The sequence below is a fragment of the Paroedura picta genome, chromosome 3, assembly GCF_049243985.1.
Source record: "Paroedura picta isolate Pp20150507F chromosome 3, Ppicta_v3.0, whole genome shotgun sequence".
Classification (NCBI taxonomy): domain Eukaryota; kingdom Metazoa; phylum Chordata; class Lepidosauria; order Squamata; family Gekkonidae; genus Paroedura; species Paroedura picta.
The window spans coordinates 45,836,645-46,948,996 of NC_135371.1; the positions used below are offsets into that span (position 1 = coordinate 45,836,645).

General features: G+C 42.1%; 7 protein-coding genes and 1 long non-coding RNA gene across 16 annotated transcripts; 6 read left to right on the plus strand and 2 right to left on the minus strand.

Moving 5' to 3' along the window:
• Positions 1-97,667: 97,667 nt before the first annotated feature.
• Positions 97,668-872,279, minus strand: CACNA2D3 (calcium voltage-gated channel auxiliary subunit alpha2delta 3). Of its 4 annotated transcripts, XM_077325514.1 has the most exons (38): positions 872,141-872,279; positions 871,434-871,515; positions 680,273-680,389; positions 604,317-604,376; positions 547,641-547,803; positions 507,333-507,464; positions 504,090-504,150; positions 503,853-504,003; positions 486,439-486,513; positions 462,744-462,833; positions 458,882-458,995; positions 369,557-369,635; positions 351,836-351,969; positions 308,876-308,893; positions 295,043-295,114; positions 293,436-293,516; positions 288,934-289,008; positions 260,618-260,701; positions 248,802-248,873; positions 248,464-248,525; positions 246,752-246,819; positions 242,916-242,961; positions 242,671-242,768; positions 238,987-239,080; positions 237,681-237,776; positions 235,093-235,214; positions 233,657-233,737; positions 175,327-175,388; positions 174,829-174,873; positions 172,211-172,273; positions 162,989-163,059; positions 139,984-140,059; positions 137,739-137,791; positions 134,014-134,069; positions 128,407-128,518; positions 101,424-101,539; positions 100,715-100,794; positions 97,668-98,089 (listed from the first exon to the last, which is right to left on the minus strand). In XM_077325514.1, exons 1-38 carry the CDS (start codon positions 872,260-872,262, stop codon positions 97,997-97,999), a joined length of 3,276 nt encoding a protein of 1,091 aa, XP_077181629.1. In that variant the 5' UTR covers positions 872,263-872,279; the 3' UTR covers positions 97,668-97,996. The 4 variants fall into 4 exon arrangements, 3 of the variants coding, with proteins under 3 accessions (XP_077181629.1, XP_077181630.1, XP_077181631.1); XM_077325515.1 differs by lacking the exon at positions 308,876-308,893; XM_077325516.1 differs by lacking the exons at positions 871,434-871,515; positions 872,141-872,279 and adding an exon at positions 869,493-869,513.
• On the plus strand, positions 215,961-225,978 carry LRTM1 (leucine rich repeat transmembrane protein 1). The gene is made up of 3 exons (XM_077325517.1): positions 215,961-216,474; positions 218,244-218,840; positions 223,282-225,978. The coding sequence occupies exons 1-3, from the start codon at positions 216,468-216,470 to the stop codon at positions 223,710-223,712; spliced, it is 1,035 nt and encodes a 344-aa protein (XP_077181632.1). The 5' UTR covers positions 215,961-216,467; the 3' UTR covers positions 223,713-225,978.
• Positions 665,569-684,683, plus strand: LOC143831935 (uncharacterized). The gene is made up of 3 exons (XR_013229021.1): positions 665,569-665,594; positions 678,776-678,856; positions 684,649-684,683. It is a non-coding gene; the product is annotated as an uncharacterized LOC143831935 (long non-coding RNA).
• Positions 818,773-823,548, plus strand: LOC143831932 (uncharacterized). 2 transcript variants are annotated; one of them, XR_013229019.1, is made up of 2 exons: positions 818,773-823,100; positions 823,350-823,548. XR_013229019.1 is itself a non-coding variant. In XM_077325513.1 (2 exons), the coding sequence occupies exon 2, from the start codon at positions 820,779-820,781 to the stop codon at positions 822,729-822,731; it is 1,953 nt and encodes a 650-aa protein (XP_077181628.1). In that variant the 5' UTR covers positions 818,773-819,324; positions 819,574-820,778; the 3' UTR covers positions 822,732-823,548. The 2 variants fall into 2 exon arrangements, 1 of the variants encoding a protein (XP_077181628.1); XM_077325513.1 differs by having other exon boundaries at positions 818,773-819,324; positions 819,574-823,548.
• A 147,747-nt stretch (positions 872,280-1,020,026) lies between the features above and the next one.
• On the plus strand, positions 1,020,027-1,027,531 carry SELENOK (selenoprotein K). The gene is made up of 5 exons (XM_077325541.1): positions 1,020,027-1,020,182; positions 1,022,115-1,022,199; positions 1,024,855-1,024,935; positions 1,026,223-1,026,315; positions 1,027,311-1,027,531. Exons 1-5 carry the CDS (start codon positions 1,020,164-1,020,166, stop codon positions 1,027,312-1,027,314), a joined length of 282 nt encoding a protein of 93 aa, XP_077181656.1. The 5' UTR covers positions 1,020,027-1,020,163; the 3' UTR covers positions 1,027,315-1,027,531.
• Positions 1,027,532-1,029,395: 1,864 nt separating this feature from the next.
• Positions 1,029,396-1,047,734, plus strand: ACTR8 (actin related protein 8). Its single transcript, XM_077325534.1, has 13 exons — positions 1,029,396-1,029,786; positions 1,031,476-1,031,646; positions 1,033,938-1,034,048; positions 1,034,922-1,035,026; positions 1,036,930-1,037,103; positions 1,038,266-1,038,359; positions 1,039,262-1,039,394; positions 1,039,676-1,039,829; positions 1,042,069-1,042,164; positions 1,042,499-1,042,639; positions 1,044,602-1,044,866; positions 1,045,658-1,045,821; positions 1,047,514-1,047,734. The coding sequence occupies exons 1-13, from the start codon at positions 1,029,646-1,029,648 to the stop codon at positions 1,047,655-1,047,657; spliced, it is 1,893 nt and encodes a 630-aa protein (XP_077181649.1). The 5' UTR covers positions 1,029,396-1,029,645; the 3' UTR covers positions 1,047,658-1,047,734.
• A 1,295-nt stretch (positions 1,047,735-1,049,029) lies between these two features.
• On the minus strand, positions 1,049,030-1,089,911 carry IL17RB (interleukin 17 receptor B). Of its 3 annotated transcripts, none has more exons than XM_077325539.1 (11): positions 1,089,804-1,089,911; positions 1,077,786-1,077,810; positions 1,076,592-1,076,717; positions 1,075,875-1,075,993; positions 1,070,832-1,070,958; positions 1,068,822-1,068,869; positions 1,066,094-1,066,242; positions 1,064,673-1,064,738; positions 1,056,061-1,056,130; positions 1,054,752-1,054,856; positions 1,049,030-1,051,836 (listed from the first exon to the last, which is right to left on the minus strand). In XM_077325539.1, the coding sequence occupies exons 1-11, from the start codon at positions 1,089,894-1,089,896 to the stop codon at positions 1,051,277-1,051,279; spliced, it is 1,488 nt and encodes a 495-aa protein (XP_077181654.1). In that variant the 5' UTR covers positions 1,089,897-1,089,911; the 3' UTR covers positions 1,049,030-1,051,276. The 3 variants fall into 3 exon arrangements, with proteins under 3 accessions (XP_077181654.1, XP_077181653.1, XP_077181655.1); XM_077325538.1 differs by lacking the exon at positions 1,089,804-1,089,911 and adding an exon at positions 1,082,758-1,083,101; XM_077325540.1 differs by lacking the exons at positions 1,054,752-1,054,856; positions 1,089,804-1,089,911 and adding an exon at positions 1,082,758-1,083,108.
• A 96-nt stretch (positions 1,089,912-1,090,007) lies between these two features.
• CHDH (choline dehydrogenase) lies at positions 1,090,008-1,108,290 on the plus strand. 3 transcript variants are annotated; one of them, XM_077325535.1, is made up of 8 exons: positions 1,090,008-1,090,225; positions 1,093,098-1,093,887; positions 1,096,788-1,096,939; positions 1,098,386-1,098,515; positions 1,098,617-1,098,751; positions 1,103,616-1,103,758; positions 1,104,261-1,104,363; positions 1,107,779-1,108,290. In XM_077325535.1, exons 2-8 carry the CDS (start codon positions 1,093,143-1,093,145, stop codon positions 1,108,195-1,108,197), a joined length of 1,827 nt encoding a protein of 608 aa, XP_077181650.1. In that variant the 5' UTR covers positions 1,090,008-1,090,225; positions 1,093,098-1,093,142; the 3' UTR covers positions 1,108,198-1,108,290. The 3 variants fall into 3 exon arrangements, with proteins under 3 accessions (XP_077181650.1, XP_077181651.1, XP_077181652.1); XM_077325536.1 differs by having other exon boundaries at positions 1,090,115-1,090,298; XM_077325537.1 differs by lacking the exon at positions 1,090,008-1,090,225 and adding an exon at positions 1,090,406-1,090,572.
• Positions 1,108,291-1,112,352: the final 4,062 nt, after the last annotated feature.

The following is a 1,112,352-nucleotide window of genomic DNA, read 5'->3' on the forward strand; positions in this document are numbered from 1 at the left end:
TAGCATTTTGGACATACCAGACTCTTCCAATAAGCTTTTAGGGACATTTTTTTTAAAGCACAACAAACATCTGTTTCATATCTGAATGCCAAGCTTTTAAGAATGTAAGCCTGTAAAAAGCCAAGTTCCTTACTTTTAACCCAATCACCAGGTGCTTATGAAACATCATCCCCTTGTGAAACAAGAGAGAACAGGAGATAAAAAGGCTGCTGGGATGGAAGAGAAGATTTCAACATGTCAGGAAGATGGACTAGGAACAGAGGGGCACAAAAGCAATTACTTTGAACAGAGAAAAGATAAGATATACTGATAAAAGGAACCAGGAGTTGAAAAGTGTGTATGCGGGGGGAATAAATAAACAAAAGCAACATATTAGTCAAAGAAATGCTTAAGAGAAACTCCATGAAGGTATGTTATTGTGAAAATAATGCTGAATTGCATACAAGTCAAGACAGCTTACTAGGCTTTTAATAATTTTCATTTATTTTACAAAATTCAGTCATATAGACCTTGGTTCAAAGACCATTTATAGTAGACTTCTAAAAACACTTTCCTTCTGCCCCATTGAATAGACCTTAGTAGAATTCAGAGTAGACCTGCTTAGGATTGTCCTCTTAAAGCCCTAAATGTCTTACGAACACAGTACTTGAAGGACAGGTATCTCTCATATTGTCCAGCCCACCAGATAAGATCTGCCTCACCCTGGTCTCCTTGCCACCACTTTCAAAGGTGAGGTGGGTGGCAGGGACAGATGATGCTTTTCAGAATAGGCACCTTGGTTGTGGAATACTCTTCCCCTGGACTCTCTTTGAGGTGTCAGATCAAAAACATTTCTGCTCATACAGACTTTTAATTAAGGGGCTGTTTTTGAAAAAAAAACACATATATTTTAGCCTGGAAGTGGTTGTTTTAAGCTATCTGTGCTTTGTTTTTTTATGATGTGTGTTTTTATGCTGGGCTGAGGCTTTCTAAAGGCTAGATTTAAGTTAATATATTTTAATATTTTGTTTTTATTATTTTTATTTTGTATGCCACTTCAGATGGGTTCTTGGAGAGGTGGAATAAAAATGTTCTAAATAAATAAGTAAAATTGTTCCTGAACATTGAAAGTTTTTATTTTACAATACTCCAACATAAACACTGAGAATTTTCGTTCTCCATTTCCCATGACACTTCCTCAAAACCACTAAAGTGTGTTGGGGAATTCTCTCAATTTCATCAACATCCAGTATAAGAGGCTGAGCAAGAAACAAAGAAATCAGCAGAATTTTTCTGTGTGGGTAAACCAATGATCATGCCCAAGAAAATTAAACCCTATCTTCATTTTATTTGTGTGATTTTTAAAAAGATGGATTCTTCAAAGGCTTTTGGACAATTTTCAGATGACTTCTAAATGAGGAAGCAAAAGAAACATGAAAAAAACTATGCAATTCAATTTGAAACCATGGAAGTTTAGAAAAGAATCTTGGTTTGAATTGAGCAGAGCATTTCCATAGGATGAAGGCTAAACATCTGGAAGAAGTTCTTGGCAGAGCGGTTCCTCAATGGAGGGTTCTCCTTCCTTGGACATTTTTAAGCAGAGGCTAGATAACCACCTCACAGAAATGCTGATTCTGTGAACTTAGACATATTATAAGTTGGTGGGCAGAAGAGATTATGTTCATGCTTGGCTCTTGTGGCCCTTTCTTACATGCCCGGGGAAATGCCGATGGCCACTTTGAGGAGGCAAATTTCCTTCAGGTCAGCTGGGCCACAGATTCTGTTTTTTGGAGGTGGGAATTATCTGGGCATGGAATTGAGTCACTGTGATGACCAGGTAGTTGTGAATTTCCTGCATTCAGGGTGTTGAACTAGAATGATTCTAGCCATGGATCATGGTTATCTCATAACCTCTCTCTTGCTGCTGTCCAAAATGCTACCCCAAATGCTGTTCCAGTGGATTTCTTGGAAGCAGCACAGGTGTTTTTGGGGGGTTTCCTTCTGACACAGAAATGCTCCAAGCCATATAACCCACACATTTCCAATTTGAAAACTAAATGCTGAAGTCCATTTTATGCAACTTCCAGGCTTCCCAGTAGGTAACTTCCAGTCAGCCAGAGACCATCATCCAAACTTCAGGTACAACCAATATATAAAATTCAGGCCCCCACCAGCTTCAGACCAAGTCTTTTGGACTCCCTGTCCAGGAATTCCAAAACATCCTTTGTGTTTTGAAGCCTCAGAATGATGATGGCAAAATAAGGGAACTCCTCCTTGGTGAGACAGTGATTGTAATTGTGAGTTGCTTGTGCACTGTCCTGGAGTAAGATACATCCCAATTCTAAGAATATTTAGGTAGAAGGTAAAGGTATCCCCTGTGCAAGCACCGAGTCATGTCTGACCCTTGGGGTGACGCCCTCTAGTGTTTTCATGGCAGACTCAATACGGGGTGGTTTGCCAGTGCCTTCCCCAGTCATGACCGTTTACCCCCCAGCAAGCTGGGTACTCATTTTACCGACCTCGGAAGGATGGAAGGCTGAGTCGACCTTGAGCCGGCTGCTGGGATCGAACTCCCAGCCTTATGGGTAGAGCTCTCAGACTGCATGGCTGTTGCTTTACCACTCTGCACCACAAGAGGCTCGATAAGAACATTTACTTAGTGGGAATTCATAATATCATCAGTAGAGCTTACTGACAGCACATTGTACTGTAGATGAGGAAAGATTTTACTCAGTAGGAATATGGGGCAGAATAAGCACATTAATCCATGAATTAATGCATAAATAGAACTGTTGAACCCCCCCCCTCCCCCAAGACTTGTCATATGAGATAGAATAACCCTCTGGTGCCATTTTCTTCACCTCAGTCCTTGCCCACAATCCTATTTTCCCTCCAGGGAAAGACACATAGGCACCATTTAGTATGAATTCCATTTTCCTTTAGGGATCACACATGTTCTGTCCTAGAGTTTGTGCACATGTGTTGACTACCTAAACATGTTCTAAAACTTGATATGAAAGCCGTAACTGAAACTGCCTCAGGAGAAGCTATCCAGGGCCATGCATTTGTGAACGAGATGTGCTGATGCCCCACAGGACAACAGGAAATGGTTGTTCTCAATTGTTCACCTGCAGTGCAGTTGGTGGCTATGCAAATAATAATTTGAAAGTAATTTGTAGTCCAAAAACACAAACAGTATTTACTTCATTTTACTTTTCTACTCTGACAACAGTAATGGTGCCATTTACCATCTGTCAAAACAGTATCAAGCACTAATCTAGATCCAAGAATGTGTGAAATGGGGGTGCCTAGAGAAAAGAAGACCAACTGTCAAACTTCATTGTCACTTAAAATTAACTTCCATTCCTTGGATAATTAGATTTAACTGTAAACCATGCTAACTAAATTCATTTTCTTCTTTTCACTGATCAGGATTACTATAATTAACATAGTTTCCCTCGTAGCCACACCTTTGTGGCTCTGAATCTCAGACGGTGAACTCTCCCTTGCCCTACAGGCCCAAATACACGTATATGTGAAAACTGGATTCAGTTTAGTGCACAGCAGGCTGTACCCAGCATGAGAGCTCAACCTAGGACTCAGCCACTTCAGACAAGTGGAAGGAACCAAAGAATTTTCCAAGTATTCAGCCAAGGCAGCAATGAGCTTAGGGACAGGAAGTTCACTGGAAGCTTTTTGATGCATTGTGGCAAAAAAGCAAACAGGAAAGCACATGTAATGAGCAGCTTCTTAGGAAGAAGTGCCAGTGCCCATGCTCCTTGGTTACCACCAATGTGAGAGGGCTTTGTGATTTGGGAGAAGGTTTTATGCAACATATGGGGACTCTCAGGCAGCTCTGGGTTCAGTGCACAGTGATGACATGATTTAGGGTGGGGGTTGAAAAACCGGTTTGCAATGGGACCGTACCTATACAGCAATTCTCCATATCCTATCAAAATGTTCTGCTTTTCAGTACAGATATTCAAATACAGAAAATTTGTCATGTGTACAGACTTTATCCACTGCAACTGGTATCTAAGATCTTGTATTATATAGTTTATCCTCCCCCCCTGCAGTCCAGAACTAATTATAATTTTGTTCCCTGAAAAGCTGCACACTTTTTCAGTCTGATCCAATGCTTGCAATCTGGGTTGCTGACAATAACAGAAGGCACCCAAATTGTCATTATAAGTAATTTTTATTTGTTTAGAAGAAGAGCTGTTTTTTTATACCCGACTTTTTACTACCCAAATGAGGTTTCTCCACACAACAGACATTCTACAAGTTAGGGAGGGCTGGGAGAGCTCTGAGAGAACTGCTGTGAGAACAGCTCCAGGAGAACTGTGACTTGCCCAAGGTCACACAGCAAGCTGCATATGGAGTACTGGGAAATCAAGCCCATTTCTCCAGATTAGAGGTCGCCACTCTTAACCACTACACTAGTTCTCTTTATTGTAATTATGTTTTTTTCCCTTTAGAAAGCTCAGAGCAGCACATAGTAAGATACTCTGATGTAAGATCCAAGCACTTGAGCATGCAGCTTCAGTGATAGTATCAGGCGCCCCCATGCTTTGGGCCACAAACATTACTTGTACAATAGTCTCTTTCCTAGCATGCAATCTTTGGTCACAGAGATAGTCCACATGAGTTAAAGTCATGTGGAGCATTCATCAAAGTGATCCTATAAGCAGATGTTCTGCACAACAGAGGACAGCGCTTCTTGCTGAAGCAAGAGGCCAGTGTTCTGTTAAAAGTGTGTGAATCACCTCATTCATAAACCTCCCTGTATGTTTATTTGGCTGTAAGCACACACTTCTATATAAACATGTCCTTTCCATGTAGAATGATGTGCCTATAATTAGGTCCTGGAAAGAGTTTGGAGGGTTCCAAAAGGAAATGCCATATGCTTCAGAGAGAGACAGAAGTATAAAGACAAACATATCTGCAGCAATTAGTGCCTACTTATTCTTCAAAATGCCGTTGCTCCTTTTTATTGTCTAAGGCAGGCTTCCAGTTGTGGACACCAAAGAGGCATTTTGAGTGCAACCACAGGCCGGGATCCTGCTTTTTTCCTGGTAGGCTGTTCTCATCGGCATATTATTTAGAGAAGAACATCTGGACTGGGCATAGGCTGCAAAACTGGCCACATGTATTATCTCCTGTTCCAACTGGCTAGGCAAAAGGCTGATATTCTTGTCTGGAGGAGCTGAGTAATGGGACCAAATGTTAATACGTGCTCAGGCTGAAGCTTGAAGGCACATTTAGCCTTCAAACACATCCATGAAGACAATAATATGGAGACTGTAGGGCGTAGCCTCAAATCAAAATGTATTGCGTGCAAACCTCAAGCAAGGCACTAGAGTGAGAGATTTCTCCATAGGTGGGTCAGAGCCCAGGACTGGCTTGCCCTCCATCCTCCTTTCTGGTGTTAACCTATAATAAGTCTCAGAAATGTGAGAAAAGGAGGGTTCAGCTTACTAGGTTACATATTTAAAAAAATCAAATTGACTTGCAAACACAGAAGATCTATGCAGTATCCATGAAGCTCCACATTTTCTACTTAAGGAGAAATGCTGTTCAAAGAGTTTACAAAGATGATCTGATTCCAAAAGTAAGAAGAGAAAGAAATTTTACTTACAAAAATAGGACATCTTATGTGACATATTTATGAACTAGTAAAAAAGCCCATTGGATCCAGAAGACAATGGGCGCTAGCAGGCAGGGACCAGAGCGAGGGGCAGGCGAGGGACAGAGCAAGGGACAGGCTACCTGAAAGAGGAGGCGGGTGGCGGTTCCTCGGCGTCTCGTGGTTTTTGGTGGGGGTGCGCTGGGCTGCGGCGGCTCCTCTGCGTTTTTTTGATCTTCTGCGGCTGGGGGGGGGTGGGTTCTTTCTGCTGCTTCTCGGAGGCCACGCCCGCGGATCGGGCCGCGCCCGGCCGCGCCCGGCCGCGCCCGGCCGCACCCGCGGGGCCGCGCCCGCGGGCCGCGCCCACGGATCGGGCCGCACCCGCGAGCCGCGTCCGCGGATCGGGCCGCGCGGGCGCGGCCTGGCCCTGATTCCCTCTCGGCGGCTGGAGTCTCGGCGGCTGGAGGTTCTCGGCGGCTGCAGTCTTGCCGGGGGCTCCCTCAGGGGCCGGCCTGACACGTCAGGCCGGGAGCAACTGCGAGCCGCGCTGCGCGCGGCTCGCAGTTACTGGGGCTGGGAATCAGAGGGACCAATCGGCAGGCGCTTCGCGCCTGCCGATTGGTCCCTCTGATTGTCTGTCATGAGGAAGGGTCCAATCCAGACCCTTCCTCATCCCGGACACATCCCGCCCCAGAACCCCTTACTATTTTATTTAGTCCGTGGCGCCCGCGGCGCCACGGGCGGTGTACAGATGTATGTATGTTTAACTTCTTGTGAACTGATCAACTTCAAAAGTTATCATGCTGCAGCTCCAAACCCAGGTAAGAGAGAGAAGAGAGATCCTTTATAACAGAGGTCCGCAACCTTTTTCCAGTTGCGGACCGCTGCCAAGGGGTGGGGGGGAGGGCGACCCGGGGCCTCACGCATGCGCGGCAGCCCCAGTGCAAACACACATACATGGACCTGCCATGCATGTGCATTTGTGGCCCCACCGGGCGCAAGCGCACATGCACGGACCTGCTGCGAGTGCGCGTTTGCAACGCCAGCATGCTGGCAGCCGCACTTCCCTCCCCCCCCCCCGCAGAAAGAAGCTTGCTGGGCCACAAGCTAATCGGCTGCTTTGGCGGCCGATTTGCTCTCGGCCTGGTGAGTTTCTCGCTGCGGAGGGGGGGCAGGGAGAGGGAGCCGCGGCCTGGTGTCAAGGCCTTTGCAGCCCGGTGGTTGGGGACCACTGCTTTATAAGATGAAATGGGAGGCAATCAGTGGCCAGAGTGGCTCAGCATCTAACTATGAGAGGGTGGGGCCGATTGCCTTTTTCCCCTCACAGATCCTCTTGATGCAGAGTTACAATATCCGTGACTTTCTCACTGATACCACACTAAAAATGGTTGAGTAGCTGGGTGAATGAGCAGCTGGACAGGTAATGAGCCAGGTGCCCAGTCAGGAGAAGAAGTGACTAAGATTGTTTCTACACTAGTGATATCATTCAGATTTGCATTTTTATAGGGTCAGCTTCTTCATCTATTTCCAGACTTCCTTATGTGCAGACACAAATTGCCCCAGAGCAAAGGAATCCCCAGATAACCCAATTTCATATTTTCAAGTGGGGTCTAACAATGCCTAATTGAAGGCTGCCCAATGCGGAAATATATGCATTCTGGTTTTTCGCCAACCTGCCATTTTGAGTTGTTTGGGCATGCCCCTTTCCTCATTGGTGCCCTCTCTCCCCTTTCTCCCCCTCCCTTCTTCCCTTCTGAAAAATGTCTTTTAAAAAAGAGGGGTGATTGTGTTATAACACTGTTTCTAAGTTTGAAAAAAGCAATCTTGCACAGCAGCATTATAACATTATAACCTAAGGGTGTTTTTTTTTAATACATTCAGTGGGATTAAGGGGCACAATGAAAACAAAAGTGCAAGTAAGCACCATTTTGCAAAAAAAAAAAGCCCACCTTTTTTGAGAAGGGGAACGGAGCAAAGCATAATGGGAGGCTGCCTCCATCTGACTCAGTGCAGAAAACATAACACAAATTTCAGTCTGGAAAATGAGGGGAGGAAAGTCAAAATGTGGAAAGGCTAGAGTTGACTTGCAGCATCCAAAGGAAATCCAAAGCAAGGTTAAAACAAGTTATGTCTTCTAATGTGGAAACGGTCTAAGAGAAGCAGCCAGGCATAAATGTGAGCCATGGCCCATTCATCTTTATGTTCACTTAGAAGTAAGGCCTCACTGAATTTAATGGGGCTTACTGGCAAGTGTTACATAGGAAGTCACTGTAAGCAAATGGGATAAGCAAAGACTCAGGATAGGGGTATGAAAGAGCAAGGGGGTACTATGGGAACTGCCATGCCATGTGGTGTGAAGACTCCCCTTTGCCATAAGATACTAGTAATTCCAGCTTGGAATCAATGTCCTGGGAGGGCAGAGTGTGGGGAGAGGAGGTAGCTCAGCAGGTATGTCTTACCATAAGGAGCCAATTGCTGTAGTCTGGAAGTTTGTGATTGTTCTGGCGGAAGTCAATGCTCTACTTTGAGATTTACTCAGGAGTTCTGGGGGGTTATGGATGCTTTCTCTCAGGGATAACTAAAAATCTGAACCTGACCCTGCCTGGGACAAACAGTCTATTCAGATATCCAAAGCATGCCCAATCTAGTTCATACAGCAGAGGAAAGAAAGATGGGAGGTCTCACAAGGATCATTCTTGGGGTCAGTGCTATTTAATGTATTCATAAATGATTTGGAACTTGGGGTGAGTGTAGTGTAGTGCAGTGACCAAGTTCGCACAGTGACTGAATCCCATGTGCCATTAGGAGGTCCACCAGTGGGGCCAGAACTCCAGAAGCCCTCCCACTATGGCACCCTAAGTCTATATATCAGGAATTGAAATCGTAAGAGATGTTGTTGCAGGAAATAAAACTATTTGGAACAATGAATGAAATATGTGGCTGGGTTGTATCTCCCATGAAACTATAGGCATTGTGGAACTTGCCTTCATGATACTGACTGATTATTATAGATGAGACAATGAGTCTCTTCCAAATACCTCTGTTTTTAATTCTTGTGTTTAGTTCTTCCGTTCAAACTTGTAAAAAGTCAAACCCCATCTTTCTTTAATCAGTGATCCAATGTAAAATATTTTAATGTTACGTGAGGTCTTGAAATCAAGAGGCGAATTCTTTTAAAAAGAAATTAAAGGCAAAAGGAAGAGATAGGTTTAAACCACAGCAGAAATCCGAGGGCTGGTAAACTGGCAAAAGTCAAGAAATTTAATGCTTCTATCCACCTTGGAGAATGAAGAACAGAATGATGTTGGAAGAGTCCATGTGGGCTCCCAAAGAGGCATGAGAGTGGCATCTAGGGTTGGGCACTTCGCCGTCCGAAGAGGCCGTTCACACCCAAAGCAGTCAGCGCCATAGCGTGGGGGGGAGGGGGGGCGCACCTGTGCCTCCCCCCCCCCCCGTGCTGCAGCGCTGGCTGCTTCGGGCACAAATGGCCATTTCGGACTCTGAAGTGCCCAACCCTAGTGGCATCCTTGTCCGGATAAAGCAAAGACGAAGAAGAGTTGGTTCTTACATGCCGCTTTTCTCTGCCCGAAGGAGTCTCAAAGCGGCTTACATTCACCTTCCCTTTCCTCTCCCCACAACAGACACCCTGTGAGGTGGGTGAGGCTGAGAGAGCACTGATATTTCTGCTCGGTCAGAACAGCTTTATCAGTGCTGCAGTGAGCCTAAGACCACCCAGCTGGCTGCATGTGGGGGAGCAGAGAATCGAATCTGGCTCACCAGATTAGAAGTCCAAATGAGTAGCTGTGTTGGTCTGAAGTAGCACAATAAAATCAGGGTCCAGTAGCACCTTTAAGACCAACAAAGATTTATTCAGGGCATGAGCTTTCGAGTGCAAGTCCATACACCTAACCACTCCACCAAGCTGGCTGCTGTTGTCATGACCTGAAGCATAATTCCTTCTCTCTTGTTCTCTTTGCATGATCGTTTTCTGGGAGGGCACGTTTTTGAAAATCCAAACTGATCCTCAGCCTTCTTGAGTGCATTGATTGTGAATGCCTTCATATTTTCCTTGGCTTTCGCAGGCTTTCTACAATTACTCTCCCTTCCCCTCAATATATTTTTCATTCACTTTTATTTGCCTTAGCCAGAGGCTATAACAATGTTCAGGATACAAGCTGCTGCAATCAATTTAAGCAGTGGTAACAACTGACAGAAATGACAAAGATGCAATAATGAAACATCAAAAATTCCAGTTTATCATTTATGTAGGACATGAGCAGAGTGCAAACATTCATAGGTATCTTCTCTACGTTACCTCCTCTCTGAAACTATTGCCAAGTCAATTACAGGTGGGACCACAAGGACCTCAATCCATGAGTAGCTGAGAAACTTTCACCTGGCACCTTCAGACAAGGACCTGGAAATGAGAAATGAGAATGTTTCCCACAAATACAGTAGCAGAGGTTGGAAGGCATGATAGAGCACTTACCTAACAGTAGAACTACTATGTTCTAACAGTGAAATCCTAAATAGAGTTTCACCCTTCTAGGTCCATTGAAGTCCTTGGGCTCAGAAAGATGTTAGATTGTTTAGGTTTGAATGATTAAGTATGGTAAAAGTTTTGCTCAAGGGGAATTAGGAAAGATATGATAACTAAGATATGAGATGATGAAATTTGATCCTTGCATACCAAGGGGCTCTATCTGAATTGCACACAAATGATAAATCACACTGAACAAAATGATCATGCAGTCTAGTTCTGAAAACTTTTAAAGACATCTTGTTTGTTAACACAGGAGTATTCAATGAGGCAAAAATAATGTGGCTTATTTTGTTTATGCAAACAGGCTTAGGAGAAGAGGTTATTTCCCGTTGTTCTGCCTTGCAAATTCTAGCAAACCTGTCCTGATATCAACAATGGGGTGAATGTTAATTGCAGCATGAAACATTCAAGTTGTGGCTCTTAATCAAGTCTGGGGTGAGGCTGCCATTCAGTATGGCTTTGAGATTTTGTTTCTGAAAAACTTCCAGATCAAGGTATGATAAAAGCCTCGTATTTCCAATCCATATAGTATGCAGGGCCAAGAATTTTGAAGCTAGGTAAAACTTAAAAAAAATTTAATATAGAACGGCCTAGAAAACGATTATACGAAAAGGAACAAAGTACACACATCTTATATCTTTTACATTACAATACAGGATTACATTAGTTGATACTGATTGATACATGATTATTTTACCTTATCTCTAACCAAACTAAGTCTTGTCCATCCTCTAATCATTAGTCACTTTTCTTTCTATTGTACATGGTCAAAGATCTATAGTGTTTAATCTTCAATCTATTTAATCTGTTTTTTTCCTTCCCTGTAAAAAGTCAAAAACAGGTATCCACTGTGTCACAAAAGTAGATGTTATTTTTTCTCTAACCAAAGCAGTAAGCTTAGCCATTTCAGCCAATTCTAAAACTTAACGATCCAATCTTCTATCACATACAGAATTCTTGCTGCCATAGGCTAGATATCAGGGGGGGAAATTTCACAGTCAGAGTAGTTCAGCAGTGGACGAGGCTGCCTAAGGAGGTGGTGAGCTCCCCCTCACTGGCAGTCTTCAAGCAAAGGTTGGATACACACTTTTCTTGGATGCTTTAGGATGCTTTGGGCTGATCTTGCGTTGACCAGGGGGTTGGACTAGATGGCCCCTTCCAACTCTATGATTCTATGATTCAATGATTGTCATATATCTAGACAGTGCCATGATTATTTTCTAGTTCATTATCAATCAGATCCAACAAAAATGCTTCAGGTCGCAAATCCATACTGGAGGCTTTGTGCTGGGCTGCAAGCTAGAATTTGAGCTGGGGCAGGTTGTCCTGCCTCTTCCTGGTCCTGCACAGGGGAGCATTTGGCCTGGTGCACCTTGTCCGCTCTGGATTTGTGCTCCCACATAGAAGCCAAGGCAGCAAAGTCCCCAGTGCGGAAAGGATCAAACATACATTAGTCCTGAGGCTTGGTAAAATTTTCAACTGCCAGAAAATCTTCAAAGTCACCTGAGACTGATCAATCAGCCTTTAAATTGGTGGACTCTGAAGGCCTTCAAGATAATAATACAACTATGTGAATTAATAAATTTGAAATGTTATTAAATATTATTGTTTACAGCCAATGGCCATTACAATATTTACACAGTATATACAGTTTAAATGGTTGACTTTATGTCAGATGGCACCATATATTGGCAGCAAACCAAAAGCCAGTTCTAAGTTCATTGATGAGGTGTTCAGTTTTGTATACATTCCTGATCTGAATGGAGCATAAAGCTTTTACTGGGTTAGAGTTGGGTCATTTGCCTCATGTTGCCTGAGCAATTCGGGAAGAAAAAGATATAAGGATCCAGATGGGGTTCTCTTCTCTGTCTTCCCCCCCCCCTCCCACAGGTATATTGCACATAGTTCTGTGAAACAAATGTAGGTGTGAAATGAGGTTGAAATTTCAGTTTCCAGGACTTTTCTCAAAGGCTGCATGCCTGAAATGAAGCTGAGCTTCTATTCTTCTGTTCCAGAAAATCCACCCCAATGTCAATGAGAGCCTTAAAATGCCCTAGGGGTTAGTTTTGACCGGTGGAACATAGTTCTGCATTATACAACATGATTCCAATCTAAGTCAGGGCCCTGAACAATGGGAAGACATTTCTGTTGTCCCTCAAATGTAATTTAGTACCATATCAGGATCATCCTGCCTGTCCCAATCATTGCACGGAACTGCTGCAAATACTATCAAGATTTCTGTATCAATGGCAGTGCACAATTGAACCAATAGAACTCTTTATTAATTATTTAATTTGTCTAATTTACTAATGTGTTTTCCTGCTAGCTGACTAGTTAAGAGACTTTCATTGCTCAGAAAATGTAAGGGGGAAAATGCAATGAAGGTTTATCATCCTGTACAACAGAATTCGGGATTAAGGAAATGATGCGTTCAAGAAAATCCATAAATTTAAACGTGTCCACATAGCCAAATTGATTATTTTCTACACTGCCACCTTTGCATTTTTTCAGAAACAATGTAAATGTTCTACACAGGGCTGCCAACAGGCCTGGAGACAAAGTCCTTTCCCTATCGTTCAAGAATAATGTGTAGAAACAGCACTTCTGTGTCTGCATTCAGTAACAGTGAGCACCACTACAAGAAAAGCCCATCCTTAAAGGAATGGGGCAATTTTATTTCTTTCAGGTATCCTACATTTAGTAGGAGGTCTTTGAATGTACATTCTGTTGGAATATGCAAGATCTGTAGTGTGTATGATTCTAAAATGTATGGACAATATCCTATAGAGGGCATTGGAGATTTATATGGAGCATAGTTAGAACAGGAACTTCCTGATATTTCCCTTATAGTCTCCTCCTATGTCTTGGTTGGCTCCTTTGGAGACTTCTTGCTCTTTTGAGTGCACTTCCTCTCTGTTTGACTCTACAGCAGAAGATCTGAAGACAACAGAACAGTTAGGATTCTCTCTCAAACAAAGTCTGTTTCTCTTCACAATAAAAAAAAGTATTTTGTTCTTTTAAGCAGCCTGGTGCTTTGTACCTTTAACATATTTCAACTATGGCAGCACATTCTCCATCCTGAAATAACAATGTCCCAGAATGCATAAATATGCGGTCAATCAATTGGATCATATTTTAGAACATATTATTCTATCTCCCTTGGGCATAATGGGGCCAAGCATCTCAAGGGTTGGAATTGTGTTGGAATATATATATTGTGTTGGAATATATTGTGTTGGAATATATATCCAAATCAACTAACAGCATTCCTGGAAGAAGCTTCGGTCCTGGACCCATCCTCAGTCAGGCTTCTGACCTGGCCATGGGATAGAGACAGCGCTAGTCGCCCTGATGCATGACCTCCATTGCCAGTTAGACCGTGGCGGGCCAGCGCTGCTGATACTGCTAGACCTTTCAGTAGCATTTGACACAGTCAACCATGAACTATTAGCTCGCTGCCTCATCAATGCCAGAATACGAGGGCCAGCCCTTCAATGGCTGATCTCCTTCCTCCGGGGCTGTGGATAGAGGGTCACAATAGGAGAGAAAACATCAAACCACTGACTGCTCACTTGTGGAGTACCACAAGGGGTGGTCCTCTCTCCTATCCTATTTCACATTTTCATGCGCCCTCTTGCACAACTGGTAAGGAAGTTTGGGCTGGGCTGTCATCAGTTTGCAGATGACACCCAGCTCTTCCTCCTGATGGATGGCCATCCTGACTCTCCCTCAGAAGCATTAGCCAGCTGCTTGGAAGCAGTGACAAGATGGCTCAAGCAGAGTCGCTTGAAGCTGAGTCCTTCAAAGACAGAGGTCCTCTGGCTGGGTAAGAAGAGGTCATGAGGAAGTGCGCCTGCCCACCCTCGATGGTGTAGAGCTCACTATGGCTCACTCCGCTAAGAAACTGGGTGTGATCCTGGATGCTTCCCTCACAATGGAAGCCCAAGTCACAAAGGTAGCACGGCTAGCATTCTTCCATCTCCACCAAGCCAAACTACTAGTGCCTGAACTGGCTCCAGAATACCTAGCCACAGTGATTCATGTGAAGGTCACCTCCAGGCTGGATTTCTGTAACTCGCTCTATGCAGGCCTACCCTTAGCCTTGACACAGAAACTACAGCTCGTCCAAAACACAGAAGCCAGGATTCTCACAGCAACACTGTGGAGAGCGCATATCCGGCCCATCCTCCAACAATTGCAATGGCTGCCAGTTGAATTCCAGATCAGGCTAAAGGATATGATAATTATCTTCAAGGCCATACGCGGTCAGGGCCCAGTGTACCTGAGGGACCGCCTCCCTGCCTATGCCTCCCAAAGAGCTTTACGTTCCACCACCACCAACCAGCTAATGATCCCTGGCCCTAAAGAAGTTCATCTGGCCTCAATTAGGGCCAGAGCCTTCTCTGTCCTGGCCCCCACCAGGTGGAATGAGCTCCAAGAGGAGATCAGGGCCCTGATGGAACTAAAACAGTTCCACAGGGCCTGCAAAAGGGAGCTCTTCCACCAGGCATTTGGCTGAGACCAGGCACAACCAACCAACATCTGCAAGGTGGAAGAATGCCACCCATGCTACTCTTGAGAACTGCACCTCCGTAGATGTGTCGAAGATCATACCCAAGTTTCTGGCTGAGGTAGCAACCGACAATTGTACTCCATCCAGAGAGGGTAAGCATGCTTCCTTGCTTGGGCCTTTTCTATGTAGCCACAAGGCCTCTCTCTTGGAAGGATTGAGTTTCAGGCAACTCTGCTTGAGCCATCTAATAAACTTGCAAGAGAGTAAAGTATTTTTCTTTAAAATGTTATTCTTTATTTTACTGCAAACCTCTCCTGTGCATACTTGGCTCCATTCTTTGGATTTTTTTCTATCTGCATTGGGGTCAGGTTCAGATTTAGGCATATCACAAATGAACACCCATGAGACTTTTAGGGGAATCCCATCCTTTTTGCTCCCCAATTGCTGTACTACCCATTTGCAGCTAGCTGCACACCAACCTTCCTATCTGCAAAGATATCACCAAGGCCCATTATGCACGGCCGCTGAAACGGCGATTTCGGGTCACATGGAAAACGCAGAGGGGGAAGAAATGAAGCAAACCACTTATGCACGGGATGGGACGCAACAGTGGCAAAACCCAGAGAAACCGATTATGCACATGGCAACCCCGGCGCCACTTCTGGTTGCGCCCCGGTCACCCGGAAGCTGCACTTTCTTCCGCATTTCGCTAACACGGCTTTTTCGGCGGCGTGCACCAAATCTGTGTTCAGTTGCAGCCGGCACCATGCGTTATCCGTGATTTTAGTCGCCGCCATTCCACCCCGAATGTGTGCTATTCCCCCCATGCATAATGGGCCCAACAGCTGCCTGGCTCAGTCTGCAGGGGGCAGGGATAGATCAAGCCTTCCACTGCCATGTGTAGTGCCACCATTATTTAAACACCTTTAATTGGGGGCAGTTTTGGCTCCACAATCCTTAATCTTTTAGGAAATCTGTGATTAATCCATATGTGTGGAGGTTAAGTAGCATCCCCCCCCCCCCGACCTCTACTACCTGATCCTTCTTTTGTCATCCTGTGACTGGTGGATATTTACTGAAGGCTTGTAAATTAGGATGTTAAGGCTGCATGGTACAAGGATTAAGCCATCTGACAATGTTTATGGGAAAGTACCTTGCAATCATTTTGAGATTTTCCATCCTCTACATAAGTTGTTGTCATCTGTAAATTTTGCTGACACAATTAACATACTAGGAAACATTCTAGTTAGTTGGGAAAGTGTTATACACTAGATCACCAGATATAAAGAAGTAAATAAAAGACATATTTTAATACCTGAAATTTGGGGAAAGAGTGAAACATGATCTTTTAAAAATGAATTTGGCACTCTGGAAGAATATCGATCTCTTCTACGTCATGGGCCCAAAAAGAAAGGAACATTTACTTCTGGAACGAAAAATTAACAGGTTTGTGCATTCTTACCAATTTGTTCTAAACATGACAATTTTGGGGCAAGGATAAAGAATGAAATCCCAAGAAGAAAAAGTAGAATGCTATGAAATCTCTGAATAACAGTAACAGAACCAATATTCCTCTCAGTAGTGAGGTACCCTACTGCTAACTGCATAGATGTCGGGGACCCGCTTGCTAACTGAAAAACCAGGGTGCCCCTTTGAAGAAAACGTCACGCCAGGCCTGGTGAACGATACAACAGGAACAAGCTTTATTTCAGCAACGTGGAGTCCGCTGGTATGGAGTAAGAGCTTCCACCGAACTCCAGGTGGAAGCTCCCTTTTATACAAAACCCACCTCCTTAGGCTGTATTGCCCCACCCAGTACTTGCGGAGGGAACATGCTGATACAATCATGACTCATGCACATATGCGAGGTTTTCCGGGGTTCCTGATGGCCCATTTTCCTGGAACAAAGGGCCATCTCCGGGCCCTTGTCAAAAGGTGGAGGGGGACATTGAGGTTCTTTAGCGGCCATTGCCACCTCAACGATCGGGTGGGGCGCCCAGCTGCCGGCTTGCCTATGATCACCATGCCCTACCTCCGTGATCGCGGGCGCCTCTGATGGCGGGGTTCGGTCCGGTTCCCCAGCCACCAAGGACCGAACCACGACATTCTGCCCCCCCAAAGGTCCATTCTCCAACCCCCCGGGACGGCCAGGATACCGCTTGTGGAAACGTTCAGTGAGTCGGGGCGCAAGGACGTCCGCTGCCCAGACCCATTCCCGGTCCCCCAAAGCGAAGTCCTTCCATTCCACGAGGTACTGCAACTTCCCCCTGTGGAGTCTAGAGTCCAGGATATCCGCCACCTCGTGGTGCTCCCCCCCCGGCAGGACCTCGGGCGCTGGCGGGGAAAACACGGGGTGCCAAACGTCACCGTCCGGAGTTTTTTTTAGAAGGCTCACGTGAAAGACGGGATGGATGTGCCGGAGGTTCTTGGGGAGCTTGAGCTTGACCGAAACTTCGTTGATCGGGGCCAAGACCTCGAAAGGCCCCAAAAACCGAGGGCCTAGCTTCTTGCTGGGCAAATTCAACCGTAGGTTCCGGGTGGAAAGGTAAACTCGATCCCCCGGTCGGATCTCTTCAGCTGGTCGTCTCTTCCGGTCGGCGTCCTCTTTCTGCGCTGCCTTGACTTTGTGGAGCTGCTCCTGCAGCGACTTCCAGCAGCTCCCGGCACGCTTCCCCCACTCGCGAAGGTCGGCCGATTCCCGGGCGGGGACCTCTCCAAGCTCCGGGAAGTGTCTCAGGTCTGTCCCGTAGACGACGGCAAAAGGCGACATCTCCGTGCTGCTGTGGTCTGCGTTGTTGTACGCGAACTCGGCCAGGGGGAGCAGGGGCACCCAGGTGTCTTGATGATAGGAACCGAAACACCGCAAGTACTGCTCCAGTACTTGATTAACCCGCTCGGTCTGCCCGTCCGTCTGGGGGTGGTAAGCGGAGCTCAGCCCTTGCTCGATGTCTAACAGGCGCAGGAAAGCTTGCCAAAACCGGGACACGAATTGTGAGCCCCGATCGGAAATCACCTTGTCCGGCAGCCCGTGCAGTCGGAACACGTGATCCAGGAACATCCGAGCCAACTGTGAGGCACTGGGGACACTGGCGCAAGGAATGAAATGGGCCTGTTTGGAAAATAGATCTACCACCACCCAGATCACCGTTTTCCCCTTGCTGGGAGGCAAGTCTGTTATAAAGTCCATGGAGATCACTGACCACGGCCGGGTCGGGACCTCGAGCGGGTGCAGCAGACCTTTCGGCTTGCCAACCCCCGGCTTGCAGGTCAGGCAGACAGGACAACCACTGACGTAAGCTTTTGTGTCCCGCCGCAGACTGGGCCACCAAAACCGCCGCCGGGCCAACTTCCAGGATTTTACGAAACCGAAGTGCCCGGCGGTCTTAGCATCGTGGCAGAGGCTGAGGGCTTCCCGTCGTAGCCCTTCCGGGACGTAGACAGCCTCCCCCCTCCGCCAGAGACCGGAGTCCAAAATCAAAGAGTCCCGGAGCTCAGCCAGCTCCTCGTCTGTCCCGTAGGCTGCCACTAGGCGGTCTCGGAGCGGGGCGGTCGCCGGGTCGGGCTCCCATTCCTCCCTGGCCCGACGCCTAGTGACGACCCCCCGTCCCAGCTGCTCCTCACCAAACACGGACCTGGTGCAGGGAGCGTACCCCTCCCCATAATGCGGCAGACGGGAGAGGGCGTCCGCGAGGAAATTCTCTTTGCCGGGGATGTGACCAAGCTTGAAATTGTACCGCGAAAAGAACTCCGCCCACCTCATCTGTTTGGCGTTCAGGGATCGCGGTTGCCGGAGCGCCTCCAGATTCTTGTGATCTGTCCAGACCTCGAACGGCTCCTCTGTTTCCTCCAGCCAATGCCGCCATTCGGTGAGGGCGAACTTAATCGCAAACGCCTCCTTCTCCCAGGTAGACCAGTTCCGCTCCGTTTCGGCGAATTTTCGTGAGAGGTAGGCCGCCGGCCTCAGCTGTCCCGCCTTGTCTCGCTGCAGGAGAACCGCCCCGGCTGCTGCGTCGCTGGCGTCGACTTGTACCACCATCGGCTGGGTTGGGTCGACGTGCAGTAGCGTGGGCTCAGACGCGAAAGCTTGCTTGAGGGCCAGGAACGCTGCCTCCGATTTCTCATTCCAGCCGAGCGCTGCGCTGGGCCGCGTGGCGCGAGGACCTCTCCCCTTGGTACCTAGCAAGTCCGTGAGGGGAGCCACTACGGAGGAGTATCTGGGGATGAAGCCTCTAAAAAAGTTAGCAAACCCCAGGAAGCTTTGTAGCTGTTTCCGGGTGCGGGGCCTTTCCCAGGCCAGCACCGCCTGCACCTTCTCGGGGTCCATAGCTATGCCCTGGGCTGAGATGCGGTAGCCCAAATAGTCCAGGGAGGGACGGTGGAATTCGCACTTAGCCAGCTTCACGTATAGGTGGTTTGCCAGCAGGCGCTTTAACACCTCCCTCACCAGGGTCACGTGCTCTTGGGGATCTTGGCTGTAGATCAGGACGTCATCCAAATAAACAACCACCCCCTGAAACAGAAGGTCCTGCAACACCTCATTAATTAGACTCATGAAAACCCCAGGTGCCCCGCTTAAACCGAACGGCATCACTTTAAATTCGAATTGTCCCAATTGACAGTTAAACGCTGTTTTCCACTCATCCCCCTCCCGGATGCGTACCCGGTAGTACGCCTCCCTTAGGTCCAGCTTAGTGAACAGAGTCCCTTTGCCCAGCCGGGCCAGCAAATCCGGGATCAGCGGGAGGGGGTAAGCGTTCCCCGCTGCGATGGCGTTGAGGCCCCGGTAGTCCTGGCACAGCCGTCGGGACCCATCCTTTTTCCGGACGAACAAGACTGGAGCTCCCATGGGACTGGAAGCGGGCCGGATGAAACCTCGGGCCAGATTTTTACCCAAAAACTCCCGGAGGTCCTTGAGCTCACCCTCACTCATCTTGTAGATGCGCCCTTTGGGTAGTACCGCCCCCTCTGGGATGTTGATAGCGCAGTCCGTGCGGCGGTGTGGGGGTAGCTCGTCCGCTTCCCGCTCGCTGAAAACGGCTGCGAGGTCTCGGTACTCTGGCGGGACCTCGGGCTCTGGTATCTCCTGCTGCGCCGCCGCCGCTCCCCTGGGACGCGCCGCCGTCCTCTTGTGGCTGGAATTCTCGTGGGGGACCCGATGCCGTGCACCCACCGTCAAGTCGAACTTCAGGGTCCCCGCCCGCCAGTCCACCACGGGGTTGTGTTCCTTCAGCCAATCCAGGCCCAACACCGCCCGATATCCCGCTACGGGGACCTGGATCAGCCACCGCAGCTCTTGGTGGTCCCCTATGTGGATGGCGATAGGACCCACCTCCTCCCCGAAAGGTCCCCCCTGAATCGGGCTGCCGTCCATCTGGACGAAAACCAGGGGAACCTTCCGAATGCGCTTCGGTAGCCCCAAAGCCCGGGCTATCTGGGGGTGGACCATGCTGTGGTCGCATCCAGAGTCCAAAAGAGCCTCCCCCACCCAACTTAGTCCGTTCTCCGGGTTCCGGAGCTCTAAAATTACCACGTTCGGAGGTCGCGCCTCATGCTGTAGGGGTTTTCCCTCGCACCGCGGGACCTGCTGCCCGGCGCCGTCTACAGCAGGTCCTGGCCGTTTCCCGTCGCCTGGGCGCTTCCCGGTTCGTTGCGGAGGTCCTCCGCCCGGCGTGCCTGCTGGGGGCGTGTCGCACCTCCCCCCTGGGAGAGCCCGCGGTCCTCCCCCCCTTGCCGTTGGCACGCTGCTGCGAAATGTCCTGACCCCCCGCATTTCAGGCACAGACCTTCCCGGCGTCTCCTTTCCCGCTCGGGGTTCGGGGGTCGTTTGGGGCGAGAGTTGTCGGGGCCCGGTCTCGGCGCCTCGGCTGACCCGCCTTTGGCCTCCCGGGGGGGTGCGGCGGCCCAACCCAGGCTGGCTTCCAGCTTGGCGACCACAAAACACCACCCCTCCAGTGTAGACAGATCTTCTTCCGTCCCCTTGATCACGGCCCATTCCCTAAGCTTCGGGTTAAGGCCCTCCCGGAAGTACTCGATTTGGGTCTCCTCGTTCCAGGAGAACACCTTGCCTGCTTCCCTCCGGAAAATGTCTATATAGTCCATAACCCCCCTAGTACCCTGTCGAAGTCCCTTGATCCGACTCTTTGCCTTGTCCTCAGCCTGGGGGTCCTGGAATCGTCGGCGGAGCGCGACCACGAAGTCCTGCAGGTCCCGAGTTGCCGGGTCGCCGCGCTCGGCCAACCCTAGGTACCACTGACCCGCCTTGCCCTGGAGACACGAGGCCACCCCCCAGACCAAGTCCTCGGAGTCCTCATACCGGTCTCCATACCTCCGGGCATGCGTCAGCGCGTGGAGGAGGAACTGCGGGAGGTCGTCCGGCGTCCCGTCGAAACGCGCCTTAAGCTCTGGGGGGGAACGTTTTGGAGAGTAGTCCGACCCCCTCCGGATCCGGGATTCTCGGCGTCCGCCGTCTCGTCCTGCTCCGCTCCACCGGCTACCAACTTGCCCAACGACGCCGTGCCGCTCCCTGCCTTGCACGTCGCTCCTGCGTTGGTCCGGCTCTCGCCGCCCCGTCGGCTCACCCGCTCCCCCGAGATCCTCTGCTGTCTCGCCTCTCCGCTGGCCGTCTCGCCTACTCGGGACTGAAAACTGCTCCGGGTCGGGGTCCGGGGCCCGCTCACCAGTGCCGGGCTCGTCCTCGTCGCTGGAGACGTCCTCACTCGACGCGATCCCCTCCGCCGTTGTATTACCAGTCCCTCCGGGCCCGGCCCGAGCTTGCTCACGGGCTTCAGCTGCCTGCAAGCGCCTGGCCAAGTCCGCCATGGCCCGCCGCAGGTCCTCTAGGGATTCCTCAGGTCCTACCGGGCGAAGCGCCTGCCTCAGCTGGGTGTCCCAGGTTGGGGCCAACCCCCCAGACCTCGGCGCGCTCCCCGCCGTGCTTGGGAACCCCATGGCCCGGCGCCTTCCCTTGGCCGCCGCTGCCGAGGGTCTCGGGGTCCCGGACAGCTGCTCCTGGCCCCCCGATTTTCGGAGGAAATCTCCCGGGGACATTAAACTCATGTTCCCGGGGTTCGTGGGGGTCGAGACCGCCCCGTTGCTTGAAAACGCCATCTCTGGATCCGTCCCGATAAGCGCTCGGATGCGATGCCGACCCTGGAGTTCGGTGGGAAGCTCTTACGATGTCGGGGACCCGCTTGCTAACTGAAAAACCAGGGTGCCCCTTTGAAGAAAACGTCACGCCAGGCCTGGTGAACGATACAACAGGAACAAGCTTTATTTCAGCAACGTGGAGTCCGCTGGTATGGAGTAAGAGCTTCCACCGAACTCCAGGTGGAAGCTCCCTTTTATACAAAACCCACCTCCTTAGGCTGTATTGCCCCACCCAGTACTTGCGGAGGGAACATGCTGATACAATCATGACTCATGCACATATGCGAGGTTTTCCGGGGTTCCTGATGGCCCATTTTCCTGGAACAAAGGGCCATCTCCGGGCCCTTGTCAAAAGGTGGAGGGGGACATTGAGGTTCTTTAGCGGCCATTGCCACCTCAACGATCGGGTGGGGCGCCCAGCTGCCGGCTTGCCTATGATCACCATGCCCTACCTCCGTGATCGCGGGCGCCTCTGATGGCGGGGTTCGGTCCGGTTCCCCAGCCACCAAGGACCGAACCACGACAATAAGTAATTGTATGAGTGTGAATAATTACCTACAGATGCAAAGATTTCATATTTTTTTGAAGTTTCTATTCCCTCTGGCTGCAAAGATGACATTCCAAATCTATATCCATTTGATAATTAGTTTAACTTGGATGCATAACTTATTATTGCCTAGACTTGTCGGAGGCATGTGTTGTATGTTATATACAAGGGATATTCTATGTTAATGGACAAGATCTGCATTCGAGACATTTTTATAACGTGGAGCTATTTTGAGACTTTGTAAAGTATTTGATCATTTAGAGAATTGAAAAAAAGTGCACATAAAATTCCTCTGTTATGCTGTCATAATGGTTTAAAGATGTTTTGTGTTGTTTTTGTAAAAATACAATATTTTAAAAACAAAACACATTATATAGTTAATATTATCAGCACTAGCTAAATCTATTTGAATCTTTTCCTGCTCTGGTTTAATATTAATAATGTATTAGAACACCACCTCAGCTCACCTCATTTCTTAGTTCTTTTACATGGAATCATAGGGCATGTCCTATCTAAAATCAAGCTTTTCTAGAAGAAGAAGAAGAAGAAGAAGAAGAGTTGGTTCTTATATGCCGCTTTTCCCTACCCGAAGGAGGCTCAAAGCGGCTTACAGTCGCCTTCCCATTCCTCTCCCCACAACAGACACCCTGTGGGGTGGGTGAGGCTGATATCTGCCTGGTCAGAACAGCTTTCTCAGTGCCGTGGCGAGCCCAAGGTCACCCAGCTGGCTGCATGTGGGGGAGCGCAGAATCGAACCCGGCATGCCCGATTAGAAGTCCGCACTCCTAACCACTACACCAAACTGGCTCTCTCTAGTGAAGGGTATGCTTAACTCTTTCCCACATAAGTTCCTTATAACTGATTAGATTGTGCTTTTAATATTGATAACAAAAGAAGAATTTATCCAAGTACCATATACAAATCTCTGAAAGGATTAACCACTATGAATACTGACTAATTTAGTTATTTGTTCCAATCAGTAAGGTACAATAATTATTTGGGGCAGATTTTTTGTCATTTTTTAATTGCTCATCCTAAATTTGCTGTTTATTTGGTAAGAAGCCTAACCCAGGAATGTAACATTAGTAACTATCAGTGTCAGAACATAATTAAAATGAAAGCCTATACAATTTATTTAACATAGTTGACAAGTGTGTATGCATAGGATTTCACGGCATGTTAGTTTCTAATATTTCAACAGAGAGGAGGGAAGGTGCTGGCACATTCCATTTCTGAGGAAAACAAATTGTTGAAAAACCTTACCACCACCATGGAAATTTCTCTATACCAAAATCTCACACAAAGATGGATTACAAACCATAAGGAATATTATTTCTACAACATTACAGCTGACTATGCCACCAAAACGGTGTCATTTTGTTCTCACCCATAACCACTTCGGATTTGGCAAGAAATTGGAATCAATGGAATTTAAACCCAAGCAAATGGAAGTTATATAGACTAAGCTTATTCTCTTTTGCTCCTTGGTCCTTGAATCTGTTAAGCATCTTCATGGTGCTGTATGCTAATTTACTACTCTCCACTCTACTTATATGTATGGACTGGTAATTTCTATTTTATTGAATCTAAAGAAGTGTGTGCACATGAAAGCTTATACCTTGTCTACAATTTCATTGGTCTTAAAGGTACCACTTGACTTAAACTTTGGACCACGGTAATAATCATTTCACATAAGTGAAGAAAGTTCTTTATGTTCTTTTCTTGAGTAATATATGTATTTTATAACATGCTTTATTTAGACTCTTCCTGATCTGGGGGTTCAGTTTCCTTCAGGAAAGAAAGTCTCATTTGCAAACAGCAACAATGGCTCAGATTTGTCTGCTGCCTGCCACTTTCATGCACACTGATGTATCAGCAATAAAAATAATCCAGCAGAGGAAAAACTAAATGCATACTCCCTTCAGTGATCTCAAATATGTGGCTAGGCACACCCAGGGGACCAATCCATCCCATCATTGTGAAGATGTGGATTCCCGTCTCTTTTTCTCTACTCTCTTTACAAAGATGCATGATATCCCTCCAGGTTTTGCAGTCTGCACTTGATTAAATAATTATAAATGTCAAGCAACCCATCTATCATTCATGCTCCTGGATATGCCAACATATGCTGTTTGTGGTGATGCCAACCAATGGCAGAGCTTCTTTCATTATTGTCATTGAAAATATAGTGGTTTGGTGTTTGTGCTATTTCCTGGATTTTGGTGATACAAGGGAGCCCAGTAATTTGCTTCTCTTGCCAATAGCGCAAAAGAATTTTATAATACATCCCTGCTATATTTACTCAGTCTACCACTCTGTCACTGAAATTAGCCATTTATGATCATATGCCTCATAATACCTGTTTTCTTTTTCTGTTTGAATCTTCTTTGAATCCTAACAGAGAATCCATCAAAATATGGAGCGCTACTGCTCTTTTTTGTTGTTGCTTTGAAGATTGCTGCTGCTGCTGCATGTGTAGTTTAAAATGGATAGTAGATGGTAGGGAAGCTAAATAGACCACACTGGAGTGTTTTGTTTAAAAATACTGGAACTGATATGACATATTATGCCAAACTGTTTCCAATGCAACCGAAGAACAGCTGAAAATAAGGGAAAACAACCCATAAGTAAAGGGTTAGAGCTCTATGCAAATCAAATTGCTTCGTATCCCAGCCAATTTGTTCTATTTTTTGTTTTGTTTTATATCATGAGGGGAAAAAAACAAAGGAGGAATTCCTACATTGGTTGTATATACAATACATACAGCACAGAAGAATTTTAGTATAAAACAGATTTACTTGAAATATAAGCATTACTGTCATGTTAAGGTTAGAGAGTAGATTTTGTTCTTGTTTTTTCCCCCAGTAGGCAAGCAGATCAGATAACGTAACCTGGGCTATGTTTGTTCTGAATTGTTTATGGGCACATAGCCCCTCTTCTTACATTGCTAGATCCTGATGCTGGGCATTCTTCAGCATTTCCATCTACTTCACAGTACTCCTGAGACAATGTCTATAACATCAATGATTTTAAATGTTCCTGCGGTAGATAGACGGGGGAAGAGTTAAAAAAAAAAAAACAAGACTGGGGGAAATGTCACTACTTTTATCATTTTTAATCTTGCTGCTGTTTTAATTTTGCTATTGTTGGGATTTACCTTAAAAAAACCTTTTTATATTGGCCAATTTTATAAATTGCCTTGGCATGGCATTCAACAGAGGTCAATGCGATAATAAGGAATAAAGAGGTCAATGTGATAATAAAGATTTTATACAAATATTTACATGGAACAATGTTGGAATTTTGAATCCATGGCATCAAAATGCAGAGGAAATATTTCCAAGTAAGCAGCTTGTGTCATTGTTCCATAGGAAAGACAGCACTGACGTGTTTCAGCTGACCACAAGAGGTCACTCTTATTTTTTTATGGCACGCAATAGAACTACACTGAGAATATCTGAAGTATAATTCACAAGGTCCAGTGCAGCTTTGAAATGTTTCTAGAAAAACTGAAATACAGCATTGATTCTGTTACATTCCCACCCAGTCTCCTCAGTTAGTGATCTATGTTGTGTCATAAGAAAATGAAAAAGGTGCATTTGGCAAAGCACTGCCATTATACACGTTTACACCCACTTCAGTGGGGATTGCACAAACTTGCTACATTATTGCTCCTTTAAACATGTCTTTAATATTCTAGAGAAAGAAATAGTTGTTAAATTTTTCCACTAGTGTTTCCACTACTAGTTCTGGTAAATATCTGAAACTCACTTGGCTTTGTGACTATAAATTGCTGTGACACTCCTTACATTTGGAATCTCAGGCCTGGCCTGTAAAGCAACTTCCTTTGAATGCATTTATGCATTCTTAAGCGCTTATCAATAAACTGTATTGGTTCCAATGGAATTTATTTCCAGTTGTATGTGCTATAGAATATAAGGGGGGGGGGGACTCTGCACTAGGCTAAAGGTCCATGTAGTTCCACATCCCATTTCTCTCAACAGCCTACTAGATGCACCCAGAAGTCTTTCAAATAGGATACTAGCACTGTCGAGGGACAAACCGTCTTAGATTTATTTTTTTCAATCAGTTCCAGCTAAGTTGACTGTTCTCTGCAAGTGTTACGCCCCACCACACACAGACAAACACACACAGGTGGTCACTCATCAAGGTCATCCACTTAGGTCTGTGAATCCAGTTCAGGGGGACTCATTCTCACCCTGGAAGGTTCCATGATTGCTGCCCAGTGATTGGTTGAAGAGGTCAGGAAGTTATGACTGGCATTTTTCTATTAAGTATAGCTAAAGAGGGAAAACCTAAACCCTTTGTTCCCTTTGTTCCCTTTTTACCCTCTCCTCCCTGTCCCTCCTTCCTGCAAATTAGGTATTTGTATTATGCTCTGGAACTCTTTGCTGCAGGAACCAACTGTAGTGGGTAAGACTACAGTAAAGTTAGTGTATCTAGTCAGTTTTGTTATTTTTGTGCATTTCACAGCCACTGAACTGTGTCTTTTTTATATCATTTCTTGAATTTCTTCAATAAAACCTACTTTTTCTTTATGTTGTGTGTTATACCGAGAGTTACTGAGACCACACCCTGGTAAAGCTTGGGTTACGTTAATGTCTCAAGGCAGGGTTGGCCTTTACAACCGCCTTCCCCTGTTGTTAACCTCTAGCAACTGGTATTTCAGAGGTACACTGGCTCTGAATTAAGGAAGTTCTGTTTAGTTGTTTTGGCTAATAGCCAGTAACAGCTGTATTCACCATGAACTTGTATAATCCCCTTTTAAAACCATCTACATTAGGTGACCTCACTACAACTTGTAACAGTGAATTCTGTATGTTCATTATGCACTGTGTGAAGTACTGTTTTCTCTTATTATGTTACTTGTACTGTTATGAGTCAGGCTACATATGGCATGATTACTGCATATGTTTAGAATGCAAAGATACAGAAAAGGTAGCATTTGGAATCATCTGGCCAATGTTCAATTACTCTATACTGTACAGGGAGTACAAAATTTGACATGCACATTTCCCCAAATAATGAAAATACCAGAAAATGCCCATGACAGGTGCTGCTTTCCTATAAATACCCCCATTTTGTCCTTCAGCCAAGGTTCAGTTCTATAAACAGTTCCTGAATTTTCTCCAGCACACCCTCCAGGAATTCTTTTAAGCAGAGACACCAGAGATGGAGCCCTGCCCACAATGCACATTCAGGGCTACTGATCTACAGTAATCATTTGTGTCTAGAAATTAACTGAAAGCCCTTCAGTCAATAATAGTAATACATAAATGCTAAGCATTATTACAAACATCCCTCTTACTGTAATATTTTATTCAAGTCTTGCAGGGGGAAATGGGTCTTGTATGCCACTTGTATGCCACTCAACATGTGGTGTGTTTTTCTTACAATGGAAATGCTTAATTCTGACAGTTTTCTAATAATACTATAATACGGTAAAATAATACATCCCCAAAGCAAAATACTTTACACAGTAAAATTCCAGAGGGGTAGTCAAATGTGTTTGCTGCAGCCAAAGCAAGGAAGAGTCTTGTGGCAACTCTTGGGGCCATTTCGCACGGCTTCAAAATAGCACAATGGTTGCTAATTGAAAACGCTACTAATTTGGCATAACGCACGACGTCGTAGACAATCTGCAACACTCCTGAAACCGACCCGCAAAAAGCGCTTCGTTGTAGCGCTTTCAGGGGAATCCAGAAAAGTGGATTCACCCTCCGGATAGCGATACACTCCTGCAACCAATCTGCAACACTAGCGCTAAAGACCTGTGCGTTACCATTGTTGCGGGTTCTTCAAAGTCCCTCCTCCTGAGCCTGTCCTCCAAACTTCCGGCGAAGCGATCGCCATTTTTTTTTCTCCGAGCGAGCGGGGATAAACGCACCAGCGAGCCTCTTTCTGTTTAGAGGCTTCCCTGGCTTCAGTCCTTTACCTTTAGTCACTAAGCACAAACCATATAAAAGCCCGTTTGCTGAAATAAAGTCCCTTTATTTTTTACACATTAATTCAGCCAAAAATCGGGCCCGTGAGAGGTGGGGGGATTTTTTTTTTATCACTCGAGGCAGCGTGCCAACGATCATACGATCAAACGACAGCTCACATTAGGCAGCTGGATGGGTCTCTCCGTTGCAACGAATCTACCTAGATTCGTTGCTATGGGTCTGGTTTTTTTTTTAAAAAAACCTTTCTTAAAGGGAAAGGGGCTGTTTGGGAGCATGCTAACGGCTGCCCATTGGCTGCTTGACGGCCAGGGGCGGGACGAGCTTGGCAATAGCGCTTCCTTTCTAGCGATTTCTGCCGAGACCGGAAGCCTGTGGGAAACGCTAAAAAACGCAACTGATTCCACTACAAAGGTATGCATAACGACGAATTCCACTATTTTAAATGGCGATTTTTCATTCCGCAAACAATTTGCAACAAAGATCCCCGTGCGAAAAGGCCCTTGGTCTATTGCGGATTATAGTTTTGTGAGCCCACTTGCATCCGATGAATTTCATGCCCAATGAAAACTATGTCACACTATAATTGTTAGTCTTTAAGGTACCTCATGACTCGTTGTTGTTTTCACAGTATTTTTTTTAAGTACATAGCTCATTCTGCTTCAAGAAGCCCAAGTGCAGTTTCTTTTTGAAGTTGATTAGAACCACAAACATTTGGAAGAGATGGAGTCTATGAACATTTTATTAGAATGTATTGCATTGTGTTCTGTTATATGGGTATAAATCATATGCTACACCTCTTCAATATATACACGGGAAATCCAGATGAACATTTCTCTCCTTTTTTTTTTTTGCTTGGAATACGAGGGCTACCCTGGAAAAGGCCTTTCTACTAGCAAAGGCCAATCTTGCACAAATAAACAATGTTGCTTGGTGATTTGCTCTCAACCTGCATCTTTTGGGAAAGAATCTCTTGCCCTGAAAGTTAGGAAAGTTATGTCCCTGTCCTTCAAGACAGAATCTTAAAGAGTTTATTTTTTAATTTTGTAACTTAGGGTGCTACTTTTAATAATATTTATAGATGTTTTATCCATTTTTTTTTGCTTTTAAACATTTTAATGGTGATCTGCCTTCTTGAGTTATATATGCTACAAATGCTGTTACGCAGATAAAATATACAACATTACTTGAAATCTACTATCTCTAATGAAATTCAAGCCCCTGAGTTTGGAATCATGGAATGTATCCTAGCTTTGTCTGGAGATACTTTCCATTGGAGGAGCCACAAGTGGGAGGAAGCCTCATTAGAAATGCTTCTGTGTTGCTCAGCGCAGTGACAGGCGATATATGGCACTTCCTGATGCCACAGTATAAACTTTAGATTGGTCAGTATCCATGTCAGTGGGAGATATTCTGTCCTCAAACAAGCTGCATTTTGAGCAGGCTCTTGGGGCATGCCCACAAAGCCTGCTAAATTATTATGAATCATTACACAATTAATATACAGATTTTATAAGAAGCTGACAGATTTTTTTTAAGCAATATAAAATCACAACTTCTCACTTATTTAATGACAGTGCTATTTAAAGCAGAATTACACCCTTGAAGTCAAGGGGCCTAGAAGCTGAGAACAGTATTTTCACTATAGCCACCGGACAAAACAAAAATAATGAACTGGGAGGGGTGGGTCCCAGTGAAGAGACAAATATAGAATAATACAGACGCACTGGGAAACCAATATGGCAATTAAAAATATCCAAATTGGGCTTATATAGAATCGTTTCTCTTCAGTTTCAGTAATTCTTTTATTCTTATTTCACATAAGTCCCGACGCGTTTCGCCTACAGCTTTTTCAAGGGACGGTTTTTATATTTAAGGACCAACTTCAACTTATTCAGACATCTGAAGCGCCACAAGCTAAGTTTGGCTATTGTATGACCTTATACTCTGTCAAGAGATTTTTGACTCCCCCCCTCCCCTCCCCTCCCCTCCCCCGGTTGTGTTCTTTCTTGGTACGTATTTCCCACCTGGGCAGAGTCTGCACTTAGTTTGTTTATTCCATTGTCGATCTTGTTGAATTCAGATCGCTTTGAACTCGGATCTTCCTCTTCCCCCCCCCTCCCCATTGAAACAGGAAAGTCTTCCGCACGTGGTTAGGGTAGTTCAGAAGGGGGGGGGGAGCCAAGTCTCTTTCTTTCTTTTCTTGAAGGGGGGGGAGAGGAAGAAGAAGAAGAGTTGGTTCTTATATGCCGCTTTTCCCTACCCGAAGGAGGCTCAAAGCAGCTTACAGTCGCCTTCCCATTCCTCTCCCCACAACAGACACCCTGTGGGGTGGGTGAGGCTGAGAGAGGCCTGATATTACAGCTCTGTCAGAACAGTTTTATCAGTGCCATGGCGAGCCCAAGGTCACCCAGCTGGTTGCATGTGGGGGAGCGCAGAATCGAACCCGGCATGCCAGATTAGAAATCCGCACTCCTAACCACTACACCAAACTGGCCAAGCGGGGAGCCTCTTTCTTTTCTTGGAGGGGGTGGGGGAGAGGATTGAAAAAGGCAGAAAAGGGGTAAAAAATCCAGGACCGACAGAAGTTGAGAGAAATTAGGGGCTTCTCCTTTAAGGCAAGCGTGTCACATGACCAGGTGTAGCCTATCAGAGGTTCTCTACCACAGAGCTTTCTTTCCCAACCTGGATACTGAGGATTAACAGCACTCTGAGATATCGCACAATTAAGGTAGGGTCACTCCAGACCACATTGGAGCGTTCTGTTTAAAAATACTGGAACTGATATGACATATTATGCCAAACTGTTTCCAATGCAACCGAAGAACAGCTGAAAATAAGGGGAAACAACCCATAAGTAAGGGGTTAGAACTCTATGCAAATCAAATTGCTTAGTCATGTTTGTCACATGACCATCTGTGGCCAATCACGGGTCCTCTACCACGGAGGAGAGCCCAGATTCAAAACAGCCTTTAAATATTGAGCATTAAAAGCACTCTATGATATCGCACAATAAAGGTAGGGTCACTCCGGATCAATCCTTCTTGCTGCAGAAGGAAATTTTAAATCACCCCAGATCCAAACAGAAATCACATTCTGTGTAGAGGGCAGGTGTCTGAATCAATCTGGGGTTGGAATAAAAGCTCCGTGCAGTTTACACCCTAGGCTGGCTGCTGCTGATCCTCACCATTGAAATGTACTATAATGGGTAGCGCAATCAACGGAAACATTCTCCTGCTCTGAGTGCAAGACTGCCCTGAGGGGGAAGTATTTTTCAGAACTTCTATTGTTCTTCTCAAGTTTATTATAGGTGCGGGAAGGAGGAGACTGATAAAAAGGAGCAAGAAGCTCATTAACTTATTCATTAAACAGATTCCAGTAATATTGCATTCTTGACCTCTGGGGGAACTACAGTTTCTTAACAACAGACAAGCCCATGCAACTGAACTGTTATTTATCATTGTTCTATATGTTGGCCTCATTCATCCGCTTCCTAATCCCTTTAGCGATTCTTCCGAAGTCTAGACTCTGTTGGCATCAACATAGAGTATCAAAATTAAATCCGAGATATTTCATCAATTTTTCAGTTTTCTGAAGTATAATTTCTGCTCTTCAGTAACACAAAAGCACCCATCAGGCTAGAACGACAATCTTGACGGCAAGCAAATCAAGTTAAAGCTGCTTATCTTAAGATGAGGAGAAATCAAACCAAGCCACTGTGTGGTCCTGTCTGAACTGGAGACCCACGTCCTAAGGTATTCAGGCACAATCTTTAAAAATGATTGAAAAATCAAATGGGGAAATAAGGATAGTGTGTTGAGTCAATTATGACCAGGGTCAAATCTGGATAAGGAGGAGCTGCATTTTTGCCAACCATGAATGTACCTCTTTTTAGCACTTTCTGTTTCCCTTGATGCAAAAATAATTGCAAGGAGATTAAACCCAAAAGGAATTTGTTTTCAGTATCAAAACAAGACTGAATGCTACTGACCCAAATCCAGGCCTCACATAATTTAATAACAGGCACAGAAAGGGAATGAAAATCACTAGAGTTTTGGTGTGGTGCAGTAGGACATTGGATTAGAATTGGAGAGCCAAGGTAGCCATGTAATTCATTGGATGACCTTGAACCAGTCCCTCTCCCTCAGTTTAATTTACCCCAAGGATGTTGTGAGGATTGTGATGACCTTCCTACTTTACCACCCCTCTCTCCTTGCTTAAGCATCACTGAGAGGCAGTACAGAATATACCTGTATGAAAGAGGACTGGATTCTACCACCACCACCACCCGCAGACTTATTCAAGTATTAGCCAGATTCTGCTCACTCAGATTCGGCCCTTTCTTCCACTATCCATGGTTGAGGTGCAGATAGAAGCTCTGCACATCTGAGCAGTTACACCTCTACACTTCTTAGCTGAGCAAGGACTTTTGGGCCTTTTTTGGACAAGCAGCCAGGCACTCTAGGAGAGACCTTTGAATACAGTCTGGGATCTTCAGGAGAGAAAAAAGGTTTATGCACTCGCAATATGTCCCATTTCACTGGAACACAGAACCACTGAAAAACTATATCAAAACATTACAGAGGTGTCATAAAACTAAGAAAAATAACAAAACATGAGATTCAATGGTATACAAGTCACTGGTTTTAACTTGGCATTTTATTCCAAGGAATGGACACAAGCAAAACTGGAAACAGAGGCTGTTCAAGGCTGACTTCACTTCCTTTCTCCCATTCCCCAGCCCATGGATTATATACTTTTGCAGAGTGTATAAAACTTTTAAACTCATACTACCCTTCTGACTTATCCTGTGTGTGGCTGTGGGCCTTTCTACATTCATGGCAAGGCACATGCCCCCAAGCTTTTATTGACATAACTCAGGATATAATAAAACAGTGATCTATCTTGCTTCTTCCTGATAAGTAGGCAAATGGTCATCTTAATCCTGCCCATTTTTCTCCATAAAGAGAAACTATCTCCTCTCAGCCTGAAATCATTTCTAGTGACCTATCTGGGGACTAGATTAATGAAGGTATCCTGAATTCCTCTCTCATAACAAGGACTGATTCTACACAGAGGCATTAAACTTGCACCAACTCCTGCTTGCAAATGTGTGGTTGGAAGCCATACATTTGCAAGTTTCCTGACAGGAGAACCCTCCCGGATGTTCCCCCTGCCCCATCGTGGCTTTTTACCTCCCAATGAGGCAGCAAAGCAAAAGAAAGCAAGCTTCTCCCCCCATTCCTCAATTTGTCAATCACTGCAAGCCACCAATCCCAGCACAGCAGTTGTTTCAGGAACTCAAACATATGTCCCTACTGAGCACCCAAATTAATTTTTTAAGGGCACTTCCACATTGCTATGCAGCAATACCATAACATTAAAAAAAATTAATGCATCCGTGTTGCTATAAAAAAATGCCACATGAATAAAGCATTCCCTCCTCTTTGGGGGATTTTTGGTGTTATGGTCTCTATTTATGTTTGGGCAGATTTGTGAGAGGCTGGACATGGTAAGTGCACCCTGATTAGTGAATGTGTGTGAACAGTAAGGCTTAAAAGCAAAAAGCATGGATGCCCAGCTGATTGGGAGAGGGCACCCCCCCTTATCATGCCCCCCCTTTCCCCATTCAAACACAAATGCCAAAAAACACAAACAGGAGTGTCTCTTGGCTGCCCAATTACAAAACTGCTGAGGACAATTAACAGCAATGCAGACTGAACCATTTTTAAAAAATAATTCTTGGAGCAAGAAATGGAGAGGGGAGGGAGGGTGCAAGAGCAGGCAAAATATTGCAGAGATTGTTGTGCATTTCTCATTCCACACAGGCTTGCCCCTGGTTGCTCCCCAATGTAAAGTGCGAAAAGATGTGGCAAATCCAGTTCTGGCGATTTCCCTCATCACAAGGCAAATCTGGGCAAACGTTGTGTCAGTCCTTGCACAGCCTTGGCTTGCTACCAATGTCATGTGGAAGCAGCACTAAAACCCAACAACAATGAGAAGCTGTCCAGGGGCAAATTCCTCATGCGGAATCAGTCAAGGGATAACTGTATGCTTCTAGGAAGAAGAGTGGGACAAATATTTTAGACAGACTACTCAATACAGAGAGGCTTTTTTTGCAGTCATATTGCATTACTTTCAAAGTTTTTCCAAACATAGCAGCCATGGGCACCATGGTGTTCATCCATATTTCCTCTGGCAATCACCGAGCTTTCTAGAAACTAGGCCGAACTTTTGTAAGGAAGGGCTTGCTATTGGATGTCCTCATTCAAGTGAAAGGTTTTTCTATAACAGCTGCTTCTCCAGGAGGACATCTAGGACTCATAAACTTACAGGTTTGCAGTTCCACTCTTCCTTTAAGTTTTTCTTATTTTATTCCCGTTTCCCCCCACCCACACCTTTCCCTCTTATTTTCCACCTGTGATTTTTTTACAGAGCAAGGTGGAAGGTATTGGCTCTATCACTGGGAGCAGCCATTTTTGTTTAGTCCTGTGGAAGCCATTTTGAGTGTCATTTACCATCCCCTCTCAAAATTCTAAAAGGTCCAAAACAAATTTGACCAGATGTGCACCACCATTGCATGTCATCACAGTGGATCCCAACTAGTAATTCAAAGTTATACATAACTACAGTTGGATGGGTACAAAAGTCTTATTGCATGAGACTAATAGGCTATGAAACTGCCAGCTTGGCTCAGTCTGACAGGGCTCATATTTTTGGTTGCTAGGGTACTGGGGATACATTCCCTCTTTCTCCTTCCCCTATTAAGGGAGGCAGCATAATCTTACTGGCATTGGCTACATAGCATCAAGGCATCACCAGCATGGATTCTGCCTGTCAGGGATATTGTATAACATGTATAACAAAAGTGTAACACACCCATCAAATAATGGTTATGAACAGGCATGAAAATATTGTGAAGGAGCAGAGATTTTTCCCATCACAGGCAACCTCCCAAAAGTCAACTATCATACTAAAATGATATGAAGTTTACAATAATTAGGCAGTGTACTAGTAAAATATTTTATCAGCTCTGACCTTTTGAAGGAGAGGGAAGTGAAAGCACTAATTCAAATATTCTGTTTGGAATGTGGCACATTTTCACAGCTATGTTAATAGAATTATTTTGCAAAGAATGGATAATAGATGTCTTGCATTCTCCCAAATAGTTTTTAATTCATTATTTGCTTTGTCAAGATTCCCTGTACTAATGCCACCCCAGCATTCCCAGTTCTTTAATGTTCAGCTCTTAAGAGTCCTTTCTTCAGTAAGCCCAAGGGTAAGGCTTCAGTTTAAAGAGAGAAGGGGAATTCAGCTTTACCACAAGTCCTGTCTCTCTAACATTGTGCCATTTCAATGGTTGAGAAGTTATGGCCTGGCCTTTCCTCCATAGCTCTCCCTCGGCTGTCCTAATAAAGAATTGTCAGATGCAGGTAGATCCTGGACTCCCCCAATGCCCTCTCTTCAGCAGAGGGTCCCACAGTGAGTGAGAGAAATCTGAGCAAATGGCCTCTCTGGCTGGGCATTTTCTTTCCCCTTCCACACCCACTTCTGAGGTTTTAAAAGACCCAGGCTTCACTGAGTCTGAGCTCCACCTCCGCCAGACTTTCAGGCCACTGCTGGAACATTTCCCTTTTTTCTTTCTCTACGGAAACTCCAGAGCAGTGGTTCTCAACCTTCCTAATGCCGCTACCCTTTAATACAGTTCCTCATGTTGTGGTGACCTCCAGACATAAAATTATGCAAGTGTTCTTTCACAGAAATTAAACCAAAACTGACCAATGGCGTGAAGATCCATTGTTCGTGATTGTATATAAATTGTTTTTTTCCTGGGGTTTCTCAGTTCAGTTCTGCCTCTTGTCCCGCTGAGCTGTGCCACCACCTGGAGCACCTGGCAGGAGACTGCGCTGGAGGCACTGATGGAGCGGCTTGCGGCCGAGCACGGGTGCCTGTAGGAGGAGTGGCAACAGTGGTAGCCCTCCCCCTGGCCAAACTGCTTGCCCTGCCATGACCCCTGCGAAAGGTCATTCGACCCCCAAAAGGGTCCCAACCCCCCAGGTTGAAAATCACTGCTCTAGAGCACCTAGATGGGCTGCACCACTCAGCAGAGTCTGTTACTAGGGTCCCTTCAGAATCAGAAGAATTACACAGAGCTGGAAGGGCCACCCACTCTACTGTCTCACCTTCCCAGGGATTCAAAAACATACATTCCTGACAGGTGTTCATCCAATCTCCTCCTAAAAACTTCCAATGAAGGAGACTCCACCAAGGCAGCCAATTCCATCTATAAACAGCCGTCACCATCAGAAAATGCTTTCTAATATTTAAGCAGAACCTTCTTTTCCACAATTTGAAGCCATGGCTCCTAGTCCTTGTCTAAAGCTGCAGTAAACAGCCATGTCTGCTGCATCTTCTGCAAACTATACATATCCAACTCTCTCAACCTTTCCCCATAAGGCATGGATTCTAACCCCTCAACCATCCTAATAGTCCTTCCCTGAACATGTTTCAACTTGTCCTTGAACTGCAGCACCCAGAACTGTATACAGTATTCCAAGTGAATACAACCCAAAGAGACTTGCAACAAAGAGACTTGCCCAGCCCAAAGGTCCCTGTGGAACAGGTGAATGCAGGGTGGGGACTGCCACCCTTGGGTACCAACTACCTGTTTTCATTTGCTTACACATTTTTCATTGGTAGTACAATATTCGTTACCCCTTTATTCTGTGCCATCCAGGCATCATCTTCATGGCTACACTTTCCTTATAACAATTCAGAAATGAATAAGCACTGAACATTCTGGGTTTTTTTTACTGTGCTAGACTGACTGATGATGTTAGAGTGGCACCTGTCATCAGACTCAAGTTTTCCTCAACATTTACCTCAGACTATTAAGTTCTGATGACAGTCAGGCCTGTGACCATTGGTGGACAGAACTTTCCCAGTGGTGATACCCTCAGAAATGTCACAGGAAACACAGTACATGTCTTCCCAGTAAAGCAGTCATAGCAAAGTTTACGAAATTGAAGAGTAAGATGGGCTTTCGTATGTGAAAAAAAGGGGTGGGAGGAGGGGAGAAGCCACCAGGAAAGAAAGAGTAGAGAGCTTGTCCTCCCGCAAGTTTCTTCACATGCTCTCACAGCTCTAATAAAAACATATGGGAAAGGTAAATTAGGACAGCCGACTGTTTCTGTCAACGCTGAACAAACAGCATCTTTAAAGTTTGTGTGTGACTTAGAATTCAAGAATGCAGACTTTGTTTTAGTTGATGGGCTTGTTAAAGAAAATACTTTGATAGAATGGAGGGAAGGGGGAGAAAAGCGGAGAATTATATAGAAAGGAGAAGAGATTAAAGTACAAAAAGAACTCCTGACATCAGACAGAAGTCTGTTTGATTAGGTCACCCTATAGACTAGAAATATAATTAAAAATAAAGAAGATAGATGGAGGATGTCAGGTGCTTAAAACAACATCACGGAGTCAACTCGGAGGTTCATGTTTGTGCAAGCCAAGAAAGCAGGCTTGCTGCAGATGTTTCTGCCGAAGGAAGGCCCAAGTGGACATGCAGGAGAATTCTGATCACTGTCAGAGTCAACTTGATGATTAAGAAGATATTAAACCAAAACAAATGTTGGGAGCAGTTAAAAAGGAAAAAGAATGCTTGAAAAGTCACATTGATGCTAAGTGCTGTTAGCACAAATCCTCCCATGCAAATACATCTGGCAAGAGACACTGTTCCAGTTTTCTAGTTACAGTTGCTCCCTCCAGTTTCCTTTCTTCCTCTTCCTCTTCCTCTTCCTCTCCCATATTTGCTTCCCTCCACTTCATAGCCACCTTCTATTCCTGCCTCACGCCCAGCCAACTCTTTGTAATAATGATGTGAGCATTTGCCCACAGAGCCTCTTGTTGAAGTCCCTAGTGGGCTTCTCCCTCCCATCTCCTCACTGGAATTCCTGCACCAGAAACCTTCAGCAAATTGCAGATGTTGGTACTCAAACCAAAAGAGAATGTCCACAGTGCATTATGGGGATTTCCACACTAATGTGGTGATACATACATTAGGTGGATGACTGATATTACTTAAATATCTGCCCTTGGTTCCTATATTTGGCCTTGAATTTGTAGTAATTACAGTGATTGACAAGTGAGCTGCTTTATCCTGAGTATCTTTTTCTGCTTTCTCATCGAATGTCCATTTCCCAAACATCACGGGAAAAGATTAGGAGAGCTGACAGCGATACTTCTCCAAACCCTGCAACTTCCTTCCGTCACATACAAGATTTTAACTAATTTCATTACACTCAGTTAATAGTTAATAATCCCCTCCGGGGAGGGTGGTATATAAATATAATAAATAAATAAATAGTGCTGTAATTGATAACATGTATTATAGTTGATAACAAAAGTGTTATAGTTGATAACAAAAGTTGATAACAAATAGATAGCTAGTGTCAATAGCTATCTATTCTGTATTTCATAGTGGTAGCAGCTAATGCTTGGGTTGGTGGTGAGGGGTAGAATTGATGAGAGTCAAAGGGGTGGGAAAGCTGCAGTGTCCTGATTTTTTCCCTCAGGGTTGTTTCCTTATTTATTTCCACTGCCTTTCCTTTACAGCAGTGCCAAGCAAAAGACAAGCAGCTAAAGGAGAAGGCACTGAGAAAACAAGGGCAAAACAACCAGGTGTTTGCTATTGGGAGTGACTGCACAAAGAAGTCGGGACTGGGAGGAAGTATGAAGAAATTGAATGTATTGTAGAAGTGGCACTCAAAAACTGGGAAAGGTGTGAAGGTGGAAACTGTTTAAGATCAGTCTGAAACATCAGTAGCAGTTAACTTCCTTGGTTCTAAACTTTGCTCAGATTCTGTTCAGTTCTAGAAAAGTTATCTACTTGGATATGGTTATCTGATCTGTTTCTAACCTTGCTGAAACCAAGCAGTGGCTCAGAGTGAGTTCATCTGAGAAATCTCTAAGTTTGCATATCACTAAACATTATGAAATTGAACTTGCATGCAGCTAACTCAGTCTCTGCCTGATTGACCCTTCCTTGGGGTATGCTGCCAAAAGGGAGAGAGCACTCTGTCAATGAGGGCCTATCAGTTCAAATTGCACTCTTCCAATGAGCACCAATCATATCAAATTGGATGTAGATAGTCAAGAAAAGCCTCTATCCTGGGAATGTTTACGCATGAGTGAGGGACAATCAGTTCAAATACCACTCTGTCAATGAGGACCAATCAGGTCAAATTGCATGCAGATAGCGAGGAAAAGCTTCTGCCATGCTAACTCATGAGTAAGTCATAGATGTCAGCCAGGAAAACCTAATAAGGTGTCTGCTCTCTACCTCCAACTTCCTGCCAGTGTCAGATGTTTGCTGGGTAGGAGAGGAGCTGCCCTGTTGCCAGTAAGTTGCCCTGGCCTCTTTCAACTTGGAGGATGGGGGGGGGGGAGTGACCTACCTCCTGATGCAGCCTCTGTGTAGCATCTGGAGGGTGGCCTGTGGGAGGCCCGAAATGCCCCCCCTTCCAGCCCTCTGGGATCCAGGATAGCCAGGAAAAGTATCTGTCCTGAGAATGTTTACTCATGAGTAAGTCATGTGAGGTTTGCAGTTTGCAATCTGAAAAGGGAGGAATGCCTTGGGAGATTTGCAGCAGGGAAAATAATGCTGATGTGGGTGGGACTGGGAAGATATAGACTTTCCCTTTCCATATGGATAGACCTTGGCATCGCTGCAGTCCAAGACCATCAGAACAAAGCAAATTTGTGACCAATGGCATTGATTAAGGGGAAAGAGTAGACAGCATTATGAGATAGAAACACTATGGAGGGGAGGGGAGACACTGTTTCCCAGTAGCACCTTCCCAGTAGAAGAAGAGTTGTTTTTTAGACCCTGCTTTTCACTGCCCAAAGGAGTCTCAGAGTGGCTTATAATAATCTCCCCTTCCTCACCCCACAACAGACACTCTGTGAGGTAAGTGAGGCTGAGAGAGCTCTGAGAGAAACTGCTCTGTGAGAACAGTTTCTAACAAGATTGTGTTGTGCCCAAGGTCACTCAGCATGTGGAAGAGGAGGAAATCAAATCTAGTTCATACATTAGAATAAGGTGGCCAGATTTTAACATTGGTAAAGTGGGACACCATTGACTGGGGGGGGGGGGTCTTGATTAAAAATTTGGTCTATATGGAGCAACAAAAAGTTTCACAAAAATAGTATTGTAATTTATATATTTTTTAAATTTCAACATAAGTACAATTTGCCAGGTGCCCCCAGATGTCCCTCCAAAAGTGGGACAATCTGGTCACTTTACATTAGAAGCCACCACTCTTAACAACCACACCAAATTGCCATTTCCTTAAAGAGATGTCGCTAGAGCACAGGCAGAAGAAGCTGCTGCAGGAGGATGATGTAAGCCTTTTTTTACTTGCTCATTTACAGTTATGGGATTCTTTTCCTTAAATTTTACCTTCTGCTAAACGGCTTCTCAGAGAAATCCAAGGAGGGAGACATGCAGGTATTTCCTACATGGAGAGGTGATTGTGTGGTTAATAAAGTTCGCAATTCCAGAAGAAACAAATACTTTGTATCCTCCAGGGGAACTGATCTCTGCAGTCTAGAGATGAGATTTCATTCTGTGGGTTCTCCAGATCCCACCTGCAGGCTGGCACCCCTGATCAGTGTTAGGGATGCTAGCCTCCAGCTGGGACCTGGAGATCCCACTTCTGGGGTTTCTCAAAGCTTGAAGAATATTTCAGAGGTTTCATAATGGTAAGAAAGTTGAGAAAAGCTGACATAGAGGCAGTAATTGAGAAACCCTATGTAAGATTGTTGCCAACCAATGTTTTCATGTTTGATTGTAACATACGTTTTTGATCTACTCTGATATTGAACTGAAGAACAGTTTTCAGTTACTCAAGCAAATTTTGCTATCAAAAAAATTATTAAAGGAAGAAACTGTGACAAGTTTACGTATTATTTGCTGTTTATTGTTGTTAGCAATTACTGCCAATCCAGCATTTCTCTTTGTTTCTCACCTGGATCCTGGCACCCCTAGGATCCAAATGGATCCATGGGATCCAAAGCCAGGGCTTTCACCCTGGGGGACTGAGCTCTGTTGCCTGGAAATGACCTACAATTCCAGCAAATCCCCAGGTCCCAACCTCTCCCATCCTGCATCCTCTCTGCCACAAAATTCCCCCCTCACAAACAATCCCTTTCATTGTCGTTGTCATTGTTGTCATTGTTGTCATTGTACCCCCCCCCCTCCAAAACTACCATTTCCCCCTGGGAAGCTGATTTCTATAGTCCAGTTCCAGGAGATTTCCAGGCTACAGCTGGAGGTTGGTGACCCCTGGGTTAGGAATGTTCCTTGAGTTTTGGAGGCGGGGCCTCAAGAAGTCCAAGGGTGGGCAGGAGCTTTTGCCATGTAGCCAGCCCCCAGGAAGGCCACAGTGCAGGGGTGCATCCTAGAACCCATTATATTCCTGGGTACAATGGCCTTTGCCTCTGGTAAAGGTAATAAAAGGACATTTATTTGCCACCTTCCTCACTAATGAAATCTCTGACATTAGAACACTTGTTAAAATAGTCAGCACAAAGACTCAATGTAATTGGAATTATTTGCACTTTTTAACACTGCCAGTGTGAAGGTAAGCATGAGGAGCTACTAAACCTACATTTATGAATAGTTCACTGGTCATGTTAGCAGAAACTGTGTATGGGTCTCTGTACATAAAGTTTGAATTCAGACCAAGTTCAGCATCTAATGTTCCAAAATGTAACAAATGACCATTCAAGAATATTTCCTAAGTATTTTCCCACAGCTCAGACTGGGTTTATCTGTCATCCGTCTCCTTTTTGCTGAAATGCTTTCTTTCAGGAAACAATCTCCGTGGGAAAAAGTAGAGATCAAATTATTTTAAACTGAAATACCTCTAGAACTATGGATAATAGATCTGATACACTAGGGAGAAGCTACATATTCATTCTATGGGTCATTTTAATGTGTTTCAGCTATATCCAATGAGCTGAAATAAAAAAAAATATGGCTGCATTCAGACATCATGAACACATTCTATGTGAAGTGTGATGAAAATGAGTCTGGTTAATATTTGAGTTTATGTGCTTCTTTCCCTTCCTCATTCTCTCATATTTGGAGCCAGGACTGGAGACTTTGTGATTGCCTTGGGAGAGGCCAAGGCTCAGTGGTAAGCCATCTGCTTGGCATGCAGAAGATTCCAGGTTCAGTCCGTGGTATCTCCAGGGTCAGGTGGCAAATGATATGAAAATTGTCCATCTGAGCCAGTTTGGTGTAGTGGTTAGGATTGTGGACTTCTAATCTGGAGAGCCCGGTCTGATTCCGCACTCCCCCACATGCAAGCAGCTGGGTGACCTTGGGCTCACCACAGTGCTGATAAAGCTGTTCTGATCGAGCAGTAATATCCGGGCTCTCTCAGCTTCACCCACCTCACAGGGTGTCGGTTGTGGGGAGAGGAAAGGGAAAGTGCTGACATTTGGATGTCCCAACAAACTGTTGTTTTCTTCAAACTGAGAAGTCTTCTATCTTGGTGAAGGAAGAAAGGCATCAGGTGTATGTTTTGATCAATGAATATAATAAATTCCCTTTGTGTGAATCTTAAGACATACTGACATATATTAAGAGTTAAGCTTTCTCTCCTGTAAGGAGTCAGAGGCAGCCTTTAACCCCTTTTCCTTCTATCACTTTCTCTCACCACCACCACCACCCCAAGTCTTATGTTTTACTTTTAGAAACTTGGTCACTTACTCCATCACTTCAATCACTGATGATGGCTCTTCTAAACCATTGAATAGACAGGATCTATGGTAGCTGTCAGTACCCTTCCACATTTACTACCATGCAACTTCAGGTTTTGTGATTTTCTGTACTTTTTCTCAGTGGTGCCATCCAAGTATCCACTGTTCTCCAAGAAAGGCACGACCACAGTAGCTGGCTACATTCAAGATCAGATTGGGCTCTGAGTGGAAACATATTGAAGGTTGTGGGTATTTTCCTTTGTATGTAATAAAACTTTTAACAATTCTGGTTTTGTTTAAGCTTTTTAAAAACCCAGCACCTCTTACCGGGGTATAAGCCACTGGTATAAGCAACTGCTCTCTGGTGTTAGGCCCCAGTCCTATCCTCTGTGGTACAATAGTTGTGCTGTACAAAGGCCATTGTTCCTCTTTGGAAGCCTGGAAGGAGTGAGATTACAGCTTGCACTTTTCAGGGCATCCTATTTACCTAGAAGAACTCTGCTGGCTCTGTATAGGGTTTATCTAGAACAGCAACCAACCCAGATGCACATTGAAGCTCACAAGCAGTGTAAGAAGGCAAGAGCCATTGCTGGTGGCCCTTAACAACTGGTATTCAGCCTCTTTGAAAACAGTGGTACCGTCACAGGCTTCATGCCCAATACATCCAATCTATCCTCCCTGCATGTGTATTTCATTATTTGAGTCCATAGGGAATAAGTCTGTACACACTCTATATGGGGTGTAGTGAGGGCATTGTAAAATTGTGCCATAAGTGCTTGAGTTTAAGAGAGTTTCTTGATACATGTATATGACAGATAATAAAGCTATATTAATTGTTCCACAGTGTGAGTCTAATATTCTGAACGACAAATAGTGCAGGCCCACAAGAAATACTTGGGAGTAGGAGACAGGGAGACTCATTGGCTAGTGCCTCCACATCAAGCTGCTCCTGACTATTCAGAGTTGAATGAAACCTTGAGAACTTGCATTTTAATCAGGAAAAAGACTGTGCTGGTACATTCAACTGAGTGATTGCCTAATGGTCCTTCTGGGATATTACAGTTCCATGTAGGTCTGTACCACAGTCAGGGCTGAATCTTTGCATTTGGTTGCTAGTTTCTTCTAATGACTGCAAGGTTAAAGGATATCAGTGGACAGACCACTGGCTCTATTTATAAGCTGACCGTAGAATCATTAAGAAATAAATGCCCTTAATCTGGCAAAAAGTGGGTGAGACTTCAGAAAACTGGAGAGCATCCCCGTGAGGTCATGCATATGTGTCTCAGCTTTTATTCGAAAGTGGCATTGCTTCTTAGAGATACTTCTCACAGAGGCTATCATGATTCATGACATCACAGTAAGACCTGCTATCATTTTGCTCTGAAGAGGCCATTGTTGCCTCTTTTTTAATCTTAGTGATATAATTGGGCTTGGTCTCTTACAACGCTGATAAAAACCATGTGATAAAGGATCTCAATTGTAGGGACCCCTAGAATAATAGGAGAACAGCTGGCTGCCAGATCTACAGCATTCTTCAGGTTTGTCAGCAGTATCCAGCATGAAAAAAATTATCGTGACCCTATCAAGAAGGTCAGTGTTAGTCATCGCAGCCTACTACTTAGTTTTAAGTATCTTGGAAGTTTTTTTTAGTATGGTGCAATGCAGTTTTACTCATTATCACTACAGATGTCTAACTGAATGTATTACGATTATAGCAGTAGCTGGAGCATATGTTTCAGCCATATGAATAACAAGCCTAAATCCTTTTTGACATTGGCCAGTTATTATAGCCTGTTCATGTCTCCTCGGAATCTCTTGTTTGCAATAGTGTTTAAGTCATTACAAGTTGTTTCTGGTGGTCCAGATTTATAGGGAACTAAATGGGGATAACAATGTTTGAGAAGGAAAATATTTATTCATACAAGGACTGTGAGTATTATTTACTTGCCAGGGTATGTTTTATATGAGAACATGAGCCATTGATGCGGTTGTGCAAAGTATGCACCCAATGATCAGCTGTCTAGCTTTTAAATACATAAAAATAGCTGTGATGTATTTTAAGGCATCCCCGTTCCTTACTAATGACCACTTCAGAGAAGACACATCACTGAAGAGTAATAGATTCCCCTCCCAAGAAGAAAGTTGAGATGACCTCAGAAAGCCAGTTGATACCCGTTGCTCTTTATGCAGAAGGAACTAATGGTTGTTATATAGCAATATCTCCTCTGGCTGAATTGCAACTTGGATGCAAGCAGTACCTCAAACACCAGAAAGAAGATAGGTTTTTTGTAATTGAGTGCTTTAATGTTGCTTCATTCTCACATTGCTTTCCTCTCGCTGTCCACTTCCCTCATCCTTATCTACTATCGACCCAGTTCACCTGAGGGTGTGTGTGATTAATTTACAAAGTATGTGATTCCCTTGGTTGGTGATTTTGCTGAAGTGTTTGGTTTGGTGTTGAGGAAGCTGTGTGGCTAATTTCTCTGCGTGGCTAGACCCTTTGTTCATTTTCCCTGGCTGGGTCCCAAAATCAAGTTTGTTAATATTAGCAATGCTTCAAATTTTGCAATGAACACATTTGACAGTTGAACTTAGCATGTTCAAATGTGCAGATCAGATGCAATTTGACCACCTGAATTCTCTAGTTTGTGTCGAACAGCTGCAAAGCCTCCTGAACAGAATTGCATGGATTTTGTAACACCACGTATGCAAAATTAATGCAATGTATGTACCAATTAAAACTGATGGATGTCTATTAGTGTCACTAAAAGATGGCAGGCAGTACTTAATTGAATCACGGCACTTACTTATGACTACTATATATGATTTGTAGATGATCTAATTGTCTAAATAATTGCCTGCTGAGTGGAGCAGTTACACAGCAAGGATGAGGGGAGTAGTACTCAATCAGGCTGTGTGAGTATGGGAATGTGCCAAAAAAACCAACAGTGAAGTAAAACAATGAAGCAACAGATTGGTGAAGTAGTCAGTCATCAAAACTCAGATCCCTATTAATGACTGGCAACAGGATGCAATCTGAATAGAGAGGGGTTCAAGCACCTTTAGTTCATGACCCGTAGGTGATATGAATTGGACCACAAATGATCTGTGGGTTGTCATTTGGCCTCTGGGGAAAAGGTAGCTGAATATAGTGGGAGTTAAGTGAGCTCCAACTGAGTGAATGTAAACAAACAGATGAATGCCATTATCTGTGCAAATGTAAAAGCAGCGCTTAACACTTGAAATGCGTTAGTATGTTAAGTGCCATCAAGTTACTTCCAACTTATGGTCACCATGTGAATGAATGTTCTCCAAAACATTAACAGCTTTGCTCAGGTCTTGCAAACTGAGCCCCCCCCCCCCAGCTTCCTTCCTTCCTTCCTTCCTTCCTTCCTTCCTTCCTTCCTTCCTTCCTTCCTTCCTTCCTTCCTTCCTTCCTTCCTTCCTTCCTTCCTTCCTTCCTTCCTTCCTTCCTTCCTTCCTTCATTCATTCATTCATTCATTTATATACCGCCCTGCCTGGAGGCTCAGGGCGATTTACATAATGCAACAGTGCAACAATGCAAACCGGTCCAGAGTATACTGGTGGAGTTCTGAGGGGGGCAGGGGGGGAGTAGGGACCCTTCAGTTGCTGTTGGTTATGTCTGGTCTCAACCAAATGCCTTTTTTGCAGGCCCTGTGGAACTGTTTAAGCTCCATCAGGGTCCTGATCTCCCCCGGAGCTTGTTCCACCAGGTGGGGGCCAGAACAGAGAATGCTCTGGCCCTGGTTGAGACCAGGGCAGAGTCTGCACTTACTTTTTTTATTCCATTGTCAATCCTGTTGAATTCAGATCGCTTTGAACTCGGGTCTTCCTCTCCCCCCCTCCCCATTGAAACAGAAAAGTCTTCTGCACGTGGCTAGGGAGGCTCAGAAGAGGGGGGGGGGCAAATGGAGACTCTTTCTTTGTTTTCTTGAAGGGGGGGAGAGGATCAAGAAGTCAGAGGAGGGAGGAAAACATACTTTCTTTTCTTGAAGATGGGGGGGAGGAACAAAGAAAGCACAAAAAAGTTGAGAGAACAGAAGTTGAGAGAACTTAGGGGCTTCTCCTTTAAGGCAGGCTTGTCACATGTCCACCTGTAGCCAATCACGGGTACCACGGAGGAGAGCCCAGATTCAAAACAATGTGATTTTCTGAATATATTCAGGATTAAAAGCAGTCTAAAATATTGCACAATAAAGGTAGGGTCACTCCGGATCAATCTTTCTTGCTGCAGAAGGAAAATTGAAATTGCCCCAAATCCAAACGGAAATCGCATTCTGTGTAGGGGGCAGGGACTGAATCGATCTGGGGTTGGAATAAAAGCTCCGTGCAGTTTACACCCAGGTGGACTTCTTTAGGGCCAGGGATCCTTAGCTGGTTGGTAGCGGTGGAGCGCAGAGCTCTTTTGGGGGCATAGGCAGGGAGGCGATCCCTCAGGTACACTGGGCCCTGACCACGTATGATGTTGAAGGTAATTACCAGAACCTTGAGTCTGATCCAGAATTCAACTGGCAACCATTGCAGTTGGTGGAGAATGGGCCAGATGTGGGACCTCCACGGTGTTGCAGTGAGGATCCTGGCCACTGCATTTTGAACCAGCTGCAGTTTCCGGATCAAGGCTAAGGGCAGGCCTGCATAGAGCGAGTTACAAAGGTCCAGTCTAGAGGTGACCATCGCTTGGATCACTGTGGCTAGGTGTTCCGGGGCCAGATAGGGTGCTAGTAGCTTGGCTTGGGGGAGATGGTAGAATGCCAGCCGTGCTACCTTTGTGATCTGGGCTTCCATTGTGAGGGAAGCGTCCAGAATCACGCCTATATTCCTGGCAGAGTTAGCCGTAGAGAGCTGCACACCATCCAGGGCAGGTAGACGCGCTTCCTCACATGGGCCCTTCCTACCTAGCCACAGGACCTCCGTCTTTGAAGGATTGAGCTTCAGATGACTCTGCTTGAGCCATCTCATCACTGCTTCCAGGCAGCTGGCTAATGTTTCTGGGGGAGAGTCAGGGCAGCCATCCATCAGGAGGAAGAGCTGGGTGTCATCTGTATATTGATGGCAACCCATCCCAAACTTCCATACCAGTGAGAGGGAGCATGAAGATGTTGAATAGGATAGGAGAGAGGACTGCTCCCTGTGAGACTCTGCAAGTAAGTTGTCAGCGGTCTGATGTTTTTTCTCCTATCGCAACCCTCTGTCCACGATCCTGGAGGAAGGAGATCAGCCATTGAACGGCTGTCCCTTGTATTCCGGCATCGATGAGGTGGTGAGCTAGAAGCTCATGATCGACTGTGTCGAATGCTGCTGAGAGGTCTAGTAATATCAGCAGTGCCAACCCACCTCAGTCCATCCGGCGACGGAAGTTGTCCATCAGGGTGACTAGCACTGTCTCTACCCCACGGTCAGGCTGGAAACCTGACTGGGATGGGTCTAGGACCGAAGCTACTTCCAAGTATTCTGAGCTATCCCCCTTCTACCTGGGAAGCAGGAACTGCAAAAAATATGAGCAATATGAACCCTATAGCTGCTACAGATTTTACTCTGCCCCAGAAAAAGCATTACCACATATAACTGTGATGAGGTTGATGGAGGAAACACAAGAGAACATTGATGATATGCATATAAACTGCAAGGATGGATTCGTGTTCATATGACCATAACATATGACCTAACCTCCCATGTGCCCCACCTTCGCCCCATGACGGCCATTCTTGTGTTGGCTGCCAAGAGGTGAGGTAGGCCCACAGGCCCCGGGAAGCTGGCCCGGGGAGGTGGGGCCTTCACTGCCGGCCCATGAGCTGGCCCGCCACGTCCCAGACATGCTGGCCCAGCTCCTTCCCCGGCCGTGAAGCTGGGAAGCTGGCCCAAGATGGGGCAGCATGAGCCTGGCCAGGGAGGGGGAGAGACTGTTTTGCGGATGGGGAAAAAGCTGGCCCGCTGCATCGCAGACACACTGGCCCAGCTCTTTCCCTGCCCAGAAAGCAGGCAAGCTGGGCCGGGAGGGAGCAGCAAGAGCCTGGGGAGGGAGGGAGGAAACTGCTTTGCTCCCCGCACTGCCAGGTCCCCACCAACCCATGCTTGCCACCCCATGGGGAAGGCCTAGTGCTGGGGGGGGAGGCTTCCCTGCGGTCCGGCAAGCGGACCCCCCCCCCAAGGCCGTGAAGAGGCCCTTCCTTTGCTTACTTCTTATACAATCTCTAATGCACAGACGCATTCCTCGACCCAGCCCCACTTTACCCACACAGAGCATTCAGGGACTTCGGAGCGGGGGGAGGGAGCGAATACATTTCCCTACTCCTGCTGCCTCGTCCTTTACCTTTTTTTACACAGCTCTGATGCTCAGACCCATTCCTGACAGCAGCCACACTTTACACACAAAGTCCTGTCCGGGGGTGGGGCGTAGGAATACTCCTCCCTACTCCTGCTCGCTGTCCCTTTGCTTTTTTGGCACCACTCCGAGCCTCAGCCTCATCCCTCACAGCAGCCACACAACATGCAGATCGGGGTGGGGGGTGGCAATAAGCCTCCCTACTCCTGTTTGCTGTTCCTTTCCGGTTTTTTACAGAGCTCTGATGCTGACGCCCCTTCCTGATAGCGGCCACACTTCACAAACAAGGTGCAGTCCAGGGGTGGGAATAAGCCTCCCTACTCCGGCTGGCTCTTTCTTGCCTTTTTAAATACAGGTCTGATTCTCGCTTTACAAACAAACTGCAAACGAGGGTGAGGAGGTGGCCGGTGGGAATAAGCCCTGCTCACTGCTCCTTTCCTTTCTTTAACGAGCTCCAATGCTCAGACCCATTCCTGACAGCGAGCACACTTTAAAAATAAGGTGCAGTCGGGGAGGGCAGGGAATAAGCCTCCCTCCTCCTGCTCGCTCTTCCTTTCCTCTTCTTCAAGAACTCCGATGCTCAGAGGCAAGCCTTTCAAAGCTCATTTTTAAAATAGGTTATGCTACTAGTATATATATATATACATATATATATTTGTGAACAACAATTTGTGAGCAACAAACACATTTCAATATGATCAAATATATATATATATATATATATATATATATATATATATATATATATATATGATCGTATTGAAATGTGTTTGTTGCTCACAAATTTGAGAATCCTAAGTCGTGTGGAAAAGTGGCTTCGAAATGTTTTAAATAAATGTTTAGAGTTGTGGTGGAATGTTCTTTTGATAATATCTGTGCAGATTGTCACTGTACTACAACTGTATTCTGTGGGCTGCTATTAGATGTGCCATATATCATTTAACATCTACATAGTATGAGAAATGATGAGATTGTATTGACATTTGATTGCAATTACTTAATGTTTGTCAAGGGACCCTTTTCAGCAACTAGTTACTGTTATCGGTTAGTGATGTGTTCCTTCAGTACTTGTCATCCTCAACATGTTTTGTGGCAGATTCAAAGTGTTTTGCAGCGTGCAAGTTAGTAGAGCTAGTGAATGTTCACTGTATTTTTCTTAATTAGATCTGAATTTTACATAATCATATTTCACTCCATTATATGGGCCCTTGACCCTACTGTTTATTATTTTTAAAAATATCTCTTACAGAAAGAGACTACCTGATGAGGATCCACTTGCTTGCATCTGAAAAAGTGGGCTCTAGTCCATGAAAGCTTATGCTCCTATAAAATTCGTTTTCAAACTTTTCACTAGGCTCCTGTTTATTTTTGTTGCAACCGACTGACACAGCTACCCTTCAGGAGACAGAAATATTGGTGATAATATCCAGCTGCCACTGAACCCCATAAAAGAGGTTTTCTTTCTCTCCCACATTTTCCAGTACTTCTTTGGACTAATTTTTCTAAGAAGGAGGATGTTTTAATAATGCTAGCAAAACTACATTGTAATTGTTTAACATTCAGTGGAACAATATTGTCTTCTTTTAGGACATCTATCATACATAGTAGTTCTACCATCAGAACTGTGGACTACTTTTTCCAAGAAGGAGGATGTTTTAATAATGTTAGCAACACTATGTTGTGATTTTTCAACTTTTGGTGGAACAATGTTGTCGTCTTTTAGTACATCTATCATACATTGTACTGTGAACTACAATTTGTTGCTGGATTCAAAATACACAGACAGACACATGCTGCAGTAAAAAGTCAGCTGCAAAACGTAGCCCCAAGCAATCCAGTGGGACAAAGGCTTAATCACTTGCAGCCTATTTTATTTGTTAGCAACATATATAATTCAAAATACCTTGATCCAGGAAGTGAATCTTTACATAGCTTAACCATGGCAGAAGAGGCAGGGGACTGGACCCTATCGGTGTTTCTGATGACAAAAAGAAAAGGGGGGCTGCTCTTTACCTTGGTAATTGGAAGGCTTAGTGGTCACAGGATAGGCTTGCATTGGCAAATAACTTACATTGGCAAATACCAGGATCACTGGCCGTTAGTTTCCTATGGAGATTATTTGGATTCATACTTTTCCCTATCTTCTGATTCAGTTAAGGAAACAGAGAAATTTCCATAATGGCCAGGGTAGTTTGGATTTGTTGTTGAAACTTAATGAAAGATGCTTAATGTTGATGCTTCATTGGATATAAACATGTATGTCTGTGGTGTTCTGGAAATAAGCATCTCAACCCTAAAAGCATAGGAAGCCTCACTGTGATATCAGTACCAGTTTTCCATGTTTTTTTAAACTTTCTTTTTCACATTGAGCTTCCAAGTACCAAATATACTCGCATATAAGCCAACCTACATATAAGCCGAAACACCTAATTTTACCACAAAATCTGGGCAAACTTATTGACTCTCATATAAGTGGAGGGTGGGAAATGCTCCAACATCACAGGCTCTATCATCCAGCCTCCCCCCCCCCAACAAATACCAAAAAATCAAGAGGATGAATAGCCGCTGGTATTTGTACCCCACTTTTCACTAACCAAAGGAGCCTCAATGAGGCTAACAATTGCCTTCTCTTCCTCTCTTGATGCCACACACCCTGAGAGAGCTCTGAAAGAACTGCTCCATGAGAACAGCTCTGGCATGAGAACCAAACAGTGCCCCACAGGCCAGCAAACCAGAGCAGAACAACAGTACCCAAAGTTGGCAACCTATTACAACAAGTACAACAGCTACCAAACTGGGATAATGAACAACTCTAACTACAACTGCAGTGCCCTCCCTAGAACAAAACACTGAAATAAAGAACTGTAAAACTGAACACTGAAAGAAAGAACTGTAAACATCTACTTATAAAAGAAACACAACCCCAAGAAGAAAAGGCAAACAATGCTGCCCCTCAGATAAAAGAAGAAACATTAGGAGAAAGAAAGAGTAAATCCAAAAGCTCCCCCAAAACCCACCCCACCCACAGAAACTAAAAGAATAGTTTGGAAGAAGTGATTAAGAAGAGAAAGAAGTGAAGGCAAAAGGGGGGGGGAGATCAGAACCCCTCAGTCAAACTGTTGATGTTGCACATGCTGCCAGAGCAACCTCAGCTTGCAGTACCCATTTGCAAAAGGCAATGCAATGATTGGCTGGCTGGAGCAGGCCTTTATTTGAATTACTGTATATACCCATGTATAAGTCAAGGAGGGCTTTTTCAGTGTGAAAAAAGGTGGTGAAAAACTAGGCTCACACATGAGTATATAGGGTAGTTCTGTAATGGAGTAGACTGCCTAAGGAGGTGGTGAGCTCTCCCTCACTGGCAGTTTTTAAGCAATGGCTGGACAGATACTTATGGATGTTTCAGGCTGATCCTGCATTGAGCCTGTATGTCCCCTTCCAACTCTATGGTTCTATGATTGCTTTGTCAAGGAGTAGAACAGCATGGCTGGGGAGGGTAACCTGATATTTCCTTTCCATCATATTCTCACTCGAAGAAGCATTCCTGTTCTACTTTCTCTCCAGCTTCGAAAAAGAGGCACACCTGCAAATTTTCCATAGAAGGGCTAAAAGAGAAGTGTTTTTATCAGTGAAAAGGAGCTGTGAAAGAAAGGGTTAAAGGTTTCCTTTCCTTCCATACTTTCCTAGAAGTTTAATTTTGTAATAGAAAAAAAGTTATGTTTCTCTCTTCTTCCTGTTACATTCCAGGGGTGTCCACCAGTAGTTGTCAGAAGACACAGGGCTGCACATAATGATGTTAATCTTCACACTGTGACCTTTGGTTTTAGCATTTTTGCTTTTCTATTTACTTGAAATAATAGCGTTATTTCCTTATGTTTGTATAATAGAAAATATTGGTCCTTTTGAGACACATCACAAGAAGTGTCTAAACAACTGTATATTCATATGAAATAGTTTCCAGTCCAGGCATATATGCAGCTTTTCCATATGGTTTATTAGGTTCCTGTACTGAAATTAGTAGGGACTTGGGATATGTGAAGAACAAAATCTCTAATATCAGAATTCCAACTCAGGTGACTAGTTTTGTTTTGTTTTTTCAACCTTAGTTCAGAACAGAACTATTTCCGTAACCATTTGCTGCATAAGCAAATATAGTTAACAAATCTGAAAAATAGCAATATGTTATTTATCTTGGCAAAGATATAAATAACAATCAGCAGTCAAAAGTGCAACATCTCTAGAAGAAGGATAATAGGAAGAACCTCAAGAAACAGAATGACTTCCAAGTCAAAGTGATTCTACTAGCATGATTTCGACTTGAAGCAGCCAAAATCAACACATCCCAAAATTAAAAAAATAACAGCATCTCTAAAGACCACCACTGCCAACCACAGTTTCTCCATTGATGGCTGTGTCTTCAGGCTTCCTGCCTAATTCTTTGATTTATGAATGAGGCAGCAAAAGGCTCATAAGGGTTACAGTGCCAAGAGTAAATAGGTCGCAAAGACCCCAGCAATTCAACTCTTTTACAAAATTTGTTAAAATTTTATATAACTATATATGAATAACAAAGCATGGAGTCAGAATAATTATGCTAATAATAAAAGGGGAAATCCTGCCCTGACCTTTACTGCATGGAAGACATTGTGCTGTACTCCTACCTGGTGTATGGGCCAGAGCAGGCTGCCCCACCTCTTCCCACTCCTGCATGGGGTAGCATTTGGGCCACTGCACCCCTTCTGCTCTGGATTTGTACTCCTGCATGGCAGCCAGGGCTGTGAGATTCCCCCCTGCTGCAGGATGGTGTGGACCTTTTATTATTATTTTTTAAGTCTGTGGTTTTGTGGGATGCAGTACTTGGGTGTAGGTGGGGAGGAGCCGGACCAGGACAGCCTGATTCTTCTGCAGCCATATGGGCCAGGCCTGACATAGACCCCATTGATGCCCAGGGCAAACAAAAAAAAAAGAATGCTGATTACTGTGGGGCAAAATAGGGCTGGAGTCAGGCCAGGCTTGGGACAGCCCCAGACTAGTGCCAACATCACGTGGAAGTGGGAATTTGTCCCAATTTTCAACAAGCAGTGAGACAAGCCAAATTACTGGTGAGGAAAAGGTCCTTGTGAAGTTTGCAATTTATATGTTTTCTTGCCCCTCCAAATTGAGCAAGGAGATAGAGGAAATTAAATCCAATGCCCATCTCAAAGATGACCACCAGAAAGCATGGGGGGGGGGATGACATATCTTATACTGGAAAGGACATTTCTGTACATGCTCCAGGCCTGGAAGTAGCAAATCCTTCTTATTACTGTGTTAACCTTTGCCCCACCTTCTCAAGGGTCTGTGTTTGCTGTGGCAGGGAGATTGGGATGAGCAAGAATTCACTCATGAGGGGTTGGGGCTTTCAGAATTCATGGGAGAGTTTTTTTTTTTCCAATTAGCTAAATTCTAAATTGATTCTCAGATGCAGACAACACCCATCTATGCTGAGGGGGGAAATGTTGTCATACATGGGCTATAGAAATACATTTATTTATTTTAAAGCTTTTATTATGCCCTATCTCAACAGACTCAGGGCAGGTAGAATGTGATAAAATGTGCCTCTGTTCTCAAGTGGGAATGAGAAATGAGAGGAAAGAAGATCAGAAGTGGACTCTGAAGAGGGCAGACCAGCATCCTTGTTTGTTTGTACCATTTAGCACTTCTTGAAGTCTACATTTTTTAATGTGGTGTTAGGTCTGATTAAATTGATTTAAATCTTCATATTTGTCTTATTTCCAATTGGAAATTACATGCATGAGCATATTCAGGAAAGAATCATTTCCTACATGGGATTCCCTCTGTCTTGCAATTATAAATCCTACTAGAAATTAAGCCCGCTGTGCTGTGAATACAGCGGGTGCTAGCTGGGGTAGTGTGGGGGTGCGGGCGGCGGTGCGGCACTGGAGCGGAGGGCGGCCGGTGAGTGCTGGGCAGGCAGCCACACTGTGGCGGCGCCTACCAGTGAGGAGTCCCGGGGCAAGCCTTGCGTCCTCGAGTGGCTGGGGCCGCTGAATTTGGTGGGGGTGGGTGGAGAGTCGGCGATGGGGACAGCACCAAGCATGCGTCGCAGTTGGCGCATGCTGGTGTGTGCGTGCGGCAGAGCAGTGGGGCGGCCATGGAGGATAGGAACCACGCATGCTTGGATTTCCTGTCCACGGCCGTGTTGCAGCGCAGGCGGGACGGGCGGCAAAGGAGGAGGCAAGTGGCCGGGTAAGTGGGAGTGAGGTGGCAGTTAGCCGAGGGAGCTTTCGGGCGGCGCACACAGACAGTGGGGCGGTGGGGCAGCGACGCAAACGGATGGTGTTGGGGCAGTGTTTGGAGGGTGGTGAGCGTCAGCGATCGGGGTGGTAGGGGGGCTGGGGGAGTTTCGGGGGGGTTAGACTTACTGACAGCGTCGGGGCAATGCAGGGCGGAATCGTGGCTGTGTGGGGCGGCGACATGGCGGCCTGCCAATCCCCGGCAGGCGGCTGTCCTTGGTGGTGGCGGCTGGAGCGGGAAGGTCTTCATGGGGAGCAGGTCTGTGGGGAGGCTCTGCGGCGGCCGCGCTCCTTTCTCGGCCGGCCTCTTCCTAGGCAAGGGTGATGTTTTGGAGGTGGGAAAGGAGCAGGGCTGCCGCTTCTTTGACGTGGCGGGCCTGTTCCTTTCCCTGCAGCGAAGCATCTGGGCGAGCAGTCCAGAGCGGGCCAAGTGGCCAATAGGGCTCCTCCCAATTGGCCACCTGGCAATTGGCCATTGGCATAGCGCGCCTCCCAATTGGCCACCTAGCCCCCGAGTGGCACTCGGAGGGGCCCAATCAGGAGCCACTTCACGGCTCCTGATTGGTCCTCTCTGAGTTTTTATTCCGCACTGGTCCCGCCCTAACTCCTCCCCAGGAGCCCTTAGCCTTTTATTTAATCAGCTCCGCAGGAGCAGTTAAAGATGTTTGCTAATTGTTATTTCCTGCTTGGGAGCACTGAACTGTAGCTTCCTTTACCTGCACCCTGGTTTAGACTGGGAAGAAGCTACCAGTGCTCCTCCTGTACAAGGAAAATTCCTCCAACTGCTGGAAGAAGGGTCCATTTAGGTTCTCCAACATCCAAGTGGGACTTGAACTCCTGGTATTATAGTTTATATTACAGAGATCACTTGGGGGAAATGGCTGCTTTGAAGGGTGTACTCTATGGCGTTCTACTGTGCTGAGGCTCCTCTCCTCCCAACCCTCCCCTTCCCCAGGCTCCACCATCAAACTCCCGAGTATTTCCCAACACGTAGCTGGCCACCCTAACTCCATCAACAGTTGGATAGATTAACTGGATCCAGTTCATAAATCCCAGTCCCTTGTTGTCCCAGAAATTTTGTATTTGCTTCTCTAAGACTAGGCCTGATAAGTTTGAACTGACTAAATAAAATAATTGTGTTTAATCTAAAAAGGTTATCATATTTAAGCCCCTTTGACCACATCATAGAAATCTTTTTCTTCTTAGCTGTAAAGCTTTCACTGTTAGCAAATACATATATGGTTAAACTGAAAGATGGCAAATAATTATAGTAAAACATTTTCTTTTAGAAAACAGTATTTCATTTCTTTTCCAAGTAACTACACAAATCCCAAGAAAAGCCACAAAGTGCTTGAAAAATCATCCGAAACTCATACCATAATGGGGGGCAGGAAACCTCATTGGTGTATGGACTATACAGATAGTCAGCCTATAACCTGAATAGCATCACATTTGTGGTTGGATGTCCTTAACAGCAGATTTCTCTTGCCATATTAAGAAAATGGATAGATAAAGTACAAACATAAATTTAGCACACCTCCCAGGCAAACATTTTATTTCCTCTGTTACGTGTTTTGGCACCAGTGTTTTCTGCATGCTGGATGGTTCTGAGGATGCCTGCCAAACAAGGGAAGCACAACAAAACAGTATCTTATGACTGTTCCTTGAGATGCAATGTTGAGGGCAACAAACTCAAAATACTTGCTATGCTGTTGAAGAACATGTAGAAGGCTAGGAAATGTTCAGGGAATTGGGGGGTGGAGCCTGGGGAGGGTGGATTTTGTGGAGGGAGCCTAACAGGGATGGGTTGTCATAGCCAAAGCTGCCATCTTCTCCAGGGAAACTGATATCTGTAGCCTGCAGACTGTACAACTGTCATCAGTTGTAATTCCCAGAGAGAGAACTCCAGCCCCACTCAAAATATGGAAAGCCTAGCAGTAGAACAAAAATCATCACAGTAGCTTGGATCGAGACTTTCTGCTCATGCAGAACACTTCTCTCAGAGAAACCAGAATATTTCTGCTTCCCACTACAATGCACTGATCTCCTTGAACTGCTTGGGAGAGCAATCTGCAGGTCTGCAGCAGCAAGTAAGTGACAATTATCCACTCTTCCATTAGCTGCCCACCAATACCTCCACAGATGACTAAGAGATGGAAGAAGCTAGGCCCAGCCTTTGGAGGCTGTAGGAAGATCCACCAGCCAAGGTGCAGAGTCTGCCAGGTGCAAAGGGGAATCTCAGGGCCGTTCCGCATTCGTCCAAAATAGCACAATGATTACTAATTGAAATTGCTACAGTTTTGCCATTATGCACAATGTCGTTGACAATCTGCAACACTCCTGAAACCGATCCGCAAAAAGCGCTTCGTTGTAGCCCTTTCAGGGAAATCCCCAAAAGTGGATTCACCCTCCGGAAAGCGCTACACTCCTGCAACCAATCTGCAACACTAGCGGGAAAGTTCTGTGCGTTACCATTGTTGCAGTTTTTGCAAAGTCCCTCCCCCTGGCTCTCTCCTCTGATCTTCCGGCGAAGTGATCGCCATTTTTTTTTCTCCGAGCAAGCGGAGATCAACGCACTGGCAATCCTTCGTTTAGTGAGGCTTCCCTGGCTGCAGCCCCTCTATTTAAAGTCACCAAGTACAAGCATCGCAGAGGCCCGTTTGCTGGTTTATTTTCACTTTATTTTTCACAGTTTTCGGCCGAAAATCGTGCCCGTGAGGGGGGGGGATTATTTTTTTCACTCGGGGAGAGCGTGGCAACGATGAAACAGCAGCTCAAACACCACCTGCTAGCTGGATGGGTCTCGCCGTTGCAACGAATCAATGCATATTCGTTGCAACGGGTGTGTGTTTTTAAAAACCTTCCTTAAAGGGAAAGGGGCTGTTTGGGAGCATGATAACAGCCGCCCATTGGCTGCTTGATGGCCAGGGACGGGACACAGCTTAGCAATAGCGCTTCCTGGCTAGCGATTTTTGCAGAGACTGGAACCCTGTGGGAAACGATAGAAACGCAACTGGATTCCACTACAAAGGCAGGTATGCGTTACGCCAAATTCCACTATTTAAAATGGCGATTTTTCATTCAGCAAACAATTTGCTACATGGATCCCGGTGCGGAATGGCCCTCAGACTAGAGTCTGTGTCTCATGCCCTCATTCTCTACTCATTCTGCTGCCCAGGATCTGCAGCTGCAACATAAGCTTTGAAGCTGCCAACCCCATGGTCACCAGAGCCATTAGAATGTTGGAGAAGCAGTCCTAGAGGGAGGCATAGAAGTGGCAGCCCAGCACCAGTCAACCTCTGCCTGTGAGTTGCTGACATTGCAGGAGCATGGCTGACAATCCTGTAGGCTGCTCAGCCATTGATGCACCTGTCCCTGGGTGACTCAGCAGGCTGATGAGTTGCACCTGGCCCTGAATGATTCCTTAAGGGAAATCCATCATGGAAATGACTTGTTCACAACCCTTGTGGGCATCTGTGTTGTTGTTGTTGTTAGGTGCGAAGTCATGTCTGACCCATAATGACCCCATGGACAATGATCCTCCAGGCCTTCCTGTCCTCTACCATTTCCCGGAGTCCATTTAAGCTTGCACTGACTGCTTCAGTGACTCCATCCAGCCATCTCATCTGTCGTCCCCTTCTTCTTTTGCCCTCAGTTGCTCCCAGCATTAGGTTCTTCTCCAGGGAGTCCTTCCTTCTCATGAGGTGGCCAAAGTATTTGAGTTTCATCTTCAGGATCTGGCTTTCTAAGGAGCAGTCAGGGCTTATCTCTTCTAAGACTGACTGGTTTGTTTGCCTTGCAGTCCAAGGGACTCTCAAGAGTCTTCTCCAGCACCAGAGTTCAAAAGCCTCAATTCTTTGACGCTTGGCCTTCCTTATGATCCAACTTTCACAGCCATACACTGCAACTGGGAAGACCATAGCCTTGACTAGACGCACTTTTGTTGGCAGGGTGATGTCAACAGATGGGCATCTGTACTATGCTTTAAATCTCTGTGAACTTGAGCTGTCTTGTGCTCACTGGATTTGCCCTTCTGATTTGATGCTTTGACATTTGAAATGTCTGTGCTTTGATCCTGCCCCTTGTCCCAGGTCCCTGCCTGAACCTTGACATTTAGTCTGGCCCCAACTCAGTAACTACAGAGACATGTAGGTTTCAACAACTTCAGTTACCACTTCATTCTCTCGTAATAGTTTGATATTTGAAGTAGTTTTATTTACTACCAGATTTTAATTGCTAGAAGTAGGTGCAGCTGAAAATTGTTCTAATTAAAATTATTAAATTTGGTGATGTGTTAAATGAATCCTGGCTGATAAACTCTAAGAAGATCCATATTATCATGAAAATTAGCTGAAATGAGTGTTCTTCAGTTTTGTCAGTACAACATGTTCATAACACAGGTCGCTTCTAAGGAACAATACTGAATGTGGTATGTTAGGAGCAAACAGGCCCAGGCCCCATTTAGTACAAATCCAAGATGTGCTCAAGTTCCCTGGACTCCCAGCCCTCCATGCCTCACACAATGTTATCCCCAAAGAGCAGAATGTCCTGCCAGTAATGCCTTGGTTTTAAAGTAATATTTACTGAGCTCAAAGGAAACAACAAGTTATGCTGTCACACCCATGCCCACTCCAGAAGACAGGATAGGCCCTTAAGGAAGTGCTTTTCTAACTCAAGTTGGAGAGTCCACTGTTGGAAGAATGGATCTCCTTCTCCTAAATTCCAGTTTTATAGACTTGCCTCTGTGGCATCTTTACTGGCCACCACTTATTTCTTGTCATGAGCTTGCCAAACCTTCTGGATCTTGGATGATTGTTCCAGAGTCCTGCTCTTCCTGGGCCTCTGGACATAATACCCTTTACTCATGTCTGGATCACGACTGCAAACTTCCCCAAGTGGCTTTTGATTCTTCAGCAAGCAGACCAGACATTACCAGCACATAACCAGCTCGATTAGCGAGCCAGGGTTTCACTAATGGCAGCAATCTAGAGCCTTCTTCTGCAAGCGGGGAAGAGTGTTCGAACATGTTACCAGTATGACTGGAGAAGAGGATGGGCCTCTACATTCCTTCTGATGTTCTTCATATTGCGTAATAAGATTCTTTTAGCCAGCTGTCCTCGAGAGACACTTACTCCAACATGCATACAGTTCACAACAGCACAATGTTTGCAAAGCTTCCAAGAGCTTTCAAAATGCAGGGTTGCAATGTATCTAAACAAGGGGCAACAAACAACCAGGCTTCATTGTACAAGTTGGTTTATTTCAGTAGCAATAAAAAAATGAATGTGTTGTTAATATCACTGAATAGCATGAAATGCAAGCAAAAGAACTGCAAGTAAGCAATGTTGCTATTCTGGCTGCCCTCTTCCACTGTTTCATTCTTTGAAACTATGGACTTGCTGGCACTGTTACAATGGGCCACTGGCTATCTAAGCATTTGTGCACCAGATTATGTTGTTGTTGTTGTTGTTGTTGTTGTTGTTGTTGTTGTTGTTAGGTGAGAAGTCATGTCCGACCCATCGCGACCCCATGAACAATGATCCTCCAGGCCTTCCTGTCCTCTACCATTCCCCGGAGTCCATTTAAGTTTGCACCAGATTATAGCAAGCTATTAATCTGGGCATGCATTGGGTGTTTGTTTGTTTGTTTGTTTGTTTAGGCTAGTGTGTACCATATTAAAATAACTTAGGGCCTCCATCCTCTTGCTCTACTTGCCGAGCCCATAGCTTGCTGCACTCCTAATATTTAACATGAATTTAAATGCTAAGTGAGCAGTTCTGCCTCCTGCCAAAAGGTTACCAAAAAAATAGCAAGAGCAATAATCCTTTTGGAGGGAACTATAGCAGGTCTTCTCAACCAGAGTTTTGTGAATGAGTAGGAGTTAATTAATTTTTGTATATATTTTTTTAAAAATGTTAAACATTTATCGGGTGATATGACTGTATGTATATGACTGTATGTGGTCATGTTGACCCCCCTCCCAATATGGCTGATGATGGGCCTGGATGGGGTGGGAAGGAGATGGGTCCCAGGCAGGTTTGTGCACGGTTAAGCTTCTCAATCATATTCTGCACAATTGTGTCACTTCTGGGGTTCCTCAAAGCCTGAAGAATGTTTCAGAGGTTTCTCAACAGTACAAAAGTTGAGACTGGCTGAACTCTAGGGAGAATAAATGTCATACCCTGCCTTTCTCCCCTACAGGGACCCAAAGGCCTCCATTTTATCCTTGAAGAACAACCCTGTGAGGTAGGTTAAGGTGAAAGTATGTGACTGTGTGAGGTTACTCAGTAAACTTTCATGGCAGAGGAGAGATTTGAACCTGGTCTTGTAGGTCATAGACACTCTGACCACTAATCCCAACCGCTCTGGTAGGTTAGGGAAGTGGTTGAATCCCATTTGCTTTGTAAGTAGGGGATTTTCTCTAGCCTCCCTGACTCTGCTGCCTCCACTTTTCTGGAATCTTGAGAACACACTAATTGCAAATCGCAGAGGGGTGTCCTGGAGTTAATCTGAGCCAGGATAGCCCAATTCCTTTCACTTCAAGTCCCTTCCTCAGCCTGCAGAAGATTGCTGCCACTGCTGCCACTCCTGACTTTTATTTTCTGTTGTCTTATATCTGTCACAAACAAATGGATGGAAAGAGAGATGAGCAAGCCCCAACCAAATTTTGGTGAAAGAGGTCCATCTTGCAGACCCTGAAGAACTGGGACAGCTCCAGCAGGGCACTGATATCCTCTAGGAGCTCATTCCACCAAGTAGGTGGCAAAAATGGTCCTGGCCCTGGTTGTGGCCAGACATACTTCCTTGAGGGCAGGGACTACTAACGTTAGAATTCACAGAGGATAGTGCACTTTGGGGGACAGTCCCTTAAGTACACCAGGGCCAGTCCACGAATGGTCTTAAAGGTAAGAACCAGCACCTTAAACTGGATTAAACTGGATTAATGATAGGGGTATACATCCTAAAATTCCTGACCCTAAAATATACCCCAAAACAAATTGTTACTGTGACTTTCTAGAATAGTTATGCAAACCTGGGATTCTTAGACATTAAGAACCCTCCCCTTGAAAAATCCATGTACGTTTTCGTTTTGGGTGCTTACCATTTGAGTCTCCAAATACCTTTCCCGCACAATGACTAAGGTCTGAGCCAGAGCTTGTCTGGTTGCAGGGCTAATCCCCACTTCTAGATGATGTTGGTGCCAGCCCAGGTCAGGCCCTCGGTTGCTGAGCAGCAAGAGAATGCAGATTCTTCCCGCATTCCCTTCATTGCAGCGGGTGCCATCGGGCTCTATGTCAAGCCAAGCCCATCTGGCAGGGAAGAGTCAGGCCATCCAGGCCCGGCTCTTCCCTCAACCTACAGTGACCCAGAAGCAGGGCTGGATGTAAATGAAAAGAGGCCCCAGGCCATTCCACTTATGTGGCCCTTTCACCTCCCATTTTTAAGTTTGTAAATTATATGAGAGATAATAAAATACATCATTACTGTGATATATATCAATATGTTAAATGAAACATGTTGTGATTGGTACTAACCTTTATTTTTAAAAAAATGTGGAATATAGGCCACACTTGATCTTGAGACCCTAGGCTGAAGCCTAGTTAGCCTATAGGAAAATCCGGCCCTGCCCAGAAGGGACAAAAAATGCCCAGCATGGAGTATCTTTTTAATTTCAAGAAGGTGGGATTGTGTTGTAGTGCAACCCCACCTTTTTTGGGGAAAAAACTCGCCATGCCACCACAAAGCATGGTGGAATGTTTCCACCCCAACTGCCTCATCTTTTATATTATTATTATTATTATTATTATTATTATTATTATTATTATTATTATTATTATTATTATTATTATTATTACTAGATTTATTTCCCGCCACTCCTTACAGGCTCGTGGCGGGTAACAATAGTCTTAAAATCCCCCATTAAAAACCCCATTAAAAGACTATAAAAATACCCAACACGGCGGAAAATACCAGTCTCCCGTACCCGAACCAGGGCATTGGGTGATGATGACTACTTCAAACCCCCCAGGGGGGCAATGTTCTTCCTTGCCAATCCCAGCCTCAACCATAGACCTGGTGGAAGAGCTCTGTTTTACAGGCCCTGTGGAACACTGACAGCTCCCGCAGGGTCCACAGCTCACCTGGGAGCTCATTCCACCAGGTGGGGGCCAGGACAGAGAAAGCCCTGGCCCTGGTTGAGGCTAGGTGCGGTTCTCTGGGGCCGGGAACAATCAGTAGGTTTTCTCCCACAGAGTGTAGAGCCCTGCGGGGCACATAGGGCGACAGACAGTCCCTCGGGTATGTGGGTCCCAACCCGCGTAAAGCCTTAAAGGTTAAAACCAAAACCTTGAACCGGATCCAGACAGCAATTGGCAACCAGTGCAGCTGCCTCAGCACCGGCTGGATGTGGGCCCTCCAAGGTGTGGCAGTGAGGACCCTAGCAGCTGCATTTTGCACTAGCTAAAGTTTCCAGATCAAAGAGAATGGCAGGCCCACGTAGAGCAAGTTACAGAAATCTAATCTGGAGGTGACTGTCATATGGATCACTGTAGCCAGGTGGTCAGGGGACATGTAGGGTGCTAGTAGCCGGACCTGGCGAAGATGGAAGAATATCTGGCCCGCTACTCTCTTGACCTGCGCCTCCATAGTCAGGGAGGCATTGATGGTCACCCCCAAATTCCTGGCTTGGGGCGCGATGGTAAGTTGCGCTCCCGCCAAGGTGGGTAAACGTGCTTCCTGTTCCTGCCCCCTTCTTCCCAGCCACAGGACCTCTGTCTTGGAGGGGTTGAGTTTTATGTGACTCTGCTCGAACCATTCTGTCACTGCTTCCAAACATCTGGCAAATGGTTCCGGGGGGGAGTTCGGGTGGCCATCCATTAGGAGATAGAGCTGGGTGTCATCAGCGTACTGATGGCAACCCAGCCCAAAGCTCTGCACCAGCTGGGCCAGAGGGCGCATAAAGATGTTGAACAAGGTGGGGGAGAGAACCGCGCCCTGGGGTACCCCGCAAGGGAGTCTATAAGGACGCGAGAACTCTTCTCCCACCGCAACCCTCTGGGTCCGGTCTTGGAGGAAGGAGCATATCCAGCGCAAGGCTGTGCCCCCTATCCCCATGCTGGCAAGGCGGTGGACCAAGATCTCATGGTCCACGATGTCAAAGGCCGCTGACAGGTCCAATAGGACAAGCACGTCCGACCTGCCTCTATCCAGCTGGCGACGGAGGTCATCCAGCAGGGCGACCAGGACCATCTCCACCCCGTGGCCAGGACGGAAGCCAGACTGATATGGATCGAGTACCGAAGTTTCTTCCAAGAAGGCCAGGAGCTGGCCTGACCAGTCCGATCTTGAGTAGACCAGTTCTGGTGGGGAAAACGCTCCCCTGCCCAGGACCTGGGAAGAGGTGGGGCAACTTTCCCTGGCCACCAGTGCAGATGAGGTCCACATTTCCCAAGCAGGGGATTCCTTCTTTCCTTCAGTGTGGTATTTATGACAATGGTTTATATTGGAAGCTGTTCCATCCCCTAGCTTCAAGTTCCGCACAAATGATGAAAATAGCTCCCAGGGTTTTTTGGCTAGTGAACTTTGAGGATCAGTGAAATTAACTCTATGATTCTATGTTTCTATAATATCAGGAATATCCATGAGAATGAACTGAGCCATCTAGCCAGGTGTATCTTTTAATCTGACCCTATACACCTCCAAACCATCTGCATTAAGTATCCTACATCAGTTTTACCAGACCTTGCTGAGAAAGACTGATGGGTATTCTTGACACTCCAAAATCTATTTGAAAATGGCATCTAGGGACATGTTAGAATTTGCTGTGGCATCTGAATGAACCAGATTTGGGTGCCAATTCTTGAGGGAGAGGACAATGTCCAAAATGAAAGGAAGAGGCCAGCTTGCAAATTCATTTTGCAATGAAAAAAGTATGGGAAAATTAATTTTATAAAGGACAAAGGGGAAATGGGGAAAAACTGGAGGCCGTTCCGCATTTGTCCAAAATAGCACAATGGTTACTAATTGAAATCGCTACAGTTTTGCCGTTATGCACAACGTCGTTGACAATCTGCAACACTCCTGAAACCGATCCACAAAAAGCGCTTCGTTGTAGCGCTTTCAGGGAAATCCCAAAAAGTGGATTCACCCTCCAGAAAGCGCTACACTCCTGCAACCAATCTGCAACATAGCAGGAACGTTCTGTGCATTACCATTGTTGCGGTTTCTGCAAAGTCCCTCCCCCTGGCTCTCTCCTTTGATCTTCCGGTGAAGCGATCGCCATTTTTTTTTCTCCGAGCGAGTGGAGATCAACGCACAGGCAAGCCTTCGTTTACCCAGTGAGGCTTCCCTGGCTGCAGTCCCTCTGTTTAAAGTCACCAAGCACAAGCATCATAGAGGCCCATTTGCTGGTTTATTTTCACTTTATTTTTCACACTGTTTTTGGCCGAAAATTGCGCCCGTGAGGGGGGGAGATTTTTTTTTCACTCGGGGGGGAGCATGGCAACGATGAAACGGCAGCTCAAACATAACCTGCTAGCTGGATGGGTCTCTCCGTTGCAACGAATCAACGCATATTCGTTGCAACGTGTGTGTGTGTGTTTTTTTAAACCTTCCTTAAAGAGAAAGGGGCTGTTTGGGAGCATGCTAACGGCCGCCCATTGGCTGCTTGACGGCCAGGGGCGGGACACAGCTCAGCAATAGCGCTTCCTTTCTAGCGATTTTTGCCGAGACCGGAACCCTGTGGGAAACGATAGAAACGCAACTGGATTCCACTACAAAGGCAGGTATGCGTTACGCCGAATTCCACTATTTAAAATGGCGATTTTTCGTTTAGCAAACAATTTGCTACATGGATCCCGGTGCGGAATGGCCCTGGGATAAATCATTGGGAATGAAAATGGAACATTAGTGTAGTCTGGGAAATGCCTTTGCTGAGACAAATGGCAACTGTACTCCTGAAGCTGTACGCTTAATACCAACTGCTCTTTTAATGCTTTTGTGAGATGATTTTAATTATAGCTTTGAGAAGCCCCCTCTTCATCATAGGATAAAGGTGGGTTATGAGTGTGAGAAATGTTTTTAAAAACCAGCACTGACTGACATCCCTTCATTCAACACAGCAGCATAGGAGGCCTAAATGATATCCCTTGAAACTAATGGCAGATTTCCATCTGCCGGGCACTGCAAACTGGGTCTTCTGTCTACTGATCTTTAACTATCTCTAGAGTAAAATGATTTTGCCAGCTGTAGTAGAGGCTCTCTGTAATCCATTCAATATGTGAACCTCTTTTTGGACGGAATACAGTAGTTTTGTGTTAATTGTCTCTCTGCTCCTAATTTCCTAAACTGTGAATTATGTCTTCTTGTTTCTGTGTTTTTACCAGTGAGGAAAGCTTATCTAGATCAATATTGTCAGACCTCTTCATCTACTTCAAAACACTGAAGATCTCCAGGAAGTCTCTTCTTTCCTAATCTTATCAGCGACTGCATGCTACTTAAATCCTCCCTCTTTACAAATATAATGGCTTGGATAATCAGCACATTGGCTCTGCTCCCCCTCTTCTAATCAGGTGATTAACTTGGTATGAAGAATAACAGTGTACTGAAGAAGAACTGAAGGAGTCTCTAAAAGGCTTACAATTGCCTTTCCTTCCCTTTCCCCACAACAGACATCCTGTGAGGTAGATTGGGCTGAGGTCGGGCTTCTCTGTGAAAACAGCATTATCAGAGCTGTGGCGAACCCTAGGTCACCCAGCTGGCTGCATGTGGAGGAGTGGGGGATCAAACCCTGCTTTCCAGATTACAGGCTGCCATTCTTAACAACTATACCAAGCAGAACAAAATATTAGTTAACGCACCATCATTCTGGCAATATCTGCTATGTGCTTTTAGCTTTAGGAACAGAGTTTCTAGTTCTCTCTGGGATGGGAGAATCTACAGACCTGCAGAGCTACTGAGAGGAGCCCTTTACATTTAAATTAATATTGCCATCCTGCCAGCTGATCAAAAGCATCCCAGGAGAATGGCTCCAAGGGGAAGGAGACCAATATTTGACAATGAAGCTGACCAATGGCATGTCTGTCCTCATGTGAGGGTAGAGGCCTTACAAGAGGTTGTAAGCACACAGGAAGCTCAGGTGACTTGGGAGATCACTTTAAATGGGATTCAAGAGACATGCTGAGGAATATGCTGCTAGGTGGCTACTAAGGAAATGCTTGTTTCATGTTGTTCATTGTGGGGTCCCTGAGGTCCATTCCGCACGACTTAAATGTAGCAGAAGTCTTACCTTTGGTAAACGCTATTAATTCGACGTTCTGAATGACGTCGCACACAATCTGCAACACTCCAGCAACACACCCGCAAAAATAGCTTAGTTGTAGCGCTTTTCGGGGAATCGGAAAAAGTGGATTCCCCCTGAAAAAAACGCTACACTTCTGAGCACAAGCTGCAACACATCAGCAAAAGACATGTGCGTTCTCAATGTAGCGGTAGAAAGAATGTCCTTCCCCCGCTCTCACCCCCGAACTTCCGAAGAAATGATCGCCATTTTTTTTCCTTAGACCGGTGAAAGCAATGAACGAGCGAAGCTTCTCCGGCTAAAGTCCCTCCACAGAAGTGCTTAACAGTGAAACAAAGCTCCCTACTGCAAGTGTCTTTAAAGTTCCCAAGCACAATACAGCCCCTTGTTCAACACTGCCCGTAATTTTGGCCACAAATCGTGCCCATTGGGGGGGGTTACTTGAGGAGTGTGTAAACGATTAAGCACCAGCTCCTAGGCCAGCAAAAAAGGTCTTTCTGAAACAATGATTGAACAAATATTCATTGTAACTGGTGTGTTTGCATTTTTAAAAAACAGTTCTTAAAGGGAAAGGGGCTTTTCAGGAGCATGAACACAACAGCCCATTGGCTGTTCCATTTGATTGACGGCCAGGGGCGGGAAGAAGCACAGAAAAATATTGCTTCCTTTGTTGCGATTCCAGCGAGATCAGAAACCTGTGGGGAATGAATACAACGCTACTGGGACTTCAATATTCCACTAAAATTAAAGGTATGCGGAATGACGAAATTCCACTATTTAATATAGCATTTCTGCATTCTGAAAACATTTTGCAACATTGGTCCTTATGCAGAATTCCCCTAAGTAGTTGCTTCTTTTTTACCCTGTACCATTTGTACTTAATAAGAATGAAAAAACGACAATGTGTGATGGACAGGCTAGGTTCAGCCTCTCCCTAAAAGCAACCAGTAGAAATTCTAGTGTGAGGATTTTCAGTTGCCCAGAAAAGCAAACTCTTGACTTGAAGCAAAAGATTTCATTTATTGACAGGAAAGTATTCTCATCAAATATATTCCCCACCCTATCTCCCCCTCCTATGGAAATCCAGAAAACCAGGCTGACCATTGCATAGCCATAACACAGAGATAAGAGATTCAGCTCCAAGTGAAGGGGGGCAGAGAAGATGGTTAGAGGAGAAGAGGAGGGGTGAAGAGGAGTTTGTTGAAACTCACCTACAGGGTTCCAAGCCCTCCCAATTTGAACATGTCTATGGAAGGAGACTCAGATGCCAAAGCCTAGGGTGGGGTGGGGGGACAAGCAGAAATCCAACATCGTATGGTGGGGCCTGAGTTGCTCCACTACACAACAATGGTTGTGGTCAGCACCCTGAGCTGGAAGAAACCAGGAGCAGATGCGGGGTGGTATGTAACTGACCACGGAGCAAACTGCATGGCTACGGCTTATGACTACGAGCCGGGTGACTGGACTGAAGTGGGTTAACACAGCCACCCTAATGCAAAGACAATGCTGTAATGGGAATTCCTTGAGATAAAGCAGGCATTCAAAGCTCAGGTGGACAATCTGGCTGAGGCAATGGCAACGCTGTTTCTGGGAAAACAAGACAGGGCAATGGCTTATGCCCAGTGTGTCCTCAGGAAATACACAGATGAGGAAGATGAGGAAGTGGGAACTTTGGGAGGGGGGGAATGGAGCAGACGTTTAGAGGTGAAGAGGAGGGAAGGGAAGGAATGCAGGGAGGGGGCATGAGAGGCCATAAACTAGGCAGAGGAGACAGGCTGCCCCCAACTCCTATAAAGCTACATTCTACAAACCTAATTACATAAACATTGCTAAATAATGGCAGAAGCAACGGGATTCTAACATCCAGTGGGAGCAGAGGTCTTCTGCTGTCAGGACTCACTACTTTGCCACCAACCAGCTGACCAGCAGTGGGAAATGCCTCCCCCACGGGAGGAACACTGGAAATGAAAACAACATGACTACATAAGCTGGAAGTTATGTAGACACTTTGGGGATATTGGAGGCCATGCTCTGGTTTGTGGGGGGAAATCTCTATGGTAGAAGCTAATTCTACATCCCCTCTGGGTTGGGCCTTCCTCTCTGCTTCCGGTAAGTGCACCTCAGCTGCTCAGAGTGACCTGGCACCCTAGCAACCAATGAGAGAAGACAGAATGTGGAGAGCCTCTCCCTTTCTTGTTTCTTTTCTTTTTGGTGACCTACTGATGTTTAGGAATGGGGTATGGTTCAATGACTGGGTGCCAGAAAGTGCCATGTTACCCTACTATGCCTAATTTAAGTATTATGGAGTCAGGGCTAGGACTGACTCTTCCCTAAGTCATAGAGAGCTGCTGCCATTAGAAATAGGTAATAGAGCCAAAGATGGACTAGAGGAGGCCAAACTATGGCTCTCCAGATGCCCATGGACTACAATTCTCATGAGTTTCTGTCAGCATGTGCTGACAACTGGAGAGCCACAGTTTGGCCACCCCTGGACTATGGTCTAAAGCAACATATGACCATCTCAACTTTTCCAGAAATGACAACATTAGCAAGGTGAGTAAATATTCAGGCCCATTCCGTACAAGGTTCAATGTGGCAAATTGCTTTCGGAAAGAAAAAACGGAATTTTAAATAGTGGAATTCGGCGTAACACATGCCTGCCTTTGTAGTGGAATCCAGTTGCGTTTCAATCGTTTCCCACAGGTTTCTGGTCTCGGCAAAAATCCCTAGAAAGGAAGCGATTTTTGCCGTGCTTTGTCCCACCCCTGGCCATCAATCAAGCGAGCAGCCAATGGGCAGTTGTTACCATGTTCCGGAAAAGCACCTTTGCCTTTAAGAACAGTTTTTTTAAAAAAAAAGAAAAACACATGTTGCAACGAATATGCCTTGATTCCTTGATTCCTTGCTTCCTCCTAACGTAGAGACCTATCTAGCTGGCAGTTGGCCTGTGAGCTGCCGATTCATCGTTGCCAAGCTCCCCCAAGTGAAAAAATATCCCCCCCCTGTGCACGGGAACTTGCAAACGGGGCTGTGTTGTGCTTGGTGACTTGAGGAGAGCTTTAAATCAGCTCTGTGGAGGGACTGCAGCCGGAGAAGCCTCGCTGGGTGAATGAAGGCTCGCCGGTTGGTTGCTCTCCGCTCGCTCCGAGAAAAAAAAATGGCGATCGCTTCACCGGAAGTTCAGAGGAGAGAGCCAGGGGGAGGGACTTTTCTGAAACGGCAACAATGTTAACGCACAAGTCTTTTTCGCTAGTGTTGCAGATTGCTTGCAAGAGTGTAGTGCTTTCCAGAGGGTGAATCCACCTTTTGGGATTTCCCTGGAAGTGCTACAATGAAGCGCTTTTAGCGGGATTGTTTCAGGTGTGTGGCAGATTGTGTACGACGTTGTGCATAACTGCATATTAGTAACGATTACAATTTGCCACACTCCTGCAACATTAAACTTGTGCGGAATGGACCTCAGAATTAAATAGTATTGCAATTTATTTAAATAAAAACGCTCTCAGTTTATATAACTTGTATAGGAAATAAATGTTAAAATCACATTATCCAGAATCTAGCCAAAAGTGAGGTATACTTAAACGCAGCATGCCTAAACATGCCTCTTTGCTGGATTGTGGCCATTCAGTAGAAGGCTGTTTGAGAGATCAACTTTCATCAAACATTTTTTTCCATCCTGTACTTTGTGCAAATAGCCCTGAACATAATAAGGAATGAAATGAAAATATTTTGGATTCTTGGTGAACCAGGGCATTTTCTGGTTTCCTGATAGCTGTAATATTTTATCATTTTGGCTGCTTTTATCCCCTGCAATAAATTTAGAGTGGATACTTATCAGTTCTATTATTTCCATCATCCCAAGCACTAAAAAGTTACAAATGTAAGGGAGGAAGTATGTACAGCTTTTATGCATTTATTTTCATTGAGGGAAACCACTTGCTTGGTATCTATATGCTGAAGGTTTCCATCTGAGTCGGGTTTTAAGAGAGGTGACACTGTGGTTGACAAAGAATGCTGGGTAGAATTGTGTACACAGAAATGAAATGTTTGAAATACAGTTTTTAGTCATTGAAGTATATGAAAATACAGATATATGAAGCTGCCATCGATCTCCCTTAGCAGGCAGCAGCTTCCAGGCTATTTGGCAAAGTAAAGCCTTTCCCAGCATCTGGAATCATCATAAGGGTATTTCTCTGATGCAATGAATACAGTTCATTAGGAGTGACTAGGAAAAGGTGGCCCTAATAAAACTTGGTTTTAAACCAATGCAATTCCACCGAAATCCCAGTAAACCATTTTAAAATTTAGTATTCACTTGAGAAGAAGAGTTGGTTTTTATACCCTGCTTTTCACTGCCCAAAGGAGTCTCAAAGCAGCTTACAATCACCTTCCCTTCTTCTCCCCACAACAGGTACCCTGACAGGACTGCTCGGTCATACAACGATATAGGCTAAATATCAGGAAAAAGAAATTGAACATTTTAATCCAGGAAATATCACAATCCTTGGGATTATTTGGAATATATGGGTTTTCCCGAAAGACTTATCTATCCAGTAAAAACCATTATTTCCCATTAGGAGAATATATGGAATATATGGAAATTTCAGACTTGAAAGTCCAGAATTTGAGTCTGTTGAAGATGGTTCTTCCCAAGGTACAACTGCTACTAGGGGGGGGATGCCAGTTGTCCAGGGTCAAAGGTGATGGGAAGAATGACAGTATATTTTTTAAAATCTTATAATAATATCAGTACCACTCATAACAATGTTTCATTGGTCATGCTTCCCTGATCCACTCCAGCCCTACCTACCAAGAAGTATTATCTAGGTGGCTAGTGATTGGCCAGCTGCTGGTAGTCTGCCCAGCCCCACCCAGGAGGACCCCACCCAGGAGGACCCCCCCACAGCAGAGCCCAGCCCCATATACCACAGCAGGGAAAATGTGGCCCCCTTTTCACCTCAGCACCTGGCTGCACAACCACAAAATGGCTTTCGGCAAGTAAGTAGTTGCCATTTCTCCAAAATAAGCTTTTAAAATTCTGAAAATGAATCAATATGTATCATTTGCCCAATTATTTCTAACAGTAGTTTCAATTCTCTGTTTTTTGTTTGTTTGTGTGTTTGTTTTGAGGGTAGGGAAATATCTATCTTAACTACTCTCTTCGCTGTTACTTTTTACTAAGGCTTTATTGTACTTGAACTTTAAACAGATTCTTCATCGAGATATTCACAACCCTTCAGCATAGATCCACATCATTTGTTCTTGATCCAAGCTGAGTCACCAGGCATGTGCTGCAGCATTGGTGAAGCTGTCTTCTGAGCACTTTCTTGAAGAACCAAACTGAAATCCACTGGATCGCTCCTCGACCCTGTTAAGGCTTCTTTGAGTCATCAGGCTAAGTTAAGATTTATGTAAGAGTTTGCAGGTATCACTTCCTCCAGAAGCATACTGACAATCAACAGTCCAGATGGACAACAAACTGTCTCCCACATATCCCAAGGGTCAGGTGAGCTGGCCTTCTGTTAGTCAAAAGAGTAACCAGAGTACCAGTACATTACATGACCTGAATCTTTACAAACTTAGCACATTTGCAGAAAATCATCCAGCATATTTGCAAGAATGTTATCAAGGATGCAGTCATAGCTGTCATGCTTCACATATAAAATCATCCTGCCTGTTTCAAATTAAATTTGAGAAGAATGAGGGTAAACATGAAACACAATTGGTTTAGGATAAAAAGGCTACTTTGTAGTTCCCTGACCCTTCCATTTATTGTCAATATTTGGCTTGCCTTGCAGTAATTTTTTTTTGTTTGGAAAGTCTGTAATTAATGACATGGTTCATTAGCTACAGGAAAGCTAATGCAGTTAGTAATACAGTAGTTCACATGATTGTGGGAGGTAACTCATTCCATATGTTCAAGCATTTTAATTCCAAAATATTTTCCTAATAGCACTAAAACAGTATTTCGAGGCATTCCTAGGAAAAATTGCCCTGCATCCTCCAAACAGCATTAACCTAAATAGCCTGAAACATCTTGCAAAACAATGTAAAAGATGCTTCCTGTCTATAATGCTCACCTATCTTTCCTCCCATACTGGTGGGCACATTCTGATCTGCAATGGTCAGTTTGAGCATCGAAAACAGGAGGTTATTTCCAATTCATAAATAGAGTTTGATTCCATCTCCCAATTTGTACTTGAGACTGCTCAGAAAGTACTAAATGAACACAAATATAAGGATCAAAATGAGGTCGTATTTTGCTGTAATAAAGTTTAATGGGTCAGTAAAACATCTAATTAAGCAATGGGTACCGTGTCTATGTCCCTATCATGTAAAAAGCAGCTGAGGGGTGATTTCAACAACAAAATTACCTACGGGGAAAGAATCAAGGGTTCCTACCTCTATGTAACCCTCTGCTCCAATGAATGAATGAACAGAGCTGCAATTCACTTAAAGAAGTATTTAACTTTAGACATGGTTTTAGTGAAAACTTTTCTCTTCTGTGCCATTTTTCCTGCTTCAGTCTTTCCTTCTGCTGGCTAATCTTTCCTCTTGGAAACCTGCCTTTCCAAGCTTTCCTCTTCTGCCGCCACTCTGCTAACGTTTCCTCTTCTCTCCTTTCCACACTGTCTCTTATGTTTCTCCTTTAGTAACAATGGATCTTCTCCCATCTTCATGTTCCCCCTCGGCAGACCTGATCCTCACAACAGTCTGTGTATTAGATGAGGCTGGGCCAAGGTTATCCAGTGAATTTCATGGCTATGTGAGTATAGGATCTCTACTTGCTGGTTCTTGTAACTCCAACTGTGCCATTGCCCATAGAACCATGACATCACTTTTGCTTTTACAAATTTTGTACAATGGCATCCCAGGAGAATAAAGCATGGGACAAACTAACTTAACACTCTTAACCGTGGCAACCTAGCATTAAGCACACCTGAGAGTCAGTGAAGGGGCCTTTGCTGCCATGGGATCAGGAGCGCTGGAGAAGCAGGGGAGAATAGGGACTACATGTCCCAGCACCCCTAGCAGTGGGTGCCAGAGTGATGGCAGCAAGGGGAGGGGCTGAGGCTGTGCTCCTTTTATAGGGAGCAGTGACAGCCTGCCCAGCTTTTTCTCCCCCTTTGACGCTGAGGTGAAAACACACCCACCTTCTCTCAAATTATTACATTTAAATGGTTCTGGTCGTTGCGATGGTTGTTAATTTTTTTAAGTGTTTTTTGTGAAGTTTACTGTCACAGCTGGTGGTTGGTTAGCTGGAAGCAGAATTTTCCAGGGATTACCAGGCTTGCGTGCTGGCATCTCTAGTAGATGGGGGGGGGGTCCTTTAAGGGGCTGTGTGGATGCGGAGCTCGCTTGGTGGGCTCGCATTTCCGGGTGACAAGCGAAACCTAGCAGAGACAGGAAACTCCTGGCGGGTTTGCATACAGCTGCCACTTCCCACAGGTTAGCAGTTCAGACGTCCGGGTGAAGCAGGCATGGGAGCCAACATGACGCGTTGAAGGAGAGCTGCAGGATAAAAGGGGCTGCCGTCTGGTCAGCTGACCACAAGAGGGCATATCCGCTTCCAGGCTATGCCACTCTCAAAATAATACATGCCAAGAAGAGTTGAGTATTGTATCCTTATTGAGGTACAACTATTATGACCCCCTGAAAGGCAAAATGTTCTAAATGTATTGACATCCACTCTGCTTTGGATGACACCATTAGGAGACTGCTGAAGTATGATGTATAGAACAGTGAGCAGCAAGTCATGTATTGCACTCTGGTGAAGAGGATCTGTGTCCTGATGCCAATGGGAGATGCAAGCTACATTTCAAAGGCCCATTATGCACGGCCGCCAAATCGGCGATTTCGGGTCACATGGAAAACGCAGAGGGGGAAGACGCGAAGCACACCGGTTATGCACGGGACGGGGCGCGACGGCGGCAAAACCCAGAGTAACCAATTATGCATGCGGTGATCCCGGCGCCGCTTCTGGTTGTGCCCCGGTCACCTGGAAGCTGAGCTTTCTTCCGCGTTTCGCTAATGCGGCTTTTTTGGCGGCATGCACCGAAGCTGCGGCCGGTTGCAGCCACCTCCATGCGTTATCGGCGATTTTAGTCGCCGCTATTCCACCCCGAATGTGCGTTATTCCCCCCGTGCATAATGGATCAAAGAGATGCTCCCCTTCTTTATCTCTCCATGATGCTCATTCACCACTTTTGTTTCAAAATTTCAAGAAGCACAAACTCTGCAGGCCCTGAGTGATTCCCCCCAAATCCACCACTTGATACAGCCCCAAACGTTACTTTGTTGCAGTGAGCATTAATGCAGCAGGTCTAGAAGTTTTATTTTTGGCTCTTTCAAAATCGAGAACACATGTTGTTCCTAATTTTTTTAGACTTTATCCCTTTGTGACACTGTTGTTATTTGGTTAAGCAAAGGTGCAGCCTGAGGCAGAAGGTAATTTACAGTACAAATACCTTCGTATACTGCGGCATCAGAAATCTGTCCCATTTCTTTTTCCCCTGTCAGAGTGCAAGGAATTTATGAAATACCTTTATTTCCATTGTGATAAGACTATACCATTCAGTATTTTGATTCCAGTGGGACTAGCAGGATTAAAATATTTTAATATGCATGCCTTTTATTTATTTATTTATTTGACCATCAGCTCTGATAACAAGATTAGTTTAAAATACTCTGCTCCGCTGATAAGATTCTTTGTAACAAAAATACGATTTACTGTTGTCGGAGAATACGAGGAAATAAACATTTACAAAACTAGGAAGTTATCTCTGCATATCGGCAATTAGGCTGCAGTCCAGCAATGCACTTAAGCACATGCTTAACTATAAAAGCCACCTTCCCTTTGATAGCTGAGCCTTGGCCTTCTAGTGGGTGGCCCCTCCCTCAGTCCTTGGCCTGTGCCAGGTGGCTATCCTCAATAGATCCCTGAAAAATTATTCTCTGGCCATCTCTTTCCACTGAAAAAACTGTGTGGCAAAAATCGAATAATATATTTAATGAAAACATTCCAGGAAGAGGAATGAGATTCCCAAGGCAGGAGAACTGTCCCTGCAAAATAGCTTCCTGCCTATTATAAAGGGATTGAGTCTTAGTAGACACACTTTTTGGAGTTTTTTTTTTTTTTTACTATGAATTGCTGAGCAGAGAAGGAAAGCAGCAGGGTACAGCCCAATCTCACCAGAAACGAGGCAGGATCAGGAAGGTGATAGCAGACCAGTTCTGCTTCTCCCTTGCTTTGAAAGCCCCTTATTGGAGTTGCCATAAATCAACTGGGACTTGCACTTTAAGCACACACACAAGAAGAAGAAGATGCAGAAATCAGAGAAGTTTTGAAATAGCTTTTATTTCTCAAGTTCTGTCATTCCTTGTTCTATAGATAAATGGAATCTAGGCTTCCTTAGCCTTCTTCCCCCATGAGCCAACTGCTTAGACCATGCTACAGAAAGAGTTGAGGAGGGGTAAGCAGTTCTTGTTCAAGTCTCTCACCTACAGCACAGAAGGGAGCCACACACTGAGACTGTTTGGGATTGTTGTGGGGAGGTCAATTAGGGCTACAAGAGGATGGCAGAAGATCCAAATGCATTGGGCATTGTGCTTCTTCAAATGCATGCTTTCCAGAGAGGATTTTTCCTGTTTTTTTTACATGTGGCATTCCAGGAGTTTTTGTGTGTTGGTTTTCAACAAGCATCTAAGTGTAATTGGCTCCTAGCACTATTTCTTTGCTTCACAAAACATTCTCCCTCCCTATAAGGAATACACATGTATGAGCATGTGCACACAATAAGAGACATCAACTTGCCCTGTGGGTCATCAGCTACCCAATTGTGCTTATACAAATCTCTAATGACAATCTAATTCCACTCCACCCATATTTTGATAGGAGCATCCTTAGAATTTGGAAGATTAATGGCTTACGTTTGCTTACAAATGTGAACATGTATAAACATTCTAAAAGCTTTCATACTGATTCAAAATGGACCTCCTACAGAGCCTGTGAAAGCAAAGCAATTTTGTATCCTACTTGTGCTCATGAAGTAGATTTTTATTGTAATACTGATAATAGTAATAATCCAGGGGGGGAAATAACACACCCTCCATGTAAGGATAGGAAACAATAAAGCAGAGTTTCCGATAAGCATAAGTAGCCATTTGAGTAGTTGCAGACACAAAATAAGATAAATTTCCTCCCCTTCCTCTGCCTTCTCCTCCTTTTCTTCTTCTGCATTTAGCCAGCTGACCTTCAATAACAGCAGAGTCTTCAGCCAGAGCAGACCGTGCCACCTCAAGCTGCCACCTCATTGTGCCCTATGAAGTTTTGTGGCCATGACAGGATACTATATGCCCCCCTCCCCATTAGATTGTTTGCCTGTCCCTCAGACTCTGTGGATTCCCTTCAGGGAGTGGACCAGCAGTGCCGCTGTTACACCAGAGGCTGGCTGCCTCCCCCTCTGCAGCCCTCAGGGTTGTGCTGTAAGTAATGTAGGGCAATTCTAAGAGGAGTTACACCCTTATAAACCCACTAATGCCACTGGATTTGGAAGAGTGTTACTCTGTTTAAGACTGCACTGCTAATCTGCAGCATGCCTTCTTAAGAAAAACAAACAAACAAACCCCATCCCCCGTTCTCTAATAGAATATGATCATTTGAGTCTAAGAAGATATGGAATTTTGACTGGGCTGGGAAATGGAGCTTGATAAACAGCACCATATAATTTTCTAGTTCTAGTTGAGATTGAAATAGAACTGTGCTGTTCTAATGTTGTTTGAGTAATGGTTTCAAGTTAGCTTTTTTATATATGGTTTTGGCAATTACGTTTTCCAGCAATATTTGGATTGCTTAGTTTGTCTCTCCTGGCATTAGAAGATATTATTAGTATAGGCTTTAAAATGTGTTGAGAGATTAGAGAGGAGCTACTACTAGTACAGTAGCAGTTTGTGATTTCCTGTCTTGGGAGACAAAATAGCTTACTCTTTTGCACGGTAAAAAGTAGGCCAACATCATATTGGGCATTACACAGTTGTAATGACAATTATATTCTCTTCACTTCAAGAACACATTTTTGGAAGCCTGATTTGGCTACATGCATTTGCATAGCTGGTTTCTGTCATTTTGAAAATGTCACTGTGACCCTAGAAATAACTCTTCCTGCTTCAAAGTTTTGAATGGTTATGAATGCATGTTTAATAGGCTTTTATCCAACACTCCTGTTATTCATGTGCACATGGCCTCTTGTGACACTGCAATGACTGTCAAGGGGAGAGACAACTGGAGCATCACCTGAGTAAGGTCTGCTGGGACAGAAAAACTATCTGATGTCAAGGTCATCTTCAGGGTCAAAGGCAGATCAGACATATCCTGAGAGGCAGACTGAGCCCTTTCTCAAAATGTTTGAAGCGACAAGGGACTTTTTCTCTGACCTGTTTGGTGAACTTCAAGCAGTGCTTGCAGGATTTGGAGCAACAGACTCCACCCAGTTGTGAAAGGTACTAATCATGGCAGAGGTTGATGGCAGTTTACCTCTACAAGTTTTGCCATTCTCTAAGGAACTATGTAGAGCCTCTTGTGGCGCAGAGTGGAAAGGCAGCCGTCTGAAAGCTTTGCCCATGAGGCTGGGAGTTCAATCCCAGCAGCCGGCTCAAGGTCGACTCAGCCTTCCATCCTTCCGAGGTCGGTAAAATGAGTACCCAGCTTGCTGGGGGGTAAACGGTAATGACTGGGGAAGGCACTGGCAAACCACCCCGTATTGAGTCTGCCATGAAAACGCTAGAGGGCGTCACCCCAAGGGTCAGACATGACTCGGTGCTTGCACAGGGGATACCTTTACCTTTTAAGGAACTATGTCATAAGTATGGTTTGGAGTGCCATACAAAACCAGGAGTAAAAACGCCTAGTAAAGAGACCCCTGAAGCGAAACAGTATAAAACTATATACAAAAAATGCTAACAACAATTTGTGCATATAACTATACACTGCAAAACCAATTTATAACTCTGACACAAAATAGCTACACAAATTCTCTAACACTTCTGTTGCTGCAGCAGATGAAAAGGAAGTGAGTGGTAGAAGCATGACTCCTCTGGGTATTTGTGGTTTGATGCTGCATTCTTGAGGGGAAGAGGTTTTCATGCCCAAATCCCAGCTCCAGAAGTTTGTTGCAGGTGCCAACCCCAGTAGATGGAATGCTCAAAGAACAACAGTTATAGGTAAATAATCTGGTTTTGTTTACCTGTGTGACAGTGGCCTCCTGTGACACTGGATTATTTCACTGAAAACTGACCTACGGTAGTATTATTTTTATTTATTCCTGTTAGAGCTGTCAGCTTTCTTCTGGCAGCTTCCAAGGATATAGTGTACTATCACCAGGAATGGTGATGTCATGGTATACAATGCCACTATGTCACTAATGGTTCCATACCCAGAAGTGATCAGGGTTTTTTAGAAACGATCTACAAATATCCCAAGTCTCTATGGTGAAGAAGAAGAAGAAGAAGAAGAAGAAGAAGAAGAAGAAGAAGAGTTGGTTCTTATATGCTGCTTTTCTCGACCCAGAGGAGTCTCAAAGCAGCTTACAATGGCCTTCCCTTCCCTTTCCTCTCCTCACAACAGATACCCCATGAGGTGGGTGAGGCTGAGAGAGCCCTGGTATTCATGTTCGGTCAGAGCAGTATTCTCAGTGCTGTGGCGAGCCCAAGGTCACTCAGCTGGTTGCATGTGGAGGAACACAGATTCAAACCTGGCTAACCAGATTAGAAGTCCGCACTTCTAACTGCTACCGGATTATTGCCCAGAATTAATCCTGGCTCTTGCCTCTTAAACTCCATCTGGTGGCCACGACAGAAATAGCACTGAACCTGTCTCCTTTTTTACTTCCTTTTATTTCTGTTGTATTGTTCTGACTGACCTTCTGGCAACAGTTCTGTGCTGGGCGGAGGGGGGTGATTGGGGGGTCATCACCGGGAGAGGATGAGGGATAGAATTAGGATAGAATTAGGCTCAGCTGAGTTGGGGAGGTTGACCCACCGGGTAGAGAGAACCTCTTTTTCAGGTGGGATCTCGCTGGGTGGCTAAACCCACCTCACTAGCTGCTAGGGTAGGTGGGTGAGGGGAGGGGGGGTTGGGAGGGACTAGATTAGAGTGGGCCGGGTGGGTTATGGAGGGTGGAGTGCAGCTAGGGAAGGAGAAGCTAGCTTAGGAGTAGAGTAGGATCCTCTCTCAGGGAGCGGAGAGTGGGGCTATGGATGGGGAGTTGTTCCCTGGGGGGGCCCAAACTGGGGCCAGGATCCCAGGATCCCCTTTTACTGAGGCCCAGTGGGGGGGTAGTTTACTCCTCTACTCTCAACCACTGCCCTAGCGCTCTCTGATCGCTATGGTAATGTTTAAACATCCCTTCAAAATAAGATACAGACATGCCACAACAATGAAGTGTGTTGTAAAGGGCTGGGGGGATGAAGTAAAGGGCCGGGGGGGGGGAGAAGGCGTCCTTCGGGGCCCACCTCCAATTAGTCAAAGGACCACATGTGGTCCGCAGCCCACAGGTTGGGGATCGCTATGCGGGACCCGATGCCTCCTGGTGACTCACTAGCGGCCTTGGTGGAGGACTGGCAGTCCCGCCTGACGGCTGCTATAGATGAGATCGCCCCTAAACGTCCTCTCTGCCCCCGATTCAAACTGGCCCCCTGGTATACCGGGGGACTCCGGGAGAAGAAAAGGGAAGTGAGACGACTGGAGCGAGTGTGGCAGAAGACTTGTGACGAGGTTACAGGAACATCTTATTGCACGCTTATGAGGGCCTATGAGATGGCGGTGAAAGTGGCTAAATGAGAGTTTTTTGCCACGGAAATCGCATCCGCAAGCTCTCATCCAGCCCAATTATTCAGGGTAGTTAGATCACTCACAGCCCTTGAGGGGCGCCAAAATACTAGACAATTGGCACTCGGCTGCAAGGCATTTGCGAGCCATTTTGCGGATAAAGTCTTGTCACTCCGTCGCAACCTTCCCGCAACAATTAATAGAGTAAATGAAGTGGAGACCTGTTGGCCGCCTTTGGTAGTGAGGTCTGATGGCTTCAGGCGCCTCTCTCTTCCCGAAATGTACAAGTTGCTGAGCTCGGTCAGAGTGACCACTTGTCCCCTTGATCCCTGCCCTTCTTGGCTCCTCAAGGGAGGTGGCCAGGGGATAGGAGGCCAGCTCAGAGACATCATCAACTCCTTCCTAAGTTTGGGGGAGTTTCCTGAGCGACTAAAGGGGGCAGTGGTTTGCCCTATCCTAAAAAAATCAACGCTGGACCTGCAGGACCCTGCCAACTACCGCCCAGTATCGCATCTGGCATTCCTGGGCAAGGTGGTGGAGAGGGCTGCGGCTGACCCGCTCTTGGCATTCTTGGAGGAAACTTCGGCACTCGATCCATATCAGTCGGGCTTCCATCCTGGCCACAGGGTGGAAACGGTGTTGGTCGCCCTTTTGGATGATCTCCGTCACCAGCTGGACAGAGGTGGGTCGGCCGTGTTGGTCGTTTTGGACCTATCGGCGGCCTTTGACATCGTGGATCACGACCTTCTGATCCATCGCCTCACCGGCACGGGGATACAGAGCACAGCCCTGTGCTGGATACGCTCCTTTCTCCAGAACCGAAGCCAGAGGGTTGCAGTGGGGGAAGAGTTCTCGCATCCCTATAGACTCCCTTGTGGGGTACAGCAGGGCACAGTCCTCTCCCCCATGTTATTCAACATCTTTATGCACCCTCTGGCCCAACTGGTACAGAGTTTTGGGCTGGGTTGCCACCAGTACGCTGATGACATCCAGTTCTATCTCCTCATAGACAGCCGCCCAGAATCCCTGCCCCCCGGAACCATTTGCCAGATGTTTGGAAGCAGTGACTGAATGGTTCGAGCAGAGTTGCCTGAAACTCAGCCCCTCCAAGACGGAGGTCCTGTGGCTGGGAGGCAGAGGGCAGGACCAGGCAGCGCGCTTACCCACCCTGGCAGGAGCGCAACTTACCATCGTGCCCCAAGCCAGGAATCTGGGGGTGACCATCGATACCTCCCTGACTATGGAGGCTCAGGTCAAGAGAGTAGTGGGCCAGGTATTCTTCCATCTTCGCCAGGCCCGGCTACTAGCGCCCTACCTGTCCCCTGACCATTGGCTACAGTGATCCATGCGACAGTCACCTCCAGAATAGATTTCTGTAACTCGCTGTACGCCGGCCTACCCTTGTCTCTGATCCGGAAACTCCAGCTAGTGCAAAACGCAGCTGCTCGGGTCCTCACTGGTACACCTTGGAGGGCCCATATCCAGCCTGTGCTGAGGCAGCTGCATTGGTTGCCAATTGCTGCCTGGATCAGGTTCAAGGTTCTGGTTTTGACCTTTAAGGTTATACGCGGGTTGGGACCCACATACCTGAGGGACCGCCTACCACCCTATATCCCCCGCAGGGCTTTACGCTCAGTGGGGGAGAATCTCCTGATCGTTCCTGGCCTTAGAGAAGCATGCCTGGCCTCGACCAGGTCCCGGGCCTTTTCGGTCCTGGCCCCTACCTGGTGGAATGAGCTCCCAGGTGAGCTGCGGGCCCTGAAGGATTTACCAGCTTTCCGCAGGGCCTGCAAGACGGAGCTCTTCTGCCAGGTTTTTGGTTGAGGCCGGGGTCAGTGAATGAGTGCCAGCACTCCCCCCCCCTCCCGGACCTAGTAAGTTAGATTTCCTCCCTGCCACTCTGATAGCAGGAGATCAGAATAATAAGAGCTTCAGCCATGTTGGGATAGTTTTTAAAGTCTTTTAATGGGTATTTTAATGGGTATAGGACTATTGTTAATTATTATTATTATTATTATTATTATTAATAATAATAATAATAATAATAATAATAATAATAATAATAATAATAATAATAATAATAATAATAATAATACACCAAACTGGCTCTCCGTTATTGGAATATCTATGTGATACTGTGATATCTTTTCTGGCTATGTTGCCCAGATTTCCCCTCATTCGTTGACTACTGCTCCACTGAGCAGCAGGGGGAGCCTGAAGCTCAAGGGGACAGGGGTGTCTCCTGTAATTCCGGGAGTCCTGATCATCGTATTTCCAGTCTTAACTAGTAGAGTACAATGTTCTAAAACTGCATAAATGATCAAGCTTGATATCAGGTTCCTTTCTCAAGAAAAAGAAATGTACAGCTCAGGATCCCATAATGGGTAATGTGGGACACGGACTTTGAAGAATCTCAGTGAAACCTCTTGATGGATGCTCCATGGTAAGCATTTGGAGGCCTCTCTTCTTCCTGTTCCATCAAAGCATTGTAGCCCAAGTGTACCATACATAGAGGCTGTTAAACAGAATGCTTATCATGATTTAATTTTGGATTATTTGTGGTTCACAGACTGAAGTTCATGACAGGTCAACTAGCATGAACCATCAAGTGGTTTGATGTATTTCGTGGCAGTTGATGAATGAATACAGTTCCAGAGAGACGATCTCCACTCAATCAAAATGTTTACCAAATTTCAAAGCCACACGGGGCAGAACTTGGAGGCCATGTAGAGGAGCACCTCAGGGTGGTCCCCTGTGACTTTGATATTTCTAGCTTGCACAAAGTCTGCTCTATACACTCCTCAACCTACACTTATTTCCCCAGAAAGCATTTTCCCGGGGTAACCTTTTGGGGGATGTGATTCAGATTCCATATATCCAATCCTCATCAAACTTGGAGGGTAGGTAGAGAGTCATGAGGAGATACCCTGTGCATTTTTGTTTTTAGCACATTGTGGGTGGTATTCTGCTGCAGCATGAAACTCAAAAACTGAACCAGTTTGTTTAATGGCTAAAAGTTTGTGATAGTTCATGGTTCGTGAACCAAGCATGCCATGAACCAGGAACTAAGCAGAACCACAATTCCTGGTTTGTGTCCATCCCTAACTGTGACATGAGCATCCATACTTTAAACTGTGCTCTTCAGACTTCTCAACTTCAGAGATCACTTTCTGCATTTACTGGGAAACATTTGTGTACCACAAATTCTCAAGGAACACTATGTGACCCTCCAAAAACAAGAGATCTTTTAAAGCTGTTCTGTCTTTTAAAGCTAGTTTTATGGCTGATTCTTTGATTTTATTGTGTTTCTTTTTTGTGAGCAACCTCAAGCAGGTCTCTGGAGAGGCAGCATATACATTTTCCAAGTAAATCAATCTATCATGGGACCCTGAATGCTGCACAAAATTCTGGGTTATATTCTCAGATGCACAATCAGTTTACATGGAGTTCACATGTGATCCTACAAATTCTATCATGTTGCAAGTATCTATGCTATGTGTATCAGTATGTTGGTGTATCCCTGCTTCTTTTTTATCATGATAGTTCCCAAGATTCTTGGGATGCTGGTGAAGAAATTACCACATTACTTTGTTTCTTGGCTAGAGGCCATTTGGAGAAGGAATCCATCCATTGGATGTTGTTCTCCAGAATTCTAAATGAATGAATGTATGTTCTTTCATCTTTTAAATATAATTTAGTCTGGTCTGAGCAGCTATGTTAGATTTATTCTTCTGCTTGTCCTCTGATGTTCCAGTCAATGCTAATCAGATGTCTTTTGTATATATTGAGCATTATCTTCTTTATCAAGTTTATTTTCAAACGCATTTTCTTGGCCTGCATGATTTTGTTCCCTCATTAATTCTCATAGATTATTTCTATCTTGAATGACTTTACATGGAGACTGGTAAAATTGATGTACTTGGGTTGTTTTCTGTTTAGATTGAGCCCACGCTTGTCCTAAGTGAATCTTCTTCAGGCATGATATTTAATAACTGTGAATTGCTTCAGGTTAATACTCTCACTTTAACCTTTTCAGCTATATACCAGTTGGAAGTAAAAAAAAATCTGTTTGGGCTTTACTACTCAAGAATCATGAATGCTGCTTTTTAAAAATTCTTTTTAAAAATGGCATCAGCACACAACATTAGTAGGAATACAAAGCTCTAGGTGGGAAATAGAGTAGCTTGGAAATTAGAACAGATCTGAAGATCACAGTTTACCACCTCAGAGAGAAATAAGCCATAGATATATAGATGTTCAATATCCTTTTTTGATGTAAATATTTTTTAAGTACAACATGCTTTAAAAATACATATTTTTGGATAACTGAATCCACTGTCATCTAGAATGTGTGAGCTGGCTCTATATTGTCTGCTTGTACAATTACATAAAATAGTGTGAAGTTAGTGCAGCCTTTAGAAGTGTTGTAGAACCAATGCACACCTCAAGAGATGGGTTCTTTACTCCACTTACCTGCTCTGTGGCGTGTCTGTTCTTCTCCTTTCCATTGAATCCCGGAGATTTCTTCTTCTAGAAACTCATGCATAGGAGTTAATGCAATACATTATTCCATCTTTTTATCTATTTTTGTAAGATTTGTATTTCATCAGGGAGTTATCCAATCTTGTATTTGTAACTTCTTTTGATGTAACTGCTGTATCTTGTATTTTGTTTATTTTGTATCCAGTTTTATACATTAAAGTTTTTTTAGACCCATAATTAGATTTTCTCAGGGTTTTTTAAAAAAGGAAATTGTAGATGCATGCAGCCCAAATTTAGATTAGGGCCATATGGAGAGAGCATTTAGTCTACCACCACACCAGTTTCGCCTGTTGAAACTGATTCTTCCATGCTGTTATTAGTCTTGTCAGGAAATACTCTAGGTGCTTGTCAGAAAGTGATATATAAATATTTTAAGTAAGCAAAAAAGATGGTCAAAGGACCTTGCTATAACATTTGGGGGGGGGGAGACAAAATTTTAGTCCAGAAGCACCTTTAAGACCAACAAAGTTTGATTCAAGGTACATGCTTTCGTGTGCATGCACACGTTGTCAGATACCTACTATAGTGTACATGCACATGAAAGCATGTACATTGAATTAAACTCTGTTGGTCTTAAAGGTACCACTTCACTCAAACTTTGTTCTATTGCTTCAGACTTACACAGCTACCAATCTGTACCTATTTTTGGGGGGGGAAGGGTGTCATTTTATAGTCAGAATCACCTCCCTACATATTTATTTGTTTGTTTGTTTATTACATTTATACACTGGTGGTTTACATGAAACAAAGAACAGAACAATAGAGAAATTGATAGCCATGGTAATAATAATAGCAGTAATAAGAATCGGACAAATAGGACAGTTGAACAATAGAACAGTAATGAAAATAGCAATTAATACTGAAATATACTGATGAGTCGACCTCAACCAAATGCTCGGAGGAAATGCCCTTTTGTAGGCCCTGTTGAACTGCTCTAGTTCTGTTAGGGCCCTGATCTCCTCTGGGAGCTCATTCCACTAGGCGGGGGCCAGGATGAAGAAGGCTCTGGCCCTGGTTGAGGTCAAGAGAGCTTTCTTGGGGCCAGGGATCCCAGCCAGTTGGAGGTGGCAGAGTGTAAGGCTCTTTGAAGAGTGTAGGCAGAAAGGCAGTCCCTCAGGTACACTGGGCCCAGATCTAATATGTCCTTATAGATGATTGCCAGAAGCTTAAATCTAATCCGTAATTTGATGGGAAGCCACTGCATTCGACTGGAAGCCAGGCCAAATGTGGGACATCCAAGGTGCTGTAAGGATCCTGACTGCTGCATTTTGGACCTGCTATAGTTTCTGGATCAAGGTTAAGGGTAGGCTTGCATAGAGTGAGTTGCAGAAGTTCAGTCTAGAAGTGACCGTCATGTGGATCACTGTGGCTAGATGTTCCAGGGCCAAGTAGGACACTAGGAGTTTGGCTTGGCAAAGGTGGCAGAATGCCAGCCACACTACTCACGTGACCTGAGCATCCATTGAAAGGGAAGCATCAAGTATTACACCCAGGTTCCTGGCACAGTGAGCCACTGAGAGCTCCACTCTATCCAGGATAGTTAGGTACATTTCCTCATTTAGACTCTTCTTACCTAGCCATAGGAGCTCCAGCTCAAACCTCCATACCAGTTGGGCAAGTGGCACTTAAAGATGTTTACTAAGATTGGCGAGAGAATGGCTCCCTGAGGGACCCTACAAGCAAGTTGTTGGTGGTTTGATTATCTCTCTCCAATAGCTACCCTCGGTCCACAATCATGGAGAAAGGATATCAGCCATAGAAGGGCTGTCCCTCATATCCCAACATCAGTGAGGTGGTGAGCAAGAAGCTGATAGTCCACTGTGTTGAACGCTGCTGAGAAGTCTATTAGCACAAACAGCGCTGACCCGCCCTGGGCTAACAGGTGGTGGAGGACATCCATCAGAGCAATTAGTGCTGCTTCTACTCCATGGCCTGGCCAGAAACAGACTGACATGGGCCTATGACTAAAGCTTCTTCCAGGAATGCTGACAATTGGTCTGCAACCATCCTGAGTCCCCTGTAGGTAAAGGGCTTGGGGTGTAAATTAATTAATTAAAGGTGAATTAAGTTCCTATGAAAAACCTATTCATCTTTTAAAAAAACACTGGGCAGAACAGATCATAGAAATCTCAGTGCATCATCTAGTCTGGTACAGTGTTTCCCAGTCCTCCACATTCCTAGGCAGAGTGTTCCTAGTTTTTACCACTCTGACATTTAGGAAGTTCTTCTTAATGTCTAGCCTAAATATTCTGTTGGGAAAAATCTTTTCTGATAGATGTGGAAATATGTTCTACATTTTTAAAATAGAAAAAAGCAAGATGAGAGGGAAGAAGAGTTGTCAGATGAAAACTGATCCAGGAGATGGATAGAGATTTATGGTGCCACCAGAGAGGTTTCTATGAAAAACGTTACTCATATTATACTGTAAATTATTGCACCCCAGTATATTTTCAGTGACTAGGGTTAAGAGACTGTAATTAGAACCAGAATATAGGATGATGTATTGCTTATCATTAACAAAAATTACTAAATGTGGAGACCCCTTCTGCAGCTTCTATTTTCAGGCCCGGAAATATCCCGTCTAGAGTAATGAAACCTATCTCTTTGTGTGTCATGGCAGTAAACGTTGCATCAAGATGCTGAACAAAACAAAAGACATTTGGGTCGTCATTTTCTGAGATTGAATGCTTGTTGTTTACAAGGAACATCGTTCGCATGAAATAGCCAAAGAAAAGGAGAGCAGTACAAATTTGAGGTGTGAGACACCACTTCCCAGTTATATTAGAAATAAAACAATGTCTAGGCTGGGGTTCAGAGAGTTACTTTAGGCATGCCCAAGGGATATTTGACTTTCCCCCCTTTGAACAGCAAACTCTGAAGCCATGCTGAACAGCAAACTCTGATGCTAGTGCTGAGCTGAAATAGGGATTGCCTGTGTGCGCTTGGCAAGCATTAATGCCTCACCTATCCAGAAAAAAAATGGATCTATCTTTTGGGTAGTTTTCTTAATCCCTTTGCAAAAGCATGCAAAACCTGTCTGGGGAAAGAGGGAATGCATTGCCATTTTGAGACTCCTCCTCCCTTATTCTGTCCACTAGTTCAAAGCTGACTGATGCACATTTGAATGTGGATATCATCCATCCCTTCTACATTAATATCAATGAGATGCACATTTGGCCGTGCATTCAAATGCAGAACCTGATTCACAGTTTGTCGAAGCTAGTCAAGCACCTAACTATGCTTGACTAGAACTGGATCAGGGTAAAAGTCATGCCATGAACTGCTTTTGGGCAATAAAAACAGCCAGCCCATTTTAACAATGCAGACAATTTCAATCCACATGGGCAGTGGGGATGCATTTCATTTTCCCCACTCAGAGCAGAAGCACCAACCATATTACAACTACCTGATTTTGACTATGCCCTCAGTTTCAAAGGCTGTTTGCCTTATGACATAGAAATGCAAACCCTCTCTCCCTGTTTTTGTTCAGTAGTTATCGGCTTACGTTTTCTTCCATTCTTGCTTCAATTGACACAAAAATGAATTCTACAACCAAATGTATTTCAAAGTCAAGAAAACACACACACTAAAACAACCATGTTAAATATGGATCACCATTCGTTTATTTTCCATGTCAAGTTTCTTACATAAGATGAGAGTGATAGAAACTATCATTGTCCTCCTTTTTAGGGCCATATGAGCACTGGCTCAGCCTCCCCCTCGCAATGCAAAATTAGGCCTTCTTGTTACAACTGACAATTTTAAAGCTCTTGTATGTAGAGAAATTTACATGGGATAATTATTTAATGGGAAATGGAAGAGAGAAGACATTTGGATAATGAAAGAGCATTTCTCACGTTTTGACATACTGTAATTCATTAATAAAGAATCAAAACCAATGTGAAAAAATAGCTTATCCCACTGTGTTAACGGATATACTCATTTTAATATATTTCTTGACCAAGATGGATGGGAGTGCAGAAAATCAGGAATTGAGAGGGTTTTTCCCCTCCTTGGATATAAGAGATAGTGGTTTAGCCTTTATATTTAAAAAACTTTCCTGATAGGGCAATTGTAAACAGAAATACATGTTTAAAATTCCACTCACATCAATGGGCCGGGACAGCCTGTTCCTGAATTCTTAGCTGTGTATGGAGGAGGCAGGAGGCTGTAGTTATTCAGTAATGAGGGGAAGATTAGGGTATGCTCAACTCCAGCACTGAAAACAAACCTTTGGGCTAAGCATTGGCAAAGTCTTGGCATAAATTAAACAGTTTTCAATTATCTAATGCACTAGTGACAGTCCACTGATTCCTCCAGCCATGTTGGAGTAACAGAAAGACCTCCAAACTCTTTCAGGGATGACAGTGTAAAAATGCAAATATATCATATTGGTTAAGGTTAAGAAAACAGGAGAATAGGCCAGTAATGGACCATAGAACTAGATGGAACCTTTCCTCAAGGACTTCATTGCAGTTTTTGCTTCTGATTTATTCCATTTTAAAATCTTAACAAAGCTAACATATATATGGCAGTACTGTGTAGAAGATAACAGCAGATTTGGGGTTAGATCCTGTTAGTGGGAAGCTGAGGTATTGAGAGGGACCTCAGTGGGGTATATTGCCATAGAGTTCATTCTCCAAAGCAGCCATTCCATCCCCACCTCCCCTGCCAGGGAGAACTGATATCTATAGTCTGAAGAATAGTAATTCAGGGAGATCTCCAGACCCCACCTGGAGATTGGCAACTAAGTATAGTAAACCACTCTGCTTTGCATTTCAAGAGGCATTTTTGACTACAGCAGGAGGGGTGAGGCAAGAAATGAAATCTGCATCTGACCATGAAAATGCTCCATTGGATCCAATCCAAGCCTCGACACTTTTCCTTCTCATGTTACCTGCATGATAGTTACCAAAGAAATAGTTCAATTTGTTGGGTTCAATTTGCAACATTAACATATGCAATAGACAAGCATGTAGATTCTGTGGATCATGCAGTTTTCCACCTGTGACAGAATCAAGGGCTCTGGGCACAGTGCCACAAGGGGAAATTCACCTGTACAATATAGATGTCCCATAATCTCCCTATCTCCAACTTTCACATAACTTTTTCAATGGGGTGCATTATTATAATACTTGCAGTTTTATGTGAGTCCAGCACTAGGAGGTGCCAGTGTGTTGTCTCTATAGTCACAGCAATACCAACAAGGATTCTACAGCATATCCTTAATACAGACTTACTCGGTGGTAGAAAGTGTTAGAAAAATCTCTCCAGTATAGTTTGACCAAGCTGTCCTTTTACAGACACTATAGGGAAAAACCTGGGTAGAACCCATATCAAATTTTAAAAATTGCTTCAGAGTTTAGCAGAAAGTTGGACCAAGTGAATGGGCAACAGAATGGCAGACAAGATTCAGTGCAAAGCCTGAAGTGGGGAAAAATTATTTTATATTGTAGCTTTCCCTACTTTGGGATTCAGCATAGTCCTATGGAATATGTCCTTACAATGCCAGCTTCCACTAAGGAAACATCTGCATTTCATAGGCTGCATAGAGACTGGGGTGGCTGCATTGCAGAAGAGAAGAAAGGGCTCCTAAGTGTCTCCTCCCAGTGCCTCAGTCTCTGGGTAAAGTGGACACGAAGTAGGTGGATATCGCAAATTGTGTTGATGTTGCTAAGCGTTTTTTACTGGTGGGCCTGAACTTTAGGAGGAGATACATTAGTTGTAGAATGATATTGCAATACTAGGTGATCTCCTAGAAAAGAGCCCAGGCCCAAATTGATGAAGGAATAGGGTGGCAATTGTCTATGTTCATGCTTCAGGGTAATGGGGGTGGGATAGGGCTGCCAGCTCCAGCTTGAAAAATACCTAGAGGTTTCAGTGTGGAGCATGAGGATGATGGGGTTTGGGAAGGGAAGAGCCTTCAAGGAGGTATAATGCCATAGCATCCACCTTCCTAAGCAACCATTTTCTCTAGATCTCTAGCACTTGGAGATCTCTTCTAATAGCAAGAGATATCCAGCCACCACCTGGAGGTTAGCAACCTTAGGGCAGGGTGGTGAACTAAACATTTCTCCTTGTCCTTAGAATATGTGAAAGGGCATTTCCAAAAATATGGCCAAGATTCTACCAGCAACTGCTAGTACAGAAGCATTCTAAGAATGCATCAAGACTTTTCCCAATAGGTCATAGTATTCCTTGGGCTACTTATGGTGATATGAAGTACCCCTCTTCCATTCATGGCTAAGATATTGGGTAGGCAGCAAGCGGGCAGTGATAGCATTTCTTTTTATTGTTCTTCTTTGTCCTTCTGGAGATCATTAATGTCTCCTCGGGGTATCCTGTCTATATTAATCTTATATCTGCCAGATTTTTTACAAAAGGAAAGGCTCCATATTTGGAAAGAACTGAGCAGGCCGCGTTTTGAACTTCGCAGCTAGGAATATCAGACCTTCCCTTCTCAAGTGAAATGCAGCCTTGGAGATTCATGCTTTGTTCTAATCTGAAACAGAGTTGCCTAGAGGCTTCAAAGACTGAGCTGGAAGTAAGGTACATGAACTGCAGATCGCTTACATCCTTTGTAAGGCTATTTAAGATCATTGTTTACTGTTAAGGAGACCATAAGTGATTAGTGCAAAAATATGTTCAGTATAAGCCTTTCCTTTCAAAGACAGACACAGATGTAATAACTGCCATATGTAAAAAAATTGAATTAATTTTTTTAAGGATTCTAAGGTCTTTGTTTGTTTGTTTGTTTGTTTCATATCCCATAAATCCAACACTTTCATAGGAGACTGATTGTCCTGCTAGGATTAAGCATTCACAGAAAAACATTCTTGGGTTTTTCATATTTCATAGACTACTTGGACCTCTTTCTTGAAAATCTAAATGACATAGACTGCAGAGCAGCATTTACAAGCAGTACTCTCTCTCTCTCTCTCTCTCTCCCTCTCTCTCTCACACACACACACAGAGGGGGGAGAAATCTATTTTGAATTTATTTATTTATTTGTTTGTTTGATTTCTACACCGCCCTTCCATATGGCTCAGGGCGGTTTACATACAACATGGGGGATACATGGAACGAATTAATATATAACATAAACAAATAAAACAATAACAATAATCTAAATAACACAATTTAAGTGATCTTAAACAATATAATAAGAATGGAACTTAGCTAAGGCCCTTAAAAAGGACAGACTAGTTCAGGCCACGGAGAGGATGTCTGAGTGGGGACCTGTTGTCGGTCTCAGGCAAATGCCTGGTGGAGGAAACAGGCATTTGTTACCCGTTCTCCCCATCACAGGATCCTTGGGTGTTCCTATCCAGTTTTAGTCATAGACATTTAATAATCTCTAGATGCTCAAAGAGGTAGCAGAAGTAGCATTTAAAACAGGGATTACAAAAATTTGTCTGACAATGTTCTATCAATGGCAGCGAGTCATCTTGGAGTAGTAGTTAAGAACGGTGGTCTCTAATGTGGAGAACTGGATCTTATTTCTCACTTCTTTCAGACGCAGCCAGTTGGGTGACCTTGGGGCAGTCAGAGTTCTCAGAGCTCTCTCATCCTCACCTATCTCACAGGATGTCTGTTGTGGGGAGAAGAAAGGAAGGTGACTCTAAATCGCTTTGGGACTCCTTTGGATACTAAAAAAATGAGGTACAAAAACCCAGCTCTTCATTTGAAGCCAAGTAAGATTGGCTAAAGAGCCTCTTGTGGCGCAGAGTGGTAAGGCAGCAGAAATGCTGTCTGAAGCTGTCTGCCCATGAGGCTGGGAGTTCAATCCCAGCAGCTGGCTCAAGGTTGACTCAGCCTTCCATCCTTCTGAGGTTGGTAAAATGAGTACCCAGATTGCTGGGGGGTAAACGGTAATGACTGGGGAAGGCACTGGCAAAGCGCCCTGTATTGAGTCTGCCATGAAAACACTAGAGGGCGTCACCCCAAGGGTCAGACATGACCCGGTGTTTGCACAGGGGATACCTTTACCTTTACCTTTAAGATTGGCTAAAATATCAGATGAATCAGATATACGCTTGAAATGTAGCAAAGAGAAGTGGCCTTTCCTCTACTTATGGTGGTCTTGTACACTGGTACAAGCATTCTCAAATATAATTCGTAAATAAGTAGAGGTTATCCCAGGTTAATTCAACGCCAAGGATTTATCGGTTAGTTGAATTCCCAGCTAGAATGGGGAAACATCAGAGAATTCTCTGACCGCATTTGTTTCTTGCAACCAGGGTGACCTTTGTTCAGAAGTGGAAACAGCAACCTACTCCATCATTGAGGCCCTGGTGAAATGAAGTCTGGTATGCATGTACTATGAATAAGATGACAATTTATAAATTATGTGGATACAAAAAACTTGGTCAGCTTCACAACTGGAAGATATTTTGCCCCTGTCTGCCAAACACTGGGATTGGCACAATGTGTACTGCAAAGTACAACAGCTATCAGAGTGTGTTTCAATGCTGATAAGCCTTCTCTTTGAATTATTGTGAAGACTGTGAAATATTAAAGTACTAACTTCAAAGCCCATTCCTAAGAACGGGCCTTGAAAGGATCCCCTCCCCTGGCCCCTGGCCAGGCAGCTTAAGGTGGCCTTGGGTGGCAACTCGCAGCCAGGTCAAGTGGGGCAGTTGGGGGCTGGGCAGCTTGTTAGCAGGGCCGGGACAGAGCTCCTTAGCAGTCCTTAATGCTGGTCAGTGGGCCTGGAGGCCTTCGTCAACAGGCCCAACCTAGCAGGAACAACAATGGATAAGGATGTTTCTATGCTGCAGTTCAGAGATTGGTCAATTGTAATATATTTCCATGAGGTGAAGATTGGTTTATATATGATATTTATACGTGACATCTCATTAAATCAGTTTAGGTTTTTTTTTTAATGTGTAGTGTGCTTATCTCACTTGTTTGAGATATGATAGGTGTGTATTAGACTAAAGAGCTCGTATTTACTGTAAAGCAAAACAATAGAATCTTTCTTTTTTAAAAAAATCTCCAAACCATTGATGAAATTGTTCCTTCTGTAAAGCATTTTTATGAAAATCTCTGACCTCCACAATAAAGACCCAAAAGCTATTAGTAGTCTAGCATCCAGTGTAAGACTGATTCCGCATAGGGGCGGTCGCGCTAGGCAGCTGCCAGGAGTTTGCAATGGGACTGTTATCCCCACTACTTCCCAGATCCTCACAGACCTGGTCTGCCCCATATTATTGCCTCCACATCAGGCAGCCAGGGTGGAGAGGTTCTGCCATGCTTCACAGTGGCAGGGGTGTTTTTTAAAAAAAAACTATTTGCAGAAAGGTGGGATTGCATGACAACACAATCCCTAGTCAGCCCTGAGCTGCTGCAAACTGCTATGGAGCTGACTTGGGAATGTTTTGTCCCTTCTGGGATGCCATAGGAGGGGGAAGAGCTGGGCCTAGAAGGCCCAGCTCTTCCCCTTCCACACAGGCCTGGCCTGGGACTGCCCCCATTGGCACCTCCAGCGAAAAAGGGAACAAAGAGGTTCCACGTTCCCTTGCCACAGGACAATGGAGGTCCTAAACCAGGACAGGGACAGGATAGGGATGGGATAGTGCCAATGTCATGTGGAAGCAGGGATTAGCTCCACTGCCATATGAGCACTGGCTCAGCCTCCCCCTCGCAATGCAGAATTGGTGTAAGCGAAGTATTTTTAGTGCAGTTAGACAGAGTAATGACTGATATAGGCAGTTGGTGAGTTACTGGAAATTGATGTCAAATGAGGGAAGCAATGGCTTAGGGAGCAATGTGTCAAAATTAGTTACACTTTTCAATTACACTTTTCAATTAAGTATGGGCCAGCTATCCACAATCTGATATCAAGCTAAGTTTATTTTCTTTCATTGGTTTCAAACTAATTTAAATGAATGTGCCCAATAACATTTTCTAGGAGTTCTGTGAAAACAGTGCCTTTCCCTGGGTATATTCAAAACTGTTGACCACGCTAAAGTTGCCAATACGATGCTTTCCATCTGATCCCCCATCACAACCATCAGACAGTTAATGTTACTGGATGTGCTTGTGCGGAACCTATATGTTAGTAACTATAAACTGACCTATTGTGAGATTAAATACTTTAGTAAATGTAAGGAATGAGTTCTAGTCAATGTACTTAATATCACTTCAGAAAGCAGGGCAGTACAGGCTATTTCAGGATATATATTCATAGAATTCAATAGTAAGAGAAGAGTCTTCAGCAGTCTGTCAGCTCTGCTGTGACTGTGGGTGTGTTGCAAGAATGCAAGTCTGAATTTGCAGGTATTCATCGTTGTCTAATAGGGAAAATCCTCATACAAGTAACTGTCAGGCAATACAAAGTACGACACATCCTAAATTCAAGTTGGATAAACTTTGTGATGAGAAAGTGTTTATGTTGGAAAAATTGACAAGATGTTCCTGCTGTAAATCCTTGAATATGCATGCAGTAACAGTGGGTACATGAGTAAGTGTAAGGTGATGCACACTGGAACAACAGCAACAACAAAAACTTTGGATATATGCTAATGGAGCTAGCCAAGATCTAGAAAGAAAAGAGTATTGGAGTTGTAGTGAGAGCTCAATGGAAATGTGGATTGAATTTATGGCAGCAGTGAAAAAGGCAACCCCCATGCTGGCAATTAATAGAGACTGAAAATAATAAAACGACCAATATTGTAAAGCCTTTATGTGTAGTGCTGTGTGCCACTCTGTTGCCATTTCTGAAACAGGATATTGCAGAACTGGAAAAGCGGGCAGAAGAAAGCAACTGAGATGATTAAGGGGTTAAAGCACTTTTCCTATGACAAAAGGTTGGAGAGTCTGGGACTTCTTAATCAAGAAAAAAGGCAGTCAAGGAGGAGGGTATAATGAGGTCCATACCATTATGCATATAAGGGGGAGGGTGAAATGAGGTTCATAAAATTATGCATAGGGTAGAGTAAGTGGATAGAGGTTCTCCTTCACCTGTAATACTAGAACTCAGAGGCACCCAATGAAATGGGTAAATAGGTTCAGGACCGACAAAATGAAACACTTCTTTTACTCAACAAGTTATTGAAGAGTAGAATTCTTTGTCAGAAGACATAGTGATGGCCATGAACACAGATGATTTTAAAAGGTGGTTGGACAGATTCATGGAAGAGAGGTCCATCGATGGCTACTAGTCATGGTGATGAAAGGGAACTTCTATTTACAGAGGTATTTCTGGATGCCAGGGAAGGTTTCAGCCCCTTTAGAACCATTTTGTTGCTAAATTGAAATAAAACAAGAAAACTATGATTTTAATATACTTTATTGAAAAAGTACACCATTTTAAATCTTTTTTCAATGAGACAAAGCAGAAAGTAATTACGGTCCATATCTATCTACCTGAAGTCTTGTTCTTGATGAACTGTGACTACTGCATGGCAAATCCGTTTTTGCATGACAAGCAAAAAAAAAAGATGATTTTTACATCATTTGGAGAGTTTATATCATCCCACTGTTTAAAATCATGAAATGCTGATGTTTGACTATATTTCATGTCTCCTAAATTGCACCATTTCTTAGTTCACAGTTTATTCATGTATTTTAGCATGCCAAGTGATCATTCATCAGTCAATGTCACCTTGAGAAAATTGTCAAAAACAGAGGAAGCACAACAAGAGCAGGTTTAGCACTCAGGCCTAAAACGCCACCACATTCTCTGGCATTCTCCTAATTTTGGGGAGGAAAAACAAGATAAAAAAGATTTGTCATGTTTCAGTCATGCATGATAATCTCAACACATACACAGAAAAACTATCTTACACAATGCAATGCAATATACTATACAAATGGAGCTCTAAAAGTGAAAATAACAACCAAAATTTAATGGATACAGTGTTAGGTTGCCAACTCTGGGATGGGAAATTCCTGAAGATTCTGAGGTGGAACCAGGGGAGGGCAGGTCTTGGGGATGTAAATGAACTCAGTTAGGGTTGAGCACTTCGGTGCGGTTCGGCCACCTCAGTGATCACCAAAGCCTGAGGTGGCCAGTACCATGGCAGGGACAAGGGGGTGGTGGCAGCACACCAGCTGGCAGCTGCACACATCTGTCACCTCTAAGTTTTCATTTCACATATTATTATAATCTAAAAACAATGAATTAAAACACAAAAGTTCACCACTAAAAGAAATAGTTGGAATAAAAAAATAAAATAAAGGGAAAAAACACAGGCTCATGAAGTCTACAAACATGCCTGACAACCTGCACTCTGCTTAGTGGGTAATGAGTTGTACAAGCCAGAAATAGCAAATACAGTACAATGCTTGATTTGAACTTTTCACCAAATCCCTTCTAGGCCATGGATTTCCCCCCCTTAGATTACTTACTGTCTTTCAGTATCAGCTGTAAAATGAAATACTAATCTACTATTGCAGGAATTTTGTAAGGATAGGAACATTGTAAGGAAGAAACATTAGAAAACACTTTGCATATTGAAACAGTTATATTATATATAGAATACTACATATATTGAAATAGTTATATTATTACTAAAATGGTAAGTAATCAAAAAATTTATGAAAATTTAACCCACACCTTCTCCCAATTCAGTTTGTTACAAATCTAATTATATCAAGTGATATATATATATATATATATATATATATATATATATATTTTAAATTAAAAGTCTCTGGAGAAAATTTAAAAATGGGTAATTCTTCTTTAAAAACACCCTTATAACACTGCAAGCCAAATGAATTAATTCTGTTACAATGGTTTAAAGAAAGGATTCAGAGAACAAAACCCACTCTATAAATAATATTAAAATAATTAACACACAGTTTAAAAACACCAAAGTATATCGCATTTTGGAGACGTAATAATATCCCTCCCCCACAAGCAGTGACAGGAAAACTCCTTGGCTCACTTTCCCCAATTCTATTTCATAAGTTGTATTTTTGTAACAGTTTTCCGAGAAATATCAGAAAGACCAAACATGGGTAAACTACTGCTGGCTTTTAAAAAAACCTTCCTTTCAAAAAATGGTACAAAGGTAGGGCTGCCAGGAAGAAGGCCAAATTTGACAGTTTCTTAAACCAACCCTGCAGGTTCCTGCTATTTTCCTTTGTGGAAGCAGTGCTGGGGAGAATTATTTCCCCAATTTTGCTGCTTCACATGGAGTTCTCTGTGTACATGGTACAGCAAAAAATAATAATAATCATATAACTTGTCCCCAGTGCTGGAGAACCAAGATCCAACTTATTACAAAACTGAATATGTAGGTTAGCCTTTAGGACCCATAGCCCTAAATGTGTCCCTTTGCTACCTGTTAAATGGGAAGGCGTGACAGGTAGAACTTTGAAAGCCAGGTTTAAAGTGCTGAAATAAAAGTAACAAAAGGGTTAAAAATCTTCCTTAGGTGAAGGGAGCAGTGGGCAGTAAGATTATACTCCCAATTCAGGTCAAATTAGGAGAATTCTTCTAAGGAGAGTAGGAGGATCCCTGCCAGTTAAAAAGAGGAAATCAGGTGTAGGATTTCCTTAGATTTGTGTGTGAGAAAGTGCTCCAGACTCATCAGAAGACAGTAGCATATTGGTTCTTCTGGGAAAGGAGAAAATGCTGGTACTAGCCAAGAGTACACAGCTTCCAGAAGCCCCGAGAAATCAGGGGAACTCAAAAGATTAAAAAAAGAAAAAAAAGAAAAACAGACATGTTTTTGGACAAACACTGTAACAAAACCTCTTTGTCTCAAGATAAGCCTATGTACTATTCTAAAGCCTGTAACTAAGATATTTTAATCATTTAAAACCTGTGATATGTAGGAAAAAGCTTAATCTTCACATTCCAACTACCCTATTCCTCCTTGTAAAATAAAAATAATGTCTCAGTGTCATTTCTGATAAAGGTTAGTGGGCTCTTACAGCTGCCCATAAAGTTCTAGGGCTGAGTAAAGCCAAAAGATCTCTCAGTGGTAGAGAGGGTCAGTGATCTTCATTTTATAATAAAGAAACCACACAACAAGGGCTACTCAGTCTGTGAGGGCACAATATTTCATTTTGGAGGGGAAAAGTGAGTAGAGTCCGTCATAGAAGGCTTTGACAATGCTGGATACACGTTCCCTGGTGACAACAGATGCTGTGCAAGAGCATTCCAGCTTTGCTTAGAGATGAAGCCTCTGCAGCTGATGAACGCCTTTGAGTGGAGGCAGAATGTGCTGGCTGTAGGACAAGCCCCTTTAAGCTATTACCTATCACTTTTCCAGAGCTGACTGACTACAATCACAATGTCTTCTGTGTATACTCAAAAATATAATCACTTTTAGTATGCTGTTACTTTGTAAAACAAAATCTTACCTCAGGATGGAATCCATGGCAAGACTCTGGACGCCTTCTAATTTTGTGAGATTTTAAGCGCTCACATTTTAGGGATTCATTATGTTCACAGAAGTTAAGGATAGGTCTTAGAATTAGATATCTGTCAAGTTCTAAGAGACCAAAATTCCAGTGCAACCCTTAGCCCACCTGCTCCTCTGATTGGGACTTTATCATTAGAACACCCCATCCTACTACCAACTGATAAGATGTAAGCAAATCAAGTCGCCAGGAGGCCTTTACATACTTCAACCCTTATAGGACTCTGCTATTAAAACACAATGCTTAATCTCTCACACATTAAACTGTTATTATTTGCCCTGTTGATGAATGGGAAAAGTAAAATTAACTCAATCAAATAAGAGAAATGTATATACTTTCATATTCCTACAATTTGATATCCATAATGAACATGCAGTATTTGGCTTCCCTGATCAGGCAGAAAATTAACAAATTAATGACACTTAATATTACCCAGTTTACTAAAACATCGTTCACATTCTTGCTAAGAAATTATTATTACACTTAAAAATTCCCCTTCTTCCTTTCAGAACACAATGCAGCTTGCAATGTAAAAACACAATTAAAACAATACAAATAAAACAGTTATAAAATCAATTAAAAGTCGGAATTTAAAAACTCCAATTATAAAATGTTGATGTCCCAACCATTGCTTTTTCACAGTAAAGGATATATCTAATTTCTATTGGCTCCATGGTAATTGGTGAAAAAGATTCACAGCTACACTCATTACTTACTACCACCATGAAGAGATTGCTGTTTTGAATTTGCTGGATAACAAAGGACCTGTAAATATAAGAGTCCAATAAGTAAGTGAAATATCAATCCAATTCAGAGAATCATAAAAGCAATGGCTAGCTATTCAGCTCTTTCAGAAGTTTGGAATAAAAACAAAGTCCTGTAGGATTATTCCTGACATATCATTACATTACAAAATGTTGCTGTCATTCCCCTCCCTCAAGAGTAATCATCTACACACCTGGCATAACAGATTCCTCTGTATCTGAACATGGGTTGCATTTATGAGATTCTCTGTCTATTGAATAACGCTAGTTTGTCATGTAATAAAGTAAGCTTTTCCCTGCAAAAGCTCATATCACAATTAATCAGGCAATGAGCATAAACCTGCCATTGTTAAACACATTTTAATTTCACTTACTCCTATGGGAATGATTTCAAGCATGTGTTTAACTCTCACACTGAAATCAATGCTTAACTTTAGCTACATCATTCTCCGAGTTTCTAAGCATTCTAACACAGCTTCCCTTAAAACGTTAGAGCCTTGTTCATGCTTGATGCTAATAACTTCTTTCACCTAGAAAGTGTCATTTGTGATTCAAGTGGGAAGCCATGTTGGCCACTGGACTCTAAATTTGTTCTGTGTCATTTGTTGTTATTGTTAATTCAATAAAAGAGGAAAGAGGACATTTTGAAACTGAATGTACACATTAAATCCATGGAAGTTTTTCATTCAATTTACAGAATACTATATGTATTTTTAAAAAAACCACAAATGCTGTGAAAATGGTTCATAGTAGCAGTTAAATGGCAAACAAAAGCCAAGGGTATTCTTTGCTCCATTAGTGAGAAGGCTGTCTAGCATTGGGAGCTCTCCCAATGAGACACATCCCAGTGTTCTATTCATTCTCAGGCATAATGTGGTCTACTCCTGGGCTAATCTTTACATCAGCTCGCTATAACGTGCTGTGACATGTAATGCCACTGAATCCAGAATAGATGTTTTCAGTTTAGCGGTCTGGCAGGAACAGATGAAGTTAAATGAGGACTTGCACATGTGTAGATGTGGACAAAAGCATATTTCCACTCAGACGTCTCTCCTTAAAATACATATTGTCTTACTAAGAAAACTCTCTGCTTTTTCCAAAAATCACAGAAAACTGGAGGGGGGCACAAAAGAGGGAGGGAGGGAGGGAGGCAGAGAAGCTGGAGCTTTTGAACCAGCTCTGGGAAAGAAACAACTGGGAAGTCTGCAATTAAAATATCACCAACTGAAAGATTAAATGCTTCTCAGTATTCTTTAAACTTACTGAGCCTCCATTAAAATTACACTTTCTAAGATCTGTAGTATGTTATATTTATGACAATAAACAAAACGTGCATTTGCAGTGTAACACACAGGGGTTGAACTTCCTAAAGGAACCTACAAAACAGCTGGACCATGTAGCAAAGCTGACATCACCGTAATGGAGCATCTGTGGCTTTGTGGATTTGTGCGTGGGAGAGATGGGGCCAATAAAAGGAAAGGAGGAAAATTCTTTAACAGAAAATAACTGCTAAATTTTATATACGATGATATCTCAGAAAGGCATAAATATATTCAATCCCAAGGGGAATAAAACACAATTCTAGTCTATCCATTTCAGGAACTGAAATAACCCAGTCCTATGCATTGTAGAATACTTCATAATTATTATACATGTAAAATTAGGTCACAAGAAACCTGAAAGAAGATATTCTGTAGTGTTGACACAGTTACTGTTTTCCTAAATTGCTCATGCTTTTTGAAGACAGTAATTGTGGTGGGGGAGGAGAAGGAGGAGAGAAGGAAAGGGCAGTCATTTGAGGTCTTTTATTGTGTGCACTGCCCCATGTTTGGAAACCTCCCAGGGACACTCAATGGAGGGGAAAACAAAGGAAATGGAAAAGGAAAGAAATTGATAGGTTGACATGTGGTCTCTCATGCAGCCATTCCACGGGGATATTGTAGTGACCTTTTGCAATTATATAGACAATCTTTACGTAGATTTCACTTAGAGTATTGGAACCAAGAAGTCTACAAAGCAACTATTAGAAGCAACTTTCTACTTCGGGCAAATGTGCATACATATTATTCTTTTCCATGTCTAAACCTGAGCTCATAATGGTATAAATCTGAACCAGTAGCTAAGTGAAAAAAGTACTATGGAGATAAAATAATAGCTGGAATACAGGACATCTTAAAAGCTTCCTGCTGCATTTCATACATAATTGCCCAGTTTGATACCCTGTATTCAAGATATTATTGGATTGTTTACTATCCAAAATGAGAGAACATTTAATGTACAAATCCATGCAAAATCCCTTCTGGCAATGGCTTCAAGAATAGATTCAGTGATTATTCACATCAAGTATCTATCTTTTTGCCAGTACTTCTTTCAATACACTAAGTAACAAATTCTATTGTGGAGACTAAATTTAATACAAGGAGATTTAAAAGACCTGATAATACTAACATGAAATACCTTGTTCTGTGATCCCACCCCTTCACTTTTCCAGTTGACTAGCTGTGCAATCTTGATTTTAAAAGGCTAGACTGAAGCCACTCCACAAGCTTATGAAATGCGCTTTTAGAACTAAATAATAATTGCCACCATAATAATAGCATCTCACCTCTTTCTCTTGTGCATTTTTTTCTTGAGTCTCCCATTCTCTCCCCAAAGTTTCTATCCAGGCTTCAAGCACTATGCATTCTGAGGTCAACTAAACAGTCCTTGGCTGCAGATGATCCCAGTCAGCAGTCTAGTGCTAGACCCCACGATGACTGTCATTCCCAAGAAGTGGTCTGGCAGGTCATTAGCGGGAGAACAGAATCCTCTTCATTTACTCAGAGCCAACCCTTTCTACTCTTATACACCATACAGAGACCACACACAGATCTCATTCCACAAACAGAAAGTTGTACAAAATGTAGATAAAACCCGCAGATATTCTCCTACATGCTGTTCACTAAGTATTCCTGCATACATCATATAACAAAGCATTGTCCCATTTCCCAGTCCTTGTGGGCTAATCATGAAATGAAGCTGTAAAGATAAATTTGTTTCTGCTCCCAAGCACTGGGTCATAAGCACAGGATTAGGTTGTCACTGTCAGTTGAGGATGAAAGATGGGGCTGGAGTAGTGCTCAGTCAGTAATCTCCAATGTGCAATTTGTCAGATAAATTTATGTGCCCTTTCTGCTTAGCAGAACAGCAGGTCACAGTTCCTTGGAATATATATTATTCAGAAGTATGCACTGGGTTCCCATTCAATTACACTGACTTCAAAGTTATGATACCTGGGATTGTCTTGTGAGATATGCCAGATGCTTTCTGACCTAATTATTTCTTTCTAAAACAGGACTTCTTTACTTTATAGCCTGCCTTTCTCACAGAGGCTCAAGACAGATTACAAAATAGAATAACAGAATGATTGGAAAGCATAAGACGTCCAACAAAAATGCAAGAAGACTAAGATTACAAAATTAGAAAACAATGTAAACAAAAATTTATATAAGATAAAAAAAGAGTTAAAATACATTGAACATACAAAAACAGTAATTAAACCATTGGTCAGGGAGGAGGGTTCATTAAGAGAAAGCCATATGAAACAAAAACTTCACCTTGGTTGATTCCGCACAACAGCGACTGCACTGGACCACCGCCGATATGGTGCTGTGGAACTTTGTGTTCCACAGCTTACATTTCAGCACCAGATCTATTTCAGTGGAACACTGGAAAATACAGCAGCAGTGGATAGGTTTTACTGCTTGTGTGTGGGGGGGGGCTATTTTGCAGGAAGGTGGGATTATGTTCCGCACAATTCCACTTTCCTGCAAAATAAAAAAAAAAGCCACGGTCCACCACACAGCATGGCAAAGCACCGTGAAGCTGACCGGGCCTTTTGTTGCCCCCTCTGGGCCCTGGTAGCATGGGGGTAGGCAATCCTGGAAGGCCCAGCTCTTCCCTGTCCACATGGGTCTGCTCCAGGGCAGGCCCCATTAGCAGCAGGCTAATGGAATACAGGATCCGACATCTCATCCCCCTCTGTGTCCGGTTCCGGAGAAAGGAGACCAGCCATTGCAGCACAGTCCCTCTAATTCCAGTCCCAGCAAGGCGGTGAACCAATAACTCATGGTCGACCACATCAAATGCGGCCGACGGGTCTAACAACATGAGAATGGCGGAACCGCCTCGATCCAGCTGGTGCCGGATATCATCCATCAAGGCAATCAGGGGAGTCTCCACCCCATGGCCAGGACGGAAGCCAGACTGGTATGGGTCAAGGGCAGAAGCTTCCTCCAAGAATACCAGGAGCTGGTCTGCCGCGGCCTGCTCTACTACCTTCCCTAGAAATGCAATATGTGAGACAGGGAAGTAGCTGGCGGGGACCTGCGCATCCAGGGATGGTTGCCCAGATTAGAAGGGATCTAAACAATTTGCCTCATTAAGGAAAACTTGGGAGTTGTCCACCTACTACTTGTTAAATCGCTTTAGTCAAGAATGGAATATTTGAGAGTGGTTGATAATGATTGAGATTCCTTTTGATATTTCCTCTCCTTGCACTGTATTTGCATAACCATTTATTTGCCCTAGGCTCTTCAGTAAACCAAGTGGTGTTCCAGGCTCTATGGGAAGGGATAGGGTATTTCAGAGTACTCATGTCCACAACCTGAGTCACCCCAGCATTCTTCAGGTCACCAACACCGCAGATCAGAAAATCCCTAAGACCCATTATGCACGGGGGTTTTAGCGCACATTCGGGGTGGAATGGCGGCGACTAAAATCACGGATAACGCACGGAGCCGGCTGCAACCGGCTGCAGCTTCGGTGCATGCCGCCGAAAAAGCCGCGTCAGTGAAACACGGAAGAAAGCGCAGCTTCCGGGTGAGCGGGGCGCAACCAGAAGCGGCGCCCGGATCGGCGCATGCATAATCGGTTACTCTGGGTTTTGCCGCCGTCGCGCCCCGCCCCGTGCATAACCGGTATGCGTCGCGTCTTCCCCCTCCGCGTTTTCCACGTGACCCGAAATCGCCGTTTCGGCGGCCGTGCATAATGGGCCTAAGAGATACCAGAAAACCTCAGGACTGATGAGTTTTGTGGGGAGGACTTCCCAACTCCCAGCCTCACCAGGCAAACTCTAAGCCTAATTTTTGCCAAAATCCACTATTTATCATTAGTGGGTTCCTACCCTGCTTTTGGACATAGCTGCACTCCTCCATTTAGGATTGATAGGTTCCAACACCAACAGGACTCCAGTTCTTTTATGAGTTGTATTTCATAGGAAATGATGCAAGAAGAGGTTTCTCCCATCACTGAACCACTCTGAGGGGATAATTGCAAGAGATGAAATGCTTCTACACAACTAATCTCAGGGCCTGAGTCAACATACTTTTATCAAAGTGTGTGGCTTGGTGTAGTGGTTAACAGCTATAGCCTTTAACCTGGAGAACCAGGTTTGATTCCCCATTCCTCCACATGCAGCTAGCTGATGACCTTGGACCAGTCAAAGTTCTCAGAGTTCTTTCAACCTCATCTACCTCACAGGGTATTTGTTGTGGGGAGAGGAAGGGTGGGTTATAGCAGTGGTCCCCATCCTGCGGTCCGCGGCCCGGTAGCGGGCCGCAAAGGCCTTGGCGCCGGGCCACGGCTTCTTCCCTCCCCCGCCTGAAGCGAGAAGCTCGCCAGGCCGCGAGCAAATCGGCCGTTGAAGTGGCCGATTAGCTTGCGGCCCGGCAAGTTTCTTGTTTCGGGCGGGGGAAGGAAGAGAAGCTTGCCGAGCCGCAAGCTAATCGGCCACTTTGGCGGCCGATTTGCTGGTGGCCCGGAGGGGCTGGGAGGTGAAACCGCGGCCACCGGCATGGCGGCAGCGCAAACGCTCATGCGCGGACTGCCACGCACACATGTTTGCACCCGTGCCAGGCGCAAACGCGCGTGCGCAGCAGTCCGCGCACGCGCGTTTGCACTGGGGCTGCCGCGCATGCGCGGGCCCCCGGGCCGCCCTCTCCCCACTCTCCAGAGCAGCGGTCCGTGGCAGCCAAAAGGTTGCGGGCTGCTGGGTTATAGTAAGCAGGGTATAAAAAACCCAGCTTTTCTTCTTCTCTTTTAACCTGTCTGGGGTTATATGGTCATAAAATTCCATGTTCTGTTGCTAATACCACATAGGTATTATCCAAACATTATTTAAATGGTTACAAAGAAGAAAACCTACAATTTGGAGTGGCAGAGAGCTGTACTGGTCCAAATCTTCCCTAATGAACAAGCAACAATCTACAATTTAAACATAACATACACTTTTTCAGGCTTTTAAGACTAAATTAGAATGTGACTGGCTTATGGTCTTCTCCTTTGACCTAAAGATAATTTAGAAAGATTTATTTTGACAGCATATCCCGCACTATATTTAGAGAACCAATGCTTTCTTACCCAATTTATATGCACAACAATGATTTTGGGAGGCAGGAAACTATTACCCACCTTTTGAGAAGTGATCAAAAGATAAAATAAAGGGATTTGACAAGATCATCCCAAACAGTTGAGAATGAGTTACAACCTGAATCCACTATAAATTGCTCTATAAATTTGATAAATATATTTGTACACAGCTTATACAAAATGAAGGAAAAAAGAAAAAAAATGGCATGCTATAACGGTTAACAATATTAGAGAACATAAATATAAATAAATCTTAGAGAACAATTTAAATGTTTTTTGTTTCTAAGGAATTCTTCTTTTTACTGTTAGATTTTAAAATCTGAAGGAAGAATGTGCTGTGAGTAACTGGTTAAGCTGGGATGCCATTTATGATCCTATCAGTATTGGGGCAAATCTCACTATGAAATCCTATAATAAGTTCTTTTTTTAAATTGAACTCTATATCTGGCTTTAAACTCAAAATACCATCAAATGTTGAATATTTATCTCAACTGTTTCTTGTTTAAATGCAAGAGCTTCTGAAGCAAAGTAATACATTTTTTTAAATGCAAGTCTCTGTCTTTTACAAGTGTAATCAGTGGTATCATCATCTGTTGTATGAATGGAAAGATCATCTCACAATGGATAACAAACCATGCCTAACAAAGATCTTCATACATAAAGATAATATGATTCTTATTCTGTGTTCATCACCTCTGCTAATTTTCAATTGATTCTAGAGCCTGGATTTGTTTATTTACACTGCATATCTAAACAAAAATACCTCAAAATAGTCTCAGCTTTAACTTTTTTTCTCCGAAAAAAAGGTGGATAAGAAAAATTTTCACCAAAAGTAAAGATATAAATTGATAGTTTCCCACCTCTTAGTGTTACATGAAAAAAATAATAATGCAGGAATTAAAGATGGAGTTGCTTATTAAGTAAGCTCTTTTCTTGAGACACTGCTACACTCCTTGCTCAAAAGTTCATATATTTTGGAAAACTGTCTCATATCAGAATGTTTTGTATAGGTATTTTATTATGTCCATGGCCACATCAGTCTTTACACTTATAATGTCTCCTAATTTAAAATTATGCAAGAGAATAGTAAGAACTAAGGGAAATGCTTTGCTTGCACATGCTGGAATCCTGGCAGGGCAGATTGCCAATGTGAAACTGCTATGGGTGTTGGGTAATTTTCATAGGACTGTGGCCCAAAGTACCACTCTACTCCTTCCATGAACTCATTATGGTATTTGTGGGAGGGGGGGGAGCAGTATGTTGGTCTTACCACCCCAAAGGGGGGAAAAGTCTCACTGAGTATACACAAACCTTTTGAATAGTTTAAAGCTGCTTCCTGGACCGTAGCCTTAGTAGCTAAACAAACTGGAGGGCTCATTGAATCTTTACGTATTACATGTGCTCAGCATCTGTAAAAATAAGGCCTTTCCCCCCATGCAGCCTACATGGGCAGCTAACATTGAAGCTTCCTTTTTTAGTGGTTATTGTAGGATCTCATTTCATAGCTGTCACATTTTGTTTTTTCCCCCTATTGTTCATGTAAGTGTACAGGAAAAAAAAAAACAGCACAGGCCCATCAGGATATCATAAACGGAAAATGATGTAGAGCCTAGACTCAAATATCTGTTACTCACATAATTGTCAGTTTCATAAACCAAACCCTAATGGAGTGGAACAAACTTTTAACTGTGCAACATGCAGATATCTGTTGTTCTGGTTTTCAGCCCTTCTAATGTGTTTTCCAGTTTGCTGGCTATACTCCTAACTCACATTTCTCTAATACTCACTTTTTAAACGTTGAATGAGCATACCTTTTCTATTGCTCCCATAAATTAGTCTGTTCGGGTTTCTGAACGGTAGATGAAATAATGTATGGAATCATTTTATATGAATTTGGAATAATAACATGTATGCCAGTAGCTACACAGTTCAGTGTACCTCAACTTTAGATACACAAAAAAGAGAATTCTTTCTGACAGTTCTTGCTGTATGATGCAATTGTGTGAGTTTTCCCCCTTTCAGCTATGTACAGTCTTTGCTTAAAATAGCACCCAGACATAAAATAACAAATCTATGCATTAAAGAAGTATTTTATCCATAGCTGATGTACATCAAATAATCATTGTTCTAGAACTGATTGCAGGTTGCTGCTGAATAAGACGCCTACCATGACAATCATGTTTTGGGCAAACCCATTTGAGTTCTAAACTTGGCCATCATGGCTTCATTTTTCTTAATCTGAATATAAATGATAGCCAGAGATATTGACTTCCTTTCTATAAACATTGTGTTCAAGCAGCTGAAAGCTTGACTAATGGTTATGATGCCATTCATTCCTTTTTTTCATATGGGGTGGTCCTGTGAAGGTATTAAAAAGTTATGGATAAAGATACATAGGGGGATGGAAAGGATTCTAAAAATTAAGTTATCTTTGGATCCTAAATTTATGCTGTTAAGCATCTTTACTCCTAATCTGCCCCAAAATCCTAGAGATTTTTTTTTAATCCAACTGCTGCAGCCAGGCTCTCAGTCGCATCAAAATGGAAACAGCAAGAATTTATGGTCAGATAAAATTAGAGAATTTGCAACAATTGCAAAATTGGCTAGTTTAGTAAAAGAAGGCCATTGGAAGGATTTAATGAGCATTGGGATTTCTTCTTAGAATTTGTGGATAAGGAAAAGTGCATTTTTAAAATTTATATTATAATCCCCACTGTAAAAGAACATTTTTTTTTTCTAAAACACTTGACTAATGGTGCCCAGGTCAATGACAGACTGGATTGGAATGACTGCTCGTCCTTTAGATGCTTTGGGATGCTTGCTGATTTCTCCACCTTTGTTGTGGCAGCCTTGTATCTTCCTCTCAATTCTATCTTAAATAGTTCCACATTAAATTGATTCAGCAAGCCTTGAACCATGTGAATGGGAGAAAACGGCTCCGGTTTTTGTCCTTCTGAAGGAAACCCCAAACATTTTAACTTGGTCTCTAAAGGGTGATAACATTATTCCACTGAGAAGCTGGGTGCACCAACTTGTAGCAGAAACTTGATACGGTTAAATGATAAAGGTGATGCAGTTTTAAATCCCAGCATCCCATGCCCTCATCCATTGTTTGTACTGCATAAGTACAAGTATCAGTAGTCCAGGCTGACCAGTAGTCAGGCCCAGCCTGAGATACTGTGAAGAATTTCCTTGAATAGTCAAAGGCCTGAACCTTCATTGTATATGCCAGGCTGCAAAAACTGAGTTCCCCATGTGTGTGGCATAACAGATGTTATTCCTATAAAATGTATCATCATCCACTCCATGCCCTTTTTTGTATCTTCTGCTTTAAATCGATGTTTGTTGCTTTTATTTTGTTATACTTATAGCTGTGTAAAATTGGTTTATTGTATTAATTGTATACCTTCAGAATTTTGATGTAAAGTGCAGCCTATAAATATCCTAATAAATACATAAATGAAATAAGACCCTGAATTTTAAAAATATTTTTGTGATAGAAAAGGAATGTTTTAATAAGCTCACAAAATATCCCTTCAAAGAATCTGTCATGTTTCAAACACTAATTTATACATTCAGTACAAACGCATTCAAGCATTTTTCCTCTTTGATCTGCAAAGATCATATAATTCTTTAGGATTTATGAAACCTTTCCAAAGTAAACAGTTAAACAGAGGATCAGAGCTAACATATATAGATTTGTACAATTTTTTTGACAACTTGTTGGGCAATTTCAGTTGAAAACCTGATAAACAGATGTGATACCAAGATGCTCTTTTAGATGTATTATAATGGAGAGCATAAGCATACTCGCGCGTGTGTGTGTGGGACAGAGAGAGAGAGAGAGAGAGAGAGAGAGAGAGAGACTTCATAGAACGTTTTCTACTAATATTTTGACAGGGGCCAAAGACAATATGCTCTGAAGACAATGAAAAGTGTTTCACAGATTCACCTATGTAAAGCTATGTGTTCCTTCTGTAACCTGCCACGAGCCTGCTTGGGAGTGGCGGGTAACAAATTTAAAAATAATAATAATAAAGCTGTGATGTTATAGAAGAAACACATAGCTTTATCAGACCATTTATGCACTGGGAACTTCACTGCCCCAGCTCCCGTGCAGGAGCAAAAATCGGGGTCAAATGAGGCGCACTAGGCCAAATGCTCCCCTGTGTGGGTGCAGGAAGAGGTGGGGCAACCTGCCATGACTAAAACTCCAGCCTGCAGACCGGCATGAAACCTCCAGTGCATAAACAGTCTTACAGAAATATCTAGCTAAATGTCAGGTATTCAAAATTTAGGGGGAATCGCTTGTAGTCATACATTCCCACACCACATAGAAATTGTAAATATTAATTCACCAAGTCCAAGCATATACATGATGAGGATCATAATCCTAAAGTACAGCCTAAACTTACCATGTGCTTTTGTGGACTGAGAGGGGGGATGAGGTGAAGGAGGCAGCAGTCCAGCAACTTCATGCTGCCCACAGGCTCTGAAAGCTTGCCCAGGTCTTTCTTGACTAAAAGCTCAGAAATTACTATAATACTCCATTTTTCTTATCAATGCCCATCACCAATCATCACATTATATATTGTGTAATATATAAGTTTTAGCTAGCCTGATCTTGGTGTAATGGTTAAGACTGTTGGCCTCTTAAGTTGGAGAGACAGGTTTGATTACCACACTCCTCCACATGCAGCCAGTTGAGTGACCTTGGGCCAGACTTCTTTGAGCAGTAAAAAGCTGGGTACAAAAAAAAATCTCCTCTTCTTTTTGTCAGATCTCAGAAGCTAGAACAATCAACAAACCAGAATTGAATAAAAGGAAAAAAACCCCACAGAACTGTGAAATAATCTTTTTTATTAAGAATTGTTACTTTGCCTTTGTTCTGGCTTTTTATGTTAACTGAAAAGCTCATGTTTTGAAAATACACCATTTTTTGAAAAAGTAAATAATAAAAATTAAAACTCTTGCATGAGGAAGAAAAAGCAAGACCCACAGTCAGACTTGAACTCATAGTGTTGTCTCAAAGCAAGCTCCTTACTGAACCACCTCAGCTGTGTTGAAGTTTATTGCTTGGAGGCCCTATTCATTAACTTTTAAAAATTAAATAATGAAATGGCTCCTTACAACTGTTTTTTTAAAAGAAAGAAATCCCAGTGTAAAGCATCCACTTCACTTAAAAAAATAAATTGCCAAGAGAGGAGGGAAAAGGCAGGAGAAAAGACCAGAAAGAGGGCAGGCCTGGTGAATGTCCCTCCCCCACCCCCACCCCGTATGAAGCATGTGCAGACTGAGAGAAGGAAGGAGGAAGCAGCTAAAAAAAAGAGTGGGGATCTTGCTAATCCGTTTTTTTTCTTATTATTTTTTTCTTATTAACGTGCAGAGTTAAACTCTGAAATTCAGAGGGCAATCTCTGAGACAGAAGATAGGTGCAAAGTGCAGGTACAGATGTGAACAGGATACCACTCCTATCCAGTAAGAATCGAAATTAAACTGTGAATGCAGAAAGCACCCTGGTTAGTATGTGGATGGAAGACCACCAAGGAAGAATGGCATTGCACTGCAGAGGCAGGCAATGTCAAACCACCTATGAATGTTTCTTGCCTTGAAAACCCTGCAGGGTCACCATAACTCAGTTGTAACTTAAAGGCATTTCCCAGCACCAAGCAAGTTATACAGTATTACAAAATCTAAGGGAGTGAGCAATGACTCACAAATCCTCATACCCTGCCCTAAATGTTGTTAGTCTTTAAGGTGCTACTGGACTCTTGCTCTTTTCTGCTGCTACATACAGACTAACATGGTTACACATATTGATACTACAAAATGATAGCCATAAATATATCAAATTTGCTTTCTCCATGTATATAAAAGGAGACACTTGAAGATGACTTGAACTCATTCTTGGAAGTCTCCATTTAAATCTAATTTCAGATGTGGGGGTGGGGGAATCAGCCAAGCAAAAGGCAGATGCTAATTTTTAAAATTCATTTTTACTCAGTTGATTTGTTTTCCAGTAAGTGACATATCAAAGCGGTACATAATTTTTTTTGCTATAAAAAATCTGATGAAAGGTTTATGTAGCATTTTAAGAAAGATCAAGTATAGTCATTTGGCAAATCTCTAGAGCAACAAATATAAAATGTTAATATCTTTAGCAGCTTATGGTATTGCTCAGCCATAAGTGGTTTATTAAAAATACGTTTTCAGGCTTACAAGTAATTCTAATCATGACACTAATAATATACTCAGGCTGGCGTCATTTGAATCCAATTTGCTTCTTTATTTGATCAATATTGAATGAATATATTTTGCAGAAATTCATTGTAAGCTAGGCATCTACTTGGAATCCTTAGTGGAAAGTTCCCCCACATCTCTGCTTTGATTCTCACATACATCAGCTTCACTAAAATGTCAGCAGAATTTACTTAGTTTTCAGACTCAATGATGTAAAACAATACTTATATATAGACTAAATCGTATGCTTACACATACTTCAGCAGTCATCTGTCCATCTTTTCATCATTTTAAAGACTGGAGTTTCAATTAAGTACCTAAAGGAAAAGTCACCAATCTTTCGTGTACATTTCTTTCCCTTCGTTTCCCAATATTATTTTTTCCCAATATTTCTTGACATGGGCTTATCACTACAAACATTCATTTTGAATACCCCTCTCCACCCAGTTCAGTATATGTTAAAGAGCATCTTACAGTCTCCTCTGAACCTTACCAGACAACTGATGGCAGCAACAGAGAACCAAATTAGATGCCAGAGATACTGCTGTTTTCACTTCCTTATAACATCTTCCTCAAACAAATCATGTCATCATGCTGTGACTCTAGTTACCTCCCACCTGCTTATGATATAAGGCAAGGGTGAGAAATCTCACAGTGCGATGACATCACATTCCACAGGCATGAAGTAGTGGTAGCTAATAACTCCCAAACTATTTCCAAGTCTCACCGAATGTACATTAAGGTGATATATATTTGGAGCTAGAAACTAGCACAGGTAGGCTGAAATCCAATTTACCAGGACTGGAAAAATGGTCATGACATTTGGAAAGAAATAACTTTGTTTAGACTTGTGTGAATTTTAAAGAGCTGAACTTGAGTTTCTTTGATACTGACTCTAAACTTGGACCATTTCAGCATGGAGGCATTAAACTCGTGACACCTCCTGCTTGCAAAAACCTGGTTGGAAGCTGCATGTTTGCTAGTTTCCTGACAGGAGACCCCTCCCACATTTATCCACTGACTCATTGTGGCTTTTTGCCTCCCAACGAAGCAGCAAGGGAAAACAAAACAAACTCCTCAGCTTGTCAATCACCACAAGCCACCAATCACAGTACAACAATTGTTTCAGGGACTCAAACTGCCTTCCCCCCTCCCCTCCACAATTATTTTAAAAGTTTTTTTGGGAATTCTTGGTGTTTTGGTCTCTATTTACATTTCGGTAGATTTGCAAGAAGCTGGCCATGGTAACTGGATCCCAAGGAGTGATTTTGTATGAACAGTAAGGCTTAAAAATGAGGAGCACGGATGCCTAGCTGATCAGGAGAGAGCTGCTTCATCACACGTGTGAAAGAGACTGAGTGAGGTACTGGAGAATGAAGGAAAGTCTTATTTTTTTCATTTATTTAAAATATTTTAAAGCTATCATCCTGAGTAGCAAGTGAGAAAAATAGTTCTCTGTTTGTGGCAAATGGTGAAACTCTTTGTGACTAGGTCTATCTGATTGCTTTGATGTGCAAGAGGCTACTGATAGGACAGATGGAACAACAGAATGGTTTTCAATCGACAATGGTATCAGAGGAAGATGTATTTTATCTTCCTAACTCTTCAATGTATATGCAAAGCATATTATAAGGAAAACTAGATTTAGAGTGAAAATTGGTGGAAGGAACATTAGCAAGTTGAGACATGCAGATGACTTGAAATGACTACTGATGAAGGCTGAAATGAAAATCTCAAAGCAGGATCTCACCTGAACACCAAGAAGACAAAAGTAATGACTAGTGGGGAATTATACAGTTTTAAGGATGACAATGAAGAAATTGAGATTGTTAAAGTTTTTCTATTCCTGTAAGGGACTGTAACCAAGAAAGAAGAGGAGTTGGTTTTTATATGCCACTTTTCTCAAACAAGACTCTCAAAGTGGCTTACAATCGCTTTCCCTTTCCTCTCTCCACAACAGACACCCTGTGAGGTAGATGAGGCTGAGAGAGCCCCGATATTACTGCTCAGTCAGAACAACTCACTAGCCCAAGGTCATCCAGCTGGCTGCATGTGGGGGAGCAGGGAATCAAACCTGGCTTAGAAAACACTGCTCTTAACCACAATACCAAGAAGTTTGAGACCACTTCTGCGTGAGGGATTTGGCTGGCCTCGTTGCCTGTTTGTGCATGGGTCTAATTCCCACTTCCTGATGGAATTGAGCCCCATCCGAAGCTGTCCTTTCTGCTTCATCCAGTAGTGCAAGGAAGAGGGGGCTATTTCACTTTCCTCCCACTCCACACTGTGGCTATCTAATCTGCATGGCTATTAGACCACGTGGGTGGAATCAATTTTTTATATGAATGCAGTAATCAACTGCAGCGCAATAGCTCCGTCTAAAGCAGCACCATTCTTTAAACCATTTAAAAGAGACCATCACAGATCCCTATACCTAGTGACCGTAACATCCTTAACTTAATAGTATTTACCCATTTGAGGTTTCACGCCATGCTGACTGCAGTTCACAGTGGTCAATTCCTCCATATCCCTATGTCTCATTTGTATTTGTGGTATTGAGGACTTTATTCATTATATTTTGGACTGGCTTCTGTACATCTGTACATGGACCTGAGAACTATACCCCACTGCTTGGGGTATAGTGAAATCTGTTGTCATCAGATACCAATCCGCATATTTCCAATAGAGTTGCCTTACTTGCTCTTGTCACCAAGAAGATTAGGTCTAACTATGTAAACAAATTGTCTTGTTCTAACTCCGACTTTGTATTTATAAGTCTTGTGATTTTAGAAACCAACTTTTATTTTATCTCATGTTTTTGTATACTCTGTAGATTTGATAGTATTGTGATGGCCAATGGCTAATACAATATAACTTATCTATCTATTTGGCCACATGGGCCCCACAAATAAACTTTGTTTGGGTCAGGAAGGACTATAAAAAAGGAGGAAAATGGAGGAGAGTTCTGCAATTCTTGTGTCCAACCCAAAGACTGATACAAAGCAAGATACTAGAATATAAAGATGACAATCTGTAAGCATTTGTAAGCATCTCAATAATGATTCAGTGGTTAGTACAAGTCAGTAAGAATTTGTCAAGAATAAATCCTATAACATTTTTTTCCATCATGGCTGGCCTGGTAGATCATGGGAATGCTGTGAATATGCCAAGAAGTGTAATTACTAAAGGGCATTTCATAAAGCTCCCATACTATCTTAGTTAGCAAAGTAGATAAATGTGGGTACCAGTCACAAGGGATGCCTTGCCCCACAGGGCTCTACTCTCCGGGGACTGCTACCATTTTTATTGAGTAATTAGCAGTAAAGGCTATTGGAAAAAAAATACAATGGGGCTCTAGGCAGCCTGAGCTCCCTTTCATTACTCCCCCCCCCCCAGCTCAAGGAAATTAGAGAGTATTTAAATGGAGAGAGGGCTGCACACTTCTTGGCAAGGCAGGAAGGGACTATTTGAGCAGATCAGAATTACACGCTCATTGCTTTAAAAATTCCTCCCAGCAAGACAGGAAGGGACTGTTTGAACAGATTGAGGCCCTGCCTCGTGCACTGCAGGCCATTTCCTTAAACAGTATCTCCCAGTCTGGTAAGGCTGGGAAGGACTTTTTGAACAGAGGGGTCATCCAGAGCTAAGGTGACAGCACAGCTTGACTGTCATAGTCAGTTGTAAGGCAACTGCCCAAGTCCCTTTAAATGCTCTGCCCCCTGCCTGCCAAGGCAGGGCAAGGAGGGAAGCTTTTGAAGGTAATGGGGGCACTGGCCTTCGAGGTGAAGTAACAGCACAACCAGCCTGTCAGGGTCAGCTATAAGGTCAATGTTCCTGGTCAGCAGCCACCTACCTTTCCCCTCCCTCTTTCCCGCTGGGAGTCCTGAACATTCTAAAGTCTCCTGGTGGGCAGGGCTTGTTCTTGGAGGGCTTAGAATGTTCAGCACGTCATTGGGAGCTACGTTCACTAATTTATTGGTAACTAGAGGGAAAGCCCATTTGTAAAAATGGGCGATATCAGGGGCCTGTGGAAGGATGTGGGCCCCCCCTTCTGGCGCGCGTACACGGGAGGGCAGAGGAAATGGCGTTGTCGGGGGCTGTGGTGCAGGTGGCTGTGGCCAGGTGTGTGGGGCAGGTGAGAGCGTCCCGTGGCCATGGGCTGTCTCAGCAGTGGCAGGAAGCCTTACCACGGCCCCTGATGGAGCGGCGGACGTGCGAGGCAGCGGGAGAAGGCGGCGATGGGCAGCGTTCGGGCAGGTGGGCGTGCAGCTGTGGGCGGCGAAGGTAGGCGGTTTCCTGGGGCAGCGGGCCGGGTGCTGTAGAGTCCGGGGGGTTTGGGGGGCAGATGATGGTGAGGGCTGGGGGGGTGGACCCGTATAGAGGTGGGAGGGGGGCAGGAATGGTTGGGGGTGGGTGGGCATGTAGAAGGGCACACTGGGCGGGAGGCATCATGGTCGGTCCGGGCCATAGGGTGTGGGAAATGCTATTTTAAATAGTGGAATCTCGGTGTTACGCATACCTGCATTTGTAGTGGAATCCAGTAGCGTTTCACTCGTTCCCCACAGGTTTCCGGTCTTGCAGGAATCGCTAGAAAGGAAGCGATTTTTTCTGTGCTTGGTCCCACCCCTGCCCATCAATCAAATGAACAGCCAATGGGCAGTTGTTATCATGCTCCGGAAAAGCCCCTTTCCCTTTAAGCACAGTTAAAAAAAACAAAAAACATGTTGCAACGAATATGCGTTGATTCGTTGCAACGGATAGACCCACCTAGCTGCCGTGTGAGCTGGTGATTCATCGTTACCACGCTCCCCCCGAGTGAAAAAAAATCCCTCCCCGCATGGGCATGATTTTCGGCTGAAAATAAAGGGAACTTGCAAACGGGGCTGTGTTGTGCTTGGGGACTTAGGGGAGCTTTAAAGTACTTCTGTGGAGGGACTGTAGCCGGAGAAGCCTTGCTGGGTGAATGAAGCCTCGCTGGTTCGTTGCTTTCCCCGCTCGCCCCAAGAAAAAAAAATGGCAATAGCTTCGCCAGAAGTTTGGAGGAGAGAGCCAGGGGGAGGGACTTTGTTGGAACTGCAACAATGAGAATGCACAGGTCATTTTCGCTAGTGTTGCACATTGTTCGCAAGAGTGTAGCGCTTTTCGGAGGGTGAATCCACTTTTCCCGATTTCCCTAGAAGCGCTACAACAAATCGCTTTTCGTGAAACTGTGGCAGGAGTGTTGCAGATTATGTGTGACGTCTTGCAGAACTGCAAATTAGTAGCGTTTATAATATGAAAGCCTTCTGTTACATTAAACTCATGCGGAAAGGCCCCTAATTACATTTCCCTCTATCCTCTACTAGTGCACATTTACTAAACTATATTGGACAAAAGAATTGGCCCCAGTTCAGCTAAAGCTACTTGCAAATGCAACTAAGTTCCAATTAAACCAACAGAACAAATTAGTTCAAACTAGCCTCATTGCTTTCAATGGGACAGTCACAAGTAATTTTAGCTGAATTGTATTATTCTATTGTGAACACAATAATCTATCATCTGTTTTTAAAACAACATTTGTTTTAATGAACAAGAAATAGTTTACTGGAAAATATGAAAAACAACATAAAGCTATCAAGTTTTGTATTCTTCTTGACAGCCACAGATGCCCAGAAAATATAGGCTGACTTGTTTTCAATAGCTTTTTAAATAGAAGATTAATTTCATAATCAGTGGGATATTGGATTACAAAAAAATATTGATTGGGGCAGCCAAACCACAACCATAATAACATTCTTATACTAATTCCTATTTTCTTTCAGGCTCCTACATTCTCTAAAACCTCTATATTTTGGAAAACCATTTAAAGATTGCAAATCCTGATGTACAAATAATTTTTCATATTGAATGGAAAGAGTAAAGAAACCAATGTGCACAGTTACATGTATGGAACTGGATATGTTATGTATATAAATCATTCATCCCTCACTACTCTTGACTCTATCTCCTCATGCATTCCCTTTCTTGGTAATTCTACCACTCCCAGACATAATTTAGATTTTAGGATCCTGTCTGTTAAGATGATATCACTTGAAGTTGCTGTATTAATAATAATAATAATAATAATAATAATAATAATAATAATAATAATAATAATAATAATAATAATAATAATAATAATAATAATAATAATAATAATAATAATAATAATAATGGAAAAAATCATACAGATTTTTCTGGAAAGCACCATGGAAGTGTTGCACAATACTGGTTACAAACTACTGAACTGGACTCCAATATATTTTGCATCAAAGTCAATGGAAAACATCCAGTAATTTTAATGGGATTTGACTAGACCCTGTGTACACTATTCAGTGTTTTGGAGAAAGTATAGCAGTGTATGAAGACATAATTATGGAGCTCTATACAACACTGTTTCCCATTCTTCCCATGTACACACTCATGTATACAAGCATGCAGTATTGGTTGCCCAGTATGGAGCTTGTAACAACTTTTATTCTATCCAGCCCTTACTGAATGTTTAGTAAAATCAACCTGAGATCTTGACCAGTTTTAATCTATATGAGGAGGACAGCTGCTTAAGAAGGCATGCAGAGACTTCCCTAACTTTTGAGACCTGAAGCACGGCAAGAAGAGAAGAGAACAGGGTGGCCCTATGGAAATTCCTTTGTGCAGGGGGATTACCCCTGTAGGAGACTAGCTTGGATTTTCCAGAACCAAACTTTTTAATGAACTGTGCACTAGCCATGCAAAAACTGTATAGAAATCATTACTGGTTGCTGCCTCTAAGCTTGTCAGTTGATATATTTTGAAACAAATAAATCATCCTGAGCACTCATTATGAGGAATGAAGAAATGCAGGAGTAGAAATCCTCCCATTTCCCTCCACCACTGACTTCCTCTGCAGGCTCCTGCTTCAAATCTCCTCCACTGTTGGCTCCTGCTGGCTCCACTCCTACCAGGACATGATCTGCCTTCCCTGCTGGCTCTAAGTGATTGATTGATTGATTGATTGATTTGTATATGGGTGGATTCTCCTGGTTGCCTTTTCTGCCCTTTGCACCTGGCCCCGTTAACTGCTTTCACTTTTCACATGGAGCCAGGATTTGATTTTTCTGAAAGGTGACTGAAGCCATGAAGCTCTGACTTAAGACAAAAATGAAAGTATGTTATATTCTGATGACAGATTCCATTAAAATTATCTGAGCAGCACTTATACCATGACTTCTGGTATGCTTTATAGCCCTCTGAGGAAGCTGCACCTCCCCAGAAGTCATGCACAATCCTTTGCATGAAACAATATCCATATCAAACGTGTACTCCATATATAATGAAAATAGATTTAGAACATACCTTTAAGATTAATTGGAGTACAATTTTAATGTGGAGGAATTTTCTTAGAAGTGACTGCTCACATGGAAATTATGATGAGTTAATATAAAACCATGGACTATATTTTGCCATGTCAGAAATAGCATGTTTGAATCAATCCTAAATCACAATTTGTAGATTGTTAATGACAGTAATTGAATAAATTGTAGTGAACTGAGTTCCCTTGAGTCTCTAACACTTACTGAGACCCACTGCTTTTGGGTTTACCATTGGTTACATTTAATAATGGGTGCATTGGGATCAGGGTATAACTAACACAGAGAGGTTTTCTTTCCACTATGGCACACAAAATGATTTTCTATGAAAATGATCTTAGTGCATTATTTTTAAAGTGCTGTAATTTTTTGTAAACTTAGTTTCCAACTGACTGTCATCCAAGTACTGCTGAATGATATTATTTCCTCTGACCTGAAATTACCTTTAAAAATATCAGTTGCAAAACGGTATTTCATCTGGAAAGAAATCTTGCCCTGCTAAATTACATAGGGATGAGCAAAAACTGTATTTTTGCAGTGCTTTTGCGGGAGGCTGGTTCATGAACTAATCCAGTTTGTATTGGTTTATGAGCTATATAAAGTTTAAACTCCTGCTTTCTGCTCTCCATGGCTTTCCCCAAGCTACAGAAAACAGGGGTTTTCAAACAGCTGAGCAGCAAGACCACTGCTCAGCTATATGGTTTGTGGTTCAGAGCCATTCAAACCTTGCTTTCTGCTCCATTCAGCTTTTTGTGGGTAAAAGAAAGAAGCTGCTTGGTTGGGAGTCAAAAGCAGGGTTTATAGCTCAGAGCTATTTAAGTCCTGCTTTCTGCTCCCTGTGAAAGGCTGTGGGCAGCAGAAAGCAGGCGTTTATAAACAGCTGAATAGCAGGGACCACCACTCAGCTGTTTGATTTAAATAGGGAGCAGAAAGAATCCTGGAACAGTCTTTACAGGACCAAGATTGACAGGCTGATAGGATAGTAGTAAAGATCTGCACCAAGAGGATGATGAACACTGCTAAGAATTGACACGTGAGCCTGATAAAGAGACTAATAGAAGAAAGTGAAAATATGGGACTATATCCAAATATCAAAAAGACCAAGATCATGACAACTACTAGCAGTAGCATCAAAGTCATGATTGACAATGAGAACATTGAATGTATTGATGATTTCATTTTTCTTGGCTCTATGATTACTCAAGGTGGTGGATGCAGCCATGAAATCAAATGGCGAATAACGCTGGGCCGGAATGCAATGTTAAGCATGAAGTGAATATGGAAAAATAAATATATCAGCCTTAATACAAAATGCCAGTTAGTCAATGCCATTGTCTTCCCCATAACAAGCTATGGATGTGAAAGCTGGACCTGGAAGAAAGAAGACAGAAAATAGATGCTTTCAAATTATGGTGTTGGAGACAAATGCTGCAAATACCATGGACACCAAAGTTACCAACAAGACAGTTTTAGAGAGGAGCCAACCAACTATGTCATTAGAGAGCAAGATATTACGGCTAAAGCTCACTTACTTTGGACATATCATGCGATCAAACTCGTTAGAAAAATGCTTGACATGGTCAGCAGCAAAAGGAAACGTGATCGCCAAAGGATCTGCTGGCTCGACATAATCAAAGCCGATACGGGGATGACCGTATCGATCGACCAATTAAAAGAAGCAGTCATTGACAGAAATGTACGGCGAAAACTTTCCTGTAGAATCACCAAGGGTCGGACACGACTGAACGGATAACATCATTATCAGAGTTGGTGAGAGGGTAGTAGGAGGTAGGGATATTGGACCACAGAAGCTAATGGGAAGAAAAGCCAGATCTAGCAGGAATTGGAGGCAATTTGGTATAGTGGTTAAGAGCTGCATACTCTAATTGGGAGAATGGGGTTTGATCCCTCGATCCCCCACATGAAGCCTGCTGGATCAACTTAGGCCAGCTACAGTTCTCTCAGAACTCTCTTAGCCTTCACAGAACTCTCTTAGCCCTACTTCACAAGGTGCCTATTGTGGGGAAATGAAGGGAAAGGTGATTGTAAGCAGCACTGAGACTCAGGGTAGAGAAAGTGGGATATTAAAAAAACACTTATTCTAAGTGTTAACGTTTTCCTTCACAGGAATTGATCCCATTGTGTTTTCTCACAAAAAATTGTTTTTTGCTTAAAATATATACAGTTTTAAGAAGAAGAAGAAGAAGAAGAGTTGGTTCTTATATGCCGCTTTTCCCTACCCGAAGGAGGCTCAAAGTGGCTTACAGTTGCCTTCCCATTCCTCTCCCCACAACAGACACCCTGTGGGGTGGGTGAGGCTGAGAGAGCCCTGATATCACTGCTCGGTCAGAACAGTTTTATCAGTGCCGTGGCAAGCCCAAGGTCACCCAGCTGGTTGCATGTGGGGGAGTGCAGAATCGAACCCGGCATGCCAGATTAGAAGTCCGCACTCCTAACCACTACACCAAACTGGCTCTTAATATGAACTAGTAGATGTTATTTGGAAAGTACAATTATAAATTAAATGTACTATGGTGTAGGGTCTAGGACAGCGGTGCACAACCTTCCGGCTGCCACGGACCGCTGCGCCGGAGTGTGGGGAGAGGGCGGCCCGAGGCCCCGCGCACGCATGGCAGCCCCAGCAAAAACGCGCATGTGCCGACTTGCCGCGCGCACATGTTTGCGCCCAGCAGGGGCGCAGATGCACGTGTGTGGCAGTCCGCACATGCGCGTTTGCGCGCCGCCATGCCGGCAGCTGCGGCTCCCGCTCTCCACCCCTCCGGGCCGCCAGCAAATCGGCCGCCAAAGCGGCCGATTAGCTTGCGGCCCGGCAAGCTTCTCTTCCCCCCCCTCCCAAAACAAGAAGCTTGCCGGGCCGCAAGCTAATCGGCCGCTTTGGCAGCCAATTTGCTCGCAGCCTGGCAAGCTTCTCGCTACAGGGGGGCGGGGAGAGGGAGCCGCAGCCCGGCGCCAAGGCCTTTGCAGCCCGGCACCGGACCGCAGCCCGCGGGTTGGGGACCACTGGTCTAGGAGACTCCAATTAAAATCCTCACCCTTACTCTGCCATGAAGCTTGCTTGGTGACCTTGGGCTAGTCACATTCTCTCAGCCTGACCTAATTCACAAGGTTTTTGAGAAGGAAATGAAAGAGGGAAGCATGACGAGTACCATCCTGAGCGCAGCAGAAGAATGTGCTAAATAAATGAATAATGTTTTATATATAGAAATAGGATCCATCTCAATGCACTTGAGGTCACTTTTGGTTCATATGAGGAAATGAGGAAGTTGGTACACCCTAGAGATACAACATTAATGGTTAATTTAACACTGAAAATGATGCACTGGTATAAAATGTTCTCTCAAGTGGCATGATGTACTTCATGCCTAAAGATATAATGGCATACTAGAAATACGTTATATAGTCTTAACATGACACACAAATCAGAAAACCCAGATACATGTTGGTCATTAACATTGTGTGCACGTGTATAGCCATTCTAGGGAACAGAATGAGCTGATTATGTTCATGGTCTCCATTAACTTTGGTCAGCAGTGGAACTTCCATTTCCCTTTCAAAGAACTATATTTTTACTACAAATACAAAGCCTCATCTTTAAAACATTAATGTGCATCTGTGGTGGTTCAGTTGCTTTTCAACACACATAGTAGTTACATGGGAGAACACAGTGCAACTTCATGAGTAATGTGTGGTTAAATAGCTTATTACCATCGGGTTTGTACAATGAAAGTGTGTTCTTTTGGTCACATACTTTGATCGAAGTAGCTTCTCCTTAGATCATCCTGAAATACTGCATTTAGAGCCACAATCCCCAATTGCTGACTTTAGGCTTAATGAGCTCTGTGATATATATCATAAAGTGGTCTGGTCAATGTTGCCTAAGACCTCACATGAATAATAAAGCTGCCTTATACTGAAACAGACCATTGGACCATCAAGGTCAGTACTGTCTTCTCAGACTGGCAATGGCTCTCCAGAGTCTTAGACTGGCAATGGCTCTCTAGAGTCTTTCCCATCAACTACTGCCTTGTCTTTTTAAACTGGAGATGCCAGGGACTGAACCCAGAACCTTCCTGATGTCAAGCAGATGATGTACCCCTGAGCTATGGCTCCCCAAAGACCTTTTGCTCTTGAACATATTATTTTTTTAAAGCTTCAAAAATAATTTTACATTTTTGACAAATTATCAAAATGATCTAAAGGTAGTTTCTAGATGAAATCAAGCCTTAACTCTCCCTTTAAGGTTACATGTTTACACTGAGACTATTATACTTTGATCATATTATGAGCAGAGTAGACTCACTGGAAAAGTCAATAAGGTGAGAAAAAAGTTGAAGGCAGTAGGAAAAGAGGAAGACCCAAGAGGAGATGGAGTGATTCAGTCAATGAAGTCATGGCCCTTGATTTGCAGAACCTGAGCAAGTCTGCTAATATTTTGGATATTACTAATTCCTAGGGTTGCCATTAGCTGGAAGTGACTTGATGGCACTTCATACACACAAATAAATTCACATTTATGCATAACATTCCATATGTAACATTCTCATAAAACAGTGGTAACAAAATACTCCACTACGTGTGTGGTGCTCAACTTTCCAGACCTGGGACTCATCGAACACAGAACCCAATGAGCAGCACACACGGCACAGGAAGCCATGTGACTGGATGAGGGCTAGCCAGTGTGAGAAACTCATCAGGATCAATGTCAGAACCATGAGCAGTAATCAAAAAGTGCTGGGAAGAGGGGATGTAAGTCAATCACCAAGAGGTGTAGCTGTCTCAGAGCAAGGTACAAGCAGAGCATGGTTCTCTCTACCACATAGTGATCTTGCCTTGCTATTGTACTGCTGTTCTCAGCATACGTGTCAAGAAAGGCAGTAGAAATTGAGCCCTTGCTCTCTATGCAGTAATGCTGTCCAAAAGGCTAGAAGAAATACAGTTCTACACCAGAAGGGACCCATGTCCCCCCACCCCACCCCAAGAGTCCCAATCCATGGACTGAGGACGAATGCATTAAGGTTTGCTCATTGCATGGTTTATAAGCATATTCCAGTCTTTAGTCCCGATCTGGCTTTCCCTAGCCCCAGGTCACCTACAATGATAGCACTATCGCAGCAGTCATCCCACAATGCCTACTTTTATCTGAAGCCTATGTGTGCACTTTCATTTCCAAACTGTTCAGTTTGGGGCAGGTTTTCTTTTGTTCTTTGTACTTGCAGTGGAGTAATGGGCCAATGTAATGCCCCCATTGATTCCCACTGTCTTATGCAGTCACAAACCCACTGGTTTGCCTATATGTCTTTCCTTTGGGTTAGTTAGCTGTTTTCCTGTGTTAGATTGGTTGTTTTGATTGGCTGTGCTGCCCTTCCTCTCCTTTTTGAATTACAGACAGTAGCTAAAGAATTCAGCATAGCTATGATTATGGCTGATTGCAGAGTTAAAGAAATATTGCTTTAGAAGGTTATTATTGAGGTTCTTCAAAGCACCCTTATGCTAGTCTTGGTCTGTTCAGAAGGAATTTTTTTGTCTTTATGCTCCTTTCATTATTATTGTGCACCCATTTTGTTCACAGAAACTGTGCTTGAGAGCAGGGAAACCAACTGATCCTTCTTTCTTGAAAATTAATGAGGTGTGATAAGTTGGTAAAAGTCACTTGTTTGAAAACTAGATCCACCTCACAGTGATTTAGCAGGGTCCATCTTACTATTGTTGACAAATACATTTTCTGGTTGCATTTCTTTGTGAGTGTAGGGAAACCTCTTTTGGCCAGTGGAGAATGAAGATGCAGACCTGGCTTATCCTTTCATCCAAGGCCAATTGAACTGCTTGCTCCATTGATACCACCTCAGTTCGCCCACCTACAACAGGTTCATCAGGCTACCACCTCTCTCACTGCTGCCCTGGCTCATTCACCTGCACCACACACAGAATTTGAAAATGGCTCACAAATGAGGTGTTCATATGTGCCAAGATGCTTGTTTAGGGCCCTGTGATTGGACATGACAGTTCATTTAGTGTATGGACAGTCTAATGCAGGGTTGTTGGGATGCTGGCCAGCAATTATTTAAAGGAATAATCATCACCCCACCCCAACTGAAGTATGGTGGGTAAAGAACTGTGAAACAGGACAGACATTTGAGACTGCCCCAAAAGCCTTTTAAAGGGAAAAATAGAGAACAACAGGTTTCAGAAAGAGTGAGGGGAAAAAAGAATACTGGGACAGCAATGGAGAGCTGGTGTGGTGTAGTGATTAAGTGTGCCTGACAAGGATATGGAAGACCCAGTCTCATGTGTGATGGAATCTCACTTGGGCCAGTCACGTTCTTTCAGCCTAACCTGCCTCACAGGGCTGTTGTGAGAATAAAATGGAGAAGGGGAAAATGATGTAAGCTGCTTTCGATCACAACTGGGGAGAAAGTCAGGGCATAAATGAATTAAATAAGTAAATAATGAAGCTGGGTGGAAACAAGGGGAGAAGGAAAAAAACGAAATAAAACTGGAATATTAAGGCTGTCTGAAAGATGCCCCAGACACATAGCTGAGGTGATGACAGCTAGCATCTATTGATCCTTCTTTCTTGAAAATTAATAAGGTAGGCGTGATAAGTTGGGAAAGGTCACTTGTCTGAAAGCTAGATCCACCTCAGAGTGATTTAACCAAAGTCTATCTTACTATTGTTGACAAATACATTTTCTGATTAACTGGATAAATGCAACTTTCAACTATGAATGTTATCCTTTACATTCTTATATAATTAGACTTATTACAATATCCACATGCTCTTGCTAGGAAGTTTAGAGTTTTTCTCCTAGTTCTATGGCAGGAAAAAAGTACTTACTTCAAACAGTCATCACAATCAATATTGCCTGTAGTCTCCTTGATAGTTCGTTCAGAAACGAAGGCTGGATATTCGGTGTCACAAGGCTCCAGGGTTTGTTTTAATCTCTGAGCTAAAGCAAATGAGAAAGATTAATGGAATCTGGTTGTAATCTTACTCACTATTTGACAGTGTGATATACAATATCAAACACCTTGCAGTAGATGAAAACATTACTCTGCGTCTGCCACCCTGTGATTTTTATAGGTAATGCATAAAATTTATTTTGTAATTAACGAACCACTTTTATAGTGAGGAAGTCATTTTCTGAAGCTCCTAAAGACTATTCTGAACTAAGCTAGTGTGTCTATCCATGAAAAAGATTCTATAGCACCAAAACATCATGCAAGACAAAAATGAAAGACACCATGAACCCAACCTAAACTGCTCCAAAGCACTTCTAAATAATGGCCAAACCTTAGTACTCTGTTCATTCTGGCATGGGGGTGTCCAGTCTCCAGGTGGGGCCTGGAGTTCTCTTGAAATGACTACTATCCAGACCCCAGAGATTAGTTCCCCTGGAGGAAATGGCAGCTTTGGTGGATGGACTCTATAGTATTACTGCCCTGTTGAGCTTCCTTCCCTCCCCAAGCTTCAACCACCACAGCCTTTACTCCCATTCTCCTGGAATTTCCCACACTGGTGTTTGCATATATACTGCATATGGGTGCTTTTTTCATCTTCATGGGTACCTTATACTCACTGGAATCAATCTTCAATCTATAAATATAATTTTGAAAATGTATCCTAACCCGGATGGCCCAAGCCAGCTCGATCTTGTCAGATCTCAGAAACTAAACAAGGTCAGCAGTATTTAGTTCTTGGAAAGGAAACAACCAAGGAAGTCCAGGATCAGTAGGCAGAGGAAGACAATGGCAAGCTGTCTGAATGTCTCTTCCCTTAAAAGCCCCATGGGATTGCCATGAGTTGGCTGTGACTTGACAGCACTTTCTACTTCTTGTGTTTCAGCATCATAAACAGTAAGCAAGTCTAGTGTCACAAACCATCTGTCTAGATAGCTTCTTTATTGAACTCCCTCCCCAGACTCTATACCCCAAATATCCAGGAAATTGTGTTCTTGCAGCATTAATATTTCTGATAGCAGAAATTTAAATAGCTTTGGTCATCTTGTTCACTCACTATAAGCAGCCAATGCCAAAGGCACCTAACATTCTATCACAACTTTCTGACCTGTCTGAAATGGTGGAAGAACCTAACAAGTGGTGAAACAACCTACAAGAAGATCGGCCATACTCAACTTAACTCTGACCAACAGGCAAGAGCTGGTAGATGGGGAGAAGGAGATGGGGACCCTGGGTGGGGAGTGACCATGTCATCCTAGAATTTATTATAAGATGGGCAGCCAAGAAGTGTCTAGTCAGACATGTCTGTTTGACTTGCATAGGGCAGATTTTGATTTAAAGATATTATGAGAGTCATTCCATGGACCAGAATCCTGGAAGAGAAAGGAACAAGGGATGGGTAGGCTCTCTTTAAATAAGAGCTGTTGCATGCTTAAGCCATGACTATTCCAGCAAGAAGGACATATGGTAATGGATCCAAGAAGCCTATTGGTAAGTACAGAGAACTTCAGGAAGAGCTAAGGAAAAAAAAGGAAATGTTCAAAAAGTGGAGGGAAGGACAGACCTTTAAAGAACAGTATTTGCAGGTTACTAGGCACTGTAGGTCAGCCACCAGAGAGGCCAAAGCTGGGGGTGAGCAGTGACTGGCCAGGGAAGCCAATTATAACAAGAAAAGATGTCCCAATGTATACCGCATTGGTCAGACCTTACCTGGGGTATTGTGTGCAGTTCTGGAGGTCTCACTTCAAAAAGGATGTGGACAAAATGGAAAGGGTTCAGAGGAGAGTAATGAGAATTATCTGGGGCCTGGGGACCAAGCCCTATGATGGAAGGCTGAGTGACTTGTGAATGTTTGGCCTGGAGACAAGGAGGTTGAGACTACTGTCTTTAAAGAAAAGGTCCATTTTGGCAGGAGAAAATAGGACCCACAATAATGGGTTTAAACTACGTGTAGAATGATATCGACTAGATATTGGAAAAACTTTTCACAGAGTAGTTCAGCAGTGGAATCAACTACTTAAGGAGGAGGTGAGCTCCCCCTCACTGGAAGTCTTCAAGCAGCAGCTGGACAGAAACTTATATTGGATGCTTTAGGCTGATCCTGCATTGAGCAGGGGGTTGCCTACATGGCTTGTATGGCCCCTTCCAACTCTATGATGCTATGATTCTATAAGTATAACAGTCAAGTGGGTGATTCATGTCCATCACAGAATCCACAAAGCAGCAGAACCAGCCATTCATAAAGAAATTCCAAAGTAAGAAGAAAAATATAAATTTACTAATTAATCAGCAGGAAAATAAATGCCAGCAAAGTGAGAAGGGCTGTATATGCTCCAAGGGGCACATAATGTTAAGAGCAGAAAAATATGGCTTTCCTGCTTTACTCTACAAAAAGGGGAACCTACAAACAGGTAGAATAAGAGCTGTCCATGGACAGAGGTAGAGGCTAAGGGAAGTGTCAAAAAATGCAATTATCTGGGGAGAGCAGGGATAACTATGTACTTCCCCTTTGCCTGGCCTTGAATCAGCAGTGCAGGAAACAAATTTTCACAGGACCTTGCAAAGCCCAGCATTTACAGTGTTACAGAACCCAGTCATGCATTTTGCAACAGTTTAGGTAAATTTGTACTATAAAGAAACATCCCTATGCGGCTGAAGTGAGGGGATAAATGAAAAGCAAATATCTTACTCTTTTTCGCATCTCAGTGTTATGGGGCTAATTTCCTAAGGAACTGAGTTTTCAAGCTCTGGGACATGAAAGATGTAGTTGCTGCAACCCAGCGTCAGGATCTGTCTGCCTGTGAGCTTCCTGTCATGGTCATTTGCTATTGTCATTTCTCAGGCATCAATATAGTATCAATAGCCCCCTTTCACTCCCTGCTGTAATTGTACTGTCATTTGTAAATGTGGTGGGTGGGTAGAGGGGAGCCTGTCAGACCTGGGGAAGTCTGATTGTAACTGTTTCTGTTGCTTCACATCTCCTGAATATTATTTCGTTCTTTTATATAGTCTAATTGCTAACGTTCTCTGGGGAAGATGGAACCATGAGAGAGGGAGCTTGGATATTATTGGTGAGATAGGCCTTGGGATAGTCTTGCAAAAATGATAGAATGTGCACCTGGGCTAATTTGCATGCTCTCACCTGGGAACAAGGGAAGCCCACTTTTTCCTAGTTGGGGCCTTTCTGTCTGTGTCTGGGAGTGGGCCTTTTTGTGGTACTATTGATCAGTGTGTTGCCTATCAATTTAGTTTCAGCAAGAATAATCATGAGCTAATCACAGAGACTGATGTTGTCCCCTTTAATGCACATGGAGGCCCGAGAAGTGCTTAGATGAGAGACTTCTAGAGGTTCCAGGTAAACTATTTTGAGGAATATCAAGATTCCATAAACAAAGAAAGAGAACAGGCATATTGCTCCAGAGAATTTTAGATGTGATTGGTATTTTTGGGAAGACACAATTTTCAGTCTATGCTGGGAGCTTGTTTTAGTTAAAAAAGAAAAAAAAAGATTTCAGTACAGTAAGTGGAGAAGACATCTCACCATTTGACTTTCCGAACTGCCTCTCTTTAGTGCCTCCTGACCAGCTCCCCTGTGACTGCCAGCTCAGCCAGCTCCAATCTCTAAACACATGCTGCATTAAAATGATACCTTTCTGGTTATCAGGATGAAGGGGTACTCTCTAGCATCTTAGTAATTAAAGAAGTAGAGCGGGTGAAGTGTGTAATTACATGCTCTGCTTCCAGCTATCATGTCAATGAATATCCCTTAGGTGCAGTATCTTTACCTAGTGAGGTCATGGCAAACCTTGGCCCTTTAGGAAGGAAGGAAGGTTGTGAGTTAATAATACAGTTACATCTGTAACACACATTTATTTCTATTTGCTTTAAGGAAGAAAGACACTGATCCAAAAAAACCAAACAAAAACATTTCACTGGACATTGTGAGACAATATAAACCACGGGATTTGTAAGGGGTCACCTAAGGGCAGTACATGCCCACTGGCTGAAATCCAAGGACATAGGAGCAGAAGTGATGGTTATGTGCAACAGAGTCTGATGTATTCTTCCCTCCCTTCCTCCTGTCAGATTGTTAGCACAGGAAACTCTGAAATATTCACAAATGTCCTCCACTATGACAGGTGGCAGAGAAAAGGACAGGGAAATTCAATGCAATCTCTGAGCTCTGAGTACTCTGTCAGTTAAAACTAGTCAGTGTCAAGGACAAGTTGTACAGGTTTTGAAGATCCCTCCTCAGGAGAGATACTATTTACATGGATGTAGTGTCCTTGACACGTTGTACCATATACTTCTGGTGTGTCCTAAGTTTGAAGTATTTTGTCGCCCGTTAGCTAATTATCTGAAGAAATTGAAATTCAGTTGTGTTAACGAGAAACACTGGATTAAAATGATACTAAATGTGAGGGACACGGCAACTATTATAAAAGTAGCAAAGTTTTTACTGGCAATTTTAAATGAAAATCTTTTACGATAGATTTTACATCTGAAACTGTTTGAAATTTTCATTTTACGCTTTGCAATTTTATGCCAGTAAAGGTACTCTGATTCTGATTCTACAGGTTTGGGTGCTTGTTGCAACACCACTGGCATAGAGTCTTTTGACCATAATAGTGAATATGAGTCATTTATTTACATGTGAAAAAGGGGTAAAGTGGGTTAATGCTGCCCTAACCACGTGACTCCACGTGAGTCAGGTTTTGCCCTTCTCAGTTACACCCAGATTACAATCTAATTAATTGACCTGATTAATCAGAATTCAATCTGATCATATATGCTTAGTGCCTGACATTCATTGGCCCGGCCTTGTCCCAGGTTCCACTTCTTACTTACATCACCCTAACAGAATGGGAGATGCTGGGAACATGTTTCCTTCCAGGGAGATCAAATCACATGGAAGGAGACCAGTGTGTGACTGTAGAGTGCAGGTGACATGGGACTTCTGATGTTACTGGAATAAAGGAGACAGAACAGGCATACTTTAATGCTGGTATTGCCAAAGTAGTGTTAGAGAAGGCCCCCTAGAATGGCAGAACCAAGATAGGGATTTTGAACAGCAATGAATTAAGTAAATAAATAATTAATTGGCATTTTTACAACAGTTGTATAATATAGTATAGCCAGAAGAAGAAATGCTGCTGTGCAATATTCCAGCAGCAGCATCTTAAATGTTGCTTTTCACTGAACACTCTGTTTTATGCGTAATAATTTCATTGCAGTTTTAAAACAAGGGCTGGTATAGGATGTAGCCAAATTGTTTACCCTTTAGTATTCTCGGTCATCTTATCACTCTCAAACCACACGTTTCAGGCCAATGCTTACCATAAGCACAGTGATTTGTCTCTCTGGTTTCCTTTTTCAGAGAAGAAAACTAGAAGTGCCTGCACACACGAGGCTCCGTGTACTTTGTGGAATGCGGCTTTGTGTTTACAAAGGCATCGAACTCTTTTGTTAATGGAGTCATGCTTACCCTTTGCTGTTAGATCTGAGTGCCACCAGTTGCATAGATTAAATTCCACCAGAAACCTAAACAACAAAATATCAAATAGATCATGTGATTACATTTGACATTTTTATATCACCATCTGTCAGTTATACAATCCTTTTCATCCTATTCAAAATAAAGATAAATATTAAACACAGCCCAAGATAAGCTATTGTTTTCTACAGATATCAGTTTCCCCTCATTAAATGTATTTCGTAATACCCAGTTTTGTTACAATTAGAATTATATGGTATCAGAATTATATCATTTAATAATCGTGTCTTGACATAAAAAGCTGCTATTACATCACAGCCTATAACAATTTGATGTGTTACCATTATTTAGTTATTATTATTTATATAAACATCTGGATTCAGACCCCAAACAGAAATATAGAAAAGGTATCTCAACCAGGTACTTTCTGTCTTCTACCCCAAATACACAAACCTGGCAACCCAGGACACTCTATTGTCTCATGAAAAGGCACTAACACTGTGGCCATATCTGGATAAATGGGCTCTATTGTGAGACCCTATGCCATCAGTTTTCCTAGTTATGTCCATGACACTACAGACTTTCTGCAGAAAATGCAATCTTTGAACAACCTTCCAGAAAACACCATTTTGGCCACCATGGATGTGGAATCCCTGTATATCTACATTCCACACAAAGACAGATTATAAACCATAAGGAATACAATTTCTGACAACACCTCCACTGACTTAGCCACCAAATTGCACCATTTTGTTCTCACCCATAATCACTTCAGACTTAGTGTCACATTGTTTTTTCAGTTCAATGGGACAGCCATGGGCATCCGCGTTGCCCCTAAATATACCAACATCTTCATGGCAGACTTGGAACAATGCTTCCTGAACTCCCATCTACTCACCATCTCTTATACCTGTGATTCATTAATGACATTTTCATCTTCTGGACACATGGTAAAGAAGCCCTGGATACTTTTCACGAGCATATAATGACTTTCACCCCACCATCAACCTGACAATGATCAATCTACACAAGAAATACATTTTCTGGACACTACAATAAAAGTACACAATGGCCGCCTAGAAACCACATTATACCAGAATCCTACTGACCAACAAACATACCTGCATGCCTCTAGCTACCATCCTAAACACACCAAACAATCCATTGTATATAGCCATGCTCTATGCTACAATCCTATCTGCTCCAACCCTAAAGACAGGGATTCTCATCTGAGGGATCTACAAAAAACCTTTTTGGAACTTAAGTGCCCACCTGGAGAAACCAAGAAACAAATTAACAAAGCCAGAATGATATACAGAGAAAACCTATTACAAGGCAGGCCCAAAGAGACAATAACAGGACACCACTGGTGGTCACATACAGCTCTCAACACCAAACATTTCAACACATCATCAGGGACTTACAAGTTCTACTGGAAAATGACAGTTCTCTTACACAAACTCTGGGAGACAAACCTTTTCTTGCACATAAGCAGCCCTACAATCTCAAACAACTCCTCAATCACAATAATCATCTAATTTGAACATGAGCTTGCGACAAACCCAGATGTCAACTTTGACACTACATCCATTCAGACAACACAATCACTGGACCCAACACCCATTACACCATCAAAGGCTTATCTTCTAAAATTGTATACACCATCAAATGCAAACAATGCCCTTCCATTCTCTACACAGAACAAACAGGATGAACTCTATGCCAAAGGATAAATGGACACAAATCTGACATCATGAAACACAAGACTGATAAACCTGTGGGTAAACAACCTTCCAAGACATTCAATAGATGACCTCAAAGCAGCTGTTTTATTACAAAGTAACTTTAAGAACAGAATGGATAGGGAGACTGGTGAAATGCAAGGTATTACAACACTCAGAACAATGGAATCCCCAGGACTCAACAGGGACATTGATTTCTTAACTAACCTGCATTCTTAACAAGTCCCCAGGAAGGACTAATGCCTTCTATATTTTAATTTATCTCTTAATTGGAATAATTTATTTGAACAAGTAGATTGTAATGTAACTATGACTGGTATAATACTATTTAGTTTGAAACAGTATATATATATATATGCTTTCTTCTGGTCTGTGAATCAAATATTCCACTTCAAAGAATATGAAACCCCTAGATGCTCCCATACTTTAGAGGTCAGGCAAGGGTCAAAAGGGCAATAACTCAGCTAAACTGACTATCTATTTGCCCATCATTCTTTTTACATAGATATTGGCAAATTTCATTGTGGCCAGGTGTTTCCCATGCAATTCAATCTCAGGTGAATGCAAACAAATCTTCACTGCTGTCTTTTCCTATGTGTCTTTGGAACCTGGGCAATTTCATTATGCTGGATGTTAATTTGCCCTCTCACGCCATTTGTAAGTCTGAACTGATCATTTTCATTCCATGATATTGTATCTGAGGAAATGTGTGTGCACACGAAAGCTCATACCTTGAATAAAACTTTGTTGGACTCAAAGTTGCCACTGGACTCTAAATTTGTCCTGCTACTTCAGAACAACATGGCTACCCACTTGAATCTATCATTATTTACAGCTATCACCTTTAGAGGGACTTAAGAGCCAGCTATCACCTTTAGAGGGACTTAAGAGCCAGCTTCTTGCTGTGGATAAGGCTTCTAACCTGAAGAACTAGGTGGGGAAGCACTTCTCCACATGCAGCCAGCTGGGTGACCTTGGCTAGTCTCAGTCCTGTCAGAGCTATTCTGACCGAGCAGTAATATCAGGGCTCTCTGCGCCCCACCTGTCTCACAGGGCGTCTGTTGTAGGGAAGGGAAGGCAATCATAGGCCATTTTGAGACTCTTTGGGGTATAAATACCAACTCTTTTACTTATTCTTAATTCTGCATAAATATGCATAGGATTATAGTATCAGTATACTGTGATTTCCCTATAAAAGTCCAGTTTAAAAATTTCCTTGCTTTAATATAATAGTAAAAATAAAATCTTGTCTTATTTCTATTATAAATAGCAAAATATTTTCTAGTAGTATCAGAACTGATTATCCAGTGGCTAGTTGTAAACTTTTCCATGTTGAACTTTCCCATAATATACTGTATACTATAAATTTAGTCAATTCCTAGTGAGGAACACATTAATTATTTCTGATAATCATTGTCCAAGGTACAGCTTTCGTTCTGGGTTCTGTTTGGTTTTGTTCTTCTTAAGTACTGCAAGCCATACATTTTGATCCTGTTTTGCATTTTAACCAATAATTTTCTCTGCAATTAAAAGGATTTTTTTTTAAATGTGTCCTCCTTACATGGATGTGATATCTACTCAAGAAGTTCATGCCTATTCATTTGAAATACTATTAAAGGCTATTAAATTTAATACTGTGTGAGAAACACACCTGGATCTTCCAATAACTTCAACTATACTAATCAGTGGGTTGAAAACCCTGAGGTCACAGAGCAACAGAAGATCCCGTGGGCAAGTATACACGTTTCTGATCAGCCCACCCAAGCAGCCCTGAAAACAGCCAAACATTCATATTAGATTTAACTGTAACCACAACAATAAATTTAGTTTCCATTTTGCAAGCCACTAGAACAAAAAGCCAGCCGTTTTTAAAGTACATTCCAAATGTCAAAAAATTATATACAGAGAATTGACCCTCTGTCTCTTGCACACATACACACCTGATAAATAAGAAAGAAAATAAAATGTACTTACAAGACAAGCTCAGTCAGTATCCACTTTACTGCAGCAAAGAAGGCTTTATATGGCTAGAGAGAAGCAATTTTCTTAATCAAAAGGCCAGAATAAACAATATACACTAGTATGTACGCAACTTATTCTTTATATAGATTATTTTAGCCTACAAATGAAGAAGGCTTAAGAAGTCAAATACCACAGCTCTATAATGACATTTTAATGATAACATTTGAACCATCACGATCTCTCTAAAAATGAAATAAAATAACCAGTACAAAGATTAGCACTGGCAAAAAGAAAAGTGAATGAAATCACATTTCAGTTTTGCCTTCTAGGGGCTACCATTTCTCATGCAAATATAATCAACTTTGTCATTTTTTTCATCATTACTCTACCAATAAATATAAAGAGAAAAGAAAAATTGTGCCCAACTTGATTTTAACAAAGTGAAACCATAAAGGGGTGGTATCTGAATGCTGCCCTGCCCTGGATAGTCTTCAGATTGGGGGAGCTAGGTAGCATCAACCCTGGTAGATATCTGGACGGGAGATCTCCAAGGAATAACAAGAGCATGACACAGAGGCAGCCCAAAATCAAACCACTTCTGAACATCTCTTGCCTTGAAAACCCTATGGAGTTTCCACAGACAGCTGAGACTTGATGGCTAAAAAGCATCTGAAAGTTACAGAATAAGAGAAAAAATACAGAAAGTAAAAAAGATGTTGCAGAGTCTTAGATCATGTTTCCCCCCAAGAAAATTAAAAATCAGCTGTGTCATCTACAAAGATATTCTTTATTGTTTGGTTCCTAAAGGAAAGTTTTGATGCAGAATCCCTATTATAGTTCTTATTGTTATTTTTGTTATTATTGTTATTTTATTGCTTGCCCCTCCATGGAAACAGTTATGTTAAAGCATTTCTGCACTTAATGTGATCAATAAGAAAAAAATGCACATTAAAAAGTTACATTTTGGCAAATTTAAATATATCGACTTTGCCACAACTTGATGCAAAGTAAAAATGTAAACATTGGAATATGAAATATATTCATAGCAGCCAGTGGGGGGTACTGCAATGAAAACTGAAATATGGTTTAAACATCAAAAGTGCTATGCATGTATTTTTGGACTAGGAGGGAAACAAAACATTATACTGATGATTTCTAATGACAAAGTAGCGTGAGTAGAAGAACAAACTTCTTTACAATGTTGCTTACTTGCTTTAGCTAAAGAAGCAAAAACTATGTATTGAAAGTCCTTTAAGGAACAGTAATTCAGTAGCAAAGAATGGGGATCCAGATCGGTTACTAATGCTACCTACATGGAGATTGTTTTCTGTTTCTTCCGTTAAAAAACAACAGAGCACCCCTCCCCTTTCTTCAAGGTAAAATTTAAGCTAGTTCTTCCAAATTATCTGGTACCCCATGAAAGCAAGACAGCTTAAGACACACACACACACCAAAAAAAAAAAAAAAAAAAGCCTAAAAGGACATGTTTACTTAATAAACCATGAAGGTTTGGGGTGTTTCCATCATTTTGTTTATCCAACCATTCAAGAAATTGAATATACAAAGTTATTCCACCCTGTCTGAAGAGCTTTATAATTTAAAACAAATTCTGTTTCATAAAGATTTCCAGCAACAAGCAGATTGAAGACTTGGGTTCTAGATATTATATTGTTCGAAACCCACTAAACAATTTAATTCTCTGTTAGTTGGACATTCTATTTTTTTAAATTCAGAAATGAAAAAAGGCATCCTCCTGAGGAAGGTGGAGTTTGGGGAGGGCAGGGACGTTAACAGGGTATAATGCCTTAGAGTCCACCTTTCAAAGCAGTCATTTTCTCCAGGGGAACTGATCTCTGTCATCTGGAGTTGTAATCCCAGGAGTTCTCCAACCACTACCTGCAACCCAATATATTATATACATATAATGTATATATTTATGAACTCCAGAGAGCAGGTGTTTATCACAAAATGGACAGGCAGATAAAGTTTTCACATTCCTACTGCCTAACAGAAAATTGCTACTGTAGAACATTCTGAAATGGCAAATGTGAAACACATTGCATTTATTTTTGCAAAACATTTTTTCTTGTGACATGGGATAATGCGGAAAGCCATTCCCAGTATACTTTCTTTATAATAAAAAGGGGCTTAGAAGAATTCCGTAATAGAAAGATGAATCATGTCATATTTGTATGTGCATGTAATCTGTTTGAATGTGATTTAATGGAGGGGTGCTCATAATGTTAACTATACTTACGTCCAGTAAGCTATGGGCACTGTCGGTACTTTCTTTGTTTGTTCTACACATGGCTTGGTAGTCATAAAGAGTAATTCTATAGAGAAGAACAGAAAACTGCTTGACTAAAAGTAAGAAAACACACCAGGGGAAAACAGGGTGAAATACAACAGGATTTGCCCTCAAGGCATGTTGAGCAAAATAAAATTTTAAAAGGAGGTGGTAGGGTAAGAAAGGATCATTAATATACATTCCAGACAAGGAAGAATGAAAGGCAAAGGAGGGGAAATACCACAAATTCTGTAGGAACGTAATCAGGTTGTGAGACAAATAAATATAATGGGCAGGAATAAAAATAAGTGCTGGTTACACACAAAAAAAATTGAGAAGGAAACAACAGAAGGGAAAAGGATAAAATGCACTCTGTGTGATGTTCCAACAATTAATTTTTGATTGCAAACAAAGGGAACAAGACCAGCCTAACTTAAGCAAACTAAATCCCCACCCATTTCAATTAAGTCTGCCCACAGGCCTGAAGGAAAATATCCTGCCTCTTTACTATAGATTTAATGGGATGTTATTTACTAGCTATTTGTCTCCATGCCCTGAAAAGTTTCAGCTTCCCATTTCCCTGTTGCATTAAGCTGCTATTAAAGGGCCAGGACATTTTTCTCCAGGCCTGTTGGCAGCCCCCGTTTCAATGTGTGACTTTAGCATGTACTGAGATATCTGCCATTAAAACCAGTGGGACTTATACATATTTAACTTTGGCTGGGCTGATGCCCTAAGATTGCCTTTGAGCTTTAGGAAGCAAAGTTAGCCATTCATCTGAGAAGCAAGCAAATTGACGGAAATAATTCTTGCATCCACATATCTAGAAAGACAAGATATTTGTTTGTAGCCTATCAACATATAAGGGGCTTGAAATTCAGTGGAGTAATCAAAGCCGGCAGAGAGTTTTCATTCTCTCTAATAACACGTTTATTTATTTTACACAGCTTACAAGTGCAGCAGACATAATATGTGGCTATTTTATGAAGCCTTTCCTGTGATACTGAGATACTGCTTTAGATAGGGGGAAACCAGCTTCCTAGCCACCTAGAAGTTGTCTTGGGCAAAGCACTACATATTAGCCATGCCTAAGCTACAGAGACAGAGAAATATTTAGTAGGAAATGCAAAACAGTTTGTAGTCTTAATAGTTGTACAAAATAGTTTAGTAACGATTGTCATACATGTTGTGCAAACACAAAACAATACATTTGAAGAAAAACTTATTTGAACTTTTATATCCATGAGACATAAAAATGGACTATAACTAGTACATAGAGCAGGTAGATGTAGGGTTGTTACCTGTCTGCTGCTTACCCAGAAAAGGAAGGGAACTGAAAAATTTATATCTATGGACTGGCTCAGAACGTTCAAGGCCTGGGGCAGGACGCAGAAGTCCCCCCTTGCACCCCAGGCCTCTTTAGCCTTTGCTTGGTTCACAACCATGCCTTGCACTCAGAGATATACTGCTTCTCGATTTGTAGAATCCACTTAAAACTCTTGGTCAGTAGCCTTTGATCATCATTTCCTCTATGAATTGAAATAATCTATGCTAGGTATTACAGGATTCTTTTTAAATCCTACCCTCTCCCCTTACAAAGACCGCCAGTTCCCCTTCTGTCAATACCTAAACTGCACCAAAAGGGCCAAATTACCATTACAAGAGAGCAGCACGACTGGCATTGCCATTTTAAGCAGAGTTACACCCCCTACTTAACTTATACCCTTAGAAGAGCCTTCCAAATGCTGCCAAATCTCTCCATCTTCCAGATCAGTCCAAATCTTTCCATCTTTCGATAGTTTAAAAAACTGAACAGCTAATGTGTCATTTTCACTATCAACACCTTTCTAGGATGTTATTTGTTCTATAGAGGGGAAAATACAATTCACAAGTACTTTTATTCCCCCACCCCCCTATCGAGCAAGGGGAAAGCTAGGGAAAATGTCTAGGACAAATATCCCCTCGCAAGTGCTGTTGTTGTGAGGAACTTGAGTCGGAAAGTTGGATAGCATTTTTTCCTCTCCCGCATAACATAACAATTGGGTCCACACAAAATCATTCAATTCAATCCAATGCCTTGATCTTGCATTGCCAGTCATATCTTGGCACATAGCTTAAATGTTGTTTAGGAACCAAGAATTTGCTTCCCTGAAACAAGATATGTCCATGACCACCAAATTCCAAAATTTGCATGCAGGTAAGTGAGAGAAGCTGCTGTTTGGAAAAAGAAAAGAAAGGAAGAGGTGCTGATTCTCTACCAAATCTTCCAAAGTCAGGCAATACCATATCAGCGGGTTGAATTTATTAGCAATATGGAAAGGCAAAAATGGATGACAAGAAGTTGGGAGAAAGTGATGGCTGAGAGAGGACAGGAACGGACAGAAAGGATTCCATGTGTAGAAAATTCTCTCCTCCTCCTCCTCCTCCTCTTACTCCCTATTGTACCAGGGGCTCATGCTTATACAGCCTCCCTACTGATGCAAATGCCTGACTTCAGGCATGAAGGAAGAAGGAATTTCCTGTGCTGACTGATTGCTTTCCTTTCCACAATTCCCATCCCCAGTTGTTTCAAGAAATTTTGGGAAGTCTGGAGCTAAGAATGGAAACTCTAACATCTGCAAAAAGTATTAAGATGTAATAAATTAATGTGTCAAAAAGAAATTAAGCAGATTTTCATAGCTTTATCATAGTTCAACTGAATCTCCTGGGTTTCAGAAATTGTAATGGATGTGTTATCATTTTTGAGCAGGTGAAATGAGTCACATTTCATACTGTGGCATGGCTACAAAAGTGAGTCACTGTGATCTGTGAATGAAACAGTTCATAACATCCAGTAACATATTTTCCACATTATTGAAGTCTAGTCTTTTGATATGCTATATTGAGTTGAATGTCGTAGAATCATTTAATCATAGAGTTGAAGTGTCCTCCAGGGTCATGTAGTCCAACTCCCCCTCCCCCTTTGCAGGAAATCCACAACTACCTGCCCACCCACAGTGACCCCAAATTCATGCCCAGATAATGCCTCTTTCCCCCCAAAAAATCCCAGAATCCCTGACCAGTCTGGCCTGGAGGAAATTTACCTCCTGACCCCAAAGTGGTGATTGGCATTTTCCTGGGCATTCAAGAAAGGGCAACAAGAGCCAAGCACAGAAACAATCCTTTCTGCCCATCCACTTACAAACTTCTTAGGTACAAAGAAGCCCTGACAGTAACAATGTTTCCATTATAGCTTTGTAAATTAAACACTAATCTAATATATATATATCTTTAAACAGCCCGTGGCGCCACGGGCGCCACGGACTAAATAATTCGTTAAGCCCCCTTGAGGTGGGCTTTGTCCGTGATGAGGAAGGGTCCGGGTTGGACCCTTCCTCACGACAGACAATCGGAGGGACCAATCAGCAGGTGCGAAGCGCCTGCCGATTGGTCCCTCCGATTCCCAGCCTGAGCAACTGCGAGCCGCGCGCAGCAAAACGCCTCTCGCCGCGTCAGCCCGCCGCCCGAGGGAGCCTGCCTGCCTGCTGCCTACAAAAGCCTGCTGCCGCCGCCGCCACCGACGACGACGCCGACCAGCCCGCCGCCGGTGAGTCCTAGCGCCCGCTGCATTTCCCTGCAGCGGGCTTGCTTACTAGTATCTATATAATTTGGAAAACATTATTACTTGGCAGGTATGTATATCATAGGCACCGATAGATACTCTCATTTCTTATGAAGTGTGGCAGAGGTCCTGAGGTGGTCAAAAATTGATTACAGTTCCTTTTGAGATGAATCCTGCACATGACCATTCAGGACAATGACACAATTGTTACAGTCCCTTCTAAATTAAATAAACTCCAAGACAAAGATTGGCCAGGGGACCAATTGCCTTGCCTACAGAAGACTGGCAATTGGAGAGTATAAAAAGCTCTCTGCATTTTTGCTGCAGGCATTTTCTACATGCTGTAGCCACTCTCTCTCCATAGGAGCCTTAAGGGAGTAACCAGTTACTTTGGGGCTGAGCAGGAATTTGGGGGGTGGTCCCTAGATTGGGGTTCTCTTTTTCACCTGCTTCATGGGAAGGCAGGGGTAAATAGGCCTAGACTGTTGACTGGTTATGCCTTAACTAGGTTGGCTGAAATAGGATAGAATCATTCATAATAGGTAGGGAGAATTTGGCAAGCACCCTATTATGCAATTATGAAGGGAGATTCTAAACAGACCATTAATTGTCCTATGACTGGGTGGATTGAACAGAATTGCATTGGGTGCTGGGCAGCATCAATTTCGTTGTTTTATGGCATGTTTAGGGAAGGTGATGGAGCTGGGCACCTCTCTAACAGAGTCAGAGTGCAGGTGTGGATAAACAAAGTCAGCAGTAGAATGCCGACTGAGTTTGGAGCCAGGCAGGCCCTGTATAAATCAAAGGTAGATAGGAGAGGCTGCCAAGTTCAGGCTGCCCTCAATGGTAGGATTAGTAATAATGTTGCTGATCAGACACTTGATAATATAGTTAAACCAATTCCTACACCAGCTGGGAGCAGTGGTTAAGAGTGGTGGCCTCTAATCTAGAGAGCTGGTTTTGATTCCCATCTGCATTTCTCCACATGCAGCCAGCTGGGTGACCTTGGGCCAGATACAGTCTCTCAGAACTATTTAGTTTCATGTACCATGCAGGGTGTCTGCTTGGGGTGAGGAAAGGCAAGCAGTTGTAAGCTGCTTTGAGACTCCTTCAGGTAGTAAAAAGCAGGGTGCAAAAAACCAGCTCTTCTCTCTTCTCTTCTTCCTTCACAGGGGTGCCTGAGATAAGCTTCAAGTTTCCCTAGCTGTGCAGAAGCCTTCACAATGCATCTTCCCATACTGCTGGAAGAACACTCAAATCTCTGAATTCCTGTATGAATCCTTACTGCAGTTCTTCCTGCCTAGGCATGGGCAGGAGCCACACTTTTGTGGTTCGTTATATAGCCAAACCATAAATTGAATCATGAACAGATACAAACCAGGAAGTTGGTTCATGAAACGAACCATTTCATGTTGGTTAATAACCCCTGCTTTCTGCTCCCCACTGCTTTTTGTAAGTTGTCTTGGCACCCCAAGATAGGCAGGCAAAGTGACAACAATAAAAATGCCTGGCAAGAGTTATAGAGAGGATATTAGGATAAAGCTGGAATCCCATGAGGCTTGCACAGAAATCTAAAGGCAGGCAAGAGCAGTCCAAGTTGGCAGGTGGGTATCCCATGTAAGGAAGGCAGAGAAAGCACAGAGCCTTGGATGGCTGACACAATGAATGAACATTTGGTAGAAAACAAACAATTTAAGTTTATGAACTGCAAGGATTGATACACAGACAGCCTATTCCTGTGTATAGTGTAAATTTGCTGATTAGAAATGGTCCCCATCAGGTTCATTCTCTTCTGAATTTCTCTGACTTCTCTTTCAAACGTTACAGTGAACACAAGCATAAGCAAAGTAGAGTGTATACTTGATTTCTCTTTGTATGTGCATTCAGTGTGTTACAGTCAATGTATGTACAGCTAACATGTGATCTAAAGATCATATTTATCCAGATATTAGTGCCCTCTTTCTTTTGTAAAGTGAACACACACTGACTCTTTCTTACAAAGAGATCTACATGCAGGATGCATCTGTGTTCACTGTGACACACAGGGCTTCAGTCTGAGCTCACTTAGAAATTGCAAAAATCATGCATGCACATCCCTAGCCCAAAGAAGTGTGAAATATGCTGAAAGAGGAGACATTTAAGGAGTTTGAGAACTATGTGAAGAACATATACAAGGATAAGAAAATAAAAATTTCAACTTAGGATCTTGGCTTCTACTTGATTGTTTTCTCACTTGGGATGGCAAACATTTGAATATGACACCGTATTGTTTTGGAAATGATGAAATTAACTATTGTTTAATATTCACTGTGTTTAAATTATCATTCTACTAGTAATATAGCCTGTTGTACCTTGGATACAACGGGCGCTAGTGGTGTTGCGGGCGGCTCCGACACGTCAGAGTGGCGGCGAGGCGGCAGCAAGGGAGCCGCTGCCAGACGCGCTGCGCGCGGCTGGTGGCTGCTCCCTGGCTGGCGTGGCGGCAATCGCAGAGGCCAATCGGCAGGTGCTTTGCGCCTGCCGATTGGCCCTGCGATTGTCAGTCCAGAGGAAGGGGCCAATCGGGACCCTTCCTCATCACGGACAAAACCCGCCCTAACTCATCCCCCCCAGGCCTTAGCAAATTATTTAGTCCGCGGCGCCCGTGGCGCCGCGGGCATGTTAAGGATTAGGAGCTACATTAAATCAAGAAACTGAAATCACAATTTTTGCATTTTTATAGTTTGAAATAGTTGGTTTGCTTGAACAATCTCAGAAATTGGTGCTGAGGGGTTCCTTGCAGGGTTTGATTTTATCCATCTTGCTGTTTAATATTTATGCACAGCTGGTGGAAGAAGTCATCACAACATTTGAGCTGCAGTATCCCCGAAGTACAGATGCCACCCAGCTCTTTCTTCCTTTACCACGTAACCTACCTATATCTTCCTTTCTTTCCTACCTAAATCAAAGGATGCTGTTGATATTCTGAAGTTTGGGACTTAATAATGGGCTTGATCAGAGTAAACAAACTGCAACTTAATCCTGATAAGACAGAAGTTCTCTGGTTTAGTAGTAAGGGTAGGAACATGAGATCTCACTTGATGGGGTTATACTCACCTTGAAAAGCCAGGTTCACATCTTGGGAGTGCTAGCTGGGTTTGTACTGGCACACGGGCACTGGTTTTGCTATGAATATGGTCCTGCTTATGCTGGCCTTGAAAAATGCCCCCATCCCTCAGCTTGTACTGAATAGATTTTCTGGGACTGATTCTGTTCTGCTGGGCTTCTATTGCCCTAGCTTTTTTGCTATTTTTCCTCTCCATTGGAAACAATGGGGCACCTTTGGGAGGGGCATAACTCAATCCTTATTGAACTTGGAAGACAAGATAAAGAGAGTCAGTCAAAGATCCCCTGAAAGTTTAGTATCTCTAGCTTGCACAGGATCCATCCTATACACTCCTGAACCTGCGCCTGTCAAAATCACCATCTATCAGTTGTCTTTTTCCCAGAAAGCACTTTCCTGGGTGTGCCTTCTGAGTGGGCATAACTTGGACTCTGTAATGTCAATCCTCACCAAACGTGGAGGGCATGTAAAGGACCATGAGCTGGAGAACTCCTGTGAGTTTAGTGTCTCTAGCACGCTGGGGAACATTCTACCATTGAATGAACCTCAAAAAATGAACTAGTTCACTTGGCTTTTAAAAGTGTGTTATTATTTGTGGTTCACACACCAGGCACGGTATGAACCACACACCCAACCAAATTGCATTTTCCAGGTTTGTGTCCACCCCTAGTTTTGATCTTTAAGCCCTACATGGTTTTAGATTGGGTACCTGAAGTACCATATTCTCTCAGATGTTCTTGCCCGGGAATTAAGAGCACAGGGAGGGGCTCTCCTGACTGTCTCATTAATCGAAGAAGCTTATATGGTAAGGTACATGAGAGAAGGCCTTTTCAATGGTATAACTTCCATTATGGTGCATCCTTCATATTATGGCATAATCTCTATACTGAGGTGTGTACTTTTGATCTTCATGAAGACAGTTTTACTTAGGACATAATTTACTTAATTTCACTGGCAGTCTTAAATTGTGATTTCAAAAAAAATCTTCGTTTTTTTAAATGCCTTAGGTATTTCATTCATATTGTAAGCCCCATTGATCTCCAGAAAGAAGAAAGGTACTAATAAATGTTTAAAATAAATATATAAATAAATAACATCACTGATTAAATGTATTCCTTCTTCAGTGGACAGATCTGGCACGAAGCCTTTGGGTACTTCCTGTTATCCTCATTATTGGGATATTTTAAAGTCTGTACTGCTCAACTACCCCATTAACAGGGCCATGAGTATTTAGAGCAGGGGTAGTCAGACTGCGGCCCTCCAGATGTCCATGGACTACAATTCCCAGGAGCCCCTGCCAGCATTTGCTGGCAGGGGCTCCTGGGAATTGTAGTCCATGGACATCTGGAGGGCCACAGTTTGACTACCCCTGATTTAGAGCTTGATCACAATCTAGTTTTTTCTGGGCCACATGAATTTCCCCCAGAAGGAAACCAGAGAACATGTGCATGTGACGATCCCTTCCCATTTCCTAATGTTGTAACAGTGGGTGATTCTATGCTATAACCATGAAAATGTGTTCATTTTCACAATTACATTTTAATAAAGACATAGGGCAAAAAATATCCTTTGACCTCAGAATCAAGTAACACCGCAAAAGTAGAGCTTCCAGATAATTTCCCATTCTGTAGTGGTTCTGTAACTTTAAAATATCTACCGTTGGTGACTGACTGCTTCCTGCTCCTTTGATTATAGCTAAGGAACATTCTAATTATCTGCTTTCCTTCTGAACTAAATTTATACCAAAACTGCCCAGCCCAGGCTTAGGAATACACAGTACTGCACAGAGCCTTAGTGCCTTAGTGTTTCTGACATCATTGTGCTAACTAATCATAACCTTATTATCATCAGTGACTATACAAACCTTTTGTATCAGACAAAAGATTAATGTAGCATATTCATTAGAAACTTCCCCAGCCATAAGGCAAAAACATATTCCATCAACTAAGTGGGTGTCTTTTTAGAACAGATACCTTGAGACAAAATGTGTCCTTTCAAACACAATTTCCTGATATTGTAAAACACTGCAATGTATTACCCAAAGAAGTCACAGCTTACAATTTTAGATGAAGGGGGGGGGGGAGCAGAGCTGCCTGAAATCAATTCAGCATCAAAAGATTACCAGCAGCACAGGTATTGCCAGCAAATTGCAACACTGTTTGCCGTATCATTTTTGTAGGCATCTTACATTTCTGTTGAAAGTATCCAATTATGCTCTCCAAAGAGATATTAACTTGCCATACATAAATGGAAGGCCTTTATTTAAATCAAGGCATGCTACTGATGCTTGGACAGATATCTAGTATAGTACATTTCAAGAACCCAAAATGGGCAGTGCCAAGAGTAAATAATAACAAATATTTGTCCAATATTTAAAAACATTTTGCATGGAAAAATGTAATATATCAGACTTCTTGCAAGAATGTACTAGTAAAGAAACCCTGAATCATTGAAAGAAACTGGTAGGTGTTTGAATTTTGCTGCTTATCTTGACAGACTGAATTCCTTCTCATTGTTCACAACTGAACAAGAGGTAGGAATCTCTCTTCAATCTATTGTCTTAAAAAGAAAAAAGAAACAAATTTAGCATCTAATCAAACTTTGTTTCAGCAAATTTTAAGATCCCTGTGCTCATAAAATTCTTCAGGTGGTCTTCTGTTCAGCAAGCAGTGTACTCTCTTACTTTCTCCAACCAAATGTCAATATTAGGTAATTCTTGTTGTTTCTGTTTTGTGGCAATCAGGGGTCTGGCAGCCATTATTGTGCAGAAGAATAATTCCTGGCAAACACAGGCAAATTATCAGGGAAAATACCTAACAGCATATTCTCTTAAGGTTATCATGGATTTTTATCCAATAGCTTTTAAACCTCACACACAACCACCACCAATGAACCAATACTCTCCTTGCATCTCCGGCACCATCCATCAAATTGACCAGACATTTTGCTAACATCTTTAGGGGTTAATTACCAACTATAAAACATCTTGTACCAATGTTCCCTCAATAATTGACATTTTGTTAGTTTCACATTTTTAGACCAAAGTCATTGTCATACATCGTTACCTTTTCCTCAAAGTTCTACATCCAACTCACCATGCAAGTTCACCTGGAGGAAATTCACCTGCTCTGCTTCTGTGTCCAACTTTAACAAATATTTATACACTCTTCCTAATAAGTGGTGTTTCTGCAACATTACTTCTGTTTCAAACTTGGTCAAGTCTCTTAGTTTTCTGTCATAAGTTTTTAAGTCCTCTTTCATCCTTGACACAAATTGTGTATGGGTAAACCAATCTACCTTCTTGCCGCCACTCCTGCCAGCCTCTTATCGATTCACATATATTCATCAAGTCTTGATATTTTATAAAGTCTACCTTCTTCCGCACCTGCTCATCAAAAAAGGCATCGGAGCTTTTAAGGGAGATATTTTAGGGCTTAGACTGGCCCTATATTTTAGCCAGATTGTTAAAAATCTACCTCTTGGGTGATGTTTGTGTTGCATTTGTTTATTCTTGCTTGGCCAGAGTAGATTATGCAATCCTGCCAAAGACTGATTTTGCTATCTTTAAGAGTCTCCCTTGTGGCTCTCTCATTCAATCAGAGATCCAAACAAGTCCTGCTGCAGTAATGTTTAAGGTTAGGAACATTCATGCCCCCCTTCTTTGATCATTCTACAAGATTTTAAAGCCAAGCCTGGCTCGTCTATAGCTCCACATAAGATTTTTCAACTGTCTCTGCCACTCTGACAAATTTTTATCTCTTTAACTCAATTGGCAGTGTTTGGAACAGAAAGTTCAATCTGAGCAAAACATCCATTTTAATTATTGCTATCCTGGCAGACCAGGAAAAATTTAGTTTAGCCCAATTTAAAAGATCCTTCTGAATTTTCTGCCAGACTCCCTTGTAATTATTTTGATAGTTTCAAGTCTTTATCTATATAAACTCTATATAAACTCTGAGGTATTTAACCTTGAATCGAAAACCATATTAAGGCTTAGAGCAGCTTTGTCTGCCACTAGTTCCCATGAAGAGCCCATATCTGCTTACTCCCAACTAATTAATAATTTTGGTTCTCTAGCCAATCCTATTTCCTTGCCAGTTTACACAACTATAACCTGGTTTGACAAGGAATGCTGTTCAGCAAAAAAGTTATCGAATTCCTCCAAACAATTCATTAGCTTTGGAACTGATGTTTTGGGCTCCGCCATGGTTAGCACCACATTGTCTGCATAGTTTCAAACTTTGAACTCTTTTTTTACCATCTGATTTTAAGCCTGGAAACATTCATAGAATCATAGAGTTATAAGGGAACCAGGGTCATCTAGTCCAACCCCCTGAACAATGCAGGAACTCACAACTCCTGCCCACCCATGGTGACCCCAATTTCTTGCCCAAATGATCCCGCCACCAAAAATCTCCAGAATCCAGCCTGGCCTGGAGGAAATTCATTTACCTACAGCAGCAATTAGCAATTTCCTGCATATACAAGGAAGGGCCACAATAGACAAAAACTGGCACATCTCTTCCTGCCCACCCACTCACAATCTGCCTAAGTTCATAAAATAAACATTTTTGTGAGATGACTATCTAGCCTCTGCTTAAAAACTTCCAAAGGAGGAGAACTTACCACTTCCCGATGAAGCCTGTTCCATGGAGGAACTGTTCTGTCATGAACTTCTTCTGGATGTTTAGACAAAAATTCTTTTGAATTAATTTAAACCCACTGGTTCTGATCCGACCCTCTGGGGCAACAGAAAACAACTCTGCTCCATCTTCTATATGACAGCCCCACAAGTAGTTGAAGAAGGTTATCTTATCACCTCATAGCTGCGTTCTCTCAAGGCTAAATAGACCAAGGTCCCTCAACCTTTCCTTATACAACTTGGTTTCCAAACCCCTCACCACCTTTGTAATCCTCCTCTGGACACTCTCCAGTTTCTCTACATCTTTCTTCAGTTGTGGTGCCCAAAACTGTACACAATACTCTAAGTGAGGTCTAACCAGAGCAGAGTAAAGTGGTAACATCACCTCATGTGATCTGGACACTATACTTTTAATACAGCCCCAAACCCCATTTTCCATTGTAGCTACAGTTGACTCATGATCAGTGTATGGTCTACTAAGACTTCCAGATCCTTTTCACACATACTGCTGCCAAGACAAGTCTTGCCCATTCTATTGCGATGCATTTGATTTTTTCTACCTAGATGCAGAACTTTACATTTTCCACTATTAAAATTAATTGTATTCATTTTAGCCCTGTTTTCCAGCCTGTCAAGATCAGCCTGTATCCTGATTCTGTCTTCTGGTGTGTTTGCTACGCCTCTCAGTTAGTATTATCTGAAAATTTAGTAAGCACCCCCTTTATTCCTTCATCCAAATAATTTATGAATATGTTGAACAACACAGGGCCCAGAACAGATCCCTGGGGTACTCCACTCATCACTCCAAGATGATAAACAGTTAACAAGCACCCTTTGGGTGAAATCTGTCAACCAGTTCTTGACCCACCAAGCAGTAATAGGATCCATACAGCATTTTATCAAATTGCCAATAAGAATATCATAGGAAACCTTATCAAAATATTACTGAAATCAAGGTAAACAATGTTCACAACATTACCATGATCTAGCAAGGCAGTAACTTTCTCAAAAAAAGAGATAAGGTTAGTCTGACATGACTTATTCTTAAGAAAGCCATGCTGATTCTTAATAATTACAACCATCCACTCTAGCTGCTCAAGGACCGACTGCTGGATGATTTGTCCAAAAATTTGGCCAGCTTTAGATGTCAAGCTGATAGGTCGGTAGTTACCCAGATCCTCCTTTTTCCCCACTTCTTGAAGATTGGGAAAATATTTGCCTACCTCCAATATTCTGGCACTTCACCTGTTCTCCATGAATTGTAAAAAATAATGAACAGAGACTCAAAAATTACATCTGCAAATTCTTTTATTACCCTTGGATGCAATTCATCGGGCCCCGAAGATTTGGTTTCATTTAAAGAAACTAGTCATTTCTGCATTATTTTTCTTTCTTTTCCTAAGCCTCAGCCATCAACAGGAAGAACAGATGAAAACACAACCTGTGCTCCCAAGTCCTTCACTTTTTTCTCCAAGGCCATGTAATCTCATATGCTCCACACTACACTGGGCAGTATCATTTGTTGCCACTTGAATGAGCAGGAAGGGATATCTGTCCTTGGGCTTTACAAATCTTTCCACCCTTTCCATGACAACCTTGATTCTCATACCAGGTAGACAGCATACCTCTTGAAATAACAAGTCTGGCTGACATACTTTGGCTTCTGTTCCTCTCAACAGGGAATCCCCAATTACCAGCACCTGTCTCCTAGTCCTAACACAGTGGGAAGCAGAAGAGGTAGTCCTCTCATCCACAGGGACCTCTGAAACCTCTGAGTTGGAGGAATAGTTCTTGTTTTCCAGAGTCACTATCTACAGGCAGATCCTGGAAATGATTTCTGAGTGTAACAAAGGCAGAATATCTTTTTATTTTTCAATCTATCTGGGTAATGTTCTTCCACCCACTGTCCTCTTGTATTGGGTTCTCCTCTAATTAGTGAGAGACCTTTCCCACCTCTCCCAATTGTTCTCCAAAAAGTGCTCCATGAGTTCTTTCAAAGAACTCTTCACCCTCCTTTTTAAAATAAAGCATGGACAGGCATTCTTCTTGCTTCTGTACCTTCTTCTCCAGGAGCGCTACTAACTTGCACTTGGTGTATGTGTATTTAGTTACTCTCAGGTAAAAATACAAACACACCACAGATAGTGAAAGTCACAGCCTCAGGTCCATCACCAGCTACACCACTTGGATCCACTGCGAGAAGAAGCAGACCACTATCTAGCTTTCACACTGTCAAAAGCCTTCTCAGTATCTAAAAAAGAAATGTTAAGTTATGTCCAAATGTCTTAGCAAATCCCAGTGCATTCAAAACATAGCAGACATTGTCTTTTATGTATCTTTTTGGAATGAAACCTGTTTTATCCTCATGGATAATTTTAGGTATGTATTTTTCCAACCTTTCTGCCATACTTTTAGCAAAAAATGTAATCAGAAGATAAATCTGTTTAGATGAGTCAGTTTCTTCTTTGTGAATTTGTGTCAAATAAGACTGTTCCCAAGACTTTGCATAAATTCTACCAGGCTGTTCAATAATCTCGCTCATCACGTGGTGGAGTACAATTGTGGCTATCTGGAGCCTCTTCATATAAAAATCCAGAGTTAGGCCATCAGGAGCCAGTGCCTTCCCATTCTTAAGAAGTACAATGTCACGACTAATTCCTTGCACTGTCACTTTCTGATTTAGTACTTTCTGTTGTTCCTGTGTGAACTTCTCTAGCATTAAGCTTGCCAAATACTTGTGTATAGCTGTCTCATCTTGAATTGGCATCCTATAAAAACTGACAAAACAGCATTAAATGTCCTTCTCATTTGTATATTCTGTATTATCAATCTTCAAGGCAGTTATAATTTTTCTGTTTGCCTTGTTCCTTAGTCCTATCACATTTATTAGCATGCTAAAAAAATGTTTCAGAAAAATAAGTTTCTTTCTCACTTCCTCAGTTTTTAATATCTCTCTGTTTTCAAGATATTACTTTTTCTTAGTAGTGCTTTTTGTTGGAGTTTTTTAATGATGATCTTCTGCTTTGTGTAGCTGTAGTAAAATATTTTGCATCTTTTCTTTTTTCAAAGTTACATTGTAATTTATCAGTCTTCCCCTACCTTACTTGTTTCCCTGACTGTACTTTGAGAAATGCCCTGGGGTATTATTCAATCCAAATAATTATTTCAATTCTTCTTGACATTTCCCCAAAATGTATGCCTTGTCTAAAATACAATAATTCATCCTCCATCTTCTTTGTCTGTTTAGATATTGCAATATGATTTCCAAAGGAGAATGATCTGCAAAAGTCTTAGGAAAAATTTCCACACTGGCCATAGTAGGCAATAGGCTTCTGGAGATCCAACACTAGTCCAATTTTGAATAGGCTTGATGATGTCCTGAAAAATAGACATAGCCTCTTTTCATCTGTAATCACTGTAATCAACAGTGATTGAAGGGCCCCTGCTCCCCCCTGCCCCCCTGAGAATTTCACCTGTTTGCATTGTTGCACTGTTGTATTGTTTATATTGTTTATACTGTTATATTGTTACACTAGTAATCAAGCCCGCTGTACTCACAATACAGTGGGCGCTAGAATTTTTCTTGCGGCCGGCGAGTCGGCAGGCCACCGGCACGCGGGACATGGCGGCCTGACGCGTCGGAGGCTCGAAGCACCCGGCAGCCGCAAATCTCAGGTTCTAAGTTTCACAGTTTAATAGCACTTGCTTAACCTTCATTCAGAGTTATATTCACTTTACTTGTGTCTATTGTCAGTTCTCTTCACCTTAGGTACAGTTCAGATTCTTCTTCTATAGCTCTGTTCTGAACTGGTGCCACTTCTTCTGACTGCCTTTTCAGTACAAGTTTTGCCACCCTATTCTGTTCAACAAATATGGACAATATTCTAGATTATACATTTATACTTTGCTTTGCCCTAAATGTTTTGTTGTGTTTCTTCCCAGTGATTCTCTGTGACTTTCTGTGAACTACATTCTATGAATGCATATACAATGCTTTTGTACATAGTCATGTGTTATCCACAGATGTCCGTTCAGAACACCTCAATGGAATATGGTTAGAAAAAGAACACAAATGTTACTACTAGGCAACATGGTCCACTTGATCAGAATAGCATAAAGGGCACATTATCTTTAAAAGCTACAGAATATCATTTTGTTGTTAACTAGTAATCAAAATTCTAATGAATGAAGTCATATAATCAACCTGGGTGATAAATAGCTGTAGAGCACTTTATTTATTTATTTGCAGTCCTCTTTGCTTGCTGAGACTCAAGATGGATTACAGGATATAAAAAATGCAACCAGACAGCACATGAGAACCAGTTAACAATATAATAGGACTAGGATTACAGAATTAGGAAATAATGTGAACAATAAGCTATCTAAGGCTGGTAAACTATAAACTATATAGAAAATTGATTACAAGGTAAAGACTATGTAATAAAAGCAGCTAATATCTACAGTAGTCATTGCAAAGGAGTATTCCATCATAAAAGTTATATTATAACCTCCTCCTGGGATGTTCAGGCTACCAAAGAAGTATGGAAGCCTTCCTGACCACTTTAGGCAAGTCATTCCACAAACTAGGAATCACCACTGAGAATACAACTGAACAAGCAGTTGCTGATCTTACCCATTTGTAGGCTGGCACCGTTAGAAGGATTTGCTCGAATTAACAAAACTGTTGCAGCAGAATATAAGCAGGAGGGGCAGTCCTTCAGATGTGTGGTTTCAAGGCCATTCAGGGAATTGCAGGTTATAACCAGAACCTTAAATTGAACTCAGTAATAGGATGGTAACCAATGGAGTGTCTGCAGAATGGGTGTGATTTGCATATCCTGCCTGCGGTAAATCATTGGAATATACAAGTTGAAATTCCTAGACATCATAAATAACTGTGCAATGGAACAGAGCCAACCAGCGGGGTAGTGATCGTAGACTTGGTTCTGTATGGGTATAAATACCTGGTGAGAGATGTAGATGTTGTTACACCAATTGGGAACAGTGACCACTATGATATTAAGTTCAGCATTCAGGTCAATTGAAAGTTGCCCCTAATATCCAAAACTGTATCATTTGATTTGAAAAGAGGGAACCTTACAAAAAAGAGGGGAATAGTTAAAAGGAAGCTGAAAGGGAAACGCAAGCGAAGTAAATCCCTAGAGGATGCTTGCAAGCCCAAACAGAATATATCCATCGGTTAGGAATTACACTTTGAGGTCTAAAATAAGGCCTGCATGGCTAACAATGCAAGTCAAGGAAGTAAAAACGCTTCATTTAAAACATGTAAGATGCGGACTTGAACAGGAAGGACCACAGGCTCTGGCAAAAGAAATGTAAGTCAATAATTAGCTATGCAAAAAGCGATTTTTGAGGAGTGGGCTGATTAAATCATCAGGACCAACAATTAACAAATTTTAAATATACTTGGAGCAGGAAACCACCAGAGAAGCAGTGGGGCCTTTAGATGAAAAAGGAGTAAAGGGATTGCTAAAGGAAGATAGGGAGGTGGCAGTGAAGCTCAATGACTTTTTTGCTGCTCTGTTCACTGTGGAAAGTGTGGGGGTTGTACACATGCCACAGCCCCTGCTTTCAGGAAAGTCTGGAGAACTGACCCAAATTGAGGTGATTCAAGATAAAATTCCAGAACTAACGGGGAAATAAAAAACAGGTCCTGTTGACACACCCAAGTGTTCTTAAGGTACTCATTCATGCGATCGTCCATCTACTATTCCATATATGTAACCTATCACTAAATTCAGTTGCTATACCAGAAGACTGGAGAGCAGCAACGTGACACCAATTTTTTAAAAGGGACTCGGAAGGCAACCAGGAAATTACTGTCCAGTCAACTTAAGTCTGTCCCAGGCAAATTAAAAGAAACTGTAATCAAAGAAAGAATTGTTAGTCATGTAGAGAGACAAATGGTTCTGAGGGGATGTCAGTATGGCTTCTCCAAAGGGAAATCCTGCCTCACTAACCTTTTGAACTTCTTTGAGAAGGTGAACAAGCATGTAGACCAACCTTTCTCAACTTTTTTACCATTGAGAAACCCTTAAAACATTATTTAGGCTTCGAGAAACCCCAGAAGTGGTGTGATTGTGCAGAATATGGGTGGGAAGCATCATTGTGTATATGCCCCTGGGCCACTCCCCTTCCCACACCCTCCAGGCCCATCATTGGCCATTTTGGGAGAAGGGTCAGGTCTACATCACCGTCAGATCATCCAATAAATGTTTAACAAATTAAAATAATATATAAACAATAACTCCTATCCATTCATGAAACCCTGGTTGAGAAAGTCTGATGTAGACAATGGTGACCCAGTATATATTTTATATCTGGACTTTCAAAAAGCTTTTAACAAGGTACCTCACTAAAGACTACTAAGTAAACTTAGCAGTCATGAAATATGAGGATGGGTTCTCTTATGGGTTAAAACGATGGGAAGCAAAGAGTCAGAATCACTGAACAGTTCTCACAATGGTGGGAAGTAAGCAGTGGGGTCCTACAAGGATTGGTATTGTGGCTGGAACTACTTAATTTATTCATAAATTATATGGAACTAGGGCTGAGTAGTATAGTGGCAAGTTTGCAGATGACACAAAACTATTCAGATTGGTGAAAACCAAGAATCATTGTGAAGAGCTCAAGGGCCTCCACAAACTGGGAAAGTGGATGGCAATGTTGCAAATAAAGTTCAGTACGGATAAATGTTAAGAGATGCATACTGGGGGAAAATCCCAACTTCAAGTACAGTCTGAACTTGCTGAAACTGAAAGGGGACTTGAGGTTGTAGTGGATAGCTCAATTAAAGTGTCAATTAATGAAAGGGATTATTAGAAAAGGGATTGAGAATAAAATGAATAAATAAATAAATAAATATTATACTTCCCTTGTTTAGATCTGTGGTGGGGCTGCATTTGGAATACTGTGTACAATTCTGCATACTATATCTCCAAAATGATATTGCTAAACTGGAAAGAGTGCTGTGGAGGGCAACCAAGATGATTTCTTTATGAAAAGAGGCTAAAGAGTTTGGGACATTTCAGTTTAAAAAAGAGACAACTAAGGGGAAATGATAGAGGTTTATAAAATTATACATGGTGTAGAAAGAATTGACAAAAATAATTTTTCCCTCTCCCAAAATTCTAGAGCCTGAGTGCATCCAATGAAGCTGATGGGCAATAGGTTCAGGACAGAAAAAAGGAAACACTACTTAACACAGAGAGTAATTAAAATTTGAGGCAATTTCGCACATTAAAAAAATAGCGTTACAGCAGCAAAATGCCGTAATGCTAAAAAATAATGCGCCTCTGGCCATTCCTCACATTCTGGCTCTCTTGCTTTGTCTGCTGCCTTATCGCGCTTCTTAGCACAACACATGTCTGCTTGAAATGGCAGAAGAGAGCAATGCGCTTTACAAGCGACTCTCCTCTGCCTGTCAATCAAGCCAGGCAGCCAATCACCTTTCTCCACGTTTTAAAGGGCCTGCAATGGCAGCTAATTCTTTTAAAGCAAAACTTCTCCATTGAAAGGCCTATGCATCTAATCATAGATGCATAGTGATTTATATAATGCCACCCCTTATGGAAACCCATGTCTTGAATCATCCAAAAATTAATTTTGTTCCTTATTTTGGGAGGGGGGATACAAAGCAAACCAACCTAGCATTTCTGGACCAGCTGAAAATCAGCATTCTATACTACTGTACTGCAGTGGCAAAAGTCTATCAGTGTTCTCTACCAATATTGTTTGCAGTGTGTTAAGCAAGAAGCTGCTGCCTTATGGAAACCTGAACCATCCTACTATGCAAAGATTGGAATGTCAAGCAACAATACAGGAATTGTAAAAGCAGAAAACATATGAAAGGCTTTGAAGGTCATCAGAGGAAATTTTTAAATAAAAGTAATAAGCTTAGATGCTAGTATCGAAATTTGGCAGCAATACTACAACTGCTAGGTGTATAAACAATGTTGATTTTAGCACCCTAGTGCAGCACTTCAAACATCAGAGGGCCCATTGCTGTAACCCTGGAAATATAAGTTACAACATAAACAGAGCCAGTAGACAATGTCTTCAATGAGACTTTCCAGAACTCAAGCTTCATAGCATGCATTATTGGCCATATGGGCTCATTCACTTGGGTCTATTTATTTTAAATCTTCTTAGTCATTACTGTTTTTATTATTAAAACATCTTTGATGCTATATTGATTTATGCTGGGTTCAGTAATCAGATTACTTCGGGGTCCATTATTCTGCACATTAACATTTTTAATTATTGTTGGAAGCCGACTCATATGCAATGGCAAAGGGACAGGGTATAAATCATTTAAAATCATAAAGATGAGTAAATATAAAAATAAATAACGGGGAAGTATGCTGCACATATCAGAAGCACATTCGATTTTGTTAATTTATATTTGTGCTGGCTGGATTCTGCTTATAGCGGTCATCCTGCTGCAACTGAAAAAACAAGGCAGAGCACATACAAGTCATTCAGGATAAAATTAAAAATAAGCATCAGTTCATACACACAGCTGCGTTCTGGTGGCCTCTGGCAGTTAATCTGATTCTCAACACATATTAATATATCTATGTATGCCAATTCACAAAGCAGTTAAGCCCACAGTACCAAGATTTACATTCACATAATTCTACTGATGTCAATGAGGAAAAAATGGCTGGGTTGTGGAATGAAATGAATAAAAAGGAAACAAGCAGAACAATGGGAATGCCACATGCTAATGTAGGGGAATGTTAACAATAAAGAATAAATAGTGGAGACGCCCAAATACATACACAATTCCTCAATATTGAATAATGCCACAGTGAAAGGATACAGAGAAAGAAAGATCAGTTCATTCAAGCCCAACAGAAGTGACAGCTCAGATCTGTAAGGTCAGGCAATATCTAATAAAGATAATTAGATTCTCCCAGGCTTGTATCAGTTTGAATATGATCTCTCTTTATTATTTAGAATTTGTTTAACAATCTTCCACCACAGGATTTTCCACTGAAGTCAAAAAAGGAAAAGAAATGAAGAGGAGTCTATAGAAAATGCACTGGGTTTTTTTCAGATCATTCTTCCCACCCCAAGGTCCACATTAAATGGAGGGTAGAGAAAAATTAACCCTGTGGTTTTCTTAGGTTGTCTATATTTAGAACCAAATGCTAGGAGTAACCTTTGCCACTATGCCCAGTGTGTTGGTGCTCCAGAGCAACTAGTTAGTCACTCTGTGAAACTGAATGCTGGACTAGATATAGCATTGGTCTCATCCAGCAGGAGACTTCATATGTTCTTAAGTAGGTGTGGCACTGGGGCAGCACATGGAGGAACCATGGACCTCAGCTAGGCCAGGTCATTGATACAGGGGGGCAGAGATGCAGGAAATGGGGCTGCCTATCATCAGGGTGCACCCAGGAATTGTGATGGCCGGTGGTTTGCACATGCAGCAGCCCTAAGTGAGAGGGTCTCCTGTTAGGGCGAAGGTGTGATTGGGGCCAAAGATCAGGGATGTGGGCACAAACAAAGAGGGCATGCCTGGCTAATGGGATGGGCTCTTAAGCAGTGTGGCAGCATTAGGTAGTGTTGGACTGAACTGGAGAAAGGGTGGTTATAGAGTATAGTTTACTGCCCAGGGACAGAGTACCCATGTTGCTGACTGTAGCATGGCTATAATGGTAATAAACATGGATTCCAGCCAACCTAATGTAAGTCTCATTTTTGGGCACAGATGCCAAACCTACACCCACCCCAGCTTTTTACCAGCATCCAGCCTGCAGGTGTTGACACCCCACCAATCCTCCCAAGACCTCAGTCACAGTAGGTTTGCCAGTGTACACCAAATAAACAGATATCCGAGAAAAAAATTATTGAGGCTCAGGGAATAGCACACTCATCAGTAAAGCTCTCTAACGCAGCATGGGAGGCAGAGTGGTATGGCAGCTAGAGTGTAAGCTTAGAGTATGGAAGACTTGGTTCAAATTCCTGTGCTCCCATGAAGCTTGCTGGGTAACCTCCAGTCATTTACTCTCAGCTTACATTACCTTCATAGGGTTGAGAGTGAAATGAGGAAGGATGAAACATGTTTGTAGTTCTGAGCTCCTTAGATCAAGGGTAGTCAACCTGTGGTCCTCCAGATGTTCATGGACTACAATTCCCATGAGTCCCCTGCCAGCGTTTGCTGGCAGGGGGCTCATGGGAATTGTAGTCCATGAACATCTGGAGGACCACAGGTTGACTACCCCTGCCTTAGATAATGCACAGGATAAAACACACTGATATATTTTAACATGCATCTGTGACCACTGATGTGATATTTAAAATGTATAACATTTCAGAATTATGTGATGAGATATTGTTACCAGGGTACACTTTCCCAATTATTATGTTCCCAGGGACCTGGGGAAAAAAATATCTCCCAGTACCCGTGTCTTGCACAAGGATGATTTCCCCATGATCCCTAAACTGAGGGTTCTGGAAGCATACCGTTATCATTACATTTAAATATTCTTCCTTAATGTTCACAGCTGCTGCTGGCACTGGGACAGAATAAGAATTTTAAAAATTGAGAATTTCTTTCAAAACTATTAAACAGAATTCCTACATATCAGGATTCCGCTTCATCAGCAGTCTGAGTAGAAAGGCTGATTCATCCCGGAAATCTGATCTAATATCATTCTGAGTTGATTCCCAATCTCTGTTGAGAATATCCAGTGGCCTTCCAAATCAAATCACAAGTGAACAAACAATGAGTTTTTTGACAATGGGATAACAGTCAACACCACAATGCATTTTTATGCAGTCCTTCAGTTATTTAAAGAGATTTGAGAGAGGAATCAGATTCGTAGTCCTCTGTAATCGACATAGGGGTGGCTCTTGTGGACTAGGATTCATTGAAAGGTCACAGTTATGTGATAGAAGCTGCGTACCATATTATGTGTCTGAAGAACTGTGCCTGTACACAAAAGCTTATATATGCAGAATAAAACTGTTGTTCATGAAGATGCCCCTGGACTCGAACTTTGTCAAGTACTGGTCCACTGTGATTTGGAAAGGGTTCTTTAAGAAACCACTTGTGCACCAGAGATACTCTAGCAGTCTGACATTGCTAAAATACAGTACAAATGTTACCACAGCCAGCTTATTGATGTATAGTTCACAAACAGATCTGCCATAAACATGCATGCTATGATCATCTGTGGGTCCCCTCTTCTCACATCACAAATAAATAGGCCACCTGACTGAATGATTTACAGGAGTCAACTACAGGCAGAAACATCCAAACCAGCTTCAAGTGCTGAGAGATTTATCAGGTGACGTGCACAGTCCTTCTAAATTCAAAAACTGAATGTGCAGTCTTTCCAGGGAACTCTACAGGAATTCTGCTATTAATATCAGTTGGAGCAGGAACTGTAGCCTTTCGATCCTATGGCTCATTGAACTTTAAAGCCTGAAAATACTTTATTGGCCAAGGCTTTGAGCAGTACAGGAAATATTTGCATCAAGCTGAATTTACTAAGATCACTGACATGCTAAACTTGAGCAAAGTAAACTCTGCTTAATATGCCCATGGTAGCTTTTAATTAATTTTTGAAGGGGAAGTGGGCTATAAACCTCTTACCTTTTAAAAGATCCCATTATTAGCAATTTGTTCATCACTGCACCCTCAACTTCACCAAAGAAGTTTCCTGTCTGCATGAGAAAGCATTAAATGGTCAAGAAATGTAGATAAATGAAAATCAGCATTGGCTACAATTTAAAGTGGCATATTCAAGGAAAAGATCAGAGTCACTTTGACAGCTACATAACCAAGTTTTAAGGGCACTTCTATTTCATAAAAAATGGGGAAAAAACGTCACCATCAGAACAAGTTATAGGGATTACAGAATAATCCCTTGAGCAGATGTGAGAGTTTACACAATAGACTGAGGTTCATTGCATAACATCTAATGTTGAAAATAATTTTAAAAATACACTCAATCCTAAAGCTTGTAAAGAAAATACTCTAATCTGAGTGTAAACCCATGTGATTAAAATGCTGCTCCATAAACATATAAACAGCGTTTGAATGGATTTCCTATACAAATCATAAAAAGATTTTCTTAGAAATAATTCCCGAATGACCTGTTTAAGCAAATAAAACTCTATTTTATCAGTCATATATATTTTTATATCCCACTTGAGTAGCTTCAGGCTGGGGTATAGCTTATTTCTCCTTTGTTTACTGACTTAAAAATGCATAGAATAGTGAGGATAGATAATAGCTCCATATAATCCTGAGAAGGCCCATTAAGAGTATTATTTTTATTACTATTATTATTATTATTTGATTTATTTCCTGCTGCTCCTGGCAAGCCGTCTTGCCGTGGGTTACACAATAAAATCCCACAATAAAACAATGTTACCCATTAAAACAATAAATAACCTGGTGGAGAAAAATTCCCCTCCCCCCTAGCCACTAATAGCTGCCTCTCGGTAGGGCGATGGGGGGGCGGCCAGGGGGTTTTGTGTCTGTGTGTGCATGTCTGTGTGTCTGTTGAGGCGGGGAAGCGGCAGCGGGGCGATGGGGGGGCGGCCAGGGGGGTTTGTGTTTGTGTATGCGTGTTTGTGTGTCTGTGGGGGTGGGTAAGCGGCGGCGGGGCGATGGGGGGCAGCCAGGGGGTTTTGTGTTTGTGTGTGCATGTCTGTGTGTCTGTGGGGGCGGGGAAGTCGCGGCGGGGCGATGGGGGGGCGGCCAGGGGGTTTTGTGTTTGTGTGTGCGTGTCTGTGTATCTGTGGGGGCGGGTAAGTGGTGGTGGGGCGATGGGGGGTGGCCAGGGGGTTTTGTGTCTGTGTGTGCGTGTCTGTATGTCTGTGGTGGCTGGGAGGCGACGGCGGGGCGAGGGGGGGTGACCAGAGGGGTTTGGACGGTGAGGCTGTGTGTGTATGTGTGTCTGGGTTCGGGGAAGTGGCAGTAGGGAATGGCCAGTGCGAAGGGACCCCAGGCGGGAAAGAAGTAGGGATGGGGCGTCTGCGACGCTGCGTCCCTGCTCCTTTCGCAAGGGCGAGGGGAAGCCACCGGGAGTACTCACCGTCAGGAAAGGCTGCTTCTCCTCGTGTGCAGTGAGTCCCCGGGCAAGTAAGGCAAGGCTGGGCCAAGCAGCCAATGGGGAACCGCGCTCTGCGCGGCTCTCCATTGGCTGCTTGGCCCTGGAGTGACACTCAGAGGGCCCAATCAGGAGCCGCTTCGCGGCTCCTGATCGGGCCCTCTGAGTTTTTATTCTGGACAGAGCCCGCCCTTTCTCCTCCCCCTTAGGGCTTACTCTTTTATTTATTCCACTCCACAGGAGTGGTTAAAGATATAGCATTATCAGTGGATGTAAAACTCTTCCATGTGCTGGAATTCTTCCTGCTGAATTGCAGACAGATATGGAAAATTGACCCTGTTTCTTGGCCTAGCAATTCTTAAACTGAGGTTCAGAGACCCTTGACACTCTATACGCTACAGGGTGTTGTTGTTGGTGGAAAGAACCTCTACACAAAACCTCCACACAAAAGCAAAGTATATGAAGAAAACTCTGAAACCTAAAAAAACACAATGACATTAGCTGGTTAAGATTCCCAAAAGAATAAAAGAAGCACCTGTACTTTTAAGAAATAAATGCCTTTTGCAGTTGTCATTGTGGGGGTTGCTATAAAACCACATGAATATTGCTAGTCTTCAAGCCTTGGTTTCTTTTAATAAAAGGCAGAAGGAAGGAGGCAGAGGTCTTTTCATATTTGTTTTTGTTTTGATCTATGAAGGAAGACTCAGCAAGTCCAGGCCTGGCTGTTTGTTACAGCAGCCAGCACCAAAATCCAGTGTTGTGTAGTGGTTAAAGTTTCAGACTAGGAGATCTCCAGTCTGGCAAGGAAGCTCACTTTTTATACTTGGCCAATCACAGTGCTTTCACACACATTAAATAATGCACTTCCAATGCACTTTGCTACTGGATTTTACTGTTTGAAATGGCAAAATCACTTGCAAAAAGTAACTGAACTGGACTGAAACTGAATTACTTAGTGGACTGAATGCCACCACATATTTCCAGCCTAATAAGCGAAGATTGAGGTTGATTGGTTGGTGGGTGAGAAAGGTAAAAGCAGGAAAAGATGAGGAAATGGGAGGATGCCAGGAAAAGAGAAAGAGGAAACAGTGTGGGGGAAAGCAAATTACATTCCCCCCACCAGTCCTTGAAGGTTCCCTATCATATGACTGGCCCCAGCCAGTCCTACATACCTGGGATTGGCCCAGCTCCGCCCACACATAACTGGTACCTGGATCTAGTGGCATCATCACATAGACCGTTTACGCACTGGAGGTTTCATGCCGGGCTGCAGGCTGGAGTTTTAGTCGTGGCAGGTTCCCCTACCTCTTTCTGCACTGACACAGGGGAGCATTTGGCTCGGTGCACCTCATCCGCCCCTGATTTGTGCTCCTGTATGGGAGCTGGGGCAGTGAAGTTCCCAGTGCATAAGCGGTCATAGTGTTTTTCTGGGGAAAGGCTGCCAGAGGGAGAAAAGCAGTGAAAGTTGCTGCATCTCATATCTTCTCCCCCACTATTTCCTCTTTTCATTCCCTGAAATCCCCCAGAGTCTCTCCTTTTACTTCTTCCTTTTCTTTTCCTCACCTATCAGCTGTCATCAACTTGCACTGCTTTTCTCCCTCTGGCAGCCTTTCCCAAGAAAAACAATGTGTCATGCCCACTGCTGGGCCAACCTGAGCCCAGGGCCTAGTCTGCACACAATAGATTTCAATGCACTTTCAAAGTTGATGACTTATGGGTAGATCAGCTGGTAGGTGGGGAAAAGAAAAGGAAGAAGTAAAAGGAGAGACTATGGGGGGTTTCAGGGAATGAAAAGAGGAAATAGTGGGGGAGAAGATATGAGATGCCCCTTGCAAGTCCTTGTGGATCTCTCCACTTATGTATCTACTAGAAATAAAGCCCGCTGAGGCTGAAATACAGTGGGCGCTAGAGCAGGGGTAGTCAACCTGTGGTTCTCCAGATGTTCATGGACTACAATTCCCATGAGCCCCTGCCAGCAAATGCTGGCAGGGGCTCTTGAGAATTGTAGTCCATGGACATCTGGAGGACCACAGGTTGACTACCCCTGAGCTAGAGCATAGGGAAGAATAATGGAGGAAAGGAAGGTTGAAGAGGGAAGGAGGGATGGGAGTGAGAAAGGAAGGAAAGGGGTGGGTGAAGGGATGAATAGAAGGACGACAGGAAGGAAGGCAGGAAGGGGGAAAGAGAGCAAGTGAGAGGGAGAAAGATAGGCAGGAAGTAGATGGAGAAGCAGAGGAAATCAGGAAGGAAAGAAGGAAGAAGGAAGAAGGAAGAAGGAAGAAGGAAGGCAGGCAGGGAGGTAGGTGGACTTGGAGGGGACAGGGGTGTGTGTGAAGGGGGGGAGTGGCAAGGGGGGCAAATTGGGAGGGGGAGTTGGGGGGAAGAAATCGAGAAATTGAGGAATCAAGGGAGGAATCAAGGGAGGAATCAAGGGAGAATGAAGGAAGGCAGCCAAGGAGGTAGGTGGACTTGGAGGGAAGTGGGGGAAAAGGAGGTGGGTATTTGAAGGGTCCATGGGGGGAGAGTTGCAAGGGGGGGCGAATTCGTAAGGGGAGTGGGGGGAGGGCCAGGAGAAAGCGGGGGGCGTTGCACCCTCCTGGCGGCCCCAGTAGCTCCCTAGCAGCATCAAGGATGCTGCGAGGGAGCGCCTAGGCACGGCAGAAGGCTCTTTGCGGTGGTGGGGGGCGGCGCGGCCTTCTGTCGGTCCCAGGGGCACCCTCGCAACGTCCTGTATGCTGCAAAGGTGGCCTGGGGCCGGCAGAAGGCTCCTGAGCAAGGGACTTGGAGTGGGAAAGGAGCAGGGAGCCCGCGGTCTCCCTGCTCCTTTCCCAAGTGGGAGGAGAACCCGGGCGGAGGACTCACCACACGGCCATCCTTCTGTGTCTGTGCGGTGACTCCCCGGCCAGGCCAGGCGAGGCTGGGCCAAGCAGCCAATGGGGTTCTCCTCCCCATTGGCTGCTTGGCTCTGGATGGACACTTGGAGTTTTCATCCCGGGCAGAGCCCACCCTTTCTCCTCCCACATTGCCCTTACCCTTTTATTTAATACCGCGGGAGCGGTTACAGATTTAGTTAGCATAGTAGGTGTGTGTGCAAAGCAGCTGAACTACCTACCATTGAGCAGGAAATCTTAGCAGGACCAATGACAGAGAAAAAAACAGCTCACCAAACTGGGCCTACCCTTATACAGAGTTAATACAGCCCACCTAAAGCCATGTTTGGTAGAAATGTTCTATACAGAACTGAGGATCAGGACAGTCCTGTTTTATCTGTAAACTCTTGTGGTTTAATCTGCCTTGTGTATCTGCTGAATGGCTCTCTCACCCTTTGCTATTGCTCCCACTTCCCCAGGCACCTGAAACCAGACAGCAAGGTGCCAAAATAATGGTCAGAGAACAGGTATTTCCAATTGTTGCCAAATATTGTTCCTTACTAGTATAGGATTATTTATATAAATTATGTAAAGGGATCGTTATGTTTTGAGTCATTATCAGTTATTTGTGTGACTGTAATTGTAACCAAGTATAATTTCACGGAGTGGAAAATATACAAACTTTTACTACTCTTCTAATTCAAAATGATTATATGCAAACATCTTTTCTATTTTTAAAAGAAGCAATGCTAGATTTTTCCAAAAAATATGCAGGGAGAATTCCAGTTGATGGAATTCATGGGGTTTGTGTTAATGAAATCCCAACACCAGTGCAAGTGATAGATTTGGCCTCAAATATGCATGTGGAGGCTTGTTAGTGAACAAATTACAGACCAAGCTTAAAAGAGAAGCATGTCGCAGCTCAAAGAGCAAGAATGGCATTCTATGCATTGTTGAGAAGATTGGAACTTCCCCCAAAGTATCTGTGTGTAAGACTCAAGGAGAGAGTTTGCTTTTGGCTGCTTGAATACAGAAAAGTTCAGTGGGTTAATCTGAATATCAAGATAGGCAGTCAGCAAGCAATTCCAAATAATCAGTCCAGGAACTAATCTTGCCTGGTAACCAAATTCACAACATTCACAAATTCACAACATTCTTATGTAACACAATAAGGTTGGAAATTTTAATAGTAGCAGCATTTTAATAAAAAAAAATATTTTGAACTAGTAGTAAAGCTCATTGAATTCTGTAATACAACAGGTGCTAGCTCCTGGTTTGGGGTGTGTTTAGTGCCTCACTAGGAAGCTGGCAACCCTAAGAGGAAGTCTCTCTGTGCACAGCAGTCTTGACCCTAGTCAGGTTTATGCACACCTAGGTAGTGCGGAATTCTGGAACATGAACCTACACCAATCTGGCAACCTTACCTCCTCTCTGTAATGTTTTCTTGACCTGAAATAAGTCAGGGGGTGCTATGTGATGGCTTAAGTGGCTGTGGAGGCATGACATAGTTTTGAGGCCCCACTTCCAAACCTCAAGGAATATGCTCAAACCAGGGACAACCAACCTGGCCTGGAGGTGGAGCCTGGAAATCTCCTGGAATTACTGCTCATTTCCAGAATATAAAGATCAGCTTCCCAGGCAAAAATGGCTGCTTTGGAGGGGTGACTCTGTAGCGTTATATCCCACTGAGGTTTAGGGATGCCAGCCTCCAGGTGGGATCTGAGAATCCCCTGGAAGTATAGCTCATCTCTAGGCAATTAGGCTGAAGGGATAGCTCTCTTCCCTCACAAGCATCCCTTCAAAAGGAATGCACATGGCCACAGACACCCCTTGGTTAGCATAGTCTGTTGCTTGGCTAGTGATGTCTGCCCTTCTGAAGCCTGAGGCCTACTGCTGGCAACTGCAGTCCCTGTTGTTGTCAGAAGGCCTCATAAAAGTGGATCACCTACATTGCCTCATAAAAGTGGATCACCTACTTCCCCCACAAAGTCTCACTGTCTACTTTCCTGTAAAGCTAACTCCACTTCGAATTCTGGGCCATTTATGCCTTTGATTTCATATGATCTTCCTGGTAAATACTGATTTTATTTACCAGGCCAAGCTTGAGAAAAATCACTTCAATTCCTATGTCTCTCCAGCCATTTACTTGTTCAACTGTTTACAGTTTCAGGCTGTAAATATTCTTTATTTAGATCTTTCTCCAATTTCTAGACTCATAGGAACTATGCTAGCCTGCCTGCCTGCCTGCCTGCCTGCCTGCTTGCCTGTCTGTCTGTGCCCCAAAATACAAACAGTTGCTGGTAAAGGCTGGCCAAAGGAGGGAGACACATGTACCACTCTGCCCCAACCTCAGTCTGCCAGCCTCTACCAAAATCTCTAGTATCGGTAATTGGATTATAATGATCAGCTCTGCAAGCAAAAAATGGCTACTTTGGAGGCTGGACTCGGAGGCATTGTACCATTTTAAGGCCCTCCTGCAAACCTCCAGGAATATTTCCAACTCAGGGGTAGCCAACCTCCAGATGGGGCCTGGAGAGCTGGAATTGCAGCTCATCTCCAGACTATAAAGATCAGCTCCCCAGACAGAACGAGCTGCTTTGGAGGTTGGACAGGGTTGTTGTGCAGAAGAAACATTTAAGGCCTCCCACACAGGTTGTTGTGGAGTAGGACTTGAGGCCTACTGCACAGGGTTGTTGTGCAAATGAAACAGGAGTCAAAAGAACCTCTGCAATAGCATCCAGTTTCATCTGCACAACAACCCTGTGTGGTAGGCCTCAAATCTACATAAACCTGAGGAAAAGAAATCCGCATGGCTTGGTTACGTCTTCCCTCCAGCAGCGAGGCTACCCACAGCAGTATTTTAAATGAGAAGGGGCTTTTCTGTGGCCTCCCTGTCAGCTAAGTGTTAGGCAGAATGGGAAAGCTTTCCCCTCCCCAAAAGGAAAACACAAGTATGCCTACAGACTCCTCTGCATTGTTCTTAGAAACGCCTCCCTCACCTTAATCAGGGGCTGTTAGAGTTCCTTCACAGCAGGCCTGAAAGGGGGCGGGAGTTAACTGCCAGGGGTGGCTAACTCATCGTCGACAGACTCCAATGAACTGAAAGAACTGTTAGTTGAAAGTACTGTGAGGAGATGGTCAGGGGTGGGATGTACATGCTGATTGGGCAGCCACTGGGTGGACAGCCAATCAAGCTGGAGGACACCCGGAAGCCGTACAGGCATCCTGATTGGCCAGTAAACGGTGAGGCCCAACTCCTCCTTTGACCCCTTACTGTCTCTATTATAATGCTAATGGTTACAGATAATGTGAAACAACGGAAGCACTAGCCCAACTGAAGCACTTTTAAATCCCCATAGATTTCAGTGGGAGGATTAAGCATGTGCTTAATTCTCCATCTGAAGTCAGTGGGGATTCAAAGCATTTTACTCAAGCTGGATCATACAGCTGGTATTTTCCAGATTACAGAATTTCATTTTGACCTGCTCAGTAAGTATATTCAGCTTCATTAATACACACAAAAAGGAGTTTTTAGAACATCACTAGATGGAGAAACAAACAGAGGAATATTAGATTCAGGATTATTAGTTTGTCTTATACAGTATAACATTGGGTACTAGGTGAGAACATGATCCAAGAACTGTTAGGAATAAGACATGGAGAGGCATAATAAGTAAACTGGGATCCTTTCTTTTGCTCCTTATCACTGCACTAACATCCAATGAGTGAATAAACAAGTAGCATTAGGGAGGGGAAGTGTGATCAGGAGTGGCTCATGGTGTATCAACGACTTTGAGGGGGGTGGAGTTACAGTATCTTTGGAGCACCACCACTTCGGGAGGGGAACCAGCTGCCACCAACAATCTCAGTTTTCTAAAGAAAAAGAAGTGTGTTGCGGTCTCTCTAGTATGATACAGCATACATTTACCAACAGATGTCATTTACTTGAGACTGTAAAGGGAGTTCAACTTTGTTTGCCCTTGGAAATCTTTGTTCTATGTAAACACACTGCAAAAGTCATTGGGGGATACACTGTTACAAAATCACAGTTTAGAATTTGTGTGTGTGTGCTCCTCTTGTTTCCTCTGCATGAAGACTGTAGCTGAAGAAGGCAGAAGCATAAAGACCATATATTCAGTTTGCCTACAGAGATGAAAATACTGATGTAGAAATGGATTTCCTTTACTACTGAAATATTTTTTTGAAATATATGGTAGAATGTTTACTCATGGTCACTGCTGTATATCTGTTATAATGTTATGATTTCAATACAAACCTACCTACATAGTTTTTTAAGTTTTACCAGTGTAATTTCAGGTCTGTGATAAAAGTGGTGACTGGTCTGTTAGGGTAACTGTCTATCCATGTTTTTTGAATACAACACATGCCAAACTGCAGCTTTTCTCCTTTCAGACATGCTTTTAAAACATTCATTAGGTAACTGAAATCCCACAGAAAGCTATAGGCAAACTTTATTCCTTTCTATTAACTGCTATACTTGTGTAGCTCTTATGATTAAAGTTCTCTAATAATGTTTTACTTCAAAATGTAAACACATAACCTTCCTAACTTGGGGGGAAATCACCATGTAAAACCTCCACTCCCCAGGTAAAAATTCCTGAAGAATGACAGGCATGTCTACAGAAAGGGGTTCCATAAATTAAAACATTTATGAGCTTAAGAGCAGACCCACCCCACTGTGAGGCAGAAATTATTTCAGACCCCCAGAAAGGAAAGCTATGTACTTTGGGATGAGGTGGCTGCTTTAATTTATTTTTGAATCTCACACTATTTATTCCATGACTAAGATAAATCCTCCTGAAACCTTAACTTCAAAACTATTTTATGCCACTGTGGTTAAAGAGGGGAAAGAAGATGTTCACTTACCTGCGTATAGTCTTCAGAGACTAGTATAAATCCATTATTATCAATGAGGTAACAGTTAATGTTCTGTAAAATATGAACATTGGTATTTAAATTCTTGATTTCAGTAATGAAGGAAGTTTGTCCAAGTTGTCATATAAATTAATAAATGCTTCATTCACATGTAACAATCAATTACCACCTTAGGTATTGTGGCCTTGTGATTTTTTAAAAATATTAAGTAGACAATGTTAGATAGCCCCCATAGAAGACATTCTCTGCATTTGCCTTCTGTAGGTCAAACAGTGATGATAAAGGGAAGCTTTGCCAAGGTTGCCTGTGCAGGTTGTAGCACCCATGATAAGGAGCAGACCATGAAATATGTTACAGTAAGGAGGGATGTGTGCTGGACATGGCCCCCTCTTTTAACAGGAAATTCCTAGAGAATAGAAGGAATATATGTGTGTTTTTGTGTATTTTAGCTAGAGGTGCACGGTGGCAGTGTGATGAACTAGTGGGCACTAAATGACAAAACTTTAAAAAGAAATCTCTTTTTAAAGCAATCTCACTGCAAAATCTGACAGTGAAAAACTGTGAAACTGTGAAACAGTGAAACTGCCCCTTTCACCTTTTCTCCCTTGGTGCATTTTTAAAATTGATGTGTGCCATAACAAAGACTCTCTAATGTATTATGTAATTTCACTGCAGCAATTTATCACTGTTGCACAAGTTTAAAACACAAAAATGACAGCACCATGTGTTCCTGAGTGATGTTTTAAATTTGAAAATTGAAGGACAGTGCCAGATTTGTCCACTACTCCATGCCTTGGTTCCAACCACCTGACTTGCATAACAATAAAACATTCATTTCAATTTTGTTCAATTATTTTGAGTGTTAATTGATTACAGCAATGTATTGGCATTTATACTAGTTTGTTTTTTTTAAGGGAGGTTGAAATGGTGGTGTGAGTGGGAAATCTGACCATAGATCAGACCTTCTATAAGGGAAAAAAAATGTCATGGAAGCAATTTTGAGGAAAACATTAGATCAAAGGAGGTTTCACAAACCACAAGAGAAAAGTGGAAGAAAAATGACATATGTGACTGAATTTAAGTAATTTGGAAGCTTACTGGGTCCCACTAATATCCTGAAGTAAACGCCTTTATCTTTTAGTCCAAAAAAGAGGAGCCTTACACTAAATGCATATTAAATGCTAGGCAACTTTGGGTTGGGAAAAGGTTTCCTAAGGAATAAGTTGCTCCATGGAAAACAATGTGAAGCTACCAATCAAAAATGAAAGAAATAATCTCAAGTGATCCTGAATTGACAACTTTGTGGTGTTTTGATTTTAAAGTGATAGTTCAATAACTGTAGCCTAATTGCTTCAGGCTACATATAGCTCACTGAGGTAGCTAGAATAGGTATAAATGTAATCTTACTGCAAACAGTGTATGAAAGATGTTGGAAGGGATCCAAGATAAAGCTTATCCATAAAATTCACAGCAGGCTGACATACATCTGTCTGTGGCAAATCAAGATGGAACTATATGACAGTAACACAATCACAGAATTGATTTTCAATAGCTGCCTTTTCACTTCACAGGGGAAAAAATCTATTAGCAGAACCCAAAGATGCACTCCAAATCAGCAATAGCATTGAAATGAAACAGAGTACTGTGAACAGCATAAAATCAAACCCAGTACACAGGCTTTTACAAATCAGATTGTGAAAACATTTGCAAAGATTTCACCCTAGAGAACAAGAGCTTTAGGAAAAGGAGGCAATAATAGAAATATCACTGAGGGCGATTCTGCACCAGTGGCGCTGCTCCAGGCTGCCGCCATTGCATTGTGGTGGAGCTGTATGCTCTGCTGCTTCTGTGTCCACATGGGGGACATATTTCAGCAGTGTACTGGTCTGCCGCTTCTGTGTCCCCACAGGGGATGCAGCTGCAGCAGAAAAGTTCTGCCGTGTGTGTATGGTGGGAGGGGGGTATTTTGGAGGAAGGTGGGATTGCGTGAAAAGAACAAATACAAATGCCCCATTTGGCTCTGTGGTGTGGCAAAATGCTGCAAAGCCAAGTGGGACATCTGGGCCTCCACAGGTCCCCGCTTTGAAAAAGGGAACTCCCTGCCTTTTCCGGCCATGTGGAATTGGCCTGGCTAAAACTATATTTGACTCTAAAGTAAGGGTCAAGTTATATATTTGATACAATCAAGTGGTAATGCTTTTCTTGGCCAGTAGAATTTCAATTTCAGGGGAAAGTGTTATACATGTGGGTGCTGCCCCATAAAAAATAAACATCAATTCTTATATATGTACAATAAATAACATGGCAAGGAAAATACCAGGCTGAATTTTATCAATAACATGCCATTTTATATATTCAGGATTCCCCCCCCCCCCCAACTACTGAAAGCATCCAAATAAATGATACCCCACTTGTAGCCTGACATGGTACAGTCCAGGAAAAATATAATGCTATGAGCTTTAGTTTCATAAATATTATAGCTATAAAGTAATTCCAGAATAAAGGTTTTGTACTTCTATTCTGAATAGTCCTTTGTATCCTCCAACTTGTTATTTACTTAGAAATACTGGTAGCAGAAATATAAAATGTTAAAAAAGTAAAATATTTACCTCATCATCACAGCTTATAGAACAACGACCATCCAGAGATGTACACTAGAAGAGAATATATTATTTTAGTGTAAACACTGACATTAAAGTTGAAATTTTAAAAGATATGCGATCTTAGTTAAAAATATTAATAAGCTAAATGTGGCAAGTAATATTTCATTCCTCTTTAGTTACAGGGCCCAGAAGAACAGTGTGATAGCTGCCTGCCTCAGAAACACACTAGCTGTCCATAATGTCTATATGTGTGAGTGATGAAGTCTTCTGTTCAGCCATAGGAATACATTAATACTATATCAATAAAAACAGTTTTTCAATGGCAATTTGCTGCTGCTGAGATATGCAGTGACACATGGATGGTGAGTAAACTGATTATGTATCAGAGAATCTGTAGGCTCACTGAAAGCTCAGTAGATTGCTGGAAAAATGAAGGAAGCATCATTTTCATACTATAAGGGTGGCTAGTGCCACTGAGCTTTTAAATAGAAAATTGAAGCATACCTGTCTACTGGCAGTCCAAAATTTTCTCTGGAAAAACTCAAGTTTCATCTGGATACCTACAGCTGATATAAAATTACAAATAAACTTTTCAAAAAATTCCGTCATGCAATCATTTCATATTCAACATATTTTAAAACTAAGAAAAGGTTGAGGAAAGAGATTAACAGCTGAGAAAGAACATGAACAGCATATTACTATTCTAGAAATAAATTGTTCTCAAACTGACTGTTTCATTTGTTTTATGTTTTTGTATGTGCATTTTAGTTTTTAGTTTTTTTTAATGGTTTTTAAGATCATTTTAATTATATGTGTCTTTAATGAGTTAGTGACCTTTGTGGCCCAGATGAGGGCAGAAAGGAAGTTTATACATTTTGTAAATAAATAAATAAATCTGAATGCATTTATATTAAATTAAAACTCGTTGATTTTCTAAACTAGTTTCAAAGCCCATTCCTAAGAATGGGCCTTGAAAGGGCCCCCTCCCTTGAACCCCAGCCAGGCAGCTTAAGGTGGCTTTGGGACGCAGCTCACAGCTGGATCAAGTGGGGTAGTCAGGGGCTGGCCAGCTCCTTAGCAGGCAATCAGGAAGCCAGGAGACCCTCAGGAGCAGGCCCAGCTTAGCAGGCCGGGAGGCCCTTGTGAGCAGGCCCAGCCTAGCAGGCCAAGAGGCCCTCATTAGCAGGGCCTGCTTAGTAGGCCAAGAGGCCCTCATTAGCAGTCCCTCCACCACGACCCTTTGCCCAGGGCCCTCTCCCCTTACCTGCTGCTGGCTCCAGGCACTGAGGTACATCTGAGAACAAAGAGGCTAGAGTCCAGGGAGAGAGGGTGGGAGCTGCAGGGGTAGGGCCAATCAGGGTGCAGCCAGCTTTACTGGCTGCACCCTGATTGTCCCTATTTCAGCTTGGACAGCCAGACACGTTCCACCCCCCAGGCTGTTTCACAAATATATAGAGGAACCATGGATGCATACAATCACCATTGCAGCCCTGCCTAAGCTCATTCAGTTGAAAGAAATAATTTCAATGGCCTGGTTGCTCCCAGTAAAGCTTTAAAGGCATTAACAGCTGAAAGACTAACAGTGCAATGCTAAACTGATTTATATCTGCTGGACTTAGAAGGATGTATCTCTTCTTAGTATTGCACTGTAAATCAGTTAAATTGAAGCACTGGTATAAATTTACATTTGGTTGAAAACAGAAATCTATCCTATGACAGCACAGAAGAAATACATGGGTCACCAATTATTCAAAGCTTGTCTAAGCAATTTGGCCTTAAACTGTACAGCAAGGGTCTCCAACCTTTTTAAGCCTATATGTCCCTTAGGAATTCTGACACCATGTGGTAGACACAACTGCAAAATGGCTGTCACAGGTGATGAAGCCAGCCACAAAATGATTGCTCCAGTTTGCCTTCAGTCACACAGTAAAGATCCTTGTGCTACGGTAGCAAGTTCTACAAAGCAATATTTTTCAAAATCTGTACAGCCAACCAAATCTCCAGTGACCAGTCAGAAGCCTAGCTGTATAAAAGTCTGACTTGCCCCCTTCCACTCTCTAAAAACAATTGGTGAGCATATCTGTGGGGCTGGCTTTTCCACTATGCCCCCCCAAAGGTCATTAAGATAATCTGACCAAAATCTGCTCAAAATACCCAGCCCAAAATAGGTGAAAGTGTCCTTGATGAGGGCCAGGGCCTTTTTGGCATTCACCCTAGTCTGGTGGAATATTCTGCCAAGAGAGATCGGGGCCCTGCGGAACCTTAACCAGGCAGAGCTGTTCCAGCAGGCCTACCGTCAGGGCCTACTGATGGATTTTTTAAGAACTGCTGGTCTCAATGCCACAAACTGAGAGAGGACCTGCCCCCTAAAGTTCTGACACGCCTCTCCAACATAACAAAACCTGAACTAGTTGCGGCTATGAAAATAGAATATTTTAATGGAAATAGAATATTTTAATTTTAATACATGATTTTATAATTTTGTCAAATTATTGAATCCATGTTTCTACCTGTCCTGAATGTTTAGGAAGGGCAGGTTATAAAAATATTTATTTTATTTATGTAGAATTACACAGTAAATATTGGGGTGAGGTACACAGCACCATGTAGTAGCAGGAGGCAAACAGGTATAAAAGCTCAATTTCGATATGCATGATTTAAAATATTACTTTTACGATAAAAATATTAAAATTTCAAACTAAACATTCATAAGAATGACTTCTTATCATTATCACAAACTGTCCAATCTGAACAATGTTTCATGGGTTTGGCTTTAAAAGCATATTGTCCTGGATTACTCAGGTCAGACCTGATCCAGGACATGCACTTAAGAAGTCCTGGTATGTAGTTAGCTTTCCTATATCAGATCATTTAACTACCAGCCAGAAATATACCTCAGTAATATTTTGGGCTTGCTATGGGTATAGTACAAAAGTAATTCTATTAGGGAATCTTTGCTCCCATGTTAAACTTTTATTAAGATATAACTGTTCAGCATTCTTAAAATTTACTAAAAAACAGGAAGTTATATGATGTTTGTATTTAAAAGAGAGCAATTACAGGGGTCTATAAAAGAGCCTCTTGTGGCGCAGAGTGGTAAGGCAGCCGCCTGAAAGCTTTGGCAGTGGTAAGGCAGCCGCCTGAAACCCATGACGTTGGGAGTTCAATCCCAGCAGCCGGCTCCAGGTTGACTCAGCCTTCCATCCTTCCGAGGTCGGTAAAATGAGTACCCAGCTTGCTGGGGGGTAAACGGTAATGACTGGGGAAGGCACTGGCAAACCACCCCGTATTGAGTCTGCCATGAAAACGCTAGAGGGCGTCACCCCAAGGGTCAGACATGACTCGGTGCTTGCACAGGGGATACCTTTACCTTTACCTTTATAAAAGTATATTATCCTCAAAATCAGGAAGTCTTACGCATGAAGCTTTCTGAGAAGAGAATTCAGCTTCTCACATTCATAGGTTTGGTAAGTGTCTTTGTGTGTAAGTGTCTTCTCCAGTGCAGCCAGCCCAAACTAAATCAGGCCTATCAGATGTACCTGTGGTTTGAGAAACACTCATAAAGGGAAACACTCATTTGGGGAACAGTAAGAGGCAGAGAGCTCAGCTATTTCAGCCCTTCATGTGTGAGTGAGGGTTGGGTGGAAGGGAACATTTCTCTGAAATGAAATCTACCCTCTTAAGCAGGACTTTATTGTAACAGTTCAACAAAACAAAGCACAAGACAAGGAAGAATAACTATCATGCTTACTAGTCACGGCAGACTGAAGAAAAGAACAGGAAAAAAGCATGCCTCTAATGACACAAATTCTTAACTCAGCATTTGTGGATGTTTGTGGAGCAAACTGTGATTCTCCCTATCAGCCTATTCAGTGCAGTGTAACTGGATCCCTGGTATTTGAACACTATTAACTGGTTATTCAAATCTTGTTCATTAACCCCCTCTCCACTCATGTTTTAAAAACAGCTATCCATCTTGCCCTTCCTGACAGATAGAAGAAATGGTTATCTTTTCACAGAAAACACATCTCTGCTCTTGCTGACACTTATGTGCATTTTACAGTTTTCTTCTGTGGGGAAGCAAGCTTTCCCCAGAGTCACAGGAATTCCTGGTGAGCTTCAAAGCACCTTACATCTGTGGGTCGACAACAATAATGACTGCATTCCTAACTATGACCAAATCACCCTAAAATTATACCACCCACCACTGTTAAATAGATAAAGGAGAGTAATTACATGAATCCATAAAAGTTTCTTACTCCCCAAATAAGCAGGTAAGGAGCCCTTGCTTAGAAAAAAAGCCTTTGATCAATTTAGGTTCCTAGATTTTTAGGATTTTAACATCATTTCCTAACAATGGCTAACTGTTCCATTTGATAAGGGTGCACATTCTTGGATACTCATTATCTTTTATCAAACACCATGCAAGGCAATTTATACTTGAAATTCTTCTTAAAATATGCAATAACTGTTAGTTCATTCTTGCTACTTTTCATCAGTCTTGGCTGATCTATGATAACCAATCAAGTATAGAACCGTGGATTCCTCAATGTGAACTCAGAAGAAAAAAGGAAATCATGAGGCACAATGATACTGTAGTCTTCTCTATGTTTATACGTGAAAAGGTTATAACATAAAGTTTAAATGGTCAAACATAAAGAGTCAACCAAAACGGGATCCTAGGTTAAGTGACCCGCTTTCTGTTTTATCTTCATCAGTGGTTGCTCTTCCAATATACTGTCATAGTAGTAGTTGTAGTATCACATTGGCAAAATGCTCATAATCATCTGGGGATTTCATAAAGTGCCACTTTTTTTACCTCCCCTTTAGGGGCTACAGTTCCCTTTAGAAGGAACAATGAAAAGGGGGAAGGATTTCCTTTTTCCACGTTAGAGGAAGGAGCAGACTAGATTGCATTTGGACAGGAAAAGAGTTGAAATTAGAAGCCAGCAGAATCTTTCTGACCCCATGGTCAAAGCACGGCTTATTCGAAATGGTGCTGACTCAACGGGAGAGACTCCAGAAGAGGAAAGGACAATGGAGGATGCCTAAAGGCTTCCTGGACTCCGAAGAAAATTTTCAGCAGGTGGAGAAATTCTCTGGATAAGAGAAGGAGAGCAAGGGTCAAGAGGCTAGCGCACCTGGTAGGAAGATTTTAAAAGCAAACTTAGGAGCAAAATAGCTGGCATGAAAAGGGTGGAAGCCGGAAAAGAACTAAGAGACTATCATAGAGCCTTGTAAAGGACTTTAAGGGTGGATCACCAAGGGAAATGCCTATGAGAAAGACCAACTGCAAAAAGACAGACAGATGGTGCGAGATTTTTACAAAGACAGGAGAGACCAGCGGATCTGGGAGCAAAAAGTGAGGAATAAAGGCCCACTGGTGGAGAAGGGGCAATGGCAGAAGGACAGGATGGGGTCTTCCAAGAAAATCATGAGAGGTCTGAGGTCCCAGGCAGATGCTTCGGTAGTCACCCACCCCCATCAGATGGTAGAGGTGATGTCAGAGTATTATGAGGAAATCATGGCAGAAAAGAAAATAGATGAAGACCAGCAAGAAGTCTACCTGGAAGAAGTAAGGTGTTGTGAAACAGTCAAAGACAGGGAAGACTGGGAGGAAAAGATGGAAAGACTGCAGGATCACATCACAGAAGAGGAAATTCAGGCAGCAATAACAAAAAGAAAACAGACCTCAGCTCCAGAAACAGATGGACTAGGCTATGCCTTTTATAAGAAAATGAAGGCGGAATTGGCACCAGTCCTAGTGAAAGTGCCTGAGAGAAAGGAGGGGATAATACCCTACCTCAGAACTAAAGTGAATGAAGACAAATCTAAGATCTGTGATCTTTGATATGCTGATGGAGGCATGTGCCTCACAAATCTATAAGAGGGTCTGAAGGACCAAAATATTGAAGAAGAAGAGCTAGTAGATAGCATTAAGCTCTTAGGGGTGTTATTTGGACCCGTAAAAACCAAATGGAGAGAGAACTGGGAAATATGGAATGAGAAGTGCCTTAGTAAACTGAAACTCTGGAAAAATTTCAATTTGAAACTATTTCAATGATCCCAATACGTAGACATATATGGTGTCGGTAGGGTCACACATCGCACAGGTATACCCACCCACAGAAAGTACCATGATGGAGGTGACCAGAGAGACGATACGTTGACTGGTGGGAACAAACTCCTTCCCTTTGAAGAGGGTGGTCTTTTATATGCCAATAGAAGAAGGAGGTTCAGGGTTATAGGACATGAAGGCTCTTTTCCTGAGTCACTTTCTGAGGACTGCTTTTATAATGAAGGAAGGGGGAGAGATGAAATGGGCACTCTTCAAAGATACCTGGAAGAAGAACCAGTGGCTCGCAGAATGGTTGGAGGGCAGATGGATCAAACTAACAGCAGCCAATCTGGAAGGGCTTCCCGTTTATATGAGGGAGGCGGCAAAAGAGACGAAGAACCTAAAGGTACCAGTGAGCGCTGTTACGGGAACAGGAGCAATAAAAAGAGATGGCTCAGTTCAACTGTATCAGTTTCTGCTATGCCAGAACCATGTGGCTCCATTCGAAGAACACCTAAAGAAGAAAGAAGGGGTATCTTGGTATTTGATCGACCCAGCGGCACAGGGAGAAAAGAAACAGTGGTTCAAAGAGAAAAGAGTCCCTTGTAGTCTATGGGAGACTCAATGGGAAGCCTACCATCAGGTATTGAATTTGGGCTGTGCAAACAATTGGCTAACGGAACGGAACAGGCTGTGCAAAAGGCTGGGATACGACGCTTCTAGCGATAAAAGGAGTGAGGAAGTGACTATCCAGCATTTTCTCTTCAAATACGATACTTCCAAGGCAGTATGGAAGAAAGTGGGAAAGATCCTTCGCTGGCCAGAAATGGAACATCAAGATTGGGAGATGGTCATTTCTGGAATAGAACCACGGAACCTAGACCAGGGGAAAACAAGGCCTGTACAAGACAGAGAAAGAGAAAAGAACAGCACCTTGCTAAAATCAGTTCTTCTGAGGAAACATGAGAAAAAGGTGCAACAAGGTAGAGTAGACCTACAAACTAGGAAAAGGGCTAGGAGTCTGCCATGGACCACCACACGGATCATAAACCTGGTGGTAGTGTTACCCCTTACACTTCTTAGGTTTCAACAAATGAAAGGCATGAAAACAGGGATGGTAGACAGGACAGTGGAGAACATAATGCGCTGGATAAAAAGCATGTCTGCATATGACAGAGAACGGAAAATTCTCTGCATTGCTTCTAAACATCTGGCAAATGTATCGGGGGGGGGGGGAGTCCAGCTGGCCATCCATTAGGAAGTAGAGCTGGGTGTCATCTGCATATTGATTGCAACCCAGCCCATAGCCCCGGACCAGCTGGGCTAGAGGGCACATATAGATGTTGAAAAGTGTAGGAGAGAGTATCGCCCCCTGAGGTAGTCCACATGGGAGTCCGAAAGGGGCCGATAACTCTTCCCCCATTGCAACCCTCTGTGTCTGGTTCCAGAGAAAGGAGTAGCCACTTTAGTCCCCCTAATCACAGCCCCGGCAAGGCGGTGAGCCAAAATCTCGTGGTTGACTACATATTGCCACTATATGACTAAAAGGGGAAATTTTGGCTTGAATTTTGTTTTGTTAGCATATATGACTATGTATCCCTGCCAATGATTGTTCCACAGCACATTCTACATTTCTTTCTTGCTGTTTGCTGGCTCCTGCTAGTCTTCTGCTCAATGGCCCAGGCTCTCCAAGCTGATCTTTTGCATTTCTTTTCCTGATATTGTAGCAGCTCATTATGTAAAGGATCAACTTTAATTTTCTAAAATATATATTTCATTGTAGCAGGTATAGAGAATATTTGATCTTACATTGTCCTGTTTTGTGATGTATTAAAAAGGGGTTCTGATATTACAGCAATTCTACACTAGGACATTTTCAATTTCTACTTAGCCTGTTCTACCTATCTTTATTTGAGATTTGAGAAGTATAGCATAAATATGCAATATTAAGTTAATCTGATGCATCATAATAGAGGCTATTTTTGCTTTCAGTCCAACATGCCTTGCCCAGACTCAACAGGGGAAAATTAAAAGTCTACAACCATTCATTTTCCTGAGCAAGAGGTTTAAAGTCAGGATCCAAGAATAGCTTTGGACTAATATGCTATGCACTATAAGAAATTCCAGGAACTGAAATAGAAGCTTCAAAGCAAGAAGTACATTTTCTAGTGCTTTACTACTCTTGCTTAGCAACTTCATTGTTTTGTATTTATTGTGTCAACATATAAGACGAAGCTAGAACCAGCTACTTACCACTTGGCTTAAAAATATCCCACGTGGAAGGACTAACAGTACAGAGAGGCAGTCATGTTCAGAATCCATCCATGTGGTGAGTTGACTGTTATGATCCTTCATCCACTTGGAAATGTAAGAGGGGGGGGGGGAGGCATGGGGATAATTCCACTGGCTCTTGCTTCCAGCAGACCATCAGATGGATGGCAGGATGCAGCAAGGCACCCTTCTGCCATGCCTGGCTCCAGCACCAGATGACAGAATCTTTCAACCTAGCTCTAGCTTTCGCCCTTACTCAGAGGAAGAAAAGAAAGCAATCCACTGCCATATAGCTTGGTTCAGCTCAACAAAAACCTCCTTGGGACAATTGTAGTTCATTTTTTGTTTTTACTCCCCATGAGCTTTTTTGGGACCCAATTTCTGCAGAAATGAGATTTTTATTACTTCTTGTTTATTAGGCCTCCATATAGTTCAGAGTCTCCACACAGGATATCTTTTTCCAGTGAACAAGACATACTAAGTAGTTGTTTATATCCATCTACGGTCTGTTAGCTTTATAGGCAGATTCAAAATGAATAAATCAGATGTCACATTCCCCATCCTCTGAATTATGGTGGCAAGAATGATAATGTGCTGGTGAGCATTAACTAGGATTTTCCCCAACCACAGTTTGCAAACCCACTTTAAACCAGTTTCAAATCAGACTTGGAAGCAATTTCTTGTTAGCAATAACCACAGTTTCCCCAGTTCTGGTATCCAGATTCAGTACTATAGTAATGCAAACCACAAAAAAAGAGCTGGAAATCTGCATGCAGGAAGAAAAAATGTGTATAACATTTTATATATGTCCATCAGGTCTGGAATATAATGTCCAAATTGAGTGAAAGTCTGGTATGCAAACACAGCTTTTGGAATACCTACTGTAGTGCATAGAAAGACAGCAATACAGACCTTATGTATTATTATAATTCACAATTTAAGAATCATTAGCATAGAGATGAGACTATAGCAGTGTATCTCTGTGGATACTTAAATCTGGCAACTGGGGTCATGAACATATCAGGCAAATCTTTCTACCAACCTGGGAAAAGCCCTAGGTTTGCAGAAAAATCTGAACACCCCCCCCCCATGGGGGAGGATTTCCCAAAGTAATAGGAGTAGCACTTGTAGTTTTAAGAAAGAAATGCCCTTTGAAACCTCAGTATTCCTCGCTAAATAACAACGTTATTGACAGTATTCAAACCTTATTTTCTGTTAGTAAATAGCTGGCATAGGGGACAAAGCCCTTTCCATAGCTGTTTTGAATCTTTGGAGAATGATACACTGGGGCCAAACCTGCAGCAGACTATCATGCAAGTTCCATGACTCACCCAAACCTGTTTAACAGCAGCTACTGCATGAAAGTCAGTGTGGTGTAGTTCTTAGTTTTACACAGGATATGGAAGACCCAGATGTCCTGTAAGCTGCTTTGGGTCCCCATTGTGGGGAAAGGCAGGGTACAAATGAAGTATGATACGTTGAAAGAGAAAAGGAAGCAGTGAAAGGGGAGAGGATGTGGGGGCTGCCAAGAGGAGGGAAAGAGGAAATGGTGTGAGGAGATGGATACAGGGGAGAATAAAGGGCCACTAAACAACTGGGCTTGGCTTGGCAGTTGACACTGCACAATTGATACAAGGCCTAACAGCTGGCACTACACAACTCACACAAAAGAAATGCTCAAGAAAAGGAGGCAGATAAAAGTAAGGTGTCTGGTGAATTTTAAGGGAGTAGGAAAAGGAAGAGGGAATGGGGGCTTTCATTGAAGGAAAGAGAAGATATTGGAGGAAGGAAAATGGCATGCCCCCCCTGCATAGGGTTATTAGGGGCTGCCACAACACAAGCAGGGGAAGGGTGCTCTCCAGGAGAGTGTACAGCATGCTGATGTCACCCTGAAATGTCAGTACATTGGGAATGTTGAGGAAGATGCTCTGGCTTTTGGAAAAACTCTATGGTAAAAAATCAATCTCAAACCAGTTTTGCCCAAAATCCAGCACATCCTTCCAGATAACCACAGTGTGATGACATCACTTCCAGGTGACATCAGCATATTGGGACATTCTTCCTTGTCCCTGTGAGTGCAGCAGGGAGGTCAAGGGGGCAAGGACTGCTGTTATTGTTTTTTGAGGGGATTTCCTCCACTTTCTGCAACCCCCAAAGTGGGGGAAGTAATGCCAAAGCAGGGGTTCCTGTGGCCCCAGTGGGGTTTGGCATTCCAACCTCTGCAAATCCTTGCAGATCCCCCACTTGTTGCATTCTAATGTGCAACATTGTAAATCTTCTAATACCTCATTCTGGTGACAATCCTAAAAATCTCCAAAGAAATGCTAAATTCTCAGTCTCAGACAAAACTAAAAAAAAACATACTTGATGTCTGTTGTAACATATTTGCCACATGAGAGGGAATCTGAATGTGTAAAGAAATAATCATAATGCAGCTCCCACAAGACATTGCACACAGGTTTGGTTCCAGTTTGCTTTTATTTTGGCAGGTTTTGCTCCTGTTTGCTTGTATTATTTAAATGGAAATATTATTTGGGAAATCACAGGGCCATTTTCATTGATAAGTTCCTAAAGTTTGCATTCTTATTTATTTATATTTGCATTTGTTTTCTGCCCTCTCTGTGTGTATTGCTACAGGATAAAATGACATATAAGTAAAAATAAAATACAAAACTAGGAATATAAATTAAATTAAGAAGGTCTTAAAACATTGAAACAAGAAGTTAAATACTAGATTCAACCATTCTCTCTGTCGTATGGGTAAAGGTGTGGGGGTATGGGGGTGGGGGCACATAAGAGTTTGGTGGATTTCAGACAGGGGGGCCACCAATTTCAGATGTCATTTCAGTCCTCAACCATAGGCCTTGCAGAATGGCTCCATCTTGCAAGCCCTGTGGAATTGACCTAATTCAGCAGAACATTCCACAAGGCGAGGACCAAAGATCTTAAGGCTCTTTGGGGACATATGGGGAGAGGTGGTCCTCCATGATCCAGACTGTTTGGGATTTTGAGCATTTGTCTGACCTATTGCTACGTCACCAACTATCAAGGGACTGTTGATTTATAATATGTAAGAAAAGTAACTAAGTCTACAAACATACTGTATCATCATGGTAAAATAAATGTCCTACATCATACTTTTTTGTGATGAAAGAAACAGCAGAAATGCTGTTCCAACCACTGTATGTATTTCATAGAGGTGGTGGTAGACGATCAGTTCACTTTGAAGAAACAGAACATATGATGCTCTTTACTCAAGCCTCTTTTAATGTTTATATGCTGCATTTTACAACCTTTTTAGGAAGACTACATAGGGTTTTATGTGCCTTTTTGGAATGTTTCTCCAGTCTTCATTTCCCCCAATACACAATGCTTTGAAAAGTCATCACCATATGAAGTATAATAAGTGGCAATTATGAATGCTTCCTGCTTTTCAGATCATAATTATTTGATTGAACTGGTTTTCAAAAGAATTAGCAGCACCAGTGAATGGAATAATAATTTTCTTTTGAACCCCAGAGGCCACCCTAAAGCATTTTTGCAGATTTTATATGAGAAAATATATATTTCCATTGCTTTTCAAGAACACTGAAACTAGCATAGTGGGGTGGAAAGGGGGGGTGATGGTGGTTGAGTTCAGATCATTTAATGCACTAAGAGCCATTCAAATATACTGGGGGTGGGGAAGAGAGTTCAGTACCCAGAGATTCTTCTGGTATTCTACAATCCTTCAACGTTTCAAGCCTTCAGAATAAAATATTTGAAACCCAAGCTGGTTAATATTTATCAGAGTTCGACAAATCAGTAGCACATTTTTAAAAATTAGGTTTCTAAACTGGAACTCTCATGCCATTAACTTCCTGTACAGCCAGCCACACTGATGTAGTTTTTGCTGTAATGGATGAGCTAGAAAACATAACATTTATTTAAAAATATTTCAAAATAATGCTGAAGCATCAGTGCAGACAACAAATCTGCATATGATGTGCCAAATTAGGTATTGACTTTGACTCCACAGCACTGTGCTGGTATCATATCTGCTTAAGGTTGCCAACCTCCAAGTGGGACCTGGAGATTTCCCAGAATTATGTCTAGTCTCCATTTAACTATGGTGAATTTAATACCAATTCCCACCCTCTACCCTGCCAGTTATCTACATGACTACTTGTCACTGTTATTTCATTTCTGGCTTCTGGGTGACAGTTGATTCCTAATGAGTTATTTAAGATGAACCCACCATGATAGCCTAAAATTTTAGCAAGAAGCTTTGGGCTGGACACAAATGTTCAGAAGAGGTTCATCTACTGTTGATCATTGCTTAGTGGTCTATCATCCAATTGAGAAATCTATTTATTCAGGCAGCTTTTTTGGGGGGTGGATGGTTTTTATGAATCTTAAGGGGGCTTTCAACTCAATTTGTAGTGTGATGTTATGGGCTAAATTATTTGTTTAAATGTATATGCTGTATATACTCTCATATAAGCCTAGTTTTTCAGCCTTTTTTAAAGCTGAAAAAGTCCCTTTTGACTTATATGTGGGTATAAATAACTGCCAGACAACACAGGAGGGCAGGGTGGGTGTACTTAACTGAAGAAGCAGAGGAAAAAGGACACGCAGCAAGCCCAGGAGGGACAATGGGAGGGGAGGGAAGAGCAGTCTCTGCCTCCCCCCCCCCCTCACTGCCTTAACGAGGCTAGCATGTGTTGCTGCTGCAGGAAGCTCTGAAGTCTCTGTCTCAGAGACAGAGCAGAGAGCAGAAGGAGGAAATGCACCTAAAGGAATGGAAAGTGGAGGGGACAGAACACCCGGATTGGATATAAAAAGGCAAGGGGGGGGGTCAGAGGGAAAGAGGGAGGAGGAGGGTGGGAAGAAACAAGAAAAAAAAGATCCTGCCCAAAAGGGAAGGGAAGGGTGGAAAGCCAGTATCCAAACACCAGCCTCAGCTTATATGCGAGTCAATAAGGTTTTCTAACATTTTGTGCTGTAATTAGGTGCCTCAGCTTATATGCAGGTCGGCTTATATGTGAATATATACAGCACTTCGAGCTTGGAGCAGTTCACAACAGTGTACAACAAATATAATAGATATTGCCAAAACAGTATAAAAATGCAAAATATAAAAAACAAACAATTCAGCAAATACAACTATAAATGACTCGTGTGGCTGAGCATTTTGGTTACGTCATTTTTTTCTTGGATCAGGCACCATAAATTGGAACTTATTGAAGCTAAACTGAGTGCAGGAGCATTCTAAAGGTGGAAGATAAATCAGTTACTGTGGTTGAGGCCAAAAAGAGCATCCACCATAGCAAGCTGGCCTCACTGATGGGGATGGGGGTGGGGTAGAAAGTGAGAAGAAAGTGGAAGTTTGGCTCCTGCCAAACCTCACTTGTTTGGGATTTTAGTTTGGGGGATATAATTATAGAAAACTGAAAATGGTATGTTTTAATATTTTAATTTTTCTATATGTCTTGAGGTTGTTACCCTGAGCATGGGAAAGGTAGAATATAAATAAAATATTATAGCATCATCATCATCATCATCATCATCATCATTGCCTTTAATATAGAAGTTATTCCTGTCCTTTTATATGATTCTTTTATTTGGATAAGCTCTGTAACAGAGGACTTAAACCACTGTCTTCTTTAGTTTCTTCAGAGACTTCTTCATAGAACTGTGAGGGTAAAACTATTGAGGGAAGACCTATATACAATGCACTGAGATTTCTGGGGGAAGGGTGTAATAGAACTGAGATAAATGGATAGACCACAATCTAACCTTCTCTAACCCCTGAAACAGAAACCCCAGAAGTGGCATGATTATACAGAATATGGTTGAAAAGCCTAGATGTCTACATGCTGACCTTGGTCCCCTCCCCTTCCCACCTGCTCCAAGCCCTATTGGCCATTTTGGGAGGGGAGGCAGCTTGACATGACCATATCAGTCATAACATAACACCCAATAAATGGTTGACAAATTTTAAAAATATATTAAAAATTAATTAACTTCCAACCATTCGGGAAATTCTTCCAGGGCTGTCAAGAAACCCCATGGCTTCATAAAACCCTGGTTTAGAAAGCCTGCTCTAATTCATCTTGATTTTGAATTTCTATATATTTTGTTGGAGGATCTTTGTAAATGGGGTTGCGATGGGTTGGACATGACTTTGCATCTAACAACAACAAAATATATTTTGTACTCCTTTATGTGGCTTTTTAGACCTGCAATATTGCCATGATATTTTGGCCATTTGATCAAGTCTCTGTTGTCTCTACTTGTTCATAGTCAACTGTGTATCAACTTCTTCATAACACTGTGTATCAGGCATTGCTCTTCATGTGAAATATGGCCATAAATCATAGGAATCTAGAGCTTAGCTTAAGCCAGTGTTTACTGAGAAGAGATAGCTGCATGTATTTGGACTGAACCCTTTTAGATCTTGGATAATACTCCTTGACAAAAAGCTGATGGTCCCTGATATAACATGAGACTTGATGAAAAGTCACTGGATACACAAGATTTATGTTCTGGTTAAGAAATGTATGATTAACTTTTACTATCAAAGTACCAGATTCATAACATGTTTTGCTTGCTCCTTTCCATATTTCAGTATTTCCCCTCCAAACAATTTTACATCATATTCATGTTATTTGCCAATTCCTTGATATGGAAGGGCCTTCTGTCTGGCTAGGTTAAATGTTAATCCTTCTCAGGTTCACTAAAGTGGGTTTATGACTATCCCATATTCTGATCAACTCTATCAATGCCTTTTATTTTTATTGATTTTATTTATTTATGCTTACATTTCTATTCTGCCCTTTCTCCCCAGATATTTTAAATCACCTTTCATGTCTTTCTGAAGGGTCCAATTTGTCAGGATCTCAGAGCTATTATCCTTTTTAAACTTGTCATTCTGAGTTTTCGATTTCTGCTGCTTTGAATTTTTTTTTTACTTGGTAATACCCCCCCCCCATTACTATGTCTATAGCTATATTTTTTCAGTTCTTTCATCCTGTATGTTATAGGTATTTCTGCAGCTCAAAAGAACTTCAGTGGGAGAAAGGAAAGAGATAAGTTGCACTCAAAAAATAGGGGGGTTGGAAGGTAGATCCTATGCCATCATCCCCCTTCCCAGGCTTTACCCCAAAATATCTAGGAATTTCCCAGTCCACATTTGGCAACCCTATCCACTTGCCAATTATGAGGACACTGATTCATCACTGCTTTGGAGTCCTTGTTTTGGATAGCCGAAGTGGACAGGATGCTAAAAGCAATGCGGCTAACCACTTGCACACTAGAGCTGTGCCCATCGTGGCTTCTTACAAAAACAGACATAAGAATAGGGGCCTCCCTCCAGGAAATAATCAACCTCTCTTTGTCAACAGGAGAATTCCCAGGAGGATTAAAAGAGGCAGTGGTATGCTCATTGCTCAAAAAAAAAAAAACATCTCTAGACCTGCAGGAGCTTGACAACTGCAGCCCCATCTCACACTCTGTGTTTCTGGGGAATTTGGTTGAAAGGGCTGCTGCGGACCAGTTATCAAAATTCCTGGAAGAAACTTGAGCCCTTGACCCATTTCAGTCCGGTTTCTGACCTGGCCATGGGGTAGAGACAGCACTAGTTGCCCTGATGGACGACCTTCACTGCCAGCTGGATCAAGGTGGGTCAGCACTGCTAGTACTACTAGATCTGTCAGCAGTGTTTGACACAGTCAATCACGAGCTCTTAGCTCGCTGCCTTCCAATGCTGGGATACAGGGGACAGCCCTCAAATGGCTGATCTCCTTCCTCCGGAGTCGTGGACAGAGGGTAGAAATAGGAGAGAGAGTATCTAACTGTCACCAGCTCTCATACAGAGACCCACAAAGAGCAGTCTTCTCTCCTATCTTATTTAACATCTTCATGCATACTCTTGCACAGCTGGTGCGGAGGTTTGGGCTGGGTTGCCATCAATATGCAGATGACACCCAGCTCTCCCTCTGACTCTCCCCCAGAGTCGGTTCCTGCATACTAGTACTGCACTGCGCTGACTGGTGTGCCGGTACCGAAACCGCCCCTCCCCCCTTGCACCGCGGCACTGGCTGCTTTGGGTTGGAACGGCTGCTTCAGCAGCCAATGTGTAAAACCCTAACATTGTACTCTTGTGACTTTTTGAGATATTGTGTGTAGGAGATATCATGATATGCTGGATAATATTATCTGACTTTTCATAACTTCATATGATCCTTTGATAATTTATAGAGTATATTGTCTTTGAGAATAGTTCTGTAGGGCTTATATATTGTTATTTATTTTATTTATCATACTTATATACCGCCCTCCCCGGAGGCTTATTAAAATTGTATGTATACTTTTCAGTTTGTATAATTTTATGAATTTGAGGTTCTTTGTGGTTTGCATATTATCCTTTCTGAATTTATCTACAAGGTTCCCTGGTTTTGGTTTTGGTTACCACTGAGCTCCACAGCACTTCATAGTGCTGTGGGACCGAATGGAGCATTTTTTGCAGGAAGGTGGAGTTGCATTGCCATGCAAGCCCACCTTCCTGAAACCCCCACTCCGCTGCACCCTGTATGGCAGAACCTTTCTGTCTCTGCTAGGCCCATCGGGACACAGAAATCTGGGGCAGACCAGGTCCATTGTGCTAAAAGGTCCTCCATGGGGACACAGAAGGTGGTGGAGCATGCAGTTCTGCTGCAACACACTGGTAGTGATCAGGAGTGGAGCTCCTGGTGTGGAATCGACCTAGGTAGCAGACATAGGGACAGCTGTGACCCAGGAGTCTTCCAGACAGCTTATTTTGCAGGAGAATGTGAACTGAAAATATATGGCTTCTGCTTTTTCAAAGGCAGAAGAGATGTGAATAAGATATAAAAATATAATGCAAACATATATTGACTTCTATTTTTTTTCTGTGGCCAATGTGATGCCCAGGATATAAGTAGATTATAATAATGTATATTATAATTTCATTATTTTATCATGCCATATTTCAACCATTACAAGGTAGCTTTTGCATCAGCTAATATTTTTCTCCCACTATTACAGCAAAAAGCCTCCACAATTTTAAAAAAATCTTCATCCTCTGATAAACACATTGTGTTTCATATTACTTTAGTAGAAGTATGAGGAACTGGGAAGCCAATTCATTAGTTTCCCCTGGATGAAAAAAAAGGTGAACTGGATAACTCAGGATCACAAATAGGTACTTGAAAAAGCTAGCTTCCAAATTATTCATTTCTTATTTACTATTAATAAATATATTGATTTTAAGTGGCATTTATAGATATAACAATATTCTTCGGAATCAAAACTACATCAACTGAATTTTGCCTTACTACATAAGGTAACTTTGATTCAGAGCAGCTTCAAAGGCTAAAGGTGCAGCATATAGAGAGACGTCAGGAGGTCACATTTGAGAATTGACACAAGACTTAATATACCACAAAGCCAACATCCCCAAATCTCAGCTATAGTTTATCAGTGGTCTTGCAGATTCTGGGAAAGGGGACCCAGAAAAAAATAGTTTTGATGATTTTATGCTATTCTATTCACAAAACCTCCAGCTCCAACACAAATATACAACTCTGTATACAAGATGTAAATACAGAATTTGTCCACAATAAAAAAAATGCCCTGACATATTATTATTATTATTATTATTATTATTATTATTATTATTATTATTATTATTATTATTATTATTATTATTATTATCATTATCATTATCATTATCATTATTATCATTATCATTATCATTATCATTATCATTATCATTATTATTAGATTTATAGCCCGCCACTCCCTTGCAGTTATAGAAACTAAATTTGGCTACACAGATTGCTACTCGAATCCTGATATTAATTCCAATGACAAAATATTGCACTTCCTTGCAAGTATGATTCTGTATAAGCAAACAAACAAATAAATAATTGTAGATTGGAATGTGAAACATTTCAAAGAAAAGTCTCATTTCAGGCAATTCATTACAAGTCCTATTTTAAAATGGTTTAATATATTTCAAGTAGAGTGTGTGAAAATGCATTGTCCCCACAACAAAAGTGTAGCTTTCTGGAGACAGTGCATAAATGAGAAACAAATGTGCATTTATTATGTTCATGCACGCACATACCACACTATATACAGAGAACTATCATGTCAATGCAGCAAATGTGTCCATTTTAAAAATAATATGGAATTTGGTGTTTATGGATATTTGTGTGAAGAAATACACAGGATAAATTTCTTCAAAGTTCCTTTCCTTGGTGGTTATCCATGATACACACACACACACACACACAAAACAGTATTCTCTGCTGAAGAATTTTCTTAAGAAGACAGAAGAACATTCTAGTGCTGAATATAAACATAAGGTACTTACCAGACTGGCTAAAAGCCAGCTATCCTGAAGTACCCTGATCTTGAGTTTAAAGCCATATTGAAACAAGAAGTCATTAATTAAACCTCAGCATGATTTTTATGTAAACGCTAATGCTGGGATTTTCTTGTTCATAATCTGCCTTCTTTCTGTAGTCCATTGCATACAGTAGATTAGTAGGGTTTATAATTGTTCAAAAAGTTAATTGTAGTTCCATCTGGTATTCCACAAACGTAAATCAATGTGGATTTGAAATCACTTAACTGGTATTTGAAGAAGGGGAAAGAAATAGACTCAAGATTTTATAAGTTCTGTAGCACTGTGTGTGGAAATCGATAAATATCTTATCTTTAATAATTTGAATATTGGAGGAACAATGTTACTATTTTTGAAAGGCAACCAACAATGATCTAGTGTATTGTAGTCTATATTACTAGCAATACACATTCCCATTTCCCAACTATACTACAGAAGTTATTAACCAAATACATCATGAACTGATTCAATTATATCAGTGAATTATATTTATGAAACCCTGGGGTTTCTTAATGGTCCTGGAAGGGTTTCCCAAATGAAGCTGAATTTTATAGAAGGAGAGAAACTGAAAGAGAGAAAGACGCTAGTTTTAGTGCATTGCATGGTGAAGATACACAGAGCTACTATTGGCTGGTAATTAAAGAGCTGAATAAGGAGGCTACACAGTTTTGAAGTGTCTGCTTTGAAATTTCACTTATGGCAACTGCAATCTGGTTCATTTTAAGCATCACGATCCTCCTAAAAATGTTCAGCAAATTGACAGTAATGCCTAGCTCGCCATAGAAGCAGCCAGCAAACAACCAGCAATATTTTTAAATTATTATTAAAGGGACTTTCAGGGATATGAGAAACTGCTGGGGGAAAAGCGGGGCATGGGGTACAGATCAGCTTCCATAAACTCCTGCTGTTTGCAGACGTTTCGATATACCCAAATATACCATTGTATCTATTAAAGCATATATAATTCCCATTAAAATCAATAGGCCTACTCTATAGAGTATCAAAAAGCCCAGAAAGAAGAAAAACATATCATAAAGCATTCACAATAACAAAAAAAAAATTAGACAGTCCTATGGAAGAGAGGGCAGAAATTTTGCAACTTGCCTTGGAAATCTTGGGGCTACGGACATGAGTGTACAATACTCCAAAGATGTTCATAGTCTGAGCTAGACCTCCATTTCATATAGTAATGGCTTAACCATCATGTGACATCTTATGAAATCAGAAAATCACTTAAAAAAATCCCTGCATCTGTAAATCATGTGACAGAATCAAATGGCCAACATATAAATTCATTATAGAGATACCTTGTTTGGTTACTAAAGATAATATTAAATAATGGGTGAAACCACCTGGTGAATACAATCCACTGTGCTTAAAGTCAAGAATAGACAGCAGAACCTAGAATGACTTATATAGTTCACTTCAGGCATATTACAGATTTCAGGCAGTGAGGATGTGATAAACCATTACCTCTTCATTGCACAGGATTGCCACTTAGGGGCTGAACTGCATAGACAGAAAAAGCCAGGAGGGGGCTCATATGGGTGTGGGGCTAATCCCAGCAACCATATAATCTTGCCGCCAAGGGGACACACTTCAGCCCCACTGAAATGTGTCCTGCACAGGGACACATTTCAGCAACACAGTCAATCCAGTATTGAATTTTGTCCCCTGTGGGAACATAGAAAGCTGTCGAGCATGCAGCTTCACAGCACCAGTGATGGCTGCCACCATGCAAAATCGGCCAGAGGCACTCTGAAATCTGTAGCACCAACCCCTCACCACAACTGAAGGTATCACATTCAGAAGAAAAGGCCTGCATGTCTCAGAGATATCCTTATTATTCTACATTAAAGTATGAAGTACTCCAATTCGCTCAGTAGTTGGTAAAAACACCACCTTACTCTACTGGAGAATCATCAGGATATAAGGCTTATACAAAAAGGCTCGGCAATACTAGGCCTTTTGGATAGGATTGCCAGTTCTGGATTGGGAAATACCTGGAGTTTTGGAAGGTGGAGCTGGAGAGGGCAGCGGTTGGGGAAGGGCCTCAGCAGCTTAAAATGATATAGAATGCACCTTCAAAAGTAGTTATTTTCTCCAGGGCAGTGGTCCCCAACCTGCGGCCCGCGGCCCGGTGCTGGGCCGTGAAGGCCATGGCGCCGAGCCGCGGCTCCCTCTCCCCGCCCCCCCGCAGTAAAAAACTTCCCAGGCCTTAAGCTTGCGGCCCGGGAAGCTTCTTATTGCGGGAGGGCGGGGAGAGGGAATCAGGGCCGGGCCATGCCCGTGCGGGCCACGCCTGTGCATGGCGCATGGCACATTCTCACATGCGCAATGCGCGGGCACGGCCCGATGCGCAGGGGCGGGCCGATGCGCGGGTGCGGCCCGCAGGCGCGGCCCGATGCCCTGCCGGTCCCCAGCCTCAGAAAGGTTGGGGACCACTGCTCCAGGGGAACTGGTTTTGGTCTTCTGGAGATCAATTGTAATAGTGGGAGATCACCAGAAGCCAGCTGGAGGATGGCATTCCTTATATTTGGGATTATGCACAGAATGAAAAGTGAAAACAATGTTGGATTCCACAGACCACTCTGGTGTTTTGGTAGAGTAAAATAATTTTTATGACCCCTCTCAAAACTCCATATCCAGCTTTGTGTAGTGGTTAAGAGCAACAGCTTCCACTGTGGCAAACCAAATTTGATTCCATGCTCCTACACATGCATCCAGCTGGGTGACTGGACATCATGTCAAAGCTATTCTCATAGAGAAGTGCTTTCAGAACTCTCTCAGCCCCACCGACCTCACAGTTTGTCTGTTGTGGGGAAAGAAAGGGAAGGTGATCATAAGCTGCTTTGAGACTCCTTCGGGTAGTGAAAAGCAGGGTATAAAACCAACTCTTCTTCTTCCATAGATTGGATGAGTGTGGCTTCATTTGTTCCTAAGGGATATGAGACCCAATGATGATATCCCTAGAACTGAAGGTATACACTCCTTTCTTTATTGAGGAAATGTTTGAAAACTAATTTTGTCTTTTACCTTATACTTGCCTCTTCCCCTTCAGAGTTTGAGAAATATCTAGATTATGAATATTCTCAACTGTGCTCAGGATTGCATTCTATTTTTTCCTTTTATCTGTATATGCCCCCCCCCCATACCAGTCTACTTCTTTTTGGAGGTAAAGTAGATTTTGTGATCAAGTTCTGTTATATTAAAACCACATCTGTTCTGAATTGGGCTAAAGGCAAAAGAACAAATGTTCCACAGTGAACCCGACCTGACCAGAAGAAAAGAATGATGGTTGAGAAATGGTATAGTCAGGTTTGTGATCTAGACATCAGTTTATACATTTAAAAGAATTTAGTTTCTTGGAGGAAGGGAACTGGAGAATTGGGGGACAGCTTTAACTGGAAGGAGTAGATAAATTGGAAGAGTTGGAAGACCATTCCAGGAGGAAGGTAAGGAATGGGTTCTAAGGAGTTTGGACAGGAGTAAGTACAGCCATACAGACCACCCAGGCAATGCATGTCAACTTGTCCATCCCAAAGTTGTATTCTGATGCGAGTCACATCCAAGACAGAACACCGGTTTAAAGGTAGGAATCTTTAAAGGTAGGAATGCCGCTAAAAGATAATACAACAGGCAAATTAGTAGGGTTACATAAAAGACCAAGGATGAACCCAGGAATCCCAGTGGGATATTTGGCTGAGAGAAATTTATTTCAAGCACCTGCCTACTGAGACCATACAACTCTAACTCCCCATGACATTGTAACCAGTGCAAGAAAAATATGTAAAATAATAATGTTAAAAATTCTACCAAAGGTACATAGCAAATTTAGAAGTGACTTTGAAGCCATATCTGATCCCTGAATTCAAATAAGTTACCTTTTGAAATTTAGCTATATTAGATTATGCTACTGACTATGATCATATCTAAAAATCTGCATTTTAATGGAGTTTCCATAGGAAGCCTATATGTCCTCATTTTTTTTAAACCCTTGGACAAGGTCCTGCCTGTTTAATAACTTTAACAAATTTGATGAGGACAACATGTTTTGTTTAAGCTATGTTCACTGAGGCCAACATTTCCTAATTACATTACCAGGAGAAACATTTACATAAATGTTTCTGCTCTAGAAGACCTTCCATATAATCTACACTTTCATTTACTTTAATCACTGAAGAACAGGAACCATCAGCACTGCCATTTCTTATCAATGTAACATGCACTCACCTAGTCTTCTAAGTGTAATGTAATCTCTTTCATGAACTGAGAAAGCCAGCCACAGATAGAGATGTTACCTTTTGCTCCTGGGTTTCTCAGAAAAGGCCATCCCTAGAAAACAAGGTTAAGGAACCAGTGTGGATCACGGGCTAGAAATAATAGAAAAGATTGTTGGACTGTAAAGAAATGGAAGAGAAGAAACCAGAACTGAGGAATAGGTTGCCAATTGCCTATAACCCTTCAAACTGAATAATTTGTGATACAATTTATAACAATTTTGCATCATTTGAAAAAAGGGGAATATTTTTAATGCTTCAGGGTTCTGCTTGCAGTTGTGATCAAACTGTGAAGGCGGATGTGGAGCTGGTCACTGGCCGCCTCATGGGCTATGCTGGCACAAGACCACCTTCACATTCCACTGTCTCAGCTAGACTCAGGCTGTTTCATTCTTAAAGTAGTCTAGGGGCTAGAAGAATGTATATATAGTGGTGCTTGCTCCATTACTTATTTCATTAGTAAAAGATGGTAGGGTCCCCACAAGACAGAGAATGCAGAGTTGTAACTGTTGACTGGTTTATGCCTCAGCTATGCTACAATACATGTTGTAACCTATATTAATAGGAGTGCTAGTTCGGATATACCTGAATAAAAAATATCCCAGAAAAATTCCTTATTGTTTTTTCCCCCGGGGTATATTTTGGCATCCCAAAGATATCTAGAATTCTTCAGGAAAACCAAAACAACCCCCCCTCACAAATCCCAGATATATGATAGATCTGAAAAACATCAGAGAGCAACAAGCACATTGCTTCTGCCTCTCAGCTGATTGTTAGACTGAGCTGACAGGAAGCAATGTTCCTGGTTGGCTTTTTGTACTTCAGGTGTACTTCAGGAGCAAGCATTTCTTTTTTATCTGTAAACTGCATATTATGGACTGCAAGCTTACCATGTTAAGCTGTTTAAATAGGGCTGCACAAGAACCTAGCCCAAAGCTGACCACCAGCTCAGCTGATCTTAGGGCTGGCTTCCCATGAAGCTTCATTTAAATGGGGCTGCAGGAGAAGCCAGTCCAAAGATCAGTTAAGCCCATGGGGAGACTGCTCCCCATGAGTCAGCATGTCTTCTGTAGCTCCTATTATTATTGTTATATTTTGATAACCTGCCTGGATGTCTCAAGGTGGGTAAAAACAGATTTTAAAAACCCTGTTTAAAAAGAATGCAATGGAAAGCCCCCAAAACAGCTGACTGGGGAACAGTAGTAACATATAGGGATGTGCAATATATTTACCAGTATTTTTCAGTTTGGATCCACTGGAACCAAAAAACCCTCAGGATTTCTGGGGGGGGAGGGGGATCCTGGATCCAAATACAATAACAAAATTGGCATCCAAGATTTTCTGGAAATCTCAATGATTTTCAGGTCCTATAGTTCCCAACCGAAAATTGCACATCTTATGTTTGCCAATTAATTAATTAATTTATTCATTCTGGGATTTATATTCAGCTCTGTCTTCATTAATTTGGACAAACAGCCATCTTGAGAACATTTTCCTGGGAATAAGCCCCACTGAACAGTCTTGAGTATCATTCTGAATAGGTATTCTAAAATTGCTTGGCTCTGTTCTGCCTTGCATCCTCATCTCCTACTACAGCTCTTAGTAGTACAACTTTATGGGAACCTCTTTATAAATTGCAAAATGGCATTTTGAAGCACTAAGAGAGCACTTTCAACTGGCAGATCATGGGGAGAGAAAGATTCTTCCACACAACCACCATAGCCCAGTCCTAATCAGCACCACACAGCTCATGTATCTCCTAGCATAATATCTATTTTGCCCCCTAACAATTCTTGATAGTAATAAGTCTACCATGTTAAGCTGCACTGTAATGGTTTTCAAAAGAAGCCACACAGAGATTTAAAAAACAACAACAGCAAACCCTTTTTTAAATAATTGGTTTATTTTTCTAATCTGTTATGTAATGGGACGTTGTTACTCTTCAAAGACTTTGAGAATAATTCTCATGTAACAGAGCTACACTGTATAAGTATCTGTACTGATTTCCCAGTCCTAACACTTGGTGCTCAGGCAAAAATAAGCATTAGTGAACCACATGCCATGGCCTTTACACTGCTGTCTCAGTGAAGTGTATAGTTATAAAGTGTATAGTTATAAAACTGTGTTGTCAGTACAACCTGGTTCATGGACACCTATTTTATCACAGGATAGCATCAAGTGCATCTTAAACAACTGGGCTGTATTTGTTTCATCGTCCGTTTATGCACTTGGGGTTTCATGCCGGGCTGCAGGCTGGAGTTTTAGTTGTGGCAGGTTGCCCCACCTCTTCCTGCAGCCACATGGGGAAGCATTTGGCTTGGTGCGCCTCATCCGCCCCCGATTTGTGCTCCTGCATGGAAGCTGGGGCAGCGAAGTTCCCAGTGTATAAACGGTCATCGTATAACTATCGAAGTAGCATTTTCCTTGAATCCTATGCTTAATGAACTCATGTTTTGGTTCCTGGAGTTTCAGGTATATTCCATGAGCAAGCATTTCTATTTGAGCTGTAAACTGCATATTATGGACTGCAAACTTTACTCATCCTTGAGAAAGTTGGTTAAGTTGCTTTGAAGTTTGATAACCGAAGACTCACAGATTACAAGCATTTTTACTTTGCAAATTTATCCTATGGTTTTTATTTTCCAGAAAGGATCCATACTTTGGATAGTTCAGTATCCACCTAGTACATGTCCTGTTCTTCTCAAGGAGCTCATTCTCTCTTCAGATCAACCCTGTGAAGAAGAGTAAGCTGTCAAACAATAATTTACTGATGGTTACCCACTGAGTGTCAACATAGATGAGGGATTTGAACTCAGGTCTTTCAGATTCTAGCTCCAAACTACACTTAATCTCAATATGTAATAAGGTGCAGATCAACAAAAGATAAAGGCTCAATAATTTGACCTCAAGCTTTCAAAACAGTCAGATGAACAAGGTGAAAATAAATGTGACAAATGTTGACTTTCCTCAGGTTCAGAACAACATTAAGACAATCTAACAAATGCTGCAGTGAAATCAATTCATATCAACTGTAGTGCATTCAGCACAGCAGCAGCAATACTGCACTGGTTCTCTGGTGCTTATTTATTACAATGCTCATCCCTCGAATGCTGCTATTCTCAGTGTAGTCCTTTTGCCACGGCTGATCCCCTGTCACAGGGGGCTGACCTAAATAAGATGTTTATAACAAGCCCTAACGTAATCCATAATCCTCGCTTGTGATCATGATAAAGACTAGGCCAGGAGAATTATCTACCCACATATCTTATTATGATGGTTTCAAACCACAACAAAAGCAATTTCCCTGTATCCGTAGAATATTTTTCTAGTACTGCTGAAAATTGATACTGAAAAAAACATGACATAGAAAAGAATCAGATAGGATACATTCAAATGGCCTTTTATATTGTACTGACTTCCAGTTATATCAGCTGGTCAGAGCAAAATGGTTATCAAACTCATTATTTATCCTTCTCTTCAAATTATCACATTATTTATCCTTCTCTTCCTCCAAAGAACTCAGAATAGCCTCCATGATTCCCTCCTACTCTATATCCCTCCTACATCTTATCCTTACAACAAAACTGTCAGCCAGGCTAGCAAAGAAAATGAGTGACCCAAGATCACTCAGTGACTCTCAATGAAAGCTGAACTTGTATCTCCCCAGTCAAATCTAGCATTTGCACCACAATGGAAACTTGCATGGCAACACTGTGTGCTGGATTTTGTCTGGACTGGCATTTGGCACATCAGTGTAAACTTTGGTTTGTATGCAACTGCAGTATGAAAGCTAAATTGGGCTGTATCCTGCATGAGCCAACACAAATGATCCTTTTACTGTGGGTCAATGGAAAGGAACCCTGCTACTATGGGTAAGAAGCCAGTGTTGACTAGGCCTAAACCTAGTCAATAAAATATTCTGGGTTAGATCCAGCCAGTTGTTTTGCTCAATCTGATCCCATTCTCCTTACTGCAGCTCTGGTCCTTCATGGCTTTTGTCCTTGAAGGTCCCATGTTCTGCAGCATAGCCTATTTGTGTGGTGTTCAAAGAAGAACCCACCTTCCTTTTTCAGCAGCTGGATCCAACCCTCTGGTTTCTCATTACTCACCTCTTGGTATCCAGGGACCAAACATCCTTCCAATAATGGCTCACCTACTTTCCCCCTTTGCTCACCCAATCGTTATGCATTCATCTAAGAAAGCAGCTGCACTGTTACAAACATCACAGAACTTTTAACTCCATGCCTGCTTTGTCTCCTTTTCTTTGAAACTACAGCATCCATCTCAGATAATACCATACTATTCATTGAGTATTTACCTAGTCCTTCTCTGAACACGACCCATTTCATTAAACTTCCCTAATACTGCACTGAAAGTGCCTGATAATTTACCTGCCAAATTACTAAAAATATCTAGGCATTTCCATTGATGTAATACTATACTATCCTAGTACTTAAATGAAAACAGATTTAACAGCATTCTTGCCGTTTTCATAAACAACACGTGCTTTGCCACAGATTTTCATTTTAAAACAGACCCCTCCATGGTCTGCCTTGGAAATGTTCAATAGAAAAATCAGTATAGTTCATCGTCGATTGAGAGTTCCAAGGATTTATTCTTTCTGACAATAGCACAACTGTAAACTGTGGTAAAGAATGAGGAGTTCACCCATATACCTTGCTTTCTTCTCCAGCTTTACAGGAGCGGGTGGGGGGGTGGCTTTCTATGGGTGGAAAAGAATTGTTTTAAAACATGGTGGGTACAACTTAAAAAAATCTGCTTGTAGTTAAGAAATATGCCAAAAATTCACTATGATGTTGCAGTAGATATACAACTCACGGGGCTGCCTGCTATATCAGTTGAAATAGAAGGAAGAGGAATGGAGACATAGGAACAGCAGCCTGCTTTATATTGCCTTGTAAAACATACCTGCCATTGAAATGAAGACCAGCTGTGGCAAGCAGAATTCTCTGTCTCATTCATGTGCAAGAACATCATATGTGAAGTGTTCGTCATCTCCCTGCTCCATTGGGGAGGTGGCAGGGTGAGTAATACTGCGGATATGCCAGTTGCTACCTGACATACATTTTAAGTACTAGCAGTGGTTGTGGTGATTGAAGGAGATTGGGTGTCCTTCCCCGTAAATAAGAAACAGTTCAATTATTCTGGACTGTTAGCTCATCAGTTTGCAATTTAATATAAGGAATTAATAAAAGTATGAACACTCTGTTAGCTATAAACATGGAAACAAATAAACACCACTATGCTTTGGTGTACTCATAGTGGCTATAGCATTTCATCTTTGCTCCAAACTCTATAGGATGACAAGATCCATTGCATCCAAGCAAGAATTTGTTTGACTGACACACAAACACATGGAGCTGCCTTATACTGAACTGCACCATTGACCCGTCAAGATCAATATTGTCTACTCAGATGGGCAGTGTCTCTTTATGGTCTCAGGTCTCATACATTACCTACTACCTGGTCCTTTTAAAGTGGAGAAGCTGGGACATTTTGCATGCCAATCAGGTACTCTACTATTGAGCTACAGCTCATCATTCATTGATGTGTCATGGGAGTAATTTCTTTCTTCGCTTGCCTGCTTTGCTCTATAGAAAGCTAAGGATACTATTAATAGGTTACATTAAAATGGTTAGTTATGCCCTAACTGTCGCAACTAGCAAAAACAATACAGGTGGATTGAGAAAGCAGAAAGAGTACTGCTGAGGAATCTGAAGTGGTAGGCAATGAAGGTTTACCCAAATCGACCACTCAGGGCTATTTAGCTACTTAAGAATTGGTACAAGAAATCTTTGATGCCTGCCTGCATCACAATGAACTGTAATACTGCTGGATGTTCCCCCAGCATACCTGAATACTGAAAATCCTAGACACCTGAATAATAAAAAGCCTGGATACATAATAAAAGAGCAACATACATTATATTTTTTTTCTGAAGCTTTAAGCCAAGCAGAAATCACCCATCTTACAGCAGTAGCAGTTTCCAACCTCTTAGCAAAAAGTCAGTCAGCTCTGACTGAGAGTTTTGAGCAAAACAAAGTAGGCTGCAAATTAGCATTGGGTAACATTGTGCCATAGTTTAACCTTATTCAGTTCTCTTGTGTCTTTGTTCCAGGGTATGATGGAAATGGATATCTTTTGAGAAAAGAGACAAGAACTGATCTGAAGTACCTAAACAAAACAACATGTAAATCCTATACTTAATCTCAGACATGCTTTTCTAATTCCCCCTTTTTCTTGATCCCTCTTGTTTCTATGACTTTTATGTCAAGTATAATCTGTTTTCATTTATGGTAACAACAGTATGAACTCCCTAATTAACTTAATCAAGCTTATCTGCTCAACGTTTTCTCTGCATCTACAAAGATGCTCAGCACACACACACTGTGTATATAAGTTACAGAATGATTTTTTTTAACAAAATGAAGCCTGTTTTCTTGCTATCACTAAATAGGCAGACACATGAAATTCGATTTAAAGACTCTGGCTACTACTTTATTTAACTTGTAATTAAGTGTAAGCTAACCCAGCCTGTCCAATCCCTTGGGCAGCAACAGACTTTCAAGGCCTCCTTTCCCACAAACCAAAATGCTGGTACACAAGATCAACTAACTGCAGAAATGGATTCTTGTATCTGAGCCAGAGTATTAAAAAAAAAGTTGTCCTCCAAATTTGTATCCCAACTCCAAAGGCTTCTTGCTCTCCTCATTCCACAACAAGGTAAAAATCTACCAACAAGATACTTCTTTATGACAAAAGCAATGAGAAGATTCTCCAGCATAAAGTGCAACTTCAGCCTCAATTGTATTAAAATCAATAAATTAACTGTGGCAAGTGCAGTATATAAGGGACTATATGAAAGGTTGCATAATATTAGAATGATCACATTTTCAAAACTAAAATTTGCTTCCCAATATTCAACTTACAAAACATTTGGGTTTAACTCCTAGAGGGAAGAGGCAGACAACTAAACTATTTTACCTACCACTAGTAATTAAAGAAATCTGATCCAAAGCTCAAACACTAAAATTATTCAAGGTTTTGGAATAAGTCCAGCAGTAATATAATATGATCTCCCATTAACCCACTAGAAGCAGTTGGCCATTCTCTCACTACGAATCACTCCTCACCCAGCTTACCAGGGGGCAATAGAAACCCTGTACTTTAAACTCTTGGGCATGTATCTCGGCAGTCACTACAAATGGAACAGCAACAAAAATAATTTGGATATCTTTCAGAAATAGGTACAAAGATCCTTGTTTTATTTCCTAAACTATTTGTATCAGTATACATTGCATGCAAATCCATTGTATCAAACTGGTGGACTTTGGTTTTCATGATGAGGTACATTAGGAGGGGTAACATGAGGTGGATTCTCAGCTTCAAAATATCCTCCTGTCCAAAATTGTTTTTCTCCAGGGAATTCCGAACTGAAGGCAGGAAAAACAGTTTAGGAACTGTCTAGGATCTGTATTAAACTTTTAGATGAGATCATCCAGAGTTTTGGAATGATGTGATATCAACGTGCTCTCTCTCTTTAATAGATAATTCATCTGATTTCATTAAGAAGTGTCTGGCAGTGATGAAGGGATGGTACAGGTACCAATTAACTGAAACTGAAACTCAATCTCAATAATGATGTAGTGCTGTTAGATAAATAATATGCTTGATAAAGGTAGTGCAAGGTTTATGCATGCAGTTATACTATTTCAGAAGGAGAAAGTTTAAACCTATGTGTATATATATGGTAGCTCATATCTCTTTTGTGATATGAAGTGTCTTTGACCAATTCTGTCTGGAAAACCAGTGGCAATCTTTCCTTGAGAAGTACAATCTTGCTATAGTTATGCGCATACTTACCACATCCAGCTTACTTCACCACATTGCAATCTGTCACTGATATAGCCAGAAATAATGGGCAACAGTTACTATACTTGACCAAAAAAATCATTAAAAAATCTATATACACAGAGACAGAGCTAGCCTGGTCTTTCAGTGAAGCATGCCAAAAAGGGAGTTCAGAGATACAGCATAGAATAGCTTTGGAGGAGGAGCAGAAACAAAGTACTAACACAATTATATAGCTTTGTGTAGATTAGAAGCCATGTAACCCATTATCCAGGTATTATTTGTTGAGACCCAGATACAGAGAACATCTGAAGATGCCCAATGCCATAGAAGTAAAGATGTGATTTAAAGATGGGTGTGTTGGTTGAGAGCCAAAAATATTCATATGCATGTGAAATTTGTGATCACTATTTTTAAATAGTTTTCATTAAAATAAAAAAGTAAGAAATATAAACTAACATTTTGTACATCTTAAGGAAGACATTTCAAGTATAAGTAACCTTGTGTGAAGGACAGCATTACAATAGTAAGGTCCAAGTGCTAAAGTAATATACATTCTCTGGAGAACTAGGACAGTTATTTAACAATGGGAATTTGGGCAGTGTGGATACTTCAGACCAAAGAAAATCAGGTGAGAGGATTTACTTGAACTTGTGTGAGAGAAAGTTTAGAAAGCAGAGGGATACTGATACTTCTAGGTAGGGCAACTGGGGGTCCTAGCAGGAAGTACCTGCCTATTAAAAACCAGAGGAGTTCAGGAGAACTCAACTGACAAAAAGACAAAGAAGTAAAACAGTCATGTTTTGGATAAACACGGTAACCAAAGCTTCTCAGAGTAAGGAAATCACAACATCTAAAATAAAGTTTAAGAAACTTCTCAAAACCCCCATAACTAAGAACTTCTAACTGTAAAATATCTGAGTTGTAATTAAAACCTTTCCTCATTACAATTACACCTTTTCTCTTTGTCAAATGAAATTATTTGTTCATTGGTTGATAACAGCCTCAGTGCCATTTTGAAGAGATTTTTTTTTCTTCAAAGAAAAGAGGATTCATACCTTCAAAAAATGTTTCAGGACTGTGCTAAAGCCACAAGACCTCTCAGTCAAAGGATGGGACAGTCAGCTTCATTTTATGACAAAGAAACCACACGGCAAGGGCAGATCAATCTGTAAAACACTTGGTTTTGGAGGGAAAAAATTACCTCATTGTGGGGAAGCACGTAAGTGTGTGTGTCCATCATACCTAGTATAGTATTTCAAATTATCAGATAAGTTAGCCAAGAACATACAGCCTTATCAAGCAAGACAGGTATTGTTAAGAGAAGATGTTAAAAACCTATAAATCTGGCAAACTGTATTGATCAAAAACTTAAAAGGAGCTCTTTGCTGTGACTTGCTTTGAACTCATGTAAATGCTCTCCTTTAATTATCTATGTAACAATGGTGGATGGTATAATTTTAGGCTGATTTAGTTAAAGTTATGGATGCAATAATTATTCTGTTGGACCCAGATAGCTAAGGTGCTTTGAACATCACCAAGGGTTTCCTGGGACACTGGGAGAAGTTCGCTTTCCCAGGAGCTCAGTATAAAACACACATAAATATAAGCAAGAGGACATATGTGTTTCCATGAAAAGATAATGTTTTGCTGTACCTGCCAGGAAGGGTAAGATGGATAAAGGTAAATGTAAAGGTATCCCCTGTGCAAGCACCGAGTCATATCTGACCCTTGGGGTTTTCATGGCAGACTCAATACGGGGTGGTTTGCCAGTGCCTTCCCCAGTCATTACCATTTACCCCCCAGCAAGCTGGGTACTCATTTTACCGACCTTGGAAGGATGGAAGGCTGAGTCAACCTTGAGCCGGCTGCTGGGATTGAACTCCCAGCCTCATGGGCAGAGCTTTCAGACTGCATGTCTGCTGCCTTACCACTCTGTGCCACAAGAGGCTAAAAGATGGATAGCTATTGTTAAAAACATGAATTGGGTATTGAGGTGTGTGGGTCATGTGCTCTTTAATGATTGGAAGATAGAGGTTCATGATCCCACCACGAGGGTAAAAATTCCCTAACTCTGGAATGGGTAAGAAACTTCCAGAAGGAAAGGTTAAAGATTTGAACAACTATTTCATAGTCTTCAAATGCCAGGGATTGGGTTACACTACAGTGAGTAGGTGCAGAGCCAGAATCAGTGTTTGCTCCACAATCATCTGCAGATGGAGAAGTCATAATCTGAATGTTTAAGATTAGTTTAGAGATATGATTTTTTATGTTCTTTGCTTTGATCAGCTATAGCTAGTAGGTATGATAGTCATTTTAACTGGCATTATGCTCTGTTTTATTAAACTGGTTAAGAAAACAGACTGTTTTAAACAATTCCCCTTGTGGCTAGCCCTCACACATATGCACACACACACAGGAGAGGGGCTGAACTAATAGGGAATTCATGCTCAGAGACAGCCTTTACTAGTGTTCCACAAACCACATGTAAATCTGGTAGGCTAGATTTAGTTTGGGGTGGTGGCACTGAAGAACTCACCTATGCAACCCTATAAGTATGAGAAGCTGAATTGATTGAGAGATTTCTTCTTAGATGGGGCTCTTACTGGTGATCTGCTGATTCTGAGGGTAACATTTGTTGACACATGTAATTGTTTCCCTTTAGTTATCCAAATACCTAAGATAGTATAATTTCCTGTTGATTTAGTCAAGAATACTGAACAGTTACATCTTAATAAAAGCTTAAAATGGAAACAGACATTTGTGTATATACCCACAATGAACCTGAAACGATAATGAAGAATACCTCTGGCTGAGAGTTAAATGGTCTGATATAGGAAAGCTAAGTAGATGGCTAGGCTTCCTCAGGAGTTGGTGGGTTCTCCATCTTTGGAAAATTTTAAACAGAGGCTGCTTAGCCATATGAGTCTGTGAAAGTTCAAGGGGGTGGCAGGTTACAGTAGATGAGCGATTGGGATGTGATTGTCCTGCATAGTGCAGGGGGTTGGACTAGATGACCCAGGAGATACCTTCCAACTCTATAATTCTATGCCTACATCAGAAAGAAGAACTCTATCAGGATCCCTTTTCAGTAAGGTTCTCAATGGCATCAAATTATGGGGAACACATATCACAGGTTTTTAAGTATCACTATTGGCCTATTATAGCCAGGCCCAATTCAAAATGAGGTTGCTAAAATGAAAGTCTGGGACCTTTCAACTTGGCCTCAGTAAACGCCTTGTCTTCTGAGTGCAAGGAACACATTTTTATTCTCCTTCCAAGCCTTTTTTTTATATAAAGAAAGGTGTGCTTCTGTTCTTGTTTTTGTTCTTCCTGTTAAGTTGTGTAGCTCTTTCATCCCTATTTAGTTTCTTGATTTGCCCTACGTTAATTTTCTCCTTGGTTCTGATTTACTATTAGTATACCTTCCGTTGTGATATGGAATGGTGTAGTATAGGCAAACACCATCAGATCTCAGAAGCTAATCAGAATCTGTACTTCGATAAGAGACCAGCAAACAAGACTTTATAGAGGAAGGCAATGGCAAACCTCCTGTGCTTAATCGTTTGCCGTGAAAGCTCCTTCCTGGGATCACTATAAGTCATCTGCAACTTGACAGCACTTTATGTACACACATATTTTGCTTGTGCCCATCTTCTGTTGATGTTGAGCTTTATATGACATTTTTTAACAGCTGGTTTAAATAGTTTTTGATGTAGTCATGAGAAAGTACAACTTTTTCAATGAATAAATACATTTGGAGAAGCACAAGCTCCCCCCTTCAATCCAATTGAGGCAGGGGAACTCACAGGTTTAGAAGTGCATAGGATGCAACAGAGAGATCCACCCGAACCATCCCCTGCAGATCAAAACAGAAAGATCAAAACAGAAAGGGGAGCCTTTTCTCCAATGCCTTTCATCGTGGAGGCTTCTGAACTTGCCATCCCTATTTCACGGCCTGTCTCCACTACGAGTTCCAGTGAAATAACACAGGTTCCAGACCACATTAGAAAACAGGAAAGGAAAAAAAAAGAAAAACCCTTAAGTGCCTTGTTTCAAGATATTTCTGTTCCTGGCAAATCTATCTGTGCCATTGCTCTCAAGTTTACCATAGGAGGCTTTTTATCACAAAAGAGATTATTGTTATTATTAATAAGCTGGGTAGGAGGGGAAATTACAGAGTCCAGGCAAATCTGTATACAAATATTTATTGCCAACACCCTCAATAGGATGGAGGAAATAGCCACATATGCATGAAAGGTAGCTTGACAGCTCTAATGATATGTTGCCAAAGTTGGACTGTGCATGACTGTTTGAGTAAAATGGAAAAAAAAAACCCAAAGGGTAATAATTTCTTCTACCACAACACAGAGTGCATAAAACAAGTCCTGTGTTATTGTTGGAAATGAACCTCACACAGTGCTTAACTTTACAGTGACCTTGCCCTGTGAACATCTTTTCAATTTGTTGAGTGCTAAAAATAACACAATTGTAGCTGCAAAGGATTACCCAAAGTAAGAGAGGCAGTTGAGAGGCATTCTTTAAAGCTTCTGTTCCATCGCACAGAGAGCTGCAAGGGCTGTGAAAGGCACCTGGCTAGCAAGTGTCCTTTTACAGACAATGGTTATTAAAATAATGTGTCAACTCATCCACTGTGTGAGCCAAAGGAAATTTTTACTGAAGTCCATTGAGATGTCTGAGATGAGAAAAACCATAAAAGCCACAGCAGGAAGCAATAATTTCTGTATTGCTACACTGCGTCCTTCAACAAGGTCAAGATTCAAAAGTGAGGCCTGGTGTCAGTCATCATGAAAAGAAGCGATTGGCTATGTCAAGGATGGAGAAAATTTCATCTGTTAAGGTTCATACCAAGGCAGCCTTCCTAGTTATTATAGTCAAGAGCCATCATGAGATCCTAGAGAAAGATTCCACCTGCCTCCCTGTTTGACCCTGATCCAAACCACGTGTCTGATTTTGTGATTTTATATTTTTGTACAGGTACATGTGTGAACAAATACAGGACAAACTGTGCTGTAGTTCATAAAAACCTTATATCAGAATAAATCTTTCTTAAGAAATCTATTTATGTTCACCCCTGTACCTTTACTTAGCACAAAAACAGGAGGGAATGGACTAGGTAATGATGCTGGATGAGAGGTACTGGGATGGATTTTGCTGACATATCTTCTAAAAGTATTGTGTCACTAGTTATATAAAATGAAGCTAAATGTCTATGGTAGCAAAATAGCATTTACAAAGGGATATAAGTTATCCCACCAAAATAACAACAGTTCACTCTCTTAAGAGGACTTAAAATGTAATTAAATGTAATTAAGGAGGAGAAGTTTTAACTTCTGTTTTACATATGTAACCCCTACGATAGATTAAAATACCCTACTTGTAAGGGGGGGGGGGGAAGAAACCTTTTACTATTTTGATAGATAACAGGGAAATATTCATTTTGCTCATATTATTAACTAGGTTTTGCTGCTATATTTCTGTTGATAATACTGTTTATTGCTATACTACTATTAAGACCATTCTAAGTTGCCAGCTAGGGATGAGAATGAATTGAGACCAAGATAAACACAGGGTGAGAGATTAAAAGTGGAAAGGTAAAAATGAAGGCAGATCGCCGGACAGCAAAATGAGGGAGTAAAATGTGGAAAAGAGAAAAAGAAGTTAAGAAAAGAAGAAAGATTGTCTTATTTCCTGCAACAGGGAAGATCTAGCTGAGCAGCCAAAACTATGGACCTGAGTGGAAGGAAAGGAAGGGGAAAACAAACTACTAGAAATGAAACTTGATTAGGAGGATGCAGCCTCAAAACATTGACAAGCAGCTGTGAGCTGTACTGGCTGGTCTTACCTTGCTCCACTGCTAGCTTGATGCATGTATTTAGCTATTTTTCAACACAAGCTCCTGTTGATGCTTATAGCAAGCAATAAAGAATGCAATAAAGAAGAAGTAGCCACCTAGTATTCAGCTAGTTTCAATTAAGAAAAAAATCTTTTTCAGCTTGTTTTTTAAATCTGGATCATAAAACAAAGAAGCTACATGCTACCAAACATTTACAAATATGGAAAGGGTATATTCAACATTCAGTGCACTGCAGATTCAAAAAGCAAGGAAAAAAATCAGTTTAGTTTGGATAATTCTGGCCTTATAGTGCATACCTGATTGGGAAAGTTGTGACCTTGAAGTACAATCTGAATTCACAAGAATGGTTTCCTTTTATGACACTTTAATACTTTACTCTTCAAGTTTAATAACATAGCAGTTATCATAAACATTATGCACTAAGTAATAGACGCTACAAGAGTTGAACAAGACTTTGGACAAAAAAATCACCCCAGTGAAATCATCCCAACTTTGCATAATGTTAAAGATCATATCAGTTCTCCAGATTTGGTACGACACACAACACACCAACACACTTATTTAGTAAGTTATAGAACACTTCAGAGAGTCACAATAGGTAAGATTTTAACATTGGTAAAGTGGACACCATTGACCGGGGGGGGGGGGTTCTTGATTAAAAATTTGGTCTATATGGAGCAACAAATTGTTTCATAGAATGCATAAATAGTATTGTAATATATATATATTTAAAAAATTTCAACATAAGTACAATTTTCCAGGTACCCCAGATATCCCTCCAAAAGTGGGACAATCTAGTCACCGTACAATAGGTGTTTCTTCTTTTAGGGGAAGTGTATTTAGTACTGGTGATCAAGTTTCTGTCTGTTTTCAGTCAGATATCACTCAAAAAATTCAATATAATCATGTTTTTGTTTCTTTAGTTTTTTTAAGTGGTTATTTTCTATCTACCACAGAAAGGTTAGGCTTCCCAATGGAAATCAATACTAACAGGCATACCATTTTGGATGGCTGCCTTTTCCAGTGTAGTGAAAATAGATTCTATGCTAATTAACATGATAAACTGCTTCAGTATTATTCCCTAAGTACAACAGTTTGCACTTCAAATATTGCCCTTTGTCATTTAGCTCCACTGAAATCAGTACTTTTGACTGACAATAAGGATTAGATTTCTCTTTGGGGTTGCATCCATTTCTCCATTTTGTGCTTACAAGCGATATGAAGGCATCGAAAAAATGAAGAGAAGCTTCAAGTTGAAGTATGCAAGGTAATTTAAGGTTAGAGAAACCAAAGAAGATTACAAAAAGTTTGCAATCAAAACTCACTTTGACAACTGTAAGGAAAAGCACTTGCGTAGGCAATATTTGGAAGGCATAGAGATTAAAGATGATTGTGAAAAAAACTTGGGAGTGGAACTTGAAGAAATGGAAGGACTCATTCAAGCTGCAGGCACTGGAAATCAATGGTATTAAAGCCAAGATTCAGAAGACCAGTGCTGACAGTAAATATCCCCTTTGCAAGAAAAAGGATGAAAGTCAACCACATGGTCAGTGCTTGCAGTAAAATTGCTGAAAATGACTATAAATAATATCACAATAGAGTTGCAGCTATGTTGTACTAAAATTTGTGCAAAAAGAATAGCTTACTATCAGGCAAAAATTCATGGGAGCACAAACCAGACAAGATCATGGAGAATAATGAAACAAAGATTCATTGGGACTTCTGATTACAAACAGATAAACACCCAGAGTGTAACACACCCGGTATCACACTTGTAGAAAAAAATGAGAAATAGGGTTTGGATAATTGACATTACAATCTCATGACACAGAAGAATATAAAAGAAAGAACAGGAAAAGATAACAAAGATCTATGGATAATTAGAGTGTCTCTGGGAGAAGGTGACCATCATGCTAGTTGTCATTGGAGCCCATGAAGCAGTGCCTAGAAGTCTCAAGAAACACCTGGACATTCTGGGCATTGAGCACATAACACCAGTCAGCTCTGGAAGATACTGTCACTTAGGGCCATTCCGCAAAAGGACCACTGTTGCTAAATGTTTGCAGTATGCAGGAACGCTATATTTAATAGTGGAATTTCGTCATTCCGCACACCTTCAATTCTAGCGGAATACTGAAGTCCCAGTAGCGGTCTATTCATTCCCCACGGGTTTCCAGTCTCGCCGGAATCGCAACAAAGGAGGCAATATTTTTTCACGCTTCTTCCTGCCCCTGGCCTTCAATCAAACAGAACAGCCAATGAACTCTTGTGTTCGTGCTCCTGAAAAGCCCCTTTCCCTTAAAAAACTTTTACAAAAATCCAAAAACACCAGTTACATATTTGTTCATTCAGTGTCTCAGAAATACTTTTTCCGCTGGTGTAGGTGCTGGCGCTTAATTGTTTACACACTCTTCATGTAAAAAAAAAATTACCAGGAGGAATGCCCCTTGGAATGGCAATAATCCTGTGATGGTACATGCGCAATGTCCAAGAATTTGGGAAGATCTGAAATTTCAGAACACCTTCTACCAGACAAATATCTGGCTTTGAAAATTCTTCATTAGTATCATCATCAACATCATCATAATTATGATAACAATAACATACATCAAAGTGACCAGAGAATTTGTCCTTTTAATTGAAAATGTAATACAAACGAACTTCAGAATTAATTCATTGGGTGCTACACTATCTGGACTTCAGCAGTCCCTCCAAAATGAATTATTCAGTGGATTACACTTACTGTTCATTTCAATAAGCACCCAACATGCAGCAGGATATTGGATAAAGTTGGTTATTTGATGTTTTAATTAAAAAAAATAAAAATGCAACATATAAAGAAAATAACCTTTAACTGCGTGGCAGGAATGGTATAAATAAAGCAGTAAGGGCCCTTGGGGTGGGCCCAGTCTGGGATGGGGAAGGGCGCTCATTGGCCCCTTCCCCCTGGAATGACAAGTGGAGGGCCCAATAGGTAGGCGATTGGGCCCTATATGTGTCAGGCCAGGAGGCACCTCCCAACCCGCCCACCCCCCAACTACCTTCCCTCCACTGCCGCCATTACCAGGCTGCCTGGTGCAACGACAGGTAGGCACTGAGCCGGGGCAGCCTGGTGGAGGCGGAGGTGGTGGCAGCGGGGTGGGGAGGCTTTGCCCTCAGCAAGGGGACAGCCCCACCGCATCTGTCCCTTTGGGGGCCCCAGGAGCCCCCCAGGCTGGGAGGCTAGTGCCCGCTGTATTAATCATACAGTGCGGTTTACTTTCTAGTATATACATAAATTCCTTTCATATGTGATGGTGATGTGAATAAGCTGGTGTTTTCTAAAAATATTCTATGGTTTTAGCAAACATATTAGGAATTAATATATCTTTTAGCATACAGTACTATTTAATTATTTACTATTCAGTACAACATGCAAATTATTCTTCTAAGAGTTATGATGCCCAGCATATTTCAGATTCATTTTAGTATGTTGCTGAATATTCAGTATATCTGACAGCTATATTTCTCAGTTGTAGGTTTTTACCTAACAATGTGGAGGAAGATACATTGCAGTGATATATTTGATGTATTTAAATGTGAGGGCTCTCTGTTATGGATAAAATGAGTTGTCAGCCAGCCCAGCATAAACTGATCCAAGGAACTTGCCAGTGTGCTGTAGTGATTAGAGCAGTGGAGAACCAAGTTTAATTCCCCACTCCTCTACATGCAGCCAACTGGCTGACCCTGGGATAGTTACAGATCTCTTAGAGCTGTTCTTTCAGATCAGTTCTCTTTGAGCTCTCTCATCCCCACATACTTTACTGGGTGTCTGTTGTGTGGAAAGAAAGGGAAAGGTGTTTATAAGCTGCTTTGGGACCCATTCAAGTAGTGGAAAGCAGGGTATAAAAGCCAGCTCCTCTTCTTCAATCTTCTAACACTAGAAAACAGTATTATTTTCAGGGGTTGCTTCCTGCCCTTCTGATGGCAAAGCCATTTATACAGGAATTTGGTAGCAATCTCAAAGCAAGAAGACGACTCTAATCTTTCTGTCCTTCTGCAAGGCAACCTATGCATCAGGCATGAAATCATCAGTGAAGGTTGTCAGCCATATGATCAGCCATTACAGCTACAGCATAACCCAATGTATATAGTTGTAAATGTTCCCATATTGTTTGAAGACAAAATACCAACATTTTGAATGCTCAAAGTTATTTGTCATTTGTTAACAGAAACATACAAATCCGGGATTTCCCCCTATACAATAAAATCCTGTCAGCCCAGCTAATCCCTAAGGAAATCAAAAGAGTAAGCCCCAGAATAGCAAACAAGTGCATGGCCAAAACCATGTAATCAAGATGAAGGCCTCTTTGCACTGAGATTACACACCCCATTGCCTCCAATCACAGCTGAGGATGATGGGAGCACAAGATCAGAGCCATTTGATTTTGCATGGGTTGGTAAAGCATGGCTAACAATCCAACAGAATTCAAAAACAACATTGGATTTCAAAAGTCAGCTTTATTTCTGTGCCTTGGATTTGAGGGCAGATTAAATCATTGAAAAGGCTAGGCTATTAGGTCATGATTTCTGTGTTACAGCTGTCCGGTACAAATTGACAGGCACTGCATGGCCTGTTGACTGAGTAAAAGAGGCACAGAGCATCGCTGTGGGTAGCAGAGCAACCGTCAACATGTGAAAAGGAATTATGATCCAATGGAAAAACTACTCAGGATTTATAAAGCAGCAATTAGCAGAGGTCCAATGGCGAGGACAATTGGGTTTCCTGAATAAGTGTGTTGATACATATGCAACTATAGCCCTAACAGCAAGTTTGATCGTTATTGCCTCACATAAAACTGAAACATCTGCAAGACAGACAACTGAATAACCATGAAAGGTAAGAGGAACTTTTATTTAGATCTACTGGGAAGAAATTCTGTCCAAGCATGCCGCTACAGTCTTTATCTTTCCTATGTGATTATAAAGTCTAGAATAACACAAATGCTCAATATAAATACATTTACTTTTTTGATCAAATAAATTATCTACAAGATGAACTGTAATTATGGAAAACCAAGGGCTTGATCTTAAATATTTAAGCTGTGAATGTTGGTGTTAATTGTGAATCATTAACAATTTTAAGGCCTTTTAATCTTCTAGAATATCTGAATAGCTTATTCCTATGTATTTCCACTAAGAAGAAATTCCAGTTATGCTTAGTAGGGGTCTTCCAAATAAATGTACACAGGATAAGACAAATTCCTTTCAAATAGTAATAAGCACTACTATTGCATTTCAGACCATTTTTTAAACAAAGAAACGTTTTCTCATTCTTTCTGTTGTACAAGATATATTATGATCCTTCACAAAGATTGCTTGGTGCAAGATTGTTTTATTGTATGCACAGAAACATTTCTGAACAGTAGTACCCTCACCACTGCAAAATCTACAGAATCAGATGATTTTTCCCATTGATGAACTTTTTCAAAGAAGTGAGAAATTCAAGTTGCTAGAATATAATACAGATCACATAAAAGAACCAATGGGTACTTTCCACCAATTTAAAATACTATTGTAAAGTTGAAGTACATGTGGAGAGATTAAAAGCTGAAGTAGAGAATTTGAGGAAAAGAACATGTTGCAACATACTTTACAAATCAGGGTCAAGTTTGTTTTCTTTTATAGAGTTTAATACAGCTACTTGCTTAATTGATAATTCATTCAAATGTGCATGTAGATGTTTCATAGATATCGGCTATGTCATTTTTTTTCACTGATCAGCATTTGAGAAAAAATGGAAATCATGGAAATATTAATTAGCTCTTGCAGTCAGGAAGGCTAACTCACCATCAAATCCACTGGATTGAGGTGACTGATTAATCCTATAGATTACCCAAAAAGTTAAGAAGCTTAGTAACGCTTAATGAAGGAAATGGGACTCATGGTCCCATTAATCAGAAGGATAAGTGTTTTGTGTAGTAATGCCCAGCATGCTTGGCATCTTTAAAAGATCCACCAATGGACAGCAAAACTCATTGAGGCAGTCTAAATATTCCCAAACTAGCCATCAATTTGTAGCTTTAATATGCTGCAGCTTGCTCAAAAATGTATTAATTTAATAAAATAAATGTCCATGCTGAAAACACTCAGGTGAATGGTTTCCTATTCCTATCTAGTTTCTTAACTTTTTGTGGAACTAGTTATAACAAGCTGGGCTCATTATTTTAGTATTTCAGTATTTTAAAATAATTTAAACCAATACTTGCATTTCCTACAAAACCATACAAAATAGCTCAATTTAAGTGTATTTGAGAACATTTCTAACCCACAAGATTCAAGATTTTAACAGTATAGCTGGGACTTTGTTCTTTGTGAAATATTTAGTTAAGAATAAGAAAATTACACAGACTATATCTTGCTAGTTTTTCCCATTGTCAGAGGAGAGGGCCCTTTCTGATGACCAAAAAGGTTGTACTGGGACCTATACGGACAACACCTAAATGATTGGCTACACTGCAAAGGGTTGGAGAAATGAATAGGAATAGACTGAGTGGTAAAGCAGGTAGGATCCCACTCAATATATCTTGAATATACTAAGCATATTTATAAGATGATCGATGAATAAAACAGATTTTAAATATTGATAATTTTATTTTTCTTCTGCAGGTGCATTACTTTGGGTTTCAAGTATCATCTTCCTAATGCACATGGTGAATTGCTGTCCTTCAAAATGTCAGTGCCATCAATTTTCAAAGACAGTGGACTGTAGGAACAGAGGACTTGTTGAGGTCCCTTCCCGCTTACCTGCTGAAACTCAAATATTACTGTTGTCGAATAATCATATTCAGAAAATCAATCACAGTGTTTTTATTGACACAACGATTCTCAAAATTCTGGATTTATCTAATAATTCCATTTTTGGTCTGCTGCCTAACACTTTCAAAGGACTGAGACATCTACAGATCCTAAATTTAACTCGGAACTTCATTGAATACGTAGATAATAAGACTTTTAGTTCCCTCCCACACTTAAAAGCACTGGATTTATCATCCAATAATATAGTAAGTCTGCCTAGAACTCTAGGGAATAACACAGGGAACATAACTTTACTGTCTCTGAAGCATAATAAACTTCAGAAAGTAGACAGACTCCTGTTAGAATCACTTCCAAATCTGAAAGTTGTTCTTTTCAAGGGTAATTCCTGGCTATGCAACTGTCATGTCTTTGGCCTTAAATTGTGGCTGGAGACTTTTTTATACAGAGGTAAGTAACTTTTCTGTAGTACATATACTATATATCAAGCAAATATATTTATTAAGACATACTTCACTGTACTGGTGTATTGCAGGTTTCTTATTAATTCAAGGAAACGCAGAATAATATCAAAAACTGTTTTTAAATAATGATTTCCTGACATAGATTTTACTGTATAGCATGTGCCTCTTCTACATTTCATTTATTATATTTATTTAAGGCTACATTTATACATTGCATTAAATATTTAATTAAATCTACATGTAGATCATTATAGCTATTGATGAGTAAACACAGGCCCATTCCGCACAAGTTAAATGTAGCAGGAGTGTGGCAAATTGTAAACGCTACTAATTTGCAGTTATGCATGACGTCGCACACAATCTGCCACACTCCTGAAACAGATCCACGAAAAGCGCTTCATTGTAGCGCTTCCAGGGAAATCGGCTGCAACCGGCCGCAGATTCAGTGCATGCTGCCGAAAAAGCCATGTTAACGGAACGCGGAAGAAAGCGCAGCTTCCCAGGTGACCAGGGCGCAACTGGAGGTGGCGCCGAATTGACTGCGTGCATAATCGGGGAGGCTGGAGGGTCGGAGGCAGCGCGACCGCTCAAGCGGCTGCAGGAATGAACGGCGGCGCAGGCCGGGGGGAACCCAAGGGAACACGGAAGGAAAGGCGGCTGGAGAGCTCACAGTGGAGGGGGGCAAGGGGATTGCTGCGGCTAAGGATGGCAGAGAGGCCGGCCACCCACCTCCCACCCATTCCCAAACACCCCCAAACACAAACGAGAACGGAGGCGAGGTCTCTAAGAAAATACAAAAACTTTATAAAACAGTGTGAATGAACAAAGCACAAATATACAATACAAAGCTTAAAGTAGGGGAAACAATTTAAAGGGGAAACATATGGGGCAGAGGAACCGGGGCAGCAAAGAAGGGGAGAGGTGAACTGGGAGTAAACTAAGGGGAAGGGGAAACATGCTCCCTCCCCCTCCGTGCCTGACAAACCCAGCAGGGCTGCGCCTGCGCAGGCTGCTTCCGCCCTTCCTGGCCTCCGCCTCCTACGCTCGCCAACACAGCGGCGCGCTCGCTTCGCTTCCCCTTGGCTCCGCATCAATGCCTTGACACCCGCCGCTCCGGGTTTTGCCACCGTCGTGCCCCGTCCCATGCATAATCGGTTTGCTTTGCGTCTTCCCCCTCCGCGTTTTCCATGTGACCCGAAATCGCCGTTTCGGCAGCCGTGCATAATGGGCCTTGCTGAGACTCAAGGTGGATTACATAATTACCACACCCGACTTCTTCCCAATAATATGCAAGGTATCTATTTTTTTCACCTCTATTAGACAAGTACAAAAACAGGTGTCGGGAAGTGTATGCCACAATCACAGTGTAATCCTATGTAGATTTACATAGGGTTGGGTCTGTGAACTGTTAATTATGTCAGGCTAGAATATAAGAAGACCTGTGCTGGATCAGGCTGAATTGTGACCACTGAGATCCTTTTTAGGATGAAGGCAACAACCGATTCTTTTGTTTTGTCCCCAGATCTTATACTCAGAGGGCTGCATTCTCTGAACATGGTCAAATTCATTTAGCTATTGAAAGGTTTATCCTACATGAATGTGTCTCTATCAGTTTTTAAACCTTCTTAGTTTACAGCATGGCAGAAAATAACTTAATTGTCCCTAAGGAAGTGCTTTCTTTTGTCCATCCCAATCAATTTTAGTAGATGATCCTTATAGTATTGTGGGATGGGAGAGAAATTGTTCTGTGCATCCATTATTCCCAGTACATTATTAATTTTACTATATTCTCACATAGTAATCTCTTTCCTAATAAAATAATAAATTTGGTCAACTTTTTAATAGAATCATAGAATAACTAGGTAACTAAGTAAAATGGTTACAGATACTTATCCTGGCTGCTTTAAACTGATCCTGCACTGAGCAAGAAGTTGGACTAGATGGCCTGTTGGCCCGTTCCAACTCTATGATTCTTTGACGCTAACACCCTGTTCAATGCATGATCTGTCCTTAGATCTGAACTTTTTAGAAAACTCCTGGCTATTCTGCTGTGCCAGTTCAAGAGAAATATGTCAAAGCCCTGAAGCTCCAGCTCTTTACTCAAAAAGTATAAATATACAAAGATAAAAACTGAAGCATCAGTATGTAAGGATATGAACTCTTCCCTGTGATTTAGGGAAGAACAGGTCTGGAGAGACAGCATACATATTTCTGAAATAAATAAATAAAATTCAGTGCTGCAACATGGCTTCATACAAAACGAGCTGATCTTCAGGTCTATGAATGATTGTCAATCCCCAGCTCCTCTTCAGATTTAAACAATCCATGCTCAACTGACACCTGTTGTAACCCAAGGGAATAATGTTGCATGACCCATCAGTGAATAAAAAAAAACCCCAGCTGGAACTAAATTAAAACTGTCAACTGATGTATTTATAGGATTCAAATAAGTCTTAGCCCAAGTGCAACTGAGGTGATGGAGACTTTCGTTTAAGACTGGGCAACATATTTATATTATCTTCGACAAAACAGAACCCCTGCAGAATAAAAGTGTTTATACAATGCTATGAGGAAACTGCCTGGAGTCATATGCCTAATGGTATGATTCTGACCACAAAACTAGTAAATGAGCAATTTGAGTTTTTATTTGTATATTAGAAGGGAAACCTGAAAGTAATTTGAATTGAACCTGTTACAAGTTTCACAAAATCAATAATGCCATTTTAACTCACTAACAATGCAGAGTTATGCCAGTCTAATGACTTCATTTCATTATGAAAATATCTATATTTCACCTTTCCTCTTGGTTCAAGGTGGCTTACAGTAATACTTAAAAGATCCCTAACTAAAGTAATATAGCCCAAGTTTTTCCTCCTCTCCCTTTAAAAGATGCCTGCTGTTCAAACCACTCAAAAGCCCTGGCAAATAGGCAAGCCTTGAAGCACCTGAAGGTGTTTAAGGAAAGGGGTCCTCTCACCTCTTCAGGGAGCCCATTCTACAGAGCTGGAGCTATGATTGAAAAGGCCTGAACTCAGGCCAGTGTCAGATGGGTGGTGGAGAAGCTGACAGATGGCTGCCGGATGACCATAGTTGATGCATTGGGACATACAAAAGGAGATGGTGGAAGATTTAGTGCACTGTACAGTCATAATCCTCATCGGGAATGTATCAAACTCAACAGGATTAACATCTGAGCATACATATTTAGTATTACAAATGCCCCCCTATGCAGTATTATACTCCTCTGACTTGATTTTCATAGCATGATCATATATGCATTACCTAAATTATATATTCATTCATTAGCAGTTTCTGACACCTTCAAACTACTATTATGAATATGCAACAAGTGAGGAATGTTACTACAGAATAATGGGTTGTTATCTCCATTTGTGAAGAAAGTGCCCTACTGTAATCATTGCTCAGGAATCTGAAGAAGAAAAGGGGCTGTTTTTTGGTACTTCAGTTTTTACTAACTGAATGAGTCTCAAAGTGGCTTACGATTGCTTACCCTTCCTCTTCCCTGAACAGACACCCAATGAGGGATGTGTGGCTGAGAGAGCTCTGAAAGAATTGTGACTGGCCCAAGGTCACCCAGCTGGCTGCATGTAAACCAGTAGGGAATCAAATTTCCAGATTAGAGGCTGTCACTCTTAACTACTACATTAAGATGGCTCTCAAGAAGACAAGTATGATGGGTTGGGGTGGCAGGGATGGGCACTAAAATGTTGGGGGTTTTATGGGGAAATCCTTACTCTACTCAATGCAACTGTCCTCACAATGGTATATTTATTTATGGATTGCCCTTCATACTACCAAGGACAACTCACTTTCCCTCCTCCGCTATCTTCTCTTTGTTTTCTGCAAAAGTCCCCATAGCTTCTCCTCTTATTACTCATCTCTTTCCTACTCACCAGCCAAGCTACCTTTATCTGCTCATTCCCATCTTCAGCTTTCCCTTCCTCCTCCTGGCAGATTCTACCTGGGAAAAATGTGGCCCAGTTGCATGGTGCCAGCTGCCACACTGGGCTGAGGTGCATAGGATGGCCCATGGGATTGGATTCAATTGTGTAGTAGGTAACCCATGAGGAATTGCAGGGGGCACCTCATTTTCCTCTGTATTCCTTTCGCCACACCATTTCTACTTTTCTTCCTCCTAGCCAACCCCATATGCTCACCTTTCTCTGCTTCATTCTCTCCTTCCCACAAACCAAGCAACCTCTGGTTTATTTCTCCCCAATCCTCAACTTCAACAAGTACTTCCCATTGTCATAATCTTAACTTTAAAGAAGTCATTATAAAATATGTTTGCCATTTTTACAAAAAAAATAAATAAATAAGAGATCAGTTCTTACAATATTTTGCTTAATTGGTGGGGGCAGATGTTTCTGAAACTCCAAAATTAAAGTAAAATATGTCCTTTTCAGGAGGAATTAGTGATGGCGTGATCTGCTCAACACCGGAAAATTGGAAGGGGAAAGACCTTCTCAAAATTCCTTATGAGATGTATGGGATCTGTCCTCCAATAGCTTCCCGCGTCAAAAAGGACAATCTTCACCCTAATTCAGAACATAAAAACTCTCTGAAGCATACCCATCACAATGAACATGGAGACAGCAGCCGCTCACATTGTGAACCGAAACCAAAGCCACGGCCTGTTAGCCTGCGGCATGCAATTGCCACTGTAGTAATAACTGGAGTGGTCTGTGGGATTGTATGTCTCATGATGTTGGCAGCTGCTGTGTATGGTTGTGCCTATGCTGCAATTACTGCAAAATACCACCGGGAACACTTGCCCCCCGGCAAGGAGAAGGGAAACCTTGAGGGAAAGGGGCCATTTGAGAGTTCATTGGCTTGAGTTACTGCTTTGTGTGAACAAATATCTTTTCCCCCAGTTACAGGAGCAGCGTTCAGAATAGGATTAAATTACTGGTTACTTTTGTGTTTCATATTAAAAATGTTTGCATATAAAATTATTTGTAAGAAGAATCTTTTGAGATTATATTCCACGTTTGTGTATTCACATGTACACAGATGTCCATCCAACATATGTTAGACAAACAGTTCATTCAGCCCTTCCTAATCCCAATATGGCAGAGACGGCTGATAACGGAAAGGGTTGTAAACAGGACTGTTCATCATCTGTGCAAACAGATGTGCTGTGGATCAGTTGATAACTGGAATGGGGACAAGAGACCATTCTGAAGGAACTGATACAAAGATAGATCCATGGAGCTGGAGATTACTCTATTTGCCTTGGCTTGCTGTTCCCCTATAAAAACAACAAAACTAGACAGCAAGATGCCAAAATCAAGGGCATTTCCTGTCATTAGTGAATGCTGAAAATCACTGCAGCCAAATTAGTTATATTAAAGAGAGGACATTAATCAGGCCAAATGTTAATTATTATTCAGTGCACATCACTTCTCTATTGTATAGAACATATTGTATAGAACAAATTATATAACAAATGCTAATTTTTGTGTATTGTAGGGATTAACAATGTGATCACTTCAGAATATCCATCCATCCATTTATCATAAAGCAACAGTATTCCATTATTAATGTAGCCATGTAAACAGAATAGGCCATTTAATATAACATAAAAATGATCATTTTTTCAGTCAAGCAGGGGATGAATTTATTTATTCATTGAAAATATTTTATGTTGCCTATCCCATATTTCATTTGAAATGATTTCCATTTAAATCAGTCCTTCATCTAAGTTACAAAATAAAACCACGGTGCATATAAAATTTTGGTCTGGTCCAAAGAATTAGGCATCAATTAGACATCAAGTAAAATATCTGGGGCAGAGTATTTCATAGATGAGGTGTCACAACAGCGGAGTTCTTTTCCCCCCATTGTCACCCACTTCCCCTATGAAAGTGATGTGGGAATACATGAGGGATGCCTCAGAGGATGATCTCCTTACAGGCTTTTACAGAAGTCCATCGAATGCTTCTTCCCCTTGTACTTAGAGAAGTGTTGTGTTAGGCAGTCAAACTGGAAGACTGCAAAGTGATCGGCTGTGGGAAGGGGCATCTAAGGAGTTAACATCTGGGAGCTGTGCAAGTAAGGGACCCACTCCCCAGAGGTGTAAAGCACTGCCCTAGCTTGGGATGGGTCTAGGCAAAGAGGATCTGCAATCTCAAGTCCATTTAAAAAAGCAAGAAGGTTGTTGTGACGGGAAAACCTTATTGTTGTGACTTCCCCTTCTGCTTCATACATATTGGAAATTGTTTTCATTGAAGAACTGCATTTTGATTACATTCAGTTTGTTGACTGGGCAGTGGAAATTGATCTCTGCAGGGTAGCTCTGGAGCCACAAGTATTTTCTGCTTAGACACCTGTTTCTCAGATATGTCAGGTTTGAGGTTCTTATGATTCCCCGTCATTGTCAGTTGACATGGAATAACTCAAATGATCTTCAAACAAGTGATCTTCAAAGGGAGCTATTTCCCAAGGCAAAAGGCATCTAAATCAGTTGTGCAACCGTGGAGAGAGGCTGATACCACAGAGGATGGTCCAGTAGAGCAATTTTTGGGGGTAACTTTTGTCTATGAGTTGGGTTTACCAGTATAAGGGCTGTATTATATATTTCTCTTGGGGTTGCAAAGCTGGCTGGATATCTGCTTAGTAACAATAAAGACTGCCTTATTCATCTCAGGTCTGTAAAGTGTGTGTTTCTTTTGGACATCTAATTTGTTAATGATTCCATTCCTTGGATTTAAGTATCCACAGTTTTGGTCACATTGAAAGTCTACCTCTGGGAACAGCCTATTTTTTGACTTGTTGCATCTTAAATGGTGTACATATTAAAAAATACCATAATGTTCTCCAGAAAAGAACTGTATATTTATCATTTCAGGCTGTGGATACCACCACAAATAACTGTTTTCTACAGTGGTGTTTACTCACATTTCAACTGTCAGAAGATAGTCCATGCAGTAAATAGAGATCTAATCATTTAAATTAACAAATGCAAAGTTACCATTTTGCAATATGAGATATTTAACATTCAACTGCAGGAAACAGAAGAAAGGCACCATTTGCTAGGTATCCCATGAGGACTGCAAATTATCTTCTACAATTGGTTTTGAGTAATTTTCAAACGTATTGCAGATTATTTTAGCTAGTTGGTGTTTACTGAATTACAAAAATCCCTACAGAAGTATTATTCATTTGTAAAGCTCTGCATGGACATTTGTTGCTAAAAATCACAATATTATTTTCATGCCAGGCGCTCCTGGTGGTGGCAAAGTTTGGCAGGACAAGAGGCAGAACTGAACTGAGAAACCCCCAAAAAAACCAATTTATATACAGTCATGGACAATGAATCTTCACACCATTGCTCACGTTTGGTTTAATTTCTGTGAAAGAACACTTGCATAATTTTATGATTGGAGTCATCACAACATGGGGAACTGTATTAAAGGTTGGCGGCATTAGGGAGGTTGAGAACCACTGACTTAGAAGAAGAAGAGTTGCTTCTTATATGCCAATTTTCTCTACCAGAGGGAGTCTCAAAGTGGCTTCCAATCACCTTTCCTTTTATCTCCCAACAACAAACACCCTGTGAGGTAGGGGACGCTGAGAGAGCCCTGATATTACTGCCCGGTCAGAACAGCTTTATGAGTGCTGTGGCAAGCCCAAGGTCATCCTGCTGGTTGCATATGGGGAAAGACCAGAGAATCAAACCTGGCTCGTCAGATTAGAAGTCTGTGCTCCTTACTACCACACCAAGCAATGTCCTGTCATATGTCACAGGGAAGCCTGAAAGCAGAGCTCATAAATAAGCAGCCTTCAGTTGTTTACTGGATACTAGCATCTGGTAGTCTGCTATCATGGGTAATAGCCAAGACTTAACCTCCCTAACCAGTCCCCACGGAATCCCATAGGCCATCATCAAATCTCATGGTAGGGAATTCTGCAGGTTATACCCATGATGTGAAGAAGGCATGGGAGGGCACTTTTTTTTCTTTAAAGGGTGGTCTTGACCTTTCATTTGATTAATGTCTGAATGACCTTCGTGATGTTGGGGACTATATGTGGGGTGTAGTCTCCATTTCTGTTCTTTCTCCTGCAGAAATTGCAACAGAATTCTCAGAAAGTGTTATGTATTTAACTTGGTGTAGTGGTTAGGAGCACCAACTTCTAATCCAGCAAACTGGGTCTGATTCCCCTCCCCCTACATACAGCCAGCTGGAAGACCTTGGACTTGCCACACCACTGATAAAGCTGTTCTGACTGAGCAGTAATATGAGGTCTCTCAGCCTCACCTACCTCACGGGGTGTCTGTTGTGGGGAGAGGAAAGGGAAAGCAATTGTAAGCTACTTTGAGACTCCTGGTAGAGAAAAGTGGCATATCAGAACCAACTGCTTCTCCTTCTCCTCCCCTTCAACTGGACCTAGGTAGATGAGCTATAAATTTCAACTATGATTTTAAACACGAACATTTGAAGTATCTAAAAACAGTTTTGGACTTCAAATAATTTTTTTGTGAAATGGTCAGTCTCATAAATCCATGGAATATAAAGGCACAGTCAAATTGCCCCTCCTAACATTTCTGTTACAAACATTGGATGCTGGAAAAATAATTTTATTAAAATACTTTTTACTAATTTACTTTTTCCTTAAATTTATACTCTTATTATTCTTGTTCCATTGTTCCATTCTTGTTCCAGTGTATGCACTCAAAAGCTCACACCTTGAATAAATCTTTGTTGGTCCTAGAAGTACTACTGGACTCAAATTTTGTTGAACCATGGCACATAAAATACATTTTTAAAAAATGCAACAGTATTACTAAGATGTAGCCAAGAGTCAATAAAATTATAACCATTGTTCACAATCTGCTGGTCCAATAATAAGTTTGCCCAATTTTGTTAACAAAAAAAGACCAAGTTAGAATTTAGACAAAGGTCTGCTGAAGAGACTAGCTTTTTCAAAAGCTTCGAAGACATTGTCAGAGGGGCACCAACACTAAAAACATCATTGATTGTATGGAAGTAAAGTTTATCACTAGAGAGAAGGAATGTTTAAAAGAAGGTGTTGTGACAACCTAAGGCAGTGATGGGTCTATATGGACAAATGATATTAGGTGCCAGGTCATGAATGTTATTAAATGTTAAAAACTTTTGTGTTTTGGAATAAACTCTTTTAAAATGGGTGCTATATGAAAGCACTGTTCAGTATCATTTAAGATACGTGCATTTAGTTTATCTGAGGAGAAAAATCTGGGGAAAAATACCTTACTGGTATTTTCTTTCATATTTTAAAACTGAATACAGATTAGAGAATCTGTTTTGGCTACTGGTTTAGCTGACCCAAATAAAAGCCAGGTTTTATTCTGAGATATTCAGCAATACTGCTCAACATTCTGTTTCACTCCCCTTCCAAGTGAAGGGAAGTGAAACAGACCACAGAAATGGCTGTCGGCCATTTAAACCTCACAGCTTGACATGAAATCTTCACAACCGATTTCCACTTTTCTAACTGGGCAGGGATCCTCCTCTCATTAGAAGAATTCTCCTTCTAATTTTGCCTAAATTGGAAGCATAACTACACTATCCAAATTCCCACTGCCAAATATCTGCCCCAGTTCTCCAGACACTGTATAGATTAGTTTTCAGTAAACTCAGTTCCATAACTAAAGTTTCTCCTCAGAACAGATGGTCATTTAAGACAGTGGTCCCCAACCTTTATTAGGCTGGGGACCGGCAGGGTATTGGGTCGCGCCCGCAGGGACCGCGCCCGCGCGGGCCACGCCCATGCTTCGGGCCGCGCCCGCGGGCCGCACCCGCGGATCGGGCCGCGCCCGCGAGCCGCGCCCGGCTGCACCCGCGAGCCGCGCCCGGCCGCACCCGCGGGCCATGCCCGCGGATCGGGCCGAGCGGGCGCGGCCTGCACGGGCGCGGCCCGGCCCTGATTCCCTCTCCCCACCCTCCCGCAGTAAGTAGCTTCCCCGGCCGCAAACTTGCGGCCTGGGAAGTTTTTTACTGCGGGGGGGGCGGGGAGAGGGAGCCGCGGCCCGGCGCCATGGCCTTTGCGGCCCGGCGCCGGGCCGCAGCCCACAGGTTGGGGACCACTGATTTAAGACACTGACAGGTTCTGCCAGCTTGCTCTCTGAACCAGAATCCCCATAGATTGAACTCTCTTCAGCGCACAGCTTCTATATAAATCCCCTCTCAGCTGTTGATGGCCAATAAGAGCACTCAGAGCACTCTGTTGCTCTAGCTCCCTGAGAAAAAAAGTAATACTTCATTTACAGTAAATGTTACTTTCACTGTTATTATCTCCTGCCAGTAGGTGAAAACTGTTGTTTGTTTAGCATATCCTCAGTTACTTTCATATGAATGCCTGAAACTGCTTTCCACTTAGTCAGACCATTGGTCCATCAAAGTCAGTATTGTCTATTCAGACCGGCAGCCGCTCTCCAGGGCCTCATGACATCTTATGCCTGGTGCTTTCTAACTGGAGATTCTGGGGATTAAACCAGGGAGCTTCCACATGCCAAGCAAATGGTCTACCACTAAGCCATGGACTCTTCCAAACTTTCACGAGTCCTGCTAATATAGCTGTATCCATATGTTTTTAAATTTTATTAATTATTTTACATTTAAATGTTTTAAACACAGTATTTATATCTTTAAGTTTGCTTTTATATTGTGATTGTTTGCTGCCTAGGCTGAGTGGAAAAGTGGCATACAAATGTATTAAATAAATAAAAATAAAGAAAAAAGATGACATCAACCAAGCTCTGTGCCACACTCCCAACATGTCTTGTCATAGAAGTATCAGTTTTAGCATCCCTACAACATTTTTTTTTCAAATTCTTTGAGAACAGCAATACAAATAGTGGTAATCTAGTTTACTTGGATTTTTCAAAAATGAGTTGACTTAACAGTCAGGATAAAAGAGCTCAAGATCTCCAATGATCAATGGTTACACCCAACCTGCGGCAAAACATAGGTGTCAATATCAAATTTCCTTATCATAGGCCAATATTGAATTTTAGAAAGAAGAATTAGAAACCATTTGTTTTCTATCTGGATGTTAGCCTCTTCATATCTCCACCAAGGTAAATGATTTCAGAGAACCCAGGAAACCATTCTAAAAAACTGACACTGTGGTGAAAGCACCGGTCATTCTCACAAGCCAGTTTATTTAAAAATGCATTATGTTCTGTTTTGAAAGGGAAGTGCTCAATGACATTCAAACCAAATGTCAGAATACAAGCAGCTGTTTTGAAAGATAACCACAGCATCTGCCAAAATGCAATACTCTCAGTGGTATCCATGCTCTGCACGTCTCTCTTTCAGGCAGTATAAAGTTACTTATGCCCATTCTGAAATGTTATCGTAATTTATATAAACTTTCTTACAAATTAGTTAAAAAGTATCCTAATTTTAAATTCTGACCTGAATACACTGTCAGTCTCAGGCTGCTGTGAGACTTGCTAAGTCCTCCATAGGGTCCTTCTGAATTGCAAAACTGAGGATATGCCACGACAAAGACTCATTGGAAGCAGCTTTTGCAGCCCGGGACTGGAGGGCAGGAGAAAATAGGCCATGCATTCCTCCAGTTGCATAGTCAGGACCCAAGGAGCAGGGGCCAGCAGGTGTGAGAGGCTTACCCTGCATGTCAGACATTGCATTGAAGGGGCAGAGTGGCAGGTTTTCTTGGGATTTCCTCCTTACAGCCCCATTCTCTATTTTACCAGCTGCCTCATTGCTTTTCATAGTTTTTTTTCCCTCCCACCTTCCTTATGGTTTGATTATTGGAGATTTGTCTTTCATAGAATCATAGAATCATAGAATCATAGAATCATAGAATCATAGAATCATAGAATCATAGAGTTGGAAGGAGCCATACAGGCCATCTAGTCCAACCCCCTGTCTTTGTTTTCTTTCTTTGTGTTTTCTTTGCCACAGTTTTTAGATCAGTTTGAGCACTTGGGCAGATCCTTTTGGTGGAGAGGCTGGACTTGTTGCCTGCCTCCCTAGTTTGGGGCTTTAGCGTACAGCCAATAAAGTGACCTGTCCAGCTCAGGGGTTGTCAGCAGGGCTTTCCCCACCAGATGGCAAGGGAACCATGAGGCAGCGAGGGCTCATGTGGATCCTGGGGGTCGCCACTCCACAATTCATCCCAGCAAGTGGCCTGGGGGTGAAGTTAATCAGGCAGCAGGTGGACCAATACAGTCGATAAAATCTGTGGTCTTTGTTTGATCACAAACAGGTTGTCTTTGTTTTTATTCCTCAACTGCACTCCTCTATGCCCTGGGCCGGCAATCCTAAACCAGGTGAGCACCAGCTTCACCTTTCTTTACACTCCTACAATCTGAAATACCTGCCTAAGTCATGTCTATAAATCCTAAAAATAGAACTGAGGTGCACAGAATACAGAACTCCATCTGTGCAAAAAAGAGGCCAAATAGGAACAATTAAAAAAAAAAACCTGTCTTCTCCCAGTGGATGCCAGCAAGTTTACATTTTGGTTCAGGAAAAATGTGCTGTGAAGAGGTCTAGAGTGAGTAGAATTGTGGCTTTAAAATAAGGAGATCTGGCACCTTTACAGATGTCTACATCCCTCAAGGCAGAACAAGAGGTATTTAGAATGAATGGCTGGAATCTCCATGCACACCTTTCCCTTTTTGATCCTTGATGCAATCAAAAGACCCCAGGTCTCACAGCACAATCCGAAACAGAGTTACACCATCTTAAGACTATTGAAGTGAATAGGTTTAGAATTCTTTAACCCTGCATAGGACTGCATTATAAGTTTCAAGTGCTATAACGTAACCCATGAGTATGATGACAGTGACGGTGACCTTTAACTGTCCTGTTTTTACGGAAGAGATTGGAGACAGCTGTTCAATGAGATGCCAGGGCCAAACGTTCCAGGATGCCATCAAACGTTTCAACCATTCATCAGTCACACCACATTTCTTGGATGCAGTTTATTGTTTTTTCAAAATACATTTCCTAAATAGAGAACCTTAGCATTGCGTTGTTTATAATCTGTAAGTACAGACTCAAAATAAGTAATTTATATTTTAATTGGAAACACACAGAATATTTCCCCCTCAAAGCATCTGAATTGTTGCTGATTGAGTGTTACCACTGCTAATCCTCCTCACCAAGTAATTTCCCTAACTTTCCTTATGTTTTAAAAGCCATAATTAGTACACTTCTGAATTAAACATAATAGTGCATACCTAATTATTTTCTTACTTGTCGCAAGTCAGAAATGGAATGATCAATCGACATTTAAAAGCATTTATGATTTCTCCTCCCTTTAAATACCTAAATTACTGATGGATGCTTTAATGAAAACACCAACTGCAAGTGCAGGAAACAAAAATAAAAGGCATGGTAGAAACAGGAATCACCAAAGTAGCCTCTTTACAATACTTAGAAGTAAACAGCTTTGGTAGCTGGCACAGGGCCAACAATTAACAATATTTTTACCCCTGTCTTTTCATCCGGCATTTGTGTGGAGATTTCTACCACAACTGGATTAAGCTGCTATCTTGATGTTGTTGTTTTTTTAAGACACCACTGGGCTAAATCTAGATGCAACGGCAGCCTCAGAGAGTGAATTGTATGGCGTAACATCCCCACTAAGCTGGCTCCCCCCCCCCTAAAAAAAAAAACTCATCTTCCCCTGGCACTACCTCCCAAAGTCCAGACATCTCCCAAACCAGAACTGGCAATCATAGCAGCAACAGGAATGTGGTAGGGTTTATTGTTAAGGTTTATTGAAGCATTATATGATGAGAGGTAGACCCTTCCTCTTTTTTCAACGTTCAACAATTGATAAACTAACATTTTTGCAGTTGGAGAAAGGCGTCATCAGAACAGACAGTAATGCTGGTAGCAAGCACTTATCTTCCAATAAGTTAATGTTGCATTCTTAAAATCAGAAAGTTCTTTTCAACAAATAAGATTTATGTTTCAAACATATTGCAAGCAAAGTAGCACATTCTGCCAGGTTTACCATGGACAGTAGGTACTTCCCATCACTGGCCTCTTGGTCTCCTCAAGTGACAGATGGTTGGGCTAATTTTTTTAAATCTAAGATATTATGAGTTTTAACAGTTTTAAAGGTAAAGATAAAGGTATCCCCTGTGCAAGCACTGGGTCATGTCTGACCCTTGGGGTGACGCCCTCCAGCGTTTTCATGGCAGACTCAATACGGGGTAGTTTGCCAGTGCCTTAACAGTTTTACATTATATTTATTCTTGTTGATACAGTTAGCTGCCCTTAGCCCATTGTGGGATGAGCGGCCTGTAAATTTATATAAAGTTATAAATAAATAAATAAATAAATAAATATTGTGTTATTTAGGGGTTTAGGTGTACTACTGTTGACAAGTCTGCCTTCCAAGATGATTGCAGGAATTATGGCTATTCTCATGTTGGATAAGCACCTAACTTCAAACGAGGATGGAAATGACTCATGAGCCTGCACTCATGTCCATAAAAACAAGTAATAAGAAAGATTTCAGTTTTCACAAGTTCTCCCACAATGAAATTGTTGTTTTGATAATTACTGGGCTGTTTATAAGTCGCCCCACCCCCATCAGCTTATTAAATGTTTTCTGTGTTGAAGGCCTTTAGAATGGAACATTTTAAGGAGAAGGCCAGCAGTGACCCAGACATTAGATCATTATGTTGCACTTTATTGAATTTTCTTCCAAAACAGTCTTTAAATAAGCATTTTTATAGGCAGTCTAAGTGGCATGAAAAAAGCAAAGCCTCTTTATAATATAGATGTAAAGAAGCAACAACAATTCTACCTGCGACCACTGGAGATTTTCTGTCATCGAGAAGCTGAATGGCAGTGCTTGCAGTCACCACATTGCTTTTGTTTGCAGTTTCTACAAGATGAAAGGAAATTACTATTCAACTCATGATTCTTTTTCAGGAGAAGTTGTTATAAGAATGGACAAAGTGCTTTTTCAGTAGAAGATGATGAAGACCGACAGCCACCAAGTATTCTCAGTATGGGGCCTGAGAGATCAGAACAGTTTGATTTGGTTTGAGACCATATAAAGAAGAAGAAGAAGAGTTGGTTTTTATATGCTGCTTTTCTCTACTAGAAGGAGTCTCAAAGTGGCTTACAATACAATCGCCTTGCCTTTCTTCTCCAAACAACAGACACCTTGTGAGGTGAGGCTATGAGGACTGTGACTAGGGCAGAGTCTGCACTTACTTTCTTTATTCCATTGTCAATCCTGTTGAATTCAAATCACTTTGAACTCGGGTCTTCCTCTCCCCCTCCCCTCCCCATTGAAACAGGAAAGTGTTCTGCATGTGGTTAGGGTAGTTCAGAAGGGGGGGGAGCCAAGCCTCTTTCTTTTTTTTCTTGAAGAGTGGGGGGAGAGGAGCCAAGCAGGACGCCTCTTTCTTTTCTTGGAGGGGGGGTGGAGAGGTTCGAAAAAGGCAGAGGAGGGAGGAAAAATCCAGGACTGACAGAAGTTGAGAGAAATTAGGGGCTTCTCCTTTAAGGCAAGTTTGTCACATGACCAGGTGTGGCCTATCAGAAGTTCTCTACCACGGAGCTTGGTTTCCCAATCCGGATATTGAGCATTAAAAGCACTCCAAGATATCGCACAATAAAGGTTGGGTTATTCCGGATCAATCCTTCTTGCTGCAGAAGGAAAATTTAAATCGCCCAAAATCCAAACGGACTGTTCTATCACCATGTTGTGACCAAAGCAGTGAACTTTCCAATAGCCAGCAGCATGAGCAAAGTAGGTGTAGTGCAAAGAGCCTGAGCAAGTGACATAAGAAAACCAGACTCCCATAAGACTCCCGGCAAGTTTACTATCTAGTCTTAGCAGCTACTTCTTCATTACCTGCCCATATTTGCTGATGATTTATTCTTTACCATTGACCAAAAATTTGCCAAGATCCTGGTCTAATTAACTCCTTGGTATATCCAAACAATTTGTACTTATAGCTGCCTTCACAAAGTTTTAAAAGCATGAACTATCTGTTTCTGACACTTAATGAGCCAAAGTTTCTAGTCCTCCAATTAATACCTGGTGATATGCTATGTACATACAGATCCACAGGACATGTTTTTAATATATTTTGAGGTTAAAAATAATTGTTGGGAGTATCACATAAACTCTTAATCATGCATAATTTAAATAATAAGCTGTGCAATAGCAACACTGGGTACTATATTTTGTTTGACCAAGGATCTGAGAGTTAAACCACAACTTACCTGTACTGAATGGGATTGAGTACACAAAGCTTCCTGGAATCTGTTCAGCAGCTCTTCTGTACCACAGTGGAAAGTGATCAGCATTGAAAATATTCTCCTTGTCTTCAGCTGTCAAGAAGTCTCTTGAAACAGAAGGAAACACAACATGTTTACTGTTTCTTGGTGAATCACATAAAATTAATCAGAATCAGAGTTATCTTTAGAGACCCTGCAAAACAACTCAATACTAGTATTATTCTAAACTTGTTTCCAGTTCTTTCTTCTGAAAAATACCCTTCACATAATAGCTATACTATGAACTTAAGGAGTAGAATACAAGAGTACAAATATATTGTGGTGCAAAGTTTCTCAGATCTGGATGTGATCACTTTGCAAAGATCACTTTGATTTGGCTGGGATCTAAAGAGCCAAGTACTGTTATAGGAACCCAAAGATGCTTTGTGCTTTTTCAAGCAGCAGCCCTCCAAACTACACAGCAAACTGAGACTGCATTCAGATTTGTTTGTGACATGGTTTAATGTGGAGGGGAGGGAGAGAAAGAATCCCTCTGGCCTTCAGTAACTCTTTCGATCCAGGCCCTTCAGAATTAAGATTTTCCTTTAAACTAGATGGTTGTGCTGGATAGTAAACATTTGCCTTCAGAGACCTAAAATAAAGGTTGTTTTCCATAGATCATAAGTTACAGTCAACTTACTGTAACAGATATGCAGCCACTGTGCACAAGAGTAAAAATAAAAATAAACCTAAGAATAAAAACAAAACCAAACAGAAGCTTAACCAAAGTATGTGTTTCGTTTTTTAAATATTTTATTATTTATTTGCTTCCTAGCTTGCTTGCTTGCTTGCTTACTATATTTATATATAATCCTCCCCTTGTGGCTCAGGGTGGTTTACAAGGAATATGAAAACTATAACATAGGTACAATATGGGTTTGGTAACTACAACAATTAGAGCCTCTTGTGGCGCAGAGTGGTAAGGCAGCAGACATACAGTCTGAAAGCTCTGCCCATGAGGATGGGAGTTCAATCCCAGCAGCTGGCTCAAGGTCGACTCAGCCCTCCATCCTTCCGAGTTTGGTAAAATGAGTACCCAGCTTGCTGAGGGGTAAACAGTAATGACTGGGGAAGGCACTGGCAAACCACCCCGTATTGAGTCTGCCATGAAAACGCTAGAGGGCGTCACCCCAAGGGTCAGACATGACCCAGTGCTTGCACAGGGGATACCTTTACCTTTTAACTACAACAATTAATAATAACAGTGATTACAGCTATAACAATAACATCACTGATAACCAATAACTGAACTATCTGCTTATCTGCTTATCATATATATTTATAAGGGTATGTTGTACTGTTGTTGTTAGTTGCGAAGTCGTGTCTGACCCATCGTGACCCCATGGACAATGATCCTCCAGGCCTTCCTGTCCTCTATTCCCCAGAGTCCATTTAAGCTCTCACCGACTGCTTCAGTGACTCCATCCATTCTCTGTTGTCCCCTTCTTCTTTTGCCCTCAATTGCTCCCAGCATTAGGTTCATCTCCAGGGAATCCTTCCTTCTCGTAAGGTGGCCAAAGTATTTGAGGAATTTCAAAATTTCAAAAAATCCATCCCACTGTGCCAGCAATCTGCTCTCCCTGTGCGCTTGGTTTCCAAGTGAAGCACGGGATAATGCCGGCTTATTTCCATAACTTGGCAAATCCCCTCCATCGCAGAGCGTTTTCGCTTGCTCGGCTTAATGCCTTTCCATCTAAAGTATTACAAAGGAGATTTGCCAAGATCCCCTTCGAAAACAGACTATGCACCTGTGAATCAAGTTCTCCTGACACCATCCAACATATCCTACTGGATTGTCCCTTGTTCACTGAACAGAGAAGGCATATCATACCTCTCATACCTAAACAGAGAAACCATTCAAGAGACCTGATTTGCCAATTTTTACTGAGTGATAAGGATGCCGACGTCACTTTTATTACGGCTGAATTTCTGTCCTCAGTTATTAAATTTAAACTGTCTGACATATCCTGACTAACTTTGTTTATCCTGCTTATCTGCTTTATGCCAATAAAGGTATTGTATTGTTGTATTTGAGTTTCATCTTCAGGATCTGGTCTTCTAAAGAGCAGTCCGGGATGATTTCCTCAGGGACTGACCGGTTTGTTCACCTTGCAGTCCAAGGGACTCGCAAGTGTCTTCTCCAGTACCAGATTTCAAACGCCTCAATTCTTTGACGATCGCCTTTCCTTATGGTCCAACTTTCACAGCCATACATTGCAAAAGGGAAGACCATAGCCTTGACTAGATGCACTTTTGTTGGCAGGGTGATGTCTCTGCTTTTTAGGATGCTGTCTAGTATGTTGATTGCTGGTTTCAGTCTGTTCAAAATGACACCTTTTATTCAAAAGGATGGGGGAACAATCAACTGTCCAACATTAAAATTGAACTCCTAACCACCCAAGACATATCAGCATACTTCTAAATCTTACAGTAGACTGGGGTGTAAAGAGCTGGGAGAAATCTAGACCATTTTGTTGTTATGGCCAACTTTTGTTTTCTTCCAGTTTTCTTATCTTACATAGTATATGACTTACTGATTAGTTAGTTGTTCTGGGCCCACAAACAAATTGACACGAGAAAAACCTGTTCGAGTTCCAAGGAAAGCAACTTCTACTCCTTTATCTGAATTTCTGAAAGACAACAAGGTTAGAAGAGTAATATATATATAAATATTTTTCTCAGCCACCCAGTAAATGTAGGAATGGTAAGACATGCCAGTATGTAGTCAGTGTAGTATGTAGTAACTTAATCCAATGCATACTGATTTAGGAATAAGTCCTATGAATTCACTCCAAAACTTTGGTTTTGTGTCCCTCTCTTCCTCTTTAAAAATTACTTTTAGAATAGCTTATTCTCCATGTACTTTCATGGGATATACTTTATCCTTCTACATCCCTTTGTTCTTTGCAAAACTGATTTTAAATGAATTTGAATACTATTTAGTGTACAGATTTAAAAATGAAGCACACTAAGTATTAGTTATCAGGTATCCTTTATGCAAATCAAATTACTACAACTATTATTATTACTACTAAAAGAAGAAAAAGAGTTGGTTCTTATATGCCGCTTTTCTCTACCCGAAGGAGTCTCAAAGCAGCTTACGTTCGCCTTTCCTCTCCTACCATCCCATCCTTTCCCATTTGATCCAATCATTTCTCTCCGCCCCCCCCCCCAACTGGCCTGTGGTAGCATTTACTCTTGCTAAGGGGGGGAGCACAAATGTACTGTGAAAAATGGACAGGGAAATCCAAAACAGCTCTTTTCTTTTCTTTCAGAAGCAGATTTAAAGTAAAAAGGGAAATTTCTGGATTATGACTTGACTACCTTATATAGCAATGAGCCTCTTGTGGCGCAGAGTGGTAAGGCAGCGATATGCTGTCTGGAGCTGTCTGCCCATGAGGTTGGGAGTTCGATCCCAGCAGCCGGCTCAAGGTTGACTCAGCCTTCCATCCTTCCGAGGTCGGTAAAATGAGTACCCAGCTTGCTGGGGGGTAAACGGTAATGACTGGGGAAGGCACTGGCAAACCACCCCGTATTGAGTCTGCCATGAAAACGCTAGAGGGCGTCACCCCAAGGGTCAGACATGACTCGGTGCTTGCACAGGGGATACCTTTACCTATACCTTACCTTATATAGCAGGTCTAAAGACAAAGTCTCAATTTTAGAATAGTCATATGACTGCCACCAGTATCAGAGAAGAAGCTATAGGGACATTGGGATCTCAATGCAACAACATTTTACAAAAGTTACCATAATTTTCCCAAGAAGACTTTAAATTTATTTTCACAATATATGCACAAGTTTGTTGTTAAAATAATAAGCAATGTAATGTTTACTTACTCTGATTTGTTTAGTGCAAGACTGGTCCAGTAAGCTTCTATTGGTGCACTCACTACTGCATCAAACAATACTTCTTGTATCAATTCTTTATCACCTGTAATATTTTTATTTTAATGAATTAATAAAAATCATGTATAAGTATTTTTAAGAGATCAAATATATTGCCACAGATTGTCCAGGTCCATTGTCACAAATCAGACAATTTGGACTCTGACACTAGAAGAAATTATTATTATTACCAGGGTGGTTCAACTATCCTCATACTTTTAGATCTGCTGGCCGCATTTGATATGGTCGATCACAAGTTGTTAGCCCACTGCCTTGTCAGGGCATGGATTAGGGGGGCAGCCTTGCAATGGCTGATCTCCTTCCTCCAGAACTGGACACAGAGGGTGGCAATGGGGGAATACTTGTCAGATACAGCTCAAGATTACATTTGCCTTCTTTACCACTGCATCACTCTTTCTGCTCATATTTAGTTTAGCGTCCACAAGTACCTCAAGATCTTGTTTGCACACACCGCTACCCAGAAGTGTATCTCCCATCCAGTATGCATACTTCTCATTTTTGTGACCCCTATGTATACTCTGCACTTATCCTTATTGAATTTATTCTCATATGCCCACTATCCCACCATGTTCAGATCTCATTGAACTCAAAGTCAATCTTCTTCTAGGGTGTTTGCTACTCTTCCCAATTTGGTGTCTTCTACAAATGTATCGAGTACTTCCTCCACCCACTTATCCAGATAACTGATAAAATTGTTAAAAAGTACTGGACCCAGTACTGAGCTCTGTGGCACACCCCTGCTCTCCTCCTTGCATTCTTATGAAATCCCATTGACAACTATTTTTGGGATGCAGTTTTCTAATCAGTTTCCTTTTCACCTAACCATCTGAAAATCCAGTTTTCAATCCTCCAGTTTGCCTATCAGAAAATCATGGGGAACATTACTGAAATCCAGGTAAACAACATTAACTGAGTTTCCATGATCTAGTAAGCTTGTCAGTCAAAGAAAGAAACCAGATTGGTCTGGCAAGGCCTGTTGGAAACAAATCTGTGCTGACTTCCCCGGATCAACAAATTGTCCTTCAGATGTTTGCAGATCACCCCTTTAAATTCTGCTCTGTTTTTCCCCCTGCAACTGGGGTCACTGGCCTCTAATTCTCTCTCCAATTCTATTCAATATCTTTATGTGCCCTTGCTCAACTGGTGCAGAGGTTTGGGCTGGGTTGCCACCAATATGTCGATGACACCCAGCTCGCCCTCCTGATGGAGGGCTGCCCTGACTCTCCCCCAGAAACATTAGCCAGGTGCCTGGAAGCAGTGACGGGGTGGCTCAAGGAGAGTTGTCTGAAGCTCAACTCTCCAAAGACGGAGGTCCTGTGTCTGGGCAGGAAGGGCCCAAGCGAGGAAGCAGGACTACCCACCCTGGATGGAGTACCACTATCAGCAGCCCACTCCGACATGAACCTGGGTATAATTCTCGATGCCTCCCTCTCAATGGAGGTTCAGATCATGACAGTAACACAGCTGGCATTCTACCGCCTTTGCCAAGCCAAACTGCTAGTGCCCTACTTGGCCCTGGAACATGGGCTTCTGCAACTTGCTGTACACAGACCTGCCCTTGACTTATATCTGGAAACTGCAACTGGTCCAGAACGCAGCTGCCAGGGTCCTCACAGCAACACCTTGGTGGTCCCGCATTCAGCCCATCCCCTAGCAGCTGTGCTGGCTTCCGATTGAATTCTGGATCAAACTTAAAGTTCTGGTTATCACCTTTAAGGCCATACATGGTCTGGTTCCAGTGTACCTGAAGGATTGCCTCTCTGTTTACACCCTCCCCAAGAGCTTTACACTCCAGCACTTCCAACTTTCTGATCCCTGACCCCAGGGAAACTCGCTTGGCCTCAACTAGGACCAGAACTTTCTCCATCCTGTCCCCCACCTGGTGAAATGAGCTCCCAGAGGAGATCAGGGTCCTGACAGAACTTGAACAGTTCCACAGGGCCTGCAAAAGACAACTCCTCCACCAGGCATTTTGTTGAGGTTGACCTGAACCACCACTTCCAATGGGCCCTCCCCCTCAGCCTTCCTCCTATGGCACTCACTACAACTCCGCCCAACCCGCTATCGGTATTTATTGATTTAATGTTCTCCAGTTTCTTCTACTGTTCTGCTATGTTGCTTGTCATTATTACTGTATTATTGTTCAACTAAGTTATCTGTACCATTTGTTTTATGTGAACCACCCTGAGCCTTTGGGTGGAGTGGTATAAAAATATAATAAATAAATACTTTCCTGGGTTATCAATCCCTTTTAAAGATTGGGATAGTGGATGTCACTGTAGTAAAGTGCATGGCATTATACTGAAGTGGAATGGTATGTATCATTAGATGTTAGAAGCTAAGCTGGGTCAGGGAACACATGTGAAACCGCAGATGAAGCTGCCCTATACTGAATCAAATCACGAGTCTATCAAGGACAATACTATCTACTTAAACTGGCAGCATCTCTCCAGGGTTTCAGGCTGAGGTCTTTCACATCACCTACTGCCTTATCCTTTTAATTGAAAATGCCAGGGATTAAACCTGGGACCTTCTACATGCAAAGCAGAGGCTCTTCCACAGCCTTCTCTTGGGACCACCAACAACAACTGTTGAGGAAAGCAATGGAAAACCACCACTACTTGTCACTTTCCTTGAAAACTTCTTGCTGGAGTCACCATAAGTTAGCTGTGACTTGATGGGATAAATATACACATGGCATTATGTTGCTAAACCAGTAACCTATCTATACAGCACAAGCAGAACTTTCAATGTTACAATGCTTAACATCTGTATCATGTTCAGGAACTTCACATACATTATCATGCTGTAACCTTTATGAAAAGTCAGTTTGGGAGGTTAAATATTATTATCAGAGCCACTGTAGTACAATAGTCGGTATCAGACTAGTGACAGCCAGGTTCATATTTCCTGTCTGTTACCAGGCTTACATGGTGTAGTGGTTACGAGTGCATAACTCAAAGCTGGCAAGCTGGGTTTGATTCCCCGCTCCCCCACATGCATCCATCTGGGTGACCTTGGGCTCATCACAGCACTGATAAAGCTGTTCTGACCAAGCAGCAATATCATGGCTTTCTCAGACTCACCCACCTCACAGGGAGTCTGTTGTGAGAAGAGGAAAGGGAAGGTGATTGTAAGCAACTTTGAGACTTCTCCTGATAGAGAAAAGTGGCATATAGGAACCAACTCTTCTTGTGATCTTTGGTCCATCATTCTCCCTCAGACTGAATTACTGTCACTATTTGTGGTGAAGAGATCATTATATAATCTGAGCGCCTTAGAAAGGGTGAGATTAAAACAAATTAGATTTCATCTGCATAATGCATCTGGGTAGGTGGAAAAGATTATGAGAGGGTCACACAAGCTCCCAACCAGGTGTTATTAGACTCATAGTTCGGTCTTTCAGCCTGAACAAGACAAGAACAATGTATTTATTTGAGGGGATAATAAAATCAGAGTCCAGTAGCACCTTTAAGACCAACAAAGATTTATTCAAGGTGTGAGCTTTCGAGTGCAAGCACTTTTCCTCAGACAATAATATTTCCTCAGGTACTAATATTTGAGGGGATGTTTGCAAACCAGATTACATGAGCACTTGCATCACAACATACTCACACTGAAGCAATGGCTCTTTTCCTGTGAGGTAGTTTTTAATAGCTGTCAATTGACTCATGTGGCGATGCTCAGGATGCAAGTCGGTGTTGCAATATGACCTGAGGAACACAGAGTGGTTAAAAATAACTGTGCTACATATTGGCATGCATGATCTCCTTTTGTCTTCCCATATGAGGAGCTGAGCACACCTACTATGAATTAAAAGGGTGGGCACAATCCCACATCATGCTTTATCAAATGCTTACCATTCGTCTGCCAAAGATACATCAGGCTGCTCTAAGTCATGTAACCCTGAAACCAAAATATATAGCAAAGGGTCATTTCAGAGGACACTAACAGCACTATTCACGTGCAATTCATGACTGTCATTTCTTGTCCTTTAAAAAATAGATTTCACAAGTTTATACAACATCATGAATCACAGCAAATGGTTATTTTCATTAGTGCTCACAAATGTTCAAGAACCAAGCAGCTTGTTTTGTTAAACCTAGGTAAGCAAAGATCATATAATCACATATCTCAGACAGCGGAAAACACCTATCTGAGCTTCACTAAAGGTGGCATGAAAAAACCCGGTACTCGAGAGTGATTTATGTCAGTCTTAGCAGGGTAATGAAGCAGTCATGAAGGGAAGTGGTGGCTGTGAGGAAATTCAAAGGATAGATAGCTGAAGATAGAAAAGAAACCAGACAAAAAAAGTTGAAACAGAATTTTGCTACAAAGTGCCACAACAAATACCTCTAGCTCTGTTACAGAGACATAAAGAAAAAGGCAAGCTCCACAAAGGAAGAATCTAGGGACCTCAATTTTAAACTAAATCAGGATAAACTGAATCTGCTGCAAAAGCTGCTATATGGCTATATTGATTTAGCGCTATTCAATTGCTCATTTATAAATAAATAAATAATCAAACAAACAAACGAACAAATGTCCTCACTAGTGGGGGAGGAAACTGCCACAATGACTGATTATGCATGGGGTGGAAAAGCCAAGCTGGCAGTGAAAGCGCAGCGGGACTAATTCCTGCACATGCATCACACAGCCACCATCCCAACCCCCTCACAGCCCTGGCCTGAATCAGGGCCTCAGATGGCCTGTGGAAAGGAAACACGGATTCTTCTGCGTTCCCTTTGTTGCCGCGGCTGCTATCAGAGACTAAGCCGGGGCAGTCCTGTACACACAGGAAGAGCTGCATTTGGAAGGCCTGGCTCCTCCCTGTGGCCCTTTATGCACGGCACCAGATTCTGCATGCTGGCACCATGCTGTTGTGGAGGGGCACAATGCTCCGCCGTTTCCCATGAACGCATGGGTGCGAGGCATGCTGGGTTGTCTCGGCATAGCGCGCGTGCTTTACGCCAGAGCTAGGAGGCCCGGCCGAGGTAAGTGCAGCAGCATGGGCGGGGGAGGTGGGGAGGGGCTGGGGGTGGCAGGGGGTTGCCCCTGCCAGCTCCGTGCCACCACGGAGCCCGCAGGGGTGAGCGGTGTCCCTTAAGGGACACCGCAGGTCGAGGCTGGGCGGCTCAACAAGCCCGGTGCTGCCGATTATGCACAGCACCGGGCCGCCGCAGCCCCGGCTTACCCGGGTAGCTCCGGAAGCTCCCTCATTCATTTAATGTCGGTCTTCCGGAGCACGGGACCGGGAGGTGCCCGCACTCGCAGCAGCAGCGTGCGTCCTCGATGATTTTAACCTAAGCGCTGCTGCCCCGAGTGCGGGCCGTATGGCCCGTGCATAATGGGTCTGTGATACAATGGCCAGGGTGATCAGCTCCACCTGGCTCTGCGGCACTGTATGGCACTATGTGGTCAACTGGGGCAGCATGTGCTAATGTACAGGAAGGTGGGATTGCAGTCTCCTGATCTCCCAAATTCCTGCACACAGGACATCCCGCCACCGCTGCCCCCCTCAGCAGAACTGTCTTGTGGTGGCATTCCCTGGGAGGATGCATTTTGGCATGGAGCCAGTCCATTACCTAAATGTGTCCCCTGCAGGGATGCAGAAAGTGGCATGCCAGCTTGCTCTGCTTTCCAGCATCCCCTGTGCATCCTCTGCAAATGGTGGAGCATCCTGGTCTGACGCAACTCCCCAACACCCTGTCAGTGGCTCAGCATGGCCACAGCTGTGCATAATCGATGTATGACAGCCAAATCTTGTGGGAGCTCAAACTCATTTTCTGACTGAAGGGGCAGAGACTGTGTTGCCACCAATGCCAGCAGTAGGGGGAAAACCCCAGCAGAGGCAATTGTTTGCTTTGTAAGTCTGATGCAAGTTTAGTTCTTTCTGATTTATATTCCAAGGAGCATGGATAGAGGACAAATCTGCCAGATCATTAGTAGGTGTCTATTGCTAAATAAGACTTATTTCTTGGGCTGGTTTCATTTCTTTTTCTCCCAATACCTGTACCTTCCCACAAACCTGCAACACTTCCAAAATTCCAGAATATATAGTTTTGTTATTCCTAGAATTCTGCAAGTGTTTTGCATTGTTTTGGGTGTCCCTCAGCCAAAATGAAACTATTAATTTCAGGTATGGTTTTGGCTCAAGTATATCCAACTGCAACTGCCTGGGTGCATCCACTACTAACGAAGCCTATACTGGATCCAGTACCTATTGACCAGTCTCACTTGTTCCATCCTTGAACAAAGAGTCTGAATGAGTGGGCAGTGGCTGAACAACTTCGAGCTTTCCTGAATGAAGCAGATCATTTGGATCTTTTCCAATCTGGGCTCAGACCTTGTTATGGGAGTGAAGCAGGCTTGGATGTCCTGGTGGATAACCTGTACTGGCAAATGGACAGAGGGAGTACAACTCTGTTGATATTCCTGGACCTCTCAATCACTTTCTAGACCATTGATCATGGTATCCTCCTGAGCTGCCTTTCTTAGCTGGGACAGGGAGGCACTGTTTAGCAGTGATTTCAGTGTTACTTGGAAGGTAGGTTTCAGAAGGTTGTACCAAGGGCCCTTGGTCAATAGGATCCTCTGTGCTTTTCACCATCTACATGAAGCTGCTGAGTGAGGTCATCTGGAGATTTGGGCTGAACTCTATCTCCTGCTTCCAGTGGATCCCAGGGAGCCTGTAGAAGCTCTGGACTGATGTTTGGAGGCAGTTTTGGACAGCAAGCAGACTACTAACCTGAAGAACAATCCTAACAAGATGGAAGTGCTATTGATGATTGAAAGGTCTGGTCAGGAATTTAAGCAGTTGCCCATTCTGGAAGAGGTTGCATTCTCCTTGGAAAAAAAAATAGCTCTGTAGTCTGGGGTGCTCTTGAAAGCAAACTTATTACCAGATGATCCATGACAGCTATAGCTTTGACTGGTTAGCCAGCTGCAGACTTTCCTGGAAAGAAAAAATCTGACCACTGTGGTGCATACCTTGGTTATATCTAGATTAGATTATTTCAACATAATCTACATGAGGTTGTACTTTAAACTTCAGGAACTTCAATTGGTGCAGAATGCTGTAGCCAAGATATTGACTGGAGTGAATCATAGTGACCCTATACTTCCAATTCTGGCCTATCTACACTGACATCTAAACTGTTTCTGGGCACATATTCTGTGTCATGTGTAAAGAGAGCCAGTTTGGTGTAGTGGTTAGGAGTACGGACTTTTAATCTGGAATGCTGGGTTCGATTCTGCACTCCCTCGCATGCATCAGCTGGGTGATCTTGGGCTCGCCATGACACTGATAAAGCTGTTCTGACCAAGCAGTGATATCAGGGCTCTCTCAGCCTCACCCACCTCACAGGGTGCCTGTTGTGGGGAGAGGAAAGGGAAGGCGACTGTAAGCCACTTTGAGACTCCTTCGTGTAGAGAAAAGTGACATATAAGAACCAACTCTTCTTCTTCTTCTTCTTCTTCTTCTTCTTCTTCTTCTTCTTCTTCTTCTTCTTCTAAAGGTGTCACATGTAAAGGTTGAGGCCAATAATTCAGTTAACCATGATAAAGTCAGAACTGTGCAGATGAAGGCTGAACAATACATTAATACATTGCTCAAGAGATCACATGATTTTGATCTACTGCAGTTCCACATTTAAACCAATTTGTAGAAAATTTGATTAAATAATTAAAAGATTACCTTCTTCTATTGAAACATTTCCTCTGAAGAAATATTTGCCATGTCCTTTAGAAAGAGCGACACCTAAACTGTGCAGATAAACAAAAAATAGACCATGAAATCTGTGGGACAAACACGGGTATAAAATATACGGAATTTCCCTTTTTTTTTTTTTGTAACTTTCTGTTTTAGAAACTATTTAGGTTTGTCCCCAAAAGCTCATTTTTCATATTTATTGCTCATCATCAGTGCCAGTTCAAATCTGTTGGGCTAGCAGGAAGAGGCTGTTATATATTTCCATTACTACAACAATCATTCATTATCTGACAAGGTAAAATGCAACTCCACTAAGGTCAATGCTGTTTTTCCAGGGACTCCCATCTTCAGCCAAGTTTGAATATGCATATAACCATAGAGGGAGTCAGGTCATTTGTAGAGAAAAGGAGCCCTTATTGACAGTGTGAGTCAACTGAACCACTTAGAGAATTTAAGAATGTGACAATGTGGGTCTTCTGACATTTTCTTTTTTCTTATGATGGCAACTGATTTCACATGTGGCAACTGACAGAACTAATTAGATGTTGCCTGATGCAACATCTACTGAATTGACAAGTACCAATGCTTTAATGTATAAGATAACTTGTTCCAGAGATAAAAAGCTAATGAATCCTTTATTTCAGTTATGACTGGATAACAACCATTGGTGATTGTCTCCATTCTGTTCAGGAGACTAGAGACTCTATTAAGTCAAGGTTTAAATGTAGAATATGTAGAATATTAGGAGAATGGAAAGCATTCAAAGCTTTTCCCATTGTTTGGCCAGTGGGCGTTTGAAAGACTCATGAGTTACATTAGCTTGAGTCTTTGTAAACCATCTTAATAAATAGTCCATTTACCCAGAACTGCGTAATTTGTATTCATTGTGGTATCACTCTACCACATATGAAACTTGTCTGTGTCATAGCCAGGACTAGTTGCTCACCAAGTCAAACCCCTTCATTGAGTACAATTTATGCTGTCTTCATGAATGGCAAATGAGCTGCTACATTATTCCTTGCATTCATTTACATCATATGAAGAATACAGTAAAAATATCCAATGGGGTCAAAAATCCAAAATGCTATTACTATTATATTAGTGTGCATATTCAGCATGTAATTAGTTGCATGGATGATAATGGTTGGGATCCTACATCTCCTTCAGGTAGAATGAGTCTTGCTCCATCCAAGGAAGGCTTCCTTCCTTAGAGATCCCTCATTTACCAAAAGGAAATTAATGGATCTAACCCATATATGAAAACTGAATATCAAGCCTCTCCTCCCATGTAAATATTTGTTTCAGACTTTCAATGTAAGTCTTGATAAAGACTCACCATTACATAGCAACTCTGTGGAGAACATGGGGTCCGTGATACAACATCACAGACTCTGCAAGCAGGGCAGCTCATTCTCTTCAATGGCAGTGAAAGTTTGGTGCATAGACAAGAACGCATACCAATGGCTTTACCCAACACTGGAGAGATTGGGCTTGGATGATGTCCAGAGTTTGCCTGTCAAAAATTCCCCTTCTCTGCTTTAAACCTGAAAAGGCATGCTAGAAAGCCCTTCTTCTTTTCAGCATTGTTCAGGGATATTTTATTGTCATCCCCTTCGGATGAGTTTTTAATGAGCTCACAAAGTTCGCACAAATGTAACTGCCCAATGAAATGTTCCATTTATTACAGCCAGCCCTACCTGAAAGGAGTCCCTTTGATGTCTGTGTAATAGTAGTCATTTGTCATCACCAAAACCCGCTTCTAGATTTAGAGGGGGGAGGAAAAAACCTGAAGGTTTGTTATGAGAAGCTCGCAGAGTTAAATACAAAAGTAAAGTTATAATCTATGGCAAGATTGATAGCAACATACAGTCAGTATACATGCAAACATGCAGATGTTTATACATGACTCACAATTAACAAGCACATGAGAAATAATTTATCAGCACTAATTTTCTGCTCCAAATAGATTATTTAAAGTTGCTTTCTGCATTGAGCTGAGTTTACATTAAGCTGGAAGAATATTTCTATACAATACCCCCTTGTCCACTGTTTTCTTCACTTCCATGGAGAATTTTGCCGTTTTCCGATTCACCATTGCATTACGAAGCTTAAGTAAAAATATATACACATGTATAATCAAACAAGAATCTAAAAAAAAATAGATCATCTCATTAAATATATGTCATTATTTTAATCCCATTTCCCCCAAGTATTTTGAAAAAATTATGTTTTTTCCACATACCTAACTAAAGGGACAAATACATCAATCCATCTTTGTTATCATCATGCATTTTACTTTGTTTTGTACCACTTTACCACTGTTTGTACCACTGTTTTTATAGAATAAAGTCAAATGAAAAATACATATTCGTTCCTCTATGGGTTATGATTTTACAGAATGAGTTACAAGTGAAATTCTCTTGGCGACTACGTCTAAGCCTAGAGATCCTATCAAGGGATATGAAGAGATCATATCAAGGTATCTAGACTTCTGGTTTCTAGGATTTTGGATTAAATCAAGGAACTTTTTCATCTTTGATATTTAAGCCATTTTAGGGCTCAAATTGGATGAGATCCAAAAGACCTAGGATTTGTATCTTAACAGCTAATTATCAGTCCCAGCAGCTACTTTGAAGGATTTGAAAAGGTTGCTGGATAAAGAGTATTTGACCCCCTTCCTTCTGTGTTTGTAACTGGAATTATCCTTTAAAAAAACACAGAAGCTCACAAACAGATATTCCCTATCCTGTTGTTTTCCTGCCCATTTCCTCTGGCCTTTCCTCCATACTCCTGTGCCACCAAGTCATTTTCACATTTTTTTTTTAAAACACTTGAATATCATCATAATTTTATAAAAATTCTGTATAGTATGTCTTTCCCTTTGTCTTTCCACAACAAAAGGGCTAGAGATACATTTTTAGAAAATTGGGGGGAGAGGGGCTGGGATCAGATAACCTGTACAAAGACTGGTTACAAAGTTATAAAGATATACAATTGGCAATTTTTTTGTGGTAGGGGGAGAACAGCAGCTATGGGGACAAAAACACTACAGATATAATATAGGACAATTAGGATTTGGAAACAGGCTGAATACTCCTGTTCCTCTACTTCTTTCTCCTCTGAATTCTATTCTCTCCTTTTCACCATTGCTTGGTATTGCATAATGTACTCCTAAATTCCAGTTTAGAGTCCCTAAAGGACTATTCCTGAGGTGCATTAACCCAATGCTCATGCATTACAACAAACTAGGGACAGAACCAAATTTCACAAGCTTGCTGGTTTGCTTTGAATCTCCCAATGTGGCTTATGCTTCTTCCATGTGCCAATTAAAATTATTAGTCTTGATTTTTTCAGCATTTTCAGTTTCCTTGTATAATGTTTCCATAAAACATATTGCAACTTTCAACACTGTTAGTGTCTCAGTAAATCAGTATTCTATATATCTTTGTATAAATGTCATACATTGTACATATAAATCCCATATACATTGCATAAAATGCATAAAAGATACAAATGAATCATCATACTAACAACATAAATGTGAGGACAGCAAACATGCACAGTGACAACATGTAGAAACAAAAGGGAATGAAAAAGGGCATATTCATATAACCCTACATCAAAGCAGAGTAATTGGAGACAACAGAAATTTATTTGAAGGACAGGGGGATTGCACAATATCATAGCTTTTATCTTGTGTTTCCATCAACATACTTCCTCCTATTTCAGTATCTTTTTTAAAAAATAGGACAGCTCAATCTTTAGCTTTATAGGCTACGAGCAAAATAAATAAATACATTTTTTCATACCCTCCTGGAACCAAAATCCTCAGAGATTCTTGTGGGGAAGCTATGCCAGCTTAATCCATTAAAAACATGCTTTGATATGTAAACTAGACACTCCCTAAGACATTCCATTCTATATTTTGTCCTACAAGCAAAAGTAGGATATATCTTCCTTCTTTCTGTTTCATGGTGCCTGTTGTAACCAGTGCCAAAGATGGAGCTCTCTCATAGGAAAAATAGCCTTTGGTATTACTCTGCAATGGGCTACTAAATCAGAACTTGAAACAAACAGAGAGTTTCCTGTACAAGTAAAATCAAAAGGATTTTAATCACTTTAGTGAATTTCTTGGGGGGGGGAGGGGGCGGGTTCCTCCCTTTCTTATTTGGAATTTACATATAACATGAATTCAAGTTGTTATTCCAGTTATTTATTTGTTCATTCATTCATAAATTCCTTCCTTCCTTCCTTCCTTCCTTCCTTCCTTCCTTCCTTCCTTCCTTCCTTCCTTCCTTCCTTCCTTCCTTCCTTCCTTCCTTCCTTCCTTCCTTCCTTCCTTCCTTCATAAGAAGAAGAAGAAGAGTTGGTTCTTATATGCCACTTTTCTCTACCCAAAGGAGGCTCAAAGTGGCTTACAGTCACTTTCCTTTTCCTCTTCCCACAACAGACACCCTGTGAGGTTGGTGAGGCTGAGAGAGCCCTGATATCACTGCTCGGTCAGAACAGTTTTATCAGTGCCGTGGCAAGCCCAAGGTCACCCAGCTGGCTGCATGTGGGGGAGTGCAGAATCGAACCTGGCATGCCAGATTAGAAGTCCACACTCCTAACCACTACACCCAACTGTTGGTAGTTTAAATATGCAAAGGTGCACAGTACCAGCTGCCTAAAGAATAAATAGCTTTATTGAGAATTGAAGCAACTTTAAGAGAGGAGAGAGTTCTAGCAGTCTGACTAACTGTTCTTCTTCATCTAAAGCCCAACAGGGAAGAAATGTTCTCAAAGGAGCAGGAAGTCAAGACACAGGAGAAGATTATTTGAAAATACTAGGAAGTTCCTAGTTGAAATATGCTAACTACTTATCTCCTCTGATGCCTTCTATAAAATATTCTACGGCCATTTCCACAAGAAGGGGTAAAACTTGAGTGGCTTCCTGCTTACGAACATCGGATAATGAATCTCATATATGCAGCCCTCCTCATGGGGAGACCCCTCATGCATTTTCCCTCTGCCCCGTTGCAGCTTTTTGCCTCCTGATAAGGCTGCAAGGGAAAGCAATACAAACTTCTCCCTCAGTTCCTTAGTTTGTCAATCACAGTAAGCCACCAATCACAACACAGCAGTTATCTTGTGGACTGAAACTTTCTCCTCCCCAGCCCCGAATTTTTTTTAAGGCGCTTACACGTTGCTATGCAGTAATGCCACAAGACAGATGTATTTTTAATAGAAATCAACACTGTCCCATTTAATACTGACCAACAGGCAAGAGCTGGTGAAGGAGGTGGGGACCCTAGGGGGAAGTGACCATGTCCTCATAGAATTCCTTTTGAGATGGGGAGCCAAGGAAGCTTGTAGCCAGACGCCGATGTTGGATTTTCGTAGGGCAAACTTTAATAAACTCAGAGGCATTATGAGTGTCATACCATGGATGAGAATGCTGGAAGGGAAGGGAGCATGTGAAGGGTGGGCGCTACTCAAACAAGAGCTATTGCATGCTCAATCAATGACTATCCCAGAAAAACGAAAACACTGCAGGAGCTCTAAGAAGCCTATTTGGATTAACAGAGAACTTCAAGAGGAACTAAGAAAGAAAAGGAAAATGTTCAGGAAATGGAGGGAAGGACAGAGCTCTAAAGAAGAGTACCTACAGGTTACTAGGCACTGTAGATCATTCATCAGAAAGGCCAAAGCTGAGAGTGAGCTAAGATTGGCCAGGGAAACCCATTGTAACAAGCAAAGATTTTTCAGTTATGTGAGGAGCAAACGTAAAGTAAAGGAGGCAATAGGTCCACTGTTGGGTGCGGATGGACAAACTCTAACGGAAGATGCAGAGAAAGCAGAAAGGCTTAGTGCTGTTTTTTCCCACAGGTCAAAGTGTTTAGTCACAACTAGAGATGGCCGTAACCAAAGGATAGTGTCTGGGTGGCAGGTTAACATGGATAGAGAGGTTGTCGAGAGGCATTTAGCTGCATTAGGTTTTGTGAGCTCCCCAGTAAATTAATCACTTTCACTACAATTGGTATTGTTAATAATTTGAGTAAAAATAATATCATTAATTGGGTTTGTTTTTATAAGGCTTATATTTCTTGTATCTGGCATTACAATTTTTGGCACAAATGGCCCAGCCCAACAAAGTAACATTTATATCAGAATTATATCACCCCTTGTAACAAATACATTTGACACCTTTGAACCAGACTCTTAAATTACCTTAACTGGCTACTGATTAGTTTCCAGGTGGAAGGAAGGAAGGAAAAGGAAGGAAGGAAGGAAGATTGCAAAGTTTCACTGCACTTATACCATCCTTGTAGCTTGACACATCTAAGAAAACAGAGGGTGTCATTGCCAGATCAGGACTGGAAAGACCTGGGTTCAAATTCCTACTCAGTTACAAAAATGTCGAGGACTTGGGACCAGTCACTCTCACTCTACCCCACAACATGGTTGACAGAATAAAATGGAGGTAGGAAAAAGCATGTTGGCTGCTCTGGGCTCCTTTTAAGTAAGAGTAGAATGTATGTGAGAAGACAAGAATCTTGAAGATAAAGTTATGTGCATGTAAATTATCATCAGAATTACCATCATTCTCTGCCAAATCCCTATCTGCCAACAGCTTTACAACTATTGTCACTTGGGCACCCAACAGCTTCATTCAACAGATTTTCTTAGAAAAAAGTAAAAGCACATTCTTAGCTGTAAATATACAACCCAATGAAGTAGATTACCTGCCAAATTTCAGGCGAATGGGAGAAATACCTGGGGGATTTCTGCACCCCTTAAAAATAGTGAAATACTTACCTTTCATTGGTATTATATTCCCAGCGCCTCCATATGACATTGCCAACATGCAGCATCTCGGCAGTAAATGACCGGCTACATCCTCTATTTTAGAGCACCAGTTGTAGAATCACAAAAAGTGGATTCACCAACCTTGCGCTATCTAATGAAGAGCAAACAGCAGCTCACCAGCCAAAGAAAGGTATGGCGGTGAAGAAGCACTATCTCTGGCTCCAATGTCCCACCCTCGCACCTGCCTTCTTCTCCTCTTTCCCAGGGATGGGGTTTGTTTTTTTTAAGTGAATGGCCTGGAGCAACGAATAGGCATAAAAGCGAGCAGGCAAAGCCAATAATTATTTTTACTAAAAGTTGTCACACAGAGCATGCCTCTCTAAAGTCCCCCCCCCCCAAAAAAAAATCAGGAATGAGATTTTTTTTTAAATATCAAGACTCATGATTCCATAAGGGGTGGCAATAAAAAATGCACTATGCATCAATGATTAGATGCATAGGCATTTCAATGGAAAATAATTTAATTTTAAAAATTAGCGGGCTTTGTGGGCCCTTTAAAACATTGAGAAAGGGTATCAGTTGCCTGGCTTGATTGACAGGTAGATGAGAGTCACATGTAAAGTGCGCTGTTCTCTTCTGCTATTTCAAGTGAAAAGGCGTCAGATAAGAGCAAGACAGGAAAAAGGTGAGGAGAGGCCGGGAGGTACAATTATACTTAGTGTTACACCATTTGGCTGGCATAATGCTATTTTTACAAATGTGTGGAAATGACCCTGGATTTTACCAGGAGTGGGATTTTCAGGCATTCTGATCACAGAATATGGTTTTCCTTCAGCTTCTGCTAATCTAGTATAATACAGTCCTGAAGTGCCTTAAGTGTTGATCTCCTTCCACAAAGTAGCTTATCCAACTCTTCCCTAGGGCAGATTTAGGTACAAGGTGAAGATTTATTTTTAAAACAATTTTCTAATTAACATTTTTTAAATTAATGTCTCCCCACTGTTTTCTGCTGATTTATTAAATAAATATTACTGTATATGAAAAAAGGCAGAAAATAAGAAGACAATTGAAGGTGAGGACAAGGCAGAACCTTCTTCGGGATGGTTTGCATTCCAGCATCTGGACCCAGACAAGAAGGACCCTTATTTTTCCTTGACAATTTGCAGACATTGTCCCCTGAAGCCCTGTGCTGGATTTCTTGGAGAGGGTGTGCATGGTGGGGGAGGAGCTGCCAAAGCTTGTAACTAAAAATATCTGGTTTTTATTTTTGTGAAGAATTTGAGCATGGCTGACCTGCTGAAAACTGCAATGTTTGCAGCTCTTTAAATTTAATTCTTGGCCATCTAGATTTGAGTTAACAATCTTACTCTTCAGTCAGCGAGTGTAAAAGAATAATTTTTCGCTGGAGGCATGTATAAAATAAAACATATATTTTACTATAGGCTTTTAAAAAAAACAATGTGTAATGGGCAATTCTGGAAATATTTTCCCTTTTTAACTTTTTGTGGTTTTGGACTTGGAGAGCTGGTCTTAATTACCAATCTACTTTTTAACATTTAAAGAACTGCTCCATTTATCTTTAACATGTTTCTCATTTTTCTCCATTTCAGGATCTGCAGTATTCCAAGACCCACTCCCCACACAGCCCTCAGGGAAGTTGCAGATTTACAAAAAGGGCCTCCAAAACCCTCGTAGCTTTTAAGATCAAGTATGCATGTGGGAATTGATTTTTTTTTACCCTGTGAATATGTTTCTTGGCTTTGTAGCACAGTTTTTCATCTAGTCTGTAGACTTCTGCTTTGCTGCCTTAGTATGGTTCAAATTGATATGAGTGCACACTTCTCTTTTTTTAGTGTCAGCAAGTATGATGCATAAAAAGAGGGAAAATCTACTCATACATTGCAGCCAGTGTTTATAGTGCCTTACATACAGTGAGCTTACAATCCAAAAAATTGACATCACGAAAACAACAAAGGGAACAGAAGGTCGAGGTGAAGGTAAAACAGGAGAAGAATGTGTGTTCTTTACAGTTGCATCAACTTTGTCTTTATTTCAGTGGGGTCTTGTCTGTTTCAGTGGAGGTTAAATGGTTATGCCAAAGACCCCATTTAAAAAGGTGAATTTTTCACTATTAAAGGATTTTAAAAATATCTTCAGTCATTATTATTACTCCTGAAAGGCCCTCATTATATTCACAATAGCAGTGAAACCAGGGTTTTTAACGTTTTTGGGGAACTCTCAGGGTTTGCAGAAAAATATAACTTTTTAAGTTAACCAACAGTTGGTTGGTGCTTGTTCTGGCTCAGTTATATGATGGCTAACACCAGGGATGGTGCTAGGCCTGGCTCAGTTTGACATAAGAACATAAGGACCTTTTCTGCATGGCGGAGGCTGTGCCAGGCTGCCACCAGCTTTTTGCACTTAAGCAACTTAAATAGCTGCTGAACGGATTTGAATATAAACATGGAAAGAGCAGCTCAGATCAACAGCCATTAATTATGATCTACTTACTTGAACACCAAAAGGCAGGATCCTTTTTTTAAGCACAGCCTTTAAATATCACAGATTTGTATAATTTAGTGCTGAATTAACTATGGCTGCATCTACCCAGTAAGCCACCAGTTTCTTTTTTCCCCTGCAGTGCCATGGAAGGCCTTTGTGAGGTTGTATACAGAGATGTTATTCAGGTTGATTCAGCCTGAACTGAGTATACCCCCCCCCCCCCGAATCATTGGGTCATTATAGTGATTTGGGTTCCTACAATTTGTGAGCCCATCCAACAGGTGATGCTGCGGAGAACCGGCTCTCTGCTGCATCAGCTGATCCTGTTAGGCAGGGTTTTAAAAACCTTTCTGATGCTGGAGGGAGGCGGTTCTCTACAACATCAGACCGGGTCTTGAAGAGAGAAAGACCTCTGCAAACAGCCAGATTTCACAACATCAGATGGAGTCTGCTGGAGATACTTTTAAAGCTGCTTGGCAGCTGCTTTTAAAACAGATGGAGTCTGCTGGAGATACTTTTAAAGCTGCTTGGCAGCTCTCTCCAAGAGCTATTCAGGGAACCTGAATCAACTCAAACTGATTTCCAAATTGATTTGAGTTCAGCAATTTGGCTTCCAAATAAAGAGGAGAATAGCAGCTCAGCTTAACAATACTGGAAAAGAACTCAGATCAGCACTGATTCAGGATTTGTTTTTTTTTGGGGGGGGGAGGGGGTATTTTAAGCTGAACCACACCTGCCTGGTTATATATATAATGCCGAGTTATAAGGGGAAACATGCAGACAGCTTCAAATGAACTCTTTAAAACAAATTAAAGCTTGCACTTGTGGCAATACATCATTAGGATGCTCATTCACAGTAGTGCAATAATAATGGCTGATTTTTAAAATAGGCGGTAATCTGGGTAAACATGTGGCCATGACTGCATGAAAAGCAAATTGCACTGTACCTCACTGCTAGGTCAGTGAAACATCTCATTGAACAGCCTTGAATGGTTGACGAACAGTCTGTCAAAAATGATTCCCCACTTGCAGCTGGCCAACCTACAGGTTTTTGACCATTCTTATTTTGGTCAAAGAGTTGGATTTTCTTTACAAATCTCTAACCACAATGGTTTAGATTCTGGTCTAGCTCAGAATCCCCAAGACAAGGTCCAGAAAATGAATCAAATATGTTTTCTCATTTTGCCATTCTGTACAGTTCTGTACAGGAAAGGAATATTCTTTCCTGCAGTAACAATAAGGTCTGGGAAGGGGGAGGGGGGGAATGTCCTCCTGAGCAAGGCTCCTGATTACAGCTTTCTTCTTTGGTTTCATAGAAATCAATGGTAGATTTCCTCCAGACATTCCAAGACTGTGCCAAATTCCATTTGAAGCTGGCTCAGAAAAATAGAATTAAGGTACTCTGTTAGAGAAGGAGGCTGTAATCAGTAACGCTAAATATGCAGGGTGAATACTGGTTCCCTCCTATCCAGATTTTAAGCTAACTGTAGTGGAAAGAATGCTTCCCTTACTCTTGCGATGACTGCATCTCTTTCTTTTTTCCCTACACACTTTAGTGTAGCAAATGTTACATGGAAATGATTAAACAAAAGCCCTGGAGGTTCTGGTGAGGGCTTGAGGGACTTTCAGGGAACGTTGGCACTTGTGATATCTGAATTCCACAACTAAAGAATTCCACTTGAAATCTAATTTTAAAATCAACCTGAGTTAAATTGTTAAAGAAGATCAGAATAAGGTGAAACATAAGAAGAAGAAAAATTACACTTTTGGGGTAGCAAAGTTGTTGGTAGAAAATACAGGGGGGGGGGAGTTAGAATTTGGTGGACAGTAATTACATAAAGGCAAGACTATGAAAAGACAAGAAGTAACCAATAGGAAAGATCAACTTTGCTAAACTGTTTTATTCGCAAATGGAATTGGGAGGGCTGCAGAGAAATACTTTGCAAGGAAAAAAAACCCTTCAGTCAGAGAAAAAAACAATACTGAGAAATGACTACACCAGAATACTGACAGTACTCCAGAGGCAGCCGTACGTGATGAATCCCAGATTTCACAAAGACGTGACACAATAAATATGGGAACCTTCCATTGATATATTCTAAACCTCTCCAAAAATGAGTACAGTTTGGAAGGGTAGAGAGATGCTAATGTAATGCTGATATTTGAGAAGGGTGCTAGGGAAGATCTATGAAAATTCTGACATGCAAGCATGACTTTAGTCAATGTGGACATTATGGGAAAAGCCAAATAACAGTAACTGGAAGGAGCACACCTGGAAAGTTGCGATTTAATTAAGGACAGTCAGCATGGATTGGCCCTGAACGAATCATGCCTAACAAATCTGATTTATGGAGGAAGAAACAGAAAGACCAGGCAAAGGTTAAGATGTGGACATAAGGAAAACTTTGGATACAGTATTGCTGGAAAAAAATGACATGTGAAGTATGGCACAGTGGGAACTGTGGAGATACTGGTTATATGACTAAGAAATGAACATGGTCTACTGACACTACTGAACTGCCCAGATCAGCACATGTCTAATTTTAGGTGCTAAGATGATCCTTCACTTTTGAATTCTATGGTTTGGACTGAGATCAAAAGAGAGTAGTTCTTTTCAGCTGTGGCATCAGTAAAAGGCAAGCTTCTTCAGGAGGAGAGAGGAGAGAGAGTGGGAGAGAAAGGGAAAGGAGAGAGAGTGTGCATAATAGCAAAATTTAATTAGTGGTGTATGGATATGCCCTTTTTCATTCCTTCTGTATGCTATCAGCCTTTTCAGTTTGCCAGTTTTTTGCAGCTGCTGTCTCTTATTGGCTTGTTGTTTCAGAACTTTTTTACACCATATATTTACAACAACAACAACAACAACAACAAGCCACCCTTTCAAAATGCAGGGTGGATGACAATAAAATCCACATACAAGTTTAAAATTATTTAAACAATTGCAATATACAAATGACCCCTCTAAAATGATCCGCTCCAGACAGCAGGGTCCTCTAGCATAAGGTGACCAGATTGTCCCCCTTTTGGAGGGACATCTGGGAGCACCTGGCAAATTGTACTTATGTTGAAATTATTTTTGCATTCTATGCGTTCTATGAACCTTTTTGTTGCTCCATATAGACCAATTTTTTAATCAAGAACCCCCCCCCCTGGTCAATGGTGTCCTGCTTTACCAATGTTAAAATCTGGTCACCTTACTCTAGCAGGGAGCCTCCTTCTCCTAGCAGTGAGGCCAGCTTCTTTTGGAGGATGTTATTGTGGGCCTCAACCATAAGCTTGGTGGAGCAGCTCTGTCTTACAGGCCTTCTGGAACTGATTAGGGCCCTGCAGGGCCCTTAGCTTTCCGGGGAGCTTGTTCCAACAGGCTTGGGCCAGGGCCAAAAACACCCTGGCCCTGGTTGAGGCCAATTTGACCTCCTGTAATAGGAGGGGGAAATGACTGAAGGAAATATAGATGTACACAAGGGAGACATGAACAAAATGAGAATTTTGAGTTGAAACAGTAGGGCTTATGGAAGCTGGACACATCCCTAAATGTATGGAACATTTTATAATGAAGGACGTACCCTGCCTCTGAAGAGACAGTGGTCCTGGCAGCAGTTCCTCATTCATCCTACACATGTTGTGGGTTGGTAATCCTGCTGATGGATCCATACTAGGACTTCCCTCAGCAGCAAAACATCCCAATTATTTAGAATAGTTTTTTGATTAGCTGTCACATTTGTGATAACTTTTAGAAACTCAAGATGCAGGGAAATTAATCTTGTGATATCAGGATTGCTAAAACCTCCCTGGCCACCAGCAGGGGATAGGTGCAGAAAGGTTGCCATATCCAGGTTGGAAAACTCCTGGAGATCTGGGGATAGAGTCTGGGGAGGACGGGGACCTCAGCCATAGAGTCCACCCTCTAAAACAACCATTTGCTCAAAGAGAACTAATCTTTGCAGTCTGGGGATATACTGTAATTCTTGGGAGCTCAAAGCTACAAAAAGAGCTGCATAGGTATTTTGAACTTCAGTTTTCCTCATAAACTCCAATTTTCCTTATACCAGTCAAACTCTCCATCTACTACATTACTCCTGCTAGAATATGCTTCTTTCTGTAGTAGTTGGCATCCAGGCTCTGGCCTCTAGATGTTTTGTCTGCTCCCCTCCTACACTAGATTTACCATGACCACTGTTGGTTTTGGCTTATAGCAGCAGGTTCTCCCCCTCTCCCTATTCTTTAGCCCTTTCCCCACACTATTAATGAGCAGCAGGAACAAGTAAAGCAAAAGAATACTAGGATTCATGTTGCTTGTTACGAGGCACTACACTAGACTACCACCAAGCAGGGATTGGTGGTATGTGTACTTCTCTGATAACCAAGAAGCAACAAATAGCAGCATCCGAGTGTGATGAAAGAGGAGTATATGCTAATATGAAAAAGAGTCAATACAAAATTATACGGTAAAAATACATTTTGAATGTAATGTCATTTCCCCTTCCTGATAGCAGTCCAGAAGCCATCTTTGCTACCTGTAATAAACGTAACAAAATTTTGTGACAAAATCAGACTCACCACATCATCCCTGTCTTCCCATTCAACCTCAGAAAGATCAACACTGCTATAGTTTGGTTTTCTTCGCTTTTTTCCTTCTTCATACTAGAGTTGGGAGGGAAAAAAAGTTTTGAACATATGGGTGTAGTTCATTTAAATAAAGTCAAAGTCTCTTACTAGATTCAAACATTACTATTAGTCAGTATTTAGGGACCACCAATGATTTCCAGCATTTTCTTCAGATAATGCTAAATATAGAAAGTATTGCACAAGTGCTTCCTAAAGTGTGACTCCTTGAGACTGTGGCAAGGGTTTTCTTTTAAGCTGACTTTGCATTTTCCACAACCAACACACCTAACAATTGACAATTAAACTCATGAACCTGCACAAGCAGGAACAAATTACTGTGGAGACCTAATAAAATGACTTTGCATCGTACACTCAACAGAGACATTGTACTTAACTGCACCATATGGAAAGTATGTGGGACCTTGGCCTCAGAGTTTACAGAAGACATCATGAGCCAGCTCTTGCAGCCACACAGGATGTTCTATTTCCTACAGTCTTATTATTTAAAAGTTTATATATTTCTCTTGAAACAAGATAAAGTCCGACTTCTGTGAAGATCGGTGTTAATGTCTACTGATACTACATTTTATCTGTTCTTTCAGGGTAGTGGTGGGGATTCTAAAAACCACACTCAAAAGGAAGTATTGTTTTAATCATGGCTGTTGCTACACTGTAAATCTCCTTCTTTAAAATAAACATCTCATGATGACAAATGAGTTTGACACTTGCATGGTCATGATATAGGAAAATTTTGCCCCCTGCTGCATATCAGTACTAAGAAACCCCTCTAGCAGAAACTAACATATGCTTCTAAGGCATGGATTAAAGCTGTATGTCTACATTTACCAGTAGGTAAATCAACACATTGTTATCAGTTTAAAGTACATACATTAGTTTGCTCGGTCTTAAAATTAAGATTATGCCATATCCAGAGTGGAGGAGATCCATTTAAAAAACTGTTCTCTGGCACAAAGCTGTGGATTTCTGTAAAGAAATCTAGCTGCCTTTTCAGATGATACTCAATTTCATTTAATCCCTTCACTATAATAAAATGTTGCATTAAGAAAAAAGTTTTAAACATGTTTGTTTTGATGATAGTTGTGCTTTACCATGGACTTCATAGCCTCAGGACCACAGTGCAATAAACGGATGCACAACAGTATGTCAGAGGATCAATATCCTAAAAATACAAACAAGCATCTCAATCTCTTTTATTTCATGCCACCAAAGGGCAAAGACAATACTTTCCCACATTCTTGGACTGTACATTACAGCAGGCCTACTAGAAATCTGAAATTGCAGCTATTCCTGGGCAGATTTTTGGCATTTGATCTTACCCTCAATATGGGTAGTTAAAGGACCGAAGTAGGACGATCATAACTTTTAACCAAAAAGACAGGGATTTCAGAAGCTCAAGATTCCCTCTCTGAGTCAGAGGTAATTTAAGTAGAGCCAAAAAATATTGGGAAGCCCAAAATACCTGTAGAATAAATGAGGCAAGCATGTGGCAGCTTAACCGTCTCACAGTAAAATTCAATGCTTTTGAAAACAGGTCAGCTGAAATGCTGCCCTTTTTCAGCCAGTAAAGAGGTGATTATTTATTTTGAAAATTTATATTATTTACTTCATTTAAACCTTTATCTTCCTTGTTCTCCTTTTTTCCATTCCTTCATCACAATAACTCCGTGAGGTAGGTTAGGCTGATAGCATGTGACTGGCCCATGGGCATCCAGGAAACTTGAGTGGCAGAGTGAAAATCTGAATCTGCCTCTCTGAAATCTAGTCCAACACTCCAAATCAGCTTGACTGGAGGTACTGCTGAAATGTTTTCCAGACTTTGCAATACCAGGAAGTGATGTCAGCTGGCTATGTACCCCTGCCATGCCCCCTAGAAGTGAGGGGAACTTTAACTGGCAAAGATTTAAATGGTCAAGGCCCCTCCCCTTCCCACCCCCTCCAGGCTTAACATTGGCCACTTTGAGAAGGAGTGGGACAACTTGTTCAAATAAGGGTAGATTTTTTTAAATTAAAAAAATATTTTATTTCCTCCTCACTTGGAGCTAAAAACAGCAGGAACACGTTGGGAGAGCTCTCCCCAACTGCCATTTTGAAAACTCCCATGCTGTGGTACCATCGAGGGACCTTTGGGACATCATGTGGTACCATGATACCCTGGTTGAGAAACCCTGCTCTAAATATTATACCATGCAGCAAAGTGTAACAATACCCCAGAAAGAAAGACACAAGATGCCAATATGTGGGTTAACACATTTATTAATGGCTGATTTACATCAATTAACCATTCCCGAATTAGTGAGAGCTGCTGCTAACAAGCAGCCTACTGTGGCTCTCAGTGTTTTGGGTAAGTCTGCAATGGTTAGTCAGTGTTATTGCTGGCTTAGTTTATTCCCATCCTCATCCTCACTTGAATATAAAACAGTAAAAATAATTGCAGGAATTTTGATAAGCAATGTATCGGTCTTGTCCAAAGCTGGTCAAACCATAGTGTTCACATATATTTCTGAAAGCATTCAAACATATAACCCCTTAAATGTTACAAATAGTACTATGGCATGTGGATGAAGTCAGTTGAACCCCCCCCCTCTCACGACTAACATTCACCTTTCACCTGTCTATTGCATTCCTGTGTGGCAATTTTGATTACTCCTGTTTCAGATGGAGAATTCCTCAAACAAGGTAAAAACTAATTTGTCAAAATTACAGCCTGCAACTGTATATTCCCTTATGACTAATATGTACTGTACAGAAACAAACAGTAACAAAACACTGGGGCTGAAGTCGTCGCTTCTGCTAGATTGCTGATTCCAAAACAGTTACTTCTAGATAACTGTGTCTCCCTTCCTCTCTGAATCTTTAAGGTTAATTAGACATTTGCCTCTGTGAATATTGACAAGGCCTGAACAGAATTCTCCTTACCAAGCCTTTAGTGTTTACCAGAGTTGAGAAGAATGGCAAAAGTGGTTTGAGGTGCTTGACTAGTAGGCTGAAGTAGCCAGGCTTGTTTAGTTCAGAAACTGGAGAGGGAATAATCAAAGGATGGATAATAGATTTCAAAATATGCATGACTGTTATTTTAAAAAGAGAAAGGGCAGTTATGTATAGGCCATAAGAACTATTCCCAAGAAACAGAGAGTACAAGCTCTAAACTTTGGGAAAGAGATAGTTTTAGTGGTATGGGCAATCTCTATCTCCATACCGACAAGGGGTTGAATATGGCTATTTTGGAGGATGAATTCTATAGCATTATATCCTTCATAGATCCTGCCTCTTCCTCTAATTTCACACTGCTCAACCACCTCCCCTCCAAATATTCAGGTTACCAACCCAGAGCTGGTAACACAAATGGTTGGTTCTGGTCTTTTCTACCAGACCACTTGCAAAAGGTTGCAGTTTTAGACACTGAATAATCCCCTTGGGAGCAGACATGGGGGGGGGGGTGCCTATATATTATCTTTCATGTTGTTTAGTATCTATGTAAGGACTCTTAATGAGAACATCCACCATTCAGAAAAAGATTTTTACCAATATGTAGATGACATCTAACTATATAACCAGCCAGTGTGAAACATCATTTAGAATTACAGAGTTATTAATTTGGTGTTGGTCATTTATTTACTTTGTTCATTTATGTACAAAGTACATTGCCCAGTGAATGTGGTGAATTTTATAAAATAAGACAGAGTGAACATGTGACAAATATAACCTAGGAAAACCCTCCACTATAGGATTTCTTCATTTTTTTAAGAATGAAAAATTAGCATGCTATGCAATCTTGTATATGTTTCTCAGAACTAAGTAATTTTATTCATTGGGGATCAATTTATCGATGTGGTCATTGACCAGGAAGATTCCAACATATCATAATAAAAATAAGTAAATTAAAATTTTGGTTCACAGTTGAAAATGACATCACCCCTCTTCTAAGTAATGCCATGCACAGTAACATATACATATGTACTACATAACAATTGTATACATATCGAAAGTATACTTGCCTCAAGAAGCAAAGGCAGGAACAGCAGAGAGGCAGATTGGGGTTTTCATGTAGTCTAATAATTAAGTAAAGGAGCCTTTTATTGATTGTTGTATATCTTAATTTTGTCCCCAAACCATTTGTGAACAATGGAATCAAAGGCTACCTTCAAGTTCACAAAAGCAGCATATAACATTCCCTTCAATTGCTGGACATACTTTTGGATTAGAAAAACCAATATAAAACAGTGGCCTAAGGTTGGATAACCACATGTGAACTCTCTGTGCTGTACTTCAAGCATTTTCTCCTAATCCAACCAATTGTATAGCTTAATGCGAAGATACTTAGTGTAAAGCTTACAGATGGGTCCATTCTGCACATCTGCCAATGTTGCTAGATGTCCACGGCAGCCTGAACCACTACGATTTATAGTGGAATTTTGACATTTTGCACAGTGCAAATTGTAGCATAATATTCATGCACCCGTAATGCACATGTTTGGTAATGCTCATGTTTCCGGTCTTGCAGGAATAGCAAACAAGGTACTCTAAATTTGTGGTGCTTCTGCCTGCCTCAACCCATCAATCAAACTGAAGAGCCAATCAAACGGATCACCCTCGTGGCTCCAAATTGCCCCTTTCCCTTTAAATCTTATTTTTTTTAAAAATCCAAAAACACATGTGGCAATGAATATGTGTTAATTCATTGCTTCTTTGCTTCACATGGAATTATTTCATTGTAATTTGCCCCCCCCAATGGCTTTTTACACAAGCCTAAATCAGGGGAGAGGTATTCATTGGAGATAGAAAAAACCCACTAAGGGAGCTTTCACAGTTCCTCCATCCACACTAATTAATACAGCCTGCTGGCGGACGTGCATGTAATCATTGACACGTGTCACCAAGAAAACGCATAGTAACATACAATGCATGTTAGTGCAGGCAGGGCAACATTCAGGCACACGGTGAGCAAGTGACGCTGTGACGTTATGATGCTCACTTTGAAAGTTTCAAGTTTAAAATCTGTCGAATGAAAAGCGTGCTCACTTGTTTGTTGCTTTATATGGTTGGTAGGGGGGGGAAAGGCATTCCTGTCTCCCAGAAGCTTAGGGGCAGGAGTGGAGGAGGGACCTTCATCCTAACGCTCTTTTGAGAATGCACATGTCTTTTGCTGATGTGTTGCAGGTTGTTCTCTAGTAATAGCTGAAAGTTGGTCTGTAACCACTGGCTGCTTCCTTTCTTTAATCAGCCACTCCATCCCCAGGGAGAGTGACTTGATATGAACTTGCATATCCTTTATCAGGTCAAAAATCAGGGAGACTGCTTTAGCTGTTAACACTGCAGGAGACACACCACTATCAAGCTGCTGCTCATCCTTGTATGCCAATAGAGCTACTCTCAGTCACCAGTTCTGGTTCTGAGGAAAAGTCCTGACATTCAGCCAAAGGGGCAAACTGGTTAGTTACCAGCACTTTACATGTTACAAAATCCTCTCTGATAAAGAAGTCCATTAGACTGTTTGTTGGCAGGTGGCCAAGCAGTATCGCCACTCCCTTCTTTCTCCTCTGCTACTTTCTCTCCTGCTCCTGCTAGCTCCCATTACAGCAGAGATTAAAAACGTGGGAACGTACTCCCACAAGGACGTGACTTCTTCAAGCAGGGGCAATGTCTTTCTTTTAATAACTATTCTCTGTTTCTATTCAGTATTCGAAGCCTAACAAAAATAATGAAAAGAGTTGGGAGGGGGGAAAAGAAACTTAAGAGGGAAAAGACAGATAAGGATGCTGCCACCCAGCCTTACCAGAACCTTCACTGGGGATTAGTCTCAGGTAAATATGCACAGACTTGCAACTTTGGACCTTTAGGCTACAGAACCATCACCCTACTCCATTCATGTATGTTAAATTTATCAAAGAAGAATTAAGTTAGCATGTGTACAGCTCTATCTCTGGAGATGTGTTTGGCAGCAGGACTAGTTTTCACATCATTAGCTGGCTTTTCAACATTTTATTTCATTGGTAACATTTTTTCTGTTGGGTATATGGGCCTAATTGGTTTCTTGAAATCCCAGTGTCCTGACTTGCACTTTTTAAAAAACTGTGAACAATTCTGTGCTGGGCCCAGAATTTGTAAGCACACTGGGAAGTGTGTGTTTCCTCATAAAAAAACCACTAATAAAAACAAAATTTTGGGATTAACATTAAGCCATCATGTGACTTTCTTTGCTCTCTGACAATAAAACAAGAACTTCCCCTTTTCAAAGTAAACCTTGCACACCAAGCCTATAATTTAAGTTTTTAATCCAGAAGTTTTTAGATTGTGATTGGCAATGAAGACCAGTTATTTGGGACTGGACATTCAGGCCAGCTGGCAAAGAAGTTGCTATGCACTAAAGTTTCCAACCCATACAAAACCCAACAATTAACTATGTCACATAAAAGGTGGTCATTGGCAGGGTGGGGGTAAACCTTAACTTTCATGCAGGGGGGAAATGGGAGCAAAACGATACAAAGTCCAGCAAGAGTCTTCTGGCCAGTCACAGAATTTTAGTTCTCTAGAGCACAAAGTGAGAGACACCAGTGCGCCATTCAATAGTGAACAACTATGTACTTTACCTCCTCCTCCCTCCTACCAGAGAGAAGGCAGTGAGTTTTCTGATTGCGTTATTGTAAATTTGATTGTTTTAATGTTTAATATGTGTTAATCACTGCCTTAGCTCTTGAATTGTAAGCCTGTCAGAGTCCTTGGGGAAAGACGGCATATAAATTCAAAAATAAATAAATAAATGTTTACATTTATTATTTATTTATAATTCAATTTATAAGACCGCTCCTCTCAGCCCAGCCATCTTGGGGTGGTGTACATCACATAGCATTGCCACCTTCCAGATCCCCTGGAGTTACAACTGATCTCAAGATGACATAGATAGTTGCCCTGGAGAAAATGGCTGCTTTGGAGGGTAGGTTCTATGAGCTCCTCCTCCTCCTCCTCAAGCTCTCCTTACACTAATGAATACCTAACAGATCTCCAGGAATTTCCTATCCCAGCATTGGCAATCCTATGCATATGTTAACTATAACCCAGAAAATGTCCAGTCGTTCACTTTTTACTTGAACTTACAGTGTTGTCCTAAACAGAGTTATATCCTTCTAAGCCTTTTCAGTGTCAAGGAGATATAAGGTAAAGGTAAAGGTATCCCCTGTGCAAGCACCGGGTCATGTCTGATCCTTGGGGTGACGCCCTCCAGCGTTTTCATGGCAGACTCAATACGGGGTGGTTTGCCAGTGCCTTCCCCAGTCATTACCGCTTACCCCCCAGCAAGCTGGGTACTCATTTTACCAACCTCGGAAGGATGGAAGACTAAGTCAACCTTGAGCCGGCTGCTGGCATTGAACTCCCAGCCTCATGGGCAAAGCTTTCAGACGGCTGCCTTACTACTCTGCACCACAAGAGGCTCATGTCAAGGAGATATGGTCAGCTGTGAACTCTCTGGTCCTTCCCTAATTGAATACAAGGAGATGTAGTGCCCACTGCAACATTCCACACCATTCAGTCAGTCAATGTATGTGTGTCTGTGGAATATGCTACATAATACTGTGGGATGCTGCATAATACTGCGGGAACCAGAAATTTTGTACACAGATACATCCCTTTTAATGATCTTTCCATGAAACTACATGATTTCCATTTTTATAGGTACCAAAGGAAGCCAAATATCTTCATGGCCCCATTCTCTCTTCCTTTTAAAGAGACCATTCTTGCTGCAGGCAAGATCTACAGCTGACATTTCTTTAGCTTTCCAGTTCCTGTTCTTGTGTTATTTTTAATGGACTTAAGTTACACTCACATGGTGATAAGATGAAATTTATCGCATGAGAGAGAGCCCAGTTCTCCGTACATTTCTCTCACGTGCTAAATATATGTCCTTCCAATAAGAAAAGGCAGTTCTGTGAAATAGTTGTCACAGCCACAAGGAACTTTTAGTAAATTACCTTGGAGAATTACGCCTCATTTTTTGCTTTGGATGCGAGCCACACTGCTTGACTAAAGGAAGCTTTCTCTGACACAATTTAAGAACTCTGGCTTGAACAAATGAAGCCAAAATTAAAGGAATATATCTATGTGTCTATAAAAGCTGGAAAAACAATACCTTCGTTCAGATCAGCCGCAGAGAAGTCAGTGAGTAGCATGACGTGCACTTGATTCTTTCCAAGGCCAAAGACCCTTGATTTAGGATATCATTTGCATTCTTAAGACCTTATCATTCAGGATTATGTAAAACTGACAGCTGCTTATAATTATATCTGCTTGGAGTAGAAATAATTTAAAACATCTGCCCTGATTTCAACATTACCAGACTTAAAAGTCGGTGAACTTGTTTCTACCAAACATCAATGCTGAAAAAGTGAAAGAAGGCTCTGAACATTACCACCAAATTCCCCACAATTCATTTGAATGTGCAACTGGCTTTCCCCGCAAAGCCTTCAAACTGCTAATTACCTTTTTAAAAATATCTGTAATTTAGGATTACTAATTAGATATCAATTTAATGCCCTCATAGGGTTTCATAGGCTCTTTTCTTTTTTGTAAACTCCAACAGGAATAATTGTTGACATGCCAGTGACTGAACTCTTCATTTATTTAAATGAACATAAAGCATTTACACTGCTCAAATCATTTAAATATTCTGCTGTCAGCTACAGCTGTAGAGTTTTACGGAGTCTCTGAATAAGCAAGGGTAAGTGTAGGTTATCTTAGTTTCCAGGCAGGACTCCCTAGAGAGAAATGAGATTTGCTGCTTATGAAAGGCTAACACCGCTTAAGTGGGGCATTAATGTTTCCTCTGAGACTTGGATTTCTCTGTTTTTTTATATTAGGAAAAACAAATTTCCCCAGAATTTACAGCTATGAAAGCCTTAATACTAGTTTAGCAATTTTAAATATATCGGGCCTTTTGGCTATGTGCAATATATTGTGGCAGTTAACATTTAATTTAAATTCGGAAACTTACATGGGAAGCAAAATTACCAACATATTTTGGTGGTTTATTGCACATACATACCTTGCATTTTTGTACATACCTTCCTCTATGAGGATTAGTCTTGAAAATAAATTATGTGTATCATTTTGAGGATATCATTTTAATTTCATTTTACAAAAAAGAAAAGAAAAGGTTTCTTTGCAAATCACGGCTTTAAAAATCACATTTCTAAACCAATGTATTGTTTATCCTCTTCTGCACATGCTTTTCAGATTGCCTGTACGAGAATGAAGCTTAAGTGCGGATGGAGCTGACATATAACATCTTGTAACATATAATCAGTTGGAAATTGTATTTGAGAACTGTAGCAGATTGTACTATTAAAGTAACAGAAGAGTTAGACTGTTGAGAGTTTTGTTGCAGAGATGCAAAGCTCTGCAGGAGTAGTAATAAAACGGTAAAACATACATGGTAATATGTTAAGGAAAACTTTACTGAAGCTTCTCAAACAAAATCTTAATTCAAACCCCAATAAAAGACACAAGAAGAAGTTTTCTGTGAAATGTCAGGGCCATTTCGCACGGGGATCTTTGTTGCAAATTGTTTGCGGAATGAAAAATCGCCATTTAAAATAGTGGAATTCGTCGTTTTGCACACCTGGCTTTGTAGTGGAATCAGTTGCGTTTTTTAGCGTTTCCCACAGGCTTCCGGTCTCGGCAGAAATCGCTAGAAAGGAAGCGCTATTGCCAAGCTCGTCCCGCCCCTGGCCGTCAAGCAGCCAATGGGCAGCCGTTAGCATGCTCCCAAACAGCCGCTTTCCCTTTAAGGAAGGTTTTTTAAAAAAAAAAACAGACCCATAGCAACGAATCTGTGTAGATTCGTTGCTACGGAGAGACCCATCCAGCTGCCTATTGTGAGCTATCGTTTGATTGTATGATCGTTTGCACGCTGCCTCGAGTGATAAAAAAAAATCCCCCCCCCCTTCTCACGGGCTCGATTTTCGGCTGAATTTATGTGTAAAAAATAAAGGGACTTTATTTCAGCAAACGGGCTTTTCAGTGGTTTGTGCTTAGTGACTAAAGGTGAAGGACTGAAGCCAGGGAAGCCTCTAAACAGAAAGAGGCTCGCCGGTGCGTTTATCCCCGCTCGCTCCGAGAAAAAAAAATGGCGATCGCTTCGCCGGAAGTTTGGAGGAGAGATCCAGGGGGAGGGACTTTGAAGAACCAGCTACAATGGTAACGCACAGGTCTTTAGCGCTAGTGTTGCAGATTGGTTGCAGGAGTGTATCGCTATCCGGAGGGTGAATCCAGTTTTCTGGATTCCCCTGAAAGCGCCACAACGAAGCGCTTATTGCTGATCGGTTTCAGGATTGTTGCAGATTGTTGACGACGTCGTGCGTTATGGCAAATTAGTAGCGTTTTCAATCGGCAACCATTGTGCTATTTTTAAGCCGTGGGAAATGCCCCCCTGTGTCTGATGATTTGCATGCCGTGGGGGGGGGGATGCTAAGGTGTTCTGAACAAAAAGCTCCCACTCTGCTTGAGCCAAGAAGACTCTGAACCTCATGAAAACTTCACAGGAGAAGAACTGCCTCTCCATTTTGCCCCAGTCAATGTGGAAGAAAAAAAGTGGTTGCTTTCCTCTTGTGAATGTGGGCTTTCACAAAATAAGGACCAGAGCTATCTTGCTGCTCACACATTGTCTCACACAAAAGCCCGAGAGTACAGGTCTCCTTTCCCCCATTCTAGGTAGCGGAAAAGACAGGTATTTTCTCTCTCTTTTCCTATCAGACTTGCAAAAGCTCCAGAAAAGGAAAATACCATCTCATGGGCAAATATCTCTCTATTTCCTGATTTGCTCACTTATGCCACAAGGAAGAGTGGGCTCTGTGGCATCCACAAGCAGCAGATGTAACTAGTAAGCTGGGCCAAAATTTGTGAACCTCTACCCAAAGTGTAATGATCATGTGCAAAATCAGGTATCTTCAAATGGACTTGGAAGATGTGTCCTCAAATCATTGGGGGCGGGAGGGAGAGAGCTTTAAATACAGATGAATTGACTTGAAACAATTAGTCATGGAAGCAAAAACAGGAAAAATAACATTAGTAATTCTAAATGGTAGTAATTATATCTGAAGCAAGACATTTGGAAACATTGACTTCCATGTGATCATATTCATTGTATGTGCGTATGTGTGGAGATGTGCCCAGAAAATCCATATTTAACTTCATAAGAGAAAATGTCTCAAAACTATGCCATGCAGAAAAGCCCGCCTTACAATACGGTCCTAAGCAGAGTTATGCCCTTTTAAGTCCTTTGAATTCTATGTGCTTAGAACACGGTAACTCTGTTTAGGATTGCACTGAGAATGCACAGTTTGAAAAAGCAAGTTCACCGATAGTTATTATATTGCTATTTTATTTCAAATCAAACTGCAAATACAAAACTGTTATCAGACCTTTGGCATTTCAACTGAATTGTGCATCAAGTGCTGTAGCAAATCATTTTTAAAAGATTCTGCATTTTATATCAGGATATTCTACTTCAGTTGTCATTTCTAGCTATGTTGCTGATTAATTTCTATTGTACATAATTTGATCATGGCACCTAATGGGGAGGCAAGGAACATCAAGACACCAAAGTTTAAATGCAGATAGCATGTGTGGGGTTATGAGAAGACAAGGGAAGAGGCCAGAGTAATGACTAAGGTTTGAGTGATGGTTGCTCTTATATTGAAAGCTACCCCAAAAGGGTTCATGAAATAAGTGTTGAAAAAAGAATGGAGAAAGAAAAATATATTATGGCACTACTACAATGAAAAATGCCGGACCATTTCTCCTACAATTCTATGCTAAAATGGTTAAGACTTTGGCTATTCCAAAGTATACACATAATTAACATTTGAAATTATTTGCCACAGCACGCAGCAATGCAATGGTAACCGGCACAGCAAGCTTTAGAAGAGGATTTTTACAATGCATGGAGACCACACTCACAATTACTTAAGAACTAAAGGAGACTCCCTCCATACTCAGAGGCAGTCAATGTCCGTTTACCAGATTCTTGAAACCCACATCAGGGGGAGGTAATTTGCATCATCCCTTGCTCATGAGCTTCCCAGGGGTGTGTGGCTAGATGTTGTTACAGATGTAACCAAGGAAATCTTGGTGAGAAAACTGATTTCTGGGTTTCAAAATAAGTATCCCCATGTAAAATTAACTAAAACCCTGCAATATGATTTCATTGTCTTCTTTTAGTTTGTGGTTTTATAATTGCATAGCAACATGTTTCTAAGTGAAATCCTGTCTAATTTCATCCCAGTTCTCAGTTGTTATTTACTAATGTGGCCAATAAACAAAATAAAAATTCCACAAGTGACGAGGCTCTCTTCTGAAACTGAGTATTAAATGACCTATTGTAAAATGAGAAATTATTAACCAAAAACAAATTTCTTCATTCCCTGACCTCATTTAAAAGAGAGAAGAATACAAATCTCTTGGCTCGTTATGTTTCTTAAATGTAGTTTCTTGGAAGCAGGACTCATAGATCTCAACAAAACTTGCTTCCAAATAAAGATGGTTTATAAGATCATGTATGAGACAGTATGGTGTAGTGCTTAGAAAGCCAGATGAATATCCGAGGGTCCTAGATTTGAATGCTTACTCTGAAAGTTCACTGGGAAACTCTGGGCCAGTCACTTATGGTCAGCCTAATTTACCTCACAGGGTTGTTCTGAAGATAAAATGAAGGGAGAATGCTGTAAACCACTTTAGAAAGAAAACTATAAATTTAGTAAATAAATGGCAGGGGGGGGGGAGTCACAAAATGGTTACTTTCCCCCGCTACACAATTTCTGATTAATTAACCTGACCAAATGTCTTATTAAAATACATTCTAAGGAAAATTAATACCTGTTGTCCTTCAAAACTTGGTTAAACATTGCTCTAACCATGTGTGGGTTTGGAGTGGAGAGGAAATTCACAAGAAAGTTTCACCATTGGGTGATGACATAACCAAGCAGTGATTTTTTTCTTCCTCCCCTGGTCATAGACTCACTCTGATTATACCCTAAATTACAGCTGTAGGATTGATTCATAGTCAGTGTTGACTGGGGGTGCTTTAATGAAGGCACTGAGGCTCCAGTGGTATGAATAACCCTACAAATTGCACCCTGAAAAGATGGGTAAAATTCATGGACTGTAAATCTCTGGAATGACATTAACAGTTTCCCTAAAGGCTGTGGAAGGGGGCCACTGCCTTTTCTTGATCAACATCTTTAAACTGATATCAACCTGAAACTGGCTGAGACCCAGAAGTGGCAAAATTTACACACACTCTTAAAATTTATTAGCAGGAATTGTCCCATTGAAATCAGTTTAAAGCTGTATAAGTCCAATAAGCGAACAGAGAGACTTGTACCTCAACTCAAACCAGATTTTACTTTAAAGGTCCAGTGATTTTGAAAGCGATTAGCCATGAAAGCCAAAAATGAATCCTGTATATTCAGAGGCAGTATGCCAGTCTTCTTCTCTCTCTGATTCATGGAATCACAATCTCTTGGCTTCATCATGACCATGATTACTCAAAATTAAGCTCCATTTATTTCAGTGGAATTTACTTCCAAGTTCATATGCTTTAAACTACATCTCTGTTTCACAGAAAATTAATTACCATGCATGCAGACAGCCTTTCAGGACAAAGAAATGATTAGATACTGGGCCTAATTCTTCCACATTTCCAGCATTAATTCTGACAGTCATGAAGACTGAAACAGTCATGAAGACTGAAACATAAAGGGGGCTACCATATGAATACACTTATATTACTGTATCAACTATGTGCTTCGTGATATTCAGTATGGTAGCCTGACCAGAAAATGGCAGCCTATCTAATGATAGTCTATCAGGAGGCAGAACATACAACACCAATTGTAATCCCACTGTAACAGTTGACATTTAACATCTGGGCATGGATCAGAATGTGTGTGATTATGTTTGAAGACCTAAATATGGATTGAAACTGTATCTCTGAAAATAGCTATGTTCTTATGGATGGCCATTCCCATACCAAGATCTGGTGAAGAGACAGGAAAGGTAGGTTGCCAACGCACCTGTACAAAATAAACTTTTAGATCAAGTCTCATGAAATTCAATAGGGTATTTCAAAGGAAAATGTTTGTGACATGTTCAAAAAGTGTTTGCTACAGTTTGTATAGCTATTGCTTATGGAGATCTGAGTTCCATGGGTTTAAGACAAGAACAGACATGAGATGAAATAATGCTGTTAGAATGGGGGCAGAAATTCTGATCTGCTAAACTGCTCTGATGCTGTTTTGTCTGACTCCCATTCGTTTCTGGGTTAGGAAATAAAATCTATACATTTTTTCAGTATATGTTTTTTTCTCTCTCTTTTTTTCCCAAGGCCGCTTCTTCGGACCGTGAAAACATTTCCTGTTAATATTTCCATACTACAGCCCAAACAGAGCTTTCAAATGTAGCAGAAAGTGAAACATATAGAGTTTCTGTTTCCTTGTTGCCATATATGTTTTTTTGCCAGTAGGGTTTTGTTTCTGCATTTTCATAATGCTGTGTTTTGCAGTAAAGAGAAACACATTCAGTATAAGTCTTAACTTTCACTTTTTACATAAACACTATATATTCAAAACATGCATGATTTAAAGATATATATGTATCTGTTTTGAATAATGGCTCTGCCTGCTCCAGCTCTATTGAAGGCTCTCTCTCTCTCTCTCTCTCTCTCTCTCTCTCTCTCTCTCTCTCTCTTTGTGTGTGTGTGTGTGTGTGTGTGTCCCTGGATGATTAACCTTTGCTGTGTTATGCTGCCATCTAATGTTGAATTTTGCTCAGTTCATTACCAGCATGTGTTTCAGTAGAGAAAGTGGCCATATACTCAGCCACCATATTCAGCTCTGTCTTCCCTATGTTGTTTTGCTGGCTACATACTATGGCTAATTTAAACCAATTTCACCTTTCTCAAAGTAAAAAAGAGAGTGTGGTTTCAGGATAGGGCACGGTTCAATGCCCAACATTCCCCAATTAAAACAATCAGGTAGATGTGAAAGATTTCTCTGCAGAGCCACTGTCTGCAATAGTGACCTTGACAGTCCAATAGTCTTACTCAATGTAAGGTATCTTCATTTGAAAATTAAATTCCCCTTTGCAGACCTCAAAAATATGAGTTGATTTCTTACAAATAAAAACACTATGTTGAATGTAGTTGAGAATAGACTATCGACAAGGTAAATCAACTTACAATGAACATTCAGCAAACTAATCAATCAAAATATAGCTAAATTACAGAATATGGATGCTCATTTAAACTGTCCTTTAATGCTGAATATACTTTTCTGTGATTTTGTTATGTTGTATTTTTAAGAACCATCAAGGTAGTTTCATAATGTGTTATAAAATACTGTCAGTAAACCAATATTAATCCAAAAGGATTCAGATTCAAATTTTAGCAGAAATTTAGGCTTACAATAATTCCACATATTTCACTCAGGAAATTGGCTCTACATAGAAAGATGAAAACTGGAGTGTGGGCTAGTGAATGAATTCACATATTTTCCCAGGAAAATAGCACTTAGCCACTTTTCAGTTGTCATCTTGCTGAGACATCATACCATCAGCCTTGGTAGTCTTAGAAACTCTAAGAGAAATTTTGTAATGAACTGTTTCAGATGCATGCTGTTTCCTGTCTCAATCACTGTCATCTTCCCTTTAAAATAAAGAAATCCAGTAACCACTGTATTATTACTCACCCATCCCCCCCAAAAAACCCCTCATGTCATCACATGGGAATTTTCCAGCACTGGTTGCCACTAGTAATTGGTTGTCCAACTGAGCACATTTAGCTGAAGCTGTTCTTATCCCCACAGGCACTTCTGACTTGTATTCTGGCTGCACAGACTCCCATCAGGATGCCAACTTCTAGATGGAGTTTGGTGAGCTTCTGGAATTAAATCTGATCTCCAGACCACCTAAATAAGTTCCCCTGGGGAAAATGTCCTGGAGGGTGGATTCTGTAGCATTATAGTCCCATTAAGCACTCTCTATTCCCTAAAATCACTCAAGCAATAGCAAAATTCATTTCAGTCTTTTTAGCCCTTGAATCCAAAAAATGAGGACTGAGAATCTTCTGCTGTTCAAGATTTGAGCTACCTCCCTTCCCCAAAGCACGCTTCCAGACCTCACCCCAAATATCCAAGAATTTTTCAACCTGGAGATGGCAACCTTATTCCATGTCCTATATTCTTCAAAAATGTCACTGGTTTTAAATATGTAAGGAAATACAGATGGCTTTTAGGTGGCTTCAACCACTGTGATGAGAAAGGTGAAGGTCCCAGAATGTTAAAATCTGACCTTGATAAAGTACCTAATGAATATTAAGCAGTAGTATTTTTATTCATCTGTGCATTAAACACTGGAATGATAATGTATGGTAATGAACCATAGACGTGCAGTGAGGTGAGGAAGGGAAACTGCTGTCATGAACAAGGAAGTAAGATTATATCATGTGCTACTGCATCTTGTATCATTTATTGCTCCTGAGATTTATTACACTCTTCCCTCTTAAATGAGAAATGTGTGAGATTCATTTGAGAGAATAACAGCTTCAGCAACTTGGAAGAGGAAGAGCAGAAGGTAGGAATACATTTGTAATTTTTAAGTTTCAATTAACATGTCTACAAATCAACACATATTCAATCCCAACTATTTCTATTAACACAAGAACAGATTCTACACTAGATAATGCAGTAATCACAGGAAGAATTCTGTTTTCACATGGCAAATTCATTCATTCGTAAGTAACCACATGCATTTGCAAAACTGAAGTCCAGTAACAGTTTAGATACCATTTTTTCAGAGTACATTTTTTTACCTTGTCAGAAGTTTGAGCCACAGTCTTACACCCTGGAAAATTGTGTTGGTATCTGGCTGATTCTGCACAGAGGGCATAGTGTTAGGCTGCAACCCAGTGTTTCTGCCAGGAGGAGGTGGTCTGGAGTTTCATACCACCACACACGGTACTGTCTCGCCGATGTTTCCCCCATGTGGCTCAGAGCACAGCTGGGCAGTGGTACATCAGGAGGGCTCATCATGGTTCTTGCCATGGAACCCAGCCACATTGGTGCCCTGGCTACCTACCGGAACAACAGAGATATTTGCATTCCCTTGCTCTGTGGCTTCTGGGTGCCTGGGTCGGGCTGGCAACAGGGCACCTCCTGGCCTGTGTCAACATCATGTGGCATCAGGAGTTTCCCCATCTCCTGACGAGCAGTATGTCAGAGTATCATTCCCATGCAGAATTGGCATCTGAGGTGCAACTGGACTCACAGTTCATTCTGCTTCCACAGATTAACAAAGCTACCCACATGAAATCACATGTATTGGAAATGTTCAGTTGGTAGTTTAAGGAATCGTTCTCAAGGGCTCTGTACTTAGTTCATGTGATCTCTTTGGCCAGTGGCAGTAAGAACATTTGCCATGTAAGCCATATGATTCCTGTTAGCCATATAATTCTGATCTCAAGTCATATTTACTAATAGTGATCTATCGAGCTATGTATCTATGATTCTTATTCAAAATAACTCCTTCTGCAAGAGAGCCAGTTTGGTTTAGTGGTTAGGAGTGCGGACTTCTAATCTGGCATGCCAGGTTTGATTCTGTGCTCCCCCACATGCAGCCAGCTGGGTGACCTTGGGCTCGCCACGGCACTGATAAAACTGTTCTGACCAAGCAGTGATATCAGCACTCTCTCAGCCTCACCCACCCCACAGGGTGTCTGTTGTGGGAAGAGGAATGGGAAGGCGACTGTAAGCCGCTTTGAGCCTCCTTCGGGTAGGGAAAAGCAGCATATAAGAACCAACTCTTTTTCTTCTTCTTCTTCTTTTACTTTAGATAGTTAGCTATAACAATCCAAAACTTGTGGGGAGGGGATGATGACACATTTCATTAAAAAAATGTCTGACCCCTGGGGTGACGCTCTCTAGCGGTTTCATGGCAGACTCAATACAGGGTGATTTGCCAGTGCCTTCCCCAGTCATTACCGTTTACCCCCCAGCAACCTGGGTACTCATTTACCGACCTTGGAAAGATGGAAGGCTGAGTCAACCTTGAGCCGGCTGCTGGGATTGAACTCCCAGCCTCATAGGCGGAGCTTCAGACTGCATGTCTGATGCTTACCACTCTGCACCACAAAAGGCTCCTGTTTTGTTAATATATCAAATGCAAAATATGTAGAAAATGTGGTATTCTTTAAGTATTTTTATGAAAGAATGCAACTTAATAAAATCTCTACCTTGTAAAGAATATCTTTTTTTAAAAAGAAATCTTCGTCTAGCATCCTTGACAAGCAAATGAACAGCACTTACAAAACTACATGCAGATCACCTGGAAGATGGGTAACATTTGCCAACTGTAGCAAACCTCAGATTCCACCCTTAGGCTATTTCTGGAATATCCTGTCCTGCAGGAACCAAATTTCAGGGGACATTTTGTAGTGCACCAGCTTGGTGTTAGTGGTTAAGAGTGATAACCTATAATCTGTAGAACCAGGTTTGATTCTCCACTCCTCCACATGCAGCACACTGTGAGATCTTGGGCCAGTCATAGATCTTTCAGAGCTCTCTCAGCCTCACCTACATCATAGGGTGTCTGTTGTGTGGGGGAAAGGGATTGGCAATTGTAAACCACTTTCAGTCTCTTTTGGCTAGTATAAAGTGGGGTACAAAACCCAGTTTTTATTAAGATTTCAGCAATATGCTGACATTTTCCTACATTTACAATATTCTCAAAATGCTCTAGAACTTTCTCTATTTCCTATTTTTCATAATATTTCCCAGCTTTCAGAAAGACATCCTGAAAACATTCAACCACATGGTGATACATAGAAATGTATGAGTGGGAATCCACAAAGACTTGCAGGAGGCATATTGTCTCCCCTTCCCTACTATTTCCTCTTTCCCTTCTCTACAAGTTCCTATAGTCTTTGCCCATTTCCCTCTTCCTTCTCTCTTTCTCACCCAACAGCCAAACTACTGTAATCTGCTTCCCTGTCTTCAGCTTTTCTTCCTCCCTCCTGGTGTAGGAATGTCCCCACTTTGGCGTTGCTCTCCCTACTTTGAGGGTTTCAAAAACTGGGAAGAAATCACCTCTAGCATCCACTTTCATGACAATCATTGCCCCAGACCTCTCCAACCGGCACTCACTAGGACCAGCAAGAATGTCCCAATGTGCTGCTGTCACCCATAAGTTATGTTGGGATCATCAGGGGATGAAGCTCTGGTTTTTGTGCAATCCTCTATGGTCTGAGAGCCTCTTGTGGCGCAGAGTGGTAAGGCAGCCGTCTGAAAGCTTTGCCCATGAGGCTGGGAGTTCGATCCCAGCAGCCAGCTCAAGGTTGACTCAGCCTTCCATCCTTCCGAGGTTGGTAAAATGAGTACCCAGCTTGCTGGGGGGTAAACGGTAATGACTGGGGAAGGCACTGTCAAACCACCCCGTATTTGTCAAGCGTTGCAAGAACTCACAACAAGCTTCTTTATTAAAGAAAGCGTTTATTGAGAAGTTACTTCATAAACCTAAGCTAAAGAAGTCAAATCTGCCTGAGGACAGATTTGCCTCCCCTTATCAAGGCAGTTCTCCCGCCTAAAACTTGAAAGTTCCCAAGGGAGGGGGAAAGGAGGCTGCAGGTGCCATAAACCATAGTGTTACAATTCGCACATCCTTGGTTGTCTCCGGACAAGATAAGATGTTATGGTTACAAAAGGCAGACCCGGCCGAGAGGTTCAAAAGACAAATAATTCACAGCTCTCTGTGATAACAGGATGCAACAACATAGTTTCAGTTTCAAGCAAGCATGCAAGCATAATATATGGGCCTGGGGCCCCAGGAACAAAGCAAGGAAAAGATCAGACAAATAAACATGGAGAGACTCATGCTAAATCATGGCAGGGTTCAGCAACAATCCTGACAGTATTGAGTCTGCCATGAAAACGCTAGAGGGCGTCACCCCAAGGGTCAGACATGACTCAGTGCTTGCACAGGGGATACCTTTACTATGGTCTGAGGTTGATTTGTTACCACAGAATTTCCCCCAAAGCCAGACCATTGCCCCTGATAACTCTGATGTGCCAAGGCTACTTTTGGGTGACATCAGTATTCTGGGTTTGGGCAAGTATGAAGGGAGCTCCCACAGAGTGTCCCCTCTCCCACCAACAGCACAGTGTTGCTTGGCAACCCTATCCTTGCAGCCTCTGTGTAGCAAAATAATGGTCCAGTTTTCATGGTGATAGCCGCTGGTCCAGCACCCACATGCATAGTAGGAAAGACTTTTGGAGATACAGCTTGTATTCCCCCATATTTTTACCACAGTATTTCCTCTTTTCATCCCCCTGACGTCCCCCATATTCTCTCACCTTTCCTTGCCCCATTATCTCCTTCTCACCCAATCACCAACTCACCTTTTCTGTTTCCCATCTTCAGTTACATTTATTATTTATTTGCATCACCTCAAAGCTCCAAATAGTCTTGGAAAGGACCCTGCTCCTCCCCATACCTTTTATTCAGATAAACCAAGCCTAGAATATTGTAGCTACCTAGCAACAATCATTAAAGGAATTTGTTTCTTTAAGCTACTGGTGTTCCTTTTATCATTTTGAAAATTTTAAACCCTCCAATATATTGTTTTCCAGATTACACATTTTTTCCCTGAAAAACTGGGGCATTTTTCAGTTTTATAGGAAGATCTGCCTTGCCCATTCACAGCTCCAGTTACTGGATTTAAATGGCCTTGGATTTCGACAACTTGGCTATTAGAATGTATAGTCTCGCTAACTTGGCTATTCGATTATAAGATGATCCCTGTGTTATATTTTGAAGCCAAAGGGGTAGCCCTACAATCAGTCCAACAAGTCAAAATGTCAAATAGTTAATGCCATACCATATTGAAGCATATCTTACTGAATCCCTATCCAGAGCTAAGTGTGCATTTTTGGACTTCATTTCAATGAAGGAGACAGATGTTTGCCACAGGGAGGAACAAAGGATATGTCACAGACAAAGCAGTTTAGTTGTGGACACTGGAGATCATACCTTACTGCAATGAAAAGATTTATATGTCTTTTTCTGAGCAGGTTAGGTATTCTCACAATACATTTATATTAAACATAGGAGTATATGCATAGGAGCCCTTTAAATTTAGGAATTTCATATAGGAATAAACTTTAAGAGGATAATGAATGAAGTGAACAAAAACCGTCATCATTATCATGTCCACTGCTGTAAATATGAACACTTAAGACCACTCAGAGCAATTCAGTTAACCCAACTTTGACTACCATGTCAGCAAATATCAATAATATAGAAAGAAGAAACCATTAAAAAGATAAGATAGGCTTGGAATTTTCTGAAAGATTCCATGAATGAAAATTGCTTTCTTTGACAATTTGATCCGATGCATGTGGAAACCCAGTCGCATCTAATGATGATGTACTTGGCAGCACTACTTAACCAAAGAACAAACCAATTATTGGACAGCTTTTAAAATAATTTATCTGAACCAAGTCCAATTAAAATTCATAAGAATGCTGACTATCACAGACCAGGTCATCACATAATGTATTTGTGCCATACTACTGCAAGATAATAAACAAGGATTAGTTCTTTTATAACTCATGATTATTACAGTTTCGTTATACAAAAGCCCATATATCACTTGAATTTACATTTCAGTTTGAAATGGAAAAGGATGAACAAAACTTGTCCACTAGCAGAACACTCCTAATCTGAAGGAGAAGAGAAATCTTTTCTTCATGCATTCACATTCGCTTTGAAGGTATAAATTTGAAATATAATGAATCTCTTGTTACAGCTATTGAGAGTATGAAGAATGAGGCATAATGAGATATGTGTTTCCATTTCAAGCTGTGTGTTAACTTAGAGCAGGTGGGAAAGCAGGAAGTAAAAAATACTATTTACCTAAATTATATAGGAGTGGTGTAGAATTTTTTCAAAAAAGTCCATAATAATGACAAAGCTACACAAATAGATTACATCTTGGCCACACAAGCTTTTCTCTTTTTTATTTTTTTAAAAGGTCATAAATATTCATGTAAAAGATACACACCATCAAATACAAACTTTATCCCTCATGAGTATATTCTTGGGATGAAAACTAAAAAGAGGATCAATTGTTGTGAATAAATAACATTTCTGCTATTTTTACTAGTAGCTTTGGAGCTGCTACTTGGTGCTCATTGACTTATGCCATCCATTAGCAGTCCATCCTCCAGAAGTTTAGGAAGCTGTCTAAAACTGGTTTGTATAGGTAAGCTTTATGTATTTGTTTGTTTATTTGTTTAGATTTAATATCGCCCTTCCCTACGGCTCTGGGCGGTTTACAGAAAACATTTTGGAACATTTACATGGAACAGTATCAGTATCAATATAACAATATAATAACAATAACATACCAACTAGGACTAGAATAGTATTTCAACAACAATAACTGTGACACTCCATTTGACAGTCTAAGACTGATTCCACACAGGTGGAAAACACAGGGCCAGTGCCCGTATGGCAGTGGGGTCTAATCTCTGCAACTTTGCCCTCAACAAGATTACTCAGAGACTGTCCCACTGTTAATGCCCTCTGGGAGCCACAAAGGCTTATTGCATGTGCTGCCTTGAGTACAGAAGGCAAACGAGAAGGGCTGATCGGGTACTCCTTCATGCTCCCAGTGGAGCTGCCCAAGGATCTTTCAGACCCGTTCGAGTCTCCTTCCCCACTATCCATGTCTCTGAGGTCATGGCCCCTCAACAGCTGAGTTATATCTTCCACCCCAGTCACCGAGTGCTCTCCTCCAGGTTCTTCTTCTTCTCCCTCTCTCTTACCAACCACCCCATCATTTGTGTTCCATCATTATATCTCCTGACCACTCCATTCCCCCATCCCCTCAGATGCCCCAAGGTTGCATTAATCCCTCTTTACCCCTCCGCATCCTGTGACTTGCAGCCCCACCCTATCCCTGGTCCATATCTCTACCCTTGCTCTCTTTCTTGTGATTGCCCAGGGCTGAGATGCTGTGGGATGGCAGCCCCTGTCTGTCTGTCCCTACAGGGAACAGATGAGCACTACTTCCTCCCCACCCCCACCAACCAGATCCCGGGCTTGCTGAAGCCATGGGGAGCGAGTCGCAGCTTTCCGCAGCCTCCCTGATTCCTGTTCTCACAGCCGGGGTGGGGCATCAGTTAGCCATGGTTCCTTGTAGCAGCTTCCTGGATCACTATTGTTTCCTACCTCGCCACGGCTGCTCGGCTTGTTGTCATTGCCTGTGGTGTCTTCGGTATAGGCCAGGGGGATCCCCTCCAACCCCCACTCACCATGCTCCCAGGGCTCCCTTTGGGGAAGTCGTGGCCTTGTCTGGGTTCCTGGAAGGGTGGTGGTCCCAGGAAGAAGAGCTGCCAGGGAGCATCCAGACAACAGGCCTGGATCTCCCCCCTCCTATGGCATCCTGGAGGGAACATAAAATACCCCACTTGGCTCCACAGTGCTTCATGCTGCCACAGGGCTGAATGGGGCATTTTAAAATTTCCACATGCCCACCCTATGCTGCAGAACCTTTCTGCCCCTGCTGCATCATGGGGATGCAAAATTCCAGGGCAGACAATGTGTGCTGCCATAAAAGGTCTCCCATGGGGGCACAGGAATTAACAGGGCATGCTGTTCCATCACAACAAACTGGTGGTTGCCTGGAGCGGTGCCACCAGTGTAGAATCGGTACATGAGTAGTAGGATTTTCCTGATTTGTAATATCTGGTTGGGAGATATGTATACAATAGTAGAAAGTTTCTTTATGTCTTATTTTTGTAATCAGATGTTTGATTGTGTTTTTGGGTATGTAAGTCTATTTGAAAAGGAAACTTCTGGATATTTGGGGACAGCACCTGGATATGGCAGAGTTGGGAGGAAGAAAGTACAACAGGGATGTCATGCCATAGTGATGCCATAGTGTCCTAAAAAGCAGTCATTTCCTCCAGGGAAACTGATCTCCATCATATGGTGATCAGTTGTAACCCAGGAGAATTCCAGACTCCACCAAAAAGTTGGAAACCCTACTATTTCATTCCTGTGTTGTAGGAGAACTGTAGGATAAAAATATTTTATGATTACTCAATATTTTTTAATAACGATTGTTGTTGTTAGGTGCGAAGTCGTGTCCGACCCATCATGACCCTATGGACAATGATCCTCCAGGCCTTCCTGTCCTCTACCATTCCCCGGAGTCCATTTAAGTTTGCACCTATTGCTTCAGTTACTCCATCCAGCCACCTCATTCTCTGTCGTCCCCTTTTTTTGCCCTCGATCGCTCCCAGCATTAGGCTCTTCTCCAGGGAGTCCTTCCTTCTCATGAGGTGGCCAAAGTATTTGAGTTTCATCTTCAGGATCTGGCCTTCTAAGGAGTAGTCAGGGCTGATCTCTTCTAGGACTGACCGGTTTGTTCGCCTTGCAGTCCAAGGGACTCACAAGAGTCTTCTCCAGCACCAAAGTTCAAAACCCTTAATAACAATATTAGCCATTAAGTCAAGTTCAACTCTTGGACCCATTATGCATGGGCCAGAATGCCTGTGCTGGTGGTGGCAGGGCATCAGAGAAAATGCCCAATTATGCATGCCCCCGCCGCATGGCCCGGCCCAGGGCCACAGAAGGCCACATTATCGGGTTGGGGAAGGACAGCGATGTGCATAATTGACAATTACATAATTGCCTGGAGAGCTTTGAAGATTAAAAATCTGTCTGCAATTTTTTTTAAAAAAAATGCTTTAATAGGAAAGGAGGCTAGCTCAAAAGGGTACAACTATGTGTTTACTACTTGACAGAGTGGCTGTTTTGACAAACTTAATATCTAAAAACACCAAATTCACATTACTGAATTTAATCAGAGCAGCCTCTAAAAGGGTTTCATTCTGAGTTTCATACCCTGAGACCAGAAGATAGCTAGCACTATGGCATTTGGAATTGTTGCCGCCATTGGGGTATTTTAATGGGTATTTTAATATAGGTGATTGTAAGCCGTGACTTCTTCAGTTATTTTAATATTGTATACTAAAAGTTAAGCCCGCTGTAGGCTAAATACAGTGGGCGCTAGCAGCCTCTCCCCCCCCGCCCCCCTCCTAGGCGCCTTGCAGGCTTTGGGGAAGGCAAAGGAGCATGACTGCTGCGTCTCTCTAACGTGGAGGCCATGCTCTTTTGCCCTCCCCGAAGCCTTTGCCCCTGCCCCCCTTCTGGCCACGTCGCAGGCTTCGGGGAAGGCAAAGGAGCACGGCCGTGGCATCTCCAAAGCGGCAGCCATGCTCCTTTGCCCTCCCTGAAGCCTTCACCTGCTGCCCCGCTCCCAGCTATGTCCCAGGCTTCGGGGAAGGCAAAGGTCCCAGGCTTCGGGGAAGGCAAAGGTGCACGGCCAATTGTCATTCTGGGGCCAAGGAGCCAATTGGGAGGCACCCGATTGGCCCCTTAGCCCTGCAGTCGGGAGGTGCTGCGCACCTCCCAACCCACACACACACCACTGGACGTGTAGGTAAGGAGGAGGCCATTGGGGGAGGCTTCACGGTCAGGGGAGGCTTCGCGTGGGCCTAGGAGCAGGCTCGTGCCAAAGTGCCTCTCGATTAGCCCCTCCGCTTGTCAGTCTGGGGCCAAGGTCCAATGGCTGCCGTTCCCCACCCAGACTGGGCACAACCCCCCTTAGCCTTTTATTACTACCATTCTGCGGTTACATATTTTATATTTGATTGTGGTTTTTAGTGCGACCTGCCGCGAGCCAGCTCACGGGAATTGGTGGGATATAAATTGAAACATAAATTTAAAAAAATAAACAAACATTTCATGGTCTTTTCACACAGAATAAAGGAACACAAATAGAATCTGGCTCTATTAGATCACTGATATCTCTTTTCCAACAACCTGTTTCACACAGAAGCCAGCCAATTACAGAGGCCAAGATATTCTCTTGAGGTTGATTCCTAGAATTAGTATTCAGAGTTTTCCATTCAGTCACCATGGCTAATAGCTATTGATGGACCTATCCTCTAGTAATCCATCCAACTCCCATTTAAAGCTGTCCATGTTTTCCATCATCTATACATTCACTGACAGTGAATTCTACAAATGTAATTGCTCATTGAGTAAAGAAGTATTTCCTTTTGTCTGTTCTAACTCTGTTATGGGTGAGTGAGAAAAAGTTCTCTTTTCATTCTTACCACCCCATGCATAATTTTATAAATCTCTTTTATGTACTTTGTCATTTCTAGGGACACCAGCCCCTAGATGGAAGTTGGGGATTCCCTGGAATTACAGCTCATCTCCAGTCTACAGAGATGGCTCCCCTGGGAAAAACTGATGCTGTGGACAGTGGACACAGTGGCATTTTGTCCCACTAAGGTTCCTGTCCTCCATCACCACAAAAACTCCAAGAGTTTTTCAACCTGGAAATGGCAAGCCTAACCCCCTATCATTCACCAGTGACTAGGGAGATTTGGGAACTCTAGTCATTTCCCTCTTTAAAATAAGGGCATTTTCACATAGTGGTCAAAATGGTGAGATGCCTGCGACCTGCAATAGCACAATAATAAATCAGCTATTCCTCCCCTGCACACTGCCGCATCTTCCCCTTCACACATTCTGCACAAACAGCAAAGAGAGCGAGAGCAACATGCTATTTCACTCACCACTTCCAGCCTGTCAGTCAATGGGGCCAACCAATCAGTGGACTGTTGATCTCGCCCCCCCCTTTTTAAATTGAGACTTACATATAGCAATGTGTATTCACTTCTATGAAAACATATTGCTACATTATTTACAGCCCCCCCCCCAAAAAAAAAACATGGCCAGCAATTGGAAGGCACGGGGAGGGAGAAAGATACCCCATCATTTGAAATAGCTGAAAGACTCCTGGCAAGCTCCCAGCCACCCCCCCAATCGATCTAGACAAATTAATCAGGGGTGGTTCCCCCCCATCAACCAATCATCCCCGCCCTGCCTCCTTTGCTGAGCAAGAAATGGAGGTGGGAGGGTGGGAGCGAGGGCGGGACATTGCAGAGCTGACTTTTGTGCATTTCACCTGCCATACATTCCTTTTGCTGATTGCCTAATGGTTCTCCACTGGTGGATCACACTTTTTAGGTTGGTGAATCCACTTTTTGAGATTCCCAAACTCATAATTTAAAATGGAGAATGTAGCAAGCCAGCTGCTGCCGAGACACTGGATGTAGTCAATGTCATGCGGAACAGCCGGAACATGCCACCTACACTCAGCAAACATTTCACTATATTTATCATGTGCAGAAATGCCCTAAAAGTTCCTTAAATAAGATCCAAGAAAAAACGCACATCATCTTTTATTCCTTATAAAGACTGATCAAATATAAACATTAACCAAGTCCTAACATTAAAAGGATAAATGCTGGTTAAAACTGCAGTTACGGTTTCATATATTGTACTGTACAATAATTCTAGTTGGTTTGGTATGCACATATAAGATATCTTCTGTTAAGATTTTACTGAAATCCACTAGTGCATTAGTTTCTTTCTGTGACATGATACCCACATCATATTCTAATACCGTTTCTTTAATCAGATCAATAAATTATGAACTTCTTTAATAAAATATTCCTTTAAAAATGAAACCCAAACACAACACCTTACACTAACTTTTTAATCAAATTAAATATAATAGTTATACCATTTTTTCCTAATTTTGGTTAGGTGAAAAATGGTGATAAGGGTAATAGAATAAATTTTGCTATATTACTGTTTTAAAGCTGGGAAGAATCCTTCCATCTCCATATAGCTAAAAATCAGTGAGGGGGGATTGTATAACATTTCTCTACAAATTTTAAATTGGAGTCCACTTAAACATGACAAATAGAGGCTATTACTTAAGAATACAGCATTCCATTTCAATGTAAGTGTACATAATTACAGCAATTTATGGCTTTGCCTTTCTGCACTTATGGGGGTTTGGGTCTTGTCCTGAATAACTTGTATGCAACTATATCACCAAACAACTTCTGTTATCATTTGTCTAGAATCTCAGGCTGAAATGTCTGCAGTATTTATGCTAAAATCTTGCCCCTCCCTTTAAAAAATTCTCTTTTGGAATACATAGCAGTTATTTTATTTCAAAATCTATATTCTAATGCAGCATATGTAAAATTTTAAAAAGTAAACATCTCCATGACAGCATGTATGAAATCAATCAGCACACAGCTTTGTCTTACCAGAGGCCTGAGTTCTGGATGAGTCAGAATGTATCCATTGTTTGTAATTGCAAATGCATATCCATGAATACCTAACTGTAAGAAAATATAGGAGAAGAGAACCTGAATTAGCACCGTGTCACCTAAGCAAGAGGTAAACACTTGAGTACTCTAAAAGGATCCACAGAACTTCCACAAGAGCACTGTCATACTTTTGTGTTAATCCCACGCATTTCAACGGGAACTGTGCAGGAGAATTTACCAACAGCCTGTTTTTTTGTCATTTACAGCTTAAACTGGTATTTAGAACTCAGTTATTTATTGAGTGAATCTCTCTCACACCTTTCAAATCTAAATAGTACACAGGGTGGCTCGCATCGACAACTACCCACACTCAGAGTACACCACTCTGATTGGGTTGTATTTTTTTAAAAGCATTAATAGCATGATCTGAATCTAAAGATGCACAGACATGCATGAACAGAGACAGTGAAGATGTATCTGACATCTTAGAAAGGCAGTTCCAAGGACTTGAATAAGTCAAAAATCCTGCGGAAACCCAAAATACAGCATTGCAAGGCTCTCAGCTAGCAGTGGGGTTGATCTCTGTGCTAAAACAGTCACATTCGGATGAGCTGTGTCACAGAAGCAGGCCATTAATTTCCTTGAATGTTTGAGAATGTTTCTTCTTTCTGGAAGCTTACAAAATGCATGGGAAAGTCAATGTTCTATCTTCAGGCTACTGCATCTCCACATTACATGGATCTAATTCTACTCACACAAAGGAAAGAGATTTCTAATTTGGAGGCTCATGCAATTTCCAATTTGAAACCAAAGAGATCTATGAGAAATAATCTGAGAGCAATGCACTGTTGCATTAGGCCTACAAGCACATGTATAATCAAATTTAGCACTGTACTGATTTCAATAACAATCCTCCCCCTTTTGACAATGCTCCACTTACACAGCTGACTGCACTCATTGATTGCAATAAATGTACCTCCAAATCACTGATGTGTAGTCATTAAAATATTCCTTTGTGAAAACCTGCTGCTGATAGCTTTGGCAGCTGTTCTGCACAACACAGGTTTACCACAGGGAAGGCAGACTAAATACAGAAAATAGTTTAAAACTCATTGTTTTTGGAGAGGATTATCAGTCGAGTTTGCTATAACTCATTTCTAGGATTCTGTGCATTTTCTCATAAGGAACTGTAACTATTTGTAAGGATTTCTTTAGCCTAAATATCACAATGATTTTAAACTAAAGAGCACACTGTCAAGAAAAGTCCCGTTTTATAATGATGATGCCATTGTATACAACACTGTGGAAACTGTATTTGCAAACTTAATGATGGCACAAAGTGATAACCTGCTGTTGTGCTCTTCCCATCTGCTCCTATTTCCCAGAAAGTTCATTTCTAACATAATGGAGACCATAATTAGGTACATAATGGTGTGAAGGGTGTAGTCATGATGAGAGGCAAGAACTAGCCAAGCCAGCCTAGAGTGCTACATTCTATTGTCGATTCCCAATACTCAAGTTACCAAATTATCCCCCAAGATACGTACTTAACATATTTGTACACTGTTCTTTCCCTTTAGCAAAGGAAAACTTTCAAGGGTGATCATAATACCAACATAATTTTCAGAAATCAGTTTTGCATAACGTGACCACCCGTCTCGCATTTTCTGGGACTGTCCCAGGTTTTTACCAAAAACCCCGCATCCCGCCGAAGGGCTAATTTTGTCCCGCAGCATGCTCGGCAGCCAAGATGGTGGCTCGGTGTTCTCTGCCCCAGCCATGCTGCTTCTTTGTTTGTGCCCATCCTGCGTTTACCTAAGTGCCGCCCTCCATTGCTGTTCTCAGCACCACCCACGTCTCTCTTGATTGGCTGTCATGTCTTTCTTGGCTGCCATGTCTCTCTTGATTGGCTGCCACATCTCTCATCATTGGCTGCTGCTTGGACGCTTCCTGCCTTGTTTGGTGGGTCCAGGCAGCAGCTTGTGGAGGCGAGGCGACGTGGGAGCCAGATTGCGAGTGAGGAAGAGCGTTTTTGGACTTTCTGCCTGCCTTCTGGTGAGCCTTCTCCCTCCCTTCTGAGCCACATGCATTTGTTTGTTTGTGAGATTTTTCTGCCTGCCTGCCTGGCTTCTGGTGAGTCCTGGGCCGTATGGTTGTTTGTTTGGCCTTTTTTTCTGTTTGTGTAGATTACTCCAGACCTCCAGGGGTAGCCTGGAGGTTGGCAACCTGCTGGTCAGTGCTGTCCCTCTTTCTCAATCTTGAAATCTGTTCACCTTAGTTTGGCAGCCCTCTCTAAAAGCCAGAGAGACCTTCTTAACTGCCCTCAGAAGTCTTTTGTATTGGTAGAGGTTAAATATGCAAAAATGTGAAGCTCCTTAAAGCTCCTAACTGACTAGCTTCTTCATCTGAAAGTAAACAGGGAGGAAGTCTGCTCAAAGGAGCAGGAAGTCTATAACTGAGCCAATAAGGACACGGGAAATCTGAAAAATTCCTTAAAGTTATTGATCTAGTCTTCTCACTCAATCACTCATCTTCCTTGATGACCCCTGAGGATATTCTTCATATGCTTTTGAACCATGCACACAATAGATCTGGCATATTCCATCATTTTCAAAGTTTGGGTCAAGCCACAATGGGAGTCCTAAATTGGGCAAAGTTCTAATAATGCTACAAGAATGGACTTTGGTGTAAAGAATGGAACTGGGACACTTGTTCATATGGGAAGAAAGAGATCTTCAGAAATGAGGGTGTCAGATCACAACAGGCTTTAAAATTAAAACCAGCACCTTGAATTCGACCCAGAAATGAATAGCAGAAATGCCATATCACATGTAGAAAATCAATAGTACCAAATAATAAATGTCACCAAAGCACCATCCTTATCAACAATGACTTTATTCTTCTCCAGATTACACTTCACAGTCATTTAACCATAACTTTCACATACTGGTTCCATTCAGAAACATCAGTTTCTGGACACTTATTCAAAGATATGCATTGTTGTGTGTCATCAGCTTAGATGATCATCACCACCTACTTTTGCTTTGGTTTCAGTTAAGGGTCTTATGTACATAACATGACTGATAATATAGAGAGCATTGGAGCTCCATGGGGCAAATCTCCAGATTCAGAATTTTTCACAATAATCTTTTGCACTTGGCCTAGAGCCTAAATCAGCCTAGCATTAATTTGGAGCTGATGTGAGAGATTTTATCAGCAATTCACAAAAATATCACCAATAGCCAAATTATGATTAATTTAGAACTCAAACTCTGGAACTGTTGAATGCCAAATTATTGAAAATCAGCTTGATGTGATCTAGCTCAGTGGTCCCCAACCTCCGGTCCAGACACCAGTCAGTGGATCAGTTGGTACCGGTCCGTGACTCCTCATTGTACTGCTCCCTGGCTGCTGCCTCAGGGGCTGCCCTGTCACTCTGCTGCCGGCTCACCTTTGGTGCTCTCCGGCGGCCACCATGGCTGGGGCTCCCCCTCAGCGTGGCACTTCACAGCTGCTGCTGGCAGTGCCCCCCAGCAGGTGGCAGGAGGTCAGGGGTGCCGGCGGGAAAGCAAATGGAGCAGGGGCTCATGTGGCGGCAGCGACATCCCTCGGCAAAAGACTACCCCCCACCTCAGTAAAATTGTCAAGCGTTGGCCGGTCCCCGGTGATAAAAAGATTGGGGACCACTGATCTAGCTGATATAATGAAAATGCAAAAGCAATGTGGAATTTGAACCTCAGTTTGCCAGATGCTGAGGGGTGGTGAAAGGATCCGGAGGGGAGGGTAGTGAAAAATTGGGGGGCAGTAGGAGAGCAGCAGCCTGACTCTAGCTAAATTTTCCTAGTGATAATCATTCTAAGGTGGCTTCCCTTTGCCTGGCTCTGGGGTAGTAGTGAACTTTGACTTCCTTGGTGGTCTCCCATCCCAGTGCTGACCAGGGCCAACCCTGCTTAGCTTCCAGAAGAAAACAAGAGTTTTAGAAGGTAGGCTAGATGGGATCATATTCTTGCTGAGTTCCTTTCCCTATTCAGACTGTCCTTCCTAGGCTCCACCCCAGATTTCCAGGAATTTTTTAACCCAGGGTTGACATCCCTTTCCCAAAGTCTCTATTGGGAGGTTGGAAAAGCCTTCTCCTGCTTGCTCCTGGCCATGGGATTTTCCATTGCTTATTTCTCTTGATCTCTTTCCCCATTTGTCTTTCTCCACTATGGAGAACCCAAGTGTCTTTAACAAATTACTTTTATGAAGAATGTATGTATTTTTCCCAGATTAAAATATGGTTACTGTACAACAACCCCCAAAAAACTGTAGGCAATTTGCAGTAGACCTAACAAAGAGGTGTGTGTTCATATGTATGTGGGGAGGGCACTAGGGATGTGGCCTGGGAGCCAAGGGGGTGCACACCAAAACAGTTTGATAACCACTCATATAAGTTGCATGATATAGATGTATTTTTAATCTCCTTCAATATAGTGAACTAGCAATAAAATGTTATTTACCTTGTATTTTGGAATAGTCTTTAAAAGTTCTTTTACAGGAACATCTGTGCCTACAACTCCTAGAAGAATGCCTTTCGATCTCTATTTCAAAAGATTTTTCAAAAAAATGCAGATTAGTTTAAAAACAATCACAGAGCAGTACATTCAATAAATAATTATTTCCCACATAGATTAAGCCTGCATTGAAGAGTGAAGATAACTAGCTAATTCTTCCTGCTATTGGAAAAGCTATTATTAGTGACTGCAGCTAATCTGGCTCATTAAGCATATATGTAAAATCAACAGTCATCTTCTTTTCCTTACCCAGGAAACAAAATCAGAAATGTTGTACCAAGTGTTAGTTGATAAAAGCACTTCGAATTAAAAACTGTAACTCGGGAAACAATACTAGACCAAATGCCTCAAAAAGATGAAATCTTTTTTCCCTCCAAGTCTACTGCTACATGATATCAAGGAGATGCAAGAAGAAAAGTAATGGTATGTGAGTGTAAATGAAATGTATATTTAAAAAAACAGATTGAGCACACATCAGTACAGAAATATGCCATTATTTTTGCTGGATCCATATACACGGTTTAGTCTTGGGTAGGGGGATACATTTATTCAACTCCAAAGAAGCACACAGGCTTCTAAGTACATGTGAACATAGTACTTCAATGTGTACACCAGGGGTTACCAATGTGATGCCCATGGGCACCATGGTTTTTGCCAGTACATTACCTGGAGCCCACCATGTATTTTTAGTTAGTAGACAGGGCCAGAGGTGGCTTTTATCCAGTAGGGTTTCTGATTAGCCACTGAAGATCTGATTGGTACTACTGAGTTTTACAAAAGCTGCTTTGGCAGCAGCTGCCACTACAGTTCAAGTGTCTTCACTGTGTGGCTGAAGGTAAGCTCTGTGTATTGAAGAAAATATTTTTTAAACAGTATGTGCATTTTAAAAGCTATCCTGTTACAGAAATCTGCCTGAAATAGTGAAGAATTACTATTAAAATTATGCATAACCTAACTTCCTGTCATTTTGTGTTTGGGTCCACCTTCCACAGCAGCCATTTTATGGTTCTACCCATGTATCAGAATTCCAAGGATGCCCACAGGGTCAAAAGGTTGGGGACCCCAGGTGTACATAGCTTCCTCTATGGGATTGTTATGGAACTACCCCTTGAAATTCTACTAGCTTGAACTACCTGTATTTGCACAGCAGCCTTGTGTGCCATTCCAAATAAAATTTAGAGTTGCTAGATCCCATTGATTGCAACAGCTTTGAGGCACATATATATGTACCTGCTCACCTGAAATGCATGCTATTTGAAAAATGTAGAAATCTTGAGTGTTAAGTATGAAAAACAGAAATCTTGAAAAAGGAGGAAGTTGAAATGTAGAAGAAACGTAGACATAAAGCACCTTTGCCTTTTATTCCAGCTGAATGCTCAATTTTCAGCTGTTTGCATTTAAATGTGTAAGCTATTTATTTTATCCTACTAGCAAATTTATATGTGAGATGCAGGAGGGAAACCTTAACTGTCAAGAAATATATAATTACATATGTGCTGCTTCTAAAACTTCCATATTGTAGCACATGGCTGGCATACAACATAAGTACTTACAGTCTCATTTTGCTTACTAAATACTGGCATGGCAACAGTGGTCATCAAAACCAATCCCTGATCGTCAGCAAGCTATGTTTAAAAAATAAGAATAAATATTAATACAGAGAAACTTGAGAACATTTTCAGATCAAAATTAAGAAAGCATCCATGTAAGTTCCCTTCTGATTAATGAACATGATGCCATTCAAGACGACATAACAATCTATATTGTATTACCATGAAGCATACTTCAGGTAGTAACTCTCAAACATTGCCTGTGTCTAGAGACAATTTGCAGTAAGAGAAATGTGTTGAGATATTTTTGCTCATCTGTTGGATATGCTTGGAAAATTTAGGCATTCATACAAACCTATCAATTTTCGGGATGTTTTTTGTTTCTAATGATATGACATTTGTACAGTCCATATCTTTTCATTTTATACACTGAGGTAATATTTATTGGTCTTAAAACTAGCCCATACATTACACTAGTATCGTTTTAAAAGCGGCATTAATGCCAGTGACATACTGTGGGAAATGAATATTTTCCTTAAAAATAGATTCAAGTGGGTAGCCGTGTTGGTCTGAAGTAGCACAACAAAATCAGAGTCCAATAGCACTTTTAAGACCAACAAAGATTTATTTAAGGCATGAGCTTTCGAGTGCATGCACTCTTCCTCAGACTAATGAACGTCCATCATAACAGTGGAAATATAAAGCCTAAGCTTATGCCTTATATTCAAGGGTCTTGCCTTGAATAAATCTTTGATGGCCTTAAAGGTGCTTTTGGACTTATGGATTTTTCATAACCTTCAGTGTTCTCAGCAACTTAATTACAGATCATGGAAAATGATGCAACTGACCTCGGTGATCTACCAGCTTAGTTATGGACCTGAATGGCTTTTTTGATAGCTTTTGGGGGATTTTCCTGTTCCTATGGCTCCTGCTTTTTTTGATGCTCTAGTTGATGTCTGGGATAATGAAATAATCCAGACAGTTGACCCAATTGTTCTTGTGTGCCCTCTCTCAAATTTTAGAACCCAGGTGGCTGTATTCACTGAGTTATTTTATACAATGAAAAGACAAGGGAGATGACTAGAGTGACTATGAAGGAAGACAAATCTGATAAAACATGAGTGAAGTCTCATTTTAAAGTGTACTTCATGATGTTTATGAGAGCAGAGAAACTACTGTTTCCCATAACCTTTGCCTCTGCAAAGGCCCATTATGCACGGAGGGGAAGGTCCGCATTTGGGGTGGAATGGCGTTGTCTAAAATCACTGATAACGCATGGCACCAGCTGCAACCGGCCGCAGATTCTGTGCAGGCTGCCGAAAAAGCCGCATTAGCGAAACACGGAAGAAAACGGAGCTTCCGGGCGACCAGGGCGCAACCAGAAGCGGCACCGGAGTCGCCGCGTGCATAATCGGTTACTCTGAGTTTTGCCACCATTGCATCCCATCCCGTACGTAAGCGGTTTGCTTCGTTCCTCCCCCCTCCGCGTTTTCCATGTGACCTGAAACCGCCATTTCAGCGGCCATGCATAATAGGCCAAAGTGTAGGCCAGAAGAATTTCTGCAGCTGATCAGATTTACCAGAAGGAGGTCTGGCTTATTTGGTGTTCAAGTTAGTTAATATTGCCTTGAAAGAGGGGGTAGTTTCTCTAGCGTTGAAACAGGGTGAAGTGTATCAATTTCTAAAGAAGCCTACCCTGGACCCAGGAGATCTTAACTATTGACCAGTCTCAACTATTCCATTCTTAAGCAAGGTGACTGGCTGGACAACTTCAAGATTTCCCAAATGAAGCAGATTGTTTGGACCCTTTTAAATCAGGTGGACCCTTTTAAATCAGGTTTGCCCTGGTGGACAACTTGTACCAGGAGATGGACAGAGAGAGTAGAACTGTTACTTTTCCAGGATCTCTCTGCAGGTATCAGTACATCAATCATGATATCCTTCTGAACCACCTTTCTATGCAGACTGGGATGCACCTTCTTGTGGTTGCTCCAGTTCTATTTGGAGAGTAGAGTTCAGAAGACTGTGCTGGGGAACTGCTGTTTAGCCTCTTGCCCTTTGGTCTATAGGGATGCACAAGGCTCCATCTAGTCCCTGTGTTCTAGAGATTTAGGCTGGGTATCACCAATATATTGATGACTATCACCTTGGAGAGAAAAGGGAAGGCGACTGTAAGTCGCTTGAGCCTCCTTCAGGTAGAGAAAAGCGGCATATAAGAACCAACTCTTCTTAATCTTCTTCTTCTTGTTGGTCCTTACAGGGGCAGAAAGGTGGGGTATAAATTTTGTAAATAAATAAAATAAAACGTTCAAATAAAGCAGTTGAGGAATTGTTATTCTAACCCATCCATGAGCATACTGGCATCTTATGGAACTCAAAGGTGAAATGTTGAGAATTGGCGAAATAATATTTCAGTCATCAAGATACTCTGATGCTGCCCTCAAAGTTGTCATACTTCAACATGGAAAGGAAACGTCAATGTAAAATTTCTAAGTTACAATTATCAGCAAATTCATTTATGCTGTACGGACAGTGCATTGCCATTATGCATTATTTTCTCATTATAGCAGCTAATTCTACCTTTTCAACTATGCCATGCCTATACCTCAGTTAATGCCCTTGTAAACAGATCACTCAGTTTTATTATTTTATATATATATATGGAGTCTACATATACACATCTTGGTTTTTTAACCAACTGTTGACAGTTCCCCACATCTTCAACCTTTAATGTATCTAGAAGGTGAAGATTAAAATTTTGACAAAATAGTTTCTAATCAATGAAAGCAAATGCTACAATAAACCAGTTAGTTGTTATGTTGCCAGAAGATTCTCTATTGCTTTTTCAGCAACAAGTTAACATGCTCACCCCTTTGGAATTTAGCACATAAACCCTAATGCATATTATTAGGATTTCCCCACAACATTTTACTTAAGAAATGTACAACTATAAAGTGGATGCAACAAACTTAATAGATAAGAGAAAGGTCTGGCGTTTTCTGCTCATGTAAATGGGTGAGCAGAATCCAAATCATATTTCTTAACAGAATTCATCATGGAACACTTTAAACTCAAGTTTTCTCCAAAAGAGTAATTCAATAACAGTTTTTAGACATGCTTCATAATTGTTATGTCATTGGTCTAATTCTTCTCTTCTTAGAAGTTTATCTTTTGTATACATGGTAGACAATAGGCCAGCTCTTTGTCATATTGCTATGGAGCAGAAAAGTGTAAACTTCCTTTGACAGCAAAGTTTTCCAGAATAAGGATTCCATATTTCATCAACATGCACAGTACACTTAGGAGAAAGTTGAACAGATAGAGATAGGTAGGAAACTTAATTTTTGATACCTGCCTACCAAGCGTCCAACCTATATGCACACAGATAGCTAAGAGGACAACAGATATGCAAAGAAGGGTGAATTATGTCCCATTTCCCTTGGTTGGAAAACAAAGCTTATGATTTGAAGCAATATCCCTGTTACAAAGTAGGGAGGAAACTTTGCTCCTTCAGTTGCACCTTGTCTTAGCAGATTTTTGCAGGGATCCAGTAACCTCATTTTTTTCTGCATTAATGCCTTTTCTTTCAACTAAATCACATGGGGATGTTGCTCATAAGACTTGGACATTAGAGAGTTCAATAATGCACTAGATGTCTAAACCAAAGTAATTCTCAAGAGTTGAACTATTATCTCATAAGATGTGTATGATTAATTTTGTCAGATGTGTATGATTTAGTTAACCAGGATGTAGTAATAAGAAGACTTGCATTTAATGCTGTTTACCGATGTCCTCTGGAGTGTTAGGATAAGGAGAAAAATCAAAGCACTCCAAAGGGTTTCAGGGATTTCTCAGGTGACACTGGTGGTCTTATTCCTCAGGAATTGCTTGGAAAGCTTGATAATATCTCACTGACTTTTAATTATTCTGTAAAACATCAAGAGTGCTCATTTGGGTCCAACTAAGAATATTTCACTTGTAGCTGGTAGCCCTAATGGAAAACCAACCAAATACTGCAAATAAATGCCTGTTTAGCATGCTCCTCTCCTCTCCTCTCCTCTCCTCTCCTCTCCTCTCCTCACCTCTCCTCTCCTCTCCTCTCCTCTCCTCTCCTCTCCTCTCCTCTCCTCTCCTCTCCTCTCCCCTCCCCTCCCCTCCCCTCCCCTCCCCTCCCCTCTCCTCTCCTCTCCTCTCAAGATACATTCATCATTTCACACTGCTCCCAGGGTACATTCGCCATATATTTCTGACAAGAGAAAAGGACATCCAAAGAGCTTTTTAAACTTTCAATTGGCCCAAAGGTCTGCGCACTCCCTGAGCTTCTTCCCCCCACCCCACCCCTCCACATACACACTTTGAAAAGCAAGCTGGCAATGCTGCAGTGTAAACTGCCTTTCAAACATTTTGCATTCTGAAAATATAAGATGTGTTGCATGGGTGAGAAGCTTTTTCTCAAGAAACAAAGCCCAACTTGGAATGTACATAGATTAGGGCAGCTATCTGGATCATGATCCTATTGTGAGGGATGTTGGTGTTGCTTCACTTCATGAGACTGTTTCCTATTTTGAAATCCAGAGGGACAGAAGTATTTTAATGTAACTCTTAATGCAAGCATCAGGAAATAGCACGCGTGGGCTATCCAAATGTATTTTTACATCAATCCATACACAGATAAAAATTGCAGGATTTGTCTGGAAATCAAGTTGTGTGAACTAGTAGTAACTCAGAGTTTTAGAAAGTGTGTACCATGTTTTTCCTTGATGCTTATGTAAACTAAGTACCACTTGTTTCTGTCAGTGGTAATAATCTTTTTTATATATAATTTATTTTCAAGATCTTCAGCATTCCAGCTCCAAATGGAAGAGTGTGCATTTGTCCTTTGAAATGCAAGAATAATGAAATTAAACTCAATAATAGAGTCCAGATTCTCCCACCCCCGTTGCTTTGATTTTTAAAGGCAAACACATTGCTGTTGGATTTTAAGTGCTATTACGAAAGGATATTTTTACATTCATGAGACATCTACATTTCCTAATTGTAAATGATACACACATTTCAACAGATGGAAACTTTTAAAGAGATAATGGTTTTTGAAAAAGAAAACCCTCTTTCAGAGGAACAGAATTTCAGATTTTAAAACTAGTACTTTCCTTTCTTATGTCACAGACATAATTAAAATATCTTCATTCCTTACTCGTGGAAAGACAAAAGCAGCACAGGATGGTGAGATGCTCTAAGCACACAGATCTCCACAGCTTTTCTCTTCTCTGCAGAAACTATCCAAGATGACCTTGACCACAGAGGAGAGAGTCATCATCAAATCTGATTTTACCATTATTATCCTTGTTTTGATCCTAGTTAGAATGCTTGATACACGGGATTCTTATAAAGACTGGTTCAGATTTCAGCAGTCAGGTTATTAAATAGACCACAGAGAACTGATCACATCTCACAGTGGCTTAATGGGTTACACTAGGTACCAGTTTGGTTTTTGGCACAATTCAAAGTGCTGATCCTGACAAGGGCTTGTTCAAAGTATTCTGTTGAATCAAGGTAAGTATACCCATCATTTCCTGGGTTTGCACTGCTGCCAGCTGGATCCAGGCCAAGTCCCTGTAGCCTTGAATGGTTCGGCCACAAAACTAGGCTTGATAATCTTTAAAGTCCTGAATCCTAGGTCCAGGATCTCTGAAGGACTGCCTCTGTCCAGGGGATCATCTGGTGAGGACCATTAGTTTAGATGGCTTTAAAAGGACATCAGACAAAATCATGAGAGAAATGCCCTTCTACAGCTATTAGCCATAATGGCTGAAAGAGACTTTTGTGTTCAGAAGTAATATACTTCTGAATGCCAGTTGAAATCTTTCAGATGCCCACTAACATTTTGCCCAATTTTTGGTGGCACTGTTTTTGTTAAAATTATGTTTGCAACCCCCACTCCACCCCAGTAGCGGCTATATCTGTTCTGTTGTTCTTTTATTATAATGTTTTAAACTAAGTATTGCAATGTCAGTGCTTTGAATAAATAAATAAAAGCATTCCATATTGGAATATGCAAGATCTGTAGTGTGCATGATGCAAAAGCATGTGAAGACTATCCAACATGGGACATTAGAGAAGATGTGTATATTTAGCATAGTTAGATTAGGAACTTCCCAATATTCTTCAAATAGTCATCTCTAGTGTTCTGATTGGCTCTTTGGCCACTTCCTGCCCCTTTGAGCCCATTTCCTTTTTGCTTGCCTACTCAATGGATAGAATGAAGTTAACAGACAGTTAGACAGACAGTAAGGACAATCTCCCTCTTTCTACAAAGCTTTTCCCTTTGAAATAAAACTCATATTCTTTTAAGCAGAGTGGTGCTCTGTTCTCTTTGAATATTTAAACTCTGCCAACATTCCATATATCTTCCTAAAAGAAATATACAGTCCAAAATTCATTCCATAGTACAGACAATCCTAATTAGGAAGTTGACAAAAACAGCTGCTGTCATTTCCCTATCCACAGTTGATGGATATGGGAGGATTGCAAGTCCTGACATCTGGTCTCAGAACCTCAAGTGGTCTCAGAACCTCAAGTGGACAATGATACAGGATCTCATACATCACTGATTTAAACCATACCTTACTTAAACTTATAGAATGGGAGTCACATGAGATAAGCAGAAGAGGAGAAGGTGGTAAAATACATGTGAGGAAAAGCTCTATCAGCAGTGCAAGAAAACTTGGTGACATGAGCGTCAATACCAAGGCTGTCTGTCTGCATTCTGCATCCTGAGCTTATATGGGTAAAGCAGTTAGAAAATGTAAAGAGTTATCAGGTGTTACATGAAAACACACACACACACACACACACACAAACATCTGAAGCAAGCTCAAGGAACAAATTTAACAGGTTTACTCAAGATTACAGAGCAACCTCTAGGAGATTAGTCTAGATTTGATGTAATCTGAAGGTGGAAATAATAAAATGAAAGGAAATCTGCAGCAGTGACCAAGTAGAAAGGAGGTCCAAGGAAAAAGGTATGCCAAGGGGGAGTTGAAGGATATAAGCAACAGAGAACTGTAAGGTGACTTGCCTGTAATCATATGCCATTCAAGTCTACCAGGTTAGTTAAAGAGGCCAGTCAAAGCTTTGCTCAGCTTTTTCACAAGAATGGGGTTTTCCTGAGGGCATGTACTTGATAGTAGAAGTAGTCAAAGAATTAAAGAGTCCAACTTGGCCTGTCATGAAATGCTGGAACCATGAATTATGAAATGCATAAATTGCTATTTTCCAGGAACACTGGAACATATAAATCAGAGCTTTGTCAGACTGTTCTGACCCTGCAAAGTTGCATCTCTTCCACCGTTTTCTGACTTCTGCCTTACAAGGATTTTCAAAATGTGAAAAGGAATATACAGCATGAGATGTAGTCCTGATCTATTTGGAAGGGAGAGGCTGAAGTTAAAATAGATACCATTAGTTCAAACAGCCTGTCTGGAAGTTTCAAATGTTACATTCAAACTGTTTTAAAACTGAAAATGAAACCATAGTTCCCAAAATAACGCAATTAGGAAATTATATCCCTGTATGGATCTATGAAACAGGGTAGTGTGGTCCTGTTAGTTGGCTGTGCCCCTTTCATATTCCCAAAATCCATGTAGTGATCATATTATGTCTACATAAGGCTCATAACCATATATGAGTCATGTGATCCCAATTGTGTAGTGTGCAGATTACATGACTGGAGACAGTGCATAGTAGAGACATCAGATGCAGGGCCAGCCAACATATATGCTCCCTCTCAATGTATCTAGTGAATATTTGCATGGGGCTTCAGTTACAGAGCTTAGCTGATTTTAACAACTTTAAAATGTGATCCTTTAACAACACCAAAGGGGGGGGGGGTAAAAAAAAGGCTGCCTCAGGGAGGGGAGGCAAAATACTTCTATGTTATTGTACTGTTTGTTCGTACTCCATTTGGTTCAATTTAACAATTTGAGTAACTTTAATAAAAATGCTAAAATTTCTGCTGATGCATTTCCATGACAATATCAGAGTTGCAAATTTTCCACTTGCCATGTAATTCAAAACCTTGAAGAATGAAATAGTAAATGAAGCAAAGAATGATAAATGATGTGCCCCAATTGCTGAAACAGAATAGTGCCAAGATAAAAGGACAACACACCTTGCTCAAACGTGTTTTGGGTCAAAGAGAAAGACAAAGGAAGCTGCTGGGAACTTTGGTGGAACAGATATTGCCAAAGGCATGTTCTAAAAATACTAGCAAAAGAAATGGAATGTTTTCATGGAAGAAAAAATATTTTTTCAAAGCAGGGACTCTTTCATTAATATGGCTAATATATAGTCCCCCCCCCCCCCATCTTCATACAGGTTCAACATAAAATACTTCACAACAGGAATAGGATAGCACATCTTGAAGCCTGCTGTTTCAACAAAGCAAGTAAACCAATACCCCAGTGGGCCATTGCAAGGGAATAGTTTGTTCTTAAAGAGACAGAACAGAAGAGGAAGCAAATATCTAAATGCATAATATATGGAGCACAGAATAATCAGAAAAAATTAAGATGTCTTAATGAAAATGTAATGCAGGATTGGACCCAACATTCATTTATACTGTTGTTAAGTTCAGTTTTTGACTGTTATCCTATGGTGATCAAGCACCCATAAAGGTAAAGCACCGAGTCATGTCTGACCCTTGGGGTGACGCCCTCTAGCGTTTTCATGGCAGACTCAATACGGGGTGGTTTGCCAGTGCCTTCCCCAGTCATTACCATTTACCCCCCAGCAAGCTGGGTACTCATTTTACCGACCTCGGAAGGATGGAAGGCTGAGTCAACCTTGAGCCGGCTGCTGGGATCGAACTCCCAGCCTCATGGGCAAAGCTTCAGACGGCTGCCTTACCACTCTGCGCCACAAGAGGCTCTCAAGCACCCATACCCTATTCATATATTTCATTAGTGGCAGCAGCCTCGTGAAAAATGGGTTGTTTATGAAAAGTAGCTGTCAAAATCATATCAGTATCAACAATGACGCCAATATCAAGTGCACCACACAACCTTTATGCAAACTGATTGTCTATAATCTTTTATACTCATTTCAAGCAGTACAATTAATTATATGGAGATGTAGACTTATGGTCTTAATTTTCTGTGACTTGCTCACATAATGAGACCATAAGATCACCAAAAAAATTACTCATTGAAGGCTAAAGGTTGGAAGTTTTCCCCAAGCTGTTATTTTCCTCAAAAATTGTGAGTGAATTGTATCCTCTCTGTTTCTTCTTCATCTAGGGTGTTCATAATTTAGAAACATTACATTTCCATCTGTTACTTTAATTATGGTATTTTGTCTTTTATCATCACATGATACAATAATAGCTCAATCATTGCTACAAGAAAGGCTGCAAAGACTTTGGTAGTCAATACAGAATGATGCAAACAGCCATAAATACTTTGAGTACTAAAAATATACTCTGATAAACACTGGCATTTACTGGTAAATTATGGAAATAAGAATTGACATGGATTAATATGAGCCTCCTTCAGGTAGAAGGAGGCTCATATTAATATGAGCCTCCTCTACCCGAAGGAGGCTTCTTTGAGCCTCCTTTGGGTAGAGAAAAGCGGCATTTAAGAACCAACTCTTCTTCTTCATCTTCTTAATTGTAAGATAAGATAAAATGATGAATGACAGAAATTATTAAATCATAAGACTTTTAGCATGATCATGCCAAATGGTTTCTGCAATCATTAAAATATGGAAGGAAGAATGATATCTCTAATTAACTAAAGGAATATGATTGGCCCTAAAATTCAATGACAAATATCAGAATATTCTGCATTTCCCACTGCCCCCCATAAGAAGAATCACTGTAAATGTAAACCTTGACAACATTTTAAGGTGTAGAATAAAACATGCACATTGCTTCTTATTGAATATGAAATCATCGGGACCTATGCTGGGAAAGTAGCTTACTTTAAAAATATAAAAATGTTATTAAATAGTGGTAGCTAGAAAAATATGTTATCAAAACTGTTATATATTTACACACAAAATAACTATGCCACACCCAATCTAACAAACATCTAGCAAATAGAAAAAATGAAAGTAATTGAATTGAATGGCAGCATTATTTTTCTAGAACCATTTGAAGATTTAAAGGATTGTGTTTATAGATTGACTCTCAAAATGAGCACTTAGAAAAAATTTGCAGGTTAACACACCATTTTCATCAAATATAATCCATCAGAGCACATTTTATGTTGCAGGATGTATAACAGGGGTCCCTAGACTTGTTGATTTTGTGGACACCTTTTGGATCACAGTGGTGTGTGTAACAAAAAGAAATGGCCACTTTGGGAGGCAGTGCCATAAATACACAGGAGTCCCAAGTGTAGTGAATAATTTGAAAGATACACTGGGTAAGAAGATTGAGGAAATAAAAACAATACTGCGGTTGCAGTTGCCACAAAAAACGTATTTTAATCTGCACAGCCAATTGGATCTTCCATGGCCAATCAGAAGCCATGCTATGTAGGAATCACACCTGGCCCCATCCACTTTCCAAAAATACAACGGGGACCCCAGTGTACACTATAATTAAAGACAAACAGTGGTCCTCTTCAAAGAAACTTCAAACTGATACCTATATTTGAAAGTTTCACAACGCACCACAAGTTTTTGCTAAAGTGTGTGGAAATTCAACATTTCTATATTACACAAAACTGGGTAAAATTAATTGGCTCTCAGCAGCATTCAGTTTCCAGTCAGAGTTTCATACCATGACTAATGTGAGCTTATTGTCTGATATGGATCTGAAGATGTTGTAGCTGTCTAAAATGCTTCTCTTTTCAGACATCTATGACTTCATGATCCAAATTTTCCACAATGCGAGCACACGTATGCCATGCGTTCCACTGAGACAGTATTCCCCAGTACAGGCAGCAACTTATAATGACCTATAAACATTTGTTGCACATTGTACTGACCCAGGAAGATGCTATCAATGCCTTGAGAATTGAACATAAAATTAAGCTGGGAGCACCAAAAAATGCCATTACAGTGTCCAGCATCTGCTAAGCATAAATGAGGCTGGAGCTAAGCCTGAGAACAACAATATTACATTTTAAATCAAAAGTGTGCTGAAAGCAAAATATGAAGGATTTGCAACAATAACTAGCAGACAATCGGGACACTCTCCTACAGACTGGAACAGGAATGAGAAAAGGAACTTGACCAATGAGGAAAGAATTATTACTACAATGTGGAAACCCTTAGACGATTTTTTTTAATATCACAAGAGAACCTGGGCTTCTGAAGGCTGTTCCAAGTCGAGGCAAAAGAACAAGTACATACTGCAGCAATAGTTGCCCAACAACTGTAACTGCTTACTTGTCATGTAATATAGGAGAAAAAAAATAATGCTGGATCTCAAGGCTACATGGGAGTGAGAGCCTTCATCTCACACTCTGGACTGGAGGCCCTTCCATAATAATGGCAGGAGAAGCCAACTGTAGTTACCTTCTGATTTGGAAAAGGGACTATATCTAGGCTTAAAGTATTACTTCAATTTTTCCAGTCCAGGTTGTTTATATTGGGTGTGGGGGGTGGGGGGTGGGGGCTGAGTCCTTGGCCTTAATGTTATTCACAGGTTTTTAGATCACACACTTAGCGACTGTTAGACATAATTTCCATGTATAAAGCCGCTGTGTTCTCTATGATAAATGTTCTGTCTGTAGATATATTACTTTATATCCCACACTTCCTTCAAGAAGCCCATAGGAGTATACACTGTTCCCAGTAATCAATTTTATTACCACAATAAGGATGAATGAGAATGGTTGGGCTAAATTCACCCATTAAGCTTCATGGTTAGTGGGGACATGGAACTACAACTTCTTCATTTCAGTCTCTACACCATACTGACTCTCTTTCTTGTCCTTGTAGGAAAGGATGGTCTCAAGGCTTGCATATTTCTGTGTTACAAACCATGGGTTGGACACATCATAAAATTTCTGCTTAAGCAAGCAGAAATCTAAGAAAACGAGCACAGCAGCTGCTTACAGGGTCTTACTTATTGTATCTCCATTTGTGTTCCCACTTGGACAATATCTTGTGCAACCAAGTCTTGGGGTCTCAGGATGTGAATTAAGCAGCTTTTCCTTTCTCAAAAATGGCCCCTCACATGAGGCAATACGGGAGGCACAAGATCTCAAGTGTGTATGTTATGTTTCATATGATCAAATGAGGACAAGAGGAGATGTTACATAAGATCTTACTCAATCACTTCCCCAAGCAGAACTGGTCTACGATTCCTTTTTTTAATTTGTGCAGTGACAGCAAACGACATAGAACATAAGAGATACAATTTTGATTGTTTTCAGTTCATGTAAAATATGGGTCCAGAGATATAACTAAATGTCACCCTATTATCATGTCGCTCTTCTTACCAAATTTGGAGTTTTTTGAGAGGAGCACTGAAGAGAAAATACTTCATGTGTCTCTTGTATCAAGTCTTGTTTTGCCCTTATTAATAAAACCTACATATGCAGAATTTCTGTTTTGGATTTCTCCCCAGAAATCGCCTTTAATCTGCCTGAACCTAAAAATAAGATTATACATATATAGAAGGAAACTGTTTTTCCAAAGCCCCATGCAGCCAACCTGTCCATATATTGACTCAACACACGGAGAGGAAGAACGAGCCAAGTATGGTGACCCCCCACCTCTGAATAACTGCTGAGCCATCTGCACAGTGCCAATGTGCAGAGGAAGTGCTCATACACGTGCCTCCTCCCTGTGATCAACCATGTTGCTTTCCCAATGTTGCTGATTGGGGGGGGGGGCTGCATGCAGGTACTTTCTCCATCCGTTCATATCCTGCAGATGACTCAGTGATGAAAGTGGGGGGTAGGGGGTAAGGCCTGCACCCACATTCCCTCTCTCCCTCACCATGTGATAAATTAATATGTAGATGGGTTCTCCACACAGATTTTTAAAAAGCAAGGATTTTGCAGTTGTGCACATACACCGAGGGCTCTCAGTCTATGATCGACATGACTTTCCAGTTTGAAACTGCTAATCAAGGGATGAGTGCAATAACATAGATGTGTGACAAAAAACAGTCATTTTCTCTAACCACACAGAAACTCTTGGAAGCTATAAAACTCTACCTAATTGTAAAATGGCATTCTAAAATGTTGCAGCTGTTGTGTTTCAAAATTATATTTGTGAATTTTACAAGAATGATGCAACAGCATCAAGTGATATGTGGCCACAATTATCATTGTGATCATGAAATGCAATGGTAGCTCTGGATCATACCATATCAAAGCAGAAGCTGTACTACAACCACAACGGCACATTGCATGGAAACCTGGACAAACTGTATGTCAGATGTATTGAGAGGTTTTTGACAAGACAATACAACAGGGACCAGTGAAAGAATATAGTCATACCATGAGTTCTGTTATTCCTCTGGTAGGGTGTGCAAAGGTTTATGTATGGGTTTGTCACTGTTATGTCCATTTGATGGCTGTCTATTATTTTCACAGTGATAACAAAATGGTTCCTTTCTTGTATGAACCAGGAAGCCACTTCTTCATTTTATTCAAATAGCTCTCACGTTGTATCTGAATTGTAACACACACTGGGTTGCTTTACCACTTACAATGTCTGCCTTTGATTTAAGCAATGTCATGCTCCACAGTTTATTACAGCTGTGACATTGTAAAGCATTTCACTGATCACCATTGTACTAGATTCATGACACTGTTGAAACATGAAGAGCTGGTGATTTCTTTGAATAAGTATTGATTGAAAATAGTTTACCTTTTGAGCCTGAGGAAGCTGGGAAAAACAAGAACAGAATAGAACAAGCCATCATTATATAATTGATGTGAAATGTTAATGCTAGTTTAGCTGCTTTATTAATTTAAAAAATCACCAAGGTAAACAAAAAAAGGATAAAGTAATAAGAAAAATATTTCCAATTAGTTTAATATTTTGCATAAACATGGGGGTACATTAATAAGAGAGTTGGCCTGCTAAATATACCCAGCACCATGCAATTGGTTAACGTGCTATAGTGCTAGAGAAAGGGGATCATTTCCCTTACCGATATGGTATTGCACTTGAATTTAGTAGTTCCATCTTTCTGTACACAAATATAATTCAGTGTGGAATTACCTGCATCTTTTCAAGTGATCCTTTGCTAATCTGTAAATTACCCATTACTATAAAAGCCCATTCTGCTCAATTAGTCTAACTTATGATTGGGTATGGACATTTAAACACAAGTATGAGCAGCATACTTTTGCTCATGTATATAAAATGTGACTTGAGTAAACCAAATGGCATTCTAAATGTGGGATCTTATTTTTAATAAAAGTGGGATTGCAAACAACGTGAATTATGAGCCATTTATAACATATTCTGAACAAATTGTCCAATAATACCTAAGTAAGGGCATGTTCCAGCAAAAGTTACTCTGATAGGTCTCATTGAATTCAGTGAGAAAGATGGGGAGGAAATTATTTACTCACTGGAATCAATGGAACTTAGGAGTGCTTATATTGTGCTTAACTGTGGCTAGATGATGCCTTAAGAGTACATACTGATAGTATTTCCATTGTAGATATCATTATCTGGGCATTCCATGGCATATAAATCAAATAAATATGACAGGAATTAGGCTGTACAATAACACACTATACATATTATTACCTAAAAGACAATTATTACATTTCATAATATGAATTATAGAAAAAATGCCATAGTATTTGATGCCTACTTAAACAACACAGTTGAGCAGTAACTAGTAGGTTCAATAATTATTCCCATCTGAGCTTTGCTAATTTCTTCAGATGCAATCAGTTTCAAACCATAGGGAAAAAAATCTTGTTCTTAATGCCCTTAGCAGTGTTTAGATACCAGTGGCAAATGGTTCCATTAAAAAACCCAACAGAACATAGACATCAAGAAGACACATTAACAGCCACATACTGGTTCTCAAGAAAGGGAAATTTATGGAACATACTCCATACAGAATTTATGAAGTGCATACTCTATTTCCCTTTAGTAGATTCATACCTAAAGATTCTAATAAACCTGGGCAAAACACATCGGAAGAATTCCATACTCCTGGCCCAGGGCAATGGATTGTTCTATAAAAGATGCCTATCAATTTGAATTTCCTCCCACTATGTTCATATTTCTGTGCCTTGAATACTGTTTTGTGCTTCAGTTAAAAATAGATATACCCATACGTTTTCTGGCCTGCATTTTTTTGCTCACACTGCATCATAGGTTTCACAGCTTTATGGGCTGTGAAACACTGTCAATACAGAATTAAGAAGAACTACATTTATTTACAATTGTCATCTGCATTTACCCAAGTTATTAATAATGTTGTTATCAGATGCTGGCCTGCATTTCTGACAGTTTCCAAATATGTGCTGGCTAGGATAAACATGAGCTTGCCCTTCCTTATGTCTTAGAGCTTGCTTGCCCCTAAAGCCCAATTCATATAAGCATAATTTGTAAACATATAGAAGTTTAGTTGATTCTGGAATGGCCACCAACATTTTGAAAGCAAGATTGGGGAGAAGTGGATCTTCAACATTCAACTTTAATTCTACATATATTCTTAATTTTTGTGTTGATTTTTATTTCAGATAACCAAAGAAAAAATGAAATGAGACTTTAAAAATATTTGAAACTTAATCTGAATTATGGATATATGAATGGATAATTCGGCAATATCTTCTTGAACCCATCTATTGCACACTTGAAATTCCAAACACTGGGCAGTGAGATGAGTTGTATACTTCCTGCTGGGAATGCAGCTGTAAGCTAGGAATATAGTTGCCTTTGAATACAGTTTGTTAACTTCTTCAAATTAAGAGTATAGGACCCATGTTTTAGTCAGAGAAGGAGGCAACATGTTAGAATTGCATTGGCCACCAACTTGTTTCCAGACTAGGTTCAAATGGCTTGGACCAATAAAATCCTAAGTGGCCTGGGTTCTGATACTTTAGGGTATGGTTTTTCACATATGATATTACTTCTCCCACAAATTATTGTATTATGGATAACTATTGATGCAATTGCTTCATCCATCTGTAATGAGGTTGTCCTAAACCGTGGTGGATTCTGTAACATGGAATTCTATTCTAAGGGAGATTCATTACATTTGATATGGTGTTATTCTTATTTAATTAGTAATTATGCTATTCTTGTATAATTATGTAAATCTTGTGCAATTACACATATATCACATTTTATTTATGTTCTCCTGCTAGTGGCTTTATATTTGTACTTTTGGTCAATTTTTACCATTATTGCTTTTCATTACAATTGGCTTGATCTTGTACTTCTGTTTTGCTAATAGTGGTGCTTTCTTTTGGGTGACAGAAGAACATCTGGTATTGGCAGGCACATCTTCCAGTAGAGGTGGGTGCTGCCATTTAAGCCATAGGATCCCACTAGTTAGTGTCATAAAATAAGGTTTGATTTTTGTGAGCAATTACTTATGAAAAGTCAACCTAAACATTGATGCAACATGTACAAATGGCATCTGCATTTAAGAAATCAACTTAAAAAATTTAAAGCCTGTATCTGAGAGAACTGAACCACAAATTCTTTAGTTCCACTTTCACTCACATTTATATTATATTTCTAAGCCACCTCTCTCCATGTGTTCACATGACATCTGAACACAGCCCCCAATTTACTTTTTCTTGTTTTCAAAGTGTAACCATTCTATTAAGAACGCACTCCCCCCCAAAAAACTGGTAAAGTTTGTGTACAGCTTTAGAATTGGAGCATGAACAGCAATATGCATAGGCACATTGGCAAATCATTACAAAGTTGTATGTACAAATGTATCAAGAAGTAACTTTTGTGTGCACCACTGATGTTCAGAAGTACATGTATACATTAGTAAAACAACTATGCATTGAAATTCATTTAAAATATGTATATACTTGCCTTTTTCCTAAGCATCACAGGATTCAGGACAAAGAAAAAGAATCTTGATGCACGTGCATACTTGCTTTTATTGTTTTATGTAGACAAGAAAAAATACAAATGAAAGAACTAAAAGCTGCAGTAAACACTTTGAGTTCTAATTTTGAAATTAATTTTAGAAATCCTTCACATTAAAATGAATTTAAAAGAAAGCAGAATGCTAAACACAGCAAACCAACAGAATGAAAAGGTAAAGGCAAAGGTAATGTGGGGTTGTGATAATTTAGATACAGTAGTTGGGGTGGGGAGACTTTAAACATTTTATATTTCCTTCTGTTTACATTCAATTTCACATTTATATTGAGTGTCAGCTTTAGCTGCCCACAATATTTTTGTGGCATACAATAAGAATTTATGGGAAAGAAACCAAGGTTGATTTACAGTAACTTTAAAGAACAAGTGCTTGAAAAACACTTATGAACCAAAGCAATTCTATATGCCAAATATCCATTTTACAGTGCAAAAGAGAACTTCGTACTATAGCAATGCTCTGTAGGATTATGCCTGTAATTTGCAGATCTGAGATTTAGGATGATTTATCTGTTCTTCCTTACAGTAGTTCAGTTGCAAAAAAAAGAAATACATGCACTCACACACATATCTGTGAGGATGGATTGGGAGGCAAAGCATGGATTTAAAGTATCAGAGGTAAGATTTGTGCAATATTTTCCAATATAGTTTTCTTATGAGTACTTTGTCATTGTTGTCTCTACAATCTGTAAATTCAGGATTTTTCCCTCGAGATACCAGTTGTGATTAATTGTTCTGTTCCTGGTATATTTAGAAACTGGTTGTAAGAAACATGAGCAACTCACATCAGAACTGATTGGAATTTTTAAAAAATATTTTTTTTGCTGTCATGACTGACACTATTTTGTCTGAGAGGTCACAGGGAACAAACAATTTTCTTAACGGGGGAAAAAAACAGTCTTTTAACCTGATCCTTTTCAGCAGAAAATAAAAACTACACATCTTTGTAAAATCCAGTAGGTACTATTGATTTCAGTGGTTTCCTCAAACTGGCAGAGAAAAGGAGGTGGAATCCCCCACTTTATTTGGCTTCCAGTGGATTCTTCTGGAGGCAAAGGGAGCCAAAAGCAAGAAGGGGGGTGGAGTCAGTGTAGGTGAATGAAGGTGTTGCTGGGGGTGGGGGGGACTTGGCCCACTACTGGTCAAGATGGTATGGGGACTAATTTGTGGTGATGTTGATATATGCTGATTCCAGCTTGAGGCACTCCCACCCCACATTTGGAAAGTGCTACCCACCCACCACTGTGTAACCAAGTCCCTGCCTCCTTCAGGCACCAAATAGGCTAGGTATGCAACTGTCAGTCAGTATGAGGTTATTTCTTACCTTAGTCTACTAACAATTTCAACCATTTAGATATTTCAGAGCAAACTGTTTAAAGATCTTTATTTTCTCTTTTCAAAATAGCCTTTAAAATACACCTTTCAGCAGACAACTATTGCTATGGTAAGGAGCTATAAAGCAAACCTGGGATCAAATATCAAGATTCCCATTCCTAAATTTAATTTTCTAAAGTTTATTAAAACAAGGAAGACAGAAGAGCTATGTTAATGAAGGCACAAAACAATACCACATAGACTCTTAATTAATTCCAGAGGCTCACTGTACACAACAGAAACAATCTGCATGCATTCCATGTGATATATATGAAACAATAAGTGTTCTCTGACATGCAGTTGGCTGAACATCTTAACTCCATATTTTAAAACTGTGATGGAATGCACAATAAAGTTTTTAAAATATTACAGTTCCAAACAGAGAGGAGCTGTTTGTTACATTTAGATTCAAGCACTCATATTCCAATGCAGAGTTAAGCAAGTGGCATGAAAGTCAAGTGTTTCACTGCTATGTATTTTTATACCATGTCTTGACCGCTGAAAGAGAAGACTGCAATACTGATCTGGAATCAGAGCATGGGTCAGTGGCACAGCATGTGCTTTGCATGCAGGAAGTCCCAGGTTCAATCCATGGCACATCCAGTTCAAAGAGTCAGGAAGAAGGTGAACATGAAAAATCTGTAATGGCTGGTAATGGAAGTAGACAGTAATGATACTGACAGACAGGGCCGGATTTACATGAAAAAAGGCCGTAGGCTATTCCACTTATGTGGCCCTTTCACCTCCCATTTTTAGGTTTGTAAATTACATGAGAGATAATAAAATACATCATTACTGTGATATATATATCAATCGGTTAAATGAAACATGTTGTGATTGGTGTAATAGTGCAATTTTAATTTTGCTAACAATTTGATCTTGAGGCCCTAGGCTGAAGCCTAGTAAGGCTATAGGAAAATCCGGCCCTGCTGACAGACCAATGGCCTGACTCATTACAAAGCAGTGCATGTGATCACCTTTACAGCAAAAGAACTGTGTATTTACTGAGTATAAATTCAGGAATATTCTTGATTTAAGTGAGCTAAAGCCCAGGCAGTCTCATATCTTTACAAGCTCTATCCATAGTACACGTGGGCAGGACAGAGCCTGAGTCAGATATGTTACTAAGACAGATTTGTTACTAATCATATTGTCTGGAGGAAAGGCATACTAAAAAGTGTAAGGACTATTGTTGACTTGGGACACTAAAGATAAAGGATTGTGAGATTTCCTAAATGGTGCCCCATGTAGTTTTCAAAGGTAAATTTGGAACTGTACAACGACATGTGTTGGTACTTTGCACATGGAGTACATGCTGCTTTAACAGACTTTTGCAGTTTCCTTATATGTGCATCATTGTCCTTGTAACACCGACAACTTCACACTTAGGTTCTCATATTTTAATCTAGAATAATTTCCTTCATCTTTGAAATATTGTGAATACTCTTTAAAGCGTACCAGTGAAGAAGTATCTTTGGCAGAGAAGAAATCTGGGTATGCTTGTTCATGGTCTGAAGTTTTAAATAGGGTTGCCGGTTCTGGGTTGGAAAATGGCTGGAGACCCATGAGTGGAGTGGATTTGGGGCAGGTAGAGACCACAATGGATTATAATGCTATGGAGTCCACCCTCCAAAGCAGCCATTTTTTTCAAGGGGAATTGATCTGAGTCACCTGGAGATGAGTTGTAAAACTGGGGGGTTTCCAGGTCACATTGGGGACTGGCATCCCTAGTTCTAAAGGAGCTTTGATAACTCACTTTACTTTTCAAATGGTTGTCACGTTTTGTGTATCAGTTATAATTTTTGAACTTCACAATTTGGGGGGAGGGAGTTCATATTTCTTTCTAAGTCCTCCCATGTAGAGCTCCCAACTCAGGGTTGGGAAATTCCTGGAGATGTGGGGGTACAACTTGGGGAAGGCAGGGTTTCGGGAGGGGAGGGGCCTCATCAGGGTATAAGTCCACCCTTCAAAACAGCCATTTTCTCTAAGCGAATCAATCTCTTAGTCTGGAGGAATGTTCTTATTTCAAAGAATCTCCAGACTTCACCGGGAGCTTAATAACCTTGCCCCTGTGCCTGGTGGCCTTAGGGTGTCTAATACCAGATTATTGTCATTATTAATTTGATAATGTACTTCCTTGGGGCAAGGGACCACAACTAGTTGGTATTTGAAGATTTGAGTACTCCTTGGTGTTCATAGAAACATACATTGGGCCCAGACTGCAGATGGCCTTAAAGGTAAATACTAAAACCATAAACCTGATCTGGATTTCAACTTGGAGCTAGTGCTTGGAAAATCCCCAGAGATTTGGGGAAAGGAGACCAGGAAAAGTGAAATTTGGGGAGCAGAGGGAGCTCAGCAGGGATTCAGCCTGCCCTCTGAAGCTGCCATTTTCCCCAGGGGAATTGATCTTTGTTGTTTGGAAATCAACTGTAATTCTGGGAAATCCCCAGGCCCCACCTGGAAAAGAGCAACCACATGTGACCAAGCTACCAGATTGCTTAGATGTAGCCTTCAGAACCAGGCTTTTGTGGGCCCTTGTACACTTTCTTCTCATGACCACAAGGCAGTGGAAAGCAGACACAAATAATGCAGTTGCTTTTCTACAATACAAAGAAAACGACTAGTTAAGCTCAGCTATAGCCCCAAACAAAAACCTTCCAAATGGTAATTTATTTTGAAACTGGTAATGGAAGTTATATTTATTTCTATCCTAGTGTATTTACATTTACGCTCATATAGCAGTAATGTCATTTTAACAGCATCTGCTAAGAGAATATTATTCCTATTAAGCATGTAAGCATTGAAAAGATTAAACACGTTGCTCAGATTAATTGTCTTAAATACTAAGTTTAGTTACAAGCCACTATCATAGATAATTAATTGACCTTTTAAAAAGAAGTTAGGATAATGATACCACATCGATCAAGAGACTGAAACTGGAAAGACAGCTGATGCATGAGAGGGGAGAAAATCCATTGTAGAATCTGAATTCTAGTGTAGAATGACAGGAGCATAAGAATATATTCTAGTGTAGCTATTTACAGTGTAGGAATTTACAATGAGACAAAGTATTAACCAGAACTGTTAATGCTACACTGTAGTCATAGCACTATATTAGCCCAGTGGTTCTCAAATTTCAGTAGTTACTTGTGAATTAACTGCATATTTGCCCCCTCCCAAACATAAAACACAAAAATCTCACATAACATTGAAAAAGTTGGTGTATCTGTTTAAAAAATAGTATGCATATATATAGTTGTACTGCAAGCCAATTTCATACATTATCCAGATAAAACTCCATCAAGCCTCCTACAGCCTTTCTTTGCTACTGTATCCCTGCTCTATCATCCCATCTCCTCTATCTCTGCTTTGTGTCCCGCTTGCGAGGGCATCTTGACTGACAGTTCAAGAACCCCTGAGCTAGGTAACCTTAAGTTCTGCTCTATATTTCTCGGTTTTCCTACATCGATAAAAATTCTATTTAGGGAAATACACAGTTGTTATTATTATAATAAATGGTAGTTTGTATTGCATGTGAGAGTCTGAGACAAACACAAAGATCAGTCAGGGGGTGTTTTTTGCACAGGTTGAAGATTTTCCACAAAAGGAGAAAAAATATTTGTGAATTCTTCATATGCTGTCGTTTCTCCCCTGGGTGCCTTAAAAACTGGAGGGAATCAATGAGCTTTCATAAAAATGCTGTCACACTTCATGTACATATATCCTTCAATAACACATTGTGTAAGCATAAGATAGGAGAGAGCATAAAATCATATGGTGTGTGGGTATACATACACATTTTAACATTTTAAACTATGATGTTTGATAAGGAAATGATCATTAAAGAAATATCCTGTTAATAAAAAAAGAGTTGTTTTCATTTCAACAAAGATGCCAAGCATATCTGAGAACTTGGATACAAACATTAAGCATCACTTTTAGAGGTTGGTAAATCCGAGCTGGGATAAAACACTCCAAAGTTTGCCTTCAGTGAAGCTTTATTTATGGCCTCACAAACCAACACAAGGCTGTTATCATTCTTCCTCTATATAGGAACAGACTACATACAGTGCACCATTTACATTTTAGAAGAATGTCCTTGTCGTTTAGCGAACCCCCGATTCTCCCCATGCTGCTTCTGGAGGTCCCTCCTGTCCAGAAGTACCATTTGGGACACAATTTTGGGTGTAGGGTTAGGGGAGGGGAGAACATCTCATTCTGCCAATGGAAAACCCTTCCCTCAACAGAGATTGCCCATGTGATCCAAGACAGTATTTTGCTACTTTAAAATAATTTTAAAGTAGGTCTGAGCATAAGCAGTCTGCCATATTTACAGTGATGGAAGAAAGAATTTCCTAAGTGTGCATAATGCTTGCTGTAACATTTTAATAGTCATATTTAGAATTTAAATATATATACACAATTATACTAAGGGATAAATGGTTCATGAGATTAAAACATACAGTTTTTTTAAATTATTCATACAAGTCAATGTAAATCAGCAGTCTAGACATATTTCATCAACAAACCCTTCAGGGCAAATAATGATTGTCACATTTATAAGATGAAAGAGTCATAAAGTAGTTGGTTTGTTATTGCTATTTTCAACCTGGTTTTATATTGATGTAAACTGCCCCCAGCCAGCTAGCTGGGAGGGGCAGTAAACAAATATAACTATGAATAAAATAAATAAAGGGGGGGGGGGAAGTGACAAATGTCAAGTGCCTCTATACACATCAGATCATATTTTGTGGTTTTTAAATATTACAGTTTTAACAATCATATCTTATTTTTTAAATTATAAAAGAAGAGAGGAATTTAATAAAATATTATCCAAAAAGATAAAAAGCAATATTTAAAATAAAACAAAAATTATATTTAATATTCTTGTGGTTTTAAATATGGTTTTTCACCTTCTGAGTAAGGCCAGTGTGAAAAAAAAAGGGGGGGTGGATCAAGAAGACATGACTGGAGAACGGGAAGGATTTTTCTCTGTGATTACCCCATTCCTCCATGAATTATTGATGTAAAAACATCCTTAGCTGTGCACACAGCAAACTCTGCTGGCTGCAGCAGGGGAGGGACGTTTTGATCCGTTCCCCACGTTCAGTGTGCTGACTCTCATGTAGTTATTTAATAAAGCTGTGGCCCCGTTTATTCCAAACACTGGGATTACACATGTTCCTTGTGTGCCGGAAAATGCTCCTCCTGCCTTGCAATATCCTTGCTGTTAGCACTTAAATGGCTGCTTCACAAAGCTGCTTGGGAGGCAGATAACATAATTTTAATTACTGCCAACTCTAATTGTTTTAAATGAGGCATTTATGAAGACTGATAGGAAGGTAATGCACAATCACATGACTATCCCTTCTTCCTAATACCCAAGAACATCTTTGCATGATAGAAAAAGGAATATTCCATGAATGATATAGAATGTTTCATGAATAACAGGAATGTGTGTAGGTATTATGCATACCTTCTTAAAGAATAAGTAATTCTCTTCTAAAATGTGCAACTAAAATCTTCTATTTTGCGATAACCTTGGAAATGTAATGATGCATACAAAGTCACAGACAGGCACAGCAAAAAAACTGTTCCCTATACAAATTGTTCAGTATTTTAAAAAAACAACGAATTCTCTTAATAGCGTCCACTACTGTTCTGAAGTTATGGCATCAGAATGAATAAGCAGGCCGAAGTTTTGAAAAGCCCCCCCCCCCCAATTTTAGATGTAAAAGTCTACTGGCTATTGAAAACAAAACCAAAGAGAATGATGCCTGGTACAACACAATTCTGCCTTTTCTCCTTAATGGCAATGTAGCTTTGGTTGAACCAGCTACCTATCCCCTCATTGGAAATGCCCAAACAAAGTTTGAGTCCAGTGGTACCTTTAAGACCAACAAAATTTTATTCAAGGTACTAGCAAGAAAGCCCATTGCAACCAGGAATGCAATGGGTGCTAGGATGCTGGGAACACCGGCAGGCACAGCTCTCTCTCTCTCTCTCTCTCTCTCTCTCTCCCTCTCCCTCTCTCTCTCTGTTGCAGCAGGAGCCATAGCAGGTAATCAGGGCTGTTTGTAGCAGGGAATGAGGGCTGGTTTGAGGTGGCTCTCTCTGTCTCTCTCTCACTCGCAGCAGGAGCCATAGCAGGTAATCAGGGCTGTTTTGCGGTTTGGCAGGGCTCTCTGTGTCTGTGTCTCTCTCACACACATGCTGGCTCCTTCAGCATCTAAGAGCAAAGTAGCTAGCGTCCAGGGAGGGAGGGAGGAGCTGTAGGTGCAGGGCCAATCAGGGTGCGATCAGTTTTGCTGGCTGCACCCCGATTGGCCTTATTCCACCTCGGACAGCCAGGACACTCTCCACCCCAGGGCTGTTTCACAAATATTAAGAGGAACAATGGGTAAGGATGTGCTTTCATGTACCCAAAGGCACAGTAATTGCACAGTGACTGTAGCAAATGATGCTTCTGTAAGCAGCATTAATTGGCAAATGGCAGGGAAGGAAGGCATCAAGAAAGACAGAACAACATACTGGAAGGTCTGGCAAATACTAGCTCTGAAAGCCCCTGCATACACTGTTTCCATTTTTTAAAAAAGGATATGAATGCTTCACTGAAAATCTACATTTCCACATCTGATGAGCTATTATGTACTGTTGTACAGGCTTGCTCCTAGCTAATCCACCATTTATATTCAGAGTGCCATCCTAAGCAAACTTATAACCTTCAGATTCCAATAACTTCAATGGACTTACAAGTGTGTAAGTAGTAATGGGCATAAACCAATAAAATGTGGTTGGGTTCATTGCTTATCTGGTTCACAAGCCATGAACCATCATGAACTTTTAGGAACTAAATAAGCCAGTCCAGTTTGTAAGGTTTGTAACTCCAGCATGCTAGAGACACTAAACTCACAGGAGATCTCTTACTGACTCTCTTCTACTGGCCCTCCAATTTTGATGAGGGTTGGATTTATGATACCCGAGTTACAGCTCCCCCCCCCCAGAAGGTGCTCCCCAAGTACTTTTGGAGAAAATGAAGACACCAGTTCTGAATGGGCCTTGTGCAACCTAGATACATCAAACTCACCCCCTGATGCTCCTCTACATGCCCCCCCCCAAGTTCTCCCCTTGTTGCTTTGAAAATTGGTAAACATTTTGATTGAGCAGAGATGGTCTATCTGGAAGTGCATGAACCATGTGGAATGTTTGTGGGATGTTTGTGTTAGTTGACTTGCCACAAACATCATTTCATGAACCACAAACCAGCCAAAATTTATCATGAACTTTCATTTGTGAAATTCTGCTCATTCACGCTCATTCTGAAGTATAGCTCTGCTTATAATTGCACTGCTAGCTTTCTATATCTCATACTGAAAATATATGCCAGAGGGTCTTTGACTCATCATATTAAAATGGCACCCTCATGCCTCATGGCCAGTGTTTAAAGCTAGTAACTAAACTACATTATACAGTAACAGAAGAGAACAATGCAATTTGGGACTTTTGAATAGGACAGGATATGGCTGAGATGCCTGATGCTTAGCCATAAAATAAATATTTAGTTATTGTGTTCATCTGAAGTTCTGCCTGCAGAGATAATGGGGGGAAGAGAAGAAAAGACATACCATATGTTTAAACAGCCCTTGAAATCTCAGTAGCTATTTTACAACCTTATTTGACCACACATTCCGTAGCAAAGCTAAAAATCGCCAGAGAAAAAGAAAAGCTACAACCCAAAGAAAACACTCCAGTGATCAGCATATTCTACAAATGACAGATAATGTACAATATTGCTATCACCGATAAGGAACAACAGCATTGCTGTGATCATATTAATCACATTTTAGTAGTTGAATTTTGTTGCCACTCAGCTAAATAACAGCAAATTTTGACGTGCCATCTTCCAAGTATGTTCTACTAGTGATCAGTTAACATGCTACCCCACAGAGAAATAGGAAGTGCAGATTTCATGAAAGATCTATGCATCTGTCCCAAAGATTATCATACTCCAAATAATCTGGAAAAAGCCATAATTAAAACATTTTCAATAAATTAATGTGCCTTAATGTGCCTATATTTTCTTTCAATTATATGACTACCATAATGTTTGTAATGGATCAGTGTTAATCATGTAATTTTAAATAGCCATTTTCTAATCTGTGGAATATTGTTCAGATACTTTCTCTATCCAACTTCATAAACATGCCAGATAGTGGAACAGAACTGAGAGCAATTGAAAAAAATACTTGTAGCTGGCTAGCAGGGAATAGCAGCTATTTACTAAATTTCTACAGTACAAAACTAAGGTGACCAGATCTTGACAGAGGTATAGCGGGACACCGGGGTGGCATCCCTCCCTCCCTCCAACTGTGGCAGCAGTGGCCTTCCCTCCCTCCCTCTGACTGGGGTGGCAGCAGCAGCCCTCCCTCCTTTTGATTGGAGTGGCGGAGGCAGCCCTCCCTCCCTCCGACTGGGCAAAAAGGATGCCCCTCAGCATTCTTCTCTGCAAGGGGGTTGCCCCTACCAATGCACCCCCCTTTCCTCCAGGCCCGGAGAAGGTGGTGGCCTTGCAAAGGAGCCGAGGCAAAGCTGCAAGCCAGGCTCCCCTTACATCCCACGATCAGCCCTTCAACTATTTCCTGGTCCGGGGAGGGAGCTCCTTCATTCCTCCTGCCCCCCGCCATCCCCGCCCCCTTGGCGGCCTGACCTGGCCTTGGCTGAATGCTCGTCACTGCTGCTGCTGCTCCCACCGCCACTGCTCCCGCCGCCTCCTCCTCCTCCAGCCACCCCAGTGCTACCGCTAGCCCACGGCTTGAATCCAGGCTGAGGAAGCAGGACTTTTAAGGATGCAGAACAATGTCCTCAAAAGCGTGAGTGTCCCACTGAGGTCGGGATGGATGGGCAGTTTATAAAAAACTGGTGAAGTACCTCACATATCATCTGCAGACAGAGGGTATGCCAGATCATGGTACAACAGATTCATTAGTCTTCAAGATTCTACATGAGACATTTTAGTTCTTGCCGCAAAAGATTGCATGACTGTTCTTCTGGAATGCTGCATATGGTTTAATCATAATATTTAATCAGTATTTTCCAATATTTCTCCAATTTATTTGCGGTTATGTTCAGCACTACAGACAACATAAATGATGACTTAGGTACCAGCAATTTATTGATTGTAAGCATTAGTGTGAGCAAAGGATGATTCACACAATTTGTTAATAAGCAAGAATTTATTACACCTCAGTTATAAGTGAGCTACTCTGGGCCATTTTACACTCAAAGTCTAATACAACCAGGTTATGGGATGGCCTATTTTTTTTGCACGGATATTTAAATATTCGCTGACTTTTTTCTTTATCAGAAGCAACTGTGTAAGCATCTGTAGAAATGTATGGTTTTTTGACACAACTGTAGAATTGATATGTGAAAAAGAATTTCTACGGTATTCATAAGAATATTTCCAGTTTTTACTATTTTTAATGAGTATATTTTAGAAGAAAAATTGTAAAATAAAATTATTTTTCCTGAGGAACAAATTCATTCTTCATTTCTGATCTACTGCCTTTTGATTTTGAAAGTTTTTTGTCATGACAGGCCCAGCAAATATCCAAGCCAAGGAGTCCATAGGCATATAAAAGCACTCTTTGTCCTTTCAGAGAAAGTGGCTGTACATCAATAACAGTCCAGAGCAGAAAAATTCCCCTTCCTGCTATATCTCCATCACACAGGTGTGGAAGACATGTGTAGAGAAGAGTTCCCACTAGAATATTCTGGCAAGTCAAAATTGAATACCAAGCCTATGGGCTTATAAAGATAATCCAAAACAGAAGAATGTTAGGTAAAAAGCTGAACACCTGAGCACCAATGAAGAACATAATAAAAAAGATACATGCCAATACTGCTGTAAAATCAGCTAAACAGTAATTCACTACAGAAATAAAGAGGTTAGAGGGCAATTAGAGTGTACAGAAGTCTACATGGAATAACACAGCACGTTATAATTTCTGGCAGTGTTTAAGGGATTGATGTGCCATTAGACCCTTCAACACCACAAGTAACAGAAGAACACATTCATTTAGCCATTTGAATGGCCTGCATTTCTTTCACTCTTTTTAAATCAAAGAATGTGTTTGAAATGTCAGGTTGTGCCAGGGCTTAGTTATAATGAAACTAAGCCATGGTATAGCTGCCAAAATACATTTTAAAAGAATGTGCTAATCACACAAGAACAATTTCAACATCTCTCACTTTTGTACAGGACATGGTGGCATGGGAATAAAAGCAAAAGTAATTGTGGGAGTTTTGATAGTATCACTAGAATAGATCAGGTGGCAACATTTTTAAAACAAAGAGTGCAAGATGGTATAGTAAAGCAAATGAGGAAAGAAATGGGGAAATAATGAGGAAAGCTATTTCAAATGAAAGAGCATGCTAATGGATAAGGGGAAATGTTATAATTTCGGGTCTGGGATTCAGGGGATGGGCAAACCCTTACTGGGATTGCTGGTTTTCAGTCAGGAGATTAACAGTTTAGCATTCAAATTTATTTGGGTGTTTTTTTGGGGGGGGGGAGATCTGAAACTTTGGGACCATTATTTTCAAAGTGGGAATCAATATGAAAGACTGGGCCAGCTGTTTTTTTTAAAGATAACAGCACCAATTTTTCAAAAACCATAGTTCTCATTCTAATATAAACACCTCAGAGTTTCAAGAAGTGTAAACAATAGGGCTTAATTTTACAGATACCTCCCCAGCAGATGCTGAAATATCTCTCCACTGGTTCTTATGAGGGGGGATGGTGACAGCCACTGGAATTGTTTAAAATCCTGTCTGCATCCATTTTAAAGTACTACAGGAAGTGTCTGATGATTTAAAAAAACCCTTACTCCTGAAAATTCTGCATTTGACTTTCTTTCTTGCTATGATCCATTGTTTCTTTTCACAAAGCAAAGAAGGCTTCCTTAGAAGAAAACTCTTCCTCTGTCCCATCAAGCCAGTCTTTGAAAATAATTTTTCAAAAAAACACACAACAAGAAACAAAAAACCCACATACCCTCAACAGAGCATGTATGTAAGTATATGCATTGATTTAGTCATCCAGTTGCAGTGAGATACATGTCTGCTGGGAGTATATTATAAGGGTACTTTAGGTAGTAATTAGTAGTAATAATAACTAATTCTGTTTGAGGAGTTCCTGGAGGACAATGCCATGGCAAGAAGCTATGGGAATCTGAGGGCTAAGCTATGTTTGTTTACAAGTTGTCTCCAGGTTCACCACTTTGATCAGAGTCACATGTCAGCTTCAAGAATGTTTTCTAAAAATGAATGAAGTTGAATTTGCTCACAAGGGGCAGCACATATAGGGGAGGAGGCTCTTGAGAGCCAGCCTGGAATAGTGGTTAAGAGAGGCAGCCTCTGAACCAGAGAACAGGGTTTGATACCCCAGTTCTCCATATGCAGACCTCTTGGTGATCTTGGGCCAGTCACAGTTCTCTCAGAGCTCTCTCAGTCTCTTGTAGGTGTCTGTTGTGGGAGAATTTTCATGTACATTTAGCTAAGAAATCTCGTAATGCCCCCCATAACCAGACAAATGGGGATACAGGGTAATCCTGTGCAAGCTGACTGGAATAACCACACAGGATTGCACAATAGCTAGTTACTTCTGGGCTCACACTGTATGGTAACTAAAATACTGCTGCTAAAATACTGTTCTTAAGGGATAGTTTCCTGTGTTGCCAGAGTCGTCAATATGAAATATAATTTCCTTTCGGCAAATTTTACAACTGGAGTTACAGTTTTGATTTCAGTTTTTAAAGTACCCTGCTGGGTAGAAGTCGGACTATGGAGATCTGGAAGTGGGAGGATGTATTTACACACTCCTCACAAAGGTATCTTAGTATAATCCAAATGTATCTTTAGAATTTCCCACTAATTACAAGTAATTCCCAACCCAGTTATTATTCTTCAAATCTTATTCAAACTATTTAAGAAAAAATGCAAATAATTTTGTACTTTAAAGGAGGGCTTTTGAAATTGATTAACACCGTGGCCCCACTAAACAAACCTACAATTGATTAACATGCAGGATCTGGATTACCTTTATATATATACTAGAATTAAAGCCCATTGTAGCTGATACAATGGGCCCTACAGGGGGGAGAGGGAAAATACCAAACAGACCGGGAAGTAGAAATGAAGAGAGTGATTAAAATAGAAAGAGCTTGGCATTGGGAAGAGTAAGGGGAAGGGTTGTCCAGTCTGTAAGGGCATGAGGTTGAATATGTTTGTTGTGTGGAGGGGCGGGGTGACAAATCAGGCTGTGGGTGTGGAGAGATGGGTGTCAAGAACCCATGCTTTGGAATGTTAGTTGAGTGTGGGAGAGGATGTCTTCAGATATATAAAGGGAAAATCAGACTGGAGACTCTTAGTGGGAGATTACATGGCACCCAATTCCTCCCAGTTCTGTGGCCCTACTCCTTCTGTCTCAATTTTTTTACTGTTGATATAATGTTAGGTGCCCACATGCTTCAATCACTATTGCCACTTAGAAGAAGAAGAGATGGATTTTTGTACCCTGCTGTTTACTACCCAAAGGAGTCTCAAAGCATTTTACAATTGCCATCCCTTCCTCTCCCCACAACAGACTCCCTGTGAGGGAGGTGGGGTAGAGAGAGAGCTAGCTCATGGTTTGGTGTAGGTTTACTACCTCACTTTGAGGGAGGCAACCCTGACAGGAGGTCTCTCTGTGCAACTGCAGCCCCTGTTGTTGTCTGCAAGGCCAAGTTGTTGCTTAATAAAAGTGGATCACCTAGTTTCCCCCAAAGTCTCACTGTCTACTTTCCTGTAAAGCTAACACCATTTGAAATTCTGGCCCACTTATGCAAGGGCTGGAGGCAGCGTGGTGGAGAAGGGAAGGTGGAGCAAGCTGGACGATCTTCCTCCTCCCTGCCATGCACTTGGGTGAGAGGGAGCCATGGCTGCCATGGACACCGCACTGGGTGTCTGCCTGGAGGCACTGCTGGCTGTTCAGAGGCATGCCAAATGCGTCTTCGAGGTCCTGGAGCTGCTGAAGTTGGGCAGGCATCTTTGAGCTTGTATAGAGGACCTGGGGGCAGGCAGGGCGGGCGCCGGGTGGGGGGGAGGCAGATCCGGGTGGGGGAACTCTTGGGGATTTGGGGCTTGGAGCCTGGGGAGGACAGAGGATTCAGTGGGGGGTGATGCCATACAGTCCCTCTCCCCTTCGAAGCAGCTGCTTTCCCCAGCAGAACTGCTCTCTTTGGCCTGCAGAGGAGCTGTAATTCCAGGGGATCTCCAGGCCTCACCTGGACGCTGGCACCCCAAGAAAGGAGCCCTATTCTGCAGCGGGAACTGCTCTCTGTGGCCTGCAGAGGAGCTGTGATTCCAGGCCAAATCTGGAGGATGGCATACCAAGAAAGCAGCCCTTTCCCCTAGGGAACTGCTCTCTATTGCCTGGCGTCAAGCTGGAATTACAGGGGATCCCCAGGCCCCACCTGGAAGCTGGCATCTTGAGAAATCAGCTCTTTTATCCAGGGGATCTGCTCTCTGTGGCCTGCAGAGGAGCTGTGATTCCAGGGAGTCCCCAGGGCCCATCTGGAGGCTGACATCCCGAGAAAGCAGCCATATTCTCCAGGCAAAACCAGACAAAAGGATCACGACGCTAAAAATAATTTTATGGTTGGGAGTCACCACAACATGAGAAAAGCTGACAGCATTAGGAAGGTAGAGAATCACTGCTCTAGATTATAATTGTAATGATCAGCTCTGCAGGCAAAAATGGCTACTTTGAAGGCTGGACTCTGAGACATTGTACCATTCTGAAAGGGCTGCACAGGGCTAATTATCACGTCCAACAGCTTGCCTCACTTTCCCTCAGAGCACTGACTAAGCTGGCAGGTGGCTGGTGAGTGGGAAGGGGCTTTTCTGTCAGCCAACTGTTTGGCAAAAGGGGAAAGCTTCTTCCCCCACCCCCACCACCAAAGGCAATGGCAATCCCCCCCACAGTCTACTCTGCATTGCTCTTGGAAATGCCTTCCTCCCCTCAGTCAGGGGCTGTCAGAGGCTCCTTCGCAGGAGGCCTGAAGGGAAGGTGGAGGGAGGGAGCGCACCAACAGCCACCTGCCAGCTCTGTCAGGGTTCTGAGGCAAAGGGAGGGAAGTTGTTGGATGTGACAGTTAGGACAGCCCTGGAGCAAAATGGTCTGGTGCAGCTTGTCCAAGCCTCCATTCCCCCTCCCCCTTGGCAGCCCTACCAACCTCCTCTCCCTGCAGTGGTCAGACTTGCAGCGATGTCTCCAGATTGCACCTGGGTGGGCAGGCCCTGTCTTTCAGGTACAGAAAAGCGGCATATAAGAACCAAGTCTTCTTCAGTAATCTTAGGGCTCTCTCAGGCTCCCCTCCCTCACAGGGTGTCTGTTGTGGGGAGAGGAATGTAAGCTGCTTTAAGACTCCTTCGGGTAGAGAAAAGCTGCATATAAAAGCCTTTTCCTCCTCTTCTTCCTCTTCCTCTTTTTTGAGGGCAGCCCTGGTGGAGGCAGGCAGGCCACCCCCAGACCAGGGCCCCTGACGCTGACCTCCATCCCCGACGATATTCAGTGGCCAAATGACAGCCACAGACTTCACTGGGTTTGTGGAGGGAGGGCCTGAGGGTGGCTGGCCAATCAGAAGACGCACAGGAAGGACAGGGCCTGCAGGCTGGCCAGTCAGAAGGCGCACAGGATGGACAGGGCTTGCAGGATGGACAGGGCCCCGGACAGTCTCCACCCAGGAGGCTGTTTCCAAAATATTAAAGGGAGCAAAAATTGTTAAAGATATCAGTGAAGAAAGTCAACATTATATCCCATTAAAGGAAACAGGGGGAAAAACAGTCAAAAGGACACTACCTGCTTCAAATCTGCTTTTCTAGATAAAACACATTATGTTTGAGGATTTCCTTGGCAACCAAGGGTGCAAAATAGATAATTTTCTTAACCTGCATGGGTTCTTTTTCATTTCCAGCATTTAGTTTCTGCATACAATTTTTTTTAAGCCAAGCGGAACAAAATCTAAATGCTGCTATAAGGTTCTGCCTTCAAAGAAAATGTAATGAGCAGTGGAGAAAAAAACTTTTCTTTTTTTAAAGGGCAGTCTTTGATATTTTTGAAGTTACTGTACGTGAACAAAAAAATAATTAGTCATTTGTTTCAATTGAAATAAAGTACTGTAATATTTATAGTCTGTGCCAGAATTATAATGACTGTGGGGCACGAAGTGCAGTGTCACAGCATGTTCCACATGTTTTTAACACTGTTTCGGAAATCTCTAGAGGCTATTAAATTTAATGAACCCATCTGCTACACAATAGAGGTCCAACAAAATCAGTGTTTGCAGTGCCATAGAATACAGATTGCATTCCCACAATTCACAATCCCAGATACACTGTTTGTACGGTTCCTTTTTAGGCATGGGGATATTTTCCTCTCATTGTATTGATGGTCCAAATAGATGATGGCCTGGGCTATTTTATGTTATAAATACAGCGTACTATGATGTCTGCACGATAAAAGTTAAATCAATAAATTCTGTGATGAAATTACACTTTTTTATCCCTCGCAATTTTGACAACCAGCAGTTAGCACAATGAGGTAATAATCTTACACTTAATCTAATCACAAAAATTGTCCCAATAGCAGAAGTTCCACCTCTAATAGTAAGATGAAAGCAAACATGTAATTTATCAAACACAAAAGGTGTTTGTTTAAAGAGCCAGAGGTTTCAGGAGAGACTCCAAATATACAAAGTTTGGTCCATTCTTAATATTGGATAGACTTAAATGTCTCTGCAAGGAAACTGCACAACTAATTGTACTCTTAAAATGACCAAGATTTCTTTAGTTTGTCATTTCCCATATAATCTATTTCTTGTTTCAACTAAATATATGTGCTTTATAAGGCTGAACAGTTTGATGACTTTCTTGACTCTCTGGAACAAATCATTTCCCAGATTGCCTTATTGTTTCACTTTCATCCCCTAATATTACTGTATTTTTTTTCTTGTGTCCGACAACTTCATTAACAACTTTGTGCTGTCCTGGTCTTTCTTCGTTTCCCTCCTGTTCTTTACTAAACTAGGTTTTCCCTTATCTTTTCCTCCCACTGCAGAATGAATTCACAAGGTATTCAGTGGGACTATCTCATGTCAAAATCCTGGAGCCCTTGCCCTCATGGAAGCATGAAATAATATTGCTTAGCCAAAGATCCATACAATGGGACAGACATCTGTATGCATAAATGCTGAATATCTCTTTGGAGATCAGCTACCACTCTGTATGAAATTAATGGCTCAGAAATGCAAAGCAAGAAGGAGGTTTTCATGGAGCCTCTCCCCCAATTATGGGCACAGCTGCTAGAGACCAGAGAAAGCCTATCCTGAAAGCACCCTTCTCTATCCCTGCTTACTCAAAAATAAGCGCCATTGAGTTCTTCAGGAGTACGCCCACTTAAGTTCTGATCTGGACAATTTTGTCATATAAGGGGAGGGGGGAGTATGTGCTAAAAATCATTTGATCTACTCTAGGTGTCAAATACTCTATGTATGCCATTGGAACTGTGAACCTAATGTAAATCAGGTAAAGGAATTTTAAAAAATGGGGGGAGGAGCTAGTCAGAGAGACTATTCCAACGTGGGGAAAGAGGCAATCAATCAGGGGTGAGACTCATACACCAAGAACAGCCCTTAGTTGTAGTATGATTGGTATGGTGGTGAATGTTCTTTAATGGGAATTACACATCCCCCTTGCAGACTGCAACACTAAAGGAAAGAGTACCCCAGAAAATCAGCCCTTGATGTGAATGTGAATAAACAGGACCATGACAGCAAAAGAATATATATAATGAACTGATTGCACCAATAGCACAATCATCAGAACTGCCATGACACCTACAAAACCCCCAAAGATGGCTGCTGTCTGAAAAATGTCACTGTTGTTGCACATTGTGAGAATCCAGTATATTTTTAAAAGCACACATTCCTAATGACATCTTTAACCTTAATTCCAGCTCAATGAAAGTATATATGCATTGAACATACTGAGAATTGGTTATGCTTTGCCAATAAGGGTTCTTTTTGTCCCTTAATGTTTTGTTCAAAGTACTTAATCTTTTTACATATTTAGTAGTGTAACTTTTCAGTGAAACACTGGGATTGGGCTGGCACAATTAGAACCCTGTGATTTAAGCTATTGGAAGTTATAACTATCATCTTGCTGAACTTGCTGCTGCACATACATGCAAGCAACTAAACCATTACCACCCTCCTTAAACTTGACTAAGAGTGAGCACTTCAAAAAATGTCTTTTCAATTCTGTATCATGAAGTTGGGTAGGAGCTGATTATAATTATATAATGGTTATAATTTTCATTAAATATAGGAATTACTATTATTATATTGTTAAGATACTGGAACACTACTCCCCAAATTGAATGAAAATTGCATGTCCTGATATTACCAAAGTTAAACTGAATTTTGAGCCTGTGCTATCCAGCCCCCTTCCTGCATCAGGGAAAAAAGAAAGTTTAACAGACTGATAGTAAATGCTAACATAAAATATGGAGCCAAAGGCATGTGATTTATAGGAGCTAAATGGTATTTTTCCACTTTGTAAGTTCATAATATTAATTAATAATAGGCACAAAATAAATGTAATTATTCATTGTACATGTTAGAGACTCAAATGTGCATTTCCTTCACTCACCTAGTTATTGTTTACTGAAATTTACATTAACAACAAATATTGTTAATATTTACTTGATGGAGTCTTGCAAGACTATTTCAAGGAAGCTGTGAAATATTTTAATGACTTTTTTAGAATTTCAGTCCTTAAGATACAACATAAATAAAAGGCTCTTGGAAACATGAAATCTTAGTAGTTTGCACCCAACAAGCTCCTGCACCAGGTGTGGGCCAATTGCAGCTGTGACCGGCAGAAATGGAGGAGACACATAAGTCCCCCCCAACTTCTCCAGTAGTCTCTCAGGGGATGCTGGGGACCTTGAACTGATCCATGAAGGTCTATTCTCTGGATCCTAGGTCTTGTGTGTCTGAGGATCCTGGCAACACCATCCGCCATTCTGATTTTTGTTTTTTCCTTTTTTCCTCTTAATTAATTTGTTACATTTAACCAACAGACTGATAAAATTTGATTGAAGCTGACACCCCATTGCTCAAAAATGGATGGTCTCGATCTGATTGATGGAGCCATGAATTATTGTTGTTGGACTTCCCCCCGCACCTTGTTCCTCTCTTTTTTTCCTTGCAAGGAGAGTAAAACTGCCCACTCAGGATTGAAGTGGCATTCCAAACTATTAAGGACAGGTTGGTTGAAGAACTTGGTGTCAGGTTGGGAATGAGATAAATAGTAGTTTTAAGTTTAAGTTTTAAGTTTATTTACCTTAACCAACATCTTTGAGTTGATAACTCAGCTCCACCTATCATGAGATTCAGACGTGGAACAATGAGCTCTTTAAAAAAAGGGAAAGCATCATACCATAAATCTTATGGGCAGTTCCTAGATGAAGAGGAAGAAGACTGTGCTTAGCAACAACACTAGAGTTGGTTGAACTTTTTTTTTATTCTCCTCTTTTTTGTTGCTGCTGTTGGCACATTTGCTGACTTAGAATACAATTTAGATTCAAACAGCTGGAAAAGTGGAAGCTTGCAGTCCGGAGAGACTATTCTCCCACCCTTCACTCCCACCTTTTCTATAATGAACTTATTTCCCTAGCTGGGTGGGTCCCCTAGCCTGTTGGTCTGAATCAGCAGAACAAATTTAGAGTCCAGTGGCAACTTTAAGACCAAGGCAAGCCACCACAGTGGATTATAATACTGGGCAATTGGGCACTTCTAAGTCATGTGATGGGTGCCAGGAGAAGAAGAGCAGTTGCCCAGCAACAGGAAGCAGAGGCTAGGAGGTGGCAGCAGGAGACAGCCTGGAATCCAAAGCAAGTAGAGAACAGACTGAGCTCCAATTGAAGAAAACTGCGGGAACCTATACCATATGACTGAAATAAGTACCATCTTAATTAAAAGTTCACAGTGAAATTGTGATATTGACAGTTTAAGCACAAATCATTTTGAAATTAATAATTGGTTAATAACTGAATAAATATGTTAATGAATTGATTAAGTTAGGACAATTAAGAAACCTGAAAGTTTATATTATTGTAGTATTTTTATAAGCATATTTTGATTATGGTATAGATATTTATACTGATATAAAATTGAATCCGGAAAGCTTTGACAAGAAAGATTTAGAACAAGAATTCAAAAAATCAATTAAATTTTTTTGCAAGGAGATGAACTCTAAGGTGGCGGCGAGAGCAAAACTCAGAGCTATCTTAATAAGATTTGACAAGAAGACCAGCGATGCAATTTTATGCAAAAACAAGGAGTCACAACTACTCTTTCAAGATCAAGAAGCAAAGGTATTCCAAGATTTACTGTCAAATTTACTAAAGAAAAGAGATTTTTTTGCAACAAATAAGGATCCAAAAATAAATTAGATATTTCTGGAAATTCCCATTTGCATTGGAAGTAGCGCTATCTTTGAGCAGATGCATTATAACAGATAGCTGAATAAGATAAAATTTTGGTAACCCAGTTGGAGACAGTTAAGCCATTTCAAGACAAAGAGAAGGCGTAAAATTAAGCAAAATATTAATGGACTAAATGCCCCTGGGAGAAGATCTAAGACTTTCACATAATTAAGAAAACTGAATGCAGATATTATTTGCATCTAAGAAACCCATATCAAAAAGACTCACATACATCTTCTAGAAGCTAAAAGATTGAGAAACGTATATACAGCTTCCATGCTCTGAAAACAAAAAAGGGTTGCCTTATATGTTAAACAGAAATTGGAAGTACAAGTAAAATATAAAGATACACCAGGAAGATATTTATTTTTGAATGTGAAATTTGCAAATGGCAAAGAATGATCATTGGTGAACATTTATGCTCCAAACAACTCGAAGGAGAAATTCTTTAAGGAGTTCTCCCAAAATTATAATGACCTAATATAGATGGTGATGCAATAATTATTGGGGATCTAAAATGCCATGCCTGTCCCAATAATGGATAAGTCAAAGAGGAATTTAGGATTTAAGTTGCCAAAGAAGAAGAAGAGTTAGTTCGTATTTGCCGCTTTTCTCTACCTGAAGGAATCTAAAAGTAGCATACAATTCCCTTCCCTTTCCTCTCCCGACAACAGACACCCTGTGAGGTGGGTGAGACTGAGAGAGCCCTGATATTACTGCTTGGTCAGAACAGCTTTATCAGTGCTGTGGCAAGCCCAAGGTCAGCCAGCTGATTGCATGTGGGAGAGCGGGGAATCAAACCCAGCTAACCAGATTAGAAGTCTGCACTCCTAACCACTACATCAAGCTGGCTCTTAAACTCATTGCATCTGGCATCACTTCTAGATTTTTGGAGAGATCAAAACAAAAACAAACAACAATACACTTTCTTCTCAGTACAACACCAATCTTATTCCTGAATAGACCAATCCTGGGCATCCAAAGGAATGCTCCCTCAATGTAAAACAATACAGATATTACCAGCTACTTTTGCAGATCACTCCCCCATTGAATTAATGTCGGTACAACAAAGAGCAGGCACAAGAAGATGGATACTTAATGATATAGTACCAGAGAACCCGGAAACATTGAAAAGATGCGAAGAGGATCTCAAATAATTTTTTAGATTTCATAACACACCCGAGGTCAACAAAATAAGTATTTGGGAAGCCAGTAAAGCGTTTATGAGGGGTAAACTGATGAGTTATGCGGCCACCGTAAAATAGAAGGGGAAACAATGGATGTCCAACTTATTGGCTCAATTACAGAATTTTGAACTACAATATCAACAAGCACCCACAAAAGAAGTTAAAAGAATGCCTAGAAAGATATCTATTACAGACAGAGGAAACGAGGAAAAAGCTCAATCTCTTAAAACAAAAGAAAGTGGAATCTGCAGACAAACCAGGAAAATAGCTACTGCATAGACTGAGAACACAATCAGAAAGAAAGATGATAACAGTGATGAAGAGAGAAGATCTGTCATACAGATCAAGAGATCCAACACTGTTTTGTGGAAATTTACAGAGAATTATATAAAAGACCAGTAATAAAACAAGGATTAGTTAAAGAATTCTTAGCGAGAATTTCAACTTGAAAGTTTTGAGAGATTCATCAAAGAATATTAAATCAAAGAATAATGATAAAAGAGGTCAATTAGGCAATTTTATCACTGAAGAGCAAACAAAGCACCAGGGCTAGATGACCTGATGGCAGAATATTATAAAAAGTTGATCCATATTTTGACAACCTCATTGCAGCAAATAATAAATGAATGGGCAGAGCAGACAGTGACAAGTCTCCTATTGGTGCCAAGCTTATATATCTCTAATACATAAAGAAGATACTGACCCTATGGTCCCACAATTATAAAGACAAATTTCTCTTTTGAATCTGGACTATAAAGTGTTTGCGCACATATTGTCAGAAAGGTTAAAGAAATGTATATCAGAAGTGATTCACGATGATCAGACTGGATTCATGCCCAAAAGGTATATAAAAGGGAATGTTAGGCTGCAATGTTGCTGTTAGGTGCAAAGTCGTGTCCGACCCATCGAGACCCCATGGACAATGATCCTCCAGGCCTTCCTGTCCTCTACTATTGCCTGGAGTCCATTTAAATTTGCACCAACTGCTTCAGTGTCTCCATCCAGCCACATCATTCTCTGTCGTCCCCTTCTTCTTTTGTCCTCAATCGCTCCCAGCATTAGGCTCTTCTCCAGGGAGTCCTTCCTTCTCATGAGGTAGCCAAAGTATTTGAGTTTCATCTTCAGGATCTGGCCTTCTAAGGAGTAGTCAGGGCTGATCTCCTCTAGGACTGACCGGTTTGTTTGCCTTGCAGTCCAAGGGACTCGCAAGAGTCTTCTCCAGCACTAGAGTTCAAAAGCCTCGATTCTTTGATGCCCAGCCTTCCTTATGGTCCAACTTTCACAGCCATACATTGCAACTGGGAATACCATAGCCTTGACTAGACATATTTTTGTTGGCAGGGTGATGTCTCTGCTTTTTAGGATGCTGTCCAGATTTGCCATAGCTTTCCTCCCCAGGAGTAAGCATCTTTTAATTTCTTTGCTACAGTCCCCATCTGCAGTGATCTTGGAGCCCAGGAAAATAAAATCTGTCACTATCTCCATATCTTTCCCATCTATTTGCCAGGAATTGAGAGGGCCGGATGCCATGATCTTTGTTTTCTTGATGTTGAGTTTCAAGCCAACTTTTACACTCTCCTCCTTCACCCCCATCAACAGGCTCTTTAGTTCATCTTCACTTTCTGCCATTAGAGTGGTATCATCTGCATATCTAAGGTTGTTGATATTTCTCCCTGCAATCTTGATCCCAATTTGTGACTCATCTAACCTCGCCTTTCTCATGATGTGCTCCGCATACAAGTTAAATTGGCAAGGCAACAGTATACAGCCTTGCCGAACTCCTTTCTCAATTTTGAACCAATCAGTGATTCCATGCCCTGTTCTCACTGTTGCTCGGGAGGTGATGGTACCGCTTTACTCTAATCTTGTTCGGCCTCACTTGGAGTAGTGTTCAGTTTTGGGCACCACAATTGAAGAGGGATGTTGAGAAACTGGAACATGTCCACAGGAGGGCAACAAAGATGGTGAGGGGTTTGGAGACTAAGACATAAGAAGAAAACTTGGGGGAGCTTGGTCTGTTTAGCCTGGAGAGGAGATGACTAAGAGGGCATCTGGTAACCATCAAGTATTTAAAAGGGTGCCATATGGAGGGTGGAGCAGAATTGTTGTTCTCACTTTCCCCGGAGGGATGGACCAGAACCAATGGGATAAAATTAATTCAAAAGAAATTCCATCTAAACATCCTGAAGAAGTTCCTGATAGTTAAAGCGGTTTCTCAGTGGAATAGTCTTCCTCGGGAGGTGGTGGGTCCTCCATCGTTGGAAATTTTTAAACAGAGGCTAGATAGCGATCTGACGGAGAGGCTAATTCTTTGAAGGCAAAGGGGAGCCAGGTTATAGTAGACGATCGATTGGGATGTGAGTGTACTACATAGTGCAGGGGGTTGGACTAGATGACCCAACTCTATGATTAGCAACTCTATGATTCTATGATTCTATGAGAAATGAGTGCAATGATGCGGTAGTTTGAATATTATTTGGCATTGCCCTTCTTTGGGATTGGAATAGCTTTCTCCATGATCCAGCGTATGTTGGCAATTTGATCTCTAGTTCCTCTGCCTCTTCGAAATCCTGCCTGCACTTCTGGAAGTTCTCGGTCCACATATTGCTGGAGCCTAGCTTGTAAAATTTTGAGCATAACTTTGCTAGCATGAGAAATTAGTGCAATGGTGCAGTAGCTTGAACATTCTTTGGCATTGCCCTTCTTTGGGATTGGAATGTAAATTGACCTTTTCTAATCCTGTGGCCATTGTTGAGTTTTCCAAATTTGCTGGCATATTGAGTGTAGCACTTTTACTGCATCGTCTTTTAAGATTTTGAATAGTTCAACTGGAATGCTGTCACCACCACTAGTTTTATTGTTGCTCAGACTTCCTAAGGCCCATTTGACTTCACATTCTAGGATGTCTGGCTCCAGGTCAGTGACCATTACCCTCGTGGTTATCAGTGATGTTAAGCTCATTCTTGTATAATCCTTCTATATAATTTTGCCACCTTCGTTTAATCTGCATCTGTTAGGTCCCTAACATTTTGGTCCTATATCATATCCATCTTTGCAAGAAATTTTCTCTTCATATTTCCAATTTTTTGAAGAGATCTCTGATCCTCTCTATTCTGTTGTTTTCTTCTATTTGTTTGCACTGTTCATTTAAGAAGGCTTTCTTATCTCTTCTAGCTATTCTCTGGAATTCAGCATTCAGTTGGGTATATCTTTCTCTTTCTTCATTGCCTTTCACTTCCCTTCTCTCCTCAGCTATTTGTAAAGCTTCCTCAGACAGCCATTTTGTTTTCTTGCATTTCTTGTTCTTTGGCATGGTTTTAGTTGTTACCTCTTGTACAATGTTGTGAACCTCTGACCATAGTTCTTCAGGCTCTGTCTATCAGATTTAATTCCTTAAATATATTTGTCACCTCTACTGTATATTCCTCAGGGATATGATTTAGTTCATGCCTGAGTGGCCTAGTGCTTTTCCCTACTTTCTTGAATTTGAGCCTAAAGTTTGCAACAAGAAGCTGATAATCTGAACCTCAATCGGCTCCCGGTCTTGTTTTTACTGACTGGCTGCAGAGCACATAGTCAATCTGATTTCTGTGTTGACCATCTGGTGTTGTCCATGTGTAGAGTCGTCTCTTGGATTGTTGGAAAAGAGTGTTTGCTATGACCATTGTATTCTCTTGACAAAATTCTACCAGCCTGTGCCCTGCTTCATTTTGTACTCCAAGGCCAAACTTGCCTGTTATCCCGGTAATCTTTTGGCTTCCTACTTTAGCATTCCAATCCTACATGATGATATGCACATCATTTTTTGGTGTTGCTTCAAGAAAGTGTTGTAGGGATTCATAGAAGTGGTAAACTTTATCCTCTTCAGCAGCAGTGGTTGGGGCATAGACCTGGATTACTGTGATGTTGAATGGTTTGCAATAACTTATTTATCTAGAAAGCTAATTATACTCACTATAATAATAGCACAACTAACATGCCTCTGAAGGTATTCAATGCCATATTTGAACATATAGTGTAACAAAAATCTGGTAAAATGTACTTAATTTTCTTTTAGATTTAAGGGGCTTTATACTCAATGTAAAAGAAAGAGTTCCTCCAAATCATACTAAGAGTTTGATGATAGCCACCCTAGAAATACTTTCCTCATAGTAAGCTCCATTGATTAGATTTGAATAGAATTCTCCTGCTCAGTCAATTCAATTGGTGTTATTCCAAGGAAAGTGTTCTTAAGATGGCACTTGAAGTCACTCAGAGGCATTCTGACAGAAATTCCACAATGACTTCAGGACTGGTATTATGTATACGAGAAACATCTGTTGAATCTATCAGTCATGTTTGCTTTAATGAGTTGATTTGTAACCTGACAGAATATTTGGCAAGATATAACCCACTACTTATCCTCTTGACCCTACTTAGTTAGTTACCTCTAGCACAGTAACTCTGGCAACTACGATTTTGGAAGTGATTAATACCTCCTTTTGAGAGCCAACAGTTTCTGCCTTCTTGAAAGAAGCAGTGGTAACATCTTTTACTTTTAAAAAGGCCATTTCCTAGAACCCTGAGATTTAGGGATTTATAAACAGGATTTCAGCTTGACATTTTTAGATAAAGTAGTCAGAAGGGTGGTGGCAATTCAGCTCTGGGTATTCCTGGAAGATTGAATTATTTAGACACATTTCTATCCTGGTTTAATAAATGAAAGTGATGTTGGGGCATTAGAAGTTGTTTTTATACCCCACTTTTCACTACCCAAAAGAATAATGTAATCCATATGGCATCTGCAAGATCCCTAAATCCTATTGAAACCAATATGCCCATGACAATTCTGCAACACTTTTATTTTTGCTGTTCAGTGACAGCTGACTTATGATTACCCCATAGAATTTTCAAGGCAAGAGATGTTAAGAGGTGGTTGACCATTGTCTGCCCATCCAAACACTTTCCAGGGCTAACCCTATTTAGCTTCTAAGATCTAATGAGATTGGGCTATTCTGAGCTATCCAGGTCCGGGCTCGATATAATAGCCCATGATAATTCTGCAGCACTTACATCTATTTATATATTCAATTTATATAGCCACCCCTCTCAGCATAGCGGTTCACAATTTGGATTTAACAATCCATATTCAATGAGGACTTTAAAACAATTTAAGAATTTAAGACCTTTAAAATTAATTTGCTCAATGTAAAATTATTTTGCTCAATGTAGCTGCAAACATGTTGTTGTGGTTGTTGTCAGCCATTCAGTCAAGTCCAACTCTTGGTGATCTCATGGCACAGCCGCTGCCATGACCCCTAATCCTGCACTACCTCCCTCAGCCATGCAATATTCTGGTCAGTGTCCATACTGAATGTGTCCAACCACCATACCCTATGTCAACCTGGTTTCCTTTTTCCACTGACTAATGCTAGCATAACTGTTTTCTCTATTTAATTGGATCACATGATATGGCCAAAGTAGGTGAGACAGACTATCATGATTTTAGTTACCTGTGATATATCAGACTTTATGGATTGTAGTATTGCCTTGTTTGTGACTTTTGCTGTCCAAGGAACCCGCAGAAGCCTTTTCCAGAATTCAAAGGAATTGATTCTTCTCTTGTCCAATTTTTTCATCATCCAACATTCACAGCCATAAGCGTCTGTTGGAAATATGATAGATCTAACTAATCTACATTTGATAATCAGGCTTATGTCCTTGCTTTTCCATGTTGAGTTCAAGCTCATCATTGGTGATTGACCCAGAACAATTCGACATTTTATTTCCATACTGCAATCGCCACTCACATCAATTTGTGATCAAAGAAAAATGAATTCTTGAAGGCATTTGATCTCTTCACCATCACTTGTTCTTCGCAGTGCTCTTTATTTTTGTCTTTTTAGTGTTTAAGCAAAGAGCAAATTTCTTTCTTACTTCATTGACCTTCGTAATCAGCTGTACTAGACCTTCCTTAGTTTCTGGCAGGAGGGTGGTGTCATCAATATGCCAAAGATTATTTATATTCCTTCCTTCGATCTTTATTCCAGTGTTATTTTTTTTTATCAACTAGCATATCTTTTTAAAAATTACTTCTGGTGCCCACTTGACTCATTCATTACAACCAAGAGAACATGGCATTGTATTCCCATATCCTTACCTTTCACAAGTTCACTTCTAAAAACCTCTTAGGAGATGTATAGCTGCTTAGCTACAAACATCACATTTACATACGGGTTCACATAACAAGCTGTGAAAGCAATATGTGAATCACTTCTCCAGTAGACAGATTTTATAATATTCTGAAATAGAGCTAGAATTTAATTGGACAGAGAGAAGGTGACAAAGGCAGAATGCTGACAAACACTGCAGTTCCTGTGAAGAATCCTGGTGAAATAATTTGCCCCCAATGTTCTCCATGTCAGTATTAATGGTGAATATTATCCAGATGTGCAAATAACAAGCAAAAATGTATGTCCCACATCAGTTTCACAGGACCATACTTTAACAGGAACTGACAATTGGCAGCTGTGATTTCTCTGATTTGGCCTCACTTGGAGTACTGTGTTCAGTTTGGGGCACCCCAGGTGAAGAGGGATGTAGACAAACTAGAGCATGTCCAGAAGAGGGCAGCAAATATGGTGAGGGGTTTGGAGACCAAGACGTATGAGGAAAGGTTGGGGGAGCTTGGTCTGTTTAGCCTGTAGAGGAGACGACTGAGAGGGGATTTGATAACCATCTTCAAGTATTTAAAAGGCTGCCATATAGAGGATGGAGCAGAGTTGTTCTCTCTTGCCCCGGAGGGATGGACCAGAACCAATGGGATGAAATTAATTCAAAAGAAATTCTGTCTAAACATCTGGAAGAAGTTCCTGACAGTTAGAGCGGCTTCTCAGTGGAACAGTCTTCCTCGGGTGGTGGTGGGTCCTCCATCTTGGAAATTTTCCAAGAGGCTGGATAGCTATCTGATGGAAAGGCTGATTCTGTGAAGGCTTAAGGGGGTGGCAGGTTACAGTGGATGAGCGATAGGGTTGTGAGTGTCCTGCATAGTGCAGGGGGTTGATGTCCCTTCCAACTCTATTATTCTATGATTCTAGTGATTTTATACTAATTGCATTCCTTCATTTAAACCATCAATTTATATTTCCATTAATAGTTTTACTTATGGATTGCAATAAAAATATTTGAATTTTCACATAATATTCTGAATTAAAATTTAAATATTTATTTTTTGATAAAATTTCAGCATCAAAATTTGAATTGTGCTCTGTAATGGGTTGTAAAAATGGCAGGAAGAACTTCCACAAGCAAAAGAACAGTGACTTCTGTGACTGAAAGAGAAGGGAGAACCAAAAAATGAAGAAAAGGCCTAGTGATGTTGTCATCTTTGCAAACAACATCTTGAAGAATCAGACATCCTGCTAGCTATGACTGGTTTATCTTGAGTAAAGCACCACATATATTCACCTTGAAGATTTGCTTCATATTTAAAATGAATACTATATCAAGTTCATTTGCATCTGAGTAGTCAGCAACATTATGACATGGGCAGTTGTCAGGTAGCTGATTTTGGCATATGTTCAGAAATTACAGTTTTGCTGATGATTGAAAATCTCTACTTTTCTTGGCCTTCCAGTTCGGTCCAGAAAACCACAAAACTATAATTTCCATAAATACAAGCAAAAAGTTATGCCTGTAAAGATAGAGAAGAGTCCTTTTTAGGAAAAGTAGGCAGTCACTTTCAGGAAGTTTATTATATTCTTCTTTGGTGCCTCATAGAGGAAAGGCATTGGGAGGGAGGGAGGGATGGTAACAAAAGTTGGCACAGCTCTAAGACTCTGTATGTGCGCATATTCTTAAAATATCCTACTAAGCACTTAAACATGTTTGCATGTTCAACAAGGGTATTCACCCCAAGCACAGGGATATATTGTTCACTCATCATTAGAAAGCACAGGGGACAGGCAGATAATTTTAAAGAAAGAATGGTTACTAGGTCTTGTGAGAAAGATACAAAAGACAGACTACTTTCTACAGAGAGTTGGGGTGCACAAAGGGACATGGCCAAAGTATGTGGTAGGCTGTGTAAAAACACTTCCACAATAAGAGGATTGTAATTAAATCTGTTAGAAAGGTACTCTAGACCTGCCTCTTGGCATGAGAAGATCAAGAAGTAGCAGTCCATAGAATTACTCTACTTTCCCCCAAAAAATTCTGTAATTGTATGAAAAGACATTATTATATGTAAGAATCTTTCTACTAGTTTATTTTATACAACTCAGACAGTTGCTGCCAAAATAACACAATAAGATGAAAAGATGGCTTCTGCGGAAAAGAATGGGATGGGAAATGAGCATAAATACTGGAATAGCATAGGCCAGAATGCAGGGTGCAGAGTGCAGGGACAGATGAGTCTTTGTGACAAACATGGGCAGCAGAGGATAACTAGAACTGTGATTCAGGGGAGCTAACAAGTCAGGGAGCAAGAAGAGTGGAAACTGAATTTAATATTTTGATTTAAATAAATTACATCTATGCCCTAATCTCTAATAAACTACTGATGGTATAGTTTTTCTGAAGAATTACTGCAAGACCAACAGATTCCTATTACAAACTCTGATATAAATGACAATCCTTTGCTAGATACAGCTGTATAATAATCTACATCAGCACCTCTAATTAACAGCCAGAACCATTCTAATCTACTAAAAAAAGTGAAGGATGTACTGCTTTCATGTAGAAGTAAAATCCAGATACCGATGCCCCAATCAAATCATACAATATGCAAAAGAGGAAGGAATGTGCACATTATTTAGCTGTGCTACATGTGGATCAACTAGACACAGAAATAATTACCAAATCCTATTTATGCAGCTACAACAGGTGGAGCACATCACCTCCACAAAGATTTATCCTACATATGTTTTTTTCTAGTTAGTAGCTATTCATAAAGAATCAAGTCTAACTGATATTAATGGTAAGTAAGTATGCATACATATGATTATAATTCTCTTCAGAGATCAATTTTGCAGTGAGATGCTATTTCCAATTACACAATAAGGAATTTTTTAAATCCTAGTATATTTGTCAGGATATACCCACACATTCTCATATCTTCCATTTCTGCAAGCACCATGTCATTGTACAATTTATTACATTTATCGATTTGTCCAACATTATCATTAAGTACAGTGGGGAATTCAGTGAAACTGAACCTGCAAATTGATCTCTTCCATAAAAGAAAAAATGAACTCCTCCTCAATGTAGTTCAAATCCTATGAGGTATTTCATTGCAGTTTTTCCATAGAGAGACAAACCAAAAATGGGGAAGAAAAAGCATTAAAGACTGATGCATTAAAGACCGATGCTATCAAGCAGCCGCTCTACCATCTGCCAAACACATCACGTTCAAGTTGGCCTTCCATTGACAGCTCCTGCATTCACATGATAAGACAGCGGCATCCAAGACAGGCAATCGTCATTTCACACAGCTAACCACTAAGGTTCAATACACAAAATAAAACTGCTTTAAATCAAACAAGAGGGAGAGATGCAATCAAAAGAACATTATCAGCTCCTTCCCTACTAGGTACAATGTCTGACCTAGTAAGAACTTATTGATGGCCACCCCCAAAACACTGCAGCGAAAGAGAAAGAGAAACAGATAATAAGTGAGCTCACTGTAGTGCCAAGCCTACCTGAAGACAGCAGTTTAAAATAAAGCAAACTGATATATGGGGGGGGGGGGAATTACTACAGTTGTAGATGCTCCGATGCATTACAAGAAAGAGAAACCTGCAGTTAAGACCACATAGATAATCAAACTGTCACTGTACAGTACTAGAATTTGGCCCTTTTCAAGAAGCCTTTGTAATCCGTTTTAGTGGGGGGTTGCTAATGGATTTACTGTGTCATTCCAGACACAATCGCTTTAGCAACCAGCCACTAATGCATTTTATTTATCTTTTTGTACAAAGCTGCTTGCATCTAGGCAGTTTTTGAAATAAACTGCTTTCTTCCAATTTCACTTCTTCTTTGTGCTTCTTAATCATTGTAGTGTGGGGTTTAAAATGTCTGCAACACTTCCGGTACTGCTGCATTTTTTGCCTGCCTTTTTCACCATGTGTCCTTCCTTGCGATTTTGAAATCATTCTAAGTTGAGCGCTACAGCACTAGACCAAAATAAGAGTTCAGTGCTGTTGTGGGTACACTGAGATGCCTTGCTGCTGTTTGGGTCCAGCACTATAGAACCCAATTATTTAAAAAAAACATGCAAGGAAGACTGCATGAAGGAAAAGGATGGGGGCGGAGGAAGCAGCACTGTTTGAAATGGACAGAGCCCTTCGGAGACAGCTATTTCTCTGGAAGATCACGCTGTAAATTTGTTTTTAAAGAAATAGATTTTATGACCTGTGGCAAATATTTTAGTTTATCTTTACTTATGTTTTCGTTTTGGAAATGTAGGTTTGAGATTGCCAAGCGTTGTCCAGTTCTAGTGCAGGTCAAAACACAAAACTAAATGTTGTAGAGCAATGTGAATCAAGAAACTATTTATTGTCAGAATATTTGCCACAGCTCTGTTTGTGTGGTGTGGTTCCATGATGCATAAACTTCAATTACAGAAATGTAGTTTAAAAATATGGATTTGTTGCAAGTACATTATAAAATCATCTAGATAAACTTAAAAAAAACTTACCATAGTAGAATGTAAAACCAAAAAGAGCATTATGCTGTCATTGAAAAACAGTAGAACTAATATTTTCTAACTGCTCACTAAAAGGAGAAAGAGTATCTCCACAAATCTCCCTTTTTATGCAACACCTTCAAATATATTCATGCACTTTTCAAGGCAAATTATTGATGCGTTTTGCTAATAGAATACCAAATTAACCCATTTCTATGTACTTATAAACGCAATCATATATTTACAGAATTATTTCTGAACTCACCTTGACATTTTCTAAGGGAATTAACCAGAGACCGTTTTTCATAATCATTCACGGTAATGCAAGTAATTGTGGATCAGATCTTTTCAAGCTATGGCCTGACATTCACCACATTCATGAAAATGGTATGCAAATACAGGTAATTAATTGCATGTAGCTAGGGTGTGTAGATTAGCATTCATTCACAGGCATCTAGTATACTTCTCAGTATTTAACAAGCTGCCCACTTATGCTTCATAGCATCAGAACCATTTCCTTGACATTTGGTCTATTGGTAGTGACTAGGGGTGTGCATTAGCTGTATCTCAGCTGGCATTTTCCAAGTATTTTTTACACCAAATATGAATCAAAGAATCTGACCAGCTACTGTTAGAGCTGATCCAAAATAAAGTCTTTTTTTTTTTTTTTTTTGCTTTTGGGAGGTATATTCGGCTATACAGAATAGCTGCTAGTGGAAAGGTTTAAAGGGCTATATAGTGACTTTCAGTTCTATCTCTTCTAGGGAACGTTTTTGCCTTTTGATTTTGTTTCCATTGCAACAGGAGGGTGGGGGGAAAGGATCCTCTGCAGCCTAATGGCAAAGCACCTTAAAGGGGAGTTGTAGTGCCGTAGAGTCAATCATTGCAATTCTTTTGCAAATGTCATAGTACTGCAGGAGTGCAACTTGCAAGGTTATTGGCTTCAAATGTGAACTCCCAAAGTGGATTCAAATGAGAAGTCCAAAACTACCTTGTTTTCCCCTCCCAGGAGGTGAGAAGGAGTAGATTTGGCAAATAGAATATCAGGCTGAAGATTACAGTGCTCTTTAGCCAATGACAGAAGTTTGTTCTTTTTTGAAATTCTTCTGCGCATGGGCAAAGAGTATAAAAGCAAAGGTCTAGTTGAAGTAGACTTCAAGTAGACTGCTATGGACTTTGGCCAGTTCTTACCAGCAACTGTTTGTATTTTGGGGTGCAAATAGACAGACAGACAGCATGGGTCCCATGAGTCTGGAAAGTGAAGGAAGATCTAAATAAGGAATATTTACAGCCTGAAACTGTCAATGGTGAACAAATAAATGGCTATAGAGACATAGGAACTGAAGTGACTTTGATCAAGCTGGGCCTAGTAAATAAAAGTCAGTATTTGCCAGGAAGGTCCTATGAACTCAAAGGCATAGGGGGCCCAGAATTCCAAGTGGAGTTAGCTTTACAGGAAGATAGACAGTGAGACTTTGGGAGGAACTAGGTGATCTACTTTTATGAGGCAATGACTTGGCTTGGTGGACAACAAGAGGGACTGCAGTTGCCAGCAGTAGGCCTCAGACTTCAGAAGGGCAAGCAACAGACAAGCAACAGACTGTGCTAGCCAAGGGGTATCTATGGTCATGTGCATTCCTTTTGAAGGGGTGCATGTGAGGGGGGAGAGCTTTTCCTTCAGCCTAACTACCTGGAGATGAGCTGTACTTCCAGGGGATACTCAGACCTCCCCTGGAGGCTGGCCTCCCTAAACCTCAGTGGAGTACCATGCTACAGAGTCACTCCTCCAAAGCTGCCATTTTTACCTGGGGAGCTGATCTTTATAGTCTGGAGATCAGCAGCACCTGGAGGCTGGCTATCCCTAGTCTGAACATATTCCTTGAGGTTTGGAAGTGGGGCCTGAAAAGTGTATAATGCCTCCGCAGCCACCTAACCAGCCACATAGCAACCCCTGACCTATTTCAGGTCAAATAAACATTGCAGAGAGGTGGTAAGGTTGCCAAATTGGTGTAGGTTCATATTCTGGAATTCCACACTAACTAGATGTGCTTAAACCTGCCTGGGGTCAAGACTGCTTTCCAAGTGCCAGCTTCCAAGTGAGGCACTAAACTTACACCAAACCATAAGCTAGAGCCCATTGCATTACAGAATGCAATGGGGCTTACTACTAGTTTTTTTTTAATCTTAGTTTTCTTTGGGTCTTTTGTTGTTTGGTTAGGTTTTAGTTCATTCTGTTTTTGTGGTTTGCAGTTTGAATTGAACTGGTTTGGGCCTGGTGGGCCCTAAAATAGCTGCAGTCTTTTCTCCAGAGTTGGAGGCAGAGGTATCAGGGGGAATTATGTCCCAGCGTAGGGCCCTCAATTGTGGGGTGCCACAGGGAGCCATAAATATATACATCCCCTCGCCCACTTGAATGGAGTGCAGTTAATACTTGTGCCTTCTGTCAGACACTCACAAGTTCACTCACTAAGTCATCAGCCACCACAAAGCAAAATAAAACACTGCCATTAAAACAGCAATGCAGAAACATTTCTTCATCTTGCTGGAGACGAAAGAGTACAGTAGCATAGTGAGACCTGTGTGCCAAACAGAAAGCAGCAGAATTCAAAGGAGCACCATGAATAATGAAGCTAAGTTGCTGTGAAACACTCTTCTTTGCAGGGCTGGGGGGTGGGAAAGGGAAAGTCTGTGATGAAAGGCAGCTGCAAAACTGTTCAGAAAAAATAGAATACATAGAAGAGGTGGAGGAGTGGCACTGTATGTGAGGAAAGGGCTTACCTGTCAGGAAATTCTAGTGAAGGAGAGTATATCTACAGTGGAAAGCATCTGGGTGAAAAGCAAGGAGAAAACAAACAGTGTGGTGGTTGGTGTCTGCTACCATCAGAAAGGCCAAAGCTAAGAGTGAGCTAAGATTGGCCAGGGAAGCCCACTGTAACAAGAAAAGATTTTTCAGTTATATGAGGAGCAAACGTAAAGTAAAGGAGGCAATAGGCCCACTGTTGGGTGCGGATGGACAAACTCTAACGGAGGAAGCAGAGAAAGCAGAAAGGCTCAGTGCCTATTTTACATCTGTCAAAGTGTTTAGGCACATCTAGAGAAGGCCGTAACCAAAGGATAGTGTCTGGGTGGCAGGTTGACATGGACAGAGAGGTTGTCGAGAGGCATTTAGCTGCATTGGATTTCAAATCCCCTGGGCCGGATGAAATGCACCCGAGAGTGCTCAAAGAACTTTCCGGAGAACTTGCACAACCCTTGTCCATCATCTTCGGGACCTCTTTAAGGACTGGAGATATCCTGGAGGACTGGAAGAGAGCAAACGTTATTCCAATCTTCAAAAAAGGGAGGAAGGATGACCTGGGAAACTACAGACCAGTGAGTCTGACCTCTGTTGTAGGTAAGATAATGGAGCAGATATTAAAGGGAGCGATCTGCAAACATCTGGAGGACAATTTGGTGATCCAAGGAAGTCAGCATGGATTTGTCTGCAACAGGTCCTGTCAGACCAACCTGGTTTCCTTTTTTGATCAAGTAACAGGTTTGCTGGATCGTGGAAATTCGGTTGATGTCATTTACTTGGTTTTTAGTAAAGCTTTTGATAAGGTTCCCTATGATGTTCTGATGGATAAATTGAAGGACTGCAATCTGGATTTTCAGATAGTTAGGTGGATGGGGAATTGGTTAGAGAACTGCACTCAAAGAGTTGTTGTCAATGGTGTTTCATCAGACTGGAGGGAGGTGAGTAGCAGGGTACCTCAGGGCTCGGTGCTCGGTCCGGTACTTTTAAACATATTTATTAATGATCTAGATTAGCGATCCCCAACCTGTGGGCCACGGACCACATGTGGTCCTTCGACTAATTGTAGGCGGGCCCCGAAGGACGCCTTCTCCCTCCCCTGGCCCTTTACTTCATCCCCCCCCCCGGCCCTTTACAACACACTTTGGGAGTCATTGTCTCCCATCACTCCCAGATGGGACTATCTCATTGCAGAGAAATAAAGCTCAGGGTTCCCATTGATTTGTCATTGTCATGAGTTAAAATTTCCATGAAAATAAAATGTTCCTTATGTTCATTGTTGTGGTGTGTCTGTATCTTATTTTGAAGGGATGTTTAAACATTACCATAGTGATCAGAGAGCGTTAGGGCAGTGGTTGAGAGTAGAGGAGTAAACTACCCACCGGGCCTCAGTAAAAGGCGTTGAGTGGTCCCCGGTGAGTGGTCCTCGGTGTTGAGTGGTCCCTGGTGATAAAAAGGTTGGGGACCACTGATCTAGATGAGGGGATGGACTACTCATCAAGTTTGCAGATGACACCAAATTGGGAGGACTGGCAAATACTGAAGAAGATAGAGACAGAGTTCAACAAGATCTGAACACAATGGAAAAATGGGCGAATGAGAACAAGAAACAATTTAATAAAGATAAGTGTAAAGTTCTGCATCTGGGTCAGAAAAATGAAAAGCATGCCTACTGGAGGGGGATACGCTTCTAGGTAACACTGTGTGTGAACGAGACCTTGGGGTACTTGTGGATTGTAAACTAAACATGAGCAGGCAGTGTGATGCAGTGGTAAAAAAGGCAAATGCCATTTTGGGCTGTATCAACAGGGGCATCACATCAAAATCACAAGGTGTCATAGTCCCATTGTATACGGCACTGGTCAGACCACACCTGGAGTACTGTGTGCAGTTCTGGAGGCCTCACTTCAAGAAGGACATAGATAAAATTGAAAGGGTACAGAGGAGAGCGACGAGGATGATCTGGGGCCAAGGAACCAAGCCCTATGAAGATAGGTTGAGGGACTTGGGAATGTTCGGCCTGGAGAAAAGGAGGTTGAGAGGGGACATGATAGCCCTCTTTAAGTATTTGAAATGTTGTCATTTGGAGGAGGGCAGGATGCTGTTCCCATTGGCTGCAGAGGAAAGGACACGCAGTAATGGATTTAAACTTCAAGTACAACGATATAGGCTAGATATCAGGAAAAAAATTTTCACAGTCAGAGTAGTTCAGCAGTGGAATAGGCTGCCTAAGGAGGTGGTGAGCTCCCCCTCACTGGCAGTCTTCAAGTAAAGGTTGGATACACACTTTTCTTGGATGCTTTAGGATGCTTTGGGCTGATCCTGCATTGAGCAGGGGGTTGGACTAGATGGCCTGTATGGCCCCTTCCAACTCTATGATTCTATGATTCTAATTGAAGACCAGGCTAAGGCTCCTCTCCTCTATTGAGAAAGGAGGTATGTACTACTCCCAAAGAGACAAAAACCCCACCATTATATTTTCTGAGGCCTTCCTTAGGGAAATGGTGTATAAGGTTTTACTGGGCTTTAGAAGAAAACATTACTGGGCTTCTGTGTACTGGGCTGGCCTTGTTCCAGGCCTAGCAAAAGTGCGCTTTTGATAGTTCTGCTGGGCTTCTACTGCCCTTGCTTCTTAAAAAAAACCTGCTAGGATTCTGGTTAGTTCTGTTGAGTTTACACAGCTGCCACACTGGTAGTAGATTGTGCTGCTGGTTGTTATTGTAGTGGTTCTGCTGTACTTGCAACCCCTCACTCTCTTGCTTGGATTGTGATTCTGTGCTTGAATTCTGGGAGATTTTTGGTGGGGGGGGGAATCAGTTGGGTATGAAATTGGGATCACTGTGGGTAGGGAGGTTGTGTAGGGGGTTGGACTAGATGACCCTGGACGTACCCTTCCAACTCTATGATTCTATGATCAATCCTGTGGGACTGACATTTGCCACAATGGTACTGGGTTGTGCTGCTGGACACTAGTATGTTGGCAGTGGGTTGTGTTGCTGGGCACTGGTTCTGCTGCCTTTGCAATCGCCTCTTCCCCCTCGATTGGATTGTGATTCTGTACTTAACATCAGTCCTGTTGACCTGTCATTTGATACAATAACACTGGGTTCTCCTGCTGGACACTAGTTGATGAGCACTGGGTTTGCCTTCTGGGCACTAGTACATTGCACTGGTTCTGCTGTCATTGTAGAAATGCACCCCCTCCGTTTTCTACTTCAGAGATTCTCCAATCTGACCTTATTCCTGTTGGGTTTCAGCACTTCCATAGCAGCACTGATTATGCTGGCCACACTCCACTGGGACTGAAAAATATGTGTGTGCCCCCCCCATGCTCACACACACATACACACACTTCACTTTCTACTGCAGAGATTCTCTGGGACATTCTCTTGGGCTTGTATTGTTTCACTATCCCCTGCTTTGGAAACAATGGAGGATGGGGCACCTTCTTTTGAGTGCCCACAGAATTGGACCCCAGTCCAGTCTTTTTAAAACTTTGGGGTTCTTTTGATGAGAGACTCCAGCAGCTAAACTGCACATTTGGCACCTGTATCTCACCTGCCTCCAACTGAATACATCCCTGGATAGATTTGCCATTGACCTTAATGGTCCCCAAGGTTATAATGGACCCCCCCCCCCCAAATGGGATTCCCAAATATTTACCAAACTGAAATACCATACTGGCATTGGGATTCAGAAATATTGGGAAATACCAATCTTTGCGGGTGGGGGGTCCAATATACCCTAATCCAACAAAATATTTGTTTCCTTGCACACCCCTAGTGAATATGGTTGTATAAGAGCAATAGATGAATGAAGCTTACTCCATACATTAATACATTATGTATTTGATGAGCAAATGGCAGCTTTACTTACTGGGCCTTAGCTTCTCTACAAAATAAAAACTTTCCACTAACCACTGCAGCTGTTAATTGGTTCATTCAAGCCATGAAAACTGAGCTCTATCTAAGCAGCACATGCACAATCCACATTCAAATGAGTGGTGGCTCAGAGCATTCTGTATAGCGCTAAATGCAATATCAGTCCTGCACCAAACTCTTCTTGGTGCGTTGTAGGTAAACAGGATGTGTAACTCAAATGTTGCTTCATGCAGACTTACAGTGCTGTCAACATAGGCTTCAGTCCATATCACATCATGCTCTTGATCAATCACTTTGGGTCGACTAAGCACATGCAGATATTCCATGACATTCTCCTGCACATCAGCTAGAGTAGAGATCTGAGTGAAAAACCCTGTGGAAATGAGGGGGGAAAAACCCAACATCAGGTATATGAGGCCATGTGGACAAAACTGAGCACGGCATACTGTACCAAATATTATGCATAATAATTACATTCATCTCATCTCCTGTTCACACCTCAACAACAAAAAGTAAAAAAACCTACAGGAAAAAATCCCAACACGAAGCCCTGTCAAGCATTAATTTGTGAAAGCACAAGTCTGTGAAATGATATGTCAGTTCTGAAAGGTTCCATTCCTCAAGAGTGTTATACACCACTGCACAGCCTGTCCTAATTCTTTTGGTTCCAAGTCAATTTTTCAGCTTTGGGATAAAATAAAAGTGGATTTGTTCTTAAAGGTAAATGCTTTAAAAAATGCTGGGACTTTGTGAAATCAGCACCCCTTAACTATTCCAAGCATCCAGCATCACAAATGTTTTTTAGTTCCATCAAAGTTAGGCTCTATTAGTTCTAAAACTGAATACTTCAGATTATTCAGCAGTAAAAAGAAATAAGATGTGCTTCCCTTCTATATTCTCCCCTATACCACAGTCCCAATTGCAAATGTGATCATATTACTATGTAAAATAATGCTTACAGTTATATAACACGAGGATCAGATCTGAGACAGGAAAAGGTACTATTGACTTCAATGCTTCCCTGAAGTCAATTCAAACAATGTAGTAAAATGGAGATATGTGGTTAGTGATCTGGCACTGCAGAAGGATAAAGCATCTACCAGGATATGGTATGTTTGTACATAAACATGTATAAAACTGCAGGCAATAATATACAAAGTCTATAAAATGTAGAATCTCGTATCATGGCATCTTGAGTTCAATATAATTAGATGAAGTAATTGTATACATTAAAAAAATATGTACAGATTATGTACAAAAATATTCATTCAGAAATCACATAGATGACCCCCCCTCCAAAGTCTGGTTCAGCAAAAGACAAAAGGGTCAGTTAACAGCAGAAAGTCACTTCTGGGGGAATTCAAAAGTGACTTCATACCTATCTAGGAATTGGTCAGAATATGCTACTTCTTTCTTAGTTCTCTATAGGAATACCTAGAAATGCTATGATTTTACCAGCCAATTCCCAGGGAAGCATGATGTCACTTCTAGGCTTTCCTGGAAGAGATATAACGCTGTCAGCCAACAGCTTTTAAAAATTTGTTCACCCTCTCCGCTCCTTTGAACAGGAAGTGCCAGTTGGGTGCAGGGCACTTCTGGCCCCCACTTGGGGAACTGGCAACCCTAGTCAAGTCAGATAAGATTTTATTGCATGTAGCCATAAGGCATTACAATATAATAAAGATTTTTTTTTAATTTAAACATTTCAAATCATTAATAAAATAATAAATAAGGGAATGAGCAACACAGATAACAATTACTAATCACTAAGGGAACCATAAGAACATTTCTAGATCACATATATCCACCTAACCTACAGTTATTTCTTTTTATTTATTTATGTTTAGATTTCTAGACCGCCTCTCCCAGGAAACTGGCTCGTGACAGTTTACAGAAGGAAAAAAAAGTCCAATCCCATAAAATGTAAACAATAATAACAATTTAAAAACGAACCCTAACAACACACAGGATGTGGTTTCCAGGGTGACCCTCCCCATGCTCTGGGCATCAGTCTTGATGCCAATTAAGTTGGCAAATAAGTTAACAGATAGCTCCTGATACGATCTAACACCATGCACAGGAGTGGGGGGGGGAACAGGATGACCTGATCACATACCCTGAGGCTTTCCGCCCGCCCTCAACCAAAGGTCTGGTGGAAGAGCTCCATTTTGCAGGCCCTGCAGAACTCAGGGAGCTCCAACAGGGCCCACAGCTCATCCGGGAGCTCATTCCACCAGGTTGGAGCCAGGACCAAGAAGGCCCTGGCCATGGTCAAGGCCACGTGTGCCTTCCAAGGTCCCGGGACCATCAGCAGATTCATGCCCGCAGAGTGAAGTGCCCTATAGGGGACATAAGGAGGTAGATGGTCCTGTAGGTAAGTAGGGCCCAAGCCGTGTAAAGCCTGAAAGGTCAAAACCAATAACTTGAACCTATCTGGAAGCAAATTGGTAGTTGTTTCAGCTGTGGCTGAACATGGGCCCCCCAGGGTGACCTGGTAAGTACCCATGTAGCCACATTCTGCACCAATTGCAATTTCCGGGTAAAGGACAAGAGTAGGCCCATGTACAGCGAGTTACAGAAGTCTAACCTAAAAGTGACCATTGCATAGATCACCGTGCCCAGGTGTTCTGGGGACAAGTAGGGTGCTAGTAGCTCAGCGCAGATGGAAAAATGCTGTCCAGGCTACCTTAGTGATCTGAGCCTCCATAGATAGGGAGACATCAAAAATCACTCCCAAATCCCTGGCTTGCAGTACAGATATCAGTTGCGCCCCATCCAGGCAGGGTAGTTGCACTTCCTGGTCTTGCCCCTTCCTACCCAGCCACAGGACCTCTGTCTTGGAGGGGTTGAGTTTCAGGTGACTCTTCCTGATCCATCCAGTTACTGCTTCCAAACAGCTGGCAAATGTTTATGGTATTCCAGGTATTTTCATTCCAGGTAATGTTTATGGTATTCCAGTAATTTGCTCTCTTTGGCTCTTGTTTTCTTAGCTGCAAGGGCAAATTGTGACACTCTGATAGAGACAAATGAATTAGTATCTGATAGTAAGAACACACATTATTCCTGGTCGGATTTATCATTTAGTCCATCTAGTAGGCCAGCAAGAAATTTGGCTCTAAAAGCTGTATACAGTGTGCAAGTTAGAATGTAATATGGGAGGTAACCCTAGTCAGATTCTAAACTATGACTTTTATTGCATGAGGGATTTGATTCAGTGCTTGTCCAGTAGCAGGGCTAATTCCTGCTTCCTGATGACATCAGTGCCATTACAGGGCAGTCCCAGGGCTGGCGTGGCTCAGGCATTCAGTTGCCCCACAGCAAGGGAACATTAAAAAGTTGTTTCAGGCAGGGCTGCGGTGGGCAGAACCTCCCAGACCCAGAGCATTGCTGCAGTCTGGGATCGGGCAGTTTTGCTTGTTTTTCCTGGCCCCAGGAGGAAAAAGGAAAGAGAAAAAGCAGACAAGGTAGCCCAGGCTCACCTGTTCTCAGCTCCCAATTCCCCAGGGGAAAATAGCCCTGCCCTTTCCAAGGCTCTTGATGCAGATAGACATTAGGCAGGGCACAGGTGGGCAGGGATCGGTAGGAGAGCATACATGTGAGGCAAAGGCAGTTTTTGAAGAGTGTGTTGTCGCATCCAGCCAGGCCAATCTAGAGCAGAGCTGTGGCCCAGCATTGGGCATTTTTGTGAAAATCCGTGGCATACAGGTAGAAGCGGGCCAAATGCTACCCAATGTGGTTGTGGGAAGACTCAGGGCAACCAGCCCCGGACCAAAAACCAGGCACCTCAAAAGGTGATGACTGAAATAGTGATTAATTCCACTTGGAAAAGGTACCTCACAGCTCTAACTCTTGGGGACACTGTTGCCTAACTAATTGGGCCTCACTGCTTGATGAGTCCAAAGATATGTACCAAAAGTAAGCCTACTGTAGGTTGAGGGGATATTTAGGGAATATTTGGAGTAGAGAAGCAGGATATGCGGAGGAATTGCTATTTTTCAAATTGTTCCCTGCAGCTTTTCCTTCTGACGGTTTCCAAATGCTTGTCTTCCAAAATACACCTTTGTAATATCATGGGTAAACAGCAGGTAGGGCAATCATCAGATACACAACGGACAAAAGCACCTCATATTACTTTACATTCAAATCCATCTCCCAAGTTTATCCTTAGAAGAAGATACATGAAAGGCTTTTACTATACAGGCAGGTCTTCCCACAGGCTGAAGAAACTGAAGTAGTGTTGGAGGAGGTACACCTTTGCATTTGTATTAGTTATTCCTCAGTAATATGATACCTAACAATTGTACGACTATAACTTGTGAGCTACAAAGCCTGTTGTCCCCAGTGTGACTTTCCCCCAGATGCTACACAGTTGCTCTGAGGAATTTCCTCTACCTCTCTCCTCATTGTTACATTCAGTGCCAGCTACAAGATGCGTAATTAATAAAATAAACTAACATTAAATGAAAGGGGGCCTTAAAATCACCATAGCGATGTAGACTATTTTCTTAATGACTTGCCTAATACTGGCTCTTTTGTTTGTGGCTAACTAAAACATTAAGATCTGTCTTTGTTTTTACAGCTGGCAAGCTTTCAGTTCAAATGGACTGTTGAGGGAGAGGCAGTGGCTGAATGCTTTAACATTTGGCCTGCCGAACACTAGGAAAATGTTACTTGTTCATCTGAAGATCCTGGTAATATTTTAATCCTTCAGGCACAGTCTCCTACAGATGAAGAGAAAGATTGCTGTAAACTTTCCTAAGTCATTATGAGGCAGCTTTGAGGTCTTGACTGTTTTTAATGTATTTAAAATGGGTCGCGGCCTTGCCTCATTAAGTCCATGCTCCCTCAAGATAAAGTCTACTTATGTAACAGGCAGGGAAACAGGCTGATGTGGGAGTGGGAGGGGGGGGTCTAACACAGGGTGGTATAAGCTTCTGTAGTGATCCAGTTCTAGAGAAAGGATTTCAGTATCCATAAGCCAGTCAGCTGGAAATCTTTCAAACTCCCTCCATCTCTGCTGTGTTTCCAAGGGGAAAATCACCACAAGGAAAATTGATTTTCAGGGTAGTGACCTCGGAGAGACAGTTTGGCTTGCCCATCCGTGTAAGAATTAGACCGCAGTGCAGCCTTTCTGGTACTCTCTGCGCTGGCATTGACAAGTCTTGCTACTCTCTTGGGGCTATTATCCTTAACCCCCATCATACCCACAAAGCATTTGGCAGGACTGCAGCTGATAAAGGCCTAACTTCTGAGTTAAATGCTTGAGATTTTACTGTAGCAGCCAGAGATCGGTGCAATGAACAAGCCATGAAATAGCAGATGATTTTTAAAAGCCCTACATAGGTGTTAATGAAGTAAACAAGGAAGGATTCTGCTGACATGTTTATATAAATTGAAGTATTCTTTTTTTTTTAAGCAATAGAGGAAATAAGCTAGAGGGATGTAGCTGTAGCTTGATGAAATTTAACGTTCCTTACCTGAACTGGAGAAGAAAAAGAATGTTGAAATGTAAAAGAGAATTGGTTTTACTCTGCATTGGGATTCATTAAAGGATTATTACAGCAGTGTGGCAAGGAACCATGTTGTTCATCTGTCAAATATGATTCCTCTATGTGTGTGATCCTAAAATGTTGTGCGTATGAAGAAGCCACAGGAAAGTGTAGTGTAGACATCCATTGTCTCACAACTGTGAGGTAGATGATGAGGCAAATTGCTGCTGGCCTTGGCTACTACTTCCTTTATGTACCCAATCAGGTTTGTGGGATGGTGGGGAAGGAAAACTCTCCACTGCACAAGCCAGAAGAGTTGTTCTGGTCCCAAGCACTCCAACAGCTGAGGACTGAAGTCAGCTGGCCTGAACAAGGGAAGGAGGGAAAAGAGCTTCCTTTCTTTCTCAGACTCACCAGGTTCCTCTCCTCCTAGCAATGTTCTACCACTGCATCCTGGAATTAGACCTAGCTGCTCACAGGTGCACTTAAACCTCTCCACGACCGTTTATGCACTGGAGGTTTCATGCAGGGCTACAGGCTGGAGTTTTAGTCGTAGCAGGTTGCCCCACCTCTTCCTGCAACTACTCCTGATTTGTGCTCCTGAATGGGAGCTGGGGCAGTAAAATTCCCAGCGTGTAAATGGTCCACCTGAGCTATTGCTGGGACTGATGCAAGCTGGATGATCTGAGAGGGAGGGAAGAGCAAAGTCCTCCTCTCCCCAGGGCAACTACTGCTGCAACCAGGAGTCAGGAAAAATTCAATTGGCATGGGAGGGGAAAGAAAAGCTCTTCCTTTCTTGCCTGAACCTGCTGGTTGCCTATTATCCCAGCTGCTGCCCCTGCAGGTTGCAATGAGAGAACGTGATGTGTCCTAAGCAAGGGATTGAGAGCGTTCCCATATAAACCTATCAGTTTCCTCTCCCCCAATGGCTGCTCCCAAGAGCAAACCAGCTGGGAAAATAAAGAAAAGCCTTTCCTTTCCCATCCAAGATTGCAGGTAGAGCATAGGAACAAATCTAGTGGGCCTAGAAAGGGGATGGGATGCGAAGAGAAAAAAGAAGCGGGGTGAATGGATGAGGAGAGGAGAGGAGAAGAACGTGCAATGCAGCCTACGTCTGAACAGTCCCTTCCTTCTTCTCTTCTCCATCTCCGCCTTTCCCTCATGCCCCTTCTCTTGTGTTTTGTAATGGCATTTCCCTGTGTGTGTGTGTGTGTTACATCTATTAACAGCCCTACACTGACATAGAAACAGTAACCCTTTCCTGAGGAGAGGAGGGAGAGGGAAGACAAAAGGGAAACCAGAGTTCTAAAAGAGAACTACAGCCAGGAACAGACCTGTGGGTGCTATGAGAACACCAGTGGGGAGTGAAGAAGCTGGAGGAATGTCCTGTTACTAGAGGCTACAGTTGCCAACCTCCAGCTGGGAGCAGGCGCATTCCTGAAATTACAACTGATCTATAGATTACTAAAATCAGTTCCCGTGGGGTCTATGGCAATATACCCTGTCTTCCCCAGGCTCTACCCAAAATATCTCAACCTAGAATAGGAAGCCCTAGGGACTTTATTTTCTGCATTAGGAGACCCCTGGGGGAAATGATGGTCAGCTGCACATTCCTCCTTCTTACCAGCAAGCACAAAACACCTCACCAGCATGATGTAAAGGTTAAGTGTGGCAGATTCTAATCTGGAGAATCAGGTTTGATTCTCCACTCCTCCACATGTAGCCAGCTGCGTGACCTTGGGCCAGTCACAGTTCTTTTAGAGCTGTTCTCACAGAGCAGTTCTGTTACACATCTCTCAGCCCCACCTATCTGTTGTGGGGAAAGGAGGGGAAACGTGTTTGTAAGCTGCTTTGGGATTCCTTTGGGTAGTGAAAAGTAGAATATAAAAAAAACAGTTCATCCAATTGTTACTTCTCCCTTGAAGCTGCCCTGTTTACTTACCTGTTATTGCTATTTACAGGTCCCAACAGTGGTTGGAATTCATTAGGATTGATAATAAAAATGAAATGCCTTTAGCATTTGCCTCAAATCTTATTGCACTACTGTACTGGTACTGCTTGAGCCTATTGTGGCGCAGGGTGGTAAGGCAGCCAACATGCTGTCTGAAGTTCTGACCATGAGACTGGGAGTTCAATCCCAGCAGCCTTCCATCCTTCCGAAGTCGGTAAAATGAGTACCCAGCTTGCTTGCTGGGGGGGGGGGTAAAGCAGTAATGACTGGAGAAGGGAATGGCAAACCACCCTGTATTCAGTCTGCCAAGAAAATGCTAGAGGGCGTCACCCCAAGGGTCAGACATGACTCGGTGCTTGCACAGGGGATACCTTTACAGTTGCTTTTTTTTTCACTCACCTCCACTTTCCCTGAGTATTTTTTTAAATATCCTTTTTATCTCCTGCACTTGTTTCCTCTATCATTTTCCCCACCTACACATATTGTATTGCTTCCCCTCTTTCTCATCCCTCCCCCACTTTCCCTATATGTATTTTTTTTATTATCTTCTGTTCTGCACTTGGGTTCCTCAGTGTGTGTTTATGTATGTGTGAGAAATAGTTTCCCCTTTACAAATCCATACCTGCACCCGCAATTCCCCATTTCAGTGAGCTTTATTCCTCATCTTATATCCCCACTTTGACGAATAAAAGAGTAATATTCTAAAAACAGAGTACGGTTTGCTAGGGATGCTAACCCTGGGCCGAGAAATTTCTGGAGATTTGAGGTTTGGAGAGGGAAGGGACCTCAGCAGGGTATAATACCGTAGACCAGAGGTCCCCAACCTTTCTGAGCTGGCAGGCACCTCTGGAATTCTGATATAGCATGGCAGGTACCACAACAAAATGGCTGCCACAGAAAGCAGAGCACAAATGACTTCCATAGCTAACTTCTGTCATATAGTGAAGATCTTTGTATTATAGTGGCAGAGGCTGCCAAAGCAACATTTTGAAAGTTCTGTACAGAGAAGCAAATTTCCAGTGGCTAATCAGCAGTTCTACATCAGAAGCCTTGCTAGGCAGAAGTCTCACTTTGCTCCTCCAAATTTCTAAAAGCATTTTGCAGGTGGCAAGAAATATGTCTGCACCATGACATCCACAAGAATCACACTGGGGACACCCACCAGAGAGTCCACCCTCCAAAGCAGCCATTTCCTCCAGGGAAACTAATCTCTGTAGTCTGGACATCAGTTGTAATGCCAAGACATCTCCAAGCCCCTCCTGGCGGTTAGCTACTGTCCTTAATTCTGGCTAAACAGGATTGGGCTGCACAGGTAAAATGCTTAATGCAATTAATTGGAGCTTCTATTGAAGTTATCAGATCTTTCCAAATTAAATGTATTTTTATAATTCAGGTAGAAGTTGACAATATCACTACATCAGATTCTGTTCACTTTTGAAAAACAATTTATTTCAACCAAAATCTGGCCTGGATTTCTTTGTTAATGTATACATGAGCAAGATCCTCTCACCAGACTTTCAGTGCTAATTGTTATTGTTTTATGTAAGAGTGCATGTTAAAAATGGCTCTTTAAAATATAAATGGAATAGCCAAAGGGAGGGGGGACATAACATTTTCCCCTTTCCCTCTTGCATAAGTGTATTAAATGCCTGCAAAATGAAGATACGTACTGCAAGGAGTGTTTCATAGCTCAATATGCATTTGGTGTTTATGAAAGGAAATATTGTTAAACAATCTGCTCATTTTGAAATGTAAGGTTACTGTCAGAACTGCTACTAGAATACATGCCTAAGGCAATCACTTGTATTTGTCTCTACCTCCTACAGCAGCCATGTTGTGGTGGGCCCTGTATCCTTTAGCAGCATCAAAAAGGCTGGTGATGGTCTAGTTAAACACAGGCTTGTCAATGTTGTGAATGAATCCAACTTGTTTTCTACAAGCTCTGCCTGTATCTGGCTTGAATGCTTTTATAGTTTGATTAAAGTCCGGTTTGATGTGGTATCCAAATGCAGATGGCTTGAAAATTGGAGATTGTTTCTTATCGTAAATCAGAATTGTAAAATCCCAGTTTAAAATGACCTTGTAACTTCTGAATACAGTCAGTGTACTAAAAATACTAAACTGGTCTACTTTGGGGGGTTGAAATAATAACTACGTAAACAGTTAGTTAACAATTATCTGACATAGTTACAGAGCAAAGAAAGAAAATTTGGAGGAACATCTTGCCAGCTGCATAATATCTAGCTGAGCATCTGTGTCATTTCTGTGGGCAGGTACAAAAGATGAGGTGTGGTCAGAGCTGTAAAATGCTATAATCTCACCTGCTCCCTTCCCCCCCCCCCACACACACTTTTTCTTGTTATTTTTGTTGAGTAGCCCCTATGTTTCTTATTTGTCTAAGGCTGCCCCACCCAGTTGCGTATATGTATGTGTATGTGTATATGTATAAAAACTGGCCCAACCCAAGGCACTGAGACAAAATGACCTTATTATATTCAACTTCTGAAATGACACACAAGAGGATTTAAAAAAGATCAAAGTAAACAAAATGTGTTATTTAACTTGGAGGAGAAAAAGTCAGGTGGAATCAGGGGAAGGATGTATGAGGTGAACCAATAATAAAACGGACATAAGTTTGTAATCACACTAGCTCCAAATAATTTGTTGCCAATAAGTAAGTGTTTCTGCTAGTCAAAAAATAAAATAAAATAAATAAAAACTTTGAGGAAAGAAGATTTTTTTCAGTTTCTGCTTAAGCACTCAAACATACATTTCTGAGCTTCAATGACACTTGACGTCTAGAAGGTAGAGTTAGCGTGACAAAAACATACATAAAATGGCTGTGCTTATGCTTTATAATTCACTTCCTTTCTGAACAGAAATCAAATTCTCATGAGCGTCACAGTCTGAGTTTCTGCTGAGGCTCAAGAAATGCTTATCAGTAGAGAGCAGCATAGAAGAAGAACGCTTTCCCATTTGCTTCATGCATTCTGAGTTGCAATTCTTATAATGGCCATTGTATTCAGAGCAGGTTATGTGACTAATATAGATTCAAATATATCTAACTAACCAAAGAATGAAGAATCATAGTGTTTTATGCCAAATGAACTGACCACAGGTTACCATATAGTAGACATTTTAATCATTTACATGATAAAAGCAATGCCCTGCAGCACCATCTTCACACCTCTACTCTACCCCCATAGTAGCTAAAGAACTACATATGACATGTGGGTTGAATTGGAGATTAACAAGTAAATGACCATGTGGTTGTATTGTAAATCAAAAGTATTCAGGCACATATTCAGCCTGTACTAAGGCACCTGCACTGGTTGCCAGTTGCATCCTGAATCAAGTTCAAGGTTCTGATGCTAACCATCAAGGCCTTCTGCAGTCTGGGCCCATATATCTGAGGCATTGCTTATCACCTTATGCCCCTTGCAGGGCTTTTATCAGAACTTTCACAATTTCACAGGGTCTGCAAGATGGAGCTCTTCCACGAGGCATTTGGTCAAGGCCAGGACAGCTAAGACCAAGGGCAGTTAAGACCAAGGGCTCCTCCTCAGCTTAGTGGGGACAGCAGGCTATTCCCCTATCAAGATCCCCGAGGCACTTGGTGGGTAGTTGTTGAGCAGGAAGGAGAAGGTGAGATTTTAGGGTTCAGCATCTGGGAGGATTAGGGTTTTAGGTTGGGAATTGTTTTACTGTTTTATCGTGGGGTTTTATTCTTTGTAACCTGCCGCGAGCCAGCTTGCTGGGAGTGGCAAGTAAGAAATATTATAATAATTATTATTATAAAATGCTTTGTTTTAGAAAGCTTGCATGCTCTCTGCCTTTTGGATCACTGCTTTTTCTGTAAGGAGTCTATTCCTCACCTAATGAATAAAAGATCTTTTGGTTTCTTACCCTTGCTGTTTTATTTAATTGGAGTGCTGGACATCAAGTTATTGAACCTGTGACTAAAACTTTCATCAACAGTAGGAACGCACATCCAAGCCCCCCAAATCCTTCTATATACACAGATCAGAATTATTCCTCTTTTATGAGCTAGCTCCCTTTCTACTAAGCAGGGAATATTTCTCTTTATTAGAAGCAATTTCGCTTTTTGACTTGGAGATCCTCATTTATTCACCCACTCCTTCAGTCACTTTCCTCATCCTCAGTCAGTACTTAACTGTCTCTTATTAAACTGTCAATGTTTATTATTACAAAAATTACCCTGGCACATCTGAGACAAGATACTAAAGAAATGGCATAGGGAAATAGACCAATTTTTCAAGCTAAAAAGCCAAGCTCTGCCAATGTTTTAAGATATCAATCACCAAAATGTGGAGGCTGGGGAATCCCAAATATTTCATTATATTATGAATCATAACAATTAAGATATCATTCCCTTTCTATCCCTTTCTAAGGAATTAAATATACTAAATATTGATACTTATAACTTAGCAGAATTAGGGGGTCATCAGGTTTCATTTTCTAAAAATTTGTAGAGAACTATTACTTTGAGTTCGATGTTCACCTTACATAGCCAAATATTGATCTGGAATAAATGGAGGAAAAAATTGTACCCCTTATACCTATTTTTTATCAGCCTAACTTTCAATAATTCAAAAAGTATGATATGGGTTTTAAAGGATACCCCGGTAAACAATTACCGTATTTGCCGGCGTATAAGATGACTGGGCGTGTAAGACGACCCCCCAACATTTCCACTCAAAATATAGAGATTGTTACATTACATTACAGTACTATGGGCCACTATGGGCAGCTATGTCTATCCCAACTGAAGTGCACCCGGCGTATAAGACGACCCCCCCTCACTTGGAGGCATGTTTTTCAGGGAGGAAAAGTAGTCTTATACGCCAGCAAATACTGTATATTGTAAAAATATTATGAAATCATTAGAAGCAGATGGAGAAGGAGCTCTATTAGATACAGAATTCCCCCCCCCTACTGGGTATAAATGGTTTCTGAAATACTAATTACATTCTTTAAAAAAAAATAAAAAACAGATGAATAGATCTTTGACAGAATTTGAACAATTAGTTGAAAAAACAGAAACCATAAAAGGGAAATTAATATCAAGATTATATTATTAGATAAGAAGCTGCCAAATTCACGATCCATTAAGGAAATATTGGAATCAAAACTTCAAATAAAAATAAGAGAATTGGTATAAAATATTTAAGAAGGTTCCCTTTAATTCAATATCCAGGAATATTCAAGAACATGGCTTAAAAGTAATTCAGAAATGGTACTTTATGCCAATTAGATTATCATATCTAACTGGTTATCAAAACAAAAACTGTTGGAGAGGATGTGGCCAATTGGGGACCTATATTCATATGTTGTGGGATTGTCCTGTTATTAAAGAATTCTTGGGGGAAATCTTTAAAGGACTGGAAGAAATCATAAAAAGTTAGGATAGAACCATCAGCTTCATTAGCTTTCCTCAATTTATTTTTTAATCATAATGTGTGCTTTAAACCAAAAACTTTGGTTAATTTTATGATTGTAGCTGCCAATTGGGAAACAATTGGGAAACAATTGGGACAGCAATGTTTGGGAGTTAATTATGTAAATATATTACTTTGTGTATTTAGTTAATCATATTGTGTTTTTGTTGTTGCATGTTGCTGGGTATTTTTCCCACACAGTATTCGTGTTGGCACTGCTTTTTTCCCCTTTTCTTTGTCTAATAAAAATATATTTTTTTAAATTAAGAAACCTCTCTCCTAGAATTGTCATTTACTGTGAATTATTTCTTAATTGACTCTCTTCACAGAATTCTGATGGAACAGCCCATCATTCACAGGTTCTCAGATTCTGGAACCTTGACAGTCCATTACAGGTGCATTCAGAACTGGGATGCTGCTGTTTTGTTGGTTTTCTTGCTTTACTGAAATTGTATTTTGCTAAAATTGTTGTTTATTAAAATTGTTTTTAAGCCTCTTTGTATCCGCACTGGTGAGGAAAGTGGGGTAATCAATTGCCTAAATAAGTAACCTGTTTAAAAAAATTGTCCTACATTCCTTTACTCCCTGGTTCAGAAATTTTATATTGGGGAGGGGGGGACTTTAAAATATATATTTTTTAAAAAATTGTTTTTCACTGAGTGCTACACCCCAGTTCCTCTTTCTGTATGCCCAGCTATTTACTGTCATGCCTGGTGGCACTACAGTTTTATCTGTCTTCACATTTTGTTCTAACATTTTCTCACTTTTGCATGTGTGCATACCATATGACATACTAATGATTCATTTGAAGAACATCCATTTAGTCATGGATTATTTCTTTAACCACTGTCTGTGCCCATCTGATGGAAATTACTGAGTTTAAAGTCTTGTCTTAATCAGCTAATGTTGCACTAGGATTTAGCCTTAGTCATCATATAAGAATCCTTTGAAGCATGTTTTAAAAGACAATTTAGTCAACAGCAAAGAATTTCAGCTTTTCAGACAGTATATTACCCATGTTTCAAAAGATCTAAGGATCTCAGAATGAGCCCGAGGAAGTAGGTTACTTTCCTGCTAGTTAATCTGGTATATTATAGCCCAATTTCTACTGATGAAAAGGTAAAGACTGTGTGAGTTTCCAAGACCAAATGACATATCTAGAACAGTTTCCTTAAGATGCTGCACAATATTGTCAAGGATGGTAAGAAAATTCTTCTGTCAGATCCAATGGACTAATTAGTTAGCACCGTTTCATTTCCAGGAAGTCCTAGAAGACGTAGATGGCTGTAACAAAGGAAGTTGACTCCATTTTTTGATGTGCTATCCCTACCTCTCATGGCCAGTATGGTGTAATGGTGAGACCATACTGATTGAACCATGACCCTTATAGGTTGAACTTGCCATTACCTTTCAGCCTAACCTAGCTCACAGGACAGAAATTGGGATAAAATGAAGGAAAAAAAATACTCTGGCCACTTAAACAAAAAAGATAAAAAATTATTCTGCTATATATCTGCTATTAAGCATTTTTGACCCTGGGCCCAACTTGGTGGAATGAGCTCCTGGAAGAGCTGAAGGCCATGTCGGAGTTGTCAGCTTTCCGCAGGGCCTGCAAGACAGAGCTCTTCTGGCAGGCGTATGGTTGAGGCCAGGATGAGGTTACTATCAGGGGATCTATCAGGGGAGGGACTACTCATCAAGTTTGCAGATGACACCAAATTGGGAGGACTGGCAAATACTCCGGAACATAGAGACACAGTTCAACGAGATCTGAACACAATGGAAAAATGGGCAAATGAGAACAAGATGCAATTTAATAAAGATAAGTGTAAAGTTCTGCATCTGGGTCAGAAAAATGAAAAGCATGCCTACTGGATGGGGGATACACTTCTAGGTAGCACTGTGTGTGAACGAGACCTTGGGGTACTTGTGGATTGTAAACTAAACATGAGCAGGCAATGTGATGCAGCGGTAAAAAAGGCAAATGCCATTTTGGGCTGTATCAACAGGGGCATCACATCAAAATCACAAGATGTCATAGTCCCATTGTATACGGCACTGGTCAGACCACACCTGGAGTACTGTGTGCAGTTCTGGAGGCCTCATTTCAAGAAGGACGTAGATAAAATTGAAAGGGTACAGAGGAGAGCGACGAAGATGATCTGGGGCCAAGGGACCAAGCCCTATGAAGATAGGTTGAGGGACTTGGGAATGTTCAGCCTGGAGAACAGGAGGTTGAGAGGGACATGATAGCCCTCTTTAAGTATTTGAAAGGTTGTCACTTGGAGGAGGGCAGGATGCTGTTTCTGTTGGCTGCAGAGGAGAGGACATGCAGAAATGGGTTTAAACTTCAAGTACAACGATATAGGCTAGATATCAGGAAAAAGTTTTTCACAGTCAGAGTAGTTCAGCAGGGGAATAGGCTGCCTAAGGAGGTGGTGAGCTCCCCCTCACTGGAAGTCTTCAAGCAAAGGTTGGATACACACTTTTCTTGGATGCTTTAGGATGCTTAGGGCTAATCCTGCATTGAGCAGGGGGTTGGACTAGATGGCCTGTATGGCCCCTTCCAACTCTATGATTCTATGATTCTATGATCCTTTAGTGTTGGTGAGAGCAGGACCCTCGATCCTAATGAAAGTGCTCCATAAGCTGGACAGGAGGTGGGGAGTTAGAGCTCTAATGTATTGCCATTTTTAATGTGTTATGGGGATTTTTAGGGGTTATATTGTTTTTACTGTTTTACTTTGAACCACCGCGACTCTCCTTGAGAGTGGCAGTATACAAGTCCAAAAATAAAATAATAAATAAAGTAAATAAAAATTCCTATTTCAATTTTGTTACTTCTTTGTGCTAATTAAATCTACAAATCTTTTTACTGTGTCATTTTCGTTTTCCATGTGAAGCTTTTCCTGTGAAATATTATTTTTCAACATTTGTTTTGTGTAAATTCATATATATCACACATACTGTACATAGAGTATAATTTGCATGTGCAAGTAAAAAAATGTATAAATAGTATAAAATAGACAAATTAATTTCTTTCCATTTCTGACTGCTGTCATTGCAATGAAAATAAATCCAAATTGTTTATAATGACAACAATCAGAAATAAAAAATACATTTAAAAGATATTCCCATCTACCTTTAAAAATAACTGAAGCACAAATATTGCCATAAGAAAAAGAGGGATCAGAAATAGAATACTTTGCTAGGGCAAGCAGCTAAATTCTTTCCTGCCACTCTGCCCCCAAAAAATCAGCCTCCCAATATTTAACTTTTTCCCTCTTTCATGATATACCACTTTTACTTCTGTATTTATTACATCCCACCACTACATTATTCCATGCTGAACAGTAGAATATACTGATTATATTATAATCAATTTTTGCAATATGTGAAGTGGCTAAATACCTATTAAATTGTCAGTTAAAATGTCAATTAAATAATTATTTCTTGATTAAATAGAACAATATTAGTACCCAGCTTTAAATTATTTTAAATGGTATACGTAAGTGAACAGTATCAGCCTTTCTTAAAAAACTACAGCAAGAGGCTCAGGAGAGTCTCATTGGCTAAGAACCACTGAACATATTGCATGAGGATATGCCATAAAAGATGAGGTTCTCTGTTAGGCATAAAAACCAAACCTCAGGACCTGGAACTACTCCCTGAAGTCCTTTGTAGGCAAAGAGGTTGCTGCAGAACTGGCAACAAATCCCCCACCTTTTGTATGTCCAATTAAAAAGGGAGGCACAATACTCTGTGCTAGTTCTGAGAATAAGAAACTACAGTAGGTTGCAAAGGCATATATCGTCGTATGTTTTTCTGAGAAAAAAATCAACCAACAAGGATTCTCATCCCTTATGTGGAACATCTACATAAGGGGCGAGAATCCTTGTCTCCTACCCACTCCTTCCTCCCCTCCATCTCTTATCCATATAATACAATACCTTTATTGGCATAAAGCAGATTAGGAGGATATACAAAGATAGTCAAGATACATCGGACAGTTTAAGTTTAAAAACTGAGGACAGAAATTTAGCCATAATAAAAGTGACGCCGGCATCCTTATCACTCAGTAAAAATTGGCAAACCAAGTCTCTTGAATGGTTTCTCCATTTTGGTATAAGAGGTATGATATGCCTTCTCTGTTGAGTGAACAAAGGGCAATCCAGTATGATATGTTGGATGGTGTCAGGAGAACTTGATTCACAGGTGCATAGTCTGTTTTCAAAGGGGATCTTGGCAAATCTCCCTTGTAATACTTTGGATGGAAAGGCGTTAAGCCGAGCAAGCGAAAACGCTCTGCGATAGAGGGGATTTGTCAAGTTATCCCTTTTCCCTACCTGAGTGCATGGCTCCTGGGTGTGGCGGCTGATGCAGCCTCGGTGGCTGGGGCCCACACAGAGGTGCGCTTTCCGCCACAGCCTCCACCAGTCTCCTGAGGCTTCTCCCCATCTCCAGAGCGTGGGAGCAGCCTCAGAAAATGGGCAGCATCGTTGTCAGCCCAGCAAGCCCCAGCGCCGAGTTGCACTTGCTGCTGCCACTGCCGCCAGTCTCCTGAGGCCTCTCCTGCACTCCGGAGCATGGGAGCGGCCTTGGAAGACTCAGTGCTAGGCTTCATTGCTCTGGTGCTGCCACCGCCACTGCTATAGGCCACCTACTGGTGTGCTCCCTAAGGCAGAATAATGGAAGTCATGTCCGTCTACATTTCTGTTTGTGGGAGTGAGCCAGTAGATGTTCCACATCAAAAATATCATGGCCTGATTAATTCTGGCATGAATAAGTTATCCTGACCACCATTACTCAGCCCTATCACCCACCCACATACAAACAGAGAGAAAGAGAGAAAGACTTCCTTTGGTTAAGTATAAATTCTACAGAGATTTCCAAGCCTAACTAGATATCCAGGGGAACATGATTGTCCTTAGTAATAAGAATTTATAGACATGTGTTTTAAATGTACCAATCTAGAGCTAAAATCAGAGCACTGAGAGCAGAGATCCAGAGATCAGCAGGGGTAGATTAAATATATATGTTATGTACAGAAATCAAACCAACCTTTGTTGGCACATGCCATCCACTTGAGGTTATCAGCAAAGGCAGCTTCTCTTCCTATTAAGTAAGTGAAAATGCGAACCTGAAAATACAGTGGAGAGTTACTGTCAATATCTTATCAATGTGCAATAAAAGACAATATTGCAAGCAAATAAAGAAAAAATATAAACAATAAATATGATCACTATTTTTATTGCTTATTTACACTATTTACAGCCTATCTTTCTCATGTGACTCAAGGTGGATTCACAGTGTAAGTTAATGCAACAAAAAGGATGGGGGACAACTAATAGGCAGTGTAATACACTGAAGAAATTTGAAACAAAGCTGAAACTAATCATACACATTAACACAACATATTATTTGATGCATAAATCATATCACACAATCTATGTTTTATTTGAAAAAAATGCCAGTACTCATAAAAAATAAGGTTGTGCCAATTTCCACCCATTCCCTCTTCCCTCTGCAGATGATCACTGAATGTTCTTGAGGGCCCACTCTTTCTCTGGCTGGTTCTGACAGCAAAATCCACATTTTAATACCAGTCAAAAATCAGTATCGATGTGTACCATCACAATGAAAGCCCTGAGCAGGATGATACATACAGCAACAGATAGTATATACGATACGCAGTAGTATAGAGCACAGTCCCTTTCCCTTTCTTAAACCATAATTCTGTATCATTCTATGATAGTAAAGCCCTATTACCTGCGTGTGTCATGTTACAAATTATAAGGTGCCAGGAATTTCAAAATACACACTATTACTGAACTCATTCCACTTGAATTCAGTGGAATTTTCTTCCGGCTAAATGAATTTAGATTTGTGGTCTAGTTTTATACGAACACCAAAACTTCTGTGTTGAAGAGGTTCTTTGACTCTTTTTCTTAACAAAGACAAAAAAGAAACCTTGGCATTTTGACAGACTCATGAGTGAGTGTAAATGAGAAATTAAAACCACTGAGGTCCAACACAAAGTTGCATAATACAAAGGTCTATCGTCCAGTTCAGATTTAGTAGATTTTCTTTAGTCTGAGGCTTGCATTGAATTACTGAACAAATTATTACTACAGATGTGGAGACATGAGACAAAATATTGGCAAAGTTGTTTGTCTCCAAGATGTGTGAGCTTATGTATTAATATAAGTCTTCCCACAATAAAATAATAAATATAGCTCTTCCAAATAATTTACTACCCCCACTATCTTGGAAAGAAAACACATATCTCTCTCCAATTCATTCATGAATTTGACAGCTAAAACATGTTGGATCCTTGCATAAGACTGAAGTCTATAAAAACTCAAAAAGGTGAACCTACAAAGTCAAGCAAAGGAACTGTGCAAATCACACATTTAAATAAAAATGTGTTCGTAGGTCACAGAAAAGTGAAGAGAAATATCATTATAACGTGAAGATGACAACAAAAAGGAAGATAGATACACACACACACACACACACACAATGGGACTATTTGTAGCTCCCACAGTGAACAAAACTTTACATATATTTAATTTTCTTTAGGGTATCAGTGTTAGCAATCTTTTGAAACAGACAAACTATAAAAGCAGCTTGTTCAGTGGTTTGGCAAGAACACTGGTACCCCCTCCCCTATTTAAGAACAGGCTCTTTCCTACTTAATCCAGAATGAAAGAATAACAGTTGTATTTACCATTCCCATACACTTGCCATTCCAAATAAATGGACACATGTTCCCTCTGATACCACATCCAGCATTTTGCCCTCACAGAAATCTTCATTTATATATAGGGTAGTTTTCATGTTCTCATTTTAAATTAGCACACTGTACTGAAGAAATAATCTTCCAGTATTTTCCATTTACAATCTTCTATTTCATGGTTAAATTTATGGGGAATTACTCCAGACTAAACTCATTTTGAGATTAAACTGGAGTCACTCATCACAGGATCACACTGTTAATCAGTTAATTTACACTCACACTTGACCCCAAAGTTTATTGTTATCAATTGCCAAAGGAAGGGTTCTCTTTCACTATTTTTCTTCACATGTGGCTCAGACTTTCTTCATTCATTTTACTCCTCTGCCAGTTGAATGTGGCAAAATAGCTGCATACAGAATTCAAGTGTCTGAAGATGATCTTGGATAATGGAAGAGAACCAATAAAGAGATCCGAATTCAATTTTACATAGTAAACTTGTGTGAATGAAGTCAAATTAAATATACTACCAGGACAAAACATGTATAGTTAGAGGAGCCCATTTAAATGAAATCTCAAGTTTATGAGAAAAGAACCTAAAGCTGGGTGTGGTATCTGGAAATTACAGTTTGGAACAGATCAAATTAACTCCCACCAAGTTAAGGAGGAGCAATTTATCCGCAGTCTCTTCCATTCCCTCCCAAGAATTAATTACACTCACTCATTTATGGAACCACAGCTAACGAAATCGTTAATGCTTAATTAAATTATTTATATAATGTGAAGTGATGCACTAAAGATCCCACAACCTTTGGCCCTAAAACCAATAAAGAGATTAGAGTCAATTCCTGATTCTGCTATGTGTCTCAAAATGGCCACCACCCAATATGTCTGTTCTCTACAGAAGAAATATACAGCAGATTTCTTACAAAATGGCTTCCTTTTCTTTATTCCAGCTGCTTACCTATCACTGCTATAGCCATAGTAAACAAAAGGTTTAATCGCTAAATAAACTGGAGATATATATCCAAGAATGCTGCATAAATCACTGTCAGTGTTTATCACTGAGGGAAAAAATGTGCACAAATATACTACTGAATCTATCAGAAAAATTTATATCTAGTAGTCTCTTTTTACTCTCCAAATAATCCAACCATCACCATGTTCAAATACAAAGAGCATGGCCTTAGCGACAGCAAGGTCATGGACCATCAAATGTGGCAAAGGGTTAAAGAAAACTTCTTTAAACATGGAAGTACTAAACATTCAACAACTCCATTGCATTTTGATATGAAAAATGACAGCCTTTTTAGCCATTTGATGAATTTACTTTATTTTACTGGTTGTACAGAGTGCTTTTGTAAGTGTGAACACAGCTTAATGGGGAAACAACCATGTTTAGGTGGAGACTGGACATTATCTGGAAAATCAATTGCATGGATTGGATTCAACCAGCTTTTCACTGGTGAAAAAGAGAGAGAGGCATCCCCTTTGACTACCCAAAAAGCATAGGATCTGCATGGAGAAAAATCATGTGGCATAGGACCCATAATAAATGTTGGCAGAGTTTAAATATGCAAAGTAGTAAAGCATCAGCTGCTTAAAGAATAAACAGCTTTATTGAGGATAGAAACAACTTTGTAAAGAAAGAGAGGAAAGAGAATGTTTTAGCAAACTAGCTGTCCCCCCACTGTGTCCCTCAAAGGAGCTTACTGTTAAGAGTTTTGGACTTGGCTTAGTATTGAGTCCCACAAGAAAAACAGCTGTGGAGTAATAGAGCATTTTTAAAGTGCTGTATATACTCGCATATAAGCCGACTCACATATAAGCCGAGGCACATAATTTGACCAAAAATCTGGGCAAACCTATTGACTCACATATAAGCCGAGAGTAGGAAATGCAGCAGCTACTGCTAAATTTAGATTAATTGAGGCATCATTAGGTTAAATGTTTTTGAATATTTATTTCCAAGAAAAACAGTAAACTAGCTCTGTCAGTGCAAAAGATGGTCAACAAGAGCATCCAGCCTCCCCCCCCCCCAACAAATACAGAAAAGTCAAGAAGATAAATAGCTGCTGGGTTTTGTATCCCGCTTTTCATGAACCAAAGGAGCCTCAAAACGGCTTACAATCACCTTCCCTTCATCTCTTGATGCCAGACACCCTGAGAGAGTTCTGACAGAACTGCTCTATGAGAACAGCTCTTGCAGGAGAACCAAACAGGCCAGCAAACCAGAACAGAACAACAGTACCCGAAGTTGGCAACCTACTACAACAAGTACAACAGCTACCAAACTTGGCTGGCTACATTCCACAGCCAGAGAAGGCTGTTATTTCAATTACCTGCGTATAAGCCGAGGAGGGCTTTTTCAATGTGAAAAGGAGTGATGAAAAACCCGGCTTATACACGAGTATATATGGTATACAGTTATTAGGTATGCTTGTGAATGAAACACAGATCCAAACTCACAGCCCTTTGAGGTTTAAATGAGAGAATCTTTACTGTAAAGATTTACAAATATGTATCATATTCATCTACTTCCATCTCCTTACTGATTAAGAGTACAAAGAATAGTTCCAAAAACAGCATGTTACAAGCCTCCATGGCTGGGCTGCAAACAGTCTACATACCCACACATCAGCAGATGGAGAGAATTGCTCCTTGTTTCCACAAAGCGCACACTGGTCTGCAGAGCCCTACCTTAAACAAAGAAATCCCTAGAACACATGGCTCACAATTCCCTGCAACCTCTCCAATGACTACTTGATGTCACTAGAGAGAATACAGGTTAAACAGCTTAACAACAGCCCTTCAAGTCTGACTTCACCAAGTTATTTGCTTATTGCAATTGCAGAATGTATACTCCAGCACCCAAAACTTGTTGAAGATCCTGACCCTAAAGAAGTAAAGTGGAACTCAGCCAGAGCCAGTGTATTTTCAGCCCTGGCACTGGCCTTCTGGAATGCTCTCCCAGAGGAGATCAGTTCCACAGGCCCTACAAGATGGAGTTGAGGCCCAAAATCCACCAATAAACTGGCTTCCCTATGGATCTATATATACATCCACAATGGCAAAACTACTTTTAAACATCTGGCTTAGCACTTTCCCCCCCTCCCCCAACTGTCAAAGCATAGGGCAGTACCACAGCCAAAAGCAAAATTAATAAGCAATTAATCACACTGTGTCCAGTGCTTTTGGTTCATCCCAAACTGCCATCTATCCCGTCTGCTTTCCACATGCAGTACATAACACATTGTTACTAAGACATGGAGCTCAGGTGCTTGGGAAGGAAGCCAAAATAAAATATTTTAATTTTTTGCTTTAAGCTTATCATGCTTAAATGACCTACGCCTTAGAGAGATTATCCTCTGTGGGAGAGGAAGTATGTTTAGACCGAAACATTTGTTTTCAGTTGTGAAGGCTGCTTTATGTAACTTTGAAATATTGGACCGCAAGCAAATATTGTCTGAAAAGCCAGAGGTTTTCTGGCTGTCTTTCAGGCCCATAGTTGTTACTTTAGCAAATTCTATAAATGTACACTGAACCACCCTTTCTGGCATCTAGAACTTCAATATTAGAAGAAGTGAAAATCTTTTTTTTTTAATTAATGTTTGCTCTACTTTTTCCATTTAACCTCCTCTTCCCATGTCATTTTTATTATTGCAGATCATCTTTTATTGCATGAAAGATTTATTTACATGGTCTTCTTTCTAAATCCCACCTATGACATTTCTACTAACTTGCTACCCTCAGATGTTTGAAGGGTTCAGGCTTAAATCAAATTTATAAATTAGGTGTCTGGCTCCTACAACTGGGAATATATTCTGAAAAAGAGCCAGACCAGACACATCTTCAACAAACTGAGGAACATAGAAATTGTTTATTTTTCATCCTACGCGTTCTTCAAAGACCTCAGAACCTATGGCTGGATGTAGAGTTGGATACTATCGCTACTATTAATCACAGTACAAGCCACAGTTAAGTCAATTTCATCACTATTCTCTTGCCTCATTGCTTATAAGATAACAAGCAACGTTGAAGTCCTCCTATAGAAGTTCTCCAGAGAGCAGGACACATCTGTTCTGCTATGTAGCTCACTGGGTGTCCCCGAGCTTGTCACTCTGTGGCTAACCTATCTTAGAGTAGTTTTGACAAAACGGAAGGGGAAAATAATATATATTTTCCTAATCAACTTGGAAGAAGGGTAAATTTAAAGGAAATGAGTTTGGGAAAAATAGAAAGTTTTGGGGCTATGAAGTGATTGGAATTTTCAACCAGAGCTGATAACCCTAAACCAATGGGTTGCTTATGAAGAAGAGCTGGCAATCCTGCCCCACCCAGTATACTCATATGCCTCCTCACTATACCATTTCTGACTAGTTTATTTTGTTTGTTTCCTAGATCATCCTTCTCTGCAAGCATAGAATCGTAGAATCATAGAGTTGGAAGGGTCCTCATGGGTCATCTAGTCTAACCCCCTGCACTATGCAGGACACTCACATCCCAATCGCTCATCTACTGTAACCTGCCACCCCTTTGCCTTCACAGAATCAGCCTCTCCGTCAGATGGCTATCTAGCCTCTGTTTAAAAATTTCCAAAGATGGAGAATCCACCACCTCCCAAGGAAGCCTGTTCCATTGAGAAACCGCTCTGTCAGGAACTTCTTCCAGATGTTTAGATGGAATTTCTTTTGAATTTCATCCCATTCATTCTGGTCTGTCCCTCTGGGGCAAGAGAGAACAATTATGCTCCACCCTCCATATGGCACCCTTTTAAATACTTGAAGATGGTTATCAGATCCCCTCTCAGTCATCTCCTCTCTATGCTAAACAGTCCAAGCTCCCCCAAACTTTCTTCATACATCTTGGCCTCCAAACCCTTCACCATCTTTGTTGCCCTCCTCTGGATACGTTCCAGTTTGTCAACATCCCTCTTCAACCTGGGTGCCCAAAACTGAACACAGTACTCCAAGTGAGGCCAAACCAGAGCAGAGTAAAACTCTATTAAAAAAGACTATCAAGATCTGGGGAGGAAGCTCAAGCAAATGGGGGCACAAGTGGTATTCTCTTCAATTTTGCCTGTCAAGGGAAGAGGAATGCGTCGGGAGAGGAAGATAATGGAGGTGAATCACTGGCTGCGTAGTTGGTGCCGGCAGGAGAGATTTGGTTTCTGGGACCATGGGATAGGCTTTCTTGAGGAAGGCCTACTAGCACCTCATGGACTGCACTTATTGAAACTGGGGAAGAATGTGTTTGGCAGGAACCTGGGGAGATTCATCAGGAGAGCTTTAAACTAAAGCCACAAGGCGAAGGAGACGATCAACATAGGGAGTGTATGGAAGGAAAACGATCGGGGGCAGCCCAACTGGCAAGGCCAGCTCATAGGGAACCAAAAGTAAAAGGCCAAAGCTGAGAGTGAGCTAAGATTGGCCAGGGAAGCCCACTGTAACAAGAAAAGATTTTTCAGTTATGTGAGGAGCAAACGTAAAGTAAAGAAGGCAATGGGCCCACTGTTGGGTGTGGATGGACAAACTCTAACGGAAGATGCAGAGAAAGCAGAAAGGCTTAGTGCCTATTTTACATCTGTTTTTTCCCACAGGTCAAAGTGTTTAGGCACATCTAGAGAAGGCCGTAACCAAAGGATAGTGTCTGGGTGGCAGGTTAACATGGATAGAGAGGTTGTCGAGAGGCATTTAGCTGCACTGGATGAGTTCAAATCCCCTGGCCCGGATGAAATGCACCCGAGAGTACTCAAAGAACTTTCCAGAGAACTTGCACAGCCCTTGTCCATCATTTTCGGAACCTCTTTAAGGACTGGAGATGTCCCAGAGAACTGGAAGAGAGCAAACGTTATTCCGATCTTCAAAAAAGGGAGGAAGGATGACCCGGGAAACTACATACCAGTGAGTCTGACCTCTGTTGTGGGGAAGATAATGGAGCAGATATTAAAGGGAGCGATCTGCAAACATCTGGAGGACAATTTGGTGATCCAAGGAAGTCAGCATGGATTTGTCTCCAACAGGTCCTGCCAGACCAACCTAGTTTCCTTTTTTGACCAAGTAACAAGTTTGCTGGATCGGGGAAATTCGGTTGATGTCATTTACTTGGATTTTAGTAAAGCTTTTGACAAGGTTCCCCATGATGTTCTGATGGATAAGTTGAAGGACTGCAATCTTGATTTTCAGATAGTTAGGTGGATAGGGAATTGGTTAGAGAACCGCACTCAAAGAGTTGTTGTCAATGGTGTTTCATCAGACTGGAGAGAGGTGAGTAGCGGGGTACCTCAGGGCTCGGTGCTCGGCCCGGTACTTTTTAACATATTTATTAATGATCTAGATGAGGGGGTAGAGGGACTACTCATCAAGTTTGCAGATGACACCAAATTGGGAGGACTGGCAAATACTCCGGAAGATAGAGACAGAGTTCAACGAGATCTGAACACAATGGAAAAATGGGCAAATGAGAACAAGATGCAGTTTAATAAAGATAAGTGTAAAGTTCTGCATCTGGGTCAGAAAAATGAAAAGCATGCCTACTGGATGGGGGATACGCTTCTAGGTAACACTGTGTGTGAACGAGACCTTGGGGTACTTGTGGATTGTAAACTAAACCTAAGCAGGCAGTGTGATGCAGCGGTAAAAAAGGCAAATGCCATTTTGGGCTGTATCAACAGAGGCATCACATCAAAATCACAAGATGTCATAGTCCCATTGTATACGGCACTGGTCAGACCACACCTGGAGTACTGTGTGCAGTTCTGGAGGCCTCACTTCAAGAAGGACGTAGATAAAATTGAAAGGGTACAGAGGAGAGCGACGAAGATGATCTGGGGCCAAGGGACCAAGCCCTATGAAGATAGGTTGAGGGACTTGGGAATGTTCAGCCTGGAGAACAGGAGGTTGAGAGGGGACATGATAGCCCTCTTTAAGTATTTGAAGGGTTGTCACTTGGAGAAGGGCAGCATGCTGTTTCTGTTGGCTGCAGAGGAGAGGACACGCAGAAATGGGTTTAAACTTCAAGTACAGCAATATAGGCTAGATATCAGGAAAAAGTTTTTCACAGTCAGAGTAGTTCAGCAGTGGAATAGGCTGCCTAAGGAGGTGGTGAGCTCCCCCTCACTGGCAGTCTTCAAGCAAAGGTTGGATACACACTTTTCTTGGATGCTTTAGGATGCTTAGGGCTAATCCTGCGTTGAGCAGGAGGTTGGACTAGATGGCCTGTATGGCCCCTTCCAACTCTATGATTCTTTGATTCTATAAAGTGGTATCATTACCTCCCGAGATCTGGACCGTTTGATACAGCCCCAAATCCCATTTGCCTTTTGAGCCACTGTGTCACACTGCTGACTCATGTTCAATGTATGGTCTACTAAGACTCCTAGATCCTTTTTGCACATGCTACTGCCAAGGCAAGTCTCCCCCATCCCATATTGGTGTATTTGGTTTTTCCTACCTAAATGCAGAATTTGTCCCTATTGAACTTCATGTTATTGTTTAGCCCACTTCTCGAGTCTATCAAGACCATCCTGTATTCTGCTGTCTTCAGTTGTTTGCTATCCCTCCCAGTTGACTATCATTTACAAATTTAATAAGTATCCCCTCTAATCCCTCATCCAAATCATTTATAAATATATGTTGAACAACACAGGCCCCAGGACAGATCCTTGGGGTACTCCACTTGTCACTCTTTTTCAAGAAGATACTGAACCATTAACAAGTACCCTCTGGGTACGATTTGCAGGCTCGGGGCAGTTCACAGCATATATTCCACATATTTCTAGTATAAAATCACAGTTAAAACTAAAATAAAACTTTACAATACTCTTTTTTAGGCCTATTTATTAATCAATCCACTTCTTTCCTCATTGCAATTTGAATATTCGGTTTAATGGTGGGAATGAGCTGGAGATGAATGGAGAAGGGCCCACAAATGTTATTGGCTATACAGATTGGTAGTTGGTTCTAGCCTTAACCAAATGCCTGGAAGAGCACTGCTTTGTAGGCCATACAGAACTTTGGTAGAGTGTAGAACAAGTACAGTGATCTAGCCTGGAGTTGACTGTCACATGGCTGACTGTGGCTAGGTTTTGCAGGGTCAGATAGGTAATTAGTAGCTTTGCCTGACACATGTGGAAGAACATCTGGTGTGCTACATTCATGATGTGAGGCTCCACATGTCTGTAAGGGAGGCATAAAAGATCACTGCCAAATTCCTGATGGAGTGTCTGGCTATGGGTCTGGCTCAGGGTTGCCAACTTTGTTTAAGAAGTTGCTGGAGATTTGGAGATGATGTCTGGGGTTTGGGAAGGGAAGGGACCTCAACAGACTATAATGCCACAGAGTCACACTCCAAAGGAACCATTGTTTCAAGGGGAACTGATCTCTGTAATAGAAATCAGGTGTAATTCCAGGTGTTCTCCAGGCCCCACCTGGTGGTTGACTGTCCTAGTACTAGCTCCTTTGTTATAAAAAGGCAACTGAGGGATCTGTGAGGACTTAGAAGAGGGCCTCTCATCTTCCCTTCCCTGAAAGTCTCCACAGTCTTGCCACTTTTCCTGCTTCTTCTTCCCATCTTACAGTCAACCTTTCTTTATCTGACTCTCCTCAGTTTTCCTTCCTTCCCTCTTCCAAGTAGCTTCACCCTGGGAAAATTGAGCCAGGCACAGTAGGGAATCCACAAAGACTTACAAGGGAGGGTGTATCTCACTTTCTCCTGTATCTCATGCCCACACCTTTTTCTCTTTCCCTCCTTTGGACAGACCCCATAGCCTCACCTTTTCTTGCTTCTTTCTCTTCTCCCCACCAACATATCAAACTCTCTTTTACCTGTTCCTCCATATTTAGCTATTATGTATTTGTTTATAAATAAATAAATAAAATATATTTATTTACTTAATCTATATCCTGCTTTTCTCCATAATGGGGACTGAATGCAGCATTCGTCATTTTGCCTCCTCCTTTTTATCCTCACAACAAATCTTTGTGTACCATTGGGCTTAGACTGTGTAACTGGCCCAAACTGATCCAGTGAGCTTCCATGGCAGACTAGGGATTTGTACTTGGGTCTCCCAGTTCCTAGTGAGAACCTCTAACCAGTGGCTTTCATAGGGTGGTTGCTGTTGAGTCATGCAAGTCATGTGGTAGCAAGTCACCTGGGCTCCTGCCAGGTCTGGCCCCAATTATTCCTCCCTCAAATGCCAAAAGAATCCTGGCAAGGGGCCCTATATATCCCCTCTCCCTTTTCCTGACAGAAACCAAGGCATCAATACTATTGTGGCTGCATAGTAACCACAATCAAAGGCATCTGTTTAAAATCTACAGGTATTCCATTGATCACTTGGGGGATATGTGCCCATTTCATTTATTTTTTAGATGACAGGGTTTTTTTTTTTTTTTTTTGCAAACTTGGTGCTTTTATCAGATTAGTAGAAAGATTTATCTTGTCTGTCCATGTCCATGTCCCATTCTCCAGATTTAAGCATCCACAGATGGAACCACGTTAAGAATTAGATATACTGATAATGTAATGAGCTGATTCCTTCTGCAGCTGACAATGGAAAGTTCATTATTCCCCACAGGAGCTTTCTGCAGGCCCAAAGTCTCTGTTGATACTCAACAGCTGGCCAAATAATAATGTTAACTACCTATATTTACTGGAGGGAAAGAAGGGACTTCTGGTTGCAGCTGCCAGGGAAATAGACACTTTTGGCTACAGCTGCAAGTCATTTCCATGGACAGCTTTGACCAGGCAGATTTCCCAGTTCTGCTACTTTCAAGAAAGGACAGCTGCCTTGATAGAAAAATGATTGAGTTATCTTAGACTTCATATTGTCAGTAGCTAACAAACAAAAAAGTTACCATGCAGACCTCAACCCGTATAATAAAACACTAGACAGAAACTGCTGTATGCACAATATTTCTTTGGGATCACTGCAGCTGATGAACATTTTCTCATGTGTTTAAATAACTGAGAGCTAACCAGGTTTGATGTCCTAGGGCTTAAATATGAGATAAATCATATCAGGTACAATTTATATCTATGAAATCCCTGACTCATATATTGGGGTCATCTATAACTAGGGCAGGGACAGATTTTCATCACTCTGTCCCTATCTGGAATCCTGTCTCTCTTTCCCTCCCAAAATTTGTGGCTCCCAATTGTTTCTTCAACAAAAGTAATTCAAGAAGTAATACCATTTTGTCTATTTTTTGTATCCTTTGCCTATTAGGTAAAAAATATTTTTGCTACTGTGTTTTCTAAGCCATTGTGTAAACAGACAACTTTAAACTTATTTTTCTTTAAAAGCCTAAGTCTGAACAGTGTCTATTCATCCATGGCTAAGATTTGGAGCTCAAGAGATTCATAGTCTCCCTGAAGGACTCACTTCTTTGACAAATATGCAACATGGGGTTTTGTTCCCAAGGGTTTTACAGATCCCAATAAAAGAACTGAGTGTATTAACGCTTTCTAAATGATGGAGATGGATGGGGAAAGGCTGGCAAAGAAGGACAAGGATAGAAGAAACAAACCGTCAAGCTCCAAAACTGTAAGATACTGAAAAATTGCTGACCTAATAGTGACAGTGGCAATTCACAAATTCAGGACAATGGAACCCTCAAGGATGAATAAGGATATGGGATTATAATCTTACCACAAATGCTCATTTTCTGTCCCTGAGCATCTCTCCCCTGCTCTGATCAAGCTAATTACATTCTAGCTTGTATCTCTACATCCTGGTTCTTACAACAGCCTTCCCACCTTCTGACTGCAATATGATGAATCAAGGATTTTCATTCTTACTAATACCTGAAAAAGGGAGATTTGACTCTCAAAAGCTTATACTATGAAAATCCTGTTGGACTTGAATCTGGCTGTTCCACTGTGGTAGAACACAGTTACCCTCTGAAACTAACGTAACACATTTAATTTTGCCACGTAAATAGTTACACAGTACCATTTTCAAATTCAAAGCATATTCAGAACATTTTTTTTTAAAAATCTAGAAGTTATTACATGAACCACGATATTCTTCCATATGACCAAGAGTAAGCATGACCATTTTGGCATTTGAAACATACCTTGTTTTAGCCTCGTTTTGGATTTCCATTGGATGCTGCGAGTTGACACTAGGTTTTCCACATTTGGCCTTCCCCCCCCCCCCCACCTCATCAGGCTGAAATCTGCCATATGTTTTCCACATCTGATTCAGAAGGAGGCAACCTCCCATCATGTTTTGCTCTCATCATGCTTCCCTCACATTTTTTTTTTGGGGGGGGGAATGGTGCCTGCATCTGCATCTGCCTTTCTTTTCATTGTGCCTCTTAATTCTGCCATTCTGTACGCTCCCTCAGACATACTGACCATCTCTTCTTCTTCCTCCCAAGTATACGGGATGTGATTTTTTTTACATAGCTTATTGTGTTATAACACTGCACAACAATAAAGACTGATTGTTGTTTTCCTATGGTTAGACACAGCATTGTAATATAATCTACCCTTTCTTTTTTTAAAGTTAGATGTTTCAGGATGGAGGGGGGAAGGGAGGGAGAGGGAGATTGGTGACAGATGTTATGAGGAAGGGGGTATGCACAAACAAATCAAAATGGTGGCTGGGGGGGGGACCCTGAGTGCAAGGATTTCTCCATTGGGCAGCCCTGAATTAGAATCCACCTTAAAAAATGAAATTGCTAATTTAATTGAATTTAAATGTAATTTAAATGTTCTTTGTAGATTTATATTTTTCCTCCAGTTAGGCTATATTGTTATTATTATTATTATTATTATTATTATTATTTTGATTTATTTCCCGCCACTCCCAAATGGCTCGCGGCGGGTTACAATGTCTTTAAAAAAACATTAAAACTCCCATTAAAAGACTTTAAAATGTCACAACATGGCAGCACAATAATAAGATCCCCTTCCTACCCCCATTCCTAAAAAAGGGGGGGTGGAGGAGAAGGAGGTCAACGATGTCAAGAAGCCCGGGGGAGAGCAGTCGATGTACCCCAGCAGCCCCAGCCTCAACCATAGACCTGGCGGAAGAGCTCCGTCTTGCAGGCCCTGCGGAACGTTGAAGGATCCCGCAGGGCCCGCAGCTCACCCGGGAGCTCATTCCACCAGGTGGGGGCCAGGACCGAAAAGGCCCTGGCCCTGGTTGAGGCTAGGCGTGCTTCCCTAGGGCCGGGAACGACCAGAAGATTCTCACTCGCAGAGCGCAGAGCCCTGCGGGGGGCATAGGGCACTAGGCGGTCCCTCAGGTATGTGGGTCCCAGCCCGCGTAAAGCCTTAAAGGTTAGAACCAGAACCTTGAACCGGATCCGGACAGCAACTGGTAACCAGTGCAGCTGCCTCAGCACAGGCTGGATGTGGGCCCTCCAAGGTGTGCCGGTGAGGACCCTAGCGGCTGCATTTTGTACTAGCTGGAGTTTCCGGATCAGAGACAGGGATAGGCCCGCGTAGAGCGAGTTACAGAAATCTAATCTGGAGGTGACCGTTGCATGGATCACAGTGGCCAGGTGTTCGGGGGACAGGTAGGGCGCTAGTAGCCGAGCTTGGCGAAGATGGAAAAATGCCTGGCCGGCTACTTTCCTGACCTGCGCCTCCATAGTCAGGGAGGCATCAATGGTCACACCCAAGTTTCTGGCCTGGGACGCGATGGTAAGATGCGCCCCTGCCAGGGTGGGTAAATGCGCTTCCTGTTCCCGCCCCCTACTTCCCAGCCACAGGACCTCCGTCTTGGAGGGGTTGAGTTTCAGGCGACTCTGTTGTTGTTGTTAGGTGCGAAGTCGTGTCCGACCCATCGCAACCCCATGGACAATGATCCTACAAACCTTCCTGTCCTATACCATTCCTCAAAGTCCATTTAAGTTTGCACCAACTGCTTCAGTGACTCCATCCAGCGACCTGATTCTATGTCGTCGCCTTCTTCTTTTGTCCTCAATCGCTCGCAGTATTAGGTACTTCTCCAGGGAGTCCTTCAATCTCATGAGTATTTGAGTTGCATCTTCAGTATCTGGCCTTCTAAGGAGCAGTCAGGGCTGATCTCTTCTAGGACTGACCGGTTTGTTCACCTTGCAGTCCAAGAGACTCGCAAGAGTCTTCTCCAGCACCAGAGTTCAAAAGCCTCAATACTTTGACGCTCGGCCTTCCTTAAGGTCCAACTTTCACAGCCATACATTGCAACTGGGAAGACCATAGCCTTGACTAGATGCACATTCATTGGCAGGGTGATGTCTCTGCTTTTTAGGATGCTGTTTAGATTTGCCATAACTTTCCTCCCCAGGAGCAAGCGTCTTTTAATTTCTTTGCTGCAGTCCCCATCTGCAGTGATCTTGGAGCCCAGGAAAGTAAAATCTGTCACTACCTCCATTTCTTCCCCATCTATTTGTCAGGAACTGAAAGGGCCGGATGCCATGATGTTGAGTTTCAAGCCAACTTTTGCATTCTCCTCCTTCACCTGCATCAAAAGGCTCTTTAGTTCCTCTTCACTTTCTGCCATTAGAGTAGTATCATCTGCATATCTGAGGTTGTTGATATTTCTCCCTGCAATCTTGATCCCAATTTGTGACTCCTCTAATCCCACCTTTCTCATGATGTGCTCCGCATACAAGTTAAATAGGCAAGGCGACAGTATACAGCCTTGCCAAACTCCTTTCTCAATTTTGAACCAATCAGTGATGCCATGTTCAGTTCTCACTGTTGCTCCTTGACCTGCAAATAAGTTTCTCAAGAGACAAATAAGATGCTCTGGTATTCCCATCTCTTTAAGAACTTGCCACAATTTGTTGTGCTCCACACAATCAAAGGCTTTAGCATAGTCAATGAAGCAGAAGTAGATGTTCTTCTGGAACTCCCTAGCTTTCTCCATGATCCAGCGTATGATGGCAATTTGATCTCTAGTTCCTCTGCCTCTTCAAAATCTTGCCTGTACTTCTGGAAGTTCTCAGTCCACATATTGCTGGAGCCTAGCTTGTAAAATTTTGAGCATAACTTTGCTAGCATGAGAAATGAGTGCAATGGTGCGGTAGTTTGAACATTCTTTGGCATTGCCCTTCTTTGGGATTGGAATGTAAACTGACCTTTTCCAATCCTATGGCCATTGTTGAGTTTTCCAAATTTGCTGGCATATTGAGTGTAGCACTTTTACTGCATCATCTTTTAAAATTTTGAATAGTTCAACTGGAATGCTGTCACCACCACTAGCTTTATTGTTGCTCAGAATTCCTAAGGCCCATTTGACTTCACATTCCAGGATGTCTGGCTCCAGGTCAGTAACTACCCCATTGTGGTTATCAGGGATGTTAAGCTCGCTCTTGTTCTTCTGTATAATTTTGCCACCTTTTTAAATCTCTTCTGCTTCTGTGAGGTCCCTACCATTTTGGTCCCTTATCATACCCATCTTTGCATGAAATGTTCTCTTCATATCTCCAATTTTCTTGAAAAGATCTCTGGTCCTCCCCATTCTATTGTTTTCTTCTGTTTGTACTGTTCATTTAAGAAGGCATTCTTATCTCTTCTAGCTTTTCTCTGGAATTCTGCATTCAGTTGGGTGTATCTTTCTCTTTCTCTATTGCCTTTCACTTCCCTTCTCTCCTAATCTATTTGTAAAGCTTCCTCAGACAGCCATTTTGATTTCTTACATTTCTTTTTCTTTGGGATGGTTTTAGTTGCTACCTCTTGTACAATGTTGCGAATCTCCGTCCGTAGTTCTTCAGGCACTCTGTCTATCAGATATAATTCTGATAGACAGAAGGGTTGCCTTGTCACTTGGCAGGCTGCAGTGGAGGCCATCAAATGCAGCACATGCTGCCGCTAGAGCAGGGGTCACCAACCCCCGGTCCGCATCCCGGTGCCAGGCCGAAAAGGCCACGCTACCAGGCCGCAGGCAGCCGCGCCTGCCTCCCCCTGACCACAGCGAGAAGGAAGGAAGAAGCAGGCGCAACCGTGGCACTCCAGTGACGCAAACGCGCATGCGTCTTAGCGCCCCCTGGTGACGAAAATGTGCACGTGCAGTTGCCGAACATGTACGTTATCGCCACCTGGTGGCGAAAACGTGCATTTGTGGCAACTGCACATGCGTGTTTTCACAGCACCCGGGCCTTCAGCTCTCCCCTCACCCCGGAGGCGGTCTCTGACCTGATAAAGGTTGGGGACCGCTACGCTAGAACATTCCCTTCCCTTTTCTAGTGTTGTGCTTTGTACCTGTGTGTGTGAATCTGCTGCTGTTTGGTATGGCTTCTTGACCAGAAATGGCTAGATAAGCTTGCTGTGGATTGTGGAATACAAAGGGCAATGGAAAATGTATTCAGTTGTTTCCACCTCACTTAATGGGCAGGAGCACAATCTCCCTGAGGTTGGAGTTATTTTATATATTTTTATACATACATGTTTGATGCAATCTGTAGCCATTCCCTGTCCCAATACATCGATTACTATTTGTGGGGCTCAGAAAACTTGCAGCACACTGATATCCTGTCATGTTTTGCCTCGCTAAGTTTCATGTGGAAGGTGTAGTGGTTAGGAGTGCGAACTTCTAATCTGGCAAGCCGGGTTTGATTCCCCGCTCCTCCTCCACATGCAGCCAGCTGGGTGACCTTGGGCTCACCACAGCACTGATGAGACTGTTCTGACCAAGCAGTAATATCAGGGCTCTCTCAGCCTCACCTATCTCACAGGGTCTCTGTTGTGGGGAGAGGAAAGGGAAGGTGAATGTAAGCCGCTTTGAGACTCCTTAGGGTAGAGAAAAGCGGCATATAAGAACCAACTCTTCATCTTCTCCTTCTTCTTCTTCTTCATGTGGTTTCAGCCTTTGAGCCCAAGTGCCACATATAGAAAGAGCACTTTTTCCTACAGGACTGAGAAAAACTGTAAAATTCTCACTCCTATACATCTATTGGAGAGAAGGAAGCATGGTATAACCCAGTTTTGTAAGATCTCAGAAGCTAAGCAGGGTCAAGGGAGTGGCAAACTGCCTCTGCTTTTGATTGCCATGAAAACTCCTATTTAGGGTCACCATAGGTTGGTTGCAATACAGAACATATGCATATAGCTATGAAAAGTGTAGCCGTAATCTTTCTGACTCTGGTCAAAAATCCTAATTTAAGATAGGTACAGTATGTATACATTGAATTTTAACACACTAGGCATCTGACATTTTAGAACACAAAATTCATATTAACCCAAACAGAGAAAACAGAGGATACTATTAATTAAGCTGAATTTTTACTCAGTATCTATCTATCTATCTATCTATCTATCTATCTATCTATCTATCTATCTATCTATCTATCTATCTATCTATCTATCTATCTATCTATCTATCTATCTATCTATCTATCTATCTATCTATCTATCTATCATCTCTCTCTCTCTCTCTCTCTCTCTCTCTCTCTCTCTCTCTCTCCATCTATCCATCTACATACACAAACATACACACACACCAGGGAGAGACATTCAGGATGCACTGAAGTATGCATACAGCAGACAAAGATTAGAGGGATGACATAATGGATAATGTGTTAACCTTTTACCCTTGGGATTTTGGCTAACCTGCAATCCTGTCAGATAATGAGTTTGGCAATTGTGGTGATTTTCTTTGGACACTAATCCCTTCCCCATTATAGCATCTCTATAATTTATCATATAATTTAATACACCTGGCAGCCTTACTCCAGTTCATTTTTGTTGATGTTGTGCAACGGACAGAAATGAAGTCAGAGCTGGTAAACATTCTGATAGCAAGCTATTAGCTCTCACAGAGCTGATTTTGTGGTCATGAACCAGTTTGCAAAAACTGGCAACCCAGATAACAAAATAAGGAACTATCTGAAAGGGTTTGTCACTGCTTTTCTACCAAATTGCAAGAAATATGAGAGCATCCAAAACGCTGGAAAGGAAATATAAGATTTAAAATGCAGATTGTGGGACCAAGAGCTGAATCCTAAGAATTCTAAAATGAGAGAGAAAAATTTGCAGCCTTGCAGTTAAAACTGCCCTCTTTACCTTCTTATATTCAGAAAAACTGGAAACTGAGTAAAGCATAAAATTAAAATGTACTATTTTTGTTAATAGTATGTACCCATGTGTTCCCAGACCTTATGGCAGAAATCTTTAGGTGATATATAGCAGTGGTCCCCAACCTTTTTATCACTGGTTGGGGTTAACACTTGACAATTTTACTGAGGCCCGGGGGGGGGGGGTTAGTCTTTTGCCGAGGGACATTGCCACCGTCTGAGTCCCTGCTCCAATTGCTTTCCTGCCAGCGCCCCTAACATCCTGCCGCCCACTGGGGAGTGCTGCCAGCAGCAGCTGCGCAGTGCCACACTGAGGGGGAGCCCCAGCCATGGCAGGCACTGGAGAGTACCAAAGATGAGCTGGCGGCAGTGTGGCAGGGCAGCCCCTGAGGCAGCAGCCAAGGAGGAGGATGAGGAGGAGCCACAGCCTGGTCCTGACTGATCCACGGACCGGTCCCGGACCCTGGCCTGGGGTTAGGGACTGCTGATATAGAGTATAGACAGAAGTAGGTTTACCTGGCAAGTAATTCCCTGTAATCAACCAGATGGAAGAAAAAATTCACATAAAACCTAGAAACAGGTGGGATTTGACATGACACCCAATAAATGAGCTTTACATAGGCCCATTATGCACGGCCGCCGAAACGGCGATTTCGGGTCACATGGAAAACGCGGAGGGGGAAGACGCGACGCATACCGGTTATACACGGGGCGGGGCGCGACGGCGGCAAAACCCAGAGTAACCGATTATGCACGCGCCGATCCGGGCGCCGCTTCTGGTTGCGCCCCGCTCACCCGGAAGCTGCGCTTTCTTCCGCGTTTCACTGACGCGGCTTTTTCGGCGGCATGCACCGAAGCTGCAGCCAGTTGCAGCCGGCTCCGTGCGTTATCCGTGATTTTAGTCGCCGCCATTCCACCCCGAATGTGCGCTAAAACCCCCGTGCATAATGGGTCATAGGGTTGCCAGACTTCGCTCGTCTAGACAAGGATCCCCTACTTTTCTTCCCTCTTATTTTCTTTTGCTTTTCTTTTCTGCAACCCCCTCTCATGTTTTACTGAGGTCCTTCTTTTTTCAGTCCTCATTCTAATTTGTCCCACTTCCTTTACCAGCTTATTGAGTTTACTTCCTGGTCATATGCCCTTTGCTCCTGCTCTTCCAATTGTATACTCTCCCTCCCTTAGCCTTCTTCACATGTTTCAGTGAATGCATGTACACTCTGCACTTATATGTGCTTCTCTGTTTGTCAGAGCCAGCCAATGCAGAATCACAGTGCACATGAAACTACAGAACAACCCATGGATAATTATGTGGTAAAAAATATAATTTGGTCTGTACATGTATTGAGCATCACAAGAGTGAAGTATAAAGAAAAATCAAGTGTACACAGACTACACATGGACTATTCATACCAGCACCATGTAATCAGTGACAAATGCTTCTGTACTAGAAGCACAAACAGAAAATAGATTTCAAAAATTACTGTAGGCAGCTCATGCTTCAGGCCTCCAAATACAACACTGAGGAAATCAGAAGTACAGTCCAAAGCAAAGATATACCTTTCTAAGGCCAATGACTTAGAAGGGTGCAATTAGGCTTGGGATTCCACTGTAAGTAAAACTGCTTTTATATAAAACTGCAGACTACAGACAGTTGCTGGTCAAGCAACAAAGATGCTATAAAAACAAAAAAAATTAGTACATTGTTTTATCTTTGATTAGAAATTAAATCTGAATTTAATTTATCATTTTTGCAGCTCCACAGCATCCTCATGCTCCAAGAGTCAAGTCAAGATGGGGTGAATATTTAATACCCTATCCTAATTAGCTACAAACTGTTACCTGATTGCTATCTGTAACTGAATGTGGAAAGCCACTAGAGGCCTAATGTTAGCCTTCATCCACTCTGCCTATATTACTTGCAGTAATTAGACTCTTCAAATTGCAAAGAAATAGAATTTTCAGAACCAGGTTATTAAAAATCTAAGGCACCCCTGAGACAGGGCAAATAGCTTCTACTATGATCCACTTATCCTTGTACGACACCGGACAGAGGACTCATGTTGTCGGACTTACACAGCTCATATTTCTCTCACTTTAATGAGCAGTCAAATTATTCCAGCTGCCCCCTTGGCACAGGGAGAAATTAAAAACCCACAGCTACCAAGTGACATGTATAACCAAGCTGCTAAATAAAAAGTAAATAAAAATGGCTTAAGGAGACTCAGCTGTTGAGGTGCCTGTTTACATTAAAATAACTTAAGTCCATGAATATAGAACAAATGCACCAAGACAACAAAAGAGTGTACTGCTCTGCGATTAAGCCTTTCATTAGTTGGGTCACTCAAGGCCTGTTACAGCTTCATTTGCTGTCTAAATAAACTAAACTTTTCATATTCAGAATATGCTGGGAGTAGCAATGATTTGTCACTTGCCTAATTCTTCTTGGAATCACTCATATCATTTTGCAGCATTGGGAAATTCACAGAAATCATAACAAATACTTCAATTCCTATGTCAAAAGAGGAGATTTATTTTTGGTTAAAGAAGAAATTCACCAGGAGACAATGGCCACTTTGAAAGGTAAACGTCATGTTGTTATACACCACTGAAGTCCTTCCCATCCCCAAACCCCACCTTCCTTGGGCTGCACCCCCCAAATTTCCAGGTATTTCCCAACCCTAACATAGATATATGTATCTACTAGGGTTGGGCGCTTCAGTATCCGAAGCAGCCATTTGTGCCTGAAGCAGCCAGCACTTCCCCTACACCCCAACACTGCAGCACTAGCTGCTTCGGGTGTGAATGGCTACTTTGGACACCGAAGCACCAAACCCTAATATCTACCTCTAATTTGACCCTTGCATGCAACTCAAAACATGCATACATTTGGGAGCATTTTGTAATTGGATAGATACTGCTACAAACATGGGGCGTAATGAAATTAAAAAATAAAAAATTCAATTAGAGGTCCCTTCCCAACAAAAGCTGTAGAACGAATGGTTGCACAAGCACTGGCATAAAAACTGAGACACACATGTACAAGAAATACTGCATGAAATCTTACATCCCTACATTAGATACTGGCTGCCATTTTGTGGTTGACTGGCAACCCCATGTAACATTGTCATCCAAGTGAATGGGGCTGGTTTGTTTTGAAAGAGTACAGGATGTACTTTCAGTTCTCAGTGTCCTCTACAACCACTGCTAGCTAACTGAACCGGAGAGGTTTGGAGGAAAAAAATCATATTCTGTTACTTTCAGATTCAAGATCTTCTCATGCAGCTTGCTGGTAGCAAAGGTGAGCTTTGAAGTGTTTTCTGCTTCAACCTCCACACCCCACAAACAAACCAGCAGGCTAGCAGTGGCTGATGGCGAGGCCTGGAACAAAACATGATTTCCCCTTTCCCTTTCAACTTAGTGAGTGTCCTTTTTTTGTACATCTGTAGAGCTACACTAATTATAGAAAAATCTTTTTTAATGGATTGGGAAGCTCAAGATTGAAATGAAGGCAATCAAACCAGGCAGTTTATTTTTGACCAGGAAATAAAATAGGTTGGAAAAATGAGCAACAATGAACTTGTTGTTAATAATTAAACTCAGAACAATGTAATATATGGAGCATCTTATGAAGAATGCCTGGAAGCTTCAATTAGAATATGAAAGGCCATTTCTGCCTGGATGAACTTAACTGTGGTTAAAAATCTGCAGAAACCAACATGTTTTATATATTCACTGCAGGCCAAGACTTCCTTGCTATGGCACGCAAATTGTTTTATTCTACAGGTCTTTGGGAGTAAGAGCTTTTTTTTTTTCATTCCATGTTAGTAAAAACAGCTGAGTTCTCTGCAATTTTAGTTGCTGCTTGATTTGCTTCCAAAATTGTTTTTAATCTTGTTATGTTGTAAATATAACCCTGCTTTTAGTTTGTTGCTACTTTTGATTTTGTTGCTGCTTTCAACTCTTCGGAAAAATTTAGCTTCACTTTCACCATTTATATTTTGAATATTATTTCTTCTTTCCCCTTGTTAAAGACTTGATTGCCACATTTGTGGTGAAAAAAAATTGACTATTTCTTTCCTAGATTAACAAAAAATGTGGCTTAATGTGTTAGCAGAAAATCCCACTGGAATGTCTCAAGTGACTCAGATATTATTTTAGCCATGTCATTCCTTCTTCCCCCCTCCCATATTTAGATATTTATTTTGTCATCTCTTCAACATTTCCTTGATAATCTGTTAAATATTAACTTCCTGTAACCCTGATCAACCTTACTAACTTGGCCATGTCATTTCTCTACTGTTGATGCACTGGGAATTTTCCCCCAGGTAAGGGCAATAAACCACATCACTCAAAATAGAAAGGAAGCTTATGGTGAAATGGTAGGTGGCTATGAGTGCCAAATCTTGTCTTGAGACTAGGCCTGAATGCTGACATACAATTTGAAATCAGGACTGTTTATTTAAATATTCATAAACTGGCTGCAGGTCCTAATTGAAATGCATAATATACTAACTTATGCTTTAGCACTGAGGCAACCTCTGCTCAGGTCTCAAGTATTTCCGGAAGACTTGGAAACCACCAGAGAGAAGTAGATATTCGGTCTGCTCTGTAAATAACCATGCCCCAATTAGGTATAAGGGTTCTGGCCCAAGTACTGGTTGAGCTGGAACTGCAGCACATTATTATGGTTGCTAGCTGCATGTTGGGGAATTCTTGGAAATTTGGGGATGGAGCTTGGGAAGTGTTGAGGATGGGAGGGACCTCAGCTGGGCATAATGCCATAGAGTCTACAAATCAAAGCTGTCATTTCCTTGAGAGACACTGGTCTTTGTAGGCCCTAGATCTCCCGGACTCACCTTGAGGTGGACAACTCTGGAGTTTCCCTATCACACTTCAAGCTTGCATTTGATAACAGTTAAGGGCATTTTCACATTCACCAGCAGCATCCTGATCTGAGTTCATTTTAAACAGGAGGACCCAGATACAATTTTTTCCAATAGCCATCTGTGAAAAATATCTTCCTCTGCCTGTAATCCTGAAGATCCATGAAGAATCAGAGCAGATAGTACTGAGCTATATAATCCAGTGTACATGCTCAGGTTATAATATGCTTGATGTGGAGAAGATCAGATATGGGGAGGATGGGGAGGAAAAATAATACCTGATGATTTAAGTCTGTTGTAAATAGACTAACATCCAAGGAAACAAGACTTTAGAAAACAATAACAATTTTGTGTAGAAGGACAAAGAAAACATCCTATATATGGAAAGCAAAAGAACTCATCCTACCTTATACTGCAAAATACACCTAACTGCACTGGGATTTGAAACCTAGAAGACACCTGGAAGTACACCATTCTTCTGATACATATTCTGCATTTTGAGTTTGGCTTTTTCACATATCACAATCTTGTGCATCAGATATGGGATGAGACATATAGCCATGATCAATGTGTTACACACAGAGGAACATTTGAGGAATTATGGGTCAAGGGTCAAGATTCGTTCCACTTCTTCCATGTCTGCTGAGAAAGGATTCAGCAGACTGATATTAAAGCATCAAAACAATGTCAAACAGAAAGTCAGCAGCAAATCTCCAGTGTGAAGAAGCAGCTGAGCATTTTGCTCAAAGCACCGAGCTATTGAGGAGGCCTGATTACTTTGCAATGTTTGTGACATACTAGTCACATTTTCCTTGCAGCAAAGCTTTGGAGAAAATAATTGAGTCTATTCAAAGAACATCTTTCCTGACTTTTTATTACTGCCATGACTACCCTAGTTACAAAGTTTAAAATAATGGCAAAGATTCGGAGCCCTAGGGTATTTTATTAGGTAGCAGGGCTCCTAACATCCTCACACTTGTGATTTATCAAGTGTTTTGTCACTAATGCCTAGTGTTCATTTTTATCTTCAGGGTACACCCAAAGAGAAAACTAAAAAACGGACAGATTCGTAACTAGAATAACAAAGTGCTACACAACAATCAAAATGTTTCCTAACAACCATTGTCCTCTTCATAGCTTACAACAATGCATACCAGAACATTCCTATAAAATAATTAATAATATAAAATTACATAAATCAACAAGAATAAGAGACCAGTTTTCAATTAAAAGACTTGCCTAAAGACAACTATATGTCATTGTTTAGCCATTTCACAGAGCCTTCACAAATTTTATCCTATTTTCTCTTGTAAATAGTTCGGACATTTTCTAGAAGAGAACCTCAAACTCAGAAAGCTATACAGTCAGCAGGAACCTGAACATAGATTTCCTCAAACTAATTCAACATTCGAGACAAGAACTTCTGCATAAGGAAACTGAAGCTGTGTCTTCTAGCTGCACCGTTTGACATCATCCACTGCACAGTGTGGTATAGCAGTTACATCTACTTATTTAAAACATTTCTATGCCACCTTTCCATTCAATTCAGGTTTCCCATTTATATGCTATATATATATTTATATGATTTATATATTTATTTATTTATTTATTTATTTCTTTCTTTCTTTCTTTCTTTATTTATTTATTTATTTATTTATTTATTTATTTATTTATTTATTTATTTATTTATTTATTTGATTTCTTATACCGCCCTCCCATACGGCTCAGGGCAGTTCACATAAAACATTGCAGGGTTGATACATAGAACAGTCTAAATGTATAACACAATCATAAATAACATAGCAACAATAATCCAACAATTGTTCCAAATAGAATGACAACTTAGACACAACCCTCAGGGAGGTCAAGCTGGTTTAGGTCATGGAGGGGGTGTCTGAGGGAGGACCAGTGAATGTTTTGGGGTCGGTCAGACTCAAGCAAATGCCTGGTGGAAGGGCATATAATACTGATATCAATTAAATAAAACATAATATAGAAACTAACTCATAAAATTTAGAACAGGGAAACAGGTTAAACCACATAGACAGGCAAGAAAACTAATAAGAGTTATTGAGGCATATTGTCAGACTAGGATTTGGAAGACTCAGGTTTGAATCTCCACTCTACTATGGAACTCACTGGGTGACTTGGGGCCAGTCACACATTCTCATCCTAACCTACCTCACTGGGTTGCTATAGGGATAAAATCAAGGAGATGTGAATAGTGCAAGCCATTTTGGGTTCGCATTGAGTAGAAAGAAATACTATTGATTTTTTGCATGCATGGCCATTTGCAGTTCAAAATAATTACCAACTATATGATAGATAAAGAAAGAAAAAGAGAAAGGAAGATGAGCAACCTTCTTAGGCTTAAACAACATCTGCTCTGAGAAATCTGTGAATGGATATCTTAAGATCTGCTTTCAATAAGGTGACCAGATTGTCCCACTTTTGTTTTTTTTTCTATAATTTTATTATTTATTATTATATGAAGCATTTACAGAAAAATAAAGAAAAAAGCGACCAGCTGATATGGTTTGCCATCCTCTTTTAACATACATATTCAGTTCCCATCACATATCATTCCTAATCTAGAAGTTTTTACCATTTTTCTTAGCAAAGTGATTGTTAATACATATGAGAATATGATCTGTATATATTATGTTATTATCTTAAATGATATAAGGTCAGTCCCCTTCATAAATTGGCCCTGACCTAAGAGTTAGTGCTGCCGTCTTGTTAATACCTATGAAGTATAGTTTGTCATCTTCTTTTAGCATACATATTGGCATACATATTCAGTTCCCATCACATATTGATCCTGATCTAGAAGTTATTACCATCTTTCTTAGCAGAATAGTTGTTGATACATATGAGAGTATAATCTATTATAAGAATATATTCTATTATTGTCTTAGATGATATAAAGTCAGTTCCCTTCATATATTGGTCCTGTCCTAAAAGTTACTGCTGCTGTCTTCCCCACAGGAAACCAGGAGAATACTCCACTGTTCAACTCATCCTTCAGGTGGTCGCAGAAAATGAAATTGTGTTTTTTTCCATAGTAGAGTATTTCTGAATGTTCTTCTGTCAGGGCCAGAGAAGTCTCTTACTTGATTCTTGCTTGCAGTCGCCTTTAAGTAGGCTCTGTATACTTTATCAATCTGGATCTCTTCCTCTGGTCGCACAGAGATATCTCCTGATAGCTTCCTGGGTGCTGTCACTTTTGAATAGACTCTTTTTATTTTGCTGATCCAAATCATTTCCTGCTCTGAATAGACTTCCAGGTTTTCGGTGCTTTCCTTCCTTAAATCTGTTTTCCCAAGTTCTTCGAAGGTGCTTTGGATTTTTACATCCCTAGCTCTCTCCTCCTCCTGTTGATTAACTTCCAAACATTGAGTTTTCATTTGATGTATTGTTAGCTGAGCTGTGTCATCAGCTGCTCTCTCCAGACCGTCGGCTCCGTCCAAAAGCTCCTCCTTAGTCCCACGGATTTCCTTTACCACCTTATTGACTGCTTTCAGTATCTTTGAGTTCCCTTCACATAACAAATGGAAAAGCTGTGCCTTAGTTAATTTTTCCATAGTTCTAGGCAGTCACAAACTATAAACAGAAAGTCTCGTGAGGTCTCGCGGTAGCACGAGCGATCCCAAATTATCAGTTTGTCGATCTCCGTTTCAAGTCAGCTTCCCCCACTGAACTCTCTCCAACAAAACTTTAAAGCTCTCTCTTTGTTTGGTTAGTGGGTATAATTAGCTGGGAGTCTCTCACTCGACGAAAGAGGGAATTCACTTGTAAATTGGTTGAGGGGGGGGGAGAGCTTGTGGGAAAAGAAAAGGAAAAGCCAGAAAGCTTTCAATCCTTACTGTTATAAACTTCAGCTCCTGTCAGTCTGGTAAAAGATGATCTGGGAAGAGTGTAGGGTCAGCCGGTCGTTTCAAGCTTAGAAAGTTATTTACGACAAGGGCGCCATCGTGACCTTGAGCACACGCCGCTGTTGATCCGGAGAGCTCGGTCTCCCTACCTCCCCACGGATCTGTAGGACCCTCAGGATGCCGTTCCCGGTTCCTGGGGCGACCGACGAGCATATTTGCGTATCTGCTCAGGTCAGCCAGGTGCGAATGCTCCTGACCCTCAGCATGGCTTAAGAGCCGGACAGAAGTCCAGCTGTTACGGCGCCATCTTCAGTTGTCTTTTCCAGATTGTCCCACTTTTGGAGGGACATCTGGGGGTACCTGGCAAATTGTACTTATGTTGAAATTATATATATATTACAATACTATTTTTGCATTCTATGCATTCTATGAAACTTTTTGTTGCTCCATATAAACCAAATTTTTAATCAAGACCCCCCCCCTCGCTTTACCAATGTTAAAATCTGGTCACCTTAGCTTTCAAAGAACTTCTTTCTATTCCCTGTCCCTGTCTCAAGGAAGCTGCTAGAGAGCCAGCATATAAATTTCCAAAAAAAGAAAAAATCCAGTATATTTATTACTGTTAAATGGTAGTCACAGGAAAAACATGAAAAACAGGAGCCACGATACCAGGTAGGGTTGCCAGCTCTGGGTTGGGAAATACCTGGAGATCTGGGTTGGGGGTGGGGTGGAGCCTGAGGAAGTATGGATTTGGGGAAAGGAGGGGATGGACGTCTGTGGGGTATAATGCCATAGAGTCCATCTTCCAAAGCAGCCATTTTCTCCATGTGAGCTGATTTATATCACATGGGAATCCCAGGATATATCCAGTCACCATCTGTCAGCCCTCATATCAGGGGTGGCATTTGCCCTATTTGAAATGCTCCTCTACTCTCAAAGTATATAAAATCAGAATACAGCTAGCCTGTATGTTTCCTACCAGGAGAGCAAATATAGCTCCAAGGCATGGAGTGTTTGAAATTCAGAAAACATCATGAAGTAGTTAAAAAAAGAGAGAAACTTTCTCTATCCTATGATCCTGACCCAAACTGAGATACCCCACACCTGGCATTTAGCAAATCACACTGATAATTTGAGATCTTTCATCACCTCACCTGGTCTTTAAAAAACATATACAAATAGTTACATGATTATTCTGGGGGAGGATCTGGAGAAAGAGCCAGACTGGCCAAGGATTCTGTTTTTGTTTTTTTGTGGAGGCATCATCTGGGTATGGAATTGGGGTCACTGTGGGTGGGCAGGTAGTTGTGAATTTCGTTCATTCTGTGGGTAGTTGGACTAGATGACCTTCCAATCATAGAGGCCTCTATGATTTTAGGATAATTACGATAAAGGAGATAGTTCACATTCTTGTGGTACAGAATTGCTTATACTCTTCTTTGTCAGAGACCCATCTGGAAGTGCCCAATTCCCAAACCCATGAAAGTCATGCTTTAAAGAGCAGCAAAGCAACATGCAACAGAAGGTTAAAAAGCTCATAAACACCTGATCCTATTTATACTTGGCCTACAGATATTCAGTTAACTCCTCCAATTGTATAAATATCAAATTCATCCAAAGTAATAAATTGCTATTTGGAAGGGGGTGGGGAATACTCTTACTTTAAACTGCAGCTGTTCCGATTCTGCAGGCAACAAGGAAAAAGTGTAATTATATTACAAAGCAATTTCATAAATGACAATAGAGGAAAAATGCACTCCAGGGCTTGAATTATTACATCATAATTCATGTTGAAATGCTGTCAGCCAACAACAGCCCTAAAAGTAAATTATTGTAACATACCTCCTTTTCTGCCCTGTCAGTTCCTTAACTGTTTAATGCAAAGCTGACAGTTAACGGCTTATGGGGCAAAATTTTATCTCCGTTGAATGGAAGAATGCTGGCCACCACACTATACTTCTTGACGTACTGGAGTTTGAGGAGAATGGGGACAAATTCATCTGTATGTTTCCCCTTCCCACACATCTTCATACTGATGTTTTATTTCCAGTCTTCCTATGGCACTTCCACCTGTTGCAGGACCTCTCTTCTCCAGATCTCTGGAGCCTTGCTATAAGAGCACATCTTGAATTCAGTTGCACCAGTTGTGTTCCCAACAATACAGGGAGTCATGTAAAATGGGTAAAATGTAATCATTTTTCTATTAAAAACTATGCAATGAAAGAGGAAAAAAGGTTTAGCCTACAGATTTGCTTACAAATATGATGTTGTGGCTGCATCTGCACAGGGAACTAGTAATATGCAGGTCTCAGTCACATGGGTGTAATGCTCCTCAAGATGCCCTGCGATCACCCATTCATATAGAAGTTCAGCCATGATCAGTGCATGTCTCATAGTTGTATAGGATGTGATGATATGACAAAGTGCCAACAAAAAGGGGCAGTTCATTGATACAAATGCAGACTTATGTACTATCACATTATCACTCTACTGGTTCCCCAGCAAAGTTCTGCAAAACTATTTTAGGTATTTTATTTATAACCCACATTTCTCATTGAGAATCAAGGTGGATATGTGAGGGGTATGTAGGGCTGCCAGGTCCCCTTTGGCCACTTGTTGAGGGATGGGGGGAAAGGGGAATTTGGGGAATGGAGACTGGGGAGGATAGGTACCTCAATGGGGTACAATGCCATAAGGTCCACCCTTCATACCTTCCATTTTCTCCAGAGGAACTGATCTCTGGAGTATGAAAATGAGGCTGGCATCCCTGAATATGTAAGGACTTGCAGTGGTTATCTCATTTCCATCTGCATTTCCTCCTTCCTTTACCTAAAAACCCTCATAACCTCTCATCCTTTTTTCTGCTTCCTTCTCTCCTTCCATTCATGAGCCAACCTACAATGAAATACAATATACATTGAGTTACCAGTAACTAGTTTTATCATCATCAGAATGAAAATAGGTTTTAAAAATGGGCTGAACCAAAACCTTAATGGGAGGAGGATGAGGAGAAGAAGATTAAGAAGATGAAGAAGACAACAAAGAAGATAGTTGTGGATAGACGAACTATAGGCTGGTTTCAGATTTAGATGTTTGAATGATGTAGAATGAACTTGCTTTTCAAGGTTTAATTGATATGTTGCCTGTAGAAATAACACCCTTCTTTTTTCCGCATACTTTGGCACAGATTGAGGGTATAACACCGCTAAAACTCTAACTTTCATGATTCTCCCTTCATTCAACACATACCTGTTATAAATATCCAAAATTCCACTATGGCACAATTCCAGTTTGTTCCAGTCAAAGAGATTTTGTTCCATTTGGCCCATCAAATGTCAAACTAGTATTTTGTTATTTTTCTCCTTTGTAACTTCAACATCATCAGCAAACTCCTTCTAATACAAATCTTAGAGTTCATGTGTCACAACTGTAATATTCCTATGTTTTTAGTAAATGAATGCATCCCCCTACATCCAAAACAAACAAAAAAAGCCTCTCTGTGGTAAATGTACAACAGATTAGATATTTCTTATTGAAGTAAATTACAAATCAGTGGAATGGTATGGAACTGTGCAGACATGACTCTTGAAAATGGATATATGGTGGATTTATTCATCCCTCATTTATCAGAGCCAAGAAAAACAAAGCTTTGGGGGGTGGGACAGACAGTTCTATGACTCTTGGCTTTTTAGCAAAAAAACCAAACAAACCGAATTATAATAATTCCTTTTCCCAGCCATGACCTCAGCCTTTTTATTTTTTTTAGGAACATGTGAGGTAAAGCAAATTTTAGGAGGATTCTTTATATGACGGCCAAGAATGTAAAGATCCATCCCTGCATTTTAGATTCAATAGCCCCTGTATAGCTTCATAAAACTAGTCTGAACAAAGAATAATTAAATATGCAGCCCATCAATTTACTGGTTTCACCACAACTGTACTGTGACAAACCAAGTCCAAATAAGTGCATAAACAGAGAGAATACATGCATAAACTAGCCAGCAATGATTTTTTTCTTTAAATATCAGGTATTTCCAATAGAATGTCAAAATTGTCTATGCATCCTAATTTTTCCAGTTGCCATTGCAAGCTGTATCAACCTGTGTAACAAATGGATTCTCATAATTGGTGTATGTGAATATCTGATAGTCTAGTCTTGGAAAGGGACCATGGCTCAGTGGTAGTGCATATGCTTGGCATGCAGAAGGTCCCAGGTTCAATCTCTGGTATCTCCAACTAAACAGGGACCAGGTAGTATGTGATGTGATGTGACCTCAGGCTGAGACCCAGGAGAGCTTCTGCCAATCTGAATAGATAATATTGAGGGCCATTCCGCACCAGGACCTGATAAAACTTCTGCTATATTTAAGTTGTGCGGAATGGACCTGACTTTGATGACCAAGGATCTGATTCAGTTTAAGGCAGCTGAATTTGGTTATGTATAAACCTCATGAGACAAGTATGAAGCACTGTCAGGAAGCAATCACAGTCATGAGCTGGGGTAACATTTGTGCCTGGGTGAGCAGGAGCTGAAGGAAGGAAGTCCACATTTGGACAACAAAACAAACTTTTAAAAACGGATCATTAAGGAAGTCTCCAATAATGATTCCATGAATGATGAGAGGATGGGAGAGAGCCACAGCAGATCTGAGGCTTATTCATAAAATCATATAGCTGGAAAGGGTCATCTAGTCCAACCCCCTGCAGAATGCAGAAAATTCACAACTATCTGCCCACTCATAGTGACCCGAAATTCCATGCCCAGATGATGCCCCCCGCCCCCCAAAAAACATAATCCCTGACCAGTCTGGCCTTGAGGCAATTTGCTGTCCAACTCCAAAGTTCACCTCACAAATTGTAGTTTATTAATGACAGCTGAATGCAACTTTAGAATTCTTGTCTTTCATGGAGCCACTTCTGTCAGTGGTTTAAAGAGAGCTAAAATGTATTCATCTGGAGCACAATTTTATCAAAATCAGATTAATGTTTCCACTGACGTCAACAGGAATTAAACGAGTTCACTTCAACTTGGTCATGCCCATAGCTTCTAACAGAAATTTATTCTTCTGAAATGACATTATACTGTTCGCTTTACTTAGAAACTCAACTAGATTTCCAAGTTGGTTAAGTTTTATAGGAATCTGCATATGCCACCGAGTGCCCATTTAGCCCATTATCCAGCCTGTAGGTCTAGTTTTCATTGTTTTGTAAAGACCATTTTCTGCTTACTTTGTGTAGTGGAAAAAGGCTGTCCATTTATTTGAGATGCTGTGCGAAGTCAGAGCATCGCCTGGTACTAGTAATCAAGGGAATGTTTCATTACTTATTGCCAGGAGTTTGTGCAGTAGTAATTGTAACTCTGTGACAAATTCTGTGTGCAGAATTTGGCCTGGGCCAGCGCTCATATGATTGTGAGGCTAATGCCTGCTGCCAAATGATGTCAGAGCTGGCCTGGGCCTGTCCTGATTCATACCTTCATACAGCAAGGGAATGTAGATATATCTGTTCCAACAGAAAAGGTGTCTTGAAGGATTGAGAAATTAGAAAAGCTGTCCCAAAAGCTGTCACTATCACAAAAGCTGTCCTAAACTGTCTGTTTCATCATCATTATTTATCTCTTTTTGCCATCACGTCACAAGTGACTTATGGTGACCCCATTTTCACGACAAGAGACATTCAATGGTGGTCTGCCATTGTCTGCCTCTGGCCCATTATGCACAGCCGCCGAAACAGCGATTTCGGGTCACATGGAAAACGCGGAGGGGGAAGACGCGAAGCAAACCGGTTATGCACGGGACAGGGCGCGATGGTGGCGGGTGTCAAGGCATCGATGCGGAGCCAAGGGGCAGCGAGGCGAGCGCGCTGCTGCGTTGGCGAGCGTTGGAGGCGGAGGCCAGGAAGGGCGGAAGCAGCCTGCGCAGGCGCAGCCCTGCCGGGTTTGTCAGGCACGGAGGGGGAGGGAACATGTTTCCCCTTCTCCTTAGTTTACTCCCAGTTCGCCTCTCCCCTTCCTTGCTGCCCCGGTTCCTCTGCCCCATAGGTTTCCCATTTAAATTGTTTCCCCTACTTTAAGCTTTGTATTGTATGTTTGTGCTTTGTTCATTCACACTGTTTTATAAAGTTTTTGTATTTTCTTAGAGACCTTGCCTCCGTTCTCGTTTGTGGTTGGGGTGTGTGTTTGGGAATGGGTGGGAGGTGGGTGGCCGGCCTCTCTGCCATCCTTAGCCGCGGCGATCCCCTCGCCCCCCTCCACTGTGAGCTCTCCGGCTGCCTTTCCATCCATGTTCCCTTGGGTTCCCCCCGGCCTGCGCCACCGTTCGTTCCGGCAGCTGCTTGAGCGGTCGCGCCACCTCTGACCCTCCAGCCTCCCCGATTATGCACACGGTCAATTCGGTGCCGCCTCCGGTTGCGCCCTGGTCACCTGGGAAGCTGCGCTTTCTTCTGCGTTCTGCTAACGCGACTTTTTCAGCAGTGTGCACCGAATCTGCGGCCAGTTGCAGCCGACTCCGTGTGTTATTGGTGATTTTAGTCACCATCATTCCACCCCGAACGCGCGCTAAACCCCCCGTGCATAATGGGTCTCTGTGTAGCAACTCAGGTCTTCCTGCATGGTCTCCCATCTAAATAGTAACTAGGGTCAATCCCGTTTAGCTACCAAGATCTAATGAGATCAGGATAGCCTGGGCCATTCTGGTTAGGGTCAATACTGTTACAGCAGCAGACCAACCTGCTTGAAAAACTCTATATACAGAGTAGGGATTATGAGAAAAATAGAGAGTTTAAGATGTTCCTCTAGTTGTCATCAATAATTTACACCAAAATGCCCTATTAGATCTTGTCCTGTATATATATTTCATACTTTACTAAATGTCAAAGCAAGTAAAGTCAGGGAGTATGCCTAGGAGGACTTGAAATAAGAAGTTGAAAGTTTAAAATGAGCAACCAAAACAGCATCAGAATAAGAGTTTAGTCTGGGACAAATTTAGAGAATGAATAAAATTAAGCCAGACTTCAGTTTTACCCTTAACTACATTATTAAGGAATTAGAAAAAAGGACCTGAAGTTTTTAAAAACAACAAAAACATTTGCCTAGAAAGTTGAAGAAACCTAAAAATCTGGTAATCAGTTTCAAATTACTTAATAATTAAAAAGAAACTTAGGATATAAAATATGAAAAATGGTTTCTCACTCTCTTACTCGCTCCCTCACGCTTTCTACACTCACACACATATACACAAACCTGCCAGAAAGTGAACCTTTCCTTGCAAATATGAAAACAATTATCCTCTGAACTTTAGTGTGCTTGGCCTTTAAATATATTATTGTATATCATATAAGAAACAGGGTCAGATTTTAACAAAGTATATTAATAAGGTTATCTTTGTCAAAGCCTGACACAATTTTACAAATGAACAAATAATGTCATATAAAAGGAAGAGGATATGTTCTGAATGAGAAACCTTGACCTAAGAATTCTCTCTTAAACGAAACTGTAGCAGGCCACCTAAACCTTCCAGCCAAATCTCTTTATAACCTACTGCATCTCCCTCTCAGAAAATCTATTATTTGCCAGAGACATAATAGTGGCCACAACTGCCACTTACTAAATCACTAATTTCTCTGGTACTGCCAAGCAACAGCTGTTTATTGCAATCTAATGTAATGTCTATTTAGGATCTTTTTCAGGGCTTTAACAGCCAATATTCAGATGGATCACTGGAGATTCAGGCAGTATATACAACAAAACACATGCAGTTTTGTGTCTTGATATTTAGCAAGGAAGAACGTGGAAGCAAGGAATGTATTACTGTGGCTCACATGAACACCAGAGTTCCTTCAGTCCTGGTCTATCAGCAATTGTTTTACAAATCACCAAACTGCATTTTACATTTACCTGAGTTTAAATAATAGAGAAATTTGATATAAAAGAAACTACTGTCATTGGATATAAAAAACAGGGGCATATTTTAACGAAGTATATTAGCCTCTTGTGGCGCAGAGTGGTAAGGCAGCCGTCTGAAAGCTTTGCCCATTGAGGCTGGGAGTTCGATCCCAGCAGCCGGCTCAAGGTTGACTCAGCCTTCCATCCTTCCGAGGTCGGTAAAATGAGTACCCAGCTTGCTGGGGGGTAAACGGTAATGACTGGGGAAGGCACTGGCAAACCACCCCGTATTGAGTCTGCCATGAAAACGCTAGAGGGCGTCACCCCAAGGGTCAGACATGACTCGGTGCTTGCACAGGGGATACCTTTACCTTTACCTTTACCTTTATATTAGTAAGGTTATCTTTGTTATCTTTGACACTGAATTTTACAAATGAACAAATAATCTCATATAAAAAGAAGAGAAGATACCGTAAGTCCAGAGGCTCCTTAAAGACTAAATAAAATATTTATCTATTAGGTAGTTGGACATTCAGTTGGAAGACAAGCTGAGGCATGCTCAAAGTCAATGTGCCAAATGTATGTGTGAGTGCATTATCATGCCTCCTCTGGAGCAGTGATTGTGGTGAAGCAAGCTAATTTCTCTGCATCCACACAATGTATTCTGGTAGACCCTTACCAGGTTATGAGAGGCCTCTTATTCAGGCCCTTAAGGATGTCAATTTAGAAAACATACAGACCTGCTGTGACTATTTTGAGGCCTATTACATTCACCTATCCTTATATTTCCCAATTGCTATGATTCTTGAAGAAGAGGGTTGTGAGACTACTGCTGATAAAGGTATTCCTGAACAACTGCTACCTGGTGGCTAACATTATTGCTTTAGGTGGTCTTGGAGGAGCCAGATTATATAGATTCATTTCAATCCATTTTCAAGACTGGGTTTTGGACAGAACAGGCCTTTTGCGCCTGATCTATTCCAGGAGAGTGATGAAAGTTGATTCTCTTAGACCTCTTGGTGGCTTTTGATACCATTGCCTATGGTATTCTTCTGAAGAATCTGGCTGGGTTGGAAGTAGGAGACATGGTGCTTAGATGGTTCTTTCACAGAAGTCTTTCATATCACCTACTGGCTGGCACTTTGTAACTGAAGATGCCAGGGATGGAACCTGGGATTGAACCTTTTGTATGCTAAGCCACATCTCCTCAGTAAAAGGAAATTTTACACAGTAAAGGGGCCCAAGGTACGTCAACATCACCTCCTCTCATACTGTCCAGCCAACCAGCTAGGTTGTCCTTAAAATGCCACTGAACTACTGGTTTATTTTGCTGTTGTAGACTAGCATGGAATTATTAGTACTGTTATATCATCTAAAATTATCTGATAATAAAGAAACTCATGGAGGAAACAACATACACTAACACCAGCCATTTTCTGATCAGCAGATCCAAGGCCAAATCTCCATGGCTGGTCTTTGAATACAGGGTAGTTCAACATCTATTTTGGTGGTTTAATGAGTGCAACATCAGGTTGATGCTCACTGATGACCAAGATATTCACTATTATGTTAGCTGCAAACTTGCTGATTATTCTTTTAATGAGACATAATTTTCTACAAAGTAAAGACCATACCAAAATCAACCAAAACTCAGACAGAGCCCCTACTTGTATCATATAAAAGTCCTTTATGATATCATCTTCTGGTCACCAGGAATATAGCCAGGGATGTAAACACAATTCATAAATATACAGTTAGCTTGAAAGTTCAGGTTTCTCCCCACTGGTGCTCCAACTTTATGGAATGGCCTGGATAAGGTCTATTACAGTGAGTCTAGTCTTGCTGTTACTGTGACATAGATCTAGGTGGCCAAGCAAGTCAAATAAAGGTACCAAGAGTTAGTGATTGATTTATGATATCCACTAGGGCTTGTGCTCCTTACATGATTTCAGCAGCCAAGCTCACAACGATCTGGGTCACAAGTAGTGGCATTCACAGATCCCAGAGTCTAGCCAATATCATCCATCATAGAAACTGATTCAAAAAGGTCCATAGATAGACCTTCTGACTGACCTGTGTTAACAACCAACATCCAAAATTGAGAATATTTGTGATATTTTATCAGTGAAAAGTACCACAACTAATTGTTTCCGAGATAACTTTAGGAAGAAACAGAGGCCAAGCTGCCTTAAACAACTGGGATGGCTATGAACTAGCTGATGCAATGGGAGCAGAGAAGTAACATTTCTTTGCCACCATCATTGCCACTTCAGGGGCCTCGCATGGGCTCTCTGGTATGATCTGCAAGACTGAGTATTGGTTTTTCACCAGTGTTGTTCAGAAGTTACATAACCATTCATTGCACTTTGCACAATTCTTTGCAATCTTAAAAAACAGCCTTTGGGGTTTTTTGCACAGCTGTGTCTGAGCTCTGAGTGGTATCTAGAACTTGGGAGGAAATTTGCATTAATAAAGATAATAAAGAAACATCAGGTCACATTCACCTCCATGATGAGCTGGAAAAGAACTGTCAACAAAAGGTTTATCTCCAGGAGTTTTAAGAGGAAAATCAAAAATGCTGAGCAGGTTTCAAATCACGCTAAAGAGAGCTTGACCACTGAGACTTTGTTCAGCTGCTTGCCAGACAACAAATTCCGTTGGGCATAAGGACAGCACATGTGGACATATGCATATACTGCTGTCTGTGCCAGTTAAAAGTACCTCTCTTTTAATAAACAAATCAAGAGAGAAGAATATATTCTGACTAGTGGAAACCCACAAGGACTTGCAGGAGACCTCTCATTTTTCCCTCCTCCACTATTTTCTCTTTCTTCTTCCTAAAAGCCCCCAAGCCTCTTTCTTCTTTCTGCTTCTTTATATCCTTTTTAGGGTTGGCAACCTCCATTTAAGTATCCAAAGATGTGAGCACTAATGGAATATAAAATTGTATTCTGAATGCTCTGGGGTGAAATCTAATTCATAGATAAAGTGACCTGTTGGCTGCTAATATACTAAGTTTGTAAATAGCAAAAATAAGGTTGCCAGCCCTCTGAACAGCTGGCAAGGGAAAGGGAGTGCATGTACTAGGGTCAGGGGGAAACACCTGGCATTTCAGTGGCATGACTACATGACCCATAGTGATAGGGGACATCAGGGGGTGACAGTCTGATTCTTGGGCAAAATGCATTGTTAGAATTTGCTGACCAAAAATTAGAGCTTTGCCCTCAACATCCCTGATGTGCCTATGTCACTTCCAGTTCATGTAAGTACATCGCTGAAATACTGTTACCCCCTTGGGGAAGGTGCAAGGTCTCCCTGAGGCATGGAGGGGGGGCTATTAGATTTGGAGGGTGGGGGTCGGGACTTCACTGCCGGGTTATTTTTTATTGGGGGGATTTGAGTAGAATTTTAATTTTAACCTATATCGGTGGGGTTTTTTATCTTATGTAACCCACTGCAACATGGCTTTGCTGATATCAGCAGGCAATAAATCTAATAATAATAATAATAATAATAATAATAATAATAATAATAATAATAATTCTCTCCTCCTGGCTAACTGACCAGCAGTGGAGAGGTGGGGCATGGAATTGGGAACCCCCTGCCCCACAGGGGTTCTGACATTCCCAAGCAAAAGCAAACAAAACTCCATAAAGGGCATATAGCAATTGACAGGGGTTATATGATAATGTTATTCCTTTTTTAAAAAAACTGCAAACAGAAGGTACATCACTTATTATTTTCCAACATGGAAACACTACAACACAGCAAAGAGAGAATCTCTGTTACAGCCATGCTACATAGTCTGTTCTGTATAGCAGGGGTAGTCAACCTGTGGTCCTCCAGATGTTCATGGACTACAATTCCCATTAGCCCCTGCCAGAAAACGCTGGCAGGGTAACTGTGAATTGTAGTCCATGAACAGCTGGAGGACCACAGGTTGACTGCCCCTGTTGTATAGCATATAATTCAGACAATAGCTGCACACACTGAAATCTCAGGAATCAACATAAGGAGTGTCTTCTTAGACTTTTATTCTGTGTGTATTAAACTTCCTAAAATGTGACAAAGAATTTAAAAAATCAAGAAGAATATATGCTGCAATGTATCCTGGATAAGATTATTTGTAAGCACCTATTTAATACTAAGACTCTTCATAGCAATATTTTTCACAACTTTGCTACACTCAGGGCAAATGTCCTGCTACTCCCCCCCCCCCGCTCAAAGGCATGAATTTTGTTATTTCCAACAAATACTGCTTTACATAGGTATGACTTTTGAGTTGTACCTTAGGACTGTGTTCTTATCTAGTGACTTCCTAAAACCACAAAGCTATGGCAACAGATTATATGACATATATATAGATGACGGTATTTAGAAGATTGCAACTCTGCTTAGGTTTGCACTATTAAGGAGGGTTTGCCCTATTAAGGAGGAGCTCTCAAGTGGCCTACTCAGAAGTTATAATGAATGAAAGGAAAGTGTTTTTAGGACTTCTGCCTAACACTATGATGCTAAACAGAGTCACTTCAGTCTATGGTTTCAAATAGGTTTATTTATTCATTTAAAACATTTCTATGCTGCCTTTCCATTTAAATAGGGTCCCCAGGTTAAAACAACAACAACATCAAAACATCTGAGACATTAAAACAACATTTAAAGTTTAAAGTACTATATAAAACTCATCTAAGTTATGAACTTAGGTGGATTGTGAGTGGGTGGGCAGGAATTGATGTGCCAGCATTTGTCTCTAGTGGCCCTTCCTTGCAATCCCAGGGAATTGCTGATAACCACTGTGGGATGATAGGTGAATCCTGGGCCAGGCAGGATTCTGGAGATTTTTTTTGGGGGGGTGTCACTTAGGCCCATTATGCACGGCCGCCGAAACGGCGATTTCGGGGCACATGGAAAACGCGGAGGGGGAAGAGACAAAGCACACCGGTTATGCACGGGACGGAGCACGATGGCGGCAAAACCCAGAGTAACCGATTATGCACGCGGCGATCCCACCGCCGCTTCTGGTTGCGCCCCGGTCACCTGGAAGCTGCGCTTCGTCCCGCGTTTCGCTAACGTGGCTTTTTCGGCAGCATGCACCGAAGCTGCAGCCGGTTGCAGCCGGCTCTGTGCGTTATCGGTGATTTTAGTCGCTGCCATTCCACCCCGAATGTGCGTTATTCCCCCCCCCATGCATAATGGGTCTTGGGCATGAAATTGGGGTCACTGGATGGGCAGGTAGTTATGAGTTCCTGCATTGTGCAGGGGGTTGGACGAGATGACCCTGGAGGTACCTTCCAGCTCTATGATTCTAAGACATTTAAACAATTTAATAAAACATAATTACACAGCTGTACCTAACAACACAACCAGGGAGGAGTACCAATACAAGTTAGGGGACAACACCAAACAGAACAAAAAAGTCTTCACCCTCTGGCAAAAAACAACGATAGAGGCAGACATACAAATCTTCCTGGGAAGGGAGTTCCAAAACTTTGGCACCAAAGGGGCCTTTTCTCAAGCCTCAGGTGGCCAGGGCAGCCAAGGTCTTTTCTGTTTGCAAATGCCTGCAGCTGCTCTAGCAGCCGAAGTTGGTCAAAGGCATCCCTGGCCCCACTGTTTAGAGTTGCCATCTCTGGGATGGACCAAAACAGCCTTGCATTTCACTTGCATTCTGGGAATACAGAAACTCAACAGTCTGAGCCGTAAAAAAAACATTCCCCTCAATTGACAATTTAGCATGTAAACTGCATAAACCAAACACAGGAAAGATCCAAGCAAAACAGCTCAAATGAATTCTAAAGCAAATAGGAAGAGAAACAAAGGCACCAATAAAGGAAGAAATAAATAAAGTAATGAACTGGAACAATACACATTCTTATAACCCTAGTTGAAAGACATTCTTAGTGGCTTCTCACCAGCTGTGGCTTACCTGTCCTCAGGCAACAGACTAAAGTTGGACTTGACAGTCAAAAGTAAAGTAAGATGTTTATATTAGGGCAAGCTATTGGAGGCCTGGGATCATTTCTAGTTGTCATTTTAAATTTCAGTTTCACTTATCTGACAATACCGCTATTGTTTTATCAACTTGGTTCTCTTTTAAATGCATTCTTGTGTTTTTGTTTGATAGGAGTGTTTCTCTTGAAATCTGTCTCTCTTTATAACAGAATGTCAACATACCAAACATGTGCCGAGCAGGGACTTGATAAACAGTGAAGATGAGCTAAGGGAAGCATATGTTGGCACTACAAACAATAGCAACATTGTGTGCTAATGAAGGGGAAAACTGAATACAGAATTCTTTCACTGAGAACTGAGACTCAACTTTCTTATGAAATAGTGGAAGTCTTTGCTCAGCAACAATAGGAAGACTCCCTCCTTCCATCCAGTCTCTGTGCTACAGTTACATGTTACCTCTGTGGCCTTCCCAGATGAAACATTTTGTATAGTACCTCAGTAAGAGGTAGGGCTGCCAGCCTCCAGGTCGTACCTGGGGATCCCCCAGAATTACAGCACATCTCCAGTCAACAGAGACCAGTTTCCTTGGAGAAACAGCTGCTTAGAAGGTGGACTATAAGGCACTGAAGTCCCTTCCCTCCTCATAACCCGGACTCTGCAGGCACCCCCCCCCCCAAATCTCCAGGTTTTCACCAATCCAGAGCTGTCAACCCTAGTAAGAGGTCACTAATTCATACTGACCTTTATACTATTCAATCCATTTTGTTCAGCAGAAAAAGACAGGGGAAAAGGGGAAAGTGCATCTAAGTTCCAACTTGATCTTGCTTATTATTTGAAAGGCGGATGTTGAAGCCCTAACACCATCCCAAAACAGTAGGGGGGAGGGAAAACAAACTTAAGAAGCAACAAAGTTGGGTACCCAAGAGTTGGGTGACAGAAAACATATGTATTTATCATAAATTATACTAAAGCTATATTGTTGTTGTTGATGTTGTTATTATATCTGTTACCCACCAGTCTTGGCACACCGGCTCATGGCGGGTTACACAACAAATTCAATACATTAGCACATTCCTCCTTTGATGTGGTAAATATTAGAACTAAAAGGTCCTGACTCTATATAACCTAATATATTTTGATATTTCTAGGTTAAAAACCTTGAACCAATAACACAGAGCCAATAATTCAATATATCTAGGTTGATAACCTTAAACCACATGAAAGCAAGACCAAAACATATTAGGTTATATAGATTTGGGACCTTTCGGTTCTAATATTCATTACTTCAAGGGCAGAATGTGCCACTGTTTTTAAGCTATAGTTTTAGTGCACTTTGTAATAAATACATATATTTGGGGTTGATCTGTTTCCTTCAAAACCTTTCTCCCACCCGACATCTGAATACCCAGCTTTAACAGCATCAACTGCTAAACTGTTTAAACACTAAACCAAATATCCTTCCATAGTCCTCTGCTTCCTGCAGCAGCAGTTTCTGGTGTCCATTCACTTGGGAGGTCTAACTTCACTGAATTAGTTAGCATTGCCCAGAGAAGTAACTGGTCACATCCTCTCCTCCCTGCTTTGGAATGCATGGAAAATGAGTAAAATCTGGGTTGCTCGTGCTGCTGAAACCAAGGACACAGTGAGCAAGGAAAAGGAGAAGGGTCATAAACAAAAAAGAAAAATGCTATAACAGTTCCTATTCAATCCCCCAAATGATTTATATTAGCAATAGAATTCAGGTCAAGATCCCCGAGGCTGTTCTGACACAGACATACCAGGTCTTCAAGTGGTACATTCTGTGATTGTTATTAATCATTTAAAGATGGCCCTAACAAAACTATACTGTTACTCCTGCTCCTCTCCCATCCTTGCTAATCCTGCCAGTGTGCCACTTTTAAAAATGATTCAAAGTACAATATAATTGTATTACATTCTATTTTATTTAAAGGCAATGGATTGTCTCTCTCTCGGTTAACCTGAAGCAGTATTCAGGTAAAGATTGTGAGATCTGTGGCACGAGAGCCTGCCTTTCTTTTGCTTGTGTTTATTCTGAATGACACTTCAGTCACTATATTTTTAATCTTTTTATAACGCTTTACGGATGGGTGGCAATGCAGACAGGCTGAGCCAGAAAAACTGGAAGAAGGGGGTTGGGGAGAGAGAAGTGACAGCATTGCCAGTGCACAATGATCATCCTCCCCATGACTCTCAGGGGTCCCTACTTATCAATACATCTAATTTTCAATGTGACCAAATCTATGGATACTCAAGCTATGAATAGACAAGACATCTTTCTACCTAAAAATGATTTCAACCTAAAAATGATTTTTCAGAAAAATCATAAATCTAAAGAGAAGAATACCGGGGGTATGGGGTGGGGGTTAAAGCCTCTTCCTGAATAACAGAAGCAGCAGCAATAGCCATAACAAAGGCTCACTGCTAGTCAACCACACTGTACAGACAACCTTCAAGGAATGGATGAGAGGAGGGCCCCTTCCAGGACTGTTTTATCCTCTGAGAGAGAGGAGGCAGGGGCAGACTGGGAGTGAAAAACAACCTTGAAGAAAGGCCTATTCTTGCCCTGCTATGACCACTCCCCACCAAAGGGCAGAGGAAGAGAGGAGACTGTCTGTCCTGGAAACTGCCACAAAAACTGTGCATTTCCAATTAGCCATGTGTTGCCTCCCTCACCTTGGATGGCGCTTGGTCTGGCCAGGCATTGGTTCTGTTGCCTCGCATCAAACAGGATTTGGGCAGGCCAAGCATCATCTCATATCATATGGGACTTGGATATCCTGAGAGCTAGCTCACTTACCTCAGCTAACATGGGATTTGAATAGTTCATCTGCCAGATCCCTTGCCTTGTAGAATACTTGGTGTGGCAGCCAGATGGCAGCTCCCTTGCCTTTTGCATGGCTTGAGGTGATGGGCCACCAGTTCCCTTGCCTTGCATAGAGCTTCAGCGCTCCCTCCCACATTCCATGCAGAGCTCAGGTGGGCCTTATGACACAGGACTGGCCCAGCGCAGGTGGGGGGAAGTCATTGGCCCACCAGGAGATATCCTGGAGCCCATAGAGACCAATTTGCCTCCAGGAGGAAGAATCATGACCAGCCCAGACTAGGTGATTTGCCTGTCCCCCAAGGTGGAAAAAGTGAGCATATAAATGAATATAGCTGACAATGGAGTGCAAATGAAAGGTAAGCTAGTGAGTGAGTGGGAAGGAGAAAAGGACATAGGCAAAGGTGAGGATATGGGGGGTTGCCAGGAGGAAGGAAACAAGATGAAAGGGATACAGGGCGAAACTGGGCTCCCCTTAAGTCTTGTGGATTCCCCATAGTGCAACTGGGCATAGTCCAGTAACCAGCACTACACAATTGGGCTGTAGTTTTCTCAGGGAGAGGCTGCCTGTGGGTAGGAAACATGGAAAACTGAAGTCAAGGCAGCAGACAAAGGTACATTCACTGGTAGATAGGAAGGAGAGAAAAAGGCAGGAAAAGGAGAGAGAGAGATTGTGAGGGTGCTTGGGGAAAGAGGAAATCGTGGGGGAGGGAAAATGAGATGCAGGGGGCCCAATTCTGATTTTTATCATTTCTGATTTCTGTGCTGATTTAAAAAAAAACATCTGCCCTGCCACATATTCTGTTCCCTTACTTAATTCATAAGCATATTCTGGGTTCATTTCTCAAATAATCATGGAATAAGAGCAGCCTTCCTGGGTCAGCTTTACTTGCAGTGCACCTACCCCGTTAAGTATGTTATCTTTGAACATAGCCAATGCTTGATTAAATTAGCAGACCCTGGAAGGCCCTAATAGGTTATTCCACTTCTTATCACTTACTCCCAGCTGTTTAAATATAAATATTCCTCTTGCCAATATTACGCATGTTAGACCTCTATCATAACTACTTCTGTTAACGCCTGCAAATTTTGCCACTTCATTTGCTTCATCTTTTTCCAGGTTAAAACAGCAGAAATCTCTACACAGATAGTCAGGATCTCTTTCCATCCACCCCAGCGCAGCCTTTTCCTACTCTGAAAACCTGTCCATTTCAGCCTTATCTATAGCGAGCCAGAGAAAATCCATTAAAGCTTTCCTGAACACAAGTTGTGTCAGCTAATCATTTCTCAGCTGTTTTTCAGAGAAAGTAATGGTAGTTAATGAGCAATGCCCTGGCTGCTTTCCCATCATTGCTTTAAGCTTCTTCTTTTTTAAAAAAGATGCACACTTAATTCCATACCTAAATTCTACATATATGTTGGGGCACATAATGCATTTTTGCATTCCCAGAGGAAAAAATAGGCTGTAAACAATGTTCTATAATTTATCATAAGTACTTCATATATATTAGTAAATTATACAGTAGGGCTGGTACCATAAACATAAACGAGTTCATGGGTTTTTTCATTCTTTGAAATAAAGAGCTCTTTTTAATTCTCTGAAATAAAGGGCTCTGGACACTGATAGATATTTAGAACAATCCAGGAAAAGCAGGCCATGTAAGGGAACATCATGGTTGCCAGCCCCCAGGCAGGCAGAGTTTTCAGAAGTTCTTAGAGATGTATGACATCACTTCCAGATTTCCTGTGGTAGTGACATCATGCCAGCACAGACGGCCAATGTCCATGTCTCTGCCCCCCTAGTCTCCCATTGATGGTTATGCATGATAAGGAACATGATTTCTCAGGAATTGGACCAAACTGGCAAAACCATGCTGTCTGTGATAGTGAAGAGGGAAGTTCACAGAAACCCAAATCTTATCCAGAATTAATTAGAGTAGTTATTGGAGGTGCCCCCTTCAAGGATCGCTGCCTTGTTGTGGCAAGGGGGCTTGCGTAGTTCAGTGAAGCTATGAGCTATACCGTGCAGGGCCACCCAAGACGGACAGGTCATAGCTGAGAGCTCTGACAAAAGGTGATCCACTGGAGAAGGAAATGGCAAACCACTCCAGTATCTTTGCCATGAAAACTCTATGGACAGTTCCAATAGGCATAACGATATGACGCCGGAAGATGAGCCCCTCAGGTCGGAAGGTGTCCAATATGCTACTGGGGATGAGCAGACGGCTAGTACGAGTAGCACCAGAATGAATGAAGCGACTGGGCCAAAGCCGAAAGGACGCTCAGTTGTGGAAGTAACTGGTGGCAAAAAGACAGTCCGATGCTGTAAAGATTTTTATTCCATAGGAACCTGGAACGTCAGATCCATGAATCAAGGTAAGCTGGACGTGGTCAAACAAGAAATGACAAGACTGAACATCGACATTTTAGGAATCAGTGAACTAAAATGGACAGGAATGGGTGAATTTAATTCAGATGACCATCAGGTATACTACTGTGGACAAGAATCTCGCAGAAGAAATGGAGTAGCCTTCATAATCAATAAGAGAGTAGGAAAAGCAGTCTTGGGATACAATCCCCAAAATGACAAAATGATCTCAGTTCGAATCCAAGGCAAACCATTCAACATCACAGTGATCCAGGTCTACGCCCCAACCACTGCTGCTGAAGAGGATGAAGTTGATCAGTTCTATGAAGCCCTACAACACCTTCTAGAAGCAACGCCAAAAAATGATGTGCTTATCATCATGGGGGATTGGAATGCTAAAGTAGGAAGCCAAAAGATAATCGGGATAACAGGCAAGTTTGGCCTTGGAGTACAAAATGAAGCAGGGCACAGGCTGGTAGAATTTTGTCAAGAGAATACAATGGTCATAGCAAACACTCTTTTCCAACAACCCAAGAGACGACTCTACACATGGACATAACCAGACGGTCAACACAGAAATCAGATTGACTATGTGCTCTGCAGCCAAAGATGGAAAAGTTCTATCCAGTCAATAAAAACAAGACCAGGAGCTGATTGTGGTTCAGATCATGAGCTTCTTGTTGCAAAATTTAGGCTTAAATTGAAGAAAGTAGGGAAAAGCACTAGGCGACTCAGGTATGAACTAAATCATATCCCCGACGAATACACAGTAGAGGTGACAAATAGATTTAAGGAATTAGATCTGATAGACAGAGTGCCTGAAGAACTATGGACGGAGGTTCGCAACATTGTACAAGAGGTAGCAACTAAAACCATCCCAAAGAAAAAGAAGTGCAAGAAATCAAAATGGCTGTCTGAGGAAGCTTTACAAATAGCTAAGAAGAGAAGGGAAGTGAAAAGCAAGGGAGAAAGAGAAAGATACACCCAATTGAATGCAGAATTCCAGAGAAAAGCTAGAAGAGATAAGAATGCCTTCTTAAATGAACAGTGCAAACAAATAGAAGAAAGCAATAAAATGGGGAGGACCAGAGATCTTTTCAAGAAAATTGGAGGTATGAAGAGAACGTTTCATGCAAAGTTGGGTATGATAAGGGACCAAAATGGTAGGGACCTCACAGAAGCAGAAGAGATTAAACAAAGGTGGCAAAATTATACAGAACAACTATACAAGAGCGAGCTTAACATCCCTGATGACCACGGTGGGGTAGTTACTGACCTGGAGCCAGACATCCTGGAATGTGAAGTCAAATGGGCCTTAGGAAGTCTGAGCAACAATAAAGCTAGTGGTGGTGACAGCATTCCAGTTGAACTATTCAAAATCTTAAAGGACGATGCAGTAAAAGTGCTACACTCAATATGCCAGCAAATTTGGAAAACTCAACAATGGCCACAGGATTGGAAAAGGTCAGTTTACATTCCAATCCCAAAGAAGGGCAATGCCAAAGAATGTTCAAACTACCGCACCATTGCACTAATTTCTCATGCTAGCAAAGTTATGCTCAAAATCCTACAAGCTAGGCTCCAGCAATATGTGGACCGAGAACTTCCAGAAGTACAGGCAGGATTTCGAAGAGGCAGAGGAACTAGAGATCAAATTGCCAACATACGCTGGATCATGGAGAAAGCTAGGGAGTACCAGAAGAACGTCTACTTCTGCTTCATTGACTATGCTAAAGCCTTTGATTGTGTGGAGCACAACAAATTGTGGCAAGTTCTTAAAGAGATGGGAATACCAGAGCATCTTATTTGTCTCTTGAGAAATTTATATGCAGGCCAAGAAGCAACAGTGAGAACTGAACATGGAATCACTGACTGGTTCAAAATTGAGAAAGGAGTTCGGCAAGGCTGTATACTGTCGCCTTGCCTATTTAACTTATATGCAGAGCACATCATGAGAAATGCGGGATTAGAGGAGTCACAAATTGGGATCAAAATTGCAGGGAGAAATATCAACAACCTCAGATATGCAGATGATACCACTCTAATGGCAGAAAGTGAAGAGGAACTAAAGAGCCTGTTGATGCGGGTGAAGGAGGAGAGTGCAAAAGTTGGCTTGAAACTCAACATCAAGAAAACAAAGATCATGGCATCCGGCCCTCTCAATTCCTGGCAAATAGATGGGGAAGAAATGGAGATAGTGACAGATTTTATTTTCCTGGGCTCCAAGATCACTGCAGATGGAGACTGCAGCAAAGAAATTAAAAGACGCTTGCTCCTGGGGAGGAAAGCTATGGCAAATCTAGACAGCATCCTAAAAAGCAGAGACATCACCCTGCCAACAAAAGTGCGTTTAGTCAAGGCTATGGTATTCCCAGTTGCAATGTATGGCTGCGAAAGTTGGACCATAAGGAAGGCCGAGCGTCAAAGAATTGAGGCTTTTGAACTCTGGTGCTGGAGAAGACTCTTGCTAGTCCCTTGGACTGCAAGGCGAACAAACCGGTCAGTCCTAGAGGAGATCAACCCTGACTGCTCCTTAGAAGGCCAGATCCTGAAGATGAAACTCAAATACTTTGGCCACCTCATGAGAAGGAAGGACTCCCTGGAGAAGAGCCTAATGCTGGGAGCGATCGAGGGCAAAAGAAGAAGGGGACGACAGAGAATGAGGTGGCTGGATGGAGTCACTGAAGCAGTAGGTGCAAACTTAAATGGACTCCGGGGAATGGTAGAGGACAGGAAGGCCTGGAGGATCATTGTCCATGGGGTCGCGATGGGTCGGACATGACTTCGCACATAACAACAAGAATTGGAGGTGAGTACCTGAAGGGAAAACAACCAGATGGGATGGAATAAGCGGTCCTTCCCCCTCACATTCCTCTGGTTAAACTTCACAATATCTGAAACTAAGTTCAGATTTTTAAAAGTTATACTAATCGTACGTAAAATCTAGTTGGTCTCTAAACATTTTTTTAAATGTTTCTCTTTCTCTGTTCAGTTTATTACCACACAAATTCAGTCCATCAGGGAGAACAATGCTTGTGCCAAAACACTACACTTCTGAACAGATTTCAGCCATTAACAGGTCGCTAAGGACTACTTGGATAAAATTCATTTACCTATTTACTTCAGTTATACTCCACATTTTCTCCCCAATAGGTAGCCAAAGTGGTTTACATCATTAACTTATCTTCCCTTAAAAAACATGTTTATTTATTATTATATTATTAATATTTTGATTGATTGATTGATTGATTGATTGCCTATGCATTTGCTCTTATGCCACCAGAGAGCTTTTTCAGGCCTTTAAAAAAATCAGCAATGGCTGGTTTCAATGCAGAGATATAAAATATAAGTAATGTCCCTATCCCCTTATATCTACATCTACACATACACACACACACACACACACATATGGTTAGGAACACCGGGGTTTCTTGACAGCTCTCTCTGTCTCTGTCTCTGTCTCTGTCTCTGTCTCTGTCTCTGTCTCTGTCTCTGTCTCTGTCTCTGTCTCTGTCTCTATATATAACATTTGTTAAAAGTTTATCAGGAGATATGGTCATATCGACCCGTCCCCTCATCCTATAATGGCCAATGGAGGGTCTGAATGGATTAGGAAGGGGAGGAGTCTTGGGTGGGCATGCACACAGCTGTGCTTCCCAACCATATTCTGCACAATTGCTCACTTCTGGAGTCTCTCGAAGCCTGAAGAATGTTTCTGGGGTTTTTCAATGGTCAAAAAGTGGAGAAAGGCTGGGTTATATGCTATTTTTGCCTTCAACAGATTAAAAACAAATACAAAACAATGATTTCTACTCAAATGCTCAAGACATTAAACAAATTAAAGGAAGCACTAGCAAAATTCCAAAGCTTGGACCTTCTACCATGGAACATCTTGGATAGTTAAGAAAGAAATGTCAGTGAATGACACCTGGCTTCAGGAGATTTATTGAAGTAAAAATCCTCCATAATGGCATGTAATCATGGGAAAGGAATTTTAAACTCTTTCCCTTGACTTATCATTAATTTTTATAATTGCATTTCCTAGGGAAGCAATCTTCTGATTTCAATAGTGGGAGGAAAGCAAACATAGCTAATGTATATTCTTTAACAGATAAAGTTTGTATTCTTGAAGGAACATCTTTGGCTCCAAGAGTACTTGGGTTTCAGTCCCACGGGAGTCATTAACTCTCCAAAGGCCAAAGGCAGGAGAAAAGGTTAATGTATAACTCAACATATTCATTTGCTCTGTATGTCACTTGGGCTATATTATAGTATTATTTATTCGTGTGGCAGGCAAAAAATCTGCCATGAAGCTCCAGATGTGCTATTCAACACACACAGCACTATTCGCTCTAATATTATTTGTGAGACTCACATCTTGTCTTATGGAACTGATAATATTTTCAAATACAGGGAAAATAGCCTCTCTATAGCCTGTGTGCGGGGAAACTAGCAAGACTCCTAATGCAGTTCCACTGCTGGACCATGAGACATGCTTGAAAAACATGTGCTTTGAACACTCTAAAGCATTTATAGAAATGTCCGTAATTTCCAAAACAGACATAGCCTATGAGCTAAGGTAGAAATTACACACAGGTACATTGAGTATAACTTAAAAACAACAACAACAACAGAGCTTTGTATGCTTCAAGTTTCAAATTAAGGATGGGTGATGAGATGTTTCTTAATCCTTTCCCATCTTGCCACTTCCCCCTTGCAAATATATTCGTGGTGTAGATGCTGGGGGGGGGTTATTCTGCATAAAAAAACATAGCAGGGAGGATCACTTGAAGGAAATGTACTCAGAGTGGAAGGGATCAAGTAGGTCATCTTTCTCACCTTCCTCTGAGGCTGCTTTTAGATTTTCAAAAACATAGTAGAAATTATATTAACTATATTCTTTCAAATTCTTAGTCTTCGGTCACAGTCCATTTAATGATATTATTTATTCAAAAGTTGGTTTTCCTAGGCAAATTTCTCCTATAGACCAAATTTTGTTAGGAGCCTGAGAACAGTGAACAGTAAACCTTGAATACAAATTCCTGATGTTTGTCCACTGCTATCAGAATTCCACAGAGGCTTGTGGCATCTTAAATCTTTTGTGCCATAAACTTACATTAACGAGAGCCCATTTTTCAGGCATATAAAGTGTTGCAATCAGCTGTCAAAGATATATGCCCCAAACTACAAATAGCAGAAATGCCACCCTGGGGGGCAATTATTCCAGAAAGGGGACATATATGACAAGACATACTGCTTTATATTTCAAAGTACATATAAAAAGACGAGCCAGCCTAAAGAGTGAATACTCCATACAGAGGGGGCTTGGATTATTGCTAACAGTTAATGAATTGGCAAAGCTGGGTAAATTTGCAAGGTGGGACTTTACCCTCTGTTGTACACCAACCGCCTTAATTTCATATTGAGTCCAAGTCTAATAGTTTCAAATCTGCATATAAATACCAGCTTATCACTTTTCCCTGCAGTCCACCTTTGTAACCTTTCTTCTAAATTGCTATGACCTTTTAGTAAATTATTGAATGTTGGAGTGGGCGGGGTGAATTGAAATACTCCTCTGTGGAAGACCAGAGAAAAGCTGCTAAGATGCAATTCAAACAAGACCCCTGTTGCTTTTATACTACCAGAACTAGACTCATTAGGGACTGAAGTTAAAAAGCTTTCTACGGAAAAACATTGTCCCTCCTTAACATTGTGTACTATTGAAACTGATTCTACTTTGCCAAGTTCACACTCACTTATGTGGCTCAATGCTTCTTTTTTCATGTGTTATTTAATGTATAAGATTATACTGCACTTTTTTGACATCTCTTTGTCTTAACCACCCCCTCCCATTCCACCTATCTGCTATTTGCACTACTGGGTATAAATTTCTCTGCCAATGTAATACATCATTAATCTGACAAAATGGGTATGTCTCATAAAAGGCCGTGTCTCATATACATTTGTTAGTTTCTTCATGGTTCTCCTCTGCCTATGCTCAAGACACGAGTCTTAGATGTATCTCCTGATTAGAAGGCAAACCAAAGAGTGACTCAGGAAGATATACAATAAACATGCTTCTTAGAAGTGGATACTTAAGAACTCCCATGAACCCTTAGTGCTTTGTTTCTTACAACTTACCAATTGACTTCTCCACATAGGAGAGAAGAAGAAGCTTTTTATATCTTGCTTATTACTATCCAAAGGAATCTCAAAGCCGCTTACAATTGCCTACCCTCCCTCTCCCCACAACGAACATCCTGAGAGAGTTCTGAGAGCGCTGTGACTGGTCTAGCTAGCGGCATGTGGAGGAATGAGGAATCAAACCTGGTTCTCCAGTCTAAAGGCCACTGCTCTTAACTACTGCACCAAGCTGGTTCTCAACTACGAGGTTGTGATTCAGTGACAGAGTAAATGCCCTGCCTACAGAAGGTCTCAGGTTCAATCCACGGCCCCAGGGCCAGAATGGACACTTAAAATAGCACTGGAGTAAGCCAAGCTGAGGAGCCTTTGCTGAATGACAAGCAAGTACTCCAGGCCCACACAGCTTAGTGGTACCCACAATAGGCACTGAGTCATCCATTGCCTCCTATAGCAAACTGGTCACAATTTCACAGACGGGAACACTAGTCCTAATTGAAGCATATGGCCTCTGAGGCACTGGTAGAGTTGCTGGGTCTTGTTGGTCTAGTCACCTTGGCCCATTGGGAAATTTCCCTGTACGCTAAACAGCCCACCCACTCCTGATAGCATTAACAGTTAAGGATCTCAAGGAAACAACTCTGCTGGAGAGCTGCTTTGAGTAAGAATATTCAACACTGAACAAGATGTTTTCTGTAACCATGATCCTGCAAATGTGACTTTGTAAGGGAATGGTTGGTGGCAAGCTCCAAAAACTAATTAAACAATTAAAGCCTTATGAGTCCTTAATTGCTTTGAGTCAGTGTGTTACAATGTTAGGCTGAGACTAGGACATTCTGTTTCAAGACCTTTGAGCTGTCATACTCATGGCTAGTCATGGTCTCTAACCTACTTAACAGGTCTGTGTGTACCACCTGGAGTTCCTTGGAGGAAGGTAGAAAGATGAGTGTCCAGGCATGGACACTTTGTCCCTGTCTGAGTTACTGTTCATATACAATAAAAGCCTGCATGACTAAATCCACACATCCGCAAAGGAATCATATACATTTACTTAAATGGAAGAATTTCACCCCTTTGCTAATTATATCTTCCAGTACAATAACAATTTAACCAGTAACTATACTGCTGCAAGTTACCCACCAGTCAAAACTCAAGTTTTCAGTACAAGTGTGTATTTTTTGTTACCAGAAGTACTATGTTTTCAAGTGGATTTGTGGGCTCAGAGTTATTCTATTTTCAATCCAAGTCATGATTTTAAATGTTTTTGGGAAAAGCAGTTAAGCAGGATTCCACCCATGCAGGTGCATAATTTGTGGCAAGACAGCTTATGTCTGGAACAGAAATCAACTGCAATTAAAGTTTAAATGCTTTGTTCTGAAATACAGACCACATTTGCTCATTGTCTGGTATTAATGCTAACATGCATTCAGTTAAAAGGTATGACTTCATGCACAACAGTTAATTCTTTTGACTTGGCACATTTAGCTGCTCTGATAACATTTGGGGATGATAGTTTTAAGAGCGATTGCTGACAAAGGTAGTGTCCTTGGTTGCGTGCAGCTGCACTAGCCTTGCCATATCCTGGCCTTGCACAAAACATTTTAACCATTTCACTGCCATTTAGTCAAAGCCGGTATATGCCATCATATATATTGCTGAATAAAAGGACTTTCCATGGTCAATAAAGGGGCGGGAGTGATTTGAAATGAAAAATAACATATACACTTCTCAATGGAGGATGCAATTCTAAAGCCAGTTCAGTTCTAAAGCTTTCGGGGAGGGTGGTATATAAATATAATAAATAATAAATAACTGGACAGACAGATGGACAGACAAATAAAGCAGTTTAGGATGGTCACTAAATCCCATGACAATATGACAATGGTCACTAAATCCCATGACAATATGACAATATGTCTCAGAAATGCACCGGTGTACCTGCAGGTGTACAAAAAAGGGGATTCTCCCTCAAAGTCTGGCTGCTCTCCCATGTCTCCCTGCCTTGTTGCCATGCATAGCTATTAAGTACTACCGTAACAACCTTTCCTCTCTTAACAGTTGCTAGCAGTGGTGTAAATTGCACGGAGCTTTTATTCCAACCCCAGATGAATTCAGTCCCTGCCCTCTACACAGAATGCGATTTCCGTTTGGATTTTGGCCAATTTAAAATTTCCTTCTGCAGCAAGAAGGATTGATCCGGAGTGACCCTACCTTTATTGTGCAATATCTCAGACTGCTTTTAATCCTGAATATCCATTTGGGAAAGAAAGCTCCGTGGTAGAGAACCTCTGATAGGCTACACCTGGTCATGTGACACACTTGCCTTAAAGAAGAAGCCCCTAATTTCTCTCAATTTCTGTCGGTCCTGGATTTTTCCTCCCTCCTCTGCCTTTTTTGATCCTCTCCCCCCTCCCCTCCAAGAAAAGAAAGAGGCTCCCTGCTTGGCTCCTCCCCCCCCCCACTTCAAGAAAAGAAAGAAAGAGGCTTGGCTTCCTCTCCCCCTTCTGAACTACCCTAACCATGTGCAGAAGACTTTCCTGTTTCAATGGGGGGGGGAGAGGAAGAATCGAGTTCAAAGCGATCTGAATTCAACAGGATTGACAATGGAATAAAGAAAGTAAGTGCAGACTCTGCCAGTGTCTCACATACAGAGGCCACAGAGGTATACACAGTGCAAAATATGTGCGATATGCCAGCAGGGCACTCCTGCTATATCAGCCTGATACCATGTTGGTGTAGCCCTGAAATTAGTGCACTGTCATGGAAATATAAACTCATATGTAGGTAGAATGAACAAGGGATACAACCACATTAAACAGCAGCCACTCCACTCCACGTAATGGTACTGATAGCCAAACAATATTGTCTTTTGATGCCTTGCAGGATTAAAGCCTGACAGAACAGCCTAAACAAAGACTGCTGAGTTCTAATGTAACTTGATACAGAGGATGGGGAAATATTAGAGCAATGAGTATATTGACTCCCACAACAGGTGAAACGCTAAGTGTGGACAACACCATAGAGGAAGATAAGTGATGTATAGAAACCTGGAGTTGCTTAAGTGACGACACACTATGGCCATTTTCAAACTGCCTTTGCATTTCATTTTAGGAAATGCTTGATAATGGATTGCTTCATTTCAGACAGACCCATTTTAGTGCTACTGCTAGTACATTTATTTACCTGTTCATACAAACCCACTTACATTTGGTTAGCAAAATAAGCTTGACCCACTTTTGAAGGAAACTGCTTCCTTCTGTTATCTATCCTTTTGTTGTGCTTCTGAATCACTGTGGTGTGCTGTTTTAAATATCCACAATGTTTCCGACCTTTTCTGCCATTTTCCACCGTGTGATCTTCCGCAGCCTTTTTTTTTTTTACATTCTAAACCACGATAAATCTAAATAAATCTACAAATAAAATAAAAACCCCTAGTTTACTGATCACTGCTGGAGTGATAAACCATACATGATCGAAAGGAGAGAAGTCAAAACAAGAGATACTGGGAGGTTTACAAGTAAGCAGCAGTACTTAATTTCATGCATCCAGGAGAGTGATTGCTACAAGGGAAGACAGTGTTGTGCAAAATGAATAGTAATTAAGATAGCCTGACAGAATGAACAGTTCATCCCTGGAATCATAGAGTTGGAAGGGACCTACAAGGTCATCTAGTCCAACCTCCTACAGAATGTAGGAAATTCCCAATGACTTGTCCACCCACAGTGACACTAATTCTATGTCCAGATGATACCCCCTCCCCAAACCCCCAGAATTCCTGGTCAGTCTCATCTGGTGGAAATTTGCCTTCTGATCCTAAAGTGGCAATCAGCATTTCCCAGGGCATGCAAGAAAAGTCCAAAAGAGCCAAGCTGAGACACAATCCCTTCTGCCCAACCACTTACAATCTGCTAAGTTCTCAGATGTATCTGTGCACAGTACTCCCTCCAGGGTCATCTGTCTACATGAACTGTACTATTCTACAATGCTATGGTTTTCTTTACAGACCTTTCCTATCTATATAGCTAGTTTTGTCTTAAGGGCCAGTGAACAATTCCAGGTATCCTATAATGTCTGCTTCTACTTTGAGCCTATTGACAGTGTAGTTCGCTGTACGATCCATAAAGGGAGGGTTGTTCTGTCATATTCATCTATTTTGTTGCTTATAGAATTATTTTCAGCCAAAAGACTCTAATACCAAGTTTCCATTTTGTGATATAGGATTGTTTCAGGTCTGTTTCTTTCATAGCACTTTCCCTGAACAAGCCACTGGAGAAATAAAAGGAAGGCTTTCTGTGACTCTGCAACTGTGCCATTCAACTTGTCCCAGGACCTAAGAGGCTTTATCAACCAGGGTTTCATGAAACCCAGGGGTTTCTTGATGACCCTGGAATGAGTGGGAATTAATTATCCTTCCCATTTTGCTGGTCCCGCTCAACATGGGGTGATGGGGGCACTTTCCTGGGGGGGGACAGCCAGAGCTGGGAAGCCTATGCAGGGGTGCCTTGGGCTTTTTTGCGGGGGGACTGATGAACATCCTGCCCTGCCCCCTCCTGGGTTTGTTGTCTGGGGGCCTGGGGGCCATACCCACCCTTTGGATACCCTTACTCTTGAGGCTGCGGGTGGTCGGGGGGTTCTGATCATGACCTGGACCATGGCAGGCCTGAAATCGGTGATGAGGGGATCTTCCTCCAGGTCTTGCTCGGTTCCCACACCACCTTGTGGGGACAAGGGTGCTTGGGCTAGTGCATCTCAGAAATGGTAAAGGAGTCAGGGGCTCTCTCCAGGAGATCTCACCACTGCAGGTGAAACACATGATTCACCCTCCCCTACAGACATGGCGGCCCAATTATCCACAGGATGTGGGGCTGCTGGAGTTGCAGCAGCAGATTGCGCAGTGGCTGGTTCAGTGGAGGACAGTCGTATGCTGGAGACTGCGGGCAAATCTAGAGGGAAGCAGAGGTCATTGAAGGAGCCCTCTCACCACTCATTGGACAAGTCATTGTATGAGTCATCTTCATCAGAGGACAAGGAGGAAGTTGGCCCCTGGGACCCTACTTACTTGTCCAGGTGGACCTTTGTCCCGGGTATTCCCTCCTGGTTGCTTAAGTGCAGGACAGAAGGTAGGAAGCACTGGATGAAGAAGGCTGTGATGGAGGTTGCATTGGGTCTACTCAAGGGTTTTGTGAAAACATTTAGCCCCTTGGCATTCACTTGTCATGGAAGTTGCATAGCAAAACTTTGAGTGGGTGCTTTGTGAACTTAAGTTTACTAAGCTGGTGGAATTGGCGGCGCAGACAAGCCTTTGCAGAAAAAAGGAGGAGGTGGGGGTGTATGATGGTGCAAAGTCCTTTCTGGCTTGGCTGCAGCGAGTTTCTGTTTGGTGACTTCAGTATTTCCAGAATGGGGGTGGCTTTTGTCTAATGTTTTGGATGCCTTGACTCGGGGGGGGGGGGGTCGGTGAGGTGGCTGCCCTTGTGTATGATGATTCCTTTCATAAAAGGGCTTTGAGTAATATGTTGGCTAGAGGGGATCAGTGTAATTCTGATGACTGGATGCTAAATGTAGGGTCATGGCATAGGGACAGCAGTGGCTTTGATTGGGCCCACCCTTCCACTAAGAAAGAATAGTGGGGCATGTGCTGGGTGTATTGGGAAGAGGGTGTATTGGGACATGCTGCAAATACACCCACTGATGCAAGGTCTGCGGGGGCTCCCATTCTCCGTTTGACTGTACCAGGCAGTCCTTTCAGAAGGCCCAGTACCAAGAGGGGGCCCAGAACCAGCTATTCTGGGGAATTTAGTGAAGGGCAACCTGCTACCTCCCAATAGATCCTTGTTGTTTTCTCCGGCTCCTTCTCAGATTTGCCTTAACACCTTGCTCCCTTTATTGTCCAAGTATCCTAACAGGTCCACCTCCGACATTAGGTCAGATTTTTCACAGGGTTTTTGGATCCCCATTACTGGGCCTCATGAGACTACAGTTTGTAACAAATTGAAGTCTGATGTGGCCATGCCAGGGGTGGTCAGGGGAAAATTGCAAAAATAAAATGGATGCAGGGTGGGTTTTGGGCCCCTTTTTGGCACCACCATTCCCAAATATGAGGGTATCCTCTTTGGAGGATGTTCCTAAGCAAACCCCTGATGAGTACCATCTTATTCACCATCTGCCCCACCTGAGGGGGTCCTCTGTGAATGATTTTATTGCCCTGGATCTGGGTTCAGTATTCTTCATTTGATCAGGCAGTGTCTCTGTTTTGGGTGTGTGGCCCTGGAGTTGTCATGGCCAAATGTAATATCAAGTCAGCATTCTGCCTGCTGCCAGTGCACCCTGAAGATTTTTGCCTTTTGGGCTTATGGTTTGAAGATATGTGGTTTGTGGATCAGGCCATGCCTATGAGCTGTTCTGTGGATTGCACGACGTTTGAGTGGCTCAGTACCTTTTTTGGAATGGGTTTTAAGATTAGGGCTGGCTCCCCCTCAATACCCATTTTTAGATGATTTCTTATTTGTGACTGGGCAGGGTCTCAGGACTGCACCTATCACCAGGATCTTTTCCAGAGGCTGGCTGCCGAGCTATGAGTTCTGCAAGCTCTGAAAACAAGTGAGAGCCCTTCCTCTACCATCACTAACCTGGGGATTTCTATTGATTCAGAGGCAGGATGCTCCCGACTCTAGCTGGCCTTGTCTCAGCTGCTGAACTCATTCTTGGCATGCAAAAAGGGCATGCTGAAGGAGATGCAGGCCTTGTTGGGGCACTTGGACTTTGCCTGCAAGGCAGTTGTGCCTGGCAGTGCATTTAGAATGAGACTGGCCAGGGCTACAGCAGGGATTCCCACTCCTCGGCATCATATCAAATTGACCAAGTCCTTTAAAGTAGATCTTGCAGTTTGGAATTCTTTGGAATTCTTTCTTGTCTAACTTTAAAGGTGTCATGATTTGGTAGTCATCTTTTCAAGCATTTCACGTTCATTCTGACATGTCAGGGACCTGTTTCCTATACTGACAGCAGTGGTACTGTGGCATGATTTTTTTGGGACAGGAAGGTAGTTTTCTGGTGTGACAATTAAGCAGTGGTTAGGATGGTGAACAGGCAGTCTTGCCGTTCTGAACAGGTCATGCGCTTGGTTCGTAGGTTGGTATAGACTTGCTTGGAATCTAACATCTTGTTTACTGCTAAGTACATTGTAGGCTCTGAGAACCACTCTTCCCACCAAAGTGTCCTAAATGGAATTAAAAATAAAACATAACATTATAATGATGCTGAGCAAGACTGCTTTTTTAAAATTTAGAAAGCAGTGTTGTAATGCAATCACCCCTTTTTTTAAAAGGCAGATTTTTTGAGAGGGAGGGAGGGAGGGAAGACGCAAACAAGGCAAGGGACATGCCCAAATGACTCAGACCAGCAGGTGCAGTTAAAAACCCAAATACACACATTTCCGCACTGAACAGCCCCGAATTAGAACCCATTATGAAATTGGGTTTTCTGAGGATTCTTTTGCTGTGGGACAAGTTAAGAGGCAATTCAGGTCTGTGTCTGAAGAAGAGAATTTAAGTGTGGAATGGATGGAAATGTCAACCCTTTAAAAATGCAAATCCAAATGATATCGCTAGTGTGGAAATGGTCTCTGTGAAACAGTTACAGTTGCAGCCCACTGAGAGCATCCAAGGATGTGGAGAAAAGGTGTAGAAATTCATGAAAGGGGTAATATTATATTACACAGTATATAGAATTCCAAGTTACATGGCTCGGGGATGCCATTTAAACCTAAGGGGTGGGCTTTTGTTTAGTTTATATCTTAATAATGTCTGCTACAGAAATGACAAAACTTTGGCTGTTCTCTCTCATGCACAGATGGAGTCAAATACCTTATGCTTTAAGGCTTTATTCAATATAGCAGAACATTCTCCCCAGGAATATTGTCTGTCTCTCAGTGACTTTTGTTTTAATCACTGTTTGTTCATACTTTTTATTTTTGGTTTTAACTGATAATATCACACAGTCCACCCTCCAAAGTAGCCATTTTCTCCATGGGATCTCCAGTCTGGAGATGAGTTATAATTCGCAGAAATGTCCAGGCCCCATCTGGAGGTTGGCACCTGGTGCCAATTCACACATATTGCCATTTGCATGTTCAATTCTCAACTCTGCTTACGACTGCTAAAATAATTATTGCAGCATATTGGGGGAGAAGGACCACCTTCTATAAAGATTAATCATCTGGAAAGTAGTATTACTGACTAAATTAATGTAATACCAGAGGATGCAAAGAAATCATTTACAATGTACAAATTAGTTTTGTGAAGATAGAGCAATTCTTTATGATGAACTGGAATTAAAAAAAACAGGGATCAAAAGATATCCTTTTCCTTTTTTAGAACTGTTATAAATGTCCTTTTTTTCTTCTTTGTATTAGCCCATTATGTAATGTAATCTGTGCAGTAATAATAATTTTAATCTACCAGGTTTCCGCAGGGCCTGTAAGACGGAGCTCTTCTGCCAGGCATATGGTTGAGGCCAGGGCAGCTCTCCCACTAATCCATCAGAGAATCCCCTCCAATATTGAGATCTCTAACATCAAGATCCTTGTTAGATCTATTGTATTGGTGCCACCCTCTTCTGAATATTATTCTCTCCACCAGGCTGAACTAAGATCAGAATTGTGACCACCGCCGCTATATGTTATATGTAACTTTTGTTGATTTTAATTGGGGTTTTTATGGGGATTTTATTGTGCTTTAACTATTTATGTTGTAAACCGCCCTGAGACCTATTTGGAGAAGGGCGGTCTAAAAATTGAATAATAATAATAATAATAATAATAATAATAATAATAATAAATACATGAAGCTGTGAACACTATATTTTGCTTTGTTCATGCACTAACTTTTGTTACATTCAATTCATATACAGCATAAAATGCAATTTTACACCTACATTTAACTATGTACTGAGCCCTCATTTCATTTTTAAAGTAATTGCACTTTGGTTCTCTCTTGAAAGCAGGTGTACATGTGTAGAATGTAATGTACATGTGAACAGAATGCAGCTATTGTCTCCAATGTTGAGGATCAGAATTCCCACATCAATTACAAACTTACCCTTATAAAGTACAATTAGTCAACAAAGCAACACATAAACCCATGGGCAGTAATATTTCTGTCCAATGAAATGTACTTCAATTGTACTTACCATAGGGGGTACAGAGTCATACTCTATCTACTGCACTGAGACTACTTTGGCATCATGCATTGTGTGTACAAGTCCTTAGTATTCAACTGAGCTACTTTTATTTGCTTCGGTAAGGCATTAACTTCAGACAGTTGTCCTCCCTCTACAGCCAGGAACCCTGAGGAGAGGTGAGAAACCTGGCAGTGCTGCTAATAAATATAATTATGATAAAAGCCCATAAATGGCTTCATTCTGCACTGTCACTCACAGCCCTGTCTACTATCGCTCACTCCTGCTCCAGGCAATGACCTCTGTCAAGCTTGAGAAAACAGCTCCCTGCTGCTATTTGACTCTTACTGAGTGACCAGATGGGCAGTTTTGCTTCATTATTTGTGTCTGTGAAGTGGAAACGCCAACAGAAAGATTCATTACTGTCAAGACCATCTCTGCAAAGCTCTCCTGATTTATTAGGGCAGAATTGCTGTACTGGATGTAATGAGTCATAAATGTTCTTCTAGGCCTATGAACTCAAGAAGGAAATACACTGCCATCAAGAGGCTGTGGTGTGTCTAATTTATGAAAAACCGGTGTCTGTGCAGTCACAGAAGAAGAAAAAAGGACTAGTGGCACATTATATTGCATGTTTACTGCAGTTTTTAAATGTAATCATTTCAGACATCTGGATTCTGATGTGACAGTTCTATGTTTAAAATAAGAAAAAGCTGTGCTTTTGAAGGCCAAGCTACATATGGCATCAGAGTTCCATGAGGCACAGTCGGGAGGAAGAGATCTGGACTGGAACCATGATTCTAGGGAAGAATTGACATTGCTGCGGCACACAATAGGCAAGGTACTAAGAATCTACTTCAAAATCCCCACTCCAGTCTATCCCCACTGATCTAGAATGAGGTAAAAGTTGTGTTGTCATCAGTTATCTAATTCACAGCTTGGACCTATCTGTGGGTAATTAAAATTCATGGACTGGAACCATGAATGAGAAATATTTCTGCAAAATTGGGGATCAGCCAAGTTTGCAGAAAAATACTATGACTTTTAAAAGGGGAGAACTACACACCAAACAGTGTACCATTGTCTATGCTTGTGTGTATAATGCTCCTTCACCAGCTAGGAAGCAGCCATCCTTGTCACTAGGTATGAAAAATACCAGAGGAACGGTTGCAGCCACACAAACTAGATAGGAGGGGGGAATCAGACTCCACTGCTGCTACTCTTTGCAGAGTGCTGGGTGGGAGGACAGATGGGTGAGGAGAGCAGTAGGAAAGAAACTGAGGAGAAAGCAGGCAGAGCAGCAGACAGCAAACAGTGAGCTGCTAGGCTGGTAGAGTCCTAGTGAAGGTAGGGAAGGATTTTACAAATGGTGCAGTGGCAGGCTGTCACAACTCTGAAATTACCCCCACGTGCCACAGATCTCACAGGTGCCTGCTTGTAACTTACATAACACACGATTTAAAGGTAAAAGTATCCCCTGTGCAAGCACCAGGTCATGTCTGACCCTTGGGGTGACGCCCTCTAGCGTTTTCATGGCAGACTCAATATGTGGTGGTTTGCCAGTGCCTTCCCCAGTCATTACCGCTTACCTCCCAGCAAGCTGGGTACTCATTTTACCGACTTCGGAAGGATGGAAGGCTGAGTCAACCTTGAGCCGGCTGCTGGGATTGAACTCCCAACTTCATGGGCAGACTGCTTCAGACAGCATGTCGCTGCCTTACCAATCTGCGACACAAGAGGCTCTTAACACTCGATTTACTTGTCAAACATTACTTTCAGAAAAGAAGCTAGGTTAGACTTCTGTAACTTACTCTAAGCGGGCCTACCCTTGTCCTTGACCCAGATTTTACAGCTGGGGCAGAATGTAGATGCGAGGGTCCTCACCAGGTCATCTTGGAGGACCCATGTACAGTCTATGCTGAAGCAGCTGCACTGGCTACCAGTTTGTTTCCAGATTAGGTTCAAGGTTTTGGTTTTAACTTTTAAGGCTATATGCGGTTTGGACCCTACATACTTGCAGGACCGCTTAACTCCTTATGCCCCCCACAGAGCACTCTACTCTGTGGGTATGAATCTGTTGTTGGTCCCGGGACCCCAGGAAGCACGCCTGGCCTCAACAAGGGCCAGGGTTATTTCTGTCCTGGTCCCTACCTGGTGGAATGAGCTCCCTGAAGAGCTGTGGGCCCTGATGGAACTCTCTGCATTCTGTAGGGCCTACAAAACTGAACTCTTTCGCCAGGCATTTGTCTGAGGCCGGGAGGTGATCCCGTGGTTTAAGACCAGATTCCCTCATCCCCTTATGGTATGGGGCTGGTATTAGACCAGCCTTGAATCCATGAGGTGACCACCACTTAGTGATATCAGCCCAACTGTTACATCTACCTGTTTTTAGATCGGCCAGTGGTCTCACTGTGTGGGGTGCATTTTTAACTAAATTAATTAGTACCCCAATCAACTGTATAGTTCAGTTTTTAGACTTGTTTTAATTGGGGATTATTAAATGGTTATTATGTTGTTTTGATATATATTATATGATTTTAAACCACCACAAGCTAGTTTTCTGAGGATGGCGGTTATATAAATCCAAACATAGATAGACAGACACAGTTATCACTTTATTATTCAAATATATTTGGAGTACTTTTCAAGACATCAGGTTACATCTAGCAAACTACCAGTAGAAAGTGATCCTGTGGATAAGGATTTCTCCCAAACTCCTGTTTCCCCTCCACTGATTTTGACCACTGCTAATATGTCTGGAGGCATGGAATCACCTGCATAAAAAACCACTTGGTGGGAACCACCTGCAAAAAAAGCCACTTGGGTGGGGATGGGAGTGTTAGGAGGGGTAAAATGGGCACAATCAGTGCAGCCTTATCTATTTACAAATGGTATAGGAAAGTTGGACAATCTACATTTTCTGAGCATGCTGCTGTAAGGACATATGAACATGTCACTGTTCTGCAATACAGGAATTTTACTTGGCCACTTCAAAAACAAAGCAAGTAGGCATTTCTTTTAGCCAGATATAGACTGACTGTGTGTAGCAAACTAGTTTTCTGGACAGTTCATCACCCAGATCACACAAAAGCTTATGAAAAATGGTATTTGAAAAATTGGATTAACTATTGATAAATATCAAAAGAAATTAGTCACATGAGAACTTTCTAAATAGCACAGACCTTTTGCACTTTCCTTCCTTATATTGTATTTTTATATGCTATTAAAGTGTTGTTGTTGAAATAGCACAGGTCCATTCCTACAATAAATACAACACGGGAAACCTCACCCGGCCCGGTCACGGAAAGGATTGACAGATTGATAGCCCTTTCTCGATTCTGTGGGTGGTGGTGCATGGCTGTTCTTAGTTGGTGGAGCGGTTTGTCTGGTTAATTCCAATAACGAACAAGACTATGGCATGCTAACTAGTTATGCGACCCCCGAGCACACCTTGATTAAATCTTTGTTGGTCTTAAAGGTGCTACTGGACTCAGATAGTATCAATGAATTAGTGAAAAGACAGGACATATGTAGAGCTTGCCATCCATCAGTGAAGGTTTGCATTTCAGTCAGTCAGTAAACCTTTATTGGCATATAGAATCATCATCATTAAACATAATTAAGCTCAAGTTGACAAATCACAACCTGGGAGAGAGCACTCTGTCAATACAGACAATTTACTCCCTACCTGATTGGCCCCCTCAGAAATATTTCCCCAATAGGAGATGGCCCTCAGCCAGGGAGGGCTACTAAGGAGCTAGCTCTCCACCTCCAACTTCCTGCCAGTTTCATAAGTTGGCTGTGTGAAAGAGGAGACAGCTTCAGAGAATGCCTTGCTGCCTCTGTGTCAGGGTCAGCCTCTGTGTGCCTTCGGGAGGGAGGACTGTGGGAGGCCCAGAAATTGTCCCTTGCCAGCCTGCTTGAAACCAGGGCAGCCAGGAAAAGCTTATGCCCTGGGAATGTTTACTCATGAGTAAGTCATGGCCCTTGCTCCAGGAATGTTCACTCATGAGTAAGTCATGGCCCACCCTGGTAGTTTAGCCCCAATCAGGAGACAGCTCTCAGTTAGGAAAGACTACTAAGAGATCAGCTCTCCACCTCCTACTTCCTACCAGTTTAAGAAGTTTGCTAAGAAGAAGAGCTAGCCTCAGAGCATGCCCTGCTGCCAGTAAGTTGCCCTGGCCTCCTGGCCTCTTTCAACTCAGCGGACATGGTGGTGGTGGTGGTGGGGGGGAGCAAGCTGCCTCATGGCACAGTCTCTGCATGCCTTCTGGAGAGGGGATGGTGGGAGGCCCAGAAATGGCTCCCTGCTGGCCCTCTGGGAGCCAGGAAAAGCCCCTGCCCTGGAATTGTTTCTTCATGAATCATATTACATTGGCACTTTGCTATCTGAGAAGGGAGGAATATTTGGGGGGTTACCATCACAAGCAATTGCAGCAAGGGAAATAATGCTGATGTGGTGGGGCTGGGAAGATGTAGACTTTTCAATATGCATGCTACCTTGGTCTTGCTGCAATCCTTCAAAGACCATCACAACAAAGCAAATTTGAGACCAATGGAATGGAAGATGGGGAAACTGTAGATGGGGCAAAGAAGTGCTATGAGGTCATGGGGACATGTGGAGAGGGAGACACTGTTTCATATTAGGACCTTCCCCATTGAAGAGTTGATTTTAATACCATGCTTTTCATTGCCCCAAAAAGTCTCAGAGTGGCTTATAATAGTTTTCCTTCCTATCCCCACAATACACACCTTGTGAGGTTGGTGAGGCTGAGAGAGCTCTGAGAGAAACTGCTATTTGAGAATAGTTTCTAATAGGACTGTGAGTAGCCCAAGGTCTCCTAGCATGTGGAGGAGCAGGGAATCAAATCCAGAATGCCATATAGGAAAATACTGCTCTTAACCACTACACCAACCTGTACAAATTGCCATTGACTTAAAGATATGTAGCTAGAGCACAGGCAGAAGAAGCTGTTGCGGGTGGATAGTATGAGTCTTTTTTTACTTGCTCATTGACTGTTATGGGAATCTTTTCCTTTAGATTTGGACCCTCTGGCTAATGGCTTCTCAGAGCAATCCAAGGAAGGAAACAATAAGTTATTTCCCACGAGAAGTGATTGTGTGGTTAATAAGGTTTGCTGTTTGAGAAGGAAGGAATGCTTTTGTCTTCTGTGTTCCATGTGTGTGTGTGTGCATGCATGTAGAGGGGAGTGCTACACAACCCCATCTCCATCCCCATCCCAAGCAGCCCTTTCCTCCAGGGGAATTGATCTCTGCAATCTGGAGAGGAGCTTTCATTCTACCTAGTCCTAACTAGAGGCATCCCTGAACAGTGGCAGGGATGCTAGCCACCAGCTGCGACCTGAAGATCTGGGGTTTCTCAAAGCCTGAAGAATATTTCAGGGGTTTCACAATGGTAAAAATGTTGAGAAAAGCAAATATAGAGGCAGTAATTGAGAAACCCTCTGTAAGTTCTTTGCCAGCCATTGTTTTCATGTTTGATTGTAACATACAACTGTTTTTATTTACTTTGATATTGAATTGAAGAACATACAGACTGAAAGGTTTTCAGTTCTTCAAGCAAATTTTGCTAGCACTTAAATGTTTTCATTGAAGGAAGGAACTGTGACAAGTTTATGAATTGTTGTTTATTATTAGCAATTACTGCCACAGTATTTCTCTTTGTTTCCTGCCTGGATCCCTGCATCTCTATGGAATCCAAAGCCAGATTTTCCCCTCCCAAGTAGGCCTTTTATCCACAGGAGGTGGTCTTTGTTGCCTGGAAATGACCTGCAATTCCAGCATATCCCCAGGTCCCAACTGGAGATTGGCATCCTGCAACCTCTCAGGGGCACAGTGCCACAGAGTTCTCTCTTCCCAAGAAGGAGCCTGGAGATAAGCAGTCATCGCAGAGTGCCCCCTCCAAAACAGCCATATTCCCCTGTGGTGCTAACCACAAATGGCCATCCTGAGAGGCAAAGCCATTGATGCAAAGGAGCCCAAGTACAGGGGGAAAGGAAGGAGATTGTAAGCCACTTTGAGACTCCTTCTGGTAGAGAAAAGTGGCATATAAGAACCAATTCTTCATATTCATCAATCTCATAAAAAATCTGTTTGGTCCACTAGTTTTCCTTATGATAAAGCAGAAGAAGAGCTAGTATTTATACCCTGTTTTTCACTACCCAAAGGAGTCTCAAAGTGGCTTACAATCGCTTTCCCTTCCTCTCCTCACAACAAAAACCCTGTGAGGTAGGTAAGGCTGAGAGTGCTCTGAGAGAGAACTGTGATTGGCCCAGGGTCACCTAGCTGACTGCATGTGGAGGAGGAGTGTGGAATCTGGATCTCTAGATGAGAAGCTGTCACTCATTATTATTATTATTAAATTTATAGCCTGCCTTCCTCTGAAGACTCAGGGTGGGTTACATAAAATATAAATTCCATAAAATCTCATAAAACCCCTTAATCCATATGACTCCCAAGGTACCAAGATGCCAGGTCCCTCCTACCTCCCATAGTCATCTAACAAGGGGTGCGCTAAAGGTTGTATACCGAAGTCTGAGGGGGGCCCATCACTCTTGTGGCCTGGCCTCAACCATAGAACTGGCAGAAGAGCTCCATTTTTCAGGCCCTGTGGAACTTGGTCTGCCCTGTCAGAGCCCTCAGCTTTTTCCCGAGCTCATTCCACCAGCTTGGGGCAAGGACCGAAAAGGTCCTGTCCTGGGTAAAGGCCAGGCGTATCTCTCAGAGGCCAGGGACCACTAACAGATTAGTACCCACAAAGCGAAGGACCCTGTGGATGGCATAAGCAGACAAGTAGTCCCACAGTTAGGCTGGGCCCAAGCCGTGAATGGCCTTAAAAGTCAGAACCAAGACCTTGAACTTGATCCAGGTCAAAATTGGCAACCAGTGAAGCTGCCTCAGCACTGGCTGGATATGTATCCTCCAAGATGAACCAGTGAGGACACTAACAGCTACATTCTGCACCAGCTGGAGTTTCCAGGTTAAGGACAAGGATAGGCCAGCATAGACTGAGTTACAGAAATCTAGTCTAGAGGTGACCATCACATGGATCATTGTGGCAGGTAGGCACTAGGTATCCATGCTTGGTGAAGACGATAAAACGCCGTGCATGCTACCCATGTGACCTGTGCCTCTATCGTAAGGGAGGTGTCCAGGATCACTCCCATGTTCCTTGCTGTAGGTGAGGTCTTAAATTGTGTTTTAATTTGCCCTTCCTGCAAGGAGCTCAAGGTGGGAAATTTATCATCTCAACATAGCATCAATCAAAGCAAATGATTAATTTAGTAATTTTAGTACTTTTAATTAAGAGGCTCAGCACGATCTGATGACTTGAACTGCAGTTTACTTAGTTTGTGCATAAATAACAACTTTGTTGGCTGTGTGTGACTGACTCAGTCACCTAGTGAACCCTGTGGCTGAGCATTCATATGAACTCTAGCCTGTTGTACCCAGTTCTAATAGTCTTCTAAATATCCAGACAGACTGATTTTGCTGTCAAAATGAAGCCTACAGAAAAGTTACTATCTCCAATAAGTAGAAATCACGTAGACAAGAAAATAAAAACCACAAAACAAAGACAGCTTGGGCAAATAGTTTGTTGTTACAACTTCTGAAAGAATAATTAAGCAAATTAAAGGCGTGAGCCTGTATGTTCTGGCAGTTCTGTAATCTTAGCCACAACTTTAATACTTTGCTATTCCCCAGAGACGTAGAACAGTTTTTGCCAGTACAGCTTCTATTGCAAAAGTCTGAGTCTTATAGAGACTAAAGTGTTGTTAGCACTTGGTTAAGTAGTAATGTGGGAATAAAGGACATTTTCTTACGCCACTCAGCAACCCATTAATAAGTCACTCCAGAGCACCAAAATGTATCATTTGTTTTTGTTTTGTACTGAATCAATTTATTTTGGTAAATCTAGCCTGATGCTGGGGGGGGATTAGTTAATTAGTAGCATTTTATAGACTGCTCCCTTTACCTTATGATTCCCTCATGCCTCTTGAAATGCATCTGTATTAGAAATGCTCTGAATGGAACTCAAGAAAATTCAGGTGTTTTCTTATCAAATTAGGGATAAAAAGATTAGTCTCATTTTACTTAAGAATTTTGCTAACTTTATTACTAAAGCTGCAAGAAGCATAAAGGTAAAAGTAAAGTTAAAGGTATCCCCTGTACAAGCACCGAGTCATGTCTGACCCTAGGGGTGACATCATCTAGTGTTTTCATGGCAGACTCAATATGGGATGGTTTGCCAGTGCCTTCCCCAGTCATTACCGTTTACTCCCCCCCCCCCAGCAAGCCAGGTACTCATTTTACCAACCTCGGGAGGATGGAAGGCTGAGTCAACCTTGAGCCGGCTACTCCCAGCCTCATGGGCAGAGCTTTCAGACTGCATGTCTGCTGCCTTACCACTCTGCACTACAAGAGGTTTTTTGTACCACAAGAGGCTCTGCAATAAGCATAACATATTCTTAAATGAATGGCTATGATATACTTTACACAGGCATAAGACTTAAATATTTTTTACACAGCCATAAGACTTAAATATTTTAATATTACAAAATAACAAAACTACTGTGGCTACTTAGAACTGATATGGTCCAAATTTATGCCACCAATGACCCTCCCCTCACTCCTATATGAGGGAAGGATGGTTTTATTGTCTCTGACATTCTTGAAATTAAGAGACTTTTAGATATAGGTAAAAACAATTTAGGCTCAAATTGAAGAAAGTAGGGAAAGCACTAGGCCAGCTTTACAAATAGCTGAGGAGAGAAGGGAAGTGAAAGGCAAGGGAGTTCCCCCCCCCCCACGAGCTAGTTGGCTGGCAGCAGAGAGATTTGGTAGGAACACCTGGCATTTCAAAAAAAGAGGTAGGAACACCTGGCATTTCAATGTCATGCCTATGTGTCCTGGAAATGACATGTGCATATTGGGGTAGAAGCTAATATTCAACCATAGACTTCTGCCCCTGATGTCCCTAACATGCTTTTGCCACTTTGAAATGCTAGATGCTCCTGCTAGCTCCTGAAAGGGCACCCCCCCCCCATCTCCTGCCACCTGCTCAGAGGGACCTGACAACCCTATATCATTGTGTAGTGACCCTGAGATTCCTTGATGGTTTCCCGTGCAAATGCTGACCAGGGCTGACCCTGCTTATCAGCCAAGAGCCAAGGAGATTGGGCTAGCCTGGGCTACCTAGGTCAGAACATAAATGCTAATAAACCAACTAAGGCAGAGTCTGCACTTACTTTTTTTATTCCACTGTCAATCCTGTTGAATTCAGATCACTTTGAACTTGGGTCTTCCTCTTCCCTCCCTCCCCATTGAAACAGGAAAGTCTTCTGCACGTGGTTAGGGAGGCTCAGAAGAGGGGGGGGAGGCAAATGGAGACTCTTTCTTTGTTTTCTTGAAGGCGGGGGAGAGGATCCAAGAAGTCAGAGGAGGGAGGAAAAAATCCTTTCTTTTCTTGAAGGGGGGGGGGGGAATGAAGAAGGCACAAAAAAAATCCGACAGAAGTTGAGAGAAATTAGGGGCTTCTCCTTTGTCACATGACCACCTGTAGCCAATCACGGGTCCTCTACCACGGAGGAGAGCCCAGATTCAAAACAATGTGATTTTCTGAATATATTCAGGATTAGCAGCAGTCTGAGATATCCCACATTAAATGTAGGGTCACTCTCGATCAATCCTGCTTGCTGCAGAAGAAAAATTTAAATTGCCCCAAATCCAAATGGAAATCGCATTCTGTGTAGAGGGCAGGGACTGAATCGATCTGGGGTTGGAATAAAAGCTCCATGCAGTTTACACCTAAATCCCACGACACAACTTAAGACCGACCAAAGCCCTACACTGCAGTTTTCATAGTTTAACAAGATCCCATAGTAAAATTTGGTCTGGAGTCACTTCTGATTCAGATATTTTGGAACTACAATAAATTATAAAATGGATTTCTAAATACTACATTTGCTGTTTAGTAAGAGAAATTCAAAGCAGCAGCATCCATTCTTGCTTCCCATACGTGCCAAAGATAGGTGTGACTTCCTTTGCTGTCAAAGAGGTGGGGAAGGGGAAGATGGAATGAGTTTGTTATTATTGTATTAATTAGGCAGAAAATAGACTGCAGGTTTTGGCTTTTATCTTTGTTGGTGTTTAAATTTGGTGTTGAAACCTATGCCATTGGGCCAAATGGGCACTGAAAGGCATGTCCATATTTTAGGAGATGTGTGGCCGGTGTGACATACTTTCCACAATATTCTGTTATAGATTCAGCCCGCAAGGCCCCAATTGACCTATTAATTAATTCCATTTAAGTTTTAATCCACTATATTTTAGAGATTAATATAGCGAACAAACTAAACACGAGTCAACAGGGTGCAGCTCTGGCACTTCAGTTCAAAAATTATGGGGGAAAATTTTTTTAACAATGGTAATCAGGACAGTGTTCATTTTCTGTTCTAGATGGGGAAACCCCTCTTCTCCTGCACTCCCCCCCCCACACACACACTCTTGTTTCCTCTCAGTAGTCTGACACTTTAGACATTGCCAGGAAACTAATAATGGCTCTGAAATCAGAGACTGCAACTGGGGTGGAAGGTAGGGCGATATTCTGTAGAAATTTCACAAAATGAGGCAATGCAGGACTGAGCTAGAACTAAGCTGTTTTGTTACTAGGGACTAGCCTTCCATTGCAGTCTCTACTTGCCTTGGTTCTTATGGCCAGTACCCAGCTCTAATGGTTTGGCCTCACACAATACACTCAAATTCATATTTATTTGTAGAGAAATTAAACTGTGGCCAGTCTTTCAAAGAGACCAATTCCACACAAGGAATTTCCCCCAGGAAAGCCTCTAGTTGCTTGTGGGTTTTAGTGCTGCTTCCACATGACTTTGGAATCAACCCTGAGATCTCAAGTGGCTTGTATGAGTTTTCCCCAGATTTGCTCTGCGATGAGGGAAATTGCAAAATCACAATTCCTCTCTTCATGCTGCATAGCGATTCAGGGAGCAAGCAGGGGAAAGCCTGTGTAGAGGGAGAAACGCACAACAGTCTCGTTAGCATTCTGCTCACCCTCGCACCTGCCCTCCCCTCTCCTTTTCGGGATCAAGAATTTTTTTTAATGGCGCTGTCCGCATTGCTGTGGGACCACAAAGCTACATGCTCTGTTTAAAAATAAAATATTCTCCTCATTGTGCACTGTAATCGGGTAGCCAAAAAATTTAGAAGACAGCTTCAAGGATGATAGTCTGTCCAGGAAGACAGAAAAAAACAAGGTTGGTTATGCTGAAGGTGGAAAGCCTAAGGGGAAGTACATGGATAATTTTCACAGAAAAGAATCAGTTGCTCTTTCCTTTCACTGAGGGTAGGGCAAGAAGCAATATTTTAAAAAATGACTATACTAATGGATTCAAGTTGGATGTCATTTTTATAGGTTTGCTAACATTGGTTTGGGAAACTCCTGGATTTGGGGGGAGAGCTATTTCTGACTTCTAGCTTTATAACTTTAGAAAAAGCTTCTCAACAATATTCTTTGCTAAGGATAAAATGGGAACTGTAAGACCAAGGAAATGAAATCTTATTCTTTAGACTGATGAAAGCTGAAAGAATCTTGCCATAAAATGAATGCAAGAAGATTAAATCATAGCTGTAATATTATATTCTCTGGTTTTTAAAATGGCAGCCATTCCAGTTTTGTTCCATTTATTATGTTCTAGTGATAGTGATTGTGAGCTGACTTACTGTACAATTTGGCAATGAATAGTATGGGGTCACTAAAAGCATTTTAACTTATTCACATTTTTAAAAGACAACTGCAGGTACCCCATAATGTGAACACTGGCTACAAATGTCCCACGCTCCAATTTTTAACTAGGAACAAATGCCTATTGCACGCCGGGCTACAATGGGTGCATACCTGCACTGTGGCTTTCCTGGGAGCTGGTTACATGGAAAAGCTCCTGATTACCCCTGGAGTCCTGAGGCCCTGCCTCCAAGCCTCAAGGAGCATTCCTGACCCAGGGGTCACCAACTTCCAGGTATGGCCTGGAAATCTCCTGGAATTAGAAGTCAGGTCATCTGCAGACTATAAAGATCAGGTCCCCAGGGGAAAATAGCTGTTTTTGAGGGGGCACTCTGCAATGACCACTCAACTCCAGGCTCCTGGAGATTAAAGGGCTTGCTTGGGAGGAGGGAACTCTGTGGCACAGAGAGGTTGCAGGATGCTAATTTCCAGTTGAGACCTGAGAATTTGCTGGAATTGCAGGTCATTGCCAGGCAACAAAAAACAGTCACCCTGGGGAAAAGGGCTACTTGGGATGGGGGACTCTCCGGCTTTGGACTCTATAGAGATGCAGGGATGCCAGGCTCCAGGTGGGAAACAAAGAGAAATGCTGTATGGCAGTAATGGCTAATAACAATACACATCAAATAATTCATAAACTTGTCACAGTGCTTTTCTTCAATGAAAACATTAAATTGCTAGCAAAATTTTCTTAAAGAACTGAATAACTTTCAGTCTGTATGTTCTTCAGTTCATTTGAATATCAAAGTAAATTTTAAAAATGTTGAATGTTACAATCAAACATGAAAAAATGACTGGCAAAGTGGGATTCTCAATTACTCCCTCTGTCAGCTTTTCCCAACATCTTTCACATTGAGAAACCTCTGAAATATTTTTCAGACTTTGAGAAACCCCAGAAGAGGTCCCAGCTGGAGACAAGCATCCCAGTCACTGTTCAGGGATGCCAGCCCCTAGGTGGGACCTGGAGAAACCACAGAATGAATACTGTTCTCCAGATTGCAGAGATTAGTTCACCTGGAGGAAAGGGCTGCTTGGGACAAGGATGGGGGCTGTATAGTACTCCCCTCTACACAAACACACATAGAACACAGAAGACAAAAACACTCTTTCCTTCTCAGATAGCAAACCTTATTAACCACACAATCACATCTCCATGTAGGAAATACCTTGGTGTCTCCTTCCTTGGATTGCTCTGAGAAGCCACTGGTCAGAGGGTTCAAATTTAAAAGAAAAGAATCCCCTAGCAGTCAATGAGCAAGTAAAAGAAGACTTACACCATCCTCCGGCAACAGCTTCTTCTGCCTGTGCTCTATCTACATCTGCTTAAATCAGTGGTTCTCAACCTAGGGGTTGTGACCCCATTTGGGGTTGCCTGGCCCCTTCTTTGGGGTCTCCAGGTTGGTTGCCGCCACCGCCAGTAGGTGACTCACTCCCCTGCCATGTCCGCTGAGTTGAAAGAGGCCAAGAGGATACTTACTGGCAGCAGGGCAAGCTCTGAGGCTGGCTCCTTTTCCACCCAGCAAACCACTAAAACTGGCAAGAAGTTGGCTAACAGAGACCTGTTAGTTTTTTCTTGCTGAGAGCTCTCTTTCAATTGAGGTTAAACTTCCAGGGCACGTCATTCCTGGCTAAGGGGCATGACTTACTCATAAGTAAACATTGCAAGAGGAGGGGCTTTTCCTTCCCACCCTGGGTCCCAGCGGGCTGGCAGGGGGGCATTTCTGGGCCTCCTGCAATTCCCCCACCAAAAGGCAGACAGAAGCTGCCCCACAAAGCAGCTCGCTCTCCACCCATGACCTTTGAGTTGAAGGAGGCTAGGAGACCAAGGCAGATTACTAGCAGAAGGGCATGCTGTGAGGCTGCCTCCTCTTACATCCAGTAAACTGAGACCACCAGGAAGTTAGAGGCAGAGGGGTGATCCCTTCCTGGCCGAGAGCTCCCTTCTGATTATGGCTAAACTACCAGGGCAGGCCATTCCTGGCTGAGGGGATGTTCTATTGGGGGGATATTTCTGAAGGGGCCAATCAGGTAGGGAGTAAATTGTCTGCAGGCAATTTGAACTGATTGGTCCTCATTGGCAGAGTGCAATTTGAACTAATGGCCCCAGTGTATTCTCTCCCTATTAGCAGCACACCCCCAGGGAGGGCAATCAGCTATGGAGTGAGTTGTTTGCATGCTATTTGTCCTGATTGCATTGGCAGAATGCTCTCTCTATTGGTAGCACACTCCCAGGAAGGGAGGAATGAGGGAGGAAGTGAGTTGTCAACTTCAGTTTTATTATGTTTATTAATTATGATATTTAAAGAAAGATGCAGTTAATAATCCAAATCATGTAGAACAATAAATGTACTAGGTAGCCCAGGGTTGCAATGCTGAGGAAGGCAATGGCAAACCACCTCTAAAAAATCTCTTGTCTTGAAAACCTTGTAGGGATGCCATAAGTTGGCTGCAACTTCAATGCACTTCTTCTACCACTATAGCAGCCAACACAATTATTGTATTTTCTTGTGATATTAAAAAATAAATCATTTAATGAGCCTATTCACTTAATGAATCATTATATTTTTCTCTGCAGCATTTAAAAGGCAAGGAATACAATTTGGTTCCTTGCTTTATCATGATCACCCAAAATTCAGTTTTCAACTTTGGTAAGCAGTACCAGCTCTAAGAAGCTTTCTTGTGAACCATTCCCATATGACCTGGACCCTTTGAATTGAACTTCATTCTATAGTCCAGTGACTTCCATCAGGAGTTGCCCTTGGTAACTAGCAAGCCACATCATTAATATCTGAATTAGGCTTTAGCCAATCACTTAGGGGGAAACAGAATTAAGAATACAAGTGCAATGATAGCTCAGTCCTTTTATGTACATGTTATTGCAATGGAATCTAAATTAAAACACATGATTGCATTCTCTCTTTTTTCCATCACTAACACAGATATGAATTTTCATGGGAAGTGAGCACAAAAATAGGGGTGTGAACTTGATCAAAGTAAATTCATTTAAATTCCCTGGGAAACATTTGTAGTAATCCACTTATTCTGTCACAGATGTTTCAGCTGGTACAATTTAGCTAGCATACACATTTCCTTAAAGAAATTATTAACTGCTTCTTTTTAAAAGATAGTTCTCACAGAAGAACTTTTAAAGCACAAAATTCATTGCTTTCATTTTGTTCTTTTTCTTCTGAAATTTAACAAACCTATTTAAAATGTATCTGGTTCTGCATGACAGGCACTTTTAAAGTAATTAAACTAAGGTTCTCATTTTAAGGCTTGATTAAAGTTAAAGGCTTGATTTGGGGAAGAAATGTCTTCTCCCATGCCTTTGAGAAATACAAGTTTCGTCATAGAAGAACATTTTCAGCTCTCCATGACTATTTGGCTGACAAAGTACTTTACATTTTTATTGCACTGTGGGATATTTCACCCACTTAATGCTATGATATATCTCTGTTTTAAAAAAAGATAATGGGCAATATCTTATCACTCAATGTTCTGCATTCCTCTCCTTTTATGTGGCTCTTTTTGACTCCTGGAGGGATCAGTTCCCCTTTTCCATCGTCACTCAAGGCTGATGAACTTCACAGTTTTTCTCCTCTGTGGACCCTGGAAGCCCAGGAGTGATTTCTTCTGAGGGCTGGGGGGAGCTGTCCCAATGAAAGGAAATATGTGGAAACTGTGTACCTTCTGTACAAAGACTGAAGTCTAGGTCTACACATCTGTATTTATTCATGCTATATACAGGTTAATAAAACCAGTTTGTTTCCTTTAAACTCAGCATAGCTGTTTAAATTTTAAGAATAAATGAAGTGTACTAATGGGAGGGAAATGAATGGTGTACCATTGGTGGGTGGTATTGTTTAGTTAATACGGTTAAAGTAGCTGAAAGCCTTAGAACGTTGACCCTGCACCTTTGGGGTGTATTATTTATTTCAGTTGTTGAATGGATGGTGTAATAGATTCTGACTCCCCCAAGAAACAACACAAAGAAACCAAGACAAGTGTACTGTGAAATAAATTCAACTAATTTTCTATGTTAAAATTATGAAAGACACTTCAATCACTTTTATAGGAAACCACGGAGGTTCAGATTAAAGCTTAACAGAAGTTAGTGATCAAGTGTTATCCCATAAGGAGCAGTAGAGAGGAACCTTCATGCAGAACCATGTGTTTTGTAGCACTTGTTTGAAGGAGGAGGTGGGACACAAACCCCTATTGATACAAAGGGCATATAGTTCAATCATACTCACAGGTTTCAGGGCAGAAAGTAGCATATGCCACTGTAATCTTCAAGGTCTGGTTTATGGCAAGATTATTTGCTAGTGCAGACAAATATCTTGGATCCTTCTTCTATCCAAAACTTTCCAAAGAAATCTCCATCAAGAACAAAAAGGTATTAGTATTCAGAGTCACAGACTCTTGCAGTTGCTGCCCAGGGGGAAAATATTAGGTGCAGGTGGCTGCATAATATCTTGCATGAATATGGGATTTTGTCTACAAAGAGTAGCTGTGAAAGGGAAATAACTTGACTGTTCACCTCTGCATCGAGGCCAGAAAAGTCTCTTCACTGTAGAGGGGAAGTTGACAAAACACTTTCAAACCCCTTGTAAGAGTTGCTTGTCAGTATTACTGCCGCTGTTCGGAAAATTGCATTCAAAGGTTGCAAAGATCAGCTGTGAAACCGATAAGCTTTACCCCACCAAGTCCCCAAAGTACTCATGAAACTGATAAGTAATTTTAAATCGGCTGTCAGTTTTATCTCGACAATGAAAGGGCTGCTCTGGACTTTCATTTATAGGTGGGGGGAAATGTGTCAGTTTCAATGCTGCCCTTTGGAGTCTTTGTGTGGAGGCAGTAAACATTTTAAGGCTGAACGTTTGCAGACCAGTGGCCACAAGTATAAACAACTCCACCAACTAGTAAGGAGGGCCTTTCTTCTATGAATAACTAGAACATGCAGCAGAATTTCTCTATATATCTGATCGCCTATGGTAGGGCGGAGGAAAGCTTGTAGTTTTCAATATCTCTTTCATAAAGCCCTGTTAACTTGGTCAAAAGTCTTCTCAGTATCTCCAAACTGGCAGCATGCAGAAGTCTGTTGTTGATCTGTAAATGTAATCAAATTAATCACACTCTAGATATTTGTCATTCGATGGCCTGCTAAAAACCTGTTTGGTCTAGCTCAAGATAATTATTCAATATAATTTAAAGAATTAACTAATATTGTAGTTTAGAAACATTTCCCTTGTTTTAGGGACCAATGTTCTACAGACATCAGACCAAGACTTAGTGGTTTCCCCCTCTGAAAACATAGAATAAAATATCTGTAAGTATGGAGTTAGTTCTATTTAGAACAAAAAAAGAACAGAATCTGTTTGCCAAATTACTTGTGCTTCCCAGTTTTCAGACTTTTAATTACTAATTTCATTTCTACCCCTTTGTACTGGACTTCCCAAGAACAGGCAGAGTTCATCTGAAATACATTTGAGAAAGAATAAAAAAGTGTGGCCTTCTCAAATGGTTCTGCAGCATACAGGTCAGAAAATACTTCCTATATTCTTCCGCAATTAGTTCAATCTCAATATCCTGAATTTGTTACAATTTGTAGAGCTTTATAATCTACTCTCTTATTTGCCAGAAGATTTGGGAACTATTTCCCAGGCTTATTTTCATTTTCATATAAAGCCTGTTCCCCTTTCAAGATCATTTCAGAAGCTAAATGAGGGTAAAATAATTTAACTCAACACTTCTCATTCCCCTGTGATCTAGTGAGAAATAAGGCTTTTATCTATTTTTTCCATTTGAATAATCTTTTCCATGGCATCAATTTATGCTTTATTATTACATGTATACTAATAATTCTGTTGTAAAACCAAAAGACTTCTTCTATAACCCTTTACCAGACTGTACCCAGTACCCTAAATTTCAAATCAGATGTTTTCCATATGACAGATTTGGCGATCACTGCTTATTTGGGCACAGGTCTAATTCCCACTTTCAGATGGAATCGGGTCCTGTCCACGGAAATCCCAGGCCTGGCCCTGACTAAGACCCTCAGTTAGGCCAGGATGTCTGGCTTCTCCACCCCAATCTGAGTCCCGTGCCTGCAGTCTTGGATGGGGAAAGGGCAGCCAAGGAGCTCCCTGCCTGCCTTCTCTGGGGCCAAAACCCCCACTTTTTTGATAAGTGCTCCCCCACTGTAAGACAATCACTTTGGTTATCAAAAGAAGAAAAATACCTTGCAGTGGCAGGGGGCAGCCGATCAAGGAAAAATATAATGGGGGGGAGGACTCAGAGCATATGGAGAAGCTTAGTGCTAGGACAACTTTCTCATGGGAGGGGGAGGAAGTGAGGGGGAGGGAGAATGGTGATGAGGGAAGGGGTATACCCAAATATACAAAATGGTGGGTACTGTGAAAACTGGGGGGAAATGTTCATTTCCTGTCCCCCGGCTATTTTGTGTGTACAAAAATCCTGGGGGGAAACAGGGGGAAAACTAGGGCAAGGGCTTCCCATGTGGTTATGGGAAAAATCAGGGCAACTATCCTATGGCAAAAAACAAGGGGCAGCAAGGTATAAAGCCTCCTGTGTGGTAAACATCTCACTGAATCATTTCATTTTTAATCCTTGGTACCACTGAATATATCTAACAGAATATAGATATATTCATCTTCCATCTGTTTTTAACATTCACCATTCTCAACTTTAAGTTAACTGTGAGTGGAACACAATCAGCAAATACCATCGCTTTTAAATTACCTAATATATGAAATAATCATTTACAATCAAAATCTATACAGGAGCAGGACAACACAATATGCAAAGAAAAGGTGTGTGTGGGGAAAACCTAATAACATCTAATGTGGCATTCTCTTGAACCCATTCCCTAAAGTTTTTCAGAAATTGTTATACATTTTTTTCCTACTGCAAAGTATCCAGATTTACATGGCCTATAAATATGGAGATCTCCAGCAATAAGCACTTCACTCTCCATCCAACTGTCTACCTGTCATTTACTTGCACTGAAGAAACTTTTTGACCTGAATAGGGGACACATACTGAGTCCAATTTCATTTTAACATCATTGATTCAACACACTTCTGTACTTCTAAACTTAGTGCAATCAAAACTCCTCTCACTTCCTCAGATCCTGGAGCATGCAAGATTTGACCTCTAAATTTCATAGGTGAGTACTTCTCGTGTTCACATTTAATGAGATTCTTGCATAAAGAGGATGTCTGTATTACCCTGGACTGTGATGAGAGCAGAGCTGTTCAGTTGGCAAATCTGACACCTGCACTGTCTTGGCTCATTTAATGTTTTTAAATTCCTATTAATTGTTTTAAGACTGTTATTGTCTCTGTTGTAAACTGCCAGAGAAACAAACTTTACATTTGCAATTACCAATAAGCATTTTGGCTGTTTCATACTGTATTAACTGAATTTCAAGTAAGGGAAAATATAACAAGTGAATAAGAATCTTCTATACACCTTGCAATTATACTCTAACATAAATAGTTTTTTTTAAAGTTCTTTCTATTCCCCTTGATTATGTTGTATTTAAATGATATTGTTCAGGAGTCAGGAAACAGTTTGTAAATCTTGCAATGGAGCATCACTACTCTGACTAGACAAAACAGTCAAGGCAACACTGGTTGGAAAAGCTGACATTATAGGGATGGAATCTACTTGTCCTAGCTGGCGTGATGGTGCTTTTTTCACAGCAGGTTAACAGCTTGGGGGTGTTCATGGACTCTGCCTTGCTCTTTGAAAAGCAGGTGGTCCTTGTGATCAGGGATGCCTTCTTGGTCAGCCAGCTTGGTGTAGTGGTTAGGAGCACTGACTTCTAATCTGATGTGCTGGGTTTGATTCCCAGCTCCTCCACATGCAGCCAGCTGGGTGACTTTGGGCTTGCCACAGCACTGATAAAGCTGTTCTGACCGAGCAGTAATATCAGGGCTCTCTCAGCCTCACCTAGTAAATATCCTCTCTAGATTGTTTGTAATACAGCCTTCTTCTATTGGTGCCCTCTTTTAGGACGATACATATGGCAACTGTCAGGTTTCTCTGTGGTAGGTTAGGCCATCTGAAATGACTTGCCAAAATGTTTGATAAGGATGCCCTCACTTGCTACATTCAGAAAGTTTTTATTCCAGAGGCTTTATTCCAGAGGTTATCATTTGATAAAAGAAGTAGTTGCTTTGACCGGTTTAGTTGTCCTTTAGACTCTGTATTTTCAGCTTGTGATGAACTGATGTGCTGTGGGTATCCTTGCAATTTGCTGTTGTGCTGTAAGCCTCTTTTAAGTCCACAGAGATAAAGCAGAGAAACAATGCTTGAAACAAATAAATAATTGTCCCCTTCTTGGATTAGAGTTGTTTTCCAACTTTGTTACTTGTAACCCTACAGGAACTAAAGTTGAGACCATCAAAGTATGTGCTACATCCGGGAGCTATGGCTGCTTCCTAAACAGAACAGGCAGGCCAGGTTTAAGGCTTCTTGGGGCTCACAGCACCAGAGCCAGTGTAAGGAATTTCAGGGCCCTAACAGAGGACAACTGTCACCGTTAGTTGAGCTGCACAGGTAAAACTGTGCCCCCCCCCCTTCCCAGGGATAGCTGGAACTTTGGAAGCAGCTAACACCTTCACTTCTCAAACCTGAAAACATTTCTCAAACCTTGATAGGACATGCAAATGCAATTCCCCAATAACTAAGGGGACCTTCACACTTAGGAGGCTTGTGATCTGTACCCATGTTCAGTGAGCGATGTGCATGTTCAATTTCTAACAGGGCATGCATATCACCCTTTTCCCATCCTTGTGGTCCAAAAGCCACATATGTATGAAGATCCCCTAACAATCACATTGTGAAGCTCCCCTAACTGTACAGCACTGCATACAACCCTGGAATAGCAGGGCCTCTAGCACATACTACATGTGCTGCTAGGATAAATCTTTGGGGGGAGAGGGGGGTTGTTTAGCTTCACAGCAGAGGAAATTCATCATGTTGCAAAGAAGTCCTTTGAAGGCAGATAACCATATTCAATTACAGTGCAACTTCCAATGTCCTGTGGAATATCTGGAGCATTTCTTTTGTTCTTGAGATCCCTTATAATAAACTGCACGCCAGTAATAACAGTCATCTTTAAAATAGTTCAGCCTCCTTAGGTTAAAAAAATCAATTTAATAGCACCCAGACAATAGCTCAGTGAGGCCATTCAATTTGCAGTTCCTAATGTTCCATGTGTACAGCATCAGCATGTTGCTGAACTAGGCAGAATTGGTTAACATTCTAGGGAATGCTTTAATCTCCTCCTAGAGGAAATAGATAAATTTTCCCTACAGTTATGTCATGGTCCTGCTATCCATTTTGCCCAATACGTTTTTAAACATTATTTTATCCTAGTGGGATAAGGGGTAGTAGAACTATATGTTGGCCTTTGGCTTTTGGAAGGTTCTTTAAATGCATTCTTGTATACCACAGGATTAAATCTGTTCATGCGAATTGAAGCATTTTATTGTTAGCATGCCTCTGCCTGCGTTTTCCCTATAACCATACTACTCAAACTGTGGTGTGATCCCGAAGGACAAAGATGTTTACATGTGCCACATAAGATTCATAAAGAAGGTACACATACAGATCAACCTGTGATCCTAGCTGTGTTTACATAGCATCATCTCCCTTCCCATCTTACATGGACTATAAGGCAAGGGTGTGAAAGGTACTCTTTGGCTTATGAGTGTCCCAAGATTCAGGTGTTCCTGCCTACCCACTCCTTCTCTCCAGAAGATATAACCTGCACACTTCCCACTTTCCTTGAAAAGCCTTTGCTGGGATTACCAAAAGTCAGTTGTGACTTGACAGCACTTACCCATTTATTTCTGCTTCTTCTAGTTTAGGAGGCAGCAATGACCATTGTAAACATGAGCTGCATATATCCAGCCAGGCGAAAAAACAAAACAGGATTGTGACATGTGCACTGTATACTCCATCAGAGCAAACCCACTAGTCTGGTTTCACATCTTCTAGTGTTTAATGATTAAATGAATAGCTGTCAACAGCATTGTTATCATGTGAAGACATATGTCAGTTTTGATTATATAGGCTGCCTTTCTTTGTATGTGTGAAGATGCTTTAGCTGCCATACAAATATGGGGTATCCATACTGTTAAGAATGCAACATTTTGGGGAAAGCATTCCAAAGGCTTATAGCAGACAATATTTTCAGTTTTCATAAAAAACCCGCAACAATTCTGAACTTGGTTGCTGTTGAATGTACAGATAGGGAACCTAGGCCAAGATACAGCTAAAGGAAGGCATGCATTTGCATTACCAGCATGATTTTTAGTCGTTTCTTATCTGTTCCACTATATATTTCTGGTAAGGGCTTGGAGGAGGAGCATATGGCTTGTGCTACTCAGCACTTAACACCCACTCAGGGCAGCTGTCCCGCCCCTGACTGCCTCCTCCTCCAACCAGCTTGCCTGCCTGTCCAGCCAATCGCCTTCTGTCCCCTACCCCGGACCACCCCCTCCTCCTTCCACTTCCCTCTGCAGCTTGGAGGCTGCAGAGTGCTCCCCCTCCCCCTCCCTTCAGGCCTGCTGGGAAGGAGCCTTTGACAGCCCCTGACTAAGGGAAGAGAGGTGTTTCCGAAAGCAACACATGGGTGTCTATGAGCATGGGGTGGTTTCCTTTTGAGAAGGAAAAACTTTCTCCTTAGGCCTAATCACTGGCTGACAGGGAGGCCACAGAAAAGCCCCATCTCACTTAACATACTGCTCTGGTCAGGGGTTAGACACAGCCAAGCCATGTGTCTTTCTTCTTTGCAACTCTCTGCAGATTTGAGACCTACTGCACAGTGTTATTCTGCAGATGAAACTGGATGCTGTTGCGGAGGTTCTTTTGTCTCCTGTTTCATCTGCACAACAATCTTGTGCAGTAGGCCTCAAGTCTTTCAATTCAACAACGACCTGTGTGGGAGGCCTTAAATGTTTCTTCTCTTCCACAACCCTTTCCAAAGTAGCCCTTTCTGCCTGGGGGGCTGATCTTTATACCATGAAGATGAGCTGTAATTCCAGGAGTTGTCCGGGCCCCACCTGGAGGTTGGCTACCCCTGGCTTGGAAATATTCCTTGAGTTTTGGAGGTGGAACTTCAAAATCGTACAATGCCTCAGAGTCCAGCCTTCAAGGAGGCCATGGGTGCACTTCTGGGCCCAGGGGAAAGGCCGCGCCATTGCCGGGCGGGAAGGAAGCCTTCCCCCAGCCCCAAAAGCACACCTAGCGGCCATTGTATTTACAAGTACAACGGGCTTGGTCCCTAGTTTATTGATAAAAGCTGAGAGCAACAGAAAAAGACTACTTGAAATATTTCCCAAATACTATTCTTGCATGCTTCCCATTTTGTAGATGGTGAGAAGTTATGGGGACCATGCTTCCCAGACTTAATTAGATCCCAAGGTGTTATTCCATCAGCACAGCAGCACCTCCTCTAATAGGACATTGGGTTTTTGGCTGTGGAGTAGGAAAGAGAGATTTTTGCTGATTTTTTCCTGACACTGAAACCAATTCTGCATGGAGAGCTAACACATGTGTGGCCTCCAGCTCGCAAACATGGGATTGTAAACCTCGCATTTGTGGCCCTCCATATCGAAAACCCATCCTACACTTTTTAGCCACTGCATCATGCCTTTTCCCCTCCTTATGATGAAGGAGAGAATGCAGAAGAGAGAGCAACATGAACTTTATTTACCGCTTCTCGGCCTGTCAATCACTGGTTGCAACCAATCCCTTCTCGGTGAAGGTTTGGGGGTCTGTAAAGTTCCCCTGAGCACCAAAAATAATTTTAAAAAAATGGAAACTTACACTTTGGTCCCTAGTTAACACCACAACATTAAACCATTGCCTTGTTACGATAGGGATTAACTTTCCCATTTCATTTTGCTGCTTGCTGTTCCATCAAGCACATATCCCCACCTTTCTACCATTTTATTTTGTTTCTTGAGCATGGCCGTTTCAAAAGCATATTCACAATGGATAATTTTTTGATGGCCATGTTGGCTCACTTGGCATTGATCATCCAACTCATCTCTGCCACCCTCACTCGGATCAGGGGGGACACGGTTCTTTTCTATGAGAGGATGATCCTGCTAAGTTGCATGTGGCCCCAAAACAGACCACTATACAGGTGTGCCCAGCATGGCCAGTACATTAGGAACTCCCTAAGGTCTAGGAGGGCTGGAAGACAAAGGTGCTTGGCTCTCACAGAGGTGTGCTTCCCAAAACAGGTGTGTGTGGCCAGGAGAACCACCGACTGGTGGGAGAACTTCAACCTGGCAACTTGGAGTGATGACAAATGGATCCTGATATTCAGGATGACCAGAGGTACCTTTGGGGAGATTCTTTGTGCTCAGAGGGTGGCTGCAACACCAGGCAACCAACATGTCCCTGCCCATCATGGTGGAGCTCTATGGTACCTCATGAACAGCATCCCATTCAGACTTGTGAGCTAGCAGGTTGGCCTGGGCATGGCCACTGTTGGAGAGATCATGCTGGAGGTCAGCTTCATTAAAAAAGAAAACTGGGCAAGGAGAAATGGCCTGGTATCTAGAGGTCCACAGATGAGATTGAAGAGGGAGAACATTCCAAATGTGATGTACAATCATAGTAAAGGCCCCCTATATGCAACCTTTGGGAGTCAGAGCTCCTACCCGAACATGAGAACACATCTAACTTTAAAGTAAAGCAAAATGACAATTCCTGACTGAAAGATTACATCCTACCTAATCATATATAAGATGTGCAAATGCTGACAATGATACTTCTTTTTGTAATGTCCCACATTCTGTTTTGTATCCATAGGAGCAAGGAAGCTTTTTAATTACAACTTCAAAAGATATTAATTCACAGCAATCCCCAACAACTAGTATATATCAATTTATTCATTAATTTAACAAGACCTAGCCCATTTTTGAAAGGACTCTCTAATCACCATGAACTCAGATTCTGTGCTGCTATTAGTAAGTTAATTATTCCAGAGTTTATGCAGAAAAGTCAATGCAAATGCTTTTCAGTAGATACAACATAACTCAACAGTATGCTCCATTTTGACTGAATGATGCCAAAAAGAGCAAAAATCCTCCTGTTAAGCCCAGGGGGGTTCCTTTGTCCTAAGTGTTGTAATACCTTGCAATTCAACTTGTAACGAACTGTACCATATGCTAACTGGAAAAGGGAAGGGAAGAGTGTATTCAGATAGATGGGGTAGGGGGAGAGTAGCTTGCCTCCTTGTGGACCATTCCCAGCTACTTATGTAAAATATGAATTTTAAAATGTCAATATGAAGCAGTCACATGGAGTCTTAGGACAATTGAACTAACAACACAGACATCTTAAAACTGCATCAATGTTCAGCTTTCCTGTATAGTGTGTGGTTCCTTTGTAACGGGTCACCGGGTAGATCAGTAATCACCATGTTACTTTTGCCATGTCACAACAAAATTCCAACAAGCATGGTTTTGGCATCATTATGGAGGCTATTTGTAGTTAATCAACTTGACAACTTCTTGTATATGAATAGCTGCTATACAGAGCAGCTTCCACATACTTGTGATTTCAAGTGGCCTACCTACTCCCAACGTCACACCAAAAGGCTTGATAAAAATCTGACACCCTCCTAATTCTCTAGGGCAGCAATTCACTATGGTCTCTATTTATTTTATTTATTTATTTTTGGATTTATATACCACCGTTCACCAATAGTTTGGTCTCACAGCTTTGTAAATAGATTGTAGCATTCCCGCCTTTCCATTGGAAATAATTGAGGGATGGGGGCACTCTCTTTGGGAGCTTTGTAAATAGATTGTAGCACAATAGAGAGGCTGAACAGACAGCATCCTTTTTAGAAGGTAAAACTGAAACTTGACAAAAGTACACGTGAGCAAGGAAATAAGATGTTCTGTTTCTGCTTCTTTTGTTTTAAAATGTTTCTAGTTCAGAGGAACTCTTTCAGCATTTCCGCACAGTAGTAAAAATAGCATCATGCCCACAGAATGGCAAAGTGTGACATTATATCATCCTTCCCCCCGGCCCTCCTGACCTTTTTGCTGTCTTGCCTTTGTCTGTCTTTTTTGCATGTCTTACCCTCCTCACCTGCTACTGGAAGAGGTGGAAGAGAGCAACACACCTTATACGTGTTGCACTTCCACCTGTTAATCAACTCAGGGAACCAAGCTCCTTTCTCCAATAGTTTAATAGTTTATAGTCCCATGATGCCTGCTAATGTTTTTAAATCATACTTCTCCATTGCAATGCCTATCCATAGAATCATATATGCATAGTGCTTCTGAATGCCACCCCTTATGGGATCACAAGTAGGCTTGTGCAGGAAGGGCCTGATTCAGCCATTTTGGGTTTGGTGCCCATGGAAATCAATGGCACCATAGACTATAATGGGAATGTTGGTGTTCTTGCCTTTTCCAGGGCTTGAGGTTTGAGGTACAGCCTCCAAACTTTCAGGGTAACCCCGGGAGGCTTTTTCCTGACTCCCTTCCAAATTTCAAAATGATTGGTCCAAGGGGATCCATGTCTAGGGGCTCCCAAAGAGAGTGCCCCCATCCCTCCATTATTTCCAATGGAAAGGCGGGAATGCTGACATTCCCATTATAGTCTATGGCACTATTGACTTCCATGGGTGCTGAAGCCAAGGTGGCAGTGTCCTTTGAAAAATGAGTAAATTAATATAGTTCCTGATTTTTTTTGGGGGGGGGACTTTTGAGAGGCATGCTTTGTTGTATGAAATATTCTTTTACTTCTGGCATGGCCTATATGTGTGTTTGCCTATTTGTTCCTAAAAAAAGTAATTCTTGTTCCCGGAAACAAAGGAGAGGGAGGTGGGAGCAAGGACAGGATGCTGCAGATGACTTGTGCATTTCAACCTCTGTACCTTCCTCCTGCTGGTTGCCTGCTGGTTGCTCTCCAGTCACTAGTGCTTTTTAAAGTCCACTTTCTAGGATTCCCAGAGAAGCACTTTAAAATGAAGGATGTAGCGTACAGTCAGTCGGCCAGACGCTGGATGTGGGAAACATCATGTGAAGAGGCCGGAATATTCAGCTTGCATTTGACTAGCATGATGCTACATTTAAAGGGCGCAGAAATCCCCATTCATATTGTTTGTTCTGCTTTTCAGTAGAAAAGAGTCAGAGTCCAGTAGCAAAGGGAAAACTAACAAAATTTGTGGCAGGATATGTGTCTTTTGAGTCATTGCTTACTTCCTCAGAAAGCTCATTCCCTATCAAAATCTTTAAGATGCTAATGGATTTGTACTCTTTCCTACTACTAGAGGCAGACAAACATAGCTACCCGCATTTTTTTGTTTGTCAACTATTTTATGATCTCGTAACTTAGCAAGGTGTCATCTCTTTTCTTCCATTCAGTAGTTACTGTGCAAGACTTTGCCCCAAAATTAAAAGATATCTTGCTATTTAAAACAAGAGGTAAGCCATCATGTTATTCTGGCACCATTAAATCAGGATAGAACTTTCTGAACAGTCCCAGAACTCTTGTTTAACTATTCCAAGGTCATAATGAAGCATTGTTCTGGCATACTTCTCTATCGGCTTCATTTCTGCCATTAGAGAAATATTAGTTTAAATCCTTTTTAAAAGGGTATATGTTATTACAGATATTCTAATCCACTTACCTTCCGATCTGGCCAGTTATACTTGGCAAATATTGCATCGTAAGTGTCCACAGCACCATCAGTAATCAACATTATCGCTTGACTGCAAATACTCCCTTGTCCTGTGTGATTGAACTGGAAAGTAAGGGGAGAAAGTTAATTGAGTTCTGAAATACATTCAGAAATACTCTGCTGAGCAAATTGATCTAGGAAAGAGTTGCTTTAATACTCTTTTATCAAGTATGGGATCTGTACTTTAATCAAAATCATGCCAGATTCAAGTGGAAGTACTGCCTTCCTGACTGTTCTTATGAAATATCTGGACAATTAATGAAAGTATATAAGGGATGTACCACTATTACATGGCAAGAAACATGTAAATCAGAAAGAATAACAGGAAAGTACCGTATTTGCCGGTGTATAAGACGACTGGGCATATAAGATGACCCCCCAACATTTCCACTCAAATATATAGAGTTTGTTACATTACATTACAGTACTATGGGCCACTATGGGCAGCTATGTCTATCCCAACTGAAGTGCACCCGGTGTATAGGATGACCCCCCCACTTGGAGGCATGTTTTTCAGGGGGGGAAAGTAATCTTATACACCAGCAAATACTGTACCCACAGAATAAAGAAGAGTTGGTTTTTATACCCCACTTTTCACTACCCAAAGATGTCACAAAGAGGCTTACAATTGCCTTCCCTTCTTTCCCCACAAAAGACACCTGTAAGGTAGGTGGGGCTGAGACAGCTCTGACAGAATGGTTCTGTGAGAACAGCTCAGGACTATGACTAGCTCAGGGTCACCCAGCTCTCCTGATTAGAGGCTGCTGCACTTAACCACTACACCAAGCTGGCTATTGCTTCTTCCCTATACCAAACTATTATTGCTTCTTGTGATTGCCATATGTTCATATACATACAAAATAATATACCATCTACCATATTTACTCCATTAAGTTTTCAATTTTAAAAAAATATTGAGAAGTGTTGTTATTTGATCATATATTTATTTAAGATTTTTTAATATAATAGCATCACTAAAACTGATATATGAGAAGGGGAATGCCTCCTATGTGTTTCTTTATCATCTCTATCTCCAAGTAAATAAGATGTTTTACTCTGAATTTCTCCTAGTGGAATAAAATGCTTAATTTTATGATGCTTCAACCTTTTTGTCACATGCAGGCAATTTGTTACAAGATTTATAGTACTATCAGAGCACTTTTATTCTATTAGAGAAATCTAATATATAGAACACTTCCATGATTTAACAGAATGTTTAATACTCACTGATTTAAACATTGCAAATGCTCTACTGCTTGTGCTGATGTTTATCATTTACGGGGTTGCCCATCTATCCAACAATATTGTCTTCAAGTTATCACTTTCACTTCTGCTATTTGCAGTATGATAGAAGATCTCAATCCTTCATTTATTTTATTGAACTTTGTCAAAGACAGTGATTAAACTCCTCCTAGGCTACTAATATTAAACCTTTTGACTGCCACAATAACATTTTAGATTAGACCTAAGAAGCAAGCCAGAATCCCAACAATGAACAAATGACTACTTGAAGTCTCCAGCTTGTTATAAATGGACAAACATTTCAATAATTATTTTCAGTCCCTGGTTAAATTAGAAGAAAAACAGCATCTATTTACTAAATACTGGGGTAATTTCATTAGAATTAATAGGAACCTTTTTGTTTGCTTGGATATTTGTCTTTCTCACATTTTGAATTAAAAAATGAAAAAGTGAAATTGACAATCTAAATTATAATGGGGCAATCTCAGGAAATGGACAAATTAGTAAATTCACTGGGGCTTTGCGTCAGCTCCCCTCACTAATAAAAGCACAGAACATCCCTTAGTAAATGTAGGCTTGCTTAATTTTAGGTTATTGTTCTTACTTACAACCAAGGAAATTAAAAGAAACAGAGTATTAAAATATCATGGAGGTGGGTTGTCTTCATCTATTTATTTTAAAACATTGCTTTATGCTGTCTGAATTTCTCATATTCTGCAGTATAATCTACAATATTCCCTTTTTGAATAAGTGATTAAATGTAAATGCTTTGATGAGTAATATCTCCTCCTATGTGTCTAGAATTTTTTTAAAAAAAAATATTGAATAACAGGAGTGATGAAAGTCTTTTCCATAATAATACTAATGACAAGGGGCCTTATGATGAACTACAATTAGCTCAGTGATTCATCAGTTAACAGTGAACGTTTTGATGCATCCTGACATTTGGAGCACTTGGTTGTGATTAACAGTCTTCAAAATGTCACAGAATTTTATTTAATTGGTTAAGACTTTTTAACAAAGATAATCATGGCAGAGATTACATTTATCACTGAAAAAGATAATTACAGTTGTCACATGATACGGTAGACACTGACTGCTGAACCAAGCACTTCTGGATTCTTAAGGCAATTGCATAAATTGAGGCTGGGAAGAATTTGGACACAGCTATGAATGCATCTTTCAAAACTGTTAGCAATAACAAATGCTAGCTTTTGAACAAGCTAAGCAATGAGGAAAACTGAAATACAGGTAATTGCATGAGACAATCCATTGAGCTTAATTACTATAAACTATGAAAGTGATACTCAGTAGACTACTAACATTTAAATAGCACGTTTGTATAGGAAAGAGAGTATACTTTTCTATAATTCTCTATGAAAGATTACTAACACCTGTTTGCCAGATATTGTAGAGAGCCAGCTTGGTGTAGTGGTTAAGAGCGGTGACTTCCAATCTGGAGAGCCGGGTTAGATCCCCCGCTCTTCCACATGCAGCCAGCTGGGTCACCTTGGGCTAGTCACAGTCCTATTAGAAGTGTTCTTACAGAGCAGTCCTGTCAGAGCTCTCTCAGCCTCACCTACTTCACAAGCAGTCTGTTGTGGGGAAAGGAAGGGAGGGCAATAGCAAGGGAAGAAGAAGAGTCAGTTCTTATATGCCACTTTTCTCTACCCAAAGGAGTCTCAGAGCGGCTTACAGTCACCTTCCCTTTCTTCTCCCCACAACAGACACCCTGTACGGTGGGTGAGGCTGGGAGAGCCCTGATATTACTGAAGAAGAAGAGCTTGTTCTTATATGCCGCTTTTCTCTACCCGAAGGAGTCTCAAAGCGGCTTATAGTCTCCTTCCCTTTCCTCTCCCCACAACAGACACCCTGTGAGGTAGGTGAGGCTGAGAGAGCCCTGATATCACTGCTCAGTCAGAACAGCTTTATCAGCGCTGTGGCGATCCCAAGGTCACCCAGTTGTGGGGAAGCGGGGAATCAAACTCAGCTCGCCAGTTAGAAATCGGCACTCCTAACCACTACACCAAGTTGGATCCACCAGTAAGATGCTTTCAGGTAGTGAAAAGCAGGATATAAAGTGACAAGCAGCTAAAGCACTGTTAAAATAGCATAATATACTACAGAACTAATCTGTGACTGTGAAACGTATAAAAGACAAGGCTCACAGTACAGTTCTCTCACTCCTCTCCAATACCCCTGCCGCTTCTTCTGCCTGCTGAAAAGCTACCTTTGGCAAGAGAGTAGGATGCTGTGTAGAATACATTTTGAGGGCAACTAGAAGGAATCCTACCAAACCTCTTGTGTGGCCTCTTGCAGCACTGAAGAGAAAGCAGTGAAAGTGACATTTCTAATGATGTCACCTTTTTCTCCCCACTCTATTCTAAAAGCTCCCCCCATATACAGGGAAACTTTGGTGCAGTGAAAAAAGGCCAAAAGGGAGAAGCAAAATAATCCACCCATTCAGGGTTAAAAGCATCCAACACATGCTCTTTGCCAAAGTTTATTGCAACATGCTACCAGTGGAAGCAAAACACAAAACCTTATAAGACAAACAGCATTAACTTACATCACTGAGCATGTTGAAAGCTTCAACTAAAGCTATATCCAGCATTCCAATTCCTTTTGCAAAAAGTTTGTCAAGATGCTCCCTAAAATGCTGGAGGGAGAAAAAAAAAAGAAATTTCAAAGGTTAAATGTCTTCTTTGTGATCCCTCCCTGCCATCTATATAGCAAAAGAACAACTGAAGAATACATTGTGCACTAATTAACAGGTGAACAGGGCCAGGAAAAAAGTATCCAATAATTGACTCAGAGTAAGAATCTGAAACATTTATAACAGTGAACTACAAAATATATAAAGAATGATAAATTAAAATAGGTTACTTGGAGAAAAAAATGGATTCTTAATAAAATACCAGACAAGAAAGTACAGTGGTAATTCTGTGTTATATGTCAAATTTCAGTCTGTCCCAATAAAATATACATGAATATATCAGAGCATTGGTCCATCAATTGCCTACTCGGACTGGTAGCAGCTGTTCAGGATTTCCAACAGAGGCCTTACACATCCCTTACTACCTGACTCTTTTAACTGGGGACTCTGAGGACTAGATTTCAGTGCTTCTGCCTACCAAGTGGATGTTCTACCACTGTGCCACAGCCCCTCCTCAGAAAAATTCAAAACACTGAATTTGTGTTTTTCACTGCTACTGCACAATAAGTTGAAGCATTCATTGAGCTGCCTGCTCTAACCTTGGTTCTCATTCTTGGGTGGTCACTTTGATGAGGAAATGAAACCCCTGCAGGCATGGGGCAACATTTACAGTGGGATCTCTGTTTTAATTTGCACTCTTTCAAAATACAGATGTGCCTTAAAGCAAAGGCAGAACAAAGGCTGAAGAACAAGTTTCCTATCTTAGTTTTCACAAAATGCCTGCCTGGAAGAATTATCTTCTATATTATCTCTTTCTCAATCAGTGCAGTAAGTAATATTGTCAGTGGAAACAAACTGACCATACCAGATCAATTTACCATTTTCTGCCAGAAAAAAAGGAGTGTGGTCTGATAGATTTATTTAAGACTAGGGGCAAAGCCCATTGTATCCAAGAATACAATGGGCGCTAGAGCTTGGCAGTGGGAAGAGGAAGGGGAGGAGTTGTCCAGTCTGTAAGGGCATGGGGTTGAATGTTGAGGCCTACTGCACAGGGTTGTTGTGCAGATGAAACAGGAGAAAAAAAAACAGTTTCATCTGCAGAATAACACTGTGCAGTGGCCTCAAACCTGCAGAGAGTAGCAAAGAAGAAAGAAGAAAGGCTTGGCTGTGTCTAACCCCTGGCCAGAGCAGTATTTTAAGTGAAAAGGTGCTTTTCTGTGGCCTCCCTGTCAGCCAACTGTTTGGCAGCAGGGGATAGTCTCCCCCCCTCAAAAGGAAGGCCCTCAGACTCCCCTTCATTGCTCTTGGAAAGGCCTCCCTCCCCTCACTCAGGGCCTGTCAGAGGCTCCTTCGCAGCAGGCCTGAAGGGAGGGAGGGGGAGCACTCTGCAGCCTCCTGCCAACTCTGGCAGGGTTCTGAGACAAAGTGACAGTTGGACATGACAGTTAGGACAGCCTTGGGGTGAAAAGGGCTGGCACAGCCTGTCCAAGCCTCTGTTCTCATCCCTCTCGGCAGCCCTTCTGACCTCCTCTCCCTTTGGTGGTCAGGAGCAGACTGGCAGCCATGTCTCCAGATTGCCCCTGGCTAGATGGAATTTTGTTCTGTCCTGGTTGAGGGGCCAATCAGAAGGCGCTTCGCGTTTTCCGATTGGCCCCTCCGCTTGTCAGTCCAGGGCCATGGGACCAATTGTTGCCCTTTCTCATCATGGACTGAGCCCACCCCAACACCCCTTACTGTTTTATTAAGAGGGAAAGATAGGGAAGAATTCCTTTGAAAAGAGAAATTCCAGGACAGCATGTTCAGTGACTGAGGACAAATTAGAAAGATACAGGGATCATATAATCTGCCCATTTGATTCTGGACCGAATTCATCATGTTGGCTTTTACCTTGAAGGTTGTAGATGGGTCTTTCAATTATCACCTCTACCCATAATGTCCAGCCCACGAGTTAATACCTTCTTTCCAGTACCTGCTCTCTGTGACCCTGCCTAAAACAATAAGGTTGATAGCATTGTTCTCATTGGAAGCACTTTGGAATCCCCTCGTGCTTGAGGGTCATCTGGCACCTACCCTGTTATTGTTTGTAGGTCTGTCAGAACACTTCTCTTTACCCACGTTTTAAGTTTCAGCAAGTCATTCTTTTGCTGATAGTTTTATGATCTGCAGTGCAACTGAAGTGTTCTTAACACAACTTTTTATGAATACAGCTGTGTTTAAGCTACTGTTTTATAATTTCTGGGATGATAAATTGCTATTTTCTGATATTTATGTTGTTTGATAACCTTTAAAATATAGAGTATTAACACTACTAGATTTTATTTATGGTTTTTATTATTTTATGGTTTGCACTGTCTGTTCTTAATGGTGTGACTATGTGCACATTTCTAGGTAGGTTTTCAATATGTCTCCTAAATAAGCAAACAGAATCAAGCATCCTAAATGATATAGTTTCTAATATCTGTGTCGGAATAAAGCCCTAATAGCTGAACAATTTAGATTTTCCAGTCCATTATACATTTGGGAATGGATTAACAAATTATTAATCCGGGACATTCAGAAATTACAACTTGCATACGAATTCTGGAATTTGTCAGAAAAAAAGTTGTGGAAAGATATTTCTCTCATACGCATTTTGCTTCCCACAATGTTTAGTTTTTAATGACTGAAAATTGCCAGTCATGTAACAGTTTATTTAAAAATAATAATAATATATTATTAGAGATCTTAGTCCTTGTAGTTTATAAGAAAATGACTGATACAGTGTTAATACAAGGCTATGAACTGAATTGCCCTCCAAAGAAATTAGACACAATAGTGTAATGAACCAATTATAACCTTAATTTCTTTAAGGAAGAAGAGCTGTTTTTGTACCCTTCTTTTTACTACCCAAAGGAATCACAGAATCATAGAGTTGGATGGGGCCACACTAGCCATCTAGTCCAACCCCCTGCTCAACACAGGATCAGCCCAAAGCATCCTAAAGCATCCAAGAAAAGTGTGTATCCAACCTTTGCTTGAAGACTGCCAGTGAGGGGGAGCTTACCACCTCCTTAGGCAGCCTATTCCACTGATGGGCTTCCCTGGCCAATCTTAGCTCACTCTCAGCTTTGGCCTTTCTGATGATTGAGTCTCAAAGCAGCATACAATTGCCTACCCTTCCTCTCCTCACAGCTAACACCTTGTGAGGTATGTAAGGCGGACAGAGCTCTGAGAGAATGGTAACTGGCTCATGTGAAGGAGTGAAGAATCAAACCTGTTTCTCCAGATTAGAGGCCACCACAGTTAACCGCTATACTACACTGGTCCTCAGGGACATTATTCACTCAAAAAAAAAATAAAAGATTCACACAATTTCATGAATTATAAAATATTATAAAACTTTCACAAGCAAAAAGGGAAAAAAACACCCTCAATCCCAGGTTTATGCTATTTGGAAACGTATGTTGCTTCTGCCGAACAAGGCTGGTTTTCCATAGCAATTATCATCTTAACACAGCCCGCGGCGCCGCGGACTAAATAAAGCCGTAAAGGCTTAGTGGGAGGAGTTAGGGTGGGCTCGGTCCAGGATGAGGAAGGGTGCCGATTGGCCCCTTTCTCCGGACAGACCATCGGCCGGGCCAGTGAAGCGCCTGCCGATTGGCCCGGCCGATTCCCGCCCTGCCGACAAGGAAGCAACTGCGAACCACGCGGAGCGTGGCTCGCAGTTGCTCCCTTGCCGGCGGCCTGATACGGTGAGAGGCGCAAAGCACCTCTCGCCGCGTCAGGCCACCACCCAAGGGAGCCCGCGCGGGGGCTCCCTGCCCGACGGCCTGACGCGTCGAGCGGCGATTTGCGCCTCTCGCTGCGTCAGGCCGCCGACCAAGGGAGCCCCCAGCTGCCGGGGGCTCCCTTGCCTAGCGCCCGCTGTATTTTAAGTACAGCAGGCTTGATTACTAGTAGCTTAATGTTCATGGTGACCCAGTAAATATGGTTTACGTAGCTCAATATTTTAAATGTCTTACTGCATAGCCCTATTGCTCGAAATTTGCTGTTAAAGACTAAGGAATTCTGCAGGCTAGATAGTGGAATGTGTTTCACAAGATTTTTCCTTTAACATTTAAACTAGCAGTACAAATGTTTATATTCAAGCAATTTTAGTCTGAATGTTAATTATATTTTCTCTTTGGAGTTAGGAAAGCATAACAGGAATTCAAAACTTAGGAGAAGGAAAGAGGAAGATTCACAATTACAGAAAGTTACTGCTGGTGCTAGTGCATATAGAGCAGGGGACCTCTGAACTTCCATTACAGGACAGGGATCACAGCCCCTTTATGAAACCACTTCCTGCCTGCAATGAATTCCCATTCTCCATCTTGCTCATGGCAACCCCAGTCATTAGCCCATGCAAAGGCTAGCACGCTGCTCTGACAGGAGAGGAGGAACTCCCCTCCCCCGCACCACCTTTGCAAGTAATTTTCCATCTATGAGGATGCTGTTATGCTTTATGATTGGTGTTATCATTCATAATGTGTCCTGCAATTTGTAACAGCATTTGATTCAGAATCCTGGCCACTGACATACAAAGGAAAGGCATATAGCATTTCAGAAATTAAAAAGTAAAGACAGAGACATCACAAAAATTGAAATGGCCTATCTTGAACCATTTTCACCCCTGCACACTTGAAATTTTCCCGTTAATTAGATTGTATCAAAACACACCACAATTATTTTTTTAAACATTAATCTGAATGTAGGAGGGGAAACCTTTTAAACAAGGAAATCCTTCCCCCACAGCTAAAAATCTCAAACTAATTCAACAAGTGCATGTTTAAAAACAATATTAATGTCATAATGTTTGATCTTTTAATTGTTTAAGTCATAATTAATGTTGTTTAATTTCTGTATAAGATACAGCCTTATCTCATCAGAGATATATGTAACAATAATCAACTGGTTACTTCTAGGGGAAAATATTATTAAAAACTTTGATTAAAAATTAAAACAAGATAATTAAAAAGTGATCACAATTCCCCCTCCCCCTGCTTCATAAGACATTTTTTTCTGTGAGAACATTAAGAAAAAATAAGAACAAACCTACAGATTATTTTAAACTTTGAGTCCCTTTTGCTGTCAGTCTCTATAACATTTGATTTAACTCCGTCTAGATTCTCAATATTTCTTCAAAACTTACAGAGGCATCTCACTACTTTATCAACATATGTCATACTACTGTTTCAAAAGTCAGTGTGGCAGATTGGGGCCATTCCTTAAGCCAGGTATAGAACTTCAACCTGCAGCTTCCTTTAACAAAGAAATGAGAGATGTCAGGAGGAGCGTAATAAAGATTCAGCACTGTCTTAATTATCTTACACACACTATGCACTTGCAGTCCTCTGCCACCTGTTTGTGACATGCAATAGCATGTTTAGTTTTCACTTACAGTTATGTGTAATACTTTCTGTGTATGAAGATGCCTTGTATACACAGCTGTTATGCAAATTAAATTATATCCTGGTGCCTGGTTAGAAAAATGATAGGCTCATAATAGCAAGGTACAGGCAGCAACCAATATGTTGGATCAGGGTATTAAGAAATAAAAATAAGAAAAGAACAACTTATTCTGGGGTAACCCTGTATGACCTCTACATACTTCCCTACCCTGAAATAAATTTTCTTCCAAAATCAAAATGTTCTTCCCTCACAAACTGAGTAGTCCTTAAAGCATGATTTCTTAGTTATAAAAATGAAGCTCAAAGTCCCACCCCATAACTGTTAGGTCTTTTTGGCTTTACTCAGCCCTGGAACCTTTCTCGAAAAGTTGTAGAGCTATTTTTCTTATTACCCTTTGTCAGAAAGTCACTGATGTGTTCTTAACCACAAACAAAAGATTTATTTTACAAAGAAGAATAGGGAAGTTGGAAATTGGAAGAAACTGAGCTTTTTATATAGATTAGATTAGATATTTTACAGTTTCAAGTTCTTAGTTACAGGCTTTAAAATAGTCCTATTCTTTCAAATCTTAAGTTTTCTTTTAAACTGAGAGGTTCTATTACTGTGTTTGTCCAAAAACATGTAAGTTTTTCATTTTTAAAATAATTCTGAGTTCCACTGAACTCCTCTGGCTTCTAGAAGGTGGGTATTCAGGGCTAGAGCCACAACTTTCTCTTTTCCTGACTACTGAAGTATCTTAAGCACTTTCTCACAGCGTCTGAGGAAATCCATACACCTAATTTCCTCTTTTTAATTAGGCAAGGACCCTCCTCTCTTTAGAAGAACTCTCCTTCCAATTTGACCAAAATTGAGATTATAGTCTTACTGCCAAATTGCCACTACCAAATATCTACTCCAGTTTTCCTGATGCTGTGTGGATTAGCTGCGGGTAAAAACTCAGTTATCTAACTAAAGTTTCTCCTCAGAGCAGACAGTCAGCTAAGGATCTCTCAGACCGCCCTCTGAAACAGCATCCAAATCAGAATCAGGCTTAGAATGACATCTCTCCTTAATGCAGATCAGATCGCTCTCACCTGCTGCTGGCCAATCAGAGCACTCAGAACAGCCTATTGCTCTGGTTTTCTCTTGCTATGAACATTTTAACCCTTCACTTACTTGTTACTTTTACTTCAGCATTTGGAGCTTTATTTTTATACTGCTGTCCATCGCAACCTGCATCAGAAGGCACTGGCAATCTCTTTCATTGAGATCAATTTATGATCTATGAACTTACAAATTTTCACTTTCACAGAATGCATTGTCAACTGGAACGGGTAGGAATTTAAGCATCTGGGGTTATATAAGCAACTGAAATACTTTCATTTCAGGTAGTGGTTTATTGCAAATATTTTCCTCGTTAATAGAAAATGCTTAAATCAGGATCGTGATACAGATGGCTGCAATGATGGACATAATACAAGAAAGAGAAAGTCAGATTGTTCCATATTGAAAAGGTCTGCCTTCTGCTGATACAGCTCTTTTGAAATTCTTCATATCAATTATGATGGAAGAGGGGAATTATTTTCACCCATTACCCAACCATTATCCTGAAGCACTGTTCTCACACTGGATGAGGACTCCACAAAAGCATACTAACAGTGATATTCTGCAAGATCAAATAATATTCTAACATGATATAGGCAGAATGCCAGTTTTGTATATACACAATACAATGTACAGTTTCTTTCTAGTGGCCAATCTGAAGTGAGGGAGAAACACAGAAAGTTCACTTCCTCATCACAAATGTAGAATAATGCAACTGGATTTTCCTGTACAGAACAGGCAAATCTACTGCTATAGTGCATTGAAAGTATATTAGTCATTCAGTGTGTTCAAGTCTCTGCCATGCTTTGACTTATAGCTAAGGTGACCAGATTTTAACATTGGTAAAGCAGGATACCATTGACTGGGGAGGGGGGGGGGCTTGATTAAAAATTTGGTCTGTATGGAGCAACAAAAATTTTCATAGAATGCATAGAATGCAAAAATAGTATTGTAATATATATATTTTAATTTCAATATAAGTACCATTTGCCAGGTGTCCACAGATGTCCCTCCAAAAGTGGGACAATCTGGTCACTTTACTTATAGCTATAGTATAAAAATTACCAGAATGGTTACAAAGAGTACTCAGACTGGTTGGTCCTAATAAACTATTATTTCACTTTCTCTTTAGCATTCCATATTTTAAAATTCTGTTTTAATTATAATCAAAAACTCAAGACACTACCCGCTGACAACTAAACATGTAGTAAATCTAATTATTTCAGATGTAATTTCGTTACCTTCAGATTAATTGCCATTTTTATCTGTCAGAATTTCTTACGGTCACTGTATGGAATACATGTGAGAACATAGGGGCTTTTTGGACGCCTTCAAAATCGCACAATGGTTGCCAATTGGAAACGCTATTGATTTGCCATAACGCACGACGTCGTAGACAATCTGCCACACACCTGAAACCAATCTGCAAAAAGCGCTTCCTTGTAGCGCTTTCAGGGGAATCCCAAAAAGTGGATTCACCCTCCGGAAAGCGCTACACTCTTGCAACCAATCTGCAACACTAGCGAAAAAGACCTGTGCGTTAACATTGTTGCGGTTTCTTCAAAGTCCCTCCTCCTGAGCCTGTCCTCCAAACTTCCGGCGAAGCAATCGCCATTTTTTTTTCTCCGAGCGAGCGGGGATAAACGCACCAGCGAGCCTCTTTCTGTTTAGAGGCTTCCCTGGCTTCAGTCCTTCACCTTTAGTCACTAAGCACAAACCACAGAAAAGCCCGTTTGCTGATGTATTTTCCCATTAATTTTTACACATTCATTCAGCCGAAAATCAGGCCCGTGAGAGGGGGGGGGATTTTTTTTTTTCACTCGAGGCAGCGTGGCAACGATCATATGATCAAACGACAGCTCAAACACATTAGGCAGCTGGATGGGTCTCTCCGTTGCAACGAATCTACACAGATTCGTTATAATGGGTCTGTTTTTTTTTAAAGGGAAAGGGGCTGTTTGGGAGCATGCTAACGGCTGCCCATTGGCTGCTTGACGGCCAGGGGCGGGACGAGCTTGGCAATAGCGCTTCCTTTCTAGCGATTTCTGCAGAGACCGGAAGCTGTGGGAAACGCTACAAAACGCAACTGGATTCCACTACAAAGGCAGGTATGCATATCGACGAATTCCACTATTTTAAATGGCGATTTTTCATTCAGTGACCAATTTGCAACAAAGATCCCGGTGCGTAAAGCCCCATAGAATTTTATTTGATGTTAAGGAACAGAAATGTCCCTTAAAGAAAGACATGGTCACCAGCTATCTCAAAAAAAAAAAAAAAAAAACAGGCATAACTGCTCATTGAAAATAATTCCCATTGTTCTAGCTGTCAGGCAAGAAAACTCTGTTGTTTCCTTGCTTTATATTCACCAAAACAGGGTGGCCTATACCCTGATTCAGATGCTGTGATGCTAGGCCAGGGGTAACTCAATTTGAGGAGCTCGGGCAGAAAACTGGCTGGAAGTGGACTTGTTAAACTCAGTGGCATTAGTGCATGCAAAGAAACCCTCAATCTGCTCCATTCAGAGGCAGGGGAGGTGTTAGATCTGACCACCCTCTAGAGTTTATACCTCAATAGCTTTTGTAGGCACTCCCTGCCCCCCCCCCCAAAAAAAAAAGTGGTTTGGCAGCCAGGTACAACAGTTAGACCATGGAGGCTTTCTGAGAGCTCAATGGTAGGCTAGATTACTGTTATTCAAAGAGATTCTGCAAGACTACTGTCTAGCTCCAGTTCTTCCAAAGCTTCTCAGATAGCTTATTGTAAAAAATGCCATAGGGAGTAGATCAGGTTGGATTGCTCAGGAGAGTCTTCTAAGTGCATACCATAGCTGTTATTTGGCTGTCACAGGACAGAGCAACCAGTTCCCAGGGTTCTACTGCTGGTTCCAAGATGAGAAGATGTAAAAGTCAACAGAAACTGGCTGAGAAGCTTAACAGGACTTTGAGACAATTAATTGGCTGAGTTTATTCAGCCATTATCTCCCAAAATGCGAAGCATTTTTCCTCACCTTCTTCAACAGTTCCATGTGCAAACAGCCTATATCTTGTCTGTCCTTCCTTATAGAATATTACTTTCTTCCCTTTTACCCCAGAATATATATTTTTCCTTCAATCTTAAACACTGATGTTTCTTCTGAGATTCCCTGCATGATAAACTGCTGTCCTTCCCCCCACTTCATTCTCTATCTATATTATTATAGAGAAAAATGCAAATACTGTTACTTTAAATCTGCAGTTGTATTAAATCAGTCATCTAATTCCTAAGAGGTAGGGAAATTGTAATATGGAGTTTCTCAAACATGAAATCCTCTTGGCCCCAAAAAAACTGGTATGAAAGTCAGCAATTGCACATGTTTGTAATTTGGCAGAGAAAGTACAGACAATGATAAAATACTGTCTGAACTATTTCCCACTTTGGAGAGAGAGAGAGAGAGAGAGAGCACATTTTACAAATTGGTACATTGCAAGGCAAGACTGGTTTTATGACAGACCACAAACCAGACATGCATTATACAAATACTTTTTAAAAAAGATAATTGAATGTATAAATTATTTTGCTCTTGCCTAGGAGCATACATTTATTTTGAATATTTCACTAGAAAATAATTGTAAAATGTAATAACATTGCCCCCTTCCAATGAGTGTGGGGGAGAAGCAAACAGGATTATGAATGCTGTTCATGATCTTCACACATTGGTTTTATGGCCTACATTGAACCAAAGTTTTCTGATTGCATTAAGAGAGCACCATACATGTACAGCTGCATGTGCAGAGGCTACATGAAAACATTCAAATTAACATATGGGTTTTTAAAAAAGGGTCCCAAAGCCTCCAATCCTAAGAACACTTCCCTGGGAGTAAAGTCCATAGAACAGGATTTACTATGGAATAGAGTTCAGCCTCTGTTTTAAAAATTTCCAAAGATGGAGAACCCACCATTCCCTGAGGAAGCCTGTTCCACTAAGAAACCACTCTAACTGTTAGGAACTTCTTCCTGATATTTCAACAGAATTTCTTTTGAATTGATTTCATCCCATTGGTTCTGGTCCGTCCCTTCGGGGCAAGAGAGAACAACTTTGCTCCATCCTCTATATGGCAGCTTTTTAAATACTTGAAGATGGCTATCATATAACCTCTTAGTCATCTTCTCTCCAGGCTAAACAAACTAAGCCCCCCTCCCAACCTTTCGTCATACATTTTGGTCTCCAAACCCCTCACCATCTTTGTTGCCCTCCTCTGGACACACTCCAGTTCAACTGGGGTGCCCAAAACAGAACACAGTACTCCAAGTGAGGCCGAACCAGAGCAAAGTGAAGCGGTACCATCACCTCCAGTGATCTGGACACGATACTCCGTTTGGTACAGCCCAAAATCCCATTTCCCTATAATCTCCGCCATCCTATATTGGTGTATATGGTTTTTCCTACCTAAATGATGAACTTTACATTTCTCACAATTGAACTTCATTTTATTCAGTTTAGCCCAGTTCTTGAGCCTATCAAGATCATCCTGTATTCTGATTTGGTCATCTGTTGTGTTTGCTACCCCTCCCAGTTTAGTATCATTTGCATATTTAATGCATACACCCTCTAATCCCTCATCCAAATCATTAATAAATATGTTGAACAACACAGGCCCCAGGACAGATCCCTGGGGAACTCTAATTGCCACTCTGCTCCAAGAGGATGTTGAAGTATTAACAAGTACCCTTTGGGTATGATCTGTCAACCAGTTATCGATCCACCTGACAGAATTAGGATCCATACTGCATTTTACCAACTTGTCAGCAAGAATATCATGTGGATGGTAGGTTGAGTGGTAGCTGGGAAAGGGAGAAGGAAATGGGAGAAGGGGAGAGGTTGTGGATTTTCAGGGAGGAAATAATGGCTGAGGGGGAAGTTAGATGTTCCCTTTAAGTTCTTCAAGTCCCCCACTTGGCAATGTGGCTGCAGACCAATGCTGAAGTGCCTGCAGTGCCTGCAGACCACTGCAGGTCCATGGACTCCTGGTTGGGAATCTATGGGTTAGAGTGTCAGGCTAGGACAGGGTTTCCCAACCACAGTACCATGGTACCACGAATGCCCCTCAATGGTTCTGCAGGGGGGGGGGTGTTGCAAAACAATGGCTGGGGAGAGGCTTCACACCTTGTGTCTGCTGTTTCCAGCTCCAAGCAAAGAGGGAAATTTTTTTTTTTTTAAGTTTTAAAAATTCTACCATTGTTTGGCCTGCCCTCTCAAAAGTAGCCAATTATGGTCCTGAAGGGGGTGGGAAGGAGAGGCACCCCAACCATTTAAACCTTTGCCAGCCGATGGTAAGGAGGCATGGCCACTGGGCATAACTTCCTGGTACCTAAAAGCCGGAAAAAATATTTCAGCAGTACTGCCAAAGTCAAAAAGTTGAAAAACGCTGGGATAGGATATAGGAGACCATGGTTCAAATCCCTACTATGGAAATTTGCTGGGTGACCCTGAACCTCTTGCTCTCTCTTAACCTAGTCTAGATCATAGGGCTGCTGTGATGATAAAGGAAATCATGTGATGAAAGGGATTCAGAGGGAATGAAGTGATGCCTAAAATCTTTGTTAGGATGGGGGGATTTTTCTGCAAACTTGATGGAACCCTTAGGTTTACAGAAAAATCTGAAATCTTAAAAAAAAATAGAAATTTATGAAATGAATACACACTGAGCTCTTTTGAAACAAAATTCTCAAATTTTGGTTGCTATTTTATGGAATCATTAGGCTACCACAGCCATGGTTTCTATAAATCAAAAAGTGGTGTGAGGGTAAACTGGGAAGCCAAAATAACCCTGGAAAGTACCCTGCTGTTTTCCCTGTTACATCCCTTAATGGAGGAAGCATTCACTGAGTCTGCCTGATGTTGCATGACTAAATCAGGTCCAGTGATGGCCACCAGCAATTTGCTGCTATGTAACTCAGCCAGGTTTGATGGTTGTCAGGCATTGTACTACCATGCAATTTGTGCAATTCAGTTATCTAACTATTCAGTGAGGTCCAACAACATTCACCACATAACTTGTACAAGTCACCCAAAGTACTTCCTACCTCACATCTTGGCTGGATTTTTCCTGGGAAAGGGAAGGAGGGAAGGGCAGAAGGAAGTAGGAAAAAAGGAGAAGATACTGGGTCTGCAGAAGGCAAGAGCAAATAGTGTGGGGAAAGATATACAGGGGAAAAGGAGATTCTCCCATATCCTGCGTATATGGGATATAAATCCAACATTCTTAAATTCTAAATGTTATCATTTAGAGGTAGTCACACCAAGAGTTCTCTAATGTTCCACATAAAATACCCACGCATAACAGGTCACATGTTTTGTATATGATCCAGTGCATGCAGAATGTGGCATGAAGGATATACGCATAAGACACCTTCCTGATACAATAATGTCTGTTCCTTTTTTGCAATATACTAATCAACTTAGAATAGAAATAAGATGTCATCAGAACAACAATGAAAAAGAAATTGGCTCCATGTGAAGTCATTATGGCATTTAATCTCAATTGGAAACATATTGATATCACATAAGTGGCATCCATTTCATAATCATATATATACTCTGCAACAGTGTTCAAAATTATAACAGAAACCATGCATTATGGGACTAGGTGGCCTGTTTTTTTCCTAAGTGTGTTCTACTACTTGCTGTTCACATAAACATTTCAAATGCTTCAACAACTCCCTGTCATATCTGACACTAAACTTGCCACTTATAAATTTTGTTACAACACTTTATTCAACTCAGATGTTTCTCAAATGCTCTCTTTCATAATCAGCTTATAAACTGACAAATGAGTATTGCTCTCATTCGAATAGTGCCCAGCTTAGCTAATTACTGGAATGCATTTTTATTCCAAGATGCTTATAATTATGATGGGTGGGTGGGATGCATGTGGACTGAAAGCCTGTATATAGCTTTCACCCCAGAGGAATGGAAAGTTGTTTATGTTAGGCATGCAGAGGAACACTGCATGTCACTCAGTGGGTCTATATAGGTGAAGGTTTAATGAGTGGATTTTCCTCCACTGCAATTATAATTTTCCCCCAGACAGAAGTAGTCATTCCAAATGTCATGTTGCTCTTTTAGGAAACGTGGCTGCCTGCCCACCTAGCAAGGCTACTACCATACTGAATGACCTGCATTCAATTCTCTAGCATTTCCCTGTTTCCATGGAAGAGTTAGATGCTTTAACCTTGTGGTAAAGCATCAATGATAAACTACATGCATTGCTCATAGAAGCCAGATACTCAGCCTGTAAAAAGACAGTTATGTATGTTCTTGTGTAATGTAGTGATGAACCCATCTTACAGAACTTTTACCCTGTGCAATCACTACACTTAACCATACATATGGGGAAAAGTTGCTACACACTATCCTCTCAGTATATGCAACTGTCATTGGGTCTGAAAGAGGCAAAATGCAGGGGATTTTCACACTCTTTATAAATAGTGAGATACTTACCTTTTGTTGTCATAATATTCTGGCCCCTCCACATGACCTCACAAACATGCAGTGTCTGAGCAGTAAACAGCTGACTATATCCTCCATTTTAAAGCACTAGTTGGTGAATCCAAAAAAATGGATTCACCAAGATATGTAGCAGTACCTACCAGAGAGCAACCAGCAAGGCCACCAGCAAAAAAATTTATGGAGGCAAAGAAGTGCTATCTCCACATCCAAAGTCCTACCCTTGCACCTGCCCCCTCTCCCTCCTCCCGGGGATGGGAGTTTTTTTTTTTTAAGTGAACTGCCTGGAGCAATGAATAGTTGTTCTATTGTGCAGGCAAAGACAACTTTTTTTAAGTTGTAGCACAAATCATGCCTGTCTAAACTCCCCACCCCCCAATCAGGAATGAGATTTCTTTTTTAAAGAAGCAAGACCCGTGATTCCATAAGCGGTGGCAATAAATAAGCTCTATGCATCTATGATTAGATGCATAGGTATTTCAACAAAGAACTATTGATTTTAAAAAATTAGCAGGCATCGTGGGCCCTTTAAAGCATGGAGAAAGGGTATTGGCTGCCTGACTCGATTGATAAGTGGAAAAGAATCAGGTTGCTCTCTTCTGCCATTTCCAACAACATTTGTGTAGGGAGAGAAGCATGAAATGGTGTCAGAGAACGAGTCAGCAAAAAAGGTGAGGAGAAGCCGGGAGGCATGATTATATGTAGCGCTACACCACTCAGCTGACATAACGCTATTTTTAACAACGTGCGGAAATGCCCACAATTTCAGCTTCTGTTCATGCAGCCCAAATATCTGGAAAAAATATGGTTCTGGTATGCATTTATCAAGATTGAAAACACTTTCAGACAAAATGATCACACATATTGGGAAGATAATATATAGCATTCTCCATGTACGAGTAATAAAGCATGTTCATATACATGATAAAGTGACTTGAAATGGCTTTTGTTTACCTTTGATCACAATTAATTACTTTCTTCAAATTACAAGAATTTTTGGCCCAACTTTCTTCAGATACTAAAAGTTAATTTCCAGGAACTCAAGTGGACATCTGGTGAACCCTAGCATGACTGAGTGTGATTATCTGAGTGTGTGTAAAGATGTATGTTCTTCCATTCTTCTCATGAGTCATGTATTATGTCATAAAAACATTACATCCATGGTAAACGAAACATCATGAAGCCTTCTAATTTCTTACCTAAAGATCCCTATATTTGTGATATATTTTTGTCCTACAAGATGATATTTATGCAGTTATTCTCCAGCCTGCTCAACAGTTTAATTACTGTGTTACCGAATGCTAATTAATAAGTACAAAATGGACTAAAGTGGCATTAAGCAAGCTGTCAATTTGCCATTGCTTAATGCCATTTGGCAAACGCAACACACTCAGTCTGTCAAAAATAATTCAAATCAACAAGCAAATGGCAGAACTAGGAACAAAGTCTACATTCCCCCAGCAATATTAAAAGTACTCCAACTCTACACTTCAGTGTCATATGGACTGCAAAATGGAGCCATTGGAGAATTAAATGTGGCACATCCTAAACTCTTAACTGCTGAAGCAAGTCAGTTTGAGGATGGATGAGTTACATTGCATAAAGATGTTTCTACGTAAAGGCTGTATGAATTGATTTGGACCCTCCAATTCCTTTCTGCTCAGTTACAAGGCTAGTTCTAGAGAAAGGGCTCTTTTTTCAAAGCAAGGTTTCTGAAATAAGGGAGTCACAAAAACCAACCCAGAGCAGATATTAGGATTATATCCTAAAGCAGAGGTCCCCAAACTTTTTGCAGTTGAGGATCGCCTCCAGGGGTGGGAGAGAGCCGGCGGCCTGGGTGCCGCACACACGCGGCAGTTGCGTGCAAACACGCATGCACAGTTTGCCGTGCATGCACGTTTGCACCAACATGCGCAGCAGCTCCACACGTGCATAACATGTGAATAACATACCAAGGCATATAATTGATAGAGATTCTACAAGAAGAGATATCAAAGGAAAAAAGAGACTGCTAAAGTATCTTATGAGAAAGTAGTTCGGCAAGGCTGTATACTGTTGTCTTGCCTATTTAACTTGTATGTGGAGCACATCATGAGAAAGGCGGGGTTAGATGAGTCACAAATTGGGATCAAGATTGCAGGGAGAAATATCAACAACCTCAGATATGCAGATGATACCACTCTAATGGCAGAAAGTGAGGAGGAACTAAAGAGCCTGTTGATGCGGGTGAAGGAGGAGAGTGCAAAAGTTGGCTTGAACCTCAACATCAAGAAAACAAAGATCATGGCATCCGGCCCTCTCAATTCCTGGCAAATAGATGGGGATGAAATGGAAGTAGTGACAGATTTTATTTTCCTGGGCTCCAAGATCACTGCAGAAGTGGACTGCAGCAAAGAAATTAAAAGACGCTTGCTGCTGGGGAGGAAAGCTATGGCAAATCTAGACAGCATCCTAAAAAGCAGAGACATTACCCTGCCAATAAAAGTGCATCTAGCTAAAGCTATGGTCTTCCCAGTTGCAATGTATGGCTGTGAAAGCTGGGACATAAGGAAGGCTGAGCGTCAAAGAATTGAGGCTTTTGAACTCTGGTGCTGGAGAAGACTCTTGCGAGTCCCTTGGACTGCAAGGCGAACAAACCGGTCAGTCCTAGAGGAGATCAGCCCAGACTGCTCCTTAGAAGGCCAGATCCTGAAGATGAAACTTTGGCCACCTCATGAGAAGGAAGGACTCCCTGGAGAAGAGCCTAATGCTGGGAGCGATCGAGGGCAAAAGAAGAAGGGGACGACAGAGAATGAGGTGGCTGGCTGGAGTCACTGAAGCTGTAGGTGCAAACTTAAATGGACTCCTGGGAATGGTAGAGTACAGGAAGGCCTGGAGGATCATTGTCCATGGGGTCGCGATGGGTCAGACACGACTTTGCACCTAACAACAACAACAACAAAGTATCTTAATATATCTCCCCCACACTTTCTTTCTGCCACAACAAAAAGATAAACAGAGGAGAACTGGGCTCAGAAGCCTCCTCTAAACTCAGTGTTCATTGGTGCTTTAGGGAGAAAAGGAAAGCATGTGCAACTGTAACCTACTAATAATCAGTGCCCTCTGCAGAGTACTCGGCTAGCATCAAAGAAAAAGAGATGGAAAAATAAAATATCTAGAATCATATTAAAATATCTCCTCTGAAGCACCTTCAACGTCATTCCTTTCCTCACCCTCACCCCTCAAATCCTATGCCGGGATTTAAGAATGTGGCTTTCTGACAGAGGTGTTTTTGTTTTGTTTTTTGTGATAGCCCTTACTGATACTGATTATTGGCAGCTTTTCAGGGGGCTTTCCCAAGACCTGATCCATGTGCACTGACTTGCCCCACTCAGGAAGAGAGTGGACCTCCTGGAGCCATTACACCACACTAGATCTGCAGAGGGGAAGAGGGATTGATAGAAACTGGCACAACCTTATATATGAGTACGGGGCCTTTCTTTAACGCCACCCTACCCCCCTCTCCCAAAATTGCATATTTCCCTTTCCTTCTTACATAAATTCTTGAGTAGTCAGTAAACAATGATCTCCACAGATCTAAGAATTGATATTATGGAACTTGGAGAACTGAAAGCTACATGGGTGTTAAATTTCTTTAATATCCCAAAAATGTTTGTCTTAATTGACTTCAACTCTAGTCTTAGCTACAAATCTACAACCAACTAATAATAAAGTTCATGCTATATACAGCTGTGACGGACAGGATGGGTTCTGCCTTTCTCGAAGAGCAACCAGTGAGAGAAGATGGAATGTTGAGAGGAGACTTGAAAAACAGCAGGTGAAAAATGGCATCTGTCTGTGGATGTGGGAGTGTGAGAGACAGAAAGAACCTGAACTGCACGATGGTCACAACTATCATAGATTTTAAGAGACAAGAAAGGTGGCGAGTGTGACAGCCAAACTATGTATAGTGTGTATAATAATAATAATAATAATAATAATAATAATAATAATAATAATAATAATAATAATAATAATAATTGGTTCTTATATGCCACTTTTCTCTATCTGAAGGAGTCTCCAAGCAGCTTACAATTGCCTTCCCTTTCCTCTCCCGACAACAGACACCCTGTGAGGCAGGTGAGACCCTAATATCACTGTTCAGTCAGAACAGCTTTCTCATTGCTGTGGCGAGCCCAAACTAACCGTGCATTAAAGGGAAAGCTGCCCATTTAAAACAGAATCTGCTTGTGAACAAAGGGTACAATGAAGTCATGATATATAACTAATACATTAAATTAAATATCACAAATGATCTGCTACAGAAAAATGTTCTAGATACGTATTAAATACGCTGTGTCAAGTAAAGAGACTTATGGGACAGGCTGCAAAACATTCGTTGCTATCTAAGACAACATCATGAAAGAAAACTGTCCATCCATGATTGTCTATCTGCTAAATCCACCCACCCTGGAAATCTATATGCGGCAATGAAAGACAACCCACAGGCAAGGCAGAGTTGTTCCTGAAGGAACAGCAAGTTCATCTTGAGTCCATTTTCAATTTTTACCTGCCACATGGGTGGCCTTTTCAAACAGAAACGTGTGGCACAGCTCCATGTAGAAAGCCATTTGTGTGAAGTGGCTCCCCTCATGGTTTGGGAGACTTCAACCACACCACCACAAGTCTCCACAATGCTTTCAAAAGACCATCTGGGGAAATGAAATTAATGGCTTTGCTGGAGTGCAGAAAAGTAATGGATTCAACAGAGGTCTTTGTTTCTGTAGCCAAGAAAAGAAGTTGTTTCCCACTATTTTAACCCCTTTTTAGATTCATCAGTTGGGTAAGCTTTTGTCCATCTAGAGCAAATCCTCTTATTGAAACATTGTTAATTTTAAGCAAACTCCAATTTATCTATATTTCTTTTGCGCCTAAAGAAAAGTGACTCTGTGAGTTTGAACTCTTGCATAATCTCAACAACAGATGGCTGTTCTACCTCATCTTAATATACAGTCACCTAGTTCACTGAAAATCCCAAAGCATTACTGCTCTCGTTAACGCACTTACAAAGTAGGGTGGATGACATGTTCTGCTGTTGCCAAGTGCACTGGACCACTTCATGGGTATCTTATTGCTTGCACCACCCTTTTCTTTGCTTATATTCTGACACTAAACACATTTTTTTTCCCCTGGCAGCCTGGATATGTTCCTGGTAATATTGTTACAAATCATCCAAGTGAGGAGCTTATCTGGAAACAAGCAGCAAGAAAGACCAACAAAACAAAACAAAAGGCTTAAAACAAGTGACTTGTCTTATACAATGGAAGCCTGGAGTGAAGCCAATTCAATAACTGACAATAAAGGCTGAACCAAAAATATTTAAATAGGTCTCTTCATCTGCATAACTCCTTTCCTTGAAAGAATTTGGGGTGCTGTATATAGTTCTTTCCTCCTCCAAGTTTTCTACTGGTGCTTTGTATTGTTGATTTGCTGGGTTTAGGCAGTTTATCCAATCTTCCATTTATATTGCTGCTGTTATTTAGATTGCACTAAGGAACCTCAAGGAGGAATGTATCCTTCCCTCCCGCCTACAGCTCTTTACGTCACCCAAAAATCTGCTCCAGAAGGTCTTGATGCCCTTATGTTCAGTGTACCACCATTTGCTAGATGTGCCTTTCCTTCATGCAAGTGTATCTCTTACAACAGTCAATTGTATCTTTTGCATATTTTACTTTTCTGTGTCAAATTGTTTACTTTTCTGTATGAATGTGACCAATATTACTAGTACTTGAAATGATAATAAAGGCTGTTGGGCCACATGATGAAACCTTTGGGTTCATAACCATTGGGTAGATATTATGATGTGGAATTTGGAAACTATGGCATCAAGTATGGTTTTCTGAGTCAGTAAAATCATGTCATATCCAGAAGCTGGGGGTCTTTTTGATAAGGTGAAAATGTGATTAGGGTTTTCTAAGGTGGGGCTGGGGTTCTCTCAGAATTACTATTGGCTCCCAAGACCACAAATCTCCTTGAGGAATTGGCCACTTCAAACAGTGAGCTCCATATTACATAGTCTAGGATAAATGCAAGTCCTAGAGAGTAGCTACAGAAAGTGGATGCTCAAGGAATTCTGCTTCTCCTGTGACATCCCAGACTGGGTAGAACTGAAATTATTGTTGGTAAAGATAGTAAAGACCAGTTGGAGAATGAGAGAGGGGTGAGACAGCTGTTTATGTTTCCTATGGACATTCAAAGTGGATTTTCTCCTTAATACTGAGAATAACCTGAAGAAGATTTTTGTATTAACATGACTGAATAGCAGCCAGTTATACAAGCACTAATAATAAGGCCCATTGTTACCATGGGCTCTAGAAAACTGGAGCAATATCCCCTGGGAAAGATGGTGGGAAGAAGGGAATGCAGTTGGCAGACATACTAAGGCAGCTGGCCCTGAGGTTGCCCCTGCGCTGTTCAAGTCTTGGTTGGGGAGGGAGGGGGTCCATCCACTGGGCCTCCAGAAGACTGGCATGGCTCCTTGACAGGGATGTGCTGCCTGGGTCCAAGGCCTGAGATGTCCAGGCCTGGCAGCTCTTGGGGCTGGTGAGCACATGCTGAGGTGGCCAGCACTGGGGCTGCCCCCATGCTGGCTGAGGATTGGTTGGGGGAAGTCCATGTCATTGGGCCTCTGGAGCCCCAGCTTAGTTCCTTGACACAGACACACCAGTCAGGTCTGAGGCCTGTCTGGGCCTGTCTGCTTGGCAAGGGAGCACAAGCAGGCAGCTCCTGGGGCAGGTAAGTGCACTCTCAAACCCCCTTCCATCTTGCCAGTGCACATATAAAGAGGGAGAGGGCACACATGGTTGGGTGGAGCTGGGGCGCTCTGCAGAGGTTGAGCCTGGGACACGCAACCTGTGCAGACATGCCAGGTAAGCATGCAGGGACTGAGGCTCCCTTTTGTCCCAGCAGCCACTGGCAGGCAACACAATCCCAACCAACCTCAACCAAAAGCTCCTCACCAGGAGCAGCATCAGCTGCATCTACTAACCCTATCCAGACTTGGAAATAGAAAAAAATCCAGGACAGAAGAAAGCGGTTGCTCCCTGAGTGGGGCATATTTGACCAATTGGGAAAAGGCAGTACATTACATAAGCAGTTGCCAGACAGATCTCTTAGACTGCCTTTTCCTATTGGTTGAATACACCCCACTCAGAGCCCGCTGTCCCGTTTTAAGGAGTGCATCATCAGGGCCACAGGGCGAGAGATAGTTATTTCAGATCAAAGTTACTAAGACATAGCAAACACTTGTATATTAAAGCCTACAAGTGATATAAGATGGAATAAAAAGATGGGAGAAGTAATATGATTTGTAAAGTTTACAGCTTTAATTTTGGAGGGAGAAAATAACATCACAGAAAGGAGTAGGAAGAATTGACCTTTCACTTGGGTGTGATGACACATGGCAGGACATCATATCCCTTCTCAACTTTTTCTCCAAACTCTGCCCTCTTCAGACACTGTCCTGGTCACTAAATATTCAGCAATTTCTTAAGATTAAGGTAGCAATCTAACATGTGACTGAAGACAAAAAGTCAATGAAGCTGATCTAACTGTATCTTTTTAAAAGATGCTTATTAACATTTATGCCCTGACCCAGCTAGCCTGATCTCATAAGATCTTAGAAGCTAAGCAGGGTTGGCCTTTGATATTATTTGTGTAGGGGACCACAAAGGAAGTACAGGGTTGCAACATAGAGGCAGGCAATATCAAACCACTTCTGAACATATCTTGCCTTGAAAACCTCACGGGGGTCACCATAAGCCAGCTATGACTTACTGGCATTAAAGAAATGCAACATTTTATTTTTTAATTATTTATTTTACTAATAGTGAGATTTCAGACTAAGCTTGAAGATGAAATTGATAAAAGCTCGTGTGAAAGGGTACAGAGGAGAACGACGAAGATGATCTGGGGCCAAGGGACCAAGCCCTATGAAGATAGGTTGAGGGACTTGGGAATGTTCAGCCTGGAGAAAAGGAGGTTGAGAGGGGACATGATAGCCCTCTTTAAGTATTTGAAAGGTTGTCACTTGGAGGAGGGCAGGATGCTGTTTCTGTTGGCTGCAGAGGAGAGGACATGCAGTAATGGGTTTAAACTTCAAGTACAATGATATAGGCTAGATATCAGGAAGAAATTTTTCACAGTCAGAGTAGTTCAGCAGTGGAATAGGCAGCCTAAGGACGTGGTGAGCTCCCCATCACTGGCAGTCTTCAAGCAAAGGTTGGATACACACTTTTCTTGGATGCTTTAGGATGCTTAGGGCTGATCCTGCGTTGAGCAGGGGGTTGGACTAGATGGCCTGTATGCCCCCTTCCAACTCTATGATTCTATGACTCTATGATTATATGAGGGAGCATTGGATACCAAATCTGGCATTGTATTGGAAGATTAACATTACAACTCTCCATCTAAAGAATTTCAATCACATGTACTTTACTCTTCTACTGAGCATGGTTTGAAGCCTTCTAAAACCTAACTAGGCATTTCCATCTTAAATGATTTTCCCCTAATGGAAGACTACTTTAGCTTGAAGAAGAATATATTCCACCATGCTTATAGTGCCCATGGACTCCCAAGAAACTAAAGGGACAGAGTTATGTAGCTGGCCGCATTCCATAATTATATGAGCATTATATGGAAATTTATTTTGGTACGACTATTTATCTTTCCCTCCAGTGTATCCAGAGGCCGCCTTTTGGACATTCCCTTTGCGGAAAGGTTGTGCCTTCATGGCTGTGGTGTACCTGACCTTCACCTATTGAAGAAGTGCCCTAGATTTCTCCACTTGCAAAAATCACTAGTTAAATTTTGGAGAAAATTGAAATCTACTAGTCTAGACGAGAAGGACACAATGCATAAAATCTTAGGTGAAAGTGATCCGGAGATTATCCGAGAAGTAGCCAAGGTATTGTTAACAATACAAAGGGTGAATTGCTCATATCTGAACCCTGTACTGGCTAAGAGCGTACCTTTGTGAGCCCACTGTGGACCGCACATTGCAATATGGCCATCTTGTAACATTTGTGTGTAGTTGGAGGATTTTGCATGTCTCTTGGTCGTGCTGTTTTGGTTGCACCATTTTATCTTTTTTAAAATCACTGTTATGCCAATAAAGGTATTCTGTATTCTGTATTCCATAATTATACTTAGGCTTTTGATTTGATACATTACCTAGTAATGTTAAACTACCTACATTCTAAACTACTGCCAATTGTAAGAGGGGAAAGTTTTAATCTAATGCTTGCAGATCTTGCTACAGCACTTTTCAAAGCAAGCAGAACTCACTGTAGTCTGATGAAAGTCTTAATGAAACAATTATTCTATTTGTCAATTGTTACCTCCCCCTAACACACACACCCTGGAAGAAATTTGAACAAATGAACTGAAATATCATGGCCAATGAAGTCCTCCTTGATCACATAAGTAACTTCTTTCTAAATGGGAAGATGTAACAATTCATTTCATCTAATAATGGGATTTCATTAATTGGGAATAAAACCATTATGCAACCATGATATTAATCACACATGGGAGTCTTCCCTGCTTTGTGTCATGCTCATTCTTTTTTACCTCTTTGTTGGCTCTGTCAGCTTGAACTAATGTCCCATTCAGGCATGGTTCAACGTAATGGAGCTCTTCATTGTACTGCAGACAGAAAAAAAGAGAGTAAACAAAAGGTGGAACATTTAATATAAGGCTTGAAAGATATCATTTAAGTTAATGATAGCAAATTATGGCAAAAATGCATCTGACCCTAAAACAACACAGAATTCAATGTTTCTGTTTCAAATGCACAAACTTTCCTTTACTTAGATAGGAACCCTGTAGCACTTTAGAGACCAACAAGATTTGTAAGAGTAAAAGCCAAAGCTCATAGCCCCAAAATCTTGTTCATCTCTAAGGTGCTACTGCATTCTAATCTAGCTGTTCTACAGCAGACCTACATGACTATCATCTGAAACAATCTTCCTTTACTTAGAGGTTTGAAAGCTGAAATCGTGGAGCATCCAAAGATGGTTCAGAAAATGCCCTATTGCTCATTCATGCCTTTCTGCCCAAACAGGGCCATCAAGGCAATGAGAAATATTTAGAAAGCCAGTCCTCAGGTGCGACATGAAGGTCCCTTGGAATTATAAATGGTCTCCAAGTAAAAGAGATTGGAGAAAATGGCAACTTTGGAGGGTGGACTCCATAGCATTATATTCCACTGAGGTCCCTCCCTGCCCCAAATCCCGCCCACTCCCATCCCCAAAGTCTCCAGGTATTTCCCAGCTCAGAACTGGCGACCCAATTATTATTATACATTATAAAGCACATCATAAAGCCCCAAATAAAACATGTATCAAAAAGCAGCAATGAAAGCAAGCAGGAAGATGAGTTCATTGAGGGAACACCATACAAACAAACAGTTGGGCGACCTTAGGCTAGTCACAGTTCTCTTAGGACAGTTCTTGAGAAATTCTGCTAGACCTCTCTCAGCCCCACCTACACACAGGTTGTCTACTGTGGGAAGAGGAAGGAAAAGGTGTTTGTAAGCTGCTATGGGACTCTTTTCGGTAGTGAATAGCAGGATATAAACACATAGATTGCTTGTTTAGATACAAGCATTGATCAAAATCAAAATCACATCAAAATCACAAGATGTCATAGTCCCATTGTATATGGCACTGGTCAGAGGACACCTGGAGTACTGTGTGCAGTTCTGGAGGCCTCACTTCAAGAAGGACGTCGATAAAATTGAAAGGGTACAGAGGAGAGTGACGAGGATGATCTGGGGCCAAGGGACCAAGCCCTATGAAGATAGGTTGAGGGACTTGGGAATGTTCAGTCTGGAGAAAAGGAGGTTGAGAGGGGACATGATAGCCCTCTTTAAGTATTTGAAAGGTTGTCACTTGGAGGAGGGCAGGATGCTGTTTCTGTTGGCTTCAGCGGAAAGGACATGCAGTAATGGGTTTAAACTACAAGTACAATGATATAGGCTAGATATCAGGAAAAAGAATTTCACAGTCAGAGTAGTTCAGCAGTGGAATAGGCTGCCTAAGGAGGTGGTGAGCTCCTCCTCACTGGCAGTCTTCAAGCAAAGGTTGGATACACACTTTTCTTGGATGCTTTTGGATGCTTTGGGCTGTTCCTGCATTGAGCAGGGGGCTGGACTAGATGGCCTATATGGCCCCTTCCAACTCTATGATTCTATGATTCTAGGTATAATCAAAGAAGGAAGGGAAGGAATGTATGTGAAAGGAAGGGACAGAACAGGGGGAAGATGGCTGAGCCTTATTCATGTAGCGCCAAAATATGGTTTATCATTAATTTGAACTCAGCCAAGATGTGAATTGATGGCTGTTAATAATGTTGTACCTAAGTAGGAGCTCTGTACACAAACCTCTTTCAAACAATGAACTTCTAGCCACAGATATTAAACATAGCAAAATCTTGTATACAGGTATGGGTCCTTGCTCCCCCCCCCCCCCCGTATCTTTGTTCAGAGAGAAATAAGTCAATGTGGAGGTCCTCAGTAACCATTTCTTTTCTCCCGGCATTCACAAGCATTGAGGAAATGGCAGGTCCAACAGGCAGTAAATAAAAGCCACCAAATGATTTAGTCCAAATACCTCTTTTCATCTCACATAAGAATGCAGTTTAGCAGTGATTCAATGCTGGCACATGCTTTCCCTCTTATAATGCTTGCCAGGGAGCATTGTTGGCTCATATTCTGTTCTGCACTCTCTTCAACTAAGTAATACTCTGGCATGCTGTCAGGCCAGAGTTTTACTTAGAAGCCCCCTGCCTCATTGCAACCCAGTATGTACTGGACATCTGTCTCCATCACGCAGTGCTCTCAAACAATCCCTAATTAATTAAATCGGCATGTTTACTATGGATCATGCCAACTGCTACTGCATACTAATATGAATTAATAATACTGTATGGATTCAAATAATAATTTCTTTGATATTATTATGATTTGTGGCCAGTTTCTATACAACCCAGTTTGTGTGTGTCTAAAACAAATGAATTTATTTTGAAAACACCCAGTCAGAAAACAGTCATTTTTCGAAGGTAGATTTATGGGCACCTTTATATTCCAGGCCCAGTCCCACAGTAAATAACATACCCTTTGTCAAAGGGACAGGATGTTTTTCTCCAGACCTGTGGGCAACCATACATAAAAGGTCTGTAGGGTCATTACAATGCATAATGGCAGTTCAATAAAGTGCCCTATACCATCTTTTACATCAGGTAGTGGAAGAGTCAATACCAACTAATCATGGTGTATTGCTAACCAATGATTGAATTTCTGTGAGGTTTTGTATGGTATCAGTCTTGCTAGTCTGTACAGTTTTTGCATTTAGTCACAGAATATTTCACAATAAGGATCTCTATGATCCAAACGGAGTTGCCGTATTTTGTTTACTTGGCAATCCTGCTCTATACTGCACACCCTCAAACTTACATCCTTTCCATATGTTCAGGGCTCTTAATTCTCCATAGCCCTTTTCTTCCTCCTCTCCCACCTCCCTTTTCTCCTTCTGGGCTACCTATTCCGCCATCATTCCAGCCTTCTCTCACTCACTCTTCCTTTCGCCTAGAAGAGCCCCTCTTCCCTAAGTCACCTTCATTTGCTGCCCATCTTTAGAAAATATTTTCACTTCTGTGCACATGAAATATCCACCAATGTACCAGCCCAGTTTGCCTGGCTTCGCTAGGTTCTAGATGGGAAATGACCCCACTGTTTTTCATCAGCACATTGCTGAATCACTTTAGTTGGCAGGAACTCTAGTGATAATGTGTCACATTCCTCCCCAAGAGCTGTGCTATGTCAGCTTCCTGCTCTAGTTACAGTGGCTGCTCCTTTTACCAATAGGGTTGCCAAAGTCCTGTCCCCCTTAATAGAGGCTTAATATGATGTTATTATTCAGGTGAGGATAATTACCTTCAAGCCATTAAAAGCATCAACTTCCCATTCCTACACATGAAGCAAAAGGGACAGGATCTATTCCCCCCCCCCCCGGCAACCATATTTGCCCACCTGCAAGACACAAGGGGATATTTTCCCACTTTCCAAGCTGCTTTTCTGCCTGCTCAGGTTAAAACTTGGCTGCCTACATGCTTTCCCCCTCCCACCACAGGTGGAATAGTACACACAGGGTGATTTTGAGCAGAAAAAAACATCTAAAGGGTTAAGCAGTCTTTTTGCACCATCTTTCCCACTGGCAATCTTCTCATACCTGTACTTTATTAACTGGAAAATACTACCCACGCTTGGTGTGTAATGCCTAATGTGGTCATCACATACCATTTTTGACTTACAGGTAAGTTCCCAGTGCATCACTGCCCTGGAGGGCTACTGGCAACTCGAAGCAAACAGAGCCGTGCCCCGTAGCTCTGTTCCACATTGCAGGGGCTACAAAGCCTGGTTTGTTCCAATGCCATTTGGACCCCCCAGTTTATGCCTGTTCCCCATTCTCTCCAGAAACGGCCCTTAGCTTATCATTCTATAATATATTCTGAATACAAGTTCAGTCCCTGACATCTCTAGCTAAAAGTATCTCAGTTATAGAATTCTGAGGGCCATTTCGCACGGCTTCAAAGTAGCACAATGGTTGCTATTTGGAAACGCTACTAATTTGCCATAACCCACGACGTCGTAGACAATCTGCAACAATCCTGAAACCAATCAGCAAAAAGCGCTTCGTTGTGGCGCTTTCAGGGGAATCCAGAAAAGTGGATTCACCCTCCGGATAGCGATACACTCCTGCAACCAATCTGCAACAGTAGCGCTAAAGACCTGTGCGTTACCATTGTTGCTGGTTCTTCAAAGTCCCTCCCCCTAGCTCTCTCCTCCAAACTTCCGGCGAAGCGATCACCATTTTTTTTTCTCCGAGCGAGCGGGGATAAACGCACCGGCGAGCCTCTTTCTGTTTAGAGGCTTCCCTGGCTTCAGTCCTTCACCTTTAGTCACTAAGCACAAACCATTGAAAAGCCCGTTTGCTGAAATAAAGTCCCTTTATTTTTTACAAATAAATTCAGCCGAAAATCGGGCCCGTGAGGGGGGGGGGGGATTTTTTTTTTTATCACTCGAGGCAGCGTGCAAACGATCATACAATCAAACGACAGCTCACATTAGGCAGCTGGATGGGTCTCTCCGTAGCAACGAATCTACCTAGATTCGTTGCTATGGGTCGTTTTTTTTTTTTTAAACCTTTCTTAAAGGGAAAGGGGCTGTTTGGGAGCATGCTAACGGCTGCCCATTGGCTGCTTGACGGCCAGGGGCGGGACGAGCTTGGCAATAGCGCATCCTTTCTAGCGATTTCTGCCGAGACCGGAAGCCTGTGGGAAACGCTAAAAAACGCAACTGATTCCACTACAAAGGCAGGTATGCATAACGACGAATTCCACTATTTTAAATGGCGATTTTTCATTCCGCAAACAATTTGCAACAAAGATCCCTGTGCGAAAAGGCCCTGATACTTTGACAGAGAAGAAAACAGGTTCATATGTGTATTGTCTGCAGATTGTAATTACATCATCTTTTAGCTGACCACTTGATGCATATTAGATTATCTCAAAATAAACAAAAGTGACAGTTTTCAATGAGTTCCTGCATCCCTCTAGGTCTAGGACAAAATAATCATGATATTTTATCATGTCTCCTGCAATCAGCTACAGAATAATTTCAATTAAACCAACAACTTTGTGATGTATTTTAATGCATTTTCTTAGGTTTCAATCTGGGACAGAATTAGCACTCTGTTTTTATGACAATATTGTTAATTTAACGCTTGATTTAGGAATTTTACTTCAAAGGAGTCTGAAAAAAAATCCCTTTTTCTTGCTGCCAACATCTCTGTTCATGCACTGATGATATGACTTTATATTTTAGCATGGACTATAGAAAATCAAGCACTTTGTTTAACAATTGCTTTTGTAATTCAATCATCTAGTCCATCAATTTTAGATAGATTTTGGTATACATTATCCATGAAAGTGAGAAGTGATTTGTTTTTACATTAACTTTTTATGCTAATTCTCTGGAAAGGCTTACCATGGGCTTTTGTGAGCCATTTATTTGTCAATAGATTAAGCAAAAAATTATTGGAGTATGAAATGGACCCAATATATATCAGGCAAATAACTCATATAACTGTATAACTGAAATATTTTTCAATACTCATCAGGACACTTTAAGAGTTAATTGAATTTTTAATTTTAATTATGGTCATGTATACGGACCATAACTTCCATTACTCTTAATGAGAATTACAGAGCTAATTCTCAACACAGGTTACTGAAAATACAAAGTAAATGATTGCAGTGGAATATAGAAATATTTGAAAAGTCAAAGGGCTTAGAAGCATATAAGTGTGCTTGGGATTGCACTGAAAGCTTTAGCTGCAGTCCTGTCTCAAGTTGTAACAGGAACCATGTTTAATAGCTCAAAAAGGAACTAATAAAAAAACAGACTGGAGACTCTTTAACAGCTTGCCATGTAATACATGCAGGGTCGTTGGCAGGAGGACAACTGGAAGAGTCAAAATTTAGGGGGCTGAAGTCGGCTGTATCAGGCTGTATTCATGATTTTTTTTTTTTTTAAGAAAAATGCTAACACACTTCTGACTGTAACCAGTAGGGTTGGCTCAACTTTTCTGAGAAGGTTTCCAGAAGACCAAGGGTAATCACTGCTTTTCACATCTTGCTAAACCCATCAGCCAAGCAAGCACTGAAGGCAAGACCAACCAGGACAAACTCTGGTTATTGTCAGGAGGGAGTCTATTGTCAGGATGGAGTCTATCAGGGGTTAGTAGCCATGGTAACTGAAAGGAACCTCCACATTCAGAGGCACTAATCCTCTGAATCCCAGAGCCTCTATGCTCAGTTTTTGACCACTCAGAGTAACTATTGTATGAGAAGGATGCTGGACTATGTTCTTATTTGTTTTTTAAAATTCCTTGCAGCTTTTAATTGGCTTCTTTTTAGACTATTTTGTGATGAAAAACAGAACCATGTTTTGAATTTCACTTTGGTTTCTTTGTTTTTTTAAGGAACACATAGTGAGAAGCAGAATTCCAAAAATGCAGGCACTGGAGAGATGCAATTCCTAAACACATTTTCCTGAGCAAAGTTCCATCAGTTCAATAGCGGGCCAGGCATTTTTCCAGCTTCGCCAGGCCCGACTACTAGTGCCCTACCTGTCCCCCGAACACCTAGCCACAGTGATCCATGCAACGGTCACCTCCAGAATAGATTTCTGTAACTCGCTCTACGCGGGCCTTCCCTTGTCCTTGGTCCGGAAACTCCAGCTAGTGCAAAACGCAGCTGCCAGGGTCCTCACTGGTACACCTTGGAGGGCCCACATTCAGCCAGTGCTGAGGCAGCTGTACTAGTTGCCAATTGCTGCCCGGATCCGGTTCAAGGTTTTGGTTTTAACCTTCAAGGCTTTACGTGAGTTGGGACCCACATACCTGAGGGACCGCCTATCGCCCTATGCTCCCCGCAGAGCCTTACGTTCTGTGGGAGAAAATCTGCTGGTCGTTCCCAGGCCCAGGGAAGCACGCCTGGCCTCGACCAGGGCCAGGGCCTTTTCGGTCCTGGCCCCTACCTGGTGGAATGAGCTCCCGGGAGAGCTGCGGGCCCTGCAAGATCTTCCATCATGCCGCAGGGCCTGCAAGACGGAGCTCTTCCACCACGTTTACGGTTGAGGCCGAGGCTAACATCTATGCCCCCCCCCCGGGGACCTGGGACCCAGGACCTGGGATTGAGATTGGGGATTAGTACCATCAGTATCCCCTCTCCACCTGCTTGTAGTAGGAGGGGGAGGTTGATAAGCCTATCTTGCCAGGTTAGCTTGCTAACCGATAATGTTATATTGTAATTGTTGTTGAGGGATTTTAATGGATTTTATTGGGGGTTTTAAAATGTTGTAACCCGCCAAGAGCCGTAAGGGAGTGGCGGGCAATAAATCGAAAGATAATAATAATAATAATAAAGTAAAAATAGGGGCAACATGCAGGAGGGTTACCACAGAGCATGGCAGCCTAGCCAGTGAGCAGGGCCACCCTCCTACCCTCTGCTGTTTGGAAGCCAGGAGGGTGCCTGCCACCCCCCTTTCTTAGAGGCTGGGAGGAGGACAGAAGAATGAACAGCTGGATGAACAGGAACACTGTGGAAGGGCCTCCAGCCATGGTGGAGAACAAGCCCAGCTTCCCCCCACACACACACACACAAACACACACTGTTTAGAGTCCAGGAGGGGGACAGAAGAATGCCCAGATGGGAAGATTTACCATCAGCAGGCTCTTCTGACCTTTTCAAGAGGAGGAAGGTGAGTAGGAGGGCAGGGAAGCCTCTCAATTGGCCATCAGTGGGGGAGCGCCCGCTTTCTATTAGGGGCATATTCCCACTGAGGGCTAATTCAGTAGGGTCTGTATCACCTACATGCAAATAGAGTATTATCTTGGCTAAAATAAGCATGTTATAGGTACTTAAAACTAGGAATATTCACGTTAAAAAGATCTATAATTATTTCAAATCCAAATTTTGAGCAGGGTACAGTATTTGTTATCCTGGGTTGTGGACTTTTTGTATGCTGTGTACAGTGCAAAGGTTCAGGGGGTATTTTGTGGGCCTTGAAATTTAGGACCATGATTTTTGACACACACTCCCTCCATAAGAGCAGGGAAGAAAGAAGGAAAGGGAGGAAGATAGCCCAAGATTTACTATGCCAGTACCATCTGAACTAAATGCTTCTCCCAGCTGCTGGTATCAGTTTTAATACATCAGACAGACTCCTGAAATGATGCTTGTTTGTCTATTTCTATCTCCTGCCACTGGGAAGGGGGAACTTTTATTTAAAGTCCACAACTGAATAGCATTAGGTTATCTGAATTCACATTTTCATTTTAAAAGTAAATTTGAAGCTCCTTCTGTCACAAAGAGCTGTAGGGAAGGGCGGTATAAAAATATAAATCAATCAGTCAACAAATCCAAGAAAAATGTAGAGACTGAAGGTTTTATTTATTTATTTTTTACAAAAAAATGAAAGCTGGGAATTCAGAGTACGTGGTACACATACTGCTGTATTGATACAACTGCCATAGCTAAGCCTTATGGGAGTCCAGTGGCCCTCCATTGTGTCACCATTTCCTGGCTCGGAATGGGTGGGCTCTTCTGCTGCCACAGTAGGGAAAGTACTGGGATGTTATGTCCAGGGCCTGTTTGGTCTTTTCCTTTTTAAAATGTAAAAGGCCATCGATGTAAGTCAGGTGTACCTGACCATGGTAAAGACCATGGGCTAGCTTCAACCCTGTTCTTTCTTTACTCTGGCTCCTCCATAAGTCCCAACATATTCCTGACATTTCAGGAGATACATTTTTGTCACTTCCAGAATTACATGAGTGTTTGGGGTCATTTCATATCTCTCTGATCATACCCATAACAGCTAATTTCAGGTATAATTTTGGCTTGGTATAGTTTCAGGTACAATTTTGAATGCTCACCCCTTCTTCAAACTGATGTTGGATTCTGAACCTCACAGAATCCTGTTATGTGAACTGGATTTTCTTGGCTGCTCTCCTTGTTATTTCATTGACAATATGCTTATGTCAGTTGAAGCAGGCCACACCTATTATGGTGCAAAAGGTACAATTGTATGCAGATACCTATTTCCTCAAAGAAATGGATCAGGACAACAAATATACTTGGCTAATTATCTAGTAAAATAATTTACAAGTTCTCTGTGAGATGAGTAAATGCCTCTGCCGATAACAAAAATGAAAAGAATGCAGAAATGGAAGTGATCTCACTGTATGTTCACATAGGGGTTAAAGACAGAAGTGCTATGGATGAGAAATCACAGGTGAGGCTATATTTGAATTCTTGGAGGGGCTAGGAAATATCAGACTGATTTTTCTGAGTGACTCAAACATCTGAATATAGGCTGCCTATCAGGTCATGGCTATTAAGGGTGTGCAATTCAAAATTTTCTATTTAAAATTTATTTCTGGATTTTGAGAAGGGCGTGATTTTCATTATTCTGAAGCTTTGGAAGTGTCAGTAAGCATTCTTCTGGAAATACATTTCAGTGACATTCTATTGGTCTAGGAATATTGGCACCTGAAAATCACACTCTTAAAAATGAAATATAAATGCACTATTCATTCATCCATCCATCCATCCATCCATCCATCCATCCATCCATCCATCCATCCATCCATCCATCCATCCATTTATTTATATACCGCCCTCCCCGAGGGCTCAGGGCGGTTTACAGAAAACAGAAAAAGATACAATTAACATATGGTAAGGTAAAGGTATCCCCTGTGCAAGCACTGGGTCATGTCTGACCCTTGGGGTGACGCCCTCTAGCGTTTTCATGGCAGACTCAATACGGGGTGGTTTGCCAGTGCCTTCCCCAGTCGTTACCATTTACCCCCCAGCAAGCTGGGTATTCATTTTACCGACCTCAGAAGGATGGAAGGCTGAGTCAACCTTGAGCCGGCTGTTGGGATTGAACTCCCAGCCTCATGGGCAGAACTTTAAGACAACATTTCTGCTGCCTTACCATTCTGTGCCACAAGAGGCTTAACATATGGTAACAGGTAACAATAACAGTAATAACAATAATAACATTATAACAATAATAACTTATGTATGTATGTATGTATGTATGTATGTATGTATGTATGTATGTATTTATGTATGTATTTATGTATGTATGTATGTATGTATGTATGTATGTATGTATGTATGTATTTATTTATTTATTTATTTATTTATTTATTTATTTATTTATTTATTTATCCCCTCTTTAAATAGCAAGAGTGGCAAGGGTTGGATGGGGAACAGCATTTCCCATCCCTTTTAATCTTTTAACTTTTAAAATTGGAAGCAATGGTAGGGCAGATCTGGTGGCTGGACTTAAGATGTCTATATGCCACCCTCTGAAGAGCCTCTTGTGGCGCAGGGTGGTAAGGCAGCAGAAATGCTGTCTGAAGACATGACCCAGTGCTTGCACAGGGGATACCTCTACCTTTACCTTTATGCCACCCTCTGAAAATATCAATCCTTTAAAATTAAAAGGATGTTTAAATGGGCTGCTGCACCACAGGCCAGCTGGACTGGACTGCTTGCTGCTTCTGCTGCCAATCAATAACTTGCAACCTCCAGCAGATGTGTTTTCTATTATTCCCAGACTTTTGGGGAAATTTTGGGTCATTCTGGATATCCCCAAACTGAAACCAGAAATATCAGATTTGAATTCAGTTCAATAATATCCAAGTGCATACTTCTAATGGCTATGGCCACTCCAAAATATAACCCCAACACAAGAAAAAGATTGTTCATTAGACTAAACATCTTTGTGTGGAGCAAATGCATGCTGGTTTGTTCAAGGAACTGCATATAAAAATTGTGTCAGACCATTATCTGAAAGCACAGATCATATACATAGGAAAGAAATTCTTGGAATGCAACCGAGGATGGCTAAGTGGAACTTACTCTCAAGGAAGTGTTCTTAGGATTCCACTGTAAACCTTTACCGTGTGTTCTAGGGCAGTGGTCCCCAACCTTTTTATCACCGGGGACCACTCAACGCCAGGGACCACTCACCGGGGACCACTCAACGCCTTTTACTGAGGCCCGGTGGGGGGGTAGTTTACTCCTCTACTCTCAACCACTGCCCTAATGCTCTCTGATCGCTATGGTAATGTTTAAACATCCCTTCAAAATAAGATACAGACACACCACAACAATGAAGTAAAGGGCTGGGGGGATGAAGTAAAGGGCCGGGGGGGGGGAGAAGGCGTCCTTCAGGGCCCACCTCCAATTAGTCGAAGGACCACATGTGGTCTGCGGCCCACAGGTTGGGGATCGCTATTCTAGGGTGCCTCTGTCAAATGCATGGGGGTGGGAAACAGAATGAAAATGAATCCACACAAGACAGAAGTGATATTGTTCAGTAAGGCCCAGCCTTGGACTGTCTCTTACAGTCAACTAGAACTTCAGTAGCTTTACTGGATCCTCTTCTTGTCTTAAAAAAAAAAAAGTTGGCATTTTCCCCAACTTTATTTCCACAGAAATTTGCTTATTCAGGCCCCCCAAGTCCTAATAACAGCTACTAGAATCTAGTCCAAAGTATGTACTTCTGCTGTTTTCATCCCCAGCATGTATCTACAAATATTTTTTGCTCCTGACACATATTACATACTTCTGCCTCTTTGCTGCTCAAACCCTTGGATTTACTTTCTGGATTCTTGACTGCCCAGACATTTGAGGCCTCAACCGGAGGATACTGCAGTCTATCTGGGTCCTGCTCACATAGACACAGGAATGCCAGACACTCCTCCACTCAGTGGGGGCAGGGGTCACCTGCTTTCAGGCCCCACCTCTCTGCCACTAATCAGCTGACTGGTGGGAAGGATGTAACCCCCCCCAAAAAAGGGGGAGGAACACCTGACATTTCATCATTGTGTATGCATAACTCCAAAGTGATGTAGGCATACTGGGGATGTTGGACAATGCTTTGGTTTTGGGGCAAAAACTCTATTTTGTTCAAAATCAGAGCTTTGCCCTGACATCTCCAACATGCCTACATGACACTTCTGGGTCATGTTGGAAGTCACATGGGCACATTGCTGACACATAGTATAAAATTCCCTGCTCCTGATAAGTCCACCTCCATCCCTTGCTGGCTGTCTGTAGGGACCTGGTAGTCCTTCATAGAAAGTTTATAAGACTTGCATCCATCATCTTCCTGCTTCACCCTCTCTAGCCTCTTCTCCTTTATTTTTTATGACTGCCTGTATATAGTATAGCATATGTGAGTGACTAGAATAGTCATCTAAATGTGTGCATTCTGAGTTACTTGCTAGTGTTAATATATTCCTGGTATTATCCTGACTGCTTAAACGTGCTTATTATTCACCTCAATAAAAGTATTTCTTTTCACCATGTTCAAGGTCTCATTCTGTCTTACACACATGAGTAAGGAATCTTGTCACTTTTCTTGAGATTTCTACATTTCACTTTAGGCTGGTCTTTGCTCAGATGATTGATTGATTGATTGATTGATTGATTTCTATACTGCTCTTCCCAAAGGCTCAGTGCAGTTTATTAGGCAGGGCATAGAGTCCAAGCCAAATTTTTTAAAATAGGTTTCTTCCACGTACACAAGCTGTCCTAGTCTAAAAGTGCAACCAAATTGGAAATTAGGTACATCCACATGGACATGGCTAAAGCACACATATTGTTATGACTCTTCACAGTAACCAATGGCCTTTCTGAATTTGTTTTATCATTTGTTTAAATTTATAGAAAATTTGCAAGGCATAACTGTATAGAAAAGCCTTTCTATCTATGATGAAAATAAAAATGATTTTCTGGAATTGGTGGTGATGGGTTTGTGGTTTTGGGAGGGCTGTTTTCTTATACTCATTTTGTAACTGTATTGGTTTTAAATTTCAATTTAAACTGCCACAAATCCTTTGTTTGAGAAAGGTGACTTACAACTTTCATACATAAATTGACTCTACTACCCTGAAAATCAACAATCTGCAGTCTTTCTACAAGTCAGGAAGCTATTTTCTTAAATCCATTGTTTTGCTTTTTTGGGGAGAATGCACAATGCGTGGTACAATCACTGATAAGCATCATGATTAACTACTAAACACATCTATTGTAATACTTTAATTATTAGGTTGGCACATTTGGCCCTTTAAAATGTATTTAGAGAATCTGAGCTGATTACAGTGTTGTTGGAGGACAATACATCTTTCCTAATAATCATGCTTTTGTATTATGCAAGCTTTTAGTAACAATAATATAATCAGTAGTTATCAGTTAATAAGAAGATATTCTTAGCTAACTGCCTGCTATCGCTTACATAGTATAAATTTGGATTCTGAGAACTGCTACACCTTCTAGTAGTAGCAGTAGTTAGCAGATTATCTGTATCTGATAGCAATATTTGCAGGCGATGCTTTCTCAGGTCGTGAGGGCATTCTATAAGCATTGGTACTAATGCACCTGTGCGAATATGATTATACAGCCTGCACATGTGTTCTGTGTTCTCCAGTTGACCCTCATTGCAGATACAGAGCCCTCAGAAATTTAGACTGGACCTTTTCTAGACTGCCCAATCTGCCTGTTATACTAATTGGAGCCCCATATGTTAGCTGAGCAAGAGCCTTAGCCTTGAAGATGTTAATTGCTGCTGGAATGTAGCGGCCTCCTTTCTGCCAGAAGAATTTTTTAATTGCACCTGCACTTTTCTGTGCATTTAAAGAGATGTTATTAATATGGGCAGATCTTGAATAGGTTGCCTGGAAAATAACGCCAAGATATTTGTACTGTTGGACTTGTTCTATTAGGGCGTCATTAAGTCTCCAGATATGAGATTTAGGTCTCTTACCACATACCATGATCTTGGTCTTATCATGGTTAATTACCAGGCTATTCAATTGACAGTAGGAGTTTAGTGCTCTTAAGGCTCTTCTCAGTCCTATAGGGGTTCTGGTAAATATGGCTAAGTCATCAGCGTATAATAAAAGTGAGATGTGTCTTTCCCCAACTTTTGGTGGGTGGAAATTTGGTTTCTTCAGAGAGTAGCCAATATTGTGTGTATGAAGAAACTGAAAAGGAGAGGGGCTCAGCCCTGCTTAACTCCCTTTCCAGAGTTAATTATATTAGTTAAATGACCTTGAGGAGTAAACTCTAATAGCTGCGTTTTTGTATAAGGTTTTAATTAAGAAAAGTAGACGTCTGTCAATGGATGTCCTTTCTAATTTGGCCCATAGCAAATTTCTAGAAATAGAATCAAATGCAGATTTAAAATCAATGAAGGCAATATGAAGAAGAAGAAGAGTTGGTTCTTATATGCCACTTTTCCCTACCCGAAGGAGGCTCAAAGTGGCTTACAGTCATCTTCCCATTCCTCTCCCCACAACAGACACCCTTTGGGGTGGGTGAGGCTGAGAGAGCTCTGATATCACTGCTCGGTCAGAACAGTTTTATCAGTGCCATGGCGAGCCCAAGGTCACCCAGCTGGTTGCATGTGGGGGAGCGCAGAATCGAACCCAGCATGCCAGATTAGAAGTCCGCACTCCTAATCACTACACCAAACTGGCTCATAAAGGGAGGACACTGTTTTAGATGAATATTTAGCTGTCAGGTGGTCAACTAGCATACAGTAGCCTAGCCATTGGAATTTCCAACTTAAATGCCTTGCATATAATTTGCTTACAGTACTCAATAAACTTATAGGCCTATAGTTCTGTGGGTCATTCCTGTCACCTTTTTTTGTAGATTGGGACCACCACTGCGACCTCCCACCCTTTCGGAAGTCTGCCTGATCTATCAATTACTGTGAAGAGCTTGGCTAGTACTGGTATCCACCAATCAATGTTTCTCTTTATTAAATCAGGGGGTACTAGATCGTACCCAGGAGCTTTACTTGATTTCAAAGATCCTATCAGCTTCCTTATTTCTGCCTGGACAACCTGTGCTATAATAGGTCCACAGAACATCTTATGTTTTTTTTGGTTAGTAGATATTATCGCACGTCTCTTAATCTTGTCTTTTGTTTTATATTTTAACAGCTTTACTAGTTTTATTGCTTTTACGGCTCATTTTATCCTTGTAAAATAGTCAGTGGCAGTTAATGCTTCTAAATGTTGGCTTTTATGGTGGACAAGTTTTAAGTTTTATTGTTGATGCATTTTTAACCTCCATTTTACAAACTGCTATTGTATAGTAGTGCATATAAAATTTTGGTCTAAATGACCGTAAACAAATAAAGAAGTAGTAGCAATATGCATGACTGAAGTAGCAATATGCATGACAGTTTTAAGCATGTTATAGGCAACTGACACTGCATTCTTAAGTACACTTTCCTGAAAATAAGTCTCATTTAATAAAATGGGATTTCCTTCAGAGTAGGCTGGCTTAGATTTGCTCCCTGAGTTTGCAACCAAATTTCTAATTCAGCCTTTCTCAACTTTTTTGCCATTGAGAAACTCCTGAAACATTCTTCAGGCTTTGAGAAATCCCAGAAGTGGAGCAATCCTGCAGAACATGGTAAGGAAGCATAGCTCTCCCCTTCCTGCCCCCTCCAGGCCTATCACTAGCCATTTGGGGAAGGGGTGGGTGAGTCGACCTGATCATATCACCCGATAATGGCTCTTCTCTCTTCTGGAGTTATGTTAAGGCTGGCCTGGTCAGACAAATATGCTCCACAAAATAATAGGATAGGTGTTCAGTGATTTTTTTTTGCCAGCACATCTGTCAATTTAGAAATATAAAAGTTTGTGGACACTGCCTTGGATTATTTGCCTGCTGTAGGAATTAAATGCTTCTTGCAGTTCCTTGAGTTCTAACACTGTGATGTCAATGGTGTAGTGTTTGATTTCTTTTGGAGATTGCAGCAATTATTCATAAATTCTGGAGAACAGGCAACTGCACACAGTAAAAGCAGGAAGAGTAATGTATTGGGTGGTTGTGAGCACACCACAAATTGCAAAATCAGGGTTCCAGCCTGATAGTCTGTATATCCATCAGATTTCTGACAATAATACGTTCTCTTTCTATCTCCTATTATAAAGCAAGTTCCTGACCCTCTCAAACATTACTGCTTCTGCTGATGTTGATCAAAGATATTCCTTATAAACGAAATAAAACTAAAATTAGAATGAGCATATCTGTTTTAGATTACTTATTAATTTTAAGAAGAACTTGCAGAATTCAGATGTCTGGGATTCAGGATTTGGGACTTCAGTTTTTAATTTAATTTTCCATGATTATGCCTGATGTTTGTGACCTCTAATATTTGTAAATGCTCAAATGACTTCTTCTAACATTAATGCCTGCTGAGCCATTGCATGAGCTCCTATGTAAGCAAAATTTCAAGCTAAATTTGGGGAAGCACAAAGGGTAGTGCACTATGAACTATGGCATCCATTGAACTGAACATGAAACCTTTGTACATGTGCAAACAACATATGTTCATTAGCACTTCAGTCCACTTAGGGAGAATCTAGATTATTTAATGTCAATATCTGTTCTGGAATAGTTTTTAAACTAGAACAGGCTTTCTCAATCAGGGTTTCTTGAAACCCTGGGGTTTCTTCAGGGTTCTGGATGGGTAGGAGTCAATTAATTTTAACATATTTTTCAAATTTGTTAAACAGTTATTTTTTATATTGCTCTGAATCTTAATCTCTATGGTTCATCTCCTACAGAAGCAGAAGACCTGAGTCTGACCTCTACTACTGCACACTGGGGATATGAAAGGGGGGGGGGGGAATGGAAACTTTCAGATTCAGTTCAAAGTGATTTGGACCAAATCTGATTCTAACAAATCACCCATGGTTTGTTCTGATTAAGTGAAAGCCTCTCCTCAAAAGAACCCACAAGTTGCAAAATTGGACTAGGCATTATTTGAGTGACCCATTATTTCCTATGATGAAAAGAAAACAGATTTTCCGGTCTGTTCATAAATTCTCACCATAGAAAATAATGGAGGTCAGATGGGCGCACCCCTTTTTGGGAGTCCGTAGAATCGGATCCCCTGGTCCAATCTTTTTGTAATTTGGGGATCTTCTGAAAAGAGGCTCTTGCACCCACACGTCAAGTTTGGTCCCTCTACCTCAAACTCCCACACCCCCTGAGCCTGAAAAAGACAAAAAGGTCAACTTTCCCCCCTTTTCTTTCCCTTTAAAATTTACATGGCCACTTGTTCACATTACTGAATTGTGTCAAATTGCAATTCAGCAATTCAAACAAGGCCTATTCAGCCATTTAAACTTACTGGGAAATGGCAATTCGAACTGGATTTGGTTGACTTGTGTCCAAATCAAGGCTTATTTGGGAACTTTTCAGTCAATGTGAATCAAATCAAACATCCCTACTTCATACACAGTTGGGGGAAGTGTAACACAGTAATATGTTCCCCTCATCCAATTCCTAAAAGTCAGAAAGCTAGAAATACTTACAGCAACTATGTTAAAAAAATCATCATCGCCAAGGGTATCCAAAATAGATGACACGGTTTGCTTCGCAATTGTCAGACGGAGTCCTTTCATGCTGCCACTGACATCAACTAGAATTACCACATCTTTAGGAGAAGTAGCTGCCTGAATGTACCTAGGCCAGGAAGAAGGAAAAAATGAGCTTATAAGATTTTAGTTCTTTACTGTCTTTGAAACGCTTAGTGGGTGACCGTGACCTACCATTTTCGATTTCTGCAATCAAAGGCAATGACTCCATTTTCATCTGGCTCCCATTTAATACCTGGAAAGGGGGAAAACACTGGATTATAGCAAATCAAAATGTCATTCTGAATTTGGAAGTGAAGTCTGCTATTTTCATTGATTGAAAGACTTACTAAAAATGTTCCTTGCACAATATAATAATTACACCATTTATGTTATGGAATCTTTCTCAAATGACCTGAAAATGACAAGGATTCTATAATATGCTAGTCCTCACAAAGAACAAGGAGATTAGATCCCCAAATTAAAGTTGTTTTTATTTGTTCTAAAGCAGTACCTTTATTGCCTGTTTTCAAACCACAGTACATAGAAAGCATCCATAGTCTCAATGTTTGACTTTAGGATGACTGCTAAGGAGACTGTCCCACCTCAATGGCAGTTCCTCACACGGGGAGCCCAGCCTCTTGGTCTTGTGGAACTTGCTCGTGTACCAGTGCCCTCGTACACCAGCAGCAGGAGTCATCATGGAGGATTCAGTGAGATGGCTCAGACCAGGCAAAAGACAGAGAGGCAACACAGTCTGAGAAGGCCAAGGACAGAGCCAAGAAACTAGGTTCAAGTGAGGCAATCACAACTTGTGGTAAGGCCACGCAGGCCCAGTGGAGCCCACAGAAGCTTTGGCCAGCAACTAGGGCAGGTCAAAAGGGGAGCAAGTACCCCAGGAAGAAGAAAAGTTTCTTCTTATATGCCGCTTTTCTCTACGGCCTATTATGAATGGGACATAAGTCCCGCACTGGCGGCAGCAGCGCTTCGGTTAAAATCAGTGAGAATGCACGTTGCCACTGCAAGTGTGGGCGCCTCCTGGCACAGGGCTCTGGAAAACCCACGTTAAGCGAATGTGGGATCTTCCAGAGCTTCCTGCATAAGCTGGGGCTGCGGCGGCCTGGCGCTGTGCAAAATCGGCAGTGCTGGGATTCTCGGGCCACCCAGCCATGACCTGTGGTGTCCCGAAAGGCAGTGGTCCCCAAACCCCGGGCCGCGGCCCGGTGCTGGGCCATGAAGGCCTCAGTGCCGGGCCGCAGATCCCTCTCCCCGCCCCCCCCCGCAGTGAGAAGCTCGCCAGGCCACGAGCATATTGGCCGCCGAAGCGGCCGATTAGCTTGTGGCCCGGCAAGCTTCTTGCTTCAGGAGAGGGGGGAGAGGGAGCTGCGGCCACCGGCATGCTGGCCGCGCTGCCACGCATGCACAGACTTGCCGCACATGCACGTTTGTGTCCGGCAGGACCGCAAACGCGCACGCGCAGCTGTATTGTGCATATGTGCATGTGCAGTGCCACCGTGCATGCGTGTTTGCCCCCCGCAGGGAGCGCAAAGTCACATGCGCGCCGGTGCTGCCGCACGTGCAAGTTTGCTGCCCTGATGGACACAAACGCGAATGTGCAGCAAGTCCGCACATGTGCATTTGTGCAGCGCTGCTGCACATGTGCGGTGCCCAAGGTTGCCCTCTCCCCCCACCCCGTGGCGGCGGTCTGCCGCCACGGAAAGGTTGCTGACCGCTGCCGTAAGGAACACTAATGTCCAGTTTTATCCTTAGATATACATGAAAAGGAGACTGCGAAATTATTTAATAGCCTAAACCACAGCTTCCCCCTCCCCTTACTTTGGGTAAATATCAATGTATAATTACTGGCTAAACTGAATATTTGGCAGCAGAGATTGTGTGATAATATTTAATGTATTTCTTAAAAAAAAAACAGGAAATAAAGTTCCCTAAAAATTAGCTGTTTATGTCATCATTCATTTTCACTTACATAGTTTTATTGCCACAGCTGCAGCGTCAGCACTACTGCAGCCTGAAGTCATGTTTGCTAAACTCCCGAGCAAAATTAAAGTTTCCTTTCTATTAAAAATTCAAATGCTGCTGCAGCAGGAGTGATATCCTAAGGCTTTCAGCTGTTTCCACCAAGACAAAAAAGAAGAACGTCTGCTGTCTTTGAGTATGCATGAGAATCAATGATATCTTATCGCAGAACCATTTTATCCTGGAGGGGAGGAATTTCAATACAGAGCTAGCAGTTTATAGGGAATAGCACTTCTACTGGCACAGCAGCAGGCCAAAGAGAATCTAATCTCCCAGCATAGACATTCTTCTGTTTCTTAGCAATAGCAGGCAATGGGAGGGAACAAACAAAGTGAATCGAGAAAGACATGGTCACAATTACTATGCACAATTACTGTGCCCTCAGCCTTTTCAAACAGCAGTAATTTTCTCCAGCAGTGACATTTGTAATACTTTTTTCTCTGAAATACCCACATTCTCACTGTAGGTACCTTTAAGACCAACCAAGTTTTATTCAAGGTGTGAGCTTTCATGCGCATGCACACTTCCTCAGACAATGAAACAAGAATCATAACAGTGCAGATGTAAGGAGAGAAAAATAAAGTAGTAATAAATTGGGAAACAGCACCACAACAAATATGCAGCACGACAATAAAGATTGGAAATTCCTTGCTAGAATAACAAAATCAGTCCTTTGGACAGTTCACAAACACACAAGAGGAATAAAAACATTAACGTTAGTGATTAACGGCAGACACTTTCCCAGTTGAGGAAATAAATATTTAAAAGAGATTTGTTGCTAGTCCCATCCATCTTCACAATGCTGTAAATAAAGCTAGGGCCTGTTTTCTTCCATTTTGTTGTCTGAATGTTTACTTTTTTATGCCTGTTTTCTTCTTTGCAAAGGGGGAGTGATGACTATCAGGTGTTAAAGAAGGAAAACTGGAACCTCTGTGTATATTACTGCCTCCACAGACATAGTAATTTTGTGACAAATAAGCTTATGTCTGACAGTTGAGAGTGATGTCTCTCAAAAAATACAACACGATAGAAAAAATGTATATAAAATGCATTGTATAACTATTTCTTATATATAATTATGAAGTTTCCATCATTCTTGCTGCCTTTTCACCTACCAAGTGTAAAACTGAAACCTTTCTGACAATCTGATATGATCATTTCCCCATTAAAATGATATAAAACACTTTATATGTTGTGAATCAATATAAACCTCTAATGTGCACTATTCAGACATATACCAACAAAGGGTTTTTCAGTTCCCCAGAATTCTAAACTAAGTCAGAATATAGCTATATTTGTTTAAAAAGAGAGAGTGGAGACAGACAAAGAAACAAACAGGAAGAAAAAGGAGCTGCTCAGCTAAGAAAAAAAAGGAAGTAGGGAACCTTTGTATCTGCTTACCTGGATATTGCCTAAAAAAGCCCTTTGCACTTCCAAAGTACTGCCATATAAGGGAAGGGTCACGGTCAAAGTTGTCAACAAAAACTTTGTTCAGTGACTCAGACCAATAGACTCCATTCACAATAGCAGGATCTATAAAAAGAATACAAAGAAGTGAGGAACCTTGAGATGGGTAATTCATATTGAAAGGTATTTTGCATGATACTTATGAAATATAAAGGGCTGCCAAATGAGATCTAACCATTGTTACAAGCATGAGTGTGATGTATTTTATCTGGAAGGGTAGAAGATAAAAAAATATCGAGCATTGGACAATGGAAACTGAAAAGTGACTACTGTGGGCAGTTGTATCAGTTCACTGAGACCTATTACGCAGGGTGCTGGACATGGTCCATCTGAGTATTCTATGTGTGCATATGCAGCCATGGTGGAAAAGTTCTACCTGTAGCGGCAGGTAGGAGATTTCATTTTCACGAAGGTGGGATTGTGCCACAACACAATCCCACCTTCATGAAAGTGACAAAATCACCCCCATTTGGCTCTGCAGCAATGTGAAGCACCACAAAGTGGAATGGGGGCATTTTCTGTCTCTGCTGGGCCACCATGGGCACGGGAGAAGCTTGTCCCAGAAGGCCCAACTTTTCCCTGTGTGCATGGGCTTGGCCCAGCCTGGTTGCTGGTAGTGCCCACAGTGCAAAAGGGAAGGTGGAAACTATCCATGTTCCCTTACCGTGGGGCACCAGAGGCCCTAATCTGAGCCAGGCCCAGGTGGGAGCTGGGCCAGTGGCGATTTCATGTGTAAGAGGGGATTAGCCCCACTGCCATGTGAGCACCAGCCCAGCCATTTCCCCCTATGAATAATCAGTCTGACAGCTTCATCTGCAAGGATACACCTCAGAATCTTCAAAGGACTCTGGAAGGCTAATAGAATAACCTGTACCACATTGTAAAGGAAAGGAAAATGGAGCATCAGATACTCATTAGTCTGCCTCTAGGAATAGTAGGAATAGCCATTGGGGTATCTGAAGTGGTAATCTGCAGCTATAAAGGATAATAAACCTCGCCAATCTTGGTAATCATACAAAGCTACATTGCAAAGGATATGATAAATGTTCAGAGAGGCAAGCTAGAAGGGACAGAGGCTCACCATTCAACCTAGGAAAGGACTCCCTCATCTTGTTCTGCAGAGGTGAAGTGGATGGCAACTACAGTCAGGGCTCACTTTGGAATACCCACCTGCCTGAACCTCACCTGGCAACTACTTTACTTCTCAAATAATAGCTTTTAGCCAACCTTTAAACTGAAGCATTCCATAACATTTAGTTGTATTTTATGGCCTGTTTTATGGGCACCACTAGAACTTAAGCCCGCTGTACCTTAAATACAGCAGGGGCTAGGAGCCCTCATTGGGGTGTCCCCCCTCCCGCCCGATTGCTCGGCTTCAAGGCAGCCAAAGGAACCAGGCTTTTGGCTGGCTCCTTTGGCTGCCCTGAAGCCTCTCCCCAGCCCCCCTCCTGCCCGGTCATTCGGCTTCAAGGCAGCCAAAGGAGCCAGGCTCACGGTCGCTTGGCTTCAAGGCAGACAAAGGAGTCAGGCTCCTGGTCACTCGGCTTCAAGGCAGACAAAGGAGCCGGGTTTCCGATCGCTTGGCTACAAGGCAGACAAAGGAGCTGGGCTCCTGATCGCTTGGCTTCAAGGCGGCCAAAGAAGCTGGACATTCGGCCATCTCCTTGGGCCCTCTGAAGCTTCGCTCCCCGCCCACCTCCCACCGACTCCAGGGCAGGCAAAGTGACAGCCCCACTGCGTCTGTGACATGGCAGGGCTGTCTCTTTGGCCAGGCCGAAACCTTTCTCTCCCGGTCAGCTGCGGGGTTTCAGGGCCGGCAAAGAGCCAGCCCCGCCATGTATATGATGCAGCGGGGCTGTCCTCTTGCCACGGCCGAAGCCTCCCCCCCACCGCCTCCACCGGGCTGCCCCGGCTGGGGACTCGTCCGGCCGGGGCCCAGAGGCCAATCAGCAACTGCGTGATTGGCCTCCTGGCCCCGGCCTGGGGGAAGGCGCCGATCGGCCCCCTTCCCCATCATGGACCGGGTCCATCCCTACCCCACTTACCCTTTTATTTATACTGCTCCCGCAGAGCAGTGTAAACATTTTAGGCTGTGTTTTCTTCACTATTACTGAGTCCTTCACTTTTCTTTTGATTATGCTTCTTTTGCTTATTTAATTGTTGAATTGTTTTTACTTTATGACCCACCTGCAAGAGGTGTGTGGAGAGACAACATATAAATTGACACTAAATAAACAATAACAAATAAATATTCACTATTTATTTAGACAATCTGTAAACCACTCCGCAGTTATTAAATAAAAGAGTAAGGGCAAGTTGGGAGGAGTTAGGGCGGGCACTGTCCAGGATAAAAACTCAGAGGGGCGAATCAGGAGCCGCAAAGCGGCTCCTGATTCGCCCCTCCGAGTGTCAATCCTGGACCAAGGAGGCAATGGAGAGGCGTGCAAAGCGCTCCTCCCCATTGCCTCCTTGGCCGCCATACACAACGGCTCACTGCAGGGAAAGGAGCAGGGACGCCACGTCTTCGACGCGGCGGCTCTGCTCCTTTCCAGCCACACTATCTCCCAACGTCCCGGGAAAGGGCCTGGCACACCGTGTCCCTTAGCCGCCACCCTTCGCCGCCCCTAGCTGCTCCTGCCCGGACCTTGCCCGGCGCCACCGCCGCTCACCAGCCGCTGTCGCTCCCAGACATGCCTACCTAGCCGCCGCAACCCTTCCTGGAACGTTGCCGCTGCCGGCCGGGCCTTGCCTGCCGCCGCCGCCCTTCTGCCAATGTTGCCGCTCCCTCCCGTGGCTCCCCCACCGCTGCCGGCCTGCGACGCTGCCGCCCGCAGGTCACCCATTGCACCCGACGAACACAGCTGCTGCCCGGTAGGTCCCGCACCGAATCCCCACCCGTCACCACCTCCCCACCTTGCCGCGGCCCTTCTATCACCGACTCTTGATGCCTCGCCGACTCGCTGCAGCCGCGCCCCTACTGCAAGCCCTCGCCCAATCCCCGCATCCTTCCTGGGTTGGTAGGTCCTCGCCCATGTTCTCCCGACCCTGTGAACAGCCTGACCGCCTCTCTTATGCGGCCAGCCTGTTCCCGCTCCCCAGAACACGCCCCTGCTTGCCCCTGCCTTGCAGCCGCGTGCCAGCCCCTTGGAAGCCTTCACCCTCTGAAGGCTTCCCCGCGGGCCGGCTGCCTAGCGCCCATTTTATGCCTGCCTAAAATGGGCTTCATTTCTAGTTCATATATATCACAAATGTATTCCCAGCACCCACAGACAGTTATTAAGTAATGAAACACTGGGGCCCCTAAGTAGTCAGAAGTTGAACTATAGCCCAAAACTGCAGTTACTTACTGGCTTCAAATTAATTACTTAGATTGTGGGGAGGGAAACAATAGTATTCTCATAAAAGTGGGATACTATCTGCCAAAGGCCCAGGCTACATGGCAATTCCATTCCATATGGGTTGGTGCCAAAATATTCATAGCACTTGGAACTGTTGAAAATAATAGTTAAAAAGCTCATAATACCTTAGTAATCAACTATAAATCATTAATCCATGCAGAGAAACTCATGCCCTATGCCCAGCATTTGACACAGCATTTCCAATGGCTTGTAAGATAATGGCTTATTTTGAAGTATATAATTTAATGGGTAATCTTAATAGAATGTAAAAGAGGTGAACTGTTTTCTATCCTAACATTCATTAAGAACAGGGAGTGGTCAGGGGAGAGAGAAGCAGTGAAAAATCTCAGCGACATGTCTTGGAACTAAGATTTCATTTAAATATGTATTTTTACAAGCATAAAAAAAGAATAGACTGTTCATAATAAAACAATATACTGTATTTTAAAAATGTGTTTCTTGGCATGAAATACTTTTCTAAATATTAGCAGACATTATGAAAAGTAAAATCATACAGAATCCAGATATCATGGATGGAAACTGAATGTCTCTCCAACAATGGTACAATTTGAAAGTCCCTGGATTTTCCCAAGGGAAGATTTGTATCTGTTTGGAAAGGACAAAGCTTACCAATGCATACTGGGTGTCACTCCATTATTAAGGACATATTAAATCAGGGTGGGCATGGGGTGGCATGTGAGCTGCTGGCGGCTCGTCCTGGGCCTACCTTGGCGTGTGCGGGCAATGGAGTAGAAGTCGGCGGTGGAGCAGGAGGCGAGGCCACAGTCGATGGGCCAGATCTTTGGCGGCGGGCTTTGCGCCTCCTGATTAGTCAGTCCGGCAGCAAGGGACCAATTGCGAGCCGTGCTGTGGGCGGCTCGCAACTGGTCCCTTGCCGCCGGACTGACAATTGCAGGGCTCAATCGGCAGGCGCAAAGTGCCTGCCAATTGGTCCCTCCGATGGTCAGTCCAGGGGAAGGGGCCTATCGGCACCCTTCCTCATCCCGGACAGGGCCCACTCTCGGGGCCCTTACTGCTTTATTTAATCCGCTCTGCTAGGAGCGGTTAAAGATCTCCTGTTGGAGTATCCTTACTACAACTTCACAAGGCACCAATGGCTGTGAGATCCTTTTCATCCAGCCTACAAGAAGTAGAGCTGGAGCTCCTTAAGTAGTGGGGTTGAGGCTGCCAGCTGAGCCTCTTTAAGCAATTATGACAGCACCTCTTTGGCAGTGCTTTTGAAATGCTCTGAAAGTTTTTTTGGGGGGTGGGGGGAGAGAAAAGTGTTCCTCTGTTTAAGAGAAGATGTTGGAACTGTGAAAAAGTCACTTACAAGATAGGGGTACATTTCTTTGATAGCACAATATGCAAAACAATTAGGAAGTGGCAGCTTCAAATATCAAAAAACATTTTATTTTAGCAAAACCGATCCTTATAATACATTCCTTATTTCACTTGCACCCTCATTTTAAGCCCACTTTGCATTATTTAGATCCTGTCACCACAGGAACACTATGCAAAACTTTATGGATATGTTTTCCGTTACGTGGGGTTTCTTCATGCAGAAGTGATCTGGCCTCAGCTAAGCAGCCATGTTAAGAAATCCAGCTGTTAAGTGCAAAAGCTTTTTATTTGAGACTCTTTTTTGTTAGCGCTCCCCCCCCCATTTAACCAGATTACTATTTTTTAGAGTTGATAGATGTTTTGGTCCAAAATATAGCTCCTCAGAAAACTATAATGGGCTATGTTTTGTACCAGTTTTTGAACAACTGTATTTGTAGCTCTTTTCCCAATAGGATAACCTTGATTTCTGTGCATTATTGCATATACTCATTGGTACTTAGGAAGAAACTGAATTATTTCTGAGGTGCACCAACAGCACACTTTACAAAAATGCTTGCTATCTTGTAGAGGTAGAATCAGAAAGCATAAAAATATCCCCGGTTTCTGGAAAAGTGTTTTTTGATTTGGCTGCTGCAGAAAAGTTTCCTGGTAATGACCTTTGCAATAAAATTAGAACCTTTTTCCTCCATCATTTTGACAAGAATGCCACATGTACAATTTGTTCTACTGCCATTTCTGCAGTTGCTATCAGACTTTTTATTGCTATTTAATATAAACACAGTCCTTGGACAAACAGGTACACTGACAGGAATGTGAAATATAATTGCTGAAGAACAGCTCAAATACATGTAGCAATTAAGGAGCTGTCACAGATATTATTGACCATCTAAACCAGAGCTGAGGCAAGCATTACATTCAGTACGAAAGAATACAATGGAATAGAATTTACAACATGTATCAGAGTCCACAGAAGGCAATTTTTGGACCTTGTGCAGTGCAGAATACGAAGTGCATACAAGCTGTATAACTGAAAAAAACAACTATAATCAAAGTAGGCATTATCTTTAAATAACACAGTTTGAATGTCAATTAACTTTACATACTAATATATAGTATCCTTCATAGAATTCTTTATTAGAAAATTTTCAAAATTATTACCAAAAAAGGCCATACCTGTAGTTTAAAGTAACCAGATTTTAACATTGGTAAAGTGGGACACCATTGACAGGGGGGGAGGGGGTTCTTGATTAAAAATTTGGTCTACATGGAGCAACAAAAAGTTTCATAGAACACATAGAACGCAAAAATAGTATTGTAATATATATATTTTAATTTCAACATAAGTACAATTGGCCAGGTACCCCCAGATGTCCCTCCAAAAGTGGGAAAATCTGGTCACCTTACTATAGTTGCCAGTCCTTGGCTAGAAATCATAAGGAACATTGAGAGGGTGGAGACTTCTAAGGTGAAACCGGAAGTGATTTTATGATACTTTAAAAATTTCTAAATCTACATGGTAAAACCATAAATGTTTTTGAAATTCTTAGAACTTAATTACATCAATTCCTGTTTATAACACTCTAGGAATCTGAAAATATTGATATTGATGTCAATTGATGCTTCGGTATTACTTCCTATTTTATATAAGGAAGTGATGCCATGATTTGCTAGGACTTTCAAAAAAATCTATTGTAAAACCACATATATAAAGTTAGGAAGGGGATAAAGAACTAAAAAGGGGCTGCATACTGCAATTATGTATATAGAAAATAATTTTGTAACACATGGTATATGAAACAAAAAGCACTATAATTTTTAGAATTCTTAAAATCCTATTGTTGGGGGTATTCAATACCTTGGGTTTAAAATTCCAAAATTTACATTTACATTATTGATTTCATCTTAACTACATCTTTAGTATTATATTTTTTGGCCACCTCTATTTACTCGATATATTTTTTAACAATAAGAAATATATCAGAATATAGAAAGAAAATCTGTTATATATCTCATAATAAGAAGCATACTTCTGCTCAGGATCTACTTCTTTATACATTTATATTCAAGATATTACATTTAAATGTATTCACATTCTGCTTCTACATTTCAATACATTCATGTACAATTTTTTTTTAACTACTTCTCATTCTAAATTTGGCTCTGCTTGCACAGTCCAAAACTCTTCGAATTTCGTGATCTACTTTCTCAGATAAATTGTTAATTTTGCCATCATTGCATATTGTTCTTCTGTTTCTAGTCAGAGTAACCTCTTGTATGTCCATCATAGTAAATGATCTTTATATGTTATAATCCACTGTTGAAATATTCTTTAGCCTTGAAACTGACTGATAATATAGCAAATATTGAATACTTATTCCTTCATTTTAATATCTTGCCAATACCTGATCTTCCCCCTATCATTTACCATGTTCCCATACATTAAAAAGTAACTTTTATTCTTGTGTATTTATTATAGGCTTCTATTGAGGACATGTGGAGAATGTGAATGGTTTAGTACGTTCCAGCAGGTAAACCATATTCTCAAATGTTCCTCTCTAATTATATGGCTTCTTCAATCATTTTGATTGATTTCTTAATTCACAAATAACTGTGTAAGACTTATTCCAGTCCACTGACTCAAGTTTTACTGTTCTTTCTCTTGGGTTTTTAATCCACTCCATAATCTAGACCAGGCCTGCTGCTTGATAATAGAATCTTAGATTTGGAACTGCTAATCATCCTCTCTAAATCTCATCTTGCTATATTTTAAAGTTTACTCTGGGTTTCTTACCATTCCAAATAAACATTAATCTCTCTCTGCCAGTCCTCTGGCATTTTTCTTCTATATGTGTAGGTAACACTTTAAATTTTAAAAAATTAAATTTTAAAACATTAGTTTTAGCAGTACATTTATTTGGATTGCAGAAATTCTTTGTAGACATTAAATGTTATTTTTTTCCTATCTAGATAAGTCTGCTTGTATCACTTTCCAAATCTTCTGTTAATTATTTTGGGTAAAACCACAGAGATTTTGAAATTCCTAAAACATGTTGATTTCTAAAACATCAAGTCTGTTCAATTCTCCACATCTTCTTCCCCCCCTCAATGCTCCACTGAGCAATGGTGGGGGACAGGAAGCATCACCAGGATATCCTTCATCAGAATCAGGTAACCTTGTCATACCACTCATGAGACAATTACTCACCACAAAGCAAAATGTGAAAGCACTAAACTGTTCATGCTGAGATCACAAGCCATGGAGCTTTCATGGAGGTCTAATGGGACGGACCACTTCCATAACTTTCACCATTTTAATGACAGAAACAAGAACATAATTACACCATTCCAAGTGACATATAGAAGATCATGTTTTGAACTCAATTACACAATGCTAAAGGTTCTTTTCTGCCTACTATCTGCTGCATGTATTTGGTTTGCCAGAATGTATTTTCCACTGGTTTAAAGTCAATAACATTTTTAATCAAAATTGAATTGGTATTATCCTATAAGGTATAAATGACAGCTCCAAATATTCTCAGCAGCTGCAGATGAAAGATCAAGCTGTGAGTTTCTACAAAGCTGTTTTGGACTGAATGACACAATGGCATTCATATATTCAGTTTTAGCTACTCATAGACTGATTATGCATGGGCCAGAATGCCCGCGATGGTGGCGACAGTTATACATAATGTCACCACCATCTGAGGCCTGGCCTGACCAGGCCCTCAGAAGACCCGTGTTAACAAAAAGCAGATTCTTCTGGAGGCCTGGGTCTAAGGGCTAAGTCGGGCTAGCCCTGTGCATAATCAGAGGACCCGGGCTTTCAGCCTGGCTTCTCCACTGACCTACAGTGCCCCTGCAGGGAGGAGCCAACAGGGGCATCCTCCTGCCCCCACCATGCTGCTCCCCACCATCGCACCATTGTGCAGTGGGGGCCCCATGTCCATGATGGCTGCCGTCACCACTGCTGCCACTTCAAAGCACTCCTGGTGCTTCTAGGGGCTGTTGCACCACCCCCGTACACGGGGGGTGGCGGGGTTTGTGCCCCACTGCAACAGCACGGCAGCAACCGTACCTGCCACCATGCATAATGGGTCACAATAAGATTATAAATAAAGTATGTTTATACATACATTACAAAGGAGCAATCTCTCTCTCTGACTTTTGTATGAGCTGGCTTAGTCACATGGGTTGGAGAGTCCCTACTGGATTCTGATGGTTAGTTAGATTCACAGACCGCTTGTACACCTGAAAGTAGTTGCTCCCATTCTTATCACTTCTTGTTAATATACAGATGTTGCTTTGAAGATACCTGTCTCTGCTGAGTGAACCTAAGTGAATACCTTGAAAGCAAAAGTGAGCATTGTAACTCGCCTCGGGCCTCCAGGGAGAGGTGAGGAATAGATTTAAGAAATAAATAAATAAAATAAATAAAACATAACAATAAAAAGAGAGTTCCCCACTCAGGACTCAATTGGAACTGTTACTGATTTGCCAGAAACTAGAAAACAAGAACTACCACTGAATGACCAGGGACAATTGAAATGCATGATTCTGCCACAAAAAAAATAGTTCCAGTCTACAAACTATATGAATCCATATCTAGCACTTAATGCTGCTTTAACTCTTTCCTTAAGGTTTTAATTGGTCATCCTTTTAACCCCATCCCCCCATTTCAAAACATTTAGCTCTGGCAAAACCTGAAAAACACCCTAGCCAGTTCATGCAATTTTGTTCAGGGTTGTGGGACTTATTGGATGAATCTCCGACAGATATTGTGAAGCTCATAAACTCTCTACTGCAAACTGATATCTGTACCCTGCTGAATTCTGAATCTTGGTATGTTTTGGATAAAAGACAAAATCAGGATGGAAATAGCTCCTTATCTGTGACACACAGGGCTACTTCCCATGCTAGAGGAACAGTCCCAGAAGTCACTTCTCTGACTAAATGTGCAACATGGGAAGGATTTATTAGCTTATCTATAAATGAACCAGACATGAGCATGCTTAATTATTTCCAGATTCTTGGCATATCCTTGTTCATCTCGGGAGTAAACATATAAACCTTCAAACTGCAATTTTAGTCACAGAAAATATGGCAGTCTGGGAATGAGCTCTCAGGGTAAATCTTTGGCATTTCATCTCTATAGGAAGTGGTCTCATTAAAAAGCTAAAAGGTCACATATAATAGGTGATTCTTTTTTAAAAAGAAAAGGAACATTACATTTTTTATAACTAAAGGGCTCTATGATAGGATTGATAACTCTGTTAGTAGAGAAGAGATCTAAATGTGATAAACAACTTCTCTATAAATCAAAGAGTCATCATGGAAAGGTTTGAACTGTTTTCTGTTGTACTTCACAATTGATGATGACGACGACAATGATGACAACGGCAACAATGAAAGGACCATCTCCTACATGCAAACGCATTTACTTTCTGCAGGTACAGAAATACAAGTCAAAGCTTAATTGACTTGTGTATTTTGGAATTAAGTATTTCAAATGAGATTTTAGGAGTGTCTTATGCAGATGTTACTATTAGTAACATTAGTAACATTAGTTACTATTATTGCTAGTGCTCAATAATAAATATAACTATCTACAGCCAAAACAAAAGAAATGAGAGACCTAAGAATATTAACTATGTATAAATCATATCCTGATTAAGTGTTTTCATGGGTCAAACTGCGGCTGTCTGCGCAACATTCCAGATGTTCAGGCAATTCACGATGAACTAGAAACATTTCTAAAAGTCATGCTACTGATTTCCAGTGAGTATATGTGCAGCTGTGCATAGCTTCTATTCTTTCTGATGCCTCAAAGCCTGACTTTGTGCATTGCTGTCAGCGTTTTTTTCCTGAATATATCAACAAAATCATGATGAAGATGTCTGGACAACCTTGTCTGCCAATTTACTCAGGCTCATGAACATTATAAATTTGTGACTGGGCAATAATTAATTCTGTTCCATTTAATGCTGTGATTAGAACAAAGAACATGGTGAACATCAGACGTTTTACTTCCCTAGGCTAGCTATAAAACCCTCACTTCTGTTGAAATCTATTCCCTGTTTGAAGGGTACAGAAGGAGAGAGCAGATACTGCTTTATACTGAGGATACTTACACTCCCGAACCACTTGTCATTTTGACCAATGCAGGTTTGGTAAGTTCAGGAAGGTACAGAAGGTACAGAATGGATCTGGTGCAAACTAGAGAAGCCAAACATGGAGAGGATCTCTACCTGACTTTTCTGCCTTTCCCACAAGTTTGGTGAGGATTGCACGTATGGGGTTCAAGTTATGGCTCCCTCAAAGAGGCATGAACCAAACTGAACTACATTTTCCCAGTTAATGCCCATCCCTATTCCATACCGTATATTTCCCTGTGCTACTCTGTTGTATCTTTCTTAGTTTATACACGTACACAAACATATATGCAATATATTTTGAAGAACAATCCAAGATAGTAGGAAATGTAGCATAAAGATTAAATGCCAAGATTTAGAAGTTAGCCTTGGCATTTTTGCAAACCAAAATGCTAAACTATTCCCTCCCAACTATACCACACAAGAGAATGAAGGCAAGGAAATTGAGTCCCTGGTATAATCCCCAAACAAGTGTTTCAAATTGTGTGGAGTATGATCAGCCCTCTAGCACCTCCCCATATCTCTTCTTTTCATGGAAAAACTGTTAAATGATTCTGAACTTCCATGGATTTCTCACTTTATGACTGAGATATACATAGAATTTAGAATTATGGAACAAATTAAGGTTGCAATCCTAAATATTTATTAGGTTATAAGTTCTTCTTAAATCAGAAAACTCATTTCACAGTTATTCGTGAGAAGTCTACCGGTTGTAGTGCACCTTTAAAAATCTCCAGAATTTTAATGCACTTTGCAATGAACTAGAAAACCAATCTCTGGATATCATACATTCAGTTGAATTCAAGTTGCAAATGCCTCATTTTGAATTGTGCCAAATTAAAACCTTCAGAAAGAAAAAGTTCATGCCATATAAGAAGGGGGAAAAACCCTTCATAATTATTCAGACCAACATAATTCCTATGTGTTTTCCATTTTAGCTTAGCATTAAGGCTAGGCAAGCAGTGCATGTGTTTTTTCTTTCTTTATACAAGACAGTTCCAAGAAAAAATCAAAGAGAGGTCTGTTTTACATAGCAGAAGAGAAGAGAATGATTACCATATTCTAAAATAACAGACAAAGTGAAGAAACCATACCACAGCATAAATGAGCATGAGAAAAAGTGTACGTATCTTAGTAAATCTTTAAACCTTTCTACCACACTATAAACAATTGCTACAATATTTACATTTGACTCACAACCATCTGAATATGCCTGGCATAGCTAATCCCAAGGGACTTCAGAAAGCCATAGTCATGATGTCATTTGCTATTGAGTGTAAAGGTTTAGACTAGCTTCCAAATGCACATTTTCATGGCAACTATTGTATCTGGTGAATTGTTTTCCCAATTATCATTCTTTCATATAGCATCTCTACAGCTTGCAAGGGTATGCATTAAATTTTACGAAGACATCATATCACTAAGCTTGGTATAAAGGGAAGAAATGTTATTCCTTCCTAACTCATATGGAAACCAGTGCGCCTTGCCCAAAGTACACTTACTTAGATGCAGACAGCAGTTCCATGTGTATGTTAAGTTCTATGTGACAAAATCTACCCATTGTAGTGAATGGGGGAAAGGCTTATGGGCAGGGGACCACTGAACCACCCTGTGAAAGATGGTGATTTAGAATGATATGTAAATAGCAAAGCATAGCATTATATGGTTTATTTGCTGTTGACTAAATCGATTGGTTTCTAAGGGTAGTCTTTCAAAGTACGTTAAGGATTCTACAAGTTAGAATTTTCATCCTTTCCCATACTGTCTTGATTATGCTTCTGGAAAATACCCTGTTTGCTGTATAACCAGGCGTAAGTCAAGAGGTTGGCATAATTTACAAGTGAAGTTTATTTTCTCTCCCGAAAGGGGTTCAAAAATTATTTTGCAAGGAGGCTTGAACGTATTCACAGTTGTATCACAGTTTATGTTGGGCACAGTCAGTAAAAAATTATAGTTTAAATGTATGAGTTTAGAGGCACCGAGCAACTATCAACCAAGACTTCTATTGTTACACTTCAATAGTTAGTGCCCCTGGTTCACTCTTCAGGCAATGCACATTCTCCGGGTTAGGACTCCTAGTGAATTTATGAACGACACCTAGTCTGGCCCTTTAGTTTTCTGACAAACATTACAAGACTAAATTTTAAGTGTAAGCCTCTCCCAACAACCACAATTCATTAGCTTGCCTGCCTCCTCAGAAGCCAAAGATCTCAAATTTCCAGAAACTTTTGACAGTTAATCTGTCTGACTGGCAATGGCAGTATCATGGATTTTTCCTGTCTATTCCATCCTCTCGTCTAGTTCCTCCAAAGTTCCCTGTACCCTAGCTAGTTGTTACCTGCTTTTCATATACCCCAACTAGGCACAAAGGAGACTGGTAGTAAGGGGCAGGACATTTGAACACATGTCACGTTTCCACGTCTACAAGGAATTATAAGACGTTGTATTGGAAAGTCATATTCATATGAAAATATACAGATAATTAAGTATAAATTCATTTTGGTGAGTGCTTTTCCACAAAAGTTCCAAAGAGAGATGAATCTACTTTCCTTAACTTTTTCTTCATTTGATGGGGCAGGCAGTTAATATATCTCAATCTGTCTCACCAACTGGAAACACAACAAAACTCCCCTTACATAAAGATTTCCTAAATTTGCTGACCGCAATAGACTAAGATATTTGACCAGTGCAACTCATTTTCTGTTAATCTCTGACTAAACATTCTGTGCATCTTAACACTTGCAGGCTCCTTTTTGGAGAATTAGAATTGAATTTTCTACTCTCTTACTTAATGGGCTATAAGAACTTTCAATAAGCAAACAACATAACAGTTCTTCAAACCATTCTGAACTTATCAAAGGGATACAGCAGTCTTGACTCCATCTTTTGAAGAAAAGCAGGTTTAGAACATCTAAATAGAATCAATATACATCTGAAACAAACCTGAACCTGGAAATACCCTATTTTGATCCCTGTGACATTAAAAGAATTCAGTAATTCCAGGGAACAGAAGGGGACTAAAAGAATTGTGTTGAAGTGTGCTGGTCACTTGGAAAAAGCCAACTATGTTTGAAACCATTTTAACAATTGTTTTCAGCCACTTTTAAAAACAAATAGTCAAACAGGGAGATATACATCAAGCAGAAACAATAGAACTACTTTAGTGAGAGATCTGTATGTTGTGGGAGCCTTTGGAAGAAATGGGAATGTCTTCTAAGTAAAATACTGAGAGGTTGGTATATTTTAATGTAATGTTTAAAAATAAAGCAAACACTCTGATTAGTTATGGACTCATGTAATGGAACAGTTTAACTAAGACGTAAGATGTCAAGATGTAAACTCTGATGGGGCAATAACAGGAGAGCAGGCAGGAAGTTGCCTTCTTGAACCATAAAGAATCCCCCTTCAAGGATCTCTGCCTTGCCGTGGCAAGGGGGCTTGCGTAGCTCAGCGAAGCTATGAGCTATGCCATGCAGGGCCACCCAAGATGGACAGATCATAGCAGAGAGCTCTGACAAAAGGTGATCCACTGGAGAAGGAAATGGCAAACCACTCCAGTACGAATGACATGTCCGTGAATACCATCGCTCCTATTAAAACAGATTATCAAGACCTAGGGAGGAAGCTCAAGAAAATGGAGGCACAAGTGGTATTCTCTTCAATCTTGCCTGTCAAGGGAAGAAGATTGCGTTGGGAGAGGAAGATAATGGAGGTGAATCAGTGGCTGCGTAGTTGGTGCCGCCAGGAGAGATTTGGTTTATGGGACCATGGGATAGGCTTTCTTGAGGAAGGCCTACTAGCACCTGATGGACTGCACTTATCGAAGCTGGAGAAGAATGTATTTGGCAGAAACCTGGGGAGATTCACCAGGAGAGCTTTAAACTGAATCCACAAGGGGAAGGAGACGATCAACATAGGGAAAGTAAGAAAGGAGACTGATCGGGGGCAGCCCAACCGGCAAGGGAACCATAGGGAACCAAAAGTAAAAGGATTCAGATACCTTTATACTAACACACGAAGCATGGGCAATAAGAAGGAAGAGCTGGAACTTCTCATGCTGATGGAAAGGTATGATCTAGTAGGCATCACAGAAACTTGGTGGAATGATTCTCATGACTGGAATGTAATAGTGGGTGGATATGAACTGTTCAGAAAAAACAGAATAGATCTAAGAGGTGGAGGAGTGGCACTGTATGTGAGGAAAGGGCTTACCTGTCAGGAAATTCTAGTGAAGGAGAGTATATCTACAGTGGAAAGCATCTGGGTGAAAATAAGCGAGGGGAAAACAAACAGTGTGGTGGTTGGTGTCTGCTACCGACCGCCTGACCAACGAGAGGATGTGGATGCTGCACTTTGTGAGCAGCTTGAGAAAATATCCAAGCAGCAAGACCTTGTCATCATGGGTGTCTTCAATTTCCCAGATGTGTGCTGGGAAACAAACTCTGCAAAGTATCCTAAGTCATACAACTTTCTGACCTGCCTGGCTGACAATTTCATTTATCAAATGGTAGATGAACCCACAAGAGGTTCAGCCATACTGGACTTAATACTGACCAACAGGCAAGAGTTGGTGGATGAGGTGAAGGAGGTGTGGACCCTAGGGAGAAGTGACCATGTCCTCATAGAATTCCTTTTTAGATGGGGAGGTAAGGAAACTTGTAGCCAGACGCGGATGTTGGATTTTCATAGGGAAAACTTTAATAAACTCATAGACATGATGAGTGTCATACCATGGATGAGAATGCTGGAAGGGAAGGGAGCATGTGAAGGGTGGGCACTACTCAAACAAGAGCTATTGCATGCTCAATCAATGATTATCCCAGAAAGACGAAAACACTGCAGGAACTCTAAGAAGCCTATTTGGATGAACGGAGAACTTCAAGAGGAACTAAGAAAGAAAATGGAAATGTTCAGGAAATGGAGGGAATGACAGAGTTCTAAAGAAGAGTACCCACAGGTTATTAGGCACTGTAGATCAATCTTCAGAAAGGCCGAAGTTGAGAGTGAGCTAAGATTGGCCAGGGAAGCCCACTGTAACAAGAAAAGATTTTTCAGTTATGTGAGGAGCAAACGTAAAGTAAAGGAGGCAATAGGCCCACTGTTGGGTGCGGATGGACAAACTCTAACGGGGGATGCAGAGAAAGCAGAAAGGCTCAGCGCCTATTTTACATCTCTTTTTCTCACAAGTCAAAGGGCTTAGGCACATCTAGAGATGGCAGTAGCCAAAGGATAGTGTCTGGGTGGCAGGTTGACATGGATAGAGAGGTTGTCGAGAGGCATTTAGCTGCACTGGATGAATTCAAATCCCCTGGGCCGGATGAAATGCACCCGAGAGTGTTCAAAGAACTTTCCAGAAAACTTGCACAGCCCTTGTCCATCATCTTCGGAACCTCTTTAAGGACTGGAGATGTCCTGGAGGACTGGAAGAGAGCAAACGTTATTCCGATCTTCAAAAAAGGGAGGAAGGATGACCCGGGAAACTACAGACCAGTGAGTCTGACCTCTGTTGTGGGTAAGATAATGGAGCAGATATTAAAGGGAGCGATCTGCAAACATCTGGAGGACAATTTGGTGATCCAAGGAAGAGCATGGATTTGTCTCCAACAGGTCCTGTCAGACCAACCTGGTTTCCTTTTTTGACCAAGTAACAGGTTTGCTGGATCGTGGAAATTCGGTTGATGTCGTTTACTTGGATTTTAGTAAAGCTTTTGATAAGGTTCCCCATGATGTTCTGATGGATAAATTGAAGGACTGCAATCTGGATTTTCAGATAGTTAGGTGGATAGGGAATTGGTTAGAGAACCGCACTCAAAGAGTTGTTGTCAATGGTGTTTCATCAGACTGGAGGGAGGTGAGTAGCGGGGTAGCTCAGGGCTTGGTGCTCGGTCCGGTACTTTTTAACGTATTTATTAATGATCTAGATGAGGGGGTGGAAGGACTACTCATGAAGTTTGCAGATGACACCAAATTGGGAGGACTGTAAAGTTCTGCATCTGGGTCAGAAAAATGAAAAGCATGCCTACTGGATGGGGGATACGCTTCACTGTGTGTGAACGAGACCTTGGGGTACTTGTGGATTGTAAACTAAACATGAGCCGGCAGTGTGATGCAGCGGTAAAAAAGGCAAATGCCATTTTGGGCTGTATCAACAGGGGCATCACATCAATATCACAAGATGTCATAGTCCCATTGTATACAGCACTGGTCAGACCACACCTGGAGTACTGTGTGCAGTTCTGGAGGCCTCACTTCAAGAAGGACATAGATAAAATTGAAAGGGTACAGAGGAGAGCGATGAGGATGATCTGGGGCCAAGGGACCAAGCCCTATGAAAATAGGTTGAGGGACTTGGCAATGTTCAGCCTGGAGAAAAGGAGGTTGAGAGGGGACATGATAGCCCTCTTTAAGTATTTGAAAGGTTGTCATTTGGAGAAGGGCAGGATGCTGTTCCCATTGGCTGCAGAGGAAAGGACACTCAGTAATGGGTTTAAACTACAAGTATAACAATATAGGCTAGATATCAGAAAAAAAATTTTCACACTCAGAGTAGTTCAGCAGTGGAATAGGCTGCCTAAGGAGGTGGTGAGCTCCCCCTCACTGGCAGTCTTCAAGCAAAGGTTGGATACACACTTTTATTGGATGCTTTAGGATGCTTTGGGCTGATCCTGCATTGAGCAGGGGGTTGGACTAGATGTCCTTTATGGCCCCTTCCAACTCTATGATTCTATGATTCTATCTTTGCCATGAAAACTCTATGGACAGGTTCAAAAGGCAAAATGATATGATGTCAGAAGATAAGCCCCTCAGGTCAGAAGGTGTCCAATATGCTACTGGGCATGAGCAGACAGCTAGTACGAGTAGTGCCAGAATGAATGAAGCGACTGGGTCAAAGCTGAAAGGACGCTCAGTTGTGGAGGTAACTGATGGCGAAAAGACAGTCCGATGCTGTAAAGACTTCTTTTCCATAGGAACCTGGAACGTCAGATCCATACACCAAGGCAAGCTGGACGTGGTCAAACAAGAGATGACAAGACTGAACATCAACATTTTAGGAATCAGTTAATTCAAATGTAAAGGAATAGGTGAATTTAATTCAGATGACCATCAGGTATACTACTGTGGGTAAGAATCTCACAGAAGAAGTGGAGTAGCCTTCATAATCAATAAAGGAGTAAGAAAAGCAGTACTGGGATACAATCCCCAAAATGACAGAATGATCTCAGTTCGAATCCAAGGCAAACCTTTCAACATCACAGTAATCCAGGTCTATGCCCCAACCACTGCTGCTGAAGAGGATGAAGTTGACCAGTTCTATGAAGCCCTACAACACCTTTTAGAAGCAATGCCAAAAAATGATGTGCTTATCATCTTGGGGGATTGGAATGCTAAAGTAGGAAGCCAAAAGCTAACCGGGATTACAGGCAAGTTTGGCCTTGGAGTACAAAATGAAGCAGGCCACAGGCTGGTAGAATTTTGTCAAGAGAATACAATGGTCATAGCAAACACTCTTTTGCAACAACCCAAGAGACAACTCTACACATGGACATCACCAGACAGTCAACACAGAAATTAGATTGACTATGTGCTCTGCAGCCAAAGATGGAGAAGTTCTATACAGTCAGTAAAAACAAGACCAGGAGCTGATTGTGGTTCAGATCATCAGCTTCTTGGTGCAAAATTTAGGCTTAAATTGAAGAAAGTAGGGAAAAGCACTAGGCCACTCAGGCATGAACTAAATCATATCCCTGAGGAATATACAGTAGAGGTGACAAATAGATTTAAGGAATTAGATCTGATAGACAGAGCCTGAAGAACTATGGTCAGAGGTTCACAACATTGTACAAGAGGTAGTAACTAAAACCATCCCAAAGAAAAAGAAATGTAAGGAAGCAAAATGGCTGTCTGAGGAAGCTTTACAAATAGCTGAGGAGAGAAGGGAAGTGAAAGGCAAGGGAGAAAGAGAAAGATACACCCAACTGAATGCTGAATTCCAGAGACTAGCTAGAAGAGATAAGAATGCCTTTTTAAATGAACAGGGCAAACAAATAGAAGAAAACAATAGTATGGGGAGGACCAGGGATCTTTTCAAGAAAATTGGAGATATGAAGAGAACGTTTCATGAAAAGATGGGTACAATAAAGGATCATGGAGAAACCTAGGGAGTTCCAGAAGAACATCTACTCCTGCTTCATTGACTACGCTAAAGCCTTTGATTGTGTGGAGCACAAAAACTTGTAGCAAGTTCTTAAAGAGATGGGAATACCAGCGCATCTTATCTGTCTCTTCAGAAACCTATATGCAGGTCAAGAAGCAACAGTGAGAACCAGGTATGGAATCACTGATTGGTTCAAAATTGAGAAAGGAGTTTGGCAAGGCTGTATACTGTCACCTTGCCTATTTAACTTGTATGCAGAACACATCATGAGAAAGGCTGGGTCAGTTGAGTCACAAATTGGGATCATGATTGCACGGAGAAATATCAACAACCTCAGATATGCAGATGATACCACTCTAATGGCAGAAAGTGAAGAGTAACTAAAGAGCCTGTTGATGCGGGTGGAGGAGGAGAGTGCAAAAGTTGGCTTGGAACTCAACATCAAGAAGACAAAGATCATGACATCCAGCCCTCTCAATTCCTGGCAAATAGATGGGGAACAAATGGAGGTAGTGACAGATTATATTTTCCTGGGCTCCAAGATCACTGCAGATGGAGACTGCAGCAAAGAAATTAAAAGACGCTTGCTCCTGGGGAGGAAAGCAATGGCAAATCTAGACAACATCCTAAAAAGCAGAGACATCACCCTGCCAACAAAAGTGCATCTAGTTTAAGGCTATGGTCTTCCCAGTTGCGATGTATGGCTGTGAATGTTGGCGAAGAAACTGTTCTAGAGGAGATCAGCCCTGACTGCTCCTTAGAAGGCCAGATCCTGAGGATGAAACTCAAATACTTTGGCCATCTGATGAGAAGGAAAAGACTCCCTGTAGAAGAGCCTGCCCCCTTCAAGGATCGCTGCCTTGTTGTGGCAAGGGGGCTTGCGTAGTTCAGTGAAGCTATGAGCTATGCCGTGCAGGGCCACCCAAGACGGACAGGTCATAGCTGAGAGCTCTGACAAAAGGTGATCCACTGGAGAAGGAAATGGCAAACCACTCCAGTATCTTTGCCATGAAAACTCTATGGACAGTTCCAATAGGCATAACGATATGACGCTGGAAGATGAGCCCCTCAGGTCGGAAGGTGTCCAATATGCTACTGGGGATGAGCAGACGGCTAGTACGAGTAGCGCCAGAATGAATGAAGCGGCTGGGCCAAAGCCGAAAGGACGCTCAGTTGTGGAAGTAACTGGTGGCGAAAAGACAGTCCGATGCTGTAAAGATTTTTATTCCATAGGAACCTGGAACGTCAGATCCATGAATCAAGGCAAGCTGGACGTGGTTAAACAAGAAATGATAAGACTGAACATCGACATTTTAGGAATCAGTGAACTAAAATGGACAGGAATGGGTGAATTTAATTCAGATGACCATCAGGTATACTACTGTGGACAAGAATCTCGCAGAAGAAATGGAGTAGCCTTCATAATCAATAAGAGAGTAGGAAAAGCAGTCTTGGGATACAATCCCCAAAATGACAGAATGATCTCAGTTCGAATCCAAGGCAAACCATTCAACATCACAGTGATCCAGATCTACGCCCCAACCACTGCTGCTGAAGAGGATGAAGTTGATCAGTTCTATGAAGCCCTACAACACCTTCTAGAAGCAACGCCCAAAAATGATGTGCTTATCATCATGGGGGATTGGAATGCTAAAGTAGGAAGCCAAAAGATAACCGGGATAACAGGCAAGTTTGGCCTTGGAGTACAAAATGAAGCAGGGCACAGGCTGGTAGGATTTTGTCAAGAGAATACAATGGTCATAGCAAACACTCTTTTCCAGCAACCCAAGAGACGACTCTACACATGGACATCACCAGACGGTCAACACAGAAATCAGATTGACTATGTGCTCTGCAGCCAAAGATGGAAAAGTTCTATCCAGTCAATAAAAACAAGACCAGGAGCTGATTGTGGTTCAGATCATGAGCTTCTTGTTGCAAAATTTAGGCTTAAATTGAAGAAAGTAGGGAAAAGCACTAGGCCACTCAGGTATGAACTAAATCATATCCCCGACGAATACACAGTGGAGGTGACAAATAGATTTAAGGAATTAGATCTGATAGACAGAGTGCCTGAAGAACTATGGATGGAGGTTCGCAACATTGTACAAGAGGTAGCAACTAAAACCATCCCAAAGAAAAAGAAATGCAGGAAATCAAAATGGCTGTCTGAGGAAGCTTTACAAATAGCTAAGGAGAGAAGGGAAGTGAAAGGCAAGGGAGAAAGAGAAAGATACACCCAACTGAATGCAGAATTCCAGAGAAAAGCTAGAAGAGATAAGAATGCCTTCTTAAATGAACAGTGCAAACAAATAGAAGAAAACAATAGAATCGGGAGGACCAGAGATCTTTTCAAGAAAATTGGAGATATGAAGAGAACGTTTCATGCAAAGATAGGTATGATAAGGGACCAAAATGGTAGGGACCTCACAGAAGCAGAAGAGATTAAACAAAGGTGGCAAAATTATACAGAAGAACTATACAAGAGCGAGCTTAACATCCCTGATGACCACAATGGGGTAGTTACTGACCTGGAGCCAGATATCCTGGAATGTGAAGTCAAATGGGCCTTAGGAAGTCTGAGTAACAATAAAGCTAGTGGTGGTGACAGCATTCCAGTTGAACTATTCAAAATCTTAAAGGACGATGCAGTAAAAGTGCTACACTCAATATGCCAGCAAATTTGGAAAACTCAACAATGGCCACAGGATTGGAAAAGGTCAGTTTACATTCCAATCCCAAAGAAGGGCAATGCCAAAGAATGTTCAAACTACCGCACCATTGCACTAATTTCTCATGCTAGCAAAGTTATGCTCAAAATCCTACAAGCTAGGCTCCAGCAGTATGTGGACCGAGAACTTCCAGAAGTACAGGCAGGATTTCGAAGAGGCAGAGGAACTAGAGATCAAATTGCCAACATACGCTGGATCATGGAGAAAGCTAGGGAGTACCAGAAGAACGTCTACTTCTGCTTCATTGACTATGCTAAAGCCTTTGATTGTGTGGAACACAATAAATTGTGGCAAGTTCTTAAAGAGATGGGAATACCAGAGCATCTTATTTGTCTCTTGAGAAATTTATATTCAGGTCAAGAAGCAACAGTGAGAACTGAACATGGAATCACTGACTGGTTCAAAATTGAGAAAGGAGTTCGGCAAGGCTGTATACTGTCGCCTTGCCTATTTAACTTGTATGCAGAGCACATCATGAGAAATGCGGAATTAGAGGAGTCACAAATTGGGATCAAGATTGCAGGGAGAAATATCAACAACCTCAGATATGCAGATGATACCACTCTAATGGCAGAAAGTGAAGAGGAACTAAAGATCCTGTTGATGCGGGTGAAGGAGGAGAGTGCAAAAGTTGGCTTGAAACTCAACATCAAGAAAACAAAGATCATGGCATCCGGCCCGCTCAATTCCTGGCAAATAGATGGGGAAGAAATGGAGATAGTGACAGATTTTATTTTCCTGGGCTCCAAGATCACTGCAGATGGGGACTGCAGCAAAGAAATTAAAAGACGCTTGCTCCTGGGGAGGAAAGCTATGGCAAATCTAGACAGCATCCTAAAAAGCAGAGACATCACCCTGCCAACAAAAGTGCGTTTAGTCAAGGCTATGGTCTTCCCAGTTGCAATGTATGGCTGCGAAAGTTGGACCATAAGGAAGGCCGAGCGTCAAAGAATTGAGGCTTTTGAACTCTGGTGCTGGAGAAGACTCTTGCGAGTCCCTTGGACTGCAAGGCGAACAAACAGGTCAGTCCTAGAGGAGATCAGCCCTGACTGCTCTTTAGAAGGCCAGATCCTGAAGATGAAACTCAAATATTTTGGCCACCTCATGAGAAGGAAGGACTCCCTGGAGAAGAGCCTAATGCTGGGAGCGATCGAGGGCAAAAGAAGAAGGGGACGACAGAGAATGAGGTGGCTGGATGGAGTCACTGAAGCAGTAGGTGCAAACTTAAATGGACTCCAGGGAATGGTAGAGGACAGGAAGGCCTGGAGGATCATTGTCCATGGGGTCGCGATTGGTCGGACACGACTTCGCACATAACAACAACAAGAAGAGCCTAATGCTGGGAGTGATTGAGGGCAAAAGAAGAAGGGGACGACAGAGAATGAGGTGTCTGGATGGAGTCACTGAAGCAGTAGGTGCAAACTATTTGGACTACGGGGAATGGTAGAGGACAGGAAGGCCTGGAGGATCATTGTCCATAGGGTCACGATGGGTTGGACACGACTTCGCACCTAACAAAAAAACCCATAAAGAAATGAAGGGTAAATACTCTGTAACATGAAACTGCTACATTATATTGGGATTTGTCGCTGCTATTGCTCCATCTATGCTATTTTCCTGTTGTATCCTATGAGAGAAAATTAATAAAAAAGATTGTCATTCCCCGTTCCTTCTATGTAAGAAGCACATTTCATTCTGATCAGTTGAATGTTGGCAAATCAGAGCACATGGAGCAGCCTGTCATTCAAGCTGTCTGTTTTAGTGAAGAATTAACCCTTCACTTCCTGTTACTTCAACATTTGGGGACTGCCTTTTAATGTGCTGACCATCACACAAACTTTTAAAATTTCTTGTATAGCTTTTATATTGGTTCTGACAACCATTCTTGTTTTACAGTATTTGTAGGTCTTGTGTTGTTTTAATAAATGTGTGAACATTGTTTTAATGCGATTTGTACTTATATGTGTTTATGTGCTACTGAATATTTTAATTTAGAAAAGCTTTTTGGGACACTGAACAAAGAAATAAAGACATCAATCATTAAAAAAATAATGCTTGAATCAGAAACCTTAAGATAAATGACCCAAATATCTCAGTGCCATTAAATCTGTTATCCATGCTCTACACAACCACATTAAAGAGGCATTCAAAGAAAGCATCTACACCAGTGAACTGTAAAAAATCAGCCTATTATTTTTTTTAAAAAATGGGATTGTTATAAATAATGGGATTGTTATAAAGAAAACAGATCTGTGTTCTGCACTGCCCGCTTGCTCAAGAGATAGTGATTCGGAGGAACCCAAGCCTGGGTCTTTGACAGGGATCCTGACATTGCCTCTGAAAGCAGTTTTAAGGCATTTCCTACATGGCCAAATTTTTTCCGTAGGCAATGTATTAACAGAGATGTGGATCCAGCCTTCTGTCTGAGAAGAGGGATCAACCAAATGTATAGAGGAAGAAGGGTGGGGGAGGCACTCAGCTAGCTTGTTAAGGTGGGAGTCTGCCCTAATATGAGTGAATCAAGAAAGCATTGCTGAGGCAAAAACTGCCCTGTTCAGCCAAGGATGTAGTCACACAAAGGCATGGTAGAGAGAGTTTTAGCTAGGGAGCCAGGGAGTGCGCTTAAAAAGAGGCAAGGGTACCAAATTATATTCCCCTGGAGCCCTTGAAAATCATAAGTAAAGAAGCCCTTTACAAAAGTTAGTGGGGCTGGGCACCGCTTTGTTGCCCTATAATTCAAGCAGCAGTGACACTTCTTACACTAAACAAAATGAACTAGTATAAAGAGGATGATGCATATATACACAACTAGGGATACCAGCTCTTGGAGATTTGGGGGATGGAGCCTGAGGAGGAAGGGAGGGACTTCGGTTGGGTATAATATCACGGAGACCACTTCCAAAGAGGTCATTTTCTCTAGGTTAACTGATCTCTGTCATCTGGAGACCAGTTGTAATAGCAGGAGATCTCCTGCTATCACTTACAGGTTGACAAGCCTATATCCAACCATACTGTTAGCCCTTCTATTACTCTTGAATGGATTTAATGCATGCTTGCATACATTTAGAAAATAGGCTGTATGGCAGGGGTCCCCAACCCCCGGTCCACGGCCCAGTACCAGGCCGCAAAGGCCATCATACCGGGCCACCAGCAGCCGCGCCTGCCTCCCCCTCTCCAGCGAGAGGGGGGGAAAGAGGCCGGCACAGCAGCCAGCGCTGCCTGCGCGGCAGGCAGCGCAGCAGCTACGCAAATGTGCACGCGCGACCTGCCGTGCATGCGCATTTGCGCCTCCTGGTGGCCAAAATGTGCATGTGCAGCAACTCTGTGCATGCGTGTTAGTGCCACCTGGTGGCCAAAATGCGCATGCGCAGCAATTGGGCATGTGTGTTTATGAGCAACTGTGGCAGCCGGGCCACTGGCTCTCCCCCACCCCCGGAGGCGGTCCCCGACCAGAAGAAGGTTGGGGACCGCTACTGTATGGGACTGCCACTACATGGTGCAGTGGTTACTGTGTCAGATGAGGATGGGGACAGTTGGAGATAAATTCTCACTCTACTGAGTGACTTCAGGCTAGGATTTAATATGTAATAAATACTGGTGAGCTTATAATAGTTTTTGAGGAGATTCCAAACCGCATGTTGCTCAGGACTAATTTGGGCTTCCATATATCAAAGACAGACAAATAGCTGAGCATAAATAACTCTGACCCCAATATAGTGCCCATGATCCTTTACAGACAACAGTGCCAGCCCAGGCCCTCACTTCCACGTACCATTGGGAGTGCACCAACTTTATTCATGTTAGCAAATTGCTAATGTGGGCAGGAGAACTGGTGACAGAAAACTGTACATTGAGCAGTTCTCCTGGAGAAGCAATTTGTTGCAGAACCAGTTATCTCAATCTGTTCTCCATCATTCATCACCATTCAATCACTTCTGTGGTCTGAGTACTGATAGATGCTTTGTTGCTTACAACAGTGGTCCCCAACATTTTTCAGGCTAGGGCCTGGGGGGGGGGAGGGAGGCGCCGGAGGCGGCATGCCAGAGCCCAGAAACCAGCACAGGCGCCATCATGCCGGTGCCCGCAAACACCCACAGACAGGCCCCCGCACCTCCCCCCCACAGCGTGGTGCTCGCTGCGCTGGGAGGCAGGCGATCACTCCTGGCACAGCAAGTGCGCGACATGGGGGAGGGGGGCTTGGGAGGCATGCCTGCTGGTGCACCGCTCCGGTGCCTCAGTCCCCCCCCGCAGTGGCCCGATACTGAGGCCTCCATGGTCCGGTATTAGGCAGCAGCCAGGTTGCTGGGGAGCACCGGCTTATAATATTACAGTGGGGGAAATTAGCAGTTTTTTTCCAAAGAGCATGACAAATGGGAGTAAAATATTGCTATACATATTTAGCTAGTCATAATACTGGTCAAAACTAAAAATGTGCCAGTATTTTTAAAAAGTTTGGACAAAATACAAAGTCTATCCCAAAGTGTTCAGTATAACAGATGGAGAAATACAAGATGGTTACTATGTCCCACACACCTATTTGCAATACCATGTGACATGAAAGTATATCGGGCTTGAAAGTAAACAAAATAAACACTATAGAGACAGGTGAGATGATACTGCATATTTTCACCACCTTACAGAAAGAGATTTTTACATATCAACCAGTTGTAGATACAATCACTGTGCAGATTCCAAAGGATGGGCAAATTCTGGTTTTAATATTCTAAAAAATAGGTAGCGATAACTTGACAGTCACTTGGGAAATGCTGCTAGGAAAGTAAGGTTGAATGATACAGTTCTTTTTAAGTGGCAAATTGGAGGGGGAAAAACCTACTTTCATGAAAAGTGACTGCAGTTCATCACATTTCAATATATCTTTTGAAACAGCTCTATACACGCAGAAGACTTTCTTTTCCAAGGCAATCAGGGTTTTGATTACAGTGTGCATTTATCAACTTTTAGAAAATCAACTCATACTTCAGGGGAGCAAGTAAAAGTCAAGTGGTGGAATTTTCTACCCCCATGTATGACCTTTTGCCACTCTCACTGAGCTGCAATGATCAAGGGGCATTTAAAATTTGATTGCAAAAAGTTTGGAATCTACCATCTCTTCAATGGAAAAAAGCAAACAGCTGAATCAAGCTAGAAATGTAAGTCCCATGGAGATGGGGATTGGAAAAAAAAATCTCTGGTTTCATAGAGCTGATTTTCTTTAAAAGCCAATTAATTAAGATCATACATAACATCTCAAAATAATCATATACAATGAAACCCCAAACTTGTCATTTTCATTATGTTGTTTTTCCTCCCTCTGTATGTTTTGAGCCTGTTAATTGAAAAAGCTCAAGTCTCCAGTTAAGTTATAGAGCTCAAAGCTGCGATCAGGAAAGGAAAGTGTGACAAATTTCCCTGTTCTGTATGCAAATTATGCAACTATCTTGCCAAAGAACTTTTAAAAACAATATCACCCTATCTTGAATACTAAATCACCACCAGGTCAAAATATTATTTTCCTACATTAGCAGTAATTCAATTATACTGAATAGGCAGCCATAGGATACTGACTGAGTCCCCTTTGTCAATGTATCTTGAATCTAAACTTGTTAACATTTTCTAGGGCTAAATATTTTTGCCTGAATTCATGTTATGTATTTAGCTAATATTTGCCAGGAAATAAAGGATGAGATTATGGAGGTAATCAAACTACACCAGATAGAGTGTAATAGACCTTTGCTGGATGGGGGGAGGGGAGTGGGTTATATATTTATTATCTGCCATAGCGACATTGTGTTTTAATGGGTTTTTATGGGATTTTATTGTTCTTATGAATCTCTGTAAACCGCCACGAGACTTTTAAGAGCGGTGGTATATAAATAAACAAACAAACAAACAAACAAACAAATCTGCTCAACCTCCTCTTCTTTGCTTATTATCCCAGAGAATTTCTGAGAATGACAATCATGCAGCTTGGTTGTCACCATAAAAGAAAGAGGTAAAAAGTCATGCAGGAAGTGCTGTATTTGCAAGCATGTGACCCAGATACCTTGGAATACCCATGTCATAAGAGAATTTCATTTGGGTTTATCTCTGTTCTACTATATGAACCTTTAACAGAAGCATGTGTTGGCTGATCTTGAAAACACCTGAAATAGAATTATATGTGGAGCTGGTGAATTTGTGCTGTAGATATGCTGAAGCTATATGTGAATCTTCTGTAGCTGTTAATGGTGATCCTTACATCCTCTTCAAAAGTCATATCCCAAGTGACAGCACTGTAGACAAAAGCAGAATGGGAACAAGCATATGCAAAATGCAGACTCCATCCTCATATCTGGGAATGCTTTAAAAGCAGTGTTCCCACTTACAGATGGAACTTACAGGTGTACTTTCTGTACACACAAAGGCTGTATTGGTTTCATTCTGATGGTACACAGGTAAAACTAACATATGCATTTGCACTCCTACACATATTTTTTTTCTCTCTCCTCGTAAGAACAGCTAGAGCTTTTAACAGAAAAACAAGTAGATAACAATGGGAAATAAACCCCTTTTTTTGACCACAAACTTTTGCATTCATTTAAGCAATAATATAATAATCCCACCATTCACGTTCATGGTGGTCTTGAGGAACAACTGACAAAGGACATCCTTTTGTCCAGGGAAGTGAAGCAAGGCTGCCTCTTGGCTCCCCTCCTATCACACCACTTTGTGTTTCTCAAGGAAGAAGTCACCCACAGTGTAATTCATGAGCTTTATCTCTAAGGGTGTTCTATGATAGGAAACAAAGAAAATTTGGGTTTTGACAAAAAAATGGAAGCATGGATAACATGTGATTTTTACTCATGGCTTTGCTTTCTCCACAAGATTATAATCCATCTAGTGAGGTAATGACAAGCAGGTAGGGCGCAAAGAGCACGTGCCTCAATCTCTCTGAATCATGAGCTCTCTTTCTGTAAGTACTGACAGAAACAAATGAACCAGAATGAAGAGAGTTCACTCACTATCACTCTTGAGTGCTTCATTTGTCCAGAAAGGTTTCTAAGCAGATGTCTACGGGAAGACTAATTTCCATTAAATGTGCCACAGATGATTTCTAAATTGATTTCTCCACATAGGTTGTGTGTATGGGCGAGGACACTTACTAGGGGTTCATACTGAGTCCAGAGTTGTCCCCACAGTGTAATGACTGAAAAGATTCTCAAGGGTCCTCTTAGGGCTATTGTGCAGATAAATGAAGTGACAATTGTAAATGTGCTTCAGAAACAAAAATTAATATTTGTCTTCAACTTTCCCCTGCAAAGCTGGCTTTGTTTCCTGATTAATTAAAGTAAAGCACAGCCAAAAACAGGTCATGATTCTTTTTGCAATTGTACTGCTGACAAAAAGAGCAATTAATGTATCTGGAAAAACTGTATCAGTATAAGAACTTATTTTCAGTATCCCTGATATATAACTTGTCACTCCATACAGCCTGAACAGGTATCATTTTCTGCAATATGATTACTGGAAATTGGTCAAGATTTTTCAGTTTCTTTCTTCACATGATTGAATTTCCCAGGTTACATTTTGCATGATCCACATGTTTTGGTATAATAACTGATAGCACAGCTTCAAATTTTCAGAAACATATTGTTTGTTTTATATTTGTCAGTTGAGTTGAAGTAAAACATATCCCTTGCTGACAGAAGTGCCTCAAAATATTCTTGGACTATACCATCTATCAAAAAAAATCCACAATTCTGGCAACACAGATGAAATCTTTTCCTGCATTCTCTAAAAGTTCACTACAACACAAAGGGATTTATTGGTGGGGGGTTGATACGTATCCCCAATAATATTTATTTGGGATCTGTGGGGTCTAAGAAGGTGTAGCAGCCCTCATAACATAACTTAATATTGTTCTCATCATCTGGATATTTTTCTCAATTAATTTTTATTTTTTGCTTCTGATTTTACAGAGTAGTTAAATGTTAATATATTGCTTCACAGATGTTAAATGTTAATATATTGCTTCACAGATGTTTATTTTGGCTCTGCTCTCACAATGATATGGATTTAAGACTGCATCTCTTATTGCTATCTTGTAAAGCTGTTCTGGTCAAAAGATACTATGAAATTGCAGTTTTAAAATTTTATTTGCTCTGTTTATAACCCACCTTTCTCGTTGATACACTAGGAGGATTATGTGGTGTAAAACAATGTCATTAAATACTATGAAACATACAATAAACAATGCAATAGGAACAGAACCACAAAAATTACAACAATTAGAAACACTGTGGAACATGTTTAGACATGAAATTGCATCAACAATGCAAAAAAGTGGGATTACAAAATTGGAAATCAATCTAGTATATAGATTATAGGGATTTTATTATTGTTTTAGGGGGATTTTAACATATATTTATGATTGTACCCCGCCACGAGCCATAATATGGGAGTGGTGGGATATAAATGACTGACTGAATGAATGAATGATAAAAACAAACCAATACATCCAAAAGATAGTGGAGCAGACTACAATCATGTTCCCCTTATAAAAATGTCCACCTGAACCATTTACAGTTTGCAGAACTGACTTCCTCAAGCAGGTTGTTACACAAGAAGAATGCTTATGTATTTAGCCATTTATCCTACCCATTTGAAGGGTAGAACCTTCCAAAAGGCTTTGAGTGAAGGGGTCATAGCGGGGTAGCGCAGGCAAGGTTACATTACTACACTTTGTAGGAAATGTGGTAGTTTTTCTGCTGGGAGGCAGCAGCACCCTGCCTTTCAGCATTCATGGATATGCTATTTGGAGTGAACCTGGGAACAGATCCCACATTAATAGCAAGATTCTATTGCATAAACTAGAGCAGAAGTATATTTTATCATGCAGTTTTTGGTGGAGAGGTGGTCCAGAATTTCTAAGAAATAAAAAATATATATAGCTGATTGGTGTCTGTCCATCTCCTGGATATCTCCTGTCCATCTCCTGGAGCCCGCTTGACCTCAACTAGGGAAAGAGCTTTCTCCATTCTGGCCCCCATCTGGTGGAACAAGCTCCCAGAGGAGATCAGGGCCCTGACAGAACCCAAACAGTTCCGCAAGGCCTGCAAAAGGGAGCTCCTCCACCAGGCATTTGGTTGAGGTCGACCCGGACCATTGCTTCCAATTGGCCCTCAGCCCCCCCTCCTATTACGACCGCCACTAATCTGCCTAACCCACTGGATCCCAGTAATAGTTGAGCTGAGACTCCTTTGCAGTTCTATTAGATTATTATTGCTGTTATCATGTTGGGGTTATTGTTGTTGTAGTGTTATTGCTGTTGTCACATGTGTTACCTCATGTTATCTGCAAACCGCCCTGAGCCTTCAGGGGAGGGCGGTATATAAATATAAATAAATAAATAATAAATAAATATATACAGAATACCCACCAAGTAGGAAACATTGTAATTGGCACAGTTACATGGGAGGGCCACATGTGGGAACATTCCCTTTCCAAGAAACAACATGTCAGAGGGATCTAGGAAAGTCAGTGTATATATATGATTACAAAGACCTCATTCCACACAAAGTAATGTGAATAAATCCTTGCTCACACTAGGAATGATCCTCCCAATAAATAATGATGTACAATCTTTGAACTAGGACTTTGGCATCCAAAAACTGGAGATGACTGGTAACCCATTTCATATATGATGATTTTTCTTATTTTGTTGTGCAGTCTTGATAATAAATTAAGTAGTACGCGGTTATCCGAATGGACTCTGTTTTTTAAAGAGAACAATGGCAAACCCCAATTTTCAACAGTTGGATACATTTTGAAAGATACAAATGCTTTTCTGCAGCTGCATAGAATAGCGATTTTGGCTGACCTAAATAATCCACAGTGGAGACAGGCATAATCATGGAGTTTTCTGGTATATCTCCACGGGCAGCATCTGTTTCAGTGGCCAGAAGGCTATTCTAAAGTCTAGCTCATCTTGGCATGAAAATGTGGGTAAATGCTGCCTCACTCACTGAAGTAATGTATTATCTGTAATGTATTCTGCTGAACAATGAAGCCATTTTATTGCAATAATAACTACTACTTCTCCTGTTTTCATCTGCTCTCTTTTAAGATGTCTGAAAGACTGCCAAATACTACCAACCTCTGCAAATGTGAAAATATTAGTTTACTGTTAATTAAGTGTGAACTTTTTAAAAAAGCCCTTAAGTGATATTAGAATCTACACAATTAAGTACTTAGACTTTAACTCTTTTCAGTGGGTCATGGATTAATGTAGTCTCTGAAATACAGATGTAAGTGGGCAGTTGTATTGGTCTGAAACAGTGGAACAAAGTTTGAGTCCAGTGACACCTTTAAGATTAACAAAGTTTTATTCAAGATATAAGTTTCCATGTGCATGCACACTTCTTCAATGAAAAGGCAATTACCAATCCATACATATAGGTAGAGGGTATGCAATAAATTGTCAGGAACCAAGCTGAGCATAGCCAGCAGAGTCCAAGATAAAGACACATCCGAGATCCAAAAGGTAGTTGTAAATCCAAAGAGACCTTTATTAAACAGAGTCCACAGAACGCTAAAGCAAGCCAAGATCTTCCTAAGCAAAGATCTTGATAATAACAAAGAGCAATAAGAAACCCAGGGCAGATATAGAGCCCTGTCCATAAGGGAGGGGTACAAAGGCATTTCGGTGGGAGAGCGAAAGGGCAGCAAAGGTGAGTTGATTCACAGGGCACCAGATGGCCAGGAATCTGATCTAGGTTGTTGCCACATTGTTGAGACTTGGGCTGTCTCCACAAGGACACTTATAGTAAGATTGATGCATCAACAATGGAAAATTCCTGCTGGGAAAGGGAAGGGAGGTATGGAGCCTACAGACAGATTTATGGGTTTATGGCTGGTGAGAAGCAAAGAGCCCAGCGAGAAACTAAACTTAGCTGGCATGAATTGGGGTTCATGACATAAATTAGCAAATATGTTTAACAGAGTCAAGGGCCAATCAGGAATAACAAGCTTAGTTTATTTCATTGCCATCTGGGAGCTCATAATTATTGGGAGAAACACAGTGAAGGAAATAAATACGTCAAAATTGGAGGTTGATGAGCAGTTGTACCCTTAATTGTGGAATGCCAAGAGTAATTCATTGAGACCCTGTCTCCTCTAAAGTAGCGATCCCCAACCTGTGGGCTGCGGACCACACGTGGTCCGTCGACTAATTGGATGTGGGCCGCGAAGGACGCCTTCTCCCCCCCCCCCCCGGCCCTTTACAACACACTTCGGGTGTCATTGTCTCCCATCACTCCCAGATGGGACTATTTTGTTGCAGAGAAACAAGCTCAGGGTTCCCATTGATTTGTCATTGTCATGAGTTAAAATTTCCATGAAAATAAAATGTTCCTTATGTTCATTGTTGTGGTGTGTCTGTATCTTATTTTGAAGGGATGTTTAAACATTACCATAGCGATCAGAGAGCGTTAGGGCAGTGATTGAGAGTAGAGGAGTAAACTACCCCCCCCCCACCGGGCCTCAGTAAAATTGTCAAGCGTTGAGTGGTCCCCGGTGATAAAAAGGTTGGGGACCACTGCTATAAAGCATGGAGGCAACCTTAGAGCATCTTCTTCTTTGAAGTGGGGTGACTGACCGTAGAATTATCTCTCCTGTCTGCAGATCAGAGAAACATATTGCAACCTACCATTCCAAATTATGTTACATTATTAATTATGTTACAATCAGCTAATCTAATGTATTAATCCTGAAAGGTTGTTCTCCTTCAGCTTTTTCAGATTTGTGATTATTGGTGTCAGATTTATGTCCATTTATCCTTAGGCGTATCTCCCATGAAATTCAGTCGGTAACCTAAAAGTAGCTGTTGTATTGCAAAGGAACTTCAGGAACAGACTAAAAGGGCAATTGCTGAGTTGCAAGTTATTACAATAACAATGGAAACCCCCAGGATTTAACAGAGATATTGGTTTCATCTCACTGCATATGCTAACTTCATTCATCCCTTACCTCTGTATTCTCAGCAATACCCCAGAAGGGGCATGCATCCTCTTTTTTTAATTTATTATTTGGAATAATATATCAGATTAGAATGGTAACCATATACACTTGTTATTCCTGTTTGGTCCTTGTATCTGTTGTATCATCATCATTATGCTGGTATTTATCAGTATGAACTGATAATTTCTATTTCATTGTATCTGAAGAAGCATGGTACACACGAAAGCTTATCTTAAAACTTCATTGGTCTTAAAGGTACCACTGGTTTTGGTTCTGAAATACAGTTATTCAAAGGACTTAAAGACTAGCTTTAAATTCTTCTAGATAAGCATGTACAAAAAGTCATGGTTATATGAAGTAAAGTTTGTGCAAACTGGATGTGACAAGAAACAGTCATCTTTGAACTTTCAACGTGTCATGATAAACAAAAGCTGCTGGCATGGTAAACATTGTTTCTCCCTATTTAGGGCTCAGCTCATGCCTGTATGGTCACCCCAAAGAATTTAGCCTTTATAAGCACTCAATATTTTGTAAACTGGTGATGATCTATCATCAGTTCCAGTATTATGGGATAAAGCAGGTGGGATGCAGCTTAACATCTTGCCCTCTGCCAGGAACCTGGGGGTGATCCTGGATGCCTCCTTATCAATGGAGGTGCAGGTCATGAGAGTAGCCTGCCTGGCATTTCTCCATCTGTGCCAAGTGTCCTATCTGTCCCTGAAGCACCTAGCCATGGTAATCCATGTCACACTCACCTGCAAGATATATTTCTGTAACTTACTCTACATGGGCCTTCCCTTGTCCTTGATGCAGAAAACAGCTGCTAGGATTCTCACTGGAACACCTTCGAGGAACCATATTCAGCCAGTACTGAAGCAGCTGCATTTGTTGCCAGTTGCATTCTGGATCAAGTTCAAGGTTCCAGTGTTAATCTTTAAGGCCATCCGCAGTCTGGACCCCATGTATCTGATGGACCACCTATCACCTTTTGCCACCTGCAGGGTCTGCGATCTGTGGGAGCTAATCTGCGAATGGTCTCCAGGCCATGAGAAGTATGCCTGAGCTCCTCCAGGGCCAAGGCCTTTTTGCTCCCAGAAGAGCTGAGGACCCTGACAAAGCTTTCACAGTTGTGAATGGTCTGCAAGATGGAGCTCTTCTACCAGGCATTTGGTTGAGGCCAGGGCAGTTAAGATCAGGGCCCCCTCCACAGCTTAGCCAGGACAGCAGGCTTCTCCCCATGAACATCTTCCCTGAAGCACTATGGGGGAGACTGTTGAGCAGGGGGGATGAGGTTTTAGTATTTTGCTGCATGGGAAAGAATGGTTTTAAGATTGGGGAATTGTTTATTATATTATTGAGGGGGGTTTACATGTAATTTCCCACAAGCCAGCCTGCTGAGAGTGGTGAGCAATAAGTCAATAAGCCGGGTTAGCTTGCTAACTAATAATTGCTGGACTGTAGTTGTTTTAACTGGATTTTAATGGATTTTATGGGGTTTTAGAATGTTGTAACCCGCCACGAGCCACAAGGGAGTGGCGGGCAATAAATTGAATAATAATAATAATAATAATAATAATAATAATAATAATAATAATAATAATATATATATATATATATATATATATAAATAAATGGCATGTGGGCAGTTTAACAGTAAGAGTGAGATGTCATTTTAAACATAATGAAAGAACACATTGTTCTATAAAGAAACTCCTACTGCATGGGATTCATAGATCGAAATGAGGATTACAAATATCACTAAAAACTGTGCTATGTCAATAGCTGCAACTTTGTTTGTTGGGTAGAGAAGAAGGTTGTGTACTGGATAGCGTCAAAGCCTCCTGGCAACCAAAAGAGTCAGTGAATACTCAAGAATATTCATGTGAAAAAAACTGGAACGAAAGCCTCTCCTCTTAAAGTTTGAAAGTCAGCCTTTCTCAACTTTTTTACAATTAAGGACTTCCTGAAACATTCTTCAGGTTTCAAGGAACCACATAGTGTGCAATCATGCACACTATGGTTGGGAAACATAACTGTGAACATATACACCCAAGGCCCCTCCTCTCCCCTCCCCACCCACTCCAAGCCCATCATTGGCCATTTTGGGAGGGTGGGGGTTGACATGACTATATATCACCCAATAAATTATATTTTTATATTTATATAAAATTACACTCCCATGCACCCGGGAAACCCTTCCAAAGCCATCAATAATATCCGGTTTTCACGAAACCCTGATCGAGAAAGTCTGTCCTAAGTCATGGGGGAAAGTTTATAAAACTCTCAATATTATGAAACATGAACTAACATCTGCACATATACTGATTTGCTTCAGAGTTCTATACTGAGTTACCTCAGAAATTTTACTCCTGATTTCACCTGACCTCTCCCCTCTATGCTAAATAAAATATTTTGTTAATTTGGAATTTCAAAAATCCTCGCGTCACATTTAAGTTAATGGGGGTTCTTGACCCTTCCCTCAGGTTCCTGGGTTTAGCCAACTGCCAAAGTGTTATACTTTGACAGGATAGGACATCCAGAGCTCTTTGGGAAAGAAGAAAACAGATACTTAGGGTGGCTCAGTCAGAAAGGGAAAGAAAAACGGAGGGAAAATCTTGCTTCTGAGGAAGGGAAGCTGATGGGGGCATCCTTGCATTCTTTTCTTTATTTCCCAGCTTTCAGTTCACTAATTCAGCAGAAATATCTAATGGTATGTTCCACTCTCCCAAAAGGGAAATACTGATATGAAATGACCAACCATCAAGATTGGCAGATGATCATTAGATATATGTATTAAGTAGCAAAGAAGAAAACCTTTGGGGGGAAAATATATCAGCTGACTGAAAGCAGGAAAGTAAGTAGAGAGGGGAACCAGGGGCTCTGTTATTTTAGACTTGATTCTCATCAGTAGGGAAGAACTGGTAGATGAGGTGGAAGTAGTGGGCACACTTAGAAGCAGTGACCATGTGCGTTTGGAATTTTCAATTCTGGGAAACAGAAAACCTTTACGTAGTCGTACGTATAGACTGGACTTAAGGAAAGCTGATTTTCACATAATTAAAGGTACCGTATTTGCCAGCGTATAAGACGACCTCCCAACATTTCCACTTAAAATATAGCGTTTGTTACATTACATTACAGTACTATGGGCCACTATGGGCAGCTATGTCTATCCCAACTGAAATGCACCCGGCGTATAGGACAACCCCCCCCCACTTGGAGGGGGGGGAAAGTAGTCATACGCCAGCAAATACTGTATGTTGCGTAGAGTCCCGTGGTCAGAAAGACTTAAAGACATGGGAGTTCAAAAGGGCTGGAAGTTTCTTAAGAGTGAAATACTGAAGGCTCAATCACAAACAATTCCCTTGAGAAGAAAAGATGGAAGGAGCCTAAGGAAACCAAGTTGGCTCCATAAGCAGTTGTCAAAAGATTTGAGGAATAAAAAAGAGTAATTTAGGAAAGGGAAGGAAGGCCTTATTACCAAGGATGAGTATAAACAAATAACCAATAATTGTAGGGGGGAGTGTTAGAAAAGCTAAAGCTCAATATGAGCTTAGGCTAGCAAGAAATGCTAAACATAACAAAAAAGGCTTCTTTAGTTATATTTCAAGCAAGAAAAAGAATAGGGACACCATATGACCAGGACAAGAAAGTGAAATTATAACAGATGATGAAGAGAGGGCTGAACTGCTTAACTCCTATTTCTCCTCATTTTCAGGCCCAGCCTAGCAGGCCAAGAGGCCCTCGTTAGTAAGCCCTTCACCATGACCCTTTGCGCAGGGACCTCTCCCCTTAGCTGCTGCTGGCTCCAGGCACAGAGGCGCATCTGAGAGCAAAGAGGCTAGAGTCCAGGGCCGGAGGGCGGGAGCCGCAGGGGCAGGGCCAATCAGGACAAAGCTGGTTGCACCCTGATTGGCCCTATTCCAACTTTGACAGCCGGACACATCCCACCCCCTAGGCTGTTTCAGAAATATATAGAGGAATAACAATGGATAAGGATGATGAAGAGAGAACTGAACTCCTATTTCTCTTCTCTTGTGATAATGATCAATGTGGCAAAAACGTCACACAACACAGGGGACGGGAATGGTGGCCTAGGATCACTGTTGGAGCACTCCACAAAAACCTAGTTTCTTTAAATGAAACAAAGTCTTCTAGGCCAGATGAACTGCATCCAAGGATACTAAAAGAATTTGCAGATGTCATCTCTGAACCTCTGTCCATTATTTTTGACACTTCTTGGAGAACTGGGGAGGTGCCAGACAATTGGACCTGGGTACATGTTGTTCCCATCTTCAAGAAAGGGGAAAAGGATGATTCGGGTAATTATCAACCCGTCAGCTTGACATCTGTAACTGGCAAAATTTTGGAACAAATAATCAAACACTCAGTCCTTGAGCAGCTGGAACTGAGAGCTGTGATTTCTAAGACTCAGCACGGGTTTCGCAAGAACAAGTCACTTCAGACCAACCTTATCTCTTTTTTTGAGAAAGTGACTACCTTGCTGGATCAGGGGAATGCCGTGGACATAGTTTATCTGGATTTCAGTAAAGCTTTTGAGAAGGTCCCACATGATACTCTTGTTCACAAGTTGGTCAAATGCAGTATGGATCCTAATTCTGTCAGGTGGATCAATAACTGGTTGACAAATTGTACCCAGAGGGTACTTGTTAATGGTTCAGCATCTTCTTGGAAAAGAGTGACAAGTGGAGTACCCCAAGGATCTGTCCCGGGGCTTGTGTTGTTCAACATATTTATAAATGATTTGGATGAGAGATTACAGGGGATACTTATTAAATTTGCAGATGATACTAAACTGGGAGGGGTAGCAAACACAACTGAAGACAGCAACAGAATACAGGATGATCTTGATAGGCTTGAGAAGTGGGCTAAACTGAATAAAATGAAGTTCAATAGGGACAAATATAAAGTTCTGCATTTACATAGGAAAAACCAAATACACCAATATAAGATGGGGGAGACTTCTCTTGGCAGTAGCATGTGTGAAAAGGATCTGGGAGTCTTAGTAGACCATACATTGAACATGAGTCAGCAGTGTGACTCAGTGGCTAAGAAGGCAAATGGGATTTTGGGCAGTATCAAACAGAGTATCGTATCCAGATCACGGGAGGTGATCCTACTGCTGTACTCTGCTCTGGTTTGGCCTCACTTGGAGTACTGTGTTCAGTTTGGGGCACCCCAGTTGAAGAGGGATGTTGACAAACTGGAACGTGTCCAGAGGAGGGCAACAAAGATGGTGAGGGGTTTGGAGACCAAGACATATGAAGAAAGGCTGGGGGAGCTTGGTCTGTTTAGCCTAGAGAGGACACGACTAAGAGGGGATCTGATAACCAAGTATTTTAAAAGGTGCCATATGGAGGATGGAGCAGAATTGTTCTCTCTTGCCCCAGAGGGGCAGACCAGAACGAATGGGATGAAATTAATTCAAAAGGAATTTCATCTAAACATCCTGAAGAAGTTTCTGACAGTTAGCGTGGTTTCTCAGTGGAACAGGCTTCCTCGGGAGGTGGTGGGTTCTCCATCTTTGGAAATTTTTAAACAGAGGCTAGATAGCCATCTGACAGAGAGGCGGATTCTGTGAAGGCAAAGGGGTGGCAGGTAACAGTAGATGAGCAATAGAGATGTGAGTGTCTTGCATATTGCAGGGGGTTGGACTAGATGACCCATGAGATCCCTTCCAACTCTATTATTCTATGATTCTAAGAGTCTCCGTTCCTCTCTTGTTACACTTATTTTAAACCTGAGCATTGTCAGAGGCATGAGCCTTTTGGCCTCTTGGTCCTTGGACTTTAGCCCCTGCACTACACCCTGGGACCTTCATTTACCAAAGCCAGTAGATCCAGGAATAGCCCTAAATGTTGGAATTGTATATTTGTTTGTTTAAACTGTAGGGTTTTTTATTTCTTTGTAAATCAATTTGAGTCCCTAATAGGAAGAAAAGCAAGATAATAATGCATTAATAAATTATAAGAATGGGTCCATGATTTATGGGGGGGGGGGACATTAGTGCCACACAGGGCAAGGTAGCTTGCTGGGCCAGAATCCCCAGGTCTAGCTGTCCCCTCAGTTTTGCATGACCAGTTCACTACCATGCATAATCACTACTGTCTGGCTGCCCGATTGGTCAGTGGCCCAAGCATTCAGGGGCGGGCGGGCGGGCTTAAATCCGGCCCACCCAGCCTTGTGTTACATTCTACTTATATTTATACACACAAATATTTATATACATACAGGCTCCATGAAAAATTCAGAGCCATCTAGCAGTAAGGGTTTCACATTAAGGATCCCTTAAACTTGGATAAAACTCCGGTCATAAAATCCAAAATCCAAATGGAGATGGAAATTTAAAGCATGTAATCTCTGTCTCACAAAAGTATGGTTTGGTAAAAAAAATACATTCTTTAACACACTGTGGATCGCAATCATGAAAAAATACTTCTGCTTACCTTTGTTGTACATGTTGGTTGGCACTTGGACATCACTCAGAGTGACATTCACAGGTAAGTTATTAAAATGTTCATTTGGTTCCAGGATGAATTCCTTTCCAAGTTCAAGGTAGTTCCCATCTTCATCCCGTTCATTAATAAGAACAGCATTGAAATATTCGTACTGCAACAAAAATCCAGTAATTACATCTTCTTAGCAGCTCTCTTAAGTATTAAAGCACATCTGTTTAGCATCCTTTAAGTATTACAATACACAATCTTTACTTACCATAGTTTTCACCTCGCTCTAACATCATGGATGTGGTACCAAAACCTCCATTATTTCATTTATTCAACATGAGAATCAAGCACTTTAATTCATTTTTCCATTTAAAAAATGCTGGCTCCTGCCAGGCAGATATAATGGCTCCAAGAGTTAAGATCCCATTGCTCAACTCATGTGTGTCAAGGTTTTTGATAGTATCCAGCTGCAATATGCACTTTTGGTGGAGCCTTCATGCAACCTGATCAGGACAGAGTACAATTTGGGCCAACAAATAAATAGTGCTACGTATATAAATTGACCAATCAGGATGTTTATGCAAAATGCAATTTCTCACCCCCACACCAAACAAAATCAGTTCTCATTTTCTGATTTGAATGTAGAGTATACGCTCAACAAAAATTTAATTAAGCTTTGCTACCTCAAGTAATGTGAAAATCAAAAGTAAGCTTTGAGTGCAGAAAGGGCCACTGCCACACAGAGACACACATACAATCCATCAAAACTCACAAACTTCTTTTCATTCACTCACCTAGAGTGTGACTAGTCTAAGGCAAAAATATGTGGAGGAAGAAGGAATAATTAAGGTAGTATGTCAAGTAACAAGCAACTCCTATGTTATCTGCATAAGAATCAGGGTTTTTTAAAAAGAGGAGCTAAATTTTCACCCTGATATTGTTGGTAGGAGCTCCACTGAACACCCCCTTCCCTACAACATTCTATCCTTATCTGAAAAAGCATGAAGAGGCAGATCCTAGGCTTCTAGGTGGGGCTGGATTACTGGAATTGATCTGCAGAATACCGAGATCAGTTCCTCTGGGGGAAAAATGGCAGCCTTGTAGGCAGACTCTAGGGCAGTGGTCCCCAACCTTTTTATCTCCGGGGACCAGTCAATGCTTGACAATTTTATTGAGGCCCGGGGGGGGTAGTCTTTTGCCGAGGGACATTGCCACCGCCGCCTGAGCCCCTGCTCCACTTGCTTTCCCGCTGGAGCCCCTGACTTCCTACCACCCACTGGGGGGTGCTGCCAGCAGCAGCTGCACAGTGCCACGCCGAGGGGGAGCCCCAGCCATGGCGGCCAGCGGAGAGCACCGAAGGTGAGCTGGCAGCAGAGTGGCAGGGCAGCCCCCGAGGCAGCAGCCGGGGAGGAGGACGAGGAGGAGCGGCGGCCCGGTACTGACTGATCAACGGACCACTACCGGTCCCCGGACCGGGGGTTGGGGACCACTGCTCTAGGGCATCAGAGTCCTGCTGAGCTCCCTCCCCAAGTCCACCTTCCTCAGGCACCACTCCTAAATCTCCAGGAAACTATGATTGGAGACCCTAGTTTTTTTAAACAAATTAAGAGGTTTACATTTAGATAGATGTATCATTGTATGTTGTCTTCTGTCCTGAACATCTGCAACAGATTTCTAGAAATGATTTTATGTGAAGTTGAAAGATAGAGGAAAGGAAAATTAACAAATATATATATTGGATGAAAAAATGGAAAGCAAATCCATCCGGCACTCTGGCATTACATTTGAGAGAGTACTCTAGGGAAAGGTGATAAAGCCTTATTTGCTGACAAAGCAGACACTCAAGCTGCTAAGCTCTAAGAAAAAATGACTTCAATTTAATCTTGTCAATAGAGGCCAACCTTTAATATGACCTCAAAAAGGTGATTCCAAATTCAGAACAGGATGTCATGCCCAAAATGTATTAGCCTAAAAACAACAAAATGATTAGTTACATTAGGATAGCCACAGGACTGACGATGACATGACAATGGAATAATCAGTTTAACATTTCTACAGAGAATTATATGGAAATTTGGGGAGGTAATGAAATAATATTTAATATAGCATTTGCAATTCATTTCATATGTTCAAAGCATTTCATATTCATTGTCCTTACAACAATCCTGTAAGTTATATCATATTACCATTCTTAGAGAGCCAGCTTGGTATAGTGGTTAAGAGTGGCAGCTTCTAATCTGGCAAGCTAGGTTTGATTCTCCACTCCTCCACATGCAGTCTCAGCACTGATAAAGCTCTTCTGACACAGCAGTAATATCAGGACGATGATAATTTTAATTGTGTTCTTAATGCATTGTTTGATTTTAATGTTAATGGATCTTATTGTTATTGTTATGTTATAATTTCATTGTTGTTCTCTGCCCTGAGATGGCAAGACTGGGTGTGGATGGATGGATGGACCTCATCATTACAATAAGTAACAATATTAACATTCTGTTGTGCTGTTGCAAACACAGTCACATACAAAAATAACCCTAACGTAGTTTGCAAAGTTTTCAAGATTTAGTTTAACTTAAATTTAAAATTGTATTTCTATCCTGCCCTACCCCTAAAGGCTCATGGCAGGTCACAACATACAAAATTGTAGTTGCGTGGAATGTTCCAGTTCTAGTTGGTGTGTTGTTGCTATAGTTATACTGTTATATTGATTTTGATAGTGTTCTATGTAAATATTCCAAAATGTTTTATGTAAACTGCCCAGAGTCGTAGGGAAGGGCGGTATAAAAATCTAAATAAATAAATTAAATAAAATCAATAAAATATATGGTCCATCTGTAGGTGATGATGAAAGCAACCCTTGCAGGATGATGTCAAATTAGAACATGGTATTTTACCTTCATAAGGTAAAACCATTCTGTAGAGTGCAATGAGTGCATGTTCATGCTCATGAGTGGGCTCATTCATACTGAAGACACCAGAAACTGAGGTAGGTGAAACTAGGCTAACAGCTGGTCAGATCTGAATCCATAGATATCTGTTTGCCTGCCCTTCTGGTGAAAACTCTGACCTCTCAACCTCCCCCAGTGCAGTAGCCCTGAATTATATAACATTTATTTAGATGTTCATCCCCCATTTTTTCTCCCCAATGGAGACCAAACTGGCTTACAACATTGTGCTCCTGTCTTCCATTTTACCTTCACAACAACACCCTGAGTGGTAGTTTAGGCTGAGAGACATGACTACCCAGGGTCCCCAATAAGTTTAACATGGCAGACTGGGGATTTGAAAAAAATAACTCACTTTAAATGAACCAATCATGTACCTTATGATACAATAATATTTTCATATTATTGAAAAAAGTATAGGAATATTATGGGTTACCTAGTTTTTGCTATTGAATTAACAGTTTTACTTGGATGCTTTAAATCCTGGGAATAAATAACTAATTATTCCATATAGCTATACACATAAAAGCAATCCTTTATTCACAGGAAATGGGAAAGCTACCAGCCTCACTTCCTCCCATTTTAGCTTATTTCACGGGGTCATTGAGAATTTGTACTCTGGTTTAAGCTTCATGGAACATTGCCCTAGTTGCCCTGGCAGTCAGAGCATACTACAAGATTCATGAAAGCCTTTGTCTTTCTCTTCTCTTGCTCCTCCCTGATATATTACCAACTGGAATGAGGTTTCATGACCACAAATGCAATGTAACAGAAGAAATTGATGACACCAAACTCACAATGGTAATCTCCTTTGGAAAACTCTGTCGAATACTTATTCAATAAGGAATGAACTCTTCTGATATACAGCCATGGTTTCCTGTTTCTTTCACCCTCTTAGGAGCTCTTCTCACATTTGTTTGCAATAATAAATTTAAGAAAACTATGAGAACATATACTGCAAGAATGATCATGGCACAATATTCAAAGTAATGTGATAAATTTCTCCGCCAGTTGATAAAAGCATGGAGGTGGGGTAAATTGCATTTGGAAATAAAGAGAAAAACAAAGAGATCTTGAATGACTGATGACCTACAAATCCATTGGTAAAATTTATGGCTCTCCTGTGAAATATAGCTATCAGATCAGCTAAGCTACAAGCCAAATAACAAGACTACAATGATGAGTTAATTTTTTTAACATGACTGGAGCTCTAGAATTGGGGGGGGGGGGGGGAGAAATGAAACTGTCTAATAAAGTAATATTGAAAAATATCATAAAGAACTTTTAAGAGTATGACCAGTACATATCCAGAAATAATCAAGCTTATGCTGAGATTTTTCAGTATTTTTAATATATGAGTTGTCCATTTGCCAATCCAATATCCCAGAAATTTCATGATTAATATTAAAAATATATTAAAAATATCAAATTATCTATTGACTGTATGGTTAATAATCATCTATGTTTGTTTGTTTTTATATACATTTCTGTTGTTTGATGTAACAGAGCCATTTCCATTTAGCCTTTCATCATGAACTATGGCAAATCTGTATGGAACAAAACAGGTTTTTTTCTCTGAGGCAGTTTGCATACATGCCTGAAACCATGTTGAGGCATATTTATACATTAGATAAATAAATGAATTATTATTTACTGAATAAAAAATGAATAGGTTTAAGGTATTTTATCTTAAAAAATGCTGGGACAGGATTTTATCGACTACGAGCTTGAGCAAGAGAGAAAGAGGATATAATTACTGAGCTGTAGACTTGCATTCAGAATTATGATTAGACTGTCAATGGTAAAAATTGTATCAAATCTGCTAAATGTGTAGTTCAGAATTTTCAAAATAAATTAACAGCATCCATTGTTTAGTGCCAATATTTATGACATTTTCCATCTATTTTAAATCAAAAACTGGATAATGCTTCTGGAGGCGCATGCGTAAAAATCAGCATCCTCAGCCTCATCTCACTTTGAGAGCCTGATTAGAAACCTAGAAAGCTTTAGCCCACCAACAGAAAACTGATTTAGGAGATAAATTATTCCCATTCATTTTTACTCATCACATTTGTTTTTATTGGATTTTTAACTGACCCCATCAAATAGCCTAGGACAGATCTTAATGGAGGATTTATATTTATTTTATTTATTTAAAATATTTATACCCCTGCCTACGATGGGCTCCCTTCTACTCTCTGAGGGGAAATTTCCAATCCAAAAATAAAACTGTGTTCTGTCACTGACTGAGTTGCCTCTGTAGTATGGTTTCTTTGTTGTTATTAGTATAAGGTGACCAGATTTTAACATTGGTATAGCAGGACATCATTGACCCCAGGGGGGGGGGGTTCTTGATTAAAAATTTAGTCTATAAGGAGCACCAAAAAGTTTCATAGAATGCATAGAATGCAAAAATAGTATTGTACTATATATTTTTAAATTTCAACATAAGTACAATTTGCCAGGTACCCCCAGATGTCCCTCCAAAAGTGGGACAATCTTTTCACCTTAAATTAATAAAACTGTCTACAAAAAAATTTAAATGCCCTGGTCCACTCTGCAGTGTAGTGAAGCTGACTGGGGTATTTTTTGCCCCCTCTGGGCCACCACAGGGTGGGGGAGGAAGGCCCAGCTTTTCTCTGTGCACACAGGCTTGCAATAGGACAGGCCCTGTTGGTCCCCGCAGTAGGCTAAGGGAACATGTATTCATCTTAGCCAGGTTCATGCATTCATTTAGCACATGAGGGCCTAATCTGCAGCAGGTCTGGGATGGGGGGCTGCCCATTGACTGCGTCGTGTGGAAGCAGGGATTAGTCCTGCTTCCATATGAGCACCCTCTTGGCCTTTTCTGCCTGCGTGGAATTGGACTTGTGGCTTTAATTCAGGCCTGAAACTTTATGGGAAGATGTAAGACTCCTCTTTTCTCAAACCTTTTCTCAGAATGGCACTGAGACAATGAATTCCAGCCAAAACAAAAAATATGTATATTTAACATACATGGGAGGGGTAGATGGAATGAAGAGATCAAGCTTTTATATAAGAAAATCTGAACTACAGGTTTTAGAGAGTTACAGAAACTTTTCCTTAGTTTCTTAGTTTTTCTCACTTAGAGGCTTTTGTTTCTAAAGACTATGTAGGTTCCTCTGAACTTCCCAGGTACACCAATTTCCTTTCCTAGAATCACCAATTTCCCTCTAACTTTCCACAATACTCCACAATACACCAATTTCTCCTTTTTAACTGGTCAGGGATCTTTTTCCTCTCCCTAGAAGATTTCTCACTCCTTCCTTGAATTGGGAGTCTCACTACCAAATATCTATCCCAGTTCTCCCAGCTATGTAGAACTGTTGAATTTCAGACTATTAGACAATAATGTTTTCTCTGACTAAAATCTGGGATATATCTAGACACAAAACAGGTTGTTAAAAAAAATGGATACGCAGAACCTACATAGAACTGTAAAATGAGTTGTCAGTAAGAGAGGTGTACTGGATCCCCAAAGAAATGAAGGTTAAAATTACATGAGGCTTTAGTTGAACCAGTTAGGGTCCATTGTTCTAAAACAAAATCTGTATACATATGTATAGAAATTGAATACACACTAATTAAGAACAAAATAGATTTGCTGAATAAGGTCCCTAACCTTGCTGTTCTAACTAGCTGCCCCCTTTCCTGTCCTGCAGGATTTTACAGTCACTTATCTGTACATATGCACAGTAGATTCTGCATATTCCAACACCTTTTTTCAAGATCTAGTGTTCAGAGCCCATAAGAAGAGCCCATAAGAAGACCCATCACAGTCAGGTTTCCAGCCTGGCTATGGGTTAGAGACAGCACTAGTTGCCCTGAGGGATGATCTCCGTCGCCAGGTGGACCAAGGCAGGTCAGCACTGCTGATACTATTATAACTCTCAGCTGCATTTGATACAATTGAACATTGTTCTGGCCAATGCCAGAATATGGAGGACAGCCCTTCAGTGGCTGAGCTCCTTCCTCCAGGGTCGCAGACAGAGGGTAGCAATAGGAGAGAGTCCCACAAGAAGCAGTCCTCTCTCCAATTGTATTCAACATCTTCATGTGCCCTCTTGCCCAACTGGTATGGAAGTTTGAGCTGGGTTGTTATCTATGTGCAGATGACACCCAACTCTTCCTCCGGATGGATGGATGGCCACCCTGACTCTCCCCCAGAAGCATTAGCTGGCTGCCTGGAAGCAGTGATGAGGTGGCTCAAGCAGAGTCATCTGAAGTTCAATCCTTCAAACACAGAAGTCCTGTGGCTGGGTAGAAAGGGACCATGTAAGGAAGTGTTGTCTGCCCACCCTAGATGGTATGCAACTTTCAGGAAGCTGAGCGTGATCTTGGTTATTTCCCTCTCAATGAAAGCTCAGGTCATGAGGGTAGCTCTGCTGGCATTTTACCACCTTCGCCAAGCCAAACTACTAGGGCCCTTCTTGGACCCACAGTTATTTATGTGGTTACTTCTAGACTGGACTTCTGCCCCTTGCTCTATGCAGGCCTGCTGATAACCTTGATCTGGTAACTACACCTGGTCCAAAACACAGTGGCCAGGGTCCTCACAGCAACATCATGGAGGTCCCACATCAGGCCAATTGTCCATCAACTGCAGTGGCTACCAGTTGAATTCCGGGTCATACTGAAGATCCTGGTAATCACCTTCAAGTCTATATGCAGTCAGGGCCCAGGATATCTCAGGGACCACCTTTCTGCCTACACCCCTCAAAGAGTTTTGCAGTCTACCTCCACCAACTGGCTAGTGATCCCTGGCCCAAAAGAAGCCAGCTTGACCTCAATCAGGGCCAGAGTCTTCTCTGTCCTGGCCCCTCCCTGGCAAAATGAGCTCCCAGAGGAGATCAGGACCCTGACAGAACTAATACAGTTTTGCATGGCCTGCAAAAAGGAGTTCTTCCACCAGGTATTTGGTTGAGGCAGACTGGAACCAGCAACACCCACAGGGCCCCTGAACCTCTGTCCCAGGAACCCACGTACCTGAACTGAACCATGGACCTGTTTGATTGTTATCCTGTTTAAAGTTAACTTCTGTTGTTGTTATTGTTACCATTGTTGTATTCTATTTGACACAAAAACGGAGTTCTTTACATTCCATCTGAACTGCTCTGAGCCTCAGGGGAGGGCGTTATACAAATGTAATTAGTAAATAATAAATAAATAAAATGGAATCTTTAACTTTTCTTGGAAGATCCATCTGTACTCTGCCTCTCTTCTCTGGAGATAATTCAGTGTGTGTCCATGTCTGCCTTCGGATTAGAGATTCAATCTCTTCTGTTGCTTCTTTTCTCCAATGTTCTGCTTGATTACTGGACATTCCTTCCATACCTTTCCATGTAAACGCTTCCATCGCAGTTTCTGCCTTTCTCAGATAAGACAGTCTCCTTGACGGTTTTTCCTTCTTTGATACTGCTGATCATCTAACATTCTGGTTCCTGGGGCTCTGCAGATAAGTCATCTATGTGTACAATAGTGCTTAGGACCACTGCCCCTGACTGCTGTGCTTTGTCTTCTTCTGTTTATGTGGATTACTTGATTCCATTCTTTCTGCACTTTGAGGTTTTTCTCTTTTCTCTTTTCTACATTGCAGATTTTCACAGTTTTGGGGCTAAAAATTCTGTATCCCTTGTATCCTAATGCATAACCTACAGAGATTCCTTGTTCTGTTTTTAAATTTATCTTGGATTGTTTTTCCTTTGAAATGTAGCCATAGGCTCTGGATCCAAATACTTTCAGATGCCTCGTGCTGGATTTCTGCCCATACCACAGTTCATATAGTGTGCTTTTGGCACCTTTTGTGAGTAGCCTGTTTTGTAGATAAGAAGCAATGCTCCCTGATACTTCTCATGCAGTTCTGCTTCATGGAGCATGCATCTGCACATCTCACTCAGAGGGGGAAGCTTCCTCTCTGCTATACCATTCTGCTCTGTAATACATGAGACTGAATTGATGCTCAATTCTTTGTACAGCTTGGTACTCCATCTCGTGTCCCAAATATTCTCCTCCATTTTCAATCTAAATTGCCAGTGGCTTTCTCTGGAATTTGTTGGTCACCACTGTCATATATGCCTTAAGTTTTTCAAACATTTGGCTTTTTTTCTGATCAAATAAGTCATTATATACTTAGAAAGATAATCAACAAAGGTTAAAACATATCTGTATCCAGTAAGGTAAAGGTATCCCCTGTGCAAGCACCGAGTCATGTCTGACCCTTGGGGTGACGCCCTCCAGCGTTTTCATGGCAGACTCAATACGGGGTGGTTTGCCAGTGCCTTCCCCAGTCATTACCATTTACCCCCCAGCAAGCTGGGTACTCATTTTACCGACCTCGGAAGGATGGAAGGCTGAGTCAACCTTGAGCCGGCTGCTGGGATTGAACTCCCAGCCTCATGGGCAAAGCTTTCAGACGGCTGCCTTACCACTCTGTGCCACAAGAGGCTCTTTCTGTATCCAGTAGAGGTCCCTATTTTCATTGTACCACAGACATCACTATGCATTAGCTCCAGAGGGCACTGTGTCTGGCTTACTTCATGTCCTTTTAAAAATTTAGGTATTGTCCCTTTTGCTTTCATGGAATACATGCCTTTTCTTTCAATATTGTATATATGTATTTTCATGCCTTTGGTCAAGTTGTGGATATCAAGTTGGGCAATTGCATAACTGTATCTATTCCTAACCACCTGTGTGATAGCCAAGAATATTTCTTGTGGTTGTAACACTTTGTTAAATTTGCTTTTTGTGTGCATGTATCGAGTACATTCAAATCTTGGTATACCTTCCCTGTTGCAATTGGCTCCCCATTAAACATCTGTCTCCAAAGGAAGTGATCATTCCTCTTTTTGCAAGCACTCTAATGGAGATGAGGTTGTTTGCCGATTGTGGCACATAGAGGCAATTTTCTATTAGCACTTCTCTGGTTTGTCCATTTTGCAGTTTGCATCTTATTATGCCTGAACCAATCCCTTCTGCTATTACAGATCTTCAATCTACTACAGTTAAGTTTTCCCTCTTTTCTTCATTTAAGGTTTCCAAGTATTCTCTGTGTGCACACATGTGCATCGTGCACACACTATCCAAATAACAGATATCACTTTTTGTATTCTCTTGAATTAATATGAAACACTTTTTCAAAGGTGTTTTTTGGCATTTTCCTTTTTATTTCCATCTGAAAGTCAGCTTTCTGCTTCAGAACGTTATGCTCTTTCTTAATATGTCCTGGATTCCCACATGAATTGCAAATTATTTTACTTTTACTCTTTACATGTACTCTTTCCGACATTTGCTTTCAATTTTGTTGGACCTCAGATAGTTTAAATTTATATGCTTCAAGATGATTTATTCTGTGAGATATATATTGCCTTTAGTTTCAATTTCAGCTACTGTGTTATAATATTCTATCAGACTAATCTTTAACTGCTCCTACGGAGCGGATAAAATAAAAAAGTAAGGGCCCCGAGGGCGGGCCCTGTCCGGAATGAGGAAGGGTCCCGATTGGCCCCTTCCCCCGGACTGACAATCGGAGGGCCCAATCGGAAGGCTCGAAGCGCGGCTCACGATTGGTCCCTTGCTGCCAAACTGATGAATTGGGAGGCGCAGCAACCCATGGCCATGGTAGTGGCGGCGGCAGCAGCCGCAGCAGCAACAGCAGCAGCCGCCCCACCTGCAAAGAGGACACGTTGCTGCCAGCCTCTGCTGCCAGGTGCAGCTGGCGGCAGAAGCTGCGGGAGCGGCCGCCGGTGCCCCCAGCAGCGCCTGCGGCAATGGTGGCAGTGCCGGCGGCCCCAGGAAACCGATGCCGTCAACCGATGCCCCAGGAAACCAATGCCGATGTCTCCCAGCCCCGAGCCCGCCCGCTGACATTTCCTGCCTACCCTCCACGAACACAGGTAGGCACAGTGCCGAGGGGCAGAGGAAGAGGCAGCAGCGTGGAAGGCTCACAGGCTGGCCCATGACAGGCCTCGGGTGTGCGGCCGGGCCCCGGGAAGCCAGAGAGCCCAACTCAAGAGGCCCGCTAGTGCCTGCTGTATTTGGAGTACAGCGGGCTTAGTTTCTAGTTAGCAATAAAACAATTAAGTCCTAGTCTGCAGTTTCTTGTCCTGCACTTTTTAGTTTTAATCAGCATAAGCATTTGGTCTTGGTGCTCTCACAGATTATCCCCTTAGTGTTAAGCAGTCTTTCTGATAAGTAGAGTTGGCTTTTCAGGAAGGTATTCCTATAAAAAGTTTCTCCAGTACAGACCTTACTGCATTAGCCATTTGCACTGGAATTACCCTGAGAATGTCTCTATCAGTCAACTCTTAATTATGGCCCATCTTGTTTTTTCATTGTCTGTGTCTCAGATCTTTTGCTTTGCTTTATTCTTATTAAATATGCTTAAAATCTGAGCAAATGCTGATTAAGAACAAAATTAATTTACTGAATAAGGCAACAAACTGTATAGGAAAGAGGAAAGCTATAAGCCTGTCTGTAATAGCCTGGCCAGGTGCTGGTACCAGGTTGCAACAGCCTTCTCAGTTCTTCCAAAGTGAGTGATGAGGGGAAGTGATTAGATGCCAAGTCACTTCCAGTACAAAGTTCAGAGTTTCCAGTGGTCAGGCAAGCATGGTAGTTCAGTCCAAGAATCAAGGATTTCAACCATGGAGGTATCAGCATTTTAGCATATAGCGGTGGTTCTCAACCTTTCTAATGCCATGACCCTTTAATAAAGTTCCTCATGTTCTGGTGACCCCCAACCATAAAATTATGCAAGTGTTCTGTCACAGAAATTAAACCAAAACTGACCAATGGCGTAAAGATCCATTGTTCATGATTGTATATAAACTGGTTATAAATACATTGTATATAAATTGGCAGGCGCTTTCGGAGGAGCGGCAATAGTGGCGGCACCCACTCCCCCGGCCAAGCTGCTCTCCCTGCCGTGACCCCTGTGAAAGGGCTGTTCCACCCTCAAAGGGGTTCCAACCCCCAGGTTAAGAACCACTGATGTATAGCTAACTTGTGTACACACCCCACAGAGCCCTTCAAGTTGTTTTATATGAATCATCATAACTCCCCAAAGAGAACTGACATTTAATCAAGAGGCAAGGACTTTTATTTTTGGCTTGCAGCTCTACTTCAAGCCTGCATTTCTGCCTCTTTAATAATTGTCCTGGTGATCCTGGAGGGTTGGAAGCAGGCATCTGCTGGATCAGAGCTAGGGACTTTGTATAATCCTGGGCTGTAAACCTTGGCATGCTTGCACTGTCTCCTCTTGTTTGCTGGCTTCTGCAGCCTCTGATCTGGCTATGCTCACCCCTTTCTTCTGTGAGGAGTCCTCAAGATCACTGAGTCCTGGCTGACCCACAACCCTGTCCGTCTGCTCTAGCTGCAGAGAGGAAGAGAATTAACTGTTCTCAGAAGAACAGGGGGAAACCTGAATGAGCCAATCAGAGGCAAGAAGAGGAACTATTTGAAATAGGGGGAGGTCCCTAGCCTTGCTTTTCTAGCTAGTTGCCCCAGAAGGATTTTCCAGTCATTTCTTGGTATATATGCACAATAGATCTTACAAATTCCAACACCCATGAGCCCCACTCAGGCTTTCTGGGTTTGAGCACCATTCTTCCCTACACCATCCTCATTGCTTCAAATCAATTTTCAAATATTCAGTATTGCCCCTTTTGGATCATTTTCAACCAGGCTTTTCTTTATTTTCCTAATTTAGAAATTAATATTTTTCAGCATACACATGGAAGAAGTAAATAAGATAACTCTGTTTTCTGTGGATGGCCCAGAGTTAGGCATTTGGACATCCATACAAAGGCTCCAATTAGATTATAATAATAGGTTGGCTCTCTTTCATTAGTAGCTACCTAAATCTAACTGTTTATGGCAGGGGTAGTCAAACTGCGGCCCTCCAGATGTCCATGGACTACAATTCCCAGAAGCCCCTGCCAGCATTTGCTGGCAGGGGCTTCTGGGAATTGTAGTCCATGGACATCTGGAGGGCCGCAGTTTGACTACCCCTGGTTTATGGTATACGGTGGTGATTGAAGTGGGGCTGCTAACTCCAAGTTGTGAAATACCTGGAGTTTGGGGGAGGGAACATCAGGCTACTCCCCAGGCACAGGTTGGGGGTTTTTGAGCAGGAGGGAAGGGGGGGCTGGGCTTAAAATGTATCTTCATTGCTACGGGTTGATAATGTCAGGATTTGTGTGTTTTATTTTGGGGTTTTATTTTGTAACCCACCATGGGCCAGCTAGTCTGGAAGTGGCAGGCACGATGTTGAGGATGATAGAGTTTGCGGAGAGCAAAGGCCTCAACACAATACGATGCCATACAGTCCAGCCTTCAAAGCAGTCATTTTTCTCAGCGTAACTGGCCTTTGTAGTCTGGAGATCACTTGTAATTCTGAATGATTCTACAGGTCACAACTGGAAATTGGCAACCCCTAGATTAGAAATACTGACTAAGTGAAAACCCAGATTTTCAAACAAAGCTCTATCTATTATCATGTCTATCTGATAGTTATTTAGTGATCAGGAATTCCCTGGCAAACATTTCAACAAGTGTTCCGTTAGCAAGATGCAACAAATGTAGACAAGGAGTAGCAGTTTATCCTAGTAGAACATGTAGCACATGCTGCGGGACTCAGGGCTCCAGGGGCCACACACAGTGCCTTTCCCCCTGTTAATGACTGCAGCCAGGTGAGTCGTGACCCCTCACAGCCATGAATCACAGTCAGTCTGTTCAGTTTAAGTGTCCAGCAGCCATTTCAAGCCTCCCTTTCATTTCCCCCACTGTACTGATTTGGGGGTTTGGGGGGGAAACTAAAACAAATTGCACATCCCTGGTAATGAATGAGTCAGAACACATGGAGAGAACACTTAGCAATCATTGTCTGACTTGTTAATTGAATTGTAAACCACTTTAACAACCAAATTTAGCAAAAAGTGGGTGGGTATACAATTAAATAACAAACTGCAAGTATTTCAGCAATTATATTTAGTATATCAGGAACCTAATAAAAAAAACCAATGAAGGCTTGTTACTTCGAACATTAATGCTGTATATTATTAAAAAAAACATAGAAGGACCCAGAGATTCAAGTTCCATTGCCATATCTGGCAATAGATTTGGAAAAATACTTTTAGAAATCTAATACCATCGAATTTAAGGGAAATCTATTTAAAATATGCCACCAGTGGTATTTAACACCATATAAATTGACCCTGATTTACAATCTGAGTAATGATTGCTTTTGCCATTGTGGGAAAGGCCAGCAAGCATATTTTTTGCACAGGAACCATGGAAAGTCAGAAAGATTCTGAAGAACTGTTGTATTCCATACTGAACAGATGACAGGATATAAAATTTTCAAAGATCTGTTGTACATATTATTAAATCATTTCAACTTAGTCAGAGAAGAAATTGGCATGGAAGTAGCCATAAATTTATCAACAACTGCAATTTTAATCAGAGTGCTTTTACAGAATTGTTGTCACAGTGTCAAAAAGTACATACCATAAATGTGTCTGAGAAGGATACACAATCCAAAACCAGTTTATACAGGAACAGGCACCATTGCCATTATTTTGGAAAGGTAGATTTCAGGATTACAAGAGTACGTACACACGTTTTTCTTCAGTATATCAATAGATATCCCTCACCCCTTTATTGATGCAGTATCCACAGCTATTGGAATGTTTTCATGTAATGCTTTGTTAGTGATGGGCATGAAGCAGAAAAATGTAGTTTGTGTCAGTTCCTGGTTGAACCACAAACTTAACCAGGTTGAACTATTCCTGGTTCCTGTCCCACAAACCCCATTGAAAGGGACAGCCAAAAGCGCAAAAAAAAGCTGAGCAGCGAGGAAGCCATTCAGCTGTTTCATTTTCTTGTGCAGTCAGTTTAAAGTAATTATAAAACAAAGCTTGAAAAACAGCTGAGCAGTGGGAAGACATCCCTCCCCCCCCCCTTGATAGCTCGCGCCTTGAATAAATCTTTGTTGGTCTTAAAGGGGCCAGTGCACTCTGTGTTTTGTTGAACTGCTTTAGATGACTACCCACTTGAATCTTTCCCATGGAAGTTTGTGATGGTAGACTAGTCACAAATTTCAGCTTGTAAATCATGAACAAGGCAAAATTCATGATGGATTTTGCTACATGGATTGGTTCTTACCCATACCTATTCCTTGTTATCTGTGAACTCGTGCCAACCTTCAGGGGCAGCTCTGAGTCACTCCAAGGCTCATGAGTGATAGCCTGTCTGTCATGTCCTGGTGTGCCTGCTGATGACATCAGCTACCAAAGTTGTTTGCCCAGAAGGGGATTTGTTTCACATGGCTGCTAAAGAAACAAGCCACAGTTCAGAAGAGAGCTATGGATGGAGCTATACACCTCACTAAGGAAAGGCAGAAGAGGAGGAATGTTATTTATCTCTTTGAGCAGAGGTGCTTCAACAGGGCTAGATCAGATGGAAGAACTGAAAAACTGGGTAAAGAAACTATTCAATGATCATTAGCCTCCCTTGTCACTAGGGAAGGAAGAGGAAAAGAACAATGTATCCCGGCTGAAAGTATGCCAAGAGGCTGATGTGGGAATTACATTATTTATTGGTTACTTGGAAAATGGGCATGCTGTCTTTGCTTGAGGATTTGCTTGAGGAAACTCACAAAATAAAAATAAAACAAAACTATATCCAGAGTCCAGGGCAAAATGGATATATCCCATACAAGCACAACTTTATAAGTAATGCTGTGTATGTGGATCTGCCAAGGACCGAGCTTGAGGTTCGAGGCAGAATCCAGGCAGATATGGAACTCACCAATGCAAGGCAAGGATCCCATCTGCTGGATCCAATCAGCTTAAATCAATCACATTCAATCTGGCCAATCACGCACTCCCACAGGAAGTTCTTTTGTCTGCCACATATATATGCTGGGGATTTCTGAGGGATTCATTGGTCTTTTTGTTGACTGCTATAGCATGTATCCATTTCTGAGATAACTAAGAAAGAGCTGTTTGTTTGCCCAGCAGCCTGTTTGCCCAGCAGACAAAGAGCCCCAGCTGAAATGCCTCTGAACTGTTTTTAATTACTGTGCCACTGCTTTTTTCGCCCTCAGTATTTTTGGTTTGAGTCTACTGGACTAGGGAAAAAATCAGATTTCTGAAAAATCTCAGATTCCAATACTTTACCGCTACTGGGATCCAGGTTTTTTTTGAATTCTGAATGTTTTGGGGGTCCAATGGATCCAAACCAAAAACTACTGAGAGAAAAATTGCATATGCCTAATACTGACACATACTTCCTTCTCTCTCTCTCAGAGATCTGCATGTCTTCCTTTCTATTTCCTCCCTCTTCTGCTTTCTCCTGCTTATGGGATATCAAGCACAAAAGTGAATTGATTGCTCTGTGCCATTAGGGGATTGTACAAAGATTTGGATGCTTCAAACACGGCTGTGGATTGAAGCAAACAATGCTCTAATTTATTTTATCACCAGGTAGTTAAATGTGTTTCACTGAACACTTGCTCCAACAGATGTGTACGTTAGTGCTCTTCTTGTCAATAATTATCTAATCAAGTTTAAAAACAAAACAAAAAACAAAAAACAGACTGTCATAGCAACAGGGTGATTGTTTCTTGTTCTTTTGGAAATACTAATCAGTTTGATAGCATGGGATATACAGATAAGCTTTTTAAAGCAACTGTATTGCTAAGTAAAGTCATGACCACAGCATGCTGTCTCCACAACATAGGTACATTCTACAGTATGTGAGTAATGTGAATACTTTCCACAATGCATAGTTCTATAGGAAGGGGAAGAGAGAGTGCAAGTAGTGATGTGTGGCTTTCAAATAGTTCCTACAGATCCCCAAGAATGTCCCTGTTTTCATTTGTAAAATTTGGTGGTTGTGAACCTGTAGCCTTCCCCCCCCCCAAAAAAAAAGGACTTAAAGAAGGTCACTGATTGGCAATGAAACTAAGTAGTGTCCATGTGCGGACAAAGATTTGCTCACCTTTTCCTTAGAAACATAAGGGATCAGAGACCAATTTCAAAAATGTTAGATCTCATCCAGCAGATGATGCCCACAGAAGCTAGAGCTGCATACATGGAGCCTGCTACCCATCCTGAGCCAACCAGGAAGGGTGGGCTATAAAAATAAAGTTATTATGATATCATTACTAAAAGTAGCAGGAATCATATAAATCAGCTATTTGACAGAGAAAAGGAAGCATGGTAAACTAGCTCCTGCTGCCATGGCCTTTCAACTGCTTGCAAGAGTGTAGCGCTTTTCGGAGGGTGAATCCACTTTTTGGGATTTCCCTAGAACAGTGGTCCCCAACCTTTCTGAGGTTGGGGACCGGCAGGGCATCGGGCCACGCCCATGGGCCGCGCCCGCACATCAGACCGCACTCGCGGGCCGCGCCCATGGGCCGCGCCCACACATCGGGCCGCACCCGTGGGCCGCGCCCACACGGGCGCAGCCGGCCCTGATTCCCTCTCCCCGCCCTCCCGCAGTAAGAAGCTTCCCGGGCCGCAAGCTTGCGGCCTGGGAAGTTTTTTACTGCGGGGGGGCGGGGAGAGGGAGTCGTGGCCCGACGCCATGGCCTTCGCGGCCCGGCACCGGGCCGCGGCCCGCAGGTTGGGGACCACTGCCCTAGAAGAGCTTCAATGAATCGCTTTTAGCGGGACTGTTTCAGGAGTGTGCCAGATTGTGTACGACGTCGTGCATAACTGCATATTAGTAGCGATTACAATTTGCATCCCTTCTGCTACATTAAACTTGTGTGGAATGGACCCCAATTTTCTAGCTACCCTTTGGCTTATGGTTAAATTCAGAACATTCTCATCTGCCCCCACCAAGCATTATTTTAGGTACCTGCAGGACAAATGCAAGTAGGACAGGATGTGACAGCTTTGCAGGATGGTAAATAAAAGCACAATGGCTAGTGCTGTGTGATGGTTAGATTGTCAGGCTAAGCTCTAGGAAACCCTGGCCTGGATCTCCACTTTGCCAATTAAGATTGCTGGGTGATCTTAGGCCAGTCATTCTCTGTGTGTGTCAGCCTAATCTTAATCACAGGATTGTTGTTTTAAGTGATAAACCTGGTTCAGGGTGCAAGACTCAGCAGAACCAATTCAGATGAAACATCCAAAGAATCAGATAAGAGTCCCAGATGAAGCAAAACGAAAGTATATATTCACAAATATAGGAGATCCAATACACAGATCTTCAGCTTCAGCAAGGCTGACACACCCATTAAGTAATATTCCTTTCTTGTTACATTACAGCTTACACATTCTCATTGGTCCATCAAGAAACTTTACCACCACTTGACTGGCTAAGTTTTCAATTGTTTGACTCAGTATACTATGCAGAGTGTCTTCTCTCACAAGATGGTATTGTTGTAAAGTTTGCTGTCTGAGTGATTTCCTGAGAACAGTTTCTTCTTAGAGCACTCCTCCATATTTGTGCACATTCCTAACCTGCAATATTTCTACTTGAGAGCTACAGAGCTCCCCTTCGCAATAGATTTCATTCATTCACTATCATACATATGAAATTCAGGCACACGATGACATCTTCTGGGGCCTCTATGAAACTGTGGCCAAGCCTCCTGATATTATTATTAAAGTTTATAAAACAATTTTACTAAAATGGTCCTACAGAAGGAAAATGTGAAGGGGAGGAAAATAATGTATACCACTTTGGGTCACCTGTGGAGATAAATGTGGGGTACAAATGAAGAATAAGGTGGAAACAAAAACAGGTAAACATTAAAAGCCTTTCTATTCCATGAATCAGTAAAACCAGAAACATGTAATATATCTGTTACACTTCCTCAGGCCTCAACTCTCCAGTAACTTTGTTAGTATAATACTGAGAGGGTAGGAGAAAAGGAAAACAAAGAAACACCAACCCACACATATCACCAAAATAAACATGTACAGTATTTGCTGGTGTATAAGACTACTTTCCCCCCTGAAAAACATGCCTCCAAGTGGGGGGGTCGTCCTATACGCAAGGTGCACTTCAGTTGGGATAGACATAGCTGTCCATAGTGGCCCATAGTACTGTAATGTCATGTAACAAACTCTATATTTTGAGTGGAAATGTTGGGGGGTCATCTTATATGCCCAGTCATCTTATACACCGGCACATACGGTATCTTAATTGTTTTCATCAAACCTAATAAGCAGTTCCTTCAAGTCTATAATCCCCTAGAGTTGCCAGCCTACTGATCCAGGCGGAGGACCCCTGCTTTCTGGATGCACCTAACCTCCTAATTAACACCCCCAAGAGAAAAAAAAACCTGTAAATTAACACAGCATGCCAGAGCATCACCCCTGATGTCACCCAATAAGTAAAGAGAGTGCAGAATGCAAAAAGCTCAGCTAGGCAAAAGGCATTCTATGAGAGCCAGGACCACATTTCTCAGCGTTCTCCAACATGTGAATCATGTTCCCTTGGGAAAGCAATGCTCCCTGTGGGAAAGCAATGTAATGACTTGAACTTTGAAAGGCGGCTAGATTTCATTTGTCATGCTAGCTGGACTGAAGTAGCTAGGCAAGGTAGCTATAGTGACTGGGGGTACTGGAGGCATTGGCCTGGTCATGATGAAAGAATTTGGTAGGAAGGGAAGCAACTCGGATGGATGCAAAAAAAAATGAAAGAAGCTTTTAAAAAAGATGTTCGTAGGGTGTGAAATTTAAGTTCCTGCTTTCTACATCTGGAGATGGAGTGTCACCACAAATGGCCATTAAGAGTATGTACTAGAAATCTCTAGCTGGCCTGGGACATTTGAGTGTAAGACTTAAGTGACAGGAGGAAGTATTCAAAATAATGAATGGGCTATGAGGTTGACCAAATGTCCATTAATTCAGATTTCCTAGACCTAAACTGCTGCATTGATGACTAGCTGTATGTAAATTCCATGGGTAAAGCTGCACTGCCAAGATAAAGAGGTCCTCCTACCTCAATGCAGTGCTATAATGTGGTACATTAAGCAACCATATATCACATGTTATTGTGGTTGCAATAATATATGGAGTGACCAGACCACACAGGCATCATAACATAAATGCATACAGCATGTCGTGAAAAGCCCAACACACAGTATATATTTTTACCACTTAGTGATTTGTACTTTAAACCAACATAGAGATTTAAACCAGATTTTCTTTTTAAAGATTTAGTGACAAAAATACAAGCCTTGATAGCATTCACACTGGCAATACACCCTTAAATGCATTCTAGCAATGTGGAAACAATAATGTGATACCTTACTGCTAATGTCCAAAGCCTTACAGCATAAGTTGGAAGTTTAGGGAGATTTTTCTGTAGTGTGTGCCAATACTAGAACCTCCTGGAATACCTTGTTAGAGAACTGGGAGTAATAAAAGCGATCAACTAAAGCTAACATCAGGGTTTGTTTTAAAGAAAAGCTTACACTGCAGGAAGATGTTTTAATTGTTTTAAGCAACTGAGAAGCAATTCTGTTCCATGTTTTAATTTATTTACATTTCTCAAACCACTGTAACATTGGAACCTTTGAGTCAAGAGGTTAGGGCCTGGCATCAAAGGCTTCTGCCACCAACAAGCTGAGACAGTTTCCATTGTTACACAGAGGTGCTGAAGGGGGCGAGTTGGGCACAGACTAGTCGCATAACCCACATGCTAGTGCAATCCTAAACAGAGTTGCTCCAGTCTAAGCCTACGGAAAATAATGGGTTTACATGGGAGTAGCTGTGCGTAAGTTTGCACTGTCAGAGCACAAAGCAGTCAGCCCAAGTGAATTTATGCATGTTCTGTGTAGTATGTGGAGCAATGAGGGAGCAGCGTAGAAGCTTTGCCTGATCACAGACTGAAGATATGCCTGGAAATATTTTTTCAAAAACTATTATATAAACCCACCGATGTTCTGAGGTCACCAGGAGGTGCCCTTCTCCATGCTTCCCCACCACTGAAGCTACTGGGTGCAGCTCTCTCTCAAGACCTTCCCAAAGAAGACAATTTGTTCCATAGCGAAACAGTCTTGTTGCACAGTGTATTTGTGATGTACTTATCCAGAATTCTGGGAAGAGCCTCTTGTGGCACAGAGTGGTAAGGCAGCCGTCTGAAAGCTTTGCCCATAAGGCTGGGAGTTCAATCCCAGCAGCCGGCTCAAGGTTGACTCAGCCTTCCATCCTTCCGAGGTCGGTAAAATGAGTACCCAGCTTGCTGGGGGGTAAACGGTCATGACTGGGGAAGGCACTGGCAAACCACCCCGTATTGAGTCTGCCATGAAAACGCTGGAGGGCGTCACCCCAAGGGTCAGACATGACTCGGTGCTTGCACAGGGGATACCTTTACCTTTACCTATCCAGAATTCTAACTGTGTTGTTTGTAGATTTAGCGCAGTTCTGATGGAGAAAGATTTTGTGCCTAGAAATAGGTTGCCCAAAACCAGTAGAAATGCAAGTGGGGATGCAGTAGCTTTGACTTGATACTTTGGGAAAGCAGATTCCACTACCTTTTTCTTGCATTTTCATTTTCACAAGGGATTCAGCATGAGCAGAAATGTTGTGCTAGATGTCTCCTGATGGATCTCTATGTGTCGACAAAGAGTGTCCCTGAGTCCTTCAAAGCTGCCGACTCCAAAAGTGTAACTGAAACTGCAGGGATTGCTGCAATCCGCTGTGCATATACTTCCAGTTTGCATGGGACTCCCGCTTTCTGAAAAGGATTGTAGATACGCATGAACTACATGGAGAAGATTTAGTACTACATGTGTAAACTATTCCTGTATACAGGTGCAATCATCTTCATGGCTGCACATCACTTCTCGGGGGGAAAGGTGTGGGTTGTCAATAAAGGGGATTTGGAGCCAATTCCTGAATTGTAATCCAGAGAAGAATAACTACCTCTCATGATGCATGACTGCAACACACACAGTAACTTGGATTTAGATTAGGGGTAATAAAAATCAGTGGCAGCAAACAAAGCAATGCTCTGTTCCATGTTCTTAATGTGCTGTTCTCTACTGTTGTTAGCTCCCTATGCCAGATGGGGGGAGGGGGGTAGAGGAAGGAATCATTTGAGAAGTGGGAAACAGGGAAGAGTTTCTGCATCCAAATACTCTGTCTGAATATACTTAAGAGTGTGTATAATTGCCTTGGCAAATGACTTCCAGAACTGCCTTGCTCTAGCCATTCAAAATCATTCCCAGGATATTCCAAAGAAGGAGAAATCCCTGACTCCATGCCTTTCAGCAAAAGATAAGACCCAATAAGTCAAAGCGGGCATACCCAAGAGCACATCCATCAAAGTCTTTACTGACAGCCACATGATCTTTCCAAGAAATCTCCAGTGTACAACTATGCTGTTTCTTAGCCAAACTCATCCACTCAACGGTTGTGTTTCATCACTGTAAGACTAGATTGTATGAAATGTCCTCTCATTCACTCTAGTGCCATTCTCGTGAGCAGTAAAACGATTAGCTCACCACATTTGCACTTGGTTTCCAGATTAAGTAAAAGTTTTTTTGGATCATGCTTGCCGTGTTGAATTCATAAGGTACAGGGACTGTGCTTTTCCACTGGTGACCTTAAGCTTTCTCTTTAAAGCTCTTCTTAACAAACCTCAGCTGGAGGATTTCCCCCCCTCCCCAGTACCCTGCCTGCTTTCCATTTCTCCCACTCCACTTTTGTCTCTCTCCATTAATAACAGCAGGGTGCAAACCCAATAAATTCCCCTGACCGCATGGAAAGTTAAAGCTGCACATGCTATTTACTTGAGAAGAATCTTCCTTAAGATTCAGCTGAGCCTCTGAACATAAAAACTGATGGACTGTATGTAAGCCATGTTCTTAAAACACATCAAAGATGGAGGCCACATTTTTGTCTTCTGGTAAAAAGGAAGGTCACGCAGAAAGAATTATTATTTGGTGTCTTCATTGGAAAATCAACCTTTCCTTCCTTTACCCCAATGAATCCACTTAACCAGAAAAGCTATGTTTACTTCAGCCCTAACTTGTAAAAAAATAAAATAAAATCCTGATCCTTAGTTTCCTCCCACAGAAGTCCGTTTCATGTATTTCAAAAACCTCATTCATTTTCAATACCTGTTCTCACCTGTGTTGTGTTTGTTATTTTGTTGTTGTTTTGTTTTGCTTTCATCTCCACACTTTCTGGCAGTAACATTATGGTTTTCCACCCAGCTAAGGGATGCCTTACTCAGTGGATATTCCTTGATTATTATCCAACAGGTAGGCAAAAGGATTTCCCTTTTGAGTACCCAGCTTGCTTGCTGGGGGGGTAAACGGTAATGACTGGGGAAGGCACTGGCAAACCACCCCGTATTGAGTCTGCCATGAAAACGCTAGAGGGTCAGACATGACTCGGTGCTTGCACAGGGGATACCTTTACCTTTACCTTTAGGCAAAAGGATTCCAATTGTATAGGCAAGTAAAGGCACAACACAGGAAAGAAAATGTAAGGTGGCATTAGCTCATTCATTATTATCTCTGTTTTTGTTAACCTAACAAATCCATCAGTTCACATTTAACTTATTTTTTATCGTTTTGGAAAGAAATGTACATCTCCTCATTCATTTCATACAACAGATCAAATGGAAAGTGTAGGTTGTCTGGTATGATTTAGTCTCTCTCTTGATAAGCGGTGATATTCCTTTTGCTTTTAATTCCGTTATCTTTTTGACTCTGATATGTCCTCTTTTTTTTTTAAAGGTATTTTCAACAATTCATACTAATAGAAACATTCTGAATTTTGATATTTATGCTTCCTAATTGAAGCCACAAGGTTTCCCTTTTTTTTTTCCAAACACAGACAATCTGCCTGGGTTTTTTTAAAAGCAGCCCTGGTTTGTGAGAAACTTGCAAAACTTGTTTAATAGCAGTGCCCTGAGTATTAAATCTCTGTGGGGATATTAAAGTAAAATTAATTCTCATTTTATCTTGCTCCTTCAGTTTTGCTTCTGGCTAGCAAGTTCCAGAGTGAGGAGTGTGTTCCGTAATGGAATCGTCCACATCAGTTTGTTAAGTGGGGATTAGTAAATCTCTTACAGACAGAGATGCCTACTATGTTCTCGTATTCTCAGCACCTTGTATGTTTTCCCATAAATACATCTACAGGTTCTCTGGAAATTAAATGCCTAACTTCCTCCTGTGCTTGAGGGTGTATACACTGGTTCATTTTAAGGCTTAGAAGGTATTGTGCCTATTGTATCTATGGCTTGTGTAGGAAGAAGATTACGAGTAGGATGATATTAATACAAGTATATTTTATGAAATTTTTTCTGTGACTCACAGTTGTAAAATATAAAACTGACTAACTGCAATAAAGCTTAAAACTTGCTTGTGGTTATAATTCACAAAACAGCTTTAGATTCAACAAAAAATGGACACTGATGAAAGATAAGTGACTGATTTTTACACTTGCTGTATAATGTGAGGAGTAACACCTGTAGTAAGATGTGCAGTAAGTAGTTTGCCAACAGCTCACTGAAAAGGAATGAAGGAACAAAGGAACGAAGGAAGTGAATGCTGGCAGGAAGGCAGGCAGGAAGTCATCGGTGGTAAGTGGGGATGGGGGGGCTTGGGAGATCGCTCTGGGGAGAAGGGGGAGGGGGAAAGCAGCGTTGGTGAGTGGGACAATATATAGACTGTAACATCAACAACTTTCAAATAAGGCATCAAAATATTACAAATCACATTTATAATATATAAATAACAATTAACAGTAACATTTTGGTTCTTTTGGTCATAGAGGGGCTCAGCAGGTGTCTGGGGGCTCAGTAGGTGTTTTAAGTCGGTCGGCCTCAAGCGAATGCTTGGTGGAAGAGCTCCCTCTTGCAGGCCCTGCGGTACTGTGGAAGTTCAGGCAGGGCTCTGATCTCCTCAGGGAGCTCGTTCCACCAGGTGGGGGCTAGGACCGAGAAGGCTCTGGCCCTTGTTGAGGACCGACATGTTTCTCTGGGACCAGGGATCCGCAGCCAGTTGGAGGTGGCGTAGAACTCTTTGGGGGGTATAGGCAGGGAGGCGGTCTCTCAAATACACTGGGCCCAAACCAAATCTGCTGATTTGTGAAACCAGGTTAATAGAGTTAATATTGTCAGAAGTACCTTTGCTGCATTGCTGAGGTTTGACTGTAAGTATGTTTTAACAGAATTATTAATAATATTGTATTTTTATGGGATAAGTTTAAAAGAAATTTGGGTCCACCTTTATACATTTTGCATAAGGAACAATTTTATTCATTCAGGTAATTATTATTATGGGGTATGTAAGCTATAACAGAAAGACAAAGAGATGGCTTAAAGTGCTAAGGAGTAGAAATCATATCAACTTTTCACCTCAGTGCTATCTCTGTATGAAGAAACACCACAAACTGGAACAAGGGATGGGCACAAACCAGAAAAATATTCAGTTCACAGTTCATGCCCAAATTTTTGAACCACATACTGTGACTAACTTTTAGCAGCCAAACAACCAGTTTTGTTTGTCAGTTTCATGACCTGGTAGAATGGATCCTGTGCAAGCTAGAGATACAAAGTTCACAAGAAATCTCCAACTGTCTCTCCCATACCTGCCCTCCAAGTTTGCTGAAGTTTCTATTTATCTGGTCTAAGTTACAGCCCCCAAAGAAGGTGCACCAGGAAAGTACTTTTTGTGGAAATGACCACTTGTCATTTCCAGGGGGCATCTTCTTGGGGGGGGGGGGGCTCTGCAAATTTGGAGGGCAGGTAGAGTAGGTTCAGCTGTAGATACCTGTGAATGTGGTATGTCTGGCTTGCACATGATTCATTCTATAAATTCCTGATCTCGTATCTGTCAAAATGACAGGTGGTCATTTTGACAGGTGTAGGTTCAGGAGGTTCAGGAGTATATATAATGGTCTTGTGCAAGTCGGAGTCATCAAACTTGGAAGGCTTGAACCAACAAGCTGTAATTCAGGATTATCTGTCAGATCAAAATTTATGATGTAGGTTTAAGTTTCTGATTATAAAATCTATACTATGTGAAACGGATCTCACAAAGCTTGTTAAAACTGCTGATGTACTTGGGAATATGTTGAGAGTAAACAGTAGTTAACTCAGAAGGGACAAATTTAGTTATATATGTAATAATTCAGGGTTTTTAAATATTTAGTCAGGTATCTCTTGATATATGTGATTTGTAATGTCAGTAAAGGTATCTTAAATCTTGAGTCTTGGAAGACATGCAGATGGACATCCAGGGGAAGTCCCCTGTGAGTTCAATGACTCTAGTTTGCACAGGATCAATTCTGAAATGGCTGAACCTGCATCTGTCAAAATGACCACTCTTCAACTTGTTGCTCTGCCATTTGATAAACATTTGATTCAGTGGAGAAAGTGTGTCTGGAAAACAGCTTGAAAGTCTGTGGAAAGTTTGGGCCATTAACCTACCATGAACTTCACTTCAAAAATCATGAACCACCCAAAATTCATCACAAACTTAATTTGTGTTGTGGTTCATGCCCATCCCTAACTGGAACACTTAGGTACTGACCTTTTAGGGGTGAATGAATATCACAGTTCAGTACCACAATCACCCCCCCCCCCCGTTCTTCACCACAGTTCATGAAAAGTGATAGAGCAAGATCAATGGCAAAGAGTTTGGGAATCCAATATCCGAAACCAGTAACAATATAAGCGCTTCCATCTCAGGATCAGGATTTATCCTATTCCCTATATAAATAGTTTACACCATGTGAAACATTACCACAAAGGTCTTGTGCAGTGTTCTCAGATAGTGAGAATGAAAAATGGAAGTTCGTGGGGTTTTTTTTAAACATTGCACATTACTGACTTCCTCTTAAAATCTCATATGTCAGCAACTGCTCAACGTAGCAGCATCCCAAGATGTAATAGAAAGCATTCTTTTCCCCCCTAGCAATCAATCTCATTTTAAAATGAACCCAGTCAAAGTGAAACACTTTTTTAAAAAATTTCCACTGAATTTAATCAAAAAGTTAGGCATATACTGCATATTGTTCAGCCACAATGTTCAACTGTAACAGAGTTTGAAGTATGGAGACGAAATCTGTAACCACTATTATATTCACCCAATTTTATCATTTATATTGGTGAAGGTGTCATTTATATTGATGAAAGCCAATAGGGTGAACCAGAAACCATGGCACCCCCTGTGTTGGGTGTGCAGAGTACCAATGTTTTAAGTAAATGTTCCTCTCCTAAGTCTGGACCTCTCGTTTTCAACAGGTTGCTAATGAGCCTTAAATAAGCAAATGCCAGCTCCCTCTTAAAACTATATCTCCACTTCGATATTGATATTCTAAATATCTTAGCCAGTCTCAGGAGTCGGAGAGGCTCCCTTATCAACATCAACACTCTGCTGCACTCATGAATCTTCAACATCAACACTCATGAATATCAAATGCTTCCGAATCACTCAAGTAACTTGCCTAATTTAATGTACCTACATTAGGTACTAGCCATTCCTTCTCATAGTTTTGCTTAACTGCTTTCCTGAAAGTGTAAATTACCAACAAAGTACACAAACAGATCTGCACAAAAATAATTAGGTCTGACTATGACACATGGCAAACCATTACAGACTCACTTACACAGACTCATTGTCAAACTTGCTCCAGGCTTGGAAATATCTTCACATTTTTTCCACAGTTTATAAAGGAATTTGGTATGTATAAAGTATATAATTAGTATTATTAAATGTGATTAATTCGTACTGTGGGAAAATGGATAAAGAACTGAAAGATAGTTTGGTGGATTCCCTCCCCACTGAAAATTCAATCAAGCATGTGCATATTTGTCTCCTTGAAAATCCAAACAAAGCCAGCACACAATTATGGAATCTGGCTTTTTTCTCCTTTAGCTGAAGTAATGTATGCCCCATTTTTCATTGTCAGAATATGTACTGAAAGTCTTTTATTTGAGTCATATCATTTCACAACACAGTTACTGGGGTCAGCTGGCTCACCCTGATATCACTCCCTATGCTCCTCCATGTCTTTCTTCTCATTCCTCTCTCAGGTTTTTATTTGGCTGCTGGTGTCAGTTCAGCAAAGAACACTGCATTCACCTTTTCTTGAAAAAGAAAGCTGTTTTTTTTAATGGTGGGAAACTCAGCAATCAGAATTGACTATGTACAGCTTTATGAGAAAGGACTATTGTGTTCCATCTTCCCTGGTTTAAAACCCAAGTTCCTCCATAATAATATCCCAATAAAGAAATAACTCAGTGAGGGAGAGAGTAATTTGCCCAACAATTAGGAGGTTCTCTGTCCCTGCACTTGAAATGGTCTATAAGGACAGGAGACAATGGCTCAATTTCAGAGTGTTTTTTTTCAGTGTGTTGAAATTATTATCTATCCATTGGTACTGTTTTCAGGAACCTCATCAACATTAACCCATCTGCTGCAGTACCTAAGGACAGCAGTTAGTCCAGGTTAGTGTGAAGCTAGCTTAGAATCATTTTCAGGAGGGTGACAATTACTGTCATCAAGGAAACAAGACAGTAGTATGAGAACAAACAACAGAATAAAGAAGTCAAAGGCAGAGGTAACAGGGCCAAACATCTGGACAGCAAAAGAAGGAAGTCATCTTGAGACTAAGGATGGACTTATTTGCTTTCCAGAGAAGGAAGTCTAGAAAGGGCCCAAGAACAGAAAAAAGGGTAAAACCAAAGATTGTGTTAAGATGGCAGGATCATTTGATCTCCAACCTGGGCTTGAGTTCTGGTATTGAAAATAATGGCCTCTAATGTGTATTAAATACTATTTATATAGCATTTTATTTCAATGCTTCATGTATAAAATTCATTAGTGCTCATATTAGGAATAACATGGAACATTGTTGGTAGGAAAGCATTGTTGGTAGGAAAGTATCTCCAAAACTTTCAGGAAAGGAAATTATGGCAAGCTGTGAAATATGTTCTATACCCAAAATGTTGGAACTAACGTGAAAATTGTCATGAATGTTGTGAGTCCTTAGTGATAAGTAATTCTGCTTCAACATACACTGAATATAGGCCATCTTACCTTAATAAAGACATGTCATTTTACCGTAAGAGTTTGACAAAATTGCAAATGGCTTAAACACTGCAGCCTCTATGTATTAGTCAGATGTGACACAGAAGTTATTTTCTTGCCTGTTGAGTCCAATGTATTGCATATGTTTTCCTTTATGCAATATGTTCAGCAATTTTTTTCAGCAAATTAATTTTGTTTGATTACGTGACGTTCCCTCATAATGTTCCCAGTTGAAACTTGAGAAAAACATTCCAAACTAATAAGGTTTTGAGGAACAAGACCTAGCTTAATTAAGAGTGGAAATGCATAATGTCTGCCAGGTATTTATTTCTATATTGTGAAATATATACAAAATTAAGAGTTATCATATGCTGAAGGCACAAAAAAGCTCTTATCTGGCTGAGCAGAAGGCTATTACCAAACAGATTACTGAATCACCACTCTCTGGGTTCTTGAAATGAGGTTTGACTGTATTACACATGTGGGAAAAGGTAAACAAAGTGTTCCATTAGAGAAAAACAGGCATGTATTTTAAAATTACACAATTGTTACTTAGTTTAAGGAAGATGGCCCAAGAGATATTCAGTTTGTCTTCTGCTTACTGGAAAAGTTTTCTGCATCATGTCCTCTGTCTTCTGAACAAAGATTAGTGCTATAAAGGGGATTGCTTACTTAAAAGCTTAGTACCTTATTTCTACAATCACTTTTCAAACTAACACTGCCTTATTTGTTTGAGTTACTATATGTTTTAGAACATAAGGCTCCTTTAGTCCAAGTTATGTAGTTCTTCACACTCTCAAATGCAAAACTTTTTGGACTATTGTCTTAGCATGCCTTTGCATGTGTGTTTAACAGCTGGTAATACACCCCAGAGGGAGGCATACATCCAATACCTATTTGTGAAGTAATTTGTCAACACAGTGGAAATACATTATTCTGATAAGCTTTTTCCATGTACCTGCTGGGGAGCACCACAGAAAGAAAGAAAGAAAGTAGCTACAGGACATTAAACAACAGATGATCAAAGCACCACATTAAGGGTCATTGCTGAGAACCCTTTTTGACAGAAACAGATTTCCACACACAGCTGTAGTGCTAAGCAAACCTAGAAGCATAAAACCCAAAAACTGATGGTAGTAGTAGCAGGGACAGTGAGAAAGTAAGGGTAAGAATCAGATTATCATACTGTAAAATGCAGTCAATTTGGTATTCTATGCATGAAGTATCTATTCAAATATTAATATACTCTTGGGTGCTCATGTGGTGAGGAGGGTTGAGCGTGCCAGTGAAGCTGAGAGCAATACCATCAGGAGTTTAGACTTTGTCAACAGGCCAAATACCCAGCAGAGTAACTCAAGGCAGAATGGTCAAAGATGAGACACCAAACTAAGATGTTTCCACCCAATTCAGGAATCAAAGGTTACCTCAACAGAACACAGCAGACAGCTCCCCTGGTGATGGGTGTAGAGGAACCCTTAAAGGGCAGCTACTGGGCAGTAGTGGAAGGTGACACTGGTGAAGGATCTATCATAGACTAGAGCAGTGGCACTTCAGCTAACCTTGGCTAGTACTGCACAGAAGAAGGCAACAGGAAACAACTTATGATGAAAACCCTATGCTGAGACAACCTAAAATGAAAGAAGATGTAGTGCTAGAAAACAGGGGTGAGGAGGGGAACCCAATATCAGATGGCACTCAATCGACTACTGAGGACGACCGGAGGACAGGTACTAATTGTATTGTTCTTAATGATGCAGATGAACTTAAGATGAAAGGACATTCAGAGGTTGATTTGAATGGATGCAAAAGGAAACTCCAAAGCTATTTGACACATTTAACAGAAACATGGAATGTGAGAAATATGAACCAAGGTAAACACAAAATTGTAAAATGAGATACAGAACATTTAAACATTGCAGTCCTGGGAGTGAGTGAACTAAAGTGCTGCTATAACAAACATGTGCAAAAAGATAAAGTGTTCAGATAGCAATCCCCTCAAATTCTTTAAAATTAATCCTTGTTACTTTACTCTACAGAATGACCTACTAGAAGGTCAGGTTTGTTCTCTCTTTGCAAGTTTATGAATGTGTGTTGTGCACCATGACCTTTAAACCAAGCTAAGCTCTTCAGACGATGCAGTAAAAGTGCTACACTCAATATGCCAGCAAATTTGGAAAACTCAACAATGGCCACAGGATTGGAAAAGGTCAGTTTACATTCCAATCCCAAAGAAGGGCAATGCCAAAGAATGTTCAAACTACTGCACCATTGCACTCATTTCTCATGCTAGCAAAGTTATGCTCAAAATCCTACAAGCTAGGCCCCAGCAATATGTGGACCGAGAACTTCCAGAAGTACAAGCAGGATTTCGAAGAGGCAGAGGAACTAGGGATCAAATTGCCAACATACGTTGGATCATGGAGAAAGCTAGGGAGTTCCAGAAGAACATCTACTTCTGCTTCATTGACTATGCTAAAGCCTTTGATTGTGTGGAGCACAACAAATTGTGGCAAGTTCTTAAAGAGATGAGAATACCAGAGCATCTTATTTGTCTCTTGATAAACTTATATGCAGGTCAAGAAGCAACAGTGAGAACTGAATATGGAATCACTGATTAGTTCAAAATTGAGAAAGGAGTTCAGCAAGGCTGTATACAGTCACCTTGCCTATTTAACTTGTATGCGGAGCACATCATAAGAAAGGTGGGATTAGAGGAGTCACAAATTGGGATCAAGATTGCAGGGAGAAATATCAACAACCTCAGATATGCAGATGATACTACTCTAATGGCAGAAAGTGAAGAGGAACTAAAGAGCCTGTTGATGTGGGTGAAGGAGGAGAAAGTTGGCTTGAAACTCAACATCAAGAAAACAAAGATCATGGCATCCAGCTCTCTCAATTCCTGGCAAATAGATGGTGAAGAAATGGAGATAGTGACAGATTTTATTTTCCTGGGCTCCAAGATCACTGCAGATGGGGACAGCAGCAAAGAAATTAAAAGACGTTTGCTCCTGGGGAGGAAAGCTATGGCCGGGGAATGGTAGAGGACAGGAAGGCCTGGAGGATCATTGTCCATGGGGTCGTAATGGGTCGGACACGACTTCGCACCTAACAACAACAACAAGCTCTTCATGATGTACACTACTTCAATGGAATGAAAAGACACGTTATATACCTATTTGTTTTTTCTACACCCTGAATGGAATTCTTACCTGCTATGAGCCAAACAGGTTATATGCTTACACTGACTCATTCATTCATACCCCACTGTAGATAATGTACATGGTGCTGCACTCCTCCATTTTACAAGTAGCACTTAACAGGGAGGCCTGTGAGCCTTAAAAATCATCTTTAACAGGATTATGATGCACTTAGGTATACAAAATACATAACGGTCCAATATGCCGGAGACTTTGAGTCAGGTCTAGCAATACAGGTTTTCTTCTATACAACACTGCCATAATGGCAGACGTTCTATGCATTCTGAAAGAATATCCCCCTCTTCCCAGCAACAGTATGGATACAGATAAAGATATGACCATGAAGAAAGAAAGAAAGAAAGAAAGAAAGAAAGAAAGAAAGAAAGAAAGAAAGAAAGAAAGAAAGAAAGAAAGAAAGAAAGAAAGAAAGAAAGAAAGAAAGAAAGAAAGAAGCCCAGGACAATGTAGATATCACCCAGTTTAAGTTATGGTATGTGGTAGAGAAATGGTATAAATGATTAGAGAAGAATCATTCTGGACAGGGACAAAAATGCCAATTGTGGTGAAATATAAAAGCAAAATGTTCCAGACATCATATTCTCTTGCATGACTTCTTTAAAGGCTTATTTTTAAAACAATTACAAAAACTAACTTTGTTGTACTGTTATAAAACAACAGTGGCATCTAGTGGCTAGTAATGTACCAGTGTACACTGCTTTTTAAAGAGTCTTCTGTAGTATTTAATTTCTCTAACTTTGATACTTGTAACTGCCATTGCACACTATTCAGCATGTTAGTAGTTTGAGAAAAAAGTAGACTGAAGTTGATTTTCTGAATGTATTCAGATATGTAGATAGTCACTGAGATTAAGTAAAGTTTCCAACATTCATTACTACCATGCAAATACATCAAGCAAGCAATGCAACTAATAACAAAGTCTGGATCCCATATATTCATACTTAAATCCATGGATCAGGGACACACTGATGTTTAAGAGATTCTTCTACAAACTTGAGGTTTGCAGAAAAATCTGAAAATTTAACAAAATCATGTTGGGGGTGTTAAATAGTCCCCATTAAAAAAAAAAAAAGCATTGACAGTGCACAAGCAGACAATAAAGTTACCTCCTCTTCTAAGGTCAGAATGCTGGAGATCAGAAGCCAGTATGTGGGGGTGGGAACCTCAGTGATCAAGAGCTGTATTGCCATGGTTTGGGGGAAGGCTTGGAGGCTAGTAGCTGTGTGACTCTGAACCTCCGATGCCATTGTTGGGTGTGAAGGCTGGGAGACTGGGAGCTGTACAGCTCTTGACCTCCGAGGACAGTGTTGGTGGGTGTGGGAGAACCCTCAGAGATTGGCAGCCATGCAGCTCTTGCCTTCCAAAGTCAGTGTCAGAAGGAGAATCCTCTGAGATCAGAAGCCATGTGACCTCTAAAGCCATTGTTGGAGAGGGAGGAAGGCTTGGAGATCAAGAGTGAGCAGCTCTCGACTTCTGAGGTCATCATTTGGGGGAAGGGCTTAAAGGCTGGAAGCTGCATAGCTCTCGGCCTCCAAAACAATGGGTGGAATGAAGAACTGGAAGTTGGGAACTGGGTGGACCTCAAGCCCTGAGAAGGGTGTGGGGGTGGGAGGGAGAAGCCTAAAAGTTAAGAGGTAAGAAAGACTGACAGAAGGGGAAGGAATAAGAAAGAGGGGGGAAACTGTTGAAGGATGGGGGAAGAGTGTAGATAAATTATAGTTCCTAAATTAATCATTATTAGATTTGGAAATCCCTCCTCCCTAATAAGCTTGGAGTTGTGTACAATAGCGACCCCCAGCCTGTGGGCTGCGGACCACATGTGGTCCTTCGACTAATTGGAGGTGGGCCCCGAAGGACGCCTTCTCCCCCCCCCCACCGGTCCTTTACTTCATCCCCCCCGGCCCTTTACAACACACTTCGGGCGTCATTGTCTCCCATCACTCCCAGATGGGACTATCTCGTTGCAGAGAAACAAGCTCAGGGTTCCCATTGATTTGTCATTGTCATGAGTTAAAATTTCCATGAAAATAAAATGTTCCTTATGTTCATTGTTGTGGCGTGTCTGTATCTTATTTTGAAGGGATGTTTAAACATTACCATAGCGATCAGAGAGCGTTAGGGCAGTGGTTGAGAGTAGAGGAGTAAACTACCCCCCCCACCGGGCCTCAGTAAAAGGCGTTGAGTGGTCCCCGGTGAGTGGTCCCCGGTGATAAAAAGGTTGGGGACCACTGGTGTACAACATTTAAAGATCTTCATAAATATTAATTTATAATTTATAAATATAAAATGATAAAAAGCAGTAAAACCCATAAAACATACTTGATAGTGAAGAGAAGGCAGATGCATCTTTCACATTGCCTTAAAACAGAATGTTTTTTCTTGTGTTCAGACAACTGACCACTGTCTCTGATCTTCCTCATTTTTATCCCATCCCAGCCCTAATAAAACTGGTTACTCCTGCACTTTTTTCAAAGCAAAATGCATTCACAACAAAGCTGCTGAGTATAATCTAAAGTAAGTTTTTGACGTTGGTGCCTTCTTACAGAATTCACTCACCTAGAAAGTGGCGGGTGGGTTTGGGTAGTTTGTTTTTAAAAAGCTGCATACCAGCAGATAAGCATTTCAATGATGGGGGGGGGGTATCTGGGTTGAAATAAGCAATCATTCATACTAGAGGAATCTTTCTGGATCCCTCCCAGGAGATAAATTTGGGGACTTCACATTTATCTCCTCTCGAGGAGCAAGTGTGGTAGACTTTATTTTAGTATCACCATATTTAGTTCCACAGGTCATTGATTTTAGGATTGATACTCGATCAGAAAGCGAGCATTCTCCCATCCAGATGAGGCTATCTTTAGGAATACCTGATGATCCTAGACCAAAAGCATCCTCTAACCATACCTCATATTTGACTCGTGTGAGATTGAAATGGTCTAATGACCTTAGAGCCCAGTTTAACCAGTGGACTTGTACAACTGAGCCACAGTCTTTCAAACAAGCTATATTCGAGGACGAACTACCAGTTGCGGCCATAGCAGCATACGAAGAGGTTATCCGCTCTATTGTGGATTCAGTGAAATCAAGTCATACTTCCAGTAATTTTAAAGGAACATCCTCCTGGTTTGACTCCCAATGCCGGGCCCAGAAAAAAATCTACGATGACTTTACCAACAACTACGTTCCAAGTTCTCTACTAAGCTTGCCTCCAGCTATTTTGAGGCTAGAAAAAGATGCCAGCTTACTTTGGCAGAAAAGGAACATGACCATGCCTTGAAGAAATGGACCCGATTACTGAAAGCAGTCCAATCAAGAAATACTAAAGACTTCTGGGCGGAGGTATCAGGCTCCATTCAGCCACTTAATGTGAACTACTCTTCATCTATTTCAGCCTTTGATTGGATAGGACATTTTTCAAATCTTTTTTCAGAATTGGTACTAATAGAGGCCTTGGATGATTCCCTGATTCCATCTAATGTACCTCTCTGTCCTCCTGTTTCTCAGGAAGAGATCTGTGATCTCATAACTTCAATGAAATCAGGTAAAGCACCTGGCCCTGACGGCATTCCTATAGACCTAATTAAAAACAACCGAGAATGGTGGTCTGAACCACTGGCTCATCTATTCACCTTAATTGATAAATTTGGGGTCCTACCCGATTCATGGCTGAACTCCATTATAGTCCCAATTTTCAAAAAAGATAGCACTAACATTCCTAGCAACTATCGCCCCATAAGTCTATTATCTGTACTGGGGAAACTATATTCAAAACACTTATTGGGACGTTTATTAGACTGGATGACTATTAATAATCTATCAGGCAAAGAACAAGCAGGATTCTGCTCTGGATGTACCTCACTTGACCATTGTCTTGTATTATCCTTTCTAGCAGAAAAGTACTCCTTACATCTAAAAGGCAAATTATATGCAGCTTTCATTGATTTACAGGGAGCATTTGATTCCATCAATAGATCCATATTATCGAATAAATTAGCTGCTCTGGGAATGGACAAGCGATTGCTTTTCCTAATTCGTAAATTACACACTTCAAACAGCTGTCAAGTGAGGTTTGACGGTAACCGTTCCTTAACTGAAAAGATCCTGGTCACTAAAGGAGTGAAACAAGGATGCCTTCTGGCCCCATCATTATTCAATTTATTTTTAGCAGATTTTCCTAATCAATTGGCTGAATCTGAAGGTCACGCACCTAGGTTAAATTCCCACCCTATTCCTCTCTTGTTGTATGCGGACGATGCAGTTCTTCTTTCCATCTCTAAAATTGGGCTCATGCATTTACTCTCAGCATCCTTTTGTTTCCAAAACAGCCTGTTTATCAATTTTGATAAAACTAAGATAATGATCTTCTCTAAGACCTGGAAATGCAGCCAATGGAAAGCAGATGGAAATCCTGTGGAGCAAGTAAAATGTTTCAGATACTTGGGCGTTAGTTTTCACCACCAAATGAATTGGTCCTTGCATCAGAAAGCAGCACTTGCCGCAGCAAAGAACCAGCTAAGTGCTGTCTCACATATTCACTTTCATACTGGGAACCAGTTTGTGCCAGCAGCGATCCAGATTTTTCAGGCAAAGGTTGTTAATCAACTCTTATATGGGATACCAATCTGGATTGAGTCTTTGAATGATGAAGTGGATCATATAGCTGCAATTTTCTTTCATCGTATTTTGGGTCTTCCAAATATGATTAGTCTTGCCACCCTTTGCAATGAGTTGGGTCTTGGTCTGTTGTCATCTAGAGCATGATTATCCACTATCAAATTCTGGATAAAATTACATTATCGCTCCACTTCTAATAGTCTCTTGTATGATCTGCTAAGTTATCCTTTTGTTTCTAAATGGTACTGGCAGATCCAACATAAAATTCACACTCTGGGTATCAACTTGGAGCCTCTGGCTAATTATGAGGAGTTTCAAATATACAATATTATTAGACAGAGAATCCGTGATATTGAGAGACAGACCATAGAAGCAGGAATCAATCGGACTTGTTCCCCCCGCTTCTTCGGCCTTACTTCCAACACAGGTCAGGGAGCTACTTATATGCAAAGTCTTATAAACCCACTCCATTGTCGTGCTTTTATGCTTGCTAGATTAAACATCTTCCCATCAGCTGTCCTAGCAGGCAGATACAGCAATGTATCAATTGGGAACAGACTTTGTAAATTTTGCCAATTAGAGCTTGACTCAGTGTCACATATTCTACTCTATTCCCCATCACATTCTATGCTTAGACAACGACTTGTTGTCTCTATCACGATGGACCTTTCTGGCCCTATGGACAGAATAACCAGACATTTGTTAGCTGATAGGTCCCCAGAAATAACGGAACTGGTGGCCGAATTCTTGGCTACTGTGATACAAAAGGATAGTCGGCTAGGCAAGAATCAGGTCTAGACCAGGGGCACCTACAATTGGTGGAAATTACTGATTGCTGGGCATTCTGGAGGAATCTACTGTTGGTTACTGCTTATTTTCTTTTCTTTTATTTGTTTATCTAGACTATGTAATTTTTATCAATTAATTATAATTATGAATTACCCTTGTTTTCATGATGTTTTATATGCCATTAAAGGTTTTTTGAATTTGAATTTGAGGAACCTTTCTTGTGTCTGTGTGTGCGTGTGAAAGTGTCTGTTCTCCTTTCACTGCCTCTTTTTCTCTTCTTCAGCCTGAGAAAGCCAGGATCATGTCCTCCTTTGGCTTTATGCTTTCATGTAACATCCACCAGGTTGTCTTTTCCACCTTTGCATCTTTCTCCCAAGTGGGGAAAACCTTTCTTCTTTTAGTTACTGTTAATGTTTTCAGTTTTAAAATGTGACTGAGTATATAAATTACCTTTTCTGCTTCAGAGTAAGGATGGGTGATTCAGTTTGAATAAACCAAAAAGAGCCCAAATTTTTGGAACTATCCTACCTGAATTGAGCATCCCTACACTTTAAATGAGCCAAATCAGTGGTGGCCAAATTGCAATTTGGTGATTTGGCCATGATTCAGCTGGTTTAAAGGAAGAGTCCTGGAGGAAGAGTGTGCTAAACAGCTGATATCTCATGATAAGCTGCTTGATAGGCCCTTTAAATACCTCTCCCTGCCTTCTCTGGTAGTGGAGAACATCGACTGCTTGATGTGCCCTTTAAATGCCTACCCCATGCTTTTTCAGGCAGTGAAGACTCTCTGCTGCCTGGGAATGTGTGTGGAGGGAGGAGCATGTGCATTGGGGAAAATCCTGGATTGCTTCTGATCCAGTTTAATCTGAACCAGTGAAGAGTAGTTTGGGTGATTCAGATTCAGCCCAAATTGATTCCAGCTGAACTTGAAATTGTCTGAATTTTTTTCCCATGCACATGCCTACTTTAGAGTTGTTGTTTGAGAGCCTCCTAACACAAAATTAAATTTATGGAATCCAGTGGGGCGACTTGCATGTAGATCTACATGCACTTTCCCTGTGTATTACAAGGAAGAGAGGTAGAGCAAAGGGGGCTGCTGAAATGCTCAAACACTAACGCATCTGAGCAAAACAATCCACACAAAGAACAGAGGGAGCCCACAAGAGGAAATCAGTGGGATTAGATTGTAGTAAATCTTCATAGGGCTGTACCTTTGTCTGCTGAATAGGAGTGTGCAGCCTACAGTAGTCCTAACCTAATGACCAGATCCAAAGGTTGCAAAGCATGTTTGTCTATCATTTCCTGAATTAGTGGGATGTTAGCTCTTTCAAATACCCCCAACTCCCAAAATAACTAAAGGGATTAGATACAAAAATCCCTATACATGGATAAAATCAGAACCTAAACTTCCAGCACTTTCAAAAAAGAGTCAAACAAAAATACTCCATGACATTATCATTGTTTGGTATCTTAGCCTGAACACTCATTTTTCCACCGAGAGTTCTTTTTCCTTTTGTTCATTTTTTTCCCTTGGTTTCAGGTGGTTTTATTAGAAGAAGAGCTGTTTTTTTTCTATCCCAGATTATACTACTTGAATGAGTCTCAAAGCACCTTCCTCTCCCCACAACAAACACCCTCTGAGGTAGGTGGAACCAAGAAAGTTCTAAACTAACTGCTCTGTGATAACAGTTTTAAGAAAATTGTGACTGACCCAAGATCACCCAGCTGGTTATACATGGAAAAGTGGGGAAACAAACCTGGCTATCCAGATTAGAGGACACTGCTCTTAACTATAAAATTACCAGATCATTCCACTTTTGGAGGGGCATCTGGGGGCACCTGGCCAATTGTACTTATGTTGAAATTAAAAAAAAATATATATTACAATACTATTTTTGTGTTCTCTGCGTTCTATTAAACTTTTTGTTGCTCCATATAGACCAAATTTTTAATCAAAACCCCACCACCACCACCCCTGGTCAATAGTGTCCCGCTTTACCAATGCTAAGATCTGGTCACCTTACTTAACTACTATGCCATGTTCATTCTCAATTATTATTTAGTTATAAACAATTATTTAATTCTAATTGTATATCACCCCTTTCAGGGTTACCGACTCAGGACAGTTCACAGCATACAGTCATCAACAGCCTGCTTATAATCAATAATAAAACAATTAAATTATTCTAATCTACATCAGTAATGGGATTTTATTTCTGCCTATCTATTTCCCATTCAGGGTGTGGGTTCATTAACAGCTGCATAGTTGATAGCCAATTAAATTGAGACTGAGTTATTGTCAGTTTATATTATTTTTCTCTGTTTTTCAACGGCTAAAAAACCATTATCCTTAATCACTATAGCCAGTAATAAACTGGCTAGCCCGCAAGCTGAAGGGTCACCCACATACAAGGTAGGGGTTCTTAGGCATGCAGAAAAATACGACTTTGTCAAATCAAAACAATGTTTAAAAAACTAACCTGGCCCCAAACTGGTAGAATGAGTTCCCAGGAGAGCTGAGGACTCTGACAGAGCTGGCAAAGTTTTCTCACTTTCTTTACTCTGGTATCTGCCTTAAGTCTTAGTGAGAAATACTCCCCCCCCCCCATTTTTTAATGATAAAAATCCCCGAGGGGAAACATGTTTTGTATCCATGCATCACCTTACACAGTAATGCCATTTGTACATTAAATTGCAGCAAAGCTCACCAGAGTTCTAATCGTAAACTTTGTGTTTACAATTCACATTTTATATTTGACTGCTCTTCTCTGAGAATGTTAATGCTCCTTATATAGACTCATTGCATTTAAAAAAATCTGTAATGTTTGGTGACATTTTAATTGTAATCCGTATTTATGACTACATGATGACTGAGTCTGTGGATGCTGAAAGACTATGAAAATAAAATATGAATGATAGTTTTTATTTGTATATTGATAGCTGTTTGTATTTTATTAAGGTCTAGAAAAGGATGATAACAAGTACTCAGTTCTGTAAATTACACTGCCTTAAATGCAGACAGTTCAGAAAATGCACATCAGCTTATGTTGTAGGGAAAATTTAATGTATGGGGAAAAGCCAGGGTGAGAATGAAGTTCACAGTTCTCATCTATACATCCCTGTTTTTGACAGAAGTAGGAAATCCAGTTCCTGCCCTCCCAGTAGCCTTCTAGAGCAGCAGCTGTGAGCCTTTAAACACTGGTTTGTTTTTTAAATTATTTCATAAATTAAAAAAGCGAAAAGGAAATTATTATAATTATTTATTCTCCATTGGCAACCTCTCAATTTTCTGAACCAGAGCATTCAGTGATTTGTTCAAATTATATAAAAATAAATACAGATCAATATAACTGGGACAATCATCAGTTATATCAGCACATGACCTTCCGGGTAGGAATGTAAAATTGTTAGTCATAGGAGTTTTTTTCTGTTTGTTTTTAATTGAAATAGATCAGACATAATATATTAAATCTAAACCTTTACTGATTTATTATTTATAATAATGAAATGTATCAATTAGAATTCGCTTAGTATACAAAATGATACTATTTGTCATAGTTATGGGAGTTAAAAGTATGTTGGGCAAAGAATCTTGGATATTGACTATCAGAACACTATTGCCGGAGCACACAGAGCATGCTCTCCCATATTTTTTGATATCTATCCCCCAGCAAGAAGGATCCCAGAGTACTTTACATCTTTAAAATCATCTTCCCTGAAGCAATTTTTTATGCTAGCAAGGCTAAACTTTCTACCAACGGCAATGACGAGAGGTCGATATGCTAAAATTCGATATGCCAACAGACTCTGCTCATGTCCTGCCAAGAAACCTAAGCGGAGCACCTTCTCCTCCTCTGTGAGCAACACAACCATCTTAGAGAATGTTACATATATCCTCTCATGCGGGTGAGCAAGATCCATGGTCCCTCGACAGTAGTGCACTTTCTTTTACTGGATCACAATCCTCAAGTAACCGAAGGCATTGCAAAATTCCTCCATGGGATTTTCTGCAAGTGATCTGGGATCTGAATTGCTTTGTCTTTTATATTCATGTTCTATTATGTTATTATGCCAATAAAGGACTTTGAAAAATTAAAGATTGAAAATTCTGAAGGTAACAACAAACATATATTGTTTAGATGGAAGTCACAACGTGTAGGGCTATCAGTATATCTGAATAACAGCTTTATAACATGTTGTATATATTGCATCGGAATTTTCAGTATATCTGATTCTGAACATGGTCGCATCTGTAGTCAATTAAATCTGGAGATGAGGGCCATGGAGAGATGAGAGAGAGATTTCTAGAAAAAGCTAAACAAAAAATTCTAGCAAAAACTTTTTAAAGATTTCTATTCCTCCCTCCTCCATTATGTCACATATTCAAACATCACAGTGTAAATGGCAACATTCCATGCCGATGGATTCCCTCACTGTGCCATGGGAATTCCTCCACAGAACTAACATTGCTGCAGCAGAGCAAAGCAGAACCAAGTTAAAAACACTGTGTTTTTAACAAAGTCTTACCACTTGGTGCCTGTCTATTTAGAACACTTTACTCTTAGAAAGATGGATAGCAATGATTAATACAGTACAAAAACATAATTCTAGAAACAACAGTATCAAATCCACCAGCAGAAAAACCTTTAAGACTAACATTCAGTTCAGACTGTTCACTTGTCAAGGCATCAGCAGAGCGATCATCCTGAAGAGCCAAAGACAGATTCCTATTTTACAAGCTCTCCAAAACTGCAAGAGAAATATAGCAGTGCAAAAATTGCTACAAACTACAGAAAGCAAATTCTACCACCACAGCTTGTGGCAAGCTGCTCAAGCAGGACAACTGCATGGAGTGAGTGCTGCTCTAAAACCCTACCCATCGTGTTTCCCAGAATCCCTGGTTGTGACATACTTTCAAATTCTTCTGCACTGTGTGTGAGTGTAAAGTGCCATCATCATTTTCCTTTATAATATGTACTAAAAATGCCAATGAGAGCCCAAGTGGTGTAGTGGTTAAGAGCTGCAGTCTTGAATCTGGAGAATGGGGTGTGATGCCCCACTTCTCCACATGCAGCCACCTTCATGACCTTGGCCAGTCACAGTTCTCTCAGAGCTCTCTCAGCCCCACCTACTTCACAGGGTGTCTGTTATGGGGAGATGAAGGGTAGGTGATTGTAGGCCTTCAGGTGGTAAAAAGTGGGGTACAAAAAATTCAACTCTTCCACTTCTCCCCTGTCCATTACATTTTTACCCCAGTTTTCTTCTATGGAGTTCAGGAACACACGCCAGATCAAAGCTTATGAGAGAAGAATAACAGAAGGACAAATTTCTGCCGAGTTCTGGCCCTTGAGGAAAGGAGAAGTGTGTCGCGAGGTTGACTGCAGTCATTCAGCCTCATCCATTTAGCAAGCTTGTTGTAAGAACAAAAGTTGGATTATGTGCAAGTGCCCTATGCCCTGACCTAGAGGGTCCAAGCTCACCTGATCTCATCAGACCTCAGAAGCTAAGCAGGATCAACCTGGTGGAAGACCACCAAGGAATAACAGGGTTGCTATGCAGAGGAAAGTATTGGCAAACCACCTTTGAACATCTCTGGTCTTGAAAACCCTAGGGGTTGCCCAAGTCAGCTAAGACTACAATGCATACATTTATTTTCCTTCGTATGTTGCTCTCTTTCTCCATTTTATCCTCACAACAACACTGTTTTAAAGAAGGAGCTCAATATTTTTTCCAAAAGCAAACAATATACGCCTTCAATAATTTTTTTCCCAAAAGCTCCTCAATTTAACTGGTTTGCATTCGGTACATTTAAAAATATTAGCTGAATTAAATTTGGTACAGATTACAACACTGCCTGAAAGTGTCATACAAAGGAGCAGCAATTTCTTTTCTTTTTTTCTCGCAAAAAGCATTGCTAATTTCAACAGTGTCATTAAAGAGGAAGTCAATCTTTTTTCTTTTAACTGCTCTCTTATTTACAGCAGTAATGACCTAAAAGCACAGGGCACAATCCATCAAGCACAGCCGCTGTGTGACTTCAAATTCATTCTGAAGGGTCGAGCACAATGATGGGATCAAGTAGCTTTGCTTGGTTGCTGATTGCTAAAAATACATGCAAGGCCTAAACAATTAATTAACTGTGTGAATAGCGCATAGCACAATGCCTACCACAGACATAATCCAATACGTGTTACTCTGCTTTAAATTGTTGGACTAACCATAAAATAGTAAAACAATAGAAAATTGTTGCAAAAACCAATAGAAACGTGACCTGATTTCTAAAGTTAAAGAAGACATCCATCTGATTATCTGATAATGGAAAACAGACCTTGGACAGTTACAGAAATCCGCTAATACTTTCCCTTCAAATAAACTCCATCAGGAAACTCGATCTAAATAAATGTGCAGGCAATAAAAGGAAATGTTTAAAAGAGTTAGTCTAAGATCCCCCTTTTTGTTAAGACACTTTAATAGATTTCCTGACCTCTTTTTTTTAGTAATATAGATAGTCCAAAGCTGTGCTTTTTTATATTCCACGGGTGTTATATGAAAGCTGGAAGTTAAATCTGGGCCTGAAATGCACATTTTACAGCCAATAGCAAAGGTCATGTCCACCATAATCAGTATCAGATTTGTTTGAAAACACAATGATATCATAATTTATGATATTATATAAGTCATTTCACACAGTGCAGTTTTATGCCATCCTGCTGGAGTTCATTTGCAGACATGGTATGTTATAATCTTTAAGGATGGTTTACAATAAGAAATGGGTTACACTTATTCCTTTTACAAGCCAAGTGTGATCATCAGGAACATTCAACTGTGTCACAAATACCTTTTCTGCATCAGCGGTGTTGCATTGTACTGCTGCCAGGTGTTCACAATAGGGCAGTTCACCCTGCTGCTTTATGTGTCCCGACGGGGAACCATTTTTACTGGTGCACCTCATCCACCCCAGATTTCTGCCTCTGGATGTGGCAGCCGGGGCACAGATGTTCCACCGCACTCCGCAGCAGCACGGGGCATATCTCTTCATTTTACTTTTATTTTATATATTTATTTAGATTTATATACCGCCCTCCCCGAAGGCTCAGGCGGGATTCGTTACAAAGCACAGTGCAGAAAGGCCAGCAGGGCAGTGGGGCTAATCCCGACTTATGCATGACATTGCTACCAGCCTGGCTTCCTCCTGGCCCTGGCCCACGGTAGGACCTCCGATCGCCCGCAGTAAGGGAACACTAAGGGGCTTTACGCACCGGGATCTTTGTTGCAAATTGGTCACTGAATGAAAAATCGCCATTTAAAATAGTGGAATTCGTCGTTATGCATACCTGCCTTTGTAGTGGAATCCAGTTGCGTTTTGTAGCGTTTCCCACAGCTTCCGGTCTCGGCAGAAATCGCTAGAAAGGAAGCGCTATTGCCGAGCTCGTCCCGCCCCTGGCCGTCAAGCAGCCAATGGGCAGCCATTAGCATGCTCCCAAACAGCCCCTTTCCCTTTAAGAAAGGTTTTTTTAAAAAAAGAACAGACCCATTGTAACGAATCTGTGTAGATTCGTTGCAACGGAGAGACCCATCCAGCTGCCTAATGTGTTTGAGCTGTCGTTTGATCGTATGATCGTTGCCACGCTGCCTTGAGTGAAAAGAAAAAAATCCCCCCCCCCTCTCACGGGCCCGATTTTCGGCTGAATGAATGTGTAAAAATTAATGGGAAAATACATCAGCAAACGGGCTTTTCTGTGGTTTGTGCTTAGTGACTAAAGGTGAAGGACTGAAGCCAGGGAAGCCTCTAAACAGAAAGAGGCTCGCTGGTGCGTTTATCCCCGCTCGCTCGGAGAAAAAAAAATGGCGATCGCTTCGCCGGAAGTTTGGAGGACAGGCTCAGGAGGAGGGACTTTGAAGAAACCGCAACAATGTTAACGCACAGGTCTTTTTCGCTAGTGTTGCAGATTGGTTGCAAGAGTGTAGCGCTTTCTGGAGGGTGAATCCACTTTTTGGGATTCCCCTGAAAGCGCTACAAGGAAGCGCTTTTTGCAGATTGGTTTCAGGTGTGTGGCAGATTGTCTACGACGTTGTGCGTTATGGCAAATCAATAGCGTTTCCAATTGGCAACCATTGTGCGATTTTGAAGGTGTGCAAAAAGCCCCTAAGTTTTCAAAGTTCCCATTTTTGCCTCAGCCAACATCAGAGGACAGGCCAGGACAGGCCTATGCATTTTTACACCCCCCACAATGGTGGCATAGTGGCATCCAGCTATTCCACCCTCATGTGGTGGGACTCCTATGCCCCCCACCCACACCTGATGCTGCTGCGAGGCACAGTGGAACCTTCCAACCCTGAGATGTGCATGCACACACACAACTCTGGGGCAGACTGTGTGCACTGGGGTATTTCATTCCCCGTGTTGTACTCGAGAGGTAGCAGGGCATGCTATGTATTCAATGCTACCCTGCCACGAGAAACTGCCAGCAGTATGACATGGTCATTGCCATGCATAATCAGTCAATGTGTTACTAGGCATGTGCGTAGGGGGGAAATTTGGACCGTTTTGGACTCAACTAGAAACAATTTGGCTGAATCCAAATTACCACAAACCACCGTTCACCAGTTCAGATTTAGCCAAATTGATTCAGCAGATCTGAAGCAGTCCAATTTTTTCCCTTTCGCATACCTCCCCCCCCCCCCACATACACTGTTCCCAGACACTGGAGAGCAACTCTGCTGCCTGAGAAATCAGGGTAGAGGCATTTAAAGGGTGTTCCAAGCAGCTGATGTGCCACTGCTCTGAGATGTCACAATGAGGCACAATATATAAATCAAATTAATAAAATACATACATACATACATACATCATCAGATGCTTGGTGGGCCCTTTAAAAGTTTCCTCCCACTGGCCTTCTCTAGCAGCAGAGCACACTCTCCACTGTTAGAGCAGGTGGGGAGGGAGGCGTTTTAAGGGCCGGCAAAGCAGCCAATAGTGACACATGAGCTCCTCAGTGGGTTCTCTTCTCTGCCTCCTGCCTTGTCAGGCACTGCCTGAGAAAGCAGGGATGAGGCATTTAAACTGGCCAAATCATAGCTGAATTGCGATTCGGCCGTCACTGATTCAGCCCATTTAAAGTGCAGGGATAGACAATTAGGCTCAGATAGGTTTGAAAACTACCCGAATCAGCATTGATCTGGGTACTTCTTGGCTTATCCAAACTGAATTGTCCTTGCCTATGTGTCACTGACCCAAGTTTCCCCAATAATATTTTGCCAGATTAGGATTTGAACCTAAATCTTAGTCTGCTACACTAACTACCAGGCAGGTACACCTAAAACCACCAATATAATCAGCTGAAATAAACCCACCAGCCCATGCCAACATCACCAGGATTTTTTAAAATGTTAAGTAATTCTTATAATTAAACGACTGAAATATGTCAGTGGTAGTCAATGCCAGCGAATGCTGGCAGGGGGCTCATGGGAATTGTAGTCCATGAACATCTGGAGGGCCGCAGTTTGACTACCCCTGTGCTAGTGTATGGGCTTTGTGGGATAGCATGATACAGTCCAAATTTGTCCAATCTTTAAAGTTAAGCAGTGTTGATAATTGGGAGGGAGACCACTGAGGAAGACTCTGCTGAAGCAGCCAATAGCAACTTGCCTTGGAAGTCCCTCACTGGAGTCACCCTGAATCAGATGCAACTTAATTGTCCTTTACACACATACACACACACACAGGCTTTGTTGAATCACTAACAAAAACATGTTTATTTAAAGAAAACTTTCCTCATGGAGAAATAGGCAGAGACAGTCTCCACACCCATCATATTGATAAGTAAAATAGCAGACTCCTTAGGCCAATGCAGGATTTCTTATGACAAATTTTTAAAATGCTGACTTTGTTATTCTTTTTTTCTTTTTGTACACTTTTGAACATGGAAGCTAATGGGCTGTATTGCATGATGTAGTGCATGATGAAGTAGTGCATGATGTAGTGCATGATGAAGATGCCACAGGCCAGAAGTACGCTAAATTCAAGGTGGTTTAAAATGAATGTGCAGCAATGGCAAAGCACAAAGATGTTCGACAAGGATTAGAACCCCCAAGTCATATCCTTTTCCTTAAAAAAGCACAACCCTTAAATTACACCTGTGATCACTGCATGCGAGCACTATTCCTTTAAACTGTCTCAGTAACTTTCAACCTTGCCAACAATTACAGAGATTAATTTAGAACCACTTATTGTTCTAGGGCCTTGCATTTCTAAAGGGCCAGTATTGAATTATTATAATTTTTAAAATTCATTTTTACTTACACGCAGAGATCTTGACAGCTGCACATTAGCATGCCCTTTTATAGATTTATACTAGCACTCACAGTTCAAATAGCCATAATACTTAATTTTTATGGGGTCTCTGGCAATATTTGGAAGTGTAAAAGTCACCAATTATTTTGCAAGATTAAGCTTATAGCTGTGTAGGAAATCAGTATGCAAATAAACTGACTGGTAAAATTCATACCATGGTGATTTCAGAAATTTTGCTCGATACTTAGGACACCTGATTGACAAAATGTCACAAACGGACAAAGAACGAGGCAAAGGAAAGATTTCACTGACCTTTTTCGCATAAGGCTGGGCCGGCACTTGACGGGCAGCAGGGCTAATCCCTGCTTTCGCATGATGTCGGAGCCCGCCCTGCCCTGACCCATGCCAAATCAGGTCCTCCGTTGTCCTGCAGTAAGGGACAGCATCCACATTCCCTTTTTCATCCTGGATACCAATGGGGCCGATCTCACAGCAGGCCCATCTGGCAGGGAAGAGTCAGGCCTTCCAGGCCCGGCTCCACCCCCACCTAAAAATGCCCGAGTCAGCTCCATGTTGCTGACTAGGGCATTTTCCCCTCCACAAAGATAGGAGTGTGGCAGAACCTCTCCACTCCAGCTGCCTAGTGTGGAGGCAGTAAACTGGGGTGGACCGGGTCTGGCAGGGAAAATCTTCCTCCATCTTGACCCGGGAAGTGGTGGGACAACTGTCTTGTCCCAACAAACACCAGTGGCCTGGCGCAGCCACTGCCATGTGGAATGGGTCACTCTGTCACAGAGAGATAAGCCTGAAAGAAAGGAAAGGCCATAGCCAATGCAAGCTCTCAAACTATAAATTTGACAGTTCATTTCAGATATTATCAGTCAGAGGGATTTATTTCTGCAAACTCCTGTATGAAACCTACAGAGTGGTGTAGTGCTCACTCATCTATTTTTATTATGCCCTGTCTCGAATGAGTTCTGTGTGATACACATGGTTCTCCTCAATTTTATCCTCACCTATCCTGTGATCAAGTCAGGCTAAGAGAGAACAACTGGTTCAGTGCCGTCCATTGAATTATACAGTTCAGTGATTTGAAACGGGCTGCTCATTAGAACCAGCAATCCTAGCTCTACACAGTTCTGCCTCTCATGTCTTGGGGTGAATGCTTTAGGCCTTGGGGTGAGTGCTTTAGGCCTCTTTGTGCAACCAATCGATGTAGGGAGAATGGATGTATGGGAGTGGGATGGATAAAAAGGAGAATTGGGATTATGCTTAAACTACACATTTAGTAGAGAGCCCACACATTCAGAAGAGCAGATGAACATGTGAAGGATTGGTGTGTTGTGAACAAACTGAACATAAGATAAGCCCTGCTGAATCAGATCACCTAGTCACAAAACACTTTCACACAGCAATCAATTACCTTGGAGGGTCAACAAATTACTTGTAAGAGACTTGCAAAGTAGATAACAACAAATAAATAACAACTATGGCAGATTGCATAGGACTGTGTATCTGATCAATTAAAGCTTCTTAAAGCTCTTTTTTATGTGGCTACCTCTGGTCACTAATACATGGTGTAATCCTGTTCTTGTTTACTCAAAAGTAAACCCCATTAGTGCTTCCTCCCAAGTATGTGTGGATAGGGCTGAAGCCTCAATGCAAAACTGAAGCCTGGACCTATAATAAAAATCAGGTCATCTGCTTCTCTGCCTGGCCCCTGACATCAAGCACCCAGTTGGCACCATGCAGAAATTGCCCATTTGAGCAATCTGTTTATTACTCACATCTGGATCCTAGCCTTCCACTTAAATGAACAGTTTTCTCCCCCCACCCTCCGATATGAGATCTGCAACAATCCTGTAAAATAGATTAGGCTGGGAAGAGTATGATAGCCCTAAAATAACCTAATGAGTTTTATGGCAGAGCAAGGATTTAAAATCAGGTGTCTCTAGTTACACCAGATTGGATCTCAGAAGGCAGGAATAAATAGCCAATTAGCATGTAGCAATTATTTTAACAGTGTAGTTAGAGTGTCAGGCTAGGATCAGAAAGATTACAGCGCAAATCCCCACTTTTCCATGGAAGCTTGATGGGTTACCTGGGCTGTTACACATTCTCAGTTTATCCTACCTCACAGGATTGTTGTGAGGATAATAGGGTAAAAAGGAAAACAATGTAATCCATCTTGGGTTCCCAATGGGGACAGTAACACTGCCGTTTCCAGCAAGTCCCAGAACTCCCCTTTTGTCATTTCCAGGTTTTACCTGGACATGATGCAGAGACATTGGTTAGTTAATTTTAATTTTCTGCCACTGCCATTTGCTGGGCAATGGGGCTTGCCAGCAGAAGGGAGGCCTGGGAGGCTTATTCAGAAAGAAACTGGCTTCACTTTCAACTCTTTTTAGCCCTGCTCTGCTCAGTATATTTTATTATTCCTATTGTTTGTTCTAAAATTCCCAGTTCTATACTTTATTCACCTTTAAATAAAAGCTGTTTGCTTAGGTACAAACTTTATTGCACTAGGCCATAGGCCATCACAAGAAAAGCTGTTTAAGTGATATTCAGGCTTTGAATGGGTTACCCACTTCGTGTTCATGAACCTGGCCTCCTGAAGATTAAAAGGCTACAATCCTAAAAAGCAGGAAAGTGTGAGAGTTCAGTAGAACACTAAAGACTAATTCTATTTTTGGCAGGGTGTGAGTTTTCATGAGTTACTCCTCATGTCTTCAGAACATGAGTCCATCTGTCCTTATATCTTGGAGTAGTTTCAGATGCCAAATTACAATAGTAGGTGTGGAAAAATCAGCATTGGTAATGAGGCAGGAAACCTAGGTCTTAATTCAGTCCGGGTGAATATACTGTCTTGCATGTCATTATCAGTTGCAATTCAGCATTCTCTCTTTCTAATCTTTCATTGACATTCCTCTTTAAGAGAAATGCTACTGTTAGGTCAGCTGTTGAATGTCCCAGAAGGTTTAATGTTCCCCCACTGATTTTTGAGTACTGTGGTTTCTAATGTCAGACATATCCTTTTATTCTGTGTCATAGAATCTGGCCTATTTGTACAATGTAGGGGGTGGAAGAGCTTTGCTGTCACATGATGGAACAAATCACATTAGAAGATGAGCAGGTCTTGACTACAGACAATGGATAGTTTGATGTAGTTGGGGTGGTAGCTGGAGTCATGTTTGCCAATCAGCTGGTTGCCTATATAATGTGGTGCTGACATTTCCTTGTGTATCTGTACGGTGGTCTCTGTGAAGTTTATTTCATGTGCAGAGTAAGTCATAGTGGGGTGGAAGTTGTTGAAGGCCAGGTAAAATATTTTGGGGGCTTCTTTGCTCCGGACAATGAAAATGTCATTAATGAATCTCAAGTAAAGGAGAGGTATCAATGGGTAGGAGTTCAGAAAATGCTCTTCTAGATCCACCAAGAAAATGTTAATATACTGTGGAGTCATGCAGGTGCCCATGACTGTGCCATTGATGTGAAGGTATACGTTCTCACCAAACTGAAGTAATTGTGGGGGATAACAAACTTGCAGATTTCAGTGTCAAGGTCTGCTGTGGTATTGTCAGGATGATGGTTCTAATGGCTTGTAGTCCATCCTTATGGGGAATATGATGGATAGTGACTCAACATCCATGGTCGCTAGAATGGTGTTTTCTGGGAGATGGCTGATGACTGCAGGAAGGCTGTGGTATCACAGACATTTGGTCTCAGGATGGAATTCATATATCCTGATACTCCTACAAGTGATGGTACCTATGCTCGAGACAGTTGAACATCTAGAGATGCCAGATTTATGTATTTTGGCAGGAGGCAGAAAGTGCCTGGTCCAGGTTCTTTGGGTATATCAAAGTGATTTAGATATATTTGTGAGCTATCCCCATGTCTTTTCAGGAAACAAAATATATAATATCTAAAATTTCTAGTGATCTGGAGAGGATGCACGCAGGGCCATAATTGAAGAAATAACCATAAATCTTTTTTATATGAGGAATTCTATTTGAAAAGGACTTCCTCATTTTTACTTAAAGAATTATCTAAAAGTTTTAAAAAACCCACACCAACAACAACAATGCAAACCTCAGCAGCGTAAATCAAACGGTTTAGAAAGCCCAGCTAGCCACATAATCTTACAATTAGAGCTCTTGACTTCTAGCTCTTTTTGAAGATGTCTCAAGGTCAAATGCTGCTGGTTAAAGCTTTAAATCCAGATACGCTGGAGGGAGTGCTTATATATGAATCAAACACATGGTGTTAAATTTTAACAATATAGACAATGCTTTCCACTGTTTTGATTTATTTCTTCCACCTAACAGGCAGTTTTATTTATGTCTCTCACAGTAGATATCTGTGCTTAGCTCAAACAGGCCCTGTGTCAAGGATCATAACACTGTACTAGAATATCTATTGCTAAGAAATCTTTGAGAAAAATCCAATAGCACGATGGGAAATAAATATATCTGTGCTGGAATATGGTAGGTTGTAAACTGCAATAGAAGGATACAGGGCTGCTGAAGTCAGGGTTGGCAAAACGCAGAACACACACCTTGGGTTGTCATTTACCTAATTTACTATTTCTCCAGCATCAATGAAAACTGTTATGATTTGGTTTATGTTGGCCTGTATCCAGCCACATTTCAAATACTTGAGGGCATTTGAGTTTTCTTAAGAGAAAGTGGTGATTTCCATCAAGCTGTTTCTCCTACTGCAACCCCCCTGGAAGCTGATGTTCTGTTGACCCCAAAGACACCAAAAGGAAGGGGGTAAGTGGGCTGCAGCAGGAGACAGGAATTGGCAGAAAACACTGCTCCCTCTTAGAAAAACCTATGTGCCCTTAAGTGTGTAGAACCACAAAGTTAAGGCTTGCTTAGAGATTACTCTCAACTTTTTTCTTTTGGTATTTGCACAGGACAAGAAATGCAATAGATATCTCAAGGCCAGGTTATAGATCAAATTGAATATAAAACACACCTTTAGCAGCTGAGCAAGTTGTACTTGGGTGAGTTATACCTGGGTCTTAACATTAGAGAATCATTAATCAGGAACTGAGTAGTCAGTAAATGGAATCCTGTGCATGCAGGCAGACTTATACATACATGTCATTTGCTGGACTGCAAAACAGAAGCACAAGTGAGATGCACATTCAGACACACATATTAATGTGCATCTGAATAAGGATGCAGGCTCTTTTCACTATATTATTTAGAACGGGATGTGTATTCCAATACGCAGGTGACTGGTCACATATTGACCTTTCTTCTCAACAGTTAAAAATGGATCAAGGCTTTGCAGGAGTGCTTGCATGGAAGCAGCTCTGCAGTCTTCTGCCAGACCATATCTTCTTCTACAAACTTTGTGAGCAGAATGTGTATGTGAACTACCAGAAAGATGGTGACAGTGTTTTTATTTCAGAAAATTGGGGGGGGGGGGTTGCTGAAGGGAATGTTTCTGCTTTTCTCAGTGTTTTCAAATTGGTGCTTGAAGCATCTTGATAGCTTGTGTGAATGGGGGGGTATATTTGGGTTTTGACACTATGCTTTATTTATTTAAGCACTTATCATCTGCTTTTCCTTGTGATTTAAAGCAGGGGTAGTCAACCTGTGGTCCTCCAGATGTCCATGGACTACAATTCCCATGAGACCCTGCCAGCAAATGATGGCAGGGGCTCATGGGAATTGTAGTCCATGGACATCTGGAGGACCACAGGTTGACTACCCCTGCTTTAAAGCAGCTTACAATAATAAAATATCTTTAATTAAATTGAAACTAAAACAAAATAGCAGGCCCCAAATCTCCCCTGTATGCACTTAATTTTTTTGTTTATTTCTGTTGCTTTCTGATTGCAGTGTTTTCAAATTATATTTCCAGGGTTTTATTGGACATCTGGTTTGGTCAAGAATGGCAGCATATCAAATGGAAATGTACGCCTATTTGTCAACATGGACCTTCAAACTGATAACAGAGAAATATTCTGTTAATGGATGCCTTCCTACAAAGAATAATAATTCTGCAGATTCCCATTCAGAAGTGATATTACTGGAAGATCTGGGTTCTTCCCACCGATCTCTACCTCCTCTTAAAAATATACAATCATCCTAGTCACTATTTTATTTTGAGCAGATTATGAGGTTTATCTAAAAGAACCACCATCTTCTTGGAGGGGTTGCAGCAGGGTCACTGAAGTCAAGATTAACAATTGATTAGTTTTAATGGACCGTGGCCCTGATAAATAACAAAGGCCTGCTCAGAGATTAGGCAATCCTGCTGACACAAATGGCTTTTAACCTAACAACGCTAATACCATCAACATCTCAGGAGACCCCAGGGGGGTTGTGGAAATGGAACAGAAATGTGGCGCAGAGGCATTTTTAATAAAATCCTCTATAAGTGCTTCTGATTTGCCTTGACAATAGATGTGGTTTCTTCTGGACATGAGGTTCAGAAAAAGAAATGCAAGAGAATTTCAATAGCAGGAAAGCACTTAAGGATTCTGCGTGTTCCATTTCAAACACTGATAATGCAAAAAAAAAAAAAAAATTAAGAAGAGACCTCCAATATGGCAGTTCATGCTGTGTCCAAACTGAGGGCCATTTCGCACGGCTTCAAAGTAGCAGAATGGTTGCTATTTGGAAACGCTACTAATTTGCCATAACCCACGACGTCGTAGACAATCTGCAACAATCCTGAAACCAATCAGCAAAAAGCGCTTCGTTGTGGCGCTTTCAGGGGAATCCAGAAAAGTGGATTCACCCTCCGGATAGCGATACACTCCTGCAACCAATCTGCAACAGTAGCGCTAAAGACCTGTGCGTTACCATTGTTGCTGGTTCTTCAAAGTCCCTCCCCCTGGCTCTCTCCTCCAAACTTCCGGCGAAGCGATCGCCATTTTTTTTTCTCCGAGCGAGCGGGGATAAACGCACCGGCGAGCCTCTTTCTGTTTAGAGGCTTCCCTGGCTTCAGTCCTTCACCTTTAGTCACTAAGCACAAACCACTGAAAAGCCCGTTTGCTGAAATAAAGTCCCTTTATTTTTTACAAATAAATTCAGCCGAAAATCGGGCCCGTGAGAAGGGGGGGGATTTTTTTTTTATCACTCGAGGCAGCGTGCAAACGATCATACAATCAAACGACAGCTCACATTAGGCAGCTGGATGGGTCTCTCCGTAGCAACGAATCTACCTAGATTCGTTGCTATGGGTCGTTTTTTTTTTTAAAAACCTTTCTTAAAGGGAAAGGGGCTGTTTGGGAGCATGCTAACGGCTGCCCATTGGCTGCTTGACGGCCAGGGGCGGGACGAGCTTGGCAATAGCGCTTCCTTTCTAGCGATTTCTGCCGAGACCGGAAGCCTGTGGGAAACGCTAAAAAACGCAACTGATTCCACTACAAAGGCAGGTATGCATAACGACGAATTCCACTATTTTAAATGGCGATTTTTCATTCCGCAAACAATTTGCAACAAAGATCCCTGTGCGAAAAGGCCATGAGTTTCTCACAGCTCCTTGAGACTCTATAGCTTTATACTGAGACATGTGCGTGTGTGGCGGGGGAGGATATCTATACAGTATTAACACTGTGTAGCATTAGATTGACTGAGAACATGGCTTTTTAGACCTTGTTTGGAATATGAACTGATGTGTTTCTTCTGAGACACCTGACCTGATTTTAGGTGCAGACTAATTAATTACACATAACAACTGGTTCAACAAAGTGGTTTCAGATGTTCACTCTCATTTACATCTAAGGACTCATTCTGGTAGGTCAATGGGGTTCAAGTGAGCATTGCAATGAAGATGGAAATTTGTATACTAATGCATGCTTACAATGTATGCAAGAAGTTGTTTGTGTATTTCTCTTGGGCTAGTGGTACAATCCTCTTTTTCTCCAATTAGCATATAAATTCTTCAGAATATTTGTGGGATGTTAATACAAATTGTATACAATTTAATAAAATATCTTTTAAAAAATGGTGAATGCCCTACTCTTTAGGTTCAGCATGGGTGCCAAAGGCAATGAACAGAATGCAATGAACATAAAATCTCATGAGTTCCTAAACTACTGTTTTGCTTGCCACCCCAAAAGTCTATGAAATGTCTTGAAAACAACAAAGTAAGTTCCCACATTCCAATAGATTAGAATACCAGTTCTCATCACCTTTTCTTTAGACATGCTCATCGGAAGCAATATCCACTTGCTTAGGACAGTCTTTATTAAGCACTGAAGACCTCAATTAGGTTGATCAAGGCTGTTAGTCAAAAGCAAGTCAGATACTAGACAAATGCATCCCCTTGCTGGCTGTGTCTTATCCAACAAAGCCTGGAGTTGTCCAGCCACCATGCATTCAACCCACTCTCCAGTCATTATTCAAACGGTTAAAGTCTAATGACACAAAGTCCACTGGTTTGTTTTTAATAAATTTCATTTAGCCCATGCAGATGTTTAAATAGTCAACATTAATCACTTCTTCCCCTATCACGATCAAACAGCGAAACATACTGAGATGAAGAATGTACACTGAATTTTTTTTAGGATATAGGAAAGGTTTGTGAACTGTGATCAGAGATCTAGACCAAAGTCTTCTGCACAGACAGTATCACATAGCCAGGCCCAACCCTTTGGGTTTCAAAGCCATCTACAATGAAATCTTCTGAAAGGCACTGGAACAAGGAATCATACCAGATGGCAAAAGAGCCAGCCTCTTTACTAGTAAGAATAGTTATAGATGTATATAACACACACATACACACATAAATAAAGATATGAATTTCTATCTACCTGTAAGTCAGCATCAAATTCATGTTTCAAGTGAGCTTCTTCTGCAGCTTCCACAAGTCGCTAAAAAGAGGGAAGAATACAGCATTACTTTCTAGATAGTCCATAAGCTATTCTTTCTTGTGAATTGTCAAAACAGCTGTTGTGAACCCAGTTGTATATGCTCAGTTCCATCAAACTTACTCTCTCCTCTCAATTGAATATAACAAGCAGTTCTGAAACAGGGAGAATGACACAAAACCAGGGGTCCCCAACCTTCTGGCCCATGGGGGCTGCATTAGCCTGCCCAGTGCCTAAAGAGGGCCACATCTTAAACCAAAATGTAGCAAAATTATTTTTTATTTAGATCAAAAGTAAATATTCAAAGGAAAATGAAGAAATGTTAATTTTAATGCAATCCATTTTGGAACAATATTTTACTGGGGAATCCTTTTATTTAGCTGTACATGCTTACCTAGTCAGTGTGATTTTTGTGGCTGTATTCTGTTAGCCAAGGCATTGATGTCCAAGTCAAGGTTTGTGACAAACACTCTTAAAATATCATGTACATGTTCATCTGTAAGCCTTGACCGACACTTCAATTTCACAATTTTCATTTTGGAAAATGTTTGTTCACGGATGTATGTGGTGCCAAAGTCTGTGAACATGCCTGCAGTAAATTTCTTTAGGATGGTAAATATATTAAGTAGACCAGAAGCACACCTGAGACATAAACGAAGGGGCCTTTGCTGCCACGGGGGCAGGAGCCCTGAAGGAACACTGCAGGGAGAGTCCTAGACAATTTTATTTTCACAGCTGGTGGCTGGTAGCTGGAAGCAGGATTTTGGAAAGGAGATCAAGCTTGTGCGCTGGCCTCCTTAGTTGATGGGGGCTCCCATCAGGAGTAGTGTGGATGCAGAGCCTGTGGGTGGGCTCACATTTCCAGGTGGCAACCGAAACTCAGCAGAGGCAAAACGCCTAGTGGGTTCACGCACTGTTGTCACCCCTCAAAGAATAGCAGGATGGATGATCCGGGGAAGGCTGGTACATTAGCCAGCATCACCCGTCGAGGGAACCTGCTAGTAATTGGGGCTGCTTTGTAGTCGGCTGACTACAAGAGGGTTATTTACACTTCCAGGAAAAGCCACTCTCCATCAATAAATTCAGTTGTCGCCATTACATGCCAAAAGAAAGAATTAGTTTCAGTGTCCTTATTGATGGGCAACTACTACCCTGCAAGGCAATAGAAATCTAGCACACTGTTTTCTTTGTATATGTCTCTGAGATGATCACTGGCTTTCAAATCAATTCGTTCCATTTGAAAAAAAGTTAAAGGGACAGGATGAACAACAGTAGATGGTGCCTCATGAGGCAGGAAGAACAGTATGGGTCTCAGGGAAAATGCCCTGAGGGTGATAGCAGCAAACAAGCAGGTTGGAGAGCAGCACAGAAAGAGGTCGGGGGCCACAGGCCTCAGGTTGGGAACCCCTGCTTAAAACCATTCAAATTGTCGTTTCCTATATCATAACATCCATCATTCAAAGAAACACCTTTAAAATGTGATGCAAAGAAAGTCTATTATTTGCATCTTTTGGACTAAATAATCAATAAAATCAACACTTTACACATAACTGTGTTTTTGCAATGAAGCATATAAAACAACAATGTCATCACTATGTTCGGGCCATAAAGCTTAGTGGAAGAACAAGAAAAAAGGTTTTGCCCAAACTTCCACAACTTTGGCCCAGGCAGGAAGCAAATTCTTCTTTCCTTGATATTGGTGCAAAGCTATTCAGCCAATAAAACTTCAAATAAAAACAATGAGCCCAACAAGGGGCAGCTTGATTCACATGCAAAAGAACAATCTACTTATGAAAAGCTCAAATACTCATCATGCCCATTTTGAAGTATGCAGCATTTCTGACTGTTAACAACAAAACGTTCATTGACAATGGAACAGATCAGTGGATTTTTTTTTTCTGCAGCAAAACTTCCCCACCACATGTTGGATGCAAACACATCTCATTTCATCAGTTTAGAGAGGCGCAAAGAAGCATGGGAAAAGATGAAAGAAAGATAAACGAATAACACAGATTAAGCTTCAACTATTATATATTACTAAGCCTTTGCTGATTGGATCCAAATGTGCAAATTTTGCATAAAATTTACAATTGTATTCATGGGACTCTGCAAAGAGATGAAGCTTAATGGAAGACATTCTTTAAATCACTGGAGGCAAAGATATAAAAGCCATATGTAAGTTTTCAACATTTTAATATTAAAAACAAAAGTCATAATTCCACATTAAAATGTTCAGTACTTGACAGACTTGTCATTCTAACCTATCTATGCCAGATTCAGTTGCCAGATTCTTTGTAGAGGCAGTATTACTACAGTTACTAAGGATACAATTGCTTAGTTAGCTGCATAAATACCACTGACCTGGTGCAAAACCACCCATAATGAAAGCCCCCCCCCCCACTATTGAGAACAGCTGTACTCTGGCTTCATTCTTCTGCAGGGCACCTGTGGGAGTTTTTAAAGGGCCCACTTGATAAGCAAGCCGTAATGTCAAGTTCGCACTTACTTACACTTGTGAATCATCTCCATGTGGCCTATGATATTCTGATGAAGTGTGCAAACAGGAAGAATACTGAGTTCTTATACAAATTTTGGGATTTCCTGCATTCTCATTTTCCTAGCTTGTAAGAACCTGTGTCTGGAGGGGGGGGGGGCTTCTGTTACACGCATGATTTGCTCCCTCTAGTGGTTGGTTTTATATTATCCTGGTTCCCAGTGATAAAAAGGTTGGGGACCACTGCTCTATATAACACATGATTAAAACATTAACAGACAGCCAATCCTATACATCAGAATCACACATAATGGGAAGAGCCCACCAAGGATCATGCCATCCAGCCCCACATACTTCCTCAGGTACAATGTCTCTTGTGCGTGCACACGAAAGCTCATACCTTGAATGGTCTTTGTTAGTCTTAAAGGTGCCGCTGGGCTCTAAATTTGTTCTATATCCTTCATAAGCATATGTTTTTGAACTGATGCCTGTCAATGAAAATAGACTCTAGGGATAAGTTTTAGTGAATCTGGGCTCCAGTTAGTTGCCTCAGCATTTGGGCAGATTCTTCAAAGAAGCCTGGCAGCAACATCAAATATTATTTCTGTGTGCCACATGCTTACAGCCAGGACATCAGCATGAAAAAAGTAATCAATGAGTATTTCCAGTGAATGAATCACACATCTGGAATGCATTTAACAAAGTCAGTTCTAGACTACAAAAAGGTTTGCCATGATAAATGTGTCACTTTTAAAGATGACACAAAATTCAGGATGGGAGGGCCGCTTGCTGCAATTCTGCACGGAAATGACTAATGAACCCATTCACCAAACAAGTTACCTGAACTCTCTTTTCTTACTTTTAATGCGAAGCTGAGCATTTTCAGATACAAGAGTCCACACATGTTAAATTGCACCAGATAAAACAAAACCAGCAGAAATATTGAAAGAGCATAAAGCTCAGTACCACATATTTTACACTGGAAGCCCAATTACATGCCACCAGAGACAAAGATGAATGTATCGTTTTGAACTTGTTTCAGAAAAAAGCATTCATTATCCATCTTTGAGAAGCACCTCTATCAGATCTAGTCACCAGAGTGTAATGATAGAATGAAGCCGGGAAAAGTAATTATTTGGGGATGTTGAGAACAAATATTTTTAAAATTAATATATAAATAACAAAATAATATTAGATATTATCAGAAACTATGTTCACCATCAATGGCATGATTACCTTCTCTAGAAATATGTTTAACATCACTTATAGCCTACTAAATCAACTTTTATAATCTTAGTTAATTGGTTTCTTATCTGATAATCAATGAAATGTAATCATGCTGTACAATAAGCATGTGGGGTACAGGAGAAAGACTGTACTTTTTTTCCTAACACTGCACATCTATAACTATTGAAATTATGGGGGGAGGGGTCACACAAAGTCACGGAAGTGAAAGAATAAGCTGTTTTCTTTGCAAACTTCATTGCCAAAGGATTACATGTTGCTCTTGGGAGTATGCTATAGTAGATTACCAAAGTTTAAAAATATTACCATGATCCACTTCTATTATTACCTCATTTGTGGGTTCATTTCAAAGGTGAAGAAGAGATTTCAGTTCCAGAAAATTTTGCATGTTTGCCGGCAGTTTGTGAAAGGTTGTTTTTTTTTGTTGGGAATGGCTAAGATTTATTAAATTGGAATGCTTCAGTAATATTTTGGCATGGACTGGTAAATATGCTGAAACCATCTTGACCCCACTGGAGTTCTCTCCCCCCCCCCCCCGATTTTATAACAAAGTAGAGGCATGGGAGAACAAAAGCTTTCATCAATATTATTGCACTTTATCAAATTCAAAATGGGCAAAAAAACATATTATACTATACACTTACTAGCTGTATCTAGATTCCTCCCATTCCACTTCAAGTGTCTTTGTTGTGTCTGGTGTCTCATATACTTGTCTTCTACACATTGCCTTGGATCCTATGGCACACTTAGAAAGAATGTGTTCCCCCTTACCCAAGGTAGACCCTGAATCCTTCTAGATACTAATGCTAGATGTTGCAGGACTCTAGTCATGTGGCCCAAGGAGACACACTAAGGATGAGGAGTCATGTGTCAAAGCTGACCCTGCACTGGTATGGTAATAAAACTCTGGCCTTAGTAGGTTCAGGTCCCTCCCCAGTAGTTCATTCAGAAACTGAAGCAAAAAAAGCTTTATTGAAGAAAATCAAGAAAAGCTCTTAAAAGTAAGGCATATAGTTCAGTGATAATGCACATAAAATAACAAAGACTAATAACTGTGCTACCTCTACTAATGGCAGAAATGATGGTTGATACAGATGAAGTATGATGTTCCAGAGTTTACCCAGAGTATCTTGAAGCCATAAGGAGGGGGATAAGAAAGGGAATGTTCTCTTTCTGCTATAGCCTATAATATAGACATTGCCAGCTATAATAGTAGTAGAAAAACCAGCATGTTCATTCGGATATTTCTGCTAAAACTTTGGTTCAAGCTTCGACCTAATTCTATGGGCTCATTTTCTGATGTGCAAAGCAGTTCCTGGTTCGCTGCTCCAAGTGGCACTCCAGGGCCAAGTGGCCAATTGGGAGGCCAGATGGCAGCCAGGGAGGAGGCTCGCCTCACGCCGCTGGACTCGGGGAAATTTACTTTCCCTCCACCCAGCAACTGCCCTTCCGCACCAACGGACCACTTCCCCCCTTGCCAGCCTCTCACCGACCTTCGGCGACGCCACCATGACCACCACCCACACTCACTGGCCTCTCCGCGACCTTCGGCAGCGCCGCCGCACCCAGCCACCATGCTCGCCGCTTCCACATTTCCCAGCCTCTCCCCAACCTTCAGCGCCACCGCCACGCCCAGCCACCAAGCTGCATGATGGCCGCCAAGACGACGAGCCTGCTGCAGAGCCGCTCCGCAGCAAGAGGTGCCCCGAGACCTCGCCGGCCAGCCTCAAAATGGCCGCGCATGCAAGGAGTCCGCCGCGCCGCCGCTCTGCCACCAGTGCCACGCCGAGGCCTCACCGGCCGCACCGGACCACATGGCCGCCTGATGCACACCTCGCCTCCTTCACGCCACTGGTGCCCTGCCGAAGACATCCAATGATCCTGCCCACGTAAGTACGACCCCACTAAACTGCCCCAGGCCCACAACACCACCAGCCCAGTCCATGCCCATATTCTGCCCATTTTTTAAAATAGGCTTTACATCTAGTCCTAAATAATTGTGCTGGGCAAGTAAAAGTTGCATTTTACTGCCTTCACCGCCATCTCATAGGCATTCTATAAGATGTTCTCAATTCTTTGTTGCGAATCTTCCTCCAAACTCAGGGCCATTCCACACTAGGATCTATGTTGCAAATTGGTTGCGGAACAAAAAAAACGCCATTTTAAATAGTGGAATTCGTCATTCTGCATACCTGCCTTTGTAGTGGAATTCAGTTGCTATCGTTTCCCACAGCTTTCCGGTCTCGGCAAAAATTGCTAGCCAGGAAGCGATATTGCCGAGCTTTGTCCCCGCCCCTGGCTGTCAATCAAATGAGCAGCCAATGGGCGGCTGTTATCATGCTCCCGAAAAGCCCCTTTCCCTTTAAGGCAGGTTTAAAAAAAAAACACGTTGCAACGAATCTGCGTTGATTCGTTGCAACGGAGAGACCAATCTAGCTAGCAGGTGGTGTTTGAGCTGCCGTTTCATCGTTGCCACGCTCACCCTGAGTGAAAAAAAAATACCCCCCCACACACGGGTGTGATTTTCAGCCGAAAATAAAGGGGATAATAAAGGGAAAATAAACCAGCAAATGGGGCTATGTGGTGCTTGGTGCTTGGTGACTTAAAATAGCTCTGGAGAGGGACTGCAGCCGGGGAAGCCTTGCTGGGTAAATGAAGGCTCGCTGGTGCGTTGATCTCCGCTTGCTCCGAGAAAAAAAAAAGGTGATCGCTTCGCCGGAAGATCAGAGGAGAGAGCCAGAGGGAGGGACTTTGTAGAAACCACAACAATGGTAATGAACAGAACAGAATAGACTGCCTAAGGAGGTGATGAGTTCCCCCTCACTGGCAGTCTTCAAGCAAAGGTTGGATACACACTTTTCTTGTATGCTTTAGGATGCTTTGGGGTGATCTTGCGTTGACCAGGGGGTTGGACTAGATGGCCTGTATGGCCCCTTCCAACTCTATAATTCTATGATTTCCTTTAACATTGCCTGAAGTCTAGAAGATGGCTTTGGGATTAGGTGCAATAATTATTTAAAGAAAAAATTGTTACAAAATAGTATGTAAGTACAGGCATTTCCTCTTGTAAAAACTCTCATACCAAATCAAACAGTCTTGTGGCAATCTGGGAGCAACTGGGGGAAATGAGGATTAACACATAGAACAAGTCTACATCCCAATCTAATGCACAGTTACTTGGGGGAAAAACTTCTTTGTTAAGTGGCTATTACTTCCAAATGAAGGTGAATAGGATCAGGCTGCATAGACCAATAAATATACCTACTTTGTGCATCAAAGTTTAAGTCAGGCATCATTGAACGGGAACCTAAAAGTGGGTCATGAAAATTAATCTAATTAAAACTAATGTTCAAGCAATTAAATACTACTTAGATGCTAAGAATGAGAAATCCACTTAAACAGATTATACAATGTTGTCTCAGATAGAGAGGCACTGAAAGGACATTCCAGTGTCTTATAAGCACAATACAAATGCCTTAATTTGTTGTTATTGTGTTGTCTAGGATTATACCCACTTCTATAAATAAGAACTTGATACTGATTACAATGTGTATAATTCATTGCCTTCTATACAATTTCTTTTCTCTCCCCCTTTAGTTGGTTTTATGCTACATTCTACACAATACAACAGAAACAATCAATAATGGAAGTAACATGGTAGATTTATTTTGAAAGGCTATATAGCAAAGTAAGTGCTGTTCACATATTGTAAGTAAACACATTTCTCTCATTTTTATACTGAATTTGAACTGGGATCCTAGACAAATTTGCTGCATGGCTACATAGAATCATAGAGTTAGAAGGGGCCATACAGGCCATCTAGTACAACCCCCTGCTCAACGCAGGATCAGCCCTAAGCATCCTAAAGAATCCAAGAAAAGTGTGTATCCAACCTTTGCTTGAAGACTGCCAGTGAGGGGGAGCTCACCACCTCCTTAGGCAGCCTATTCCACTGCTGAACTACTCTGACTGTGAATTTTTTCCCCTGATATCTAGCCTATATCATTGTACTTGTAGTTTAAACCCATTACTGCGTGTCCTTTCCACTGCAGCCAATGGGAACAGCATCCTGCCCTCCTCCAAATGACAACCTTTCAAATATTTAAAGAGGGCTATCATGTCCCCTCTCAACGTCCTTTTCTCCAGGCTGAACATTCCCAAGTCCCTCAACCTATCTTCATAGAGCTTGGTCCCTTGGCCCCAGGTCATCCTCGTCGCTCTCCTCTGTACCTTTTCAATTTTATCTACGTCCTTCTTGAAGTGAGGCCTCCAGAACTGCACACAGTACTCCAGGTGTGGTCTGACTAGTGCCGTATACAATGGGACGATGACATCTTGTGATTTTGATGTGATGCCCCTGTTGATACAGCCCAAAATGGCATTTGCCTTTTTTACCGCTGCATCACACTGCCTGCTCATGTTTAGTTTACAATCCACAAGTACCCCAAGATCTCGTTCACACACAGTGTTACCTAGAAGCATATCCCCCATCCAGGAGGCATGCTTTTCATTTTTCTGACCCAGATGCAGAACTTTACACTTATCTTTATTAAACTGCATCTTGTTTTCATTTGCCCATTTTTCCATTGTGTTCAGATCTCGTTGAACCCTGTCTCTATCTTCTGGAGTATTTGCCAGTCCTTCCCCACAACAGAGGTCAGACTCACTGGTCTATAGTTTCCCGGGTCATCCTTCCTCCCTTTCTTGAAGATCGGAACAACGTTTGCTCTCTTCCAGTCCTCCGGGACATCTCCAGTCCTTAAAGAGGTCCCGAAGATGATGGACAAGGGTTCTGCAAGTTCTCCGGAAAGTTCTTTGAGCACTCTCGGGTGCATTTCATCCAGCCCAGGGGATTTGAACTCATCCAGTGCTGCTAAATGCCTCTCAACAACCTCTCTGTCCATGTCAACCTGCCACCCAGACACTATCTCTTGGCTACTGCCATCTCTAGACATGCCTAAACCCTTTGACCTGTGGGAAAAAACAGATGTAAAATAGGCGCTGAGCCTTTCTGCTTTCTCTGCATCCTCTGTTAGAGTTTGTCCATCCACACCCAACAGTGGGCCTATTGCCTCCTTTACATTACGTTTGCTCCTTACATAACTGAAAAATCTTTTCTTGTTACAGTGGGCTTCCATGGCCAATCTTAGCTCACTCTCAGCTTTGGCCTTTCTTATGATTGATCTACAGTGCCTAGTAACCTGTAGGTACTCTTCTTTAGAGCTTTGTCCTTCCCTCCATTTCCTGAACATCTCCCTTTTCTTTCTTAGTTCCTCTTGAAGTTCTCTGTTCATCCAAATAGGCTTCTTAGAGTTCCTGCAGTGTTTTCGTCTTTCTGGGATAGTCACTGATTGAGCATGCAATAGCTCTTGTTTGAGTAGCACCCACCCGTAGCGCCCACCCTTTACATGCTCCCTTCCCTTCCAGCATTCTCATCCATGGTATGACACTCATCATGTCTCTGAGTTTATTAAAGTTTGCCCTACGATAATCCAACATCCGCGTCTGGCTACAAGCTTCCTTCCTCCCCATCTCAAAAGGAATTCTATGAGGACATGGTCACTTCCCCCTAGGGTCCCCACCTACTTCACATCATCCACCAACTCTTGCCTGTTGGTCAGTATTAAGTCCAGCATGGCTGAACCTCTTGTGGGTTCATCTACCATTTGATAAATGAAATTGTCAGCCAGGCAGGTCAGAAACTTGCATGACTGAGGACGCTTCACAGAGTTTGTTTCCCAGCACACATCTGGGAAATTGAAGTCACCCATGATGACAAGGTCCTGCCGCTTGGATATTTTCTCAAGCTGCTCACAAAGTGAAGCATCCACATCCTCTCGTTGGTCAGGCGGTCGGTAGCAGACACCAACCACCACACTGTTTGTTTTCCCCTCGCTTATTTTCACTCAGATGCTTTCCACTGTAGATATACTCTCCTTCACTAGAATTTCCTGACAGGTAAGCCCTTTCCTCACATACAGTGCCACTCCTCCACCTCTTTGATCTATTCTGTTTTTTCTGACAGAATCCATCCACTATTACATTCCAGTCATGAGAATCCTTCCACCAAGTTTCTGTGATGCCCACTAGATCATACCTTTCCATCAGCATGAGAAGTTCCAGCTCTTCCTTTTTATTGCCCGTGCTTCGGGCGTTAGTATAAAGGCATCTGAATCCTTTTGGTTCCCTATGAGCTGGCCTTCCTGGTTGAGCTGCCCCCAATCAGTCTCCTTCCTTACACTCCCTATGCTGAACGTCTCCTTCCCCTTGTGGCTTCAGTTTAAAGCTCTCCTGATGAATCTCCCCAGGTTCCTGACAAACACATTCTTCCCCAGCTTCGATAAATGCAGTCCATCAGGTGCTAGTTGGCCTTCCTCAAGAAAGACTATCCCATGGTCCCAGAAACCAAATCTCTCCTGCCGGCACCAACTACGCAGCCACTGATTCACCTCCATTATCTTCCTCTCCCAACGCATTCCTCTTCCCTTGACAGGCAAGATTGAAGAGAATATCACTTGTGCCCCCATTTGCTTGAGCTTCCTCCCTAGATCTTGATAGTCTGTTTTAATAGGAGCGATGATATTCATGGACATGTCATTCATACCCACATGGACCATCACAAATGGGTAGCGATCCGTACATCAGATCAAGATGGGTAGCCATGAGGGTCTGTCTGTAGCTGTAGAAAAGAGCAAGAGTCCAGTAGTACCTTAAAGACTAACAAATTCAAGGTAGAGTGTAAGCTTTCATGAATCACTGCTCATTTTCTCAGATGCAGCTAGAAAGTGAGTCCATCTGTCCTATATATTAGTAGGCAAATTATAATAGCAGGTGTGATTGGATTAGGTGTGGAGATAAGCAGAAAAGAAGGAAGTGTGGAGAAATCAGCATTAGCAACAAGACAGGAAACTTACAGTATTTGCTTGCGTATAAGACTTCTTTTCCCCCCTGAAAAACATGTCTCCAAGTGGGGGGGGGGGGGTCGTCCTATATGCCGGGTGCACTTCAGTTGGGATAGACATAGCTGCCCATAGTGGCCCATAGTACTGTAGAGTGGAAATGTTGGGGGGTCGTCTTATACACCCAGTCGTCTTATATGCCGGCAAATACGGTAGATCCCAATTCAGTCCAGGTAGATTGTCTTGAGCTTCATTATTAGTTGCAATTCAGCAGTCTCTCCTTTGAACAACAACTGCTCCTTTTGGGTCAGCAGCTGAATGTCCTGGAAAGTTAAAACGCCCCCCCCCCCCACATACACACTGGTTTTTGAATGTTGTGGTTTTTGAAGTCATGACTTATGTCCATATAGAAGGTGGAAGGGCATCAATGACACAGGATGGCATAAATCACATTAGAGGATGAGCAAGAGTAGGAATCCAAGATGGTACGGCCAATGTTGCTAGATTCACTAAGGGTGCTGATATAATCTACGAGAGAGCAATGTTGGAATCTTGGTTTGTTGGTACCAAAGTCCATGTTAGTGTTAAGTATTTTATCAGAGAGGATAAGATGTTTGAGGTTAGCAAGCTGCCTGTAAGAAAGAAAAGGTCAACCCCCACCCCAACTTCAATGCATTATTAGTGACCTGCAACCCATGCTGGATCACGCAGGCACTGGGTGATAAGTTCCAGACAGTGCAAATGACTGTATTGGTGTTTCTAGGAGGTAGAGCTCTCCTTGTTCAGCATACCTGTTGAGTCAAATGCTAATTCCTCACTTCTGTACTATGGTTAAAATTCGCAACCCACATGGCTTCCCACATGATCTTCCAGTAAATCACAGGTGGACAGCTATTGCTCTGCCAGTCCCAGTTTCTTGAGGTTTGATAGATACTTGGGCAGTCTATATTGCAGTGGCATCCAGTCCATAACATTTGCTTTCTTTTGACACTGGGTCAACAGCATCCTATCAATATGCCAACTGCAGATATTAAAGATAAAGGCTCATTAATTAACTTATAATATCCCTGTTATTGGCTGTAGTGTTCAAAGTATCCACAAAATGGATAAAGTCTGGAAATTCTGCATTCATGAAACTAATTCTATAAATCTGTAAAGCTGCCAGGGGTTTTCCAAGGTCAGTAGTGTCTTCTCTAACTGACAGCAGCTCTCCAGGGTCTCTGGCAGAGGTATTTCATATCACCTAAAGCCTAATCATTTTAACCGGAGAGCTCAATGATTGACTCTGGAACTTTTGCCATGGAAAGCAGGTGCCTCAGCACAGAGGCAGGGTCCCAATTGCCAAATGTGACAAACATCAGCAGTGATTCAAATGAGTAGCCGTGTTGGTCTGAAGTAACACAATAAAATCAGAGTCCAGTAGCACCTATAAGACCAACGAAGATTTATTCAAGGCATGAACTTTCAAGTGCAAGCACCCTTCGTCAGACTATGATCTTCTTACATGACAGGGAATATATAGCAAAAATCAGTTCACTATTATATTCCCTGTCATGTAAGAAGATCATAGTCTGACGAAGGGTGCTTGCACTTGAAAGCTCACGCCTTGAATAAATCTTCGTTGGTCTTAAAGGTGCTACTGGACTCTGATTTTAAACATCAGCAGTGTAGGTCTCCAGAGATATTTTTCATCTGGAAGGCTCTTGAATGATGACAGCCAAAACTGGTTGCTACTCTTGATGGGATAATAATTTTGACAGCTTTCTAAGTTATTTTATTATTTTAGAGAAATTGTAAATTGCCTTGGATAACTCTAGGAGTTAGAAAGACAGGATAAAACTGAACTATATTGAAACTATTTATGTATTCAAAATGCATCTATGTTCTACGATGGGAGTATGAATTTCACAGAATTATACCTTTACCTTTTTAATAAATACCATATAAGCATGGGGTCTGGAATTTTGTTTCAGGATTCTCGAACACAGAGTTCAATTGCAATGACCGATTTCTGGTTTTAAAAGTGCATTCTTCTTCCCTTGTATTATTATTGGTTTCTGTGAGCCCTCCTGTGGTTAAAATGTAACATCTGCATATTTCCAGGGACACAAGAGTGGAAACTGTAACACAATGGATAAAGTGCTTAGGTTTTTATTGCAAACTAATGACTAAACGTAAAAGAAGTAGGCTTTTATGAAGACATTTTTATCAAAGAATCTGCTCATCCACAGAATCTCAACATTTTCAAGCTTTAATTAACTTTTTATAATCTAAAAGTGTTCAACATATAATACTAGTTACTTGATATTATTTGAACAAAAGACCTTGTAACAAAAAAGTAGCATATCACTTTTTAATGATACGGGCCTATTATGCACGAAGTGGTAGGTCCGCATTCGGGGTGGAATGCCGGCAGCTAAAATGACCAATTATGCACGCCGCAGGCAGCAACCGGGCACAGAGTCAACATATGCCGCCGAAAAAGCCGTGTTAGCGAAATGCGGAAGAAAGTGGAGCTTCCCAGGCTACAAGGGCGCAACCAGAAGTGGCTCCGGATTGGCCGCGTGCATAATTGGCTGCTCTGGGTTTTACCGCCATCACGTTCCATCCCGTGCGTTTACGGTTTGCTTCGCTTCTTCCTCCTCCGCGTTCTCCATGCCAGCGTTTCAGCGGCCGTGCATAATAGGCCACAAAGAGCACGCCTTAAATTTCATCAGTGTGATCCACAGTTCCATGACTGTTACACTTATACTTCAAGCTACTAAATTTCCTAGTCCCTTGTGTACCAGTACAGCACTACACATGCAGGGTTCTTCTGCATACAGTGGACTTCCCAGTTCAATTCCTGCTTTCTCCACAGAACTGAATAGGAAAGTGCTTAATGAGTAAGGGAGATCCATGGAACCATCATAACCTCCATTCCATAAGAGACAAAGCTTATGTCACACTTGGGAATCTTCTAATTGGGCATTGAAAAAAAGAATTGGTAAAGTTGTTTTCTTCCTACTGAAAAGTGGTGAATTCATTTATATTTTATACTCAATCAATAATTGAAATTACTATTACTTTGTACAATGGCTTTGCACTGTTGATTCTTAATGTCATGAGAAGATGACTTTGGATTCAATCCAAAGGTACTCTTTCACATGCAGGAATTCCTTCTTCCATTGCAAGCCCTTATGCCATTCCTGAAGATCTTTCAACCTCCAGGAGGTTAGCATTCCTAATTTTCTTGGTGGTCTCCTACCTTAGTACTACCCCTGCTTAGCTTCCGAGATCTGGCAAGATCAGGCTATCACATTGTAATTCAAACCATACACTATATTACTTATTTGCAACCTATGTATCAAAAATAAAAATAAAATGTTTAATATCTTAAAGACTTCCTATGGATTTTGTGGACTTTAGTCAGCTTTATTAGATATAACGTATAGAGCCTAGAGAAACAATAGTGATTACTATGGGTTAAAAAGGTAATATATGCAAGAGTTACACTCCAGGGCACTTCTATGCACAGCTCAGATGTATACAAGACAACAGTAGTGGCTTTTCATACATAGATGCCAGTGGGAGACAAGATATCCTATCCTCAGTGGGGCAATAGGGACCAGAGGTAGCTGGCTAAATGAGTCAGGATCTCTGGATGGCTGGTAGTTAAGTCCTTTCTTACCATGACAATGCAGGCAGCTTTAGACTTTACACATGAAGAAAGAAAGATGAAATGCCAACAACTCATGCTTCCTTTTATAAGCAGTAGTCACAGCCAGAACTCAATTAGCCTTTTCAGGATAAACAGGCACACACCTGAATGTCTATATTTCCCATTTCTGGCTCGATTTCTAGTACAGATTATTGTATGCAACAAAGCAGGGCTCAAGTTTCATTCCTATGTGCCTGAAACCAACAGTATTTTCTACTCTAGGATGACAAGTATTTGCATTATGTTTTTAGACTGAAAATTTGCATTCACTCAACCACTTGCTTTAGGAATGTGCAAATCCACCCAGTTTAAACTCTTGAATACTTATTTGATGTAGCATTAATGGGATTTTGCAACTACATACCATTTCAAGTTCAGAGTTTATAACTAATACTAGCAAATAAGCCCGCTGTTGTCTGAATACAGCGGGCTCTAGACTCCCCCCCCCAGCGGAGCAGCCTACCGAAAGTGGCTTGCCGCTGCCACCCTCTGATTGTCTTTCCAGAGGAAGGGTCCAATCTGGACCCTTCCTCATCACGGACACATCCCGCCCCAGAACCCCTTACCCTTTTATATAGTCCGTGGCGCCCGTGGCGCCACGGGCGGTGTTAAGATAATCAAAATATAATGTAATAGCAAAGAAAAATACACATTTTCTATTAGTTTTCATGATAATCACAAAGATTGCTGTTATTATTACACTAGAATTAAAGCCCATTGTAGCTGATAAAACAGGCGCTAGCGGCGGGAATAGCAAAGAGAGAGGGAGGTAGAAAGGAAGAGGGATGTAGAAAGGAAGGGGCCCTCACGGAAGCCTCCCCCTGGGCGGCCGCCTACCTTCTGACTCCCCGGGGTCACGGCGACCTCTAGGCAGTGGGGCAAAGTGCCTTCCGATTGGCCCCTTGGGCTTCTGTATCCCAGACACCCCACCCCCCCTTAACCAATTATTTATACCACTCCCCGAGCGGTGTACAGATGTTTTTGTGAATTATCATATAGAATCATATGGCTAAATTTGGATATTGTGACACAGTTTACTAATTTGCCATGATTTCCTTGTGCTTTATATCTCCACAGTTATGATGGTTGTTCATTTAGTCTGAGGAAGAGTGCTTGCACTCAAAAGCTCATGCCTTTAATAAATCTTTGTTGCTCTTAAAGGTGCTATTGGATACTATTTTTGTTGTAACACAATCTTTGTAAGATAATAAGCTAGCTGTGATTATTTTATGAGTTTCTTGTTTTGAAGACTTGTGCTGTGACTTATATTGATACTTCTACATTTCCTTTATTAAACTGTCTATATTTCTTACAAGAGTCTGCTCATTTGCATGCACCAGCTCTGGGAACCTGTGGGATTCAAGTTAGATCTCCTTGACACTTCGTTAACATTCATGGTAGGTATTGAGAAAAATCTTAGTTGCAAGGAGATGGTTCCATGTTCATTTATTTCATATTTATAGCACCCATTATACAAGAAACTATGGAAAATATATAAGAGCCCTCCAGAAATTTTAGCCTCACAATAACTTAGTAAGATTCAAATGGGTAGCCGTGTTGGTCTGAAGTAGCACAACAAAATCAGAGTCCAGTAGCACCTTTAAGACCAACAAAGATTTAGACCTTTGTTGGTTTTAAAGGTGCTACTGAACTCTGATTTTATTGAATAACTTAGTAATGTAGCTAAGTCTGAGCCTCAGTTCACAAGATGTAAAACAATAGTTTAGTTAAATCAAGCTATAGTTAATATAGTCTAAATGCAAGCTGCTTCATTAAATATGGTTAATTAAATATGGTCAAATGAAACATAATCAGAGTCCAGTGGCACCTTTAAAGCCAACAAAGATTTATTCAAGGTGTGAGCTTTCGAGTGCAAGCACTCTTCCTCAGACTATGAACAGATCATCATGACAGTGGGAATATATAAGCAAAAGTATTCCCATTGTCATGATGGGCAGTTCATAGTCTGAGGAAGAGTGATTGCACTTGAAAGCTCACACCTTGACTAAATCTTTGTTGGTCTTAAAGGTGCTACTGGACTCTGATTTTGTTTTGTTGTGTTGCTTCAGACCAACACGGCTACCCACTTGAATCTAGGGTCAAATGAGACTCTCAAAACATGGTTTGTTTATTAAGCACTGTGTAACACTGACTTAGAGCCTCTTGTGGCGTAGAGTGGTAAGGCAGCTGTCTGAAAGCTTTGCCCATGAGGCTGGGAGTTCGATCCCAGCAGCCGGCTCAAGGTTGACTCAGCCTTCCATCCTTCCGAGGTCGGTAAAATGAGTACCCAGCTTGCTGGGGGGTAAACGGTCATGACTGGGGAAGGCACTGGCAAACCACCCCGTATTGAGTCTGCCATGAAAACGCTAGAGGGCGTCACCCCAAGGGTCAGACATGACTCGGTGCTTGCACAGGGGATACCTTTACCTTTACCTTTAACACTGACTTTGTGTGATATATCAACACATGCATTTTTGCTTAATTTGCCTGGGTTTCTTGGGAGAGCTATTGAAGATGATAAAATCCAGTATTTATGAAGGTAAATCAGGATTTATCATTTCCAAGGTAAATCCTTATTTCACAAATCACTAACTCAGTACAACTTACCTCAGCCACCCAAAGAGGCAATTGTCCATCCACCTTCAAAAGCCAACCCACAAGGGGGAAAAATGATGTGATCAATTGTTACTCAATCTATCGTTTCTGGAAAAGTGATTGAGAAACTAGTAACTGGTCAACCCTGGGTCATCTTGGATAACTCATCTGTTCTGGATCCTTTTCAGTCTGGCTACAGGACAGGCTATGAGACAAAGACAGCATTGGTGGCTTTGGTTGGTGGCTTCTAAATGTAGGAAAAGACATGTTCATTTCTTCTACTGAACTTACCGCAACCTTTGATATACTGTACCATGCCACGTTGTTAGGGCATTTGGAGGCAGAAGCAGGTATCAGGTGATGTACTCTGGAATGGTGCAAATTGTTCCTCACAGCCTAGACTCAAAGGGCTGCCACCAGAGACCAGTTTTCCTCTGTGTTACCCATCCTCCAGAGCAGGGGTAGTCAAACTACGGCCCTCCAGATGTCCATGGACTACAATTCCCAGGAGCCCCTGCCAGCGAACGCTGGCAGGGGCTCCTAGGAATTATAGTCCATGGACATCTGGAGGGCCACAGTTTGACTACCCCTGCTCCAGAGCATAGTTCTATCCCACATTCTATTCAACCTCTATGTAAAGCCTTTAGGACAAATCATCTGTAATCTGAGGGCTGGCTCTCATCATCCCAGACCTGTATCTCCTCTGAATTTCCTCATGATGCATCAGAGCTCCTGAATCACAGCCTGTCCCCTGTAGTTAAATGACTAAGAGTGAACAAATGGAATTTAAAACCTCATGAAACAGGTTGGGGAACAAAGGTCTTGAGGGACATTATGCTTCTTAACTTCCATGGGGTTTGGTTAACCTTTGCTTACTTAGTCAAGAGCTCAGGGGTTATATTGGATTCAACATTACAGTTGAAGAAGCAAGTATGCAACCACAAAAATGCTTTCTAACACCTTAGTTTAGCCTGGAAAATTGCCCACTATTAGACTACTATAATGCACTCTCTGAAAGGAGGGAAGGCTGCATGGAACAGCCCAGTCTTGTCAGATCTCCAAAGTTAAGCAGGGTCAGTACTTGGATGGGAGACCATTAAGGAAAGCTCCGAAGAGGAAGGCAATGGCAAACCACCTCTGCTTTTCCATTGTCTTGAAAGCCACTTGCTGTGGTTGCCATAAATAAGTTGTGACTTGGTGGTGCTTAAATAACAGGCTCTACATTGTTCTCCTCTCAGAGTCAACTCAAACTCCCATTGATGCAGAATGCTGCAGCTCACTTATTATCCTATCCTAACTGATCCTCTCCAGTATAGTTTGTATCTTAAAATTATCTGTGGGGAAAATTAAGCAATACCCCTTCTTCTTTTCTGTCCTGCTACTGCATTGTTTAAAGAATAGTATACAGTTCTTATCTTATTCATCTCTAATGGCAATAATTCAATTCTATCTACAGTTTATATCCAAATGGCACAATCCAGTTGCATTGTTTATTATCTTTAAACCGCTCCTGTGGAGTGGTCTAAATAAAACAGTAAGGGCTAAAGGGGAAGAAGAAGAAGAAGAAGAGTTGATTCTTATATGCCGCTTTTCCCTACCCGAAGGAGGCTCAAAGCGGCTTACAGTCGCCTTCCCATTCCTCTCCCCACAACAGACACCCTGTGGGGTGGGTGAGGCTGAGAGAGCCCTGATATCACTGCTCGGTCAGAACAGTTTTATCAGTGCCGTGGCGAGCCCAAGGTCACCCAGCTGGTTGCATGTGGGAGAAGAAAGGGGCGGGCTGAGTCTGTGATAAAAATTCGGAGGGGCCAACCCTCTCTGAGTGTCACTCCAGGGCCAAGGGGCCAATTGGAAGCTGTGCGCAGTGCACCTCCCCATTGGCTACTTGGCCCATCTTCGGCTGTGCGCTCTGGTGAGTCGCCTGTCCTCGCCTCTGCGCTGCCCCAAAGGTAAGTTGCCCAGGGGGTACAGGCCTCACCACCAGGAAAGGAGCGGGGTGGCACGTCGAAGATGCGGTGGCCCTGCTCCTTTCCCGCCAGCCACCCAGGGACCTTGGACCGGGGAGGGGGCTGGTGGCAATGGGCCGCGCGCCAGGAAAGGAGCAGGGCCGCCGCATCTTTGATGGATGCCTCCCTTGCCTGCGGACGCGCCTGCTGTGAGACGAGCAGGGCCACCACTTCCACGCCAAGACCCTGCTCTTTTCCCACCACGCCCACCTTGGCCAGGGAGGCGGGTGGCCTGTGCACCCGCCAGCGTCTGGAGCCTTCTCTCTGGCCATGGTGCGCCCGCCCGTGAGTGCAGTGGCCTGCCCAGCCTTCTCCCGCACCCCTGAAAAGCCCATTTTTATAAATTGGCTTTTCTACTAGTATGAATTATAATTCTGTAATTTTCCCTCTTAGTAAGAAAACCTGTGCATATCTATGTACTTGGCACTTATGACAGTGTGCATGTGTTCATATGTGCAAGTTACATTCATACGGAAGCAGAGTTGCTACTGGAAGAGCTCCAAAACAAGGAACACATGGTGAGGCCATAAGGAAATGATACATAATATGAGTCAGAATAGTAACAGTACTTTATAAGAACATATCAATCCTTGTAATATATTAAACGTATTTTATCTTTTGTAAAGGAACACAACATTTTATTTTTAATCCTAGACTAGATAAGGGACAGTTGCTTGTTATAATGCCCCCCTTCCAGCGTGCAGTGACCCCCAATGACGGCCCAAGTATTCAAAACATTATCCATTTTTTTGTGCTATTAGTGTGTTGAAGCACAATTTGCATTGATTAGCTAATGTTCTTGAGCCAGAGTGTCATCTATTTTGTATTGTGCTTGTGCTAGGAAGGCCTCTTGACAAACTGGGCCAGGAACATTCAACAGCTCGGGGAACATTGCTTTCAGCAACAACCTTTTCAGAAAGCAGAATCTGCGAGAAGGAAGAGTGTAATTTTTAAATTTTATTTATCAAACCCCATCCCACTTTTCTGCCCTCATAGTAGCCACCGAGGAAGTGAACAAATTAAAATGTACACAGCAAAATCATAAACCGCTAAAAACTCCCCAACCCACATCATCCAAACAATTAAAACCAGAGCTACAACACATACAAAAATTAAAATATTGGGCAGGAAGGAAGGTACACCAAACCAAACCATGAAGGGAATGCCAAACTGAACAAAAAAGCTTTTGCCTAATAAAAGGAGATGGCAATAGAAAGGGACAAGGAATTACAAGCACAAAGCAACTACTGTGCATAAACTTCACAATACAATGCTACTAACTATGTATTTGCTTCAATATTATAAACATATATTTCCAACCAGTGGTTTTCGTATGCTAGTCATCAATACCATAAATTTCAACATTGAAGATTGATACACAATCACAATACCATCAGACAAGCCAGGAGTTAATCCTGCAAGATTGAAGGTTGCATGCTGCACTATAGAGAGTTGGATCACATTAGAGCCACCTGAAGGTTTTTTCCCACTGTGAAAAGCTCTGTATTTGCATCTGGAAATTATTTTCACTGATGAAGAACACTTCAAAACACAGTTTGTCTGATGATATTGAACTTGTGTAGCAATATTCAATATTGAAATTTATGGTATTGATTAGCAAACAGAAAACAACTGTTTAGAAATATCCTTACCATTGGCGGTTCTAATATTTTGGGTGGAGCACTGGGTGGAGTACTGTCCGGACACCTCTGGGTGTCCGGCCTGCGCTTCTGCCTGCCTAGGTTAATCTGGATGTGGACAGCCACTGGAGTGCTCCAGAAGCTAGCCGTGAGGCGCTCAGCCAGCCTCACGCCCAGACGCTGCCTGGCTGGCAAGGAGGGCACTCCCGTGGCACTGTGCCTTCGCTGCCACCCAACCTGCCCGCCAGCAGCCATGGTGGGCCAACCACCAGAGCGGCCAACACCCCACCCACCAGCAGAACTCCTGCCTCGGCCACCGTGCACCAGCCTGACCAGCTACAAGGACGCTGACCCAGCTGGCAGCGTGATGCCCCGCTCAACTCCTCCACCCATCCACCAACCCGTCGGCCACACCAGGACTGCTCAGGTAGGTCGGGCAATGGTGGGCCCCTATGGGGATGCGCTCCGCTAGCACCCGTTGCATTCCTGGATGCAACAGGCTTGCAGGCCAGTATGTTTATAATACTGAAGCAAACAGTTTGTAGCATTGTATTGAAAAGTTTATCCATGGTATTTTGCTTTGTGCTTGTAATTAATTGCATCCATTACTACCGTGCCTCTATTAGTTTGATTGACTACAGGGAGAAAGAGAAATCTCACCAGGGAGAGCGAGAGATTTGTTGCCAAGCTGAGAGAAAAACTATGACATCTACTGCACAGAGGACTCACCCAGGTGTTATGCCATGCTGTCCCCCATTTTTTGCCACAGGCCAGCTCTCCAGATGTTTTCCAATGACCGCTCAGTGAGTCTTCAGCCCTCTCTCCCCCATTTGCCCCCAGGATTTGTGTATGCACAGGATAGCTGAGGGACAGAAAGTCAAAACGCCCCACCATTTGTTTTACTTGTCAATCATTGTCACATGGCAAAAATTCCCCAATTACCTTCTAGTGCCATTTGAGCACCCCCCTTCAAGTCCAAAATAATGTTTTTTCAAAGAATCACCATGATTGCATTATAATGCAAAACCATTGCAACACAAAGGGATTTTAAAATGTGAGCTGTCTTATCATACCATTCCTCACACATATACACACACACTCAGATTGTCCCCGGTTTCACTTAAACCAAGAAAAATAGATAGAAGGAAAGGTGCGGTTCAAACATTGCAGTGGGTGGGGGAGTTGCTATTTTGTTACTTTGGAATTGCATTATAACACATTCTGGAATGTTTTTATTTTTAATAAGGTTGTGATGGTAGATGATGGAAGTGACACTCGGTGGGCAGGGTGGGAACAATGTCTGACTGGGGACAGTCTGAGTTTTCCCCCTTACAAATGGCCCAGCCCCAACATACACACCAATGGATCCCATGTCAAAATAGGGCATGTGCATTCCCTTGCCACAGGGCAGCTGAAGTCCTGAGGTGGGCCAGGCCTGGGATTGCCCCAGATCCAACCTAATGCTGTTACAAAGAAAACTGCCATTTGTGGCTTTGATTATCATTTTGGCATTCCTAATGATGTAGAATGAGATCCTGCAATCCATGTATTGAACAGAACAAACCTGCCAACTCTTGGGATGTAGACTTCTAATCTATATTAATACAATTCTTTGATTGAATAAATATTTCTTTATGGACTATCATCATTTACCTTACCATGAGTGTATAAAGCTCATCCAGTTTGGGAGAAAATAGTTCCCACCCTTTTGGATATCTTCTATAACAGGCATATCTTGATTTCACATGCCAGAGCATTTAGCACCTGACTGGGCCGTATCATGAGAATATTTAACTATTAGCAAGAAAGCCCATTGCAAGCAGGAATGCAATGGGCACTAGGACCCAGGGGACACCGGAAGGTGCAGATCTCTCTCTCTCTCTCTCTCTGTGTCTCTCTCCCTCTCACTACATGTCTCCATGTGCCTTGCAGCAGGAAGCATAGCAGGTAATTAGGGCTGGATTGTAGGTTTGGGGTAGCTCTCTCTGTTGCAGTTTGGGGCAGCTCTCTCTGTCTGTCTCTATCTGCCTCCCTTGCAGCAGAAGCAATAGGAGGGAATGAGGTCTGGCAGAGCTCTGTGTGTCTCTCTCTGTCTCTGGCGTGTCTGAGAGGAATGTGGCTAGTGTCCAGGGAGGGAGGGCGGGAGCTGTAGGGGCAGAGACAATCAAGGTACAGCCAGCCCTATTCCAGCTTGGACAGCTGGACACGTTCCCACCCCCTAGGCTGTTTAACAAATATATAGGGGAACCATGGATAAGGATTGTATTGGAAATTGTTGAGATTTAGTAGATTAGACACTTCATATAAACAGGACAGAAAAAGTATGATTCATAAACAATTAGAATTGAGAAAAACTTCTTCAAAAAAATTCTAAATAGAAATTTGGGGGCCCTAACTGAAGTACTCTAAAGGTAAAGGTAAAGGTATCCCCTGTGCAAGCACCGAGTCATGTCTGACCCTTGGGGTGACGCCCTCCAGCGTTTTCATGGCAGACTCAATACGGGGTGGTTTGCCAGTGCCTTCCCCAGTCATTACTGTTTTACCCCCCAGCAAGCTGGGTACTCATTTTACCGACCTCGGAAGGATGGAAGGCTGAGTCAACCTTGAGCCGGCTGCTGGAATTGAACTCCCAGCCTCATGGGAAGAGCTTTCAGACAACATTTCTGCTGCCTTACCACTCTGCGCCACAAGAGGCTCTTGAAGTACTCTAGGTAGGCATAATTAACGATTAAGTACAGATCAAAAGACAAGCGTGGGTCAAAAAAGCAGCAAAACAGGTTATACACAGGGATCTGAAGGTAATCTGGCTGCAACATCTGTTACCTCATTGATCACCAGGGTTTATGCAGCCGATCTACTTCTCTCACCCCTCTATGTGCATCCCTCCTGAAGCTACATGCTCAGTGGAAGAGGATGACCCAGATAGAAAGAGTATACCATTCTTCAGTCAAAGGTATACATCTGCACTTCCCTGCTAGAACCTCCAAACAAGTTCAAGGTTATATATAGAAACGTAACTATTCCTGCATACTCAGACATCTTAATACATGTCAAAAATATGAAACCAAACTGCATCTGTCATATAACAATGCCATTTTCCCATAGATTCATGTTTATATATTTATTTAAAATTCAAATATTGCTATTGGAAATGCTTAAAAATTATTTCATCTTTACTTTCACTAAAATTTTAACGCCAAAATTTTAATGAAGGGGCCAATTGGGAGCCGACTGCCCCCTCCGAGTCTCAATCCAGGGCCAAAGGGCCAATCGGGAGCCGCACAACGCACGACTTCAGATTGGCCACTTGGCCAGTCCTTGACTCGGAGGTGAGGTGGCCGGGGAACAGGCTTCGCCATCAGGAAAGGAGCAGGGCCACCGTGACGAAGACGCAGCAGCCCTGTTCCTTTCCCGGTGCCAAAGCTGGGACCTCGGGAGCAGACGGGGCAGAGCGGGGTGGAAAGGCTTTGGCGTGGCGAGAAGAGCAGGCCCGCCGCCTCGGAAATGCGGCGGGCCTTCTCCTTTCATTGTGCCAAAACCAGAACCTTGGGAGGAGGGGGAGGGGGAAGGCTTCGGCGTGGCGAGAAAAGCAGGCCCGTCGTGTTGGAGACACGGCAGGCCTGCTCCTTTTGCCGTGCCGAAGCCAGGACCTTGGGGGGAGGCGGAGGAGGAAGGCTTTGGTGCAGCAAGAAGAGCAGGGCCTGGTCCTTTCACCACCTTGAGGCCAGCCCCTCGGGGGGGGGCTGCAGGGCCGCCACCCATGCTAGCACCCATTGTATTTAGGAATACAATGGGTTTTACATCTAGTCTGTACACCGCCCGTGGCGCCGCGGGCGCCACGGACTAAATAAAACAGTAAGGGGTTCTGGGGCGGGATGTGTCCGGGATGAGGAAGGGTCCGGATTGGACCCTTCCTCATGACAGACAACCGGAGGGACCAAACGGCAGGCGCGAAGCGCCTGCCGATTGGTCCCTCCGATTCCCAGCCCCAGCAACTGCGAGCCGCGCTCAGCGCGGCTCGCAGTTGCTCCTGGCCTGACGTGGTGAGAGGCGCGAAGCGTCTCTCACCGCGTCAGCCCGGCCCCAAGGAAGCCCCCGCCGCAAACACAACACAAGACTCCAGCCGCCGAGAAGCTGCAGAAAAAAAAAGAAACACCCCCGGAGGAGCCTTTCACCGCTAGCGCGACGAGAGGCAGCAGAAAAAAAAACCCCTGTAGGAGCTCCAAGCTGCCGCGCCGACGAGAGGCAGCAGAAAAAAATTAACCCTGTAGGAGCCTTTCGCAGCTCCACGCAGCAGAAAACAAAACCCTGAAGGATCCTTTCCCAGCTCCAAGCAGCAGAAAAAAAAAACCCTGTAGGAGCTCCAAGCCGGCACGCCCACGAGAGCTAGCAGAAAAAAAAAACCCTGCAGGAGCCTTTCACAGCTCCAAGCAGCAGAAAAAAAAACCCTGTAGGAGCCTTTCGCAGATCCAAGCAGCAGAAAACAAAACCCTGTAGGAGCCTTTCGCAGATCCAAGCAGCAGAAAAAAAAAACCCTGTAGGAGCCTTTCACAGCTCCACGCAGCAGAAAAAAAAAGCACCTCCTGGTGTCCCCTGGGTCCTAGCGCCCATTGCATTCCTGGTTGCAATGGGCTTTCTTGCTAGTAACATTAATATTACTCAACATTTTTGATTAACATTATGTATAAAAATATATGTAAGCCAGGAAGAGAAGGAAATAGAATGTAGTCATTTATGAAATTTATTCTATATAGATAATATAAGTATTTATAGCTAGTAAATGTTCATTCTTTTGCTTTGAAGCCAGATAACATCCCTTAAAGTGCTACCAATGAGTCCACTACTTTTATTTCCTATAAATCAAAAGGCAGTGTCCTTGTGGACAGTAGAGAGAAAGAGTATTTTTTCTGTACAGCAGTAGAAATTCTAATGACTTCCACCACAATTCCGTTCTCTTTAAAAGGAAAAAAAATGAAACTATCCATCTGAATATCTTAATTCTGACTAGTTCATTTATATTCAGGTTAGAGGTTTTAACAACTCATTTCACTCACAGAAAACCAAACTGAAATTGAATGAGCTTATTTGATAAGCTTTGCTTAAAGTGAATTCTTTGAAATTCAAATGCAGTTTGCTCTAGTACAGATATAAATATTTGCACATGTGTTATTGGCTTTTAAAATTACTTTTTAAAAATGAACTTGACCACAACTAACTGAGATATAATTAGGTTTCCGTCAACGATCAAAAGGAGCCAGTTAACCCTGGGACAAATAATTAGCTCCTGTTTAATTAAGATAATTCTCCATTTTAAAATCAAGGGATTAAATCCAACTCACATAGAATTCCATGGCTTTTAATGAACTTCAGAGGCATGATCATGTTTTTACCTGTGGGAACCATGAAAGAAGATAAAGGTGGTGAAGCATGGCAGCTTTACCATCTCCCCATCTGGCAGAGAAGCCCGCCTGATTTTTGTAACATTGGAGGGGGGGGGGGTTTCCTGCAAAAGCTGCCATAAAAATTTAGAGATCCTTAGGGTAGTTTTCAGCTCCACATTGTTGTTTCTAGTGAAAACTGTCCCCAGTACTGGTGAGCCGATGGCCTATTTATACTATTAGATAAGGTAATTTGGTAGAAATAACTATTCACAGTGGAAAGCTTTCATAACAATTATCATAGGAGGACACAACCACTGACAAAAAGCATTTGAAAACAGCATTTATCCAGAAACCATTATGATTGGTTTTTTTATTTGGTATTAAATATTGAAAAACAGATTGCCGAACTGTTTGTAAAATTGTATAAATTACATATTACAGTAATACAGCCTTGGGATAGGTTCCCTCTTTCTCTGTTGGAATTCTAGTGAAAAGAAGACAACGTGAACTATTTGCAAGGGATGAAAGATATGCTTTTTAGACACAAACCATGTTGCCTTTTGAGAATGTCACCTATATAGTAAAAGAATAGCATCAATGCTGCTTGATCCATCACATCTTACAGGGGTCTCTTTCTGACAGTAAATTGCTCCCTTCTTCTGAAAACCAGATTGTTTATAGTCTGTAGAAACAGGGATTTGTTTGAGCCTTTAATATGAGAAGTGGGATATTAAGGGATCTGTACAAGAGTATCAACAAACCTCATCTATCACCTTATACAGATGCTACTACTCCTGGCCCACAGTAATATACACAAATGTGAAAGAGATCTGTCTTTTAGATTTTATGCAGAGAAACACTTCACCCAACTACATTTGGAATCAGACATATTTACAGCTTTCAGCTCAGATATTTCTTGAACACTGGGGAAGGCATTCTACCTTGTCATAAACCTCACAAACTGAACCAGTTCATTTATGCCCTTAAAAGTTTGTGATGGTGCATGCCTCCAGCCATGAACTGAACTGTATTTTCCTGGATCATGCTCATACCTAGTGATGTATGAAAATCAGATTGAGTACTTCAAATAAAAACATATATTTCTCCATTTGGGTATTACACTAAAAGGTAGGTACTCACTGTATGAAGTAGACACTGGACCCTGAAAATTGACTGTTATCCTTGAGCAAAAAAATGCAGTGGTGTCAACACAGGGGGGGAAAAGGAAGCAGTAGTCTAGACAGAATTCAATTTAGCTGCTAATCAGAATTCAGGTATAACAGAGCTAAAATTATATCTGAAATTGGTTGTTCCAGGTCAGTTTGGGAATATGAACCAAAATTAACCCAAACACACCTGAAATGTTGGGAGTAACTAAAACTTATCTTCTAGAATTTGGAGAGTGTTTCAAGGTTTGAGGGAGGTGCAGGATTGGGGAGGAAAAGAGAGGGAGCCAGAGAGAAAATAACAGTTAATCAGCATCTCTCTTCTAATTTAAAGGAAAGAGAGAAACAAACTGATGATTGGGTAGAGCTTATCACCACCCATGTCCCTTTAAATTTTAAAAGGAAAAGGATTGAACTAGCCCCAGACTTACCAAGCCAGCAGCAGTCATGCTGGGTGCTCTTCCCACCTTCAGCATTGAAAGACAGAGTCAGCCCCACAGCTGGAAAATGGTGAGCAAGCTGGAAGGTTCCTGGACTCCCATGGGGCTTGGCTATCATGATAGCCATTTAAATTGGCCACTGATTTGCACTGTGTTGATAAACAACATAGCTGTACTTGTAGCACAGGTCCCCTGAATTCCCATGTTTTTTTCTTGTTTTTAAGTACCTCTATCTCTTATGTGGATTCAAAGGAAAAGGCACATCTCTACAATGAAAACTGATATTTGCTTTTTTCCGGTTAGCTAGGAAAATCAGAGAATAAATATTGCTATACTGTTATATCAACATAACAGTTTTAAAATAGTCCCCTGATTGGAGGGGGGGGATTACCACTATGCCAGCTAAACCTCAGATGCATCCAGAAGTCCATCCACTCATTTTCCAGTTATTGGGCCAGGCTCTGATAAAGACTGGACAAGGGACAATGCCTACATGATTAATCTGGGTTTAGATTCTTCACTATTCCTCCCTACTTCCAAAATCATCTGGGGATGAATGGGAGAGGAATGACAGAAATAACGCTCCTGAATTTGAGGGGGGGGCAATCTCCCCTCAAAATCCTGAACCAGTAACGACATGCCTTCCAAATTTGGATAATGAAAGCAGTACCCTATCTGAAATCCAGGTCTGAAATTGATACATTTTGAACTGTACATCCCTACTGGTAAACAGAGGCAGATGACTGTAGCATCCACTACAATGCACACAGCATTGAAGACAAGAAGCACGAGCCACTGGAACCATGGAAAGGGGATTTCCCAACCCATTCACCAGTTGTTCAGCTGGTCTTTGCAGCCATTTCGATGTATTCAACACTTGTCTTCTAAGTTCCTATGATATTTTCCCAAGTTGTTTTAATGGCTCTTATGAGAAATCATGGCCAGTGCTATTGGACGGGGCAGTTCAGATCCCACCCAGCATTGGAGACTACCATAGTAAGAAGTGGGAGAGTTCAACTTCTCAAGAGGAGTAGGTTTCTCTTGGTTTTGTACTTCTGTGTCCTTCTCTTCATGATAATAGATAACAGGGCCTCTGTGGTCTGTTCTTCAGTGGTGCCCTCCCACTCCCAAGCATGCTTCTGTTTTTGGCACCAATTTAAATGTATATGTCTATAACAAAAGATATTTGAGCACATGGCCTCTACTTCAAAAAGTATTATCACTATTAAAGTAGTAAATGTCTGATCCCCCCCTCAAACTTAATAGGCAAGTTAAAAAAAAAATCATGTTCCATTGATCACTTGCAGGAAGAAATATATAGATGATTTCAGGTACTAATGTAACAACATATGGATGTGTTAAAAAAAACAAAGGTATTGCTATCTCTGCAGTTCTGAAAACCCCATGAAATCCTGTTAAACCCCCTTATTTTTGCCATTTCAGTAATTGCAGCCTTAAGAAACTGAACTATTTTACTCAGGAAAACATCCCCAACAAGATGAGACCCTGCAGGCCCTGTTCAGCCCAATCTGTTTTCAAACTGTTTAGATATTAAGTCTTTAATGGGAAGTCAAACTGTTGTGCATTTCCAGAGGAACATATCAGCACCCAGGGGCTGCTAATGTGCCATCGGCAACATCTTGCATGCAGCTGGGCCTATTGTACGGCAGACAGATCAGAGGCATTATTTCTCTTGCTCCAGATGAACACTTTTCAATGCCAGGGTGAATTCTCTTCAGGGACATCATGACACAGAAATACTTCATGGGATTCAAGGCCATTTTTATCAAAGTATGACAGTTAGACGACATCCTAGTATCTGGAGGAATGTATTCAAATCCTTTATTCTTCCAAACAAGTTCAAATATATTACAATGTAATGTTACACAAATCCAGACATGTTTTGTTGCCGCTCTCAGAAACATAACAATTATATCCTAGATGCTGAGCTTTCATTTTCACGGCTGCTAAGAAACTACAAGCGGCTTTGATTATGGTATGGGAAGTTCGTACTTACTGAGTGACCCAGAGCAAATCAGCTTCTTTCATGTTGTTCATGAATTGGAAGGACGGTTCCTTCATTTATCTGGAACCATATTTTTCAGATGCAGGCTGCAGGGCTTACATGGTACTCAGCAAAGCCTGGTTTGTAAGGCTGTTTATAGCATGTGCTGGCTGTTCTGCTAGATAAAACTAACATGCCCCCCCCACTGCCTTCATAAAGTGGTCTGGGATTTTCTCATTGCCTTGTGACTGAGCAAGAATTTGGGGGTGTTTGCCAAACTGATTGAGTTCTTTCTTTTATTACTCTTTCCTTTTATTTTCTGACTGCTTCACATGGCTTGTGTTGAGGGAACTGATTAAGATCAATAGGACTATTCCTTGATGAAGCTGGTAATGCCTTAGTTAAGCACAGCCAGTTTCTGACCTGAAAAGAATCTGGAAGTATCTGTGGATGGGAAAAGCTAACCCAACCAAACATTATGATGAAACAGTCCAACTGCCTGGTGGGGAATCTTACTCATTGTTGAACGTTGTTCTATGAACCGGCATACTGACCAACATAGGGCAATGGGGCTCATGACTGTACTCTTTTGGCACATTTTTTGTGTCCATGCAAGTTATCCATTTTCTACACCACTGAAACGACCCATTTCCAAAGTTTTTGCTGAGAACAGCTTTAGGTTTTCCTAAAATGCTACATTCCTACGTCCTTGTCTTCTCACATTTTTCCAGCATGGATTTGCCATCCTTTTTTCTTTTTTCGTTTTTTTACTAACACTGTGATTAGACCCAGTGAAAAACACACTGTCCTTTGTGGCCACCATCATCATCCCTATCAACACTAGTTGCTCAGAAATTACAGCGAACACATGCACAGTCCATGTAAAATGTACACTTTAGTTTTTTCCCAAAATATTAAGTGATTCTCCTGTTACACTCAACACATGTAAAGCTCAGTGTGTGATATAAATGCCTTATGGTGGCCATTTAGAAGAGAATGTGTGCTGGGTCTTTCTTACATGCATACAAGCAGAATATAGGCAGGTTCACTGTAACATTATGAACAATGGCTTTTCTCCAAACTACCACTGCTGCAGCTCACATAGCTCCCTTGTTCTTCCCCTCCCCTCATGGCTTCTTGCAACTGTGTGGATAAAGAATGTGCAATTAAAGCTGAGCTAGGTTAGAACCACTAGAGGTCAATATAGCATTCACAAAGAAACACACTTTTTGGGCTGTCACATGGAAATACCCAATAAGCCAGATTCTGTATTACATTTTAATGTCAGTTATATATACCAGTACAGTTTCCCCTTTAATTCAAGGATTTGGAAATCCTACAAATTCAAGACATTAGCTACGGATGTATGCTTCTGTCAGATAATCAAAAAAGCTAACCCTTTCCTAGGTTTGTGTACACTCTGGTAGACAGAGAGCAAAAAGAACCTGATTAATGGACTTTGTTTAGTAGCTGGCTATCTCGGGTCACTGGAATGCACCATGCTCTCCTTGCCGTTCCACTCATGCAAGTCTAGGAAGTGATGAACAGTAGATATTCCATCTATTGCTTCTGCCCATGCCAGCAGCCAGAAGACAAGCACCAGTAGTGCTCACATTACACCCTGGTAACAGACAGGCATGGGATGGTCACAGCCTTTTCCCACGGAGACACTATTTGAAAGAAGGTGTTCCAGCAGCACTGTCACCACCTTGAGAGTTCTTGCATCCAGCAGTGGCATGGTAGATCCCCAATGTGCATCATCTCTAACAGCCCAGTTAATAACTGGGAGGAGACCCTAAAAATACCCACAACAGTGCATTGAGGCAGCATAATGATAGATCAGGGAGATTATGGATAATGGGCATACCCTTCACCTCCTCCCATAATGCTGCAGCTTTTATCCACTCTTGGTGCTCTAACCAACTACCCTGTTTGCTACCCTGTTTAAATAAATAAATTTCTATTTATTTATTAAATTTTTATACTGACCTTCCCAGGGGCTCAGTGTAATTTACAACGAAGGGAGTGTAATGAGTAACATAATAAATAAAACATAGATTCAGTATAAACAATTTAATTTATTTTTAATTTATATACCTCCCTCCGAGTTGGATATTGTTAAATTATTAAATCAAATTAAATTCCCTTCTTGTAACATCATCACTCAGGGTTAGGAGCCATTACCTATTTCAGCAGTGGTGGAGAAGATAAAGTGCTGGAACGGAGTGTATGATGGAACATTGGCTAGGTTGCAGCCAATGAGTGGATCTGGTCTGAGTCTGTGACTCAAGGGTTAATCTTGCTTTGCTTTTCCTTTTAAAAAAAGGCTCAAGCTCTTTAGCAAGAGCTAACCATCTTGGTCGCCATTTCAGAGATTTGCAGTCTAGTGACCAGTTTATCTGTTCCTTTTCCATTTATGACTCTCTCTGCAGCAGGTCTGTAATATGTTATGTCCATTTAACATGAATGTTTAGGGAGCCCAGGTCCACTGGTAGTTCTATAGGCCTCAACCACAGGCCAGCAGAACAGACCGTGCAGGGCCCTGATCTCATTCAGAAGAGTGTTCCACCAGGCCAGAGCCAGGACCAAGAAGGCCCTGCCTCTATTTGAGGCCCAACTTCACTTCTCTGGGGCTGCAGACCTTTAGCAGATGTTGTTTGCTGGAGCACAGGCTCCTCGAAGGGGTATAGGGGAGAAGGAGGTCCCATAAATAGGAAGGTCCCAGACCATTTAGGACTTTAAAGGTATGCACCAATACCCTGAACCCGATTCGGTCCTTAATGTGGAGCCAATGAAGCGGGGAGAGCACTGGTTGAATATACTTTCTCCACCCGATTCTGATAAGGAGTCAGGGCACTGCATTTTGGACCACTTGAAGGTTCTAGATCAAATACAAGGATAGCCCTGTACAGAGCAAGCTGTGATGGTCTAGTCTGGAGGTGACCATTGCATGGACCACTATGAGTAGGTCAGAGGTCAGTCGATAGGGCACTAGCTGTCATGCCTAGCGCAGATGGTAGCATGCCTTGAAGAGTGGACTCCATTTGGCAAAGGAAGCTGCAGCAATTAGTTTTTACAGTTTAAGTTTTTGTAACTGGGTGCCACTCTTTTGGTGGGAACAATACTGTCGACTGGGAGTTCTACTCATGCTCTCCTAATTAAGGAGATGATTGGTACTGACTCTGTTTTAAACAGATCCAAAGAACAACCATGCTGTCAGCTTCTACTGAATTTTTTGTATATATTTTTGTATCAATGTTTTATAATATGATTTATTATATATATTACAAACCACCCCAAGATGCCTGGCCTATAAATATTAATAAATAAATAAATAAATAAATAAATAAATAAATAAATAAATAAATAAATAAATAAATAAATAAATAAATAAATAAATAAATAAATAAATAAAATCTAGCAGTGAACAGGAACAACTAGAAAGTGTCAACTGGACATTAGGGGAGAAAGCAGAATGTTAATTAGGCTGTAGCTCTTGCCTTTTTCTGCTCCTGCTTAAAACTGCAGGCCAGTTATGCTTAGCATCATCCCCCAGCCCTTCCTGCATACTTCTGCACATTTAAGCAGTTCTTCCTGCAGGACATGCCTGCACTTTGACAGCAGTTGCATGAGAACAGAGCTGTGTTCAGGAGACAACTGAGCATGACTGCGATATACAAAGGGTGTACTGGATCTGGCCCAAAGTGCTTTTGATTCCTTATCTATTGACACTTGTTGTATAGGACCAAGTCATGTGTATATACAAGGTCAGGGCATCTCTCATATATATTTGCAAGCTAAAAATAACCAACATTTGGAAATTCAATAGTAACTAAAACAAAACACAAAACCTTACCCTTGATGCTAAATTTAAAGGTGAGTGTCCTAGCTTTAGAAGCATTGTGGCTGTTTCACAAACCACAGTAGAAATAATTGATCTATTTCAATTAGAGACTATCACCATAAATATTTGCTTTTTCTAAAGAAGCTGCTCTTGATGAGGCAGTTTACAAAGACAGAGAGAGAGAGAGAGAGATCCAATTGCTTTCAACGGAAATGTTTCAAATAATGTTTCAAATAGACAGAGTTCTGAACTTCTAAGTCTATTCTCTATCTGATATTCTCTAATTAGAGTCTACTGAACTAAGAAATGCTTGATTTGGGTTTTGATTATTATTATCAGTCGGAACCAAAATCAAGCATTTTTCAGTTCTACCAATTTTAGTTAGAGAATGGCAGAGCCATTCAGTAGACATAGGAGAGTTATGTGATGCTGTTCAGGATGGTTTAAACCACTTCCAATGAAATCAGTTGGCCTGGAAAAGTTATCTTTGGATGCAGTGTGCTCATGAACAACCTCCCTTATTAATACCATGTGATAACCACTGTTTATTTCACTGATCTCTTAACAATTATTATACAAGAGAATTTATATCAGTTGTAATTCTTGCTTTCCTTTGTAGCTAATGACCACATCCTTCAAAGCAAGAGTGCCATATTTATGTTGTGACATAAAACCCATAAAGTTTCAGGAAATGCAGCATGTATGAATCAACTTATCCTGAACATCAAATCTATCTAAACTGACAGCACTCTGCTTTGATATTGATAGGCCACTTTGCTCCCCATTCTTGAGAACTCATTCATTGATAATTTACATTGCCAGCTGATAAGTTAGGTTTTCTCCTATTTGTCTCAAAAACATGCAAAGAATACCTCAGATGGGGAATGGGGCTCAGTCACTGAGAATTTGATGCTAATTGGTTGGGAGACATCAGCAAAAATGTGCTTCCCATTGAATAATTATAACAACAACAATTTAAAACTAAGCATTTTAAATGATAAACCAATTTCAAAATAAATGTTAAAAAAATGTTGTACACATGCCCCAGAACATACTGTTTGCATATATAAAGTCTGTGCTTTGCCCTTCATATGTACACAAGGCATTTCCAGGCAAGGCCTATCCTACTACTCCCATTCACTTATTTGTACTCATAGGTATGGCAGCACAAACAGGGCTTGTAAAAATGACCACTATTTTAATTTTTATCAGCTCTCGTTTAAGCTAAGAAATATCAGGTACACTGAGAACTTTGGCTCCAAATATGCAGCAGTTGCTATCCAATATTGTCAAATTGTAAAAAAAACTACTGACCATATATCCTTGAGTTGCTAATTTATAGAATGATTGATTCAACTAACAGTTAGTTAGCTTGCTACATTAGAAAATCCAGGTTCTTGTATTATCACAGAGAGTGAAGTTAAGGTCATTCTGATAGCCATTGAGATCAAGAAAAGCTCTATATTTTGTGTCCTCCTCACCTTTGGAATCTAAATTATTCCTTAAATTCAATACATAATGGCATTTTTACCACTTATTCTGAAAATCAGCTTGGAATACTTCCATTGTTGTCAAAGTGATATTGCATAGAAATTTAGGAGGGCTTTTAAGGTTTTTACTAGGCACATTATTATTAACAGAATAATAATTCGGTATTAAGTAACCTTTGCTTGACATTTCAAAGTGGCATCTCAAATGCTTCTTGTAAACTAACTAAAGAAAACAAGCTTTCTAATAGTACACAAAACTGACAGTTGATCTTTTAAAATTAAAAGGACTGTTGTTGTTTTTTAATGCATTTTTATCTGCATGGTAACTTGCTACTTGAGTTACTAATATCCTCACAATATGTGTCAGGGATCAACAGGATTTCAGCCTCGTGTAAATTTAAAGGCTGATTGATGGAGGAGGGGAGGAAGCTCTCAGTATATGTTTTTATATATAAGAATTATAAGGAAGGTCTGGTGCCATAGCCAGGAAAAATAATTACATACATTAGAATTACAAAAATGATTGGTTGATATAAAATGCATGCAGAGTTCAAAAATGTTCTGTCTGAAAGGTCATTAAGAAACCCGATGGCATTAAAGACTGAAACCCGGAACTAACTTACTTGGAATCCATTAAAAAGTAGGTCTGCGGGACAGAGATGGAGGAAAGGCTGTATCCAAGCAGGTGATAGTGATGACAATCATGGCAATCATAACACTTTCCTTAGAGCAGGGGTAGTCAGCCTGTGATCCTCCAGATGTTCATGGACTACAATTCCCATGAGCCCCTGCCAGCATTTGCGCCGTGGGCCCCCCATTTGCTGGCAGGGTCTCATGGGAATTGTAGTCCATGAACATCTGGAGGACCACAGGTTGACTACCCCTGCCTTAGAGAATAAGCCCCATCAAATATTTATTATCATTTAAATTTATAGGCCACCCCACTCGAGCCTGTCACAACACAGACTTGCATAATATTCTGAGTCGATCAGCTTTGGCACTACCAGAAAGGATATCTTGGTGGCAGTTGGATGGGAAATCCTTGCCTTTAGATACAGGGAGCTTTTAAGTTTCAAGAGATATGAGAAACTGCCCTTCACAAGTTTCACTAATTTAATCTTAAACTCTTAGATTCCCTCATATATTTGGTTTCAGAAGAACTTCCAATATTGTTTGACAATGTGGCTTTGGGTGGAATTTGGATAGCATCTCTAGGGATGGAAATTTGGATAGCAACTCATGACTGGTTTGGGAACCACATTCTTCATTCTTGTGAATAAAGATTCCAAATGCCATTCATCACAAGAACACAAAGACCAGTTTCAATGACCTTCAGTATCTGAAACTGGTACACTGTATCAGAAGTACCAAAGGCCTGGAGAGTTCGAAGCTTTACAGCAGGGAGCTGTCTGGGGCAAGTATTAGGAGTTCCTAAAGTAGCAAAGGTTGAAGCTCAACTATAAACAAGTATAAGGGGAGCTGATGACCCCACCCTTCTGTAGCCAGAGTGAGGCATCAGCCAACACTCCCTCATGAGTAGAACTGCAACACAGAGGCCTCAGTCATGCATCTAATTCAGCTTTCAGCTCTGGCTGTCCAATTATGCATGGGGGGAAAGCCTGGGACAGCACACACATGGCAGCAGGGCAAATTCCCATTTGCACATGACATTGACGTCACCTCAGCTCCCTTCTGACCCACTTTAGGGCTAAGCTTGTGCGATTCGGCCGCTTTGGCGGCCGTTCCCTCCGGGCGCAGAATTCCGGAATTATGTGCCTGCGTGATCGCGCCTGCTGTCATGCCGCTGCTGGCACCGCCCTCCCCCCCGCGTGGCGCGGCACTGGCTGCAGCCGGAGGGAACGGCCGCTTCAGCGGCCAAATCGCACAAGCCTATTTAGGGCCTCTGATGCTCCAAAGCAAGGGAATGCTGATTTTTTTTTTTTTGCATTCTCTTTTTTGTCATGGCCACCATCAGCAACTATGCTGGGCTAAGCCCATGCATGCAGGAAAAAGCCAGGCCTTCCAGGCCCAGCTCCTCTCCTGCCTAGCAGAGACAGAAAATTCTCCTTTTGGCTTTGCAACACTGCGGAGCCAGACGGGGCATTTCTTAACCTTCAGTGAAGATGAGACTGCATTGTCAATAAACTTTCTGCCCAGGCTGGCATGTATACACACTGAAATCTGGGGCAGACCATGTCCAGTGGAGGAAATCTTTCCCCGTTGGTACACAAAAAGTGCCCGGACATACTACTCTGCCACAAGAAACCGGCAGCGGCCTGGAGCAGCTGCCACCATGCATAATGGGTCTAAGTCACCTTTTATTCTGGGGCAGAATGCTGGCATAACTGGAGGGAGAAGGATCCACTGGTGTGGGGAGCTCCATCTGACCTTTGGTCCATCTTACTTCCAACTCTTGAATGAGAGTCACCAATGGCACAATCTTTTCCTAGATATCTTGGGGTGCAAGGAGACGTAGGTGCAACAGGAACCACACATGGATCTTCTATCATTGAGAAGTATTCAAAGCAAACACCTTTAATGGCATATAGAGAAGTATTCTTTATTCTTCAGGGATGGTTCCACTTATATCACAACCATGTAGGACAAATCCTTACAGTCTGAAGCAAGTCTACTTAGAATTGCAGCCTATAAAGATGACATCCTAGTAATATCTGCCAATATGACCAAAAGATGATTAGTACAGAAGCCACGATGACCAAGTTCTATGGGGGAAAGCATAGCTTTCTACTTTTATAATTTGGAGCTGAGCTAAAGAAGAGAGAATGAAATAACACCAGCCATCATCTCAGCATTTTAAAATAAGGGACTGAATGAATGTATAAAGAATATTTATATTGTATGGCTCCTATTTGCCTTCAGTAATTAGACTGTTGCTAATGTGATGAAAAGAATACTTGTAACCTTAACAAACTGCTGCTTTAAAAGCATCAAACTGTTCCTCCTTAAGTTCACATCTTGTTCATTAGAACCTTAAACATTAAATTAAGATGAACCTTTTTGAATACTCCAGTTTGTTATGCTATTATGCTTAACCTTATTTATAACCTGACCTGGTTTAAAATCATTAGAGATTTCTTTCCTGCTCAGCTCATTTAACAGACTGTCCAGAGATTTCCTTTCCACATCAGTTAATGCTGTCTACCTGATAAACTGTGAAATTCATTCCCAGCTTAGAGAGAAAGTGAGAGCTCACGTTAGTATCATTCCATCTAAATTTGCCTTTAAATGTGATACATGAAAGCAGCTGTGGCATTGTTCCAAATTTTACAACTCAGGAGCATGTTTTGCTACTTGAAATGCTTTCGGTCAAACATATCTGCTTATTAATCTCCTGAGAGCACTGGCTAGTCACCATAGTCAAAGAAGAAAAAGGTTTATGGTTGGAAAGGTATGCAATGAAGCCTTCATTATCAAAAATTCATTTTGATCTCAATTGAGTGTGTCTATGAAGACCCATGTCACTACAACATTAAAACACACTTTCATTTACCTGAGAAATGTCTGAATCCCTAAAAACCAATGCTTTAGGCACAGGCGCTCAACACATCAGAGACAATTTTGAACCTGTTTCATCAACTCTTTATCAGCATAAAGGATTAGTAAAGTAAGTACAATACATTTATTCATGGCCTAATTACACCACATTATTGGCTTACATCGCATCTAATGCAAGACAGCTGCTCATGGAAGCAAATTTTCCCACCTGCCCATTCCCACTACAGTCTGCTGTGCCTTCCCTAATGATGTCCCAGGTCAATGTTACAGAAATGGGGAACACTGGGGGGCTGCAAACCATTTGAGAAGCAGTCTAATGCAATTCTAAGAATACTTTCTTGTGAGTAAACCCACCTGAACAGACCTGAACAGAATTCTAAGCAGACATGCTTAATGATTGCTCTCATAGTATTTTAACAACTTTTAGAATCATATTGGCAAAAAAATCCTCCTCCTTAGAGGCAAAGTTGCTGATATTTTCAAGTGAATTTGGGGATTTATTGAGTCTAGAGTTATTGAAAGTCAATGATTAATTTCTGATGAATGCACTAGAGCTGGAAAAGTAAGTGATGAACTTAACTTCAAACTATGGAAAACTTAAAGTTGTTCCATCAGGCCTCTCTGCACACCAATAAACACCATTGAATAAAAATTGGCCTCCTTATCAAAGTCCCACTCATCCATCTGGGGCTGATAACATCTCTTTGCCCTCTCCCAATCCTGCTGTTGAAAGACTAGAATTACAATACGAAAAAAGGAAGAAAGGTTCAAAGCATAAAAAAAGAAAAGCAGAACCTTTCCAAGGCAATTGGTACAATAAATTTTATATATTGATAATTTTTTTAAGGACCAACCAAAACGGTTTCTAGATATACTCCATTTTCACAATTTTTCTTCAGTGGTTGATTCCTTATACTCTTATCAAACAATTTTTATATATATAGATAGACCACTGGCTCTGTAAAGTATTGTGGGGAATGTCAGTCAAAAAACTGACTGACATTCCCCACAATACTTTACAGAGCCGGTGGTCTATCTATATATATATATATTGTTTGATAAGAGTATAAGGAATCAACCACTGAAGAAAAATTGTGAAAACGGAGTATATCTAGAAACCGTTTTGGTTGGTCCTTAAAAAATTATCAATATATAAAATTTATTGTACCAATTGCCTTGGAAAGGTTCTGCTTTTCTCTGTTGAAAGACTAGAAGCAAGCTTTGAAGGGCAGAACTCTTTTACTTGTAAAGATTTTAATCCTAGAATCATAGAACCACAGAATTGGAAGGGACCATATAGGCTATATAGTCTAACCCTCTGCAGGATCAGCCTAAATAATCCAGGATAAGTATCTGTCCAGCTGCTGCTTAAAGACTGCCAATGAGGGGGAGCTCACCACCTCCTTAGGCAGTCAATTCCACTGCTCAACTATTCTGACTGTGAAAAAGTTTTCCTGATATATAACTAGTACCATTTCACATGTCATTTAAAACAATTAATGCAGGCCCTCTGCCCCAACCAGGAATTACTCCCTGCCTTCCTCCAAGTGACAGTCTTTCAGATATTTAAAGAAAGCAATCATGTCCCCTCTCAACCTCTTCTCCAAGCTGAACATTCCGAAGTCTCTCAGCTTTTCCTTATACGGCTTAGTCCCCAGGCCCCGGGTCATTCTCGTTGCTCTCCTCTGCACCCTCTCAATTTTGTCCACATCCTTTTTGAAGTGAGGCCTTCACAATTAGAATCACAGAATCATAGAGTTGTAAGGGGCCATACAGGCCATCTAGTCCAACCCCCTGCTCAACGCAGGATCAGCCCTAAGCATCCTAAAGCATCCAAGAAAAGTGTGCATCCAACCTTTGCTTGAAGACTACCAGTGAGGGGGAGCTCACCACCTCCTTAGGCAGCCTATTCCACTGCTGAACTACTCTGATTGTGAAAAACTTTTTCCTGATATCTAGCCTATATCGTTGTACTTGTAGTTTAAACCCATTACTGCGTGACTTTTCCTCTGCAGCCAATTGCACACAGTATTCCAAGTGTGGTAATGTGGTATATAGGAGGACTATGACATTTTGTAATTTTAATGTGATGCTTCTTTTGATACAGCTCAAGACTGCATTTACCTTCTTTACCACCGTATCACACTATCTGCTCATATTTAGCTTACAGTCCACAAGTACCCCAAGATCTTGCTCACACACATTGCTACTCAGAAGTATATCACCCATACATTATGCATGCTTCTCATTTTTGTGACTCAGATAGAGAACTCTGGATTTATCCTTATTGAATTGCACTTTGTTCTCATTTGCCCACTTTTCCAGCATGTTCAGACCTCCTTGAACTGTTTCTATATTATCTGGGGTATTTGCCACTCCTCCCAATTTGGTGTCATCTGCAAATTTAATGAGGAATCCCTCCACCCTCTCATCTAGATCATTGATAAAAATGTTTACTCTCCTCCAGTCTTCTGGCACCTCTTCAGTCCTCTCTGATGTCCTAAAGATGATGGACAAGGGTTCCACAAGGTGTCAAGAAAATTCTTTGAGCACTGTTGGGTGCACACCAGCCAGCCCAAGGGATTTGAACTCATCCAGTGCAGGCAGATGCTGCTCAAAAACTTCTCTATCCATGTCAACCTGCCACCCAGACACTATACCTTGCCTACTACCATCCCATGATGTGTCCATATTATTCTGGAAAAACAGAGGCAAAATAAGTACTTAGTATTTCTACTTTCTCTCTGTCCTCTGAGTCTCTCTATCTTCACCCAACAGTGTGCTATTGCCTTGCTTACCTTATGTTCGCTCCTCACATATCTGAAAAACTTGTATTGTTATACTGGGCCTTCCTAGCCACTCTCAACTCACTCCCAGTTTTGGCTTCTCAGATGGCTAACCAAGTAACTTAAAGATACTCTTCTTTAGAGGTCTATCCTTCCCTCCATTTTTTGAACATTTCCTTTTTGTTCCTTAGCTCCTACTGAGGTTACCTCTTGGTGGCTCTTCACAACCTCTCTGTCCATGTCAACCTGCAACCCAGACACTATACATTGCCTACTACCATTCCTAGATGTGTCCATATTCTTCTGGTTTACAGTCTACTGGTACCCTAATAGCTCATTCACACACTGTTTTATGTATTCTCAACTGACTTTTTGTACTTTTTATATTTTTATCATGTCATGTGATTTGACATAACCTGCCATGAGTCTGGAGAGAAAGGATAGGTAACAAATATTATTATCATTCATAATAATATTAATAATATCACAGCCATATATGGCTACAAAAGGAATAATAGAAAGTCCCCTAAGGAGATGAGAAATGATTTTGGCCATCTTAGATGCAGCAAAGTGATTGGACCATCAAAAGGGGCTTAAGACATTTGTTGAAATTCATTTTTTCTCACATTTTTCTTAATCAAATGATTTCTTCATCAAATGTATGAAATCAAGGCAATCATATTTATAAAGGTGGAGTAAGGAGTAAATGCTGTGATTCATATAACTGATTTCTGGGAAAGTTAAGTGACTAAGAAGACCAACTGACCACAAGGAGCTTTATGTGACAGGGTCAAGTGCCCTACAGAAGTAATGCTGATGTTGTCAGGCCATGTGTGGTCAGGGAACACAATGTTAGCTTAGGAATATAAATGGTGAAATTCCTTTCTGGAAACTACTTTTTGTCAAAGCAGAGTTTCATTTAAGGTTGCCAGCCTTAAACCCTTAGACAGACTGTATGTCACTACAGAAACTGAGCTGCCATTCTGAAGCCCTTTGCAATACAAATGCATAGAAAGGTGGTCAAATGTGAAAGTCAAAGATTAAGTGCAGGTTCCACAGTGATCCATGTAATGGTCACCTCTAGACTGGACTTCTGCAACTCGCTCTATACAGGCCTACCCTTATCCTTGATCCAGAAACTACAACTGGTGCAGAACGCCGCGGCCAGGATCCTCACTAAGACATCATGGAGATTTCACATCCAGACATTACTCCAAGAACTCAGCAGCGTCCCAGTTGAATTCTGGATTAAGCTTAAGGGTGTGGTAATCACCTTTAAGGCCATACGCGGTCTGGGCCCAGTGTATCTGAGAGACCGCCTCCCTGCCTAAACCCCTTGAAGAGCTTTACGCTCTGCCACCTCCAACTGGCTACAGATCCCTGGCCCTAAAGAGGCACGTCGGTCTTCAACAAGGGCCAGGGCCTTTTCAGTCCTGGCCCCCACCTGGTATAATGAGCTCCCCAAAGAGATCAGGGCCCTGCCTGAATTTCCACAATTCCGCAGGGCCTGCAAAAGGGAGCTCTTCCACTAGGCATTTGCTTGAGGCCGACTGACTCAAAACATCTACAGGTCCACTCCCCCCCCCTCCCCGACTGAGAGGTTGAACCTACTGAGGGCTTGTCAAAGTTGCTTGTTGAAATGTTGTTCTAGCTGATATGTTATTGTTATTTCTTATATTGATATCTGCTATATTGTTATTGTTATATGGATTGGTACTGAGTCTGGTCAAAGATGCTGCAAGGAGATCTTTCCATTTTGTTCAGTGGGCATGACACAGCCAAAATCAAGCTCTTTACTGTTCCATTGCTTAAACTGGGAATGCTTCAAGCAAATGCTTAACTTTCCCACCCAAATCAATGGGAATTAAAAGTGCTTACTTAGGCTGGGTCATAGCCAGTGCAAGCACAAAGCGATCTCAATATAAATCGGGAAGCAGTCTTGCTGCCCATTGTGATGGCACTGAGTAAAAAATTAAATCTGAATTATTCTGCACCATTCGCAAAACACAAAGGCAATATCAGAGGGCAGAGACTCTCTGGGAGCTCATTCCACACAGCTGCAGAATCACTGAAGTATGTCTGACATTTAAGCACTGTCCATACAGAACAGATATTAGGTATTTCCCCTTGGCAGGATGTGGCTGCAGTCAGAAAATGGGAAGCCATCTAAATCATTGCCGCAGGCAAATTTGCAACTGCACATTTTTACAATTGCCAGCAGCAGGTTGTGGGGCAAAGCTGGTACTTAACGATCCATGCAGGCAATCAGCTGGGAACAGCAGCACATGAATGCGGAGTAAAAAAGATGACCTGAACCTTACATCTGACAGGATGTCCAATCATCTCATACTGTAAGTCGTTAATTGTAAAATGGGCCTAATGAGTTAGCGAAAGCAGTATGGGAATTATTACAAAACAATGACTTTGTAAGTACAGTAGAACCACAGGTGTGAAGCAACTCAGGGACAGAGTTACTTGGTATTCCAAAAATGAACAGAAGTGCTCATCGTTATTGCTTCCTCATCCTGGCACCCAAAGTGTCCACTACCTGTGCAATCATTCAGTATTCAAGTATCCTTCTAAACAGGTCAGCCAATAAACACAAATCAATTAGGAGTGAAGAACTAAACAGAACTGATAGACAAAACAATACTTGCATCATATGGAAGTCAGATGATGCTGGTATAGTTGAGAGATGCCCCAAACTTTCATGCATACAAAAGAAGGGAGATTTTTTCCAATTCTCTTCTCCCCAAGCAGACTTCCAATTCTCATCTCAAATTATTCCTTGGAGTATTCAAGGATAGGGATGGGCATGAGCTGGGAAACTGTGGTTTAGTTCATGCTTCATGGCATGCCTGATTCATGAAATACAAACCATCATTAATTTTTAGCGGCCAAATGAACCAGTGAGGTTTATGACCTGCTAGAACAGATCCCATGAAAACTACATATGCCACACTCACAAGGAATCTCTACCTGACCACCAAGTTTAGAGAGAATTGGATTTATGGAGTACATGTTACATCCCTCCAAAAGAAGGTACACCCCAGGAAAGGCACAGGTTCAAGAGGTTCAGGAGTATACAGAACAGATCCTGTGAAAGCTAGAAACATTAAACTGGCAGCAGACCTCCCACAGATGTTCCTCTACATGCCCTCTAGATCATCATTTTGAGTTGAAACAGTATGTCTGGAAATATATCCATTCATGAAGGAGCATGAACTTCCACAAACAGTTTGCAAATTCATGGAGAGTTTGTACTGGTTGACCTGACATGAACTTCACTTCACACACCATAAACCAATCAAAATTCATCACTAACTTCAGTGAGCCAGTAGGTACCCATCCCTGTTCAGGGAATAAGAAAAAAAGGAGTCACAGGAGCAAGTAATTGTCACAGGCTGGTTGCTACATGCGTGTGAGTAACTTCTTGTAAAAGATTTATATCCAAAAAGTGCTTCAAACACTGGATCATATTGCTAGTTACTGATGTTAGCCATTCAGTCGAGTCTGACTCTTGGTGATTCTATGGCACAACTGCCACCACGATTTCCAATCCTGCATTATATCACACCTTAAACTGAGACTTGAAGAGAGTACTAGTTACAGTATCTGAGAAAACCAACAATATCCAATGAAGTTAATGCAGCCAGTATAAACCTAAACATATTAAAATGTTATATGGTGGGATATAATTGGATTTTGGTGGAAGCTTTCACTTCTTACAAGTATTCAGTCCAATGAAATATATTTTTAGTTTAGCAAGAGACTCCAACTGCATTATTGTTGTGTTCTGCACCTGAAATGAGGCAGTCTTGTTCATGTTTGCTGTTTTGTTGGTCTGGTGGTGTACCAATTGAGGTTGCCAAGGTATGATTGACTAAGTGGTATTAAAGCACTAATAAAAGATTCATTAAGAATTAGCAACTCTATTAGAAAAGTCTGAACACTGATTTGGATTTAAAGTTTTTATGTTCTCAGTGAAATTTAAATGGAAAATAACCATGTATTAGAATGTTCTGCAAGGTTATATACTAAGAAAGCCCAAAATGCCAGGAGAGGAGCTTTAAAAAAAAAAACTTCATTTTTTAATTCTACAAATGCATGTGGGATTTATTTCATGCTTGAATCCATTTCTCTCATTCATTTGAATGCATTTCCTTGAGTATCTCACTAATTTCACATCAATTTGTGCATTTTTCCAAGCAAAACATCCTATTAACGTGATTTCAATCAGGTAATCCCTTATAACAGCAAAAAGGAGACACCACCTCTCCCTCAGAGAATGACAACTTAGCTAAAGAGGTGTTGTATCTTTCAGAAATCTCCTCTCCTAAGCTATTCACAAATAAATAGTATTGGAAATAATTAACTTGTACAAAGCGAGAGGGTGGGTATTTTCAAGGGAGCAGAACTGTGTGGGAGGCTGACAGCTCTTTTCAAAATAAAATAGGGAAATTAAACAAATATCAAAGACATTTACAAGCATAACTGACATGTTAATAGATTTTTTTGCATGAAAACCCCTACAAAGATTGTTTTTACTTAGCTGTTCTACGCTGACTTGCTTCTCACAGCATACTGAAAGCATTATGGCTGATTCCATGGAATTCTTTCTATTTCGCAGCAGGGACAACTTTTGCCTTCTTACAGACAAGGAGGCCCCCACCCAAGTCCAACACTGGCAACTTGAAAACTAAACAGGGGATGGAACTTTGTCATGGAGAAGAAGAGGCAAAGAGGAAGCCTATTGACCTGTTTCCCCAGCTCCACCCCTAGAATAGTGAAATTGACCAGACTTTTGGTTAATATTATTCCCTTTTTCTTTATTTTCTCTATTTTTACATGTATACCTTGCCCTTTCCCAGAGGCTCAGGGCAGCTTACAAAGAATATAAAAATACATGGGAAACTTAAAACTCACAAGAATTTTAAATATCACATTTTAAAATGTAAAAAGTAATTCTCAAATATTAATAACTAATCCAGCGGGTTCCAGCCGTCACCTTTGCAAGTAAAAAAGGAGGGCGAGTAGTAAAATGTTCACTCAGGTGGACTTCAGCTGGATGGGTTCTTACTGAAAGAGAGGACATTGCTGAGTGAGAGAAGGAAACCTGCGTTTCTTTAAAAATGGATATCTAAAGGCTTACATGAATAATTTCACACACAAAATTGTAAAATTTTCACGTGAATTGAAAGTGGCTCTCTTTTTTAAGTGGCTCTCCTCAGGATATGTATGGATGTGCATTCAGCATAAACTGAGCCAAAAATTACTCCCCCAAATAACTTACTGGTGTTATTTAAGCTGAATACTGAGCAGAGAATTTGATCAGCTATCAGTACAGCTGAGCCCGAATAAAGCTGCATTTTTGGCTTTTATACTGGTATATTCAGCTATATCAAAGATCAGCTGGGGTAGTAGGGAGCATGGAGCTCTGCTGCTAAAATCAAGCTGCAAGAGGCGAAAGCCCAGGATTGGCCAGGCATTGCCTGAGCTGTAGGAGAGGCTCAGCTAGGGCAATGATAGCTGAGTGCTTCACACCCCCTTGGCTGGGGCTAACTCCTCTTGCAGCTAGATTTAAACCATGCTGCAAGAGGAGCCAGTCAAAAGGTTATTGTAAATGACTTAATTCTGCCTAGCTCTCTGCCTCCGTATATCAGTATTTTCTGTTAAAGCTTAAAAGGAAGCATGTAAGATTTTTTTTGTGAAATCAGTTTCACAATACATCTACAATGGGACAAATGTTCTATGATGTCATTCTGCTATACATGTGACATGGAGAACCATTTTAATAACTTACCTTGTTGTAACGTTGATGAATTCTAAAGAAGTCATAGTAACAAAACGGGGTGGGTTAAGTTATCATGTTTTCTCTACCTCAGAAATGCACCAAATCCAAGTGGGACTTTGTTACTCTATGGTCAATTCACGTGAAACCTTATTATTCTGTGTGGTCAGAATGCAGTATGCTCGATACATATGTGAATGTTGACCACCTTTAGAGCCAAGTCCATGTAGCAGGGAGAGACCTCCATGCCACGTGCAGATCCTGCAGTCAGCTTCTCCTGCAGCATGGTTTAAGGCAGTGGTTCCCAAACTTTCAGGCTGAGACACCTTGGCTCCCAGGCCACATCCCTAGTCTACTGCAAATTCAAAACACACTACATTGCCTTTTTGTTGTTGTTCAGCAGCCACATTTTAGTTGAGAATAAGCTTGTTGTAAAAGTCACTTGCAATGGGTTCCCCATTGGGGAGGGAAAATGGTAAAAGAGAGTGGGGGGGGTTTAACAAAGCAAGCAATGAAAAATCCCATTGTCAGGAGCAAGCAGGAGAAGACTTTTCTAGCCTCCCAAAGATGAGACTTTTGGGGAAGGGTTGTCAACCCTGAGTTAAGATATTCCTAGAGATCTGGGGTGGAGCCTGGAAAAGACAGAGACTGAAGAGGAGAAGGAGCTCAGCAGGATTATGATCCCATCCAGTCCACCTTTTGAAGCTGTTATTTTCTTAATGAAGCTAAGCAGGGTCAGCTCTGGTTAGTCCTTCAATGGGAGATCACTGAGGAAGTCCAGGAGGTTGCTACTACCCAGAGGCAGGCAATAGCAAGCCACTTTGGAACGCCTCTCACTGGGAAAATGCAGCTGCAGCAGGAAAAGTCAGACTGCTGCTCCGATACTCTCCCAAAATTCTTCACCACCCCCCTGGAACCTTCCATCACCCCTAGGGGGTGTCTCTGTGTGCTCTGCTATGGCACTGAAACTCACGGTATATTAATGGCTGCTGAGATGTTCACATCCGGATGACTTAATATATTTGTGTTTCCACAGGGCCTAAGGGAATTGTTGTTCATTTCCCTCCCAGGGATATTAAAAACTTTATTATTACTAGGCTGAAAGCCTGTTGCATCCAGGAATGTAACAGGACAGCCCCAAATGCGCCACCAGCGCCTTACCAGCACATCCCAGTGGCGGCTTTGTTGTTCCCACCCCTAGTCCCCCTCCAACCTCCTCAGACCTGTCATCTGTCCCATCCCACTTATCTGGCCTTTTATCCCCCCTCCCCAGCGTGCCACACATCCTGCACGATCCAGCCCCAGATTCCATGGCCACCGGCCCCCTCGTCCCGCCTCCCCTTGCTCCGTGCTGTCAAGTCGCTGTGAGATGTGCCCATTCGGAGGTGTGTTCCTGAAGTGACACTTCCTGGCATACTCAGCTGGATGGGAGGACACAGAGGCAACTTACTGGGGTGGCAGTGGGAGAGGTGGTAGCGAGGCTGGCGGATACAGGCTCTTGGCACAGGGTAGGGAGGTAGTGTTCCGAGATGCAGAGAGTAGCTAACAGTGGCTGGCCACCCATGGTGCTCCAGGGGTGAGGCGCAAAAAATTTTCCAGCAGAGTGATGTTGCTGAAAAGTATGGACACCATGCTTGGGCGAGGCACCTTGTGGGCTCGCGGGAAGTCGACACAGAGAGCCCCTGGAATTAAGGCAAGTCTTTGTGCCCCACTTGTCCCCCTCAAGCAACTTGTTTGTGAGTGGCAAGAAGCAAATGACACTTGGAGAACTAAAAACGGGCAAGGGAGGGGCCACGTCCTCCTATGTAAAGTAGTCTTCCCAGGCGGCGGTTCTTTCTCGGCCATTCCCTTCACTATTGGTAGGTCTACACGCACCCCCATTTGGGTTCACTCTGCAGGCATCCTGCCCCAGTAGTGAGAAATCCTGCTCCAGAATTCAGCCGTGGGAACTGTTGGCCTTGCAAGCGGGCAGGCAGATCGAGCAGCAGGCTGGGCAGGGTGACACGGGAGCACCGTCCTCGGCGGGCAGGGATGTGTGGCTGCCAGGCTGCATGCACACTTGGCGACCAGCTTCTAGGGGTGGCCACTACAGGGGCCAGCCCAATTCGGCTGTGTGGGCAGAGGCGCAGCACGGACACCCCAGACTGCGCTCCATCCACAGGGGCTTTTCATAAATATTAATTGGAAAAATTGTAAGGATTGTTATTATATTATTATGACAAAATAATAATATAAACAATACCCTAAATTATGTCTGATCAAGAAATACACAAGAAAGTCCTAAACATTATTGTTCAAAAACATGATCGGAAACGGTACATAAAAATTTAAAAAATAAATGGTGAACATAAGACAATCTGTTGACAATGCTATTCAAGCAAATTCAAGTCAACTTACATAAAATATTATTGCAATTAGCAGAGGTATGTGAAGAACAGAAAACAGAGGAGTTTAAATGGCTTAAGCTCCTGCTTTCTGCTCTTCATGAGAAACAGCTGAGTGAAAAACCATGGGGAGGAGAAAGCAGAGGTTTAAATGGCTTGGAGCCATTTCACCCCCAGGTTGGTGCCCATCCATAATTATAGCAACAGAGATCAAGCTAACAGCCTGAGCCTATATATCTGCATTGGTGTAGCGGCATACACAGGAACCTCATTAGATAAGCAGGGTCGAAAAGCAGGGTCTAGTATTTTGCTGGGGACTTCTAAGGAACATGAAAACAGGCAATGGCAAGCCACCTCTGTCCCCTTGCTGTGAAAACCCTAAGGGGGTCACCATAAATCAGCTGTGACTCGATAGCACTCTCCTCCACCAGTCAACACAGCCAATGCATAATCCTCTGCTGTGATCCATCTCTGTAGCAACAATTCTGAGGTGCACTACCATCCAACAAAAATGGACGTATAGGTGTCTCTGCCAGATGAAGTCAAAAGATAGATAGTGGAATAGACCTCTTCCTAGTGCTAGCACAAAAATCAATGGAACTGTTGCTTCAAACACAACGCTTGTTAATATCCCTGTACTAATGAATAGTATTATGCTGCAAATCTAGTAGGATACATCACTGCAAATCCAAGCACAACATTCCAAATTCTGACACTAAGATTATGACTGAATGTTTGTATGCAATTCTCCATAATACATTTCCTGTGAATTACACTACTAACCTTTTATCTTAAAAAAGAAAAGTAATTCAGGCGTTCCTAGCTTGAAAGTGTTGAGTAGAAAATCCATCTTCCCCTTTAAAGGTACTGCTGAGGAAGCCTCCCAGGCAACTCATTGCAATTCAGTCCAAGTCAGCAGTGACCAGATGCTACCATTATCTGCAGGCTGTTTGATGGCCTGTGTAAAATAAGCTGATAGTCTTGGTGCACTACTTAAGGGACAAATGACCACATGATCCACATCACATTCAGTATTGTCAGCATATGTTGAGAGCTGCAGCCAAGGCAGCAGGAGCTAACTGGACACTGGCAAGAACTAAAGTTGCCAGCACAGAGTGCTGACATGGGGTTATTTTTGTATCTGAAGTGAGTAGCCAAAATGATAGTCTTGTGCTGTAGATCAGAGCCCACTGATTACTGACATGGTGGAGACAGAGGCTGATGATGATGATGTCATCCATTCAGTCATGTCCAACCATTGGCGATTCTACAGGAAAGTCTTCGCCATATTGTCTATAGGAAAGCCTTCACCCCTGTCTCTGACTGCTTCTTTTAGTCGGTTCATGGTCACCCCTGTTTCTTCTTCTTTGATCATGTCCAGCCAGTGGATCCTTTGGCAACCACGTTGCCTTCTGCCACTGACCATGCTGAGCATTAATGATTTTGATTGCATGATATGTCCAAAGTAAGTGAGATTTAGCCGTAATAGCTTCCCTTCTAATGACATAGTTGGTTTGCTCCTCTCTAAAACTATCTTGTAGTTAACAAGCCCATACCCTTTAGCTAAAAGCACCAACTATGTATGGGGCTTGCTGAAGAACTCTTCATTATTCTACTGGTTATAGAGAGGCAAGATATGCTTTTAAGGATTCTAAATGTACAGATCTTACAATGTTTCAAAGAGCCTGAAAAACAAAGCTCTTCCACCAGGTCTATGGTTGATGCCAGGCCAGTAAGAGCGGTGTGCCCCCCTCAGGCTCCGCTATACAACCTTTAGCACACCCCTTGTTAGATGACTGTGGGAGGTAGGAGGGACCCGGCCATTTTAGTACCTTGGTAATTATATGGGTTAGGGGTTGTTATGGAGTTTTATGGAATTTATATTTTTATATAACCCGCCTTGAGGCTTTTGAACTCTGGTGCTGGAGAAGACTCTTGCAAGTCCCTTGGACTGCAAGGCGAACAAACCGGTCAGTCCTAGAGATCGGCCCTGACTGCTCCTTAGAAGGCCAGATCCTGAAGATGAAACTCAAATACTTTGGCCACCTCATGAGAAGGAAGGACTCCCTGGAGAACTGCCTAATGCTGGGAGCGATTGAGGACAAAAGAAGAAGGGGATGACAGAGAATGAGGTGGCTGGATGGAGTCACTGAAGCACTTGGTGTGAACTTAAATAGACTCCGGGGAATGGTAGAGGACAGGAAGGCCTGGAAAATCATTGTCCATAGGGTCACGATGGGTCGGACATGACTTCACACCTAACAACAATAACAACATAGCCCGCCTTGAGTCTTTGGAGAAAGGTGAGCTATAAATTTTATTATTATTTTTATGTATGTTTTCATATTTACCAATATATTTTTCTACTTGGACTAAACACATGGAATCGGGTCATCAGTATATCTAATAATCAACATGGCTCAAATTCTGGATACTTAAATCCAGAGACTTAAGCCACAAACATATGGAAAAAAATCCAGGTTAGCAGTAAAATCAGATGTCTACAAACACTACGGTAGGGAAAGCAGCATGGTATAGCCTGATCTTAGAAGCTCAATAAGATCATTACCTAGATGAGATACCACTGAGGAAGATTCTGCAGAAGAAGGCTATGGCAAGCCCCCTCTACTTTTCAGTTGCCTTGAAAGCCCCTTGCTGCAGTTATAGGTCAGTATAAGTCAGTATAAGTCAGTTGTGATCTGATAGCATTTATGTACATAACCTTTCATTGGCCATTGTGAGGGTTGTTAGACAACCAAACAGCATTGCCAGCCTTTAAGCTTTGGTTTTGTCAGTAAAAGCCAGAGGATGCCATCTAGCCTGTTCCATGGCTATTTTGGTCTTTGAGTAATCTCAGGGCCAGCTCCTGCATCAATTACTGGGAGACTTGCTGCAACACAGCTTGCATGACTCATCCAGGGCTTGTGTCAACAGCAGCCACCTCATGATAACTGGAGTTGTATAGAGGTTAGAGCAGCCTTTCTCAACTTTTTAACCATCGAGGAACCCCTGAAACATTTTTCAGGCTTCTAGATAACCCAGAAATGGTACGATTGTGTAGAAAATGGTTGGGAAGCATAGCTATCCCATAGCATAGCAACACACCTATCTGTGACCCTCCTCTTTCCACCCATCATTTGACGTTTTGGAGGGGGGGTCAGTGGATCAACATGACCATATATGATCATATCACATGACAAATGTTTAATAAATTTTAAAAATATATGAAAAATTAATTAACTCCTACTTATTCAGGAAACACTTCCAGGGCTATCAAGAAACTCCAGGGTTTCATGAAACCTTGGTTGAAAAAGCCTGGGTTAGAATTTCAGACTAGGACATGGGAGACCCAGCTTTGAATCCCAACTCTGTCTTGATGTTTAGAAGATTACACATTGTCAGCCTACTTTACCTCACAGGATTGCTGAGTGGATAAAATGGTGGAACAGAGAATGAAGTCATCTGCTTTGGATCCCTGTTGTGGAGAAAGAGTCGTTAGCAATCAACCTAGGAGTAGTCATATATTCACAAATCTGCCCAGATCATATACAAAACAAACTCCAGGCAGTCACTGATGGCTTTTCCCCATGTTCCCCTCTGCCAGCTTCCCACTGGTTGTCAGGCTATGTATGTCAACCTTAGCCAGACCATAAATGCACTGACAATGCAAGATAAACACAAATGCAGTATCAATTCCTCTTCTCTAACCTTTGCCCAGTAGTCAACAGGCATCTTTTAAGGACAAACCTGAGTCTACCTAAGGTGTCTATGCAGACAACTGCTCTACTGTCATATTTTAAGAGCAAAGAGCCTCAGAAAAGGGGAAATGCAAAAAGAGAACTTTCCCATCAAGAAAGAGCTGCTTGAACTTCAGACCGAAGAATTACAAAAATGGGAGGCAGCACCAGCTCCTATTCAAACCCCACTCCCAAACATATCCCAATTGCAGGTAGACTCTTTATGACAGCACCACACATTCCCAACAACACCTTATACAGACTGACATAAAGTTTCCACATAACAGGAACAATCCAAATGGAAACAGACTTACCAGTAGGGCCACTCCTGCCCCCATACTATGACTTCCACACAACAACCTTTTCTCATTGGAGCAGCAGGAACCAATGAAGGGAAAGGAGACAGCATCATATTACCTTCTAGGAACTGCCCTGATATCTATGGTTTTACCTAGTCTCTACCCCTAAGTGTTCCAGCCCTGTGGCTACGCCCAGCCCTGTGGCTACACCTACTGGAAGATGTTATAATTCTGCAGGAGAAAATATATTTCATTATACTCCATATGGGTGCTATCAAGAACAAGATGACCAACAGTAGAACCAACCAGCCCAGAGCCAAATTTTAGCTTTATATAAGCTTGTTGCACATCTGGAAAATGTATGGAGGGACTAACAGAATCTTCTCCACCTCTATTTGAATAACATCTGGAGAGAAGAGACTCAGTTAGAAACCAAATTTCTTTTGTGCTGCACACAGATGTACTTCCCCAGTCACTAATAGGTTGAACTAATGAATTTCCATATTATTTTCAAAGCTTCCATTGCAGAAAATTGTTTACTTTTTGAATGCCAACAGCTTCAGTTAACATTTTCACTAGGGCATTACACTACAATTACTTTGATTGATGGCACACTTTGAAACCTCTATCCCAATTGGTCTACTGAGCCACTTTAGCTGGCTCAAGAAAACATTGGCCTGCAGATGAGCCTCCAAAATTTATCTACATGACTGCAGAATACCTGCAGTGATTGAACAATGGGCTCCACTATACCTTAATGTTATGCTGCAGTATACACACTGGGAGAGAAGTAATACTATAGGAACATTTCGATACTCAAAACATTGCTTCCCAGCAGAATGCAGTAATGAGAAGATACTCAGTATTGACTGCATTCAGAGAGTTTGTATGCTGATTTTCTTGAAGCTACAGCCTTGTGGAAATGTGAACAAACTAAACATAGTGTTTAGATTGTGTTGATGTTTGTCTGCTGGGCAAGATTTGACTAAAACTACTTTACAGAACTACAATTACAAAACTTGTGCTTTTTTGCAGAACAGTTAAAAATTATGCAAAAAAATTATACCCACAGATATTTCATAACACAAGAATGATTAGTGGTTTAAAGTACATGAAATATGCCAAAGGGATGAAAGAGACGCTTTTCAATCACTGTCTTGGACACTACAATTAATGCTTAGCAATTAAGCAAAAACCTACTTTCTTGCATGAGTACACTTCCAAAACAGGAAGTTATTTTTTTAATCAAAGATTTAACAAGGCAATGCCAATACAGGCAGTACATCAAAGATTTTTAAATTCCATACGGCATGCTTCACATTTCAGTGTGGGATATGTTTTCCTGGAGCAAAATATGCTTATATTGGCAACAGTAATGGATGTATAACTTGAAGTGATAACATGCTACAACCTCAAAGAATCTGCAAGGATTTCAGTTTTTTTAATGCATGGCATTTGAGAAAGATTTTTTAAATTAATATTTCTACTGCTGTGCAAAGGCAAAAGCCTACAAAGTAACTGGAGGGGGAACATGCACGGCCATCATGAAAGATTCAAACTATGGCATACCATGCTCGTTGCAGACCAAACCATGTGATATTTAATTCTAACCTGACTGTATTGGGGCACAGATGGTGAATTAGAATTCAGCCGTCTGGAACACATAGCATGCTGCAAGCACTGACTGGGCCATTGTGAAAACTTGCCTGGTTTGTGCAACCATGCCAGGTGACCTGCAGGATAGCATCAAGGGAGCACATCAGTTCTTCCAGCACACTAATTGCAGCAAGCACCCAGTCAACATTTCAACCAAGTCTTAGTACCATACCCAGAGTTTTTATACATATCAGAGAGGGGGGAGGGGGTTGTACCCCACTTTTTACTACTCAAAGGGGTCTCAAAGCAGTCCATAATCACCTACTGTTCCCCTCCCCCACAGCAGACACCCTGAGAGGTAGGCGGGGCTGAGAGCTCTGAGAAAACTGTGTCTGGCCCAAGGTCACCCAGCCACCACTCTTTAACCACTACAACAAGCTGTCTCTCGTACTTTGTCAAACTGGAAACTGTTCATGAGATGCAATATAGCATTGATGTTTGCTTCACTACAAGCAGAAGTTCTTCATCATGTTCTGATGAAGGTGCAAATCCATTATAAAGGCTGTGGATATGGCCATCTGATGAAAGAATGTCAACTCCCAATTCACTTTTCTTAAGCATGGATCTCTATAAAGATTACTCCCTGCACAAAAGCACAGAAGAATGTATTAGTAATCACGTGGCTCTCTTTTTATCAAATGCCAACCTTTCAAGTTACGAAGGGGGATTCTAATGGGTAGCCATGTTGGTCTGAAGTAGCACAACAAAATTTGAATCCAATGGCACCAATAAAGATTTATTCAAGGCATGACCTTTCATGTGCACGCACATTTCCTTGTGCATAACAAAAAAATTAAGTTATGAAGGGAAGGGAGATTTTTAAAATATATTATAATTATTTTTTTAAACAAGATAATAATATAATAGGGACATAAAAGAAAAATAATTATAAACTACTGGTGAAGAAGTGTATTCTTGGACCAGGATAGATACTAGACATTATCATTCAGCCATTTACACTAATATTCAAAGTCAAGATGCAAAACCATGATATTTCTTTTTGTAAATGGTAATAGAATACAAACTATTGTAAACATGTGGGGGTTTCCATAAGCTGGTTGCAAGTTTATGGCACATATGTATGTACCTAGGAGGGATGCTAGAATAATGTGCTTTAAGTGAATGGCAGGCAAACTATTATAAGATTAAAGAGCTTCATAGAGATGCTTTACAGGAAAGGAAATGATAGGAGTGAATGGTTGCCAGTAATCCAAGTGTGAACCATACACAGATTTATAGCAGTATAGTAAAACAATCACATAGCAAGTTCCTGTGTATATGCATTCCTCATTGTGACACCCTGTATGTGCCACTTTCTTATAAAGTATGCATAACAATCATTGTTTGGGTTACAGATAATTTACAGATTATTAATCCATATGTCAATTATCAGTCATTTTTAATTGTATTATTTCAGTTATATAAATATCTCTGCACTGATCACTTGCTCTGAATTTTGATGTCATTTGACACTTTATAAAACATTGCAGACTCCTATATTTTAGGAAGCATGGACTTACAAAACTCAAATGAAAGGGAAGAGTTTGAATCGGCAGCCATTATATTAATGATTCGCCTTTCCCCCCCTTCAGAGATGGAGTTCTGAAGTTACAAGACAAGCCAATGATGTCAGTGTCCAAAAAGCCCCTGAAATGTGTTTCCATCTTAATATACTCAGGAGGCTGTGCGACATACATTTCTGCAGCACAAGATTATTAGGGGAAGTTTACAAAACATGCAGATTACTTCTGTCAGATACTCGGATAAACCCTTTAGTTGCAGTATTTTAGATATCATGCTGGTTAAGACTTCCGTCATCACTTGGCATTAGCCCTTAACAGAATGCTTGTTAGCCAGACACCAATATAAATAAGATGAATGGAAGAACAGCACTACAGACTACACATTTTCTCCTTAATACATCCTTTTAAGAACTCAAGAAGAGCTCTGTTGGATCATACTAAGAGTCCATCTAGTCCAGCATTCTGTTTAACATAGGCCAATTCCGCATCAGTGCCACTGCTCTGGGCTGCTGCCAGTGCTGTGCTGCCTTGCCAGGTTGCACCTACTTGGCCTGGTGGTTGAGCCAAAGCAGAGGTCTAGCAGAGGTCTAACAGAGCCTGCTGCTTCCAGTGCTGCTCCTCTGATGAGTCTTCTGGGCTGGCCATTGCCTTGTCCAGAGGCTTGACATAGTAGGCCTGAAAGTCAGCCTGGCTGGGCCCAGGCTGCTCCTCCTCTGATGGATCAGGCATTGCCTGGTTTGGGGCAGTTGGGTCTCCTGTACCTCCGGGTGTCCCATTGGCCCCCACATTGGCTAAGGGTATGCAGAAAATATCTGTGGGGCAATTGTGCCCTAAAGCACGCCAGGCTGGTGGCAACATCATGTAGAAGCAGGGATTACTCCCGCTGCCATATGAGCACCCTCCCTGCCTTGCTCCCCCCAATGCAGAATGGGACATAGTGACAAACTAGTTGTCCTGGAGACCGAACAAACAGGGCACAAAGACTAAGGTCAATGCTGCCTCTCAACACTGGTATCTACTACCTTTGGGTAGGGGGCAGACTCCTTTTAATGACTACGGCTAATAGCATTTGATAGGCTATTTTTCATGAATATAACCCCCTTTTAAAGCCTCCTGTGCGTGTGGCAATCACAATGTTCATTGAAAGTGAAGCCCACAATTTAATTACTCATTAAATAAAGAAGCATTTGTCTATGAGCTTCATTGAGTGAACCTCAGTTCCAGCATTATTGAGGGGAGTAATCTCCTGAGTGTACGTCCAGTCTAAGCCTCTTCTATAAAATAAACATTGCACAGGCACAAAATAGCAGTTCTTTTTTTTTCTATTTTCTTTTTAGATAGTGTGGTATTTCACCCATCTGTATGAACTGCTGCAGCATTACAGGCAGTAACATTGTTCCATAATGTAGTCTTTGTGCTTCAATGATTGCTGTAATCAAGCCCACATAATAAACAGAGAACCATTTTGACACAACAATTTATGAAACAGGTTTGGAACTGTTTACCTCTTCCACTCAGCACAGGCTTTGATTGCTATTTACAGAATCTACCCGTCCCCAAAAGGATTTGCACGGCTGTGACATAAATGACCATACAAGACATGTGGCGCTCATTTAATAAGCAGAGAGACAAGGGTTTAATCTGGAAGGATATATTTCAGTGCTAGCATTAAACAATGGGCAGCTTTATCTATCTATACATCTCCTTCTATATAGATATAATGAAATGCAGATTGTTTTTAGTGAAGCTGAGAAGCAAGCCAGAAAGAAATCTACTTGTATGAACAGTAAAAACAAAAGTGCTATAAAATATGTATTATTTAGCTGTCTTCTTTCTTTGGGACAATTTATACGTACTGAAAGTTGTTTAAAATGGTTTGCTGCTTTATTGCTCTCAGCAGGATGCCATTTAAACAAGTCCGTTCATTTAACTGATTCATAGGCAACAGACAAGATGTTTAATAAAACAAGATCAGCGTTCAAATACCTTTTGTGCCCCTAAAATGAACAAATTTAGATTTTGGTCCATTGTTATAAATAAGTTAGCAGACAGCATAACGTCTGCTGAACAAATCATTTTCTATCTTCTGCCAATATGATTATTATTTATAAGATCAGAAATGTATGGAAGACAAAGACACAGTTTCATTTCAGAAACTGGCTAAAGTGGTCTCTTTGGTGCAGCTTTTCATGCATTCCAATAGAGAGCTAAACCCTAACTTCCACTGAATTTAGAAGGGTATAACTCAAAATAGGAGAATTTATCAAACAACAAACTGTTTTTTTATCAATAAATATGTGAAACCAAAATCTTTGTGTAACGCAATCTGTTCCTCTCTAGTAAACTGACTTTTGGTCTCTCTCAGCTTTTTAATCCTGCACAAAGTAAAGATGTCTTCTTTGTCCCAAGGTAGTTCAGGCCAAATCTTTTATTAATATGATATCACACTATAGTACTACATGATTAAAAGTGTAATGTATCTATCCTGTGCCACACTACCCTATTCTTTTGATGATACACAGTATACCAAAGGCTACTTTGCACCATTTTGGAGTGCCGAACAAAAGAAACAGACAAAGACTTGGATCCCATCTAGAATTTCTGTGAATGGGGGATTGATTTTTGCCAAGTCTACCCATCCCATGGGAGATTTCTAACACACACACACACACAAACAGCTGTTCTTGGGGGTTCCCCATCCGTGAGGAATGGCCTTTAAGGAAGCATTTTGGACCACTGCAGCATTTGAAGGGTGATTAACAAATTCCCTCCCTTCTTGTCCCCACAGAAATTCTAGGCATGAACCAAACCCTAAGGCTACTGTCATATGCACACTTGGAAAACAAGATCTCTGGTATTCAGAGGGACATAACACTTACCTTCATGTTACTTTTTAACATGGAAAAAGACACAAAACATGCACTCCATAACATGCAGGAACTAAACATGCCACATTTGTATTAGAAGCAGCATTTCCTCCAAGTACTATAACCATGTTCAGGCCGACAAAGAATACGGTGATTCGATACAATCAAAACGGACACTTTCCATTCAACTAAAAGAAGCAGTGCAAGATCAAAAAAATGTGGCAACAGTTGAACCACAGGATCACCAAACGTCAGACACATCTAAATAACTCACATCATTATCATCATTACCAAGTACTGCCTGAAGCATTCCAGGGATGAGAAGAACTTTCTAGGGCAGAATTTCTCAACTTTTTTACAGTTGAAAAATTCTTCTGGTTTTGAGAAATCTCAGACGCGATCATATGGAATATGGTTGAGAAGCACATAGCTGTGTACATGCCCACCATGGGCTCCACCCCGCCCCGCCCAGGCCCATCATTGGCCATTTTGGGAGTGGATACAGATTGATCTGACCATGTATGGTCCTTTCAACCAATAAAAGTTTAACAAATTCTAAAAATATATAAAAAATTAATTAACTTCCACCCATTTGGGAAACCTTTCCAGGGACATCAAGAAACCCCAGGGTTTCATGAAATGCTGGTTGCAAAAGCCTGCTCTAGAGAAAGCAGGGAAAAGGAGTATGGTAGCCAGCGCTCTTCAAATCCACCCAACAGATGCTGATTCTACCTCTCTCTGGCTGATTTGAGTGACATGCTGATTAGCTCTCCCTTCCCCCAAGCAGATGCTTTCAGAATTGCCCTATAAGGTTATTTCAATCAGTAGCACAGGACAATAAAGAATTGTGTGAAAACTTTAGTCTTGCTAGCCCTTCAAGTCCTATTTCAGCTTTAATGGATACCACATGGAGAAAAAGCTGTTAAACCTTATTCATTATTCTTTTCTTGTGCTTAATAACCCTTAATAGACTTTAATTAACTTGCACCAAGTAATCTATATGCAAGCCTACTCCAATGACACATCATTATCATACAAAAAGCAACTTCTCTGGGGAGGGGTGACAGATGCAAACCTCTGATAACAAAGAGAGTAATCTCTCTTATCTGTGTTTTGCAGATATATTAGAATTAGTTCCATTGATGCCACTGAATATGCACTAGAGGCATACAGCTTTAATGGAAAGACTAAGTAGCCATCTTGCTTTGAGAGAAAGTTGTGATACAGAACAAACTGCATGGTAAATTTATGATTTGTCTCAGTCTGCTTTCAGGCTCCAGAGTCTGCACCAAAGTATTGGTGTTTCCTTTTACTAAGCAGACTGTCATACATGACAGGAAGAAAAAACCAAACCGAATCCTGAGGACATTGAAATCACAGACAGACTGACTTAAGAGCTAACTGTCATGCCCCAGCCAGCCGCAATCCGGTCTGATGTGAGGAAGAGAAATATCTGAGTCTTGCCAGAATCGGCCCCTGCCAATAGACTCAATCCCAGAAGCACCTGGACTGCCTAAGGATCCTAACAGTTCAGGGCAGAACCTGCTCCAAGAGTCTTTGTGGAGTTCAGACTGAATAATGAGTCAGCAGTTTGTGGTTAGCTGGGCATCAGGCTTAAAAAGAGGTCAGAAGCAGAAGCCAATTGTCCTGGCAATGGCTTAAGGGATCTGTACCTCTCTGGCCTTGATCCTGCTCTTCTCAGACTCTGCCTCCCTGACTGACCTTTAACTACAGACTTTCTTCTTGCCTTGGTTTCTGTGAGTGACTGATTTTCATATACTGACGTCAGGCTCCTGTTCTGTAACTATGCTTTGCATGCTCCCTTCAAGGCTATTCAGCTGACAGCATGCCTCTCTCTGCTTTGCCTAGAGGCCTGACACCTATATGGTGTTGTGGTTAAGAGCAGCTGCCTCTAAAGAACAGATTTGATTCCCCACTCCCCCACATGCAACCATTTTGGTGACCTTGGGCTAGTCACAGTTCTCTTAAGGCTGATCTCAGAGCAGTTGGAGCTCTGTCAGCCTCACTTGCCTCACAGGGTGCTTGTTGTTGGGAGAAGAAAGGAAAGGTGCCCGTAAGCCACTTTGGGACTCCTCTAAACAGTGAAAAGTGGAGCATAAAATCTTCTAATATTTTATAGCATAATTTATCATGGTCCAAACCCCACTTCATCTCATGAATTATTCTCAATGCAATCAGAAGAGCATGTACTCAGAAGTTAGTCCTGCTTATTTCAATGGGCCTGATCTCTAGGAAGCACGTTTAGGATTGCAGCTGTAGTTATACAAGAGTGCATATATTCATGGAATATACAGAGCAATAATTGCCTCTTTATGAAAGCCAAAGAGTACAAGACACAGTTAAAGTCATTTGACAACAGTTTATAAATAACAAAATCCAATCAAGTGAACATGAGATCTAATCAGAGTGATCGGACACTCTTTTGGCTGGTGATGAGACAGAACAGCCAAGATTCTACAGCTCAGGATGTAGCCTGGTCTTTCAGAGGGGAGAGTGTTTTAATCCTTTCAGCTATTGACATGACAAACAATGCAATTTAAAGAAAATCATCAGACAGGCCAAAGCTGAGAGTGAGCTAAGATTGGCCAGGAAAGCCCATTGTAACAAGAAAAGATTTTTCAGTTATGTGAGGAGCAAACATAAAGTAAAGGAGGCAATAGGCCCACTGTTGGGTGCAGATGGACAAATTCTAATGGAGGATGCAGAGTAAGCAGAAAGACTCAGCACCTATTTTACATCTATTTTTCCCACAGGTCAAAGGGTTTAGGCACAGTTAGAGATGGCAGTAGCCAAGGGATAGCGTCTGGGTGGCAAGTTAACCTGGACAGAGAGGTTGTCGAGAGGCATTTAGCTGCACTGGATGAGTTCAAATCCCCTGGGCCGGATGAAATGCACCCGAGAGTGCTTAAAGAACTTTCCGGAGAACTTGCAGAACCCTTGTCCATCATCTTTGGGAACTCTTTAAGGACTGGAGATGTCCCGGAGGAATGAAAGAGAGCAAACGTCATTCCGATCTTCAAAAAAGGGAGGAAGAATGATCTGGGAAGCTACAGACTAGTATATAATAATAATAATAATAATAATAATAGTAATAATTAATAATAATTATATCATAATTAATTATATAATAATTAATAATAATAATAAAATACTGTGTGCAGTTCTGGAGGCCTCACTTCAAGAAGGACGTGGATAAAATTGAAAGGGTACAGAGGAGAGTGACAAAGATGATCTGGGGCGAAGGGACCAAGCCCTATGAAGATAGGTTGAGGGACTTGGGAATGTTCAGCCTGGAGAAAAGGAGGTTGAGAGGGGACATGATAGACCTCTCTAAGTATTTGAAAGGTTGTCACTTAGAGGAGGGCAGGATGCTGTTTCCGTTGGCTGCAGAGGAAAGGACACATAGTAATGGGTTTGAACTACATGTACAACGATATAGGTTAGACATCAGGAAAAAAATTTCACAGTCAGAGTAGTTCAGCAGTGGAATAGGCTGCCTAAGGAGGTGGCGAGCTCCCTCTCACAGGCAGTCTTCAAGCAAAGGTTGGATACACACTTTTCTTGGATGTTTTAGGATGCTTTGGGTGAACCTGCGTTGAGCAGGGGGTTGGACTAGATGGCCTGTATGGCCCCTTTCAACTCTATGATTCTAAAAAAAGATCTTTTGGTGGGGAGGCAGCAGGGAGAAGGTTTTCTATGACATCACGTGAGCATGGGGGCCATTTTCAGGTGGCTTGCACAACAACAATCAAAGTTACTGAAACATGTGGTGGTAGCAGGTGGTAGGAGACTAAGCAGGAGGACAATGCAATGGAGAAATGAAGAAAGGAAGGAAGGGGTAGTGGTAAGATGAAGCTTACTGGGTGTTAGATGGTTTCTTCATGGATCTCCTACATGGTTTCTTCATGGATCTCCTACATGGTTTCTTCATGGATCTCCCACTTATTTTACATTATTATTCAAATGAAAATAAATGCAGATGATTTATTCACATATACTCACAGATTAAGCTGAGTTTTCCAGCACTGTTTTTAGCACTAAAAAGCCATCCTCGGCTTATACGCATGTACTTGAAATAACAGCCTACTCCCAGCCAGTCAATCGTAGCATTGCTCTTGGCAGCTGAGTTTTTTGCAAGTGAGCAAGTTGCTCCCAGCCAACCATTGCGTTCTGTAAAGATCTTGAAATCTGGCAGCTTGTAGGACATCAATGGTTTGACTTTTTTTCCCCCTTCTTGTCCTAATGACTTCTTCCAAACTATTCTTTTGGTTTCTGTGGGTGGGTACTATTGTTCTGTTCTGGTTTGCTGGCCTGGGGGGGGCACTGTTTGGTTCTCCTGCTAGAGCTGTTCTCACAGAGCAGTTCTGTCAGCGCTCTCTCAGGGTGTCTGGCATCAAGAGAAAAAGGGAAGGCAGTTGTAAGCCACTTTGAGACTCCTTTGGTTAGTGAAAAGCGGGATACAAAAACCAGCAGCTATTCATCCTCTTGACTTTCCTGTATTTGTTGGGGGGGAGGAGGCTGGATGGGAGAGCCTGTGATGATGGAGCATAGATTAAGTGGTTAGGCCACCCTGTCAATTTACCAGTAGTTGCTGCATTTCCAACTCTCGGTTTATATGCAAGTCAATAAGTTTGGCCAGGTTTTGTGGTAAAATTAGGTGCCTCGGCTTATATGCAGGTTGGATTATATGCGAGTATATATGGTATTCACTTTATAAAATTTTATCAATGTCTTCAGGAAAGTCTGGAAATGTACTAATTTCAAACAGTGACTCGGATTTTCCTTCCCATGCCTGCCTGTAACTGTAGATAAGCATATATAAACACAAAATGGGGCAGCTTGAAGCATTTTTGACTTGTTTTTGCTTTACTACAGATGAAAACCTTCATAATCTTTTCATACACTGTTTGGTAATTTCTCAACTCTCTGCCTCTTCCCTGTAGCTTTGTAGATTTGAACAGGCAGAAATCTTTAATGAACAGTAGCCAGGATTATTTTAAAAGTTGAGACATTAAAAGGAATGAAAGCCTGACTCTGCCTTTGGAATTTTATGGAGTTCTATTAATCAAGCAACTTTTATATTAGTATTAATAGGAACTACACACATCTGTCAGGTGGAATTCTACGCTGAAGGAAGAAGAAAGCGAGAGTATGTGGCATCTAAGCCTTGCTCAACTATGAGAAGGAAGGACATAATACAAAATCCTTTGATCACTAGATAACAGCAAACTAAGCCCAGGCTGCCCACTCTACTTTCAAAATTTGCCCTCAAATTTTCTACCACCATGCAGGGCTACAGACAGAGGAGTATTGGGGGGACAAAATTCAGGGGGGGCAGTCAACTGGAGGGCCCTTGCAGCCAGTGTCACACTTAAGCCAAATATCTTTCCATTGACTTTAATGAAGTTCTTTCTTGCTTAATGCCGCAACCCTTTAATACAGTTAGAAATTAAACCGAAACTGACCAATGGTATGAAGATCCATTGTTCATGATTGTATATAAGCTGTTTTTTTTTTTTTCTGGGGTTTCTCAGTTCAGTTGTGCTTCTTGTTCCACCATGCGGATCTTGCTCTTTTCTGCTGCTCCAGGCAGACAAATGCTCTATCTCACCCTCCTCCCACCCCCCGGCCAAGCTGCTTGCCCTGCCGCGGTCCCTCTGAAAGGGTTTTTCGACCCCCAAAGGAGTCCCAACCCCAAGGTTGAAAACCACTTCCCTAAGGGCACAGGGAAGTCTGAGCACAGTAAAAGGCACTCAACAGATTTCCCTTTCTCTGAGTCTGAAGCATACTTGCCTAACAGATTATGCTAAACCCCAACAACTAATCCAGCAATGAAGCAAGAACCCTGCTTATTGCTGCTACACTATTGGCCTGCAGCCTGCTAACTGGGTTTGCTTCCTATAACAGTAGCCTTTCTCTCTTCCGTTCCTTGTACCTAGTTCAGCCAGATCTTGCAAAGTAGAAATGAGTGTGCTACAACAAGATAATACAATAGAGTGCTCTCTTCCCCCAGCCTCATCTGCACTGCAGTCGCTCCACCTTCAGGGGAAGATGGAGGGCTGTGCTGTACTTTCTTAGGCACAATCCTGGCCCCTTTCAGATGCTCTTGGAGAAATTGAAGGGGAAGTGCCACAGTTACCCCCTTCCTGGCATGGCTGCAGGAGGGCAAGGGATGGAGACTGAACTGTTTTCCAGGCAAGGCAGTTCCCCTCACTGCATGCCCAGGCAACCCATTGTAAGTCTTCATTTGAAAAAAATTGAGAGCCATGCAGGGTAGGAAGTTGTTTGTGATGAGCCCAGCCAGCCATGGTGCAGAACCATAGTGGCTTGTTTCAGTTTCATGAAGCCTGGCCCAGTATGGTTATATTCACAAATCATCGGAAAATATTTCTGTGTTGTCACTTTCTGTGCTGTTGGAATAGTCTGCTGATGACACTTCCAGTGGGAGTGTCTGGGTGATGTTGCTTCTGCTGGCATATGACTTCTGGGGGTGTGACAGGGAAGTGTGGCCTACTGATATCACTTCCGGGGTTTCTCAAAGCCTGAAGAATGTTTCAGGGGTTCCCAATGGTAAAAATGTTGAGAAAGGCTGGCCTAGGAATGGAGATTTTTCTGTGACAATACTCATTGGTACTGAAGATCAGCACGTTTACTCACACTCTCCCAGTCCTGATCCTCATTCAGCCAGAGAAAGAGAAAGTGGACCTTCAGGAACAACCTAGTGGGGTCTATAGAGGAATGGGGGAATTGGTAGAAATCAGAACAACCTTATTTGTTCTTTGTTTAATATGCTTTTAGGCTGCTCCTCTCCAATATGGTTTTAGGGTGGCTTAACATCAGTGTATAAAAAAAGACTGAAGACAAATTTATATAAAATGACAAAAATGCACACTAAAAACCAGTTTCAATCTTTAGCCGCTCCTAGCGGAGCGGATTAAATAAAACAGTAAGGGCCCCGAGGGCGGGCCCTGTCCGGGATGAGGAAGGGTGCCGATAGGCCCCTTCCCCCGGACTTACAATCGAAGGGGCCAATCGGCAGGCACGAGTCCTCCGATTGTCAGTCCGGCAGCAAGGGACCAATTGCGAGCTGTGCACAGCGTGGCTCACAATTGGTTCCTTGCCACCGGACTGACTAATCGGGAGGCACTTCACACCTCCCGATCCGCCCCCTTCCAGTCCCTGCATATTCGCCCGCCCGCCGCCATTACCTGCCTCACCTTTCCGACGGCAGGTTGCAGCCTTGCCGCGCACCCAGGATGGGCGCGGCAGAGTCGGCGGTGGCAGCGGAGCCGCCAGTGGCCTCTGTGCCCACCCCGCCCGCACACAGACCCGCTTGGACTCCGGCCCCCCTCGCCTTCTGCTCCAGCGCCAACATTTCCTCCAGGTAGGCCACGCGGGGTGGGGGGGCCAGGACGAGCCGCTAGTGCCCGCTGTATCTAGAGTACAGTGGGCTTATTTTCTAGTAATGCTATAAGTCCAAAAACATACCCTAGTGAGCTAGGTGCGCAAGTTGTGATGTCCTACTGTATGGCCTGGCTCAAAATGGGGACCAACAGTCTGGATATGGGTTAAGCAGAGGGCCCATAAAGATGTTAGAGGTATGACCCTGGCTCTCAACCAAATGCTAGTGGAAGAACATTGTGCTGCAGGCCCTTTGGAAATTCCATAAAGGCCTATTTCTCTGCTGGCAGCTCATTCCAACAGGCTAGAGCCAGGGCTGAGAAGGCCCTGGCTCTGGTCAAGACCAGGCATACCTCTTTGGGGCCAGGGATCACCAGCAGGTTGGAATTTGCTTAGTGAAGAGATCTTTTGGGGGTGTCTACAGAGTGGCAGTCCCTCAGATATGCAGGTCCCAGACCACGTAAGGCCTGGCACTTTTGAAGAAGAAAGAAGTCCTCCCTAGAATCAACATACTGAAAATATATTGTGAAGCACAAAAATTTCACAAAAAGGGGGATCCGGATTAGAAGAAATTATTCAGAAGCATGAGTAGTTCATGGTTTGGAAGCCCCATTTCTTCAGAATGCCCAAGGAAATAGTTCTTAGGTTTGGGGATTACCCAAATTTATTTCTATGATTGGTCAAAGTGTGAATAAAGAAAATCATAACACAAGGAAGCAACAAGACATGTCACAGAAATACTGAATAAAAACCCTTTCATTTGTTGGTGGTAATTAATACAATTATACCCAGCTTTTTTATTATGTCTTTCTTCTGTCAGTTCAACCTATTTATAGCAAGATTTGGTTGATTCACCATAATTTCATTCCTCCCACAGCCCATTTTACATGCCTTTGCTCCAAAAAATTCTATAAATTTCTTTCACATTTTCATATCTCCGTGTCTGAAGGCTAGAAAAAGGTCTAAAGGTTTAATTACATACAGTTATGTTGGTCTGGAGCATTACAGAGAACGGCAAAAGTCAAATGACTCTCAGGCTCAGGGAAGCTGCCTGAATTTCCTACAGATCTGCCAGTGTTACATTTTTTGCACCCTGACATAAACCACAAGGAAAGACACATAGCAATGTTTTAATTAATTAAAATACTTTGGTACTGATAGTGGGTTTACTGCAGCTTAATTCTAGATATTCCAGGAGCTGCAGACTATAGGTTATGAAGGAACACAGCTTCCATGGAAAATTCTGGAGGCTCTACCTATAATGTAAATACAATATGTAGTAATTACTCCTTTTAAAAAAGGTATATTAATGCAAGCTACTGCATTCTCCTTGCTTGGATATATCATTTGTTTTCACAGATACACACAAAAAGTTTATTTGTGCGAAAGAGCAGAGACTTGAATTATTACAGAATTTGTTTTTCATCTCAAGGGTGATGTTATTTACACTCCAGCCTTGACCAAGTGACAGGAGATCCTTCTCAAAAGAATAAAAAGACCAGGTAATAAAATATAGGCTATGTATGGGGAAGGCAATTATAAATGACATTTTATTTTAAGTGATTTTCTCTTAACTCTCACTATCCTAAATGTAATGTTTTAAAACTTTTTAGGTAATACTTATAAGATTTCAGTTATGTAACATTGCTACAGGAAGGGAAAGCTTTGCATTGTGCAGTTGAAAGAAAATCGAATCGAGTGTGTGAATAGTTTTTTATTCTTTAAAAAAACAAAAACAGACCAAACATTAGAAACATAAGGACTCTGGTGGAGTTGACCCTATCAATTTCTGTTGCAAGAATGTTTTTTGTAATTCCATGGCTAACATTAGGGCTCAAATCCCCACTAAGTCATGAATTCGCCTTGGGCCAGTCAGTCCCTGTCATCCTAACCAACTTCATCAAGTTATTCAGAGGATAAAGGGAAAGAAGAGCCAAGTAGGCCACCCTGAGCTCCTGGAAGGAAGTGCAGAATAAAAAATGTTATAGAGATGGGTGAAGGGCATTCTTTATTCAGAGAATGCCAACCTCCAGCAGGAGGTCTTAAAGTGCCTGAAGTCAGGAGATAGCTGTGGGAGATTTCAAATAAAACCTAGTTCCAAGTATCATGTGAACCTCCCATTAACAGCGCATAGCCAAAAGAAATGTCCCCACTGGTGGAAATAGCCTGTGGTGATGAGGGTACTGGTAGGAGAGAAATGCAAAGATCTGCTTAGTTTCATAAAGACAGCTAAATACCAGCAAACATTAGAAAGTCATGAAGACTTCAGCTCAGGTAAATGTCCGACACATTAGCAGAGACATCAGATACCGTGTGAAAAGATCACTGTGACCATTTCTGCAGTATAGACTTACCTCATTTTAATGTTGAGTTGAAACCCCATCTTATGCTTCAAGTTTGCAGCATTCATTCCATAATAGGGCATTTAAGCCAGGATCAGACCGGCCTAATGAGTTCCACATTTACTTTGAACAGGGCCCATGCCACCTCCCATCATACACTTAATCATTAACACAGCCTCTCTTTTTTTATGTGCATGCCCAATAACATTACAATGTACTTGCATTGTCCCCCCGCAAAAAAAAGGCTTCCTTTGTAAGGGGAAAAATGCTAGTGAGTTTCTATTTTTATTTCAGCTTCTGGTGGTTCCTTTCTAGCAACCACTGAAAGGCCTCCATTGTCACCCATGAACTGGGCTTGGCTGGGTTGGGTTATTTCTCCACGTAAACAGCAACACTGTGACATATTTGGGAGAGGGAGAGGGAGAGGGAGAGGGAGAGGGAGGAGAGGGAGAGGGAGAGGGAGAGGGAGAGGGAGAGGGAGAGGGAGAGGGAGAGGGAGAGGGAGAGGGAGAGGGAGAGGGAGAGGGAGAGGGAGAGGGAGAGGGAGAGGGAGAGGGAGAGGGAGAGGGAGAGAAGAACTCTTTTGCAAAGGGGACTGCATTTTCATGAGGCTTCATCCCCAAATTTCCAGGAATTTACCACTCTGAATCTGACAATCCTACTTCCCACCCCCTGCCATCCCTAGCCAGTGGCCAAGGGGGATGTGGGAATTCAAGTTTTAAAGGGATTCAGACTCAGAAAACCCCTGTTGGCATAAAATTCAATGTTCATAGACAACAAAAGGAAAAATTGTCATTTTAAAGGGGCTCTTTATTCTAAGGAGGAGGGTCCTGACTTGGAAATACATTTATGACAAGTGACATATAAATGCTCTGAATAACAGTGATAACAACTCATCTATCTGACTGTTTAGAGAAAATTGTCTCTGATGAGTCCAAGGTATTCTAACTCATGTACAACTAAATCTATTTATTTAGTGACGCCTACTACCACCTTCGAAATCTCTTACCACCATACAAGAACTTCATCTTGTCCCATAGGTCCCTTCTAAGACCAGGACTGAACAGTTTACAAACAATTAATTCAGTACAGGGAATCTTGATTATGCACAACAGCATTACACTATGGCATGTATACTAGCTGTGTGGTCATTTAATTCAAACGAATTATCCTTGAGCCATACTGCTATGCTCACAATTAGCGTTGGGCGCTTTGGCAACTGAAGCAGCTGTTCGCACCCGAGGCAGCCTGCAGCACATCACAGGGGGGGAGGTGTGGGCGGCGGCGCACCAGCGGGTGCACACACGCAAGCACAGAGCTCTGTGCCTGTATGTGTGTGCAGACCGGCGTGCTGCTGCCCACGCCTTGCCCCCCCCCCGGCAACACGGCACTGGCTGTTTCAGGCACGAACAACCACTTCGGACACCGAAGTGCCCAACCCTATTCACAATGAGGGTGGTTAAAGACTAACGCAACTTATGGAGTGGTAAACTAGAAGCATGTTATTTTCCTCATTCATAAAGAGATGCCATCAACAATTTTAAACTGATGAATAAAGTGAAATTGTACACTTCCAGCACTCTGAACCCTTCCACTGAATCATTCCCCAGTTTCCATCTTTCCTGTTCAAATTCTCTATTGTTCAGTCAACAAAAGTACCATACACTGGACATCCTAATTCTAGAAAACTGGTTGGACCTGAGAATTGCCATAATAGGAAGCAGGCAGAATTTGAGGGTTACACCAACACTTATTTCCCACACATGTATGGCGTTATATTTGACAAACCTAAACAATATCATTCTAATGACTGCTCTGATTTGTCTAGATTGCTGTAAAAAAAAAAAGAAAACTGGAAGGAAAATTTTCTTTTCCACCAGCAGTGTTTCTAAAATGCAAATACTGATATGCTGCTCTTGGGGGGGGGGTGTCTCTACATATGGAATTTCATGATAAAAAGCTTTAATGTTCCTGTTTTCTCCTGATAAACCTTGCTGGTTTACCGACGCGTGAATGTGTTGAAATTGAATTACGGTACAACAGCAATTACTTTCCATAGTACATCTATAATGGGAATCCATTCTGCAGTGAACACCAGGTAGCCAGAAGAAGAGAGAAGCGCACAGAAACCCTCAATAAAAGGAAAGAAAATCTTCTCTCACAATATTGTTGGTATGGCACAATACTAAAATAACGGGAGTGGGGGAGACATGCTGTATGTATGCAGAAAGTCTTTTCATTCTAGCATTATCACTGTAGATCAAGCTACCAGCTTTAAAAGCATTTTTATTAGATGAATATAAACTGTGGCTAAAAACACAGCATGTTTCAGGGGGGGAAAACCTGAGTGAATATTTTTTAACAACGACATTGGCTATACTTCATTTGGCAGAAGACCTTATATAACCCTCTCTTGTTTCTTTCCTTTATGTCGCTTTTTACATGTCACATAATAAAGCAAAATGACCATTTCTTTTCCTGCCATGTAGGCCATTGTGGCAGATGGAATGTTCTCTTCATCTGTAAAATAACACATTATTTAATGGACTAGACAACATGTGCCTGAACTTCTTTTGATAACAACAAATGCTGGTTTCATTTCAGGTTACTGCAATGTATTTTTGGTTGTTGCAAACTAATTAAGGAGTTTGTTTTATAGAGCGACGAAATGATAGATGCAACTATATAATATTTTGGAAAATGCTGATGTGAAGAGGCTGGATTTCGGGGGGGGGGGGATGGAAGTGGACATGCACATTAATTTCCTAGAAAAAAGAAAAAAGAAAAAAACAGGCTTCTAGCAACCAAGTATGTATGTGATGTCAAGTTGCAAGCAACTTAAGGTGACCCCAGCCCCCGCAAGAGCCTTTCAAGACAACTGAGAATCAAATCAGAGGTGGCTGTGTCATGATAAATGGAATTATGCTGATATGAACAGTGTCCCTGGGGAAGGGTTCTAAGGGAACAGAGCTCTGCCTCCCAGAGTCTGCAGTGGCCAGTTCAATTAAGTCTTCATAAAGAGCACAAATGTTTGCCCATGCTCTCTCATTATCATAACATAGGGGCTGCCTTCCTTAGAGGACACCCGTTTACCAATGCTGCTTAGCTTCTGAGATTTGATGGGATCAGGCTATCCCATCCCATTCCCTCCAGCATCCCACGGGTTCCAAACTTAATGCCCAGCAAGTTAGTTAAAAGAGAAAAGAAAAAGAGAGAAAAGCTCACATAGCTTCTAAAGTGAACCTTAAAAACTGATGCAACCCAAAGCTTTTTCAAAGAAAATAGGAAGTACCTTCCAAAGAAGGAAACAAATGTGTCACATTAAAGGAGATTGAACTCTTTAGTAGCTTTTGACTAATCCAGAAATAACTGCTTGCAGAATTAAATGGAGGCCATTTTGGAAAAATAAAGTTTTAGAGCAGGGGTAGTCAATCTGTGGCCCTCCAGATGTCCATGGACTACAATTCTCATGAGCCCCTGGTAACGTTTGCTGGCAGGGGCTCATGGGAATTGTAGTCCATGGACATCTGGAGGGCCGTAGTTTGACTACCCCTGTTTTAGACTAACTCTGAGCTTCACTTACACATCAAAGTTTCTTTTTCTGTTTTATTTGCTAAATAAATCAAATATCCACATAACATCATGACCATAAAGATTCTAAGAATACAAGGTTCTCACATTCTATCATAGACATATCATGTGCAGCTGCCTTCTGAATTTTCTGATCTAAAAGTGTGCACGCTAGACTAAACAGCTTCTCAATTAAATGTATCTCTAATTTGTTCATTTTTACTGATTTTCAAATACTATGACCATTGCTGCTGATTAATATTTCTACCAAAAAGCTAGGCTGTTTTTGAAACGGAAGTAATAGTGTGCTCCTCTGTTACAGCAGCTGTCTCAACGAAAAATGTCATGTTAATGTAGATGATTATTTGCACATAATTAGCTGCTGGAGAATCGCTTGTATTAGTAATATCTTTAGAAAAGAAACACTATATGAATATTGTATTTTGAAGCATCTTGTACTGCATGCGTTTTGTGCTGGTAAAGCCTCATTTCACCAGCACATGAATCGGGGCAGGAAGGGGTCACAATACGGGCAGGGCAAATAGGAAACATGCGTTCTTCCTTCTTATATTCTCTGCTTGGCTTCACAGAAAGGGCAGGGGTCTGGAATCCACACATACACACAAAAGATGGAATGCAGTGTGAACAAATAAGAGAGCCTGGAAAGCAAGTAAGACTGGCAATTCCTCCCTGGGAATGAAGAGCAATGAAAACTGAGCTGAAAACACCTTGGTGTGCTGCACACAGCATCCACCCTCAGTTCCACTAACTGGGATGATGGCCTAGCTCTGGTTATCTTTGGGGACCTAGCGGGAAATTTTTACCTCATGAATTTTATTGGCTAGTCTGGGTTGAGTTTTATCCCCATCCACTTCACTCCTCAGGTCTAGAAGACTTACAAAAGAAGAAGAGATTAAAAAAAAAACCCTGATTTTCACTACCCAAACAAATCCCAAAGCGGTTAACAGTCTCCCCACAACAGATAACCTGTGATGTATGTAGGACTGAGAGAGTTCTGAAAGAACTACTCTCAAGAACAGCTGTGAGGGAACAATGACTGGCCCAAGTTCACCCAACTGGTTTCATGTGGAGGAGTGGGGAATCAAACCACTACACTAGAGTCCTACTTGGGATGGTGGTAACAGTGCAGGAAAAGCAGATACTCTGAAAACACTGAAGTTGATCAGTACCCTGAAGCATTGATTCAAAGAGCTTGTATGGCTGTAGTGATTGGAACAGGAACACTCCTTGGTATTAACTCTCGATCATCATGGTTAATCTGAACTGAGGTATTGCCTGTTTGGTGTAGAATTCTACTCTCCCAAGTTCATAGCTTGGAGGTGCAGCTGGGTCAGGGACTCATCCTGGAAAAGCAGGTGCAGTGGTGGCCAGGACAATATTCACTTTGCCTTTGAGCCAACTGCAGCCTTACATGGGGGAAAAAAGATGTTGCCATTGTGATGCATATCCTGATATCACATAGATTAGACTACTTTAACATGTTTTTATGGTGCTGCCCTTGAATGGTGTCTAATGTGAATGTTTTTCTGTTTTGTTTTGCATTCTTCACGGATGCTTGTTGTTATATATTTGATCTTCAATAGGTAGCTAGTTGGCCACGGAGCACTTCATATCCCCCCAGAAATCTGCAATTAATTATATACCACCCATTCTCTGTTAAAGAGGTAGGTAGAATTATTGCACAAAAGAATGCAATGTTTTTCCTTCTCAAACAGCACCATGTTGTCTAGCAGCCAAAATATTTTGAAACACCTTACACGTTTGTTAGACAATTCATATTACATAAATGACTGTGCTTTAATTGAAGGAAAACACACAGTGCTGCTCTCTTTCCTCCACACTCCCGCAGAACAGATTGCTGCTTGTTGATAGTAGCTGGCAAACTCTTGCTGCTTCCACTAAACTACATGGCGATACAGTCCAGTGACCCTGAAGTGCAGCAACAATCGGACTGCAGTGGCTGAGCTCCACTAGTCTTTATATGTGACTGACATCATTGATCACCAGCTCTGCACATGGTACAACATGTGGGAGAAGAATCGTGATGGTGGCTGCAGTATTTGAAGAAAATAGACTTGATTCATATGGTACTAGGATTCTTGTCCGTCCCAAAAGGACACATCAAGGACACCTCAACTACACTCCACCTCCAGGGCCAGCTGCAGGAACTAGGAATTAGAATTTCCCTAGGCAAAAATGTCTGTCAGTATCATTGTTTCTGGTCAATATAGTGATTTCCTAGAATGGTAACATAATTCTAACATTATCAGGCATTACAGCACCCCTTCCCCCCCCCCCATCTATTTGTTCCATGTCGAGTGTTTGCCATCAGGCACCCTGATTCTCCAAATTTCTCAGGCAGTGGTATTTCTACCCTTCCAGTCAGATCCTCCCAAGGGATCAGCAGATGAATGCTCCAAGTCAATCACCTCTGGAGACAAACTCCAGAAAAGGAATTTCCATGGAGGAGTCTACTATAAGTGCTCAGACTATTCCAAGTATAACCCCAAATTTCTGCAAACAACTTCCCAGTGGAGACTGATGCTTTGGAGCTATCCATATGTTACACACATTAACACAAACTATATTATGGCAAATATATAGGAAGTCAACAGTGGTTTAATTCTTGGATTCCACATATTTGCAGTGGCATTTAAATTGTGCGTCTATTCAACATGCACTTTGCAATAATAATGACATTTTTATATAAAGGTGACACATAACATATATAGGACTCATTTATAGGGTCCAGTACACTGTGTGGCATGTAGCATAAGTGTACTGCAGGAGAGTTAACTGCAATGTGTTACATGAAGGCATTCTCTCCAAATAAAGCACAGGAATTTGAAATGCATAGGCTTCTGAAATCAAAAGACAAATATTTTCCCCGTGACTCAAATATTTATGAGTTTTTTAGATACTCCCTTTTGGAAAACTGTTTTTCATACTCGCCATACATGCAGATGCCCTTCTGCATTTCTAGTTCCATGTAATCAAACTCAGAGTTAGGGTCATAAACAGATGGTGCATTGTATTAGAATGACCGCCTGAAAGATAAAAAGGAAATATCCACTACCTACCCTTACAGCTTCAGACTTTTTATGAAACATCTCCTCCATATTCTTTGCTAGTTTCTTCACAAGCTGAAGGCCATCAATTTCTTCAACAGTGACATCCTTCTCGTATTCTTTATATTTCTGTAACAGGAACAAAACATTCAATACATCTGAATAGCTACTAGCTTATAGCTGGATATACACTGTAATACATAAAATTATCATGCCTTCTAAAATAATACTGTTACAGAGCATTTCATTCCCCATACAGGGAAACCATCATAAAATTCTTTAATATGCAGAAACATCATACAACATTGTAAAATACACTAGCTATTCACACAACATAAAACAGGGCTGTCAAATGTATGATCTAGGGACCCTACCAGGACCAGACTAAAAATAAAGGATATTGAATCATTTTCAAAACCATGACATAAGAGTATCCTCACAAGAAGCAGCAATATTTGTATTTAGGATACAGAGTGAATTGTTTTCACATGTATCAGCCCCTACATGGTAGTGTAGCCAGGATATGGTGATTAGGGCTCATACCTGTCACTTATGGGGGCTGCAGGAGGATAGCCATGCCACCCACGCCCTTGCTCCATCCCTGCCGGTGAGCAGCAGCTGGCTGTCCTGGGGAGTGGGGGGGCCCAGGACACTGCAGAGGTAACAGAGGTTACTCCTGGCTCACAGCCATCCTTGGAAAGCTACACTCCAAAGTGCCTCATACAGGGCTGGCTAGCAAACATAGGACCACACCTTGCCTACCTCTGAAGAGGAGAAAAAACCAAGAGCAGTGTCATTCATGCTGGGCCTCCTTCCCCACCAGAATTTCAGGCTCAGACAGAAGACAGAAAGGAGTGGCGTATTCCCCCAGGAATCAGAGGTGAGGCACATCCCATGCCCCAAGCTCCACCTTCTGCATCACCTTCTCCTACAAGACCAAGCCTACCCGTTCTTATTTTTTTTTTATTTATTTTAATTTATATACCGCCCTCTCCTGGGGGCCAAACAGGCTAGATATGGCAATATCCCTACATAATTTTAGATGGTAGCCATGTTGATCATGTTGATTTGAGTCCAGTTGCATTTTAGAGACTAAAGATTTTCAGGGTATAAGAAAATTCAAAATGAAGAGGCACAATGTGCATTGTGCCTCTGCATCCTGAATGCCATCTTTGCCACTTTTCCACTTTCTGACTGGGATAGAAGGACTCAGAAATCTCCATTATAGCTCATTTATGACTAAGGGACCTTTGACTCTCCAAAGCTTGAAAATCTGTTGGTCTCTGAGATTTGAATCTAGCACTCTTACATAGAAGAGTAGTGATGGTTTAACATTCTTTTTAAAATTCTATTATTATAATCATTAAACCCATTGATTTCAGGCTTCCCTCTCATTCCCCCTCATAACTCTACAAGCTGGATCTTGAGGACAAGGTCACTGTCATTCTTTTACTGGTCCATTCAGCAATGGCACTATTAGGCTTGTGCTCATGGCTTGGAAGAGAATATTCTTTTTCCCATCAGCTTGGACTCCCTATCTAACATACCAAAGGGCCAAAATGCTCACTTTCAAAAAGTTGTATCTCAGTTCCCCAGAGCCAACTCTTTCCCTGCAGCCACACAGCTGCCGCGGATAGAGCTGCCAGAACTCAGCTATGACAACAGATCTCCTGCCTGCAACCCTTGATTCTTGCCTGTAAGTGGCAGGTGAAAAAAAAATTAAATTGTGATAGTCACACACAATATGACATCAGTTCGGCCCATTATGCACAGCCGCCGAAACGGTGATTTCAGGTCACATGGAAAAAGCGGAGGGGGAAGACACGAAGCACACCGGTTATGCATGGGATGGGGCGCGACAGCTGCAAAACCCAGAGTAACCAATTATGCACGCGGCGATCCCGGCGCCGATTCTGGTTGCGCCCCGGTCACCCGGTAGCTGCGCTTTCTTCTGCGTTTCGCTAACGCGGCTTTTTCAGCAGCATGCACCGAATCTGCGGCCGGTTGCAGCCGGCACTGTGCGTTATCCGTGATTTTAGTCGCCGCCATTCCACCCCGAAGGTGCGTTATTCCCCCCGTGCATAATGGGTCTTCCAGAGGAAATTCATAAGTGATCTCACGTCCCTGTAGGAATCATTGGAAAGTCCAAAGTTTTACCTCAGAGTTTCTGGTAAGTTCCAGAGCAACATGACATCTTTTCTGGTTTTCCTCAGAAGTGACATGACATCACAGAAAATGACAGCACCATCCATTCCTTGCCATCTGTCAAATGGCATCTGTCCTTGCCTTACTACAGAGAATATCTGCTTTTAAAAATGTGATCCCTTTGGTCTTGAAGTACTGCTGTGGCAGGAGGAAGGACTCCTTCTGCCCAGTTATTTTTCAGCATTGAAACAGCACTGGGTTTCCTTAGTTTTGATGTTTCACAAACAGAATGTTCCATGTGTAGAAGTTGTTTACCTGTTCTTACCTGTTGTTTAAACCGTTGTTTACCTCCCACATTACTGCTCCCCCAAGTCAACTGGTCATTCCCGGCCCTATAGAAGTGTGCCTGGCCTCAACCAGGGCCAGGGCCTTTTCGGTCCTGGCCCCTACCTGGTGGAATGAGCTCCCGGGTGAGCTGTGGGCCCTGCAGGATTTGCCAGCTTTCCGCAGGGCCTGCAAAATGGAGCTCTTTTGCCAGTTTTTTGGTTGAGGCTGGGGCCAGCGAATGAGAGTCAGTACCCCCCCCCCGGGGTCTAGCAGGTTAGATCTCCTCCCCATCCTCCCTGCCGATCTGATAGCAGGGGGTAGGAATAATGAGAGTTTTTCTGCCATGTTGAGATTGTTTTAAAGTCTTTTAATGGATATTTTAATGGGGATAAGACTACTGTTACCTGCCATGAGCCTACAGGGAGTGGCGGGAAATAAATCTAACAACAACAACAATAATAACTAGAAACACTGTCAGAGAGCCCCACTCCATGAACTTTATCAATTCCTGAATTTCATAAGATTATGACATTATTGAGAATCTAAGAACACAGAATTAATATTTCTTCCAGGTTCTTCAATAGACTGGTGTTCCCAACAGTACATATAATGCATAAAAATGCACATGAACAAAAACAAAGTTTCAACTGGTGCCTAGATTATCCCCTAAAACCATAATTCATTTTGTCCTGCCTGCATGCCTCAAAGAGCTGCATTAAATTGGCTCTTTTGCAAGAAAAAAACCCTTTTCTCAACTAGCACATTCACCAATTTCATTGCGAACAGTCAGCCAGCTTTGTGACTATTCCTTCCCTAAATTATCTATAATCTGACATAACAAAGATCAATAGCTATTTGATTTTATTAGAGGAAATGAAAGGTCATAGAAACAGACTACTGCCAATACTGTCATAAGTTGAGAATATCAATATTCCATTACTGAAGTCAAAGTAAAACATGAAGAAAACAAACATGGAGAATATTACTAGTCTGCAGTCTTTATTTTGACCTCATCCATATCCTCAGATTGGTCACTTATATTGCCTGGAAATGAAACTATGCTTTTCACCGAGGCTGTGTGTCAAAGAAAATACCAACTGAAAGAGGTGGCATTACTGAATACACTGAAATAACCGAGGAGATGGAAAGCACTTCAGGAGAATCAATTTCATTAAAAGCTGAAAGTTTCCTGGAAGCACCAAGTTTTGTAGAAGAAGTTCAAATCTGAAATGACTATCTTTTAAGAACTACTGCCCTGTTCATTACACCTATAGGTCAGGAAGTAAAAGGCAATTTCCTGAAATGTTTGTTTCTGGCAATATGTATTCAATTCTGATAAGGGATTTCCTTAACAACTGACCTTAGCATTCTGTGAAGTTTCATAACATACCAGGCTTTAAAAAAAATCCAACCAACAGCCTCTTTCAGTTAGAACACTGTCAACTAGATTTGTGAAATGAACTGATTCATTTTTTTGAACACCTATAAGCATTTTCATGAGCCTCTTGTGGCGCAGAGTGGTAAGGCAGCCATCTGAAAGCTTTGCCCATGAGGCTGGGAGTTCAATCCCAGCAGCCGGCTCAAGGTTGACTCAGCCTTCCATCCTTCCGAGGTCGGTAAAATGAGTACCCAGCTTGTTGGGGGGTAAACGGTAATGACTGGGGAAGGCACTGGCAAACCACCCCATATTGAGTCTGCCATGAAAACGCTGGAGGGCGTCACCCCAAGGGTCAGACATGACTCGGTGCTTGCACAGGGGATACCTTTACCTTTACCTTAAGCATTTTCAGTCAGATACAGTTTTTTCAATACACTGCATCATGAATGTTTGTAGATTTATGGCTGATTTGCATTAAACATTGCCCATTAAAAGTCCATTTTCAGAAATAGGTCATTTTAATCTCCTTCTCTTTCAGACTGACTAGAGTAAATGGATCTGCTGGAACCCCCAAACTGCAATTTGAATTCTGGTGAGCTGAGTTGTACCTGCAAAAGTCCACTTTCCCTTTTTACGGAATGGAACACAAAGTTACACTGGGTAGACCAAGCTAGGCACATCTGCATCACAGCCAAGTAAAAGAGGCAAAAGCAGGTAGCCTCTGCCTTTTAGCAGAGCATCATCACACACACCTCAGATATAAAAACTAGAGTTGCCAATTCCGGATCAGGAAATGCCTGGTGGTGACGACTGGAGAAGGTGCTCAGCAGGAATGTGATGTCATAAAGTCCAGACTCGAAAGTACTCATTTCTCCAAGGGAACTGAAACCTGGATATCTCTAATCACTTCATTCTGGAGATCAGTTGTGATTCTGGGAGTTCTCCAGGCCCCACCTGAAGACTAGCAACCCTGCTAAACAATGTAGGATTCGCTAGTCACATTAAGGCTAAGTAGGAATTTTGATTTTGAGATAACCACAGTAGAAGGGGGAAACATTGTTAAATACATTCTTATTGCAGATCACCTTCTTTTAAGCCAACTGGCTTGTGTGTTATCATTCCTGGGTGTACATACAATAGGTAGATGCACTACCAGGGTTTCCACTCAGGCACACAATACCAGCTCTTTTCCAGCAAGCATTGGGTTCCTTTTGCTTTCAGCTACGATTTAAAATTCTTTGTTTTGTTTACATGGCCCCACATGGTTTCAATAGTATGCTCTGGCCATCTACAATGATGTAACCACAGTGCAGCAAAGACTGGACTATGATGAGTACAGCGAGTGAGGCACCCATCCTTGATTCTTCTGCTAACACTGTAAAAGATTCAGGGTTCATATGGAAGCCAGGTAGGGCTTGTGTGCTTGAATCTTCTTGTCTTTGAAAGCCAGTTTGGTATAATGATAAAAAGTAGCAGCCTCTAACTGGTTTTGATTCCCCATTCCTTCACATGTAGCCAGCTGAGTCACTGTTCTCTCCAAGCTTCCCCAGTCTCACTTAAAGTTGGGAGAGGAAGGATAGGCAAGTGTAAGCTGTTTTGAAACGCCTTTGTGTAGTAAAAAGCCAGCAATCAGCTCTTCTTCTTCGGAGTTCCTCATAAGCTAAGATTTGATTAAACAGCTTTTACACTGTCCTGTCTGATCACTTACATTTTAAGAGATATAAGGTTATACATTATATTTTCTCTATTAATCATTTGTATTTTAATTACATGTATATCCATTCAGAGCCTGTATGGAATTAAGTAGACACACACACACAAAACTCTTATAGGTTACTTACATTTATACTACCAAAGGGACAAAAAGAAAGACTCTGATGTCACAGTAAATAATGGTTTTGAAGCAGCACAGAAAATAATGAAAACCACAGGCCACAGTTTATCTCAGAATCTGTCAGATTTTCTGCTAACTGAATATTCAGAAGTCTGTAAGACCAAGTCGCTATAGTCTAAGAAACCTCCAATATCCTGCATTACAACAGAATCAAAACACCAGTTCCTTTTGTTAGTAGAATCAGCATTTGGCGAAACACCCTGCCACAACCCAAGGACATTTATCATTTTGGAAAGGAGACACCGAGGAAAAAATACCACATTAATTTTACAGCATCTATTTTGCCAGATCATTTCACACAAGCACAAAGAAAAGACAAACACTACTTCACTGTCAACACTTTTAATGCTGCTCATGTTCTTGGTTGCATGTTCACTGAGGATCTGGAAATAACATGCCAAAAAGAAGAACTACTGTCAACAGAAGATTACAGCTACCTAAGGCTGGCAACCTCCAAGGGGCATCTGGGGATCTCCCCCCTATTACAAGTGATCTCCACTTGAGAACCATCTATCTCTTTGGAGAAAATGGATGCTTTGGGGGGTAGACTCTATGGGGTAGCCACACTGTAGCTCTCCAGGTGTCCATAAACTACAATTACCATGAGCCCAGGTCAGCATGATTTATTTTTATTGGCAGGGGCTTGTGGGAACTGTAGCCTATGGATATCTGGAGAGCCACAGTGTGGCCACCCCTACTATATGGCATTATATCCTGCTGAGGTTTTTTTCCTCCCCAATCCCTGCCCAGCTCACCCCCCCCCCAAATCCCCAGGTATTTCCCAGCCCAGAGGTGGCAACCCTACAAGTATCACTGCAGCAGCGATAAGCACATGGAGAGCTTCCCTTTCATCCCTCTTCCTGTGGCTCCAGTAATAGCGGACAGGACTAGGACCCAACCAGTTGGTGAGATGGATTTGGTGTTTGCCCCATGGTGGTAACAGTTGCTAAGGAAGGAGGTAACCTATCCCAGTTTCTACCGGCAAGAACCTTAGAGGCACTTAATATGAACAGGTATCTTCAGGGATGTTTTCAGAGCATTATTAGGCATGTTCTCAGTTATTTGCATGTTTAGTTTTGGGTTACACTGAACCAGTCTATTCAGCTCTGGCTGTGTCCAAGCATACTTAAAGGATTCTCAACTACTCTGTAATTTAAAAATATAAATAGCATAATCTATTTTTTTTACTCTTCATTTCATGCATTATCATTATATTGTCAGTGAAGCTCCTTCTCTCATTCTTTCCAGTTGTTCCAAAATAGGAAGGGAGAGGGGAAACCTAGTTTAATATTGTTCTATCATAAAGTCTTCTTCTGCCATAAAGGCCTGGGACTTTCCGATTTCAGTACCCTAGGGCTTACAAAAGCTAGAGCTTAACAAATTGAAAAGTTCACAAGATGCAAACAACTAGAAGTTATAGTAAATCAATTCTCTTTAAGTAACTGCTTCAGATAGGAATATAAAGTCTAATAAAAAGAAAAGAATCTGCTGCATCAAAAGAAACTATTTTGCCTAGTGTTTGAGAAAAACTGAAATATTACCTGGAAAATCAGAAAGTTACTTTTGACCAGATTATTAGGGGCCACCAAAAGTATTCAGAACAGAAGTAGTTGCACCAGGCTGCCGCCAGGTGCTTGCAACAGGGCACTTTGCTCTGCCACTTCCCAGATCCTCACAAGGGATGATTATCCCTGCCAGGCCTGGCCTGCCCTGCCCTGGGATTATTGCCTCCACATGAGGCATCTGCGGGGAAAGGTTCTGCTGCTCTTTGAGGCGGTAAGGAGGTATTTTCATGGAGGTTGCAGCACAATCCCACCTTCATGAAAAAAATTTAAATGCCCCAGTCAGTTCCACACCGCTACAAAGCACCATACAGCTGACTGGGGCATTGTTTGTCCCTTCCAGAATGCCGTACGAGGGGGAAGAGCCCGGCCTGGAAGGCCCGACTTTTTTCCTTCCACACAGGCCTAGCCTCAGCTAGGCCCTGTTGGTGCCCATGGTGAAAAAGGGAATGCAGAAATATGCTACAGGGCAATGGAGGGTCTGATTCGGGCCAGGCCCAGGCCAGGCCAACACCAACGTCATGTGGAAGTGGGAATTAGCCCTGCTGCTACACGAGTGCCAGGCTGGCCTTTTCCCCCCATGAGGGGGGAAATGTACTTAAGGGTAAAAGAAGAATTGTCTTGCTGAAGGTAAAGATGAATTAGTTAACTCAGGACACATGGATGGCCATCAAATAAATGCATCTTGAATGCATTTGCTAATCCTTGTTCTTCAAATTGATTGGGAGCTCATCAATGTAATTGAGATTGTAGCATGACATTTCATTTAAAAACAGCACTACCAGGTTCCAAAAACATGTACCAATTATTCTTCGTTATTCTCTGGCAATGAGTCACTTGAAATAAAGCTTAAATTTGTATTCTCAAGACACTTACTAGCATCGGTAAATCACTCTGACATTAGAGAACTGATCAAAAGAACATGATACAGTTTTAAGGAAGCACTGCCAGACCTTAAAATAACACTATCAGGTACAATTAATAAAGACAGGTTAAGTGTTGAACTGGGAGTAACAGTTTCATCAGACTAGAGATTCCTATGAAAATAGTGCCAAATAGTAAGAAAGTTTCTGAAGCTGGAACTGATTGTCTCAGCACCATTAAATCTGTCTGTGGCCCATAGTTGGCACAGAAGAGTTGATAACAAATATTTGCTTCTCTAAAGTCTTTAAAATTCTGTATTTAGGATATCCCCCATATCAATTGTTATCAATATATGTAAGGTCACACATAGTAAGTTTTAAACTAATACAAACTGCAATGGTTCAGGGGATTTGTCTGGATCTAAAGCTTTGACAATAAGCTTGGAACTTTGTCCCAATGAACTCAGAGTTCAAGCCGAGCAGTCATCCCAACATAAATATGCAAAAATCTTTGGGATTGCTAATATGACTCTGAGTTTCTTTTATTGTGTGTGTCAACATAACACAAATAGTGACCAGGTCATTCATTATAGTGTGACAACAACACTGTGGGGCAGATTAGACTGACAGAACATGGGCCAGTTTAATTAATTCATCCAATTCAATATATACAGATTAATTTTGGATCATAACCCAAAAATCCCTCATTCAATGTTGCTTTTTCCTAATGAAAGTGATTCTTTATTGTCATGCTGTTCTCTCTCCTTACTGAATTTTTTCTGTATAATGTATGCTTTTTCGTTTTTTCATCAAGACAGCATAAATGTTACAGGTAATTTCGACATGTATCTAAATTGTCTATATAAATACAACACAGACTGCATATAAAATATATACACCTGAATGAAAAAAACAACAAGTCTTTTATCTCTTTTGGGGTATTTATGCAGGGATGGGGTGGGGCTTTTTATTTGTTATTGGCTGCTTTTTAGTGCTTTGTGTTTAGCTGTTCAATTATTGTAAGTATTTCCAGGGTGCTATAAAGAAACAGAAGAGCCTCTTGTGGCGCAGAGTGGTAAGGCAGCCGTCTGAAAGCTTTGCCCATGAGGCTGGGAGTTTGATCCCAGCAGCCGGCTCAAGGTTGACTCAGCCTTCCATCCTTCCGAGGTCGGTAAAATGAGTACCCAGCTTGCGGGGGGGGGGGGTAAAACAGTAATGACTGGGGAAGGCACTGGCAAACCACCCCGTATTGAGTCTGCCATGAAAACGCTAGAGGGCGTCACCCCAAGGGTCAGACATGACTTGGTGCTTGCACGGGGGATACCTTTACCTTTACCTTATAAAGAAACAGACCAAAATGTTTTAAATAAACTGTGATAAGAAGCCATTTGTAAAAACATATTGTCATCCCTATTTATATCCCACGTTTAAAAGTATCAAGGCGGTTTACCAAAAATCCATTTAATGTCAATAACGAAAAAACCCTTTTGATTTGCTGGTCACCTGGGTTACCAACCTCCAGGTGGTGCCTAGAGTTCTCCTGGAATTACAACTGAGCTCCTCTGGAAGAACTGGCAGCTTTGGGGAGGTAGACTATATGGTGTAACACAGGGTTTAGGCAAAATAGAAGAGCAGCTACACAGGGCATCACATCCCTGCAGATCTTCCTCCCCTCCTCCAACTCTGCCATCCCCAGGAACTACCTCCAAACCTTGAGTATTTTGCAGTCAGCAGCTGGCCACCCTACTGATCACCTGGTAGTTCATTATTTGCTTTCTTTTTACTATTTGCTGATGACATCTTTCTAAACTGCCTGGGAAACATCTAAAGCACTACCGTGAGGTATAAATTGGGATGAATGTTCAACTTTCAAGTGGACTTTCATCACATTTGAATGTTCGCAGATATAGTAATGGTGATTAAAATTGACCTTATAAATAACTGACCAATGTAATGATGCTGGAGCTTTTTTGGGATATGGGATACCTGAAACATTTTTACTTTCCAACCACTTTCTGTGCTATGTCTCCTTAGAGTGGCTTGAAAACCATCTTTGTCGTTTAGATGGAGTCATGCTAGGCAAAGCTCTGGTGCACACATGGAGCCCTGAGCAAGCAGGTGTTGCCGCACTGTTGTCAATCCCAAAAATGCTCCAGGAATGCAATTTCAGAGTAAGCTGCTGAGAATGCCAGCCAGAATGAAATTACGGCCTCTTTAATTAGAGGCACCAATGCTGTATTTTGTACTAGGGGTATTTTATATGATAATTTTCAATGACACCCATAACCTAGGTTAATTGCAGTTTTACTGTGTTTCCTATCTCTTGCTACACATGCAGGAGGCTTTTTGGCACTCTCGTGCCAACTGGTTTTTACTATTCCACAAAAAACTACTTCCCTTCAACTTCCTGAGTATTGTTTTTCCATAGGTTACTTAAGACAGGTATTTCAAAGTCTTGTGGCACACACACACACACACACACACACACCGGAACCCACAACAAGAAATCAGTGTGATTTCCTACCTTGCAGGACAATTGTCATTGCTGCAGCTACCTGCATCTGGGGTTGGCTAGTATTTCTCTCAAAAAATACAAAGGGCAGATTCTATTTCTCATTCTCAGTCCAAATGCTCAAACCTAAGGTATACAACCAGTTTATTAAGGAACAACATAAGCCTTTTAGACTTCACACGCTGCAGGAAATATTGGTACAGAATTTGGCCATCAGTTCCCAGCTGATTTATGGCAAGCCCATAGCATTTTCAAGGTCGGAGGCCTCAGAGATAGTTTGCCATTGCCTGCCTCCACATAATGTCCCCAGACTTCCCTGATGGTCTCCCTTTCAAATGTAGTCCAGGGCCGACCTTGCTTCCGAGATCTGATAAAATCAAGCTAGGCTGGGCTATCACATCTGGATAGGCTACAGGGAATGACTGCCATATAATACTTGAAAAGGCTCCTATGTTTCTTCTACCTTTCCACTGGCCTCTTTTAGGACTCTGGCAATGCTATTTTATGCATCGTTACACCCCTCTAAGCCTAGTAAAGTCAATGGATGAAGAATGGTGTGATTTTTCTTGGGACTTCAATGTAAAAACCACTGGATCCGAGCATTCATATGAAACCTTTCCTTCCTTCCTTTCGATTGTAGCAGTGTCAACTTTTTTGTCTAGCTGTAAAAAAAAAAAAAACAGCCATGCACACCTGAGCAAGCCAGTCACAAACCCAGATAAATGAGGAGAGTTAAGGCCTGGCAACCTATATTGTAAAAAAAAAAAATCCTATGAAACAGCTCTCAAATGTTTTTGATGGATATATAATCTTCTCAAAAAGTCTACAGTTGACATTTATGTTTCACGTGGCAATATGGTAAGATGTTATACTCATCTGAAACCCCTCCCCCCTTTTGACTGCAGCAGTGTCAATTTTTGTATAGTTATAAAAAACAGACATGGATATGTAATCTTCTGAAAAAGTCTGCACTTGACATTTATGTTTCATGTAGCAATATGGATGGTGCCATGTCCTCCAGACAACTAGGATAGCAGCCAAATATAGGGAAAGCATGGAAGAACTCTATAGTAACTAAACAGTAGTACAACAGAGTAGAACACTTTAGGAGGGATGACCAAAACTACTGAAATTACTCCTAATAGGGGTTGCAGTTTCACTGCCCAGAGAATTGCATGCACAGTCCTGTTTGACAAGGTTACGCAAAGTTCTGTTGCAGGAAAATAATGGAGCTGATTAATACAATTAAAAAACAAAAGCAATTTAAGAAACTATAATTACTAAACAGAGGCTATCATGCTTTGGTATGAGAGGTCAAGACACATTAGAAAAGACAATGAAGCTAAGAAGAGCTGAAGGCATCAGGAAAAGAGGAAGATCCAACATGAGATGGATTGACTCAAAAGTCATGGCCCTCAGTTTTCAGGACCTGAGAATGGCTGTTAACAATAGGATGTTTGGGAGTGCATTAACTAATAAGGTCATTATAAGTCAGAATCAACTTGATGGCACTCAACTCACATACATTACCTAGTACATATAAACCAAATGTCAACAAGTAAAACAACAGTGGTAGATGTTGTCTGTGTGTATGTGTGCACACATGCACACACACACATGTTTAAATGATGGTACGGGGATTTTCTTATACTAGAATGTACATCAAATACTTTTCTAAAGGCATACAAACTATAATATATCCTTGTTCTAATGTCTCCGTCATAGAGTTTTGAAAAAAGTGATGAAGCAAAAACCAGCATAGTAGCGTCAAAGAATGGGGATGGGGAGAACTTTGTTTATAGCAGTGATCCGCAACATGGCTCCCACCAACAGGACTTTTGGCACCCATGTGCTCCTTTGACAAAGCATCTCTATTCCAGAGCAAAGTACCAATCCCAAGTTTCCTTTAATTTATTGGCAACATAACCTTCTGCAGGAGAAGCTCCCATTCAGAAGCAGCTGTCTCAATCATAGGAGAATACTTGGCTTGCCAACCCAACAGTCCATGGCAGCCTTCTCACTGTTAACCATGGCAGCCACTTGTGGTGGTACCTACTTATTGACCCTGCAATTCCAAAATTGCTCTTGGCTTCAAGATAGGGGACCTGTGGTCTGTAACTCCAGTTGCCAGCTTTGGCTTGGAAATGTCTGGAGATGTAGGGGTGGTGCCAGGGGAGGATGGGGATGGGGAGGATATGATGTCATAGGATGGTGCCAGGGGAGGATATGATGTCATAGAGTCTGCCCTCAAAAGTTGCCATTTTCTCCAGAGAAACTGATCTTTGTGATGTATGGAGATCAGTTGTAATTCCAGGAGAACTCTAGGTCTACTAGAGGTGGGCAACCCTCTTTGTGACAAGCCATGTATTTGTCAACCAAAGTCACAGTCCAATGGAATATGCATATTCCAAGTAGTTAACCAAATTGGTTGCAATATTCATTTTGGAAAACAAAGAGCAAAACCTTTTATACCCATGTCTTCCAGTTCTTATGCTTAAAGCTCCCTTGATTCAATCACTGATCTGGGGCTTTTGTGAGGAAAGTGTAGGTTTTTTCCAGACTTCTCATGCAGTATGGGCACACAAGTAACAAAAATAACATATGCAGAAAAACCCAGAATTAAATGTGGTGGGGGGGAGTCAAAAAGTAACTTGGGTCCAGCTTGTGCTCAATGGGGAAGCTTCTGAAAAGGAAGCAAAATAAAGGAATGTGTGAGCACATTTGCCTTTTATAGTAGTTCAGCCTAAAAGCTCTGAATCACTTTTCTGGCATTGGCAGGAAGTTTATAGAATTTTAAGGATATCTTATATGATTAATTTTTCTAAGGATTTTTACAAAGCTTGCCTAAACAAAATTGACAGTGTTTATCAATTTCCTTCCTCCTTCCTTTAGAATTTGGATTGTGTCGTTTGTCTCACTGTATGTTTTTATTTTGATGAGACAACAGTCTTTCTTACTAGCAGCTGTGAAAATGCTGTACAGATAAAGCTGACATCTTCAAATCACAGTCAAGAGTAGAAATGACTAAATAAAAACGACTATTAAAATATTTATTGGCCCAACCTTCTCTGGACCAAATCAGGACCCGATGCTGGTCACAACAAAATAAAACATAACAGAACATTAAAACAACAGTACAAGCCACAACTTTACTATTTCCAGCAGCCCAGAATGACTCCACTCTTTGTATTTGGTGAGTTAGTTTTTTCTTTTCTTTTCTTTTTTTACAGTCTTGTGAGAAAGTCCAACTTTTATCTGGGTCCCGACTATTTGAGGGACATCTAGCACATAAGCTGGCCCATCTCTTTAATTATACCATGAGACCCTTCTGTGGATGATCCCACCTTATAAGGCAAGGCAACTGATGACTAGTGCTAGAACCTTCTCAGTGGCTGTGCCAAGTAAAGGAAATCTCCTCTCTCTTGAAGTTCAGACAAGTCCTTTTTTGCTGATGTCCAAGAACTGGATGAAAACTTTGCACTCTAAGATGACTGACTGACATCTATTTGACCGACGTTTCCCAATTCTGATTATGTTGCACTATACTCTAGGTCAGTGGTCCCCAATCTTTTTATCACGGGGGACCGGTCAATGCTTGACAATTTTCACTGTGACCTGGGGAGGGGTAGTCTTTTGCCGAGGGATGTCACCACCGCCTGAGCCCCTGCTCCACTTGCTTTCCTGCCGGCGCCCCTGACATCCCACTGCCTGCTGTGGGGCGCTGCCAGCAGCAGCTGTGCAGTGCCACACTGAGGGGGAGCCCCAGCCATGGTGGCCGCTGGAGAGCACCAAAGGTGAGCCGGCGGCAGAGTGGCAGGGCAGCCCCTGAGGCAGCAGCTGGGGAGGAGGATGAGGAGGAGCTGCGGACCAGTACCGACTGATCTATGGACCGGTACCGGTCCCCGGACCAGAGGTTGGGGGACCACTGCTCTAGGCTACTCAGTTTCCTTATGTTTTTGGGTAAGATTTAAATCAGTGTCTTATAGTTCAAATGCCATCAGCCATTGTTTTAATATTGTTTCCTGATGTTATACTTTTTGTCCTGTTTGCTTTTAATGTATGGATAAGCTGTTGTGAACATTAAGCAATGGAAGTTATAAATATGACAAATAATAATCTGCGTTAAACACACAGGCTAAAGACAAGGTGCTATTTTGAAATAAAAGGCCCGAATGTTATGATCCCAGCACATTTATAGCTATTATAAATGGAGTGTCAGTTAAGAATTAATTAACCCTATCCCTTGTCTGCTCTAATGACTAATGCAGGTAACTTTCTGATATTCCTGTTATACTTTCCGATATACATCAGTACTTCAGTTTCTTGGAAAGTATCCCATGCACACTTTCCTTGCAATGCATCTCTGAGACAGAAAGTAAGCCAATTACTTATCATATCAGCAACCAACAGACAACTTTTTGCAGCCTATTGCCAGTAAGTCCACACCTGGTAGATATCTGCAAAACAGCATAGTACCAACATTTACTTAAATTCTTTTTGAACTCATTAAAAGTAGAAACAACTGGATCTTCTTTAAATCAGCATCCAAAAATCTAAAAAAAATTAAGAAATAAAACTAGCTGTCCATAACTCTATGATGATCATGAGAAGATTTGTTCTACCTAACAAGCATCAAAAGTATCTTTAGTACTGGACTAAGAGGCCAATTTCTACTTCCCTTTATAATTCTTTTAGTGGTAAGATCCAAGGGAGCAAGAAGATGAGGTTAACCAGAACTCTCTATAATGTATTCAGTTCTTTCTCTTTCAGCTTAAGGTTAATGACAGTCCATGTTTGTGAATGGGGCATGCCATAAACCATGAACTGAGCCACATTTTTCCAGTTCATGTCCCATCCTTAGTCATGATTCACAGGCAGGCAATGGCAAGCTTGTTTCGAAAACCCTACAGGGTTGCTATAAGTTGGCTTTCTCTTGACTATGGTTGCCAGCTCTGGGTTGGGAAATTCTTGGAAATTTTGAGGGTGGAGCCTGGAGATGGGAGTTTGGGAAGGGGAGGGACCATATCAGGATAGAATGCCATAGACTCCAACCTCCAAGACAGCCATTTTCTCCAGGGGAACTGATCTTGATTGTTTGCAGATCAGTTGTAATAGATCTTCAGGTGTCATCTGGAGGTTGACAACCCTAGTTTTGATGGCACTTTCCAACACCACCATGGTATTTCTCTAATATTTGATACATACTTACTTGTATCTAACCTCTGGAATCCAAGCTCCTTACATGTCTTCACAAAGGCATCCTATTTTATTAATGCAAAGTATAGCATATGCCATGCTCCCATTCACACTCTAATCTATAGTCTTAGGTGGAATCAATATCACTCCCTATAAGAAAATGTTACTTAGCTCCCCGATTCCACTGTGTCAGCAAAAGACTCATTTGCTAAAACAGTGATCCAGAACAGGTAGCTATATGTATATAATTCCTAATTCGGAAGGATGATAACTATGCTGATATTAGTGATGTTCTCATAAAGCTAAAGAGCTGTAATCACTGAGGCTGTCGGCATCTCCCTATACTGAAATCAATTACAGAAGAAGAAGGGGGGGGAGAAAAATAAAGAGCCAGTCAGTAGTTCCTATGAGACTCTAAACAGGATTTCCAATGCCCAGAAATGAACATAAAGTACATGTAATATTGTCTTCCTATATAAAACTGTCAACTCAGCACTGCATCTCAAACAGTAGCAAGTGTGTGATGCTTGACTGCCAAAGTACAATTAACAGAACAAATGTAGTATAATTCAAAAGACCACAGATGTGATGAGAGGAGATCCATCAGTGGATCTTCTTTTAGCAGTGGCAGGGGAAAGAACTAACTGAAGTTGCAGTGTGGAGGAAGTAAATCTTAAACATATTTCCCACATTCTACTTTCTACATAGTACTGCTTCCCCTCCCTGGAGGTCTTTAAGCAGTGGTTGAATGGAAACTTATCATGGATGCTTTAGGTTGATTCTGCATTGAGCAGGGAGTTGAACTAGGTGGCCTATATGCCCCCTTCCAACTCTATGATGCTGTGATTCTAAATCAACACTTCGACCGTTTACACCAGGGGTAGTCAAACTGCAGCCCTCCAGATGTCCATGGACTACAATTCCCAGGAGCCCCTGCCAGCAAACATGGTTGCTGGCAGGGGCTCTTGGGAATTGTAGTCCATGGACATCTGGAGGGCTGTAGTTTGACTACCCCTGGTTTACCCACTGGAAACTTCACTACCCCAGCTCCCATGCAGAAGCACAAATTGGGGGCAGATGAGTCGCACTGGGCCAATGTTCCCCCATTGTGGGTGCAGGAAGAGGTAGGGCAACCTGCCATGACTAAAACTCCAGCCTGAACCCTGGCATGAAACCTGTGTGTAAACGGTCTTCTTTAGTTCCTACTCCAAGAGGAAAATATACTAACATATAGTAGTTTTTGCCATCATCTCCCTTTAACCAATCTTTATTGTAGGTACAGTTTCATCCTAGGAATTATATTTGGGCCCAGGGTTGTATTATGAATTTACCTTTATTTATGTATATCCCAGTCTCCTCCCCACAGCTGGGACTCAAAGCAGCTTAAAATCACACACAGCCCCAAAATGCACAGCATGAAAAGAAAACTGATGCTTCTGTCTGTTTGAAAATATCACATTAGTGTGCATAACACCTTATTCTAGGTTTACTCCAATGCCTTCAAAAAGCATCCCTTGTCCACACAAGGATTGTCAACATGTTCCACATTTGCCTTAACTCATCTCCAGGAGCTAACAGAGTTTTGTGATTGTATCAAGACTAGGAAACTGAAACAACTCTTCATTAACTTTCACAGCTTGAGTGAAGCACTCTAGCTATTTCTTATGCATGTCAAACAGTGTCAGCCTGCTCTATCTAAAAGCTCTTAACATCAATGCAAAACTATCAATCAGTTGCAATGCTGCAGCACGGTGGAAAGACAAGGGGTAAGTAAGCAACAGGCTAATTTTTAATCATCCATTATGCATTAATGCCTTTCACATTGCTGTCCCATTACAATGACTCCCATTACAATGTCTCTTCCTGTTATTCCCACTTTATAGATCTCAGTGGCTCTGCCTTGTTCAGAATGGTTCTCAGATGACAACAGGCATTCAGTGATTGATTTATCATATGATCTTTTCCATAAATAACATCACTTACAATACTATAGATGCAGAATGACATCAATATACATGATTTTTTTTTCAGAACTGCCCAAGGGAGGAAGAAAAAAGGGTCCTTGTTCCCAAGGCAATTCCAAACTCAAGTGAAAAAGATAGCAATAATAGTGAAGGAGACCAGATGCAGTCCTCAGTTTAGGGATGATGAAAGAATTAAGACAAGGGGTTCACAAATGAATATGAATTTTTAGGGGGGATCAGAAGAGGGATGGCTTCAAGGATTAGTCAGCACTCTCCAAAAATATGTCTCACAATCATTCTCCCACTTCCAACCAACATGGAAGCTCGGTCCATCAAAATCAGTACTGTCTACTCAAACTCGCAGTGGATCTCCTGGATCTCTGGTAGAGTGGATATGCTGAAAACCTTCACCTATCTTTAAACAGCCCGTGGCGCCATGGGCGCCACGGACTAAATAATTCGTTAAGCCCCCTTGAGGTGGGCTTTGTCCGTGATGAGGAAGGGTCCGGGTTGGACCCTTCCTCACGACAGACAATCGGAGGGACCAATTGGCAGGCGCGAAGCGCCTGCCAATTGGTCCCTCCGATTCCCAGCCTGAGCAACTGCGAGCCGCACGCAGCGCGGCTCGCAGTTGCTCCCGGCCTGACGCGGCGAGAGGCGCGAAGCGCCTCTCGCCACGTCAGGCCGCCGCCCGAGGGAGCCCCCGGCAGTCGCGCAAAGCGCAGCTGCTGGGGGTTCCCTGCCTGGTGGACTGACGCGGCAAGAGGCGCAAAGCGCCTCTCGCCGCGTCAGGCCGCCGCCCGAGGGAGCCTGCCTGCCTGCTGCCTAAAAAAGCCTGCTGCCGCCGACGCCACCGCCGACGCCGCCGACCAGCCCGCCGCCGGTGAGTCCTAGCACCCGCTGCATTTCCCTGCAGCGGGCTTGCTTACTAGTATATATATATATTAACTAGCCTGAAGAGGAGTCAGAAGGACAGAGTGATTTTCAGCTAATCTGTCTGGTCTGTGGGGACCTTCTTGAATTCACACACACAATGGAAAAGGAAAGGAAGAGCTGAATCTGATGCACTCCCCCAGTTGCCTCTTCCTATTTACCTCCTCTCAGAATTTCTTCTAAGAACCAGAAAATGGCTGGAGGAAGGCAGAAAATGGCTGGAGGAAGGCTGTTGCAAGGAAAGGGATTCAGATATGCAAGCCAGAGATGACTATGTCCAGTGCCAGAGTCTACCATCCAGAGCTGCTCAAGGGAAACTGACCTCTGGAGACTGGAAATGAGCTGTAATTCCAGAGGATTTACAGGTCCCTCCTGGAGGCTGGCATCCCTAGCCTAGAGCTACTACCCCTGTATCCAGTACAAGAACTATGCACAGTCTACACAAGGATTCCTTTCTTCCCAGGTTTCCTCTTGCCCTGACATACATTTCTGACTGCAATTCCAGGAGATCTCCAGGATGTATCTAGAGGTTGGGAATCTAACTAGAGAGTTAGGCCTAACCCAAAGACATGATATAAGAGGAACCTGGCCCTAGTTCTGTGGAGGAAGCAATCCAATATGTTAAAATTTATAATGTCAAGCCAGTGTTTCTAGAGAATGTAAGAGCTGTGCAGAAAACTGCAGTTGTGTAACCCTGTGCGGGTGTGTGTTTGCAAGTCTTCCTGCCAAGTCAAGTGCTGCATTTGTAAGAACATTCTGATGCCTTCAATGGGTACAAGATGGTCTCAAAAACTACATAACAAATGACCTGTGAAGGGATTCTGCTGCCACAGCACTTGTAAAAAAGTTATCAGAGAGTTGTAGATAGATTTGTTTCTCACAACAGGCACTTCCAACTTTAGAGGATATATAAAATAAGATTTTGATAGCAAAACCATTACTTTTATAATATTAATACTACTAGTAATAATCTTTGCAACCCGTGAGTGAGGGTTTTTTTTTTGGGGGGGGGGGGATTCTAGGCTGGAAAAAAGGGAAATGAGTGAATTAACTTTCCACTTTTCACCACTCACCAGAACTAATCTACAGATGCCTGAGCGGCAAGTCAGAAAAATGAGCTATTCTAGAAAGGCCCTCAGAAGGAAAACAATGTGGCTGCCATTGACATCAAAGTGTCATGAGATTTATTTTTTTTCTATAGGTGAAATACTGACAGCGAAAAAACTACCTCAGTCAGAAGAAAAAGATAGCTTAGTAATAAATAAGAAGAATGTTTTGCCTCAGCAGAAAAGGGGGCAATGGCCCACATTTGTTGCCCTTCAGCTCAAACAGTCTTCATGATGACGATGTTTACTAGGTCCAATAATCACTTATCTCTTTGAATAATGTTCTCCTAAAACTTTCCTGTCTGGATAATACAGGTCTTCTACTTCACTCTTCCAGGAGCTTTATTTTAACTCTTCCAAGAGCTTTATTTTACCGCCAGTACTACTCTTCTGCTTGTCAAGGACAAAACATTCTCCTGTCTTCTGCTTTCCATCACACTCTCTTTACAAAAATAAAAAGAATACTTACACTTAAAATTAATGTAGACATTTTAACTGCTAAGGAAGTTGGAGGGCTTTCATTTACTGTGAATGAAGTGCCAAATCAGGTGCGATACAAAAGACACATTTAACAATCTCCCATTTAAAACAAAAATGAAAAGGTCCCCTCCTAGCTCACATGATGAGATATTGGTAGGAGGCTTGGGTTAGATTTCGCCATCTGTGGTTTTTGTTATTGATGGATGTCCTGTTTTTAATGGGGTTTTTATCAGGGTTTTATGATGAATTGTTGTAACCCGCTACAAGCTGGCTTTGGGAGTGGTGGGGAATAAATCCAATAATAATAATAATAATAATAATAATAATAATAATAATGAGATAGATGATGATGATGATTGATGATGGAAGCTTTGGAATACCGGGAGGAGAAGGCTGCTTGATCCTCTTCTTTCCATTTGCAGTCATTTCTCCTCCAGCTGTTTTTCTACCCTGAGTGGGTCATACATTTATGTCCAGAAAATCTAATCTACATCATGGGTCCCACTTCACCTTTCATAACATATTGGATCTTATTAGTCAATCAAATTAAGTAATGAACAAACTTTTTTTATGCAGTTGTGGAACTTGATATAATAAATGTAAACATCATCACTTAAAAACAAATGGCAGTTATTATTTAGGAGACTGCAATGTTATGATACAATTTTATAAATGTTTTGGTAACTGTATCCCACTCTTTAAAACAGGGACTACAAAAATCTGAATCACAAGCAAATTTCTGAGCTCCTTAAAGTCAGTGTAGCACATGTCATCATGGCACAAATCACTCCGGCAGCCCTATTTCGTTTCTGCTAAACAAAAGAATCAGGAGAAAGACCATCTCATTCACAGCCTGGAACATACTGCTCATTCGTAATTGGTACTTTAGCCCACTTAAAAGTAGTGTTAAATATAAATAAAAGAAATTTTAAAAGTTAGAACTCCCAAAGGTTATGCTGGTTTACAATCCAGAATTAGTTGTATTCTGAGTGTACTTGCACCTTTACATTTGATAATGTTGAATAATCACTCGGGCAGAAGGCTTTTGTTTTCACTTACTCAGATTTTACTGGTCAGCTGGGGTTATATACCGTATATGCTCGCATATAAGCCAAACCGCATATAAGCCAAGGGACCTAATTTTACCACAAAATCTGGGCAAACCTATTGACTCATATATAAGCCCAGGGTGGGAAATTCTCCATCATCACAGGCTCTCCCATTCAGCTTCCCCCCCCCCAACAAATACAGAAAAGTCAAGAGGATGAATAACTGCTTGTTTTTTGTACCCCGCTTTTCACCAACCAAAGGAGTCTCAAAGCGGCTTACAATTGCCTTCCCTTCCTCTCTTGATGCCAGACACCCTGAGAGAGCTCTGACAGAACTGCTCTGTGAACCAGAACAGAACAACAGTACCCGAAGTTGGCATCCTACTACAAGTACAACAGCTACCACACTGGGAGAATGGACTACTCCAACTACAACTACAGTGCCCCTCCCCAGAACAAAACACTGAAAAGAACTTTAAAAATAATATTTTAAAAGAAACACAACCCCAAGAAGAAAAGGCAAACAATGCTGCCCCTCAGATAAGAAGAAACAGTAAACCCCAAAGCACCCCAAAACCCACTCCACCCACAGAAACCAAAAGAATAGTTTGGAAGAAGTGATTAAGAAGATGAAGAAGTGAAGGAAAAAGGGAAAAAAAATATCAGAGTCCCTCAGTCAAACCGTTGATGTCCTACAAGCTGCCAGAGCAAGCTCAGCTTGTAGTACACAAACTGGTAAATTGCCAGCTAGGACTAGAAAGCTTATAACAAATTAATAGGAAACCTTTTGTTTTCTGAACTTCAACAAAGTAACTGTTATGGGTTAAATATTGGTTGCATCTACACATCATTGGATATTGCATAATTTTTGCTCTTCAGCAATCTTTTATAAATGGATTGTCTTGGGTACTATAAAATCCAAGAAATATTCAGCGGTAACTGGGGTTCTTGGGAACTAATGTTGTAAGGCTCCCAGGACTGCTTTTTCTCTACTATTCCAGTGTGTCTTTGTCTTCCTGGGGCTTGGTATCAGATTACCAGTTGGCTTGGCTAGGTTTCTGTCCCTTAAAATTAGTTTTGTTGGTCGTTCATCACTATATTCGTTGCTAAAATTGCTTTGTGTTGAGTTTGCATTTTCTGGTGGATTTTCTGGTTCAACATTGCCTTTGACTCTCAGGATATATACTGACTCAAATTCACTGATTTTATATTTGTTAGACTTGCAACAGAATTCCAATTTAGTTTGGCTTGAACAACATTGGATCGGGTTAACAGGTTTTATATTTGTTGTGTTACGTGTGCCACACTGTCCAATGCTTCTGCGTGGATTCCCTCATCCTTCATTAGTCCTTTGGGCTTTTGGGTTCTGTCAGTTTGGGGTGCTTTTGACTAGTGGTTGTTTTTATTGATCTTGTATCTTTAGCTATTCTTTGCTTTGGAGAAAGTATGGAACTTTTCCTCCACAGAAAAAAATGAGAGGACGGATGGGGGCATCATGAACTATAGGGGCCTAAGAGGTCCAATCCACTTGAAACTTGACAGTTATTTAAAGAATGGGAACCATCAGCTATGCTGTGATTGTTGTGCAATTTGCTTAAAAAAAAAACCCTCTCCAGAAAAATCCCCCATCCCCAATACGGAATAAATGGAGTTAAAGAATATCCGAATGGGGGGTGGGGGGATCCAATACCAAACTTGTATTTGAAACCCAGATAACTGGGAATACCAATATGTTTTGGCTTCCTGGTGTCCAGATCTGAAAAACACCGTTTTTCCAAGGCATATGTCCTTTGTTGGTGGTAACCAAATAAAATTTGTAGATCTATGTATACATATTTCAAAGAAGTAAGAAATACTGAGAAGCATCAGTGATATTAAGTATTTCAGTGTGGTTTCAGGGTTAAGGAACTGGAAATAATGTGAGGTGTCTTCCTTGGGCTATGCTCAAACAGCGCTTTTGCCCTAAAACTCCCCTTCACCTGCAAATCCTGATCTGGGACTCCCATAGGCAGGAGGAACCGAGAAGAGTTAAGAGGAAAGTAAGGAAAGGATTAACTAACCATCTTGAGGGGGAAAAACTCTCTCATCTGCCAAGCATCAGCCTCCTGAAGGTTCATGCCGGAAGGAAGAAACCACAAAGCTAATGTTGTACGTACATTAGCATGTAGTACATAGCTTGACCCCTAGTTCACTTGGGGAATTAAAGATAAAGGTTCTGATGCTGGGTTTATGATGATAAATCATCTGAGACTAAATTTACCTCACACATAATTCATATTTATTACCTTCCATGTACGTCAAAACCAAAAAGAGGAGGCAAATCCAAAATCTCTTTAGAGATGCATATTTTCCTTGTCACTGTTTCATAGACTTCACTATTTGAATTATTTTTTCCTGAACTTTAACTCTCATTTATGAAGGAATCATATATCCTGGATCTAGATCCCAGCACTATGCTTCCTTTTTTAAAGAGAGAGAGACAGACACAGACTTAACCAGCAGGCTACAATGGCCACTTCCTTTTCTCTCCCCCCACCTTACCCTCTTCCACTGTGAAGTTTGAGGATATCTTGTATCGTTCAGTATTAGCTCTCTGCATCCAGGCACCTCAGGAATAAAGAAATGACAGCATAATAGATGGCCTGGGTTTCACTAAGTAAGTGATGGTACAGATGAGGCCTGATAAGCTTAACATTTCATCTCCATGCTGCCATTGTAGGGTTGCGAGAAGATTAGAACTGTCTTACTGTGAGGAGGGCAAGCTCCACAAATTCACTCATACATGGCAGTTCTATAATGAGGTGATACTTCATCCTTTAAACTACTGAACTAGAACTGCACAAACAGATGTGTGCCTCTGGCATTTCTTGTCTACGCTGCACAAGCTCTGCAGTTTCTACACACAGCGCAAAAAGAATGTCCAGGCGCTGCAACTATTATTCACCAGCAGCTGCTGCCCAAATAATTATAAACCAAAGTGTACATTTGTAAGAAATAAATTCCCAATGTTTTTGTGATTGTTGTTTTGTTCCAAACTTAAAGAGCAGTTACTGTAGACTGAGCTAGCCTTCTGAGAATTCTCTAGCCTTTTTTTTCTTCTTGGATGGGGGATGCACAGCAGAATCTCTGTTCAAGTATTTTCTTTGGGTGGATGCATTTGACTCTTTACCATTAAGTAAGAAGCTTTAAAAATGCTGTCCCACATCCCTAACTCAGTAACAACTTGCTTTCCAACTGGAAATCTGTCCTCCAATGATACTGGGGATGGGGGGAGGTAAGATCACAGAAGTCAGACAGCTCGCTTCCAAATCCTGATTTAGGTTTTTTAAGCTGATCCTATTTGTGTGTACTCGGGAGTGAGGGTGTTAAAAAGTAATTAGACAAAGCCACCAAAGGCTGTTAGCTATTAGAACTAAATAGAGCATCCGTATTCTCAAGGCACCTTTACATGCCAGCTGCTGATGGGGCACATCAGGAAGGAGCTTGGGCCAGCTTGCCTTGCTTATTGGCCTAGTGGGGCTTCTGCTTGGCTACTGTGGGGAGCAAGATACTGAACTAGATGGACCTTTGGTCTAATCCAGCAGTGAACCTCCTGTTTGGTTATTTAGGAAAGGGGTATGCCATTTCTCCATTTTCTTAAGACTAAATGAGTTCAACATCTCACCACCCACACATACGAAGAAAAATCTCTGGATGATGGTATGATTTTCCCAAGGACTATAAATTTCTCATTGACTTTAGAGTCTACAAGGCAACTTTCTAATTTCATTGTAAATTAAATAATGGAGCCAGCCCCATCCATATTTGGCCTAGAAATTAATAAACTGCACCATTAACTAAGTTCCCCACTTAGTCCATTTTAATAGCCCCTACTGATTTCCAGCCTAAGTAGCAAACAATAGACAGGCTCTCATTTGCATTTTAATGAATTAATGCATACAAAAGAGCCCAGATCTCTTAAGAAGAGATGGCCATCTTCCAACTAGATGACCAGTGAAATAGAACTCATTAGTTTCAAACCCAGTCTACAAAAGAGAGAAAGGGAGCATTGGGTTTTGGTTTCTCTCCTAGCACAGGAAAAGATCTGCTAAATTATGTTGCTGTTATTTCAAAAAAATGAGCCTGAAGAAGTAATATCATAAGCCACTCAAGCTTCTCAAGTTTATGCTGAAAGAGAATTCCTCCTATGGGATTCTGAGTCCACAATAAACTGATTTTTTAATTTAAGTAACATATAAGTGACACAATTCATTGCAGGAATAATATGTTCATCTTAAATGTTGCCAACAGAGCATTCTTCTTGCCCAAATCACAGAAACCCAGAGCTGCAGCGGTCCTCAAGGATCATCTAGTCCATCCCCTGCACAATGCAAACAATTCACAACTACCCACCTTCCCCAAGTGATCCTTGCTCTATGCCCAGAGGAAAGATGGAAGAGGCTAATCTGAGAAGAAGAAGAAGAAGAAGAAGAAGAAGAAGAAGAAGAAGAAGAAGAAGAAGAAGAAGAAGAAGAAGAAGAAGAAGAAGAAGAAGAAGAAGAAGAAGAAGAAGAAGAAGAAGAAAGCAGCAGCAGCAGCAGCTGTTGCCAGGTCACTGTTGGGCAGCTAAAACCTGAAACATTCCTAAAATTCTGGGAGATAAGTTTTCGTCACTCCTTGAATTTGGAAGAGATTGGCGTCATAAGGAGTATCACTAAACCAATCCCAAACAGCTAATTTCCAGTTTATCTGATGAAGTATGCATACACACTAAAGCTAGTGTACTGTAGTGGTTAGGAATGTAGACTTCTAATCTGGCGTGCTGGGTTCTATTCCACATGCAGCCAGCTGGGTGACCTTGGGCTCACCGCGGCACTGAGAAAGCTGTTCTGACCGAGCAGTGATATCAGAGCTCTCTCAGCCTCACCCACATCACAGGGTATCTGTTGTGGGGAGAGGAAAGGGAAGGCTTTGAGCCTCCTTCGGGTAGAGAACAGTGGCATATAAGAACCAACTCTTCTTCTTCTTCTTCTTCGTTTTAAGTCTTTTAGTGGGAGTTTTAATGGGGGATTTTAAGACTACTGTTACCCACCACGAACCTGTAGGGAGTGGTGGGAAATAAATATAATAATAATAACAACAACAACAACAACAACAACAACAACAACAACAACAACAACAACTACAGCAGTCAATGGGCTTAAAAGAGTGCCACTCTGTAGAAATGTAACATACTACAGTTAGTCTGGATGCCTTGGGCATCTGCTCAAGTGATTTGGGTAATCACGGAGATCATTCACTTGAATTCAGCAGAGGCAGAAGAGGTAAGCCTCGAAACACAATGATCAGTCACATGATACAGGTGTATCAAAAGTACTCCCACTGACAGAGAGTCCTCACTTCCAATGCTTATAGAAACAACTTGTCATCACTGGATGAGATTTATAGTTCAAACTATAGTATCTGGGTTTTTAGTTCAGACACATGCCCCCCCCCCCAAAAGCAACCAATACATCTGAGGAAGTACGTGTTCACACACAGATCAGCACACATGATAATTGCATAAATGGTTTGAGGGTAGGGTTGAATTGTATCTAACCTAGCAACAGTGAACCCAATACTGCATTTGCACACATGCACTATCAAGTTAGTGATCAAACAGATAACATCAGCTTCTTGGGGGATGAAAGGGGAAGTTGGCATCATATTCATCCCTTTGCTATCAATACAACAGAAAAAAGAAAAATTCTGCTTAGTTCATAGATCTCTAGATCAAAGCTTCAATTAACCTCCCCTGATATGTCTGTATCGTTTCCCTGTTGATATCTCCTTTTGCCATTATTCATCAACTAGGGGCAAAGCCCGTTGTCTCCAAGAATACAACGGGCGCTAGAGCTTGGCAGTGAGAAAAGGAAGGGGAGGAGTTGTCCAGTCTGTAAGGGCATGGGGTTGAATATGTGTGTTGTGTGGGAGGTTGTGATGGCATGGTGGCAAATGAGGGTATGGGTGTGGAGATATGGGTGTCAAGAACCTGTGGTGTGGAATGTTCGTTGATTGTGGGAAAGGACTGACCTTTGGGAATGATGGCATAGTGGTTACAGATAAGCTTTCCAGAGCCATGTCCTCAGATATGTGAAGGGAAAATCAGACTGGAGACTCTTCTTAGGGGAAGATTACATGGCAACCAATTCCCCCCAGTTCTGCGTCATTTCCCTTCTTGTGTGAATTAGGCCACATTCACCGAAATGCCCCTCTGCCCTAATACACATGGGGTAGTCACAGTACACAGGTGTCCACCCTGTTCCCTCTATCTCCCATGTTTTCACTGTTGGTAAAATGTTATGTGCCCACATGCTTCTTTCATGGTTACTCCTTAGAAGAACAGACTCCACATGAGGGAGGTGGGGTAGCGAGCCTCACAGGGAAGCTGGCAACCCTAAGAGGAAGACTCTCTGCACACAGCAGTCTTGACCTTAGTAAGGTTTTTTATACTGTTTTTTTTTTAATTTGCCAGGCCAAGATTATTTGCCAGGCCAATAAGTCATTACAGTTACTATGTGTCTCCAGACATGTACTTGTTCTCTATTTACAGTTTCAGGCTGTAAATATGTATTTAAATCTTCCTGCACTTTCCAGGCTCACAGGACTGATGCTGGTCTGCCTGTCTGCGCCCCAGAATACAAACAGTAGCTGGGAAGGGCTGGCCATAACCCATAGGCCAGGAGGGACACTCCTGCACCACTCCCTACCAACTGCAGGCAAAAATGGCTCATTTGAAGGCTGGACTCTGAGGCATTGTATGATTTTGAAGTCCCACCTCCAAACCTCCAGGAATATTTCCAACCCAGGGGTAGCCAACCTACAGGTGTGGCCTGGAGAGCTCCTGGAATTACAGCTCACCTGCAGAGTGTAAAGATCAGCTCCCCAGGCAGAAAGGGCTACTTTGGACAGGGTTGTGGTAGAGAAGAAACATTTAAGGCTTCCCACACAGGTTGTTGTTGAATTGAAAGACTAGAGGCCTACTGCACAGGGTTGTTGTGCAGATGAAACAGGAGACAAAATAGCCAGTTTCCTCTGCAGAATAATGCTGTGCAGTGGCCTCAAATCTGCAGAGAGTTGCAAAGAAGAAAGACACATGGCTTGGCTGTGTCCAACCCCCGGGCAGAGCAGTATTTTAAGTGAGAAGGGGCTTTTCTGTGGCCTCCCTGTCAGGCAACTGTTTAGCAGAAGGGGAAAGTCCCCCCCCCCTCAAAAGGAAGGCCCTCAGGCTCCCCTGCATTGCTCTTGGAAAGGCCTCCTTCCCTCAGTCAGGGCCTGTCAGAGGCTCCTTCGCAGCAGGCCTGAAGGGGGGGGGGGAGCACTCTCCAGCCTCCTGCCAGCTCTTTCAGGATTCTGAGGCAATTTGCAGTTGGACATGGCAGTTAGGACAGCCTTGGGGCGAAAAGGGCTGGCGCAGCCTGTCCAAGCCTCTGTTCTCATCCCCCTTGGCAGCCCTGCTGACCTTCTCTCCCTGCGGTGGTCAGGAGCAGACTGGGAGCCAGACTGGGCTGGGTGAATGGAATTTTGGTCTGTCCTGGTGAGGGGCCAATAGGAAGGTGCTCTGCGCACCTCCCCATTGGCTGCTTGGCCCTGGATGGACACTTGGAAGGCCCAATCAGGAGCCGCTTTGTGGCTCCTGATTGGACCCTCTGAGTTTTTATCCTGGACAGGGCCGGCCCTAACTCCTCCCCAGGTGGCCTTACCCTTTTATTTAATAGGAGCGGTTAAAGATAATACCAATCCTGTTAAATCATATCCACAAGATAACAGTAGCCCTTGTTTAAAGGATAAATTAAAAAGACAGAAAATTAGGGATGCTAGAAATGATTGCCAGTTGAACTTTTTATTTTCAAAGGTGCTGGTCAGATGTGAGATGTGTTTGAGTTTTACCCAAAAGCCAAAAGTGACTGCCAAACAACTTCTATGAGTCAAAATTCATTTGCTTACTTTATATCAGATGAAGCAAGCTTAAACTCATGAAAGTGCATACCCTGAAAAAAGGTGCTGGCCTTTCCTTGACTTTGTTCTACTGCTACAGATTAACACAGTCACCTGAAACATATATTGCAATTTTCCCCATTCACCTTTTTTTAAAGCAAGAAATCAATATATAAAGAAACACCTGTAATAGAAATTGAATTGAATACATCTGGTGAAACTGATAAAATAAAACTTCTTGATATCATATGCTCATACAAAAGGAGAAAGATTATGTTAATTAAGATGCAGACAGATCAATAGGTCATCTCTTGTATCTGGAGAAGTCAGCATATAAATGGAATGACATAATCCATAAAAACAATCTCGTCTACTACAGAAGTCTGTAGCCTGGACCAGCTCGAAAAATTGTTCGTTTGGCTTTTTCTATTAGTGAGAAATTATTGAAATAACATTACGACAAATAGTACACCATTGTCAAAAGGCAGCAAGAAACGGAACTAGGCAGCAAGAAAGAAACACAGTACACATGTTATTATAAAGTAATTGGTACTGTTAAAATATAAACCTATATATAAAACGATCCAAAAAGCTTTAAACAACCTAATATGAATATAAAGGAAGGAGGACTTATTCTATTCTACATGGGCAAGTCTTTAAGGACACATATACCATCAATAGGGCAAATTTCACAACCGTTATCTTGGCTGCTGCTTCTCCTACTTCTCCTACAGGAGGCTTCTAGGGGTCTCTAAAAAGCCACATGGTTGGGGGACCATGAGGAATAGCTCAGGATGTGTTTCAGAGGTCTGCAACTAGAGTGGGACAATTGCCCTATGATAAGGTGACCAGATCTTGAGGAAGCTGAAGCGGGACACCGAGGGGAGGGCGGGGGGCGGCAGATCCTGCTTGACAGCAGTGGTGGTGGCAGTGGCGGTGGCAGGTTGGGGGCGGCAGCGGGGTGAGGGGGTGGCGGCGGGGGGGCTCTTGTTTGGCGGCAGCTCTTTTCCCTCCACCCCGGCTTGCCCACCTGTTTTGTCATTCTGACTGACTGCCCACCCCATCCCTGCTGGCCCTGGAAGATGGGGGCAGGGCGGAGGCAGCTGGCTGACTGCCCGCCCCATCCCCGCTGGCCCTGGAAGATGGGGTGGGGCGGAGGCTGCCCGCCCCATCCCTGGTGTCCCACTGTGTGGCTCCACTACCACCGCCTCCCTATGGCTGGCCGCTTGCCTAGTCCTGCACCGACTTGCCTTGCTTCATGCCACCCGTGCCACCTCGCCCCATGCCGTCTCGCCTCTCGATGGGCAGAGCGCAGTCGCGGGACATCTGCGGAACATGGCATGATGCGGGGCAAGTGGCCTGAAGGCGGGGCGGTCCCGCTAGAAGCTGGATGGATAGGCACCTTACCCTATGATCTCTTGCTTCATCCATGCAAAAGCATGATGGATTTTTTTTGTCTCAATTCTCTCTCCGACCCCCTGCACCATATCCACTATCATTTCCAAAGCTTTCCTAATCTTTGTGAGAGGCTTTGGGGGAGGCATTGAGGCTCTACAGGAAAGGATGGGCAGCAATGACCCCCCCCTATAAATTGAACTTAGTCACATTTAAGGACCCAAGCCAGAGAATTTTCATTGATAACCTTTGTACTATAGAACATCCTGTCCAGAAAGTTTCCAAAAAATCAACTCCAGTTGTATAAAAATGCCTAAAGGTTTATCAGGCTCATCTACTTCTCAGTAAAGGAATGCAAACAACAAAGTTTATTCAATTTTATAACCAGGGATTTACTTAATATATTTATATTTTGTAAGCTGATAAGTTACAAGAAAAGGGGAGGTCCAACTCTAAGAAGTGAGTAAATAAAGATATACTCATTAATGCTTCTGTCTCTGGGATATACAAATATTCAACATCTTTACATTTTTAGAAATGCTATACATCTCCAATTAAAGCTGATACCAAAAGCTTTCAAGACAATTAATATTAACGATTCACCACAAATGGTATACAGAAAGTCTCAGTTAAGGCTCAACGGAAAATACTTTTAACATGCATTTCATACTGTGATAGCTGTCATTTTAATACCCTTATTTTAAATAAAATCATGTCCACTAACCAAGAGGGAATAAAAGCATGAAGATACATCATGGCCTTTTACCAAAGGGGTTTTTTCCCCCCTTCAGAATGACACCTTGAAAACTGATCTATGAATTCAGCAGAAAAAGTGTCAGGAACACTATCTACTACTCCACTCAGACCTTCTCATGCAGGCTCTTTGAAATTTAAAAGTACTGCACACGAAAGTAAGAAGAGAGGAAGAAGAGTTGGGCACTGCTTCAACAGGGAAACCCCCTGTCCATTGCCCAGTCATCCAAAAGAGCCCAGACCACTCAAACATGCTTCCCCTGTCACCTGAGGGGTTCTCTGACACCTAAACCCCTCTCCCCAGAGGAAACTCACCCAGAAGGGTAGTGGAGAAAAGGCTGGTGAAGATGGAGAGATCAGCAAGGGAGAAGGGGTCACCAGCTGATGCAGGTGGATGCAAGGTGGAGGAGACAGCCACAATGAACCACATAACAGTAGCAGGGAAGCGGTGGCAGTAGCAGTACAGTGGCCAGGCCCACCCCAGAGGCCCAGGGTGGAGCAGTGGCACTGGTAGGGAAGGTACAGTTCAGTCCAGGGGACCATGTGGGTTGGGTTTCTCCCATGACCAGCCTACTTTCTAATGGGCCCGGCTATGCTGCCACTGCAAAAAGACTCCAATCCTCATTGTCTCTGAGCTGGAACGACCTTCTTCCCTACCAGCACTACCTCCCCGACTCTGGGCCCTAGAATGGGACTGGCTTCTACACTGCAACCATAGTCACAGCCCTGCTGCCACTATGCAGCTCACCACAGCTATCTCATTTAACTTGCCACTGACCAACTCAGCTGGCTGCTGCTTCTCCGCTGCCAGTCTCTCTTATCCCACCCGCCTCTTCTCTTCCACCAACCTCTGGGTGAGTTCCTGCTGGGAGGTTCAGGTGTTAGGGGCATCCTTAGGTGATGGGGGATGAGTGCCCAGGCTCTTCTGTATCACCAGTCAATGGATGGTTTTTTTTCATGTTGCCCCAACAACTAACAGGCTGCTCCCCATTTTCCAGCTTTCTTGTGCAGTGCCCTTAAAGAAAACTCAAAACAGCTGAGCAACTGGGAGCATTCCTACTACTCAACTGTTTTTGACAGTTTTCCAGAAACCAAATTTAATGGAGGTTCACTGGGTTCATAAACCACTTTGGTTTGTCTCATGGTTTGTCCCATCCATAGAAATAAATATGCTGGCTCTCATCAACTTTATGAAATGTACACATGCTCAGAAAACTAGCACACAGGAACAGATTTCTTCATATACTACCCTACAGCTGGTTTTTCTCTGCACTTTTCTTCTGGAGAACAGTCCGGTGTGATTGCTTATACATTTGACATTTGATAGTTGGTGCTTTCTAGAGCTGTTTGTAAGTCAGGAGATACTTGGAAACAACTGACTTTCCTCTCCTTGCCTGTCTTCTGGTAATCAAGAAAAACTTCTGAAAGCTAGCCCAAACCTCAAAATAAAGTACATTTCCCCACAAGTAGCTTCAATAGGAAAAGGGGCTTCTAACTATGTCTCTGCAGTTAGTCTCATAGAAAATTGTGCTGCTACTTCTCGCTCTTTAGAAAAACCTGTAAGTAGAGGAAGTTAATTGGAAAGGACAAACAGCTGTGAGAAACAGGGTTAAGCAGCCTCCTTTCTATACCAATTCTCCCATCAATTTCAAAGCCATGGATGCTTACTTCACATTAAACCTAAAATCACAGAATAACATGTAATCAGTTTATCTCTCTACCATCTGTATATCTATCACATTTTTATTCCTATCTTACTTTAAGGGCCTCCGGACAGTTAACATGGTTCTCCCCATAGCAAATCCTCACAACAAGGTCACCCAAGAACATCATAGCTGGGTGGCAATTTGAGCCCAGGTCTCCTCAGACCTACTGGAACTATTAAACTGCACAAATAAACTAATCATACTTGAAATAAATTTACTCAAAATTCCCAGATGTTTAAGTTATGGGGAGAAAATAGGAAAAGTTGAAAGGAAATGGAAATATAGGATAGCCAGCTTGTTGCAATGGTTAAGAGCAACAGACTCTAATCTGGAGAGTTGGGTTTGATTCCCTGCTCCTCGACATACAGCCAACTGGGTCGCCTTGATCTAATCGTAGTTCTGTTGCAGCTGTCCTGACAGAGCAGTTCTTTCAGAGCTTTCTCAGTCCCACCTACTTCAAAGGGTATCCATTGTACGGATAGGAAGGGAAGGCAATTGTAAACCACTTTGAGATTCCTTTGAGTAGTGAAAAGTGGGGTACAAAAACCAACTTCTTTTAGTCATTTTCTTATTCAACTTAAACTTATTTTGTGATTTAAACATTTGGATCATGGAGAAAGCTAGGAAGTACCAGAAGAACGTCTACTTCTGCTTCATTGACTATGCTAAAGCCTTTGATTGTGTGGAGCACAATAAATTGTGGCAAGTTCTTAAAGAGATGGGAATACCAGAGCATCTTATTTGTCTCTTGAGAAATGTATATGCAGGTCAAGAAGCAACAGTGAGAACTGAACATGGAATCACTAACTGGTTCAAAATTTAGAAAGGAGTTCGGCAAGGCTGTATACTGTCGCCTTGCCTATTTAACTTGTATGCAGAGCACATCATGAGAAATGCGGGATTAGAGGAGTCACAAATTGGGATCAAGATTGCAGGGAGAAATATCAACAACCTCAGATATGAAGATGATACCACTCTAATGGCAGAAAGTGAAGAGGAACTAAAGAGCCTGTTGATGCGGGTGAAGGAGGAGAGTGCAAAAGTTGGCTTGAAACTCAACATCAAGAAAACAAAGATCGTGGCATCCGACCCTCTCAATTCCTGGCAAATAGATGGGGAAGAAATGGAGATAGTGACAGATTTTATTTTCCTGGGCTCCAAGATCACTGCAGATGGGGACTGCAGCAAAGAAATTAAAAGACGCTTGCTCCTGGGGAGGAAAGCTATGGCAAATCTAGACAGCATCCTAAAAAGCAGAGACATCACCCTGCCAACAAAAGTGCGTTTAGTCAAGACTATGGTATTCCCAGTTGCAATGTATGGCTGCGAAAGTTGGACCATAAGGAAGGCCGAGCGTCAAAGAATTGAGGCTTTTGAACTCTGGTGCTGGAGAAGACTCTTGCGAGTCCCTTGGACTGCAAGGCGAACAAACCAGTCAGTCCTAGAGGAGATCAGCCCTGACTGCTCTTTAGAAGGCCAGATCCTGAAGATGAAACTCAAATACTTTGGCCATCTCATGAGAAGGAAGGACTCCCTGGAGAAGAGCCTAATGCTGGGAGCGATCGAGGGCAAAAGAAGAAGGGGGTGACAGAGAACGAGGTGGATGGATGGAGTCACTGAAGCAGTAGGTGCAAACTTAAATGGACTCCGGGGAATGGTAGAGGACAGGAAGGCCTGGAGGATCATTGTCCATGGGGTCGCGATGGGTCGGACACGACTTCGCACCTAACAACAACAACAACAACAATGGACTTCCTTAACATATAAAATTATACTGTGTAGTATATTTGGAAAATTTAAAAGTGTATGTCTTAGTTTTCTATAAGAAAATTGCAAGTATGCCCAAAACTTAAGAGATAGTTGCAAACTGATGCAACCTACATTGTGCATGTTGTTCTCCTTTTCACAATCTGAGAAGTAGGAAAAAAGTTAAAAGTGGAAAACAAAAGTTTGTGGTAAACAAAAGGTAATGGATTATTTGGACAGAAAATGTCTCAGAGTCATAATATTTAGGACTACTGATATTTTGGTTATTCATTTAAATTGTATAACACTGAAAATACTTAAAGATTTATGATTAAAAACATTATAAAACTGTTACCAAAATTATTTATCTCTAAACAAAAATATTCTTGAAAATGAAATATTTGCCAACAATATGGGTTGTTTTTCCAATGGTACCCACATTTCCCAGTTTTTCCATTTCTGAAATATACTTAAATGAGTATTTAATCTCAAACGCTTCTCAGTTTCATTCATTTTCCTTCCATTAACTAGTGATATAGAGTATATAGATTTGTGGAACACAATTGAGTCATACACACACTTTATCCACAGTTTGTCTATGGTTTATTTTTAGGTCAGGCAGAGTGTATTTTAAGTTCATTACTGGCTGCTGTAACACTATGTGTATAAAGTTATTTCTTTGTCTCTCAAAGTAACCTTGAATTTGTCAAAAACAGATAGCTCCTGAATATAGTATCTTTCCATATAAGGAAATGTACTCTTTGATACAAAGAGAGAAAAAATTGTAATAAGATATATAGCCACCCGTGATAGGTATTGTATGCCCTTCATCATCGACCTGATTGGTCAAAGGGACAGTGAGGGAGTGAGCATCAGTATACTTCATGAAGACGTATCAAGGTCTTAAAAATAAGGTGCATGGATCCTGATTTCAGAGAATGCACCAATTCGTTTTCTCTCCATGCTTGCAAACATGTATTCTAAATAAATCCTCTTGCTGCTTAGCTGTCTTTGTTGTGGTCTTGTAATTTTTACACTGCATAGTCCATAACACTACTGATGCACCTGACTCTTAGATGCTGTATTATGACGGCATTTTATTCAAACACACCACTGCTTGTCTATCAAATAAGTTTCATTACATTTAGAAAACCCAAAAGGAAAGAATGAGTTTAATATAAATGAATGCTCAATTATTTTAAAAACTGTATTCCTGAAACAGGAATTGTATTAATTATTACGGAATTTAAAGAAAGGACATAAATGTACTGGCTAGTATAGCTGTAAATAGGTAACTGATACTGATACTAATATTACTGCAGAAATGAAATGATTTCAAAATATTTCTTTAAAAACACTTTTCAGTAAACACAGAGGTCCCAAATCTGCATTCCAGAGACATACAAACATAGTAAACCGTTCTATACTGAGTCACATATTGGTCTATCTTAAGCTTTCTCAGCAGTGTTTTTGTGAAACCCTGGGTTTTCTTGATGGCCCGGAAGGATTTTCCCAATTGAGTAGGAGTTAATATATTATCTATGATTTAAAAATTAAAAAAATTATCAGGTGATATGACCATACATGTTTATGTTGATTGATCCCCCCTCCCAAAATGGCCAATGATGGGCTTGGAGGGGTGGAAAGCGGAGGGGCCCTGATCGTAAAGAAACCTTGCTGGTCGAGGCTCATTGCACATGGTAGAGACTTCAGAGAAGTAAATACTCTCATTTTAACGTAACTGCTTTGGAGGATGGCAGGGGGTAATAGAACAGGCCCTAGCCCTGTTCCTGGCCCAGCAAAATAGACCACTGAGCCATTTCAGTCATTGGGTTGCAGGGGACAATGAGCATGAAGTCACATATGGTGGGAGTATCTTGGTGATGTCACTTCTGGTGATGTGACTTCCAGGGGTATAGCAGGGAACTGTGGCCTGTTGACATCACTTCCAGGATTTTTTGAAGCCTGAAGAATGTTGCAGGGGTTTCTCAATGATAAAAAGGTTGAGAAAGGATGGTCTACTCTGGAATGACTCTTCAGTCTTTCTTCTGTTACTGGAAGATGCTTAGGATTGAACTTAGGACCTTCTGTACACAAATCACATGTTCTAAAAATGGTAAAGGTATCCCCTGTGCAAGCACTGGATCATGTCTGACCCTTGGGGTGACGCCCTCTAGCGTTTTCATGGCAGACTCAATACGGGGTGGTTTGCCAGTGCATTCCCCAGTCATTACCGTTTACCCCCCAGCAAGCTGGGTACTCATTTTACCAATCTTGGAAGGATGGAAGGCTGAGTCAACCTTGAGCCGGCTGCTGGGATTAAACTCCCAGCCTCATGAGCAGAGCTTTCAGACTGCAAGTCTGCTGCCTTACCACTCTACGCGACACCATTGTATAATATCTTGTCCCAAACCATACCCAACTGAGAAGCTGGTATAGATCTATCACCCCACTTTAACTCCTGATATTTATCTCTAGACCACTTTGAGATGCATAGTGAAAATCTCAGAGTATAATCAAGCATCTGGGATTATTCCATACAGTTAAGCAAGTATAGATCAGCAAAAAATAAAATAAAAACTCTACTTGTTAAGGCTTTATAGAATAAATGCATTTCCTCCCAATTGGGAACACCATATATTCATTCCAGTTCATATTTTCTCACATGGTTTGTTATTAACTGCTACTCTCGGCCAAGGTATTGGGGAAAGTGTTCAATCAATACTTTCCAAATGCTTGTTCAGCTGAGCAGTTGGGAGTTTTTTTCGGAATAATTGGAAACATTTCCAGCCACAAGTTACATCAATCTTTCAAGTGAATTTTTATTCCTTTTAGTTCATTTCTTATATAATGGGTCCTGGAGAAATCCCATTGATCATCTTACATCCCACTCTTAAAACACCATTTTGGAGTTAAATTCCATCAAAATCAATAGAACAGCCATGTAAATGTATTTCAGGATGAGATTTCAGAAGGGGATTCATCTAAAAGCATGGCAACCTAAGAAAACATTTATACCACCTTGAGATTTTCTTAAGCCAAAAATGAAATGTTTTTACATCTATAAAATACAAATCAAGAAACACATACAAGCAAGTTCTATCCTTATAGTCAGAGCTGCAATGTATAATGCACCCCTCCCCAATAAAAAGTGTATATCTAAATTCTTGTCTGGAAATTTTAAAATCCAAAATTATTTTGACCTTAAATGTATGTCATTAATTTCTCACAATCTATCTATCCAGTAAGAAAGTGCCAACTTATATGGCCCTTGCCAAAACAATGTAATTTTATTGAAATGATTCTTCTAGCTCTCACTATTTTATATATTAGACCAAAAGGCAATAGTTAGTTACTTACATCCTATGTATTCACATGCTCTTGAAACTTGACTTTGATTGACCATAGATGAACCTTCAGTAGGAAGAAAATTTTTATCATTTAGGATTGGAATAACAATCCATAAATAATGAAGCTGGTATTTTGAATATGATTTCAACCTCCTTAATGCTCTGTCAGGAAGGCTCCTCAAACCTTATTTTGGTTCCTATTTGATTACAACAGGTTTGCTGCTCCTGTCCCTCAAGAGTGTGATGCTTGGTTCTTTGGGCCTCAGGACAATCTGAGCACCCAGAATTTTGTACCCCTACCATATCCCTTGGGGCAGCCATGGGAGATGCTCATCTTTGTGTGCCATGTGAGAAAACAGGAGGACCAAATGTACACATACTTAAGAATCTCAGTGGTATCTTTTGTTAATCCTTGCCTAATTATAATATTGATCCTGAATTATTAATTATTTTTACTTTGTCAGCATGCAACTATTTGCTTTATATCACTCATTGTACATTTCTTTTTGAAAAAGTGAAGAGGATTAAATATTTGTTAAGGACAATCTGAATATGAACTACTTGGGTACCTAATAAAATTAAATAAACAAAAAGTAGTTGAATCTCCAAGAATGACAGAAGGGGGGGGGGACCCCTAACACAGCAATGGAGGTTTTCTTCTTCCAAGAATACATAACAGCAACAAATTACTCTCTCAAAAGAAGAATGCAGGTCTCACATGAAGTGGAACAATTAATTTCACGCTTGTCATCCCAGCCTCAATAATGTGTTGATTTGAATCAGATATTTGTGGCGCATTACTCCAGTGCAGCGGACAAGCTTGATGCCTCCTGAGTCGACTGACTGCAATGATGGCTAGCATTGTAAAACAATCCATCAATAAGAGTAATTACAGTATTGATCAAAATGGTTGGCTGTTTAGTATCAGAATCAATCCCAAGAAGTTGCTTGAAACAGAAATGTCTAATGGACTATTCTATCACTAGACACCGCAGCAACTGAAACAGCTAATATTCTGGAAAGCTCTTAATAATTACTCATTGACTCTAGATTTCTGCTCCAGTGGTTAACTATATACCCTGCTTACCGTTGCTTGAAAGTCAGTCTTAGCGGTTGAAATAAGGCCCCAATGAAAATTCATAAAGTGGTAGCATATGCACATACACAAAAAGTGAAAAGCCTTTTTTTTTTTTTTGGAGGGGGTGTTTGGTTAATCGAAGAACTAATTATACTTCTGCTTTGTTACATTGTTTTGAGGCAAGGGAATGTATTCCAAATGTAGACAGTTCATTTTACAGCGGTTGCTCCTCCAGCATTTTTCAACAGACAACACAAAATGCATTCGTGTGCAAAAATGAAAACAACAAAAAGAGTAATGCCATTAATGTGCAATTTTAAGTAAGTGTCACTGGATTACAGATCAAGCTGATCTTCCACTTCCTGATGCTGCATTATGAAACTCCAGAAGGCAGATTCCTCACACGTTCCCATTGCTTTTCTATTCAGATAATGCTGAACTGTTGTTTCACTTAAGCCAGAACTAATACTTGAATATTTGTAATAACTACATTCATTTTTTTATAAAATTAAATTTGCACTTGGAGGCTGCAACTAGGAGCAGAAGAGTGGGGAGATATAACCCTTTCTCTGAAGGGCATTTCAATTCAACTATCCTCCCCTACTGTTTTTCCCTGTATGGAAGAAAACATGCTCTCCTTCTAGGGCAAAAAAGCTGCTGGGTGGGGGGCTGCTTGGGAAGGGTGCTTGTTGATGGGAAAGGACAGAACATTCTGCCAGTATTCTACTCCCAATCATAGTCCCCACCCTGCCTGTCCTTCATTTAAAAAACAATTGCCAACATCTTCATGTAATGTCAAATTACCATAGTTCAGGTCAGCAGCAACATCTCATAAGGCAGCTACACGGTTAATTTTGCAGATCTTTGGGAGGCGCTTACTAAAGTTAAGCACATTTAAATGCTCCTAGGTGTAATGGGAAGGAGTTCCACACATGTTATCTCTAATTGAAAGCAATTGTGTGTTTTTACATTTGTACTGGATCATGCTCAAGATATGTCATCATTATATGTAAGTGCCTGGACTGCACCAACTAGCCTTATCTTGTAATATCTTGGAAACTAAGCAGGGTTAGTACTTGGATGGGAGACTAGCAAGGCAGTCCAGAGTTGCAATACAGAGACTGTTTATGCACTGGAGGTTTCATGCCACACTGCAGATTGGAGTTTTAGTTGTGGCAAGCTGCCCCACCTTTTCCTGCACCCGCACAGGGGAGCATTTGGGCTGGTGTGCCTCATCCGCCCCCGATTTGTGCTCCTGCATGGGAGCTGGGGCACCGAAGTTCCCAGTGCATAAACGGTCAGAGCCAGGCAACAGCAAATCACCTTGGAATGTCTCTTTTCTGGAAAACCCTATGGGGTCTCCATAAATTGACTGTGACTTCACGACAAAAAAAGGGCAGCCAATGTAACAGAAGGATGCAACTCTTTTATTTGGAAATTTTATTACAATTAATTATTCAGATTCTGGTTAGGTTTTTTTTATTCTACTGGTATGAAGTATGATGCATCAGGATGTTACTGTAGCACAGAGATCATGAATGTATTTTGTCCCACTCTAGAGCATGATATCTGCCTTTGTTTATTCTGTGTTGCAGTGGATCCTTCTGCACTTCTCTTCCTTATATTGTATTTTTAAAATATGCTATTAAAAGTTTTGTTGTTGTTGTTGAGTAGTCCTTTTTACAGATTGCTCACAACTCCATTCCATGGATGAATGTTCTTCACCTAATACCACAGGAAATAGAGACTAACTTGGCATTTGCAGCCTGTACATATGAGTACTGAGATAATACTATATTAGAAAGTGATTTCTAAGGAAGACAGCAGTGGATGTGTTTACTGCATCTGCTAGCTAGCACAGTATGTTGATAGAGATCAAAATAATCATGGGATTAGTTCCATTCACTTGAGGGACCTTTACAACCAGTTTTCTTCTGAAGGAACTATGCAAAATGACAAACAACTTTTGAACAAGCTTTTCAAATCAGGAACAGTTTCAAAGTATTTTGACATGCCAATTAAATGGTGGTCCAAGAGTGGATAAGCCACTGTCTGCCCCTCTGCAAGACTGTCTTCTGGATTTCACAACTTTTCTATAGTATTTTACAGCCTGTAAAGCAAGATGTTACCACAACCCAAATGTGTATATTTCTAACACCTGAATCTGAAGTTATCATTCCTAGATTACAAAGTTATTTTTAAGCTATTTTTTTTCCAGAAAAGCTACTGAAATGCTGGACTCAGACTTAAAAAGCTCACTCATCCAAACTTGCTCAACATCATATCATGAAGCCCCTGTTCACCTAATATAAAATGTGGGCATTTATTGTTATTTATTTTATGGAATCTGTATCCTACCTTTCTGCCTTTATGAGGGCAACCAAGGCAGCTAACATACATAAGGAATTGTCAGATTTCGAAAGTGATTAGTTGGTACGTTGTCCCTTTCCTCCCTTTAATCTATCAGACTTCAATTTCTTTATGTTATCCTATAAACTGCTTACATTACAAGATTTCATGTCATGATTTACAACGCAGTATTGTTTCCATTCCTTTCCTGAGGAGGTGTTTCTTTTAACATAAGAGTTCTCAATCACGTGCATCAGCAAAAACAGAAACCATTCATGCAAAATCATGTTATTGATTTCAGAGAGAATTTGATCATTGCCTAAACCTCCAGATATGCTGGTGTCAATACAAATCAAATAGCATAACATTGATAAATGTACATGAATTAATGAAACTTCCTTATATTGCCAGACCGCTGGTCCATCAAACTCTGCTTCGAACCACACAAATAGTTCTGTCTATGTCCAGAAGACTTGGTGCAGGTACTTCTAAAACAGGGGCATATATCGTTTCCCTCTTAATAAAACAGTACGGGGTGTTAGGGTGGGCTGTGTCCATGATCAAAACTCCCAGATTGGCCCCTTGGCCCCGGACTGACAAGCGGAGGGGCCAGTCGGAAGGCGCGAAGCACCTTCCATTTGGGCCCTCACCAGGACAGACCAGAGTTCCAGGGCAATCAGGAGAAATGGCTGCCAGTCTGCTCCTGATCACCGCAGGGAGAGGAGGTCAGCAGTGATGCCAAGGGGGATGAGAACAAAGGCGGCACCAGCCCTTTTCGCCCCAAGGCTGTCCTAACTGTCATGTCCAACTGTAAATTGTCTCAGAACCTTGACAGAGCTGGCAGGAGGCTGGATATTGCGTTCCCTCCCCTTCCCTCCCTTCAGGCCTGCTGGGAAGGAGCCTCTGACAGGCCCTGACTGAGGGGAGGGAGGCGTTTTCCTTCAGAGAGCAAAGCAGGGGAGCCCGAGGGCCTTCCTTTTGAGGGTGAGGAACTTTCCCCTTCTGCCAAGCAGTTGGCTGACAGGGAGGCTACAGAAAAGCCCCTTCTCACTTGAAATAATGCTCCTCCCCTTCCTCTTCCCACTGCCAAGCTCTAGTGCCCGTTGTATTCTTGGATACAACGGGCTTTGCCCCTAGTAATATAATAAAACACTTTGGAACAAGCGATCACAGTTTGTGATATGTTCCATAGAATTGGGAGGCAAAGACTACCATTCAAAGAAAAGAGGTAAAAAGTCCCACTAGGCATGCTAAAGCCTTTGGGTGTTCCTAAAGAGGTTTTCTGGATTTCAGCTATTTTATTTTAAGCAGTATTGACTTTATGTTATCCTTGCACAAGATACAATTGTAACTTTCTAAAAAGAAACAAATAAAAGGCTAGAATTTTAAAAGGCTTTGCACTTTGGGACTGAACAGTTTTGTCCGGGGGGAAAGAAATGTATTAAGACTGCCAATATAAATTGGAGGGTGGTGGTGGAATAAGAGCAACAGGTACTGGAAAATGCTTTCTGCAATCAAGAATATCCTTGAATCTAGCTACTTGGAAAAAAATATAATTAATACAAAATAAAGTTAAATGTCTTGATTTAATGCTATTGAGTTAACTACCCATATATACTCGCATATAAGCTGACCCGCATATAAGCCAAGGGACCTTATGTTACCACAAAATCTGGGCAAAACCATTGACTTGCATATAAGCCGAGGGTAGGAAATGCAGCAGCTACTGGTTAATTTACTGGGTGGCCTAAGTGCTTAATCCATGCTCCATCATCACAGGCTCTCCCATCCAGCCTCCCCCCAAACAAATACAGAAAAGTCAAGAGGATGTATAGCTGCTAATTTTTGTACCCCACTTTTCACTAACCAAAGGAGTCTTAGTGGCTAACAATCGCCTTCCCTTCCTCTCTTGATGCCAGGCACCCTGAGAGAGCACTGACAGAACTGCTGTTAGAACAGCTCTGGCAGAAGAACCCAAGACCAGAAAACCAGAGCAGAACAACAGTATCCAAAGTTGGCAACCTACTACAACAAGTACAACAGCTACCTAACTACAGCTACAATGCCTCGCCGAACAAAACACTAAAATAAAGAACTGTAAAAACCAACTTTTAAAAGAAACATTACCCCAAGAAGAGAAAGCAAACAATGCTGCCCCTCAGATAAAAGAAGAAAGAAACACTAGGAGAAAGAAACAGTAAATTCCAAAGCACCCCCAAAACAAACCCCATCCCATCCACAGAAACCAAAAGAATAGTTGGGAAGAAGTGATTAGAAAGATAAAGAAAAGTGAAAGCAAAAGGGAAAAAAGACTAAAGTCATTCAGTCAAACCCTTAATGTCCAGCAAGCTGCCAGAACAAGCTCAGCTTTTGCAAAAGGCAATGAATGCAATGAATGGCTGGCTGGGAACAAGGAGCTCAGTTTGCAAAGGAAATGCTACAATTGGCTGGCTGAGAGCAGGCTGTTTTTTCAATTACCTGTTTGTACCCACATATACCTGTTTATAGAGCCACTTGTGGCGCAGAGTGGCAAGACAGCAGACATACAGTCTGAAAGCTCTGCCCATGAGGCTGGGAGTTCAATCCCAGCAGTGAACTGAAGGTTGACTCAGCCTTCCATCCTTCCGAGGTCGGTAAAATGAGTACCCAGCTTGCTGGGGGGTACACGGTAATGACTGGGGAAGGTCCTGGCAAGCCACCCCGTATTGAGTCTGACATGAAAACGCTAGAGGGCATCACCCCAAGGGTCAGACATGACCCAGTGCTTGCACAGGGGATACCTTTATCTTTATACCTGTATATAAGCTGCGGAGGGCTTTTTCAGTGTTAAAAACTGTGCTGAAAAACCGGCTTATACACAAGTATATACGCTAACATCTTGAAGAACTAAACATAAGAGAATTTCAGCTGCATCCATATGATTAAAATATTGTTACTGCAATCTATCACCAAGCTGACTTCTTTTTTTTTAAATAATTTTATTATTTATTATTATATGAAGCATTTACAGAGAAATAAAGAAAAAAGCGACCTGCTGATATGGTTTGCCATCCTCTTTTAACATACATATTCAGTTCCCATCACATATTATTCCTAATCTAGAAGTTTTTACCATTTTTCTTAGCAAAGTGATTGTTAATACATATGGGAATATGATCTGTTATAAGAATATATTCTGTTATTATCTTAAATGATATAAGGTCAGTCCCCTTCATGAATTGGCCCTGACCTAAGAGTTACTGCTGCCGTCTTGTTAATACCTATGAAGTATAGTTTGTCATCCTCTTTTAGCATACATATTGGCATACATATTCAGTTCCCATCACATATTGATCCTGATCTAGAAGTTATTACCATCTTTCTTAGCAGAATAGTTGTTGATACATATGAGAGTATAATCTATTATAAGAATATATTCTATTATTGTCTTAGATGATATAAAGTCAGTTCCCTTCATATATTGGTCCTGTCCTAAAAGTTACTGCTGCTGTCTTCCCCACAGGAAACCAGGAGAATACTCCACTGTTCAACTCATCCTTCAGGTGGTCGCAGAAAATGAAATTGTAGAGTATTTCTGTAGAGTATTTCTGATTGTTCTTCTGTCAGGGCCAGAGAAGTCTCTTACTTGATTCTTGCTTGCAGTCGCCTTTAAGTAGGCTCTGTATACTTTATCAATCTGGATCTCTTCCTCTGGTCACACAGAGATATCTCCTGATAGCTTCCTGGGTGCTGTCACTTTTGAATAGACTCTTTTTATTTTGCTGATCCAAATCACTTCCTGCTCTAAATAGACTTCCAGGTTTTCGGTGCTTTCCTTCCTTAAATCTGTTTTCCCAAGTTCTTCCAAGGTGCTTTGGATTTTTACATCCCTAGCTCTCTCCCCCTCCTGTTGATTAACTTCCAAACATTGAATTTTCGTTTGATGTATTATTGGCTGAGCTGTGTCATCAGCTGCTCTCTCCAGACCGTCGGCTCCGTCCAAAAGCTCCCCCTTAGTCCCACGGATTTCCTTTTCCACCTTATTGACTGCTTTCAGTATCTTTGAGTTCCCTTCGCATAACAAATGGAAAAGCTGTGCCTTAGTTAATTTTTCCATAGTTCTAGGCAGTCACAAACTATAAACAGAAAGTCTCGTGAGGTCTCGCGGGAGCACGAGCGATCCCAAATTATCAGTTTGTCGATCTCCGTATCAAGTCAGCTTCCCCCACTGAACTCTCTCCAACAAAACTTTAAAGCTCTCTCTTTGTTTGGTTAGTGGGTATAATTAGCTGGGAGTCTCTCACTCGACGAAAGGGGGAATTCACTTGTAAATTGGTTGAGGAGGGGGGAGGGGAACAGCTTGTGGGAAAAGAAAAGGAAAAGCCAGAAAGCTTTCAATCCTTACTGTTGTAAACTTCGGCTCCTGACGGTCTGGTAAAAGATGATCTGGGAAAAATGTAGGGTCAGCTGGTCGTTTCAAGCTTAGAAAGTTATTTACGACAAGGGCGCCATCGTGACCTTGAGCACACGCCGCTGTTGATCCGGAGAGCTCAGTCTCCCTACCTCCCCACGGATCTGCAGGACCCTCAGGATGCCGTTCCCGGTTCCTGGGGCGACCGGCGAGCAGATTTGCGTATCTGCTCAGGTCAGCCAGGTGCGGATGCTCCTGACCCTCAGCATGGCTTAAGAGCCGGACAGAAGTCCAGCTGTTACAGCGCCATCTTCAGTCAACTCCTATCACCAAGCTGATTTCAATAGTCTTAATCATGCCTGAGTTTACATTGAATGGTTCCACTGAGTTATGCCCTCTTGCCCAACTAATACAGATGTTTGGGATGAATTGTCATCAATGTGTAGGTGACATGCAGCTCTTCCTCTTGTACGATGACCGCCCTGATTCTCCCTCACAAGCACTCGGAAGCAGTGATAAACAGAAGCTCAATCCTAGACAGAGGTCCTGTGGCTGGGCAGGAAGGATCCATGACATGAAGCGCATCTGCCCAACTTGTGCAGTTAACAGTGACTCACTCTGCCAGGAACCTAGGCATGATCCTGGATGTTTCCCTCTCAATGGAGGGCCAGATCACATGAGTAGCATGTCTGGCCTTCTACCACCTTTGCCAAGCCTAACTCCTAGCGCCCTACTTGGCCCCAGAACAGCTAGCCAAAGTGATACACGCGACGGTCACCTCCGGGCTAGACTTTTGCAACTCGGTCTATGTAGGCCTATTCATAAATTTGATCTGGAAACTGCAACTGGTCCAGAATGCGTTGGCTAGGGTTCTTACAGTAACACCATAATGGTCCCATATCTGTGCCATCCTCAAACAATGGCGCTGGTTATCAGTTGAATTCCAGATCCGGCGTAAAGTCTTGGTAATTGCCTTCAAGGCCATATGAATCCTCGGCCCAGTATACTTGAAGGACTGCCTCACTGACTATGCCCCTCAAATAGCTCTGTGCTCTACCACCTCCAACCGGCTAGTGATCCCTGGCCTCAAGGAAGTCTGCTTGACCTCAGTCAGGGCCAGAAACTTCTCTGTCCTTACCTCCACATGGTGGAACAAACTCCTGGAGGATATCAGGGTCCTAACAGAACTAAAACAATTCTGCAGGGCCTGCAAAAGGGAGCTCCTCCACCATGCATTTTGTTGAAATTGACCAAAACTAAATAACATCTACTGGGCCCCAAACCTCCCTCCCTTGGACCCATGTGACAGATCAGATTAGACCAACCATGGGCCTATTAGATTGTTCACTGTGTTGAATGTTATTTTTCTGTTTATTGTTCTTATTACTGTTACTTTTCATTCATTATAATCAGTGAGTTTGATATATTATTATTATTATTATTATTATTATTATTATTATTATTATTAGATTTATATCCCACCACTCCCTTGCGGCTCGTGGCAGGTAACAATATCACAATCCCCATTAAAATCCCATAAAAACAATAATAACATTGCCAATATTGTCGGCATGACAAGAACGGCAGCTCAACTTCCCCCCGCTCCCTCCTACTACTAGCGGGTGGAGAGGAGGTCCTGATGATGTTTTGCTTCGGGTCCAGAACCCGAGTCCCTGTGGGGGGGCATAGATCTTTTATCAGCCCCGGCCTCAACCATAAACCTGGCGGAAGAGCTCCGTCTTGCAGGCCCTGCGGAACGTTGAAAGATCCCGCAGGGCCCGCAGCTCTCCCAGGAGCTCATTCCACCAGGCAGGCCCTGGCCCTGGTTGAGGCCAGGCATGCTTCCCTAGGGCCGGGAACGACCAACAGATTTTCACCCGCAGAGTGCAAGGCCCTGCGGGGGGCATAGGGCGATAGGCGGTCCCTCGGGTATGTGGGTCTCAACTCGCGTAAAGCCTTGAAGGTTAGAATCAGAACCTTGAACCGGATCCGGGCAGCAATTGGCAACCAGTGCAGCTGCCTCAGCACTGGCTGGATGTAAGCCCTCCAAGATGTGCCAGTGAGGACCCTAGCAGCTGCATTTTGCACTAGCTGAAATTTCCGGATCAAGGACAAGGGAAGGCCCGCGTAGAGCGAGTTACAGAAATCTATTCTGGAGGTGACCGTTGCATGGATCACTGTGGCTAAGTGTTCAGGGGACAGGTAGGGCGCTAGTAGTCAGGCTTGGCGAGGGTGGAAAAACGCCTGGCCCGCTACTTTTTTGACCTGCGTCTCCAAAGTCAGGGAGGCGTCAATGGTCACACCCAAGTTCCTGGCCTGGGACGTGATGGTGAGTTGCGTCCCTGCCAGGGTGGGTAAGCGCGCTTCCTGGTCCTTCCCCCTATGTCCCAGCCACAGGACCTCCGTCTTGGAGGGGTTGAGTTTCAGGCGACTCTGCTCGAACCATTCTGTCACTGCTTCCAAACATCTGGCGAATGGTTCCGGGGGGGAGTCCGGGCCACCGTCCATGAGGAGATAGAGCTGGGTGTCATCAGCATACTGGTGGCAACCCAGTCCAAAACTCCGTACCAGCTGGGCCAGAGGACGCATAAAGACGTTGAATAATGTGGGGGAGAGGACCGCACCCTGAGGGACCCCACAAGGGTGTCTATAGGAACGCGATAACTCATCCCCCACTGCAACCCTCTGGGTCCGGTCCTGGAGAAAGGAGCGTATCCAGCGTAACACTGTGCCCCGTATCCCCATGCCGGCAAGGCGGTGGACCAACAGCTCATGGTCCGCGATGTCGAAAGCGGCCGACAGGTCCAGAAGAACCAGCACTGCCGACCCGCCCTATTGTTCTGTTACGTTCTATGTGAACCGTCCTGAGGCTTAGGGGAGGACAATATACAATTGTAACAAACAAACAAATAGAATTCCTTAAGATGGAGTCATATGCAGATATGAAATGAATGTTGTACAGATAATCCATTCTTAATATTTCTGATGTGAGCTCTGCATTATTCAAGTATTTTAGTAAGAGGTCCACTGTGGTATAATGGTTAAGCATGTTGGATTAGTATCCTGGAGACTAGGGTTTCTGCCTTGGAAATTTGCTGAGTGAACTTGGGCCAATCACATTGTCTCAGCCAAACCTACCACACAGAATTCTTGTAAGAGCAGAATGGAGGAGTGAAGAACAATATAAACCGCTTTGGTCCCCATTGTGGAGAAAAGCTAGATTTGAAAAATTAAATAAATAATAAAAATAAAAACTAAATTGGGAGTCCGGGCAATGATTAAAATGTCATTTTAAAATCATTTAAAATCATTTAACTCAGATGACTTGTATCAGGATCTATTATTGCTGAACAGGCCTTGGACAGAAATGACCTAAATTGTAGGCCTTTTATGGTGGGACTGTCTATAAATGAGAGCATAGAAGATGATGTCCGAAACTAACCACGGGTAGTAGGAATGAAGGAATTCGATTCTATGGAGACACAATGTCTGCATCTGAGCATTTCCCTAAAGCAGGTTAAGATTGTAATGTTAAAAAGTAAAAAAAGAAACCTGCAGGTACTTCAACTGCCAGTTTTCAGAGAGACCTGATTGCACCTTTCTCTAGAGAAAATTACTATACTATGAGCCAGACACAAACTATCTGCACTTATGGGGTGGGTAAGCAGTGACAAAAGGTTAAAGACTTAGCACAGCATGATATCATCCTGTCAGACCTTTGAAAGAATGTCTTCTCTCCTCTTGCAGCACATGTCTTCCCATCACGACAGATCAGACAAAAGCATCCTTTCAGACAGCCAGGTTAGAAAAAAGATTAACCTTTTCTAAATGCTTAAAACACATACAGCGACAACACAACACAATTGATAATATGCACAGCAATCGCACTGCCTCAAAGCAGCAACATTTAAGTATAACAAAAGAGGTTCTTTGCAGCATATTTTGAAGGATTCCCATATCTCACATAAGTGACACATACTATCGATGTTAGCAGATTTTTCTTACAGCATGTCAATATGCAGAGGGAAAATAGTTGGGGTTTTACCTCCAAAAGAACTGAATAAATGGGAGGGGGGGATTTGAGAGGTATCAGGTCTTCAGGAAAGTCACTTCTTCCTCTTCATGTTCCTCCCTTGCCACACTATCTCAGATGTGACAGGAGACAGGAATGGAAACATTGCTGCCTTCCAGAGATGTCGCACAGTTCAACAGGCAAATGGTTCAGGAAGGCAACCTAGATTTTAGGCTCCACATTCTGGATGGAGGTTTATTTTAGGATTGCTAGCTCCAAGGGTGGACATTCCTGGAGACCTGAGGGATGGAACCTGGGCATGATACTATCCAGTCCACTGTCCAAAGCAGCTGGTCCCCATAGTTTGGAGATCAGAATTGCATGGAGACCTACAGGCGCTATGTGTGGAAGTTGGCAAATCTTTTCTAATGTTTTTTTCAGGCCAACATAATCCTATTAGCTGGGTTTAAATCTTATCAGACTCTGAAAGAATTGCTTCCATGTAAGCATGAATTGGATTGGCCTGCAAACATGGCAGAATTGCATGATTTGTATGGAAAACCCATTTAAGTTGTTGTTCCTACAGTTTCAAATTACGCCATAGACCGATTGATGCACCAAACTGTGTCTAATCGCACACATTTTTTCAAGTAATAAATTGATTTCTGAGCTTTCAGCACCACAAGTCATGAGTGAATGCCTAAACAAATGTGAAATTTGTCTAGAATAATTGTGTAATGAATACACAGTTCGTTACAGGGAGCCACTTTTCTCATGCTTCTTAGTCATACCTTTTTGTGTGCAACACAATTAATTGAATGGAAACTATGATTTTAGGGATATTTTGAAACTGAAATAATGGGACAGACTGTATTATTATGAATACCAAATTTTTAAGTCATTGCGAGTACTGATTCCATAAAATATACCTTACACAGGGCATGTTTCTTATACAGTACAGTATTCACCCCCAAAAGAAAAGAAACCCACAGGAAAGTAGTGTATATCCATGCAACTGCAGGAACTCACTGATAACAGTACAGATATGTAGATGGCCTTGTGAGCTCCTATTTCTCTCATATGGTAATTTCTTCTTCCTTTCTGTCTAAAAACTATGGTTATACATCTGCCTCCGTTTAATGTAACTGACAAACAGCTAAAACAGTGGTTACATCTGGGTTTTAAATCTGTGATTTGGCCTAACTGTGAGGGGGGTTAATATTGGTTGTCTGCAGATTGTGGGAACTCAGAAGTTGAGCTGTGCAATAAAATATTATAAAAACAGTAATTATTTATTGTGGTTCACAATTTAAAAACAGAATAAAAACTACATAAAAACTATACAGAACTAACTGCACATAAGACCAAACGCGTTTCGATCCTACTGGGTCTTCTTCAGTGGTCAGAATTATAACAATACATTCTATATACAAAGTCTGAACAAATTATAAAGTGTAGCTGAGTGGGATCCTGGAAAATAATGAGAAATATCAGAATGAGCATGATTAAAAAGAAGAGTCTAATATGTGAATCATTCAAACATGAATGGTGACTTACTGTAGATTATGGCTCCAACCAATATGTAATTTTTTTTAAAAACCTTTTGGAGACAACCTCCTATGGCATATGCCAAGGCTCATCACTCTGTAAAAATAATAAAAATAAGAGACTGCTTTTGAAGAATTAAAGAGTAAAATTGCCCATATTACCAACAGGATGTCCCCATACATACCTTTGCTATCATATAATTCTGTGCTGAGAGTGTATCTCATGTGTGTTAGAAAAAAAGCTATATCATTGTATTGGGGAGGAAACTATTTTGTTTCTGTAAGGCTGGTGTAATTCTGCATCAGCCAGTGTCTGTGGACTGGCTTTGAAGTCCAGCAAAAAGATGTGTGTGTGTAGGGGAGGGAAAGAGGGGGGGGGGAGAAAGAGGGGAAAGACACCATTTTATATAAATACAAAAAGAGAGGGTTCCTCTGTCACTATTCTCTGTAGCCATGCAAAGCAGACGTGGCCACAAACCTGAAAACTGCAGACTTGTGTACATGATTCAACAGCATATATGAAGAATATCCTACAAGGGGCATCAGTAGAGATGTGAAGTTAGCATATTTAGACAAATTTCCTGTGTCCTGATTGGTTTAATTGGCAACTTTCTCATCCTTTGTGGATACTTCCTCTCTTATTGCCTCCATAAGAACCCCAGTTGGTCAGTTAGATTGTTAGGACTATCTCTTCTCTCTTTTTAATATGGTTGTTTCTTTCCTCAATAAACCTGTTTATTCTTTAAGAAGCCTGTGCTACATACCTTTGCATATTTAAACTCTGCCAACAGATAATATTTGTACCCTTTGGAACCATTAATGATTATAATTTTTGACCATGAAAGAAGATGGGGTCCATGGTCCACTCAGACTGGGAGTTTGCATCCAGGTGACTTCATTACATAACCCCTCCCCACTCCCAGGAAGTGCTCCTCATCCCCTGCTGGCAGCACTGATGGACCAAACAACCCTAACTAGTGTTCAAGGCTTCTAATTAAATTTGCTCTGAGTTGAATGTCATACGATGCACATAAGCCCTGTGAACACACTTGTGAACAACCAAACTGGCTCTATTGTTGGTTTGCATAGATACAAGCTTTTGGGTTGGAAGGAAATCTTGTAAAACTTGTGTAGAAAATTTAGCATTGAATGTCACTTTACAATAGTTGTATAGAACATTAACAAATTTAAAACAACACAACAAAGCCAGCAATAAATTGTTTTGTTTGTTTGTTTGTTTTTTAAGTCCCCATCACCTTCAGGTTATGGCTAAAAGCATGGTAAGCAAAGTAAACCACTAAATGCCTAAAAGATAATAAAGTTTGTGTTGGATTAATCTATCTAGGAAAGGTGCTCTATAGTTGAGAGGTCACTGCCCTCTGTCCAGTAGGAAAACATGGTCCTGGTTCAGCTTTTTACTGATGTGGGAAAGATTCTAATGCAGTGGTCCCCAACCTGCGGGCCGCGGCCCGGTGCCGGGCTGCGAAGGCCATGGCGCTGGGGTGCGGCTCCCTCTCCTCGCCCCTCCCCGCAGTAAAAAACTTCCCAGGCCGCAAGCTTGCGGCCCGGGAAGCTTCTTACTGCGGGAGGGCGGGGAGAGGGAATCAGGGCCAGCCGCGCCCATGCGGGACCACTGTTCTAATGCAATCACATATTTTTGAAAATAAACCACAAAATCAACCAGATATCAAAGAAAGGCAAACAACTTATTCTGAAATGGTCCTTGAGGGTAGGAGATTCTTCCATAAATGATGGATGACTTGGCTCAGTGTTTGAGGCAATTATAACTATTTGCTCTGTCGACAGCTTGAGATCAAGCATCCACGTCCCCATTGGGGCTTAAAGGTTTGCTCAGCAATCACATCTCCCAGGAGCCTAGGTGAAGGTTCTCAGGGAGTGCTGTCTCATTCCCCTCCCACCTGCAGTACGTGGATTAAACAGGAGCTTAAACGTGGTTAGAAATCAACTTTGCCTCACTGAAAATGTAGTTTAATTTTTTCTTAAAGTACACATGGAATATGTAAAAACAATAGACTGAGCAAGGATTTTTTAAAATGTGATGCAAATGCAGTCCTCTGCTCCTGAATCTTATGCATTTCTAAGAATGGGGAATAAGGAGAGGCTGTTGAATTCTTGATGTGGCAGGCAAGTAGAATTGTCCATTACCTTGGTTTCAATATCTAAAAAACATCTGCTTTTACGTTCAGAACCATGTGTTCATGGTTATTTTATGGAGTCTAGGTGTGAGATAACTTGCCATTAAATTCCCATCTTCTTCAATTCTCAGAGATTTATTATCTCTCTTTTGGTCCTTTCTCATACCCTCCTTGCAAACTTAAATGGACTCCGGGGAATGGTAGAGGACAGGAAGGCCTGGAGGATCATTGTCCATGGGGTCGCGATGGGTCGGACACGACTTCGCACATAACAACAACAATAACATACCCTCCTTCTCTTCCTACTTGCAAAGAAGTCTTCACTCTACATTTGGGCTCCCTAGCCTAGATGTAATTATAACTTTTGGTGGGACAGTGGCTGCCCACTGCCCTTCTGGCAGTCATCCTCTACATTTCTATGGATTTGAATAGTTCTATGCGTGAGAAGTGAACCATTCTCATTTCTCTTGTCTTTCCTATAAACTCTGAGCCTGTACAGAGTGTATATCCAATTATCACACTCGTGGGTTGTCAACTTTGGCCCTGATCCTGAAATGAAAAACATTAAACCACACTTCTTACTCACAATTATGTATGTTAATCCCCCAGAACGTGACATCTGCCAAATCCTAGCTTGCCCTAGGATAATGTATTTTATGACCATCTCCTCTCTGTGACTTTGGACACATTTTGCACATTACAAATACACTGAAAATATTACATAGGAATATTGACCAAGCTCAGAATTCTTATTTCAAAAAACAATCTTCGGTTTTCATTCCCACCCACTTCCAAGAGAATATACATGGCAAAAGAATACGGAAATCACAAAGTGCTAGAGGGAAGTTGCTCACAACATTAACTCTTAGCCTTTCAGGATAATACTCATTATACAATCCCATGGCTAAAACTAATGTACTGTGAATTATCTACCACTTCATTATAATTTAAATGACTTTCCCTCCTATTTTGCAATTCATCATTTAAGATCTTTACCATAGGGTGTAATGAAATATTTTATGTATCTCTTTTGCTCACTATCTTCGTAATATGAAGATATTTTAAAAGTCTTCATCAATAGCTTCTTGAAGTCCACAACAGTAGGTCTACTAAAAATAACAAGTTTCCAGTCAACTGCATAAGTAAAACCTTCTAAAACCTGCTCAACATCTCTGCAAATTTGCCACCATTGTTCTGTAGTACAAGGTTCAATTTTATTATTCTGATTATTCACCAAATGTTGAAACATTACTAGCATCACAATAAAGAAAAAACAATAACTCAATCCATATTATCTCTTAGTAACAAATATGGATTTTGGAAATGATTATTTGATTGAAATTGCTTTGAATGAAACTATTCTGTATAACATTTTGCATAATGAGTTTACTTTGCAATAAATGCATATTTATTTCTCATTCTTGTATTTTCTCAGGTTTGCACTTTCATCACAGAAATGACATATTTAGAATAGTTTTGGAAGACATAATCTTGATGATGAAGATATTCATCAAACAACACTGTGCCTTGATAGCTAGAGTGTCTCCTTGACTAGCACTAAACCTCTTATCAACTGACATATATTACATACTAGATTAAAAGCCCATTTTATCCTGTAATAAAATGGGTGCTAGCAGAGTTCCCCCCCCACCGAAGTGCAAAGGGTTCCGCGTGGGGGGGTGGAAGTGAGAGAGGCATCCTACCTTGTATGTGGGCCGGTGGCCCTGGAGCGTGGGTTAGGCGTGGCAACGGAGGATGGTGGGCGCCTCAGAAGCAGGCGGCCACGTGGACCGATGCGGTGGCCACGGCCTGGGCACGCCACTTGGGGCGGCGGCCCAGGAGAGGCGGTGGAGTCCTGGCCTGTCTTCGGCCTCGCTTCCGGAGGCAGGCGTTCAGCAGGGTGGTGGTGCGGCGACGCGGCGGCGCGGCGGTGTCCGCAAAGGTCGTGGACAGCGGGGGAAGAAGCCAGTGGCAAGTGGGAAGGGTCGGGCGCCGTGGGAAGGGTCGGGCGGCAGCGGCCGCGGGCGGAGGGTCGTCGGCAGTGCAGGAAGGGCGCGGGGAGTAGTGTGCTGTCTTCAGCCTCATTTCGGGAGGCAGGCGTTCGTTGGTGCGGCGGTGTCCTGGAAGTCCGGGGCCAGTGGGGGAAGCGGCGAGCGGCAGGTGGGAAGGTTCGGGTTGCGTTCGGATGGTCATCGGTGGGGCGGGAAGGACACGCAGTCGCTCAGGCGGGGGCGGAGGGTGGTGGGGGACTCAGGAGCTTTTCGGGCGGTGGGATTCGGGGAGGGGGTGGTGGGGTGGCGGTGAGTTCATCAGGCATTGGAGGGCAGTTGCTGGGCGGCGGGAGCATTGTCTTTCCAGAGCCCAGCGGCGTGGGGGCAGGGTCCTCTCCGGCGGCCATCCGGCAAGGCTGGCGGCTCGGGAGGACTGCAGAGTCAGTGGCAAGGCCTCCAGGAGATGGGCCAAGTGGCCAATAGGGAGGCGCGCTTTGCGAGCCTCCCAATTGGCCACTTGGCCCCTGAGTGGTTTCGCGGCTCCTGATTGGCCCTCTCCGAGTTTTTATCGCAGACAGGTCCTGCCCTAACTCCTCCCTAACAGCCCTTACTGAATTATTTATTCCGTGGCGCCCCGCACTGCGGGACGTTTTAAAGATAGTTCTCAGAGACACAGGACCTGGTGGTCAAGGGAAATTTCAATTACCCAGACATCTGTTAGAACAGTGGTCCCCAACCCCCGGTCCGGGGACCGGTACCATTCCGTGAATCAGTCAGTACCGGGCCGTGGCTCCTCCTCATCCTCCTCCCCAGTTGCTGCCTCGGGGACTGCCCTGCCACTCTGCTGCCAGCTCTCCGTTGGTGCTCTCCAGCAGCCTCAATGTCTGGGGCTCCCCCTTGGTGTGGCACTGTGCAGCTGCTGTTGGCAGCACCCCCCAGTGGGCAGCAGGAAGTCAGGGGTGCCAGCAGGAAAGCAAGTGGAACAGCAGCTCAGGCAGCAGAGGCAGTGACAACGTCCCTCGGCAAAAGACTACCTCCCCCCAGACCTCAATAAAATTGTCAAGCATTGACCGGTCCCTGATGATAAAAAGGTTGGGAACCATTCTGTTAGAAGACCAACTCTGCTAAAATGAAAAGTCCAATAAATTTTTCACTTGCTGTCAACTTCATTTCTCAGAAAGTGGAAGGGGTTACCAGAGGGTCTACTATTTTAGACTTGATTCTTACCAGCAGGGAAGAACTGGTTAAAGAGGTTAAAGTTGTGGGTATGCTTTGTAGCAGTGACCGTGTTATTTAGGACTTTATGCCACAACCAAGAACTTTTTTTCGGAATTGGTTTGACATTTACCTCTCCTTAAAATGCACAGAAATGTAGAGCATGGTTCCTGAAGAAGAACTCATATGGAAACAGATGTCCTTCAAACGTGCAGGTTTCAAATGTAGATACCATAGAATCATAGAATCATAGAGTTGGAAGGGGCCATACAGGCCATCTAGTCCAACCCCCTGCTCAACGCAGGATTAGCCCTAAGCATCCTAAAGCATCCAAGAAAAGTGTGTATCCAACCTTTGCTTGAAGACTGCCAGTGAGGGGGAGCTCACCACCTCCTTAGGCAGCCTATTCCACTGCTGAACTACTCTGACTTTGAAAAAATTTTTCCTGATATCTAGCCTATATCGTTGTACTTGAAGTTTAAACCCATTACTGCGTGTCCTCTCCTCTGCAGCCAACAGAAACAGCATACTGCCCTCCTCCAAGTGACAACCTTTCAAATACTTAAAGAGGGCTATCATGTCCCCTCTCAACCTCCTTTTCTCCAGGCTGAACATTCCCAAGTCCCTCAACCTATCTCCATAGGGCTTGGTCCCTTGGCCACAGATCATCTTCGTCGCTCTCCTCTGTACCCTTTCAATTTTATCTACGTCCTTCTTGAAGTGAGGCCTCCAGAACTGCACACAGTACTCCAAGTGTGGTCTGACCAGTGCCGTATACAAAGGGACTATGACATCTTGTGATTTTGATGTGATGCCTCTGTTGATACAGCCCAAAATGGCATTTGCCTTTTTTACCGCTGCATCACACTGCCTGCTCATGTTTAGTTTACAATCCACAAGTACCCCAAGGTCTCGTTCACACACAGTGTTACCTAGAAGCGTATCCCCCATCCAGTAGGCATGCTTTTCATTTTTTTGACCAAGATGCAGAACTTTACACTTATCTTTATTAAATTGCATCTTGTTCTCATTTGCCCATTTTTCCATTGTGTTCAGATCTCGTTGAACTCTGTCTCTATCTTCCGGAGTATTTGCCAGTCCTCCCAATTTGGTGTCATCTGCAAACTTGACGAGTAGTCCCTCCACCCCCTCATCTAGATCATTAATAAATATGTTAAAAAGTACCGGGCCGAGCACTGAGCCCTGAGGTACCCCACTACTCACCTCTCTCCAGTCTGATGAAACACCATTGACAACAACTCTTTGAGGCGGTTCTCTAACCAATTCCCTATCCACCTGACTATCTGAAAATCCAGATTGCAGTCCTTCAACTTATCCATCAGAACATCATGGGGAACGTTGTCAAAAGCTTTACTAAAATCCAAGTAAATGACATCAACCGAATTTCCCCGATCCAGCAAACCTGTTACTTGGTCAAAAAAGGAAACTAGGTTGGTCTGGCAGGACCTGTTGGAGACAAATCCATGCTGACTTCCTTGGATCACCAAATTGTCCTCCAAATGTTTGCAGATCGCTCCCTTTAATATCTGCTCCATTATCTTCCTCACAACAGAGGTCAGACTCACTGGTCTGTAGTTTCCCGGGTCATCCTTCCTCCCTTTTTTGAAGATCGGAATAACATTTGCTCTCTTCCAGTCCTCCGGGACATCTCCAGTCCTTAAAGAGGTTCTGAAGATGATGGACAAGGGCTGTGCAAGTTCTCTGGAAAGTTCTTTGAGTACTCTCGGGTGCATTTCATCTGGACCAGGGGATTTGAACTCATCCAGTGCAGCTAAATGCCTCTCGACAACCTCTCTATCCATGTTAACCTGCCACCCAGACACTGTCCTTTGGCTATGGCCATCTCTAGATGTGCCTAAACACTTTGTTTCAAGACGTTTAGGGTTTAACAACCAGAACTCTGAGCTCATAGATGTGCTTCAATTAGAATCATAGAATCACAGACTTTGAGGGATCTCCAACCCCTTGCAGAATATCAAACTTTTCCTTATAATTTATGAAATTCAGCAATTTGGCTGCTACTTGCCTACCAGGATGGCATTCTGGCCTGGAAGGAATATGCAACACAAAGTAGATGGAATAAAATAGGCTACAGTTTTATCTCCAGCAGGAGCATTGGCAAGGCACAGAAAGGATCCTCTTCCTGCAGGAAGCCAACAGCAGGGTATCCAGGATTCCAATAGCACCCTGAGGATACCACTACTGCCTCTCCCAAATTGTGGCTCCTCTTGCCATTGGTAATCCCACTTGGAGAATGGCCGCCTGGGGGGGGCACCACTGGGCATAAGCCTCTATCTGGATCACACCAACCACCTGGCAATGCAAGATACTCTTGCCTCCCCAGCTGGGTTAGCATTGGCACTGCCTGTGGTGAATCCAATATGCATACCAGACTACAAAACAGGATACGTTCCATGCTTAAACTAATACAGAATGAGAGCTGATCAGTTTCCGTTCCCGCCAACACTCTGAGCCTCTCACCCACTCCAGTCATACAGCCAAGACATAGTCAGAGATCGCATCCCCAGTCTGACAGGTCTACCATATCACAGCAAAAGAGAGCCTCCACTTGATGGGAAATGTCATAGTATCAGATGGGTCAAGTACCCAAGAACCCAGCTATCTTTTCCATGGCCTTATTGAGTCACCTTGGAGCCAAATCCTCCTCTGGGCTCCACAGCCTCACTGCTGGGTCAGGCAATGAAGGGGAATCCTATCCCCCTCTTAAAGCATGATGCCACAAAAGGCTGAGTCCCAGTTCTTGCGGACTTTCTGCGCCACAGCTGGGACCAAAAGCTTCCCTCTGTGACACCAGTGAAGAAAGGAAGCTGAGCAAGCACATGGAATGCCTTTAAGGAGCAGCAGGCTTGCGCCTCCTCCTCCCCCCTCCACTTTTGGTATGAAACACACCAGCATACCTCAATTCCAGCCCCACTCCTCTGCATCGGCAATCTTTCAGCCTGGCGGTGAGGGGTGAGGCTGCATTTTTGTACCAATGAAGTTTCTAAAATGTCTACAGGGGCAGCTCCAGAAAGAGCATATTTTACATCAATGTAATCTCCATGAGACCAGATACACATGGTCAAATCCTGTTTTCTGAGAAAGGGCCAACAGATAGCATACCAATCGAAATTAGTTAAAAATTCTGTGTACCACAGAGAAGTCCTGGGACTGAACACACAGTTTTAAAGGTATTTTCATGCTGTAATCTACCCCTTCAGGCACAATTCAACTCCATCCCATCAAGATGGCTCCATAGTCCTTGGCTGGCTACATTATTGATCAACTGGACCTAAATTGCTTCGGACAGAAAAAGAGGGCTTCCATGGACAAAGGATGGGATTCTATATGCCCTACCAATCAGTACTGGTAAAGGAAAGAAGGAGATGCTGAGCCCAAACCTGAAACCTGATCACTTTAGTTCTCTGAAAGTGTGTTAATTTCAAAGGACCAAGACCAGAGTAACCATATCCTACTGCACAGAGGTGAAGCAGGAGGGAAATGTCCAGTGACCCTTTGACCAGGCGCATTGTGCAATGCCTAACATGTAACAAATCATATATGCATGGAAACTGAATAGACATTAAATGTTCAGTACCTACATTTGTAAGGGAGAAAAACATCTAAAATATAGCAGCTGTGTTACTCACTGAGGATTACAAAAATCGCACCCTAAATCTCCAACTGTTCTAAGCTTTAATATATCACCTGCAGCTTTCAATACTGAAAACTTTCAACTCTTTTGAGTGTGATAAAAGAGTTATAAATCCTATTAAAATGGATTGAGAGAAGCACAGCACATAGAAAACAAAAGGAGTGGGACAGTGATAGAGAAACAATTGAGTTTGTGTTCTACTTGCCATATCTGCATTTGTTTTACAGCTACTGTTCTATACACAAGCCTCCTGCAGTTCGAAGTACAGTTCATAAAAAGATAATCTCTCAACAGAATAATGGCTAATGAAATCACAGTCTAATAGGAGGTTAGTACTACAAAAGCTCCTATGATCAGCAATCAGTGCAATCACTACAGCAGAAGAATATCTTCATTTCTACTTTGTATTTGATTTCATTCCACACTAAGCACCGAGAAGCCGCACTGCCCAAAACTGAGAAGCAGAACTGCCTAAATCATGTCTCTTTTGAAATTTAAAGAGCCAAAATATTAAAGATTTAGAAGATTTGAGTCAAGTAGTACCTTAGAGACCAACAAGAACTGCAGGGTGCAAACTGTCAAAAGTCAAAGCTCCCTTTGTCAGACTCAAAGACATTAAACATGCCCATTAAAAAGTTATTGCATTGTACTGGTTTCTAGCAGTTGGTGTATGTTCAATTGTATGTTATCCTCAACGTATTGTAGCCAAAGTATACCTCTACATGAACGAGTTATTTTGGTCTGTAATCCTTTAAAGATGATGGATTTCAAATGATCTGTACAGCAGAATGATGTCAATATATAAGTAATGATAAATGTTTCTTTGCAATGCTGTGGCCATTGATATGTGCATGGTAAGATGGGAAAGACAGCAAAGACCATGATTTGTTCACATGTAAGCATTTTAAAATCCCATTGAATTAAACAGGTTCTAAGGATATGCCATTCTCTGGCTGAAATACATGGATTTTTTAAAACATTGGGCTGGATCATGCTTATCAGTTGCATAATTCTTAGAAGTAAATTCAAGCTTTTCAATATTCTGAGTTGCCAAGGCTATAATAATACATTTTAATGAGCTTCCAGTAGCAATTAGTGGTTACTAATCTTAGTCTATGGCAAACATTAATTTAAATTATTATTTGTCTTATTGAAGCTGCTACCAAAATACATTTACAGAACAATCCTAAGAACCTAATTGAATAGAACTCTCTTAGCTATTTGTCTTAAGGTTAGTATGTGACGTTAGTGAAGATCTATGATGGGAATTCAATTTCCAGCTCTACCTCACTGTTGTCCACTTGCATTACAGAAGGCAGACAACCACTTTACTCATTTTTTTCTTGCAGCAGAGCAACATGGACTGCTTTGATTTTATCTACTGGTCCAGTTAGGAAATTTAAGAATCAAAACATCTTGAACTGACTTTAAGAGATTATTACAAAATGGATTGCTGAATAATGGAATACTTTAAGGCTGTGTTCCCCAACCCCCGTGGAGCCCTTGGAACCAGGCCGTGGAAGGGGGGAATGACGCATGGGCCAGGGGGGGAGAGGGAGGCCCGGGGACCGGGGGGAGAGGGAGGTGCAGGCACCGGCACACCAGTGGGCACGCCTCCCTCCCCCCTCGGAGCGAGACTTCCTCCCCCCGCAGCGCGGCACTCAAGCTTAGCCGCATTGCAGGGGGGAGGCGCAAGCGCAAACGCCAAACAAGACTGGATGTGAGACTTATCATTTTGGCCTGCTGATTTCATTTTTCTCTTATCTATAACTTAAGGAAAACATGCTCTGTTTAAATCTAGATTAAGTTGAAATCTATATGAAGCACTAAAGTCTACAGAGTAAAGAGATAAATAAAATCAAGGCTAGATAATTCCTAATTACCAACTTAACTGAGACTTGAAGAAAATCAGAGTGCCTAGCACCTGGAAACTATTCTTCCAGCTTGACTAGATAATTATAACTCATATAAACTATTTTATGCTAAATTCATAATCCAGCTCTGGGGTTCCCAATCTTTTCAAGCCTGTGTGTACCTTTGGAACTCTGACACATATGGTGGGTACAGCCAGAACATGGCTGCCATAAAATAGCTACTGCAAGAAGTAGAGCGAGCCACAAAATGGTTATCACAGCTAACCTTCAGACATGCAGCAATGAAGATTCTTGAGCTGTGGTGGCTTCCAAAGCAAAGGGTTTTGTTTTGCTTTGTTTTAAATGCACAGCTAATCAATTCTTTAGCAGCTACTCAGAAGCCGCTCTGGGCAGATGCAGCATGTGGCCTCTTCTGCTTCCTAAAAGCAGTTGGTGAGCACTAGGAAAGGTGTTGGAGGGTGTTGTGGCACCTGCAGGCACCAAATTGGGGGCCGCTGATCTAGCTGAATATCATGCATATTAAATGAGGACTGTTTGTTGGTAGAAATACTGCAAATGTGGGAGCGCTATTACCTTTGAAATTTGAATCCAGGACATACCACTTCACATGCAGCAAAGCTAGGTGACCTTGTCCTTGTTACAGCCCTGATAGTGCTGCTCTCACAGAGCAGTAACATCAGGGCTCTCACAGCCCCAACTACCTCACACTTCCACACATCTGGGAAAACCTTCTAGGGTCATCAAGAAACCCCAGGGTTTCATGAAACCTTGGCTGAGAAAACCTTTTCTAATTTATCAAGGACGTTTCCTTGATTGTTGTGCTGGTGCTTGAAAATGTAGGGTGCTAAATAGTAGATACATGGTAGTTTATTTAACAATATATGGTGCTTTTTGGAATCTGACAAAAATATTCAAGACACTAATACCAAAGTGCTGCCCATATGTCTTGGATATGATATCACTTCTGGGTCACATGGGCAGTGACATAGACACATCAATGCACGTTGGATGATTCTCCTTTTATTTTGGGACTAGGGGCCAAGCCCATTGCATTCATTAGATTAGGGGGGTGGAGTGGAAGATTAGGGGAGGTGTTAGATTACGGGGGTGGAGTGGAAGAACTCTGCGGATAGCTCACCCCCTCCCTGGACCTGGAAAGGCTGCAAGGGCAGCTCTCATGAAGCAGGGATCTGCAGCCTCCAAGCCTTAGAGGGAAGTAGAAGGAGGAGGGGTGGTCAGGGGAGGGGGACGGAAGGCAATTGGTTGGTTTCTGGACAGACAGGCAAGCTTGTTGGAGGAGGAGGCACTCAGGGGTGGGACAGCCACCCTGAGTAGGTGTTAAGCACTGAGTGACACTTTATTTATTATTTATTATTTCGATTTTTAGCCCACCGCCCCCAGCTGGCTCGCAGCAGGTTACATAAATCCAGCAATCATAATACAATAAAACGTAATACAATAAAACAGATAACCCCATTAAAACTCCATTAAAAATCTAATTTCCAGATTGTGAACCCCTGCTTGAAACAACTCTCGGAGGCAGTCTGGGGTATGATGTTCAGAGACAGATGTAATTGCTCCAGCCAGAGAGGGGGCCTGAACTTGAATCTAGCATTGGCCCTGACCATAGACCTGGTGGAAGAGCTCCATTTTGCAGGCCCTTTGGAAAGCAGAAAATTCTCCGAGGGCCTGCAGCTATACCAGGAGGCCAGGTGAGCCTCCCTGGGGCCAGGAATGGTCAGTAAGTTAGAATCTGCTGTGCATAAAGTCCTGCCGGGGACATAGGGCACCAGGCAAACCATCAAATATGTGGGTCCCAGACTGCGAAGGGCCTTAAAGGTTAACACCAAGACCTTGAACCTGACCCAGGCCACAACTGGCAATCAGTGCAGCTGCCTCAGCACTGGCTGAATATGGGTCCTACAAGATGTTCCAGTGAGGACCCTAGCAGCCGCATTCTGTACCAGCTGCGAATCAGGGACAAGGGCAGGCCTGCATAGAGCAAGTTACAGAAATCAATTCTGGAAGTGAGTGTTGCATGGATCACGGTGGCTAAGAAAGGTAGGGCGCTAGTAGCCGAGCCTGGCGATGGTTGTAAAATGCCTGGCCAGCTACCTTCTTGACCTGTGCCTCCATAGTTAGGGAGGCATCTAAAGTCACCCCCATGCAACATGCTCCTCCTCCAAGGCCTTACCAGAAATATATAGCGGAACAGATAAGTTCTTCCTCTGCCTGCCAGCTGATCCACGGCAGGAAGTGAGGCCTGGCAGCAGGGGATTTCACACCTACACCAAGGGGGTTTGGCAACCCTTGGTGTAGTGGATCTCTTTAAAGGATAAATTGTAAAGGCAACATCTTTATCTATGTTTTCTTATTTCTCCCTCTCTACTTCTGTTACTTAATACAGTAATTTGACAGGACACTGATATGCAGGAATCATCATGCAAAAAACAGACTTTGACACCGAACTTTAAAAAAATCGCCATTGCTTTTGGCGACAGCAATATCATCCACACCTCTATGGTTTCTAGTACTCTGCTGGTTTAGGACTGAAGCTACCATCGTAATTTTGAATGACTTCTTGTTCATATCTTGTGTAACTTCTGATCTTTGGGCAGAACTTACAGCAGAAGGAACAACTTTGTCAAGCAAAAATTATAATGCTGGTCTCCTGAGATGTAAACTGTAGCATTGCAAAGAAAGGTACTTTTTACAGGTTCAGCGAAGGATGTAAATGTACTATATTAGCCATTGCAGCAGTCATTGAAAGATTCCTACCTGTGTAGGAATGGTTCTGTGAATCAACCAAACTCAAATTAAATAAAAAAAATGATTTTAACATATTTCATTGTACAGGTACCAGCAGGAGCACATCATTTAATTAAACCCATTTATTTGTTTTATTGTGGGGTAGAGAAATAAAGGAACTTTGACAGCTCAATTGATAGGCTAGCTCAATTGATCTACTTCCATTTTTTCCTATTATGGCTCAAAAATCTGCCCTATCATTTGGACAAGCAATAACAAATTACTGCTGTTTTTGAATTCTATGAAATCAGATTGATATAAAGGTGACCCACAAATTCAGATTATGATCCTGCACGTGAACCTTACCTCCTGAATTCAGCCAAGGTTCCTTAAGTAAAGAAAGCAAATAAACACATCTGTGATTATGGCCACAGGAAGAGAAAAAGAAATAGGCTGTTATCTTCTCCAGACAGACTCTTATCAACACATCCATTAGGGCTCAGAGCTGCTATCAAGGATAAAATTACTGGAAAGGAATTACAAATGTGTTATTGATGCATCGAGGAGTAAAGAGAACATGAAGCTATAACAACCCCTACTGCTGCATTTTAATGTTAATGTTATGAGAATTGCAGGCTAACAGACCCCAATGCTGACTTTTTCAACTCAGTTCACTCCATGTCATGCTGTTTTGCTTTGTGTGGGATTAATATCATTAAAAAGCTAGCTGTTTCACCACCAGAGGCACTTTGAGTTTGGAGGTTTCCCATCCTTTTCCAGTGGTGTTTAGCAGCACCTGCCAAAAAGGTGAAGGGAAACACATAGGCTGATAGATATGACCTACTCACCCAAGATTAATTCCTAGTGTGAAGCATTATGAATAATTACCTTTACCAAAATATCTTGAATGTCTTTTTAAAACAGGGCAGAGTCTCTCGGTTTTACAAGAAATATCTTTTTAATGCACACAATAAGTATGCAGAATAATTTATCATCATTATTAATCATGTGTTGTTTTATTATGTTATTATATGTTGTAAAACTAATTATTATTACTACACCGTTCTTCCATTGCATTTGGAAGTCCAGTGACCTCCAGATCTATTACCTCCCTTTTAAATTCTAATGTACTTCTGCAGTCTGAATATTGCAATGTTTTTCATAGACAAATTATGCTAATTATAACAATTTCTATGAGCACTTGTAGGGCAAGTACAAAGCACCATTCAATGTGATTCAGTAGGGCCCTAGAAAAACCTTGGACTCTTTCCCTTGAAATTACAGGGAACGTAAGACCAAACAGCACAGTTTCGTGGCATTATATTCTGTTGTCTAGATCTCACTAATATTTCTTTAAAGTGTCAATCCACAAGATTATCACTTTTCTTTCCAATCTAGAATATGATTATGCACTAAAAGAAACCAGAATTGCCACCATTTCAACCCAGAGAAAGTACACATGAAGCATCTGCCACATAGCCAGTATTTCCAATTGCTCTTTGCTGTAGCTGTTTCCAAGTAGAGAGCGGTTGGTATGCCTTGGATGATCGCATTGATCAGCATATATACATTCTATCCCAAGGTTTGCAGTGGCATAGAGAACATTTTAAAATCCGTGTGGAGAACCACTAACAACAAGCTGTGTGCTGTTTAGCACATGCATTCATGGCATCACATGGTAGAGGTTGCATGTGTATTATCCTGGTACAGGAATTGGCAAACTTTTATTTGCAATAAGATACATTTGCGCAACTCAGATGCTAAGGGGACTGGAGTACTATAAAGCTTGTTGCTATTTATTACATCACAACCATCATTAAAGACTCAATGTGCCGAGACTGAGCCTGTACCAACAAACTACGAGGTGGGGCAGCTGCTAGGGCCCAGACTTTCTGGCAGGGCCCACTACCACAGAGTACCCAACTACATGTGACAGGGGAATTGTACAGTGGTGGTACCCAGGTGGGCCCAGTGATGGTGTTCCCACCTGTACACATTACATAGGAACACCCAGTCAATGAGAAGGCTTACAAAGGGGGAGGGGGAAGAAGGGGCAAGAGGGTTATCTGGGCTGGAAGGACAGCACGAGCAGGGGTCTAATAGTGGTCAGAGAAGGAGAAGGGGCCCCTGGGCAGTCTTGGTCCAGTGCCCTTCAATACCTAGAACCTGCCCTGCTCAGATATGTATGAGAATTGTTGTAAACTGCCCTAGTGGGATCTGTTTGCAGATTAAAAGCCTGGAAAAGGAAATCTATAAATAACTTTGGAAATTAACAAAAATTAAAAGTTTCCCCAATGTCTGTATCGAGTTTTATTCAGTCAATGTGAGTCATGTGGCAAAGTGGCCCTGAATATTCAGACTCTCACAAGTATGAATAACCCACCCCTGCTCTTCAGGGGCATTCTTCATGCAATCTTCTATCCTAGTGGATGATAGATGTTGGAGCTTTGCAAATAAAAATGAGTTTGCTGGCAGGGGCTCATGGGAATTGTAGTCCATGAACATCCGGAGGACCACAGGTTGACTACCCCTGCACTAAATAACCTCCAAGTTTAACTTGACATGGACCATGAAGTTCAATTCTATGGAGCCCCTAACTATCCTCTATTGTTTTCAATGGGAGGTCAGAATTTCAATCTTTCTCCAGGGCAAAAAGTAACTAAATGAAGTGGCATAACTAGGGTGGAACAGCCAGGGGACAACCCTGGGAACCAGTTCATGGGGGCACAGCAGCAGGATGTGAGCCAGGATGATGAGCATGGCTTGGGGTGATTCCACATCAGTGGCACCAGCTCATTCAATCAATATTTATTTTGCGATTATAGACCAATAAAATACAAGAGTGAAATAAGACATAATAGCAGTAAGACAATTCAAATATATAAACTAAATACAAGATTAAGAAATACACCATAAAAGCTACTAGCCTGAAAGCATAAATAGTTCACCAAACCTATCAGTATACTTAGAATTAGTGAACCAATGTTTCCTAATTCTGGAAGCTAGCAAAGCAAATCTTGCTATTTTTTTTTTTTGGAAGACTGTTTGAATCTGATAACAACAGCTATAGGTGATGTTTTCTTAGGACATGACGGCATTCTATAAGCATTGGTACTAATGCACCTGTGTGAATATGATTATATAATTTGCACTTAAATAAGACATGTTCTGTGGTCTCAACTTGACCCTCATTGCAAATACAGAGCCATTCCTTGCCTGGGAGTCCATTAATTTTCCCACTCAAGTATGCAGAGGGTAGGGCATTGTAATGAAGGAGGATGAAGGATCTTCTGTGCTCAGGGTTTACAGCTTTGAATAGGCATTGCATCAAGGTGTTCCTTATTAAAAGACCTTTCCTAAAAAGTGGAGCCTGGATATTGTGATGTCATGTTGCCTCTCTACTTCTATCATCTTTGTCTTAACAAGATCTATAGTCTTGTTGTATCACATAGTCAGAATCAGTTGAAGTGAGAGGCCATAGTAACATAGCTTTTTAGCGAGTGCAATTTGCAAAGGTACGACAAATGTGTATGTCATGATTAAACTTGCAAGATCTTGCTGCTGGAAAAGCAATGTGAGCCAGAATATAAAGGTGGCTATCCAAAACCTGGACTGATCATTTACCATTCCTATCTCGATCTTAACTGTTGGATTTAAGATATTGTTTGGTACTGCCAAAATTAACCTCAGAAATTTATACTGGACCTTTTCAAGTTGCCTGTTATACTAATTGATGCCCCATATGTCAGCTGATCAAGAGCCTTCACCTTGAAGATGTTCATTGCAGCTGGAATGTAGCGGCCTCCTTTCTGCCAGAAATTATTTTTAATTGCACCTGCACTTTTCTGATATGAGCAGATATTGCATAGGTTGCCTCGAAAATAACGGCAAGATATTTATAGTGTTGGACCTGTTCTATTAGGGTGCCATTCAGTCTCCAAACATGAGATTTTGGTCTCTTACCACATACCATGATTTTAGTCTAATCATGATTAATTACCAAGCTATTCATTTGACAGTAGGAGTTTAGAGCTCTTAAGGCTCTTCTCAAACCTATGGGGGTTCTGGCAAATAAGGCTAAATCATCATTATATAGTAGCAGTGAGATGTATCTTACCCCAATTTTTGGTGGATGGAAACTTGGTTTTTTCAGAATGTGGCCAATATCATTTATAAAGAAACTGAAAAGGAAAGGGGCTAAGATACAGCCCTGCTTAACGGCCTTTCCAGAGTTTGTTAAATGGCCTTGAGAAGTACGCTTGACTCTAATAGCTGTATTTTTGTATAAAGTTTTGATTAAGAAAAGTAGATGTCTGTCAATGGATGTCTGTTCTAATTTGGTCCAAAATTTGGTCCAAAACAAATTTCTCGAGATAGAATCAAATACAGATTTAAAATCATTGAAGAAAACATAGAGGGAGGGCACTGTTTTTGATGAAGATTTGGTTATCAGGTGATCAACTAACATACACCGACATAGTGTTGACCTTCCTTTTCTAAAGCCTCCTTGTTCCTCAATAAGCAGGTTTTCTTCTTCTAACTGTCATGAACCTCTCGATTCATGCCTGTTTAGTTTCATTTCTTGAAGGCTGGCAAGGTCGAGACCCCAGTGTCCCTCCGCCTCCCCCTGTTGTTGATGCTACCATGAGGGGTGGCAGAACTTTCCCACCTTGAAGTTGTCCGTGCACATGCACAGCCCCGGGGCAGATCATGTGTGCTGAGGGATTTCTTTCCCCATGTGTACACAGGATGCAATGGGACATGCTGCCCCACCACTAGGAATCAGTGGTCACAATGTGACAAACCTAACAAAACAAATGTCAAACCAGATAATCCAACACAAACCACTAACCCAACCCAAACCAACTGTAGCGAAGAACACAATGTTGCAAGACCAAGTAAACCAATTTCAAAGAAGGAAACCAAGTCAAACTAGCCTGGCAAGCCAATACCAAGCCTTGGCAAAAACTCACAGTCTACAGAGTGAAATTAAAGAAAAACAGTCCTGGGAGCCTTAAAACTCCCTGAATACTTCTGAATATTTCCAGATTTTTGGGGGACCCAGGTTTCAGTATCCTGGGAAATGCCATCTACCATTCAGACACCTGAATATATCCAGAAAATATCAACACGGTGTTTTTTTTCCTTTGGGTAAATATTCAAACGAGAAATATATGAATGCATTCTAAGAATGGGATCCACATAACTTACAGAATAGGATTTGTAGTGAGGAGGGCAATTTGGCAGAATCTAGCACAAAAACTGTTAGGTCATAGGGTTGCCAACACGGTTTGGGAAATTCCTAGTGATCTGAGGGAGGAGCCTTGGGAGGGGAGGGACCTCAAATTTTTTCATCTATTTTATTTTATTAATTTCTTGTCTCCAGTGCGGACACAGAGGCTTACATCATTATTCTCAACTGTATCCTCACAACAATCACTCAGCAAGCTCCAATGGCACAAGTGGCAATTCAAATCTGGGTCTTCCGATTAATAGTCTGGCACTCTTGACAGCTACACGGTCCATCTTCAAAGCAACCATTTTTTCCAAAGAAAATAATTTCTGTAGTCTGGACATTAGTTAGCAGGAGATTCTCAGGCCTCACCTGGCAGTTGGCAACCCTAATATGATCCTAGCCAGTACCCAATCACAGTAGAACTGCAAGTTATTAGGAAGCTAATTTAACACTGCTTTCAGTTACTATACATGTGTTTAAGAATGGCCTCAATACCTCCTACTGCATTTTCTACTTTGTGGAGTCCTTTAGTCACTTATTCTCTGAAATGAACACAAGAAGCAAGGATGGGGTCCATTCCACACAGCATTAATGTTGCTACAGGTGTTTTCGGGTTTTTAAAAAACAGTTTTTAAAGGGAAGCATGAACACAATAGTTCATTGGCTGTTCTGTTTTATTTACGGCCAGGGGCGGGAGGAAGCGCGAAAAAATATCGCCTCCTTTGTTGCGATTCCGGCAAGACCAGAAACTTGTGCGTTACGAAAACAGCGCTAGTGGAAGAGCCTTTTCTCCGAGAAAAACGGCTGTGTGCGTTACCGAGACATGCCACTATTAATTGTAGCGCTTTATGATAACGGTCAGATTTAGCTACATTGGCGGTTGTGTGGAATGCCCCTGGCTGTCAAGAAGCTCAACCTACTTGATCTTCAACTTAGAGGGGATGAACTTCTGGAACATCCCGTTCCAGAAGCATTTTTATTGTTGTTTGAGATACATAATGTTTACTAACAAGTCTTCTATACACATGGGGAAAATTAGCACTGTATCTCATAAATAATTTAAGAGAACTAATTTACCATAATTGGTCTGTGGCATTTTCCAACAGTAAATAACGTGCTAAGCACACACACTCACATTAGCAACTAAGGACCATCAGGAATCCATGTCCTCAGGATTCTGTACATCAAGACAGCCATTGTGTGCATACCAATGAAGGAATTTTCCTAAGCAACGAGTGGAAATGACATCTGTTAATGTGAAAATTATTAAAAAGTGTGACATAAATTAGGACTTTGTAAGGTATAAATATTCATAGCACGCAGCTTACCTCAGAAAAACATTTTGGAAAAAATTGGATCTTGTACTTTCAATGTAGCACTGACAGCTAATTTAAATAAAATCAAATTAATATCTCAAAAGCACTGTCGTCACTAGCATTTTTCAGGAAATCACCATTCTATTAAACCAGCAGAACACGATGAACAGAAAAAGTCCTCAACTAGCGAGTACTCAGATTTTATATATTAGCCAAACACTGTATATACATTGTTCAAATATATCAAAACTCATAAGGTATTGACACAATTGGCATGCAGAATGTTGAAATCACTCCTCTTTTCCAAAATATCTGAAAATGGAACTGCAGGCAATATAATAAATTATGCCAAATGATAAGCTAATTATTTGGTATCTTACCACATGGGATTTTCTTTGACCATTGTCGAAGCTCCACTCAAAACCTCAGGCTGTTTTATTCTAAATAGTCTGCAGTGGAGCAAGCAATTAAAGTGTCAAGAAAAGGTTTTTCAGCCCCTTCCTGGGTTGTATGTTGTATCCTAAACAGGAGTTCCTCTGCATTTAAACGTCCTTTCAGACTCATCCCTATCAACAGGACAGTTTGTGGCTATATATCCCCATGTGGCAGTCTTCATGCTGCCACCTGCTAGCTGTTAAGGTGGCCACCTGGGATCGCTTCCTAAAAAGGAAATGATAGCTTCAGAGGATGGACTCAGTGGCTTCACATCCTTGCTGAGCTTCCTTCCTAAACTATGTCCTCCCAAGGCTTCAGGAATTCTTGGCAACTTGACCCCTGCTTGTCCCACTGTAGCTCCCATAGAATGGACTCTCTGAGAAGGGTACCATCTCTTGAAATGTTTAGAAGATTTTGTCTGCCAAGGAGTCTAGGGTGCAGGCATTTTTGGGGGGGAGGGGGGAGAGTTGGGGTGATTTTTTATAAATTTTTAGTTTCAATCTGCGAGCCACCTTGAGTCACAGGGTGAACAAAATATGTACATTTTTAAAAATGTTATCCCAGCCATCAAAATAGGGACCCCCTCCCCAAAATAAAAAGCACGCTTTCACTGTCCCAGTGACCAGCTAGTTCCACATTGCTGCCATATGGAGAGAAGGATAGAGACCTTTGCAGCAAAAATGAGCCAAATAGAAAAGAACAAATTTAAATAGCTTACCCTTCTCTGCCACTTCATTGGCAACAATGCACAAGGCCGCCATTATCTCCCCCCAGCCCCAAACTCTAGTGCATCCAGTTTTCTAAGGGGTGTGTGGTGCACAATCGTCTTGACCTCTCTTTGGGCACAAAACATGCTGGGCCTAAATCTTTGCTAGCTTGCTCACTGAAGTATAAATGTCCCTATTACAAAGTAATATCAGACTTGTGTGGTACTGGCAGCCGGAGACTTAAGTCTATAAATAGGATAAGCCATTACATTCATTCCTGGCACTTGGGAAAAGAGATTTTTTGCCAGTCCAGCAAGTCAAGTACACATCAGTGATTGCAGAGTACAAGTTATATTCAGGGGGGAGCGTGAGAAAGAGAACAATCACTATAGCACCCCCAGAAAACATCTTCCTGTCTTTTTTGTCCTACTAGCCAGATACCCATCAGTTTATGGGATTCCTTCCTCCCTTTCTTCCCCAGTTTTAGCTTAAAGTTAATTGCTTCCTCAGATCAAAGAAACTCTTTTGTCTTAAACTAGGCCTGCAAGCTTTAATTGGTAGCTTTAGGTGATTAATAAGAGATCACTTTTAATTGGTGAGGCAGAGAGCAAAGGACATATTGTTTTACGGGTTCTTTGAGTTCTGATATAGTTCTGCAAAAAGCAGCTACTGTTACTGTAGCTGATGTAATAGACTGGATAGGGGAATAAATGAAAACACAGGAAGTTACCAGTTAAAATTTCATCTGGGTCACAAATTTTACTACAGTATCATAGGTAAACTTTTCTGTCTCTCCACTCCAGTATTTCAGTCTGCAAGGCTGATCTCTCTTACAGGGTCACACATCATGAGAAGTCTCCCCAGAAAAGGCAACAATGGACTTGAACGCAGTAGGAAAAGAGGAAGACCCAACAGGAGATGGACTGGCTCAATAAAGGAAGCCAGGGCCTTCTGTTTGCAAGATATGAGCAAAGCTTTTAACAATGGAATGTTTTGGAGGTCATTAATTCATAGGGTTAAAAGTGTCTTGATGGCACATAGCAAACACACAATGCAAAACCAAAAAAGGAACACAAGCCAACCTTAACAGGTAGGAACTCAGAAGTTGAGCTGTAAAATAAAATAATGTAAAAATGTTAATTATTTATTGTAGTGCGCAATTAAAAATCTGTAAATTATGGCTCCAACCAATATATGTAAATTTTAGTTGGAGCCATAATTTACAGATCCCATTCAACCACTCAGCTGCACTTGATAATGAGTTTAGTATAAATATTTTATATAAAGTGTACTGTCACAGTTCTGACCACCGAGGATGACCCAGTAGGGTCGAAATGCGTTTGGTCTTATGTGCTGTTAGTTCTGTATAGTTTTTATGTAGTTTTTATTCTGTTTTTAACAAACACACACCTGTTGCAGTTTTTAAGATTACTAGGATTATGTTCACCAGGAGCTTTGAACACTGAAAGCTGCATATAAATGCTAATATTATTATGACAAATGAAGAAAAATTAAAGATAGACCATGACTTTCCTAAAAAAAATTAAACCCTATTTTAAAAGGCTTTATAATATTTACATCCAATTGTTAATGGTAGATTATTCCTAAATATTAAACGTCTTCCTAAAAGTCAGTTTAGCTATAAAAAGGTATGCCTAATCAATCTATCAGTTCTCAGGAAAAAAAGCAGGCTAAATTACTGTCTTTCTGCTTTTATTGAGGGTCAGACTAGACACTTCTAGTTTACACATTTGAAAGGCGAAGGGGAACATGGAGTAAAATTACCTCATTTCACCATGCTATAAGCCCAGACAGGGCAGGGCATTTTGAAATTGACTCTTTAGGTTCTAAAATGGTGACATTATCTGCAGGTTTGACCTGGAAATGTCATTATGCCTGATTTGACCCCAATTCAAAATGTCTCCGGAAAAACCAAATCCCTAGAGCATACTCTATTATAAGTATATTCTTTAAAAACATACTGATTGTTTAAATATAGTTAAGCATCCTTTCACATGTACCATCCCCCAAATTAACATCCCATGCAAATGTTCTTCACCCACCTGCCTTCATGTAGTTTAGGTTTGCCACTTGTGACATATCAATGGCCTGAGAGGTAAAAAGGGCCAAGTTTCTTCCAGTCCACAAAAGCTACTTTGTTCACTTGGGGGAAGAAATCTTTAGTAAAACAAGCAATAAGGTGATTATTTGGACATCTGTTGAATTTTCCCCTCATTCTTCCTCCCAGAGGACACAGATAGATTTCTGTCCTGCCTAGTTTATCATCACAACAACCCAACAAGCAATTCAGGTAGGTGTTGGTCTAAAGCAGCTGAGCAAGTTCTGAGTCCAGGGCAGAGTCTGCACTAACTTTGTTTATTCCATTGTCAATCCTGTTGAATTCAGATTGATTTGAACTCGGGTCTTCCTCTTCCCCCCCCCCTCCCCATTGAAGCAGGAAAGTGTTCTGCACGTGGTTAGGGTAGTTCAGAAGGGATGGGGAGCCAAGCTTCTTTCTTTCTGTTCTTGAAGGGGGGGGGAGAGGATCCAAGCAGGGAGCTTCTTTCTTTTCGTGGGGGGGAGGGGAAGAAGGTAGAGGAGAGGGGAAAAATACAAGACCAACAGAAGTTGAGAGAAATTAGGGGCTTCTCCTTTAAGGCAAGCTTGTCACATGACCAGCTTTGGCCAATCAGGGGTTCTCTACCACGCAGCACAGCCCAGATTCAAAACAGCCTGGTTTCTCAATCTGGATTTTATAAATACTGAGCATTAAAAGCACTCTAAGATATCGCACAATAAAGATAGGGTCATTCCGGATCAATCCTTCTTGCTGCCGAAGGAAAATTTAAATCGCCCCAAATCAAAACAGAAATCTCATTCTGTGTAGACGGCAGGGATTTAATCGACCTGGCATTGGAATAAAAGCTCCGTGCCGTTTACACCCAGGGGCACCTTTAAGACCAACAAAGTTTTATTCAAGGTATGAGCTTTCAGATATCTGAGGAAATAAGCCTGCACATAAGAGTTTATGCCTTGAATAAAGCTTTGTTGGTCTTAATTGTGCCACTGGACTCAAGCTTTGTTCCAGTGAGTAATGTTGGACTGTCAAGGTCACGTAAGTTGATTTTAGGATTTGAACACAATTCTTTCACAGGACCTGAACCCAGTTCTTTCTGTAGTGCTATTTCCACACTTTAACCATTGTGTTACCTATCTTTCCATATGAAAATGTGTTTTGTTTACACTATCAAATATTTATGTAAAAAGCCATTTCCATGCTCTGAGATGTGCAGTGCCAGCAATTATGGTTGGAAATGCCACATCACTTTCAAACTATAGTAGTGATGAGTCATTTCAGGAATGTGAAGCAGATGCAAATCATTTGCTTGTGAGGATTAATATTCCAAGGCAAATCAAAAGCATCCTTTGTATCAACCAGCCATTCTTAAAGCAATGTCTATCTAAAAGTCTTTTTTTTTTTTTTTACTATCCAGGAAAGAAGCTTGTGTCGTAGGTAATAAGAATGAAACTCCTCTACGTGTACTCTATTTCAGCTTGCCTTGCTATTGCTTGCATTTGTGGGTCTCTGTAAACACAGTTCTTTGTATTGACTTCCCAGACTCAAAATATATTCTCCCCTTAAAAAGTACAGGCTTGTTTCTGAGCAACATTTTCCCATCAATCTGCATTCTCAGTTCACACTTTGCTTTTGCTGAGTTCCATCATCTAAAATGGAAGCCTCTGTTCAATCTCTTTATAATCTCCCAAAGAAATATGCATAATCAGCAATTTGTGAGCACAAGCCTCTGGGTAATCTGCAAAGCCCTGTGGGGGCTAGTAGGTCAATAAGAACCATTTAAGATGGATTCTCAAAATATTTTTCCACTCTTTATTTATTTTAAATAAGGACATAAGCACATGAATTTTCTCACTTCTTCAAGAGGAGTCAGCAATTTCCATCTATTTCCCTTCACACTGCAGACACCCCTGAGGTACCCAACAAAAGACCACCAGGTCTACTGGTTTGGGTGGTGTACCCTGCTTTCTGGATGCACCTTGCCCTCCAAACTTCCTGCAACTCCACTAAACCCAAAAGAGCATCACTGATGACACCCAGGAGTGATGTTGGCATGCTTGGGACATCCAGGGAGGACCCTCTGGTTGGGGGTTTGAAGTAGGCTTATGCACAAGCCTAGTTTGAAGCTAATTCTACCATGGAGTTTCATTCAAAAATCACAGCATCATCTTCTGGATGTCCAATATACCGACATCACGTCCAGGTGCCATCAGCACATTGCAGCACTCCTCCCAACTTTTGGAATAACAGCAGTGTTGAAGGATTTGGCAACCTTAGACCCACAACATTCCTGAGGAACTCCTCATAGGATTGCCAACTTTTAGGTAGTGATTGAAGTTCTCCTGAGATTGCAACTGATCTCCAGGTGGCTTTCTAGCACTATAGTCCCTCTCCTCCTCTTATCTAAGGTGACCAGATTGTCCCACTTTTGGAGGGACATCTGGGGGTACCTGGCAAATTGTACTTATGTTGAAATTTAAAAATATATATTACAATACTATTTTTGCATTCTATGCGTTCTATGAAACTTGTCCACCTTGGGCTCCACCTCCAAATTTCCAGATATTTCCAAAGATGAAGAACCCACCCCTTCCAAGGAAGGCTGTTCTTCTGAGAAATCGCTCTAACTGTTAGGAACTTCTGTCAGGAAGTATGTGTGAACACAAAAGCTCATGCCTTCAATCAAACTTTGTTGGTCTTAAAGGTGTCACTAGACTCATAATTTGTTCATTCTAAAATATCAACCTGACAACAATGCAGGACTAGCAAAACCAACTGAAATAAGTTGCTTGATATTTTCAAATGAGTAGCTGTGTTGGTCTGAAGTAGCACAATAAAATCAGAGCACCTTTAAGACCAACAAAGGTTTACTCAAGGTGTGAGCTTTCGAGTGCAAGCACCCTTTGTCAGACGGGTGCTTGATATTGCTTGATATTGTAACTGAATATAAACTTGGAAACTATTTAAATTCCAAAGTGTTGTTTTAAAGGAAATCTTTATGTTCAGTTTGCTAACTTTCTCTGCTTTGAAAAATTGTGTAAGTTAAGCGACCATAGAGTAAAGGAGTATGACCAACTAATAAGAACATGAAAGGGAAATCTCACAATGAGAAAAGGAAGGACAGCCACAATCAATTTATTCACCAGAAATTAATATGAACGTGGGAGGTCTCAGAAAAAGTCTATGAATAATCTGACAGAGAAACCTTTGATGCATTCTAGCCAAGCTGCAAACAACTTGGAAGGAAAAAAGTCCTTACTATTTAATAATGGGATGCTTTACTAGGTGATGTTATTTATATTTAATACAAGGGCTTTGAGACATGTTGACTCCATATATATTTTATTTCCTGATTTCTGGCTATGCCACACTGGCAGCCTGCAGTCTTATCTGTGGATACCGTATATCATGTGACAATGATGTTCCTTAAACAACCTGCTACTGAAGAATAGATAAGATTTGCTGTACTTGTTTGTTTCAACAATCAGTAGCCTTAGAAGGGTGAGACCTGTTTGGGGAAACAACGAAATTGTGAAATAAGCGTGACAACAGGAAATATGCCAACTTCAGTGGTAGCCCAAGACAGATGTTCAGGAGCTAACTTATATTGACTGCTAGACATTCAACAATATTCAGTTAACGTTTGCCACACTACCAAAGCTTCAGGCTGGGGCATCATCAGTATACACATAACATTCAGCTTTTTCTGTTAATGGACGCTCACCCAGACAACCTGGTCAGGTGCCTAGAGTGCTGGATTGGCTTGAATGGAGTCAGCCATGTTGGAGATCCTCTAGCAGGGCGGACACATAGAGACACAGGTGATACAGCTCCCAGCACTTGAAGGGAAACATAGGCCCATTACGCACGGGAGGGATAGCACACATTCGGGGTGGAATGGCGGCGACTAAAATCACCGATAACGCACGGAGCCGGCTGCAACCGGCCGCAGATTCGGTGCATGCCGCCGAAAAAGCCGCATTAGCGAAACGCAGACGAAAGCGCAGCTTCCAGGTGACCGGGGCTCAACCAGAAGCGGCGCCGGGGTCGCCGCGTGTATAATCAGTTACTCTGGGTTTTGCCACTATTGCGTCCAGTCCTGTGCATAAGCGGTTTGCTTCGCTTCTTCCCCCTCTGCATTTTCCATGTACCCGAAATCGCCGTTTCAGCGGCCATGCATAATGGGCCATAGAGACACAGGTGATACAGCTCCCAGCACTTGAAGGGGTGGAAGTAACACCACCGTTTACTGTCAAGAGCTTGGGCATGATTTTGAACTCCTCCTCATTAAGGGAGGCATTTTTCCACCTGTGCCAAGTGAGACAGCTTGCACCTTATCACTCAGAGCCAGACTGTTCCATGCATCCCATCATCTCTAGATTAGACTTCTACAACTCACTCTATGCACAGCTGCCCTTGAGACTGCTCTAGAAACTCCAACTGGTTCAGAATGAAGCTGCATAAGTTCTGACAGGGACTCAGTAGAAAGCACACATGACATCAATGTTTGCTCAGCTGCACTGGCTGCAGATTGGAGATCAGGTTCAAGGTGCTGGTATTAACCTTTAAAACTTTAAACTGTCTGGGACCAGCATATATGCGGGACTGCCTCTTCCCTTATAACACCTCAAAAGTTTTAGAATCTTGAGATCAACATCTGCTCAGGCACAAAGGAGATGAAACTGACCTTGACCAGGGCCAGGGCTTTTTCGACCCTGGCCCCAGTCTGGTGGAACACACATTCAGGAGGGATCAGTGCCCTGCGGGACCTCAATCAATTCCACAGGGCCTCTGAGATGGAGCTGTTTCCCTGGGCCTATGGTCAAGGACCACAACATTCACCAAGATGGGAACATGGCTCCTCTTCACTGCTGAGAGGAGGAGCAGAAACAAAAGATCAGCTCCCTGCTAGAGAACTCCCTTGTTTGGAATTTCAGTGGGCTTTTTGTATAATCCTTAATGTTTTAAATTTTTAATTTGTATGTTGATTTTATTGCTGTTACCCACCGTCTGTTCAGAATGATGGGTTAAAATAGTATTATTTACTTCTTTGTGCAAAAAAAAAAAAAAAGGATGGCTCTCTTTAATTTAGCATTGGATGTTCATTTGCCAGGGATACCAAACCCCTAGCAGGGGCAGAGATCCCCCACATTCAAGCCCCACCTCAAGCCCCACAACATGCCTACATGACCTGGAAGTGACGAAGGTACATTGTGGGATACAAGCTGGTTTGAGGGCAAAATTCTATAGTTAGAAACTATAGAATTTTGTCCAAAAACCAGAATATAACCCCCAATGTTCTTGACATACCCACATCACTTCCAGATCACTTAGGCATTTCATGGATATTTAAAACTTTCCTCCCCACACCCCTGGTAACTCTGAGGGACCTGGCAACCCTACTTGCCTAGTACAATTACAAGTGCCTGGACAGGGCCTTGTAAGGTGTACTCTTGTATAACATTTCACTGGTTATTTAGCTACTTTTCAATTAATCCCTTTTATGAATTGTTAGTATTTCCCTCAGGCTACCCTGATATTGTCATGGAAACTAAGCAGAGTCTACCCTGGTCAGTATTTGGATGGGAGACCGCAGAACGTTTGCCACTTTAGTTGTTGTTCATGTGAACTAAGCCATTTAATACTGGGAAAAATCCTTGAGCAACTCAGCTGAAGAAAAATGTCTCCATTCCAGTCTTCATCAGTATATTTATGTCCATGTGGACATCTGTAGACATCAGATACCCTGTTCTTTGAAGACTGTTTTAAAAACATCAGGGATTTTCTTTGTCTTTTGAGACAAGTGAGGGAGCTTATATACAGACCTGACAATATCCATTGTAGTGAAATAAGTGTGTGTTTGGTTTTTAAAGAGGTTTCCTGCGAATATATGCCTGCAAAGATCAAGCAACAACACTATTATCAGACTGCAGATTGATTCATTTAAATTATACAAAGATTACTTAGGTTTATCCAGACATTCAAGAAACTCAATTAGAATCCATTGCACTTTCTTGACCATAATAGGGTTTTATTTTCACATGAGAAATTGCAGCTATCAACTTGACACAGTCAGATAAATCCTAATTCCATTAATCTGCAGAGGAACGGAAGCAACTACAGGATTTCTAAGTCCGTCAAATGATATCAACTGCTTGATGTCAAGTACTAAGTGAATGTCTTCAAAGAAACCACACACTACAAGTTTCCTGATATTTCTGGATTAGTGTCATGCTACCAATGAATCCAAAAGTAGTGAGTGCTGTAAACCAAGGAGTTAGAAATAATCATCTCTTCCTAGAGCCTTAGAGTTACTTCTTGCTATAAATCCACTGGCAAACACTAAGAAGGAAGCATCAGATAAAAGTAAAAAGTCAAACTTCAGTAGACCAGAAGTTCACAAAACTACCCCCATGTGCTAAACCAGCAATCAGCAATCCATGGATTAGCTCTTGTGGCTTTTGGACCCCCACCTAATATGTCATGCAACCCTAGAGAGCTACTGTTATTTTGCTGACTGAGATCTGGGTGCAGGAAGACAAGACAGTTGCCTTGAAATAACTTGCCCCACCCAGGTACTCGGTCCGGCAATAATCTCAGATCCATAGTAGGGGAGGCTTTCTCCTACAGGGCTCTCCTGGGGCTAGAGATCAGTGGAGTGGAGTGTGTTGGCATTGGGTTGGGATTCAGTCAAAAGCTTGGCCATCTGGTTGGTACACTGTCCACCCAACGCACCACCAAATGCCCTGTCAGGCCTGCTGGAGGCGGCAGCCGCCTGGGTCTTGCAGTTTCTGAGGCTGTTAATCCTCAAAGACTTTAATGTTCATGCGGACATTCCATCACCAGGACTTGGCTCGGACCTGGTGTCATCCATGACAACACTAGGGCTCTCGCAGTTTGTTGCCGGAACCACCCATCAAGCTGGCCATGACCCTAATTTGATCTTTGGTGCCAGGATAGAAGTGGATCTGGATGTGGCCTTGGCCGTACCATGGTCAGACCACTATGCCCTGTGGGCCCGGCTCAAGATACCACCCCTTCCCCTGTTGGACGGTGGACAGATTTTGCCTGCCCACAGAGACTTATGGATGCAGTTGGTTTCCGGAATGCTCTGTGGTACCCAATGCCTCCCAGCGTCTCTTTAGTGGCACAGGTAGAGGACTAGCAGTCCCGCCTAGCGGCCGCTATCAACAAAATTACTCCTAAACGCCCTTGACTCAAACGGACTCACTGGTATACCACAGAACTCCAGGAGAAGAAGAGGGAAGTGACACAGCTTGAGCGAGTGTGGTGGAAAACTTGCGACAAAGCAGCAAGAACATCTCATTGCACACTTATGACGGTGTATGAGATGGCATTGAAAGTGGCAAAATGGGATTTTTTTGGCATGGAAATTGTGTCTGCAACCTCTCGCCCAGCCCAACTGTTTAGGGTAATTCAGTCACTTACTGCCCTGGAAGAATGGTGCCAAAACACTAATCATTTGGATCTTGGCTGTAAGGCATTAGTGAGCTATTTTGTGGATAATACCTTGTTGCTCTACCATGACCTTCCAGCCATGGTTGATACAATAAATAAACTGGAGGCCTGTTGGCTGCCTTTGGGGGTGCTATTTGATGGCTTCAGATGGCTCTCTTTACCAGAACACGTTGCTGGGGTCGGTTAGGGCTACCACTTGCTCCCTTGATCCCTGCCTGTCTTGGCTCCTCAAAGGAGGTGGCCAGTGGTTAGGTCAGCTCAGGGACCTCATCAATCTCCCTCTAGCTACTGGAGAGTTCCCTGAGCTGCTAAAGGAGGCAGTGGTTTGCCCTCTCCTTATGAAACCATCTATGGACCCACGGGACCCGGCCAGCTGCCGCCCAGTATCGCATTTTCGTTCCTGGGTAAGGTGGTTGATAGGACCATGGCAGACCAGCTCCTGGTGTTCTTGGAGGAAACTTCAGCACTCAACCAATACCAGTCTGGATTCTGTTCTGGCCATGCGGTGGAGACGGTGCAGGTAGCCTTGATAGATGACTTCCATCATCAGTTGGACCAAGGGGGGGGTCAGCCTTGATTGTTCTGTTAGATCTATCAGCCACTTTCAATATGGTCACCCATGAACTGATAGTCTACTGCAGCTTTCGCATCCTTAGATTGTTATGGGGAAGACAACAGTGTTGACTAGCTGGCACTTTGTATTAAGGCTGATATCCTTACTCTTCCATATTTGGTTCATGCCTAACATTGCGTTCTGGCCCAGTGTTATTCGCCTTTTGATTTCATGGCTGCATCCACCACTTTGAGTGATCATAGAGCCAAGAAAGATGAACTCATCAATACATTCAATCTTCTCGTTGTCACTAGGCACTAGTGGGCATTAGGCATTGCAAATTCTTTCCTAGATCCACCCACAAAGAACTGTCATTAAAACAATATAGACACGCTTAGGCTGAAGACAGTAGACATTAAGAACATTGTAAGCAATATGGTAGAGCTATAAATCCCTTGCAACTTCTTCTACCACAATCTATAAAGCTTAATAGGGAACCAACAAAGGCATGCAAATATTACAAATGGAAATTAAACACCAATTGGCCACTAACACTGTTTATTGCCATGCATGACCCTCCTTCACAACTCTCTGTTTCTCTAGGATGTGGAGCTCTCAATTGACCACTACTAGCATGGTCAATATACAGTCTGGAATGATGTTCAAATTTGCATACTTCAGTAAATCCAAACTGGAATTTGTTCCCCTCTCCACTTCAGCTAGAACTCCAGTTTAGAACATCAGGTTACAGAAACAAACTCCAGTTTGTGCCTACATTTCCATGTCATGGTGAACTGAAACCTGATAAAAGTAGTAAGCCTTCAGTCAAGCTCTAAGGGGTACAGGAGGAGGGAGGAATGAGCGGCACCTCAGACTAAGTTTGTGCCTGACTGGGATTTAATTGCTTCTTGTGATGCCTGAATAGGGCCTAAGTAATTTCAAGTGCAATGATTTTCAAAAACAGGGTAAAAACAACACGGTGTTTTTAAAAATGTGTAATCTTGAAATAATGTTTCATAGAACAGATAGTGATAAAAGCAAAAAATCTTTTAAAAACATTCATTTTCAAACAAATGCATGTTTGAAAGAATAAAAAAGGAAGCACTGATACCTTTGCAGTAAATACATCTGGAAGGGGGGCAATCCTGACTACTGTAGTTTAAAACTCAGATTGTGTTTTATTGCTCTTTCTGTTCTGACATCCAGAGTTATTTTGCTCAAGAATGAATGTCCTGATGAAATAATGCCAGCCCTGATTGCAAAGGCAAAAGAAATATGCTACTGTCTTCAATGCAACAGGAATAAATAAACCGACAGATCCAAGTCCAACTCATTTTCTGCACAATATAGTCAGTAATCATTCCCTACAGTCCTGTCTTGCTCTCAGATCATGAGTCAGATTCAGTGGGAAATTTCGGCTGATGGAAGAAAAGATTTTCAACAGTTTGCTCCTCTCTTGCAGACCTGCAACTCAGGGCCCATTAGGACTGCCAGTTTTGGGCTGGGAAATACCTGAAGATTTTGGGGGTGGATCCTGAGGAGGGTGCGGGTTGGGGAGGGGAGAGAACTCAGCACAGTTTAATGCCAGCAGAATCCACCTTCAAAAGCAGCCATTTTCTCCAGGGGAACTGATCTCTGTTGCCTGGAAATCAGTTGTATTCACTCACCATTTAGAGGTGTGCAACCTTTGGGCCTGTGTATGAGGGGGTGAATAGAGGCTGCAGCAGGAGGAGGAAGGCAAGAAAGTCCTGCTTCACGGGCAAAAATTCCTCCCACCATTAGAGATTTTCTATGAGATCTAAACCAAAATTTGATTTTAAACGTTTAATATATCACTAACCTTTCACCCCTATTTTATTGTTATTTGATTGATAAATTTGAACCTTAATGTGGATTTGTTCCTGTGGCACTGGAAAAATAAATGTTTTTAAAGAAAACTGAATACAAATTATAATAGAAAGGTACCTCCAAAGCACACTATAAAAGGAACATAGAAAAAATAACAATCTAGCTTACACAGTCCTTTCCAGACGCTACTTAAATGTACCCAAGGCATGATTACAATACACTTTGTCTCCCCATGTCATTATCATAGGGACATCTGGAAGTTAGAAATGGGGACATATGAGCAAGTCTGCTCCCCTCCATCCACCTATTCAAAAATATCTGAAAGTAGCTCATATTTTGTAGCATGGCGTTCTGACAGGAATATATGAACATATATGAATGAGTACATATACGCATGTATATGTACGCAATCTTACCAATTGTAGGTATTTCAGTAAAATGATGACTAACTAACAAGGGTTAACTACTGTTATAATATTTGCCAGAATCCCTTTAAAATTGTGCTACATGTTATCAGTAAAACAGCATCCTCTTCCTCACACAATAGTTAACAGCAGTGCTAGTTCATGATTTGTAAATAAGTAGAGGGTTTTGTATCCCACTTTCTACCACCTGAAGAAATCTCAAGGCAGCTTACAATTGCTTTCCTTTCTTCTTTCCAAAACAGACATCTACATGGGGCTGAAAGAGCTCTGAGAGAACTGCAGCTATTTCAAGGTCACCTAGCAGGCTGCAGGTAGAGGAATCAAACCTGGTTCTCCAGATTAGAGGTCATTGCTCCTAATGACTATGCCATGCTGTCTCTTGAATTTACATACCTCAGCAAATCAAAATTTGTTTCCCTCAAAAAAAAAATTTGTTCCCCTCATCACTTTAGCTAGAATTTAGCTAAAATAATTTAGATAGTAAATTATTGGTTTGGGGATGGCTATCAGCACTGACTGCTCCTTAGAAGGTCAGATCCTGAAGATGACCATCTCATGAGAAGGAAAGACTCCCTGGAGAAGAGCCTAATGCTGGGAGCGATTGAGGGCAAAAGAAGAAGGGGAAGACAGAGGGGCTTTTTGCACGCCTTCAAAATCGCACAATGGTTGCCAATTGGAAACGCTATTGATTTGCCATAACGCACGACATCGTAGACAATCTGCCACACACCTGAAACCAATCTGCAAAAAGCGCTTCCTTGTAGCGCTTTCAGGGGAATCCCAAAAAGTGGATTCACCCTCCGGAAAGCGCTACACTCTTGCAACCAATCTGCAACACTAGCGAAAAAGACCTGTGCGTTAACATTGTTGCGGTTTCTTCAAAGTCCCTCCTCCTGAGCCTGTCCTCCAAACTTCCGGCGAAGCGATCGCCATTTTTTTTTCTCCGAGCGAGCGGGGATAAACGCACCAGCGAGCCTCTTTCTGTTTAGAGGCTTCCCTGGCTTCAGTCCTTCACCTTTAGTCACTAAGCACAAACCACATAAAAGCCCGTTTGCTGAAATAAAGTCCCTTTATTTTTTACACATTAATTCAGCCGAAAATCGGGCCCGTGAGGGGGGGGGGGATTTTTTTTTTATCACTCGAGGCAGCATGGCAACGATCATACGATCAAACGACAGCTCACATTAGGCAGCTGGATGGGTCTCTCTGTTGCAACGAATCTACACAGATTCGTTACAATGGGTCTGTTTTTTTTTTTTTTTTAAACTTTCTTAAAGGGAAAGGGGCTGTTTGGGAGCATGCTAATGGCTGCCCATTGGCTGCTTGACGGCCAGGGGCGGGACGAGCTTGGCAATAGCGCTTCCTTTCTAGCGATTTCTGCCGAGACCGGAAGCTGTGGGAAACGCTACAAAACGCAACTGGATTCCACTACAAAGGCAGGTATGCATAACGACGAATTCCACTATTTTAAATGGCGATTTTTCATTCAGTGACCAATTTGCAACAAAGATCCCGGTGCGTAAAGCCCCAGAGAATGAGGTGGCTGGATGGAGTGCCTGAAGCAATCAGTGTGAGCTTAAATGGACTCCGGGGAACAGTAGAGGACAGGAAGGCCTGGAGGATCATTGTCCATGGGGTTGCGATGGGTCGGACACGACTTCGCAACTAACAACAACAACAACAACAACAACAACAACAACAACAACAACATAAAAATACCTAAAAGTTAAGGTGTTGTTGTTTTTAAACAATCTACTTCTCTAGGAGGGTTGTTTTGTGTTACAGTATAGAACAGAATATTTGCTATTTGGCTTCCCCCCTCCCTCATACAGGGGATGAGAAAAGACTAGAAATGCAAACGTATGCTATGGTCTAGTCTCATTCAGAGCAGCTGTAATTAGATAATTTTAGCAATTAATTCTGGCATGTTGCATGTTCTGAAGATCATTATTCAGACAGTGGCCTCTTGGTATTGGCTCTTTTATGTAAACTAGCATTTAGTCAGAGAGCTTTTCATAAATGAATATTTTTATTCATTGATACAGTACCATCCATGTACATGATGTTTCATAGTTTCCTGGGGACAAAATCTAGCAACATATAGTCTAATGAAATGGGTTCCATGGAATTATACAGACACACATACACTGAAGTCTTAATATAAAGTTCTATCAAGATAGGCTAAGTGAAAAGGATTAAAGTAGTAAAGAGGGCAAATAGTTAAATAAATACCTCTAATTCTAATTTTAGTTCTGTTGTGGCTGTTCACATTACTCAGGCATAGCTAATTTTATTTCTAAACAGGCTCAGTGGCTCTTGGCTAGCTTTACTCCAATACAGGAAGGGTTAAACAGAGGATCAAACAAAGAACAAGGATTAAAACTGAGATCACATGCTCTAATATCACTTTTAAACTTTATTACATCTATAGAAGATTAAAGTAGGCTTGGGATGCTGAGTTCACAGATAGGGCTAAACCTTAGGGGGGGTTGTAATAGAAAAAAGGGGGGAAACAAAATTGTAGTTAGGGTTAGAAAACAAGGAGTCCAATTTTAAATGAAATCTAACATTTTAAGCACATTTTCCTTAAAGATTTTTTCCCTACAAGAAAACAAGCACTTAGATATGTTGAGGCTACTCAGCTAGAGTCTCCTTTTAATTTAAGAAGACTAGAAAGGCTAAATTAACATTTGAAATTGTTAACTATTTGAAATACAAGGCAGCCTGGGAAGGAGAGGAGCTCCCTCAAGGCCAAGTTGACTGACCTGGAGAAGCAAAGATAGACAGTCAGGCACACAAATAAGACCCTCAGGGACTTGTTAGATGTGTCGCGCTCCAAGAATATCAACCCTATTGCTGTAAGGTAGTATGAAGGTCAATAGGAAACAGGGCACCATGCTGAAGACCAGAGGAATGTTCCCTCAGAAGACATTTAGTCAACATATAACCTTTCACATCAAGGAACCATACCTGGGCACGGATGACAGGGGTATCTGGGTAGTTCCGCAGAGACTGCATGGTGGAACTTTTCTGCTAGGCTTTTGGTTTGGGCCAATGTACTTCTGTTAGGCCCCACCTCTACCTACCACATGTCTACTATCTAACATCAACTGTGAGAGATCCAGACCATAGTCTGATTTGACAGACAGCAGAAGACTCAAGAAACCAGACTGCTCATCTTTAACCGCTCCTAGTGGAACAGATAAAATAAAGTAGTAAGGGCCCCGAGGGCGGGCCCCATCCGGGATGAGGAGAATCAAATGACGACAATCGGAGGGACCAATCAGCAGGTGGCTTGCAATTGGTCCCTTGCTGCCAGACTGACGAATCGGGAGGTGCAAAGCATCCCCTCTGAGTTCCACCGCATGCGGCCGACCGGTGCCATTACCTGCCTGGGTAGCGAGAGGCCAGGTGGCCGCCTGGCCGCGCCCCCAGAATGGCCCGGTGGTGGCGGCCGCAGCATCGGCAGCAGCCGCCATCAGGATGCCTCACCGCAGGCCTGCACAGGCGGGACCAGCCTGCGCAGGCACCCGGAGCCAGCAGACGCGGCGGCGGCACCGACCCCACCGGCACACAGGATGTCTTGCCCGCCAGCCCATGCTGCCAGGAGCAGCCGGCAGTGCATCGGTTGGGAGCGGCGGCCGCAGCAGCGCTGCCCCAGCCGCCCACTACAGCAACACGTCGCCTACCGGTCCACGCTGCCAGCAGCGGCCGGCCAAGGAAGCTAGGGAAGCGGCGGCAGAGGAGCCAGCAGTGCCCGCGGCCACCGCGACGGCGGCCCCACCCGCTCCTGAACACCCGGCCCTTCAACTATCTCCTCACCTCCAGCCCGCCGCCATTTTCTCCCTCACCCCCTCACAGAAACAGGTAAGCCGTGGCCCAGGGGGGGCCCAGGATGAGGCGGCACAACCTCACAGGCCGCCCCACGCCCAGCCCAGGATCCAGGGCCTCGCCCTGCAAAGCCTGAGAGCCACCCCACCAAACTCCCGAGCCCCGCTAGCGCCTGCTGTATTTGGAGTACAGCGGGGTTATTTTCTAGTTCTGAATATATTTGAACTATAAACCATTACTATTGTTTAAACTGTTTTAATTTAATTTTATTATTTTATCCTTCTGTATATGCATAGGCAACCCTCTTGTGGCGCAGAGTGGTAAGGCAGCAGACATGCAGTCTGAAAGCTCTGCACATGGGGCTGGGAGTTCAATCCCAGCAGCCGGCTCAAGGTTTTTTTTTTTTTTTTTTTTTTTTTTTCCTTTTTTTTTTTTTTTAATAGAAAGTTTTTATTTTATTTTCCAGAGTTAAAAACAGTGAGATACATGCAATCTACATTGTTAATACAGAAAAGGAGAGCTATACTCTTCATTTGATACACTTGGTTCCCCATTTTTAATCCCTTTTGTAAATAGTTCAGGTAAGGGCCCCATTATTCTTGAAAGGCCTCTTAGTGTCAGTTTGGCTATCTTGGTAAGATCAGCTAGTTTATTCACCCAGTCTTCTGTCGGAGTTAGTTCTTACGTTTTCCATTTCTTGGCCAATTCTAGTTTTGTTGCCGTCGTCGCATAGTAGAAGAAGCTCTGTATGTGGGTTAGGAAGCACTGTGGAAAAACATTTTGGTTCCCTGTTTCAATCTTACAAACCCTCTTCTCTCCATTTAAGATTATAGACTGGCTACAATATTATGGACTTTTACCCAAAGCTTACAGACTTTTTATAGACTTTTTCACGTTTGCACCACATTTAAAAAGAGAAGTCTACTTTGTTACCATCATTTCAACATTTGTTTGCATAGTTTCTGATAATTTTAACAATCATAAACAGCTTATACTTAACATAGTCCTAGAGCCCTCCACATTTTCACTAGAAAAGGGGAAAAAGGAGAAAAAAAAAAAAAATAAGCCTACTTAGTTGTACGGAAAGAAGAGAAACAAATATATATAAGTATACATTGTTAATACCAAAAATAATAAAATGGAGTCTTCATTAATTAATAAAAAAGATTTTTCGTTAGTTATATATACACCTCCTCAGCTAGAAACCTTCCTTTAGTTATGCTTTAAATTTAAGCTAAAAGTCACTACACAGATATGCTAGATAATTCAAATTCAGCTATCATAGGAAATCTAAAACCCCACACTATAATGTAAGCCCATTCCATTAGGTGTCTCCTTTTAGTTATGCTTTGATTTTGGGCTGGTAGCCACTGCGAAATTAGGTTTAATAATACAAATTCAGCTTACTTAAAAGATCTTAGATCCCAGATTAACTTCTTAACTAGTTATAGTGCCTATATGACTACATAAAGGAGGTAAAAGAGGAAAGGAATTTCGACCACTGTATTGCATTTCCATTCCCCAAGCTTCTTAGGGAGGTCTCATTTCGAGGCTTATTACGTCTTGTGGCTCCCGTTGACTAATGTTCTGTCCTATTGGTCTTTGGCTGGGAAAGTATAGTTGTAGTCTTTCCCTCGGAGTATACATCGATAAATCTTGAAGCAGTTGTACCTCCTGGACTCCAATATCAGTACAGATGTTTTTCCATGAAGCTCCTTTCAATCGATTGCTTTCACCGCAGATCCATATGTCTTTCTTGTGTATTGTTGCTTTGGAGTGGCTGTATATCTTCTCAGGTAGGGTGTCCTTATCTGAGCTGCAAGACTCTGACATCCCCTTTTCCATCTCCATAATTTCAGATTCCTCTTCTGCTGGTAATTTTCCATCTTGTTTAGAGCTATCATCAGCCACTACTATTGGTTCATCATTCCTGTTAGAGACTTCTTCCTTAATGCCTTTGAACTCCATAAGCATATTTTTAAGTGAACCATTTAAAGATTCTTTCAGGTCTTGTGTTTGTTTGTCTAGAAGATATGCAAATTTTTTAAACGAAAACATGTTCCAAGTTTGGAATTTTGTTAGACTAAATCAATTATGCATATGTTGTTTCCAAAATATATTTGCAATTTTGCAAATAGCCAGTAGAGGTCCTACAGAGTCCTAACGAAAGCAACAGTCTGTTTTTAATTAAAGGAATGTCTCTAAAGCTTCGTTCTCGCGAGATTCCACGGCTCTAATCTCTCTTATCTTCGAAGACAAAAAAACAGATATAATAAGAACTGTTACTTATTAGTTTGAGTTGATTTTCTTCTGCTTAGAAAAGAAAATTAGCCTGCCTCAAAATGAGGTGGCATCAAGCAGAGCCAGAAACGGGGGGAAAAGTAAAGACGGAGAAGCGAAAAAGCACTTGCATCTCTGCGTTGATTAATGACTCAGTATCTTGAAATCTGGCAACTTCACCCCCTTCAGTAGTAACAAACAGTCCTGTCACTCTGTCACTCTGGCTTGTTTGGATTAGCGAGAGCAACTCTCCACGCCGAGAGTTCATTCCAGGGAAGAAGGACACCCTACCTGAGAAGAAGCCGGCTCAAGGTTGACTCAGCCTTGCATCCTTCCGAGGTTGGTAAAATGAGTACCCAGCTTGCTGGGGGGTAAACGGTAATGACTGGGGGAGGCACTGGCAACCCTCCCCGTATTGAGTCTGCCATGAAAACGCTAGAGGGCGTCACCCCAAGGTCAGACATGACCCGGTGCTTGCACAGGGGATACCTTTACCTTTATATGCATAGGCAATGTTGCAGATGGCCTATCACGTTAGGAAGTACAAAATTTTAAAAATTTAAGGGCAGGTAGAGGAGCATCTATGGGGGGGGGCTGCATGTCTGATGTCTCTAACTTGCATAGGATCCATTCTTTATGCTCTTGAACCTCCTGAACCTGCATCTGCCAAGGAAAATGCTTTCTGGGGAATGACTGCCAAGGAGCACTGTCTTTGGGGGGGGGCATAACTCAGACCCCTTAAATCCAATCACCAACAAGTAGAGGAATGTCAGACTGAGATCCCCCGTGAGTTTGGTGTCTCTAGCATACCAGCAGGCCAATCTATTGGATAGCAAACCTCACAAACTGAACCAGCTTTTAAGATGGCTATAAATTCGTAATGGTTCATTATTCATGAATGGGGAATACCGTGAACCATGAACTGAATCACATTTTCCTAGTATGTGCCCATCCCTAGACATTACAGGAGTTTACAAAATTATTCATGGGATGGAGGAAGCATAGAAAGAAGTGCTTTTCTTTCTCACAATATCAGAACTGGTGGGCAGTGAAATTACCGTATTTGCCGGCGTATAAGGCGACTGAGCGTATAAGACGGCCCCCCAACATTTCCACTCAAAATATAGAGTTTGTTACATTACATTACAGTACTATAGGCCACTATGGGCAGCTATGTCTATCCCAAATGAAGTGCACCCGGCGTGTAGGACGACCACCCCACATGGAGGCATGTTTTTCAGGGGGGGAAAGTAGTCTTATACGCCAGCAAATACTGTAATTACTAATCTTAGAAGGGATAAAAGGAAGTCATTCTTCTCCCAAAGAATAATGAACACATAAACTTCACTGCTGAAGTTTGTAGAATGTAGTGGTGGCCACAAGCATAGAGAGCTTCAAGAAGGGACTGGATAAACATTTGAAGCAGAAGTTCATGAGTGGATGTTAATCACAAGGGATGGATGGAACACTTTGTCTAGGGAAGTAATCCACTGTATTTTCATGCTCCTCAAGGTCTGGCCCTGTTAGTAGACCTCCTGATGGTATCTGGTTTATGGGCATTGTCTGACACAGAGTGTTGAACTGGGTGGGCCATTGGCCTTATCCAACAAGGCTTCTCTTTTGTTCTTATGGGTGATGAACATCACTGTGACTCCACCAATCCAATTGCAAGAAGACCCAGGTTCAAATCTTAGGATATGCAGCTAAATGATAGGGAGCAGGTGTCTGGAAAAAAGCTCCTCTGCTTGTAAATCAGGAGAGCTACTGCCAGTCACAGCAGGCAATATAGATTTTGGTTGGAATCCCATGTCCATGCATTCTGTTTGATTTGGGCCCAGTGTATTTGAGAGACCACCTCCCTGCCTATACCTCCAAAAGAGTCCTACGCTCCACCACTTCCAACTGGCTGTGGACCTCTGGCCCCAGAGAAGCACGTTGGTCCTCACCAAGGGCCAGAGCCTTCTCGGTCCTGGCCCCCACCTAGTGGAATGAGCTCCCAGGGGAGATCAGAGCTCTGCCCGAACTTCCACAGTTCCGCAGGGCCTGCAAGAGGGAGCTCTTCCACCAGGCATTCGCTTGAGGCCGACCAGTTTAGAATACCTGCTGAGCCCCCCCATGACTGAAAGAACCAACCCCCCAATGTTACTGTTAATTGTTATTTATATATTATAAATGTGGTTTTGTAATCTTTGGATGCCTTATTTGAAAGTTGTTGACGTTACAATCTATATATTGTTCCATGTAAGTTATATTATGTTCAATGTAAACCGCCCAGAGCTGCAAAGAAATGGGTGGTATAGAAATCTAAATAAATAAATAAATAAATAAATAAATAAATAAATAAATAAATAAATTCTAATTGTGACAAAGACTGGGGGGATGAATAATAATAGAAATGGAGAGCCAGGAATGAGTAGGAACAAATGCAATTGCACCCTCTTAAAATTAACTTCAGTTGGGTGATGATGATTCGGGGGTGAAAACAGAGGCTCGGAAACACTGGTGACTAATATAGCATAAGCTTTAGTCCTCAGATATGGAAATCACAGAGGAAACCATTATTAGAAAGCAAGATGACAACATAATTAGTAATGAAATCATAATTCTTTCCGCTTTACAGTAATGCTATTTGGAGTTCCTTCCTCATGTACATGTGTGCATGGATACACATCCTCACACTATGCACTATAAATATGACTGACAAATAATTTCTTATAGTGAACTGTACATTAGTCCTAATAGGCAAAAAATATCTAAGACTTTCAGGCTAATAAGGCAGTAAGTCCCACTGAAATCAATGGGATATGCTTCTGAGTATGCATACTGAGGATTGCACTGTTGGTCAGTTAAATAACTTGTCCAGAAAATAGCATTCTATTTGATGTTAAGTTACAGTATTTGCTGGCGTATAAGACTACTTTTCCCCCCTGAAAAACATGCCTCCAAGTGTGTGTGTGTGTGGGGGGTCATCCTATACGCCGGGTGCACTTCTGTTGGGATAGACATAGCTCCCCATAGTGGCCTCCCGGTGCCCGTAGTGGCCTCCTGATGCCAGCCCACCTCATTCTACATTCCATCCAGTATCACGCGGTATCCAGCGCAGCCACAGTGGTTCATCAGCGAGGCTGCGGCGAGCATCAGCAGCGAGACAGGGGTGCCAGCCTTTTCTGCTTAGTGGGAAGCAGCGGCACTCCAGCCCGCCCCTTGTCTACGCAGAGCTCGCACATGTGCACTTGCACACTAGTGCCGGTCACAGGGAGATGCAGGGGCGGGGTGGAGGCGCTGCGGTCGCACTGTGGCTGTACAATGGTGACAATGACAGGTACTGTAATGTAATGTAACAAACTCTATATTTTGAGTGGAAATGTTGGGGGGATCGTCTTATACGCCCAGTCGTCTTATACGCAGGCAAATATGGTATATTGCATTCTGAAAACTTATTTCATCTATTTAAATATGGTTACAGTAAGGGCAGCCAGAAGCACTTTCTCACCTCAGAACAGCCCTATCAGGGCTGTGACTAGTCCAAGGTCATCCAACTGATGGCATGTGGAGAAACGGAGAATCAAATTCGGCTTGACAGCTTAGAAGCCACCGTTCTTAACCAATACACTATGCTGTCTCTCTTATCTATGAAGTAGGGGAGGCTGAGAGACTTCTGATAGAAATGTTATTGGCCCAGATCACCCAGGTGGCTGCATGTGGAGGAGTAGGGAATCAAGACCAGTTCTCCAGATTAGATGCCACTGCTCTTGATTCCATAAAGCTGATACACAGGCTAGGCCACAATAACCGCATTGGGGAAATCTAATTGTTTGCACAAAAGTCATCTGCCTCAATAGTCATCTGCCACAGGCACATTGAGAAGCATGTGAACAGTAGCAGCTGGTATTTACACTACCTTCATTATCTCAAGTGAATTGCTTGCAGAAGGATGGCTGTTACTGTGCTAAGGAAAAAGTGCTCAATAGAAAAACTATGGTACATTAACTCTAAAGCATGTATCAATCGATTTTCAGAAAGGACGGGTTTTTTTTGTAAAAGGGTGACCATAATTAATGATTTTTTTTAAAACCCTTTTAAAAATTAAATACTAGCACCTGGCACAAACTCTTTGTTCCCATTTCATTTTTGACAGGATTTCAAAACAGTAATTTTCCACAATATTCCAATTTATCTGTGTTATTGACTAGGAATGCACACGAAACAGGGTGCAAACCCAAAACTGCCATGAAATTGCCCTGGTTCATGCTCCCTGAATTGAAGTCTGGGAGAGGCACTTCCCCTGAACCTTTCGTGGACTTTTGTCAGGGAGAGTTCAGGGTTGGGCTACCAGCCATTTTAGGCTCACGAGAAACAGATGTGAATGCCCTGCTGTCACCCTAAAAGGGCTGTAAGCCATTTCAGCACACCAGTTAATTTACCTTGTTTTCAAAGGGAGAGAAGATAACCTGTACGCTGAAATGGCTGCTGCAGGGCAGCCCAGCATACCACAAGACAATTGTGAGGAGAGTTCACTCTCTGCACAATCTGCTGTTTGGTGGGAAGCCATTTTAGCATGTTCTTTGGTTTCCTCCTTCTTTTAAGTAGGGAGAAGTGAACCAGAGCAGTTCGTTCCTAGGACCTGAGTCATTGACGGTTGGGAACACCCTAAACCAGAATTTTCCAGTGTGTGCCCACCACTATTATTGACAGCTAATCATTAGTACTCAAGTGACTCCTCTAATCTCAAGGGGATTATACTCCACAAACATGAGAGATTAAAGAGAGAAAACGACAGATAAAGTGCACACACACACAAAAAACAGATTCTCCACTGAATTGCTATACTTGGCTTAAGTGTTGTAATTACCTATTAAATAGCATCACCATTAAGTGTTTTTACAATTTATTTAGTATATCTTTTTTAAATACTGAAAATTTAGATTAAAAATAAATCTTATACCTATCAAAAGGATTTGCTGAATCTTATATAAAGATGTAAGGCAGTAGCTATTACAAAGGGGACAATTCAGCAAAAATCAGCAAAAATAAATTCCACTGACATAAATAGGCATTAAATCAGTCATCACTAACATGTGCAATTACACTGTTTTCAGTTGACAATTGCAAGTGATCTTTGTTGATCTTGCCCAAAAGGGCCTTTTAAAAATGTTTTATTGATTTTGCCTTGTAGGGGAATACCATCCATACCACGAATGACGTGGACTCATAAACCACACAACTCTCCTTTGGCGTAAAAAGGCCACAACTTTTATTAAATGTAAGCGTTGAACAGCATGGGGAGGAATCCCGCCATCTCGTGACCCTAGTTACGAGGCAGCCAAACCATTTCCAGCAGAAACACCCAAGAATATCTGCATGGTCCTAAGCCACAATTCTTGAGGCCCCCCCCCAATGTCCTGCTGGGTATTGGGAGGTGGCACCCAAGGACCCGCCGAGGCATGAACCCCTGACGGGTCCCCTGGCCACCCAGAAATGCGGTTCGGCCATTTGGCCTCCACTCCATGAGGGGAGAACCAAACGACACCGCTTCCTCACAGCCTCTTTACGGAGGCCCCCACTCAAGAGCAGAGCAGCACGCAGGCTTGTCCTGCTCACAAAGGGATCTCCCCATGCCACAAAACCCGCCAGTTGTGACAAAAGTAACATCAAATATGCAGCAAATAAACCAACATCAGCAACTCACATCATTGCATTCTTGACTTTTTTTTTTACTTTCAACCAACCCATTACGTGACTTATGCTCTAAAATGGTTACCTAAAATTCTTATACCTATAACAATTATTATTATTATTATTATTATTGTTATTATTATTATTATTATTATTATTCGATTTATTGCCCGCCACTCCCTTGCGGCTCGTGGCGGGTTACAACATTCTAAAACCCCCATAAAATCCATTGAAATCCATTAACAACTACTACAATCCAACAATTATTAGTTAGCAAGCTAACATGGCAAGATCGGCTAGTCAACTTCCCCCTCCCCCTACTAGCAGGTGGAGAAGGAATACTGATGGTACCCATCTCCAATCCCAATCCCAGGTCCCAGGGAGGCGTAGATGTTAGCCTTGGCCTCAACCATTAACCTGGCGGAAGAGCTCCGTCTTGCAGGCCCTGCGGAACGATGGAAGATCCCGCAGGGCCCACAGCTCTTCCAGGAGCTCATTCCACCAGGCAGAGGCCAGGACCGAAAAGGCCCTGGCCCTGGTCGAGGCCAGGTGTGCTTCCCTAGGGCCGGGAACAACCAACAGATTTTCTCCCGCAGAACGTAAGGGTTAATATGAGTTAATATAATAATATCATGAGTTAATATAATAATATCAGCATTAATACATTAGCTATTCATACAAACCATGCAATAACAACATTTCACAGAACATTGTAACCTTAACCCTCTTTTTTTTAATATATATATAGGGAGGGTGGGTGGGTTTTTCTCGCTCAGCGCCAAGAGGTAAGCAATGCAACCGCCGCCCTGCCTCCCAAATAAGGCAGGGACGGGGAGGAGGCTAACCACCTCCCTTCAACGTGCGGCGCTTGCACCGCTCCTGAGGCACGCTACGGGGCCTTGGGGACATTTAGTCCCGAGCCGCCCAGCGTCCTCGTGCTGCGGGCTTCCCTGTGACGGCAAAAGCAGCCGGGGTAAGTCCCAACTACTCTTATTTTTTGCCACACTATAGAACACTCCCCCTCATATTTCAGATATATAAAATAAACATTCCAGTTCATCTAAATGTAGATATGGTGAAGAACATACAAAAAGAAATGACATATTTGGAAAGAGAAAAAAGAAAAAAAAACTTTCCAGGAAATGGACATTGGGATGTCACATGTACTTGTTTATTCACTAATAACAGAAGATTCCAAGTAAAATTTGATACCAAAAATAGACAAAAATATAACGGGACTGTCAGAAAATAGTGGAATTAAAACAATCAGCAGGATATATTATTCCTTAATATAAAATCTATCAATATGTAGGGGCACTGAGGAGGCTGGGGAATTTCCCTGGGCCCAGGTTGTGGTAGGGGAGAGTCTCCCCCCCCCTTGTTGTATAATTTTTTTGTTGGTCACTATGCTGCATGTAATTTCAATTTCCTGCAATTGCTAGAAGTCTCTGTACAAATTCATATTCTCTGATTTTAACTTGCCAAATCAAACTAAGAATTAAAATGAGTGATAAAATGAACTTTTAGAGAGTTGTCCCCTTTTTCCATTGTAAATTGTCCTGAGCCCACTCATGTGGAGGGGCAGTATAAAAATCAAATTATGAATTTTAAAAATTAAGAAATTATGAGCTCCATTCCCTGAAGGAGGGGAAGCAAGTGAGGCTGCAGGAACAGTAAGTGTGAGAAAGGGAGTGTATCAGCTGGGCCACATAACCCCTGATGTTGCCCGGGCTCTTTAAACACCTTTAAATAAATTCTTTTCATGAATCCCAAAATGTCAGGAATATTTTAGGTTGTTTTGGATTTTCCTAACCCAAAATGAAACACAAAATCTGAGGCTGTGTTGATAATATCTGGATACATACCCCTATTATACATGAACGTGGCTACCAAGTCCAGTACATTTTTAAAGTAACAGTAAACTCTTCCAAGGAATCACTGGATGTAAATGCCAAGTCCAAAAAATAGAATATATGGAACATATGAATACCCCTTCCTTCCGGTATGGATTATTTTAAGGTAGCGAAGTAAATTGGGAAGACAACCAAAGGAGATTGTGTTGTAACAGGAGGTGAATTTTCTATTCTCTGGTAGGAGAAACCTTACCCTCAGTAGCCCCAAGTTAGTGACAAGAGTCCTGTTTTTGTGGTATTGGTATCTCTCTGGAAAATAATTGCCTTGCAGAAATCCTGATTGTTACAGCTATTATATTCTACCAGCACAACATAATCCTGCCTTCCTGCTCAACAGAAGCTGCAAATAAGAAGCAATTGAGGGGTTTTTTTTGTTTTGTTTTTAGCCCTCTTCTCTATGAAAGACAAGCCCAGTTAATGTGCATGGCAGGAGGGAACATTAAAGTAACAGCTGCAGTTCCTAGTTCCTCTTTTAATGGTTATTTGATTACTGAAGTGAGGCTCAGACAGGCACAAGCCCATGACAATACTGCGTAGGGCAACTATAAGACCAAGGGATCTGACAAGGGTGGCAGCCGTCACTTTCCAGAGGAACGCATGCTGCCACTAGCAGCTATGTGCTTTATAGCTATTATATATGATCTGCAAATCCTCAGTTCTGCACACAAGCATTCCACCTTTTGTCAAGGTTCTCACTTTAGTTCTCCTTTCCTTCCTTGTGCTTCCTTCTGTCAGCCTAATCACATTTCTCCCTTTCCAGCTCTTTTTCTCCTTTCCTGCCTCTCCCATTATTGCTCTCTTATTCTTCAACCCATTTACCCCAACCTTTCCTTCTTTGTCTTTCTTCTCTCTCCCAAGGTAGTTATTCTAGCCATCCCTTTATTGTCCAATCTTAACCTCACTCATTCTAACTGGAGGAGTTAAATTACATTTTAGGGTTGAGTGGCGAATCTATGCCGGTGAATGTGGGGGGGAAATAAGACTGATGTTATTGCAAATCACTGCATACAAGTTTCAGATAGCTACATCATTCCAAAAACAAATCCTAAACCAAAATACCTTTCAAAACAATGACTCTCATGTTCTCCAGAACTCATTATCAGGCTGGATGTTAAATAAAAATGTGGAAGTGGCAAATGTGCTGAGCCATTATGCTGATGCTCCAAAAGGTAATGCAAATTATTAAAGGGATAGATGGGTAGATTTTGTATTCTTTACATGCATGTTTAGGTTTGTAATCTACCCATGGTAAATGTTGAACAGTGAATGTTTTTTTGTGGATTAAATAACACCAAATGCTATATAGTTACATTGAAGGATGCCCTTCTTCATACATTCTGTGTATGTGTGCTGTCCTCATTTCCTTTCTCATTTCCTTTCTCAGTGTAATTATTTGTCACAAGATATGCTACCTTATACTGAAATAAACCATTGTCCGTCAAGCTCAGCATTTTCTTTCCCAGTATCTGTTATCAGAGACCCCTTAACAGAAATGTTCCACCTGTTCACACACATATCATCATTCTGCTGGTCCATTCACCCCTCCTTCCCTCTTCAGGCTCCCCACTTACTCCTCCACCACTTGGCTCTGGGCCTGTGCATGTGCTCCAACCAGCGCGCCAGTGCCCATGCCTCCCCTGCCCCCATGCAGTGGCGCTGGCTGCTTCAGATGGGAACAGCTGCTTCAGACACCGAAGCGCCCAACCCTATTAGGAATGTGAGTGCTCCTCCCCACAGCAAGCCTCTGTGTCCAGTCCCGAAGTAAGAAGATCAGTCACTGAAGGGCTGTCCCACAAATTCTAGTCCCAGCAAAGCGGCGCACCAACAACTTGAGGCAGCCAAGTGGTCAACAGTTTGAACGCCAAAGAACCTTGGGATGCAGAATCTATGGCTCTCAGTGTGGGGAGCTGCCATGTATCAATACTTATGTAAGAGAATGCTCAACAAGGGAATAAAGGTAAAGGTATCCCCTGTGCAAGCACCGGGTCATGTCTGACCCTTGGGGTGACCCCCTCTAGTGTTTTCATGGCAGACTCAATACGGGGTGGGTTGCCAGTACCTTCCCCAATCACTACCATTTACCCCCCCCCCCAGCAAGCTGGGTACTCATTTTACCAACCTCAGAAGGATGGAAGGCTGAATCAACCTTGAGCCAGCTGCTGGGATTGAACTCCCAGCCTCATGGGCAGAACTATCAGACTGTATGTCTGCTGCATAACCACTCTGCGCCACACAGGGCTCAAAAATGGTTCTCCATAAAAGTCATACAACAGAAGAAAGACAAAGAAGGTGCTGTTGAGTTGCAGCTGACTCATGCCAATCCCAGGGCTATAGGGTTTTCAAGGCAAGAGATGAGCAAAGGAGGTTTACTAATTCCTTCTTCAACATAGCAAACTCAGTTTCCTTTGGTGGTATCCCATCCAAGTATTAACTACTGCTGACCTCACTTAGCTTCCAAGCTCTGACAAGCTCAGACTAAACTGGGCTGTTTAGACTGCTGTATTATAAAACCCCAACACAAATTCTTTCTAATTTCAAATTACTCTCACTTGTGGATGTGATACGTTTTAGAACATAAATTTACCTCTACTCTGTCTCTGATGGATTTTCACTGGAGTTCAAACTTTAACAACCTACTATTCTCAGATAAATGTGCCTTTTTCTGTTGCCATAACAACTTGATTCTCAGTTTGTGTCATATAACCCACTTTGCATAATGTATGTACAAATATAGATTTTATGTATCCATGATAAAGACTGGCAGAAACAGCTCCTCTGTCAAGGAACTTCAAAAATTCTTTTCACTTTTGAATCAATATGCTACAGGATAATGAAAAGTTACAAAGGTTTTAAAAATATAATAATCAATGGAACATGCTTATCCTACACAATGAAAAGTGATAAATATGAGATTAAAATAGGCCACACAAAGGGTCGAATCTCTGATTCCCACTGATTCCCCCTCTCTCACAGCAGCCCAAATGGCCCCTGAGATTCTGCTCTTGAGGGATGGGGACTCATTAATAGCTGAAGTATAGGTTGTCCCACCTGCTGTGAACCCATGGAAAAGGGGGAGTCCTGCTAGAGTATATTTTGTTTTGTTTTTCTTTAATTTAATTTTTATTATTGGGAAGAAAGAAGAAAAGAATGATACATTACATATAGAAAAAACAGAAATATAGAAGTACAGGAAACCTCCCCAACAGATATTTGGAATCCTTGGTTCGCCATTTTTCACCCTTAAATCTTTTTACTGAGAAAATCCAGATAATAATGCCATTGTTCTTGGAACTCTTGCGTTGAACTTCCAGCTAGAGCAGTGGTCCCCAACCTGCGGGCCGCGGCCCGGCGCCGGGCCGCAAATGCCATGGCGCCGGGCCGCGGCTCCCTCTCCCTCTCCCCGCCCCCCCCCCGCAGTAAAAAACTTCCCAGGCCGCAAGCTTGCAGCCCGGGAAGCTACTTACTGCGGGAGGGCGGGGAGGGAATCAGGGCCGGGCCGCGCCCGTGCAGGCCGCGCCCGCTCGGCCCGATCCGCGGGCAGAGCCCGCGGGTGCGGCCCGATCCGTGGGTGCGGCTCGCGGGCGCGGCCCGATCTGCGGGCGCGGTTGGGCGCGGCCCGCAGGCGCGGCCCGAAGCATGGGCGTGGCCCGCGCGGGCGCAGTCCCTGCGGGCGCACCCAATGCCCTGCCGGTCCCCAGCCTAATAAAGGTTGGGGACCACTGAGCTAGAGTATATTTTGCATGCAGATCATTAGTAAAAGATAAAATATTGTTACGATTAGACCCTTTACCCCACCAAGATCAAATAATCACAAAAGCACCTTTATATAGTATTAAAAAGTCCCGTAACTCCAAAAGTGTGATCTTCTCAAAATGTTAGAGAAATGCAATAAAAGCAATGTGCCAAATGTACAGTGAGCAGGGATATTGTTTTAATATATAAATAGTCATATCAATGTTTTCTTTCCCTCCAATCATCCAAACCATGGGAGAAGAAAGTTAAAGAATTCTATCCCTGGACACTCCATTTTCACCAGAGAAAGGCAGAATCTAGAATGGCCCAAAAATTAGCTGACAACTAATCTTAGCTGGTCTACAAACTGTTTGCCAAGGATATTAAGGGGGATTGTAGAGATATAACTAGGTTTATTGCATTCTAAAACAGATCAAGCTCTCCTATAAATGCCTGTAAGCTCTCTCCAAAAGCACTTTCCAGATCTGCTTCCTGTACATTTATTTTACAAATTCACGGGGACAACTAACCCAAGAACAATGAGTCAGCACTGTACAACAACATTTTCAAACAAACCCAACCACTTCAGCACTTTAATAATCTATATTTAAAATTTAGCTTTAATAATGTACGACTCAGACTTGCCAAGGAAGAATCTACGTGACTTCTAAAAATTTTCTTTGGGCCCTTTTAGGGTGAGAAATGCAAGATAAAAATATTTAAACAAACAAAGATAACACCTGCTTTTGAAATTCTTTGAGAGTGTTTAACAAAAATGTGAACAAAAAGATCCAATAAACATTATCTGGTAGCAGGAAGTATTGTCAAGTCACAGTCAACTCATGGCAACCGTTTAGGGTCTTCAAGGTACAAAGAAGGAAAAGAGCTGCACCAGTCACAAGAGATTAAAAAAGGCCGAGGCCAAATGGTGCAAAATCAGGCAAAAATATTCGTTATTACTCAGTTAAATATTTTTTAAATTCCCTACATGTTTCGCCAATAGGTTCATCAGGGGATTCTGTTAGTCTTTCAATACTTCCAACAGTTCTTCAGAAAAGACTATGGGATCACTAGGTCCTAATCCTATACTCTTTTTTGAAGAACTATTGAAAGATGAGCAGATTCCCTTGACAAAGTTTATTGGCAATCTTGATGATGATGATGATGTTACCCGTTCAGTCATGTCCAACCCTTGGCGATTCTATAGGAAAGTCTTCGCCATGGGTCCCTGTCTCTGACTGCTTCATTGGCAATATTAACCAGGGCCAAAACTGCTTTGCTTCTAAGACATGACAATATCAGGCTAGCCTGGACCATTCAGGTCAAGACCAACATTATCTACATTGCAAAAAAAAAACAGTAATAAAATTGAAAGTTCTTTGCCAAAGACTTCTGAGAAAACATAGAAGCAAAACTGTAAATAAACAGTTTTGTCAATGGAACACCACAAGCATCTAAATTGGAAGTGAAACTATTAATATTCATAAATGAACTTGAGTTAGAGATGAGTGATAAGGCAACCAAACTTGTGGATCATATCAAATTGTTCAGGATGGTAAAACCCCACAAACATAGTAATGCATAAAACATTAAGGCAAAATTTATACACAGAAAGGTGGTTCTGATTAATTCTTTCTGTCTTTCAAAACACTATTATATGGAGTCCCACAACAAAGTTTGACTGGTGACAGATTTAAAACAGACAAGCAAGTAGTTGTAATCCAGTTCACAGTTTACTTGCAGAAGTCACTTCCACAAGATGTTGGGATGACCAGTGGATTTGATGGTTTAAGTCATATGCATAGATTATAGAATGTTATAAGCCATTATAAACCTGTCAGTGGCTATGATACATAAACATGAACCTCCTGGATGCAGGAGCAGAGGTTGGGGGTGTGCATGGCCATGGAAGATGGCTGGTGGAGGAGCAGCCTGGGTGAGAGGTGTGGTGGCGGGAATAGTCTGTAGCACCAGGGAATGGGGAGCCCAGCCCAGCACAGGCGAGCCAAGGAGAAATAAGGGCAGCCTCAGTCTGCTCCATCTCCACCACCCAATGGACTTCAACACCCACTCCAGCCCAGCCTGGCTTGGCCAGTGGTGAACCAGCAGCTCCCCCAATCCCCTCCAGGCTTTCCTGGGGTGGAGGGAGAGAGGACCAAAGCAGCTTGCACACTGGGTAAAGTCACGGGGCCGGCCTAGGCCACCCTTGGGCCTCTGAAGAGCAAGAGACCCGAGATGGGGACCAGGATACCCCTCTCAAATATGCTGGCAGTGGCGGGAGTGCAGTAATCAGATCATGTCAGATTATGTGTTCCCACATAATTGGCGGCAATCTGATTCTCATGCATTTTTTACCTTTTGTTCATTCAATGTCTCAGAAAGACTTTTTTTGCTGGTGTGGGACCTGGCGCTTAATCGTTTACACGCTCTTCAAATGAAAAAAAAATCCACCCCCCCCCCCCGATGGGTGTAATTTCTGGCCGACATTACGGGCAGTGTTGAACAGTATTGTGCTGGGAAACATTAAAGACAATTGCAAAAGGGAGCTTTGTTTTACTGTTAAGCACTTCTGTGGAGGGACTTTAGCTGAAGAAGCTTTGCTTATTAGTTGCTTTTGCTGGTTTAAGGGGGGGAGAATGGCGATCACGTTTCCGAAAGCTCGGGGGCAAGAGCTAGGGAGGGACATTCTTTCTACCGCTATTTTGAGAATGCAAATGTCTTTTGCTGATGTGTTGCGGCTTGTGCTCAGAAGTGTAGTGGTTTTTTTCAGGGAGAATCCACTTTTCTGGGTTTCCCCCTAAGCGCTATAAAATTCTGATTGTTCCTGGAGTAAGGCAGGAGTTTTGCGGTTTGTTTACGGCATCATGCAGAATGTTAAATTAATAGAGTTTTCAAAAGGTAAGACTTTGGCTACGTTTAAGTTGTGTGGAATGGACCTAAGAGCCGGCTCGACATAGTGGTTAGGAGTGCAGACTTCTGATCTGGTGAGCCCAATTTGATTCCCTGCTCCCTCGCATGCAGGCAGCTGGGTGACTTTGGGCTCATCAAGGCCCTGATAGTGCTGTTCTCACAGAGCTCGCTCAGCCTCATCTACCTCACAGGGTGTCTGTTGTGGGGAGAGAAAAAGGAAGGCAATTGTAAGCCACTTCAAGATTTCTTTGGGAAGACAAAAAGCAACATATAAGAACCAACTCTTCTTCTTCTTCTCTTCTTTTAGTTAGACCAGATTCCCAGACTTTAACAACAAAGGAAAACCAAGCTGAAGCCAACAAACACCAGAGAAAAAACAAGTTTATTCAAATTGAAAACTCTTTTAAAGTTCTAATGGTCCTTAAGTATTTAAGTATCTTCTCCAGGAAAGGGACCCCCTTATGCAATAATTAGTATTAATTTTCATAAATGTGACCCTCCAGGTTCTCTGTAGGGAATTTTCATTCATAATTACTTCCCAAATGAAATGTTCTGCAGAGTTTATCAGACTTAATCACACATTTGTACATATAGAAATGCAATTATTCATTTTATTATATACTGCCCTATCTTGTGTCAGTTTACAATGGAAAATTATATTATTAATTAGCATGAATAATTATTAATTATTAAATAATTCAAAGTATTGTGATTGTGGTATTTATTTCGTTTATTGAACTTCTTATTATTATTAGCAAAAGCCGCTATGCAAGGGCATCTTTGTCATGAAAATTTGTTCACATATTCATTTTTAAAAATGAGTTATGATCTATGTAATTTACCCTATGACGTTTTATTTAAACCACCCAGAGCCGTATGGAAGGGTGGTATAAAAATCTAAGTAAATAAATAATAAATAAATTTTATGCAACATATGCAGGACTACTGCAGTAATATCTCTGTGGAAAGAAATGCAGGATTTGAGGTCTTACAGAGAAAATGATAGAACAAACCATAAGAGCAAGCAAAAATGTGCTGTGTTCATAATTTATTTATTTGCAAATCAAAAGCATGCATTTCTAATCCATGTCCACACTGGTAGCTGACCTATTACAAACTCTCTTGCTAAGCTTTAGAAAGCACATGGAAAAATACTCTAGCCAGAAAAAGCACCTCACAAATATTGCAAGAGGCACTCCTCGCAAAAGCAGAGAAGCAGTGAGGGAAGCACACAAAATACAGCCCACAGGATGATGTCCCCTCAAAGAGAACACTAGAAGACAATTTCAAATGAGTAGCCATGTTGGTCTGAAGTAGCACAATAAAACCAGAGTCCAATAGCACCTTTTAAGACCAACAAAGATTTATTCAAGGCGTGAGCTTTCAAGTGCAAGCACCCTTCGTCAGACATCTTCTTACATGACCTAGACAATGACATCTTAGAAACCATGATGACAATAGCACAAAAGTGACTGGTTCTATTAAAGGCGATATCAAAGTCTGTGAAACAGAAACATTTCCAGAAGTATCAACAGATCAAGATGCAACATCAGCTTTATATTCTAGGCTCTGAACATTTGATTCATTTATATCAACTTCTGTCCCCAAGAGGCAGGGCAGCTTATGTGTACAATTTTACATATTATGAAGCAAGATACAAGTCCCCACCACCACCACCTGCTTCTGGTCCATCAACTGATGCTGGGTCCCTCCTTTCTCCAAGGGTTGTTTGTCAATATTTGCTCTTGGAGTAGGATGAGAAGACAGGGGGCACTGGCCAACCATCATCATGGTTTCTCCACATTCTGCTTCTACAACAATTATAACTGGAGTCCTCTCGCTATCCAACAAAACATAAGGACAAGATACACCTTTTTTCCTCCAAGAAACTGTTCCATATATCCTTTCTGACAATGTATTTTGGGTGGTTTATACTTTGAGATCATGGCTAAAAGGGGAAAAGATGGATAGAGAAAGAAAACAAGCAGACTCAGATTCCAAAACAAATGTGCTATTCAGTGGTTACATGTCATAACAGGTATCACAATGGAACGACCCAAAGAAAACTGTGGAAAAAGTGGAGCCAAGAGGCATTTTGTCAATAGAAGAAGTTTTGCTTACTCATCTCTCCTGACACAGCAAAAAGAAATAGCTGCTGATGGAAACTTCTCTGGGAGGCTAGGAGCCAAACAGAGGGTTTTACTTTTGCACTGTGGTTTGAGACCGGGGGGGGGGGGGACTTAATGGAACTCAAGAAGAGTGTATGTTTTGCCAGATCAATAGGGAAAGAAAATCTTAGCAAGTGTAAAAGAACTAATTTTTTCCAGTTAAGTCATCCATACTCTAAGGCTTAGATTGCAAACCTCTTGGGAAAGTATCTTGGAGAAATTTCCATAATTTGCTATTAGCCCATGAGAGTATATAATAATAATCCTTATCGATTGTCCCTTTTAATATTTGTGAAACAGCCCTGGGGGTGGAGAGTGTCCTGGCTGTTCGAGTTGGACTAGGGCCAATCAGGGTGTGGCCAGCAAAGCTGGCCGAACCCTGATTGGCCCTGCACCTACAGCTCCCAACCTCCCTCCCTGGATGCTAGCCACTTTGCTCTCAGACACTGCAGGAGACAGCGTGAGAGAGAGAGAGACACAGAGAGCCCTGCCAAACCGGAAACCAGCCCTGATTACCTGCTATGGCTCCTGCTGTGAGTGAGAGAGAGAAAGAGACAGAGAGACAGAGAGAGCCGCCCAAACGAGCCCTCATTCCCTGCTACAAACAGCCCTGATTACCTCCTATGGCTCATGCTGCGGGGGGGGGGGGGGAGGGAGAGAGATTTGCACCTGCCAGTGTCCCCTGGGTCCTAGCGCCCATTGCATTCCTGGTTGCAATGGGCTTTCTTGCTAGTAATAAATATAAAAACTGAACAGATTGGGGGGGGGGGGGGAGGAAGAGAAGCTTTAGAGCTTTCCCTAAATACTATGTATGACTTATTCCAACTCAGCCTCTTTTGCAGAAATACAGAAAACAGCTGGCAGCCATCTGGGATGGGGAGAAAGTGGTTGTGGGTCAAAGTCCTAGGCTCCAATTTCTAGATGCCATACTGGACAACCAAGCTACTCTAATCCTTTGCTCCTTCTTTACCAAGCTGTTGTTTTGGGCTTCTCAGGTCTTTGATTAGTGACAGGATCACACCACACTGGTCCTCCTCTGGAATGAATTTCTTTGACTCCAACCTGTTTTGAGATTTCCAAATGCATGATAGATACACAGTAGCAGGTATTAATTAGCATCTTAGCTAAATCAGGTATGTAAAAAAAATCATCCTACTTATTTGCCTTCCCAGTGGGCTGGAAATAGTTGACTAGATAAATGATGCATGCTGAGAAACATTAACCAACCTATATTTTTATTTCCAGGTGCCTGCCTGTGATATCAGAGGACGCAGATGCATTTGGAACGTTGCATTACGAGACCTAGCAGCCCATTCCTTACCTTGAGATAATTTATTGAGACGGCAGCAACGTTGTCAGAAGCCTATAAGTCACAGGAAGTTTCTACTGTCTGCAAAACCAGAAGACCCAATTATCTAGCAGTATGTTATCGTAGGCTAAGCTCATCACAGCTGCAGTAAATAATAATTTCTCTCACCCTGAGAATGTGCGTGGAAGCACTGGGGGGGGGGATCTTTCAAGCTTTTTCAATGTACACAGATAAACAAAACACCAAAAAAAAAAAAAAGAGTCTGACACATTTCCCAAACAAAGTAATATTCATATTTATATTCATCTCAGAGTAAATTAGGTAGTTTGGATGCAGCAGCTTGCTTAATGTGAGTAAATTTGAACAAACAAATTGATGAGAGGGGGGACAGAGGGAAGAAAAATCATGGCTTGTGCTTTCAGGCACTTTCGTTGAAGTGGCAGGCGTAGAAGGCAAACGCTGCAGCATGGTTCCCCTTCCATCCAGCTGAGAATTATTATGTGCCATGAATAATACACAGTTTTGTCTCCCAATGCTACCTTTTTATGCTTGAAAAGCAGAATCATCTTTCTTATTTATTCCTCCTAGCTTACAACTGCATGCTAAAAGCTGTTCCCACAAAAACACTCAGCATTTAGATGGCACTTGGGAATATTAGTAAATCTTACCAGAGATGAAGAGCTGCAGTTGGAGAAGAACAGCTGCTTGCCCAAGTCCACTTAAGAGGATTCATGACTGAGGGGAGGTTTTTCTACATTCTATAACAGGGTTTATCAACCAGGGTTTTCATGAAAACCTGAGGTTTCTTGATGGCCCTGGAAGAGTTTCCCAAATGGGTGGGAAATAATAATTTTTAGTATATATTTTTAAAATTTGTTAAACGTTTATTAGGTGTTATTACCATATATGGTCATGTTGACTATCCCCCCCCCCAAAAAAAAATGTCCAATGATAGGCCTGGGGGGGAGGGGCCCTAGGTGGATATATACACAACTGGGGCTGGAAGGTCCAACTGTTCCCTGTGAGCATGGGCTGGCCCGGCCAACCGCTGATGGCACCTGTAGTGAAAAAGGGAAGGTGGAAACTATCCATGTTCCCTTAATGTGGGGCATTGGAGGCCCTAAGCCAAGCCAGCCTAGGAGAGGGCTGGGTCAGCGGTGATGTCATGCATAACTGGGGATTAGCTCCACTGCCATGTGAGTGCTGGCCCAGCCTTCTCCCCCCCCCCCCCCCATGCATAATCAGCCCATTTCTAGAAATTAAAATATCAAAGGAAAATCTTTGAAGGGATAGAAATCCTGTGTGTTCCATAGAGAGATATGGAGGAACTGAGTAAAGCATAAAACAATGAGTTGGTTAATCAGCAAGACTGTTGATTGTTTGCAGGAAGGATACATAGGAAATTATCATAAATCAAATTTGGGAACAGTAGCATTGCCATCTTTCCAAGTGAGCTAGATTTTATAAAATCATGAACTTCACAATGCAACAACTTTAACCCAGTAGATAAGAAATGACATGTCATGGATTTCATGGTAAATTTGGTTGAGAAAACCTTGATACACTCCTGAAAAGTAACAGAATATGTTACTGGTGGAAAGGAGGAAGCAGATTCAGAAAGCTGCAAGGAAACACAAAGGCTGATGGCTGGGAAACTAGAGAAGTGTTCAATATTTTTAAAATATACAAAATTTGATCTGGAACTAATATTTGCTTGCCACTTTTTTTACTTGCTTGCCAATTTTACATGAGAAGTACACTGTCTTGGCTGTGGGAAGAACTGTTCACCAGGCAATCTGTGGCTGCTATAAGTTTATCCATCCCACTCCGATGCAATATAAAGACTACATGATTATATTAACTACATGATCCTATCTGATCAGGAATCAAAGGGACCATTATGTTCCAAAATCATATGTTCAGCCAAATCAGTCACTGTAATATCATCACTGAGGGATATTTTAGCCAATCCAGAATTATGTCAATGCTTTTTCTATCACATAGACCTCAGGGGACGGACAGGGTCAACTAGAATGGGTTCTGAAAAATGACAGTCCATGTCTAAGGCACCATGATCAAACAATGAAGATATTTTTGTGCCTCCTGTATTGTGAAAGTCCTGCATTCTGCGTCCGCATCCACTACTTCTTGCCCAACTACTGCTTCCAGTAAGTTAATTTTCAGACATCCCTTCCAAAAGAATAATCAGTTGGTTACATTGCAATCTCCCCCCCCCAGCATACCTTTATTTAAAATTAATTAATTACATTCCATTCCATGTTGAATCCATAAGGCATGTCCTTTTTACAGAGATGTGTGTTAAAGCAAGGTCTTTCCAAGTCTCGTTGGAGGAACAAAATGGACATTGGACTTTTTAAATGTTAATGCTATTAACAAGGAAACGTAAGTATATAAAGCTGCTGGTCCCTGGTTGTAATAATAAATCAATCCTCTTGATAATAGTAATCCTATTGAAAAAGTAATCATCTGCACACTTACATAGAAGAGATAATTCCAAAATTTCACTTGAATCCAGTTGGACTTCTTTCTGGGTAATAAATGCTTTGGATGGAACTCCAAGTGCCTCCATTTCAGAGATCCAACTTTTGGAGGATATGACATACTGGTGAATCAACTTCCTTCCACGTTATTTTTTAAAATGTTATTCGCTTGTTTGTAAAGTAATGGTTTTGCATAAAGTTCTGCTTTGCTTTATTGGGCAGCGATGCCAAAGGAAGGAGGAAAGGGAACACATCTCACAAGCCAGTAGAGTGAGGTCTATTTAAAGCTTCTTGTGAAGTTGGAGCCACGGAAGGAACTGACACGCTTTCTATAACAAGAGATAATAGGATGTAGAAAGGTTGACAACTCTCCACTCTTCAAGAGCTTTAATTCCAGAGAATTCTTTTCTCACATTGTATTAACATTTTATCTATCTTTTCAAAAAAGCAAGTGCCCTTTTATTTTTAACTTTCATAATAAGCACCTTAGACAGCACTCTGCAGGTGTTCTGTATATTATGAATAGAATCCCCAACCCCAAAAAATGTGCTTATCTATGCATGAGCCTGGAGTGCTACATTGGCAAACAGCAGCAGACAACTGTGTTGTCACTGGGAATTGGTTACCAACAGTTTCAGAAGGGAAAGGGGAAAGAATCTTAGCCTCGTGACTTCCTATAGATTCAGAAGTCCAGCAGAGATGAGCTCTGGGCTGTTTTGAAATGGCAGTCTCATCGTGCCATTCTAAACAGTGTTATACCCTTGTAAGTTCATTGACTTCAGTGGGCTTAGAATGCTGTAACTCTTTTAAGGATTGTACTTATTTTTAATATATCAGTATATAAATATTGGACATACTACATACCTGGTGACGTAGAAAACTCAAGCCTTCCAAGGTATAATATGGTATCTAAAACAAATGTCTTTTATTTTATACAGCCTAACAACTGGTATCTTTGTTGACTATTTGAAGTTAGACTTCAGGCTCTTTCATATGCCTCACTTACCCCCATTTTTCTGTACTGCTGCCCTGGCTTTCTCTGAAACTTGGAGAGAACAGAGATTTCAGACAGCACTTAAAAGGAGTCAGCCCGTAAAAGAAATGCACCGCAAAAGTGGCAGCTTAGCCTGCAAAGGCAAAGTAGCCCCTCCACACAGGCCAGTTGTTGCTAGGAAACAAGGTCTGCAAAGAGATTTAATGTTAGCAGCAACAATCATAATACCATAATAGGCCCGTACAGATGATCTAGTCCACCTCCGGCTCAATGCAGGATCAGCCTAAAGCATCCATGATATCTGTCTAACCACTGCTTGAAGACCACCAGTAAGAAGGAGCTCACCACCTCCTTAGGCAGTCGATTCCACTGTGGAACTACTCTGACTGTGAAGAGCTGATATCTAGTTGGTACCATTCTACACATAGTTTAAACCCATTACTGTGGATATTATTCTCTGCTGCCAACAGGAACTATTCCCTGCCCTCCTCTAAGTGAAAACCTTTCAGATACTTAAAGAGAACAATCATGTCCCTTCTCAACCTCCTCTTCTCCAGGCTGAACATTCCCAAATCCTTCAGCCTTTCCTCATGGACCCCAGACCTCAGATCATTCTCATCACTCTCCTCTATACCCTCTCTATTTTGTCCACATCCTTTTTGAAGTTAGGCCTCCAGAACTGTACATAGTACTCCAGGTGGGGTCTGTCCAATACGGTATACAGTGGGACTATGATATCTCACAATTTTGATCTGATGCCTCTGTTTATGCAGCCTAAGACTGCACTCACCTTCTTTACCAGGACATCACACTGCCTGTTCATATTTAGCTTACAGTCCACAAGTACCCCAAGATCTCATTCACACACACTGCTACCTAGAAGTGTATCTCCTATCCAGTATGCATGTTTCTAATTTTTGTGACCCAGATGTAGAACTCTGCACTTCTTATTGAATTGCATCTTGTTCTCATTTCCCCACTTTTCCAGCATGTTCAGACCTCATTGAACTGCTGGAGCGTTAACTCATCCTCCTTATTTGATGTCATCTGCAAATGTTATGAGGAGTCCCTCAATGCCTCATCCAGATCATTGATAAAGATGTTGAGAAGCTGTGGCACCCGATTGCTTACCTCTCTCCAATTAAATGAAATACCACTGAGAACCACTCCTTGGGTAGTTTTCTAGCCAGTTTCCCATCCGCCTAACCATCCAAAAACCAGGCTACTGCCCTCCAGTTTACCCATCAGAACATCATGGGCAACCTTGTCCAAAGTTTTACTCAAATCCAAGTAAACAATAGCCATTGAGATTTTACAATCTAAGAATCCTGTCACACAGTCAAAGAAGGAAATAAGGTTGGCGTGGAAGGACCTGTTGGAGACAAATTATCTTTCAAATGTTTGCATATCACTCCCTTTAAAATCTGCTCCATTATCTTCCCTGTAATTGAGGTCAGACTCACTGGCTCGTAGTTTCCCAAGTAATCTCTCCTCCCTTTTTTGAAGATTGGGATAACATTCGCTCTCCTCCAGCCTTCTGGCACTTCTCCAGCCCTCCAGAAGTTCTAAAGATGATGAACAAGGGTTCCACAAGCTCTCCAGAAAGTTCTTTGAGTACTTCCAGGTGCACACTATCCATCCCAGGGAATTTGAACTCACCCACTGTAGCCAGGTGCCTCTTGATAACTTCCCTGTCTATGCCAACCTCCCACTCAGACACTATATCTTGCCTACTACCATCCATAGCTATTCTTCTGGGAAAACACAAAGGCAAAATAGGTACTTAGCCTTTCTGCTTTCTCTCTGTCCTCAGTCAGAGCCTCTCCATCTTCACCTAACAGTGGAACTATTGTCTCATTTACCTTACATTTCTTCCTCATATTTCTGAAGAAGCTTTTCTTGTTATAGTGGGGCTCCCTGCGCAGTCTCAGCTCACTCCCAGCTTAGACCTCTCTGATGGCTCATCTACAGTGTCTTGTAACCTGCAGATAATCTTCTTTAGAGGTCTGTCCTTCCCTCCATTTCTTTTTCTCCTTTAGCTCCTTCTGAAGTTTTCTGTTTATCCAAATAGGTTTCTTGGATCCCCTACCATGTTTCTGTCTTGCTGAAATAGTCATGGCTTGAGTATACAATAGTTCTTGTTTAAGGAGAGCCGACCCATTACTTGTTGCTTTCTCTTCCAGGATTCTTGTCCACAGGATGACTCTCATCATGTCTCTGGGTTTATTAAATCCTTCCCTATGAAAGTCAGTTTAAGACAAAACACAGTTACTTTGATCTTGTCACCTGCCCTGAGCAATTTGGAAGGGTGGGTTAGAACTATATTATTGTTATTAATGTTATTATTGTTATTATTATTATTATTATTGATGACTTGCTTTAACACACCATTTTCTTTTCTTCATCTATGCTTAGACTCCCCACGCAGATACAGAACACAAAAAAATTCAAACAACCCTATAATGCAAGACTTGAAACATTAACTTCTTTCTGCAAGGCATAAATGATGCAAATGCTATAATTTAGAGTGGCAATAGTCACAGATTTAGGGTGAAACTACATGTTCATTAAAGTTCCATGATCCTCAAAGATATCATCCAAAACTGCAACTATAAAATTAATGCAGAAACAGTAAAAAAAAAAAAAAGATACTAGAACATGAACATAATCCAATGGTTAGGAGCACATGAAACTGGAAAACCAAGATTCCCCATAGAATCATAGAATCATAGAGTTGGAAGGGGCCATACAGGCCATCTAGTCCAACCCCCTGCTCAACGCAGGATCAGCCCAAAGCATCCTAAAGTATCCAAGAAAAGTGTGTATCCAACCTTTGCTTGAAGACTGCCAGTGAGGGGGAGCTCACCACCTCCTTAGGCAGCCTATTCCATTGCTGAACTACTCTGACTGTGAAAATTTTTTTCCTGATATCTAGCTTATATTGTTGTACTTGTAGTTTAAACCCATTACTGCGTGTCCTTCCCTCTGCAGCCAATGGGAACAGCATCCTGCCCTCCTCCAAATGACAACCTTTCAAATACTTAAAGAGGGCTATCATGTCCCCTCTCAACCTCCTTTTTTCCAGGCTCACAGCCTGTAACAAATCACTAATTTTCAACCTTGTTCCTTGGACCCACTTCTCATGGCTGTTATGTGGATGATCAAATGAATTAATATAAGGGGCTTATTATAATAGCATACCTGAAAGGTATTTTCTCAAAAGTAGGCCATAAGAGTAGAGCAATGTTTTCCTTCCAGCTCTCTCATGATTTGCCAAAATTCACAGAATCAGCATTGCTATCAGACTGCCATCTTGCCTCTGCTTAAAAACCTCCAAAGAAGGAGAATCCACCACCTCCTGAGGAAATTCCACTGAAGAACTGCTCTGTCAATTGGTGTGATCTGGACACTATACTTCTGCTGATGTAGCCCAAAATTGCAATTTTCTTTTTAGCTACCGCATCAACACTGCTGACTCATATTCTGTGTATGGTCTACTAAGACACCTAGATCCTTTCTCCAGTACTCCTGCCCAGACAAGTCCCCCCCCCCATCCTATAATTATGCATTTGATTTATTCCTACCTAAAGCCAGTTTGGTGTAGTGGTTAGGAGTGTGGACTTCTAATCTAGCAAGCCGGTTTGATTCCGCGCTCCCCCACATGCAGCCAGCTGGGTGACCTTGAGCTCACCACAGCACTGAGAAAGCTGTTCTGACTGAGCAGTAATATCAGGGCTCTCTCGGTCTCACCCACCTCACAGGGTGTCTGTTGTGGGGAGAGGAAAGGGAAGGTGAATGTAAGCCACTTCGAGACTCCTTTGGGTAGAGAAAAAGCAGCATATAAGAACCAACTCTTCTCCTTCTTCTAAATGCAAAACTTTACATTTATCTCTGTTGAAATTCATTTTGTTAGTTTTAGTCCAGCTTTCCTGCCTGTCAAGATCATAATGAAAGATAGTATATAATGGAAGATTATATAATGGAACGCTGTACAACAGGTCTTGTAGCCACTCTGTTCATGTATGAGAAAGTGTCCAGTGGCATGTTTAAGACCAACTATTGTATATACTCGCATTTAAACCGAGTTTTTCAGCACAGTTTTAGCACTAAAAAGCTCTCCTTGGCTTATATGTGGTAATTGAAATAACAGCCTGCTCCCAGCCAGCCAATCATAGCATTGCCTTTTGCTAGCTGAGCTTTTTGCAGGTTGAGCTAATTGCTTCCAGCCAAACATTGCCTTCTGCAAAGATCTTGAAAACTGAGCTTACTCTTGCAGCTTGTAGAACATCAATGGTTTGACTGAGGGATTCTGATATTTTTCCCCTTCTTTTTCTAATCACTTCTTCCAAACTATTCTTTTGATTTTTGTGGGTGGGGTGGGTTTTGGGCGTATTTTTGGATTTACTGTTTCTTTCTCCTAATGTTTCTTTCTTCTTTTATCTGAGGGGCAGCATTGTTTGCCTTTTCTTCTTGGGGTTGTGTTTTTTTTTAATTGAGTTTTACAGTTCTTTATTTCAGTGTTTTGTTCTAGGGGGCAATGTAGCCCCCATTTTGGTAGCTGTTGTACTTGTAGTAGGTTGCCGACTTTGAGTACTGTTGTTCTGCTCTGGTTTGCTGGTCTGGGGGCACTATTTGGTTCTCCTGCCAGAGCTGTTCTCACAGAGCAGTTCTGTCAGTGCTCTCTCAGGGTGTCTGGCATCAAGAGAGGAAGGGAAGGTGACTGTAAGCCACTTTGAGACTCCTTTGGTTAGTGAAAAGCGGGGTACAAAAAACAGCAGCTATTCATCCTCTTGACTTTTCTGTATTTGTGTGTGGGGGGGGGAGGCTGGATGGGAAAGCCTGTGATGATGGAGCATGGATTAAGCACTTAGGCCACCCTGTATGGTTACCAGTAGCCTGCTGCATTTTCCACCCTCGGCTTATATGCACAATAAGTGTGCCCAAATTTTGTGGTAAAAATTGGGTGCCTCGGCTTATATGCAGGTCGGCTTATATGTGAGTATATGCTGTAAGTTTTATTCAAGGCATAAGCTTTTGTGTGAATGCACATTTCTTCAGATACAGTGAAACAAAATTTCCACAACCATTATGTATAAGCAGAGTGAAAGTGGGGGACGGGTTAATTGCCAGGAAAGACTAGTTTGCATGTATAAGAATCTGCGTGATTATAGCAAATCAAATTCAAATTAAAAAACCTTTAATGGCATATAAAACATCATAAGAACAAGGGTAATTCATAATTATAATTAATTGATAAAAATTACATAGTCTAGATAAGCAAATAAAATAAAATAAAATAAGCAGTAACCAACAGTAGATTCCTCCAGATTGCCCAGCAATCAGTAATTTCCACCAATTGTAGGTGCCCCTGGTCTAGACCTGATTCTTGCCTAGCTGACTGTCCTTTTGTATCACAGTAGCCAAGATTATAGCTGAGATTGGATTAAGGTGGTGAAGATCTGTGAATGGCAGTACATTAGCATACAGCATGTAAAAGTCAAGCCATAATGTGTAAGTAACATCTAACCCAAGTTTTCAGATGGCCATAAACACCATTTAGTTCAGAAAATTTTGTTTCATTGTATCTGAAGAGGTGTTCAGGTACAGGAAAGCTTATATACCATGAATAAAACTTTCTTGGTCTTAAAGGTGCCCCTAGACTCAAATTTTGTTCTGCTGCTTCAGATCAACATGACAATTCACCTGAATCACTCTGTTCACATATGTTTTACTCTGTTTGTCCATGACTATAAAGATTAGGTGGGAAATGTCTGCTGGCCGTTAAAAAACTGCTCCACTGTGCTTATCTGTTATCTATTAGAGTATGTTGGAGTAAAACAGCAGTTTGAGTCTGAAGATAAATACATTTCTATAAAATAATTGCAGAGCTCCAATACATTTATATTTTTATTGTCATGCCACTGATCAGACAAATTTAAGCAGAGGGTATAGGGAAAGGAGTGGCTCCTAATATCACTGTTACACCATGTAAAAGTCAAGCCATAATGTGTAAGTAACATCTAACCCAAGTTTTCCGATAAGAAAAAAAAAACAGATCCTCATCTTCAGGTTAATGACCCTGTGAATTTACCTACTGCATTTTCAATTAATCTTCAGAACAGAACATTAGGATAATTTTCTTTTGTATTCATGGGCTTTCAAGGTGAACAGCTAATAACTGGCAATAAGTTACTTGCTTAAGATTAATGGTATCCTGTGTGGAGCATGGTAATTTGTGCTGTCATCCTTAGTGGAATATATGGATGAATTAACATGATGAAAGAAGACTGCCAATGGTCTTCAGGGCCACTGGACACACTCCAAACAAAGCAGTGACTTTTCCAACCTTGGACGTGACCTTTGAAATAAAGTGACAATGTAAAATAAAAAATGTTCAGCACTCAATGCATTTATGCAGGGCATTAGCATTTGCTTCTACTTGGGAAAACATCTGTCTAGCGGATGGCAAATAGGAGATTGTCAGCGGACTAGAGACCTGCGGTCCCCTTCAGTAGTCCCACTCTGGCATGCATTACAAAGCAGCCCTCAAGTCAAGGATGATGCTCCTGAGCGAAGGGCAAAAGTAGAAATTTGGAGCATAAGCTCAAGACAAGGCCATCAGAATATATTGTCCAAATAAAATAAGACACTCCTGGTTAGATCAACAAAGGTGGACTCTACTACATTGTAATCTTTAAGACCAACAAAGTTTTATTCAAGGTATGAGCTTTCATGTGCACACAGACTTCCTCAGATACATGAAAGCGTATACCTTGAATAAAACTTTGTTGGTCTTAAGGGTTCCACTGGAACCTAAACTTGTTCTGCTGCTTTAGACCAATACAACTACCCGATTCAATCTATCTACTGCATTGTATTCTACTGGGGTCCCTGTACTCCCAAAGCTCCATCTCCAAATCCCACCCTGAAGACGACTACCTCCCATTCCCCTCAAAACAACCATGGTTTGCAGTCCTGGTTTCAGGATGAGTACAGATCATGGCTTGCTGCTTTGCAAGGTAAACAAGCTCTGTGCTAGAGTTGAAGTCATTAAAGGCCACCAACATGAGAGGCAAGAAAAGAGAAGAAGGGGACAGGTCTGCAGAAACACAGGGTACATGTATTCCATGAAAAACCTCAGCTTGTTTTTAAATATGCCCCATGACATCTCTTAGTAATATTTACAACAGCCTTATATTATTTCTCCCGGTATTACTGAGGAGGTGGCTCATGATGGAAGAGTGATGCCTCCAACTCACAGCATCTGCTCTTAGCCACCACACTACACCATCACCATGCATAGTTAGTCCATGCTAACAGTCTTCGCTTACCTGCTGTAATTAGAAACCTTTTCCCCCAGGTAGCTTTTAAAGTAAATAAAATAACTTTTTGCTTCTTTTGCAGACTATTCAATGCTGAATCACCTGTATTGTGTAGAAACAAAATACCAAAAAAATGTGTTTTTTTGTACAAAGAAAATCAGTGGTTGTAGGGTTTTTTTTTCTTCCAGGAGGAACAAAAGCTAGCTTTGCACACGGACTGAATATAAAAAACATAAAGCAAAAGGCAGAATTTCTAAGTATGGTAACTCACTGTGGCAGGATAATATTTGTGTTAATGTTGCTAAGTGATAAGATGTAAAGCATTTAAACACCTTACTTTGTAATCAACAGTCAGCACGCATAACATGTGTTTGAACCTTCAACGTGCTCATTTTTTCAAGTAGAACACATGCATTCTAGGCCCCCATGCCCAAAATTACTTTTCTCTCTGAAAAGACAGATTAGTAGATAACACAAAAGCATATGCCTATCCCAGCATTAGAAGTCCAGCTGAGAACTCATCTAGATTTAACAGCATTTCAAAGTCCACCAAAGGGCAGGGACCCATTTTTGATTGGGCTCTTTAAAATGGTTCGGAGCTACACCACACTTCTATGAAGGCTTAGAAAGGTGTAATTCTTATTAGGAATGCACAGCAAGGTTTAAATCATATGGCTACTTTCCTGGGATTAATCACCATTAAGTAAAAGGGGACTTACTTCTGCTTAAAATTGCTCCCTACCTTCCCTTGTAACTTGATCCTGTCTCCAATGCCAGCCCAATATTACGCTACAAAAGAAATTTATGTAACTTAAAATATCTCCATTGAATTTAGTGGGCAGATGAAAATTATTGCCCATGTTGAGTCTCATCCCACCTACACAGTTCATTGGATTCTGATTAATCCTGCTAACCAATGGCAGTAAAGAAATCCATGTGAGGCTAACTGAGCCTCACATGACTGGGGTTATGGCCCTGGGTCTCATGTCATGCAAATACATAGGATGCAAATGAAGACTGGGCAGATTAGAATGCAATTCCAACTCTTTGGAATGCAATTTTGCACAAAGGCCATTTTGTTGAAACAGCCTAAGCTGCTAACAAATATATAGAAAATTCATACTGCAGACATGTTTCATGTCTCCAAGTGGCCAACAGCAACTACTTTATGTGGGAATTTAAGGATACTGCATTATTCACAAGCAAGTAAGCGCGGGGGGGGGGGCTGAGTACCATTTCCATGCCTCATATTTTGAACATTGGAAATATTTGCCATGTTTTCCCCTCCATATAGTTACCAAAATATGTCACTGGCTTTCAAACACTTTCTCCCCTATTGCCCCTTTGGGGACATAGAAGCTATAGCTCAAGATCTTTCACTAGGCTCTGGGCAAGTCAACAGAGGAATGCAATGAGAAGCACTACCCTGATGACGTTCCTACAGCTTTCTGAGGCACAGGATGGCAGGAAACCCCATTCATTTCAGAACTACTCTGGGCCCCAAGATGGGCAAGTTGTTGACCTGCTAGTATTTGACTGTCAGTATTGCTCCTTCATCACTGGCTAGGGTTGCCAGCTCCGGGTTGGAAAAGACCTGGAGACTTTGGAGGTGGAGACTGCAGAGGGTGCGGTTTGGGGAGGGACTTCAGTGGGGTATGATGCCTACTGTCCACCTTCTAAATGGCCAGTTCCTCCAGGGGAACTGATCTCTGTTGCTTGGAGATGAGCTGTAATTCTGGGGGATCACCAGGTCCCACCTGGGGGCAGGGACCCCTATCACTGGCAGTGATTTCTTTTTCATTTCCTTTTTTCATTTTATTTAACAATATAAGCAATAAAATAACAAATCTATAACTACCATAAATATCTATTCTCCTCCCACTCCATCCTACCTCATTATGTATTTGTTCATAATACTAGTAAACTAACAACATTGGTATGACATCACTATCAATGTATAGTCTGGGCAGGAAACCAATAAACTGAGGAAAACTTAGAAGTGTTGCAGGATTCTCAGATCTTTAAGATGAAACTGCCCCCCTCCCCTTTTTAACTTCTCTGTAGGGAGGATTGTAGGCACCATAAGCTACACTGTCACTGATGGACTACCAGCATAGCCGGACAGTATAATGGCAATCTAAGACATACACAGGCATTCAAAAACCTACATGCACTCCCAAATTACCCAAATAATGGAATTATGCCCTTGAGCTCTGCATCCCTTTCACAGGCTATCTTTGTAGTATCAGAACCAGCAAATGTGAGACTCTGTGAGTGACTCCTTGCATTTCTCACATAGACTATAGCCATGATTCCTTAGCTTACCTTTGATCCCTGGTCACTTGGACTATTAGTTTGCAGATTAGGGCCTTGGCCAATATGCAATTTTGTGTTCTGTTTCAGAACAGCCCTTCCAATTATGTCAACATTCCTCACTCCTTCCAGAAACATGTCTGTTTTGTACCCTGGTACTAGTCTTCCCTGGAAAGGCAATCATGCAGATGGATGTTTCCCCACAGTAGTGGCCCTAGCTCAGAGACTGATTTTACTAGTGGCCAGGCTACTTAGTTAAACTTGAACTGAAATTTTTTTGAAGTTGGTTGGTTCTGACCTACATAAGAAGACACCTGTATCACTCATTACTAAATCCCTTTGCAGTGTTCAAGGTGTTATTTCCTTTTTACAAGGGTATACGCTGAAACTTCAAACATTTCTGCCCCAAACCAAATGTGAAAAGAATTCTTCCACATTCTTGCTCTACAAAGGCTTTGCTTCATCATTAGCATCAAACTAAACATAAATATTTGCCATTTTTTGCTGTTATTGGGGAGGGGGAGAATACAGAGATCTGAAGCCTAGGGTTTATTCTCATGATATCTGAACCTGGTAAGGCTCAGGTGCCATATTATTCCTAGAGGATATCTTAAAAAGGTTGGTGGATGGATTCAGATGCTAATTCAGCTTCATAGCCATAATGCAACACATCAGTGTAGGACACCATTAATAGGTTCTATGATACAAAATATGTCTCTGTCAAGAGGCCCAGCTTTATAAATTGTATCAACAGTAATTTTTGAGACATAGAAAGCAAGAAAAATACAAATGTGCCAAATTAGGAAGTGAACTCCAAGTGATATTGTTAATGTAACTCTTAAAATATGCACTAATTATGTCAAAAACAGAATGGTTAGAAAGTTGATCATCCAAAGAACTTGAATTAACATAACCAGAATGTGAAAGAAACACAGATACATTTTTCTTTGATTAGTTCACTTAATCCTCTTTGCCTATAAAAGTTACATTCCGGCAGTGATATGGGTTTTTGGAAAAATAGGTTGGATGACAGCGACATTGGTGGGGGAAAGCCCCACAGGCTTGCTGCCCATTATGCAGGCAATAGATCTAAGCTTTTAAACCTTATTTCCAACACACTGCAAGTCTGAATGGCGTGAATGACATTCATTTTTAAATTTCATAACAAAAAAAAGTACAGGAACAGAGCTCAGAATTTCCCTAACATTCTGTTGATCAATGTGGGCCGTTGATTTGAGAATCCTGAATACTGATGGCGATGGAAAGATCAACTAATCCCCATTTTTATTTCCCTTCTATTATTTTTTGTTGCCTGTCCCCTAGTTATTGGGGGCTGGCTATCCTGGCAACAATTTTAAGGAAAGTAAATGGAATACAAAACTAGTGAGCCCAGGCCAGAAAAATTCTAGTTCACTGTTAATACCGTAGAAGCCACTCTCTAACCTTGCCATTTTCTCCAGGGGAGCTGATCTCTGTTGTGTGGAGATCAACTGTAATTCTGGAAGATCTCAAGGCTCCACTTGCAGACCATATCAGGACTCAAGGTGCCTTATACTGCATCTGACCATAGATCTATCAAGGCCAACACTGCTCAGAGCTCTCCAGGGTTTCAGGCAAATATTTTCTCATATCCAACTACCTGACCCACAGTGAGAGCCAGAGTGGTGTAGTAGTTATGAGAAGTAGACTCTAATCTGGCAGGTTTGATTCCCTGCTCCTCTTCATGAAGCCAGCTGGGTGACCATGGGCGGGTCACAGTTTTTTCAGAACTCTCTCAGACCTACCCACCTCACAAGGTGACTGTGGTGGGGAGAGAAAGGGAAAGTGATTGTCAGTCACTTTGAGACTAATTCAGGTAGATAAAATGGTAGAAAGAATAAGCTGCCCATGCGTCCCGAAAATCCCAGGACACACCCGCTTCCCTTGTCTTCGCCCCGGGTCCCACCCGGGTCCTCAAATGTCCTGCCAGTGGCCAGGATAGCCAGAGTCGACGCAATGCAAGCACACAAAAGGCATGCAGGTGCGCAGGAGGCTTGAGGGAGAGGCGCATGGGAAGCGAGGTGAGGCCAGAGGGAGGGAGGGAGGCCAGTGCCACACCACTGCCACCACCGAACGCACCGTGCCACCACATGCACACACCGCGCCACCACAGCGGCGGCGGCGGCAGCGCGTCCTGCCTTACAGCCCAAAAATTCTGTTCACCTTAAGAAAGAACCAACTGTTATCTTTTTTACTTGGAACTGCAAGGCCTAGGATTTGACACAGGTCAAGAGGGGAGGAAAAACAGATACATATTTATTTCCAAAATCTTCTTATTGTTATTATGTGCGAAGTCGTGTCCGACCCATCGCGACCTCATGGACAATGATCCTCCAGGCCTTCCTGTCCTCTACCATTCCTCGGAGTCCATTTAAGTTTGCACCTACTGCTTCAGTGACTCCATCCATCCACCTCATTCTCTGTCATCCCCTTCTTCTTTTGCCCTCGATCGCTCCCAGCATTAGGCTCTTCTCCAGGGAGTCCTTCCTTCTCATGAGGTGGCCCAAGTATTTGAGTTTCATCTTCAGGATCTGGCCTTCTAAAGAGCAGTCAGGGCTGATGATCTCTAGTACTGACCGGTTTGTTCGCCTTGCAGTCCAAGGGACTCACAAGAGTCTTCTCCAGCACCAGAGTTCAAAAGCCTCAATTCTTTGACGCTCGGCCTTCCTTATGGTCCAACTTTCGCAGCCATACATTGCAACTGGGAATACCATAGCCTTGACTAAACGCACTTTTGTTGGCAGGGTGATGTCTCTGCTTTTTAGGATGCTGTCTAGATTTGCCATAGCTTTCCTCCCCAGCAGCAAGCGTATTTTAATTTCTTTGCTGCAGTCCCCATCTGCAGTGATCTTGAAGCCCAGGAAAATAAAATCTGTCACTATCTCAATTTCTTCCCCATCTATTTGCCAGGAATTGAGAGGGCCGAATGCCATGATCTTTGTTTTCTTGATGTTGAGTTTCAAGCCAACTTTTGCACTCTCCTCCTTCACCCGCATCAACAGGCTCTTTAGTTCCTCTTCACTTTCTGCCATTAGAGTGGTATCATCTGCATAAAATCTTCTTAAGGCAGATCATAATTAAAGGAACACAACAAAACCAGGCAAATCATTAAATAGTTTTACTTCATTAAAAAAAAATTCAACTCTTTAAAAAGTAATTGGTATAAATATGGTATAAATATTTACAATTATTCTCATGATGGATTAGACTTGCTTCCCAGTGGAGGCCTAAAAGAAAAAGTCCCCATTTGCCCTGAAGTCTTCAGTAGAATGGAGAAACTATTTGATCTGACAGGTGATATAGTCAGCTAAAGAGCCTTGGTTTGGCTCTCTCTAGGCACACTGTGGCCGTCTTGCACAGTCAGGTACCTGCTAAAGATGAAGTTTTCTTGCAGGACAAGAGAGGAATAAAGGAGTATCTATAAAACGGTAATGTTCTCTCTGGAGGTGCAAGCAGAATTTTAATGCACTGAATAAGGAGAATTACCAGGTCAGGGTTAGGAAATACTTGTTGATTTTGGGGGGTAAACTCTGGAGAGGGCAGGATTTAGGCAGGGTATAACGCCACAGAGTCCACCATCCAAAGCAGGCATTTTCTCCAGACTAACTGATCTTGGTCCTCTGGAGATAAACTGTTGTAGCAGAAGATCTCCAGGTGCCACCTGGAGGTTAATAACCCTACTGAATAAGACATAAGACAGCAACAGAATCAAACTGAGTTCTCTATATCAGGGGTAGTCAACCTGTGGTCCTCCAGATGTTCATGGACTACAATTCCCATGAGCCCCTGCCAGCAAACTCATGGGAATTGTAGTCCATGAACATCTGGAGGACCACAGGTTGACTAACACCACTCTAGATGACTATTGCATCTGATCGCTGAACTAGCCAGCCAGAGGTTTTAGACCCCATAGAGGCCCTTTTGAGATCTCTTGTGTCAGCCCAACACCAATGTGTAGAATACACAGACTGTAAATGAGAGACCTGCGGGCACTATGGTGCTTGCCAACACTTTTCCTGATGCCCACCAAGTCCTTTTAGAAAATAGGTGGGGGGTTGTCCCAATGGGGCTTCTGACTAGCTGTGCAGATAAAAAGAGCTTTGGCCTGAAATGTTGACAAGGTACTGTATATAACCTTGCTCTCTCTCACATTTTGTGGTTGGTTCAGCTTCTTGTGGCAGCTGTTTGGTGATTGTGTCCACTACCCTGTGTCAGGATGCCAAAGGTGTACCCAGACTCAAAAGGTTTGGGGACCCCTGGACTACAGGATCTCCCACTACAGCAGGAGACCTCCCACCATCCACCTGCTGCCCTCGCTACAGCTTCTCAGGGCTGTGAAGAGGAACTGGGGGATGCATAACCACATCAATTCTGGGAGGTCACTCCCAGCCCAAAACAATAAGTGATGCCACTGTGTTCAGCATGACATGCTAGGAATTCCAGGGTGGTACAGCTATGCAGTGAGGTCACTTTTATTTTTTTCACCAGAAGTGATGTCACACCATCAGTGTAATGCCCTTCCTCCCTTTCCCTACCCTCTCCTATCTTCTGCCAGTTACTAGCCACAGCATGTAGCCACCAGTTACTAGTTACAGCATGAAGCTAGATCTCTAATAGCATCTCTTGCAAAGATAATCTTGCAAGAAATGAAACACGAAAAGAAATCCACTTAGCATTTTCTTCTATTGATCAAACACAGCAAGAATACATGACGCTGTACCAAATGATAATATGATGCAGATTTCACTCAAGCCAGATCACATTAGTAAGCATAGGCCACACAGTGTGAGAAAATGAGAAGCACAAACTCTTCAGAGAGCTCCACAGTTGGAGTTGACTGTGTGACCTTCAGTTACTCAGCACGTTGACAAGGATAAAAGCAACAGATGGTTGAGACCACTGGCAAAATAAATTAAAAGCTAAATATTTTAAAGCATATATTGGTAGCTGGAAGGAGTGATGTGCCATCACAGTGAACGCTTTTTCTTCAAAGTACCATTTGGGCTACAAATTGGTATCTTTTAGAGCAAAAGCATGTCAAATATCACATTCTATGCTTTCTGCAAGAAGTGCTCAATCAATCCATTGCCGGCCCCAAAGAGCTTATAATGTAACAATATCACAAAATAGAAAGATGGCCCTAATTTCTTTGCCCCTTTGAAACTGAAGTGAGAACAGCAAAAATGTTCTTCCTTTCACAGCATGTTGAAAACACTGATGTGCAGGATCAGATATTCTGTTTTCACCTTGGAAACAGATATCCAGGGATATTTTTGGCTGAAAGGTAAGGGCAACAAGGGATAAATGTGAGCAAACAGAATAACACACACTTAGGGCTTAATTTTGGCAGGGAACAAGGACTGAGAGGTGACTTATTTATATCCTGCTTTTCTTCTGCAAAGAACTATCTAGAGGAAAGATTTCAAGAGAGCTTTTCTTTTCTTCTTGTTTCTTCCCCTTTGGAGGTCATTAGAATTTGCTTTGCCTGAAGACAATTTTGTCAAATGACTTTTAAAAAATCTTTATGAATAAATGTTCTCATTTTTACCAGAGTGTAAAAAATACCCCCCTCCCAGATCACACACAACAAAACGGAAGGAAATAAGGAAGGAAAAAACATCTACCTCAAAAAGCCTGTGCCTGGACCCTTCAGCTAAGCAAGTAATAATAATAGGAAATCAAAATGGAAAACTCTGCAATCCGCTAAGATCTTCTTCCCACTGAAAGAAATGGAAGAGCGCTACTTCTTCCCAATTCCCCTAGTTTTCAGCAGCTCGTTCAGGAGAGCAACCAGTGCACTAAATCCTGTGTGTGTGCCACAAGCATTCTCTTAACTGACAGGTCTCTAATGGCAGAGCTTAAAAAGTTATGTAACCCCTGACCTCAGTAGAACATATGTACTTTGATATTAGAGATTTGTTCCTTGTGTTCTTGAATTTTCCCACACTGATTATTTAGCTGATTGGAATATCTTGGGAATTTTGCCCAGCAATATTTATGATGTGCTGCTGCCCTTCAGCGCACACTTCTCAAAGCCATCACGCCAAAAAATCTTCCCAGATGTCAACAAAAGATACGTTTGCTCTTTGAGTGTTTTACTTATGCTGCCATCCTGTGACCAAAATTAGAAAATGCAGAACCAAAAGCCCTCCACATTGACATACCACAATGCAACAAACAGCAATTGGTGTTCTGCTTTAAAATGTACAGAGCAACTTTGATTATGTCCTCTGCGAAGCACAAATCATACGATGACTATAACAGAAGTCTAGTTGTTTTGCATTTTAACATTACCACTGGAATTCTTTGAATAAAAGAGATTTTTTAAAAACTTGGGATGTTTGGCACAAAATGAAGAAAAGCAATGCTGATTTTTTAAAGAGTGAGGGAAAGAGCTATTCTTGTACATAACTTGAAAGATAATTGCTTAGCTAGGAACATCAGACCACATCACTAACTATTGTCAATCACGTTGGAAGACAATCAGACATAATGCAAACCATGACTTGCCAGTATGGGCATGACCTTGGGGGATCCTTCCTCAGGTTCATACATTCCTTCACCCTCCTCCTCCAGGAAGTGGGAGGAACCAATTTGTTATATTGATTGTAACAACTCATAATTTATGTATTCATATGTAACAGCAAACTATGAACCAGGATTAAAATGTTTTCAGATCAGGACATTCTGGAAAAATATCAACCATAGTTTTGCAGCTTGGATGTCACAGTAAAATATGATCCACCCCCCCTCCCCAACCCAAGACTGCCTCAATAGTTGGCCTTGCATGAGTGAAATGGGAGAGGTAGACACAAGGAGCTCTTTGCTTTGTTCATTTAGTGGCAAACTATGGTTTGGTATTACACATGAATATGGTCAGAAGTAAGATTTCTGGTCCTTTATGAAGGTAGGTAAAATACCTTGGCCTTGCCCCCACCATACTGAAACCTAACCAAAATTATGTCACAGTACTTGAACTGCATTTGCTCACATCCATTTCTTGTTGCCTTGACTGGCCTCTTCCAGTTTGTCCCTTATGTTATGACCTCACTGACCTGGCTCTGGACACCAACTTGGAAGCCTCCAAGGCAGAACCTGAGGAGCCAGAAATATGGCCCAGGGAAGAGCAAAAAGTCTGATGACAGGCCCATAGCCTTGTAAATGCATGAAGATCTTTACCCACATATTGTCCCACTTCCACTTTCCTGGGTGGCAGTATGGCAAAATGAAATGCCCCCACACCAACGTATCATGATACAAGTGTCCGTTTCTTCCTCAAGCATGACTTGAGGCTTTGCTAGACGAGAAGAAGAAGAAGAGTTGGTTCTTATATGCCGCTTTTCCCTACCCGAAGGAGGCTCAAAGCGGCTTACAGTCACCTTCCCATTCCTCTCCCCACAACAGACACCCTGTGGGGTGGGTGAGGCTGAGAGAACGCTGATATCACTGCTCGGTCAGAACAGTTTTATCAGTGCTGTCGTGAGCCCAAGGTCACCCAGCTGGATGCATGTGGAGGAGAGCAGAATCGAACCTGGCATGCCAGATTAGAAGTCCGCACTCCTAACCACTACACCAAACTGGCTCTCCATAGAACACAGAAGAAGGTGTGAAGGATGGAGGATTCTGAAAATGTCTGTCAGCAGATATCACCTAGACATGGGCTAATCTATAAAATAGGAGGGGTAGGAACCAGTGGACCAAACACAGGGCAAGTTATGAGGCACTGGGATACCAATATGTTGAATTAAATATACAGAGTAAACTTCTATGGAGTCTTCAAATTTCCATTGTTCTTTATTCTTTGATATTCAACAAATCCCAATGCAGTTCGCTCTTTAGCTATGAGTAGCATTTGTTAAAACAATCTTACTCACTGTTAAGAGATTATTTCACAAAATTGACGTTGGTTTTGAAAACATTAAAATTGATGTCCCTTGAAAAAGCTAAAGAGCGAAACACTCTTTGATATTTTTTGAATATCAAAGAATAAAGAACAATGGAAGTTTGAAGACTCCATAGAAGTTTACTCTGTATATTTAATTCGCCATATTGGTATCCCAGTGTTTCATAACATGCTCAGACTGGAGCAATCCCACAGCTGGTGTCATTATCTTAACGTCATTATTCACCTTAGCTCAGATTGAGAATCTAATGAGAACCAAAAGCCAAATGAAAAATGCAGCTTTTTTGATAACAAATGTGTATCAGTAGTAATCCTTGGGTAAACCAAAGAGGTGGAATTGGCTAACCAAACACTTGCTACAAGGTCATAAAAAGAAACATCTACAGTGATTCTTACAGAAAAGAGGCAAGCAGGATTACATTCCTAATTGCTCCCAGTAGCCTTCATGGATTTTACAGATTACATGCCACAACTGCTGAAATCACTGCATGAAATTGCTAGCCATCCTGTGGAAATTACTAGTGCAGCTAGGCAGTCCTGTCCACAATAGAAGTCTGAAAATACAGATAATCCAATTAGCCCAAATATCCAGAAATCCAAGGCAGATACATGAAAATGTAACTAAAACCATACAGTAGCTAGATGAAGTTGTTCATCCATCCCCTTCTTGTCCCACCACTGAAATTGCTAGCAGTGGTCGCCCAATGATGCCCAGTCTCATATCACTGCTTCATACCATTCTCCATTAATAATTTTAAGGGATAAGTGTGGAGTGGCATGGTACAAGAAGATCATGTTGGAAATCATGCTGGCAATTAATTTCTGGGCCATTTCTTGCATTTTGATGAAACAGTAGAAGATGAAGGGTTTCCACTCTTCAAGAATTGTACTAAGGGAGAACTTACACTTATTTGTGCAGAAGAACATGCACTCCCAAAGCCAGCCATGGGGAATGATGCTCTAGCTTTCTGATGGCATGGTAATGACAAAGAGGGGAAGAGAATGCAAAAGTAACATGTACACATCTGCAATTGCTGCTTCTTTGTAATGTGCAAAGTTACTGTTAACTGTGATAGACCATTTAGTTGAGAGAAGCAGGTTTTGGTTGTATGCAGAATTTTATGTAGTTTGAGAAGCAAAAGGGCCATGGCTTCTTTTCACTTGCACCTGGCAAAATTACCATCCACAAGTTTTCTGGACAATTAAAATATAGGCCTTTAGATGCCCAGAAAGTGTCTGTGACTTTTATAGAAAGTGCCTAGGACTTCTAAGATGTGACAGAAACATCCTCTTGTGCTCATCAATTTGTGTGCTGTTAATTCGAACCCCTGATCAAGTTGCCTTAAGAGAGAACTCGGTGGCGAAATCAGTGGCTGGAAAGGGCAGCCTCTGGCCACATTCTCCCTAATTTAGATGCAGTTAAAGTGAAATCCTAAGCAGAGTTATGCACACCCCAGTCCATTCAATGGACCCAGAAGGATGAAACTCTATATAGGATTGCACTATTACCCATTTAGTGATAGCATCTTGTGTGTTTATTGTCCCTCATTTCACAACATTGGATGCTGCTGGTGAAAGAAGAAGGTGAATTGTGCCTAAATACCTGGCATAGGAGAAGGGAGATAAGCTGATACAGGACTAATGTATCAAATACAATGTGTTTCTACTCTTAGAGCAAGGCACAAAGGGGATCTGGTCATGGCTCACAGAAAATAGCTGCACAAACAAGCCCATTTATGCCCAACTAAGCAGACTCAAAGAAGCCAGTGTAAATGCTTTCCACATTCTGGCTGTACACCTTGGCACTCCCAATTATCTACTTTCCAATATTGTGTCAAACTGGATGGGATAAGGCTCTTATCACTATAAACAGATTTGTCTGTGTAAGGAATGAATGGAAGAGGGGGAAGCCAGACACATGCATGAGTGAGAAGCAGATGATGAAAGATAAATGACTAGACTGCTTTGCATATGTAGGAATATTTCCAAAAGACCATCATTTCACACATGCCCTGAAAACAGGTCACATGAAAGAAAAACATAATTGGTCATCTTATACAGATAGCTATAAGCACCAATTTCTTTCAGAGATGAGTATGTCGATATGGATTCTTATTTGACTGTGCACAGAAGATATCAAAGGAAAGTTCAAGCTGCTAACATTCTTTCTTTTTACATAATTGATCTGTAGAATGTGTTATAAAACATTTTGGATGAACTAGTCTGAGACATACCCAATTCCTTTGAAAATTACATTCATCCTGGTTTGAGTTATCTGTAAAAAAATAGTCAGCCCAACAGGCTTCTGAAGTTAATCTAGCCTCAGGTTGTTTTTGTTGGTTTTTTTTTTTGGGGGGGGGGGTAATCTTACTTTCCTCTCCCATCCAATAAATTCTGAGATGAATTCTGAGAATGGAACCTACCTCCCCTTCTTCCTTCCACTTGACCTTACTGAGCTCCCTGAATGACTGCTCCTGAGGACAAATGACCCTCAAGAACAGCTTGGAGACAAAGTGGCAGTGGCAAATAATATTTTGAATTCTACTTTTATGCTCTCCTATGCAAATCAAATTCCAGACCATCCCATCAAAAACATGCCAGTACAATACAGTTGTTAGATAATACAGATCTGGTTATGATGGATAAATGGCAGGCGTGAACCAGCAGGGGTAGTCAACCTGTGGTCCTCCAGATGACCATGGACTACAATTCCCATGAGAATTGTTGTCCATGAACATCTGGAGGACCACAGGTTGACTACCCCTGAACCAGAGGACATCCATGTCCAAATCCCCCATTTGGCATGAAACTCACATAACCTTGAACCTGTCATTCTCTCTCAGCCTAACCTATTTCACAGAGTCATTAGGAGTCATTGTTTGAAGAAAGGGTGGAACAAAAATAGAATGAATTAATATAAGAATGATGGAATCACTTCACTGTGAGATGGATGTACAGGGGAATATTTAAAACTCATGTTGAGTTGACTAGATCTGTGAGGAAAAGGTAAATATCTCAGTCTTCAAAACTACCAAATGGGACCACATATATATTTTTAAAACCCAAGAAATCATGGCTGTCATATGTCCCACATCATAAACTATAGAACAAACTTTAGGGATGACCATTTTTAGATTGACTTCTTCCCATAATTCAATTCCACATGGATCTTACTATAAGGTATTATGGGGAGGAGATCTATTTAAACAGAAGAAAAAACTGATGGATGCTAATTCTAGCAGGGATACAGCTGAAATGATGTACACTGCATTAACAATGGTGTCCATTAAATCCAAATATTTCAAATGGGGATTTCTATTAATAGACTAGCAATGAGCATGCTGATGATCAGAGCATGAAACAACTAAAAATAAGCAAACACATTCTAATAAATGAAATGAGTTGAAAATACAACAAAGCAGTTTGGGAAAAGAACAGATGTCCTTATATATTTCCTGCTACATCCAGTGAGTATAACAATTCAAGGTATCTATACAAGTTTATAATGCCAGACATAAATGGAATCTGCTTTACAGTGCATTAATCTTTAAATCCTATGGAAAATCTCAAGTTAGGTTTTTTTTCCCCAGCAGTGCTAAAAACTAAAAGACCAATGGATGTAAGAACATCATATCAATGGTATCCATACTGTCCTATCATACCACTGGTGCATCTTACCCAGCATGCTGTTTTGTGCAGCAGCCAAAGAAACACAGCACAGAGACAAAGACTGTCCCTCGCTGTGGCCTCCCCACACTGGTATTCAAAGGTTTTCTGCCTGTGTATATGGAGGCTCCCTTCACTCACCACAGCTAGTTGTCACTGATAGACTTCTCCATGAGTCCGTCTTAAACTCCTTTTAAAGCTATGTATGCTCATGGTCATCACTACTTCCATTGGCAGTTTAATTACTCACTGAGGAAAGATAGATTTTTTTCCTGTCTGTTCTGAACCTATTTCCCAATTAATTTCATTGAATGCCCACAAGTTCTACTGCTATGGAAGAGGGAGAAAAGATCCCTCTGTCCACTTTCTATACCACTTGCATAGTTTTATGCACCTCAATCATGTCTTCCTTTCGCCATCTCTTTTCTACACAGAAGAGACCTAGTTTCTCCAAGTGTTTCCTTGTTGAAAGGTATTCCAACTTATTATCTTGGTTGCCTTCTTCTGTACGATTTCCTGTTTTTCAATATCCTTTTTGATATATGGTTCACTGAACACAGTATTCCAAATAAGGCCTCACCACAGCTTTATACAAGAGCCTCTTGTGGCGCAGAGTGGTAAGGCAGCCGTCTGAAAGCTTTGCCCATAAGGCTGGGAGTTCAATCCCAGCAGCCGGCTCAAGGTCGACTCAGCCTTCCATCCTTCCGAGGTCGGTAAAATGAGTACCCAGCTTGCTGGGGGGTAAACGGTCATGACTGGGGAAGGCACTGGCAAACCACCCCGTATTGAGTCTGCCATGAAAACGCTAGAGGGTGTCACCCCAAGGGTCAGACATGACTCGGTGCTTGCACAGGGGATACCTTTACCTTTACCTTACAGCTTTATACAACGGCATTATAATATTGGTTGTTTTATTTTCAGTCCCTTACCAAATAATTCCTGGCATGGAATTTGCCTGTTTCTTTGCTGTAGCACAATGAGCTGGTGTTTTCATCGAGCTTTCCACTACAACCTCAAGATCATTTTCAGTCTTATTCAGACTCTATCAGCACATATTTAACACTTACTCATACTGAACTTCATTTGCCACATTGTTACCCAGTCAGCCAATTTAGAGATTTTTACAATCTGCATTTATTTTCAAACATCCTAAATAATTTGGTATTGTCAGCAAGCCTAGCTACCACACTGTTTACCCCCAACCATTTATAAACAAATTAAATAGAATTGATCCCAATATAGATTCTTCTTGAACCCCACTGCTCACTTCCCACCATTGTGAGAACGATCTGTTTGTTCCTACTCTCTCCTTCCTACCAATTAACCAACTTTTGATGTATATAAGGATCTGTCCTCTTATCCCATGACTGATAAGCTTACTAAGATGTCTTTGGAAAGGAACCTTGTCAGAAGCCATTTTGAAGTCCAGCTATCTGATGCCTACCTTACCCACATGCTTGTTAACCTGCTCAAATAACTCCAAAAGGTTCTTGAGGCGGGACTTCCCTTTGCAGAAATAATGCTGATATTCCCTTAAGTACTAAAATAACCAAGGGTACTAAAAGAACTTGCAGATGTCATCTCTGAACCTCTGTCCATTATTTTTGACACTTCTTGGAGAACAGGTGAGGTGCCAGACGATTGGAGGCGGGCAAATGTTGTCCCCATCTTCAAGAAAGTGAAAAAGGAGGATCCCAGTATTTATCAACCCGTCAACTTGACATCTGTAGCTGGCAAAATTTTGGAACAAATAATCAAACACTTGTTCCTTGAGCAGCTGGAACTAAGAGCTGTTTTTTCTAAGACTCAGCATGGGTTTTCCAAAAACAAGTCATGTCAGACCAACCTTATCTCTTTTTTCAAGAAAGTGACTACCTTGCTGGATCAGGGGAATGCCATGGACATAGTTTATCTGGATTTCAGTTAAGCTTTTGAAAAGGTTCCACATGATATTCTTGTTCACAAGTTGGTAAAATGCGGTATGGATCCTAATTCTGTCAGGTGGATCAATAACTGGTTAACAAATTGTACCCAGAGGGTACTTGTTAATGGTTCAGCATCTTCTTGGAAAAGAGTGACAAGTGGAGAACCCCAAGGATCTGTCCTGGGGCCTGTTTTGTTCAACATATTTATAAATTATTTGGATGAGGGATTAGAGGGGATACTTATTAAATTTGCAGATGATACTAAACTGGAAGGGGTAGCAAACACAACTGAAGACACCGTTTTCAATTTTGTTTTCCTCAGTGGTTGTCCTTCTAAAATACAAAAGCATACAATTAATACAGGCTTATCAACCATTTTTACAAAACAGAAGAGAACATATTTAACTGAACAAAGTCATTATTCTAGTCTACAATAGTACATACCTCCTATAATTTTTATAAATATACAGTCATTGTTTCTTTAATATATATATAAATCAAAAGCCAGCCTTTTGGCTATTATCGTAAACCTTATAAAAATTATCAAAATTATCAAAATTATACTAAAGGGCCAAGTCTTACCTTTAAATTATATTATATATATGTGGCCTTTGGCTCTCTGGTTTGGGGAGGTCTGTTCAAAAGACTCATCCCACTGGGTTGTAGACTGCCTCTGGTAATTATACTCTAGCTGAGAAACTTACTCCATGCCACACCTATACCAATTAAAGCTGCAGTCTCATCTAAAAGCGAAGAGTTCCAAACATATGTAAAAAATATATTTTAAGGGCTCTAAATTCTCCCAATTGGCTATGAAGCCTATCAGTTAGGATTTAAATTATAATAAACTTTCTTCCAAGGTACCCCTATAGAGGCTATTAATCTTATACCTAGCTTAAGTTTAAGAAATTACAGCATCATTTTGCAGTCCTTGTGTTTGCAGGTGCTACCTCACAGGAAGCAAGAAAGTTCCAAATTCGTGTTTAAGCCTTTAGGGCTCATAGTTTCCAGTGAGTAAATATAAAAACTTTCACGTTGTCTCAAGATCTTATTGATGTCCATCTTGTGGTGTCCAACAGTTGAGATTTGTTCAAGTCCAAAGAATAGTAAATCTTCTGGTTTGTGTCCTGAATAATGAAGCTGCTTTTCTTGAAAACAAGTACCCAAGGATCCCTCACATATATATTTTACCAAAAATACATAAACCTGACCGTCCACCCATAGGCAGACCAATTATTTCACAATGTGGATCCTTCTTGGAACCTTTAGCCAAATTTATAGATTTTCATTTTCAGAAGCTGCTTCCAACTCAAGACACATTGTTAAAAGACACTACCCACTTTATTAACCTCATAGAAAAATTAAGGGTACCAAAAGGAGCAGTATTAATGACTATGGATGTCACATCCTTATATACCAACATTCCATTGGAAGAGGCAAGATTAGTTATACAAAATTTGTTAGACAATAGACAATTATGTATCCCACCTACACACTTTTTGCTGGATTTATTGGATTTGATTTTTGAAAATAATTACTTTGAATTTGAAGACAATTTATACTTACAAACTCATGGAGTCTCTATGGGCTCCCCGATGGCCCCAACCATCGCAAACCTCTTTATGATTTACCTTGAAAACCAGTGGTTATACAACGATATTACTAATCCATTTAAGTCTGATATTAATTTTTATACCAGATTCCTGGATGATATTTTTCTTGTTTATTTAAATCCAGACTCCATAGAACAATTCATACAATGGGTTAATAGCCAGCATTCCACAATCAAATTTATAGGTCATTATGACATGGTGGAAGTACCATTTTTAGACACTTTGGTCACTTTAAAACCAGATGGTAGATTGACCACCACATCATACAAAAAACCAACAGATCGGAACACACTTCTTCATTTCAATAGCTTTCATCCTCCCCACCTCATAAGAAATTTACCCTATGGGCAATTTTTGAGACATAAACGCATTAACTATTACTCCTCTTCTTATGAAAATGCCAGTAAAGAATTAGGTAAAGCCCTTGAACATCGTGGCTACCCACCATCTATTATTAAGCAGGCTAAAACTAGGGTAGATGCCAAGGAGAGACATGATTTATTGCAGTACAATAAGAGAGTAAAAGATCAGAAATTGACCTGTGCTTTTGATTATTCATATTTTGCCACAAATATCAGAAAAATATTATTTAAACATTGGCATTTAATCAGGGACTTACCTGGATGTGAAAATGGGTTAAGATTAGCATGGAGGCGCAACCACACTATAGGTGAACTAATTAATAAAAAACAATTTAATACTGAAACATCAGCAAGTAACTTTCCTAAAGGCAATTACAAATGTGGTACATGTGGGGTTTGTAAGTATTTGTTACCTATCAAGGAATACAGGGCAACAGGTAATGGCTTCTATGTGAGGATCAATCGTTTTATTAACTGTTCAAGTAAAAACTTAGTATATTGTATTATATGTCCATGTGCGCAATTGTACATTGGTATTACCAGCCGTCCAATTAGGGTCCGGATCCAGGAACACCAGTCCAGACTTAGACACCGGATAACAGATGCTCCAATGGTGACTCACTTCATGGAAAAAGGACACAAACCAGAAGATTTACTATTCTTTGGACTTGAACAAATCTCAACTGTTGGACACCACAAGATGGACATCAATAAGATCTTGAGACAACGTGAAAGTTTTTATATTTACTCACTGGAAACTATGAGCCCTAAAGGCTTAAACACGAATTTGGAACTTTCTTGCTTCCTGTGAGGTAGCACCTGCAAACACAAGGACTGCAAAATGATGCTGTAATTTCTTAAACTTAAGCTAGGTATAAGATTAATAGCCTCTATAGGGGTACCTTGGAAGAAAGTTTATTATAATTTAAATCCTAACTGATAGGCTTCATAGCCAATTGGGAGAATTTAGAGCCCTTAAAATATATTTTTTACATATGTTTGGAACTCTTCGCTTTTAGATGAGACTGCAGCTTTAATTGGTATAGGTGTGGCATGGAGTAAGTTTCTCAGCTAGAGTATAATTACCAGAGGCAGTCTACAACCCAGTGGGATGAGTCTTTTGAACAGACCTCCCCAAACCAGAGAGCCAAAGGCCACATATATATAATATAATTTAAAGGTAAGACTTGGCCCTTTAGTATAATTTTGATAATTTTGATAATTTTTATAAGGTTTACGATAATAGCCAAAAGGCTGGCTTTTGATTTATATATATATTAAAGAAACAATGACTGTATATTTATAAAAATTATAGGAGGTATGTACTATTGTAGACTAGAATAATGACTTTGTTCAGTTAAATATGTTCTCTTCTGTTTTGTAAAAATGGTTGATAAGCCTGTATTAATTGTATGCTTTTGTATTTTAGAAGGACAACCACTGAGGAAAACAAAATTGAAAACGGTGTAATCTAGAGGCCGTTCTGGTTGTGCTTATACACATAAAAATATAAGAAAAAATATAAGAAGAGATAAGAAACGTTTATTTGTATTTATTGTTAAATTGTTGAATATAGCCCGGGATAGGTTCTTCTTCTTCTGTTACAATAATTCTGAACCGTCCCTTTCTTTTCGTGGTGTACTCTTATCTTGTGATGGCTACTTGGAAACAAGGCTTTGCCTTTAATAATGAGGATAGAGATAGAATTACTCAAAACTTACCTCCTTTAAATGTGAATAATGATGCCCCACCTGGGGATTGGGAACAATTAACATATTTGTCTAAACATAAATTGAAAACCCATTTACATGCTGTTTACTTAAATGAATATTTAAACAATGATAGAATTCCCAGGGGCCTTAGAATACAAAAATATCCTACATTATTCACAGACAATGATGACTTTAAACAAAAATGGGCTGCTATTCTTACCAAATGCTCATTTGATCTCATGTTGTTAATCATAGAGCAGAGTTCCAAACAATTAGAAACCATGGACACTGAGATCTCTCAGCTCAAAAATAATCTCAAATCTAAAGTGACTCAGGATATTTATGATAACAAATTAGAAGAATTGGACTCTAATATTAAGAAACTGACTGAAAGTATTAAAGAATTCAAGAATCGTAAGTTCAATCGTGATCAGAGAGACTATGCTTCAGATAATGTTTACCCATGGTTAACCTATAAACATCCTCGTTTTAAAACAAAAAATGTTACTTGGGATCCAGATACTTTTTCTGAATCGGAAATAGATACTGCAAGCTTTTCTAGTGAGGAACCACTACCTCCAAGAAGTGCTTTAAGACCCCAAAGACGCTTGCGTCAACCTAATAGATATCAATCGGATTTTCAGGGGAGCAGGAGAGGATCCCGCAAGAAATAGTCTTTAATTTATCCAATAAGACACTAACTGAAACACAAATCAAAGTTTTAAACAAAGGCCTCTCCTTTGTTCCTGTACCTAAATACAATGCCTTTCGCACCAGAGTAGACCTTTTTAAGCTCACACGTCTACTTAAATTGAAATATTATTTTCCACAGTCTACGGAGATTACACAGCCAGTTAGATTTAGAGCAAAATCAACATTTATACCCTTAATAGAGGTACCTGAAATAAGCACTTTTGAAAAAATGGTACTTAGGGATTTGGAGGTACTGAAATACAAGAGAAGAAATGCCCCTTTTAATCTTACCCAAGAGGAATTTAATACTTTGCAACAGTTACAATCTGATCCAGACATCACTATAAAACCAGCTGATAAAGGAGGAGGTATAGTAGTACTGAACACAGAGGATTATAGAAATGAAGTCCTCAGGCAACTAAATGACAGAAAATATTATAAACCTGTTAATTATAGTTGTATTAATGAGATCATAAGAGTAATCAGGATTGTAATACATGAGGGCTTGGGACTTGGATATATTAATAATAATGAAGCTGCTTTTCTTGAAAACAAGTACCCAAGGATCCCTCACATATATATTTTACCAAAAATACATAAACCTGACCGTCCACCCATAGGCAGACCAATTATTTCACAATGTGGATCCTTCTTGGAACCTTTAGCCAAATTTATAGATTTTCATTTTCAGAAGCTGCTTCCAACTCAAGACACATTGTTAAAAGACACTACCCACTTTATTAACCTCATAGAAAAATTAAGGGTACCAAAAGGAGCAGTATTAATGACTATGGATGTCACATCCTTATATACCAACATTCCATTGGAAGAGGCAAGATTAGTTATACAAAATTTGTTAGACAATAGACAATTATGTATCCCACCTACACACTTTTTGCTGGATTTATTGGATTTGATTTTTGAAAATAATTACTTTGAATTTGAAGACAATTTATACTTACAAACTCATGGAGTCTCTATGGGCTCCCCGATGGCCCCAACCATCGCAAACCTCTTTATGATTTACCTTGAAAACCAGTGGTTATACAACGATATTACTAATCCATTTAAGTCTGATATTAATTTTTATACCAGATTCCTGGATGATATTTTTCTTGTTTATTTAAATCCAGACTCCATAGAACAATTCATACAATGGGTTAATAGCCAGCATTCCACAATCAAATTTATAGGTCATTATGACATGGTGGAAGTACCATTTTTAGACACTTTGGTCACTTTAAAACCAGATGGTAGATTGACCACCACATCATACAAAAAACCAACAGATCGGAACACACTTCTTCATTTCAATAGCTTTCATCCTCCCCACCTCATAAGAAATTTACCCTATGGGCAATTTTTGAGACATAAACGCATTAACTATTACTCCTCTTCTTATGAAAATGCCAGTAAAGAATTAGGTAAAGCCCTTGAACATCGTGGCTACCCACCATCTATTATTAAGCAGGCTAAAACTAGGGTAGATGCCAAGGAGAGACATGATTTATTGCAGTACAATAAGAGAGTAAAAGATCAGAAATTGACCTGTGCTTTTGATTATTCATATTTTGCCACAAATATCAGAAAAATATTATTTAAACATTGGCATTTAATCAGGGACTTACCTGGATGTGAAAATGGGTTAAGATTAGCATGGAGGCGCAACCACACTATAGGTGAACTAATTAATAAAAAACAATTTAATACTGAAACATCAGCAAGTAACTTTCCTAAAGGCAATTACAAATGTGGTACATGTGGGGTTTGTAAGTATTTGTTACCTATCAAGGAATACAGGGCAACAGGTAATGGCTTCTATGTGAGGATCAATCGTTTTATTAACTGTTCAAGTAAAAACTTAGTATATTGTATTATATGTCCATGTGCGCAATTGTACATTGGTATTACCAGCCGTCCAATTAGGGTCCGGATCCAGGAACACCAGTCCAGACTTAGACACCGGATAACAGATGCTCCAATGGTGACTCACTTCATGGAAAAAGGACACAAACCAGAAGATTTACTATTCTTTGGACTTGAACAAATCTCAACTGTTGGACACCACAAGATGGACATCAATAAGATCTTGAGACAACGTGAAAGTTTTTATATTTACTCACTGGAAACTATGAGCCCTAAAGGCTTAAACACGAATTTGGAACTTTCTTGCTTCCTGTGAGGTAGCACCTGCAAACACAAGGACTGCAAAATGATGCTGTAATTTCTTAAACTTAAGCTAGGTATAAGATTAATAGCCTCTATAGGGGTACCTTGGAAGAAAGTTTATTATAATTTAAATCCTAACTGATAGGCTTCATAGCCAATTGGGAGAATTTAGAGCCCTTAAAATATATTTTTTACATATGTTTGGAACTCTTCGCTTTTAGATGAGACTGCAGCTTTAATTGGTATAGGTGTGGCATGGAGTAAGTTTCTCAGCTAGAGTATAATTACCAGAGGCAGTCTACAACCCAGTGGGATGAGTCTTTTGAACAGACCTCCCCAAACCAGAGAGCCAAAGGCCACATATATATAATATAATTTAAAGGTAAGACTTGGCCCTTTAGTATAATTTTGATAATTTTGATAATTTTTATAAGGTTTACGATAATAGCCAAAAGGCTGGCTTTTGATTTATATATATATTAAAGAAACAATGACTGTATATTTATAAAAATTATAGGAGGTATGTACTATTGTAGACTAGAATAATGACTTTGTTCAGTTAAATATGTTCTCTTCTGTTTTGTAAAAATGGTTGATAAGCCTGTATTAATTGTATGCTTTTGTATTTTAGAAGGACAACCACTGAGGAAAACAAAATTGAAAACGGTGTAATCTAGAGGCCGTTCTGGTTGTGCTTATACACATAAAAATATAAGAAAAAATATAAGAAGAGATAAGAAACGTTTATTTGTATTTATTGTTAAATTGTTGAATATAGCCCGGGATAGGTTCTTCTTCTTCTGTTACAATAATTCTGAACCGTCCCTTTCTTTTCGTGGTGAACACAACTGAAGACAGCAACAGAATACAGGATGATCTTGATAGACTCAAGAAGTGGGCTAAACTGAATAAAATGAAGTTCAATAGGGACAAATGTAAAGTTCTGCATTTAGGTAGGAAAAACCAAATACACCAATATGAGATGGGGGAGACTTGTCTTGGCAGTAGCATGTGCAAAAAGGATCTAGGAGTCTTAGTAGACCATATATTGAACATGAGTCAGCAGTGTGACTCAGTGGCTAAAAAGGCAAATGGGATTTGGGGCTGCATCAAACGGAGTATCATGTCCAGATCACGGGAGGTGATGCTACCGCTGTACTCTGCTCTGGTTCACTTGGAGTATTGTGTTCAGTTTTGGGCACCCCAATTGAAGAGGGATGTTGACAAACTGGAACGTGTCCAGAGGAGGGCAACAAAGATGGTGAGGGTTTTGGAGACCAAGACATATGAAGAAAGGTTGGGGGAACTTGGTCTGTTTAGCCTAGACAGGAGACGACTGAGAGGGGATCTGATAACCATCTTCAAGTATTTAAAAGGGTGCCATATGGAGGATGGAGCAGAATTGTTCTCTCTTGCCCCAGAGGAACAGACCAGAACGAATGGGATGAAATTAATTCAAAAGAAATTACATCTAAACATCCGGAAGAAGTTCCTGACAGTTAGAGCGGTTTCTCAGTGGTACAGACTCCCTCTGGAGGTGGTGAGTTCTCCATCTTTGGAAATTTTTAAACAGAGGCTAGATAGCCATCTGACGGAGAGACTGATTCTGTGAAGGCAAAGGGGTGGCAGGTTACAGTGGATGAGCGATAGGGACGTGAGGGTCCTGCATAGTGCAGGGGGTTGGACTAGATGACCCATGAGATCCCTTCGAACTCTATGATTCTATGGGTCTATGATTCTATAAGTAGATTTTGTTCCTCAATATGTTTAATAATTCTTTTGTTAATATTAGTTTCTGTAACCTAGAACAGATGTTAGGCTAACTGGCCTTTAATTTCTTGGCTTCCCCCCCCCCCCTTGACTTCTTTTTAAAAACTGGAGTGACATTTACTATTTTATAATCATCTCCCATAGAGGCTGATTTAACAACAGGCAACATATACCTGTAGGACAAATAACAGTTTCACATTTATTTAAAAACCCTCAAGTGTATGCCATCTGGACTTATAAACTTATCAGTTTTCATTTTGTCTGGTAGTCCTAGAATACGGGCAGCCAAACTGTGGCTCTCCAGATGGACATGCTGGCAGGGGCTCATAGGAATTGTAGTCCATGGACATCCGAAAAGCCACCATTTAGCCATCCCATCCTAGAACTTTTCATCATCTAAATTTGACTCCATTCTTCAGACACCCTTCTTAAAAACAGGAGCTCCAGAGTAGCTAGGTACCCCTGATTTTCCACAGTAAAAACAGATGTAGAGAATTAATTCAGTTTCACTGAACAGTTCTTTTATTCCTTTGTCATCTCAAGGCCCAACTGCCTTTCTAGCCAGTTTCCTGCTCTCAATATAGTTGAAGAAATTTGTTTTTTTCCCATTTCAATGCTTTTGACCATCTGCTTCTCAAACTCACTTTTTGCTAACCTTACTGAAAACTTACATTTGTTTTGCCATAACCTGTACTCCTTTCTGTACACCTCAACAGGGGACACCTTCCACTTTTTAAATGAAACCGTTTTGCCTTTTATGGCTTACTTGACTTGATGACAATATGAGTCACTAACCACACAGGGCATCTTGGTGGTACTTTTTCTTGACCTGAGTTATGCATTCTATCTGGGCTTCAATTAGTATAGTTTTAAATTGTTTCCAGACATCCTGGAGAGATGTGACTCTTCTACCTCACCCTTTTCAGTTCCATCCGACTAGTTCCCTCATTTTAGCAATGTTCCCTCTTGAAATCAGAAGATATTGCTTTGGACTTTGGGGGCAACTTTCCATTGACATAAATGCTGAGCTTCATGGCACTGTGGCCACTATTCCCAGTTACTGTAACATTTCATACTCGGTCTCAACCCCCATTCAGAACCAATCCAGAACTGCTAAACCTGTGGATCAACTGTGATCGACTGCTCCAATACACAGTCAATTTAGATGTCTAGAAAATTTATTTCTGTGGTATGACTCAAGCCCATATTTGCTCAATCATTTTGCCCTTTGGTCAGCTGCCTTATTTACCTCTCCAATTCAAGATCAGCCTCCTGGTTTTACATTAGGATGTGTGTTGTGTGTGTGTGTGTGTGTGTGTGTGTGTGTGTGTGTGTGTGTGTACAGGCATGTGTGCTTGCATGTGTGCTATACCCTATGTATATTTTCAACATGAAAATAGACCCCTTCAGTCAAAGAACCAGGTAGTTGTTCAAATCAGTAACTGAAACTCAGTGATCATCACAGATACTTTTTGGCCCACAAATGAATTGCCACATCACAAAGCTACAATGTCTAAGTGTCAGAATTCCTCACTGGCAAAATTCCCTGTTGGGACCTAGGCTTGTTGCCATGGTTCCTTGACCCATAGTTTCCAGGCCTCCTGATATCAGAACAGATTGTTGCACTGCCCCACCAGAGAATTAATACTGCCTGCGGATTATTGCATTGTTACATTTTTTTCACTTGACACACTCACACCTCTTGGATTAAATACTACTTGGGACTTGTCTTGCTTTATTGACAATGTGGACTGCACCTCTCATTTAGGCGATGACTAAGCACAATGCTTTTGGGGACCCATTTGAAAAAACAATAAGGGATCCTCAAGATGAAAAGTTGAACCTATGGTCTATTGATATTATAGAGCTGGTTCTTATATGTCACTTTTCTCTACCAGAAGGAGTCTCAAAATGGCTAACAATTGCTTTCCCTTTCCTCTCCCCACAACAGACACCCTGTGAGGTAGGTGAGACTGAGAGAGCTCTGATATTACTGCTTGGTCAGAACAGCTTTGTCAGTGCCGTGGCAAACCCACAGCTCGCTGCATGTGGAGGATGAGCAGGGTATCAAACCTGGTTCGACAGATTAGAAATCTGCACTCCTAACCATTACACCAAGCTAGCTCTCTCATAATTATAAGGTACGAGAGGGCAAGCACGCTGTTGGTGATACAATGGGCGCTAGCGTAGTGCGTGCATGTGGGGGGGGGTTGGCAGGTGGAAGTGCGAGAGACTGTGGCTCCTTCCCCTCTTCCTTCCTCCCCACGTTCCCTGGCGGGGCACTAACAGCAGAGGTTGTTGATGAAATCAGAGTTGCTGGCCACACCCTGACTGGCTCTATTCCAGCTCAGACACCCCAGACACACTTCACCCCCTGCGCTGTTTCACAAATATTAAGAGGACCAATGGATAAGGATATAATTATAATGATATATTTTGAATGTCTTATTGATTATATTTGTACACACATGGAAAGTTGCTTTGTTAACTTATGGTATAATTTATATATTTTTATTTTACAGCAAGTATTTGAGATTACCAAGTTTCAGAGATGCATGTTACTGCTACTGCTACTATGAATACAATATGTAAAAGGTGGGATTCTTTGGTGTTATGTAATAATTGTAGTTTTAAGATTAAAATATTGAATAGATTAAGATTAAGATTAAGATTAAAATATTGTATTTACACATAAAACCAAGTTGCTGACAAATATTATGTCTGTTGAAAATGGGAGGGTATTCTGATCCCATTTTGGTTTAGCTCTATAAAATAACTGACACTTGAAAGATTGGATAATAAAACAGTTTATTGATTAGCCTTCTTGTCGGTCCTATTCTACATTTTGTGACTCCTAATCTCACTGGCAATCCATCATTTCTTCCTCTTTGACTCCTCCTTTCTTCAGATTCATACTTCATCACATCCGTGGTCTTGTTTGCTGGCATCAGCCTTGCCCTCATGCCTATAGTTATGTTGTCTCCCCAGTCTTAATGCAACCACAGCTTTGTAGTGGCTCTCCTATGCCTGGATACCCCCCTCTAACCCCCCCCCCAGGAGGTGTATCCATCTGTATGAGCAAGGGAACAGGGAGAGTTATCAATCACCAATTGGATTGGCTTTTTGGATTGTGTTGTTATTTTAAGGGGTTTTCTTAGAGGGTTTAATGTGGTTTTTACTTGGATTGTTAGCCGCCACAAGCCAGTCACAAGAGTGGCAGGATAGAAGTGGAAGGAAGGAAGGAAGGAAGGAAGGAAGGAAGGAAGGAAGGAAGGAAGGAAGGAAGGAAGGAAGGAAGGAAGGAAGGAAGGAAGGAAGGAAGGAAGGAAGGAAGTTGGATACGTTGTTAGGGTCCAGAGACTCATGTTTCTTGTTCTTTCATCAATTAACCAGTGAACCTGTTCATTTGGAGCTGTACCTCCTTCATCTGGAGCTGTGCTAACCAGGAAACTTCGCAAACATTGAGAGATAGTGGTGCAATCCCTGAATTGTCTGACCAAACTTCAGGAAGGTCCCCAACACAAATAAACAATAGTTTCTTAAACAAAATCCCTTCACATTCAAGAGCCAGACATTTTCTTCCTTGAACTATCACTCTTAAATACAAATTAGATGCTTTACTAGTTGAGCTGTAGTAAAAGCATATAATTTGCAATTAACACTGAGGTGTTAGCAGTCAGAACCCTACATGCTCTGAGGGGAAGTTTGCCTACAAGTACCCTTCATCAGTCTCTCCAGCATCTCACTATTGTATTGTTTTGTAATCACATCCCTGTGCTGGAAATGTACAACAAAAACAAAAACCGCTGACCAGCAGTGTCTGCATTCATGCCGAAGAGAAGAAATGTACTCTCCAACCAGATAGATACAAATGGGTAGCCATGTTGGTCTGAAGTAGCACAATAAAGTCAGAGTCCAGTAGCACCTTTAAGACCAACAATTCAGGGTGTGAGCTTTGAAGTGCAAGCACTCTTCATCAGTGCTACTGAACTCTGATTTTATTCTCCAACCAGATGTAGTTCTTTCCAGAAGCTGTCTGGAAAAGTGACTTTCCTATGGAGCCTCAAGGGTTCTTTACCACTGGCTTTTATCCCCCCTCTATAAAAAAAGCAATGCCCATCTGCAGGTAAATGACATATCTAAGGATGTTACTAATCTTATCACCCTTTAAGTCATGCTTTTCCAGCCAGGGTTTCATGAAACTCTGGGGTTTCTTGATGGTCCTGGAAGGGTTTCCTGAATGTGTGGGAGTTAATTATTTTTATACATTTTTAAAATGTGTTAAACATTTATCAGGTGATATGACCATATATGGTCATGTCAATCCCCCTCCCCAAATGGGCAATGATGGGCCTGGAGGGGATGGGGAGGGGAGGGGACCCAGGTGGGCATATATACAGCTATGATTCCCAACCACATTCTACAGGATTGCACCACTTCTGGTGTTTTTCGAAGCCTCAAGAATGTTTCAGGGGTTTCTCAATGGTAAAAAAGTTGAGAAAGGCTGCCTTCCTGCTGCATCTACAGAATTTTACTAGCCCTGATTAACATTCCTACCACACCTATACCATTTCCTATCCTCTAATCCCAGGGCTGCCAAGACACTATTTGCATTTTGTCTTATTCAGGTAATATAACAACATCATTCTTTCCTTTCCAAGGAAACTCCTCAAGGCTTCACCCAGGACTATCACAGGTAATATCTCTGTCCCAGGGAGCCTCTAGGCCAGTGGTTCTCAACCTTCCTAATGCCATGACCCTTTAATACAGTTCCTCATGTTGTGGTGACTCCCAACCATAAAACTATGCAAGGGTTCTTTCACAGAATTTAAACCGAAACTGACCAATGGTGTGAAGATCCATTGTTCATGATTGTATATAGATTGTTTTTTTCCCCCAGGATTTCTCAGTTCAGTTATTTATTATTATTAATTAGTTCTGCCTCTAATCCCACAGTGCCAATCTTTCTCTTTTCTGCTGCTCCAGACAGACAAACACTCTATCTCGATCTACCCCACAAGGCTGTTGGGTGGATGGTGACCCCCCCTAGCCAAGCTGCTTGCCCTGCCGCAACCCCTGTGAAAGGGTCATTCGACCCCCAAAGGGGTCCCGACCCCCAGGTTGAGAACCACTGCTCTAGGACGTCATCTCACACCAGACAAGAATATCACCTGACATCTAAGTTTCGGTCTAACACACACTCTCATCAAATACAATGTTTTCAGGGTCAAAGTACCCAACCTTAGCCTCAGGATATAAATCTGACTATTTAAGGCACATGCCACAGTCCCTCTTTCTGTGTTTGTGTCCTCTGACATTCTATGTGTGGGTCCATTTTTCACCAAGTGCACGTGGATATCTCATATACACTGTCTGCTCTTGTGGGTTCTTCATTTCTTCCAGTCATGCTGGCCATTTCTCTATGGTCTTCTGTTCATCTATAGCTATAGTTTCCTTATTCCCTTATACTCCCCTATCACATCATCTTGTCTGTTTTTCCTCTTGCATGACTGTTTAGTTTAATTTGTGTGCCATTGTTCTTGTTTTAGTCTTAGTTTGTTTTTCAATAAAAATCATTTTCATTTTATTTTAAAGTGATCTCTGTGCGAGCTTCTTAGGGAAGAACCCTGGGTAAATACAGGTTGTTGTGCAAGCCTAAATCCCTCAAATCGAAATTCTAATTTGGGTAAGAGAGTCTTTGGAGAAAAATGGATTTGTCCTTGCTATAAGCCTAGAATCAAGAACACATAGAAAATACTGTCCCTTTCCTTAAGAAGCCAAAACTGATTTCAGTTGGACCAGATTGTCTGGTCAGATATTTGCAGGGGTTGCACAATACTGTTTTCCCCAAAGCTCATGAGCTTCCTTGGGCTTGCCTAACATATCCCAGAGAAGCCTCAAAATCACTTTGTGCAATTTTGCACAGCTCTGAGTGAGCTGTGATTAGTGTCTCTTAGTGCCCTGGACAACAAAATATGTGAAATTCTGATGCACAGTTGAAATAGGCATGACAACATTCAGTCAAGAACACAAGCCAGCAGAGAACTGTCAGGAAAAGATTTCCTTCTCTACTTGAGAATTCTTCAAAGAAAATCATGAACATCAAGTTTTTTCTAACTTGAGTTCAGGAAAATGTGCCTATCGTTTTTTGTTTTGCCACTCATGTATTTTGGGTGATGGCCATTGTGCTAAACACAGAAACTACACCTGTGTTCAGAGAATAAGAAATGTAAGGAAAGTGAAAGGAAACCATTCTGTGAAGTTAAGATAAGAGCAGGGAGAGGCATCTGCTATGCTCCTGAAAATTTGATGAATTACACACGATCAAAGTGTTCAAGGTGCCTAGGATCCTATAACTGATGACAGTTCCAACCTGGCCTTCAAAGCCTGCCCTGGCATTTGAAATTGTCCACCTGTGTACCAAATGGAACACTAACTGTCAGTTAGCAGCACTAGGAACAAAACATGGGGATGGGTGGAGCAGGAGTTTGTCTGTCCAAGCTAGATGCACACAGAGAAAATAAAATGTTGTGACATCAGCAGAGAGCTTTTTGAAAGTCTGCCAAAAAAGCCTAGATCTGGGATACTAGAGAAGGCAAAGTCACAGATGGCACACTCTGCTTCAGGCTTCGCTAGGAAGAGGCTAGTGCTGACCAAACAGATAGGAAAACAGTGAAATTATTAAAGGTTTATGTTTAAGCCATTCTTTGGCTCGGAGGGGTGCCATTCTGCTCAGGATTGCACTCTAAATGCCTCATTCTACCCATTGTTACTTAGGATCCAATCCAATTGATTTCAGTACCACATTTCAAGTAAGTATGTTTAGAGTGACACAGTTATTTTTGTGCAAATTACAGACTATGTGTAACAAGTTCAAGGCATGTTCCAGCCACTTATAAATCCTAATGATTTCCAAAGATACATTTGCTGCTCTCTCTCTCTCTCTCCCTCCCTCTCTCTAACTGCACTCAGTCTAGTAAGTGCTTAAAATTGGCTGGAAGATGCCCTGAACACACCTGTCTTTCAGCCTTTTCTCTAGGAAAAGAGTCTCACAAGAGAAACTCTCCACTAAATAACAAGAGTGCAGGGAAGTCATTATCTAACCATTACAGCTAATCAAAAGATGGCAAACCCAATGATAAAAAAGAATAACGATAACAAACAGCAGAGGCCAAGAATTTAATCATGAGTTTCCAAAAAGATGGGGACTGCATGGTCTTCAAAAGTAAAAAGTGTCTTGTGAAGCTTAGCCAACAACTAGTGCACAAATTGTAATAACAATGCTGAAAACGCCTCAGGATATTTTCTCTTACATAAAGGGGGGGAATTATTTATTAATTATAGCAAAACTAATAGGCTTCCCATTCTAGGCTTCAGGCTGTGTTATCACATAAAATCATCACATAGAAAATTACCAACCCAGAAAATCAATTATTTTCTCAGACCCTTCAAAATACTGCCCCTTAAGTCTTCACCATTCTGTAATGAATTTAGATGTTTAAAAAACACCCAGAGTTTCACTGAAAAGGGTATAACAAGGTCTACAGTTCTTCATGTCAACATCAAGCCAACATGTGGAGAAGGGTGGTATAAAATTCAAATCAAACAATACATTTGCTAATCAAAACCCTTCTATCAAATAACTCACATGCCTATGTTCTTTGTCCATCCTAAAAAAATAGATTTACATCTCCTTTTTAGACTTAGTATGAGGGGTTGCCATGAAAATCCCTGCAGAAGCAAGGGACAGGAGATTAAAAAGTTGCACTTGGCATGAGGAGGAGAGATGGGAGGAAAAGTAGCAGCCAAGGAGGGAGAGGAAAACAGGAGGGCACAGAAGAAGTAAGGAAGAAGCTTCCCTTCATGGTACATGTAGCCAACAACAAACCTTTGGATTGGTCTGGTCAGGGACGTAGATTTAAACAATAGAAGCTGGATTATTATTTATGATCAAGGAGGGTATTTAAAATATAAGACTAAATTCACCTAAATTCACCACCCTAGGTTCTTTAGTAGAAGGACGTATGTTTGAGTTCTCACAAATTCTTTTGACCAGCTCAGTTCAGAACTCAGAAGTAAATACCGCTAAATCCAATGTGTCATACTTCTCAGTAAGTAAATGAGGATTGCAGCTGGGTGCTTTATTCAAGAATCCAAATGGTATTTTTCATATCACATGGTCAATTCTCCAGCCCACATGCCAATTATGCAACATTTTATACCCATCTAATTATGGTCATAGCCGCCATTCCAGATTTGTGTCATTGCCAGTCACTAGACATTAACTAATGAACCCCCCCAAAAAAATTCTCCTGTTATTTAAGATCATTACTACAACTAATATAAACTGAAAAATTCACAATATGTAATACTGAAAAAATTCAAATTTGGCCTGATGCCTACCTTGGGATTTAAGAAGGTCAGAGGAACGGAGGAGAATAAACAGTGAGTTAGCAGATAATAAGTGACTGGCATGTTTACCACTCAGGAAAAAAATATGCACAAATCTTGCCAGTGAAAACTAGAAAAGTGTTTGGTACGTGATTTGTCCAGGCAGACCTATCAGTTTCTTGGTTCACTGGCTTGTTGGGGAAGCCTTTGATATCAGAAGTGCTGGTTTTTGTTAACGTCCTTCTCTGTTCTATCTGAGGCTATGCCTACTGGGCATAAGAGCCACAATGGCGCACAGGCTGGTAGCACTTTAGAATGGTGGTGGGAAATGACAAATGCCATCCTTGCCCCTGCCCGTCAGGAACAGTCAGACACAAGACAAACATCTTGTTTATACATATGGGCAAACAGTCAAGCAGTGCTGCAGACTGGAGGAGGAAAGGAAATGCTACATCTACACTCCTGGATACCAGGCAGCGTGGGCCATCTCACCTTAATGCAAGGCAGACAGAATAGGAACAAACTGGAAGAGATGCAAGAGATCCAAAATGAAGATGAATCTGAAACCTCTCAATATCTTTAATGTCCTATAAAAGCTTCCATGGGAAAAGTGATTTGAAGATAATATAACCCTTTTCAGACATTACACCAACATCTATTGGGAACCCAGCAAATGCACGTAATAAGAGCAAAAACTACCCACAAAGATCCCAATAAGTGCAGTCACAATTTTGTCCAAACCAAGGTGATACAAAAAATTTGCAAAACCTGTAATCCATTTGCACACACCAAAGCTACATGTACATGGCAAGCAAAGTACAAGCAAAGTACACACATCACCCCTGTTCAGACAACATAGTGAATGTGTATATATTGGGAGAATCTATGCATGGTTGCCAGGATCCCAGTAAGTCAAGATACAACATCTGAAAAGAACTCAAGTGCTATTCCCATATTGTTTCCCAGATATAAACACCTGTTCCTATGTGTACTCGAAAGAAAAAAACACAATTTTCCATACCCAAACCCACAGAGCACATGTTCCCAATCCTGTTCCTCCCTGAAGGATAGATTAAAATGGGTAGCCGTGTTGGTCTGAAGTAGCACAATAAAATCAGAGTCCAGTAGCACCTTTAAGCCCAACAAAGATTTATTCAAAGCTTGAGCTTTGAAGTGCAAGCACTCTTCCTCAGACCTTGCTTGCACTCGAAAGTTCATGCCTTGAATAAATCTTTGTTGGTCTTAAAGGTGCTACTGGACTCTGATTTTACTGTCTCTCCCTGAGTCATTTCACCATGTTCTCTATGGCCTTCAGCATCCCCCCCCCCCCCCCCGCTCAGCCCTCTGCCCTGTCAGAGCCTGGCCAGGACAAAAAATGCTTCAAGTGACAGAGAGCAGTGACACTAGAGAGAAGGCTTTAGCTTCGATTGTCCATTTCACCAATTTTTGTTGTAAATAGACCACCAACATCCAGGGGCTTTCCGCACCGGGATCCTTGTAGCAAATTGTTTGCTGAACGAAAAATCGCCATTTAAAATAGTGGAATTCGTCATTATGCATTATGCCTTTGTAGTGGAATCCAGTTGCGTTTTGTATAGTTTCCCACAGGCTTCCGGTCTCGGCAAAAATCGCTAGAAAGTAAGCGCTATTGCCGAGCTCGTCCCGCCCCTGGCCGTCAAGCAGCCAATGGGCAGCCGTTAGCATGCTCCCAAACAGCCCCTTTCCCTTTAAGAAAGTTTAAAAAAAACCACACACACACCCGTTGCAACGAATCTGTGTTGATTCGTTGCAACGGAGAGACCCATCCAGCTTGCAGGTGTGTTTGAGCTGCCGTTTCATCATTGCCACGCTCCTCCCGAGTGAAACCCCCCCCCCCCACGGGCGCGATTTTCGGCCGAAAACAGTGTGAAAAATAAAGGGAAAATACATCAGCAAATGGGCTTCTCTGTTGTTTGTGCTTAGTGACTAAACAGCTCTGGGGAGGGACTGAAGCCGGGGAAGCCTCTAAACGGAGGCTCGCCGGTGCGTTGATCCCCGCTCGCTCGAAGAAAAAAAAAAGGCGATCGCTTCGCCGGAAGATCAGAGGAGAGAGCCAGGGGGAGGGACTTTGTAGAAACCACAACAATGGTAACGCACAGAACTTTCCCGCTAGTGTTGCAGATTGGTTGCAGGAGTGTAGCGCTTTCCGGAGGGTGAATCCACTTTTGGGGATTTCCCTGAAAGCGCTACAACGAAGTGCTTTTTGCGGATTGGTTTCAGGTGTGTGGCAGATTGTCAACGACGTTGTGCATAATGGCAAATCAGTAGCGTTTTCAATTGGCAACCATTGTGCGATTTTGAAGGAGTGCGGAAAGCCCCCCACTTTACATGTAAATGGGTGAATGTGCTGCAGATTTTAACTTTAAATCACTGTGTAGGATATTTTGACATAGCAGGCTTGGTAGTTTGCTTTTGAGTTTTTTGTGTTTTTCCACTATTCCAGACAACATAAAGTTTTTAGCCTTTATGGGTAAGTTATGAATTAATGATTTTATATCCAACATAAATCCAAGATCAAAGGGAACAAAATTTGCAGCCATTTTTGGAGGGGGGATGCCCCGAGGGATCTAACCATGCATGAATCAGAATGTTTAGGAAAGACATTAGTTGGCCTATGCAGTAGTGTCTATAAAAGCCAGTCACAATCTGTAACCTCCAAATCCCTAGGACAGGGAATTCAGAAAAATCTGGTTCCATTTTTTGTGGGCAAACCTTTCAGTACAAACCTCTCAGTACAACTTCCCCCTGGCACTCCAAATCCTATTAAGTAAGATAGGTTAGATTTCCACCCAATGTACTGAGAATCTATTTAATGTTTTGTTTACTCAGATATAGAGGGATCCAATTATTTGTTTAGAACAAGTTTTAGTAAATACATTGGCCACTAATTGGCTGGGAAATCCTGAGTTTAAGTTTGAATGCACAAATAAAAAGCCCTCAATTACTGATTATGCATGGCAGTGGCCATACCAGGCTGCTGTTGGAGCGTTGCGGTAGAGCAGCATGCTCCACTGTTTACGGGGAACGCAGTAAAGCGGCACAAGTTGGTGCACCGCTTCCTGCATCCCCACGGAGGACAGATTTTGGTGACGGACCAGCTCCATGCCAGACTGCTTCCCCCCCAGGGAACACCACTGCAGAGGAACAGTTCTGCTGTGGGGGGCAGCTGTGGGTTCATGTTATAGGAAGGCAGGATTGTGTGAGACTGCAATCCCACCTTCCTGCAAAATAGTGCACAAAGCCCCAGTTGATCCAATGGTGCTGTGCAACACCGCAGAGCTCAGTGGGGCATATTTGGTGTCATTACCTGCCCCCCTCCCACCCACTGTAGCACAGGGAGGAGTGTGCACTTCCACGTGCATGGGCTTACCCTGGACGAGCCTCTGATGGTGGCCGCAGGAAAAAAGGGAAAGCTTTTCTGAAAAATCAGTGTTCCCTTGCCACAGGCCATCAGAGGTCCTACAACAGGTTGGGGCTGGGTTGGCAACAATGCCATGCATTCACAGGGATTAGCCCTGCTGCCATGCCAGCCTTACCTCTCCATGCATAATTAGTCAAACTCTGGCATAGAGACTGAGGGCTCTGTCCTGCAAAGATCAGATGCTGTATGGGAACATTCAGATATCAAGCACACTGTAATTTGGTGGTTAATGCATGAATGCTGCCCAGCTCCATTCTTTGGTTTCCAAGCATCTGTCTTAGTCAGCCTTCAAAGCAAGAATTTTACCTGCCAGTAAAACAGCAACATTTTCTTTAATTTGTATGAAATGTGGTGAGGGGGGTCCCTAGAGTGAGGCGAGGAGTACAGTCTGTAAATATTTCATCCCAACTGGGTGTGCAACATTACTGCCAGAATCATTTTCCCTTGTAACTAATGTAAATGAATTATAAATTTAAGAAAACCACCTACTCCAAAAAAGCCATCAATCCTTACCATCCAAAATTAAAATTATAGATAAATCACTCCATTTAGAATTGTTGTAAATGTACTTACCTGGCAGGCATTCTTTCTACGAATACTTTTTAAATTTTCTGTTCAGCAGTGCATCAGCAATTCAGATACTTAGCAATCTTTACAATGTTAAAGGACAGACTAATGGGATTATTTCCCAATGTTTTCTTTGATTCAGTCAGCATTCATATGTTTTCATAGTTTTATATGTCTATCATTAACTGTACAGGGGGAAAAATAAAAACGACGAAGATAGGGAAAAGTGGAAAATAAGTAGTGAGAATATGGGGAAGAATGCCTCTTCTCACAACACTTCGCTTCCAAACCCCTGAGTTTTAAAGGGTGAGTCTTTTCACCCAAACAACCCTGCTATGTCAGCCATTATTCTTTGCTTTTTACCGGTTCATCTGCTTGCTTTAAGCTTCCCCAGTATGTCTGCCTTCTTTATTTGTGTGATAATGTGCTAAAATAAATGCTAGTTAGAGGGAGACTAGAATATGCATTGTTTAGTTATTTATACACACCACTCCTGACAGAATTACACAATGAGCTTCAATCCCAGTCCACTTTAAAACAACAAGAATGAAAACAAATCATCATAATAAATACTAATAAAGTGGTAAAGCAGCTGAAACCAAACAAAACAACCACCAAAAATATACATTGACAACACTTATCAGAATAATAACTGGTGTTTTCAGCTCCAGGTGGTGAAATCCCTAAAAATTTGGGAAATGGGGTCCATGACAGGATTCAGGGATGAACATGCCTTCTGCAGGGGATAATGACATAGAATCCTCCCTCCAAAGCAGACATTTTCTCCAGGGGCACTGACCTCCGCCCCCTTGAGATCTGTAGTTCTGGGAGATTTCTACCCGGCAGCCTTAATTCTAATAAGTAATAAAAACTGCAAAAAGATACACATGTAGAGCAAGAGTCAAATATGCCAGGCCAACAGTTCAAGAAAGCAGGTCAATATTAAGAACTTCCTCATGTTTCTAAAATTTGACTCGCTTCTCACCAATTGACTGGAAAATAAGGCCAACACAGCACAAAACTGGAGATCAGCTGAGGTTTCCATCAGAGATGGTTTGTAATGTTCTCAACACCCAACTGATATAAGAAAGTTTATTTTCAAATGAAAGAAAGTATATAGGTCTCTCATTTTGCCTCTTCATCTGTTGAAAACTTGATAAAATTCCTTATTTTTAAGGAGTTGTTTATTACAGAGACTCCCTTATCACAAGGCATTAATGCCTGCCAAAGTTTGCACGGCAGGGAAATGAAACTAAATACAGAAGAGCTAGGGGCTTTCCGCACAAGGACCAATTTTGCTGAATGTTTTCAGTATGCAGAAACGCTATATTTAATAGTGAAATTTCGTCATTCCGCATACCTTCAATTCTAGTGAAATATTGAAGTCCCAGTAGCGGTCTATTCATTCCCCACAGGTTTCCAGTCTCGCTGGAATCGCAACAAAGGAAGCAATATTTTTCCACACTTCTTCCTGCCTCTGGCCGTCATTCCAACAGAACAGGCAATGAACTGTTGTGTTCATGCTCACGAAAAGCCCCTTTCCCTTAATAAACTGCTTTTTAAAAACACAAGCACACCAGTCACAACGAATATTTGTTCATTCATTGTCTCAGAAAGACCTTTTTTGCTGGCATAGGAGCTGGTGCTTAATTGCTTACACACTCTTCAAGTAACCCCCCCCAGGGGCGCGATTTGTGGCCGAAATTATGGCCAGTGTCGAACAGGGGGCTGTATTGTGCTTGGGAACTTTAAATACACTTGTAGTACGGAGCTTTGTTTTACTGTTAAGCACTTCTGTGGAGGGACTTTAGCCGGAGAAGCCTCGCTCGTTCGTTGCTTTCGCCAGTCTAAGGGGAAAAAATGGCGACTGCATCTTCGGAAGCTCAGAGGCGAGAGCGAGGGAGGGACATTCTTTCTACCGCTACATTGAGAATGCACATGTCTTTTTCGGATGTGTTGCAGGTTGTTCTCAAGAGTCCAGCGGTTTTTTTAGAGGGAATCCGCTTTTCTGGATTTCCCAAAAAGCGCTACAACGAAGCGATTTTTGCGGGAGTGTTGCAGGAGTGTTGCAGATTGTGTACGACGTCATGCGGAATGTTGAATTAATAGCATTTACCAAAGGTAAGACTTCTGCTACATTTAAGTCGTGCAGAATGGCCCCTATTGTAGCATGCAGATACATTTAAAAACTAAATCTCATAGGCTAAAGACGCACATCAACAAGAGGTTAAGTCATTTTTACTGGACTAAAGGAAAGGAACAATAATTAACATGAGTAATGGAAGAATTGCCATTTTTGAGCTTCTTTGGAAATTCAGAAGCTGGAAATTAAACATAACTGATTCATACTGAAATGAATGAAGGGGGAAAGTGGACGTTATTGTGGTGTTTATCCAGCACGTCTAAAGCTACTATTCTTATTTCGTTGCTAAGTTGATTAAATAATGAAACTAAGCAGAGGTCCTCTGAATCTGTCATCTCGATGATGAAAATGTAAGATCAATCACAGGTTGTGCATTTGAGCTGTAAAAAATTACATTTTAATTTGATGTGCATCAGTCAAAGAGATCTATAATTATTCTAAGTATTTCAGCCACAGTACAGTCTTTTCTCTTTTTTACAAATGCTCCATTGTCCAATATTTCTCATTTTTTTTGAAGTTTCACTATCCCACTAAAAAGAACCATCTCATCCCTGCATATTTCTTGTCTATATAAAACAAAATCTATTGATTGCATATCTGTACCATTCATAATGTTGATAGTTATCAGGGTGCTGAACAGATGAATGCTCAACATCTCTAAATGGGGGCTGCAATTTTTCACACTCTCTGTGAAAGCATAGCTCCTCTGCCCATTAATGTATTCCAAACAATTTTCATTTGAATGCTAAATAACTAGCTGCCAATTCAGCAGCATTTACCTCCCTCAGTCTGGGCCAAATATTCCACCTTATGGTAAGTATCAGCAGCCATAGTATTCCCTTCAGGCCAGAATTATAGGATTATTTTTTATTTCCACAGCCAGCAGTTATTTTATATAATATCTGAATAACTAAATAGAGCTTTCTATATCCATAAATTATTCTATTTGATTATTTTATCAATTTCCAAAACACTTTTTTGAGACATAACACATGGGGGGGGTGCTTAAAATTTTTTAGATTTGGCTTAATTGATTTATATTTACAAGGCCAGGAATCAGTGGTGGTTGGTAAGGTAGGGTGGTGTAAGCAGTGCCGGGCAGTGGAGGAGGAATCAAACCCTTGCTTGGCTGCTGTCACTTGGCAATGGTGGTAATAAGGGCCATTTGGGACATACTGTGCTCAACTGCAAGGAAGGAAACAGAGTCCCTCAATCACCACTTAGTGGCATGCCTTGCTTACTGCTCTGGATCTCCACTGGCTATGGCATCACATCTCTTCTGATAAAAACAGATGTGATAAAAGGTAGCTCTACAATTGCTGAAAATGTTATGACTACCTGGGATCTCAACCTTACTTACACCTTGTGATCTCTTCTCCCTGCAGCATGCCCTAAGCATGCTACTGGGACCTATGTTGTGTTAAGCCTACTTAATCTCTCTGTGCTCTGCCTTGGTTTTACTCCATTCACAGTAACCTGGTCTGTGTGTCCCCCCCCCCCCGAATTATGTGTTTGCCCAGCCTTTTGTTTTATACTTGCAAATGTGTATGCCCCCTTTAGATATATACCCCCCCTTTTGCCCTTTCTTCCCTCTGGCTCCTTAACTGTAACACCTAGTGGCCACACATTATTAGCAGTGCTGATGCAATAATGACAAATGCTATTTTGATTAGTTTTAAATGGTTTTAGTGTTTTAGCAGTAACTGACTGACTAGACTATATTAGTCTATTGAATTTTATGTGTAAAGTGACCTGAGACTGTTTTACTGAGAAGGATGGTATATAAATCCACAAACAGGCAGACAGATAAATTAGTTACATGAGTCCTGAGTACAGCCATATCGTTTCATAAGTACATGAAAAATCACCCTAAGTAGAACTGAAGAAATACGGACCCTCTAAGTGCCGAAGTAAAAGATAAGTTTCTAGTGTTTGATTCATATGAGTTTATTGAGTTCATAACAAAAACATACAATTATATTCAACTGTATTTATTAAAACACTTATTTTAGAACTATAAAGATCACAGTGCAAAAATAAAGCCAAAGTGATATTTTCAAACTGCATGAGTTAAAAATATACACGGTAGGAGACTGCCGTTCTTTTTGAAATATGAATTATCTGGAACAACCAAATTATAAGTCTTGCATTCACAGAAGGCCACATTGTGGAAACCCTGGTTTTCCTATTGGTAAGAAGCCCCTTGTATCAATTACATTACTGACCTCTGTGGGATTAATGGTGCGAGAAAGTGATCATTAGTGCATATCAGAGATCCCATTTTGGCACATGGTATTTTTAATTCCCGTCTTTCATGTTGTGCTGAAATGTGTTGCTTGGCTGAACAATGAAGAGGCTGCATTGAAATCTACAGCTGCTGTTGTATAATAGCATAGCAGCAGTGCCCAAGAACTGATCATTCAATTTTTGGTTTCCTAGGAAGATTACAACTACTTCCCACAGATCCAGATCTTACTCTCAAGGTACATATATTCTGTCATCTCTGTAATGGTTTATTATACCATATTTATCCTGTTAGATTAATCCAGCAAAGTGGCCAAAGATATGAAGGAGGGGGGAATCAGAAAGCCCTGAGGAGGTTGGGAACTGTGTCAAAATACCTCACTGTCTTTTATGTCATACGGCCAAAGAGGTCATAAAAATGATTCTTTGTTTCTATTGTCATGATTTAAAAGACAGCAGGGTCACTTAGCCTCTATGGAGGGTGCGTAGCCTATGGAGGGTGGGTAGCCATGTAGCAGCAGAACAAAGTTCAAGTCCAGTTGCACACAAAAGCTTATCTGAAACCATGTGTCTAAATAAAAGGGGTAAGAGGTCCTGGGAGGAGTTGGTGGTAAGGGTTATGAGCCAATCAGGTCCATCATTGGCACCTATATCCTTCTGATTGGCCATCCACCCACTTGCTGCCCAATCAAATTAGATCTCCCACCCCTGTCTTCACACAACTTTGCCACCTCTTCAGAGTCTCTAGCCCCTCAGACATTTCTCCCGAGGTGAGTGAGCTGCCAGGGGTGCATTGGGGCTCTTCGGCTTTGCCTTCCTGAGGCAATGGCTCCTGACTAAAGAGCTTAGGGAAGCCAACCCGTGTCTTCTCTGAGGGGGAGCGCCACCCCACCACCATCCAAACTGCCGCCTTTCCCCTCTTACGAACCCTAGGGCACACAAGCCACTAGGCCATTCCTCCCATCTGCCTGACATGGAGGCTGCCAGTATGTACCTCCACGCCGCTTCCCGCCAACTCTGAGGCATGCCCACAGGCCGAGAAAAGCCCAACAGCCCCAGCCCAGACCACAAACAAGAGTGAAATGCCAGGGAGAGGGGAGGGCCCCTAGAATAACAGCTCCAGACTAAAGAGATCAGTTCCCCCAGAGAAAACAGATGTTTTAAAGGGGAACTCTCTGGTACTATAATTGGGGATGCCAGCCTGCTGCTTACCTAGCCCTCCTCAGCACAGTCCTGGCTGAGCGGCACGCAGCTTGAAAGCGTTTTGTACCTGTGGGCTGGGCTGCCCTTGGTGTTTGTTACATTGCTCGTGACTGATGGGGCTCACAGACAGATGGGGGAGGCTAGGATTTCCATTCCATGCTGCCCAGAGGATCTCTGGAGACCCAGTCCTTCCTGTAGGTCATTCTGCCAAATTTCCTTCCATTACAGAGGAAAGAGAAGAGCGCTTCCTATCCTTGCCTTGGGATCTTGCTGGCATCATGTGGGGAATGACCCATGTTTTAGTGGTAAATGAGGTTGAAGTCTGTCCCATGATTATTTTTGGGTGCATCTTTGTCACAGTGCCCCCTTAGTTGTTCTAGGGCAGGGGTGGCCCAACCGTGGCTCTCCAGATGTCCGTGGACTACAATTCCCATGAGCCCTTGCCAGCCCTGCCAAGAGTTAAGGAACAGTAGCCTCTAAACTGGAGAGCTCTCTTGGCCCCACCTCCCTCACAGGGTGTCTGTTATGGGGAGAGAAAGGCCTTTCCCCCCTCCATGCAACCCCCTCCCAGAAACCAACCCGCATTCCATTTGCATCTCCACCCCAAACCTTCCCCAACCAAGTTCACCTGAATGCAGCTAACACAGCCAGGCCCTGGGCCCCTTTCTCCAACAAAATGCTGCCATGGTCTCCAAAACAGGCACCTTGGCAGCCACACGCTGCCTTGCCCTCCCTTCCCTGCCATCCCCCTCTCTGCAAAAGCCTTCCCCACCACCCTTTGCCACCCAGCCCCCTCGAAGCCAGGAACCATTCCCAGCCAATCTTCCCTACTACACTTCCTTCACACCTGTGTCACCACTACCACACCCCCACTTGCCACCATACCACCACAACCCCCCCACACAAAACATCCCTTCATGCCCATGCCCTTGCATGCAACTCACCCCTTCCTCTTCCCACCCCCAAGCTCTAGTGCCCATTATATTCCTGGATTAAATGGACTTTACCCGTAGTACCTTGAATGAAACTTTATTTGTCTTAAAGGTATCACTGGACTCAAACTTTGTTTAGTTTCTATGGGACAATGAAACCTCGCCAAAGAATAGTGATGTTGCACATGAAGAGCTCTTTACTGTGGGCACTGTTGTCATTTAGGGGTGTGCTAGTGCTGGCATACATGCAAGAACAATGAGTTAGAGAAGAGCAGTGACAATCTCTGTCCTCTCCCACATACAATGGACTTCCATGAATTACCGAATTTGTCTCATAAGCCACGCTCATAAGACTTTTCATCCATATATGTTCCTAAAGTGATGCTCAGAATCTGAAAAGTGAATTTGGGAATGGAGCAACTCATTACCTAATTATCTGTGCAATAAAAATCCTCTATCTATGTGGTACATGAACCATATAGAATGCCATAGCAACTGGAATGCGGTTGACATTTTTAAGGTAGAAAAGTCCCTCCCCCCATACACTCACACAAGTGATAATGCCAAACAGGGGGCTGTGTTAATCTGCAACAGCAATAAGATACAGTGCCACCTCAGAGACCAACAACATTCATTTTAAATTATCATACTAAAAAAAGCTTTTCTCATTTTCCTTGAAATCCTTGTGCATTTGCTTTTGAAAAGGTTACATATGCCTGAGGCATACCTTGACCTTGGGGTGCATCTGTCTTCCACAGAGTTCCTTGATATGAATAGAATGGAACCCACTGCAGATGGAGCTGAGAGATTGTTCTCAGTCCCAATTGAAAAGTCACAAGCTAATGTTGGCTATCAAGACTGGAAGGAAGTCTCATTTCTCATGAAGACCCAATAAGGGGCTAAATATTTGCACTATCAACATGCTTTGGCTTGCAGCCTTATGAACAAAAACTTGTGCTCAACTAGGACATCAACATGAAATACTTACCATTAATTATGTAAGTAGTACAATTTGCAGAGGAAGATTTATATCCCATCCCTCAATCTGAATGTTTCTGGGGTGGCTAACAAGGCTAACATCTAAAACGTAATAACGGCAATACAATACATCAAAAGCAAACTACAACTAAATAAAATATAACACAATGCTCAGAAATACAACCATAATCAAATTTACAGAGATGAAAAACGAGTGGGGGGAATCAAGTCAAGGGTCTGAATGAATGGGAATTTTCATGTGCATGGAGTATGATTAGAGTTCCTGGCAAGGTGAGGGGTTCTTCCTCCTTATTTTTACTCCTCCAACTGAGACAGCTGTGTGTGAGAGGCAGGACAGTATTTGTGGGCAAATGGGAATTTTGTAGCCTGCTAGAGCATATTGTTAAGTGTTTTTGTTTGTAGCTGACTGAGGAAGTGTGTGATGGGGAGGTGTGCAACAGAGAAATTACAAGCCCTACCCTGTGCTGGGCTATGACTCTGTGAGCTTAAAAGCTTCTCCTTGCCAGAGCTCTTTGTCCTGTTGTTCTTTGCCTGGGGATTTGTCTGGGGATCATCCTAACAACTTTATCCTAAATATAAAGATTCTAGACTGAAAGAATCGATGTTATAAAGACAATAATGGATATTCAAGGCCCATATCTAGTCAACTACAAGGAGTGTGCCATCTTTGTATTCCTTCCTGAAATCAAAGTGGACTAAACTTTTCATAAGTGTAAACATAGGGGCCTGAAGGAGAGGATTTAAACCCTACATGAAATCAAGGAAGGAGAGGATTTCATTGACAAGAAATCCTGCATATGAATGAAGACAGCAATCCAAAGGCGAATGAGGGGTTGACTTCCTGAAGCAACATGAGCCCAAAGGTGTCAAGCAAGACTGCACTCGGAGCTATTGGTGCTCAGGAATAGATTTCAAGTCTTTGCAAAGGAAGTGGAATCAGCAACAAGGGCAGAAGAGGAATCAAAACAAATTCAAAGGCAGAGTGAAAAGGGCATGGGGACAGAAGGAAATAGCATTTGAAGGAAAAGGAAAGTGTTGGTCATCAGTGACTCTGCTGAGGGCCATAGAATAGCATGCGGCTAGACCTGACTCCCTAGTCTGTTGCTTGCCAAAGGTAAAGGCTAAAAATATTATGGACCAGATGCCAAAACTGATAATGGATCACTACCTGTTTGTGATCTCTTTGGTCTGAAGATGAGCTTTAATTCCAGGGGATCCACAGGTCCCATCTGGGAACTGGCATCCCTAAATGCGTGTTCAGAGATATCATATGTCTTGGTCGCTTGTGAACATGGAGTTTCCATTTCTCATTTCACTTAGTGGCCTATACTTCTATGAATCAATAGAATATCCAAAGTAAGAACACCTACATTGGTGATCAAAGGTACAAGAGTTTATTAAACAAGTGGGAATTGATAGGTTGGGAATGAATTTATTGAATTAAATTGGTCATGAGTGTCAAGTCAATAAAATATACATACTACTACATCCTCACAGATCAGCAACTAAGATCTTCCTCTGTATTAACAAGCCTTCCTCCTGTTCTAAAGTCAGAACTAAAAAAGGCCTAAGATGACTATGTCACTCAGTGTCTGGAACTCACAAACTTATGAGAGATGTCAAGTTTCATATTTGTATTTTTTAACTGTGTAAAAAAGTCTCCATTTAGAAAATACTTTTTAAAAGGTTTTGTTTGACCTTTGTAAAGAGAAATGTTACTGTGAGAGGACCAGCCCTGGCCATAAGTCCATCCAATACCAATGGGGGCCTCCCACCTGGGCCCAGGTAAGCATCTCCCTCACTGGCATGACTGCACTGATGATGGAAGTGCAGGTAGGGTGCAAGCCTCTCCAAGAATGGAGCTGGGCAGCCTTGATTCACTCCCATGTGGGTATGGGAAGAGGCAGAGTGAGAGGAGCAAGGAGAAATGACTGATATAATCCCCAGCACAGAGGACTGGATGGAAGGGCTCACTTGGCAGGAGAGACACTCGCAGCCCCCCAGTGCAGGAAGGGGCAGGGGGAAGGGAGGGGGATAGAAGAGGAAGAGACCTGAGTGCTGCAACTATTTGCTCAGACTGGTCTGTAACTACCCACTGGGGCAAATAAAGGACACTGAAACTGGCATTGCATTTGGAGGGGGACAGATGGAAGGACCACATGATGTACCCCTATCCCTTGTAGCCTCCATATGCTGCTACTTGTTTTAAGTGTTGTTTTGCCTTGTCAACAGGTATGACTAATTGTTTGGTTATTTAACTGAAAAGCAACTAGCAAACTGTAACTTGAGTATTTAGGCAGTTTAAGAGTTTTTCAGAACCAGCATCTTTCAGAATAGCACTAGGCATGGTACAAAATTTACTCTTAACCAGGTAATGTTACACAGGAGAGACGTCCTGCTGAACTAAAAACAGACTACTCAGTTCCTAAGCATTTGCCGTAATTCCTCCGAGCCCACTCATGTGGTCTATTAAGCAAGCAAAATTCCCACTGCTCTCAAAGTAGGACGGAGTCCTTTAAATAGGTTTCTTTTCAGATGTCCCTGAAATGCAGTCCAGAATTATTGTTCAATCTAACAGTAATTTCTTAACACAAAGCTCAATAGTTAAGGGCAGGAAGTCAAAAGTAATTCTACAAACAGCCAGTGAAATTTCAGTAGAATGAATGCAACAGAGGAAAAACAGGAAAGCATCAAAGCAGGTGTTTAACAAAGCAGTCAAACAGAGACAGATTCCAGACAGGTAGCTTTATAGGTCTGCAGAAGTCAAAATGTCAATGTTGTGAATCCTTAGACTTACAAATCTAACTTTTAGATTCTCTCAGAAGGAAGACTCCTCAAATATCATTTGGGTAATGATTCAATGACAAAACGTTCTCATAGTAAAAGGAACTTTACCTCCATCAGCACCGTGAAAGTCTTTAGAGATCTCCCAGCATAATACTAAGAAAACATATTGTATTTATTTTGGTTACCATGCTTCAAGAGTAGAAGATTATCATGTAACCTGGCAACTGGAAAGCAAGCTACTTTTGAATTTCATTCAAAATATGTTCAGAATAAAAGAAAAAGAAATTGCACCGTCTACAACCTTCTATAACAAAAGGTTGCAAAATAATTCACCCGTATGCAGCTCAATGTTAAATCTCTATATTACCAAATATTGTGTACTTGTATACTGCACCAGATTAACATTAATTTTTCAACATCCTTATGTTTGAACTCTATATTTTCCATGTAGGTAATTCCTCCTGTTCGGTCTTCCAAATGACCTAAAGAAAGAGCTTCACATATACCTGCATTTTGGGGAACACATGTCTTATAAATGTGCTCTCCTTTGTGATATTTGTATTTCTATCTGACATAGTAATATACAACTGCTTCTCAAATTGTCTTGACTGTCTTCCTCATGGAAGAAGAGGAAGGTGATTTTCTCCAGTTCCATCCTTCCACTGCAGCCCTCCATGTCAACCCTCGTGATGTTCTTGGAGGCCCACAGGCCAAGGTGGGAACCCTTTCAAGTGAGAGTTGGAGGTGAAGATGTCAGTTCTCTCCCCGCCACTTGTAGCCAGAGTGGTATAATAAATGGGGAAAAAAAACTTTGCCACTGATTCTGATAAACATATTAACTGGCTCACAGAGTACATGAAGAAAAAAGTCACTCTTGTCATACCCGGAGTGTTCAGGCTTTCCATGTTTGTTGATATAATCTATTAGGGAAAAGGAAGGAAAAGCTTAAAAGCAAGAATATTCAAACTTCAGCTCGTAGAGGCTTGAGGGGAAATGACTTTCGTTTTATGATAGCTGTGCCAAATCTCTGCCTGTCACACTGTGTGTACATGATGCTATCATGTTACATTAATACAAATCCTTTACTGATAATGGAAACTGGTAGGAGGCTCAAAGCGAAATGAAGTGTTATGCCTCACAGACACAGCCTATCTACATCCTGCAGATTTATTGCCTCCCATACATATTTAGCCAAAGCAGAGTTTTTCAGCCTACACACGAACAAAGCCCACTACAAGAGTCATTAGAGGGATGGCGGTGCAACAGTGATCTTAGAGAGCCCTTGTATTGCAAGCTTTTGTCTAGGTTGCAGAATCATTCTCAACCATAGCATCAGCGCATGTTTCATTTGGAGAAGTAGAGCAACATTTGGTCTCAATAATGCCAGGGGAATGACCATGGGAGAACACAGGCAGAAGTTCCCCGGCAGTAAGAGGACCTGAGTTAGCCAAACTGAGAAACAAAAGTTACCACGCTTGGCTGAATAGCAAATTTCTGCAGTCGCTGCTCATTCTCTGTTCACCTGACCTTGGCAGAGCTGAATCATTCAGCATCTAATAGGTACACGGGTAAACTAGGTGCTCTCGTTAGTAAGTTACAACCACTCTGTGTTTTGCTTTTTACAGGGTGAATATACATATGTATATATCTTGTTTCAAAAAGCAGCACTCCAGGCACGGCAATCAAAAGCTCGTCCCCAATGAAAAGCACTTACTAGGATGAACTGTCCATTGTTCCTGTCTAGACAGTGAACATCACATATATGATTATCACTCACCATGTTACTATTACTTTGTTATTTTCATCTGTAGTACTCCTTTCTCACTGAGACAAAAGACAAATTATAAGTATGGTGTGTGTGTGCGTGTGTTTAAGCAACCTTTTCAGTCAATCAGTAAGCAGATTACAAAGCACAATCGCACCAGGCAATCAGTGAGTGGTTACAAGATAGGATTACACTTGAACTTAATGGTGAAGAGCCACAGGGCAAGGACAAAAATGATGCAGCTGGGCTGAGATTGAAGAACAGGAGGGGGGAACCTGAACAATGCAAACGAACTTCTATTGAGGCAACAAGACAATCAGTATAGGAAAGCCAGGATTCCTAATCAAAGACACCTCACGGGTTTGGGCTGCCATTCTCAGGAGGTGGCTGGAGATCTCCTTGGATGACAACTGGCCTCCAGGTAAAAGATCAGCTCCCCTGGAGAAAATGGCTACTTTGGAAGGTGGACTCCATAGCATTATGCCCCACTGAGTCTCTCTCCCCTCCCCATGTTCCAAATCTTCAAGATTTTCACATCCCAGGGCCACAACCGATTCTACTAGAGCTGTGTGCCTTCTGCAAGCATGCCCTCCTGAACAATTATGTTCTGCCCATTCTGCATCATGACAGATTCAAGGAGGTCTTTGTGCGAATGGAGTAGTTGCTGATTTTGCCTGTTTGCAGTGTGACCCCTTCAGAAGGCTTTCCAGACGAGCAGAGCTGTTGCAGCAGAATATAGCATGAGAGACAGTCTTGAATGTATGGGGGTCCAACTTTTATAATGTGTGCAAAAACAGAGTGTACAGGCATGAAGCTATTGAAAACCTCATGGATAATGAGTTGGATCTGCAGGCCTTTTTGCAGGCAGAAGGGTTCTTGCAAAGCATGATTTCTCTCCCTCCTCTGCAGCTCAAAGCAAATAAATGCTGCCCTTGGGGGGTGGCCATACCCCAGGAGCAGCATGGGGGGCCAGCAGCAGGAGATGAGAGGCACGAAGGTCAGGCTGAACAGGTGGATATTCTCCACAGGGTTCAAATTTAATTTTTTTACTGTGGTTTTATTCTAGCAGTCATCCAAAGCAGTGTTCATGGTCTGTTTCCAAGACAAAATTTGACCAAAAGGAACATTACAATTTAGATGCCCTGCTTAAAAAGCAAAAACAATTTTTTGAAGAACTTGGAACCAAGAAAAGAGAGTTTAGATAATGATGTTTCAGCTGCACAGCCTGAGCTCAGAAAGCTTGGAAACTAAGCAGGGTCAGCCCTGGTTAGAATCTGGATGGGAGAACACCAAAGATGTCCAAGGTTGCTATACAGAAGCAAGTAGTGGCAACCCACCTTTGTCTTTTGCCTTGAAAACTTCAGAAATTGCCATAAGCTGTAACTTAACAGCACTTTCTATCACCAATTAAATTTCTGAGGAGGGGAATCTGCACTTCATGAAACTATATTTGAGTCTCCATGAAAATTCACCAACAATAGGGCAGGGAAGAAGGCAGCTATTCCTCCTTTTCCTGTGCAATGTAAATGATCCAAATCAAACCCTGCTGGGCAGTTACTCATGAGCGAGCAGCTACAGTAAAACTGCAAATCCCTGTGGTAAATTTGTGCAGATTGGGAATTCTAGTTATGTTCACTTCTGAGTTCAACTGAAAGTGTTAACAGTGTGTTTCAGAATGCCTTAAACCAGTGGTCCCCAACCTTTTTATCACCGGGGACCACTCAACGCCGGGAACCACTGACCGGGGACCACTCAACGCCTATTACTGAGGCCCGGTGGGGGGGTAGTTTACTCCTCTACTCTCAACCACTGCCCTAGCGCTCTCTGATTGCTATGGTAATGTTTAAACATCCCTTCAAAATAAGATACGGACACGCCACAACAATGAAGTGTGTTGTAAAGGGCTGGGGGGGATGAAGTAAAGGGCCGGGGGGGGGGGGAGAAGGCATCCTTCAGGGCCCACCTCCAATTAGTTGAAGGACCACATGTGGTCCGCTGCCCACAGGTTGGGGATCGCTACCTTAAACCTTCACATCCAAGGGAAAGCACGCAAGCTTTTTACAATCATGTGGTCAAAAGAGCTCATTATTTTTAATTCATTTTCATTTACTGACCGCTACTCCCAGACCATGCCGGCTCCGGGTGGGTTACAGTAAAACCCTGATGAAACACTAAATTACAGAATTTCCAAGCAGCATAATCCCATCTTATTCCCACCCCCATCAGTCAAGCACCCCTGCACCCACCGCCAGCCAACCTTGGGAGGGCAGGAGGCATCCTAGATGTTCAGGGTATCTTGAGGAGGGACCCTGTATCATCCACAACCCAGCCTCAACCAAATGCCTGGTAGAAGAGCTCCATCTTGCAGGCCCTGCAAAACTGTGATAGCTCCGTCAGGGCCCTCAGCTCTTCCGGGAGCTCATTCCACCAGGTCAGGGCAAGAACCAAAAAGGTTCAGGCCCTGGTCAAGGCCAGGTGCACCTCCCGTTGGCTGGGAACTGCCAGCAGATTCAAACCCACAGAGTGAAGAGCCCTGCGTGGGACATAAGGAGACAGGTGGTTCCTCAGATATGCAGGGCCCAGGTCACAGATGGCCTTAAAGGTTAATACCAAAACCTTGAACTTGATCTAGAGTGCATGTGACAACCAATGCAGCTGCCTCAGCACAGGCTGGATATGAGCCCTCCAAGTTGACCTAGAAGGACTCTTACAGCCACATCTTGCACCAAATGTAATTTCCGGGTCAGAGACAAGGAAAGGCCCATGTAGAGCGAGTTACAGAAGTCTAGTCTGGAAGTGACCGTTACATGGATCCCTGTGGCCAGGTGTTCCAGGGACAGGCAGGGCACTAGTAGCCTGGCTTGGTATAGATGGAAAAGATCAGTAAGAGTATTGAAAGCAGGATTGTAGGCAATGAGGATGCAGTAATTGACTGACATCCTTTGAGTCCAGTGGCACCTTTAAGATCAACAAAGTTTTATTAAATGTATATAAGGTTTCTGAGGAAATGTGCGTGCACACGAAAGCTCATACCTCAAATAAAACTTGCTTGGTCTTAAAGGTGCCAGTGGACTCTAAATTTGTTCTGCTGCTTCAGACCAACATGGCTACCCACTTGAATCCAACTGACATCCTGCTAGGGTTACAAGGTTTTCCCAGTACACTGTTAGGGGACAGAAGGTAGGGTGGCTGGATCTATGCTGGAAAATTCCTGGAGATTTGGGGGTGGAAACTGGGGGAGACAGGGACCTCAGTAGGGTATAATGCCACAGAGTCCTCCTTCCAAAGCAGCCATTTTCTCCAAGGGAGCTGATATCTGTAGTCTGGAGATGAGTTACAATTCCAAGGGAATCCCCAAGGTCCACCTGGAAGCTGCCATTCCTACATCCTGTTCTTCCTGAGGTCAATAGCATCACAGCAGATGGAGATCCTGTAAACAGCAACAAAAATGTTGGTTTTTTATACTCCACTTTTCACTTCCTGAAGGAATCTCAAAGCAGCTTATAATCGCCTTCCCTTCCTCTCCCCACAACAGACACCCTATGAGGTAGATGAGGCTGACAGAGAGAACTGTGACTAATCCAAGGTCACGCAGTTGCCTGCACATGGAGGAGTGGGAAAACAAACCATGTTCTCCAGATTAGAGTTTGCCATTCTTAACCACTACATCATGCTGGCTCTTTTGTGTGGTTTAGTGTACCACGCTAAAGGGCAAATATCTCTTTTAATCTATCATAAACCCATGAGTCCTAGATGGACAGGTTGCCAGTTCTATCTTAGGAAATTCCTGGAGAGAGTTGGGAGGTGTGAGACCTCAGCTGCCCAATATAATGCCCAACAGCAAACCTATTTGAGGAGTTGTTCCATAGGATTGTCTTGGCAGAACTTTGTTGTCTTTCCTTAACCCTCCCCATTTACCCAGGCTTGGGATCAAAATGGATACTGGCCACAGAATTATTCAACTAAAAGAAGAGGTGCAAGATTAAAAAAATGTGGCAACAGTTGAGTCATAGGATTGGCAGAAGTCGGATACAGCTGAATGGCTAACATCATCATCATCATTTAAGGAGCATTGTTCTTCTGTGTGCTTATGAAATGCTGGAGCTGACCTTGGATAATACAGAAAGGAAAACAGGAATGAAGACACATGGGAGCCATTATTTGTAATGACTATACAAACATTGTTAACCATTATGAGTCAAATGACATTAATTATGAAACTAAAAAGGGGATTTTAAAAAAAAAATACCCCTCTATACACACGTATAACATGTAATAGTATATATAATTATGTACCACTTTGAACTAGACCTGAGGGAAAGTTGTTTAGCTCATTTCATGTTCATTTGAGGAGAGCTTTGAAAAGCACTCATGTTTTCATCAATGTTTGATACTTATTACAGACACATTTATGTTATTACAATGCTGTTCTCAGAGTCATTTTGTTCTTCTTTGCCTTTACTGTCTTCACTTTATTTGTCCATACTGCCATTAATTACTAAGAATATGAATCCTTCAAGTTACCCACCCTCACCCCCAATATCTCCTCCAGGAATATTATCTGTCACTACGGGCTTGAGTAAATTATTTTTATCAACTCCATCTTTTTTTTCTATTTCTTTTTCTTTTTCTCCCAAAGTACTAGAACTCAAGGGCATCCAATGAAGCTGATGGGCAGGAAGTTCAGGAGAGGCAAAAGAAAATGCTACTTTACACTGAGCATGATTAAAATATGGAACTTGGCTGTCAGAGGATATAGTGATGGCCACAGGAATAAACAGCTTTAAAAGGAGACAGATTCATGGGAAATAAGTCTGTCAATGGCTACTGGCTGTGGTGAGTAAGGGGGTAAGGGAACCCCAGAGCCAGATGGCAACATCAGGGGAAGGACTCAGCCTCTATGCCATGTTGTTGGCCGTCCAGAGGAACTGGTTGTCCAATGTGGGAGATAGGATGCTGTATTAGATGAACTATTGGTTTAATCCAACAGGGCTCTTCTTATGTTCTTGTTTATTTGGGTACTTTGAACCCATTTTTCTGTACTCAGTATGGACTCAAAGCAGCTTACAAATGAAAAAAAATCAAGTACAAACCAGCCAACACAACAAAACTCAACAAACGAATCCAAAGTACACTTCATTTAACTGACACTTTATTCTTCAAAATCTTCCTTGTCTAGGGTGGGGGCAGGTCCTTGTTTTTCCATTAAATTTGCCATTTTTCTGTATATCTGGAGAGTACTCTTTGTGTGCAGAAATTCTCTCCCTCCAGGCTTGATCAGATCAATGTTCCCCACTGAGTCGTCCTCCTTTAGCTTTAAAGTCTCAGCTGCTCTCAATATTCTATGCTTGTGGCTTGTCAACCTCTAGGTGGAGCATAGAAGTCTCCCAAAATTACAACATCTGCAGACCAGAGAACAGTATCCCTGGAGACTTGGGATGACAGAGTCTATGGCATGATATTCTACTGAGGTCCCTCCCCCTGCCCAATTCTGCCCTTCTCAGATTTCCCTCTCAAATGTACATACATTTCTCAACCTAGAGTTGGCAACTTTATTTTCAATTGTTCTACCTTCTCTGTAGTAACCCACAAAATACCTTCTGGCCTAATTATGGTGTCACCAGTCCACAACCAGCCTGAATTATTATTACCAGCAACAGCATAAAGCAGCTTCAAAGTCTCTTACTAATCTGAAGAAGGTCCAAACATCGTCGGTTAGTGCCATCCTGGCTGCCAACTATTTCTACTGGTTTGCCAGCCTCCAGGTGGGGGCATGGAAATCTCACAGGATTACAATTAATCTCCAGACTAGAGATGTTCCTCTGAAGAAAATGGCAGCTTTAGAGAGTGGATTCTATCGCATTATACCTTACTGAGGACCCTCCCCAAACTTCCCTTTTCCCATACTCTACTCACAAATGTCTAGGAATTTCCCAGAGTTGGCAATCCTATTGTTGGAGCATGCTGTGAACATAATTTTCCCTCCATTTGATCAAGTCATACTTTTCTGTATGTCTGGGGACCTCCAAATATTTCTGTTTGTTTTGGGTTCTGCTGCTTCCACAAGCCACCAATATATAATAATAAATATAAATAAATACCTTGCTGCAATGCGTTTTTATCACACCTGTTTTCCCATACCCTAATCATGTCAGTCCAGAAGCATTTCCAAGAAGTCTTGAAGAATTCCTCCTGGAAATTATACCCAAAGCCTCTCTAGTCTAAAGTCCTGCAAACCTGCTTGGAGAAATGGAGAGAGCTTGACCATACTATTGTCTTTAGCTGGGCCTGTTAAAACACTCAATTCTAAACCTCCACAGAAAACAGTGCATTTCTTAACACCCTCATATCAAGATATCAGCTGAATATAATCAATACTTCCATCTGATCACAGGGACTTCATAGACATTAGGGGTTGCTAGGCCTGGCAACCAGCAGATCATGGGTACACGGATATGAAGGGTGGCTGTCAGCAACAGTATGACATTATTTCTGGGTTTCCCACACCTCCATAGGAATTGCTGGCAGTTCTTAGAAAATAACACCAGTCCGCTCTAGAGATTTTAATCACAGTTTTACCATAGAGTTTTCAGCAGCTCCTAGAGACGTCAGAAGTCATGCCATTGCCAATGGCATTTTTTTTCCTTTTCCCTCCAGCTACTGGAGTGTTGGCAGGCAACGCCTGCTGGGAATCAGAAATATCCCATCCCCAATGGAAGCCTAGCAGACACCTTAAACCAGTGTCTAAATTGTGAAACACTGGGAGGCTGGATATGGGTGAGCAAACTGGTTTTTTCACTGCTACCTTGGTAAAGCATTCAGAATCTATCTGGTGTATATTTATAGGGAGCACCTAATTCTAATATTGTTTCATCTTCACTTGGCTGCCCATTTCCCCCAGTCCTACAAAAAAACATTATTTTTGCATTTTCTGCCCTATAGTGTCTGGGACCGAGATAACTTTAAAGATCAACTGTTGCCCATGTGGTACATATACTGTGGCAGGCTCTTCTGAGTAGACTCATCATTGCCTGTCTTTCAGCGTGCCTTAAAGACTTGGGTATTTTGGCAGGCAGACAAAACTAATCAAATCAAAACTTATTTCAGTATAATTCGATCTGCTATTTGCCCTATGCCTCTTGCTTTCCTTGCTTGATGTATCTGAATATTTGTAAAGTATCAATTACTGTGTTATTGCTTGAGGGCCTCCTGACATAATGTCAGAAAATAAATATTATAATACTTAAAAATAAAATGTATAATTCTGTGCCCATTGGACTGTGGGGCGCAAATCTCACAAGAATGTCTGTTTGCCTTCTAACAGCTGCTAGCAGCTTACAGTCTTTAACAACATGTCCATAGACAGTCCAGATTAATCTAGACACCGAATTATTATTAAATTGATTCACACTTGTGATAGAGATATGTCCTTTGAGTACTGGGCAGCAGTTGTTGGGTCTGAAAAAGCATTATTACTTCAGGGTAGCATCTGTTCTAAAAATGTCACCCAAGTCCATATTCCCTGGGCTTAAAATACAAACATCGATGGTTTGTAATGCTCACTTTCAACTGAAAGGCAAGCTTTAAGGTGACCATGTAGCATTTTCAAGACAGGAGACATTCAGAGGTGATTTGCCATTCCCTGCCTCTCATCTAAAGACTAACCAGCCCTGTTTAGCTTCAGATATCTGATGAGAGCAGGATAGTTTGGATTATTCAAGTCAGGGCCTACAAACCCCAACTATTCTGTGGCTTGGTTTAAAATAAATGTAGGGTTGCCAGCTCTGGTATGGGAAATGCCTGAAGATTCAGAAAGGGCAGACTTTGGGGAGGGAACTAAGCAAAGATACAATGTCATGGAGTCTACTGTCAAAAGCTGCCATTCACAGGAATTGTAATTCTGGGACAACTCCAAACCCTAACTGAATATTAGAACCTTAGATCCAAGGAAGAAGCATTATTTCTATTCTTCTTTCTTTCCCCCTTTACTTTGCAGTATGAACTTACTGTCTCAGAAATGGCCAACCAGCCAGTCTCATTCTGCTTTATCTCACACCTCTCCAATGGACTCCGCATTCCCCAGTACCTCAGACACCATTTCAGTATGCCACGGGCACCCTAGGAAATATAGTGCTGAGGGTATTTGACATCTCATGTGGTAGGAAGGAGAGGAGACTAGAAGGGTAGAAAACAAGCTGAATGACAACAGTAAGGGAAAACAGGTATGGGAATGACTTTTCCAAGTCTATTTGGATTTCGAGGTAAAGCCATTTACCAATTCTTTGTCAAATAGCCCCACTTTCTCAAGCCCACCATTAATCTCTATGACATTGTGCACCTTTTCTGTCAGGATACTTTGTGTCAGGATACAGCTTGGTGTAGTGGTTAGCAGTGCAGACTTCTAATCTGGCGAGCCGGGTTTGATTCCCCGCTCTCCCACATGCAGTCAGCTGGGTGACCTTGGGCTCGCCACAGCACTGATAAAGCTGTTCTGACTGAGCAGTTATATCAGGGCTCTCTCAGCCTCACCCACCTCATAGGGTGTCTGTTGTGGGGAGAGGAATGGGAAGGAGATTGTAAGCCGCTTTGAGCCTCCTTCGGGTAGAGAAAAGCAGCATATAAGAGCCAATTCTTCTTCTTCTAAAGTATTACAGCACCATTTTTGCCACCTCCATGAAAATTAGGCATGTCGGCAGACCATTGCAGTTATGATAGAAATGCTGGCACGGTTTTTTCTTCAGGTGGGCTATATGTTGGAACAAGAACTTGTTTGACGTTGTTCTTTGGGTACATTCCTAAAGTCTATTCCTCTCTAAATAGTTACACTAATGTGAATAGCACTGAATTTTTCTCAGTGGAAAAGAATAATAGTGTTACATTTTTAAATATTCCATTTACAAAGACCAATCCCTATAACCTTGAAAGGGTTTTTTTTCTTATTTTTTTCCAAAATAGAGAGGAATACAACCCAAATCAACTATGAATGAATTAGGGGAGAAAATTCGTTCTTTAAAGTAAAAAGTCAACAGTTTTTGGGATAGTCCACTCAAAACCATCTGTATCAAAAGGCATGATTCAAAACATAACTTCAATGTGTGGTAAATGAATGGAAGGCATCTCATATTTCCATCACATATTAAATCACATATCAAAGGCAGCACATTTCACATTTAATCATAAAAGTAATGGAATCATCCCATGCATGCAAAATGTAGAATAGTAGCGGACTGAGACAACGCTTAGGTGAATAAGCAGCAAATGGCTTGAAATGACATTCTTTCTTTCCGTCAAAAGTAAATCTATTACTTCTACACTGATGCAAACACAGTGTATGTGTTTGATTATCAGACCCCTTAAACACCAAATAGACATCCATGAAAAGATATCATATAGGATTGGGCACAGAGAAAGACAATTGGACTGGCAATTGATAGTTCCTGCTGAGCATCTTGTGTATGCATATACTCTACGCACATGCATATAAAGCTGCTCATACAGGCAGGCAGTATTGTACATACATGCAACTCCTTGTATGAATGTCTTATTGTTTATTGCAATTTTGCACTCAAGAACTAACATCCTGGAGAATCCAAGGGGCAGCATTGTTGTAAATGGCTATAGACATGGGGGGAGGGTTGCTAACTTTCAAGTAGGACCTGGACATTTCCCAGAATTCAGTTCCCCTGGAGAAAATTACTGTCAGAAGAGTTGCCTCCATGGCATTATACTGCTCACTCACTTTCCCAATCTGCCCTCCTGATCCATTCCTAAAATCTCCAGGAACTTCCAACCAGGAGTTGGCAATCATGCATGATGGTAGCTGCTATTAAAACAAGTCAAAAACTTCCACTTTGCCTGCCCAGTTCCCTGCATGTATCTGCAATATTGGGATGAACCTTTTGACATGTGGAAAACACTCCCTTGAGGCTGCAAAGGGCCAACAGCCTGCCCTATTCTGACTTTACCAAATCATGATATGGATATAAGACAGCATGTACATTTAATTAGGACTGCTGTGTTTGCCATCAACGTGGGCACTGCATTTTTATAACACCCATTTAATGCTGCTAATTTCTCCAGAAGTGTACACAAGACCAGTTCAAGGAAATCCAATCACACCAGGCAAGCTAGAATAATCCCCTTTTTACCCTGTGATTAGTTCCTTAAAAGCTCAACATGATTACATAGGAAACAACCTACAGTTTTCTGGGATATATATTTTAATTTCTGGGCCAACATCACCTGGTGACATCTACTTGAACATCTCAGCTGTGAATATAAGAGTTGGGGTGTTGACAGGCTGAATAGGGGATAAGAACTGTTGCCGCCATCCATTGTATAGTGTTGTCGGTTGTACGGGGATACTGTATTTTATTGTTTTATGTTTTATTGTAAACCACCATGAGCCAGCTGGTCTGAGAATGGCAACATATAATTATAATAAATAAAAAATATAACATACGATACTTATTATTAATGCATTGCAAGGGACCATGAGGTAGAAAATAAAGCTGCCAATTCCAGGTTTGGAAATTCCCAGAAATGTTGCATTGAACTCTGGAGGGAGCAGAGTTTGGGGAGGTGACATACATCAGTAGGGTATAAAACTATCTTCAAACCATCCATTTTCACCATAGGAACTATTCTCTACACTATGTAGAGGTCTAGATCCCACCTGGAGGTGGGCAAAGAATAATGGAATTTAATAAGGGTTGTGGCACATCAAGAACTAAGAGAGTAATCCTTAACACTATTTCGCTCCCTTATATATTTGGGAAACAGCCTCCTGGGAGGAGACTGTCTAGGGCTCTGTCCATCCAGGTCCACCCTGATTGGCCTTCCCCCTCCAGCTCCTACCCTCCCTCCTTGCCTGCTAGAAGCCTTGTGGCTGCGGCCTCCATTGTAGCCCACGAGGGAGCTAGACAGGGGGGGCCTCCCCGTGGGCCACAAAGCACTGTCGCCACCAGCAGGGGGAGGCTTTCCACTCCCTTTAATCCACTTTGCAGGCCAAAGATAGCTGCGGCCACCCTCTAACGCCCTCCTGTCTGCCGCCCCTTTCAAAGCCCATTTTTAAAAATGGGCTTTGATATTAGTATTACATAATCAGCTTTAGTGTAATTGCCAGTCTCCAGGTGGCAACTAGAGATCTCCCAGTTATAACTGGTCTTCAGATTGCAGAGATCAGTTTACCTGGAAATGATTGCTTTGGAAGGGGGACTTTATAGTGTTCTACCCCAATTAGTTCCTCCCCTCCCCATGTTCTGCCCTTAAAAATCTGTAGAGCTGGCAAGCCTATGTATTCACTAGGGCTTAAAACTAGGAGAGCCAGCCCCTTGCTGAGGCAGGAAGCCCTGCACCACAGCCCCTCTTAACTGCTGTCACTTAGAATGGTGGTGGAAGAAAAATAAATAGCCATCAAGACAACAGCATGACATCACTTGAGTACTATCCCCTTACCACAGGACAACTATAGTGTCCTATTTTTGCAGTTAGTAAGTAAATTCAGGAGTAAGGCTGGGAAATTCCTAAAGATTTGGATGGTGAAACCTAGGGAATATGGGTTTAGAGGCAGAAGGTAGAGGAAGAGGAAGAGGAAGAGGAGGAGAGGGTTTTTCCCCTCAAAACTCCACTTTTTATTATCTGAAGGAGTCTCAAAAAAACTTACAATCACCCTCCCTTTCTCTCCCTACAATAGACATCCTGTGAAGTAGGTGAGGCGGAGAGAACTCTGAAATACAACTATTTCAAGGTCACCCAGCTGCTGCATGTGAGGGAGTGGGGAATCCCACCCGATTCTCCAGATTAGAGGCTGCCGCTCTTAACTGTGTCGAAGGTGAGGGACAATGGCATAGGCCCCAATGCTACCATTTTCTCTAGGGGATAGATCATGATAGTCTGGAGATGAGCTGTGATTTCTGGAGATCTCCAGTCCCCACCTGAAGACAGTCCAGCCCTATCAGCAGTAGATTGCATTTGGACACAAGCTTACTCAGGATTCTCAAATACAAGGGCCGAGCATACAACTCTCTTTCTCCAGGGTGGAAATCCCCCTCTGCACTACAGGCTTTTTCTTTATTCCCAATCCTCACTTTTGCCAGCTTCAATCCATTTAAAAAAATAAAGATATATCCCTTTAAAGCAACCTACCAGATTAGGGAGACTTTGTAGTTCCATTTTAAATGTCCAGTTTGACACTTGATTAATAAATTAAAGTGTGTGTATAAGTTTGAAAAAGCCCTTTCCTTGCAGAGATCCTCTTCCCTTCATTTGCTATCCCCAGAAGCTTCCTTGCAGCTCCTGGCTGACTTCCTCAGTCTGGAATGAGCTGGAGTTGAAAGTACAGTAAATGCTTCTAATTTGCATTTCACAATAAAGCTTCTGGGAGAAAGTTCAGAGGGTGGAAAGTAAGCAAATTAATTTTTTGAAATTTATTTTTATGCCTATTTCTTTGCAAGCCTCCTTACTTATGTGATCAACAATTATCGTAAACAATTATATTACTTTAGCTGGAAAGCTTCAGATTAGACGGACACACATATATATATACACCACTTGGAAAAAGCAGGCTTTTATGAAGCTGTTAACTTCTGCTTTGGTTATTACAAGAAAAGAAAGAAGGGGTTTTTCTTGCAACCATAGAGGAGCCTTCCACAACTAGCTTAGGAGAACCAGGAAACATAGTAGCTAGCAGTGTGTGTGTGTGTGTGTGTGTGTGTGTGTGTGGGGGGGGGGGGAGGGGGGGTTCTCAGGTGCCTGTAGACCCCAAAGCAGAAGCCAAAGTCCCTGCTTTGCAACAAATGGCAGGGCCTGTTTTTAAAAAGAAGCTACTGCTAATTGGAATAAAACACTTCAAAACATATATAACAAGAAATTAGATTAATAATCTGATTAATTTGTATTATTTTAGCCTGATTTAGGGTTATAATCTGTACCGTAAATAAAATGGGAAAGCGTTGGTGTGAGGAGTTGGGTCTCATTGCCCGATTGGCTGTCCATCCAATGAACAACCAGTCATGTAGGATGTCCTGCCCTTGGCCGCATCCCCTTTCATTCGACTGACTGTGAAGGTAAGGCAGCCAGCAAGTGCAAGCTGGGAGGAGGGGGTAGGGCCTGGGACCACAAGCCAGGGGCAGGGCCTGGGAGAGCATGTGGGGGGGAGGCCACAATTCCTGCTAGTGCACCTGCCACCCCCAAAAGGCCCACTGAAGCCTCACCAGCCTTGTCCCCACCAGCAATACCCCCCACCCTGAGAAGGCCCACTACGGCCACTCCAGGCCTGGGGGGGGAGGAGGTAAGTCCCTGCTAGCACTCCCCCACCCCAAGAGGTCCTGCCATGGGCTTCTCCAGGCTTCGGCAACCCTGCCTGGTGTGGGGGAGGAGGAGGCGTTTTCCCCCACCATGAGAAGGCCCACCATGGCCTCTTCAGACCTTAACAAGCTTGCCTGGATTGGGGGGAAGGAGGAGTTGAGTTCCCATTAGTGTCCCCCCCTCCCACCCCTAGAAGATCCACAGTCTCTACAGGCCTTAGCAGGCCTGGCCGGGGCAAGAGAAAGGAGGCAAGTCCCCGACAGTGCTTTCCCCCACTCCAAGGTACACCACGGCCTGGACTGAACTGAGGAGGGGAGGGAGAAGACTAGTGCTTGTTGCATTTTAAATTACAATGGGCATTTTTGCTAGTTTTAGATAACACCTAGAAAATATGGAGAATGGTAAATGATAATAGTTAGGAATGAAGATGCAATTATGTTTTATACTGCCACAGCAGAATCAAGTCAGCTTCAAAAAGTTTACCATTTGCCCTTGACTCCCAGCCCCTTCACTTAAAATTTTCCTTTGCTAATAAATCAGCTACAGTTTTATTGACTAATTGGTTGATTGAAGGTGGTTCACAGTTTTATAACTATTTGCAAAATGCTTCCCTTCTTAGAAGTAGCAGGAGGTATAATCCCTGTACTGACTTTATTTCCAGATAAATATTGTCCAATAAATTGATCCAGTGCATTCTCAATAGGAAGGCCCACCCAGAGATGGAAGTCTATTATTTGGCTTCTCATTTGATGTTATTTTTCCATTAAAGGGCTTTGTGCTTTGGTCTTATGTTCAAAAAGAGGTTTCAATTTTAAAATAGCCAATAAAATACAACATAATTGATAAAGTATTTATATTTTTATTGTTTTGCACACATGCAATTAAAAGGTGGTATAAGGTCTTGTTTGTGCAGCAAATTCCAGAAAACACATATGGTACCTCTCCAGAGACCTGCTGAAGGCATCTCACGTGCCATTGGAAACACTGCATTTGTTATGCCACACTGCACAAAAGGGGACTAGAATAGATGTGGTCTCATTTGCTCCCTTGCTCACCTCTTAGAGGAGATGTACCGCGAGTTGCATAACCTTCACACGCTGTTATGTGATAGCAAATGAATCCTAAGCCATTAAATCTCTATTATAACATCCCATTTCCTGACTTTATAGTAATAACTTGCTGCTGTTTATATTTTCTGGGTGAATATTAGCAAAATCCAAAGGGAAAATGCCATGTAAATTTTGAAGAGCCCACATTGTCAAAGCGGGATGCTTTAATCTTGCTTAGAGGAAGTTGCGTGTGGAAGGCCCTATTCTTCACTTATGATCAGCCCCCTCCTTCTCACCAAGACCACCCCTGGCGTCTTTGCATACATCTCCATATCATAAAGTAATTGCTTTAAGTTTAGCAAGAGACTAATTTTACAATTATGCTGACCCCCCAGATGGTAAACTCTTTAGCTATAATTTGCGATTAAGTGATGATATTATCCTGATTAGCACTATTTATACTTGCAATTTTTCCCCCAATGACATTTCCTTTATCTTCAATATCGCTGTAGTGCACACTTCCAACTGGGCACCAAAACGGTCATAAAATAGAACGCTGGCATTCAACAAGTCTGTCATTCATGCCTTGCCTTAATTTCTAGTAATGCTTCTAATCTTGACAACCCACCCCCCTCTCCCAATGATGACAGCATTGAGCCCAGTAGCATGGTGGTGGTGGCGGGGGGGGGAGCTTTTCTTTTTAGGAAGAACAGCAAGCTCCAAAGAGAGGGAAAGAAAAAGCAATTAATGTCAAGATGATGGGGCAAAGTTTGATATGAAACGAACTTTGAAAAAATTAAGTCACCATTATGTGTTTTAAAACTAAAGATAGATGTACTGCATGAATCAGAAGCACTCGCTGAATATTAATTGAACTCAAGCTACTCGTTGTTGTAATATTGTATTCCAACCTCTCAATCTTTGCATTCTAAAAAGAACAAAATGACAGTGTTGTACAGTGGGATACAGTAAACACACACAGAGACAGACAGACAGAGAGAGAGAAGAGAGAGAGAGAGAGAGAGAGAGAGAGAGAGAGAGAGAGAGAGAGAGAGAGAGAGAGAGAGCTCAGTTCAAGAAAAAAAGCATCAGAGCAATCAGTGTTCTGTCAATCAGAAAGCACATTTACCAACAAATACCCTAAAGATCACCTGCAAATGTCAACACCAGCTTTCATGCTTATATTCCATTGCCATGATGGATTATATTCCCATGAACAAAGATGTAAAAAAAAGACATAAAAATCTAAATAATGAAGGGCCTGGATTGAGAGATTTCACTGTGCAATCTTTGCACTGATTTCTATGGAGTTAGATTAAAGTAGAAGCCTACTTTAAGAAGTAGCAGCTAAAGGCTGGACTGCAAATCAAGAAAACTCCAGCCCAGATCTTGGCTGCATCCATATGGGTCAGGATTCTATGTTCCCCGTCATCAGCACCCCAAACAAAAAGGCACCCACTCTGGCAACAGAGCATCTGGACATGAACTTTGTACACAATTTCCTCAATCAGCAAGCATTTTTTTACCATGCTACTGGAGGATTTTTTTGCGGGGAGAGACTTTAAACAAATCTGTCATTGCTGTTGCACTCTAGTGTCACAATGTTGTAATGATCTCTTGTCTGAATTTCCAGCTTTCATTTTTAAAAAGTAAACCTCTAGCCCATTTTTTTTGGTCCACGGGTTCAGTTGTATCACTGCAATGAAAAGGTCTAGATCCATATTGATACACGACTCCCTTATCAAATCTGCAGGACCCCATCGCCCTGCTTCAGGAGAAAGTTTGGTCTGAGACCAGCTGCCCTTTATATGTAAGGGTCACAAGAAGGATTCCCCCACTTACAGCTGGTATGCTTCGACCAACCAGAATGCAACAAATAATCCTCTCAAATAATGATACCTGCAAGATCTCTGCTTTCTTTTGGCAAATATGCCGGTTGATGATCCTGTGAACATGGAGGATGGGGCGTGAAGGGGGACAGGACACAGCCTTTGAGCAAGATGCTTATGTTTAACTTCAGCTGAGGAGGGTGACCCAGAACTCAATGCTTCTTCCTTGCTCTGCTCTTTCAACCATTGCCTGTTGTGTTTCACAATTTCCTGCCAATTAACTTCTAACACTCCTTTTTAGAAAATGGCTTTTTCTCCTTCCTTCTGTATTAGTTTTTACCCCCTTCCCCTGCTCAGGTATAAAAACTTGATCCATTGCCTTTTGCCCCATTTTCAATAAAGCATTTTCCTTTGCCAGTTCAAATTTATTTAGGAATTTCTAACTTGCTTTTCTCCTCAATGGATGCCCTAAGTCAGGGGTAGTGAACCTGTGGTCCTCCAGATGTCCATGGAATACAATTCCCATGAGCCCCTGCCAGTGTTTGCTGGCAGGGGCTCATGGGAATTGTACTCCATGGACATCTGGAGGACCACAGGTTCACTACCCCTGCCCTAAATGGCTCATAACTTAATTTCCCCCTCCTTAATTTATTCACACAACTACTATCCTGTGAGTTAGGTTAGGCTGAGAAAGCAAGACTGGTCCAAGGCCAACCAGTGAGCTTCTACAGTAATCTGGGGATTCACAGCTGAATTCCCCAGATCTTAGGCAGATGACCATTACACCACATTGACATTCTTTGTGGCATACCGTCCAGCTGGCCCCTCTCCAGCCTTTCTTTGGTTTGAGCTCTGAATGTGGAACAACACTGGTGTTCTGTGATCAATGGGCGAGGAAGACACAGAGGTGGTAATCTCTATCAGAAGGAGAGGCAATGGCAGTACTGGAGAGCCAGTGTTATTTAGTGGTTGGGAACAGCGGCCTCTAATTTGGAGAACTAGATTTGATTCCCTCCTCCTCCACATGCAGCCAACTGGGTGACCTTGGGCCAGTCACAGTTCTTTTGGAGCTCTCTCGGGATCACCTACCTCACAGGACATCTGTTGTGGGGAGAACAAAGTTTGAGTCCAGTGGCACATTTAAGACCATCAAAGCCTTAATGGTGCCACTGGACTCAAACTTTGTTCTGCTGCATCAGACCAACATAGCTACTCACCTGAAATCTGTTGTGAGGAGAAGAAGGGGAGTGACTGCAAACCACTTTGAGACTCCTTCAGGGTACAAAGAAACCTAATTCTTATCAGATTGTAAAGGGTAGAATTTATAATGTCAGGCAACTAATCAACAGGGGAGCATAAAATCTTCCTATTGTTTAAAACAGCAGAGTTTCAATTCGAGGGAACTGCCTGGTTTTTTTCCCTATATAAAACAAATCAGAGCTGTCACCTCTCACTGCCAGCATGTATCTGTGCAGGTGCAGTGGCCATGTGAAACCCAGCAATGACGAAAAGCCCATCATACTCATTCACCCAAACTTCAGTTGCATGTGTCGGTAAAAGCCCACTTGATTCAGTATTTTAACTGTTGCCTTTGTCCATTTCAGCCGGATGATTCCAGAAGCACATAGTATGCTTGCTTAGTTCTTTACACAATAGCCTTCATGTTGAGAAATAGCCCACACATAATCATTACAAGTGAATGCTCGGCTTTCCCCAGCATTTTATTTTGAAGGGAGGGTCCAGAAAGGTGACAGAAATCATGTTTTTCCCTGGTCTGAGGGAGAGACCAGTTGTCCAAGAAGCATCCCAGGCACCTAGGTTTAGATGTGCCTAGAATGCTCTGGAAGTAGCCAATGACCAGAGGCAAGTGCACTGTCAGCAACAGAAGCTCACCCCCTGCACCAAGAAACACCTGCAGTGCAGACTTAAGTTTAAACTAACCCTTACATGAAAAAGACCTGAATCAAGGACATAAAAGAAATATTTCTTTATACACAACTGAGAAAGAGAATAAAATCCACATTAATGTTTACAGAACTCAAAGTCCAATTGCATACATGAATCAGAATATTTTAATACTTTTCTTACATGTGGAATTGCTTTATTAAAGATTTCACCTACACTACACTTATTCTTCACCTCTTATGATTAATAAAATATGTTGTTGTTGTTTTTTAACCCTACATTTCAAAATCTGGCCTAAGGATCATCCTGTCAGTATATGAACATGTCTGTTACTGGTATTAGAGGGGAAATAAGTGATATATTTAAAGAGATATTTTGACTCAAGGAATATGGCTATTCCTGGCTATTATTTTTTATGAATTTTCATAATTATACAACTTTAGAATACTTGCAAGCAGCTCTCAATATTCAGCCTCGTCCACATCAGCCAAAATAACCACCCCTTTCAGCCTTTAGTCTGCAATGTGAGAATGTGACCTATTACACTGAGGTATTGTCATGCAGGGTTATAGTAATTCAAATCACCATTTGCCACCATGAACACAGTTCACTGCAACTTGAAAAGAAATGAATGCCCTGATGGATTACATATAATATTCTGAAAATGAGGTTCCGCAAAGGTATGCCAGGATAGAAACATGAAAGGAACACCTTTCGCGATGCGCAATTAAAATCATGGTTATTCAAGCAGCCTCTCGAAACTTCATAACTAAAGGAAGAGTTCTGTCAAGCTGCAGCCAAACCTGAGAGCCCAGCCGTGGTTGCCAACTCAGTGAAAAGTATGCATCTCTCTCCTGGCAGTATGTAGACTATTTATTTTATGGTGCCAAATCTACATGACAACTGGAATCTGGACTGGAAAATCAGCCACGTTGCAAAGACAGGCATTGTGTTCTCCTGCCATTGAAATGCGGCAGACAGGGGAAAGCACCAGCTTCGCTTCCAGGTAGATACACAAAAATCAACAGTGCTTGCGATAGGAAGGATGCTCTCATTTATTTTAAAGCCCCCCCCCCCTCGAAATATGTTACTGAATAAAAAGAAGACGGCCGGCTTTCAGCAAAAGGCTCATTGCGGAAAAACAGAGCAAATGACCCTTTCAGGCCACTCGGCAAGCAACGGGAGAAATGCAGAATTGGAAAGACCTTGTCTCTAGAAAACTGACCCATCTACCTAGGCTGCATTGAAATGAATGGGAGGAGGGGCTTGTGCCATTGATCCAGAGTGCTTTGGGGGATTGCATCCTCTTTCTGTTTAGGCTTTGATCTGAAGTATACTGATGTGGGAGTAAAATACACAGAGATCAATAGGAATTCCTTTGAAATGAGCACATTTCAGGGGGTGAGGTGTTGATTATACAACATCAGTCAGAAGATAAGTTTGGATGGATACACAGGCTGTTTCAGCACAGGGCACAAAACAAGGCAAGCCCTTCTGTGGCTGCTGAGCATTGCCCCTGCCCTGCTACATTTGGTGGCTACAAGACTGCAGAGCAACGGCCCTCTCTCTTGTTCACCAACCAGCGAAAAAAGCTGCCTGTCATTCTGTCTCGGGAAATAGTCTATTAAGTTCTCATTCTCAATGTAATGTCAATTAGCCGCTGAACCCAAAATATCAACTAGGGTACCTGCAATTAAAAGCGCATTGTGCCCGAGGAGGCGCCCCTGCTTTTTACAAAACGAACACAGCTAGCAAACCCAACCATCCCTTTATTAGGATATATCTGCACACTTCTCAGGGCATTCTGATTTGGTCTTTATTGCCTAGAAAATCATATTGTGTGACCACCAATTCCGCCTTACCCGTGTATATCTTTCTATGGCACCTTAGCACGGCATCTCTAGGAAATTTTAGGGTTTCCAGTCCTGGCATTAGTACTGTTTTACGGACAGAGACACAATGCTGGTGTGTGGGAGGGAGCCGAAATGTACTTGGGCTGGCTCTCACAACAATATTCAAATCCAAACAGATTCCTCACACGCAGACTCTAGGTGAGGATTTCACATCTGGGATGCTGCAGTGATGTAATTTCACCAACTGTTGGGGCTACTGTTTCCCTGGTGTGCTATTATTTTGTCATGCTCGGACCCCACCTCATCCCCACACGCACACACATTTGAAAATGCCCGGTACATTCCAATCTCAACAATGGTCGAAGTACAAAGTATTGTTGAGACCAACAGTCATTTTGAACGGACCTCTTGCCCTAGTGCTGCAGCAACAGACAGCTCAACTTGCAATACGGTCGGCCACATGGAAATTAAAATCATTTTGTACAACACCTATTCTTAAAAACTGTCGCCCTCAAAAGACCAGGGCAGCACAAACAGCCACTGCCAGCAAAGAAACCTGGAATACATACCGTATCAGCACTTGCGTTTCCTGTTTCACATAATTATGAAATACCAAAACAAACAACCCCCCCCAAAAAAAACAAACCCTCCAGATGGAAATGAAATACACAATTGCAAAGCAGCAGAAATAAGCAGTGTGCAGCTCATGCAGCTGAAAGATGATTAAGAGAACGGAAAATGAGCATTGTGGTCGCTTCCGATTATTGACACTGCAGTACGGCAACCAATAGGAAGAAATCTTACTACTTGAGATAAGATGCTTTATTTCAAAAGGATGGCATACAAACAGAAAAGAGTTATTATAAAAGCTACCATTTGGAAAGCATCAAGATTCTTCTCTTAGTTGAAAGACTTGGAAAAGAGGTATTCCTTGCTTAAAATGGCAAGAGATCAAAGAGGGGAGGGAGTTCTTGTGCCGAAATTGTAACCAAAGGAGACATTTTAAAAATGTTTGTATTTGGTGCTATTTAGAAAGAACGCATTTTCAGGAGACTAGGAGATCTGTATGACAGGGACAAAATATGCTGTGGTTTAGACCTCTGCCTACATCATTCTGATTTTTATATGATTTTATAAGGATTAAGAAGGGAGAGTCCTTTTGTACCCTGCAAAGACCTGAAGTGTGGGGACCATTTAGGACCAGAGTATTCTATAACAGTTTATAAAAACCTGCTATGGCTCAGAAACATTTGTATGGTATATTAGCAATCCCCCCACAATGTGTATCACAGTCACCATTCTATTTTGACCAATTCCCATACCCAAATGCTGAACAGCACTGTGAAGAACCGCCACGCATTCTTTCCGGCTGTCACGTTCCTTTACTAATTGCTACACTTAACTGCCCTTATTGTGATTGGTTAAGCATAAAAGTTTGTTTGCCTCCCCAGCACAGCATCCAGCATGTCAAACCATTTCTCATGGACACCGCAGGCTGCTTCGGTTCACCACTGCGAACGGCATGAAACCTCGCCATACATACATGGCACCCTGTTTGTTCAGATTTAAAAACATGTTTTGTTTTATCCCTCTTTAAAGTTTAACCGGGTACACGGAGTCATTTCATACTCTGTTCTAGAAATGGCTCCCGGATTTCTCCTTCAAAGGCTCGTGCTTTTAAATCCTGTGGATCCACAGTCCTGGAAGCCCTTTCAACTTCCCAAAAGCACTGCATTTCTCGTTTATTTTTAATTCGCCATCGCCCATCGATGCACGTTATCTCAAGCTGGAATTTTAGTATAAGGTTGCATGTTTAAACAAGACCAGATGGAGGCTTGGATAGCAGGTCTAATATTCCCTTCTCCTTTCTCATTACTCTTCAGAATTAGGGGGGCTTAGCCCAATTCCTCAAGTTTTTGCACTACTTCACAAGCTTATTACCCAGCTGTGCAGCTGAGCAGGAAGATAACCACATTCATTCCCCTTATCTGTAATGATGTAATACATCCCAGGACTGGCCTGAGATGATTGGGGGAATAATAGGATTGTAAAAAACTGCAGAGATGACAAACAATAGTCAAGCCTTCAGGGTTTTTTGCAGCGTAGTGAAGTACAGCTGGGGAAAGCAAAATAAAATATGCCAGTTTTACTACCTCTTGAAAGAACTTTCTTATGAGGGGGTGGCAGGGGGGAAACCCTGGTACTAATAACATAATAATTCCCACCCAGGAAGCTAAACAAATACAGCTCCATTCTAAACCGAAGATAACTCAAGTTGTCTGGATGGGCTGTATTTGGAAAGAGGAGTAATCTAAAAATAACCAGTTCAGTGGTGGAAAGCCTCTCCGACTCTGCAGTGTGTAAAAAGGCAGCAGGCGGTGAAAAGTAGAGAGGAGGAGAGAAAAGACATCCCTCTGGCCCAGAGATGCTCTTCCTGTCTGCTTCGGATAGGAAATCTGCCTCCGTTTCCAGTACTAAATTAATGCGTTGATTGGGGAGGGGGGGCTTACCTTCTGCAGGAGCTGGGACCCTGAGTATTTAGCTGCGATGGATCGGATCTCCCCACCGAAAGCAGAGGCCCAGAGCTTGACGCTGCAAGGACAGAAAAGGAGGGGAAACTGTAATAGCACCTAATGCTGAGCTACACACAGAGAGAGACACAGTGACACCCAGCAACACTCCTGGACTGAAACTTCCCCGGTCACATTTCCCCCTTTCAAGTTGTGCAGGGCTTTTCAAACAGGCCTAGGTGTCACTACTCTAAGCAGAAGCTCCAGGCAGGTCTGTTTCGGGAGACGGAGGGGGAGAGAAAGGGCTCTGCTCTCAAACTTGCTGAAAATAAACTTTGCCACTGAGCGCTCCCCCCCCCTCCCGCCAAAGTGGAGTGGGAGCGCAGAGCCAGAGCCTCGGTTTTTGCAAGATCACCATCCCGGAGCACTTTAGGCAAGGCTGCAGACCGAGGAAGTGATTCGAGCGGCTCCGCGCAGCAGCAGCCAAAAGTTCATCCAGAGATGTGTCTTTTTTTTTTAATCTCTCCGTTTATTTCGCCGCACCCCCCCCCCCCCGGCCACCGCCGGCCGCGGTAAAACCGGTTCTCCTGCAGCTCGGCCGGGAGCCGGGAAGACATTCAGGAAGGCGAGGGGTCCCCGTCCAAAATCTCCCCCGCGCCTCCCCCCCCCCTTCCACCGCGTGGCTGCAAAGTGCCTCCGACACTCACACGGACAGGGGGATCTGCTGCTGCGCCCCGGCCGCCGACCCCCAGCCGCCGCCGCCGCCGGCCGTCCAGCCGAGCACGAGAAACGCCGCGACAGTCCGCAGAAGCCTCCAGAGGCCGGCCATGGCTGCTCCGTCCACGGCGCGGGGCTGCTGTCGGCGGGCGTGCTGGGCAGAGGGCGGCGAGCGGGCGAGCGGATAAAGCGAGGCTGCGGGCGAAAGTCACGGCTCCATCCCTCCGGGCTCCGGGGCGAGGCGGCTGGGTGACCTGGAAACTCCGGTGTCCTTGGCAACAGCCCCGCGCCACTGCAGCCCGCCCGACTTGCTCCCAACTCCGCAGTCCGCGGCGCGCCGGAGTTACTTGCCGTGACCTCGGGCTGCTCCCCGCCACGGCTTAAGTAGCTGGCGTCGCCGGCCTCGGCGCTGCCCAGGTGGGGAGGGAGGAGGGAGAGGGGGGGGGAAGGGCGCGCCTGCCTGCCTCGCCTGCCTGCGGCCGCGCTCACTTGCCCAAACGCAAAGCAGCTCCCGGGTCTCCCTTTGCCCCCCTCGAGCCTGTGCGCGCGCGCGCGCCTCCTTCTTCCCCCCCCCCCTTCCGTCGGCGCCGGGAGCTTCTCCGCCTTCCTCGTCCCAACTCCGGTCCGCGCTGCCGCCAGCCTGCTGGGCAGAGGAGCAGCAGCAGCAGCAGCAGCAGAGGCAGCCTGTTCAGGCGACGGGGCGCGCCAACGGGCACACGAGGAGAGGAGGCGGCGGGCCGGGCCCGAAGAGCGCGGGCCTCGTCGGGATGGGTCCCGCTTGGACGCCGCGGGGCCACGGCCAGCCCGAGGGCGCAGAACAGCTGCGGGCGCCGCCCTGGAGACGGAGGCATGAGCGCCCGCTTCCTCGCTCCCGCCCGGGAAGCTTCCGAGGCGCAGCGCGGGAGAAGGGAGGGCCGGTGGCGGCGGCGGCGGCGGCAGAGAGAGGGAGGGAGGAGGGCAGCCAGGGAGCCCCCCAAGGTCGTGCCCGGCCCTCCCGCATGGCGCAGAGTGAACCTGCGCGCCCCTCTGCCCTTCAGGTCAGCGTCGCCCGGCTTGGCCACGGCCTCCCGTCCTAGGCTGGCGCAGGCGGCGAGATGAAGGGGAGGGGGGGAGGGGGTATGGCGAGCGCTTCCAGCTGGCTGCCTCCGCGCTCGGCTGCGGCGATCCGAGGGATCAGGACCGCGCGGGGGGGGGGGGGGGGCGTTGGGTCGGTGGAAGCCTCGGAGGACCCGAGAGGAAATGCAGCACAAGGCAATCAATGCCCGCCTAAGTGAGGGCGGTTGGAGCCGAGGACTAAATTATTCATTTGGCCTTGTGTGGAGGAATCCCCTTGGTGCGCGAGGGGCAAGATCACGAGCCAGTGCACGGAAGCGGGAGTATGGAGGGGGGAGAGTTGGGTTGAGTTGCCATAACCTTTGCACCTTTGTCCTCCTCCTCTGCCCCTTCTTTGGCTCCTCTTACCTTGGATGCATCAGAAGGAAAGAGTTAAGAGTTTCCCACCTCATTGTAAATAAACATCCCAAGAATTAAAGAGGATCTGAAACCAAGGCTGAGTCATCCTAGTATTGTATTTCTCCAACGGGAAGGAGGGGGAGGGAGGGGAGGCAGGCACAGGAGCTGGCACAGCAGTCTCTCTCCTGGTGAACAGCTCTGCCTGACTGGGACAGTGTGCTCCTGTACAGAGGGGCACATTGCAGGACACCCCCCCTCCCGAAAATAGAAACTTTCATGTGAACCTCTAGGATAGGGGTAGTCAAACTGTGGCCCTCCAGATGTCCATGGACTACAATTCCCATGAGCCCCTGCAAGCGAATGCTTGCAGAGGCTCATGGGAATTGTAGTCCATGGACATCTGGAGGGCTGCAGTTTGACTACCCCTGCTCTAGGTATTCTGTTGAGAGCCACTAAAAAAACAACCTTGTGTCCTTTTTCCTCCCTTCTAGTGAACAGGTTAATAGCACCTCTGGCTAGGGTCTCTCAGAAAAAAGATTTTGCCCATCAAGAGATAGTGAAAGTTTAACAAAGCCTGCGTGATTCAGCAATTACTGATGATTTCCTCCATCATGTTCTTTAATAAAGTTTTTTTTTTGTAAACAACAACAAAGAGTAATTTAGTCCGGAGTATAGTTAAAATCTCAATATTCATTAACAAATGTTTTCTCTTTTTCCTGTGCCCCATCATCAGGCACAGAGTCTATCTATGGGCAAGTATAAAGATGGGATGAATAGGCCCATTCAAATAGCTTAGTGTTCTCCAACTCAAATGCACAGAAGGACAGATGTCCCAAACTCACAACTGGGATGCATCAATTCTAATCTAGTGACATGGAAAAGCATCCTCCTGGTTTCCCATTGTCATTTAATATCTAGTTTAACAAATCTTGGAAATGTTGTAGTTGCATCATGAAACCTTGTTGGGTTCCATTTCCATTAAGAGTGGTTCCCTTGCACTCTGTCCATCGTATTCCAACTGGGGGAAATGGCAGATTTCCTGAATGCTTGTTTTTCACCAAATGGTATTCACGTATCACAGAATCCAGTTCACCATCTTCTCTAAAGATTCCGCAAAGTTCCAAATGAATTAGGATCTGAAAATACAGCTCTTGGATAAAGTTGCTCCCAGTGATCTTTGCATAATAGGGAAAGGTGAAAAATAACACTGGTTTTCTGGAGCTTTTGTTTGTTTTTAACAAACTGTAACCACAAGTAAAAGTAGTCCCTTCTGTCTAGTTATGTGCCTCTGGCCTCATTGATCACGTTACAGAGAGAAGGGGGCTCACCTATCCAAACCTAAGCAATGAAAAATATGATCCTATCCCAAACCACTGATTAATCTGCCAAAAAGTGAAACACGGGTAACCCACTAACTGAAGGTAACCAGAAAAGCCAACAATCTAACAAAATCACACAATGAAAAACAAGAGACAATTTTCTCAGAAGCACAAAAAGGCAAGGCAGGAGAGCAAAGCAAACCATATATTAGAACACACAGAACCCCAGCCAACCCCAAAACTATATCTCTCCTAAACTCCCCCAGCAACCAGATATACTCCCACTAACGCTAGTAGTCATAATCAATTAATTAGACTGGCCTGATTCACAGTCCATGCAGGACCCATCCAGCTGAGCTTAGTGTAATACAAGCCAGGCGTTTCTCCCAGGACACAAGTGCCAGGTGCTGGCAGTCATAAATGGCCAACATGATGGATGGGTGTGGTTTCCCTTCCAAGAAATATGACTGGCCAAGGCAACCTACCTGAACCCTCCTAGCTCTGTCATTGGCTGGGGAAAATGGTGTTTCCTAGGGAATGTGAGAAAACATTTTTAAAAGGGTAGGCAGACACTGTGAAAGCCCCAAGAATGGATTCAAAATGTTGCCAAATCTGGGAGATGTAATAAGAACATGTTGACTGCTTTAGGTATACCCTACCCAATACGATGCCGATTAAATCACAGTATTGTATCCAGGATGTAGCCACTAGGACCTATGCTCTGGATGCCACTGGGGGGGGGGGCACAGAAAGACGAGCAGCCCAGCCAGCAGCCCTCCCTTAGGTCCCTTGGTAGCAGGCCAGCTGTCCAGCACAGGAGATGTGCAGGGCAGGCTGGCCAATAGAGCAGATGCACAGAGTGGGCAGGCCGGCCAGCAGAGGATAATGCAAGCTGACTGCGGAGAAGACATGGGCATACGGATTGGGACCTGCTTGTGTCCCACTCAGCTCCCGCCCACTAGATGCTAAGCCCCCACAGGCTGCAGCAAAGCAAAACCCAGAGCTGGCATGGATGGGCTCTAATTTAGACATGGCAGAGGTGGTGGTGGATTCCTCCCTGGAGCTGCTGCAGTTCTGAAGCAGAGCAAGGTAAGTACAGCTTCTCTTCCCCAAATGAGCAGTGGGGGATGAGCAGAGGCAGGCAGACAGCACTCCCCATTGGCACTGGCTTCAGTGCAGGGCAGGGCAACATGGCAATGCAAAAGAATGGCACCAGAACTTCTGTCCAGCCCCCAGCTGGAACTGCAGCCACCGGAAACTTGTCTCAACAAGTGCTTTGCCGGCTGCATAACCAAATATCCCAGGTCTGCTCCTGGGAAGGCAACTTTTGGGCTGGAAATACCAAGCTTGCACCCCAAGCAGATGCCTTTCCATACTCTTGTGCATGCATGATTGTATACATGGTAGAAAATTGTCCTCTGGAAATATGTATGGAAATATGCTTTCATTCCCATAGTAGAGTCTTCTAGCTCCTTTAAACTCTCTCTAGTTTCTCTTTAAATTTGGTTTATATATTGGCATCCTTATTTTCAAGGGAGCAAACTGAACTATCAGTTTTGTATAAGGTTGTTTCTTGCAGGAACCACAGCTTGTGTCCTTTAGAACCCACAGAATTCAGCAGCAGTGTGGCTAAAATGGTTACAGATCTGCTAGCTATCTCTAAAGCTGCACTATGTGCCATATACTTCCGTGGCAAAATGTTTCTTCTATCCAAGGATCATTTCTTTCAGCAGGATGGGCTTTAAACTTCTGAGATAAAGAGTAATATCACATGGCAAGGATAATAGCATGCAAAAGCGGAAATGGTTGTTAACCAGGGAAAGAGAATTAATAGCTTGTCAATTTGAAGGAGAGTATATGCGAAGGAATGATTGATGTGCCAGTGACACCAGGCAAAAATTTAGACAACTACAGTTTTGCACACCATTAGGCTCATCACAGAAGTTGATGAGAATTAAGGGACCAACCTGATTCTTTAGCACAACTTTCATTCAAGCAGATCTGCACAAGATTTCAGCCTTATGCAGAAAAAAATTAATTAAAGCATGCTCAGAACCATGTGGAGTTATGTTTGTCAATTTATGGAATAAGACAGACAATGGAACAAAGTCAAATCTTGCAAAAGAGAACCTGTAGAGAGAGAAAAAAATAGTTCAAAGTCCACTGAGTTATTTAGCACAGTAGAATCAGTCTGAAAACATTTAAAGAACACAGCCTTTAAGAAGCTGTCTTCTTAAACATCATGATTTGACATCATTCACAGGTGATGTCAAATTCAGCAGCTGTCAGACCAGGGCAGGAAGCAATGATTTTTGACTAAAGGAAAGTTGATCTAGGTGATAAGGTAGAGACAACTTTCTAGATTGCAACAATTCTGGCTCAAATCCTCTAGAAAGTTACTGTGGTGGCCTCTCTTGAGTTTGACAGACATCTTGTCACTGATGCTGTAGGTGCAGAATGTCATGTTTCTCAGCAGTGCATTGACCTGGATGTCAATCCCAGCTCCTGTCAAGTGCAAGGAAAAAGTTGGCTTAATGATAGAGTATCTGCTTTGCTTGTGCAGTTTCCAGATTTAATCACCCACATCTCCTGTAAAAAGGATCAGGACTTCTACCTTTGGAGAGTCACTGCCAGCCAAAATAGACTGCACAAATCTCTCTATGCCAGTGGTCTTACCCAGTATAGAACAAGAGGAAGTGGAGGCAAATATGATGAAAGGTGTTATTCTTTGTAAGCAACAAAATAGCAAATTCTAGTTGCTCACTGAATGAGTATAACTAGGATATTTTGGGGTAGCATCTGATCCACTGTGATCTATTGTTATTAAAAACAATTCTACCCTTGTGCAGTGTCAGACTACTAGTGTCTTGGAGACCCAAATATGAATCCCTACTCTACCAGGGAAACTCAGTGATTGTCAGCAGTCATGCTCACTCAGTCTAGCCTACGGCATAGGGTTACTGTTGTGCAGATATGGCAGAGGAGGAAGCAACAATGTTGTAATCCACTTCTATGCAGAGTATAAAATAGATAAATAAATCCTATGGCACCAGTCTGACATTCTTGAGACTATAGTTTAAGGGTCCCTTTGGGGTTTACATCCTGACACCAGAAATTCTGAGTCCCAACGTTATGCAATACTAAGGGTCTTAATAAAGGATCTGAGAGAATTCAGTTATACATCTGCCAATCATAAAATACTGGAAAGCAGTGTAAACACATTGGAGAACAGAAAACAATCCTACTTCCATTCAACAGTGAGAAATCTAGGGAAAAATTCAAACACACAAATACAAAGTGGGAGATAATTAGCCAGGGAAAAACACTGCTGAGAAGGAGCTGTGATTTTTAGTGGAACACAAAGTGAACACAAGCCAACAATGTGATGCTGTAGCAACAAGGAAAAAGCTATTTTGCATATCTTCGAAGAAGCACCATGACAAACTCATGGGGAGCAACTGTCATAGTTATTCAGTGGATTTGATGTGAACATAAGAAGTGCCTTGCTGATTAGAACAGTGTTGCTTATAGTCCAGCAGCAAACTGTTCCATACAACAGCCAGCCAGTTGTCCTGGAGGGCCAAACAAATGGCACAGATAGGAGGCTTGAAGTTGACAGGGCATTGAAAAAAAAATCTCTAAACAGAAAACTGTGGTCCTGTAGTAAGGACACTGCCCCCTCCAGCCAAGATCCCCGTAGTTACTGGGCTCCCCCTCTTATTTTGGATTTTGTTGTTTTCATATGCACCCCCTTTTAGAGCTTGAGAGCCAAGGGTGAGTCTTGGCTAGTCTCATAAAGGCACCTGGATACTGGGGTGGGAACCCAGGAATGAGGAAGGGTGCACAGGAATTGTGTAATCTCCCAACTACTGACAGTTGGGCAATCTGTAAATACTGCTAATCCAATCCAGCTATTGATAAATGCAGCCTAACATTCACCCAAGACGGGCCATCAGGAGGAAGCTTAAACCCATCATTCACTCCCAGTTCTTTTTCAATATGCTAAAACTATCCAACAATGTCAGGTATTTCCGAACTAATAGTCCCACCATATTGTGACAGCAGTCACCTTCAGTCTGCCAAGTCGAAACTCAGACCTCATATCTTGGACCAGTATCCTGGGGAAGTAGGTTCTCATTCTAACTATGGGACCCCTCCCCATAAAAGAACCATCCCACCTCAGTGGAAAGTGTGCCAGGTTTCCAGCTACCTGAACACCTTTGCAACTGCATTGCAGGCTCTTCTCCAGCCCTTGAGCCCAGGATTTCAGGTTGTATGTCCCTTCCCTAAAACTTCCCAGTTTCTTCTCTTTTCCTTTATATCAAGTGTACCCTCTTTGTGTGTGTTTGTGGGGGGGGGGTTTGATTCAGGAATTAGTTCTCAGGTGCTTAGTGTAGGCTCTTTATATTTTATGTCTTTTATTTTTGTATACAATAAAGCTATTTGTATTTAAAATCTTCGTAATTTTACAGTGGGATACCCCTATCAAGATCCTCCATAGAATATATACATCAAAGATTTCACATTCTTCCTTTCTGGTACCATTTTCAAGCTAATTTCCCGTTCTCTGGGTTCAGTTTGGGTAACTCTGTTTCTATGTTTTAAAATGTTAGGTCCAAGCAAAGAAAAGTTATAGAATGCAAAATGCAATGAACGACCAAGGGATATCCCTACAGACTCTTAATGGCTACCCAAAGTATAGGGAGTTGCATATTTAACCAAATTAACTTACTATAAACAATTTTTTGTCTTCATGAAACCACATATATTTGAAGTACTGTACATTTTTGTTATGTTTTGGGATAGCAAGTATCAGAACAGCACGTGCCCACATGCATTCCCTTTGAGTCATTATAATGGTCAAGTTTACAATACATCTTGAAAAAAATGTAATGGGAAATATCTCATCCTGCAGATGAGGTTAATTTATGTGTTTCATCTATTTATGGCCTGCATACCTTACTGATTATCTATTAAAATCACATATAACATAAAATCCTTTGTAATAAAAATTATTTAAGAAAGAAAGACCAAGGGATCTCTACTTACCTCATGATGGATGGCCTCATTATTTTCATGGTTTTCCATTCCTCCACATTAACAAAGCTGACACACAAAGAATGGATATAAGCCAGGAAGTAACATCCATCCAGGTCCACAAAAAAAAAAAAAACATGCCTACATAATTTTTATTCTCGTAATTTCAGGGTTTTGGCAGCAAAGAAATTACACATCTAAAATAAAGTTATGATCACTGTTATCATCCACTTTCAGTCAGCACCCTTCAGTTGAAGGTCTTGTGAGATTATCTAGAATACTTAGAATGACTTCCATAAAATTCCAGCATGACATTGCTTCTCATGCTCTATGTCATTGAAAGGGATCTTCCCAGACTTCTATTTAGGTTTCTTCTCTCTCACCCACCTCTAGCCAAGCATGCCATCACTATGCTAGGTTCAATGTCTGATCATATGAGTCTTGCCTACATCTCACACTGCTTGCACAAAAAACAGGAGAGAAGGGGAATGTCCACTTGGATGTGACCCATGGCATGGCTTGATGTAATGGAGAATTTTCTATTTTTGTTTACTAAGCATTATGCATGTTTATTTGGAATTTAGTCCCACTGACTTAAAACAAAGTTTATGAATAAATTAAAGTGCATAGGAGTGCAGTTCTAAACAGCTACACAAAACATGGACTGTAGAGTTCTTGTCTTTATTAAACTTTATAATACAGTGGTGTTACACCTTTATTTCTCTGGTACAGCCAACACTTAAACATTTCTAAAGGTATTTTTCAATTTTCCCCTTAAATTTCACATTTCACATATTTTTCCAAGTAATGTTGTCTTTCATTTTAGAACAAAATATATTCATATAGGCATATATAAACTCACAGAGTCTGAGATGCATATGATGGGGTCAAAGAGGTGGTTTTACTACACGGAGGAAGTAAAAAATGGCACAGAATTGGCCCCTTCCTGCTCGCTGACATTAATAAGACACCTGCCATCTTCTGGATATCTGAAGAAGGTTTATTATATATTTAAGGAGTCTGAAGCTAATGCTGAGTAGTCTATTGAAAGTTGGAAGAATTTAACCAGATGAGTAGCTTGGTTCAGAACTTGCTTCAGACCAGCATTCTATAAGAACTACTGCTTTACCCACCAATCCTAGGCTCACAGGAACGAAACTGGTAATCTTTTCTGGTTTTAAAACTGTAATAAAATAAAGATTGCTACCATTGTACAAGCCAATATATTTAGTGCTCCAAGAACCCTCATTATTCGTGATGCTTCTAACTAGCATTGTTATTAGGAGTGGAAATTCACATTTTTAGATATATCCATTGATTCCTCTTATTCAAAACAGAAATGATTCTTTGATTTCACTTTGTAGCTTTCTGTGACACCCCTATATGGCCTTTTATAATGTCAGTCCCTGAAGGTTTTACATGGTGTATACTCCATGATGATCCTTTACCCTGAGGAGAGGAAGGTTTGGGAAGACATTGCCTGCCTCTGAGCATCTACAGCCTGAAATACAACCTGAACTTCCTTCCCTGACTGTCCTCTCTTCAGATTTCTCCTTTGATTAAGGTGACCAGATTTTAACATTGGTAAAGTGGGACACCAAAGGGCCTCTTGTGGCGCAGAGTGGTAAGGCAGCCGTCTGAAAGCTTTGCCCATAAGGCTGGGAGTTCAATCCCAGCAGCCGGCTCAAGGTTGACTCAGCCTTCCATCCTTCCAAGGTCGGTAAAATGAGTACCCAGCTTGCTGGGGGGTAAACGGTCATGACTGGGGAAGGCACTGGCAAACCACGCCATATTGAGTCTGCCATGAAAACGCTAGAGGGCGTCACCCCAAGGGTCAGACATGACTCGGTGCTTGCACAGGGGATAACTTTACCTTTACCTTTAAAGTGGGACACCATTGACCGGGAGGGGTTCTTGATTAAAATTTGGTTTATATGGAGCAACAAGAATGCATAGAACACAAAAATAGTATTGTAATATATATTTTTTACTTTCAACATAAGTACAATTTTCCAGGTGCCTCCAGATGTCCCTCCAAAAGTGGGACAATCTGGTCACCTTACCTTTGATCAAAGGGGAACTGATCTGAAACAGATTCCAAATTCTTTAAAACAGTGGTCCCCAACCTGCGGGCCGCGGCCCGGCGCCGGGCCGCAAAGGCCATGGCGCCGGGCCGCGGCTCCCCTTCCCCGCCCCTCCCCCCCGCAGTAAAAAACTTCCCAGGCCGCAAGCTTGCAGCCCGGGAAGCTACTTACTGCGGGAGGGCGGGGAGAGGGAATCAGGGCCGGGCCGCGCCCGCGGGTGCGGCCCGATCCACGGGTGCGGCCCGCGGGCGCGGCTGGGCGCGGCTCGTGGGCGCGGCCCGATCCGCGGGTGCGGCCCGCGGGCGCTGCCGGGCGCGGCCCGATCCGCGGGTGCGGCCCGCGGGCGCGGCCGGGCGCGGCTCGCGGGCGCGGCCGGAAGCGTGGGCGTGGCCTGCGCGGTCCCTGCGGGCGCGGCCCAATGCCCTGCCGGTCCCCAGCCTAATAAAGGTTGGGGACCACTGCTTTAAAAGATTTTTGGAATTCAGGCAGAAACGGAATAAAGTGGAATTAAGAGCATTTTTCAGCAACACTATTTCTAACACATTGGTATATGTGATAATTTGCCTGTCTTAACAAGATGTATTTTTCTGTGGTCTTAAGGAACTATTCCGAATATGGTTGCATTTTCATTTGCCTTGCTTTATTTTTAGTGGTAACCAAAAGAGCAACTTGCTGTAACCTGAGCATTTGAAAATTGGCATTTCTCTTACTGACTTACTGTCCTAATATAGCAAGTTTAAGGGTATCTGAGGCAAATCCAGGTAGCATGGCTCACCAGCCAGAGAGAGATGTTTAATGGAACAGCTGATCAGGAACTGGAAATGAAAACAAGGGACAGCTGAACCCAGGGAGCTGCTGTCCATCAGCTTAGAGCCTCCAAAGTTACAGAGATCAGAGAGGATCCTATATTTTATTTATTTACAAAATTTATCTCCCACATTTCTGTTCTCAACAGGGCCACAAAGGTGACTAACAGATTTAAAATAACAAAACGTGGCTTAAGAACAGAAATCAAAAGCACAGCATTAAACAATTAAAACCAAATCAAAATTTACATACAAACAACAATTAAAACATAAGTTAGAATAGAAGGATCATTGAAAGACAACAAGATGAAACAAAGTCTTCACCTGCTGGTGAAAGATAACAGAAGGGCACAGTGAATCTCTCTGAGGAGAGGCTTCCAGGGTCTTACAGACATGGGTGAAGGTATTACATCAGCATTACTCAGCACTTTGCTGGCCCTGCCTCTTCCTGGGACATTCTGTGGCATTGCTTTTGCATTCTCTTTACTGGAGTTCTTCTCCCTGAGAAACCTCCAGAGCAGTGGTCTCCAACCTTTTTTATCACCGGGGACTGGTCAACTCTTGACAATTTTACTGAGGCCCGGGGGGGGGGGTAGTCTTTTGCCAAGGGATGTCACCGCTGCCGCCTGAGCCCCTGCTCCACTTGCTTTCCCGCTGGTGCCCCTGACTCCCCACCGCCGGCTGGGGGGCGCTGCCAGCAGCTGCCAGCAGCAGCTGTGCAGTGCCACACTGAAGGGGAGCCCCAGCCATGGCAGCCGCTGGAGAGCACCAAAGGTGAGCTGGCAGCAGAGTGGCAGGGCAGCCCCTGAGGCAGCAGCCGGGGAGGAGCCGCGGCCCGGTACCAACGGCCCGGGTTGGGGACCACTGCTCCAGAGTATTCAGGAATGTGCTGTGTCTTATTAGAAGCTGCCTTGCCCTGAAACTTTGCCTTCTTGGCACTGAATTGGCTTTTGGGCCTGACTATCAGTAACATTAGCCCTTTGGTTATAAGAAGATGGAATCACTGGGACCAGGAACTTCCCTTCTGGGTCCACAGCATCATTAGCATGTTAGGGGGTCTTCATCTTTCAAGGTTAGGCTGACATTAAGACTCTTAAAACGGGGACACACAGGTTATGGCAGGCACCATTTTTCATACCATTGGAAGGCCTGTGTTTGTATACATTTATCTGCCTTTGAGAATATTCATGCCACAGTTACAATTCCTATATTTTTCTTATTCAAAACCCATATAGTTTATCTGTATCCCGCTTTCCTTCCCAGCAGGAACTCAAAACAGCTAACAATACGGTGGGGGGTGGGGGGGAAATATAACAAAATGAGTGAACAGGAAAAGGGGGAGGGAGGTCTCTAAGTACCAAGCAGGTGTTACCTCTGTCTTCTCGCCAAATTTTCACCCAGATCTAGTCTATGGCTATCACAGTAAAAGCCAGAGAATCTTTTGGGTCATCTCCAGGCTTGCCAGCATCTTAAGTACCTGTGATCAAAGAGGACAACTAGCTTAGTTAGAGATTATTTAGCTGCTGCTAGCCACCTAGTGAGCAAGATCTTCCCTGGTTCTCTTCCTGGTCACACTTAAGAAATTGTGTATTTCTTGAATTTAGTCGCCATACAGAAGCATGGCTAGCATGGATCACAGGAGTCTGCACATTTGGCATTCAGAATTTGATAGGTTTCAGCTTTAAAATTGGTCAGATACCCTGGCTCTTTACCTGAAATTACACTTTCATGCCTAACGAAGAGCTCGCTGTCAGATAATCTCAAGAGCCTTGGTGAGACTGCAGCGGCAGTTGGGCCTTCTTGAAAGAGTGCAATCAACTGCAGGAGCTGGAATGAAAAGGCATAAACAGTGGAAAAGGTGATAAAGGGTGAGCTTCTAATTATCAGCTGATTTAAGTACACTACTGTGCACATTTTAGAGACAGCAAAGCAGAGTGCAGACTCCTAGATATAACTGCAGGGCTTCTAATTATCTATTTTTGCACCTTGATTAGACCCATTTTGCCTCCAAGAAATTATGTTCCAGAGAGTTTGGGAATGGCAATATAGCCCAATACTTGGTTATGTCCTCCTGAGGTTCCCCTTTAGTTGTGTTGCATCTTGGCTCTTTCCAAATGTGTTTGCATATTACAAATGCAAAGAGAATGCAACTACTGCAGCAAGACATTAATGGCACAAACTTGGAAAAAGCAAGATTTGCCTGGAGTGAATATATGTCCTGATAAAATGGGAGATTTTGTTACGATGGCTAAATTGACAAACCTAGTGAACTGAAAACCTCGGGAAGAATTCTATGACCATTGGAACTATTATCTAAATTATTTGAATAAGTAGTTCTATGGATGTATTGGACAAGTGATGGGGAAAGTAATACTTTAGTCTCTTATGTAATCAACCTTTTGTTTTTTCTTTATTCTGTTTCTTTTAGTTGTAATAAACTCAAAAATGTTTTACAAAACCAATACAGAAAGAACAGAATTTTTAAAAAATCATTCTGCAACTTACATGGCTGAAGAGGTGCATTAGAAGCCCTGAAGGAAGCAATTAGGAAGGATGTTTTAATTAAATCTATGGAGCATGGGAATGGAGGAGGAAGAAATTAAAAACAATTGGCACAAATCTTTATTATTATTTTCAGGCAGTTGTGATCAGCAATCAAATACATGTAACCCCTTGCTGGGAAATGCAAGTTATCCAGTACCAACTGTTTAATTCTATACTCCAATTATTCTAGTCCAAACCTACTGAAATCAGTGGGATTGTATTCTAAATATAGAATTTTAATCCATCCATATACTTGACCAGTAACACAGGAAACAATCTTATCCATTGGGTTCCCCTTTATAAAAGAGAAACTGGCCCTGGGGTGGAGCGAGTCCAGATGTCCGAGCTGGAATAGGGCCAACCCTGATTGGCCCGCCCCGACAGCTCCCACCCGCACTGCCCCAAGGTCCAGGAAGGCCTTTCACTATATCACAGATGCGCCAAAAGGCCTTCCCGGGCCCAGAGGCAGCTCTCCACCAGTGCGCCCAGCGTTGAGGGCCCTTGCAGCTGCCCCTGGCCCCAGGAAGGCCTTTCAAGCCTTTCCCAGGCCCAGGCACACCTCTCTGCCGCTGCTGTGGGAGGGGGGGCTCTCAGCTGTCCCTTGGCCTGGGAAGGCCTTTTGCCATGTCACATATGCGCCGAGAGGCCTTCCAGGGCCCAGGGGCAGCTCTCTGCCGGTGCGACCGGTGGGCAGGGCCCTTGCAGCTGCCCCTAGTCCTTGGAAGGCCTTTTGAGGCCTTCCCAGGCCCAGGCACAGCGGTGGTGGGGCTCATGTCTGCCCCTGGGCCTGGGAAGGCCTTTTGCCATGTTGCAGATGCGGTGAGAGGCCTTTCCGGCCTCAGAGGCGGCTCTCCGACAGCGCAGCTGCCGAGGAAGGCTCTCCCTGCTGTCCCTGTGTCCGGGGCCTTCCTGGGCCCAGGGGTGGCTCTCCAACGGTGCACCCACTGGGGAGGGCCCTCCCTGCTATCTCTGGGTCTGAGGCCTTGGTTCTGGGAAGGCCTTTCGCAGCAAGAGGCCTTCCTGGACCATCACCCAGCTCTCTGCTGCTGCGGACAACAACAATCAGGTAAGCTTGAACATAAAGGGCAGGATATCAATTCTGTAGCTTCTATACATTTGATGTCAGTCTGCAATCCTATACAATGTTGAAATAAAAAAAGTTTAGGATGGCTTCTGATGAACTTTTGACTCTTCAGCATGCCAATTTTGCACTGAGCTCCAGCTGAGCCAATATTCACTTTTAATTGAGGTCCTTCTCTCCTAGATCACCCTAAATGGAGCATCCAACATACTGTTCATGTTCAGGTTATAACTGGACCTATGCATAAGGATCAAATGGTATCCTATGGGCAGGCACTACAACTGGAAATTTCACATTTTTCTCACCTACAAACATTCCAATCCATTATCTGCCATCAATTTTTAATCACATGTATTCTGTATGTACTTCATTTCTCACACTGCCTTTCTCCAAATAAGAGACCCAAGGCAGCTTTCATCATTCTCCTCCACACCATTTTACCCTTACAGCAATCTTAAAAATAGGTTAGGCTGAGAACATGTGACTGGCCTGAGGTCATCCAGTGAGCTTCCATGGCACAATGAGAATTTGAACATGGATCTCCCAGGTCCTGGCTTGAAAGTCTAACCACCACACTAGCTTTCATGTAGTGACTGCTGAACAGTAGCAAGCAGCCAAGCCTTGATGAGTCATGTAGGTTAGCGATCCCCAACCTGTGGGCCACAGACCACATGTGGTCCGTCGACTAATTGGAGGTGGGCCAAGAAGGATGCCTCCCCCCCCCCCCGGCCCTTTACAACACACTTCGGGTGTTATTGTCTCCCATCACTCCCAGATGGGACTATCTCGTTGCAGAGAAACAAGCTCAGGATTATTTAGGATTTTTCTGCAAACCTGAGACAGTTTTCAGATTTGTAGAAAGATTTGTTTTCTCAGTTCATAGCTTCAGTCTCTGGATGTAAGTATCTACAGGTTTGGCCACATTGAGAATTATATACATTGATGATGATGATTACAAGCTGTGTAGGATTTCTTCTGTTTATAACACTGAGGTACAATTTATTTTTAAAGTTTCAAAGATTACTATTCCAACTCTTTCTCTGTTAATTTCTTTACAAGTAATCACAAAACAAAGTTAGAAATTTGGCTCAAGGGATATCAAATTTGGTCTAAATCACTTCTTGAAAAATGATATAAAACAAAGTAAAAAATAGAAATAAATGTATCATAAAAAACATATTTTAGATAATGTCATCTTTTGCTTCTAACTACTCACCAGAAGATTCAGAATTCTATCTTACTATTTCTCTCCCTAAACCTTCGGGAATCAAGAGTCAATACAGCTTGTGAGATGTGTGTAAGATTTTAGCTTTACTACAATGGGTTAAAATGGAAAAGAGCAAAACACATTATCATATCCTAGCCTATGAGAGCTCATACTGCATCAGTAAGATAGAATGCCTTAAGTTAATGATGTTTTTAGCTAACCAAATCCAATTTAAGCGGGCCACTGTAGTTCTACCCTGTTAGCCCCGTTCCATACAGCTTTCATTTCTTTTAAAATTGCGATGATAGAACTGAGAGTCTTTTTTCTTTTCCTTTTTTTGGGGGGAGGGGGACTCTTTAAAGTGTCCAACAGAAAAATGAACTCTTCTCTCAGTCACTGTATTATCTTTCATACCTCAGGCCAGAGTTCTGTTGTTTGTGTAATATTTTCCACTGCTCTGAAAATATTCAAAACCTCCAAACTACTGACTAAAATGCCGTGCAGTAATTGAGAAATACAGCACATCAAAGATGTAATTCACACTCAAGGAAAATGGCAGAGAAAAGGATTTTGTTTTGTTTATGATGATGAAAAGTAAATGGCAACAAGGAGGCTGTAATGGTTTGATCTAATAAGTGTATATTAGAAGAACTTTTACATGGTTGTTTTATCTCAGTTGTAGCACATCATTACTGATTTTTATTTTTTTTTAATTTAATTATTAGTTAGATTTATAGACCGCCGCTCCCAGGAAACTGGCTCACAGCGGTTCACAGAATTAATATAAAAACATAAAAACAAATGTCCCATAAAAACACCCCAATATTAATATCCTCCAAGATCTCTACAATAAAAATGGTAGTATACAATTCAAGATAAGAACTCCTCCCATGCTTTGGCCCTCTGGCAATGGTCCAGATAATGACCAGTGGTTGATGATTAAAAAAACAGGGTGGCAACTGGGGCAGCTATCAACAGCTCTAAAGCTGTGTCCGAACTCAGGGAGACCATATCTCATAAGCCAGGGTCCTCCCACCTGGCTTCAACCAAACGCCTGGTGGAGGAGCTCTGTTTTGCAGGCCCTGCAAAACTCAGAGAGTCCTGTCAGGGCCTGCAGCTTGTCTGGGAGCTCATTCCACCAGGTGAGGGCCAGGACCAAAAAGCCCTGGTTGAGGCCAGGTATGCCTGCCAGGGCCCTCGGCAAATTCATACTTGCAGAGTGGAGTGCCCTGTGGGGGGCATAAGGAGGTAGGAGGTCCCGTAGGTAAGTAGGGCCCAAACTGTGTAAAGCCTGAAAGGTCAACACCAATACCTTGAACCTGATCTGGAAGCAGACTGGTAACCAATGAAGTTGTTTCAACAAGGGCTGCACGTGGGCCCTCCAGGAAAACCTAAGGATCCACGCAGCTGCATTCTGTACCACCTGTAGTATCCGGGTCAGGCACAAGGGTAGGCCTGCATAGAGCAAGTTACAGAAGTCTAACCTGGAAGTGACCATTGCATGGATCACAGTGGCCAGGTGCTCCTGGGACAGATAGGGCACTAGTAGCCGGGCTTGACGTAGGTGGAAAAATGCTGTCCGAGCTACCTTAATGAACTGAGCCTCCATAGAAAGGGAGGCTCAAAAATCACTTTCAAATTCCTGACACAGATGTTAGTAGCACCCCATTCAGGCAGGGAAGATGTGCTTCCTGATCCTGCCCCTTTTGGCCTAGCTAAAGGACCTCCATATTGGAGGGGTTGGGTTTCAGACAACTCTTCTTGCTCCATCCAGCTACTGCTCCCCCCCATAGCTGGCGGGGTCCCACGGTTCCAGAGATGGTTTCTTCGGAAGAGGGGAAACCACCATCGCCTTGATCTGCTGAGGGAACTCTCTCTTCGATAGAGAGGTTCAATCTCCCTCAGTGGATTCGCTATCCATCAGTCACCCAACTTGAGCAACAACAATGGACAGAAGTCAAGGGAGCAAGTGGTTGTCCCCACTAACCTGAGCAATTTGTCTACTTTGGATATAGAGAGCCATCTGAAGCCATCAAACCTAATCCCCTGCAATGGCCACAGGGCTTCCATTTCACATTTTATATCAACCATGGCAATAAGGTCACGGCAGAGTGACAAGACCTTATCTGCAAAATAGCTCGCTAAAGCCTCACAGTCTAATTCCAATTTACTACTATTTTGGCACCCTTCCTCAAGGGCAGTCAAAGTCTGAACTACCCTAAATAATTGGGCTGGGTGAGAGCTAGTGGACGTGATCTCCACTGCAAAGTAATGACACTTTGTGGCTTTCGCTGCCATCTCATACGCCCTCATAAGCATGTGATGAGATGTTCTTGCCACCTCGTCGTGAGTCATCCGCCACACTCACTCTAGCTATATAACCTTCCTCTTCCTCTCCCAAATCTACGAGGAAAACCAAGGATCCTGTTTAAGGTGAGGGTGGAGAGGGTGCTCAGGAGCAATCTCATAAATGGCAGTCAACAGGCGGGACTGCCAGTCATCCACTTTTGTCAAGCTGCTTAGAAACACTGACTAAACTCTGTCTCTCTACTGCTTTTTTTATTCTGCTTTTACTGATGGTTGTTCAAGTTAGCATACAAGATTCCCCACCTGCTATTTTGTCTCTACCACAATCCAGAAAGGTAGGGTAGGGTTGGGAGAAGGGGATTGCCCCAAAGCATCCCAAGTGGAGTGAGGATTTGCATCCAGGTCTCCAGATCCTAGCCCAAGACTCTAATCCAGGCTTTCTCAATAGGGTTTTGTGAAAACCTGGGGTTTCTTGAAGGCCCTGGAAGAGTTTCCCAAATGTCTCTCCAACAAGACTGAGCATGATATAATTGCTTTCATTTCAATGAGATTTAGCGTGTAACTATATATATTTACCCCCTTCAAGGATCGCTGCCTTGTTGTGGCAAGGGGGCTTGCGTAGTTCAGTGAAGCTATGAGCTATGCCGTGCAGGGCCACCCAAGACGGACAGGTCATAGCTGAGAGCTCTGACAAAAGGTGATCCACTGGAGAAGGAAATGGCAAACCACTCCAGTATCTTTGCCATGAAAACTCTATGGACAGTTCCAATAGGCATAACGATATGACGCTGGAAGATGAGCCCCTCAGGTCGGAAGGTGTCCAATATGCTACTGGGGATGAGCAGACGGCTAGTACGAGTAGCGCCAGAATGAATGAAGCGGCTGGGCCAAAGCCGAAAGGACGCTCAGTTGTGGAAGTAACTGGTGGCGAAAAGACAGTCCGATGCTGTAAAGATTTTTATTCCATAGGAACCTGGAACGTCAGATCCATGAATCAAGGCAAGCTGGACGTGGTTAAACAAGAAATGAGAAGACTGAACATTGACATTTTAGGAATCAGTGAACTAAAATGGACAGGAATGGGTGAATTTAATTCAGATGACCATCAGGTATACTACTGTGGACAAGAATCTCGCAGAAGAAATGGAGTAGCCTTCATAATCAATAAGAGAGTAGGAAAAGCAGTCTTGGGATACAATCCCCAAAATGACAGAATGATCTCAGTTCGAATCCAAGGCAAACCATTCAACATCACAGTGATCCAGGTCTACGCCCCAACCACTGCTGCTGAAGAGGATGAAGTTGATCAGTTCTATGAAGCCCTACAACACCTTCTAGAAGCAACGCCCAAAAATGATGTGCTTATCATCATGGGGGATTGGAATGCTAAAGTAGGAAGCCAAAAGATAACCGGGATAACAGGCAAGTTTGGCCTTGGAGTACAAAATGAAGCAGGGCACAGGCTGGTAGAATTTTGTCAAGAGAATACAATGGTCATAGCAAACACTCTTTTCCAGCAACCCAAGAGACGACTCTACACATGGACATCACCAGACAGTCAACACAGAAATCAGATTGACTATGTGCTCTGCAGCCAAAGATGGAAAAGTTCTATCCAGTCAATAAAAACAAGACCAGGAGCTGATTGTGGTTCAGATCATGAGCTTCTTGTTGCAAAATTTAAGCTTAAATTGAAGAAAGTAGGGCAAAGCACTAGGCCACTCAGGTATGAACTAAATCATATCCCCGACGAATACACAGTGGAGGTGACAAATAGATTTAAGGAATTAGATCTGATAGACAGAGTGCCTGAAGAACTATGGACGGAGGTTCGCGACATTGTACAAGAGGTAGCAACTAAAACCATCCCAAAGAAAAAGAAATGCAAGAAATCAAAATGGCTGTCTGAGGAAGCTTTACAAATAGCTAAGGAGAGAAGGGAAGTGAAAGGCAAGGGAGAAAGAGAAAGATACACCCAATTGAATGCAGAATTCCAGAGAAAAGCTAGAAGAGATAAGAATGCCTTCTTAAATGAACAGTGCAAGCAAATAGAAGAAAACAATAGAATGGGGAGGACCAGAGATCTTTTCAAGAAAATTGGAGATATGAAGAGAACGTTTCATGCAAAGATGGGTATGATAAGGGACCAAAATGGTAGGGACCTCACAGAAGCAGAAGAGATCAAACAAAGGTGGCAAAATTATACAGAAGAACTATACAAGAGCGAGCTTAACATCCCTGATGACCACAATGGGGTAGTTACTGATCTGGAGCCAGACATCCTGGAATGTGAAGTCAAATGGGCCTTAGGAAGTCTGAGCAACAATAAAGCTAGTGGTAGTGACAGCATTCCAGTTGAACTATTCAAAATCTTAAAGGACGATGCAGTAAAAGTGCTACACTCAATATGCCAGCGAATTTGGAAAACTCAACAATGGCCACAGGATTGGAAAAGGTCAGTTTACATTCCAATCCCAAAGAAGGGCAATGCCAAAGAATGTTCAAACTACCGCACCATTGCACTAATTTCTCATGCTAGCAAAGTTATGCTCAAAATCCTACAAGCTAGGCTCCAGCAATATGTGGACCAAGAACTTCCCGAAGTACAGGCAGGATTTCGAAGAGGCAGAGGAACTAGAGATCAAATTGCCAACATACGCTGGATCATGGAGAAAGCTAGGGAGTACCAGAAGAACGTCTACTTCTGCTTCATTGACTATGCTAAAGCCTTTGATTGTGTGGAGCACAACAAATTGTGGCAAGTTCTTAAAGAGATGGGAATACCAGAGCATCTTATTTGTCTCTTGAGAAATTTATATGCAGGTCAAGAAGCAACAGTGAGAACAGAACATGGAATCACTGACTGGTTCAAAATTGAGAAAGGAGTTCGGCAAGGCTGTATACTGTCGCCTTGCCTATTTAACTTGTATGCAGAGCACATCATGAGAAATGCGGGATTAGAGGAGTCACAAATTGGGATCAAGATTGCAGGGAGAAATATCAACAACCTCAGATATGCAGATGATACCACTCTAATGGCAGAAAGTGAAGAGGAACTAAAGAGCCTGTTGATGCGGGTGAAGGAGGAGAGTGCAAAAGTTGGCTTGAAACTCAACATCAAGAAAACAAAGATCATGGCATCCGGCCCTCTCAATTCCTGGCAAATAGAAGGGGAAGAAATGGAGATAGTGACAGATTTTATTTTCCTGGGTTCCAAGATCACTGCAGATGGGGACTGCAGCAAAGAAATTAAAAGACGCTTGCTCCTGGGGAGGAAAGCTATGGCAAATCTAGACAGCATCCTAAAAAGCAGAGATATCACCCTGCCAACAAAAGTGCGTCTAGTCAAGGCTATGGTCTTCCCAGTTGCAATGTATGGCTGCGAAAGTTGGACCATAAGGAAGGCCGAGCGTCAAAGAATTGAGGCTTTTGAACTCTGGTGCTGGAGAAGACTCTTGCGAGTCCCTTGGACTGCAAGGCGAACAAACCGGTCAGTCCTCGAGGAGATCAGCCCTGACTGCTCTTTAGAAGGCCAGATCCTGAAGATGAAACTCAAATATTTTGGCCACCTCATGAGAAGGAAGGACTCCCTGGAGAAGAGCCTAATGCTGGGAGAGATCGAGGGCAAAAGAAGAAGGGGACGACAGAGAATGAGGTGGATGGATGGAGTCACTGAAGCAGTAGGTGCAAACTTAAATGGACTCCGGGGAATGGTAGAGGACAGGAAGGCCTGGAGGATCATTGTCCATGGGGTCGCGATGGGTCGGACACGACTTCGCACATAACAACAACAACAAATATATATTTAATTCAATATTTAATATCTGAAAATTCAGAGAATTAACCAAATAAAATATTTTATTTATTTATAGTTGGATTTATATACCACTGTTCGCCAAAGGGTCTCACAGCAGTTCACAATAAAATATAAAATCAAAGTAAAATCACATAGAATCCCATAAATACCCCATTATTACAATAAAAAGATGGCATTCTATTCTATAACTTTCCCCACTTGTTCAGAGAGAGGTTGGACATTAATTCTGTAAGAGAGAGAGGAGAGAAAGACTGGTCGATGGATTAGGGATCTTGGATGGAACCCGGGCTCTGCCCTGGCCTCAACCATATGCCTGGTGGAGGAGCTCTGTCTTACAGGCCCTGCGGAAAGATGGTAGTTCCGACAGGGCCCTTAGCTCCTCCGGGAGCTCATTCCACCAGGTTGGGGCCAGGACCAAAAAGGCCCTGGCCCTGGTCAAGGCCAGGTGAACATCCTGGGGGCCCGGGACAGTCAGTAGATTCATACCCGCAGAGCGGAGAGCCCTGCGGGGGGCATAAGCAACCAAACAGACCCGCAGGTAAGTAGGACGCAAGCCGCGTATGGCCTTAAAGGTTATAACCAACACCTTAAACTTGACTCGGAAACAGACTGGTAACCAATGGAGATGACTGAGTACTGGCTGAATACAGGCCCTCCAAGGTGTCCTAGTGAGGACCCTAGCTGCTGCATTTTGTACCAGCTGTAACTTCCGGATCAGAGTCAAGGGTAGGCCTGCATAGAGTGAGTTACAGTAGTCGTAGCGTAGAGTGAGTTACAGTAGCGCTATGCTACAGTAGCGTAGAGCGAGTTGCAGAAAAAATTAAATAATAGAGGGCAGCACCCTGAGATTAGATAATGCATCAACAAATTAGAAAATATGCCAGCATAATTCAGTAGTAGAATCATAGAATAATAGAGTTGGAAGGGAACTCATCGGTCATCTAGTCCAACCCAATGCACTATGCAGGACACTCACATGCCTATTGCTCATCTACTGTAACCTGCCACCCCTTTACCTTCACAGAATCAGCCTCTCCTTCAGATGGCTATCTAGCCTCTGTTTAAAAATTTCCAAAGATGGAGAATAGTAAATTTCCAAAGATTTGAATAGTAAATTCAAAGATGTTAGGAAAGATGTGTTTTCTAAAAAGGTCTGGTCTGGTCTGAATGAATGAATCAATGAATGAATAGGAAGTTTGACAGACCAAAGGAACAAGCCAAATCTAGATAAATTGGCAAAAATAAAGCTAATATAAACATAATTCAGAAAGACTGTGAAAAACCAGAAATGGGATGCCCCAAACCAGCAGGATTGGTGGTAAAAAAGTGTTTGAAGGAAATGCCTGAAAGGACGTTTACCTTTAAAGTCCAGCAAAAGGACAAGATTCACTCTTTTTTGAAGGTCTACTCCAGTTCTTCTCAAAGCTTCCTAGTCTTTGAAATATTTTGTCCAAGAACTTTCTGTCAGCCAAAGGAACTACTAAATTCTCTACACATTACAGGCCTCTCCCTTGCACATAGTAATGTTTGCTTGGATCATAAATCACTTAAAAACATGATGGGAAATTTCAACCTAATTAAAAAAAACTGCCCTTGAAACAAAGAAACTGAGCCAGCACATTTTATTTTAAAGAATATTGTACTTTCAGTGTGACTCCTCCTCTTTAGCTCTTAATCAATAGATGGCAGCTCATGTGATATGAGATTGCAAAACAGCCAGCATTTCATTCAGACAGAGAAAGTGCTTCGGCAAGCCCTATAATGAAGGCAGAGCTTATGGTTTTAAATATGTATAACAAATAAAAGGAGGATTAATAACATCTGTGAATGTATTTGTGTTTATGTCAAGGGGCTGCTGAAACACAGACAAATTCCCAGAGTAAGGAAGATTAATCTATCAAGCTGACACTAATGTTGCAAGAAACTTCAATCAGACTGCTATGCCTATTACTATTTACTGGATTGTTCCATTTTAAGAAACCATGCTAGCATATTCAAATCATAATGCAAGTATTTAGACTCTCAAAAGTCCATGGCCTGCATTTACGTAACCTTGGTTTCAGGCTCCATAGATGCATATTTAAAATCACTATTGTTTGTAAGTTCCAGACTATGTAGTATAACCAAAACTCTATTAACCCCACACCACACACATACCCCCCCCCCAAAAAAAAACACACCTTCTCTGGAGTAAACACATATAAAGAAAATTTACATAGGTAAATGTACTTTAATATTTATTCTAGAAAAGATACTAAAATCCTATTTGTTCACAAATACTATGCCCTTCTGGTATACCTGGTCTCATATTCAGCATTATTGCTATCTGCTGGGCATAATATTTAAGAAACTATGGGAAATGCAGGATTGAACACTGTTTTACCAATAGTTCAAAAAGTTCAATGATTATCATAATCAAAACAAAATGGCTGAAATGTTTAGAAATATAAATTCAGCTTTCCTGAGAACTGTATACTCTTTCATGTGGCCTTCTCTTCACAAATTCTAATAATCAACCATCTGTAGAACATGTGTACATCTTGATTCAAATACATCAACACAGTGGGTGGGATCCAGTCCAAGAACCTTACAAGATCTTTGCAAGACCTAACCAGCCATTTTCAATTTCCCAAAAGTTTATTTCCAGAGTTACAGGAACTGTGTAGGTGAAGAGAATGCAGTGGAGAGGATGAATCACTCAAACTAGATAAGAACAAGCTGAACCATGAACTGATACAAACTGGGAGGCTAATTCAGTTCATGACACCTGCTTTCTTTTCCCCATCATTTTTTGCAGGGAGTAGGAAGCAGGGGGTTAAATGTATCTGAACCATTTAAAGATCTTCTATCTACTCCTCACAAAAAGCAGCAGGGAGCTGAAAGCAGGGGGTTAAATAGCTCACAGCTGGGGCAGAAAGCCCCTATGAGCCAGTTAACCTTCTGCTTTCTGCTCCTGGCTGCTTTTCATGAGGAAACCCCTGCTTTCTGCTTCCTACTGCTTTTGTCTGGGAGCAGAAAGCAGTGGGTTAAATGGCTCCCAACCATTTAAACTTCTTATTTCTGTTACTTTTTATGGGGAAACCCCTGCTTTCTGTTCCCTAACCATTTTTGCAGGGAGCAGAAAGCAGGGGTTTCTTTGCAAAAAGCAGCAAGGAGCAGAAAGTAGGGGGTTAAATGACTGTGAGTAATCCCTGCATCTTACTCTTTTATCAGTGGAACGCCAGTCACAGAAGAGAGGCAAGAGAGAGTAATTGTGCTCTCTCCCCAAAGCAACCTCCCAAGCCATGTGACTATTATTCCACTTGGCTGCTGCAGGGAGCAAAGAGCCAGGAAGATGTACATCCATCAGCATTTTCCATTGCATCCACAAAGCATTAATCCTAAATTCCTAATTCCAGTATCAGTTAAAGAAGTACATTCAGTATACACAAGATGCCATCTTCCAAATAGTACTTGTCTAAAAAGTGTCATGTATTGACATATCCATACAGATGCTGCAGCTAAATAGATGAATTGCAGAAAGGAAACATCAGCATGGTGGGAAACACTGACTTGGTTCTCTCCCACTTGGTCACAGAGTCCTCTAAAGCAATTTTACACCTTTCAAAAAGGGGTGACAAAATTGCAAGGGAGCTGTGACATTCTTTATTTCAATAGAACTAGTAAATGCTGGTGACATGCATGCCCCTAAATCATTTCAGTACTAAACATTGGGCTGAGCTGCTGGATGTTCAGAATTTTTCTTCAAGTATGGTTTAGAGTGAATCCATTATTATCCCTGCTAAAAGCATATGTCAAAGTTTAGGTTAGATAATTAATCCCAACTCTGAGTGAGTACTGGTGTGAAGATACTAGAAATGGACACAACCTGATATATAAATAGCTGCATTGTAGTACTTTTTAAAACAAAAGGCATTGGGTGCAGGACCATACCTAGCACTTTTGTCTTTAAAGTGCAGATATTCATTCAAAGGTTGTGCAAATTTCCTTCAATTTCTCCCTTGGCAAAAACAAAACAAAAAAAGATGCCATTGCCTAATCCCATTGAATATTATCACACACACAAAATCTCTTCCTACCCCCAAGGTTTCTAGACCACCCTGTTAAAAGTTACTTCTCTTAACAGAGATTTTGAGAATATTTATTCTAATGATTTTGAAAATATTCCTTCTAATGACCTATTTATTTCCAAATGGACTCCTTGAGCAAATATTATGAGGTCACTGAAGTAATAGTAAAGCCATCAGGGCTTTTCTCAGTTCTGTTCATCTGATTCCCAAATGTATGGTTATACCATCTCTGCCATCTTTTCTTGCTGATAGAAGGAACTCTTCCAGACCTCAATAATGTTCAATGTATTTCCTTTCATTGGGATGGGTGCGACTCTAGGGACACTCCAAAGTTTCACTATATGAAGATCCATACACAGAGACTAATTTTGCATAACATAACTGTTATTTGGGGCTCATGTTCAGCAACTAAGCCTTTTACTGGAAAATGTGACCCGGATCTGTCCTTCTTAACATAGCCTACAGGTTGCCACTTTGTGCTATAAGGGTCAAAAAAGGGATTAGGTCTGCCTTAGATCTGGGCCAACTGCCAATAGGTTTCAGACAACAGCATCCTGAAAGCACTAGGAAAGGTAGTGATTCAAGATAACAGCAAGACAGATTTGACAACAAAATATACAGGACCTTGGACAGCTCCTAACTCTCAGGCATGTTCTGTGAGGCCAGGTTCCAACATGAGCACTATATAAGTTATATGTGCCAACCAGATAATTACCAGGGCTTTACCGGAGTAGCCCACACTAGCCTGTTTTCATCAAAAACTAAGCAGAGTCAGCCCTGGCTAGTATTTTGCTAGAACACCACCAAGGAATACCAGGGTCATAATGCAGAGGCAGGCCATGGCAAACCACCTCTGAACATCTCTTGTCTTGAAAGCCCTATGGGCTCACCATAATTCAACTGTGATTTGATAGAAAAAGTAAAGTAAATTTGCCAGAACTCTACAGAGAGAGCACTCAGGTCTGTTTCTGTAATTGTGGTATCACACAATGATCACAAATTGCACCTGCTGTTTGTAGCTTTCCAAAGGATGTGCAGCTTAGGAAACTGATGGGCACATCCTTCAACATCAGGACATGTCTAAGCTGCTGCTTCCTAGAGACTATTGCAATTTCCCCTTCCTTCAATGCTATATCTGAAACAACATGGTAACCACTGCTGCACTGACATCTGCTTTCTGTGAAAGATATACTTGTAGGTATATGGTTGTCTCGTGTTTACAACATTCTAAACTGGATTAATGTAGCTTCTTTCCAAATCATATGAGAATCCCCGGGCCAACCTATATGATCCTCCTCCTCAGTGCTTGTTAGATTTGTTTTTCAAGTTGTTGGACTCTGAGTCACAGGTAGGAGCCAAGCATCAGAAGCATGTGGAGGCCAATTTGGGAGAAGATAGGCCTGCTTATCCCAGAGAAGGAAGTGTCTCTTCTATCCTTCCTCCCTGTATTATGCTTGATTACACTTCTGGCAAATCAATTAAATGAAACAGCATGTGACTGAATACTGGGTGTTTGTTGAGATGCTCCCAGCACATAAGCAACTAATGGCTGTCTTCAATGCAATGTATTGCATCTCTAAGATGTTCTTGTCTTTCCGGTGGCCCTGCAGGCTGTCAGCAAATACAATAGTGCTGTGTCAGGAGACAGCAGCATTCCACACCAGTGAACACTCCCAATTCTTTGAGCAGCAGATGCTGCTTCAAGAATTTGTAAGATCAGGGAGCCACAATAGTTGGAGATGACATCCTGTGTCTGGTCTCTCTGTACTGCAGCACAGCAATATTTCCAAGAGAACTCGAATGCTCAGGGTTTGGTGTGTCTCCCCGCCCCATGTGCATGCTGAGAAGAGATATAGCTAAAGCAAAACAAACCCATCATCAAGGTCATTTGGGTCATTAAAAGGAACATTTAGCACATACTGACATACTACATAATCACCTACCATACTCTCACCCTTGAGACCATGATGGGAGCTGGAAAAAAGCCTTCTTTTCTCTTTAATACGAATTGCCATCAGGGACCAGTAATAATCTCAAGCCTTGCATCATTTCACAGCTGAGTTGTTTGAAGACAGGCGGGCTGGTCATTACCGCAAGCAGCTGTGGTGGGGGACTTTATCTCTCCTTCCTTTGTAGTTTTAATTCCCCCACCATTTTCTCTGCTACCGTCCTCCTTCTTCTTCCCCACACACTGTTAAGTAAACTTAATCCCCAATAGAAAACACAAGGGCTCCTTTATTTTAATTGCGTTTGAAATGCCTCTTTAAGTTACTTTGGATATACTGCTGCTAAACAGAAGTGAGGATGACACCGCAGGAAAAAAAATGACTTTGCTATCCTCATGTAACCTTTCTTCTTTTTTCCCCCTTGGCTCACAAGCATTACTTCAGCAGTTTTATGTGTAGCTTGGTCTTATCAGCTAACAGAAGGAACAAAGACACTCACATGTATCTGCATGGCACAAAAAGCCTGGAGTAATGAAAACCCATTTCCATGCCCTTATTTATTCCAGAGGCCATGGAGACACCATTATCAGCCATGCTGAAAGACTCAATGAACTACTACAGACAATTTCCAAATGCACTATATTTTTTGAACACACAATGCAAAAAGAAAACCTCTTCTTTTAAAAAATAGATTAACAGCTCAAAATATACATTTTAGTTGTAATAATTTCCCAGTTCTGTAGCATTTGGTGCTTAAAACCTCTGCTCTGCACAAGGATTGCATATAATAGTGATCAAGTGAACTGGAGCGCACTTCTGTCTATTGTTATACACAGCTGCTTGTATTTTTATAAGTTTACAAAAGCACAAAGCGGCAGGGAGGCAGAAAATGAAATGGATTGAGGAGATCAAGAAATACTGCTGCTCTCCAAGGTATCAAGAACTCTCTAGGTCCAGGATGATAGTTGATCTCTATTGTGAATTACTGTAGGTCTACACTTATTTTTTTTCCTTCTCAAACAATAAGTTCCCAATAGTTTTTGAGCTTGTTCCATCTAGAATGCCTTAGCTCCTCACCTCTCATTATATATATACAAATCCACAGTTCCAATTGTAATCAATATAAAAACAATTCTTGTAGAATTAATAGAGCAGAATGGCACCCTTACGCCATTTAAAAATATAATCAGGCTTTGGCCTGTCTCTTTCTTGCAGAATCAGCCTTTCCAACGGTAGAAGCTGAAACATTGCTACCACACAAATCACATAGAGGTAAAAGGCAATGCCAAGGAGATGCTCTTCCATGAAATACTAATCTTTTTATATTAAAAAAAAACTTTCCCCAAGAAGCCCAACTACATCAAATGCAGACTAGAAGAATGAAAAAAAAAACAACTTTGGCTAATTAGCAGGCTCCACCAAGTACACAGCTAAAAATTCTTCTTGCTTTCTGTAGCATGTAAAGTTTAAACCCTGTACATGCTGGTACTTAATGAAATCTTCCTATTCACCTGTTTACATGCAGCCACTTCATTTATAAGTGCCCTTATTCACATGCACTGTTTAAATCTAAAAATGAACTTACCAGTACAGGTTAAAGCTATCTCTTCTGCTCAGTGAAAGCTATCTCTTCTGCTCCATCACTCAATAAGACATCAACCTCATGTTAATAATAGGTTCTTCCAGTGTATTAAAGAAAACCACCCTTAGATTCTATAGTTTTCATGACTGGTGCAACTTAGAAAAGTGTAGAGAAAAGCCTCAAAGTTTTAAAAAGCTTCAGGCTTTAAAAACATAGTCTTGAGTGGTGAATGTTGGGTAGTTTGCACATAGCATACTCATCCATTTACCAGCTAGGATTGCTAGTGCCCTTTCAGATTATGCAATAGGAAAACTCCCCATGCCAGGTGGTAAATATTTGCTAACTCAGATCACCAGGTTCTAAGTCCTCCACATGGGAAAATGAATTTTTCCATTGACAGCACAAAGCAGAACAAGTATTTTAAATTTTAATGAAGACAGTAAAAAACAAAACAAAATTCTCAGTTTATTCAAATTGCAAGTTGCAGACTTTCTCAACCTTTTTACCATTGAGAAACCCCTGAAACATTCTTAAGGCTTTGGAAAACCCCAGAAGTGGTGTGATCGTGCAGAATATTGTTAGGAAGCATAGCTGTGTACACACCCACCTGGGGGCCCTCCCCTTCCCACCCCCTCCAGGCCCATCATTGGCCATTTTGGAAGGGGTGGGTCAACACAACCAAATATGGTCATATCACTTGATACAGTTTTAACAAATTTAAAAAATATATTAAAAATTAAGTCCCACCTATTCAAGAAACCTTTCCAGGCCCATCAAGAAAGCCCAGGGTTTCACAAAACCCTGGCTGAGAAACCCTGGTCTAAGGAAAATTTTAGAAAATGTTTCATTTATTCCAATAGGGAACTATATATGGAAGCAGCCTTCTGCAATAGATTTTATTGGCTTATCAACTGTCTACTTGTGCCATTTTTTAATATGATCCCCACTTAAAATGCAAAGCTTGAGTGGGTATGTTTTTTCCATCCGTGTTGCACTGCCCATATCTGGATGAAGGTCACTGCATTTAAATGGCTCCCAAATTCAGCCATGACCTTCAAACCACTGCTGAGTCAAACAAAATCATCTGACCATTTCAGCTAAGGTGACTACACACATTTGCCTTATCAGCAATTTCCCCTACCATATGTGAGTCTTGCTAGCAAGGAAAGACTAATGGATTCTGACTGAGCCTTCTAATCATCTCAGCTTCTTTATGTAGCCCATGAACATGACAGCTTAGTAGCAGACACTTATTTATGGTAGGAAAACTTGTTCAACTGATCAAGAGAGAAAATAACAGGAACTATAATTAGGTAGGAATTAAATTTTCATTCGATAATATTCCAAGCTGTATTCTTTAGAGAGAAGACCAAATTTTGCCTTTATTAATGTAGTCAGTCCTCACATTTCCCAGTGAACACCCTCCAAAACTTTTTGAGGTGATTTTATCTGCTTGGTAAAGGGGGAAATACAAGAAGATGCAGAGAAATAATGCCAAATTGGGGGGTTGGGGCATAATAGCATGGGGAAATCAGTTGAACCATTGTATCAAAAACCAACTGCTTTTGGAAAATGCAAGCTGCATTCTCTAAGGGCAACAAGATGTTATCTGCAGTCAGATTCCCAGTAGTAAGAGATCACTGCTATTTTCCCTCTCCTTTTAATGACAAAGGAACTTCTTGGCTTTTGGAACCTGAGTGGGATCATAATGTTGTTGTTTTTAAGTGCGAAGTAGTGTCCAACCCATCGCGACCCCATAGACAATGATCCTCCAGGCCTTCCTGTCCTCTACCATTGCCCGGAGTCCATTTAAGTTTGCACCTACACCTTCAGGCACTCCATCCAACCACCTCATTCTCTGTCGTCCCCTTCTTCTTTTGCCCTCGTTTGCTCCCAGCATTAGGCTCTTCTCCAGGGAGTTCTTCCTTCTCATGAGGTAGCAAACGTATTTGAGTTTCATCTTCAGGATCTGGCCTGCTAAGGAGCAGTCAGGGCTGATCTTCTCTAGGACTGACCGGTTTGTTCGCCTTGCAGTCCAAGGGACTCGCAAGAGTCTTCTCCAGCACCAGAGATCAAAAGCCTCAATTCTTTGACGCTCGGCCTTCCTTATGGTCCAACTTTCGCAGCCATACATTGCAACTGGGAATACCATAGCCTTGACTAAACGCACTTTTGTTGGCAGGGTGATGTCTTTGTTTTTTAGGATGCTGTCTAGATTTGCCATAGCTTTCCTCCTCCCCAGGAGCAAACGTCTTTTAATTTCTTTGCTGCAGTCCCCATCTGCAGTGATCTTGGAGCCCAGGAAAATAAAATCTGTCACTACCTCCATTTCTTCCCCATCTATTTGCCAGGAATTGAGAAGGACGGATGCCATGATCTTTGTTTTCTTGATGTTGAGTTTCAAGCCAACTTTTGCACTCTCCTCCTTCACCCGCATCAACAGGCTCTTTAGTTCCTCTTCACTTTCTGCCATTAGAGTGGTATCATCTGCATATCTGAGGTTGTTGATATTTCTCCCTCCAATCTTGATCCAAATTTGTGACTCTTCTAATCCCGCCTTTCTCATGATGTGCTCCGCATGCAAGTTAAATAGGCAAGGCGACGGTATACAGCCTTGCCGAACTCCTTTCTCAATTTTGAACCAATCAGTGATTTCATGTTCAGTTCTCACTGTTGCTTCTTGACCTGCATATAAGTTTCTCAAGAGACAAATAAGATGCTCTGGTATTCCCATCTCTTTAAGAACTTGCCATTATTTGTTGTGCTCCACACAATCAAAGGCTTTAGCATAGTCAATGAAGCAGAAGTAGATGTTCTTCTGGAACTCCCTAGTTTTCTCCATGATCCAGCGTATGTTGGCAATTTGATCTCTATAGTTCCTCTGCCTCTTCAAAATCCTGCCTGTACTTCTGGAAGTTCTTGGTCCACATATTGCTGGAGCCTAGCTCATAGGATTTTGAGCATAACTTTGCTAGCATGAGAAATGAGTGCAATGGTGCAGTAGTTTGAACATTCTTTGGCATTGCCCTTCTTTGGGATTGGAATGTAAACTGACCTTTTCCAATCCTGTGGCCATTGTTGAGTTTTCCTAATATGCTGGCCTATTGAGTGTGGCACTTTTACTGTATCATCTTTTAAGATTTTGAATAGTTCTACTGGAATGCTGTCACCATCACTAGCTTTATTGTTGCTCAGACTTCCTAAGGCCCATTTGACTTCAGAAGCTCCCGCAGGCCCGCAGCTCTTCTGGGAGCTCATTCCACCAGGTAGGGGCCAGGACTGAAAAGGTCCTTGCCCTGATCGAGGCCAAATGCGCTTTCCTCGGGCCGGGTATGACCAATAAATTAGCACCTGCAGAGCGTAAAGCTCTGCGGGGGGCATAGGGTGAAAGTCAGTCCCTCAAGTATGTGGGACCCAGACCATGTAGGGCTTTAAAGGTAAGTACCAGAGCCTTGAACCAGATCTGGGCAGCAACCAGCAACCAATGCAGCTGCCTCAGCACAGGCTAGTTATGAGCCCTCCACGGTGTTCCAGTGAGAACTGTAGCCACTGCATTTTGTACCAGCTGTAACTTCCAGATCAAGCCCAAGGGCAGGCCCATGTAGAGCAAGATACAGAAATCTATTCTGGAGATGACCGTTGCATGGATCACTGTAGCCAGGTGTTCCAGGGACAGGTAGGGCACTAGTAGCCTATACCCTATAGCCACAGGACCTCTGTCTTGGAGGGGTTGAGTTTCAGGCGACTCTGCTCAAGCCACCCAGCTGGTACAATCAGGGCAACTGTAGTTTAGCCCTGTTGAGATTATAAGAACTTTAAAAGGCAGGTGGGAAAAATATGTTTAAGCATTCCTATCAAAGGACAGCTTCTGCCTAATTGCCTCTCCAATATAGTCATTTTTAAAATGCAAGGAGGTTTTTAAATGTGGGAAACCCTAAGAATGTATTTTGTTGCATGCCTATGAATGTTTCAACAAAACCTCCTTTTCCAACAGAGCAGACAGTGGTCCTAGGAAATTTTCAGGCAGGGTATAATGTGACAACCCTCCTGCTGTTTGTTCCCAGCATCTGATAAATAGAGGCACTTTGTATTTAAATTAAATCATAAATTCAAACAAATAATACATAGGGGCGATAGGCTATTTATAAGCAGATGACGCTATCTGCAATCAGGAAAACTTGCCAGAGAGTAAGTCCCATTCAATAAAATAGGACTTACTTCTGAGCAAGACTGTTTACGTTTCACTACTGACTCCCACCATTCATCCCTTTTCTTAAATTATATAAACACTCAATCATCATGAAGCAATAATTATGAAGCATTATTCAGGCTTGAGAGCTTTTCATGGGTCCTGAATATGCCTCAGACAACATATTTTTATGAATGCTTAGATCAGATCTAACTCTGCAGCACAGCCACAGATAACCCCAGGAAGCTCTTTGACACATACGACTGGATAGCCATCTCTTGCTGTTTGTGTCTTTCATCTGGCAAATTAGAAGATACTGCCTTTAAACTGGGCCATACATTTAAACAAATAAATTAGCCAATTTGTAAATGGAATACCCCTCCCCATTTTAATTCACCTTATATTTTCACATTTTAAATTATTTAAGAACGGTATCTATTACGTATACATGCAGAAATATATCTATATATGCATGAAACAAAAACAGTTTTTGTTTAATAGTCTGGGGTTTTGTTGTTCATTGTACATTTAGGTATATTTCTGCATGTATATATAATAGACATATTTCTTAAACAACTGATAGATACATAGGCACTAATGCAATCAAAACAAGACCAGGCAAAGTAATATATTAGTCAGCATGGTGTAGTGGTTAAGAGCTGTGGTTTTTAATCTGGTGAGCTAGGTGTAATTTCCTGTACATGCAGCCAGCTGGGTGACTTTGGGCTAGTCACAGTCATGTTAGAAGCTGTTCTCACAGAGCAGTTTCTCTCAAAACTTTCTCAGCCTCACTTCTCAGGGTGGTGAAGGAAAGGTGATGGTAAACTGCTTTGAGACTTTGATACATAAAGGCCTGATCTTTATAAAAGGATTTCATACTAGTTAACATGTAACTGCATTTTAACTTTTAAGATTTTGCCTTTAAACAAATTCAATGTTTACCTTTAATACCTTTTCCTTCAAAGAGAGTCAATTTTCTTTAGTATGCATAGCATAATAACAAAAATACTAGTAATTATTAAAGAAAGATTTTGTAGATGCTAGATAATGTAAACTTTTCATCTCGTGTTTCTTTTACTTATATCAGATTGATATTTAACAGTTATGGAACAGGTAAAAATGCAACAAAAAGTCTCATCTTAGCAGTAATGGGAAAAGTGTCAAGAATTTTTGTGTCATTAAAAATAGTCTTGCCAGAAGATGGTGAGAAACACCTTGTATGGGACAATTTGCTTACTTTTCCACTCCATCCAGCACTTTGACACCAAAATACTTCACTTAAATTATCTTTAAAACTTCAGTGATATATGAACTAGAATAAAGCCACTAAGGAATAGCAGGTCCTTCTACTTGGATCCACAGTGTCTACATTCATTTACTGAAGTGGTAGAAAGACAAACCATTTTTAATTTAGTTGGATATAGGTTGAGAGGGAATGTTAATAATCTTACATAATTGAAATGGCAGGCAGGTAAGTAGAAACAGTATCAGCACATATTGAGCATGAGGTGGTTGGTTTTGTTCATTGAAGCCTTAGGCTAATGTGTGTTTTTTTCCTCTCTCCTTGTGTGCTGGCCTGGAATAACTGAATTGTAAAGCAGCAAAAAGTAATGATTCTCTGCCTGTGGGAAGGAAATCCAATGTGTATCCTAAAGGACCAATCTGGTAGCCCTTTTTAAAAAATAAGTCAAATATTAGTTAAAAACTGGTGACCAATAAGTTGTAATTTTTGCCTCCATCAGCAAGGCACCCCACTAGGTTAATTCTTAAAAGAAAATAAACACTATACATGAGTCTCAAGAAGAAAATAAAGACAACAGACAACAGGTTTGCATGCAGCACGTCTTGGGTTCAATCCCTGGCATTTCCAATTAAAAGGATTTGATTTTTATTACCATTATTATTAATATTTCTTACCCTTTACTCTTGGCATGCCAGATCTTCCTCCTACACTAGCCTCAACCATAGGACCTCTGGAAAGCTAACAAATCCTGCAGGGCCCACAGCCTCCAGGAGCTCATTCCACCAGGTAGGGTTCAGTACTAGGGTTGTTAGCTCTGTTTGGGGGAATTACTGGAGATCTGGGGTTAGTGCTTGGGAAGCTGGAGTCTGGGGAGGAGGCAGAGCTGGGAACAGAAGCAATGCCATTTTGTGCTACCCTCAGAAGCTGCCATTTCTTCTAGGGGAACTGATCTCTGTAGTATAGAAAATGATTATACTTGCCACAGAACACCAGATCCCACTTGGAGATGAATCACCCTACTTAATACAGCATGGTGTAGTGGTTAAGAGCAGTGGCTTCTAATGTGGCAAGCCAGGTTTCATTCCCCACTTCAGCTGGGTGACATGGGGTTCATTACAGTCCTAACAGTGCTGTTCTGACCAAGCAATCCTGTCAGAGCTCTCTCAACCCCAGCTTCTTCAAGAGGTATCTGTTGTTTGGAGAGGAAGGGAAAGCAATTGTCAGCCACTTTGAGACTCCTTTGGGTGGTGAGAAGCAGGGTATAAAAACCAACTCTTCTACTACTTAATACAGAATCTGTAATTTTTAAATGTAACTCAGGTTGTTGGTTTAATCCTCAATATGATCTAGGTGTTGGCTAGCACTGTTTGAGGTCCACCACATGCCATCTGCTGTTGGGCCACAGGACCTCAACATCAACCTCAACTTCTTCTTTGCAAACTTGAGACTATAAAACCAGGACAGACTGAAAGGTGGCAAAGTGATTTTCTTCAGCTCGGTGAGCTATGTTCTGTATATTATTTCCTTCAAAGGTTAACAAAGTGCAGGCCAACAGCCTAAAATGAGCACCTCAGAGTAACATCATGAAAAAGCTGCCATTCTCACCCTCACTCATATAATTAACAATGATGTCGTAATTATAATTAGTAAGCATAAAAAACATCCAGAATCCAACAAGATACAATTCTGAAAGCAGCATGCACATACCTCCCACACACAAATATGAAATACAGTGAACAACAACTGCTGAAAGAGAAGAATTTTTCCTAAGTGTTTTAATTGAACGATAAAATGAATAATTAGCAGATTTTCAGTGCAGTTCTCCCTGCATGCTACATTTTTTCCTCAAAGAAGAAACTCTGTGAAACATGTTTTTTGATGGCAACAATGAACAAATACATTCCATTATCCCTTAGATCACAAACTCTACCCTGATTCTATATCTTACCATTACTTCTTCTAACCATAGTCATACAATGTTAGGAGGAAAAGTAGAAATTCTCATTTTATAAAAACCATAGGAGACAATTTTGGTGGGAGACTGGTGTGGTGGAACAGAGTTAAACAATTCTCCTGTCAACTCTACTATTTCTCAGCTGTATTTAAGAAGTCACAATTTTTATTTACATTATATTTATATATTTATAGTCCCAAGTGGGACTGCTAAGTGTCCAGATACACATTAATACAACATAGGAACAAGTGTTCTGAATATTTTTTAAAGGATTTTTGTGTTCCTCATGTTGCTGATTTTGCTCTCTCACACAATGATATAAAAGCTTGGTTTTTATGTGAGAACAGTAACCCATGTTAACAGTTCACTGTGCTTAATCCAGACCTTAATTAAGTCTGTAGGTCTCAACAGGCCATCAAAATCTATTTTCAAATGTCTAGGAGAAATTGGAGGAGAATCTGTACTATTTGTGAAATGCAAGGAAGGCAAATATTTGTATGGAAAATACAGGTCATGTGTAACTAGGAGTGGATTACAGAGTTGTGTGACTGCAGAGTCTCTCTTGCTGCCACTTCTAGGGAGCTAAACATTCCCAGTTCATACTTGTCAGTTTAGAAATTAGGATGGTCCAAAGGATTAGCCCTATTTTTTCCCTCCAGTCACAAATACAAAGTGCCCTGCCTTTGATGCTTGAAATCCACCACTGAGATAATTAATGAGAAATTACAATTCACTTTGAAAATTAGAGCTTTGCCCTGTGTGGAAAGGACATATTATAGCTACACTTGCTCCCAAATGGCTTTGTGACTGATCAAGGATGAAGTGTAATATTAAAAGGTAAATGGGGTATACGAACCTTTATTTTGTGACTATAAGTAATTGACTACAATTAGTGTCCTTGAATGAACTTATTTCACTCACAAAACAGCAGAATACATTTACATGTACAGAATTTGGTTTCTCAGGTGGTTAATGAAAACTTGACTCAAAACCTGGTCCATTATAAAAACATCGTAATTTCTTCTATTGACATTTCATTGGCTATGGGTCCAGTCAAAGGCAATGTTTCTTAAAATGAGCTAGGCTTTGAGCTTTCAAAAAGTCTGTGAAGCTAGGGCAAAAATGCCAATAGCATTTTCTCAGCCAATAGCCAGTCAAAGTTTCAGATCCTGCTGTATTCTGAGACATTTGTGTTGAATGCAAGAATGAAGGCAAGGGGACTCTGGAATCCAAAGCAGAAATGGAAATAAAGTAACTTTCGGACATTTATTAGCACAGACACATGTGACATGAAGCAAGCAGAAATTAGCATCACCTGCCCATTAACTAGCCAAGCTTTCTCTTTCTCTTTATTCCATACATTCAAGGCCAAATTAGACATGATGTCAATAGTTCCATGAATTTAAAATCCACATCTGCCAGAATCACGTAGCAAGTGGGAGTGGAATCCAACTGAATGAGTAAGCAAAATCTTCCCCTTGCCAATAGTATAATTCCCTGCATTATCCCTTTTGTGCCTAAGCAGCTATGACTCCAGCAGGAACAATAGTCTGGATGGCAGAAATACCTTTAAGCACGTGAAGAAAACAGACTCACAAGCCCTGTTCCCTTGAGTCCTGGGAGATTAAAAAAAAACCTCAAAGGCATGCCAGGTCTCCACCTGTCATTCCCAAGGGTTAACAATATGGCTAATAACTCCTGCCATTGGCAAATCTGAGAAAAATCTCATGCTGGATGGACTTGCACATCTGTGTCTGTGTTATCGTTTAGAGGCTCTGTCTAGTTGCCATAACTAATATGGAGACAATTATCAAGAAGTTCCAGGCTGAACCCTGTGGGTTCCCAGGACAAAAGTACAAATCTTAATATATTAAGTTTCTTTAGAAATAATTTAGACAAAGTCATTAATCAAAATTTATTAAATGCAGCAAATTAGTCCAAAACTAGCAACAAAAAAAAATAACGCTAGCTTTCTACCTGCAACTCAGATATCTGGAACAGGTCCTTATCTTCCTGCATATGCAGGCTACTATTCAAATGTCCAAACTACAATGGGGCAGCCAAACCATAGAACTAAACCATAGAAAATCCAAAATATATTATATTCCCATCACCTCCATCACATGCCAGACCAGATATAGGTTTAGGCCCATCAGAGCCAGGTGGCCTCTTTGAACCAATTGGGACCCTTCCTTGCTGGAACTCTCCAGAAACTCCAGATTTTCCACATAACTAATTATCTTAGGTAACATGCTGTCCTTGAAGGTGATAAGGAAGCAGTCTGAACCAGTTGCCAATTATGAACACCTGCAAGATGGAACCAATCTAACCAATTTGTATAAACCCTTGGGAGGAATCTGTTTTGCCTAACAATGATCTATCACAATTTCAAACTTCCAGGCTATTACATTCAAGAGGTGATGAACTTACCCATAGTGCACTTTAGATAACAAGACCAAATAGGCATGGTAAGCTTACAGAGAGCACTAAAAATATATTCAAACTATAAGAAAGTTTAATAAGCAAAAATTACAAGAGTACTCATGTTGTTGTCTAGCTTCCATCCTGACCACGGTGTGGAGATCGTGTTGGTCACCTTGGTGGATGATCTCCTGTGCCAGCTGGATCAGGGCGGATCGGCCATACTCATATTGCTTGATTTTCCGCCACATTTGACATGGTCAGCCACAAGTTATTGGCCCACCACTTCACTGGAGCAGGGATTTGGGGAACAACCCTTCAATGTCTTTGCTCCTTTTCCCAAAACTGGACACAGAGGGCGGCAGTAGAGGAGACTCTGTCACACCTATATAGACTTGTTTGTGGGGTACCAAAGGCACGATACTCTCTCCTACGATATTTAACATCCTAATGCACCCTCTAGGAAAACTAGTCCAGCGTTATGGGCTGGGTTGCCATCAATATGCAGATGACACCCAGCTCTAACTCCCCCTGGATACATTCACCAGATGTTTGGAAGCCATTGCTGGATGATTAGAGCACAGCCACCTGTAACTCAACCAATCCAAGATGGAGGCCCTGTGGTTGACTAGGAAAGGGGCAGGACGGGAAGTGCATCTACCCATCTTTGCAGGATCTCAGCTTAACATCTCACCCATAGCAAGAAATTTGGGAGTTATTCTGGATGCCTCCCTATCAATGGCAGCACAGGTCAGTGGAGTAGCATGCACATCATTTCGCCACCTTCAGTAGGCATAGCTACTAGAGCCCAGACTGTTTGGCCACAGCAATCCATGCGGTCGTCAACTCTAGATTAGACTTCTGTAACTTCCTCTATGCCGGCCTACCTGTGAGTTTGACCTGGAAACTCCAGCTGGTACAGAATGCAGCAGCTAGGGTCCTCAATGGATCATCTTGGAGGACTCACATTCAGCCTGTGCTGAGGCAGCTGCACTGATGCACTAGTTTTGGATTTGACCTTAAAGGCCATATGCAGCTTGGGGCCTGCCTATCTGAGGAACTGCTTGTCTGCTTATGCCCCACCGCAGGGCCTTGTGCTCTTCGAGTACTAATCTGTTAGTGGTCCCTGGCCTAGAGAGATACACCTGGCCTCAACATGGGCCAGGGCTTTTTCATCCTGGCCCTGGCCTGGTGGAATGAGCTCCTGGAAGAGCTGAGGGCCCTGTCAGAGCTGTCAAAGTTCCACAGGGCATGTAAAACAGAACTCTTCTGCCAAGTCTTTGGTTGAGGTTGGGACATTTAAGAACATTGGGGGCCCCCATTTTTCTTCACTACATCATCTATTGAACCCTTTGTGGATATTATGGAGGAGGTGGATGACTCCTCTTATTTTTCTACTATCTATAGGAGAGTGATTTTAAAGTTTTGGGATTTTACGTGCTTTTATATAATCCACCTCGATTCCCCCAAGGAGGCAGGCGGACTATAAATGTAAATAATAATAATAATCTGTTCAGTATGAGGTTTAACAAAGATACCAAGAACACATGATCCCTTTACCCTAAACTCTGTGCTTATTTTAGCAATGATGATAGGATAGGCTAGTAAAATCTGAACTCACAGCATTTAAAAGTTTAATTACTTCAGTTCTCAGAACTGAGACCTCTCCCCATTGTCTCTGCCCAAAAGATCATAGAAATCTTCCTTGTGTCCTGAAAATTTAAAATCTGCCTTTTGAGAGTCATCCCTCCCCAGGATTGTTTCAGTTTTCCTGCCTCAAGAGGAAGAAATTACTACCTAGCCATTTTTTTTGTGAGCCTCTGTCCCTTGAGGTGTGACATTCTGGTATGGTGTGAGATGGTAATCCCTTTAGTTCTAATATAACCAGAGCAATTTGCATATCTAAACACCAAAGTATTCTGTGATTGGGGCTTGATGGCCAGGCAGTTTAAGGTGGCTTTGGGCCGCAGCTCGCAGCCAAATCAAGTGGGGTGGGCAGGGGCTGGGAAGCTCATTAGCAGGGCCAAGACAGAGCTCCTTAGCAGGCAGTCAGCAGGTCGGGAGGCCCTCATCAGCAGGCCCAGCCTAGTAGGCCAAGATGCCCTCGTTAGCAAGCCTTCAACCATGACCCTTTGCCCAGGGCCCTCTTCTCTTGCCTGCTGCTGGCTCCAGGCACTGAGGCATCTGAGAGCAAAGAGGCTAGAGTCCAGGGCAGAAGCCACAGGGGCAAGGCTAATCAGGGCAAAGATGGCTGCGCCCTGATTGGCCCTATTCCAACTTGGACAGCCGGACACGTCCCACCCCCTAGGCTGTTTCAGAAATATATAGAAGAACAACAATGGATAAGGATGTGGTTGTTGTTCTGTTAAAAGGAGAGGCAGAATATACTGTGTGTGTTACTGTGACCTCCTTAGAGATAGGCAGAATAAAACAGGAAATCCAGGGAAGTAAACTGCCAAAGGGTGGGGCTCATTGCCCCATACCCATGCACTTCTTTTGCTGTTCAAATCCAAAACTCTGTACTTCCCTATTTCTTTGGGACTGTGCTGAACTGGTTTAAACATACACCTGTCACATTTATATCATTTGGCCCTTAGTGCAATTGTATTGGTTCATTTAATGAGATGATTCCACACCTTCTTCCCAAGGGTCAGGATAGCTAAAAAAAAACACGTTAATATGGCTTCATTTCAATTTATGGATTCTGTTTGTTTATTTTATTATAAACCACCACATCCAGAAGGATTAGGGCAACTAACAGCAGTTTAATTGTCTATAGGAGGATCTCTTGTATCATGAACAATCTTTATTAACAACAACAACAACAACAACTTTATTCTTGTAGCCCGCCCCCCCCTTTCCTACAGGCTTCCCTTAAAATTTCTTATTTCAATTCAAGATAGCCATGTTAGTCTGTGTGGACTTATAGAAAAAGAGGAGCATCCAGTAGCACTTCAAAGTCTAACCAGATTTGTGGCAGTATATGAGCTGTTGTGAGTGACTGCTCACTTCTTCAGACTTAGACTTCCTGTTTATGGTTTCATTGGTTTTAATTTGACCTCAGCATCTGACTAGGAAAAGGGTTAAAATGACCGATCTAGTAAGGATCTTTCCTCCTCACAAAATCAACACCTTTCAATGCAGTCATCAGAATATGAGGAAACCTTAGCTAGCAGCATTAGAAGTCTGTAATAAACAACATAATGAGGGTGTTTAAAAAATTCCATAGAAGGTACATGGATTTTCCCTCCACACAGTATATAATTGCATATTGCTCCTTTTGTGCTAGCATAAAATTTAATCCTGATTAAAACCTATTTCCTTTCTAAAAGCACAGTGTTTAAAACTGTTACACTTGCCTTTGTGACGATTCCTGTGAGGTTTTAAGCAGTCTCTTCTTTAGTCCACTGGCTTTCTTTGGGGAGCCCAACATTTCATTATCGTGGCATGAGGTGTTGCTAATGGCACATTATAGAACTGCAATTAAGAACTACATTCTGAGAGACAAATTAAGGGGTATTTTCATTCTCTCATGCCCCATTTAAACAAAAAAAAAAACGTACACATAATTATTTTTGACCCCTGTTGTCAAGTACAAATAATAAAATACTATCATAAAAAAGTAGGAATTCTTTCCTTTTCTTGGCACAATATACACTTACTAAATAGACTGCAAATATTGTTAAAAGATAGCTCACTTACTACTGAATGTGCCTGTGGGTTACAGCTTTTTTTTTTACTCTAACAATTGGTTCTCCTGTTAAGCCGTTTTGGCCTCCCACTTACTAATAACATATAAACATAAAAATTTACCTCGAGCTGGTTTTATTTTTCATAGTGTAATTTTCTATCACAAGCCAATGAAACAGAGTGGCATTGTATTAGCTGGGTATGTACTGTAATGGTGGCAAAATATTTTATTTAGCTAATAAGTACGTGGTAGTGGGCTTGCAAAAGTGTTCCTGCCAGCACCAAAAATCTAAAATCTAGGACATGTACAGCTTAATTTAAAAGAATTGGCTTGGGCACACAGTAGGAGGTTTGCATACACAAACAGGGGTTTCTATAAGTAAACTCCTGCAAAAGATTACTACAGCATGAAAGAGGAAAAGGAAGATCACTTTCACTACATGGATGCCAAACAAATACATGAACAAAACCAAGAAGACATGATGCAGTCTACAGATGGTGTGGATGGAGAAATCCTATGCAGATCTGCTCAGATGTAAGCCCTATTTTATTCAGTGGGACTTACTCCCAGGGAAGTTATTGTGGGATTGCACAGCTAATTTGCATTCCCAAGGCCCATGGAAGAAAGCACACAGGAGACATATGTGTGTGTTTGTGTGTGTACATATACACACACTTCCTGGGGCTATTATACATTGTTTCCCTCATATTTTACTGGTTTCACATACCAGTTTGTTGCTAAACTATCATTTTAAATAGATCTTAAGCCATTAAAAGTACAACTTCATTAAACTGACAGAAATGTGCTTGTGGATAAACAAAAACTTATGAATTCTGACAGATAGAATTGCCATTGTCCCACAGGCCTGAAAAATGCCCTGTCCCTTTAATTCAAACAATGTCTGGGAATAGGTTATGAAGCATTGATGTCCTTTGGCCCTTAGAATTAGCCTTTCCTTTTGTGTAACTGAAAAAAGGAATGCCTCTTCTAATGTACCACCTGCTGACCTCAGTTCTAAAAGTACTTGCATTTTTAAAAATAAATAAAATTGTTTTAATCCATTAACCAACTGATCTATCCAGCTAAGAAACTAACATTGCCATCTTGTGAAGACTTACTCCAGTCTAAGCCCATTGGAGTAACTCTACATAGGAACTGCAAATAGTTCGGGCCTACTTGTTGTATTTGACTCTGTTTAGTAGGGTTCCTAGTTGGCATATCATCAAAAAAAATGTCCTTTTATCTCTTCTTCTGCTGGCTCAGGCAGTTTTTTGTTGGCATTTTCCTCACTGGACATAGTTCTGAATGAAACAGGCACGTGCCAGGGAATGTATACATGTAAGTTTTCAACTGGTATTTCCTTTCTTGCTGTTCTTTTCTTTTTGCTAATCGTATCAAACTATTCATTAAACCTACATTTTAAAAAAGCTTTCTGAAAATAGCTGTTGAAGCCGTATTCTATGAGCTTGGCCCAGGGCAGTTAGCTTTATTTCTTTGAACATCTCCTCAGGCATTAAATCAGTGAGGCTTCATTGGCTCCCTGAGGCAGACACCTATCTCACATTCATGTGTCACGCTACTGATATGACTTACTTAAATGATTAATCTTTAGTTGAAGCTCTTGTTTCCTAGAGAGACTGGGTGATAGATATCATACAATGGGACCATTCAATTAACTGCAGGGGGGTGTAGTTAATGAAATATGTGAAGTTGTTACTATGCAACAGCTAAGCCATCAAGCCAAAAATTCAGGATACATGTACATAAGAAGTAGAAATGAGTGAATGAAGCAGAGAAGAGAATCACTCCTGCTTGCCCACCTTTAATTTCAACCAATTGACCATATGTTCTTCATATATCTTGAAGCATGTAGGTTATGATCATGTGAGCAGCATATTGCAAAGTGTAGATTGCAAAACCAGAGGGTTAATGTAAAGGTGTTACTCATAGGACCCTGTACAGAAGTCAGTCGTGATTCATTCGGGAAAAACAGATTACTAAATTGTCTAGATCTGTATCTACTTACGCTGATTCATCAGCCGTGGATATTCTTGCAGAGGACAGATTGGCCATGGTCATGAATGCCTTAGTAGCGTCCAGGTCACACTGTTGTAATTAATTCTATATCAAGCTGGTTCTGAAAGGTGTCCAGAATGAAATGGCAAAACTAGTGGGAAACACAAAATGACTTTTTACTAGTGTTTACAGGGTTTTTTCCCCAGCTAGATACCCTTTAAATAAAGATGACAACATAACTCACATTAAAGATTTATTTGCAGAAAATAATGGGGTACATTCAAAATACACACAAAGCATACAAGTTTCTTAGAAATAATACAGAGGAAATTAAGGAGCTCAGATTATATTTACCTATTCAGAAGAGCTGAGGAGTAGAGGAGACTGTCACCTGATCAGCAGCGTAGCAGACAAGGCTGATCAAGGTCAACAAATAGCAAGGTGGACTGATTACTGAGCACACAAATGGGGCAAAAAGCTGGTTTTTGATACCTAAATGTAGCCTAAAACTATGGGCTACATGCTGGAAGCCTAAACAATAGCATGATGGGATAAAAAAGGTAATAAGTGTTAGCATGATGTCACTGGAGGTTTGTAATGCCTGGGAAAGGATTTCCCAAGCAATGACAAAAGGTTTTAATGATCCACTTGATGATGATGTCATCCGTTCAGTTGTGTCTGACCCTTGGCAATTCTATAGGAAAGTTTTCGCCATACGTTTCTGTCAATGACTGCTTCTTTTAGTTGGTTCATGGTCGTCTCCATGTCAGCTTTGATTGTGTTGAGCCAGCGGCTCCTTTGGCAACAACGTTTCCTTTTGCCACTGACCATGCCAAGCATTAATTGTTTTTCTAATGAGTTTGATCGCATGATGTGTCCAAAGTAAGTGAGCTTTAGCCGTAATATCTTGCCTTCTAATGACATAGTTGGTTTGCTCCTCTCTAAAATTGTCTTGTTGGTAACTTTGGCTGTCCAAGGTATTAGCAGCATTCGTCTCCAACATCATAATTCGAAAGCATCTATTTCCCTCATGTCCAGCTTTTGCACCCATAGCTTGTTATGGGGAAGACAATGGCTTTGACTAACTGGCATTTTGTATTAAGGCTGATATCTTTACTTTTCCATATTTGGTTCATGCTTAACATTGCGTTCCAGCCCAGTGTCATTCGCCGGTGGTTTCATGGCTGCATCGACCACTTAGAGTGATCATAGAGCCAAGAAAGATGAAATCATCAATACATTCAATGTTCTCATTGCCAATTGTGACTTTGGTGCTACTGCCAGTAGTTGTCATAATCTTAGTCTTTTTGATATTTAGATATACTCTCATCTTTTCACTTTCTTCTTTTAGTCTCTTTATCAGGGTCTTCAGATTATGCTCTGATTCCACAAGGAGAGTTGTATCATCTGCATAGCGATTATTGATGTTATGACCTTCAATTTGACTCTGATCGTACATTCTTCCAGATTAAGCTTCTGCATAATTACCTCTGCATAAAGGTTAAAAAGAAAAGGCAATAAGATACACCCTTGTCTCACTCCTTGGCTGACCTTGAACCAATCAGAGTCTCCATATATTGTTCATACTGTGGCCTCCTGGTTGGTGTACAATGAACTGACGAGGTGGGTTAAGTGGGACAATACTCTTAATTCATGTAAGGCACCCCATAGCTTCTTGTGATCAACACAGTCAAATGCTTTGGAATAATCAATAAAGAATAGATAGATGGCCTTTTGATATTCAGATCCACCTGAACAGATACTTAATTGCAGGTGGGTGTTTGACATTCCTGAGGTAGACCGAGAGGGATTTGAGCTGGACTTTGTTTTGGGCTTAGCAGGAAGGGGAAAAATGGGATTGAAAGGACCTCCTGAGACAAGCCATAGCATAACTGATAACATGTTGCTGCTGTGTTAGGAAAAAGAAAAATTAGTAATCAGGGGCCCTCCCAGGGTGGCTGCAAGGTTACCTGCTGGACAAAATGGATTCTGTCCAGAGTGTACCTTTTCCCGTGACTGCTTGAGGTGTTCAGTCTTTTGAGCTGACACATTTTGGTAAATTTCCAATCCAGAGAGATGATGGCCAAGCTATAATGGCATTTGTAGACAAACATCCCCTCAGAGTGAGAGGAATTTTAAAAAGATGTAATTTACTGATACCAGATACTGAATATGAAAAAAGGATTCAGCATTAATGCTGACATAACAGAATCTGATGTGAATCAGTTGCTACTTCATGTATGTTGGAATGCCTACCAGGACATGCTACAGAAAGTGTTGCAATATTATTGCTACCTTATTTAAAGTTATCATTTGTGGCTTAGATGGCAGATATGTGGGCAAACAGACATTTGGCACAAAATACATTATTTTACAAAGCAGCTATGCCACAGAACCAAGCATTAGTTTTCCTCTCATCTTGTAACTGTGGATGATAGAAGGAGCTAAACTTTATTATACAATTCCAGCTACAGATCTTCAAAATAATCCCGCCCCTTCTCTTCTCAATATGTGGCCTATGCCTGAACTATTTATGTGTCCTTTTCCTTCATGACAAGAGAATTATTTGTATTTTCATCTACCCAGGCTATCTATTGCATTTTTATCCTGGTCTTCCTCCACAGAGTTCAGGGAGGCTCACATGCCTCCACTCTCTTCCATTTTACCACCAGAATAAGCCTGTGAGTTTAGGATGGGTGAGAATAATTGGCCTTTCAGGTTCATGTTGGGATAGGGAATCTGAAGCGACATCTCACCAGCCTTGGTCCAATACATTAACCTTGTTGGCTCTTCTTTTACATTTATGCTATCCGCAGGAAATACATCATTGTAAATTCTGGGCAGTATCTCCCTTCCAGCAGAGATGAAAAGCAAATGAGGTAACCAGATGGTAAAGAGAACTAATGGAGGCAGAACAAGGCAGCACACGCATGTAAGGAAACAAATGGCCTCCATGGAGACTAATGGTTTCTTTGCCATCTTCAGATCCCCTGAGACCTGTTCCTAACACAGAGCGCAAGCACTCTTATTTTCCTTTCAGATATCGTATTCAAGTCCCCTCACAACTCCCCATGTGTTGAGGTACCCCTCCCTGATGCTTGAGCCAGACAGTTGCTGATGGTCTACTGATCCTGCCTGTTGAAAACAGGTGGGACTTCTGGCTTGTGCATATTAGCCAGTCTCTGAGCAGTGCCTTTCCCTTACCTTTAAGTAGACACCAAAAAAGGGCTTCTAAGCGAAAGTGCCTGCCTGGTTTTAGTCAGCATTGTGCTTTGCAGCTCACCAGCCTGTTCTATTAAAAAAAAAGTAGCCGTGACAAATGGAGAAAAAATTGTCAGAATAACTCAGTTTATGTTTTCAGAAGCACTGAAAAGCTGAGAACTTGTTTCTGTGCTTCTCATTTCTAGTGGGAATTCAAAAACTCTGTTTAAAAAGAGATGACAAAGTAATTCAGAAGTCAACTTAAAATAATCGGGTTTAAGAAACAACTTCTCTGAAATTTCTCTCATGATGCACAGAAAGCAGGCAACTGTCAAAACACCATTGTGAGGAAACTCTGCAGTGACTGTATTATTCCTCACAAGTACTGCTGTTAATTTGAACCAAGTATGTAAATAGCCTCTAGGAGAAAGACAGAATGCACTAAAACTCCTATAGGCTTCAATAGAGCAAGATTCAATGGATTCCTTCTAACTGGCTAAACGTATCCTTGAAGTTGCTGTTTGGGCACATAGCCAGCAACACGCATACTGGTAATTGTACACAATAAAGTACTTCCATTAAGTATAATGGAACAGCTCAGGGGCTTGTACATACTTATGCTCCCTGTCCACAATGTTCTCCAGGAGTCACTCCATTAATCAGTTTAAGATTCTAATGTGCTCTGGTATACATACGTACACATGGAGAAATTAATGTTTTTTTTTCGCATGACGATATGAATTTTTTAGAATATGCTTCCAACATTTGAGGCCCAAGGCATGCACTTATAGTAACTGGCTTCCTCCTAACAGCAAATTGCCCATTTTCAAAACCCATAACTGGAGTACATTTTTATCTTGCCCTTCCTCCAAGAACTCAGGACAGCAGGACAAGTTTCTCCCTTCTTCCATTTGGTCATCAGATCAATACTGATGCAGTTTAGACCGAATAACTGGTCCAGGGTCACAGGAGCTTTATGGCTGGCTGCAGCTGTGTACCCAGATCTTCTCAATCCTGATCCAATATTCTAAAAACCACCCCTCTCTAGTTTTCTAACCGATCTAAAGGAGAACCCATACAATGATGTGCAAAAACCATCCTTGCTTATTTTAAACCATTTTACTCTAGAGTTTGCAATGATGACTGTGTGGGGAGGAGGGGTGATACAGATAGCTGTGCCTTCAGACTGACCAGATTGTTAAATCTGTGGGTTCAGAGGTAGACACGGACACTGGAAGTAATTTGAGCTCTTTATTGTGACCCCAGCATGGTACAAGAAGAACTGAACTAAACCAATCCCCCACCCCCCCCAAAAAAAACAATTTGTATGCACAAGCAAACAAAGGCTCTTCCTGCCAGTAAGTGCTATTGGTCAGTTTCAGTTTAAATTGACTGGATCCGGGAAATGGGATCTAGCTGCAGGTTGGTCAATTGCATTGTAAGCTCCAATCCTGCCTCAGACCTCAAACTCGGTCCTCCACAGGTCAACACACACAATGCAAATCTGTAACCGCTCCTGCGGAGTGGATAAAATAAAGCAGTAAGGGCTGTGTAAGGCTGTGTGGTAAGGGCTGTGAGGGCGGAGAAAGGGGCGGGGCCTGTCCATGATAAAAACCCAGAGGGGCCAATCAGGAGCCACAAAGCGGCTCCTGATTGGCCCCTCCGAGTGCTACTCAGGGGTCAAGTAGCCAATAGGGAAGCGCGCACAGCGCACCTTCCCATTGGCCACTTGGCCCACCCTGGACTGCCCACTCCCGGGGTTCGATGCCTGCTCCTTTCCCGCCATCAACCCAGGCCGCCGCCTTGCCACGCCTACCGCCGCCCACTGCCCGCCGTCAGCCAGCTCCTGCGGCCAGCAAGGGGAGGCTGGCACCACCTGGGAAGGAACACCTTGAGGCCCTGCCAAGCTGCCTGCAATGCCTGCCGTCAATGCTTAGGTAAGCCCCCTCCCAAAGCCACCCACCCACACTCCCAGCTCTTCCCCCCCCTCAAGATGCCGCCAGGCCCCTGCAGTTTCCCCTCTCCCAACCACCCCGGCACGATGCCTCCGACCGTACGTGGCCGTTCCCCTGCCCACCCACCCCCACAGGTCGCCGCCACACTCCTCCCCTCCGCCAGCAACCCAGCAACCCACCTGTCACCATCTCCTATCCCCCCTGGCCAAAGGTCACCCCCGCGCTCCCCCCGGTCAAAAAAAAATGGAAATTTGAGTCTGTTGTATGCATGGCTCTCAGTCCACATAACCAGAGCTATATTTAGCATAAACTGTGTTCATCATAGAGAAAACCAGCCCCAAAAGAAGAGGTAGTCAAGGGACTCTCCAAGAAAGGACCAGAAGGTTTGGTGGGATAAAAAGGAAGGTATTTTTGGAACAAAAGGAAAGGAGTCCCAATCCAGTTGGGGATATTATGGGAAGGTCGACTGAAGTCAGGCTGACTGGGAATGAGAAAGGGAGAAGTTAAGGAACAAGGAATAAGTAGAAAGTAGAAAGGCAAGAAAAGCATAACAAGAGAAAGAAAACATCTTCTGCTGGTCATAATGAGGAGGGCCCATTAATTTGCTGTCACTTTCTGCAGGACAATGAAATGGAGTCACAAACAGACAGTGTTTCTGGATATTCGATGGACTCCTCAGTTATGCAGGGGAAAAGTAGTTTTTGAACTAAAAATAAGAACATCCCACAAAGACGTCTAATGAGCACTCATCATGCTTATTGAATTCCAGGAGCTGAGGAATGTTGAATGGATTTCAAAATCAATTGAAGGGAAGAACAATGGAAAGAGAGCCAGGCACGGAAATTGCACCATTTGTGTCCCTATGCCTTGCAGTATCCAGAAGAAAAAGATTGCAGTCAGGAAACATGTCATGAGGTACACATTCCTACTCCTAATCCCCTCCTGCTAAAACAGGATGAGACTTTAAAGTGGCCATTGAAGCTGAAAGAGCCCTGGTAGATGGAATGACTGGGATCTCAAGTTTTTTTGTGATCTAAATTAATTTCAGCTCTTCCCTGACTGTTTAGGTGGTGAGGAAAGTGGGATACAGAGAGTAGTTTGGGCGACATGTCATGAAACATGCCTCCTGGTTTTGCCCAACACTCCCACAGAGATGCAGAAAACAGGAATACTGTTCCTGTGTGTCACTGCTCTGGTTTCAGGCAGCTCTCTGCTCTCTTCACTTGAATCTCAATGGTCAGGATAACTGTACAAAGTAGCTACAAACTAGACTTCAGGTTTAGGTGAGCATGAAATTATTAATTTAGCACTGGAGCTAAGTAGTTTTGTGCTCCTGTTTTCTAAATCCTTATTCCTCCTACCCACTCCCAATTCCTCGCAGTCCCCAATATGTAAAAGTAGTGTGTTTGCCTGCAAACACACACACACTTGTAATTAGGACTGCAGTTCACTTGCTAAAGGGTAACATCAAAGGAGTTCTGCTTTTCAGAAATACTTAGAAGAGGTCTTCAGATGTCATAACAGTCTAGCCAGATCAAAGAATATCAGGATTTTTTTAGCAATATGGTACTTAAAAAAATTTATATTTAGTGAAATAACTCAAATATTAATTTTATTTATCTAGCTTCTCATACGTCTTGGGCTGCCATTGTAATAAACATGTTTTTCATTCTAAAGTGAAGCATGGCAGTAGTCTAGTGCTGTAATGGACGAAAAGAGAACATCACAGACAATAACCCTCCTCCCGCTGGTTTTACAGTAAAGTGTATTCTCAAAGAGAGAAATAATGCATGTGGCACAATACACCAATGGGCATCATCATTATGGATGCTTACAAGAGAGGGATGGGTGATGAGTTTCCTAACGAAGCTAATGAATAGACCAGAGAGTCTTGAGGGAATTTCTGTTATGTGTGATAATGACAGAGCCAGAATATATCTACTTTTGCATGGGGCTTCTACAAAAACATGACCATGGTATATTTCCCCCCCAACTACTAGAAATGGTAAATAGAATTTGGGTGTGTAAACAGAAAAATAAAGTGCCTCTAGGTAAAAGAAAATTGTAAGACAGGAAAGGCTGTTGATCAGCACTTCCTCTCCAATAAAGTCTTATTACCATAATCCTTTAATTAAAACTGAAATGAAGAACTGAGAGATTCTCAAATAGTAGGAAGTGCATACAGTATAGACACAAAATTGAAGTTTGAACTGTAGTCATGGTGCTGTATAAAACAGCTTATTGGTGATACCTGTTTCGAAATCATAATCCTGTCGGACATAAAATAACATCGATCACCTCTCTGAAGAGCCAGGAGGGACTTCAAAAGAAACATTAGTAATTTCCTTATATTAAAGATGGATAGGACTTGGTTGAAGAATGATGTAATTAATATAGCTTTGTCATTAGTATAACATGGTTTTAACTCTGAATGCTAACTAAAAAGAGGGGCTTGACATTCTGTTTTGTAGAAGGCTAAGCATGAGACAGCAGTGTGGTGTTTTCTGGGGGTTGTAGGATGCAAAGTGGGACAAACTATATTGGTGGCAGAAAGTGCACAGCCAACTTCTGGCAACCTTGTAGGATTTTCAAAACAAGAGACAAACGGATGTGGTTTGCTATTTCCTGCCTCCGCAGAACAGCCCTGGACTTCCTTGGTGATTTCCCATCCAAATACTAATCAGGGCTGAACTTGCATAATTTCCAAGATGTGATGAGATTAGCTTAGCATGGGCCATCCAGATCAACCCCTTGTGACTTCACAAATGTGAGCTCCCCCCTCCCAAATATTGGTTCAGACTGTTGGTTAATGTACCAACAGTCAAATATGGCTAGCACAGTCTGGGAAGTGAAAAAGAAGGGCTCTAATAGCTTCTACACTTTTGACAACCTCTCATAGAATTTTCAAGGTTAGAGACATTCAGAGGTGTTTTGCCATTGTCTGCATAGCACCATCAGTGTTCCTTGGTGGTCTCCCATTTAAATATCAACCAGTGATGACCCTGCCTAGCATCTGAGATTTGACAGAATCATGCTAGTCTAAGTTATCCAAGTCAGGGATCTGCTTATGTTACTACATGACTATGCCTTAACTTACAAAAAAAAAAACATTCTGTATACAATGATGATGTCTGACTGGAATCCCAAACACATTTCACCCTGAAAAACAGTTGCAAGAGGGACCGTTAGGGAATGCAGTAGTTGTAATCTAGAAGAGAAATTATAGATCTTTCCCTCTGCCACTTCCCCTATCAACAATGGCCCCCTAACTCTAGGCTGCAGTAGGAAAGAATGACAAACACACTACTTATGCATATATAAAGGTTTCTGTCATTCCTTTTTAGGGTCAACTAAGTGGAGTTCCAGTCCTGGAACCAACATCACATATTCCTTAGACCAAATGATACAATGCTATGTCTACCCTTATTGACTACAGCAGATAAACGTGTTCCAAAGATGGGTGTAAATTTCAAAATGCTGTGATATTCCCATAAATGTCTCTATCCAAACTCAATATTACTTACAAATCAATTATTAAAAATACAGTTGTAAAACATTCATTTGGAATAGCACCTATTTGTAACATTCTAGCACAGTTTAAAAATGAGAATTCCACCAATGTACTGCTTTCACTATTGCATTAAATATTGTTTTACAGTTTCATTTTGAGGTATTTAGATACAAAATTCAAGCACTTGATCCTAGTTGCTCAGTGGAGACAAACAAACTAAGCGAGCCATACACAGCCATTACCTTGACCCTTTCACTACCAAGAAAGCAACCACTGCATTAATAAACAGCTTAAGGTTTGAACACCTCTCTCAATGAACTTTTTAGTTATTAAATTTCCTTCATTCTGGGAAAACTCTAATGAAATGTATGCTTGTGATAACTATATCAAGCATACTAATGAAAGGAAAGGCATTCATTTGTATTATTATTATTATTTATTTATTTATTACATTTATAGTCCTCCTTCATCCTCAAGGTGAGTTACAAGACTCAAGGTGAGTTACATAAAAATCTACTTTCTATAAAATCCCATTAAACCCCCCTAACTTGTATAACTCCCAAGGTACCAAGATGTCCAGGTCTCTCCTACCTCCCACAGTCATCTAATAAGAGGTACACTAAAGGTACCCAATACATCCTTGATATATTTCTTCAGAGTTCATTGTAATTGCCAACCCTGTGAGTTTCCAACATGCACAAGAAATCCTGACATACATAGTAATGTGAACTAAGCGAGTGGTAGTGACTGACAAGATACCACCCTCTGGCAGCAGGGAAAAAAGATAAATTCCACCCAATAAGCTCTTAGAAAGGAGATTGAAAATCAAATGACCACAAATGACTACATTATGTCCATAACAGATGCTGATGCATTTTCATTGGGAGTACAATGTACTGGTCAAGTCACCTCCCTCTCAAAAAGGATATTATGGAGCTGGATATTTATTGCAAAAACAAGGAAAGTCTAAAAAGTTAGGGAGAAAGGATGATATAACAGAGATTTATAAAACATGATTTATGGAAACATGATTTATGGAAATAGAGTTGTTGTTCATGATGGTTAAATGGAACTTCCATATTCAGAGGCACTATATTTTTGAACCTGAGTTGCCAGTAGGGGAGAACCACAGAGGGAGACATTGGCCTTGGTGTTTCTCCTTATGGACCTTTCAGAGCATCAGATTATCCATATAGATCAGTGGTTCCCACACTTTTTTGGGCTGCTGTCCCCTTGGCTCCCAGACCACATCTCTCATGCTCCCATACATATATGAACACACATCTCTTTTCTGGTGTTATGTCTACTGCAAATTCAAAACATACTATATTGCCTAGAGACTTCTTTTTGGGTTCCTGTGCAGCTGCCATATTTTAATCTGGAAAAAGATATATAAGTTCTTTGTAAAAGTCATTTTGGGTCTTCATTGGAGAGAAAGACAGATGGGGAAAGAAAGAGAGAAGCAAGCTGTGGAAAATTACATGGCCAGGAGCAAGCAGCCTCCCAAAATGGAGACTTTGGGGGGAGAGTTGCCAACCCTGACATTCCTGGAGATTCCTGGGAAAGATAGAGTCTGTGGAGGGGAAAGAGCTCAGTAGGAATATGATTCCACACAGCCCACCTTCTAAAATTGTCATTTTCTTCAAGAAGCTAAGCAGGATTGGCCCTGGTCAGCACTGGGATGGGAGACCAGGGTTACTACTACCCAGAGGCAGACAATGGCAAGCCTCCTTGAAACATCTCTCACTAGAAAAGAGCAACTGCAGCAGGAAGAGTCAGACTGTTGCCCATCTACTGCCCCAAAATTCTTCACTGCCCCCCTGACTCCATCAATTGCCCCCAGGGGGGTGTACCACCCACAGTGGGAACCCCTGATATAGACCTTTCAAGGTATCAGATTAACCACATGAACCACTGATCTGATCAAGTAAGTTTATCTTTACGTATTAATTTTGTGTTACAACATTCAAAAAGGAAGTGTGGCAAAGGGAGAAATAGACATTACAACCCCCAAAAGCTGCTGTAGCTAACTGTAGTCGTTAAAATGAATGATGTTTGTAGGTGGAAAGTCCTGTTCTTTGCACTGTCTTGCATAAGTAACTGTTTTTCCATTTGGCCTCGTTTATGGGATTGATGTGAGTAGTGTTCAGGTAGACTGTGGCCCTATTCCCAGTTTTGCGTGCTGAAGTCCAAGCAATTTCAGTTGACTTATAAGCATATATAATTGGGCTCAGAATTGCAATTCTAATTTGTAATCTGAATAGTGACAATTTATACTTTCAGCTTGAATACATTTTACATATTTTCATGCACATTCATGCAGTATTTATTAACATTCTTGATTCCATTCACATTTGCTACAAAATTTTACCACACATAAGCACATGACTGTGATAAAAGTCTCCTTAACACTTGGCAGGAAAATAAATTGAGAGAGGTCACCCTGTGATAAGTATGATCAGACGTGGAATAAATGTAAGGTCCTAAAATTTATAGGAATTTATTAGGCATTTTTCCTCTGGATATCCAGTTTCTGGGGAAAGTAATTTGCTGCATCAGCTCCCAATTGCTGATATGTATGATAGCAGCTTTATGCACACTATGCTACCAAAAATAGTAGTCCCATGCCTTTAAGAAACTGTACATTATACAAAATGTGAGGTATAAGATTGTTGCGCTACAAGTTTTCCCATCTCTGCAAGTGGCTGCTGATTAACTCAAGAAACGAACAAAAACCTTCAGTACAGTGGCATCATGTCACATGATGAGCCGGTATAAGATAGTTTGGTGATGTCCAAACTAGGAAACCTGCATTCAAGTTTCTACTATTCATTTTCTTTCAGGATAATCTGTCCCACATGGTTATGAAAATAAAATGGGGGGGAAAGGTATAGGTATAGGTATATAGATACCACCTTGAGATTCTTGGAAGAAGGTTGAGAGTTACAGTCCTAGCTAGGCAACATTAAAGGAGGCCAAGGGTGAAAGCAGCAGAAGCTTCCCAGGGGAAAAATGGACCAAAAATGGCCTGGGACTGCTGTGGGCACAGGCAAGGGCTAGGTCAGCCTACCCCGGTGCATAATTGAAAGAGCCGGGCTTTTGGACTGGAAGATATATCACCTTTTGGACTGGAAGAGAAATCAACTGGGTTGTCAAGGGTGAGGAGACACACACAAGGGGGCTGTATATGCATGGCTGAGCTGCACATTTAAAAGAAAGCTGATGGGGGGCAGAAAGGATAGGCGCAGATGCTCAAGAATGTGCACGTGACTGGGAGAGCAGAGAAACAACTGGGAATGGCAAAGCAGCTGTCAGCTGTAGGCTGTGGGACTTGAGGTAGCTACAGCAGGAAGAGTCTTGAGAAAGGCAAGAGAAGACTGCAGGAGTCACTGAAGGTGATGGAGTTCATACCAACAGAGGGAGGCAGGTACAGGCAGCTCTGAGGACTGAAGTCTGAAAGACAACACAGGTAAGAAGGCCTGGAAGAACAGCGGGATCACTGAGGAAAACACCCAGGGGAATGGAGCTCAAGTTTAAAGGGCCAGTTCCTGGTCTAAGGTCAAAGCACATTTATTAGGAATATAGAAGCTCACCCAGAATCTAGGACTGGGGAGTCCTGGCAGGAAGCAAAGCGCAGTTTAAAAATAAAATGGGAAGGAGAATCCTGAAGGTGTTGGTGCCAGGGCCGGGGAACCCCTCTGCCACTGTATCAGCAATCTTTAGAGAGTTGTTGGCCGCAGCTCAAGGGGAGCTGTTTTAACAGTTAATGGACCAGCAGCAGATGGGTTCAAGAGAGTGCAAAGGCAATGGCATCAGGTCATCTATAGGATGCCCATGGGAGTGTATCTGGCTGGTGGCTTGTTGCATATACCAATATTTGAATGTTTATACAGGCTGCCTATACATTTCTGTACTCCCTGCCTTTGACCTTTAAAGCCCTTTCTGGTGGAGCCACATACATGAAAAACTGTCTGGCATTGTATGAAACTATAATCTGGCTTTACCTACCACACCAGCTTCTCCTAACTTGTTCCTCACATAGCAAAGTTTGATCAGCAGTTGTCTGACCAGGGCACATTCTGCACACATTGGATAATGCACTTTCAATGTGCTTTTGCAGCTGGATTTTCCAGTGCAGAACAGGATAATCAACTTCTAAAGTGCATTTAAAGTGCATTATCCAACATGTGCAAAATCAGCCCTGGATAGCCAAAACTAGCCAGATCTCATCACATCTCAGAAGCTAAGCAGGGTTAGCCCTGGCTATTATTTGGTTGGGAGGCCTCCAAGGAATACCAGGTTTGTGACCTGGAGGCAGGCAATGGCAAGCTACCTCTGAACATCTCTTGATTTGAAAACCCCTCAGGTTCTCTGTAAGTCAGCTGTGACTTGGTGGCAATTTCTACCATCAGCAACCTATTCTAGAGTCCCAATTCCAGTTCTTAAGAATGGGTTGCCAGTGGATCTGAGGACTAATCCTCACTCTCCCATGTACAAGAGAACCTGTAAGGGTGATCTTAGTCCAGGGTGATTTTTTGGAACTTGAGCTACTGTTTTTCAGAATGACAGATATGTCTTTCAGCTTTTTATTACTATTGTTCTGTATATGGATGCTTTATCCTATGTCATGCTTTCTGAACATTTGTAAACAGCCTCAGACTGACACCATGGGGAAAGGCAATTTAAATGCATTTTAAATAAACCATGCATCCCTTCAGTCCTTTTTAATACCATGCCTCCTTTGAGCCCTTTTAAATACCATTTGCCTTGAAATTTCCCAAAGCATGAACCTTCACTTCTAAGCATGTAACTTTTACCTTTTATGTGGCCCTCCAAAAAAAATTCCTATGTTTCTCTGGGATCCAAAAATACTTATATGCTTATCTCCATACAACAAATGAAGCAGAAGAGGGAATACACCCTTTAAAATCATTTGCAATTTATTTTAAGCACATGGCGATGAAATAGCAAATAATAGCAATTTTTTATAAGTGCAGACATACTTAGGGCCTAGATTCAAGTTACTTGTCCCACTTCATGCCATATTACAGCTTTTCCTATGGCTTGATTAGTTGTATTCTCTGACTAGAGTTCAGATCCCAGCTTTTACCTGCACCTGCATGAAAGAGCATTGAGACTGAATTAATTAATGTTTGCTTGGCAGCTTGAGGGTTTTAAAAAGCAAGGTGTTACTGAAATGTTAAGTTCTATTATAATTTAGTGTTACGAATACAGAGGCCTCCACCCATATGCTTCTAGTTAACAATTTTTTTACAAAAAAGTAGGAATATTACAGATGCTTCATTAACTATACTTGTGATCTAAACCCTAGATTGGTTTATGCAGGTCAGAAACAGCAAGCGGCTTACAGGAATGAATTGTGGCATAGCAAGTTTACAATACCGCAAGGAAACCATGCAGAAAATGCCACAAAGCGTGAGTGCAATGCATAATCAAAAATGCTCTGATGGCTTTCCTGTGGCAAAACCACCGCTACATGCAGAATCAAAAACTGAAATGCCTTTTTTTGCAGACTTTTTCTGAGTTTTCCTGTTGGGCATAACCAACCCTGGAAAGGGCTTTCATGAATTTCCTCTTAGGTTAAATCTTCGGGACGACCTGAAAGTGTAGAACAGCTTCTATATTATAATTATATCAGTACGCTTGCATATCTAGTCATTAAAATGTAAAATAACAATTTATTCATGCATTTCATTCATTTACTTCATTTATACTCTTGTCTTTGTCTCCAATGGAAATCTAAGTGCTGCTGCTGCCCTTGGGCATGTAGCAGCCGTTGTGGGAGCAAAGGAGCCTGGCAAGGGAGGCACACAGAGTGCTTCCAGCCAATCCCCTTTGTCAACAAGCTACAGAGAGGAAGGTTTCAAATTGCTGCCAGCACTTGCTGCCTTGTCTGCTGAAGATGGTTGGTGTTGTGGAGACATGAGAAACCTTGCCAATCACCTTGCTTTCACGACTCTTGAACTGGCTGAGCATTGAAAAGAGTAGTGTCTGCAGTGTGCATGCAGAGAAATGAGGCACTATAGAGAGGTCTGATAAAACTGAGCTGCATGTGGCTAATATTTGGGAGGGTGATTGGAGAGGAGAGGGAACACTGAATCTGGTAATGCCATGTGCCATAACCCCTGCACTGGAGACCGTCACATTGGCTTGGCATTGAAAGAAAGATGTCTGCATTGAACATTTGCAGAAAATGTTCCTAAAAATTTAGATCAGGAAAACAACACAGCATGCATTTTTAACCCCAACTGGTAATGCCTACCCAAAATGAAGCAATCATGCTAACATTTTCCCTCCCAAAGTCTGGATCCAACATTGTAATGAAATTTTGCTCAGCTCAAGCCCTTAATGAATTCTCAACAACAAATGTATGCAAGTCATCAGCCAGGCAATTGAAAGACACAACCACCAAAAATATCCTTCCCTGGCAAATTGTCATGTTATGATAAGAAAATGATTTATTGCTACAAATGATAAGCATTCATAGTATCCAACAAGGTTCTGTGTGAGTTAATTGCCATCAGGTTGCTTCCAACTAACAGCATCCCTATGATTTAGTGACCTCCAATGAATATTATTGTTAAAAGACTTGCTCAGGTCTTATAAATGGAGGGCTGTGGCTTCCTTGCTAGAGTCAGTCCTTTTCATGTTGTCTTCTTTTCTCGCTGACTTCAGCTTTTCCCAGTATTGTCATTTCAGTGACTCTTGTGTTGTTTTTATGTGCCAATAGTACAATAGCATTGGTGTGATCATCTAAGCTTCTAAAGAGAATTCAAGTATGATTTGATTTAGAACCCACTTATTTGTCTTGTTGGCTGTCCATGGTATCTGCAAAGTTAAGAATTTCAGAGGGAGGTTTCAAAGAGTCTTCCAAGGGCCTTTTCCCTTATGCACCCCTTCACTCTATTGCCATCACCAGTGCCTAGTCTTCCTGTTTTTGTAGTTTAAGATATAATACTTTTTCAGACAACGTATACTGAACACACATGGCAAAACCAATTTTACTATTTCATGCACTGGAACAGAGTTCACTGAAAGATGCAGAACTCTCCCACCATAGCTGAGAAATCTGATTTTTCAAGGTTCCCAACTGCACAAAGAGGAACCTGCACATGTACATTTGTACACGCAGTTCTATAGCTATATTTATTATGTATTTTGTTATATTTATATACCACCCTCCCCTTAGGTTCACTGATTAATTATTGTGCCCTTTTGTAGAGTTGTTGTCCATCTGGGGGATCTGAGCAGTGGTCCCAACTCATTTGAATAGTTTCTTGGAAGAAGTTGGGAGGCTGCCTGCTTACCTTGTTAGCTCTCAGGAAAGCTCTCAAGACATTTCTGTTTAGAAAGACTTAGAAGGGGTGGGTTAAGCTTGTGGTGGGATTTTAAGTATTCTTTCAACTTGCACCTTTCTGCATCCATTGTGGAACTGGTCCTCCAATGCTGACCATATTCTTCTTGCAGTAGAAACTTGTACATATGTTTTGGGAGATATCAAAACTGGGTGAATGGAGATAATTCAATATATCTCTTTAATGAAACTTGTGTGAGCAGCAGTGTCTAACACCAAAGGAAAATGCTCTGGAGTGGAGGAATGTCCCCAAGAGAAAAAGACATTGCCCATGTAGAAATAAGGCTTAGTAGCTAAGCTTATGTTCTTATGAGTTGGCATGGGTAGTTATAGTGAATGCACTTTGTAGTGTCCCTTAGTTTTATTGAATAGTTATTAATGTTAGTTATTTCAAAATTGACTTTACCATTTTAATACTTACTGTATCATATGAAATCTAAGAAAGGAAACAATGGATGAAGGAAACATATATTTCTTTTCCATGCATTCAGCAGATGTGTAACATTCCTTGGTGACTGAGCACAGTCTCCATGCTTTGAGCATTCAACATAACATGTGTGAGCATGTAAATGTGTGTGTTTAATGTGAGCAAAATGGAAAACATAAACACATGATTACATGTACTCACAGGATAGCCTGGAGAATGTATACAAATGTATAGCATTTCATATATTGCCTTATCAATATGCACAGTTTATACTTGGTTACTATTCACATGGACCTGACAAGGCATAAAACTCCTTGGATGAATTCATATTTTGCAACACCGATTGCAAATTATGTAATCATTGGCAATCTCCATTTTCTTTACATTAGCCTTTATAACTATATGAGCCACTATTAACCCCTCAAATGTGTTATACTTGATATTAACTTTAAAATGCTTTTTAAAAAGTCTATTAAGATATATTGCTGTTCCTTAAGGAGTATACCTGATGGATGATAGTAATATTTGCTGCAAGGCCATCCTAGAAATATATATACATTTTTCTCCCTGCATATGCATACCTGTTCAGAAAGCAGAATTTTTGAAATCTTTCAAGCTAGTTTAAAAGGAGACTCTGACCTTGGGAAATCACTGTGCTGTGGTGCTGTTAGATCCCACAGAAGAATTGCCATTTTCCCTTACTGCTAATTTCTCAGTATAAAAGATACATCTAAATTTAGAGTCCTGGAGTAATTGAAGTTCCTCTGACAAGGTCCCTGAAGCTCTGCCAGCACCTGGAACCAGTCTCTGCTCCCCCTCCCAAGCTTTCCCTTCTTTGGGCTTTTGATTTAGAATGAGTGAGGTAAACAATTTAAGCTGATTTTGTTCTCTTTCACTAGAAATGGCAGAGATGTGCCAATAATATTCACTGTCTGATAGCAGCCAAGTTAAAGAAGAGAACAATGATGACCATGTGTTCTGCTGGGAGTATTAGAAAGTAATATATCAACAGCAGGCTTCACACAGACCTTCAAGTTATTAGCTAAATTGCACCTTCATTTCATGGCTGATGAATGATAAAGCCAAAAAGGTTCATCTTCATAAAACTGTGCTTTCTGACTATTTTTACAGTATTTATTTTGCTGTAGTAGCTGTTAAAATCCAAAAGACATTGGCTTAGATCCAGACTAGCCCTTCCATAGGCAAAAGAATAGGCTGCCCATGGAGCACAACTTTCTCACCTCCCTCTGCAGCTCCAAATGCTGTTCCCAGGATCCTTCATTCCATGGAACTAGTCAGCTGGATCCAAGCCATTATTTAAAAAAAAAATCCAAAGGCAACCCCTTTATTCAGCCAAAGCACTTATAGAGGTCCAATGTAGTATAGTGGTTAGAAGGTCAAACTAGGATCTAGTATAGCCACCTTCGTGTCTACATGCTACCATAAGCACCCTCGGTAACATTCATCCATTCACACACTCTCAGTGTGATGACCTTACAGAGTTGTTGATGAAACAGTGAGCAGAACTGTTATATCTGTGGACATTTGACAGCAGATGCAAATGAAGGCTTCTGCCAGCCTGTGAACTAACCAATCCGGTGGACCTGTTAAAGTCCAATCAGACTGTCCCACTTGGAGCCAAGCAGGGGTGTTGGCGGGCTGCCTGAAATGTATAGAAGTGCCTGAACATGCCTGTTTTTCTTCGTTTGGTGTTTGGAGTTTGATGTTGGAGTTGCTAAATAAAAAGAGCTGTTTAGAAGAATTGGAGTCTGTGTTTACTGAGCCCTCAGGCTTAAAAAGAACCATGCACTTTGCCCTGAGTTCTTTAGATAAAGACTGGATAAATTAGGAGGATGGAAGAAGCAAGAAAGTTGGAAAGGTAGGTGACGTAGAGTTTGTAACACAGTAGCATCTTTCAGGCTACATTCCACCAGAATGGAAGCAGGCACAGTCTATTTTTCCACTTCAACATACAAAAACTTACTTCAAATCACAGTAAAAGTTCTAATAAACATTCTCAAGGGAACGCTTCAGAGCAGGAAAGAACAATTGACTAATTGCTGAGAACACAAATAAGAACACAAAATCAGAATGAAAAAGTGAAACAGAAAAGATTTACTTTCAAAAAGTTCTATGTTGTTTTTCCTACATTCATAGAGGTTGCACAAAAAGTGTATCATGTGCCCTGATTTTTTTTTAAAAATTGTAAATTGTAGTCTTAAGACATTGCTTTAAAAAGAGAATGAAAGAAATATAAGTGCAAAAGGTCCAAGCATAAGGAGTAAGAAATGAGAAAGGATCAGGCAAAACAGAATGAGTGGATGCATAATTGATACCTCTTTCCAGTCTAAGCAGTCATGATGTCTAGCAAACACAGCAGCTGCCATCTAGGGAAAATCCAGCGCACTTAAATCTCAGTGATTTTAATGAGACATAAAGGATTAGTACACAGGCCGGAAGTTTCATTCTGAAACACATTGCAACGGGCAATGTCCAGAAAAGTTTCTGCAGGAATAAAATCGTGTTAATCGTTAAGAGACCACTAAACTCCTGTTTGTCTGGTGCACTAGAACCTTTGGGTTTCAGCTGACCAAAGCACGTTAACTTGCCATTTGGGGAAGAGGCAAAGAGTTTTTCAAGCTATTGATTGGTTGGACACCAGAAACCCAAGGTAGTCTGTGTTTCTGTAAATATGGTTTGTGTAGTGGCTATCTGGAACATATAGCCTAAGGCAGTGGTCCCCAACACCCGGTCCGGGGATCGGTACTGGTCCATAGATCAGTCGGTACCGGGCCATGGCTCCTCCTCATCCTCCTCCCCGGCTGCTGCCTCAGGGGCTGCCCTGCCACTCTGCTGCCAGCTCACCTTTGGTGCTCTCCAGCGCCCGCCATGGCTGGGGCTCCCCATCGGCATGGCACTGTGCAGCTGCTGCTGGCAGCACCCCCCAGCGGGCGGTGGGAAGTCAGGCATGCCAGCTGGAAAGCAAGTGGAGTAGGGGATCAGGCAGCGGCGCCATCCCTTGGCAAAAGACTACCCCGGGCCTCAGTAAAATTGTCAAGCGTTGACCGGTCCCTGGTGATAAAGAGGTTGGGGACCACTGGCCTAAGGGATGTAATGCTATGGTTGTAACTGACCATTTTCAGTATGTACGTTGTGACATCAAAAGCTTTTCCCCTCAAAAAGCAGCATGGTGTAGTGGTTAAGCGTGGCAGACTCTAATCTGGAGAACTGGGTTTGGGGAGTTTCCCCATGCCTCCACATGCAGCCAGCTGGGTGACCTTGAGATGGTCCCAGTTTTCTTATGACTGTTCTTGCAGAGCAGGTCTTTAAGAGCTCTTTCATCCCCACCGAATTCGCAGGGTGTCTGCTGTGGGGAGAGGAAGGGAAAAGATGATTGTAAACCACTTTGGGAATCCTTTGGATAGTGAAAAGTGGGGTATAAAAAACCAACTCCTCTTCTTTTATCCCAAAGGAAAATTAAATTACCATGCATAGGTCAATTTGGGGAAGGAAGAGCAAATCCCTGTGTTGGAAAAATAAATATGATTACTCCTCTCTTGTGTGGTTTCAATAGATACATACATGTCACAGTGGTATGGGAAGTCAGCCCTTGTCACTGATGATGGCTGGAAATATGGTCTAACTGCTTACTTCCAATGGCAGATGTACTCTCAAGTAACATTTTAACATCCTTGGGCTCTTCATAAATTAATTTTGGGGGGAGGAATGAACCAGACACTAGCTGTACTCAGCCATTTTCCAAAATGTTCATTGGGTAGGAAAAACCAAAATAGAAATGCAGAGCACTAGGCTTCTCTACAAAGCGCCAGAATCAAATATTATATAACTGTAAGCTAAGCAGGGTCAGCCCTGGTTAATATTTGGATGGGAGATCACCAAGGAACACCAGAGGCATTATACTTTGGCAGGCAATGACAAACTGCTCTGTTAGTCTCTTGTCTTGCATACCCTACGGGGTCATCATAAGTTGGGTGAAACTTGATAGCAAAATTTTACAAAGTTACTGGCATGTTTAGTATTGAAATCAGTAAGTATTGTCTGCTCTGTGCTGTTTAAATATAAAGGACATCAAAGCCTTAGACGATTTTCAGCATCTCCTTACAGCCTCAAGCTAACGGATTCTGTTAGAGAAACAAGACATAAGTATGCTTTTAGCACCATCACAAACAGCAATTTAGAAGGGTGTTTATTATGCTTTGGTGATGATAAGTAAAGCTCTCTATAATGTTAAGTGCTCGGCAGTCCAGGGTACGGGGCTTGCCTGTGGAATCTTGCTTTCTTCCATGGAGCTTTAGTGGTTTTGCTTCTCTAACTGTTCTTGCCATGAATCAAAATTGTCAACATAACAATGATTTTAGAGCTTAGAAAGGCAACACCTTCAGGCAAGCAGGAGTTAATTTGATGTCATAATTATCAATTTGCCCCGGTGGCAATGTTACAAGGTCAATTTCTGAAAGGGGTCACTTGAGACAAATTATGTAGAAATCTGGGCAAATTCAATTATTGATTTGGGAACAAACCTATTGGCAAGGTATAATGTATTAGTTGCTCTCTCTATTGCTGCTGCTCAGCAAAGCCCCAAAATCCTTAATGAGACTGTAGCATACATTCTGCAAGATGGAAGAATGAATCAGGAGACTGCCCTCCATTTATATCTCATTCATGCCATGATTTTACTAGGTGATTTTAGGACAATCCGCATTCCTGTCATCAGCCCATTCCCACGTGCAATAAAGGATAATGACTGTAACCTACTTTACAAAGAGGTTGTGAGGATTACATTCAGATAATGGACATGAATCATTTTCTCAGCACATTCAAAACTGTTCTACAAATGCTAAGAACTATTAATATGTACCTATTAGTAATTTAACCAATATTTAGAACTGATACTTGTTATATGCACAATTATTCCTATATTGTAATAATAATTACAAAGACATAACTATTGTGTGTTCAAAGCAAATTGTGTCTTTAAATCACAGTTAATAGATGTTTGGAGAAATAGAGTTTAGGCATAATTGGCATGATAGTAGTATTATAGATCCAGAGGAAAAGTCATTTTAAAAATCCATTAAGGTCATATTTAAGCAACTCAAAGTCTGCCTCCTCCAAGAATAAGAAAAAGGATCTTTCTAATGACAAGTTCTCTGTTTCTTGACTAAAGTGTAGCCCTTTCCTCTAAGCTCTATTTCTCCACATGGGAATGGGCAGATGGCAGGAATGCGGATTAACTGCAAGATGGAGCTCTTCCACCAGGCCCTGAGGTTGGGGCGAGTGATAACATAAATTGTCCCCCCAACAGAAAATCTCCATGAAACATTGCAATGATCTTTCTACTTCAGAAATAATAAGACTGTACTGATGACACTGCTGGATGGTTTTTAATGGAAGATGTGATTTTAAATATTTTAAATATTTTAATGTTTATATTTATTATTAACTATGTGCCTATTTTTACTGTTATGTACTGCCCTGAGCCTGCACAGGGAAGGTGATATATAAATTAATTAAATAAATAAAATCTGCAAATGGGAAGGGTATATCTTTAAAATCATTCATTTTTCTGGCAGACCTTGTCTGCCCCAGATTACTGCATCCCCATGGATGCCGCCGGGGCAGAATGGTTCTTTGTCGTGTGTGTGTGTGTTTGCACAAAGGTGGGATTGCATTGGTACGCAATTCCACTCTCCTGCAAAGAAAAAATATTCTCCATTTGCCCCTGCAGTGCTGCGAAGTGCAGCAGAGGTGACTGGGGTATTTTTTGCCCCTGCCAGGACCCCTTTCCCTCTGTGCATGGGCCTGGCTCGGCATGGGCATTTATGGTGCCTGCAGCAGGAATGTAAAGCCCCCCCCCCAAAAAAAAAACAGCATTCACTTGCCATGGGGCATCAGAGGCCTTTTGACGCTATACATAATCGGTCTGACTGTAACAATTTTTCCTCATTGAATTAAACTCTCGTGGACTGTATTCCACAATTAAGGGATCTTCCCTTGTATATTCCCTGGTGTTATGAAAAGTATCGCCATTTTACAGGCACAGAGAGATGTTTGACAGGTAGGCCAACAAAGCAGAGAGCAAAGTATAAACACTAAAATGCCACTGGGCAACCCCCACTTTTACAGAAGGTGCAATACTTCTGTGTCCAAAGACATAGGTCTATTATACACAGGTCTTTTCTTTCACTTTCACTAGGCATGTCTGCCAAGTCATTGTGCATTGATTTTCCTCCCCTCGATGCTCAGTTCATTTTCCAGCTGCTGTTTCTCCAGGTTTTCTGAGAATGCTTTTGTGCCAGTTTTCCCCCTTGTTTTGCTTCCAAGCCAAAGGTAGTTAAAACCTATACAGATTCCCTCAGATTTCCACCCAGCCCTTAAGCTGCCATTCCCCCCAGCTCAAAGGTAACTCCTCTGCCCACATTGAGGTCAATCTGCCCACTCTCCTCTTTCTGCCATCCTCCCCCTTTCATTGGTGTACGAGCTCCATTTTCCCCTTGTTTATTTATTTTTTTTTTACAAACAGCATGAGTCTAGAGATATGATACTATTTCTGTATCAACAGGGCCATCACATCAAAATCACAAGATATCATACTCCCACTCTATATGACATTGGTCAGACCCCACTTGGAGTACTCTGTCCAGTTCTGGATACAAGCCTCACTTCAAAAAGGATACGGGCAAAATTGAGAGGGTTCAGAGGAGAGCAACAAGAATGATCTGGGGCCTGGAGACCAAGCTCTATGAGGAAAGATTTGGGAATGTTCAGCCTGGAGAAGAGGCGATTGAGAGGGGACATGATTGCTCTCTTTAAATATATGAAAGGTTGTCACTTAGAGGAGGGCAGGGAAAGGTTCCTGTTGCAACAGAGAATAAGACCTGCAGTAATGGGTTTAAACTGCGTGGAGAACAATATCAGCTAGATATCAGGGAGAAAATTTTCACAGTCAAAGTAAGTCAGCAGTGGAATTGGCTGCCTACGGAGGTGGTGAGCTCCCCTCACTGTCAGTCAAGCAGCAGCTGGAGAGGTACTTATCCTGGATGCTTTAGGCTGATCCTGCATTGAGCAGGAGGTTGGACTATATGACCTGTATGACACCTTCCGACTTTATGATTCTATAAGCTTGCAGGCACAGACACATAGGCAAACATTCATAATTCTGCTAAGAGTACATATTTCAGTGGTAAGTACCCACTATATTGCATAGAACTAAAAGGGGGCATATAGGTGTGTAGTCCATGTACAATCAGTATAAGGAATCCCTGCCAAGTTTTCGTCTAGCCCTTGCTGGAGGACCACCAGTGCAGGAGCATACCACCTACCTACGCGACCCATCCCTCTGCTGAACTCCTCTGACTTTTAAAAAATTCCAGATATTCAGCTCGTAATTTAAACCTCCCCCTTCAAGGATCGCTGCCTTGCCGTGGCAAGGGGGCTTGCGTAGCTCAGTGAAGCTATGAGCTATGCCGTGCAGGGCCACCCAAGACGGACAGATCATAGCTGAGAGCTCTGACAAAAGGTGATCCACTGGAGAAGGAAATGGCAAACCACTCCAGTATCTTTGCCATGAAACCTCAATGGACAAGTTCAAAAGGCAAAATGATATGACGCCGGAAGATGAGCCCCTCAGGTCGGAAGGTGTCCAATATGCTACTGGGGATGAGCAGACGGCTAGTACGAGTAGCGCCAGAATGAATGAAGCGACTGGGCCAAAGCCGAAAGGATGCTCAGTTGTGGAAGTAACTGGTGGCGAAAAGACAGTCCGATGCTGTAAAGATTTTTATTCCATAGGAACCTGGAACATCAGATCCATGAATCAAGGCAAGTTGGACATGGTCAAACAAGAGATGACAAGACTGAACATCGACATTTTAGGAATCAGTGAACTAAAAATGGACAGGAATAGGTGAATTTAATTGAGATGTCTATCAGGTATACTACTGTGGACAAGAATCTCGCAGAAGAAATGGAGTAGCCTTCATAATCAATAAGAGAGTAGCAAAAGCAGTCTTGGGATACAATCCCCAAAATGACAGAATGACCTCAGTTCGAATCCAAGGCAAACCATTCAACATTACAGTGATCCAGGTCTATGCCCCAACCACTGCTGCTGAAGAGGATGAAGTTGATCAGTTCTATGAAGCCCTACAACACGTTCTAGAAGCAACGCCAAAAAATGATGTGCTTATCATCATGGGGGATTGGAATGCTAAAGTAGGAAGCCAAAAGATAACCAGGATAACAGGCAAGTTTGGCCTTGGAATACAAAATGAAGCAGGGTACAGGATGGTAGAATTTTGTCAAGAGAATACAATGGTCATAGCAAACACTCTTTTCCAACAACCCAAGAGACGACTCTATACTAGGGTTGTGCGATTCGGCTGGCGAAGCGGCCGTTCCGTCCGGCAGCCGAATTGCACAACCCTACTCTATACATGGACATCACCAGACGGTCAACACAGAAATCAGATTGACTATGTGCTCTGCAGCCAAAGATGGAGAAGTTCTATACAGTCAGTAAAAACAATACCAGGAGCTGATTGTGGTTCAGATCATCAGCTTCTTGTTGCAAAATTTAGGCTTAAATTGAAGAAAGTAGGGGAAAGCACTAGGCCACTTAGGTATGAACTAAATCAGTGGTCCCCAACCCGCGGGCCCCGGCCTGGTGCCGGGCCGCGAAGGCCTTGGTGCCTGGCCGCAGCTCCATCATCCCTCCCCCCCCCCGAAGCGAGAAGCTCGCGGCACGGCAAGCTTCTTGTTTCGGGAGGGGAGGGAAGAGAATCTTGCTAAGCCACAAGATAATCGGCTGCTTTGGCGGCCGCTTTGCTCACGGCCCGGAGGGGCTGGGAGGGGGATCTGTGGCCGCCGGCATGGCGGCGGCGCAAATGCGCATAGTCGGACTGCCGCGCACACGACTTTGCGCCCCTGCCGGGCACAAACGCGCGTGCGCAGCAGTCCGCGCATGCGCGTTTGTGCTGGGGCTGCTGCACGGGCCCCCGGGCCGCCCTCTCCCCCCACTCCGGAGCTGAATGAAATGGCTGAACAAATCATATCCCTGACGAATATACAGTAGAGGTGACAAATAGATTTAAGGAATTAGACCTGATAGACAGAGTGCCTGAAGAACTATGGACGGAGGTTCGCAACATTGTACAAGAGGTAGCAACTAAAACTATCCCAAAGATAAAGAAATGCGAGAAATCAAAATGGCTGTCTGAGGAAGCTTTACAAATAGCTAAGGAGAGAAGGGAAGTGAAAGGCAAGGGAGAAAGAGAAAGATATACCCAACTGAATTCAGAATTCCAGAGAAAAGCTAGAAGAGATAAAAATGCCTACTTAAATGAACAGTGCAAACAAATAGAAGAAAACAATAGAATGGGGAGGACCAGATATCTTTTCAAGAGAATTGGAGATATGAAGAGAATGTTTCATGCAAAGATGGGCATGATAAGGGATCAAAATGGTAGGGACCTCACAGAAGCAGAAGAGATTTTAAAAAGGTGGCAAAATTATACAGAAGAACTATACAAGAGTGAGCTTAACATCCCTGATAGCCACAATGGGGTAGTTACTGACCTGGAGCCAGACATCCTGGAATGTGAAGTCAAATGGGCCTTAGGAAGTCTGAGCAACAATAAAGGTAGTGGTGGTGACAGCATTCCAGTTGAACTATTCAAAATCTTAAAAGACAATGCAGTAAAAGTGCTACACTCAATATGCCAGCAAATTTGGAAAACTCAACAATGGCCACAGGATTGGAAAAGGTCAGTTTACATTCCAATCCCAAAAAAAGGGCAATGCCAAAGAATGTTCAAACTATTGCACCATTGCACTTATTTCTCATGCTAGCAAAGTTATGCTCAAAATTTTACAAGCTAGGCTCCAGCAATAAGTGGACCGAGAACTTCCAGAAGTACAGGCAGGATTTCGAAGAGGCAGAGGAACTAGAGATCAAATTGCCAACATACGTTGGATCATGGAGAAAGCTAGGGAGTTCCAGAAGAACATCTACTTCTGCTTCATTGACTATGCTAATGCCTTTGATTGTGTGGAGCACAACAAATTGTGGCAAGTTCTTAAAGAGATGGGAATACTAGAGCATCTTATTTGTCTCTTGAGAAACTTATATGCAGGTCAAGAAGCAACAGTGAGAACTGAACATGGAATCACTGATTGGTTCAAAATTGAGAAAGGATTTCGGCAAGGCTGTATACTGTCACCTTGCCTATTTAACTTGTATGCGGAGCACATCATGAGAAAGGCGGGATTAGAAGAGTCACAAATTGGGATCAAGATTGCAGGGAGAAATATCAACAACCTCAGATATGCAGATGATACCACTCTAATGGCAGAAAGTGAAGAGGAACTAAAGAGCCTGTTGATGCGGGTGAAGGAGGCGAGTGCAAAAGTTGGCTTGAAATTCAACATCAAGAAAGCAAAGATCCTGGCATCCAGCCCTCTCAATTCCCGGCAGATAGATGGGGAAGAAATGGAGATAGTTACAGATTTTATTTTCCTGGGCTCCAAGATCACTGCAGATCGGGACTGCAGCAAAGAAATTAAAAGACGCTTGCTCCTGGGGAGGAAAGCTATGGCAAATCTAGACAGCATCCTAAAAAGCAGAGACATCACCCTGCCAACAAAAGTGCGTTTAGTCAAGGCTACAGTGTTCCCAGTTGTAATGTATGGCTGCAAAAGTTGGACCATAAGGAAGGCCGAGCGTCAAAGAATTGAGGCTTTTGAACTCTGGTGCTGGAGAAGAACTCTGGTGCTTGGACTGCAAGGCGAACAAACCAGTCAGTCCTCGAGGAGATCAGCCCTGACTGCTCCTTAGAAGGCCAGATCCTGAAGATGAAACTCAAATACTTTGGCCACCTCATGAGAAGGAAGGACTCCCTGGAGAAGAGCCTAATGCTGGGAGCGATCGAGGGCAAAAGAAGAAGGGGCGACAGAGAATGAGGTGGCTGGATGGAGTCACTGAAGCAGTAGGTGCAAACTTAAATGGACTCCGGGAAATGGTAAAGGACAGGAAGGTCTGGAGGATCATTGTCCATGGGGTCGCGATGGGTCGGACACGACTTCGCACCTAACAACAACAACAATTTAAACCTATTGTCACAAGTCCTATTCTCTGCTGTGAACAAGAACAGTTTCCTGCCCCCCTCTAAGTGACAACCTTTCAAATACTTAAGGAGAGCAGTCATACCCCCCCCCTCTCAACCTCCTCTTCTCCAGACTGAGCATTCCCCTCAGACATTCCACTCAGGCCTTTGTTTTCAAGCCCTGGATCATCTTTGTCACACTCTTCTGCACCTGTTCCATTCTGTCCACATCCTTTTTGAAGTTAAGCCTCCAGACCTGCACACAGTACTCCAGGTGTGGCCTGACTAACACAGTGAACAGCAGGCCTATGAATGCTAATGATTTAGATGTAATGCCTCTGTTGATACATCCCAAGACCACATTAGCCTTTTCTTGCTTCTGCAGCACACTGTCTGCTCTTATTTAGCTTACAGTCCACTTGTAGCCTAAGATCTAGCTCACACACACTGCTACCCAGAAGTACATCCTTCATCCAGTAAGAGTGGTTCTCACAGATGTGAACTGTGCACTTGTCCTTTGTTGAATTGCATCTGATTTGCATCTGCCCAGTTTTCCTCCATGTTCAGATCTTATTGACTTCTCTATAAAGTGCATTTTCTTGAATGACCAGTATCTCCATTTAAAACAGAACAACAAGGACAGGGTGGAGGGGGGAATACACTTCTGTCTATGGCCTGGGGAGCTTCCACCAGTCAAAGGAGACAATATAGATCTCAGTGGACCAACAGTCTTATTAAGTAGGAAAACGTTTCACATATTCATAAATTATAAGCTGTCAGTAATTCTAAACTGCCTTTGATATCTATCAAACTGATAGTTTATGAGTATTCATTTATTCCTCAGATAATTCACAGAAAACTGCCTTGTAACTATAGCAACTATTTCCAAGAATGTACAGATACAAACCACTTGTAGCAAATGTCGATATATCAGTGCTACATTCATTTATTCATGCGTTATTTATTAATCAAATATTAAAATAAGGTACAGCAGAGCACCTGGCTTGCTTATTGGTTAATGAAGCCCCGAATGTGACTTAAAATTACCTGGAAATATATGAACAGTGACAGCGATAGACACCAATAACTGTTTTAATATATCACATATATATTAAGGCTCATCCAAAGGGATTTGAGGATATGTACAATAAACACTGGCTATTGGTTAACCCCAGTATACAGACTAACAAGTTGACCACAAGGCACAAAGTGATACCGGCATCTGCTTGTTTTGCATGGCTTCAGCATTCATTACTGCATTACTGCATTCACCGCATCTAAAAAGTAAAATGGTTTGTTACTGAGACACAACTACAGTCACTGGGACCACTGGCCTCCTTGGGTTGTCTTCACACATACACACAATTATAATTTTTGACACAAACAAATGCTTGCAAATGCTGTCAGCCTCCTTTTGTGCAGAACCGACAAACACTTGGTGAATCCTCATGGGCTTGGCTATCTGTGATTAATCAGTGTATACTTTTGTCCAGATAGCTTGTCATTATTGCTCTCTGCTTTGCTTTTCATCTCCTTGTTGTTTTATCTTCTTTGTTGTGCATGGATATTACCTTGCAAGGTGAAAGCAGAAAGAACATTCCTGCTAATGTCAGCTCTCTTTCTAGCATTCAAATGTTGTTATTCACTACTGCTATTTCCTATAATGTTTCTTCTTAATGGATTGGAAAAATAGGGGCTGGCATAGGGGACGGGGGGGAGAAGCCTGTCGGTGCATCTAATTGTTTATAACTTTTTCTCTTATTACATTTCTCTTTCCTAAGATGAGGTAAAAGCATCTGTCTTTGAAAGAAATTGGTCTCATAGCAGTTCTTGCAGTCGAAAAGATATTATTGTATCAAGAGATATATCAAAGAACCATAATGGATGCCTCTTATCCTATATAGATTTGAAGCCTTTATACAGAAAATCCAGTCACCCAAAGGTTACCAACTTTTAGTTTAGAACTGGGATCCTAATGAGAAATGTGCTTAGTTTTCCCCCTTGGTTTCTTCCCTAACTTTAAAATATGCGCTTGGCATGAAGCATACATGGTAAAGAGAATCATCTTCGCCTTTGCAGGCTTTTTCAGACTGTCAGAAAGAATAACGTATGCCACCTTAAACTCCTTGGAGGAAGAAAAGACTGGAATGAGCATAATATCAAGGAATATTGCTTCATCTTCAGTAAATGATGTAACTTAGTTCTTGGACTACAAGCTTCATTGACTAAGTGGCTGTTGTGCAGGTGCAAAGATGCTCAACATGCTTCTGTGTTTATGATGAACTTCACCAAAGATAAGAGTTTCCTTATGCGATAGATGCTTATGTGTAACTTAGGGACTTCAAACAAGGCATGGGCAGTAGAAGAAATCGTGCTTTTCAAAGTTTGACTTCCAGACTAATTGTGAAATCACCTTTGTGAATGTTAGTCCCATTGATGTCAGGACTAGCAGATATCCAAAGAGATGCTCTTCAACAGAATTCCATTTTTCCTCCGGTTTACCTTCATAAACTAGACAGCAGTGGCTGTTTTCATGCCTGCAGATAATGGTGCTTGTTTGAGAATTGCTCAAAGACTCATTATGGAGAGTGGTGGCTCCAGCAGGCTGCTGCCCATTTCTTGCATGCCACTTCTTGTGTACTGACTGAGGAAAATTTCCCACACCAGACATAGTCCACCCTGGATATTGGCATGTACACATGTCATCTGGAGTGGCAAGGTTCTACAGGGGGGGGGGGAGGACAGGGCAGAAGGGTTACTTTTACCTTCATGGGAGGTAAAAAAATGCCCCATTTGGCTCTGTGGCACTGTGAAGCCAAATGAGGCATTTTCTGTCCCTGCTGGGCCTAGCCTGGCATGGCATGGCTGCTGACGGGGGCCACGGCAAAAAGGAAACATGAAAAAATCAGGGTCCACTAAAGCAGCCCAGGGCCAGGAGGGGGTTGGGTCAGCATCAACATCATGCACAAGCAGGAATTTGCCTCACTGCCATGTGAGCACTGGCCCAGCCTCCCCGCCCCCATGCATAATGGGTCAAGAACTGGTTGCAAAACTATGTTCCCAGGGAAACACTGAAAGTGCACAGAACCACTACATGGTAAGTCCTAGATCAAAACAGAATGTACTCCATTTTACAAGTTGTTTTAAAAATTTGAGATAGTAAATAGATGAAAGGGCAGCTGAAGTTACAAGGGAGCATAATCATTTGTGAAAAGTCATAATTATACAAACAGATCCAAATTCATACAGGGGATTTATCAAATGTTCAGCTCTCAGCATCCAATTTGCAAAAAAAGAAATTAGCCAAATTGGATAGTGGTCAAGAATAAGTACTTTAAATAGTTTTTGAAGTTCATAATGTGAGAAAATATACACTGTTCCTGGATATGTTCTAGGAACGTTGAGGCACATGTCTATCCATTACTTTTTGATCTCATTCTGCCTCCATGGAGCTCCAGGTCATGCACACTGATTTTCTTTCTCCCAGTATACCAAAACCCCCCTTGAGTCTGGTCTGGTCACTTTCTCACCCCGTGAACTTCATGGCTGTGTCGGGGATTTCAGCTCTGGTCTCTCTTATCATTACAACACACTAAATGGTGCAGGATGTTTACATTTAATATGAACATCGCTTTCCACACCCAAACAATACAGTTAGTAGGTCAGTTCTGCCATAAAGAAGAAGTTGAAGAAGATGAGAGAAGCGTTAATGGCACAGAGAATATGATATTTGAAGTTAAAAGTTTGTTTTCATGATTCACTCCTTAAATTCTATGCTCATCCTAAAGCTGACACACGCAATTTATATAGCTTTCCCAATATTAAAACTGAAGATTGCTAATATACTGAAATTATAATTTAACACATTTTAAACCTACTTTAATATTTTAATTACTGACTAGGGAAAATTAAGACATGACAAAATCCATCTTTTATTACACTACTGTTTTGTCTGGGAAATGTTTGATAATCTGTGGGTCATTAATTTTAGTATACTAATTAGCAAAATGTCCCTCATTAAGACAGCATGTGTGAGAGAGAAGCGTGTGTGTGCACGAGAGAGAGAGACTTGTGTGCATCAAGGAGCCTGGAGGGCGGCAGTATCTGTTAAGGAAAAACCATTGTGGCATGCTGAAATCTTTGTCAATAGTAGAAGGCAGATTTTTGCAGATGCCACAAAATCATAGGGACTGATTTTTCCATATAGGAGGAAATAATGAAAAGTCAATAGGATCTTATGGTATGGATCTTTCTCTCCCTTCATTCCCACAGGATCCTAGTGCACTCCCTGAAATACAGATGCCAGCCCTCATGCCCAATATGTAAGAAGGAGGAATTTGGAAAACACCTAATGTTTTGTGAGTAGAAATCTCTCTTCTATTTGTGAAAGAAGGCTCTAAACTAATCTATTAACTTTTTAAAAGGTATTTAAGGCATTTTAACTCTCCCTTTACCGACTCAAAGAGCCTCTTGTGGCGCAGAGTGGTAAGGCAGAAGAAATGTTGTCTGAAAGCTCTGCCCATGAGGCTGGGAGTTCGATCCCAGCAGCCAGCTCAAGGTTGACTCAGCCTTCCATCCTTCTGAGGTCGGAAAAATGAGTACCCAGCTTGCTGGGAGGTAAACGGTAATGACTGGGGAAGGCACTGGCAAACCACCCCGTATTGAGTCTGCCATGAAAACGCTAGAGGGCGTCATCCCAAGGGTCAGACATGACTTGGTGCTTGCACAGGGGATACCTTTACCTTTACCTTTACCGACTCAAGGAAGGAAGTAACAGGATACACATGTGTACGTGCGTGTGCACCTCCGTGGCAGGGTTAAATCTTTGGCTCTTGTGATCTCACCACTTCTCATCAAACCTTCTCCCATCATCTGCATAGCCTCTTTGTAGGTTTCCTTTCTTTGTTGTATGCTTGTAGAAGCATGCCTGGAGAGCAAAGCTACAGCATAGTGGATCAACCCAGGGAGTCAACTCTTATTAGGGTTAAAGTATTTCCTACATGGATGGTCTTGCTATTTTAACCATGTATGTTTGCTTGTGTTGCTCTTTTTCTCTCCCCCCTCCAACCCAGTTGTACAATCTCAGGCCAAGTGCATTAATTTGTTTTATTAGGAATAGTTGCCGTTAGATATATTATCCGATATTATAATCCACTTAGATTGATTGGAGTTATCATATTGTTGTAATCTGTTTACTATCTGAAAAGTTTTATATATTTGGCATGTCCCTTGAATCCCAGTGAAAAAGGCATGCTATACACAAAAATTAAATTAACAGCAGCAACAACATACAATGGATTATCAAAGAAATATCTGAATTCTTCTGGGTTAGTCTACCAAAAGTTCCACACTCGTATAAGCTTCAATGCCTGATCCATTCAAACCAACTCTTCACCTATTACTTGAAAGTAATTACTTGATTTAAACTGAATCTTTTCAATAATAGGTGAACCTCTGACCATAGCTTGAGCAATCAGAAGGTCACTAGGTTAACATTTGCAACTCAGGTCCTACCTCCCACAATTCAGGTTTTCCCTTCATAATTTGGCTTATCAATCTTTTAAAGCAATAAAATCCTGCTCCAAATTTACATTAAGTCACATCAGGCTGTGTCACAGATATCTCATTTTACATAACCTGAATATTTTAATTCAGCAATTTTAAAATCAATTATCTCTTACACAAAAAGGCATGAAGATAAATTAGAATAATAGAATAAATTAGAATAATAGAAAAGCTTTGCAAGAAGAGGAAGAAAATTGTCTTTCTATATTAGAGGGTTATAGAAGAAAATTGAAGCCCAACAAAAGGGAAAAAATGCTTTTTATATAATCAAAATTAATTACGCATTCATCAAACTATATTACTTCCATTAAAAATCCCAGTTTTCTAACCATTTTATCCTGCTTGTTGGATTTCACTGACAGTATGTTATGGTGGATTACAGTAAACCAAAGTACACGGTGGTTTATAAGTTTAAAGGAAAAGAAGGAAAACATGATCCGTCCAAAGTTAAGCAGCTATGAGACCACTAATTTCAAATTTAAGACCCTGTGATAAAATCTGATATATGATCTTGTCTCCAAACAATCATCTATATATCTCATTCTCAACATGGCCAAGTCTGTGGCTACTTAAATCTGGAAAAGGGACCTGTCAACAGACAAAACAGGTTTCTCCACAAACCAAAGAAACACCCTAAATTAAGCAGAAACAACGTGAAATCTTTTTAAAAATACATTGGGGATAGATACCTGTAGCTTAAAGCAATGAATACTTATTTCAGTGGCCACTGTAGGGATTGTTAGGCAACCACAACAGTATTGTCTAGCCTTGGTTTCTGTCAGTAAAAGGCAGAGGGAGAACATAGGAACATGAGAAAAACCCTGTTGGATCAGATCAGTGAGACTGATTTTGCAGTTTTTATTTGCCAGCACATTCTCACTGAATCAGATTCTAAATGTAGACTCTGAATTTGTGCCTGTCCTTCTGCATCTGTGGTCTTCAGGACTCCAAGCACAGCATTTTGTTACCTGAACTGGCTGTGTCAGGAGACACATGCTGTTTGGGGAATGGTTTGCAAGAGGTCAGGTAACTTTAAAAGTTTAAAATGCTCATGTTTACCAGGTAATTGCACCCTAGGAACTTGAGGCAGACAACAGATATATAAAGATAAAATAGGCAGTCTTTATTTAATAGAAAGTAAAATAAAGAGACGTAGACCAACGTGTAACAAGCACCCTTTCAATCTAGCAGATGGAGAAATAAAGGGCTGAAAGGAAAGAGTCCAGGATAGAGGGTCATTGGAAGGATAATTACCAGTTCCTGAAGAGGTGGAGACAAAGAAGAAGAAGCGTTTGTTCTTATATGCTGCTTTTCTCTACCTGGAGGCTCAAAGTGTCTTACAGTCGCCTTCCCTTTCCTCTCCCCACAACAGACACCCTGTGAGGTGGTGAGGCTGGGAGAGCCCTGATATCACTGCTCGGTCAGAACAGCTTTATCAGTGCCGTGGCGAGCCCAAGTTCACTCAGCTGGGGGAGAGCAGAATCGAACCAAATAGATTAGAAGTCTGCACTCCTAGCCACTACACCAAACTGGCTCTCAGTCCAGCAGCATGTTGGGTTCTCTGGATGGATCCAAGGTTCCAGAGTTGGCAAAGTGGCTTGTCAGAACTGGGACATTTACACCCATGGAGGTGGGGGGGGGGTGCTAGAGATTGGACATACATGGGGTGGGCTGTCTCAGGGTTGAGACAATGGGTAAAAAGGGTGCTAAAGTCTCAGGAGATGGATTTGGGTGGGGCTTGATGGCTCTGAAGAAAGGAAACTACTGTAGTACAATGGGACAGTTCCAGGGGTCTCAGGAGAGAGGACATTCCCTTCTGACAGAGTGGCTTAGGTTGAGTAATAGGTGTGAAGACAAAGAGGTTGGGCAACAGATTCTGCTGGGCACTGGATTAGCAATACAACAGAGTGGGGGAAGAATGAATGCAGAGCATGAGGGTTGCAGCTTTCAGGTCAGACTGGCAGCTTTGGTCATGCTGAAAATGGAGTCTGGCCAGATCTGAATCCTGGCTGACTAGAGAACCTGGAGTCTGGCTTTGGCATAAGCCTAGACTGATACAGGAGACCAGGGGTTGCTGGGCACTGTGTGCCAGTCCAGCAATGACAGGTTCCATCAAATATGACAATTTGTTTTGAATTTTCTCAGGAGAGTGGGTAGTCCTGCCGCCCATCATGCCAACCCCCCCCCCATTTTTTTGTCTGAGCATGTGCAATAACATGAATGTGATCACAAAATTTTTTTAGGGAAGGGGGGTTGGAGGAGAGGCAGGTTACTGGTCGGCGTTGATATGTCCATCACTTGAGGAAGGAATGGAGGAGGAAGCTGACTTGCATCCCAGGTTTCCCCATTGGAAAACTGTGAATTCCTTCCCAGGGGAGGGAGAGAAATCACATTGTCTGAGGATTCCCAAACCACTCAGCAAACAAGGAAAACATTTGGATCAGCTCCTTTTGAGCCTGATTTGTGTGTGAAAGATTTGATATTCCACATAATATTAGGGAAACCATTGTGGCTGTGAAAGCAGTCTGATCCACCTAGTTCAGCATTTTGTCTCACACAGGGGCCAACCAGTACACCTACGTGGTATATTTACTCTGTGTGTGTGTGTGTGTGTGATGGAACAGTCTGCTACTCCCCTAATATATGACTTAGTTTGGCCCTAAGAGTTGAAACACCTGTTTCTCTTTCTAGTTTGTATGTAGGTTGTAGTTCTTGTTGGAGTTGTCTCCTAGTAAAGAAACTCTTAATGTTTTGAAAGAGCCTCTTGTGGCGCAGAGTGGTAAGGCAGCAGAAATGCTGTCTGTCCATGAGGCTGGGAGTTCGATCCCAGCAGCTGGCTCAAGGTTGACTCAGCCTTCCGAGGTCGGTAAAATGAGTACCCAGCTTGCTGGGGGTTAAACAGTAATGACTGGGGAAGGCACTGGCAAACCACCCCGTATTGAGTCTGCCATGAAAACGCTGGAGGGCGTCACCCCAAGGGTCAGACATGACCTGGTGCTTACACAGGGGATACCTTTACCTTTAATGTTTTCAAACGGCTTGTCTGTGTTGAATGAACCTAAGAACAGGTACCTGAGTGAGTACTGTAACAAGGGAACCCCACAGCCAAAGTGGGCCATTACAATCTGGAAGGGCCAGGACCCTTTCCAGGGATGTATTGAGCTTTTGAGGGAAGACATAGTGGGGCCACACCAGGTAGCAACCACTGGGCAACTTACTACCACTCAGCCAGCATGACATAACCGGGACTATTTGCTCACTACTGTTTCCACAAAAAGCCTGTGTAGTGGTTAGAGTTTTTAGACTAGGATCTGGGAGATTGAGGTTCAAATCCTTACTTTGCTATGAAAACTCCCTTGGTCTTTGGCCAGTCACAGCAACCTAATTCATAGGGTTTTTGTGAGGAGAAAATGGAAGAAAAGAGAATTATGTAATCTTTTTTGAGTCCCCCATTGTGTATAAGGATTGAATATAAATGAAATAAATAATATAGCTGAAAACGAAAGGTGGTTTGGTTGGTGGGTAGAAAGAAGAAATAGTATTGGGAGTGGGGTACAGGAGAAAATCAGTCTCCCTTCAGGCCCTCTCCATGCAACTGGGCCTATCCTGTCCACCAGCACTGCATAACTGGGCCAGAGTTTTCCCAGCAAGAGATAACTAGGGGAGAGAAGAAGGAAAAACTGAAAACAGAGAAAGCAAAACAGGTAGGCTGACTGATGGTTGGAACGGAGAGAAAGAAGCAGGAAAATGAGAAAGGGTGCAGAGGCTGTTAGGGAATGGAAAGAGGAAATGGGGAGAAATGAGATATCCCATTCAAGTTCTTCAGATCTTGTATGATCTAATGGCCAAGCTCAATGCAATTTGCCTCCTAAAGGATCATACAACATGGAGAATGACTATATAGACCAATAGTCAGTTAAATTAACTATTGCAACTGTGGATGTCAAGTTGGGTTTGCTATAATTAAAAATCTTTAGAACCATAACAGTTCAATCCCAAGCAGTCACAGTATTCAAAGACCACGATTTAAATAGAAGGATGTCACTTTGCTTAGGAGTTTACTGCTAGTCTCACTGAGTTTGAAGGAGGATTTAATAAGGTCTTCAAAAGGCTTGAATAAACATTTGTGGGAAAGAAACGGGGCTATAAATACTATTCACCTTCTTTAGGGAGGATGTGTGAATAAACTTTAATTACTATTATAGGAGACTGAAATTAATTTTGTGTTGTGTGAATTAGTTCTTATTTTTCATTAGACTTGAATCTACTGCTGATGTGTTTCACTGCATTACGCTGAGTTCTAGCATTATAGGAGAGGGACTAGACCGTTTTCCTCCACGCTGTAAAGTGGATTATTCAATAAATCTCTATGAGCTCCTTAGACATTTTTAAAAAACCAAACAAACAGCTGCCCAGAGAAAAGATACCACAACTTGAGTGAGTGAGTAACTTACCTGTTAATTGTTATATAATTATGAAGAAGAAGAGTTGGTTTTTATACCCCACTTTGCACTGCCCAAAGGAGTCTCAAAGTACCTTACAACCCCCTTCCCTTTCTCTCCCACAACACACACCTTGTGAGGTAAGTGGGGCTGAGAGAGCCCTGACAGACTGCTTTGTGAGAACAGTATTATCAGGACTGTGACTAGCCCAAAGTCCCCCAGCTGGCTACATGTGGAGGAGCAGGTCATCAAACCAAACTCACCCAAATTAGAGGGCGCTGCTCTTAACCACTACACCAAGATGGCTCTTATCTATTACAAATGTAAGATTAGGGATTGTTCTTACAAATGTAAGATTAGGGATTGCCAGCTGGATCAGATAGAAGATCCACCTCCTTCCATGGTCTGACTTCACCACTGGTCAGCTAGGTGCTCCAAGAAGCTCCCATGTGGAATACAACCATCCCAGGTAATGTTTAATCACTGGTTTACTGTTATGGACCCATTTACTTGGGGGGAAGTTTTTAATGCTATTTTACCAGCAGATAAAAATTAGGTATGGCTTTTCCTATCTACTAATCAGATGGGTACTGCCTCCAAAGATGAAGGTTCTATTCTTAGCTCCTATGGCAATGTTGATAAAGGCAAGGTAAACTGTGTGTGTCCCCTTCGATCCACCCTGGGACCAATTGCCTTTGGGCTCTGTATCCTCCCAGAGCTACCTCCTGCAGTGCCCATTCCATCTATGGAACACTTAAACAACTTCTTAGATTTTACAACCTACAGCTGCTTTCCTCCTCTCTGTTTCTTTTTTCTTTTGTGCTGTGTATATTAAATTGTATTGCCTTGAATGTACTGGTAAGAGGGAATGTATTCCATCAACCACCAATAAGCCTACATCTCTGTGCATTTTACAGTTTTTACAAAGAACTTTTATGTTGCTTGCTACGATAACCTATGCCAATCAACTCCTGAATGTTTAACTTCTAGTCTATAAATGAGGCCAAATATTTCTAGCATCTCCAGCTATAAAGATCTAGCAGTATGTGATGTGAAAGACATCTGCCTGAGACACTGGAGTGCCAAGGCAAGTCAAGGGACAATGTTGACCTTAATGGGCCAATGACCTCACTGCTTTCAGAGCACTTCCCTTTAAGCACACGGGGAAAGTTTCCATTTCACACATTCGGCACTTAAGATGCTAGCCATGGTTCAACTCTTCCTGAATGGCTACTTAATCCACCTATTTCCATCCACTGGCATTTCTTTTTCCCCTAACAAACGGACGCAGTTACTATGTTCTTACAATTAATCTCTTTGAAATTTCAAGGGTATTTTTAGAGGAGCTTGGTTACCCTAGTTAGCTCTATTATGAAACCCTGAGGACTATTTATTTGGGTTAACCTGAATTAATCAGGCATTATTTGCAATTACCTGGAATGCAGTGCTATGCAATGTTCATCCTTTCAGATGTGTCCAATTAAGAGGAGAAAAAAATTATTAGAGCTGATAAAGGTAGATTCAGCTGCCTAGTGCTTTGAATGACATGATAATGATGTTCAGGACTTCACGATGTCTTCATTTCCTTCTGTGATTGCAGTGATGTATAAACAGAAGCATAGAAAAATTGTTCCAAGCCCCATTTGAGCCAAAAAAAAAATTCTCAACGTTAATTTTTTTAAGTAATGCAACTTAAAAACAGTAAATTATTTCAAAATTGAAACATTCTAAAATTATAATGAGATGGCTCAGGAACATTCTCATTGTGCTAATCCAGATTCCTTCAGAACATCCAAGATAAAAGGTAAAACTGACAGAACCTATTTGTGGATAAGCAATCGTCTCCGCACTCACATAGCTGGGGAGCAGGCTAGTTCTACAGAAATGCTTTGTTCTTAATCTCTTGAGTTGTACTTCATTAGAGATGTAAAGCTTGCTCCTGTATAATTTGACTAAGTTGCAAAAGAATGTTCAGGTACTATTTATTGTTTTACCTGATGTTGAATATGGCATATGTATAGGTATGGTTATCTGACAGCATTGGCATTGCACCCCTTTTACCTATGAGAACCGATTTAATGTTCATTAAATCCTTCATGGCTGGACAGTACTTTCTAGGTATATGCGGGACATCAAGAGAAAAACTGTCCTTTTGATCTGTCAATCTGACACTTTGTGTGTGGTTGAATGATAAGATTATTGATGTAGGACACATCTTCTGGTGCCTTGTCAAATGGAAATGTAGATGGACGTGACATCTGTCATCCTACCCACAAAGCGTGCCAGAAGATGAGGAGGGCCCAGCCAGCAAATGCACCAGCCCCTGAGCCCAAGACAGCCACTGCACAACCCATGGGGGCCAAGGCAGTGGCTACCCTGCCCCCAAGGCCTTGGCAGTGGCTGCGTTTGCCCCAGGGGCTGAGGCAGCCCTTGCACAACCCATGGGGGCTGAGGCAGCAGAGGAGGAGAAGGTTTATGGGATGGGGAGGGGAAGAAGGGAAGGGTGGGTGGGTGTGTGTGTGTGTGGGGGGGGGGGTGGGAGGGAGGGGGAGGAGGCCCTGACCAATTCGCTCCAGAGCAGGTATGTATCCCACATACTCTCTGAGAATCACACTGTCAGGACAATTTTTTTTCTATTGTTAATACCAACCTAATCTTTAAAAGTCTGAATAGGAGCTCATTGCTATAATGCAGTTATTTTTGTGTTCAAAAATAACCAAGCTGACCCACTAACTCCAATTTTGAAAGATTTTCAGCAGAGGGGTCCCCATTGTATACGTGGGGCTTTTCCTCATTCACATTTTCCTCACTTGTGTGTTCCTGTTGTTTCAGGAAGAGGGGTTCTGTTGCATGTGCATTGTGTTCTTTATTCAATATTGCATCCCTTTCTGTTTGGCATTTCTCCCTGCAGATTTAAACTGAAGGTATTTATGCCAAACATAAAGAGATATAATATTGACTTGACCACTATAGGGAGCAAAACACATACAGAGCAGGGAAGCAGTTAATAATATATCCCAGAATAATATAATCATAATTTTGTCAATTTTACAAACAGGTAATTTTGCATATATTCTCAATATCAAACAATGAAGCATTGACAAGAAGCACAGATTAGCCTGTATAAAATTAAGTGGAAAGAGAGTACATAGAGAGTATTCTTCAGCCATTCTGTGAGATATTATCTAGTTGAGCATACCATCTGTCTTGCCCCCCCCCCTGCTTTCTTGCTCTTTGTTCACTCTCAAGGCATGCCCTGGCACCAGAAAGTTAACAAGCTACCACACAGTTGAGTACAGCTTGGTGTAGTGGTTAAGAGCAGCAGCCTCTAATCTGGTGAACCAGGCTCAAACCTGCTGCTTCTCCATATGCAGGCAGCTGAGTAACCTTGGACTACTCACAGTCCTATTAGAGCTGTTCTCACAGCAGTTCTGTCAGAGCTTTCTCAGCCTCACCTACCTCACAGGTTTTCTGTTGTAGGGAGAGAAAAGGAAAGCAATTTTAACCCATTTTGAGACTCCTTCAAGTAGTGAAAAGTGGAGTATAAAAACCAGCTCTTCTTCTCCTGAATGAGATAGCAAGCTCTTCATCTCAGTCAACTCACTATGGGGAATTTTGTGGCTATCTGGTTGGCATACCGTCCGCCCAGCGTGCCACCAGATGTCCTGCCCCGCCTGCTGGAGGCGGTGGCCGCCTGAGCGTTGCAGTACCCCAGGCTCTTGATCCTGGGCGACTTCAATGTCCACGCGGACGCACCCCCTTCAGTACGTGGGGACCTGGTGTCATCCATGGTGACACTGGGACTTTTGCAATTTGTTGTTGGGCCCACTCATCATGCCAGCCACATACTCGACTTGATTTTTGGCGCTGGGATAGAGGTGGATCTGGATACAGCTCTAGCTGTGCCGTGGTCAGACCACTACGCCCTGCGGGCCCAGCTCAGGATACCACCCCAGTTGAGCAGCGGGCGCATTGTAGCCCGCCCGTGGAGACTTATGGATCCAGTGGGATTCCGGAATGCTCTGTGGGATCCAATGCCTCCTGGCGACTCACTAGCAGCCTTGGTGGTGGACTGGCAGTCCTGCCTGACGGCTGCTATAGATGAGATCACCCCTAAATGTCCTCTCTGCCCTTGACTCAAACAGGCTCCCTGGTATACTGGGGCACTCCAGGAGAAGAAAAGGGAAGTGAGATGACTGGAGCGAGTGTGGCGGAAGACTCATGATGAAGCTACAAGAACATCTTATCACACGCTTATGAGGGCGTATGAGATGGCCGTGAAAGTGGCAAAACGTGAATTTTTTGCCGTGGAAATTGCGTCCGCAAGCTCTCGCCCAGCCCAATTATTTAGGGTAGTTAGATCCCTCACCGCCCTTGAGGGGCGCCAAAATAGCAGCCAATTGGAACTCGGCTGTGAGGCATTAGCGAACTATTTTGCAGATAAAATCTCGTCACTCCGCCACGATCTTCCCGCCACAGTTAATACAGTAAACAAACTGGAGGCCTGTTGGCCGTCTTTGGAGGTGATGTTTGATGGCTTCAGATGGCTCTCTTTATCCAAAGTGGACAAGTTGCTAGGTTCGGTCAGGGCGACCACTTGCCCCCTTGACCCCTGTCTGTCTTGGCTCCTCAAGGGAGGTGGCCATAGGATAGGAGGCCAGCTCAGAGACATTATCAATCTCTCCCTGGAGTCCGGGAGTTCCCTGAGCAGCTGGAGGGAGCAGTGGTTCACCCTCTCCTAAAAAGATCTACACTGGACCCGCGGGACCTCGCCAGCTACCGCCCAGTGTCGAAGACCAGCTCCTGGCATTCTTGGAGGAAACTTCGACACTCAATCCATATCAGTCTGGATTTCGACCTGGCCACGGGGTGGAGACGGTGTTGGTCGCCCTGTTGGATGATCTCCGCCACCAGCTGGATAGAGGCGGGTCGGCAGTGCTAGTTCTTCTAGACCTGTCGGCTGCTTTCGACATCGTGGATCACTAACTGCTAGTCCACCACCTCGCTGGCACGGGGATACGGGGCACATCTTTATGCTGGATATGCTCCTTTCTCCAGAATCGAACCCAGAGGGTCACAGTGGGGGAACACTTAGCCACAGTAATCCATGCAACAGTAACCTCCAGAATAGATTTCTGTAACTTGCTCTATGCGGGCCTACCCTTGTCCGTGATCCGGAAACTTCAGCTAGTGCAAAACGCAGCTGCTAGGGTCCTCACCGGCACATCTTGGAGGGCCCACATCCAGCCGGTGCTGAGGTAGCTGTATTGGTTGCCAATTGCTGTCTGGATCCAGTTTTAACCTTCAAGGCTTTACGCGGGTTGGGACCCAAATACCTGAGGGACCGGCTATCACCCTATGCCCCCCGCAGGGCCTTGCGCTCTGCGGGTGAAAATCTGCTGGTCATTCCTGGCCCTAGGGAAGCACGCCTGGCTTCGACCAGGGCCAGGGCCTTTTCGGTCCTGGCCCCGACCTGGTGGAACGAGCTCCTGGGAGAGCTGCGGGCCCTGCAGGATCTTTCAACGTTCCACAGGGCCTGCAAAACGTAGCTCTTCTGCCAGGTATATGGTTGAGGCCGGGGCTGGTAAGATAGATCTACACCCCCCCCCTGGGATCTGGGACCTGAAGTGAACATCATCAGGACCTCCTCTCCACCCATCAGTAGTGGAGGGGAGTTTAATGATTTCCGCCATGTCGGTAATGTTTTGTCTTTTAATGGGGTTTTAATGGGGATTTTAAGACACTGTAACCCGCCACGAGACGTAAGGGAGTGGCGGGAAACAAATCAAAAAATAAAAACAAAAACAACAACAACAACAACAACAACAACAACATATAGCAGCCCACTGTGATTGTCCTCTTTATTTTACTTCTGTCTTTCTTAATTTTGCTTTCACCAGAGTGCCAGTGAGAAGAGAGAGTCACAAAAGTGTTTTGTGGGAATGGTGGGATGAGAAGGAAACTGGAAGCTCCTCCTCTCCCCACACAGCCCATAATTTGTCAAAGCACTAAGTGAAAGAGCACTTTTTAAAAGGTGAGTTCCCTTGAAGTTTGCTTGATTGTCATTCCAGTAACCCACTCATGACCACGTATGTCAGGTATATTGTGTAGTTATGTTCTAAGGTACCTCAGGCTAAAAAGTTTAAGAACATGGAAGACATTAATCCAGCTCCATTTTGGTAAAATCTCCAAACCTGAATTCTCTATGGAATTAGTCATTTTAGTCATTTTATCTGTCCATTTCTTTTGCTTTCAACCCTTGGCATTTGAAATTATATTATCATATATTACGGGCTTCAATGGTCTATTTGAGAACTTACATTATGATGGACTTGTGGTAAAGAAAATGATTGCAACCTTCTGATTTATCATATAATTATTAGAGATTAGCTATAATTCTACATTCTGTCTTGGTTCAAGTCTTTGGTTCTGACCAGGCAGAGAAAACAGCCTGTTCCTCTGTGGAATGTAGTTTTTGATAAGCTCTCTCACGAGATTTCAGTATTCCTAGGCCCATTACATTGTTTATTACATGTCTCTTTGTCCTATTGATTATACTGACATCCACAGTGTAATACATATTGGGTCTTAATGAGAAAGGTGAGCTATAAATACCAAAATACATTTATATTAGTTGCAGTCATACAGTCTTCGCTGAGTTGTGATGCAGAGTCTGAATCAAACTTTGACCAGCTATGGCCTTTCTCTGGTCTACCATCAAGTATTCTAATCACAGGGGTTTCCCTCGGTGCATTAATCAGACAAATAATCAAATTAGGATCTGGGAGCTGTGGGTTCAAATGCCCACTTTCCCATGAAGTTTTCAGGATGACTTTGAGCCAGTGACACTTACACACTCTGTGTCTCCAAAACCTAAACTTAAACCTGGTTGTTGGGAGGATAAAAGATGGGAATTGAAGATATGTGATATCCTGAGCTCCTTGGAGAAAGGTTGAGACAAAAATGTCCTGTCTTGCACTCTCTAAAATGATAACAGTACCACTTGACCTAGCACAGAGCAAGAGGGATTTGAACATGAAGCACTATGAAAAAATATCGGTAGCATCCAGGTAGATCTTTAAGAGTGTAGTCTAAACACAAGTTTAACATTTTGATCCTGTAATATATTGAATGCATATCAGTTCTTTGGAGGGTCCTTTATAAATGTAATTTCCAATAGCTATACTTGTATTGCAGTAGAAATTTTGTTGAAGTGCTTGTTCCATAAAACATACAATATCATGACAATTTCCACTTAAAAATAGAAATTAATGAAACCAGTGCTCTCTTTACCATGCGTAATAGGTTTTCACTTTCTGTGATTTATAAATTAAAGTAAATAGTCTTAGCTATTGTACTGGTTAAGAGCGGTAGCTTCTAATCTGGTGAGCTGGGTTTGTTTACTCACATGCAGCTAGCTGGGTGACCTTGGGCTCAACACAGCCCTGATAGTGCTGTTCTCCCAGAGCAGTAATATCAGGGCTCTCTCGGCCCCATGAGCTAACAGAATAATCTGCTGTTCCTGTGTTATAGCTGAAACAGAGTAGAATAGACAGTTTCAAGTGGGTATCCATATTGGTCTGAAGCGGCAGAACAAAGTTTGTGTCCAGTGGCATCTTTGAGACCAACAAAGTTTATTCAAGGTATAAGCTTTTATGTACATCTGAAGAAGTATGCATGCAAATGAAAGCTTATACTTTGAATAAAACTTGGTTGGTCTTAAAGGTGCCACTAAACTCACTTAAGATTGACAGTGTAAGATGGGTTTCTAAAAGGACCAGGCTATACATCACATCCATCTACATTTCTGTTTGAGGGAGTGCACCAGTAGGTGTTCCACATCAACAAGCCAAGTGATTCTCAACCAAGAAACTCCACTGGAGGAAAGGAGGTAAGCCAGTCTCAGTTTGAGTGAGGGAAGAAAAATGTTTCCCCCTTTGGATTAGAATTTTGTAGCCCTGAAAAGGAGTGTTAGCTTAGCCAGGCTTTTATTATCTTTTAATTGCAGTTTGTGGGTTGACTTAGGAAAGAAAGCTTATTATTGTGTGACAAGTAAGTATTCTGTTAAGGGCCCATTGTTCCTAAGTCATGTGTGTAGGTTCTGTGGAATGGCACTCTGTGTGGGAAAAGAGTAGCCTTGAACCTGCTGAGGTAACCTGTCCAAGTAGAAGAAAAAGTCTCAAGCTAGCAATGGCAAAATGATTTATTCCAATGAAAATCATGTTCAAAACAATTTCACTTCCGTGAAGGTGAGTCCCTCTGTGCAAGAAGCCATGTGGTCAAGACATAATGCAACAGATGAAGACCCATCAGCCATAATATAAGCAGAAGAATAAATCATTTCGCCATTGCCAGCCTGAGACATTTTTCTTCAGCTTATATTATAGGCTACTTATTTGATCTCCATCTGTTGCATTATGTCCTGACCGCATGGCTTCTTGGATGGAGGGACTCACCTTCACGGAAGTGAAATTGTTTTGAACATTATTTTCATTGGAATAAATCATTTTGCCATTGCCAGCTTGAGACTTCTTTCTTCTACTTATATTATGGCGTACAGGCGTACCTGTTGAGGTAACCTGTCCAGACAAAGAGGAATCAAATTTCTCAGTTTTACTATACTATTGCATAATATATACCTTATAAATACTTCATTTTCTGTTCAATGAATCTTTCTTGTCCATCTTCATCTGTGTCTTGACAGTCAAGTCAAATGTCCAAGGAAAAGTGATCTCTACTTACCTCACATGTAAGTACAGCCTTAGTGTAGTAGAGAATGCATATCTTACATGCTACAAATCCTTTATTCAGAGCTTGTTTTTCCTTTTTTTATGTGATTGTGGATTGTTGGGGATTTTAAAAATCCAAAGGAGGGGCTGGAGTGGGGACTGGCCATCCTTCAGTACAGAAAGCAGTTGCCTCAGAGACTCCCCCATTACTCTGCCCCATAATGGCTACAAGACCAGAACTCCAGAATGTATGCTGGTACTCTCAAACCTCTAAGACCTGAATATTTTTCATCCCTTGGCAGGAACCATAGATAGATCATCCCCATCTACCATGAGTAACCCAACCATTGATAGATGGGGGGGGGGGACTGAGCTGAATTAGCTTTCCCACATGTTTTACAGCCCTTCAGTATTTATTGCCTATCACCACATTGTGAAGAGCCTTCAGCAGTCTTCTTTGTTAAATAAGGAACTGAAGTACTTCATCACCTTTGTATCTGTAAGCCCATTGCAATTTGGAAAAGCTTTTCCAAAAGAGGGTGTAGCATTGCAGGAAATCACATTTGCAATAAAGATAGCAGCATCTGAATCCTTTTTTAGTGAGCATTAATCATACTATGCTTGGGGACAAAATATCCGTCGTATCACAATCATTCTGCGTGTGCGTGAGAAGATGCCATTTCAATAAATTTTGTAACGGAGACATTCTCAAGGTTTCTGATGATCATTGGAAAAATACACAGCACTGGGAGAATTACGTGAACTGCATCAAGTCTTGAATGTGGGTCATTTTTGGTCATTTGTTTTACAGGCAAAAGCCATATACATAATAAGGGGATTTATAGCTTTACCCAGTGGTTTCAGTTAGAACAGGTGAGATGACAGTGTTGATACAGGTTATATACAATACATCAGAGAAACGGAGATAATTCCTGTCTCAAAAATGAAATGAAGGACATTTCAGCTCCTGCCACTTGCCATCTCTATGCTGCAATGTTGGTAACAAACAGGCCATAATGGATATATGTTACCATCTGATGGATTTTTTTCATATGCCATGTACGGCAGAATACCCTACAGTAAAATATAATGAACACTTTTCAGCTTTGATAGGTTCCTTTTCCCCAGTTTTCAAAAGTCACAATTAGCATTTGAGATTAAAGGGCAAACAGCTATTTGCATGCTTTTTTTTTAATGCTAATTACACTTGCTACAATGGCCCTTTCTTCTCTTTTTTGCATTCCAGAATATCAGCTGATTTAATGATTAGTTTCTCTGGACTGGAAAATAAAACTGAAGAGTGCAGCATACTCACAGCCATAAATAAAATACATCAGTTATACATTTTGTCACATCAAAATGAGTCAGTCCATAAAATGCTAAATGCTATGAAATCCTTCTATCTTTATTCTAACAGAATTACATTATTGCTGGTTTACAATTAGACACAAAATTTGTATAAATTGGATTTTTTCACTGATGTTATTTGGCAACAAAAATGTAAAAGGAATTCTCAGCACAGCCAGATCAGCATGAAGTCCTCAATGCTGATACACTGTCACAAAAATTTAAGCTAGATAATTAATGGATTGAATTTGAAGGTGCTGCTTTGCCTGTATAAGCCTTCAAATTTCCCCCATTTACTTCCACATTCACTCTTTCTGAGGGCCATTGACCCCCAAGAACTGAATTTCAAGGGACAGTGAGCTGTAGCAGGAGGAAGTATGTGAGGAAAACTGTGGACCACCTTCTAGCATTCTTGGAGGAAACTTCGGCACTTGGCCAATTTCAGTCTGCCTTCTGTCCTAGCTATAGGGTGGAGACGGTGTTGGTTACTCTAATGCAGTGATCCCCAACCCCCAGTCCGGGGACCGGTACTGGTCCATGAAGCAATCAGTACTGGGCCACAGCTCCTCCTCGTCCTCCTCCCTGGCTGCTGCCTCAGGGGCTGCCCTGCCACTCTGCTGCTGGCTCACCTTTGGTGCTCTCCAGCAGCCACCATGGCTGGGGCTCCCCCTCGGCGTGGCACTGCGCAGCTGTTGCTGGCAGCGCCTCCCAGCAAGCAGCAGGAAGTCAGAGGCATCAGCGGGAAAGCAAGTGGAGCAGGCGGCGGCGATGTCCCTTGGCAAAAAACTACCCCCCCCCCCGGCCTCAGTAAAATTGTCAAACGTTGACCGGTCCCCGGTGATAAAAAGGTTGGGGACCACTGCTCTAATGGATGATCTCTAGCACCAGTTGGACAGAGGCAGGTTGGCACTTCTCATATTATGACCTATCGGCAGCGTTTGACCATGAGTTGTCGACCATGAGTTCCTTGCCCATTGCCTCGGTGGGGCTAGAGTCTAAGGGACAGCCTTACAGTGGCTGATCTCTTTTCTCCAGAACCACAGACAGAGGGTAGCAGTGAGGGAGAACCAGTCGCACTGTTACCAACTTGCATGCTGAGCATCACAGGGCATGATGCTTTCTCCCATGCTGTTTAACATCTATATGTGCCCTCTAGCCCAACTGGCCTGCAGCTTCGGGCTGGAGTGTCATCAATACACAGCTCTATCTCCTAATGGAAGGCTGCCCCACAACTGGAAACTTTTGCCAGATGTTTGGAAGCTGTGACAGGCTGGCTCAAACAGAGTTGCTTGAAACTCAACTGTTCCATGATGGATATACTGTGGTTAGGTAGGAAATGGCTAGACCAGGAAGGGTGCCTCTCCTGCCGGGATGAAGTAGAGTTGGAGATCTTGGCCTTGACCAGGAACTTAAGGGTGACCTTTGATGCCTCCTTATTGATGGAGATGCAGGTCACTAAGGTAGCCCAACTGTCATTCTTCCATCTTCACCATGCCAGGTTACTAGTGCCCTTTCTGGCACTGAAGCACCTAGCCACAGTGGTCACCTGAAGACTGGATTTCTGTATCTTGCTTTATGCAGGCCATCCCTTGTCCTTGACCTGGAAATTGCAGCTGGTACAGAATTGCAGCTGGTATAGAATGCTGCAGCAGCTGCATTGGTTGCCAGTTGTATACCGAATCAAGTTGAAGGTTTTGGTTTTGACCATTAAGGCCATATATGGTCCGGGCCCAGCATACCTGAGGGACCATCTAACCCCTGATGCCCTTTGCAGGGCTCTCATCTCTGCAAATTTGAACAAGTTGGTGATCCCTGGCCTTCGTGAGGGTCACCTGGCCTCAACCAGGTCCAGGACCTTTTCAGTTCTGGGCCCTAACTGTAGGAATGAGCTTCTGGAAGAGTTGAGGGCCTTCACAGAGTTGTCCCAGTTCTGCAAGACAGAGCTCTTCCACCAGGCATTTGGAAGAGGTCAGGGCAAGTAAGATCTATGCCCCTCCCCTGGACACCTGCCCTGAAGCATGGGACCTAAGGGGAACTATTGAGTTTTCAGGGATTGGTGGGTTGAGAAGGTGGCTGGGAGACTGAGTTTTAGTTTCTATTGTAGCTGATTTTTATTGTTGTAAACTGTCACAAACCAGCTGGTCTGGGATTGGCATCAAATAAACAAACCCCTTCCTTTGAGCTTTACTCTGCTTTCAGTATTTAAGATCCAACTCAATATATTTCAGGGTAGTGAATTCTAGTAAAATATCCTAATTGTGAGAAGCATTGCATATTGGGGAAAATGTTATAAATCATGAATAATGCCATGAGGACCCAGGCCCAAAGTCAGTAGAACGAGGGAGAAATTTGAGGCTTGGGAAAACCAGACCTCATGGTTTCCTATGAAATCAAGCTGTTATATTATTAGGCAAAGACCAGACTATGGCCCTAGCAGTATAAAGACAGTTGGGCAACTGAGACAGTTTTGATAGGTTACCCACTGCAAGAAAGGCACCTGTGAAATTATTCCAGCATCTGAATCAAAGGACTGGCAAGTGCTATCTACTTCCCACCACCCTTGTATTGACACTATATATTATAGTAGAAAGGCAACAATCCATTCTCTTGATGTGTCCTCTTTTTCTCAAATCCTCTAACATGCCCAGAAACATTTTTTCACCTATTCTTCTTTCTTTTGTAAATCCAGTTGCCTTAAGGCTGACAACGAACCCACAAATGTGCTCACATTCTTTGAAATTTTTATGTTGTCAGCTACCCCTTATGCTCATCCCTCTTTTTCATTGCAAAATCTCTAAAAATATATAGTAGAGCAGCAATGAAGCAAGTGCACCCTCAAGGTAGAAGCTGTGATCCCCCACATTTTCCAGGTACACTGGCTGGCATCAAGAGATGCCCATTGCCAGGTGTGGAAAGCAGAATCCTGGGAATGTCTGCATTTTTTACTGCTATCTAAGGGCAGATGGGGTGCGGAGGAATTTGTGTGCTGCCACACAAGGCAACGTCATGGCAAAAATGAACTACAGCAGTTTTCTCATTTTGTCTTATTTAATCCAAATGTGTCCTTGAACAAGTTTGCTTTCTGAAAGGTTACTCAGAACTAAGACAGCCTTGCTTTAAGACGAAACCCAACAAAAAGGAGTAACAGTCCAAAGTCACTTATGTTCATTTTCCACTGTCATGCCTGTCTGTAGAATAAAAAAATATATAGTATTAATCATAAGAGTACTTCCCTAATGCTAACGTACACAATCCAGGATGCCAGAAAAAACATACGTTGTGATTCCAAACAAGTTCCATTGAAACAAATGGAATTTAATCCCAAGGGAAGTCTTCAGAATCACAGTATAGATATTGGCAGGCTCTGAGGGAATAAGATTGACTAGAAAAGCACATATTATCATAAAGAGAAATAGACTGTTATATCTACCATATAAGCAGTCTGTGAAATACAAACAAATAATACCGAAGAGAGAAGAGTTCCAAGGTGGTCATTAAAAATTATACACGTGTTTGAATCTGCAAGAGCTGTAGTGTGTGCCTGTTTGAACACTATATGAAGAATATCCTACAGGGGGCACCAGAGGAGATGTGTAGTGAGCATATTTAGACTAGGAACTTCTTAGGCGATTTCTGTGATATAACACTGGCTGGATGTGGGCCCTCCAAGATGTACCAGTGAGGACTCTCACTGCTGCATTTTGTACCAGCTGCCAATAACACCTTTAAATATACAAAGGATTAGAGCATCAGCTGTTTAAGGAATAAATAACTTTAATTCCACAGGGGGTGTTTCTCTCCCCCACATTGTTTAACATCTACATGCACCCTCTAGCTCAGCTGGTCCGGAGTTATAGGCTGGGTTGTCACCAACATGGGGATGACACCCAGCTATATCTCCTGATGGATGGCCAGCCAGACTCTCCCCCTGAAACATTTGCCAGATGTTTGGAAGCAGTGGCTGGATGGCTTAGGCAGAGCTGCCTGAAACTCAGCCCCTCCAAGGTGGAGGTCCTGTGGCTGGGGAAACAAGGACGGGACCAGGAAGTGCGCCACCCATACCTGGATGGGGTGCAATTAACACCTGCACCAACCACCAGGAACTTAGGTGTGATCTTTGATGCCTCCCTTTCATGGAGGTTCAGGTCACAAAGGTAGCCCGAATGGCGTTTTTTCATCTGCACCAAGCACAGCTACTAGCACCCTACCTGTCCTCCAAACATCTGGCCACAGTGATCCTTGCAATGGTCACGTCCAGGTTAGACTACTTTAACTCAATCCCAGCAGCCGGCTCAAGGTTGACTCAGCCTTCCATCCTTCCGAGGTCAGTAAAATGAGTACCCAGCTTGCTGGGGGGTAAACGGTAATGACTGGGGAAGGCACTGGCAAACCACCCCGTATTGATTCTGCCATGAAAACGCTAGAGGGTGTCACCCCAAGGGTCAGACATGACTCGGTGCTTGCACAGGGGATACCTTTACCTTTACCTTTTAATAACACCTTTGTACTCTACTCCATAAGAACTGGAGTTAACAGCATGAACCAGCAATTTTCATGGATATCTTCACCTCACGAATTTGTTTATGCTTATCCCTAATTTAAATTATTTAGAGCCAAGATATCTGAAGAACCATCTTTTCCTAATTTGTCCAGCTTGCCAGTAAACATCTTGTCCACCCTGAGCTCTGTATTTACTCCTTCAGAAGTTACAGTGGGTGGCAGCTAGAGACAGGGCTTTTTAAGGAGAATGACCTTCCCCCAACACTGGCCTAGTGCTAAACTTTGTCTTATTTAGAGTCAAGTCAAATAATTCCTTTTTAATCAGACAGTTAATTTGCGTTTATAGTCTACTTAGAATCATAGGGCCATTCCGCACCTGATAAATATAGTGAAATTCTTACCTTATGAAGATGCCATAATTTTGCCGTTTGGCACGACATCGCCAACCTCCTGTGTCCATCTAGGAAACCTCAAGTAACATCCGCCATTTTAAAGCGGTAGTTGGGGAATCGTATAGTTGGAGAATCGCAAAAACTTGTGTAGTGTATGCTACAAGAGATAACCAAGCCACATACTAAAGAAATGTATGGAGGTGAAAAAGTGCTATCTCTGCCTCCAATATCCCACCCTCACATTCTCCTCCCTCTCCCTTTTTTTTTTAAGCAAACTGCTTGGAGCAACAAATAGGCGTTCAATCGTGCAGGTAAAGAAAAAAATTCCCCACAGTTTAAGCAAAAAGCATGCCTCTCTAAAGTTCCCCCCCCCGCTCAAATCAGGAACAAGATTAATTTTTTAAAGATTCCAGACTTGTGATTCCATAGGGGGTGGCATTATAAAAAGCACTATGCATCCATGATTAGATGCATAGGCATTTCAATGGAGAAGTTTTACTTTTAAAAAATTAGTGGGCATCATGGGCCCTTTAAACCATTGTGAAAGGGGATTGGCTGCCTGGCTTGATTGACAGGCGGAAGAAAGTCGTGTGTGAAGTGTGTTGCTCTCTTCCACCATTTCAAGCAGCACTTGCAGAGTGTAAGAAGTGCTAGAAGGCAGCAGACGAAAGCGAGAGAGCCAGAAGGTGAGGAATGGCCTGAGGCACAATAATTTTTTGCACTGTGCCATTTCGCTGGCCATAGAGTTGGAAGGGATCTCCAGGGCCATCTAATCCAATCTCTTGCACAATGCAAGAACTCACAACTACATGCCCACCCACAGTGACCCCCCACCAAAAATCTCTAGAATCCAGCCTGGCCTGGAGAGAATTCACCTACCATCCTACAGTAGCGAGCATCAATTCCCTGAGTATGCAAGGAAGGGCCACAAGAGACAAACACTGGAACGTCCCTTCCTGTCCACCCACTCACCATCGGCCTAAGTTCATAAGATCAGCATTTCTGTCAGATGATTATTTAGCCTCTGCTTAAAAACTTCCAAATAAGGAGAACTCACCACCTCCAAAGGAAGTCTGTTCCCCTGAAGAACTGTTCTGTCAGGAACTTCTTCCGGATGTTTAGGCAAAAATTCATTTGAATTAATTTCTTCCCATTGGTTCCAATCTGACCCTCTGAGGCAACAGAAACTAGAGACAAGGGATCCTAGTGTCGGTTCCCCTTCTCCACACACCTATTAGTTTTATTTCTGCAGGGATCTTTCCCCCCAAGGGATATCATTCCATCATGTTAACTCTCACCTGCAGTCCAAACACAGATTTACCATTTCAGTGAAAACTAGGCCACAGATTCCCAAATACCTTCTGTGTATCTGTGAGCTACTCAGTAATCAGAGGAGGGGTTACTTGGCTTTGTAGCCTTAGTATACACTGTAATCTAGTTCTTACTTGTACATAGTCTCCTTCTCTCTCTCTCTCTCACACACACACACAAGCAAAGTACTGCTTAGAGATACTCTGCTGGGACCCTCCTTCCACTTTCACAAGGCCATTTCAGAACCCACTTGCACCAATTAGCACCAGTGCTTTGCATTTGACAAATAGCTGCTTGATTCCTTCACCATCTTGCAGAGCAGAAGATAAATCATTAAACTCTGAAGATGTAGTTATTCTTTGACATGTGTAAAAACAAGCATATGTTTTCAAGTCTGGCAACTCATCTCTGAGTTTAAACATATACACGAATAACAAAATTGTACTCTGGTACTTCACTCCTGTTAAGGTTCCCTGTATATATTTTGTAATAAATTTATTGGATGTTTTTTTCCTCATCAGTCTTGTCCGTGGACTTCAGACAGTCAGTGTGGTCAGAGACATGGGTTCAAATCCTCATTCAGGCACAGAAGCTTGAGCTTGTTATTCCCTCTCAGGATAAGCTACCTCACAGCGTTGTTGGAATGAGGATCAGAATGGAGGAGAGGAATAAGATATACATCACCCTAAGCTCATCGGAGGAATCATGGGATAACAATGCACTAAAGATATCAGTTGTCAAACTACAACTTCAAAGATCTGAGTTCAGATCTCCACACAGTAATAAAATTCATTTGATTACCTTGGACCTGTCAGTGTCTCTCAGCCTAACCTGCCTCATAAGGTTGTTGTGAGGATAAAATGAGGGGGGGGCATGTAAATCATGTATGCCACATTTACTGGAGGAAAGGAAAAGTTTTAAGAAGATGTCAGATAAATATGAAAAAATTTTAATTCCTAAAATCACACCCCTCACTCATGGATCTGTTTGGGGCATTTGAAATATGACAAAAATGGAAACATGGATTTTTCAACCCTGAAAATATTTAAATAAAGTCTATGTACAATAATTCAGTGAAAAGGTATAAACACACACAGTGCCAAACCGAACATAAAAGTCTTCACTCACTGGCAGAAGACAACCATCATGAGAACCAATGAATCCATTATTAGGTTTGCCATCTATCTCGTTTCAGGTGGCTGTGATGCCCAAATCCAGGCTTCTGAAGAAGACTGGAGTGTTTGGGTAGGTTGATATGAGAGTAGGCAAGCTTTCAGGTGTGCTGGCCATAAGGCATGCAGGGTTTTCAAGGTCAATACAAGCACCTTGAATTGAGCCCAGAAGCTAAGTGGGAGCCAGACTAGACTGATGTGGTCCCTGTGACCCACTCCAGTCAGCATTCCAGCTGCAGCATTCTGTACCATCTATAGTTTCTAGAGAACTGAAGTGACACATTTTTATCTCAGTTTTCCCCCAAGAAATTTGTGTCTGTATACAAGGTTCCTCCTGCCTCTACTTCACTTGCTTAAGCTAGACTGTATTGCTTGATTTTGTGTCTACATTCAGAGATAACAAGCATCAGGTGGTGGGGAACATGAAGCAGGGCCTCTGAAGATGACCTAACAATGATGACGTACAGAGGCTGCTAGGAAAAAAGACAGACTTAGCAACACATATGCTGCATGCAGAGTTTAAAAGCTCTTCCCTATGCACTGGCCAATAAGCATGCAGCACATCAGTTATTTACAGTCCAAGAAGCTGCTGAGGTGTGGTGCAAATGCTGCTTCGATATGTACTGCCCCGCTTGATTCCTGTGAGGTCAGCCAAGGTGGATGCCATAATACCTGCTCTAGCATTTGCTGTGGCCGTGGAAATAACCATAAGATATGGGAAACTTATAATTCCAGTCCCCTAATTCACAGTTCAGATGTATCTGTTCAGTGTCATTCATCATTAAATGGAGACATCTTTATGTGTTTTTTTTAAATGGTTACAATGATATTATTACAGCTGCTGGTCAGTAAGAAAGCCTGCAAGGGGTCTACACTAGACCTCGGATGGCATATTCATTTTACCGGTATTGAGCAAAGAATCCTGCATGCAGCTGATTCATGTCAAGGTGCTTTCAAGGTCAAAACTAATGTTAGAAAACATTAAAAAGGCACCAGAATAAGACAGAAGTCTTAATAGTGGGCAGTGCAGGTTTTAAAAACTGAATCCTTTCCCACAAAATAATATTACATACACATACACATTTTTTTTCACAGTGGAATATTCCTTTCCGTTCTATTTCACACCAACTTGATGGTGGAATAAAGGGATTCTTCGGCACAGAAACACATGCCCTAAACAGGTGTAATGGTATTAAAAGACAATGCCTTCATTATTTCAAAGTATGTTTTCATCTCCTTTTTGACAGTTATTAAATATGTATGATTCAGGGCAGCACTTCTGAGCCATACAATGACAACCACGGATAAAGTGCTGACTAACCAGACACAACCATACAGGAACTTGCTGCTGCAGCAATACAACCTCTCTCAGCCATGCATACTACAAGCTGATGAAGCTGAAATATTAAGGAACAAGTGAATGGAGGTCATAAATAGAAACTGACAGACGTCTGCTATGTTTTAAAGAAGCCGCTGGGGTTTTGAAACAAGAGAGAAAGAAAAGGAATTTGTATTGTGCCAATGAAATTGCAAATGATTATTACAATATTTTTAGGTCAACAGAAAACCGTGTGGGGAAAACCTCACCAACACATACTAAAATGTCTCATTCTGAGTTATCAGGGCCAAGATAGATTAATAAAGCCTGACAGAATAGTCAGCTCACAGCTGTTTTCTGGTGATCAGAGACGGGGGGCAAATGGATCCACAGCCTACCTGCTGCAAATACCTCTTTTAGTAAAAGAGCAGCATATAACAGACTTTTCTGAAATTCAGAATGTTTCCAGAGCTTGGGTTTTTTGGCACAATAAATGCACAATTGTTGCTTATTTTTGTGAGGAAGCTCCAGATGTCTTCTTTCAGGGTCCCATTACTGTTGTGACAATTACACTTCTGTCACATGTCCCTGGAGAGATTTTCCTCATCTACTTATTATAACTGCCACGTGGATCTAGGGTTGTAGTGGTAGACCTGCATTGTATTTTTAACTGCACCTCTGGACATTCTGATGTGAAACTATGTCAACTTCAACCCCTTATAATGTTATCTGTAGGAATATGTGCTCACAGTTAATGCAGAAGAATGGAGTTCTGGCAACTATAGCTTTAGGGCTGGACTGGACTGGGCATCCCTGGAGAGCTGCCACCAGTTATGAAGGCTATGGTTGCCTGTCTCCTCCAGTTTGTCCTTGTGCATCTGGTTTCATTGATCATCATCCCCAGCTATTCAACGGAGAGCAATTGCCAGTGGGCCAGTCATACAAGGACAAGCAGTCAAAGATGAGCAGTGAAGTGGGGCACTGTGCCACCTGTCCTTGCTGGCATCCTCACCAGATTGCTTAACTGGCACCCAGCTTGGCAGTGATCCAACCAAGCAGGCCATGCCATCTGTCTTTGCTTAGTGGCACCATTCTTGACAGCCTGCTCTCTTGAGGGGCGGACTTCAGGAGACGCCTTCCTGGCCATCAGTCCCCCCAGAATTTTTCTCAGTGGCTACAATGGCCAATCTTCTCTTGTGTTTATTTTTATGTTCTCTAGAAACTGATTCATTTGGGTCTCATAAACAAACCAAAATGTGTTAATGTGAATATTCCAAAAAACCTAATGACTCCTTGCCATTCCCCATGAATGCCACAATTAATGACAGTTTTGGGTAGCATCTGAATGCAAGCTCCTTAAACAAACTGAGGTTTGTTTGAATCCTAGAAACTAGGGTTCTAAACTGCAGTTCAACAAAAAAGATGTTTGAATGTGGGCATCAAAACAACCAGAGTCTGAAAACCAAAAGCCTTCTCTAAGTCAGGAAATATTTAGTCAGAACTCCATGCATAAGATAATACACAAAGGTGTACATGATGTCAAAATCACTGTGGTTTTCATGTCACAAACATTGGTTTGTTCATGGTATCTAAATATTACCTTTAACTGACATCTTTAATTCTTATCTATAAAAGAGACCTTCTCTTTACCAGACATTCTGACTATATATGGTAAATAAAGAATATAGAAATACATCTAGAATGATGAGTAAGTTCCCTAGGAACCTGCAGGACTTCACAAAATGTGAAGCCATCTGTTAGAAGAAAATTTAGAGGCTCAGGTCATTTCAGAAACACACTGAATGGGTTCTCTGTAGGATGCTGCTTGGTATGTATTCATCTATATAGCAATTACACACCCCAGCCTGAATTTCATTCTCTTGCAGATAAAGGGCACAGGTGCAGCTCCTACTAAGAACTAACAATTAAGATTGCACATGCCAGTTCATCACATGTAGAGAAACTAATGTTTTGTGATTCAATCATTAAAGGCTTCCTAGGCAGCCCTAATCGTACCACCAATTGCGCATAAACTTGATTTCCCTTCTCTTCTGTTTCAGAGCACTTAATGAACATAGTGTAATAGGTATGTGCTCTCACATATACACATTCTCCCTCTCTGAAAGGACACGTGCTAAATACAAAATATTGATGGAGCAAAATAAATTGTTGGCTCATGGCTCTTAAAATAAGCACAATTCCCAGACTATCTTTCCTTCAAAGTAATAATGATGAATAGAAACAACACTGAGAATCCATAGTTAGGAGAAAGGGAATATGATCCTTTAGTAAAGAAATAGTCATTAATACCAGCTATGTAATACAGAAACTGGGTGGGACAATAAACAAGAACAGTGACATTTATAAATATTTATCAAAATTAATCTGAAAGGTTTTTTTGTGTCAAGAGAATATGGACTTTGGGACATTGTAATTTCCACAGAAGTCTTCCTGACCGAACAGTCAAGTGAGAGAAACATTAAAGGTGGTATTTAAAGTACTGTCTTCTCAGGAGCTTAGACAGAAAGGAAAAGAGAGTCCTCCGCTAGAATTCTTAAGCTCTTTAAGCCAAGGTTTATTAAGTGACACTATTATGCATAATTTACAGCTGAAGAGTATTAAGCAAAATGTGCATTAATATGCACATATATCCTCAGTTCCTAAGATGTTTTCATACATTGTTACTGAAAGGGCACTGCTCTCCTTTGCCGTGTAGTATGGAGACATCAAGTGGCAATATTGAAGAAGTGCACAAATTTGGAAACTACAGTAAAATAATTTACACAAGTATTGTTTTTACAATCCATTCAAATGTAGAGAAATATTGCTACACTAACAGCACAGTCCTAAACTGAATTACACATTTCTAAGTCCATTGAAACCTATGGTCTTAGAAGCATGTTACTCTGCTCAGGATTGCACTGTTTGCTTCTGCTCTTTTTCGTCTGCATGCCTAAAGGATCTCAGACTGAAGAAGTCTCTTATAAAAGCAATGGTTTTTTTTTTGTTACAGACAGACAACTTCACTGCCTCAGATATATTTCTTAACACTGTTACTTTCTTCTGCTTTATAGATGTAAGATCAAAACGATGGTACTCAAACCAATAAAAATTAAACTTGACTTTATCCCATTTTAACTTTATAAGAGCTCAGTTGCATTCTTCTTTAAAATGCATATTTGACAATAAATGTTTCCAGTTAAACATTTTAGTGCCAATTCTGTCTTTTTATAGCTTAATGTATTATAGAATAAAATTATTAACCGAGTAATTTTCTTATTTCATTGTAATTTTGGAGAAACGGGATATATATATTGTTTCCCATCTGATATAACCATTGTTTAAATATGTGGAAGACTGTATCACTGTTCTTTTTGAGTTTTATACACACACACACACACATTCACCTGCAGTGTATTAAATCAGAGTGTTTCCTCACGGAATTGTTGTGCATTCATGTACCTCCTAGGGTTTCTCCCATCTTCCTCCACTCGTTGTCAGACTGGCTTTGCTATGACACTTTGGGAAAGATCACAGTAAGTCCTGGATGGATGCCATGTGGGTGGGAAAGTCTACATTTTCTCATCTACATGGTAGCCATTTTTCCTAATACTATCATTATGGTGGCTATTTCTTCTGCTCACCACTGCGGAGAGTGGGTTTTAAAAATAAAACTGGCACTTGAATGTTGTTATAACATTATACCAATGTGTGAATTAGATTCTCTGAATTTCCAGCTTTCATTAATAAAAGTAAATCTCTATCTCCTTCCATTGTAGCAGTATGAGGAAGGTGTCTTGGCAACAAAAGGGCTAGAGATTTAAATTTATTTAAAGTGAAAGCTCTATTCAAATTAAAATAATGTTACACATACTGTTGTAGTGTTAAATCACTATAACAATATTCAAGTGCTTCTATATGTAATATTATATTTCAGTTCAGTTTATTTAAATACAAGATCAGCTCAACAATATTAATAAAAGCAGTAAAAATTGCCATGTATATGACCAGTGGTCCCCAACCTTTTTATCACCGGGGACCACTCAACGCTTGACAATTTTACTGAGGCCGGATGGGGGGGGGAGGTAGTTTACTCCTCTACTCTCAACCACTCCCCTAACGCTCTCTGATCGCTATGGTAATGTTTAAACATCCCTTCAAAATAAGACACACCACAACAATGAACATAAGGAACATTTTATTTTCATGGAAATTTTAACTCATGACAATGACAAATCAATGGGAACCCTGAGCTTGTTTCTCTGCAACGAGATAATCCCATCTGGGAGTGATGGAAGACAATGACACCCGAAGCGTGTTGTAAAGGGCCGGGGGGGGGGGTGAAGTAAAGGGCCGGGGGGGGGGAGAAGGCGTCCTTCGAGGCCCACCTCCAATTAGTCGATGGACCACATGTGGTCCATGGCCCACAGGTTAGGGATTGCTATATATGACCAACAAAAAGCACTTACATATGTTGTCATAATCTAACATTCCACACATAGTTAACAACAGAGATATCAGTTATTTGGAAACTTAACCACCTGCTTTCATATTGCACATTATATTATACAAATTTTTGTTCCATTACAAGTTATTCCTTCAGAGAATTCTGAAAGGAGAAGGGAAGTGTAGAGTTGCTCAAATCTTCCTGGGGAATTTATTTATTAAAATTGGTTTAATATATTGGGAATGCATATCATTATAGAAAGGACAGTGTAATAATATGTGAACAACTTTCCCCATTTGACAAGGGCAGACCCACTGAGGAGAAAGAATGCAAAAGCATACGCCTTCAAGAAAAGCTGAGGGAAAGGCAAATGTGCCAAAGTGAAGATTCTTTAGTACTGAGGAATCTCAGTCTAGAGCAGTGAGATAATCTGCTGGCAAAAAAATAATAAAATAAAAATCTGTCAGACTGAAAGGCCAAGTCCCAGATCCATTGCTTAATTATTTCTTTGGCTTTCTGCAAGCCTAGATGAGAGAGAGAGAGGCAAGCAGGCAGGCAGGCAAGCAGGCGGACAGATAGATAAAACAAGATCCAAATATTCAATAGTGCCATTGTGGTGCCTTGGATAAGAGTTTCGGACTAATATCTAGGTTTGAATCCCCCCTGATGCCAAGGAAGATCGATGGGTGACATTGGGCCAGTTACAATCTCTCTGTATAACCTGTCTCACTGGATAAAACTGAGAGGAGAACAATATAGGCTACCTTGGGTACTCACTGAGAGGGGGAAAGGGTACAAATGAATAAATAATAAAGGAGGGCTGTTTTTTTAAATACTATTAACCTTGATAGCCTGGGGAGGAGAGAGTCACCAACTGGGGAATGGGGCCAGGAAACAAGGGGGAACTGCCATATAAAAGTCCCATTCCTTCTGAGCTGTATCAACAACCACACAATCAGCAGCTAAGCCATATAAGCCTGCCTCTGTGTGGAAACCACCTTTAATGTACTAAAGCTTTTCTGCTTCTACAAAAGTTTATTCATTAAATTATATTATAAAAACGTGCTATCCCCTTTATTCAGAATACAACCTTTTTTCGATTAGTTCTGTGATATACACAACTAAAAAAAGCTATTTAAGTACCTTGAGGGGAAGAAAGGTACTACTTTCCAACAAAGGGACAGTAATATTATTCTTTCACTTTGACATTTGCCAAGAATTTTAATTAACACAATCTTTTCTTCCATGCCCAGTTATTTTATTGGGGGGGAGGGGGCAGAAGTGGGGAATCTGAATCTCCCCCATATCTACTGTTCAAATGTTCTCTTCATTTCTGCTAGGACTCTGGGATCCCCTGCTCTGGCCCAAACCGGAGATAAAGATGTCTAAAGGATAGATTTCAGAACAGGAGGAAAATCCACGGAAAGGCAGCTTGGCAAATAACAAGAAAATGGAGATGCATGAGATTGCAAAAAGCTGCAGGAGGAACCATCAACCTAAGCAACGTGGGTAGCACAATGCACTGCATGATCAGTCTTGTAAAGATTTCTGCTAGTTAAAATCTCAGCTGGAATACATTTGTATGGCATAGAGTTAGATGGAGAGAGACATGGTTTGAGAATCGGGGAGGAGGTCCAAATCTATAACTGTGCATTTCTGTCACCACAAAACAATACTTCAGATATAATCCTGTGAGGTATGAAGAATGCTTGAGGCCACTGTAATCAACAAGTGTAGCAAACTTAATTTTTATAGCATCTTCCCAACAGCTACTACTAAACATTAAGCATTTAAGCCAGGCTTTCTCAACCAGGGTTTTGTGAAACCTTGGGGTTTCTTGACGGCCCTGAAAGTGTTTACTGAATGGGTGGGAGTTAATTATTTTTTATATTTAAAAAAAAGTTTATTACACATTTATCAGGTGATATGATCAATCTGGTCATTTTGACTCAACCACTTCTCCAAAAACAGCCAAAAATAGCCAAATAGAATGATAATGATAATGATAATGATAATGATAATGATAATGATAATGATAATGATAATGATAATGATAATGATAATGATAATGATAATGATAAGAAGAAGAAGAAGAAGAAGAAGAAGAAGAAGAAGAAGAAGAAGAAGAAGAAGAAGAAGAAGAAGAAGAAGAAGAAGAAGAAGAAGAAGAAGAAGAAGAAGAAGAAGAAGAAGGTGCATGCTAGACCACATTTCAGTTAGTATAAGTATTGTGGGTTTGGTAAATACAGACATGGCTCTTCAAAAACAATCAGCTCTTTATTAATTCCAACACAAACTAGAAACACCAAACAGGGAACATAGGAACAACATGAACTTATATACAGTTTGGCTAGCCTGCCAAAGAACCTGATTGGTCCTTAACGGGTCCATGAGTTCATACTATTTGGGTCTCTGATTGGTTGAATTACAATCATTCTTTTGCACAGTGGTTGACATTAGGACTATGGATTTCACATATATAACAGTAAGCTCTAATTCTGCTTAATGTTGACCTGCATGGCTAAGGTAAGCATAGGAGATGTACAGCTAGAACTGAGCCCAACAGTTACTGTTAAACAATTTGACATATTTATTTTTAAGCTGCAGCTAGACCAGGCAATTTGGTAGAAAGCACATTTTCTTTAGCCTGAGAAAGTGAACCTAAACCATGAGATGTATACATGTCTCATACATAAACCATTCCTAAATCTTAAAGAAGACATTCCGACTGCTGATCAGCAGGTGTGGAAGTTGGCCAGTTAAGAAACTTGATTTATTTGAAACTAGGGGGCAAGCCTGTTGTATTCAGGAATACAATGGTTGCTAAATTGGGTGGGGAGGGGTGGGGTGGGATGGAAGAACTCTGTGGATGGCCTCTTCCTCCTCCCTGGACCTGGAACGGCTGCAGGCCCCTGGGAAAGGAACTCACTGGCAGGGGCAGCTCTCACGCAGCAGGGATCTGCAGCTACTGAGCCTCGGAGGGAAGTGGAAGGAGGAGGGGGTGGTCAGGGGTGGGGATGGAAGGTGATTTGCTGGCTGTTGGACAGACAGGCAAGCTGGTTGGAGGAGGAGGCACTCAGGGGCAGGATAGCCACCCTGAGTGGATGTTGCACTTAAGGCATGAGACATGCTCCTCCTCCAAGGTCTTCCCAGAAATATATTATGTGGACAGATGTGTTGCTGAAGGATAGTTCAGTAATACTTAGAATTATCAAAAGACAAATATCCCAATGAATTGAACAGGAGGGACCACAGGCTCTGACAAAAATGCAAGTCAATAATTAGGCATGCAAAAAGAGATTCTAATGAATGGGTTGCTAAAACTATCAAGACAAATAATAAGCATTTAAAAAAATATATCAAAGACCAAAATCCAGCCAGAGAAGCCATGAGGCTTTTGGGTGACAAAGACCTAAAGGAAGATGGGGAGATGGCACAGAAGCTCAATGACTTTTTTGCTGTTGTGTTCACTGTGGAAAGTGAGAGGCACATACCTATGCCACAGCCATTATTTTCAGGAAGTGAGTCTAAAGAACTAAGACAAAGTTAGGTGACTGAAGATGAAATTCTCAACTTCATTGAGCAAAAATCTCTTAATTGAAAGAATAGCAAGCTGATCATCACAGGGCTACCTCTACAGCCCACTTATCTACTCTCTACCCAACAGTTTTACTGCAAAGACCTTTCCCTGAACAAATTGCCTGCACAGATGTAGGCACAGGCAAAGCCTTAAATATGATGGAAAAGATGGGCATTGCCACAGCTTCAAATGTAGGATCTCTCCATAAAACCCTGGGCTGGCTAGCTACATTCACACTTATGCTCCTCCATCAACAACGGATCCAATGCTCATACAGGATCAAAGACCACAGTGATATGCAGATGGGACCCTCCGCAAGGCAGGTCAAGTGATACAAGCAATACAAGGTAAAAGCATAAAATATGGTTATGACATCAAAACAGCTCATGGCAAAGCAAGTCAAGCAATGGAAGTAATACATGGCAGAAGCAGGCAATATATGGCAAAAGCATTACGTTTGGTTTTGACATCCTACCAGCCAGCCATGTACTAAAATTACATGTAGACCAGAGAGTATTAAGGCAGAGTCTGACCAGGAATTCTTCCAAGGACACATTGCTCAGGCCTGACACAGACTAGAAAGATCCTGCGCCTAGCAGATTATGTTGCTATGTCAACTCCAGTTCAAGGTTTTCTCCTTTGTGGTTAGAATAAAGTTCCTGGTAATTCAGTACCTTCTTCATGATACATAACAACCCCCAAGTCCACACTCTGCAATTATTCAAAGGTTTCAATTTGTAAATCCTTTCAGTGCTATAATTGCGCAGGTTTGTAGGATCAGCTTTATACTGGAATGAAATTACTTCCAGAATAAAGGTACTAATCATTCATTCGCAATCATCCATAGCAGCAATCTCTCTTTTGAAATAGATTGGTTTTTTTAAAAATTTCTAGACAGCTTTTTAAAAGATGAAAAAGATTTCATTTTAGTATGTTGCCCTGCAATTTATACAAAGTTGCAAAATAAATCAAAATGTACTTGGTGGTTTGTCATAAATAATACTTTATCGGAGTCTTTTACTGCCATCCAAGCAATTTGTGTAGTCCTGTTGGTAGACGAATGCTGTGAATGCCATGGACAGCCAAAGTTACCAACAAGATAGTTTTAGAGAGGAGCAAACCAACTATGTCATTAGAACGGTAGATATTACGGCTGAACCTCACTTACTTTGGACACATCATGCGATCAAACTTACTAGAAAAATCATTAATGCTCGGCATGGTCAGCTGCAAAAGGAAACGCGGTCGCCAAAGGATCTGCTGGCTCGACACAATCAAAGCCGACACAGGGATGACCATGAACCAAATAAAAGAAGCAGTCAGATTCAGGGGTGCATGGCGAAGACTTTCCTAGAGAACTGCCGAGGGTTGGACACGACTGAATGGATAACATCATCACATCATCATTGGTAGTTGGTTTGATTTGTCCGTATAATGTGCCCTCCTTCCAAGCAGCTCCAGGTGACATATGCCAGCCTACATTTTACTTTCAAAGCCACCTTAAAGGTACGTCAGGCTGAGAAAGGGAACTGACCCAAGGCCACACAGTAGGCCTTCATGGCAGAGTGGGGCAATTTGAACCTGGCTATTCCAGCACTTCTACCAGTACACCAAGGTGACTCTTAGTGAGATGACTCCCCACATGATTTCACCCATCCTAAGCATGTCAGCACAACTTCAGTTCTTTGAGAGGCTGGAGGGGGATCAAATCTGTAGCCTAGAATATTGAAAACAGGAGAAACTGCCTTTCAAGCCACCTTGTTGGTGTTATTTAAATTCCTAGGGGGCGGGGCTTATGCCAGATTTGATAAGAACATTGCCTTTCTTGTCTGCCATGGCTATTGACAAAAGTATGACATATGAATGGCTCCCAATCCCGTCTCTTTAATTTGATCCTTGTGATCACCCATTTACAATAATACTGAAACAACCTCTCAGAGTCAAAGCATTCCTATAGGAAATTTGCAAGAACTCTATTGTGTACTTTTAGCATTCAACAAATTACACCAGCACCACATCTTTCCAGCTGGTTCTCTAGAAATCTATTATACTTTGTGTGCTGGTATTATTTCATATCTTTTGATATTCTTAAAGGATTGACAGCATCTATTTCCTTTCAAATAAGGCTGTTTTCAATTTAACGGCATTCAGCAACCTGCAGATTGGCGTCTGTGAGGCACACTTAAGAATATCACTTTCAGATGACGGATGTTTTGCAGGTGGTTTTGCAGAAAACCATGAAATGCAGCTGCCACAAAACCTTTGATGAGGCATAAGTAGAACAACATCAAAAAGTACGCTTCCTTTTTAGCAAACACATGAAAGCACAGAACTAGCTGACACATCACAGAATTCATTTTCATTACCAGGCACAAAACAAGAAGAAGCAAGATTGCTATTTTCATAGTTACATCAGTATGCAGGAAAAAAACAATATAGAAATTCAGTTGAATTTATGTTCAATCATCTATTGAAATGGGCTAACATTTCTTTGCTCTGATAATTTGTGTACATTTTAAATAATTTTTATTTCAGGGTTTTTTTAAAGGGTTTTGCTTTATGTTTTTAGTGCTATATGTAACAAAATTCTTTTTAAAATTTCAGAAAAATTAACCTAAAGCACTGGATCCATAATAATACATTTGTAATGTTAGTTTGATGTTAAATATCATAAGCAGCGATAAACTGGCTCAAACAGAACCAGTTGAAGTTAAATCCAGCTAGGATGGAGGTCCTCTGGCTGAGTCAGCAAGCCAGATGAGTTGCTACAACTTCCAGCTCCTGACGTTGTCCAAGGGACAATTTTGACCCCTGTCAAGAGCCTGGGTGTGATCCTGGACTCCACATTATCTATGAAGGCCCAGGTCATGAATACCACCTGCCAGGCATTTTACCATCTATTCCAGGTGGGACAACTAGTGCTCTATCTGTCAACATCTGACCTAGCCACTGTGATCCATACAACAGTCACCTCCTGACTGGACTTCTGCAACTTGTTCCTCACAAGGGCTACCCTTGTATGTTATTCAGAAGCTTCAACTGGTCCAAAATACATGGCCCAACTGCTTATTGGAGCAGTATGGAGACGGCACATTCAACCAGTGCTCTCTCAACTCCATTGGCTCCAAGTTGAAGACTGAATCAGGTTCAATGTACAGGTACTTACCTTTAAAGCCCTAAAAGGTCTGGGACCTTTGTACCTACAGGACTGCTTTCCCTCCTATACCTCTGGCCCCAGAGAGATAAAGATGGCCTCAACCAGAGCTAGGACCTTCTCAGTCCTGGTTCCGGCCTGGTGGAACACCCTTCTGAGTGAGATCAGCATTCTGCAGGACCTAAACCAGTTCAGCAGGGCCTGTGGGATGGAGTTGTTCCACCAGCCCTACGGTTCAGGCTCACAGAACAACAAAGGAACTGGCCTCCCTACATACACTTAAATCTACTCTGATGGATCAAATTGACATCAAAAGATTTAGCACTTTAACCTCCCCCCCCCATCTCTGAGAAGGGCTTAAGCTCCTAAATGAAAAGAAACAGAGCTAGAAATGTAAAGTATAATGTATAATTTTATAACTATTAGTTTTAATAATTTTAATAACTGGAATTAATTTGTATGACTTGTGATTTTATTATGTCATGTTTTAAACCACCTTGAGCCCATGATGGAAGGGTATGTTTCTGTGTTGGATACAGAAAAGGGAAGGGCAGTAAAGAAATCAAATTAATAGAAAGAAGATAGATGGAAGAACAATAAGCAGGCAGGCAGGCAGATAGATTTGTTTGGCACTTGGAGAAAAGTGCTTTTCTGCTTCGACATTTCTACTGCAGTTTATGCACTCTGTGAAGAGCTGAGTGTTGGGGGAACTGCCAGAACACTGCTAGATATTTAATCGATGGCTGTGTCTTGGTAGTTCTGTAGATATCAGGGACCTCTGGGGCAATCAGAAGTGCCTTCTGCTTTTACAAGACCACCAATGGATCCCAGTCATACTCCTCCCATTGTTCCAGTCACTCCACATGCATTGATAACTCCTATCTTCCCAGTTGACTTTTTAGATCTAAGCTTAAATGCCTATGATACTCAAATTAATTGCAGCCTGAAGGCCTCCACCATTTGCCTGAAATTCTACTAATCCCAATGAGATCTCTTATGCAAGTGGAAACACAAGAAAAAAATGGTGGTACCTCCATGCAGTAAGACAAAGTTCTGATATTCCCCTTGGATTTCTGCTAGTGAATGATGCGGCACAACATTTTAGGGCACTATAAGATACTAGGGGCAAAGCCCATTGCATTCAGGAATGCACTAGATGGGGGGGGGTGGAAGAATTCTGCAAATGGCTCTCCCTCCTCCCTGAACCGGGAAAGGCTGCAGACCGGAGGTCCCTGGGAAGGGAACTCACCGGCAGGGACAGCTCTCATGTAGCATCTCAGCCTTGGAGAGCAGCAGAAGGAGGAGGGACGGAAGGTGATTGGCTGGCCACTGGACAGACAAGCAAGCCGGTTAGAGGAAGAGGCACTCAAGGGTGGGACAGCTGCTCTGAGTGGGTGTTAAGCGGCACTTAAGCCATGAGAGCAGCTCCTGCTCTAAGCCCTTATCAGAAATATTAAGTGGAACAGCTAGCTGTTAGACAACTTCTTCCTAGCACTCCACTTATGTTTCTGCTTGTACATTGCTGGAGCCAGGCAACTGGCAGCATTTTACCCCATGTTTCTGGGTTGGATACAGAAAAGAAAGGAAAAAAACCCTACTTGTAATAGAGGTCTTGCACAAGTGGAAATGCAAGGGAAAGATTTTTTTAGTCACTTGTACGAAGTCATAAATATTGTATTTCTATTTGCATTTCCATAACCAATTTCTAGACACTATAATATGCAGGGAGGAAAACCCTAGTTGCATGATTTATTATTATTTATATTTATATTTATATTTATATTTATATTTATATTTATATTTATATTTATATTTATATTTATATTTATATTTATATTTATATTTATATTTATATTTATATTTCTTACCACTCTTGGTGTACTGGGTCGTGGTGGGTTATAATACAAAAAGTCCCATAACAATAACCCCAATAATACCCCCATTAAAACCACACAAAATAGTACAGAAAGCCCCCCAATATGGCAGGAAAAATAATCCCATTCCTCATTGAATGCCTGTCACCCAGGCAGCACCTGGGTCAAGAGTGGCAGACATCTCAATAGTATACTTCCTCATGGGGGGACCTAACCAGATCTTCCTCCTATTCCAGCCTAAACCATAAACCTAGCGGAAGAGTTCCGTCTTTCAGGTCCTGTGGAAAGCTGACAAATCCTGCAGGGCCCATAGCTCTCCCATGAGCTCATTCCACCAGGTAGGGGCCAGGACCAAATAGACCCAGGCCCGATCTGTTTATGCCTCTGTTTGAGGTGTTTTCATAATTAAAATTTAATTAAGTTCCTTTTTAAAGAAAAAAATAGCTTAATTTGTTTTATACGTAAGATGAAACAGTTCCAAGTTTCAGGGACTGTATATCTATGAGTGTGTACATGCATACACACACATACATCCACTTTTCTAATAAACAAAATACATATATTACAGCAGGACAAGAAAGTGAAATCTGTTGATCATCTGATGTTCTGAGCAGTTTTAAAATGGTATATGCACTATGAGCTCCAAAACCCATGTAGGTTTTAACTGTGGATTGGATCCAGTAATGCACAAGTGGAAACATAAACTTAATGTAGTTTTTCTTGTGCATGATATGGTTGAATGTCAAGTAGTTTCCTTCCCATATATTGTGGTGCCCAAAGGGTCTTGTGACACTGGAAATATAAGTAGGGATAACAGCTGCTAGGGTTGCATATTTTTGTTTGTTTCATTTGCATAATTAGTTCTATTTGTTTCATTATTGTGTGGTTTATACAGTTGCATCATTTCATTTTATGTATTTATTTGATTGCATTTGTATACCACCCTCCCCTAAGGCTCAGCGTGCTTCACATGCATCAAACTTGGTGACTGTAACAAATGAAGGCAACAGTAATAATAATAACAATAAACAGAGGAGATAACATTATAACAATCTAACAGGCCCTTGGCTGGTCAGATCCATTGCATGGGTTCCAAGTGGGAGGTTCAGGGCCTAGTAAATGCTGCTTAGTTTCAGTCAAAATCAACCAAATGCCTGTTAGAAGGGCTCCCTTTTGCAGGCCCTGAGGAACTGTTTTGTATAAACAGAGGACAAGGACACACTTAGTCTCATCCAGTCACACACTGAAAGACTTTATGAAGAATATGAACCACTAAAACCAATAAAGCAAATAAGACCAGGGAGATTAATTTAAAAAATGGGTTTCAAAGTGCCAGCGGAAAGTGCTGAAGGAAAAGTGCTGAAGGAAAAAAGAAACAGAAAGAAGCAAACCGTAATAAATTGAATAATAAAGCACTGAAGAATTAGTGAGGGAGGAAGAAGAGAACCTCAAATAAAAACAGTAAATTGTTTCAGCAAGATTCAGAGAACATAACACATGGATAATTGAAACCATATTTGAGAAGAAAAACATGTGACATCTTCGGTATGTGGCACCTGCTTATATCTGAGTCAGAGTGCTAGGCCCATTCCGCACACATAGGATAATGCACTTTCAATGTGCTTTGGCAGCTGGATTTTCCTGTGCAGAACAGGAAAATCTATTTCTAAAATGCATTGAAAGTGCATTATCTATTGTGTGCAAATAGGCCCTATTCCATATCCTTCAGGACTGGAACATTTTACACATGGATGAAATTCTAGTGGCTACCACTTTCTGGTAGTCAAGAAAGCTCAGAGACACTCTCCCTCCTACAATTAAGGAACACAGCTTGGTATGCCCTTAGAATCATAGAGCTGGTAAGGACCTCCAGGGTCATCCAGTCAAATACCCTGCATAATGCAGGAAATTCACAACTACCTGCCCACCCACTGTGACCCCAATTTCATGCCCAGATGATGCCCCCCCCCAAAAAAAAAACAGACTCCCTGGCCAGTCTGGCCTGGAGGAAATTCACTTCCTGACCAAAAAGTGATGATTGGCATTTCCCTAGGCATGCAAGAAAGGCCCACAAGGAAATACTGTTTATATAAACATCAGAGAGAGAGAGAGAGAGAGAGAGAGAGAGAGAGAGAGAGAGAGAGAGAGAGAGAGAGAGAGAGAGAGAGAGAGAATGAAAGCTACTCAATAAAACAAAATGATGGGGGGGTTGTTAGATGCTGTTTACATGGGAAATTTATTTCATATTAAAGTTAAGAAAAACCCCTCTTCCTGATTATTGAAATTAATGAAAGAAATACACATCTACACAAGTCTAGCTACTACAGCCTTTGTCTTGCATTTCTGCTTCTGCAAGAAAGCCAGCCCCATCTCCACTGCCTCCTAACTGGTTTTAGTCTGGACTTTTCATCAGCAGAACCTTCCACCTACCAATCAAATAGTATAGAATTTCATTGATTTCTTTTTCAAATGACAAGAAAGAAGCACCTTCACGTTGTATTTGCAACTTAAATTATAGAAGCCCTTGTTCTAAGATCTACTTAGCTACATCTGCTGTACTCCAGCAACAGTATAACGTGATGTGGGGATCTGCAAGGTGCTGTCCTGAAGTATCAGTGTCAATGCTATTGTGCCAGCACTATGTTGTATTATCATCACAAGTCATTGTGACAATGAACATAATAGTGACTTCGCCAAAGTTAACCATCCATTTCCCAAAAAAGCACATCTGGAGGAGTTTCGCTGTTTAATATAAAAAGCTAAGACCTAGGTGGACGGAGAGTGGGTGGGGCCAGTCTGATCTTTGGACCAATCGGAAGGTGCAAAGCACCTTTCAGTTGGTCCAAGGATCGGACTGGCCCCACCTCTGGACTTTGGACCACAGCCCACCCACCCCCAGCCCAGCCAGGGGCGATCTGGCAAGCTCACAGCAGAGTGTGAGTGTGTTCCCTCCCCCCTCCCTTCAGGCCTGCTGTAAAGGAGCCTCTAACAGCCCCTGACTGAGACAAGGGAGGCATTTCCGAGAGTCTGTGAGCATGGGTGTGCTTTCCTTTTGAGGGGAAGGAAGCTTTCCCTTTCTGCCTAACCATTGGCTGACTGGGAGGCCACAGAAAAGCCCCTTCTCATTTAAAATACTGCTCTGGTCAGCCTCACTGCTGGAGGGAAGAGGCAGCCAAGCAACTCTGTAGATTTGAGGCCTACCACAAAGAGTTGTTCTGCAAAGAAACTGGGTGCTGTTGCAGAGGTTCTTTTGCCTCCTGTTTCATCTGCACAACAACCCTATGCAGTAGGCCTCAAATCTGCAGAGAGTAACACAGAAGAAATACACATGGCTTGGCTGTTTCTCCCCTCCAGCAGTGAGGCTGGCCCACGTATTTTAACTGAGAAGAGGCTTTTCTGACAGCCAACAGTTTGGCAGAAGGGGAAAGCTTCCCTCCACCCCCTCAGAAGGAAAGCACACCCATTCCCACAGACTCTGTATAATACTGAACAGAGCAGAAAAGGCTTTTGGATAAACATTTTAAAATGGAAAATGTTAGGACTTGTTCAGTGAACCCATATAATTATGTGGCAGTTTCAGAGAATCAGCAAACAGATCTCCACAAATTATTGTTCAAAGAGTATTTAGTATTCATTTTGGTAATAACTTGTGACATCATGAAGGATGGTCAAATTCCATGTACCAGAAAACACTGAATTGTAGCTGACAGGAATTCTTGCTTCTAAAATCTGATAGAGAGGAATGGAACTAAGTATGAAAGAACTAGAAGTGCCTCACATCTGCAAAGTCCAGTTTTGCCTTACTAGACAAAACGCATTAGATGGTGATGAGCTGTGGCATAATGAAAAGGGGGGGCTTTGACACAAGGAGAGGAGAACAGCTTTTATTGCCTCGGGTGACATTGGCAAAGCTTGAGGGATTTGGGCAATGAGTGACAACAAAAGAACATCAACTGGGATACACTCCCCAAATCCCCCACCACAACCTCTGATGTCCATTAACAATGAAGAATAGCTGTCATCAGGAAGACTTGATGGCAGCTCTCAAAGAGCATCAGAAAAAGACCAGACATGCTCACTAGGTTGGCGCACAAGGCTTCAAGTTAACCCAGTCTCCATACAAACCCCATTCATCTGTTCACAAATTTACAGTTGCCTACTGTAAGCTTCAGAAATGCTGCTACCTCCTGTGCTTGCAGACCATAACCTCTGGACCCAGAGGTAACAATCCTGCCTTGGGCAAACAAATCCTGGATAATAGTCACTTGGATCTACCATAATGCTGGGAAATGCAAGGAAGTCCATCCAAAGAGTATTCCTGATCCCCACTGTGGCTGCAGCACAAACTTTTCGACAAAATTCTGTTCCTGGAGGCAGGAGACACTTTGCTGGATGTAACGCAGGGATGGCCAAACTGCGACTCTCCCAATGTCCAGGGACTGCAGTTTCTATGAGCCCCTGCCCGCATGCTGGATTTTGTTTCATCATCACCCATCACTGCCATGGAGGCAAGCTTTAAATTGGGCTTTAGCCCACAGCTTGTTGGATTCATCCCAGATTTTCCTATTGTTCCAGCTGTCTCCTTTGTCCTTTCATTCCTCACGAGTCATTAGTAAACCAACTTGCCTGGGCTCTAACAAATGAGAGAGGGCATATACAGAGGAATGATTGTGTCAACTGCCTGGGCCACTTCCTCATTCCAAAGTTCAACCAGGGCACAGAACTGAGCACGGACCATTTCAATAGGAAAATCCTCTAGAGCTGTCAGAAAGCCATTAGGCTCCATCGGGCTTCTGAGGCAGGTCATTTAAACAGAACCTCCACCCCTGAAGAATCTTAGTATCCCATTAAGTCTAAACCCAAGCAAATAGCAATCTGACCATGACAGAGAAATTGTCATTAATTCCCAGCCTTCAGATTGCCCTCATGCTGCCCAGAACAAAATACGAGATCAAGCTTATGACTGCACAATGTGTGGAACCAGTTATTACCAGAGACAGACCCATGGTTGCCATGGAGGCCATGAAATCATGAGCTGCTTCTTGACATAAATGTTGAAATCTCTCAAGGCAAACATCCCCAGCTCAGGAAGGAAAATCGTTAGGCAGTGGCTGGGCAGTACACCATTCCTGTCTCACAGTCTCAACACTATATACACCATTTCAGACTGAAAGTGTCCTGGACAGAGCATTGTGTTAGGTGGACAGAGTCCCTATAGACTGTAGTAATATCAACTCCCTGCCTTTCCAGCCTATGCTGATGCATCATCAGGGCTGGTTTATCCATGTAGCATTTGTCACATGTGCTACGGGCCCCACACTTCAAGGGGACCCACACGGTGCATTCCTCCCATGGATCAGGGTCATAGCCTCTCTCCTCCCCCCTTTTCCCTCTTTAAGGACCCTTGAAGTGACACCCCTTTTCACTATGAGGAGTCCCCTTTCCCCCAATCTGGCTGTTCCTGCCTTAGTTGTACTCTGCTAAGGCCCCACAGATTCTTAAACTGGCTATGGTGCTACAGGCCTCAGAAATCCTGTGCATCATCATACATTGTACAGCCACGTGCCTATACTAAACAAGATAGGGGACAAGAGGAAGCCCTGTGGGACTCCAAAGAATAAATGCCATGGAACTGTATGGTAGTCCCCCAGTGCCACCTTCTGGAACAAGACTTTAAGAACTTCTAGACCTAGGTGTCCTTGATATTGAACTCAGCTGTCTGGTCCAGAAGGATGCCATGGTCAGTGGTACTGAAAGTTAATGAAAGGCCCAGGAAAATCAACAGGGCACACACTTTCTGTCTTCTTCTCAACCAAGATAATTAATCACAGTGACCAAGTTAGTTTAAGTTCAAGGTTGGAAGCTGGACTAATATCAATCTAGATAATGCTGAACTTTGTTTATGTCTGTATGTTCAGGAGAAATAGCTCTTTTGTAGTCAGGCTGACTCATTTGTTAAAATGCTACAAAAATTATGCATACACAAAACAGCAATGATAGTGTAGTCCCTTCCCCTCCCAGAACCAGATGGTCTACTGGGCAATCAACTATGTTAAGGGCTAATTCGCCACTGTTCTTACCTTCCAGTGAACTCCCCTCCAAAGCATGAAGGAGCTGCTCTACTTGACAAGCATAACATATGCAAATGTGCAACTATTAGAGTATTTAGCTAAGGTAAATGCATTAGTAGAAACATGCTGACGGTGTTAAAATTAATGACCTCGTGCATTAGTATCTGAGATTAACATAATAATATTAATTGCAATATTAGGCAAGCTGAAGAACAATCAGTTCACTGTCCCTGAAAATCCTGAAACAGCAACTTAATATTAAGGATACACTGACATCTATGTTGTTTAAGTAACTAAAACTTTCAAGAGATTTTGAGGCAGAAAGGGAGTGGGGCCTTATGTTTGACATGCTGTAGATTGCTTTACCCTGGCTGTCGAGGATATGGAGATCCATGGGGAAGAGGTGCTTATAGCTGTCCAGAGGTCCAAAATGGACCAGGTGGGACCAGGGGCTTAGGTATCAGTGCTGAGAGTTGAGGCTCCTGCACCATGCCCAGTATGTTGCTTGAAGAGGCATTTAGCAGTCAGGCCCCATTTGTCTGGTGTCCTGCTGATTCATGAAGACGGGACTTGCTTGTCACATTTTCAATTCACGGCAATAATGAGGCAGTGTTTGACCAGGTTGGGGCTTCAGGCAAACAGTTACGGCACCCATTCATTCAGAACTGGGGCAGCAACACAGGCTCACCTAGATGGAGCATTCCACCGAGAGATTATGGGGCTGGGGAGATGGCGCTCAAGGGCATATAGGACATAGATTCACTCAGACATGTTTGGCTAAACTATGGCTTGTTCCAGGGTGGATCGCTACGGCTCCCTCAGTCATCATCATGGGGCATAGTATCCCGTTTGGGGCAGGCAGATATGAAATAAAGTCAGGTTGGGGACCGTACCTTGGATTGGAGGAGAGGCTGAATATCATCTGGTCAGGACATCATAGTCTGACTTGGCCTCTATTTCTGGACATCATGTCTGCAGAAGATTTTCAGGCTGATGTTCAAGCAGTTATCATAGTCCATTTGGGTGAAAACAATTTGCCCTGAATATCTGGGTGGCAACCTATAAACATTATCACAACAGACCTCCTAATACTGAAGCAGAGGCTACTGGGTACGACGGTGATGTAGTCAGAGTTGCTGGACAGGTGGGTATGGTGGAATGCTGAGCATCCCGACATGATGAACTGGGCAAAACAAAAGGTTAACTGTGCCATAAGGAAGCTGATGGAGAAGATGGGAGGAAAAGATATCTGTCACCCAGACATTACATTTTGTTTAGCCCCATTATTTAGACAGGATGGGGGGGGTGATTTATGGTTGCACATCGTCAGAGACACCGTTTTGGAATGGTTGTAGGGCCACAGCAGGTTGGCGGGAATGGGGTTGATAGGACCCCGTTCAGTGGTGGTTTAGGGGGCACAGAAAGGAGCCCGTTGGCGGGGAGCCCAGTCTGCATACTGGACTCCCTGAAGGATTGGGGGGTCTCCATAAGAGACCAGCTGGCAATGAGCATGGCTCCAAATGCTTGATGACTTTTGTACCCATCTAGTTATTTGTATTTCAGCAGTTTTCCAAATTTATTATTTTATATTGCTCTTTCAGTCCACCGTAGTCCTGCTTTTTCTTCTGTTAATTTTACATATTCACTAAAGATGATTTTATCCTTCAATTTTCTGACTGTCTGCAGTCCCAGGTCCTCCAAATCCAAGTTTGTACTCTTTTCAAGCATAAGCAAAGGTCCCTTGACACAGAAATGTATTTATTAATTCATACCCTACCTTTCTCCCCAATAGGGACCCAAAATGGCTTATATCATTCTCCTCTCCTCCATTTAATCCAGATAACAACTCCATGAAGTAGGTTAGGCTGAGACTGTATGACTGTTAAGTGTCTGTGGCATGTTGGGATCTGAATCGGGGCCTCCCAGACTGACTCTCTTAACCATTACACCATACTGGCCCTAAATCTAGTTTTCAGATGTCAGCTGATCTTCTCTACCTGCTGTCCTCCCTACAATCTTTCTTTTTATCCCAACAAGGCTGGAATAGAGGGAGAAACTTTGGGTGAGGGAAACAGCAGCCAATGGCTTATGCACCCACAAAAAAAAAAAACTGTCAGCCTGGATTGCAGAGAAAAGGAGCAGATCACCCTTGTTCTCTGCAGCCCAAACAGTTTCAGGTGATGGGGAGTTAATACAGATAGGCCCCTCCCTCCAAGTTGGGAAGAAGATAAAAAAGTAGTATCACCTGAAACTGTTAAAATAGCCACAGAGAATGAGAACAAGTGCCTCCCTTTCTCTGCAGCCCCAATTGCAGATGTAATCTTGGACTTCAAAGGAGAAAATTGCTCCTGTTCTCTGCAGCTTATTCTTTCAGTTTCAGATGGAGATGAAAGGAGTAATTTTTCCCTCTTTCCAGCCAAAACTGGTAAAATGTGCAAACAATTGGGGCTGTAGGAAAGCCAGATCTGCTTTGATTCTGTGATACAAACTTATGGTTTGGCAGGGAATGAGGAACTGAGAACCCAAGATGGAGTTCTTTTGCTTTTTCCTCCTGTTCTCCTGCAGCTCAAGCTATCAGTTTGCAGCAGGGGGGATCAGATCCTGTTCCAACCCTAACTGAGAACCTGGGGAAAGTGGATTGCTTTTCTTTCTCTTGCAGAGAATAAGACCAGATCTCTTTTCTTCAAACCATGTTGTCAGCTAAAGGGGCAAGGATCCTACAGCTTCATCTGTACCCTAAGCTGACAATATGGAGAGAGGAGAAAGGGAATCAGCTGGGACTCCCACTCCACTCTCTAATTTGTTACATCTCAGCAAGGCTAGGATACAGCAAACCTTCCAGGCTAGGTGGTAGAAGAGTCTGTCTTCCAGCTAATCCCTTCAATCAACTGGAAGTTGGCTCCTAATACCCCCCCCCCCAAGTACTTTGCTGGCTCCACAGCAAAATGTACCCACCAGAATGATGCCTTGTTAGCTGGCAGTCAGTTCTGATGGTTGCAAATAGCCTGTTCCTATGAATAGACATGTACACCTTGCAAACAGCTCATTGGTTAACTGGCTGCCTGACTGCCAATGGTGGATTATGCGTGAGCCAAATTAGCTGGTGTTCAAACATCCCTACTCCACAGAAACCCTGATACAATTTCAGGTGATGGTAGCTATGGCAATCATGCAAGACATAGTCAACAAGGGAGTAGACAAAGTAAAGGAAGACATCAGCAAGTCATGAGAATCGAAGCAGAGGAAGGCAGGCAAAACTATGCGGTGATAGCCATTAACCAGCTGCTTGGTCCTGTTATGTATGGCAGGACCCTGCCTTATAGGATGGCATGCTGTTGTTATTATTATTATTATTATTATTATTATTATTATTATTATTATTATTATTATTATTAGATTTATTTCCTGCCTCTCCCGACAGGCTCGAGGCGGATCACAACAACTAACCCCATTAAAATTCCCATTAAAACATCAACCTACTAACATGACGGCTAAAAATCCCATCCCTCCCCCAATTATTAAAGAGGTGAAGGATAGGGGAGTAGCGTACACTCCAACTCCTAGGGGGGGAGCGATGTCCCTGATTCGCTGACCCCAGCCTCAACCATAGACCTGGTGGAAGAGCTCCGTTTTACAGGCCCTGTGGAAAGCTGAAAAATCCTGCAGGGCCCGCAGATCACCCGGGAGCTCATTCCACCAGGTAGGGGCCAGGACTGTAGGGGCCTGGCCCTGGTCAAGGCTAGGCACGCTTCCTTCGGGTCTCCAACACTTAGCGAAACCCCTTAATAGTCTAGGCCTGTATCCAAGCCAGGCACTGTTAAAAGTCTGTCAAGACCCTGCAGGCCCAGACTCCATCTTCTTCTCAGCCACAGACAGTGCCAGGCAGAGACACACATCACTCTCTTCTCCCCCCATCCACCCCAATGGATTGCTGATCAAGTGACTGGCAGACCTGTGTTTGCCTAGGGCAGCGGTTCTCAACCTTCCTAATGCCACGACCCTTTAATACAGTTCCTCATGTTGTGGTGACCCCCAACCATATCTGCACACAACAGATAATGCACTATCTGTGTCTGCCTGGAGTTCTTAAGGGTATAATCACCTTGTAATGATTGGCAAATGATCCATTTGACTACGTTACCACCTCTTGCTAAGGAAGATCTACCCACCTCGAGCCTCCAGGGGGAGGCGGGATATAAACTGAATAATAATAATAATAATAATAATAATAATAATAATAATAATAATAATAATAATAATACAAGGCCCCTCCCCCAAGCACTCACCCTGGGGAACTGGGCTGAAGGAGGTCCATTGAGTTTTTATGGACTGGTGCGTTGGGGGAGCAGCTGAGAGATACAGTTTTATGGGTTTTGTTGTAAACTACCACAAGCCAACTGGCCCAATAGTGGCGGTGAATAAATCAAACAAGTTAAAAAAATGAATAAATATGCAAGATCTTTATGTGCATGATTGAATAATGTATGAAAGAATATCCTGCAGGGAGCAACAGAGAAGATGTATATTTAGCATAATTAGATCAGGAACTTCCTGATTCTTTTCAAATCCTATGTCCTGATCGGTTAATTTGGAGGCTTGCTGCTTTTTGAGCATACTGCCTCCCTGTTATCCTCCAGAACAACAGTTGAACAGAAGAATGACTGCAAACAACAGAAGAGTCAGTTTGTTCGGCCTCTCTCCCTCCTCTTTCTACTTGAAGTTGCTCTCTTCCAAATAAACTATGTTATTATTTGAAGCAGTCTGGTGCTTCTTCTCTCACATATTAAAACTCTGCCAGCAATTTAGACTGGTGGCTGCAACACCTTTGAGAATTTATAGTGCATGTTTTTTTTTTAATCATTGATCCCTTTGGCCATGCAAATATGTGGACTGATGAACCTGAGCTCATGATTTATGCAGAGGCTTTGGTAGCTCAGGAAATAAGCCATTGATGCCTAGCAAGTGCTTATCAGGATCTCTGATTCCTATGACACAACAACTTGCAACTTCCTATGACACAACAACTTGCACCCAAGTTTCACTCACAACAGTGAATTGCAATAGGGGGAAACTGATGGGCATATAAAATAACAAGGGGAAAGGTTATAAGGGTCATAGATGAGCCACCCTGAGGATTCTCATACCACACTGAAATTGAATAGTAAAAACACACATCACCAGTTTTTCTAATGCATGAAAATGATATACCACAAAAAGTATGCATGTTGGACAGTTATGCACAGTGGTGCACACGGCACATATAAAACTATTACTCTCTGCCATGAGGTTGGCTGAAATATATGTAGTATGAAACTGAAGATCTACAGCTGTTGCAGGGCCAGCCATGATGTGTACAACTTGTTTGCTTGCTGAGGGCCTCACTGGTATGCTGAGCCTCTTTTCCGAAAAAAATATTGAGTCAATTTATTGAAAGCTCCGCTGTCCAGGGTACCATCTGCAGGCAGAGTGTAAAAGAGAGTTTGGGGAATGAAACAGAAAGGTCTGTAATTTCTATTCTGTCCCTTTTCATTCTGCCTTTTCAGTTGACATTGAGGGACCCAGGTGGAAAGATTCACTCCCACATGCCAGGGAGAAATAAAAATAAAATTGATTATTCTTATTAAGGGAACTGCTTTTGCCAAATGCATTTATACTGTCCAGGTTCAGTATTAAATGAATTATGCAGTTCAGTACCCCAGTTCTACATGAGACATATTTCTCAGCAGCAGTAATTATGATGAGTGTGGCATTAGACTAATTAGGAAATGAACAAAGAGTGGAGCGTTATGATAAAAAGGAAGGGTCTAAGGACTTGCATTACTTTGTATAATCTATGGAGTGTTGCATTTTATACTCCCGGAAACATCAGTGAAGAGGGATGTTTAATACTCATCCAGAGAAGGAAAAGCTGATGATGGGCAAGTAGAACAACACAAAAACCTCAAGTGAAACAAAATAGACTAAGTCCTTCTTCCAACAACAAATAAATTCTTTGGACACCCTCACTTACTACTGAATGCTACAACAGGAAGATAATAGCAATTATCCCAGTGATCTCTTTTGCTTTCTCATTCTGAGTAAGAACATAAGTAGAGCTTGTTGCATCAGGCCAGTGGCCCATCTAGTCTAGCATCCTGTTTTACACAGCAACCAACCAGTTACCATGGAGGGCCAAATAAACAGGACATCGAAGCCAAAGCCTTCTTCTGATATTGCATCCCAGCACAGCTCTGTTGCTTCTGTATACGGAGCCACCCTATACCCACTATGGCTTTCCTTCATGGACTTTCCTTCATAAATCCATTTAACCTTTTGTAAAGCTATCTGCCCACCCTCTTTTGAAGCTATCTATCCCATGCCCACTAGCAGTGAATCCCAGTTTAATTACACCATTAATTAAAATTAATTAAAATACGATTACTGCAGTAACTATCAAGGACAGACTGCTTCACCAGCCAATCAACTACTCCTAGGTGCCTTTACCCACAGTAGACCTTGGGGCAGCATGGTTGGGTGGAAGTCTGAATGTAGAAACTAGTGCCATCGGGTAGAGCTGATTGTCATCTAAGGTTTAAGGTAAAGGTAAAGGTATCCCCTGTGCAAGCACCGAGTCATGTCTGACCCTTGGGGTGATGCCCTCCAGCGTTTTCTTGGCAGACTCAATACGGGGTGGTTTGCCAGTGCCTTCCCCAGTCATGACCGTTTACCCCCCAGCAAGCTGGGTACTCATTTTACCGACCTCGGAAGGATGGAAGGCTGAGTCAACCTTGAGCCGGCTGCTGGGATCGAACTCCCAGCCTCATGGGCAAAGCTTTCAGACGGCTGCTTTACCACTCTGCGCCACAAGAGGCTCTACATCTAAGGTTTATCTATGGCATTTTTTTGGGGGGGGGGGAGTTATTTCATTCAAAAATTAGAAAGGAGCTCTGCTCAACATTAGTGCAAGCACTTAATTCTGCAATGATCTTGTAATAACATGAAAAGCCATCATTTTTTAGCAAGATTCTAAGCCATTCAAAAATTTCAAGAATTATAATGATGGCCTCTATGTGCCTTTTTTTGAAACAATATATAATAAATATTTATTTTTATAACCTGCCCTTCCTGTGCAGCTCAGGGCAGGTAATGACATTGCTATAAATAACATTGTGTTTGTACACCCCAATGAAGTGCTGAATGTTCTAAACAAGCTGCAAGTGGGACGGCGGGGCCAGGAGGGAGCTGGGCAGAAGCATTGGGGTCTAACCCTAACCCCTTGGCTCCTCGTAGCCCAGACAAAGAACAAGCTGCAAGTAGGAGGGAAGGGTTGGGAGGAAGCTGGGCAGAAGCATTGGGGTCTTTCTGCCACAGTCGAAGGAGAGAGGGAAGACCTGGAGCACAGGGCAAGAGTTCCCCATGAGTAAATGGATGCTGTTTTAACAGTGGACTTTGTGGCATAGGAGTGCAGTGAGGTTGCTGTGTTTTCCATACATGAGGGTAGAATCTTTCTTGCTTTGTGAAGGTGAATGTAGCATCTTTCCTCCTCCCATTCCATTGCTGTTGCCAAATGGGACTTTTTGAAACCATGTATGTAAATGGGCGTTTGTGTGTGTGTGTGTTTTGGGGGTGGGGGCTGTGATCATTGCTTAGAATGGGTGTTTTGATGTAGTGGCCTTTTGAAATGGCTTCATGTTTCCACTCATCCCTCCCATCTCCAGTGTTATCTGACTTTCTGTAGGGAAATGCGCTTGAACTCTTTCACCCACTTTTTTTTTTGTATGTGTGATGCTGCCGTCTTGATGTCCCCTTGTGGGGAGGTCACCCCTTCACACATGTTGTAATTTATGAAGTATTAGGGGTTTTTTTTAGTATTCTGTCAGGTTGGTAAGATACTCCCTGGTCTGTCAGTCAATGGTCCTACTCAGAGTTGTATCCTGTATAGAGTGAGGGCACGTTAGTTGGATTTGATGGGTACTTGCATCTTAAGCTTCCATGTAGATAGCAGAGATAGAGGTTGCAGTCAGACTTTAAACTCCAGGTTCTCAAAGAAAGCAAAGTATCAAAAGATAGCATTCAAACCTGTCATCAGAAGCTGAACATCCAGTTTTGCAACCTTAGCAACCTACTGCTTACTGGGTGCCACTGAGGCATCCACGGTCACACTGTAATCAACCTTACAGTGTGGTGGTTGTTGGGAGCTGGTATAGGGGGAAATGATGTTGCAAGCTGCTTTGTGTCACCATTGAGGTGAGAAATGAGGCTGCAAGCTTGACAGGACTCACACAACTGGATCACAATTCCTGCAAAGATAAGGGAAACAATCAGAGAAAAGGGGGGGGGGGAATAACTGTGTAAAACTGAGAAGAGCTGTCTTGACAGAATTCACCAAGCCAAGCTTGACAGGATGCACACAACTGGATTCACAGAAAAACACAACCACCCCACAGCATGCACAACTCACAGGCACACACAGACACTTCCACTGATGTCTACAACTCTGTTTTTAAAAATAATGACCCAAACTAAAACATAACATTCTACTATACAAGAACACCACAAATTCACAAATACAGCATTCACAACCATGGCATACACTATAAAGCATCTCTGTGCTAGACACACACAACTCCCATACCTATCAACAAAAACATGCTCACAGCTTCGAAGGGAATCCACATCTCTTGTCCTGGGAGGGTTACCATCCTGCTAATGCTTCCACAAACAATACACATAACAATTGCATTACAAGATGACATAACATACAATCCAAACCCACATCTAGCATCCATTGCATTCGTGGATGCACCGGGCTTTACTGCTAATCTAGATACATAAAACCATGACTGTACACCCTGACAAAATGCTGAAGGTTCCGAAGGTTCCGAAGCTTCCTATTGGTGGAATCTCCCCCCACCCCCTCCCCGAAGGCCAATTGATGCTCTTGCTCAGGATTCCACACACACACCCTTCCCTTCAGGCCTGCTGTGAAGGGAGCCTCTAACAGTCACTGAGTGAGGCAAGAGATGCATTTCCAAGAGCAATGCAGGGGACTCTGTGGGAATGTGGGGGCATGCCTTTTGAGCAGGGAAAGCTTTCCCAGTCTTCCTAACTGCTGGCTGACAGAGAGGCCCCTTCACACTTAAAATACTGCTCTGGCTGGCCTCGCTGCTGGAGGGAAGACACAGACACAGCCAAGCCACCTCTTCACCACTTTCTGAACATTTGTGACCTACCGCGCAAAGTTGCTGTGGAGATGAAACATGTGAGGCCTACTGCACAGGGTTGTTGTGCAGATGGTACTGTTGCGGGGGTTCTTTTGCCTCCTGTTTCATCTACACTACACCCCTGTGCCTCAAGTATTTCGTCTCCACAGCAACCTGTGTGGGAGGCCTCAAATGTTTCTTTTGCACAGCAGCCCTGTCTACTCTCAAAAGCAGCCATATCTTCCTGGAGAGCTGATCCTTATAGTCTGGAGATGAGCTGTAATTGCAGAAGATATCCAGGCCCCACCTGGAGATTGGCTCCCCCTGGGTTGGAAATATTCCTTGAGGTTTTAAGGTGGGGCTTCAAAATAGTACAGTGTCTCATAGTCCATCCTCCAAAGCAGCAATTTTTACCTGTAGAGCTGATTATGTCCCAAAGTGCCAGGATACTCTCATGAACATTACTGAGAGGAATTGGTAATCTGCAGTGGAAGGGGGAAAGTAGCAAACATTATACCCCTCTTCTGTCAATAGATAGCCTTCCTCACAGGGCTGTTGTCAGAATAACATGGAGAAGGGGAGAATGAGGTAAGCCACTGTGGGACCCCATTGGGGAGAAAGACGGGATATAAATACATAAAATAAAAAAAATACATTTTGCGAGCTTGCACCATAGAAAATTGTCCAGCTACAGCAGCATTGATAATAACCACATATATTCCAGCAGGGAAGGGCCTGCACAGAAAGGCACACTGAAGATTCCTGGTTGGAGGCTCAGAAGAGGGTAACTAAAAGGAGCTATAGACATAGCTGAGGTTTTGCATCATCACATGCCATTGCTAGATTTTAATGCCAACTGGATGCCCCACATTTCAGTTATTTTTGATCTGCAAGTGCCTTAACAGTAAGTCAAAAGTTATACCTAAAGGTTGGCAAGCCTAAATCTCCTGAAGAAAATGACTGCTTTGAAGGATGATATTACATCCCCGTGAGTTCCTTTTCAAACTTAACCCTTCCCAGGCTCCCCCCCCCCATCTCTAGGAATGTCCTACCCTGGACTTGGCAACCCAACTCCTTCCCACCCAACAGCCAACCTACCTTTATCTGACCCTCTGTCTTAATCTGACCTCCACCTACCCATCCACCAGCCTCTTGGAGGGGTTGAGTTTCAGATGACTCTTCTCTAACCATCCAGTCACGGCTTCCAAACATCTGGTGAATGTATCTGGGGGGAAGTTCAAGCGGCCGTACATAGAGCTGAGTGTCATTTGCATATTGGTGACAACCCAGTCCTTAACTCCAGGCGAGCTGTGCTAGAGGGCACATAAAGATGTTAAACATTGTGGGGGAGAGGACTGCACCCTGTAGGACCCCACAAGGGAGTTGATAGGGAGTCAATTGATTATTTATTCATTATACCTCATCTTCACAGTGGGGACCAAAACAGCTTACATTTTTCTCTTCTCCTTTTTATCTGTATAACAACCCTATGAGCTAGATTAAGCTGAATGTAATTGACCAGTCCAAAATCACCCAATGAGTTTCTGCAGCAAGATAGGGATTCAAACCTGATCCTACTCTGAAGCTCTGTCTAACTTCTAGACCACACTGACTTTTGGGGAGGGGGGGGAACTGCTGCTGAATCATCAAGTCACCCAGAGGTTGCTGCTAGGGTTAGGGTTTCCAATCTTGAAATGGGACCTGGAGATCTCCCAGTCTTACCACTGAACTCCAAACAATAGAGATCTATCCCCCTGGATAAAATGCCTGCTTTGGAGGATGGATATTATATTTGGCTGAGGTCTCTTCCCTGTTCAAACCTTGCCTTCCTCACACTCCACCACAAAATCTTCTGGAATTTCCATCTTCATGGGTCAATAAGACCCCACATGCCTTGAATTCTTCATTTCTTCTGAAAAAAATGTTTTTCTGAACTTCTAATGAAATGTCATGTACCACTTTATCAAAGTCTATGTTTCTTGCCAGAGAGAACTGAAATAACTGAAATAACTGCCGATCTTGAAAAGACATATCCAGTTAGCAATATCAATGGCTATTTCTTCTTTTAAAAAGTTAGGTAGAAAAGAGGTTTATCACAATGGAGGAGCATTTCTTGAGAAAAGTTGTGACAGAATCTCAGCTCCAGGCAAGCAAATTAAAAATAGCAGCCTCAATGTACAGAAAATAAATGGATTTTTATGCTCAAAATGTGGGAAATGTTTGAAAGCACAAGGTGCCAATCTTCTAAGTGGGAGAGCCATGACCCAAATTTGGGGAAAGCTGGGTCATTTGGAGCATCTCTGAAGAGCTTATTTCTTCAGTACAGTTTAGGAAATTAATTTAGTATTATAAACTACTGTGAAAAGCGAGGCAGAATATCCCATCACTTGGATTAAATATGACAGTCTGTGAGTTGGATTCAAGTTTCTGTAAATTGAGTGTTTTTTACTACTTTCTCCCAGCATTCCCCTGTGCTTGTCAATAAAACACTGCTGAGGGATGAGGAGCTGTCCAAAACTATATACCACACACAGAGGAATACTATAAGAAGGAGGAGGAAACGGCCAAAATCATTCACCCCTATGAGTGAAGCAAGTTTCATGACCAGAGCAAATGTTCACACAAGAGTGAGGAGGGGATTACCAGCTAGGTATAGAGAAATTCTGAGGGAAGGGAAAGAGAATGAAAGTTGCTTTCACAAATTTACTCCTTTTACAAAAATTTGGTTTCAACTTCACCACAACAAAGGCCAACACTCTGTTCCCCCTTAATCTCCCATTATTGCATAGACTCTAGTTTGTGCTTGTGCATCTCAATTCCTAATAGATCCAGAAAGCCAGAGCCAGTTAGAGGGTGAGTTCTAACTGTACATAGAGGTAAGAAGAATTATTTAATGAAGGATGTTCCAGAAGACCATCCTCAGAGATTCTGAATGGTAGATACAGACAAGGCAGAGGGTTTTATTCTTCAGCCAGCTAGTTTTTAGGAACTCTCTTGGTCCCTTTATGCACGGCAGCAGCTACTCCATGCTGCCGCCATTGTGCTGTTGCGGCAGGGCAGGATGCCCCGCTGTTCCCCATGTACGCACGGGGGCGGGGCATGCAGGGCTGCCCCGGTGTAGCACGCGCGCATTTTGAGCCGGGGCCAGGAGACATGGGATGCTGCTGGCCAAGGTAAGCAGCAGCAGCTGGGGGGAGGTGGGGAGGAGCCAGGGAGTGGGGGTGCAGGCCTCCTCCACATGCTTTAGCAGGGCAGGGGATTTTCCCCGAAGCCCTGCCACCGCCAGCGCGGGCGTTCTGGCCCATGCATAATGGGTCTTGGATAGAACCAACACAAATAATTAAGGTTATTTAATCTCCCTCTCAATTAAATCACAAAGTGTTGTTCTAGATCTAGGGGAAAGCGTGCTTATATTTATCAGCTTTTTGCTTACCTTTTGTCCAGTGGTAGTTAGATGTTTATGTTTGCTATAGTTTCTATCATGTAGAAAGAGGAATAGATCCTTCATAACTTCCTGCTCCAATTACAATCCAGGATTCCCTCCATAATGCTAAGATGAGCCCCCTTCACATGTCCCCATGCTGACTTAAATTTTTCCTTTAAAAATACAACCCCATTCCTTCACTGACTGAACTGGCCGAATAGTGTGGTTTTTTCATTGTAAAATAATAAAACTGGCTGTCCCTCCCTGTCAGTGAAAGAAAATTTGGCTTTTAGATCAGCTCTGGAACAACAAGGAACAGTGAAACAGCTTTTTTTACAAAAACCGTTTCAGAATGTCATGGGAAATGGTGTTAAATCAAATAAATTTAAAGTTTTTATTTAACATAGAGGGGAAAGAACGATGGAACAAGGAGTTGAAATTTGATATAAAAATCAGTTGTACAGTTTGTAGTCCTTAAGTACATGCTTTTGAGTAGTATAGAAGCCTTTTTATTAGTTCCTGTGTTCTGAGAAGCTTTTTTTCCTGTTTAACTAAATACTTCAGTTTTTTTCTTTGAGTTCTTTTGAACTCCCCTGGTTTTCATGAAGGCTGGTACCCTGTGTTAGTACCCCAATCTTCCTTCCTAGAAACACTAGTTTTTCTCTAACTCCTGAGGTGTCCACAGCAATACTTTCCACACCAGTTTAGGGAAATTCTCACAGCTAATTTCCCTCTTTTATTGGTTAGGGATCTTTGCTCCCTAGGACCGTTTATGCACTGGAGGTTTCATGCCGGGCTGCAGGCTGGAGTTTTAGTCGTGGCAGGTTGCCCCACCTATTCCTGCACCCACATGGGGGAGCATTTGGCCCGGTGGAACAGTGATGGCAAATAACACCTCCCCTCTTCTGCTGGTAGATCTGCCCTTCCACTAATAGAAAACAAACATTTCATTTATTGTTACATTATTTTACCACCAAAACGTTTAGGCCAAAAATTGTCAGTCTTTCAGGTGCTACTGGACTCTTACTCTTTTCTACTGAACATGCGAACAGTAACTCATGGAAGCTCCTCCTCTGCCACAAATTCTGTTAGTCTTGAAGGTACTCCTTGATTCTTGCTTTTTTCTTCTGTTTAAGCATAGACACTGACTGGCCCATCAGTAAAAGGTGGATACCTGTACCTCATCAGCTGTCCCACAGAAAAAGTCAAATTTGTTTAATGCTAACCAAAGGACAGGAAAGTAACATTTGTATCAGATCCAGCCCTTGTAACAAATGAATTTAAAATCTCTGACTTAAGGTTTGCAGATTTTCAGAAACAAGTGTGTGTGTGGGGGGGGAGGATCAGTTGGTTGTAATGGCAAGGAGAATTGGCAGAAATCACTACTAAGAAAACTGCTAAGAAAGACACTTGCAAGCCTTTGGAACGGCATGGTTGGATACAGGCCACTAGCATCATGTAGGCTATTTTAGGACATTGTGATGTTTTCCTGCTGCAAACCCTCCAATTAGCCTCTCATACCCTCTCTCTTTTCCTTGGGTCTCCCAACGTAACTCACATTCCTGTTTTTCTGTATACTGCCCTTTAACATCCTTGAACTAATATGTGATCTTTCTATGCTTTCCAGTCTATCAACACCACTCTTATTCCTAATACTCCATGAGAGAATTTTTCAGCCTGGCCTTCCACCTCTGTTCTCAAATTGAAACAGTTGTGAATATTCTTTGACAGACAACTTTCCTCGTCATCACTGCCACAAAATCTCTTATCACGTTATATCCCAGGTAGCCTAATTCTTGGTTCTGGTTCCTCTTTACAGCGATCAAACCGTATATTTACAAATAAATAGTTACAATGGTACAACATGCCTCTTATGCTTTTTCTTTAGGATACATTCTGTGGAGACTGACTTGAACTATCTCCAACTGCTCAGAGAAGAGGGAATGCAAAACAACAGAACTTTAAACATTTCCACAGGTACTGTCATTCAATCTTTTGCACACAAAGAAACACATTCACATTGATGTATGCTGATTTTAAAGGTAAAGGTAAAGGTATCCCCTGTGCAAGCAGCGGGTCATGTCTGACCCTTGGGGTGACGCCATCTAGCGTTTTCATGACAGACTCAATATGGGGTGGTTTGCCAGTGCCTTCCCCAGTCATTACCGTTTACCCCCCCCCCCCCCAGCAAGCTGGTTACTCATTTTACTGACCACGGAAGGATGGAAGGCTGAGTCAACCTTGAGCCGACTGCTGGGATTGAACTCCCAGCCTTATGGGCAGAGCTTCAGACTGCATGTCTACTGCCTTACCACTCTGCGCCAAAAGAGGCTCTATCCTGATTTCACAAGATCTCTAATTAATATATACATAATGAGATGTAATGACTACAGCAGAAACACAGGTGTCACAGGTGGTGGTAGTCATGGCCATGGCCTTTTTGATCTGCGGTCTTCTTTATGTGGCTTTTGCCTTTGTGCCTGCGGGTGACCCTCAGATCTACACCAGTCCTATTACATTGTTTCTATGCACATGACAAAACCCAGCATTAACCCAAACCTACTTTCTAAATGAATAAGCAGGTTTGAAATAGTATTTCAGAAACCCATACAGCGTTTTGGAGCCTGCAAATTACAAATGGAAATACTGTGCAGTGTTTGCATGCTTTGACAGTGTTAAGATACAGATCTGTTCAATGAGGTGTTGGGGGGAGGATTTTGTTTTAAAATGCCATGAAACTCTTTTGTTCTGTGGTGAAATTTGAAAAAAAAATCCTATGAATTTTAACACCCTGCCCTTTATAGCAAATAGATCACCTACCTCTAGGTCTTCAGTTCCACAAGTGCATGAAACTATTTTCTTAATAATATATCTAGCCATGCATACAAGCTTTTGTAAGAAGCTGACAGGAACCATACTCATTACAAGAAGAGAAATGTGCTCTATCCAAGAATTTTGTATGCAGCTGACCTGTTTTGTGGATTTCACAACAAATCAAACATGAATCGCTGTCTATTCCCTATTGAGGGATGTAAATCAAGCGATATAAAACATTCTTCTACATGCTAGTGGTGGCTTGATTGCCATAGATGGCCTTAAAGCTGTTTGGAGCATCCAGATTTGTTTGCTGTACTGCCATCCTGTGGCTACATTATGGAAGTTCTATTTTTAATATGATGACATTTATATGATGGACATTTAAAAAAAGAAACATGTTTTATAATGTTCAGTAATTTTTCACTGAACAAAAGAAAATTCTAACTCTCAGTACTTCATAGAGAAGCAATTGCAAAACTATTATCTATGTATGGAATATTTACCCTGCTCTACATTACAAAAACATTGTTCATGATTCATAATTAATTGTTCATAGCATAATATATGCACTTCATATAAGAAATAATAAACATATGGAATTCATCGATGCCTAAAGCTGATACTGCATTGAGTAGGGGAGTTGACTAGAGAGCCTGTATGGCCCCTTCTAACTCTATGATTTTGTGATTTCACTGCCACAATATTATTTAAAACATTTGAATACCCAAAAGAGGTGTCCAAGGCAACAAACATCAAAACTTCATCTTTAAACAGCCCATGGCGCCACGGGCGCCACGGACTAAATAATTCGTTAAGCCCCCTTGAGGTGGGCTTTGTCCGTGATGAGGAAGGGTCCAGGTTGGACCCTTCCTCACGACAGACAATCGGAGGGACCAATCGGCAGGCGCTTCACGCTTGTAAATAATTGTAAATAATTCGTTAAGCCCCCTTGAGGTGGGCTTTGTCCGTGATGAGGAAGGGTCCGGGTTGGACCCTTCCTCACGACAGACAATCGGAGGGACCAATCGGCAGGCGTGAAGCGCCTGCCGATTGGTCCCTCCGATTCCCAGCCTGAGCAACTGCGAGCCGCGCTGCGCGCGGCTCACAGTTGCTCCCGGCCTGACGCGGCGAGAGGCGCGAAGTGCCTCTCGCCGCGTCAGCCCGCCGCCCCAGGGAGCCCCCGGCAGTCGTGCGAAGCGCGGCTGCCGGGGGTTCCCTGCCTGGCGGACTGACGCGGCGAGAGGCGCGAAGCGCCTCTCGCCGCATCAGCCCGCTGCCCGACGGAGCCTGCCTGCCTGCTGCCCAAAGAAGCCTGCTGCCGCCGCCACCGACGCCGCCGCCGACCAGCCCGCCGCCGCCGTCGGTGAGTCCTAGCGCCCGCTGCATTTAGCTGCAGCGGGCTTGATTACTAGTTTAAAATAAAGTATACATAAAACAATCGAACAATTCCATAAGATATAAAAACACAAACACACATAACATAACCAGGAAGGATGGTCATTAACATTTGGGGGGGGGGGGGATTCTGAACAAAGCAGAAAAGTCTTCACCCCTGGCAGAAGGCAATGACAGAGGGAGACAGAAAATCTCCCTGAGGAAGAATCAAGTGTTCATAGCTCTAGCAGCCATTCCTCACCAAGAAAATCAGTGAAAGAACTGACTCTTGCAGATACTTTTTTTTTTTGACGTTTTACACAACATCGTCATCATCCAGTGTTCCAGCAGCAAACCGGTAGCTACATCCTCTATTTTAAAGTGGCAGTTGGGGAATCACATGAAGTGGATTTCCCTAACTGTGATGCACAAACGGGAGGAGGGCAACCAGCAAGCACTAGCGAAATAGCTGTGCATAACCAAAGTGGACAGAAGTAGCATGATCTCGTTTTCCAGCACCCACCCTCGTGCCCACCTCCTTTTCCCTTATCCCTGGAATTGGGCTTTTTTTTGTAGCAAGCTGCCTGGAGCAACAAATACGCGTTGCTTGATCCAGGCTGAGAAAAAAAATCTACCCACCAATTGGCACATAAAGCATGCCTCTCAACTCCCTCCCCACCCCAATCGGGAAAATAATTACTTTTGTTGATCCTCACATCTCATAATTCCAAAACGAGGTGCCATTAAAATATGCACTATACATCAATGATTAGATGCATAAGCATAGGAATGGAGAATTTTAATTTTTTTAAAAAAAGATTAAAACTGATGACTGGCTGGCTACCATGATTGACAGGCAGGGGAGACTCGCGGGTATAGCAAGTCCCTCTCTTCCGCCATTTTAATCAGCTGTGCGGAGTGCCAAGAAGTGGGAGAAAGTGGGAGAAGAAAGCAAAAGCACGAGGTGAGAAATGGCGGGGGTGCAATTTTTAATAGAGTTAAGCAATTGCGCTAGCTTAATGCTATGTTCTTAGATGTGCGGAATGGCCCTAGGAATCACCGAAAACTCTATGTTAAACCAAAGAAACATAATCACTATAACGATATAACTATTATCGTTTTTTTTAAGTTGCCCTCAAAACCTGTGAGCATGTGGAAAGTAAACGGCAATCCCATCTGGAATTGGTGTTGGAGACTGGTGAGAAAGTGCAGCAATGATTATCTCAAAGCTAGACTATTCCAATGCACTTTAGATAGACTTGTCCCTGAACACAATTTGAAAATTCCATTTGGTACAGAAACCTGCAGCCCAATTACTATCCAATGCAAGATAGAATACACACATCACACCCCTTCAACAGACACTCTCCATTGGTTATTAATTAATTACCAGGTTTAGTTCAAGAATCTCATTTTCACCCACAATATCCTTTATGGCCTTGATTCCACACAGTATGAGGGTTCTCCTGCCATATCCAGCAGCAACAGCTTTGCTCATCTGAGCTATGTCTTCTGAAGTGGATGGGATTAGCAACTCCCTCTTTAGTAGCACTGCCAGGCTTCCTGCTATGGCAAGGTATTTATCTATAACATTTATTTAAAACTATATTTATTTAAAACAATTTTATGCTGCCTCTCCAGGGAATCTGTTTTGAATGGCAGTGGGAGAAAAAAGTTAAAAAGTGACCTCACTGTTACTATGGTTTACCACATACTTTCTTGTGATTCCTAGAGCTACCTCACATTTCCAGGTTTCTTCCTCTACCCCCCCCCCCAACCCAAGAAGTCACACTGCAATGTCGGCATATCACATGTCCCTATCCCCAACCCTCCCACTAGTTGTTAGGCTGGGCTTGGTAACCCTACTGTTCATAAGTATTGTCTGTGGTGGTTCCTATCTTGTGGAATGGCCAGCCTGAGCAGGTTAGACCTCCCACACACACACACACACACACACACAGACACACACAAATTGCTATCATTTTGCAGAATGTAGAAACAAATATGTTCAGAAGGGCATTTTTATAAAGGGATTAGAACTGTAGTCTAATGGAACTCAGAAAGTAGGTTTATAAACCAGAGAATTGTAACCTATTGCAGTTTTCATTGCTGTTTGTTTACTAATTCTGTAATCCAAGTCCAATCCAATCCAAGCATTGTTTATTAGAGATCCTTTGTCTGATTGAACAAAAAATTATAATCGACTTTGAGTCTTAATGATAAAGGTATAAAGAAACCAAATTAGTAAAAAATTTAAATCCACCTTCCCATTCACAGTAATCACATACATGCTTTGTGTATATTGTTTCCAGAAAGATCATACCACAGCAAGTCTGGAAAACCACATACCAAAGCAAGTGAAAACCCAGAAGTTAGATAATTGCATGTTGGTGTGAACTGGAAGTAAACCTCCTCCATTCTGGCTGAGGGAAGGGAACATAGAATAAATCCTTATTTTTTGAAGTGTGTGTGTGTCACGACATGTTGATAAATCAATGGAAGTTTTACTACTGTCACATCATCACAAGGAGAACTGGGAAGAGGCCAATCCGTTTAGTCTTCCCTCCCCCCACACGCACACTTTAAGCAGTGTAGCCATGAAAAGCAAGGAGATGCAGATTCTCCATCTGTCTGGGTGAAGAATGGCTTCATCCCCAGGCACCAAAACAGCTGCTGCTACCTGGGCCTGGTTGTTAGGTAGCACATTTTAAAAGCAGGAGCTATCCCTCACAGCCATTGCAGAACCTTTAAATAGGAACCACTGGAGCAAGAGAGCACTTCACATCCCCACCTCATGACTTCATAACACTGCCTTTAAAAAAACAAAACCTCATGATGTTTTACTGTAACTTTCAGTCACTTGTTTTGATGTATTAATTATTACTCTCAGTTGGCAGAAGTATGTACATAGTTACAAACAAGGAAGGGGTCATTTACAAAGTAAAGTCGCATGGACAACCCCCACCCCCGTGGGACATAATTATGTAGGGAAAAGATAAAAATAAAATTGAGTTAAAGGAACAAATTATACACTCAGACAAGATGTGGACCACTCTCCTATCAGAGAGGTGTTGTGGCATCAATGGGTGCTGACCTGACAAAATCAAGATGAACAGTGTACTTTATGCAATAAAGGTACTCTGAATCTGAATCTACTTAAGACAGCTGTCCTTGAGTTTTCAGTTCATTCATAACATGAACAGTGTACATAAATACATATCCAATGGATTTTGTAATAAGCTACTTTGTTGCATCCTAGGTTTGGTAGCGTCAAGTCAGCAGATGAATTCTAACTCAGCCGAGACATTTTTGATGTTTTTTTATGTGGAACCCATCTTATGCTGCGTGCAGGGCTGGAGTATAATGGGAGTCGTAACGGACGTGATGTCAGTCTGTCTCACACACACCCCAAGTGCAGCATAAGAGGCAGGGTGGTAGTCAACAGTGGTAGTTGCATTGCTAGTGGCTGCCACAGCAGCTGCAGAGGTGGAGGCAGCACCCACGGTGAAGCCAAGCAAGTGGGGTTCACTGTCGGGCTTGGCCAGCCGCCACCCCACCCATCCCTCATTCACATGCACTCTTGATGGGTGGCGGAAGTGGTGGTTTAGCAAGTGGGGCTCAGCACTGTCTCTGGCCTATTCCTGCAGGAGGAATAGGCACCAAGGCAGCTGGTGAGGCCCAGTACTGAGCCCCACTTGTGCTGCCACCCCCCATCTTCTGCAGTTCTAACACCTGATGAGTGGTGGAGGTGGTACCGCAAGCAGGGCTTACTGCCAGGCCCGGCCAGCTGCCACCCTGCCGATCCCTCAGGTAGGCACGGTGGCCACCAGCGACAGCCAGATTCTCGCAGATTATGTGTTCCATTCTCAGATAATTTTTAATGACTGCAAGCTGATTAAAAAGTTCTTACTGCTTTGCCTTGCACAATAGCTTGATTTGCAGCAAAGTTGCCACTTTTTAGGGCACAGAGATAAACCTCTTAAGACACTAACTGCAGCAGATAAAAGGCACAGATAGTAGAATGTATTTATTAAAAACATTTTTATGCTGCCTCTTCAGGGAATCTGTCTGAGGCAGTTTCAAAATGAAATACAAAACATTAAAAACATGAAAATCTGTTAATTGAAACCCAGAGTATAAAGACAGGTACATAAAAATCAGTGAACAGCTAAAATGAGTTGTTGTTGTTGTTATGTGCGAAGTCGTGTCCGACCCATCGCGACCCCATGGACAATGATCCTCCAGGCCTTCCTGTCCTCTACCATTCCCCGGAGTCCATTTAAGTTTGCACCTACTGCTTCAGTGACTCCATCCAGCCACCTCATTCTCTGTCGTCCCCTTCTTCTTTTGCCCTCGATCGCTCCCAGCATTAGGCTCTTCTCCAGGGAGTCCTTCCTTCTCATGAGGTGGCCAAAGTATTTGAGTTTCATCTTCAGGATCTGGCCTTCTAAAGAGCAGTCAGGGTTGATCTCCTCTAGGATTGACCGGTTTGTTCGCCTTGCAGTCCAAGGGACTCGCAAGAGTCTTCTCCAGCACCAGAGTTCAAAAGCCTCAATTCTTTGACGCTCGGCCTTCCTTATGGTCCAACTTTCGCAGCCATACATTGCAACTGGGAATACCATAGCCTTGACTAAACGCACTTTAGTTGGCAGGGTGATGTCTCTGCTTTTTAGGATGCTGTCTAGATTTGCCATAGCTTTCCTCCCCAGGAGCAAGCATCTTTTAATTTCTTTGCTGCAGTCCCCATCTGCAGTGATCTTGGAGCCCAGGAAAATAAAATCTGTCACTGTCTCCATTTCTTCCCCATCTATTTGCCAGGAATTGAGAGGGCCGGATGCCATGATCTTTGTTTTCTTGATGTTGAGTTTCAAGCCAACTTTTGCACTCTCCTCCTTCACCCACATCAACAGGCTCTTTAGTTCCTCTTCACTTTCTGCCATTAGAGTGGTATCATCTGCATATCTGAGGTTGTTGATATTTCTCCCTGCAATCTTGATCCCAATTTGTGACTCCTCTAATCCCGCATTTCTCATGATGTGCTCTGCATACAAGTTAAATAGGCAAGGCGACAGTATACAGCCTTGCCGAACTCCTTTCTCAATTTTGAACCAGTCAGTGATTCCATGTTCAGTTCTCACTGTTGCTTCTTGACCTGCATATAAATTTCTCAAGAGACAAATAAGATGCTCTGGTATTCCCATCTCTTTAAGAACTTGCCACAATTTGTTGTGCTCCACACAATCAAAGGCTTTAGCATAGTCAATGAAGCAGAAGTAGACGTTCTTCTGGTACTCCCTAGCTTTCTCCATGATCCAGCGTATGTTGGCAATTTGATCTCTAGTTCCTCTGCCTCTTCGAAATCCTGCCTGTACTTCTGGAAGTTCTCGGTCCACATATTGCTGGAGCCTAGCTTGTAGGATTTTGAGCATAACTTTGCTAGCATGAGAAATTAGTGCAATGGTGCGGTAGTTTGAACATTCTTTGGCATTGCCCTTCTTTGGGATTGGAATGTAAACTGACCTTTTCCAATCCTGTGGCCATTGTTGAGTTTTCCAAATTTGCTGGCATATTGAGTGTAGCACTTTTACTGCATCGTCCTTTAAGATTTTGAATAGTTCAACTGGAATGCTGTCACCACCACTAGCTTTATTGTTGCTCAGACTTCCTAAGGCCCATTTGACTTCACATTCCAGGATGTCTGGCTCCAGGTCAGTAACTACCCCACTGTGGTCATCAGGGATGTTAAGCTCACTCTTGTATAGTTGTTCTGTATAATTTTGCCACCTTTGTTTAATCTCTTCTGTTTCTGTGAGGTCCCTACCATTTTGGTCCCTTATCATACCCAACTTTGCATGAAACGTTCTCTTCATATCTCCAATTTTCTTGAAAAGATCTCTGGTCCTCCCCATTCTATTGTTTTCTTCTATTTGTTTGCACTGTTCATTTAAGAAGGCATTCTTATCTCTTCTAGCTTTTCTCTGGAATTCTGCATTCAATTGGGTGTATCTTTCTCTTTCTCCCTTGCCTTTCACTTCCCTTCTCTCCTTAGCTATTTGTAAAGCTTCCTCAGACAGCCATTTTGATTTCTTGCATTTCTTTTTCTTTGGGATGGTTTTAGTTGCTACCTCTTGTACAATGTTGCGAACCTCCGTCCATAGTTCTTCAGGCACTCTGTCTATCAGATCTAATTCCTTAAATCTATTTGTCACCTCTACTGTGTATTCGTCGGGGATATGATTTAGTTCATACCTGAGTGGCCTAGTGCTTTTCCCTACTTTCTTCAATTTAAGCCTAAATTTTGCAACAAGAAGCTCATGATCTGAACCACAATCAGCTCCTGGTCTTGTTTTTATTGACTGGATAGAACTTTTCCATCTTTGGCTGCAGAGCACATAGTCAATCTGATTTCTGTGTTGACCGTCTGGTGATGTCCATGTGTAGAGTCGTCTCTTGGGTTGTTGGAAAAGAGTGTTTGCTATGACCATTGTATTCTCTTGACAAAATTCTACCAGCCTGTGCCCTGCTTCATTTTGTACTCCAAGGCCAAACTTGCCTGTTATCCCGGTTATCTTTTGGCTTCCTACTTTAGCATTCCAATCCCCCATGATGATAAGCACATCATTTTTTGGCGTTGCTTCTAGAAGGTGTTGTAGGGCTTGATAGAACTGATCAACTTCATCCTCTTCAGCAGCAGTGGTTGGGGCATAGACCTGGATCACTGTGATGTTGATTGGTTTGCCTTGGATTCGAACTGAGATCATTCTGTCATTTTGGGGATTGTATCCCAAGACTGCTTTTCCTACTCTCTTATTGATTATGAAGGCTACTCCATTTCTTCTGCGAGATTCTTGTCCACAGTAGTATACCTGATGGTCATCTGAATTAAATTCACCCATTCCTGTCCATTTTAGTTCACTGATTCCTAAAATGTCGATGTTCAGTCTTGTCATTTCTTGTTTGACCACGTCCAGCTTGCCTTGATTCATGGATCTGACGTTCCAGGTTCCTATGGAATAAAAAAATGAGTTAATTAAACAAATTAAATTTAAAAAATGAGTTAATTAAACAATTAAAAGCTTAATACTCTTTGCTTACTCTTCACAGCCCGATTCTTGTATGGAAAAAATGGAAAAAGAACCTATACCCTGCGATCTACCCATTAACACCTATTTTCTGCCACCCAACATTTTTAGCATTTAAAAGTTATGGATTAGACATTATAGGAGACCTTGGTAAAGTCCTTCTTCTTTAAAATATTCATACAAATTTATCAGAGGTTAGCGAGATATTAAGACATGAAAAACATTTTCCAGAGGGATGTAACTGGATGTTGAAACTTCAAATTTCATCCTTTTTGCAAAGGAAAGAAATTCAAATCCAATTGGATAGACCATTAACAGATTTTGAAAAATTAATTGACAACATAGATAAAATAGAAGGGAAACTAATATCGAAATTATATAAAATTTTATTAGATCAGGAACAATCCGCATCACAAACAATAAAAAAATGTGGGAATTAGACTTAATATCACTATTAATGGGATGGAGTGGAATAAGATATTTAGGCAAGTTCCATTTAAGCCAATATCAAGGAAAGTCCATGCAATAAAGGTAATACAAAAATGGTATTATACCCCAATTAGGGTATATCGAATGAAGAAATCTGGGGATAAAAAATGTTGGAGAGGGTGTGGAAAGGAGGGAACTTTTATTCATATGTGGTGGGATTGTCCAGCAATAATGACATTCTGGGAGAACATTTTTTTGGAAATTAGTAAAATTATAAAAATGAAATTGGAACCTTCAGTCCAGTTGGTTCTCCTCAATTTATTTCTCAATGAAAATGCTCAATGTAAGCAGAAAATATTGGTGAACTTTCTGATTGTAGCTGCCAGGATGTTAATTGCTACTAACTGGAAAAACGCAGATAATATCTCATTAGATAATTGGCGAAAGAATTTAGGCAGTTTATGATGTTGGAAAAGTTAACAAATAACATTAAAGTAATTCAAGGGGAGAAAAAGATTGAGGATTTCAATATAATTTGGCTTGATTTGGCAAATTACTTAAGGAAGTTTTCAGACTATAAGATATATAAACTAGTGTTGTAATGTGTGACTTGGAATTATGATGAACAGTTGAAATGTAATACATGAAATGGACATTGTCTACACGATTCAAATGGTTTATGAAGCTACAGAGTTGTGCCGCAGTGAATTTTGATTTTGGTGGGGCGTTTCTGTTGATTGTCTGTTATTTATTAATTATAATAAAAATATTTTTTTTAAAAAGCTTAATGCCTTAATTAAAATCCTGGTTAAATAATTGGTTAAGCCTGGCACATGAAAGATAGTATAGGCATTTCAAGACAAGATGTTATATTGTATGATACTGAGTTCCAATGTAAACTACCCTGAGTTGTGAGGGAGGACAGTATATAAAGATAATAAATAAATAAATAAATAAATAAATAAATAAATAAATAAATAAATAAATAAATAAATAGTCACCAGCTGAGTCTCAAGGGGAAGGGCATTCCATAGGTGAGATGCCACTACTTGAAAAAGTCTAGTCTCTGGGTGCAATAGCTGCAGCTGCTGCCACTGTGGCACTGCCAGCTGAACACCAAACAACCCTGGTAAGCATTGCTTATACATATATTATGCAAAGCATTGCAACTTGAACACTTTACTTTCAGTGGGAACACTGAATAAAAATGCATAGGGCCACAACTAAATTCTGTGCACAAGTAGGCTCTGCCATATATAAAAAAGCCATTTCCCTGGATGTGACTAACAACATTGGCTTAGGTGTATGTTGTTTAGTGAGAAATAAAGTTTCTCATGCCTTAGAGTGTTCTAGCCACTAGCATGCAAAGATAATGGAATTAGTAACAAGTATTTATCTATTTAACACATTTTATTCATGTATTTTCAGCCTGATCCAGCACAGAGTATCCATTGAAAGTTTTACGTAAACCCAATAATACCAGACAGCAAGGCTGTGTGTGTGTGTGGGGGGGATTTAACCCCCCTCAAAAGATAAAATAATACAAAAAGCTACTTGTTGAATTAATAAAAATCTATTATAACTGTATGAGCTGGAAACAGAATAGAAAAGGTTTTTTTTTAATCGAGAAAAAGTGAGAAAAATCTGATAAACTTTCAAGAAGATTCTGGAATGTATTGTAACCCTCCCCCTTTAAAAATCCTGACACAGGCCTGTCAGACTACGTAGGCTTCCCCTGAAAATACTTCTTTCTGAGTAAGTACACATAGGATCCAACTGAACAGTCTGAGTCCAATGGTATCTTTAAGACCAGCAAAGTTTTATTCAAGAAATAAGCTTTCTTGTGCAAGCCCACTTCTTCAGATACACAGTAACCTGTTTCAATGTATCTGCAGAAGTGTGCATGCACCGGAAAGTTTAAGTCTTGCATAAAACTTCATTGATCTGAAAGGTGTCACTGGACTCACACTTTGTTCTGCTGCTTCAGTCCAACACGACTACCTATCTGAATATATCTTCATGACAGGATCCTGCTGTAAATTTAAACTTTATTGTATCACTCCATGATGCTGGCACCATAGCAACTATTGTGAAGCAATCTATCTACTAGCTTTACCCATCCAATTATCTCTCTCCTATTGTTTTGGAAACCAAAGATGTGACTGAGAAGATCAAACAATCTGACAGGAAAGAACTGCAGCCATGTCTGGCATCTCAAATGGTGAGGCTCTGATATTGACATGAATTTGGATGACTGAATTATTGCTAAGGCAAAACTTTACAGCCTCAAAGTTGTGCAATTGCAGAGCTGGGAAAGAATTTTAGAGACGTGGGTTTCCTATGCGGTCCTTTCTGCTAATGCAGCATTCAAAACTATTTCGTTCAAAATCCGGAGAGGTAGTTGTGGTAGTCTGCCAGTAAGAAATGAAACTGGAAAAAAAAAAGTACGTTGTTTCTGCCTAAGCTTCTGTGAGCACGTGCTCCCCTTTTCAGATGCACCGAAGTATCTATCCATTAGGCTCGGTTCAATACCCAGCAGTGGGGTGGGGGTGGGGGGTGGAGGTGTCCAACAGACGTCTGAACCATCCCAAATGTTACAGACGTTGCGTCACATACTTTTGACACATCTATTATCCGGTGGAAAGCCGGTGTGACTTAAGCCTGTTCCAGTTCCATTACCCGATTTATATTAAATGCGGAGGGGGTCCTGGATCTCTATTGTGACGCAGACACCCTCGACGGCCACTCTTCACCAATGCTTTTCCGAGTCTTTCAGGGCTGAAGGCTGGCACGTAAAGATATATTCAGATCTCAGTAAGCGTCTTATTCTGTCCAGCAACTAACAACTGTAAGGGGGGAGGGGGGGAACAGATCTACTCTAAAAAAGAAAACCCAAAGTACAGAGACTCCAAGGGGGCCCGCCACAGCGAAGAGCAGTCAATGAGTCCTGCTTATTAGGGCGGCGCATCAACTATTTGGCGGCAAAACGAGAGCCAGGCGCCTGCGACAAGCGCAGCCCACGCCCGCCGGCCGCACAATCCGGAGGCGGGAGAATGGCCTGGACCACTTTACATCGCGGGTGGGGGGGAGGGTCTCGCGTTATTCACACTCTGCCACGTTAAGAAAGACAACGAAGTGATAATCGTTCTAAGTCTTCGCATACTTCGCGGGATGCGTTGTAAGGAAGGTGCCTTCAAAGAAAGCGACGCAGCCTCTGCGCCCTCCGCCCGGCCCAGCTCTCAGCGCCAGGAGGCGGAGACGGACGTGGCGGGGGAAGGCGGGCGCGTGGAGCGAAAGGGGAAGGGGATGACGTCAGCGCCCCGCCCGGCGGCCGGCAGCCTATGGCGTGGCCCCAGCTCGGAGTTCTCCAGTGGAAGGGGCGGGGCCGTCGCGCCCTGCGTGTTTGGGGCCGGCCTGTGGGGCTCGGAAGAAGGGCAGCCCCGCAATGGTGTACATCTCGAACGGTGAGGAGCGGGGGATGACGGGGAGGGGGCGCTGTCAATCATGGCCCTGCACGCCTGGCGCATTGGGGAGAGGCAGCAGGAGCTCCCCTTTCGTGCCCTGCGCCGCCCCGTCGGGCTTGATGGCTCCTGCGGTCCTCCCTCCCCACCGACCTCCTGCATGGCTTAGGAAGGGGCAGGCCCCCGACGGCACGGCGGACGGATTCCCGGCGCCTGGGAAGCAGTGGGGGAGGGAGAACTGGTCCTCTTCAGGGCCGCCCCCAATTTCACCACCGACGGTGCGTTTGGCCTGGGGTAACCCCCCCCCCCTCTCATGCCTTGCAATAAGGGACAGGAAGCAAGAGAGCCATTTGGGAGTGGACGCCTCGGCCTAGACGGGCGTCAGTGATGTATATCAAATAAGTGGGACGCGAAAACTCCCCGTGTCCCCAAAGTTACACACGGTGTTAGGCTGGAAGTGGCGCGTTGTTTATGCGGTAAGGCTGGCATTAAAGTAAATGTTGCCCTCTCTGCTACCGTAATTAAAGTAAGGACTATTGATTGAGACCACTGAGCTCTAGGGTTGCCTTGACTGCACAGGCGTGGGAAACCCCGTCGGTTGCTCCACAGTGTGGAGGCAGCCACTGACTCACCCTTTCAGTGCTGCTGCAGGGGGAGCTCGGGTCGATCGCTGCAGAGCAATAGAAGGAAAAACTACTGACCCCTCGAATCTGCTTTTGTCACTCACAGATGACCATAAACACACGCTTCTTATTGCTAGGGTGTTAGCGCTAGAAGAACTATGAAATTAAATGCCAGCTGCCAGTGAAATGTGCTGGAGACTTCTTGATGATTGCCAATCATATATTTATCTGAAAGGAAGATGATGCCAAATGTAAGACAACTCTTCCCCTAAAAATATACAAAATTTGTGTGTGTTATTGTATATGATGATGATGTCATCCGTTCAGTCGTGTCCGACCCTTGGTGATTCTGTAGGAAAGTTCAAAGCCGACACAGGGATGACCATGAACCAACTAAAAGAAACGGTCATTGACAGAGACGTGTGTTATTGTATATACTTGTATGCAAATGTAAAGTAGTCCATCTTATTCTTGACAGCAGACCAGGGATGGGGGTGGGAGTAGACACCTTCCTTTTGGTGAACACCAGAATGCTTTAGGTTGATAATTACACTGTACCTGCAAAGCTGCAAAAATTGCAGAGGCAGAATGATTGGGGCTGTAACCCTGGATGTGCTTACTTGGGAGTAAGCTCCATTGACACTAACGTAACTTACATATCACACTGATTTTAAGGTTGTTTTTATATCAGAAGTGTTGTAATTCAGGTATAGGAGCCCTCTGCAGTGTAAAACCAGCATTGTTGAAGAAGAACCTTTGATTTTGATGATTGATCATTGTAGTTTTATTTCTTTTACGCTTAGCAAGGGAAATTTGTCATATACGACTAGTTTAGCACTATTTATCTGATAATTTTATGTTAATAGAAAAGGTCTTTCTAACATATATAATGAAACATAAGTAACTGCTGAAGACTCTGCGTGGTCTGAAGACCCACCAACTCCTTCCATGCATTTGTTCTTGTGTTCCTTTGCCACATGTCAAAGACCAGAAGAAATGGTTCTTAAAAGGCAGATATCTAGTATGAGGTCTGCTATACAAAGAAAATGGTCAGTGCCATTTGACAGGCCTAATCTTAGTTCCTAAAGTAGCTCTTTGGAACCTGGCCTCTGTTTTGAGTATCATTTGTATTGACTTGGATTTCTTAACATTCTGTCATTTTCTGGATGTACTTTTTAGTTTTGCGCATTCGTATCATAGAGTTGCCTAACCTTTAGTTTTTATTTTCTTTGGCCAATGCCTCTTATATATAATGAAAAGTACTTCTGGCTGTGAAATAGTATCACTCTATGGTTATTCCTTTATATTACAGGTCGAGTGTTGGATAGTCGGAGTTCTTGGAGCATTTCATCTATAACTGAATTGTTTTGGGGAGTAGTAGACTTTGTGATTCTGTAGTAAGTAAGACTATAGCTTTTTCATTAAAACATGCTTTGCACTCGTTTAAGAACTTGATCAGTTCTCCCAGAATTATTTTGCAGGTCATGTGTTACAATATAAATGCAATGAATAACAGGGAGGGTGCAGCTAATTAAACCCAATGACAAGAACCCCTATGTGTTGTAATGAACTTAATTCTTAAATTTCTCATTGGAAGAGCAGTTCGATTGGATAAAATTATATTCTGGCCTCTCCTGAGTTAAGACTAAAAATATGTTCCCTAAAGCTAGAAAAAAGGGGAAACCCCTCCCCACAGTTAGTTAATCTAATCAGTAAATACTGATTTTTAACAAGCAAAACTTGAGAATTTTTCAGAAGGAGGTTATCAGGAAATCGTGTTTTATCCAGTAACATTCTATATTTATATTGCTGTGTTTAGAGGCCAATCAAGAGTATCACAGATGCTCAAATGAACACCTTGGTGTTCCCATTATATACACATTTCCCCATATTCCTCATATTGTTGGGAAGAGTTCCATACAGGAAGTCTATTTGTGCTGAGAGCACCACTGGAATATTTATTCAGTTGTCAATAGTAATGCACATACGGAGTGGTCACCTGTGTTATCTCGAATGGGCTATCCTTTTGTGCCTATGGGAGCACCTTTGTGCACAGGACATCCTTGGATCGATGTCTGTACTGCCTGAGTAGATCTTAACAGTTTTGTGTTTTGAAAGCATTATCCATAATTCAGTAATCTGCAATGAATTAGTGGTGTAGAACCTATTATAAATATGTTCAAAGTTACATGTGTTATGAATTGAGTCTTATTCAATGTTGCCATATGTGATCCCTTTCACATGTCTTCCTAGACATATACAGACTTTCTGATTTGAGTTCAGGATGCTTACACAGAACTACAAACAGTATGGGAGAATAAAGTTCCATGTCAGGGGGAGGCCTTCCTGCATCCAAGACATAGCTTGTTTGGGAAACTGACACACTTGCCAATGGAAGAGTTGGGAGCAGACAGTGTGATTTAGGGATCCTTATCTGGATAGTGAGCAAGCAAGCTTAAAGTGCTTACTAGGCTACCAGTGACCATGAAACAGCGAAATCTTTTCCAAAGCAAGTTTATTGAGGGGAATATTGAGGTACCGGAATTTAAAAGATATTAAAGCATTAGAACATAAGAGAACCCATGGTGGATCAAGCCAGTGGCCCCTCTAGTCCAGTACTCTGTGTCACATACTGACCAAAATCCAGGTGCTATCAGAAGGTCCACCAATGGGGAACTCCAGAATTCTTCCCACTGTCACCTCCAAATACCAAAAATACAGAGCATAACTGTCTCGGAAAGGTAACAAAATGTGATTGTATCTAGGTTGTTGTTGTTGTTGTTGTTGTTGTTAGGTGCGAAGTCGTGTCAGACCCATCGCGACCCCATGGACAATGATCCTCCAGGCCTTCCTGTCCTCTACCATTCCCCGGAGTCCATTTAAGTTTGCACCTACTGCTTCAGTGACTCCATCCAGCCACCTCATTCTCTGCTGTCCCCTTCTTCTTTTGCCCTCGATCGCTCCCAGCATTAGGCTCTTCTCCAGGGAGTCCTTCCTTCTCATGAGGTGGCCAAAGTAGCCATGGTGTATCTAGGTAGAGTGGATAAAAGGGCTGGCAGGGTGGAGGCTGCATCAATACCTGACTAAGGCTTGGAAAAGACATTCAGGCAAGGTCAGTAAAAGCTATCAAGCTCACCTGGCTGCTTTATTAATTTTTGTACTCCAGAAAATTAGATCTGGGTGGGTACCTGGCTTTGCAAGTCCCTCTGGCAATCAGGAAGCATGCAGTTGTCCATCGGTAACTCATTCTCCTGCTCAAATTTGGTTCACCAGTTAGCATAGCCTGAGGAGAGCCTTAACCTCACCTCCTCTAAAGATTGGCAATGCTAACACCTAAAATGATTGCCATAGTGAATTTAGCCAAGATGGAATTGATGCAGACAGCATACATGTAGGAAAGGGGTTCCTAGTAAGAATGTGTTTTCGGGAGTTGGTTTCTGCAAATTAGTTTAGGAGACTTTCAGGGTTTGTAAATCCTGAATTTAACCTGAATTTTTATAATGCAGAATTTATTTTCAAATGTAAATGACTTACCAATTCTCATTTCAATTTTCAGTTGATTTTTTAAAAAAACTAGAGACTATTGTGTTAACCTTTTATTCAGAATTAAAAACAGCAGATGAATTGTAAAGCTTTTCACAAGCTTTATATACAGCAGTGATCCCCAACCTGCGGGCCGTGGCCCGGTGCCAGGCCGCGAAGGCCATGGCGCCGGGCCGCGGCTCCCTCTCCCCGCCCCCCCCCCCCGCAGTAAAACACATCCCAGGCCGCAAGCTTGCGGCCCGGGAAGCTTCTTACTGCGGGAGGGTGGGGAGAGGGAATCAGGGACGGGCCGCGCATTGCGCATGCGCGGCCCGTGTGGGTGCGACCCGATGCGCGGGCGTGGCCCGATGCCCTGCCAGTCCTCAGAAAGGTTGGGGACCACTGATATACAGGACTACTCAGTAGTACTTGAAGATCATTAACTCCGTAGACAGAAGTATCTGGTGTTATATTCAAGTCCAACCTCTTGATTTTTGGCATTCACTTAATGCTAGCTTATTTTGTTTTAGTATCCAGAGCATTATTAACCCACATGTGGTAAGAAGAGGGAATACAGCTTCCGCCTTCTCAGGATATGATGATGGAAGAGGGTATGTTTTTCATTTTTATTTCATCCTGTTGTGAGAAATGCTTGTTCTCTGTCTCAGTTAAAAGGACCTTAAGTTTACATACCATGTTAATAAGACTTTATATATTGGACAGAAGCAGATGGTAGTTAAGTCTAGTTCATACACAGTCACAACAGCAGGAGCAAGCTTCTGGTTCTTGTGGCTTTTCCAACGCAAGTGAAGTGTTGGAATGTCTACTTCAGAGACCCTGCTTCAGTTTGACTTGCCATATCAGGCAAGCAGAAATTAACATCCACTTTTGATTGCATCCTCCAGGCTTCAAGGCTCTTTCCCTAGTCTCGGGAGTCAACCCTTTCCTAATGCTTCCTGGCCTGTGAATGAGCTCTTTAAAGGGAGATATGCCTACTGTTCATGAGAAAAAACGACCCTTGCACACAAAGTTTGCATTAGACCGGATCTTCTCCTTTGCCTAGCCCCTCAAAAGCTACTGTAAGCTCCCATTAGTTGACCAGTGGAAGTAACAGCTATGGTGTTTCAAAGGACTGCTGTGTTGTTGTTGACCTCATCAGGGAGCATGCCTAACTTGCTTTGTGGCCCACTCTTACTGCTAATGGAGGGCAGGGAACACTAAGCTGGTAGAAGGGGACCCTTGTACTTCTAGCCCTCCCCTAGTCTGCTGGTAAGTTTGGCATGGGAGCTGCCTCTCTACAAACACCTTTGGATAGCAAGGAGGTCTATTCAGTAGGGCTTATTCCCAGGAAAGCATTATTAGGGTTGCACTGTTAATGTGCAACTTTGCAAGTAGGCTGTTCGTTTTTCACAGTAGGCAAGTTTTGTAAGTGCAGCTTCATTTCATGCTGAATTTTATATAAATGCTTGGGATGGGCTCGCAAGAAAATATATGGGCTCACAATTTCCAAGTTCATTGACATGACAATATCTATATGTAGAGACTATGCACCCCATTCTGCTTTAGAGTTATTAATATTTTCCTGTGTGTATTTATATGCAGAAAGGAATGTTTGTAAATTCTGCAGTTCCTGTTATGGGGAATTGAGAGTCAATTCGGAAAACTGGAATGGTTCACTTTGAAATGTTTTTGCAAGAATTCTCATAGCAGTTTTTATGCATGATTTAATCACACCTTTCATACTTTGTAAAACACTTCAGAATAATTAAAGCTATCATGCAATCTTTCACTTGGCAAATTGTATTGAAAAATTATAGTGCAGTGTTGCATCTGAGTGTGATTTATATAATGCTTTTGGAGGTAGAATTCTCAGTTTTTCTCCTTTGTTCCTTCCATAGACCTCCAGGGTTTCCTCGCCGTAGAATGGGTCAAATAAAACACCTTGGTGGAGGTCCAGCTCCGCCGCCAATGGGTGGAGGAGGATGAGGAAGGTACAGTGTCTCATACTTTATCATGCAATATTAGAAGTCAGTGAAGCCATTTCTCTCGCGCGCTAATTCAAAGTAACAGAAATGATGGAAATGCTAGCAAATTATTGTGCATTTTAAAGTAGTTAAATGAAAATTTAGCCAATCTTATTCAGGGTAGGATAGTGTACCTAAAATAGGCATTGAGACTGAGGAATGTGTGAATGGAAACGCAAGCATTCTCCTTCTTGGCTTCTAATCCAGCGATGTAGTGTCCTCAGCTTTGTTTCAGTAGAGTAGATTGAGGAATGAGGAACCACATAATGTATAAACAAGGTTCTTATTATAACAATTCCTGTACATCAGTTATTTAAATCTGCCTTTTTCTTGTTTTAAATAGTTCAGACAGTATATAAAAATAAAACAATTGCAACTGACACACAAAAAACAATAAATATTACAACAAAAGAACAGTAAGCTTCAAAACAGTAAAAGATAAAAACAGCTCAGTGAACAAGATATGATTTAGCAGCAGTTCACGCAATTTAAGCGATAAAACCACAAGACAGAACCTGTAGAACAAATAAACAGCGTTTGCCCTCACATACAACAAAGCTAATAATTTTTTTAAAAGGACAACATGGCTCTGTGCCTAAAACTGAGCACTGGTGCTGTGAGGCATGAAGTGATGTGGAGGATAATTCACAGAGGGAGTGGCATCCCAAAGAAAGATGGCCAGCAATCTAACTTCTGCAAATAAGTACAAATGCCCAACAAGGCTTCTGACAAGATTTGGGCAGGTCCATGGAAGCAAGGGTGATCCTCGGCATACCCTGATCTGTTGAGTTTTTAGAGATTGGATATCAGTGTTAAATGTTTGGTGAGATACATTTTCTTGTAGATGCCAGCCAGCATCCTTATTTTTGCATTATGAATAGAATGCATGTTAGGGTCCTGAAACCGTTCTTTTAAATTATATGTTTTGCTTTATCCTTGCTGACATGTTATTGTATCCATAGGTAAATGCCTGCTCTAAGAGGCAGGCAACTGGGCATACATATTTGCAAGACTGAGAAGACCACCGAAGGCCTGGACCAAATGAGTCTGTGCATTGTGAATATGTACGTCTAAATGAAACCCTGCTCTGCAAATTAGCAGAATGATGAAGTTGTGCTGGGAATTCCTTCCTCCAGGATCCAGTATAACTGAAATGCAGTTCTATTAAATTAATTGCACCTGTTCTGTTGTGTCTTAAGCCTTTTTGTATAGTGTATGAACATTTTGTTTTAGCTGTAAAGTTATAAATATATAGCTTTACAAAAAAAACTGACTCTGAATCTTCTTTAGTAGGGGGGGGGGATGATTTGGAAGATCACCTATTATGCACCTGAGGAGAAAACAATGGATAGCCCCTCGGAGGGAGTTGTTCGAAATTGAAATTGTCTGTTCATATTTTTGAATGTATACTAGTAGTATCTCATTCTTACGCCTCAATCATCTTGCCATAATACTGCAGAATATTGCATTTTCTGAATTTAGATGTATTTGATACACAGCAAAATATTGTATTTTTCTGTGTTTTTGCTATTCTCGCTGCTCTGTAGCATTTGGTTTCATGTGGCTATTCTTTATAGCTTAAAGCCATTTTTTCCCTCTAGCTCATATGAACTTTGCTTTTGTTTTCCTCAAAATATTAATGTGTATTTTGAGATGACAATTTCAGATGCCATTTGCCCCCCTGCAGGTGCCCCCACGGGGTTATTTTATACTACATGGGTTATCTGTCCAGTGCTAAGCGCTGTGGGGTAAGTGCATCATAGTGGGCTTGTGCACCTTCCAGGATTTCCTTAACTTTTCATGAATCTTTCTCCAATCAGCTTTGCTCTGAAGTTTTGAGAAAGATCACAGTTAAGCCAGGATGGCTATGTGGATAGCAGACTTTGGATTTCCCCATTTGAGAGCCAGTTTGGTGTAGTGGTTAGGAGTGCAGACTTCTAATCTGGCATGCCGGGTTCAATTCTGTACTCCCCCACATGCAGCCAGCTGGCTCGCCACGGCACTGATAAAGCTGTTCTGACCGAGCATTAATATCAGGGCTCTCTTGGCCTCACCCACCTCACAGGGTGAGAGAGGAAAGGGAAGGCGACTGTAAACCGCTCTGAGCCTCCTTCGGGTAGAGAAAAGCAGTATATAAGAATCAACTCTTCTTGATGTCATCCGTTCAGTCGTGTCCGACCCTTGGCGATTCTATAGGAAAGTCTTCGCCATGCGCACCCAGCCTCTGACTGCTTCTTTTAGTTGGTTCGTGGTCATCCCTGTCTTGGCTTTGGATCCTTTGGCGACCACATTTTCTTTCACTGCTGACCAGGCCGGGCATTAACGATTTTTCTAGCGAGTTTGATGGTATGTGTCCAAAGTGAGCTTTAGCTGTAATATCTTCCTTTCTAATGACACATTTCCCCATCCATATAGCAGCTCTGACCCCACGGCAACTATTTTTTCACCCTCTAAGAAAGCTTCATTGCTTTAAAAGAAATCAGAAAAATGCTTTTGGAAGAGCAGTGTTAAAAATGTACAGTATTTTTCACCACGTTTATGTGCCATATTGAAACTGCACGAAATTCTTTTCTTTGTAATAACCTAAGTGTACAAAAGTCATGTAACTATGCCTTAAGGTTTTTACACTGACATTGAAGTTGAACATGTGCAAGGCAAAGCCAGCCAGCCATGAGGGCCATAAAGACTAATATTTACTATAGAGTAAGACGGCTTCTTCAAATACATGTTCTTCCTCAGTAAACTTCAGTGCTGCAATGCAAAAACGGGATTTGATGTATAAAATTCCTGTCCAATCAACAAAAGTACAGTCCCTACCTCCCCCCCCCACCCCGAAGCCGGGCCTGCGTTGTTCCAGAGCGAAGCCAACATAAAACCCAAGATGCCGGCTCTGTGCTCTTCACCGGCCTGCCGTGAATGTTCTTGCCGCGCAGTTCTGTGCCAACGGGAGAGCAGAAGCTGAGGGGGGGGGGGGAGGACGTGCCGCGCGGCCCTCTCTTCCGCTCCTGGCTGCATTTGCACCGCACACCTCGTCAGTTGTGCCGCAGTCTGTCAGCGATGCTCGGCTCGCCCGCATCCCTGGCCCCCAAAGCAGCGGGGCAGAGAGGGTGACGGCGGCGCGACCTCCGCGGCAGGCCCCGCTCCCGTGTCCAGGGACGGGCCCCCGCCCAGAGGAAGGGGGCGGGCCTGGTCCAGCCTCCGCGGGGAAGAGAGGGGCGGAGCTGCCGGCGCCGGCGCTTTGCAGTGCCTCTGCGCGTGAGGCTCGGGCGCCCGGGCCGCAGCCGAGAAAGAGCGCGGATGACGCAGGCCGAGAAGGGGGAAGCGGCGGCAGCGGCGGCGGCGGAGAATGGCAAGGACAAGGAGCGCGACAAGGAGAGGGAGCAGCGCGGGGCCAAGAGGCCCATCGTCCCCGCCGCCGTGCCCGAGTCCCTCCAGGAGGTGAGGCCCGCCCCTTGCGAGAGCGCAGGCGCGGAAGGGCGCCCCTCGCCCGGCCGCGCTCCACTTCGCCCCTCAGAGGCATCCTCCCTTCCGCCCCTCGCGCAGTAGAATGGCACCGGCCCTGACGGGGCCCAGTGGAAGAAGCGGGCGGACGAGTGTTCTAGATCGTGCCATTTGCGCCCTGCGTGTGGGGGTGTCCCATGTTTACATGCTGCCTAATAGGCAGAAAGAAAACGTTTCTCTCATAAAGTGCGGGGGGAGGGGGGTTCATGTATATTTTCTGCTTCCCGATAAGGTTTTTCTGTATGTAGGAAGTAAAAATCAACTAAAGGGGAATCAAATTACTTGTTGGTGTAGCAAGTATTAGAGTGAAGTACCGCTGGAGTAATAGTAGACAAAATGTTCTGTCTTAGCTTTAAATTGCCTTTTTAAAAAGGTTACGTCAACTAATGCTGTTTGTCATAAATTCATTTGCGATGTTTGCATTATCGTTAGGCTGTTCCAGCATAAGATGATTATCTGGGTAAGCCTAGTTGCTGCTGTAAATACATAGGCATTCACGATGACAACAGAGGGTTCACACAGCAGTCCCCCCCCCCACAGCTTTCCTGACCTTCACATGCACCCCTTCCAACAGATGCTTTTTTAAAAAAAACCCTGAGATACAGCACCAGGATCTAGTTCCCAACTTTGATTACTTGAAAAAAACACATTTTTAAATGAAGTCATAGGGAGGAATGTGCACCTGCGATACAGTGGTGCGGGTGTGCAGACTTAACATCCACATGTTTAGATCCACTCTATGTAATCTAAAGGCACAAGCACCAAATTAAAAAAAACAATAACTCTCTAAAAGTATAGTGCATCCTCTATGGGAAAACAAAAACTATCGCTACATAATATACTTTATTATGCTATTGCTTAAATTTCTGCTGGGGTTCATTTTCCATGGTGGCTTCTATTCTGTAGATCTGCCTTCTGTAGAGGTTCAGTGGGCATGGTCTCCCCTTTTGGCAGAAGACAAAAATATTGTTTGCAGCGGTGGTCCCCAACCACCGGGCCGCAGCCCGGTGCCGGTCCGCGAAGGTCCTGGCACCGGGCCGCGGCTCCCTCTCCCCGCCCACCCTCCTGCAGTAAGAAACTTCCCAGTCCGCAAGCTTCTTACTGTGGGAGGGGGGGGGAGAAGGAAGCGGCCGGGCAATCGCCCTCCCTGCTGCTGCCAGTCCCCAGCCTGAAAAAGGTTTGGGACCACTGGTTTGCAGAGTCTCAGCAGTTAGATTGGGGGGGGCGGGGTTGGCTTATTCTGACAATCCTATTTTGTTTATTTTAATTTTTTATTATTACACTCATATACTGCCCTCCCTTGCAGTATAAAAATGTAATGCTGTTAGCACTGCTAGATAGATTTAGGTGTGCATTGATTTGGTTTGTTTTTCTAGTAAATGGTTATAACTGAAAAGTGGTCTATAAATATGACCAATATATCACTCTGCAGCAAAGTGGAAGCTGTAGCATTGTGAAAAGATTAACAACTATGCTCTGTATTTAGTTGATGGTGACCCAAGATTAAACGTGTTTAATCCATAGTACTAAAAAGGTATGAAACAAAATAAAGCTTAAAAATGAGAGGCGAACTGTTCAGGTAGGCCTCTGGAGATTATTTTGCCCTTAATTTTTGTCTGTTTTCAGCAAATACAGAGCAACTTCATTGTTGTAATACATCCTGGTTCAATGACCTTAAGAATTGGAAGAGCTACAGATACACTTCCTGTTAGCATTCCTCACGTCATCGCAAGAAGACACAAACAACAAGGACAACTCACTTTCAAAGACAGTTGGCTTCTCAGAGAAGGACTCAATGTAAGTCTTAGATACCTGCGTAGTAGTTGCCTGATTGCATTCTGTTAGTTTTCTTGAGCCTTCTGGTGTGCTAAATCTGCATAGTTGTCCATGCTGTTACTCTGTGTGAGTACACAAAGGCACAAACACCAAATTAAAAAAAAAACAATAACCCTCTAAAAGTATGTTTTCTTTCCAAAGTTGAAACTTTCCAATGTTGAAAAGAGGGGAGTGGGAAAGGTTTGTAACCTTTAGGTTTGTAACCTGTCTGAATGAAGTGGGGAGAGGCTGTTTGCAGACTTAGGCCCTGTCTCTACTAGTGTAGAATTTGTATTAAAAACCAAGATGACATAAGCACTAAAAAGGATGTAAGTTCAGAGGTTGTATTTTTCTTTGATTCTTTTCAAGCTGGCAGAAGTGTATTATGATCTGTGCATTGTTGCAAAAGTGAGAACCGGGCATGGAATCACTGATTGGTTCAAAATTGAGAAAGGAGTTCGGCAAGGATGTATACTGTCACCTTGTCTATTTAACTTGTATGCGGAACACATCATGAGAAAGGCGGGGTTAGATGAGTCACAAATTGGGATCAAGATTGCAGGGAGAAATAGCAACAACCTCAGATATGCAGATGATACCACTCTAATGGCAGAAAGCGAAAAGGAACTAAAGAGCCTGTTGATGCAGGTGAAGGAGGAGAGTGTAAAAGTTGGCTTGAAACTCAACATCAAGAAAACGAAGATCATGGCATATGGCCCTCTCAACTCCTGGCAAATAGATGGGGAAGAAATGGAGGTAGTGACAGATTTTATTTTTCTGGGCTCCAAGATCACTGCAGATGGGGACTACAGCAAAGAAATTAAAAGACGTTTGCTCCTGGGGAGGAAAGCTATGGCAAATCTAGACAGCATCCTAAAAAGCAGAGACATCACCCTGTCAACAAAAGTGTGTTTAGTCAAGGCTATGGTATTCCCAGTTGCAATGTATGGCTGCGAAAGTTGGATCATAAGGAAGGCCGGGCGTCAAAGAATTGAGGCTTTTGAACTCTGGTGCTGGAGAAGACTCTTGCGAGTCCCTTGGACTGCAAGGCAAACAAACCGGTCAGTCCTAGAGGAGATCAGCCCTGACTGCTCCTTAGAAGGCCAGATCCTGAAGATGAAAATCAAACACTCTGGCCACCTCATGAGAAGGAAGGACTCCCTGGAGAAGAGCCTAATGCTGGGAGTGATCGAGGGCAAAAGAAGAAGGGGACGACAGAGAATGAGGTGGCTGGATGGAGTCACTGAAGCAGTAGGTGCAAACTTAAATGGACTCCAGGGAATGGTAGAGGACAGGAAGGCCTGGAGGATCATTGTCCATGGGGTCGCGATGGGTCGGACACGACTTCGCACCTAACAACAACAACATTGTTGCCACAGTTAATAAAATTTTATCATATAAAAACTATGCTTTTGTGCTACAGCATAGTATCTTTTTCCTTGTGGGATACATGCTCCAATGCCACCAGTTCATTAGCAGGGGACCTGTGAGGTTTTGCTGGGAAGGGAACATCCCCACTGACCTTTTCTACGCATGTTCTCCAACTGCCTCTGCTTCCCCTCCCTGTTTGTTATGAAATAGGAAGAATTTTCCTGCACCACAATGACTCCCTCTTTTCTTCCCCTACCACACACACTGGTGTCTGCCTTTCCTCTCATCACTTCCTTCCCACCTTCATTTTCCAACCCGCAACTGCTGTTTTCTCTCCCAGGATATTTCACTCCCCCTAATGACTACTACCAAGGCCTTTCCTTTGGGATTTCCCTGGCCACCCAAAAGATCAAGATCTCATGAAACTGTCTTGTAAGACCTTGGCTGCCACTTTTGATTGCAATCTCTGCACTTATGTCTGGCATTGCTTCTCCATTGGGGGCGGGAGGTCACTCCTCCACTTTTTAATTTTAAGATACTAAGATCTTTCTGTGTTGACGAGAAACAATGGATTAAAACTAAACTAAGTGTGAAGGACTCAGCAATAATTGTACAAGTAGCTAAGTCTTTGTTGGCAATCTTAAATGAAAATATCTCTATGGATTCTGTAAGTGCCATAGTTAAAGTTTTAGTTTTATGCTTTGCTATTTTATGCCAATAAAGGTACTCTGATTCTGACTGTGAAGATACATCTGTTGTATCAGTGGATTATAGATTTTTTGTGGGTTGTGGATTTTTTATCAACATGAGGGGACAGTGCATGGCACTTAGATATATGCTAGGAACCATGAGAGAGATTTCTGTTTATAAGAAAGCTAATGACCTGTTATGCTTTCATTTAGAAACCTGAAAGTCCTGAACAAAGACAGAATGGCCTTAAAATGGTTGATCAAGCAATATGGTCCAAAAAGATGTCAAACGGAGCCAGGCGTATACCAGTATCACCTGATCAGGTAACCCACCTATAGACTGTACTGCAATGATCTCCAATATTCTTGAGCCTGTAGGCACCTTTGAAATTTTCTACAGGGTTGTGGTCACAACCACAAAATGGCTGCCAAAGGAGGTAGAACCAACCACAAAACCATACTCACACACTTATATTTATTAATTTATGCAAAGTAGTTACGAGCTGCCTTCTCTCTGTATAAACCATGGTGGGCAAGATTCTCCTTGGTCCAGTACAGCAATGCTTCAACAGGCAAAAGAAATCTTTGCTCCTCATTTCAGATATCAGGGCAGTCTGGCTGAAATCTCAGTTATGCAGCTGCTCCAGTCAGCCAGCCAGCCAGCCGGCCAATCAACTTACATGGGACAGCTTACTTTTTGGAGCCAGCTTGGCTAAGAGAGAGACACTTTAATCTGGAGAACTGGGTTTGATTCCCCACTCTTCCTTTGCAGCCAGCTGGGTGATCTTGGGCCTGTCACAGTTCTCTCTCAGCCTCACCTGCCTTACAGGGTGTCTGTTGTGGGGAGAGGAAGAGAAGGCAGTTGTAAGCTGCTTTGAGACTCCTTCGGGTGGTAAAAAAGTGAAGTACCAAAAAAACAGCTGCTTTGGCAGCTGAGAATCCTTATGCTGTGGCTTCTGATGGCAATGGCTGCCGAAATAGTGCTTCCAATGTCCCATCAGAACCCCTGCTTTGCAAGAGGCTCATCTGGAGTCATTTACTTGCATGTTATGGACCCTTCGGTAGTTGGTAATGCCTTTGGTGTAGTACTTTAATTTGGGAGTAATTACTTTAGACTGAAAAGCACTCCCTCCCCCCTTTGTTTTGTTTTTTGCTTGTTTGTTTATTTTGTTTTGGGGTTTTTTGGTAACATTTTAGGTTCGGTCTTACAATAGACAGATGAGGCCTGCTATATTAGATCACAGTTCTGGGACCAAATGGACAAACACAGCCCATCATCCAGCGTATCTCATTGGAGAAGAGGTAGGACCATTCTCATTTTGTTAAGAAATCTAGTATGGTACTATATCTAACTGACTTAACCATTTCACAGACACGTGCATTTTAAGAGGTGAATTGTGCTCATATGTGGTAGTTACTATATAAAGGAGCTGGTCACAGTCACTTGTCTGCAGACTTGCTTACTCAGCTGTTGTAAATGGATAGCCTGAAAGGAAGATTTGGGTTTTGTGTTTTTTTTGTGTTTTTTTTTTTTTTTTAGATTTACAAAGTATTTGTGTGGCTACTTGGAAATAATCCTTATTTGCTGTTAGTGATCAGGGAAGGAGTTATTTACAGGCTGAAGTGAAGAAATCAAGCAGAGATGAATACAGAGGGGAGGGAAGAAATAACCCAAATGCTGGTACATGTTTGTCGTATGTGACCTACCATAAGTTGTACTTGCAGTTCAAATCAAGTCAGTCTTTATTAGGGCCCATGAGCCATACACAAACAGAACAAATAGTGTTAATTAATTACCTAAAATCGAATATCTACTTATAGCACTCATTGTAGTACATCCAACAATGAAAAGGATTAGCACAAGACATTATCTCAGCTCATATTTTCATGGCAGAGGACAAACTTATTTTTGGTCAACTCTAGGTAATAAAATGTAACAATCTTCTGATCTTTATCAACCATAATATGTTCCAGGAAATTGAGATGTGCTTTACAAAATCTATAGTGAAACACTACATTGGCCAGTGATTCAATCAAGCACATAAGTAGGGACAAAATCTACAATAGTCTAGAATATTTTATATCTTCCTGTAAATTAGACAGTAAAACTTTAAATCTGAGAAGCATAATAGCATGGCAGTGGTTAATGTTGATACATACTGATGTGAAATAATGATTGTTTAAGGGGGATGCACATCATAGGCTTTAGCCAGCATTTCTTAACGAACTTTTAACAAAATAGCTTTACTTAACCCTGTAAGTTTTTAAAAAGAAAGGAAAAGGCCCATTGTGGTCACTTTCTCATCTGTTGGTTTAAGCCAAATTAGACTATAAGGACCAGTCATCAGGCTTTCTCAGCCAGGGTTTTGTGAAATCCTGGGGGTTCTTGATGGTCCTGGAAAGGTTTCTCGAATGGGCAAGATTTAATTATTTTTAATATATTTTTAAAATTTGTTAAACATTTATCAGATGATATGATCCTATATTTATGTAATTTATTTTTATTTATTATTTTATTTATATCCTGCCACTCCCATATCATGACTCATGGCAGGTTACAATCATAAATATACATTAAAATCCCCCTAAAACCATAAAATCCCTATAAAAATATGGTCACATTGATTCCCCCTCCCCTCCAAAATAGCCAATAATGATCCTGGAGGGGATGGAAAAGGGAGGGGCCCTAGGTAGGCATGAACACAGCTATGCCTCCCAATCATATTCTATACAATCATGCCACTTTTAGGGTTTCTTGAAGCTTGAAGAATGTTTCAGGTTTTCTCAACAGTAAAAAGGTTGAGAAAGGCTGCATTAGGCTATGAAGAAAATTATTCTTATCATTAATAAGCAGAAAATGAATTCTAAATGTAGGGAATGTTAGTCAGACCAAATTTATTTAGATTTCTACACCGCCCTGGGCTCTGGGCGGTTTACATTAAACATTGTAGAATGGTTACATAGAATATTAAAATAATGCAATAAATAAGACTCATAACATAACATGGCATAACATAATCATAACTTAACATGACAACCAGGACAGTATTTTAACAGAACAATAACAGTGACAATCCCTGGGCAATAATTATAAGCAATATAAAACCACCTGCTAATCTGAAAGCTATGGAGGATGCATATCTAGGTGCTTTAAAATTATTAGCCTTTTAAAGAGATACTAAATTGATTCTCTTTTATTTTTCAGGCATTATATGTTAACCCTTTGGACTGCTACAATATTCACTGGCCTATTAGACGAGGACAGTTGAACCTTCATCCAGGGCCTGGTGGCTCCCTTACTGCAGTTCTAGCCGATCTTGAAGTTATATGGTCACATGCAATACAGAAATATTTAGAAATACCTCTTAAGGATTTAAAGGTGAGCTTTAAACTAGTTACAACTAGCTTTAAATAAAAGAAACTATGACTGTCAGATTCAATGGCTTTGACCATTATAACCAACACACCTGTCCTTCCTGAGGTAATCTGTTGAAACATCTTCATTTATTAAGAAAATAATTATGAGGGGGACACAGGTTCTTTATAATGGTGGCCTTCACTCTCTAGACCAGGGGTAATCAAACTGCAACCCTCCAGATGTCCATGGACAACAATTCCCATGAGACCCTGCCAGCGAATGCTGGCAGGAGCTCATGGGAATTGTAGTCAGTGGACATCTGGAGGGCCGCAGTTTGACTACCCCTGCTCTAGACCTCCTCCTAATTGCTGTGCTGATTGACTTCCTTTATTCTTTTTGCTGCTGTTTGAACACCTAGCTGTACTTCTGAGCTTTTTAAATGTTTTCGCCTGATGTTTTTGCATTGTATTACTTTATTTTTGATTAATGTTTTAGGACATTGTTTCCTGTTAAATTATTTTATGAAAGAAGTTAAATCCTACCTTTCCATTCAGTTAATATCCAGAACGACTTGCAATCAAATTTAAAAACTGCTCCAAACAAAAAATTCAAGTCAAAACAGCAACATTTCGGTGTCGGTCAAAAGACCATATCACCACTGCAGATGGTACAAACCATTTGCAAGGTAAAACATACCAAAATAAAGAAAACAGTTTTCACAGTGTAATATGTAGAAATAGAAAAAGTATAGGGTAGCTTGAGTGGAAAAATTAAATGTGTCCAGAGGATTTTAGGAGCATTTGTGGAACAAATGTTGCCTGAAGTCAGATGTATTAGGATCCACTAAAGTTTCCATTTGTTTAAGAGGTTGGGTAATTTCCAGCAGTTTGCTCTTCCTGCTGCAGACCCCTGTTATGATGCCCAGGCTGTTTTTGAGGGTCCCCAGTAACTCAGGAATAGGATTTTGAGGAGATCAGTGGGCTGCAGTAGAAGAAGTGGAGGCAGGACTGCTCTTTCCATTTCAAGAAGTGCTTTATATGAGGGATCCAACCCTATGAAAATAATAAAATTGACTTTACCTTGAACCTTCTTCCAGTTGCCTTACTACTGTAACTCATGACAATGTTTATGAAGAGGGATGGATTTGAATAGGAATCCCAATTTGATTCTTCTCTTTTTTCAGTATTACCGATGCATTTTACTGATCCCTGACATCTATAATAAACAACATGTGAAAGAAGTAGTAAATATGATCCTAATGAAGATGGGCTTCTCAGGTATTAATGCAGCTTCTTTTGTTCCATAACACAGAGATTTGCAAATGCTCTTTTGAGTCTTTTGACCTTTTACTTTATGGCCCAGCATCACTGGGTGGCATACTTCCTTTTCATCTGTCAAAATGGAACCATTGTGCAATAAGTATCGTGTAATATTACGGCCACTTTTGTTTTAAAAACAACATGATTGTTTCTGAGGTCATGATGTCCAAATCTACTTAATTATCTTTTAGAGTTTCTCACGTAAGTTACTTGGGAAAAGATTACTGTGAACATAATTGTATAGCCCATGAGATTTATGATGTAATGGCAATCAAACCATACACTATTAGATGTGAAAGTATCATGTACTGAGTCTTCAGGGAGTTGCTTCTCTGGAGTGCTGCCTTGTAGCTATGGCTTATATATGAGTACCACGGCAGTGCAGGTGGGGACAAATGGGGAGCTGATTGGTACACCTGCTCCAGTGGTGGAAGAACACAATGGGGTTTGCATTCAGGGAGTTTTCAATCGCTTCATGTGTGTCAGGAAAAGTGAGATCCAGGTCGAGCTGCGGTTCCCCCCACCCATGGCTTGTTTCTCAGCAAGCAAGGTCTCTGTACATAACTGAAGAGGTAGTTGGGAGATGGTGGGACACAGATTTTAAAAATCAAACTATTAAATAGAGAAGTGATTTTTTAACTATTATCAATTATAAGTGTTTCTTACAAGAAATGCAGATAGTAAAACCACACACCCCTCTCTCTCCTTGTTTGGGATACAAAATGCTGTTTGAGAAACATCTTCCTTCAGAGTTTTATAAAACATGGAGTATGTTCGGTGGTGTTGCTGACATGAAAAATGTGTCTGGGTCAGCTGGCAAAATAGCAACGTAAATTATGCCCCTCCTTTTTTGTTTTCAGGAATAGTGGTACATCAGGAATCTGTCTGTGCTACATTTGGAAGTGGTTTAGGTAGTGCATGTGTTGTTGATGTGGGAGATCAGAAGACCAGCGTTTGCTGTGTTGAAGATGGTGTTTCACATCGTAATACCAGGTAGGTGTCACAGAGGGGAATGAAAATTTTAATCGGCGGTTACCAGCTCTCTAGGTCTAGGACTTCCACACAGGGTATTAACTTATTTTAACCCTGAGGACCTTCATGCAAGGCTTGTGGAAGAGCCTTAAAACTTTGTGTTGGCAAAATGGTGGTTTGACTTATGTAAAACACATGCATGCTTATATAGCAAGGTTTGGTATAACTGAGTCGTAATCATGGGTGCTCAAATTTATGAATTCTTTAACTTCCTATGAAACTGTTGCTTTGTTTGCGTTTAGATTATGCCTTGCATACGGAGGTTCTGATGTGTCAAGATGTTTTTATTGGCTCATGCAGCGAGCAGGATTTCCTTACAGAGACTGCCAGTTAGCTAAAAGGACAGACTGTCTTCTTCTGCAGCACCTAAAAGAAACATTTTGCCATTTAGACCAGGTAAGCTTAAAACTCGTCTCTCACTGTATGCCGTTGCCATAAGGATATTTGTTGGTCGCAAGCTAGTGCAGGTGTCTCCAGCCTTTTTGAGCCTGGGGCAACTTTGGAATTCTGACACTAGGTAGTTGGACATAGCCACAAAATGGCTGCTGCAGGAGGTGAAGCCACTGTTTGGAAGTTAGGATACTCATCATTCAGTATTTCAGGCAGTGGATATATTTGAGAGGATGCCTTTTTAAATGAACATACTGTTCTGCAGGGCCAGCAAAACGGAGCTCTTCTGCCAGGCATTTGGTTGGGAAGTTCCATTTTTAAGACTTAGTCCATGGCTTTAGGCAAAATGGCCCAAAGGTAAGAGTGCTTCTCCTATGTGTCCAAAAATGTATGCTTTTCCCTTGGGAGTCCATCCTTTGCTGTGGTCATTCCCAATCTTCTTGACCCAAAAGGAAGAAATACAATCTAGCCTTCTGGTAAATCTTTTGTCTCATCCATTTGCATTTCCATGCTTGGGGATGGACTCATCCCCTGTTCTTCTCCTTTTGCCAGCTACTAACTTGAAGCCAGGCTCGTGAACGTAGGTAGAGTTTAGACCTGATTAGTGTAATATAGATATGCTCCAGGGTGGAAGGCATTTCTGCATAATTCCAAGATAAGGTGTTTTCACAAACAATTCACCACAAACTAAAACCTTCCATAAGCTAAAACCCATAAAATGCTTTTGTTTTATGTAAATCAGGAAACCAGCAGCTGATGATGATCTCAGCATACAGTCTTACAGTCTTAAGTGTCTGTTGGAGGAGTCAGTCCTTTACTCTTAGGATGTTTAGAATATTATAGATCAAAATCAGCTTTTGGATTGTGAAAAACTAGAAGATATGTTGGGAGCAGTGATAGTCAGTAAACTGATTGGAGATGCTGAACAAAGTCATTTATTCTCTGTGTCCCAAAATATTAGATTGTGTGGACACCCAATGAAATTGAGTGGTAATTAGTTCTACTCAACATCAGAAGGAAACTCCTTGACATCTAGCATATTTTTCTTAGATCATTTGTTTGCCTAAAAAGGTATAGTATAGCTAGTATTAAAAAGAGATCATATGAATTCAGTGAGAGTAGCTCTGTCAGCATTTGCATATGGTGGCCAGATGCACATGTTTTTGTGTTAGTACCAGACATTGTGGGCACTAACTATTGGGTTACTGTCACTATCATATTTGCCTTATGACCTTCCCTCAAAAATGCTACTGAGAATTATTATTAATGTATTTATCATTGTCTGTAAAGTAGCCAGGAGATCCTAAGATTGGCAGCCAGGCAAGAGAAGTTTGGAGGTGATTTGCCACTGGCTGCCCCCAGGTATTCCTTGGAGGTCACCCTTCCAAGAGCCAGCCAAGGTCAACCCTGCTTATCTTCTGAGATATGATGGGATTGGGCTTGTCTGGGCTACCCAGGTCACTAGTCAGGAGAGTCTGCTTCAGCATCTCATAGTTTTAACTTTGTGGAGGGGCAGGATTCCTGTAGAGAATCTTACTCATCAGAAAGCTCATACAAGGAGACTGGAAGTGATTAAAGCATAACCATCACCATAGTTACAGGATGTGTTGTGCGCACAGACACATGTACTAACAATATGGTTCTCTTTCCATGCTGTGAAAGGAAAGCTTGGATTAAATGTAACTAGACTAGTAGACCTACATTAAAGTAGACCTCATTAGCCAGAGGTCTGGCAGGCTACTGCCCAAAGTATAGTTGCGAACTAGATGGACTTTTAGCTTCATCCAGCAATGCTATTATTTTGTTCTAGAGAAGATTTTCCATGTAGTGAAGTATAGTATTCGTATGTCAGACGGGCAAGCAATTATTCCTCGTAACACAAATAGCTTAAGCATGATATTTTGGCACTGGAAAAACAGGTATTTCATTGCTTCAGCTGCAAAAGCAGATGATAGGATTTATGAAGTTGCTAAAGTTCTTCAGAAAAGAGCTCCCTTTTTTTCGTTGAGCCAACAGTTCAGATCGTTCAGTTATTATTCAGTTAGTGTTTCTGCAAGAACTTTGTATACACGTTAAATTCCATGCACATCATATAACTGTGAATTTCAAAAGAAGCCTGGGAAAAAGCCAGAGTTTCCATATATGGGTGAAGCTGTTCCTATTTCAGTTTATGAGCTGATAAAGGCAACAAACAGAGATATCTGTTAAAGTGTTTATAATGAGTCTATCTGTGTTTTACAATCAGGATTTATCTGGACTGCAAGATCACGAGTTCCAGGTTCGCCACCCAGATTCTCCCGCTTTATTATATCAGTTACGGCTGGGAGATGAAAAATTACAGGTAACAGATTACTATTTTATAGTTTAATGATGCAAAAGTCTGTTTAAAAAGTGGGGAGTTTATAGCTTTTAGCAGCTAAAAGTTTAAATGTGAAGTCATTCTGTCTTCCTGTTAATGATTTTAATGGCCGTCATCTTTAAAAGATGCACAGTGATGCAGATGTGGAATGTAGCCAGTTTTTAAAACTAAACTTTCAAATTAAATATTTGTGTTTCTGACTCCTTAGTTTCATTTGGAACAAAAACATGTGCATCTAAAGAGCCAAGTGTAAGCAGGCATGGCTATAAAGAGAAGTTTGGAATCCTTTAAAGTTCTCCCCGTCTCTCATGACTAGGCTCCAATGGCACTGTTTTATCCAGCCATGTTTGGAATTGTGGGGCAGAAAATGACATCCCTGCAACAAAGATCACAAGGCGATCCAGAGGACCCACATGATGAACATTATCTTTTAGCAACACAGAGTAAGCAGGAGCAGGTGTGTGTGGCTCTTTTCCATTCTTCATCTCCTGTGAGACCTCTTACCTTGATAGATTTAATTATACTTAATGAAAGCTTTGTTTTCCGAGAATAGGGGAATCATATTGACGCATGTGTGCAAAGACAGGGCCTCTTGTAACCATGGTTACTTCTTTCTCATAAGCTTCCTTTTTTAACATTGTATCTCTGGGCTTTGCTTTCTGAAGGAGGTTAAAGCTATTAAATATATCAGCAGTGCTCTCTCAGAAGGAGCTCTAGGATTTTGGTGTGCTCTACCCCATGCACATTTACTAGTGTCTATTTCAGGAAGTTGTGCGAGTACAGGAGGGAGGCCAGTACAATGTTGTTGTTAATTGTTTTACTGGGCTCAATCATAGGCCTGGTGGAAGAGCTGTTTTGCTGGCCCTCATTCCACCAGGCAGGAGCCAAGGCCAAGAAGGCCCTGGCTCTGGTCGAGACCAGCCCGATTTCTTTGGGGCTGAGGACCACTAGCCTGTTGGTATTGGCTGAGTACAAGCCTTTTCTGGGAACGTATTCAGAGAGGTGGGCCCATCAGTACACTGGGCCTGGACCATATATGTACCTTGAACCTGACCCGGGATGCAATCAGAAGCCAGTGCAGTTTTCAGAGGACAGGTTGGATGTGAGCTCTCCAAGAGGCCCTAGTCAGGACCCAGGCTGCCACATTTTGCACCAATTGCAGTTTCAGATCAGGGATGAGTAAAGGCCCACGTAGAGCGAGTTACATAAGCCTAGTCTGGAAGTGACTGTCGCTGTGATTAATTGGTCTGTGGCAAGGTAGGGTGCTAGTAGTTTCGCTTGGTGAAGAGAGAAAATGCCATCCGAGCTACTTTCATAACCTTGGCCTCCATTATTAAGGAAGAATCCAAGGTTATTCCCAGATTCCTTACAGTCTGTCCAGTGGTAAGCTGCACCCCATCAAGGCTGGGGAGGCACACTTCCTCATCAAGCCCTTCCCAGCCACAGGAAGGGAATTCAATTGTTCCCCTTAACGTGAATAGCTTTAATCATTATATTTTGGCACAGGAAGAACAGAGATTTTCATTGCTGCAGCTGAAAAAGCAGATTATAGGATTTATGAGGTTGCTGTTCTTCAGAAAAGAGCTGTTTTTTCATTGAGCCAGCAGTTCAGTTTGAGTGCCTGTTCTCTTAGTGTTTTGTAAAAACTTTGTATAACCACATGTTATCTGTTTTCATTTTGAATTAAGTCCCATGCACATGGTAGAGCTGTGAATTTCAAAACGAGCCTGGGAGAAAGCCAGAATTTACATACATGGCTGAAACTGTTCCTATTTATGAGCTGATAAAGGCAGTAAACTGAGATGTCTGTTAAAGCCTTCAAAATGTGTCTAGAATTTTACTGCTCGATTGAAGTCTGGTAGCAAGATTTAAAGAGGCAAGGTTTGGAGAATCAGAGCTTCCTTCGACTCTCAAAGCTTGCATCTTGAAAGTCTTGCTGTCCGACTCAAATCAAGCAGTTTTTGGTGGAGCAATTTTTGGCTATGCTGTTACTTTAATCTGGTAGCAATTTTCCATTCTCGATAAGACAGGATACCTTTTTATACAACCCCCTCCCCCCCTTACCTTCAGTTGTAGTATAAAAGAATAGGAAAGGAATCTTGCTGATTCAGACTTTGGGTGACTTTAGAGTAGTTTGTACCAGCATGGTTGCATGTTTCTCTTCCACTAAGCTACTGGCATGCTTACAAGAAATCCAGCTTTGACCAACAGAAAGTGCTTTTCTGGCGCTATCCTGCAGCACTTGACTGTGTAACAATAATGGAAGGAGTGCCCAAATAGCAGCATGTGTTTCAGGATTACTTCCTACCCTTATATTATGGGGTGGGGAATCTCAAGGCTCTTCAAATGTATTCTTTTTTACACCATGTCAAATTTATTTTGTATTCCATGTAACCTGTTTCCCTGTCTGCTTTTAAAGTCTGCAAAAGCAACAGCAGATCGGAAGTCCATGTCCAAGCCAGGTGGATTTGAGGGCGACATGCGTGGCCAGTCTTCAGGCATTGCTGAAAATCTCTATCCCCCAGAAGTGGAGCTGGGCTCCTCTCACAGTGACTGCATCATAGGTGGAAATGACTCTGAAGAACAGCTTACAGCTCACGTGTCCAGAAAGACAGCTGTATCTCAGTTTGAAGGAAAAGCATTAGGTCTTGACAAAGCCATTCTGCACAGCATCGACTGTTGTGGTATGCCCTTTATTGTTTCACATTAGTGTTTGTTCCATCAGTTTGCAGAAGCTAGAATTCAGCAGGTACTGGGGAGTGGGGGGATTCTTGCAGATTCCTCTCCCCCACAGCAGCAGCACTCAACACACCCTGAAATGCTCTCAGAGAGCCAGCTTGATGGATGCAGTGGCCTCAAATCTGGAGAAACAGGTTTGATTCTCCCACACACACACGTAACCAGCTGGGTGACCTTGGGCCAGTCACAGTTCTCTGAGCTTTCAGCCTCATCTACTTCACAGGGTGTCTGTTGTGGGGAGAGGAAGGGTAGGTGATTGTAAGCTGATTAAAAATTTTTTTTCAAGTAGTTAAAAGTGGGGTACAAATATCAGCTCAGAAATATGCATGCTTTTCCTTGTCCACAGCAGCACTGATTTGAGGATTTCTATAGAAGTCTTTCCTCAGAGCCAGCTTCTTCGTCTTTTTTGTATGTAGTTCATCTTATTATTACAGTTACCTTAAACTAGCATGGATTATTCAATGTTGGAATGATACATTGTTCTGAGACTTCCTTCATTGCCCCCAATAACAGGTGATCAATATACAGAGGTGGTGGGACTTTTGGGCGTCACCATCTCAGTGGCACACGGCTCAAGGCATGTGAATGAGACTGCTGAGGATCTGGTTACAGTAGCACTTCCAGCCAATCCTTCATTGCCAGTGTTTTCCATTGGATAGTAGTTGTTCCTTACTCATGCATGACGCTAGTTAAGTTTTTCAGTTTATATGTGGTCCTCCTGTTTCCATTTATCCAGCATCAGACGATACAAAAAAGAAGATGTACAGTTCCATCCTAGTGGTCGGAGGTGGTCTGATGTTCCACAAAGCCCAAGAATTTCTTCAGCACAGAATTCTCAACAAAATGCCCCCCTCTTTCAGGAGAGTGGTTGAAAATGTAGAAGTTATTACAAGACCAAAGGTAAGATACATTTTCAGATGCTGGTGTAGTGACTAAGGATAGCTGTAGTCAGTCCAAATTGTAGCTTCTTCTTATGGATTGCAAATGAAGGGGAATAAGCTTCAATAAGAAAATAAATTTAATAAATTAACAAAAAGAGAACCAAGCTAAGTCAGGTAAATAAAAATAGAGGCACTACAGAAAGGAAATAAATGTACATGTGACATCAAAATGCAGTTTAAACCCCTTCCTTGACAATCTGCTACTAAGGGAGAAAAAGGGGAGAATCAAAGACATACAAGCCTGCTTCCTGAAGGCGACTGGGCAGCTCTGGAAAAGGATAAGCAGAACAAGGTGGAAAAGTAAGAGAAGCCATCCATCCAGTTGGAATAACAGGATGGGATCCAAAACCACCTACAAAATGGATGGACTAAGCAATAAGCTTTTATACATTTTTGCTAAGATTGAGGAGGGGGAAAGGTGTTGGCAGAGATGAGCTGATTGAAAAAGGGGGTTTTGTTCTTTTGCATTACAGGTGAAAGTATCAAGGAGAAGTGTTCCTTTAGGGAGCTGAGATTTTAGATAGGCAAGTAGTTGGCTGAGTTCTTTACATGATGGGATAGGGGTAGAAATATTCCAGTTCAGAACTTCTCTATTGTTTGACTTTCTATGATTTTAGTTCTAATGGGAGTTACTGGAGCAAAGTCTCCTTCTGCCATGGAGCTGCTGGGTGATGGAGAGATGGCCACAGGGTCCTTGGCATGAACAGAAGCAATTAAACCTCTGCGCAAGCCAAGTTGCCAATTCATAACCTCTGTCTCCACATGACAAGTAACGTGACTAACTTCTACGTTTTGGCTTTTGTTTTGAGGCGAGAAACTTAACTAATTTTGCCTCCTAAAGGTAACTGAATAAAACATTTAATAGCTAAGACTCGGCCTTTTAAACAGACACCAGATAAGTGCAACAACTTTTTGCGTCCCAGTAAATGCTACTCTTGTGGCGCAGAGTGGTAAGGCAGCAGAAATGCTGTCTGAAGCTCTGCCCATGAGGCTGGGAGTTCGATCCCAGCAGCCGGCTCAAGGTGGACTCAGCCTTCCATCCTTCCGAGGTCGCTAAAATGAGTACCCAGCTTGCTGGGGGGTAAACGGTAATGACTGGGGAAAGCACTGGCAAACCACCCCGTATTGAGTCTGCCATGAAAACGCTGGAGGGTGTCACCCCAAGGGTCAGACATGACTTGGTGCTTGCACAGGGGATACCTTTACCTTTAAATGCTACTATTTCCCCTTTCTTATATCTTGAGACTATCAAGGAAGGTTTAAAGTGAAGAGGACACTTTGCAGAACTGCTGGGATGTTAAAATAAAACATGATGTATCTCAGGAGTCTAAAGTTGATAACTGGAATGACCAAATGGTAGATTGCAAGTCAGCAGCTAGTCATTTAAAGATAACCAGATTGCACATGAAATTTGGAAACTAGGCTTGAATCCTAAGATTGGCTTCTGCTTGTGCCATGCAGTGTCTGTCTATTGTGGGCTAGTTCTGTGCAGGGGGTAACCTCTGGTGCAGGAGGTAACCTTGACAGAAACTGCACTCACTTTATTGGAAGCAAGGCTTAGGATCTACACCATATAGATCAGGTTGTGTTGGTTGGTTTTATTCTGCTAATAGCCTTGTCCGATGTTTTTATATAACCATCTTATTCCTAGGACATGGATCCACAGTTGATTGCATGGAAAGGGGGTGCTGTTCTAGCTTGCCTGGACACAACACAGGAGCTTTGGATATATCAACGAGAATGGCAGCGTTTCGGTGTCCGTATGTTACGTGAGAGAGCTGCATTTGTGTGGTGATGCACCAATAATCTAGCTAGGAAGGAGTGCCAAATATTGTTTCTCCCTGATTTTTTAAAATAAAGTTTTAATATAAAGTAGCTGCATTCTCATTTCAAAAACAGGATGCAAAATAACCTGAGATCAGGAAATCTAGAATTCTTATTCTAAGTGGGTACACCGGAGCAATCTATTCTGACAAAGGGAGCTTTGACTCTCGAAAGCCGAGTATCTTATTGGTCTCCAAGGTGCTACTGGAGCTTTTGGTAACAACCAACATGGCCACCCTCCAAAACTGGTCTAGTCTAGTGCAGCTGAACTTCACTCTAGGCGGAAAACTTAGGGTCACAAAAAGTCTACACTGGTGTGCCAGGCTAAAGTTTATTTTTACACAGAAACAAAGGATAAATGTTGTAAAACAGTTCATTTTTAAAATATCATACAACACACTTCTTCTTTGACATCTTAGAATCATAGAGTTGGAAGGTACCTCCAGGGTCATCTAGTCTAACCCCCTGCACAATGCAGTAAGTCATAACTATCTGTCCACCTAGTGACCCCAATTTCATGCCCAAGTGAATCCAACCACCAAAAATTCCAGAGGAAATTCACCTACCATCCCACAGTGACAATTCCCTGGGTATGCAAGGAAGGGCCACAAGAGACAAACACTGGCACATCCCTTGTTGCCCATCCACTCTCAATCTTCGTACGTTAATAAAATCAGCATTTTTTGTCAGATGACTATCTAGCCTCAGTTAAAAAACTTCAAAAGGAGGAGAGCCCACCACCTCCTGAGGAAGCCTGTTCCACTGAGGAACTGCTCCAAATGTCAGGAACTTCTTCCGAAAATTCTGTTGCATTAATTTCAACTCATTGGTTCGAATGTGCCCCTCTGGGGCAACAGAACAACTCTTCCATCTTCTGTATGACAGACCTTCAGGTATTTTAAGATGGCTGTCATATCACCTCTTAATCATCTCTATAGTTTGGTGTAGTGGTTAGGAGTGCAGACTTCTAATCTGGCACACCGGGTTCGATTCTGCACTCGGCCACATGCAGCCAGCTGGGTGACCTTGGGCTCGTCACAGCTCTGATAAAACTGTTCTGACCAAGCAGCAATATCAGTGCTCTCAGCGTCGCCCATCTCACAGGGTGTCTCTTGTGGGGAGAGAAAAGGGAAGGTTACTGTAAGCTGCTTTGAGCCTCCTTCGTGTAAAGAAAAGCGGCATATAAGAACCAACTCTTCTTCTCCTCCTCCTCCTCTTCCTCCTCCAGACTAAACAGACCAAACTCCCACAATCTTTCCTCATACAACTTGGTCTCCAAACCCCTCACCATCTTTGTAGCCCTCCTCTGTTATCTTCTGCCAGAATGAATCAAAGAAACAATAGAAAGTACTTATTTATTTTATTTATTAATTACATTTGTATACCGCCCTCCCCTGAGGCTCGGCAGTTTATAGAATGTAAAGAAAAATACAATGAACTCGTTTTTTGTGACAAATAGAATACAACAATGGTAGCAGTAACAACAATAGAAGATAACAGTTTAACAATCAAACAGGTCCATGGTTCAGTTCAGGTACACGGATTCCTGGGAGGGTGGTTCAGGAGCCCAGCAGATGTTGCTGGTCCTGGTTTACCTCAACCAAATGCCTGGTGGAAGAGCTCCCTTTTGCAGGCCCTGCGGAAGTGTTTTAGTTCTGTCAGGGCCCTGATCTCCTCCAGGAGGTCATTCCACCTTGTGGGGGCCAGGAAGGCTCTGGCCCTGGTTGAGGTCAAGCAGGCTGCTTTTGGGCCAGGGATCACTAGCCAGTTGGTGATGGCAGAGCACAAAGCTCTCTGAGGGGTGTAGGCAGAAAGGCGGTCCCTCAGGTACACTTGCTCTGGCCTTAAGGTGATTAACAGAACCTTTAGCCTGACCCAGAATTCGACTGGTAGCCACTGCAGTTGATGGAGGATGGGCCGGATATGGGATCTCCATTGTGTTGCTGTGAGGACCCTGCCCACTGGAATTTCCAGATCAAGGTTAAGGCTAGGCCTACATACAGCGAGTTGTAGAAGTCTAATCTAGAGGTGATAGTCACCTGGATCACTGTGGCTAGGTGTTCTGGGGCCAAGTAGGGCGCTAGTAGTTAAGCTTGGCAAAGGTGGTAAAATGCCAGCCACACTACTCACATGACTTGAGCTTCCACTGAGAGGGAAGCATCTAGGATAACGCCCAGATTCCTGGCAGAGTGAGCTACTGAAAGTTGCATACCATCCAGGGTGGGCAGGGGTGCTTCCTCACTTGGCCCTTTCCTGCCCAGCCACAGGACTCCTGTCTTTGAAAGATTGAGCTTCAGACGACTCTGCTTGAGCCACCTCGTCACTGCTTCTGGGGGAGATTCAGGGTGGCCATCCATCAGGAGGAAGAGCTGGGTGTCATCTGTGTATTGATCACAACCCAGCCCGAACTTCCATGCCAGTTGGGCAAGAGGGCACATGAAGATGTTGGATAAAATTGGAGAGGACCGCTCTTTGTGGGGCTCCACAAGTGAGTTGTCGGCGGCTTGATGATCTCTCTCCTATTGCAACTTCCCGGTCGTTTGCTCACTTGGTTTTATTGCAACCATTAAGACCCCCGATTTGTATAAATATGAGGTTGCAAAGGGGCTAATACTTGAAACACTTTAGTCAAAAATCTGGGATACCCATGAATGTTTCGATAACATTAAGATGCCAGTCTCTGATGGAAAAGAATAAGAGCCCCTTGTCAAGAAAAAGGTAAATGAATTTACAACTCTTTTAAGAGCACAATAGTTACCTTTACTGCAAGTTAAATGCTAAATCTCAGAAAGAGGAGACAGCAACCAAAGAACTGGTAGAACTGCTGGAGTCAGAGGCTCCAGGTCCTGCACAGCCACCAACCAGGTTCAAGGTGAATCCAGGAGATGCTGCCAGAGTAAGTGGGATTGGGCTTGCTCCAAGTGAGTCTGGTCACGTACAACCATGATCACCATTTGTCAGATGTATACTATTATCCTCACAGGCAGCTACTGCAATTTCTCAGCACTTGGATTTTAAAAAGGGGGACTGCCCCATCCTAGACCACCTCTGATTAGTACAACTGTCACTGAAATAAGCTTGTTTTATCCTAGCTACTGTGAAAAAAGTTACATACACACCAAATTTAGCAGCAAACAGAACAATCTAAACTTGTTCCAGAACATGAAGCTGCCTAGCTCAACCAGCAATTGTCCTCAGGTGTTTTGGTGGTCTTTCCCATCATCTGCTCCCTGATCTTTTCAAGTGGAGATGCCAGGATTCCTTTGCCACAGTTGCCTTCTTCATGACAAGCAGCTCTCCTCCCCTTCTTTGCTAAGTTGCTGCTGTGCAAATGACAGATTCCAGGACTGGTGGAAAGGCAGCAGGCTGGCAATCTGCAATATCCGGCTCAGAATCAGTGTACAGGAAGCCATTTTAGAAAGGTGGTACCAATTCAGTGGCAGGACAGTTTATGCATTTGTCGCATGAAATGTGCAAAATGAGCTCCTTAATTAACAGCAGGGGCAGAAATGAGATGTTACTTTCAGAAACTGGATTTTTCTTTCGGTTTTGTTACCTATGTTGCAGCACTATACATGGAAGTTGACTGTTCAGATGAGACAGTAATTGTCCTTTGACCTGCGTTTACCACAGCTGGAGCCCTGTGAAAGGTAAAGCTCTCGAAGAAAGGAATCAAAATCCTTCATTAGAAAATACTTTGGACAGATAGTCAAGGCACTTGGGAGATCTTTAATTGAACGTGCATCGTTGAAAGATACGACCATGTATTTGTGGAGAGATGACTGGTTTTTCCAGTCACTACAGAAAAGGTTATACGCAAGAGTGAACATATACTCAGAGTTCTCATTGTGGCCTTCTACAGATCGGTTACAAGCTGACTCACATGCAGGCCCCATATGGCTCGGACTGAGAAAAATTACTTTATCAGCTAATTCTTTCTGAATAGCAAGCCACTGCACTGGCCCTATTTCAGCAATTCTCCGTTTGTGCCACACATCTATAACAACTTCACTTTGGCAGCGTTCACGTAGAAACTCGGCAAAAGCAAGGACTGTGTGGTGAATGCAGACGTCCGGTGGATATATAACAAGGATCTTAACAGGCATTTGCTGTACTGCAGGATAGGAAAAGGGCCACATCTTGACTGTACCTGTAAGGAAGAGGAAAATAGTTCACATTTAAGTAGCTCTAAAAACTCTAGCCATGCTGAGAATCTACTGTTGGATACTAGGCATGTTTATTTATTTATTTGTTCATTTATTTTCTGCCACTCCCATACAATGGCTCATGGCGTGTCACAAGGTCCTAATTAAAAATCCCATTAAAACCCCCATTAAGAGGACATACTGATACAATATAAAAATACACAGTGAACAGGCGATAAATAAAACAAGCCTCATGCCCAAGACTGATACCCACTATTGGGGAGGAGAGGGGGCCTAGCTAGCAATGCCCAGGTGCTAACTCCAGCCTTGGGGGGAGGCGTGGACTTCCAGTAATCTCCACTGCCCTGGCCTCAACCAAAGACCTAGTGGAAGAGCTCCGTTTTGTAGGCCCTGCGGAACGTGGAAAGCTCCTGCAGGGCCCACAACTCATTCTACCAGGTCGGAGCCAGGCATGCCTCTCGGGCCGGGAATCACCAACAAATCAGTGCCCACAGAGCATAAAGCCCTGCAGGGGGCATAGGGCAACAGGCAGTCCCTCAGATATGCAGGGCCCAGACACGTAGGGCCTTGAAGGTCAAAACCAAAACCTTGAACCTGATCCAGGCAACAACTGGCAACTAATGCAGCAGCCACAGAACAGGTTGGATATGGGCTCTCCAAGATGTTCCTGTGATGACCCTAGCAGCTGCATTTTACACCAGCTGTAATTTCCGGGTCAAGGACAAGGGTAGGCCCACGTAGAGCAACTTACAGAAAACTAGCCTGGAGGTGACAGTCGCATGGATTACTGCGTCTAGGTGGTCAGGGGACAGGTGGGGTGCTAGTAGCCGGGCCTGGCGAAGATGGGAAAAAGGCAGCAACCTTCTTGACCTGTGCATCCATAGTTAGGGAGGCATCAATGGTCACTCCCAAATTCCTGGCCTGGAACGCGATGGCAAGTTGTGTTCCTGCCAGGCAGGACAAACGCGCTTCCAGCTCTGCCCCCCTATTCCCAACCACAAGACCTTCATCTTGGAGGGGTTGAGGTTTCATGCGACTGTGCTCTAGCCATCGAGCCACTGCTTCTAAACATCTGGCAAATGGTTCCAGGGGGGGAGTCCAGGCACAAATCATGCTAATGTCTCATGATTTTTATATGTCATACAATTTTTTTTTTAAAGCACAGGATTTTGAGATGATCACCATCTTTCCCACCTACACATGTTCTGAGCGGAAATGGTCACCGGGGGTGGGGGTGGGGAATGTCCCTGTTACATGTCTGCACATCCACTGAATACCATGTAGTTTCATGCAGACTGATTGTAGAAAAATTATTTGTGGGCTACCGTCAGTTTCATCGGATGCATGAAGTGAAGCTCCTGTGAGCAGATTAGACATGTGGGAGAAGAGTGAAAAGTGAAGATGATGCATTGCAAGAAGTCCAGTCTAGGGCATTTCCTTGCAAAGTTCAAATGCACTTAAAACATAGGTCATTTCACAGTGGTTGTAGTTGGTGATAAACCATCTTAATTTAAGGAGACTGCAAATACATGTAATGAGGTGATAAATGTATCACTTCTGTTTTAATCCTGTTTAAGTGTTTTATTGTTGGACTTCATATATTTAATTGTATTAATTTCAGCATCTTGAATTGCAATGTGCAACTAAATCTAGTAATCAAATATTGAGACAATCAGGGCTTAAATATAGACTATGCAGATCAGGAGTCCTCAATCACTCACCAAAATGTAATACATAACAACATTTACAGGGTAAATGACTACATTTAGAAGGTCACAGATGTAATTTTAAAAGTGCTAGTAAATGGCGGTTCAGTAACACACTCTGAAATATACTGAAATATTAGTGTGACTAGAAATGCAATAGGCGCTAGGACGGGTCTCAAAGGGGCTGGGGCATGCATGGCCCCCCTGGCTCCCAGCGAGGGCCGCGCATTGGCGTGAGCATTGGAACCGGGCCGCCGGTGGAGGGGAGAATAAAGGCAATGGGTCAGGGCAGGGACCCTGGCACGGCTCCACTGCCTACCTGTCTACCGGTGATCGAGTCTCCAACAAGCGCCGCCGCAGGGATGCGTTCCCAGGGAGCACCACCATCCAGGGCGTGCCGTGCGACGCGGGCCAGCACCACGGCGGCAAAGCGGGGGAGATCGGTGCTGTAATGGCTGCTCCGTGGTGAGAGCGGGGAGCAGCGCCATCCGGGGCGTGCCATTCGACCGGAGCCAGCGCTGCAGGAGCAAAGCGGGGGCGATCGGTGCTGGAATGTCAGCTCCGTGGTGAGGACGGGGCTGTAGGTGGAATTGGAAGGCGTGCTTCACGGGGCCCCCGATTTGTCCGCTGGGAGCAGACTGACAAGCTGAGAAGACTGCTTGTCAGTCTGGGGGCACAGGGTCAATCCGGGAGTTTTGATCCCGGACTCGGCCCACCCCAACTCCTCTTACTGTTTTATTAAGAGGAACTGATGCTGCATTTTAAACAGCATGGAATGAAGAAGTAACATTCTTCTATCTGTGCTCTTGGCTGGCTATTCAGTAGGCCACCTCCTTTGAATGAATATGGGGAGCTGTGCCTTCCTTCCTATACACAAACCCAGTAACAACTACTTTGGTTTATTTCATTCCTTCCTATTATTTAAATGAGAAGTAGTGGCAAAGTAGGAAAAATCTGCACCCACTGATAAAAGGAAGTGCTATTTTGGTTTATCTCCCCCTATGCCTTCCACTTAACAGGTAAAATAATTCCTTTTACCACAGACGGTCAGGTGGTTGTAGCTCCTCCAAGCTGTCTCAAGAAGTGTACAAGCACAGATGCTTTCAACTCTGTGTCATTGTAAGGAGATGGTCATACTACCAAGGAGCCACAAATAGCCATGACTTCCTCTGTAAACCAAGTGAAATCCTTACCGTGCCTCTTTTTCACATACACTACAGCAGCAATTACGCACACTTTCACACACAACACAGAAAATATGCAAACATATATTCCTATGGAGTGTGCCTTGACAGCTCCTATAAAAGAAAAAGAAACCACTTGGAAAGAGGTAAGCAAGGGTTAAAAAAAACCCTGAACTTGGTTCTAAATATATGAACTATTTGAATAGCTATAATTTTGTCCTTTAAGAAAATACTTGAATTTAGCTGCTTCTGGAAACCTGTAACCCTTTTCTCTTACAGTGTTACCTTACAACTGTAGATCTTGCCAAACAAATAAAATGAAATGCTTCCCTCACCCCCGGAATTTAGAGATGGCTTAACTGTTAAGTATGTCAATGGAGGGAGAATACTGAAAGTGCTGGGAATTACCCCCCCTCTCCCCATATTATATATTAACAATTTGTATATGCTTGGCTCTTCTGCAGAGGGGAATGCATGGCCATTCTTACACACTGAGTATTGCAGCAGTGAACAGAAGTTTCAATAAGTGGCTTTTGAGTTTTTCTGGGGGCCTTTTTGCCACCCGTTAGGCAGTTCTTCATCATCATGGCTATGACACATTGTTGTTGTCGTTATATTTGAATTTATAGACCTTCCCTCCCTGCAAGCAGGCTTGGGTAAACTCACAGTAAACATTTTAATAATATACATTTTAAAAATCAGTTGGCTAACTTGACAAGAGAAAACATTGGTTCACCCCTCCAAATGTTAACTCACCCCAACTCTTCCCAAATCATGATTTCCAGAGAATAACATTCTGCATATCTTGTCCTTTGGATGTAAGTTATGTTCATTGAAAGACAGTAACTAACAGAATGGCAAGACTGGAGTCTAGTAGGCCCTTAAAAAGACCAACAAGTTTCCAGGGTCTAAGTTTATGATACAAAAGGGAGTTTTGCCCCTCAAAAACTTATACTTTTGAAATCTTGTTGGTCTTGCTACTGGATTTGAATCTTGCTCTTCTACTGCAGACCAACACGGCTATCCATGGGTTATCCACAGAACAGCACCCCATCACTGTCCTAAAGGCATAACACAGAAGAATTTGAGAGACGGTGCAAAGGGTCACTGAACAGCTTCATAAACTCCCACGTTCAGAAGCAGAATGCCAGATGTGGGAGACATGGAAAAACCCTAGGGCTCTTGCATTCATGGCCTGATCACGAGTTTCCCAGAGGCACTTGGCTGATGGAAACAATGCTAGACTACTCCACGGTCTGCTCCAACAAGGCTATGCTTCCATTTTTTACTTGTCAACAGCAAATAGAAAATTACTAACCAGTACATTTAAGTTGGTACTTAAAGTGTCTTCGACAATCATTTTCACATCTTGGAAAATGAGGAGTTACCTGGAAGAGTAAGAAAAAACGTTATAATGCAGCTGAATGAAATGCTTGCAAGAATATTTCATTTTTTATAACTTTGTATGAGGGTATCATCATAGAAAATAAAAAAAGATTCATAGAACATATTTTTTCATGTATGCATTTAAAAGAGATACTTCCTGTGGTTAGTACATTTATTATTCATATAACACCAGGAGTGTATATTGTACCCCACAAGGCTGCTACCACAGATCCTCTGTATTTTTAAGAAGTTATTTATAGTCTGTCTTTATCAAAAAGACTCAAGTAGGGTTGTCTCCTTCCACTGCAACTGTCTGGTTTCGCCTGCCCTTGTGACCCTGGAGTGCGGGGGAAGGGCTTCCCACTCGGCCTCACTCTTTCCTCAGCATGAGCCAATGAGGTTGCCAAGGTACCCAGAGAAAGGCCATCTCTCCATGGAGAAATGGGAACAAACCCACTACCCGCACCCCGTGTTTGTTGTTTTTCTAGATGATTACTATGGTTTTAGTTTTTCTTCTCTTTTCTGCTGCAGAGAAAAACGAGGCACTGCTGGACACAATGGATCCTTTACTTCTGTCGCAGGTGTGAGGCCTACAGCTCAGGAAAGCTAACAGTCCCTCTGGTGGTGCCTTCTTCCTAGAAACATGGGATAGGTGCTACTTTGGGGGGAAAGGTGCTCTGAAAAGCTACAGGTGGCTTCTAAATGATGGACTGTAGCTATGAAGCAGAAAAAGGAAGCAGGTTTTACTTCACATGTTCTTTCATCAGAAGCTCCTATCTGCTTTTTAAATTCAATGTTTTTAGGTTTGTAAAAAAACTCTTGAATTTTAGCTTATGCAAAAGGCTGAAAGAATGATCTTACACTACAAATTCACAAGGCTCTCGGGGTTTGGGAAGGAAGCAGTCCCCAATTATGTAAGCCAGAATTTTCAGGTTTTGATAGTATTCAAAATGGATCTCCCAGTTTTCTTATATTTCTTTTAGTGAACACAGGTTTAAGAACTGTGATGCACAGTGAGACAAAGCATGTATTGTGGAAAAACTAATGACGTTTGGAAAATCTACCTTATGTGGTTTAATGAGTATATATGCAGCTTTGGTTGTGACCCTAATATTATGTTTGTTGCTCTGTTCCTTTAATATAAATTAAATGCACTTGTGAAGTTTGGAAGTGACTGCATCATCTCTTGTTTTACTCATCTATCAATAGTCCTCCCAGGAGCATTTTATGGATGAAGAGTAACATTGCACTATAAACTGCTACTTCAAGAAGTACTGAATGTGCCCTTTCCCCAGTAGAATTTCACTTGATCTCAAGTAGTCAAATTTATTTATTTAGCTTATTAAATGGCAGCATATTCAGTAAGAGTACACACCTGTTTCTTCTGTAATGGCTCAAAGGGATGGTTGTTGATTTCAGATTATTTTCTGTCTTTCTATATTGAACAATGGTCGTGAAAGATGCCGTATTACATTCACAGCAACTTTCCTGCTTTGCCCTCTTGAAACTGTCTCCCTATGGGTCACAGGATCACCAGGGACATCATGGGTGTTTCAAAGGGGGGGGGCGCTGTAATGAGGGAGTCAGCAAAAAGTACCCTCCCATAGTGCCTACCACAAATGGAAAGGGTGGTTGGATTCCAGTCTAAGTTACGTTCGCCATGCAAGGATATCTGAAATAAGCAGTACTTTTAAGTTGACATGAGAAAAATCCCATTTGAGGTTCTATGCCTTAAATCCCAAGAAGGCCTACCAACCTCAAGGCCATCTCCTGATTCACCATGTTCTCCATCAACATCCTCAACCTGTCACAGGAGCAGGGGAAAAGAGACGCCATCACCACAGCTGGCCAAACCAAAAATAGAGTGCCACGTGGGATTGCTCTAGACTAGGCTCCGATACTGCAGCATGCAAAGGGGTACCACATAAAGCTTATTAGTAGCTTGAAGAGATTAAGGATTATTAGTGACTTTATTATTTTTAATTTATTTTTATTGAACTGAAACATAGAAATAATATAGAAAAGGTTAAAAATAGTATATGACAGATGTAATACATAGCAGAACATATTTGTTACAAAAACAAGCAAATTATGTCATACATCTGAACACAATATATTTCCCCAGCACAACTATTATTCCTTAATACTGATTCCATTTATTGATTTATCAATTTGCAACAATAAAAAGGAAAGAAATATAAAGATCTGCTTATTAATTTAGTTTATCCACAAGTTCTAAAAAGAAGTTCAAGCAGTCATGAAATACCTCTAGTGGTCTTCTGTTTACTAAATGAGTCATTTTTAACATTACAACAGTTTGTTACAGATTTATATGCATCATCTACAGTATTAGTAAGCAGTATTTGCTGAATGAAGCAGAAACACATTTATAGACTTGTTTCTTTATGGCTGGTCTTCTAGGAAATGCTGATATAGAACCTTTCCATATCTGTCATATTTGATTAGAGATTAAAGAGTTTTTTTTCTACCACCACCCTTTCTGCAGAAAGCATTATTAACACAGTCTCTAATTCTAAGGGCCATTTCGCACAGCTTCAAAATAGCACAATGGTTGCTAATTGAAAACGCTACTAATTTGCCTTAACGCACGACGTCGCAGACAATCTGCAACACTCCTGAAACCAATCAGCAAAAAGCGCTTCGTTGTAGCGCTTTCAGGGGAATCCAGAAAAGTGGATTCACCCTCCGGATAGCGATACACTCCTGCAACCAATCTGCAACACTAGCGCTAAAGACCTGTGCGTTACCATTGTTGCGGGTTCTTCAAAGTCCCTCCTCCTGAGCCTGTCCTCCAAACTTCCGGCGAAGCGATCGCCATTTTTTTTTCTCCGAGCGAGCGGGGATAAACGCACCAGCGAGCCTCTTTCTGTTTAGAGGCTTCCCTGGCTTCAGTCCTTCACCTTTAGTCACTAAGCACAAACCACATAAAAGCCCATTTGCTGAAATAAAGTCCCTTTATTTTTTACACATTAATTGAGCCGAAAATCGGGCCCGTGAGAGGGGGGGGGGATTTTTTTTTTATCACTCGAGGCAGCGTGCCAACGACCATACAATCAAACGACAGCTCACATTAGGCAGCTGGATGGGTCTCTCCGTTGCAACGAATCTACCTAGATTTGTTGCTATGGGTCTGTTTTTTTTTTTTTAAACCTTTCTTAAAGGGAAAGGGGCTGTTTGGGAGCATGCTAACGGCTGCCCATTGGCTGCTTGACGGCCAGGGGCGGGACGAGCTTGGCAATAGCGCTTCCTTTCTAGCGATTTCTGCTGAGACCGGAAGCCTGTGGGAAACGCTAAAAAACGCAACTGATTCCACTACAAAGGCAGGTATGCATAACGACGAATTCCACTATTTTAAATGGCGATTTTTCATTCCGCAAACAATTTGCAACAAAGATCCCCGTGCGAAAAGGCCCTAAGTACCTCATTTAGGTCTTGAAAATTATTATTCTAAAATAACTGCTTTTGAAACAAAAACAATGATTAAAGGCTGCTAGACAAAGCTGGAGCTATTTGCAGGTTTACATAGTAGCAGAAAGAGGGAAGGGAAGGGAAGGGAAGGGAAGGGAAGGGAAGGGAAGGGAAGGGAAGGGAAGGGAAGGGAAGGGAAGGGAAGGGAAGGGAAGGGAAGGGAAGGGAAGGGAAGGGAAGGGAAGGGAGAGAAGAGTTTCTAACCAATAAACTAATCGCTCAAATGTTCTCTTACAATTAGGCCCTATATTCAAAGCTTTAACTAAAATCGGTGATATCTGGAAAATCAATAAAACTCAGAGAAATTGGTTCTAGATGCCAGGAGTAAGTTCTAGATTCTCATACTCTTAAATATGGCATTAATAAAAACGAAGCTCAGTGCTTAAATATCAGTCAAGAAGCAAAATAGTTTCAATTTCAGCAAGTCTACAGTTAATAATATCATCATACCAGCAATCAGATAAATTAAAGGTTTACACTCCAATAACCAGAAGAGACTCCATTTAGTTAGATTACAAGAACAAGTTAGAAGAAGAAGAAAAAGAGTTGGTTCGTATATGCCGCTTTTCCCTACCTGAAGGAGGCTCAAAGCGGCTTACAGTCGCCTTCCCATTCCTCTCCCCACAACAGACACCCTGTGAGGTGGGTGAGGCTGAGAGAGCCCTGATATCGCTGCTCGGTCAGAAGAGTTTTATCAGTGCTATGGCGAGCTCAAGGTCACCCAGCTGGTTGCATGTGGGGGAGCGCAGAATCGAACCTGGCATGTCAGATTAGAAGTCCTAACCACTACACCAAACTGGCTCTCAGTTTTGTTAAAGGATGTTAAAGCTAGGAGTAGTATTCCAATCAACTAGCTTGTGGACAAAACAACTAGCTTGTGTACAAAACAGCTAGCATAAGTAAATGACCAGGCTCAAAGAATGTCCGCAGCAACTTTGAGATTCTTTTTCACAAGAGGGCTCACATATACCTTCTGCTTGGAGAGGTTTCCAAGGAAAGGTACTATCACAACTTGTACGAATTGTTAGATCTTTGTTTGGAGAGCCTTATTGTATACCTAATGTTTTATTTAGGTTGGAAGCAAGTCTACTACCACTAGAAACACGTGCCTGGCTTCAAGCGTTATAGTTCTGGGTCAAGATAAGTTTTTTTCTCTCTGGTCTAACTTCACTAACATTTTTAGATACCCAAATAGATGAATAAGATTGAGGATAAACTCCATCACGTTGGCTTCTTTTAACATTGCTTTGATATAATCAGGGTATCAAAAAATACATGTGAGGATCTGATTCTTCAATAAAATCTGTGTGGAAACATCATGGCTGGGGGGGGGGGATGCTTTGGGAAGCTGGGTTGCCAACCTCCAGGTGAGGGCCTGGAGATCTCTAGGAATAACATCTGATCTCCATGTACCAGTTCCTCTGGAGAGAACAGCTGGAAGGGAAAAGAAAAGAAACAAAGAAGGGAGGAAGAAAGGAGGAAGAAAAGAAGAAGAGAAACAAAAGAACATAGAAGGAAGGGAGGAGGAGAGAAAGTGAGAAAGAAAGAGCGAGGGGGAAGGAGGCACTGTGTGTGCATGAGAGAGGGAGATAGCAAGGAGATCAGCTGGCTGGCTACCACACCTCCAAAAAAGGCAGATCTTTGCTAACTTAACACACCGCCATTTCTCCACCCCAGCCACAGTAAGCCAGGAAAGCCAACATCAGGAGCACTTGGAGGAGAAAGTAAAGTGACAGCGGGGAAGAAAGCACCTCTCGATTCTGGCCTTACTGTGGGGGGGGGGAGCATTTGGAGGAGTAAAGCAAGAGCTGTGATACCGCACCATCAGTGAGGCCCTGCAGATGGTAGGCGGCAGAGCGGATGCTTGCTTTAAATAGTGCTGCTTCTGGAAGGTGCTCAGTAGGCCCTGCAGCTCTTGTTTCATTCCTTCACACTCTTTGTCCACCTGAGCAGAGGAGCAGCACATGGGAAACCAAAAGGCCTGCAAAGGAGAGCCGGAAGCATGGGGGGTGAGAGTGAGGGGGAACTCCCACTGCCTGCGGGCCTGCCCTGGGTCTCACTCCTTCCCCACACCCATAGACAGAAAGGCCTCACAGTTGGGAGGTGGTCTTGAGGGTACTTGCTTCAAGCAGCACTACTTCTGGGAGGTGCTCAGTAGGCACAGGGGCATGGAGGGTGTGCCCACCACTCTTGCTTTCACTCTGGCCACTGTCATTTCTATTCTCGTCACCTTTCTCCACTGCGAATAAAGCAACTGTCCAACTCACTAGGTTGCCATATTCTGGTGAGTAGGGGATGGCGAGAAGATAGTGACAGGTTGCCCTGATAACTCCTCCCCCCATTCCCACCCACTAGGCCTCCCCACCCACTCTGGTGGCAGCAATGGCGATTCTCGGCCACCCCAAGGGGGGGAAGGTCACCACCTTCCAGGCCTGCTGGAGTCTCCTTATGGTAGGCTCTGCTGAGGTGACCTCAGGACAGGCGAGGCTGGGTGTGAGGGATGGCTGCCCACACCTCCCAGAGCTCCTCGCCTAGCTGGCTCACTCACTGCAGCGGAGGCAGAGCAGAGGGATGGCAGTGGGAGGTCAGGAGGCCACTATGCCACTTGTCTGGGGGGGGCATGGCACTGGGTTCCAAGGGTACAACAACAGGCCCTTGTTCAGCTATGGCAGGGGGTGCAGAGGTGGAAAAAACATCACTTCCGTCAATTTCTGTTGCCATTTGCCCCCAGGCTGCATCTATAGACATTCACATATCAACAAACTAGGATAATTGTTAGACAAAGATTATGGGATATTGCTCTCCAAAATGATAGAGCACAGATGTATTCCAATCCAATAATAGGAAATAGTGATAAAAATTTCATTCAATCTAAGTACTTATGTACATTAGAGTAAGTACCTAAACATCGTAGAGCTTTCACTTTAGCTCAGTTCAATGCTCTTCCATCTGCTCTATTAGAAGTGAGGTATGAATGTATTCCCTGTGCATAATGCTTATGCCCATGCCAGTCAGGGATGGTAGAATCCATTGAACGCATGCTTCTTCACTGTCATTTTCACCAGGATATTCACACTTGATATATTAAGCAAACCTTGTCTAAACTACCAGGTAGAACTGATCACTTTTTATACTTTTCTTCTCCATGCTGACAGTTCTACTAAAATTACTTGCAGTCAAATTCTGTGCTGCATAACAAGACATACATGCATAACAAGACAGAAGAAACTGGCTGACTCCTAGTAATCTTACTGTTTTATTTAGAGACTAGATATTAAGCCCGCTGTGACCAAAATACAGCGGGCCCTAGCATGATGGGTAGGTGGAGGGATGGGGTGAAGGAAGGAGGAAAAGGAGAAAGAGAGACAGAAAGACAGAAAGAAAGGGAGGAAGATAGAGACAGAAGAAGAGGGAGAGAAACAGGAAGCCAGAAAGAGGCAGATGGAAGAGAGGGAGGAAGGGAGGAAGGGAAAAACAAAGGGAATGCTGGGAGGAAGGGAAGGAGAAAGGGAATGCTGGGAGGAAGGGAGGAACAGAGTAAGGTAGGTGGCCTTGGGACCTTCTGCCGGGCCTAGGAGCAGGCTCGGCTGCCCCAGGGCCCAGCAGAAGGCTCCGGACGGGGACGGTGGGCTCTGCGGCCTACTGCCGGGCCTAGGAGCAGGCTCGGCTGCCCCAGGGCCCGGCAGAAGGCTTGGGACTTCGGGAGTGGGCTTTGTGGCCTTCTGCCGGGCCCAAGGGCAGGTGAGCCTGCACCAGGGCCCGGCAGAAGGCTCCCTGGGCGAGGGGAAGCCGGCCAGAGGACTTACCGCTGGGGAAGGCTTCTTCCTCTGAGCGGCAACTCCCCGGCCGACCCAGGCGAGGCAGGGCTGAGCAGCCAATGGGGAGCCGCGCTTTCCGTGGCTCCCCATTGGCTGCTTGGCCCTCGAGTAATACTCGGAGGGCCCAATCAGGAGCCGCTTCGCGGCTCCTGATTGGGCCCTCCGAGTTTTTATCCCGGACAGGGCCCGCCCTAACTCCTCCCCACTTGCCCTTACTCCTTTATTCCTCCCACTCCTCCGGAGCGGGGGGAGGTTTAAAGATTACAGATAGATTTATATTATATTAATAGTTCCTATTGAATAGTTCTCTGAATAGTTGATGTGTAATTCTCCTATGGTTGTTTCTTTATGCTGATCTTTTATTGTAATAAACAATTGATTGATTCATTGGTAGATTCAGGACACTGCATCATCGTTTTTGTACAACAGTAAATAGTTTCTCTTTTAATTTATGTGTTTGAATACTGAATAATATTTTATTTGTACAATAAGAAGCAACAAGAGTCCATTTTCTGGTAGCATGGAAAGCCTTGCTTTTGGGCAGACAAAACTGAAACTGAATTAAAGCAATTTAAGTATAATTTTTTTAAAATGACACATTTATTTTCGTATATATGTAATTTGTTTGTTATGTGTATCTTTATAAATTTATAAACAGAACCAGAGTAGCAGTTAATCCTTGAAGACAAGGAAATGAACAAACATCATGCTGCTGAGTTATTACTTGTTTACTTTGTTTGTATCCTCACAACAACCCTGTGAAATTGTTTAGGTTGACTGTGTGTGACTGGTCCAAGGTCATCCAGCAACCTTCCATGACAGAGTGGGGATCTGAATCTCTAACCACCACTAGCTCTGGGGTAATGTGCTTAACACATAACAATGCCTTTTCTTTAAGGAAAGAAGTTGGACCGAAACAAAACTGTAGCATTGCGCATTCATAATCCTCTTTGGCATGAAAAAAAGGACAATTTGATCTCCCCAGCATTGTTGTTATTCATGTTGTGTTGTAATTGTTACTGTTAGATTGTGTTGCTCTATTGAAAATTATATAATGTTATAGATTGTTATAATGTTCCATGTAAATTTATGTAGTGTTCCATGCAAACCGCCCAGAGCCGCAAAGAATGGGCAGTATAAAAATCCAAATAAACAAATAAATAGTGCAAGCTATATGGAAGAAAAACAGGGAAATGGTTTCAGAAGAATTATCCTTTTATTCATTGTTCAACCTTACCTCTATGTAGTTTTTGCTACTTGGAGAATTCACTGGTATTATTTCAGAAATCCTAGTATCGTTCTTCTGTTGCAAAGACAACAGAAAAGAAAATTAGCTGTTTTATATACAGCTTAAAAACATTTTAAATCACATATATTGATTTAAGTCACATATATTGCTTGATTAAATCACCATTAAAATAATTTACACTCTTTATCATCATCATCATTTTATTTATTACCCACCTCCCCCTAAAGGCTTGAGGCGGATCACAACATTCCATAAATATAATCCTTAACACGTCCGCGGCGCCACGGACTAAATAATTCGCTAAGCCCTTGGTGGGAAGGCTTTGTCCATGATCTTAACTTCCAAGAGGGGGGCGGTGCAGAGGGTGCTGATTGATTCTGCCACCGCCACTTCTTGGGGGGGGGGGCTGATCACTCTTGCCACCTGGCCTCAATCATAGACCTGGCCGAAGAGCTCCGTTTTGCAGGCACTACGGAATACAGAAAGTTCCCTCTGGGAGCTCAGTCCACCAGGTCGGAGCCAGGACCGAAAAGGCCCTAGCCTTGGTCAAGGCCAGCGTGTAAACTGCACGGAGCTTTTATTCCACTCCCAGGCCGATTCAGTCCCTCCCGTCTGCACTGAAATCGATTTCCAGTTTGATTTCCATCGATGGAAATTTTCCATCTGCAACCGTCATGCCTCGACCCACATTCACCGTACCTTTGCCTCGGAATATCAGGGAGCGCTTATTTTCCGGAATATCTACCAATCTGCGCCGGATGCACCAAAGGATCCACGTGTAGATGTCCTCGGCACTCGGATTAACCGGCATTCCTCCCCCCGCTCCTCCCCAATGGTGACGTTACGGAACTGTCTTTTGCTGATTGGTCAACCAACTCCCGCGTTTCCAATGCTGACACTGCGTGGTTCTCTCTTGCTGATTGGTCGACAACCCCCCCCCCTTCCAATGCTGACAGAACGTGTTTATCTCCTGCTGATTGGTCGACTCGCGGAGTCGAAAGAAAGGGGGAATAATTGTTTCACGAGTAAATACACTGTTCAGCTCTGTTTTGAGAGCTTAGATTGTTTGAGACAGCACAGAAATGGAAAAGTGTACAGATACGGTAATAAAAAAACCATATCCAGGTGCACTCTGGTGGGAAGTACGTCAGAAAGTCAGGAATCGATTTAAACTAACGTGATGCAGATGACGCAAGTATGTTAAAGCTGTTTCGTTTCGGAAATAATGTTTGTTGCAGATCACTCATAATGCCCGAGCCCGAATCGGGGGGAGATCGGCAAGAATAAAAGCGGGAAAATCAAGAGATGCAGAATAGGCCCAGGTAAGCCACTCTAGGGCCAGAGACGACTAATAAATTGGAACCTGCAGAGCAGATCTCTAATCTTCTATCTGAACAAAAATATTGTACCTTGGTATGAAATATGGTAGGATCACGGCATTCATCTTCAGACTCACAAATGAGGATTGTATAAATGGGACTTAAGGTACTAGCTGTAAAATTGACTTCAATATCTGAATCCATTTTACATACAGTTATGTTTGGATCCCACAGACTTCCTGTGAAATATAAAGAAATCCCAAACTAAGACCTTCAATTTATTTTCCAAAAGAACTTTCATTGTGATTTTAGTGTGTTTAACCCAAGGCAGCTGTTGCTATTGCCATAATACTTATTCAGTATCAAGCAAATACAAGACTACAAGTACCTATGTACACAGATATCAATATGCAATGTGTATACACATAGACAGTCACTCTTTCCAACTAAGCATACCTCTGAAGCTCATAAAGCATTGCCCTGTACCATTGCTTCCCATCCCCAACTACATATCTGTACCTCACCTTCCTTCAAAAGATGTCAGGACAACACAGCACTATCATACTTTATTCTTAAAACATTTGCTGCTTTTCACAACCGTATTTTGGCCATGGCCCTTTTAGGAGCTCTTCTCAGGTTCCAGTGCCGCCTGCAATAGGTTGGCCACTTGTCTAATGACCTAGGCTAAAAAAGACCTAAGCTAAGAATGAACAATTCTCTCTCTCTCTCTCTCTCTCTCTCTCTCTCTCTCTCTCTCATATATATATTTGTATACTGCCCTCCCCTGAGGCTCAGGGCGGGTCACATGAAACATAAACAATATATAGAACTTTGTTTCTTCATAACATAACCTATAAGTGGACTGTAACAATAATAACTATATCAATAGCAACCATAACTGAAGCTAACAGTCTAATTCATAACAGTTCAACAGGTCCATGGTTCAGGTGTATGGGTTCTTGGGAGGGAGATTCAGGGGCCCAGCAGATGTTACTGATTCTGATCGATCTCAACCAAATGCCTGGTGGAGGAGTTCCCTTTTGCAGGCCCTGTGGAACTGTTTCAGATCTATCAGGGCCCTGATCTCCTCCAGGAGCTTATTCCACAAGGTAGGGGCCAGGACAGAGAAGCTCTGGCCCTGGCTGAGGCCAAGTGGATTTCTTTTGGGCCAGGGATCATTAGCTGGTTGGCGATGGCAGAGCGTAGAGCTCTTTGGGGGGCATAAGCAGATAGGCAGTCCCTCAGGTACACTGGGCTTTGACCGCATATGGCCTTAAAGGTAATTACCAGAACCTTTAGCCTGATCTGGAATTCGACTGGTAGCCACTGCAGTTGATGGAGGATGGGCGGAATGTGGGACCTCCATGGTGTTGCTGTGAGGACCCTGGCCGCTGTATTTTGAATCAGCTGTAGCTTCCAGATCAAGGTTAAGGATATGCCTGCGTAGAGTGAGTTGCAGAAGTCTTATGTATATGTGAGACAGATTTCTAGAACATGCAGCCAAGAGAAGAGTGCGCAATAATTTTTTTCCTTAAATGCATTAATTCAAGCACACACAAAGGAACATATTATATATCTTTTTTCTTTCCCTTGACAAAGGTTGAACTTTCTAGCAATTAATGGTGTCATATGCGACAAAAAGAGTATCATTGGTTCAGTTACCAAGGCCCCTTTGAATGCCCCTTCTCAATTTGTGGCCCCCTTCAAATTTCCCAGGAGTATGGCTGATCTAGATTATGTCATCTGCTTTTTACTGAAAATATGGTAGAACAAGGAAAGCTAACCATATCCATAGCCTGCACCTTATGCACTTTGGCAGAGTAAACAGCATTTAACATGTCATCATATCAACTGTGGGAGTAGGCTGAGAGGAAAGCAGACAATGATTTGTCCAGGTGCCCTTTTCTACTCATCTTTTTGGCTAGCACTTCTCACCTATAGAGCTACCAGACCATACCCTCAGAAGTGACATCACAGCGCAGACAACAGTGGCAGCCTTATTTAACTCCCTGCAGGAATTGGGATTTCCCAACTTGTTTCCCAGGCCATTTGCTTTAAGTAGTAGTGAGTCGCCAGTCTCAAAGAAGTTCAACTGGCCTCAACTGGCCCCCACCTGGTAGAAAGACCTCTTGGAGAACATCAGGGCCCTGACAGAACTGACACAGTTCCACAGGGCCAGCATGCCTGGAAGATCCAAAATATTATATGGGCCTTCTCTACCAGCTTGGTGTATTGGTTAGGAGCGTGAACTTCTAATCTGGCGAGCAGGGTTTGAATCCCCACTCCTCCCGCACATGTAGCCAGCTGGGTGACCTTGGGCTTGCCAAGCACTGATAAAGCTGTTCTGACCAAGCAGTGATATCAGGGCTCTCTCAGCCTCACCCACCTCACAGGCTGTCTGTTGTGGGGAGAGGAATGGGAAGGCAACTGTAAGTCGCTTTGAGACTTCTTCGGGTAGAGAAGAGCAGCATATAAGAACCAACTCTTCTTCTTTTTCGTTGTCTTCTTCTTAGACTGGGACTGGGCACTCCTACCTTCTACTATTATTAGTAATGCTAAAGTGTAATACTTCTACCAATTTTAATGTATTTTACTATATTTTATGTTTTTATTGGAATTATTTATTAATACTGCTTTTATTATACATTACTGTAAGCCACCCCAAGATGCCTGGTACAATAGGGCCGGTCTGTAAATATAAATAGAAATAATGTATCATAATATTTGACAGCATGAGTGTCTCCTTTAGGTAGAAAGAATAAATACGATTTTAGGTTAGTAAAGATATGGAAATAAAAAAACCTGAAATTAAAATTACCTATTTCTATACAAGCCTTGCTGTATTTCAGTATATCATCTTCACAGCCTGTGGAATTGAAATATTTTATTATTAAGAAGTTATGCAAGCTTTTCACTTCAAGTTGTTGTAAACCAATCTAGTATTATTTATTTATTTATTTATCTATTTATTTATTTATTATTACATTTGTATACCACCCTCCACTGAGGCTCATGGCACACAATAAGGGTAAAGGTATCCCCTGTGTTAGCACCGAGTCATGTCTGACCCTTGGGGTGACGCCCTCTATCGTTTTCATGACAGACTCAATACGGGGTGGTTTGCCAGTGCCTTCCCCAGTCATTACTGTTTACCCCACAGCAAGCTGGGTACTCATTTTACCGACCTCGGAAGGATGGAAGGCTGAGTCAACCTTGAGCCGGCTGCTGGGATCGAACTCCCAGCCTCATGGACAGAGCTTCAGACAGCATGTCGGCTGCCTTACCACTCTGCGCCACAAGAGGCTCCCCAGGGCACACAATAGTTGCAAACAATTTCAAATTGGCAAGATATAATTGCCAACCACTAAATTATTAGTTTACCTGGAAAGATAAAGTGGGTTACAACTGTACACTGATGTAACACTATTACAGAATCACAGATCTCCTGCTTTATTTCAGTCCTTAAGCTGGTCTACTCAGATTCGTACTTGTTTCTATTTAATGAGATTTACTTCTAGGAAAGTGGTCTTAGGACTGCGGCTATTGACTCCCTTACATATCAAGCAGTGAGCTTTGATAGAAACAGAATTCTCAATGTATCAGTAAGCTTCTTAAGATTGCATTATATACGTTTTATAACAGCTTTATGAAGTACCACCCCCCCAAATCTTTCAGTTTTCTAGACTTGAAATAAAAATACATTTTCAGGACTAGGCTCATTTTAGCAGATTAAGCTACTAGTTTTAAAAATGTCAAAAGACCATTTTATACATTATATGATAGCAACAGTGTGCAGTAACAACATACACAGCAAATATCAAACTGCAGTGTAAATGGGTATTGTAATTGCAAAGAAGCCATAAAGAAATTACCAAACTGGATTATGCTTTGATGAGCACGTGGGCTTTCCTGCAACTCAGCTTACTACCGATTTGCTTGGCAGTTGATTCTCAAGCTCTGGAATCAGTTTGGGCACAGTTCTTCTGTGTCTCTGCCTTATTTCTGCATTTTCCCAGTTGTGGAGTCATGTTTATTTTCTTCCGCACATGCCTAAACCATCTGGATATTCAAGGGAGGGCACTGCCATCACCGGTGGCACAGGCACACATCCCTTTTTATTTTTTTGTGCATGCTTACATCAATATCATAGTTGAATTTTAAACATCAAAACTGAACACATGCTTTGGGGAAGAGTGGGGTGGCGTCCACTGACACACAAGACTGCTGAGGGGGAAGGGAAGCATTCCTGGGATGGGCTGCACCTGGCAATTAGGAGGGGATGAGAAGAGTCCTCCCCCATGCCTGCCAGTCTTTGCCCAGGGAACCAACTATGAAGTGCTATGTCCTATTCAAACTGTGTTGCTTTTCTTTTGGTGCTGGAGGTGATCACCTCACTACTACCAGGACTTTTGCCTTTAAAAAAAAACATCAGCACTAAAATATTCTTATATCAATATAGCACTGTAAGGAGAAGTTTAGCAGGCTCTCTGAATTCCCAGTTTTATTTTTTTATAAGTAAGTCTCTATCCCCCTGCCTTATAGAGAACTGGAAAACAAATGCACCAGAGTTTATCACTTAACTCCCAGTAATGAAGGAAGTACTCAGAATCAAGTTAGGCACTATCTCTTTGCCAACAGGTGATGAAGTCTCTCCTCCAATAGTGTTGATTACATAAGGAGGGAAGACACTAGCAAGCACCCAGCCTGCTACTAGGCTCACAGTTCTATAAACAGCTGAAGCGTGCAAGAATACATGCTCAGTAAAGAAATTAAATTCATATCAGGTATTTCCATGCAAATTTATTTAAGATGATATTTTTTCAGTTACCTGGAGAAGTCAGAATGACTAATTTTGATGGAGCATCCTCATATGGGTTGGCTGGTGGGAGGTTGTATCCATCAATGAAGTACTTGGTATTCTGTTCTATAGGAAATCCAACATAGTAGAACTGCCACTGAAATTAAACAAGAACAAACCATCCTGTCAGATTACAAAATCCTCCCCCTTTACCACAAGACAAAAGTTCAGATGCTAACAACAAAATTCACACAGGTTTATGTCTCAGTAAATTTAGGATACTGAAATACTGCATGGGATTATGTAATCCAAATCTGTATAAACTGAATATGGATATGCAACACACCTTATTTCTTTAATTTATCCCCTACCTTCTGTTTCCCCCTTCAAGGATCGCTGCCTTGTTGTGGCAAGGGGGCTTGCGTAGTTCAGTGAAGCTATGAGCTATGCCGTGTAGGGCCACCCAAGACGGACAGGTCATAGCTGAGAGCTCTGACAAAAGGTGATCCACTGGAGAAGGAAATGGCAAACCACTCCAGTATCTTTGCCATGAAAACTCTATGGACAGTTCCAATAGGCATAACGATATGACGCTGGAAGATGAGCCCCTCAGGTCGGAAGGTGTCCAATATGCTACTGGGGATGAGCAGACGGCTAGTACGAGTAGCGCCAGAATGAATGAAGCGGCTGGGCCAAAGCCGAAAGGACGCTCAGTTGTGGAAGTAACTGGTGGCGAAAAGACAGTCCGATGCTGTAAAGATTTTTATTCCATAGGAACCTGGAACGTCAGATCCATGAATCAAGGCAAGCTGGACGTGGTTAAACAAGAAATGACAAGACTGAACATCGACATTTTAGGAATCAGTGAACTAAAATGGACAGGAATGGGTGAATTTAATTCAGATGACCATCAGGTATACTACTGTGGACAAGAATCTCGCAGAAGAAATGGAGTAGCCTTCATAATCAATAAGCGAGTAGGAAAAGCAGTCTTGGGATACAATCCCCAAAATGACAGAATGATCTCAGTTCGAATCCAAGGCAAACCATTCAACATCACAGTAATCCAGGTCTATGCCCCAACCACTGCTGCTGAAGAGGATGAAGTTGATCAGTTCTATGAAGCCCTACAACACCTTCTAGAAGCAACGCCCAAAAATGATGTGCTTATCATCATGGGGGATTGGAATGCTAAAGTAGGAAGCCAAAAGATAACCGGGATAACAGGCAAGTTTGGCCTTGGAGTACAAAATGAAGCAGGGCACAGGCTGGTAGAATTTTGTCAAGAGAATACAATGGTCATAGCAAACACTCTTTTCCAGCAACCCAAGAGACGACTCTACACATGGACATCACCAGACGGTCAACACAGAAATCAGATTGACTATGTGCTCTGCAGCCAAAGATGGAAAAGTTCTATCCAGTCAATAAAAACAAGACCAGGAGCTGATTGTGGTTCAGATCATGAGCTTCTTGTTGCAAAATTTAGGCTTAAATTGAAGAAAGTAGGGAAAAGCACTAGGCCACTCAGGTATGAACTAAATCATATCCCCGACGAATACACAGTGGAGGTGACAAATAGATTTAAGGAATTAGATCTGATAGACAGAGTGCCTGAAGAACTATGGATGGAGGTTCGCAACATTGTACAAGAGGTAGCAACTAAAACCATCCCAAAGAAAAAGAAATGCAAGAAATCAAAATGGCTGTCTGAGGAAGCTTTACAAATAGCTAAGGAGAGAAGGGAAGTGAAAGGCAAGGGAGAAAGAGAAAGATACACCCAACTGAATGCAGAATTCCAGAGAAAAGCTAGAAGAGATAAGAATGCCTTCTTAAATGAACAGTGCAAACAAATAGAAGAAAACAATAGAATCGGGAGGACCAGAGATCTTTTCAAGAAAATTGGAGATATGAAGAGAACGTTTCATGCAAAGATGGGTATGATAAGGGACCAAAATGGTAGGGACCTCACAGAAGCAGAAGAGATTAAACAAAGGTGGCAAAATTATACAGAAGAACTATACAAGAGCGAGCTTAACATCCCTGATGACCACAATGGGGTAGTGACTGACCTGGAGCCAGACATCCTGGAATGTGAAGTCAAATGGGCCTTAGGAAGTCTGAGTAACAATAAAGCTAGTGGTGGTGACAGCATTCCAGTTGAACTATTCAAAATCTTAAAGGACGATGCAGTAAAAGTGCTACACTCAATATGCCAGCAAATTTGGAAAACTCAACAATGGCCACAGGATTGGAAAAGGTCAGTTTACATTCCAATTCCAAAGAAGGGCAATGCCAAAGAATGTTCAAACTACCGCACCATTGCACTAATTTCTCATGCTAGCAAAGTTATGCTCAAAATCTTACAAGCTAGGCTCCAGCAATATGTGGACCGAGAACTTCCAGAAGTACAGGCAGGATTTAGAAGAGGCAGAGGAACTAGAGATCAAATTGCCAACATACGCTGGATCATGGAGAAAGCTAGGGAGTACCAGAAGAACGTCTACTTCTGCTTCATTGACTATGCTAAAGCCTTTGATTGTGTGGAACACAACAAATTGTGGCAAGTTCTTAAAGAGATGGGAATACCAGAGCATCTTATTTGTCTCTTGAGAAATTTATATGCAGGTCAAGAAGCAACAGTGAGAACTGAACATGGAATCACTGACTGGTTGAAAATTGAGAAAGGAGTTCGGCAAGGCCTTGCCTATTTAACTTGTATGCAGAGCACATCATGAGAAATGCGGGATTAGAGGAGTCACAAATTGGGATCAAGGTTGCAGGGAGAAATATCAACAACCTCAGATACGCAGATGATACCACTCTAATGGCAGAAAGTGAAGAGGAACTAAAGAGCCTGTTGATGCAGGTGAAGGAGGAGAGTGCAAAAGTTGGCTTGAAACTCAACATCAAGAAAACAAAGATCATGGCATCCGGCCCTCTCAATTCCTGGCAAATAGAAGGGGAAGAAATGGAGATAGTGACAGATTTTATTTTCCTGGGCTCCAAGATCACTGCAGATGGGGACTGCAGCAAAGAAATTAAAAGACGCTTGCTCCTGGGGAGGAAAGCTATGGCAAATCTAGACAGCATCCTAAAAAGCAGAGACATCACCCTGCCAACAAAAGTGCGTTTAGTCAAGGCTATGGTCTTCCCAGTTGCAATGTATGGCTGCGAAAGTTGGACCATAAGGAAGGCCGAGCGTCAAAGAATTGAGGCTTTTGAACTCTGGTGCTGGAGAAGACTCTTGCGAGTCACTTGGACTGCAAGGCGAACAAACCGGTCAGTCCTAGAGGAGATCAGCCCTGACTGCTCTTTAGAAGGCCAGATCCTGAAGATGAAACTCAAATATTTTGGCCACCTCATGAGAAGGAAGGACTCCCTGGAGAAGAGCCTAATGCTGGGAGCAATCGAGGGCAAAAGAAGAAGGGGACGACAGAGAATGAGGTGGCTGGATGGAGTCACTGAAGCAGTAGGTGCAAACTTAAATGGACTCCAGGGAATGGTAGAGGACAGGAAGGCCTGGAGGATCATTGTCCATGGGGTCGCGATTGGTCGGACACGACTTCGCACATAACAACAACAAACCTTCTGTTTCTGTCCAAAATTGTTTATAACATCACTGTGAAAAAGCAGGCTAATACAGAAGTCACAATAGCATAGAACACAGTGTCCAGAATTTATACCCTATGTCAGTGGTCCCCAACCTTTTTATCACCGGGGACAGGTCAATGCTTGACAATTTTACTGAGGCCCGGGGGGGGTAGTCTTTTGCTGAGGGACACCGCCGCCGCCGAGCCCTTGTTCCGCTTGCTTTCCCGCCACTGGGGGGCTGCCAGCAGCAGCTACGCAGTGCCACGCCAAGGAGGAGCCCCAACCATGGTGGCTACCGGAGAGCACCAAAGATGAGCCGGCAGCAGAGTGGTAGGGCAGCCCCTGAGGCAGCAGCCGGGGAGGAGGACGAGGAGGTGTCGCGGCCTGGTACCGACTGATCTACTGACCAGTACCGGTCCCCGGACCGGGGGTTGGGGAGAGCTGCCCTATACCATCACCTTCCTAGATCATGCAGAAAAAAAGCCTAACAGTATATCCAGTAGAAACAGCAGAAACTGTTAGCAAAAGTCTTCATAAATTGTTTGACAAGCCCTTCTAAGTGCCAGAACAGTCCTTGCCGGCATTCTCCAGCTGTTCCAAAGAAGAATTATTTCTGGTAGATGTCAAACCAACCAGCCTGGTTGAAGAGATAGAAAGGAATATCCATTTGGAAGTGTCAGAGTCCACATTTACTCCCTTTCCAAGGGACATACTTGGCATAATAACAAAAGGGATTTATTGAAGAAGCATGGCTCTGGGCATGCTCAGTCTGAGTTGTGGGCTTGAGGAAATGGGATTTCAGGGTCAAACAAATGGCTCTGGAAGTTTCTGAATCCCAACTTTGCATGGACACAAGCCCTATCAGTGTGATACACAAAGAAGAACCAACTAGCTGCTTTATCCAGACTCAAAATACTTATTCAGATTTTTCTACTTTTTTGTTGTCAGTATTCAAATTAACATATTCCAATTTCTCTTCAGTAATATAGACTTGGCATTGTACATTAAAAACAACTACTCAAAGTAATCAACAATATATAAAACACATTTTTTTTTCTTTTACATTCTTCAAAGGGTTTATTTTCTTGCTCTGGAAAAGTGATTTGCAATGGAGTAAAGGGGAAACGTATTCCAGAAGGGTGCTGGGGGACTCCTGCTTGGCACCATCATATTTATTCTATAGGGTCCTACAGGGTTCAAACGTGTCCCCCATGCTATTTAACATCTACATGAAATCACTGAGAGAGGTCATCTGGGGATTTGGAGTGAGGCACCACCAATATGTGGATGATGCCAAGTTGTATTTCTCCTTAATGGCTGAGCCAGGTGGGTCTGTGGAAGTCCTTAATATGTGCCTGGAGAAGGTATGTGCCAGCTCCAGCCAGTTCAACAGCTATGCCTATTCTTCAAAAAGCGTAATTTGGCCACATGTTCTGATCAAGAACAGCATAGTGTGTAACTCTTGAAAATGGTTCTTACTTTTTGATCCCCATGTCTGGTTTGGCTTTCAAAGGGTTTTGCATAATCACATCTAATACATGTTGGGTGACCGTATGTTGATACACATATCTTCGTGGCCATCAGTGCTTTAATGCTGGCTGGGGAAAAGCAAAAGAAACCAAACAACTTTACTTGAATGATATATAATGTATGATACAAGTATCCTATAATCTACTTTGTCCTAAGACTGGTGCAACACTTCTACAACATCAAAATAGCTGCTTCACACATTTTGTACTAATAAATGCACATCTGCTGCTATATTACATTTGGTAAGAAATCACAAATTAACCTCAATTCCAGGCACACACCTTTGTAAGATACACCTGGTAATACCTAGGCAACATTTTCACTTGCAAGCCCAAATGTTTTGTATGTACTTTTTAACAAGTCAATCATGAGAAAATAATAGAGGGTCTTCAGTGGGAAGAGGAAGTCAGACAGAGTTACTCCCATCTTCCCCACTGGCAAAGTGTCACCCATAAGCTGAAAGCATGCCTAGGATCCACCACAGAGCTTTAAGCTTGTGAATCCTGTCCCCACATCACAAAATTAAATGAGGTCCCTGTTTTTGCACCACTAATAAAAACAGAAGAAAAAATGCCATCAGTGCATTACTCATGCAGTATGTGAACATTTGTAACATTTCAAGCCCAAGTGCAAAGAGCCATCCTCAGATTCCATTAAGAGACCTACCATCTGCACTAATGGTCCAAGTAATGTTTAATTGCATTGTTCCTTCTTTTTCAACAATTCTGGCACTGATAGCATCAAGATCTGATGGTGTTTCGCTGTGCCTCTTCTCCAACTCAATAGAAGGCCCTTGTAAAGATTAAAAACCAGGAATTGGTTATTTATTTATTTATATTTATTTATATTTTTACTTATATACTGCTGCTCCCAAAGACTTACGGCAATTTACAATAAAAGAATAAAACTACCCAACCCACAAATCCCCAGTACATTAAAAGATGGCTGTTCTATGAAGTGAACTCCCCATCTCTCCTCCCCTGCCAGCAGCAGTCAGCAGTTAGAATACGATAACCTGCAGAATCTACAGTGCTTTTCAAACAATATAAAGCAAGAGCCTGAACAGTTAGTTGGGTCATAAGAATGGGGCACTCCATCAACATCAGTTGTAACAGCTGGGGGGGGGGCGACGACATATGACTACTGGGTGCCGGCCTGCTGTCTCCTCAACGAGAGGCACATTACCTCAATCCAGAGAGTGAGACTGCCAACACAACCAGGAGAGAGCAAACTGGCTGTCAAGAAAGGGGAATTAAACCACCAGCACTCCACTATGTTATCTTACTCCTTCCTTGAAAGGAGGCCAGGGTGGTGGTTGTGCAAAGTGGTTTGCAGTTGAAGAGTGAGTATTTTTATTCCAAATATTCATTTGGAGGGCAGCAATGAAAACATTTTGGGATTTGTCCTTTGCTATGTTGTTCCCTTCCTTCACTGTCACACTACTAGATCACTGCAAATAGAATAAGACTCAACTGATTAAAATATTTACATTATTTAGCAGGGAACTAAATTATTCACATTGTAATAAAGATTTATTGAGACGCTAAATGTAAGGTAATGTAATTGGAAATATTACCATGGTACCAACCCATGATTAAAGAAATGACCATCGGCAATAGTTTCCTGTTCTACACTCTACCATAAAAATACTTCAGAGCAAAATAGCATCAGATACAATTCTCCGTTCATCTTAAAGTTTCAGTTTTAATTTGTGCTTATGAATCAACTGACTAATCTACTGATTAAATTTAGCATCCATCCAGGCAAGAGACAGTCATAATGGGATTTAAGTATATAGCACACACAGGAATTTTACTGACCTATTAGTGCTTTAAAAAAACCCACTTTGTTTATACATACCATTTTCTGTATTACACTGCATGGACTACAATGAAAAAGAAAACCAGAATTAAAACAAAAATAATAATTTCCAAAAACAAATATTTAGCTTTACAGCAATATTAATTTCATTTGAACACGACTTCAAAAGTGTTCAGTCAGTGGGAATTCTGTACATACCGAAGTCTGGATAGTTACTGCAACCACAAAGCATTTCATCTCTAGAACTCAAATAATAAAGTGAGATTACAACTAGTTAACTGTATTTAGAAGTTGTTTTTATGGTATCTTGTTTTTCTTCTTTGTTTCTATGGTATTGTTTTTCTTGACAGCTTTAAGATATTATAATTTGCACAAATGCTTGCTGTTTCTAACTACAGAGACTATTTCATGTATGCGCCTACACCCATCTTCTTCAAAAAAAGGCCCATTTTTTGCAATGGACCTTAATTCCAGAAAAGTGTTCTGATGGTTGAAGATTAAATGTATATGTTATATCCAAATACATTGATGTTTTTTTTGATGTTACCCACCTTAGAATACCTGGCTATGGACTTTGTTTAAATACTTTACATAAACAGTGGATTGGAATACTCAATTTACCAGAATGTAAGTACAGTAATAGCAATTCCAAAACCTTTTGTGTTTATCTTTTAAGGGGGATTTGTCTTATATTTATGGCAGTCTTCCTTTTGGATAAATATGGTATATTTAAAAATGTGTTTGGAAGCTGCAGCTAGTGCAGAATGCTGCTGCTAGACGACAGACCCAGGCCGGCTATTATGTTCCCCAATACTACAATAATTACACTGGCTACTGGTCCACACCCAAGCCCAATTAAAAATGTTACTTTTGTCCTTTAAAGTTTTTCTGCATTGGCTCCATAATTATGGAACAACCTCCCCAGTTAGGTGTCCCTGGCCTCCTCCTTGTCAATTTTTAAGAGGCAGCTGAAGACACTTTTATTTAGAATGGAATTCTGATTGATTTAGCTTTTCTCATTGGCAGTCCAAATTGGCATTATTAAACTTTTTACTATTACAGGTTTTATAACTGTTGTTTTTACTCTGTTTTATACACATAATAAACTGCCTTGTCCCATAAGGAAGAAAGCTGGCTAATAAATATTTTAAATAAAAAATATATATGAGAGCATAACAATGCAATTCTAAAAATTACGTCCTTCTAAGACCATTAAAATTAATGGGTTTATAAGAGCTAACTGTCTATTGTGATTGCAGAATGAATTGTTTAAATATCAGTCATTTGTGCCTTGCTACAAAGAAAACTAGTCCCAAAATGAAGTCTCTAAGTCACACAGAAATATGAAGTTTATCATTTTATTGCTAGCTTTCAATTAGATAATAAATATTTCATTAAGGATTTTAGAGGCAATCTTTGTATCAAGCCCTGGAGACTGCACTTGCATTTTGTAGAGAACAGAAAGGTACAATTTGAAAATGTGGTAGAAGCAGCAGGGGAACTTTCCACTTTTATTTCTTCCCTAAAACTGACAGGCAGAATGTATGGGGAATCTCTTGAAGACTGGGAAGGTGAGCAATTTTCGGGGAAACTTAAATACATGCAGTGTTTACTGTGTGAACATTAACTTATTTTATTGTTTTAACATTTCTTTAACATAAAATACATACTTTATAGCTAAGCACACAAATTGTGCTATTTGCATTTTAATGAAATTTTAAATTAAACATTTATTAATATAATTAATATTAGAGAAACAAATGGAATACCTGATGCAAACTCCTGTTACCTTATCTACATGTAAAAAAGGTTGAAAACAACAACAAAAACATTTTGTAGTAAACTGTGTCATACATTCACAATAAAGCTTACTTATGTGTATATCAAGCTGAACTCTGAACAATTAATGCACTATCGTTTAAGACACATGCTGAGTGAACAAAAACTTTTTAAAGCATTGTATTCAACAGAAAAAAACAAAACAAACACAGGCTATTTTGTAAACTCAGGAAATGAAATGCCTATCAGAAACTCTCACATGACTGACTACACAGGTATTAAACAATACATATTAAGCAACTGTCATTTGGACCTTGAAGCAAACAGACATATGCAGCAGGGCAAATAGCAACCGTTTCACCAGTAACCATGGGAAATGTATGCCATACTCACTAATAGGTTCTTAATTTACAATGCCGAGCTATAGTTAAGAACAGGGGTAGTCAAACTGCGGCCCTCCAGATGTCCATGGACTACAATTCCCATGAGCCCCTGCCAGCATTCGCTGGTTAAGAACCTATCATGCTGCTTATCTGCTGATACAATTCTTCCACCTGGCACCATGAGAATAGAAAAGACTTTTATCAAAAAGGAGAATACAAGAGCAATCTGGTGTAGTGGTTAGGAGTGCAGACTTCTAATCTGTTGTACTGGGTTTGATTCTGTACTCCCCCACATGCAGCCAGCTGGGTGACCTTGGGCTCACCACAGCGCTGATAAAACTGCTCTGTCTGAGAAGTGATATCAGGGCTCTCTCAGCCTCACCACCTCACAGGGTGTCTGTTGCGGGGAGAGGAAAGGGAAGGTGACTGTTAGCCGCTTTGAGACTCCTTCGGGTAGAGAAAAGTGGCATATAAGAACCAACTCTTCTTCTTCATCATATTTTTGCTCTGCCATAGGCATACACCACCTCTCATAAGCTCCCCCTCGCTGGCAGTCTTTAAGCAACAGCTGGACAGCTTGGATGCATTGAGCAGAGGTTGGACTAGATGGTCTTTATACCTCCTTCCAATTCTATGATTCTATAAATATAAATAGGAATGTGTATCATATATTCTCTTATTTTTTTAGGAAAATGGAATCAAGAACTCAATGCTTCTATGTTTTTGTAGAATATCTTTCTCCTCTGAGAATACTGACTTGAGGAACAGCTTGGAGATTCCAAGGTATGCCAGTTTAATAGTCATGCTATCAGAAATGGACCTAAAGAAATGTAAATACGTTTAATTTATGCTATGCCTTTATCTGTTCTGTTCCATTTAATATTTCTAGTAAGACCTTGGAGGAGGAGTGTGTCTCATGGCTTAAGTGCCACTCAGCGCTTAACACCCACGCAGGGTGCTGTCCCGCCCCAGAGTGCCTCCTCCTCCAACCAGCTTGCCTGTCTGTCCAGCAGCCAGCCAATCGCCTTTTGTCCACCGCCCTTGAGCACCCCCCTCCTCCTTCCACTTCCCTCTGAGGCTCGGAGGCTGCAGATCCCTGCTGCATGAGAGCTGCCCCTGCCAGTGAGTTCCATAACAGCTACCTGCAGCCTTTCCAGGTCCTGGGGGGAAGAAGACGCCATCCGCAGAGTTCTTCCTCTCCACCCCCCTAATCATGCACCCGTTGTATTCTTGAATGCAATGGGCTTGGCCCCTAGTCTCTAACAGAGTTCCAAAGCAGCTCATATTGTTCTCCTATCCTCCAAGTTATCCTGAACAACCCTGTGAGGCAGGCTAAGCCAAGCCAAGACTGTATTAACAGTTCAGGGTCACCAAACTGCCATGGCAGAGGATCTGAACCCGGTCTCCCAGATCCTCATCAAACAATCTTGCTGCTACATACAGTTGCCAGGTCCTCCCTGGTCACTGGTGTGCAATGGAGGGAGAGGAAGGGTAGGCAGATCTAGGTTGGAAAACTCTGGGAAATCTGGGAAAGACCTTAAGTGGGATATGATGCTCTAGAGCTCACCCTGCAAAACATCAATTTTCTCCAGGGGAACAATCTCTGTAGTCTGGAGATGAGCTCTAATTCTAGGGGATTCCCTGGTCCCACTTGGGGGCTGGCATCCCTACCACTACATAACACTGGCTTCATCAAATACTTTGCCACATAATAGTTTCTGTGACTTGATGCACGCCTGTTTTACAATAAGGCACAAAGGTCACCTCTTTTTCTTTTGGTCTTCAAGGTGCTACTGGCCTCAACTTTTGTTTGACTTGTTTCTTCTCAGGTATCAGACCACAATCTTGTGTGCCTTCTTTAGGAGTAGATTCTACTGAACTAACCGGCACTGGTAAACGTATATATATTCAGTCTATCAGCCTAAGCATAACATCTTTCAGGATTCACCTTACATCACGAAGCCTTTCACAACCTTTCTACAATGCTTGCTTATCCGAGAGTGGTAACACTCTGAGCATGTAAGGGAACTGAAGCTTGAATGAGGAGGCTGATGACATCTTTTTGAAGCTTGAATGAGGCATCTTTTTTGTTTCCTTTAAAAAATGAGAAAATTGTACCTGCACCAGCATCCCCACAACACTAAAATAAGCAATGCTTCCGGCATTTCCGCACTGCAATCCCATACTATTAAATACACCATAGAATGAGCGAGTTTTAAAAGCTGCCACTTGCACTGCAGTGGTCAGGAAAGCTCATAATAGCATAAGCTCATAATAGCAACACTGAAAAACATCATCACCACCCTGCCTGCCCGCTCATTTAAAGAATATTATTCTGGAGAATAGAATGAAGTTGAAGTTGCATTTGATGGAAATCCTATCACCTAGCTTACTGGTTGAAAAGGTACAGAACCCCATATTTTGGAAATCCAGCATGCTTGTAGTGGTTAAGCATGTCCCAGGTTTGAATCCATACTTTCTGGGTGACCTTGGCCAGTCGCACTCTCTTGGCCTTGCCTACCTCACAGGGTTCTTGTGAGTATAAACTAGAGGCACAGAGAATAATGCAAGTTGCTTTAGGTCCCTATGTGTTTCTTTTCGGCGGGGGGGGGGGTTTATAAATGAATAAAATAAATAAAGCTGTTTTTAAAAGAAAGAAAAAGCATACACATTATAGGGGAATAACTCGGCAGCTGCCGCCTTTCCTTGCTTTTCACCAGTGGAACTCCTGCCTGTAGGGAATTGGAGCCAAATGGCCACATAAGCCCGAGAGCTTGGCGGAGGGAGACAAAACACCACAAGGACAACGGAAAGTCCCTCCGGGGTTCCCTGACCGAGGTGCGCCTTACCTGTTGGGCTTCTCCCTCCGAGCGGCACCTGCCCAGCGCCGTGCCTAGCAGCATCCAAATCACCGTCCTCATTCTCTCGCCGCTGCTAGAGGCGCCCTCGCCGCGACCTCTGCTGGCGCCTCCCGGGCGAATCTGGCGGACTCTCATCAGTTGTTCAGCTTTTCTGCAAGCGCCCTATAGACGCTGCCGGCCTCTTTCCGGGCCCATTTATGCCTCCTTCGCACGCCTCCTCCCGCGGATCCCAGAACGCAGGCAGCCTGTGAGGTGACTGACGACTATCAGCCTTTCTAGCCGCCTAGTGTGCAGGAAAGTCACCTCTAGGTGGCTGGGCCGGGCGGGGCCCAAAAAAATAAGCGGTTTTCACATCGGACACCATGAAGCAGAACAAATAAAATGCAGTTATTTGTTATGTGCCTAGAAGCTGCTGCTTGGCGCTCCCAGGATCTTTCTCATTGCCCAGCACTCGGGGGGGGGGGGAGCAGACATGAGGTTAGAAGCAAAGTGTCTTACCCCTAAAATAGCAGCCAAGTTTGTAGAAATGGGTAGCTGAAGGTTTTAAAAGAGGCAGAAGAGTTGGTTCTAATATGATCTAGATGAGGGGGTGGAGGGACTACTCATCAAGTTTGCAGATGACACCAAATTGGGAGGACTGGCAAATACTCCGGAAGATAGAGACAGAGTTCAACGAGATCTGAACACAATGGAAAAATGGGCAAATGAGAACAAGATGCAATTTAATAAAGATAAGTGTAAAGTTCTGCATCTGGGTCAGAAAAATGAAAAGCATGCCTACTGGATGGGGGATACGCTTCTAGGTAACACTGTGTGTGAACGAGACCTTGGGGTGCTTGTGGATTGTAAACTAAACATGAGCAGGCAGTGTGATGCAGCGGTAAAAAAGGCGAATGCCATTTTGGGCTGTATCAACAGAGGCATCACATCAAAATCACAAGATGTCATAGTCCCATTGTATACGGCACTGGTCAGACCACACTTGGAGTACTGTGTGCAGTTCTGGAGGCCTCACTTCAAGAAGGACGTAGATAAAATTGAAAGGGTACAGAGGAGAGCGACGAAGATGATCTGGGGCCAAGGGACCAAGCCCTATGAAGATAGGTTGAGGGACTTGGGAATGTTCAGCCTGGAGAAAAGGAGGTTGAGAGGGGACATGATAGCCCTCTTTAAGTATTTGAAAGGTTGTCACTTGGAGGAGGGCAGGATGCTGTTTCTGTTGGCTGCAGAGGAGAGGACACGCAGTAATGGGTTTAAACTTCAAGTACAACGATATAGGCTAGATATCAGGAAAAAAATTTTTCACAGTCAGAGTAGTTCAGCAGTGGAATAGGCTGCCTAAGGAGGTGGTGAGCTCCCCCTCACTGGCAGTCTTCAAGCAAAGGTTGGATACACGCTTTTCTTGGGTGCTTTAGGATGCTTAGGGCTAATCCTGCGTTGAGCAGGGGGTTGGACTAGATGGCCTGTATGGCCCCTTCCAATTCTATGATTCTATGAATATGCCGCTTAAGGGGTCTCAAGTGGCTTATACAACAGACACCCATTGGTGTAGGTGAGGCTGAGAGAGCCCTGATATCACTGCTTGGTCAGAACAGTTTTATCAGTGCCGTGGTGAGCCCAAGGTCACCCAGTGGGCTGCATGTGAGGGAGTGCAGATTCAAACCCAGCTCGCCAGATTAGAAGTCTGTACTCCTAACCACTACACCAAGCTGGCATGAAGGTAAATAACCACTTACAAAATAGCATCCCTTTCAAGTAGAGTTGCAACCTTCAGGTGGTGGCTGGCAATCTCTTTGGATTGCAAGTGATCTCCAAGCAATAGCAATCAGTTCCCCTGGAAAAAAGGTTGCTTCTGAAGGTGGACTCTGAATCATAGAATCATAGAGTTGGAAGGGACCTCCAGGAAGGGAAACTCAAAACTACCCGCTCACCCACAGTGACCCCAATTCCGTGCCCAGATGATCCCCCCCCCAAAAAAAACAGAATCCCTGGCCAGTATGGCCTGGAAAAAATTGCTTTCCAACCCTAAAGCGGTGATCAGCATTTCCCTGGGCATGCAAGAAAGGGCCGCAAAAGCAAAGCATTGACACAACCCTTCCTGCCCACCCACTCACAATATGCCTGCCAGTCTTTCTCAACTTTTTTTTACAATTGAAAACCCCCTGAAACATTCTTCAAGCTTTGAGAAACCCCAGAAGTGGTGCAAAATATGTTTGTGAAGCATAGTTGTATACACACCTACCGGGGGGGGGGCTTCCGCTTCCCACCCCATCCAGACCCATCATTGACTATTTTGGGTGGAAGGGGAGGCCGACATGACCATATGTGGCCATATCACCCCATAAACATTTATCAATTTTAAAATTAACCCCCATGCATTTGGGAAGCCCTTTCAGAGCTGTCAAGTAACCCCAGAGAAAGCCTGGCCTAAGTTTACAGAACTAGTATTTCAGTCAGATGGCTATCTAGCCTCTGCTTAAAAACTTCCCAAAATTAGAAGCCACCATCTCCTGAGGAAGCCTGTTCCATTGAGGAACTGCTCTGTCAGGAACTTCTTCCAATGGATGTTTAGCTGAAAATTTGTTTGAATTCATTTCAACCCATTGATTCTGGTCCAACCCATAGGGGCAACAGAAAATAACTCTGCTCCACCTTCTATAACAGTGGTCCCCAACCCCCGGGCCAGGGACCGGTACTGGTCCGTGGATTAGTTGGTACCGGGCCACAGCTCCTCCTCGTCCTCCTCCCTGGCTGCTGCCTCCCTGCCACTCTGCTGCCGGCTCACCTTTGGTGCTCTCCAGTGGCCGCCATGGTTGGGGCTCCCCCTCGACATGGCAGCTGCTGCTGGCAGCGCCCCCCCCCCGCGTCCCCCCTGGTTTCTTGTCCTTACAAGGGCCAGTAAGGCAGCTAACAATTTTAAACATATATGATAAAATCCAGTGCATATCAGTAGGGAAGCAAAATGAAACCCACCCATAGATGGGGCATGCATTACTTCACCCATATGGTAGTCTTCAAATATATAATGTATATATATTTAAATCCTCTGATTAGTAGTAGGTAGCACTATGAGGTCTCAGTACGAGTTGAGCTCTTGTAGTTGCAGTTTCACCTTCCTTTAATGTTATTGTTGTTATTGTTATTATGTAAATGTTGTTATCATTGTTGTTACCTCCTTACTGTTACTTGAACTGTTTTGTTGTTTCCTGTAAACCACTGAGCCTTCGGGGAGGGCAGTATAGAAATACAATAAATAAATAAACAAATAAACAAATAAATAAGTGCTGAAGGCAAGTGAAGGCTGGGGGGGGGGGCAATGTGTGAAAAGTGGTTAGCTAGGTGTCATTGACCTTATGGTATCCTGAAAGGAAGCGAGGGGGGGGTAGATTTTTCAATTAATAAATTTCCCTTTGTCAATTTTATACTTCTTTCCTCTAAGAATAATCTGTTCTAACACCTGTAAACAGAGACCGTAAAATAGGTCCAAAGGAGAGGATTTTTAGTATCAGGGAGTATTTCTCCGTTTGTTATTCTCCCCCCCCTTTCCCATTTGTCTTGGACTCTCAACTTCTATCTGCTGTCATTCATTTAATAACTTAAATCAGGGGTAGGTATTTGGGTTGCCAGCTCTGGGTTGGGAAATAGCTGGAGATTTTGGAGGTGGAGCCTGAGGAGGGTGGTATTTGGAGAGAGGCTTGAATGGGGCATAATGTTTGTTTCCTACTTTGCATTTCAATCACTAGCTCATTCTGATCAATTTCTTCCAGGATACTAGCATAAAAACTTTCAATTTCTTCCTCCTGAACACCTGTAGTTGGGACATAAACTTGGACAGTAGTTATAATAATTGGCTTTCCATTAAGTCTGATATTGTTCAGTCAGACTTCACATTATAGGCCTGACTATGACCGTTTATACACTGGAGGTTTCATGCCGTGCTGCAGGCTGGAGTTTTAGTACTGGCAGGTTGCTCCACCTCTTCCTGCACCCACATGGGGGAGCATTTGGCCCAGTGCGCCTCATCCGCCCCCGATTTGTGCTCCTGCGCAGGAGCTGGGGCAGTGAAGTTCCCAGTGCATAAACGGGCTAGGTGTGCTATATCTTACCACACTATCAAAGTAACTCTTTTTCATCTGAGTTTGACACTTGTAATCCTAACTGAAAATGTCCTAATCAAGTCCACTTTAGTTCATTTACTCCCAGGATTTCAATGTTTAAGCATTCTATTTCTCAATTTATAATTTTGAGCATACCTTGATTGATATTTTTCACATACCACGTTCTGAATATATGTGTCAAACATCTTTAAACTTACCTTTTGTGTCCATTCATATCAAGAACTGAACAGCCTTTCAGCTTTATAATGCTACTTGTACTTGTCCGCAGGTCTTCCCCACTAGCTGATTGAGTGCCTTTGCTTGGACTGTGAATCTGTGCTTTGGAGACCAAGACGTATGAGGAAAGGTTGGAGGAGCTTGGTCTGTTTAGCCTGGAGAGGAGATGACTGAGAGGGCATCTGTGTTGGTCTGAAGCAGCACAACAAAACAAAATCAGAGTCCAGCAACATTGCTTGCATTCGAAAGCTCACGCCTTGAATAAATATTTGTTGGTCTTAAAGGTGCTACTGGACTCTGATTTTGTTTTGTTGAGAGGGGATCTGATAGTCATCTTCAAGTATTTAAAAGGGTGCCATAAAGAGGATGGAGCAGAGTTGTTCTGTGAAGGCTTAGGGGGGTGGCAGGTTACAGTGGATGAGCGATAGGGTTGCGAGTGTCCTGCATAGTGCAGGGGGTTGGACTAGATGACCCATGAGATCCCTTCCAACTCTATGACATCAGCTGGCATTGCCACCCTGGCACTTAGGTATGCTGGACACCCTATATTACATTGGTTCTACTGAGCTTCCTGGTATGTACTGCAAAGATTCTCTGGTTTGATTTTAGTCCTCTGGAAACAACTGAGGGATGGGGACACCTTTGTTTGAGAAGTGTGTTTCTTAACATCCAGTCAGGTGAAGCTTGCAATCACTAAAATGTTACTAGAAAGGCAGAATACTAGCTCTCAGAAATGTCTTGTAGAGGTTGGGATGAATCTCATCAAGTCATTGCTGACATGGCAATTCTATAGGGTTTTCAAGGCAAGAGATATTTGGAGGTGATTTGCTATTGCCTGCCTCCACACTAGCCCTGCTTAGCTTCTGAGATTTGACGAGATCAGGCTATCCTGGGCAGAGTCTGCACTTACTTTGTTTATTCCATTGCCAATCCTGTTGAATTCAGATCGATTTGAACTCGGGTCTTCCTCCCCCCCCCCCATTGAAACAGGAAAGTGTTCTGCACGTGGTTAGGGTAGTTCAGAAGGGGGGGAGGGGAAGCCAAGCTTCTTTCTTTCTGTTCTTGAAGGGGGGAGGAGCCAAGCAGGGAGCCTCTTTCTTTTCTTGGAGGGAGGGGAGAGAGGATTGAAGAAGGCAGAGGAGGGGGAAAAATACAAGACCGACAGAAGTTGAGAGAAATTAGGGGCTTCTCCTTTAAGGCAAGCTTGTCACATGACCAGCTTTGGCCAATCAGGGGTTCTATACCACGCAGCAAAGCCCAGATTCAAAACAGCCTGCTTTCTCAATCCGGATTTTATAAATATTGAGCATTGAAAGCACTCTAAGATATCGCACAATACAGGTAGGGTCACTCCGGATCAGTCCTTCTTGCTGCAGAAGGAAAATTTAAATCGGCCCAAATCAAAACGGAAATCACATTCTGTGTAGACGGCAGGGACTGAATCGACCTGGGATTGGAATAAAAGCTCCGTGCAGTTTACACCCTGGTCAGGGCTACGCTGAGAGTAATGTGACTGGCTCAAGGTCACCCAACAAACCTACATGGCCTGGGATTTGAACTTGGATTTCCTAGATCAATGCATGGCTAGATCCCGTCTGCAGGATCCCGTCTGACCAACAGCGTAGTGGGAAGGTCCTATTGTCTATGCATGTATTGGGGGAGGGGGGTGTCAGTTCAGCTTCTTCTCGTAACATGCTGGGCTCCTAATAGATCTCAAATCACTTCCAGCGTACATGTCCACCTCTGAACCCACAGAGGTAACAATCATATTACTCCTGTTACTAGGCAAGCAAAAGAGCAGTGTAGTTCTTTAACTGTACTCCCTGCCAGTTTATCATGCAAAGCTGCTGTGGGTGGCTTCAAATTGAAAATGGTTAAGCAGGGGAAATAGCATACACACACAACAAAGCCTCTAGTAGCAGTTGTTTTATATAGCAATATATATAAGGAAAGTCCTCAACCAAAAACCCACAGAAATATATATTCCACCGAAAACATTAACCAGAAAGGTTCACCCAGCCTCGATTAATGATTGCTGAAGTTAATATTTAATAAAGAGTGCAGGAAAAGAATGAGTTGTTTTTCTTGGGATAGATTTGTATATTTTGTGCATATTGACCTTAAAGGTAAAGGTATCTATCCCCTGTGCAAGCACTGGGTCATTTCTGACCCTTGGGATGACGCCCCCTAGCATTTCCCCAACGTTCTAAAGTTAAAGGGCAAAAAGAGGAGAGAAGCACAATAAAGCGGTAAAATAAAAGCCAAAAGAACTCAAGATTGAGTTTATGGTTGCAGAAGAATGCTGAGCCCTGCGGCTATTCACAGGATGGTTTTGCATGCTAGTTGATAAAAAACAAAAAAGGACGGGGAGGGATCCTGAAAATAGAAAAATAGCACAAGCAGGCATGGAGAAAAGCTCAACCCCTTTGCCTTGCTTGTTGCGCTGTTTCTGTTTGGATGTAGATTAAGGTGACCAGATTGTCCCACTTTTGGAGGGTCATCTGGGGGCACCTGGCCAATTGTACTTATGTTGAAATTAATATATATATTACAATACTATTTTTGCGTTCTATGCGTTCTATGAAACTTTTTGTTGCTCCATATAGACCAAGTTCTTAATCAAGACCCCCCCCCCCCCCCGGTCAATGGTGTCCCGCTTTACCAATGTTAAAATCCGGTCACTTTAATGTAGATTTTTACCATAGGGTGATTCTCCAAAGCGCGACTCACAGTCTGACGGGACAACCGTCTATTTTCCCTGCCTGGCGCCCTCCCACCCTCCTTCTTTTGCATGTGCCAATCAGGCCTCGGCGTCTGGTTTTTGTGGCGTGGGTGGGGATGGGACGGGCGCAGGACACAAGGACGCCATTCATCCAGCCCGGCACGGCTTCCTTTGCCCGGAGCCACGATGCCAACCGCCTCGCAGAGGGAGGAACCGCAACTCCCTGTGCACGAGCACCGGCTACCCCCGCGGGGAGGAGGGGCAGGTTTTGAGGGAGGTTGAGTCCAAGGGTCCAGCGGGAGCCCGCCCCTTCCCGGGCTCGACGGCTCCTGGGGCAGGCCCGGTGTCGAGCAAGTTCCCCCAGGCGCGCGCGCGAGGCCCACCTGCCGCCTTGACTCCCGTGAGTGGCCACGACAGGCGAGCCGGGAGCGGGCGGGAGTCGGGCCTAACCAAGGACGCGATTGAGCCCGGGGGTGAGGCTGGGGGGAGAGAGGGAGGCGGGAGGACGGCGGCGGGGAGGGGACACTGGGGCGGCCTCCCCGCTTACCCCCCCCCCCGCCGCCCCAGGTCTCTTGAGCAGCAGCGCCCGCCTGGGCTGCGCCTCCGGCGACTCAGTTGGCCGGACAGCCGCAACATAAATGGCACTCCCCCTTGGATCTTGAAGCCCATAGGAGGAAGCTCGGCAAGTCCGCCTCCAGTCAAGTCCGTGGGGTTCGGGGGTTCCAGCCAGCACCTTCCAACGGAAAGGTTACTGAGGGACCCGTTTCTTGTCTCCTCTCTCTCTCTCTCTCTCTCTGTGCCTCTTCTGCACTACTTTTTGGAGCTCTTATTTTTTACAGTGTACTCAATAGGAACCGCGGACCCTGGATGGTCGTTATCTGCCCGAAATGCTGCTTTATGATATATTTATATCTACAGGCACTGAGTAGGGTCAGGGTATATATATATACCCTGACCCTACTCAGTGCCTGTTCCCCAAAGATTTGCCTACACTGATTGGTAGTGTCAGTTAATCAAAAGAAATCAAAAGTGTTCCTTTGAAGATGCTGTTTAAAAAGCCAGGCGGGAAACCATCTAATCCTTTTTAAACTACACTGACTTTATTTTAATGTCTGCATCTTGAGTGACATATCAGTAAGAAGTCATGTTGGAAACAGCCCTGAGGCAATGGATGCTGGATATCTTATTTATGTTCGTTATTTATAGGCCCACTCCCTCACATGGACTCAACGAGGTTTGCACAGAGTGAGCGAATGCTATCCATGGGTGGGACAATCAGTAAGCAATTCAATAGAATTAGGGTTATAGAACTAGCCAGAAGTCTAAAAAGGAAAACTGAAACAAAGCATAAGTATTAATGTGACATTAAATGATGCATAATTCCATACTGGATCTTGGTTTCAACAAGCTGTACATAGTAGTATAGACCAGTGGTCCCCAACCCCTGGTTCGGTGACCGGTACCGGTCTGTAGATCAGTCAGTACCGGGTTGCGGTTCCTCCTCGTCCTCCTCCCCTGCTGCTGCCTTGGGGGCTGCCCTGCCACTCTGCCGTCGGCTCACCTTTGGTGCTCTCCAGTGGCCGCCATGCTGGGGCTCCCCCTCGGTGTGGCATTGTGCAGCTGCTGCTGGCAGTGCCCCCTAGTGGGCGGCGGCGGCAGCGATATCCCTCAGCAAAAGACTACCCCCCCACGGGCCTCAGTGAAATTGTCAAGAGTTGACCGGTCCCCGGTGATAAAAAGGTTGGAGACCACTAGTATAAACCACATATGCATGCAGCTGGAAGCAGTGTGAATTGTCTCTGATGGTATTCTTATCTTGGATCTTCCTTTGTTGAGGCATTTGAAAACACTGCAAGAAAGGCATTGGATAAAGTACCCATGAAACAAGAATGCACTGGGTTCTTGTCTGCCTGTGGAGCACAATGATATGAAGAAGGAAGAATTACATGATTTATATCATTTTGAAAACACAAGAATTAAATTAGAAGAGATAGTGCCGTTTGGTTTTCTGCCTGCCTACTTTTCAAACTATTGAATGCACTGTGCACTTTAAAATATTTAAGTCTCAAGACATGATAAAATTAGTTTGTTTGTTTAATGCAAGGCATTTTGTGCATTGATAAGTTTGTATTGTTGTGATTGCATGACAAATAGATATTTGATACTTGACGGTGCTTATTCATATTTTCAATAAAAGAAACTGGGATCTAGGTTAGAAATCTGAAGGGGGAAAAAAGAATTTCCCTCCATTTTTCCATTGGAAAAATCAAGAACTTCCTCTGAAGGTTTCCCCCTCACTCAGTTTTTCTGATACTGATTTTATAGTGACACTGAAAAAAACCATGTATTTTTTAATTGAGTGAAATACTTTTTAGGACCAGGTTTTGTTCACTCAAAGAGTGTAGCATGAAAAGTCTGAGGATTTTTTTAAAACCTATTTTCATTTTCCATTGACATGTATGGGGAATCTGGGGAAACCCTAAAAAAAACTACTCATGAAATAAACTCTATAAATGGCATTTTCTAAGATATGGGGGTGGGGGTAAGACAGTCACTGGCTACCCCAATATTACAACTTTTAGCCTTCATTCTCTGTTCTCTCAAGCCCAACATTTCTCTTCAGTGCATGAAGGGCAGATTATTTACTTTAATTGTGGTCCACAAAATAAAAAGAGCTTGCAGTAATGCATGTGCAGACTCATTTGTAAAGATCCACAAAGGTATTTTGCATGGGTCAATAATAAAGGAGTCAAGTATATTTAATCTCAAAACAGATTTCTTTTTTTGGGGTGGAGATAAGATTTTGGAACAGGTGAATGTGACTAATTTACACACCTCTGTGGTTAAGTTGTCTTAAGTGAGACCAGTGATCTTTGCTGGTTCCTTCTTTTTTGCAGCCCACTGAGCCTCCTCCTGATTTTGTTCCTGGGAGTTAGGGCAGCCTCAGAAACAACATAGTGGGGGTCTGCAGCGAGAAGGGGGAATTACTTAAGTCACCACCTCTTCTTAAGGAAACTTAAGTGCCCTCAAATTTTCTTAACATGGATAGATACTGGCCACTCTTACTTGTATCAAGACAGTGCAGCCCTGGAAATTCAGTCATACTCTATCCTATAGGAAATAATGGATAACATTATTTATTTATTTATTATATTTATATTCCGACCTCCCCTGATTCTACATATATTTATTTAGTCTCTTTAGATTGATCTATTTCAGTTATAATAAGCTGTAATAAGTTTTATTCATGGTCTTTTTTTAACCATTTCTAGGTTTTGGCCTCGTCTTGTTTATACCAGGAGCCCACATAGGAAAAGATGTCTTACTTACTTAAAGAAATTCAGGGGTGTTTTTCAAAGCAAATGCATGGAACAGGAAGATTATTAATTAAAGCAGATATTCTGAAAAAAGTCTTCAGTCTCCAGAAAATGAAAACTGCTCGAGCATTTTCTCAGAATACTTCAAGGGACGTGGACTGTTTTACTTACATAATTGTTGGAGCTGGATCTGCTGGATGTGTATTAGCCAACCGACTGACTGAAGATCCTGACAGCACAGTTAAGCTTCTAGAAGCAGGGCCTAGAGATACAGTCTTTAACAGCAAACGATTACTGTGGAAGATTCACATGCCTGCTGCATTAACCTACAATCTCTGTGATGAGAAATATAACTGGTATTACCACACAACCCCACAGAAACACATGGACAATCGAATTCTGTACTGGCCTAGAGGAAGAGTCTGGGGTGGTTCTTCATCCCTCAATGCCATGGTATATATTCGGGGCCATGCAGAAGATTATAACAGGTGGAGTAAGGAAGGGGCTGTTGGATGGGGTTATGAATTTTGTTTACCTTATTTTAAGAAAGCACAAACTCATGAGCTGGGTGGTGATCTTTATCGAGGTGAGAATGGCCCACTTCATGTGTCCAGGGGAAAAACTAACAACCCTCTTCACCATGCATTTCTGAATGCAGCCCAGCAGGCTGGATATCCTTTCACAAATGATATGAATGGATTTCAGCAAGAAGGCTTTGGCTGGATGGATATGACTATACACCAAGGTAAGTCCCATTTGGAGTGGACTTTTTTGTCAACAAGTCCAGTTGATGTATGGTATGGTTTTTCAAGGCAAGAGAGATTCAGAGGTATTGCCTGCACCTATGTAGAAACTTTCTTTGTTATCTCCTATCCAAATACTAACTAGGGTCACCCCTCATGGACAACCCTCACCAAAGGCAGTACCTACTACTGCTGACTTTCTGCAATGGGCATATATATACATAAAAACATTAGAGTCCTGCTGGATGGGACCAATAGTCCATCTATTCCAGAATCATGTCTCACACAGTGGCCAACCAATTCCTCTGGATGACCAATAACAGGGCACAGTGGCTGAGGCCTTCCTCTTGGCTCTGGGATTCAGAGGTTTACTGTTCTGAATTCAGAAATTTCCCTCAGACACCATGGCTAGTAGCCATTGATAGACTTGTCCTCCAAGAATCTAGCCGATCATTTTTAAAAGCTGTGTATTCCTGTGGCCATCACTACATACTTTGCCAGCAAATTCCATATTTTAATCAATCTGCGTGAAATTGTATTGCCTTTTGTCCATCCTGAGCCTGCTGTCCATCAGTTCCTTTGGATGCCCTTGAGCTGTAGCATCTTGGAGAGGGAGAAAAATTTCTTTTGGTCCTCTCCACACCATATATATGATTTTATAAACTTCTATCACATCCCCCCTTAGTTGTCTCTATTCTAGATTGAAACGTCCCAGACTCTTCATCCTTTCCTCATAGGTAAGGTCCATGTGCCAGCCCCCTAATCATCTTGGTTCCCCTCCTCTGTACTTTTCCAGGCCTGCAATGTGCTTTATGAGATACAGTGACCAGAACTGTACATAGTAGGGGACTGTTTACAGTGTTCTGGGTCATAATTTCAGTTCAAGCAGAGTAATTAATAGAGCTGACCAGTGCTCCATGTGAACTGGTTACCCCAATATTTTCTACAACTCAAATAGTAGACAAGTTGAAGTAGAAAATATGTCCTGAATGGAGAGAGTTTGAAAGTAATTGACCTGTTTGACTACCGCAGCATCACCCCTTTAAAGACATTAATTTGGTTGCCTTAAATCAGCCTTTCTCAATGTTTTTATCATTAAGAAACCCCTGAAATGTTCTTCAGGCTTTGAGAAACCACAGAAGTGGTGCAATCATGCAGAATTTGATTGGGAAGCACAGCTGTGTACATGCCCATCCAGGGCCCTTCCCCTTCCCACCCCTCCAGGATCATCATTGGCCATTTTGGGAGTAGGGGGGGGGAGGTTCACATGACCAATAAATGTTTAACAAATAAAAAAATATATTAAAATTAATTACCACCCATTCAGGAAACTCTTCCAGGGCCATCAAGAAACCCCAGGGTTTAACAAAGCCTGCCTTAAATACTGAATATTCATTTTAGTGCAAGAGCTTGGCTATTTATAGCATGATTGCATGTATGGATAGCCTAGTACAGTGGTCCCCAACCCCCGGTCCAGGGACCAGTCCCGGTCCATGGATCAGTCGGTACTGGGCCATGGCTTTTCTTCCTCCTCCCCGGCTGCTGCCTTGGGGGCTGCCCTGCCACTCAGCCACCGGCTCACCTTTGGTGTTCTCCGGTGGCCGCCATGGCTGGGGCTCCCCTTCGGCATGGCATTGAGCAGCTGCTGCTGGCAGTGCCCCCTAATGGGTGGTGGGAAGTTAGGTGCTCTGGCGGGAAAGCAAGTGGAGCAGGGGCTCAGGTGGCGGCGACGTCCATCGGCAAAAGACTACCCCCCCCCGGGCCTCAGTAAAATTGTCAAGCGTTGACCGGTCCCCGGTGATAAAAAGATTGGGGACCACTGGCCTAGTACATGGTATTTGCATATCTGCTTTCTTTGTACAAGGAAAGAGTGAGGATTGTATACATTAAAACTGTAAATAAATGTAGGAAGGAGTGGAATACAATTTCCATCTGCCACAACATCAGAGGCCCCTAAATCATATAAGATCACTAGCTAGCCACAGCTTTATCTCCCCTGTTTAGCCCTTCTGGAAATGTGGACCATTAGGTCTGATGTTCATAGATCACAGTGAACATGCAAATAATATGCAGGACTGAAACAAAATACTCAGACATTTGAGCGGTTTCAGGGAGCCTGAAGCCACTCAGTACTTGGCAGTCAGTACATTCCCAAAGTTTAGCCTGCCTTCCTGGTAGGGCAGTGGAAAACAGTGCAAATACTATTAAAAAAAAGGAGGGGGGTTCTCAAGGCCAATATATTACAGTCCCCTCCGGGATTACTAATTAGGAAGCATTCATTTTGAAAACATCTTTAACCAGCATGTTCTTCAATGTTATGGGTTTTTCCCTGGAAATTCTGTGGCTGAAAAAGAATGCTAGCTGATGCCAGCTTCTTGTCCATTCCAAATAAACTTTAAGAAACTTTGACCACAATTTCCTTCATCTGTTTACAGTTAATTAAGTTTGGGATGGTTTTATTTTTGTCTCATGGCAAGGTAATATATTCAGGGAATCACATTTGCAGCTGCTCTTTTGGAATCCTGCCTTAAGCAGGTGATCAGTCCCATCAGCTCTGACAGCTGTTTGAGTAGAATGGCTGCCTGGATTGTATTCTGTGACTATAGCAAAAGGCAGCCTTCTGCTGTTTTCAGGGTCCTATAGTTTGGGAGCAGGCATTGCATGTACACTTCCAGGCTCCGGATGGAAGCAGTTGACACACAATCTGTCACCTACTGAACAGCAGCTTTTTGCATGTTGCATGTAGAAGGGCTGTTGTGAAAAGCAATTGGATGGATGACCCATAGCTGGATTGGCTATAATATTTATTTGATAAATTATATGATGCCTGCAATTAAAATATTTTTTTTGTAGAGCACTAATGGCAATAAAGACTATTTTACTGACAACGGATGTCTTATAGGTCAGAGATGGAGCACAGCCAGTGCTTATCTTCGCCCTGCATTATTGCGTCCAAACTTGTCAGCAGAGGAAAATACACTCGTAACAAAAATTTTATTTAAAGGGCCAAAAGCCATTGGTATTGAATATGTTAAAGATGGGGAAAAGAAAACGGTAAGAATTGTTGAGTCTCTTAAAAGGGAAACATTTTTTAGCCTGTAAAAAATGAATGTTATTAAATCAGCATAATATCAAAGTAATTACTTAAGAGCAAATGAATCTGATGTATAAGTTCTTGTGTTGTTTGTATAATAAAAATATATTTTTTATTAAATCTATACGCTAATAGTGAAGTTGGGCAAATCTGAGGGTACTTATATCTGGTGACTGGATCCATGAATGGATATTTCTACAAATCTAAAAAACAGCCCAGGTTTACAGAAAAATGTGAAATCTAAAAAAATTCAAGAAACGTTGGGTTTCAAAAATGATAAAAGGAATGACTAGCTTTAAGCAGTGGATTTTCTTACAGTCACAGTATTCCTGTGAGTAAAGTCGGGGAGTAAAGTCGGGGAGAGGGCAGGGTTCCTTCCAGGCCTGTTTTTGGCCATGGGGGAGAACTCATTGAAGTCAGGTCTGTCAAGGGTTACCAGATCCAGGTTTGAACATTCCTGGAGCATTTGTGTGGATTCTGAGGAGGTTTATGGTTTGGGAAAAGGAGAGGCCTTAGCTGAATAGACTGTCATATCCATCTTCCAAAACAGTCTGACCCCAATGAGCCCTCCTTAAAATAGGCCTTTGGAAAGAACACTGCTTCCTTCTACCTTTTTACTCACAGAAATCCAAGCAGGACTACTGCGGTTGTCTAGCAATAGCCACTGAGGGAATCTGTTGCTTAAAGCTACAGGTGCTCCTTTTATCATTTTTGGTCTTTTAAGTCCCCACAATGTTTTTAGCTTTTGTTTTTGAAATTTCACATATTTTGGCAAACCTTTCCAGATTTATAGAAGGATCTAATTTGTTCATTCAACTGTTCCAATCACTAGATTTACCATAAATACTTGTGTATAAGCTGAGCTTTTCAGCACAATTTTTAACACTGAAAAAGCCCTCCTCTGCTTATACATGGGTAATTGAAATAACAGCCTGCTGCCAGCCAGCCAATCATAACATTGCCTTTTACAAATGAAGGGCAGAGTTTGGTGCTTGGGAAGATGCTATTTTCTCCAGGGGAAGTGATCCTTTTAGTCTGGAAATCTTTTGAAATTCCAGGAGAACTCAAGGCCCATCTGGAGGTAGCCAATTTTACATTTAGAATCAATGGAGGACTCAGGCTTATAGCTGAATTTTGGCAAGCAGGATATGATGTTAAATTTAGAAAATCCAAATACTCCTGGCCTTCAGGAAGTAATTGCATAGCTGTCAGCAAGGACAAGCCAGCTTGTTCAAATAGAAATAATACAATGAATGTTAAGTAGCTTATATCACAAACTAGCAGGCCAGCAACTAGCAGGCTTAATGCAAACAAGTGAGTAAGCAGTATGATAAAGGTCTTTTCCAAAAAGGATCTTTTAATATTGATTATTTTCCCTATAACAATTCTATTTATTTTTGTTACAGATTTTTGCTAATAAAGAAGTTATTTTAAGTGCAGGTGCTATAAATTCCCCACAGCTGCTTATGCTGTCTGGAATTGGCAATGCAGATGACCTCAAAAAATTAGGAATCCCTGTCATTTGTCATCTTTCAGGTTTGTATGAATTTATAGAGTTTGTTTCAGTATAGTTTGGTTTGTATCAATGATGTGCTTGTCTGTTTGCTTATCTTTGGGGGTTTGATGCTTTCTTCTAGGAGTTGGCCAAAATCTTCAAGACCATTTAGAAGTGTATGTACAACAGAAGTGCACTCAGCCTCTAACACTCTATGAAGCCCAGAAGCCATTTAATATGATGAAGATTGGTCTTGAATGGTTGTGGAAATTTACTGGTATGAAGTTTCTAATTTTGTGTTTGTGTACAGCTATTTTTGGGAGATTAATCCTTCTAAAACATTTGCAAGATGCAATTGGTTGCTGTTAAAGTGCTGCTTAATGTAGAGCACTTGTCCCCAACCTTTTGGATAATGGGAGCCACATTAGCATGCCTAGTGCCTAAAGAGGGCCACAAATTAAACCAAAATGTAACAAAATTATTAACCTATTTATTTAGATCAAAAGTAAAAATTCAAAGGTAAATGCGGAAATGTTAACCTTAATGCAATCCATTTTGGAACAATATTTTACTATGGATTCCTTTTATTTAGCTACATATGCTTACCTTGTCAGTGTGATTTTTTTGGCTTTTTTCTGTTAGCCAAAACATTGATGTCTAAGTCAAGGTTTGTGACATACTACTTTTAAAATATCATGTAAATGTTCGATTTCACAATTTTAATCTTGGAAAAGGTTTGTTCACAGATATATGTGGTGCCAAAGACTGTGAACATACCTGCAACAAATTTCTTTAAGTTGATAAATATATCAGGAAGACCAGAATAGAAATCTATCAGACTGTTTTCTTTGTAAATGTCTCTGAGATGATCACTGGCTAAAAAAATCAATTAGTTCCATCAGAAAAAAAGTTACTTGCATCTTCTGATGGTACTTCAAATGAATTCTGTAACATTCTTATTTCCTTTCCAAACTTATGGCAATCAATGAATCTGTTCTGAAATTCTACCTGCAATAGATTCAGTGCTTCGATGTGTCTTTAAACATTGAATTGTAAATTCTCATCCTTTTCAAATTTAGTCCATTGCAGCATGAGAAGTTTGAAAAGTTACCTTCACTAACTTGCTTCACAAAAATCTTTAGTTTTGCTTCAAAAGCTATCAATTCAGTATACATGTCACACACCTTTCCTTTCCCCTGCAATGTTAGATTCAGTGTGTTCAGATGCTCTGTGATATCCGTTAAGAAAGCCAAATCAAAAATCCATTCAGGGTAAGAAAGTGCTTCTTGACCTTTTCCTTTCTCCTTAAGAAAGGCATCAGTTTCATGATGAAGACTGAAAAAATGTTTGAGGACTTTGCCTTTGCTAAGCTGACTTCTGCATGGTACAATACATATTATGCATCTATCTCTGAGAGAAAATTTTGAAATGGACAATGAGAAAAGCCATGGTGCCTGATGTAATAAATGCTGGATACAACAATATATATCATGCTTTCCCACTGAAGAATCTTACTACACAAGGCTTACTGATGGATGATGCAGTGAAATTGCATGGGAAGTGTACCGTTTAATTATAATACCTCTTTATTGATTTTTGCAACTACACCAATTTTTAGTTCCCACTATATTTCTTGCACCATCAGTTATGATGCTTTTCAATTCATCCCAACTCAGACCAAGATTTTCTACTGATTTACACACCTTAGATAATATGTTTTCTGCAGTTGTGGTGTCTTTCAAACTCTGCAGTGCACACAAGTCTTCTGTAATTCTGAATCTATCCCCCTGATTAAAATTAGTAGTTGAGCAGTGTCTACAATGTCATTGTTCTAATCTCATGCCAAAGACAAAAAATCTAAACTTTTTGCCTTGACAACCAGTGACATATGCAGCTCTTCTCCTAGTTCTTCAACATGCCTGGTGATTGTAGATGCAGATAAACTGACACAACAAACACAAGATACTTTCTCAGGGCACATTTCCTCCATTACTTTAACCATACACTTTTAAACAAATTCACCATCAGAGAATGGTCTATCACTCTCAGCAATACATTTAGCAACATGATAGCTACCTTCACAATAGACAGGTTCTTTTAAAATGCTTTCTAAAACTATTTTGCTACAAAAACATTGATTTTTTAAAGAGAGTTTAACTTGTTCACTCGTTCCTCTCCTTGATATATTGAGTAGCTCTTGTGACAGGATCCAAAGTGCTTTTTAACATAGTACTCCTTTAATACTGAGACAGTTTCAAGACATATCAGGCAAACAGCTTTATCCTTGTTTAAAACAAATAAGTACTCAGAAGTCCATTTGTCATTAAAGACACGGTGCTCATCTGCAATTTTCCCTTTCTTTGAAACAGAACTTCCTTTTGCAGACTTCTTACTGGGTTTTTAGCAGAGCAGCAGTTGCAGAGTTTCAATACTATTTTTGAATAAATAAAAATATGAGTAGTATAATTTTAGGGGCCTAACTTCTCCCTTTCCTATTAAATCCATTCCACTCTAGCTGCTATTATCTGGGGATTTTCAATTCGACCATGACAAAGAAGCAAAGAGATCCCTGCCCTCCCTATCCACTACAGTTCTCAGAAGCACTGAGCTATATACACAGCCTAGGAACAATAAAAAAGAATGGATTGTGAATCTGGCCAGATGGTAGAGTTGCAATCCTAAATACATTGAATACTATGAGATTTATTTCTTAATCAGCACAGTCCTTTGAAATTTAACTATACACCTACTAATATATTTTAATTTTAATATGTTAAAAATTGGAAGCCCTCCAAAAAGCGCAAGTAGGCAGAAAGAGTGAATGAGGGCAGTCTTCCACCTGGAACAAACGCTATGCTATTAAATTGGCTTCCAATTATATGCAGGGTGCACATACACATCACTGCTTGCCTGTCAAGCCTCAATCATGAGAAGTAAAATGGTAGCCAGAGACAGGGGAACTTGGCTGGAGGAAGATGTGAGAAGGGGAATGCCCTAAGCTTCCCTGCTAAGACAGTATTCAAGGGGCCACTCACTGGCTCCTGCAATCACAAATGTATAAGAAGAGACCTAGCTGGTATAAGGAAGGGAGGAGAGGCAGAAGCAAGCAAAGCCAGAAGTCAGAGCAACCAACTCTTGTTGTGGAAGGAAGAATGCTTTTGCTTGCAGCAAATAGGATTGCGCTGGTAGACAAAAGGACTTCAGAATCTTTGTAAGAATACTGTCAGCAACTTGCCCCCCTTCCGGATCTTTTAGGGATAGCCACAGCCAGTTCTTCTGTTGCCACCAATCTTTTTGCTTCCATGATGGCACAAGAGCCTGTCTGGACTCTTTCTGACTCTAAGAATTGTTTTGCTGGTGTAACTCAGTGCAAGTTATTGTCATTGTGTTGTCATCAATTCAGTTGTGTCTGACTCTTGGTGATCCCATGGCACAGCTGCTGCCATGATCCACAATCCCACACCACCTCGCTCAGCCATGCAATGGTTTGGCCAGTGTCCATTCTGAGTGAAAGACGAAACTCGTTATTTATTTGTATGCTGTACTGTTTTTTGGGGGGTGGTAGCTAAATCTTCACTTAAATGAAACCCTATGATGTTTTGCTGCCACAATTTCTTTCATTTGACCATATATGGTGAAATATTTATTTAGCTGTTTTTGTCTCGGTATTCTCCCTGCTGGGGATTTACAATCTGTAAATACAAAAATTTAATTTATGCACATACATTCATACAAGAGTAAGAAAAAAGTATTGCTACTAGAGTTTCAGTTCATACATGCACAGGTTTATTCTAAGCAAAACATTTATTCCAAACAAAATTATTTTCTTAAAGAACATAGGATGATCAGGGGAGCTTATTATGAAGAAGTTTTAAGAAAATTGAAAACTGCATTGTGAGAAAAAGTCCAGAAAAGTTGCACCAAGGATTTTTTTTCCTGATTATTGCAATGCTCATGCTCATTCTTTGAGGGTATCAAGGGCTGTACTACAAGAATTTCCTTATGGGATCCAAAATTCAGAGAACATTTAAAAGGAACACAATTTGAGTCTCCTAAGGATGCCATAACTACTGTTTAGATGTGGTATAAATCAAAGGGTGCTAAATTCTTTGGGGAAGTGTTAGATCAGCCTTTCTCAACCGATGAAACATTTGTCAGACTTCAAGTAACCCCAGAAGTGATGTCAGTAGGCCACATCTCCCTGACACACCCCTGGAAGTCACATGTCCACAGACGTGGCATCACCCAGACATTCCCATTGGATGTGACATCACTTCCTGTCATTCCCCAAACCCTCCCACCAATGTCAGAAACAGCCCAGTGTCCTATGCTGCTGGGCCAGGAAAATGGCTGGGACAGTTATCCACTGCTTCATCGTCCCTTGCCACCCCCATCCCCCAACACAGTTATGTTAAAATGACAATACTTACCTCTCTGCACTTCAATCGCTACTATGTACAACGAGCCTCAGCCAACAACAATTTTTATCCCCTTTTCACCCCCTCCTATCATTGGCCATGGGGGGGGGGGGAGAGAAGGTCAACATAATCATATATGATTATATCTCCTGATTAATATTCTCCCACCCAATCAGAGAAACCCTTCTGGGGCCATCGAGAAACTCCAGGTTACAGAGATGAAAATACCACCTTCAGAAGTGTATGGGCTTAGATGAAAATGTTGAGAAACAATAGCTTCACATTTTGATATTTTTGCTTAATAAAGGTTTCTATGACTTGGTAGCAATACCTTTTGACTTATCCTTGTATATAGACAATACAGAATTCGAACATCCTGGTCTGTTTCTGTGGCCTGACTTATACCAAGACTTCAGGCTGTGAGTCAGGAGCTCCTTGGCTATTGCACACAGGGACGGAAACAGAAGCTCAGCCCAGATCTCAAACATATTGCAGACATGTTATCCTGTTATGTCCTAGGCTACTATGGTTTAATACATGTGGGGGCATTCTTTGTTCTTTATCAGTTTTAAAATTCACACAGTGGGTGGAATTATAAGCCGTCTCTATTGCAGAATGTGACACAGGTTATTATGATGGGGAAAGTTTGGGGTTTTTCAAAAATCTCCAGTCATCCCGTTGATGTAATTTCATTGTCTCCTCTATGGTTTTCATACTCTTTAGGTGATGGTGCCACTGCTCACTTAGAAACTGGCGGGTTTATCAGAAGCCGAGCAGGAGTTTCTCATCCAGATATTCAGTTCCACTTCCTTCCTTCTCAAGTGATTGACCATGGGCGTACTGCCTCACAGCTGGAAGCATACCAGGTGAGTAGTACAGGAACGTATCATTAAGTGGTTAGGTTTTTAGGATGCAGAAATAAATCCATCATACATATAACAAAGTACTGTAGACAGTTTTTGGAAATCCGTGAGATTTTTTTCACCATCAGTGGACAGAGGATTACGTCAGAGACTGTAGCAGTTTCTGTTTAAACTTTGATCAAAGGATGAAAATAATACTTTCCAGGTGTCTTATGCTGCTGAGCTTTCATTTTTACTTTTAAATATTAAAGGAGCAGTAATAATTATTTGTGTATCTCTTTTGTGAATATGTAATTTATTTTTAGTGTACATTTGTATACTGTGTTTTTACTGCAACTGATTTATTAAAATGTGAGGATGTTTTATGTGGTAGTATTTATTTTTATTCTGTTCAAATATATTGTGTCTAAACAATTTATAAGGAGAATCCAACTTTACAAAGTTGCATAAGATTAGGAAAGATATATGGATGTCAAATTTCATACCTTCTGTTGGGCTATGGCAGGTTCATATTGGCCCCATGAGGAGTACAAGTGTGGGGTGGCTGAAGCTGAAAAGTATGGACCCAAGGGAGCATCCCATCCTTGAACCCAACTATTTGTCAACAGGTAAATGTAGTTTATCTTGGCTTTCTTCTCTTGAGTTTATCTTGCAGGTATCTCTATTAGTAAGTATATGCTGTTACATTCATCTGTAGTAGGTGGTGTCTAGGTCTTGTACCTCCTTTTGTATCTCAAACTAAGTAGAATATGACAGATATCTTTCAGATTCATAAAGTGGCTTCACACAACCGTTCATTCCAAAAGCAGGATAAAGTTTTCAGTCACCAAATGGGTAGAAATGCAACAGGCAAATGTTGCTTGAAATGGTCAAGTAGAATTAAATACATGTTTTTAAAGGCTGTCAGTGCATTTCTCCTGATCTGGAATGTTGCTGAAAAACTATAGCTCAGAACTTGCCAGTATTAAAGGGCTTTCAGTGGCTGCCAGTTTATAACTAGTTCAAAAAGGCAAAATGAATAATAGAATCATGGAGTTGGAAGGGGCCATACAGGCCATCTAGTCCAACCCCCTGCTCAACGCAGGATCAGCCCTAAGCATCCTAAAGCATCCAAGAAAAGTGTGTATCCAACCTTTGCTTGAAGACTGCCAGTGAGGGGGAGTTCGCCACCTCCTTAGGCAGCCTGTTCCACTGCTGAATTACTCTGACTGTGAAAATTTTTTTCCTGATATCTAGCCTATATCGTTGTACTTGTAGTTTAAACCCATTACTGCGTGTCCTCTCCTCTGCAGCCAATAGAGGGCATCCTGCCCTCCTCCAAGTGACAACCTTTCAAATACTTAAAGAGGGCTATCATGCCCCCTCTCAACCTCCTTTTCTCCAGGCAGAACATTCCCAAGTCCCTCAACCTATCTTCAAAGGGCTTGGTCCCTTGGCCCCAGATCATCTTCGTCGCTCTCCTCTGTACCCTTTCAATTTTATCTACGTCCTTCTTGAAGTGAGGCCTCCAGAACTGCATACAGTACTCTAGGTGTGGTCTGACCAGTGCCGTATACAATGGGACTATGACGTCTTGTGATTTTGATGTGATGTCCCTGTTGATATAGCCCAAAATGGCATTCGACTTTTTTACCGCTGCATCACACTGCCTGCTCATGTTTAGTTTACAATCCACAAGTACCCCAAGGTCTCATTCACACACAGTGTTACCCAGAAGCGTATCCCCCATCCAGTAGGCATGCTTTTCATTTTTCTGACCCAGATGCAGAACTTTACACTTATCTTTATTAAATTGCATCTTGTTCTCATTTGCCCATTTTTCCATTGTGTTCAGATCTCGTTGAACTCTGTCTCTATCTTCCGGAGTATTTGCCAGTCCTCCCAATTTGGTGTCATCTGCAAACTTGATGAGTAGTCCCTCCACCCCCTCATCTAGATCATTAATAAATATGTTAAAAAGTACCGGGCCGAGCACCGAGCCCTGAGGTACCCCGCTACTCACCTCTCTCCAGTCTGATGAAACACCATTGACAACAACTCTTTGAGTGCGGTTCTCTAACCAATTCCCTATCCACCTAACTATCTGAAAATCCAGATTGCAGTGTTTCAACTTATCCATCAGAACATCATGGGGAACCTTGTCAAAAGCTTTACTGAAATCCAAGTAAACGACATCAACCGAATTTCCACGATCCAGCAAACCTGTTACTTGGTCAAAAAAGTAAACCAGGTTGGTCTGGCAGGACCTGTTGGAGACAAATCCATGCTGACTTCCTTGGATCACCAAATTGTCCTCCAGATGTTTGCAGATCGCTCCCTTTAATATCTGCTCCATTATCTCCGCCACAGCAGAGGTCAGACTCACTGGTCTGTAGTTTCCTGGGTCATCCTTCCTCCCTTTTTTGAAGATTGGAATAACGTTTGCTCTCTTCCAATCCTCCGGGACATCTCCAGTCCAACTACGCAGCCACTGATTCACCTCCATTATCTTCCTCTCCCAACGCATTCCTCTTCCCTTGACAGGCAAGATTGAAGAGAATACCACTTGTGCCCCCATTTGCTTGAGCTTCCTCCCCAGATCTTGATAGTCTTTTTTAATAGGAGCGATGATATTCACGGACATGTCATTCGTTCCCACAGGGACCATCACAAATGGGTAGCGATCCGTAGATTTGAGGAGTTTGGGCAGCCGTTCTGAAACATCTTTAATTTTTGCCCGTGGCAAGCAACACACCTCTCAGGTTAGGGGGTCAGGCCCAGCCACATGGCGATCCATTCTTCTTAGCAGGGAGTCTCCAATTACCAGTACTCTCCTTTTTTTTTCTTCTCAACTCCATTTCCTTCTATCCCCGTGGCCTCTTCACTTTGTCTTGTTTTGGGACCTCTTCCCTCGTTGACCCTTGCACCTCCTCTGCAAGGGCCTGAAATCTATTCTGGAGCTCCAAAGGCCCCGAGAACCATCTCGCTCTATGCCGTTGAGTCTTTTTCCGAACTGTCTGCAGAGGCTCCATAGTGAGGTCAATCCCCTTATCCTCTTCAGGACTGGCTGTATCCTCTTTATTCCGAGTTGCACAGCTCTGGTCTATGAACTCCTCCCCTTTCTTAATTTGGGTCGGAGTGCTGTCTTCTAATCCCCTAATCCTTTCCTTTGGACTTTCCTCCAAAAGTCTTACCAGCTTACACTTGGGGCAGATGTAGTCCATCTTGTCTTCTGGGATGAAGGCAATCATGTCACACTCACTGCAGATGATGGGATAGGTGTCCTGGAGGTCCATTGTAACTTCTAGGCAGTGCAACTACTAGGGAAATATAATCTACTGATTCTAATTGCTCGTCCAAGAACCCCAAGCTAAGAGCCACAGGCCAAGAGGCCTTTGTCTCTCACCCTTTGGCTCGCACCAAAGGCTCACGGCTCTGGCAAGGAGTAACCCTTTTTTTAATCCTTCCAGCAATCACCCAGCAATCACCTCATCCAGTCAGCACAATAGCCTCACCTGGTCAGCAGCAACACTCCCCAGTAGCTCTCTCCACGTGCTCTCAGTTGTCTGAGCTCTGCCTCTGGCGAGGAGGAGCCCTTTTTAATCCTCCCAGCAATCACCCAGCAATCACCTCACCCAGTCAGCACAATAGCCTCACCTGGTCAGCAGCAACACTCCCCAGTAGCTCTTTCCACGTGATCTCAGTTGTCTGAGCTCTGATTGTAAACACTTAAAATTAAATACAGAATTTGCAGGCATATAAGACTACTTTCCCCCCCTGAAAAACATGCCTTCAAGTGGGGGGGGGTCATCCTATACGCCGGGTGCACTTCAGTTGGGATAGACATAGCTGCCCATAGTACTGTAATGTAATGTAACAAGCTCTATATTTTGAGTGGAAATGTTGGGGGGTCGTCTTATACGCCCAGTCATCTTATACGCCGGTAAATACGGTAAATAAGATTACAATTCAGGAGAAGCATTGCTAAATATCGAATTTATTCTGAATCCCCTTTTCCCCTACCCCTTTTCTTTTGTTTTATAGAAATGGACATCCAGGAATTCCGTCAATGTGTCAAATTAGCCAGAGAGATATTTGCTCAGGAAGCCTTTGAAAAATTCCGTGGGCCTGAAATTCAACCAGGAGGCCATGTGCAGTCTGATGAGGAGATAGATGCTTTTATAAAGCAAAAAGCAGATAGTGCCTATCATCCTTCATGCTCTTGTAAAATGGGGCAAGACTCTGATTCTACGGCTGTGGTGGATCCTCAAACCAAAGTTATAGGAATAGAAAATCTGAGAGTTGTTGATGCTTCAATAATGCCCAGTATTGTTAGTGGGAATTTAAATGCCCCAACCATCATGATAGCAGAGAAGGCTGCTGATATAATCAAGGGACTGCCATCACTTCAAGAGAAAAATGTTCCTGTATATAAACCCCCAAGTCTGGAAACTCAGAGGTAAACAATCCGTGACACACTCTCTCAGGTAGAATTTTCCTTACTGATACAACTATAATCCTGTACTTTTCCTTGAGAATAAAATTTTTAAAATGTCTTTATTGATATGTTAACAAAATGAAATTCCTTTCTAAAACACTCTAGAGCAGGGATTCCCCTGGGGGTCCTTGGGAGCTCCAGAGGGGGTCCGGGGCCTTTCCCCTCCTACCTTAATGAACAAGTTAGGCAACTGCCTGCCTCCACGCAGAGGGCTCGGTGGTTAGAATGTGGGAGTAAAAATCAGTGGGGAAAGTTGGTTGTGTTGTGGTATGAGGGGCCTGGACTGTCTTCTTAGCTCCTGCCATTATTTCAAGCCAATGTGAGACAGAACCACCATAGTAGTAGTAAAGCTGAGGGGGCGCAAAAGGAGGGAAAAGGGTATGGGTGGTGATGTCTCCTCCAGGGACATGTCACTTCCCGGGAGCATGATAGGGAGGCGTGGCCAGCTGACCACTTCTGGCGGTCTTTGATGCCCCTTAAAGAAACAACGTTTAAAAAATTCCCACTAGTAACATGCTAAGGGGGGGGGGGGGGGCTTGAGCATGGAAAATGGCTGCCGTGTGGGCAGAAAGATCCAGACTTTCGTGCCCAGATGACAGTCAGCCTTGCTTTGATGTTATCTTGACTCAAATGTTGGAGCCAAGCAGATTTGTGAAAAAATCCAGGGGAAATCTGGGTGGTTCATGGAAGCACTATGATGCTATTTGGAAGCAAGAGACCAAAGAAAATAACACAGCACGTTCCTATCACCATCAAACCCAAGCAAGTCACCCATGTTAAAACAGCTTAGACCTAATACCAGCATCAGTCCACAGATATGAATGGGCAGCAGTTGATCATACAGGTATGTACACATGAGCCTGCTGAACAGTTGGGCAGGACAGTCAGTGTTGCTTCAGCAAAGATGAGCATCTCACTCCCTGCAACAAAGTATCGGTGCCTTCATAGCAGTGACATAGCAGTACCAGTCATCCTTAAGGGCTGAGGGCATGAATGAGAGACACATATGCCTCTTTTTAATGTCCTGATCAGGACTTAATCCAGCAAGGACACTTGCATCTGGAAGTCTATGATCTTGTGCACCTGTCCATGGATGTAAGCTTCAGTGAACTACAGGATTTGGGGTAAAACATTGTCAGATTTCTCTGTATTTATTTGCTGTATACTGAGTGTTGGGCAGTTAAATGTGTGACCTGAATCCACAGATGAGTTTTGTGCCTGAACTGTTATGAAGTAATATGAAGACACTATCTGTGTTGTTTGACCCATCATTGGCTTATTCACACATCCTAATTGACACACTGCAGTCATGTATTTCCATGGACTTAGCCTGGAGGGACTCTGCCTACGATTGCATGGTCAGCACTGCAGTCAGCAAGCAAAGAATATGTGTGATGTGAACCAGTCTCTTCTGAAAATATATATATATATATATATATATATATATATATATATATATATATATATAAGATTAGGAAGCCTTCTGCTGCTGGATTAGGATGTCAAAAACTCATATTTGTTTATTTTTATTGCTGAAATACACCCCATTGGTTACCATACAATTTTGAAATGAGTGTAAAGAGGCAATACATTAAATGCTTTTTGAAGGATGATGGGATTGTCTGAACCCAAGAATTGCTTTCCATGTGGAGAACAGCTTTTAAAAAAATCATATAAAATGCATCAGTGAAATAATGTTAGAAAGCAGTGAGATTTCAGTGAGCTCAGACATTACAGCAGTAAATAAATAAATTTCATGATAAGTTTCTTGGGGCATTCAAGGAGGGATCATTTCAGAAAAGTGTAACATATTGGGGGGGGGAGACACAGGCACAAAAATCTGCTGACTCAAAAGCTGACTGGAAGGACAACTGCAGAGGCTCTAAGCAGGTCCTGCTACCTGGTTTTGCTGCAAAGCAGTGATAATGTGGAGCATTGTAATTAAGAGAGGAAAAGAATGGTGTGTTGGAATAAGAATGCCACTGAACAGACATGACAGCAGTAAGGTCTGTCTCGTGAGGACCCAGGTAAATCATTTTTCTGATACATGTTATGCCATTAAATGGAGCACAAAGCAATTTGCTCATCACTATCAGTCTAAAACTTGTATATCAACCGATATGCTAATCTGTGAGTCTTGAATAGGAGACTTTGTACATTTTACTGCATGGAAGCTTATTTTGCAGTGTAGCACTCAGGGCATTCAAATCAAAACTATATAGCATGATTACCTTTGTGGTTTTTAGACTGCAGGGATATTAAATGTCATATATGATTTACTGTCCCACTGGGATGTGATTGATGTCGAGAGCCGTTTTAAAATACTGCACATTAATAAAGTCAGGCTGTGCATGGGGATGGATATCACAGTATGCCAGCTTTTGTGGAAAACTGGAATTGTTTACATAACAGCAGAGGAACCTCTCAGCTGTATTGTCATTTAATGTGTGTCAACTTGTAGGCAGATCCAAATGACTGCATGGCCAGGTAGGTTTGTGTTTTTCTCGCTGCGGAAAGGGAAATTTGCAAACACTGCATGGTACTGGTCTGTGTTTGGTTATTCCCTCCATGGTTTGAGTAGTATTGGTTTTAATTCACCATCAATATTATACTTATCCATGCACTTGATTTGCAGGTATGTCTAAATTCTTAACATATATATGAATTCCTGGCCAAGACTGGGAAGTTATTAAAAACAACCTTGGCATTTGTAGCTAACTACCTATACCATACGCTGCAGGCCTGTACTTATATTAGTATAATTTACTGTTGTCTATTATTAATTACAACCATTTATATAGTACCTTTTGAAGTGTTTTTCTTTCATTGATGTTCATATATTAATGTAATTTCCACTCTGCTGTTAACTCTCAGGCAGTAAGCTGATGGTTGTTGACTTTAGAATGAGAGACCACATGGCTCTGTTAAAGGTAAAGGTAAAGGTATCCCCTGTGCAAGCACCAAGTCATGTCTGACCCTTGGGGTGACGCCCTCTAGCGTTTTCATGGCAGACTCAATACGGGGTGGTTTGCCAGTGCCTCCCCCAGTCATTACCGTTTACCCCCCAGCAAGCTGGGTACTCATTTTACCGACCTCGGAAGGATGGAAGGCTGAGTCAACCTTGAGCCGGCTGCTGGAATTGAACTCCCAGCCTCATGGGCAAAGCTTTCAGATGGCTGCCTTACCACTCTGCACCACAAGAGGCTCTTCATGGCTCTGTTAAATCAACCCAAAAGCAAGCAGGTGAAGAACAGATACATAATTTGGCCTACTGTTGGCCACCCCACTTCATGTTAAAGTAGGCTGTAGAAACTAACATGAGTAGATCTTGCCAGCTTGTGAGTTCATGGATTGTGATGCATTCTGGCATCAGTGGCAGAGATATAAAGCTGTCTTAAGCTAGAGGAATGTTTTTATGAGAGTTGACAATGTATGACAGATGCATTTCCTGTGGTTGTATTCATTTATGTTTTCCCAGTACCATCGGTAGTCAGATCTGGTAGGCATTGGAACCAGAGATGATAGAGGGAGGAATTTACAGAAGGTGGGCAACAGTGTGCCTCTGGTATCACTTTCCAGACCATTTTGATTTCATTGTTTAGAAAATACTCAATGTCCATATCCAGCATTGGCTATGTTTATATAAAGAATGTTTTTATTTAATTTACAAAGGCATAATCCTTATGGAAATAAATTGGATTAAGACACAAACTAGATGTTAGATCTGGCACAAGTTGGGTAAATATTTCCATAGCCCAACTCTGATGTTTGTACAGCCAAATGTGACATTAGGGGACTAATATTCCCAAATCCTCTGGAGCCTGCTTCAGTTTAGGAAGGAGCAGGTGTTTCAGCCTTCCTCTCTGCACTGATTTCCAAGCCAAGGCAGCCTCACAGGTTCCAGGCAAAATTGGGCTTTAGCACCCCGAAGTTACATTTGTCTATGTCAGGCTTTCTCAACCAGGGTTTCAAGAAACCCTGGGGTTTCTTGATGGCCTTGGAAGAGTTTCCTGAATGGATAGGAGATAATCAATTTATATAAATGTTAAGCATTTATTGCGTGATATGACCATATATGGTCATGTCAACCAGCCTACCCCCCAAATGGTCAACGATGGGC

Excerpts from the sequence above, each read along its gene's own strand:
- CACNA2D3 (XM_077325514.1), bottom strand. The coding sequence starts at position 872,262 with ATGGCCGGCCTCTGGAGGCTTCTGCGGACTGTCGCGGCGTTTCTCGTG. Across the intron at positions 504,004-504,089 it reads GATTGCAGAAATCGAAAATG|GTACATTCAGGCAGCTACTT; the intron begins GTAGGTCACGGT and ends TTCCTGGCCTAG. Across the intron at positions 237,777-238,986 it reads CTTGCACTAAACAAATCAGA|AAATTCAGATAAAGGAGTAG; the intron begins GTAAGTAAACAT and ends GTTGTCTTTCAG.
- LOC143831932 (XM_077325513.1), top strand. The coding sequence starts at position 820,779 with ATGGTACTTAGGGATTTGGAGGTACTGAAATACAAGAGAAGAAATGCC.
- ACTR8 (XM_077325534.1), top strand. The coding sequence starts at position 1,029,646 with ATGACGCAGGCCGAGAAGGGGGAAGCGGCGGCAGCGGCGGCGGCGGAG. Across the intron at positions 1,038,360-1,039,261 it reads AATGAAGATGGGCTTCTCAG|GAATAGTGGTACATCAGGAA; the intron begins GTATTAATGCAG and ends TTTTGTTTTCAG. Across the intron at positions 1,042,640-1,044,601 it reads CACAGAGTAAGCAGGAGCAG|TCTGCAAAAGCAACAGCAGA; the intron begins GTGTGTGTGGCT and ends CTGCTTTTAAAG.
- IL17RB (XM_077325538.1), bottom strand. The coding sequence starts at position 1,082,904 with ATGAGAGTCCGCCAGATTCGCCCGGGAGGCGCCAGCAGAGGTCGCGGC. Across the intron at positions 1,077,811-1,082,757 it reads CGGAGGGAGAAGCCCAACAG|TCCATGCAGTGTAATACAGA; the intron begins GTAAGGCGCACC and ends TTTTCATTGTAG. Across the intron at positions 1,056,131-1,064,672 it reads GTAGCAAAAACTACATAGAG|GTAACTCCTCATTTTCCAAG; the intron begins GTAAGGTTGAAC and ends TTACTCTTCCAG.
- LRTM1 (XM_077325517.1), top strand. Across the intron at positions 218,841-223,281 it reads GGAGACTTTTTTATACAGAG|GAGGAATTAGTGATGGCGTG; the intron begins GTAAGTAACTTT and ends TGTCCTTTTCAG.
- CHDH (XM_077325535.1), top strand. The coding sequence starts at position 1,093,143 with ATGTCTTACTTACTTAAAGAAATTCAGGGGTGTTTTTCAAAGCAAATG. Across the intron at positions 1,098,516-1,098,616 it reads TGTCATTTGTCATCTTTCAG|GAGTTGGCCAAAATCTTCAA; the intron begins GTTTGTATGAAT and ends GCTTTCTTCTAG. Across the intron at positions 1,098,752-1,103,615 it reads ATGGTTGTGGAAATTTACTG|GTGATGGTGCCACTGCTCAC; the intron begins GTATGAAGTTTC and ends CATACTCTTTAG.